We start from the raw sequence: 874,692 nt of genomic DNA, 5'->3' as shown, positions 1-874,692 counted from the left end.
CTCCGAATGGGGAGGAAAATGGGAAATAGAAATGCCAGGCTTTCTCCTTCTTTCCTTTGCTCCTCTATTTGGAATTGGATTATGTGTAAATTGGCCCTTTCTTTTTTTTAAATTTTTTCCAGAACTCAGTTAAAAGCATAAGTTGTTTTCTCATAAGGCTGACAATCTGAAAGAACATACTAAAAGAACTATGTTGCTATTAATCTGTTTAAGCCCTTGATAATTTTAGAACAATTCTGTCTAAAGATATGTAGTGACCTCTATTGAATAAAATACTATAGAAATATGACCATCACCTGAAGTGTGGTTTTTTTAAAGTCTGTCATAGTGATATTACGTTAAAATTTAAAGTTCAGTATGCAGGTCCTATTCTCTTTGAATCTAACACTAGTTGGTCTTCTTGATCTTTAAAAAAGAAAATTCTATCTGCTGTACCTTCTGAACATGCTTCATGAAGTTTCCCACTCAAGGTGCAGCTTGATTGAAAATAAACACCTACAATTTGAAACATCTACCCTTGTATCTTCAATTTGGGGCCTGTATTTGAACCCACTACTTGGATTCTCTGCTAAAGGCATCTGTATCCACACAGCTTGTTTCTCCTACTTGGCAATCATTTGCATCTCTCAAACCTCAAGTTCAGCCTTTTTGAGAAGATCCCCAAGCCATATATTCTATATTTTAAGTCTTATAATTCCAAACACACATCTAAAGGTGCTTTCTTTTACTGCCATGGTAACATAAAAATATTAATCTTGAAAATTCAGTACTTTTGTTATAGAGGCACATTTTTATATCTGTATTAGTCAGCTCTTACTGCAGAAGCACTCCAAACTTTCAGTGGCTTATAACCACAATCATTTGCTTCCTACCCACAGCACATGATGAGTTGTTTGTTGGCTGTGGTCCTGCTCTAGGTGGTGGACCTGACTGCAGATCTGTCTTCTCATTGTGGGGTCCAAGTTGAACGCCTCTATTGAGAACATATTGTTTTATGACGAGGACAGTACAAGAGGCTCAGGCAAATTATAAAACTGTATATAAACCTTCTGCTCAAATATGGCATGCTCAAAACTTCTGCTCAGATATGGTTATATTATATTCCATTGGCCAAAGCATATTCCACTGGCTAAAGCAGATCATACGAAAGTCAATATGATGGGGATATATTATCCTCTTAAAGAAAACAGCCCAGTGAAAAACTCAAGAACTTTAATAAAAGTTGTTACATTCACCCTCTGTGCTGATAAAACTTTAACACCAACTTACTTTTCCAAATGTTTCCTGGCAAGACTACATGTGATTTTTGTGTGAAGGCTATAGGCTTTCAAATCAAATAATCATTTCAAAATGAATAGCCATTTCATCCCACTCACGATTTTACTGAAGAATATGTTTCTTTTTGCCTTTTTATTTAAAAAATTGCAAACTGAAAAAGGCCAATGAAAAGCTAAATTTATATTAAATTTCTTCACTTTACAATATTCAAACATGAGATATCATTCTGCCTGTTAAAGTGTATATTGTAAAAAATGGTATTTAGTTTCAAAGGGGAGAAAAAAGTTACCTTATGAATTTTCAGGACTATTTATAGTGTTTTCCAAACTTGAATATGAATCTTTTTTTTTTTTTGGAGACAGAGTCTCACTCTGTCACCAGGCTGGATTGCACACAATCTTGTCTCACTGCTCACTGCAACCTCTGCCTCCCTGGTTCAAGTGATTCTCCTGCCTCAGCTTCCCAAGTAGTTGGGACTACAGATGCGTGCCACCACACCCAGCTAATTTTTGTATTTTTAGTAGAGACAGAGTTTCACCATGTTGGCCAGGATGGTCTCAATCTCTTGATCTCGTGATCCACCCTCCTCGGCCTCCCAAAGTCCTGGGATTACAGGCATGAGCCACCGGGCCCACCCTGAATCTTTTTAAAGAAAAAAAAACACCTTAGTGGACCTACTATAATGACTTGCTAAGTTATTATTTTAATGTTTCTTAAATGGACAGAATAAATACTAAAAGCATAACATTTAATTTAATCAGTTTTCAGTCATGGCAGCATGAAGAAATTAGTGTATCTTCTTCTCCAGAACAAGTAAAACTGAATAAAATTGTCAAAATATTCATTTCAGGGCTCTGAAGACTGACTATAGGCAAACAATAAATTGAGAGGTGTTTATTCATGAAGAACTGCTGGAGTTTGGGTAAGAAAAGTGAGAGTTTATGACCTTTTGTGTGGAGTGCCACCCTTCTTATCCACCCCCAGCTCAATCAGCACATTAGTTTTAGCGTGACAGGGCCAGCAGTGAAAACTAGCAGCTTCTTCCAGAAAGGGAAGACTTGATTTCAAGGGCTAGAAGAATATGATACATGCCAAAAAATACAATCACTGAAAGTAGCAAGCTCAACAGGAAATCAGTATGGAAAACCCGCAGTTCTGCTAGCTTGAGGTCACAGCTGGAGCAAGCAGGACTAGTCCAGAATTTAATGAAGATACCCAGGAAATTAGAGAACTGTAGAAAAGCTAAATAAACTCTCCACACAACTCTAGCCAACCCTGGAATGACATGCATTTTCAGGGGAGACAAAAGAGTGTTTCTTGGCAAAAAGTAGAGGCTGAGAAATAGTTGAGAAATGGCTGAATCCATTGTCAGAGGATGGAATTCTTACAGGTTTAATGTATTTGTGTATGATCTCTGCCCAAATCATTGCCTGACCAGTAAGATCTGCAGACTCAGGGAAAACCTTTAGAAAACCAGGATAAAAAATAAAAATAAGAAGAATAACTTTTAAAAACTTGTGCACAGACATCAGCATCCACACACCATAGGAAGACAGATTCTACAGATTAAGTTCAGGAAAGATATTCTAAAAAAATCTCTCAGGAGAGAAAATCAGAATCTAGAGTTGCGATCATTTACTATCCAAAATATAGAGTTTTGTATTAAAAATTATGAGACATGCAAAGAAACAGGAAAATGTCACCCTTAGGAGAAAAATTTTTTAGTGGAAACTGACTCCCAGGTGTTTGGTTTTAGCAGACAAAAACTTCAAAGCAATTTAAAATATATTTTTAAAAATGAAAAGAAACCATATTTAAAGACTTAAAGGGAAGTATAATGACTACTACTCAACAAATAGGAAATCTCAATAGAGAAAAAGAAACTACAAAAAAGAACCAAATGGAAATTCTAGAGTTGAAAAGTGTAACAACTGAAAAAAAAAAATTTATCTGATGGAGTTAACACAGATTTTATATGGTAAAAGAAAGCATCAGGGAACTTGAAGATAAATGAACAGAAAGTATCCAATCTGAAGAACAGAGAGGACAAACATTAACGAAAGATAAATAGAGCCTCAGAGACCTGTGGGACAATATCAAGTGTACCAATGAATGTGTAATGAGAGTCCCATAAAGTTTATCTGAAGCAACAACGGCTGAGCACTTCTCACGTTTGATGAAAAACATTAATCTACAGACCCAAAAAAGTAAAAAAAATGCCAAGTAGGATAAACATAAAAAGATACATACCTAGACATATACTTAAACTCCTGAAACCAAAGACAACAAGAAAATCTTGGAAGCAGCAAGAGAAAAGTAATTAATGGGAAAACAGTAATGACAATACAATTAATGGCTAACTCCTCATTAGAAACAACAGAGCTCAGAAGGCATTGTAATGACATATTCAAAGCGCTGAAAGAAAAACTATAAACCAAAAATTCTACACTCAAGAAAATTATCCTTCAAAGTCGAAGGATAATTCAGTATCCTGGTCACACTACAGTACTATAGTTTGGCAAAGTGTTGCCAGTTGGGGAAAATTAGGTAAAGAAAACATAGGAATTTCTGTGTATTATTTCTGATAATTGCATATGAATCTATAATTATCTCAAAATTGACAGTCTAATTTTTAAAATTATATGTAAAAATAAATGTATACATATTCCAAACTTCAAAAAAACTGAATGGAATAAACGCTATCAATCAAAATACAAAGATTGTCAGATTGGCTAAAATACAATCCAAATATCTATCAATGCCTTCTGGTAATGGATAAACAAAATGTGCTTAATCTATACAACAGAATTAATCAGCCATAAAAATGAAAAACTACTAATACATGCTATAAGATGGATGATTCTTCAAAAGCATTAGGCTAAGTGAAAGATTCCAGACACAAAAGATTCCATTTATATGAAATTTCTAGGAAAGGAAAATCTCTAGAGACAGTAGATCAATAATTGCCTGGAGCTGGAGTTGGGATAGGGATTGACTTCAGATGGGCACAAGGAGGACTTTTTGAGGAAATTGAAATGTTGTAAAACTGGGTTATGGTGATGGTTGTACAACTTAGACATTTACTAAGAAATCATCAAACTGCACACTTACAATGGTTGAACTTTATAACATGTTAATTATACCTCAATAAAACTGTTTGCAAAATTAAATTTAAATTAATGTTTATACCTTCTTTTTTAGGTTTGAAAAGAAAAGTTTTATTAGAAAGTATGCTGCAGAATAGTACAGTGGGTGCTTCAGCAAGAAAGGACTGCATATGCCATGGTGGATTTTCCTTAGGGCTATTAATGGACCTTAAAGTGAGAGCTTAAGGGTAATTTGTGGTAATTTCCTTAGGGCTATTAATGGACCTTAAAGTGAGAGCTTAAGGGTAGTACTGTAGCCATGTACATATTAGCCATGTAAGTCATGATAAATGATTGCATTTGTGGACAGTTTATACCTTTTATAAAAACAACTCAAGAAATTATCAGCCTAAAAGAAATCCACAAATTAAATATGTCAAACAACCAAACTAATAAAATTCAAATGAACATTTCCAGAATATAACTGAGAAATTTAAAGATATTACCTAACAAATTTTTTTTGGCATATTATATACTCACTTATACTAATGGTGCAAGTTTATATGCAGAAAGACAAGATCAACTCAGTAAAACCTCCCTCAGTATAAATTTGGCTATGGTTGATCTAGTCAGGTTTTTTTAGAGACTGCAATGACTAGCCTACAATGTGTTCCTTGGCAACTCAATTCTCTCACCACCTTTCTTCCTTCAAACTACTACAAAACTTTTCTTTGCACAGTTGGACTATAATGTGCTTTGGCTTTTACTAGAATGTAAGCTCCACAGAAACAGGAACTTTTTCTGGCTCAGTGCTGTATCCCCAAAGCATGGAACAGTGCATGGCATATTGTACATATTGAAAGAATAAATGAATAAAATATATACAAAGTCCACTTTATTATGTGTTAGTATTTTACGATATTACTTTGATGTACTGTGTATCATTTTCAAATGGCGGTATCATAGTTACTAAATGAGAAATTAACATCTTATTCCATGAAAATGATTTTAGTTGCAAATTATCACTGCAAAAGAGAAAAGATTTTTTGTTTGCTTGCTTTGTCTTTGAAATTAGTAATAATTACACAGTAGTAGTTGTAGAATAAGTGTTATTTTGTTGTTAGAATGTCTAGTGGAGCTGGACATGCTTACCAGTATATTAAGAACTAAACTCCTGGGTGGATCACTCTGTATCAATGCAGTCATAAATATGAGCCCTCTACTCTAAAAGTGTTTGCCAGTACTGTTTTCCAAGCCATTTCCCCACCAGACAGTAAGTGAATCTTATTACTTGAAATATGCTTATATTAATTTTTAAATTAACATTTGATTAAAAACTAAAATTTAAAACTCTCCCACAGAACTCACAAATGCTGAGGAACATGTTGTAGATCTGTTTAAGAAGCACTGACCTAACTCATTATGCATTTCACCTGGTAATGTTTCTCAGTTTTATGAGTAATTATTTTTCATTAGTATCCTCAATAAAAGTATGAAATAGTGCTTCAACTAATTATTCTATTCTGAGGGGTATTCTGTTTTTTAACTTTTTCATTGAAAACATCTGTCTTTAAATATTTCTCAGGCACACTTCATTTCTGATGTATCTTATGGTGGAAAATTCTGAAATCTCATCTGAGTACTTATTTAAATACTGAAGCAGATTGTTATGTGTGGAGGGGCCGCACAGTGGGGAGGGTGAGGAGGAAATCAAGGCTGCTCACTAGCAATCTTCTGGCCCACCCTCAGGCAGAGGCGATGGCAGCCTTTTAGGAAGGAAGACTAATTGCACTTCTAAATTTCCTCCACAGGGTGTCGGCTCTGAATTTGGGGATCTTGCACCCACAGAATTCTGATTAACCAACAATATGGAGTAATATTACATTGTCATTTGCTAATTTTTCAGAGAATTCTGCAAAGATTTCATTTCTAAAACTTAACTTTAAAAATCTGGTATTTGAGATAAATTTGAAAAGACAGTCTAACTATTCAGATCTTCAAGGTTTAGTGAATTAATTTCCTTTATTCATTAATATAAATAAATACTAACTAGTGCTTACTGTTAGTAGGCTGCATACTGGGCTAGTTGCCGGGGTTACAGGACACAGCCTCTGTCTGAAGGAGTTCACACAATCAAGTTAAAGAGATATGCAAAATAAGCATTGCAATGCAGTGTAGTACATTCTTACATCTGATAGAGATGGCCTCTGAGGACACAGAGAGATAGCATATAACTACCCTGGGATTCGCAAAAGCTCCCTTGATGAGGAACAGACTGGTGAGGGCATGGATGGTGGTGAGAATGAGCAGAAAGGATGTTGCAAGAAGCAGAAACAATACCAGCAAAGGCACTAAGGCAAGACAGAATTAGAGAACTTAGAATTAAAGAGGAGAGGTATGTGTGTCCTCTTATTCATTAGTCTTGTCCATCCATCAATCCATCTGTCTGTCCGTCCATCCATCCATCCAACACTCATATTAATTCTGTTAAATTCCAGATGTTGATCTAAATGATAGGGACTCAAAGGTTATTAAGATTTTACTCCTATTACTTTAGAGGAAGCAGAGTCCAGTGAATCAGGAGAGACCTAAATAAATATAGAACCTCCTGTGTTTTTTTTAAATTATTGTGTTAAAAAACAAATAATATAACATAAAATTTACCATCTTAACAATTTTTAAGTTTACAGTGAAGTAGTGTTAAATATATTCACATTGTTGTGAAACATATCTCTAGAACTCTTTCATCTTGCAAAATTGAAACTCTATACCTATTAAACACTAGTCTCAGCTTCCCTCTCCTCTAAGCCCTTAGCAACCATCATTCTACTTTCTGCTTCTATGAGTTTGAATGCTTTAGATACTTCATATGAGTGGAGTCATATAGTATTTATCCTTTTGTGACTGGCTTATCTCACTTAGCATAATATCCTGGAGGTTCATACATATTGTAGCATGTGATGGGATTTCCTTCAAGTCTGCATAATATTCTACTCTACGTGTATATATCACATTTCTGTAACCATTCACTTGTCAGCAGACATTTAAGTTGCTTCCACCTATGGGCTAATGTAAGGAATGCTGCAATGAGCATGGATATAAATATATCTCTTCGAGATCCTGCTGTGAAATTTTTTGGATATATACTCAGAAGTGGGATTGCTGGATCATATGCTAGTTCTATTTTTAATTTATTTTCGAGGAGACTCCATAATGTTTTCTTTATTTCTTCTTTTATTTTTGTTGTTGAGATGGGGTCTGGGGCCTCCCTATGTCACCCAGGGTGGTCTTGAATTCCTGGGCTCAAGTGGTCCTCCCGCCTCAGCCTCCCAAAATGCTGTGATTACAGGCGTGAGTCACTGTTCCCGGCTTCATGTTTTCTATAATGGTTGCACATTTTACATTCCCACCAACAATGTACGAGGGTTCCAATTTCTCCACAACCTTACTACTGCTTGTTATTTTCTATTCTTTTGATAGTGTCCATCCTAATGAGTATGAGGTAATCTTTCATTGTGGCTTTGATTTGCATTTCTCTCATGATTACATATGTTGGGCATCTTAGCATATGCCTGTTGGCCAATTTTTTTTTTTTTGAGATGGAGTCTCACTCTGTCACCCACGATGGAGTGCAGTGGCATGATCTTGGCTCACTGCAACCTCTACCACCCAGGTCCAAGTGATTCTTATGCCTCAGCTTCATGAGTAGCTGGGACTACAAGCACCCACCACCACACCCTGCTAATCCTTTACCCATTTTTTAATCAGGTTGTTTTTTGTTGTTGAGTTATAAAAATTCCTTATAGATTCTGGATATTAACCTCTTATCAGACATATAATCTGTAAATATTTTTGCTATTCCATAGGTTGCCTATTTACTCTGTGGATTGTTTCCTTTGGTGTGCAGAAGATTTTAAGTTTGATGTGGGCCCATTTGTCTATTTTTGCTTTTGTTGCATGTGCTTTTGGTGTCATGTTTAAAAAAATCATTTCCAAACATGATGGCACAAAGCTTTTTCTTTATATTTTTTCTAAGAGTTTCATAGTTTTAGGTCTTATGTTTAAGTCTTTTTTCCATTTTGAGCTATTTTTTGGTATATGGCATAAGATAATGGTCTGACTTCTATTTTTTTTTTTTTTTTGCATTTGGATATACAGTTTTCCCAGCAACATTTGTTGAAGAGACTATCCTTTCCCCATTGTGCAGTCTTGGGCACGTCTACCAGGCTTTCCAGCTTTCAACGCTTGTTGAAAATCATTTGACCTTGTAAGCAAGGCCAAATGATTCATTAATTTGGGCATCATTTATTTCTGGGTGTCTTTTTTCTGATCCATTAGTCTACATAGCTGTCTTTATTCCAGTACCACACCATCTTAATTACCGTTGATTTGTAATGTGTTTTGCAATCAGAAAGTGTGAGGCCTCCAGCTTTGTTCTCCTTTTTTCAAGTTTATTTTGGCTATTCGAGGTCCCTTGAGATTCCATACAAATTTTAGGATGATTTTCTCTATTTCTACAAAAAACGCCACTGGCTTTGTTCTCCTTTTTTCAAGTTTATTTTGGCTATTCGAGGTCCCTTGAGATTCCATACAAATTTTAGGATGATTTTCTCTATTTCTACAAAAAACGCCACTGGGATATTGATAGGAATTGCACTGACTCTATAGATAGCATTCTGCAGTAGGGAAATTTTAAGAATATTAGGTCTTCTAAGGCCGGGCACGGTGGCTCACGCCTGTAATCCCAATACTTTGGAAGGCCAAGGTGGGCGGATCATTTGAGGCGAGGAGTTTGAGACCAGCCTGGCCAACATGGTGAAACCCTGTCTCTAGAAAAATACAAAAAATTAGCTGGACATGGTGGTGCACGCCTGTAATCCCAGCCACTGGGGGAGGCTGAGGAAGGAGAATCAATTGAGCCCAGGAGATGGAGGTCACAGTGAGGCAAGATCGTGCCACTGCACTCCAGCCTGGGTGACAGAGTGAGACTCCATCACAAAAAAAAAAAAAAATTAGGTCTTCTAATCTATGAACACAGGATCTTTTTCCATTTATTTGTATCTTCTTTGTTTTTTTCTACCAATATTTTGTAGTTTTCAGTGTACAACGCTTTCACCACCTTGGTTAGGTTTATCTTTTTTGATGCGACATTAAATGGGATTGTTTTCTTAATTTTCTTTTCAGATTATTTTTTATTAGTGATTTTTAAAAAGCAACTGATTTTTGTGTATTGATTTTGTGTCCTGTAACTTTGTTGAAATATTTTATTAGTTTTAACAAGTTTTTGTGGAATCTTTAGAATTTTCTGCACATGAGATCATGTTTGCTGCAAACAAATAAGTTTACTTTTTTTCCCAATTTGGATGCCTTTAATTATTTTTCTTATCTAATTGCTCTGGCTAGGATTTCCAGTACTATGTCAAGTAGTAGTGGCAAGAGTGGGCATCCTTGTCTTGTTCCTAATCTTAGAGAAAGCTTTCAAATCTTTCACCATTAGATATGATGTTAGCTATGAGCTTTTCATACATGGCTTTTATTATTATGTTGAAGTAGGGTTTTTTTCTTCATAGTTTGTTGAATATTTTCATCATGAAAAGATGTTGAATCTTGTCAAATGCTTTTTTTCTGCATCGATTCAGTTGACCATGTGGTTTTGTTCTTCATTCTATTAATTGTGTGTGTTATAATGATTGATTTCCATATGTTTAACCATTCTTGCATTCCAGATATAAATCCCAGTTGGGCATGGAGGATAATGCTCTTGATGTGCTGTTAAATTTGTTTTGATAATATTTTGTTGAATATTTTTGCATTAATATTCATCAAAGATATTGGTCTGTAGTTTTCTTGTTGTGTCTTTGTCTTATTTTAGTATCAGGGTAATGTTGGCCTCATTAGCATGAGTTTGGAAGTGCTCCTTCTTCTTCAATTCTTTGGAAGAGTTTGGGGAAGATTGTAATTAATTCTTCTTTAAATATTTGGTAGAATTCTACACTGAAGCTGTCTGGTCCTGGGCTTTTCTTTGCTGGAAGGTGGCCAGGTAATTATGTTTCTAGAATTTCTTCCATTTCTTCTAGGTTACCCATTTTGTTGACATATAATTTGCTCCTGCCTCTTTATTGAATGTGTTTAATTCTCTCCATCTTTACCACCAAACTAGCCTAAGTTGTTAATCACCTCTTTTCTCAAATTACTATAGTAGCCATTTCATTGTTCTCCTTGCTTTCACCCTCTCTTATTTATTTTTCACACTGAGAACAGTATACTTTTTGAGTATAAATCTGAGTATGCCATTGCCCTTGTTTGAAATAATTCAATGGCTTCCAGCTGCTCTGAGATCAAAGGCAAAATGCTTAGCATGCCCCTGCCTGGTTTGAGCACCTCTACCATTTTCTCCAGCTTCAACTTACTCTACTCTCTATTCCCTACCCACTTCATCAGCTACAAAGCCCTTCTCTGTATTTTTGTTCTCATTACATGTCTTCCTTCTGCAATAGGGCTTTTACCATACTGTTCTTTGTACATGGAATGCTCTTTTAGAAATTCACCTCTATCCATCCTTCAAATCTCAATTCAATTATTGTTTTTCCCTTAAAAATATGAGTGTATAAATTTATTTTTTTGTTTGTTTTTGTCATTGTTTATTTTTTTATTTTTTATTATACTTTAAGTTTTAGGGTTTGATGGAAAGCACTAATGGTCAGAAAAAATAAAATGTAGTCTTTACAGTCAAAAAAAATATTGTTTTTCTGGAAAGAAACTTTTACTGACCTCTTAGACTTCCTCATACTCTCTCATAGTACCATGGATCTCTAATTTTTACCATTTATCATTCTTACAATAATACATCTATTTATGTGACTATTTGAATAATGCCTGTTTCCCCCCATGTACACCAGTAAGTTTATATTTCTCCCCACTACTGAAAATTTAACTTCTAATTCAGTGCTCAATAAATATTCATTGAATGAATCAATAAATGAAAACATATGGTCTGGCAGATTGCATATTCCAAAAATGCCACAACAATATCTTCTATTCCACATGCTCTTTTTAACATGTGACTTTAATGCTCCTCCACTGAGAACTGAAGATTATGATCCCTCCTCTTAAGTCTAGGTAGGTTGGTGAATACAATGATGCTGTATTATTTCTGGGGCTAGGCCATACGAGGCAACAGCTTATGCCTGGTTCTTTTGAGACTCTTTTTCCTGGAACTCAATCACCATGTCATGGGGAAGGCCAAATCCAAATAGCCTGGGTCAGGCATAGTGGCTCATGCCTGTAATCCCAACACTTTGGGAGGCTGAGGCAGGCAAATTGTTTGAGCCCAGGAGTCTGAGACCAGCCTGGGTAACACTGTGAAACCCTATCTCTACAAAAAAAAAAAAAAATTAGCCAGTGTGGTGGCCTGCATCTATAGTCCAAACTACTTGGGAGGCTGAGGTGGGAGGATCACCTGATCCCCAGGAGGCAGAGGATGAAGTGAGCCAAGATCACGCCACTGCACTCCAACCTGGGCAACAGAGCTAGATCCTGTCTCAAAAAGAAAAACAAACAAACAAACAAAATACCCAACAACAAATAGCCTGTAGAGAAGACCACGGAATAAAGGACTAAGACCTTCATTTCACAGTCCTGGCTAAAATGCCAGCACTATCTTGGAGCAATGAGTGTGAGCCATCTTGAAAATGGATCCTCCAGCCTCCAGTTGAGCCACTCCAGCTAGTATTATATACAGCAGCCATCTCTGTAAAGCCCTGCCCCCAAATAAATTACTGCTATTGTTTTAAGCCACAAAGTTTTGGGGTGATTTGGTACATAGCAAGAGAGAACTGGAACATATACTAACAGAAATTCATACTTAACTGACAAAATATCCAGATTAGGTGGTCAAGATCACTAAGTCAGATTGAATATTTGATCACTCTTAAAGTGCTTTTCAATTAACCATTTCAATAATTGAACAGAGGAAGTAACCGTCAAAGCAGCACATCAAAGAGTCAAAAAGAAATCTTATTAAGGATGTATGCCTTTTCACCCAATCTAGACCCCAGTTCTATGCTTATTCTGCCCACTCTCTTTTTCTTCTTCAGTCTCTCTTCTTTCCTACCTTAATTTCACATTCTTAAACTATTTAAATCTACAAAATTGCTTTGTTCTAAATTTTGTGATACAGGGTTCAGGCTGATGACAATTTTGTGATTAGTAGAGAAGTAGCTTAAAAGACTAGTACAAAAATAATAGAAATACCTGATCAAAGGAATTTGCAGTGACAACTCTTCTGAATAAAATTATTTGGAATAGTTTAGGCTCTTGATTGTACTTTTTATGCTTTGCAGCATGTAGCTAATTGGATATGTACAAATTGAGAAATTTACTGGATTTGCTGCAACCTGGCTGCTGATTAAGCTGGTAAAGTGTTCATGTTTGTGTGGTGGGCATATCATTAATCTGTCCCTGGAGTACACCTTGATAATAAGCAGGGCTCCAGTCTTCCATTAAAGTTAAGTGTCTACTGACAGGATGCAAACAGAGCATAGTACATTGTAAATAAAGAGTGCCAGGTCTTCAGTTTGGCTGCCTGGGTTTGAATCCTGGCTTATCATATTTTAATTATGTCACTATGGCCAGGTCAATTATTCTTTTCAAGGTCAATTTTTTAGCTGTGTAATAGGTACTAAATGATACCACATCTTGAAGATTATTAGGAAGATTAAAGGGGATAATCCATGTGAAACATTCAGCAAGTGCTTGGCCATAGGAAGTGCTCAATAAGTGCCAACCCTTACATTGTGTCCATCTTATGACTCATTGCTTCCAGTTTCATTCGATATAGCCAATCTCTGCATGACCTTTATAGAACTATGATGTATGTGAAACAACTTTGGAAGAAATGAGTTCGTTTACAACCTGCAAGACTATCTCTCACCATATCAAATCATTCATTCCCCTTTCTACTTCTCTTGTGACCATGTTTGTTGCATTTTTTTTTTTTTAAATGGAGTCTTGCTCTGTCACCCAGGCTGGAGTGCAATGGCACAATCTCGGCTCATTGCAACCTCCAGCTCCCGAGTTCAAGCGATCCTCCCACCTCAGCCTCCTAAGTAGCTGGGATTACTGGCACACACCACCACCCCCGACTAATTTTTGTACTTTTAGTAGAGATGGGGTTTCGCCATGTTGGTCAGACTGGTCTTGAACTCCTGACCTCATGATCTGCCCACCTTGGCCTCCCAAAGTGCTGGGATTATAGGTGTGAGCCACTGCGCCTGGCCTGTTGCAATTTTATTACAAGTTCACCAGCCAAAGAACAACTCTAACTCCCAGTTTACTCTAGTAACTTGGGGAACCAGAATGCCATTTAGAAAATTAAGTACACAGCACACTGAACAATACAATAGTGTTTTTTAATAGATTTCCAGAAACTTACCACCATAGAATTGTTTAATAAAGCTTCAGGTAAATCTACATGAACATGTATTTAAATATGATCATAGAATGATTTCACAGTGATATTAAACGGACAATAATGTAGTATGTTTCCTTTTCAAAGGATTTGTCTACATAGTGCAATGGAATTTTACTATATTAAGATATAACTGGCCTGGCATGGTGGCTTATTCCTGTATTCCCAGCACTTTTGGAGGCCAAGGCAGGCAGATCACTTGAGGCCAGGAGTTTGAGACCAGCCTGGCCAACATGGTGAAACCCCTTCTTTGCAATAATACTAATTAGCCAAGCATGGTGGTTCATAGTAGTCCCAGCTACTCAGGAGGCTGAGGTACAAGAATCGCTTGAATTCGTGAGGCAGAGGTTGCCGTGAGCTGAGATCACACTACTGCACGCCAGCCTGCATGACAGAGTGAGACTTTGTCTCCAAGAAAGAGAGACATAACTGATATGATTAACTACAAAAGTGTATTAAGACAATTAAAAATTCAAAATCAACTATGCTGGAAAGTGAAGTATTTTACAGTCATATAGACTGGAAATTTTCGTATAACCATATAGACTGGATGAAGAGGAAACTTTCTTCAACTCCACTGCCTGATTCAGGCCTGCAACACAATCCCAAATGGTGTTAGAAAAGCATGTTTCTATATTAGAGTTAATATGAACAAATTAATTATTTTTACCCCATGATGTGACATTTTATTACATATATTTTTAACATGGGAATAAAATAATGGGTTTTACATTGATAATGATGTGGAGTAGAATAATAGTAGTTTTAGCACATAGTAGTATTCTAAGTGCTTCTCACCAATGGTCCTCTTTAATCTTTATAGCAGCACCATGAAGGATATGAGATTACTATTCATTTATAGATGAGGAAACTGGATTTTAGAGAGAGAAAATAATTACCCAAGTCACACAGATATTTAGCAAGGTCAGAACTAGCCTTTTAACATGTATCTGTCCAACTTCAGAGCCTATTTATTTAACCACTATGCTGTTTATAAGTTGGATTGCATTAAAATTAGGAACTTCTATTCTCTAAAAGACACTATTAAGAAAGTAAAAAGGTAAAACAATGTTTGAAAGAAGATATTAGTAATATCTATATCTGACAAGGAATAATATCCAGAAGATATATATGTGTGTGTGTGTGTGTGTGTGTGCATGCGTGTATCTTTTACCAATTAATAAGAAAAAGACAATACAACAGAAAAACGTGTAAAAGGTTTGGACAGGTGCTTCATAAAAGAGGAGAACCAACTGGCCAATTAATATATGAAAATGTGCTCAATTTCATTATTCAGCAAGAAAATGAAAATCAAAACAATAGGGAGATATCACTGCACACCTACTAGGAAGGCTAAAATTAAAAAGACAGACATACTAACTATTAGTGAGGAGGGAAAGTACCTGGAAATTTTCAATACTGCTTTTGGGAGTACAGTTTGATAGAACCACTTTAAAGAAGTGGATATATTGGTTTTCCAGCAACTACTAAAGGTAAACATTCTCATATTCTATGATCTGGCATTTTAACTCATAGATTTAACCCCCCAAAACGCATGGGATTGTGCATAGATGTATGCCAAAGACAGGTACAAGAATTATTTATTGTGCCATCATTTGTAAAGCCCCCAAAATAGAAACAATTCAAATGTCCACCAACAATAAATGAGTTAAAAAAAGAAACTGTAATACATTCATGCAGTGTAATACTATATAGCAACAAAAATAAACAAACCATAACTACACACAACATGGATGAGTCTCACAAGCATATTGTTGATGAAAAGGAACAAAACACAGGAGCATACAGTGTATGATTCAATCTTGGTCTATTTAGTGTTGTATAAAGGAATACATGAGGCTAGGTAATTTATCAAGAAAAGAGGTTTACTTGGCAGGTAATATAAGAAGAATAGCACCAGCATCTGCATCTGGTGAGGGCTCCAGGCTGTTTCCACATGGGGTGGAAGGAGAAGGCGAGCCATGTGCAGAGATCACATGGTGAGAGAGGAAGCGACGGAGTTGGAAGTGAACATCACTTTTTTAACAGCCAACTCTCCTGGGAACTAATAGAGTGAAACTCATTCCTCACTGCAAGAATGGCACCAAGCCATTCATGAGGGATCCAACTTCATGATCCAAACACCTCACATTAGGCCTAACCTCCAACATTGGGGATCAAATTTCAGCATGAGGTTTTGGGGGACAAACTTCCAAACTGTAGCAGACTCTACTTATAAAGTTAAAAATTGGCAGAACTAATTGATAACGATAGATAAGCAAGTAGTTACTACTGAAGGTAGTAATGACTGGGAAGGAGCCTAATAAAGCCTCCTGTTATACTGATAATGTTCTAGTTTTTAGTCTGGGTAGTAGGTATACTAGTGTATTCACTTTGTGAAAATCCATCAAGCTATACACAAAAGATTTGTACTTCTGTATGTATGCACAGTTTAGGTGGGTAAAGGGGGAAGTAATCTTGCTCAAGTCTATGCTCCTGGCCCATAGGTGTTAGCTGATGGGGAAGGTTTTTATTTTATGGTCATGAAGCTCACCCTTGGTTCTCTACATCCTCTCTGTTGTACTTCCAGAAGCCAAGGGATGGAATGAGGCTCCAGGTGGCTGGTTATGGCCTTTCTTTGCCTTCTAGAATGGGTAGACACAATAAGCCTACCATAATCCTTCTCCTACTCATTAGACCTTACCAATCCTTGTCTTCACACTTTTGACCAATTCTTGCTGTGGGATTGTCCTCTCATATTGTTGTTATTCATTTGAGCTTTTTTTCCCCCAGCTATTGCCCAATTTGCCATTTTTTATACCTATAGACATGACATATTTATACCCTTTTCTTATCTCACTTATCAAACAGTAGCCAAAATAGAGACTAAGCAGAACTTATCTCTTAGCATTTGACCTTGTTGATTGTGATTGAGATTGGGACCCAGGCAGAAGCATGACAAAGCAGGAAGAGCTAGAGAGTAAGGCCTGCACAGTGGTCTTTGGATAAAGCTTCCAAGAATTAACTGAGAAATAAAACACACCAAAGCAGGAATAGAAACAGAAATAGAATAAAGTCGCTGAGAATTACAATCCTGAGAACTCAAATATTTCTGTGGTTTTCAAAAATTGCTTGTTATATCTATGACCATAGGCCATGGACAGTACTTTACTTATAATAATAATAAATTAATATTTGGAGTTTAATATGTGCTACGTATTGTGTTAAGTGCTTTTACATATATTATCTCATTTAACCCTTATAACCATTCTATAAGAGGTATTATAATTATAGTCATCTCCATTTTATAGATGAGGAATTTGAAGTCTAGAAATATTAACTAACTCACCCAAGATTCCCCAGTAAATGAGTGGTATTATTGGAATTTGAACTTAGATATATCTGATCCAAAATTCCTATATCTTAATCAGTACATTATACTACTTATTTATTGCATAAAAGATAAGTCTGTGCTAATTGAAGATTGCGGGTGAGAATCTGCGAGTGAGGGCCAAGATGAGGTATATTACAGTAAAGTGTCATAATGATGGAGTGGAATTCAGAAATTGAGACTACATATGATACAAATCAGGTGTAATATGGACAGACCATCAGTAAACACAAACATATGCCCTATTATTTTATTTTTATGGGATCTGAATGCATGGTACATTCATCAAAGATGTCTCTATCCTCTTAACATTCATCAGCATGTTACTTGTTTAGAAACTGAAGGTTCTTGTATGTGTTAACTGAGACTAATTTATAAACATTATGGGTTTTACACATCATCTGGGACCATTCTTTACTATTTAGTGCCAGGACTAGGAAAGAGAAAAAAAGGAGACTTGGAGGCTGGAGATTCACTTTCCTATATTACTGTTGCCATGGCAACTGCCGGCTCTTCCTCTGATGAGCTGTAACTATCATTAAAAAAAATACTAAGTTTTGCATTTTTATTTTCTATCACTGACTCTTTTTGGTGTGTTTTTTCTTCTTACTTCTTATGGCCCATGGCCAGACAAACTACAAAGCAGCGAATAATCATTGTAGTTTTTTAGGAATCACATTCATTGGTTTGGATAATTCAGATTTTTTAAAAGACATGTAAATAATTGCTGTGCTTTCAATTAAATTTATGATGTGTTATGGTTGAATTAATCACAATGTTGGTTGGTCTGAAATATTATAGCAAGATCAATAGACTGCATAAGTGACCAGGATCACACTTTCCTGTCTAGTGAGGTAGATTGTGGAGGGCCAGGTTGTCTGAGTAGCAGAGTGAACAGTCGGGTGTGAAGTGCGGTGGAAGGGACCACACTAGGCCTGCCCATAGGCCTGCCCACCTTACCCAAAAATCTCTCTCCTGCTGCTTGTCATCTATGGTGCCTGAAATGTCACCATTTAAGCTTTATTTCTGTGGTTCTTAAAAGGCTTTCTTTAAAAATATTTTTGGTGTGAAATAATATCTATATTTAGAAGGGCATAAACCATCATGTTTAAAAATTACAGTAATTATTAAGTGAATACCTGAGTAACCACTACTCAACTCAAGAAATAAAACATTGACAGCACTCTCTTTAAAATTTTGTTTTTGCATCTGAAGGGAGATGAGAGCATTCTCAAAACCCTCCCACATATCCCTTCCAATTCACAGCCCCTTCCCCCTTTCCTAGAGGTAATAACATTCCAGATATTTACAGTAATAATTTCTTCTTTTTCTTATAGTGTTTCCAGCTATACTGTGTTCTAAATAACGTAATTACACTTTGCCTGTTTTCAAAAACTTTATACAAATGGAATTATGTTAAAGTAGTCTTTTACATCTTGCTTCTTTGGCTCAACATTATATTTGCAAGATTCATTTATGTTGTGGCATTCATTGGTGTATAGCATTCCATTGGACTCTATTGTTGATAGATATTTGGGCTTTATTTTCTTCATCTCTAGAATTGATCATACGATTTTTCTACTTCAATCTTTTATTGTGATGAATTACATTTTGACTGATTTTTAACGTTAAACCCAATCTTACAATCCTGTGTTTGGCAACTATTTTCATATGCTGAAATTAGCCTCTATTTTTCCTTTCTTATACTACCCTTATTGAGCTTTGGAATCAAAGGTGCGCTAACCTCATAAGAATAATTAGTAAATGTTCCCACTTCCTATTCTTTGGAAGTGTTTGTGCCAGATTTATTTCCACATTGAATGTTTGGTAGAATTTTCTACTGGAGGACTTGGTTTCTGTTCCCCTATCTGTGAGGCTGCTGAGTCAAAGCTCAAGTTTTCTGTTATCTTGCCTAATATTGGTAAATGCCCTCAAGGCAGCGTTGGTGCCTGGCTCCTTTCCTTACTTTCCAGAATCAGGCTTTCTCTCAGAATTTGGCCTGGCAGTTCTCCACTATTTTGTCAACTCCTCAATGTTTAAAGGTAAATTTTAATATTTCTATTTTTTTGTTTGTTTTCTAGAATGAGAAAAGTAGGTCTGAATAAGTGTTCGATTCAATAAAGGACCTTTTGTAAAATGCAAATGTGCTTGGAAGGGAAAACTCTTTTAATACCTAATCTATTCATTGGATTTCCTTGTGCTCCTGGTATGTTGCAGAACTGGGCTTGGTAGGACTGCTAGGACAAAGGTGAAGGGTACAAGGCTGTGTCCCTACTAAGGAACACAGATCGGGGAAATGGATCACCTCCCATGCCACACCAGTTCTAACTTCTACTGGGCTGGTAATGTTGCTGTTCCATGACCTATCACGTCACCTTTTCAATTCGGACTCCAACATAACTTTAGTCTCTGATGCCACCCGCTGACCCCACTTCTGTTTCCACTTCTACTCTGGTCCCAACACCACCAGTCAGCACTGTTCCCAGCTCTTTGACACCTTTCATCTCTGCTGTGTCACCGTTCATCTGTGTTTGGGAATCATGAGGACACCCAATCATTGAATCTCAGAGATTTCAATTCTAAAGAAGTATATCTTTAAAGGGATTCAAGTGACACCCTGAAGAGTCATCACATGGTGCCATAGATATAGTAGACCACCTCAGAATCCACTCTGTACATTAAAGGATGATAAAGGATGTTTGGATCAGATGAATTTCCTGCCATATTGAAGCCACTTTCTCCCTTAGGAATTTCTTTGTACTCTTTCACCACTTCTGTTTGAAGGTATGTTTTACTCTGAAAGTGGGGAACCTGACCTTTAGCCTCAAGCCCTCTCTGCAGGCTCCTTCCATGAGCCTTAAGGGAAAATAGGTAATAAAGGGGGACCCAAGATGGCAAAAGTAAGTTTTTGTGGGGAATATATGCACACCTGAGAGCCAACTCTTTTGCGCATGGACCTTGGCTATGCCAGGAACAAAGAAGAACTTTCCTATTCACAAACTATTGCAAGGCAAGGCTGCCCATGACAAACCTTCTAAGAGTTGCCATCTTGCTGAAATATATGGGTCATTTCCTTATCCCTGTTGCTCAGGACTTCCTGGAGTCTGGGTCAAATATGCCTGAAATAACCTTACAGTTAAGAATATGTGCCGGGCGTGGTGGCTCACGCTTGTAATCCCAGCACTTTGGGAGGCCGAGGCGGGCGGATCACGAGGTCAGGAGATCGAGACCACAGTGAAACCCCGTCTCTACTAAAAATACAAAAAAAATTAGCCGGGCGTGGTGGCGGGCGCCTGCAGTCCCAGCTACTCAGGAGGCTGAGGCAGGAGAATGGCGTGAACCCGGGAGGCGGAGCTTGCAGTGAGCCGAGATTGCGCCACGGCACTCCAGCCCAGGTGACAGAGCGAGACTCTGTCTCAAAAAAAAAAAAAAAAAAAAGAATGTGTATATACTTGTCATATCTTGCTTTTCCTTTTATGTTAATCTCTAGGATTAAATAGAGAAATCTTTTGAAAATCTGCATTTAGACTTAAAGTATCCCGATGAGTGAAGTTACCAGCCTTGTCATCAGAACCGAGCTGTAGTCTTGGTGCTGTTATTTACCAAGTGTATAACCTTAGGCAGTGTCATTTAATCATTCTGGACTTCAGGTTTCTTACTTATTAAATGATGGGATTTGACTGGATGATATTAAGAATGTTTTGGTTCTTAGCGTAATTGAGATTACAAATCCACTCATAAATGCAAGAGGTGATTGGAAGATAAACAGTTGCTATTTGGGGTGGGCATTTTAGTCTGGGATTACAAACCTCCTGGGGCATAGCTGTCCTCCCTCCATGGGGGAGAGAAAGCCTCATTCAGTTGTCTCCCTGGGCTCTAAGCTATCCACCTGAGATCACTGAGCTTCCACATAGGGGGAGAGTTTGGGTGCCCTAGCAAGACATGATAGGTTGCTCTAGCTGCTGAAGAAGCCCCCAGAGTTCTTTGTTTTCCAGCACATATTTTGCAATGTGCCACTTCAGATATCTCCTAGATAAGTTCAGATGTCTCCTATGGACTTTTTCACAAGTCACTGTAGCAGCTCTGCTTCTGTTTTAGCCAATCTGCTTTTGTCTTCCAGGCTACCTCAGGATTGGCATGCGCATACATCCATAATTGAGCTTTGTGTGATGTTTCTGTTATCTAATAAGTCAATATGATACGAACCTGTATAAAGCATGAAAATCAGGCCACAAGTTCAAGTGTGCAAGAAATATCATTTCTCTTTCTTTCTCTCTCTCTTAATATTTCCTCTTTAATTCTAAGCCCCCATACTACCAGGCTGGCAGGAAATTCCACTATAGTGGAATTTGGAGCCCTCCTCCCAGTCCCCTATCCTTCACCCTCACCCCTGAGTGGTGGCAAGACATCAGGAGCTGTCACAGTGCAGGGCCCTAGGTTTGGGAAATGAGGAGGAGGATGTTCTGATCATCATTCGTTGGTTCATATAGGTCATGGTCTTCAGATATTTCCTCTGAGTTGTCCACTGTCTCCTTTAGGTTTAAATGTTCTCTGTTGCTTCTGTGTCATTTATGGATGAGTCCAGGAAACTCAAAGCCTATGATTTCCCTAGAACAGCGATTCTTAACTGGGACAATTTTGTCCCCCAAGGACATTTGGCAAAATCTGGAGACAGTTTTGATTGTCATAAATGGGGGGTGAGTGCTACTAAAATCTAGCAGGTAGAGGCCAGGGATAGTGCTAAACATCCTACAATGCGAGAAAAGCCCCATCCCCAGCAAAGACTTATTCATCCAAAATGTTAATAGTGCTGAGGTTGAGAAACTCTGCCTTAGACCAGCGAATCTAGCTGCCAGTGTGAATCACCTGGAGAGCTTTTGAAAAACACCTATTCCTGGGCCCAAGTTAGATGAATTAAATCAGAATATTTAAGATAGACTTGGGTATTGGGATAAAAAACAACAACAACAAAAACAACAAAAACAACTCTGGACTGAGCACAGTGGCTTATCCTTATAATCCCAGCACTTTGGGAGGCCAAGGCAGGAGGAATGCTCAAGGCCAGGAGTTCAAGACCAGCCTGTGCAACACAGCAAGACCTCACCTCCATTAAATAAAAAATAACTTTAAAAAATTTTAAAGAAACTTCTTCAGATAATCTGACATGCAACCATGGCTGGATACTATTGCTTTAGACAATCCATGAAGCTATTTCCTGCTGGGGTTTGGCAGTCCCATGTACTGCCAGGAAATAAAACACAAGTTGCCACTGTTCCAGGATCCATAGGCCTCTCAGCTCTTCCTCAGCCCAAGAGGGTCTCTATTTTATCTGAGAGAGCCTCTCTTTCCTTTCTCCTTCTTTGAGTCTACTGTTTCTTCCTTAAACCTCTTCCAATGGGTTTATGCTTTTAGAGATACTAGGTCCTATAGACTATTTTTGGGCTTTCTGCCTGCCCTTTACTCTCCCTTAGGCAAGGAAGCACAGAATTTATTGCTGAGTTAATAGAAGGAAATGAGCAGGAAAATGCTGTGGGAAAAAATATGAGCTAATATCACCAAATATTATTCAGGCATATACTTCACAAATACTCTACAACTTCTTAAAAACCACCACTGTCATCCTCCACTGAAGCACCTGAATAAGTTCTAATTGGTCCCTTCAAAGAGTTCCTTTCCAGGTTTAAATTTTTACAGTTTTGAATGCTCATTTGAGTCCATCATTTCACATTTACAATTGTTAAGGGACAATTCTAATAGGCAATTCTGCCATCAACTCACACTCAGCATGTCCAAACTCAATTCACCATGCTCTATTTTAAATGTTTTCTTTTTCTTTTCCACACCCTCTTCCATTTCTGTATTACCTAAAAGACAATAGCATTTCTCCATTACTCAAGGGTGAAAAGGTAGACTCACTCTTGACAGCTATCTCTCCTCCATCCCCTGATTCTAATGACATTATCAAGGTCTTTTGAATCTTTAACAAACAAACAAAAAATCTTATTCCTACTTCATTGTTCCAGTTTTCACAGCTGCCATATTAGTTCATGACTCTATCACTTCTTGCCTATGTTACTGTAATATTTTCCATCATTCTTGGCCCAGATCTTTGCCATGTTCCATCCATTGCTCCTGTTCAAAAATTGTCAAAGGTTTCTCCTCTGTGAGTTAGATCAATTCTAAACTCCTCTATATTGCCTTCAAGTCCTCCACAAGTTGGGTCTCTAAATCCTTAAGTCGGCTAACCCATCTAGGCCGTGATCTAAATATCACTAGCACCCACCATGGCTAAGGTCTGTCATGGAGCCGTGGCTGAGACTTCTGACATTGTAACAGACTGCCAGCTTCTGTAGACACAGAGATTTGGCAGTCAAGCTCTGCATAGAGACCAGAGATGGCATTTCAGGGGAAGAGTTATTGAACAATAACAGTAAGGCTGAGTCTTCAGGAATCCCCCTCACTAAACCAAGAGAATAAATTAAAACTGTCACATTCTAGAGGCAACAACAGAGATTAGTACCACCCTTAAAGACATACATGATGCAACCCACCATATTCTTTTGTCATTCAGCAGTCTGGCTCTTAAAAATAAGGATGATTTTTAGGTGGATAAAAGTGGACTACTGAAAAATCAACCAAGTAGAAGCTGCAGTGTCAGATGTGGTACCTTTGCTAGGGCAGATTATTGCAACCTAGGTACATGGTATGCAGCCACTGATCTGGTGAATGTATTCTTTTTCATCACTATCAGAAAAGAAGATCAACAGTAATTTGTATTAATGAGGCATAGACAACAGTACACATTTATATCTTGATCCAGGACTATATTAACTCTTTTATTATCTTCTCTGTCATAGTTTGAAGAACATCTGGACTTTCTGCAGAATACCACATTGGTCCACTGTGTCCAGGAGATCATGCTCATCAGACTGTTTGAGCAAAAAATAGTAGGTATATTGAAGACCTTGGTAAGATGCACTTCAGAAAGTAAGAGTTTGATGATGAAATACAAAGTCCCGACTCCCTTCCATCAACTGAGGCCAACTCTGAAGGAACAGCCCAACTCCAGCACTCCCCATGGGATGAGCTGAAGTCTCCTTGCAGCTAGATGAGAGACGAATCCTATTTAGTCTGATTCTGCTGTCTTTACTACCTTCCAGGCTCTGTTTCACAGTGTATGCTTCAATAAACCTACTGCATGAAAATATCCCACACAGAGCCTGTTTCATGGATCTAAAGTAAAGTCATTAAATAATGAAGGGAAGTCCGTAGGTGACATCAACTAGGGCAAGTAGTGGGTGGCAGATTCTGATGACTCAAAGTTCTAAACTGGTATTGGGTGGTGGGAGGAAAGAGGACAAGTATCTACAAATGTCAATGAGAAGCAAGGACCACCTCCAATTCCAGTTGTACAAGAGTGTGGGAGAGACAACTGACTTCATTCGAGAGTCCTGAGGGGATTGTTGCCTTTTAGTAGGGACAAGAAGATTAAAAAAAAGTTTAGAGAAGATCATGGAGATTTTCTAATGGTAGAACATGAGTTTCCAAGAATTAGTAGAAAGGGAAGGAGTGGGGGCCGGGCGCGTTGGCTCACGCTTGTAATCCCAGCACTTTCGGAGGCCGAGGCGGGCGGATCACGAGGTCAGGAGATCGAGACCACGGTGAAACCCCGTCTCTACTAAAAATACAAAAAATTAGCCGGGCGTGGTGGCGGGCGCCTGTAGTCCCAGCTACTCCGAGAGGCTGAGGCAGGAGAATGGCGTGAACCCGGGAGGCGGAGCTTGCAGTGAGCCGAGACTGCGCCACTGCACTCCAGCCTGGGCGACAGAGCGAGACTCCTTCTCAAAAAAAAAAGAAAGGGAAGGAGTGGGATAAATCCCTGGGAGACATGCAAAACCATTTCGGGATTACAATGGTGGGAGGAGGAGACATGACCTGGCAACTTGAGCTTCTGTTGGTAGCTAAAGCAGCAGGGATAAAGAACATAATGAGATTAGTCCTGGGATTTTCAAGACAGAACAGGCCAGAGGGCTGTGCCTGTGGGGGTGGGGAGGACAGGCAAGGGCCCTGCCAGGAACATTCAGAGTGCTGGGGCTCCATCTCCTGTTCCCAACGTTCATGGGAAGGCTGGGATGGAGTGGTCTTACACTGAACACCGAAACTCTGAGCTCTGAAGCTCTCTCCTCAATTTTGCATAAAAGAGAATTAGTCTTTGCTTAACTTAGAACTTCCACCACATTTACAAGAGCAGGTGAATGATTTTATTATCTCTCTCGCTGTGATAACAGTCAGTAACTATGAGATGTACACTCCCCGTCATAAGATTTTTTTCTTCCTAATCACTGATATGGCATCAAATTAAAGATGTTTGGTTATAATAAGAAGCTTCAGAAATTGAAGGTGTCAAGTAAAAATATCTATGTTGATCTCAGCTCCATTAAACATACACACACAAAGAAAAAACAATTATCTGCCAAGTAGAAAGTATAAAATAATCAAGAAATTAAAATATGTTTATATTTGTAAGAAGGTGAAGTGAGGAATAGACGTAGGAAAAAATGAGTGAATTTAAATATAATCTTGATGCTTTTTTCTCTGATAAAGATGTTTACATTTGGTATTTGGAAAAATGTTTCTTCTGGCAATTCCAATGACTGATGAATAAAGCCCTTCCATTTTGTTCAAAGAATTGATCAAACGTCTGTGGAGAAATGACCTTAATTCTAAGTCCATCTTTGCTCTGAGTAATCTGGGGGATAAATCATTGTTTCGTTCATTTAAAAAACAAATATTTATTTGCGCCTATTCTATGCCACCTACTTAGTCTTGAAGCTAAACCTATGGAGAAGACAGACATGATCCTTCTCTTCATAGAGCTGGTATAAGTAGGTCGGGCGCAGTGGCTCGTGCCTGTAATCCCAGCACTTTAGGAGGCCGAGGTGGGTGGATCACCTGAGGTCAGGAGTTCGAGACCAGCCTGGCCAACATGGTGAAACCCCTTCTCTATCAAAAATACAAAAATTAGCTGGGCGTGGTGGTGGGTGCCCATAGTGCCAGCTACTCAGGAGGCTGAGGCAGGAGAATAGCTTGTACTCAGGAGGTGGAAGTTGCAGTGAGCCAAGATCATGCCACTGCACTCCAGCCTAGAGGACAAGAGCAAAACTCCATCTAAAAACAAAAACAAAAACAAACAAACTAAAAACTGGGATAAGTAGCTGGATTCAGCCAAACAAAGGGACAATACAATATAATGTGATCGGTATTAATGAAGAAAGTACAGGGCCTCTCTATTAGCCCATAGGAGGGGTACTTACTTACCTTAACATAAGTAGGAGTTGGAATAGTTAAAAGACTAGAAAAATATTTTGGGCAGAAGCAACGGCTTCTGAGAAAACCCAAGGTAGAGGTAAAAGAGATCTCTGCAAAAGAGAAAACTTGAATTGTTGGTATGCGATGGAGGGAAAAGGGGAGCTACTACAGTGTTAAACCAGGTAAAATAAGTTTGGTCTTTACCTTGAGAGTGGTAAGTCATTGGCCATGTGTGCATTTAAAAATAATTACTATGACCACTGCGTGGGGGAAAAAAATATTATTATAGAGAGGACTTGAAGAAGGGATTAGACCAGGTGATTTTTAGGATTTTTTTTTTCCAGTACAAACATTCTGTAATTTGATCAAATAAATCACATAGAACTTTTGTAAGTAATTACTAAATCATTCAGAATAGCCACCTAGACTGGAGTGCAGTGGCACAATATTGGCTGACTGCAACCTCCCTCTCCCAGGTTCATGTGATTCTCCTGCCTCAGCCTCCCGAGTGGGTGGGATTACAGGCACACACACCACCATATCTGGCTACTTTTTGTATTTTCAGCAGAGATGGGGTTTCACCGTGTTGGCCAGGATGGTCTTGAACTCCTGGCCTCAAGTGATCCACCTGCCTCTGCCTCCCAAAGTGCTGGGATTACAGGTGTGAGCCACCATGCCTGGCAAAAAACAGCTAACATTTCTTACAGACCTACCACAGACCAGGACCCATTCTAAGCACTTTATATTTATCATTGCATTTAAAACCAACACCAATCCAATGACACATGTTCTGTTATTGTTATCAATGCCCCCACTTTACAAAGAAGGAAAAATGAGACACAGGGAGTATAATCAGTGAGTGACCAATGGATTTGCATCCAGGAAGTCAGATTCCAGTGCCCAGGCACTTACACTTTGGGATGTAAATGAACAGACTATTCTCATTCCCTATATTTAGAAATCTCATCCCTTACAGGAAGCATTTCCCAAGTGAAATGAGAAGGGATCTTCCTTTGTGACCAGAGGTGACAAACCTACATTCTGAACCTAAATTTGGGATTCATTCCAATAGGAAAGCAGGAAAATATCCAAGCTAATTTCCTTCAGTGGTTGTCTCAGAGATGAAGGTTTCTGGACTGGGTTACATAAAGCTTTCATAACGCCTCTCTCCCCATTCCACCACCACCAAATTTAAACATTAACCAACTGCTTCCTCTTTGATAGTAAAAAAAAAAAAAAAGAAAAGAAAAAAAAAGAAAAACGGAGAAGGAAAAAATGTAAGAGGTAATGTGAACTTAACGATCATGTTCTTTATAAATAATTAGAGGGTTTTTTCTTTAACTAAGTGTAATCCTGATTTTCAACTGAATTAAAGTGGCTTAAGTTAATTGAATGAATTAAATGTACAACAGATGGGAAGTCAGGCTTTAATATTCCAGGTTTGGTAGCTGAAAATGTTGTCATTCTTGCCTAAAATTGCTATTAATAACAGTTTAAGAAAATCAGTAGTTTCTATGGAACCTGGTGAGTGAAGTGAATAAACTCCACATGTTTGTGATTTTCAAAGAAAAAGTGGTTCCTAAAAATTGGGAGCCATTAATACACTAAGATATCAATTCATAAAAATCACCTATAGTAATCTAGCAGCAATATTTCTAACATATTCAGTAGTTTAAATTCTTACATTTGGGTTCATTTTGGGGAAACTTATCTAACTGATCTAGTCTGGAAATGACTCTTATTCCCTCCCCTTAATGTGGGTTAGAACTAGTGGCTTTCTTCTATGAATAAGTTATGGAAAAAGTTAGGAGGTATCGCTTCTGAGATTAGGTTATAAAAGACTGTATCTTTCATCTTGCTGGTTGTTATGGGCTGAATGTGTCCCTCCAAAATTCATATGTTGAAATCCTTAATGGGATGGTATTAAGAGGTGGGCCTTTAGGTAGTAATTAGGTCATGAGGGTGGAGACTTCCTGAATGGGATTAGTGCCCTTTATAAGAGGAGACTTAGGAGAGCTTGCCTCCTCTCTCTCTGTTCTCTGACACATGAGAATACAACACAATGATAGCTGTCTGTAAACCCCAAAGAGGTCTTTCACCATGAGCCTGACCATGCTGGCACCCTGATTTTAGACTTCCAGCCTCCACAGCTGTGAGAAATAAATGTTTGCTGTTTAAGGCACACAGTTTGGCTATTCTTGTTACAGCAGCCCAAACTAAGACAATGGTCCTTTTTTTCCCTCTCTCTCCCTCATCTTCTCACTTGCTTTCTCTGGATAAAATAGGCTTCCATGTTGTGACCCGACCTGTGGAGAGGCAATTAAGAACAGCCTCAGGCTAACAGCCAGCAAGAAACTGAGTCCCTCAGTCCACAGCCCACTAAGAACTCAATCCTGCCACCATGAGTGAGCTTGAAAGCAAATCTTTCCCCAGTCAAACCTTAAGACAACTTTCGCACTCAACAACACCTTAATTTAAGGTGTGTGGGAGGCTCTGACTGAGCCAGAGACCCAGTTTGGCTGTGTACAAATTCCTGACCAGAAACTATTGCTATTTAATAAATGTTGTTTAAGCTACTAAATTTTGAGGTAATTTTTATGGAATAATAGAAAACCAATTCGGTGTCCAATAACTATTTATCGAATATAAAAAATAAATGTGTGTTGATTTTTAAAAAAATGGACTTGTAGACCTGGCATAGTAGCTCATGGCTATAATCCCAGCACTTTAGGAGGCCAAAGTGGGAGAATCGCTTAAGGCCAGTAGTTTGAGGCCAGCCTGGGCAACATAGTGAGACCTTATCTCTACAAAATAAAATAAAATAAAATAAAATTAGCCAGGTGTGGAGGTACACACCTGTAATCCTAGCTACTAGAGAGTCTGAAGTAGGAGGACTGCTTGAGCCCAGGAGTCTGAGGTTGCAGTGAGCTATGATTGTATCACTACAATTCAGGTTGGGTGACAGAGAGAGACATTGTTCCTAAAAAATGCATAAAGGGTGGAAGTGGGGTAGCAATTAGCGGAAATATTAGAGAAGGCTCCGTAGAGAAGGTGATACCTGAGCTGAAAATTGAAGGATAAACAAGAGGGCATAGGGTGTACCCAACAGAGAATCAATATGTCAAAGGCAGAGAGAATGTAAGGATATGTCAGTTAGGAAATGTACTAGTAGATTGGTTAGATGGAACGGCAGGATTTCTATGGAAAGGAGATGGAGATAAAGAAGGCCATTCTGAGAGGCTTTGTACACCATGCAAAGGATGTGAGCTTAGTTCTCTAGGCAATAGAGAGCCAGCAAAGGCTTGCCAGTAGAGATGATGCATTAGATGGTAGCTATGGAGGGAGACAGAGTGGAGATGAAGGTAGTGGGAATAACTGGAGGGAAATCTCCTTGATCAGGATGCAATTGTCTACATAAAAATTGATGGTAGCCCAGACTGAAACTGGTGCAGTAGTGGGAAAATGAGGGGATAATTGATGCAAGAATTTTTAGGGTAAAGAGCCTCCTTGTGGGGGGTTGGGGAGGTGAGAAAAAGATTGGCATCTAAGGTGACTTGCAGGACCTAATGTGATGCTATGCCTTCACTGAGACTGGGTAAGGCCCCAGCTAGAGAAATAAGTTGGTATATTATCAGTGCAGAGGTGTAGGTGAGAAACAATGAAAATTTAATGAGTACATATCGCGTGGCAGACCTGATCTCCTCTCTTTACTTATTTTCACATTTATTTCTCACAAGAACTTAGTGACTTATGCATGATTCATCCCGTCATACTGAGGACAAGGAAACTGCATTTCAATGAGGCCAAATAACTTCAGGATCACATAGCTAATAACTGTTCAGGATCATATAGCTAATGAATGGAATAATCAATGGTCAAACCAACATGCCTGTCTCCAAATCTCACTTTATTTCTACTCCCTATGGTGCTCTGGAAGATGGACCAAGCATGGAACCCTGCAAAAGAATGATGTAGAAGAGGTGGGTGGAGGAAGAGGGGGTGGTCTGAGAGAGAGAATAAGACTAGAAAGAGTGGTGTCATAGAGGCAATGATGAAGGAGAGATTCAACATGGAGGAAGCCATCGACAGGACCTACCTTGGGATGGACGGCAGAAAAGTGGCTGTTGGTGATCTTAGAAGAGCAACCTCAAGAATGTGGTGCTGAATTGCTGGTGCCTGAGGCAAGCAGAAGCAATGAGTGCAGGCAACTCCTTCTCTAAGTCTGGCTTTGAAGGAAAAGCAAACGACGGACAGATGTGTAGTTGATACCCAGGGTTCAAGCAAAATTCCCTTGTCTATATGACTAATGAGGACATAAGAAAGTTGATCAAATTTCTGCTGAGAAAGACACAGTTGATCAGTAAGAGGCTGGTGGATACCAGAGAGGAAGATTATTGATAGAATAAAATTTATCAGGTGACAGAAGAAATCTAAATCTGGAGAGAAATGACAGCATCTACCTCGTTCTCTAAATTTAGTATATCCCCTCTGTGTGACCAGGAATAATTCCTCTTTTGCTGTCTTGAAGGTGACCTTCTTGGTCCCATTACTCTTTATGCTCTTGAAGACAGAATTTGAGACCTACAGGGTCCAATTCAAAACTGTGCTTTTGAGGAGTAGCACCAGACTATGAAAAGAAGTTCTAATAGCCACAATTTCTGCCTTTACTGTAAACGCGCTGCGTGACCCCTGTGACTTACTTAGTTTTTACTCCTTCTTATCTCTGTAGATCCCTGAGATATTGTAAAGATTCAAGAGATCATTGTGTTGATCTTTATGTCTGCCTAGCATTCAGCACAGTTTTGTTCACGTGGTAGGTGTATAGTAATCATGTTGATTTGCATCTGCTTGATCCTGAGAAAATCAGGTCAATGTAATCTTCTTGAGAAAGTCTTCTATTTGCTCACACAGAAAGAAAATATCTATCTCAGTATTTAATCCTTGCAATCCATAGGCTAAAGGTCATGCAATCTCTGAACAGCCTTTATTATATTTGTTATTAGGTAAAATTGTTATAACAATATCTGAATAGACTGATTTAGAGGTAAACGGTGCTTCTACCGAAACTGCTGGCTCCTCTCTCCTTCAGAGAGATGCCCTTTAATCAGCAGGCAGGGAGAGAATAATTGTTAATTCTATATGTATCAGTAAGTTGTTTGCAAGTGGCCATTACCAAAATGAATGAATTAACAAATAACATCATGATGACAAGTTGATGAAGAAATTTGACCCAAAGATAAATCCATTAACATGTTTCTGCTTGTTTCTAATTTTAGAATTCTATCAGATAAAAGCAAAACTGAGTCAAATCATTATTTAGTCTAACATAAACTGCAGTCAAGGAGTCTCCCTTTTTCATTTTTATTTGGAAACCTAGTCTATTTAGTTTTAAATTACAAGCAATATAATAGGCATAAGGTTGGTACATTCATGGTGATCAAGCTAGTCGGGGGATGCAGAACAAGCTCACATCTGGAAGGGAGACATATTCAGTTCTCCACCCAGGAATTTTTCAATATCATGGTTGGGTTAATTTTTCCTGTTTAGCTTTTTGTAAGGCTGCTTTGAGATTGTGGAGTCACTCTTTTCGAATCACATCTCAACACTGAAAGAAACCCTGACCCACCTCAGCACCCCTTAGTCTTCAGTAGCAATGAACATGAAAATCACAGAGTGAAGTGGTCAGAATGTTTTTCACTCCATCCAGACTCAAGATCAAGTTAGATAAAAGTAAAATCCCTACTGCATTACGCAAAAAGATACACTATGGCCGTATCCTTTACATTCCATTCTATTTGTGTCCCTTGGTAGACATCTGGTGGTCAAGCCCTCTCTTGAGCCCAGGAGCAGGAGAATAAGTAGGGAAGGACTGCCTTTTTAAGTCCTGAAGATCATTCCCAGCTTCCTTGTGAATTTTTATGACTGTAGTATTTGGAGGCTGGATGCCTGAGGGGGCTGTCCATCAGCAGAGACATAAAGCAGAATTTTCGGCTGCATATGATCAATAAATATCTCGTGGCCTTTCTGTGAATAGTGGAGATGGTGACCTTGGTATCACAGAAAATTTCTAATTTGGATAATTATGTTCTGTTTCTCTCTGTTGCTCCTGTTGCTTAAATAGAAAATGGAATTCTTCATTTTTGTTCATAAACTGCTGCTTAAGTTGCACTGCTGTGAGGTGTCGCTGTGAGCTGTTAAACATCTGCTGTGCCTTACTTCGGAGGTGGTTGTTTTTTAATTGAATTTTACTTTAATTGACTTGAACTCACTATATAGGTAATAAATCTGTTTGCAAAATGCTTTCAAGTCTATTTAGATAAAAAGATTCACATAAAATACAAAATACAATAATTAGCTTTATAAAAGATATTTTCAGGGTACATTTTTCTTAAAAATTATTTTGTGAAACAATGTTTACTACTGAATGGTTTTCTAGGATGTATAGAAAAACACACATTATTTTTCCTTTATAAAGCTAAGAGTTTTCAATTAAAGCAGTCAATTAATATGTGTGTTCTCCACACTTGCGTAGCACAGGGGTGGGCTCTGGCTCTTGTAGAGGTGCTAAACAGAGCTAAGAACAAGTTGTTTCCATTAGAGGGCAGGCCTATTCCACTAATGTAAGCAATGGGGGATAACGAAATACCAGGGACGATGTGGGGAGGTGGGAATATTGGATGTTCTGCTGCCGCAAACCACCTCTCCCTTCAGTCTTCTGCAATACCAAAAATCCCACTATTAAAGTTCTGTGTAAGATACGTTGAAATGTTCATTTATGTCTGGAAAGGACTACTAAACTATTGAATATTCCTCTAAGTTTTTCTTTCAACATGTATGAGGTGCCTCCTATGTCCTAGAAACCTTGCCTATAGAATTATCATCGGTATTTGGCAAGTGAAAAGATTCTGTGAGGTTCAGTAAATTGTCCAAGGTTGTATGGTTAATAAGTACAGAAATGGGATTAAATTCTTGGGAAGTTGTTGCTGTTTCTGCCTCTCCAAGTGGCCTTCTTGCCAGTGAATTGAAAGTGGCTCTTGTTCCTCAGGCTAAGGTGAAGGCAGACACGTACATAACTACAATACAATGTGAAGAGAGCTGCCACAGAGATATGTACACTGTGGTACTGGAGCACAGATAATGGAATGACTTACTCCACCTTAGGGAGTCAGAAAAAGTTTCATGGAGGAGGTGGTATTTTAGGCTGGGTCTTGAAAGACAAAAAGGGCATAAGTTCCAGGATTGTCTTAGTTAATTAGGGCTGCTATAACAAATATGCCACAGACTAGTGGCTTATGCAACTTTTATTTTTCACGCTTCTAAAGAGGCTGGCAAGTCCAAGATCAAAGTGCTGGCAGATCTGGTGTCCAAAGAGGAACCCCTTTGCTTCCTGCTTTGCAGATGGTTGTCTTTTTGTTGTACCCACATATGCAAGAGAGCAAAGAGAAAGGAAGCAAGCCTCCCATGTCTTATCTTATAAGGGCACTAATCCTATTCGTGAGGGCTCTATCCTTATGACCTACTTACTTCCCAAAAGCCCCATCTCCAAATACCATTGCAGTGAGGACTACATTTCAATATATGAATTTTGAGGGAACATAAACACTCAGTCCATAGCCAAGATAGCATAGCCTGGTTTAGTGGCAAGAGCTTAGGCTTTAGACTCAAGAAGGCTGGAATTTGGATTCTAGTTCTAGCCCTTAATCATTCTGTGAATTTGAGCAAAGTTAAAAATTTTTCTAATCATGATATTCCTCATTTTCAAAATGGGAAAAACAATCAATTTCTAGGAGTATTGAAGGAGAAAGTGGATAGCACAATGCTTGGCACATAATGGACATTCCATGCTTATTGGTCTCCCTCTCCCTTCTCAGGCAGACAGAATAAAACATGAGAAGGCAGATTGAGATGAGAACCAGAAATTTGGTTTGGTTCCAGTGGAAATGTGGGGCATCCTGTTAAAAAGAAAACAAAACAAACAAATAAACAAAAAACAAGTTTTACCTAGACTCTGAAAGGTCTTAGCTGGATTTTGTCCTGTAAAAAGTGATGAACCATTAGCCATTTTTAAGCAGGAGAATGCCATGATCAGATTTGTGTCTCAAAATAACTCGGGTGTCACTGTGGAAAATGAACATTGCAGTGACTAGGAGGCCAGTCAAGAAGCTGTTTCAATAGAACAGTTGACAAGTTTTGAGCCCCAAAACCTAGATAGTGTAAGAAGAGATGGAAAAGGGACACTCAGTAGGTAAAATTGATGGAAAATATTGATTAATAGAAATTAAAGGTGATTTGAAGTTTTAAATTAATGGTTCTATTTAGATGGTGCTGCTACTAACCAGTTCAGGGAAGCAAAAATGTTTTGGGGGAGAGAATTATTAATCTTATTTTACATAGTAGAATTTTAAGAGCCTGTGAGATACACAAGTAAAAAGTTTCAATAAATAGTTAAAATTTTGTCTTGAGGCTCAGGGTCGAGATATTGACATGAATGTTAATGTTATATAAATAGAATTAAAGTCATGATATTGGATAAGATTTCCCAGGGAGGGCATATAAAACACTAAGTGGAGAGATCCATGAGAGGACCCCTGAGGAAAGCAACTTAGAACAATTTTCTTAGGAGGAGGAAAGTCCAAAAAGAACAGTAAATGAAGCATTGGCCAAAGAAAGAAACCCCCATAGAACAGCAAAAGTGCACTAGGTTCTTGGAAAGGTGGAGAGAGTTATAGGTAAGCATTTTAAAGAGTAACTGGTACAGATGTTCTCAATATGACAGTCTTGAGTTGAATAGAAACTTAGAGAGTGTCAAATCAAAACTGTCATTCAGAGAAACATGGACATACTACAATGTTATTGATTTAAGAACCATTACTAGGTTACTCATTTGGATGTTTCATGGCACTGCATGAAACATTCATATGAGAAACCTAGTAATGGTTCTTAAATTAATGTGATTTTCTCTTTGGCCTTCCTGCATACTTAACCTTTACTCCATTGAGCCTGGATATCCAAATGTGGGTGAGGAGGTCTATCTGAGAGATTAGGAACATTACAGAAGGAATACAGAGTAAGAATATGGCAACGTTGTATTCAGCTTCTGACATGCAAAATAGGATTAGGCTACAAGATAATAGCTTTTCTAGCCACATGATTGTATTGCAAAAAAATTTTTGTCATGTCCTACTTTGGCATATCTAGTTCTAAGTTTGAAGGACTCAGCTCATAGTTTTGTACCATCATGTAGATGCCTTACTGCATCTTCCAGTAAGGCCAAAGGCTAGGTGGAGAATATGGCAGAAACTGGTGTTTTCAGTGAGTGAAAGAGTAGAAGAAATCATGGAATCAGGCATCTCAATTGGGTCTTGACCTAGTTTAAAGAGACCTGATCATGAATTACACATTACTGAGAAAAAAAAAATTTTGTTTAAAAAATTTTGAGTGAAATACTCTGATGCTTTCTATTCAGATCTACCCTATTGTATACAATTTCATTTTTTAAAATCCTAGATACAACTTACTAAAATTGATTTTGCAACCCACAAATGGGTTTTTATCCATAGCTTGAAGAACATTACTTTAGGATTTGTAATGAAGATTCATATAGTCTTTATTTGTAATAGGGCAATATTCTACCATGTTAATAAAAAGCAATTTTTCCAGATAAAGAGCTTCATACTAGCTCTCTAGACCTCAAACCAGAAGTCTAGAAATAAGAAAGGGAATATGGGATTGGGAGCTAGAAAAATTTGAAGGACAAGAAATGATAAAAGAAAAGGTGAGAAAGAGAAAGCTTTTAGGGGACACATTTTGGCTCTCACCACTGTGATTTCCAGGACATATCTCATGAGAAATCTCCCACATTAGCCTGACCAGTGCACAATTTGCTGAGAGAAATAAGCAAGAACAATTCCTGAGAACAGTGGGGATATGCAACATTCTCTGGAGGAGTACCAGGTGCTTATTTGAATTGCTGATAGTTGATGATGAACATCTTTGTCTGAATTTCTGATCAAGTAGGATTCAGTTTTGGTCTATCAGGGGTTCAGCTGTAAAAGAAAGTCCAACCTTAGGAAAAAACGGACTGATATCTAAATATTAAATATTTGTTCCTAAAATCCTTATTCATCTCTTTTCCTGTCCTTACTATATTCTTCTGAATAATCTCCACTTAGTGACAATTAGAGATTGTGAAGAGAGGGGAATAAGTGTAGTAATTTGCCTTGTGGACAGACATTCCAGAAAGCAAAGTTCTATAGGCTGAGAGGCATAGCTCAACAGTGAGGGCTCTTTGTTTGCCATCAAGAAGAAGAAAATAACTAACCTAATCAAGAAAAAAAAAAAAAAAGCTGGTGCCATGCTTATGCCTGTAATTCCAGCACTTTGGAAGTCTGAGGCAGGAGGGTCAGGAGTTGGAGAATAGCCTGGGCAACATAGCAAGACCTCATCTCTACAAAAAAATAAAAATAAATAAAAATTAGCCAGGTATTGTGGTGTGCACCTTTAGTCCTAGCTACTTGGGAAGTTGAGGTGGAAGGACTGCTTAAGCCCAGGAGTTTGAGGCTACAGTGAGCAATGACTGTACCACTATGCCTGGGTGATACAGTAAGACTGTCTTAAAAAGAAAAGAGAAGAAGGTAGGGGAGGAGGGGGTGGAGTAGGAGGGGGAGGGAGGTTAAGGGGAGGGAAAGGAAGAGAAGGGAAGGGAAGTGAAAAGAAGGGAAGGGAAGGGAAAGTAAATTGTTGGGGTGACTTGCAAATTCAAATAAGGAAGTCTACAGTAAAGAGAGGGTCTAGAGCTGTTTGGGGACCTCAATACTACAAGAGCCAATGGACAGTCTCTTCAAGGGCCATGATTGAAACAGATTATTTCCTGTATCAGTCTCAGTTCAAAAGTCAAATTCCCAAAAGAGAGTCTCTAATGGCCTTGATTGGGTCACAGTTCTATCCCTTGGCCAGAGGATGTCAGGACACCTTGATTGATACATCCATCAAGCTTGTATCTAGTGAGGGAGGGAGGAGTAATCCCTTGTGACAAAACTGAAACAACTGACAGAAGAGTGAGCAGATGGTAACCAGTGGAAAATCGCAGTATTCACCATCACTGCCTTCAAGGTACCATGCTGATAAAGAAGGTAGCCTCAGGAGGCCTTACTGAGCCCAGACGGCTCAGGACAGCTCATGTGGAATCCTTACATGACTCCTGTCCAAAGCAAAATGCACTTGACTGTCTGCATTCCTTTCCAGGACTGAATTTGGAATTCAAATCAAACATTATTTGGGTGGAAGACATATGATTTTACTGGGCTGTTTCAAAGAGCACATCAAAGAAGCTCTTTGTAAATAAATTATACCGCTGTAAGTGTTACATAAATCTTGAAGGAATGTAACTGCTCCTCAATATGCAACTGGGTTAACTTACAATTAATGGCAAATGCTGGGACATTGCTGAATACACACACACATATTTCCTTTTAATCCTTTCATTTTTTTATTATTTTTTATTTTTTAGACTGAGTTTTGCTCTTGTTGCCCCCAGGCTGGAGTGCAATGGCATGATCTCGGCTCACTGCAATCTCCACCTCCTGGGTTCAAGCAATTCTCTTGCCTCAGCCTCCCAAGTAGCTGCGGTTACAGGCACCTGTCACCACGCCCAGCTAATTTTTTGTATGTTTGTAGAGATGGTGTTTCACCATGTTGACCAGGCTGGTCTCAAACTCCTGACTTCAGGTGGTCCACCCGCCTCGGCATCCCAACCCACCTCGGCCTCCCAAAGTGCTGGGATTACAGGCATGAGCCACTGCACCAGGCCTTAATCCTTTCAAAAGGTGAAAATGTTGATTTCCATGCTTTGGGGAGTTATAGATCAACCCAGTCTATACTTCTGCTCATCACCTACCATGCTGTTCCATATTTTAACACTCTCTCAATGCTAATTTGGCTTTTTCCCAAGCAAACACAGGTCTTTACTGAGAACACTAGATTATTTTAAAAGCAAGAGACCACAGATTACTGAAAGGCAAAATCTTCCTGTAATGCCTTTTTCTCAAATGAATAAACTTCACATACAACTTGAGATGTACCTCTTCACTAAGTTTAAGTAACACAACATATAGAAACACATATGACATATAGGCACCAGTATATAAACCCATACATTCATATTATTGCTGCTGCTACCGCTTCTGTTATTGCTAGGTACAATAGCCCAGCTGTGGCTAAAAATGTCCATTCGTGACCAGCTCTTCTTTCCCGACAGGAGAAAGGTATACTCTAAGGAAGACTGCTGTTTGCAGAGCTTCAGTTCCATAAAACACATGCTCCTTGCCTCATGGTCTACCTTCACTAAAAACTTTCAGCAATTGTCTGATTGCTACCCACCTTGTGAGCCCTGCTTCGGTTGTTTCACAAGAAGCCACAGCTTTTGTGTGAAGACAATGCAAATTCTTAAGCAAGATCAGCAGTACATGACCTTGATGCTATTTGGAGATGCCAAACATGAACTACTTACTCAGAAGTTCCCATGAAGTTTAGGGCTATTCCATTTCCTGGATCCCTTGATTTTGCTGGTATAGAGTTCTCTAACGTTGCATAAGATGCTTGTGACTCTCTATTTAGCTAAACTTATTTATTCTTATAGAAACAGATACTCCATTCCCAAAGACTTGTTTCTGAATGGTTTCCACCAGTCACATTAAAAAGAGAGAGAGAGAAACTGCAAAAGCTAATACCAAAGCAGTAGAAATAGTTTAAGAAGACTATTTTTTCAATCTATCCTAATTAATCCTGGACAGAGAGGAGGAAGATGACTCAGGGATATTGCGTGACCTCAGAAGGCCATCTGCTTTATGTAGGTGGAATTAGATATGTTAGCAAGTCATTCATTCATTTGCATTTGGTCACTAGACAACCTCCTACCTTTGACAGAATACCAATTTCACTGAAACTGGACTTTTGCATTTACATAGTAGATTTCATACCTTTTTCCAGTTTCAATTTCTTTGAAAATACGCCAACATAAGTGAATAAAGATAAATATATCTATACATGTAGTATCTCCCTACCATTCTAAGGAAGGCTATATTTTAAAAGATATTTATTCAAAATATCTGGATGAAAAACTTTTTTGAGTTTTACAAAAATTCCAGCATTTAAGGTTTGTTTTATTAGCAAGAATGAATCAACCAAACAAACATATGCATTCCAGTTATCCCTGTCTCATAAGCACGCAGTGTATAATCATGCAATGCATAGACATGTTTCAGTCAACAATGGGCGGCACATATGACAGTGCTCCCATAAGATTATGATGCCATATTTTTATTGTACATTTTCTATATTTAGATACACAAATACTTACCATTGTGTTACAATTGCCTACGGTATTAAGTACAGTGAGATGCCATATAGGTTTGCAGTCTAGGAGCAATAGGCTACACCATATAGCCTAGGTGTGAATAGGCTACACCATCTAGGTTTGTGCAAGTACACTCTATGATGTTCACACAGTGATGAAATTGCCTAACAACACGTTTCTCAGAATTTGTCCCTGTTGTTGTTGCTGTTAAGCAATACATGCCAAACATGAACTACTTGCTTAGAAGTTCCCACTATGCCTCAAGTTGCTAGCCTTCCTCATACAGTGTATGTAAAAATAATAGATCCTCATTATATTTATGGAAATCTATACTAATACTTAATATGGCCATCTTTTCTTTGGTTTCTATAGCTGGGAAACTAAGTAATCACGAGAAACTTCTCATGTCAGCCTTACTCATATACTACCCCTTCAACCTGCTGTAGAGTGTTGAAGATTCAAATCTCACTCTTCCAGATGAAATACTGCATTTTTTATAATTTGAATCAATTTGGGGGGTAGATTAATTTTTATGAAACAAAGATTACTTTCATACTTCCTGGGATTTTTCTTTCCTGCATTACATTGGTCTTGCATGGGGAATTGACAATGGTGTGTCAATATGTAGAGAGTTACAGTAGAACTCAAAATTTTGGCTGGATGGATCATCTGTTGATCTCCAACATGGCTTCTTACCAGAGGGACCAATATTTTCCTGACTCAACCAACCTCGCTAAGAACCATGACTTAACCATTTTTTTATCTGAAATTACAATTAACCTCATGTAGGACTTTTTCTTCCATCAGGAGTATAGAATCAACTTCAGTCAAGTGCTGCTTACTACGCTATTCAATAACTCATTATAACTCATGAGGCTTGTAAAACAAAAATACAATTTCAATACGGTTCTTAAGGAACAGGGAGTCCTAAAATTATAAAGGAGATATGTTATTTTATTTTCTTTTGGCTGATATAGAGGTCAAAAGGTAACTGCAATTTTTACTATCCTAGAGATCTTTTATGATTCTTTGTGTTGAACCTTTCTATAGATTAAGATCAATCCAGCAATTACATAACTAGTCAAATTAATTGCTACATATAATAAAATTTGGGGAGGGTGCGTGTTTTTATTTTTCTTCCCAAAACTTTGCCCTGTGGATTTCTTTAAATAGTTGTCTTAAGGGGCTGACCAGAATCTCCACTACCCATTCTGAATTCTGACCAAGCTCCCCTTTATCCCAAGCATCCTAAATGAAGCTTTACTTTCAGGGCCAGCTTTAGGCATAATCTTGATTCAGGATCAAGGAGGAGATAACTCCCCCCAACACACAAACAAAACAAAACAAAACAAAACAAAACACTTTCTTTTACCTGCTGGCTATGGTCTGATACTATTTTCACAGAAATCAAAGTGTCTCATTTTACAGCTAGAAACCAAGAGCAAACACCTGGAAGATTTACACTTCAGTGTACATGAGATTCCATCTAACTGCAAATGCATTATGGGTGTTGAAAATATAAGCTCGGGAAGATAGGCTATGGAGGCTGTAATAATGAGGAGGTTGTCAGTGATAGGAGTAGACTTAAAGGAGAAGCTCCAGGGGAAATACAGCCTGGTGGTAAGTGGACAGAAGGCTGGGCAGCTAGAGTTGTTCTGCCCTATTGAGTAAGACTCCAATGACAAATAGAGTAAAGTCAAGAAGAGGCAAAACTCAAGTGGTGGCATTTATACATGTGTATTTGCTTGGCTAGGAAGTTTCTGGAAAGGTGTGAAAATTGGGAGGAAAGGATCCACAACTGTTCATTATGAGGCAATATTTTTGAAGGTGGAAGAATCTTGAGGCTAAGCATTTATACTCCAATCAAAGTGTTTGAAATATTTGTAACAGAGTGTGATACAAACCCATAATGTAGCTAATCAAGGTTTCCTGAAATATGCTTATGTTCACATGTCTAGGATTAAAGTACTGAATAAAAACCACTCCGAACTTCACCATCATGCTTAGGAGACTCTGACATGCAAGACACAATAAAAGCATACATTTTACATTTTTGGGCTCTTGTGTGACACAGTGGTAAGACTTATTCAGGGAAAGGAATCCATATTATTCAGATTATGAGGAATTTCTAATCACTGTAACAAACCATGCTGCAGAATTGTGTCAGTGAAACACCTTAGAACAATGAAGCAATTCTTGATGGAGGCATTCTCTCTGGCCAGTGACCTATCCTAACTATTCAAGGCAAGTATGCAAATGAGAAAGAAAATAAAACATTAAATTGTAATTTCTCTGAAAATTAAAATCAAGATAAAGTGAAAGTCTTAGACATGACAAAACAGAGTATTTAACAGAAAACATAGTATTCATTGGCTACAGAAACGAGTTCAGAAAGAACAATCATATTATAGTAATCTTTTCCCTTTTGAATGAGACTTTGGTTTGGTAGAACAGAGAAAAAGCATAGACATTTGATATATCTTGATTTCTAATAAATATTTAAAGTGTATTTTAATGATAGTCTCATGAGTGGGTTGTTGACATGACAGTACCATTGGTGCGTCATGGGAGCTTTCACAACCACTGTCGGTGCTTATGAATGACATCATGTGGATGTCATTTGCCACTTCCTGAGTGAATCTTGACACACAGCACTGCCAATAGAGCAGTATCTCCAGTAGTGTGTTAGAGGCTCTTCCTTTACTTCAGTGACTGAAGTCAACAATATCAGTGACTTGGTTGAACTCCCAGAAAGCAAGATTTCAGAGGTCAAAATTAGGAATGATGATTTATCCAATAGAAAGAACTTATACCATAGATCACATAATTACAATTCAATATCTTTATGAGCTAGAACATGGGATTAAAATTTATAGGGTGAAATTTAGTAGAAACAAATGATAATTCCTGTATTTTTCATTAAAAAATGTATGATTTGAAAGTATGGAAAGAGGTAGTTTTTCACACAGGAAAAAAAAAAAAAAAACTTAATGTGAGCCAGCGTCAAGCAATGTGAGTCTGCCCCCAAACAACACACAGAACATCAATCCACCTTTAAAAGAATAGAGTCAAGAGCACGAGATTAATAGTTTCTTGACTTCTAGGCTGAATAGTTTATGTCTGGAATACTGTATTTTATTTTTTTAGCAGCACATCTTAAGGAAGACATTGACAAATTGTGAAGTGTCCAGTGGTGATTGGAGCAACCTGGACACTATGGTAACTGAAGAGCAATAGATTCATGTGGATAAGAGAAAACTAAGAAAGACCATCACAGAGATTTAGAAATATATATTTGAACATTTTTTCCTGTAGAAATGAGATAATAAATTTGTTTTCATTTAAAAAACAAACGACAAAAGCAGAATCAATAAGGGAAAAGACTTCAGATCCATCTTAGGAATGCTTATTTAAATAACTTGCACAGTGCTACAGGTTTTCATTTGCATTACAGTAGGTCTGAGAAAGGTCTACCATAGCACACAGGCAGTAATTAAGACATGGAATGATTCAAAGGAGAGGATATAGATTAAGAAGAGAAGATTACTGACGGTGAAATCTTGACTTGAAGTTGTTGACAATCCAATGTGATTGAGAAGGAGAAACTCTAGAATTAGGAAGAGACAGAAAATAGTATCATTTCTTGGAAGCCAAATGAGGAAGCCAAGAAGGAATAAAATGGCCAACAGCATTCCACTAGAGAGGTCAAGTAAGATAAGAACAGAAAAAGCAGCCTTTGGACTTGACAAGCATAATGTCATCGATGATCTTAGTGATTTTAGTCACATTGTGAGGACAGAGGCCAAATTGTAAAGGATTGTGGGAAAATGAGAAGTGACAAAAGGGAGCAGGCACTGAAGGTTATTTCTTCCAAAATGTTACCTGAAAGGCTCCAGAGGAAGGGAAACGGGGACAATGTTATGAACTGAATGTTTGTATTCTCCTTAAACTCATGTTGAGGTACTATCCCCCAGTGTGATGGTACTTGGAGATGGGGCCCTTGGGAGGTGACTGGGGTTAGATTAGGTCATGAGGGTGGGACCCTCATGATGGGATTAGTGGCCTTATGAGAAGAGAAAGAGAAAGAAGTCATGTTCTCTCCACCATGTGAGGACACATCAAGAAGGTGGCCATCTATAAGGGAGGAAGAGAGCCTCCACCAGTCACCAACCATGCTGGCACCCTGTTCTCAGACTTCAAACATTCAGAACTGTGAGAAAAAATTTCTGTTGTTTAAGCCATCCAGTCTGTGATAGTTTATTATGGCAGCCTGAGCTAACTAATACAGGCAATAACAAAAATGCTATTCTGAACCAAGGAAAAAGCTTTTAAACTTAATTATTTTAGGATAGGCAATACTCAGTCTGTTTCTACAATGAGAGGAGGATGCCAATGAAAAGAGAAAAGTTTAAGAGACAGAAGATAGGATGAATAATCAATGGAGCAAACCTCCCAAGGAAGCAGTAGGAAATAGGACCGAGGGCATGATGCAGGGATTGGTCTTAAATAGGAAAAACACATATTGGGTATGTAAGAAAAAGATTTTCAGAACCACTGCTCATGACTGGTTGATGAAATGTTTAGTATTTTGTATATAGGCAGTCTTGGAAAAGAATAAAGTGCCAGGCTGGAGAAAGATGGAGTCAACAAAATAATCGGGGGCTATGCTTGTTTACTACAAACTCGCCAGAAATTACTTTCCTTCAATTAGAGGAGCCTTAACTCATTACAGTTAAAGTTTCTCTAATTGTAGGAAAATAATTTCTGCAGGGCTTGTAGTAACCAGTATAGGGGTAATGGAGAGAATTTTATTTTCATTGTAGCTATATAAGGTAAAAAGACACAATGAACAAAAAAGAAAAAAACAAACAACCGCTTCTAAGTGCAGTTGGCAAAAGTCAGAACATATATGCCTATAACAATCAATGAAAATAAATAACATGGCTGGGCACGGTGGCTCATGCCTGTAATCCCAGCAATTTGGGAGGCCAAGACAGGCAGAACACGAGGTCAGGAGATCGAGACCATCCTGGCTAACATGGTGAAACCCCGTCTCTACTAAAAATACAAAAAATTAGCCGGGCGTGGAGGTGGGCGCCTGTAGTCCCAGCTACTCCGGAGGCTGAGGCAGGAGAATGATGTGAACTCGGGAGGCGGAGCTTGCAGTGAGCCAAGATAGAATCATGGCACTCCAGCCTGGGTGACAGAGCGAGACTCCATCTCAAAAAGAAAAAAAAAAAAAAAGAAAGAAAATAAATAACATATTACTGATCACAATAGCCAAAAGCATGTTCTAGATTTCCAATGCAAATCTAAATGTCAGAAAAGTTTTTCAATGCGGAGAATAATTTCACCTCTCGTGGGTTTACTAAATGTCCAATGTATAAGATATAAACTTGTATTTCAGTATTGGGTTCCTTTTAAAGCACATTTAATATTTTCTGGGCCCTACTAGTCTCTGCTGATAACCATTATTAATACAATTTAACCCTGACTTTTCCTGCTACTATAACTTAGGGAATGTTAAGTACTCCCCAATTAACATCTGACAACTCTCAAGTACACAGATAGTTTGCTATTTCAAGTTTCATTGTCTTTTAGCATTTGCCCAGGAAGTAATAAATGCAAGGATCAAAGCGTGACTGTTTTGTATAGACTCATCTATATATAATATAAATAGCCTGATTACAGATAATCATCCAAGCAGCCTGATTTGCAAACAGAGGAAGTTTTAAGACACTGCCATCTACTGCAATGGCCACAAATTGCATAGGCATTTTATGAACTGTGAAAGGAGACAAGAGAAAATGTCTTACCATGCCATCCCCAAGTATATCAGTAAACTGTTGAAGATGATTTGAAATAATAATTAAGTGACTGTTCTAAAGCATTACACTGTCAAATACAGCTTTTAGAATAGCGAGGCTTGTTCAAAGGGGCAGAATTGAGGCGTGGTTGTTGGTTCTAACACAAAAAGGCTGGTAAGAAACGAGTGTATTTAGTATATTACTTCTGTTAGTGGGCCAAGAACCTATTGGGAATCACTAAGTAACCATCACCTTGAGCTTTAATCCAAGCCTGGTTTAAAAAGTACACTTATAAAATCTTTAGTGACAGTAAATGGCTTTCAGAGTCCTTGAAATTCTCCATTCAAGGGAGGTCAGACAATTATATTATTAATTCTTTTTTTCTGTAGATTTTTATTATTAAAAGTTGCTTTCAACAGAATAATTTAATTCATTGATTCTTTTTATATCTCACTTGAGTGTACATATTTAGAAGATAAATTTTATGAGAATATTATCTATAAGGCCTCTATCACTCTAACATCATGGAAAAGTAAACCTGACTTGAATCAAATTAAAAGAATATGCTTTCATTGTTAAATCTCTATTTTTCTAAGGGGGAAAAAAGGTTCTCTATATCTCAATCATTTTTATATGTTTGCCTTTTACTGAAATGTATGATCTATTCTTTGATTTTGCAGTTATTGTCTAGTAATACACACTAAGGTGACATACCTTACGATTTTCACTGGCAAGACAAATAAAAACAAGCAAGATCAATAGCCTGATGACCCCATGGATCAGAACTTTGGATCTTAATGTTTACTCATGATCCTTCACAGGCTTCTATTTATGTATGTGCCACGAATACCAAGTTTACCTACTTGGAATCTCTGAATAAAGCCTATCGACTTAGAGAAAAGAAGTGAGAGTAAACATACTAGGTTGGTGCCCTCCTATTCTAACTGTTAATCACTAGAACGAGCAATTGTTTTAAATGTGTGGTAGGGAATTCTACAGATTTAAGTTCATCATTTTAAATTGGACTCAAGTTATATAGTCCTAGACATTTAGTTTTTCAATTACTTACTTACAAAAATACTAAATGCAGTAATCTATAGAAACAATTATTAATGTAAAATGCAGATTAAAAGTTAATAATTATTATTCTGATTAATAATCAAAATTCTTTTGATAAAGATCTTTATCTGCTATGATAGTTAACTTTATGTGTCAACATGGCTAGGCCATAGTGCCCAGATATGTAGTTAAACATTATTCTGGATGTTGCTGTGAGGATATTTTGGGGTCAGGTTGACATTTAAATCAGTGGACTTTCATTAAGGCAGATTGGCCTCCATAATGTGGGTGGGCTTCACCGAAAGGCCTGAAGAAAAGGCTGACCTGCCCTGAGCAAGAGGGAATTCTGCAGCAAACATCTTTTCAGACTTGAATTGCACCACTGGCTCTTCCTAGGTCTCTAGCTTCACAGCCAACCTGCAGATTTTGGACCTACCAAACTCCATAATCACATGAGCCAATTCTTTAAAATGAACATCTTTCTATATATGCATACACATCCTAATGGTCCTGCTTTCTGTAGGACCCTGAATAATACACATGGTGCTTAATTTTAAAAATGTAAGATACATATTGTACTAGAGTTCTCAGTTTCAAGCAATAGAATCTGACTCTGGCTGACTTAGCTATGTTTTCCATGAGCCCATTGAGTAAGCCTTGGACTGGCAGAGTAAAGAGATTGTCTGACAGCCTCAGGATGGGTTATGCTGTGTACCTGATGACCCAGAGGATTATCAGAGAGGCAACTGGTGATCATTCACAGCAGCCAACCCTGAGCCTGTGTTTTAGTCAACCAACCATTCAAACAATACCAATATAATCTTCTCAAACATTAATCCGAATAATCTGGTTAGTACATTCACATTGATAAATTTAGGCCAGTGTAAAGTTGTATATTCCCCCCTCCTTGTTCTATCTCTTTTAGGATCTATTACTATATGTACTTATCCTTCCTTCCTCTCTCCTTCCTTCCCTCCCTCTCTTCTTTCCCTTCCTTTCATCAACACAAATTAGCTAAATCTTGCAGTTCATTTAGTGTGTGCATATTTTATGTTTGTGTATGACTTTATATTTGCATACCTCGGGCTTGAGGGGATTTGATTCCAGGTAAAAGCCTGGAAACAGTGAGAGATAGTAAAAGTATGGTAGAAGGAGAATTGCCTTTTCCTTGAAAGGTAAGTGACATGAGATAATCACAGGGTCTTTATCTCACTTGCAAGCAGGAGTGGCCTCCTCATGCAGAGAAGTAGTCAGTGCCTCTCCTGGAAGGAGGCTCAGGGGAGCTTATAGGTTTGGCATCTCAGCCCCTAAATCCTTCCATAAGCTCCCATGCCAATTTGGGGTCCCTTTCTTTCCACTAACTTTCTTATAAGAGACAGGCATGGTTATGAATTCAACTGATATGAATTTTAAATTTGATTCTCTAGTATATTATCCTGCAATTACTTTTGTTGAGAGATTTTCATAACACAATCAGAGACATTCCATGATTTTCTCTTTTCTGTGAACTGAGAATTTAGAAAGTTGAGGTTTTTACTTTTTCTTTAAGGTATTCAATACAGTTGGAAGCAACTGACTTATCCCTTAAATTCCTCACAATCTTCATACTTTTCCTGTAGTAGCAGCCTCTGGGTCAACAAAAGCCTTGCCTTTAATGGATACTCTAGATGTTAATTGTATGACCTAATTCAATTAGCACACTTGCCACTGTGTGTGTTTCATGTGATGCCAGAATCCATCTCTTAGTATTAGCTGAATTTTAGGAGCCACCAGTCCCAACTAGTTCAAATAGCCTATTCCAATTTTTCTCCATTTCTCTGCATTTCTCTTGCCTGTAATCACTTTTGTAATAGATTTCTATATCAAAAGTTCTTAGTTGGAGCCAAGATGGCCGAATAGGAACAGCTCCAGTCTACAGCTCCCAGTGTGAGCGACGCAGAAGACGGGAGATTTCTGCATTTCCATCTGAGGTACCAGGTTCATCTCACTAGGGAGTGCCAGACAGTGAGCATAGGACAGTGGGTGCAGCGCACCGTGAATGAGCCAAAGCAAGGAGAGGCATTGCCTCATCAGGAAGCACAAGGGGTCAGGGAGTTCCCTTTCCGAGTCAAAGAAGGGGTGACAGATGGCACCTGGAAAATCGGGTCACTCTCACCCTAATACTGCGCTTTTCCGACGGGCTTAAAAAACCGCACACCAGGAGATTATATCCCACACCTGGCTCAGAGGGTCCTATGCCCACGGAGTCTTGCTGATTGCTAGCACAGCAGTCTGAGATCAAACTGCAAGGCAGCAGCCAGGCTGGGGGAGGGGCACCCGCCATTGCCCAGGCTTGCTTAGGTAAACAAAGCAGCTGGGAAGCTCGAACTGGGTGGAGCCCACCACAGCTCAAGGAGGCCTGCCTACCTGCCTGCCTCTATAGGCTCCACCTCTGGGGGCAGGGCACAGACAAACAAAAAGACAGCAGTAACCTCTGCAGACTTAAATGTCCCTGTCTGACAGCTTTGAAGAGAGTAGTGGTTCTCCCAGCACACAGCTGGAGATCTGAGAATAGGCAGACTGCCTCCTCAAGTGGGTCCCTGACCCCCGAGCAGCCTAACTGGGAGACATCCCCCAGTAGGGGTAGACTGACACCTCACACGGCTGGGTACTCCTCTGAGACAAAACTTCCAGAGGAACGATCAGGCAGCAGCATACGCGGTTCACGAAAATCCGCTGTTCTGCAGCCACCACTGCTGATACCCAGGAAAACAGGGTCTGGAGTGGACCTCTAGCAAACTCCAACAGACCTGCAGCTGAGGGTCCTGTCTGTTAGAAGGAAAACTAATGAACAGAAAGGACATCCACACCAGGAACCCATCTGTACATCACCATCATCAAAGACCAAAAGTAGATAAAACCACAAAGATGGGGAAAAAAACAGAGCAGACAAACTGGCAACTCTAAAAATCAGAGCACCTCTCCTCCTCAAAAGGAATGCAGTTCCTCACCAGCAACGGAACAAAGCCAGACGGAGAATGACTTTGACGAATTGAGAAAAGAAGGCTTCAGACGATCAAACTACTCCAAGCTACAGGAGGAAATTCAAACCAGTGGCAAACAAGTTAAAAACTTTGAAAAAAATTGATGAATGTATAACTAGAATAACCAATACAGAGAAATGCTTAAAGGAGCTGATGGAGCTGAAAGCCAAGGCTCGAGAACTACGTGAAGAATGCAGAAGCCTCAGGACCTGATGCGATCAACTGGCAGAATGGGTATCAGTGATGGAAGATGAAATGAAGTGAGAAGGGAAGTTTAGAGAAAAAAGAATAAAAAGAAATGAACAAAGCCTCCAAGAAATATGGGACTATGTGAAAAGACCAAATCTACGTCTGACTGGTGTACCTGAAAGTGATGGGGAGAATGGAACGAAGTTGGAAAACACTCTGCAGATTATTATCCAGGAGAACTTCCCCAATCTAGCAAGGCAGGCCAACATACAGATTCAGGAAATACAGAGAATGCCACAAAGATACTCCTCGAGAAGAGCAACTCCAAGACACATAATTGTCAGATTCACCAAAGTTGAAATGAAGGAAAAAATGTTAAGAGCAACCAGAGAGAAAGGTCAGGTTACCCACAAAGGGAAGCCCATCAGACTAACAGCGGATCCCTCGGCAGAAACTCTACAAGCCAGAAGAGAGTGGGGGCCAATATTCAACATTCTTAAAGAAAAGAATTTTCAACCCAGAATTTCCTATCCCGCCAAACTAAGCTTCATAAGTGAAGGAGAAATAAAATACTTAACAGACAAGCAAATGCTGAGAGATTTTGTCACCACCAGGCCTGCCCTAAAAGAGCTCCTGAAGGAAGCACTAAACATGGAAAGGAACAACCGGTAGCAGCCCCTGCAAAATCATGCCAAATTGTAAAGATCATCGAGGCTAGGAAAAAACTGCATCAACTAATGAGCGAAATAACCAGCTAACATCATAATGACAGGATCAAATTCACACATAACAATATTAACTTTAAATGTAAATGGACTAAATGCTCCAATTAAAAGACACAGACTGGCAAATTGGATAACGGATTCAAGACCCATCAGTGTGCTGTATTCAGGAAACCCACTTCACGTGAAGAGACACACATAGGCTCAAAATAAAAGGATGGAGGAAGATCTACCAAGCAAATGGAAAACAAAAAAAGGCAGGGGTTGCAATCCTAGTCTCTGATAAAACAGACTTTAAACCAACAAAGATCAAAAGAGATAAAGAAGGCCATTACATAATGGTAAAGGGATCAATTCAACAAGAAGAGCTAACTTTCCTAAATATATATGCACCCAATACAGGAGCACCCATATTCATAAAGCAAGTCCTGAGTGACCTACAGGGAGACTTAGACTCCCACACAATAATAATGGGAGACTTTAACACCCCACTGTCAACATTAGACAGATCAACGAGACAGAAAGTTAACAAGGATACCCAGGAATTGAACGCAGCTCTGCACAAAGTGGACCTAATAGACATCTACAGAACTCTCCACCCCAAATCAACAGAGCATACATTTTTTTCAGCACCACACCACACCTATTCCAAAACTGACCACATAGTTGGAAGTAAAGCTCTCCTCAGCAAATGTAAAAGAACAGAAATGATAACAAACTGTCTCTCAGACCACAGTGCAATCAAACTAGAACTTAGGATTAAGAAACTCACTCAAAACCGCTCAACTACATGGAAACCGAACAATCTGCTCCTGAATAACTACTGGGTACATAACGAAATCAAGGCAGAAATAAAGATGTTCTTTTGAAACCAACGAGAACAAAGACACAACATACCAGAATCTCTGGGACACATTCAAAGAAGTGTGTAGAGGGAAATTTATAGCACTAAATGCCCACAAGAGAAAGCAGGAAAGATCCAGAATTGACACCCTAACATCACAATTAAAAGAACTAGAAAAGCCAGAGCAAACACATTCAAAAGCTAGCAGAAGACAAGAAATAACTAAAATCAGAGCAGAACTGAAGGAAATAGAGACACAAAAAACCCTTCAAAAAATTAATGAATTGAGGAGCTAGTTTTTTGAAAAGATCAACAAAACTGATAGACCACCAGCAAGACTAATAAAGAAGAAAAGAAAGAAGAATCAAATAGACGCAATAAAAAATGATAAGGGGGATATCACCACCGATCCCACAGAAATACAAACTACCATCAGAGAATACTACAAACACCTCTATGCAAATAAACTAGAAAATCTGGAAGAAATGGATAAATTCCCCGACACATACACCCTCCCAAGACTAAACCAGGAAGAAGTTGAATCTCTGAATAGACCAATAACAGGCTCTGAAATTGTGGCAATAATCAATAGCTTACCAACCAAAAAGAGTCCAGGACCAGATGGATTCACAGCCGAATTCTACCAGAGGTACAAGGAGGAACTGGTAACATTCCTTCTGAAACTATTCCAATCAATAGAAAAAGAGGGAATCCTCCCTAACTCATTTTATGAGGCCAGCATCATCCTGATACCAAAGCCGGGCAGAGACATAACCAAAAAAGAGAATTTTAGACCAATATCCTTGATGAACATTGATGCAAAAATCCTCAATAAAATACTGGCAAACCGAATCCAGCAGCACATCAAAAAGCTTATCCACCATGATCAAGTGGGCTTCATCCCTGGGATGCAAGGCTGGTTCAACATATGAAAATCAATAAATGTAATCCAGCATATAAACAGAACCAAAGACAAAAACCACATGATTATCTCAATAGATGCAGAAAAGGCCTTTGACAAAATTCAACAACTCTTCATGCTAAAATCTCTCAATAAATTAGGTATTGATGGGACGTATCTCAAAATAATAAGAGGTATCTATGACAAACCCACAGCCAATATCATACTGAATGGGCAAAAACTGGAAGCATTCCTTTTGAAAACAGGCACAAGACAGGGATGCCCTCTCTCACCACTCCTATTCAACATAGTGTTGGAAGTTCTGGCCAGGGCAATTAGGCAGGAGAAGGAAATAAAGTGTATTCAATTAGGAAAAGAGGAAGTCAAATTGTCCCTGTTTGCAGATGACATGATTGTATATCTAGAAAACCCCATTGTCTCAGCCCAAAATCTCCTTAAGCTGATAAGCAACTTCAGTAAAGTCTCAGGATACAAAATCAATGTACAAAAATCACAAGCATTCTTATACAACAATCACAGACAAACAGAGAGCCAAATCAAGAGTGAACTCTCATTCACAATTGCTTCAAAGAGAATAAAATACCTAGGAATCCAACTTACAAGGGATGTGAAGGACCTCTTCAAGGAGAACTACACACCACTGCTCAATGAAATAAAAGAGGATACAAACAAATGGAAGAACCTTCCATGCTCATGGGTTGGAAGAATCAATATTGTGAAAATGGCCATACTGCCCAAGGTAATTTATAGATTCAATGCCATCCCCATCAAGCTACCAATGACTTTCTTCACAGAATTGGAAAAAACTACTTTAAAGTTCATATGGAACCAAAAAAGAGCCTGCATCGCCAAGTCAATCCTAAGCCAAAAGAACAAAGCTGGAGGCATCACGCTACCTGACTTCAAACTATACTACAAGGCTGTAGTAACCAAAACAGCATGGTACTGGTACCACAACAGAGACATAGATCAATGGAACAGAACAGAGCCCTCAGAAATAATGCCGCATATCTACAACTATCTGAACTTTGACAAACCTGACAAAAACAAGCAATGGGATAAGGATTCCCTATTTAATAAATGGTGCTGGGAAAACTGGCTAGCCATATGTAGAAAGCTGAAACTGGATCCCTTCCTTACACCTTATACAAAAATTAATTCAAGATGGATTAAAGACTTACATGTTAGACCTAAAACCATAAAAACCCTAGAAGAAAACAGAGGCATTACCATTCAGGACATAGGCATGGGCAAGGACTTCATGTCTAAAACACCAAAAGCAATGGCAACAAAAGCCAAAATTGACAAATGGGATCTAATTAAACTAAAGAGCTTCTGCACAGCAAGAGAAACTACCATCAGAGTGAACAGGCAACCTACAAAATGGGAGAAAATTTTTGCAATCTACTCATCTGACAAAGGGCTAATATCCAGAATCTACAATGAACTCAAACAACTTTACAAGAAAAAAACAACCCCATCAAAAAGTGGGCAAAGGACATGAACAAAAAGAAGACATTTATGCAGCCAAAAAACACATGCAAAAATGCTCATCATCACTGGCCATCAGAGAAATGCAAATCAAAACCACAATGAGATACCATCTCACACCAGTTAGAATGGCCATCATTGAAAAGTCAGGAAACAACAGGTGCTGGAGAAGATGTGGAGAAATAGGAACAGTTTTACACTGTTGGTGGGACTGTAAACTAGTTCAACCATTGTGGAAGTCAGTGTGGTGATTCCTCAGGGATCTAGAACTAGAAATACCATTTGATCCAGCCATCCTATTACTGGGTATATACCCAAAGGACTATAAATCATGCTGCTATAAAGACACATGCACACGTATGTTTATTGTGGCACTATTCACAATAGCAAAGACTTGGAACCAACCCAAATGTCCAACAACGATAGACTGGATTAAGAAAATGTGGCACATATACACCATGGAATACTATGCAGCCATAAAAAATGATGAGTTCATGTCCTTTGTAGGGACATGGATGAAACTGGAAACCATCATTCTCAGTAAACTATCGCAAGGACAAAAAACCAAACACCGCATGTTCTCACTCGTAGGTGGGAATTGAACAATGAGAACACATGGACACGGGAAGGGGAACATCACACTCTGGGGACTGTTGTGGGGTGGGGGGAGGGGGGAGGGACAGCATTAGGAGATACACCTAATGCTAAATGACGAGTTAATGGGTGCAGCACACCAACATGGCACGTGGATACATAGGTAACAAACCTGCATATTGTGCACATGTACCCTAAAACTTAAAGTATAATAATAATAAAATAAAAATAAAAAAAGTTCTTAGTTATAAGGGAAAAAAAGTGACTTTGGCTGATTAACCACAAACTCTGCTTTATATTAGGATATTAAGAAGCTCATGGAAGTGTAGGCAGAGGTAGACAGTGAGCTTTGAGGCTATGCTTCTAGGGAAAATGCTCCAACCCATATGTTAGAACTTCCCTAATAAAGAAATGTCTACCATAGCCCTCAGCAAGCACTGATATCAAGACCTTGACTTTTCTGTAACCACTGCTACACTGGTGCCAGGGACTCAACTTGCAGCCACTGACTTCCTTCAAAGCTAAATGCCTCTTATGCTGATCTGGGTCCTCCTAGAAGTGAACATTAAGGTAGAGCTAAGCATGTAGGGATTTTGTTAGGGAAAACATGTGTGTGACAGAAAATGGGAGGAGCTAGAATAGCAGGGAGAGCCATCAGACCTCCACCAAAGTCTAACTTTAAGTTCAGGAAAAGGGAGTTAGGGTAGGCAGAAGTGTGCTGGGCTGCTGTACAGTCTAAGGAATATTCGGGAAGGTCCATCAGGGAGTCTTCCAGCTGACGTCAGTTTTCAGAGGACAGGGATAGGACCTGTCTAGGTATCCTGTGGCACTCACTGGGCAGCCATGTGGAAGTGTGGCCTCAGTGCAGGTGGCTTTTTGAGGGCAGCAGCTGGGGCTCCAGGGTTAATTATACTCCCCACGGTTGGAGGTCTGGTGTTTACTCTTGTGGTGGCTACACCTCTGTCACCATGCCTTGCCAGTGTGCAGATGCTCCTACCCCAAGCTGCTCTCTTGCAAGTCTAAATCCCATGTGAATGAGTCCCATTTGGAATCTACGTCACACGCCTGTGCATTGACTGCAAAGAAGACTGGGGAGGAGGCATCAAATTCATAAACTACAAATTCCTCAAATATAGCAAGGTTGTTAAAAAATAGGTTGGGCAGACAGAAAACATGACAGATGCTACTCACAATAATGAAAATAAAATATCATAATAAAAGACATGAAGCTGTGCCTACTTAGCTATTTTATCAACATTTGGTGAGTGGTTGAAAAGAACAACTTTTGTGAATGTCTTTTAGCATTAGAAGAAAAAAGACCAGAAGAGAACAGCAACTGGGGGAAAGAAAAGGAGACAAAATGGAGGGCAGAGATGAGGGTGAGAGAGGAGCAGGAGTGAAAGGGAAGAATCTAGAGGACATGATAAAGGAAAGAATTTGGAGGGGGTGGAAAGTCATGAGGGGAGGGGAAGAGCTGGGAGAGAAAGGAGAAAATTCAAATCCAGGATGCAGCCTCCAGCACCCACGCTTCTAATCATGATAATCCAAGATGACACAAGAGTAAGAGGTAGCTGGACTTGACCCCAGGTCTCTCTCCCTCTCTCTCTCTCCCTCTCTCTCTCCCTCTGTCTCTCTCTCTCTGTCTTTAAGATGGGGGTCTCACTCAAGCTAGAATGCAGTGGCATGTCTGCAGCATTGACTGGCCAGTCTCAACCCATCCTCCCACCTCAGCCTCCTGAGTATCTGGGACAGCAGGCACATGCCACCATACCTGGGTATTTTAAAAATTATCTGTAGAGATGAGGTCTTGTTATGTTGCTCAGGCTTGTCTTGAACTCCTGGGCTCAAACGATCCTCCTGCCTCGACCTCCCAAAATGTTGGGCTACCACCCCTAACCCCCAGCCCTCTGTTAACTCATTGTTTTAAGGGCCTTTATTTCGTTAAAATGCCCCCTGGACAAATCAAACCTACAGAAGGAATTTTTTGCACAATAAATATTTTCACCTGATTTGGTGCATAGAAAACCATAAGATCAAATACAAGTTAGAATGGAAGCTCATTAATGGAAATAAGCAGTTTACTCCATCCAGTCAAAATAGTAATTAGCTACCTCCTTCAATTCTGTATTTTGCTTTGTTTTTTGAGACTTGCTCCTGGATGTCCTCTATCCAAGAAAGTAGCTTATAGGTTTATTTCTTGTTAACCAAATATTCCCACACTACTAAACTTTGCATTTTCTATGATAACCTGTAGATGGCACCTTAGTTGGTGCTCCCATTTTTTCCTAAGTTCATGCAACTCTGATAAGACTATGTGATGTACAATTTAGATAAAAGGCATTTGAGATAAGTCAAATGCAACATGTAAGTAAATGGATTAATTTTTTCTGGTGCAAACTCTCATTTTATTTAGGCCAACATAATTATAACTTTACAACATGATTTCAGACTATAATGACATTACTGTGCTAATCCTGAGGAAGTCAACTGAATTTTATATAGTAGCTATAACAATCAGTAATATTTTATAGCTATATGATGGTTGTTATGAATATTAATCGCCACTATCAATGGTTCCTGGACTCCTACCATTTATTCTCTATTCCTTTGACTTTACAATGAAAGTCTAAACTGAAATTGACTTATTATTTTCTATGCAAAGCAATTTTAAAAAATACTTTAAAAATATTTTAGATTACTCTAATTCTGTCTTCCCATTTTTAATGAATGAAAATAGTAGAAGTAGATTATTTTGGAATTAAAGCCTATTTTTGCCCTTCTATTACTCATATTTCAGCTAGTCCTTATCCATACACATAGAATATATTATTTTCTGGCTGTTCTAAATGAAGAAAAAATTGTAAAGAAAAAACTTTGGTGGGTAAGAGAGTTAACCCATAAAGAAATGAATCAGAAAAGTCTGAATAGTTGGGTAAATTTTAGAATAAAATAACTATATTTAAAATCAATAGCTAAGTATGATTTTGAATAAGACCTGTTCAACAATATTTAGTGAGCATTCTTTATAGTATTACTGCACATACAAACAATATATCCCAACTATGACAACACTTTTTTCATCAAAAACTTTATCCCAAGAGAAGAAATAAAAGAAGTAAACAAATGTATTCTTGAATGTAAGACAAGTTGAAGGCTATAAATTAAATATGTTTTAAAATATCCAAAGTAATAACAAAGACACAAGGAAACTTGGAGTATAGGATAGGATGAGAGGAAATACAGACTTAAGGTACAGAATATAGGATAATGGTCTAAACTATGTTTGGTCTGAGAAAATAGGAGACAGAGAATCAGGGGAGGATATGGAGAAAAAGGCCAGTGTAGCAGACCTGTTTCAGGATGGGTTCTAGGACTAAAAATAATCACATGGAGTTCTGGTTTTAGCTCCAGCATGTAAAGAACTTGGAAGTCATCACCTCAATCTTTACAACATGAAAAAGGCTAAATAAACTGAAAGATAACAATTTTTCTTAGACCAGTAGAGAATTGAAATCATATGGCAAACTGACACCTAAAATCTGGAAAGTGGCAAAACAGCCAAGATTCGCTTGTGTGGAATAGAATCTGTTGGGACCATAAACTTGTAGGAACATTGAAATAGTCATTTTGATAAATTTCTGGAGACTGAGTATGAATTAATTTGAGCTTGAGAAACTCCTGGGGGGTGATATTAGGAGGGGCTTCTACACTTTTGTGGGTTTTATTTCCAGGAACCCCATGAGGTTCACAAGTGAAAGTCTGAGAAAAATCCTCTCCTGTTTCAGAAGGTGGAAGGGGAAAAGTAACCATTTTCTAAAACACCCAAAACATGACCACAGCTCAAGCATTCTCCAAAACAAAGGCCTGCTTATCCAAGGGAATAAATTTAGCCAGGGTCTTATCTCCCTGAGGAAGGGCAATTGCCAAACTTGCAGTACCCTCTAGCCTTCCAGTCTCACCTAAGTCGAGAAGAAAAGGAGAAGAAACACTTCTGAATGTCACAGCCCAAGGACTCAGACCCACAAAAAGACTGAGATTTAATCACAAGATTATAGACCACTTTCTCTCCCCTACATTTTGTCACTATATCAACAGGGCTCCAAAATAATAACAGTGGATTACAAGTGAAAGAAATGCATGACACAGACTCTATTGAAGAAGTAGAAAAGAATTCAAGGACAACAAGGAAGGAAATAAAAAAAGACAAGGACGAGGAAACTGTAGCCTTTAGCACCTACCACTACAGAAAACATTAAACAGAGCCCAGCTCCTAGTCAGGCCTATGTAGCTGATACATCATGTCTGGATTTCCAAAAAAAAGTGCAAGGCATTCTAAAAGGTAAGAAACACAATCTAAAGAGACAATGCAAGCATCAGCACCAGACTTACATATGATATATTTTGGAATTATGAGATAGAAAATTTAGAATAACTATTATTAATATGTTAAGGGTTCTAGTGGAGAATATGCAGGAATAGATGGATAATGTAAGCAAAGAGATGGAAATGCTAAGAAACAATCAAAAGGATAAAAAACACTGTAATAGAAATGAAGAATACTTATAATGGTTTTACAATAAGACCAGATGTGGCCAACCAAAGAATCAAGACTGAAGACATGCCAACAGAATCCTCCTAAACTGAAATACAAGGAGAAAAAAGAATGTAAAAACCAGAACAGAGTATCCAATAACTGTGGGACAATTACAAAAGGTGTAATATATGTGTAGTTGAAATATTGGAAGGAAAAGAAGAGAGAAAGGAGCAGAAGAAACATTTGAAATACCAATGGTTGAAAATTTTCTAAAATTAGCAGACACCAAGCCACAGATCCAAATGGCTCACAGAACATCAGGCAGGATAGGATCAATGACAAAACAACAACAACATCATCAACAACAACATCACCATCATCAACAACAACAAAAATACCCTAAGCATATTATATTTAAAGTACAGAAAAACAAAGAGAAAACCTTCAAAGAGGCCAGAGGGGAAGGAGAAACACTTTAGCTGTAGAGGAACAGGGATAAGAATTACACTGGCTTTCTCATGAGAAATCATGAAACAAGGGAAGAGTGGGGTACAATATTCAGCGGTGAAAGAACAAAAGCATCAACCTAGAGTTCTATATCCAGTGAAATTATCCTTCAAAAGTGGAGGAGAAATAAAGAATTTCTCAGACTAACATAAACCGAGGAAATTTGTCACAAGTAAACCTACTCCACAAGAAATTGTGAAGGAAGTTATTCAGAGAAATGGAAAATTATGTAGGCTAGAAACTCAGATCTACATAAAGGAAGGAAGAGCATATCAGAGAAGAATGAATGAAAACAAAATAATATATTTTACTTTCATTCTTAATTTATCTAACAGAGATAGCTGTTTACCAAAATAATAATAGTAACAATGTATTGTGTGACTATAGTGTAATTGCTCTATGGGTTCTTCTTGCCTGCTTCCCAGAAAAGCCAAACGCTGAGAACAGCAGAACTTGCAGTAAAGAAAGTTTAATAATCTCAGGACCAGCCAAGTAGAAGGATGGGAGATGTTTCTCTGCCTTCTCAAGAGCTCAGAAGCTAGGGTTTTTCAGGATAATTTGATGGGCAGGGGACTAGTGAACGGGTACTGCCGATTGTTTGGGGATGAAATCATCGTAGTGTTGAAAACAGTCTTGTGCACTGAGTCAGTTTTTGAGTGTGATCCCAGGACCAGTTGAGTCAGTTCCGTGATATGAATCATGGGTCTGGGTGGAGTCAGCTAGTTGTCAGAATACAAAAGTGTGAAATATCTCAAAGACCAATCCTAGGTTTTACAATAGTGATATTATTTGTAGGAGCAGTTGGAGAGAATACACATCTTGTGACTTCTGGCTACATGACTCTTGAGCAGTAAGTGATTATAGAAAAGCAAGCTAAAGAATAATGGCTGGTTATTTTTTAACTGTGCATACACTTTAGCAGAATTGAGGCCCTTTCCATAATCCTGAACTTGTGGCCTTTCATTAGTCTTACAAAAGGAGTTTCAGTCCCCACAGGGGTCAGCTTTGTGAGGTAATATCATTTTTGCTTCAAAGTTAAACTACAAACTTAATTCTTTCCAGAGTTAGCAAGGCCTACATCCAGGAATGAGCAACAGTTGTTAGCTTGTGAGGTTAGCAGCAAGATGAAGTCAGTTAGGTTAGATTTCTTTCACTGCTGTAATTCTTGCAAAGGCAGTTTCAATAGCATGTGGTTACATGAAACGAATAGCAGCAATGTGAGAAGGGAGGAATTGAGACTCTGTTGTCAGGTACCTGCACTAGCCATAAAGTATTATTTGAAAGTGGACTAAGATTAGTTCTAAATGTATATTTCACCAACTTTAGGGCATCCTCTAAAAAGTTTTTAAAAAGAAGAATAGTTGATATGCTAAGAGAGAAAAAAAATGGAATTATATAAAATGCTGGGCAAAACCAGAGAAGGCAGAAAAAGAGGAGAGAGAAGATTTTAAAATGAATCTAGATATAGATCTTATACTTTTCACAAAACTAACTGAAAATAGATCATAAATGTAAAACACAAAACTGCCATACTTCTAGATGTTAACATAGAAGAAAATCTATGTGACCTTGGATTTGGTGATGAGTTTTTAGATATGAAAGAAAAAATTGGGAAGTTAGGCTTCACTAAAATTAAAAACTTCACTCTGTAAAAGACATGGTTAAAAGAATGAAAAGTTCATCCACAAATAATAAAATGAACAACATTATTTTAAAATGGCCAAAAGATCTGTACAATTATCTCACCAAAGAAGACACACGGACAATAAATAAGCATATGAAAAGATGCTTCACATCACATATCATCAGAGAAATGCAAATTAAAACAATAACAAAATGCCATTCCATGCTAATTAGAATGCCCCAAATCCAAAACACTGACAACACCAAATGTCAATAAGGATGTGGAGCAACAGGAACTCTCATTCATTGCTGATGGGAATGCAAAGTGCTACAGCCACTTTGGAAGATAATTTGGTGGTTTCTTACAAATCAAAACATACTCTTACCATACAATTTAGCAGTTGTACTCCTTATAATTCACCTAAATGAGTTTAAAACTTATGTCCACACAAAAACCTGCACAAGAATGTTTATAGCAGCTTTATTCATAATTGCCAAAACTTAGAAGCAACCACAATGTTCTTCAGAAGGTGAAAAGATAAACTATGGTATATCCAGACAATGAAATATTATTCAGTGTTAAAAAGAAATGAGCTAGTAGGCAATGGAAAGATAAAAAGGAATGTTAAAAGTACATTATTTAGTGAAAAAAGGCAATCTGAAAAGGCTACTGACTGTATTATCTCAACTATATGAAACTCTGAAAAAGGCAAAACTATGGAAATAGTAAAAAGTTCAGTGATTGCCAAAGGTTGCAGGGAAAGAGGGATGAATAGGAGCAACATAGGGAAGTTTTAGGGCAGTGAAACCATTCTGCATGATAATGTTGGTAGATACATTGTATTATATATTTGTCTCAGCCCACAGAATATACAACACCAAGAGTGAACTCTAATGTAAACTAAGGACTTTGGATAATAATGATGTATCAGTGTAGCTTCATCAATTGTAACAAAAGTGCCAATTTGATATGGGACATTGATAGTGGGGGAGGTTGACAGTAGGGGATGGGGGTGTATGATAACTCTCTACTTTCTGCTCAATGTTTCTGTGAACCTAAAACTGTTCTAAAAAATAAAGTCTGGCTGGGTGCAGTGGCTCACGCCTGTAATCCCAGCAATTTGGGAGGCCAAGGAGGGTGGATCACTTGAGGTCAGGAGTTTGACACCAACCTGACCAATATGGTGAAACCTCATTTCTACTAAAAATACAAAAATTAGCTGGGCGTGGTGTCTCACACCTGTAGTCCCAGCTACTTGGGAGGCTGAGGCAGAAGAACCGCTTGAACCTGGGAGGTGGAGGTTGCAGTGAGCCAAAATCACGTCACTATATTCCGGCCAGGGTGACAGAGTGAGACTCCATCTCAAAATAAACAAATAAATACAACAAAGTATATTTTTTAAAAAGGCAAACTACAGACTTGGATAAAATATTTGAAAGACATATATCTGATAAAGGACTTGTATCCAAAATATACTAAGAACTGTTAAAACTCAACAATAAGAAAACCAAAACCACAAGAAAAAAATGGAGCAAAGGATGTGAACAGATACTTGGGCTAAGAATATATACAGATGGCACATAAGTTTATGAAAAGATGCTCAACATCATCATTATTAGGGATTGCAAATTAAAACAATAATTAGATACCACTACACATAACTCAAATGGCTAAAATAAAAAAAACAGACAATAGTAGACACTGGCGGGGATGGGAAGCAATAGGAACACTCATTCATTGCTGGTGGAAATGCAAAATGATACAACAATTTTCACAGTCCAACAGTTTCTTACAAAGCTAAACATAGTCTTACCATATGATTCACAACTGCACTCTTCAGAATTCATGGAACTGAGTTGAAAAATTAGGTCCATGTAGAAAATTATGAGTAGAAACCTGCATAGGAGGCTTTATAGCAGCTTTATGCATAATTGCTAAAACCTGGAAGCCACAAAGATATCCTTCAATAGGTGATGAATAAACAAACTGTGGTTGATCCATACAATGGAGTATTATTCTGCAATGAAATGAAGTGAGATATCAAGCCCAGAAAGATATAGAGGAACCCCAAATACATATTACAAAGTGAAAGAAGCCAGTCTGAAAAGGCTACATACCCTGCAATTCCAAATATACGACATTCTGGAAAAAGTAAAAACATAGTGGCAACAAAAAAGATTGGTGCTTGCTAGATGTTCAAGGAGGAATGAAAAGGATGACTAGGTGAAGCATAGGGGATATTTAGGGTGGTGAAACTATTCTGTATGAATGATGGATACTCAATGATGGATACATGACATTATGTGTTTGTCAAAACCATAGAACATTTTAACACAAGAGTAACTTTTGGTGTAGATAGACCAACTTTTAACATAAAACTAAAAGCAAAAGGAACTGCACATAAATACTGTAGTCAATAAAATAGTTTCTCAGGGGAGTACAAGTTAACAACTCAGATATTGCTATCGATGTTTACAAGAATTAGACAAGTAAATGGATGTCAGATTGTGGGAGATATACTTCTCACCAAAGGAATGGAAATTTACAGATAGTCAAGGGAAGGATGCTAAAATGATCCTTGTAGTAATGAATTAGAGTTGGAGACATCATTAAAAATTCATGTTTAACTTCATATAGATCAGGTGGTTATATATAAAAAATTTGTAGATATGTATATATACATAGGTTAGTACACACATATACATTTCTTTGCTCCGTTAGCTGACAGAGCCTTAAAGAAATGACACTCTATAGTAACAAGCACATGTAACACCCAGTATAGGTTTCTAATGCTATTCTCCAGTAAAAGGGATAGGGGTACTTAAAGAAATGGCTGATTCCAGGACTGTGACAGAAAATGTATAAGATGAGCTTGGAGCAGTTTTTGGTAACAGAAAGTAAGGAACAGAACAAAACAAAACAAAACAAAAATCCATATCAACAGGAGTATATCAAAGGAGCACAAAAGCCAGCTAAAAGAGCTCTCAATGGTCAAAGCTAGAACAAACTACTGGATTATAACCCAAAATATAAAATAAGTAAGTACCCATGAATCCACAGTGAGATAAATGATTTAACAAATTAACAAACCCGAACATTCTGCACATGTACCCCAGAACTTGAAAACTAAAATAATTTTAAAAATTAACAAATCAGGGAAAAGAGACAACTCTCCTATGCAGAAGTCCAAATCAGTTATGTAGATACTCTACTTTAAAGGAAAAGGAGTGTAATTCCCACTCCTTAAGTATGGGCTACACATAGTGACTTCCTTCCAAAGAATATAGTACAGAAAGCGGGGGGGTTGGGCTTGGGGGGAGGAGTAACTTTACAATGCAGAAACCTGAGAAACATTATTTCAACCAGGTAATCAAGGTCTACATAAACATTCATAAATTATGTTGATAGTATGTAACCTTGATTACTGTGGTAAAAATGGAACTATTTCTGTGATCTTCTTCCCAAAAACTCATAACCATAGTAAGATCATGAGAAAAACATCAGACAAATTCCAATAACAGAGCATTGTGCAATATACCTGACCAGTACTTCTCAAAATCACCTGATTTTACAAGGAACATCCAGCACTTTACATGTTATGTTACCTGCTTAACGCTGCAGGTATTGCATTTGGATCTCTGGAAATAAAAATAGAGCTTCAGAGCCTTCCATTTCTAAAATCCTACCAGTGATCCCTAATTTTTAAACACTCATTTTATAAATGAGCATCCAATTTGGAAAGGGAAGGATTATTTAATAAATGGTGTTCAAACTGTGAATTAGTAATTTCAACCAAAATTTAGACTGTTCCTTTTTAGTCATATATCAAAATAAGTTTAAGGTAGATTTAGAGTTACCTATAAAAATTTCAAATCATTAAAAAATAAAATCTAGAAGAACCAGAGATGAGAATATTTACACTCTTTCTGGAAAGAGGAAGAATACTAAATTTTAAAAATAAATGAAACAATTTGTCTATTTGACTACACGAAAATAAAATTATTTTGGCCACTAAAAAAATGCACTCCACTAAAAAGATAAAGCAGGGGTAAAATATTAACCAAGCCAAACAAAGGACTAATTCTTACCATGTAAATAGACCATGTAGAAATTGATGAGAAAAACATTAAGACCATGTTAGATACATGGACAAAATGTTCCAACAATTTACAAAAGAGTAAAGAAAGCTGGTCAACAATCGTGTAGGAAAAAAAATTCTCTTTCACCATAACAGTACCTAGCAATTACAAATGAAAATGACTACAAGGTATTATTTTTCTTTTTCTTTCTTTTTTTTTTTTATTTTAGAAACATAGTCTCACTTTGTCCCCATTGTGGAGTGCAGTGGTACAATCATAGCGCACTGCAGCCTCAAACTCCCGGGCTCAAGTGATCGTCCCACCTCAGCCTCACAAGTAGCTGCAACTACAGGTGTGCACCACCATATCTGGCTATTGTTTTAAATTATTTTTTGTAGAGATGGGGTCTCACCATCCTGGCTAACACAATGAAACCCTGTCCCTACTAAAAATACAAAAAATTAGCCGGGCGTGGTGGCACGCACTTGTCGTGCCAGCTACTCAGGAGGCTGAGGCAAGAGAATCACTTGAACCTGGGAGGCAGAGGTTGCAGTGAGCTGAGATCACACCACTGCACTCCAGCCTGGGCAAGAGAGTGAGACTCTGTCTCAAAAAAAAAAAAAAAAAAAGAGAGAGAGAGAGATGTAGGTTTTCTAGGCTACTTTTGAACTCCTGGCCTCAAGCAATCCTCCTGCCTTGGCGCCCCAAAGTGCTGGGATTACAGGCATGAGCCACTGCACCTGGCCTCATTTTCCCCATCAAACTAACAGAATCACTTTTAAAATTGCTATTTGCTGCAGATGAGAAGTTGTAAAGTAGGATCTTATATACATTGCTATATCAGTGGCAAAATGGTACAACAATTTTGAAAACTAATTTAGCAATATACATCAAATCGTTAAAATATGGATATACTTTGACCTAAGAGTATATTGTAAAGTACTTAAAAAAGTAAAGTACTTTGACAAGTGAAGTACTTTGACCAGTACTTTTTACTTCTGGGACAATATACTGAGAATGTAAGCCTAAATACAAAACTATATAGCTGTTATGCACCTTACCCCAAAAAGGACCAAACAAACCTAAAATGCCCTCTATGAGGGAGTGGTCATGTGAAAGACAGTGTCTTCACTCAATGGGATAGTATGCTACTATTAAAGCTATTTTATGAAAGGTTATAATAATACTAATAACCACAATAATAACAGCTATGTGTCAGGTGTTTTACAGGTATATCTTTAGGCCCCACAATAACTGAAATGTCACCTTCTCAGTTTTATAGACAAACTCAGGCTTGAGAGTAACAAAATGATTAATACTCATTGAATGCCAGTCATATACCAGAAATTAATACAGAAACAACCACCATATGATGCAAATGCTTTTAGTATACCCATTTTAAAAGTAAAGAAACTAAGGAACAGTAGTCACGCAGCTACAACAGTGGTACATATGCTTAGAACATGAGTACTTTTCTCCTGTTTCTTCTTTCTATTTGTCCTTAGTTTCTATATTTTCTTTCTTTTTCTTTCTCTTTTTTTGAGACAGAGTTTCTCTCTTGTTGCCCAGGCTGGAGTCTAGTGGCACCATCTTGGCTCACTGCAACCTCCGCCTCACAGGTTCAAGCGATTCTGCTGCCTCAGCCTCCTGGGTAGATGGGATTACAGGTGTCACCACCACGCCCAGCTGATTTTTTGTATTTTTAGTAAAGACAGGGTTTCACCACATTGGCGAGGCTGGTCTTCAACTCCTGACCTCGGCCTCCAAAAGTGCTGGGATTACAGGCCTGAGCCACCACGCCCAGCCGTTTCTACATTTTCTTTAGTGAGAATTCACTTATACAAGGAAAAATTATGTTCCGAAAAAATGTCTATAGAGAAAATAGTACTATTCATGCCCTGTCTGCCTTCCCCTTTCTCTCAACTACTAAGAGTACTCAGGTGCCTGTAGTGAAGGCAGTCAGAACTTGAGTGTTTAGCAAGTCGAAGAGTTCAGAAGTGCAGGTGGGAAAGAAGCTGTCGAATCAGCTACAGCATAGAATAGAGATTCTTAACAATTCTGGAGTCATGGAGGTATCACTCTTAGGATCTAATGAAAGCTGAAGCCCCTCTACCCACAAAAATGCACCTCTGCTTACTCACACAGAATTTCCAGGTGCTTCTAGAGTCCTTTATCTACTGAAACCCAGGCTTAGAAAAACTGACCACAACAGCAGCCTCCTGAAGAGGACCAGCACGCCTACAGGGAGAAAAGTGGGGAGGCCATTTCAGGAGGAGAAATGGAATGGCACTTCCTTTCCTTTGCCTACATTTCAATTTGATTGCTAGAAACACATGTGGCAGATCTAGTAGTCCTTTTTGAAAACATCAACAATTTTGGGAGAGTAAAGGGATGGTGATCCATTAACTCTTTAGTGTAAGTGAATTCAATCAGATTGCTTTTCTTTTAACACCTAGGCAAGGTCAGATACATTGGAGGAAGAAGAGTTTTAATTATTCTGAAACCTCCACTAAGGGAAATGAGATGAACCTGGAAAGTTACTCAATTGGTGCAAAAGTAACTGTGGTTTTTGCCATTAATTTTAATGGCAAAAATATTTTTAATATTTAGGTCACTGAGCTGTGGGAGAGGAAAGGGTTTCTAGAAGTGAAATAAAAGTGCAGAAAAGAAGTGGTTTCAAATATGAAGTTTACCAATTTATAGGAAAGGGAAATTAATTGTTATTATTATTTTTCGAAGCAGAGTTTCACTCTTGTTGCCCAGGCTGGAGTGCAATGGCACAATCTCCGCTCACTGCGACCTCTGCCTCCCAGGTTCAAGTGATTGTCCTGCCTCAGCCTCCCAAGTAACTGAGATTACAGGCATGCACCACTACGCTTGGCTAATTTTGTATATTTAGTAGAGACAGGGTTTCACCATGTTGGTCATGCTGGTCTTGAACTCCTGACCTCAAGTGATCCACCCGTCTTGGCCTTCCAAGGTGCTGGGATTAGAGTTGTGAGCAAGCCACTGCGCCTGGCTGGAAATTAAATTTTTAAAAGAGTATCTACTAGGTTCCAGGAATAGTAAAAGTCAATTCGTGTACGTTGCCACATTTAATTATCCCAACAGTCCCTGTGTCGCTTTCCTCTCATTTAACAGATTAAATAAACAAAGATCAGAAGCTGCCACAGACAGTGACTTGTCCAAGTCAGCTGATTAATGACAGCCAGGATTGATTGAACCCAGATTCCTTTTCCTCCAAACAAAGCCCTTTCCCCACAGTAATTTCTTTGGAGTAGAATCTAGCCATTCCTTCTAAGAATGTTTACGTAAGGAAATGTAGGTCAAAGTCTTGCCTTACAAATACAATTCTGAAACACTACCTGTTTTTTAAATAGAGACTGCCTATATTCATCTTAATCATAATACTATTATTTGTTCTGGGGTGGGAAGGGGTTCTTCACAATATACAGAATTGGCCTAATGGGCTCCTTTTATCAATGCTTGCTTTTAAATCATCTCCCTGCAAATCCGTTGGCATCATCCACACAAACATATGCCTGGGTGTTATTTAATTAACCATGGAGCTATGAACATTGTGAAATTCAAGTTTACATATGTTTTCAAACAACATATTTTAAATAAAATTATTTGCAACCAGAAAAGGAAGCTCATTTATTCATAATTCATTTGACTAATGTCTGTTGAGCATCTCTGTGCCAAGCACTGTAGTAGGATGGAGGCTGCAGCAGTGAACCAGATAGTCCCTTTCCTCAAAGAGACTATGTCTCCTTAAAAATCTCAACATACTTTGAAAGTTTTTTTAAAAAAAATATATTAAAATGAACTTGTGGAGTAAAACAAAGAAAAAAATCAATGTAATGAGAAGAAAAGGCATAAAAATAACCTTTTCACCACATAAAATATAAATCATCTCTAGGTTTTGCTGCTCATCTGGTGCACTTAAAAATGTTTCTTGGATGAATGTCTGTCATTCAATCAGGAATCCATTGTTTTCACTATATGGAGTGCATTACAAGTTGCAGTAGGGGAAATATGGACATGTTCTTAAGCAGACTGCAGTCTAATGGAGGAGATCAGGCAGGCCAAAATACACAAGAAAGCGCTAGGTTAGGGTTTGGCAAACGTTTTCTGTAAAGGGCTAGATACCAAATTTTAATTTTAGGCTTTCCTAATGTTCGATAAACATTAATTGAATTGAATTTCCCTTTCTGTGTATTTACTGTATCACTTCTGGACAAATTGATAGGGTATTTCAAGGCTCTACTTTTTGTTTTTGTCTTTTTAAAGAGGTCTTGCTCTGTTGCCCAGGCTAGAGTGCCTGGAACTCCTAGGCTCAAGTGATCCTCCTGCCTCAGCCTCCCAAATAACTGGGACTACAGGCACGCACCAACACGTCCACCTATTTTTTTTTTCACTTTTTTTTTTGTATAAAGAATATTTTTCCTATATTGCCATACTTTATTTTTTCTATTATTATACTTTAGGTTTTAGGGTACATGTGCACAATGTGCAGGTTTGTTACATATGTATCCATGTGCCATGTTGTTTGGCTGCACCCATTAACTTGTCATTTAGCATTAGGTATATCTCCTAATGCTGTCCCTCCCCCCTCCCCCCACCCCACAACAGTCCCCAGAGTGTGATGTTCCCCTTCCTGTGTCCATGAGTTCTCATTGTTCAGTTCCCACCTATGAGTGAGAACATGCAGTGTTTGGTTTTTTGTCCTTGCGATAGTTTACTGAGAATGATGGTTTCCAGTTTCATCCATGTCCCTACAAAGGACGTGAACTCATCATTTTTTATGGCTGCATAGTATTCCATGGTGTGTATGTGCCACATTTTCTTAATCCAGTCTATCATTGTTGGACATTTGGGTTGGTTCCAAGTCTTTGCTATTGTGAATAGTGCCACAATAAACATACGTGTGCATGTGTCTTTATAGCAGCATGATTTATAGTCCTTTGGGTATATACCCAGTAATGGGATGGCTGGGTCAAATGGTATTTCTAGTTCTAGATCCCTGAGGAATCGCCACACTGACTTCCACAGTGTTTGAACTAGTTTACAGTCCCACCAACAGTGTAAAAGTGTTCCTATTTCTCCACATCCTCTCCAGCACCTGTTGTTTCCTGACTTTTTAATGATGGCCATTCTAACTGGTGTGAGATGGTATCTCACTGTGGTTTTGATTTGCATTTCTCTGATGGCCAGTGATGATGAGCATTTCTTCATGTGTTTTTTGGCTGCATAAATGTCTTCTTTTGAGAAGTGTCTGTTCATGTCCTTCGCCCACTTTTTGATGGGGTTGTTTGTTTTTTTCTTGTAAATTTGTTTGAGTTCATTGTAGATTCTGGATATTAGCCCTTTGTCAGATGAGTAGGTTGTGAAAATTTTTTCGCATTTTGTAGGTTGCCTGTTCACTCTGATGGTAGTTTCTTTTGCTGTGCAGAAGCTCTTTAGTTTAATTAGATCCCATTTGTCAATTTTGGCTTTTGTTGCCATTGCTTTTGGTGTTTTAGACATGAAGTCCTTGCCCACGCCTATGTTCTGAATGGTATTGCCTAGGTTTTCTTGTAGGATTTTAATGGTTTTAGGTCTAACATTTAAGTCTTTAATCCATCTTGAATTAATTTTTGTATAAGGTGTAAGGAAGGGATCCAGTTTCAGCTTTCTGCATATGGCTAGCCAGTTTTCCCAGCACCATTTATTAAATAGGGAATCCTTTCCCCATTTCTTGTTTTTGTCAGGTTTGTCAAAGATCAGATAGTTGTAGATATGTGGCATTATTTCTGAAGGCTCTGTTCTGTTCCATTGATCTATGTCTCTGTTGTGGTACCAGTACCATGCTGTTTTGGTTACTGTAGCCTTGTAGTATAGTTTGAAGTCAGGTAGTGTGATGCCTCCAGCTTTGTTCTTTTGGCTTAGGATTGACTTGGCGATGCGGGCCCTTTTTTGGTTCCATATGAACTTTAAAGTAGTTTTTTCCAATTCTGTGAAGAAAGTCATTGGTAGCTTGATGGGGATGGCATTGAATCTATAAATTACCTTGGGCAGTATGGCCATTTTCACGATATTGATTCTTCCAACCCATGAGCATGGAATGTTCTTCCATTTGTTTGTATCCTCTTTTATATCATTGAGCAGTGGTTTGTAGTTCTCCTTGAAGAGGTCCTTCACATCCCTTGTAAGTTGGATTCCTAGGTATTTTATTCTCTTTGAACCAATTGTGAATGGGAGTTCACTCATGATTTGGCTCTCTGTTTGTCTGTGATTGGTGTACAAGAATGCTTGTGATTTTTGTACATTGATTTTGTATCCTGAGACTTTGCTGAAGTTGCTAATCAGCTTAAGGAGATTTTGGGCTGAGATAATGGGGTTTTCTAGATATACAATCATGTCATCTGCAAACAGGGACAATTTGACTTCCTCTTTTCCTAATTGAATACCCTTTATTTCCTTCTCCTGCCTGATTGCTCTGGCCAGAACTTCCAGCACTATGTTGAATAGGAGTGATGAGAGAGGGCATCCCTGTCTTGTGCCAGTTTTCAAAGGAAACGCTTCCAGTTTTTGCCCATTCAGTATGATATTGGCTGTGGGTTTGTCATAGATAGCTCTTATTATTTTGAGATACGTCCCATCAATACCTAATTTATTGAGAGTTTTTAGCATGAAGAGTTGTTGAATTTTGTCAAAGGCCTTTTCTGCATCTATTGAGATAATCATGTGGTTTTTGTCTTTGGTTCTGTTTATATGCTGGATTACATTTATTGATTTGCATATGTTGAACCAGCCTTGCATCCCAGGGATGAAGCCCACTTGATCATGGTGGATAAGCTTTTTGATGTGCTGCTGGATTCAGTTTGCCAGTATTTTATTGAGGATTTTTGCATCAATGTTCATCAAGGATATTGGTCTGAAATTCTCTTTTTTGGTTATGTCTCTGCCAGGCTTTGGCATCAGGACGATGCTGGCCTCATAAAATGTGTTAGGGAGGATTCCCTCTTTTTCTATCAATTGGAATATTTTCAGAAGGAATGGTACCAGTTCCTCCTTATACCTCTGGTAGAATTCGGCTGTGAATCCATCAGGTCCTGGACTCTTTTTGATTGGTAAGCTATTGATTATTGCCACAATTTCAGAGCCTGTTGTTGGTCTATTCAGAGATTCAGCTTCTTCCTGGTTTAGTCTTGGGAGGGTGTATTTGTCAAGGAATTTATCCATTTCTTCTAGATTTTCTAGTTTATTTGCATAGAGGTGTTTGTAGTATTCTCTGATGGTAGATTGTATTTCTGTGGGATCGGTGGTGATATCCCCTTTTTCATTTTTTATTGCATCTATTTGATTCTTCTCTCTTTTCTTCTTTGTCTTGCTAGCGGTCTATCAATTTTGTTGATCTTTTCAAAAAAACAGCTCCTGGATTCATTAATTTTTTGAAGGGTTTTTTGTGTCTCTATTTCCTTCAGTTCTGCTCTGATTTTAGTTATTTCTAGCCTTCTGCTAGCTTTTGAATGTGTTTGCTCTTGCTTTTCTAGTTCTTTTAATTGTGATGTTAGGGTGTCAATTTTGGATCTTTCTTGCTTTCTCTTGCGGGCATTTAGTGCTATAAATCTCCATACCTATTCCAAAAGTGACCACATAGTTGGAAGTAAAGCTCTCCTCAGCAAATGTAAAAGAATAGAAATTATAACAAACTGTCTCTCAGACCACAGTGCAATCAAACTAGAACTCAGGATTAAGAAACTGACTCAAAAGTGCTCAACTACTTGGAAACTGAACAACCTGCTCCTGAATGACTATTGGGTACATATTGAAATGAAGGCAGAAATAAAGATGTTCTTTGAAACCAACGAGAACAAAGACACAACATACCAGAATCTCTGGGACACATTCAAAGCAGTGTGTAGAGGGAAATTTTTTTTTCACATTTTCCAAGATGGGGTCTTGCTACATTGCCCACGCTGATCTTGAACTTCTGGCCTCAAGCAATCCTCCTACTTCAGTCTTCTGAGTAACTAGGATAAAAAGCACAAGCCACCACACCTGACTTCCAAGGGAAAGTAAGGGAAAATGTAGCTCTTTGAGATTGGCTGAGAGAAGGTGCCAAGCCAGCTGGATCTCCGCTCAGAGAAGATCCTATGACTAAAGGACCCCAGGAGCTGAAACCAAGAGCTTGAGAACCCTAAGGAGGATACTGATCTTAACCTTGAACATATGATGAACAGTGGGGTGAAGAGGATCCTCACCCGGGAATAGTGATGTGATTAGGCATTAGGGAAGTGTCACAACTTGGGCTCCCTGGGGAGCAGAATCTGGGTTTAGCATGCAGGATCCTTATTAAAATGAATCCTTAAGATTAATACCTGTGGAAGGGAGAGAAAGAACATGGATTGGAAAGCGGGAGAAGTGAAGCTGTGGCGCAAGCCTGACATCAGCCTTGGCTGACCATGAGGGGAACGCTGGAGCTAGAATAGACCTTCAAAGTTACCCTGAGGTGGGCCATGATGCCCAAGCTTTTATATTCCCATGTCAATCAATTACTACATGTAAACTGTCCTGAGAAGTGGCAGGACTTTAAGCAAAGCCACTCTGAGAAGCTGAGGCAATCCCCAAAGGGGCTGAGAGCTGAAGGTTGTTTGCAAACAGCACTCCTGACAACCGGGACAACAAATCCTTCCTTGAAGAGGAATCTGGGCAGTGCCTCACAGAGTTTACTCTAGTGAACAGTTTGTGCTGCTTGATCCACTTCGTATGTATCTTGATCCACTTCATAGCAGGTCTTCTAGGATTCTGGTGGATTACTTTTCATGGGGAAACTTAGCAGAGAAGGTCAAGGGAGTGAATTGTGCCCCTGCTACTCCAGCCAGTCTCAAGGCTGAAACTGATACTCAGCATCACCCTCCCCCACTATCCATTCTAGATTTCACTCATCCTTGGGCAGCACCTCTGCTGGTCTCACTGTCATATCACTCCGAACAAGGTTACTGTACTTTCCCATCCACCAGAGAACCACCAAAGTTGTCAAACATATTCTTCCCTGCTCCTTCTTCTTGATAACTAGGATCAATGGCTGCTTCCAGGATGGTGACTCTCCTTCTTATCTGCAGGTCCCTTGGCACAAGGAGCCTGAAGTGCCCAGGTGGCAGTCAGTTTATAATTCAAATGAATTTTTGCTTCATTCCCTGGGAGACATATCCTCCCTTTTAGACTCCCTCTAAACCTACAGAGATCAGAGCTGCAGGGATGGGAAGCACCAATTACTTGGGAGTGATGGCAAGCACAGCCACTCCTGCTTGCACACTTTGCTTCCTGGGCCCATCTATTCTTCCTACTGGGGCCACAGCACCTTATTAACTTTTTCAACTTAGAGTGTGTATTGATCCTCCCATCATTGTAAAGTATTGTCTCTGAGCTTACATGTCAGCTATACCTTTAACTGGATGTTCTAAAGCTCTATCAGGCTATTCACTCTTGGGTGATCCCCTATGATAGGAATAGTAAATTACATAGTCATAGGTGTATGCCCACTCCTCCTCTTCTATAAAGTGAGTGGCTTGATTTGAAATGACATTATGTGGGATCCTGAGTCTATGGATAAAACATTCTGTAAGCCTTTGGATAGTGGTGCAGATGGAGGCCTTGGGGGTAGAAAGGCAAATCTATCCCAGAATATTTATCTATTGTTGTCAGAATGAATTGCTGGCTCTTCCAGAGTGTAAGAGGTCCAATGTGATCAACTTATCACCAAGTGATCAACAGACTTTTGAGGTGATGATAACATATTGGGAGCTCAGGGTTGGTTTCTATTAATAGCTGGTTGGATATTTACCAATGGCTATAACTAGATCAGTCTTGATAAGCGGATATCCATGTTGCTGGGCATCCATGGGACTGTCACCATGGCAACTTCACTCATGGGCCCTCCTGGCCAAAACATTTTCTTGCTTAACTTCCAAGATACAAGGATCTTCTGGTTTTATTCCTGCCTCCCTCTTCACTCTTCCTCAGTAACTTCCCCTAGTTCATTTTCCTCTGTGTAATTCTGTTCTTTTTTCTATTATATTTACTTATCTAGCCACATATTCTCCCTGGGCAAACTCTTCTATTGCCATGGCTTTATTTATTGATTCTACATTAATGGATCTTAGCTCCAGAGTGACTTGTGTTCGTATTTTACAAAAAGTACTGTTAGCCTGGCATGGTGGCAGAGGCTGACGTGGGAGGATCGCTTGAGCTCAGGAGTTTGAGATCAGCCTGGACAACATAGAGAGACCCCATATCAGAAAAAAATTAAGAAAAAGAACTCCGGAGGCATTATGGAAGATGGAGTCACTCAACCATAATTAATTTATTCATTGAATATTCATTGAGTATCCAGCTGAAAAGAGGAGAGAATGGAAGCAGAGAAACTATCAGGTGGTGGTTGAAACCAGGAGAATGGATGAGATTATGCAGAGTCTGTGGGCAAGGGTAAGAAAAGGCAAGCAAGAATCAAACCCCAGGATTCATCAACATTTAATAGGCAGAATATGCCCTACTGAACCTGGATAAATTGAAGAAGGTTCAACATCAGCAGATCCAAAACAAACTGATTTCTCTTTGAGTTAACTTGCTTTCCTTATCCTCTTTACCTTTTTGCCAAGCATCTCAGTCTCTTAAGTTAGAAACCTGAGAGCTGTCAATCCCTCGTCATTTCCATCTTTATCCTCTGCATCCAACTGGTATCAAAGTCCTATTAATTCTACTTGTGACAGATCTTTATCTCCAAGACCCCTATCTTTGTTTAGTCCTTCATCAGCTCTCACTGAGAGATGACATTGGCTTACTTAATTTCTGAGACTAGCCCATGAAACTAGAGAAAACCTGCCATCAGCAGCCTGTGACACATTGATGTGAGAGGTCTTGAGGCTGTGCCAAAAGACCTCAACATATATTGATGTGAGAGGTCTTGAGGCTGTGCCAAAAGGGATTTTGTAGCAAATTATTAATATGTGAGATTTCCTGTCAAATGAGGGATTTTAATCAAGATCCAGGCAGTGAGTCCAAAGGTCATAGGTCAGAAAGAAAGTCAATTGGTGTGACAGGTGAGAGAGGCTGGGCTGGAAACCAGCGATAATACACATGCCACTCATACACTGACATGTTTCTTTATGTATGTTTTAATCACCTATGGGAATTAGAGCCAGATTTTAAAGAAACTGGGCTGGGCGAGACACTAATGGGTCTCTTGGCCTCTCATCTGTCTCTCTTCAAACCTGGCACATCAGAGGTGATACGTAACAATCTCCACACTGCTATAAGAGTGGTCTTTCTAAAGCATTAGTTTTATTGTATCAGCCTCTAGCTTAAAATATAATACTTCAATGATCCCCACTGCCTTTAGCAGTTTAGTGGTTCTTAACTTGAAACTTTGGTAGAGGGTAGGGAACGAGTCTGAATCATTTGAAATTTTTTGCAATATGATTTGTGTGCATTTACTGAGGCTAGGAATCACTGGTCAGTTGGATAAAATGCAAACTTCATCTGACCTCCAGCTATCTTTCTCATCTCCTATTTGGTTAACCTCTAATCCTTCAATCTCTGTTCTAGCCAAATTAAACTATGCACTTGCTGCTCTCAAACATTTTATGTCCTTGCACACACTTCACTTTTCTGGAACACTCTTGTCTGCCTGTAAGACTTCTAATCATCCCTCATGACTGAAACTCAAATCAAATCATCCCTCACGACTGAACTCAAACTGAAACTCAAATCAAATTCTTTCTTAAGCTTTCCTTTGACTCTCCTAGGAGTTAGACTCTCCTAACATTTAGACATATTTCCATGTCTGAACTTAACACACATGTATTTGTAAATATCCTTCTTCTTGGATAAATTGTGGGCTTCTTGAAGGTAGAGCCATGTTTCCTTCATCTTAATTTCTCTAGCATCTCTACTCCAGTATCTTAATGAATATTTGAGGAATGAAAGAATAGTTCCAACATGTTTGAAGGTAGGAGAGTCTGGAAATTATATTTATATAATTTCTATAGAGATAATTTCCAAGCTTCTGGGTGAGAGGTCAATTCAGAGAGATGGAACATGCCTGATGGTGTTTTATGCCCAGGACCTCTCAAATACAAAATTGTAATTTTAAAGAACAGCATTTTACTTCCCTTCTTTACTGTTTCAAATAAAAATGTTAACTTTTAGCCACCTCATTAGGCCACAACAGTTTAAACTACAGGTACTTAAAACACACACACACACACACACACACACACACAACCATAACTATCGTTTTACCATCAGTAATGTTCAGCTAGCTAGCCCTGGACCTACTAGCAGGTAGCACAATCTGTGGGTAGAGTTGAACACTGACTATGATACCATTGGCTCAAGCACAGAATTAAAAGTGGGCATTGCACATGAGATGAGTCTCCTGAATACAGCACACCAGTGGGTCTTGACTCTTTATCCAGTTTGCCAGTCTGTGTCTATTCATTGAGGCATTTAGCCTGTTTACATTTTTTTTTATTTTTTTGAGACAGTTTCACTCTTGTTGCTCAGGCTGGAGTGCAATGGTACGATCTCGGCTCACCGCAACCTCTGGCTCCTGGATTCAAGCAATTCTCCTGCCTCAGCCTCCCGAGTAGCTGGGATTACAGGCATGTGCTGCCACGCTCAGATAATTTTGTATTTTTAGTAGAGACAGGGTTTCTCCATGTTGGTCACGCTGGTCTCCAACTCCCAAGACACATAATCGTCAGCTTCTCCAAGGTTGAAATGAAGGAAAAAATGTTAACAGCAGCCAGAGAGAAAGGTCAGGTTACCTACAAAGGGAAGCCCCTCAGACTAACAGTGGATCGCTCTGCAGATCCACTTATAGCCAGAAGCCTGGTGGTGACAAAGGCAGGCCTGGTGGTGACAAAATCCTTCAGCATTTGCTTGTCTGTAAAGGACAGGCCTGGTATAAGGCCTGGTGGTGACAAAAACCCTTAGCATTTGTAAGGCAAGCCTGGTGGTGACAAAATCCCTCAGCATTTGCTTGTCTGTAAAGGATTTTATCTCTTTCACTTACGAAGCTTAGTTAGGCTGGATATGAAATTCTGGGTTGAAAATTCTTTTCTTTAAGAATGTTGAATATTGGCCCCCCACTCTCTTCTGGCTATAAGTGGATCTGCAGAGCGATCCACTGTTAGTCTGAGGGGCTTCCCTTTGTAGGTAACCTGACCTTTCTCTCTGGCTGCTCTTAACATTTTTTCCTTCATTTCAACCTTGGAGAAGCTGACGATTATGTGTCTTGGGGTTACTCTTCTCAAGGAGTATCTTAGTGATAGGCTCAAAATAAAGGGATGGAGGAATATTTACCAAGCAAATAGAAAGAAAAAGAAAAGCAGGGGTTGCAATCCTAGTCTCTGATAAAACAGACTTTAAACCAACAAAGATCAAAAAAGACAAACAAGGGCATTACATAATGGTAAATGGATCAATGCAACAAGAAGAGCTAACTATGTGAAATATTTATGCACCCAATACAGGAGCACCCAGATTCATAAAGCAAGTTCTTAGAGACCTACAAAGAGGCTTAGACTCCCACACAATAATAGTGGGAGACTTTGAGACCCCACTATCAATATTAGACAGATCAATGAGACAGAAAATTAACAAAGATACTCAGCACTTCAACTCAGCTCTGGACCGAGCAGACCTAATAGACATTTACAGAACTCTCCACTCCAAATCAACAGAATATACATTCTTCTCAGCACCACATAGCACTTATTCTAAAACCGACCACGTAATTTTTTGGAAGTAAAACACTCCTCAGAAAATGCAAAAGAATGGAAATCATAACAAACAATCTCCCAGACCACAGTGCAATCAAATTAGAACTCAGTATCAAGAAACTCACTCAAAACTGCACAACAACATGGAAACTGAACAACATGATTCTGAATGACTACTGAGTAAATAACAAAATTAGGGCAGAAATAAATAAGTTCTTTAAAACCAAATGAGAACAAAGACACAATGTACCAGAATCTCTGGGACACAATTAAATCAGTGTTAAGAGGGAAATTCATAGCACTAAGTGCCCACATCAGAAAGCAGGAAAGATCTAAAATGGACACCCTCACATCACAATTAAAAGAACTAGAGAAGCAACAGCAAATAAATTGAAAAGCTAGCAGGAGACAAGAAATAACTAAGATGAGAGCAGAACTGAAGGAGATAGAGAGACAAAAAGCCCTTCAAAACATCAATGAATCCAGGAGCTGGGTTTTTGAAAATATCAACAAAATAGACCATTAGCAAGACTAACAAAGAAGAAAAGAGAGAAGAATTAAATAGACACAATAAAAAATGATAAAGGGGCTATCACCACCAATCCCACAGAAATACAAACTACCATTAGAGAATACTATAAACATCTCTATGAAACTAAACTAGAAAATCTAGAAGAAATATATAAATTCCTGGACATATACACCCTCCCAAGACTAAACCAGGAAGAAGTCAAATCCCTGAATAGACCAATAACAAGTTCTGAAACTGAGGCAGTAATTAATAGCCTACCAACCAAGAAAAGCCCAGGACCAGAAGGGATCACAGCCAAATTCTACCAGAGGTGGAAAGAGGAGCTAGTACCATTCCTTCTGAAGCTATTCAAGGCAATAGAAAGAGAGGGACTCCTTCCTAACTCATTGTATGAGGCCAGCATCATCCTGATATCAACACCTGGCAGAGACACAACAAAAAAAAGAGAATTTCAGGCCAATATCCCTGATGAACATCCATGCAAGAAGCCTCAATAAAATACTGGCAAGCCGAATCCAGCAGCACATCAAAAGCTTATCCACCATGGTCAAGTGGGCTTCATCCCTAGGATGCAAGGCTGGTTTAACATACACAAATCAATAAACATAATTCATCACATAAACAGAACCAATGACAAAAATCACATGATTATCTCAATAGATGCAGAAAAGGCCTTTGACAAAATTCAACACCCCTTCATGCTAAAAACACTCAATAAACTAGGTACTGATGGAACATATCTCAAAAAAATAAGAGCTATTTATGACAAACCCATAGCAAATATCATACTGAATGGGCAAAAACTGGAATCATTCCCTTTGAAAACCAGCATAAGACAAGGATGCCTTCTCTCACCATTCCCATTCAACATAGTATTGGCAGTTCTGGCCAGGGCAATCAGGCAAGAGAAAGAAATAAAGGGAATAGGAAGAGAGGAAGTCAAATTGTCTCTGATTGCAGTTGACATGACTGTATATTTAGAAGACCCCATCGTCTCAGCCCCAAAACTCCTTAAGCTGATAAGCAGCTTCACCAAAGTCTCAGGAGAAAAAATTGATGTGCAAAAATCACAAGCATTCCTATACATCAATAATAGACAAACAGAGAGCCAAATCATGAGTGAACTCCCTTTCACAATTGCTACAACGAAAATAAAATACCTAGGAATACAACTTACAAGGGACATGAAGGACCTCTTCAAGGAGAACCAGAAACTGCTGCTCAAGGAAATACCAGAGGACACAAACAAATGGAAAAACATTCCATGCTTATGGATAGGAAGAATCAATATTGTGAAAATGGCCATACTGCCCAAAGTAATTTATAGATTCATTGCTATTCCCATCAAGCTACCATTGACTTTCTTCACAGAACTAGAAAAAACTACTTTAAATTTCATATGGAACCAAAAGAGAGCCCGTATAGCCAAAACAATCCCAAGCAAAAAGAACAAAGCTAGAAGAATCATGCTACCTGATTTCAAACTATAGTATAAGGCTAAAGTAACCAAAAGTGTATACTACTGGTACCAAAATAGATATATAGACCAATGCAACATAACAGAGGCCTCAGAAATAGCACCACACATCTACAACCATCTGATCTTCGACAAACCTGACAAAAACAAGCAATGGGGAAAGGATGCCCTATTTAATAAATGGTGCTGGGAAAACTGGCTAGTCATATGCAGAAAACTGAAACTGGACCCCTTCCTTACACCTTATATAAAAATTAACTCAAGATGGAGTAAAGACTTAAATGTAAAACCCCAAATCATAAAAACCCTAGAAAAAATCCTAGGCAATACCATTCAGGACATAGGCATGGGCAAAGACTTCATGACTAAAACATCAAAAGCAATTGCAACAAAGCCAAGATTGACAAATGGGATCTAAGTAAACTAAAGAGCTTCTACACAGCAAAAGAAACTATCATCAGAGTGAATAGGCAACCTACAGAATGGGAGAAAATTTTGCAATCTACCCATCTGACAAAGGGCTAATATTCAGAATCTACAAGGAACTTAAACAAATTTACAAGAATAAGGCAAACACCCCCATCAAAAAGTAGATGAAGGATATGAACAGACCCTCTCAAAAGGAGAAATTTATGCGGCCAACGAATATATGAAAAAAAGCTCATCATCACTGGTCATCAGAGAAATGCAAATAAATCAAAACCACAGTGAGATACCATCTCACACCAGTTAGAATGGCAATCATGAAAAAGTAAGGAAACAACAGATGCTAGAGAGGCTGTGGAGAAATAGGGATGCTTTTACACTGTTGGGGGGAGTGTAAATTAGTTCAACCATTGTGGAAGACTGTGTGGCGATTCCTCAAGGATCTATAACCAGAAATACCATTTGACCCAGCAATCCCATTACTGCATATATACCCCAAGGATTATAAATCATTCTACTATAAAGACACATGCACACGTATGTTTATTGCAGCACTATTCACAATAGCAAAGACTTGGAACCAACCCGAATGCTCACCAATGATAGACTGGATAAAGAAAATGTAGCACATATACACCATGGAATACTATGTAGCCATAAAAAAGAATGAGTTCACGTCCTTTGCAGGGACATGGATGAAGCTGGAAACCATCATTCTCAGCAAACTAACACAGGAACAGAAAGCCAAACACTGCATGTTCTCACTCATAAGTGGGAGTTGAACAATGAGAACACATGGACACAGGGAGGGGAACATCACACACCGGAGCCTGTTCGGGGGGTGGGGGCAAGGTAAGGGAGAGCATTAGGACAAATACCTAAAGCACGTGGGGCTTAAAACCTAGAGGATGGGTTGATGGGTACAGCAAACCACCTGGGCATATATACACCTATTTAACAAACCTGCATGTTCGCACATGTATCCCAGAACTCACAGTATAATAAAAAAAAGTGGACATTGTTACATTGAATATTAAATAAGAAGGAAAAAAGTTAGGTATGTGGGCAAACACCTTTGGTCTAGTCAATTGAAATCTTAATACTTGGTTTCCTTTTTAAGCCTCACTTTTAAAATTATTCTTATATCCAGACTAAGATATGGTGTTAGTAGTTAAAGATCACATCCACTGGGGGCTAATGAACAAAGCTTTCTTGAACAAAAGTCCATTTTAGCATAATTTTCACATAGTTCTCATATTTTGCTTAGAGAGATTTCACATCCTAAATATAAAATGCAAAGAAAGGAGAGGGGAGAAAGGGAAGAGGGAAAGGAGAAAAGGAGACTACATTACCTGGCTTTATAGAGAATTTAAACTTCTTAGATTTTTCTTATATTCTGAAAATATTTTAGGTGTGTAATTCCATTAAAAGCTAAAGATATTTTCATTTCTTAAGCACTTATTATCAGTGTGATAAGAACAAGGGAGACATTTCTAAATTTAAAAGCAAAATGAAAACCACACATAACATGACTGTCTGTGCAATCAGTTATTCTGATCAGCTGCCTTTATTAGAATTCAGGATGTCTATTTGGGCAACCATAAATGTATACCAGATGCCTGAAGGCAGCTGCATCCAACTGCTTATCATATTCATTAAATAAATGATGATCATGTCCTCCAACTCGCACCTTAATTCATGTATGCTGGCTTTCTACATGCTTTGCTTTCTACATGCTTTCGTGGGTAAAGGCTCCTTGTTTATTTCCAAATTGTGAGGTAGTTGAGATTTCAACTCCATGCTTATTAAAACATTGATTGCTTAGACTGTGAGCTGCCCAGCTTAAAGCATTTTGTAAGATTTATACATGGGCAAAAATGGATTCTAACTATATCACAAGTCTAAAGAAAGAATCTTGCTCCTCCCCCTGAAGTATTTTTTCCTCCATTAACTTAAGAAAGCAACTAGGGTTTAAAAACCCTGACCAGTGAATGCCTAGGAACTTGATGAGGCTTTTCCTCCCTGCCCCTCCCTTTAATTTTACTGCAGAGTTCAATTCAGATCCATTTCTCCTTCCAGACTGCTCCTTCCAAATTGGCTTTAAAGGAAAGCCCATGCTTTAAGGAGGAAGGAACATCCTCTCCTATGACGGACCTTTGCTACAGGCCTCAGCGTCACCATCTCCTGGCCGTTCTGACTTTATTAACCTTTTCCAACTGATGGCTGACCCAGTGGCTCTATTTGAGGTGCCTCTAAATGAGACATATTTTGTGTTTCTCTAATTACAGAACTATCTTGACAATGACAGTCACTGCCTGTAATTACTCACCCTGGTTTCCTCAAAACCCGAAAAAAAAATTGTCAAGACTGACAGGCTACTCTAACATTTCAAAAATAGTTATTTCCTTAGGTGCAAAAATGTATTCTATTTTACTTCCCCCATTCAACCTACTTGGCGGTCCTCATGCATCCTCCTTCCCCTCCCCAAAGGTCTTCAGCAGTCATTCAAGAACACACACTACACAGCCTTCTCTCCTCTGTGGCCACTGCCCTGGAGCCCCCAGAATGTGAAACTGATGAACATGTGCATTTGAAGGATGTGTATACATCCCTGCAGCCATCCCATAACTCACTGCATTTTCCACCAAAGGGTAGGAGTGAGAGGCGCATAATGAAAATGTACCAAGACACCACTCTCCCAGACAAAGCATTTCAAGTCTGCTCGTCTTGTTACTGTTCCTGTAGAAAACAATGAATAGATGAATAAATTATCCTGAAGCATGTTAGAGAGGAAAATAGACATGAATCTGGAGGTGTAGTGAGACTTATCTCCGTGTGTTTTTTATTAATGACAGAAATATGCCATTTCTATATAGAATGAAAGCTTTGGGCAAGAGGAAATTACTTAAGAAAGATCACTGAGGCCATTGTATTATCTCTTGTTTAACATTTCTAATTTACATTTGTGCTCTGACACAGGAAAGAACTGAAATGTGACACTTCTGGATACTAGAAATCTTTGTAATGACACAAAGCCAATTTAATCACCCAACTTTCTTGCACTTTTTTTTTCTTTAACACTCCTCCCCTTGAACCCCCATACTTCTCAAAAGAATAAAAGAGTTTGTTATGATGCTAGACCATCCTGTGAGTGTCTGCACTAAAAACACTTAATTGATGCAGTGGTGATTGCTGCTTGTCTATAAGGCTAATTAGGAATTGTGATAGCATTTATTTATTAGTCATTATTCCCATTTACATTACATCATTCATCCTAGGCCACTGAACAAAAATAGAGTGAGTCCAAATTCTGTATTTGTCACTATACCAACAGCTGAAAATTCAATCAGACTGTGTGACCTCTGAGGAATCACAAGGCACTGAGTATTAGGGGTACAAACATCTTAGAGAGATGACCTAGTTCAGCACTTACCTACCTTGGCTGTGCGTTGGAATCATCTAAGGTCATTTAAAAAATTGCAAGTACCTGCCTGGACCACACTCCTCCAGATTTTGATTCAGAAAACCTAATATGGAGCTAAGATATCTGTATTTTTTAAAGCTCCACAGGGAATTTTGATGACCAACAAGGAATGTGAGTTACCAATTTGATGCACTCCTCTTATTTCAGATGAGAAGAAAATTGAGAGCTATAGAGCCTTTGAGATTTTCCAAGAGTCATATATTTAGTGTGTGACACTGGCAAGCCTAAATCCAGCTATTCTCACTCCTCATCATGTTCTTTTAAGTTCCCCAGGATTTTTTGGTTGCAAAGGGCAAAAATCCAACTTAAACTATCTTAAGCCAAAAAGGGAATGCATTGCTTTATGTAATGAAAAGTCCAGGGATACACTGGGACAAGGGGCACTGTCTCTGCCTCCCAGTTTCTCCAATATGTCCACCAGTAACCTTAAACTCATGTTCTATCAATTTAGTCACTCCAGTGAAAAGAAAAAGTTGTTCCTGATACTTAAGAAAAAAAAAAAAAAAAAAAAAACAATCTCAGAGAGGACTCTGGATTGGCTTACGTGACATGTGTCTTCCTCGGCCAATCACTATGAGCAGAGCATAGAGCTGCCTAAAGACAAGGCCTGGGTGGGTGGGTAAACTCTGTTTATCTAACCCACCCTTCACTCTAATTCATGGCTTTCAAATTTTTTAACCATGACCTACAGTATTAAAAAATAACTCTGTTCTATGATCCCCAACTTTTGTGAAACACAAGTTTCACAAATACTCTACAATACTCTGTTTTACTATGTACTCTGGCATTTTCCATTCTATCACATTCTACTTCATTTTGTAAAAAATCCTGACGCACCAAACTACTTTTATGATCACAATTAATAGAGTAGCTTGAAAATTAGTTTGATTCATATTCACTATGACAAATATTCAATGAGAAATTAATAATGTCCAATAACATAGATAGGCATTATGCAGAATTTAAATGACATGTCTGGCAGTCTCTAGTTTCTAAATGTGTAAATAATAAAGGAGAGGCTGGGAAAGAGAGTGTGGCATAGAAGAAAGAGGCAAATGAGAGCAAAAAATAATACAGCCTCTCTCAGAAAACGGGTGAGGGGACAAGATATATTGAACCTAGTCAGAGATGATCTGGGATGAGAACCAGGCAAGCAAGTAAAATGGATGATATTCCAAAGCCAGAGAGTAAAACACAAACCAAGGGTGAACAGAAGGTAATCCCAGGAGGCAGCCAAGAAAAAGTGAGAAAACAGTCAGAAGCTGAGAGTAAAGACAATTAGCAAGATGCTGGAAGTCATGTCAAATGCGAGCCCAGCAGCATGTGAAAGTAGGTCAAGGGCCTCTTCTATAGCTTCTACTGGAAACCTGCCAGTGGTTCTCCGGGAAGGCACAGGGGTAGAAGCCCGCCCTGCTGCATCTACAACCTAGATAGGAAAATGGGAACTTTGCCTAAACCTTACCCTGATCCGTTGAATACATCAGCTTGTGAGAATTATACCTCCTTCTCAGCCTGCTTCATGAGAATATGCATTATGGAGCAAGCATTACACTAATGCATATAGCTAACAAGGATCTCTACAGGACAGATAGATTTCCAGGTTGCAAATGGTGAAGAAAGATTCTAAGTTAGTCAAATCCTGCAGTGAGTTCCTTAAAGCTCACAGAAACAGTATCATATAGGAAATATGCTGAACATCTCCAAGATAAATATGTTTTATATATGTTGTGGTAGATAACTTTAAATTATATTTGTTTAATTATTTATTTATATCTCCCTTGATCACCAAAGCATTTGAACAAGCTTACATTAATGCTTTCTTATAAAATAAAATATCCACATTTTGGAGCTTCCTTAAACTGTGAAAATAACCCCCAGCTATCTTTTCCCACTGTGAAATAGCTACAAAGAGGCCCACATATGAACCTTTCTTCTTAGTTTTCTCAGATTCTTGTTTGCACTTTCACTTCCTAGAGCATTCCCTCTTTGAATATTAGTTCTGGTCTTCTCATAAAAAGAAATCGACCATTTCTGATTTCATTTTCTTCACTGCTTTCTCTTCCTTGCCTTCATCATCTTTTTTGTGTACGACTGAGATCTACTAAGCATGTGGTCTCTTCCTGGTAAAACCTCTCGGTAAGCCACAAAACATGGAGTTGCCTTTCAGAATAAACTGAAAGCTCCCTTTCTGCTAATAACCTGTAGGCTGGGTGACAGCAGCTTATTAGCAGCTTCTCTCTCTTCCTACATCTCACCTCCATCTCAAGGACATAGAAGCCTCAGCTTCCCTTTTTTTCCAATGTGTGGATAGAGTCCAGCCAACAGGAAGTTAATGTGGTCCTGTATTTATTGCTTCCATGGCCAGCAGAATTACATGCCAGTAGAGAGCCAGGGAGCCCTAACCACATGCTAGCTCTCCCCAGAATTCACTGCTCCCTGTCTGCCCTCAGGAGAGGTCAACCTTCCAGGTTAATCAACCTCAAGAGTGATTATCTTGCTTGTCTTCTCTGATGTTATATTTCTCTGTGGTTGGAAACAGATGACTTGAGGTGTCTATCTGGAACAGTTACCCTGTGCATGAACCAGTAAGATCAAAGTACTCTTCCACCAACATTCTTCAGTTTCAGAGTTCACTGGATTTTTGAACTATTATAAACCGTAGCTAATAGTGGGGTTTTGGTGAGTGCAAACTGTAGTGTGTGGTTATTTATCCAGAGTTGGCCAATTGCCTGCTGAGGTTATTGCATTGCTGACACTGTGAATCAGGGGTCTTTGGACAGGGGTCTTCACTCATATAGCCCTGTTCTTGAGTCTGGGAAGTGCAAGTACCCATTCCTGTGTGATCCATCTGGGGCCTAATCAAGGTGCTGAAGCTGGCTGAGGCTATGCAAGGTTCCTTTGACTTTATGCAAAAGGATAATTTGTTGAGATATAAATTTGTATTTTTTTTCCTCAGAGTTTTTCCCAATCCCTCAGTTCCAAGAAGGTAGTCAGACCTCTTATGTTCCTTGACTGCTACATAAACTACTTTCCCTCTGTGTCATTTGTTTTCCAAAAACCTGAGATCCCAAGGGGATTATATTAGGAAGTAATGGAAAGAAGTGTATGATTGTGAGAGAGAGGAGAAAAGGTGGAATTTTTAAAGCCATAGAAGAGTTTGGAGGTCAGCAGGCTTCACAGGGAGTGGGGACCTGAGGTTGGATTGAGGAAGGTGACAGAACTTGGGTGGAAAGTTGGCTGCATGGTCACCTAACTTTGACAGAAACTCACATGCCCCAAGAAATAGAAGAACCCTCCAAAAGTCTAGCAAGGACAATAGTATCAGTGGTACTGACAATGGACTGAAGATGGAAGGTGCTACCCATAATATTTTCTAAGTCCCTTGAAATACTTCATGGGATGAGGGGTAGGGGAGGCCAGAAAGTTCCAATATGACTGAGATTAAACTTTGTATTAACCTGGTCATGGAAATTGGGCCAATGTCATATTAAATTAGATTTTAAATTAAGTTAGATTTTAGCAAGATACCCTACTGAGGTGATTTTGTACATATGAGTATGTAGATTCATATTTACCATCATTAATTTTCCAACTTCTCTCTCTCTCTTATTTCTTGGCTGCTTTTTAAAATATATTATCTTCCCACTCCTGACACATAATTTGATACATGTTTTTCATTCTTTATATGTTACATTTTTTTCACTTCACATTTCTTTCTTACCATTCCATTTTACTCTCCTCTTTTCCTGATGAGGAATAATCTCTTCTCAGAAGGTGATTTAGTAGGACAAGAATAGAGACAGAGCATTGGAATGCTTGAGTGTGACTTCATATAATGCAAAATGCCAAAACAAACAAATCCATTAAACTATATTTGTTTCTACTTGATAGCCTTGGCTCATCTATGTCCCCTACTAGGTAGGGCTCTGGCTTGGAAACTGGGAACAGGGATTGGGTGTGAAAGTGGGGAAGCCCTAAGCAGAGTTCTGCTCCTTGCTGCTGAGCTGATAGTTAATGACAGTGGCCAAGTGTAAGCAGGCATGAACAAGTGCCTTGAATAAGGTCCTCCACAACTCCAACAATACTCTCTAGCTGACACCACCCAGACAATGCTATGTCCTTGAGAGCATAAAAGATGAAGGGTGAACCTTGGTAACTGCATATCGAGGGTGTTCAGAGACATAAAGGTGTTCCCAAGGTGCCACAGGAAGTTGCCCACAGAGAAGCCTCCAGTAGACCCTTCAGATAGCATTCCACATCATTAATGGGCCACAGTCATCTGGTTGCAAAGTATTGTAAAAGAGGAGCAGTACAAAATTGGGGCTTTCCTGATGGTACACATATTCAGCTTCATATTAGGCCTTCTCTGCACCTTGCCTTCCCATCCCCCAGGGACTTCCTTCCTGCAAATTTTGCAGGTCTTGTTCCCAAGTGGCTGTAGGTGGGGCCAAATAGCTCTAAGTTTTCATACATGTATAGAGTGATGAGCCCATGGTTTCTTAAAACACTTTCTTATTTTTTGTTAGATGTATTTATGGGAACTTATTTGCTTTTATTGTTGCTTTGGCAACAATTTCCCTTTAAATTATATTTCTATAGTATTACTATTATATAAATATGTTATTGACTTTCATTCTTTGTGCTTTCAATGCTGTAAAGTATCTCTGAGAATTCCTTTAAGGGGAAGATTTTTGTCAGTTTCATTTCCTCTGAGACAGCATCATCCTTTTCATAATCCTTTCCTTATTTATGTTGATGGGTTCACCTTCACAGAGTTCCTCTGGCTGCATGTCTAGAGTTTCTTGAATGGTGGCAGGGTACACATTATTTCTTCAATAACCCCATTGATGATGATTCAAATTCACTGTCAGCCTTATCACTTCTCATTATTTTGCTGCACTTTCATAGTTGGTGACCAGTTTCCTCTTTTGAATATCTATTTCTTAAATGTCATGTGGATTTATCACTAGGAGACAACAAGGCAACGCAACTCCATGCTCTGCTCTCTGTGTGTGCACTTAATAACATATGCAGTGACCAATCATGGTTAGATTTTGGGAGAAGCACTGTGATTGGGCACTGATCATGATGCTCATCTGTTCTTTATGCACTGATTAGGGAATGTGCTGTTTATGCAATTACTCACAGCTAACATATCATGGTAACTAAAATTTGAACCAAATTGTTGGGAGATGTGTGTTTTTTTGAACTAACTAAAACATGGTAACTAAAATTTGTGGATATTGGAACTGTGCAAAGTGTGGACTACATTGAGTTGACATAGAATGTATTGCTTATGCTTATAAAATTCAGAGCAACAATCAGAGTGTACATTGCAGTCTGATTAGAAAACCAGCAAAAGAAATAGAAGGAAGAAAATATTATTCACAATAACTGCCCAAAACTTACAAATTCTTATAAATAAGCTCACGAAATGGAATGGGCAAAACTTATATTTAAAAAACTGTAAAATGTTAGTGAAACACATAAAGGAAGATATGAATAAAGGGAGAAACATGTAACTGGGCAGAAAGAGTCAATATTATAAAGGTCTCAATTCTCTCCCAAGTCAATCTATAATGTAAATCCAAAAAAAAGTACTAGGAAATTCTGAAATGTTTTTCTAGTTATAGAATGAGGAAGGCTTTTTGATGATGATTCTAAACCTACGATTCAGGTCATGAAGAAGAGTACTTATAGAGATTACTATTAAATTTTAAAATTTAATTTCTTATGATAAAAAAGACTTCAAAATCCGTTAAGATATAGACAGAACTCCAGAACATCTTTGCATTATGCATGTAACAGAAAAGGGCTAATATTTATGATATAGAAAGAGCTCTTAAGGGCAGCAATATGGATAAATCTTAAAATGATTATGGCAAATGGCAAAAAGCCAGACCAAAAAAGACTACATACTGCATTATACCATTTATATAAAATTCTATAATGGGTACAAAAATATAGTTATCTAGAAGGAATAAGTTCTAGTATTTGATAGTACAATAGTGAAATTATAGTTAACAATAATTTGTTATATATTTCAAAACAGCTAGAAGAAAAGAATTGTAATGTTCCCAACATAAAGAAAAAAGATAAATGTTTGAGGTGATGGATAGCCCAATTGCCCTGACTTGATCAATACACATTGTATATATGCTTCAGACTATTACATGTACCCCAAATATATGTACAGCTATGATATATCAGTAACAAAATACAAAAATATTCTAGATAATACAAACTAACCTGTAGTGATGAAAAGCAAATCAATATTTGCCTTGATCCAAGCTGGGATGCAAGAGGGTGGAATGATGAAGAGTAATGACAAAACTTCTTGGGGTGAGGATATGTTCATTATTTTGATTGTGGTGATGGTTTCACAGGTATATATTATGTCAAAGTTTATCAAATTGTACCCTTTAAATTTGTACAGTTTATTATATGTTCAGTTACACTTCAAAAATCTCAAGAAATCAACTCAAGGCTAAAACCCAATAAAAATAAGTAAAGGGTATGCATAACCAATTCACAAAAGAAGAAAGCAAATGGCCAATAAAATGACAAGAAGATACATTAATTATCAATCAAGGCAACTTGAAACAATAAGTTTTAAAAATGATCTTTGCTTACCAGATGAAAAACTTTCAAAAGATTTATAATATCGATCGTTGAGGAGGTTGGGGAGTAACAGGCATTCTCATATGTTGTTGCGGGGTTGTGGATTGAAGGGTAATTTGAGTGTATCTATCAAAATAAAAGTTGCATATATTTTTGATACATTTCTAGGAACCTATCCTATAGAAATAATTACACAAACTAGCAAATATATATAGAGAAATGTCTACTGCAACATTATAGGAAATAATAGTAGCAACAATAAAACCCCCAAACTACATATCAATGAAATTTTTTAAAATTATGTTACCTTCAGACAATAAAATATTATGCAGCAGTTAAACAGAATGAGGTAGATACAAACATATTGAAGTGGAGCAGTGTCCACAGTTATTCCTAAGTGAAAAAGCAAGATAAAGAGTGATCTTTTCATTTAAAAAAAAAGGTTATGCTTGTGTGTATGGGTGCACGTATGCATGTCAACAAAATATTTCACCTGGGGAGTATCAAGTGTAGAAATAAGGAGAGATTTCCACTTTTTACTTTATATACTTCTAGAGTTTTCAGATTTACATTCTCTTTTTCCCTTATGAAGTTTATGTAAGATTTTATTTATATAAAGCAATATATGTTTTTAAAAAGCGTGCTGATGTCTACAGTTGATACTGCATCTTAACCTATTCCCCTACGGGAAAGTCTCTGGAATGCTTAGACTCCTATCAGCTCCCTGCCATCTGCATGCCATTTGTGTCCCATGTTTTACTTCTGTCCCTTTTCAAATCCTTCAAATTAGACATTATCACTATTATTCTCATCATTTTTGCAATGTTTTAGATTTATCTGTCAACCACTTTCATCACCATTGCTTCTTGCATTTTAGACCTTCCCTCTCATATCATTTTCCTTCTTCTTGAAGTTAACTTTTACATGTTCCTTATGTGTAAATTTGTTGGTGACAAACTAAGTTTCTACTTATCAAATTAAATAATTTATTTATTTTGTTCTCATTCTTGGAGGAAGGTTTTCTGCATACAAAATTTGAGATAGATATATTCTCTCAGCACTTTGTAGCTATTCTCCCCCTCCTGATCTTCATTGTTGAGGTCAGAAGTCTACTGGCTATTTGTGGTTCCTCGTTAGGTACCTGACTTTCCTCTTACTCTGTCTGTATGATCTTCTGTTTGTTTTTGGTATTCTGCAGTGTGGTGAGATGGATAAAAGTAAATTCTGCAGTATCACACGGCATGGGTGAGGAACAGGCAGTGCTGGGCAACATTCACAGTGAGCAAGAATCTGCGGGTCCCAGTTCTTCCTCTACCCTGTCAAAAGCTATGCCACTGTGGGACAAGCGGCCAAGTTGAGGTGAAGAGGCACCCCTCTCTTCCCATGTCTTTTTTTTTAATTGGGAAAGCATAAGAATAATCTTTTCCGTGGGCCAACTATAGATTATTTGGTGATAGGGAAATGCTCATTTTGATGTTGACTTAATTTAGATGTTAGCTGTTTACAGGCATTTTCTGGGAAAACCAGCTCCCTAGCACTTTAGAAGTCTTGGGGCCAGTAAGAAGTTGCAGCCGTTCCTGTTGCGGGTGGAAGGTAGCTCCTGGCCCAAACTAGTTCATTGTCCAGGCAAAGGAGAGAGTCCTGGAATCTCTTTCAGTTACTTTCATTGCGGTACCATCATTCCATCCTCTAACCTCAGCTCTCCTCACATACCTGACACAGGAAGAGAGAGAGTGAGCGGTTATTTGCTTCCACTCGCACCCCAGAGCCCTTTATTTTGGGGTTCGGATATGTCTAATTCACCATTTGGGGTTTATTTTCCCTGAGGGGCAAGGCACATTCTGGGTCCTTTCCTTGTGATGTGAGGAGCTCTCGGGGAGCCAGTTGTTATTTTGACTCCAAGGGCGACATCTAGAGGCAGAGCCGAGTAGCTGCAGCGCTACCTTCAGTATCTGAATCGTCCTCTCAGCAATCAGCTGAGGTCCTTTTCCGGGTGACCAGGGCTACGGCCAGGGGACAGGGGCCGCGGGCAGAGACTTCTCCCCAATTTCGATCCTTCATTCCCATTTCAGACTGCATTCCGATCAGACTTGGCCCTCCACTCTGGAAGCCATCAGCAGGGAGTCGTGATGAACTGTCAAGATTTAGCCAAAAGACCCAAAACTAAGTCCGATAAGAAGAGTGCTCCCCGCTTTGAGCACCAGCAACCCTCTGGAGCGGGAAAGGAGGGCGGATGAAGCAGACGACCAAGCCCCACACGTGTCCTCCAGTCCAAACAGACACGACCAGGGTAGGAATCCTCTGGCTCTCTGCTAGCGCTGGTTTGCAGGGCGGCACCAGGGTTGGGTGGATGGGGCCAGGGTGAGGCCTGGCCGGGTCACACTCACCTTCTAGGACTGGGAGGCTGTGGATTTGGAGGGCAAGGACAATTGCCTTGCTCTCTAACGAGAATCGAATTTCGCCATCCCCAGGACCTTCTTGCCCATTGTCTTCCTCATGCCTTTCTTCCCTCCTCACTGACTTTCCAAGAGTACCCCCAGCCCCCCAAAAAACTGCTCCAGCTTTTTCTTTCCCATTTACCCAGCCCCAGAAGCTTTCATGCACCCAGTCAGGGTTTTTCTATCAGTCCTCTGCTTTTTTCTTTCTCTACCCCACAGCTGCAGCTGCCTGCAAACACCCAAGGAATTGGGCCCAGAGCCAGACTTCATCACTCTCCTTGACAACCCCTCCACTCAATTGAGGGATTTTCCTAATTTGGCATGCTGTCTCCAGATGGTGCAGCCTCTGGCTCAGGGAAAGCTCACGTCAATACTGTTCAAGAATGGGGAGGGTATGCCTGCCCCCTCCTCTTTTGTCAGTCCAGCAATAGTAGGTCCTGAAATTGTTTGATCTTAATCTATGGAGTTCCCGTCCATAGATGCTTCTCTCTAGAGGATGTCCATTTTTTTCTGCCCAGAATCAGGTGACACTACTGACCACTTACCCCTTTTCCAGTCTCCCTGGTTTAATCTAGAAGTTTCAGAAACAGCTTACTGAAAGGCAATTTGGTAAATACATTAAAAGTCTTCAAACTCTATAGACATTTTGTCCTAGTAATTCCAATTCTAGGATGTTAACCCAAGAAAATAATTGAACACATCAAGATCTATATACAAACATATTCAGAGAAATTCTTATAAAAGGAAAAACTGAAAATAACTTTAAGGTTTAGTTGGTGATTGGATAAATAAATTAGGATGCACCCATGCAAATGAATTCTATGTAACAGCTATGTCATAGCTATTTTAAATTACAATGCAGATCTGTAGTTACTGAAATGAAAACATATTCACAATTTCCTGTAAGGAGTAAAGCAATCTACCAAAGTACATGTAACATGTTCCTGCTATGGTTTAGATCTGTGTCCCTCAACAAATCTCACGTCAAATTGTAATCCCCAGTGTTGGAGGTGGGGCCTGGTGGGAGGTGACTAGATCATGAGGGCAGTTTCTCATGAATGGTTTTCACCATCATTAGATGGTTTAGCACCTTCTCCTTGGTGCTGTTCTCATGATAGTCAGTGAGTGAGTTATCATGTGGCACCTCCCCCAACCTTTACTGCTGCTCCAGCCATGTGAAGACAGCCTACTCCTGCTTTGCCTTCTGACATGACTTAAAGCTCCCTGAGGCCTCCCCAGAAGCAGATGCTGCCATGCTTATTGTACAGCCTGTGGAACCACGAGCCGATTAAACCTCTTTTCCTTACAAATTACCCAGTCTCAGATATTTCTTTATAGTAATGCAAGGATGGGTTAATACAATTCCCAGTACATGTCTCATTTGACCTTCTGCATCATTTAACACTGCTAATTATTCTCTTTTTCTTAAATCTTTCTTAGTTTTTATGACACCTCTTTCTTCATTCCTAATTTTTCTGTAATTTCTCTGGCTGCCTAGGTCTTCTCCAACTGATACTCCTCTATTTTTTGCTCACTTCTGAATGTTAATGTTTCTCAGGCTTCCATACTCTCCTTCTTTTATCTTCTCATTCTATCCATTCTCCTTGAGTGACTTCACTTATTATATGAATTTCGCAACCCTCTAAATGTTAATGACTCCTAAATCTAAGTGTTTAGCTCAAATGGCTTTCCTGAGCTCCTGAATCATTTAGCTAACCTGGCATCACCATTTGGATGTTTTCCAGGCCCCTCATATTCTACCTGCCTGAAAAAGAATTCATTTTCCCTCTCCTAGTATTCCTGACCTCGTGATGGCCACTGCTCCACTCAGTATCCTGGCAGTCATTGTTGTACTCTCCCTCTCTTTAACCAAACAAGTTTTATTATACCATCTAAATTGCTCTCAAATCTGTGTATTTCTCCTCATTTTCTTGTCCTGGTGTTGGTTTATCTAACAGACAGATTTACTGCATGAGTAAGGCACTAGCAGAGTACGGAGTTTCAGGTAGCCCTCAGAAATTCCTCACTGGCCAAGACTCTAGGTTGTTTGTCATGTAAGAATTCTGTAATACCTTCATCTGAGAAAAAGCTGAACATTGATAAACAGGTACCAGAAGACCATAATACTGAAATATCTACAGTGTCCTCTTTCTAAGAAATAATTGATACATTACTGTAAGTGGAAGAAATTAAAACATCAAGTGTTCTTCAGAATCCTTTTATCTTACTCAGTCTTGGGAATTTCTGTACACTTGTTACTTTGTCATATTTGTGATAAGCAGTAGAGGAAGCCCATCTCTAAAAGCCCCAAATAAGAAAGAAGAAACGCCGTACTTCTCACTGTTGATCAACTCAAATATAAAAAAGAGGCATTTACTTTGCAACCTCCTCCCTAGGTAAGCAATGACCAGAACGTATCTACAGAGTTGAACTGTAAATAGATATTATCAGCTACTCAGAGGGCAGGAAAGGAATTCACTTTCAGAATTAAGAAATAGTTTCAAAAAAGAAAATTTACCAGTAGAAAATTAAGAAACCAGTGTGTAGATAATATCTAACTGTAAATGAATAAAAATGTTAAAGAAGAAGAAAAGGACACTGTTTATTTTTTTGTTTTTGTTTGCTTTATTATTATTATTATTATACTTTAAGTTTTAGGGTACATGTGCACGATGTGCAGGTTTGTTACGTATGTATCCATGTGCCATGTTGGTGTACTACACCCATTAACTCGTCATTCAGCATTAGGTATATCTCCTAATGCTGTCCCTCCCCCCTCCCCCCACCCCACAACAGTCCTTGGAGTGTGATGTTCCCCTTCCTGTGTCCATGTGTTCTCATTGTTCAATTCCAACCTATAAGTGAGAAAATGCGGTGTTTGGTTTTCTGTCCTTGTGATAGTTTACTGAGAATGATGGTTTCCAGTTTCATCCATGTCCCTACAAAGGACATGAACTCATCATTTTTTATGGCTGCATAGTATTCCATGGTGTATATGTGCCACATTTTCTTAATGCAGTCTAGCGTTGTTGGACATTTGGGTTGGTTCCAACTCTTTGCTATTGTGAATAGTGCCGCAATAAACATACATGTGCATGTGTCTTTATAGCAGCATGATTTATAGTCCTTGTAAATGACATTGCTTAAAAGCCCTTTGTCTGGGCTGGGCATGGTGGCTCATGCCTGTAATCCCAGCACTTTGGGAGGCTGAGGCAGGAAGATTGCTTGAGGCCAGGAGTTCAAAATTAGCCTGGGTAACGTTGTCTATTAGAAAAATCTTGTCTATTAAAAAAAAAAAAACCTTTTGACTGATGTCTGTTGCTTAAAATTCTGAGTCTTTCAAACCAGATGATTAATTTACACCTTTGCAAGGAGGAGAAAGTCATCCTTAATCTTTGTCAAATAATTTCTCTAAAACACCAGGAATCAAGGAAACAAACAAAAATTGAAAGTAATTTAATATTTGATATATCAAATATTTTTATTTTGATATATCAAATATTTTTATTTTGATATATCAAATATATTTATGTAAGAAAATATCATAACATAATTGAGTTTTCTTGCAAGTATTTTTATGGCCCAGTATAGTTTTTATTTGAAATATACATGGGGTACAGTTGTATACATCATAATCTTTGCAATAGTTGAGTCCTTAATGTGACCCTACTTTTGCCATTTCCTATTTGAATTCCTTATAAATTCTAAACCAGTTTACCAAGTAAGAGATCTTAATGGCCTCTGTATTTCCAATTCCGTTGTTTTCAATGTTTTTGGTACTGTGATCTTTCCAAGATGCAAATATCCATGCTTAAAATCCTTCAATGGCTCCTGATGATCTTTATATCATGTCTAAACTCTGTGTCACGGCACACAAGACTGTTAATGTCAGGACACCCTTACCTCCCCAGTTTTCTAAATTTTTTTTAATGTTCTTTTTCAGTCTTATTCCATCTTCTTTTCTCTACTGTGTACCCAACGCTTGGGCTCCGCTAAAACCCCCACAGGTATCCCAATGTTTTCATGCTCTTTCTACATTGAATCTTTGCACATTATTCTCTCATTCAGTAACTCCTACATATATTTCATTATTCATAATAGATATCATTTCCTCTAGGAAGTCTTCTATGATCTATGCGTTTGGTTCCATGTCCCAGTATCAGCGTTTGGTTCCATGTCCCAGTATCAGCATTTTTGTGTCAGTTCTCCAAACCTCGATTCCCACAGGGCAACAAAATAAAGATGATGACAGTTGCATGTGCAGTGGACTTTGTTACAAGAGACGAAACCTTGAGCTTGGGGAACCTGAAACTTTTACAAAGGGCAGTAAACCTAAACATGCCTGCTCTTGGCTTATATGGTATACATTATCTTTACCATACTGGACAGAAATGCATCTCTGCTCCCTTTTCTCCAGAGGGAAACACTATCTCTAGCTTCCAAAACAGTTTGGTAGATAAATATCCTAGAAGACATAGTCCTAAAGAAAGGGCAGTCAATGGCTTACTCATAAGACATGCAGAAATCTGAGAGACCCTGAGAGCAATGTCTCACAACAATATTTGAAAGGTAGAGTCAGGACTTAATGAGACATTTGTGAGGTACTGAGCAAAAAGAGAAACAAATATAAGACTTCAAAATATTTTGGCCTGAACTACTGGAAAAATGAAGTGCTAATTTAATGAGATGGAAAGGCTATAGGAACGGCAGAGTAAGAATTAAAGTTTGGTTTTGGTAAAGTTAATGAATCAATAAAATAATAATTATAATAATATTTATTGGGTATTTGCCATTTGCTGGGAACCAGGTTAAACACATCACATACATTCACTCAACACATACTAACTGAGCTCCTTATATGTACTAGTCACTATTTTGCAGGTAAGGACAGGGCATTGAACAAAGTCGACAAAAATCACTGTCTTCACTTGTGGTGTTTGTATTTTAATGAAGGATAGTCAGACTGTTGTGGAAATTCAATGTGGGCAGAGATAATCGGAAGTACAGAGATGTCAGCCTTGTGAGGTGTATGTTATTTTTTCCCCTTCCCCACAACTTTACAGATGAGGAAACCAAGGCCTAAAGTCACAGTTAAGAAGTGTCGAAACCAAGATCCTAACCCACGTCTATTGAAGTCTAGACCTGTGCTTTATTATTTATCTTTTGAATAAAAATGTTTTCATGAATATTTACTTGTAGAAGTGAATATGTCTCTTAAGAAATGTTAAATTAGCCTGTCTGATAAATTTTTCTTTAGAAATTCAATGTTGAAAGTTTGAAAAGAAGTAATGTAAAAATAATTGATCTGGCTGTTGCAGTGGAAAAGTTAACTGAATTGCTTTTCAACCTAATATTGATTTAATTTCACTGTGATACTGAATTTTCTTATATTTCACTATATAAATCACTTTTGAATATAGTTTTATTACATTTTCTTATTACTTTCTTTTTCTATTATGGTATAATTTTTAAAAATATTTTTCATTGAAATAAATGAAATAAATTTTAGTTGAGGCAAATTTCAAAATATTTGTCCTAGTCAATGTAATGTTATATAAGACTTCTAATATATGTTAGTAGCTCTCAGGGAATACGAAGCATTGGAGACTGTGGTCCTGCAATATAAAGTCAGTGCTTGGAGCTACTTTTTGATCATTTGTCAAACGGAGAAAAAGTTTTATAAAAAAAATTGGGGCAGCTATTTATGCTAAAATTCTAGAATAATATGATCAGGAACATAAGAAGCATTATATTTTAGGTGAAATGTAATACAAAGAAGAGAGATAAGTAATTGTGGAGAAGGGATTATTTATACATTTATTCAACCTCTCATTTATTCTGTGTTTATATTTCTATTTACTGAGGCTTTGCATTTATAGCGCTCAGTAAGCTTCTAATTACATCTTCATTGTCTTCCCCACTGGATTGTAAGCTTCATGAGAACTATTACCATATGTCTCTTGGTCACAGTCTGGCACTCTACCATAACAGGTCCTCAGCAAATGTTAGATTAGCCAGGCATGGTGGCACAGTTATTTGGGAGGCTGAGGCAGGAGGATCACTTGAGCCCAGGAATTCGAGGCCATAATGTGTTACGACTGCACCAGTGAACAGCTGCTGCACTTTAGCCTGGGTGACAGAGACCCTCCCTGTCTCTAAAAAAAACGTAAAAACATCTCAAAAAAACAAAAGCTAGATTAATGAATGAAGGAATTAGTAAATGACTCTGGGTATTTTAATCCCATTGGTACCTAAAAAACACAAGCAGAAATAGCCATAACACAAGATTGAGATTTTAGGTGCTATAACAAAGGCAAATAATCAATCTATGGGCTGTGAACTTTGGGGGAGTTTTATAGCATTGGAGCTGGAACTAAACTATATAGGTAGATGTCTTAGGTTTGGTTCCCTATAAGATGTAGCCTGAGTTAATGATGAAAGCGTTCATGTGAAAGGTTCAAACTCAGGACAGAGGGTGAATACAAAGAAAATTGAGACAAGAGAAGATATGTGAGCTTGGATTTTAAAAATATCTAGTTCAGTTCTACTATTATCTAGAGTGTAATAATCTGGAAAGAGCATCGCTCCTACTCCAGTAAGGAAAGCTAGATAAACTAAAAAATTGTAATTCTTTTTTAACCAATAAGAGGGCTAAAATGACAAGGAGGCCAGGAGTGGTGGCTCATGCCTATAATCCCAGCACTTTGGGAGGCTGAGGAGGGAGGATCGCTTGAAGTCAGGAGTTTGAGACCAGCCTGGCCAACAGGTGAAACCGTGTCTCTACTAAAAGTACAAAAATTGTACAAAATAATTTTTGTACAATAAAAGTACAAAAATTAGCCAGGCATGGTGGCATATGCCTGTAATCCCAGCTACTCAGGAGGCTGAGACAGGGGAACTGCTTAAACCCAGGAGGCAGAAGTTACAGTGAGCCAAGATTGCACCACTGCACTCTAGCCTGGGCAACAGAGTGAGTCTCTATCTCAAAAAATAACAAAACAATAACAATAAAATGACCAGGAAACCAAGTAGCCTTAAATGTAGGCAAAGACAGGCTCCCTCAAGGAGAGATGAGGCATGAGCGCTGAGTCACTGATGGCAGAATATTGGAGGAAAAAAAGGCAGCTGCCATACAAGCAGGCAAAAACATTCAGCTAAAATTTTTAATGATTTGGTAAAAGACAACTGTGGCTAGCATGGAGCCACAGAAAAAAACGGAGTTCACATTCATTCACAGGCTCATCTCCATGAACCTTCACTGGATACTCACAAGAAAGATTCAGGGCAGAGCAGGAGAAAGCCTCCCTCAGATGTGCAAGTCTGGAAGAAGAGGAGTGGCGACCTCTCCTTTGGGAAATGAATGTGGGAAAATGTTGGAACTGAGAAATGAATAAAGCCCTGCCTTGACCTTTGTCCTTTATAAAACAAAGTCCTAAGCCTTTGGCAGAAAGGCAGCAAACCCTGTCATCACCCAGCTCCCACCCTAAGGATAAGGAAACACTACAGAAATTTTAAAGCTGAAAGTAACCATAGGAACAACAAGCCCCAGATGCAGCTCACTCAAAACTACTTTGACTTGATGCAGTCACACATTAATATCTAATTGAGCATTCCAAATTTGAGCATTTAAAATTTGAATCTCTGAGGACATGCCCATTGGAAAATTTCTGATTTCCGATTTTTAGATTTGGGATGCTCAGCCAGTAAGTATAATGCAAATATTCAAAAATCTGAAAAAATCCAAAATCCGAAACATTTCTGGTCCCAATCATTTCAGATAAGGATTATTCAACATGTATTTACCACAATCTCTACTGTTCTACACATGATGTACAGCATTCAATAAAAACTTATGAGACATATAATTTTTTTAAAGTACAAAAAAGCCTCTGACAAAGACAAAGCAATCAACAGAATGAGACTCAGTTGATCCAGATGTTGGAGCCATTAGACAGATAATTTTAAATAACTTTGATTACTATGTTAAAGAATCTGGGCCACGCACAGTGGTTCACGACTGTGATCCCAGCACTCTGGGAGGCTAAGGCAGACAGATCACTTGAGGCCAGGAGTTCAAGACCAGCCTTCGCCAACATGGTGAAACCCCATCTCTACTAAAAATACAAAAAACTATCTGGGCATGGTGGCACGTGCCTGTAGTCTCAGCTACTTGGGAGGCCGAGGCAGAAGAATCACCTGAACCCGGGAGGTGGAGGTCATAGAGAGCTAGGATTGCACCACTGCACTCCAGAGTGAGACTCTGTCTCAGGAAAAGAAGAGAAAAGAAAAGAGAGAAGAAAAGAAAAGAAAAGCGTCTGAGGAAAAGGTAGAAATGAACAGATGGGAATTTTACTGGAGATAGAAACTATAGAAGAGAGTGAGATAGAAATGCTAGAAATAAAAAATATTGTAGCAGAGATGGTAAATGCCTTGGATGGGTTCATCAGGAGATTTGACAAAGCTGAAGAAACAATCAGTGAATGTGAATATAAGTCAACAGAAACTGAAACACAGAGAGAATAGAGTATGGAAGGGTGGGATGGGAATATCAGAACAGAACATATAAATACTGCGGGACATCAACCAGTGGTCTAACATACTTGCAGTTGGAATTTCAGAACAGAATAGAGAGAAAGGGGCAGAACTATTTGAAGAGATCATGGCTAAAAAATTTTTTAAATAACAAAAGAATCAAATTACAGACCTAAACAGCTCAAAGAACACCCAAGCAGAAAAACAGAAAAAGTAAAAATAATACACCTATACCTATCATATCCAAACTACTGAAGACAAAGAGAAAATCTTGAAGATGTCCACAGCAGAAGACAATGTAATGTCAATTTCAAATGCTGCAAAAAAATCCATCCTCACCCAGAATTATATACTCAGCTAAAATATCTTCTAGAAATAAAGGTGAAAAAAAAAGATGAGAGAATTTGTTAACAACAGATCTGCCTTAAAAGAAATATTACAATTCTTCAACCAGAAGGAAAATGATATTAGGCAGATTTGGATCTACAAAAAGAAATAAAAAATTTCCAGAAATGATTAAATGGATGTTAATATAAAAGTCTTAGCCTTATTTATTAACTTTAACTTTCTTTTTCTTTTCTTTTTTTTTTGAGACAAGGTCTTGTTCTGTCATCCAATCACAGCTCACTGCAGTGTCAACCACCCTGGCTCAAGTGATCTTCCCACCTTAGATCCTCCAAGTAGCTGGGACTATGTGCGCACCCCACCATGCCTGGCTAATTATTTTATTTTATTTTTTGTAGAGTTGGGGTCTCCCCATGTTGCCCAATCTGGTCTTAAACTCCTGGGCTTAAGCGATCTTCCCTCCTCAGCCTCCCAAACTGCCAGGATTACAAGCATGAGCAACTGTTCCCAGTCCATTTTATTTTTTATTTTAGTCACTCTAAAATATATTTATCTAAATCTGTACAGTTCAATACACTAGCCATTAACAAAAGGTAGCAATATAATGTAAACTAATTAAAAATTTAAAAATAAAAGCTAAAAATTCAGTCCATTGTTATAACTAGCCGCATTTCAAGAGCTGAACAGCCACATGTGGCCAGTGAATACTGTATTGGACAAAACAGAAAGCTTTATTGCACAGCACTGGTCTAGTGGCAACATATTTTGGGTTTATATAATATAATAAGATGTAAAAGATGTGACAACAAAAGCACAGAAGGTGGGAGTGAGAATTGAAAGTACCGTTGTAAGGTTCTTACAGTAGTCTTGAAGCAGTTTAATATGTTTAAAGGTAGATGGTGGTTAATTAAACGTATGTATTATAAACCCTAGGGCAAACATAACAACTTTAAAAACCGGCATAATAAGCCCAAAGCAGAAGCAAAATGTAATTTTTTAAAATGCTCAAGTAACCTAAAAGCAAGGAGCAAAAATGAGAAAAAAAAGGGAAAACACAGATGAAACAAATAGGAAACAACTAGCAAGAGATAGATTTCAGTTCAACTGTATCAATCATTAAGACAATATAAATCATCTGAAGACACAAATTGAAACGCAGAAATTGTCAGACAAGATAAATAAGAAAGTTCTCACTACAGCTGTCCCTTGGTATCTGTGGGGGATTGGTTCCCCCAGACCATCAAGGATACCAAAAAATGTGGATGTTTAAGTTTCTTATATAAAATGCCTACAGTACTTGTATAAAACCTATGCATGCCATCCTGTATACTGTATAAATCATCTCTAGATTACTTACAATACCTAAAACAATATGAATGCTATGTAAGTAGTTGTTATACTGTATTGTTTTATTTGTATTATTTGTATTGTTGTATTGTTCCTTATTATTTTTTTCTAATATTTTTTGATCCTGCTAGTTGAATTCATGCATGTGGAACCACAGATACAAAAGGTCAATTGTATATACTGCCTACAAGAAACCCATTTTAAAATAGAACACAGGTGGGCTAAAAGTAACAGGATAAGAGTGTCAAATATCTGGAATTCTCATAATTGCCAGTGGGAATGTGAAATAGTGCAGTCACTCTGGAAAACAGTTTGGCAATTTCTTATGAACTTAAACATATATTTATCATACAACCCAGCAATCCCACTTCTATATTTTACTTAAGTGAAATGAAATACCTATGTTTGAAACTGCCCTCGCAAAAATTTTAATGGAGAAATCTAAGCTGATTATATCTTGTGTCTAACCTCCAAGCTTCCCTTGTTCGTTCCTGAGTATAGGCCCAGCTAAATATGGGAGGAATCTATAACAACAATCCCTTCCCAGAACTAAATCCCTTATTGCTCAGGGACTGAAACTGCCTTTGTAAAACTAACAAATTAGCCACAAGCTTGTAATTATGATTCAAGAGTCAGACAGCCAGAGGTCACAAGATTTGTAACCTTTATTTCTCCCATAGATAACACTACTATTGTGAACCCTAAGACTGGTGTTTGAGGTACTTCCCAGACCCTGCATTCTGATGGACCAGCTGGCACCATCTGGACTGGTAACCCATACTAACAAAATGGCTCATCTGGTCTTGTGACTACCAGGCAGGAACTGACTCAGCAAAAGGAGACAGATTTGACCCCCTATGATTTCATCCCTGACCCATTTTCTAGCCCACTGCCCATCAAACTATCCTTGAAAAATCCTAGCCTCTAAATTTTCAGGCAGGCTGATTTGAGTAAAAACTCCCTTCTTTCTGCTTGGCTGGCCCTGCAACTATTGACTTCTTTCTCTATTGCAATACCACTGTCTCAGCTCTCAGTAAATTGGCTCTATCTGTGCAGTGGACAAGAAGAATCTGTCAGGTGATTACTATACACACATACACACACATACACACACACACACCCCTGTTCATGATCGTTTATAGTGACTCTATTCATAATGTTAAAAACTTGATGTAAACAAAGTGTCCTTAACCTGGAGAATAAACTATGATGCATCTATGTAATGGATTTTTGCTCATCAATAAAAAGGAATGAACTGCTAATACATGGAATAACATGAATAAATTTCAAATGTGTTATGCGAAGAAAAAGAAGTAAACTCAAAATGTTGCATATTATATGATTCCATTTGTATGACATTCTGGAAAAGGTAAAACCATAAGAAAAGAAATAAGATCAGTGTTTGCCAGATTCTGGGGGAAGGGGAAAGAGGCCGCCTACAGAGGAGTGCTGGGGAATTTTGTGGGTAATGAAATTGTTCTATATCTTGATTTTGGTAGTGGTGACATGACTTTATATGTTTATAAAAACTCAGAACTGTACACTAAAAAGAGAAAATATGCACTATGTCTCAATAAATCTGAATTTTTTAAAAAACATGTATTCGGGTTCTCCAGTGAAACAAAACCAATAGGAGATATATATATATATATATATATATATATATACACACACACACACACGTATATATTGTATATATATCCTATATATACATATATACAATACATATACATACAATGGGAAATATATATATATATATATATATATATGTAAATGAGAGGCACTAGTCAGCCTGCCTTCATGGTGATTGCAAAAGGCAGGGCCCAGCACTCTTTCATGTATTTGATTTGGGGTTCTAGAGGCAGAACTGGGCAGATTCAAATGGAGCCCAAAGGTTTAGGTGGACAAAAATATAAGCCTCATAATGACCCTTTGTGTAGGGAGGGGGTATCTGTTTTATTCACTGCTCTACCTGAACACTGAGAACATTTCAGAGAAAGTAGGAACTCAATTCATTTGATGAATGAATAATGTCTTCAATTTGGATGTAGGTGGGGTAGTGCAAGAAGTGACTGTAGAAGCAACGACTTGAAGGTGAGAAAGCATAGACATGTACTGGAGACACAAGTAAAGCAGCCCCAGATTGATGATGGTTTTCTGTGTTTTCTAAATGGATTTCAGAGAAATAGAATTGGATTAATCAGTACTATCGGTCATAATATACTATCATCATTATTCTGTGCACAAACCTCCTTTATTTTAATTAATTAAATTTGAGGAATTTTATTAAGGTATAATTAGCATACCTTAATAACTTAATTTGATAGGTTTTGAAATATATATGCTTCCATGAAACTATGACAACAATCAAGATAATGACTATAACCATTGTATTTATATCCTAGGTACCACAAACTAGGTGGCTTAAAACAATAGAAATGTATTACCTATCAGTTCTGAAGGCTAGAAGCCCAAAATCAGGGTGTCAGCAATATAGATTCCTTCTGAGGGCCTTGAGGGACAATCTGTTCCATGTGCCTCTCCTAGCTTCTGGTGAGGGCCTGTGATCCTATGCGTTCCCTGGCTTGCAGATGCATTGCTCCAATCCCTACCTCCATCTTCCCTTGGCATTCTCCCCATGTCTCTGTCTTCACATGGCCACTTCCTATAAACACAAAAGTAATATTGGAATAAGGCTCATCCAAATGACCTGATCTTGACTTGACTAAATTTGCAAAGACCCTATTTCCAAATAAGGCCACATTCACAGCTTCTAGGAGTTAGAACCTCAGTGAATTTTGGGAGGAGGACATAATTCAACCTATAATATCCACCATTCCCCATATTTCCTCACTCTTCTTTATAATACCTCCTTTCTGACCCACATCCTCATTACCTGACAACCACTATCACTTCTTTAACTACTACTTTACTACTTCTTTAACTATAGTTTATTTTTTCTGGAATTTTATAAAAATAGAAGCATACAGTACATACTTTTTTTGTGGGGGGAGGGAATCTGGCTTATTTCATTTAGCATAATTATTTGTGAGATTTATCCATGCTATTTCATATACTTTGTCCTTTATATTGCTGAAAAATATTTGTATGAATATCCCACAATTTTTAAATCTATTTACTTCTTGACGGAATTTGTTTCCAATTTTTGGATTTCAAATAAATCACTAAATAGTAGTGTCTAAGTATTTGTATGAACACATGTTTTCATGTTTTCTTAGGTAAACATCTAGGGGTAGAATGGTGGGGTCATATGGTAGGTGTCTGCTTAAATTTTAAGAAACTGTCATACTGTTTTTCGAAGTGGCTGTACCATTTTACATTCCTGGCAACAATGTATGAAGGTTTCAGTTGCTCCACACCCTTGCCAACACTTCGGAATGGTCAGTCTTTTAAACTTCAGGCTAGATTCTAATAGGTGTGTAGTGGTATCTTATTGTGATTTTAATTTGCATTGTCCTAATTACTAAAGATTTTGAACATTCTTTTATGTGCTTAGTTGTGGTTAGTATATCGTTTTTCAGTAAAGTGCTTGTTCAAATCTTTAGCCTATTTTTATTTTGTAAAATTCATTTTACTTATTTTTCTTAGACAGGGTCTTGCTCTGTTGCCCAGGCTGGAGTGCAGTGGTGCTATCATGGCTCACTGCAACCTCGACCTCCTGGCCTCAAGTGATCCACCTACCTCAGCCTCCCAAGTAGCTGGGGCCACAGGCACAAGCCACTAAGGCTAATTAATTTTTGTAATTTTGTAGAGACGGGGTTTCACCATGTTGCCCAGGCTGGTCTCGAATTCCTAAGCTCAGGCAATTCACCTGCCTTGGCATCCCAAAGTGTTGGGATTACAGGTGTGAGCCAGTTCGCCTGGCCAAGCCTATTTTTAAATTGTCATTTTCTGCCAAAAAAAAAAAAAAAAAAAGAGAGAGAGAGAGCACACTAAGATTTTGACTGGGACTGTGTTGAATCTACCCATCAATTTGGGGTAAAAGTGACAAATTTTAACAAAACAGTCTGAGTCTTAAACATGGTACCTCTATATTTTAAAATAATGTCTTCTTTAATTTCTCTCAGTAATATTTTGTAGTTTTCAGTGTGCAAGTCTTACATGTGTCAGATTTATTCTTCAGTATTTAATAATTTTTGATGCTATTGAAATTGTGCTGTTATTTTAAATTTCAATTCCCAATCGCTTATTGCTAGTACATAGAAATACTATTTTTTCTATGTTAATTTTGCATCTTGAAACCTTGCGAAGCTCACTTATTAGTTCTAGAAACTTTTTTGTAGAATCCATCAGATTTTCTACATAACAATCATGTTGTCTGCGAATAAATTCGTTTTTTTTTTCTTTCAAATCTGGGTGCATTTAATTTCTTTTTCTTATTGCACCGGTTACAACCTCCAGTACAATGTTGCACAGAGGAGTGAGAACCGACATCCTTGCCTTGTTCCTTCATGTAGTGGGGAATGCATTAGTATTTCACGATTAATTATGATATTAGCTGTAGTTTTTTTCGTAGATGCTCTTTATCCAGTTGAGAAAATTCCCTTCTATTCCCTAGTCCTAGTTAATTACTTTCAAATAATTCCACGAAATCCATGAAACAAACATCCATGAATAATCTCATTTAGATGACTAGCTCAACTACCTATATACTACCTATATGTATATATTTTTGTGTCTCCTTCTCCTGGCCCTTCTCTGTCGATCTACAGATCCCATTTTTACTGCACTTCTTTGTCTGGTTGTTTTGCAGACACTTCAAATTTAATATAACAAACTCACTTGGGTCATTTCTTATCCCATAAAGATAAAACTAAATCTATAAACCTGCTCCTTATTTTTCCATCTGGCTTTTCATCTGTATTCCTTATTTTTTATTTCACTACTGGCAAAACCTAAAATCACCTATGTCAGAAACCTAAATGCTAGTCTCTATGACTCCTCCCTCCATCTCTTACAAACAGCTACTGAGTTCTATAAAATATACTTCTAAATTTCTCTCAGACTTAGCCCATTCTCAGTATGGGGTAGTAAAAATATTAAGGGCTTTAGGATTAACCAGATCTAAGTTCAAGTAATTATGAACTATAAACCTTTGGATAAATTACCTAACCTTGGCTGGTTTTTCCATATGTGAAACAAGAATGGTATCTCTATTATAATATTGTTAAAATTTAAATATGAGTAATATATCACAGTGTCGGCCACATTATGTTTAATAAACTTTAATTACCATTCCCTCTTACCTATTCCCATTGTTTATTGAGGCCATTATTATTTACTGTTTGGGACATTGCAATTGTCTTTTCAACAAATGAAATTGATTCCACTTTCCACAATGTAGCCGGAAGGGATATTTCTAAGTCAAATCTCAACATTTGCTCCTCTGCCTAAAATTCTTTATTGGTCCCCAGCCTGACCTCCTACTACTCTCAAGGTTTATACGTAAAAACTATTTGCTAGTTTCTGGTGTGGGATTGCCCATTTGTCCCTTTTTGTCTTTACATTCTTTTGTTTACAATTTCCTTCTTGGTCTCACAGGTGAATCTTTTCTTCAGCCTCAACTTCCAGGTTCTCTCCTCTGAGAAACTGTCCTAAATCATCCAGATGGTAAGGCATGTTCTCTCAAATCAACAATTATTTGACTGTTTATTATGTATCTGCCAGGCATTAACTGTGTATGCTGGAAATTGAACTGTGAAGAGTGTTTCCTGCCCTCATAAAGTATATAGACAGGGAGACTAACATTTTAGACAATTTAGTCAGTTTTATTGAATGCTATAAAGATGTAGTGTTATGATTATATGCATACATTATATGCATAGTATGTTACAGATGTATAACAGTCTTGGGAGAGTAGCAGAGGCCAGCTTCCCTTGGAGACATTGAAATTTAATGGATGGTCCCATTATAACCTTTAGAATTCTCTATTAAAAGTACCTGGGCAAATGCTTTTGAATTGTTGCTGTGAAAATATGATTTTGACTAGCTAATGCGTTATATACCACAATTCTCAAAAGATCCTTTTGACCGTCACAAATCTAAGACTGATCTATATGGACAGGTTGAAGTCCATGATTTAAATTTATGTATAACAGGTAGTATGTACAGGATCTTTTACTCCTAGCAATAACCTAGCCAGTATTATCCCTATTTTATAGATAAGGAAGTTGAGGCTCAACTATTCCAGTCCCACTATTCAGCAGTTGAGTCAGTGGTCCCAACCCAGGGGTTTCAGGACGCCAAGCTCTCTTTCCACCACGCACTTGTCTACTTCTGTATCTTATTTCCAGAATCTTCTAGTGTTTAGTTGCTAGTAGGTGCCCTACGAATAAATACACGTGAAAGCCTAATGCTAAAAGTAGCATTATTTTTACTATCACCCTCAACAACAAACACTACGACTTCCTCCCATTAGGAATGACAAGCCTTCCACATCTGGTTTCAAGCTTGCACGAAAAATAGTAATTCCAAGCTGTGCATTAAACCCCATTACACCCTGTTTTGTACTCAATGCCACTAATTTCCCACAACGTCGTCAGGAAAAAAAAAAAATCTTTTGACAATATTAGTCTTCTAAGTCGGCCTTCCACGTCCCTCTAAGGGCCCCAGCTCCCGGTCCGTCTTCTTAGGCACTCAAGGTTTCTAAACTTGGGGCTTCCAGCCGGGAAAACTAAAGGCATGGGGTTCACGGGTCATCGGAGGCCCACGGGACCCCCTTACCCCTTCCACCCCTTTCCTATTCGCCCACCTCCACGTCATCTTCTTAGCCCTTGAGTGGAAAAAGTGTCAGCCCGAAATGCCCACCAAGCCGAAGAATCCGCAAAGCCCCGGCGCGCACAAGACCAGCGAGAAGACGATGGTTCCAGCCGTGGGACTAGAGCGGCGGCGACGCTCGGCGTACGGGCTGCCGTCACGCCGCAGCCCGGCAGCGCCGGCTCCTCCCACGACGCAGCGGGTCCGGTTTCCGGCGGGAGCGTGGGCCGCCAGACTCGGGAGAGGCTACCTCTCGTGTAAGGGTCCTGTGGACTGGCTGCAGTGGCCTCTGCGGTGGTGCCCGCCAGAATGCCCCACTTGGAAAACGTGGTGCTTTGTCGCGAGTCTCAAGTGTCCACCTTGCAGTCCTTGTTTGGAGAGGTATTGTAGTTAAACTGTCTTCCAGATCCTGGAGGCAGGCGTTTCGGTAGTCTTGCGACCTGTTCCAATATTTTTTTTTCGTGTTTGGATTGAGGGCCAAAAGGCCGTTTTTACGTTAAATAGGGGTGTTGTGGTTCTGTACTGCTCCTTCACCCACAGTGTCTTCCGAATATTGAAGAGGAGACTGTCTGAAAAGGACCGGCCTGCACTATAGGACGTTGCCTAAGACGTGTTTGACACACGCCACACTTTTGAGAAGTTTGCCCACATTAGCTCCTAGAAGTTGCTTATTATCTTACGCCAGCCCAATGACATTTATGTAACAGATGTGTTTGCAGAGTGTTATTTATTCAAATGTAAGTTCACACGTTTCTGTGCGGTAGTTGGAGTGAGTCCAGTGTAGAGAGGTGGTCGCTTTCAAGGCCACTAAGGGCCAAAGCAATGCTTCAGGTTTAAAAGTTTACTGGCTTTTCCAGAATTGTAAGAGTCCCGAAGAGGTCTAGGGTAAACTTTTCTCCTTAACTGATAGTTAGTTCACAGGATGCCCTAGAGAGGAGTTTGTCTTCTCTGGATGAACATAGATACGTAGGAAGTCCTTTCAATAGGCAGAGGGTAGCATTCACCAATTCAAAATTTAACCTATTTTTGACTATTTTCTGGTGGTCTTTGATGTGCTTTTTGATTCGGACTCAATCAGAATTGGAATTAATCAAACTTGGATCTTACCTGCGAAGAGAGTGAATCAGAATTTAGGGTCATACTCATACCCCCATCTTCTGGTTTGCTTAAGTACAGTCATGCGTTGCTGCCACTTAATGAGGGGGATACGTCCTGAGAAATGCATCGTTAGGCAATTTAATCCCTGTGAATATCAGAAAGTGTATTTACACAAACCTAGATTGTGTAGCCTGCTATACACCTAGGCTGTATGGGGTAGCCTGTTCCTCCTAGGCTATAAACCTCTACAGCGGTGCTACTATACTGAATACTGTAGGCAGTTGTAACACAGTGATAAGTCTGCATCTAAACGTATCTAAACATAGAAAAGGTACAGTGAAAATAGGGTATTATAATCTTATGAGACCACTGTGATCCATCTTTGAACACGTGACTGTACTTTCATCCAACTAGAAATACTGCATGGCAATTTGAGGTGGCCTGTGAAGCATTAGTGGAAAAGTACTACCCTCTGTCTAAAGGGGTGCATTATTTAGGGAAGTTAGAGGTCAACCACTGCATCTTCAATTAATTTTCTATTTATAATGCTTTCAATTATAGTTATGTTATTACTGGAGCATTTTCTTGATTATGTTCTCTGCATTTCATCTCTGGAACGCAGATCACTCCAGCCAGAAATGCTCCTGCTGAAAAAGAACGTTGGCAAATAGGGATGAGTAGTATTGACTTAGTGGTGGATCATAGAAGGGTTTTTGACCTTTGCTCTTAATGAAAATTATGTTTAACAATATTTTAATATCAGTTTTCTTCAAGGTGCTGTGCATGTGGGAAATACAAAGAACTGTAGCAAAGAAATATAAAAAATTGGTTCATGTTTGTAAGAAGACTCATTTGTTCAATAAATAAATATTTACTGAGCACCTTTTCTGTGTCAGGCACTAGCTTATTGCAGTTTATGTTAACGAGATTTATAAAGGTGAAAGGTTAAATAACAGGGGAACAGTTCAATATAATTTTAGGTCACAATAGGAAAGATGTTTAAGGTATTATTAGGCAACAACATGTAATGGATAGCAGAGATACTTAGCAACATGCATTTAATTCTTGAAACAGAATTTTTTGTTTTTGTTTTTTGAGACAGGGTTTGGCTTTCTTTCCCAGGCTGGAGTGCAGTGGCATGATCTTGGCTCACTACAGTCTCTGCCTCCCAGGCTCAAGCAATCCGCCCACCTCAGCCTCCAAGTAGCTGGGACCACAGGTGTGTGCCGCCAAGCCTGGCTATTTTTATGTTTTTTGTAGAGATGGAGTTTCACTGTATTTCCCAGGTGAACTCCTGAACTCAAGTGATCTGCCTGCCTTGGCCTCCCAAAGTGTTGGGATCACAGGCGTTAGCCACTGCACCCTGCTGAGACAGAATTTTTGAGCCAGTTAATTTATATGATTGTTACATATAAACTTTAGAAAAAGATTCATGTATTACATTACCTATTCATTTCCAGTAAATTTTTAGTCTATTTTTAGCCGTTGAGCTGCTTTTGCCATAGCTGTATGCCATTTAGAAAGTCTTTTTCCTGCGTAAATCTGAGCCCCTGATTTGTCTTGTAAAAGGAAATGTTTAACTTAGTGACTTGAATGTAATAAATGTTTGTGACTGTTGCTGTAATCGATGATAATTAATAGAGACTCAACTTTCTGATAGAAATTGCATAATCCCATTTTCTTGTAATTATTTAAAAAAATGTATTATTAAAAGATAGGCCAGGCGCAGTGGCTCACACCTGTAATCCCAGCACTTTGGGAGGCCCAGGCAGACAGATCACAATGTCAGGAGTTTGAGACCAGCCTGACCAACATGGTGAAACCTCGTCTTAACTAAAAATACAAAAATTAGCTGGGCGTGGTGGCATGTGCCTGTAATCCCATCTACTCAGGAGGCTGAGGCTGGAGAATCACTTGAATTCGGGAGGCAGAGGTTGAAGTGAGCCGAGATTGCGCCATTGCACTCCAGCCTGGGTGACAGGGTGAGACTCCATCTCAAAAAAAAAAAAAAGAGCATTATTAAAAAATAACCCAATTTTCCTGTAATTATTTTAAAAATGTAGACTATAATTTCCTCCAAAGTAGATAATGTCTTTTACTGATATTTGTACTCTTCAGTACCTCATGGTTTTCAGCATTTAGTAGGTATCTAATGAAAGTGTTCATTTAAGGAATGAAGTATAAGTATTTGTAGTATTAACTAGACCAGAGAGACCTTTGACAATATTTACTTTTCTCTAAGCTGCTAACTTAATGTACTGCAGGAGGATCTTGCAAATATGTATTTTGAAATAAATGCTGTGCAGATTTTATTAGTGTTTTATGTGATCTAATGTATGCATTTATGCCAGCATCAGTGAGTATGCATAGTTCAGAAGTAGTCTATAAGTTTTCCTAAGAATGAGGACCCTTGAAATTCCTTTTAATCTTTTGATTATATGTACTTAATTTCATAGCATTAAAATGTATAGTGAAGTTGTGGCATCCCAGGAGATAAGAGTCTTTAAGAAGGAGTAATATAAAAATGGAGTATGAACAAAATTGTTCTTGAAAAATCTCTTAAATCTGCTATGAAGTTGAAAATACAGGTTTGTGTATGTAAACCTGTATGATAATAAAAAATATATATAGTATGTAATAAAATATGCCAAATATGTTACAGAAATTTTAATTTCATAACAAAGTGCTTAAGAGTTGAATTCAAGTAGGTTCAAAGTGTGTTGACGCATCCACAATATGCTCACTGTTAGGGATTTGGATTGAATATTTAACTTTTCCACATACAACTTTCTCACAAGTTGATAAGTATTTATTTTCTATTTTGTATGTGCAGCCTCATATTTATCTTTTCTCTCATTAGAGACATCATTTCAGCTTTCCATCCATTTTTATTTATGGACATACTGCCAGTGGAAAGACCTATGTAACACAAACGTTGTTGAAAACTTTAGAGGTAAGAATAAAAATATTAAATATTTCTTTGCCATTCTTAATGTATAATATTGGTACTGATAATTGTGAATCTCCATAAATGCAAAATTGAACATGCCACCTTTACATTGCCCTTCTTCCCATATTATCTTTCTCCATGAATGATCTACTATCATTGACACAGTTGTCCAAACTTACACTTTCTTAACTTTTTCCTCATCTTCCCTCATTTAGTAAATCACATCAATAAACTTAGTCTGTTGCTTCACATTCTTAAAATCATGTCTCCATCTACCTTTAATCCTAGCCATTGCTGCTAGGATTTTCATTTACCATTGTTTTTTTCCATGTATTTCTATAAGTCTCTTATTAGCAATCTTCACCCAGCAGCTAGGCCATGCAAATCTTACTTAATATCTTCAGGACAGTGTTCAAGTAATTCGCCCAATATATAAGACGTTTCATGAGCTGAATTTATCTTTCATAACACAGTGGTTAAGAGTTTGGGTTGTGGAGTCTGGCAGACTCATTTTCCTTTTTGGATTCACCAGTTAGTGCTTTCTCCATCTGCAAAGTTGGCTCATAGTGACAACATTTGGGATTAAGAGAATTAAATGTTAATACATGGAAAGTGCTTTCTGCAGTACATAGTGCATAGTAAGCACTCAATAAAGGTTAGCTGCTATTATTGATGAGTATTGCCATACTCCCTTTCATATCCTAAACCAGAGATGGGCAGTCTTTTTCTTAAGGGCCAGATAACTAACATTTTCTGCGTGTGGACCACGTAGTTTCTGTCTCACCTACTTGACTCTGCTGTATCGTGAAAGCAGCTATGGGCATTCTCTATGTGAATGGGCATGACTGTGTTTCAAAGCAACAGTATGTACAAAAACAGGTGGCTAGCCCACAGGCTTTGGCTTGCTAATCCCGTCCTCCTCTAGCGCTGAGGATGCATGTTTAGGATAGCATGCTGAACTGTGTACAGTTCCTGCTCTCTTACTTTCAAGCCATGGCACATGTTGCTCCCTTACTTGGAATGGCTTTCCTGTACTCGCTCTTCCTGTTGCTTGGCAAATGCTTATTTATTTTGCCAGATTTTCTTCTACTTATACTCTACAAGGTCTTTCCTGATCCTCTAGGCTGTATCAGATGCCCCCCCGTTTTGTAACCTTAGCACCCTGTGCTTAATTCTGTCATAATATGTAGCCCTGTCAGCTATGATTTTGTTTTTATGTTTCCCTGGCTTTAGATTGTGAGTTTCTTGAAATTATCCCTATCACCAAGCACATTACTTGGCACTATTAACTTGTGGATTTCAGCTTATTAAGTTGTGGATTCCAGCTTTTGGTCCCAAAGATTATCTGTGCATTTTAAAAACACATATGCCTGGGCTGTATGCTAGACTTCAGGATCTGAGTGTACAAGGTCTTGGTCCAGGCATTTGCATTTCAGAACCCCCTGAATGAAGTGCCCCCAAAATATACGTTGAATAAAAGCAATAAAACCCAATAAGGAAGTTTCATATTTAAGGGCTGTATTCCATTTTTTATCACATTGTAGTTTCTGCTGTTACTTAATCAGTGTAATATATGATTATTGTTACTACTTCTGATACAGGGACTCAGACAGGCACTTAGAATATGCTGCCTTTAAAGGTCATGGATAGCACAAATGCTGTAAGCAAGACACTATGCATAGCAGAGATGTTGTGAACTTTTGTTCATAAAGGATAGTAAAGGAGTGAGAGAGAAGTGATTTAGCAAGTGCTGGTGAAACTGTCCCCAAGTAAGTTTAATGTGGCTTTAGTGACACTGTTTTTCAGAGAAAGAAAAGCCTTCTTATTGGATAAAGTTCATAAAATCACTAAAAATAGTTACCAATTCTATTATTTGTGCCAAATGCCACAAGTTATCTTCCTCAGAATGAATCTGCTTTTGTGATCTTATTTTGAGGATAGACTGTATTTGTGAGCAAGTCTCATTTGTGTCCTTATTACTTCTGGAGTTAACTCATTTTGATATTTTGATAGTTTTTTAAATGAAAGGCTAGTTTTTTTGTTTTGTTTTGTTTTGTTTTTAAATGCGGTCTTGCTCTATTGCCCAGGTTGGAGTGCAGTGGTATGATCACAGCTCATTGCAGCCATGAATTCCTGGGCTCTAGTGATACTGCCACCTCAGCCTCCCAAACAGCTGGGCCTATAGACGTGCTCCAGCAGGCCTGTCTAATTTTTTTTATTTATTTAAAGATGGAGTCTCACTGTGTTTCCCAGGCTGATCTTGAACTCCTGGGGTCAAATGATCCTCCCACCCCTCCTAAAGCCCTGGGATTACAGGCAGGAGCCATATGCCTAGCAAAGAGCTAGTGCTTACAGTCCTCATAGGAGGATTGCTATGGTTTCTAACTCTTAAAATTCTTTTTTTTTTTGACTTGGTAAACGTTTATTCAAGGATGTTATATTAAAGTTATAAGTGTGAAATTCCTATTAAGAATTTTAACATTCAAATGTACTTAGATTTCTTTCTTTTTTTTTTTTTTAATAGAGACAGGGTCTCACTATGTTGCCCTGGCTGGTCTTGTACTCCTGACCCAAAGCCTTGGGATTACAGATATGAGCCACTATGCCTGGCTGATTTCTTTATAAGAATTCTTTATAGGAAAATACAAGTTTGCTTTGAATTTCCATAAGAAAGAAATGGCAAGCTGAAATAAATAATCGAAGTGAGTTTAATGAAGGGACAATTTTATAAAGATTGAGGAAATTTTATGGGAATCACTAAGGGATGATGGTACACCAGGGCCTTTACCACCTCTAGGCCTGAAGGGACCATAGAAAGGAGCCCTTATTGGAACCAAACAAGAGGTGTAGCCTTAGAAGAGGGGTTGTCCAACTTGATCTTTGGTAGAAGAGTATCCACTGCCAAACTAGGGCCACTGAGGGGTCATGGTGGGAGTCAAGGAAATCAATATCCAAACTTCTCTCCCACCGTTCTCCCTTAGTCTCCTGCTGTTTTTTTCCATTGGCTTCTCCATCCAGAGCCAGAAAATAAGAGAGTCCAGGTGATGTAATTCTGTAGCTGTCAGGCTCTTGGGGCATGGAGTGGGTTTGGTGGGATATAGATTTAGAAAGGCAAATGGAGAAAATCCAGCACAGCCATTATTGTGTCTGTGTGTTTGTGTTTTCTTCTTTACTTACAGTGTTTTGGTTTTCATTTTCAGCTCCCACATGTCTTTGTGAATTGTGTTGAATGCTTTACCTTGAGGCTGCTTTTGGAACAAATTTTAAGCAAATTGAATCATCTTAGTTCTTCAGAGGATGGATGTTCTACTGAAATAACCTGTGAAACATTTAATGACTTTGTTCGCTTGTTTAAACAAGTAACCACAGCTGAAAATCTCAAAGGTCAGACTGTATATATCGTAAGTAATTTCATTTGATTAGATCATCTCTTATCTTATCTTGGAAACTGATAATTTATTAGATCAATTTTCATATATTTGTTTTGAGTCTCGTTGTGTACAGTGCTCTGTGCCAGGCACTTTTAGTATACAGAAATGTATTAAACATATTCCTTATCCAAGGGAAGCTTCATTTAATAGAAAAGATATAACACATGCATATGACTACATGCAGAATGTGATAAGGGATTGTCACCAGATGCAAAGTATTGACTGTGTGTGTCCAATACAGCTTCATGAGGTATTAGCATTTGAGACAGACCTAAATGAATCAGAGTGTTCTAGGAAGAAATTGAAGTAGAAGAATTTCAGATAGAATTATACAAGTAAAGGCATGCAGCTGAAAATGGAGGCCAGAGAGTACCAAATAGTCTAGTTTTAGTGGGTTATAAAATATGAAGGGAGAAAAAGAAGACTGGAAGATAGGTTGAGGCAGATCATGGAAGGTCTAGAAAACTATACTAAAGCACTTTATTTAATTTCTTAGGGAGTGGATAGGAGATAGTAAAGACTTTAGAGCAACAAATATGCCTGGTTACTCTGAAGGCATGTTAAAATGATCATCTTTGGAATTGGATAAGAACTACCCAAGACTGAATAGTTTATAAAGGAAAGAGATTTAATTGACTTAGAGTTCAGCATGGCTGGGGAGGCCTCAGGAAACTTATAATCGGCAGAAGGCAAAGGGGAAGCAAGGCACCTGCTTCACGAAGTAGAAGGAAGGAGAAGCTCCTTATAAAATCGTCAGATCAGATGTGAACTCACTATCACAAGAACAGCATGGGGGAGCCACCCCCAAGATTCATTTACCTCCACCTGGTCTCTCCCTTGACACATGGGGATTATGGAGGTTACAAGTTAAGATGAGATTTGGATGGGGACACAAAGCCTGACCACACCAATCCACACTTGGCCTCTCCCAAATCTCTTGTCGGTTTCACATTTCAAAGCCAACTATGGCTTCCCAGTAGTCCCCCAAAGTCTTAACTCATTCCAGCTTAATTAACCCAAAAGTCCAAGTCCAAAGTCTCATCTGAGATAAGGCAAGTCCCTTCCACCTATGAGCCTGTAAAATCAAAAGCAAGTTAGTTACTCCCTAGATATAATGGAGATACAGGCAATGGGTAATTACAGTCTTTTCAAATGGGAGAAATTGGCCCAAACAAAGGGGCTGTAGGCCCCATGAAAGTCTGCAATCCAATAAGGCAGTCATTAGACTTTAAAGCTCCAAAATGATCTCCTTTGACTCCATGCCAAACATCCAGCCCACTGATGCAAGAGTGGGCTCCCACGGCCTCATGCAGCTCCACCTCTGTGGCTTTGCAGGGTAGAGTTGCCCTCTCTGCTGTTTTTACAGGCTGGCATTGAGTATCTGTGGCTTTTCCATGCACACAGTGCAAGCTGTTGAATCTACCATTCTGGGGTCTGGAGGATGGTGGCCCTCTTCTCATAGCTCCACTAGGCAGTGCCCCAGTGGGGACTCTGTGTGGGGGGTCCAACCCCACATTCCCCTTCTGTACTGCCCTAGTGGAGGTTCTCCATGAGGGCCCCGCACCTACAGCCAACTTCTGCCTGGACATCCAGGCATTTCTGTACATCCTCTGAAATCTAGGCAGAGGTTCCCAAACGTTAATTCTTGATTTCTGTGCACCTACAGGCCCCACATGTAAGCTACCAAAGCTTGGGGCTTGCACCCTCTGAAGCAATGGCCTGAGCTGTACGCTGGCCCCTTTTAGCCATGTTCTGAGACTGCACAAAGCAGCAAGGCCCTGGCCCACGAAACCATTTTTGCCTCTTAGGCCTCTGGGCCTGTAATGGGATGGGCTGCCATGTGAAGACCTTGGAGACATTTTCCCCATTGTCTTGACTGTTAACGTTTGGCTCCTTGTTACTTATGCAAATTTCTGCAGCTGGCTTGAATTTCTCCCCAGAAAATGGGTTTTTTCTTTTCTACCTCATGGTCTGGCCACAGATTTTCCAAAGTTTTATGCTCTGCTTCCCTTTTAAATATAAGTTCCAGTTTTAGATAATCTCTTTGTGAATGCATGTGACTGAATGCTTTCAGAATCAGCCAGGTCACCTGTTGAATGCTTTGCTCCTTAGAAATTTCTTCCACCAGATACCCTAAATCATCTTTCTCAAGTTCAAAGTTCCACAGATCTCTAGGGCAGGGGCAAAATGCCACCCTTCTCTTTGCTAAAGCAAAGCAAGAGTCACTTTTATTCCCTGTTCCCAATTAGTTCCCCATGTCCATCTATGACCACCTCAGTCTGTACTTCATTGTCCATATCACTATCAACATTTTGGTCAAAGCCACCCAACAAGTCTCTAGGAAGTTCCAAACTTTCCCACTTCTTCCTGTCTTCTGAGCCCTCCAACCTGTTCCAACCTCTGCTTGTTACCCAGTTGCTATAACAGACTACCAAGCACTGGGTAATTTATAAAGAAAAGACATTTATTTCTCACAGTTGTGGAGGTTAGGAAGTCAAAGATTGAGGTCTCTGCATCTGGCAAGGGCCTTCTTGCTGCCTTCTCTCATGATGAAAGGTAGAAGTACAAGAGAGGATGAGAGTGAGCAAGAGGTGACAGAAGTCCCTTTTATAACAAAGCCATTCTTTCAATAACCCACTCCCTTGATAACAATAACAGAGCCCTCATGACTTAATCATCTTTTATGCAGCTCCACTTCCCAATACTGCCACACTGGGGATTAAGTTCCAACACATGAACTTTGGGGGACATAATCAAATCATGTCATTTTTAAAGGCTTTGTAAATGCATTTCTTTTTGTTTTTTTTTTTGTTTGTTTGTTTTTTAAAGGTTCTAGATAAAGCAGAGTATCTAAGAGATATGGAAGCAAATCTTTTGCCTGGATTTCTTAGATTACAAGAATTGGTAAGTAATGTGAGAAAGTGCTTTTTCCCCACAACTTAATCAATGGATTGTGTTGTAAAATTTTTTCATTTTGCTATTTGATAGGTGAGAATTAGTATTTTAATATAATTTTAGTTTGCATTTCTTTTATCAGTAAAGCTCAGTGTTTTTTTCATAGTAAAATCAGTTGGTGATTTTATAGCATTTATTCTTCAATTATTTTAGCTTTTTCTCTGTAATTATGAAGTCACTGCTTTCTATTAAAAGTTTTTAGATGTTGCTAGAATAAATAATGGCAGAGGGCCAGACTTGAAAATCTCAAGGATTTTAAAATTTTCTTTGCATTTCAAAATAAGGATAATCTAAAATAAGAATAACATGGCTATTCTGGATCATCTGGATTTCTATCTTATAACCACTCAGTGTCAGCGTTTACTTTTGTATTTCAGTTTACTCTTGTGTTGGCTTCACAAAGTACAGTAAGTCCTCACTTAACATCTCAGTCGATTCTTGGAAACTGCAACTTTAAGTGAAACAGCGTACAGCAGGTTCTTCCTTACCTTCAGCGTCATTTCGTTATAACATTGTTGAGGAAAAACAATTGGTTTCATTATATGTTGCACTTAAAGTCATAGTTTCCCAGAACCTATCAACAACATTAAGCTTAGGGTTACTAATTAATTCTACTGTGATTGTCATGGCCCAATAAGAAAAGGACAGGGGTGGACTTACTAGGCATTTGTGTCAGGTGAAAGCCAAATAATATTACAGATGAAACAGGGTTTTGTAATAGTTTGAATAAGGAAAATTGGTGAGGGAAATAGCTGTGGTTGTTTCCAGGTGGAACCATATTCACCATATTCACAAAGGGAATAAAGATTTAGTTTGAGCAAAACAATACTGTTCAATATATTCAGTTAATATTAATTTAAATTTTGTTGGTTTTATAGTTTGTATTTACAAATTTATTTTGGTTTTATAATTTTGTAAGTGCTTTGAGCATAAGCAATTTATACCTACCTAATTTTATGTTTGTATGTATTAAAGTATTACGTAATACTATAATAAAGTAAATACTTGGGGAGAAGTGCTTAAAGCATTTCTGCCTTTCAAAGTTAAATACATTTCTCAAGTTTGAGAATCTGCTAGAAGTTTAGAGAGGCCACTGAGATCACTGTGTGCCCAGGGCTGACTCCTGAAGTTTACTTTTAGTAATAGTTGAGGGAGGAGAGGTATAGAGAGGACAGGATAGTAAGTGTAGCTATTGGTGGCCTATTCTGGAAGTTAACCTCACACAGTCTTGCTTTTCTTGGTTTCATTAACTCTTGACATTTTATTACTGAGACTCAAGATCTGTCTTCTTTGAGTAGATGTCTACTCATTTCCTATTTCCTTTCCTTTTATTTATTTGTTTCATTTGTATTTGCAGGTTTTTGCATACTCATCCACTATTTCCTGTTGCTTTGCTCTAGAACTCACCATCTGGTATCCAGAGTGCATTATTGTCTTCTTGCCTTTTCAGTGTAGATCACCTTGTGTTTTCCTCCTTATGCCCAGTAATGGTGATCATGCATCCCTTCACAACAATTAGGACGTTTCACCATTTTTTAGTTTCAATTATAGAAACTGAAGAAAATTAAAAGGTTTAGAGTAATCTCAGCTGAACTGGAAAAGAGAATTGTTTTGACATTTCTGGAAACATGCTTGATTTTTAAAAATGTATTTCATTTGAGAGAAATCTGGCAAAAGCATTTCTCTTTTTTTATAGTAAGTATTTATCTAAGTAAAAGGAAGTTTAAAATATGTTGGATATCATATATACTGAAAGTACTTACCAGATGAATAGATGAGAACATTACCAATTTAAAATCTTTCTGCCCAATAAATATCCTCTTCTTTTTAGCCTCTCAATATATTTAAACTGATTTTATAAAATGCTTTTAGATAATCATATTTTTATAGCAAAAACAATTCAATAATTTGTTATTAGGATTGTGATTAGGGCATGCTATTTTACCCCTATAGAAATAAATTCAGAGATTCTTAAAAAATCAGACCCAATATGATGGCTAATGCCTGTAATTCCAGCACTTTGAGAGGCTGAGGCAGGAGGATCGCTTGAGTCCAGGAGTTCAAGACCAGCCTGGGCAACATACAGAGATCCTGTTTTTACAAAAGATACAGAATTTAGCTGGGCATGGTGGCACATGTCTCAGCTACTTGAGAGGTATAGGAGGATCACTTATGCCTAGGAGGTTGAGGCCACAGTGAGCTGTGATTATGCCACTGCACTCCAGCTTGGGTGCGTGACAGTTTGCAAATGGATGACCTCCTTGATTAGGTTTTCTAAATATGGTTTATTAATATGCAAATAATTTGTTATAGGTTAGAACTTTGGGGGATTTATTTGAAAGAAAAATCCAAATGGAAATACTGCTCTGATTAAGATTTTTAAATGCAAAGTTACTTTTATTTCTTTCTTTTTACAGGCTGACAGAAATGTGACTGTTCTCTTTCTCAGTGAAATTGTTTGGGAAAAGTTTCGTCCAAATACTGGATGCTTTGAGCCGTTTGTCTTATATTTCCCTGATTACAGCATAGGTAAACCTTAAAACATTTTTTTGGCAAATGATATGTATGCAGGAGAATAGTTTTTGTTGTTTGAAAGATTAAACTAGCATATTCAAATGGGAATACTTTGATATTCCCATTTGATATTCAAATGGGAGTTATAAAAAATGTTGATATTCAAATGGGAATATCAAAGTATTAAACTGTTAAGGTTTGCTGCCAGTCTCAAATAAGATGTTTGTATTTCTGCACTTATAAAATTTTTATTTTGGAACTGTGAGAGGTTATTGTATAATTACTAAATTTTTTTGGATGAGCAGCTCTCATATTTGTGCTAATGTATCTTCATTTTTTTAGTCAGTACATTAAGATGTATGTATATTGTGATTATGACGTCTGTACAAATAATCAGACTAGACTTGTAAAGCATTTTAAGAGTGTTGAAATCTTCATTTACCGTATACTTTGGTTGAGTACCATGTTGTGCTTATATCTTTTGATTTTATAAATCTCATTTTCTTTACTGTAACTCATACAGTACCAGTTACCAGCCCTTGTGTTTCTTATTTTCTTGGGGGCTCTATTTAATCTTAAATTTCATAGATCCTGATGATTTTGGTCTTTGGAAGAACACAATAGCTTTTTGTGTTGCTGAATAGCTTTGTGGATTAAGACTGGGCTGTCATACAGAGATGATACTTGGGATTCAGAGATTATAACTGTGAAGTATAAGATGGTTAGCAGTCTATAAAAAAATAGCATTCCATGACCTTGGCCTCATTAACACTATCCCTCTGAACTAATCAGCTGTAAACATACCTTAAGATTAACACATTTTTGTCTGTTTTCACCAGAACAGCAGTCAAATAACACCTTCTGTCATAGCTAATTAGCTGAGTTTTTTTTTTTTAAACAGCAACCCAAAATAGTTGGAGGCTTTATTGTCATTAATTTCTCATCTATAAAAATCCCAAAATAAAAAAGGGTAGGAGGAAAAGTGATAAAGGATTTTATTTAAAAAAAAAAAAAAAAAAAGCTGTGTACCTATGTCAGCACTGTTCATAGTTCAGTTTTTTCATGACCCATTTTAAGTACTGAAAAATTATTTAGAATTTAAGAAAATTATAAAAATTGATTTTATACATTTCAGTCAAGTTGAATTAATGTAAGTATAGAATTAAATTTTAAAAATTCTATAATTTAAATTTATAGATTTAAAATTTAAAAAGTAAAGATACAAAGCAGCATAGATGAGAGTTTGAGGACAAAAGTAAATAAAATGGTCTTACTAATTTTAGTGAGTATAGGATAATAGATTTTTGCAAAGTATATAATAATGGAGCCAAGTTAAATTCTGATTATTAAATTTTAGGGCATTTTACATATTGATTTTTTTTTTTTTTTTTAAGCAAAAACACTGTAGTCAGACAAAAAGCCATTCAGAAGGGGAACATTAATTGATAAGTTGAAATTATGGTTAAATGTGGAACCAGGGCAAAGAGATTATCTAAGTGGTTAGTGTTATCTTGTCATAATAACTTGAAACATGTCATTTTCAGGAATATGGTGTCTGATTTTAAGGACCACTCTCCTCTTAGCAGTTATGGCTAAGAGCCCAATTTGGAAGTCTTGTTTTCTAGTCTTTACCTCATGCAGACTACTCATCTTTCAATGATGGATATTTTTTCTTTAGAGAGATTATAATGCACTTGATTAGGTTTTTGGTTTAGTTATTGTGTCACTTTGGATAGATTAAATTATGTTCTGATAACAATCTGAAATTTAGTGACTTACAGTTTCCTACCTAAGAACATTTGTACTGCTGTTGTCTTACATTTTACTTCCATATTTATTATAAACCATGTAATACTCTATCAATTATAAACCTCAACTATTATTATAAACCTCAGATACTAAATATTATTATTTTGGCTTTAAAAAATAACAGGACAAGAAAGAAAATAACTTTTATTGTTTATCCTGCTGGGGATTTGTTGAGTTCTTAAGTTTGTGGGTGTATAGTTTCATCAGCTTTGGAAAAATTTCAGGCAGTATTTCTTCAAATATTTTGTCTGCCCCCCCTCACCTTTTCTTCTCTTTTTTGTGTGGGATTGCATTATAGGTATGTTAGAGCACTTTATATTGTCCCACTGAAAGTCTCTTTATTTAAATTTTAAATCTTTTTGTGTATGTGTTTTATTTGGGATTGTTTTTTGTTTCTATGTCTTTAAGTTCACTGATTTTTTTTTTTTTTTTACTAGTGTCTAGTGGGCAGCTAATCTAATCCTGTAGAATTTTTCATTACTGATCTCATTATGCTTTTATTTTCTTTTATATCCTTGAGCATATGAGCATACTTATGATAGTTGTTTTAATTTTCTTGTGTACTAATTCAGTTACCTCTTTTGTTTTGGGTTTGTTCCCACTGACTAATTTTTCTCCATCTTGGGTATCCATTATGCTTTTTCATGTGTCTAGTAGTTTTTGATTGAATTATAGACATTGTGTTTTTTGTTGTGTTTTGGACTTTTTCTCATTAGCATTTTTAATTACTTACAGATACAGTTGACCCTTTTAAGGCTATTTTTAAGCTTTTTTTGGAGAGATGATCCAGAGTAGCCATTATTCCAGGGCTAATTTTAGCTCTACTTCTAAGACATAGTTTTTCTGGAATCTCTACTGAATGCCCTGTATGTTTAGCATGGTCTCTGCCTTCTGACTAGTGGCAACATGAAAAATTCACAGCCCTGTGTGAATTCTGGGAATTGACATATAGCTCTCCAATAATTGTTTTTTCCCTAAAAGTTGTTCTTGCATGGCTAGGGTTTTACCCTATGCATACACAGATTGATATTAAGCTAAGACTTGAGGGGAACACCTGTACAGATTTCTGGAGTTCTTTTTTGGCATAGCTTCCTCCTCTCGGGTACTCTGCCCTGCAAATTCTAGCTACCTCAGCTCCCTCAGCTCTGGTCTCTGTCTCCTCAACTCAGTAGGATAAATGAGCTCCTTTTGGAACTCTCCTTGTACCACAGTCTTAAAATTACTTCTTGTTAGAAAGCGTGGCTGATGGTAGGACTCACCTTATTTGTTTACCTTTTCTCAGGTATTACGGTCCGTTACTGCCATTTGTTTGATATTTGAAAATAGTTGTTTTCTGTAGTGTGTCCAGTTTTTAATTGATTATTAGGGGAGGGTATTTCTGGATGCTCCCACTCCCGCACAACTGGAAGCAGAAGTCTCTCTCCAAGTTAGGAATGGCTTTTCTTTGCACATTAGCCTATACTTGGATAGTGAAATTTTAAGACCCAAGGAGACAACCAGTGGGTTTCTCCTACCCTTTATTTACTACCTGATGATACACTGTTTTCAGCTTTCTGTTATAGATGGGATTTTTTTTCCATGAATTTGAATAGTCCTAGACTATTAGAGCTGACATGACTTGGTTATTATAGAATTATACTCTGAGATTTTTGTCTGTAGTCTATAAACAAGTTGCTGGGTTACTTTTACAGCAACACCGTGAGGATTCCAATTCTTATAAGACTTTCATCAGGGCTGAAATGGGCCGGTGATAACATCTAATCAACTGTCTTATGGGGTACAGAGAGCCACCTGTAAGGAATACCTAGATGGAGATGTTCAAGGGGTACTTAGAAGTGCAATCTGAGCTGGAGACTCAACAGTTTTCCAAGTTTTCTTAGCCATTCATTTATAGAAGTTTGTTGTTGTTGTTGTTGTTTTGCTTTATGTATGTTCATCTCTGTGATCATTTATCTCTTCCTTCCATCTCTCTTTTCTTACATCCATCCAGTTAGTTGGTAGGTTTTATAGGTAGATGTCTTTGTTTCTAAGTTTTATGGTACCTTTTAGAAATTTTCAATATATTAACTATTTTCCCATGCCTACTTAAGAAAACTTAGTGACATTATATTTAAAGTTTGCTGTTAGAATGTAAAAGTACATAGACTCCAAAGGGAAGTTTTGGCTTTTATTTTTTTTTCAGCAGTTTTGAAATAAAAAAGCAAATTCAGTAACAGTGTCTCATCTAGTATCCATTCAGGATAATATTCTAAGTATAAAACTAGGCTTTGAAATTTTTTTTTGTCAACTTCTGTGTTTAAATATTCCTTAATAGAGCTATTTCTAAACTTCTGTTTATAGATTTTCAGATAGTTCATATATATTTTTTGATCTTGTACCTGCGTCTAATTGATTGGCAGGCACAAGAGTGGTTAAAATCAAGGGCCAATGGTAAATGGCCTGGCTAAAAATACTAACTTACTGGGAACCTTAAACAAAAGGAAATTGACATGATTAGAATATCCTGGAAGAGTTTTTACCTGTAATATTTGCAAAAAACTTGAGCCCTCTAGAACTATGTTTAAAGTTCTAGTCATATGCAAAGAGCTCTTAACTAAGAAGTCTAAGGAGACCATTGCGCCAAGAAGTCAGAGGATCTTACAGTAAGAAATGAATGACTAATTGATTCCTGTATTATGACTGGGAAATTTTGAATAATATATGGTTGTTTACCTTTACATTTTACTGTGTTTCTAAAATATTATTTCCAGCAGGATAAAGTATAAGGTTAGGACTCTTAATATGATATTTTATAAAGAGTCTGAGATATGATAGAAGTAAAGATATCAAAGTTGTAGGGAGAAAATATGTTTTATAAAAGGAGAATAACTAAGGACTAGGATCAGGTGATGATTATTGTAAAACAATTCTTTTCATTTTACAAAACATGAAGAGCATTTTCTAGTTTGTTGGCAGTTTATGTACTATCCCCTTTTTTTCTAGTTGATTTACTTAATAGGAAGAAAAACTAGAATCTACAGTATTTTTTCCCTTGTTACTGATTTTGCCAGTAATAAGGTTCTTGAGATTTTCTTTAGATGTCATTGTTTTCTATTTGTCTTAGTATTTAATAATTTTTTTTTTTTACCCTCAGTTTCAAAATTTTGATTACTTTTTCGGAAGTATTTTTACTCAAAACACTTCTGACACCAACTGTGTGGGGTATTTTTGTTCACCCAACAAAAAATTCTTCAGTTCTCTAGATATCAAGTGGGTATCCCAAAATTCAGTTCACTTCTGACACTAACTACCAGAAGTTAGTGCAGACCTCACAAGTTAAGGGCTTAGTCCTACAAGAATATTAGCACTTCAGGCACCAGTCTAAGTCCCAGGTTTCTACCTGTACTCCGGAAAACTGGCTATGAATTGTTTCACATGACCCCCTCCTCAGGTTTGATAATTTGCTAGAATAGCTCACAGAACTTAAGAAAACACTGTACTTACTCCATTTATCATAAAGGATACAAATGAACAGCCAGATGAACAGGTACACAGGACAAGGACCAGTGGGGTCCCAAGCCCAGGAGCTTCTGTCCCTGTGGGGCTGGAGTGTGCTACCCTCTCAGCATGTGGATATATTTACTATCCTGGAAACTCTCAGAACCTCATCATTTAGGATTTTTTATGGAGGTGCCATTATATAGCCATGATTTGATTAAATCATTGGTCATTGGTCATGGATTCAGTCTTTAGCCCTTCTCCTTTTCCCAAGGACAGGAGGTGGAGCCTTGATATGGTTTGGCTTTGTGTCCCCACCCAGATCTCATCTTGAATTATAATCCCATAATCCCCACATGTCATGAAGGGACCTGGTGGAAGGTAATTGAATCATGGGTGCGATTCCCCCGTGCTGTTCTCAAGATACTGAGTTCTCATGAGAGCTGTTGGTTTTATAAGTGTCTGGCATTTCCCCTGCTGGCACTCATTCTCTCTCCTTCTGCCCTGTTAAGAGTGCCTTCCACCATGATTGTAAGTTTCCTGAGGCCTCCCCAGCCATGCAGAACTGTGAGTCAATTAAACCTCTTTTCTTGATAAATTACCCAGTCATGGGTATTTCTTCATAGCAGTGTATGTGAGAATACAGGCCTCTAATCAGTTGGTTGGTTCCTCTGACAACCAGTCCCCATCCTGAAGCTATCTAGGGGCCCGCTGTATTAGTCCATTCTCACACTGCTATAAACATACCTGAGACTGGGTAATTTATAAATTTATAAAGAAAAGAGGTTTAATAGACTCACAGTCTGTGGGCTGTACAGGCTCCTGCTTCTGGGAAGGCCTCGGGAAACTTGGAATCATGGTGGAAGGTGAAGGGGAAGCAAACACATCTTCACATGGCCAGCAGGAGAGAGAGCATGAATGGGGAAGTGCTACACACTTTGAAACAACCAGATCTCATGAGAACTCTATCACAAGAACAGCAAGGGGGAAGTCTGCCCCATGATTCAATCACCTCCCACGAGGCCCCTCCTCCACTGAAAATTTCAAATGAGTTATGGGTGGGGACACAGAGCCAAACCATATCACCCATCAAGAAACACCTCATTAGTATAAATTGTGGTATGTTTTAAAAGGACTTATTATGAGTAACAAAAGGTACTCCTCTTATCCTTCTCATTCAGGAAATTATGAGGGTTTTTAGAAGCTCTGTGCCAGGAACTGCAGTGAAGATCAAATACATATTTTTTATTATATCACAAATCACACTTTTGTATTCTAATCTTGTAATAGTTTTATTATTCCTTAATTATTGCTGGGTCTGGGTGTTTTTTTTTTAATACCTTTGTTATAAAATGCTTGAAGATATGATTAGGGTACTATGTTAATCATTATAAGTTATTTTGTGTCCTGTGAACAGGCAACCTTCAAAAGATCCTGTCCCATGATCATCCTCCAGAGTATTCAGCTGATTTCTATGCTGCCTACATTAACATTCTTCTTGGAGTTTTCTACACTGTTTGTCGAGATTTGAAAGAGCTCAGACATCTGGTAAATGAACATTTTGCTTGAATATATATATGTGTGTGTGTGTGTATACATATATGTGTATATATGTCTCTTAATGTTTTCCATGTAGAAATGATATGAGATAGGTTAGAAACTTAAATTTTATTCTGGGAATTTGCATATGGCCTCTTGAGGCTAACATACCATAAGAAGGTAGATGTCTGTGGGTTAGTACAAACTTTGATTGTTTGATCTGATCAGAAAAATGTCATTCTCAGATCTTCTCATTCTTCCTTGTTTTTTCTCTAATTGCAGAAAATGCAGAACTCCATTAAAATCAAAATGAGGAATAACAGAAAAGAGATGTAAAAACTTGAGCAGTTTTACAACTCTGTTAATATGTTGTAACAGATTTTGTTCAAGTTTTATGTATGCAGTGATTGAGGTCTAGAATTTAGATGGATTTGAGTATGGTCAGAAGCTTTCACTGCAGGTCTTTCATTAACCATTGACCCTGAGCTAGTAATCTTTGTATAGATGGTTCTTTTTAATTTTTCTTTTTAACAATTAGAATAGCTGTTTATATTTCATAGACAGTTTGGAAAATGTTGATGTTTAATTTTTCTTTGATGTTTTTTGTTTTAATTGTAGGGATGGGAAAGGAAGGAGACAAGAATTTCTGATTTCCCTTTTAGAAATCTTCAATTAATAATTAAGATCTTATCTCCATTTAACAGAAAATAGTAATATATCTGAGGCTGGAAAACAGTCACTTTCAAAGTAACAGATTCTATGTCTCTTAGCACATTTTCTTCACTTTGTTCTTTTTATGTTTTTGCCCTGAAAAGTATTACTTAGATTCAGTGTGTGTTTGAGACAGAACATAGAAGGCAATCATTTAAAATTATGCTCACATTTAGTATGTTTTTGAAAGTTTCACATTTCAGGGCTCCTCTGATTTACATGTAGATTTCAGAAATCTTCTCAGCTGGGAAAAAAACAAAACAGTTTTTCCAGTTCAAGCTTATCACTAACATTCCTCTAGAAGTTGGATGTCTTGGGATCCCTGGCTTCTGAGGGAAATGATAACACAAGAGACTTATAGAGAGGAGAGGGTCAGGAAAACGCACCTGAGAGAGATGGACTTAGGAACAAATAATCCTCCTCTGTCTTTCCTGGAAAGTAACTTGCAGTTACCACTCTTTAGCACTCGAATCCTGTGGGAATCTGTGCTGGCAGCCATTTCAAAGTAGATTATAAAGTACAAGAAGGAAAAATTTAGGGAAAATATTTATGGGAAAATAAAATGTAAAGAGAGAAATATATTTTTAAATATGGTATTTTTAAAAGTTCTTTGGGTTTCACTGAGAAATGATTTTATTTAGGGTGAGGTTACAGCTTTTTTAAAAATAATATTCATAAATGTGTAGTATGGTTTAAGTCTTATACTACTATTGGTAATAATAAATAGAGAAAAGGATCCTTAAACATTAGAGAAAAATAGCACAATGCTCTTAGTTTTCTCTATATATGGAACATAGAAGAATAAAGATATCCAGTTTCCTTTTTTCTTCAGATAGTGTTTGTGTTTGTTTCAAAGTTTGTAAGTGGCATATTTCTTGAAAGTTTATTAAATCACCTGAAAAATATTCTTTTCAGGGATCTTTTCTGGAAAGATGCTTTATGAATTGATATTTCTGTATTTTTCAGAGGCTAGTTCTATAGGTAGCTTAAGATAGGAGAAAATAAAGTACTACTTTGATATTCATTTAGGTTTGTTTTCTCTGACAAACCTTATGATACCTTATGATACTGCCTTTTTAACTGTTATTCATAAATTATTAAACATATTTTAGTGTTTCAGCCAAAAAGAAAATCAATACAGTTGTCCCTTGGTATACTTGGGGGATTGGTTCCAGGACCAGTCCCATATATATCAAAATCCTAGCACACTCAAACCCTGCGATCAACTCTGCAGAACCTGAGTGTAAAAAAGTTAGCCCTCCATACACATAGGTTTTGTATTCCCTGAAGACTATGTTTTTGATCTGTGTTAGTGATCTGTGTTTGGTTGGAAAAAAAAAATCTGTGAACAAGTGGACCCTCACAGTTCAAACCTATGTCGTTCAAAAGTTAGTTGTTTATTTTGAGTAGCCAAATTTTGTACCAGTTGCTGTTAACATTATGACACTTTAGTGTTATTACACCATGCTTAGATCTGAAAATCTAAAATTAAGGTAAGAAAGTTTGGCTGAAGCAAATAATTTCTTCTTGATTCTTCTCTACACTTAATATTAGTAGAATTTGGAAGATTTTTCTACTTTAAATCATTGTTTTTTATGAAGTAGGATAGGAAGAAATTATTTTAATAATTTGGTTCTTAGTTTTCTGTTATCTAGTTATATGTTATATAGTTACACGTTTATATATATATATCTTTTTCTATGCCTTATTGAATTATTTCGATATGAAATACTTGGGAACAAACTAATATATATATATATTTTTTTTAAAATAAATGGAAGCAGTATGTTTTTAACCAGTTTGCTTAAACTACTGTTCAGTAGAATTCCAGTGTTGATTCATGGAAAACTACTAAGTAATTATAATTAGTTAATTAGTACTCCTCAAACTTTAGAATACACAGAGTTTCTAGAGAGATCGTTAAACATAGATTCCTGGGTCTCATCCTCAGAGATTCTGATTTGGTATGCCTGAGATGGTGCCAAGAACTTGCATTTATAACAATCTCAGGTAGTGCTGCCAATCCAAATACTTTTGAGTCATACGAAACTCAGTGATGTTTAATTTATGAGAATGTTCAGACCTTAGAAAACAACAGTTAATTATTTGGGCTTGAGGTTTTTCATTATATGTTTTATGGTTCTATGTGACATAAATATAACCTAAAAGTACAGATTATGCTTTGTTACTGTAGGGAAGTTCGCATTTTTACCCTGCAGTTTTGATAATTTGAATCTATAAAGCAAACTAATAATAGATTAACAGGAAAAAAAGGCATACAAATTTATTTTTTAATTTAATTTTAAATTTAATTTTATATTAAGTTCCAGGATACATGTGCAGGGCGTGCAGGTTTGTTACATAGGTAAAATGTGTGCCATGGTGGTTTGCTGCACCTATCAACCCCTCACCTAGGTATTAAGCCCTGCATGCATTAGCTATTGCATACAAATTTATTAATATGCATATGGGCACAGGAGCCTTACACAAAATATGAGACTCAAAAGGTGGGGGGCAGAAAGGGGGGCCAGCTGGTTCAAATTTTTATACCATCCTGAGGTTACAGAAAGAAAATGGGCTTGGAGCATGGCATAACAGGTTATTGGAGGGAGAGGAGGAAAGACATGGTTAGGGAAGGCAGTCTTGTTGTGCAAATGAAACCTCATAGGTAGCAACCTTCAGAAAGAATAGATGGTAGCCTGTGCTAAGTTTCTCTGTCACACCTTCAAAGGTGTCAGACCCTCAAGTCTCTTTCTTGAGAGTTAATCTTTCCTAGATCCAAGGTGGGGGATGATCAGAGAAAGCCTGTTTGCATCTGCTGTTTTCTTATTTCCTCTACAGATGCAAATCTCCCTCCCAAAAAACATCTTTTCAGGGCTATTCTTGTGCTTGCAGCCCTTCTGTTTAGCCATATCAAAATATACCAAAGAAGTATATTTTTGGTGAGATGCTCCATTCTCTTAATTTTGTATACAGAGGCTAATGTATTAGGCAGAATTTAGCCAGTTAAAGAATATTTTACGTTGTGCTGTCATTATTAGTATTTTTGCTGTTTTGTTATTATAGTAATAAGCTACAATTACATTTTTTTTAGAAAGAAGCAGGGTCTTGCCATGTTGTCCAGGCTGGAGTGCAGTGGCTGTTACAGGTGCAGTCACAGCACACTACAGGCTTGATCTCCTGGGCTCAAGCGATGCCCCTGCCTCAGCCTCCTGAGTAGCTGGGATTACAGGCGCATGCCACTGCGTATAATTACATTTGACTTGAGCAAATGTGTTTAAGTAAAATTTCCTGAATTGTAATACACATTTTACTTGAAAAGTAAATTTCTAATTGTGATGGATCAGTGCTTTTTTTCTTCTCTTTTTTTTTTTTCTTTACTTACAGGCAGTACTTAATTTTCCTAAATATTGTGAACCTGTGGTTAAAGGAGAAGGTAACTGTGTAATTTTACTCATTAATATTTATTTTGAGAAAGGTTTTTACAAGATATAAATTACTGAAATTTTCTTCCCTTTGGGGTAGCAAGTGAACGTGATACTCGCAAACTGTGGAGAAATATTGAACCTCATTTGAAGAAAGCTATGCAGACTGTTTATCTCAGGGAAATATCAAGGTAATTTTCTATTCAGTATGCATACTATTTTTTATATCTTTATTCGGGATATATACTCTCTCAACTTAAATAACAGAGAGAGTGACTCTAAAAGAAAATGATATCTGTTTGAGAATTGGCATTGCAGTGGGAAAGCACAAGCTGTAGTAAACTCTGCATCTTCAGGGAGGTAAAGGAAGATAAGGTTTTTAAAGGAAGAATGAAGAGAATTACATAATTGTTTTGAGATAATTATTCTTCGCTACAAGGGTCAATTACAAGGATGGTACCAGTTCAGAGCTGGATAGGCATTTGTCGGGCAGATGTCCTTATGGAGGTATTTTTTGTGGAAGATTGCATTAGCTTTTATACAAGGTTATGTTTTTTTTTGTCTTTTGTAATAGTTCTTTTTATCAAACATTATGCATGAGAACGCTTCCTTCATGGCCTTTCTTGGCTCTGTTTGTCAGGATTTTTAACACATGTGACTCCATTTTGATTCTGACAACTTTTACTTTTTCCCCTTTTAATCAAGATTTTTCTCCAAAAGCATTGCTGATCAGTCATCCTGTAGTTAGATTTTTATTGTCCCTTGGTGCCAGCATGGAGCTGTCCTGGGTTGTTGTCTGGTCACATGTTGAAGGGAGTGAATGGTGGCTAGGAGTCAGTGTCAGAACCCTTTTAGCCACAAGGGAGGTTTGAAGGGAGTGGCTAAGTCTACCTAGAGTCAGTTGTTAAGTTCAATTTTGTCTGTTCCATAGGTGTTGGCTATCATTGCAAAGTGCTTGGGCCAGCATTGTTCTATTAGGAGTTGTACTTCTGCAGAAATTGTTTTTTGAGATGGAGTTTCGCTCTTGTTGCCCAGGCTGGAGTGCAATGGCGCAATCTTGGCACACTGCAACCTCTGCCTCCTGGGTTCAAGCGATTCTCCTGCCTCAGCCTCTTGAGTAGCTGAGATTACAGGCGTGCACCACCATGCCCAACTAATTTTTGTATTTTTAGTAGAGACAGGGTTTCACCATGTTAGCCAGGCTGGTCTCGAACTCCTGACCTCAGGTGATCCACCTGCCTCAGCCTCCCAAAGTGCTGGGATTACAGGTGTGAGCCACTGCACCCAGCCACTGCAGAAATTTGACAGGCAACAAGTACAAAGTTTACAAAGGAAACTACAAAGTAAAATGTGTAGTAATATGACAATCCTAGTTTGTATAGTGCCTTTGAACTGTGAACCTCCACTTAAAGGGAACTACAGAATAAGTCAAATGACCACAGGGAGTTAGATGAGACTTCTAACCATGTGGCCTATTTTCTTATTTGGTATATATAAATTTCCAGAGGAATTTATTCAGGTACAGCTTGTGGTATTAGCAGTAACACAGACATTTCCTTATGTAACCAATCAGTTTATTATCTAGTATCACATGACTGAGTTGGAAAAAAGCAGAGTGAGCAACAATTGTATTAGGGATGTTGCCAAAGTTGCCCACTAGATGGACTAAAGAATCTTTTAGGTCAGGTTCAGTCAACTTACCAGCAGAAGCTACTAATTGTGAAATTTCAATTATACCATTATCCTATCAAGTGAAAATGGTAGGCTTTAAGAGGAGTAAGAGTCTCATTACGATGTGGAGTCTTGTTCTAGTATCTTCGAAAAAACTGTTTCCATCATGAAACTGTCAACTTCTTATGCTGCTTTGCAGTTCGACTGTCTCTGGTTATGGCATTTAGTGGTTTGTTGACCCTTCTGTGTGGTCCACACATCAGGTACAAGGTGTGTTCCTTAAAATTCATCTAGCTTCAATGTATAAGCCTTCAGGAACAGAGTAGTCTCCCTTTTTAATAATTTTATAGAAGAAAGTTGGATTGGGGGAACTTAGAAGAATTTAGAATCCAGTCTAGGCTACAGGTTGATTATAAAAATTCAAATACAATGCATAAAGCTACAAATTAATAACAGGTGCATTATAGCTTTTTTTTAAGAAACATAACTTTATCTCTCTATGTTGATCACATAGGTTTTAAAACCTCTTGAGTCTAGGAAGTCAAACCAAGGCCGATTTAAGATCTTATTTAATATCTACAATCTTGAGGTTCCTGGGCCTGCCAGGAAGTGGCATTTTTTACTCACTCACTGTAAGGCTGGGAATCCTTGAAACCAGGCAATTCTGTGCACATTTTCTTTTTTTTTTTGAGATGGAGTCTCACTCTGTCACCCAGGCTGGAGTGCAGTGGCGCGATATTGGCTCACTGCAGGCTCCTCCTCCCAGGTTCACACCATTCTCCTGCCTCAGCCTCCCGAGTAGCTGGGACTACAGGCACCCGCTACCATGCCCAGCTAATTTTTTTTTTTTGTATTTTTAGTAGAGACGGGGTTTCACCGTGTTAGTCAGGATGGTCTCGATCTCCTGACCTCGTGATCTGTCCGCCTTGGCCTCCCAAAGTGCTGGGATTACAGGCGTGAGCCACCGCGCCTGGCCTCTGTGCACATTTTCTAATATGATATGACAGTCAAAGTCTTGGTAATATAACCAGTGTTTCCAATTATATCCTGTTATAAAGAAAGAGCAAATTCTTATTGAACTTAGTAAATAAACATATTTTCAAGGAGAAAAAAAATACCCATGAATAGTTTTTGAATTTTAGAGGAATGAAATGGAGAGAAAAAGCAGATGCTTCACCTTGGTTCACAAAATATACTTTACTAAATTGCTAATTAGCAGTTTCATAAAACTATAAACTATGGGTAGATTAAGAGCAAATTTTCTCAAATCTGGAAAACAACAAACAAAAAACTAATAATGTTTCAAATAAAAATCATAAAAACATCCTCATCAGTTATTCAGTCTCATGTAATTAATTTTTGTTCTGTTTGATCTTGATTAGCAGTTTTATAAGTCCATCATTTCTTCATTAGAGTTCCGATAGATTTTTATTTAGTCCATTGATCTTTAAGTTACTAGAAACTTGTATTTAAGAGTACTTGTTAGAATCTTTTTTATGAATCTGATTGCAAATGCTTCTAGATAAAAATCAGAACAATAACTGTAGGATGACAGAGACTTAGAATAGCCATGGATAAAAATTTGATGACAGTTTACCATAATCAGAAATTGACAAGGAAATTTGATTATTTTTGTGGCATACATATAATGACCACAATTATGACTTGATGATATATTAGATCTCTAAGTTTTACATAATTTTAGAACACTGATATTAAACACATACCTATAAATATAACTGAAAGAAGATCCAGTATTACTTATCATTTGGCAATGCTTCTTAGACAATTTACAAAATAAAGTTAATCATTTAATATCTTTACAAATGTGAGAAATATGTCCTTTGAGGCTTTCCAGGGGCCTAGCTGGAAAATCCAAAAGTTAGTTCTAGGTCAAAAATACTTAATTTAGAGTTTTGATATTGGGGAGGTCTATCAAAGAAGCGAAAAGGTTTAAAACACCTGGTCAAAACAGGATTACAGGTCACTGTGAATGATAATCATTCATTTAACCAGAACGATAATCAAAGGACTTCAAATGCAATATAGAAAGTTACCTGGATTTAAAAAACGTTAACCCTTTCAAAGCTATTTTCCTAAGTAATAAAAAATAAAAAACTAGTAAGAACAACATAGGAAGTTATCTTGATAAAATGCAAAATATTTGTTTCTTGGGCCAGTTACCAAAAAAGTAGAGAAAAACCTCTCGCAGTATGATTGCTTCTCCTTATGGAAAGCCCATTTAGATAACCTGGAAGTTGAACCCAGTGAAAACAGTACTTGAATTTAATCAGGCAGGAAGAATGTGTGGTCAAGGTTGTGAGAACACACCGTGAGTGTAAACAAGAAAACTAGTACCTTGAGCAGGGAAGTACATGGCTTTTAGTAACAGCATGGGAACTTTCCTGGTTACATGGAATAATTCAGACCCATGAAGAAAAGCCAAGTGTACAGAATCAAGTTATACTGGAGGAAAACATTGCTTTCGTAGGCCATCAAGACAAACATTTTAAAGTTAGACTTTAACAGCAGAGTTATAATCAGAGGAAAAAAAGTTACAGGAGCTGATGAAAAAGTTAAAGGAGACAGTTATCACCTCAGTCAAGATTAAAGGTTTACTTTCTCAAGGGGAGAAAGAGTTGAAAGCAGTGATGTATGAATGCAGTAAGATGCAGCAAACATTAAACTTCTGAGATATAAATCTGAGAAGCTTTAAGAGGAAAACTCTACTTCAAGAAATGAAATTACCATCCTAAGTGAAGAAGACAGCTTTACTAACATGAAACTGGAAAATTAAATGAAGACTGTGAAACAGAAAACAAAACAACAACAAAAAAAAACCCTGCAGTTTAGAAGATGGCTATTAAAGAAGCAGATTTCAGAATTCAAAGTGAAAACCTCTTCTAATTTTTACTGAGAGCAGATCAATACTTAGGGGGAAAAAAAACCTTTTTTCTAATGTAGTGGACCAAATTTTTAGTTTTATATTGTGGATCGAGGGATATATTTATGTCAAAGTTTAATCTTTGGAAAGACTTACAAATAATTCCCTTCTAATTACAGCTAGCTTGATCATACACAAATTTAATAAATCTACCCTTCACAAACCTTGTAATGATTTACATAAACCATCAATGACATGCTTAGCTCTTTAGTTATTTTCTTATACTTTTTAATAACTACATTTAGGACAAAATATTTACCACACAAAATTATTTCTCAAATTTATCCTTTTTTTTTGACTGGGTGTGATGCTTCATACTTATAATTCCAGCACTTTGGGAGGCCAAAGCAGGACAATTGCTTGAGCATGGGAGTTCAAGACCAGCTTGGACAACATGGTGAGACCCTGTCTCTTAAAAACAAAACAAAACAAAAAAAACAAATTCACTTTTCTTTTTAAACTTCTTTTACCAAAAATACATCTTTAAACCCTTAACTTTATATGTCTGTGTCTCCTACTTACTGGTTCCTTTCTATCATGTTTCTGTTTTCTTAAATTTACTTTCTAAAATAACCTTAAATAACCTTCAGAATTTAGACAAAATCATTCTTTTTTCTCAATAAAGAACACTGGTTTTTTTTTTTTTTTTGGCTTTTTAAGAATTCTCATTAAAAATCCATCTTATGTTTTAGAATACGCTTTGTGTACGGAATTATATATGTTAATTAGAATGGTTAAGGTAACTTTTAGTAACCTAATTAATAAATGGTGCTAGGGAAACTGGCTAGCTGTATGCAGAAAACAGAAACTGGACCCCTTCATACACCTTATGCAAAAATTAAGATGAAGTAAAGACTTAAATGTAAAACCCAAAACCGTAAAAACCCTAGAAGAAAACCTAGGCAATACCATTCAGGACATAGGCATGGGCAAAGACTTCATGACTAAAACACCAAAAGCAATTGCAACAAAAGCCAAAATTGACAAATAGGATCTAATCAAACTAAAGAGCTTCTACACAGCAAAGGAAACTATCATCAGAATGAACAAGCAACCTACAGAACGAGAGAAAATTTTTGCAAGCTACCCATCTGGCAAAGGGCTAATATCCGGAATCCACAAGGAACTTTAACAAACTTACAAGAAAAAAAAACCCCATCAAAAAGTGGGCAAAGGATATGAACAGACACTTCTCAAAAGAAGGCATTTATGCGGCCAACAAACATATGAAAAAAGCTCATCAGCACTGGTAATTAGAGAAATGAAAATCAAAACCGTAATGAGATACCATCTCACGCCAGTTAGGATGGCTATTGTTAAAAAGTCAGGAACCAACAGATGCTGATGAGGCTGTGGAGAAGTGGGAATGCTTTTACACTGTTGGTGGGAGTGTAAATCAGTTCAACCATTGTGAAAGACAGTGTGGTGATTCCTCAAGGGTCTAGAACCAGAAATACCATTTGACCCAGCAATCCCATTACTGGGTACATACCCAAAGGATTATAAATCATTGTACTATAAAGACACATGCACACATATGTTTATTGCAGCACTATTCACAATAGCAAAGACTTGGAACCAACCCAAATGCCCATCAATGATAGACTGGATAAAGAAAATGTGGCACATATATGCCATGGAATACTATGCAGCCATAAAAAGGATGAGTTCATGTCCTTTGCAGGGACATAGGTGAAGCTGGAAGCCATCATTCTCAGCAAACTAACATAGGAACAGAAAACCAAACACTGCATGTTCTCGCTTATAAGTGAGTTAAACAATGAAGAACACATGGACACATGGAGGGGAACATCACACACAGGGGCCTTTTGCGGGATGGAGGGCAAGGGGAGGGAGAGCATTAGGACAAATACCTAATGCGTGCAGGGCTTAAAACCAAGATGATGGGGCGAAAGGTACAGCAGATCACCATGGCACATGTATACCTATGTAACAAACCTGCATGTTCTGCACATGTATCCTAGAACTTAAAGTAAAATTAAAAAAAAAAATAATTCTCATTAAAAACACATCTTATTTTTTGGGGTATACTTTGTGTACAGAATTATATATGTTAATTAGAAAAGGTTACTTTTAGTAACCTCAATTTCTAGTAAAAACCTAGGAAGCAAGAAATTTTGTCACATACCAGTTTTTTATAGATAAGAGCAATTTTATAATTTTATAAATATGTTTATAACCTAACTTTTATGTGTAGTGATAATCTCAAATATAGTCTTTTTATAGACTTTAAGAAGCCAAGAACAAACTTATGTTTAGTAATTTATATTTCAGTATTTTTTCTTGTTTGGAAGTGATTCAGACATTTAATATTTAATTCAACTATTTATAAATGTTTATGCCACCTACATTCATCTTACTTATTTTTAACAATTATAAGTAGATTTCTTATGAAAACTGAGGCATTAGGCAAGGCTAGTCATTCGTTCAAGCTATTTCCATGTTAATCATTTTTATAGCCTGTGAATATCAGGTGTTCACCTAAGTGAGCACCTTAAAGTTGTGGGTATTTTGCTGATTGCTTTGGAGATACAGCTGTTTTTATTAAACCAACAATATTAAATTAGTCTTATTTATCAAAGAGTTACACAAAGATTGTTCTGTTTTTAGGCTGAGTTTATAGTTTTGTACTTCTGTGTCAAACCATTATACCTTATTAAAACCTCTTGTCTAGTAGAGACAAATATAAAACTACCCGGCCCATAAATCCCGGCAAAAATTTATGCTGACAATTCTGAAGACATTTCTATTTTTATTTTATCAACAAGTTTAAAACCAGCTTGCTTTTTTTTGTATTTAAAAAAGTATTGAACTACTGTACACAAAAAATAAAATCCTAAGCACCCCAACCAACTAAATGGACTCCTGGGCGAAGGGGACCCCACAGAAACCTGAAAAACTGTATTCCTGGCCATGAGGGAAAGGGAGGCTAGAGACGTCCATTATAGCCCCTCCCTTTTAGAGCTTAGGCACAACTGACCATCATTAACATTAAAGCAGAGAGATCATAAGACTGACAAAACAGACTCTTTGTGCCAATAAGAAACCAAATTCCAACTGGACTCTGATATAGAATCACATGACAGATAGCAGACACTGAAGGAAATCAAAGTATTTTACCCCAAAATATTTCTTTGACGTATTTTGAAATGGCCCTGTAAAGCCTTTTTAATGTATCCAGGCTTTCCCTTTCTATGCCTTTCCCAGATAACTAGCTTATTTATTAAAGGTTCATTTAAGTCACATGTCATTTGGTTTAATTACTGTATATTTTAACAGTTTTTATTATTATTTAAGCCAATCTGAATAGAATTCCCTAAGGGATTTCTGGACAACTCTGCCAAATTTTACCGTGTAGACACAACATACAACACAAAACATGTATATATGTATAAACACAAACACATATACACACCAGTTTATAAAAAGATAGTTGGATCCAAACTATGTTTCTGATAAAATTGGGACCTGTTCTCATGACTACACTTTATTTGTCCCAGTAGGCAATCTTATGAAGACTGTGTACCAACATTTTGGATAAAGCAGTTTCCATAGCAGTTTGATTTTTAAAAACACTTCTTTTTATCCTTTTTTCAGTTTCAAATAAGTTTAGTGTTACGCATTCCAATGTTTATATTTTTTAAATAAGACTAGCTGACTTATATAAGAAAAAAATCTCCAAGTATCCTAGAATTAGTAAGAAATCTGTCTTTTGTTTATTGGTCTAATTTACTTGACTAGTCAGTGCGAATGGGGAAGCGTTTTAGCAGGGTCGTTTTGGTTTGTTTGTTTCAGCTTTTTCTAGTCCCTGCATGGCAGACAAAGCCATTTTTATGCCAGACAGAGAAATGTTATATTATTGCTCTGAGCTCGAGATTTTGACCTCTTTGATCTGAGAGCCTCTTATAAACATTTATCTCTTCTTTTCTTTTAGAACATCAACTCTTTAATTAACTGTTCCATCACTCAAAGCAATTGTTAGTAAGGCAAACCTAAATTTACATTTCCAGAAAATGTCTAGGTTGTCAGTTGCCATAGAGCTGATGTAATTTGTGAAAAAGTAATTTGAAAGGACTCTAAAACTTTTTCCACCTTTGTTTCTATCTTGGCTGGAATGCCATAGCAGCAAGTTTATCTCAATACCAGCAGAAAAAGTTATTAGATTCAAAGTAGGCAGGAAAAAAATAGAGAGGTAGAGAAATTAGAATGCTCTACATATTTTAATTCTTTAGTTGGTTGCAGTTTTTTAATGGCCATTGTGCTCCAAATTTTCCTTGATGTCATTTTGTTAACAGCGGCAAATCCGTTTGGGCCGGCAGCAACCTCAATTCTTTTCTTCCCAGAAGAAGGAATCCTACCAAGGAAGCACAAGGCAGAAGGAGAGACTGAGGCAAGTTTTAGAGCAGGAGTGACAGTTTATTATATAGCTTTAGAACAGGAACAAAAGGAAGGAAATTACACTTGGAGGAAGGCCAAGCAGGCGACTTGAAAGATAAGTGCCCCATTGACCTTTGACTTAGAGTTTTATATTTGGCTTACTTCTGGGTTCCTGTAACCCTCCTCTGATTCTTCCCTTGTGGTAGGCTGTCCATGTGCGCAGTAGCCTGCTAGCCCATGGGAGGTGAGCATGTGCAGTGTGTTTACTGGCCTTGTACACATGCTCACTGGAGGTAGTCTTCCCTTACCAGTGGAATGTACCTGGAAGGTCATATACTAGTTAAATGCCTCTCTTTTGCCTCTTACTGCACATGCCTGAGCTTACCTACCCAACTCCTGAGATCTTACTGGAAAGCCGCTGATCACCAGTTTCAGGTGTTTCTATCTATTGGGAGACTGCCGTTGCATGATGCCAGCTATGACCAATTATTGGAGATACAGTGTGACAATAGCCTGCCCATCACCCTAGGGTCGCCTGACATTCCTGGTGGAGTAGGGGGAGCCTTCTCCTGTCCTGCTTATGTCTGACTAGCTACCTTCTGTAACAGTTTGCCCATCAGTTAAAAAATGTGCCCAAGAATAGTCCATAATATAGCTGGCTGGAATCTCCAAAGGCAGATTGTTTTGGCATGCCTTTAGAATTTGAGGATCCCATTTTGTTTCTTATTAATCACTCAAGAACAAAGAAAATCCTATAAATCTTGTCAGGGAATATTAGGCATTTGGACCAGTGTTTTAGGTGGTGGGGACCATCGTAGTGGCTTTTGATTAGCCAGCCTGTGCCCACCATTTAGAATGTTTATTTTTGCTTCTTGTAGATTATTAGAAATAAGCAAGGGAAAAGAGCTAAATTATTTACAGATGTGTGTTACCAAACCAAAATGAAACCAAGATAAGAGTATTCACAAAAATTTTAAACCCAGGTATGCAGATTAAACAAAATACTAAATTAGGCATGCAGAACCAGAAGTGAATTCACCAGAAAAGACATACCTCACAGAACACAAATTTTGTAGTAACCAGAGTATTCAAACCAGAAGGACACTTGTCCTTATACCAGAAAGGGATTGCCAGAAAAGGCAAAAAGTTATTATCCCAAGAGGATTGCAAGGCCCTTTATTAGGGTGCCCTTAATGAGATCCTAAATGAATTCAGGAGCTTCCATCAAAAAGCGGGAGACTCACCAGGGCAGAAAAGGTGAGCCGCGGAAGCAGAAAGTTCAGAGGGCTCAAGTGAGTACTATATACCAGTTCTAAGAATTGCTGATTCCTTCTGAAGGTGATCTTACTGCAATTCTGACTTCTGACTCCAGATACGTCAACCTAAATAACAGAGAGGAACTCTAAAAGAAAATGATTATCTATTTGAGAATGGGCATTGCAGTGGGAATGCACATGCTGTAGTAAACTCTGCATATTCAGGAAGGTAAAGGGAGACAAAGGTTTTTAAAGGAAGAATGAGAATTACACAATTGTTTTGAGATAATTATTCTTGGCTACAAGGATCAACAACAAAGGTGGTACCAGTTCGGAGTTTGACAGGCAGTTGCTGGGCAAACATCCTCACAGGATTTTTGTATAAGGTTATGATGGCCTTTGTGCAAGGTTATGGTTTTTTCAGTTTTTTGTGATGGTTTTTTTTATCAAGCATTATCCATGAGAACACTTTCTTCATGGCCCTCCCTGGCTCTACTTGTTGGGGGTTTTAGCACACGTGACTCCATTATGTTACACAATTTGTAACAAAGCTTTTTTTTTAACCTGGAAAGCTATAGGAAAGGCAGTAATAGCTTTGCCATATTTATGCTAGATATTTGAATGATATAATGAAAATTTGATTACAAAATAAATAGATGAGCCATTATAAATTGACATTTGTCTATTATTAAAATTTCTTAGTAGTGAAACAGCTCAGGAGAGACATGGTGGCACATAGTGTGTGAGAAGAACATGATTTTGACTTCCAGCTCAGCCATTGTCTGCCATATGTGATCTCAGCAAGTCCTAAAACCTCTAGGCCTTGGCTTCCTCCTCTAACAGTCCTTAGAAGATTTAGATAGTATATCTGAAAATTATTGTTAATATTAAAGTGTCTTAGAGATAATAGATTAAGCCTAGATTACAAATCAATATAGGAAACCTAAAAACATGAACACTGTCTGCTTTTCTTTCTAGTCAATTTTTTTTACCATTTTTCTCTCATGAATGCCTTATTCTGTCACTACTTTTCCTTAATAATTTTGTTTGATTTCAGTTTAATTAGCTGATTAGCCTATAATTCAGGTAAAAATTTGGTAGTTTCTTAGCAGAAATACTACAAAGATACTATTATTCCTTTTCCCTTTTCAGTAACAAAAATTCATTTAATGAGAGTTTTTAGAAATCACAGAATGGAAAAGCTTGTGATCTTCTAAATGTAGGAAAACTTGTTTGCTTGTTAAAATGATTCTTACATAATAATGAAAGGACTTCTAGTCCCATAGGGTAATTATGGCCACCTAAATTCAATTCTGTCCACAATATCAATAAAGAGAGCTAACAGAACCACCCCTAACTCTTGCCTGCTGTATTAATAGGAGTTAGAGATTGCTACAAACTTCATCTTATGTATCAGTAGTGAAGTAAACAACTGAAACCAACAGGGCCAGCTCTGGAGCTCATGCTGAGGTGAAAAGTCAAACAAAGACTGAAAGGAAAAGAGAAGATTGTTGGGACAAGGGATAGGTTGACTAGTAGTGGTGAAATACAAATGAAATCACTTGAAGAAAGAGAGTTCAACCCTGAGTGAGAAAGTATTGAACAGTTCTGAGGCTGGAAGGATTAGAGCACTGGCTACTGGAGAATCGAAGTGACATTTTGTTTTTTGTTTTTTTGAGACACGGTTCCACTGTCTCTCCCAGGCTGGAGTGCAGTGGCAAGATCACGGCTCATAGCAGCCTCAACCTCCCTGGGTCCAGGTGATCCTACCACCTGAGCCTTCCGAGTAGCTGGGACTATAGACATGCACCACCACACCTGTCTAATTTTTTGTATTTTTTTTTGTTTGTTTTAAGAGTATGTGGGGCCAGAGTTAGCACGATAGTCTTGGGAAAGTACTGTTTTGAGGAGAGACAAGTAGTTGATTCAGAAGGGTGTGGTATGCCTTTGAGAGTTGGTAATGAAGGAAAAGAATGGAAAGAAAGGAAAGAAATTAAAGATTCCTCTCGTGCCCCAAATAAAAAAGAAATGACAAAATCAGAAGCTAATCTGTCCTTTTCATAATAGCACCATATATTAAAGAAACTTGACTTCATTATTTTTCCAGAAGGGAGCACTTTAGAATTAAGTAATCATGCCACCCCACGACCTTACCCCTGTTATTACTGACCAAGCCAAACATTAGGTATTTCAAAATGAATAAAAGACAACATGGAAAAGCCACGTAAAGGTATTATTTAGGAAGAAACAGAAAATGTTAATAAAACAGTTAAGTTGATGAAAATTTCCCCCTTAACACCCAAAACAAAGCAGAGGAAGACTGCAATACCACACCTTTACTTGGTTTAGGTTTGTTTAAAAAGCATTTTTAGATATGGAAAGCATACTTTAAGTGTGAAATTCAGTAACTTAGAATAAATGGACAAAGAGCAGGGGTATGTGAAATAAAAGTTGATCAAACTCAGGAGCAAAGTTCAGGCAATAGTAGTTATCTTAGAAATGAAAGTGAAAAAATAAGATATCCAAAGGAAAGTAGATTCAACTGAGAATATAATAAGGGACATTGAGGAAAGGACTGAAAATAACCAAGAGAACAAAACTAAAAAAAGAGGTAAAAATAATCAGGTAGGATGTGACAAATATGATAGACAAAGAAGATTTAACATGTATTTAATTGGAGTTTCTGAAGACAGAAAACAACAACGGATTGGAATTAAGATCTAAAATTATAATCCAAGAAAACGTTCCAGAAATAGAAGACCTAGCTTTACACATCAAAACAGTTCATTTTCCCATTTAATCCAGAATGATCAATTCTGAAACTGTACTAGTATATTGTACTGTAATAAATTATCAGAAATTTAGTGATTTAAGGCAGTGCATAGTTACTATCTTACAGTTTTGTATGTCAGAAGTCTAAAACAGGTCCACAGGGCTTTCCTTCTGGAGGCTCTCAAAGAGAATCTGTTTCTTTGCCTTTTCTAACTTCTAGAGGCTGCCTTCATTCCCTGGCTTGTGGTTCCATTCTCCATCTTCTAAGCTAGCAGTGTAGCATTTTCTCTTCTCTCTGACTTGTCTTCCTCTTAGAAGGATCCTTCTGACTCTATTGGGCCTATCTGGATAATGCAGTGTAACGTCTATCTGAAGATCCTTAACTCAGTCACATCTGCTAAGTCCCTTTTACCCTGTAAGAATGTATTCACACGTTCTAGGGATTTGGACTTTGGTATCTTTGGAGGCAGGGCTATTATTCAGACTACTACAGAGACTTCTTGGAAAGCATTTAGACTTTAAAAATAACAGAAAAAAATCTCTGAGCTTTCAGGCAAAAAATATAAGTCACTTACAAAGGAAAGTCAGTGAAAAAGCAAGACAACAAATGGATCAACAATTTCAAGAAACTCAAGGAGAAAGGAAGTGTAGGCCAAATAATTTTATGTTCAGTCAACCTGTCATTCAACTATCAAGGCTAGAGAAAAACAATATTAAACATGGAAGAACTCAGAGAATACTACTCATAAGACATTTCTTAGGACAACCTTGATGTGAAAAAGAGATGACTGGAGAAACTAACAAAAGGATTGATGATGAACATTGAATTTAATTAAGTTTCGCTCCAAACTAAAATTAAGATGGAAATAAGAGTACAAGAATAGTATGTAAATATTATGTATTCTGACAAGGTAGGAATATTACAACTTAAAAAAATGGGAAAGTAAGGAAAAGAAAGGGGAAAATAAAATAAACTTGTTGATTGCTATACAGGTGAGAGATGGGTATCAAAGAATACTTCAAAAGCTGAAACTACTTTTTTTAAAGTATATTCAAGGCCCACACTCATCCTTATCGCTTCCACCCTGTTCATGCAGATTTTGGATATTTAATTGTTCTAATCTGGCATTATTTTTAAATTAGCCCTGTAAATTAGCTCGTTTTTAAGAGTTCTGTGAGAGTTTTAGAGTTGGCGAGCACCTCTGCATCAAACTGCCGTGTTTTTTTTATGAGTAAACTATTCATTTTTTCGAAGTCATGCAGCTAAAACTGTCCTAGGGCATTCTTTACTTATTATACTATAGTGTGTTGCCTTATAAATTCAATTTGTCGTGTCGTAATCACTTCATATTCTTAATAGTGTTTTCGTTGTTTAACAGTTTTAATTGCAAGTAAGTCCAGGATGGGGCAATTAAAATACCGTGAACTCTGCAAGCATCCTACAAGGATTCTACTTGTAGCTCTAGTATTGACTGGCTAAATGTCCTTGGGTGACTTAACCTTTGAGCCTCAGTTTTCTGGTGTGATACCTACTTTGAGGGATTGCTATAGAGTTTGGAAATAGTATATGACAATTGTATCTAATACGGTAACTAGAACATCGGGAGTTTTACCGAATGGTAGGTGGTAGTATTTATTGGTTTTTTGTTTGTTGTTTTTTTTAAAGACAGGCTCACTCTCGCCCAGGCTGGATTGCAGTGGCATAATCTCAGCTCACTGCAATGTCCACCTCCCAGGTTCAAGTGATTCTCCTGCCTCAGCCACCCAAGTAGCTGGGAGTACAGGCATGCACCACCATGCCCAGCTAATTTTTGTATTTTTAGAAGAGACGGGGTTTCCCCATGTTGCCTAGGCTGGACTTGAACTCCTGGCCTCATGTGATCCTCCTACCTTGGCCTCCCAAAGTGCTGGGATTACAGGCATGAGCCACCACACCTGGCCTGGATGAAGTTTTTTGATAGCTACAACAGTGATCATAGTAAAAGAGATTATTAAATAGTTAATATGTAGGTATTGCTTTATATATTTATGCCATTCTAATATATACACTAAATTATTTCGTATAGGTACAAACATGTTTATTGCATGTATATATTTTTCTTTTCTATTTTGTTAATAAATAAAAAACTGTAGTTTTTCTAGGGCTCTGTTTTAAGTACAGCATATTGATTTTATTTATTTTTAATTCATTTTTGCTTTTCTATTTTTTTTCAGTTCCCAGTGGGAAAAGCTACAGAAAGATGACACAGATCCGGGACAACTGAAAGGTATCAAAGGAATTATTGAGACAGTTACCAGAGATACTTCTTCAGCTAATTATCAAGATACTAAAGTTAATACTAAAGAACATTCAGTCAGGAAATAGTGTTATAAAAGAGAATTTACTTTTCAAGCTATAATGCTATTTTGATTAATGATTTTTCTTTAACTGAAGCTCTAATTTAATGGAAGGAAATAAAGTTTGAATACCAGCTTTCTATTTTCTAAATATTGGATTATATCATGAAAATCAAGCAGTTTCTATTTCTTTAAATGCTTTGATTAAAGCAATCTAATTATATGACAGTTTTATCTCATTTATATTTCATGAGTTTTGTGGAATAAAATGTAATTTTATGTTAATCAGTTTAGAGTATGCACTTTGGTGGTTATGTTTTGAAAACTTTGTGCTTTTGTTTTCTTTAAGAAAACTACTACTTTGGATTCATCCCAAATATTAAATAGAACTAATTTTACTTTAAAAAATAAGCAAATATTGAAAATGTTGTTTTTTTTTTAAAAAGTCAGTGGCTGATGGTTAAAGAAAATAGTATGAAATAGTGCTCTTTTGTATTTTTTTGTTTTTTATGTGTTCCAGATACTTTACAAGGGACTTCTAGTTGTGTGTTTTTAGGAAAAGGATAGATGCAGAGTTAAAAGAAATCTGTAATAATCGATTTGCACTACTTTCTGTCTGTTTGACCTTGAACCCAGCTCAATTTTTCATTTGTGAAATAGGAAGAATATTTAGCGTTACTGCAAAGATTCAAAGTGATGCTTAAGTAAAGCACCTAACATAGTGTCTGACACATAGTAGATTTTCAGTAAATATCAGATTCCTTCCCTTCCCTTAAGAATCAGTGCTACTTGACTGACCCTACTGTTTTATTTATCCATTCATTAGTTATTTTCTATGTGCAAGGCAGTGTAGGGATACAAAAAAAGTTAGACATAGCTCCTTCAACAAATGGTATTGTTTACTAAGGGGTATGATTTATGTACAGGTTAAGCATTCTGAATCCAAAACTTCCAAATAGAAAATGCTCCAAAATTTTCTGAGTGCTGACATAAGCTCAGAGGAATTGATTGTTTTCTTTGATTTTTCAGAATTTAGGGATGTTCAACTGGTATATACAAGTATTCTAACATCTGAAAAAATCCAAAACACTTCTGGTCCCAAGCATTTCAGATAAAGTATACTCAACTTGTACAGTTAACTGTTAATATAAGGCATCACGTTATGTGGGAATACCCAGAGTAGGAATTCATAGTAGAAATAAGTTTCTCTATTTTGGTGTGGTAGGGAAACATCAGGGGTTTAATGGAGAGCGTGGCCTTGAAGGGAAGAACGAATAGGATTTAGACTTCGGAATGAGAAGAGCCAAGCAAAAATAATAGATTGAGTGAAGCCCGTCATTAATAATAATGTTGATCACCACCATGACCATCATTATCATGACACTTTTTAAGATAAGGAAATAGGTCATTTTGACTAGAGAATACCATATGGAAATCAAAAGTTAAGTGAGAAGAGATACTTAAAACCCAATGAGCCTAATAAGTACTTCATCAAAGTGTTTTGTTATATAGGCCTCTCAGCTCATACTCACGTGGAACTTCCATATTACTCTAAGTTCATTCTAATTGCTGCATACCTGGCTTCATACAATCCAGCAAGAACTGACAAGAGGTTTTTTCTTAAGGTAATAATAACATACTTCTTTTCACTTTATTTTTTAAGATCCCAGGAATATTTTGAAATTTTTTAACACTTGTAAATTTCTAAGGGGAAGAGATTAGAATAAGATTACCAAATATGTATTTAGGACTCATTCTTTAAAGGCTTTACATTAATGTCACAACCTGAAATTTGAGAAAAGGTAGGCAGTTTCATAGAAAAGAGGAAATCAGGTATACCTTAGGTAATAATTCAGATTTAAAAAATACATGGGGTTTTGTCTAAAGTATGGAGGATGGAAATAATTTTAAGAGCAGTAACTCTTTGTTGTTCTAAAACTCTCACTATAGTGAATTATTATCCAGCACACTGAAGGAGCCTCTCCTGTACGTACATTAGTTGGAGAAATCCGAGTTTAGAGTTGTTTTCTTCTTCACCCACTATGTTCTTATCACTTTAGACTTTTTCCTTTTTCCTGTTTCCTGAAAACATTCTGATCTCTTTCGTACCTTAAGGTCTTTGTCTGTATGTTCTGTCTTTCTGGAAAGCTCCTTCTCTACTCATTCTTCAGGCTTCAGTTTAAATGTTGCCTTCTCAAAGCGGTTCTCCCTGTACAACCTATCTTAAAGTAGGTCCTCTTTATTTTTTCCTATTTCACATGATGTTTGCTTTCTTCTTTGGACTTACAACAATTTATATTTATTTATTTTTTTGTCATGTCTTGTGCTACTCTTCAGGACTTTATTTTTTTTTTATTTTTTTGAGACAGAGTCTTGCTCTGTCACCGGCTGGAGTGCAGTGGTGTGATCTTGGCTCACTACAGCCTCTGCCTCCCAGCTCAAGTGATTCTCGTGCCTCAGCCTCCCAAGTAGCTGGGATTACAGGTGTGCCCCACCACGCCTGGTTAAGTTTTATGTTTTTGGTAGAGACAGGGTTTTGCCATGTTGGCCAGGCTGGTCCCAAATTCCTGGCCTCAAGTCATCCTCCCACCCTGGCCTCCCAAAGTGATGGGATTACAGGCGTGCATCACTGTACCTGGCCCTCTTTAGTTTCTAGAGGGCAAGGACATCTATTGTTTTCCCCTACTATTGAATCCTGAGTGCCTAACTAAAATGCTCTCCATCAGTGTTTATTATGTGAATTGTGCATAACTAAAATGCTCTCCATCAGCGTTTATTTGTGAATTGCCAGACTTGTTTATGGGTTGAATAAAAATCCATATCTCTTTGGAAGTTTCATTTTTATAGCAATGTATATGCTGTACTAAATCAATATAATAAGCTCTTTTAGGAAATGTCATTATTTTATTTTAGAAATTCTTTTTTTACATGCCAAAGTAATTTTATATCCAATCCAAGTCTAAAGGAAATTGGCCTAAAATATGTTGAAGTCTAATATATATACAAGGTGATAAGAAGAATAACTATTTAAAAACCTAAGATATACAGATTAGTATTATGTGTGCCATGTTTTAAATAAATAATGTTTTCTGGTTTTGTGGAACACTATCTTTTCAACTTAAAATTTGTTTTCCTTAATTGCAGCATCATGGAAAAATCAAGAAAACCAACTTTCTAAAAAAACACGAAAAGGTATTTACATTTTAATTTCTGTAATGGAAGAAACTTAAGAAATGAAGATAATACAGGAAATAGATACATCTGTATTTGTCATTTGAATATAGGAACTTATTTGTGTTGATATGGTACTGTTATACCGTAATAGAATTTTGTTATGTTGAAGATTGTGATTGATGGCACATTTAAGTGAGCTGGTGCTGGAGATTAAAACTGAGTTGACAAAGTTTTTTTAGTGATTTAGTAGATGAAGAAGTTTACCCTGGATTATTTAATTAAATACAGCCAATGGAATACAGGCATTTTCCTCTTTTCTTTCCCCTTTGAAGCACCCACGACAATGACATTGAAGAAATAAAAAAGGTAAACTCATAAATACTAAGCAGATGAGAGACCCCCAAAATTTGGAATTGCATGGTAGGTAGATATTGAGGTGACCAAGCAGATTAGAGAAAATGCTAAAACCTAAGCCTCAAACTTAGCTGATTTGGCTTTAGGAATCTGGAAAAAGTTTAGGGATTAGAAGCACTAAGTACTTTTGAAGGTGGGGTCAGGTAAGGTTGAAACTGGTGAAAGCAGCATTTAGACTGTTTAGATCACTTCTTCCACTTTGTATGTCCAAACCACTGTTGCTTCTCTTGTCAGAAGATGGAGAATTTTAAACTATAAACTCTGCACTATAGAAACTGCAAGTTTTGTTGCCCTTATTCTTAGAGGCAGTTTTGCTCTATTCCAGGACTTCCTGACTCCAAAGCCTACGATGATATTTACCACTGTTCTTGAACCCCTACAACAGACAGATGGTTAACGTTTAGAATTTTTATTATTTATCTACTTTTGAGGCAGGGTCCCACTCTGTCACCCATGCTGCAGTGCAATGGCGTGATCATGGCTCACTGCAGCCTCAACCTCCTGGGCTTAAGTGATCCTCCTATCTCAGCCTCCCTAGTAGCTGGGACTACAGGCACACGCCACCAGGCCTGGCTAATCTTTGTATTTTTTGTAGAGACAGGGTTTCACCGAGGACTCATCTAAGCCCGGGAGTTCGAGGCTGGTCTCAAATGATCTACTCCTCTCAGCCTTCCAAAGTGCTGGGACTACAGGCATAAGCTACCATGCCCGACCTAATGTCTCGAATTTTTAAAGACTCATTACAAACCAATAAGAAAAGGACAAAAATTCGATAGCAAAATGGATAAATGATACACTAAGGAACCTGAATGTCTAATAATCATGACATGATTATCAGCCTTATTCACTAATGAGAGAAAAAGTTAAAACAACAATGAGATATTTCATACTCTTGGTTTGACAAAACTAAAAAAGTCTGTGATTTCAAGTGCTGGTGATAATGTAGAAGAGTGATAGTCTGCCTATTTTGCAGGTTGACAATATCTACCGAAGTTAATATGTTACTATTAGGATAGACTGGTTATGCTTGTAGTAAAAAGCAAACCCCGGCCGGGCGGGGTGCCTCACACCTGTAGTCCCAGCACTTTGGGAGGCCGAGGCGGGTGGATCACGAGGTCAGGAGATCGAGACCATTCTGGCTAACACGGTGAAACCCCGTCTCTACTAAAAATATAAAAACAAAAATTAGCTGGGCATGATGGCAGGCGCCTGTAGTCCCAGCTGCTCGGGAGGCTGAGGCGGGAGAATGGCGTGAACCTGGGAGGCGTAGCTTGCAGTGAGCTGAGATCACGCCACTACACTTCATCCTGGGCAACAGAGTGAGACTCCTTCTCAAACAGACAAACAAACAAACAAAACCCCCCAAACCCTTGGTGGCTTTACACAACAGAAGTTATGTTGCTTACAACATAACTGAATATGAATTGAGTGACCCTCTTTCATCTTACAGTGGTATGAAGTGAAACATTGTGGCCTCTGAAGTTGCCGCTAAAGGGAAAGTAGGTGAAAGACTAGGCTTGGAAGTAGCTTACATCACTTCTATTCATATTTCATTGGGCCGGCAGAACCCGGTTACATGACCTCTATCTAACTGCAGGAGAGACTGAGAAACGTAGTCTTCTTGTGTCTCAGAGAAGAAACAGTGTTGGCAAACACATAGCACTGTCTCTGCCTTGTGCTTAAATCCAGCAATCGTACTTAGACAAACTCACACATGTGCACAAGGAGAAATGTACAAGATTATCAGTCACAGGATTATTTGTAATAATAATGAATTTTTTAAAGTAGTCATAAAATGGAATTCTGTAAGGTAATTTAAAAATGGACTAGAGCTACATGTATCTATATGGATAAATTTCAAAAAGCAATTGGTAGAGAGGTATGTTCAAAATGATATCTTTATATAAAATTTTAAACCATGCAAACAATGCTGTATATTGTTTGTGGATACATATGCAGTAGTATAAAACCTTCATGAGAGTACATCCAATTCTAGATAGTGGAATTTTTCTAGAGTAGGAAAGGGAGAATAGGATGAGAGAGGGTTGAAGGAAGCTTCAACTTATCTGTAATGTGATCTAATGTTTTGTTTCTCTGCACGTATTACACAGTATATTTGATAAAATTGAGTGGTGAGTCCATTGGTATTCATTATATTCACTTCTGTACTCTTTTGTATATTTGAAGTATTTAATGACGAAAGCCTACAAAATTTAAGACCTGGAAAATAATTTCTAGTTGAGGTAAAAACTTCATTGTATAATTCTGAGTAGGTATTCTTCTTTACATTCATTCTTCTTTTAAATAAATAGTTACTCCCATGCATGTAAATACAGTTTCCAGTTTTATTTGCCATTGCTAATATAAAGTACTTATTTGTGGCTGGGTGCACTGGCTCACGCCTGTAATTCTAGCACTTTGGGAGGCCAAGGTGGGCGGATTACTTCAGGTCAGAAGTTCGAGACTAGCCTGTCCTCCATGGCGAAACTAAAAATACAAAAATTAGCCATGTGTGGCAGTGCATGCCTGTAATCCCAGCTACTTGGGTGGCTGAGGTACGAGAATCACTTGAACCTGGGAGGTGGAGTTTGCAGGGAGCCAAGATCATGTTACTGTACTGGGTGACAGAGTGAGGCTCTGTCTCAAAAAAAGAAATAAATATTTATTGGCTATTAAAATTATCTGCAAATAGAATGGAACTTGAGCATTGTCTCGTTTCTGATGACATGAATTATACCATATGAGTTTGTATACAAGTATGAACATTTTACAATCTTGAAAAAAATTTTTTTTAATTTTACATTGTTTTAAGCTGCTGGCTTATTTACTTTATAAAATATTTTATTAGTTTTCTAAGTTAAGCTACGACTTACTGTAATTAATCTTTTTAGAGCTACTAATGTTGAATTTTCCTGGCAGTGGTACAAAGAGGAATTGTGAGAAATAAGTAGTAAGCTCTAGTCTACAACTTAGGAATCTGGTTTGGTTATTATCTTGGATTTGGCGAAATTACTTAACACCTGGTTATAACGGCAAAATAGGAGGCATATTTAGGACTAGACCAGATGACTGTGAGTTCTTTAATTAGTATTTGTTGATACTAAGTCAGAAATCTTGAGGAATATATTAAAAGATAAATCATGGCTGGGTATGGTGGCTCATGCCTGTAATTCTAGCGCTTTGGGAGGCCAAGGTGGGGAGGATTGCTTGAGGCCAGGAGTTTAAGACAAGTCTGGGCAACATAGTGAGACCCTGTCTTTACAAAATAATTTGTAAAAATACCCAAACATTGCGGTGTGTGCCTAGAGTCCTAGCTACTCAAGAGGAGAATCTGAGGTGGGAGGATGGCTTGAGCCCAGGAATTCAAGGCTGTAGTGAGCCATGATTGCGCTGCCACTGCATTCCAGCCTGGGTGACAGCGGACCTTGTCTCTAAACAAAACAAACTTAAAAAAAGGATAAATCATGATCATATCAGATAAACTTTTAACTTAGAGTTTGCAGGTTAGATTTGTTAGCATTTTTAGGGGAACTATATATAACATAAATACATTGTTACTGGCAGTTTTGTAGTACAGAAAGTGAGTGCTCTGGTATAAGTAGAAAATCCATGTTTTTGTTTCGTTTTTTACAGACGAGCAATCATCTGCTTGGACCAAAACCATTTCCACTAGACAGATTATTAGCAATATTATATAGTATCGTGGACAGCAGAGTTGCTCCAACAGCAAATATTTTTTCCCAGGTAAGCTTAATCATAAGTTATTATCTGTCATCTTTGTGGGATTCTTCAGATAGTAGAGTCAATAGAATTCCAGGCGTTCAGATTTTTGTTCAACATGTTACTGTTTTAACTATATAATGAACCATGTTTTTGGTAAGTAATTGAAAATTACGTATATAGAATCTTTAGAGGTACCACTAAATTTGCATATGTTTACAAGTATCACCTCATGGCAAATAATTTAATTTGGCTCTTTTTCAATAAAGGAATTTTTAAAATTAAATGATCATAATTATCTTGCTAATTAAACAAGTGGCTTGATGACTAAGTTGATGAATTGTAATTTAATGAAAACAAAATTTAAAAAAATTTTTTTGTAAGAGTATAATCTACAATGTCCTTATTCCTCATCTATGTACTTTGCAGATAGATGTGCTTTTATTAAAAAATGCTGTTTTCCAGAATAATTAAGTTCTCAGAATTTCACTAGGTGGCAGCAAAGCATAAAAATAGAAAATACGACTTTAAAAAAACAAGTAGTTAAGGTTTGTTTTTTAGTTGACATTTTAAGAAAAAAAAAATTTATTAAAATTATAGTCAGAGTACATTTCTTAAATGGTCCAGAAAAACAATGCTTAGCACATGGTACAAGTGGATAGAAGAAAAAGCAAAATGATATAACTAGTATTTATTTAAAAGCAAAGTCATGTCAGATATTACAGTGAGCATTTTGTTTTCTCTACGCATTTTTAGGTTGAGAGCTGTGTAAATAATACTTGCGTTTTAATTAATTCACTGAATAAATCTGGCCCCAGAATAGCTGTCAGACTTTGTAATCTATTGTGTGCTGGTAACTTTTAATTTTTCATTTAGAGAAGAGTTTGAGTAACAAATATAGTCTCAATTTTCTCAACATTGAATTTAAATAGTTTTTATAAATGTCAGCATGTATAGAAAATTGTGTCTACATTTACTGTGTTCTTGAAGAAACTCAGTTCACTCAGTTACTAGGCAACATAAATAGCTAGCTATATAGGTAGATAGCTAGCTAGATAGGTAGGTAGATCACTAATGCTGATAACTTTAAAAAAGTAATTCAGTTTTAATTTGTGTTACAGGGATTTTTCCCATGTATTTTCTAAAAAAGCTTTGTCTGAAATTGGTTTTTAATCAAACTTTTCATTTTATTAATAGTTTTCTACATACAACATAGGAATTTTTTGTTTTGTGTTTACTGTTGCAGTAACTCTAGATTAGCAGGTATTTTGAATTATCAGGTCTTTATTATAAGCAATTGAGCCTTACATTAGGTCAGAGAGATTAAACAACTTTTACAATATGATGCAATGAGTAAACCTTTGAGATTTAAAGCCTAGGGAAGTGAGACAGACAGTGCTTTTGAAAAGAGCAGAAACATGTTTGCATCACATGTGATTGTACTTCTCAGGTGCCCACAAATTACCTGTGTGAGGGGCACAATGAAGGATAGTACATGTTTTTTCTTTCAATGAGCTTATAATTTATTCTAGGGCATTAAAATGTATACATGAAAATACTTTCTTAAGGCTGTAAATGAATGCTAGATAGTGCTCCTGAGAAGTTTAGAGCAGAAAGAGATCAGTTCTAGATTGGGCAGGATGAAAGAATTCACAGAAGATGAAAAATGAGACCTGGCTGTGGAGAATGAGTAGGAGTTTTTTTTTTTTTTTTTTTTGAGACGGAGTCTCGCTCTGTCGCCCAGGCTGGAGTGCAGTGGCGCAATCTCGGCTCACTGCAAGCTCTGCCTCCCGGGTTCACGCCATTCTCCTGCCTCAGCCTCTCCGAGTAGCTGGGACTACAGGCGCCCGCCACCGCGCCCGGCTAATTTTTTCTATTTTTTAGTAGAGACGGGGTTTCACTGTGGTCTCGATCTCCTGACCTCGTGATCCGCCCGCCTTGGCCTCCCAAAGTGCTGGGATTACAAGCGTGAGCCACCGCGCCCGGCCGAGTAGGAGTTTTTGTTTTTTAAATATTTCTCATTTATATAAGTGATACATGTTTATTATACAGAAATGTATAAATGGGTAAATACAGAAATAATAGTTTAAAAGCACCTGATGTCTTATTTCCAAAGGATAGAGTTTAGGTTAGAGATTCAGAAAGAAAGGTTAATATGATCTGAAGAAAGGTTTGAAAAGCAAGGCGTACCTGTGAACTGTCACCCTGGTTTGGTCGGGATTGAATGGGGTTATATTGTAGTGGTAGTTGTCATTGTAGTTGTGATTGTAGTAGTAGTAGTCATAGTAACACTACTGCCACCACATGCCACACCTTAACTATTGGTACCTTACATATTGTACTTTACATTCATAGAGCATTTTCTGTTTTTAGAAGTAAACTCTTCAGCAATTTTATCCTCTGGGGAAAAAATATGGCAATTAGAAACAATGGGAGGCTTCTGATTTAGAGATTTACTAGCTGCTCTGAGCCTTTGACTATGATGAACAATGTCAGCAGTCTTCGTGGTTATAGCAGTGCCAGTAATATTACGTAGTTAAGAAAACAACTTGGCCCAAAATGTATCTTTGTCTGTTAACGAAGTTAAATTTTTTTTCAAACTTGACAATTGTGGTTGCTGATCTTGTTATTCTTTATCTCTTCTAATTAACTTTTTATAATCAAAATGATAAATTTGTATATTTAAAGTATTGCTATACATGAATTTAGGTGAATTTAATAGCAAGTCATTTAGGAACACGATCTTAGTTATTCTCATTGGGAATACAAAGGGTCGGGGAGTACGTAGAGATAGATGCAACTAGTTCTAAGGAGTTGATCTTTACTTTTGCTTGGTCGGTAAAGTATCCAAGAAAATCTAATAACATGTATATTGTGTTCAAGAACAAAATGTGGCAGGAATCTCATCCAAAGAGTATCTCTCTCACATGCCTTATATTTTCTTCTTCCCATTGACTCCCAGTGACCTTTTCTATTTTTCTTCTTTCTCCTTTTATTCTTCTATCAAAATTATACTCTTAGCCATGGGAATGGCAGTTTGTATTTAACCTACATACACTTAATTTTTTAAGTGAAAAACAGAAATACGTTTGTTTTCAAAGTGCTTATTTGGTACAAACACTAGATGGCAATGTTTTTGCATTCTAGCTTTAAGATGAGCCATGCAAACAGACCTTTTACCTGTTAATACTGTCTCTGACATCTAGAGAAATTTGTTAACACATTGGGTCATTTGAATGGAAATAAACTTGCTGAAAAATGTAATTATAAACATGTATGTGTGTATTTACACTTTTATGAAAATGTAAATAAAATTGGCAATGAATTATATTTTGTACCTGCAGGTAAATTGCTTTTTATTAGTTATAATGTGTCTATATGAGATGATCATGTATTATTTTTATATTCACCTGTTTTAAGAATTTATTTTATAGTGATGTGCTATTTTTATAGCTGGATTTACTGCTTAAATAATTGTTTAAACTTCTTTCATGTATAAATTGATCGTGTATGATATAGACATTCAGAATTATCCTGAAGCAAAAGTTTATTTCCATTGTATTTCAAATCTAATCTATTCTATAATTAAGTTATAAAAATAGTAACTCAAGGACTCTTTAAAGTTTATTAAAATTCCAATTGAGAATAATAAATTTATAATAGTACTAGCAGCAATATTGTATTGTAGTTGGCATTATTCTGAATTTCTTTATTCTCTATTGAACTCTAAATAAAATTCTATTCATTAACTAGTCTCACAAGTAAAGAGAATAGTAGCACATTTAACATTTTATGTTAATGTTCAGATACATTGAACTTAAATATGACTTTAAATTTTTTTTCAGATTATTATTTTAGCCTTACCTGGTTTTTACCTTTAGTACAATTTTGCAGTCATTATCTTGGATCATTTTTAAAATTTTCATTCCAGTAAGAGAACTTCATGGGTGACAGAGCATTAATTCTGGTATTTCATTCTTTTCTCCTTTCCTTTCTGCTCTCATCATAACATAGAAGAATACATGCAGTAAATGGGTAAAGTTTATAGGTATTCTTTCTAAATTTTTAATTTGATCAGATATGATTTTGAAGACCATTTGTCAGCTTTTAAATAAATACTGTTGTCTTTTTTTCCAGAAGTATATTAAAGCCAAGTTATGCTTTTTAATTCTTTTTTTCTTAAAAAAATATGGGAATTTCTAAATTAATCTGTTTCATCCTTTTTATAGTTCTATATCTTTTCTTACTCATTCTTACCTCCCCTACCCCAATACTCTTGTAGTTAGGTCAGAACAATAGGAGTACAGTTCTTTAAGATTGTCGAATTCTACCAGAGGTACAAGGAGGAACTGGTACCATTCCTTCTGAAACTATTCCAATCGATAGAAAAAGAGGGAATCCTCCCTAACTCATTTTATGAGGCCAGCATCATCCTGATACCAAAGCTGGGCAGAGACACAACCAAAAAAGAGAATTTTAGACCAATATCCTTGATGAACATTGATGCAAAAATCCTCAATAAAATACTGGCAAACCGAATCCAGCAGCACATCAAAAAGCTTATCCACCATGTTCAAGTGGGCTTCATCCCTGGGATGCAAGGCTGGTTCAACATACGCAAATCAGTAAATGTAATCCAGCATATAAACAGAACCAAAGACAAAAACCACATGATTATCTCAATAGATGCAGAAAAGGCCTTTGACAAAATTCAACAACCTTTCATGCTAAAAACTCTGAATAAATTAGGTATTGATGGGATGTATCTCAAAATAATAAGAGCTATCTATGACAAACCCACAGCCAATATCATACTGAATGGGCAAAAACTGGAAGCATTCCTTTTGAAAACGGGCACAAGACAGGGATGCCCTCTCTCACCACTCCTATTCAACATAGTGCTGGAAGTTCTGGCCAGGGCAGTTAGGCAGGAGAAGGAAATAAAGGGTATTCAGTTAGGAAAAGAGGAAGTCAAATTGTCCCTGTTTGCAGATGACATGATTGTATATCTAGAAAACCCCATTGTCTCAGCCCAAAATCTCCTTAAGCTGATAAGCAACTTCAGCAAAGTCTCAGGATACAAAATCAATGTACAAAAATCACAAGCATTCTTACACACCAATAACAGACAAACAGCCAAATCATGAGTGAACTCCCATTCACAATTGCTTCAAAGAGAATAAAATACCTAGGAATCCAACTTACAAGGGATGTGAAGGACCTCTTCAAGGAGAGCTACAAACCACTGCTCAATGAAATAAAAGAGGATACAAACAAATGGAACAACATTCCATGCTCATGGGTTGGAAGAATCAATATTGTGAAAATGGCCATACTGCCCAAGGTAATTTATAGATTTAATGCCATCCCCATCAAGCTACCAATGACTTTCTTCACAGAATTGGAAAAAACTAAAGTTCATATGGAACCAAAAAAGAGCCCACATCGCCAAGTCAATCCTAAGCCAAAAGAACAAAGCTGGAGGCATCACGCTACCTGACTTCAAACTATACTACAAGGCTACAGTAACCAAAACAGCATGGTACTGGTACCACAACAGAGATACAGATCAATGGAACAGAACAGAGCCCTCAGAAATAACGCTGCATATCTACAACTATCTGATCTTTGACAAACCTGACAAAAACAAGCAATGGGGAAAGGATTCCCTATTTAATAAATGGTGCTGGGAAAACTTGCTAGCCATATGTAGAAAGCTGAAACTGGATCCCTTCCTTACACCTTATACAAAAATTAATTCAAGATGGATTAAAGACTTACATGTTAGACCTAAAACCATACAAACCCTAGAAGAAAACCCTAGAAGCAAACCTAGGCAATACCATTCAGGATATAGGCATGGGCAAGGACTTCATGTCTAAAACACCAAAAGCAATGGCAACAAAAGCCAAAATTGACAAATGGGATCTAATTAAACTAAAGAGCTTCTGCACAGCAAAAGAAACTACCATCAGAGTGAACAGGCAACTTACAGAATGGGAGAAAATTTTTGCAATCTACTCTTCTGACAAAGGGCTAATATCCAGAATCTACAATGAACTCAAACAAATTTACAAGAAAAAAACAACCCCATCAAAAAGTGGGCAAAGGATATGAACAGACACTTCTCAAAAGAAGACATTTATGCAACCAAAAGATACATGAAAAAATGCTCATCATCACTGACCATCAGAGAAATGCAAATCAAAACCACAATGAGATACCATCTCACACCAGTTAGAATGGCCATCATTAAAAAGTCAGGAAACAACAGGTGCTGGAGAGGATGTGGAGAAATAGGAACACTTTTACACTGTTGGTGAGACTGTAAACTAGTTCAACCATTGTGGAAGTCAGTGTGGTGATTCCTCAGGGATCTAGAACTAGAAATACCATTTGACCCAGCAATCCCATTACTGGGTATATACCCAAAGGATTAGAAATCATGCTGCTATAAAGATACATGCATATGGATGTTTATTGCTGCACTATTCACAATAGCAAAGACTTGGAACCAACCCAAATGTCCAACAATGATAGACTGGATTAAGAATATGTGGCACATATACACCATGGAATACTATGGAGCCATAAAAAATGATGAGTTCATGTCCTTTGTAGGGACATGGATGAAACTAGAAATCATCATTCTCAGTAAACTATCGCAAGGACAAAAAACCAAACACCGCATGTTCTCACTCTTAGGTGGGAATTGAACAGTGAGAACTCATGGTCACAGGAAGTGGAACATCACACTCTGGGGACTGTTGTGGGGTGGGCGGAGCAGGGAGGGATAGCATGAGGAGATATACCTAATGCTAAATGACGAGTTAATGGGTGCAGCACACCAACATGGCACATGTATACATATGTAACAAACCTGCACATTGTGCACATGTACCCTAAAACTTAAAGTATAATAATAAAAAAAAAAGATTGTCAGAGATACCTCTGATTTTAAAATCTCAAAGACATATTGCTTTATTTTTTTCCCAGAGAATAAAATTGCTGGAGAGTTTATTTCTAAAATCATTGGTATAGGTTTCTAAAGTGACTTGTAAAAGGAATATGTTTTAATTTTCATTGATCTGCTTCAATCAGTTTGCATTTTGGAAAATAATTTTTGAAAGTAGTTTACTGTAATTCTGCCATTTAAAAGGTTTTATTTTAATAATATTACTATATTATAAAAATAATATATTCTGAATTAATACCAAGAAACAGCTGAAAGATTAGAAAAGGAGCATAGTTCTTTTTAAAAAATAGTTCTGTGTACCATATTGACAAGTGGGATTTTTCCATAATACCTAATTTCTGAGTGGTTTCATGCTTAGTTGTACATAATAAAAAATTTAGAGTGTTTTTGCGCATTTATTTTCATTTATAAGAACATAAACATTTTGTAGCATAGTTTAATATACAAATATATATCTTTTCTGTTTGTACCTTCTCTGCTTATGAACTCATGTCATGATACTATAGATACACTTGGAGTTATTTGTTACGTCAATTTAACTTATTGGTCATGAATCAACAATCGTTTCTTACAGAGGTTTTATTTATTGTAATAGCATTCAGACAACCTTACTACTCATTTAGGTGTTGTTCTATAAGATATATAGGATATATCCAAACCAATTGTTTTTCCCAAATGAATTGATCATCAATCAGAAAGCAGAATGATAATTTAGTTGTTTTATCTATGAAAATTTTTTTTTTAGCAAATACTTCATCTGTAATTCACCATAGCTGTAGGAAGATGTTTTTGCTATACTGTACTTGTTAAGGTAGCTAACGTTTTATTACACCAAAAATAGATTTTGGCATATTTCTTCAAATACAGGTAGATATGTGGTAAATTTATATAGTTTTCAGTTTTCTAAAGAGGAGACATTGTTAATTTTTATTTAATTCTAAAACAGTTATAAATAAAAATATTTTAATCTCACATTTCAAGTTCAAAGTATTTTTTTTTCCATGGTTGTTATTAAATTTATCTTTCTCTGCTTAAAATTTCATTTAACAAATATTTACTGTCTACTACGTTTCAGGCATTGTCTTGGATAAAGAGAATACAGAAATGAAGATGTGTCTGTGGATTCCACAGCCCTTCATTTGTGCTGGTGCAGCCACCAGATTCTATTTTATATGTTTAGAGTTAATGGTGTATATATGTATTTAATGTGAGGACATATATATGCTGAAGGAACTAATACTTAAATACTTAAAGTGAATACTAATAAGTAAAGTGAATAAATAAGAGTTTTTACTTCAGTAGTTCTTAATATTTTGTAACTTAGATATTTAAGTGTTTTCTACTGAGTCATAACAAACCTGTTTGTTGAATATTTCCTTCTGACATGCCTTGAACTTAGTGTTTGAAGCAATGATTGTTTGATATTGATAACTAAATTTTGTTAATACCCAATTAAATTTAGTTGTGACATTGGTGTCAGACGATCTCAAGACTTGGAACTTAAGTTATGGAGAAGTAATCAGTGTATTGTATATGGCCTAGTATATACAGTCTGAGTGGCTTTTCTTAAAAAGTTACATGGCTATATTTGAAATACTTCATAATGGAAAATTATACTCATGTCCTTTTTTAATATACATTATTTCAGACTGCTTTTATAGATTTTTAACCAAAAGCACTTTAAATTTTATGAAGACTATGATAAAATTTCTTTACCTTTAAAGTTAATTTGCATATTACATAATATTTATATTTCTACAAAAAGTAACTATATTCATTAAACGCTAGTCAGATAACACTAGAAATGTAGTAGATAAAAATATCTAATCCACTTATTGATCAGATAACAATTTGAATCTTGTAAACATAAAGAGTAACATCCTAAAATCTAGCTGTAAGATATTTATATAAATTGATTTGAGTGTGGGTATTATCTTTATAGACATTAAACTTAGTGACTAAAAGGGACAGTTTTCCTTAAAATTCCATGGGTACTAAATTATTAGAAATGTGAAGAGCTGTTCCTTTGCAATTTCTCTGCATTTCGTTTGTCCTGTACCAGCATTCCAGTGTTTCTGTAATATTTGACTGTAATGCTTGATGCTATTAAGGTAAATTATGTAAATCATAGAAAATAGCTTGAATGCTAACATTTCCTAATAATCTTACTATGTTTTTTTCTTAACAACAACTGAGATTGTGAGGCATTCCGTTCCAAGAATGGTAAAGGAGCCTTACTTAATACCTACTTCGCTGATGAATAGGTCAGCAGGGATGCTGTTTAATACAGGCCGGCTCTTTTCTAGATGCTAAGAGCATCACCGCCATGATGCTCAGTCTCCACTGGTGCAGTAAATGAGATTCTCAAATCTCCTACTACCCCTGGTGTGGACATATTACTGTTCTGCCATCAGACCACTCTGCAGTAGATACCTACTTCAGGAGATTTTTTTTAAAACTGCTTTGGGATGTTTCATGTTTGCAAAGAGTAAAGTTAACCTATAATTTTTACTAGCTGTACTACTGTTATAAGGAATACCAATATTAATTATTACCAAGGATACTAAAAAGCACAGCATATTTTATTTTACTGCTCTGGGATAAAAGATTGTTTTTCTTGTTCTCATATGTAAAAGAACAGTGTTTTCCCTTGTTATTTTCTTATCTTCTCTAAATCTGCCATTAAATTTCTTAGTGTAATCACTTTGCCTTTGTGAATGTATCATTCCAGCAGTGGGCATTTTTACCAAACTCTAGAAAAATGAAACCAGTGCCTAAGGGTGACATATAAAAAACTGCCTAAGGGATTTAAAAAATTGCATAAATTATGCTTTCTACTTTTGTATAAAATACTACATTGGTACTTTATTTTTGTGGGCAATATTTTATAACTAACTTTCTCAAAGATTAGTGTTACTTCCAATAAGTTTACTAAATGTATATCCTTTATTCACATTTATTGGGGAAATATATTAAACCCCAATAAATTTTATATAACTTGGCAGATTTTTAGCTGACAACACACTAAAAAGTTTGTATGGGTATGTGCTTGCAAATGCATGTTTAAGAGACTCCATACTACTAATATATAGTGACTGTGTAGGCATATTTGTGCATTAGATGGAACTTAATGACTAGATTGTTTAAATGAGAAGAGTTTTAATAAGAAAAGATAGGAGATAAATGATTTAGAAAAAAATCTTCGTTATGGAAATGTGTGGTACATTTAAAAATACTTCTGGCTGGGCATGATGGGTCATGCCTGTAATCCCAGCACTTTGAGAGACTGGGGTAGGAGGATCATTTGCGCCCAGGAGTTCGAGACCTGCCTGAGCAACATAGTGAGACCCTGTATCTACAATAAATAAATTAGCTGCGTGTGGTGGTGCGTGATTGTAAGCCCAGCCACTCTGAAGGCTGAGGTGGGAGGATCACTTGAGTCAGGAGGTCAAGACTACAGTGGGCTGTGATTGCACCAGTGCACTCCAGCCTAGGTGACAGAGCAAGACTCCACCCCCCCAAAAAACAAAATCTATAAAAGATGATTAAAAGACCTGTCGGTGCTTAAAGAGGGTTTCCAGTAAGAAATTGTCTTGATTCTTTGTCAGCACACAATGAATTGGAGATTTTTGAAGGAGACTGGCCACACCTGCCTATCTATAGACATACTGCAGTAGCTGGTACTGCAGAGAAGTCTTTTATCTTTTCTCCTAATGAAAAATTAGGGTTCTTAGGCCCAGGTGGCCTTTAGAACCTGAATGCTCCCTCACCTTTGGTCACTCTGAGTGGTGGTGGCTAATTGAATTCTTAGAATCAAAAGTAATCATACCTCCATAGTTAACAAGAAAGGGAACTAGATTTACCCAGAGCTGTCTTATCTACTCCCTTGGCATTAAATGCTGTGTGTATGTTGGTGGCTTTTGAAATACATATTTCTAGTTCTTATTCTCTAGCTCTCTATCCAAATTGCCAGCTGAACCTGAACTGTACCTGGATGACCCATATATGTCACACACTGGTGTGCCCCAAACCAAATCATTCCGTAAATCTTTCCCTGGGTTTTCAGCCTTACCTAGATTTCAAAACTAATCATTTATTAATTCATCCATTTACTAAGCACCTGCCATGTAGTATACACATTATTAGATGCTAGAAAAACAAAGATAATATAGTTTCTAGTTTTTAGTTTAGCTAAATGGAGAAATTATCTCTGAACCGTCTCATTTTCTCCCCTCCATTTACTTGGTCAAATCCAGTCTATTTTTCCTAAATACAAATGTCTCTTAAACATACTCCTTTTTTTCCACCCTCACTGACATTACCTTAAATCGGTAGCTTCCTTTTTAGGCAGTTGCACCAGCTTTCTATCTGGTTTCCTTGTCACTAGGCACTTGCTGGTTCATCATCCATACAGTCATCAGCATAAATCTTGAAAAATAAATTTGATCTTTCTTTTCTGGTTATACTTTTTTTGATGAGTTACATTATTTACAGAACCAAGTCTACATTCAGTAGCATTTATTGCAAAGTCCTTCATAATCTGGCCCCAATTTCTACCACTTCCTTCATTCACCATATATACCATTCACAATAAGCTGTTTCCTCTCTGAAAACACACTGATTTTAAATGTTTTTATATTGTTGCATGTACTTTCCCCTTACAACTATCGAACTCTCTTTTTATGCATCATAGTCCATCTCCCAAATGTCATTTCTCAGTGAATCTGCACTTTGTCTCCCTCCCTTTTAGTTCATTTTCTTCTCTATAGTCAGATAATTATGTTTATGCATATTTTAATACTAACATAGCACTCATTTTATGACATTACCATTTTATGTGTTTGTCTCCAACTACCCTGATGTTTGAGGGCATAGATATTGTCTGTTCATTTTTGTATCTCGCACAATGCCATCCTTGAACATGGGAGTCATTCATTGAATGATCTCCCATTCTCCTAACATGCATTTATGGTCTTCATGGTTGCTAAAGATTTGCAGTCAGTTTGCATGCTAAAAAGTTCCAGAGATTAGAGGCTTTATCTTCAGTTGCTCTATGTATAAACATTCATGCTACTTTTTGTTTATCTGAGCATATTTGAAGAGTAGCAAACCACTCTTTTTTTTTGAAATGAAAATTTATGGTAGTGATTTAAAGTTGAACTGCTTTGATGATATTTGCCTATTTCTGCCATGTGCTGCATTTACCACCTCTGCTTTGTGTGTGTAAAAATGTCAGTTGAACTCTCTTGATATATGCCATGAACCGTCAAGTCTCCTGAATTCAGATCAAATGTGGTGCTTGTTGGGTTGTATGGGACTCATACACTGAAATTTCATGTGTGAAGTTCGTTTATTTGAATAATTTAATATGTTTCAGATTGTGAAGCTCCTCCAGGACAAGCAGGATAGGATGTTTCTTAAGTCAATGGATATATAACAACCTATGAACATATAAAAATAATGAGCATGTTAAAAATTAATTACAGTTGTAAATTGATTTTCTTTTGTTGGCAGAAAGAACAGTTTATTAGCCCAGGAACAGGTTCACACTGTTTTTACATCAAGCATTTCCAGCTGAAGCTTGTTAGTGGCTGCCTCTCAGATTAAGGAAAAAAAAAATCCTCACTGTGGTACATGAACTCCTATTGTTATGACATAAATAATCAGCTCATCCCCTACACGGATGAGAACAAAGGACATAATAGTACACAGAGCAAAGATTAAACAAATACTGTATAACCCCATTTACGATGTAAATCTAAAAATACTGTACACATAAAGAGATTTTTGTTTTTTTATTTTTCTTTGTGAATGCCTCAGTCATAACGTAGGACCTAGTCAAAGGAAAAGGAATATATACTGTGGCTTTTGAGTCAGATAGATTGATTATTTTAAGCTAAGGTGAAATAAAATACGTTAAGCAGTGTCAGAATGCTGCTGATGTATGAAAGCTAGGGAAATACTATTCTCTTTGATAACAGGATTCCTCAGATTTTTAGGGGATTTGCTTAAACTGAGGAGGACAAAAAAATAACAATTTTTATTTTGAGGAAAAACATCAGTGGAAAACATGACTAAAAATTTAGTAGTAAAACCACTGACTTTTAATACAGTTTCTTAAAAACAAAAACAAAACTTTGTTCTGTATTTTCTAACATGAAGTCTGAATCCTGACTTTGAAAAAGAGAACCCACTCCCTAGGCTACTTTTTTGTTCATTTGAGTTTTATTCATTTGACTTTGAGCTTGACAAAACGGACAAGAAGAGCAGCTGTGGAAAGCAGTATATAATCCCCTAAAATCTGAACATTACTGACAATAGAATGTATCTTCATAGGGTGTAGAAACCCAGAAGAGGAGTTATAATTTTCCCACAATTTTTATATTTACCTAAATAATTAAGATGACTTTACTTGAAAATGATTCTAGTGTTTCAGAAAAAGACCTTTTCATTACCCTTTCTTTTAATGTGTTTTAATATTTTATGAGTTGTAGTTGTGAATGTTTCTGTAAATGATCTTTAATCCACAAATGTGTAAGAAACTGCTTTGGGATACCGTCGTCAATATCATCTAATAATTTCTGAATTTAAGAAATCATGCTTTCCCCCAACCTTAAATTTACTTTTTTTTTTTGAGACGGAGTCTTACTCTGTCACCCAGGTGGGAGTGCAGTGGCACGCTCTCTGCTCACTGCAACCTCTGCCTCCTAGGTTCAAGCGATTCTCCTGCCTCAGCCTCCCAAGTAGCTGGGGCTACAGGCCTGCGCCACCACACCCAGCTAATTTTTGTATTTTTAATAGACCTGTGGTTTCACCATGTTGGCCAGGCTAGTCTTGAACTCCTGACCTCAAGTGATGTGCCTGCCTCGGCCTCCCAAAGTGCTGGAGTTACAGGTGTGAGCCACCATTGGCCAATATTTACCTTTTAAAAATAAACCTTAAAAACAGCAATTTAATGTCTAATGTAATACATAATCTGACTTACGAAAAATTAGCCTGTCATTAGGTTAAATCAATTGCACATTAATGTTTTACTTTTGTGACGTCAGACTCATACATCTAACAATTTTGTTCTCAGTATTGTTAATTGTTACTTCTCAAGGTTATTCTATATCCCTGTGGCAGGACATTTGCCTATACTGTATTCAGATACTTCTTTGTCCATATTGCTACAATTTCATTTAAGGCTTTTTCTCATTTTACTTGCATTGCCTGCTCTCCTGGGTTTCTTACTTTTCCAGCATACTAATAGTTATCACCTTCACTGTAGAATGGAAGGTGGAGTAGTCATTTCCTTCTTCCGTAAAGCTTTCCTAATCTCGCCCAACAAAATTCTCTTTGTATTCTACAGCTCCTTGTTTGGGGTAGTATAAGGAATATGGGCTTTGGATTCAGATAGTATTCAAACCCAGTGCTGTTCTTAACCACTGTTAGCTTCATGACCTTGAGCAATTTACTTACCTCTCTGAGGTGGTGTCCTCGTCTGGAAAAGAGAGATTTATTTATAGTAATCATGGGAGGGTTTTTGTGAGAATTGAGGATGCACAATGTCTGCCTTAGAGCCTGGACACAGTAATAAATTCCAGTCCATATGCCACTAATTACCATGGTCATTTATAGTATTAGTTCCTATAGCTATCTTTCCCTGACCCCTGCCCCTCAAGTTTTGTCCATATCCTCTGCTAGAACCTGAAGGAAGGAGTAAATGCCAAAATACATATGTGTCATTCTCAGGAATTTTGAAAAACAGCAGAAGAAAAGATAAAAGCACATAGACTCATACTGGTGTTCTTTATTCACAGTAGCAGTAGTCTTGGCAAACCATTTTCTAATCATCAACACCCAATGTGAAGTATTATTTTGGCTAAATGTTTTTAATATGTTAATTATTCTTAAAACAAGCGCTTAGTTTAAAATTTGTTGTTACAACTCTAAAATGTTTTCTAGTAAACCTTCAGCACGACATACGTGTTGTATTATTTTTCATTGGGACTTTTGGATTAAATATTTTGAAACATTCATTTGTGTGGGTGACTGACTAGGGACTGATAATGCCAATTGTGCTTTTATGATGTCTCTTTCCTCATCTATTAAGTGAGATATTGATCTCCGAAGTTTCAAGTGCTGATGGGCAAGCTCAGAATTTTACTGTGCAATTATTTTTATGTTGAAAAATTTATTTTTAATAAATTTGAAGTGCAGTTGGCTTTTATAGAACCCAAAACAAACAAAAACAGAACTTTTATCATTAAAAAATATATAAAGTAAGAATTTGGAAAAATAGAACACTCAGGTTGGGATTTATATAGTAATACTTTTGCTATAATCTTCCTTTGCTGTAGAGGAAGTAATAAGTTTTACTAGTCACAGGTTTGTGGCAACTTTGTAAGGACCTTTATGGACTCACAGCATGAAACCAGTAGCTAGAAATCCTCCTTGAGACTGAGCCCCAAGTCATAACTAATCATCTGCCTTTAAGTAGGAAAGATTTAAAAATCTTTACAAATAAGGGTTAAAAAGTGTTTTTATTTTTACAAGTAGTTTTTTTAGCTTCATAGCTACTTAAAACATTTGAGATAAAATTTATTCTGACAGTTTACAAGGTATTTCTCAAAGCCCTCTATATTTTGAGTACGTTATCAGTGTTTTATTTTTTTAATTAAGCTTTTTTGAGGTAATTGTAGATTCACACACAGTTGTAAAACATAATGTGTACTCTCTGTTCCTGTATGTCCATTACTGGTTCCCCACAATGGTAACATCTGGCAAAGCTATAGTGAAATATTACAACCAGGAAATTGACATTAATGCAATCTACTGATCTCATTCAGATTTCCCTACTTCCATTTGTATTCTTTTGTGTATGTCTATATATATTTGGTTATATGAAATTTTATCCTGTGCATAGTTTTGTTAATTCACCACCATAGTCAAGACCGGTTCCATTATCACAAGGATTCTCGGTGTTACTCATTGATGACCATACTTTCCTCTCTCCCTCCCCTTCCCCAGTTCCTGTGAACTGCTAATTGCTACCTCTAGAATTTTGTGATTTCAAGAATTTGTTTAAGCATAATCATATAGTATATAACACTTGGGAATTAATTTTTTTGAGTCAGGATAATTCCTCAGATTCATCCGAATTTTTGCATGTATTAATAGTTCATTCCTTTTAATTACTGAGGAGTATTCTATGGTATAGATGTACCACAGTTTGTTTAACCATTCACCTTTTGAAGGACATCTGGGTTCTTTCCCGTTTTTTGGCTACTACAATTAAAGCTGTTAGGAACATTCATGTACTGGTTTTTATGTGAACATGCAGTTCTCTGGGATAAATGCGTAAGTGCAATTGCAGGGTAATACGGTAATTGCCTGCTTTGTTTTGTAAGGCGTATGTGTTTTACCACTTCAAGTGAAGTATGGAAACCATACTGCCATTCCTTTTACCTTCCCACCTTTTCAGATACTGTCTTGAGTATCAGAAGGTGTTAAAATGTTTAATGAAATGTGATTTAGAAAACTCATGAGGATATATTCTCTTGTATTTATCCACAAATCTGCTCTTTCCACTGTTCGTTCTTTCACTTTTATTATTTCCTTTTGTTTGAAGAACTTCCCTTTGCTCTTCTTTGAAGGTCATCTGCTAGTGACAAATTCTTTAGTTTTACCTCGTTTAAGCATGTCTTTATTTCCACTTTATTCATGAAGGATAGTTTTGCTAGCTATAGAATTGCCAGTTCTTTTGTCAGGATTCTTCTTTAATCCAGGGGAGGAATGAGCCTACCTGGGTAACCTTTTGTCACTCAGTTGTGGATTGGGAAGTGCTGGGCTTGGTTCACCTTTTGCTCTTGGGTGGGGAATTCTAAGACTCGCACCCTCTATATTGTTTCTGTAGCCCTAGGGTCCCTAAGCAGCCCCCCTACCTCTTTCTACCTTTCAGAGTCCTCTTGGTCACCTCTTATATTATTTCCAGGATTTATAGTTGTACTTATCAGGGAAGAATAACAAATATGAATCTATGCATCCTGTCTGGGTGGGAAGTTCTTCTGTATTTATCTTTTTTTCTAACCCTCTGTCTAGGCTCTTTGTTAGTGTTTGTTCCTGAAATGTGTTCCATGGTAATTCAAAGCTCAATTGAAGGAGAAGCCTGAGAAGCCTTCTGTAAATTAGTGCTAAAAAAAGAATACAGAATGTTTTACCATTATTATTTAGAGAGCTTTTTATTCAACAGAGATTAAATCCTTCTAAGTCATTAATTTATTTACTGCAAAATATTTCAATTTATTATTCCATGATGGAACTACAGACTTTGTGTAAATCACTCCCTGCATTTGGGGACCTAACAACAGGAATGACTGTTGTGTATCTCTTTTCTCTAAGTCACAGATGTGTCACTGAATAAAAAGGGTCAAAGTTAGTATACTTAGCCATAGAAGACTATGTTAACTCTTTTCTGCATATCTTCCCATTCATTAAAATTTCAGGCCTACTCTCATTATGGATTTCTACAAGTTTCCAAACTAAGAAGGCTATTTGTCTTATCTTGGCTTTCAGCAATATTTACTCTCCCCCAAAGACCCCTGTATCCCTTGGTTGCCCATCCTGTTCTGTGTCTTTTTCCTTTATGGTAAAGGTCTCAGGCAGTTAGATGGGAAAGGCTCTGCCCCACCTCTCCCTTATTCATATACATGCATACATGTGAAACTGAGACACCACGATGAATCTGAGTACTCACTGTCTAGAGACTTTTTGTCAGATCCACACTGACCATATCAGACTATGTAGGTACTAATACTAGCCTGGAGATCTGAGTTCATATTGTCATGAACATTTAAAGTGGAGCAAGGAAGTATATAAGTATTTTTTGTGATCCTATTCATTATTTATTTATTTATGAGACGGAGTCTCGTTCTGTTGCCCAGGGTGGAGTACAGTGGCACGATCTCGGCTCACTGCAATCTCCACCTCCCAAGTTCAAGCAATTCTCCTTCCTCAACCTCCAGAATAGCTGGGATTACAGGCACATGCCACCACGACCAGCTAGTTTTTTGTGTTTTTAGTAAAGTCGAGGTTTTGCCCTGTTGGCCAGGCTGGTCTCAAACTTTTGACCTCAGGTAATCTGCCTGCCCTGGCCTCCCAATGTGCTGGGATTACAGGTGTGAGCCACCGTGCCCAGCCTCATTTTTAAATGCACAATACCTAGAGTAAGTCCTCAAGAGTTTCATGGATATGTAGTTGGAAATAAAAATTAGCTAATTTAAGGATTGGATAATAGGAAGGTGGATATTCTGCTATTTATGCATGTATGGAAATAACTTTTAAAGTTTTATATCTATTTTTCCAGAAGTTTTCATTTAGTAAGTTAATAAACTAATACGTTTGAGATTCAAAATGTTGACTCCACTAATTAATCTTTGTGCTTGATTTTGTTTTCAATTTTACTCTAGCAAAATTTTAATAAACTGGGAAAGTACCTTTAAATATTTGGTACATTTGTTCATTCCTTTATTTTTATTTTTATTTTTATTTTTGAGACAGAGTCTTGCTCTGCCACCCAGGCAGTGGTGCGATCTCAGCTCACTGCAACCTCCACCCCCTAGGTTTAAGCAATTCTCATGCCTTAGCCTCCCAAGTAGCTGGGATTACAGGCACGTGCCACCATGCCCGGCTAAATTTTGTATTTTTAGTAGAGACGGGGTTTCACCATGTTGGCCAGGCTGATCTGAAACTCCTGGCCTCAAATGATCCACCTGTCTCTGCCTCCCAAAGTGCTGGGATTACAGGTGTGAGCCACTGCACCTGGCCTGTTCGCTGCTTTATGTAATAGATATTCTTCTGAATATTAGCTTTTCCTAAATCAGCCCTACCCCTAAAAAAATTTATCAGTCACCTTATTAATATTTTGGAAGTGCCTTTTAGCTGCTACATCTTCAGCTGAAGGGATATTATATCCTTTGCACAATTTACATGATTAATTTAGCCAGGGAATCCTGGTGAACTGAAAGTGACTTCAAGGGTCTGTTTGTTCCAACTTCCTGCCTTTGGACATTTGTTGTAACTAACGTGCTAAAAGTAAAAAACTGTAAGGCATCTGAAAATATTCTTGAGACCCTAACTTAACTATATTAAAGACAGATTTTGTGTTTTTCTACGAAAAAATTGTGGAAAAAGTAATTTAGCATACAATTTCGTTTAAAGAATCTAAATATGTGTTTGAATTAATAGGAAAGTATCAGTTATGAGAAATATTATAAGGAAATGTCAGTGGCAAATTAATGTTTTCTTCTATATTTAAAAAAAAAGTACTAAGGAGAACTGCCTTTAATAATAGAGTTCAATGCATGATTATTCAAATAGCTATTACTAACCTATTTTAGCAAACGAATCCCTTACAGAAAAATAGAAAGGGTTGAAGTTAATATACTTAGCAACAGAAGATTGTGTTCACTCTTTACTACGTATCTTCCCATTCATTAAAATTTCAGGCCTACTGTCATTATAGATTTCTACCTGTTTCCAAACTGGGAAAGCTATTGAATTTGTCTTGTGTTGGGTTTTAGCAATACTTACTCTCCCCTGAAGACTCCTGGATCCTTTGGCTGTCCATCCTGTTCTGTGTCTCTTCTCTTCATAGTAAACGTCTCAAACAATTAATCTTGTAAGAGATATGAGCTCAGGGCCTGCATTTTATCATTATTAAGTGAACCTTTCTTTAAACCTCATTTCATGTCTGTTTTGTCTGATGTTTAACATATTTTCATCATTGTTCTTTTTATTAGAATTTGTGTGACATATCTCAGTTTTGTCCTTGATCTTTAACTTTCACATCTGCTTCCATTTTATATGTATCTCTTTTAAACAAAATGCAGTTTGATTATTTTTCAGTCTTTTTATTTTATTTGAAGCATTTTGTTTACTTTTAATACAATTGCTAATATAATTTTGTTTCTATTATCTTGTTTATGCCATTTGATTTACCTGATTTTTTTTCTCCCATTCTGTAGATTGCATTGTCATTTTATTGGTTGTTTCCTTTGCTGTGAAGAAGCTGTTGAGTTTGATGTAGTCGCATTTGTTTATTTTTGCTTTTGTTTCCTGTGCTTTTGGCAGCCTATCCAAAAAAATCATTGCCAAAACTAATATCAGGGAGTTTTTTTCCCCTATGTTTACTGTTAGGAATTTTATTGTTTCATGTCTTACATTTAAGTCGTTAGTCCATTTGAATTAATTTTTGTGTATGGTGTAAGATAAGAGTTCAGTTTTATTTTTTGTGCATGTGGATATCCAATATTTCCAGTTCCGTTTATTGAAGAGACTATCCTTTTCCCATTGTGTATTTTTGGTACCTTTGTCAAAGATTAGTTGACCTTATATGTGTGGTTTTATCTGGACTTTGTTCTGTTCTGTGGATCTTTGTGTCTGTTTTTATGCCATTACCATACTGTTTTGATTACTATAGTTTTGTACTAAAAATATACTTTGAAATCAGGAATTGTGATACCTCCAGCTGTGAAAAATGCCATTGGAATTTTGATGGGGATTGCATTGAATCTGTAGATTGCATTGGGTAGTATGGACATCTTAATAATAATAATTCTTCCAGTCCTTGAACATAGGTATCTTTTCACTTATTTGTGTCTTCTTGAATTTCTTTCATCAATGTTTTATAGTTATTAGTGTATAAATAATTCACCTTCTTAATTAAGTTTATTCTTACATGTTTTATTCTTTTTGATGCTGTTGTAAATGAGATTTTTTAAAATTTCCTTTTTTGATAGTTCATTGTAAGTGTATAGACACATTTGTTGATTTTTGTATTCTGCAACTTTACTGAAAGCATTTATTAGTTCTAACAGTTTTTTGGTGCTCATTTATAGTTATAAATATTTAGAACATCCCTGTGTGACTGAAAGATCATTACGATGATTTTTAGTTTTGAAAATTGACGTCCACATTGTTTAACTGACTAGTCTGAAGTCTACTGCTAGCAAGTGGCATAAGATAGATCTTACTAACTTTAAATGTTTTTTTCTTTTAAACTATGTTCTCTGTCTTCCGAAATCAGAAGATTAAGTATGGAATCTGAATGGGCCCAGTGGTGAGAGTGGGAATGAGATAACTGGATGATCCTAATACTTTAAGTGACAGCCAGACAGCTACACCTCTACGGTGGATACCAACTTGTAGCATATACCAGATTTCTAAGTTAATGGGCAAACAGTCCTGTATCTTAGTGCTAGAGGCATACTGCTGGGTTTATTCTGTTGAATGCTCCCTTTATGACTATTTTGCAGTTCATCCTAATTCTTTTAGCACACACTCTTTTCAGGCAAGAGTATAATACATCTGTTAGATGTGCACTCTCTTAGCTGTGATCACAGCTTATGCATGCTTTTTAAAAGTTTTGGAGTTGGAGTTAGGAGATTTAAGTCCTAGTCAAGTGAGTTTCTGGAATCATCCAGGCATTACCACTTTGAGCAAGTTACTAAACATCTTAGTTTTAATGTTGGTTAAATTAACAATTTGAATCTACCAATCTTCTAATGCAGAGGTCAGCAAACCTTTTCAGTAAAGGGATACATAGTAAATATTTTAGACTTTGCAGGCTAAAAGGCAAAATGTAGGATATTATGTAGATACCTTAATAAGTAAGAGAAAAAACTCTTGTTATGCCCTACCTCATTTGCCTGGGGTAAGTCATCCCACATGGTGGGCATGCTTTGTGCTCTGTTATCATCAGCTGGAGACATTCTTGGAATAAAGCAAGAAGGGGCCTGGTGGGCAGAACAGGCAGGGTGGCCACCATGGTCATTTTCACTCCGTCACAGTGACACCCAGGTTCTCGTGCACCCTTCTTTCCTCCCAGAGAACCTAGCTGCCTCAACAAATTTCAGAGGATTGCTAGTATGCAGATCACATTCTGTGATCCCCCAAAAACAAAACAAAAAACTGGAAAAACTCTGTAAGTTGCAAATAAAGGAGGACTTCCAAAATAGCAGGAGAGCCAAAAAAGAAATCAAAATGGACATTCGAATTAAAAGGACTATAGAACTACTTACAAGGTAGTAAAAGTAAAAAGATAAGAAAATATAATTACAACAAAAGGTAAGAAAGGAATGAGAAAAAGGAAAGGAGGGACAAATAGGTCAATATAACAGTAGAAAGAAAAATTTTAGAAAATCATTAGATATATTAAAAACAAATGGAGTCTATGGTCCTAATGAAAGGTAAAAGTTGTCTGACTATAAAAACAAAATCCCACTATATGTTATTTACATGAGAACTGTTTTAAATTGAGAAAACATGAACCTTGAAAGTAGAATCATGAAAAGTAAATAAGAAAAAGGCAGAGCACATAAAGGAATGCTAATATAGCTATGTTAAGATTAGAAAAAAATACATCATAAGCTAAGACATTACTGAAGAATAAAAGGGTTATTATAATTTAAAAGGTTTGTCAACAAAACATAATTTTAAATCTGTATGTACGTTACCTAGTAACATAGCTTAAAAACTACAAAGCAGAAAGATTCTATGATAAGGAAAGAATTTTAATACCTCTCTCAGTTTTGATCAGGCAGATTTTAAAAATGGTGTATATAAGATTTAACAATACAAATAATGTCTTTGTTACATATGTGTCTTGTGTAATAGACATATATGTAACAAAGCAGTAGACATGTAACAAAGAACATAACAGTTGCAAAATACATATTCTTTTCAACAGACACACAGAATATTTATAAAAGATATTTCAAGGTGTAACCTAATTATTGATACTGAATTAGAAATTAAAGTCTTAGCCTTTTGAATACAGAGCTTTGTATTTTGATGTATTAATATAAATTGCTTTTCCAGTTGAAATAATATTTCATATTTACTGGATATAGGATTTTCTCTACATAAGATACTCTATATGAGATATTTATTATCTGTTCACCCTTTAATTTGTTAGTAAAGTAATAGACTGAATACTGCATGACAATTTTCCCTTTAAAATGGTAATGGGAAATGTAATATAGTAAGATGATCATGGTTTCTTGAACTCTTGCTAAGCCAGTAGATCTGGAATATGGAGAAAGTTACTTAAGATCTCTAAGGCTCATCTATAAAAAATAGTATAATAATGTCCACCTTGTGGACATGAGGGTAATGAGGAATAACATGAGATAATGTGTGTAGAGTACTTAATAGCAAACAAATTACTACTGCTGTCAGTGTTTTTATTATTCATAGGATGTTTACTTAGCATCTGTAAAGTGTTAGTCCCAAATTAAGTGAGCATTTTAATTCCTAAGACATATGATTAGGTATTACAGATAGTTTAACTTAAAACTCTTATTCATATTGCCACTGAGTAGTTACAGGTAACTAAGTCTCCAAATTTTATCTTACTGCCGTTGCTGACTCTTTTTCCTGCTGGCTTATGGGAGACAAAAATAAGAAATTTGAGAAGACAATGGGTGCTCAAAGAATTTCAGCTCTTGGATCAGCTTCCTTTCTTAGATTTCAGAGAACTTAATATTTTAGTTGGCCTTATGAATGTTAAGTGATTTTGTACTTTGATTTTGACCTATCAAAGTACACTTTTGCTTTCAGTAATAATCCTTCTGGCGTCTTCCTGAGTACATGATCAGCAATAAGTTTTAAAGCAGTGGTTGGGTGTGGTGGCTCACGCCTGTAATCCCAACACTTTGGGAGGCAAGGCAGGTGCATTACTTGAGCCCAGGAGCTCAAGAGCAGCCTGGGCAACATGGCAAAACCCCATGTCTACAAAAAATACAAAAAATTAGCTGGGTGTGGTGGCATGTGCCTATAGTACCAGCTACTCAGGAGGCTGCTGTGGGAGGATCACCTGAGTCTGAGTCTGGGGAGGTTGAGGCTGCAGTGAGCCCTGATTGCGCCACTGCAATCCAGCGTGGATAATGAAGTGAGACCCTGCCTCAGAAAAAAAAAAAAGAAAGAAAGAAAAGAAAAGAAAGAAAGAAAGTTTTAAACCAAGACTAAGCCCAGGTCTGAAGGATGTATTTCTTATCTCTCATCTAACCAGCTACCCAACTCTTAAAAAGGCCTAAATCCATATTGTAATTGTTTTATACCCAAAGGAGTATAGATTTTGTTTTATGAGTTATTTAGATAGAAGTTCTGTAAAATTTTTAGAGAAGGAATGTGCTTTCTTTGCAGCTTTTAAAGGTTTAGCGGTCATGTGTCTGAGTCACTAATGAAACAAAGCTGTCTCTAGTGGAATTCTTAAGGGCTGATTGTTTGAATCAGTTGTTAAACTAGGACTCTTGGTTGGGCTGAGTGCAGTGACTCACACCAGTAATCCCAGTGAAACAGGAAAAGTTCCCTTGTCCCCCTTACAGGGGTAGTGATTCACTTCTTCAGTGTCCCGCTGCTCAAACCTCTAATGGGAGCATGCAGACGGGCAGGTTGTGGGGCTCCAACTCCACGGCAACATCTAGGGATGAATGCTTACAGCTCCTGAAGCCCCAGTGGGCGTGTGTTACAGTGTGCTCTTTTAGTTTTGCCATCTGTACGTGGCTTGTGTTAGCTCAGTTAGACCCCTCTGCCTTATCGGAAGGAGAGAGGGCTTTCTGTATCCTGAGTTCTTGCCTTGCTGTACTGAAAAATCAGATCAAATGTGGGCTTGGAGAATGAGTGCAAGGTTTTATTGAATAGTGGAAGTAGCTCTCAGCAGATGGATGGAGAGCCCGAAGGGGGATGGAGTGGGAAGGTGGTTTTCCCCTGAAGTCTAGCCACTCTTGGCCAAACTCTGTGTCGTCCCACCATAGATGGCCTGCTGGCATCTGCTGGTGTCTGCCGGCATGTTCCTCTCGATGTCCAGCGGCTTGTGTGTTCTTCCGCTGGTGTATTCCTCTTAATGTCCAGCTGCTTGTATCTCTACCGGCTAGGGTCTCAGGGTTTTTATAGGCACAGGATGGGGGTGTGGCGGCCACGGTGGTCTTGGAAAATGTAACAAGTAGGCATAAAAACTGAAATGCCAGCGCTTACCTAGGTCTGTGGGCACAGACTTGCGGTGGAGCACTAGTCAGGGACCACTCCCTTCTCTGCCCAGCACTTCCCTGCCCCCCTTCCTGTATCACCCACCCTTTGGGAGGCCAAGGCGGGAGAATCACAAAGCCAGGAGTTCAGGACCAGCCTGGACAACACAGTGAGACCCTATCTCTACAAAACAATAAAAAATTGTGTTTTTTTATAGGCACATTTAAAAAATGTGCCTGTAGTCCCAGCCACTTGGGAAGACTGAGTTGAGAGGACCACTTGAGCCCAGGAATTTGAAACTCCAATGAACTGTGATCAAGCCATGGCACTGTAGCCTGGGTAACAGAGCAAGACCATATCTCTTAAGAAAAAAAAAAAAGAAAAACTAGGACTCTGACAGCTAGTCCTAGTTGTCAGACTAGAAAACATATGTACAAATTTGTGTTTACAGATTGCAACGTAGTCATTTTCTTTGCAGACAGTTATGTATCTTTATCAGACTATAAGATGTTTCAGAAACAAAAGTATTACATAATGTTATTAAAACAGTTTCTTATAAAAATGTTCTCTTTTAGATTACCTCTCTAGTGACCCTTCAGCTGTTAACCCTGGTTGGCCATGATGATCAGCTTGATGGACCAAAATACAAATGCACAGTGTCTCTAGACTTCATCAGAGCTATTGCAAGGTAAAATGTCTTGAATTATGTAAATGATATACTAAATATAAAAATTAGTGTTTTCCTAATGTGGTGTCATTAGTCATGACATTTAAACATGAAAAAATCATCTATTTAAGTGCCAAGAGTGAATAAGCTGTACTATAGAATGAACCTTCTCAAATTTACAAATGACTTAAAATTGGGAGAAATAGCTAATATGTTAGAGGACGAAAATCAAGATTCTGAAAGACTTTAATATGCTGGAATAAATGATCCCATAGTAGCAAGGTAAAATTTAATGACAGTTGGCTACAGAAAACTCTCTTGTATCGAAATAAGATGGGAGAGAGCTGGCTTAAGTCCTAAATTTTTTAGCTGACTACAAGGCTTTAAAAATCCTGACTTAGGTAACACTGATAGAAATATAGTGTCTAGGTCAGGGGACATAATCATTCTACTGTGTTGTCACAGCCAGATCAAATCTAGTGTGCTGTGCTGTGTTTAGAGTTTTCAGAGAGACAAATGGATACATGCTGAAGGGGCACGAGGAGAGTGGTAGAATGAGGAATTGTGTCACATCCCTGACTGAAGGACAGAGTGTGAGAGAAAAGCCTTAGGAAGGACATGTGAACTGTCTTACGTATTTCAGGGGCTGTCATGTGCAAAATGAACGACGCTAATTCTGAGTAATTCTAGAGTGTTAGAAGTTCTGGGGAAGAAAGTACATTTGTCAAAATGAAAGCTGTCTAAAAATACAAGTTTCCTTACAAAGAGGTGTACTTAGTGTTATGGAAAATGTTCAGACCATTTATATGAATAAGTGACTTCATCATACGGTTGCAGTGGATAACAATCTGTCAGGACTGTAATGGAAGAGGTGATGAGTGTGTAGACTGGCAGGGTGAACAGGGCAATCCATAGACAGTGTGTTCCTCATCTTTTTCAATATGAAGATTCCATTTTAGCACCCTTGAAAAATTAGTCATTAAAGTATTTACATATATTGCAAAATTAACAGTATTTAGGCATGAGACATTATTTTATTCAGCCTAAAACAGTGCTTGATATCAGTATAGATTTGCAAATCTCCTCTAATGATTAATTTTACAGCTTCTTAAGGTTCTGAAGTCCATAGGTTGGCAGCTTCTCCCTGAAGTCTCTTCTGAATTAAAAATGCTCTGAAAAATAAATAAATAATAAATTAATGAATGAATGGCCAGGTGCAGTAGCTCACACCTGTAATCCCAACAGTTTGGGAGACTGAGGTGGGAGGATTGCTTGAGGCCAGAAATTCAAGATGAGCCTGGGCAACGCAGTGAGACCCCCATCTCTATAATAAATGTTTTTAAGTTCTATGATAATATGATGCAGGTATTTACCACATTTTTGTGGCATATAGGCTGTAAAACATGAATTCAAGGGTTTTAATGTTTCATTTTAATAAAACCAGGCAAACTTTTACACAGAGAAAATTGAGCAGAAACTTATTTTTCAGTGTGTTAAGTATGATCACAAAGCAATTACTTCCTTTTAAAAAACAATTATATTGGAACTTCTGTATCTAAGAGCCTCTATTCAAGGCATAAATTTGAAGTGAAGCCTATTCATTTCAGGGATTTTATTACTCTGAATGTGTTAGGTTGTGTCCCAACATAATCATGTGCAAAACAGAAGTTTGTGGGTTCCTAATATAGTGAATTTCCATTGAATCCGACTTAATTTGACGTTACTTAGTGCAGAGCATCACAGTGATGGAAGTTAAACACATCCAGAGACATGCACTTTCATTGACCACCTCAGAAGGAAGCAAGAACTTTAGACCTGGAATCTTGACATAGAATTTGGGGACTCTGTAACTTTCTTTTGTTTTCTTTACTGTTCCCTACTTCCCATGGGCAATATCCATAGAATAAGCACCCGCTCCTCCCCACACCTGCCCTCTTCCATTCTCATCCCGTGTTTTGTACTTTTCTGCTGACTTTACCTTTCATTCTTTCGCTCCCTCCCATGTGCCTTACTCTTCTCCTAATAGTCTTCCTCATTGCCTTAGCTAAAACCTGGTTCCTTCTTTGGGATGCTGCTTCCCCTGGACTTATCTCTAGTTGTAGCTATGTATTTTCTCAAACCCTAATCCCTCAGGGTTGGAGGTCATTTTGGTGCCATCCTTCTTGTTGCCACTTGCAGACTGTTACTGCCCCCAACTTCTTATGAAAATGTGGACTTCCTTGAGACTCATGCAATCTGGCTCTATTTCCCTATTCTCCTTAAGACTGATTTTTGTCTCTTCAGCTATTCCACCTCATGTATTGAGATAATAGGGCACTTGGTATCCAGACTTCTTTTCTACCTAAATTTTTTTTTTTTTTTTTTTTTTTTTTGAGATGGAATGTCTTGCTCTGTCCCCCAGGCTGGAGTACAGTGGTGTGATCTTGGCTCACTGCAACCTCTGCCTCCTGGGTTCAAGCGATTCTCCTGCTTCAGCCTCCCATGTGGCTGGGATCACAGGCACACACCACCACACCTGGCTAATTTTTAGCAGAGACAGAGTTTCAGCATGTTGGCCATGCTGGTCTTGAGCTGCTGACCTCAAGTTGATCTGCCTGCATCGGCCTCCCAAAGTGCTGAGATTACAGGCGTGAGCCACCGCGCCCAGCCTCCACCTAAATTCTTGACTCTGTTTAAACCACAAATTCTAATGCCTGGGTTCATTCTGTTCAGTCTTCACTCTGTTTCACAGAACAAGGTTGAAAGCATCAATTGAGAATTGAGCTACCTGTGTTAGTGTCCATCTTCTCTTTCTTTCCTTTTTCAGCAGGATGGGGTTCCTCTTCCTAAGGTGGATTCTTCTACCTATGCTCTGAATTCCATCTCCTCCACTTTCCCAGAACCTTTGTTAGTCTTGGCTGTTTGTCGTTTCAGTGGCACCTAACACTGTTGGCTACTCTGTCTTTCTTAAAACTCCCTTCTCTTAGACATGATTCCATAGTATTCTGGTTTTCCTCTTTATTCTTTGGTTGTTTTTACTAACAAAGGCTATCTTTACCACCTGACCTTTAAATGTACCTGTTCCTTTAGGCTTGGCCCTAGGCTCTTTTCTCTTATTACATTTTTTTCCTTCGGCAACTTGAGCCACACCTGTGACTTCAGCAATCATCTGTGTATTAATAATGCCCCAATTTTTAAAGACCAGACCTATTTTTTATAATATTCTTGACCTTTATTGCTATTTCCCAGCTATATTAATACATTTCCAAAACTGAACTTAGGAATTCTAACCTCTGCTTCAACCCACCAACAAAAAGTGAAATATCTGGCTTTCCTCCAATGTTTCTTATTTCCGTAATAAGCACTGCAGTCTGCTGTGTTGCCCAGGCCTGAAATTTGAGAGTCCTTCTTGGCATCTCTCTCTCCCCCACTCCTAATATTCCACCACTAGTCCTATTAAGCTTACAAAGCCCCTCTTATTTGTCTCAATTTAATTTACTTGTTATCATGATACTTTTACCACTCTAGATCAAGCCACCATCATCTCTTCTCTAACAGTCTAATTGATCTTCTGTCTACTCTTATCCTCTTATAATTTATTATCCATGCGGTAGCCAGAATGATTTTATAAAAATTTAATGTCATCCTACTCCTTAAAAATATTCAATAGTTTCCCATAGCTCTTGGGATAAATAACAGAATCTTTTAAATAACTTACAAGGCCCAAATGATCTGGCCCCTACCTGTGCCTAGCCCCATCTAGCACATACACCTTCTTTCCTCGGTATCTGAACTTTAACCACTTCTTTCCATTTTTTATATTCACCATTCTGCTTCCCATCCTTGTATATACAGTATTTTCCAGCTTCTTTTCTCCTTCACCTAGCTAACTGCTACATAATCTTTAGATTTCAGTTTAAATGTCTGCTCCTTAAAGACGCCTTCTCACAAATAGCACAACCACCATCATCACCCCCCATACCACACACACACACACACACACAGTTTGGAAGTTCCCATTTTGTTCTTCATTATATGTAACAAGTTTTACTTAAATTATTGAGTAATTAGAGTTCATCTTTCTTTCTAGAATACAAGCTCATAAGCTCAAAGCAGACTGTGTTTATGTCTATCACTGCCTTATCCTCAAACCTAGCACAGTGCTTTAAACTTAGAATGTGCTAAATAAATATTGCATGTTTTCCTATAGTGATGAGCAGTAAAAATTCAGATGAAGGGGAACCATATGAATTTGTTTTTGGGGACAGCAAGAAGGGAGCTCAGAGACAGTCTCATTCCAAATCAAGGCTTGATGGGAGAGGAAGTCCCAAGGATAGTTACCAAAGAAAAGGAAGGTTGGCCTCATTCCAGACACCTGTGGCAGAGAACAAATGAGATAATAGGGATCACAGGATATAACCTAAATGTCTAAAATGGCAGTCAATCAATAGCATCATGTATTTTTATACAGTTATTGAAAATCACACTTTTGAAGGATAGTAACATGGGAAAATAACTCATGATGTAAGCTTAAGTGCATATAACAGTTCATATAAAGCTGTATACACAAGAAAACTAGGAAACTATAAGGGACGGGAGTAATGGTCAAAAGTCAGTTGTCACCAAGAAATCAAGCAGAATTCTCTGATTTACTGATAAAGCAGTCATTTGTAGCTTTATCCAGAACACTTTCAGTGGTATGATGAAGTAGAAGTCATATTGTAGTATTTATGAGAAAGTAGATGTAGCAAAGAGAGATAATGTTTTTCATTCATTTATTTAACATTTATTGTGTTGCCCATTATAAACAAAACACTGTGGTAGGCTTTGGGGAGATACAGCAACAAGTATAACGTAGCTATATCCTATTCTTATTAGCCTGTATTCTAGGATTCATTTATTTACTTATTTATTTGCTATAAAGGAGAAAGAGGAGTGTTTTTTCTTTTTTCTTTTTTTTTTTTTGAGAGAGAGTCTCACTCTGTCACCCAGGCTGCAGTGCAGTGGCATGATCTCGGCTCACTGCAGCCTCTGCCTCCAAGGTTCAAGTGATTCTCCTGCCTCAGCCTCCCGAGTAGCTGGGATTACAGGCGCGGGCCACAACGCCCAGATAATTTTTGTATGTTTAGTAGAGATGGGGTTTTGCCATATTGGCCAGGCTTGTCTCAAACCCCTGACCTCAGGTGATCCACCCACCTCGGCCTCCCAGAGTGCTAGGTTTACAGGCATCAGCCACTGTGTCTGGCCAAGAGAGAGGATTATAACTGCTAAAGGGGTTGTATGGTTGAGAGAGGGTTATTATTTATTTTTTAAAGATCTGAGCATATTTAAATGCTGATAGGAAAGAACAGATAGAGAAGGAGAGTTAATGATACAAAAGGGAGAAGGATTAATTTAAAGCACACAATTACTGAAATGTTATGTAAGCATGGGATTTAGAATTTGAGTTGCAAGAGCCCTAGATGAGAGAGCGGAATCCTCCTGCGTTATAACAAGAGAAAATGATGGATTCTGATGGAGCTGAATTTGGAGGTTTGGTGGCAAAAAGCTGAAGGAGTTCTCATCTGATGACTTCTATTTTCTCTGAGAAGGAGGAGACAAAATTGAGACTAAGGGCAGAAATAGCAGTTTAGAGAAATTTGGAACATTTGAAATAGCTGCCATGGGGAATGGAAGAAACTGTTGAAAGGAAAGCAGTTTGTTGGGAGTGTTGAGGTTTTTGACCTTGAATTTACAATGGCACCAATCTGTGAGACTTACGATCTTCTCCAACACAAATCCATGTGCTAGAGACTGGGACAGCAAACAATTATAATTGAAATCACATCGTACTGGGGTTTTGCCAGGTAAGTTCAATGGATTCCAGCAAGTAACCACTTGACCTGATGAATCATGGAGTATAAGCTAGGAAGGGCAGGAAGGAAGTAAAGCCAGTCGGGGGCTAATAGTTCAGTGCCTAGCACACAGATACTCAGTTAATGTTTGTAGATCAGGAAAAAATGAAGGCATTTGTGAACTGATTGTCCCAACATGTTCCAGAAAGCAAAAAAGGGAGAAAGTGGGGATCATAAGGTAGAATGTCTGAATTTATTTCTTTAGAAGTAGAGCATTTCTGAGTGTGATTATGAGAGTGGAAAAGGTTATTGGAGGTAAGAAAGAGAAATATATAGTGAAGTCACTAGGCTGACGCAGGTCTTGGGTTGGAAAGGAAGACTGAACTGTATGCTAAATTACTCAGTGACTAAGGGATGGCAACAAAGAGGATGGGGATGGTGAGCAGAATGGTCTTAATCTCAGAGTAGCAGAGCTTTTTGCACAGGACACCAGCCCCAAGTGACAGAACTGTCCAGGGGTACAGTAGAGAGTTAAACATTCATTGGAAGGAGCTGAAGAAAAGACTGTGTCCTTTGAGGGGAGCCTAGTTTCAGTTAAGCCTGGAAGGGGAAAATAACCATTCCTTGAAGAGATAGAGGATATAGAGACTACAGTGGAAAGGTTTGGACAGAGAAGCTGTAGGAAGCTGATTCTAGAAAGGGGAACATAGAATTTGGAGATAGAGTATGGGAGAAGGCAGACAACAGATGACTGAGAAGCTTACTAAATATTGTTCTTGGATTGTTCTTAATGTGAATGGTAGTTACACATTTTCAATTGTTTTCCTTCCACAGTCAGTAGGAAGACACTATAAGATAAATAGAGGTTACAACTTAAAGTTGTATGGTTGCAAGTTGTCAGAAAAAAAAAATTAAAACCTCAAATTCAAACTGCCCACAAAAGTAAAAGGAAACAAAATAGTATCCTAAAAGAAAGAAAAGTATTTTAATGAATCAACAAAATGAAATAAAAGGATAAAGGCAAAATTAAATCCTTAAATATATGCCATACAATTAACTTGTATTAACGTATTCTAAATTCTGATTTAAGAATTACTCCTAGGAAAATTGCCACCACACTATTTGTGTTTACTGTATTTCTTTCCAGCTGGTTACTTTAGAAAATAATTCATTTATGTTCTGTGGGAGAATCTCCCATAGTATATTGAAAGTTATCCCAAAGTTTAAAATTATACTTACATGACTCTAATATGCATCTGTGACCATGGAAAGCCAGGGAACATCCATGCAAATTACACAATTCTCTTGTAAGTTATACCTTTCTTTAAAGAGGATTGTTGGCCAGGCGCGGTGGCTCACGCTTGTAATCCCAGCACTTTGGGAGGCCGAGGCGGGCAGATCACGAGGTCAGGAGATCGAGACCACGATGAAACCCCGTCTCTACTAAAAAATACAAAAAATTAGCCGGGCATGGTGGCGGGCGCCTGTAGTCCCAGCTACTCGGAGAGGCTGAGGCAGGAGAATGGCGTGAACCCGGGAGGCGGAGCTTGCACTGAGCCGAGATTGCGCCACTGCACTCCAGCCTGGGCGACAGAGCGAGACTCCGTCTCAAAAAAAAAAAAAAAAAAGAGGATTGTTTGTCTTCAAGTACTTTAAAGCACAAAATTATCTTTCGGATGTGTGGCATAGTTGTTTATATTGCCCCTGTGGTTATTCTAACAAATTCTGCCATGTCTTAAAATAATATGTGTGAGATCAATTGGCAAGTTACCTATTTATATTGGGGGTGGAGGAATGGTAGAGATAGTGATATATCTTGGGAAGTAAATGTTTCTTAAAGGAATGATCTTATATTCAATTCCTGATTGATTTTTAAATCTAAAACTCTTCTATGATTCAGTTTGCATGAATGCTTACCACTGACAAAGTACAGAAAGGGAATATAGTGAAAGTTTTATGAACATTTAAGTTGCTTAGTGTTTTTAAGTCACTCCATTCATTCTATTAAGTCTGTTCTGTTATTTGTTTATTGTACAAACTATTCTAATGCTATAGTAACACAAACAGATTTCTCAAAAAATAGAGAAGTCCTACAGACATCGCAATATTTTCATGAATTTGTGCTCTTCTAATACTAGTCCATTAGACAAACATTTCTCTGCAGCCGTCACAACTTATTTGCAATTCTTTCTTCTCCCTTTCTCCCTTAATATTGCTGGTATATCTTCATATTGATCATTTTATATGGTTGTATAATATTTCATCAAATAACATTGTAATTTATGGATTCTGCTAGTATTGGAATTTAAGTTGTTTTAATCTTACCTGCTTCAAAAATTTTGTTTTCACCTAAGTCCAGAAAAAAAAAAATTGGCAACACAACATTAAGTCCATTTTACCATATTACTTTACGTTTATAACCTAAGACCCAAAGTCATTGTGGAGAAATGTGCCTGGAGAGATGTACAAATACCACTTTCCTTTTTTGTCCATGGTTAAAAGTAGTCTATTATATCCGTTTCCTTTCTATGGTCCTCTAAATAAGATCTTTTCAATCAGTATCATGATTTTTAAAAAATCATGTGTTGGCTGGGCGCGGTGGCTCACGCCTGTGATCCCAGCACTTTGGGAGGCCAAGGCGGGCAGATGACCTGAGCAGGTCAGGAGTTCAAGACCAGCCTGGCCAACATGGTGAAACTCCATCTCTACTAAAACTACAAAAATTAGCCAGGCGTGTTGGCACATGCCTGTAGCTCCAGCTACTTGAGAGGCTGAGGCAGGAGAATTGCTTGAACCGGGGAGGTGGAGGTTGCAGTGAGCCGAGATCATGCTATTGCACTCCAGCCTGGGCGACAGAGCAAGACTCCATCTCAAAAACAAACAGAAAGAATCATGTGTCAGAAGTACTTTGGTGCCCATAAAGTTGGGTGTTTCTAGAGTTGAATGAAAGAAAAACATATAAAATAACTTTATGATTTAATAACCATACTTTTTGCGTCTTTATGCATAAGATTTTTTTAAACTATTTTTAGTTCTTCAGTATTGTTTTAGCAGTTTTATACCATTTGGAAAGGCTTAGTAGTCTTCAGAGAGGCACTATTACAATGAAGCAAGTTATTCTTCAGTCCAACATTAGGTACCACAATAGTCATAGCATCTCTTTTTAGCTATTTTTAAATGTGTTTTCATAAGCAGTATCTATAGTTCCCCATTCCACATTTTAAAAAATATTTGATATGTCAGTCATTTGCTTAGAAACTTTTTTAGAACGTATATTGCAAAATGATAGACAAAAACATTAATTGATGATGGTTTAATAAATAAGAGCATGCAATTAGTGAATCTTTAAAAGGCTGTTCTCACATGGATGATTATTTTTGTAGAATTGAATACTTAAGGCTTTAATTTTATACTTATTGCTAGATCATTATATCCAATTATTTTGACCATTTATTCAAATAATAAACCTCCAAGTCTGAATATTTATAGTGAAGAATGAGTTTGGTGAAAGGAGAATAATTATATGTCTCTCTCTCTGCTATTTTATTCTGCCTGCCATCAGAGTACAAAAATATACATTCACATCGTCTGTTTGTTGTATCGTATTCTTGGATCATACAGATTTAGTTACAATACACACACAGGTCAGCCAGCATTAAAAGACTGAAAAGAATGGAAACTACAAATGAGGACAGATGAGCTACGCATTATGTAATGACAAAACAGGTGTCTCGGAAGACAAACAATGTTCAGAAGCAAAGAAGATTTAAATACTTTTGAATCTCTAATTACTTTATTCTGGTTATTAGACAAAAAGCAAATAGCTTTCAAATGAAGTCTAAACTTTCTGCAGTACAATTGAAGTACAGAATATTGAATAGCTCTAGCTTCGTTTACTTTTTTTTAGAAAGGCAAACTTTGTGCGTGGCAAAAAAAAAAAAAAAACTTAAAAAAATTGTGTTCCTAATAACATTTTAAAGAATTAATGTCAGTCCTATCAGGGTGCATTTGATAGCACTATAGGATTTTTAGCGTTAGTTATGAATTATTTTGCATGTTTTGCTTTCCAGAATCATACAAAGCTGAGCAGTCTAGGGGTGAGAATGCTAACATATTGTCTGTTTTTGTTTTTAGGACGGTGAACTTTGACATAATAAAATACTTGTATGATTTCTTGTGAAAACAAGCTTCAAAGCCATATGGACACTGTGACAATGACTAAGCCAAGCTGTGTTCATCCAACTACTTAGCTGGCCAAGGAGAGGAGTTCTTTGGCTCTATTGGATTTGTCCAAACAGGTGCTGGCCCAGCATGGAATCTGATGAAAATATTCTGATTGGTCTGGGTGGATGTGAGCAGAAGACTATTTACCAGGGACCCTGGAGTATTTGGAAGCAACGTGTTAATTATAAACAGCAGGGTTTGAGCACAATCTGTTCTACTCTTAATGATGTTATCTTAACACTGAAATTGCCTGAAACCCATTTACTTAGGACTACATTTTGCTCTGTGAACTATCCCCTGCGCTTTGAACGTGCCAGCAGCCCATGTTTATATGCCCATTCTTTTCACTTCCTCTCCACAGGAGCCTCTGCAGTCGCTTGCCAAAGCAGATTTTCCTAAGGCCACTGTTTTAAAAGATCATAGTTGCAAAATATAATAAATACAAGTTCTTTTTAAAATCCAAGCTTGTGTGTATTTATCTTTTCACTTGCTTTTCTCAAAAGGCAAGGTAGTTTGATCAGAAACAGACCAACTTTCCCTCTTTCAGCCTACTTGATAACTATGGTATGCTTGTATAAGGTTTATCTGGTCACTTTCTTAAAATTAGCCACCCAACCCAGTTTTTTTTATCAGTATCATGGTTTTATTTTCTTTCTCTTTTTTAAAATCACTGGCCTTTAAGAGTTCTGCAATAATTTTTTTTCCTGTTATATCACTTGTGAACTTTGGTTTTGATTTTCTTGTCCATATTTTTGAAGAAGTTTTCTTTTAGCATTTGAATGCTTGAAAATTATTTTAAGCAGACTTAAAGTTCTTAATAATAGAACCTAGTGTAATAAATTTCAGTGTTATTTCTTCATTTTTTTTAAGAAAAATTCTCACAATAGGCACTTTTAGTGTAACTATCTGGTTCAAAGAAACCAAGTAGTTATCTACTATTTAGAGGTAATGAGTTAGGGAGAAAAGGAATGGAATTCCTTTCGCCTCCCTACATAAATAAGACAGACTTTCTTGCCCGAAGATTGACATCCACAGCAAGTGATAGAGCATCCCCACTGTAAGTCTCTTGTCCCACAGAAAATGAAGTTGTGTTTCACAAGATGTTTGGAGATGCCAGGGTCAGGGAAAAGCCATGTGTAGTGTGGATTCTGGCTTAGTTTCCAGCATGTAGAAATCCATGTCATCAAGGTGTAGAAAACAATTTGGGTAGCTGATTGAAGGAAGAGCCACACCGCCTAGGATAGCTTTCAGCCCCTCATATTTTGTTTTGCAGTTGCATGTCTGCTGCGCAGCCTGTCACGGATAAGTGGAACCAGTCTGTATTTTGAGGGAAGAACTCTGGGATATCAGGAGGGGAGAAATTATCAAATAGGAAACTGGAGAGAAGGATGGAAAGGAGGTGAAGTTTCCTATAAGTGACTGTCCATGCATCCTCACAGCTGGTCACCTGTCTCCTGCCCAGTGCATTTCCTCTCCTGTACCGCCTCACCTTGTTACCAGCCCCAGATGTGGCTTCCCAACATAACACTGTAACCAGATTTTCCCTGCCCCTGACTGGGTCATCAGAACTTTCCTGTTGTGTAATTTACTTTCTAATGGCTTGCTAAATGACTCACCAGCTAATTTGATTAATTTATTTAGATGAATACTAACAGCTTAATATGGATGTTGGCATTTTAACAAGGGTCATCTGCAAGTGGAATTCTCTAATTGGAAGATATGAATCTCCAGTTACAGGAGGGAATCCAATAATGAGAATTATGCTGGCCGGCGGGCCAGAAATTTCTGTTGAGAGGAGGCACTTAAATTATACTCAGCATCTACTCTACCTAGGTGTAAAAGTAATTTAGGTGGTAGCAGAAGAAACTTACTAAGCTGTAGGTTTTTAGACTATACATAGGTGGTCCTCCATTTTACAAATGTCTTCTTTCAATTACCGTGAGCCAGGTATATGTAGGTGGAGACCTTACTCCCTCTTCTCTCTTACTTTCAAGTAATTTTCAAGCCCATTTCAAGCTTTTGTTGATGCAGCAATTCCTTTCAACAACTCTGGAAGGGATTCTGATCTACCAAGCCTCATCTCATTAGTCATAAAGGGGTCAAAGTCTTGATACCAAGATAGCTGTTGAGACTCCAGGCTCTGAAATCCTTGGATCAAATACCAGCTGTATTGCTACTGGCTGTCTGGCCTTAGGCAAGTTATTTAATGTGTCTATGTGACTGTTCTCACCTGTACAATGGAAAGTAGAATTTACTTCATAGCATTTTTACAGGATTAAATAAATTAATATATCTAAGGCAGTAGTTCTCAACTAGGGAAATTTTGCCCACCAGCAAACATGTAGTAATTTCTGGAGACATTTTTGGTTTTCACAACTGGGTGTGGGGAAGGGTAAAGGCCAGGGATGCTACTAAATACGGTAGTCCCCGCTTATCCATGATATTGCTTTCCTTGAGTTCAGTTACCGTCTGTCATCCTCAGACTATGGTCTGAAAATGTTAAATGGAAAATACCAGAAATATACAGCTCATAAGTTTTAAACTGCATGCTTTTCTGAGTAGTCTGATGAACTCTCATGCTGTCCTGCCTAGGATGTGAATCATCCCTTTGCCCAGCCTGTCCATGCTGTCCATACCACCCGTCGGTGAGTTGCTTAGTAGTTGTCTAGGTTATCAGATTGACTCTTGCAGTATCTCAGTGCTTGCATTCAAGTAACTCTTATTTTACTTAATAATGGCCCCAAAGTGCAAGAGTAGTAATGCTGGCAATTCGGATATGTCAAAGAGAAGCTGTAAAGTGCTTCCTTTAAGTGAAAAGGTGTAAGTTCTCAATAAGGAAAGAAAAACATCATATGCTGAAGTTGCTAAGAATGTGGTAAGAATGAATCTTCTATCTGTGAAATTGTAAAGAAGAAAAACAATTCATGCTAGTTTTGCTGTTGTACCTCAAACTTTAAGAGTTGTGGCCACAGTGCATGATAAGTGCTTAGTTAAGATGGAAAAGGCAGAAGATGTGAACCAAAATGTGTTCAAATTATGGTAATCAGGTTCAGGACTGTTAGAGGTTTTAGCCATCCACTGGAGATCTTGGAACTTACTGCCCCTGTGGATAAAGGGGGACTACTGTATACTAAAATTAACATCCCATAACAGAATAATCTGACCCTCAAATGTCACTTGTGCAGAGGTTGAGAAACCCTGATCTAAGTAAGGTACCTGGCACAGAGTAATTGTTCGATAAAGCTATTGTTATCCTGAAATGTGTATTTGTGGCCTAGAAAGGAGGTAAATGAGAGAGTGTGACATTCTTACTAGAAAGAGGCACATCCCTTTTTTATTGTAATCTTACCTCATACCTAGAAAAATTCTTTTTTAAATTTTGGAGTTACTCAAATGGAAACAATACCTTGGATTTTAATTTTTAGAATTGAAGTGTTATCTACTAGGTCCCAATCTGTACACAGATTTCACTACTTATTTTTCAATATCCTGTGGGATAGGTCAGAATTATAGCTGAGAATTATCAAATCAGAGAGCAGGTGACTGAGGACTTACATTTTTTCCCTCAAGGTCTACTGGCTGAACAATTAGTGGTATACCTCCAACGGATTGAGTTAACCAACAACTGATTAATGTAATTAAGATGGTCTGGAGCATGAAAAACTCAAGACTGTAAGAAGCCTACTCAGTCTCTCCAAAGTATGCACCACTCTGCTTGTACATTCCAAAGAAAAGTCAGGGACCAAGTCCAGGAATAATGCATCTCCTATCACATTAAGTACTCAATAAGTATCAAAAATAGCAGATGAAATTCAGAAACTGTCTCATGGGTAATCAGAGCTGTAATAGTGTCCTCCTTGCTACCCGAATTCTCACACTATTGTGTACCATAGTTGTTTGCATTTTGTGCCTTTAGCCATAGGCAGAGGCTTGGATTGGAGTTAATTTGACCAGAAGTTGATATTACTCAGCTTCATCTCCTACATTTAGAAAGCTTCATCTACGACAAAGTGTGACTGCCTATCATGTGAATAGTTTAGATAATTTTGCATATAATTTCACTCTGCTGACACACTTTGCTTTCAAAAATGCTTAGTAGAGCTCAACGAAATCTTTCCTATAAAGATAACAACATTTCACTCAAGTTTGTCATTAAATGCCCTGAATACACAGTTAATGTTCATTTTCCAGCAGTGGCACACATTCATGAGACACAGTATGAGAAGTAGAAATTTGGTAGAGCAAAGAAAATTATAATCAATTCATTCATAACTGCATGTTGATGCACAGTAATGATGGGAATTTTAGAAAGCATTCAACTGTTCGAGTAAATAGTCGTAGCTTTGGCATGATGGAAAGAGCCTGGGTTTTAGAGGCATTGGAGATTTGCTTGGGTTTTAGATAAACCGTAATCCATTTCATTTTTCTTTCAAGGAATTGAGCGTTCGACTTAATGGCAGTTTCCCTAAAAGTGTTTAATTCAACAGATTCTAAATACTAGTTATGTGCCAGGCATTGTGTTCGGTGAATGGGATACATGAGTTATACAGAATGAGAGAGATTTCTGGCCTGGATAATAGGTACTATCAGCATTGGTAGAGTCATTCTCTGAAATAGAAAATCTTGGGGGAGGACTGGGTCTGTAGGGGTGGAGAAGATTATGAGTTCAGTTGCCATTAAAATGCTTGTGAGAAATCCAAGTGGAAATGTGAAACAGGTAGTTGGATCTAAATTGGAGATCAGAGTTGCTGCAAGTATAAATGTAGGCATCATGAGGATAGAGATGGTTATTTGGTGATTTAGAGGTCTTAGTCCTTAAAGTAGTATCCATCACATGGTGAGGGAGAAACCATGTTGAAGTGAATTACGAAAATATATAGAAAGTGATCATCACCATTGTTCTTCAAGAACTACAAGTTGTATTTTTTTTTCAAATAACAGTTCTCCACTATTCATATAACCCTGATTCTCTTCAGCATGTGAAGTGGCAGTAAGAGACATGGCTAAATCTTATTTAGTATCTAGCTCAGGAAGGAAAAATCAAACCCTTTTAGAGTCTTAGTTCTATGGAGAATGTTAGATCACATGGGCTTTCTATGTGCTCTCTCCACTTCCTCATGGCATGGTGACTAGGTTCGAAGGCCAGCATCCCAAGAGAAACAGCAGATGCTGCATGGCCTTTTCTAACCTAGCCTCAGAAGTCACGTAGCATCACTTTTGCACCATTCTGTGTGTTGAGGCAGTGATAAAGGCCTGCCTATACTTAAAAGGAAGGGAATTAGACTCACTTGATACTAAAGAACTTGGAGACAGGCTTTAAATCACCACACAGAACATAGTAAGCTGAAAATAATACTATGGGATGCAGATGGAATATATTTTTTGTCATCTCAAAATTTGAATTGCTATGGCAGAGACTGCTTATTGTCCATGCCTATCCTTCCCCCAAGTATCTTGCCTATCTGCTTCCAAAACACAGGAACTCTGACTGCAAGAAGGCCAATGTGATCAGAACACAGGAAACAAGGGTAATTGTGGTAGTAGATGGGATCAGAAGTGATGGGGGTCCAGGTCGTATGTGGCGTTACAGGTCATTGAAAGACTTTGGTTCTTATTCTGTGTGAGTTAAGAAGCACTGGAGATATTTAAGCAGAGGGGGTCCCATTATCTGGCTTAGATTTTGAAGATTACTGAATCCTATATTGAGAATAGGCTATAGGGAGCCAAAGGAGAAAGCAGGAAGATCAGCTAGAATGCTATTAAAATAATGCAGGTGAGAAATAATGGCTCAGATAAGGGTGTTAGCAGTGCAGGTGGTGAGAAGTTGTCAGATTCTGGATATAATTTGAAGGAAACTTATATAGGACCTGCTAATTAATTGAATATCAGTTGTGAAAGAAGAAAGTCAAGGATGACCTTGGGGTTTTTAACCTGATCATCTGGAAGGGTGGGGTTGACCCTAGCTGAGATGAAGAGGAACAATGTGAGGGGTAAGAGGAATAGAATCAGGGCTTTGGATATGGGCATAGCAAGTCGGAGATTTCTATTAGGTATCTGCTATGGTTTGAATGTTTGTGTCCTTCAAAAATTCTTACGTTGAAACTTAATCACCAATATAATAGTGTTACATGAAGGTGGGGCCTTTAGGGGGTGATTAGATAATGAAGGCTCTGCCCTCGTGAATGGATTAGTGACCTTGTAAAAGAAGTGTGAGGGAGCTCTACACTCCTTTTTGCCTTTCCGTTTCCTGTGCCATGTGAGGACACAACATTCATCCTTTTTGTTGTTTTGCCCTTCTGACCTACCATGTGAGGAAATAGTGTTCCTCCCCTGCAGTGGACACAGCAAGGCGTCATCTTGGAAGCAGACAGCAGCCCTTACTAGGTATTAGATCTGCTAGTGCCCTGATCTTGGACTTCCAAGCCTCCAGAACTGTGAGAAATAAATTTCTATTATTTATAAATTACCCAGTCTCTCATATTTTGTTATAGCGCCATGAATGCGCTAACACAGTATCTAAATGGAGATACTCAAGGAGGCAGTTAGATAAGTCGAGTTCAGGGTAGAAGCCCAGGCTAGAGATATAAACTTGAGGGTTGTCAGTAACTAAATGAAAATGTATAAGGGAAACGTGTATGTGTGTGTATATATATATATGGCTGGCTCCTCTGGGTTAGAAAACTCCACCTATTCACTGGAAAAAGCTGAGCACCTGCACAAGTGCACTCAGCTCCTCTACAAAGTGTACCCCCGTCCCTGGGGAGTCGCTTCTAAACTGTAAGGACTTTTTGTTAGTCTTTTCTATGAAGAAGTAGGATTTATGATACAATTGAAGTTTTTTTTTTAAATACTAAAATTTCAAATACCAAGTTACTAACTTGGATTACTAAAATTTCAAAAGACAGCCAGGTGCAGTGGCTCACGCCTATAATCTCAGCACTTTGGGAGGCCGATGGGGGCAAATCACCTGAGGTCAGGAGTTCGAGACCAGCCTGGCCAACCTGGTAAAACCCCATCTCTTCTAAAAATACAAAAAAATTAGCTGGGTGTGGTGGCATGCACCTGTAATCCCATCTACTCGGGAGTCTGAGGCAGGAGAATCACTTGAACCTGAGAGGCAGAGGTTGCAGTGAGCAAAGATTGCACCACTGTACTCCAACTTGGGTGACAGAGTGAGACTCCATCTCAAAAAAATAAAAAATAAAATTTCAAATGGCTCTTGCAATATTAAGATAAAGCAAAACGGCAGGAGAGAAGTGGGTGCATCACAGAATTTAGTTATATCAATATATACACGCCCAGCCCAGACAAAATGACTTCACAATACTTCACTTACAGATTAAATGTGCTAATTAAATTCCAAAAGCTTATTGTTTTAAAGTGGTTCTTATTACCAAGCATTGACTTTATCATTTCTGAAGTATAAAAAATATGCTGAATTTATCCATTAAGTGTAAAGATTCCCTCTAAGTAGATCTAAGTATAGAATATTTGGTTATTAGTTCTTAACATTTTTTTCCTGAAAATATCTATATTTTGTGAGATTTTGCCATAATCATGATGAATTCCTCATAGATCACACTCAGCAGAGTATGTGCTTCAAGTTATGGCTCCAGATGTTGGATTGATTTGCACTGATTCTCTTTCTTCATGTGCATTGTGATCAATGACATTCAGGAGGCTGAACAGAGTGAGACTGACAGGCCTATCTAATGATTAATACAATAAAATCAAGTAGCTAGAAATCTAAGGCAAGATGGATGACTGGAAATCAAAGAAATACAGGATATCAGCATTTACTTACCTGGGGCAGCACTGGGTGTCATATAAGCTGGTAAGAATTTAGCTAAAAAATGTTTGGTAGATTTGGATAACTACCAAATATTTGGAAATTAGACAATATGCTTCTAAATAGCCCATTGACGAAAGAGATTGCCTCAAGAAAAATTTAAGAGTACTTTGAACTAAATGAAAATGAAAATGGAACATATTAAAATTTGTGAGAAGCTGCTAAACCAATGCTTAGTGGGAAATTTATAATATTAAATGCAAATATTAAGAAAAGAGAAAAGTCTAAACTCAAGTTTCTCCTTAAGAACTAGAGAAAGATGAGCAAATTACATTTAAAACAAGTAGGAGGAAGGAAATAACATTCGAGTAGAAATTAATGAAATTAAAACAAAAACAAAGAAAATCAATAAAACCAAAAGCTCGTTATTCAAAAAGATCAATAAAATTGATAACTCTCTAGTAAGGCTAACCAAGAAAAAAGACACAAATTACCAATATCAGGAATGATAGAAAGGGCATAACCACTGACCCCACAGACACTGAAAGGATAAAAGGGAAAATTATAGACAATGGTATGCTGATAAATTTGATAATTTAAGTGAAAAGAACCAATTCCTTATCAGGCACAAAAAGCACAAACCATATAAAAAACTGATAAGTTGTTCTTCATCAAAATTAGATTTTTTTCTTCTTTAAAAGATACTGTTAAAAGACAAGCCACAGACTGGAACAACATATTGACAAAATACATAGGTCTGGTATCCAGAATATGTAAAGAACTCACACAATTCAATAATAATAACCCATTAAATTTTTGAGAAAAGATTTCTACAGATACCTTATCAAAGAAGATATAAAGATGGCAGATAAACACATGAAAAATACTCAACGTCATTAATCAATATGAAAATGCAAATTAAAACCACAGTGAGATACCACTGCATACCTATTAGAATGGCTAAAGAAAGCAAACAAACAACAAACTGACAATATCAAGTTCTGACAAGGATGCAGAGCAACCAGAACTCTCTGAATGTTTATGTCGGCAGGGATGCCAAATGGCGCAGCTATTTTAGGAAAGAGTTGACCAGTTTCTTAAAAAGTTGAACATACAACTTACCATACAACTCAGCAATTCTACTTCAAGGTTTATTTAAGAGAGATCAAAACAAAACAAAACAAAAACTGCACTTGAATGTTTATAGTGTTTTTAAACCATAATAGCAAAAATCTGGAAATGACCCATCAGCCAGTAAACAGAAACTGTGGGACATTCATACAATGGAATATTACTAAGCAAAAAAAGAACAAACTACCAATACATGGATAAAATTAAAATGCATTATGCTAAGTGTAAAAAAGCCAGATTTGTGCTGTATTATTCCATTTTGTGACACTTTGGAAAAGGCAAAGCTACAGGATAGAACACAGATCAGTTGTTGCCAAGTCCTAGGGATGGAAGATTGGATTGCAGAGTCACTAGGGAACTTTTTTATGGGGATTGAGATGTTCTGTATCTTGATTGTGGTGGAAATTAAGTGACTGTGCATTTGTCAAAATTCAAAGAACTGTGCATCTAAAACAGATGTATGTAAATTTTATCTCATACAACTAGATTTTTAAAGAAAGAGCAAACAGTATGATATGCTGATTCCAAGGAACACCATTTAAATATAAACAGAAAGTGAAATGTTGGAGAGAGATAGATCATGGAAACACTAACCAAATAAAAAGATAGTCTGGCTTTACTAATATCGAAGTAGACTTGCTTTAAGCCAAGCAATGAAAAAGGGACACAACATAATGAATAAGGAAGGTAATTCTAAATCTACAATAATTGTTGGAGTCTGTAGTATCCTCTCAGCAACTAATAAAACAACCTCAAGCACGCGCGTGCACACACGCACACACACCCACACACTCACACAAATCAGTAAATGTACAAAAGATTTAAACAACACATAACCTTACCTAACGGAAGCTTATAGGACATTATATTCAACACATAACCGACACATAACAACACATAACCTGACCTAACTAAAGTTTATAGGACATTATATTCAACGGTTGCAGAATGCACACTCCTTTCAAGTGCACAGGGAATGTTGACCAAAATAGAACACAGTAAGTCTCACAAATTTTAAAGTATTGAAATCATATGATGTATATTCTCTGTCTGCTGCAGGATTAAACTAGGAAGCAATAATAGATAACTAGCAACCCCCAATTGTTTAATCAAAACCTTCTAAGTAATCTGTAGGTCAAAAAATCGCAACGGAAATTAGAAAATACTTTAAACTTTAATTAAAATACAACAAAATTCAAGAGATTTGGCTAAAGTAGTGCTTAGAGAAAAATTTAGATCTTTAAATATCTACAGTTAAAAAGAAGATTTTCAATCAGTGATCTAAACTTTCATCTCAAGAAGCTAGCAAAGAACAGTGATTTAAGCCAAATAAGTAGAGTGACCAAATAAAAAGTAGAAATAAATAAAATAGAAAACAAATGGGAAATAGAGAAAAATCAATAGAAGCCAAAGGGAGTCTTTGAAAAAAATAAGAAAATCGATAAATGTCTAGCAAAGTAATGAAGAGAAAAGAGAAGAAACACAAGTAATATTAGAAATGAAAATGGGACGATACTACAGACTCTGCATACCTTTAAAAGAAGAGCATATCTGCAGCCATAAAAAATGATGAGTTCGTGTCCTTTGTAGGGACATGGATGAAACTGGAAAACATCATTCTCAGTAAACTATCGCAAGGACAAAAAACCAAACACCGCATGTTCTCACTCATAGGTGGGAATTGAACAATGAGAACTCATGGACACAGGAAGGGGAACATCACGCTCCGGGGACTGTTGTGGGGTGGGGGGAGGGGGGAGGGACAGCATTAGGAGATACACCTAATGCTAAATGACGAGTTAATGGGTGCAGGAAATCAACATGGCACATGGATACATATGTAACAAACCTGCACATTGTGCACATGTACCCTAAAACCCTAAAGTATAATAAAAAAAAAAAAAAAAGAAGAGCATATCATGGCCGGGCGCGGTGGCTCACACTTGTAATCCCAGCACTTTGGGAGGGCGAGGCGGGCGGATCACGAGGTCAGGAAATCGAGACCACGGTGAAACCCCGTCTCTACTAAAAATACAAAAAATTAGCCGGGCGTGGTGGCGGGCGCCTGTAGTCCCAGCTACTCAGAGAGGCTGAGGCAGGAGAATGGCGTGAACCCAGGAGGCGGAGCTTGCAGTGAGCCGAGATTGCGCCACTGCACTCCAGCCTGGGCGACAGAGCGAGACTCCGTCTCAAAAAAAAAAAAAAAAAAAAAGAAGAGCATGTCATTAAAAATGCCAATAAATTTGGCAACTTAGATGAACTGACCAAACTCTTTAAAAATCACTTTCCAAAACTGGCACAAGAATAAGAAAAAAGATACAATCACTCCAATATCTGTTGAACAAATCAATTTCATAAATAGTTCCTCCAACAAAGTACATTCCAAGATTAGACGGCTTCACTAGCATATTCTACTAAACACTTAAGGAAAAAGTAATATCGACATTGCACAATAAGGAAAGAAAAATAAATGAAAGGCAGAAATATTAGAAATGAGGAGTAAAGTTACCTTTGTGTATGTAGAAAATCCAAAAGTATATACAAACAAAATATAAGAACCAATATTGTGTGTCCATATAGTAGCAACAGTTGGAAAATAAAAGTATTAATTTATTGGATCATAAAAATAAATAGAGGTACTTAAAGATATGCAATACCTTTACACTGAAAAAAATTACAAAATATTTCTGACAGATATTTTTAAAGACTTAAATGAATGTTCATGGATTGAAGACTCAATATTTTTATGTTAACTATTACCAAACTGATTTATCTCATCAATGCCATCCCACTCAGAATCCCAATAGGTTTTTTATGGAAATTGACAAGCTGATTTGATAATTTGTGTGGAAAGTAAAGGAACTAAAATTGATAATTTTGAAAAAGAAAAACAAAATTGGAAGACTGACACTGCCGAATTTCAGAGCTTATTATAAAGCTATAGTAATCCAGATGGTGTAGTACTAATGTAAGGGTAGACATATAGATTAATGGAATGAAATAGAGTCCAGTAATAAGTCTACACATTTACGACCACTGGATTGATTACATGGGCACTAATGCAATTTAATAGGGAAAGAATGATCTTTCAATAAAGAACTCGAGCAAATCTTGACACTGCTCTCATACCATATACAAAAAAATAATTCTAGATTATTTTAGAGTTAAATGAGAAGGTAAAGATTCTAGGGGAAGAAATGAGAGAAAGTATCTTTATGATCTTGATGTAGATAAAATTTTCTTTCCACAAGTACTAACTATAAAGGAAAGGAATGATAAATTGGACAAAATTAAACTTAGGAGACACTATTTATCCAAGATATTAAGAGAGTGAAAAAGCAAGCCATAGACTGGGAGATAATCTTTGCATTACATGTATCTGATGAAGACCTACTATCCAGAATACTTAATGCCTATAATTAATAACAAAAAGTCAGCCCAATTTTTAAAATGGCCAAGAACTTTAAAAGACACATCATACAAAAGAATTTCTGAATGGATAATTAACATATGAAAAGATGCCCAACATTATTATTCATCAAGAAAAGGCAAATCAAAACCACAGTGAGATAACACTACACACTCTCCAGAACAGCAAAAATTAAACTGCCAAATTGAGTGCAGCAATTGCAACTCCCATACATGCTGATGGAAACGTAGTAAGCTATTTTAGGAAACTGGCAGTTTCCTTGAAAGATGAACTTATGCCTACCTCCTGATCCTGCAATTTCAGTCCTGGGTTATGCTTTAAAGTTATGAGTGTTTTTGCCTGCCAAAAGATGTGTGCAAGAATGTTTCACAGTGGCACAAACTGGAAACAACCAAATATTGATCAATGGAATAAATTTAAAAAGTGCGTGTTCTTATAATGAAAACCAATACAACAACATGTATAAATCTCACAGACATTATGTTGAGTGAAGTAGGCCAGAAACAGGAAAAACTAATCAATCCATGGTCATCCTAATAGTGGTTACCTCAAAGTGTGGTGGTAGTGGTGGCATTGCTAACTGAAAGGGGATATGATAGAGCTCTTTGGAGTGATGAAAATATTGTATATCTTGATCTGAGTGGTGGTTACACTGGTGTATATGAAAATTCAGTTGAGCTATACACTTCAGATTTATGCAATTTATGCATTCCATTACATGGATTTTTTTGTACCTCAAAAACAAACCCATCAAACCTAGCAATGATTCTGTGCTCTAGATCTTATGTAACCTCCTCCATGAGTCAGTATCACTGGCTTAGCAGTAAAGGAAAAAATAATAATAATTTTTTTTTGAGACAGAATTCTGCTCTGTCGCCCAGGTTGGAGTGCAGTAGTGCAATCTCAGCTCACTGCAACCTCTTCCTCCCAGGTTCAAGCGATTCTCCTGCCTCAGCCTCCCAAGTAGCTGGGACTACAGGTGTGTACCATCATGACCAGCTAATTTTTTTTTTTTTTGTATTTTTAGTAGAGACGGGGTTTCACCGTGTTAGCCAGGATGATCTCGATATCCTGACTTCGTGATACACCCATCTAATTAATTGTTTTTACAGTAAAACAAAGAAAAGGCAAAAATAGGGGTAAAGGACAGGCTAAATTTAAATTTTTCACTTTGAAAAATTCTGCTACATTTTCAACTGCCCTGCAAAGGATATACTACGCTTCCTTTTAATGAATAAGGAAGCTGAAGTCTGGTAGGGTCTAATGCTTAGCTAAGTAAGATGTGGAGCCAGGATTCAAAACCAAACCCTAATTTACCCCCTTATATCAAGAGTACATTTTTGGTAAGGCCAGGTTAATCAGTGTATTGTCAATACTGTGTTCCTTAGAAACAATGGACATCCTAGTTTGAATCTTTTTTTTTTTTTTGTAGAGACAGGGACTCACTTTGTTTGCACAGGCTGGTCTCAGACTCCTGGCCTCAAGTGATCCTCTTACCTCAGCCTTACAGCTGGGATTACGGATATGAGCTGTTGAATCCTTGAGAAAAACTTTAGAATCCTAGTTAGTGGCAATGTAAACATCGTGGATATAAATTCATCGTCTACCTTTGCCAAAGGCATAGTCAGCCTATTTGCATTATACATTAATCTAAGGGGCCCCAAGATGTTTGTCATAAAGAGCTGGTCTGCTTCTCATTTGAAGCCTTGCCCTTGATTAGTTAAGAGAGGGAGTACCATTAAGGAATTTCATGTATGGGGAAGAGGCAAGCAGTACTGACAAGTTTAACCCAGGCCTATGTCTTCTTTCCCACTGGAAATGTTCTTGGATTATGGTGAGGGGCCTTAGCTGAAGCTTGAAACCCTGCAACTAGTCTCAGCTGGGTTTTTAGTCTTCCAGTAAGTCATGAGCAGCCAGTGGGGACACTGTGGGCTTCAGTTGTTATGTGAATCTGACTATTTCAAATGCTGACAGTGAGAGGAAAAAATGCATTGAGAATAACACACTACTTTAAAATCTATGACTTTTGATGCTGAGAAAATGTAAGGGACTTATTAAGAACACAGCAGGGTTTGAAAATTACTTCTGAAATATCATAACCTTATATCTGTAGATTCACAAACCTAATGAACAAGAAAAATCACTAGATATCTATATTAAAAATTATCTGAAAAAGCCTCTCCCAAACTAGTTCTTATAAATTATATAAGAAAAAGTATATTGATTAACATATTAAACCCATAACAGGGCAGTTCAATAGCAACATGCTAAATGGTGAGGGAGAGCTCAGAGGAGGCTGAGGTTTAGGTTAGGACTCTTACGTGACCTAGATTTGTAAATATGCTTCACGGGATAAACAGTGCATTAATGACATTTAATCATTATCCTGGTTGCAAATCAAGCATCAGCACTAGTAAAATTAAATTATAAATGGATATAATATATATGTATATATACATATATAAATAATCAAGGCAAAAATATATATAAAAATAAAACAAAAAATTAAATTATAAATGGATGGGACAGAATATATATATGTAAATGTATACATAATCAAGACAAATGACAATCAAGACGAGCATTAAAAAACTGAAAAACAAAAACAAACTAAGAAACAAACAGACAATGCAGCTATCACAGAGTGTGTCTATGTGAGAGAGTGACTTGCTTTAAGGATCATCCAGACAACTCCTTGATGAATTCAAGGATGTTGCTTATAGACAGTATCTTTATAACCAAGTTCTGTTGAATATTTATTTGTTGAATGTAAGAAGCCCCCACAAGACTGTAATGCCAAAATAAGTGCTGGGTGATGGGAAACAGGTAATAGGCCTTACCATCCTACAGTGTCATGGTAGCTGTCTAAGAGGGTTATGCTTAGGGCAGGAGTGTGGGATTTTGCATAGCAAATTGTTCCAGCTGATTCTATTCCTTCAGAATTTTCCTCCATCTATTCTCACATCAGGTGAAGAGGTGACTACATTTCTGGCTCATTGTTTGATGAAGGATTTTTGAAATGAGAATGCTTACTTATAGTTGTCATTTATACTCACAGAAGCCAAAACAAGACACAGAATTTAAGCAATCAATTTCAGTGGAAAGTTAATGACCATTTTGAAAAATCAGTGTTATCTCCATCCTTGTTAGTGACAAGGCCAGAAAACCATTTGACTTTATCAAATGAGTTCAGGCCTCATGATTTATTATTTTGTATTGTTCAAGATTATGCTACCTAAGTTAGGCTTATGCCTATAACTGTCATTTGTCTTTAAGATGATGAGTATCTCTGGAGCAATTCTGAACTAGAGATAAATTTGAGAGTCATCAGTTTATGGGTGGCAACTGAAACCCTGACCATAGGTGAGATTCTACAAAAAGCAGTGGTGAAAAGAGAGGAAGGCCAAAATAGACACCGGGGACGTTTGGTTCATCCATGCCAAATAAGAGAGTTTCAACTTCAGCAAAGTCTCAAGATACAAAATCGATGTGCAAAAATCACTAGTGTTCCTATACACCAACAGTCAAGCCCGAGAACCAAATCAGGAATGCAATCCCATTCACAATTGCCACAAAAAGAATAAAATACCTATGAATACAGCTAACCAGGGAGGTAAAAGATCTCTACAAGGAAGACTACAAAACACTGCTCAAAGAAATTAGAGATGACACAAACAAATGGAAAAACATTCCATGTTCTTAGATAGGAAGAATTAATATCATTAAAATGGCCACTGCCTAAAGCAATTTATAGATTCAATGCTATTCTTATTAAACTACCAATGACATTCTTCAGAGAACTATTAATAGAAAAAAAAAACTATCTTAAAATTCATACAGAACCAAAAAAGAACCCTAACAGCCAAGGCAATCCCAAGCAAAAAGAACAAAGCCCAGAGGCATCACAGTACCTGACTTCAAACTACACTATAGGGCTATCGTAACCAAAACATCACGGTAGTGGTACAAAAACAGACACACAGACCAATGGAACAGAACAGAGAGCCAAGAAATAAGGCCACACACCTACAACTATCTGATATTTGACAAAGCTGACAAAAAGAAGCAATGGGGAGAGGACTCCCTATTCAATAAATGGTGCTGGGATAACTGGCTAGCCATGGCCAGAAGATGAACAGAAACTGGACCCCTTCCTTACACCATATACAAAAATCAACTCAAGATGGATTAAACTCTTAAATGTAAAACCCAAAACTGTAAAAACCCTGGAAGCCAACCTAGACAATACCATTCTAGACATAGGACTTGGCAAAGATTTCATGACAAAGATGACAAAAGCAATCACAACAAAAGCAAAAATTGATCTAATTAAACTAAAGAGCTTCTGCACAGCCAAAGAAACTATCAACAGAGTAAACAGACATCCCACAGGATGGGAGAAAAATTTTGCAAACAATGCATCTGACAAAGGTCTAATATCCAGCATTATAAGCAACTTAAGCAAATTTACAAGAAAAAAACAACCCCATTAAAGTGGGCCAAGAACATGAACAGACACTTTTCAAAAGAAGATGTACATGTGGCCAACAAGCATATGAAAAAAAGCTCAATATCACTGATAATTGGATAAATGGAAATCAAAACCACGATGAGATACCATCTCACACCAGTCAGAATGGCTATTATTAAAAAGTCAAAAAAATAATAGGCTGGGCCCAGGGCTCATGCCTATAATCCCAGCACTTTGCGGGCCTGAGGCAGGCAGATCGCTTGAGCTCAGGAGTTTGAGACCAGCCTAGGTAACATGGTGAAACCCTGTCTCTACCAAAAATACAAAATAAACAAATAAATAAATTAGTCGGGCTTGGTGGTGTGCGCCAGTAGTCCCAGCTACTCAAGAGGCTGAGGTGGGAGGATTGCTTGAGCCTGGGAGGCAGAAGTTGCAGTGAGCCGAGATGGGGCCACTGCACTCCGGCCTGGGCAACAGAGTGAGACCCTGTCTCAAACAAATAACAACAACAAAAAGTCAAAAAATAACAGATGCTGGCAAGGTTGCAGAGAAAAAGGAATGCTTACACACTGTTAATGGGAGTATAAATTAGTTCAGCCATTGTGGAAAACAGTGTGGCGATTCCTTAAAGACCTGAAAACAGGAATACCATTCGACCCAGCAATCCCATTACTGGGTATACACCCAAAGGAATATAAATCATTCTATCATAAAGACAGATGCACATGTGTGTTCACTGCAGCACTATTCACAGTAGTAAAGACATGGAATCAACATAAATGCCCATCAGTGGTAGACTGGATAAAGGAAATGTGGTACACATACACCATAAAAAACTAGGCAGCCATAAAAAAGAACAAGATCATGTCCTTTGCAGGGACATGGATGGAACTGGAGGCCATTATCCTTAGCAAACCAACACAGGGACAGAAAACCAAATACCGCATATTATAAGTGGTAGCTAAATGAGAACACATGGGCACATAGAGGGAAACAATACACATTGGGGCCTATCAGAGGGTGGGGGGAGACAGAGTATCAGGAAAAATAACTAGAGAGCACTAGGCTTAATACCTGGGTGACAAAATAATCTGTACAACAAACCCCCATGGCACAAGTTTACCTATATTGCAAACCTGCACATGTACCTCTGAACTTGAAATAAACGTTAAACAACAACAAACAAGAGAGTTTCACTGGAAAGAGTATCAACTCTTTTAAATCACAATATTAATAAAGTAGATAAGGATACAAATGTTATCTATGGGACTTGACAATTATCATAAGTGACTTGATTAAAAGCATTCCCATTGGAGTTTAAGTTGGGTAAAAGGCAGATTGCAATGACTTGAAGGGTGAATCCTGGGTAAGAGACTAGGCAGTCAATGTTGGCTTCACATTCCAAAATCTTGACTCAGAGAAGATCATTGTTATGGGTTGAATTGTGTCCCCAAAAAAGTCATATGTTGAAGTCCTAACCCCCAGCACCTCAGAATGTGATCTTATTTTGAAATGGGGTCATTGCAGATATCATTAGTTAAGATGAAGTCATTAGGGTAGGCCCTAATCCAACATGACTTGCATCCTTATAAAAAGGGAAATTGAGATACCAGCGCGCATTCAGGGAGAACACCACATGGAAGTGAAAATGGCCACCTACAAGCCAACGGGAGAGGGCTGAAACAGGCTCTGCCTCAGAACCTGCAGAAAGAACTCACCCTGCTGACACCTGGATTTTGGACTTCTAGCCTCCAGAACCGTATGACAATAAATCTCTGTTGTTTAGGCCACCCAGTTTGTGGCACACTGTTATGGCATCCTTGGGAAACTAATACAGTAGTGTAGATGCTATATAGAAAAAATGCAGCATTGAGGAAAGCTATTCTCTTCAAAGTGAGGGAAAATTGAATGTGTTTTTATGCTTAAGAGAAAAGAACATAGAGGACAGATAAAGCACAATAGATGGGGCAAGATACGAAGGAGATGGGCTTTAGCAAGACGTTTTGCAAACTCTTAGCAACCTGTGGTAAGAAATGCATTTTACAGCATGACTCAGTATACATGTGCACGCACATAATTTAAATAAAACTTTCCTAACCCTTACTACTTATAATAATAATAAAATAAAAATGTGAACTAAATACCAAATGTTATTTTTTACTATTTAAATATACTTAGAAAAATAACCTAATATAGACCATACAAAATCAAAACGAAAGATGAAAATGTTGGTTGTAATAACTAGAGTTGTCAACAATGTTTTAACGGACAGTCCCAGAGGACAAGGCAGAGATGAGCCTTGGGCAGAACAAAGGGCCTGTGTTTCACTGAAAAAGGTATTGAGGAAGGATGCCTGTGGATGAAGCTAAGTTTATATGATGTAAAAAGCTGAGTGTTATCAGCTGCTGGGCATGTTCTCTGGATAAGGAGAGAAGGCCATCTGCTGGAAAGCGAGTGGAGAAGACAGGAGTAGACAAAAAAGGCTGAGAGGAGAATATGACAAAAATGTGTGATAGCTGTGGCTGGGAATAATAAAGGGAGCAAAAAAAAAAAAGATACATGTCAACAAGTAGGTGTTCCGGCTTCTCAGGAACTGTTGGCCAGAGAACTGTCATCCTATTTGGAGGAATCAGACCAGGCTTATGATTACTGCCCTTGTCCAGTCTCTTGCCTCTTTCTGTTTTCCTCAGTCACCAATCCTTGGTTCCAAGCACTCTTGGCTTGACCATACTTGCTCTAGGTTGTACCAAGCATGAACAAGGGATTAGGTCTCACTTTCCTTTTATGCCCCCATATAGCTGGAAAGTTGCTAGAACTCAAACCATGCATGCTGTCTGATTATCTTCCCCAAGAACCTATTTACTCAAAGTGTGGTTTATCACAGCATCAGCATCACCTGGGAGCTTAGGGTAAATAGAAAACTCAGGGCCCACTCCAAACCTTCTGAATCAACATCTGCATTTAACAAGATACACACCTGATTCAAAACATTACAATTTAGGAACCACTGTCCTAGATCACTGGTTCTCAGCCTTGACCACATATCAGGATTATCTGAAAAGTTACAAGAAAATGATGTCCAGACTGAGAAGCTCTTGGGGCAGAGCTCAAGACCTGGAGTTCTACTACGCAGCCAAGGCTGAATGCCTGTGCCCTTAAGTCTTGTTGCTCATAGTCGATTTAGTTATAAATGGTTGGCATAAATGTCCTCCCAGGTCTCTTATAACTAAATCGGTTACATGATTTAGTTATGAGACCTTGATTGAGCTATCCAATGGGTGAATCTACACTCAGGCTGCTCAGGGGTTGACTAGGCATGGCCTGACTGCCTCATTCATAGTCACCCACCTAACTATATAATCCATTTGCCTTCTGGTCAGATTTATTAAAAAATTACATCATCTATTGAACCACATGTTTTTCTCCCTATAACCTCCACATGCTGATTCATATTCTATCCACGTGGGATCATACAAAAGTAACCTCTTCCAACAATTTTGGAAATGCTCCTGATAGTTTTCCTTTCTTTCCTGGGACAGAGGAGGAAGATGACACTCAGAAAGTGGCAGATTATGATGTAGAGGAGTTTTTTGACTTCCTCTATTATAAAAAGAAAATACATGGGGGTGAGGCAAGTGAGTGAATAGAGGGTGAGAATGGGTGCCATGGGGCTAGGTGGTGGCTGAGAAGGACAGAAAGGAAGTAAAGGGCAAGAAATCCAAGGTGGGTTTCTTAGTCCTTCCTCTCAATTTCACAAAGGAAATCCTCGGGGGATGGTGGGGTGTGACTTAGAAACAAACGGGGACTTCTGGGAAAACCCTAGAGTGGGACGAGGGATTTCCTTCTTTCCTTCCTCTTCTCACTCCTTCCCTTTCTCCCTCCTTCCCTCCTTTCCTTTCTTTCACCAAAGCATAGCTTTGTGTTTTGAAGAATTTCCAAGGACATAGCAAAGTGGTCAACACCTGTGAAAGAGCTGATCCACATGGGCCTTCCTACAGGTAGATTCAAAATGACAAGAAAACTGTCCGAGGGAGTGGGCACAAGTGTAGCCTTGCAGACTGTGATCTCATTCCAGGATGGTACGGAGAGAGCAGATGAGAGGAGCACAGCTCCAAGGAGACCCAGCAATCTGTGATGAATGGAGTAGCTGTTGAGCCTGGGGGCTTCAAGATTGAGAATATAACAGGCACCACAAACTTCACAGGATATGAATGTCCGGTGAACAAAGACAAAGGCCATCTTTAGAGGACAGGGGGGACCCAGAGGACAGCAGAGGAACCAGAAAGGATATCAGACCTCCCCTCCTGGATGCCAGATTTACCTGTGAGCCCTCCCACTCAAATTTGCTAACTCGTGGCAGAAGGGTGAAGGGAGGTGTAAGAAAAGTGGCTTCACTTTAGTCAGGAGTAGGCAGAGGCGGCCTTCCGGCATGGCATGATTCAGTGGGTTTGGAGCTTAGACGCACAATCCCACACATTATGTAACCACACCATGTGAGGCCCATTAGATGATCACTCACGTGAGCTCGTGCTTGGCTCAAGCCACTATTGTCTGTAAAAGGTATAATTACCCTGCTAACACTATACATATGGCTCACTTATGCCCAGGGAGAGTAAAGCCATGTTGAAACTGTGTACGATTCCTCAAGCGTCTTTCCAGCCACCCGCCACTTGCCCACTGACTCCCCTCGGACCTCAGAACCCTGACAGGAGGGACATCATGCAGATTTGACTGAGAATCAATTCTGAAATGATTTTCCTCTCCCTTTCAGCCAGAGTGACTCTTTCTAGCAAGGAAAATGTTGCTAACATTTAAATGAAGAAGCCAACCCTCACAGCCAGGTGCGGTGAAGCTTGGTTTGTAACCATAGCCATCTAAAGCTCATGGTCATAATATTTTCCCTAGACTGGTGACCAAGGCAGTGGCACAGACTCCAGGGGCTAAGGTTGTGAGCAGTGGAAGAGCTCCGAGTTACTGGCGGTGAATCTGTAGGGATCTGCAGCAACCTCAATTCCTGCCTCCTCCGAAGAAAGAATTCGACTGAGGGGCATAAGACAGAAGAAGAGATGGAGGTAAGTTTCAGAGCGGGAGTGGAAGTTTATTAAAAAATCTTGGAACAGTAAGAAAAGGGAAGGAAAGCAAAGTAAGTACAACTTGGGGCCACGCGAGCAACTTGAAAAACCAAGTGCGCAGCCTGACCGCTTGACGGGGTTTTATAGGTTGGCATACTTCCACGATCTTATTGGGAAGCTGTGATCCAGCTTCAGGTGTTTTCTATTTATTAGGAGCCTGCCTTTCCCTGGTGCCGGCTGTGACCAATTATTACTTTTGAGAAGCAGTTAACAACTGCCTGACTATCCTGATGGTCGCCCAACACGCCTCTCCTGCCCTGCTCATACCTGACTAGCTACCTACTGTAACAAGGCCAGAGAACAGTTTGCTGAGCTGGAGGGCAGGCCAGTGGGTAGCCATTGCTCTGAGGTAGAGTCCCGAAATCCCTCCTACCTTTCCCAGTGGAACCAGGTACTTAAGGCCGTGGGTCTTTGTAGTCAGATTGTCTACATTCAAATCTCAACTCTACTGCTTACCATCTATGAGCAAAGTTACCTTTCTTACCCATTTCCCCATCTATTAAAGGGGACTAGGCCAGGCATGGTGGCTGACACCTGTAATCCCAGCACTTTGGAAGGCCGAGGCAGGAGGATCACTTGAGCCCAGGAGTTTAAGACCAGCCTGGGCAACATGGTGAAATTCCATCTCTACAAAACATAAAAATACTATCCAGACATGATAGTTCACACTTGTAGTCCAAGCTACTTCAGAGGCTGAGGTGGGAGGATTGCTTGAGCCAGAAAGGTTGAGGCTGCAGTGAGCTGTGATCATGCCATTGCACACCAGCCTGGGTGACAGAGTGAGATCCTGTCTGAAAGAAACAAAAAGGAATAATAGCAGCCACCTCATGGAACTGCTTGAGGATTGAGTTATTACGCATAAAGTGCTTAGAATAGTGCATGGCAAACAACAAATGGTAGCTATTTTTTATTATCTAAGAACAAGAGGCTCAGATGAGTTTGAGGTTCTAGGTGATAAAAACAAAATGACAAAAACTTTCCTAGGTGCAAGGGAAGTTGATGCAGAGCAATTTGGCTAAATATTAGAATCACTTGGGAAACTTAAAAAAAAAACCCAAGCCCAAACTATACTTTGGTCCAATTAAATGAGAATCTCTGAGACAGCAATATTTTAAAGCTTTCCAGGCAATTCTAACATACTGCCAATACTGAGAACCCTGTGCAAAGGCTGACAGCCAGGCACCTGAGTGAGGGACCCAACTGGCGCACCTACTTTCCTAAGCTGCCCATGGGCTTTAGTTTTGAATAGTTCTTTCCTTCTAGGAAATGTACCTGGTAGTGGCTTCATTCATTCCATATAGGTGTCCAGCGCCCACTGTGAGCAAGGCACCGTGCTGAGCCTGGAGATGCAGCAGCAAATCACGCTCAGACCGTGTGCCCATAAGGTGCACACTCCAGCAGGAAAGAGGGCTACTGGACATGCAGTAGCAATCAATGGTGATGGGACTCAGGGAATGCCAGGAGCACGCTGAGTCTGTGAGAGCTGCCTTGACAGACAGGTAGTGCTGAGGGGGTGCCCAGCTCCTCTGCAGAAAACTGCTGGCTCCCTGTTACCTCCACAGGCTGCCCTAGGGAGGTTCCACCTCTGCCCAGACTCAAGACACATAGTGTAAAAACATTTCTGGGTTTATCAATGTATTAAATAAAAACAATTCATTATCGAATATAGGCTTTCCTTAAGTGGTACTTTCCTCCCTTGAGGAAAACCCTGGTCCCTATGATGGTAGGGTGGGAAGTGGCCTCTGCTTCTGTGGAGACATTTATTTATATTTTTATTATTTATTTATTTATTTGAGACAGAGTCTTGCTCTGTTGCCCAGGCTGGAGTACAGTGGCATGATCTTGGCTCAGTGCAACCTCCACCTCCTGGGTTCAAGTGATTCTCTTACCTCCGCCTCCCTCATGAGTAGCTGGGATTATAGGTACCCACCACCATGCCCAGCTAATTGTTTTTGTATTTTTAGTAAAGATGGGTCATCATGTTGGTCAGGTTGGTTTCTAACTCCTGACCTCAAAGCAATCCACCCACCTCGACCTCCCAAAGTGCTGGGATCATAGGTGCTAGCCACCATGCCCAGCCTGTGGACACATTTAGAAAGACGTGGAACATCCTCGTTGTTTAAAGGGCAGTCACGGACTTCGAGGTAGTGCTCCTTGAGGCTGCCCTAGGGCTCAACTGGCCCAAAGAGAGAGACCTCTAGCAGCTGAAGCGCAGTCAGGGAATATTACTTGACTATTGCTGCTGTAACAAATCACAAAACTAGTGGCTTAAAGCAATACACAGCTGTAATAATACAGCTCTGGAGGTAAGAAGTCTGGAATGGATTTCACTGAGCTGAAGATCAATGTGTTGGCAGGCCTGAGTTCCTTCTGGAGGCTCTAGGGGAGATGGTTTCCTTGCCTTTTCCAGTTTCTAGGAGCTACCTGCATTCTCTGTTTTAGCCCCTTCTTTCACCTACAAACCCAGGAGCATAGCGACTTCAAATCCCTGTCTCTGGCCCCACTTCTGTCGTCTTCTGCCTCTTCTTTCCCTTGTAAGAATGCTTGTAATTACATTGGGCCCACCGAGATAATCCCCCTATCTAAAAATACTTAATCACATCTGCAAAGTCGCTCTTGCTGTTCATGGCAACATATTCACAGGTTTGAGAGAACAGGAGGTGGATGTTTTTTGCGGGGACGTTATTATGCCTAACATATGCAGACTCTTTTTTTTGTTAAGGAGAAAAGTAACTAGATTCTAATACACCCAAGTTCATCAGGCACCCACCTTGGCCAGGCTCTGTGCAGGGGATACATAAAATGCATGAGACCACATCCTTGGCTGTAGATGCTTCCTCTAGTGAAGGAGATGGACCAGGATGCACACAGCCATGTTGTGTCATGACCAAGGAAGTGCTGAAGGGGTTCAGGAAAGGGGAAAGCCATCCCCGCCAAAGGTTCTGGGGAGGCTTCATTGCAGCTGGTTGATATTAGTGCTGTGATAGAGGCACATGGGGTGGAGGAGTGGGAAGGCCTAGAAGAAAGATGGTGACTTGTGACCTAGGCACTGAAGAACTGGTACAATTTGAAGGGAAAATGGTAAGCGAAAACTGGAGGGGGCAAGAAATGCTTTCTTCTTCAGGAAGAGTGAGGGTGGGGTCTGGTTGGCAGAGGAGCCTCACCTAACTGGGATTCCACCACTCATGTAGCAAGACAACTTTGTCTCCTTGTTTCGATCCTACTATACTGTTTGTTAAAGGCTTCCCTCACTCGGCTCCAGGTTAAACTGTACTCATGGATCATTCCTGCATCCTCTCTTGGCTCCTTTTACTCTTGCATTAGTCTGTTCTCACGCTGCTAATAAATACATACCCGAGACTGGGTAATTTATAAAGAAAAGGGGTTTAATAAACTCACGGTTCCCCATGGCTAGGGGAGGCCTCACAATGAAGGCAGATGGCAAAGGAGGAACAAAGGCACGTCTTACATGGCAGCAGGCAAGAAAGCATGTGCAGGGGAACTGCCCTTTATAAAACCATCAGATCTCATAAGACTTATTCACCATTACCAGAACAGCACGGGAAAAATCCGTCAACATGATTCAATTACCTCCCACGAGGTCCCTCCCATGACACATGGGGATTATGGGGGCTACAGTTCAAGATGAGGTTTGGATGGGGACACAGCCCAACGATATCAATTCTCTTTTAATTTTCCCTATTATTTCTTCTCTCATCTCTGTCCTCACTGTGCTGCGACTTATTCTTGTAAAGCTCAAGTTGCTGGGATACTTCAGTCCCTGTCTATAGGGGAGAGGCACTTCTGCATTCAGGCATTCTGTTTTCTGGGTAACTGCCCCAGTCACTGTTAGCCCAGTATTTGGTAAGAGACACTGTGTATTATCAAGTGAAAGGGGCTTATTCCCAGCTGTAACCAGACATAAGGAATTCAGGGAAGCCACCATTATGTATTACTTTATTAGCCCTTAAGTAAGTTGGTGCAGTGCTCCGAGTCCAACATTTCCAAGGAGTTGGCTTTTCAAATCAGCAGAATCAAAAAGAAATGGCCATGAAAGTAAAAAGGGGTGGAAAAGGAGCAAGAGAAAAAACTGTTTCTTAGGGATCTATATTTATAGTTTGTAGCTGTGTTGTCCAACATGGCAGCCACTAGCCACATGGATATTTAAACTTAAATAAATTGAAATTAAATTAAATTAGAAATTTAGTTCCTCAGTCTTACTAGCCAGAATTCAAGTCCTTGTGCAACCTGTGGCTAGCAGCTACCTGTTGGAGGGGTAATTATAGTACATTTTCATCCCTGCATAAAGTTCTATGGAACAGCACTGATCTATAGCAATGCTCTAAACTCCCCAACACCGTCTCATAAAACCCAAAGACTCCATCATTGTCACAGCCAGTCACAATGGCTTTCAAGAAGATGACGTCTGCCGAGGGTTTATGGGAGACCTGTGGAGGTGTTCCTGGCATTTAACAGGTGGGGCCAGGAATGCCAGCTGTTACACAATGCTCAGAACAGTCTCACACAATGAAAAATTGTCCTAGGTCCAGCAAGACTTTTGAAAGTCCTATTAAGTATGACCTGAGCCTAGATCCTAACTCCATTTTACACATAAACACAAATTTTTACAAGGTTTTACCACACACTGAATTAGCCCAGAATACAATATTTGAGTTGTTTCTATCATTTGATTATTATAAATGAAACTTCTATAAGCATCTCTATAAATAAATAAAATAAATAAAAGGGCCATTGGGAAATATTAGTTATCTAAAGGGGGCCTTAGTTTCGTAGAGTTGGGAACCCTCATGAGGTCCTGCAAAATGGACTCTTGGCTCCTCCCTCACTTCCCTTCCCGCCACCTTCCACCTGCTTCCTGTGCTCCATCACACTGGTCTGTTGCTCTTTCTCAAGCTCAGCAAACTGGAATGGGCTTTGGTCCTTTGCCCTAGCTCTCTCTGGTCTGGAACACTTTTCCTGGTGGCCCATTCCCTCCTTTCACTTAGGTCTCAGCCCAAACATCAGAGAGACCTTTCCTGATTCCCCTGACTGCAGTGACACCCCCGCTTCACTCTCTAGTCCTAAGTGTTTTATTTTTCCCCAGTCTTTCTCATTATCCACCTGTTCTGTATCTGACATTTTGCTTATCTGACCCCCTGGCCCACTCAGTGGCAGCTGGGACTTTGTCTTGTTCACCACTGCACCCAGTACAGCCTTGGGGCTCAACAAATCACCCTTGAAGGAAGGAAATAATCTTGAATTTCTCAAAGCACTCAGGGCATTGTGAACACACATAGCTTGGGTAGGTTTAGGATTTTTTTTTTTTTTTTTGAGGCGGAGTCTCGCTCTGTCGCCCAGACTGGAGTGTAATGGCACGATCTCAGCTCACTGCAAGCTCCGCCTCCCGGGTTCACGCCCTTCTCCTGCCTCAGCCTCCTGAGTAGCTGGGACTACAGGCGCCCGCCACCACGCCTGGCTAATTTTTTTGTATTTTTAGTAGAGATGGGGTTTCACCGTGTTGGCCAGGATGGTCTCGATCTCCTGACCTCGTGATTCACCCACCTCGGCCTCCCAAAGTGCTGGGATTACAGGCGTAAGCCACCGTGCCCGGCCAGGATTTTTTTTTTTTTCTAAATTTGGGAAACCATTTTCCAGTTATTCAGAATGCATTCTAAAAATATGATTCCTACCGCTATCAACTTTCCTTTTGTTAAACAACCCAATTTTTTGAGTTACTTGTTCTCCTTGGAATTTATCTCCAGTGATGCTGCTAAAATGCTTTGGGTTTTGATATGTTGGGTCCCAATAACAGTTTGACAGTCTCCTTACTGCTTATAACCTGCAGTTCCCTACACAGGCCTCCTCTTCACCACAGTCTCTGCCAAGTGGTTGTCATAGCATTAATTAAACTGGAAGAACAAAGGCATTGCATGTCATTTTCTATATTGGATGCCTTCATGTTATGGACATATCTCCATGGAGAATCCTGTACATAAACTGAAAACAAATGCTTGGTAACATCACACATCCTCAATCAGGATATTTTTCAGAAGAGAAATTACAACACTCTAAAATGTGAACTCTTTTTGCATGTATCATTTTTAAAATATCTAGAGAAATATGAGTTTACTACTTTCTTATTTCTAAATTATATTTCAACTTCCTCCCCATAAACATTAAATGGTCACATCTTTTTTATGGATACAATTCTTATTATTACTGTATCCAGGCAATAGACTCAACTGCTGTGAAATAAGAGAAATACATTGTTCACTTCATTCATACATATTGATAAAATTTTAGATTTATTTTTAGATGTCCCCAGGTATTATACTTACAAATCGTATTAAGCTTGTTGCATTTTAAGAAATGTGTTTTTTAATGAGTGAACATAATAAAATATAAAATAAAGAGAAGAATAAGCAACTTTGGAAAGCTAAGGCTTTATCCTCACATTCCGAAGGTCAACTCACTGGGCTTCTGGAAAACTAGAATTTGCAAGTATTCCAAAGGAAGGCTCTGGAGGTCTCCTCCAGAAAGACACTGTGGACAGCACAATTAGCAAAGTGCATAGGACAACCCTGTTAAACTGAGGGCACGAGAGGGCAGTACTGAGAGTCTGGTAAGGGCACAAATGAAGAGTGAGCTCCAAAGTCAAGCCTAGAGGTGCTCCTCAGTGTGTGTTTCTCCACCTGTCATTACTTGCCCACCATGCCATAAGAAAAGAAATTAAAAGTAAGTGTTCAAAATTTGTATAGCAATTTGGCAGAGTAGTTACATTACTACTGAACCGAATACACATACATTATATATTATATTCAGTTTAATTATTTTTGTATGTGTATTTTTAAATTTTGGTATTCTAGAAATCCATCATTATTGTAACATATAAAAGTCTTGCTTCATGGCAGATTGAATTTTTAAAATTTCTTCACCACAGATAATTTTAGGAGTACTGATCGAAATTGAGTTGAACTTTGTAAATAAGTCTGTTGCCAAAGAGTCCATTCTTAGCATGCCTGAATTTAGAGCACATGAGTACAGATTGTCCTTGGTTTGTATATTAGATGCATCCTGAAAAATCTGAGGTATCAAGTTGGAGATCAGATTATTTCTAAGGTATCTTTTTATCCTGGTTATGTGATTAATTTATTCATTTAATATGTGTTGTTAAATGTTCCAGGTGATTAGAATAGACTAGTGAATAAAATAACAAAAATGGAAGTGGAAGGAAACAAAGAACAAACAATAACCATAATTAAAAGTAAATTACACAAACGTAGAGCAGTAAGTCAATGATGGAAATATAAAAGGAGTACCGGAGTACCAGAGTCGGGGTGGTGTGTGTGTGGAGGGGTGATGATTTAAAATGCTGTGGTAAGGGTAAGCCTCATTGTGACAATTGAATAAAAGTTTAAGGATCAAGAGACATTAGTCATGTGGCTTTATGGAGGAAGGATGGTCCAGGCTAAGAGGAGAACTGGTACAAACATCCTGGGTTAGTGTAGCTAAGAGGATGGGGGGTCTGAGAGCAGTAAGGAGGTCAGTGGAGTAGAACAGAGTGGTCAAGGAGAGGTGAGAGATGAGGCCAGAGAGGGAATATGAGCTCAGATCTCATATTGTAAGGACTTAGATTTTTACTCTGAGTGAGCATAGGACCTGGAATACAGGAGTAGTGCTCTTTAAAAGAATTAGTGGTCTGCTGTGTCTAGAATAGAGTACAGTGGGGGACCTAGTTAGGAGGCTATTCCCAGTGAGAGGTGATGATGGCAATGGTCTTGAGTGGTAGCACGAGGGGTGATGAGAAGTGATAGAGTCCAGTCATATTTTCATGGTAGAGCTAAGAGGATTTCCTTATGTAGCATATAAGAAAAAAAAAAGGGGGGGGAAATCAATTGTTTTGGCCTCACATCTTATTTTCTACCATAACTTCAAAGATGTTCTTCCGTGGAGAAACTCTTCCATCACGTGTGAAAACCGCACTGAGGAGCCTGGATTTCAAATACTAGATTGTGGCCGCCTTCAGAACAGGCACTGTGTATTGTTTTCCCATCTCTAACTCTAATACAAGGCATGACTCCAGTTACAAAACAGGCTATCTATGGCGTAAGCAGGATATTGTACTTTCATTCATACACAAGATACACACATGTGATTCTCCCATACATCCTTTAAGACACTAATCAGCAAATAACCTCAGCACCCTATCATCACTTACCCTCTATTAAATATCTCTATCAATATCTATAGGGTATTGATTCTTTTTTTTTTTTTTTTTTTTTGAGACAGAGTCTCACTCTGTTGCCCAGGCTGGAGTGCAGTGGTGCGATCTCGGCTCACTACAACCCCTGCCTCCCAGGTTCAAGTGATTCTTCTGCTTCAGCCTCCTGAGTAGCTGGGATTACAGGAGCATGCCACCACATCTGACTAATTTTTGTATTTTTAGTAGAGACGGGGTTTCACCATGTTGGTTAGGCTGGTCTCAAACTCCCGACCTCAGGTGATCCACCTGCCTCAGCATCCCAAAGTGCTGGGATTACAAGGGTGAGCCACCGCGACTGGCCAGGGTATTCTTATTCCATGGTTTTTACCTTAGAATGGGACTTGGATATTTGAGCTGCCATATTAGTTAAGTTGTTTTTTCTGATTTTGTTGGAATTCTCAACTCAAAGAAGCACAAAGAACCTCTTTAGGAAGTTCCAGACATCATAAATCAAGCTTTCCTTGTATTTAACAATAAGCACCTTAGGTCTCTAAATGAACTTGCAGCCAGTCTATTATTCAGGACTTGGATACTGAGGTAGGCTCATTGATCCTCATACAGAATCTACATGTTGAACAGTTGATGGGATCAGTAGGCCTTTGATCTGGTGCTCCATAAGATTTATTCATTCACATACAAATTGGAGATTTAAAATTTTAGTTTCAACCATGCCTCTTGTGAATTCTGACCTCCAAAATGCTTTTTATCACAGGGCACTGACATTGGCAAACTCTGGCATTTTATACCAGAGGATCTTCTGGTTTTAAAACAGAATCCAATCCAAGAGCTATAAAAACACAACTCATGGAGGGAGCTGTGCCAAGCACCTACCAGGCCCTCTTCATGCACGATCTCACTGATTCCAGCTCACTACCTTCGAGGCCTGCATTACCACCCCAAATGACAGACTGAATAGGTTTCAAGGTCCCCCAGCTAGTTGAGGCAGCCAGGATTTAAACTCGGATTGTTTGATGCAAAGCTCTTGAATGTTCCCCATCTCAATACTCTGCCTCTTAATATTATGTAACACTTGCCAAATGACGGTCACTTTCTGTCCCTTGAAACTCCAACACCCCCTTATGGAAAAATCCCATGAAAAGAGGTACTAGGGCTATCTCTTCCAATTTCTATAGTTTACCAACCCTGGGCATTCATCTTGTCTGGACTGAACTTCAGCCAGTGTATTTTCAGCCAAGTCTCCAATTTAGGCAGCCAATGGGTAAGATACAAAAACCACGCTGTCAGAATCAGATGAAAAAGAAATACAGGCTGGGGATTCTTGGCATAATGATGAAGCAGGAGGTCCAGATCCCTTGCTGGTTTTTAAGTGGTCTCCTGTTGACACTGAACAGGGAGCATACCTCTGGCAGGGGACACAAGAGCAGCTTCTTCTCAGTGGACAAGCAATCACCACAAACCACCTTTTGGGTTCTTGGAGAGAAAGATGGATTTGCTGGAGCCAAAGCAAAACAACAGAGCAAAACTACATCTGCTCCACCTCAACATCTGAAATTGAATAGTACTTGGTGATGGTATACAAGGAGCACAAAAAATATTACATCAGCGAAACTCAATTCAATCGACTGAAGGACTCAAAGTGGAACACCAAAAAGAATTGGTTGAAATGGTTTTGCTTGTCCTCTCTGTCCACCCTCCACCCACATCTATCCTTCCTTTTATCTATTCTTTCCACCTGCTCAATCCTCGGGCACCAGAATTACCATGGGCCCACTACCCATAAGAAAACTTATTGTCAAGGCAAGTCGGTAGAGCCTGTGGGCAGCACGGGTGTAGAGGCTTAGAGCTCCTGTCTCTTCTCATCGCGGAAGCAAGGACCAGTCAGAAAGAAAGATCCAGGGCAGTTGTGGGAGGAGGATCTGCAGATTCTGATAGAAGGGAGACCAAGGAAGAGGGGAGAGGGAGGAGAATTGAGAGAAAGGGGAAGTAGAGGAGGCTAAGGGTGTGGAAAAACTAAAAAAGGAAGAATGAAAATGACCCGGGAAAAGGATCCCAGCAACAACCCAGGAAGGCCCTCCAGAATAATTTCGTCCGACCAGTTCCATATCTTCCTATCCTTTCTTCACGTCCATAGAGAATTTCAAGGCATATAATAGGTATCAGGATGGGTATCTCAGTAGTCTTTTCTATCCACCTTGCGAGCCCCTATGGGACTGAGCCTTGTCTGCTCGAGCCCCACTGTCTTCCTTCGCAGAACCGCTAACACTTACGTGTCCCCATCTGTGTATATGTCGGTCGTCCTGCTGGACTGAAAGATTATCAAGGGTGGGGACTGTGTCTGTTAACTCTTTGTAGTCCCTACCCTTAATATCATTCCTGCCTCAGGGCAGATACTTAACAGATAATAAATTTTAAAAACCTAAGAACCATAAAATACAAATCACTGGCCGGACACAAAAGAATACACCCTCTGTGACTGTGTGTACAGAAAGTTCCAGAACAGGTAAAACTATTCTGGGGACAGGAGTCCGGATTACTTTTGAGCAGGAGTAGTAAATTGGAGTGGCATGAGGGGGCCTCTGAGGAATTGCGATGTTCTTTGCTTAATACCTGGGAGGCCCTTTTTTGTGTTTTCTTTGTGAAAATTATTGAGCAGTACAATTATGAATTGTGCTCTTTTCTGTATGTATATTACGTATGCTTTAACAAAAGTTTACTAAAGAAAAAATCAAATAATTAGCTACTCCAGACAGATAACCTATCAAAAGAAATTGAGGTGGTTAAGAGATTCTAATTACACAGGGAGCTGCTTCTCCTTTGTTTCTTTTGCTGAGTATGAATAAAAATAGCTTGTAGGCCGGGTGCCGTGGCTCACGCCTGTAATCCCAGCACTTTGGGAAGCCAAGGCGGGCAGATCACAAGGTCAAGAGATCAAGACCATCCTGGCCAACATGGTGAAACCCCGTCTCTACTAAAAGTACAAAAATTAGATGGACGTGGTGGCGCATGCCTGTAATCCCAGCTACTTGGGAGGCTGAGGCAGGATAATCACATGAACCCAGGAGACAGAGGTTGCAGTGAGCAGAGATCACGCCATTGCACTCCAGCCTGGTGACAGGGCGAGACTCCGTCTCAAAAAAAAAAAAAAAAAGCTTGTAAATTATGTGATAAGTCTTACTAGCTCTTTCTAAAGATCATTACTCAGTAGTTGGCTGGGTGTGGTGGCTCATGCATGTAATCCCAGCACTTTGGGAGGCTAAGGTGGGAGGATCGCTTGAGCCTGGAAAATCAAGGCTGCAGTGAGCTACGACTGCATTATTGCACTCCAGCCTGAGCAACAGAATGAGACCCTGTCTCAAACAAAACAAAACAAAAAAACTCATTAGCATATCTTATTTCACTGCTGATCAATTGTTGATCCTTAACGGGTCAGTGTATTTGTACATATGTACAAATCTAATTAAAGAAATCTGTAGAACTATGTTCTATATTACTGATTCCAAAAAATGTCCCTACACTGGAGATAAGCAAAGAGACTTCTGCATCAGTCAGTGTTCGGGATGTCAGATGCTGAAAAGTGAATTGTGTCTCTGATTAATTGACTTTAATAATAATAATTTTATTTATATAGAGACCTTGCCAAGGCATTCAGGGAGCTATAAAGCAACCCATAATCCATGATTAAAGCATTATACAAGCAATACATAACAAGCCTCCCTCCTAAAGTAAAACAAAGGGAAGAAGAGATGGATGGGGCTGAGATATGAGGGTGCAGGAGAGGGCATGGGTTGTAGATTCAGTGTGGAGATGGTGATAAATGCTTCATTAGGGAAAGAGGGGAGTTTCCTGGGATTGGCGAAGGAGTGTAATTTAATAGAGTTGCATGGAAATAGTGGTCTACGGGGAGGCAGTCCTAGCCCTGCAGAGACATGTGCATTTCCTCCTCTCTGCGCCTGAAGGTGGGAACACAGATAATAATCACATCTTTCCTGCCAGCTACATCCTATCTATGAGTGAGATTTTTCATGATGATCCAAACAGCAGAAGTTAAGGAAATACTTCTAAATTGTTCCTCACTTCTTGACATTGGCAAAAGACCTAGGTAGTTTTTTGTTTCGTTTTGGTTTTGTTTTTTTTTAATCAGCCCTTATGAAGTCCTGGAAAATATAAACATATATTTGAAAGTGACTATGAAGGTGCCCCCAAGTATGAAAGTTTTGAACAAACAGCAACAGGAGCTGAAGATTAGATATGATTAGTCAGAACCTCCTTCCTCTGTAGACCCCTCCCCACCCTACCCACACTCCTTCTCCTTTCCCCAGCACCCTACCTCCCTTACCATCCATCTGCTCTGCCAGCAAAATGACCTCTTTCCTTGCCCTGGCTCCTTGGCTGGTCATTTTACTTTTTTACTTTCATTTATTATGACTTACAACCAATGTATGGACCTTACTAAAAATCTAAAAAGCAGAGAAAAATGTAAAGAAGTGGGGAAAAAATTATTTCTACTCTAATCACTCAACGGCAAATACTTTTGAGATTTCCTAAAATATTGCATTAATATGTGTGAGGCATACATATATACATATAATGTCTCCATGACTATATACCAAAGTGTTTTCAGTGGTTATGTCTAGGGGGCAAAATAATAGTTGATTTTCACTTTTATTTTTATACCACTATATAATGTTACAAAAAATATATATGGATATCTATTAATTAAAATCATGGAAAAAAACAATAAAGCAAAAAGACCCAAATAGGTTAATTCTCTTTTTGAGCTTTGTCCACCTGATATTAAAGTAATCTAGCCAATATTTTTAGGTAGAATAATATAATTAAGTATGGATTCCAAAAAGATAATATGGCAAATGCTGAAACAACATGTTTTGAACAGGAAGCTGATGATATACTTCTACTCCACTCTGAGTTATAAGTTTAATTTTTATTTAGTTTGGGTGTCTGAGTAACAATAAAAGATTCATCGTAGAAAAAGGAAAAGCAATTAACAAAATTCACAAGTGGTAAGATGGAAGATTAAAAATAACACAACCTCACTAGCAAGGTCCGTGTATGTACAGTCAAACAGAAAGGCCATAACTACTAAAGGGACTTTTCCTCCAGCAAGAGCAGGAGCAGGGAATTCCCTATTGCTCAATTAATTTCACCTCATCCCTGGGTAAATCAAATAAAATCTTTATCTTATGCTGAGTTGATACAGTGGATAATATCTACCCAATAGAATTCTATGTTGTCTGCAATGAAATAAACTTTTTTTTTAAACCGTTCCTTTGTTTTGTGTTATTCTTGTCTATGTTGGCTATGTAATCATGTGCCTTTGTTTGATGAAAGCTGAAAAGATGTTCTGGCAGGGGAGGAAGGGGAGCCAGAGTTTACTGGGAATCCTTGGGCGATGAGTGATTGATTAGTGGGTGAGGAGTCAAGTGAGAGCTAGTGCCCAGGACTGAATAAAAGAGCTTCCATTATTCAGAGAGTGCTAGACAAGAATGGGGAGAGACTGCATGGAAGGCTGCCATGAGTCTAACAGAAAAGCAACTTTCTGGGAAAGAAAGCAGACATTAGGATAAAGAAGGCAACTGTATTCTATCTGCTGGGCAAAAAAAATGACATTAGGGAGGAGGAAGGATAAAAAGCAAGACTAGAGAGAGAGAGATTGTAAACTGTTAATGCTATTTGTGTTTTGCTTTTGTGGGACTATTTTTCAATATTTGCCCTTCTCCTGATTTCTGATTACATAACCACCAATTTTATAGAATGTTATGTTCCAGAGGAGGAGTTTTTAAAAAAGCCTGTGACTGATACTACTATAGGATTACTGTCTTATCTCTTTGAATGTTTGTATTTACCTATGGTAGGTGGCATCTGAAACTATTACAGAAGAAGGAAAATAGAAAAGAATGCAAGGCTTAGAGATTGCTCAAAATGGGGTAGCGTCTCATTCAAAGCTAGGGTTATCAGGGGACAAACTGAGATCCTCTTCTTGTATTACTCTGGTGTGATAAGACTGTCTTTTCTCTGAACAATGTTGATCAAACTGCAGATTGGGAACCATTATTGAGTTGTGACATCAGCTGGGTATCAGCTAGGTAGATTACTCAGCATCTTTACAAAAGGAAAGAAATAGAATAGAAAATATCGGCATGCATTGCACGTGGTAAGGGTAAACACTGTTTCATCAAACTTTTGTTGTTTGACCTACCACACACACAAACACACACCTGTGTATGTGTAGTGAGTTGTAAGGTAAAATGTATTTTTTATGTGGGCCATAATCACAAACAGTTTCAAAGCTACTGTCATGGAGTACATTCTTTAATAATACCAAATTACAAATTAAGAAAAACACAGAAGGCTTAAAAATACCAATTGTTTGCAAAAGTGTACTCTTGTATTAAGTTTCCACAAGGGTTTTGTGGCAAGGAGAGCCCAAGGAGAGGTTTGAGTTTTTTCAAATCAGACTAAACAAGGATGTTCTCAGAAACACACCTAACTAGCAGATTAAATCTTTCAGTAACACCAGTGATGGTGAATGTATCTGTGGGTAAATGGGTATTTAACTGAACGTGCTACCTTTTTTTTTTTTTTTTTTTTTTTTGAGATGGAGTCTTGTTCTGTTGCCCAGGCTAGAGTGCAGTGGCATGATATCAGCTTACTGCAACCTCCACCTCCCGGGTTCAAACAGTTCTCCTGCCTCAGCCTCCTGAGTAGCTGAGATTACGGGCGTGCATCACCATGCCTGACTAATTTTTGTATTTTTACTAGAGACCAGGTTTCACTGTGTTGGCCAGGCTGGTCTCGAACTCCTCACCTCAAGTGATCTGCCTGGCTCGGCCTCCCAAAGTGCTGGGATTACAGGTGTGAGCGACAGCACCCAGCCAAATGTGTTACCTTTTAAAGAAAGCCCAAACATGTTAAATCTATACGTGTTAAATTTTTGGTAATTTAGAATAATACACGGGAGGCTAGTGGGTTAGAGAATTCAAAATAATAGATAAGAAAAAAAATCACATATTTGTTTTGGAAAATGCTACTTTTTTTTTTTTAGATTTACTCTGTTATTTATATTTCACATACAGTTATATTAAAATGACTTTTCTTCCCTGAACATAGATTCTCTGATGGTGTAGGAAGGTGGCTGATTCAGAAGCAAACCAAGGGTGCCAAAGTTGCCACGCTGGAATTAAAATTTTTCTCATATAATCCACGAAGCGGCCATTTGATAAGACATTTTACAGCTGGCAAAATTCACATTTATGACACATATATTTAAGTGTTATTTCCTTTATTGCATAGTGTTTGCCATAGAGAAAAATTTGTCTCTTCAATCTTGAGTCCTATTGAAGAAAAATTTGTCTTAGAAGTACCAAAACATTTTGTTAGGAAACTTTACACCTAAGTCTGTCTTGTTGGAGAGTCAGTGGACAAATAGATAGCATCATGTCTTGACATACATCAGCATGCTCATCCAAACTGATCTCCACATTCCCCAGCCAGGACCCTGGCACTTTTGCAGGATGTATAATCAGTTGGCAGTGATCTTGATGTAGAAAAAATTATGTAAGTAACAATGTATTTTCACTGTACTTTGACATACTTTTTATTTAATTAATTTATTTATTTGTTTATTTTTTGAGACGTCTTACTCTGTCGCTCAGGGTGGAGTACAGTGGGATCTTGGCTCACTGCAACCTCTGCCTCCTGGGTTCAAGTGATTCTCCTGCCTCAGCCTCTGGGGTAGCTGGGATTACAGGTGTGCACCATCACGCCTGGCTAATTTTTGTATTTTTAGTAGAGTCGGGGTTTTGCCACGTTGGCCAGGTTGGTCTCGAACTCCTGACCTCAAGTTGTTCCCCTGCCTCAACCTCCCAAAATGCTGGGATTACAGGCATGAGACACCATGACCAGCCTAAAATACTTTTTAAAATCTAAACATGAAATTCCAAAAAAAGAAAAAAGAGAGAGCTCAAGGAAGAGGAAGTGGAGGTAAGAGATGAAGAGGCATTGAGGAGAAGAAAGAGCAGTAGGGAAAAAAATCACTTGCAAGGGTTAGGCATGCAAACTCAAAAGAGGAAGCATTGTGAGATATTTTTCTTTGACAGTATTACTAACTGAAATCCCAGGCAATCAAACTTCTATAAAAGGGCATTTTAAGAGCCTACCCCAACAGATTGAAGTGTGGTTGTTGCTTTTTGAATTTTCATTCACTGAAAATTCATCTTTCAATCTGTTCCTCACTTTCTTAGTGCTTAGAGCTATGTAGTACCCTTTTTAATAATTAGCAATCAGATTTCTTTAAAAGCAAAAAAACTCTTGCAAAATTATCTTTAAAAAAAGTTGCTGATTAGAGAGCACTGGTTCTTGCTAAGAGTGCTGTAGATTACTTGGCAGCACACATCTTTATTCATGAACACGCTTTGAAACTCAGTTTTACATGTATTTAATGTAATTTTTCTTCAAAATGAATGAAGTTATTTAAAAATAACAATAAATACCCCATATTTAGTTGTTTGGAACAATTAAAATAGTTAAAAGTGATTGTCCTTGAAAAACTTCTTCGCTTAGAAAAGCTTATTGACTATTACCTAAAAGCCACTCTTTGTAAGTTAAAAAAAAAATTAAACACAACCCCTATCAAAATCCTAGCTATCTGTTTTGCAGGAATTGATAAGCTGATCTTAAAATTCATATGGAAATACATGGAACCTAGAATAGCAAAAACAATCTTGAAAAAGAAGAGCAAAGTTGGAGAACACACACTTATCAATTTCAAAACTTACTGCAAAGCTACAGTAATCAAGATTAGCATAAATATGGCATAAGGATAGACATACGGATCAGTGGAATAGAAATGAGATCCCAGAAATAAACCCATAGGTATGTGGTCAGCTGATTCTGACAAGGGTGTCAAGACAATTCAATGGAGAAAAGAATAATCTTTTCAGTAAGTTGTACTGGGATAACTGGGTATTTATGTGGGAAAAAATTAAGTTGGATCCCTACTTTACATCTTATACCAAAATTAATTCAAAGTTGACTATAGACCTAAATGTAAGAGCTAAAACTATGAAACTCTTAGAAGAAAACATAGGAGTAAATTTCATGACCTTGGATTAGACAACTATTTCTTAGACAATGACACCAAAAGAACAATCACAAAAGAAGAAACAGAAGGACTGAAATTCATCAAAATATAAAATTTTATGGTGTGTGTGTGTGTGTGCGCACATGCCACATTTTCTTTCTTTTTTTAAATTATACTTTAGGTTCTGGGATACATGTGTGGAATGTGCAGGCTTGTTACATAGGTATACACGTGCCATGGTGGTTTGCTGCATCCATCAACCTGTCATCTACATTAGGTATTTCTCCTAATGCTATCCCTCCCCTAGTCCCCCATGCCAACAGGCCCTGGTGTGTGATGTTCCCCTCCCTGTGTCCATGTGTTCTCATTGTTCAGCTCCTACTTATGAGTGAGAACATGCGGTGTTTGGTTTTCTGTTCCTGTGTTAGTTTGCTGAGAATGATGGTTTCCAGCTTCATCCACATCCCTGCAAAGGACATGAACTCATTCTTTTTTATGGCTGCATAGTATTCCATGATGTATATGTGCCACATTTTCTTCATCCAGTCTTTCATTGATGGACTGGGTTGGTTCCAAGTGTTTGCTGTTGTGAATAGTGCTGCAATAAACATATGTGTGCATGTGTCTTTATAGTAGAATGATTTACAGTCCTTTGGGTATATACCCAGTAATGGGATGGCTGGGTCAAATGGTATTTCTAGTTCTAGATCCTTGAGGAATTGCCACACTGTCTTCCACAATGGTTGAACTAGTTTACGGTCCCACCAACAGTGTAAAAGTGTTCCTATTTCTCCACATCCTCTCCAGCACCTGTTGTTTCCTGTTTAATGATCACCATTCTAACTAGCATGAGATGGCATCTCATTGTGGCTTTGATTTGCATTTCTCTAATGACCAGTGATGATGAGCTTTTTTTCATATGTTTGTTGGCCCATATATGTCTTATTTTGAGAAATGTCTGTTCATATCCTTTGCCCACTTTTTGATGGGGTTTTTTTTCTTATAAATTTCTTTAAGTTCTTTGTAGATTCTGTATATTAGCCCTTTGTCAGATGGATAGATTGCAAAAATTTTTCCCCATTCTGCAGGTTGGCTGTTCACTCTGATGATAGTTCTTTTGCTGTGCAGAAGCTCTTTAGTTTAATTAGATCCCATTTGTCAATTTCGACTTTTCTTGCCATTGCTTTTGGTATTTTAGTCATGAAGTCTTTGCCCATGTCTATGTCTAGATGTCATCAATAAAGTAAAAATACAACTCACAGAATGGGAGAAAATATTTGCAAATCATATATCCGATAATGGTTTGATATCCAGAATATTCAAAGAACCCTTACAACTCGACAACAAAAGACAACCTAATTTTATTTTATTTTATTATTATTTTTTAATATTGTGAAGTGCTTTTCAACTTTTAAGTTCTGGGGCACATGTGCAGGATGTACAGGTTTGTTACACAGGTAAACATGTGCCATGGTAGTTTACTACACAAATCAACCCATCCCCTTAGTATTAAGCCCAGCATCCATCAGCTATTCTTCCAGATGTTCTCCCTCCTCCCAACCTTCCCCCTAACAGGCCCCTGAGTGTGTTGTTCCCCCAATGTGTGCATGTGGTTTCATCATTCAGCTCCGACATGGAGTGTTTGGTTTGCTGAGGATAACAGCTTCCAGCTCCATCCATGTCCCTGAAAAGGACATGATCTCATTCCTTTTTATGGCTGCATAGTATTCCATGGTGTATATGTACCACATTTTCTTTATCCAGTCCATCCTGGATGGGCATTTGGGTTGATTCCATTTCTTTGCTATTGTGAATAGTGCTGCAACGAATGTACACATGCATGTATCTTTATAATAGAATGATTTATATTCCTTTGGGTATATACCCAGTAATGGGATTGCTGAGTCAAATGGTATTTCTGCCTCTAGATTTTCGAGGAATCATTACACTGTCTTCCACAATAATTAAACTAATTTGCACTCCCATCAACAGTGTAAAAGCATTCCTTTTTCTCCACAACCTCACCAGCATCTGCTGTTTCTGGACTTTTTAATAATCACCATTCTGACTGGTGTAGATGCTGTCTCATTGTGGTTTTGATTTCATTTCTGGAGTGATCAGTGATGTTGAGCTTTTTTTCATATATTTGTGGCTGCATGAATGTCTTCTTTTGAGAAGTGTCTGTTTATGTTCTTTGCCCTCTTTTTAATGGGGTTTTTTTTTCTTGTAAATTTGTTTAAGTTCCTTGTTGAGTCTGGATATTAGGCCTTTGTCAGATGAACAGATTGCAAAAATTTTCTTCCATTCTGTAGGTTGTCTATTCACTCTGATGATAGTTTCTTTTGCTGTGCAGAAGCTCTTTCATTGAATTAGATCCCATTTGTCAATTTTTGCTTTTGTTGCAATTGCTTTTGCCATTTACATCATAAAATCTTTGCCCATGCCTATATCCTGAATGTTATTGTCTAGATTTTCTCCTAGGGTTTTTACAGTTTTGGGTTTTACATTTAAGTCTTTAATTCATCTTGAGTTAATTTTTGTATAAAGTGTAAGAAAGTGGTCCAGTTTCAATTTTCTGCATAGGCTAGCAAGTTCTGCCAGCACCATTTATTAAATAGGAAGTCATTCCCCATTTCTTGTTTTTGTCAGGTTTGTTGAAGATCAGATGGCTGTAGGTGTGCAGTCTTATTTCTGAGTTCTCTATTCTGTTCCATTCATCTATGTGTCAGTTTTTTTTCTCAGTACCATGCTGTTTTGTTTTCTGTAGCCTTATAGTTTGAAGCCAGGTAATGTGATGCCTCCAGCTTTGTTCCTTTTGCTTAGGATTGTCTTGGCTATTTGGGCTGTTTTTCGGAATTTTAAAATTGTTTCTTCTAATTCTGTGAAGAATGTCAATGGTAGTTTAATGGGAATAGCATTGAACCTATAAATTACTTTGGGCAGTATGGCCATTTTCGTGATATTGTTATCTATGAGCATGGAATGTTTTTCCATTTGTGTCTTCTCTGATTTCACTTCCCTTGTTTGCTGTATTCCTAGGTATTTTATTCTTTTTGTAGTAATTGTAAATAGGAGTTCATTTATGACTTGGCTGTCTGCTTGCCTGTTGTTGGTGTATAGGAATGCTAGTGATTTTCACACATTTTGTGCCTTGAGATTTTGTGTCTTGAGACTTTGCTAAAGTTGCTTATCAGCTTAAGAAGCTTTTGGGCTAAGATGATAGGATTTTCTAGGTATAAAATCAAGGCAACCTCATTTTAAAATGAGTAAAGGATTTGAATAGACTTTCTCTAAAGAAAGTATATAAATGGTCAATAAGTACATGAAACAATTCTCAGCTTCATTCATCATTAGGAAAATGCATGTCAAAACCATAATGAGATACTACTTTACACCATTATGATGGCAATAATAAAAAAGATATACAATAACACGTGTTCGTGAAGATATGGAGCAACTGGAACCCTTTCTTTTTTATGATTTCAAGTGATTTTTATTTTTTTTTTAAATTATTTCCATAGGTTTTTACGGAAGAAGTGGTATTTGATTATATGAGTAAGTTCTTTAGTTGTTATTTGTGAGATTTTGGTGCACCCATAACCCGAGCAGTATACACTGAACCCAGAGAAATTGGAACTGTCATACACTGCTGGTGGGTGTGTAAAATGATGCAGCCATTTGAAAAACCCTTGGCACTTCATTATAATATTAAACATGGAGTTACCATATATCCCAGAAATTTCACTCCTAGATATATGTATATTCAAGAGAGTTGAAAACATGTGTCCACACAAAAATTTGTACATGAATGTTCATGGCAATGGGATCAACTCAAATTTTTATGCCAACTAATGAATGGATGGATAAAGAAAATTTGGTATAGCCATGAAATGGAATCTTATTCAGCTACAACAAGAAATGGAGTGCTATTAGGTTGGTGCAAAAGTATTTGCATTTTTGTCATTATTTTAGTAGCAAAATACTTTCTACAATATGGATGAACCTTGAAAACATTTAGTCCAGTGAAAGAAGCCAGACATAAAAGACACATGTTGTATGGTTCCATTTATATGAAATGTACAGAATAAGCAAGTCCACAGAGACAGAAAGTAATTAGTGATTGGCAGGGGCTGAGGGGAGGAGGGAATGAAGAGTGACTGCTAATGAGTGGGTAAAGATTTCCTTGTGTGATGAAAATGTTCTGGAATCAGATAGTGGTCATGGAGTATACTAACACCAATAAATTTTATACTTTGAAAGGATGTCCATTACAGTATGTGAATTGTGTCTCAATTAAAACAAAAAACAAAAAAGAACGTTGGAAGACAACTGAAGCAATTTAGATATGGTTTAAATATTAAATGATGTTAGGGAGTAAGCGCCAATTTTCTTAGGGTAAAAATGAAATTATTATTATAAAAATCATTATTTTTAATTAATACATTCTGAAACATTTAGGGATAACATTTATGATATTTACAACTTAATTGCAAATGGTTCAGCAAAAAAGAAATATTTTAATAAATGTATAGATAAAGCAAAGTTAGCAAAATATTGGCAATAGTTCACTTTAGGTGATGGGTACCTGGGTGTCTGATGTTCTTTTCTTTCAATTTTACTGCATTTGAAATTTTTCATAAAATAAAACTGGAGAAAAATATTAGAAAACATTAGAAAAAATCTAAAGTTTCATTATTTGTCTCATAGTGAATTCCTTCCTTATTTCCCTTATGGGTTGGTTGTGAGACTTAATTTGTAAAATACTATACAGATGTTAATGATTACTATTTTAAAATTCTGCATTTCTAGGACTTGAAGCATCTATCACCAATAAATTGTGAGTAATACAAAACCATTATTTTAGGATGAATCAAATTTCTACCCTCATTCTTTCATTTTATAAATTTAAGACATGCTTTGCTGCCCTATCTGAATTCTTTTTAGAAAAATTTCAGGGCCACTTAGGATTAGATGATGAATTGTTGAGACCTATTATTTTGATAGCTAACTTTGTTTTCCAAGCTTCTGGTGAAAAAAATGCACCAGAGCAGTCTTCGGAGAGTAAGAACAGAAACATCAGACTTAGCTAGAAATTCATACCATGGGATTCTTGAGAGGAACAGCATGTAAGTATTAGACATCTTATAAATAGGATTGATGGGCTTACTGAATCAGGGACTAGTGAGAATAGAGAGTTTATGTGAAGTATTGTATAGACAAACCTCCTTACCACTGATGAAGAGGCTCTCTCGGTGCTTTAGGCTGGTAGACTGTTTACCTGAACTCTGTCATCCTGCCAGTCCATCTATCCCTGGTAGCCTCCTTCTGGCTCATCCAACCACAAAGCTTTCTGCTGAAGGATGAAGCTTCGTGTCTCTATGGAACCCTTATCAGTATGACAAAGAGAAGTTTTCAACAAAGGCATTTTATCTCTTTCAAGGAATAAAAAGGGCCTTATAGACTTTTTAATGTCCTGACAGTATCTGCAGTACCTGAAAACACAAACATACATCCATTCAGTGCTTCACCCATTTGCCTATGCACTGACTGGTATTGCACATTACCTCCATGAGAACAAGAGTCCCACCTATCTTGTTCACCACTCTATCCTACCTGGCATCTTGCAGGTGCTCAACAAATATTGATGATTATTATTGAGTGCTACCTATGTATCATACCCTGTGTCAGGTATTGGGGTTACTAGGATGAATAAGACATGATCCCCACATTTCAGGAACTTACAAACTCTTGAGGAAAATAGCCATAAACAAATCATCATAATCTTTTAGTGCAAACTAAAGGATGTGTACTGGGTATTATGAGATCACAGATGAAGGGAGATTTAGGAAAACTTTTCAAAGCTATAATCCATAGCTGTATTAATACTTTCAGTGACAGCAAGAACAGTTTGTTTCATTGAAGAATTGCCACTTCTCTAACAGGGTAATTGAGGCCCATATAACCAATGTCTACTCTCATGTGTACATGTTGGGTAGTTTTTTTTTTTTTTTTTTTAATTCCTGGAAGCCAAGAGTGGTGGCTCACGCCCGTAATCCCAACAGTTTGGGAGGCCAAGACAGGAGAATTGCTTGAGGCCAGGAGTTCAAGACCAGCCTGGGCAACACAGCAAGACTTCTTCTCTACCAAAAAGAAAAAAAAAAATCCTGGGAATGGCCTCTCCTTTGTGTCTGACATTAGCTTCTGATGGGGCTCTGATCTCTTCAGAAGGAGTCTTCTGTAACCAATCCTGCTCAGGTTCAATTTTCACTTAAATAAACTGCCTCTATGTTATTCATTTGTACCATCAGACATGTTGCTTTGCATTATTGTTATTTGTTTTCTATGTTACATGATTTTTCTTACTGTATTATCAAAGGACAAGGACAACTACTTTTATTTGTATTTCATTTCGGTCTTTTTCCTTCACCACCTTCAAATAGAACATTTCCCCAAATAGTTACTCCATTAGAGTTGATCAAATATGTTGGCTTATGACCTAACTAGGTGTTACCAACCTGTCAGGGGGAGGGAGCTGTGATTTCCTCTTAACCACAAAATTCTTCCCAATTCCTCCTGTGGAATAGTTGAGGGCTTTCTGGTTCCCTTTGGGATCGGGTGACTGAGTGGTCCAGCAAATGACTGACAAGTCAGAGCCAGCACTGCAAAGCAGGATTTGTGACAACTTGGGTTTGTTCTAAGCTCCTGCCCTTGTCTCTCTTTCTAATTCTGTTCTAATTCTCTCCATTTCTAAAATTTGCTCACGGAATAGGATCTGAAACTCATTCACAATAAGATACAAGAAACTGATAAGATTTAAGATGTCTCCCTTCCTTAGATTAATTGCAATTTAATAACCTAGGAGAGTCTTAAACTAAGGAGTGAAACTCACACCATGGAATTGCAGGTATTATCTAGCACAAGCAAGAGCTATTTTCTGGCTAGCTAGGTTTCCTCACCCATCCCAGCATCCAACTTAACTTACATGTGAAGCCAGCATGCTCCCTGGAAGTCACCAGTTCATAACTGAAGTTGGCACTGGTTCTTGCCTTCTTGGTGACTGCTTGATATTTATGTGAAATGAAGTGGTAATTTCATTTCTGTTTCTTGTACAAAGATGCCCAATGCACAGACTTCATCTAACAAGTTTCTACTGATAATTAACACTCTGTAGGAAATCAGACACAGGGGATTGAACAGCCCAGAGGAAGAAACCTCTCTCCCCTAAGTGCTGCTTCTTTTTTTTTTTTTTTAATAGAAAGTTGATACTTTTTGTTCCTTCAGCAAGGAGGGCTGAGAGTAAAGACAGGAAAGACTTAGTGTACAACTTTCCAACCTCTGCTGGGGATAAATTGGGTAAGCATTGGATTCCCCACAATCTGATTTTCTGATCATCTCAAGAAAGCAGTTTATGAGTTTAACTTTAATTTAGAGATATCTCACAAGGAGAACCAGGCAGCACAAGTGTTGTCCTTCTGATTTACAGCTGCAATAGCAGAACCTACACACAGCTCAGATGATGGGATCATACACTGTCAACGTCTCTAGTGTGAACTCTGTGTAGATCATTTACTGACTCTCCTGATAATAAAAACATTGGAATATGAATATATCTTTCTTTAGAAGCATAACAGAGAGAGACTTTTTTTTGCAGCTCTGTGGCTATGTAAGCCAAAATACTGTTTATCAGTCATCCATGATAACTGAGGCCACTATATGGGTTAATTTGGATTCAGGTAATAAATGGAAATATTTAAAGGGAGAAAATGTAAAATATAGGTTAAAGGTACCCAATGCCATGGATAGTTCTTGAAAATTTCTTTATGAGATATTGCTGTGTAAAGGAAATCCACATCTCAGAAGTTATTTAGTCATAATAACATGGCAACTTCCTATGTTAATTTCTTCCAAATAATAGTAATAATTTACATATATATAGTGTTTTACCCAATGTAAGGCAATATAGTACAATGATTAAGAATACTGACATTGCTGACTTATTCAAAGCACACACTAGCTCCGTGACCATGGATAAAAAGTTTCTATCCTTTCTGTGCCTCAGTTTCTTCATCTATAAAACAGGAAAAGAATAGCCCCTACCTCAAAAGATTGTTGTGAGGATTAATTAAGACACATTAAACCACTTAAAATGGTGTCTGACAGAGTAAGGACTCCATAAATGTTAGCTCTTAGTTCCATTTTCTTTTTTATAACCGAAGATTATTGTTATTGACAATAAATTTTGCAGTGTTCAAGTGTCCTTAGTGTGGTTGGTTGCCAGTGATAGAATTAATTTATGCAGAGAGGTAACTTAGTGCTTCATGGAAACCAAGGAAAGATTGGACAACCAAACCTGTGGGAAGGTCCCAGATGCATCCAGCATCCAGAAAGTCTGGAATCAGGACTTGGATGTCCCGAGGACGTGTTCTTTGTTTTGCACTCCTGCTTCCTGAGATCAGCTTAGTTTGCCTCTCAAAGCACACTGGCTTTCCTCCCATAGTATGTAACATCTTCTGATTTTAATTTATGTTTAATTCTTATGGCTTCTAACATTAATGAGGGATTGACTGCTTCTTAAATCTGTTCCAAAGTTTAAAATCTTGGAGAAGGATCCCAATTTGTAGTGATTAATAGGAAATAATAGATGGAGGCCAGGAGGTAGGGTTTTATAAAAACATGGCTGTTCTATTAGATATTCCATGATATTGGCTGTGGGAGATGAAAGGTTGAGCATAACGTATTCCTTTCTATAGCTGAATAACATTCCATTGATTGGACATACCACATTTTTTTTTTATCCATTCATTAGCTGCTGAACATTTGTATTGATTTTACTTTTGGCTACTACAAATAATGTTACTATGAACATTCATACATAAATTTTTATGTGAACATATGTTTTCAACCCTTGAATATATAACCATATGTGGAATTGCTGGGACATAACTATGTGTAATTTTTTGAGGAACGTTAAACTATTTTCCAAAGCAGCTTAACCATTTTACATTTCTACCAGCAAGATATGAGGGTTCCAATTTCTCCACATTCTCACCAATACTTGTAATTGCCATCTTTTTTCTTAGAGCCATCCTAATGTGTTTGAAGCAGTATCTCATTGTAGTTTTGACATGCATTTCCCTAATGACTAATGATGCTGAGAATCTTTTCATGTATTTATTGGCCATTTATATATTTTCTTTGGAGAAAGATCTATCTAAATCTTTTGCTTGTTTTAAAATTAGGTTATTTGTCTTTTTACTGTTGAGCTATAACAGTTTTTAAAATATATTCTGAATATCAAACCCATTAGACGATTTGCAAATATTTTATTATCTGAGCTGCATTTTTATTTTATTGATGCTATCCTTTGAAAGACAAGTCTTTAATAATGTTCAATCTATCTATTTTTTCTTTTGTGGTTTGTTGTTTTGGTGACATATGTAAGAAATTATTGCCTGATCCAGGTCACCAAGATTTATCATTATGTTTTCTTCTAAGAGTTTTATAGTTTTAGCATTTACATTTAGGTTCTATAATTAATTTTATGTTAATTTTTGTATATGGTATGAGATTCTTTCATATGTTAATATCCAGTTGTCTCAACACAATTTGTTCAAAAACTGTTCTTTCCCCACATTGAATTTTCTTGACATCCTTGCCCAAAATCAGTTGACCATAAATGCCTGGGCTTATTTCTGAACTCCCTATCCTATTCATTGATCTGTGTCTATACATATACATACACCAATGATGACAGTAATTTTATAAAAGATTTGAAATGGAAAGTGTGTGTTCTACAACTTTGCTCTTTTTTTCAAAATTGTTTGGGAAGCCAGCTGAGATCTTGATAACAATTGTATTGAATCTGGGGATTAACTGAATCTGTAGAATTGCCATCTTAATACTAAGTGTTCCAATCCATGAACATGGACTGTCTTTTCTTTTACCTAGGTTTTCTTTTAATTTACATCAACAATATTTTGTAGCTTATGATGTATAATTCCTGCCCCTCCTTGATTACATTTATTCCTAGGTATTTGAATCTCTCTGATGTTAATGTAAATGAAATTATTTTCTTAATATCTTTTTCTGATTATTCATTTATGTATATAAATACTACTGATTTTTGTATGTTGATTTTGTATGCTGCAACCTTGCTAAGCTTGTTTATTAGCTGTAATGGTTTTGTTTTTATTTTCCATGTGTGGATTTCTTAGTATTTTCTATACACAAGATCATGCCACCTATATGATGTAAAACAGAGATAGTTTTATTTCTTTGTTTCCAATCTGGATACATTTCATTTTATTTTTTTCTTGCCTGATTCCCTTGGCAGGATAATTACTGACCACATTTTAAAGTTAGGTAAACTGAGATTCAGAGAAGTTGTGCAGCTTCTTAAAGTTTTCATGTACTTAGACAATTTGAGTTTTCATTCAGATTTTGATGACTTGCTGAATTTCCACTTATTACATTGGACCTCAGTTTCCTGTCTGAAAACATTTGGCATTGAACAAAGCAAGTCAATAAATATACAGTAACAAATAGTGATAAGTGCTATGAATGATATGAACAGGGTGCCGTGATAGAGAGCGATGCCAGTGCACAGGAGCACCTACTTTGGACAAAGTTGTTGGGACAAGCCTCTCTAGGAGGTTAACATTCAGACCACGACCTAAAGTTGTTTTTGTTTGTTTCTTTCTTTGAGGCAGAGTCTCACTCTGTTGCCCAAGCTGGAGTTCAGTGGCGCGATCTCAGCCCACAGCAGCCACCACCTCCTGGGTTCAAGTGATTCTTGTGCCTCAGCCTCCCAAGTAGCTGGCCACCAAACCCAGTTAATTTTTGTACTTTTAGTAGAGACGGAGTTCCACCACGTTGGCCAGGCTAGTCTCAAACTGCTGGCCTCAAGTCATCTGCCCACCTCGGCCTCCCAAAGTGTTGGTATTACAGTCATGAACCACCAGACCTGGCCCAAACCACAACCTAAAGTTTGCGAAGGAAGTTTTCACTTAAAGGTTCTTCCAGGCATTTGTGAAGAAATAGCATTTGTGAAAGTTCAAGAGGCAAGGAGGAGCTTTGTTTATCTCCACCACTAGACATGCTTGGTGAGGGCAGAAACCAATCTGTTTTGACTCATCAGTGAATCCCCAGAGTGCCACACCATGCCAGAAACGTTGTAGGTGCTCGGGAAATAGTTGTTGAATAAAAGCATGACAAGATAGATTTAGAAAGCAGGTAATATGTAAGGTTCCTTTGGACTCCGACAATCTACCTTTTTCAGGTTAGAGCAAAGTTTCTGACTTCAAACTTACTATGCCTAATAAGTTCATTCTGGCTCATTTCGCTTTGGAAGCCAGTTCATAATCAGGTTAAGGATTTCTGATTTTGCCTCCATGAGTCACCTCTGAGTTCTGGTAATTGTTGGGCCTTACACTCACTCAGGAACCTCCCTTTGTAGGTTTTTAAGAACAATTTTGGGCCGAGCGCAGTGGCTCACGCTTGTAATCCCAGCACTTTGGGAGGCCGAGGTGGGCGGATCACGAGGTCAGGAGATCGAGACCACGGTGAAACCCCGTCTCTACTAAAAATACAAAAAATTAGCTGGGCATGGTGGCGGGCGCCTGTAGTCCCAGCTACTCGGAGAGGCTGAGGCAGGAGAATGGCGTGAACCCGGGAGGCGGAGCTTGCAGTGAGCCGAGATTGCGCCACTGCACTCCAGCCTGGGTGACAGAGCGAGACTCCGTCTGAAAAAAAAAAAAAAAAAAAAAAGAACAATTTTGGTCTTATGTACTTGGGATAGAGTTGAGGAAGGCTAGGAGGACATGTGGTATCTATGAGAGGGTAGGGAACAAAAGGAAGGAGTGGAAGATGTTTGTGAGTTTAGTATCAAGGCAGAGTTGCTTTGATTCAGCTCTGCCATTGCTTGGAACCCCAGTCTCTTGTGAACTGGAGACCTCACCTTACAATACAATCTCCATATAACTGGTTCCCTGCACATCTATTACCTGTCTCAGTGGCTGGTCCTTAGCTTACTGGCATTCACCAGTGTCCTACCATGTGAATAAATCTGTACTCCTAGATTCTTGCTGGGGAAAACCTCATCTCTGACATAAGAGCATCTTTTTTGTTAGGATCCCACCCTAGCAGCCTCATTTTAACTCACTCACCTCTTTAGAGACCTTGTTATAAAATACAGCTATTTTGTCTTGATAATTTTAGTTCTTTGTATCTTCTAGACATTAATCCCTTGTTGGTTTAAGGTCTTGCAAAAAACCTTTTCCAGGCTGTCACCTCCTCTGTGGGAAACTTGATTTATACTGTCCTTCATTAAACAGAAATCTTTACTTCTATTGTAATATAATCTACCCATTTTCCTCTTATGGTTTTGGTTTCTTATGTTTCATTTCTGAAATTCAACCCCTAGTATTGCAAAGATGTTTTTATACATTTTACAAGTGTCTTCTACATTTTATTTTCTTAGCTTTATATTATTTATTTAATTGGCTTTATGATTGTACCTCTCATATTTAGGTCTTTAACCAGTTTGGAGCTTATTTTTTTGTAGTTAATACTGTGTAGTTACCTCTAAATCTTTATTCTTTTCTTTTTTTTTTTGGCATATAACCTCAGTTTTTGGATGAACATATTGCTGCCCATAATAAAGACTCATTTCCTGGACTCTCTTACAGCTAGGTGAGGCCATTTTACTTAATTGTCATCTATTTGATATAAACAAAAGTATGCATAAAACCCTTGGGAAGATTCTTTTTTTTTTTGAAAGAAGCATAATCACAGTTTTATTCATGTGAATCTGGGGGATAAGAGAAAAGAAAATGCAATACAATGCAAGTATAATGGTGTCACTCACCAGCTGAAGTTCTTTTCTGCTGGTTTTCTATTCCCATTGCTCAAGGATATGGCAGAGAAGGCCCCAGTGTGCCTCCTGAACTTGGACACATGCCCATTAACCTAGCCACATTGAACTTCTCAACATCCCCTAAATACTCCACAGTTTTCTAATGACCACACCAGTGAATGTGCTGTTTCTTCTAACTAGCAGTTAATTTTTCTCTTTGTAGGTGAACTCTTACTCATACTTCAAGACACAGCCTAACTATGCCCTCCTGTATAGAGCCTTCCCTAACACACAGGGTCCTTTTCTGTGCCTACATCACCTACCAGACATTTACTACACTGAATTGTAATTACTGTTTGTGCCTGCATTCTCAACAACAACAACAACAGCTAACATTTCTATGGCCAGGAAGTGGACCAAGAACTTTATTGTATTCATACCTCACAGCAACTCTCTGAAATATGTACTATGGTTATTCCTGGGAAGATTCTTTAAAATGGAGAATATAAGTTCCTCCTTCTCTCTCCTTGATTCTTTTTTACTACCAACCTAGACTGCTGAAATAATGTCTGGAGTATCAGCAACCATCTTGGGCCATGGAAGGACCTTGAGGATGGGTGCTATATGCTGAGTGTGGCTGAGCAGAAAGATGGGAAGAATTTGATGACACTATAGAGTTACAATTACAGCCCTTAATCCTACCTCTGGACTTCTCTTATAGGAGAGAGAAATAAGCTTCTCCCTTGTTTAAACCATTGCCACTTTTTTTTGTTAAATGTATATAAACCCAATTCTAATTAATATAGCTCAACATAGAGAGCATCCTTGTTGTTCTCTACATAGTAAAATAACCTCTACTAAATTATTCTTAAGCCATCACCTATTTTTCTATATATATTCCAATTCCATCTACTAAATGATTCTTGCTTTTTTACTACTTATAATGTTATCACTGTTGTGTATAGAGTTCTTATATATTTGTGGATTGATTGCTAGAATCTCTATTCTGTTTTATTTGTGTTGCTCCTGCATCAGAAAATATAGATAAAGTTTATCAAATGATTTTCCCCATTTATTAAAATTATCTCTCTTTTTCTCATTTAACCATATCTGAAGTCAATTTATTTTTCTTTTGTGTGTGTCAGTGGAAACTGAATCTGAGGTCAATTTAAACTGATTTGTTGGCAGAGCATGGTGGCTCACATCTATAATCCCAGCACTTTGGGAGGCTGAGACGAGGGGATCACCTGTGGCCAGGAGTTCGAGACCAGCCTGGCCAACATGGTGAAACCCTGTCTCTACTAAAAATACAAAAATTATCCAGGCGTGGTGGCACATGCCTGTAGTTCCAGCTACTCAGGAGGCTGAGGCAGGAGAATCACTTGAACCTGGGAGGTGGAGGTTGCAGTGAGCCAAGATCAATCCACTGTGCTCCAGCCTAGGTGACAGAGTGAGACTACATCTCATAAATAAATAAATAAATAAATAAAATGGGTCTGTTGTAAACAATTTATTACTGGATTTTACCCCTAAATCCAATCTAAAAATCTGCAATTAGTTTGCTCCATTTACATAGATTTCTGATTTACAAAAATTCTTTTTTTGTTGTTGTTTGTTTCCTGTCTTCTATTGGATAGATTACAATTGTCTTCTTGTGTTTGAACATTAAAAATCTATTACTATTCTTGAATGATGGCCACTAGAGGCCGGAAAAGGTAATGAGGAGGTTGAAGAGGGGATGGTAAGTGGGTACAAAAATACAGTTAGAAGGAATAAGATCTAGCATGCAGAAGCACAATAGGTAAGTATAGTTAATAATAACTTATTGTATATTTCAAATTAGCTTTAAAAAGTGGAATTAGAATATTCTTAACACAAAGGAATAAATTCTTGAGGTGATGGATATCCAAATTGCTCTGATTTTATAATTGATATGGTTTGGCTGTGTCGCCATTCAAATTTCAACTTGAATTGTATCTCCCAGAATTCCCCTGTGTTGTGGGAGGGACCCTGGGAGAGGTAATTGAATCATGGGGGCCGGTCTTTCCTGTGCTATTCTTGTGATAGTGAATAAGTCTCATGAGATCTGATGGGTTTATCAGGGGCTCCCACATTTGCTTACTCCTCATTTTCTCTTGCTGCTGCAGTGTAAGAAACGCCTTTCACCTCCTGCCATGATTCTGAGGCCTCCCCAGCCATGTGGAACGGTAAATCCAATTAAACTTCTTTTTCTTCTCAGTATCAGGTATGTCTTTATCAGTAGCATAAAAATGGAGTAATATGATTATTATACATTGTATGTGTGTAGCAAAGTATCACATATACTCTATAAATATGTACAACTAAAATGTAGCCATAATTCAAAAATAAAAATTAAAAGACAATTACTATTCTCAAGATAGTTAATGCTAATTTATTAAATTCCCTTTTATGCTTATCTTTTACCTATCAGTATCATAGATAGTCAGAAACTATGGTTCCTCCCAAGGAAGTCAAGGAGTTTAGCATATTGTCATTCCCTTCTGTTTAATACCTTCCCATGCACATCCCCACCATATGAGTATCAGCTAACATTTTGCTTCTGGATGATTATGGATATAGTTTTATTGTTTGTCTTGGCCAAGACAATCTAAATAAAAATAAATCTTACTATATATTTATCCATTCTTTCCATATTTTGTTGCCTCCTTCTGTACTAATTTCTCTTCTTGCTAGAATACATACTCAGTGTTTTGTGAAAGAGAGTTGGTGTAGTAAACTTTCTGAGACATGTATACCTGATAATATTTTTATCTCATTATTACATTTGAGTAATAGATTAGCTGACTATAAAATTCAAGGTTGAAAGTTGTTTTCCTTTGGTACTTTAAAAAGATTATATATTTGTCTTCTATTCAGTTTTGCAGTTGAGAAATCTGATTTTTTTTTCTTTAATGTTTCACAATTTCACTTTAATGCATTTAGGGTAGGTTTTTTTTTTTCTCTGCCATTTTCAGCACTATAAATCCTGCCTTTCTGAAGTTTGTGATGTTTATTCAATTCTGGGAGACTCTTGATTATTATATCTTAAAATGTATTTTGTTTCTTTGGTTTTAATCTGCATCTGGGGCTCCCACCAGATAGATATTAACTTTTCTCCAATATTTCATTCTCTTCATCTTGTCATACTTTCCCAGCACCTTCTGGAAGAGTTCCTTGGCCTAATCTTCTAGTTCATTAATTTGTTCTTTGACTGTATCTATCCTGCTGTTAAATCCATTTGTTGTGTTAATTTCCATGGCAAATGTCCTATTGGCTATTTTTCATCGTTGCTTTTTTTCACCTTGTGTTTCTGATATACCTCCTTATCCCTGAATTTTCTGATTTATTTAAGTTTTTGTCTGTTTCTTTCATTTTGCTTATTTTTGGTGCAAGTTTTTCATTATTTGCTTTTATTTTATAGTGTTTGTGCTCACAAGGTATCTCATTATTTGTCCCTTGGGATTATCAGCTAACTTGGTGTTCTGGAGATCTTTTGCTTACCCCTCCAGATCCCTCTCCATTCTTCCTACCCTGCTCAGTGCTCCCGGAGGCTGACCTGTACAAACAACATCAATAAACCCCCTTGCTCTCTGCCTTCCCATTGGATTCAGCCACTGGGGAGCTCCAGGAGGAGAATATTGGGAGAGAAGAATGTGAAGTCAAGGGTATTTATTCTCTCACTTCTCTCCTTATGCTGTCAGTTGTGTCAATGATTAAAGATCAGAATTCCATCAAGACAGGCCTCTCCAAATGGCTTCATTTTTTTTTTATTCTGATAGTACCTACTTCTGTGTCCCCTTTCAAGCCTGTAACTAGCACTTAGATACTGTGATATGCTGACTGCCTAACTATAAATAGTCTTATTATTAAAATGGTCCCATCGTCTCCCTGGGACCATGACTAGTATATTCAGTTAGTAATGTCTACCTAGAGAGAGGAGCAAAAACTTCTTAGACCCTGGCTACTGCTTCACCAGGTTAGTTAGGAGACAGGGAGTATTATACCAAGTGACTGCCTTATGGTGGAGAGGCCCTTGTGTTAAAACACAGATTAAGCTACCCTGTATGCAGTTTCTCCACCTTCAGAGTTTAGTTTCTCTTCCCAGGAATAGCTTTTATCCAAGGATACTATCATTGCTGAAACTATAGGATAGTTTGAGGAGGAGCAAGATTCTCAGGTACCTGCTATCCCATCTACACTTTTGTTATTTGTTACTTACCTCTGCAGCTTTTGACACTCCTAGGATATTATCCTTCTGATCCTGTGGTTATAGCAGAGAAGGCAGTGATCTTCCCAGGGTAATGCCGGGGAGACAAAATAACACAACTAAAAAATTATCTGCCAGCCTATCCTGATTCAGGGCTTTAGAGAGCTTCTCATTATCTACCCTATCCTAGACACAACTATCTTCTATTTCTCAAAGAGTTTCTCACAGTTTCTTAATTTTTAACATTTTCAGTGCCAGCTCTGAGCTTTTCATCAGCATCTCTTAGGTTTGGTTTGGGGAAGAGAACCATAAATGGGATTCCTTGAACCTGTAATTGAACATGTTACTCAAATAGATACCTATCTTTTGGTTCACACTGACGTTAGTATTTACTAGAAACAGAATTACTTGCCCAGGGAAGCCTCCTACCTGCCATTGATTTATGGGCTGATAATAAACAAGGTCAACCTACAGAGGTCATCTAATCTATTCCCCTAGAAAAGTCTGCACTGACACTATCACAAAGGGACATATAGAAAAATCTCTGCCTAAGGTGAGAAAGTATCCTATGCTTATTATATCTACTACTAATTTAATATAATGGAAGTTTTGATGCACCAACCAGGTCTCCCTTTAGGAGTGAAGGATTTATCTGTTGGGAGTGCTGCCAGCAGAGAGCCTTCAGCTGTCAGCCCTGATGGGGAATTGTCTTAGCTAAAGAGATATGAGAGGGTATTATTAATATTATTACTATTGCTATCATAAGGGAGGAAGAAAGGAGGAAATTAAACATAGTTTCTACTTTGGGGTAGCTCAAAGTCTTGTTGGGAAGACAATTCATAAATAAAAAGAAGTATAATTGAGAACACAAGACAAGATGTGTTAAATCACAAGGATGGGCCAGGCAGCAATTATGGCATTTTTGGGAATTTGGAGAAATACACATGTTTTTTTTGGTCAAAGTTAGTCATGGAAGAGTCTACATGAAGGAGGTATTTGTAAAGGATCTTGAGGTTGGATGGAATTAGCCAGGATATATTGTAAATATGATTAATCTGGAGATTTCTTAACTCTACCAGATGTCATCTATCCTATTGCAAATAAAATGGATATGTATTTGGGAGAATTCATCTGTATAACAACCATGGGAACAGCCAAATAATAGCTGAATACTATGTTTTTTGTTTGTTTGTTTGTGAGACAGAGTTTCATTCTTGTTGCCTAGGCTGGAGTGCAATGGCACAATCTTGGCTCACTGCAACCTCTGCCTCCCAGATTTAAGCAATTCTCCTGCCTCTCAAGTAGCTGGGATTACAGGCATGCACAACCACGCCCAGATAATTTTTGTGTTTTTTTAGTAGAGATGGGATTTCACCATGTTGATCAGGCTGGTCTGGAACTCCTGACCTCAGGTGATCCACCCATCTTGGCCTCCCAAAGTGCTGGGATTACAGATGTGAGCCACTGCACCCAGCCCTGAATACTATTTTTTAAATGCCTAGTCATCTTTACCTATACTATGAGATAGGTATTATTATTATTCCCAGCTTCCATATAAGGAAGAGAGGCACAGAATGGTTAAGTGACTTGCCCAAGATTATACAGCCAGTAGGTCCTTGTGTTGGGTTCTAAAGCCAGGAAGTTGATCTAAAGCCAGGGGCCAGAGCCTGTTCTCCTGTTTCCAAGCAGGTACTGCTTTCCTCTGGGACACCAAGGGATGACAATTGGGTTGAATTTGTTTATGAAGCAATAGCTATGGATAAGCTACTATACTATGCCTCTGGGAAGAGGAGCTTGTTTATCATTTCTCATATTTTTTACAAATGCAGTTTTTACAGCAGCTTGAGTTATATCCTGAGTAAAGAAACAGGTGCTCATTAGACCTCCAGGCTGGTGTCTAACTTTCACTTTGCAGTTGCTGTAAGTGGTAGAGAAGATGAACAGCTCTAAGTGTTTGCTATGGAAACCTGGACATTATTTATATTCATGTAGAGTCCATTAATGCAAGTTTCTTTAACTTTGTGTTTATGAAATAGGCAAATGCTTCTGGGTGTAGAAGGGCAAAAGAGAAGAAAGTAGTATATCTTTAAAACAAAAAACAAAACCCAGAAGCAATAGAAAAACATCTCCTGTTCTTTCTTTTTATGGTAGTCTTCGAAGCACATGTGTACAGATTGCCTTAGCGTTTTTAGTGAAAGTTAATAAAAGACATTTATTTTGGAGATGGGACAATATGTTACCTGATGGATGAACTATCTTGAGTTCCACCTTTGTGACTTTAATGCACAGAGAATGTGTGGTATTGTGAGATGTCTGAACAGAACTCATCCAGTTTGCACAGAGATAAATGAACTTTTACAAACATGGGGAGAGCTATGTATTGATCCAAGGGATTCCTGAAGTCACTGATTCATTTTAATGACTTTTCTTTGGTTATGTATCCACTACCATTCACTTGAGGGTAAACATGAGATCAAAGTTCTGACTCTCCCAGGATTAATAATTTTCTTCTTTATCTGCATCAAAGTTCTTTGATATACCAAAACTTTCTTTTTCAGTTGAACTTACTGTATGTTTAGATTTCAATCAATCATAGTAAATATTGACTTGAAAGGTCATTGCTTACATGAGAGAAAAAGGTTATCATTAGAAAAATTCCCATTTGCCAAGTTTTCACTTTACTTCTTTCCATAAAAAAGGCTTACTTAAAAATATTATTAATTTGAGGAAAAAATGGCCAAAATTCTTTCATTGTTTTACTTTCTTATTTCAAAATATTTAGAAATAAGTATTTCCTGATTCTACATGTGTTTTTTTAGCACAGTTATTGTGAACATAGATTTTGGAGTCATGAAGACCTGAGCTGATTTGTGGCTCTGACACCTTTTCATTACCCAATAATTATTGTATATATTATTGTATATGCCTAATGATTCATTGTCTTAACCATTCTGTACCTCCCTCCCTTATCTGGAAGTTGGCAATAATAATAATACCTATCTCATAGAGTTGTTGTAAGGATGAGGAGGCATGAGTAGAAGCTGGCAAGATACTAACCTCTATAAAAGGAGATAATGACCTACCTTTTATGGTGGTTTCAGTTTCAAAAGATATAATCAATATAAAGAATTTAGTTAACTGGCTATCCATACGTAGAAAGCCAAAACTGGATCCCTTCCTTACACCGTATACAAAAATTAATCAAGATGGATTAAACACTTAAATGTTAGACCTAAAACCATAAAATCTTTAGAAGAAAACCTAGGCAATACCATTCAGGACATAAGCATGGGCAGGGACTTCATGTCTAAAACACCAAAAGCAATGGCAACAAAAGCCAAAATTGACAAATGGGATCTAATTAAACTAAAGAGCTTCTGCACAGCAAAAGAAACTACCATCAGAGTGAACAGGCAACCTACAGAATGGGAGAAAATGTTTGCAATCTACTCATCTGACAAAGAGCTAATATTCAGAATCTGCAAAGAACTCAAGCAAACTTACAAGAAAAAAACAACCCCATCAAAAAGTGGGCAAAGGATATGAACAGACACTTCTCAAAAGAAGACATTTATACAGCCAAAAGCCACATGAAAAAATGCTCATCATCACTGGCCATCAGAGAAATGCAAATCAAAACCACAATGAGATACCATCTCACACCAGTTAGAATGGGGATCATTAAAAAGTCAGGAAACAACAGGTGCTGGAGAGGATGTGGAGAAATAGGAACACTTTTAAACTATTGGTGGGACTGTAAACTAGTTCAACCATTGTGGAAGACAGTGTGGCGATTCCTCAAGGATCTAGAACTAGAAATACCATTTGACCCAGCCATCCCATTACTGGGTATATACCCAAAGGATTATAAATCATGCTGCTATAAAGACACATGCCCACGTATGTTTATTGCGGCACTATTCGCAATAGCAAAGATTTGGAACCAACCCAAATGTCCATCAATGATAGACTGGATTAAGAAAATGTGACACATATACACCATGGAATACTGTGCAGCCATAAAAAAGGATGAGTTCATGTCCTTTGTAGGGACATGGATGAGGCTGGAAACCATCATTCTCAGCAAACTATCACAAGGACAAAAAACCAAACACCGCATGTTCTCACTCATAGGTGGGAACTGAACAATGAGAGCACTTGGAGACAGGAAGGGGAACATCACACACCAGTGCCAGTTGCAGGGTGGGGGGAGGGGGGAGGGATAGCATTAGGAGATATACCTAATGTAAATGACGAGTTAATGGGTGCAGCACACCAACATGGCACATGTATACATATGTAACAAACTTGCACGTTGTGCATATGTACCCTAGAACTTAAAGTATAATAAAAATAAAATTAAAAAAAAAGGCGTAGACCAGGCAAAGAATATAAAGCTCGCCACGCTCACAAATTAAAAAAAAAAAGAATTTAGTTCAGTGCCTGGCACATAAGTGCTCAATAAACATTAGCTATGCTGTTGTAATATTCAAAAACCTATACATGTATGCAAATTATGGTACGTGTGTTTGCATAATCTAAAAGCTTTGCTACAGATTACAGAATCCAGATGTGAGTAGGCTCAGCAATTTTCTTAAAAGATCAGTGTATCTTTAAAATCCTTGGAAATGTCATTTATATAGAGATATCAAATATTTTTTAAAAATTAAGCATGCTCACCAAGTCAGCTTCACTTTGTACTTTAAACTGTTGAATATATGTTCACTTTAAAATGTATATTCATAGTTTGCAATGCCCAATGTAGTTAAAAATAACGTGTAAAAATAAGTAATAATTGAAATGATAATATATGCTAAATGAAAATTCACGTGTGTGTGCATGTGTGCGTATAAATGTGACCATCAGTATTGCAAATAGGGGATCAGAGGCTGTCAATTAGTAGTGATGGCCTCTTTTTAGTTACAGGCAACTGGGAAAGTGCATTGCAGAATCACCTTTATGTATTTTTTCAAAATTCTGATGCCTGGGCCCCATCCAGGACTTAGTGAATCCAGATTTCCAGGAATGCAAATGGAATTCAAACAAATATTGTACTTTTTTTTGGAGACAGGATCTCACTCTGCTGCCCACACTGGAGTGCAGTGGCCTGGTCTGGGCTCACTGCAACCTCCACCTCCCAAGTTCAAGTGATCCTCCCACTTCTGCCTCCTGAGTAGCTGGGACTATAGGCACATGCCACCACACCTGGCTGATTTTTGTATTTTTGGTGGACACAGAGTTTCACCATGTTGACTAGGCTGGTCATAAACTCCTGAGCCCAAATGATCCTCCTGCCATGGGCTACCAAAGTGCTTCAAGCATGAGCCACTGCACCCAGCCAATATTTGCACTTTTAATACTGCCATCTTGCCATAAAGAACTAGAAAACTGGGGGAAATATAACGAACTATGGTTTTCAGACATTGGCTAACAGGCCGAGCAAAACTGAGATACATGAACGAAGGCAAACAAATGAGGTGAGGCTTTCAGTTGCTCCAGCTTACTGCCTGGTGGCTGTTTACAGGTCTCAGCTCAGAAAGGGAGAATCCAAACAGAGCCTATGAGGTGAGCCTTTCAGTTGCTCCAGCTCACTGCCTGGTGGCTTTTTATAGTTCTCAGCTCAGGAAGGGGGAATCCAAACAGAGCCTAAGGGTCTCTGTCTTGGTCCATTCTTGCTGCTATACCAAAATACCTTAGAATGGATAATTTATAATCAATAAAAATTTATTTCTCGTAGTTCTAGAGACTGGGAAGTCCAAGATCTAGGCACCAACAAATTCAGTATCCGGTGAAGGTCCATTGCTCACAGATGATATCTTCTTGCTACATCCTCATGTGGGGAATGGGCAACAGGACTCCCTCAAGCCTCTTTATAAGGACACTAATCCCCTTCACTATTCACAATAGCAAAGACTTGGAACCAACCCAAATGTCCATCAATGATAGACTGGATCTAGAACTAGAAATACCATTTGACCCAGCCATCCCATTACTGGGTATATACCCAAAGGATTATAAATCATGCTACTATAAAGACAAATGCACATGTATGTTTATTGTGGCACTATTCACAATAGCTGCTGTGATTTTTGTTCTTTTACATTTGCTGAGGAGTGCTTTACTTCCAATTCTGCGGTCAATTTTAGAATAAGTGCGATGTGGTGCTGAGAATAATGTATATTCTGTTGATTTGGGGTAGAGAGTTCTGTAGATGTCTATTAGGTCTGCTTGGTCCAGAGCTGAGTTCAAGTCCTGGATATCCTTGTTAACCTTCTGTCTCGTTGATCTGTCTAATATTGGCAGTGGGGAGTTAAAGTCTCCCATTATTATTGTGTGGGAGCGTAAGTCTCTTTGTAGGTCTCTAAGGACTTTCTTTATGAATCTGGGTGCTCCTGTATTGGGTGCATATATATTTAGGATAGTTAGGTCTTCTTATTGAATTGATCCCTTTACCATTATGTAGTAGCCTTCTTTGTCTCTTTTGATCTTTGTTGGCTTAAAGTCTGTTTTATCAGAGACTAGGATTGCAACCTCTGCTTTTTTTTTTTCTTTTTTTTTTTTTTTTTTTGCTTTCCATTTGCTTGGTAGATCTCCCTCCATGCTTTTATTTTGAGCCTATGTGCATCTTTGCATGTGAGATGGGTCTCCTGAATACAGCACACTGATGGGTCTTGACTGTTCATCCAATTTGCCAGTTTGTATGTTTTAACTGGGGCATTTAGCCCATTTACATTTAAGGTTAATATTGTTATGTGTGAATTTGATCCTGTCATTATGATGTTCACTGGTTATTTTGCCCATTAATTGTTGTAGCTTCTTCATAGCATTGATGGTCTTTATCATTTGGCATGTTTTTGCAGTGGCTGGTACCGGTTATTCCTTTCTTTGTTTAGTGCTTCCTTCAGGAGCTCTTGTAAGGCAGGCCTGATGGTGACAAAATCTCTCAGCATTTGCTTGTCTGTAAAGGATTTTATTTCTCCTTCACTTTTGACACTTAGTTTGGCTGGATATGAGATCCTGGGTTGAAAATTATTTTGTTTAAGAATGTTGAATATTGGCCCCCACTCTCTTCTGGCTTGTAGGGTTTCTGCCGAGAGATCCACTGTTAGTCTGATGGACTTCCCTTTGTGGGTAATCCGACCTTTCTTTCTGGCTGCCCTTAAAATTTTTTCCTTCATTTCAACCTTGGTGAATCTGACAATAATGTGTCTTGAGGTTGCTCTTCTCGAGGAGTATCTTTCTGGTGTCCTCTGTATTTCCTGAATTCGAATGTTGGCCTGCCTTGCTATGTGAGAGAAGTTCTCCTGGATAATATCCTGAAGAATGTTTTCTAACTTCGTTCCATTCTCCCTGTCATTTTCTGGTACACCAATCAAACGTATATTTGGTCTTTTCACATAGTCCCATATTTCTTGGAAGCTTTGTTCATTTCTTTTCACTCTTTTTTCCCTAATCTTGTCTTCTTGCTTTATTTCATTAATTTGATCTTCAATCACTGATATCTTTTCTTCCACTTGATTGAATTAACTATTGAAGCTTGTGCATGCATCACAAAGTTCTCATGCCATGGTTTTCAGCTCCATCAGGTCATTTAAGTTCTTCTCTACACTGTTTATTCTAGTTAGCCATTCATCTAACCTTTTTTTTATGTTTTTAGCTTCCTTATGATGAGTTAGAACATGCTTCTTTAGCTCGGCGAAGTTTGTTATTACCGACCTTCTGAAGCCTACTTCTATCAACTCATCAAACTCACTCTCCGTCCAGTTTTGTTTCCTTGCTGGCGAGGAGCTGCGATCCTTTGGAGGAGAAGAGGTGCTCTGTTTTTTTGGAATTTTCAGCTTTTCTGCTCTGGCTTCTCCCCATCTTTGTGGTTTTATCTACCTTTGGTCTTTGATGTTGGTGAACTACAGATGGGGTTTTGGTGTGGATGTCCTTTTTGTTGATGTTGATGGTATTCCTTTCTGTTTGTTAGTTTTCCTTCTAACAGTCAGGACCCTCAGCTGCAGGTCTGTTGGAGTTTGCTGGAGGTCCACTCCAGACCCTGTTTGCCTGGGTATCACCAGCACATGCTGTAGAACAGCAAATATTGCTGCCTGATCCTTCATCTGGAAACTTCATCCCAGAGGGGCATCTGCCTGTTTGAGGTGTCTCCCAGTCAGGCTACATGGGGTCAGAGGCCTGCTTCGGGAGCCAGTTCATTCTCAGAGCTCAAATGCCATGCTGAGGGAACCACTGCTGTCTTCAGAGCTGTCACACAGGGACATTTAAGTCTGCAGAAGCTGTCTACTGCCTTTTATTCTGCTATGTCCTGGCCCCAGAGGTGGAATCTAGAGAGGCAGTAGTCCTTGCTGAGCTGTAGTGGGCTCTGCCCAGTTTGAGCTTCCAGGCTGCTTTGTTTACACTGTGAACTATTCAAGCCTCAGCAATGGCAGACGCCCCTCCCCCCATGAAGCTGCAGCAATGCACCTCAGACTGCTGCACTAGCAGTGAGCAAGGCTCCATGTGTCTGGGACCTGCTGAGCCAGGCACGGGAGGGTATCTCCTGGTCTGCTTGTTGTAAGACTGTGGGAAAAGCTCACTATTTTGTCAGAAGTGTACCATTTCTCCAAGTACAGTCTGTCATGGCTTCCCTTGGCTAGGCAAGGGAAATCCCCCAACCCCTTGCACTTCCCGAGTGAGGCGATGCCCCACCTTGCTTCAGCTCGCTCTCCGTGGGCTGCACCCACTGTCCAACCAGTCCCAATGGGATGAACCAGGTACCTCAGTTGGAAATGCAGAAATCACCCATTTTCTGTGTCAATTTCGCTGGGAGCTGCAGACGGGAGCTGTTCCTATTCAGCCACAGTGGAAGCAATTCCTCAGTTTTCCTTTTCATATGGATATCCAATTGACCAAGCACCATTTATTGCAAGACCATCTTCTCCCTTCTTCTCTGCTATGCCACCCTTCACATGAATCAAATGTCTACATGTGTGTAGGTCTTTTGCTGGATCCTATCCTTTCCATTTCTCTAGTAGTCTTTCCTTGTGCCAATACCATCATCTTGATTATAATAGCTTTATAACATGTATTGATATTCAGTAGTGTGGCTCCTCTAAGTCTACTACTCTTTTTCTTCAAGATTACCTCAGGTCTTATTAGTCCTTTCTATTTCCGTATAAACTTTAGAATCAGTTGGTCAATTGCTACCTTTTGGTGTCAGTTGCAATCAGTGTGTTCTGGGAATTTTTTCATATTTCCTAAAAATTTTAATCTCTTACCATAATTCTAATATCCTCATAATATCCTTTTACTTACCAGAAGAACCTGTGGTAATATCCCTTTTTCATTTCTATTATTGGTTATTTGGGCCTTTTCTCTCTTTTTCAGTCATCATTCATCCCAGAATTTTATCAGGTTTACCAGTTTTGTTTTGTTTTGCTTCTGACACTGTCACCCAGGCTGGAGTGCAGTGGTGCCATCGCAGTTCACTGCAGCCTTGACCTTGTGGGTTCAAGCAATCCTCTCATCTCAGCCTCCTGAGTAGCTGGGACTACAGGCATGTGCCACCTTGCTGGCTGATTTACTTTTTGTAGAGATGAGGTCTCACCATTTTGCACAGGCTGTTCTCAAACTCCTGGGCTCAAGTGATCCTCCTGCTTCAGCCTCCCAAAGTGCTAGGATTACTGGTATAAGCCACTGTGCCTGGCCAAATTTAGTAGTCTTTTAAAAGAATCAACTTTGCCTTTGTTAATTCTCTTTTATGTTTCTTTTGAAAAACAGAATTCTCACTCTTACAGTTATTATTCCTCTGTTTCTAATTACTTTGGTTTTCATTTTATTTTATTTTTGCAACTTTTTGAGGTAGATACTTAGATCATTTATTTCAAGCCCCTTTGCTTTTCTAACATATACGTTAAAGTCTATTTCTCTCTAAGCACTGCTTTAGTTTCATCACACAAGATGTATTATGTACTATTTTCATTATTATTCAGTTCAAGCATAGTCTAATTTCCATCATCATTTCTTCTGGGTCACATGGGTTATTTAGAAGTGTGTTGCTTAATTTCCAAATGTGAATTTTCTATTTTTTAATAATCGTTGTTATTGATATTTAGCTCAGTTCTACTGTAGTCAGAGAATATACTCTCTAATTTTAATCTTATGAAATTTGTTAGAGTAGCTTATGGATAGCATATGTTCAGTTTTGATAAATGGTGGTGCAGTTGTTAAGTGCACTGTTCTGCATATGACAATTAGGGCAAATGTGTTAATCATTGACTACATAACGTCAGTTATTATTAATATTAGGATTTACCAGCTAGCATATCTGTGTCATTCTTTCAAAATTTCTATTTCTCTGCTGAAATTCTCTATTCTGTTCTTTGAACATATTATTTTAAAGTTCATGTCTGCTACCTATCAAACAAAGTAATACACATCTATCATATATTTTGTCACTTTGATTTGTAGTTAAGTTATATTTTCTCAAATGCCCAAATGTTTTTGATGGGATACCATGCACTGGATATGAAAAATGGAGAGAAAATTGAAGCTCTGGATAATCTTATCTTCCTTCAGACAGAATTTTGTGTTACTTCTGGAAGTCAGCCTTGAGTTAAGGCCTCCAGATTACCTTGCAATTAAGAATTAAAATGATTTGAAATTGGACTTCAGTATCTGGGGAGGCTGGTATATTTCCAGTATACTCCCAGTGTATATCCCTCTGGAGTTCCAACTTTCCTTTAGACCTAGATTCCTCCTCTTTACTAAGCCTTGAACTTTAGTTGTTGCCCTCCACCCCCCAGATCTGTGTCTGCTAAAAATTCTGCTCTGCTTCTCATCTACTGCTTATAAGAATGCCATCTCTCTTCAAAGGATAGGGGCAACAAATGCTAGACTCGCCTTTGGGCTTTTATCTTCTCCCTGAGATATTTTCCCCACACATCCTAACTGCCTTGGTGTGAGTATGTGTGTGTCTTCCAGCTTTTCTCAGTGGGGAGTTTGGTCCAAACAACTAATTTTCCGTGCCTGAAAAGCAGAATTCCTAGTCTTGAGATTTTTAACCTTACAGGGCAATTTCATCTTCTTATCAGAGTAATTGGTTCAATAGACACAGACCAATGCCGGTATTTTGACAGTTTTGTGAACTAAAAAAATGATTGTTGTTGTTTTACATCACTAAGTTTTAGAGTGGCTTGTTACACAGCTGTGTATAATTGATGCAGATTTTAGTGCTTGTGCCTGATTTTGGTACTGCTGCCATAAGAAAAACCTAAGGCTGGACGTTGTGGCTCATGCCTGTAATCCCAGCACTTTGGGAGGCTGAGGCTGGCATATCTCTTGAGCTCAGGTGTTTGAGACCAGCCTGGACAGCATGGTAAAACCACAGCTCTACAAAAAATACAAAATTATCCAAGTGTGGTGCTCTACACCTGTGGTCCTAGCTACTCGGGAGGCTGAGGTGGGAGGATCCCTTGAGCCCAGGAGGTCAAGGCTGCAGTGAGCTCAGGTCACGCCACTGTGCTCTAGCCTCTGGGTGGCAGAGTGAGACCTTGTCTGAAACACATACACACATACACATACCACCACCACCACCAACAACAACAAAACTAAAATGTATCATTGGCTTTGGGACCAAATGATTGATGGAAGCTGGAAGAATGTAGTGAAAACCTAAAGAGCCTTGCAAATAATGTTAGTGGAAGCCTAAGAGGTCCCAGGGAAGGTATAAGAGCCTTAAGGAAAATGTTATTGGAAGCTACAGAATAGGGAACACTTATAGAGTAGCAGAATGTAAAAAATAGAAAGATATAATAAACTAATGATCTAGCTAAGAAAGTTTTCATGTAGAACATTGATGGTGCTACCTGGGAGTTTTTAATTACCTGTAGTAAAATGGAAGAAGAGATGAACCAAAATCTTGCTGTAGGTAGAATTCTAAGATGGCCTCCACCATCTCAACACCTTGGTATTGCACTCATAATCAGGTTATATGGAAAAAAAGAATTTTGCATGTAATTAAAATATAAAATGTAATTAAAGCCCCTTATCATTAACTTTGATTTAATCAAAAGGAGATTATCCTAGGGGGGCTCTTTACCCAATCAGGTGAGCCCTTAAAATGGCCTGGTCCCATTTTGTGAAAAGATTTTAAGGGCTAGAGGGTCTGTGAAGGGGATTGCATGACAATGACTTGAGAGTGTCCTGTAAAAGCTGAAAGCAGCAAGAAATAGGAATCTTAGTTATACAGTCCAAAGAAATCATTTCTGTCAACCTGAATGAGGGAGCTTGTAAGCAGATCTTTCCCCAGTTGAGCCTCCAGATGAGGCTGCAGCTAGCTGACACCTTGCTTTCAGCCTTGTGAGACCATGAACAGAAGATCCAGCTAAAGCATACTGGACTCATGATCCATAGAAACTATGAGATAATACATTTGTATTGCTTTAGGCTGTTAAATTTATGGTAATTGGTTACACAGAAATAGAAAGCTAACAAAGTAACTATTTAATTTTCAAGCAAAAGTCAGAGGAATTACAAAGAAGTGAGATATGAAAATAAAACTATGTCTTATTTTGGTGTCTTAAAATTGGCAAAATATTCTTAAATTAAGAAATGGCGGCCAGGAGCAGTGGCTCACACTTGTAATCCCAGCACTTTGGGAGGCCGAGGCAGGCAGATCACGAGGTCAGGAGATCGAGACCACGGTGAAACCCTGTCTCTACTAAAAATAAAAAAAAATTAGTGGGGCGTGGTCGTGGGTGCCTGTAGTCCCAGCTACTCAGAGAGGCTGAGGCAGGAGAATGGCGTGAACCCGGGAGGCAGAGCTTGCAATGAGCTGAGATTGCACCACTGCACTCCAGCCTGGGCGACAGAGCGAGACTCCGCCTCAAAAAAAAAAAAAAAAAAAGAAAGAAATGGCTTTCAGACAAAGGTTAAATCCAGGATGGGCCTGTAAAATATTTTGTTAAGACCTCAGAATGATTTAAGATGAGACCCCATAGATTCTTTTCAATAGACAAAAGTCCTTCTAAGGATCTTAAAGGTGTGCCTCACAACCTTTCTGTTAAGTGATGGGGCTTCTTAGAATTTTAAGAGGTTATCACACAGCAGCTTCATAAGGACTCCAATGTTGAAGACAGCTTATCTTAAAAGATTTGAAGTTGTAGCTTTCTTAAAAGTTCTTTTCTTGCCAGGCCCAGTGGCTCATGCCTATAATCCCAGCACTTTAGGAGGCCAATGCAGTAGGATTCCTTGATGTTAAGAGTTCAAGACCAGCCTGAGCAACATAGTAAGACTGTGTCTCTACAAAACAATTTTTTAAAAATTAGCTAGTCATCGTGGAGCAAGCTTGCAGTCCCAGCTACTTGGGAGGCTGAGGTGGGAGGATCGTTTGAGTCCAGGAGTTCAAATTACAGTGAACCAGGATTGCACCACCACACTCAAGCCTTGGTGACAGAATGAGACTGTGTCTCAAAAAAAATCCTTTTTTAGAAGGACTGAACCTTTATATGATTCATTGAGAATCCACAGAATATTTCAGAGACTTATTCTGGTAGAAGCACTGCTAACTCGAACAAAGAACCGTGAAAAGCAGAGCATCATTCCCAAGGAACAGCACTGGGCATTTATTAAGAAATTAATGACAAGTTCCTGGCTATTTATCAGAATTGCTATGGACCAATGAATGCTGTGTGGCACCCTGCAAGTTTTCCTTCTTTTTTCAGCTTTGGCATTTGAGTCAACTTCCTGACTTCTGTTTCGTTCTCTCCCCTAGGATGACCAGTGGCAAAACTAAGTCAAAACAGTTTATGTCTTATATCAAAGCCTATGGTCTCTGAAGGATTCATGTTGCTGTGGGGGTAAGAACTTTTTGACACAAGCATTTGTACCTTTGATCAGTTTCCTGGCTTACACGCCCTTGCGCTTCCATAGATGTCTCCAAATGCGAGGAGAGTGAGGAGGATAAGGAGGAGAAGAAGAGACTAACCAGCTGACTTATTTTTTTTAACTTTAATATTCCCCATTCTCATCTCTGAGCACATGTATGTGAGAATGAGTATTTGCATGCATGCGTATGCATGCATGTGTGTGTGTTTATTTGGATATTTTTCCCAGAGGGCATTAAAACAACTCTCCCCTACCCTCGCTTCCCCAAACTTATGTGTCCTTCTCTCCATTACAGCATGAGCCCTTTGTGATCAAATCTACTTCTCTTGTTTAAAAGGACACAAAACAATATCAGATAACTCTTTTGTAAAGCACAGAGGCATAGAAGGAGGGGAGGTGTTCATATATCAATCATTACATAGACGTATTATACTAGTTCCGCCCTCAGCATGGCATCTTCATGGGCCAGTCACTTAGTATTAACCCTCAGACATTCTATATGTAGGCACTAAACTCCCAGGACGTCCTCATTAGTGTAGGCCCAACCTCTGCACAGATGCAGAGAAAAGGCAAGAAAAAGAAATCTGTTACTCAGGTACGTTTCTCTCAGAGATAGTTCATAGAGGAAAATGTGGGCTGGCTGACCAAAATACATAATTTCCTCTTCCAATTACCCCATCAATAAGTGTGCACTTTCTTGAAAGAATCAAAGAAGAGAGTTGTGTAAGATGTGCTGCATGTGTTTTTTTCCTTTCCTGAGGGAAAAACTGTTTGACTTTGGGTTTCACCACTCATAAATTATCAAGTCATTTCTCACTTATGGCATAAATATCAGTCTGGTTGGTATATGCACCCACACATCAGCTGAGACTGAAGAAAGCTAAATTTACAAAACATTAAATCAATAAGCATGTGTGAATGGGTAAACAGCGTGATGTCCCTTAACTTAATAAGGCCACAGCATTACTGTTTTGCAACTTCTGAAGTTTTTTCCCTCTAATTTTATAGTGTTGCTAGAATCAAAATGAGTGAAAGTCCTTCGATCAGAAGAATAGAACAAAGTACCTCAAAATAGAAAATGAGAAATTATTCCAGGGAGATAAAGCCATGATAATATCCAAAGTGCTGCAATCATTGCAAGATGCTATATTTAAAAGAAAGAAAGAATAACTGCCGCTCATTTTCCTTGTATGTTCTATTAATGAGAAACCATGGAATGGAACAGACAGGGCTGCCAGATGTCTCTCATGAAAATACCAGTCCTCCAGATGGGGAGTGGGGGAATATGTAGGAACAAATTAATAAAAATAGCATTTTCTTTCCCTTCTCATCCTGGGGCTCCCCAAAATTATGTCTCCAAACCTACGATGACAGATTGACAATTTCCTTTCATTAAAATACTTCTTTCTGTAGAGAAGTACCTGCCCCAATGTAGGATATCCTTTTGAATTACTAAACAAATGTCATAAAAGGGTAGTCTGGAGGACTTGAACTAGATTACTCTCCAATGCCCAGCATTTTTTTAAGGACAATGTACTAGAGGGAACCATGAACAGATGAGAGATTTTAAGAAGTACTATGAATAGGAGGAAGCTATAGTCCTGAATAGTCCTGTGTAAATGCAAAGAAGGATGATAGTGTGGAGAGAGCCAAGCTGCTAGACAAAACACAGAGGGTCTCTGGACTTGGAGTGGGCAGGGGTAGAATGCGGGAGAAAGAAGATGGAAAACATGGCATTAATTGGAAGTGGAAGACATAAAACAAACTGCCGGAAGAGGATTAGGGCTGCTAGGTGGGTTCTGGCCTCTCTATTCATTCACCTGCCCAGCATGTAGACCAACTCTTTATCCTTCTTTTTTATTTTACTTATTTATTTATTTATTTATTTATTTATTTACTTTTTTGAGATGGAGTCTTGCTCTGTCACCCAGGCTGGAGTGCAGTGGTGTGATCTCAGCTCACTGCAACCTCCACCTCCTTGGTTCAAGCAATTCTCCTGCCTCAGCCTCCCAAGTAGCTGAGATTACAGGCACATGCCACCACACCCAGCTAATTTTTTGTATTTTAATAGAGACAGGGTTTCACCGTGTTGCCCAGGCTGGTCTCGAACTGCTGAGCTCTGGCAATCCGCCTGCCTCAGCCTCCCAAAGTGCTAGGATTACAGGTGTGAGCTACTGCGCCCAGTCCCACTTATTCTTAAGTAAATACTGTGTGCCAACTCCCTCCATTTTCTCTGCCATGATTACTACACATAAACACTCACCTTCCAGGTGGCTTTTCTACTCAAGGGTGAGAAGAATTAAGAAAACATACTAACATATGCAACAGGAGAAAAATCAATATCTAATGCCTTAAAAAGGTAATCTACTCCACTTTAATATTTATTTATTTATTTTTGAGACAGAGTCTCCCTCTGTCACCCTGTGTGTGATTACAGTGGCACAATCACAGCTCACTGCAGCCTCAATCTGCTGGGCTCAGGCGATCCTCCCACCTCAGCCTCTGGAGTAGCTGGGACTACAGGCACAGGCTACCATGCCCAGCTAATTTTTTGTATTTTTTTTTTTTTTTGGTAGAGATAGGGCTTTGTCATGTTGCCCAGCTGGTTTCAAACTTCGAGACTCAAGAATCCACCCACTTCATCCTCCCAAAGTGCTGGGATTAAAGGCATGAGCCACCACACCTGGGCTACTCCATTTTTACATGCAAATGGACAACAAATCATAGGGATAAAACCAGACTTACAAAATGGAAAGTCTAAAATAAAGAAAATAGCTGGTCTTCAATAAATTTGAGATAATTTAGGAAAGACAAGAGAATGAGAATAAGAAAAGCAAAGCTGGAATGTATGTAGGTATGTATGTTTTTAAATGCATGAAATATCTTTGGAAGGATATGTAAGAAATTAATAATGTTGCCTCTAGGGCTACAACTTTGAGAGAGCTTACTTGTCACAATATACTTTTTAACCTGTTAAGTTTTGTCCCAGGGGTATATGTAACTATTTATATTAATAAATATATGTATAACTTAAGAACAGGATACTATGAAAAAGGAACAATCAGAGAACAAAGAGCTCTCAGAAATTAAAAATATTATTGATGAAATAATAGAAGGGTTGGTATAACAGAAAATATACAGAGACAGAAAATCTCACTAGTTGAACTTCATAAAAAAAAGCTGGAGGCATCATGCTACCCGACTTCAAACTGTACTACAAGTCTACAGTAACCAAAACAGCATGGTACTGGTACCAAAACAGAGATATAGACCAATGGACCAGAACAGAGCCCTCAAAAATAATGCTGCATATCTACAACTATCTGACCTTTGACAAACCTGACAAAAACAAGCAATGGGGAAAGGATTCCCTATTTAATAAATGGTGCTGGGAAAACTGGCTAGCCATATGTAGAAAGCCAAAACTGGATCCCTTCCTTACACCTCATACAAAAATTAATTCAGGACGGATTAAAGACTTACATGTTAGACCTAAAACCATAAAAACCCTAGAAGAAAACCTAGGCAATACCATTCAGGACATAGGCATGGGCAAGGACTTCATGTCTAAAACACCAAAAGCAATGGCAACAAAAGCCAAAATTGACAAATGGGATCTAATTAAACTAAAGAGCTTCTGCACAGCAAAAGAAACTACCATCAGAGTGAACAGGCAACCTAAAGAATGGGAGAAAATTTTTGCAATCTACTCATCTGACAGAGGGCTAATATCCAGAATCTACAATGAACTCCAACAAATTTACAAGAAAAAAACAAACAACTGCATCAAAAAGTGGGCGAAGGATATGAACAGACACTTCTCAAAAGAAGACATTTATGCAGCCAAAAAACACATGAAAAAATGCTCATCATCACTGGCCATCAGAGAAATGCAAATCAAAACCACAATGAGATACCATCTCACACCAGTTAGAATGGCTATCATTAAAAAGTCAGGAAACAACAGGTGCTGGAGAGGATGTGGAGAAATAGGAACACTTTTACACTGTTGGTGGGACTGTAAACTAGTTCAACCATTGTGGAAGTCAGTGTGGCAATTCCTCAGGGATCTAGATCTAGAAATACCATTTGACCCAGCCATCCCATTACTGGGTATATACCCAAAGGACTATAAATCATGCTGCTATAAAGACACATGCACACGTATGTTTATTGAGGCACTATTCACAATAGCAAAGACTTGGAACCAACCCAAATGTCCAACAACGATAGACTGGATTAAGAAAATGTGGCACATATACACCATGGAATACTATGCAGCCATAAAAAATGATGAGTTCATGTCCTTTGTAGGGACATGGATGAAACTGGAAACCATCATTCTCAGCAAACTATCGCAAGGACAAAAAACCAAACACCGCATGTTCTCACTGATAGGTGGGAATTGAACAATGAGAACACATGGACACAGGAAGGGGAACGTCACACACCCAGGCCTGTTGTGGGGTGGGGGGGAGGGGGGAAGGGATAGCATTAGGAGATATACCTAATGCTAAATAATGAGTTACTGGGTGCAGCACACCAACATGGCACATGTATACATGTGTAACAAACCTGCCCGTTGTTCACATGTACCCTAAAACTTAAAGTATAATAATAATAAAATTTAAAAAAGAAAAAGGGATATTTTCGAAGAAATAATAGGAGAAAATATCCCAGTACTAAACAGAGAGCTAAGTCTTTAGATTAAAATTACTTTTTCATAACTCTTTTCTCCTGTGTTAAAAGCTAACTGCACAAAACAATGTTGACGGGCTTATAACATGTAAAGATGTAATTTTTATGACAATAATAACAGCACAATGGAGGAAGGGATATGTATTGGGGAAAAGTTTCTATGTAATATTGAAATCAAATTAATATTAGTTTGAACTAGATTATTTTAAATTAAGATTAAATTTATTCACCAAATTTGGAGCAAAATCGATTTTAAAAATCCACAAATAGACATATCATTGCTAATTTCAGAATTCTAAGGATAGAGAAAGGATCCTAAATATTTTCACAGAAGAGAAAAGACATCACCTTATCAAGGAATTAGAATTAAACTGGCATGAAGAAACACCTTCAAAATTCCAAAGAAAATAATTTTCAAGCTAGAATTCTATACTCAGCCAAGTTATCAACCAACATTGACGGTAACATAAAGTCTCAGAATAGTTACATGTAAAATATTCCTTCTGAGGAATTTTCTTCTAACAAAATAAGATAAAAAATAATACAGTAGAGTTGTAGGCTGCAATAAATGATCGTACTAACTCAGGTGCACACTTGAAAGAAATTCCAAGAGGAGAATTCTCTAGCAAGCCTGGAAAAAGCAGTTGGCTCAAATTAGGAAAGCAAGCCAGGGGGCTCCTATAAGAGTGTATTTAAGAATTGGTTCCATGCAATAGGCAAATAAGAAGCACATAAGAACAAACTATAAGCAATATAGTGAAAAAAATCATAGTTCTTTTCTTGGCCAATAAAAAGGCAAAGAAAAATGAAAACCTTTATAAGCAACTAATGAACTAAACCAACTACAATGTAGGAGTGACCATTTATAGATCTTTGACTCCCTCCACATCATTGATTTCACCACATTTTAACTCTCCATCACCCACCTCATATATCTCACTTTCTTCCAGTGTGTACTTCATAATCCATCACTCTCATAACTCCCTGTTCTATAACACCAACAGTTTCCTCGGATTTACTAACCTGACCAAAAAAAGCAGGGTAAACTCAACTGTCTGCTTAGGCTCTGTCTGACTTCAGCAGCTATTCATGACTGAGGAAACATTTGCAGCTCCAACGATGGGGCTTGCTCTAAATATAGGACTATAAACCTTACAGGTACCCTCAGCACAGATTACCTATCCTATTTTACTTAATTTCTAGTTTCTCTCTCTCATCCAATTATTTTAAACTATCTTCTTAGTCCCCAAACCTCATGCAGTAATTTCTTATTCCTTACTGTTAGCAGATAACCAACATGATTGATCTATTGATACAGTAGATGCATTGCTCTGCATATGAATCTCCCCATCATGACCACACTTGATGGAATCAGTATGAATCCCACTCCCATCTCTGACAAAACTCCCTGTGGTCTGGAGAAGCAGAGAAAGCTGGTCTGCAGAGAAAGAGAAGAATGAAAAAAGTGCACAGAGATGTCAAGACAAGAGGTGGAAAGAATCCAGCCAGTCTCATATTTCCTAGTTCCAGTTCTCTTCTAGGGTCCAATAGCTTTTTTGCTCCGAGTTTAATGAGACATTATTACTGCATCTTCATATGAAATTCTCTTTGCCTCTCCTCATTTAGTTGCAGTCAACTAATACAGAGAATTCGAATACTTCCAATTTGGGACTTTTAAAACTCTCTGCTAGAAAATTTCCTATAGTTATGATGACGGATTTCTGGGCTGGGTTGGTCCACTCTTCAACCCATATCACATTCTGCACTGGGAGATAAAAGAGTCAAGCAAATGAAAATAAAAGTATCAGCATTATTGCAGATTGATGTTAAATTTGAGTTGGTAACTTAGGTGTGTGATAAGAGATACCTGATGCTGAATACCAGAATTTGACCAGCTTAACCACCCACCACAATAGGTAGCAGGGGAAAACTGTGGCCTCCCCCTGCAGGGCAGAACTTTTACCACTAAACTTACCTTGAGGCTGAGAGCAGACCAAAGCACATGCAACCAGACAAATCTCAAAGAGAAAAGAAGGGTAGGAGGGACTAGGCTACGTGGTCAAAGTCCCTGCTCCTAATGTCACTCGCCAGATCAAAGAATCTTTTCCTGGGGGTGAAGACAAAATGAGAGAGTCCAGGAGTGTTGTGCTAATGGCCTCTACATGGACCAATCACTACGGAGGGAGAAATACTTAGTACCCTGCAGTTCCCCTAGAGCCTGCTGATTCCCTATTCATTGTTGTGTCCACCATGCCCACAGAGGCAGGAATCTCCTTTGGTCTTCTCTAATGCAGCAGTAAGCCTGCAATTAGGGGAAAAAGGAAGACACACAGAAATTCAGTTAATAATGGAAAAATATTGTGAGACATATTTTAAAATAGAGATTTCTCGCCTAGAGTTGGTATAGAAGGTTGACATATATTTCTGACTAAAACTTATTAGTCATGTCTCACTGAAGATTATTTCTTTTAATGAATTACAGGCAGTATTCTTATATACACCACAGTCTTTTACAATCTTTACAATACTATAATCAATTCTGGGTCACCAAATGTAGCTTATGGCCAAGGACCTCTTACAAACAATTGCTTCATTGTGCTTCACCTATTGTGGCTAAGATAATGTGACAGATGCCTTCTGGAATAACAATGAGATTTCCCCATAAAAGTCATTCTTCATGGACAGATAGCTCATGATGGAAGCTTGTTAAAAGCTTGGGTGCCTCTGCCCTTCTCTCACGGTCCTTCCACACTGCATTTGAGTCCAGGCAATTAATATAATGCACTCCACCTGAACAATGGATCAAGAAAGTATTTGACATTGAAGCTCTTGCAGGAGGGGTGGCTTGCCATAGTCTGGGGATTCATTAGAACAAGTAGCGTGGGGTATTGAAATTAGATGTTGTTCTTCTAACCTACTATTAAGACCAAAACAACAATAACTGAGCAGAAATCTTTATTTTATACATCCATCAACATGATTAAGGTGTGGTCTGATCTTTAGAAAAAATCACCCAAGGAAACTTGTGACCAACATCACTTTTAAAGGCAATGTCATAGCGTGAGTTAAAGAATTCTTTTCTCCTTTGATAAGAGAAAAACTTCTTTCCTGACTTAAGTCTGATTTGATAGTGAAAATGAGATTTGTCCTTAGTGGTGAGAAATCTCAACACCGTCTGATATTTGTGGCTGCATTATTCAGAGTAATTAATTGCAACAGACAACCCTGAAATCTCAGGGGCTTAACACAATAAAAGTTTATTTCTCACTCTCATCACAGCCCAATAGTGGCCAGGCAGACCTCCATCTTCTATGACATCTGGAACGCATGCTCTCCAAGGTTGCCCACACTGGGGAAGAGAGTGATGGAGAAAATGTACCAGCTCCTACTTGCCTCATCCTGGAAGGGATGCACAAGAGATCATTGCCAAATCTAGTTACATGACTCTAACCTAACTGAGAGGGTAATGGGAAATACATAATGAAGGTGTAGGCTGATCGTTAGAAAATAAGTACCCAAAGAATGCTGTACTCAGCATAAGTTTTAAAGACACTACCATAGGGAGGGCACATGGGTATTTGGTAAGCACAGCCTGTCATTGTAGCTAAGCACAGCTCCAAGGCCACACTTTGAATAGTGTTTATTTTAGTCAGGCAGCCCTAATGTATTCAGAATCCACATTTTATATTCTTTTCTTTCTTTTTCTTTTTTTTTTTGAGACAGAGTCTTGCTCTGTCGCCCAGGCTGGAGTACAGTGGCTCGATCTTGGCTCACTGCAAGCTCCGCCTCGTGGGTTCATGCCATTCTCCTGCCTCACCCTCCCGAGTAGCTGGAACTACAGGTGCCTGCCACCATGCCTGGCTAATTTTTTGTATTTTTTAGTAGAGATAGGGTTTCACCGTGTTAGCCAGGATGGTCTCGATGTCCTGACCTCGTGATCCGCCTGCCTTGGACTCCCAAAGTGCTGGGATTACAGGTGTGAGCCACCGTGCCCGGCCCACATTTTATATTCTTAAGTCTGTAAACAGAATAGGTGTTGGCATGTCTAATTTAATATTCAGATATTGTGAAGTATACAATTTTTGCCCTTTGCTATAACTGTTAGTAAAAGCTTATTTTCATGGATTGGGTATTAATTTGTAATGAGTCCTTTAATTTCTGATAGTGACTGGCTAGCACTATGAATTTTGCTTTAGTCAAAAGAGGTTGGAAGCCCACTGATAATGCTTCTTAAAAGATGATCCTGCAACATTATGTAAGAAATCTTAATATTTCTGAGTTGAGACAAATTGTGTAGCTCAGCAGTAAAATAATCAGTTTGCACCAGACTGTTGATCTTGCATGTGGATCATAAATCTCCAGACAATGAATGACGGTGCTTGTGAACATTTTCCCACAAGCTCATCAGATGTGTTTGTCATGGCGCAGCTGGAGAACCAAGTGGCCCTATTATGGCAATTGTGTATTACACAGGCACTAGAACCACAATGCACAATATGAAATTGCTTTAGGATGGAAGAAAGCTTCTCAGCATAGGAACGTCAAGAAGTGGCCTGTCATCAGACTGTTCCATTTGTTTTAGTCCTAAGGTTTCATGCTTGAGGTTGTATTCATTTTCTAACCAGTAGTACATGAAGGTAGGATTTGTACTGAATGTTGGTTCCTGATATTTTTAGGAAAGTCTCACTTCTCTGTTGTTATAAAAGACTTTGAGTTTGTTAAAAGAAAAAAGCAGTGATAGATGAGCAGACCTTCAGCAAGACCATTATTTAGTCTTTGAATTCTTTTAGAAATACTCTAGCTGCTTCCATGTTATTTTCTAAGAAACCCAAAGAGAACAAAACAACTACAAGTGTTTTTCTACAGTTAACCCTCTATATCCATGTATCCTGCATTCCTGGATTCAACCAACTTTAGATTGAAAATATTCGAGAAAATATTCCACAAAATTTTAAAAAGCAAAACTAAGATTTGTTGCATGCTGAGTACTGCATTGAATCCATGCAAATGAAGTGATGTGTAGTTACTGTATTAGGTGTTATAAGTAATCTAGAGAAATTTAAAGTATATAAGAGGATATGTATATGTTGTATGCAAGTACCATGCCATTTTATAGAAGGGACTTGAGCATCTACAGATTTGGGTATTCACTGGGTGGGGGGCAACAGGTTCCTGGAACCAATTCTCCATAGATACCAAGGAATGGCTGTATATATATATTCAGAAAATAGAAACACATAGCTTAAACTTTTACTCCATTTTACACATATCTATAAACAGAATAAAATAATATCATGTTTGTGAGCATCAGTATTAGGCAAAACAATTAAAACTATATTATATACCTCACAGAGTCATTGTGATGGATAATGAGATTGTGTCTATAAAGAATTTAGCACATTTTCAAAATTAAAATCATTTGCATGTGCTAACATGAACTTAACCAGGAGCTGTCCGAGGTCCTGAGGTGAGCTCTGAGTCCTGGACCATATGACACAATCCAAGAAACCCAAACAACCTGTACTGGGCGCTGTACAGGACACGCAGTCTATCAAGCAGATGGTTTTCCATTCATTCAGCATATATAGCCATTATTTTAACTAAATTAAATTTAGACCACTGATAAACTGCCTTACAAAGGTTTTATGTTGGGATTAAGTGCCATCAAAACAACCACTTACATGGACAATTACTTTGACTTAATATGTACCCCCTCCCTCCATGAATTTCCTTAATTGACTAAACAATATCTTTTTGGATACACCTTAATTTTAAAAATAAAATACATATGAGAATTTCGTCATTGATGAGTTTATCCTCTAATGATATAACTTTATTGAAGAACCAAATGGCCAACTGATCCATTACCTTTATTCCTATTTACCATTGGTATAGACCACTAGCATAGCTGTTAGTAAGGTACAAGATTAACACAAACAGAGCCTTTATTATTACAAAATACACAAAAGCACTTTAGAATTTCAAGGTATAGCTGTGATAAGTTTCTTTTGGTGGTGTAAGAATTAGGGCAAAAATATAAAATCTAATGACACTGTGTAAAATTATTTACGCCATCATCTTATGCTAATAATTTTTATCTGCTACATTAAAAGTTAGGAAGATACAAAGTCAAGAGTTGAGCAGATCATGCTGAGGTCAGTAAGCTAACTAAGTCCTCAAATTAGCTACTAGTGACTGAGGAATATGTAGCCAAAGTGTTGAGTTTAAGAATAAAATCTGGGCAACAGAGACACAGAAAGAATAATAAAAATGAAAAGCATAAAAGCCAGTGAATGGGCAAAAGAAGGACACTCAGGGAAAAGAGAAGAGAGGGAAGCTGACTCCTGGGTTTTTAAGCTCACTTTGATGGAACACACAGATAAGATGACTCCATTTAAAGAGCCAAGGATGAAATAGACGCTGTGTAACCTGCCAATCATTTAATCTCTCTGAACATGATTTGTTCTTACATGCCTGTAAGAATAATAAAGTGCAAGGCCGGGTGCGGTGGCTCACGCCTGTAATCCCAGCACTCTGGGAGGCCGAGGCGGGTGGATCATGAGGTCAGGAGATCGAGACCATCCTGGCTAACACGGTAAAACCCTGCCTCTACTAAAAAATACAAAAAAAAAATTAGCAGGGCGTGGTGGCGGGCTCCTGTAGTCCCAGCTACTCGGGAGGCTGAGGCAGGAGAATGGCGTAAACCCGGGAGGTGGAGCTTGCAGTGAGCCGAGATCACACCACTTTACTCCAGCCTGGGCGACAGAGCGAGACTCTGCCTCAAAAAAAATAATAATAATAAAGTGTGACTCATGCTAATACTAGAACAATAAAATAACATATAAAGCACCTCATATTGTTTAGGACATAGTAGGTACTTGATACTCAACACTGGCTTCACATTTGAATCACAAAGGAATTCTTAGAACAAATGTTTTCTTTTAGGTTCGGGTACATGTGCAGGTGTGTTATATAAGTAAATTGTGTGTCAAGGGGGTTCGGTGTACAAATGATTTTACCATCCAGGTAATAAGCATAGTACCCAATAGGTAGTTTTTCGATCCTCACCCTCCTCCATCCCTCCACCCTCAAGTAGGCCATGGTGTCTGTTGTTCCCTTCTTTTGTGTCCATGTGTACTCAGTGTTTATCTCATACTTATAAATAAGAATGTGTGGTATTTGGTTTTCTCTTCCTGTGTTAGCTCACTTGGGATAATGGCCTTCAGCTCCATCCACATTGCTGCAAAGGGCATGATCTCATTCTCTTTTATGGCTGTGTAGTATTTCATGTGTATATGTACCATATTTTGTTTAACCGGTCTGCTGTTGATGGGCATTTAGGTTGATTTCATGTCTTTGCCATTGTGAATAGTGCTGTGATGAACATATGTGTGCATGTGTCTTTATGGTAGAATGATTTATATTCCTTTGGCTATATACCTAATAAAGGCACTGCTGGGTCAAATGATAATTCTGCTTTGAGTTATGTGAGAAATCACCAAACTGCTTTCCACAATGGCTGAACTAATTTACACTCCCACCAGCAGTGTATAATCATTCCCTATAAGCATTCCTTTTTCTCCACAACCTCACCAGCATCTTTTATTTTTTGACTTTTTAATAATAGCATTCTGACTTGTGTGAGATGGTATCTCATTGTGGTTTTTATTTGTGCTTCTGTAATGATTAGTGATATTAAGCATTTTTTTCATATGCTTGTTGGCCAGGTGTATGCCTTCTTTTGAAAAGTGTCTGTTCATGTCTTTTGCCCCTTTTAATGGGGTGTTTTTTGCCTGTTGATTTAAGTTCCTTATGGATTCTGGATGTTAGACCTTTGTTGGATGCATAGTTGACAAATATTTTCTCCCATTCTGTAGGTTGTCAAAACAAATTTTTGCCTGGGATTCACCTAGACCCAATTAAATAAAAACTTCTAGGAGGAATTCAGGAGTCCGATATAGTAAAATCTCTCCAGATGCACATAATGTGCAGCCAGTGTTAAAACCCACTAAATTACATCCATATCTAATGTCTTGTTTCCCTTTCCACTTCCCAAAATTAGAATCTATTTAATCTCATAGGCATCCCAGCTATGTTATATTCATGTATTAACTTACTATGATTGGAATATGATTTCCAACATATTGATATGCTGTCATTTGTTAAGCTGTGCTTAATAATTAAACTCTTCCTGATAGATTATGTAGTATATAACATTTTTTACTCCTTGTCTACCTTTCTTATGTGAATATAAGCTCCACAGGGTGAGGTATTGTCTCTTGCTCACCCCTTATTCCCAGAGCCTGGAGCTGTGCATGGCATATACAAGACATTCAATATGTTTGTTGAATGAACAAACAAATGAACAACTTTGTAATCAAGAAGATGGCCACTTTCATATTGTAATTTTAAATGCTCTCTGCTTAAAATAATGTTGCCCCAATAAATCAGTGTCTGCATGAAGTAAAATATGAATGATACAGAAACAGCTGGATTGGTTAAACAAAACAAATTTTAAAGAGAGAAAAGTTGAATGAAATTAATAATTGTATGCCAGCAAATTAGATAATTTAAATGAAACAGACAAATTCCTGGAATGACACAAATGATCTAAACTGACTCAAGAAGAATAAGAAAATCTGGAGAAACATATAAGAAGACATTGAATTAATAATTTTAAAACTTCCCACAAAGAAAATCCAAGGCCTAGATGGCTTCATGGATCAATTCTACCAAACATTTAAAAAAGAATTAAATCAACCTTTCATAAACTCTTTCAAGAAATAGCACAGGGCAATGTCCTAACTTATTCTATGAAGCCAGTATCATCCTAATAGCAAAACCAGACAATTATGACAAGAAAACTAAAGACCAGTAACTCTTAGAAATATAGATCTAAGAATCCTCAACAATTACCAGGAAATCAAATCCATATAAAGATATTATACAATATGACCAAGTGGGATTCATCCGGGGAATACAAGCTAATTGTATTAGTCAATTCTCACACTACTATAAAGATATCACCTCAGTCTAGGTAATGTATAAAGGAAAGAGGTTTGACTCACAGTTCCACATGGCTGAGGAGGTCTTAGGAAACATCATGGTGGAAGGCAAAAGGGAAGCAACGACATTTTTCACATGGCAGCAGGAGAGAGAAGTTCAAGCGGGGGAAATGCCAGACGCTTATAGAACCATCAGATATATGCAAACTAACTCACTATCATGAGAACAGCTTGGGGGAACCGTCCATATGATCCAATCCCCCCCAACCTGGTCCCTCCCTCAACATGTGTGGATTATGGGGATTACAATTCAAGATGAGATTTGGGTGGGAACATATAGCCAAACCATATCACTGGTTAAATCTATAAAAATCAATTAATACAGTATACTATATTATAGACTAAAGAAGAAAAAGCACATGATCATCCTAATGCATACAGAAACAGCATTTGACAAATTTCAACACCTTTTCATGAAACATGCACACGCACACACACACACAACACATACACACATAAAATTTCCACTTACTAGGGGCTCAGTTGTACAGGTTGCTTTTTGAGGCATTCCTTGCTTATACCAGTAAATAAATACATTCAGGGTGAAGATGAGCATGATACCAAATTAGAGTAATGGAAAGGAATGGATTCAGAGTTAATATCTTTACTGATAGAAAAGCAAAAAATATTCAATAATTTTACAAATATACCTAAATGCCAATACTCTTTGATAAACATCCCAGGGAAACCTAAAATGCTAAGGGTTCATGAATCTGGAATGATTTGCTGCTCCAAATAGAATAAATCTCCAGAAATTTGCTACAGCCATCTAGTGGGAATTGTGCAGCAGTAAGACCTACAATTACTAAAACCTAAATTTCTCCCTGAAGGAAAGAAAGAAAGAAGGAAGAAAGGAAGGGAAAAAAGGAAGAAGTGCCCTCAGACCTCAGAATTTGCACAATCAGTCATTCCCAAACTATTCAGACATTCCAAAGATTCAATTATGTTGAAGAACCAAACTCAAATCTAGTTTTATGTGAAAAAAGGAACTCTTTATGGGGTAAAATGACTCCAGTGCTAAAACAATTTAGCATTAGAAAAGAGTAAGGTTTTTCACTGTTATTATTTTAATGCTCAGAAATATGCCTTGTTTGGAGTATATTGCAGGACAAATACATCTTTCGAGTGTTCGATTTCCAGTGCCTGCATCTTTTCCCAGTCCCTTACCTGTCATTATATGAAACTTTTATGACTACTAGCAGACAAAAACCAGAAACACAAAGTTGAGGGGGGCAGGGGGAAGCTCAGTAAATAACAGATCAGCAATTTAAGCTCAGCTGAGGAATTCAGCTCTCAGACCTCAGACTGCTGAAGAGGCTGGATTCAAGTGTCATTGACACTGGTGAGTCAGAAAGATGAGCCTTAAGCTCCCTCATGTCTTACTACTAGTGGCGCTAATCCTTCTTCAACGACTAACCAAATTATAGACTCTCACATCAATCGTTTAATATACTTGACTTTTTTGTTACCTGCAAATTAATATAACATTGCACTCCCTTTAAATACAATATTGCTAATAAAAATAATTAGAAAAGCAAATGACAAGTATAAATTGTGAGTTAAATTGTCTGTAATAAAGACAGCATACTCCAGGCATACGGAGGATTGCTTTGATTTCTGTGTAACAATAATAACCTACATTTGTGGAGGGTTTTACTGTGTGCCAGGAGTTGTTTTAAATACCTTTCTTTCTTAACCACTTATTTAATCCCTTTAGAAACCCCATGAGTTCAGTATTTCATCTATAAAATGCAGAGAATAGTAATTCTACATCACAGAATTGTTGAAACAATCCCAGGCATAGAGGAAGTATTCAATAATTGTTAACTGTTATTATTCAGTTTGCAATCTCCTCTTTTTTTGTTCCTTTAAAATTGAAGCAGTTGCTTTTCTTTGGTTTCGTGGCTCCTTGTTCCTTCTCCATAATGTCACAAATGTCACATATAGTCATATATACAGATTCTTCCCATGCTTTAGAATATGATTTTTAAAACCTAAAAGTTTGAATGCATGTAGAACAATAAAGTGCAGCCTTACTTCTCTCCTCTCCTATCTCCTATCTTTACATTCCTATTTTGCTGAGGTTTATGTTATGTTTACCTAAATAATAATCCTGATATTTGAATTGTACATTTAAATTTGCAAAGTATTTTACATGTGCTCTCTCTTTATAGCAGAGTGGTTGTTAGAGCTGAGCTTTAGAGTGAGTCGAGCTTTGGAGTGGTCTTAAGGCTTGAGTCCTGGCTCAGCATTTTCTGGTTGTGAATTTGAAGTGATTCGCTGACCTCAGGCTAAGTTTTCTTACATGTAACATGAAATTAATAAAAACATTTATCTTCTGGATTGATTTTTAGATGATATAATACACAGAAAGGGTTTAGAATAGTCTCTAGCACAATAGAAAGTAAACATAGTAAGTGTTGGTGGAGATCGTTATTTGCAGTGATATTAGTGGTTGACTTTCCAATACCTATTCCAGCCTGTAGAGTAAGTCCAAGCTAATCACAGTTACACGCTTCCCCTTATGACGGCTAATTTAGGATTAGCAATGTCACTCAGTTCTAGACAATAAGGCAGGAAGAGAAGTCTTCTGGGGAGTTTCTCAGAAACGTTTTCTTGCTCCTAAAACAGAGGTTTAAGAAAGAGCTGGTCCCTCTTCTTCCTTTGGACATTGCCATACCTGGATGTGATAGTAGGAACAGCTGGAGCCACCTTGCTGCCAGGCCTTGGATAAAGCCAATACACAAAGGAGCAAGGGGAGCTGGAACCCTGAGCTGCTGAGTTTGGAGCTGCTCTATCTCTGGGCTCCCAGTTACATTTTCTTACTGTTTAAGCCACTCTAAATTGGAGTTTTATCTCACTTGCAGCTAAAACACACTCTGATACAAAAGGTTGATAATTATAACGATCAGTAGCAGAATATAAGAAAGACTGAAAAGGTTTTATGTTTTTCTACAGATGAATTATTTAATACAAGTATTCACAAAGGAGATAATCAAGTCCACATAACGCATTTAAAAGTGCCACATTCTAAGTTTTATGTGTGGCAAGTTGATTTTCAGAATTTCTTGGGCTTCATATTTCAGATAAATATGCTACAGAAAGAGGTGGGAAAAAATATTATGATCCATGAGGTCTGGCTTGTATTTACTCTTGCCATGTTCTGATAAAGCTGGGGTTGTCTTACAGGACTGTAGAAAGTGATGATCAACTAATGATTTCCAAGCACCCCTTTGACCTTTCTTTCTAGCATTCTCATAAACGTTTGCTTTGATTGCAAATGATCAAATACCCAACATATTTTCAGGCAAGCAATCTGTTTCTGGTCCAAGAATATTTTATCAACATGATTTGTGTTTGATCTTATGTTTAAGTTGATGTTTTAAAATAAAATGACCACTATTCATTCGACCAGATGATCTTTCTTTTGCTTTTCACAACCGGTACTGAAGATCTGTGCAAACCTTCTATGACCTTCCTTTCCTTAAGACAGTAGTCCTCAAATTCAGGGTGTGACACAATTTCCCACAGATTGTTGGAAAGCTTGTGGTTTGGAGTGAGACCCTTAGAAATCTTGCATTTCTCAGATTTTCAGATAATATTCATGTTCTTTGTCTAAAGACCAGTGTCGTAACACAACTTTCCAATCACCCTAATTTAATTGTAATACTTTGAGTGTTTAGAAGTGAATAAAGCCCGTAATAGGAAATATTCTCAGATTTTTCTTTCCTCACAAGTCGGCATGAAATTTATAATGACTTAAGTAGTAATTCATTTATTAAAAACACATATATATTTGAGACTTATAAACTGATGTTGGGGTATGCTTATGGATAGTAAAATGGATACAATAGTGAAGCAAATTAACATATCTATCATCTCCCGTAGTTACTTTTATGACAAGAGCAGACAAACTTTACTTATTTAACACAAATCCCTGATACAATTTTATTAACTATAATCCTCATATTGTACATTAGCTCTCTTGGTTTGTTCAGCCTACATAGCTTCTGTATACTTTGTATACTTTTGTATACATTGACCTACATCTCCCATTTCCTCTCTCTCACCCTGCCCCTGGTAACTACTGTTTTATTCTTTACCTCTTTAGATTTGACTGCTTTCTTTTTAGATTGTACATATACATGAGATACAATTTTTTATTCTGTGTCTGGCTTATTTCATTTAGCATAACATCCTTCAGGTCCATCCATGTTGTGGCAAATGGCAGGATCTCCTGCTTTTATAAGACTTAATAATATTCCATTGTGTGTGTGTGTGTGTGTGTGTGTGTGTGTGTCTTGTAAATCCTTTTTAAAAATTTTGAGACAAGCTCTCAATTCTGTCACCCAAGCTGGAGTGCAGTGGTGTGATCACGGCTCACTGCAGCCCCAACATCTTGAGTTCAGGGGATCCTCTCCCCTCAGCCTTCTCAAGTAGTGGGAACTACAGATGCATGCCACCACGCCTGGCTAATTTTTTTTATTTTTTGTAGAGACAGGTTCTTGCTATGTTGCCCAGGTTGGTCTTAAACTCCAGGGCTCAAGTGATCTTTCTGCCTTGGCCTCCCGAACTGCTGGGATTACAGGCCTGAGCCACCACACCAGGCCATATTTTAAATTTCTTTAGGAATGTCTATACTGTTTTCTATAATGGCTGCACCAGTCTACATTGTCACCAACAGTATACTAAGTTTCCCTTTTCTCCACACACTTGCCAACATTTATCTCTTGTCTTTTTGATCCCTGATTGTTGATTTGATGCAGTTTTTTTTTTCTTTTTGAAATGCAGTCTCCCTCTGTTGCCCAGGATGGAGTGCAGTGGCACAATCTCAGCTCACTGCAACCTCTGCCTCCTGAGTTCAAGTGATTCTCCTGCCTCAGCCTCCTGATTAGCTGGGACTACGGGCATGCACCGCCATGCTAGGCTAGTTTTTTTTGTATTTTTAGTAGAGATGGGGTTTCACCATATTGGCCAGGCTGGCCTTGAACTGCTGACCTCATGATCCACCCACTTCGGCCTCCCAAAGTGCTGGGATTATAGGCGTGAGTCACCGTGCCCAGCCTTTGATGCTGTTTTTTATCTACAGCTAAGAAAAGCCTGGGACTTTAATGTGGTTGTTCAAGGTTCTTCTTTTGCTCTTTTTTTTTTTCTCTTATTGATAGTCTTACCAATGTTCAGCATTTCCAAGGCTGTCTCTGATATTCATGTTTCTATCCCTGAGCTCCCTCCTAACCTTCATTCAGGCCACCTTTCTCCATAAGCAAGCCCTGCAGGAATCCTCAAACTTAGGATGTCAAAATACAATTCAGACTTCGCTCCCACTATATCTATTGTTCTTGCCTGCTTCTCTATTTTTCAAGTTCCCCTGCACCTTCACACTTTTTTGGCCTTCACTCAACATATTCTCTCTGCCCTGAGAGCCCCATGTTAGACTTTCCTCACCTTCAAGGTCCAGAACAGGTCTTTCCTCCTCAAGAAACGTTCTAGTCAGGTGCAGTGGCTCACACCTGTAATCCCAACACCTTGGGAGGCCAAAGTGGGAGTACTACTTGAGCCCAGGGGTTTGAGCCCAGGGGTTGCCCAAAGTGGGAAACATAGTAAGATCCCACCTCTACAAATGTTTTTTTTAAAAATTAGCCAAGCATGGCAGCAAATGCCTGGGGTCCTAGTTATTCAGGAGGCTGAGTTGGGAGGGTCCAGGAGATTGAGGGTTTAGTGAGCCATCATTGCACCACTCCATCCCAGCCTGGAGAACAGAGCAGGATCCCGTCTCAAAAAAAAACAGAGCATTCCCAGTGGAAGGTATTTTCCTTCCTTCCATTCCTTTCTTATAAACCTTTTCATGGTGTGTCATGATTGACATTATTTTTGTTTATATGTGTCTCTTCCTTCTGAACCTGAGAATGTGCAAGTGCACTGCAGGAGTTTCTGAATCATTTGAAATTGTATGCAAAATGTTGCCGGTATTTAAGTGCATGTTTCTAGACCACTGACTTCAAAATCACCTGAGGAATTACAAATGTACATTTAGAGCTAAAAGTGCATATCCCTTGTGAGGCTGAGGCAGGAGAATCGCTTGAACCCAGGAGGCAGAGGTTGCAGTGAGCCGAGATCACGCCACTGCACTCCAGCCTGGTGAAAGAGCGAGACTCCATCTCAAAAAGCAAAACAAAAAAACCAACAACAACAACAAAAAACAGAATGCATATCCCAGGGCCCTATCACAGGCAACTGAATTCAAATCTCTGGAGGTGTGAAAGTTGTAGATAACGAGATGAAATCACCTTTGCCAGACCTAGACAAAATAAGGCCAGAAACACATGAAGGGCAGAGGAGGCTCATGATTTCATGTCCAAAATAAGAACTGTTTCCAAGGACTTTCAAAAAACTCCCCAAGAAACTCATTTGCACCCTTCACACATCACCTGCCTATGACAAGGTTTATCACTAGACATTCTTTAGGACTGCAGTAATTCAGATAAGATGCTTGTGAAAGAACACTTACCCAGTGACATTTTCAGCAATGAACTGACATTCATTGTGGCTTTGAGCCTCTGGAACGAATGAACTCTGTTTTTTGCTGTCTCTTTGTTCTAATGCCACCTCTTAACACATGTTATCAAGGACACAAGCATCAAATATATATTTGAGACCAATAACTGATATGGACTGAAACTGAAGCCCAGAATCGAAGTCTTTGTTCAGAGCCCAGAAAGAATGACAAACAGGTGAAAGATAATGTTTATTGAGTAATTATTCTGTGCCAGGCACACTTCTAAGCACTTTACAAATATTAACTCATTTAATCCTCGCAACAACCCAATGACCGAGATGCTATTATTGGCAACATTTTAGGATGTGGAACCTGAGTCCCACAGAAGTTGAGCAACTTCCCCAATGTCACACTGCTGTCAGGTGGCAGGCTGATATTGAAGTCTAAGTCATGTGCTTCCAGACCTTACATTTCACCTCTGCATTTTATACTTATCTAGGTTATTCTAATGCAGGCTAACCTCTGAGAACCACTGCCTTAGACTGTTAAATAAAATAGGAGTGCAAGTACCTGAGATCTAATCATCCTACTGTTATAAAACCAACAGGTTTGTGTGTCCATTGTGCAGTAACAGACCAATGCACTGAGACAATGGGGATGCAACTGAGAAAGAGTTTAGTGATTGCCAGGCACTGAGCCAGGGGATGGGAGGAGACCCTCAAATCTATTTCCCTGAGGAGTTCTGGGATAGGGTTTTTAAGGGGATCATGGAAGGCGAGGGGCTGAAAAATCGGGATTGTTGATTGGTCGGGGCAAGGGGGATGATATAATCAAGATGTGGAAACCTCTTTCTTTAGTGAATTGGCTCCTCACGGGGTTCTTCAGACTAGCTGAGTCAGTAGTTTCATCAGCATACAGGACCTGAAGGTCCTAAAGCAATATCTCAAAGGGAAAACAATATTTAATAATGTTCAAGTTGTTATCTATAGAGCAGTTAAGGGGAACTCTAATCTTGTAATAGGATCTACATGATTCTGAGGTAATAGGCACAAAACGACTATGAGGAAGTAGTCAGAGAGCAAGCTCACCTCATGATTAATGCTGAATGTGCTGCCAACTTCGTTTATTTTCATTTCTCCCTCTCTCTTCTTCCCTGATTAATTTTATAAAGTTTACAGGGGTCGTTTCAATACTGTGTGACCATGGGAAATCAACGAACCTCTATGGGCCTCAGTATACTTATCCGTAAATTGGAGTTAGGATTCATCCTTTTAATGGCTTGACTATAACCATAGCTATTGACTTATTGGTTGTTGCGATGTCAGGCCTTTCTCCAAGCTTCCATCAACACTGAAAGTCAGGCCAGGTGTGGTGGCTCATGCCTGTAATCCCAGAAATTTGAGAGGCTGAGGTGGGAGGATGGCTTGAGCCCAGGAGTTTGAGACCAGCCTGGGCAACAAAGTGAGTCTCCATCTCTCAAATAAATAAATAAATAAATAAATAAATAAATAAATAAATGACACTGAAAGTCAGGGAGCTTCCATGCTTGTCCTTAGGCCTGCTCTTACTTCCTTGGAAGAGCTGAATGTTAAATATCCAGGACTTTTACAAACTGGCTATAAACCTTGGTAGCTTGATTCATAGAAAGGATGAAAAGGACCCTGACAAGCACTCTTGAATACAGGTTTCTGATAACTTTAGGATCACATCATTTGGACTGAGTAAAAATTCCCAAAATTCTAATAAAGAGACTGCCTGGCTTATAAAACTGCTAACCCAAGCACAACAAGAATACCAAGAAAATACTTTGCCAGATTTTCATGCAAAATTAGCTAGTACTAAAATTGTTTAGATATGCATTTTGAATAAGCTCCATGGTTCAAGTCGAATTACCTGTGATAACCCATCTAACGAACAATGCTATGTACCTTAATTGGAGAATAAAATTGGTATTTAACAGGATATAAGCCCATTGCTAAACATGGACCCATAAAGAGCATGGACAGCCACCTGGTCCTTCCTAAGTCCTTAAGGCTTCCACTACTAAAAGTTCTGCATTCCATGACTCATCATGGAAGAGATAAAATAATCCTAAATAAATAAATATGTCGTGACTTTTCTAAATTTCTAAAATGTTTTATGAACAATGTTTGAATGGTTTGTCAAACCTATAATCCTGGGAAGATTATCAAAACTTCAGGTACATTTCTGTTACCTAATGGGCCATTTAAACATTTATAGAGAGATTTCATTCAATTGTCCTTTTCAATGCATGTTTTCTGGTTTTATAAAAGCTTTCCCATGAAAGAGAGCTGTCATTATAAGGATAGCTAACAGATTGTTAGAGAATGTGTTTTTCTCATGGGACATTTTTGGAGAAATATCTAATAATAGAGGTACTTGTTTCACTGGACAAGTTGTAAAATAATCAAATAAGGTATTACAGATACAGTACCATTAGGTAAAGCTAACTTAATTGACTGGATTGTCTTGTAACAATCAGATCCACTTCCAGTAGAAAACTGTGGAAGCAGTTCACCTCAACATGTTGGCTTCTATTAACCCAAGTTATGGAGAGGTCTGTGAGATTTCCAGTTTACCTATTGTTCCTTGTGTGAGAACAGGTACTTACTGTAAATCTTGACCTTACTGTAAATCTGTAAAGATTTCCAGTTTACCTATTGTTCCTTGTGTAAGAGCAGGTACTTACTGTAAATCTTACTGTAAATGTTGCCCTGAAACAACTTTGATGTTATCATACTTCAATTATTCTACATATTTCTTCTGAATCACCCTTTCTCTGTGGTATATAAGCCCTAGGTCTGGGGAGTAATGGCTCAAAGATCCACCACCCTGTCTCACCACCACCTGAGACACAGATGTGGCTTCTGTTTGTAAGTCCCTATTACATGTTTCTTTCTGAGAAACTGGATATGTCATCCTCTTTCTTCAGCCTCTCAGCTTCCTCAGACTTTGGGGAAGAGTTGCATAAAACTGCCTACCATGAAACAAAAACATAACTTGACCCCTTGTGAAATAGTTCCTGGAAGGCCTATGCACCTAAAAATAGAACCTCTTGTATTTTCTGCTACTAAATTCTGACATGACTAAAGGCTTTAATGCAGTATGCCAAATATATTATTATGAATTATGCCAAACTATATTTCCACCATGCAAATAAAGTTTTTCATGGTCCACTGACTGAGAACAATCAAACCCTTCACAGTCTAGAACGGAGATTCTGAGAACATCAGAGAAAGACCGCCCTTGCCACTCATACTTCAGCAAAACTTTGGCATCTTGGACCTTGGGTTCATAATCTCACAACTCAGAAGGACCCCTCCAGACTCTTAGAACTGTATACCCCTTGGAGATGGTAAGGTAAAGCTAATCAGGGACGTTTATCTCCAGAAGCAGACAGCATCCCAGACACAGACAGCTTTTTTTTCAAGATCAGGGATCAAGACCTCTGCTATCCTGAGACTCTTATCTCTCCATTTTTCCCCTGCTTATGCCTCTATGAAAAGTGGAAGTGAAAAAGAGTCTGTTACGTGCAATGATGAGGTATATTTTTATTTGTGAAGGATTCTGCAGCCAGCTTTACACATGGACAATCTCATGCCTTGACAGATGGAAGATGAAGGGCAAATGTGAGGTATATTGTTGCTTCATAATCAGTCATAAACAGAACATTTGTCTACTTCTCCTAACCTAGATCATAGGTTAAAGAGAGTACTTCCAGGAGGCATTCACTATTCTGGAAGGGCATCATTTGTTAGGTCTCTTTCTTTCATGATTTGGAGTAAATGAGGCAATGATTGGAAATTTATCTCTCATTCTAGGCTCTGTAGCAGATTCTACTGTAAAGGCTATGGTTGCACAACAGACTAAATTATCTCGCTAATGTGCTAAATAATAGAATTGCTCTAGATTACTAACTGGCTAAACGGAGAAATATCTGTAGTTATTGACACTTCTTGTACATGGAGGAATACAATAGGTATTATAGAGATTCCATTGTAGGGGATTAATAAACAGGCTACTTGGTTGAAATGAAGACTCTTCCTCTAGCTTATGCTTTGATCTGTTTGATTTTAATTCATTTCGTTCATGGAGACTCTAAGGAGGACACTCTAAACTCTTGGTATTATCCTCCTGATAGTCGTAATAGTAGTCTCCCTGGTGTGCTGAATTCTCTCAAAAGTTGTAAATGTTTACATGCAGCCATATCTAGGATGTTAAATGGTCTCTCTTCAACTGGACTGACAAAAACTCAAAGGAATGTATGAACGTGAAGATACTGTAACCTATGAATGACATGCTGAGACTGGAAATCCAAAATGATGTTAACTGAGAGTTGTGCTAAGGCCCTAAGTTTTATTCACATTCTCACTGTATCAGTCCATTCTCGTGCTGCTAATAAAGATATGCCTGAGACTGGGTAATTTATGAAGGAAAGATGTTTAATTGACTCACAGTTCAGCATGGCTGGGGAGGCCTCAGGAAACTTACAATCATGGCAGAAGGCAAAGGGGAAGAAAACATGTCCTTCTTCACACGGTGGCAGGAAGGAGACATGCCAAGCAAAGGGGGAAAAGCCCCTTATAAAACCATCAGATCTTGACTGGGTGCAGTGGCTCACGCCTGTAATCCCAGCACTTTGGGAGGCCGAGGAGGGCGGATCACAAGGTCAGGAGATCAAGACTATCCTGGCTAATATGGTGAAACCCCATCTCTACTAAAAATACAAAAAATTAGCTGGGCGCAGTGGCAGGTGACTGTAGTCCCAGCTACTCAGGAGGCTGAGGCAGGAGAATGGTGTGAACCCGGGAGGCAGAGCTTGCAGTGAGCCGAGATAGCGCCACTGCAGTCCGGCCTGGACGAAAGATCAAGACTCCGTCTCAAAAATAAATAAATAAATAAATAAAACCATCAGATCCATCAGATCTCAAGAGAACTCATTCACTATCACAAAAACAGCATGCGGGTAACCACCTCCATGATTCAATTACCTCAGGTCAGGTCCTTTCCACAACACATAAGAATTTTGGGAACTACAATTCAAGATGAGATTTGGGTGGTGACACAGCCAAAGCATATCATTCACCTAAGTGAGACTCTGATCAAAGTGTAATTTTAAACGAAATTGTGAAGCCATTGTTTTGGACTGAGCTCAAGCCCTAGGCCCCAACAGACCAGACCAAACCAAAATGGAGTCACTTAGGCTAAATGCAACATAATCAAACCGAAACTTTAAGGAAACAGATCCTAAAACAGACCAGGTTTTGTCTTTCTCCTGAGATTCCAGCACAAAAAGTCCCCCCTACTCTAACATTTACAAAATAATAATAACCTGAAATCTTTTTTCCTGCCATACAAAACCCACTGTTCTGATATTTCTCAGTGGGATTTGAAACCAAGAAAGTACATTTACAAAGGTGACAGAGTGACACCAATGCCTAAAGTTTTGGTCAGTCTCTCAGTTGAGAGGTTGACCAATAGTGGAGAGTTGTTAAGTTTAGCCTAAACCTGCCTGTGTACATATTTTACAGGTTTCTCCCTACAGAGTGGACTGTAACCTAACTGGATGTGTAAACAGACTGTAAATCACTCTTGTGCCAACCACTGAGTTTCAGCCAATCAAAGGCAGGTGACTGCTCAAATAAATTCAAATTGAGTTTAAATAAGGCAAATTGTAGACCTGTAACAAGTTCCACTGCTTCTGCATCTCAGTTCCATTTTCTATACATCACTTTCCTTTTTTGGCCCATAAATCTTCTTCCCTCATGTGGCAAGTGGGCAGGCCAGTGGGAGTGCAGATGCTTACCTTCACAAGGAAGCTTCAGGTCTTTTGTAGTCATTATGTGTTTCTTAAATATTTCACCATTTTTATTAGGTATCTATCTTTTAAAAAAAGTACCACTTAAAAGTTTTTTAGTATCATACCCCAGCTCCATTTCCTTAAAAGACCTGTGTTTTATTGCATGATTTTGAATAGAGCAGTGATTTGGGGGAACCAATATATCATGTTATAGCAAAACTTATTAATATCAATAAATATCTCCCTCATAAGGCTTGTGATTGAGTTCACATATACAAAAGACTTAGGATGAAACTTGGATGTAGTAAGTGGTAAATTAGTAGTGGCTATTTTTGTTCTAACAGAGATAATTGAATTAGATAACAATTCTCCAAATATCTTCCAACTGCAGGATTTTGTGTGTTCTCAAATCTAGGCCCCCTCATTATACATATGAGATGAGAGACTGGAGTCCTTTGCTAAAGGTCATACAACTAGTTAATGAGGAGATGAGAAAACACTGGCACCCAGGGTTCTTACTCTCTCTCCAAACCAGTGCCCAACAGACTGAAGGCAATAACTGAAAACTAATTGCAAAGTCATTCAATGTCTCTCAATTTCTAAAGTATACATTAAAGTTTCCCAGTTATGGCAAATTGTGTCAGATGGAAGGGACTCTGAGGCTCTTAGCTGCTTTGGCTGTATAGAAAGTTATAGCCAGAAGGCAGATGTCTAGCCTATTCAAATTTTACTCTGAGTTCCAAGCATCATTCCATCTTTGTGCCTGAAGGGAGAAAGGCATACAAAGGTAACATCTAATCATTGGCAGATGAATGCCTAAGGGGCAAAGAGAAATTCATTTTTATTTCCCCCATGCCATTGTTATCTTTTCAATAGCAATTCCCTCAGCCCCCAACATTCATAACACTATGTCCATGGTTGGGTGGAGGGTTTTTTTTTTCTGTGTTGCTGATGGTATACAAAGTATGCCTAGGTAAGGAATATGTTTTCCTTTGTGATGAAAGAGCCCCAAGAGCCACCGTCACCTAAACTTCTCCTGAACGCTTTTAAAATCCTGATTTTATGTTGGGCCAAGATTAAAATAAGTTGTGGACTCTCCAAACATTGTAATTATTTTACGCTGGGGTTACCATCCACTCTATAAATGGTGATGAGTTCTTATCTCATATTGCATACTTCCCAGCTTGTTAAGCTCTACAAAGACAACTGATTTTTTAAGATGGTTTGAAAAGAATGATGAGTTAATTAATTCTACTCATTTGTGTCCCTTCTCTAGGGGAGGATAAGCCAATAACAATGAGGACATCCTGCTAAATTTGTGTCTTGTTTTCCAGTCTGAATTATATTAAAATCATAGCAAGCTGGTTTTTTAGTGCAGTGTTTTTTTCAAAGTGTGGTCCACAAACTCTGGGAGTCCTGGAGACCTTTCCAGAAGACCTGCAAGATCAAAGCTGGTTTATAACAATATTAGGACATTATTTGCCTTTGTCTCAGTGTTGACATTTGCCTTGTAAGGGCAAAAGCAAACTGCTGGCCCCTTAACACAAATTAAGGCAGTGGCACCAAATTGCACTAGTAGTCATTGTGTTCCTCACCATCCTGCATTTACAGTTAAGCAAACAAACAAACAAAACCTAGTTTCATTTAAGAGTGTCCCTGGTAAAGCAATACAAGTGATTAACTCTATGAAATCTCCGCCTTTGAGAACATGTCATTGTAATCTGTATGAGAAATGGGAAGTGCTCAGAAAGCACCAGAGGCCAACGGTTGCCTCAAGGTCAAGCAATAGTGCAAGTGTTTGAGTTGCAGTTGCAGACTAAACCAGCTGCTTTTTTTTTTTCAATGGAACACTTTTGAAAGAACAATGGACATATAAAATATGCCTTTTCAACCTTTCCAAACTTAACCAAGTAAGCCTGTCACAAGAAGAAAAAAAAAAACTGTTAGATATTTGTTGCCAATGATAAAGTTTGAGATTTCGATTGAAAATTTGAATTTTGGAAAGTTTATATTTGCCACTATTAGCTTGACAACTTCTCAATATTTGATGGCTTTTTCAGGTGATAGTAATGAGTATGAGTTTTTAAATATTGTGTAGTGAAATATGCCAAAATGTGGAAGATCTGCTTACCTCAATGAAACATTATTTTCCAAATGACTAACATATGATGTTACAAAATCAAGAACAGGTAAAAGATTATTCAAAATGGAAGCAAACCATGAATTTTAATGTGACAGAATATGAAAAGTTAATCCACATGGTTTCAAATTCTACATTGTAATGAATCTTTAAGAAACTTGAGTTTTCATGGAATGTCAAAAAAGAATACCCACAATTATATAAAAAGGTTATTAAAATAGTCCCTTCTTTTCCAACTATCTGTGTGAGGCTAGATTTCTTCATATACATTAGCCCAAAACAACAGATTGCAACAGATTGAATGCAGAAGAAGATATGAGAATCCAGCTGCCTTCTAGTAAGCCAGACATTAAAGAGATTTGGAAAAATCTAAAATTATACCACTACATATTTTTTATCTTAGAAAATATAGTTATTTTATAACCAATGTGTTATTATATTAACATGTAATAGGTTTCTTATTTTTATGAGTGTATAAGTAAATTTATTTATTTATTTAATTTTTTGAGATGGAGTCACTCTTGTTGCCCAGGCTGGAGTGCAGTGGCATGATCTCGGCTCACTGAAACCTCTGCCTCCTGGGTTCAAGCTATTCTCCTGCCTCAGCCTCCCGAGTAGCTGGGATCACAGGCACCTGCCACCATGCCTGGCTAATTTTTTTTATTTTTAGTAGAGACGGGGTTTCACCATGTTGGTCAGGCTGGTCTCAAACTCCTGACCTCATGATCCACCTGCCTTGGCCTCCCAAAGTGCTGGGATTATAGGCGTGAGCCACCACGTCCAGCCATAAATATTTTTAAAACATCTCATTTAAAATTTTTAGTACAATAGGTATTGATACACATGACCTGTAAAAACAAAAACTTTTTGAGATCCTAGATAAATTTTTAAAGTTTAACTGGTTCCTATAACCAAAAAGTTTGGGGCTCACTGTTTTAGGGCTCTGAATTGGATTTGAAGATGTGGTTTTCAAAGTGTGATTCAGGAACTACCAGACTAAGGATTATTAAATGCAGTATGTATAAAAAGGAATATTCCTGGATACCTTCCCACATTCCTGAAATGGACTCTAGCAGGTAAGGATGGGAAAGCCTTCAATTCTGAACAGCTTCTAAGTCATTCTGATGAACATATAGGATCCTGCACTGGTCAAGGGTCCTGAACTCTATGTCCGGATTGGCTACAATTTTTTTTTTTTTTTTTTTTTTTTGAGACAGAGTCTCGCTGTCGCCCAGGCTGGAGAGCAGTTGCGCGATCTCGGCTCACTGCAGGCTCCGCCCCCCGGGGTTCACGCCATTCACCTGCCTCAGCCTCCCAAGTAGCTGGGACTACAGGCACCCGCCACCTCGCCCGGCTAATTATTTTTTTGTATTTTTAGTAGAGACGGGGTTTCACTGTGTTAGCCAGGATGGTCTCGATCTCCTGACCTCGTGATCCGCCCGCCTCAGCCTCCTAAAGTGCTGGGATTACAGGCATGAGCCACAGCGCCCAGCCGGCTACAATTTATTAAAGACCTTAGGTGATTCTGTTAGGCCTCTTGGAACCTCAGTTTTCTACATAATGCATTGGACAGGTGGGTTCACCACAAAAAAAACTAATTCAGAGAGCCTCAGATAAAAGTCTTTAAAAAAACACCCCCCATGTTGGCATTTCTTTTTTTTTTTTTTTTTTTTTTTTTTTTTGAGACGGCGCTCTGTCGCCCAGGCTGGAGTGCAGTGGCGCAGCCTCGGCTCACTGCAAGCTCCGCGTCCCGGGTTCACGCCATTCTCCTGCCTCAGCCTCTCCTAGTAGCTGGGACTACAGGCGCCCGCCACCATGCCCGGCTAATTTTTTTTTTGTATTTTTAGTAGAAACGGGGTTTCACCGTGGTCTCGATCTCCTGACCTCGTGATCCGCCCGCCTCGGCCTTCCAAAGTGCTGGGATTACAAGCGTGAGCCACCGCGCCCGGCTGCCATTTCTTAAATTACATGTGTTAAATGACTATATATTGTAAAGTGGTATCCTGAACTTTTAAAAATAGTTTTAAAAATCATCTCATAAAAGAGTTTTAAAAGTAATCTACTGATCTGTTATCCATCAATTTCAAAACCTCACAGTGGTCATTTTTGCATATTAGCTGGGTTCTAAACCCAAAGTGCCTTCCCTAAAAAACAATACTTGAAAAGAGAGACAAAAAAAATAAATAAATAAATAAAGAAGATAAATGTAGACCACCAAAAATTTATAAATAACAGCTATAAACTCAGATATAAAATGATCTGAGGTGCCAAGGGCCCCTGAAAAATGAAAGCTTTTTAAAATGAGCAATGATCTTCCCTGCCTGGGAGCTACGTAAGGAAAGAGATGTACAATCCTTTTAATGTTCTACTAAGCCCCAAAGTCCAAAGCTCCACTCCCTCAAACCCCCTGAAGGCAAGGGCTGGCTCAGAGTTCCTAAAGCTCACTTGGAAGCGGGCCTTCAAGAGCTTTAAAAGTTAAAAGCAAAAACGTTAAACCTTAAACTTAATCTGTGGCTCACACAAATATCCATTCAAACAAGGACAGCTATAGGCAGACTGCATCCTTTCTGCCCTTCCTGAGTAATGGTGGGGCTGTCACTTTCTATATTCACTTCCAATAACAGATCTAAGCCGTCCAGTATTAACTCTTACTAGGAGTTCACAGTACATCTTTCCTTTGTGCCCAAGATGCTGGTGTATCATTTCAAGACATTTTTTTTCCCCTAAGCTAGCAGCCACTTAATTTTCTACTTTATTAACAAGGAATGTGTTTAATGTGAATGGGTCACATTTACTGAATCTTTGTCAAGTACTGAGCTCAGCAGCACTCTCAATAATTCTATGAGGCAGGTATTATTATGCCTATTTAGGATGAGGAAACTGAGACACAGAGGTTGAATAATTTCCTGAGGACCACCCAGCTAGTAGGCAGTTGCACTTGGATTCAATCCTATGATTGTATGATTCCAGGACTTGAGCTCTTAACAGCTACTCTATTCTATTTCCTTTCCCAAAGAATTGACAGGTAGAATAACCATCCTGGGAGTGGAGGACAAAAAGAGAGGGAGCCCTTCAGTGAAGGCTTTAAAGCCCAATAATACTTCAGAGAGCCATTCTAATGTTCAATAAAATCTCTAGATTCCATTTGCATTTTAAACTTGATTTTTTTTTTTTGAAAAAAAAATTTTCTTATAAGAGTCTCAGTAAGTTTCCCAGGCTAGCTTTGAACTCCTGGGCTCAAGGGATCCTCCCATTTCAGCCTCCTGAGTAGATGGGCCTAATTTGTTGCCCACTTTATTTGTGAATGGCAGAAAAGCTAGCAATTTCAGGACGATGGCAACCAAAGGTTCTGATTCATCCTCCTATCTTTTTTTCTTTTCTGCTGTGTCCATTGGTCAGGATTCAGGGCAAGGTCATGGGTAGAGATTTTTTAGTACGGCCTAGAGCTATATGAAAACAACACTGACCTTTGAGCTAATTCTGTATTTACTTTTTGTTCTCCAGTACCATAGTAGCTCTTATAGACAATACCTAAAAATACTTTTTTTGCATTGCACCTGAGAGGAGTGGAGGTTTGAAAAAGCATCTGTGTCTAAGGGAATCACATTTTTAGAACCATTGTAGAAACTATAGATGGATGTTCCAAACTTATGGCCTTTCTGATTCTTTTTATTCCCTCCTACCATCAAAATTCCAAGCTGAAACTGGAATTTTTTATTCCCTCCTACCATCAAAATTCCAAGCTAACTGTAGCCTTTAGCTACCCTCATCATTCTTTTCTGTGTGTGCTCTCCAGCTTTTTCCCCAATGGAGTCCTCTCTGACATCTTACACACTTAACGTCAATATTTGCTTTTAGTCCAAAACTTACTTAAGACATTTGGGAGTTGTTATATGATCACTGATTTGAGTTGTACAGAGTGGATGTGCTGCAAAAATCTGAAGGTCATTCACTTGCATCAAATACTCATGTTAAAGGATGATGGTTTGCCTTATTGCTGTGGCAAAGGTGCTCAACAGCATTCTAGCTAAAATATTTCACAGTTGTAACTTAATTTTGTTTGTTTGTTTGTTTTGTTTGCTTATTTCTTTTTTCTTTTTCTTTCTTTCTTCTTTTTTTTTTGAGACAGGGTCTTGCTCTGTCACCCAGGCTGGAGTGCAGTGGCACAAACAGCTCACCGCAACCTTGACCTGACCTCCCAGGCTCAAGTGATCCTCCCACTTCAGCCCCCAAGTAGCTGGGTCTATCTACAGGCACACGCTACCACGCCTGGCTGATTTTTTAAATTTTTTGTTGAAATTAGGTTTCCCCATGTTGACCAGGCTGGTCTCAAACTCCTGAGGTCAAGCGAGCCATCTGCCTCAGCTTCCCAAAGTGCTGGGATTACAGGTATGAGCCACCATGTTTAGTCTACTTAATTTTCTTAATAAAAATATTTATATGGTGATTTTTCATTTACTGCTATGTTTGATCTTCACAGCAATGCTGTTCAGTAAGCATCACTGACAACCCTCAGGATGTTAAAGAACTTTCCTGAAGTCATGCAGCAAATAAGCATAACTTGCTGAAGTTATGCAGTAAATAAGCAGCAAAAAAGCAGAGAAGCCAGGAGCTCTTTCCTTTCCAAAAGACTAATATAAAATGTCAAATTTGCATTTAAGAAACATGCTACTGTTATGGGATCTTCGGGGTATCAATTTTTCTGGCCAGAAACCTCTGTGGCTGGTGATGCCTTTGCCCAAGTTTTGCTTGGGCCTGTGGGGCTTGTGTTTTGCCCACTCAGCCTGGCAGCCTGAGCTGGACTCATGCTACTGGCCTGGGTCCCATGCCTGCCAAGGGTGAGTCAGGCCTGGAACAGTGAAGAGTGTGTGAGTGAGCATGGAGTCTGGCCACTGTGCAGTCAGACATGCCACCTGCTGGAGTGGGGCAGGCAGCTCCAGGAGCCAGCACAGGTGCTGGCTCTCTGTAAGGCTGTGGCTGAACCACGTGCACTGCAAGCAGATTCTACAGCTGGCACCAGGGAACACAGTGGCTTCTGGGAAATTGGAGATGCCAGGAACTGCAGGGCCCCAAAGAGGGAGGAGTCATAGCCTGGCTTGGGGAACTCCCAGGTCTGGGATCCCCAGAGGGCCACAACTCTTCTGTCCTTCTCTTCACCCACAACATGGAGAGCAAGGGGGATGTCTCAGCCCTGTTTGTGTTACAGCTCTTTTAGCCTCACCATTCGGCAGGTCCCCAGTTCTTGTCCTACAACCAGGAAGAATGAGGTATGTAGACAAGTGGAGGGTGAGCAAGATGAAGAGGAGCTTTATTGAGCAATAGAACAGTTCAGAGGAAACCCACAGGGGGGTAGCTCCTTTCTGCAGCCAGGATGTCCTGATGAGGGTAGCTCCTCTCTGCAAGATACGTTGTCCTAACAAGTATTCAGCTATCAGCAGAGAGGAGGCCCTTGAGTGGGTGGCTCCTCTCTGCAGGCAAGTCATCCTGTTGTCTCTGCATTCCCAGCAGAGAGGAGGCCTTAGAGTTGATTGGTCCTCTCTGCAGCTGGTCATCCTGATACCAGTTCAGCTCTGGCTGAGCCCAGGGCTTTTATGGGCCTTAAAGGGGAGAAAGTGCACACTGATTGGCCCATGGGTGGCCATGGATAGGACTGGAAAAGGCACCACAAGTTCCCATTCAGGTCCGCAAGTCTGGTAGCCTAGCCCCCAGCCTTCAGGCCTTCCCTGGCCTGAAGGTGGGGCCTCACCAGGGACTGGCCCCTTCTGCCTAGGAACCTGTCTGCCTCCTGCTGCCATTCATGGTACCCAAACTGTAGGTGCCAAGGTTTGCCTGCAGGCCAGCAACAAGCTGCCCCCAGCCCCACCTCAGCTTCCCTCCTATGCTTGTCAGTGCCCAAAGTCTGGAGGGGCCTGAGGCTCCAAGAGGCTGGCGGGTCAGCACTGCCTCAAGCATGTGCACACCTGGCCAGGCTGCAACAGTACCTAGGCTCTGCCCTGACTTTGCTCCTAGATCAGAGCAGGCATTGACAGCAGTGAGAAGCCAGGCAGTGGGAGCAGGCATTTCCAAGCCTAGAAGGGCAGGGGGGCCTTCCTGGGTCCCCCAGAGTGCAGAGATGCCTGGGTCCACAGTTGTGGTTTGGGTGGCTGCAGCTGTGCCCAGAGGAAGGTGCCTGCTTCATATAGTGGGAGGCCTGGGTCTGCAGTCACAGTTTGGGCAGCTGCAGCTATGCCCAGGGGGGCAGGGCTCTCACCTGGTTCTGGGCCCTGAGGCCCAGGGATTCCTGGATTTGCAGCCATGGGTTGGGCAGCTGCAGTGGCACCCAGGAAGCTCCTGCCCCAACTTGGAAGGCATGGGGTCCCCTCTTGTCCCCAGCTCCTGCTGGCTCCATGCAGCATACAGCCCCTGGTGTGCCTCCCTGCTGCAGCTGGCATGATGGCATTGGCCGCTCCAGATGGCCTACTGCTGCCATCACTGCCATTCAACAAACATTTACCATGCACCTCTTAAATCCCAAATGAAGTTCTCTGCTCTGAAATCCCCTATTGAGACCTATAAACAAACCTCAATTATAACATATGCAATCAAAAGAAGATGAGACTTTAGAATACGTACTGAATATGTATTTAAAGTTGACCAGAAAAACTGGCTATTTCGTGAAGTGCTATTATAAATTATATTTGTATATGGATAGTCACTGTCTAGTTTTTTTTTTTTGTCAATTGACCTTAAGCAATACTGGGTTTGTTTAGATGCTAAACTTTAGAGTATGATATGGATTTTAAAATATATTTATTATGTCATTAATATATAAAAGAAAAAGGAAAATTTAACTAAACCCTTTTCAAAATTAGAACAAATTCCAAGTGAGTTGAATTCTAAGTACACCTTATGAAGATTTGAAATATGGCTGTTCTGAAATGAGAGGCCTGTAGAATATTACCCACACGTCTGCATATAAAAATACCTTTCCAATGTTTCTTGGCTGAATTACTATCCTTGGTCCAAGGACCATCAAGTTCTGATGTTTTATCTTCTGTATTTTGGTTGGAAGCAGAGCCATTTCACCAATTAACCTAGCACAGACTCTGGAGTTACTGTAGAATTCTTTGCCTCCCATAGTTAATTGATTGTAACTATACATTATCCCATCTACATCTCCATAATCAAGTATTTCATATACACTTTGTCTGCCACCACCCCCCACCCACCTTGCTTTTAGATGACTGCAGTACCCTTTCTCAGGTCCTCCTTCTACAGACTGTGGTCAATTCTGAATGCTAAGGTTCTTTTTAGAGCATTCTGTCCTCCAACAAGAGACAATACCAGGCCACGGGAAAAGATCAAGATCTGGAGTAAACAGACTTGGATTAAAATTCTTCTGCCCATCACTAGTTGTGTGATCATGGACAATTTACTTAACTTCTTTGATCCTTACCCATAGAAAGAAAATGATAATGATCATACTTACTTCGCTAGATTCTTGTGAAGATTAAATAAGATAAATATATAGGGCAGGCACAGTGCCTCATGCCTGTAATCTCAGCACTTTGGGAGGCTGAGGCAGGCGGATCACTTAAGGTCAGGAGTTCAAGCCCAGTCTGGCCAGCATGGTGAAACCCCGTCTCTACTAAAAATACAAAAAAATTATCCAGGCATGGTGATGGGCACCTGTAGTCTCAGCTACTAGGGAGGCTGAGGCAAAAGAATTGCTTGAACTTCGGAGGTGGAGGTTGCAGTGAGCTGAGATCATGCCACTGCACTCCAGCCTGGGCAAGAGTTAGTCTAAATGAGTGAATGAATGAATGTATAACACACCCAACATAGCATCTAGTACAGACATCCAACAAATGTTCATTTTATTCCTATATCTTTCATTAGGTTTCTCCTTCTCCACTAATTCAGATTCCAACCTAAGTTATTGGTGAATTAAGCCCATGGTCTTCTCTTCAATCCTCCTATCCACTGCTCTCTTCCCAGAGAGTCACCACCCTACCTTCTTCCTTTGTCCACAGGAACCTGCTTGTCTGGAATACCTTCCCTCTCTCTCTTGCTCTTTCATTCAAATCCAGCTCAGGGACTAACTCATCCAAGAATCTTACTGATTAACATGTTGACATGTTTATTAGCTTATCTTTCTACTGGGTTTAATGTTAACCATGCTGCTTTGTATGGAATGAATTCATAGAATGTGAAACAAATACATAGAAATGACTGTTGCCTGTGTACCCATTCTATAGCACATAGCTGGCAATTGGTTGGTAAGGAAGATATGGTCTTCAAATAAATAAACTGTTCTTGCTAACTCAAATCATCCTGTCGCTGAAGTAATGGAACAGAAAGGCCCTATAATGAGATACTAATTAAAGGAACAAGTTATTATTTCTATGTAGTTGACACCAAGCAGCAGTGGTTTTAATTGATAAAAATACTTATTGAATATGTGGACAATAAATGATGTTTCACCCTTAAAGAAATAAACATCACCACAGAGAAGTGGCCCTCACTACAACATGCAAGAATTTCACTGAGTTCTGAGCTACTACTGCCCCCATATAGCCCATACAAGAGATATAAGGACACAATTCAAAATGTTTTCCTGTAACATTCTTAGGAAAAGCTTTTATTGCTAGAAGATTTGTTGATAGCCTACTCAGCATCCTATCCCCACTTTCCCCTCCAGACTGGAACTCTAATTTTATGCAGGCATCCACAAAGTGCAGCCCAATTGACTTAGGGGAAGGTGACGCCAGCTCCAGTTTCTGGGTTGGGCTCTGACTAGTCTATGGCAATCATGGTAATCTCATGTCTCTTGCTTGGATTGGTTAGGTAACATGGTTTAAGCAATTAGCTCAGGAATTCTGTTGGCAATGGGGCCTATGATTAGCCAATCAGACTAAAGGAGTTTTATTGTATAATTGGTGGAGAAACTCATTTGTTGTCTGCTGGATATGAATGAGGAATAATGCACTTTCTCACTACTAGCAATGATACTCCTGACTTCTGGGGAAAACTTGTGGGGAAAATGTCCACACTGTGGAAGGAAAGCAATGAGATAGAAGGATATGGGGCTGGACTTCCTTGAGCTGCTAAATCAGCCGCTGCGGAAGCCACACCAACATTGGACTTTTTATTATATGAGATAATACATTTGATGATGCTTAAGTTTTAAAACATTCTAATGGGTAATAGTACTGAAAATGGAAATCATAATGAATCTTTAAGATCTTGTTGATTTCCAAGCTTAAAGACATTATACAAGTAAACATTCTTGGATGCACACTTCCTAAGAATATTATTCTTCTCTCAACCTGTGAGCGAAAGGGAACATGTCTATTCAGGTTCAAGCTGCTATTTGGCTCTTTAGCTTTCTATAGAAGACCTTCTTGCTATTGAAGACCATGTGGAAGCCAAGATGTAATAGCTGAAATGAGGAATTTGACATCTTTGAGTTTGTTGCCACAAACTTCTTTCCCCAACGCTTTGTTTCCCCTGCTTCAAAATACCCCCAGATAAAACCAGATCATCAGGGTTACTCTTACTGAGTTGATTGCTGGGGTGATGTCATCATTATATTTTCAAATACTTCTCTTTTTCCATAGGATGGTTGCCAAATCCATCATTAATTTAATTAATTGGACACTGTCCTCCTTATATTCCTTTGTCCCATGAGAAATAACTGTCTTCTAGTATGGAGATTAGTAATACTTGAGTAATTTATTTTTTAAAATGAAGAACATTGTAAATTGTTTTTCCATAAAGAAAGTATTTCCCAAAAAAGGAGAACAGAGTTATTCACAAGAAGACGTAAATTTTGCATTTTTAAGTGATATTCTAGAAAACAAATTAATATAAGTGTATTTTTTATCATTTGCATCTTATAATTAAAACTGGTCCACAGTTTCACTGTCTGAGTTCATGTTTGTGCTTCCAGTAGAGTTGATATCAAGTCATACTTCTTGACTTGTTGCCAGGTAAAAAGAAAAGAACACTGGTGGGCTTGATACATTGAGGATGTCTTCTCACCAAAGGAAGGCCAAACAGTATCTCAACAGGCCATATGAACTAGGTGTCTCAGTAGTCTAATTACAGAAAAATGGAGGGAGAATTGAGTCATCAAATTGTAGCATGCCAAACTTGAATGAACTTTCATCTTAGCACTCAATTCTATGCTAAGTGCAAGCAGGACTTAGTTTCAAACAACACCATTTATCGTGTAAAATTAAGGTTATTAGCTTGCCTTGTTTTTGTAGTTTTGCTTATATGCAATCAAATTTGTTTCATATAGGTGAATACATAAAAGCTATAACCACATAGAGTTTATACCTTGCTTAGCTAAGTACACATTGAATAATATCTTATATGTTGATGCATGATCTTGGGCAAGTTATATAACTCGTTGTTTCTCGGCTTTCTAATCTACAAAAAGGAGATAATAGTATTATCTACTTAATTAGATTTTGTGAAGATTAAATCATTTGGTGTATGTAATGTACTAAGAAAAGTATCTGGAATTCTAGTAAGCACTCTATTAGATCTCCACTAACTACTATTATACTTTTGCTTGTATTAAAAACAGAATAATTTAAACCAACACTCAAGGTTCATCAGGGTTTTTTCCTTTTCCAAAAATATGCTAGAGTTTGATGTCTTCCTTTTCTGTGTCACTGCTAGAAAGCTTAGCACCAAATTCTGTGGCTCACAAACAGCTAGAGCGTGGCTATTACAGTATATCTTTTTTGGCCTCCATTTACGTTTCTATCCATATTTTTTCATCTATGCTCAAAGTTTTAATTTATGAGGTTCTATTGCACTTTATATGTCTCTTTAAGCTATCTTAAGTCCATTGTGAAACAGAAGGTGTGGTACATAAAAATCAATAAAAACACATATCCACTGTGTGAAAATAGGGAATCTGATAGACAATAAGGCTCCCTGGGACATATTACCACATACAGGAAGGATCTCAGAACTCATTTCCTGGACTGTGCGATATTTTCTCAGGAGTAGGAGTAGAATATAATTGACCACAATTATCTTCTGTCTGTTCTATGAATGTTGCAAGTGTTTGTTCCATTTCTGTAAAAAACCCTAATGTAGTATATTTTTTTCATTTTTTTATAAAAACTCTCTCACAATGAGTTCATTTAGAAGACTCAATGTTTGTCGATTTTTTCTTTATATTTCTAAGTTTTTGATGATTTCCTTATTTTTCTTGAGAAGGAAGTATAGGCATTTCTAGTGCAGATGCTATGTTTCAGGTCCAGAAGAACAGAATATTACTCACAATGACAGTTATATGATTTCCATTTCCTAATCTTTCTGCTCCATTTTCTGGGCCAGATTTCAACCTCAAACATTTTGTACTGAGATAAATGAATAGCTTGTAGGGGATTTTTTTGCTAACTATTATAGTTTGTTGATTGAGATGAGAAATAACACGATTCATCAAGTGTTAAAATTTGCTACTTATAGTCTTTGGGGGAAAAATACCTATCAATGTATCCAGAACCATTTTGCTTTTAAAGTAATTATCACTTCATTTTAGGAGTTGAGATGGGAGAGAAAAAGGAAGTGATAACTTCACCTGTAAGTGTCATCTGTATCTGTAAGGATGATTATTCTCCAATTAAAATTTTCTACTCAACCTGGCATTCAACTCTCATTTCATTGAATTTTTTTCTTTCAACTGTATTATCTGATGTGTGATTTATTAAGACAATGCAAAGAGAAAAATTGAATTTCAGGACCTCTAAATAATAACCTTTAAGTGTTTCTTTGTGCTTCCCCATATCCAGCCAGTTCTGATATTATAACATTGACTTATGCAAGTGATTTCTTCTTTCATTAATTATTATAATTTTCACCTGCTGAAGTTGCCTATAAGCATTAACAGCAGAATATTTATTTTCTTAATATTACCATCTGTTGCTTTATGTGATCAAGGTCTACCTTCTACCGGTAACTTAAAATCAGATAGCTACAAATGACTCTTCATAGTATCTATCCTTGTGAAATACAATCTCCAACTTTAAGTTTCCTTGAGACTGATACACAACAAATAGGTTTGACAACAAAACCACACATAGAGGTTTGTGGTTCTTTCTGATCTGTGAATCAGCCTGATACAAAAAACGATCTGTAGAGAGGTGATACGAATAGTGTTAACAGACATATATGATACATTTGACAATCTCCACATTTCATGGATTATTATCCCAATATTAAATATGCCCTTCCCAGCTTCCATGAATTCCTGAGAGCCAAAGCTTTTAAGAAATGAAGTTCTGTATGTTTGACAAGAAATATCTGAAAACAATGTGAGTAGGCAGACCAACTTAGTAGGTCCATATGGTGTGTTTTGAAATGGCCCTGATGATCTATTAGAAATAGACTAATTCTTCAGAGTTGTTCATTAAAATTTAAATATTCCTTGAAAGGTGACATTAAGCTACTTTCAACCATTAGAATTAGTTTGCCAGATTTTAAACGTTGAATAAATGTTCCCTGTTCAAAAACCAAATTCAAACAAGACAAAACAAAGGGGTATTAAGAGAAGTTTCATTCCCTTACTCATTCTCTAATTCCACTCCATTCTTGTGTATCTTCCAGAAATTTTCTTTGCATATCAAAGCACATTCTTGTGTATTTTCCAGGAATTTTCTTTGCATATCAAAGCATTTACTTTCAGATTTTTTTTTTTTCAAGTAGGACAATCTCTCTCTGTCTGTCTCTCTCTCCACTGCTTCCTCTCCACCTCTTGTCCATCTGTCTGGGAAAGGACAATAGTCTCTACACTCTCCTCCTTTATTTCACTCCCAAGGGAAATCAATATGAATGAAATTAATAGCCTTTCTCAGTGCTCCAATAAAAGCAAATAATATCTTTGTCTGATTTCTCTAAATGGGAGGATATTTTACACATTATTTGGTAATTGTCTTCTTGCTAAACAATACACGGACTCCCCCCAGAATAATAGATATAAATCTTAATTTATTTTTTAAGAGACAAGGTTTTGCTTTCTCATTCAGGCTGCAATGCAGTGGTGCAATCATGGCTCACTCCAGCCTCTATCTCCTGGGCTCAAGCACTCCTCCTACCTTAGCCTACTGAGCAGCTAGTACTATAGGCATGCACAGCCATGGCCAGCTAATTTTTAAATTTTTTGTAGAGACAGTGTCTCACTATGTCTCACTGTCTTGCCCAGGCTGGCTTGAACTCTTGGGCTCAGGTGATCCTTCCATCTCAACTTCCCAAAGTGTTGTGATTACAGATGTGACCCACTGTGCCCAGCCCTTCCTTTTTTCTTTTTAACAGCTATATAATATTCCTTAAAATTGACACTGTAACAATGTAATACTTATTACAATGTTGTAATAAATATTCTTACATTGTAGTCTTACATTCTTGTGTTTTTACTTGGATAAGATAAATACTCAAAAGTGAGATTGCTGAGTGAAAGAGTATATTACGTACTGCATTTTCAGCCATATGGCCAGATTTTAAAAGTGTGACAATTCATCCTCATATTTCCACCAGCAACATCTGAATGTGATTGTTTCCTCACATCCTTGATAGCACTGGATTTTGTCATTCTTCATAATTTGCCTACTGCTTTTATTTGCATTTGCCCAGTAGGGTGAATTTTTTATGATTATTGGCCACTTGAATTTCCTGTTTTGTGAATTAATCATTCATCTCCTTCCTCAGTGTTTCTATTGGTTGCTTGTCTTTCATTACTATTATTATTAATTTATAGAATTTATTGTGTATTTGTGGTATAATTGGTGGTCATATATATTGGAAATATATTTTCCAAGTCAATGAATGATGTGAATGGCATCTTAGTGTAGTGCCCAGTTTCTAGAGCCAGGCTGTCGAGGTTCAAATTTTAGGTTTATTATTTATTGGTGTGTGACCTGAGGCTGTAGATTTATCTTCTGAAATATGGAAATGAAAATCATGCTTAGTTCATAGAATGGGATGAAGATTAAATGAATCAATAAATGTGAAACATGTAGTATAGCATTTGGTACAGAGTAGGCCAATATTTTCTGTTTAGTAGTATTATTTGTATAATATATTTTGATCTAAAAGCCTTTTAAATTGTCATATAGAATATGCATTTATTAGTTTACTTAATGGCTCCTCAGTTTCCTGTCTTGCACATGAAGATTTCCTCTGCTCTACAGTTATACAAACTAAGAACTTTTTTCTCCATGACTAGCCTACTGTATTTGCAAGATGTATTTTCTATTTTATTCCTTTATTTTTCTTTCTGAGATGGATTCTTACTATGTTCCCCAGGCTGGTCTTGAACTCCTAGGTTCAAGCAATCCTTCCACCTCAGCCTCAGTAGCTGGGATTACAGGCGTGCATGCACCACCATGCCCATCTTGCATCACATATTAAACAAAACCTGCTTTCCTCTGTCATTTATCAGGATCCCATATATATATAGTTTTTCTTTTACTCTCTATTTAATTCCACATTTTATTGTCTATTCCTTTTATTACAGTGCATTAAAGTAGGTTTCGTATCTAATAAGGCTAGCCCCATATAAAAAATATTTTTTGAGTCTTCTTGGCTATTCTCAGTTGCTTTCAGCTGACCTTTGAAATGTTACTCCACTCCAAAATATGTATATTTGAATTGAATAAAATTTACATGTTAATTTTGAAAGGGTAACATTTTATGATGTTAAAGCTCCTCATTCAGGATCAGGGTATACATTCAATTCATTCAAGTCTTGATTTATGTCTTTATTATAATTTTATATTTTTGTCATGTATATTTTGTCATAATTATTGCTATTGTGAATGATATTTCTAATATGCTATGTTATTCTATTCTATTGGCTATTGCTAGTATAAAGAGAAACTAAATATTTTTGTACATTACTTTAAATCCATTCTTTTTTTAGTACTGTTAATTTATTAAATTAGTCTCTTTGGATTTCTAAGTCTATACTCACGCTCTGCAAAAAGGAATAACTTTTTCATTTTCCAATATTTGTATGCATTATTTCATTTTTTTCTTTAGTGCATTAGCTCTAGAACGATGTTGAATGAGAATGTTGATGTCGGCTTTCTGCCTTGTTCCTGGTTTTAATAGAAATGACATTAGCATTTTACTGTTTAGCTTGATGCTGGCTCTTAATTTGGTGTGTGGCAAATAGTCTATTATATTTTCTTTCTACTTCTGTTTTATTTACTTTCTACTTCTATTTTATTTAGAGGTTTTAAAAATTATATATGGTGAATTTTTATAAATACCATTTTGTATACTATCGTTATAGTCATAACAATATGCATTTTCACACTCAATTTGTTGGTGTAATGAATTATCTGAAAAGAATGTTTAACATTGTACTATCCTTGAATATCTAAAATAAATTCCATTTGTTGCTCTTTTCATTTATTGTTGGATTAGATTGTAATATTTTATTTAAAATTTTCATCTATGTTGATAATGAAATCATTTATAAGTTTCTGGTTTGTACTATTGGATTTTGTTAATCAGGTATTTCTAATTGTATAAAATGGAGATTAATGTATTTTCTGTAAGCTAGTGTACATTAAATAACATGAATTATCAGTTTTTAGAGACTAGACATATCTGTAACACCACCTGGGCCTGTATCTTTTCTTCAAAGCATGGCTTTAGTTATCTTCTATGATTATTGGTTTGTTTAGATTTTTGTTCTTTTCTTAGGCTAATTTTAGTAATTTATATTTTGTTGGAAATTTACCACTTTCCTCTAGATTTTCAATTTTATTTCCATAGAATTGCATATACTTTTCAACAGAAATGTAGTCTCTCTTACATCTGTGGTTAAATCTCTCATTTTAAACAGGTATATTTTTCTTTCTTCCTTTTCTTAATCAAGTTTTTTGAAAGAATCTGCTTTTGTTTCAGATTGCTTTTCAAATAGGAGTGAGTTGAAGCGAAAAGGTGAGACACAGTCATAGTGGAGAGCAAGTACAGAGAAAGACCCTGTGGTGAGACGGGGATAGCTGCCTCTCAGCACTATCTCACAGTTTGCCTATAATTAGTATTTCAGGGGTTGATAAAGTCATTGCTTTCTATCCATTAGATTGTCAAAAGTAGCTTGGCACAGTGCTGAGAGGCAAAGAGATGTCAACTAATGTGACAAACTTAATGGATTGGAAGCTGCTGCTTGCTTCTTAGTGTTCTTTGAAACGATGGTTTCGACAATAGATTTAGTTATCCAAACCAAGTTCAGGTTCTGGCTAGTTACTACCTGTCCCTGGCACATTGTAGGCACTCGACTAATAACTACTTGAATGAATGAATATCTATGGCATGCTCTTAAACTCACTGAGTGTCACTATATTAGTCTGTTCTCACATTGCTATAAAGAAACATCTGAGACTGGGTAATTTATAAGGAAAAGAGGTTTAGTTGGCTCACGGTTCTGCAGGTGCTACAGGAAGCTTAGTGGCTTCTGCTTTTGGAGAGGCCTCAGGAAGCTTTTACTCTTGGCAGAGGCAAAGTGGGAGCAGGTGTCTTACATGGCAGGAGCAAGGGGTAGGGGTAGATGCTGCACACTTTTAAACAACTCCTGAGAACTCACTCACTATCAAAACAGCGCCAAGGGGATAGTGCTAAACCATTCATGAGAAACCACCTTCATGATCCAATCACCTCCCCACCATGCCCTACCTCCAACATTGGGGATTATAATTTGACATTAAATTTGAGTAAGGACATGGATTCAAACAATATCTTCACCATCTGCATCTGTAGAATGAAATGGTAACACCAGCCACAGGAGTTTATCATGAGGTTTAAATAAAATGAGTGCTTGTATATGCAAATACTTTCTTAGTTATAAAACATTATGAAAATGTAAAACTTTTGGCCTGAAACTGTACTAGAATTAAATTCTTGGTCTGATAAGTCATCTACTTATATGTCACTTACTGTGTTTTTGTTTCCTTAACCCCTGCTTAATAGTTTATCATTCAATAATAACCAATTTATCAAATAGATTTCAGCAGCAATGGATTGCTCATTGGGATATAGGGCAGCATATATGGTTTACCTGGTTCATGGTAAAATGTGACCTCAGGGCTTTCCAGGCCCTGAACTCCAACTTCGTGTATTTTTTTTTTAATTAGTAATTAAACAAGATATCTGACCACAAAAACCATACATTTGACCTACTTTAACATATTCCACTCTCATTTGAGCTCTGAAAATTTCATCTGCTGGGATAATAAGGAAAATTATTATGATTATCAAGTATTTGAAATGTGATATATTCCCTAAGTTCAGATTTCCCTGTTTGTATCTAACTTGGCCGAGAAAAAAACTTACTATGGTTTCAAGCTATCCAAAAATTACTAGCAATTGGATGTTCGAAATGACTGTAACAAAATAAATATCTCCAAGTCAACAAATCATGCCCTGTTATATCAATAGTAAGCATTAGATGATGTAATCACTAAGCCAGGACCTTCAAAATCTTGAAAGATTTCTATGTGATTTTCTCTTTCAGCTGTCCCAATCAAAATTAGCCATTTGTATCAAATATTAGCAAATGTCAAAATATGGCAGTTAAAAGGTCAAAGATGTTAGACCTTAGCCTAGGTTCAGTTTATCCTTGAGCAGAAGCACTATTGTACTGAAGGTCATTTGGAGGTCAGCATTATTTTTCACCAGAAACATTCTTCACAGGCCTCTCTTAAGCTGGCAGTTGTCATTTTCCTCTCTTTTTTTCTTTTCCTTTGACCTGGAAATCACAGGGCAGTCCATTGATGCTGAACCTTTACCAGGCTGCCCTAGAGTTAAAGCCATGACTCATTCTTAAATTTGGAAAAAGAGAGCTCAATGATTAACAGAATCAGGGAGAAGGACTCTGGCAGAAGCCCATAGCTGAGTTCCCAGAAAGCGCTGCTTATTGACTTCTAAAGTTTGGGGTTTTGGAGTCAGCAAGCAAAGCTCCTGACCTCACATCAGTCACCATCCTCTGTCACCCCTGAGTAAGGATCAGCTTGGCCACCCAGGTCAGAGAGCATGGATCCCCTAGACAGAGGGGTGTGTTGCGCCCACTGTAGGATGTCCTGGCCCTGGGCTCTCTCACTGGGAAGCATTTCTCACCTCACCTCAACTCATGGGGAGCCTTCAAATTGCCCTATTCTTGGAGAAAATCCTCACTCAGCCACTTTAAATGGCTCTTGGAAGAATCATGGCTCACCCACTGCAGGGGCTGGATTGTGTTTTCATGAAAGGGGAGTTAGGAAATCAACCCTTATATTATATATATCATATTTGATGGGCAATCTCAATTGCATGGATATTTAACTCTGAAAGTATTTCAGGGCAATATGTAAGAGTCATACACCATAGTATAAAATATAGGCACTTTGCCAGCTTTCTCAGCCTATGACTCCGAAAGGTGTAAACTTAATTATGCCGAATAGAGAACACAATTATGAATACCTTTGACTTGAATTCTACTTTTACTGAAAAGGCAAACAGTTAGTGGTTTACATTATTTTGTGTACCTTAAAATAAGTTATAAATTGTTATAAAATGAAAGGAGGAGATTTTTGTGATCATTAATGTTTCAAAAAGGCTATTCAGAAAAAAACATTTACAAGTAAAACTTAAAAGTTGTAAACTAAACTGACCTTGCAGGCAGTAGTTCTGCGAACTAAACTAGCAGTTTTGCCTGAAAGGAAGAACAATGTCATTAATAATTTTGTGAGTCTTATTTAAAATAATTTATTTTTTTAAAAAAAGCCATTAACAAAATCTGCTTTATGCATGAGAAATCTAACAATTTAAAACTTATAAAACTTGTGAGTGTTAAGATTTGTTTGCTCACATTTGCTGCTTATGCTGCAAGTATTAAGGTAAAATAATAGTAATGGTGATAATTGTAAGGGCTTCAATTTAGTCAAACTATCATTTATATCATTTATATAATTCATAAAATTATATTTTTAAAATAATTATAATTTTTAAAAAGTGAGCATATAACCTATAGTTATTAGACTTCTAAATTGGGTCAGAAGTATATTATTTGATTCTAGGCTTGTGGGTTATCATGAAACAAAACCCAAAAGCCTTTTAGAATAATCAGAACCACTGAGGGTTAGCAGTGCATGCAAAGGACTGGGAATTTTGTTAGAGACACTTGGTTACAATTCAAAAATCTAATGCTACAGTCATACTGTTTGTACCACTTGACTATTTACAAAACTGGATGGATTTGAACACTTTTTAGTCATGGGTTCAAATTCATTTACATATCTTAATACTAAAGCTATAGTATTCACCTTGTTATAAACACCTTCTCTAGCATTTAAATGTAAAACGTGATATTCAGCAGTTATTGTATGAATTATAAAAATGATAGAAAATTTGACTAAGTTGAGGCTTTAAAAATTATTATTACTTTTTGCATTAGTACCTGTAGCATTAGCACAAATGTGTGCAACCATGTCTTAACAGTGACCAGTTTTATAACTTTCAATGTGTTAGATTTTTCCATTATATAAGTCAAATTTCGTCAATGGTCTTTTTCTTATGAAATCCTTTACTATTCATGAACAAGAAAATTTTCATTAAATGATTAGGAAGAAAAGGCATATTATACTGAACTGTGTAATGCTGACAAGTTTATGTCTTTAGCAGAATTGTTAGACCTGTTCCTGGCTTTGAGCAATATCCACATTATCGTCATTAACTGAAAAATAAAGACAAAACTATGCCATTGTGTTCACTATGTGAAAAATAAAATCTCGTAATATCATAGGCATGGAAGTTGCTTATCATTTCACATTTAGTGCTTTGTTTGAAACTGACCCATGACCCATTTGAGACCAAAGTTCATGCAATTGGCAAGTAATGGTTGCATTATTGTGTGGTTCTGACATGGGAAGTGCACAAAAAAGGGATTCATAGAGATAAAGTGTGTGGAATGAACAAATTCCCTCTGAGCTTTACAGACTTCCTAAAATTCAAATACGGAAAAGGAATGAGAGAAATAAATTATTAAAGGTAGCCAGTTTTATTCTCCCCCCGACTCCACCCCAAAATAATAGTCCTGGGATTCCCAGTTCTTGAATATTTTCATGCCTCTCAGAGTGAGTTTCATGGTCCAGGACCTGTGCATTTACTAAACATGACAGAACTTTTAGCAGTGGGATAGTGCTATATTTCAGCTATGTAATGTGTTAAATAGGCCTTTATGTCTAGGCTTCAACCCTAACTATGATTTACCATATTTGGAGGCTGGTGTAAAGGGAGGAAAATAAATTCAGATTTGGGGTGTTTCCTGGAACTTGCACATAGCCAAAACTACTTTCCTGCACACCTGTGTGCCATGCACAGGCCAGGCAGATGAGGAGGAAAGTCCAATGCTTGACATGTAAAGTTGAAAGGGAGGCTTACCCCAGGAACAAGAAGAACCACTTAGCGGTTTAGAATTTCTACTTCCTGCCTCGATGAATCAAGCAGGGCTTCCTTTCTTCAGCATCATTTTTCAAAGGGAAGAAAAGCTTCTTATATGGCTTCTGGGGGAAAAACTGAGGGAGAGAGGCTGCCCAGACAGATATTCGAAGTTAAGAGTTTGTCATTGGGGTCAGCATGGCTAGGAAGGGGCACTATTTTAGGAAGCCAAAGCCTTTGGTTTAATTCACAGCTCTCCTACTTAGTAGAGACCTTGGGGAAGTCTCCAGTTTTCTTAATTCATGTTAAATTGGACAACAGCCACACCCATTTGTTTACATGTTGCTTCTGGCTGCTTTCATGATACAACTGTTGAGTTGAGTAGTTGCAACGAAAACTGTGTGGCTTGTGCTACGGTTTGAATGTGTTTGACTCCTCTAAGTTTGTGTATTGAAAGTCAAATCCCCAATGGAACATTTTGGGAGATGGGGTCTAATGGGAAATGTTTAGGTTAGAATAATGCCATTATAAAACGGGCTGGCAGGACAAGCTTTGCTCTTTTCTGCTCTTCTGCCATGTGAGGAACAGCGTTCCTCCCCTCCAGAGGATGAAGCATTCAATGTGCCATCTTGGAAGGAGCAACCAGACCCTCAACAGACACCAAATACTGGTGCCTTGTTCTTGAGATTCCCAGCCTCCAGAACTGTGAGAAATAAATTTCTGTTCTTTATAAGTTACTCAGTGTCAAGTGTTATGTTATAGCAGTGCAGAATGAACTAAGTCAGCTTGCAAAAGAAAAAATATTTATAGTCTGGTCTTTTATATAAAAAAGTTTGCCAACCCCATCTAGACCAAATTTTAGGGTAGCAAACTGATTAAACTATTTGACATTATGATGTGGATGACTAATCTCTCCCATCTCCAAGAAGATTAACCTAGTAAAGTGCTTTCAAGGCAAAATAAATTACAACTACGTAAATAAAATCTCGGTGGGTGACAGATACTTTTTAGTAGCTATCTTTCTCTAGGCCTACCGGGAAGTGCCTACCTTTTCAGCTACATACGTACTTCATTTAAGCCTATTTTTAGTTAGCTCAACACACTGTGCTTGCTTATGTCTCTGTTTACTCTGCTTGGGTTGTCCTTTCCATTTCTGCGCCACTCCCATGTACCTGGATAATTCCTACCTGTTCTTACAACTTAGCACAAATCTCATGTAAGATATTCCCCAGTGAAGGCTTTTCAGCACCTCTTCCAACCCATCCCAATATTTTTTCTTGCTTAATCTCAATCTCAACCATAATGCATATTATTTATTTTACCAAAGTATTTATCACAGTATATTATAATTATCCATCTGTGTGTTGCCTCCATTAAATTATAAACTCTTTGAGAGCATAGACCATCTCTCTTTACTCTTACATTCCCTAGCATGGTGCTTGGCATATGGTAGGTTAATAGTATGTAGCGAACCAATATTCATTCATCTCCCTGAGCCTAATCCCAAATAAGTACAACTCTGGCTACCTATTTCAATGGCAGGCATGCCCATAAGCAGAGCATTTTCTCAGAAAATTTCCTTGAATACTGTGAAAAGAAAATGGGTAGATATCTATAATTGTATCCTTATCTGTTATAGCAAACTGACTTTCAGAGCACTGCTAATAGGTATTGAATTTCCAGATAATTTTTTTGTGTGGAGAAAAGTCTTGAACAAGGTCATGTGCTCAGAAAGTATGAATTGTAGCTTTTGTAAGCTCAGGTGTGCCAAAGCATTGGTAATATGGGAAGTATTTTCTCAAGACTGAAATGTTTGTGAATAATTTTTCCATTATGTCAGTACTCAGCATTGAATCCAACAATATTAAACAAGTCCTTCTTCTTTAACTTTACTGGAAAGCTTTACAGAATTATATATTATTCATGTAGGATTTTATCATGGAAGTAGCAAGCTGAGGACCCAAACAGGAAACACCATTAATACTATCAAGTTTTATAAAATGTGGGAGTTCTGGCCTCTATTTTACAATGTCCCAGACTTGGCTTGAAGTTAAAGTCAACTTACTTCTGAAAACAGCCTCAATCGGCACTCATTATTAAACATGAGAATGCATTCAGACGTATTGTCAGACGTCCTGCCGCTACTGGAGAGCAATATGGCACAGGAGGGAACCTCCACTGCTAGGCAATGGAAGGACTTTTGAGTCTTCAGCTGATGCAGTGGAAATTTGTTGTTTGTTCTGCTCAGCATTCACTTTCTTTTCTTTTGGTATGTTTTCTTTTGGCGACCCACCGCTTCCTCCCTCACAGTGCATGTGGTTTCCGTGGGCCTGACTCTACACTTACTCACTCTAGGCTTTAGGAGAGATGCTCCAGACTGGGCCCATCTGCATTTCCATCCTAGTGTCTGGTTCAAGGATAGCATATGACTCTCGGCCAGTTCTTTAATAATAAACTATACCTGGAATTGCCGAGGGCTCCCATGTTGACAGGGCCTGCCTGAGAGTGATGTCTCTACAGGAAAGAGTGGAGCTAAGAGATGGAGGGAGTCCTAGCAGCATCATCTGAGTTATGCTAAATGGCTGAAAATTCCTTTGGACTTTTCAATTATCTTAATAAATAAATAAAAATTTTAAATTAATTTAATTTGAGTTAGGGTCTTTATTGGTTACAACCAAACAGTTCTTTCAGCTCTAACCTATAAATAATACTGTAATGAAATTAAAAAATTAACTGGAAAAGATATCTAAGAAAAGTCCAAAGAGTTCAAATAATAGAAAAGTAAAATATAAAGAGAATTAGCATTAAATATCTCTAAAAATCTATTGAAGGTAGCTTCAAAAATTACACAAATTGCCTTGGGAATAATTCAACTCAACTTGGAACAATACATAACATAAAGTTATTGTATTTTCACTTTTTAGTTTTAAATTTCATAATTTTGAGTATAACATAATATTTTAGTCATTTGGGGCATTAATAATTTGAATATTATAATTGATATTAAAGGCAATACTTTTTCTTTAATTACATATTTTTAAAAGGATTAATTCATTCTTTAAAAATATATTATGAAATATTTAATATAAATGAAACTATAATGGAAACATAAAATATACAAATATAAAATAACACTTGCAAACTTATTGGTCTGTATTATAAATATGTTTTTGTAAGTAATGTTCAAGTTCCTAAATCCCTCCCTGGACAAATCCCTCTCTTTCCCTCCTGGAAGTAATTACCACCCTGAATTTGTGTTTATTATTCCCATGCATTTCTTCATACTTCACTATATATGTGTAAAAGCCTGAACAACAGGTAGTGTTATTTAGTTTGTATCTAAGTTTTATGTAAGTGATATAACGAGTGTATATTTTCTTCTTCAACTTGCTTTTTAAGTTAAACATTATGTTTGCAAAATTCATTGATGTTAAAATTCATTTCATTCATTCATTTTTACAACATTTCAAGTTTTAACAGTTTGAGAACCTGGTTGGGGGTAAGGAAAATCTATGAAATAGGATTTTCACTAAAATTTCACTAAAAATTAGCATTTTCTTCAGTTATAAAATAAGCAACCAACTATAGTAATATGTGACTTTGTCACCAATCGAAATTACAGATATTTCCATGTTACATTATGGTTGATATAGAGATCTCAAAATACAGACTAAACTCATTATTACTTCGAGATTGTTAGTTGCTAATCTTGCTACTATATCTTATTATTTAATGAGTTAATACAACACCGTAGTACCCTATTTTAGTATGCTGATAATAATCATGCTTCAATGTAATTTGTTTCTCTGTAATCCTATATACTTTATATAAAGGCATATATATATTTTGATATGGAGTCTCACTCTGTTGCCCAGGCTGGAGTGCAGTGGCGCAATCTCGGCTCACTGCAAGCTCTGCCTCCCAGGTTCACACCATTCTCCTGCCTCAGCCTCCCAAGTAGCTGGGACCACAAGCACCTGCCACCACGCCCGGCTAATTTTTTGTATTTTTAGTAGATACGGGGTTTCACTCTGTTAACCAGGATAGTCTTGATCTCCTGACCTTGTGAGCCATCCGCCTTGGCCTCCCAAAGTGCTGGGATTACAGGCGTGAGCCACCGCGTCTGGCCTAGCCATCAAAATTTTTAAACATTATCCTGAGAAGGGTTTCATGGACTTCATCAGACTGCCAGAGAGGTTCTTCACACAAACAAGGTTAAGCACATTTGCTCCTATGCAGTTCCACTAAAAATCTTAAGTATCTACCCAAGATAAATAAAAATGTATGCTAGTACAAAGACTTGTATATGAATGTTCATGGCAGTATTATTTGTAATAGCCAAAAAGTTAATGGTCTAGCTACACATGGAAATATCACTTTAGCAATAAAAAGGAACTATCTATTGATATATGCCTCAACACAGATGAACTTCAAAACTATTATGCTAATAAAAGAAGCCAGACACAAAAGACCACAAATTTTATTCCATTTATAGGAAATGTCTAGAAAAGGCAAATCCATAGACACAGAAAGTAAATTAGTGGTTTCTTGGCGATGGGGGTGGGGAAGATGGGATTAACTGAAAATGGACATGAGGGATCTCATGTTTATTATCTCATGTAATATTGCACAACTTTGTAAATTTATTAAATAATAAATTTGATAAATGTAACAAGTTTTTTGGTAATGAAAATGCTCTAAAATTAGATTGTGGTAATATTGCACAATGTTATAAATTTATTAAAAATCACTGAATTCTACACTTGAAATAGCTGAAATTTATGGTATTTAAATTAAACCATAATGCAGCTACTAAAAAGCCAAGAATTTTTGCTCCATTGTATAACCAGATCATTTATTTATTTTCTGATTAATGGATATTTATTTCCCTTTTTTTTGCTATTAATAGCAATGTCACTATGAGTATTCTTGTGCATCACCTTTTGCTCTCAACAGGCAGAGAAAAAGTATATTGTATAGCTAGAAGCAGAATTACTATCTTGCTTCTACTTTACTATTGAAAATTTGTTTTCCACATGGTTGCAACAACTTATATTCCACCAGCCACGTGTAAGATTTTTGTTAATTCATAGCCTCACCAGTACTTGGTATGGTCAGACTTTTAACTTTGACAATCTAATAGGTATGAAATGATACCTTGTTTTAGTTTGCTTTGCAACATTTTTTCAACTGATATGAGACACTGGTGTTTCCCCTTCTGTGAATCAAGGCAAGATAGTGTAGTGGTTAGTTGCTGGGGGACTTCTGACTAGGTTTGAATTACGGCTTTACTACTTTCTAGAGTTTATGTAACTTAGGAGAAGTATTAATTTCTTCATATATAACTTCATATATTTGCTTAAATTTATTCCTAAAGGCCATATTTTAGTTCTTGTGTTGCTTCTTTTAATTTCATTTTATATTTTTTCCTGTTTTCCATGTAGGTTATTATATCACTTGTGACATATACAGACAAGCTATGAGAGTGAATATGTGAGTTACAAAAGCTAGTTGGATTTTTAGGCACCAGAAAAAAGTATCAGTTGAGCTGAAAAACATCAAAGTCAAAGAGAAGTTATTTAAAGATCCAGGAAAAAGAATGATCCAGATTACTTTCAAATGAGCAGCAGTTTAAACGAGGACTGACTCCTCAACTGCAACTATGAAAACCAATGTAACTATATCTTCAATAAACTGAAAGAAACTAACTGCCACCTAAGAATTTAGTTTGTTCTTTTTCAACCTTTACTTATTTTATTTTTCTTTTTATGTTCTTATTTTACTGTTTAGAACCAGGATATTAAATATAACACAATATTAAATAAAACTGGTGATAGAGGACATCCTTGTCTCATTCACGATCTTAAAGGGAGTGCTTTTAATGTTTTGCCAGCAAGAATAATGTTTCTTGTGGAACTTTTGTAAATATCCTTTATCAGATTAAAGTATCTCCTTTCAATTTTCATTTTTCTATGAGTTTATCATAAAAGGGTGCTGAATTCCAATATCTGTTGAAATGATTAAAATTTTTTCCTTTGTTAACACAGCAAATCATAGTAATAATTTTTTAAATGTTAAATTACTTTTTTAGTCATGAAATGAACCTAAAACTGCTTTCCTGTATTACCTTTTTTACATTTTGCTGGATTTAGTTTACCAATAGGTTTGTTTAGGATTTGCAAATCTTTGTACATGAGTGATTGAGTTTGGCTCATAATTTTCCATTTTTATATTATCCTGTCTGGGATTGGCAAGTGGAACACAGGATGATTTCATCTGCCACTTCTGCCCCTCAGTGAGCACTCTTCTGCAGTGCAAAACCCTAGCTTCAATCTTTAGTAATAAGCATTAAGTTAAACATCAGGTTCACTATGTATGTCCATTTATGCGTGGACATGATGTTTAACTCTTAATACTAAAATTGAAGCTAGTCAGAATGTTCCTCCTGAGCACTCTAACTCTGACTACACCATCCTCAATTTAAATGCTTTGTTCTGGACTATGTTTTGTTCTGCGTTTTCATATATCAGATATGTTTGTGGAATATATCTGAAACATATATGAAAATACATATAAAATATATTCCACAACTTAAATTTTTATTCTGATATATATGTAACATTTATTCATTACTATTACTCATTATTATTACCATTATATTGCTTACAGTTTCTTCCTGTGTCTCAGACCTTTCTTCAATGTATATAAAATACTACATAATAAAAATTAAAAATAATGCCAGGTACAGTGGCTCATGCCTGTAATTCCAGCACTTTTGGAGGCCGAGGCAGGGAGACCAGTTAAGCTCAGGAGTTTGAAACCAGCCTGGGCAACATGGTGAAACCCTGTCTCTACAAAAAATACAAAAATTAGCTGGGCTTGGTGTCCTGTGTCCGTAGTCCCACCTACTCGGGAGGCTGAGGTAGGAGGATTGCTTGAGCCTGGGAGAAGAAGGTTGCAGTAAGCTGAGATTGCACCACTGCACTCCAGCCCAGGAGACAAAGCAAGACCCTATCTCAAAATAAATAAATAAATAAATAATACCCAAATGGACAGGTTAAAATGGCAGCTTAGACACACTGGAAGGAAAGAATTAATGAACTGAAAAGCGAGTCTGAAGAAATTCTCTCAAATGTGGCACAGAGAAATGAATAGATGGAAAACAGAGCAGTTAAAATATATGGAAAAGTGAGTGAGAAAGTGTAGTTTACACCTAAGGAGAGTTCCAGAAGGTGAAACTAGATAGAATGTAGAGAGGCAAATTTATGAGTAATGCTTCACTCAACCACTCTAATCCTAGCAATCACTTCCTCCCTTTGATCTAATGTCAGGTCCTTCTACTCACCAAACTCGCCCAGAAAAGAGGCCATAAGCACCCTGGCAAAGCCATCTGCATAGATCAGCATCTTGGGCATAGTTCAGGGATGAGAAGGATGGAGAGTGGATCTAGGGAGGAGAGGGAAATGAAAGGTATTTGGTACACTATTTTCTTCTAAAAGTTTTGAAGGTTTGCTTTTTCCCATTTAAAACTTTATTCTAGCAATTGACTTTTTGTCTGTAGTATAAGTAGAGTTTAATATTCAGAATACATAAACACTGATACGGTGTGGTCACAATCAATTGGGAACATTAGTCATGCCCCACTAGTCGTAACTGATGCTGCCTATCAGTATCAGGTAAGATCAAACCTGGGCACACTGGCTGAATATTACATCTCAGAAGAGGTGGATCCAGGCTTTGTGGGACATGAGACTTACATATAATCTAGAGGTCCTCTTTAAGAAAAATAATATATTATGCATAAAAGGGATTTTTTAAGAGAGAAAAATCACAACAAAGTAAAACATTTTAAAATCAAAGTAAAATATCACCAAATCCAGATAAATGGCATAATACTTTTATTAACTGCCTAATCCACTTATATAATATTTCTTTAGCTACATTTTTTAGGTGCATATTCTTCAATAAACTGCTTCAGATGTCATAAACTTCTTGTGCTTTAAGGAGTCATTGTAAGTTTTGGGGGCTCCAGTCTGATTCCTCCAGTCTGATTTGATATGGGCAAACTTGTCTGATGTCTTGTTAAAAGAGATTACAAACAAAACGATAAAAGCATCCTCTACTCTTGCAACCGTCCAGACAGGATTTGATAGTGGTTTGACCTTTTAAAAAGTTGTTTTTCAAAGTATCTTTTTGGGAAACTCTTTTGTCCATTGTATGATTTCTTTGATTCTCTATAAATCTTAGTGGGCTCAATCACAGTTTTGGAACTTTCAAAATAAACTCTCTCTCCTTAAATGATGTTGAGTGAAATTATTATCTGAACAGGAAAAAATCTATCTGAATAGGAGAAGTCAACAAATGTATCAAATTGAAGCTGTTTAGACATTCATGCATGTTCTATTGATCAAATATATTGTGCTTTTCTTCATCTTCCTTTTCATCTTTATTTTCTGTTTAGAAGGAAACTAATTCACATAATTTTCTTTATTTTTTCTATTGTCATTTTTATCATCTATATTTTCTTGCCTATTTTAATTATTTCCTTGTCTTCATGATATTGACCATAGGAGTTTTTGATTCCCATTATTCTAAATGTGGTTGTTTTTGACATTTCAAAAATTTCCCCCGTATTATTTAGATTTACATATTTGTCATTCCTTAAACTAATTATTCCTCATGATATTTGAATATTGGTATAATCAGCAATTGTGAAAAACCATAAAATTTTCTGAATTTAAGGCATCCCCAAAGCAATGAAATGCATATCATCAAATTACCCATACTAATATTATATACATAGTTCTACTGAAGAATACATGGAGAGATTTGTCACTGAAACACTTGTTTATTTAGGCCATTTCACTGCATTGGTGACAATTTGGTGTGCTGTTTTGTCTGGAATCATCAGATTATCAAAGCAAGCAAAACGCATTAGATACACTAAATACGTGATTCATTATATTTTATTATATAATCATTTAAAAATATAATTGTAAACATTGCATTATTTCATCATTTATGACAGCAGAGATCTTATGTTTTGAAACATTAGAATTAGAATAATTAGGATTAGAAGAATGTGTACACAGATTAGCTTTTGGCTTCATACATTTCACACCTTGTTACCTCTCTACTGTCTGCATATTTTTGGAGCCAGGGTCCATAGGACACGTTCTAAGATACAACTCCTATTCTGCACTTACATGTCATGGCTCGAGGTAGGTCAGCATAGTACCAGTAGAAATATTCCTAGAAGTCATTCTTTCAATAACTTTGCAATCACAGAGTGACTGTAAACCACATAAAAATATCCAACTAAACTCAAATGCAGTGAATCTCCAAATCAACTTTTCTTTAGCCATATCCAAAAAAATGCTCACAGTGACTCCAGTGGCAGTCTATACAAAGAAAAATGTGATGGAGGAGTAGTTAGAATAGAAAAAGAGGGTGATCTTAACGAATGTATTGAAAATCTTACTTTTCAAATTAAAAAAAATATGGGCTGGGCGTGGTGGCTCACACCTGTAATTCCAGTACTTTGGGAGGATGAGGTGGGCGGATCACAAGGTCAGGAGTTCGAGACCATCCTGACCAACACGGTGAAACCCTGTCTGTACTAAAAATACAAAATTAGCCAGATGTGGTTGCACACGCCTGTAATCCCAGTTACTCAGGAGGCTGAGGCAGGAGAATCGCTTGAACCCAGGAGGCAGAGGTTGCAGTGAGCCGAGATCACACCACTGCACTCCAGCCCGGATGACAGAGCGAGACTCCATCTCAAAAACAAACAAACAAACAAACAAAAACTTGTGAACCCAAGGCTTCTCTCAAGGCCTTAGAAGAGACTCATGAAATTGAGAGGCCCTGTATTTCAGCCTATGGCCCTCATGGGAAATAGAGGTCCAATTTGATTATTTTTCCTATGAAAAACCAATTGTCTCAGCACATTTATTGGAAAGTCAACTTTTTCTTCTTTTGATTTGCAGTGACAGCTGCCATATATTGCATTTCCATGTAATTGGGAACCCACATTCATATGTATGCACTGCACATACTCACTACTCTGGCTTTCCCTTATAGTTGGTCCCTTTAAAAAATTTCCTGGTCTTTTTTTTTAATTGATGTCCTTGAGCCATAAAACTTCCTGGTCTTTTAGTGATTTCCGTTTCTTTCTATAAGCCTGATAACACAAGAAGCTTATGCTGGATCTAGTTGTTTCACAGGAAGAAGGCCTTCCAGAATATCTAATACACTATACTGTCAGAAGCACATACTTCTCTCCTTGGAGTTTTAAATTTTAGGTATTATATTTCTTACTTTGAGAATGGCTGGTCATTTTTGATGGTCTCTTATTTTTAGTTCTATTTTTGGAATATTATTTTACTTTTCTAAATGTATTAAATATATATATCTTAGATAAATAGAGTTATTCCAACATCTGAAGTCTTTGTGAGTCTGACTGTGGTTACCTCCTGTTTCTACTGACCCACTGTGTTCTGCTTTCTCACAGTATTAGTGATTTTTGATTGCAAACACAATGTGCTGTGAATCTTCATCTGTTGTAGTTCTTTGAATCCTGACTTAAAGAAATTGTTTTTGTTTTGTTTTTAGGGTCCATGCTAGAGGTGATTTGAATTTGGTTTTGCCAGGTGCCTGGGAACACTTTCAACCCAGAACCACTTTAAAATTAATTATTAGCTTGAGGTTTTTCAAATCAAACAGAAATGTGAATTTGTGTCACAACCTCCTGAGAGCCAGATTGTGGTTTCAAATTTTAGTGAGAAAATTTCTGATTTTTTTTTTCTAGTTCACCTTTCATTGAGGGCTGAGCTATTTGGGGATGGGTAATAGCTTTATGTATGGATTTCCTGGGACAGTACTTTGCATACTAACTCATAATCCATCACAGACAGATACTTTTGTAAAACTAAGGTCAATATGAATTACTAGGGAAATGGAATGCTGCTTGGATACTATTGCATTATACAATAACTATGAAAGTTTTAAACACTCTCCATTTCTGTACCTATCTCAATGTGTACTCGCAACAGATAGTTTGGAGACTGATCTGCAAACCACACTTTGAGTAGCACTATCCTATCATTCTTCCCACCTTGAGCAGGCCCTAAGCTTTATCTCTGTTCCGAACCCCACATGTCCATCACAATGGAAATTCAAGTGTTACTGAAGTGGGCAGATGTCTCAGAGTCCTGGGTGGATTACATACTACATTCTTTATCTCTGGATTCCTGCTGTCACTTCATTTTTGACCTCTAAGGATTTATCTTTATTTCTCACTAATTCATCAATGTGTTAAAAGGAGTTTCTGCCATGATCCAACACTCCCTCTCTTAACTGAAATGTACACACATGTTCACCAAAAGACATGTGCAAGAATATATTTAACTGCATATTCACAGTTCCCCTAAACTGAAAATAGCCAAAATTTCCACTAACAAATAAGAAAATTGTGATTTCCCCCCCATATACTCTACAAGATACAAATGAACAAATTTTTGCTACCTATAGCAACTGGAATAATTCTTACAACCATGATTTTGAGCCAAAGAAACCAGATATAAAATCACATATATTGTATGATTCTACTTACATAAAGTTTGGAAACAGGCAAAAATAACCATCCTGAAGACATGTTATGTTTCTGCTTGAAACTTTCTCCATGCCTTGAGGAATATGATTGCTCACTCAGAGTGGTCATGGAGACTTCTGTTTATATTCTTTGGACACTGCTTACACGAGGTGTTCCATTTGTGACCATGCATGGCACACTACACTTATGATTTGTTCATGGTTTTTTGCCTATTACTATACTTCATTAAAAAGTTTACTTAACAAAAAATACTTTTTATCTGATAGTTTATCTAACAGCAACAATTACCAAGCTGCAAAAACCTGAAAGTTGTGCATCCTCTTCAACACATCTCTCTCCCTTTATCCCTATGCCCAGTCAGTCGCTCTATCTATTACTGACTGGGCATAGGGATAAAGGGAGAGAGATGTGTTGAAGAGGATGCACAACTATTACATTACAGTCCTGTAGTTCTGGCTCCTCAATACATCTCAGTTCTACTCTCTTCTCTCCATCTCCTTTGAAGACCATCACCTCTCACCTAAGATACTTGCTCTATATCCTAATTGTCTCCCTGCATCTACTTTTCATTGCTCTCCAATCCACTCTCCCCTTTATAACCAAGATGATCTTCCAAATGTACAAACAGGACCATGGTATGTCTCTGCTTAAAATCCCTTCCATGCTTCACCATTGTTTTCAGGAATAAGAAAAAAGAAAAGAAAATCTTCACTGTAGCAGACAACACCCCGTCCAGTCTGGCCACTGTCCATGCTAGTGCCTAGTGAATGTACTTGGTTTACTGTAATACCGTGCTGTAGACAATAACATTAAAATATTGTGGTGGATATTATTTAAGCCCTGGAGAAAAAGTATTAGAAAATGTTTCTTCAACTTATTTTGGCATTCTTCAACTCTTTCCTTTAATTATTCATTCAGATTATGTTACTTCCTGACCCAAGTCTCCCCAACACATTAATGTGATCTAGTCTCTGCCTGCTTCTCTGACCTCATCTCGTACCCATACCACTCTTTCCTTTTCTTCCATTTTACTTACTTTATGATGATGATGATTTTTTAGAGACAGGGTCTCACTCTGTTGCCCAGGCTGGAACACAGTGATGCAATCATAGTTCACTGTAACCTTGAACTCCTGGGCTCAGGCAATCCTCCTACTTCAGCCTCCCAAGTAGCTGGGACTATAGGCATGCACCCCCATGCCTGGCTAATTTTAAAATCTTTTGTAGAAATAGGGTCTCGCTATGTTTCTCAGGCCAGCCTCAGACTCCTGGCCTCAAGTGATCCTCCTGCCTCAGCCTCCCAAAGTGCTGGGATTACAGGCATGAGCCACTGTGCCCAGCCTCACTCTTCCCTTTTCTTGCTACCTTTTCTAAGCCTTGAACATCTCAAGCATAGTCCTGCTTCAGGGCCTTTATATTATCTGATCTCCCCAGCTGAACTGCTCTTTCCCCCACATTAACATGATGGACTCTTCCGTATTAATGAAGTGTTAGCTTCAATTTCACTCTTTCAGAGAAGCTTTCCCTGACTCCCCAATCTACAGTAGCCTCCCTGCCCTAGACACTCTCTACCACATCATCTGGTTTTATTTCTTCACAGCATTTACTAGTGTCAGAAATTATCTTGTTTATTGTATGAGTTTACTGTCTGTCCCCAGCACTAGATTGTAGATGCCAAACGGGTGGACACTATATTAGCTTTATTCACTGAGTCCACTGCATCCAGCAGTTTGGCACATAGGAGGTGTCTGATAAATACTGATTGAATGAATGTGTTGGTGACTGGGCATTCATTCACATTTTCAATGTAGAACAGTGCTGTCTAATAGGACTTTCTGCAGTAATGGGATAATCTGTAAGTCTGCACTGTCCAGTACAGACAGTGCAGACTTACAGATTATCCCATTACTAGCCACCCTTAGCTACTGGATACTGGAAATGTGGTTAATGTGACTGAATAACTTATTTTTAGATTTAATTTAATTTAAATTTAAATAGCTACCTGGGGACTAGGACACTATATCAGATAGTGCTGGTCTAGAGGACATAATTTAGGATGAGGGATCAGGAAAGATCTCTCAGATGCAAAAATGTGTGAGAGAAGACTTGGAGCATGAGTTGCTACAGCCAAGTAAGAAGTAAGGTGAGGGAGAGGAGGGTGGAAGATGTGTGGTTAGGCCACAGGAAACAGGAAGGGCATTCCAGAGAGAAGCAGGGGCAGGGCAAATCCCAGGAAGTGGAGAAGCTTTAAAAAAAGGGATTTTTAGTGTTGAGGAATCAGATTCTGTTTCAGAAATCTTACAATATAATGACTTTGTGTGTCCCATAGTTTATCTCATCATGGTATTTCAATCTGGGGTGGCAATAAGTAACATGTTCCGGCAGGACATACGTAACAGAGCCAACCCTCTAATATCCCACCTTTCTCAGCGCAATTTCATTTGCAAAAGGCTTACTGATCTTTAGCGTCTATTTTTGTTTGTTTGATTTTTGTTTTTTGCTCAGGAGCCTCAATTTTATCATATGGTACCATGTCTTATGAGTAATAGATTTTATAAGTTTATTAGCTGCTATTGGGTTTGCTCTCATGTGGCCTTTTATTACCATTTTAGAGTCTAATAAGTCAACTGATTTGTTTGTTCACCCTCTTCATATTTATATTTACATATTTTTTTGATTTTATAAACTTTGATTTTTACATGGTAAATAAGAATAGTGACTCACTTTCCCTCATATACCAAAATGTTTAATGCTTCATCTCAAAAAATATCAATGGAAAGCAGACGAGTGAATTCTTGTAACCTTAAAATATAATTTAATGTCTTCTTTGTATTTCATTTGGATGAATCACCTCCCAATAATTTAAAAGCTATGTATCTGATATATGTATATATATATACATGTATATATAGAGAGATATAGCAGATATATATATACACACACATAGCAAATATATATATATATGAATTTAATTCTGATCGTGTTATGATTATTCAAATACTGGGCAATAATTTCCACTTATCAAGAAGAAGTGGATTTATCTTCTAAGAATACTTAGTTTAATTCTTTTGGTAGACTAATTACTATTTCAAAACTCTTTTAATTAAAAATAAATCTCATCCCATTTCAAACTCCCTTTCCCACAAGCCTATTCATTTTCACCTGACATCACTTTTTATTTTTTGCAGATGTTTTTTATGTAAACCATTTTTTCTGGAAAAGCACTTCTCTATTTTTCTATTAGTTCAGAAGGTTTTTGGATTTTGCAGACCAAATATTTTTGGAGATACTTATTATGGCTCACTAAATAGAAACGAGGTGTAAGGGTTAGCAAACAAATTGGGAAACAGGAAGTTTTGCTATCTAACCTGGGTTTCCACCTTATTGTGTGATTTCAAGTAAGTTGCTCACTAAGAAGATGCTACTCTCAGTTCAATGGATTTTATATATGACTTATGTATTTTTCTGATTTTCTAAAGGTTATTTAAAAGTTTTTAATGATGACTAGTTGAACTGGCCTAACCAAAAAAAGTGTCAGAGATGAAACAAATATGAACTTGAGCCTCTACAAGGTATTCATGTTAGTCCTAAGGACTGCAGACTGGAGTGTACCAACATCTACTCCCCTCTTGACCAGCTCAACACCACTCAGGACATTATTTAAACAGTCTTTGTGTCTGTTATTGAACAACTGCAGGGCTGTAGCCAGAAATATGAGCTTGCTTCATGGCTAAGAATATAAAAGTTATTCAAATGTAATAACAAAGCAAAGTGGTAAAAATTAAGGAAGCACAATAAAGGGGAAGATTGAAAAATAAACTTGGTCACATAAATTGAATGTTAAGAAAGCCATGTTGAGAGATATGAGAAAGAATATTTCTCTGAGAGTGCACTACACAATGGAAAGAAGGGGACTTCCTGGGAATTGAGGACCTTATATGAATTAAGTTCCAATCATGTCCTGGACCAAGTGTCAGCGCTTACTAAAGACAGTTTATTTAAGCAGCAACCTTGGCATCAAGCATGACCATACTTGATCCCAAGCTCCTTTAACTTCTATGAATCTCAACTTTCGTCTCTTTAAAAATGAAGATAATTATACCTACTTTGCAGGCTAATATAAGGATTAAATGAGGTATTCTGACACTGGATAAAGAATAATTATCCCCCCATCCCTCTAACAACACCAACATGCATTCTTTAGAGGCGATTTGCAGTGGTTAAAGTGTCAGAATCAGACTGCCTGGGTTCAAGTCACAGCTCTCACTAGCTGTGTGACCTTGGACAAGTTACTTAACCTCCCTGTGCTGTTTCATCATAGTAAAATGAAGCTATTAATGGTACTTTTCCCATAGTATTGTTATGAGGAATAAGGGAGTTAGTATGTCTAGTACTTAGGACGGTGCTCAGTGCATAGTAACTAAACATTTTAAAAGTGTAAGCCAAAAACATTAAATAGTTTTGGATTATTTCTCCAAGTGATTAATTTTGTCTTTGACTATATTCACATAACTGGACAGGAAGGCAGTAACAGCCTTGTTAGCTGTGGGCGAGTATCTCCTAATTGTTTGGGGCAACACTACCTGCTCCAGCTAGGGCTGTCGACTGTGGCAGGGCAGTGCAGGACAAGAGCCTCTGAGGCCAGCCAGTCTGCCCTGCATCCAGGCTTTGTCACTGACTTTGGGCAAGTTATCAACATTTCTGAGTGCCTCCTCCCTTGTGAAATAGGGATATTTTTTGCCTCTCCAGTTGGTGTTAGGATTAAAAAGGTAAAGTACGTCTAGCCCCATAGCCTGCACCCCGCAGAGCTACAGTGTAGCAATTGTTACATCATATATATATACACATACATATATGTATACATTGTATATTATTTATATGGCAGTTAAGCCTCTGGGGATTTTGAAGTAAGAGAAACAAGAAGCCAGCTAGAAATGGGCCCTTTCTGCCTGTCATTCGGTCTCAGTAAGAGGAAGAAAAACAATTTCTTCCTTTTGCAAGGAAGTGATTACAGAGGTCTCCCCTTGGACCCTGATTTTCACTGCCCCTCGCCCCACAAATGCAGGCAAAGGCAGCATCCCTTCCAATTTTATAATCTACTCATTTCTGTACGTGCGGGTTTATCTGGCTTGGTGGCAAGCCAAGGATGGGTGGGGAGAGGCATTAAAAGCTGGCAACCCCGCTCCCCCATCTCCGGATGCCGCAGGGCTCCTGCCAGCCGTCCTCGGTTAAAAACGCGCTTATGGATTATTTCACTTCCCTGCAGTTCATGTGCAGCCGCTCATTACCACCGGCTTCAATCACCGCTGCCAGCATCTCCCCTGAACGTTTTTCCCTCCCCCGATTTCAGGGCCATTGGTCATAACCGACATTTAAAGGAAATAAACACTGATTTAAAAAATTACGACACCCATCTCCGCCTGAAGAGCCCAGTAGCAATGAATAACGGAACAGTCCAGCGAAGAGCCCCTGTCGGATCTTAGCTCCGCCAGCCCTTCCTGCCTCACAATTCCCCACAACCGAGCAGCACAAATCACCATTTCCAGGCACCACTCGAGGCTGCCAATTCCACTTTCGCTCAATCTCATTTTAAAATCCGCTACAGATGAGGCTCTGTCGCTGCCGCGAGGGGCCGGGCGGGGACGGCGGGAGGGACAGGAGGCCTGGGTGGGAAGGAAGCGCGAGGGCCCCAGCGGTTCGCGGCCTCGGGCGGATTCCCAGAACGAGTGCGGGCCGCCCGGACTGCCAGGCTGCGAGCCCCCAGGGGCGCGGGACGCAGCCGGCGCAAACAAAGAAACAGGCGCCAGCGGCCGTCCCTGCCGCCCCTCTCTTTCCCTCACGCATCCTCCCAGGAAAAACAGGGCACACTGACGGCCAAAGGGGCTGGCCTTCCCCTTCAAACAGCTGGGCGAGAGGTGCCCTCTACGGGGCTTTGACGTCCCTCGCAGGAGAGTCGCGGGCTCAGCGGTCCTCGACAGCGTCCCCGTACCGCTCCCCGGCGCGCGCCCCTCCCTGTCCTCCCGGGTGCGAACCGGGCGCTGTCTGGGGACTCCGGGGACGCGTGCGCCCCTCGCAGCGCTAGGTGCAGCCGTGCCAGCCCGAGAGGGCGGGGGGCGGGCGGGGCGGCGCGCGGGGGCGGGGGAGCGGCCGGGACACGTGTGGCGGCGGCGGGGGGGACGCGGCGCCCGGGGCTTTAAGAAGGTGTGGAGCGGGCCGGGCGCTTTCCCAGGCCTGGCCGAGGGGCGTCGCGCAGAGGCGGCAGCGGCGCACGGAGGCGGCGGACGACGCGCTCTCGGCGCCCGCAGCCCCGGTCCCGCGCTCCCGCGGCCCAAAGTAACTTTGGGAGCTGCCGTCTCCCGCGGAACTTCTCGGCGGGGGCCGGCTCCCAGGCCCGCTCCCGAGCCCGTTCAGCTCCCGTCCGCCTTCTTCTCGCCTTCTCTCCGCGTGGCTCCTCCGTCCCGGCGTCTCCAAAACTGAATGAGCGAGCGGTGCGTAGGGCGCGCGGCGGCTGCGGCGGCGGCATGGAGCGCAGTGGCTGGGCCCGGCAGACTTTCCTCCTAGCGCTGTTGCTGGGGGCGACGCTGAGGGCGCGCGCGGCGGCGGGCTATTACCCCCGCTTTTCGCCCTTCTTTTTCCTGTGCACCCACCACGGGGAGCTGGAAGGGGATGGGGAGCAGGGAGAGGTGCTCATTTCCCTGCACATTGCGGGCAACCCCACCTACTACGTTCCGGGACAAGAATACCATGGTAGGTACCACAGCACCTCCGCGCTCGCCGCCGCCGGGTGCACCCGCCAGCGCACCTTTCTCATCTCTTTCCTTCTTCCACGGGGCCTTGGAAACAAGAACCATGACAACCCTGGCTCCAGCGATGCGCTTGGTCCAGGGAGCGAGAATAAAGTTAGTGGAGAATGGAGTCGCGAGTTGGGATTCATTCTCCACGTCCCCACTCCCCGAACGCATCTCCTGGTAACGAGCTGGTGCTTGTGCTAAATGCCTGAGAATTCTTGGGGGCCAGTGTCTTTCCTCCTCACTCCCCGTACTTACCGCAGGCACTTTAAATTGAACCTGCGCATTGTGTTTCTCTACTCCTAGGACTTGGATTTCAGACCTTTGTCCTGCTCCCGGACCCCCAGATGGGTCCCCGGGGGGCGTTGGGGGCTGTCGCTGGGCTTTGCGGGCAGGCTGGTGGCAGATTGAAGCGCCTAGGTCTGTGACTGCCCCGCGCCGCTCGCCCGCAAAGTTCCCGCTGCTCACCAGCCAGGAGTCCCTGGCATTTCATTCAGTGTCAAACAGCCCTCCTGAAAGGGAGCGGCTGCTTCCAGCTCCCTATTCTTTTGAAAATGTGATTTAATATGTCAGTAATTGATGATTTTTCTGATTCCTGCCTTACTTTTACATGGTGCTTCTTGTTAGAATTATCTTTGTGATGTTTATTAATGACTTTGTATTTTATCTGCACAGCTTTAATTTCCAGGTAGAGGCTGGAATCCCTTATAATTTAGAGGTATCTTTAAAAAGGAATCATTATGCAGCCCTGCATCAAAAATAAACATCATAGAAGAAATAAAATTCAGCTCCAAGAAATATAATATTATGTAGTGCATGTATTTTAAGCTAGTACATCGAGTATGTGGAAAAATAAAAAATGTCTCTTTTCTGTATTTCTTCTGGGACTTCTGAACATTTCACGTCTATGGAGCTTTTAAGCAGCGACAGGCACTATTTAATTAGAATTTCAACCCCAAAATATTTATACCCCACCAAATAGAAACCATTGTCCAGAAGGCTCCTGTTAATAGTTTATATCTCTAATAGGCTAACAATCATTGGCATGGCGGGAGATAATCTGTGGGGTGCTAGCACTTAAGATAGACAAGCATTTAAAAATTATAAGAATCCTTTAGAGTTTTCTGTTTTTAAAAAAACTTGATATCTATTATACAACATTTAGCCCAAATAAACGTCTCCTAGAGGTTTTAAACAGTGCTTTTACAACTTCCTTGTGGCATGGTGGCAGCCTTGTCTATAAATCAGGAGTTTAATTTGGTGGAATTTTAGAAATAATTTTGGAAAATTAATGTTCTGTAACTAGTCCCTTTTTAGATAAAAGTGCTTACTACCCCCTCTTCCCAAGAACAATCTAGTGCTTTTCTGAGGTAATGAGAATCTTTAAGTGGAAGGAGCAGCTACTGTGATGGCAGCCAGACCTAACCCAAAGCCTGATTGACAGCCTGCTGCTCCGTGCGACTCTTAGCAAAAGTTCTTGCCCGGTATGATCTCTCAGTGAGAAAGGTGGGTATGTGAGCGAGGCTGTTCTCAAAGGCGTGACTGTCAGGTTATGATGGAAGACCATGTGATGATACAACGCTTTGTTATTATTTTTTCTGTTTTCCACATCCTTTGGAAGGTCTCGATATCGAAAACTTAACTAAAAACGCCAAAATATCATACACCCTTTAGTTTTGCTCCCTTGCACCCTTGACTAGCAAATGCAAGTCACCTTAAGACTCACCATAATCACATATCTAAGTCTGAAAAGGAATGGATAACATAGAGTAAGAATAAAGTGTAAATACTTCAAGTTGGACATTGCGGAGGAGAATCTCAATTTCCACCTCTTTTCCACCACCAGAAAAGGTAGAGAAATTGTATTATGTAAGTTATGAAAGGTCAAATTATTATAAGCTTTGAGAATTGTGTCAGATTTTAAATTTCTGTTATCTATTTTATTAAACATTTAGATTTTGGAACTAGCTGTAGCTATAGGCCTTAAAGTAAGAGTTTTGTTTGTTTGTTTGTTTTTGTTTTTGTAAAATGTTCTACAGGTAGAAGACATGTTTAAAAATGAAGTGATGCTTATGTATGTCTCTTTTCCTTTTAGGCTTTTGAAAATTAATTTAAAAAATTCAGACACACACACATACACACACACACACAGCTTCTCTAAGAATTGAACTGCCAATAGGAAAAATTAATCTCATGTATTTTTGTGGTTGGCCCATTTTGATATGTGACCAAAATGAAAGGTCTTTTGGCCAAGAAGTCTTCTTAAACTTGTAAGAAATCTGTAAAATGTTAGCTTGAGACTTTATTTCTAACCTTCTAGATCTTTAAAGTGTAACAGTTATATCAGAAAAAATCAGTCACATTTATGATTTACATTGAAGTCACCATTTGAATGAACCGTGTTTAGGTGTAGAGCTGATAGTTGTGACTTTTTTTTTTTTTTTTTTACCTGAAAGAATGCATTGAGATAGAGGTGGTGTGCGCAATAGCACCTAACATAGAACATTTCTGTAGATCAGTCAGCTGCCCTCTGACACTGGGGTGTGTGGCAGAGCTCAGAATGTAAAATGGGGCGGCAATTGCCAGTCTAGAATAAAAGTGGTTCACAATTATAGGTCCCTGTATGTGTCGTATTTAAATATATCTATGGAATATCTTTAACAAAAATAAAAAATATATAGTACTAAAAAATCTGGAGCTTTCGAGTCTAACAGAATTGTCACAGATTTTTACATTAAGTAGTATATCCATCTATTTTCAGTACTGGCAACTCTATAAATAGTGCATGGTTACATCTGGTGTGTTCTCATCTCTCAATTAAATGTCATTTGGTATCTCTTTCTCATCTTCGTATATCTTTTAAATGATGTTGTCTATGACTCTTTTGAAAGGGCATTATTAGTCACAATGAACCATGAGTATACCACAGTGTAGAAACTCAGCAAAAAGAGGTCTCATATACATCATGTTGAATTAGAAAGGTCTCAGGGTCAGAACATTTTTTTTTCTAGAATTTCCTTTTCTTTCGCGCAAATCCTAAGACATGGTCAGTTTCCGCAATGTGCGTTTCAGGCACCAAACCTGGATTTTTTTTTTTTTTTTTGGTGGAAAGTTGCAAATGATGGGGAACTAGGAAACAAGAACCTACATGGTTTAGTCAGGTAGCCACTTCTCTTTTCCAGCCATGCCCCGTGATCAGTGCACCTTCTCCTAGGGACAAAGGCAGTATTGTGAAAAGTGTGATGGTTGGATTGAAGTCTGCACCTTTCCTCACCCATGATCATTCCTTTTCCTCACCCCCAGCCATCAGGTATCTACCATCCATTTTGTTTGCCACTCCTCCCCTTGCCCCCAATCAATTTATGGTGAATGTGACTTGTCAGTATTAAACTTTCCCACATTTTTGCTTATAATCGTGGAAAGATGTCTTTCCCCTCTTTGCTTAAAGTGAGTTTACCATCACTGAACAGCCAGATAATAGATTTGGGGATAGAAAGACTTGGATGCCACTGAAATCATGTCAGTAAGGAACTGCGCCTCACAAGGTTGGCTTTACTCAGTCCCCACCAAAAAGGAGAGGTCAGCCATTAGAAGAAGACATTGTGCATGAAAGACAAGCGTTAAGTAAATGAGTCTGCCCAAAATACTTGAGCTTTGGTGAGACAATGTACCTAAATTTCTGAATGGACTAGAATTTCTGTTACTATGGTAGCATAAGATGGGGGAAGTGTTCCATTAACAATGAGAAGTATGCTCTAAAATATCAACTGAGAGAAAAAAATTTGGCCTTGAGTAGAATTGAATTGGTGATGTGGCATGATGTTTTAAAAGGGGGATTTTATTGTATTTTGTAAGTGCGGCGTCACTATTGGTAATTTTTTCATGCTGTATATCTACTCCCATTTTTTAAAAAAATTACATTGTGAGACAGACAGGAAAATCAATGTTCTATTCCTAAAACTAAACATTTACTTTAAAGAAAGGTATAATCAGGATAAAGTATTGAGGGCACTTTATTTTGACAATTTCCAGTATTACTGTTAAAGACACCCGTGTTCTGAAATTAACTGGTTGCTATTTAAAAATTATTGTTCAAAGGAAGTGCAATTTAATGACCTTTCAAATACCAGATGATATTTATGTCAGACATAATTTTTAGAAATATATTCCAGATTTAATTCCTTTCAAAGGAATGTTTTTATTATTTGAAATAAAGTAATTTGCCATTGCTAAAGTAACTGCATTGCTGATCAGGTGATCAGTTATTTATCCTTCATATGTCTCAGATTCTGGAATCAGTGTATTTAAACTTTCAAAATCATTTGTCCAATGCAATTTATAAGTGAACTGAAGCTGCGTCCTGCTTATATAGGACTATGAAAATTGGGCATTTTAGAGCATTTTGCTCTACTTGTCACATATTATCTTACTCTCTACAACTTATTTCATACATATTTTACTGATGTGGTTCAGATTGTTTCTTAAATCATAAATCTTGCTTCCTGTAATTTATATTCACTGTGAGTTTCAATTCCAATTTTAAACTAAAAACCAAGTCTTTAGGATTATAGTTCAAAATATTTCATTTTGGCAGAAATTCCTACTTCATTCATTCCTACATTACTAGGAGTTATTTAATTATATTTCCTTCCAATTTGTGTGAATCTTTGTTTCAAACTATTAATTTTATTTGCATTGAAAATGTTAATAAAACGGTAATGTTGTATCGTTGTAATAATATGAATACAGTTTTTACAGAACTGTTTTACTCCAATAAATTTGACTTTCCATTTTTAAAAAGAGTGATATTTTACCAAGATTTTAAAGTCAGCATTTTTGACTTTCAAATTTTTATAGATTAGTTTTATTCAAAAGAAAATATCTAAAAATCTATCTTTGTTTTTTTTTTTTTACCTCCTGGGAATTGGTCAACTTTATAGAATAAACTAGAAGCCTTACTCCATCAATTATTTAAGATTAGTTGCATATTAAGCCATAATTGTTTTTCTGATCATTTCAAGTGCTAGTTTGAAACTTGTTATGTCTTTAGTCTTCATAAATAGTTGCTGATGCAATGACCCCTTTATTTCAAATAACCTTTACATTTGAAAAGCATAAATAAATTGAGTGACCAGTACTTTTTGAACATTTACATTTTAAAAGACACACACACACACACACACACACACGCACATATGGAGTTCTTTGTGTCACATAGAAATAGAAAAACTGGATAGCCCTACACTCAGGAAAAAAAGGAAGGTGGAGTGCATTAGGATGGAATGGGCAGGTTCACTATGGACAGAGAGAGGTGGTTTAGGCTATGCCTGAGTAATGACTTAACACACGTTAAAAGGGAAATTGACTTATCTAAATATTTTCATTTCAAAAACATTGGGGTGATTAATCCACCCTCTTTACCTGATTTTAGAGTCATTTTAAAAATAACTGAACTCTATGGCATTTCAGTCTCATCAACTTTAAGCAAAAGCGTTTTAAAAGCACTATTTCAGATATTTGAATTGAATTTTCAAATATGAGTATCTCATAATGACTGTTCAAACGCAGGAATTGTGTAGCTTTAAAAAATTATTGGCTCTCAGGACATTCCGCATGAAATGATATGATCTCACTTTGGTGTCAGTTGTGTGGCTCAGAGAGTAATTTTCACCACAGTCACCTGCCATGCCCATCTCATTGAAGGCAGAGCTTCTGAGGGGTTGAATGCTGTGCCTATAGGTTAGCCAATTATTTTAAAAATGTCTGCTTCTCTAAAACTACACCTATTTTTTTCTTTTTTATTCTATCCTAAGAACCAATTATAGCAAATGTATTTGAGGATGTGTGTGTGGCAGGGGGATTAGTACAGATGTAGAAATGTTGATTTGTGGTATAAGGCAGCCCTAAATCACTCAAAATAAAAAACAAAGCTAAGATAATTAGATAGCATTGAATCCCACTAAGAAATAGTTATAGGCGTTCTGAGTTTTCAAAGTAAATGTTTAAAATGCAGGTTATCCTTTAATGCTGAATTAGCTTTCCTTAAAAAAATAAAACTTTATGTTGAAAACAAAATAAAATTTTATTATAGCTAGGCACAGTGGCACATGCTTGTGATCCTGGCTACTTTGGAGACTGAGGCAGGAGGATCACTTGAGCCCAGGATTTCAAGATCAGCCTGAGCAACAAAGTGAGACCCCATTTAAAAAGAAAATTATTGATTAAAATACTCTTACATGATAGGAAAGGTGACATGTTATAGATAGCACCGATTATTGATGTCCACTGGTGCCCACAAACCAAGTGACCTGAAAAGGAGTGACAGTAGACCATAAGTGCTACGGTCACCTTAGTCATCTCTCTCTGCCTTTCTCCTCTCCTTCCCACTGTATCTCATCTTCTCTTCCTCCCTCTAAATTTTATCTTTGTCTTTCCTCCTTTGCTTCCTTTGACTCCATGCCATGGTCCTTGCTTTCCCTCTCCTCTTCCTTTCTCCTTTCTGCTTCACAACTTTGTTCCTTTTCTTTTTAAATTCTTTCACTTTCTTCCCTTCAGATTTCCCCCGTTGCCATCTCTACACCTTTTTTCTCTTCTTACTGATAGTAATATGAAAAAAAATCAGTACATTTATTATCAACTATTTAGGTCGGTCATAATTCTTGTATCAAGCTCTGAATTGCTGTGGTCCTCCCATAGAATTTCTTCATATCGCTGAATTACATGGAGCTGCAAGGGAGCCATGGAGGTGAGTATTTTTAACTGGATGCTGAAGATAGACCCGCGTTCATATCTTGCCCTGCCATTTATTGGCGGTATAATTCAGCGATATGAAGTGAAAATCTATTGATTAGGGTCTTTGGGAAGGTTCTTTTTATTGTTATTATTGAGACAGAGTCTCAGTGTCGCCCAGGCTGGAGTGCAGTGACACCTTTTCGGCTCACTGTAACCTCCACCTCCTGGATTCAAGCGATTCTCGTGCCTCAGCCTTCTGAATAGCTGGGACTACAGGTGCGCACCACTAGACCAGGTAATTTTTGTGTTTTTACGAGAGACAGGGTTTTGCCGTGTTAGCCAGCCTGGTCTTCAACTGTTGACCTCAGATGGTCCACCTGCCTTGGCCTCCCAAAATGCTAGGATAACAGGCATGAGCCACTGCACCCAGTCAGAGTCTTTGGGAAGACTCTTATAAAACTGATAAAGAATATTTTATAAAAGACTCAGCAGGCACTTACTTTTTGCCCTAACCTTGCCTATTCTAGCTCGGAGATGATACAATCATCATATGACCTTGAGGATAATGGCCACATGCCAATGATGGTGGAACAGAACTTTAGAGGGAGCTGGGTCCTCGTTTATGTCCTCAGGCAGCTATGCCAGCCCTGATATAATGACGGGAATTCTTATATTGTGAGAAAAATTAAGTTGTTTCTGTTACTTGTAGCTGAATGCAATCCTAATTAATATGTATTTCATCTAAACACACAGATGTCTCAGTTAACATTTGCTTTTAGGTCAGTCATAATTCCTGTCTCAAGCTCTGAATTGCTCTGATCCTCTCATAGAGTTGCTTTTGGTAACCTTGATAAAACTGAGGTGTTTCCTAGGAAATTTTTGACAATGTATTTTCAAAATATCCCTTAAGGTATGCTACTTTTACAGGTGGCAAAGATAGTGCATTTTGTGTTAGCCTTTCTAATTATGCTTTGAGAAGGTAGCCTGTGCCTGACCTCAATTTCTGGAGTTTATTATATACTGATAATTTTTGCTTGTTAGTTTCCTTCACCTAACTTTATTTCCTGACACTATCTCTCTAAAATGCAGTGTCACCATATGTAAATCCTGTTGACATTTAAAATACCTAGATGTGTGACATGGTTGTGAATGTGAGCTCTGCCCCAACCTTAACCTTGTTTGTCACATCTGGCTCAGCCTCTAGGACCATATCCAAGTTTGTCATTTCTTTTGCTTATTACATGTTGACATAGGAAACAGACATCTGAGTATTACCTTCGGGAACATGTAATCTCTTTGTTTGGGCCACCTTTGTTGTGAATGTTGAGATATGTTATGATCATAGTTCCAGTTCTTTTCACATTTCCTTTTCTTTCATAAACACTTCCTGTATTCTCATCCTGCAAATAATGTTATATGTCCAGTGTGTGTGATGGAGGAATATGAGGAAATTGGTTGGTTCTAAGCTCTTAGAAAAAGTGGATTTATACTCCAATTTCAAGCACTAATATTACCTGAAAAAAAGGCAACTCAAAGACTCCTGAATGAATGAATTATGACAGTGACAATAGCAAACCCTAAAGTAGTACTTACTATGTGCCAGGCACTGAGCTAAATGCTTTACACATATTAATTCATGTAATTTTCATAAAATTCTCATGAGGAAAGTACTATTATTCTCATTTTATGAATGCATAAACTGAGTCACAGAGAGGTTAGTGTTTTGCCCAAGATGGCAAAGCTGCTGTGTAGTTCTCCAGAATCCATCCTTTTAGATAGTACACATTTATTTTTCAAAATGGTGGTTATTTCAGAAAAGGAAAATAATAATAAGTAATAAAACTAATCTAAAAATGAGAAAACAAAGAAAAGTAAAAGCTAATTTCATTATTTAAAATAAAGATTACAAAATCAAACCAGAAAGCTGATATCTATGCTAAACAAAGCTGGAATTTCGTACTCATAAGTCCATAATTCTTTGACCAGACCTTGTCTCCCAGGTAAAGCACAAAGCAATCACCTAGTATACTGTTGGCCTGAAAGAGTTAACATGCCTTCAAAGTATAATGACACATAAAAATACAAAAAAGCGATTTACAACATTTTTAAAATTTATTTTTAATATTTTGATAATATAATTTTTATTAAGAATTTTTTTTTTTGAGACAGAGTTTCGCTCTTGTTGCCCAGGCTGGAGTGCAATGGCATGATCTTGCCTCAATGAAACCTCCGCCTCCTGATTCAAGCAAGTCTCCTGCCTCAGCCTCCCGAGTAGCTGGGATTATAGGCATGCGCCACCACACCCAGCTAATTTTGTATTTTTAGCAGAGACAGGGTTTCTCCATGTTGGTCAGGTTGGTCTCGCACTCCCGACCTCAGGTGATCCGCCCGCCTCGGCGTCCCAAAGTGCTGGGATTACAGGTGTGAGCCATCGTGCCTGGCCAAAAAATTTTAAGTAATGAAGAAAAGTGTTCTATCACGCACTAATAGAACTTATGTAGGACTTGAATATAAGAGAATTGAAAAATGTAGGTGGGGAGGGACATTTTAAAAGATATTTATTGAAGTTTGTCTATTGTATATTCCTCTCTTTAGGAAATTCCAGTAAATGTTGTTAGTCTGCAGGCACAGCCTGTGAAACTGAATGATGCGGCACACAGTAGAAGTCCTTAGTGACCACTGAGTTTATGCAGTCTGACCTGTTCACTGCTCAAAGTTCTGCTCTTACAGTGATATAAACCCAACGGGATAACATTTGTTTTTACTTGCCTTTGTGGAGTTATTTTTCATACATGGATCAGATCTTCAAAAATCACTTTCTGTTGAGTTAATCTGAATGAGAAAAAAAGGAGAGCAACTGCTAAACATCCTTTCCAGCCCTTGCCTCCAAGTAGTCCACCTGCTGCCACAGAGGGCAGAGCTCAGCTCTAGACTTTATGGCAACCAGGCTAGGAGTGAAGCATGAGGGATGGCAAGGCATGTGTCACGTCTAGTGATAAGAAGTGGGGTCTGCCCTTGTCTCATTCTCCAGTAGTATAGGAATGTTTCTTGATTTGTCACCATTATAGTTTATTCCAAAGTTTGCGGTCAGAGCTGAACCAGGATCCACTGACCCCTGGTAGAAGTTAAATAAAAGGGCCGAGGAGAGATTCAGGCTGAGAGCTTCCTATTCAGAACCTACAGAGGTTCTCAGAGGGTTTGAAGGTGGGCTCATGTTCTTACTAGGAGAGAAAAATTTGCCTCATTGGACTTGAATGACTCAAAGGAGCCTTTATACAAACATCACCAAAAAGTGTAGAGATGTTCCACATATAGATGTTTTCTTTTCTCAAGCCTGAAACACCAGATCATTTCTCCCTGTAACATTCTCTGATGAGCTGTGCTAAGTTGTAGCTCTGATGTGCAAATCTGTGAGCCTCCAGGATGGGGAGGGTAGGAAGCCATGAGGCTAACGTGGTTTCACCTGATGCAGGTATTACAACTTTTAGAATATTTATTTCAAATGTAAGTGGTTTATGCCAGACGGTTAACAGAAACTGAGGCAGACATGTCAATTCCTAAATATTTTAAACATAGAGAACTCCAATAAATGAAGAGTTCAGAATTGGTATCACTAATGAGTACCCAGGGGATAGCCATCTGTATTCATTGAAATGAAATGCAAATGCTCTAGAGATCAGATTCATCTCAATTATTAAAATAATGATTGATTTGACGTGTATTGCTTAGTGATTTTTGCTCATCCGAACAAGTTTGTCCTGTACCATCTAGACCAGTCATTCCTAACTCTTTCTACAACACAATGAAGAACCATATAGAAGCTCTGCAAACATGTAAGAATAGGAAATATTGAACAAGGTGTGTGCTTCCTTGCCATCCTGTAGAAGCAGCCACTAATGGAATACTATTCAGCCTAAAAAAGAAGGAAACTTTTCATCTGTGACAACGTGGATGAACCTGGAAGGCGTTATATTAAGCGAAATGAGCCAGGGAACAGAAAGACAAATATCACGTGATTTCACTTGTATGTGGAATCTAAAAAAAGTTGAACTCATAGAAGTAGAGAATAGAATGGTGGTTGCCAGGGGCTAGGGATTGGGGTGGGTGGGGAGATGTCAGGAAAAAGATAGAAAATTTCAATTAGGAAGAATATATTCAAGAGATCTATTATACAACATGGTGACTGTAGTTAATAACAATATGTACTTACTATCAAGATGTTTAATCTCAAATAAAAAGATGTTCATTTCTTTGATTAAGACAAATAGATGTTTTAATTGGGTAACAAGAATGTTTCCCCTTAGAAATATTTCTTAGTGAAAGAAACATTTATAATCAGAATTTAAGGATGGTTATTAGAGTATTAAGCTTTTGTTTTGCTGGTATGGTATTTGTCTCTAAACCTTTATTTGTATTTACCTTGGAAAATTGACCCAACTTGGAAAAGTGTAAATTTTATTAGCTACCATTTTGGAGAGTGGCAGGTATGTCAGGGCACTCTGCTTGCCAGCAACAGAAACCAACTCTGGCTAACTTGGGCTAAAAGGATTTATTACTAGGAGGTGGGTTAGCTTGCAGAATGGAAGGAAAATCCAAACATGAGATGTAGAAATGATTTGTGTCTCAAGGAGGAGGGAGTAGTGAACTGCTAAAGGAGTCATGGTAGTAGGAACCAGTGGGGAGGCTTTTCTGGCCTCACAATTGGGATGAATCCTCTCCAACTTCTTTTCATTTTGTGTCATTGAATACTGGATTCAAGTTCCTGGGACCACATGCATTATTGGCCTAGCAGGGGTAGGGTGGAATTGCCCTCTTACTGTACATATAGATCTAGCCTAAAAGGGACTTATGCTTTTTTAGTTTTGTGGAAATGCCTTCTTCTCTTCTGAAAGTTGCACACTGCAGTATAGGTGACCTATCCTCGTACGGGAAGCTCAGATACTCTGGGATTGTATCTGCTCTGCCTCACTTCAGACTGCCAGGGATTTTTTTTTTTTTTTTTTTTGAGACAGAGTCTCACTCTGTCACCCAGGCTGGAGTGCAGTGGTGTGATCTCGGCTCACTGCAACCTCCACCTCCTGGGTTCAAGTGATTTTTCTGCCTCAGCCTCCCAAGTAGCTAGGATTACAGGTGCGCACCACCATGCCCAGCTAATTTTTGTATTTTTAGTAGAGACGGGGTTTCACCATGTTGGCCAGGTTGATCTTGAACTCCTGACCTCAAATGATCCACCCACCTCAGCCTCCCAAAGTGCTGGGATTACAGGCGCGAGCTCCCATGCCCGGCACTGCCAGAGATCTTACACTTAACAACCTGCGAGGGAATATCAAAGCCTCTTGGGCTCAAGTGATCCTCCCAACCTCAGCCTCCTGAGTAGCTGGGATTACAGGCACGTGCCACCATACCCTGCTCATTTTTGTATTTTTTATAGAGATAGGGGTCTTACTGTGTTGCCCAGGCTGGTCTTGAACTCCTGGACTCAATCAATTTGCCTATCTTGACCTCCTGAATTGCTGGGACTACAATTGTGAGCCACCATGCTCAGGCCAGGAGGTCGATCATTCTAATGTTTTCAGTGTCACCTTCATGCTGGTGACTGCCTAATGACTCCCTGACTGTCTTAGGCCTTCTGTGTCTTACTGCCCACCCAGTATCTCCACTTGGATGGCTACTGGAGATTCTTGTTTCCCCTCCCCTGACTCTCCTAAAGCAGCTTCTTCTGTAGTCTCTCCAGCTATGTTAAGGCCAACTCCGTTCCTATAATTGTTTAATCTCAAAATCTTTTATCTCTAATGCTTCACATCAGTTCCATTCCTAAGTCCTGCTGGCTTTACATTTAAAAACACCCAGAATTTGCCATTGCCACAGCCACTTCTCACCTGGATAGTACAACAGGCTCCTACAACTTTCTTTGCGTTAACGCTTGCTCACTTTCATTCTAGTCTGAAAACAGCAGCCTGGGTGCTCTGCTAAAAGCCAAGACGATGCCACTCCTCTGGTCTACACCTAAGACATCATATATTTCCCCCATTTGCCTGTAAAAGCCCTGGTCTTTCTCTGTTTTCCCAGTGTCCATCCAGTTCAGCATTTTACCAACAAAAATAACAAAATCTGAATAGTAAATTCTATAGTCATTCTAGCTATACCTGTGGTTGCTCCCAGTCTGTCTTTGAGAAAAAGATAAAATATTCAGCATGGCCTCTCAAACCCTGTAGCACCTGCCTCTTTGGTTACTTTTCTGACATAGTATTTTACCTCTTACTCCTCCACTGATACCATAGGGCCTCTTTTTTGTTCTTCAAACACAGCAGGAGCTCAGATCCACCTCAGGACCTTTGCAGTGCTATTCTCTTGTCTAGCATGCCTTTCCCTAGATGGCCTTGTATGCCTGTCCTTTCCTGATTCAGGTCCATGCTCAAATGTCATCTTCTCCATGAGGCCTTCCCTGACCACACCATTTAAAACTGCTCCATTCTGGCCGAGTGCGGTGGCTCACCCCTGTAATCCTAGCACTTTGGGAGGCCGAGGTGGGCAGATCATGAGGTCAGGAGATCGAGACCATCCTGGCTAACACGTCTCTACTAAAAATACAAAAAAAAAAAAAAAAATAGCCGGTTGTGGTGGCAGGCGCCTGTAGTCCCAGCTACTTGGGAGGCTGAGGCAGGAGAATGGCGTGAATCGGGGAGGCGGAGCTGGCAGTAAGCGGAGATTGCGCCACTGTACTCCAGCCTGGGTGATAGAGCGAGACTCCATCTCAAAAAATAAATAAATAAATAAATAAAAACTGCACCATTCTTCCCAGGACCCATATCCCCTCGAGTGCTATATTTTTCTTCATTGCTATTATCATCCTGTCTGTATTTTGCTGTTTTACCTTGTTCCCTTTCTGTGCTCTATCAGTATAAATACCTTAAAACCTCATCAAAGCAGGTTTTACTTGCTCCTCTATTGCCTGTTTTTCTTCTATTCCTAGTGCCTAGAACAATGCCTGGCACACAACAGGTGCATAAACATTTTTATTTAATCAGTGAGCAAGAATAGCACTTGGGATCCCTGTCTAATATGAGATATAGTTAAAATTGTTGTCTGAAAGTGGCAATGCCAAGATAATTAATCAAGAAGATCATCTATAAAGATGGGTTTCTGAGTACAATTTCTAAATTTTGGCTTTGAACCTATGATAACAATGTTTGAGAAGAAAATCTGAAAACCATGTTTCTACATTCCCACTCTTCAAACTTACAAAATTCTCATGTCTTCTGTGAGAATATGCAAAGCTATTTATAGCAGTCTGTTGGAATGAGTTTACTTTAACTATATGTTAGCATATCCAAAATAGTTCTCATAGCAATCAGTGACTACAATTATTAATAGAAACTATAATAGATTTAAAGTTGTTATTCCCAGAAGCTTTTCTATGCTGCGCCATAAATAAATTTGAAACAATCTTGATGAATGGGTAGCTGGTTTGTATTTAAATTTTCATTTGAATAGGAATAAATAGTGGGAAGGACAGAAACCAAAATCGTTTGGCTCCATACTCAACAGATATGTAATAACCTTATAGAAAACACACAAAAATGGAAACTTGACAAATTTCCCCAAAGATTTTGTCTCCTAAGAGAAATTTACTTGGACAGTGATGAACATACAAAGGGAACAGCAGCTGAGAATTCTGCATCTTCATTAAATTACATATATTGATATCCTATAAGTTGAGAGGATCAGAGGCTCCAAACTTATAGAAATTAACATGAATGTTTCCAGGACTTGTTAGTGAGAATAGCTCAAATCTTATAGATAAGGTAGAAATAAAATTCCACTCTATCCATAACATATTTAGATATTTTAATTTATGAGCCTTTGAAACCAGAGATGACTTAACTCTCAGGGATTTGTGGTAGTGGATAGCCTGCAGGCTCAGGAAATGGACTGGCTGAGTTCATTTCCAAGCTTTGCACTTTGAAGTCATGTGGCCTTGGACAAGTGATCTCACTTCTCTATGTCTCGGTTTCCTCGTCTGAAAAATAGTGATGATAGTACTTGTCACACAGGGTTGTTTTGGATCTTCAGTGAGTTATTGCATATGAAAAACAGCATGATGCCTGTCACAGAAAATGTTAAGTACTATTTATTTATTTACTTTTTGAGATGGAGTCTCGCTCTGTTGCCCAGGCTGGAGTGCAGTGGCACCGTCTCGGCTCACCTCAACCTCCACCTTTTGGGTTCAAGCAATTCTTGTGCCTCAGCCTCCCGAGTAGCTGGGATTACAGGCATGCACCACCATGCCTGGCTAATTTTTGTATTTTTAGTAGAGATGGGGTTTCACCATGTTGGCCAGGCTGGTCTCGAACTCCTAATCTCAGGTGATCCACCCGCCTTGGCGTCCCAAAGTGCTGGGATTATAGGCGTGAGCCACCACACCTGGCTGAGTATTATTATTATTATGACATACTTTTTGTTATTTTTTTCCTGTGATTAAAAAGGAATATATTTATTTAATCTATTTATAGTCTTAGGAATTATAATCTTTTTAATCTTAACATTATGTGCTCTTGATAGCAACATTTTTCAAAAACATGATTTTCATAGCTCCACAATATTTTACTGTATGCTGTAGCATAACTTAAAAATCTATAAATATTTCACATTTTAGGTGTTTTTCTTTTGTTTTCAATTTATAAACATTATGATCAATATTTTTGTACATCTTTTAAATTTTGGCAAAATTCTTTTCCCCAAGTTGTGGTTTTATTTTTATTTTTTCATGAATTTTTGTATGCACATTGTGTTAATATATTTATGAAAACAGATACATTTTTGTTTCTTTTGTTTTCTTATATTGCTTTTGTGCTGAGAGGGTCTTTTCCTAATCATAGACAAGGCAAATATTTACATAAATATTTTTCTTATCTTGCTATATTTTAAATTGTGGATTATAATAACTTGCATGCATTGTTACTGGGCTTATCTCACTTATGTTTCTTTTCCTGTACAGCAAAGAGTTCCCCTAGAACCATACAGACACTCTGTCTTATTACGGTAACTTCTGCCATTAACTGCCTTGTTCCAGCCACTGTTAGAAATGCTCTTGAAAAAGCTGTCACATGCACCAAATGGGTTGGATTATCGCTATTGGCTGTGACAGTTGAGTGCAAATGCCAGATGCCTTTACTTAAACCGTCAGGGCACCTTTGCTCTTTCAACAAAATTCTGGAATTCTTCACAGAATTCTTTTTGGGATTCTAATATTCTCTGTTGTGAAACAACTGGATCACAGTAACTGCTGACATCATGAATACATTCTTGCTGATGGTACCTCTTTTTTGGTGTCAATCATAAAGTTTTTCTATCTAATCTTGTAGCACACACACACACACACACACACAGAATCATGCCCACATACATTAGCAGTGTGTGACGCATCTATCTCTTTATGAAAGAAAATATTAATAAGCCAGAAAAGGAACATATATGAAATGTAAACTGTGTGGTTTCTTGTTCTTTCTAATTTAGCTTTAAAGCGATTCCTGCTGTTCTCAGTTCTCATCTCATCCTTTCTTGTAAGCCTCTGCCTGACAGTGATGCTGCATCTCATCATGGCATTCTATTTTCCTAAATCTAGTAATGTCAAACTTTAGGAGTCTTTAATGGATGATGGCCCCTCTATTCCAAACAGAAGTCAGATGGCCAACACCAGTCATTGTGATGGGGCTCTGCCCATACTTCATCTGCATTCCATCCCTGTCAGTGCTTCTCAGTGGGACAGTGCCATCCACACCTATTTACTCTGTAATTCTAAGAAATATTTTAGAATTTCTTGGGAAGATTTAGAATATTTAGTTATGAGATCCAATGAAATCCTCTTTCATGTGGTTCTCAGGACCAAGTTCTTCCAGCGCAAGGGAGGAAACTAGTTTCTAAATCCAATCTCTTACTTGTAAGCAATCTGTGTTTTAATTGGCATACATACATGCAGACATGAATGGAATCAAACTATACCTACTGCAGTCAGCTTTTCTCACTCAGCTATATGTGTTCAGCATCTTTCCATGCCCGTAAGTACAGAGCTACACTTTGTTTAGTATTACAGTGTATGGATGCACACAAACATACTCAGTTCCCTCTAATATTCAAGTTTTAGATAATACATACAACATTGCAGAGATTTTTTTATTGTTTTATTTTTATCTATTTACTTATTTTTGAGAGGGAGTCTCGCTCTGTCGCCCAGGCTGGAGTACAGTGGTGTGATCTTGGCTCACTGCAACCTCCACCTCCTGAGTTCAAGTGATTCTCCTGCCTCAGCCTCCCAAGTAGCTGAGATTACAGGGGCAGGCCACCACGCCCAGCTAATTTTTGTGTTTTACTAGAGATGGGAGTTTCACCATGTTTGTCAGGCTAGTCTTGAACTCTTGACCTCAAATGATCCTCCGCCTCAGCTTCCCAAAGTGCTGGGATTACAGGCATCAGCCAGCATGCCTGGCCAAGATTTTTTTAAAGTTTATGTTTATTATTTATTCAGTGATGCTCAAATACTTTCACAGTATCCATTCCTAGAACTGAAAGTTCCAGTTCAAAATTTATTAATAACGCTACAGCTATTGATACCTACTGTCAGATTGTCCTCCAAAAGATAATACCACTTTTCATTTTGTCAGGCAGAGTGTCTACATACACACACTAAATGCTGGGTGATATGATTCTTTTTAGTCTTTGGTATATCTATAGGTTTAAAAATAGTATTTTATAATTGTTTTATTTTTACTTCTTTGATTACTAGAAAGGTTGAATAATTTTCTATCTCATTACTAATTTTGTGTATATCTGTGTATGAATTATCTGTTAAATCCTTCACTTATTTTTAAAGTTTTCTCTTTTTTGTATTGATTTGAAAAACTGCTAATGTTAGTAATTCCTTGTAATATATATGACAGGTATTCCCCTCACCCCCAGTTTGTCCTTTGTCTTTTAATTTTCGGGTAGTCAAATCTATCAGTTGTATCCTTTATATGGAATGAGCATGACAGTGTGTAATAGTATGATCTCCGGAATCAGACGTGCCTGGATTCTAATCCTGACTTGACTACCTTTTTTTTCCTTTTTTTTTTTTTTTTTGAGACAGAGTCTCACTCTTGTCGCCCAGGCTGGAGTGCAGTGGCATGGTCTCTGCTCACGGCATCCTCCGCCTCCCAGGTTCGAGCGATTCTCTTGCCTCAGCCTCCTGAGTAGCTGGGATTACAGGCGCCCACAACCACACTCGGCTAATTTTTGTACTTTTAGCAGAGACGGGGTTTCGCCATGTTGGCCAGGCTGGTCTCAAACTCCTGACCTCAGGTGATCCACCCGCCTCAACTTCCCAAAGTGCTGGGATTACAGGCGTGAGCCACCACGCCTGGCCTTGACTGCTTTTTTAAAAAAGAGTTGATTCACATTATCTGTAGTAGTAATACTCAGTGAAGACTGTGAACACTGAATTAGTGACTACAGAACCACTGTTCCTGGAGGAAATATAGAGTTAGGTTCCTGTCATATTTTCATCAAAGCATCAATACATAACTTTGTTTTATGTGTGAGTCTGTTTAAAGACACCTTATTAACTATATGTTGTTGGTTCATTAACGTTGAACTCATGACCAAAGGCAATGTAACTTATGCTTGAATGGATTGTCTTTGTAAGGCACATCACAACCTTCTTTTACTTAGGAACACTAGACAACCCTTCAGCACTATCCTTGGGAGCCATTTTAAACAGTGAAATCACCAAGGTGAAGTGCAAAATTTAAAAAAAAAAAAGAAAAAAGAAATAGCACTAAATAAATAATGAGAGGCCGGGAGTGGTGGCTCATGCCTGTAATCCCAGCACTTCGGGAGGCCCAGGTGGGTGGATTCACTTGAGGTCAGGAGTTCGAGACCAGCCTGGCAAACGTGGTGAAACCCCATCACTACTAAAAACACAAAAATTAGCCTGGCTGGTGGTACGTGCCTGTAATTCCAGCTACTCAGGAGGCTGAGGCAGGAGAAGCTCTTGAACCCTGGAGGTGGAGGTTGCCATGAGCCGAGATCACACCACTGCACACCAGGCTGGGTGACTGAGCCAGACTCCATCTCTATAAAAAAAAAAAAAAAAGAAAAAGAAAAAAATGGACAATACAGTATGAGATCTGAAAGAAGAAGGCAGCCTTGTTTGACCTCAGCTGTGGGGGTGCGTATCCGATGACTCAAATTTTTTGCCACTCTGCGTGTACATGTCTTCAAATGACTGTGAGTATTGATATTGGAGTTACAGATAAATTCATAAGTAAGGAATCTGTGAATAATGAGGATAGACTATATACACTGACATGGAAGTTACTTATCTGAGTCTCCTTTCTTTAAAGGTACTCAACTTCGTTAAGTCCCTTTTCTTGTATGTAAAATGAAGAATTGCATGTCACATAGTGACACGATAATAAATGAGATATATGTTTGGTGCATAGTAAGCTGGTGAATATTGGCTGCTATTGTTGTATGGTTTCTCCCTCCAGTATTATGCATGGAGAAACTTCCTGAATCCTCAGATTACAAAAACATTCTCATATCCTTTCTCCTAGTACTTTAATAATGTTTGGTGTTTGCATTTAACTCTCAAATTCCTTTGAAATTTATGGCTAAGAAGAGTGATACCTATTTAATTTATTTCCTAGATTTTCTGCCAGTTTTCCCAGTATCATTTATTAATAGAAAATTTTTCTCCTACTAATTCCTAAGGATTTTACACAGTGATCTTTTAAGTTACATCTTCTAATTGGCCATTTCTGGCATATACGAATGTAATTGATTGCCGTATATTTTGTACCTAGACATCTTATTGAACTCTCTAAATGTTTTTAAAAACAATGATTGGTGTTGATTTTCTTCCATTTTTAGGAAATATTTTTATGGCATTTAAAATGAATAGGGCAATATGGAGAAAAAGGCAGATTGTATACAAACCAGAATGGGCCACGGAATTTAATTTTGCATCTTGCTGAATAAAATTTGTTTGCAACAGTCATAGGGCATGGACTTTGCCATAATTATTGGAGGAGTTAAAAACCCCAGTTTATTAATCTTAAATGCATTTTTTTTTTTTGCAAATGCAAACCTCTGTTTTATGAGTGGGAAAACAAGGATAGTAGGAATACTCACACCAGATGTGGGCCTTTCTCTAAACCTTTGGGGAATTAACTCATTATTAGGAGAGCCTTATGAGGTAGGTACTAGTATTATTCCTATTTTACATTTGAGATAATGAAGGCACAGAGAGGTATTGAAACCTATAAAATGTCAAGTTAAATAGGTCATTTCTTTTTCACGATGCTGAAATTTTAATTAAATCTGGTACTTACTGGCTTGTTATCTTTCCATAAAACCATGACAATTCATATACAATTCTTTTAAATGTTATGAAGTTTTGTCTGTAATTGTTTTTGTTGTTGTTAGGCAGAATGTCAATGGTAAATTTGACATCCTTTAGCATTTTTGGATGATCATTTAAAAATACATCTCATGGATTCTATTTTCATCTTTTCTAACTGGTCCTTAATAATCTAATGCCTCTTTTCTTTAGTTGCAAATGAGTTGCAGAAATAGCTTAGTGAAAAGAATTACTAGATGGTTAGATTAGATTTGAATAAGGAAGCAGTAATATCCTTTGTCTTGTTGGATCTCTCATTGAGGATATCTAATTTCTTCTTTTTTACATTTGCTTACCTTTTACAATTTCTTTCATACTTTTATTTTTTTTTTCTGTCCCCTTATTTCTCATAGGCCAGCAGTTAGTCCTCAGCAGCAACGCATGGTGCCTGCAGACCTGATCTCAAACCAACTGATGAAAGGGCACTTGGTGTTCCAGGCAGCACCTCTGGGATAATCTAATATACACTTCTTTAGTTCTCTTACTTCTGAGTTCACATTAAGCAGAATTTTAAGACATTCCTCTTACCTTCAGCCATGTTTGACAAGTCATTTGTGTGAAGATTGTATATAATATATCATAAAGTAATGTTTAGCCTCCCAATATATTTTTCTTGTTTGGGGGAAAATTATTTTCCTTTAAAATCAATACACATTTGTTGAGGGCCTACTTTGTAGAAAGTATTCTGTTTGATCAATGAAAGAAAAGTTGAGTTTTTCCTGCCATCAAGTTTGAGAAATATATACTTTGAGAAATATATATATTTATATATATAAATATATATACAATATATATATTATATATATAAATATATATACAATATATATATTTATATATATAAATATATATACAATATATATTTAATATTTATGTATAAATATATAAACTATATAGTTTGAGACATATATACTTGAAAATCAAACCCAAAGGAAATTGTAAATATGAAATAATAAATGGTGCAACAGGAAAGTGGCCTGGGCCACATGAGTTATTAGAGTGTAGACACAAGAGAAGCCTTAGATCCGGAGGAATCAAAGATGGTTCTGGTATGGACCTTGAAGCTTGAAATTTTGACAGGAAAGGAGAGGGAAATGGTAGTTTAGGCCTGAGTGTGGCATAAGCAAAGGTGTACCTTTAGAGACTTGTGGGAAAAGTTTAGTGAACAGTGAGCAGAACAGCTCTGCTGGAGCTGAAGAACTGATCTGGCAGGGGAGAGGGCTGATTTCAGGCAGGTTCTGTCTGACGATGGAGACTTGCTCACATGATAGAGGCATTCTCCTTTTGTCTGTGGGCAGCAGGGAGCCACTGAACATTTATCAGGTGGGGAATTGTGTCTTGAAAGCCTGTTTGCAGTTTCAAGCTGAGAAGCTGCCTGGAACCTAATTGAAGAAAAGGCCTGCTCCATCTGAGGATGACTGGTAGGTTCACTGCTCTAGGGTTGTCCTGGGAAGTGCAGACAACCACCTAAATCACTACACTTCATCTTGGAAAGCCCCACAAGAAACTAAAACACTTTCAACATCAGGAGCCCGTTGATATTGAAAGTGTTTTGGTTTCTTGTAGGGCTTTGTAAAATGGAGTGGAGTTGTAGAGGTCTGAGGGAGGAAGGAAGATCCAATATTGGGTACTAGTGATAGGAGCAGAAGCAGGCTGGCAGAGTGGTTAAGAACGTAGGCTTTGGAGTTGGTCTCCATGGGTTAGAATCCTGCCTCTACTACCACTAGGCCTTAGTTTTCTCGTATGTAGCATAACCACACCCATATCTTAGTCAGTGCCTGTAAAGGGCCTCTCCTGTTAGTGGGCATATAGTAAATGCTCAATAAATGTCAGCTATTAATAGAACATTGGCAATGAGGACAGCTGCAAAAGGTCACAGGGAAGTTACACAGAAAGGAAAGGCAGAGCTTTGATTAGGTGTAGGGGTGGAACAGAAAAAGGTAGACTCATCAGTGACCCCAACATCTGAATTGTTGAAGAAATGGTGGAAGCATTGGCAGTTTGGAGAAGTTTTGGGAAGATGTGCAGGTTCCTGTGTGAAGTTGAGGATTTATTCAGTGTATAATTTTCCTTCAAGGGAAAGATGTATGAGTCACTCCAAGATAACTAGTGTTCTAAAATGGGCAACTTGCTTGGTTTATTCATTCAATATCTGTTTTTGGAAAATAAAGGAAGTTTGATAGCCTAGCTTCTGGTACATTTGTAGCTTCCGGTATTTGCTTCTGGTACATTTATGTCTAATCTGAACTATTTAGCTCTGCATTGTTAAACTGAATCACAATAGATTATTTTTCATATTTTATATCCTTATTATATGTTATATGCAAAACGTTCCATTACAGCTAGTCCTTGAGTGTCATTTCTTCAATGTCCTTTCATTATAATGTTGATGAGAAAAGAAATCAATTCTGTACCTGGACCGCCTCTGTGTGGAGTTTACATGTTCTCGGCATGTCTTCCGGGGTTTCCTCTGGGTATTCTGGTTTCTTTCCACATCTCAAAGATGTGCACATTAGGTTCATCCATGTATCTAATTGTTTCAGTCTGGGTGAGTGTGGTGTGTGTGAATGAACCCTGTGATGGGCTGACACCCTGTGCAGGGCTGGGTCCCACCTTGTACCCTGAGCTGCTGGGAGACACTCTGGCCACCTGCGAGCCAGAACTGGAAAAAGCGGGTAATTTTCTCACTTGTTTTTGTTAATCTTTCTTAAATGTATCTGTAATTCACATTTCGGTGTTTAATATTATAAGCATTTTGTCTTTATTTAGAAGTTTGGTGACGTTTTGTGACCAGAGATATGCCATAGGAACTTGTCTTGTTTTTATCAATTAGCCTGTAATAAAATTGGCTTTGTTATCGTCATTTTGTTTAAAGACTCAGTTTCTAAGAATCTGTCAATAATGTGAGGACTTAATTTTTCTTAATAAATTCTAAATCTGAGATTTTGACGTGGTAAACATATATATAGTTATGAATAATTCAAGTGTTAGGAATAGGAAAAGAGCACATTGGTTTAAATAAATTTTTACTTAATGAAATAAATGTTTACATAATTTTAAATTTTGGGGTATAAAATAAAATCTTTTCCAAATATTGAATACTGTTCACACAACGACTCTAGACTTCTATATGAAACAAAGGATTTTGCAGGGCCGGCAAAAAGAGAAAAGATCTGGGAATTGGATTGATCCAACCAGGTAATCAGGGAAATATATGCAAATAAATATGTTGTTATTGCCACTAGTGTCAAGGTTAATTTTCTATGCCCAAATGGATTATTTAGAATAACGTCCAAGCCTTGAAGATACCAGGAGACGAAGAACCAAAATATGTGACAGAGTCCTTAAAAATATATAAAAATGATGGTTTCATTATATTGTTTCCATTCAAAGACATGATTTTATGAGTATAATGCTATAATATTCCATTTTATTTATTTAAACTGTCATTTTAAAAGGCCACTCTATAATGTGTTTTCTACCAAGTATGTTGATAAAATTGCTGGGGGCAACCATTTTCTTCTCGTGGACAAAGGCACTTCATTGGTTGTGACTTCTGAGTTATTTTCAGCATTTATTGTGATATATTAATTTATTACGTTTATTTGATGCACTTTGTGCTAGGCAGCCTATGAATATATTTACAAGAGCTGTTTTAAAAATTTCTCTCATTTTGATTTAAAAATAGATGTTATAAGGCAGCAAGTTTGAAAAATCTTGGCCTCAAGGTCTATATAAGAAATAAAGGTTCTCTGACCACTAGTTTAAAAACCACTGTTGGGTTTACATGAAAATGTGTCTTTAATAACATTGCTATACATATTAAATTTTACCTTTTTATAGCGCTTTGCAGTTTTCAACATTGCTTCATATAAATTATTGCTTCCTCACGATGATTCTGTGAGGTAGCATTATTATCTTTATTTTAGAGATCACAAAACAGAAGTTCAGAAAGAGTAGGTAACTTGTCCTAAGTTATTCTCACCTCTAACTGGGGGAGCTGACATGCATGCACAGAACTCTGGCTTCAAGTCTCTGACTATATTTGTGTGGGCACAGACATATCAAAGTGGTCTCACTCAGCAGTACTCTTCCAGTGGTCCCATTTTAGAGGACTTAATGAACTAAAGTATTTGACAATGTCTTGGGGACTCTAAAGTGATAACTATGCATAAACATGAGTGAACGATAGAAGTTAAGTGCTTCATGTCAGTAACTATTTTTTTCTTTAAATTTTGGATCATAAAAATGGGGAAGCAAATAAAAGTTTCTCATGCCTTTACACAGGGGAAAATTTAGGTGCAATTCTTTAAATAATTTATTTAGCGGACTCCCAGGAGTGATAGTTGTGGTAATTGTAGGTTGTGCCCTAACTGAGCCGTCTGGATAGGTGAGATATTATTGCTCTAGGTGACATCATCCATTGGTGGTGGTTGGTGCTAGCTGGAAGACATAATTAAAATTCTCTTCCTGCAACATCTGGTCTAGAAGAGAGACACGGCTTGATCCTCAAATTGTGTGTGATTCATCTTGTCTGGTCATTTTCAGATCACTATTAGGAAATTAATCATTTGTATATTTAGATTTATATTGATCACAAAAGGAATGACTTATTCCAATTTCTTTTGCTTCTCTTTTGAGTAACATAATAAGGAAATCTACCACAATACCCAGAACTAAGAAATTTATATCTAGATCTTAGTTATTATTACTATTATTATTATTATTTCGAGACAGGGTCTCGCTTTGTCACCCAGGCTGTAGTGCAATGTCGCAGTTATAGCTCACTGCAGCCTCAACCTCCCCTGCTCAAGCGATCCTCCTGCCTTAGCCTGTCATGTAGCTGGGACTACAGGTGTGTGCCACCGTGCCTGGCTGATTTTTTTATTTTCGTAGGAATGGGGTCTCTCTGTGTTGCCCCGGCTGCCAAAGTCCTGGCCTCAAGCTGTCCTCTTGCCTCAACTTTCCAAAGTGTTGGGATTACAGACATCAGCCACAATGTCCAGCCCTTTGTTAGTTATTAATAGTCAGAGTCCTCTATCTACAACTTGTGATATTAGTGTAACTTTGCATGGTAAATCACCTAACTATCTGCACTCTACTTTTCCTCATCTGAAAAGGGAGATACTGATATCCCCTTACAAGGCTATTTTTTTTATTTCCTTTCTGTTTGTTATGAAATATTTCAAACATAGAGAAAACAAAATGAATGATTTAACTCCTGTGCATTGCTATGCAGATATAACAAATATTAATATTTACCATAGTTTCTCAGATTTTTAAAAGAAATTTTTAAAAAAGATATAGTTAAAAGCTTCTTTGTTACCCAACCCAGTACTATTCTGACCATAGTCCCCCTAAATCTGCCTATGGTTGAAATCCTCAAGCAAGCTTATATCCACAAGATTTATTTTGATAAATAACATAGATAATGTCTATGAAGACTCCTACCTAGAACATCTGAAGTGAACTTCATTAAGCCTTTGTTTATCTGCTTATACATTGACAATCAAAATATTTTGTTTACTTACCTGAGAGGGTGACATGAGATCATGTATGTGAAAATGCTCTGTAGTCAAGTGATACAGAAATATACAGTATTGTAGGATAATATCATGTAGGTTTAAGGTTTGTCTTATGATTACAAGTGGTTGTCTAGAAAAGGCTTGTGTAGGAAGAAAGGACAAAGCGAAGACAGGAATGAGGAGGAAGAGAAGAGAGACAGTAGAAAGCGCCAATGAGAACAAAAACGAAGGCGAAAAGGGAAGAGAGAGAATCCTGTCTAAGGCAGCCTGGTTTCGAGGCTTTCCAGATTGTCTTAATTGTTCCCATCACTGGCTTACGCCTGTCTCCTGTTCTTGGTGTTTCCGTCTCTGGCACACCTAGCAAAGCTGGACTTTTTCTCAACCTTTCCCCAGTGTCTTCCCTGGCTTAGGGTACCATGTCCTTAGACAGTGTAAGTAAAATTTTATATTACCTTATTTTTACCCTATTTTCTCAGGCACATTCAAAATATTTCCTATCAGCTAAACTCATAATAGTTTTCTTGATTATGAAGCCATAAGTTTTTACTTTAACTTTTTTTAAACTTTCTGGTTAGACTGTCAGTTCAAAATGTGTTCTGTGACATTCAGAAGAATTCTTTCTTGTCATGCTATGTTTTGGTAGTGGTAGACTCCTGAATTCATTAGTCCATAATACATATATTAGTTACACACACACACTAACTTTTGAATGGAAAATCCAACAGGTCCTCTCTAAAATGCATTTCAGGTTTCATCTTTGGGAGGTGTCCTCTTCTCCGCTTGGTGTTTCTGTGAGCTGAAATCTACTGGTGAGGTGCCTTAGTGCAACGACCTCGTGGCAGACCACCTGTGTGTGGCACCTATTTCTGTCGGTGGAGGCGCCTTACTCATTCCTCTTGGTGGTAATTAGACAGGCAATCAAAGAGCAGGAAGAGCAAAGAGAGGGAAGGCTGCAGGAAAAGATGGGAGTGATGCTGTGACAAAAGAAGCGAAGAGTGCCACAGTTCTGAAGTGCTGCATGTGTGGGGTTGAGAGGAATGTGTTCCAGGAGAGAGTTCAAGGAATGCTGCCAGTGGTGAGGAGTGGAGGGAGTGGCTGTGCTGCTTAGTAGTTTAGGTAAAGGATGGCAGTGAGCAGGGAAGAGGATGAGTTCAGCACGGGGAACAGGGAAGCGTGTTTTGTTACAGGTGTTGGATATCGCTCTCTATAACCAGCTGTAGGTCGTTGACAGTACTAGAGGTTTAATAAAATGATCCAGAAGTGAAAAAGTGTGACCAAAAAAAAAGGAAAAGAAAAAGAAATATGGTCTTTCAGAAAGAAGAAACAGAACTTTGAGAAGGCTTCTCCACCCCTCACCCCTAATACTTTTAAAGCAAGAGCTTATTTTTATTTTGTGTTGGTGACGAAACAGACCTTCCAATGGTGTTTGGGAAACTCTGAATTTAAAAGCTACTCTTACTAAAAGATAGCTAATACCTTATGCTTCCTACTCCCAGACAGCCTACTAAATATTTTATAGACATTATATCATTTAATTCTCACACCTGTTTGGAATGATACGCGTATGCACTATGACAGGTGGAGAGAATGAAACATGAAAAGAGCTAAGTGACTTTCCCAAGGCCTTAGGGGTAATAAGAGGCAGAGCAGAATTCAGACCCACGAGGATGATTTCTAAAGCCTAGCCTCACAATCCCAAGTTACCTGTGATGTCCTTGTCTTCTAAAGCAAAGCAAAATAACAACAACGACAACAGTAGCAGGACGTTATGTTTGTATATGCTTTGCTCTTGAGCTTGTAAGAATACACCATTTCTCCGTTATGCACGAGTAAATTACCTGGTGAGTGAATTACTCAATTCATTTCTTTTTTTAGTATTGTCTTGCCCATTTTCTTGTTTATTAGATGCCAAAAAATATAAATGATTCAAAATGGGGGGGAAAACTAAGTTCATCAGTCTTTTGATTTCTGAGCTTCAGTTTATTTGCTCTATAGGTAAAGCAAAAATAGATCAAAATGTTTCTCAGATGGCCGACCAGAACTTATAATGTTCAGTCATGAATTCTTTAAATTTAAAGTATACAAAAAGATACAGTTTGGGGGAAAAAAAGATGGGTTTTTCATTAGGACCTAGAAATCAGGTGGAGAATATCTTCTTAAAAATGTTTTCTGTCACAGTTGTCACAGTTTACCTTAGTGAAGAATACAGGTACCTATAACAGGCATGTCTACTGTTCTATTTCTTGCACAAGCAACATTTTATATTTTCCTGTTCATTAGCACTTTGCTGACCAAACACAGTCTGTAGTCATGTTTAAAGAAATTCATCTGCCCTAACAATTTAAATATCCCTCTTGTGTGCACACATACGTTCAAAAAACTTCAGCTATCCATAAAAGTTTGCCCGAGCTTGTTAGTGATTTCCGAAGAGTAAAATTAGGCTGTATGTGAGGAAAACACCATAAAGCAGTGTTCTTTATTGATTACATTGGCTTTGCCATTTCTAGTTTATGCAGTAGTTTTTTCTGTATATAAGGAAGGATTGGGGGCGTCAGAGCGGAGAGTTTGGTTATTCACAGGCATCCTCACAGCAAATAAATACATGTACATACACAGGCAGGCACATGTGCACAAATAAATCAATGAAATATGTAAGTATCTTTAAACAATTTTTTTTTCTTAGCATTTGCTCTAATCCTGCTTTGGGAACCATTCTAATTTAAAGAGAATTCTATCCATTCATTGATTTACTCATTTACTTGTCAAATATGCCAGATATTTTCTGTTCTTCTGTTATAACCAAGATGAGGGCAGTCAGAAAAAAATACGATAAAATATATAGTACGTTAGATGAGATAAATAAAACTTAGGAGGAAAAAAAGCAGGGAAGGAGGATAGGGAATGTCAGAGATAGGGAGATGGGGAGGAGTCCCCCACACCAAAGGTGATATGTGAATAAAGATTTGAAAGAGAGGAGAGAGCGAGCTTGCAGCTCACTAGAGCAAGAGTTTTCCAGCCAGAAGCAACCATAAGCATATAGGAAACTGCCTCTGTATTTCGGTCCCAGCAAGGATGGACAGTATGTCTGGAGGGGGACAGTATAGGAAGGTGAGAAAAGCAGGGGAAGGACAGAGCCAATAACGTAGAGTCTCATGAGCTTTTGAAAGGACTTGAGTGAAAGGGAACATTGTGAAGGGTTTTGAGCCAAGGAACGACATAATCTAATTTCATCTTTTCAAAAAGATCATTCTGGCTGCTGAATTGAGAATGAACTGCCGGAGAAGTGGAGGGTAGTGGGGGCAGAGGGCAAGAATGGAAGCAGAAAGACCAGTTAGGAGGCTTTTGTAACGCTATGGTTGGCAACTGTTGATGAGTTAGACCATGGTGATGTCCGATTTGAATTTGTTGAAGGTGAGATGTAAGATATGTGGGTTCAGTGGGTGCGGTGGCTCATGCCTGTATTCTCAACACTTTGGGAGGCTGAGGCAGGAGGATCGCTTGAGCCTAGGAGGTGGGAAACACAGTGAGACCCCATCTCCACAAAAATTGTTAAAATAATTAGCGAAGTGTGGTGGCACGTGGTTTAGTCCCAGCTACTGGGGAAGCTGAGGCAAGAGGATCACTTGAGCTAGGGAAGTTTAAGCTGCAGTGAGCCGTGATCACACCACTGCACTCCAGCCTGGATGATGGAGTGAGACCCTGTGTCAGAAAGAGAAAAAAGAGAGGAGTCAGTCTGGCTTCAAGAGTTCTGACTTGAGCAACTTGGGGAATGGAGTTGTCATTTACTTCAGTGGGAAAATCTGCACGGAGAGAAGTTTGGGAGGAATGTCAGAGATAGGAGCTCAGTTTCAAACATGTTAAGTTTGAGAGAACTGTTGGACACACATGTGATGATTTCTGGTAGGCAGGTGTTGAAAAGTCTGGAATTCTGGGGAGAGGTTTGGGCTGGGATATAAATATGGACATCACCTGCATGGAAATGGTTCAAAAGGGAATGAATGCTGCTAGAAGAAAGAGGGTGTCCATGTGAATTCATTAACCGATGCAGGAGGGAAAAGAGTAGTGTATGATTATGAAGAAATCAGCCAGGCATGATGGCTCAAGCCTGTAATCCCAGCACTTTGGGAAGCTGAGGCGGGCAGATCACTTGAGGTCAGGAATTCAAGACCAGCCTGGCCAACATGGCAAAGCCCCATCTCTACTAAAAATACAAAAATTAGCTAGGCATGGTGGCGGGTGCCTGTAATCCCAGCTTGTTGGAAGGCTGAGGCAGGAGAATCACCTTGAACCTGGAAGGCACAGGTTGCAGTGAAATGAGATTATGTGACTGCACTCCAGTCTGGGCAACAGAGTGAGACTGTCTCAAAAAACAAAAAATTATTGGAGTGGGTGTTTGGAGGTTTGTGTGACTGAACAATTCTCCATTTTCAAACTTATTTTTCTGTCTGTAAAGTGGGAAAGTAAGTAGCCTCAGACCTCACTGTGTTGGCCTAGATGATCTCTAGGGCTCTGGCTATTTCTAAGACATAAAGTCTAATGTTTCTGATTTTTTATTTTTTGCAGATTTTAGTTTGGCAATGGAGAAGCTAAAATACTTTAATCTCAATTCAGTAAGATTATTTCTGAGAGCCATTGCAGAATGAGTCACTTGTGTGTGGCTAATGACAGGTACTGTTTCTACCCTCTCCTTGCCCTTGTTCAAATGTAAGGCTGACCAAAAGTATATCCACCCACTCCTACACACACACACACACACACAGATATTCACTGAAATCAGAAACACACTGAGAGCCTCACGACAGATTTTCCCCTATGTGTTCTTCGGTGGGAGTGGGAGATGGTTGAGTGGCTAAGAGGACAGTGAGTCATAGAAAACTACCTATGAAGCTGCTTCATTCACATTAGGTCAGAAGCACACCACAGTACACATGGATTCTCTTCAGACTTGAAGGAAATCAGTCACAAATCAGACCTTAACTCCTGTTTCAGGAATATCAGCCCACGGATCCTACTAGCTTTCCTTACATAGGAAGCTGTGTACCAAGCTTATACAAGATTTAGATTCAGAATGATGGCTGTCACTGGATCTTTTTTGTGACAGAAGAGTGAATGCACTCCATATGTTGCCAGGGAAGGGCAATTTATTCTCAAGGGAGGGAATTATTCATTAAGTACTTAATCCATGTAGACACTTCTGGGTACTTCATGTGCACGATCCTGATTTAGTTAATCCTTGTATGAACACCGTGAGGTAGATACTATTCTGCCCCTTGTATAGTTCAGGGCTGAGGTGCAAATAGTGTAAAGAGAGCCACATTTGAGAGAGGCGAGGTCTGCCAAAGGGAGCCTGAAGGGGTCTGAGTGTAAAGAGAGCCACGTTTGACAGAAGCGGGGTCTGCCAAAGGGAGCCTGAAGGGGTCTGAGTCTGAAGCTGCATATTACCTCTGATGTGTGCTGTTCTAGTGTTTCCAGTGCTTGTGAGACAACTGGGTAATATGTTATTATCCTTCAGACTATTACTAATGCTTTTGCAAATCCGCTATTAATGTACATATTTTGTCTTCATGGGGATTTTTTGCAGATGTAGTGTGTTTCCTCTCTGCCCCACAGATGGGCAAGCATCACTTTAGCCAACAATCCGGGAATGACTCTGAAATCTAAAAAGCCTTATCTGAAAGTATTCCAATACTTGTAAAATAAATACAGTTACATTGAAAGAGAGGGGAGTGCAGAGGGCTTGGGCCACAAGGGGGATGAGCAGGCATCACCAGGTCCTGCTGTTGACTGTGAGTGAGCACGTGTGAGCATGTGTGTGCATTTATGAGCATGTGTGTGTGACCAGGACAAGTAACTTCACCTCCCTGCGCCTCGATTCACAAAAGGGCAAACCAGTCACCTCTGGTTTCTCTATAATACAAGATTTCCACGAAGGTGAAACTAGGCACGTGGCAGTGTTTTATGAAGTGTTATGCACATGTTAAAGGACTGTTATTATGACTGAGTCAACTCCCTTAGAATTAGATAACTTTTTATTATAGTTCAGGGCTCTTACTTTTCTGTTTTGAATCCCCTTGCTAATTATTGCAACTCCACTCATTTTCATTCAGCAAACTGTGTATAAAAAGAATAATTCGTTTTCCTTCATTTGTTTTCTTCTGGAGTGCTGAGACAAGTTGAAAAAGTCATCTGTTCACTTGAGACAGATTTTAGTGTAGCACTCTCTCCTTTTTCCAACTCAGGGGAAATGAGTTCCATAAATATTTCCAATGAGAATGGCTTGATGAAGCCAAGGCAAACACCCTGGTGTCCCTCCAATTTCATCTGTGCAGCATGAGCCATTTCTCCTTCCCTGCACACTGCCAGTTTTCTTTTCTGTGTTAGGGTAAAATTCTTAGTTTCCTGTTACCTGTGTCTATGCTTCCAGTTCCATGTATGAAGTGTTAATCTTCTCTTTGGCTTAGGGAATCCCAAGACATCAAAAATATCCGTTCATCCCCCGCTTGCTTTTTTCTTTTTCATGGACCTCTTTGATGGTAATTTCTAAGCACAACTTGTAAAGTTGCCAGGACAGTTCTCTTTTAACACTCCAGTGATTCCATTCTTTATTTTTGGTCCAGGACTACACTGCTTGCCATCTACAGCTTCATCCTTAGCATATCCACCTCCTTTTCAAGTCTACATTGAAATTTCAGCACTTCTAAGCCTTCTTAAATCCTTGCTAATAACCCCTTTTGGGAGAAGATGTAAACACGATTTTTTAGTCTAATACACTTTTACATCTTCTCCTTTTAAACCAGGCTTCTATCCAAAGATTATAGTATATCAGTATGATTCCTAATTAAAAAGTTTTGAAAACTAGCCCAAAGGAGAGATTTTCTCATAAGATTATTTTTTATTATACCCAGAAGTCATGCTATAAGGATATACTTTTCTGTTGTGCTGATTAGAACTCTCATTTTGTGTCTGTTTCTAAAATTTTGTTTGGGTTTATCCTGGTCTTTTCTTTACAGGAGATTACTTCAGCAGTGTTGTTACTTTGTTTCTTTATTGAACACTTAACATTAAAATCAGTTTTACTGAGGTTGCACATCTTTTAGGAAAGCTATTCATTTCAGGTAGTAGCTTTTCTAGAAAGAAGAGAGACTCTCTTGACTACTATCAGCGTAGTGAGGAGAGCTCCCCTTGCAGCTGAACCTTTGAATGTGCCGTAGTGACCACCTGGGATGTAGCACTTTATGATCTATGAGCAATGTAGATAAAGCAGTAGCTAGGAGGGGAACTAACATGGGAAATCCCTGATACCATGGAACACACATTAGATGCTGGGTCAAATATGATAGAAATTTTCTAAAAAGTGCATAGTTGAGCTAAAAAAAAAAATGACAGGAAATGTTTAGGTGCCAGGAAAGAGGATGAACCCAAAGACATAGTGGTTAGAAAGAATGGAAGCTACAGTGGCGCACAAGGCTATCCAGATCTGATACATGCCTTAGGAGCTGAGAGTTTAAATGTCTGAATCAAGGCTTCAGGACCCCTAAGCACAAAAGAAGGATGGAACTGAGCTCTCAGGACAAGGTCTGAAGCTGGGATGGGCTTTTCCTGTCCCTGCATAATTACCAGAAAATCTCTGCCCATCAGACTTGCTATTTGACATGGAAGTTTCTTGTGTGTGTTCTTGGAGAGAAACAGAAGCCAAAGTGTTTTACATGTAGATGGGGGCCTTACAGCGCCCAATTCACTGTTGGAAACCTGAGCCAGGAAAGTAAAACAACAACACTATCCTACATCTAATAGGAGTTTCAGGGTGCAGCAAAGAAGCCAAATACAATATCCAGAGAGATACTAGCAGATGATTTTCTAGAATTGGAGAAGGTTGTAAATCCTGGTATTGAAAATACACACTGAATGTCATTGATAGGATTAATTTGGATGGTGTAGAATGACAAGGAATTACCAAGTCATAACCATTTCTGTGCTGCTGGAGAAAATAACCTTAAGGTGTACTAGGACAAGATTTTATTTTTACTCATTTTAATTTCTAGAGAAAGGAATTCAGTTACTGTTCATGGAAATATATTAAAACATCTCATAGGAATGCCATAGGGTTGTAAGAGATTTTGAGCTGAGAAACATTTTGTATGTCATTGAATGGGGTTTATTAAATTGGGGTCCAGAGAAACAGATTATTACTCAAGGTCTCATAGATAGGCATAGATAAGATTGGAACCGTGGCTTCTTGCCTTATGGTTATTTGTTTAAGGTTGAACTAAATAATATGCTATTTGAAAAATATAAGTAGTTCATTTCTGTTGGATCTACCTTTGAGATCCAAACACCAGACCTAAGCCATTGGCTGGTATCCTTTTCTGCTTTTAATGAACAAATGACCTGGCATTAGCTAAAACCAGTGTTAAAGCCAAGGATGGCCATTGGCTTTCTCTTTAGCTAAAAAGGCTTTTATTTTATTTTTTAAAGTCTTGCTAATTGTATTTTCTGAGGCTTTAAAAATTACTGTTTTTTAAAAAATTAGCATAAAAGATACATGGAAACTTTTACTTCTCTCATTGTGCTTTGAAATACAGAAGTTTAGTCTGTATCTAGATTAATAACTCATGTTTTTTTGTTGGCTTATCAGAATACAAAAATCAGTTCTTGTCTATCCAGATTTAAGCACTTTGATAACCTAATTACAGTATCTCTTTTATGACATACTAATTTTATGTTTAAATGTGCTTATTATAGATTCCACACCAGAACTTGGTCTCAAGAGTATTTGGTAATTCTAATATCTCATGTGTATTTTGTTCTGTACCAGCATTGCTAAGACTTGAATTCAGATGGCCTGCAACTGGGAAATGATTGTCAGTGAATGTCCAGAGAGGATGAATTGAAGTCTTTTTCCCAATAAGTGTATCAGTATGATTCCTAATTAAAAAGTTTTGAAAACTAGCCCAATAAAGGAAAATGGGAGTAAATAACTTACACATGCATCCTCATTTACACACACACACACGCACGCCCTCACAAACTCATGCCATTCTTTTTTTTATTTAAGTTTTAGGGTACATGTGCACAACATGCAGATTAGTTACGTGTGTATACATGTGCCACGTTGGTGCACTGCACCCATCAACTCGGCATTTAACATTAGATACATCGGGTTGGGTGCGGTGGCTCACGCCTGTAATCCCATCACTTTGGGAGGCCGAGGCGGGTGGATCACGAGGTCAGGAGATCGGGACCATCCTGGCTGAAACGGTGAAACCCCGTCTCTACTAAAAATACAAAAAAAGTTAGCTGGGTGTGGTGGTGCATGCCTATAGTCCCAGCTACTCGGGAGGCTGAGGTAGGAGAATGGCATGAACCCAGGAGGCAGAGCTTGCAGTGAGCCGAGATTGCGCCATTGCACTCCAGCCTGGGCGACAGAGCGAGACTCCATCTCAAAAAAAAAAACAAAAAAAACAAAAAAAACAAAAAAATTCAGATATATCTCCTAATGCTATCCCTCCCCCCATGCCATTCTTTTCCAAAGTGTTTGGTTAGGTGCCTATTACCATAGCATAGCTGGCAACTGTACTTAGCAACTCGAAAAGACAGAAGCAGGATATAAATTACACAAGGCTGGTAAGTTTGTTTGTTTGTCTTGAAACAGAGTCTCACTCTGTCGCCCGGGATGGAGTGCAGTGGCCCGATCTCGGCTCACTGCAACCTCCACCTCCCAGGCTCAAGTGATTCTACTGCCTTAGCCTCTTGAGTAGCTGGGATTAGACGCCTGCCACCATGGCCGGCTAATTTTTTTGTATTTTTAGTACAGACGGGGTTTTGCTATGTTGGCCAGGCTGGTCTCAAACTCTTGACCTCAAGTGATCCACCCACCTCTGCCTCCCAAAGTGTTAGGATTACAGGCATGAGCCACCATGGCCCGCCTGTTTTTGTTGTTGTTTGTTTTTTTTTTTTTGAGATGGAGTCTTGCTCTGCTGCTCAGCCTGGAATGCAGTGGCGTTGTCTTGACTCATTGCAGCCTCTGCCTTCTGGGTTCAGGGGATTCTCCTGCCTCAGTCTCCCGAGTAGGTGGGATTACAGGCGTGTGCCACCATGCCCGGCTAATTTTTTATTTTTGGTAGATACGGGATTTCACCATGTTGGCAAGGCTGATCTCAAAACTCCTGACCTCAGGTGATCCACCTGCCTCAGCCTTCCAAAGTGCTGGGATTACAGGTGTGAGCCACTGCACCCAGGGGAGGCTGGTAAGTTTTTATTTTTATTTTTTATTTTTATTTATTTGTTTTTATTATACTTTAAGTTTTAGGGTACATGTGCAAAATGTGCAGCTTAGTTACATACATATACATGTCCCATGTTGATGTGCTGTACCCAGTAACTCATCATTTCCATTAGGTATACCTCCTAATGCTATCCCTCCCCACTCCCCCCACCCCACAACAGTCCCCAGTGTGTGATGTTCCACTTCCTGTGTCCATGAGTTCTCATTGTTCAATTCCCACCTATGAGTGAGAACAATGTGGTGTTTGGTTTTTTGTCCTTCTGATAGTTTGCTGAGAATGATGGTTTCCAGTTTCATCCATGTCCCTACAAAGGATATGAACTCATCATTTTTTATGGCTGCATAGTATTCCATGGTGTATGTGTGCCACATTTTCTTAATCCAGTCTATCATTGTTGGACATTTGGGTTGGTTCCAAGTCTTTGCTATTGTGAATAGTGCTGCAATAAACATACGTGTGCATGTGTCTTTATAGCAACATGATTTATAATCCTTTGGGTATATACCCAGTAATGGGATTGCAGGGTCAAATGGTATTTCTAGTTCTAGATCCCTGAGGAATTGCCACACTGACTTCCACAATGGTTGAACTAGTTTACAGTCCCACCAACAGTGTAAAAGTGTTCCTATTTCTCCACATCCTCTCCAGCACCTGTTGTTTCCTGACTTTTTAATGATGGCCATTCTAACTGGTGCGAGATGGTATCTCATTGTGGTTTTGATTTGTATTTCTCTGATGGCCAGTGATGATGAGCATTTTTTCTTGTGGTTTTTTTTTTTTTTTTTTTATGCTTTAGGTTTTAGGGTACATGTTCACAATGTGCAGGTTTGTTACATATGTATCCATGTACCATGTTGTTTTGCTGCACCCATTAACTTGTCATTTAGTATTAGGTATATCTCCTAATGCTGTCCCTCCCCCCTCCCCCCACCCCACAACAGTCCCCGGAGTGTGATATTCCCCTTCCTGTGTCCATGAGTTCTCATTGTTCAATTCCCACCTATGAGTGAGAACATGCGGTGTTTGGTTTTTTGTCCTTGTGATAGTTTACTGAGAATGATGGTTTCCAGTTTCATCCATGTCCCTACAAAGGACATGAACTCATCATTTTTATGGCTGCATAGTATTCCATGGTGTATATGTGCCACATTTTCTTAATCCAGTCTATCGTTGTTGGACATTTGGGTTGGTTCCAACTCTTTGCTATTGTGAATAGCGCCGCAATAAACATACGTGTGCATGTGTCTTTATAGTAGCATGATTTATAGTCCTTTGGGTATATACCCAGTAATGGGATGGCTGGGTCAAATGGTATTTCTAGTTCTAGATCCCTGAGGAATCGCCACACTGACTTCCACAATGGTTGAACTAGTTTACAGTCCCACCAACAGTGTAAAAGTGTTCCTATTTCTCCACATCCTCTCCAGCACCTGTTGTTTCCTGACTTTTTAATGATGGCCATTCTAACTGGTGTGAGATGGTATCTCACTGTGATTTTGATTTGCATTTCTCTGATGGCCAGTGATGATGAGCATTTTTTCATGTGTTTTTTGGCTGCATAAATGTCTTCTTTTGAGAAGTGTCTGTTCATGTCCTTCGCCCACTTTTTGATGGGGTTGTTTGTTTTTTTCTTGTAAATTTGTTTGAGTTCATTGTAGATTCTGGATATTAGCCCTTTGTCAGATGAGTAGGTGGCAAAAATTTTCTCCCATTCTGTAGGTTTCCTGTTCACTCTGATGGTAGTTTCTTTTGCTGTGCAGAAGCTCTTTAGTTTAATTAGATCCCATTTGTCAATTTTGGCTTTTGTTGCCATTGCTTTTGGTGTTTTAGACATGAAGTCCTTGCCCACGCCTATGTCCTGAATGGTATTGCCTAGGTTTTCTTCTAGGGTTTTTATGGTTTTAGGTCTAACATGTAAGTCTTTAATCCATCATGAATTAATTTTTGTATAAGGTGTAAGGAAGGGATCCAGTTTCAGCTTTCTACATATGGCTAGCCAGATTTCCCAGCACTGTTTATTAAATAGGGAATCGTTTCCCCATTTCTTGTTTCTGTCAGGTTTGTCAAACATCAGATAGTTGTAGATATGTGGCATTATTTCTGAGGGCCCTGTTCTGTTCCATTCGTCTATATCTCTGTTTTGGTACCAGTACCGTGCTGTTTTGGTTACTGTAGCCTTGTAGTATAGTTTGAAGTCAGGTAGTGTGATGCCACCAGCTTTGTTCTTTTGGCTTAGGATTGACTTGGCAATGCAGGCCCTTTTTTTGGTTCATATGAACTTTAAAGTAGTTTTTTCCAATTCTGTGAAGAAAGTCATTGGTAGCTTGATGGGGATGGCATTGAATCTATAAATTACCTTGGGCAGTATGGCCATTTTCACGATATTGATTCTTCCTACCCAGGAGCATGGAAGGTTCTTCCATTTGTTTGTATCCTCTTTTATTTCATTGAGCAGTGGTTTGTAGTTCTCCTTGAAGAGGTCCTTCACATCCCTTGTAAGTTGGATTCCTAGGTATTTTATTCTTTTTGAAGCAATTGTGAATGGTATTTTACTCATGATTTGGCTCTCTGTCTGTTATTGGTGTTTAAGAATGTTTGTGATTTTTGCACATTGATTTTGTATCCTGAGACTTTACCGAAGTTGCCTATCAGCTTAAGGAGATTTTGGACTGAGACAGTGGGGTTTTCTAGATATACAATCATGTCATCTGCAAACAGGCACAATTTGACTTTCTCTTTTCCTAATTGAATACCCTTTATTTCTTTCTCCTGCCTAATTGCCCTGACCAGAACTTCCAATACTATGTTGAATAGGAGTGGTGAGAGAGGGCATCCCTGTCTTGTGCCAGTTTTCAAAGGGAATGCTTCCAGTTTTTGCCCATTCAGTATGATATTGGCTGTGGGTTTGTCATAGATAGCTCTTATTATTTTGAGATACATCCCATCAATACCTAATTTATTGAGAGTTTTTAGCATGAAGCGTTGTTGAATTTTGTCAAAGGCCTTTTCTGCATCTGTTGAGATAATCATATGGTTTTTGTCTTTGGTTCTGTTTATATGCTGGATTAAATTTATTGATTTGTGTATGTTGAACCAGCCTTGCATCCCAGGGATGAATCCCACTTGATCATGGTGGATAAGCTTTTTGATGTGCTGCTGGATTCGGTTTGCCAGTATTTTATTGAGGACTTTTGCATCGATGTTCATCAGGGATATTGGTCTAAAATTCTCTTTTTTAGTTGTGTCTCTGCCCGGCTTTGGTATCAGGATGATACTGGCCTCATAAAATGAATTAGGGAGGATTCCCTCTTTTTCTATTGATTGGAATAGTTTCAGAAGGAATGGTGCCAGCTCCTCCTTGTACCTCTGGTGGAATTCAGCTGTGAATCCATCTGGTCCTGGACTTTTTTTGGGTGGTAAGCTGTTAATTATTGCCTCAATTTCAGAGCCTGTTATTGGTCTATTCAGAGATTCAACTTCTTCCTGGTTTAGTCTTAGAAGGGTGTATGTGTTGAGGAATTTATCCATTTCTTGTAGATTTTCTAGTTTATTTGTGTAGAGGTGTTTATAGTAGTCTCTGATGGTAGTTTGTATTTCTGTGGGATCAGTGGTGATATCCCCTGTATCATTTTTTTATTGCATCTATTTGATTCTTCTCTCTTTTCTTCTTTATTAGTCTTGCTAGTGGTCTATTAATTTTGTAGTTCTTTTCAAAAAACCAGCTCCTGGATTCACTGATTTTTTGAAGGGTTTTTGGTGTCTCTATTTCCTTCAGTTCTGCTCTGATCTTAGTTATTTCTTGCCTTCTGCTAGCTTTTGAATGTGTTTGCTCTTGCTTCTCTAGTTCTTTTAATTGTGATGTTAGGGTGTCAATTTTAGATCTTTCCTGCTTTCTCTTGTGGGCATTTAGTGCTATAAATTTCCCTCTACACACTGCTTTGAATGTGTCCCAGATATTCTGGTATGTTGTGTCTTTGTTCTTGGTGGTTTCAAAGAACATCTTTATTTCTGCCTTCATTTCGTTGTGTACCCAACAGTCATTCAGGAGCAGGTTGTTCAGTTTCCATGTAGTTGAGTGGCTTTGAGTGAGTTTCTTAATCCTGAGTTCTAGTTTGTTTGCATTGTGGTCTGAGAGACAGTTTGTTATAATTTCTGTTCTTTCACATTTGCTGAGGAGTGCTTTACTTCCAGTTATGTGGTCAATTTTGGAGTAAGTGTGGTGTGGTGCTCAGAAGAATGTATATTCTGTTGATTTGGGGTGGAGAGTTCTGTAGATGTCTATTAGGTCCACTTGGTGCAGAGCTGAGTTCAATTCCTGGATATCCTTGTTAACTTTCTGTCTCATTGATCTGTCTAATGTTGACAGTGGGGTGTTAAAATCTCCCATTATTATTGTGTGGGAGTTTAAGTCCCTTTGTAGGTCACTCAGGACTTGCTTTATGAATCTGGGTGCTCCTGTGTTGGGTGCATATATATTTAGGATAGTTAGCTCTTCTTGTTGAATTGATCCCTTTACCATTATGTACTGGCCTTCTTTGTCTCTTTTGATCTTCGTTGGTTTAAAGTCTGTTTTATCAGAGACTAGGATTGCAACCCCTGCCGTTTTTTGTTTTCCATTTGCTTGGTAGATCTTCCTCTATCCCATTATTTTGAGCCTATGTGTCTCTGCACGTGAGATGGGTTTCCTGAATACAACACACTGATGGGTCTTGAGTCTTTATCCAATTTGCCAGTTTGTGTCTTTTAATTGGAGCATTTAAGTTTTCATCAATTTATTTTTACTGAAACAATTTTACTACAACTACTAGTTGAGATTACATTCCCATTTGGTATTTATGTTGGCATATTTAATATTCTTTATGTAAAGTTCTGTGTGTATGTCCCCCAACTAGTGCCTTACAAATATCAGCACTGCCAAAATGTGATTTGTCAAGAGCACATTAGAACTGCTTTCAGTGAAGCTACAAAGAAAACTGAATGTAGCAAGTGACTGAATCACATTATCTGAGTTGTCCTGAGTCGTCCTGATGTTCTGTGGCCGAGAGTGCAGTAAGCTATGGATGGGGATCTGAAACCAAACAATAAAACAGTAACCCTTCCACTTGTTATTGTGAGTTACAGGTAGGGCAGTATTTTAACTTTTTCAATCAACTGTTTGCAATAAATATGAGTTGAGGACACTTTCAAGGGCTTGTCTTCCATCGGAAGACTTTTCTTGCCTTGGTTTTTCCCGTGTTGCTGGTCTTGGAGCAAATATCTCTTTGAAGTGAGCAGGAATCTTGGAGCTTGAATCAGCACGTGGGATAAGGAAGAGAACTGGAGAAACCAGATGTTGGTAGTTGGTCTCCATCATAAGCCACATTGGGAGGCAAATGCAGTAGTGGCTATGAGATTATAGAGGAATATAGCATCTAATGAGTGCATAGCCGGGAGAGGGGGGAACACCTTTTAATGAAGCCAGAGACCATTTCCATGTTAAAATATCATTTTCCTGGTTAGTAAAGATGGAATTAAAAACAAAAAGCAAAAGACATTTTATGAAAATATTTTTTCATCCTCTGTGTTAGAGAGATGTATTGTTCAGCGTCCTTATGCTTAAATAATATAATGATTTTAAATGTAATTTCCTGTCCTTTTGAATATAAACAGCTACTTTGGTTTTTTGAGTGCACATCTCCATAATGTAAAGACATGGGAAAGATACTACTTCTTCATGTCTCCTTTTATTTCATACAGATTTATACATTTAAGGTCACTTGCAGTGACATATGTCAAGACCCCAGAGATTTTCTTTTTAGTGTCAAGTTTACATCCAGACAGAGAGAGAAAGAGAGTGAGACTGTGTGTGTGTGTGTGTGTGTTTAAGGTTTAAGGCAAGGTTTATAAAAATGCATCAGGAGACAAACATTTTAGTTGGAAACAGGAAATGAAAGTTGTTAGCTCATAGATAAATACCTAAAATATAGCATATTAGAATAAATTTAAGTTATTTAAAAAGTAATATTGCATAGTATATCTGCAGTGTGAGGAAGCATAGGGAGTTGTATGTAGCTAACTTTCTATCATTTTCCCATTTCCTGACTTGGTAGACTAAAGGGTGACATGAATCAGACTGAAGGTTCTCACTGATCCTTGGGCTCACCTATTTCCTGCCTTAAAGTTCACCAAATAATTAACAAAATCAAAACAAAATGGAATGCAGCAAAACCACTGGTTAAATAAGCCCTAAAAAGCAATAAATATCAATAGCACCCAACATAAATTATTTTGTTGAGGACTAACTTGACAATGAAAAGATGTTTGACTACCCAAAATAAGAACCGATAACTGAATATCTGAGTATCAGTTCATCAGACTTTTTGATTTAAGGGCTCAAAAGCCAAAGATGGCCCAGAGGGCCAGGTGCAGTGGCTCAAGCCTGTAATCCCAGCACTTTGGGAGGCCAAGACGGGTGGATCACCTGAGGTCAGGAGTTCGAGACCAGCCTGGCCAACATGGCAAAACCCTGTGTCTACTAAAAATACAAAAATTAGCCAGGCATTGTGGCATGTGCCTGTAATCCCAACTACTTGGGAGGCTGAGGCACAAGAATTGCTTGAACCTGGGAGGTGGAGATTGCAATGAGCCAAGATCATGCCACTGCACTCCAGCCTGGGCAACAGAGCAAGACTCTGTATTTAAAAAAAAAAAAAAAAAAAAAAAAGGCTAGAAATGTGACAGCTAAATCACACGAGCCTAAAAGACATAATGAAAAAGTTTTCATGGTAAAGGGTATTGGAAAATTTGATTTAAAAAGTTCAGGCTAACTCAGCTGCACTGAGGGGTGGCATACTAGGGTGAAACGAAGGTCTTTTTAAAGCAGGATTCTGTCAAAAAAAGCAGAGATGAACATTCCTCCCACCCAGTCAAGTGTGCCTTGTTAGGACTGTGATTTGGTGATATGCGCAATATCCCAAGTAGTCATTCCATAATAAGACAATCACAGGATTTAAAGTAGTGTTTATTTCCCTTCCAAAATATTGTATCTCTAGAATATTATTCCTTCCTGTCTATTTTGTTTCGATATAATTCAAAGACAGTATCTTGATATATATATGATTTGTTTATAGATTGTAAATGTACTCGGCTATTAGCAGTTGGAAAACTGATAAAGCAGTTGGTGCAAGTGGTGTCAGATTTCTAGTGGATCTGATTGCTGGTAGATTTGAGAGGACTGGGGGACCCACTCATTTAAAAAACATGGTGAAACCCCGTCTCTACTAAAAATACAAAAAATTAGCTGGGCGTGGTGGCAGGTGCCTGTAATCCCAGCTACTCGGGAGGCTGAGGTAGGGGAATCGCTTGAACCAGGGAGGCGGAGGTTGCAGTGAGCCGATATCGTGCCACTGCACTCCAGCCTGGACAACAGAGCAAGACTCCATCTCAAAAACAAACAACAACAACATCAAAAAACAGCTGCAGTCATAGTGACAAAGCACTGGAGATTCTTTTTTGCTGAACAACATTTGAATCTTGTTTATACAAATTTTATTTTCAGTAATGTTTCAGTAGTATCTTTAACAAGGAAAGTGGAATAGATCATAGTGTTATCCAACATTGGAAGGGAAATGTCTTCATCACAACTGTTCCTTAAAAGTCAAAATTGTTTATAAAATGTCTTTCAGTAAAAAATAAAATTAAATTTAAAAGATTTAGAATTTTCTTCTGGTAGAAGGCACTAGGAAATACATTTAGATAACTAGATAAAATGATGTTAAAAATCACTTAGTAATTGATGCTTGAAATGTTTGGTATTTAGGCCGGGCGCGGTGGCTCATGCTTGTAATCCCAGCACTTTGGGAGGCCGAGGCGGGCGGATCACGAGGTCAGGAGATCGAGACCACGGTGAAACCCCGTCTCTACTAAAAATACAAAAAATTAGCCGGGCGTGGTGGCGGGCGCCTGTAGTCCCAGCTACTTGGAGAGGCTGAGGCAGGAAAATGGCGTGAACCCGGGAGGCGGAGCTTGCAGTGAGCCGAGATCGCGCCACTGCACTCCAGCCTGGGCAACAGAGCGAGAATCCGTCTCAAAAAAAAAAAAAAAAACAAAAAAAAACAAAAAAAAAAAGAAATGTTTGGCATTTATCTTAAGTTTATATATTTGCATAAATATGGGCACATGCTGAGGAGCCACTTTAAATAAACATATCTTGGTTTAGTGTTTTATATGCCTTTTTGGATAACTAAATTCATATTGCTGATTTTTTTTTCATAATCTTAGTGTATCGTGAATCAATTTAGTAGTTTTATATTTATACATTTCTTGAAATTTTATTTTAAAATATAGTAGAATCTCATTAAATTATAATGTGTTAATTATTATAAATGTGATTATGTCTATAGAAACTATGCTGTGGTGTGAATGTTTATGTCCTCCCCAAATTCAGATGTTAAAATCCTGATCCCCAAAGTGATGGTATTAGGAGGTAGGGCCTTTGAGCCATGATTAGGTCATGAGGGTGGAACCTTCATGAAATGATTAGTGCCCTTGTAAAAGATACGCGAGAGAGCTAGCTAGCCCTTCCATCATGTGAGGACACAGTGAGAAGGCCCCATCTATAAACCAGGAAACAGGCATTCACCAGGCACCAAAACTCTAGAACTTCCCAGCCTCCAGAACTGTGAAAAAGAAATGTATATTGTTTGTAAGTTGCCCTGTTTGTAGCATTTTATTATGGCAACGTGACAAAACTAAACAGACAACATGGTTTCCTTTAAGATATATGTGCTATAAGGTGGAGGCACTTGATGTAAATTGCTTTCTTTGGCATTTTGACCCAGAAATATAAATTCAGTCCACCGAACTTCTAGGTACTAACTATGGATCTTGTAATTAAATGTCAAGTATAGAGTATGTGAGAGGTGTAGAGTAGGATGGAAACTGTTCTTTTTGAGTTTACATTCTTGAGAAACCATACCGGTTAATTTTCTACCAATTATGAAAGGAAGGGTTGTAATCTAGGATATCATTATCTCTTTTCCTCACATTTGAACAAGCTTCTTAGTTCCTGCTGCTATAATTAATTACTGTAGACTAGGTGGCTTAAATAAAAATTTATTTCTCACAGTTCTGGAGACTGGGAAGTCTAAGATCAAGGTGCTGGCAGCTCTGGTGTCTGTTGACAGGGGTGGGGGGGCTGGGAAGAGAGAGAGAAAAAGGAAGCTGTCTTGTGTCTCTTCCTCTAAGAGCACTAATCTCATTCGTGAGGGCTCCTTCTTTATGACCTAATTACCTCGCAAAGTCTCCACCTCTGAATACCTTCATGTTGGGGATTAGCGTTGGGTTTTTTTTTGGTTTTTTTTTTTTAAGTTCAAAGTTTTAATCCAAATTTGGATGGGGACTAGGATTTTAACATATAAATTTGGTGATGGACGTGCAAACATTTAGGCCATAGCAACAGGCTGTTCCAGATTTGGCTTTTGAATTTGATATGATCTTGGGGAAATTACTTTTCTTTCAGTGGAGATGTGTTATTGTAAATAATACTCTCCATTCTAGATTTTTGACACATAAGTTTTTGAGAATTAAAACTTTTTAAACTAACTAAAAATGCAATGTGTGTGTGTGTGTGTGTGTGTGTGTGTGTGTGTATGTGTGTGTATATATACCCATATATATGTATATGGGTTTTTTTTTTTTTTTTGGAGACAGTGTCTCATTCCATCACCCAGGCTGGAGTACGGTGGTGCAATCAAGGGCAGAGGTTCAATTGATCCTCCCACATTAGCCTCCTGAGTAGCTGGGACTACAGGCATGCACCACCACGCCTGGCTAATTTTTCGTATTTTTAGTAGAGATGGGATTTCACCACATTGCCCAGGCTGGTCTCAAATTCCTGGGCTTGAGTGATCTGCCCACCCGGGCCTCCCAAAATGCCAGGATTATAGACATCAACCACATTGCCTGGCTTGAATTGTATGTTTTAATTTATGCAAACCTGATGTGAAATGCCCAAAGAATAATAATATTATTATTATTATTAAAAATAACTTCTTCTTATTATTTGAGATGGAGTCTCACTCTGTTACCAGGCTGGAGTCCATGGGCGCTATCTCGGCTCACTGCAACCTCCGCCTCCCGGGTTCAAGCAATTCTCCTACCTCAGCCTCCTGAGTACCTGGAACTGCAGGCATGTACCACCATGCCCAGCTAATTTCTGTATTTTTAGTAGAGATGGAGTTTCACCATGTTGGCCAGGATGGTCTCCATCTATTGACCTCAGGTGATCCACCTGCCTCGGCCTCCCAAAGTGCTGGGATTACAGGCGTGAGTCACCACGCTCGGCCCCAAATTATTTTTAAAAGATGAGTTGAGATAGGATGAAGGAAGTTAAAAAAACAGACATACGTAAATATACTGTTCATATAATGAAAGAAGTGTGTGTGTGTGTGTGTGTGTGTGCATGTGTGTGTTCACCAGCACCTAGAATGTGATTCTAGTTATGAAAATGTAGTACAAGGCATCTAAACAAAATACAAGTGGGTATTAAATGTTTAAAAATGTTTCACATGTTGTATTGAATATTCTTATTGCATTAATGATTATAATGGTTATAGGCACTAACAGTGTTAAACATCAATATACTTGTAAATATGCTTGTTTATGCCTTTGTGTATCTGTTCTGAATTTTCATTACTGAAACAAAAGTAATGTTATTCATATGATAAAAATGATGTTTTATACCTTTTTCTTTGTTGTAGTTTTGCTATCTATGTAGACAGAAATTAGCTTATTTTAAAAAAGGAAAAAGATCATTTCATGTTAAAAATCCCTATCAATGTGAAAAAATTAGAAATTTCAGAGGAACAAATGCCATTGCAACTATAATTCTCCTAAGCATGATTGACATTGTAAGGGGTAATATTTAATATATGATAATTTCTCATTTACATATGCACTAGTCAGATTGCAGCTGAACTGGGAAATATAATTTTTATTTTTTATGAATGGAATATTTATGTTGTAACACACAACATTTTACTATGTCACTGTATTCACTTGCTGGGACTGCTGTAACAAAGTACTACAAACTGGGTGGCTTAAATAACAGAAATTTATTGTCTCACAGCTCTAGAGGATAGAAGTCTGAAATCCCCAGGCAGATTTCCTCTAGAGCTGTGAGACAATAAATGAGAGAATGATCTATTCCAGGCCTTTTGCCTTGGCTTGTAGATGGCTATCTTTTCCATATGTTTCTTCATATTGCATTCCTTTTATGCATGTCTGTTACTAGATCTAACATTTGTCTTTTTGTAGGGATATCAGTCTTATTGAATTAGGATCCACCCTAATGATCTCACTTTAATGTGTTTAGCTCTGTAAAGACCCTGTCTCCAAATAACGTCACATTCTGAGTACTGAGGATTAGGACTTAAGCAAACGATTGCTTTGAAGGGAACCACAATTCAACCTGTAACAGTCACTACTGTTTTGTATCTGGTGCACAAAGGTACTTTCCTGCTAGGGTTAAAAGAACTGAGTATGTTGTAAGATATAATGAATCACAGTTAATTTCCTTGAGACTTTTGAATGGTGAGATATATGTAAGAATAAAGCATTATGGCTGTTGTTTAATTTTTAAATGCCAACATTAGTTTTAAGATGCCTGAGAGGACTCGGAATGAGTAAATTCATTTGGGGGGGATATTATCCTATTATTTTCACAGCTAGTGTTTAGAAGATTTACTAGACTAACATTCCAACACTAGTACTTTGTACTTCCTAAAATGCCTTTAGCATACCACTTACATTTGTCTAGGGGAGTTCATGAAAACCAGATTTTTAGTAAGCTTCTACAAATAATTCATCATGGATGAAAGGCAATCACATTGCAAAAGCGCTTACTTCTCCTGCTTATCCTGAGTGTTTTTTATTATCTTTTTGCATCTGAGACAAATGTGTTGAGAATTTCATCAAAAGCTTAATGCATTACAATCATGTTCTCCAACATACAGATCACTGTGGATTCCATAACCAGAATTCTAAGAAAGTATATAGCAACTCTATTGTTACTCAGTTGTAAGAGACATAGTAAAGTGTAATAATTCCAAGAGACTGTAGAAGCACTAGCATTAAATATTAAACATTTAAATGAGGAAGTGCTGATTAATTCATAATATTCTGAGCAGCTCATGAATGTTTAATACTCATATCTTGCCTTGATTGGATATTATTTAAGTGAAGCCATGGTCACTATAGAACTACTTAGTTACCATTTTAAATTACAGACCCAGTTTACAAAGTGATTCATTTTACTTTAGGTAAATACTAATTTGAACTTCTCACCTTTTTTTGTTCAATGTTTTGTAAACTAGAGCGGAATGAAAAATTAGAGGTTTATCTGTTAAACATTTTAAGCCATAGTTATCTTAAAAAGTTGTAGTTGAGGTTAAGTTTGCATAGTTTTAATGAGTGAATAATAATAATAGTTTTAATACATTTTAATAAGTAAAAGTATCTTAGGATAACTTTACATTGATTTCGATTTTTAGGTGTTCTATCATTAAGTAGATATTATTCAGCACCTATTATGTGCTCAGCACTGGGAAAACAGTAGCAATGAACAAGGCAAACACAGTCAGTGCTTCATGAAGCTTATGCTCTTTTGAGAGATTTAGAGATTGAACAAATAATCACAGCCATGCATTGCTTAATAATGGGGATATATTCTGAGAAATGTGTCATTAGCAATTTTGTCATTTTGTGAACATCAGCGCGTATGGCACTTACAAACTTAGATGGTGCAGCCTAGGAGACACCTAGGGTGTATAGTCTAGCCTTGTTGCTCCTAAGCTACAAACCTGCACAGAATATTACTGCACTGAATACCAGAGGCAATGGTAACATAATGGTAAATGTTTGTGTATCTAAAGATATCTGAATGTAGAAAAGGTACTGTAAAAATATGGTATTATCATCTTAGGGGACCATTGCCATATATGAGGTCCATGACTGGCCAAAATGTCTTTACGTGGCTCTTGATTGTACTCAGATAATTATTTAATTACAGTATGGTAAGTGCTAAGCAGGAGGAGTGTGAGGTTTTGAGGGAATATTTAATGGAGTTTGTAACCTGGTTGGGGGGATTAGGGAAATCTTCCCGGAGGAAAAGGAAGTATCATGTGGCTTGTTGGCCAGAGGAACAGCCAGAAGGAAGAGCATTCTCTCCAGGGGGGGAACCATATGTGAAGGCCTGGAGGCTCATCTGTCTTTGGGAGGGGGTAAACTGAATCAGGTATGAAGACCAAAATAATACTACAGTTTGAGAACCGGTTTTCTTTACAGATTAGGATCAGCTGTTGGAAAGTGTCTGAGAGGCCTAGAGAATCAGGAGGGTAATCTCTGTAATAATGGATTATGAGTGTTCATGGTCAAGACTGATCCTAGGTAAGGGAATAAAATGACAGGATTTCTTTGGCAGGGGTTGGGTTAGGTGAATTTTGTCAATTTTGTTCTGCTGTTCTTTCCCCTTGTCGGTCTTTTGAGAGCTCCCTCTGGAAGCTCCCAGTATTTGCCATGTAATTCAGAGATTCTTGCTATTTGTAGCTTCTCTTTCTGTGAGTTGTTTAACTCTTGTCACAATTCATCTTGTAATTGTATTTTGCAAGTGGACTGGAGGCACTGCCAGGTAGAACTACAAGGACGTCCATGGTGTTTTTTTGTTTGTTTGTTTTTTAATAACCTACCTGGGGACTGGGATTTTTTACTTCTCAGGGAGCAAGCATGACAGACTCTTCCTCCAAAGGCTTTGGTAAAGGGATTATGGGGTCACAAAGGTACTGGTTGGCTCTGTTATCCCAAACCAAAACAGCCTGGGGCCATATCCAACACCGAAAGCTTAGCCAGTGTCAGAGTTTTCAGTGGTTTTTTTACTCACATCCCAGTCTGCAAAACACCAGGGGTGAGTGGCTGAAGATCCCCATTTTTGGCTCACCTTGCCACATTGGAAGCCAACCCAGCCCATGACCTGGCAACCTGCTGCTCTGCACCTGCTAGAATTTTATCAGTCAGGGATTCATTTTCAAGAGACAAGAGGCATAGCTGTAGTACAGTTGGCTTCCTGAGTCCTCACTTACAAGATGGGCATCCTCTCCTTTTTCTTCTCAGCCCAGAATAACACCATCAAAAGGAAGAAGTCAGAGGGCTCCTTAATGGTCCTGATGTAATCCAATGTGATGTATCCATTCCTGACTTACATCACCCTTCCTTCATCTGGACTTGGCTGTCTCTGGGCCTGCAAGTCTTGTTCTGCCATCCCTTGGCAAACGACTGAAGCCAGTATGTCTTCCAAGGAGAACACGGTGTCAGAGCGTTCTTCCTCCTCTGGGCTTAGTAAACTTAGAAATTTGGTCTAGGAGTCCCAGTCACTGTTCACCTACTGTCCTCCACATGCCTAGCACTTCTATGTAGGAAAAATATCAGAGTTGTTTATTATGGTTTATTCTTATTCTTATGGTTTATTAATTAATTTCTTTATTAATAAGAATTACTGCTACCACTACTATAGGGCCACTGGTCTAGTTTGCTGCAGTTTTTTCTCCATTCCCCTGCAGTAAGTAAGGGATTCTCAAGTTCCAGCCCCTGTTTGAGCTCCAGTCCTACTGTAGCCATCAAATCCCTAGAGGTCTGGCTTGGCTAGTGTGTGGTAGCCCCAGCTGCAGTGTAGTGGTGCAATCTTGGCTCACTGCGACCTCCACCTCCCGGGTTCAAGCAATTCTCCTGCCTCAGCCTCCTGAGTAGTGGGGACTACAGGCGCGTGCCACCACTCCCAGCTAATTTTTATATTTTTAGTAGAGATGGGGTTTCACCATATTGGCCAGGATGGTCTCAATCTCTTGACCTTGTGATCCTCCTGCCTTGGCCTCCCAAAGTGCTGGGATTACAGGCGTGAGCCACTACACTCAGCCAAGAATTCTTTGAATACCTATTAAAAATGCATCTTCCCTGGGTCTTCCTCTCTTCCACTCCCACATTCTGCCGGGAATTCTGTTTCTTAGATTTTTGGTAAGAGTTGAAAATGTGCATTACTAACAAGTCCCCTAAGTGATTTCTTTAAAAGTGTTCTGTAGACCACACTTTGAGAATCACTGAGCTAGGAAATGTCTCTCTCATTATGCTAAGTAAATAAGCCAGACACAGAAAGACGAATACTCTGTGATCTCATTTATATATATACCCTAAAATATTCAAGCTCACAGAAGCAGAGAATAGAATGGGGGTTACCAAGGGATTGTTGGGGAGTGTGGAAGATGTTGGTTAATGGGTAGAAAGTTCCAGTTAGACGGGATAAATAAATTCTGGAGATCTACTATACAGCATGGTGACTGTACTATTAATTATTGTATCCTTGAAAATTGCTAAGTTAGCAGATTTTAAATGTTCTCACCACAAAATTATAAGTACGCGAGGTGACTGATGTTAATTTTAAAAAGTATCTCTTAATAAGTGTTACAGGCACAAATTTAGTTTTTGCTTTATGAAAATGTATAGTGTGTAAAATACAGTAAATCAAATTGTATTTTAATTCTTAAAACTATGCTAATACTTAATATTAATATATTAGTAATTACATATAACTTATTATATAGTAAATATAATGATAATATAGTATTTTGACATTATGATGTACATGTCAGCTTTATTTAAAGAGATACTGATGCGTTGCAAGTTCTCTCTCTCTGTCACAGTGGCCTAGTGTTCTGCGGATCCCTGAAACATCTGATAATGTTACCAGTTTACTCATAGCCTCCTTTGTAACTTTTTAGTTTCAAAAAGTCACCAGCCCGTTGATTACCAGGGAAGTAGTAAACAAATGTTCATTGTTAAATGATATGATTTTATATATGTGTTTGGACTAGAATGTTGACAGCAGTGATTTCTGGATGATGATGTTTCAAATAATTTTATCTTTTTTCTAGAACATTTAAAATTTTTTTCAAAATTTTAGAATGAGTAGATATTAAATTTATGATTAGAAAACATTTAACTTTAATACATGAAAAATAATTTTCATTTGACTAGGTATGGTTGAAGATAGAGACTAATAAAATTAAATAGATGTTCCAAATAAGAAGTCAATTAGCTCTAGATGGGGGTTTTACTTGTGAGTTTGACTGAATGGGGAGAAAGCCAGTCTGCTTTAAGAGGAAAGAAACAGTTTGTATTCCTCCATGCCCTTCGAACAATCTTAACAACTGAGTGTGTCTTAATAAGTTCACTTACCTAAAAATGTTTTACCGGCCGGGCGCGGTGGCTCACGCTTGTAATCCCAGCACTTTGGGAGGCCGAGGCGGACGGATCACGAGGTCAGGAGATCGAGACCACGGTGAAACCCCGTCTCTACTAAAAATACAAAAAAATTAGCCGGCCGTGGTGGCGGGCGCCTGTAGTCCCAGCTACTCAGAGAGGCTGAGGCAGGAGAATGGCGTGAACCCGGGAGGCGGAGCTTGCAGTGAGCCGAGATTGCGCCACTGCACTCCAGCCTGGGCGACAGAGCGAGACTCCGTCTCAAAAATAAATAAATAAATAAATAAAAATGTTTTACCTACCACTTAAAGGAAACACAGGAGGATTTGGGATTTATGGTCAGAGTAAGTCTAGTAGAAACTTCAATACGTCTTTCTCTTTTTCCATATGCATTAAAACTCTCCCAAGGTGACAGTTATGGAAGTCTGAGCTCTTCTGAGGGGTAGTATGTCTTAGAGAAATTGTACCAGTCTCGTTTCAGTCTCGTGTCAACCTGATGGTGAGGGGGCAGGAAGGGAAGGGGAGGTGACCAGGGGTAATAACATCCAGAGAGAAAGATTTGGGCCTTGAACGTTTATTGCGTAGAAGCTAACCTCAATTCATTCTTGACCTTTAGAATTAGAGGTTACTATTAATTTAGTGATGAAGTTTCCAGGCTTGGATGGAATCTAAAATGTCCTTCAAAATGTTAGAAAGTAGGCAAAAGTGTAACAAAGGAAGGAAATAGTACTCACAGCTGATATCTTATGAGATTATTTCATTAACAAAATAACTGTGGAAACTTGGTTTCAGGTATCTCTTCTCTGAATCCATTATCAATCAATTACCCAGCCAATCCACCACCAAAGGAAGCAATTTTATTGAATCTGGAAGCAAATTAAGGCAGTTTGGTTCCTTTCAGGTTTCAGATTTGGTTATTTTATCAGGGATGTGAGAGGTTTATGCCTCAAGGTGCTGCCAGGCCAGCCCTGGAACTCTACTGGGTGCTGCAGGGAATGAGAGCTTGGGGGTCCACATAAGGGGATATGGAAAGGATAGCAGCTGCTGCACAGCAGAGATAGTTGCAGGACAGGAGGTTAATGTCATAGTACAGTATACTTTGTGTTTTTAGTGATTACTTTCAGTAACCACATTCTTGACAAGAACTTAATGCCCGTTGTATGGTAGTTTTAAGGTTGTAATAACAAATCTAATAGTTTGAACACATAACTGTTATATGTATTCAATTATTCATAATAATGGACCAGACAGCCTTCTAAAAAAATTCATTTAAATCGTTTTATTTAATTCCTGAATCATAATAACCCTCTTTTACAGATAAGGAGAGTGAAACTCAAAGAGATCATGTAGCCCTAGGCAACCCAGCCAATAAGTACTGAAGCTTGGTCTTGGAGTGCTTTTGCTTTCCAAATGAGCCTTCCTCCAACCCCAGTAAATTACCAAGGCAAATACTGGGAAGATTAAAATGGTTTTTTATTCATATTTATTCCCATTTTTTTGGACTGAGTATATGTATAAAACATCAACCATTAACAAATGGCTTTTTAATGTATATCATGGATATAGAAAAATAATAAATAATATACATGTACAGATTGTTGTTTTAACGAACTAAACAGACTCATGTAACCTTCATCCAGTTCAACAAGCAGAACATGTATAAATATACTTTTAAACAGAATTGGATCCTACCATTACATAGAATTTGGTGTCCTATTTTTTCCACTTAACATTTTATTGTGAAATATTTACCACATTAGTATGTATCTCTCACAAACAAGCTTTTTAATGGCTACATGATAGATCCTCAGGTGACTGTACAATAATTTATATAACTATCCTTTGAACATTGAACATTTAGGCTATTCCAGTTTTTCATTACTGTAAATAGCATTGTGGTATATAGTATTAAACATAAATCTCTGGCTGTGTGTTTATTTCTTTAGGATACATTTGTAAAAGTGTAATTGCTAGATCAAGGAGCATGATTATTTTAAAAGTCTTGATGTATATTGGCAAAGTACACAAAGAATGGTTATACCAACCCACCACTGTTCAGGAAAGGAATGCTCATATTCTAATACTGGTTCATTTCATCATTTGTGCGTGGTGTGCATGTGTGTGTGTTTGTGTCTGCCTGTATTTATCTTGGCCTTTTTGATAGACGAAAATTTTTATCTGACTACTGTTGGGATTTTCTTTCATCGTTAATGAGGTTAGTATATTTTTATATGTTTATTGGACATGTTGCTTTATTTTTCTATTTTCTATCTAATCACTACAAAATTACACCTTATTTTCTTTAATTTATTTGAAAGATAAAAGCTTATAAAACTTTACGGCTGGGCGCAGTGGCTCACGCCTGTAATCCTAGCACTTTGGGAGGCCAAGGTGGGCCGATCACCTGAGGTCAGGGGTTCAAGACCAGCCTGGCCAACGTGGTGAAACCCTGTCTCTACTAAAAATACAAAAAAATTAGCCAGGCATGGTGGTGCACACCTGTAATCCAAGCTACTCGGGAGGCTGAGGCACGAGAATCACTTGAATCCTAGAGGCAGAGGTTGCAGTGAGCTGAGACTACACCATTGGACTACAGCCTGGGCAATAAGAACGAAATTCTGTTTCAGAGAAAAAAAAAAAAGCTTATAAAACTTTAGGAGAATGTCTTTTTTAGCTCATAAAAATTTGGGAAAGTAATGAAATAAGTTTTCCCTTCATGATCACCTTTTTCAAAGCATCTGTATAACTGTTTTAGTGAAAAATCATCTACTCCCAAAAGCTGCTCTAGATAGATCCAGGTGACATTTGAGTCTTAATTGACATGTCCAGTTGACACAATGTTTCCTCACAGATGACTGTGGTCCTAATGTGGTGACTCATTTATCGAAGAGGGTCAGACTACGATTCTTGTATCAGAAAAATAGATAATGTTGGAAGATAGTATGTATTTAAATCAGTGAAACACAATGTAACTAGATAATTCAGTTATTACTGGAAATTTGCACATCCCTATTTATAATATTTCCTATTTGGAGAATAGGATTGGACAAGGTTTTAGATCATTTTTTCACCTTTTGAGAAATAAAATGTAAAATTTAAGGATTATAAGTAAAATTAAAATAAAAATTATATCAAATGTTTTACAGTTGGCTATTCAGTATATGAAAAAATTTTGATATTAAGGTTGTTTCTCAGTCTTTAGAGGTATATTGTATTTCTAAAAACATGTCTAGGAGACACAATATAGGAAGCCTTAATTTCAGGAACTAGGGTTTTTCTTTTTTTTTCTTTTTTTTTTTTGAGATGGAGTGCAATGGCACAACCTTGGCTCACTGCAACCTCTGCTTCCTGGGTTCAAGCAATTCTCCTGCCTCAGCCTCTTGAGTAGCTCGGATAACAGGCGCGCGCCACCACACCTGGCTAATTTTTGTATTTTTAGTAGAGACAGGGTTTTACCATGTTGGCCAGGCTGGTCTCGAACTCCTGACCTCAAGTGACCCGACCGCCTTGGCCTCCCAAAGAGCTGGAATTATAGGCATGAGCCACCACGCCCGGCCAGGAACTAGGGTTTTTCTAAAGTAGCTTTTGCATGAATGCAGTGGAATTTTAATAAAATAAAAAATTCATTCACAAAAATGAAGGTTAGTGGGGATGGGGTGAAAGATCTGTGTCTCATTGTCAGATATATCTCTATTTGCCTCTGGTGTTTATCCTGAGCCTGGTTAGTGAGCAGAGGCTGCCAGAACTGGCAGATTGTGCTGTGTCTTGTGTTACACGAACAACTAACCTGTGATTCTGAGCTTATTAAGATGAGACCATTTTAACATGTTTGTTTTAATCTCTGTCAGAATTCTGATCTTCAGGTGTTATAAGCATTAAGCCATTCTTTCCTCTTTTGTAAATAAATTTTCCAGAATATTCTCTGTTGTTGAGAGTACCTGGACATTAACTGAGTTTTACCTGTTATTCTTTACTCTACATTTTGATGTTAGCTAAATCCAGTTTTCCCCCATCATTTCATAAATTTTTCTCATAAAATAAAGACATACATGGTTTTTACAGTTAGAAGAGACCTTCAGGATCACATCATCCTTTAGATCCTCAAATCCCAGTGCCTTCCAGGGCCAACAATATCCATATGACCTTATCAGGGATAATATAGTAGGAAGCGATAGTGACTACACAAACTAGGAAGTATAAACCCAGCCTAAAGGCATCAAGTTTTAAAGTTTATTCGAACACTGTGCTGTCCCAACAAAACATGTCTGTGGGACACATTGGCCTGTAGGCCTCCAAATTGCAGTCTCTAATCTTCTTATTTTAAAGATAAATTGATCTTTCTAGTAAAGTTAGTGTGAGAGGTGATTTGAGACCAGGTTTTCTTTCTTCTAATGAATTGATTAAATATCTATTGCATGCCCACTTCTGTCAGATATTTTCATATATTTATTTTATTTACTGTATACATGCCATCACTTAAATTTAAGGCTAAGGACAATAAATAAACACACATCCATAAGGAGGGTATAATAAAGATGAAAAAGATATTTAAAAACCACAGGGGAAAAAGAGCTAAAATTTTAGAAGCTTAAGGTGAACATGGTAACCAATTTTTTTAAATAACAAATGAAATAAAAGATTATCTAGAAGTATCTTATGCTAACTTTTCATAACATTAATTGGTTAACTGATATCCTTGGAAATCGTTCAAAGCAAATAATATAGTTGTAAACTGAATGAACACATGGAAAGTTAGGGAAGTCTTATCTGCTATGATTGCATAAGAAATAGAATTTTACCAGGAAAGTGCACGTGTGTGTGTGTATCTGTGTCCGTGTGTGTGTGTGTGTGTGTAGGAATTTCCCAGTAAAAGAAACAGCAGATAGATAGGTACTCTGTTGGGGGAGAGAAAAGGTAAATGTGTATAGAACAATGAGGGCATATATTGTTCAAGATGAGGCTGAATAGTAAGCAAGGATTTGTAGACCGTTGCTGAGGATTCTGTCTTATATCCAACGAATAAATTAGAAGGGAATGAGAGGTTTTAACCTGGGGGATGAATGAGGAAGAAGAGTCCCATGATCAAATTTACCTTTTGAAAAGACCACTGTGGCTGCTATGTGAAGAGGCACACTAAAGTGAACACTGAAACACTGGTTAGAAGCCAGGCCAGGTGCAGTGGCTCACACCTGTAATCCCATCACTTTGGGAGGCTAAGACAGGCAGATCACTTGAGGTCAGGAGTTCAAGACTGGCCTGGCCAACATGTTGAAATGCCATCTCTACTAAAAATACATTAATTAGCTGGGCATGGTGGCGCACACGTGTTATCCCAGCTACTTGGGTGGCTGAGGCACAAGAATTGCTTGCACCTGGGAGGTGGAGGCTTCAGTGAGCTGAGATTGTGCCACTGCACTCCAGCCTGGGTGACAGAGTGGGACTCTATCTCCAAAAAAAAAAAAAAAAAAAACCCCACTGAAGCAATTCATGCAAGATGAATAGGGAGGTAATAGAGCAGATAAACAGACTTGAGATTTGGACCAATATCAGATGTATTTAGGAGATAAAATTGGCAGTATTAGGAATGGATGTGGCTGAGGGTGGGAAGAGAGAAAGAGACATGTTAAAGGTGATTACAGTCCTTGGGTTTTGCACCTGGTTGAACAGCTGTGCCCCACAGGGAGGTGGGGAATACTGAGAAAGGATCAAATTGGGAGTGGTGGAATAGAGGGTGTTTTTATGCCCCATAAGGTGAGGGGCACAGACTTATTCACTGATGTCTCTGAACTCCAGAACAGTTCCTGGCACACAGTAGGTACTCAGTAAGTATGTTACATAAATGAATTATGTATTCAGGTTTAGGCAGGTTGAATTTGAATATCATTGAGACATTCAAATGGTGATGTCAAGTACAGGTCTGGTCTTACAGGGAGTTAGGCTGGAGCTTAAAGGAGGGAGATTTGGGATCCTTTGGCTTGTAGATGGCATGTAAGATGCTGCAACTGCCTGGAAATAGGAATAGAATAGGAGTGGAAGAGGGCCTAGGACAGAGTCTTAAATAATACTGGCCTTTAGGGTTGGGGAGGTATCAGCCAATAAAAGACAAGAAGGAATTTCCAGTTATGCAGGAAAAAAAAAATGAGGATGAGGCTCATGGAAGCTAAGGGAAGAGAGTAGACCGGGACAGAGGAGTCAAGTAAGATGAGAACTAAAATGCCTTTGAATTTAGCACCATGAAGGTCATTAGTGACCTTAGTGAGAGCTGTTCTAGTGGACCGTTTGAGATGTAAGCTTACTTTGGAATTGACTGAAAAGTGAATGGGGGTTGAGGGAAGAAATGCAGCAGTATGGAGGCAAAAGATATGCACATTTGATCACTTATAAGATATGATTACAGACCAACTAAAAACCTAGGAGATTCCAGAAACTGGAATGTACTTCAACACAAATTCTTGGGATACAGATAAATTTAGTTCACTTATTCACCAAACATTTATGAAGCACTCGGTTCCAGGTCTTGTGCTAAAGAAACATGTCAGTCTGATGGCTTTTCTTATGTAGCCACAGTGATTGGAGATGTCTGTGGCTCTGCACTTTAGCTGCTAGTTGTTCTATTTAAACGTCTAGGTAAGTATATAGGTTAAAGTGCTCTCCTGTGTAGGATCCTTCCTAGTGTGGCTCTGTCTTCAAAGACTGTGATTCTCACCTAGAGCAGATGAGGTGAACATTCTTTTCATTCCCATTCCCATTCTGGAATCCCTTTTGCCTGTAGATTAATGGGAATCCAACATCAGTGAAGTGCCCTTTGCTGCTGCTGCCAGCCATTCTGATTCCAGAGCCAGTGAATAGGTGCTGTTTGCACCAACAGGTGGAATAACAGGAGCATGTGCTGCCAATCAGCATGGTTGCCTAGCAACAGGAGGCGATGCTATTCATTGTCTATCAGTGTGGGGGCACAATATGTTTTAGTTTAAGGTGCTTGATGAACACAATGATTACATGGACCCTCCATGTCAGCCTTGGAAGTTGTGATTCTGAGGGTGGGAAGCTGGACTATCTTTGGAAGCTAAATTTGGAAGTGAAAGGGGGATGTAGGATATTATCATCTGGCTACATAGATAAGTACTGAAAAATAGGATTTGGGTTTCTGGCTATGGCTTAAGCTATAAGAATAATGGGCTCCTGGCAAAGGATAAAGTGTATGTCATGAAACAAGAAATAATGTGTCTGGCAGGCATGCGATTCTCATTGAATATGAGGAAATGGGAGACAAATGCCTAGATAATCTGCAAAACAAAAAAGAGATTTTACAGAGGACACCAGGTATAAAGTAGAAAGAACCACAGTGGGAAAGATACACAGAGTGAATATCAAATTTTAATACAAGACAGTACTCTGTCTCCTAGATATTATTGAGATTTGGAAGTGTCATGCAACATGGGTCACTTTGTGGTCACCAACTGTGACAAAATTCCACAGTGTCATGGTATGGATGAACAAATAGGCACTACTGAGAACACTTAAAGAACAAGAACAGAAGGTTTTTGGCTGTTTCTCATCATCTCCTGGAAAGGTGGGCAGGGATCAGGGTGCCACAGAACCCTTCGTGTGTGTCTGTGTTTTAGCGAAGGAACCCTTCCCTCCCCTGTGGTTCTCTCTATTGAGAAAGTGGAAAACAACAACAACAAAAACAAAACAGTTTTGTCAGTGGAGGAATAATCAATCTGCATGAGGCCACGTGGTTAGAAACCTGAGTTGTCTGGAAAGTTAGCCTGTCCAGCCTCTGGAAACTTTGGGGCCCAGAGAGTGTTGCAAGCCCCACTGGGGGAGGAAGACCCCCATTCTGTGGGAAGCTGAACTTGAGTACATCCTCTTCTGTTGCAAAATGATGGACCCGTCTCTAAGTAGCTCTTAGGCAACCTGGGCTTGTGGACGGTTCTGCTTGTGCCTCAGGGGTAGGATACAGCATAGAAAGGCCTTCCTTCTTGACTGCCTGCCTGCCTGCCTCCCTTCCCTCCCTCCCTTCTTTTCCCCTCCCTCCCTCCCTTCCTTTCTCCTGGGCTCAAGTGATCTTCCTGCCTTGGCTTCCCAAAGTGCTGGCATTACAGGCATGAGCGACTGTGCCTGGCCAAAAGGGTATATTTTCAAAATGAACACCTACTTTAGTGCCCTCTCATATTTGATTAGCTCATGAATGCCATTGGTTAAATTTTCAGGAATTTTGCAAGCCAGTTGTTAAACGGTAATTAGTAAACATCAAATTATGCAAAATTATAATTAAATTATCTCAAAAACAAAGGTAATGCATACTCAAAACTCATGACTTCCTAATTGTTTTACTACCTTTTACTATTGTTTATGTCTGCTGTGTCTGTATGGGGAAAATACTCTGTGTGGGCTAATGGTATGCTGCTCTGTTGTCGTTCCCAGTTCAGTGTTGGGTGAGCTAGTTGGAAGCTTAGAATCCACCATGGTGGGACTTGGTAGTATTGATAAAACACCACAAACCAGAGTGTCTTGCCCTAGAGGGGCAGTTGTTGCACATTTACCAACACACTTTTGCCTGTAGCCCTTGAATCTTGCCATTTCATTGTGCTCCAGCCCAGCAGCTCTAGCGTGTGTCTGTCTGCCAATGTCTGCATCTGTGTGCCGGAGGGCTTTCTCTGGAAGGTCACTTTTTTCCTGCCCGTGTGCACTGCTGGAAGGAATTAACTGCCCACAGGAGCTGCCATCACCTTGACCTTCAAGTAAGATAGTTTTGAAGCAAGGGTTTTACACCATTTCCCAAAGTTTTACCTGAAGATTAAGTTTCAGTTGCCCACTTTGGTAGCTTGCTTTTGCCTCTAGATTAATGGGAATCCTTTGTCAATGAAGTGCCCTTTTCTGTTGCTGCCAGCCATTCTGACTCCAGAGCCAATGAATAGGTGCTGCTTCCACCACCAGTTGGAATAACAGGAGCATGTGCTGCCAATCAGCATGGTTGCCTAGCAACCTTTTTTAAAACTTTTATTTTAGGTTCGGGGTACACATGCAGATTTGTTATATAGGTAAACTTGTGTCATGGAGGTTTGTTGTACAGATTATTTCATCACCCAGGTGCTAAGCCCAGTACCCAATAGTTGTTTCTTTCTGTTCCTCTCCTTCCTCCCACCCTCCATGGTCAAGTAGACCCCAGTGTCTGTTGTTCCCATCTTTGTGTTCATGTGGTCTCATCATTTAGGTCCCACTTATAAGTGAAAGCACGCAGTATTTGGTTTTCTGTTCCTGCATTAGTTTGCTAAGGATAATAGCCTCCAGCTCCATCCATGTTCCTGCAAAGGACCTGATCTTGTTCTTTATGGCTGTGTAGTATTTCATGGTGTATATGTACCATATTTTCTTTATCCACTCTACCATTGATGGGCATTTAGGTTAGTTCCATGTCTTTGCTATCGTGAGTAGTGCTTCAATGAACATATGTGTGCAGGTGTCTTTATGGTCGAATGATTTATATTCCTTTGGGTATATACCCAGTAGTGGGATTGCTGGATTGAATGGTAATTCTGTTTTTAGCTCTTTGAGGAGTTGACACACTGCTTTCTACAATGGTTGAACTAATTTACACTCCCACCAACAGTGTATTGTGTCCTTATTGACTGCCCTTCCTGGCCTGTTTCACTTCTTTTGCATCTGTTCTGGTGTTCCCTCCACCTCCAGGTCTACTTCTGAGAGAACTGTATACAAAGGAGAAGTGTAGTGCTGCCTGGGCAGTGGAAGCATATTGGAGAAGTTTTGGGTTGGACTAAGGGAAGAGGCAGAAGTATGACATGCTGTGCGAATTGACATTAAACCAGCTAGATGGCAGATGTGGATGGTGATTTTCTAATAGCTGTCACAAAATTGGCAGGAAAGCAAGATAGAAGAGTCATAAGGGACTTCAACTGTATTTACCTAATTTAAATTCAAATTCTAATAGCAGGGCATATCTGCTTTAAAAACACTTGCTAATAATCTTTTAGGGACTGTGCTCAGTGGTGTGGGGATGCAATGAGGAATCATACATTGCCATAGGTTCCAAGGCACTTACAACTTACCAAGGGATACCAGATGTATACACAACTATTTTGAGATAGAATGTGGTAAACTTCACAGAGCTGAGAATGGTTGTAGCTCTTGAGAGGGAGAATGAAGTCTCAAACGCTTTATAGAAGAGCTGACATTTAGACAAAGCATTGGTAAGTTGGGAGGATTTCAACAGAAAGAGATGGAGAGGAAAAGGATTCTAGGTAGAAAGGATGGTGAGAACAAAGGCCTGAAACTGGGATAACAACCCTTGTATCACATATTGGACACATAGAGGTGTGCCGGAGTGTGGAGTCAGAGGAAAGCCTGGAATGGCAGGTGAGAAGCAGGATGGGGAGGCTTGGATGGGATTCTGGGGCATTCTTGGTACCCACCTAATAAAAGTTAAGGATGCACTGAAACTATATAAGGGATCTGATCCCCTGGCCAGAGGCTCCAAAAGGGAATTTTATAAGACTCAGGAAGGGCAGCAGTCTCTAAAAAGTCAATCCTAATTATATATTGTAACTTGTTATAATGAGGAGTAAAGGGGAGAAAGTCCTGATTGGCTTGGATTTCAAAAGTCATTTAAAAAGAACAGAAGGAGACACACACACACACACACACACACACACACACTCACAGCCAAGAAGCATAACTTGAAGAATGCTTTTGAGAAGTCCAAGCCTGCAAGGAAATGAAGCATGAAGAAAAGCAATGAATAGAGATGTGTTGTGGGGCTGGGCACAGTGGCTCATGCCTGTAATCCCAGTACTTTGGGGAGGCCAAGACAGGAGGATCGCTTGAGCCGGGAGTTAGAAACCAGCCTGGGCCACATAGCAATACCTTGTCTATACTGAAAATTTTTAAAAACTAGCTGGGCATGGTGGTGTGCACCTGTAGTCCTAGTGACTCAGGAGGCTGAGGAGGGGAGATCCCTTGGCCCAGGAGTTTGAGGCTGTGGTGATCCTTGATTGTGCCACTGCCCTCCAGTCTGGGCAACAGAGTGAGACCCTGTCAAAAAAGAAAGGAATGCATTATGGGGGGCTGAACTGTCCATGCCCCCCACCCACCCCCCCACCACAACCCCCTGCCATTCATATATTGAAGTCCTAATCCCTGGTAACTCATAATATGATTATATTTGGAGATAAAATTTATTAAGAGGTAATTAAATTAAAATGAGGTCATTGGGATGGCCCTAATACAATATGACTGGTGTCATTATAAGAAGAAGAAATGTGGATACAGACGTGCAGATAGATGAAAGCCCATGCGGGGACACAGTGAGAAGGTGGCCGTCTGCTATCCGAGGAGGGAGGCTTCAGGAAAAGCAAACCTGAGAACACCTTGCCCTCAGACATCCAGCCTCCAGAACTGTGGAAAAATAAATGTCTGTTGTTTACATCACCCCATCTGTGGTAGTTTGTTATGGCAACCCTACCAAACTAATAGACTTGGCATGAGGTGAGCAATATATGAGGCCTTTGCCTTAGGGCAGATAAGACAGAAAATGATCCTCATTATTTGCAAGTTCCTTCTTTGTGATTTCATCTATTGACTAAAATGTATTTGTGACCTCAAAATCAACACTTGTGGCACTTTGACAGTCATTCGCAGACACGTGCAGAGCAGTGAAAACTTTTGAGTTGCCGGATGTGTTGAAGTCAAATGCTCGTGCCAGCTGAAGTCAAATGCTCTGCCTTCTTGTCTCAGCTCTCCTATTGTAACAAGTGTTTTCACAGGCTAGAGTGCATCTTTCAAATTTTTGTTGGTGATTTCACTGTTTAAAATGGCCCCCAGGTGTAGTACCAAAGTGCTGAAGGTAGTGATGTGCCTTATAGAGAAAAAATGGGTGTTAAATAGCTTGCTTCAGATACAAGTTACATTGCTGTTGGCCATGAGTTCAATGTTATAATGAATCAACAATATATATTAAATAAGGTTGTCTTGAAACAGAAACACACATAAAACTATGTATGATCAGTTGATGAAAATGTGACCAAAGCCTCACAGGAACCTAACTGTATGTCTCCTAGGAGAAATGGTTCAATATTTGCTAATTCAGTGTTTGTTGTGACTTTGGTGGTGGGGAAGTCTAGCTATTCGAATTCTGTTTTGACCTTCTTCACCAAGAAGGTTATTCCAAATGAAAAATGTAGAACACAAGTGCTTTTTAGATAAGAGTTGAAGCTCAAGGTGGGTAAAGAGGTAATGAGATGACCTAGACACTGGCAGTGAGCTCAGTTCTTCAGCCATTATGCTGAAAAAATTACACATGATCACTGACCACTGTTTCTCTGTTTCATGGGTCAGATAAGTACTACAATAAAGACTCCAGCAGCAACCAGATGCCATTTAACTTGATGTTGGTTCACTGGTAAATTCAAGAAATTCTGATGACCTAAAGGCAGTCAGAAAAGAGCAGGTTACACCCTGGCATCCAGCAAGGATTTCCCACAACAAGATATGCTGACTTAACCTCATCTCTTCACCTCCAGTTATTTTTTGGATTGAATTATTATAATATATGTAACGTTGGCTAAATGTTCTTTAAACATATACCTGCCAAATTCAGAAAATATTTAGGTACTTTTCTTTGTTATTAATTCAGCCAAAACAATATAGTGGCCTTGTGTGCCAAGAATATCATCAGAGGGCTGTGACATTGCTCTTTAGTGCTCACCCAAAATCCCCTGCAATGTTGGCTCGTCATCCTCATTCTGGAGTGGTTTCAGTCCTCGTCAGTTAGAGAAAATTATCTGGCATACATGAGTTCTCCTAAGAACACGTGTCCCATTACATCCTCATCTTGTTAAACATCATTTACGCGAGGAGGAAACTGCAGTATAATAAAAGGCAAAGTGGCTTCTTACTGTAGTGGAATTCTTAATGTAGCCTCAATTCAATTCAATTATAATTTTTCATCCATGGATAGCCTTTGTTGGAAATTCTGTTTCCTAAGAGCTGTAGATTTGCAGCTTTTTATATCACTGTAGTTGGTCTACCCCAGGATCACTCACACAGAATCCACCTAGATGGACATTGTTAAATATGCCGGTTCCTGGGCTTTATCCCAATAATACAGAAACAGAATCCATTTGGGAACTGGGGGTCTGAATTTTAAAAAGTTTCTCAGGTGATTGAAAGTTTTGGTTATAAAAGTAAAATGATCTTTGGGAGAATTTAGTTGGCTAATAGTTCTAGCAAATATTATTTGACTAAAAAGTAGTAATTGTATTGATCAAATTGGCACTTACAGAATTTGAGTCCAGCACACAGAATTTGAGTCCATCTGTGTTGGACTCGACACATCTGTGTTGAATAGGTATTTTAATTGACATTGGAAATTGTTTAGAACTTATATCTTAAGCATTTTTGTGTACAGATAATTGTGAGCAAAGATATACGTTTATAAAAATATATCTATATTTTAGTTTGCCTTTCATCCAACTCTGGTTTTCTATGCCATGTCACCAACTTAAGACTTTAGATCAGTTTTCTAAAATAAAAAAAATCAACAAATCAAAACCAAATATGTGCTAAGGGTAGATTAAGATTTAGAAATTGTATACCAGAAAATGGTATACCAGAAAATGAGGAATACTTAGAAATTGTATACCAGAAAATAAGGAATACTAAAGCCAGCAAAGCATACTTAGTCCTTTGCAAAGTCCTTTCATTAAACACTCTTTAGATAACTAATCACTTAACTTTTTCCTAAATTCCTAGGCCTCAAGACATCTCCTGATTATTATTCATACCTGGAGTTTTTCTTCATCCTTATCCTTGGAAAAATTGTCTTATGGCTATATTGAAAACGCAAATTTATACTTAACCACAAAGATACTCTTATTTTAAGAAATTTTGAGACTTATTGTACTAAGTGCCATGCTGTAAAATAAAAATACAGCATTTTCCATTTTACCCATAGGAGAAATAGTATTTATAATTACAATTTAATGTTACACAAATTAGTAGTGCATTTATTTCATCTTTTATACTTTCCCAAATAACTATCAGATGCCATCCATCAGTGTAAATGTCATTTACGTTATATCCTTATTTGGTAATTATTTTAATCTGAAAATCTTAGAATTCAGTTGTAGCATATTAGAGCAACTATCTGTGCTAGTACCTGAACGTCATTTATTTAACATTATTTTGTGAATTTAACATTTATTTTGTGAATTTCGGTGTCAGCAATTTTAGATTTTATGAATTGGATTTTGAAATGTGGAATAGAGAGTCTTCTAAAAGGGACAGGAACAATTTAAATGTTATTTTCATAAACATACCGATGGTTCATCATTATGTTCTCAGTATCAAGAGTGGCACTTTATAAATATTTGCTTAATAAATGAATAAGTGGAGCAATACACACATAGTCTCACACCCATAGGGTCTGATCATAAAATAAGTGACAGTTTTAAAATTTGTCATATATAAATTAGTAATAGAATTTTATAGTTAATCATGTGTATGCCATGTGTAACATACTCAGCATATATTTAAATGAATTTTTTATTTTAGGACAGTTGCTTATGATTAGTTTTAGTATATTGAAATGAACATGTGGAAGTACTAAAAAAGAATACTGTGGAAAAACTTGTTTAAAAAACTTAGGCTGGGTGCGGTGGCTCACACCTGTAATCCCAGCACTTTGGGAGGCCAAGGCGGGTGGATCACAAGATCAGGAGATTGAAACCATCCTGGCTAACACAGTGAAAACCCATCTCTACTAAAAATACAAAAAAATTAGCCGGACGTGGTGGCTCATTCTTGTGATCCCAGCTACTTGGGAGGCTGAGGCAGGAGAATGGCGTGAACCTGGGAGGCAGAGCTTGCAGTGAGCTGAGATCACGCCACTACACTCCATCCTGGGCTACAGAGCGAGACTCCGTCTCAAAAAAACAAACAAACAAACAAACAAACAAAAAAACTTACGATATTTTAGAGCTGCGTTCAGTTTAACTATGTGTATTAGGAATTCTATCAATTATTATTAATGTTGATCTAGACATTTTACAAACAACAGATATATGACATATGCACAAGTATCATTAAGGTCACTCTTGGCATGTTCTTGCACAAGCACAAAGTTGTTGCAAATATGAAAATATTTAAGAATTTTGTAATGGCATATTTTCAATATGTTGAACTACAATCAAAAGCTGGCCAGGTGCAGTGGCTCATGCCTGTAATCCTAGCACTTTGGTAGGCTGAGGTGGGTGGATCACAAGGTCAAGAGATGGAGACCATCATGGCCAACATGGTGAAACCCTGTCTACTAAAAATACAAAAATTGTCCTGGTGGCACACACCCGTAGTCTCAGCTACTTGGGAGGCTGAGGCAGAAGAATCGCTTGAACCCAGGAGGCAGAGGTTGCAGTGAGCCAAGATTGTGCTGCTGCACTCTAACCCGGAGACAGAGTGAGACTCCATCTCAAAAAAAAAAACAAAAAAAAACAGGGGGGGTGGGGGTCATATATTTATGTTTTAAACTACTTGGGGCACTATTAGGATTACTTTGTTATTTGTTACATGAGTTCAAATTTTTAGTTACCTTTGGTCAAAACAACATAAAAAAAAACAACATAATAGAAAACTTAGAAGCCTTTTTTTATTGTATAAAAGCTTTACACACCTGATGATTTTGGGGGAGAAAAATCACATATATATTTGTTCTCTAGGCATCTGTGTATTTTATTGTAATGTATTCACCTGTGTATGTGCTTGTAAGAATTACTAGACTTGTTTTTCTCAACCTAGAAAATTATCCATGCCTCAGAAGAAAAACATTGTTAAAACTTCTTGTAGCAATTCAGAGTAATAAATCTCCCAAAATGATTTCTTTTAAGGCTAATCTTTGCTTAAATTTTACAAAGATATGTTGAGTTTTAGACAAGATAGTCTTTCCTTTAAAAAAGCAAGAACAAAAGGATGAAAATTGCTGAAAACCTGAACACCACGTTCCTATTCACATCACTTTAATAATTTATTGAGTGCAGGGCCAACAATATGAAATTTTCATGGATGAATATTATCCAGCCTCATATAAAAGTAACGTGAAAAATAAGGTCAGAGATAAGTCACAAATACCAGTTACTCTTGTCTGTGGTTCTCTAAATTATAATAAAGTGTCATTTATGAAGAAAAAAATTTTGGGTTATATAATAGAAACTATTATTTGTAGAATTTTTTAAAATTCAGAATTAAATTATAAAAGCCAAAAGTGGATGATAAAATGAAATTATTCCTGCTTTAAGTGCGGTTGGGGCTAAAAATTGGGTAGAGAATTATAAAATTATATTTTAATTCTTTATCATTAATAATGCTATTTAGGAATTTTTATTTAGGCTAGATTGGACAGTCTTCGGAGATTTCAAAAATATTGTTCAGGACCTCATTCCAGGTAGTTTATTCTGACATACGTCTCCAAGTCTAGGGAAGGGATCACCTGAATAAGATGTGAGATTTTTACCCCAAAGTTAATATTTTTAGAAATTCTGAGTGAGCGTGTGTGTGTGTGTGTGTGTGTGCGTGCACGCGTGTGTCAGAGAGAGAGTGATTGTAGGGTGGATTGGGGTTTGGAACATAAAGAAGAGGAAAGGCTATGTAGAGGGATTGAGTAGGAGAGATTTATATTCACCAAGTGCTCTTATTTAAACTTACTTCCAAAGGGCTTAATTTTAAAATAATAAATTCACAAACACATTTGACTGCACCCGTTTTATCTCCCAAGAACTTAAAGAAAAAAGAATCTCAGTGGATCTCCTTTTATTACTGTTGGTGCTGGAAGATAAGACTTAGAGGCTACGTGTGGTTCATCTGAATCTCTGAATCAGTAATAAGTATATCATAATAGTGTTCCACAGAGATGCTGTACCCCTCCTCTAGCCAGCAAAGAGCATTTTCCAGACCCTGGAAGGTGTTTTCATCGATCATTAAGTTTTGCATATGATGGGTCTCCTGCACCTGCTAGAATTCCTGAATCATGCTCAGTTTTTCCTCTCCTTGCAGGTGGAGACAAAGGTGCAGAGCATTTGCAGGGCATTCTCCGCCTGCTTTCAGAGGCGGGCTGATCCAGGGCTCTTTGACCTTTTTATTTTGATCTTAAGCTTAGTCCTTTATCACACTGCTTTTAGTCTTCCCTGGAGGCCACTCCTTCTCCTTCCTTTTCCCCCCAGGGAACAGCACAGATCCATATAAAATGAAAACGGGGAGTAATAATAATGATAATAAATGGCTGTAATAATAATTGGTACAGCAGACATCAGGTTAAGTACATTCTACAGAGCGGCTTGCTTGCGATACTCCAGGAGACTATACCCAGGTACCCAGGGCATGGAAGCACTGCCTTCCAGGAAAAGAACAAGCACCTGCCACCCTCTTGGGCATAGCACGAGATAGATAGAGGCTGCTGTACTTACTGCAGTCCATTCAGGTTGGGGAACATGACCTCCATGTCCTAGAGCTACTTTTCACATGCTAGTTAAGGCACATGACTTAGCCCTCCCCTCTTTGTTTCAGCTTTAATGGGTAAAAGGGGTATAATTTTAGTAATTATCACATAGGATATTGAAAGATTAAATAATACCTATAAAAGATTTAGAACAGTACTTGGCATGTAGTATTCAAATATTGTTTAGCTATTATTATTATTAAGGAGGTATCTATTAAATCTGAGGGTAAAGAGCTCTTAGAGATGATCTAGGTCAGCCATCTAAAGCCTTATGGAAGTAGGAAAGAGTAGCTGTGGTACATTTAGCAATGCTCCTCTAGAGATGGACAGGAGACTATACTAGGTGGGCAGCCAGCTCCTTCCTCATCGTGCCCCTTATCATTAGTTGTTGGAACAGATAGGTAAGGTAGGAACGATCTCTCTCTACCCCTCACAAAAGGCTGACTGGAGTCCATTTGTTCCTGGAATAAACTGAGTTTATTATCCTGATCTAATTATTTAAGATCTCTTTTCATTTGTATGGATTCATGTCCTCACTCAGTGAATCTTGACTTCCAGTCATTTCTTTTACATATTTATTGGGATGATTTTTTTTCTTTGCTGTTGTTGGTTTGGGAATGCTATTATTGAAATACTTCACTTAATTTTTGAAATCCACACAAAACCATGTCAAAATGGAGTTAATATATGTAATGAGAAGTAGTGCGAGGGTCATGTTCTTCCAGAGGTTTGGAATGGAATTATAATGTATTTTTTTATGGTCTCTATTTGGTGCCCAGAGCTAGTGGCACTTTAAGGAAGAATCAGTAGTTGAACATACAGTGTTGATGAAATTTTGCAGCAAATATGCTCAGTTTATTTTATTTTCAGAGAAAGATGTTTGTTCCTTAGGCTATTTAATTTGTTCTGTATTCAAAAAGCAAACGAATTTCTCTTCATAAGGCAAAATGCAATGATATTTTCTTAAATATTGACAGTATTAGATTCTGCTGGCGTTTTTCATCTTCAGAATATACAAAATCAAGAAATGGAAACTCTTTGCAATCAGTGCATCATCACTAATGCTTATGTACCTAATTTCAATTTTTTTGCAATTTGCTATCCTCTGATGCTTGTTGTTCTGAAAAAAAAAAAAAAACGGGAACATCATTTTGAGTATTACTTAATATATTTCTTTCCTACACATATTAAAGGTCTTTATATAAAGTAGTAATGGAATATGCTGCAAATGATCAAAATTTAATGGACTGTAGAGCATTTGTAGACCAGAAGCTTTAGAATGAAATGCAAACAGCGTTAAATGTCTAAATTTATTTTCTTTTAGACTTTCATCTTACAGTGATTTTCTGCAAGAATGGTATTAGGGTCTTGTGGGGAATGTTTAATAGAAGCTATAATAGATAATAACTGACTCTGTAATTAGTCATTTCAAGACAGAGGTACTCTTTGAGCCACTGATAAGAATTGAATTGTGTCACTACATCATGTTTTCATTCTGCAGTCACACCCCAGCAGTCCATATTCATGGTCTCCCGGTGCTAAGCTCATTGCCAATTTAACACAGATGTGGAAGAGATATTTGTAACCTGCTCAGCCTTTTGATTCCTTATATTTTATTTGAGGAAATGGCAGAGTAACTTAAGAGTGAGGATAATGGTGTAAAGTCTTAGTGACAAAAATTATCAGAAGATTAATTTGGTATATACATTTATATGTGTATATGTATTCACAGACAAAATACAGATATATAAAAGAAAAGCTATTATGGTTAAATGTAAAATCCAACTAAAATTTTCTTAGACCTACCTGGTTTTTGAGTACTATAATTGAATACTGCATTATTTTTTTTTTTTTTGCTTGCTTTTCAGAGGAAACTTATTTTTCATGTATCTCTAAGAATAACAATGACCCAGTTTTTTCTGTAGAAGTTAGATTTTACAATTTTGGTTACACTGGCTACATTATACTCTCAATTTTATCTTATTTTATTCTTATATGTTATCTTATGTTGTAATAAATGTTTCTATTTGGTTGAATTCAACAAAAGTTGAGCTTCTCCCTTGAGCCAAACGCTGGGGAAAGTAGTCTGTGAATGAGCTCTGGGGTAACTGAGGAGGGAGAGGTGACTTTCCCAAGAGGTCAGAACAGACTGCATGAGAGAGGTGGCATTTGAACCTACACCTGAATACCTTAACAAAAGGTAACCTGGCAAGGGGTCATTCTAGGTGAGAGCAGAGGCCAGGAGGCAGAGAAGTATAGAACATGTTCTGGTTTAACTGTTTAATCCAGTTAACATCCTTTAATCAGATGTTTTCAGCTGAAATGGAGAACTTTGACTGGAGGGACTAGTTATGGCCACAACCCAAAGGTCTTTGAAACCACATTGAAGATTTAGGGTTTTAATCTACGGACGTTAGGAAGCTAGAGATGTTTATTGAACAAGGGAATTATGTGATCTAAGATGCATTTGCTTTCTAATTATAGATAATAATATACATGCTTTATTTCCCCCTTAAAATGGACTGGCAATTTCAGAATTCTGTTTGAAATCTATAATATTGATATTTTTATCTGTATTAAAGTAGCCAGTTCTCTTGACATTTTAATGCAAAACTATGAAAGATATAAAAATTGACTCCAAGAGGGAAGAAGTCTCTTGGGAAAGAATTTTACAAATTTGACCATAAAAATTTATAAAGCTATGAATAGAGACTGATTATATGAGAGAATGGATTGTTTAAATAGGTGTTTACCTATTTAAGCTCACTAGATTATTATTTAATGGTTTTACATAAACCTTTGGTGTCTGATATGGATAACTTGTAGGTGTTATCCCATAGTGGTGATCTATTTTAATTTGTATAAAATAGCTAGAATTGACAGGATGTCAGATGGAGTTTATAAACATTTTTGTCAAGGGAGAACTATTCCTAAATATCTCTGCCCGTCTAGTTAATAAAACCCAAATTACAGTGCTTACACAAGTCTTGGCTCATAGAAGTTACTTAGTTTTCTGTTTAATCAATCATACACCTTGCTTCATTCTTTAGGTCTGAATGCATTATGTACCTTCTAGTACATTTAACTATTTGGCTTAGTTTGCTCATTGGAAATGCATTTACCACAAATTTCTTCTTCTCCTCACCAACTTTTTAAATATAAATGTTTTCAAAAATGAAAGTTAAAAGACTAGTACAACAGGTGGGCACGGTGGCTCATGCCTGTAATCCCAGCATTTTGGGAGGCTGAGGCAGGTGGATCACTTGAGGCCGGGAGTTCAAGACCAGCCTGGTCAACATGGTGAAACCCTGTCTCTACTAAAAATACATTAATTAGCCACACATGGTGGCACGCCCCTATAGTCACAGATACCCAGGAGGCTGAGGCACAAGAATGGCTTGAACCCAGGAGGTAGAGGCTGCAGTGAGCTGAGATTGTGCCACTGCACTCCAGCCTGGGCGAGAGAGCGAGACTCTGTCTCAAAAAAAAAACAAACAAAAAAATCAAAGACTAGTACAACAAACATGTGTATACCCACTACTTAGACTTGGCAATTGTTCATAGTACATAATATACTAATTTGAAAGTGAGTTGACATGAAAAATATTATTTATTCCCCGTTTTAACATTAATTAGAGCATTTGACTGATAATCTTGGGAAGGGCATGAAGGATTTGCTTATTAACATGTCTGAGTTAGGTATCAGTTAGACACATGTAGCCCAATAGTTACTTTTCTTAAAAGTAGTTCGAATATAAAAAATTTGTCCAATTATCCCCATCCTAATATACCCACATTTATGTCTTTTAACTACAACTTCTACTTATGCAAGTCTATTTTATAAGTAAATATTTTTAAAGGAAACATTTTAAAGTGACAATCACTATGGAACATTTTAAACTATGCAGCTTGGAACCATAACATTCTAAATCAGAGTATCAGAAAACTGCAAAAATATCTATAGTGGGAATTAGTGTATTTTACATTCTTCAAATGAGTATATCTACATCTACACACATGGATAATCCTATGATTCATGGAGAGCTTGTTTATTTTAAATAGTAGACAGTAGTTTTATCTCTGTCTTTAATCAGCTTCATCAATGGGCCAAATTGGTGACCTGAAAGTTATAAGTTTCCTTCTAGTTCATATACATATTTAAATAATTTTACATTCACAAGTGTGAACCTCAGTTTTTAAAATCATGTACCATATTATTTCTGTGTATGGTAAATTTTCCCTTTAACTTATCATAAATCACTTTTCCGCTTTAAAGAACCATTCCAATTGCCTGGATGGCACCAGGTTGTGGATGTAAGTGATGAGTTAAGACTAGAGAGGCTAAAATAGTGCTTGAAAAGTGAGCCAAGTGAAATTAGAGGAAAGAAAGTCGTCAGGGCACAGAGGAAAGATTAGAGCTGGTGCACGTGCGGAGTCACATAGCTTGGTAGAAAGGAATCAGGCAGACACTAAAGGGAGAAGGTGTGGGGGAGAGGGCCCCATGTGAAAACCGAAAACTGCAGGGGTCGATGTCACAGGAAACTTGGGCAGATTAACCGAGGGCTGCAAGTAGAGATAAGCGGAAGCCTTTCAGTGAAAGGGAAAGAAAGGGGGTGGAGAGAAGGGTGTTCCTGACATAGATTCAAAGTCGAAGTTCCTTGGTGTGAAGTTTTCAGTATGCTCCTTTATACTGCTCATGGGTTCACCACCAGTGTTCCAGTCAGTGAAAACATGTGGGCTGCAGACATTCTGAAATGGTCTGCATGCTAACAGAATCCACACTGTGTCCAGTGGTTTTTACATACAGAGATTGGACCCATTATCTTCTTGAAGAAGTGGAAGCCTGGTGACCAGAAAGATATGCCTTAAATCCCATGAGAGTCTGGGCAACATTTCCTCCTCTTTCTAAAAAAAAAAATAAAAACCGATTATCAATTCACATATGGATTATGCATCACATCTGCTTAAATGAGGAAAAGAAATGCTTATTCCACTGTCAAAAGAGTAGCGTTTTTCCAAAGGCAAATATCATTTTTTCCTAAAAAATTCTGAACGCTAGCAAGCAGATTATAATCAATTCATTTCAAACAAGTATTTTTTTTTCTTTAGATGATTTGTGTAAGCATACAGCATCTGATAAAATTTATGCATACTTATGCCTTTTAAAAAATGTCTTTGGCTGGTCTTTTAGTCAGTTTCTCTCTGCATTGATCTGTCTTGCACTCTGGAAAGCATTTTACATATTTAAATAGCCAACTTTTCTGTCTTCTTTTTTTCCATGTGGCTTTTCCAAGTGGGGCTCATCTGATTTATAAAGTCTAGGATTCATAACATACTTTTCCTCTGGAAACAAGCTAAAGATAAAACAACCTTGCACTACTTTTATATGAATAAATTATTCATTAATAATTCACTAAATATTGAGCACCTAAGAGTACCATAAATTTTTCTAGACACTCAAGATATATCAGTGAAAAAAATACTTGAGATGCCTGCCTTGATGGAGTTTGACCATGGTTACTTTGCCACTTTTGGATCTGAGGGGAGCAAAGAAGAAACAGGAAATAACCCATGTAGACAGCATCAAAACATTTTAGATGGTATCAGATGGTCCTGGGCCAGGTTCTTAATGGCTCTGTTCTACACATTCTTCTTTTGTATGCTGGAAATAATAATAGTATCCCTCTTATAGGTATGTTTTGACAATTAAATGAGATAATATATGTAAACTACTTACCTCAGTGCCCAACTAAGTGGTTGACATGCCAGCACTAAAAAATATTAGCTATTAGTTCTTGTTAAAGGATGAGAAGGTGATTTATTCCAATCCCCTATGCCATTATGGGAGTAGCATGATGTCAGGCTATTCTATTGATGTGTGTCTTGTTTTATGCTTTGTAATATGGATGTTTCAGACCATTTAGCTCTGTTCACTGGATTTTCTGGAGTTTAAACATTCTCGTTAAAGTTAATGTGACTCTGGTCATTCTCCTTATTGCCACTAAGGACGATGACAGCCTTGTACTGTGCACTGCCTAAATAATGTTATTACCTTCCCTTGGTTGCTTCCTACAAATGGCATCATCTCAATCTTATAAAATCCATGCAGGAGAAAATGCTATCTCAAGCAGGAAATTATGATCAGGTTTTAGGGTGGTGAGCAAGATAAAATTTGAAGAAGCCAAGCCTGAGTAGCATACATATACATTTAATTTTACCCTTTTCTTCCCAGGAACGTCCTGATTTTATGGTTATAAAACCACTCCTCTTCCAGACTTTGTTCTCAAACTTAAAGCATGCAGTGATCTTCCTTTCTTCTTCACAAGAGGAAAAAGTCTGGCTGTCTTCATGCAAATTAATCTGCTTTTGTTGGAAAACTTCAGGGAACTCATCTGTGAAATATGGACTCACAATAAGAAATGTGGTTCATCTTACTGTTCTTCTTTCAGCTGATGTACAGTTGTTTCCCACAGTATGAAATACTTTAAAAAAAAAAAACATTTTATCATAATGCCAAAACTCCAGCAATGCCTTTGACTGCCTTCAGGGGTGGTAGTGGAGGTGGGGAAACCATCTATTCAATATTGCATTATTTTCAGATGATTGTTCACATAGGAAATGTGTAAATGAATGCAGAAAGGTAGGACTGATGTTCTAAATTTAGGACCAGCAATTGTAGACACTGGAGTTCCGAGCTTCTTTATTCTTCTCTGTAATTTCTCATATAAAAAATACCAACTAGGGGTAGTATAAAAATAATTTGTTAATGAGTAAAGATTGTTTTGACAGTGTCTAACACTTCAGAAATATGTTGTGTTATTCTGACTGTATTGAGAGTTTTTTTTTTCTTTCTTACATTTCAGTGACAATTTCAACAAGCACCTTCTTTGATGGCTTGCTGGTGACAGGACTATACACATCTACGAGTGTTCAGGCATCACAGAGCATTGGAGGTTCCAGTGCTTTTGGATTTGGTAAGCTATTCTCACAAACCAGAAATTTGGGGGTACTTTATACAATCACAGGTCTTACGTTTTAAAGTATCTGTTTTAACAGTGTTAGACCTTTATTACTTCCAAGAAAATAATCTGCAGTGTTTTGTTTTTGTGTGTGTTTGCTTGAAGTTGGGTGAATTGAAATAAGTCATGTAAATGTGCAACTAACCTTGATCTTGGCATGATGAACTTTCTATCATTCTCTCCCTCCACTGCCACAATTATACTTGGTCCTTTGGGGTTCATGTAAATTTCCATATTCTGTTACTTAAGTTGCTGGAATTTGCTCTGATGTCCATGCAATCATTCAGTAATCTGTTCTCATAAACAGTTCTTAAAATATTGTGGTTAGTGAAAAGTGTGTTAATCTGGCAAGTGAACGTTGTATAAAGCAGAAGATAGCAATATTTGATAAAATTATTGAGTTCTATGAGTATTCATAGAAGAATCCTATTTAATACTTAACATATTTGAATGTCCTTAAATCAGAGACCTGGCAGGTTACTTATGTAGAGAAACAGAAGACCACGTGATGTCCATTAATCTCAGGAGTCTCAACTTAGGAATCTCTAGTTTACCCATAATGCTATTAAACATGCCAGGCTGAGATTAAGTAGATCCTTCACAGCATCAAAAATGCAAGCTTAATATAGCAGTTTTTGTAGGATATGAAATTACTGATCTTATTCCAAAATTGAAAGACTACACAGGACTTCATCCATAGATGTGAGAAGGATAGAATCGCATTATCAGACACAAAGTTATGTGTTCAACATTTTATTTTTTTCCGTGATGTTTATCAAATAAATAATTTTCTACCTCCTTTTGATATATGAAGTGTCAAGTCCCAGCAGTAGCCCGGCCCAGATGACTCATTGGCTGATGTCAGAGCAACAATGTTGATGCTGCATTGTCACTGCTTGCCCAAGATGAGGTCCACAGCCCACAGCTTAAGGAAACCTTGAAGTCATTCAGTCATCATTTTAAATGATTTCACATTTGAGAATTTGCTCTATTTTAAAAAGATCCCAGATTAGATTTCACAGTCTGTTGGTAACTACTTCTAAGGTCCAAACCTAAGGGGAAAAATATCCTCTTAGGTCTACAAATTCCACTTATTTAGTCCCATCCTTTTTCTGCTCTGCAGAGAGGAAGGGTCAGGTCATAGTCATATGTATATAATATAAGTACTTAAGTATGTTACATACTACCTGTTCTGTTACAGCAGGACTCATAAGTAGAGTTGTCAGATTTAGCAAGTAAAAATACCAGACACTTTGTTAAATTTGAATTTTAGGTAAACAAAATTTTTTTAAGTATAAGTATGCAATATTTGGAATAAGACCTTCTAGGCTCCAGCCTAGCCCAATTAAATCAAAACTCTGGGGGTGAGGGCCTGGGCATTGGTGATTTTTTTAAAGCTCTCTAGGTGATTCTAATGTTTATCCAGGATTGAGAACCACTGTACTGGATCAGTGCCCAATCCAGCCATCAGCATCACCTGGAAAGTAGTAACTGCAGGATTGTAGACCTCACTTCAAACACAGTGAATCAGAAACTGTGATCATTTTTTGAAATAAACACTCGAAGTGATGTTGATCCATGTTAAAGTGTGAGGACTTCTAGTGGAAAGACAGATGTTGATTAAATGATCATGTAAATACATCATTACAAACCTTGCTAGGGGCTGGCAAAGAAGTATGCTGAGTGCTGGGAAAGGGTATGACAGAGAAACTAGATCCAGTCTTGAGTAAAGTGTGGTGTAATTTGGAAAGGTGTTCCTGAGGAAATGGTATTTGAGTAGGGCTATGAAGGAGTAGAGATTATTAACTAAAGGTCTGTGGATGGTGGGGCACAGCATACCCAAAGGAAGGAACAGCAGGTGCAAAGGCCACAGGTGGGAAGAGGCTGGCTGTGTTCTAGGAACGGAAAGAAAACCTTGGAGTGGCTGGACTTGGAATCAAGAGGGAAGGGGATACGGCCAGATAGGAGACCAAAGCCAGACCATTCAGGATATCGTAAGTTTGGGGCCTTTATCCTAAGTGAAAGGAAAGGCGTTGAGGGTTTTAGGCTGAGGAGTGATTCCACCAACCTTTCATTTTAAAGAGATCACTCTGAGGTCAGTATGGAGAACAAACTGTAGAGCCCGGTAGGGGATTCAGAAAGATTGTTCTGTGGCTAAAGATTCTGATACGGCAAGGCATGTAAGGTGTCCAAGGTACAGGCTGGCATCGGCAACAAGGAGGAGCCAAATGTGGGGGGATAAGAGTTCAGGCTGTGAGTCTCATTGACCTGCTTGTAGATCCAGTATTCATCTCTTAGTTATGTCCCTCAGCCAAGTCGTTTAACCTCTCTAAGCTTAATTTTCTTATATATGAAATGATGATGATAAGGTTACCTTCTTCATAAGATGTTGGGTAGCCCTGATAACTAAAGGCGGAAGTGATTTATGTAAAGCCATTAGCACATAAAAAACACTCAATAAAATTAGCTTTTCCAGATTATAATCTTGGAAACTGAAGCAGACCATTTCCTTAGTCCAGGGCTTATATACACTTCCTGTGGGGGGAGCAAAAAAAAACCCAGTTCTGAAATGTAATTAATCTGGGATATATAGGTTGAGATGATTTGAGGAGACTTGGCTGAATTAAGGAACTATCATTTGTTAGTGCAGGGGCTTTACATAAGGAAAATCATTAAAGATCATAACTGTGTTGTAAGCACATTTTGAAAGAACATATAAAATGCATGTATCATATTGCCTCAGATTTTAGCTAGTAAGAGAAACAAAGTAAGAATAAAATTGTTACAAATTATTTAAGAAACTGGTCTTCAAGACATTTCCTGTGGTAGCTTTGAAAGCTGTAAAAAGTCGATTTGTACTTGAATTAAAATGTATTTTGATGCTCATCATCACTGGCCATCAGAGAAATGCAAATCAAAACCACAGTGAGATACCATCTCACACCAGTTAGAATGGCCATCATTAAAAAGTCAGGAAACAACAGGTGCTGGAGAGGATGTGGAGAAATAGGAACACTTTTACACTGTTGGTGGGACTGTAAACTAGTTCAACCATTGTGGAAGTCAGTGTGGTGATTCCTCAGGGATCTAGAACTAGAAATACCATTTCACCCAGCCATCCCATTACTGGGTATATACCCAAAGGACTATAAATCATGCTGCTATAAAGACACATGCACACGTATGTTTATTGTGGCACTATTCACATTAGCAAAGACTTGGAACCAACCCAAATGTCCAACAACGATAGACTGGATTAAGAAAATGTGGCACATATACACCATGGAATATTATGCAGCCATAAAAAAATGATGAGTTCATGTCCTTTGTAGGGACATGGATGAAACTGGAAAACATCATTCTCAGTAAACTATCGCAAGGACAAAAAACCAAACACCACATGTTCTCACTCATAGGTGGGAATTGAACAATGAGAACGCATGGACACAGGAAGGGGAACATCACACACCAGGGACTGTTGTGGGGTAGGGGAAGGGGGGAGGGACAGCATTAGGAGATATACCTAATGCTAAATGATGAGTTAATGGGTGCAGCAAACCAACATGGCACATGTATACATATGTAACAAACCTGCCTGTTGTTCACATGTACCCTAAAACTTAAAGTATAATAATAATAAAATTTTAAAAAAGACTATAAAAAAATAAAATGTATTTTGATTAGCCTAAATTGCACCTAGCCTTCCTCTCACAGCCAACCCTGTATCATTGGTTTAATGGTCCAAAGAGGCTTCTGAGCTTGGGCAGAGCCCATCAGTGACTTCCATAGCTCAGGTCTTACACTAGATCCTTTGCATTTTTATAGGACATGTGTTTTATATGGATGTATAGATAGGTGAGATATTTTATTAAGTTCTGATAATATGCAAATAATTTTATGTGTATTTGACAGTAGTAAATAACTTTAAAAATAAAATTTAATAATATGCTTGGATATTATATAACAAGTTAATTTTCATGAATAATGTTTAGAATGGAAAGCAGGAGGTAAAATGTCTTTTTAAATAAAATGGTCACTTTTGAAAAAAGCACATTAATTTTTGGGGTATTTGATCTAAGTTTAACATATTCTTTACAAGTTAAAAACCAAATTAAACATTTAATTTGATTAGGGTTCAGGTAGGAAAGTAGAGGAAAATTATAGAAGGTATAATTTCTAAATATTGCTGCTTTTTGGTAGTTAGTAGTTATGGTAGGATCAGGCTAAAGTAATGTGGCACTTTTTGACCTAGAACAAAAGAGTTATAGAATACATATTCTATCATTAGTCTTTGACTTTTTTGATGGAATGTTAAGCAAATGTGGTTTATTTGGCATTTCCCCAACATATCATAGGATTAATGTGCAATATGTTTAACTAGCTGTGACAAATAAGGCAAAGTAAAGCATTTAGTAAGTCTAAATAGGTACCTCTGAAAGTTTTTTCCTACTTGTAGTAGTTATTTTAATTGTACTAATTACACTAAAGTTACAGCTACTCTTCTTTGAATGTAAAATGTGTGTATGACTAGCCAAAATGTCCATAATTATACTTAAGATATTGCTGTAGAAATGTAATTCCACTAACATTACTGCAGCTTTTTATGCAAAGCCAGAATTCTTTAGCATGCATGCCTTACTGACCAAAAATAGACAAATGCCTAATAGCCAGAAATACGTTAAGACAATAGCTATGCAAAAGATGACTGTAATCCAGCAATGCCTGATTTGAAATACCTCGTTTTACTTGTCAATATAAGGAAACATGCTGCCCTTGGGAAGTGTGCTGTTTAATTATGGATATCTCTTTGTGCATCCCAGAGAAAAAAAATGCTTCTCTCTTGTCTTTGACTTTGAATTCCAGCTCAATCATGTAAATCTTCAAGGCTCATTGTGGTCGCTCAATGAAGGGTTATTTGAATATCCTTTCATACAAAATTGTTCCTTTTCCAGGGCTGAAATGCATTTACTCAAGATTTAGAATTCTGGTTATAAAAGATAGAGATTTTACCCAATTTTTGATATTCTGGCTCTGAAACCTGAGAATCAGGTTTGCAGGTCTAATGAATGCAGCCAAATTTCAAATTGTTAGACCTTCCATAAATTAAGGTCTTTGTACTTCCTAGATAATCTTGCTCAGCTAATACATCAGCCATTATAACACTTTTTTACTTAAACTCTTGTAATTTTCTATGTGTTTCATTTCTTTGTAATAATTAGGAATTCTAGATACAATCATTTAAGTTAAAAAATGCTTAAAAGGCTGGGCACAGTGGGTCATGCCTGTAATCCCAGCACTTTTGGAGGCCAAGGGGGTCAGATCACAAGGTCAGGAGTTCAAGACAAGCCTGGCCAACATAGTCAAACCCCATCTGTACTAAAAATAAAAAAATTAGCCAGGCATGGTGGCAGGCACCTGTAATCCCAGGTACTCGGGAGGCTGAGGCAGGAGAATCGCTTGAACCCGGGAGGTGGAGGTTGCAGTGAGCTGAGATCATGCCATTGCACTCCAGCCTGGGTGACAGTGCAAGACTCTGTCTCAAAAAAAAAAAAAAAAAAAAAGCTTAAAGTGACAAAATTTGATTAAATCCAAGTTTGGGGGGAATGTAGTGAACAGGTGTAGGAATTTTTTCTTTGTAATTTTTTCTCTTAAACATTCAGTTATTCATGTCATATTTTTAATAGAGATTAAGCAAGTAACATAAAACTAGTATTTTCAACACTATCTTTAATACATAGTATTGGAAATTTTTAACTTAATTAGCAGATTATTTTCAATGTGATTTGACACTTTAGGTAGATAGGAGTATAATTACAAAATGAATTATTTAAATATGTATTATATATATATTCAATATATATTGTTTGTTTTTGAGATGAAGTCTTGCTTTGTTACCCAGGCTGGAGTGCAGTGGCGCAATCTCAGCTCACTACCACCTCCACCTCCCAGGTTCAAGCAATTCTCCTGCCTCAGCCTCCAGAGTGAATTATTTAAATATTTTAAGAAAAACTTCAAACTTTAGTAAATCTTATATTGGTCACTAGTTAATAAAAATTGTACTTCATTAGTAATTTTAGATTTATGTTAATATTTCATTGCCAGGATGAAGTTTTTACCATTTTGTTTTATTTTTCACTGAACATAGAAATACAGGGTCTATATATGCTAACTTTTCATTATCCTTCACATTAAGTAGAACCTATTACAAATTTGCTAATTATCGCCAAGACCCTTACTCCCCAGGGCATTAGCAGCAGTTGAATCTTAGGTGTCCTGTCTGTGTGACTATGAGATGTACATTATGAATGCATGAACATATTTAGGGCTTAATATTCATGAAGAGGGACAGCCATTCACAATTTCATTAGAGTATTGTATAAGTAGTGGTACTTATTTACTAGCCTAAATTAAGCTAATACTTTACTTAGAATAACCTGGCTAAATTTATTTTGTCTGCCTCTTTACAAAGAAACACAGAAGTAAATGCAATTTAAGCATACTTGAGGAATTCAAAGGCATGATCTTTTATTGGGTATGGTAAATGATCTGTAATTAACAAGAAGACTTCAGATTAATTAAACAAATTACTCTAGCCAATGGTACAAAGAGCAGAGCTGACAAGAGATGAAATTGCCATTAATTTCTCCTTTTAACAGGATATTAACTTACATTTGGTCTTTATTCATTCCATTTGGGTATTCCATTCTTACTTTCATTAAGAAATAGTTTTATCTAGTTTATATTTGACATATGATAAATAATTCAGGGATATTTCCCAACTTCCAAATAGCTAACTTGAAAATAATCACTTACTAAAATAGTGAGCATGACAAATATAAAGCTATTGAATTAATTAACCAATAAATTGTTAAAGTAGATATTCAAGGGCACGAGATTTGAGCCAAGGTGGAGCAATTAGTAGAGAAAGTCAGTTCAACGCAGTGGCTCAGTACATGAACTCTGGAGTTAGGAAGCTCAGGTTCCATGCCCAGCCCTGTTTCTTGCTAACTTGGGCAACATACTTACCTCCATGTCTGCATTTGTAAACCAAGAATAACCATGGTGCCCAGTTCATAAAGTTGTTGGATGGATTAAATGAGATTATCAGTTCAAATACCTAGTATATATTATATGCTCAAAATAGGTATTTAAAGACTTGGAATGAAGTAAGAATCCTTTTTTTGAGAAGGGCAATAGAATGAGAAGATTGTTCCAGTGACAGAGGTTTGAGAAGTTCACTTTAATTTTGGGGAGCTGCACTCAGTTTCTTACCCACAGAATTTAAAGCTGGAATGGACCTCCCCTAGAGCCTGGCTCAGTGCCACCCCCAGTGTATAGGTAAGGAAACAATGCTTGGGAAGGCCAGTGATGACTATTGCAGGAGATAGTGTAAGTGTGAGGATAAAACCATGTGTTCACCTCATGTTCTCACTCATCAGTGGGAGTTGAACAATGAGAACACATGGACACAGGGAGAGGAACATCACACACCGGGGCCTGTTGTGGGGGTAAGGGGGCAAGGGGAGGGAGAGCATTAATACAAATACCTAATGCATGCGGAGCATAAAACCTAAATGACAGGCTGACAGGTGCAGCAAACCACTATGGCACACGTATACCTATGTAACAAATCTGCATGTTCTGCACATGTATCCCAGAAATTAAAATTAAAAAAAAAATAATTTTTTTTTTAAAAAGAAAAAAACAGGCTTTCTGGCATCATATCCAGTTCTCAGATATTCTTTTAAAGCTATAATTTACATAGTATAAAATTTACCATTTTAAAGGCTACATTTCAGTGATTTGCAGTATATTCACAAGATTGTACAACTACCACCACTAATTCCAGGAAGCCAATATCACCTCCAAAAGAAGCCCTGTACCCATTAGCAGTCACTCTCCATTCTCTTCTCCCCTCAGCTCCTAGGCCACCACTAATCTGCTTTCTATCTCTATGGATTTGCTTATTCTGGACATTTCATTTAAGTGGAACCATATAACATGTAGCTTTTTGTGCCTGGCTTTTTTTTTTTTTTTTTTTTTTCAGAGCTTTGATTTTTTTGCCCAGGTTGGAGTGCAGTGGCGCATCATCTCAACTTATTGCAACCTCCACCTCCTGGGTTCAAGCAGTTCTCCTGCCTCAGCCTCCCGAGTAGCTGGGACTACAGGTGTGCACCACCATGCCCAGCTAATTTTTGTATTTTTAGTAGAGATGGGGTTTCACCACGTTGGCCAGGATGGTCTCAGTCTCCTGACCTCATGATCTGACCACCTCGGCCTCCCAGGGTGTTGGGATTACAGGCATGAGCCACCGTGCCTGGCTGTGCCTGGCTTTTTTTACTTAATATGTTTCCAAGGTTTATCCTGGCATAACATATATCACTACTTCATTTCTTTTTATAGATGAATAATATTCCATTGTATGGATATGTCTTATGTTGTTTAGTGGATGGATATTTGGCAGTTGCCAGATTCTTAAAAGGAATTAGGGCTGTGTAAATAGGAAAAAAAAAGTTTAAGGAGGACACAAAGCAATAGGATCACCACATTCCTTAGATATTCATCCGTGGCTCAAAACCTCTAAAGATTGAAATTGCTTAGCCTGTTCTGTGGCTCAGATGTGAAAATAGTTATGCTTAGAAATCAAGATAGATTTCTCCTCTGCCCTCCTTTTCTGCCACTCAGGAGAGATACACCACTGTATCATGTTTTTACCCTAACGTTTTGGCCTTAGTTTAAGCCATAAGGTACAAAAGCCAAGCTACGTCAAATATACTAGCACGGGAGTTAGGAATTGAGACATGTCAATTCCAGTCCAACTCTTTATGAGTTTAATCCAAGGAACAAGTAAACATTCAGGAGCTATGGGCAGCCATGCTCTATAATGGCTCTGAGGAATCATGAGCAGAGAGAGGAGAGAGAGAGTCAGAATGCTGCCTGAGGTACCAGAGCTTTCCAGGCTCCTATTTTAGGCTTACTTTTCATCAGGCTCAGATATTTGGGGGTTCTAAGAAACAATAAACATAGTTAACATTATCAAGCACTTGCTATCTGCTAGGTGTGTTGCAGGTATTAATTCTTTTGATCCTAAAAAAAAATTCTACTATAATTTTCCTTATTTTATGGACAAAGAACCCAAGGCATAAAAGCGTTAAGTAACTTGCTCGCGGTTATGCTTGCTTAGGGAGTTGCAGAGCTCTGATTCAGACTGAGCCCTGCAGCCTCTCATTAAACTCCCCTTGCAGCCCAAGCCAGCTTGACTTGATTTTTATTATCACCCAAAGAACCGTGACTGAGAAAAGGCCCTCTCTGCTCTAACCCGCTGTCCTTTCCCACACCTCTTCTCAGCCTCTTTTCCAGACGCCTACTCCCACCACATACGCACATATACCCTCTTGCACCAATTAAAATAACCCACACACAGCTTCAAAATTCCGGCTGTTTTAAACCTCTACGGCCCTTGTTTGTGGCTCTTGGAATTCTTTCTGGCTCTGTCTCCCGGGCAAACTCTCTGCCATCTTTTAGGACATCCTTCCGTACTTAACCTCCTCTATTAAAACTTTAGAACCCTTCCCCCTTGCTCTTCCCTTCCCGCTACCTCCGCGGAATTCTCCACCCGCTCCTCTGTGCGTCTCCGTCTTCTGGGACCTCCACCAGTCACCTCTAACAAGCTACCAAATTTGCTTGTTTAAAAACCTTTAAGCCTCTTTGAAGACAAAGAGATAATCTAGTCATCTTCACTCCTATGGCACATTACAAGTGCTCAATAAATATTTACTGAATGAATAAACCAATAACAATCTTCGAGGATTCGTAAGGTATTTGAGCTGCCGTTAGTAAATGCGTGTGTCTGCACAAGTGTTTGGGTATAGACTGGGCCAGGTGGGATGGCGGGTGGGGAGGAGAATATTACTGTCTTTAAGTTTGAGGATATTTTTAAATCTACATATGTTCATATATGTGTACACATCTATACATGCGTTTAAAACTATACAAATATGTGTTAATCTTATGAAAAGAGATCCTAGGGAAATTGATCATCCTGGCTACCACTTTGTCCATTTCTCTCCTGGAGGTGGCAGACACCAATATTTGCAGGTAGGACAGTGATTAAGTATCTTCTATAGAATTAAGAAAATAGAGGGCAGGAAGCAGTGGCTCACGCCTGTAATCCCAGCACTTTGGGAGGGTGAAGTGGGTGGAACACTCGAGGTCAGGAGTTCGAGACTAGCCTGACCAATACGGTGAAACCCTGTCTCTACTAACAATATAAAAATTAGCCAAGTGTGGTGGCACATGTCTGTAGTCTCAGCTACTCAGGAGGCTGAGACAGGAGAATCACTTGAACCCGGGAGGCAGAGGTTGCAGTAAGCAGAGATTGCACCACTGCACTCCAACCTGGGTGACAAAGCAAGACTCTGTCTCAAAAAATAAAAATAAAAAAATAAAAAAAAGAACTTCAAGGGATTGCCCAGTCCAGCCTCATATCTTACAGCATGTTGGTGTCTTAATGATACATTATTAAGTTCTTATTTCATCTCTTTCCAGTTTTTATTTAATCTTCTTTCCAGAAATGATAAGCCTACAATTTCTTGGGAATATATTCTGATATTATGTCAATTGAAATGATTAAGGAAGATTCCCTTGTATGAAGACTCAATCCCTTTCTTTAACTTTAGCACCTTTCTCATATAATTTCTCATAAAATTGAAAATGATATGTGTTTGTTAAAAAGTAAGTCACTTGTTTCCTTTAGGCAAACAAAAACACACATTCCACATGAGACTCATCCATTTCCTAACTCCTTAGTAAAATTTTCATGTCAGTTTTCTCTGGACACTTCACAGATCATAGATACAGGAATTTAGTCCTGATAAGATACGTAAAGTCAAGAAATAGTAGATGCTGGTGTGGCTGTGGAGAAATAGGAATGCTTTTACACTGTTGGTGGGAATGTAAGTTCAACCATTGTGGAAGACAGTGTGGCGATTCCCCAAGGATCTGGAACCAGAAATACCATTTGACCCAGCAATCCCATTACTTGATATATACCCAAAGGGATATAAATCATTCTACTATGAAGACACATGAACACCTATGTTTATTGCAGCACTATTTACAATACCAAATACATGGAACCAGCCCAAGTGCCCATCAGTGATAGACTAGATAAAGAAAATATGGCACATATACACCATGGAATACTGTGCAGCCATAAAAAGGAATGAGATCATGTCCTTTGCAGAGACATGGATGGAGCTGGAAGTCATCATCCTCAGCAAACTAACACAGGAATAGAAAAACAAACACTGAATGTTCTCACTCATAAGTGGGAGTTGAACAAATGAGAACACATGGACACAGGGAGGGGAACAACACACACCTGGGGACTGTCGGGGTTGGGGAGTGAAGGTAGGGAGAGCATTAGGACAAATAGCTAATGTACGTGGAGCTTAAAACCTAGATGATGGGTTGATAGGTGCAGCAAACCACTGTGACACATATATACCTATGTAACAAACCTGCACATTCTGCACATGTATCCGGGAACTTAAAAAAAAATTTAAAAAGATATGTACTCAGAAACCATTGTAGATACTTTAAAAATGTATCCCTAGGGAAGAGCAGTTCTTCTAGTTCCTTTCTCTTCCTTGTATCTGTTCAAATGAATATGCTCAGAATCATATAGAAAATTGATATGTATATAAATCATATATAGGAAACATATAATCATATCAAAAACAAAAAAGTCAGGAAATGTACACTTCCGAGCAGATTCTGATAGAAGTTGCCACTCAGCTTTATAAGTTATGATTTCTGAAAATATTGTTAATAATTTTGCCTGTTAGTGCTAAAAATGTATTTCTGAGATGTTTCTTCTGTCTTGGCAAAGCGTAACTTTATTTCTGTTATTAAAGCAGACATTTGCTCTGATGACTGAGAGAGAATGAACAGGAACACAGCAGGAGGTCATTACATGGGATACTTTCTCATGTGCCAAAGTTTAAGAATTCTGGAACATAAGTTTCCGTAAATGAAGCCTTATCCCTCACCAGATAAAAACAGAATCAGGAATACTTTTCTCTCTCTTTCTTAAATATGAATTGAGAAAAAAAAAACCACTTAGGAATCATGGGCCTTTGCTGATAAGAGATGCTGTTTTCTAAGGAGAGCGGCATTTTTCTGAGTATGCCAGACTGTTCATTTTAACAGGAGACAGGATTGAAGTATATGCTTCAGGGAATAAACTTCAAAGGTTGACTCTGACCTCGCAGTCATTTTATTTGTAGTGTGGTTTACTCTTGAGGTTTGAGGTTTTCCAGCCCTTTTTTGGGGTTTCCAGATAATGATGAATGAGTTGCATGTTCACACTCATTGACTCATAAATACTCTTGGATAAAGTTGACTTTTCCTGGCAGTTAAATCCAAGAAAAACTTAAAATAATTTTATAATGTTATTACTTCCTAGATATGATTCTGATAATTATCATTGAGATATTTTTTAAAGCAGTGAGAGTGAATTCTTGGCATGTTCTGGAAAATAGTTCTTGATGCAACATACGAATTTGAAAGTAGATGTAGGAGTCCAATAAAGACACTTCACCAAGTGCGAGTTCTGTTTCCACTTTTGTCTTCTGTTTTGTAGTTTGTTTTCAACCCTCTGATGCTGAGTTTTGCATTTAGCATAATAGACATGTAGGCTGTTCTCTGAGGCAAGCACACAACTAAATTACTGTTTTCGGGACTCTGAATGTCTGAATGGAAAGATACTTGTTAGTGTGGGAGTTGCCATTTTGGAAAGCAGAATAGCAAAATTGTTAATATTTTGGTAAAAATTCAGTTTGAGCTCTTCTCCTGCTTTTCTTCCTACATGTTTTCATACATCAGAACCATGTTGTTGTTATTATCAAGTTAATTATGTTATTTCTGGTTCTCTTTCGGAAAAGTTCCTCTCCACTTGAACTCTTGTAAATAGCAAATTAAAAGTAAAATAAATATAGTTATCAAAGATCATATTCTGGGAAGATGTTTTGCTTTAATAGTTTTCTTTTAAAGATAATTATTTGATTATGAGAAGATTCTTTTTTAACCTGACTTTTAACTTACATGATTTGATAGCACTTCAATAATAACAAAAACAGAGAAATCTGTTACTAAGTAGAGAAGAACTTAACTGGGATTTGTCTTTCTTTTACTAGAGAGTGGGACAAACGACCAGCTCTAGAGTAATTATGAGGCTGATGAAGTTTATCCCTAGCCTGTCTGTTTCTTTCTTCTTATTATCCCTTTTTCAGCAAGGAGCTGATGTCAGCCATATCTTAGAATGAATTTTAAAATGTTGTGTTAATAGCCAACTTTCCCCACACTGTGCTGTTGCAAACATTAGTGCTGCATGATGTATTAATAAGTCTCACATGGAAAAAGAGTATTGCAATATAAAAAAGCTTGGAATATTCTGGTTAAACAAAGTTAAACAGTAATGTGTTTTTCTTTTGAGACACAAATCACATACATAAAATTTAGCATTTTGTATACAATTCAGTGATTCTTAGTATATTCACCATATTATGCACCCATCACCACTAATTTGAAAAGATTTTTACCACTACAGAAAAAAATCCTGTATCTATTAGCAGTCAGTCCCAAATTACCCCACTTCTCATCCCCAGGCAACCACTAGTCTTCTTTGTGTCTCTGGATTTGCCTATTCTGGACATTTCCTATAAATGGAAACATACGACATGTCACCTTTTGTGACTAGCTTCTTTCACTTACATGTTTTCCAAGTTTATCCATATTGAAGCACGTGTTAGTACTTCATTCTTATTGTGACTGAATAATATTCCATAGTATGGATATTCCATATTTTATATCCATTCAATCTATTGATGGAAATTTGGATTGTTTCCACTTTTGGCTATTATAAATAATGTTGCCATGAATCTTTGTGTACACGTTTTTCTGTGAACATCTGTTTGAAATTTTCTTGAGTATGTACCTGGGTGTAGAATTGCTAGGTCTTGTGGTAATTCTTTTAATTTTTTGAGGAACTGCCAAACTGCTTCATGTAGCAACTGTACCATTTTACATTCTCACTAGCAATGTATGAGAGGTTCAGTTTCTCCACATCCTTCCCAACATTTGCTTTTTTTTGTTTTACTTATTTATAGCCAACTTCATAGACGTGAAGTGGTATCTCATTGTGGTTTGATTTTCAATTCCCTAATGATTAATGACACTGAGTATATTTTCATGTGCTTACTGGCCATTGTATATCTTTGGAGAGATGTCCATTCAAGTCTTTTGCCAATTTTTAAGTTAGGCTGTCAGTCTTTTTGTTGTTGAGTTGTAACAGTATGCACAGTGTGAATTTTTAAGAATACCATATGATAAGCATTCTTTCAAAAATTTATGTTAACATGGAGTTCTTTTTTCACCCCAAAGAACATCTGTTTACATCTTTGCCCATGCCTACATCCTGAATGGTATTGCTCAGGTTTTCTTCTAGGATTTTTATGGTCCTAGGTCTTACATTTAAGTTTTTGATCCATCTGGAGTTGATTTTTATATAAGGTGTAAGGAAGGGGTCCAGTTTCAGTTTTCTGCATGTGGCTAGCCAGTTTTCCCAACAGCATTTATTAAATAGGGAATATTTTCCCCATTGCTTGTTTGTGTCAGGCTCATCAAAGATCAGATGGTTGTAGATGTGTGGTGTTACTTCTGAGGCCTCTGTTATGTTCCATTGGTCTATATATCTGTTTCGGACCAGTACCATGTTGTTTTGGTTACTATAACCTTGTAGTATAGTTTGAAGTCAGGTAGCATGATGCCTCCAGCTTTGTTTTTCTTGCCCAGGATTGTCTTGGCTATGCGGGCTCTTGTTTTTGATCCATATGAACTTTAAAGTAGTTTATTTCCAATTCTGTGAAGAAAGTCAGTGGTAGCTTGTTGAGGATGGCATCGAATCTATAAATTACTTTGGGCAGTATGGCCATTTTCATGATATTGATTCTTCCTATACATGAGCATGGAGTGTTATTCCATTTGTTTGTGTCCTCTCTCATTTCGTTGAGCAGGGGTTTGTATTTCTCCCTGAAGAGGTCCTTCACATACCTTCTAAGTTGTATTCCTAGGTATTTTATTCTCTTAGTAGCAATTGTGAATGGGAGTTCACTCATGGTTTGGCTCTCTGTTTGTCTGTTACTGGTTTATAGAAATGCTTGTGATTATTGCACATTGATTTTGTATCCTGAGACTTTGCTGAAGTTGCTAATCAGCTTGAGGAGATTTTGGGCTGAGACGATGGGGTTTTCTAAATATACGATCATGTTATCTGCAAACAGAGACAATTTGACTTCCTCTCTTTCTATTTGAATGCCTTTTATTTCTTTCTTTTGCCTGATTGCCCTGGCCAGAACTTCCTGTACTGTGTTGAATAGGAGTGGTGACAGAGGGCATCCTTGCCTTGTTCTGGTTTTCAAAGTGAATGCTTCCAGTTTTTGCCTATTCAGTGTGATATTGGTTGTGGGTTTGTCATAAATAGCTCTTATTTTTTTGAGATATGTTCCATCAATACCCAGTTTATTGAGAATTTTTAGCATGAAGGGTGTTGAATTTTGTCAAAGGCCTTTTCTGCATCTATTGAGATAATCATGTGGTTTTTGTCATTTGTTCTGTTTATGTGATGGATTACGTTTATTAATTTGCGTATGTTGAACCAGCCTTGCATCCCAGGGATGAAGCCCACTTGATCATAGTGGATAAGCTTTTTGATGTGCTGCTGGGTTTGGTTTGCCAGTATTTTATTGAGGATTTTTGCATCGATGTTCATCAGGAATATTGGCCCAAAATTTTCTTTTTTTGTTGTGTCTCTTCCAGGCTTTGGTATCAGGATGATGCTGGCCTCGTAAAATGAGTTAGGGAGGAGTCCTTCATTTTCTATTGTTTGGAATAGTTTCAGAAGGAATGGTACCAGTTCCTCATTGTACCTCTGGTAGAGTTCGGCTGTGAATCCGTCTGCTCCTGGGCTTTTTTTGGTTGGTAGGCTGTTAATTATTGCCTCAATTTCAGTACTTGTTTTTGGTTTATTCAGGGATTCTACTTCTTCCTGGTTTAGACTTGGGAGGGTGTATGTGTCCAGGAATTTGTCAGTTTCTCCTAGATTTTCTAGTTTATTTAAGTAGAGGTGTTTATAGTATTCTCTGACAGTAGTTTGTATTTCTGTGTGATTGGTGGTGATATCCCCTTTATCATTTTTTATTGCGTTTATTTGATTCTTCTCTCTTTTCTTCTTTATTAGTCTGGCTAGTGGTCTATTTGCTTTAGAACTAGTTTTGTATGGGACAGTTTGGGAAGCACTGTTTTAAAGAATAATCCATCATGACTGAGTTGATTTATTTAAATCCCTGGACTATAAGGATGGCTTAATCTTAAAACATATAATACTTTTCTTCTCTACTTTCTAATTTTCTGACAGCGAAGAAGAATTGCTTGTGTAATTTAAAAATGCTAATCTTTAAAAATTAAAAGGATGAACAAACATTTTGCCCTAGCTTTAAAGGGGCCTTTAGCTTTTAAACAACAAATTTCCTAGTAGAAAAGGCTCAAAAACTCAGAGCATTTACAAAGAAATACAAATGTTCAATACATGTGAGCAAAATATTCAACTTACTACTAATAAAAATGCTTAATTACAACAGTATGTGACACCTCTATTGAACTTTGGCAAAGATGTTTAAAATTATGCACACTCAATACTGGCACCAGTGCTAAAAAATAGATTTTATTGTTGATTTTGGTGTATATTGGTTTAGTTATCTAGAAAGCAATTTGACACTGTGTAAACAGAGCCATTAAAAATGTTAATGTAAGTTATTTTGCTTTTGGGAATCTTTTATAAATTTTTATAAATGGAAATACAAACAGTTTGTATATCACTGTTCATCAAAACACTATGATAGGAAAATTTTGAAAAATTTCTAAATGCCCAATACTAGGGAAATGATTAAATAAGTTATCATATTAAGAGCAAGGACTAGTGTACTGTCATTAAAATAATATTTTTATATAATATTTAATGGTAGGACAAAATGATTACTGCATAACTGAAATAAAGAGAGTTTAGAAATTTACCTTCCTTCCTCAAATACCTACACAACCATATCCACACTCACCTACTTAAGAAACTGTTATTTGACATGGTCAGTACTAGCATTGAGTCAGTTAAAATAAATTGGTTAGACATGCTCATTGTTATTTTCTATGAATAACTAATTAAACTGTAGTTTTAATTAGTTTGTTAAAAAGTGATCAATCCAATAGGGAGGAAGTAGGCTAGGGAGAGAGTGACTGGAAGTACTTATGTGGGTCTTGATATTAAATAGAATGGCCAGGTCATAAATTTGCCAGTTTTCAGATGTTATTCGAGAATTGTTCTTTAAATATGGATCCACGGATTGGAGTTTCACTAGGATTTTGTTTCATAAGCCACGTTTCCGGTTTTGGTTTCTTTAAAGTGGAGCAAGAAAATGAACCAGACTTGTGAATGAGTCTGTGTGCAGAATTCTAGATCCTTATGGCTTTTATTTTGCAATCTTTAACAGGTGCCTTTTCCACCATAATTTTAAAATAAGATTTCTTTAGCTTATTTTTGTCAAGTCTTTCCAAAACATTCCAGCTAGTTTTTTATATAAACAACTCTCTTCTTAGGAATATTCATTTTTCATCAGTTTAACTAATGTTTAATGAAGTAATATTAGGAGAATAACAGGTTCAAATGGAATAAATAAATGTAGGGGCACACACCACATAAATACACATGTGAGCACACACCAGGTAAGCACACTGGTAGAAGCACAGAAGACGAACACGCAAGCAGTAGCACCTACTCTCCTATGTCCAAAGCTGATGTCACCAAGTGAATTGGTGAAAGGAATGCTGTCAACTTTGGTGAAAAAAATTGCTGTTTCAACAGTTATATTTGCATGGTTTTATATTGTGTGTTGACACTCAGCTAATGAACTGATTTTATTTTTAAAAGTAATTGATATGGTTTGGCTCTATGTCTCCACCCAAATCTCACCTTGAATTGTAATAATCCCCACGTGTTGTGGGAAGGACCCAGTGGGAGGTAATTTAATCATGGAGATGGGTTTTTCCTATGCTGTTCTTGTGATAGGGAATAGGTCTCATGAGATCTGATGGTTTTATCAAGGGGAGTTCCCCTACACAAGCTTTCTTGCCTGCTGCTGTGTAAGACATACCTTTGCCCCTCCTTCACCTTCTGCCATGATTGTGAGGCCTCCCCAGCCATGTGCCAGTGTAAGTCCATTAAACCTCTTTAAAAATTACACAATCTCAGGTATGTCTTTATTAGCGGCATGAGAACAGACTAATACAGTAATTTAATATGTATTTAATTGAAGTCATATCAGTCTACTGTTCAACACTTTATTATGAAAAATTTCAAACGTACATCAAAATTGAAAGAATTTTACAGCAAATACCATGTTTGTAAAGTTTGTATACAACGATATGCACACATCTTAAGGATACATGAGGTGAGACTTAATAAATGTACACACCTGTGTAACCCCAGCCCTTCCCTATCATTACCCTAATCTTAGAAGTTCCCTCTTACCTCTCCTCTGTCACCTCTCACCCCACTACCCAGAGGCAATCTCTGTTTTGATTTTATTTAACCATAGATTAGTTTTGCCTTTTCTAGAACTTTATGTAAATGCAGCCATTCAGTATGTACTTTTTTGGCCAACTTCTTTCACTCAGTAGTTTGTTCTTTTTTATTGTTGAGTAGTATGTTTATGTTTGTTCTTCCATCCTCCTGCTATTGGACACCTGAGTTGTTAGTAGTTTTGGGTATTATGCATACAGCTGCTATGAACATTCTTGTACAAGTCTTTTAGTGAATATGTATTTTCACTTTTATTGGGCAAATACCTAGTAGTGGCGTTGCCGGGTTTTGTTTTGTGAGAAACTACCAGACTTCTTTTTCAAAATGGTGTACCTTTTAACACTTTCACCAACATAGCATTAGAGTTGCAATTGCTCTGCGTCTTCAGCATTCAGTGGTGTCAGTGTTTCTAATTTTAGCCATGTTGGTAGGCGTGTAGTGTTATCTCACTGTGGTTTTAATTTGCATTTCCCAGATGACTATTGATACTGAGCACTTTTTCCTGTGCTTAATGGCCACTTTTGTCAAGGGTCTGTTCAAATCTTACAGCCATTTAAAAAAATTGAGTTGTCTTTTTATTATTGAGTAATAGTAGTTTGTAATATATCCTGTGTATCAGTCCTCTATCAGATACATGTTTTGTGAATATATTTTCCCATTCATGGCTTGCCTATTCTGTTTTCTCCATGTTGCCTTAAGTTGAGTAGTTTATTTTGATCAATTCTAATTTATCATTTTTTTCTTTTATGGTAATTGCTTTCTTTATGCTGTCTAGCAAGCCACTGCCTACCTCAATGCAACTTTTTTAATGTGTGCTCCAGGTGATAAAGCCTAGCTATTAAAAAGTAGTTATTTTTCAATCTCACAACCTTTGAGTGAGTTCCAAAGTAGTTACTAGAGTTGATATACAATGTTTCTGAAAGTTTCTTTTTAAGCAGTGCCTGCCTGTTTAAAAAAAAAATCAGGACCATTTTCATGATGTAGCATCATCTTTACACTTAAAAGTTTTTCATTCTGCATGTATAAGTTTCTGACTTCAATGTACCACTTTATAAATGACTGAAATTGCTTCAGACCCCTGGATTATACTGTGATAAGCCAAATGGGCTTCCGGACACTCCCTTCTCACCAGAGCCACATGCCAGAAACCAAACAGATGGTAAACTAGGCAGAAATGACCCTCGGCATTCTCATTAGAACAATTGGGGAAATTTTAATGGGCCCCCATTTGCCTCACATGTTATCTAATACCCTTTGAACTACCACTTTTTTTTTTCCTGTTAGAAGTCAACAACCACCATGTATATTTTAATAAGGATTATCAAACACAATTTGCCCAGAAGATGTACAGCCCTCTAATGCTAATTAGCCAAGTTTAAATAATCACTGAGTTCTGGGATAATTGGAAAAAAGCACTGTTTTTCTTGCCAGTGCATAATTACTAATTAATAGGAAGATAAAATATCAGTGTAACAGTCATATCTGGAAGAATCTGTTAACAGTTAATTAACTGACGAGTTGGTGCCAAGTTGATTTTAGTCAAGAAAGTTTACAGATGAAGTTCTCCTGTCAAATAAAAAAATAAATATACACATTATGTAAAGATTACATGGTTGAGCCAGAGCAGAGCATGAGCAGGGTAAGTGTGTATGATTTTGGCTCTGCATTAGAGCGCTTAAGGCAGAGGTCAGGTCATTACATTAAAGATGTAGTGTTACTTTGGCTTTCTGTATTAAACACACCAACTGCTGGTTGCTTCTCTGCTGCTTACATACAAAATTTGAGGCTTCGTAATTTGCTTGTCTCTTGATCCTAATAATTGCATGGGCTTTCTCAGCTTTAATATTTCCCTATGAAATTGGTCCACAGCTGCCTCTGCATTTTTCTGCGTATTAGAGTTAGGACTTGAGTGCATGAAATCGGTAACTGGAGATTCACAAAGAAGAAAATAAAAACTTGACTTCCCATTTACTTTTCTTCGTTAATGCAGGAATTACCATTATGTCATTCTTCGAGCATATTTGAAAACACATATATTAAACCATTTTAAAAAGTTAACAGTTTTAGTAAAAAATAGCGTGCTTTTAAATCTGTTTTCAATTTTTTTATTTAGACTAATGAGGGCGTGGGTACTGTCAAGCATTGAATATGCACTGCTTGAGATTTAAGTGTTTTGAAATTGCATTTGTTTGGGGAGTCTTTTAGTCACTAGGCAAAGCCTAAAACTTCAATTATTTATGATGCATGCTGTTTATGAAAACTATTTCTGCAAAATCTTTACTGCAATGAAGAGTATACTATAGGTCAAGAATCTTGTAGAACTTAGAAAAGTTTTATAAATAACGAAATGCTGAATTGTTCAAAAGATAGGAGGTGGTAGAGCGTGTGGTAAAACTATGGTTTCATAGATCAGTGGATATGAAGAATGTTCTTGCTAGTTTCTCTTGAAATAAAAGAAAATGCATGAGGAAGACTTTGTAGCAGTAACATTTTAATAGTTGTACATGCATATAACACACTGAAAATTTTGGAAGTTATTGAAACAGGAATTTTAATAAGTTATAATTTATTCCCTTATATTCAGCGTTCAGCTATGCCTGAGAGTAGTTTCTTTTCAAGGAACACAGGAAGGAGAATCAGTGCTGTGTGATTGTTTTACTTATATATTAGCCTGCTCTTATGATGGGGAATCCACTTAACCAAGGTACCGATTCATTATACACATTACTCTATCTTAGTGATCCTCAACCTTTGGGGGCTATGTGCTGTTCTGCAGTTAATGTTTAAACATGTCATGACAAACATAAGTATTGTTTCTTGAATTTTTTTGGTTATGTGAGGGTGTACTTGTGTGTCTTTGGTTGCAAAGGAAAATGTCTATTCTCTGCTCTGGACTGTGGTATTAAAAGAAGTTTGGAAAGCTCTCACTGCCTTAAAAGGTCTCTCCAACACTGTGGTTGCTTAAGTATGTGTACATTTGTGTTCGTATATCTATATATACATTAGATCTTTGGCATGTAAAATTTGCATTTGTACTTTCAATGACTAGTAAGCCTCCTCAGAGAACAAGGTCATGCATTACCTTATTTGGCTAAGGCAACATTGGAATGATATACATTTTAAGACTTAATGAGCTCTCAGTATTCCTATTCCAATGCAGTTTTGTGTTTTTCTAATAGTTCTCATGCAATAAGGAAGTGACAAGAACTTTATTTCCTTGTGAAAATTACCCTACAAAGGAGATCAAGAAGTGGAGACAGACATGGAAGGAAAGAGACAAGTCCTAGACTGGATACACACATTCTTGGGCTTCTAACTTCATGAATCCCACCTGAGAGTTCTGCATCCTGTATAGGAATTTCTGGGGGGTCTGGCTCTCTCTAGCTGAGTGCTGGCATCCCTATATTCCATCTTCATGTGGAGTCACCTATGAACACAGCTTTTGGGAGCAGAAAAGAGAAACTAATTTTTTTCTCTTCTGTCTGTGGAATATATTTTTCTCCTCTACCCATGAACTTGGGCTGTACAGAGAATTCCTTTTGGCCACCCTTCAAGACATTTTCTACATGATCAGTCACAGAAACCTGTCAGTCCCCCTCTCTTCTCTTTCGAAATTTCTGTGTTGGGCTCAGAACTAAAGACCCCTTTGGCCAAGCCATCAGCTTTCCTGTTATATTTGTGAATAGAGATTAGTGATTGATCATAGGTATATTCTGAAAGATGTTATTTCCTACATGCATACAGGAATTTCCTACAGTGATCCTAGTTTCAGAGTGATAGTATGAGTCTCTACTGGAAATCATATTTTAAAGTATACCATAAAAGTATATCTTAAAATATTTTTCCAATTATTGAATAAGGGTTTTATGCTCCCTATTCATAATTGTTCTTTCAAATATTTGGGAAATATTGAGTTCCAGAGTATAAAATACTACAAATGTGTTAGCTCTATATAAAATCTCTAAAGACTCTAAAATAAACCTGAACAGAAATTGGTTGTGATCTTATAAAAAAGTTACCCATATTCCCTAATACACATCTGGAAAGTGGATATATTTCCCCATGACTGTGGTAAGAATTGTATGAAATCACAGAGGAAAAAAGTACTAATGTGTAACACATGCTCTTCATAAATGTTTTTAAGCTTCCCTTTCACCCTTTAAATTTGTTAGGAAATTAGTGGGTGCTGTCACATGTGTGTGTAAAATTTCAATGGTGTAAACAATAGAATTTCTGTCCTCACTTGTGTATCAGCCCATCATGGGTGTTTTTGGTCAGCATGGAAGGCTTTGCTCCACGTAGTCATTTGGTTCCTGAATGACAGAGGCTCTACTGTCTCCATAAGGCTTCCAAGGTCACCTTGGGCATCAATTTCCAGCTGATTAAAGAAGGAAAGCAGAGAAAAGAGGGTGTGACTGCTTCTTAACTGTCTTGGCTCAGAATAATACATCATTTGGAATATGAGTGAAAAATAGTTGTGTGGCTTTGTCTGAATACGTTGGAGTAGGGGAAGGAGATGCTAAAAAATTTAGTTCTAGATGGGACAGTTGCTTCCCAGCAATAATTCCATTCTGTGCCTCTGACACATTCTTCGTCTTACCCTACATATGATGTTTTTCCTTCCTTTCGTTCATTCTCTTCCTGTGGGTTGAAGAAAGGGTGTCTAGAATGCTGGAAAGAAAGTGTCCAGAGTGCATTGGATATGAACTGGTTAGAAAAAAACCTGAGGCTTGAGGGTATTAGGAATGGAATTTAAGAGAAGTAAATAAATCAGAGAGCTCAATATGGTCATATATGTGATACAATTTTTATTGAAAAAAATGAATAATGAATAGATAGTAACATGGGATAAGGTGGTAAGAACTGGAAGAAGAGGAGCATGTGGGGAGATCCAGGATGTGGGGAGTTGAAACTTCACAGGTGCAACAATTCCAACTGAGGATAAGGCCCAGCATGTCCTTTGAAGTGTTGCTGAGGTGGAGTGGAGGAGAAGGGAACTAGCAGAAATTTGCCAAAAAGCTGGGAGTAAAAGCTGCAGGAGGAGTCACCCATTTAAGCAATTAACGTGCTCACTATTATAGTAGAGGTTATGCTAGATGAGAGAATACTGAGCCTGATGTAGAGTCATTGTATACTCATTGGAGATGGGCCTCCTGCTTCACAGGAGACATTAATTACCATAGCCAGCACAATAAGATAAGAATCACTATCCTGACCAGAACATTTGTATGATATGCTGTAATTTACAAACCAGTTTCATGTGTATAATCCCAATTAATATGAGCCCTAAAGTGTCTAAGCTGAACAGTGTTGTTATGAAGAAAGAAGAGTTTATTCTAGCTCAAACAGATTGGGTGAGGAAGACTTTTTAGAGAAAATAATGACCCAGCTAGATGTCAGTTGTTAATGTCTTCTCTAGCAAATAAACACTTTGATGGAATTCTACTTTCTTTTTGTTTTTTGTTTTGGTTTGGTTTTTTTTGAGACAGAGTCTTGCTCTGTTGCTCAGGCTGGAGTGCAATGGTGTGATCTCTGCTCACTGCAACCTCTGCCTCCTAGATTCAAGCGATTCTCCTCCCTCAACCTCCTGAGGGATTATAGTTGGGATTACAGGTGCACACCACCATGCCCAGCTAATTTTTCTATTTTTAGTAGAGATGGGGTTTCACCATGTTGGTCAGGCTGGTCTTGAACTCCTGACCTCATGATCCGCCCGCCTCAGTCTCCCATAGTGCTGGGATTACAGCCGTGAGCCACCGCACCTGGACAATGGAATTCCACTTTCAGTTGCTGCTACCCACTTTGTGATTCAGAGACAGGACAGGACTGTGGGGTCATACCATGTCCTGGTACTTATATAGGAGGCTTGATTGCTTAAATGCTATAAGGCCCTGGTGTCCCCCTTAATTGAGTATCATAGTGCAGCGGTCCCCAACCTTTTTGGCACTAGGGATTAGTTTCTTGGAAGATGATTTTTCCACAGACGGTGGGGGTGTGGATGGTTTGGGGATGATTCAAGCACATTACATTTATTGTTCGAGTCTCATAAGGAGTACACAACCTAGATCCCTTGCATGCATAGTTCATGATAGGGTTTGTGCTTCTGTGAGAATCTAATGCTGCTGCTGATCTGACAGGAGGCAGAGCTCAGGCTGTTCACCTTACCTCCTGCTGTGCAGCCTGGTTCCTAATGGGCCAGGGACCCCTGTTATAGTGTGAATCCCAACAACAATCTTCTGAAGTCTGGTGGACACATCGGGCCAGAGCTGCAATGAGAAGAATTGACAGTCTTGCTTAACTGGAAAGAAAAACCTTAAAAAAAAAAAAAAAATTCAGAGTGCCTATGCAGATCCAAGACATAGGTATAACTGCAGTATCAATGGTAAAGACCTGTAAGACATAGGAGAAGAAAACCAGAGACATAGTGATGAGCAGACTGCAAAAGCGTTTGCCAGAGGTGCCGTGGAAGGGCTGGAGTGAAGTCAAATGTGAGAGAGGAGGAGTGCATTAACAGAAAGGTCACAGAACTGAAAAAAAGAATTCATTTGGTGGTAACTATTTGGCCAGAGTTCAGAGAACTCCACACTAAAAGTGCCAACTAAATCAGAATTGGAAAGGTCACGTTTTTAGCTGGCACAAATTCTGTGTTGTGCTACCTGCTTGGAGGAGGTTGGGAAAATGTTTCTAGTGCCTGGTTTTATGCTAGGATTTTAGGGTTGGTGCTTTTAATAGTGTCTTATTTTCCTCTAACAAGGCAGTGTTTGAGTCTTTGTAGATAACTGTAGAAAACTTACTTGTTTGACAGAACCTTCCTCAATATTTACAGTGTCAAACCCCTTTGTAGTTACAGTGTCAAACCCCTTTGTAGTTTCAGTATCTCTGCCTGCCTGCCCTGCCCCCCTTTCTCAATCTGTCTGTCAGGTGGAAAGAATAAGATAATGCTGGAAAAGATGTAGTATCTTCTGGGGAGGGAGTGGCTCTGACTCCATCTAAGCCTGTTTGTATCAACAGTGACTGAAAAGTTAAAAGGTTTCCCTCTGGTAGCCTTACACTAGCTCACTAGGATTTACCTCTTGACTCTCACAAGTATAAAACTGTGTATGGCTTTTCACACTTTCCACGAGTTATGCACTTTAACTCGTAAGTTACACATTAAGTTCTTGGTAGCATTCCCAAAAGAGAAATGAGGGTGGCTGACCTTCTGTCCTCTGTTGTCAGTGCTCTCAATGGGTAGAATTGGCTAACTTCTTGCCATGAACATTCCTTTGTAGCTCAGGAGCTGCCGGCAAAGCTGATCACCTTCTAAAGGTGTGATATCAGAAAAGCAAGAGTGTTTTACTTACATGACATGAAGTATAGACTGTTTTCATGTTCTGAAGCAGTCTGGGATCTTAGGGCTTAGAATAGTTAAAAGATGGTGTAAACGATCTCTCTGCTCCTGACACCATCACCCTTGATAAGTTTCTATAATTAATTGGTTGTTTTGGCCTCTGCATTTTCTCTCGTCAGAAACAGAGCTGGTTGACAAGGGTCAGAACAAGGAGCTGCAGTGCATGAGTCCTCTGCATGATGAGGTCATGAGTTGGGGTCAGTGATCAGCAGGCCAAGTGAGAATGTCAGAACCCTCCTGGGATCTGAGAACCAGAAAGCCAGGATGATAAGGGTGGGTCAGCAGGAGTCATCCGGAGATGTAGTGCAAGTGGTTGGGATCTGGGAAACGGAGTGCTGCCTTGCAGTGTTGTGTAGTTTGTGCTTTAAGCCTCCTGACAAGTGGGGCTGAAATCTGGCTCATGTTGTGCTTGCCAAGTCTTGTGCTTTGGTGCAGGCCTGTGTCTGTTAGGAGAATACACTCAAGGATTACCAAGCTGTGGCATCATGGGGCTTCCTTGATGGAGATGGGGGTATCTTTATACTTTCTACGAAGGCCAAGGACAGGCAAGTAGTGGCTCTGCCAGGGAGTTTTCTTTACTAGATTTTGAGGCCCTCTCTTTAGCAAAATTCTAAATAAATGGTCCTTAGAAACCTTGTTAAATGATTAGACGGGATTAGGTGGTGCCAAAAGTTGTTTATAAGTGTACTATCATCGAGGAAATATAAACACTAAAGTAGTTTCTGATTCAGCTTTTGGAATTTCCTGTGACTTTCAGTGGCCGACCTCAGGTTCTTGGTCCAAGCCCCATCTGTGGGAAGAGGCTAATAAAGATGCCTGGTAAGGTGGGGAGAGCAAGAGCAGTTTTCTTGTGATTCCTCTCTAGGTCTCTCTATACCTTCACTTCATAAATACTTACTTGATTTCAGGTTTTTGGGTGATATATATTTTTTTTTCCTTAAAAGAGCTGGTATGAAAGAGCTCATGTCCAGATGTCAGTTTGGGAGACCAGGAAATTTTATTTAGGAGAAAGAGCATTTGTATAAATTTTTGAGACAGACTGGAGGATGAGTTAGAACTCTCATGATGTCCAGGGATATCTGGAAGCAATAGAGAGCCCCTACAGGGCAGGGTAAGGCAGTGAAATGCTGGCAGTCTGAGGCTAGTTACTGTTTTTTCACTAACTTCTAGCACAAAAGGAGCACAGTTGATCCATGTCACTGAGGGTTTTCCCTGGAACTCTCTGGGCTAGTTCTATCCTAGTTATTTTGCCATTTTATGGCTGTATGTAATGAGAGATGAGCATATTCTTCCTAGAACTCTTCTGAAAATGTCAAAGGTAAGGAACTGGAAGAACTTTCCCAATTCTGGTGCTTTTTCATTAAATCCAACTACCTATCTTCCTTTCCACCAAGACACCCATGTACACACCAAAACACTTTAATTAGGGGAAAGACAGAGCACCTCCTCCCCATCTGACATTTCTTGTATTCCCTTCTTGTCTAGACTGTGTTGCTCTCATGTCTGACCACAGAAATCTCTTACTCATATAACATCCAGTTCCTAATTCTCTCATCCCATCTGCCATAGTCAGAGTAGACTGCAAATCATGATCGTGCTACACCTCCACCTCATTTTTCTTTTGAATTTTTATTGCACAAGAGACCCAATCCTCTGTTTGCGCTTTGGATGTCCCTTATATAATTTCCCTTTCAGTTGCCAATATTTGAGTTAATATCCTTCTATCCATGCAAACTTCCCTGTCTTCTGCAACTCATCTTTTGGTTTGGTCTTGTGTGTTGTACCAGGAGCAGACACCTCCATTCTGCATCCTTTCACGTGCAATGGCTAGGTTCTGTTAACCAAGACCCTCCTAAGACCTATCATAAGGTAGATAACTAATCCTCACTTCCATGTAACTGTTAATCAGCCAACACCAAGATTGGTGTAAATCATGAGGCTGTCTGGGGTGTCAAATATTGAAGTTGAAGAGGAAGTAGTTTCTAAATTCCCCCAAACTCTATTTCAGCTCTTCATCAGCCACCTTGTGTTAAGGCAGGTAGGCTTCTTCCTTGGCAATTAAATTGCCAAAATTGTCCAAGGATGAGAACAAGCAGAGGCTTTGGAGTAACTATTCTGTTAATTAATAAAGACCTCTCAATAGTAATCTGGATATAAACATTTGCCTGAAACAGAAAATCACCTTGTGCTGGTTTTTATATTATCTTTTTTATAGTTTTATTTGTATATTATCCTGCTACATGTATTTATCTGTTCCTCTTCTTAATTTCCTCCTATCCACTTTATATCTTCACTAGGTTGCTAGCAAGTGAGTTCAAGGGTGGTGGCTGCCTAAAAGTATATACTCTGTAGCACCTATTATGAAGACAAATACATTGTGAGTATAGAATTATTATTGGCCATGAGATACATTCTTACAATGGCTGGAAAATATGACATTTCATTAGGGATTGATAAATTTAGGTGACCTTAATTGTTATCACAATTGTTAGTTCACAAACAGCTATCTTTATCTCACAGCTGTTTTTTAGATAAGATTATACCATTATGGGATTTACTTAATTAGAATTACTTTTTTTCTGTTCTGAATATCAAGATGACTTTCATGTTCACACAAAGCAAATAATTCACCATTGCTTAAAATCAAGATGTGCATTAATTTGGACATGAAAGATAATCCCTTGATTGAAAAAGGCTAATTGGGGTTACCTTTTGTTAGTACAGAATCACAAAATAGCTTTGATAGATTTTAGCATATGGATAAATCCCTTCTCCAAACTTCCCACGATGAAGAATATCTTTCAGTTGGATATCCTTTAAAGAATTTGATGCATAAAGAAAAAAATCTTATCAGGCGTAACATGTTTGTCCATTTCCTTTTGATATGAATAATGAGTTCCCTATCCTATTAACAAAGGTTAAACTCATGTATACCAAAGAGATGGGGTTCCAATGTAGGTTTTTTTCCCTTTCCTTTTGCCTATTTCATTTTGGCTTTAAGAATAACAAAAACAAGTTTAAATTGCTTCCTCAGTGGAGTCATCATCTATCACCTATTCTAATGGTACTGTTCATAAATACAACTCATAAAATAATGGTCTCTAATATTTAGTCACTTCACATAAATGGTTTTTAAGATCTATTTACTTTCACCCTTACAAATAATACAACTTCTTTTTGGAAGAGAAAAATGGTGATTAAAATAATCACCCTTTCTTCTTTTCCTTTTTTTAAAAAGTATACTTAGCCTGACATTAAATTTTTAAGTTATAAAAGCACTTTAGGTTGGACAGTTCATTACTTGGAAATGTAAGTATCTCAACGCAGCATTTTAATTGTTAGACATTTAAAACTTGTAAGGCACTTAGCTGTTAGAGTAGTGGGGTAATGAGAGTGTGAACTACGATGGAGCAGGAGGATTTCTTTTTTAAAAATACGTTAAGTTCTGGGATACATGTGCAGAATGTGCAGGTTTGTTACATAGGTATACATGTGCCATGGTGGTTTGCTGCACCCATCAACCCATCATCTACATTAGATATTTCTCCTAATGGTATCCCTCCCCAAGTCTCTCACCCCACAACAGGCCCCGGTGTGTGACGTTCCCTTCCTTGTGGCCATGTGTTCTCATTGTTCAACTCTCACTTATGAGTGAGAACATGTGGTGTTTGGTTTTCTGTTCCTGTGTTAGTTTGCTGAGAATGATGGTTTCCAGCTTCATCCATGTCCCTGCAAAGGACATGAACTCATCCTTTTTTATGGCTGCATAGTATTCCATGATGTATATGTGCCACATTTTCTTTATCCAGTCTATCATTTTTTTTTTTTTTTTTTGAGACGGAGTCTCGCTCTGTCACCCAGCCTGGAGTGCAGTGGCACTATCTTGGCTCACTGCAAGCTCCACCTCCTGGGTTCATGCCATTCTTCTGCCTCAGCCTCCCGAGTAGCTGGGACTACAGGCACCCGCCACCATGCCTGGCTAACTTTTTGTATTTTTAGTAGAGACGGGGTTTCACCATGTTAGCCAGGACGGTTTCGATCTCCTGACCTCATGATCCACCCGCCTTGGCCTCCCAAAGTGCTGGGATTACAGGTGTGAGCCACTTGCGCCCAGCCATCCAGTCTATCATTGATAAGCATTTGGGTTGGTTCCAAGTCTTTGTTGTTGTGAACAATGCTGCAATAAACATATGTGTGCATGTGTCTTTATAGTAGAATGATTTATAATCCTTTTGCTATATACTGAGTGATGGGATTGCTGGGTCAAATGGTATTTCTGTTTCTAGATCCCTGAGGAATCATCACACTGTCTCCCACAATGGTTGAACTGGTTTACACTCCCACCAACAGTGTAAAAGCATTCCTATTCCTCCACATCCTCTCCAGCATCTGTTGTTTCCTGACTTTTTAATGATTGCTGTTCTAACTGGCATGAGATGGCATCTCATTGTGGTTCTGATGTGCATTTCTCTAGTGACCAGTGATGATGAGCTTTTTTTCATATGTTCGTTGGCTGCATAAATGTCTTTTTTTGAGAAGTGTCTGTTTATATCTTTCACCCACTTTGTGATCGGGTTGTTTGTTTTTTTCTTGTAAATTTAAGTTCTTTATAGATTCTGGATAGTAGCCCTTTGTCAGATGGATAGATTGCAAAAATTTTCTCCCATTCTGTAGGTTGCCTGTTCACTCTGATGATAGTTTCTTTTGTTGTGCAGAAGCTCTTTAGTTTAATTAGATCCCATTTGTCAGTTTTGGCTTTTATTGCCATTGCTTTTGGTGTTGTAGACATGAAGTCTTTGCCCATGCCTATGTCCTGAATGGTATTGCCTAAGTTTTCTTCTAGGTTTTTTATCATTTTAGGTTTGCATCTAAATCTTTAATCCATCTTGAATTAATTTTTGTATAAGGTGTAAGGAAGGGGTCCAGTTTCAGTTTTCTGCACATAGCTAGCCAGTTTTTCCAGTGACATTTATTAAATAGGGAATCCTTTCCCCATTTCTTGTTTTTGTCAGGTTTGTCAAAGATCAGATGGTTGTAGATGTGTGGCATTATTTCTGGGGCCTCTGGTAAGTTCCATTGGTCGGTATATCTGTTTTGGTACCAGTACCATGCTGTTTTTGTTACCGTAGCCTTGTAGTATAGTTTGGAGTCAGGTAGTATCATACCTCCAGCATTGCTCTTTTTGCTTAGGATTGTCTTGGCTATATGGACTCTTTTTGGTTCCATATGAAGTTTAAAGTAGTTTTTCCTAATTCTGTGAAGAAAGTCAATGTTAACTTGATAGGAATAGTGTTGAATCTATAAATTACTTTGGGCAGTATGGCCATTTTCACAATATTGATTCTTCATATCCAGTAACATGGAGTGTTAATCCATTTGTTTGTGTCCTCTCTTATTTCCTTGAGCAGTGGTTTATTGTTCTCCTTGAAAAGGTCCTTCATATCCCTTGTAAGTTGTATTCCTAGGTATTTTATTCTCTTTGTAGCAATTGTGAATGGGAGTTCACTCATGATTTGACTGTTTGTCTATTATTGGTGTTTAGGAATGCTTGTGACTTTCGCACATTGATTTTGTATGCTGAGACTTTGCTGAAGTTACTTATCAGCTTAAGGAGATTTTAGGCTGAGTCGATGGGGTTTTCTAAATATACAATCATGTCATCTGCAAACAGAGACAATTTGACTTCCTCTTTTCCTATTTGAATACCCTTTATTTCCTTCTCCTGCCTGATTGCCCTGGCCAGAACTTCCAATACTATGTTGAATAGAAGTGGTGAGAGAGGGCATCCTTGTCTTGTGCTGGTTTTCAAAGGGGGTGCTTCCAGCTTTTGCCCATTCATTATGATATTGGCTGTGGGTTTTTCATAAATAGCTCTTATTATTTTGAGATATGTGCCATCAATACCTAGTTTATTGAGTGTTTTTAGCATAAAGGGGTGTTGAATTTTGTCAAAGGCCTTTTCTGCACCTATTAAGATAATCGTGTGGTTTTTGTCATTGGTTCTGTTTATGTGATGGATTACATTTATTGATTTGGATATGTTGAACCAGCCTTGAATCCCAGGGATGAAGCCGACTTGATTGTGGTGGATAAGCTTTTTGATGTGCTGCTGGATTTGGTTTGCCAATAATTTATTGAGGATTTTTGCGTCAATGTTCATCAGGGATATTGGCCCGAAATTTTCTTTTTATGTTGTGTCTTTGCCAGGTTTTGGTATCAGGATGATGCTGGCCTCATAAAGTGAGTTAGGGAGGAGTCCCTCTTTTTCTTTTGTTGGAATAGTTTTAGAAGGAATGGTACCAGCTCCTCTTCATACCTCTGGTAGAATTCGGCTGTGAATCCATCTGCTCCTGGGCTTTTTTTGGCTGGTAGGCTATTAATTACTGCCTCAATTTCAGAACTTGTTTTTGGTCTATTCAGAGATTTGACTTCTCCCTGGTTTAGTCTTGGGAGGGTGTATGTGTCCAGGAATTTATCCATTTCTTCTGGATTTTCTAGTTTATTTGTGTAGAGGTGTTTATAATATTCTCTGATGGTAGTTTATATTTCTGTGGTATCAGTGGTGATCTCTCCTTTATCATTTTTTATTGTGTCTATTTGATTATTTTCTTTTTATTATTCTGGCTAGCGGTTTATCTATTTTGATAAGGTTTTCAAAAAACCAGCAGGCAGGAGGATTTTTAAAGGACAGGATAAATACAAAAAATAAAAAAAAATTTACCGACCCAAATTGATGAGAACTAGAGCCTGGATATATTGATAGGGAGATAAATAATTATCTCATTCAAAGATAACTGAGATTTAGAGAATGAAGAGTCATAGTAATATAGCCAGAATGATCAAATAGGCCCTGGTTTGAGGATTTGTAAAAGTTGAATTTTGAGGTTAAAGAGCAGGGACACATTTAAGAGCAAATATGTATAGGAAACAGAAGTGAGACTGTAGTTATAATAGAGATCAGAGCTAGAGATTTAGATTGGAAAGTTGCTCCAGAAACAGCAGTTAACATAGCATTAGTTATTTTCATTATTTCTCCTTTTCTCTCATTTTGCTGGCTTCCCTGTGCTTTGGTTCAGAGAATCATTTAATTAAAATAAGGTAGAAAGAATACATTTAGGGAGCTTTGGTTGATGGACTCGCTCATTCCTTGGTTAGTTGATTCGTTGGTTGGTTGACTGATTGATTGATTCATTCATTCATTGGCACTTCATGAACCAGGGGATGCATTGGTTTTAATACAATATTCAATGAAACATGATTCTGCCTTTTAGGAGCTTAAAATCCAGTGGGCTTGGGGGTGTTTTGTATATCCGTTGCTGCCTAGTAAACCACCCAAAACCTTGTTGCTTAAAACAGTAACATTTATTCATTCATGATGTTTTACTTTGGGCAGGGCTTCTTGAGTTAGCTTGTCTCTGTTCCATGAGGCATCTGCTGAGGGTGGAACATCCGAGATGACGTTACTTTTTCACTTGCAAATCTGGTGTCTCTGCTGGAATGGCTGGAGCATAAGGTGATGCTTGAGCTGAGTTTTGAAGGACAAATACAGAGGACAAGTGAAGGGAGGAAAAAGAACATAACAAAAAGAAGTGTCATTTGGAAGGCTGACAAACAGGATACAACATGATGCATTCAGGGAACTGGAAGTAGGTCAATGACATGAAGGGGCAGCAAGAAGGGGGGCAGAAATAAAGAGCTTTAGGTTTGTTGAACCTAAAGCTCTTTCTGTCTCTGATGATGATGCCAACAGTTAAGAATGTGGAGGAAGAGGAGTTTATAGGAAATCAGAAGTGCCAGGCATAGTAAGGCAGGAAAGAAAATCAGGAGAGAGGGTTATCACTGAAATCAAAGGAAGAGTTTTATAAGAAGGATAACATGACCAACAGGGTCAAATGCTCTAATGAGGTAAAGAAAGATGAGGAATGGAAAGTGTTCATTACATTTAGCAATGAGAAGTGGCCTTGTTAAGACCAGTTTTTGTAGAAGCAGAAGCCAGATTACAATGGATAGAGCACTTAATAGGTAGGAGCGAATTGAAAGAAAGGAAAAAGAGAGCAGTAGCTAGAGTAAGATGAGGGTGGAGAGAGTTGGTTTGTTTGCTTAAGATAAAAGAGTCCTTGGCATGCTTTAATATTACTTTAATAGTAACTGATAAATGGTAAGAAATAGGCTGGGTGTGGTGGCTTCCACCTATAACTCCAGCACTTGGAGGCCAAGGTGGGTGAATTGTTTGAGCTCAGGAGTTCAAGACCAGCCTGGACAACATAGTGAAACCCCATCTCTACAAAAACTAGAAAAAAATTAGCTGCACATGGTGGCACATGCCTGTAGTCCCAGCTACTCGGGAAGCTGAGGTGGGAGGATTGCTTGAGCCCAGAAAGTTGAGGCTGCAGTGAGCCGTGATTGTGCCACTGCCACTGCACTCCAGCCTGAGTAACAGAGGTAGACTGTCTAAATAAAAAAGAAGAAGAAATACATTATTAAGTGCTTATTAGGCCTCTGGATGAGGAAATTGAAACAGAGAAGTTAAGCATCTTGTTCCAGGCCATACAGCTAAGAAGAAAAGGAGCAGAAATTTGAACCTTGGTCCCCCTTGTCAGAGCTCATGCTCTTAACCACTATACACAATGATAATGATGATGATGACAAAGGAGGGACTCTTCCACTGAATTTGGACAAATGAACTGGACATTGAATATATACAACCTATAATTAGTGGTGCCTTAGTTTTCTCACATTTGAAATAGCAGCTTTATAATGGTAATGACTCATGATCTGCATCACAGATGAGCTAAAAATAAAATAATAGCAAAAATAGCTTTAAAAAGATGTGAAGTTTTTGCATTTATAAAATTCTATTCTATGTTTTAAACCTTTTTTCAAGTTCTAAATGAAAGCTACTAATAAATTACACCAAGAATGTGTAAGCTTTTTTACTTAGGCATGCTTTGCCGTCTTTCTACTTGTGATGGTGGATGTTAACATCACCTGCTTCTTAAATCAGCCATCTGTTTTAGTCTGGAAGTAACAGATGAAGAACAAGTGGGCTCAGCCTTGGCTACTGTTGGGCAGAATGATGGTATTTTTGTAGTTTTTCATTTCAGAAAAGGGAGAATGTCTTATTTAAACACACATTAAGCCTAGATTGTGGAAAATGCTTACAAGCAGTTTTTGTGATATTTTGATAAACATTGCAATGATATGTAAGTGAGAAAAATGGCTCAAGGGAAAAAAAATTAATGATGGCTGGGAAGAAGCCAGCTGCATGATTATACATGTGCAAGATCAGTTTTTAGAAAAATGTTTTTGTTTTTCCTACCAGTGCTTTAGTTGTCACATATTAAAAAATTAAAATATGTCCAAAAGAAAATTGGCCTGTGGGAAAGACAGCAGTCAAGGTTATCCAAACATTAGAAAACACTGAGTTATCCCACCCACTCCCAGCACCCGTGAGAAACTGCAAAATGATGAAAATGCGTATGTTGCAGACTGGGCCATCTGTTCTAGCTACCACTGGCCTGGTCAGTGTTTGGAATGGAGACACCTGTCAGATCTATTCACATGTTGCAGGAAGCCTAGTTGTTGATGTTTTGGCAGGTCATTCTCTTCTCTGAATAAATGTGAAACAAATGTTTTGGCATTAGGAAGACTGAATATTCCCTCCAGTGGAATATGAAAGTGTGGTTTGGTTCCCTCACTGTGGTAGGCAATCCCGTAGCACTTCATTCAAACATCAGAATATTAAAAACAGAGATGTTCTTTCTACCCTTGATAACACCAGTTACCTCTGCCTGACTTGTAAAACATAAGAGGAAAGAACAGTAGCAATATGATTAAGGTAGCTAACACTTGTTTCAGGTATTGTGTTAAGCACTTTGTGTGTATTAGCTCAATTATTCTATTAAAAAATACTTTGAAAGAGATATAATCTGTGTAGAAATTAAAGCTAGGAGAGTTTGAGTTACCTACCCAAAATCATACAGGTAATTAACTGAGATTAGGATCTGGACCTCTCTAACTGTAGAGCTCAGCCTCTTAACCATAAAGTTATACTCCTTTTCATGTCTGAAGAGGATGTAATTAACAATAGTTTACATATAGCTTGAAATTCAAAATAGCTTAGACATGTCTGTTTTCCTTTGCATTGATAAGCATTAGGGTCTCAGCCTGAGGTTCACTTTGTTAGTAAAAGCCTGAGTTATGACTTCACTCCAAGTCTAGTGTTTGAAGATTGACCAAGAGTAGAACCAAACTCTGATTATCTGCCTGCTTGTCAGGAAATAAGTAAATAATAGAAAATCAATCTGGGTTAGGTCTGCAGTCAGAAGCATATATTCTGTTGGAAGCAAACATTTAGACAGATATTTTTAAAAGGACTTTGGGAATCTACTTGAAGACAGGGAAAGAAATTAGACATTATTTCTTTACTGAATTCTAGTGTTTTGATATCCTGCCCCCCATCCTGGGTACAAATGATTGTGTAATTTTTGATATATCTGTTGGAGCTAACTTTTTTGAAGAAGGAATTTTTGTCATACATTCATTCCCATCAATGTGCCAGAGCCTGCATTGCTGGAGCCCCATTCACACACCTCTAGTCAGCGCCCCAAGTGAGGTCTCTAGTGAACACCTACTCTTGTTTCTAGAGCAGGCAGTGACCCCTCCATCACATTACTGGATGGGCCACTTCTCAGGAACAGTTCTGAGATATGTATACCTAGAAGTTTGGAGAAGGAGATAAACACCAATAATTGATATATATCCCACAATTTGATAAGTATTTATCAAAGTAGACATCAAAGATACAATGTTGACTAAATCACAGTGGTAGCTTGAGGGTAAAGTGGCTGTGCAAAGGTCAGGGTAAGAACAAATCCTACGTTAGGAGGTTAGAAGAGGGGCAGAGTTTCTTCTCAGCTAAGTCCTAAAGGATGCTTAATTGTGGGTGTGAAATTGAGGGATCAGGTAAGAGAGTGGTGTTTTAGAAAGAGGGACCAGGCTGGGCACAGTAGCTAACGCCTGTAATCCCAGCACTTTGGGAGGCCAAGCTGGGCAGATTACCTGAGGCCAGAAGTTTGAGACCAGCCTGGCCAACAAGGCAAAACCCTATCTCTACTAAAAATACAAAATATTAGCTGGGTGTGTTGGTGCATGCCTGTAATCCCAGCTATTTGGGAGGCTGAGGCAGGAGAATTGCTTGAACTCAGGAGGCAGAGGTTGCAGTGAGCCGAGATTGTACCACTGCGCTCCAGCCGGGGTACAGAGCAAGACCCTGTCAAAAAAAAAAAAAAGAAAGAAAAAAAGTCAGGGAGAGACAGAGAAAAGGAAGAAGAAGAAGGAGGAGGAGGAAGGAGGAAGGAAGAAGGGAGGGCCTGGAGGCAGGAGAGAGTACTGCAGTTTGAATAACTGGAAGGAGTTTAGGATGGCTGGAGAAGAGGTGGAAGATGGAATCCTGAGAAAAAAGCTAGAGTCAGACCTTGAAGGGTCTTATGGGTTATACTAGGGAGTTGGACTTGATATTTTAGCGGGGAAGTTGTATGATGAATTTGCACTTTAGAAAAATCACTCTGGGCTCTGGAGAATTGAATTGAGAAGGTCAGGAATGGAAGAGGGAGACTCAGCAGTAATCCAGGGAAGAAGTAAGAGCTGAGCCAAGATGGTGGCAGCGGGAACAGAGAGAAGTGCATATACTTAAGAAATATTACAGAAATAAAATCTACAATTTTGGAAGCTGGAGTTGAAGGAGAGTAAAGAGTCAAAAGTAACGCTCCAGTTTCTGACTTGAGTATAAAGTGATGATCTTCACTCTGGCAGGGAGCACATCACGAGCAAATGAATTGAGGCAGACATGTTGGGATATTCAAACGGAAGTGTCCAATATGCAACCGTAGGGAGCTCAGGGGAGGTTTGTGGCCTGAGATATAAACTTTGAAATGAACTGTTTTCCATAGATGACAAGTGAAGCCATAGGAGTAGATGAGATCACCCTGCAGGGGAAAGGGAGAAGAGAGGTGAGGTGTGTGTTAAATTCCGAGGTGTACCAATATTTATGGGAGAGGCAGAAAAGGAATTTGCAAACAGCCCTGAGAAGAGACAGGTAAGAGAAGACACTGGGTGAGGGCATAGGGGAATATCCCAGAGGCCGAGGAAGAGAGCATTTCCAGAAGGGGTGAGGGAGTGAGGAGGTCAAAGCTATGGAGAGACCAAGTGAAGTAAAGCCTGAAAAGTATCCATAGGCCTTAGCAGCATAGAGGCTGTTAGTGACCTTGAGTTAGATTTTCTCTATTAAGAAAGCAATAAATGAAAGTAACTGACTTAAAAAAAAATTTAAGCCTGAAGTAGTGCTTTTTAACCAAGAGTTTTTCATTCTTTTCTTTTTAAAAAAAGAGCAGACGTTTTATCATGTGGTCTGTTAATTTTTTTATATTTTGAATGAGAATTTTTGTTAGCATTAAGCATCGCATAGTATATTTCTGAAAAAAGCTCTCATTATCAAACTTTTTAGATGGAGATTAGTAAGTCACATGTTCACACAGTGCAAATAAAATCAACCATGCATCAGGCTTTACCCTATTCATGCTTAGTGTAATTATAATATAAAATATTATCGATGTCAGTAGAAGAAACGAGCAATAAAAGCTTAATGATAGTAATAACTTATATTTCATAATATTTTGTGCTTTATATATTTAAGCATGAATAAAAGTTCATAGACCAATAAATACTTTTGGAAGGACAGGAGGTAACTGTGATTGAGGAAAATAGTAATTTTATTTGTGTGTGTGTGTTCAGAGCTTTCAACAATGTGCTAAACCCCCAAATTAATGCTCCATATCTTCATCTTGTGTGAGCCTCCCCTTGTGTATGGCCTTTCACAGACATCTGTGTTTAGAGGATGAAGTTAATGTATTTGCAGGGGTAAAAAAGATACATTCTAACGTTTCATCTTAATTGAATCCCTTAATAAAATGCCTTTCTTTTCATCTTTCCGTACAAGTTAATCCTAAAAAAAATATCAGTAATGACCAATTGTTAGAGAAAGTGAAAGACAGAAACTAGAATTTGTAGCCCCTTAGGAGTATATAATCAAACAAAGAAATCTCCACCCTGCAACAAGAACATAGTGGTTACTTGGGAATTCCTGTTGTTATGTTGTCTTTAGAATGCTTCCTCAAGAATGCTTGCAGGGAAGTGGCTTTTCTGTGATGTCGCATTGACTCTTGGGGGTTGTCTCTCACATGTGCTTAAAATATGAATTATGCCCTAAGCCTCTTGAATCTCTTCAGAATCATCTTACTGCAAGGAAATTTCATTCTCTTGAATCGTTTCAGAATCATCTTTCTCCAAGGAAATTTCATTTAGCAGGTCCCAAGGTGATTTCCACTCATCAATTATGAAAGAGAGATTCAGGGTTTTGAGTTTTAACTGGTTGCAATCTTTGACATTTCCAGACTATGCCTGAAAAAAAATCCCTAAGTCTTATGTATATTTTCTTTTGCCGTGGTCATTTAAGAAGTAAGTCGTAGGTTTATATCCACTTGGTAGTTTTATAACGGCATTTTAAGTTTGCTTAGATTACAATTGATATTTAGCATCTTTCTGGTACAACACATTAAATATCTGTTAAGTATAGTGCCAACCTATATTTAACGTTTGACCAGTATTTCAAAAATGTAGTCTGTTAAGATGTTTGGAATTTGGAATTTGTTAGTCAAAAATATATTCATATACTGTAGATAGAATGTAAGTAATAAGTGATCATGTGAATAATTAGCATTATATCTCATTGGTTTACTTTGCATAATAGTAAAATGAATGTAATATTTCTAATATAGACTCTACTATTTAAAATCTCTGGTAGGTCTCCAGAAATAAAGAAATCTTAAAATATACCAATGAGCAAAGCAAGGATTGCGTTCTCTTCCAGAGATGAACTGATACCATGTTAGTGAAATAGTGCTTGCCAAAATGTTGTTTTGTCTTCCATTCTCCTTCTGTCTCTCATAGTAGTCTCTTCATATTTTATATCTGAGGCCTAAAATAAAAATATTTCCCACAAGGGTTGTCTGTGACCCTTTGCTGTTGTCAGCATTTAATGAACTAGCTCGTTCACTGCTGCCTTTCCACTCCTGCCCTCCATGGTCTGCAGTAGGCCAGTAAACAAGCAAGTCACTGAGGCAAAGTGGTCATGCTTCCTCTGGAATTCGAGACCTAAAAACCCATGACTGTCCTATTAATATGGCAAACGTAGCCTCTTGCTTGGGAAATACGTTCTTGGTAGTTAAAGATTTTGTGATCTATGTGTCACTTTAGTATTTATATCACTGAAAAGAGTTAGTATGGTAAGTAGTAAAATATAAATTTGGTTGCTATTATTTATTTGTGATCTGTCGCTTCCCACTTATGAACAACTACTTACAATATAAAAATAGTTACAAAAGGTAGTTCTTAAAGAATGAAAAGTGGTTTCTTTTCATTCATTTATTCTTTTTGAAAGAATAAAAAATAAATAGAAAAAGAGCTAGAGGTACACCTTAATTCTTCAGTTAATTACTTTAATTGAGTACAAAATTTAACCCTGAGACACTTCCTCTTTAGCCAACTAGTGCCTGACTAGATAACCCACCATAATGAATCTTAAAACTGGACCAAATTGATTGGATTTTTACTTACTGGACAACAGGCAGTGTAACAGGAAAGGTGAGCTTCATGATCACCCCTGTTTTCTGCCTGAGACAGTTTCCTAACTGCAGAGCAGTGAGCAGCAGTCCAGAAGAAGCAGAGTGGTCCTGCTGAGATGAAGAGGCAGAGATCACAATTCGAGGCAGGTGAATTGGCAGGAATCTGTGGAGCTAGGCACCAGGAGGGAGCCGCTCAGCAGGAGGACTGCAGAAGTCTTTGTGGATGGATATTGCTCATGAGTTCTTGATTCAGGGCTCAGCTGCATACATGTAGGAAGAGACCACATGATGCTTTCCAGACAATGGCTGCTACAGGGTTGAGAACAAAATAGAGATACTAGAGGGTGAGTAGGAGTGGAGGACACTGTGAAGGTCTGGTCATGCCAAAGTGAAAAGATTAGGTTAGTACCTTGAAAACACCTCTGGGCATCTAGCTGAGATACCAGAAGGCCAGAAGGGTCATGCTTTGGCAATAAGGACATGACCAAGAGTAAGGCCTCCTCTAGAATTACCAGTACTTGATAGAGATCCTCAAGGATGACTGAGCTTGGATGCTGAATCTTGCCACATTAGAGGGACCTAGGAAATTCACTGGGCATTCTAGAGATCCATCCTAGCAAAAATTTTATAAAGCAGAGCTCACACAAGTTTAAGCTGATCAGCCAGTAGTTGAACTGCCTGCCAAAAAGTAATCAAAACTCTTCAGAAAAAACAAAAACAAAACCAGATTCTCTACATTGTATCGTTAATAATATGTATATGAAAATAAACGGGAAAGCAGGACCCATCATCAAGAAAAAAGCATTCAATAGAAACCTGTCCTGAGATGGCCCAGATGTTGAATTTAACAAAGACTTTAAAGATATTATACATAGGTACAAAGAACTAAAGCAATATATGTTCAAAGCACAAAAAAAAGCATGGTCTGAGTTTAGCATATATAGAGAATCTTAGGAGAAAAATAAACTATAATTAAAAAAAAACCGAAATCTAGACCTGCAAAGTGCAAAAAACTGGAATGAAGCGCTCATTGGATGATCTTAAAAGCATATGAGGATGGCAGAAGAAAGAATCAGTGTACTTGACAGGTCAATAGGAATTACTCAATCTACAGACCAAATGGGACAGAGTTTGAAGAAAGACTTCAGGGATCTATGGGAAAATATGAAATGGTCCGAAATATGAAGAATAGGACTTCCAGAAACAGAGAATGAAAGTTGGATATACAGATATTTGAAAAAACAATGGTTAAAAATGTCTCAAATTGTTGAAAAACATTAATTTGCAAATTCAAGAAGCTCAGCAAATGTCATGCCATGTTTTTTCACAAAGAAATTCATAACTAGGCACACTGTAGCCAATGAGAAATCAAAGCTAAAATATTTAAAGCAACCAGAGGAAGAAAGATAACTTACACATAAATAAAAGTGCTTATTTCTTATCAGAAACAATGGAAGCCAGGACACTTGGTGACACTATTAAATTGCTAAAGAAAAATAAAACTGTAAGCCCAGAACACTATATGCATCATAAATATCCTAATATCCTCAAAATAAAAATTACAGATATTTTTGAATGAGTGAAAGCTGAAATAATCCTTTGTCATTAGATTTGTACAACAGGGGATTCTAAACAACATTATTTCAGATAAAGGGAGATAATAGTAGGTGAAATTCTAGATCTATATGAAGTAAAAAAAAGGTATAAAGAAGAGCACTGGAAATGGTATAAAAATGGGTGAATATTAAGTATAGTGAGTTTTTAATCCTTGTAATTTCCTAAAAGAAAGAAAGAAAAACAACATTAAAATGTGGGGCTTAAGATGCCTGTTTATTGTATCACTTCACACCTGACCCTGTACACATCCTTCTTCACACTTTGAACTTCTTACTTTACAATGAAACTCCCCATTCTACACTTCACAAAATTTGTAAGATTACCACTTGCCCCCAACTCTTTATGCACAGAGGGGACAAATAAAAAGCATTGAACTTAAACCCAACCATATCGATAATTACACTAAGTATAAACACTTCAATTAAAAGGCATATATTTTCAAACTGGGTATAAAAACCAGGGTCCTCCAGCCTGGGTGACAGAGCGAGACTTCGTCTCAAAAAAAAAAAAATTAATAAAAAAAAATAAAAAATAAATAAGAAAAAAACAGGGTCCACGTGTATCTTGTCACAAGAAGTGCATTTTAATTAGAAAAAAGCAAATAGATTGAAAGTGAAAATATATACTCTGCAAACAATATGTATAAGAACTTTATTTGGCTATATTAATACAAAACAAAATGTCAAGACAAAGGTTATTACAAAAGATAAAGAGGAACATTTCATGAGTATAAAAGGCATGATTCAGTAAAAAGTGATCCTAAATAACATATATATGTACTGTTTAACAGTCTCAGAATTAATAAAGCGAAGCGTCTGAAAGACCTAAGAGAGAAATAGCCAAAGCCAAGATCATAGCTGGAGATTTTAAATTTAACTCTGAGTTCCATAGCATACTGGGCAAAAAAAGGAAAGATTATTATTGTTGTTTAGTCCTGTCTGATTAGTGGAGGGTGATCTGGATGCACAGACTTTCCCTAGCACTAAATTCTGGGAGAGACTTATGGCACAAATAATTAAACTAAGGACAATTTCTTAGTAGATGAAGATTCTGAAATGATGTGGAAACTATTTTCACGTGGAGTTTCTCATTTTACGTTTTCTGTACAATAAAATTTAACAAAATATATTCATTTCTATATGGAGGTAGGTTTAGAAAATACTATTTTGCCTTTTAAATTGACTTAACACAGACATAGAGTTTGGGAAGCCTAAAAATATTAACATGGCCCTGGGAAGCTTTCTTTGTATATCAGATGGTTCAACCAAATGTTTAGCTTGCTCGGTTTGAGGCTGAATTTCCAAATTGGTTCCCAATATCCTATTTTACTGATTAAGAAGAGATCCATGTGTTTTAGGTTGCAGAGATGCAGGTGGCACCTCATTGTGAAAATCCAGGAACTCTCTGTATTCGTGTCCATATGGAGTGCCATCCACTTATGCATGGAGGTGGCCTTAGGGGTGCCTTTGGGAAGGGCCAAATTTCTTCCCAAAATAGAGCTTTGAATTTTGTCGAGCACTTGGACAGAGCAGGAGGGCACTTGGCGCCAGGAGGAAAAAAGGCTTTGAAAAGGGAGGTGGGAGGACACAGTGGATGAATTTGGCTGACTTCACAGCGTTGCCTGGGGTCTACTCTGGTTTGGAATATGAATTAGGCAGTTTGTGATTGGTACACATTGTTTTATCACAGAAAAAAAATCGGTCATTTTTTTCTCTCTTACTGTTCTGTAAAATGAAATAAAGAGTATATCCACTTGTATGATTACTAAACATCATAGCCTCCTGCAGTCAAGGAGAGATTAAATTTCAGGATGGCACAGAGGAAAATAAGCTAAATCAGGAAGAACACCAAGATTTTTTTAATAGCATATTTAAAGGTAAGAATTCTGAGTCCCAAATTAATTTGGGTTTATTTCAATGGAAGGAATACTGATTTTTCTTCTAGGAAATACTTTCAGATTTTCCCACTTAAATTTTCATTATTTTCTTATGTAAGTTTAATAGTTGCATAGGAAGCTCCTCCACAGTTTTGATCCAGTACATTGAAAATAGTTTGTAATATATATTCCAAAACAAAAAGTAGCACGAGTCTTCTATGACTTCATATTTTTATGCCCCAAGGACAGATAACCTGTATTTTTTTTTTTTTAGTAAGGCAATATAATGAACTAATCTTTTTCTTAGAGGTTGACATTTTGGGAAACTATTATCAAACTGAGAAATATAAATGGTCTGGTTTATTGAGTTTCTCTTTTTAAATGAAGGTACTGTTTCATGGTTTGACTGTACTCTGAGCAGAAATAACAGCACATAAATAATATTTACTTTGTAACAAGATCCACACAGAAATGTTTAGTTAAATTGCTTCAGGTAAATATTAACTGTCGCTTATTCAGCTGTTGCAGAACTCATGTAACGTCTATTCAGTGATGATTGTGAGATAGAAGTAATCTAATTCCACTCTTAACAGTTCTCATTTTTGGTTAGGGTTACTTAATTTTAAACAATACAACTACATTTTACATATCTCCTGGTGTTTAATCCATGAACTGTATTGATCTGTTAGGGCAGTAAATAGGATAGCTAATGATTCCTTATCTAATTAATTAACAAACAAAGCACTGTCTAATTCTGTGTCTCTAGAGTGTGTATGTCAGGGTAGGAGCAGGCTGTGTACCCATGATAGAGGGCAGACAGGATGATCCACTGGATGATGTAAAGAAAATATTAGAAATTCTACCTATATATTATTCATTATTTCATTCTTTGAGGATTTCTAATTTGGGGTATGTTTATAATGCACATAATGGTACAGTAATTAGTGCATTATTTTGAAATATAAAGACATCTTGGGATACATGTTATAAAAATATTTCTGATAGGGATGCCTATCAGAAATATAGGTGTTCTAATTACAACACCTATTGTTTTGATTTAAATTACAAAAATAAGAAAAATAACCATTTAGTTATTTATTTTGATTACCTAAATGATTTACTGGGGTCCAAATGATGTCAGGAGCACAATCACAAATATCTAGTTTTCAGAAAATATAATTAACTATGCAGTTAAAAAATTGGGTTACCAAAACTATATCCATCCCTAAAGAGAAGCCAGCTCATGCTTGCTGTCAAACATACCCCAAAGCAAGTCCTCAGACTGCACCTTAGCTTGGTTTGGGAGAACCAGAAGGCAAAGCAAATCTGTTTTGGTATGTTTTTCTCAACTTTAACCTGGGTTTTTGTTGTTGTTGTATTAAAGCTGTAGTGCTCTTTTATATATGGTGGAATCGTCCTTATTCTTTGCTTAGTAATAGGCTGGGAAGCTTATCACATTTCCAGGACTAGTTCAAAGACAGAAACTGATATTTTAAAATAATAATTCTTGCTTTTGTTATGGATGTCAGTTTACAAAACACTTTAACTGGCATTATCCCATTTGATCCATGTAACGTACTGTCAATAAAATATTAGTAATAATCTCATTTTGCAGATAAACTGAAATCAAGTGGTTAGGTACATTGATCAAGGTTCCATGGCTTTCAAATATCAGATTTAGGTGTTATATCAAAGTACCTTAAGTGCAGGGTTTCCCACACTTTGCCTTTCACAATAAATATTTTCTGTACTGTGTTGAATAGAAGTGGTGAGAGTGGGCATCCTTACCTCGTTCCTGATCTTAGAGCAAAAGCTTTCTGGTTTTCACCACTGAGTATGATGTTAGTTATGGGCTTTTAATATATTGCCTTTACTGTATTGAAGTAAATTCCTTCTGTACATAGTTTTTTGAGAGTTTTTATCATGAAAGAATTTCGAATTTTGTCATGCTTTTTCTGCATCTATCGTGATGATCATGTGATTTTCATCATTCATTCTGTTAATGTGGTATTTCACATCAGTTGATTTGTGTTTGTTGGAACTATCCTTGCCACCCCAAAATAAATCCCACTTGATCATGGTATAAGATCCTGTATGAGCTGCTGAATTTTGTTTCTTAGCATTTTGTTTTAGGATTGTTGCATTTATGTTCATTAGGGATATTGACCTGTAGTTTTATTTTAGTGTAATACTTTTTCATCTAGCTTTGGTATCGAGGTAATGCTGGCCTCATAAAATGAGTTTGGAAGTATCCCTTCTTCTTCAATTTATTGCAAGAATTTAAGAAAGATTGATAATACTTCTTTTTTAAACATTTGGTAGAATTCACCAGTGAATCCATCTGGTCCTGTGATTTTCTTCGTTGTGAAATTTTTTAATTACTGGCTCAATTTTCTTTTCATTATTGGGTCTGTTCAGATTTCCTATTTTTTCATGATTCAATCGTGGTAGCTTGTATGTTTCTAAGAATTTCTTTCTTTTTTCTTTTTCTTGTTTTTTTGTTTTTTTTTTTGTTTTTTTTTTTTTTTTTTGAGACAGAGTTTCCCTCTTGTTGGCCAGTTTGGAGTGCAATGGCATGACCTCAGCTCATTGCCACCTCTGCCTCCCAGGTTCAACAAACAATTCTCCTGCCTCAGCCTCCCCAGTAGCTGGGATTACAGGTGCCTGCCACCACGCCTGGCTAATTTTTGTATTTTTAGTAGAGACGGGATTTCACAGAATTTCTTTCTTTTGGGTTACTCAGTGTGTTGATGTATAATTGTTCGTAATAGTCTCTTACCCGTTTCATTTCTGTGGCATCAATTGTAGTGACTCCTCTTTCATTTCCAATTTTTTTTACTATTCTCTTTTTCTTAGTCTGGCTAAGGGTTTGTCCATTTTACTTATTTTTAAAAGCCAAACTCAGTTTTGTTGTTTTTTCTATTGTTTTTCTATTCTCTATTTCTGCTCCAATCTTTATTTTCTACCTTCTGCTAACTTTAGGTTTAGTTTGCCATTTTTCTAGTTCCTTTAGGTATAAAGTTAGGTTGATTATTTAAGGAAATCCTGTCATTTGTGACAACGCAGATGAACCTGGAGGACATCATGCAAAGTGAGATGAACCAGTCACAGAAGGACAAATACTGCATGAATCCACTTCTATGCGGGATCTAAAAATGTCAAACTCAGAGAAGTGGAGAATAGAATGGTGGTTGCCAGGTGCTAGGAGGAGGGGGAAATAGGGGTTGCTGTTGAAGAGGTATAAAGTTTTAGTTACACAAGGTGAGTAAGTTCTAGAGGTCTGCTGCACAGCATTGTACAACCTGCAGTTAACAGCACTGCACTGGGCACTTAAAATTTTGTTAAAGAGGATGGACCTCGTATTAAGTGTTCTTACTACAATTAAAAAAAACACTTTTTATTAACTTTTTCATGATACCACATATGTATAGGTCTGAGATGACACTAGCCATGTGAAATTGGGCTAGTCGCTTAAAGTTGCATTATAGATGTGTTTAAGTTACGAGATTTCAATTACGGTTGACAGAGACAGAAGAGTAAAAAGTAAATGATGTAAGTGATCCTACCTACCTGCCCATCTAGAGAGCACACACTTCTGAGTGAAGTTGAAAAGCAAGATGTGAATCTGTTGTTCCTTCAGTTTGTCTGAGTTCTCACATGGCTCCAGTAGTGTGAGCATCCCCAGGCTGGGTGTAACTTTAAAGTGTATTGTTTAAAGTACATTTGTTTTACACAACATGTCATTTTCCTGAAAGCCTGCTACCTAATTTGGTGCTCAGCCAACAAAACAGTGATTTCTTCTAATGCTGCAAAACTTAGAGGATTTTTTTCTAAAAGACAAAAAAGATTGATTGCAATGAATTTATCTCGTGTGAAATTTAAGATGTTATTCCATCGTATGGTCTTGGAGTGAAACTTCCTCATCTGTAGAATGGGGCTAGTAATGTCCATTTTACTAATCTCAGAGGAGATTCAGGTTAGGAAATGTCCTGAATGCACCTGGGGTCCTTTGGATGCCCTCTCTTTAAGCCCCATTCCAAAGCTTTTTATAAAACTCTTCCTCAAAGCTCCAAGGGTTAGTGTCTTGTGAAGATGTGGTTAAGAAAACTGATGTGAAGATGTGGTTAAGAAAACTGATGTGAGGCTGTTTAAAAAAACTACTCCCGTTGCAGGGATACAGGATTTTTGGAATAGCAGCCTGGGCCTTGGAGACATGCATTCCAGTTCATTCTCTCTCACTAATGACCTCTGTGTCCTTGGACAAATCACTTCATGTTTCTGGGCCTTAATTTCCTTACCTGTAAAAGGTAGGAGATTAGGTCAGATGCTTCCAGGGCCCTTTCCAGCTCTAACATTCTATGATTCTTTCATATGGTGCATGTGTCAAAATTGTCTTTTGAAGATACTATAATGATTATAATTATTCCTCTTGCTTTTATGCTTCATGTCTTTTTTAGATTCATAAGCAAATCTTGACACCTTCACTCAAAATGATCCACCTCTTTTTTTCAGAGTTGCCAAGCTGATCATTGCTGGTGGCCCACATTGTTGCTTATTTGTTTCAGTCTGTCTTGCTGAGCTTTATTGTCTTAATAGTAGATGACTGAGTTCTTAAAGCTTTTCTTCCTTTTGCCCTCTTGGTGTTTGGCCTGTTTCAGTGCTCTAGCTGCCTAGCCTGTTGGACGTTCTGACCCCCAGTAACTGTTGAGATGAAGTTGAATAGATGGTCACTCTTTAATATGTGGCTCTCCCTAAGTAATCCTTATATTCTTCTACTGGGAGAAGAGCCATGTCCATTCTCTGATTTCCTGCCTATTTTGCAACAAATCAAGTGTTTTTTACCAACCTTTAGACCATCTGCTCCTGTCACCCAACTGCTGGAAGACAGTGTCCTGGCTGCCAGTGGACATCCAAGGCTTAGATTTCTGTTCTTTCTCAGCTTTCTGTTTCAATATATTTGACTTTAGAGGAAGACTTTGTGGCATGAAATTAAATTTTTTTATTTCAGTAGAAATGTAGTGAAGACCCATCATGTGACATGCACTGGAGATACAAGTGAGAACCATCAGAGAACCTGAAAGGTGAAAACACTAAAAGAGAAATGGGGAAAAATAAGACAAAGAGGCATGAGAGTGAAAGGAACAGAGAGACAGGGGTGGGAAGAACATGGGGTGAGACAGCCAGAGAGGGAGAAAGATTGAGAAGATGCATAGATAGATAGATAGATAGATAGATAGATAGATAGATAGATAGATAGATAGATAGATGATAGATAGATAGATAGATAGACAAACAAAAGCATAAATGGAGGAGACTAGTTCTACAATAGGATGGCCAATACCAAAATTACAAATTAATTTCCAGCTACAACTGCCTTTTATCCACCTGAAGACTATGAACATCTATCAACTGCAATCACGTACAAATACTCAGATAATGCTGCAATATTTCAAATTTACTAGCAGCCAAGCACTTTCAGATCCATATACTGAAAGGTCAGCCATTCTGTACTACCTGAATAATCTTAGCTTTTTCCTTCTTTAATTAGAAAATTTATACTTGTTTTATTTCACTCTCCTCGGATTTCCTACATCTTGACCTTATCCAAGAGAGGTTGGAGTTATGACCACAGTGAGCTGTAGCTGATGGACAGCCACCGAATTCATTCATAGGCCCTCCACTGGCAAAGCTTCACCTTATTTTTGCATACTTAAATGTTTTTATTTTTAATTTCTTCCTCTCTTCTGCTTCTTTTTAGCCTACAAACATCCTCCAGAGATCAAAACCCAAAAATAAACCCTGTAGTTGATCTTACATTGCCTTAAGACTATCATCATGCCTCCCAGCTTTCCTTCATCACCAAACTTTATGTAAAAATACTACACTTAGTAATTTCACTTCCGCATCTTCTACTCACCACTTCATAACTTATTATAAAGCTTTCTTTTGTCCATCATACTATTGATTTTACTTTCATAAAAGTCAACAGTGACATTCTATGAGCCAAATCCAATGACCTGTTTTTAATTTCTCACCTTTCTGGGTCTCTTCGCAATATGTGACACTGTTGACAACTTCCTGTATGTGGGACTTCTCTTTTTGCTTTGGAATGTAAACAGGTTTTTCCTGTTGGTGAGCAGGAGTTTCCCTGATTCAAAATGGCCAGCCTTACTGCAGCAACTATATGTTACTTAGTATATAGTCAAGCAGCATGCCACTCTCTAAAATATACCTATTACTGAGACACCTAAAATTTACCTATTTCCAAATATTGTGATTCATAGCATATGCTCTGCCAACCTTTAGGCTTGTTGAAGTCCCACCTCTTCCTTTCCCATCCCCGTACTGATAATAATGCAATAATTTGTAGTATGTTGCATTCTTTCCTAATTTTGAACCCCAAGAGCCTATTAGTATACCAGGGATTTGAGACAATTATTTTTTTAAAAAACTTGAATAATATTTGTAGTTGCTTAAGATTTCACAGAGAATTGAAAGTGTAGTTTAACACCAACTTCTAGGAATCTTAGTACCTTCAATCATAATAACTGTGTATATCAGAAAAAAAGAAACTATTATTTTAAAAGTCCCTCCTCACTTTATGCAAGGAGAAGAGAATATATCCTACTCTGTCATTACTTTAGCATTTGTAAATTGGCAATTATCTTCTGTCTTGTGCTTTAATATTGTTTGTCCTCAACTAGGATATAAGATTTTTGTTGTTATTTTTGTTACATTTGTTATTTTTGCAACATTTGTTATTTTTGCATTTTATATACATATTCCTGTTATTAAATTTTACAATGCTAAAAACATGGTAGAGTTATCCTCAAGGTGTCATGGACTTTTCATAGCAAAGTTATGTTGATTACTTGGAGGAAGTTGACCAGAAGTCAGCAAGTCATTTATCTTTTTAATGATGATGATGGTAATAATAATACATTGCTAAGTTTTAGTTTTTCTCATAGAACTATTTTTGATATTTTTGTTTTAGAATTATGATTGGAGCTGGGTGCGGTGGCTCATGCCTATAATCCCAGCACTTTGGGAGGCTGAGACAGGTGGATCTTGGGAAGAGATGTGTACAATCAGCTTTCTCTAGCCAATATAAGCCACGTCTGCCATACTGCTGCTGCTATTTCACAGAGTTGCAGTGAGGATTTTTTTAAAATCCAAGTTATAATAGTAAGCATCAATAAACATAGTTCTAATTTTATTATTATTTTTAGCCTAATGAAACTACCTCCTCACTTGAGAGAGTTCTTTAACAAGTCCTCATTACACATTTTTCTGCATCTAAACATTCAGGTTTCAGTACTATCAAAGGACCGATAAAGCAGTGTGATCTCATTTACTGCCTTATTCCATATAGTAATTGGCTTTCTACATATTATAATTAAAACAAAAACTTAATACCTCAATCCCTTAGGGAATATAGTAAAAAAGTGTTAAAATATTTGCCTCACAGAATTCATGATATGATGAATATTAAGTGTTTTGAGAGTTGAGTATAAAGTTATTTTGGATTTTTGTTTTGTTTTGTCACCATTAATTACCAACTTCTATTGATAGAAACATCTGGGAATATTAAGAATTTCCATTGATAGTTGTGATATAATGAACAATGTATGACTGATTTAATTTATTGTGGCTAAGCTCGCATGTTTAACGCCAATAAAAGAAGTAATTGTACTACACGCCTTTAGAGGATAGAGCTTAATGGTTTACTTACATACGGTTGATATTTTGTTCATGGGGATTTGAGGAATGTTAATTGTTGTCATTGTGAACATGTTTTTTAATTAAATCATGTTGGTGTCTTACATTGGATATCTTCTTTTATCTGTGTAATCTCAGTGATGGCCAAACAAATCTTGAAACCTTTCTTACTATGTTCTATGCCCCACTTACTCACATTTTTTAAAACTTGCTAAATATTTGATACAAAAACAAAGTTAAGCTTGGAACTCTATATTTTGTGAAGAAAAGTTCAAGTGCCATAAAGTTGTTTCACTAGGGGGAATGCAATGAAATTGGATATAATGTGTGCCATGTTGTTAAAAACCCAATTAATATTCTATTCATATTATCTTTAATCGAATCTTCATAAGATTAAATATGAAACCTTTGGCCGGGCGCCATGGCTCACGCCTGTAATCCCAGCACTTTGGGGGGTCAAGGCTGGTGGATCACAAGGTCAGGAGATTGAGACCATCCTGGCTAACACAGTGAAACCCCATCTGTACTAAAAATACAGAAAATTAGCCAGGTGTGGTGGCAGGCGCCTGTAGTCCCAGCTACTCAGGAGGCTGAGGCAGGATAATTACTTGAACCTGGGAGGTGGAGGTTGCAGTGAGCCGAGATTGCACCACTGCACTCCAGCCTGGGCAACAGAGTGAGACTCTGTCCCAAAACAAATAAATAAAATAAATATGAAACCTTTGAAGATTCCAAATGTGCCAGGTATTATCATGGTGAAACTGAAGTGTCCATTCGTTTACTGGTATTAATATTAGAATTCTGCACACACTTGAGAAATTCCCAAAACATACATATTTTTCTCATTAAAGCTAATCTGATAATTTATGTATTATTCTCTACTTCTTTCTCCCCACTCACCTGATGCGTTTATTTTTACCACTTCAGTTTTAAAGCAAAAAGGAGCAAATATTTGCTACATTCTCCAATGACTGTTCACAGTCATGAAAAGCTGAAAATACGGGATTGAGGTCTTTTACCTCCAGTCTTCTTCTTTCCTCTGTTCTCTAGGCAAGCCTGTGTTTGCATCTTCATTAAGTGTAGTAAAATGTACAGGAGTTTTTTTGTTGTTGTTGTTGTTCCTGTAGGGCTAGTATTCATTTCTAAGCCCAGCTAGATATAAAAGACTCAATTCATTGGTAAATAAAATTTGTATCACATTGTCCACATTTGCTATAATGAAAAATGAAAGCCGTTAGAGCACCACTACTACACCATGGAAGCGTCTGCATTTTGTGTGTTCAAGCCTGAGTAATCAAGGTGATGAAGTAGGGATGTACAGTATACATTAATGACAGTGTTGGTGCAGGTCAGAAAGGAAAGACTCATGTAAATAGTCTAAATATTATATACTATATTGTTTTAATGACATTTAGGATTCATAATTATATTCTTCCAACTGCAAAAAAAAAAAAAGCAAAGCCTCTAATAGTTCCATGAAAATTACCTTATTTCTAAATGCTTCTATCTCCTAGCCCCCATTACAAGCCATCAGAGTATTTGGCTTTATTACTCAAATTTTATAATATTGTATTTGTTAATAATACAACTACCATGTCAAAGGTGAGCAGACAGTATATTTAATTATAGTAGCTAACATTTACTGGGCACTTACTATGTGCCAGGTGCTATACTAAGAGTTTTGCTTATACTGACTTATTTAACCCTCCCAGTGATTCTAAAAACCAAGTATTGTTATAATCCCATTTTGTAGATGAGGAAACAGAAGCCTAGAGGGTTTAAGAAACCTGACCAGGGCCACACAGCTAGGAAGTGGTAGAGGCAGGATTCGAGCCCAGGCTGCCGAGTGCCAGCCCTGTTGTACTTTACCATTACACTACACTGCGTCCTGTAGAGATTATTGAAGAACAGGCTAGACACTATATACATATATACATTTATTCAGATGCCATAGTTAACTTCTGGTGACATAGAAGGGGATTTGAAGATTTCAAAAAAAAAAAATTGAAGAGGGTAGTTTTATAAAACATTACTATGTTGTAAATAGGATAAAAATATCAGTGAAGTTAAAGCTAGAGAGAAATGTAAGAAATTAACCAAAACCCTCTGCAAAGTCTTAAAGATGTGGCTTTTTTTCCCCCAATTCCTTCCCTGCTGACTTATTTTCATGGAGTAGAACAACTGATTAGCATATTTTATTTCTGTTGTTCATGCCAAGCCTGTTTACCACGACTGGATTTGCCTGATTGGTGGTGTTTAGTGCAGTGCTTGGCGGTCCTCTAAGGAGCACTTAGACGTCAGCTGTAAATCATCTGCTCAGCCTCCCTGACTGTGAGCTCCATACCTCCCACCTGGTGCACTGGGCACAAGCATCCACACACTCACCATATGCAGGCAGATTCGTGCTCAGCCTCTGGGGGCAACACTGCAAATTAGAAGGTGAATTTGCAGCTCTCTGGGCAGGCCCTTACGTGTGCATATCCTGTTCCTTGTAATTGGAATTGTGTTTGCAAATCCCTCTACACCCAGGTGAGGTTGTATTACACCCCTGGCTGTTGGATGGAGAAGAAAATACAATCTGCTTAAAAGAGGGCAATTCAACTTCCTCTAAAAACTGGAGACTATGGGTGAGCTTTTTGCAACCACAGCCTTTCAAGGAATGTGATTGCAATCACAATACTTTAATGGTGCTCTCCTTGTTTCTTAAAAACATTCATAAAATTTGTATTCAATGATAGCTTAGATAGAGGTCTTTCCTAGCCATGTAGTGAGTCTTTAGAAAGAGATCTTGATGTTGCCTCTTGTGACATTTTCTAAGAAACTACATTGTTATAATGCAAACCTAATCTCTGCTTGGCATATGAGCAGATGATATAAGCAGACAATAACATATGTTGCAAGGGAGGGGTAATGTAGTTAATTGAGTTGGCAAGTAACCAACTAGGATAGTTTTTACTAATAACTTTTGCTAGGTACAGTTACTTTCTCCTGTTTGAAAGCCTTTAAATGACAAATTTAATGATCATTATATTGTAAATGTTTATATGTTCTTTCAGAGTTTACCTTAGCCAGTGATTTTCCAATATATATTTTTTAAAGTATTGGTGACGATGGCTTAGAACAGGAACATATTCAAATTAAAAGTACATAAATAGACAAATATATAATTATGCATGCATGATTAAAAAAATTTGCTAATAGAAGAATCTAGCAAAAAATATTTGGCCACCAAATACAAAGTTCCAGCTAAATGGGAGGAGGAATAAATGTCCTGCAGCACTGTTCTGTATTTAAAGGCACAAACATGCTTAACTGAAAAAGCCATGCTTGCTCCTATGTACAATTTCTAATTGCAAAGCTAGAATTTTTTTCTAGATATTTTTGTCAACATATTTGCTTTTTTTCTTTTTTTCTTTTTTTTGAGATGGAGTTTCACTTTTGTTGCCCAAGCTGGAGTTCAATGGGGCGATCTTGGCTCACTGCAATCTCCGCCTCCCAGGTTCAAGCGATTCTCCTGCCTCAGCCTCCCAAGTAGCTGGGATTACAGGCATGCACCACTACACGGCTAACTTTTTGCATTTAGTAGGGATGGAGTTTCACCATATTGGTCAGACTGGTCTCGAACTCAGGTGATCCACCGGCCTTGGCCTCCCAAAGTGCTGGGATTACAGGTGTGAGCCACTGCACCTGACCCATATTTGCTTTGTGATATAAATTTCCCTCCCCCTGCTGCTGTCTACTCTTCCAGTTTGCCCTTCCCCCATTTTATGTGGCATTATATTATATTATACCTTGTGTTTTAGGCAAGTTTGAATGGTAAAATCAAACAGTATTTGGAAAATGAGTTATCCTTACTTGATAGCATCTTCATAAGGAATAGCCCTTCTACCTAACTCTGATTCACAAAACACCACTCATGCTTTCACTATCAAAAACTTATTTTTCTGAGTAGGAACACTGCAGTTCCTTGGGTTCTTCTTCATTCCCTTGAGGCATGTTGTGGGTTGACTTGTATCCCCCCAAAATGCTGTGTTGAAGTCCTGACCCCTAGTACTTCGCAGTGAGACCTTAATTGAAAATAGGGTCATTGCAGATATAATTAGTTAAGTGAAGATGAGGTTATTCTGGAGTAGGGTGGCCTCCTAATCCAATGTGATTGGTGTCATAGTTGATACAGAGATACGGGGAGAATGCCACGTTAAGATGGAGAAGCTCAGGAATGCCTGAGGCTGCCAGATGCTAGGAGAGAGGCTCAGGACAGATCCTCCCTCAGGGCCTTCAGAAACAGCTAACCCTGTTGACACCTTGATGTTGGACTCCTAGCCTCCAGAACTGGGAGACAATACATTTATGTTGCTTTAAGCCACTCACTTTATAATAAGTTGTTACAGAAAACTAATAAGTGGCATAAAGCAAGGAATTCAAATCAAAATCCATTCTGCCTCTCTTCTTAATGGTAGAATCCTTGCCGTGCTCATGCCTTGCCTGGCCTCTTCCAGGGATCTTCCAGGCATGTTCCTTGGTGCTCTCTTGGTCTGCACCCATCCATTTTAGATGCCACTACTATTTTACTACTTTCTTACATGCACACACACATTTCCAGTGGTCACTCCCCATTGTGTCTGCAGTGACACACATTCTTTAGTGACGCAATTGATGGCATCCCATTCTGACTTCACTTGCCTTTCCAGTGTTTTCCACACTGTGCTGCCTGTGCACACCACTGTATTTCAGCCGCATCACTCTTTCTGTTAGTTCTCTGGATGCGACCAGCACTTTTCCACTTCAAGCATGCTGTTCCTTTTGCAACAAACCTCCCAAGAGAATTTTACTCCTCTTTCAAGACCTGTTTCAAATGCTGCTATAATAGAGTCTGTACACCAGATACTCTACATTCAAATAATATTATACATTCAGTTCTATACATTCATTTTGATATATTCATTTGATACATTCATTTGATTCTATGCATTCAAATGCCGCTGTACATTAATTCTCCCTCTTAAGCAGATGCATTTGCCATCTCTTTGGTCTCACAAAATAATTCATACTTCTTTTATGAAATTTATAGTAGTGTTCTTTGCATTATTGATGTTTGCACTAATCTTTCATTGTCTTCAGCCCTCAGGGCATCTTTAGCCCTTTTTGGCAGAAATCCGGAATCCTCAGGCTACATCACAATTCCACAACAGATGAGGGAGACACATTCTGCCAATTTCAGGCGGATGTGTTCCTCCTGACACGTTCTTTGTTCCCTTGAAGGGTACCGCAGTACACTCAAATCAAGGCCTTTTGTGTTTTTATTCCCATCACTATTATACTTGGTATCTCCTTTCTGACCACAAAAGGATAAATTAAGAATCTGATGGTTCCCTCATCTCAGAAAGTCACAAGGGAAATGATATTTTTTCATACTAAATCTCTTAATCCCTTAATTCATCCCTGACCTGATGAAGTCTCTAAAGCAATTGTAGCCATTTTTTTCAAGATTTTGTGTACTTTATTACAAGTGTGTTATACCTCAATAAAAATACTTTTTAAAAGCAATCAGAAAAAAGAAGAAAGACTACCAGCAAAGAGATGACAGCTAGATTAGCAGCCTACATTTGATCAGAAACAAAAAAAGTTTGGAATGTAATTCAATCGTAACTTTAAAGTACCAGGGAAAATAAACATCAACTCAGTCTTTTACCTAAACAAATGATTATTTATGAGTAATGGTGACTAAAGTCGTTTTCACACCAAGACTAAAATAACCTCCAAAATATGTGCTTCAGCAAGGACTACAACAGATGAATCGATAATAGCAAACAGGTTGGTGGATCTACATAAGCATTAACTTTCAAAAATAATGAATTTTTCCTTTTATTTTTAGTTGACATATAATAACTGTGTATATTGGTGGGATACAGAGTGACATTTCGATACATATATACAGTGTGTAGTGATCTAATTGGGGTAATTCACATATCCATCACCTTAAACATTTATCATTTATTTGTGTTGTGAACATTCAAAATCCCTTCTTCTAGCTTTTTGAAAATATACACTAAATTATTGTTAACCATAGTCACCCAACTGTGCTACAGGACACTTATTCCTCCCACTTAGCTGTAACTTTGTATTTGGTAGCCATTTTTTACTGGGTTCCTCTATTAGTAAACTTTTATCATGCATGTATAATTACATATTTGTCTATTTACTTTTAATCTACAAATTATATAATAAACTCATGTTCTAACACATTTTGTATATTATGAGACATATAAATTTGACATTAAAATATAAAAATTCTCATATTTTATTCCCAACTATAGATAGAGGTATATAAATGAATTTTTAAAAACAATTATTTGATGTTCTTTTCAATTAGAAACTGTAGGTGAAATAATTCCAAATTTAAAAATAAATTTGTTTCTCTTGAATAATACAAACTGGAAATGATGTCAGGTTTGCCAATAATGTAAGAAGCAATATATGATTACAAATTCACGTTAAAGATAATATCTTCTACATAAAGCCTAAAAGAAGCCATATGGTAGGAATATAATCATTCAGATTGATGCTTGGAATGATAGAATATAAATGAAAAAGCAGTATTGAAGGGTTCACATCATCACCTGTGATTTATTAAAAATAAATGAAAGCTACAGGGGAGAAACAAAATTAAATTTACCTTTTAACAAATAACCCAAAATTTTAAGAATCTTTTCTTTGTGATCTTTCAAGTGAATGTGTATTCAAATAATCTCAATATCATTTTTTAGTCAATCCAGTATGCTCTGCCTAACTTCAAGTTAATAGATTATAGCAATTTTTAGAGAGCTGAGTTTGTCTATTTTCCTCCTAATCTATTTTAAATATGATGGAACTTCAGAATTTCTGAGACTACATTTGTAATCATTTAGCCTCAAGGGGTATGAAGCAATCAGTTTTCTGATCCAAATTATTCAAATTATTGCCTCAGTGGAGTGTGAATTTTAATAAAACTTAAGTGAAAGTAGTAGTATACATCATGTGAAAAATAATTCTTCCTGTGATTTGTCTTTTTAAAAAGTATTGTTATTTCTCTTGTCTAGGCACTATTGGAATTAGAAGAACTGCAAACATGATGAAATATATTTTATCATCAGAATTAATTAATTGTTGATGTTTTCTTATGGTACATAATCTGCTACCAATATATAATAAAGTTCTTGAAATAATTATAATATGATACACATTTGAACTCTAATTTTTTGGTATTATATGTGATTTAATGTTATTTAATTTATTCTATTTTAAAAAAATAAAAAAGGTGAGTTACTGAATGAAGTTTCTTTGCCAGAAAAAAAGTCATTGATTTTGTCAGTCATTAAGGACATAGATAGAAATTTAGGGCTCCTAAAAAGTTTTAGCAATATAGTTATAGTCAATATTTATATAGTACTTTCTATGTGCTAGACACTTTACATACATCGATTATGTAACCCAGTGAAGTGTTGTCTTCTATATTTCACATGTGAGAAAAGGGAAGCATAGAGAGTTTACATATGATTTATGAAGGACATAGCTAGTATATGACAGAAATGGATGTGAACACAGGTAATTTGGCTCCACAATCTTTGTTCTTGACTACTACTATACAGCTTACATTCATTACAGTTTTTCTTTGACGGTTGTAAAAAAAATAGTTTGTTCTGTTTGAGGGTATGAGATATCATGGAGAAGAGAAAAACAGAAGTCTATTCATTTGTTTAGCAATTGGGTGATGATCATTGGTGATGATCTTCAAAATCACTAAGACCAAAACACTTCTCCCAAGAAACTTACAATTTAGTAAAGTAAGTAGAAGTAAATGGACTGTGATAAGTGTTATATTAAAAGGGTGTATTACTCAGGTAAGTTCTATCTTGCTGTGGTAACAAATTAACTCCCAAATCTCAGCTTAACTCAACAATCTTACATAGTTGTCCTTTATACAGGGACTCAGCAGTCTAACTATTTCCATATTGTGGCTGTGCCATCTCAGCATGTGGCCTCTGTTATCAAGACAAAGGAATAAAGAACACAGAGGGCTTGGGTTTTCTATTCCGTGTTTCAACTAGGGAATAGTATACTTCATTTCTGCTAATATCCCATTGATTAATGACTACTTGAAGTGCAAAGGAGCTGGATAATGTGTAGGAGCATACAGCTATTTGGTGAGCAATTAATGCCTTGACCAAGAGGTATGTATGTCGCCTGGAAAAGAATGGGGGTTGAGCAATAATTAGTTAGGATCCTACACGAAGTTGACTGAAGAGTGGCAGAAAAAGCATTGATAGGGGCTGGGGAAGGTAATTGAGGAATTGAAAACAGTAAGTTTCTGGGCACCGCACAGGAAGAAGCTGTAGCAAAGACTTCAGTACCACGGAGAGCTCCTTCCATTTCCATTGCTTGCTTGCATATAACGTAAATTGTTTTTCTGTTTTGGGGGGATTTATTGCTCCATAAATTATTGGGGTACAGGTGGTATTTCGTTACATGAGTGAGTTCTTTAGTGGTGATTTGTGAGATTTTGACGCACCCATCACCTGAGCAGTATACATTGCACCATATTTGTAGTCTTTTATCCCTTACCCCCTCCCACTCTTCCCCCCAAGTCCCCAAACTCCATTGTATCATTCTTATGCCTTTGCATCCTCATAGCTTAGCTCCCGCATATCAGTGAAAACATACGATGTTTGGTTTTTCCATTCCTGAGTTACTTCACTTAGAATAATAGTCTCCAACTTCACCCAGGTCACTGCAAATGCTGTTGATTCCTTATTATGGCTGTGTAGTATTCCATCATATATATATGTACATCACCATTTCTTTTTTTTTTCTTCTTCTTTTTTTGAGACGGAGTCTTTCTCTGTCCCCCAGGCTGGAGTGCAGTGGCGCAATCTCGGCTCACTGCAAGCTCCGCCTCCTGGGTTCACGCCATTCTCCTGCCTCAGCCTCCCGAGTAGCTGGGACTACAGGCACCCACCACGATGCCCGGCTAATTTTTTGTATTTTTAGTAGAGACGGGGTTTCACCGTGTTAACCAGGATGGTCTCGATCTCCTGACCTCGTGATCCGTCTGCCTCGGCCTCCCAAAGTGCTGGGATTACAGGCTTGAGCCACGCGCCTGGCCTCACCATTTCTTTATCCACTCGTTGATTGATGGACATTTGGGTTGGTTCCACGATTTTGCAATTATGAATTGTTCTGCAGTAAACATACCTGTGCAAGTATCTTTTTCAAATAATGACATCTTTTCCTCTGGTAGATACCCAGTCGTGGGATTGCTGGATCAAATGGCAGTTCTACTTTTAGTTCCTTAAGGAATCTCTGCACTGTTTTCCATAGTGGCTGTACTAGTTTACTTTCCCACCAGCTGTGTAGAAGCGTTCCCTGTACACTGCATCCATACTCACATCTGCTGTGTTTTGATTTTTTTATTATGGCCATTCTTGCAGGAGTAAGGTGGTATCACATTGTGGTTTTGATTTGCATTTCCCTGATCATTAGTGATGTTGAGCATTTTTTCGTATGTTTGCTGGCTATTTGTATATCTTCTTTTGAGAAGTGCCTCCCAGCTGCGAAAGAAAGGGGCTTTAGTTCTTCCCCAGTCTGTGAAGTCTGCATGCCTGATTTGTGCCCTCCCCTGAGTTCTGGCCAGGAGGCTTCTTGCCCCATTCAAATTGTTACAAAGTTCAGCTAGAGAATTCCTTCTCCCTGTGGAGTTTTACCTTCTGCTCCTCTGTCTACTCTCTCGATGGATCCCTGTGGTGCCAGGCAGGAATGGGCTGCCTGGCAACCTAGCGAGCTTCTAGGGCTTTTCTGCTGCTTCCCCTACCTCTGGATTTCACTTGACCTGGCATTTTAACTTGACTCAGCTCTAGGTAAAGTTGGAAACTTCTCCCGCAAAAAAGACCTTCAGCTTCTCCAGTGGGGGCATATGTTAGGGAGAGGAGGGTCTCCCTTTGCCACTTCCACAGTTAGGGCACTCACAGTATTTGGGGTGTCTCCTGGGTCCTGCAGGAGCAGTCCGCTTCCTTCAGAGCATCTTTGGGTCCTCTCATATAAATTGTAATATCTTTTCAACAAGAGTTTATTCCACTGACATTTGTTATGAACCTATAATATATTTTGTGGATAGTAAAAGTCATAACACATAACCATCATTGGGAAGATAAAACTCTCTGTAATGCAATTGGTGTGTTCAATGATAGAACCATTCACTTGGTATTATGAAATTGTGGAGATGTTCCTAACATTAATCTTGGGTACAGGAAGGAGTTGCATAGGAAAATTTCTTGAAAGAGATGATTTATGATTTCATATGTTTTATTAAGTGGTAAGTAGGAGTTTTGCCATAACAGAGAGAAAGAAGACAGTTTTGGTCAGGAGTTGAAAAACCTTTTCTGTAAATGGCCAGATAGTAAATATTTTAGGCTTTTCAGGTAATATGTGGTAGGTCTCTGTTGCATATTCTTTGTGTTTTACAAATTTTTTTTTTTTTTTTTTGAGATGGAGTCTTGCTCTGTCGCCCAGGCTGGAGTGCAGTGGCGCGATCTCGGCTCACTGCAAGCTCCGCCTCCTGGGTTCACGCCATTCTCCTGCCTCAGCCTCTCCAAGTAGCTGGGACTACAGGCGCCCGCCACCACGCCCGGCTAATTTTTTTTTTTTTTTTGTATTTTTAGTAGAGACGGGGTTTCACTGTGGTCTCGATCTCCTGACCTCGTGATCTGCCCGCCTTGGCCTCCCAAAGTGCTGGGATTACAAGCATGAGCCACTGCGCCTGGCCGTTTTACAAATTTTTAAGATGTAAAACCATCTTTACCTCAAGGGTTGTAAAATGTAGGTTGTGGCCCAGGTTTGACAGGTGGTCCATAGTTCACTGACCCCGGTTCTATGCAGAGAAAGTAGTAGCAAAAAGAGAGACGTGTACTTACAACTATATACAGTCTCGTCTTGACAGAGTATGAAGTTTGAAGAAGGGTCATGATAGATAAGCCCAGAGATGCAGGTAGGGGATACGCAGGGTGTCACATTGAGGAAATTTAGACCTACATCCGTAAATATGAGTATCAATAGAATGATAAAATCATATTTGCATTTTAGAAAGATAGCTGTGTTGAGAATTTCCCTGAGGAAACAAAACTGAACTCAAAGAGGAAGCTGTTGGCAGTGGTCAAAAAGGAGGTAATGAAAGCCTGAAATAACGCAGTGGTGAGAAGGACAGGCAGGAGAAGACTCTGTTGAAAAAAATCTTAAGATATAATAAGAAAGACTTGGTGATTGGTTGACCAGAGTGGGGAAAGTAATCAATAATGACTCCTTGTTGATTGATTGAGTAGGAAAAGTAGTCAATAATTACTCCCAGACATGATAGCATTGCTTTGACTGAGATTATAAATATTATGCAAACTCATTAATGTTCATTATTTAGCAAGAACTGTGACTATTAAAAGGATCTGACATTTAGTCCATAATCCCATCATCTGGGGTCAGACAGCACTGTCACATCTTCTGACATGATGTGACCCTGTCACACCTGGTAGGTTGTGGGAAGTCTGTTAGGCTGTCCCAGGTAGGGTGTGGGGAACTTTTGCTGCTATTCATCAAGCAGATTGACGGTGATAAACAATATCTTCCCATTGCAGAATGCTCATTCAAGGTAAGGGGTAAGGTACGCAAAGTGTAGGTTCGTGGAAATAGTCCTAAAGGCTGTAATTTTTTAAAACTATCAGTTATTTTAGCTACTTTTGGATCAAGAAATCCAAAATTTTGTAGATTTTGAGCTTGCCCTCTGTAATGGGCATGTACCATCCATGATTGCCCAACATTTTTATATAGTTTCCCACAATGTGAATATAGTCTTCCCAAAATACAGTTCCCATAGTTCCTTCCTTTCTGGGGTGAAGGCGTGTCACCTAGTTTGCACCTATCAGACTCAGCCTCATGAGACCGGATATTGAAGAGTGCAATGTGACCTGGGGACCCGGTATGGCGAGATCAGTATTCTATGAAGTGAAGATTCTTGTTTTGGAGGAATAGCTGCGGTGAAAGTTCTGTTGATTCGGGGGGAAGTAGCTGTTGTTTTTATGTTGGACCTGTCCCATGGTGGGGTGGACATGACTCTTTGCTGGGCAACACCCAAGTTTACTTCTCCAGGCCTCCCAGAAAAGCTATGTATCTTAAAATCCCCTCAATTAGGTTATATTCTGTGCTTTCCAACTGAAAATGTCAATAGCTGTACCCAGGGCTTCAATTCATTAAATGTTGAAATTTTATTTGCAAAATTAAAGAATATATCTCAGTGCTGTGTTTCTCCTGCACTCAAACAAAATTTCCATTTAAATAGGTAAATGATCTGGAGATCACCCATGCTGAGCATGAAACCCTAGTAGAAGTGATGAACAAGAGGCATGGTAACCCTTGTCTAACTCCAGAAAGCCACTGTATGTAGAAACAGGATCTGATTATTTTAACTGTACCTCCAGATTGGCTGACCTAAAAGAATTATCCCTAGCAATGGTATATCTAAATAACCTGTAACTGCTGCCATATACAAACAGCTCCAGGTAGAAATGTTTTATCAAATATTTTATTCTTTGTCTTTTCTTTGCTAAATGAAACTAACGGCAACGTGCTGGCTACCTGTCCAGAACTATATTCTGCCTTAACACCTGGTGCCTGCTCCTGTGACCTGCTCTCTTGTGTGTTTAATTCACAACCCAACTTCCAGTTTAGGAGTCAGATTTTACACATATGCAGGTCACAGAAACTCAAAGAAGAGGAGGCTTTAGAAATACAAATACAAGCCATGTAGGAGACTAAAAAGAGCCTCAACAAGGCTTTCTTTAAAACAAAACAAAAATAAACTATCACCAAGTCCTAAAAGCTACCTCCGATGTTCTCAAGCCTGTCTCTTCTCCTCTCTCCTCTCTCCTCTCTGCCAAAGAAATGCCAAGTTTGACCTATCTGTCAGTTATGTGATATTATATCATTTTTTGTTATTATACTTTAAGTTATGGGGTACATGTGCAGAACATGCAGGTTTGTTACATAGGTGTACACGTGCATCGGTGATTTGCTGCACCCATCGACCCATCATCTACATTAGGTATTTCTCCTAATGCTATCCCTCCTCTAGCCCCCCACCGTCTGGCAGGCCCTGGTGTGTGATGTTTCCCTCCCTGTGTCCGTGTGTTCTCATTGTTCAACTCCCACTTATGAGTGAGAACATGCGGTGCTTGGTTTTCTGTTCTTGTGTTAGTTTGCTGAGAATGACTGTTTCCAGCTTCATCCATGTCCCTGCAAAGGACATGAACTCATCCTTTTATGGCTGCATAGTATTCCAGTTGTATATGTACCACATTTTCTTTATCCAGTCTATCATTGATGATCATTTGGGTTGGTTCCAAGTCTTTGCTATTGTGAACAGTGCCGCAATAAACATACATGTGCATGTGTCTTTATAGTAGAATGATTTATAATCCTTTGGGTATATACCCAGTGATGGGATTGCTGAGTCAAATGGTATTTCTGGTTCTAGATCCTTGAGGAGTCGCCACACTGTCTTCCACAATGGTTGAACTAATTTACACTCCCACCAACAGTAAGAGCATTCCTATTTCTCCACATCCTCTCCAGCATCTGTTGTTTCCTGCCTCTTTAATGATTGCCGTTCTAACTGGCATGAGATGGCATCACACTGTGGCTTTGATTTGCATTTCTCTAATGATGAGTGATGATGAGCTTTTATATACATATTTGTTGGCCACATAAATGTCTTCTTTTGAGAAGTGTCTGTTCATATCCTTCACCTACTTGTTGATGGGGTTGTTTGTCTTATTCTTGTAAATTTGTTTAAGTTCCTTGTAGATTCTGGATATTAGCCCTTTGTCATATGGATAGATTGCAAAAATTTTCTCACACTCTGTAGGTTGTCTGTTCACTCTGATGATAGTTTCTTTTGCTGTGCAGAAGCTCTTTAGTTTGATTAGATCCTATTTGTCAATTTTGGCTTTTGTTGCCGTTGCTTTTGGTGTTTTAGTCATGAAGTTTTTGCCCATGCCTATGTCCTCAATGGTATTGCCAAAGTTTTCTTCTAGGATTTTTATGGTTTTAGGTCTTACATTTAAGTTTTTAATCCATCGTGAGTTAATTTTTGTATAAACTGTAAGGAAGGGGTCCAGTTTCAGTTTTCTGCACATGGCTAGCCAGTTTTCCCAACATCACTTATTAAGTAGGGAATCACTTCCCCATTGTTTCTATCAGGTTTGTCAAAGATCAGATGGTTGTAGATGTGTGGCATTATTTCTGAGGCCTCTGCTGTGTTCCATTGGTCTGTATATCTGTTTTGGTACCAGTGCCATGCTGTTTTTGTTACCATAGCCTTGTAGTATAGTTTGAAGTCAGGTAGCGTGATGCCTTCAGCTTCGTTCTTTTTGCTTAGGATTGTCTTGGCTATATGGGCTCTTTTTTGCTTCCATATGAAATTTAAAGTAGTTTCTTTCTAATTCTGTGAAGAAAGTCAATGGTGGCTCAATGGGAATAGCTTTGAATCTATAAATTACTTTGAGCAGTATGGCCATTTCCACGATATTGATTCTTTCCTATCCACGAGCATGGAATGTTTAGGCAGTGTGGCTATTTTCACGATATTGATTCTTTCTATCCATGAGCATGGAATGTTTTTCCATTTGTGTCCTCTCTTATTTTCTTGAGCAGTTGTTTGTAGTTCTTCTTGAAGAGGTCCTTCACATCCCTTGTAGTTGTATTCCTAGGTATTTTATTCTCTTTGTAGCAATTGTGAATGAGAGTTCACTCGTGATTTGGCTGTTTATCTATTATTGGTATACAGGAATGCTTGTGATTTTTGCACATTGATTTTGTATCCTGAGACTTTAATGATATTATATCATTAAAAAAATCACATGGGGAAAATTAGGAAAATGTCTAAAAAGTCTTTTTAGATGGATGATGTTGAAAAATAGATGGAGAACACTGTCATCAACTAAATGGGTGACAGATCACTTCACACATATGACAGCAGCCAGTATGGGCTACAGTGGTCAACCACAATGTTGAGAGTGGGCCGGGTGCCATGGCTCATGCCTGTAATCCCAGCACTTTGGGAGGCCGAGGTGGGTATATCACTTGAGGTTAGGAGTTCGAGTCCCACCTGGCCAACATGGCAAATGCTGTCTTTTCTAAAAATACAAAAATTAGCCAGGCGTGGTGATGCATGCCTATAATTCAGGTGACTGAGGCCTGAGAATCACTTGAACCCAGGAGGCAGAGGTTGCATTGAGCCAAGATTGTACCACTGCACTCCAGCCTGGGTGACTCAATCTCAAAAAAATAAAAATAAAAGAGGATGAAAGTGAAGGCCATGGGAGCATTAATTTTAGCAAAATATATATATATATATATATATTTGATAAAAACAGTTCTACCTGGAGCTGTTTCTATACAGCAGCAGTCATAGGTTATTTAGACAAAACCTTGCTATGGATAATTCTTTTAGTTTAGCCAGTCTGGATGTACAGTTAAAATAATCAGATCCTGTTTCTACATGCAGAGGGTTTCTGGAGTTAGACAAGGATTATCACGCCTCTTGTTCTTTACTTTGGCTGGGGTTTCATGCTCAGCATGAGTGATCTCCAGCTCATTTACCTATTTAAATGGACATTTTATTTGGGTGCAGTAGAAACAGAGGGGACTGAGATATATTCTTTAATTCTGCAAGTAAAATTTCAACATTTAATGAACATTATCCTAGTCACTTTACATGCAATTTAGCATTTAATCCTCACAATATGAATTGTTTTACTTAATCATTCCCACAGTTATATTGAGTAGATCTTATTATCTATCTATAACAAAATAATGATCCTGGGACTTAGAGAGTTTAAGTAACTTGTTCAAGATCACACCACTAAAAACTGACAGGGCTGGATCCCATGTGACTAGTAGTCACTGAAGTCACTAGTGACATGGACAACTTACTTAACCCCTTTAAGCTTCTATAAAATAGGAATAATAGTAACACTTCTCAGGGTTTTTAATGAAAAAATGGGTTAATCTTTGTAAAACACTCAGAACTTTGCCTGCATCATTAAATACTCAGCAAATGTTAGCTGTTATTAGTTTGTTCAGAATCTTCTCTCTTTCTCTCTTTTTTGAGCATTAGGGTAGGCAGAAGTCTGAACCATGGTGCTGAGTAGTAATTTTGGTATTGTAGTAAACTTCCCAGATAGGTCAACTGGGCATTTCTTTGGCAGTGAGGAGAGAGAAGAGACAGGCTTGAGAATATTGGAGGTAGCTTTTAGGACCTGGTGATAGTTTATTTTTGTTTTGTTTTAAAGAAAGCCTTGTTGAGACTCTTTTCAGTCTCCTACATGGCTTGGATTTGTATCTCTAAAGCCTCCTCCTTTTTGAGTTTCTGTGGCCTGCATATGTGTAAAATCTGACTCCTAAACTGGAAGTTGGGTTGTGAATTAAACACACAAGAGAGCAGGTCACAGGAGCAGGCACCAGGTGGTGAGGCAGAATATAGTTCTGGACAGGTAGCCAGCATGTTGCTGTTAGCTTGAGGAGAGGCTGGGGGCAGGCAGTGGGAAGTGATTATCTACCACCATGCAGCTGTTAAGCAGGGAGGGAGAGTATGCAGTGTTAGGAGAGAAGGCAGCAGAGATAAGCTTTGGGCCAGCAGATCAGAGAGCTTCCATTACAGACAGGCAGGGCAGAGTCTGCACAGCTCTTTGAAAAGGATGCTGTATTGTCAAACTCAGTGGTCACACAGACCCAAGTATAACTGGATGGCTTTGCCCCTTAGGAGAACAGCGTTTGACTTAGAAATGTCTCACACATATCTGTATCTAACTCGGAGATGTGTCTACCAAGAGGACAAAGGGTATACAATAACTGATGAAAAATTTAGGCATTTGGAGAAAAAGACAGAGAGCCTAAGCTTGTGCCTTATAGGAAGGGCTCTCTTCCTGTTCGTTCTCAGATGGTTTGCATTCTATAACTGGATGTGGACAGGGTTTCTATTGGATTAGGACACATGTCTTCACAGAACTAAGGAAGGTACTACTATTTAGGGATGTGGGGAGGAAGCCAGCGGACAGTGTAGCGGAACCTGTTTTCAGATGCCACTCACTAGTCCTATTATCCTTGGCAAGTCACTTAAATCTACTGAGTCTTACTGGGCGTAGTGATGTGTGCCTGTAATTCCAGCTACTCAGGAGGCTGAGGTGGGAGGATTGCTTGAGCCTGGAAAGTTGAGGCTGCAGTGAGCTGTGATCATACCAGTGCACCCCAGCCTAGATGACAGAGCAAGACCCTGTCTCTTTAAAAAAAAAAAATTCCTGAGTCTTGGTTCCTTTATCTTTAAAATGGGAATGATAATAATAGCCAACATGTACAACACTGTGTGCCATACACTCATTTACTCTTCACAGCTACTCTATTATTATCATCCTCATTTTCCTGGAAAGGAAACTGAGGAACAGAATGATAGAGTAACCTGCCCAAGATTCCACAACTCCTTGGCAGCGAGCAAGGATCTAAACATAGGCAGACAGGGTTTCTGTGCTGTCAACTTTTCCCCTCTCCTGCCTCTCTAAACCTGGCACAGAGAGGCATTCAGTAAATGGTAGTTCTGGAAGAGGAATGGTGAGGCAGCATCAAGAACTCTCATCTTTTAAGTGTACTGAGCAAGGAAAGAATCAAGTTGACTTAGAATTGACTCTATTTATAGAACTAACTAGAGGTGTAGAAATAGGTAGGTTCTCTTCCATTTCTAACTTATGTCCATAGATACACAATTCCAGAATGATTTTTAAAAGGTTTTAGTGCTTTTTGGCTTCTTAAACTTAAATCTGAAACCAAATAATCAAATCAGTGCTTTGAAAAGTAAATATACACAGTGTATATGTGTTAGTGTGTGTGCACATACTATTCAATATCTTCTAGCATTACTCTACTTAAGAGTTATTGTTTTCATACCTATTTTCATCAGGCTGGTACTTCACAGATAAGCTGCAATAAGGGTGATTTTAGGAAATTTTATGATTACTTTTCAGAATATGAAATCATGTTTGGCTTTGTTGAAATGTCTGAGTACATTGACCTAGCAAAGAAGGCAAATAATAGACAAGCCAAATTCTGTAAGTAGACAGTTATTCATATTTGAATTAACAGATTAAAGAGTGATAAAAAGGAATTCTGTAATTCATTTTTTCTTTTTCATTTACAATATAACACTAACTTTCCAAAATAGATTTTCAGAAAAGTCTGTGTTTTTTTTTTTTATTAACTGATGGAAGCCTTTAGATATCCCTTTTAAAGAAAGAGCAAATGATGAAAAGGAAAGGAAATGGAAATCGTGTTAAATATTTGTGCCATTCTTAGCTTACACTTCTTATGTAGACATAAGGTAATAACTTTGCTAAACTTCCTGACAAAACATCTTACCAAGCTTTCTGAAAGTGTTGGAAATAATAAAATATTTCTTTTACAATTGTATCATTTTTATATATGGGGTTATATTTTTCACATAAAAAATCATAATTTTAACGTACTTGCCCTTTGTTTGGTGATACCCTATCCACAGATGTCTTGGTTCTTCAAACCCATGAAAAATAGACCAAGGCTTGTTAAACCCAGTTTAACACTAACCATGGCAAATTATAAACTAAAGAGATTTGAGTAATCCACATCTTTCATCTACGAAATATAGAATTGACCCAACATGAATGTGTAATTTTATCAATGGGTAGGTTATTTTTGGTAATAAAATATTCAGTGTGTTTCTTGGAAGCGAGTAGCCTACATCTTTATGAGCATATGTACATTTTATTGTAGAGATGGGGGATCATAGAACTTCTAGTTACAGTTTTGAAGACTCAAAGTGTGCACATTAAAAGCACAGAAAAGTATTCCTGGGAGAAAACAGGGTTCACACAAGGTTTAGTCACAAACTTAAAATAACTGAAGACTTGTCAAGGAAAATGACATCCTGGAAGGCACAGAAATGTATGTCACTGTCTTAAAAGAGAGAGTGGGGGCAACTTTAAACTAATTAAAGACATTGTGAGTCAAATCTTGCTGAAGTATAATGTGGATAAAGGAAACTCTGCTGTTGATTCCTATCCTTCAACCACAACTTTGATAAAGAAGACAAATATTTCATATTTGTTATCTAGATAGCCAAGGTTTGTATGACAATGAATTTAAAACATCTATACTTTATTAAAGGAATCATGGCTTTACAGAGTGATGTTGATTGTTGGTACAGAATTTACAGCAAAGTTATGATTGTATTTTTAAGATGTTTGTACACAATATGCAAAAGAAAAACATTTTCTAACAATAGATGCTTTAAAGTCTTACTCAAAATGAAAAAGTTGTCAACTTTATAGAATTTCAGAGTTTGAAGGATAAACTCCACTTTCTTTGCCCAAAGCTACATCAGGAGAGCCACATTTGACTTGTTTACTTTTTCTCAATTCTTTTGAAAAAGTATAGCCTCTTTCTCTGGGGAAAAAATTTCATATGAACATTTTTTGCATAAGTTTACATATAACCAAAACAATGAAAACAAAATCATTATTGTAAGTACACCATACATACATATACATTATATGTACATATCTCTTTTTTTTAAGTTATACTTTAAGTTTTAGGGTACATGTGCACAACGTGCAGGTTAGTTTCATATGTATACATGTGCCATGTTGGTGTGCTGCACCCATTAACTCGTTATTTAACATTAAGTATATCTCCTAATGCTATCCCTCCCCCTTCCCCCCACTCCACAACAGGCCCCGGTGTGTGATGTTCCCCTTCCTGTGTCCATGTGTTCTCATTGTTCAGTTCCCACCTATGAGTGAGAACATGTGGTGTTTGGTTTTTTGTCCTTGCAATAGTTTGCCGAGAATGATGGTTTCCAGCTTCATCCATGTCCCTACAAAGGACATGAGCTCATCATTTTTTATGGCTTCATAGTATTCCATGGTGTATATGTGCCACATTTTCTTGGATTCCTCAGGTATCTAGAACTAGAAATACCATTTGACCCAGCGATCCCATTACTGGGTATATACTCAAAGGATTATAAATCATGCTGCTATAAAGACACACGTACACGTATGTTATTGCGGCACTATTCACAATAGCAAAGACTTGGAACCAAGCCAAATGTCCAACAATGATAGACCATATGTACATATCTCTTTGAGAAAAAGTGTAGTTAAATTATTGTGTTATAGATCCTGTTTTCCCTTTTCCAAATAATATTAAAAATTCAATATGGACCCTATTATTCAGCATGCAGCAGGGAAAGCAGCATGTAAATTTAAATTTATTATCAAACTCAAAATTTTAGTTATCCCCAGAATGGTTTCCAACTTACATATGTTAATTAGGTGGTATATGTCTTTCATGGTACAAAAGGTATTAAAAAGATCACCATGGTGGATGCAGTAAATTGCATTCATAGAACATGAAAAGCTGATTCTGAGTTCTCTCTTTCTCCTAGTTCTCAGTTTATGTATGCACCCTTGCTCATTATGTCTGCCTTTGTGTAATGTTCTCCCACTTTTCTTGTATTCATTTAAATTGTACTCATAGATTACAATGAGGACCCCCAAGTGAAAGGGGTCTTAGTGATCATGACCAGCATTTTAGAGATGTCAGAATGAAGCTTGAGAGGGGGTGCCCTGACAGAGGTCATACAGTAGTGGTGACAGAACTGAGGGAACCATCTCTGGATTATACTCTGCTGCTTTGTGTAAATAAAAATAAATATGGGAAATCTTAGCTTTTTCTTCAAGACACAGTTCCAGTCTCACACTCCGATAGGAGCCATTTCTGACTAAGGGCACTGGCTGGAATCCAGGCTACTTTGTACACTTGCTTAATGAACATAAACAGATTCCTTTATCTCCGTGTATTGGTCCATTCTGACACTGCTATAAAGAACTACCTGAGACTGGGTAATTTTTTTTTTTTTTTTAGTTTCTATAATCATAAGTTTTTGTTTATTTTAGAATTTACAAATGCTTTCCCATAGTTATGAATAGACATCAGGTAACATTTTTAAATGGAAGATAATGCAGTTGTACTTGATTTATTGATGCATATCCTTGTATAAAGAATAATTTGCATGAAATGTTACATTTTTTAAAATTTTTTTTTGCACACAAACATTTTCTAAAAATACATACAAACAAAAAGATGCATATCAAACATATTAGGAAGGTTGTACATGGGAAGACGGGGAATAGAAATCGGGGGTGGGAATTAAAGAAAATAAATGAGAGAGGGACTTTGTAGGGATCAATGATAATAACTCAATCCTCTATTTGACAAAGAAGAAGGACAAGGAAGAGGAATAAAAAGAAAGTGGGATAAAGGATCAGAAAGGGAGGAAAATAGAAAAAATTAGAGTATGACTCAAGGGTAGACCTGTTTTGTTGTCACTGGGTTGGTTGGTTGGTTTGTCTGTTGTATTTTTCATATATTTCGCCTTGTTGGCCAGGCTGGTGTCAAACTCCTAGCCTCAAGTGATCAACCTGCCTCGGCCTCCCAGAGTGCTGGGACCACAGGCGTGAGCCACCACGTCCAGCCCCCACATTGGGTCTGGCCTCCGTGGTAGACCTCCCAGATGGGGCGGCCGGGCCGAGGCGCTCCCCACATCCCAGACGGGGCGGCCGGGCAGAGGCGCTCCTCACTTCCCAGATGGGGTGGTGGCTGGGCAGAGGCGCTCCTCTCTTCCCGGACGGGGCAGCCGGGCAGAGGTGTTCCTCACTTCCCAGACGATGGGCGGCCGGGCAGAGGCGCCCCCCACTTCCCAGACGGGGTGGCCAGGCAGAGGCGCCCCCCACTTCCCAGACAGGGCGGCCGGGTAGAGGCACACCTCACTTCCCAAGACTGGGTAATTTATAAAGAAAATAGGTTTAATTGGCTCATGGTTCTACAAGCTGTGCAGGCTTCTCCTGGGGAGGCCTTGGAAAACTTACAATCATGGTGGATGGTGAAGGGGAAGCAAGTACGTCTTCGTATCACCGGCAGGAGAGAGAGAGAGAGAAGTGTTACACACTTTCAAACAACCAGATCTCGTGAGAACTCACGATCACAAGAACAGCAAGGGGGAAACCCACCTCCATGATACAGTCACCTCCCACCAGGTTTGTCCCCCAACCCTGGGAATTATAATTCAACATGACATTTGGGTGGGGACACAGTATCAAACCATATCACTCCATTTTCTCAGTGTCTTAATTAGTAAAATGGAGAACATAACACTCCTACCTCATAGGGTTATGAAGGGCCTTAAATAAGTTAATATTTATGAAGCACTTAGAGTAGTGCCAGGTCATAGTAAGTGCCTAATAAGCATTAGTTGTGATTATTATAATTGTCCTTATTAATAACTTTTCACTCTTATATTGTATTTTTTATCAATACCACCCAAGTAGCACTTACTTCTTTTCTAGCTGCTTTATTTAAGATGTTAGTTTATTCCAGTTTTCTCTTCCCAGCTCAAGTCATATCAGGGCGAGGACTGTGTTCTCTATTCTTATATACCTCTGCAGAGCCTAACACAGTGTTTGATGTAAAATAGGAATTCTGTAAATAATTTTCTTCTTGCTGGTTGATTTTATATAAATGGATTTCTAATAGTTGCAACTCTGGCCGATGTTTACATGTTCTCAAAGAAAATGCCAATTACAATATGTAGCAATAAAATATGCTAGTGTTCTATGTTAAAAAAAAAAAAAAAGCAAAGACCACTGTATAGTCATAGTGTTTGAAGTTGCATAGAAAGATCCAGAGAAAACTTGTTTGGGATGGTTTTAGGATTAGTGAGTGAGAGGATAGGTTATTTTGTGTTACTACCAGAGACATTGTGTAAGATATTGTTGCCTGTCTTCAAACTGTACATTGACACCATAATGATATGAATAGTATTACTCTAAGCCCTGAATTCTACACATTTTACTAAGGCACATTTTTAACGCAAATTATTGGCTAGACATTAGAATTGCTTGTGAGCTTTAAAAAATCTCAATACCTACACCATACTTCAAAACAGTTAACTCAGAATCTCTGGGTAACAGTATTTATTAAATCTCCTGGTGCCACTGGGCAGCCAACTGGAAGAACTATGCTGGAATGTTAGATTGCAAGAATATCATTCTATGGCATACTCACCCAAGGTAGGGCGTTAAGGTAGCAACTTATAAAGTTGTCAGGTAATATGTGGCCTAGACAGTGACTCATTTTTGAAGAGGGGTTTTGAGGAATCAGGAGGCATTTGACCATGATTCCTGTTACTAAGGCTCTATAATGCTGAAACCTTATTTTGCTTGATTTGTTTCCCTTCCCACAGGACTGTGGCTAGGACTTTGTTTTCCTTTTTGGCCAGGCAGACTCCTGCAGACTTGTCATTTTCCATACACCGGATCCCTGCTTTATGCCTGACCAGAGGGGAGTGGCAGCTCCTGAGTCATGCTATTGAGTCTCCTTGGGCACTCTGTGATTTTCCTGGGACTCTCTTATTCTCCCCAACCTTGTGATTTCTCTGGTTTGATGATTTTTGTCTCAGGATTCAGCTTAAAAATGTAGAGGCTTGCATGGGAAAAAGAACACCATTTGGATATGTCAAAACATAGATTTGTTTTTCTATATTTTAGACCAGTTATGACCTATTCTGAACAACTTTATACTGTAGAATATTCTATTGCATTTAGTTAATGTGAAATATGTGCTATAATTTCTGTTGTCTTTTTTTTAGTCCTGCTCCTGAATGAATAATTTGTATTATAAGTTGTATTTATTCAGAAATTACTTCTTTTTTTTTTTTTTTTTGAGACGGAGTCTCACTCTGTCACCCAGGTTGGAGTGCAGTGGCGTGATCTCGGCTCACTGCAAGCTCCGCCTCCCAGGTTCACGCCATTCTCCTGCCTCAGCCTCCCGAGTAGCTGGGACTACAGGCACCCGCCACTAGATCTGGCTGATTTTTTTTGTATTTTTAGTAGAGACGGGGTTTCGCCGTGTTAGCCAGGATGGTCTCGATCTCCTGACCTCATGATCCACACACCTTGGCCTCCCAAAGTGCTGGGATTACAGGCGTGATCCACCACACCTGGCCTTTCTTTCTTTCTTTCTTTTTTTTTTTTTTTTTTTTTTTTTTTTACAGTCTTTACCATTTCTCTGTATTCAGAAAATATTTCTTGAGAATTCGTGATATGTCAGACACTGTGGCAGGCACTTGGGATATAAAGATTAAAAGTGGTGTCCCTCATGGACAACTTGGGGAGATGGTCAAGTGCTGTGGTAAAGGGATGTATGAACTGCTCTGATGCCACAGAGGGAGGACACCTATCCAAACATGGGGCAGGGGCAGTGAGTGGGCAGCGAGTGGGCAGTGAGAGAGGGAGGGGCAGTGAGGGAAGTCTTTGAGGACTGGGCCATGTCTGATTGTATCATTAGGCCTAGCATAGTAAGTGACTTCTCTCAATGTTTGGTGTTAAACAGAGGCTACATTGAGCCATGCCTTGAAGAGTACATACAAGTTAGCCTAGTAGAGAAGAAGGATGGGTGGGAGGAGAGCAAAAGTCCAGGGCCTGCTGTGTTGAAAGCAGAGCATGTGCTTAGAGGTGAGAGTGAGGGTGGCTCAGCCACTAGTGCTTGAGAGTGATGGCATTGCTGGTTCACAAAGGATGGTAAGTGTGTACAGGGAGAGCAAGTAGGGCTCAGATTGTCCCAAACCTTCTAACTGATGCTAAGAAGTTTGTATTTCTCTAGAATCTGATGGGAGCCATTTAAGGAGATTTCACAGGGATTTACACGATCATGTATGCCTTTCAGAGAAATCATTTTGATGGAACATGGGAGTGAGACAGGACAGAGAGACCTGTGAAGAGTAATCATGATATGCCAGGGGAAGAATGATGGAAACCTAGGACCGTTTAGGGAAAAAAGTCAAATGCTTACTTTGTACCACACAACAAAATAACATTCAGAAACATTAAAGATGTCAATGTGAAAATAAAATAGTAGATAGAAAACATAGGAGAATATTTTTTAAATCTTGGGGATTGAGGAGTTCTTTCAAAGGAAAGCAAGAGACCAAAGGCCAAAATATAACAAAAATGAATGTTTGACTATGTGTAAGGTACTAGATGCTAGAGGAATGTCGATTAGTAGACCTGCTTTGTGCTTTTAAGGGGCTTAAGATGTAAAGAAAGTTAAGAAGCAGAACATTCCAAATGCCTTGGGCTAAGTGCTGTGTTGGAGTTTAAGTAAAAGATTCAGTGGGGACCCATAGGAGCAGCTACCTGGGTTTGCTTGGAAGTGGACAGGAGAGGCTTGAAAAAGCAGAAAGTGAGCCAAATCTTCATGTAGGATCTGTCAGGTGGTTGAGAGCAGTTGAGGAGAGAGAGCATTTTAGGTAGAGGGTACAGCTTGTATGAAGATAGAGGAGGGTTCATTTGGTATTTTGGGTGTGCAAAGTGCAAGAGGATGGGCAAGACATGGGGGCGGGAAGTGCTGAAGCTGAGGTTGGAGAAGGCAGTGAGAGGCAAATTCAGAGTCTTCACTATTCAGAATCTTACTGATGGCCAGTGACATCAATAGAGCTTTCTATGATGATGGACATGTTCTGTTCTGTGCTGTCCAATGTGGCAGCCATGAGCCACATGTGCTATTGAGCATGTGGAATGTGGATAGTGCAGTTGAAGAGCTGAATTTTTGATTGTATCAAATTTTAATTAATTTAAATTTGAATAATTGCTGTGGCTAGCAGCTACCATATTAGACAGTGCAGCTACAAACAATATGGGGTTGGCCAGGCACGGTGGCTGAAGCCTATAATCCTAGCATTTGGGGAGGCCAAGGTGGGTGGATCACTTGAGGTCAGGAGTTCAAAACCAGCCTGGCCAACATGGTGAAACCCCAACTCTACTAAAAATACAAAAAATTTAGCTGGCTGTGGTGGCAGGCACCTGTAATCCCAGCTACTGGGGAGGCTGAGGCAGGAGAATCACTTGAACCCAAGAGGTAGAGATTGCAGGTTGCAGTGAGCCAAGGTTGCACCATTGCATTCTAGCCTGGGTGACAGAGTGAGTGAGACTCCGCCTATTAAAAAAAAAGGGGGAGGGGGGGTCATTGAGATTTTTGTAAAGAGAAATATTAACAGTGTGAACAAGTTTATATTTTAGAAAGATCACTCTGATCAGCAGGAAGAAAATAAAGATTTATGAGAGACCACTGTTTTCAGATAGGGTACTAGGTGCTGTCATATGTATTGGGCCATTTACTACTTATAGCAACTTTAAGGTATAGAACGCATGGTATTTCCATTTTACAGACAAGAAAACTGGATCTCAAAGAGAGTAAATCATTTGTCCAAGGTCACAAAGCCAATAAATGAGAGAAATTTAAAATTTGAATTCCTATTTCTGGCAATGCTTTTAGTAATTTCTTAAATAATAAACTTATTTTTTAGAGAAGCTTTAGGTTCACAGCAAAATTGAATAAAAAGCACAGAGTTGCCATACACCCACTATCCCTACACACAAAAAAACCTTCCCTACTGTCAACATCCTGCCTCAGAATGTGGTACATTTGGTACATTTGGTACAATCAATGAACCTACATCAACACATCATTATTGCTCAAAGTCCATAGTTTACAGTAGGGTTCACTCTTGGTGTGTGCATTCTATGTGTTTGGACAAATTTATAAGGACACATATCCACCATTACAGTATCATACAGAGTAGTTTTGTTCCCTTAAGAACAAAATTACTGTGCCCTTTCTGTTCATCCTACCTCCCTCTTTATCTCCTGGCAACCCCTGATTTTTTATTGTCTCCATAGTTTTACCTTTTCCAGGATGTCATATAGTTGGAATTATACACTGTGTAGCCTTTTCAGATTGGATTCTTTCACTTGGTAATACGCATATTAAGTTTCCTTTATGTCTTTGCATGGCTTCATAGATTATTTCTTTTTACTGCAGAATAACATTCCATTGTCTAGATGTACCACATTATCCATTCACCAACTGAAGGACATCTTGGTTACTTCCAACTTTTGGCAATTATGAATAAAGCTGCTATAAACATCCGTGTACAGGTTTTTGTCAGACATATGTTTTCAGTTCACTTGGATAAGTACCAAGAAGTACAACTGCTCCATCATATGGTAAAAATATGTCTAGTTTTGTAAAAATACTGCCAAACTGTCTTCCAAAGAGGCTGTACCATTTTGCATTCCCACCAGCAATGAATGAGAGTTTCTTTTGCTCTGCATCCTCACCAGCATTTGGTGGTGTCAGTATTCCAGATTTGGGACATTCTAATGTGTGTGTAGCGGTATCTCATTATTGTTTCAATTTGCAGTTCCATAATGACATATGATCCTGAATATCTTTTCATATGATTATTTGTCATCTGTGTATCATTTTTGGTGAGGTGTCTGTTTAGGTCTTTTGGCCATTTGTTAATTAGGTTGTTTGTTTTTTAATTGTTGAGTTATTTATTACTATTTTATATCTGAGATACACCTAAGATAATCATCTTATTAAAAAAAAAGAAAAGCATTCCCTGATAGCTCAGCTTGGAGCTGACCTGTTCACAGCTAGGCCATGATGTTCTCATTTTGAACGTGAGCAATTCTCAGAACATCAACATTAGACAAGACCACTTTACAACTGTGATGTTATGAGGCAAAAACAAGACCACTCTGTAACATACCTGAACACGGACAAGACTAAGAACATGAAGGAAACCACAAAAGTGACCAGCATCCACATCCATGGAAATAGGACGGCTGTTGCTTTTCTGCCAATCACAGATTTAGCCTCACCCCATTCCTCATGCCTCTGAGATTAAAACAGCAACAACAACAAACTAAGATACTCAGTGAAAGGATTGCCTCTACTTTGTGATAGCCCCAAATCCAGAGGCAAAGGACCTTTTCTTGAAACCTCCCAAATAGGACTGGGGAGTTTCCCAGGCAAACCTGATCGCCTTGCCATCTGAAATAACCTAACACAAGCCTAAATATTTTTACAAGCCTCTCCTGACATCCTTTTACTGAGATGCCTCCCACCTCCCTATGGTATTTGGTCTCCCTTGCTGCAGACAGTTCCAATAAACCTAACCTTGTTCAACTGCAGGTTGGTCCTGGTGGTTTTTGGTGATAGGCAAAGATCAATAAACAAAATCAAAGCAAAGCAAGTATTATAGCAATGATTCCAGCAGGTCACTCCTTTAACAATAATATTTTAAATGATTAATTTCCCTATAGCAATAAAAAGTGAAAAATTACATAACTTATCGAGAAGCCAAATAGCATAGAATCTTAACATGAAAGAAAAATATTCAGAAAATACTGTGATGCCATGATAGGAAGATCTTTGTTTTGTTGTCTTTGTAACAACTCTCCTTCCCTTCTCTCAGGGATCATGTCTGACCATCAGTTTGGTAACCAGTTTATGTGCAGTGTGGTGGCCTCTCACGTGAGTCACCTGCCCACAACCAACCTCAGTTTCATCTGGATTGCTCCACCTGCAGGCACAGGCTGTGTGAATTTCATGTAAGTACCCAAAGTATCTGCAATATGTATAAAAGGCAAATACTTAGGACTTCTCTTGGGATTACATATAGAGTAACTATTTAAGTGTTTTATTTTGACGGGTTTAACCTTAATTAAAATCACTAATTTTGTTGCCAAAAAAGGTAAAAACTTTTTTAAAAAGTAAATTTAGCAGTTTATTTTTGCACATTTATGTGTACCTCCAAAGGTCTACATTGGATTTTAGCTGGCAAAATTACACAATAAAATAAAAGTAAGTGAATTGGTGGGACGGGAGGCTAGGGGACATGGGGAGCAGGGAGAAATTTTTCAAAGGGTACCAAGTATCAGTTAGGAGAAGTAAATTTGGAGATCTGCACAGCATGGTGACTATAGTTAATGTATTGCATATCTCAAAATTGCTAAAAGAGATTTTAAACATTCACATCACAAAAAAAAGATATATGATGTAATGGATATGTTAATTTGCTTGATTTAATCATCCCAAATGTAAACATATATGAAAACATCACATTGTGCTCCATAAATACATGCAATAAGTATTATCAATTTTTAAAAGACAAAAATAATTGAATAAATCAGGGCAATTGGAAAATGAATGTTCAGAAAATATGGTGAAAACGGGTTACAAAATGCTATAAGGCCGTATCTACCTTTTGGAAGAAGACCACAAATTTAGCTTTGAGCTTTCTGGCCATTACTGCCAAGCAGAAAATGGGATCAGTTAGGAAATTGACTTCTGGTGGCCAGAAGTCAGGTACTCTGTAGAACCTAGCAGCTCTCCCAGGTGCTTTCATTTAGAGGAAACTAGAGGATGTTCTGAACAGTGTTCTCAAGAGCATCCTTAGATAAGCACTACACTATGGTTCCAAGGCTGTGACTATGACATCTGTTGATACAGACTATACCCCTAACCCGTACCCCTACCCCACAGTCACCATGCCACATCTTTCTTATTCAGGGTTCCTTCTTCCCCCCATAGCATTTTTAAACTTCTAATGCATGATTTCCTTCACTTATTTAGTTACAAACATTGTTTCTCATTTGTCACTTCCTACTGAAATGCAAGCCCCTTGAAGGCAAGAATTTTTTTTCAGTTTTTTTTTTTTTCTTCACTGATTTGTCCCAACTGTCTAGAACGATCCCTGGCATGCAATCAGCCCTCAGTAAATATTTGTCGAATAGATGAATAAGCCAATGGTGTAAAGTCAAAGGCAGTTCAGAAACAGCTGTTCTATGGGCAGTCAAGCAAAATAGAGCTGGAAGGCATCTTGAATGGTTTTCTATTCAGACTTTCTGCTCAGACAAAATCCCGTAAAACCTGTGTACTCTAAAATTTACCACTGCCTTTTCTTTCCTCTTGATGACAAACAATTCAGTGTCTGGGGTTTCTATGGGTCAGACATTACTAAAATATATACTCTTTCTGCCTGTCCTCTGAGTTACCCAAGCTGCCAACATCAGACTCATCTCACATAACTGGTTGATATTTAAACCCATCATTTTCTCCCTCAGAAAGTTTTTTTATAAGTGAACATTTTCCTTCCAGCACGTTTTGCTAAGATGATTGCAGTAGCTTCCTAACTTGTCTGTCTGCTCACCTCTGGCCCATTTTTCCTTCAGTATATCCTACATATTATTGTCCAGTTAATCTTCTGAAAGTACAGCCTTGATTACTCAAAATTTGGCTAAGCCTAAAACTCCTTTCTGAAGACCAAAACTTTGGTATAGGTTTGAAGGCTCTTCCAATGTATTTGTTTATTATCTTCTCTCTTATCTCCCTTGGCACGCACCTCCTGATGGAGCCCGAACTGGCAGGCCTTCCCACAATTCCCTTACAGATTCTATAACTGTCTTTCTCCATGCCTTTTGCTTGGCCTGGAATGCTTTTCAATCTCAACCTCAATTGTTAAAATCTTACCTATTCTTCAAGACCTGTTTTAAATGCCAACTCTTCTGTAAAACTTGCCAAGGTATCAACAACAAAATTGATATGTATAGTCACATTTTGCTTATAACTCTATGGTAGTGCTGATTATATTTTACTATATACTTCTTTGAATTAAGTTATTGTCTTTTCTATTAGATTCGACAGGGACAAATTCTTGTTTCTTTTTGATTCTCCACTAGTTGCTACAGTGTCTTATATATAAGATGTCAAGGAAAATTTCCCTTGAATTATATGATGTTCAATGTTGTCATTACCTTTAACTTAATAGTGATCACTGACTCTTTTGGTATGCTTTCTCTTACTCATATTGGCACTTGCAAGGATGAATTGAATTCTTGCCGTGCATAACTTCTTAATTTAAAACAAAAGTTGCTTTTTTGAAAGACAAAACACAAAGTTTATCTATATCAGCAATATAGAACTGCCTACTTCCAAACAGATATGTTTTTAATTGAATCTGTTTAAGAATGATATTTGATAGCTTATGATCTCATTGCTTTTGAGATATAAAACTCTATTTTCTTCTGAGAAATAACTTAGGTATTTTAAGTCTTAAATTCAAACAGTGTTTCATTAGCAGTTAGCTGGAAAAATACAGTTTAGTCAGAGTTTTCACTGACTACAAAAAAGTTCACACATCCTCACCCATATCTCTCAATAAAATTTTGATGGTGCAGTTTGCACTTTTTAACATTGTTGACAAATGGTTAAGTCCTTTTTCCCATAGGCCATGATAGTGTTGAAACCTATATAGAGTAGCTGCTTCTTTTGTGGGCAAGATGCTTTTGTTGATCTCTTCCTACTCAGTTTGTGAGAGAGTACAGGAGAAGTTAAAATCGAATATGGGCCACTTAAGGAATTCATTTCACATTTTCTGAACTAAATTCTTGCCATTTTTTACCTTTATTCTTTACCGTAATATTTATTACATATTGAGTAGAGCTATATATGAGTTACTATCTGTAATTCGCAAGTGCCCAGGAATCCTTGAAGAGGATTGCTAATGTTCGATGTTAATTTTAAATATTAAACTAAAAAACACAGCCTCTGGCATTTGAAGGTAAATATACCATGATTCTCTTTTCTGATTAACCTCAAAAATTAAGGCTTTTACTTTTTAAGGTAAGAAAGATTATTTCTTAGAAATTAAACTTTATCCATGCTTATATGATTTTGTAGTATATTCTGTATGACTCTTTGATTATTATTAGTTAACTTATACCATTATTTAATTTTCCACATGCTTGTTTTCTTTTACTAACTGGATTTTAAGGTCAGGGACTGTGTATAATATTTTTATATACCTAATAGTTTCTAATGCTGAACTATAGACCAATAGAATGCTCTCAATAAATATTTGTTAGTAGCTAATAATGATATTATATTTCATTGATTATAAGATATAGTTTTGTTAATACTTTTTACATTTTTGGCATCTCTGAAGTAGGGTTATATTTTACATTTGATGGCATCCTACAATTATAATTGGCAATGTCTACTTTATTTTTTAACGTCTTACAATTGATGGTGCATTGTATTGGAAGAAAACCAGAAAATAACATTTATCATTTACCATTTACATGGTCTTTCTAAAGCTAGCAATTGAATTGACACTACAGTCAATTCTGTAATCTCATTTTAGTACAGCCAATGTATGATGCAAACTCTGTGATTTTTGAAACCCTAGTTACCTATTTAAAATCCTTTTTTAAAAATCTCATAGTAAGAATTAGGAAGCATTTGAACTGAAATTCAAGATGATTATATAATGTGCTGTGTGTGCCTTTCCCAGTGAAGAGTAAGAGGCGTGTTGTCTGAATAAACTGTGTTTTATTGGTAAACCACTTAGCCACATAGTCATTTGGGCTGCCTGTTTATGGCCTTTCTTGTTAAAAATAATCAGATGAGAGACATAGAGGAGAGGATGATTTCAGGATAAAGTGATGACTATACTGGTACAAATGTAGAAAAATGACCAAAATTATTTTATCATTACTTTTATGACAGCTCTTGATAAAACTTATGTTTTAAGTGTTAATTTTACTTCAAGATTTGCTGGGTATTCAGATCCTGTGGCAATATAGTTTGTTTTTACTTTTATATCTAATTATAGTCTTTAGTGACTAGTAAGTCTCAAGTTAAAAGAGGCACTTAATTATCCAAATTTCTTGGATATAAATCCCCTACCCCCAAGTCCCAAGGGGTCTGGAGAAGGGAAAGAAGAAGGAGAAGGAGAAGGAGGGGAGAGGAGGAAGGAGGGAAAGAGGGAAGGAAACAAAGAAGAAAGAAAGTCAATCTCCAAACCATCTAACCCTAAAAATTAGCAAGAAACTACCAGGGAAAGAGGGTTGTAAAATAACAACTACAACATTAATAATATTTTTGAAAATTTACAATGTGCCAGCCACTTTTCTATTTACCTCTTTTAATCCATTTAATCCTCAGTGATTCTGTAAAGTCGGTACTATTATTATCTCAGTTTGCAGATGAGGAAACTGAAGGACAGAAATGTTAAATCACTTGCCTAAGGTAACTCACCTAGTGAGTGACACAGCCTGGATTGAAAGGCAGTCTGGTTTCAAAGCAGGTGATTTTCACTACTTCACTCCAGTTGCCTTTAAAATGATCACTTGTCTATTTTATCATGGTAAAATACAATAGTCATACAACAAAAATTAAGAGTTTGCAATATGGTATCGGAATCTCTCTAACTTTTCAAGGTGGCCCACATGTGTTTCCTATCTGCTTTTGAAATCTATCTCTATATGAATATAGGAATATTATTGAATTCATTCAAGTAATGAGAGGTGCCACTTTAAAATTCTGAAATGTGAAGAACTGAAGGGATGGCCTGCCCCTCCACACCTGTGGGTGCTTCTCGTTAGGTGGGACGAAAGACTTGAGAAAAGGAATAAGACACAGAGACAAAGTGTAGAGAAGGAAAAGCGGGGCCCAGGGGACCGGTGCTGTGCTTACAGAGGACCCACACCGGCCCCGGCCTCTGAGTTCCCTTAGTATTTATTGATAATTATCTTTACCATCAAAAAGATAAGGGAGTGACTGGACAATAGGATCATTGTAGGGAGAAAATCAGCAGTAAGACATATGAACAAAAAATCCTTGTAACATCAATAAGTTTAAAAGAAAATGCTGTGCCTTGAGATGCATATGCGAACATCTCCATAAACCTTTTAGCAGTATTGCTCCAGCAAGCCCCACCTTATTCCTAAAGGCAGTTTTCTCCTTACTCAGTAAACAAAGCACACAAAGGGTTTTACCTGGAGATGTTCCATCGCCCAGGGACGGGCAGGAGACAAATGTTTTTCTTTTTCTCTAGATTTAAGAGAATGGTGATGGCCTTTAACCATAAGCAGCCTTTAGGCACTTGTTTAACAAAGCACATTCTGCACCGCCCAAAATCCTTTTAACCTTAAGTCACCACAGCACGTCTCTTGCAAGGACAAGGTTGGGGGTAGGGTCACAGATTAACAGCATCTCAAATACAGAACTAAATGGAGTCTCTTATGTCTACTTCCTTCTATATAGACACAGTAACAGGCTGATCTCTCTTTCTTTTCCCCACAAAGAACATGGGTTTGATCTTGATATGTATGATATATGGATATTGATCATATCCTATCCTTCATCACAAGGGGATTTCATGTGGGGAATGTGTGAATTACAGGCAAATTTCATCACAATTAGGTTTAGGTTTAACTGTCTAGACAGAGATACTAGCATAATATTAGGATTAAAATGGAACATAAAAGAAGATTAGATTTGTGCCTAGATTAGTGATGATTTAATATTATGTGAACTTTCTCAAAACTGAAAACAGAATGAACCAAGATATTCTATTTAAGATACTGAGCATGGACAAATAATGAACTTAGGTCAGCAAAGAGGAACATAGGAGGATCATATTTGGACATTTGATATGTTAAAGGAAGTATGTCCTAGAGGGATAGTTTTCTTAAAGTACGCTAAACAAGAAGGCAAAAAAAATCATTTTAAAAATTGAAGACACTAGCAGTTTCTGAACACCTGCCAGGCTCAAAATAATAATACAGATGCAGAGATTTGAAGTGCTGCCTTGAGTGTATCTCAGATGCCTTTAATTTTTGATGAGAACCATTCTAGACTGTCTAGAGAATTCTTCAGAAAATACAGTGTGGTTACCCATTTATTTCCATTCATCAGACGGACACATCACAGATATATTTGCCTTGTTACTTAAACATTTGAAATAAGATCAGGGATTCCCCCATGGGTGTGTTTATTGGAAGTGCATTCCTACCTATGGATAAGGATGCCAACAATGGATGCATACAAATATTCTTTTACTTTCTAGATACATAGCTTACTGCAAAAATAAATTATCTCCCATTTAAGTCTGAAATGATTCTACCTATGCTCTGAGATAAAACCGGATATGCTATTTTCTAAAGGAGAAATTTCATCTTTCTTTTAAATCACATCATTTTTTTTTTCTGACAGTCTAGTTTTGTTTCTAAGCGGACATCTCCCAACTTGAGACAATGTCTGTGCTGTTCAAAAATATATCTCTAGATGACAAGATAAAAGAAATATTGTCTAGCCTTAAAGGTAAACAGCTAGGAGCCTAACTGATAGTTCTCACTTCCCCATAGGCCCCTGTTTTTCATCACATTTAAATAGCCAGTTAGGCTTGAACAATGAGAAAGTCTAAGTTCAGGGACTAATATATATTCTGATGTATCAACACTTTGGCAAATGGTCAAATGCTTGAAGTCAGAATGCTTCCTAGGGATTTAATTTTTAATTTTAGGAAGTATGGTTGAGATAAAATATGTCAATAAATCTCCAAGAAGGCTTGAAGAAATTATTTTTGTTATATTAATTGTACAACATATCTATTTTAACAGATATTCAATGGGCAAAGCTATTCCCTTCATTTTCCCCCCTCTTTTCTCCTTTCCTGTCTCTTCCTCCTTCCAAGAAGTCATGGTATAAACAGCACAGGTTATATAAGGGGAATCTTCTGGAGTCTCCACAGGATGCTGCTTTGCATCAAAATCATAAGACTGTCAGAGAAGTGGAACTGCTTACCATGGGAAAATTTTCAATTCCAGTAATAAAATATTTTTTAACGAGAGTCCAAAGATGTACCTGTTTCTATGAAATTTTATACCACAGCAAATAGTTGTGTTAGCAGATTTGCTCTTCTTCGTTTGTTTAATCTCTGCTTTTTTTATTTTTTAGAGAAAAATGTTAGTTTTTTCCTGATGTTGAGCCTAGAAGCAAAAAAAAAAAAAAAAAAGCTATAGCAAAACAACCTCTTCCTTTCTTTTCATCTCATGTAATGGTGTGAGAACTTACGGAGATCACTCAAGTAAATGGACTGAACTTGGTATCCGCAAGATGTTCCTTATTATAAGGCTTTGTGGTTAAGATGGGATTACTATTGTACTTGGCACTTCTTACTTGAAACCACATAGAACATTTGTGAAAGCAAAAAGACCAAAGTCAGTAAATATAAAATATTTATCTGTTATAATTATTAGAAGTTCTCTAAATCTAGTAGAAATTGTTTAAAATGAGATATGGGCACAGATTTGGGTTATTTCCCTGTTACTAGAATTGATTAAACCAGTTTTAAAAGTGTGAAATTTCATTTTTCCAAACTGCCTACACAGTCAAAAACAGTGATGACAAAGACGTCTGAGAAACAGGTGAATAAATTTTTCCCATGGCAGCAACAGCTCTATGGTTTGCCAGTATAGTTATTTGGATACTAGCAGTAGCATATTATTAAGCTCTATTTTTAGTAAAGTCTCTTTGTGTATTAAGGCCTTATTACAAGTGTGAAATAAAACTGATTGCTTCTTTCAGATAAGAATTTTTAAAGAACTTATTTTGTCCTCTGTGACCTATTTAGATATGTAGATATGTATGTGTACACACACACACACACACACACACACACATTGTCTTAGTCTGTTTTGTGCTTCTGTAACAATACCTGAGACAGGATCATTTATAAACAATAGAAGATTTTTGGCTCACGGTTCTGGAGACTAGGAAGTCCCAGATTAAGGGGCTGCATCTGGTGAGGGACTTCTTCCTGTGTCATAACGTGGTGGAAGGCATCACATGGCAGAAACTGAGCATGGCTGAAAGAAGAAAGGAGCCCATCTCATCCTTTTATCAGGAACCCACTCCTGAGGTAACTACTCTACTCCCACAATAATGGCATTAATCCATTCATGAGGGCAGAACTGTTGTGACCTAATCACTTCTTAAAGGTCCTACCTCTCAACACTGTTGCATTGGGAATTGTTTCCAACACATGAACTTTGAGGTACACATTTAAACCATAGCACACATACAAGCACACACACATACACACATTCTCAAATTTGTTTAGAACCATACTTTCTAGCATGGTAGCTATAAGCCATGTGTGGCTATTTAAGTTTGAATTCATTAAAATTAAATAAAAAATTCAGTTCCTTAGTTGTATCAGCCACATTTTGAGTTCTCCGTACCCACATATGGCTAGTGACTATTTTATTGAACAGCACAAATATAGAACATTTCCATTATTACAGAAAGTTCTGTTGTATAGCAGAAGATTAGATAATCTGTTGAATTATCTTTTCCCCAAATATTACTGTGACATTTACAGAAATTAGCCATGCAATTCAAAGGACACAGAAGGAAGAAAGCAAAACTAAGTTTTTTGCCATTGTTACGTGGACTTGAACCATCATAACTTCTAAACTCACCAAATAAGACAATTTTATGTAAAGAGCTGGTTACCTAATTTTTCATTTTAGTTTTATTTGCTGGTGCAACAGTTTCTATGGTTTTTTATTTTATGGGCAATGGTAGCCAAATATGACAAGTGAGAATTGCCTCTGGTTATCATCCGTTACAGTGCCCAGGACTTAGTGCTGCTCTTTGGCTGCCTTGGGCTAAGGCATTTTCCTCTGCCTGCCCCATGCCTGGATCTCAGTCCCTTCTTTCCCCTTGCTGATCTTCCACTTCCCTGCTCTACAAGGTTTTAGATTCTGCATCTTTTCAAATGTGCCCTTACACATGAAAACTTACTGTCATGTACCTAATATTAAAAATTAGCTAGTCTTGGAAGACTGTTAATATGAAAATGGGCATTAATGGAATTTGAAACTCCATTTTATGATAATGATGGTAATAATAGTAATAATAAAAAAAGAAACTTTAATTATTGGGTACTGGTGTACCAGGCAGCCTACTAAGTTCCTTTACTCTCCTAGAACCACCTATTATTTAAGCAAGAACTTCAAAAACTCGCAGACAGGTGTGTTTTGATCCAAAATGTGTTCTTTAAGCCACCATCTTATACTACCACTCTGTATTTCTTTTAAAAATTAGTGTTTATGAAGATAGTATAGCAATGAGAGATGCTTGGAATATTAAGTGATATAAACAAAATATTTGTTTCTGTGGTACAATTTCAGACACATAAAAGTATGTTTGTAGAGGATTTCTGGAATCATGGAAGACTGAACTGGCGTGGCAGAAATTCTTCCCACTGAAATAAAATAGCAACTCTAGCTAAAATGAAGCAAACACACACACACACACACACACACACACACACACAGTGTTTTGAAAGAAAGTGAAAACACTGGTTTCCAGAAGAAAGGAGAGATATCAAAGCTGGGTCAAGAAATAGGAACTGACATTGTGGTGGCCTACAGGTCCCTTAAACCTGATTTAGGTCCCAGATCTGGAGTTTTAACCTATGTGGGGCCTGGAGCTATTGTCAGGAGCCTCTTAAAAGACAGCAGGAGATAAGAAAGGAGAGGGAGCTGGAACTGGGTCCACTGATTGAAGCCTGACTGGGAAAACAGCAAAGAAGTTTGTCATCTGAGTAGAGCCTTTAGTCAAGATAAGTTACTTGTAAGAAGATAAAACCCTCAATATGTGGAGTCTAGCTTTACATTAGTAATCTGTGCAGAACTCCAAGTGAAGAAATTAACATCTAATTGAAGTTTTAGAAGGAGAGAATAAAAATAATAAGACAAATTTGAAAAGATAATGGCAGAAATTTTTCTGGAACTAAGGAAGATGTGTGTGTTTTCTATCTAAGCAAGATAAATAAAATAAATTAGTACTGATAAAGGTCATGATAAGCCTTCAGTATATCAAAGACAGAAAACATCAAAGGTGACAAAATAGAAAAGACAGATTACCTATAAATTTAATCTGACAGTGGTCTCATCAGCAACAAAAGATGCCAGAAGACAATGGAACAATATCATCAAAGTGAATTGTCATCCTAGAGTTCTGTATCTAGATAAATTATCAGTCAAGTGTGAAAACAAAACAAGATATATTTTTTTAAAATACAGTTTGATATTTTTACTGCACATAGCCCATGTTAAAGCAAAATTTTAAAGGATGCCCTTCAGTAAAAAGAAAACAAACCCAGAAGGAAGGTGTAGGATACAAGAAATTGTGGTATGATACAATAATTAATAGTGAGCAAAGAAATTAGTAAGCACATTAGAAACTCTAAGCATTGAGCATGCAAATAAATTTATGTATAACATATATACCAATAATTATTTTAGGATAGAATTTAAAGGCAATATATAACTAAAATACATGAAGCAACATTAGTGTATAATTTGGAGGAAAAGGGAAATCAGTATTAAAGTTTTCTAATGTCATCAAATTATTTTGCAAGAAGGTTGTGGGCTCAGCTGACTGTTAAAGATATAAATGTAAAGAACAGAAATAAAATTATAACTTCCAAAATAGGGAGGGGAAGGGCAAAGGATTAAAGAACAGTTAGTTAAAACATCAGAATAAAGGAAAAGGGTCAATTTAAAAATCATGGAAGTATAAAATGTAATATAAGATAACAAATAATTTTAAGTAAATTGTCAGTTACAATAAATATAAACAGAATAAATTCACCAGGCAAAACACTGTGACTCAGAATCCAATTACAAAAATACAGCAGTATGCTGTTTCTAAGAGATAAAACTAAACATAATGGCACAAAAACATTGAAAGTACAGAGATGGAAAAAACCTACCAGGCAAGTGCTAACCAAAGGTAAGCTAGTGTTACTATATTAATATCAGACAAAATAAGTAAAAAATTATTAGGGATAAAAGGGCAATTACCTAAGAACAAAATAACTTGCGTGTAGATAAAGCTGAAGGAAACATACAAAATTGAATCCTGTTTTTCAGGTGGCAGAATACTGAGTATGTATTTCTAGTATTTCGATTGCAGGTAGTACTATGAAAATATTTGGGCAAAGTAATTCTTTAAACATTAGTTGTTGAATAGATGAATGAATACATGCTTACATGAGTGGAAAAATGCATGAATATGCCAGAAGATTATGTTATAGAATTAGAGCTTATACTCTGCCATTTCTACCTTTAGGTGTGTGCTGGTGACAGCTAGCTTTATATTACAGTATCTTAGGTGCTCTGGAAATACCAATTTGGTAATTTAACAAAATTTTATCAATAATTGGAATTTTTGATTTGCAGTTAGTTTTTCTTTACTAATTCAAATGACATTGCATACATTCCTCTTCTAAATATTATGAAGGTTTAAACATGCTAGAGTATAAATATTTTTATTGTTAAATTAGATTTTTATGGTTTTTGAATGCTATTTAGACTAATAAAAAATTTAGAAGGTTAATATTAATAATATTTTTAGATTGATGGCCTGAATTCATGTAAAACTTTGTCATCACAAAGTTAAAAGAAAAACAATTTGAGGAAATGAAAAAATGTAAGCCACATATTTTCTGGAATTATAAGATAACCTATTTAAAATTAAATCAGTGCATATTGGTGTTTTATTTAGTACTGAGAAATATGAAATAAAATTATTATTTCCATCTCTATTTTAGCGTCTCACAATATTAAAGTGAGGTTTTGGTTATCCATATTGACGAGTTCAAAGCTGGAAACAAAAATGTGTTAGTCAAATCTCCTCCATGTATTTCCACTATTAGTATTTATAGAATGGATTATGAATAGCATGAGCATATTCATTATCCCGGCTGACATATATTTCAAAGAGCAATGTCCTAACTTTTATAGGAAAGATAAACAGTGAAAAGCCTTCTAATTAAAAATGAACACTGTAGTTGCAAAGGAGCAAAGATGGTAGGTCCCTTAATCAACCCCTGGTTTTAACCTAAGTAAATATATTGAAAGTGTGGCTGTAAAGCTAAGCCACATAAGCCTTTCTTCTAAATCCGCCTGCAGGCATTAATGCTCAGATTTGAGATGGCATCCTTATTTGCTAAGTGCAAAGATGGTTACAAAAGAGCTTTTCTCACTTTGAGGATAAAAGCTAAAGTATTCTTTAATTTTGGTTACCGCCTGGCTCATCTCAGCACCATAATAGTTATTTGGCTCAAAACCAAAAAGTAGCAATACAGTACTTAGAAGTCTATGGATCAAAATTAGATGAAAAATTGCTGTTTCTCATCTCCAAAGCTATTTGCTGCACATTTTATAACCCTCAAGATGCCTTTTGTAATATGTGATAACACAGCCAACTGCAGCATCTGCCTGGAAAGAGATTACTTTAATTATGGACTCAATGTCCTATTTTCTGCAAGTGATCCCCAGAGACAGGCTTCCTGCCGAAGGAGAGGTGCAAGGATGCACATTAAAGCCTACACATCAACCACGAAGAGGTGGATAAAGTGAGACAAGGACAACCATAAACCTCCTTCATTTTCCTAGTCTGTAATGTGATGGAAGAGTCTATAGTGATAGGTTTTTAATTATTGTAGCATCTGTTGTTATGGACTTTTGATGGTAAGGGCAAGATGAGCTTGTGAAACAGCAAAACCTTCTACAGAGAAAACATTATATTTAAAAAGTTCAGTATTGTTTAAATTACTCTTGATATGACATTTTTTAACAGATAAGTAAAACACTAAAAAATAAAAGAATAAAAAATTTGTAAAGGTTCGATAAACATGCTTTAAAGTTTTTCTTTCAAAATTAAACGTGTGTGTCTGTGTGCATGTGTGTGTGTGTGTGTATGTGTGTGTGCTGTTATCAGTTACTTGCTATAATATTATTAGAAAGTGAAGCTAAGTGGTTTTCTTGTCAACCCCAGTTCTGGATAACACATCAAGTGCCTCATTTTTAAGAATTCATTTGCCATTCAGTGTAATAGAGCTGTTCATAATGAATTTCATTTAGAATCAAGCTGGATGTCTTGTATATTTCCATGGAAATTCTTTGTAATTTAACACTGATTTAACATTATGAATGGACACTTAAAGCAAATTGTTACCTTGTTCTTAATAATTATAGAATCAGACTCCTTGATTAATAGTTTTTTTTTTTTTTAAGAATGAGTGTTTTTCTTTTTAAAAGCATAGCACATACTCACATAGGATATTTGGGATTTCATCTAATTTCTCAAAAAGTATAAGCATATTTTGCATTTTTAGAAGATGGAGGCTTATTGAAAAGTAACCATGGGAATTAATTTTAAACTTCAAAAGAGGAATTTAAGGGATTTGGCAGGGAATGTATTTGTGTGTGGGAGGGAAAGATGGAAAAGAAAAATGTACCTTACAATCATATTAGGTGAAAACATCAAGTCTTGTAAGTATCATACCAACTATGGCATTGATTATTTTCTGGTGTTAAAATGAAATGCTATTGCTACTTTTATAATTTTATAAATAAATCCAAATTAATTTATCTTAGGGGATTTTAAATGGTACTATTTAACCCTAAGACATTAAATGAAATATCTGATATTTTTCAGACTTCTTTGTTTATAATAAATGCCATGCTGGATAAATTTTTTAAAGATATGTTGAAATGGATAGTTTTATAGAGATTTTATTATTGTATATTTTGTAAATGAACAATTAAATCTATATCCGTATATCACCGGAACTTATAAATAGGAGCAAGGGTTTAGTGTTAATTTCTGTTTAAAGATCTTGGATATTAAGAAAGCAATATTTGTGGACTTAGGGAAAATAGAAACGTATTAAAAGAAACTGAGAGCATGAATAACTGCTCTAAGGCATCAGTGAAACGATTTCTGATTTTTATTCTGATCAGTGATTTTTAATTCTGATTGATCAGTGAAAATAATTCCTGATTTTTAAATGTTATATTTTGCTTTTCAGATATTTCATTATTTGAAATATTTTTTGAAACATTTCATTATTTGAAAAGCAAAATAAATACTTCATTCTATGGATCTCAGATTTGTTCTGCTATCAGATATCTCATACAAATATATAGTAAGGGAAGATTTCTAAATGGCTCAGTTGGAGCATGAGGAGATGACCTCTCCAAACATCAAAGGGAATCAGAGACTTCTCTTGAAGGGTATTTATTCTGTAACTTCAATTCCATATTGCACTTTGATAACTCTCAATCGAGCTTTTATTTAAGAAGTTAAGTTGTTTAATCCAAGGGTTGTATTATATCTGGAATATATACTTACCCACTACCAACTGTTTCAGACATTGTGTCTTTCTGAGTTTTGTTTTTGTTTTTTTTTTTTTGTAAAAGTGTTGAGCTAATTTTTTTTTGGCTTTCTGTATTTCACATTTGGGTTAGGATGCAAAATGTCTTAGTTTAGACTTATAATTTAAAAGAATTTCAGTAAATATATGTCATAAATAGGGTTGATTTTTAATATTTAAACGACAGGAAAACTTATTTTAAAATGAGTTTTGAACTAATTTTACCTCTGATTATGAAAGTAATGCCTATATACATACAAATACAGCTAAGCAAATATTTATGCATGTACAGAGACGCACAGTCACACTGACATCTGCACATATGCACATGCATATGCATATTTCCACTATCCCACAGATAAGAACAGTATGTATCTTGGGGTATATTTCTCTAGATAGATGTGTGTGTTGAATTTTAGTTTTTACAAACTTGGGGTTCTCTTATACATTTTATTCTCTAATCTAGATTTTTTTTAAAAAAAGTAACATGAATGTTTTCCCAATAAATATGTGTGTGTTCAATTTTAGTTTTTACAAAGTTGGGGTTCTATTCTATTTTCTAATCTAGCTTGAAAAAAACTCTAACATTACATTATATTATGAGTGTTTTCCCAATAAATATGCATCTACCACATCATCTGGCTCAAGTTCTATGTGGTTGTATTATAATGTATTTAATCAGTCTCTTACTTCTGGACATTTTGCTTGTTTCCAGTACTCACTATTGTACAGCTTTGTGAAGAACAACCTTGTAACTAATGCTTTTTTCATTATGAAAGTATGTTATTTTTATGTTAAGGTTAACTATGAAGTCAACCTGATAAAATTAAAAGCTAAGATGTATGCATAAAACTATATATAATTTTTGTATCAAGGCCAGTATCACAAAGACTAATAGTAGTTAACTTTTCAACTTTACATTAAGAGTCTTGTATAATAATGTTTCGTAATTACTCATAAGTTAAGATAATGCCAGGTTCCTATCACTATTCTAATTACTCAGTCATCACATTAATTAAGAAAACATTGTCTCTCATTTTGCAGTATTTTCTGTTTCATTGTTGAATTTCAATAAATGCCTTTAAATGTTTATTTTGTAAGGCACACTAATTCATTTGAAAAGCAATATATTCTGTCTCTTTTCCAAAACTCCCTGGAATGCATAGCCTTGCAACTAACTAATATTAATTAGTAGTGAGTGAGCCTCTTAGTCTGATACTTATATTTTTAAAAAATCTTTTGTTATTTTTAACTGTATACTTTGAATATAAAATTCCCATTTTTTCTTTTGTAAGGTAACATAAGATAATGTAAGTTAGTGGAATCACTAGTGTGATTGATAGGTGATTGTGCCTGCATATTGATCTTTTTAAAAAAATGAGAATTGGCTTTATTATATTATGTAAATTCACTTTTTTTTCTTGTCTTTTTTTTTTTTTTTTTTGAGATGGAGTCTTACTCTGTCACCCAGGCTGGACTGCAGATCTCAGCTCACTGCAACCTCTGCCTCCCAGGTTTAAGCAATTCTCCTGCCTCAGCCTCCCAAAAAGCTGGGACTACAGGCACGCACCACCATGCCTCACTAGTTTTTGTATTTTTAGTAGAAACGAGGTTTCATCTTGTTGGCCAGGCTTGCCTCAAACTGCTGACCTCAGGTGATCTGCCCGCCTCAGCCTCCCAAAGTGCTGGGATTACAGGCATGAGCCACTGCACCTTTTCTTTTATAGTCTATTTAGTCTTCACTGGGAAAGTAAAATTTTAATATAAATATAACTAAGCTTTTCACAAAGGAAATCCTACAGATTTCTTCTTTGACATCATGGTTTCTTGTACAAACACAAATGTGAGCATGATTAATATTAACAACTTTTACCATTTAGGAGAGCCTTTAAAGTCCTTTTCACCTGAGTAAAAGTCTTTTTCACCTCCATCTCTGCTTTTGCTAAATTAAAAGCAGAGCCTTATCTCAAATAGAGAGGGCCTGGCCACATATTTAGATCTTGTCCTCCTCTTTTGGGTATCTGCCTGTCCTTGGTCTCAATTCATGGATTTATAAATCACCTAGAAGTCAGGATTTACAGTGTAATATTCAAGTTTATGGGGGACACAAAACTGTTCTAGAGAGCGAAATGCTAACTTGATGTGAATAAATTGTGATATTGTATACATGGTAAGCAGAAGAGTAGAAAACAGAATCAATATGTAGACAAACATAAAGAAATATAAGCAAGGGGCTGAGCGTGGTGGGTCATGCTTGTAATCCCAGCACTTTGGGAGGCCAAAGTGGGCGGATCACTTGAGGTCAGGAGTTCAAGACCAGTCTGGCCAATATGGTGAAATCCTGTCTCTACTAAAAACACAAAAATCAGCGAGGCATGGTGGTGCATGCTTGTAGTCCCAGCTACTTGGGAGGCTGGGGCAGGAGAATCGCTTGAACCTGGGAGGTGGAGGTTGCAGTGAGCCAAGATCACGTCATTGCACTCCAGCCTGGGCATCGCAGCAAGACTCTGTCTCAAGAAAGAAAAGAAATATAATCAAGGAAAAATAATCTGAGCTGTTTTACAAAATGATGGTCTGTGAGTTTGCAGTTCTATTCCAAGAGGAATATTCAAGGAGCAATTATGGGGTGTATCTTCAAGAAATCAGTGTCGTTGTAGCTTACATGATCCCCAAGTTTGGAGTAGCGTCTCAAGGCCCACTGAAAGGAGAATAGAGAATGTTGGTCTTACAGATCCCTGGAATTATGGTTGCAGTGTTAGATAAAATTATTTTCATGTAGAACCTATGTTATATCAGTCCTGAAGGAAGGCCTTAGTCGTGTGTGTGTGTGTGTGTGTGTGTGTGTGTGTGTGTGTTTCTAGAGAAAGATGGTTCTGGATAACCACTATAAATCTCATTGTTTTCTTTTGGGAGATAATGTGTGCATATTGATGTTTTTGTATTTTTATGAAAAGTAGAAGATTATTTACGTTAAACACTTTTTAATGCCACTTATCTTTTTTTTTTGAGATGGAGTTTCACTGTGTTGCTCAGGCTGGAGTGCAGTGGCACGATCTCAGCTCACTGCAGCCTCTGCCTCCTTGGTTCAAGGGATTCTCCTGCTCCAGCCTCCTGAGTAGCTGGGATTACAGGTGCATGCCAGCATGCCCAGCCAATTTTTGTATGTTTAGTAGAGCTGGGGTTTCTCCATGTTGGCCAGGCTGGCCTTGAACTCCTGACCTCAAACGATCAACCCACCTTGGCCTCCTGAAGTGCTGGGGTTATAGGCGTGAGCCATGGTGACTGGCCAGTGAGACGTATCTTGAAAGCTATATTCCTCTTTTGCTAATTTGACGTTAAGAAAATGAAGATAAAACTCTAGAGCAATCAGAAGTGCCTTTTTTTTTTCTATCTTAGAGGACTTGACATATAACAGTTTAACTTGCTAGATATTGTACATGATTGAACTTAAAAAGTAAGTGTTTTTAATGAAAGATGTAATCAGGGATTTAAGTATCAAAAACCCTTGAAATACGTTTTTGTTGGTTCAAATCCATTTACACAGACCTTTTCAGCACAGCAAATGCTGGGAATGGACAGAGTCTTGGACAATTCATGTCTATAAGAAATGCTGCATTCTCATGGAGGTTTTCAGAGTAACACACCTCAGTGTGTCAATTTTAAAAAGTCTTCTGGGGATAGACATTTGTCTTAAAAAGGGACTACCAAAACTGTTATTACAGCACTTTTAGTACACCTCTGCCAGATCTCAGGAATTACTTTCACAGCTCATAATGCTAATCTGTAAGTAGAAGTTCTATTTTTAAATAAAAAATTGTCAAAATGTCCGGTATTTGATGGAGAAGTATGAATCACTGGCAAATCAAGTGTTGAAATTATAAAATTGCAGGAAATATAATGATACTCATCTTTTTAAATTTTCATAGATAATTTACTTTTTGTTTCATGCATCAAGTCACACTTATGATTTTAAATCTGAGGAAGATTACATCTTAAAGATGTCCACCCAGCTACTTGTCTTAGATGCCTCATCAATGAGCAAAGATTTATTTTATTTGCCTGGAAAGAGTAAAACTGTTGATTCATTATGTGTAAAACCTTACAAGTTTAAATATTAAACAGCATATGATTATATGGCTGATAGCTGAATTTCTCAAATGTTTAAAGATGGAAAAAAATTCCATAGCAAAATTGACTCAAGAAATAGCTCTACGATAGCTTATTATAATACTTGTCTGCACTTCTATAAATTCAATCACTTTCATGAACAAATATTTTCAATATACAAAGTTGCTTGAATGACAGTTTGACAGCTGAAAGCTGACAATGGAAAATTATACAGCAAAGACTCCAACATATTTCTGTATTAAGACTGCCCATGTTTATTTCTGTACCTTCTTCCATCCCTAATTGACTTTGCAACTGTCCCTTCCTCTGGACAAAGGTGTATAAATTAGCTTGGATAATACTATCTTTTTAGAAACATTGCTAAATAGATGTATTGACAAGAGCAAAGTTTTCTTGGCCTGGCACAATTTCAAGTTCTAATAGTAGCTAGAAAGACCTAAACTCTCACTTTAAAAATGAGGAAACTGAGGCCCAGAGAGGGGTGAGCTCTATGTCACAGAGCTACATGGTGACAGCCCACAGTAGAACCCAAGATTTCTACTTCCCTTTTCATCACACCATGATGAACCTTCACTCTATGATCCTCTGGGCCCTCAGAGGGCTGAGCTCCACCATTCTGCTCTCCATCTGTTCCATCATATACTAATAATCTGGCCAAAGCAGCGAAGCATAGCACTTGAAGACCACAACACTGATCCTCGAATACTGATGAAGATGGGGATGTTTCATTTGGATTTATTGATGTATATGAACCATGACCTTATATTCTTGGTTTTCTGGAACAGGCTTACTTGCAGATAACTATATTCTTTCCAATAAAGGCATTTGTTAAGTGTATAGCACTAACTAGAATTCAATCTTTAATCATAAGTGAATCAGAATAAACTTCCAAATCAGAACAAATCTGTCAGGTGATCCATCTTTCATCTTTCATTTTCTTTAAGCATATGTGACTCTCTAAATGTCCTCTCTCTGTTGCCATCCACTCTGCTAGGCTCATTGCCTCATTCTTCTAATTTAATCTTCACAACAGTCTTATGAAATAAGCAGTGTTATGCCCATTTTGCAGATGAGGAATCAGAGGCTTGGCACATTTAAATAGTTTTCTCCTGACACAGATAGTTCATAGAGTATTAAGTGCAGGATTGCAACTCAGGCTTATCCTGAGTCAATTCAGGCCCTTAACCAATGCTCTTCCTATGACCACACAAAGTTGATTACTACTATATGTAAAGGTAGAGGAAGAAAATGAGAAAAGAAACTCTTAAAAATACTGTCATGTGGGGTCCATGAATATGGAAATGGTTAATAAATTGATTAATAGGTATTGATTTGAGTTTCTAGGAAAACTTCTGGGGGAAAGGAAAAACTTTAAATAAGAGAATGAAGATGTCTTGTGATTCATTTAAGGAGTCAGAATGGCATGTTACACTAGAACAGTAGAGAAAAATACAGAGAAAAATCTTCAAGCTTTCCTCTTTTTCTTGTAGATCTTCCTGATACAACATTACTTGTGCTCCATGTATAAGATTTTCTTGCTATGCTCATGGCATAAGATTCAGTTTTCTGGATTCATCTGGAAATTTTCCTTACGTAGAAAATTCAGTCGTTCAGTTGTGTCCAAATAATGAAGCATTATTGTACGTACATATATATGTATGTACAAAAATTATAAATACTCTAAAATTATAAATATTCTCCCCTTAAATTAAGTATAAGACAAAAGTAATCAGATTGACTCATTGAAGTTCTGATGTGATTGGCTTCTCTACCTCAGCTTCTCCACCTCAGCTTCTCCAACTGAAGATAAAGTTACTCTTATTTAGCATTTTCCTAATTTATTTCAGAGAAAAGTTCATGAAGAATTGCTTAAGTGTATGCCACTTTGATACTCCTGGGTGTTAGGAACTGTAAGGACACAAAGCACTGTCACTTGCCTATAACTTTTCTCATTTCCCATGCAGTGTTACTGAGAAACCTCAAATTGACAAGGATGTGGGTGTTACCATATAATGGAGGTGGGAGAGAGACTAGCCAGAGGATCATAAAAGACAATTGGCCATGTATTAATATGTAGAAAGAGAAAGGGTTTCCAATGACCTTCCAGGGAAACAAATGTAGTATCTGTTAACATCCTCATCATTGACCTAAAACAGAGGGAAAAGAGCAAGTTAATTAAGTTCTCAGATGATACTAAACGGAGAGATGTTTGTTGCAAAATACCAATGAAGAATAAGACAAAATTTAAAAGGTATCTGGAGATTGTTAGAGACAGGAAATAACTAGGAAAGAATTGAGCTTAGATATTCAAGCAAATGTGTCTAGAGAGGGGGCAATTTTAAACACTGATATTAGATAAGCTAGAATTAGAGTGCAGTAATGAAAAAAGAGGCCTAAGGTGATATTAGGAAGAAAATTAGGTAGAAACTTGAAATGGAATATAGTTAAAATGCTACTGTATTTAGTATTCTTGTATTGAGATTCTGCATAGAGGATCAGGTAAACACTCTTTGCTGATGAGAGCTCATTTGGAGTTACTTGATTACAGATTAATTCAGGGAAGACTTAAATCTAAAAGTAGTAAGAAAAAGAAAAGATTGGCCGTTGTCATATGTGTGCAAATATACTACAGCCCAGGGAAATCCAGTGCTAGCCAGCTATAAACTGCAATAGAAGACCCTCTTTCCTCAAAATATCTCCCTTACCTGTCTGAACAAGTGCATGAGGTTCTTTTTTTTTATTATTTTATTTTATTATACATTAAGTTTTAGAGTACATGTGCACAAAGTGCTGGTTTGTTACATATGTATCTATCTGCCATGTTGGTTTGCTGCACCCATGAACTCGTCATTTAGCGTTAGGTATATCTCCTAATGCTATCCCTCCCCCCTCCCCCCACCCAACAACAGTCCCTGGTGTGTGATGTTCCCCTTCCTGTGTCCATGTGTTCTCATTGTTCAATTCCCACCTATGAGTGAGAACATGTGGTGTTTGGTATTTTGTCCTTGCTATAGTTTACTGAGAATGATGTTTTCCAGTTTCATCCATGTCCCTACAAAGGACGTGAACTCATCATTTTTTATGGCTGCATAGTATTCCATGGTGTATATGTGCCACATTTTCTTAATCCAGTCTATCGTTGTAGGGCATTTGGGTTGGTTCCAAGTCTTTGCTATTGTGAATAGTGCCGCAATAAACATACGTGTGCATGTGTCTTTATAGCAGCATGATTTATAGTCCTTTGGGTATATACTCATTAATGGGATGGCTGGGTCAAATAGTATTTCTAGTTCTAGATCCCTGAGGAATCGCCACAGTGACTTCCACAATGGTTGAACTAGTTTACACTCCCACCAACAGTGTAAAAGTGTTCCTATTTCTCCACCTCCTCTCTAGCACCTGTTGTTTCCTGACTTTTTAATGATTGCCATTCTAACTGGTGTGAGATGGTATCTCATTGTGGTTTTGATTTGCATTTCTCTGATGGCCAGTGATGATGAGCATTTTTTCATGTGTCTTTTGGCTGCATAAATGTCTTCCTTTGAGAAGTGTCTGTTCATATCCTTCGCCCACTTTTTGATGGGGTTGTTTGTTTTTTTCTTGTAAATTTGTTTGAGTTCATTGTAGATTCTAGATATTAGCCCTTTGTCAGATGAGCAGGTTGCAAAAATTTCCTCCCATTCTGTAGGTTGCCTGTTCACTCTGATGGTAGTTTCTTTTGCTGTGCAGAAGTTCTTTAGTTTAATTAGATCCCATTTGTCAATTTTGGCTTTTGTTGCCATTGCTTTTGGTGTTTTAGACATGAAGTCCTTGCCCATGCCTATGTCCTGAATGGTAATGCCTAGGTTTTCTTCTAGGGTTTTTATGGTTTTAGGTCTAACATGTACATCTTTAATCCATCTTGAATTAATTTTTGTGTAAGGTGTAAGGAAGGGATCCAGTTTCAGCTTTCTACATATGGCTAGCCAGTTTTCCCAGCACCATTTATTAAATAGGGAATCCTTTCCCCATTGCTTTTTTTTGTCAGGTTTGTCAAAGATCAGATAGTTGTAGATATGTGGCATTATTTCTGAGGGCTCTGTTCTGTTCCATTGATCTATATCTCTGTTTTGGTACCAGTACCATGCTGTTTTGGTTACTGTAGCCTTGTAGTATAGTTTGAAGTCAGGTAGCATGATGCCTCCAGCTTTGTTCTTTTGGCTTAGGATTGACTTGGCAATGTGGGCTCTTTTTTGGTTCCATATGAACTTTAAAGTGTTTTTTTCCAATTCTGTGAAGAAAGTCATTGGTAGCTTGATGGGGATGGCATTGAATCTATAAATTACCTTGGGCAGTATGGCCATTTTCACGACATTGATTCTTCCTACCCATGAGCATGGAATGTTCTTCCATTTGTTTGTATCCTCTTTTATTTCATTGAGCAGTGGTTTGTAGTTTTCCTTGAAGAGGTCCTTCACATCCCTTGTAAGTTGGATTCCTAGGTATTTTATTCTCTTTGAAGCAATTGTGAATGGGAGTTCACTCATGATTTGGCTGTCTGTTTGTCTGTTATTGGTGTATAAGAATGCTCGTGATTTTTGTACATTGATTTTGTATCCTGAGACTTTGCTGAAGTTGCCTATCTGCTTAAGGAGATTTTGGGCTGAGACAATGGGGTTTTCTAGATATACAATCATGTCATCTGCAAACTTCTTTAGAGTCACCACTTTCATTTAGGTTGCTCTTCCAACATTTCCATTCAATTGTGCATTGATCACCTGGGAAGAATAACTCTGGAAACGAATTTGTTTTAAAAACTTCAGCAATGTGGCAGAAAGCAGGATTCTGAGTTGAGGGGGCAGGACAGCCCAATATGTGACATAGACTCTGTGCACAAGGTCAGAAGGGCAAGAAGGGGCCAGATAGTGAAGTCCTGGGCAGCTTTAGGGGACTCAGTTTCTGAGGGTCTGGGGAGAAAGGATGCTTAGGGGAGTGCTGACTAGAAGGTTGCTGACTGGGGAAATCACCCTAAGGAGTGAAAGTAAAAGTCACCTAGCAGGTTAGTGAAAGTCACCTGTAAGGAGTGAAAGTGAAAGTCACCTGTAATGAGTGAAAGTGAAAGTCATCTTGGTTAGTGAAAGTCACCTGTAAGGAGTGAAAGTGAAAGTCATCTGGGTTAGTGAAAGTCACCTGAAAGCAAATGTTTTCTCATCCACATAAGAAAACAAAGTGGCTGTGGCCACAGCTATCTATTTTTACAGATCCTATGGATGCAACAAGGCAAAGCCATTTGAATAACTAGCATCATTCTCACCAGCTTATTCTTTATAGAAATGCTATTAGCTTATCCAAGGTCTTTATGCCAATACCACTATATCATTCATTGGATAGATTCATAATTTGGGCTCTGAAAAAAGTTGCATTGGATTTAATACCTGACATGTACTTACTTCTGGATGAAAGGAAGTTTTGGGGGTCAATTTTAAAAATCCGTGTTCGTTTATGTCTGCGAAGGGAAATCCATAAGGAATTAATTCTGCTCAATGAATTTTTGCCCTTATGAAATTGTTTTAACACCAAACATTGCCTGTTTCTAATATTGTACTAGAGGCATTTCTTTACAATCTGGTACATATGTAGTTTGAGCTTCTTAGCATAACTTACGGTGAATTAATGACTTGTTATTTATTGCTTAGCCACTCTGCAGAAGTGATTTATAGGCCCGTGCTATGCACTGGTGGTTACTTTGCAGTCTCTGTGCAGGCTATCTCATCAATATCATTAAATGAATTCATAGTGACACGGCTCTGCAACTGTAGTTTTTGATATGAGGGATAACTGAACATAAATCAGGACTTAATGTTTAATTCATAAGGTGTACCAATCTCTCATGTGGGTGTAAGTTGGGTTACAGATGTCACAAATGTGTTTTACAGTACCTCTTGTGATTAAACCCAGGCCCTTCTGCATGACTTTATGCACCAGGTGAAAATAATAGGTTGCTCTACACTATGCCATTTTTCAGATACAGGCAATTTATTTTTATTTAGGCAGATTGGCTTCTATTGCCCCACAAGCAGGATATGTTTTAGAAAGTAACACTGAGAGAAGTATAATGAACAAACAGCTACATCATTTGTAATTTTCATATATGCCTTAAGTAGTTACATATGAATAATAATTTATTTTTAAAAATACCTTTTGCATAAGATTTCTAAAAAATAAATAATTGAACATTAATGCCAAATCAAAATAGTTTTTATTTTAAGCCTTAACATTTATTTTCATTAGTAACTTTCAAAGTGCTTAAGTAACTATGGGAAAATGGACCTGGTTATCTTTTCTTGTTATTCCAATCCAAGCAAAAACATAGTACAGCTTAATATGCAGCAAGGAAAGTCAGTTCCTTTCTTGTTTGGAAGCAAACAACTATACAGAATAAGATAAATCAAGATATATTTATATGCTAATTTCTTTAAAAAGGGAGAGAAAGTTAACTCTCCAGTGTCAGGAGAATTTTTCTGGCATTGTTGTTATTGCTGCAATGACCAGTATTTATTCTTTGAACAAACACTGTGCACATGCACTGTAATCCATGCAGAAGAGGCAAGGTTTTTTTTTTTTTTCCCTGCAGGGAAGGGTAATCTGTCTCCAGCAGTGCTGCAACCAGGAGCGCTAAGATAATAGCGAGATTGCCAGGTTGGCGCGCCTTGTCACTGGCCCGCTGTGTAGTCCTGTGATCGGCTCTGCTGACTGTCAAGAAGAAAGAATGTGACATATTTCTGCCAAAGAAAATAATTCCAACATATGGAAGAAACTGACACAAATGTCTTCTCCTCCTTCCTCTGGTTCCAGTTGATTAGACCTAGCTTTAGGTCGTGATGATTGTGAAGACCTAGTTATTTGGGCCTTGCACTGAAAAGAAGATGGATGACCTATTGCTTTCAAGGCCCGAGTGACAAAAGGATGAGAGGAAATGACATTACTTAGTAGCTTAATAAGTAATTGATTTCATAACGCTTGGGGCAAGGGGCAGAGTAAATGCACACATGAGAGCAGAGGACGCCCCGGGCATGTCAGCAGAAGGGAAAGAAAGTAAATGTACAAGTATTAGGGAGTAGGGTGCCTTGGAGGGGAAAAATTACTACAGAAGGGCAATGGTAACAGCAAGGTAATTGAAGTAGTTCCTTTGGTCTGAATTGTGAGATTAATTAAAAGTGGGGAATTTATTAAAAGTAGAGGTTTTCTGTAAACAATATCAGCCAGGAAATCTACTTTCTGGAATTTGTATAATTTAGGAATAGGTTCCACTGCGCACAAGTGAAAACTTGAGTTTTAGTGGCTTAAAAAATATGAGTCTCACCCAAGAAGTCATAAAAGTCACACTTCTCCTGTTATGTGTGTCTCTGATGCTTATGGTCACAGCAGGGATCCTCTTTTAGCTGACTGTTTCTAAATTTTCCTCCATATCTCTAAATAACATGCTTATTTTGCCAATTCTTGTTTCTTCTAGTTTAGACATTACCTATTAACTTTCTACAAATGACAATTAGATTGTCATGTTAATGATCTACAGTGTTAATGATCTAGAGTGCCGATTACATAAATACCATTCACAGCCCAGCCGAGTCAAAGACTGCACTGTAATTTCTTTTCCTTTCCAAACCCAAGTTTTTTATTTTCGTAGAATTAGTAATTGCCTTGCTTTTCACTTGCTTTGTTTTCTAAGCATTTATACCTCCCCTAATTGTATAAACCTTCTCTCAACACATTCAAACCCACTACAGTTTCCATCAGTCTGAACCTCTTGAATAAATCTCTCCTGGAGGTGGCTGGCTGCTCGCGAGGCCTGTAGCACAGGTGGTACCCTGGGGTTTCCCTCTCTCTCTCCCGCTGCTTTGGACCTCCAGTTTCCTTTGTTTTACATCTTTCTCTTTTTTTCTACTACCTGCACCCTCACCCCCACTTTTGTTACCACTGTCATTATTTGGAGAAAATCCTCCAGTACCTCACAGAGTCGACAGAAACATTTTTCGAGACTTTGTTGGTCTGAATATGTTTTAGTTCTACACTCTTGAATGATAGGTTGGTTGTGTGTAGAACTTTAAGTTGGAAATGTGTCCCTCAGAATTGGAAGGCAATGCTCCTCAGAACTGTAATGCACTGCCTTCTAGCTTTCAGTGTTGCTTGAGAAGCCCAAGGCCATTCCCATTCTTGACCCTTTCTAGGGAAGAAACTTTTGTTCTTTACACTTGCTTGGGGTGTTCCCTTTGATCTCAGGAACCTGGAATTTCTTGATGATGTACATTTCATGATTCTGTTTTTACCATTGAAACTCAGTGGGCCTTTCCATCTGCAAACTCATGTTTTTGAGGACCAGGAAATTTTATTGCTTTATGTCATTGAGGATTAACCCCGTTTCTGTTTCAGTTTTCTCTTTTTTCTGGAATGCCTCCATCATAACGTTAAACATTCTGGACAGATCTTCCAAATTTATTTTTTTCCTCCTATTTCTACCTCTTTTTACTTGTACTTTCTGAGTAATTTCCTGATCTATATTTTCCAAATCTTCTATTGGTCTTTCAGCTCTGCCATAATATTTCAAGTTTCCAAGAGAATTTTTTTCCTTGTGAATATTTCTATTTTCATAGAAATATTTTAACTTCTATAAAATATTTTTTCTTTGTATCACTGTATATTCTCTATTTTCTTAAAGTTGTATTTTTTTTCCTTGCTGTTTGTATTGATCTCTTTCATAATACAGATTTTCCTAAAAAGTCTAGTGATTCTTGGCCTGGAAGTTCTGTGCTAGGGAAAGCAGGAGTTGAAGAAAGGTTTTTTTGTTTTTTGTTTTTTTGTTTTTTTGGGTTTTTTTTTTTTGTTTTTTTGTTTTTTTACACTTTAAGTTTTAGGGTACATGTGCAAAACATGCAAGTTTGTTACATACGTATGCATGTGCCATGTTGGTGTGCTGCACTCGTCATTTAGCATTAGATATATCACCTAATGCTATCCCTCCCCCCTCCCCCCACCCCACAACAGTCCCTGGAGTGTGATGTTCCCCTTCCTGTGTCCATGTGTCCATAGAAAGGTTTTTGATGGTTGTCTTTATTGTTGGTTGCTCTGACTTGGCTGATTACCTAGAGAGTCTCATATTTTAGTATCTTCAGATTTTTCTCTTAGGCCAGAATCTTTTAAACAGACTTTCCAATCCCTTGAAGGAGGATATATACCTAATTTCCAGCCTTATGAAATCCAAGAGGAGGAAGAAAGCTGGAGATCTGATTCACATCTAAACTTTTACTTATCTCTGTTCTCAGAAGAGTGTCCCACCCTCAGTTGTGCCTAGTGTCTCTGGAGAATAAACTTCCAGTCTTCTACTGGTGGGATGAGGGCCTGTTATGGGGCTGCATAGAATTGCAGAGAGGAGCTCTTTGGTTCAACTGGATAAAGAAAATGTGGTACGTATACACCACGAAATACTACATAGCCATAAAAAACAATGAAATCATGCCCTTTGCAGCAACATGGATGCAGCTGGAGGCCCTTATCCTAAGCAACTAATGCAGAACAGAAAAATAAACGCCAAATGTTCTCACTTACAAGTGGGAGCTAAATACTGAATACACAGGGACACAAAGATGGGAGCGATAGACACTGGGGACTGCTTGAGAGGAGAGGGTGGAAGGGGAGCCTGGATTGGCAGGCTACCTATCAGGGACTATGCTCACTACCTTGGTGGTGGGATCATTGGTACACCAAGCCTCAGTGACATGCAATTTACCCATGTGACAAACCTGCACATGTATACCCTGAACCTAAACTGTAAGTTGAAAAATAAAATAACAAAAAGCTTCACGAATAGACTTTCAGTAAATAGTGTCTGTTTTCAGTCTCATCTCCATCCTAACTTCAAAAAGTATCCAGTGCCACTAATTTCTGAGCCTCTTTCCACTTACCCTACTGCTGGCTTCGGATTCAGTGTTTTAGTGTGTTAGGTAGTTGCAACGTATCTGTTGGCTTTCCAGTTTCTCATATTTTGATATTGTTGTCATCTCTCTTGTCTTCTTGGCTCTTTGGGTGTATGCTTTTAAAAAACTTTATTCTAGCTGGTTTCAGGAAGAAATGGAAACTAATATTGTATTCAATCCACATCTTTAAAACCTGGCAAACTCTCAGTTGCCATTTAAAACAGCTCCGGTACCTCCTCTCAGTCTCTCCATTCAGATTAGGATCTTCCTGTGCAGCCATTGCACTTACCACATTCCACTGTAATTGTCATTTCGTGTGTCTCTCTACCTTAGTCTGCAAAGCCATTGACTTGAAGGGGTATATTATTCCTCTTCCTAGTTCCAGTGCTTGCATGGAGCCTGTAACACTAGGTGTCAGGAAGAACTTGTTGAATGATTAAGTGTGGATATTAGGATAGGAAGGAAGAGGCTCTTTTCCTGGCTTCATCCATCTTGAAAGGATTATACTGACTCTAATGGATTTAGTTGTAGTAGTACTTGATTTTAAGGCCAAGAAGAAGATAAATTGATTTTTTAAAAAGATAATAATTCACTTTTTAGATTCTCTTGATGGTTACTCAAGTCACTGTTTTTCTGCTTTCTTAGAATGTGGGAGAGATGAATCATATTTTTCCATAAAAAGTGCTTATGGCCGGGCACGGTGGCTCATGCCTGTAATCCCAGCACTTTGGGAAGCTGAGTCGGGTGGATCACCTGAGGCCAGGAGTTCAAGACCAGCCTGGCCAATATGGGAAAACCCTTTCTCTACTAAAAATACAAAAATTAGCCAGGTGTGGTGGCAGGTGCCTGTAATCCCAGCTACTTGGGAGGCTGAGGCAGGATAATTGCTTGAACCCAGGAGGCGGAGGTTGCAGTGAGCTGAGATCACGTCATTGCATTCCAGTCTGGGTGACAGAGCGAGACTCTGTCTAAAAAAAAAAGAAAAAAGAAAGAAAGTGCTTAGAGTGAGTTCCATTCCCCCTCAATAGCAAGGATAATGATTGTTTTCACAACTGGACTAAGCTGAAGTCCCTTTCCCCAATAATTATAAATAGATGTAACAGTCATCTGGTGTTTAGCTCAGATGTTAGTGAAATGTTGGGCTCTTTTTCTCTTCTTGAATACATATGGTAGTATTATGCCCTTGTCACCTGAAAAATTAAGCGTGACTATTTTAGATTTCTCTAAAAATACATACTATATTTTCCTTACCAACACGTAGAGCATTTTTTCCAAGATGGGTAAAAACTCCTTGCAATTGTTAAAGCTTGACTTCTCCTTACTTATCAACTCAAAATTCATGTTTTCTTCCACATATTTTCTCTTTTGTGTGAAAAAAAAATTCTATGGACCATGGTGAGTCAATGCTCCTTCCCCATGGAATAGCTGTTAAGAAAGGCTCTTGGGATGGCAATCACTGTCCTCTCTAGCCTCTCCTTGTTATTCAGCATTCTTCTAGACTCTTGTGTGTCTGTATTCTGCATGTCCCTTAAGTAAAAGCCAACAATTTGGCTTATACTTCATTTTAAAAATGACTAAGGGACCAATTATAGCACATTTTGATAAGTAAAAAGAGCCTGTGACCCAGCAAAATGTGAACAATCTTCCACATCTCCAAGATAAAGTGAGCACCAGGCCAAGGCTAAGAGAAGAATCTTCAGATTACAATCCAGTTAGAAGGAAATTGGCTGGAGGATTCAGGAGGATTTGTGAGGGGGTGGACCCACTCATGTCTCTGACACACACTTTGGCATGTTGTTTTAAGTATTTAGACCAGAGGACTAGAACATTGAAAATAGAGTTCAAATTTTAATGACAGTTTTACAAATCTGAAAGTTGGCAACACATGTAGTTGTCAGTTATATAATTTTATGCATGGATGTGCCACACATATGTACTCATTTCACATGCATGTTCATATATCTGAAGTTGGTTAGAAAGACTTTTGGGAAATTAGATTTTAATTCTCTACATGTATTGAGTCTTTTACTGTTTACAAAGCACTTTCACATCTGTTGCCTTATTTGGTACTCACAGTAGCAACCTGTGAGATAGGCAAGCCAGCTGTCATTCCCATTTCACAGATGAAGAATCTGGTGCTTAGACAGGTTATACTATTTACCCAAGTTCACTCAGCCAGATTGTTAGTGGCAAAGTCAAGAGCAGAATCCAGTTTTCTTGACACTGAGTTGTTTTTTTTTTCCGCTCAACCTGATGGAATATATATTATATAACTGATTATATATAATGCATACGTAATAGCTATTAGATACCCGATTAGGTATTAAATTATTTCATGAAAGGCAAGTCCCTGCTAGACCTCCTGATGAGCAACAATTGCAAGTTACTCATCCATGATAATTTGTTTACTTCCCCACATTAAAACTATCATTAAAACTATGTTGGCTGGATGTGATATCTAGCAAAAGAAAAAAGGAGAGAAAATACATTGCCAAAAGCCACTCCTCACTGAATAACGTGGGCAAGCTGTTTTCTAACCTATTTTTGCAACAAATATTTAAGATTAAGGAGTTTGATTTGTTACAAGAAGTAACCTATTATTATTTTCTACATTATTTCTTAATGATAACATGCATTAGTTTATTAGATCTGTCTAAAAGATCTTGTTTCTTATTCCTTATAAATAATTTGTGGATACCCAGCCACTGCAGAATCAGATTTGGTGTTACTACGCATTATTTATGACCATATTTCTTTAAACATATTCTAACCTGGAAGCTGTGTGTAGATTTTACATTTACATAGCTAATATATGCATTGTCGCTGCCACACAGTAGAAATGCTTACCTGACAGGCTGTGACCTGCATAGTATAACAGGCATTATTCCTAATTTGTCAGACATTCAGAGCATAAATGATGGGTTTCTTTTCATACCGCGATTTAGTGCCATTTTATTTGAAATAGAAAAAAATTCCAGCAACTTCAGACAAAATTTGGGATTTATCCTCATTAATATTTTGGCTTTGCTATCAATCATGCAGGTATGTTAGACATAATTTAGAATAATTCTTATATGTACTTGAAATAATCTTACTTTTAACCCCAAACTGAATCAACTTTTTAAAAATTTTCAATAAACAAATGCAAGACAGAAAGATTAAAGATATGAATAATTTAAAAATATTGCAATGGTAGGATTTTTTTCCCTCTGCAAGATGAGGAAATGCCTAGATGTGATAAAGACTGTCTCTCTGAGCAGTGCTGATGGTGAAGCAAATTACATGATGGAGATTCTCTTTCCAATGACACGTCATTTGAAGATCTTAAACACAGAACTCAAAGATTCTCAGTGGTTTTTATGGCCTTGAGGTATTTTTAGGTGCATTTTCCACCCTTTATAAAAATTTCCACCTTTAAAAATATCTAGCGAACCCCAATTTCTAAAGCATTTCCTGTAACTGCATCTGTTGCTAGGAGAGGAGCAGAAGAAAAATGACAGGCTCCTAAGATCTGTAACCTTGCCAGTTGCTGTTATCTTGGAAATGTAGTAGTCAAGGTGTCGTCAAGAGTCTTATAATGATCTTTACCCATTATAATTTGCAGGAGTGCCTGAAAAACTGTATAAGCCTCTAAGTTCCTTCTACCGTTAGAAGCTGAATATCTAACTTCAGTCTCTAAGCAACTTGATAACAAGGTTTACTGGATATTTATCCCCCATAGAGTATAGCATAAAGTCTTAGAAAGTGACAAAGAGTAGTTATTTAATCAATCATTGGACAAGTAGGTAGTCATGGAGTTAGTGTCATAATTTGCAATTATCATCACTCCAGCCAGGTGTCTTTTATTGAATACTGTGCTAATTGTCCAATCTCTGACTTCTTAAAGTTTATTATATAAGGAAAGAACACTGAGTATATTAAAGATATCTAGCATATAAAGAAGCATTAAGCAAAGTCAATGAATTAAGAGTTGAGATGTATTTAAAATCATTAGGTATACAACGGTGTTTTAATCATCATCACTGTGGGTACATTAGTGTGAACAAAAGATTAATGTCTTTAGTGAAATGGCAGGTGAAAAAGCAGCAATCGTAAATGTATTTATAAAGTAAGCTTGAGTAGGAGTAAAGGTAGAGTATTTTAGTGTTGCAATCATTAAGCTGGACAGGGTTTTAGGGGAAGAAAGGAGCTTATTCTTGGCCCACAAAACAGACTCAACACTGTGGTTTTCATGTACCTAAGTGAGTGATTCTATTTTGACCCAAATGTAAATTCACTTTGAAATAGGGCCTGGGAATGTTCATCCTACGTATTGATTGGAGAAATGAAACTAATATTACAGTGTTAAATTACTTTGTAAAACAAATGCTGTTGATTTACTTCATGTTAAAAGGTTGCCGGCATTCTTAAAGCAGTTGTATATTGTGATGGTGGTAATTAGGAGGTTTTGTTTTTGTTTCAGCCAGTAATGCAAGCATTGCAGGAATTCTTATATCTACATTTTATGTGAAAGGTACACTTTATAAATCCCTTCTTGGATATTTCAGATATAGTTATATATCTATCCCTAAAGCCAATCTGTGCCTTTAAATTAAGCCCGTCCTCTGATTTCATAAGGAGACCTGCAATTATATTGGTACTTAGAAGTCTAGTTTATTTTCTTAGGGATTTAATGCACAGTGCTAATATTATCTTTTACTACTAAACAAGATGCTTCTCAAAATTTCACATTTGGGTATCTTGAATTTGTGTGACTTCTACAGCACTTTTATATTTAAATTAATTTAAATTCTGGTGAATCTTGGTCTAAGAGTAAATCTAATATATAAAATCCCAAGTCCACCAAAAAGGCCAATTACGGCATTGTAATTTGTTTTACAGTAATAATCTTTTAAACTGTGTACTTAATATTTAAATGTCCTAATACACCTTTTCAGTAACATACATATTACATCATATGAAGCAAATATCAGTTGACTTTGATTTATTTAGTCATGTCTTAATTCTACTTTGGCATTGAAAATGATAAACTTAGCACTTGATCATTTTTCTTTTTCCCTCTAAAAAGTTTTGCAAGACGCTGTGACTAAATTTTGAGGGCTATAAGATTGATTCCTTTATTTTTTCCTGAATTTGTGAAACTTACTGATCTTTCATCTTGCTCTCACTTTCATTCTCTTATTTTCATGTTCAAACAACCTTCTGACCAAGAGGAAACCTGGTTTGTGTTTATTTTGTTTCTCATTAATTCAGTAATTCAGAAATATATACTGACACTTAACTATGTGCCACGAATTATGCCAAGCCCCAGAAATATGTAAATACGTACCAGTGCATTAGTAAACAAGTAGAAGTGGTCCCTGCCCTCACAGAACTTATATTACTACTACTGCTACTGCTGATACTACTAATTACATCAAAATTATTATTGTGGCTAACACATACTGAGAACTTACTATATGCCAGGATAAGTGTTTTGTGTGGATAAATTCTTTAAACCTTCACCATTACCCTATGAGGTGGGTACTATATCATTAGTGGGGCACAGAGAGGTTAAGTCACTTACTTTTTTTTTTTATACTTTAAGTTCTAGGGTACATGTGCACAACATGCAGGCTCGTTACATAGGTATATATGTGCCATGTTGGCCCACTGCATCCATCAACCCGTCATTTACATTAGGTATTTCTCCCAATGCTATCCCTCTCTCTGCCCCCCACCCCACAACAGGCCCTGGTGTGTGATGTTCCCCACCCTGTGTCCATGTGTTCTCATTGTTCAGTTCCCACCTATGAGTGAGAACATGCAGTGTTTAGTTTTCTGTCATTGTGATAGTTTGCTGAGAATGATGGTTTCCATTTTCATCCATGTCCCTGCAAACGACATGAACTCATCCTTTTCTATGGCTGCATAGTATTCCACGGTGTATATGTGCCACATTTTCTTTATCCAGTCTATCATTGATGGACATTTGGGTTGGTTCCAAGTCTTTGCTATTGTGAATAGTGCTGCAATAAACATTACATGTGCATGTGTCTTTAAAGTAGCATGATTTATAATCCTTCGGGTATATACCCAGTAATAGGATGGCTGGGTCAAATGGTATTTCTAGCTCTAGATCCTTGAGGAATCGTCACACTGTCTTCCACAATGGTTGAACTAGTTTACACTCCCACCAACAGTGTAATAGCATTTCTATTTCTCCACCTCCTGTCTAGCACCTGTTGTTTCCTGACTTTTTAGTGGCCACCATTCTAACTGGGGTGAGATGGTATCTCATTGTGGTTTTGATTTGCATTTCTCTGATGGCGAGTGATGATGAGCATTTTTTCATGTGTCTTTTGGCTGCATAAATGTCTTCCTTGAGAAGTGTCTGTTCATATCCTTCGCCCACTTTTTGATGGGGTTGTTTCTTTTTTTTCTTTTAAATTTGTTTCAGTTCTTTGTAGATTCTGTATATTAGCCCTTTGTCAGATGAGCAGGTTGCAAAAATTTTCTCCATTCTGTAGGTTGCCTGTTCACTCTGATGGTAGTTTCTTTTGCTGTGCAGAAGCTCTTTAGTTTAATTAGGTCCCATTTGTCAATTTTGGCTTTTGTTGCCATTGCTTTTGGTGTTTTAGACATGAAGTCCTTGCCCATGCCTATGTCCTGAATGGTATTGCCTAGGTTTTCTTCTAGGGTTTTTACGGTTTTAGGTCTTACATGTAAGTCTTTAATCCATCTTGAATTAATTTTTGTATAAGGTGTAAGGAAGGGATCCAGTTTCAGCTTTCTACATATGGCTAGCCAGTTTTCCCAGCACCATTTATTAAACAGGGAATCCTTTCCCCATATCTTGTTTTTGTCAGGTTTGTCAAAGATCAGATGGTTGTAGATGTGTGGTATTACTTCTGAGGTATTTTATTCTCTTTGTAGCAATTGTGAATGGGAGTTCACTCATGATTTGGCTCTCTGTTTGTCTGTTATTGGTGTATAAGAATGCTTGTGATTTTTGGACATTGATTTTGTATCCCGAGACTTTGCTGAAGTTGCTTATCAGCTTAAGGAGATTTTGGGCTGAGACCATGTTGTTTTCTAGATATACAATCATGTCATCTGCAAACAGCGACAATTTGACTTCCTCTCTTCCTAACTGAATACTCTTTATTTATTTCTCTTGCCTGATTGCCCTGGCCAGAACTTCCAACGCTATGTTGAATAAGGGTGGTAAGAGAGGGCATCCCTGTCTTGTGCCAGTTTTCAAAGGGAATGCTTCCAGTTTTTGCCCGTTCAGTACGATATTGGCTGTGGGTTTGTCATAAATAGCTCTTATTATTTGAGATATGTTCCGTCAGTACCTAGTTTATTGACAGTCTTTAGCATGAATGGCTGTTGAATTCTTTCAAAGCCCTTTTCTGCATCTATTGAGATAATCATGTGGTTTTTGTCGATTCTTTAAACCTTCACCATTATCCTATGAGGTGGGTACTATCATTAGTGGGACACAGACAGGTTAAGTCACTTATGAATGTGCTTTGCCTCAGTAAGTACTGAAATCAGATTCAGACTCGGATTCCAGGGCCTATGCTCTTCACCACTCTGCTACACACAAATAGAATGCTTAATTATAACTGTGACAAATGCCATGAAAGAAGAGTCAAAGTTACAGTGAGCAGCTGGAATAAGAAATTTGATTTAGTTGGGGAATTTAGTTTAGTTTGGGAAAGGCCTCTCTGAGGAAGACATTTAAGATGATACCACATCTTGGGATGACTAAGGAATAATTTGGAATTGGCCAGGAAAGAGGATTCCCCCAAACGTAATTGGACAGCCCGTGCAAATTTTCTGAGGTAGGAGATGGTTAGGTTAGAGGAACCGAAAGCATGCACTGGGCTGTGAGTGTGAGAGGTGACAAAGGAATATTGATAAGAGAGTAACGTGAATTACAGAAGCACTGGTCTCTTCCCACAGGGGCACCATTTTTGAGCAGTATAACTTTGCCATGGTTCTAATTGTAGTAGCATCCTATGTAACTAGACCTAATCATATAAAAATGCAGACTAGGGGTAGATAATGCATTATTTGAGACCATCTTTATCATAGCTGTGTGATTTCCTGTGTGTTTCCTACTCAAGATTGAAGAGACCTCTAAGTATAAAGTATTGGAATCTCTAAATTAGTTATTTAATATAAATAATTTTGGCACCATTTCAATTCAATATTACTAGTAAGGTTGTAACTCCATGGATATTCTTATTGCAAATTGCAATTTTGTTACTAGGTGTGGCTCTCATGGCAACCCATGACATGTGAGAAGCAAAAAGAAAAGAGGGGGTAGGTCTGAAATCAGTGCTTGAGAAACTGATGCTATATGAGGGAATGGCTATAGGCCCTGGGCAAAGACCAAGGGACACTGATACTTGGGTTTCCCTTGGTTGGAGCCCAGTGACAGAAAATTTTGGTAGCTAACACAGAAGTGGGAGGAAGGCTGGTTTGGAGCTAAAGCTCTAGCTGTGGGTGACCATGGTATAAACTTGAAAACACAAAATCATTTGTTCATTGCTTTATCTCCTGTACCTAAAATAGAGCCTGGCATTACAACCTACTTCTAAGGAAGTATGCACCTAGATAGAAGCCCTAAACACTGAGATAGCATGGAAGCAGGCAAAGGAATGCCCTAGAGATGTCCTCGTGGGAAAGGGGTCCTGGGTCTGCCTGGCAGAGGAGATTTATAGAGAACAACATGGGTGCTCAGGAATGATGACTGGCCGCTAAGATCCTATATCTGAGAAGTCAGGTAAATTCTAAACCTTACTGGGTAACAGCCCAAACCACTATATTCTTCTTCCTGCCCTTATAACTGGTTTAGCTTCACCTTTTGAGTGACAGGCATGATTACCTGCCAAGCAGATATTCATGGGCATTAGCTCATTGAGTCTTCTCAACGATAACACGTAGGCCTCATTATTGCCAGTGTTTTACAGATAAATAAATGGAGGCTTAGAGACATTACTTAATTTGCCAAAGATCTTAATACTATGGAGTGTTGTAGCTAAGATTTGAACCTAGGTTTGACTGCAGAGCTCATATTCTTAATCACAATACCTTTCTCCTTTTTAAAATACATATTTGTCTTCAAGTTGCTATCAGAAGAAGACTATAGCTAGTAAGGGCTCACAATGACGTATATTCAGTAACAAAACTGCTCTAGAATTTATTTTGCAAAGACAGTGAGTAGTACTGTCCAGGACTGGGCAGTCAGAGATGTCTTCACATAGAACTAACTCCCAAGAGTACGGAGCAGAGAAAGCCTGAAGAAGCAAAATGATGGCTGACCGAAGGCACAAATCACAGTGCATGTAGAATCCACACAAAAAGATTTTAATCCGTGACTTATTACCATAATTAATGATTTGTTGTTTTCTCTCAAATGAAAATGAGTTCGTCAGATGTAGTGATTGAGGAAGCTAATTACACATAGCTGCACAGGGCCAGCCCCAGGCAAAATTGAATGTCTTTTGGCTTTGATTTGTTACCTCCTTTCTTGGCAGCATTTCTTTCCCTTCACAATTCCTTTATATACGCCACATGCCCCGGATTTTCATGCTGCCCTTATCTCTCCTTCCAGAAGAAAATTGATGTAATAAACGAGTTCATAATAGGGTTGGTTGGTGATTTAATAAATTACATTGCCTGGAAATTTTTGTATTTACAAAAGGGGTCTCACTAACTGTGATAACGGTATCTTGGACTGGATATTGGAGGGATAAAGGATATTACCAGAAAAAAAAAAACTGGTAAAATTGGAATGTTAATTTCTTAAGGACAAATGAACCATGGTTATGTCAGAAGTTAACAGTAGGGAAATTTGGGTGAAAGGTATTTGTGAACTCTCTTGTTCTATCTTGGCATTGTTCTATCTTAGCAACTTTTCCATCAGTCTAAAATGATTCCTGGCCAGGCACAGTGACCCACACCTATAATCCCAGCACTTGGGGAGGCCAAGCCAGGTGGATCACCTGAGGTTGGGAGTTCGAGACCAGCCTAGCCAACATGGAGAAACCCTGTCTCTACTAAAAATAATACAAAAATCAGCTGGGCATGGTAGTGGGTGCCTGTAATCCCAGCTACTCAGGAGGCTGAGACAGGAGAATCACTTGAACCTGCAGAGGCAAGTTGAACCTGAGGCAGAGGTTGCGGTGAGCCAAGATGGCACCATTACACTCCAGCCTGGGTGACAAGAGTGACACTCTGTCTCAAAAAAATAAAATAAATAAAATAATTAAAATGATTCCCAAATAAAACATTTAAAGGAGTAAAAGGAACTTACGGAGAGATCAATTAATATTCTAAAGAACAAATCTCTAAGTAAGAAATTTTAGGCAGGCAGGTCTTATCACCGAAGTATATAAGGATAGTTCCTTATATACTTCTTATGGATCCATAGTTATGTATCCTTACTTTCTTTTTCTTTTTCTTTTTTTTTTGTAAGATGGAGTCTAGCTCTGTTGCCTGGGCTGGGCTGGAGTGCAGCAGGGCGATCTTGGCTCACTGCAACCTCCGCCTCCCAGGTTCGAGAGATTTTCCTGCCTCAACCTCCCAAGTAGCTAGGGTTACAGGCATGTGCCACCACGCCTGCCTAATTTTTGTATTTTTAGTTGAGACAGGTTTTCGGCATGTTGGCCAAGCTGGTCCTGGCCTCAAGTGATGTGCCCACCATGGCCTCTCAAAGTACTGGGATTACAGTCGTTCGTCACCACACCCAGACTGTATCCATTTACTTTCTACAGACTCTAAGTTTCTTTACTATTTCTCTCTTTGGTAAATTTTGGATGCTATGAATTGTATCGAGGGAGAGAAGATTATATCTATTCTTCTCACTACAATAAATGATACTGAAAGACAAAGTCCAAACCACAAATTAAAATTGCAAAACAAGAAGTACAGACGTTTTTCCTCTCTGGGAAGGATGATAGATTCCAGAAATTTGAATTAGGCAAACTAATTGATGTGCTGGGAGATGAGTAATTAAGAAGAACTAAGGTCACAAAATTGCTATTGTTTTAAAATATCAGAAAAATAACAAACTCATTTGTGTTTCCAAATACTCACATAGTGTTTCTTTTTTATGTAATGGTGATATGGAAATCAGTATTCTCTATGACCTAATTTAAAGGGATAAGTGCTTGAGTATATACACTCAGTTCAGTGTTCCAAAATAATTTGTTGCATATAACTCCAGGGATATTTAAATTATATAAAGAGTTTAAAAACATGATTTCCCTATTGAAACAGGTAGACCAACTAGTTGGCACTGTGTCAGATGAGAGACAATAGAAGCTTGTTCTATTATTTATACAAATTGACTGGTTTGGCAGTTGCTACAGCAGTGAGCCATAATGAACTACAGAAAAATGAAAATGTGATTTCTTTAGCACTATACAAAAATGGAATATTTACAGAAAGGCAGAGAATGACATTACAAGAGCCCCAGCTGTGTCAAAATGGTCTTCCTTGTTGCTACTTATCCAGAACGTAATCCAAATAGTATATGTTTACTGGGGCAAAATTGTAATGATGGGCCATTATTTTCCTGCTGTTAGTAAGGGGACTGTGCTTTGTAATTCCAAAGGAATTTAAAATGTTCATTTTCCATGATTTACTTTTCACTTTTGACTATACCTTTAACCTGCCTTTGTTTGCAAAAACAGAGTAGTGAAGTTCCTGAAATTGGATGGTTTGTTCATGTCCTCCCAGCAAAGGGAAAAATAAACTCAGAAAGCATATGACTCTACTCTAAAATACCTAATTTTTTGATGAGTTGATTCAGTCTCTTTTGCTCTGTTAGGAAGTTCTTGGCTTTTTTGTTACAGTTTTGGCTTTGAACTTTCATGTTTATACCTTATATTTTTGTCCCCTCCCGATTATCCACACTGGATTTCCTGTAACAATATTTTGTTCACTTCCAGGAAAGACCTTTTAAACAAAAACACTACACATTTTGACTTTCCCAAGCCTAAGGGCTGTGTTAGTCAAACAGTAAATTCACAGAAAATGTGAGTCAGACAAGACAACTTTCTAAAGCCAATACTTAGCTTGAGCCTGTGAGGACCGTTTATATAGATATCTACTGCAGAGTGTATGTTTGTCAAATCTTTCTTTTCTCTATTGCCCAAAGCAATGCAGGAAGCTGGTTATGATTGTTCCATATAAATTGACTTCAATAGATAATACTATTTGGCATTAGGGAATATTATATATAATTAAATTCCTAGACTGCAATAGAAAATACTAGTTGGCATTAGGGGATATTATAGAAAATTAAACTCCTAGACATGAGCCAAATTTGAAATATTTATCATAGTGTAAGTGTCAAAATGCATATGATATTCAGTATGGTAAACACAATGTTCTGTGTAAATATTGAAATTTTGATGTGGGCTGAGTTCTTACAAACCTATATACCGGGGGTTCTGAACCAGCTGTGATTTTACCTATGCTCCCAGGAGACTTTTGATAATATCTGGAGACATTTTTTTGTTGTCATACCTAGCATCTAGTGGTGCTAGGGGTGCTGCTAAATATTCTGCAATGCACAGGAAAGCCCCCTACAGCAAAGAATGATCCAATTTGAATAAATGTCCAGTAGTGCAGTAGTGCTAAGGTTGAGAAACTCTGCCTGTTCACCAGTTGGTAAATGACTTTACCAAAGGCAACTCGGAAAATGCATCATTTCATATGGTGTCCTTTTTGGCTCATGGGAGAATCCTACTTCACTGAAAAATTCTTCTTTTTGCCTGTTTTTGTTGTTGTTGTTGTTGTTGCAACTTAGATATGCATGTGATATGCATCTACCAAGGAAAGTGAAAAATCAAAGAGGACTGGAAGATAATCCACTGCCAGGCCAAGAGGATAAATTTTAATCCGTACCGAAGGGTCTTTGACTGGGGAAAGAAGGAATAAAACAGCTTGCTGATAGTGATGGTTGTTACAGGAATGGAAGTTGTTACTTAGAGGAAGCATGAAATATGTCCGACTCATAGGGGGATATATAGCAGTTTGTCTGTTCAGACTAGTAGTTTTCGAGCCTGGCTACAGTTGAAATCATGTGTGCTGGAATCATGTGTGCCTGAACCCTGAGCCCAGAGATTCTAAATTAAGTGGTCAAGGGTGAAGCATGGCAATGTGTATATTTTTAAAGTTGCCCATTTCTAGAATCACTAGTCTAGATAGTTTAGTATCAGCATTTTAAATACCCTTAAAATAAAAAAAATTATCTACAAAATTAAAAAATTTTACTTCTGTTTATGGCCAGGCACTGTGGCGTAATTGCAGCACTTTGGGAGGCTGAGGCAGGTGGATCACTTGAGACCAGGAGGCTGAGGCAGGTGGATCACTTAAGACCAGGAGCTCGAGACCAGCCTGGCCAACATGGTGAAACCCCATCTCTACTAAAAGTACAAAAATTAGCCGGGCATATGGGTGTGCACCTGTAGTTCCAGCTACTCTGAAGGCTGAGGCACGAGAATCACTTGTACCTGAGAGGCAGAGGCTGCAGTGAACCGAGATTGTGCCACAGCACTTTAGCCTGGGTGACAAAGCAAGAGTCTGCCTCAAATAAACAACCTTCTGTTTAGCAAAATGTTCACTTGTCCTACCGATGACAACCACTGTCACTCTGACTGTCCTTTCCCATCTCTTGTTCCTTTTGCTTTCTCTTAAAACGCACCTGCTAGGGCCACTGTCTGTTTTTCACTAGCCTCTAAAGTTTCTTATTAGACTTGTGCTGGAACTTTTACTATTCTAAAATTGGATTTACTAGTGACAGAGCTGGTGATGATCACCAGGAATATCACCTGGATGCTTAGCAACATGTCAATGCTGGAATTTTCATGAAACACTGAGAAGAGTCCGTCTAATTATGGTTCTATGTAGACTTAAGGGAGTGTATTTCTAGGTGAGGAGGGCACAGAATAAAATCGGCTGTAATCCAGACAACATCCTCAGCATTCATTTTGGTTACTTCAGTTGTTTAATTTATGAAAACATGGTACACATGACTGCTTTGGAATATACTTGTAAGAGTTGTAGATTTGCATGAGTGAGGCCAAAGGGCTTTGCTATAGATATGCTAGATGATTTAAAGGGACTTTCAATTAATCATTACATCAATAATTTAATGTGTTTTCTTTCATCTAAATGTGTCCTGAGGCAGGTAAAAGAAGAACTACATACACATTGCAAAAGAAAAATTATTCTTTCCCTGGGCTCAAAGTTGCATGTAATATATAGAAATTCAACTTTGGTTTAATTGAAATTTGGTCGCAATTTGAGACTTTATAGTTTCCTTGGGCCACCTATTGCATTCTTTTTAATGAAGCATTGAAGGATAACAGTATTTTAAAAATACTAATTTAGCTTTGTTCTCTGCATGTTTCAAGCAACAAAAACATATTTTTTCCATTATAATATCAGTCTCAAAAAACAGATGTCCCCAAAACACACCAGACTGTCCCCAGTATTATTATGCTTCCATCTCCTATTAGTTTATCTACAGCCTTCCAGAATATATTTCCATTTTATTTTTTAATAACAGCTTTATTGAGATATAATTCACTTATCATAAAATTTGTCCCTTTTAAGTATACAATTAGGTGGCTTTTAGTATATCCGCAGAGTTTCACAATTATAAAAAATGTTATAACATTTTTATTACCCCCAAAAGACACCCTGCACCCATTAACTGTCAGTTGACATTTCATATAAATGGAATCATATAATATATAGGATTCTCTGATGGGATTTTTTTCACTTTGCATATTTTCAAGGTTCATTGATATTGTAGCATGAATGGTACTTCATTTCCATTTATGGTTGAATAATATTCCGTTGTATGGATATATACCACATTTTATTTAGCCAATCATCTGTGGGCAGACATTTAGGTTCTTTCCACTTTTGCCTATTATTAATAATGCTTCTGAGAACATTTGTGTATACATTCTTTTCTCTGTGAACATGTGTTCACGTGTTTCTTGTGTATACAACTGCAAGTGGAATTGTTGGGTCACACAGTAACTCAATGTTTAACATTCTGAGGCATTGCCAAACTGTTTTCCAAAGTGGCTATACCATTTTTATTCCCACCAGCAATATTTGAGGATTACAGTTTCTCCACATCCTTGCCAACACTTATTACTGTCTGTCTTTTTTTATTCTATCTTGTGGGAGTAGAATGGTATTTCATTTCATTGCATTTCCCTCATATTAATGATGTTGAGCATCTTTTCATGTGCTTATTGACCATTTGTATTTTTTCTTTGGATAAATGTCTGTTCAAATCGTTTGCCCGTTTTTAAATTGAGTTACTTATTTTTTATTGAGTTGTAAAGAGTTCTTCATATATACTGGATACTATTTCTTTATCAGATATATGATTTGCAAACATTTTCTCCCATTCTGTGAGTCATTTTTTTTAACTTTTTAAATGGTATCCTTTGTTGCACAAAGGTTTTAATTTTGATAAAGTTCTGTTCATCTATTTTTTTCTTTCACCTTTCATGTTATATTTAAGAAACTACTGCCAAGTATCAGGTCATGAAGATTTATCCCTATGTTTTCTTTTAAGAATTTTACAGTTTTAGTTATATTACACTTAAATCTATGATCCATTTTGTTAATTTTTGTATATGGTGTGAGTTAGAGGTCTAACCTCATTCTTTTGCATGTGGATATCCAGTTGACTGAACATTATTTGTTTTAAAGACCTCTTTCTTCATGGAATTATCCTGACTGTCAAAAATAAACATAAATGTAAAAGTATACTACTAGACTCTCAATTCTGTTCTGTTGATCTATACATCTGTTTTTATGGCAGTATCACATTGTCTTGATTATGGTAACTTTGTAGTAAATTTTGAAATAAGGAAGTGCAAGTCCTCCAGCTTTCTTCTTTATCATGATTATTTTGACTCCTCTGAGCCCCTTGCATTTACATTTTAGAATTAGCTATCAGTTTCTGGAAAATACCCAGCTGAGATTTTGAAAGGTATCATGCTGAATCTGTAGATCCATTTAGGTAGTATTGCCATCTTAATAGTTCACCTTCTAAGTCATGAACATAAGATGTTTTTCCATTTATTTCTTTTTTTTTTTTTTTTTTTTTTTTGAGACGGAGTCTTGCTCTGCCGCCCAGGCTGGAGTTCAGTGGCGCAATATCAGCTCACTGCAAGCTCTGCCTCCCAGGTTAACGCCATTCTCCTGCCTCAGCCTCTCCGAGTAGCTGGGACTACAGGCGGCCACCACCACGCCTGGCTAATTTTTTGTATTTTTTAGTAGAGATGGGGTTTCACTGTGGTCTCGATCTCCTGACTTCATGATCCGCCCGCCTCGGCCTCCCAAAGTGCTGGGATTACAAGCGTGAGCCACCACGCCCGGCCTCCGTTTATTTCAATCTTTCTTTTTTTCAACGACGTTTAGTAATTATGTACAAGTCTTACACTTCTTCTGCAAATTTATGACTAAGTACCTTATTCTTTTCAATGAGTTTATAAATGGAATTGTTTTCTTTCTGTCTTTTTTTGTTTTTGGTTTTGGTTTTGTTTTTGAGACAGACTCTTGCTCTGTCACCCAGGCTGGAGTGCAGTGGCGCGATCTGGCTCACTGCAACTCTGCCTCCCAGATTCAAGCGATTCTTCTGCCTCAGCCTCCCGAGTGTCTGGGACTAAGGCATGCACCACCACGCCTGGCTGATTTTTGTATTTTCAGTAGAGACAGGGTTTCACCATATTGGCCAGACTGGTCTCAAAGTCCTGACCTCATGATCCACCCGCCTCAGCCTCCCAAATTCCTGGGATTACAGGTGTAAGCCACCATGCCCGGCCTATTTTCTTCTTTAAAGGACACCAATCCTATGACCAGGGCACCACCCTCATGATCTCATCAGCCTCCCAAAGACCCCATCTCCAAACTCTATCACATTGGGAGTTAGGGTATTGACATATGAATTTGGAGGGGGGAGGGTGGGACACAAACATGAAGTTCATAACAAAAGCATTAAGTGCTTATGCCCATATTTTGACTACCCCAGACCTGGAAATACATCTTAAAATGCAAGAGACATGGTCAAAGGTTTATACACTTCATTATTTAAAATTATAAAGAAGTAAAATTCCAACAACAGTAGAATAAAGAAACTATGATATAGCTATCCAGTGGAATATTATTTTATTATTATTATTATTATTATAGTTTAAGTTCGGAGATACATGTGCAGAACGTGCAGGTTTGTTACATAGTTATACATGTGCCATGGTGGTTTGCTGCACTCGTCAACCCATCATCTACATTAGGTATTTCTCCTAATGCTATCACTCCCCTTGTCCCCATCGCCCCCCCGACAGGCCCTACTGTGTAATGTTCCCCTCCCTGTGCCCATGTGTTCTCATTGTTCACCTCCCACTTATGAGTGAGAACATGCAGTATTTGGTTTTCTGTTCCTGTGTTTAGTTTGCTGAGAATGATGGTTTCCAGCTTCATCCATATCCCCGCAAAGGACATGAACTCATTCTTTTTTATGGCTACATAGCATTCCATGGTGTATATGTGCCACATTTTCTTTATCCAGTCTAACATTTTTTTTTTTTTTTTTTTTTTAATTATACTTTAGGGTTTTAGGGTACATGTGCACAATGTGCAGGTTTGTTACATATGTATCCATGTGCCATGTTGATTTCCTGCACCCATTAACTCGTCATTTAGCATTAGGTGTATCTCCTAATGCTGTCCCTCCCCCCTCCCCCCACCCCACAACAGTCCCCGGAGCGTGATGTTCCCCTTCCTGTGTCCATGAGTTCTCATTGTTCAATTCCCACCTATGAGTGAGAACATGCGGTGTTTGGTTTTTTGTCCTTGCGATAGTTTACTGAGAATGATGGTTTCCAGTTTCATCCATGTCCCTACAAAGGACACGAACTCATCATTTTTTATGGCTGCATAGTATTCCATGGTGTATATGTGCCACATTTTCTTAATCCAGTCTATCGTTGTTGGACATTTGGGTTGGTTCCAACTCTTTGCTATTGTGAATAGTGCCGCAATAAACATACGTGTGCATGTGTCTTTATAGCAGCATGATTTATAGTCCTTTGGGTATATACCCAGTAATGGGATGGCTGGGTCAAATGGTATTTCTAGTTCTAGATCCCTGAGGAATCACCACACTGACTTCCACAATGGTTGAACTAGTTTACAGTCCCACCAACAGTGTAAAAGTGTTCCTATTTCTCCACATCCTCTCCAGCACCTGTTGTTTCCTGATTTTTTAATGATGCCCATTCTAACTGGTGTGAGATGGTATCTCACTGTGGTTTTGATTTGCATTTCTCTGATGGCCAGTGATGAGGAGCATTTCTTCATGTGTTTTTTGGCTGCATAAATGTCTTCTTTTGAGAAGTGTCTGTTCATGTCCTCTGCCCACTTTTTGATGGGGTTGTTTGTTTTTTTCTTGTAAATTTGTTTGAGTTCATTGTAGATTCTGGATATTAGCCCTTTGTCAGATGAGTAGGTTGCAAAAATTTTCTCCCATTCTGTAGGTTGCCTGTTCACTCTGATGATAGTTTCTTTTGCTGTGCAGAAGCTCTTTAGTTTAATGAGATCCCATTTGTCGATTTTGGCTTTTGTTGCCATTGCTTTTGGTGTTTTAGACATGAAGTCCTTGCCCACGCCTATGTCCTGAATGGTATTGCCTAGGTTTTCTTGTAGGATTTTAATGGTTTTAGGTCTAACATATAAGTCTTTAATCCATCCTGAATTAATTTTTGTATAAGGTGTAAGGAAGGGATCCAGTTTCAGCTTTCTACATATGGCTAGCCAGTTTTCCCAGCACCATTTATTAAATAGGGGATCCTTTCCCCATTTCTTGTTTTTGTCAGGTTTGTCAAAGATCAGATAGTTGTAGCTATGCGGCATCATTTCTGAGGGCTCTGTTCTGTTCCATTGATCTATGTCTCTGTTGTGGTACCAGTACCATGCTGTTTTGGTTACTGTAGCCTTGTAGTATAGTTTAAAGTCAGGTAGCGTGATGCCTCCAGCTTTGTTCTTTTGGCTTAGGATTGACTTGGCGATGCGGGCTCTTTTTTGGTTCCATATGAACTTTAAAGTAGTTTTTTCCAATTCTGTGAAGAAAGTCATTGGTAGCTTGATGGGGATGGCATTGAATCTATAAATTACCTTGGGCAGTATGGCCATTTTCACAATATTGATTCTTCCAACCCATGAGCATGGAATGTTCTTCCATTTGTTTGTATCCTCTTTTATTTCATTGAGCAGTGGTTTGTAGTTCTCCTTGAAGAGGTCCTTCACATCCCTTGTAAGTTGGATTCCTAGGTATTTTATTCTCTTTGAAGCAATTGTGAATGGGAGTTCACTCATGATTTGGCTCTCTGTTTGTCTGTTATTGGTGTACAAGAATGCTTGTGATTTTTGTACATTAATTTTGTATCCTGAGACTTTGCTGAAGTTGCTAATCAGCTTAAGGAGATTTTGGGCTGAGACAATGGGGTTTTCTAGATATACAATCATGTCATCTGCAAACAGGGACAATTTGACTTCCTCTTTTCCCAGTTGAATACCCTTTATTTCCTTCTCCTGCCTGATTGCTCTGGCCAGAACTTCCAGCACTATGTTGAATAGGAGCGGTGAGAGAGGGCATCCCTGTCTTGTGCCAGTTTTCAGAGGGAATGCTTCCAGTTTTTGCCCATTCAGTATGATATTGGCTGTGGGTTTGTTGTAGATAGCTCTTATTATTTTGAGATACGTCCCATCAATACCTAATTTATTGAGAGTTCTTAGCATGAAGGGTTGTTGAATTTTGTCAAAGGCCTTTTCTGCATCTATTGAGATAATCATGTGGTTTTTGTCTTTGGTTCTGTTTATATGCTGGATTACATTTATTGATTTGCGTATGTTGAACCAGCCTTGCATCCCAGGGATGAAGCCCACTTGATCATGGTGGATAAGCTTTTTGATGTGCTGCTGGATTTGGTTTGCCAGTATTTTATTGAGGATTTTTGCATCAATGTTCATCAAGGATATTGGTCTGAAATTCTCTTTTTTGGTTATGTCTCTGCCAGGTTTTGGTATCAGGACGATGCTGGCTTCGTAAAATGTGTTAGGGAGGATTCCCTCTTTTTCTATCAATTGGAATAGTTTCAGAAGGAATGGTACCAGTTCCTCCTTGTACCTCTGGTAGAATTCAGCTGTGAATCCATCAGGTCCTGGACTCTTTTTGGTTGGTAAGCTATTGATTATTGCCACAATCTCAGAACCTGTTATTGGTCTATTCAGAGATTCAACTTCTTCCTGGTTTAGTCTTGGGAGGGTGTATTTGTCGAGGAATTTATCCATTTCTTCTAGATTTTCTAGTTTATTTGCATAGAGGTGTTTGTAGTATTCTCTGATGGTAGATTGTATTTCTGTGGGATCGGTGGTGATATCCCCTTTTTCGTTTTTTATTGCATCTATTTGATTCTTCTCTCTTTTCTTCTTTATTAGTCTTGCTAGCGGTCCATCAATTTTGTTGATCTTTTCAAAAAACCAGCTCCTGGATTCATTAATTTTTTGAAGGGTTTTTTGTGTCTCTATTTCCTTCAGTTCTGCTCTGATTTTAGTTATTTCTAGCCTTCTGCTAGCTTTTGAATGTGTTTGCTCTTGCTTTTCTAGTTCTTTTAATTGTGATGTTAGGGTGTCAATTTTGGATCTTTCCTGCTTTCTCTTGTGGGCATTTAGTGCTATAAATTTCCCTCTACACACTGCTTTGAACGTGTCCCAGAGATTCTGGTATGTTGTGTCTTTGTTCTCGTTGGTTTCAAAGAACATCTTTATTTCTGCCTTCATTTCATTATGTACCCAATAGTCATTCAGGAGCAGGTTGTTCAGTTTCCATGTAGTTGAGCGGTTTTGACTGAGTTTCTTAATCCTGAGTTCTAGTTTGATTGCACTGTGGTCTGAGAGACAGTTTGTTATAATCTCTGTTCTTTTACATTTGCTGAGAAGAGCTTTACTTCCAACTATGTGGTCAATTTTGGAATAGGTGTGGTGTGGTGCTGAAAAAAAATGTATATTCTGTTGATTTGGGGTGGAGAGTTCTGTAGATGTCTATTAGGTCCACTTTATGTAGAGCTGAGTTCAATTCCTGGATATCCTTGTTAACTTTCTGTCTCGTTGATCTGTCTAATGCTGACAGTGGGGTGTTAAAATCTCCCATTATTATTGTGTGGGAGTTTAAGTCCCTTTGTAGGTCACTGAGGACTTGCTTTATGAATCTGGGTGCTCCTGTGTTGGGTGCATATATATTTAGGATAGTTAGCTCTTCTTGTTGAATTGATCCCTTTACCATTATGTAATGGCCTTCTTTGTCTCTTTTGATCTTTGTTGGTTTAAAGTCTATTTTATCAGAGACTAGGATTGCAACCCCTGCCTTTTTTTGTTTTCCAGTTGCTTGATAGATCTTCCTCCATCCCTTTATTTTGAGTCTATGTGTGTCTCTGCACGTGAGATGGGTTTCCTGAATACAGCACACTGATGGGTCCTGACTCCTTATCCAGTTTGCCAGTCTGTGTCTTTTGATTGGAGCATTTAGCCCATTTACATTTAACGTGAATATCGTTATGTGTGAATCTGATCCTGTCATTATGATGTTAGTTGGTTATTTTGCTCGTTAGTTGCTATAGTTTCTTCCTAGCCTCGATGGTCTTTACAATTTGGCATGTTTTTGCAGGGGCTGGTACCGGTTGTTCCTTTCCATGTTTAGTGCTTCCTTCAGGAGCTCTTTTAGGGCAGGCCTGGTGGTGACAAAATCACTCAGCGTTTGCTTGTCTGTAAAGTATTTTATTTCTCCTTCACTTATGAAGCTTAGTTTGGCGGGATAGGAAATTCTGGGTTGAAAATTCTTTTCTTTAAGAATGTTGAATATCGGCCCCCACTCTCTTCTGGCTTGTAGAGTTTCTGCTGAGAGATCAGCTGTTAGTCTGATGGGCTTCCCTTTGTGGGTAACCCGACATTTCTCTCTGGCTGCCCTTAACATTTTTTCCTTCATTTCCACTTTGGTGAATCTGACAATTATGTGTCTTGGAGTTGCCCTTCTCGAGGAGTATCTTTGTGGCGTTCTCTGTATTTCCTGAATCTGAATGCTGGCCTGCCTTGCTAGATTGGGGAAGTTCTCCTGGATAATATCTTGCAGAGTGTTTTCCAACTTGGTTCCATTCTCCCCATCATTTTCAGGTACACCAATCAGACGTAGGTTTGGTCTTTTCACATAGTCCCAAATTTCTTGGAGGCTTTGTTCATTTCTTTTTATTCTTTTTTCTCTAAACTTCCCTTCTCTCTTCATTTCATTCATTTCATCTTCTATCAGCGATACCCTTTCTTCCAGTTGATCGCATCTGCTACTGAGGCTTCTGCATTCTTCGCGTAGTTCTCGAAACTTGGCTTTCAGCTCCATCATCTCCTTTAAGCCCTTCTCTCCATTGGTTATTCTAGTTATCCATTCTTCTAATTTTTTTTCAAAGTTTTTAACTTCTTTGCTATTGTTTTGAATTTCCTCTCGTAGCTCAGAGTAGTTTGATCGTCTGAAGCCTTCTTCTCTCAACTCATCAAAGTCATCCTCCATCCAGCTTTGTTCCGTTGCTGGTGAGGAACTGCATTCCTTTGGAGGAGGAGAGGTGCTCTGTTTTTTAGAGTTTCCAGTTTTTTTGGTCTGTTTTTTCCCCATCTTTGTGGTTTTGTCTACTTTTTGTCTTCGATGATGATGATGTACAGATGGGTTTTTGGTGTGGATGTCCTTTCTGTTTGTTAATTTTCCTTCTACCAGACAAGACCCTCAGCTGCAGGTCTGTTGGAGTTTACTAGAGGTCCACTCCAGACCCTGTTTGGCTGGGTGTCAGCACCGGTGGCTGCAGAACAGCGGATTTTCGTGAGACCACAAATTCAGCTGTCTGATAGTTCCTCTGAAAGTTTTGTCTCAGAGGAGTACCCGGTTGAATGAGGTGTCAGTCTGTCCCTACTGGGGGGGTGCCTCCCAGTTAGGCTGCTCAGGGGTGAGAGACCCACTTTAGGAGGCAGTCTGTCCGTTCTCAGATCTCTAGCTGCGTGCTGGGAGAACCACTACTCTCTTCAAAGCTGTCAGTCAGACAGGGACATTTAAGGCTGTGGAGGTTCTCGCTGAGTTTTTGGTTGTCTGTGCCCTGCCCCCAGATGTGGAGCCTACAGAGGCAGGCAGGCCTCCTTGAGCTGTGGTGGGCTCCACCCAGTTCGAGCTTCCTGGCTGCTTTGTTTACCTAAGCAAGCCTGGGCAATGGCGGGCGCCCCTCCCCCAGCCTCGTTGCCGCCTTGCAGCGTGATCTCAGACTGCTGTGCTAGCAATCAGCAAGACTCTGTGGGCATAGGACCTTCCGAGCCAGGTGCGGGACACAATCTCCCAGTGTGCCGTTTTCCAGGCCCGTTGGAAAAGTGCAGTATTAGGACGGGACTGACCCGATATTCCAGGTGCCGTCTGTTTCCCCTTTCTTTGACTAGGAAAGGGAACTCCCTGACCCCTTGCGCTTCCCGAGTGAGGCAATGCCTCGCCCTGCTTCGGCTCGCGCACAGTGCGCTTCACCGACTGTCCTGAACCCACTGTTAGGCACTCCCTAGTGAGATGAAACCGGTACCTCAAGCAGAAATGCAGAAATCACCAGTCTTCTGTGTCGCTGGGGCTGGGAGCTGGAGACCGGAGCTGTTCCTATTCCTATCCAGTCTAACATTAATGGGCATTTTGATTGGTTCCAAGTCTTTGCTCTTGTGAATAGTGCCACAGTAAACATACATGTGCATGTGTCTTTATAGTAGAATGATTTATAATCCTTTGGGTATATACCCAGTAATGGGATTGCTGGGTCAAATGGTATTTCTAGTTCTAGATCCTTGAGGAATCACCACACTGTCTTCTACAATGGTTGAACTAATTTACACTCCCACCAACAGTGTAATAACATTCCTATTTCTCTACATCCTCTCCAGCATCTGTTGTTTCCTGACTTTTTAATGATCACCATTCTAACTGGCGTGAGATGGTATCTCATTGTGGTTTTGATTTGTATTTCTCTAATGACCAGTGATGATGAGCTTTTTTTCGTATGTTTTTTGGCTGTATAAATGTCTTCTTTTGAGAAGTGTCTGTTCATATCCTTCACCCACATTTTGATGGGGTTGTTTTTTTCTTGTAAATTTAAGTTCCTCATATATTCTGGATATTAACCCTTTGTCAGTTGGATAGATTGCAGAAATTTTCTCCCATTCTGTAGGTTGCCTGTTCACTCTGAAGATAGTTTCTTTTGCTCTGCAGAAGCTCTTTAGTTTAATTAGATCTCATTTATCAATTTTGGCTTTTGTTGCCGTTGCTTTTGGTGTTTTAGTCATGAAGTCTTTGCCTATGCCTGTGTCCTGAATGGTATTGCCTAGGTTTTCTACTAGGGATTTTATGGTTTTAGGTCTTGCGTTAAAATCTTTAATCCATCTTGAGTTAATTTTTGTATAGGGTATAAGAAAGGGTTCTAGTTTCAGTTTTCTGCATATGACTAGCCAGTTTTCCCAGTACCATTTATTAAATAGGGAATCCTTTCCCCATTGCTCGTTTTTGTCAGGTTTGTCAAAGATCAGATGGTTGTATTTGTGTGGTGTTATTTCTGAGGCCTCTCTTCTGTTCCACTGGTCTGTATATCTGTTGTTTTGGTACTGGTACCATGCGGTTTTGGTTACCATAGCCTTGTAGTATAGTTTGAAGTCAGGTAGCATGACACCTCCAGCTTTATTCTTTTGCTTAGGATTGTCTTGGCTATATGGGCTCTTTTTTGGTTCCATATGAAATTTAAAGAAGTTTTTTCTTCTAATTCTGTGAAGGAAGTCAATAGTAACTTGATGGGGATAGTATTGAATCTATAAATTACTTTGGGCAGTATGGCTGTTTTCATGATATTGATTCTTCATATCCATGAGCATGGAATGATTTTCCATTTGTTTGTGTCCTCTCTTATTTCCTTGAGTAGTGGTTTGTAGTTCTCCTTGAAGGGTTCCTTCACATCCCTTGTAAGTTGTATTCCTAGGTATTTTATTCTGTCACAATTGTGAATGGGAGTTTGCTCATGATTTGGCTCTGTTTGTCTATTATTAGTTTATAAGAATGCTTGTTATTTCTGCACATTGACTTTGTATCCTGAGGCTTTGCTGAAGTTACTTATCAGCTTAAGGAGATTTTGGGCTGAGATGATGGGGTTTTCTAAATATACAATCGTGTCATCTGCAAACAGAGACAATTTGACGTCCTCTTTTCCTAATTGAATACCCTTTATTTCTTTGTCTTGCCTGATTACCCTGGCCAGAACTTCCATTACTGTGTTGAAGAGGAGTGGTGACAGAGGGCATCCTTGCCTTGTGCCGGTTTTCAAAGGGAGTGCTTCCAGTTTTTGCCCATTCAGTATGATATTGGCTGTGGGTTTGTCATAAGTAGCTCTTATTATTTTGAGATACATTCCATCAATACCTAGTTTATTGAGTGTTTTTAGCATGAAGCAGTGTTAAATTTTATCGAAATCCTTTTCTGCATCTACGGAGATAGTCATGTGGTTTTTGTCATTGGTTCATTCTGTTTATGTGATGGATTACGTTTATTGATTTGGATGTGTTGAACCAGCCTTGCATCCCCGGGATGAAGCTGTCTTGATCGTGGTGGATAAGCTTTTTGATGTGCTGCTGGATTCGGTTTGCCAGTATTTTATTGAGGATTTTTGCATCAATGTTCATCAGGGATATTGGCCTGAAATTTTCTTTTTTTGTTGTGTCTCTGCCAGATTTTGGTATTAGGATGATGCTGGCCTCATAAAAAGAGTTAGGGAGGATTCCTTCTTTTTCTGTTGTTTGGAGTAGTTTCAGAAGGAATGGTACCAGCTCCTCTTTATACCTCTGGCAGAATTTGGCTGTGAATTCATCTGGTCCTGGACTTTTTTTGGTTAGTAGGCTATTATTTACTGCCTCAATTTCAGAACTTGTTACTGTTTTATTCAGGGATTTGACTTCTTCTTGGTTTAGACTTGGGAGGGTGTATGTGTCTAGGAATTTATCCATTTCTTCTAGATTTTCTAGTTTATTTGTGTAGAGGTGTTTATCACATTCTCTGATGGTAGTTTGTATTTCTATGGGATCAGTGGTGATATCCCGTTTATCATTTTTATTGCGTCTATTTGATTCTTCTCTTTTTTTTCTTGTTTATTAGTCTGGCCAGTGGTCTATCTATTTTGTTAACCTTTTCAGAAAACCAGCTCCTGGATTCATTGATTTTCTTTTTTTTTGAAGGGTTTTTCGTGTCTCTATCTCCTTCGGTTCTGCTCTGATCTTAGTTATTTCTTTTTTTTTTTTTTTTTTTTTTTTTTAAGACGGAGTCTCGCTCTGTTGCCCAGGCTGGAGTGCAGTGGCGCGATCTCGGCTCACTGCAAGCTCCACCTGCCAGGTTCACGCCATTCTCCTGCCTCAGCCTCCCGAGTAGCTGGGACTACAGGCACCCACCACCACGCCCGGCTAATTTTTTGTATTTTTAGTAGAGACGGGGTTTCACCGTGTTAGCCAGGATGGTCTCGATCTCCTGACCTCGTGATCCGCCCGCCTCGGCCTCCCAAAGTGCTGGGATTACAGGCTTGAGCCACCGCGCCCGGCCTAGTTATTTCTTTCTTCTGTTAGCTTTTGAATTTGTTTGTTCTTGCTTTACTAGTTGTTTTAATTGTGTGTTAGGGTGCTGATTTTAGATCTTTCCTGCTTTCTCCTGTGGGCATTTAGTGCTATGAATTTCCCTCTAAACACTGCTTTTACTGTGTCCCAGAGATTCTAGTATGTTGTGTCTTTGTTCTCATTGGTTTCAAAGAACTTATTTATTTGTGCCTTAATTTCGTTATGTACCCAGTAGTCATTCAGGAGCAGGTTTTTCAGTTTCCATGTAGTTGTGAGGTTTTGAGTGAGTTTCTTAATCCTGAGTTCTAATTTGATTGCACTGTGGTCTGAGAGACTGTTTGTTATGATTTCTGTTCTTTTCCATTTGCTGAGGAGTATTTTACTTCTAATTATGTGGTCAATTTTAGAATATGTGTGATGTGGTGCTGAGAAGAATGTATATTCTGTTGATTTGGGGTGGAGAGTTCTGTACATGTCTATTAGGTCCGCTTGGTCCAGAATTGAGTTCAAGTCCTGAATATCCTTGTAAATGTTCTGCTTCGTTGATCTAATATTGACAGTGGGGTTTTAAAGTCTCCCACTATTATTGTGTGGGAGTCTAAGTCTCTTTGTAGGTCTCTAAGAACTTGCTTTATGAATGTGGGTGCTCCTGTATTGGATGCATATATATTTAGGATAGTTAGCTCTTCTTGTTGCATTAATCCCTTTACTATTATGTAATGCCCGTCTTTGTCTTTTTTTATCTTTGTTGATTTAAAGTCTGCTTTATCAGATACTAGGATACAAACCCTTGCTTTTTTTTCGTTTCCATTTTCTTGGTAAATTTTTCTCCATCCCTTTATTTTGAGCCTATGTGTGTCTTTGCACATGAGATGGGTCTCCTGAATACAGCACATTGATGGGTTAGCCTTTAAAAATCTTGTTTCAAAAGTACTTAATGACATGGCAACTATTTATAATAAATATTAAATATAAGCAAATAGAAAACAGCTGTTTAGGGAAGCAATTTTCTAAACAACTTTATATTAATTAATTTTAAAAACTACAAGGGTATATGATTTACTAAAATATGAATAGTGATTATCTCTCCTTAGTATGAATATGAGTAATTTTATTTTCACATTAATACTTTTATGTATTTAAAGTTTTTCATAATACAAGTTACCTTTATAATGGAAAACAAGTTTTTTAATATTGTATGCTAAAGTAGAGGCTTGCTTTACAACTTATTTCCTTCAAAGCAACACTTGTATGTTCTTTGGCAGGATTTCTTTGCAGGAATACACCATTATTGTCCTAATTTGTTATGATTAATTAACTAGGTTAGAAATCATATCCCTTATTGGAGCTTTCATTGACTTCATCACAGTCAAAAAAAAAAATAGAGTTTACAGTCTTCCCTTTTTTTCTTTTAAGATCAAAAACAGCTTTTGATCTTAAATCCTATAGAACATGCTCCTTTAATTCTCTTTCAGTTCTGTGCTATATTTTGAAGTGACCAACCACACATTATCATCATAATTCCTTATATTTTCCACAATATTTTCGCAGAGTTGATCACATTTGATTTTCATCACAGTCCTGAAAATAAATAGCACAACATTTCTAGTCCTCTCAGAAAATTAACACTCATATAAGATCAACATAAATCATTGAGCTGTGGTGCAAACCCACATCTTCTGATTCCAGATTTGCTGTTGAACCTTAAAATTGTTCAGTCTATTCAGTTTATTTTATAGATTAAGAAAGTAAGACACACAAAAGTTAAGTGACACAGTATAAATCATGGAGGTAATGAATGCCCATCCTGGAGCAAAACTCCCCTTCTTCTATTGTGGAAACTAATGCTCTTTCTTTGAGTCCACTTAAACGTGATACCTAAATACTTTGCATACATCTTTCAGCAAATTTACAGACTCTTTAATTCATATCCAGCAGAAAACATTGTTTTTTACTAGGATTTTCTTTGGAATTGACATGACATTTTTCCAGTTTTGTTCTTGCCTTGCCTAAGAATACCTCTGAGACAAGTGACCATAGGCTTACTTAATTAAAAGGTGTTTTTTTTTTATTTTTATTTTTTTTAAGGATTTGAAGCAGTTTTTTACTCTCAAATAATTTTAATGATTTTAAAAGGTGGTATGGAAAGCATTTTTATTTTAACATTTTATAAGGCATTTCCAGAATACAGTTGGTTTAAGGATACTCTGGAAGATGTTAAATGATGAAACGTATTGTGATAATAAAGCAAATACATCAGCTTATTTACTTTTACTGTTCTTGCTGTTAACTGATTTCCAAGATAAATCTTACTTATAACAATGTTTGTCTTGACTATTATTATCATCTAATCATCTTTTTCATAGTGTTTCTTATGCAGTAACTTGCTGGTTACTTTTTAAAGCGTTTAACATTCTGTATCAAGTGTAACATATATTAATCATTTACCCATTTCACAAACATATACTGCATGGATGCTTTATGTCAATTATCAAGTAGAATATTAAAAAAGAAACAGACCAAAATCCCTGTGCCTAGGATACACATAACATAACAAACAAGACGTAATTCAGAAAGAATATTTGCTGAGTGTATATCATATGCCAACAGGGCCAAGGTAAGAAATGTGAGCACCTAAAGCAGGCTAATAATTAACACCCCTTCAGATTCATAATCCATAATGGTTTGTTTAATAATTATTAGAAGAGGCAGAGAGAACATCATCTTTTTATTAAGAAAAAATTATGTATCCTTTTTGCTGTTGTTCGTAATCAAGGATCCATTAGTTGTGAACCAGGAAAAACCAGGAAAATTCCTGATAAAACCCAAATAAAGCCATTTTAAATTTAAACAATAAAAAGTCACTCACTCTTGGTAGACACCACTCCTGCATTCAGTTTTAGAAATGTGGATGCTTTCACATGCTTATGCCAGGTCACTGTTAGCTGGGTTGCTCTGAGGATTTTGCCTCTTACTGACATAGGTGAGGGCTGCTGAGGAATTTTTTAATCTGCATTTCTCATTTGACTTAACTCATAAAGTTATTTTCTCCTGAAATAAATTACATATTCCTGGAAATTAAAGTTAATCCTAAATGTGAGTTGGGAACTTTTGACACATTTGACACCTTAATGGTGATCCTTCTTGATACATACATCAGTCCAATCAATGTCCCCTTACATTAAAACTTTGTGATAATCCTGAGAAATTTGTCATTTCTTCCTTTTACTAGACGAGCCATTCTTCTGCAAATGGACAAAATAAAATGTGGTCTAATCTGCTTGTGGGTGTCTTCCCGCCCCAGATTCACTTCGTTGGTGATTTACAAAGGATATATAAATCTGCCAATGATAAATGTCTCCTTCTCTTTGGTATTACATATCCTGCAACTACCAAGTGTTTTTCACCGAAATGATTACTCTTTATTTCAATGCAAAATCATTTAGTGATGTTATTAAAAACACTTTGAGTAAAACAGTTCACACTACATGTGGCTGAATGCATACAATACCATGGATGAACAAATACTGTCAGATGAACATAAAGCCTCCATCTCCATTTCAGGAGTTTGCTGAATCACTTTGGAAGAAAGCTAAGTTACTATTAACCATTCATTGATTTGCCATACTAAAAGGATTTCATCTGCATGTTCCTTCTCTTGCTAATAAAAAGTATACTTTGATCACAAATCAAGGTTAAACCATCTATTTGGTAACCTTTAAGGACACGCAGACTTTGTGATTACTGGATAATGAACATTAATACTGAAATTTGTTGTTTTCAAGGAGATAAAATATTTATACATTTGACAGAAAAATAAATTCTGTGGCTTAGGAATAAAAGATGTAACTATAAAAACAATTAGGGCAGTAAAGCTTTGAATAGCAAAAGCATTGTGAAAACATACAGAATCCTTTGCTTATTTTGCAATGGCTTTCCCATAGTTGAAGTTGAGAGTTTAACAAAAATAATTACTCCTTGAAGCTATTCATTTCTGTTTTTTATGGGTTTTGAAGCATTTGAGTTTTTTTCTTATTTTGATAAACATCAATATATATCCCCAAATTAGAATGCACTGTAAGTTTTATGCTTTTAATCCCAGCACTTTGAGAGGGCAGGGTGGGAGGATTGTTTGAGCCCAGGAGTTAAGATTAACCTGGGCAACATAGTGAGAACTTGTCTTAAAAAAAAAAAAAAAAAAAGAAAAGAAAAGAAAAGAAAGAACTGTAATTTGCTGATACAAAGAGATAAGAATTTTAAAGGGTGAATTGATTCCTTTGAAGATCAAATTTACCAAACTCAGATCAACTCTTTTTCCCCAATATTCCACATATTTAGTTACCTTTCCTGAAGGGTGGCTTGGCACAGGCATACTGAATTACACAAGACTAACTTCAGAATGCTGATTAACGAATGCTCTTCCAGCTGTAAAATGGACAAGTCAACTAACATACCAGACCTCATTGACAAAGCAGTAGATAGAAAAAGCAACCCATCCCTGGAGGTAAAGTGCGTTGTCGTAGGTTTAAAAATGAACCAGCTGGTATGATTCTTTATGTTAATCTATGAGCAAATTGATTCATGAAATCAACAAATAGTAATACACTTGGGAATTTAGGCATTATAGCAACTATATTAAAATACTTTTGTATTCCTTCTTTGTAAACTAGATGGCAATACATGGTAAGCAAATTATGGAGTGAAAAATGTAAATCAAATACAAATATAAGTCAAAAATATAAATAGCTCTGATTCCTTCATATGTTCAAATCATTATGACCAATGCCTTATGGGGGATAATTTCGTTTTAATTACTGATTCCTATTTCAGAAGCTTGAAATCTACTTAGGTTGAGAGACTGTAAGTATTTAAGAGTGAATATTAACATCTTGAAGTAATAGTTATTCTTTCAAGTTTTCCGTATCCTCAGATAGGGAGTCTGTTGCCTAGAGTGATTAAAGAAGTTGTCCGAAGTCATGTAGCTCATAAGTGGCACCTAACTGTGTTCTGTCACTGGTCTTTCTCCTTGCAGAGACTATAACTCAGCCCTGTGCCGCAGCACAATGCACGCTTAATTCTTAAATGCTTTGGGCATACAGTTACTCTATTGTTTAGTTAGGTTGAAAATATCACAGGCTTTTTTTAAATCATGACAACAAATGCTTTTTCAAGCACTGAATATGATGATCATAATGAACTTTCTTCATTTTGGAGAATCTATAGAGCTTTCAAAATGATAGGTAGTAACAGTCCAAAGGGATTTTAAAATTACTTAGTTAATAGGGGCTCTTGTTGGCAAGTTTGCCTTAGAGATCTCTGCATCTCCCAAGAAGAAGATAAGTGCTTATTAGAAACGTGTTTAAGAAACTTGGTCTACTTTCCAAAACAGTAAACAATGAGGATATTTCCTGAACTCTTAGGAAAATTATTTCTAATTATGTAAAATTAAATGCAAATAGTACCAGCATAGTTAATAACACAATCAATGTGATGGACCTTCCCCCTGAGAGAGAGCTGTAAATTACATAAAATAACAGTTCTGGAAATGAATCAGGCTTGTCACCATATACCATAACTCTGTATTCTTATTTTAAAATATATTGTGTGTTACAAATTGGAGGACTTGGTGGAATCTAAAAAAGTTGGTCATATAGAATATAATATAGAAAGAGAGTAGAATGGGGGTTATCAGGGGCTGGGTGGTTTGGGGAGGTGGTTGGGGAGATGTTGGTCAAAGATACAAAATTTCAGTTAGACAGGAGGGATAAGTTCAAGATATCTATTGCACAACATGGTGACTATAGTATTGTACTCTTGAAAATGCTAAGAGAGTGGATGTGGATCTCACCACAAAAACGATGACTATAGGAGGTAATGCATATGTTAATTAGCTAGATTTAATACGCAGCTTTACGTACAATTTTATCTGTCAATGTAATTTTAAAAATTGGAGGACCCAACCTCTAGAGACTTAATTCTGAGTTACTGTGCTTTTAGCAATTTTGGAATATATAATATATATTTATATAGTAGAATATATATATTTCCATAGAAGATTTGAAATAAATGCTGTGATTCTGTAGGTAAACCACCATGAATTATTTGACAGCTCTAAATGTGTACAAATAGGCTTGCCATATTGACATGAATCCCACCCTAAGGTGTGCAGTGCAGGCGGCCCATGGGATAAAGCAAGGGAGCCTGTGTTATTGCTGGTCACTTGGGCTTCTGCTCTTTTTTTTCCCCAAGATAAGTTGCCAATATGCAGACCTTTAAAAATACTAACCATGCATCTTCTATAGGGTGGGATCATTTTAGATTAAAATGTTTTCTGACGGTTCTGAGGGTTTGGAAAGAAAGTGATGCAAGTGATGTTTATCTGTCAGCACACATGTGTGTATTGGGTATCCACATACGTTCCAGGGTTTGGGCAGCAGTATGGCTGAGAACGTCATCCAGTAATTTTATGGCTGTAGCATACAAGAAGATGCAAGGGGTCTTCATTGGAAGAAATATGACACAGAGTCAAAAGGGGACTACAATAAGCTGACAGAAGTCTAGGGGCTCCATCAATGGTAGACTGGATAAAGAAAATGTGGTACATATATACCATGGAATACTATGCAGCCATAAAAAAGAATGAGATCAGGTCCTTTGCAGGGATATGGATGGAGCTGGAGGCCATTATCCTTAGCAAACTAACATAGGAACAGAAAACCAAATACCAAATGTTCTCACTGATAAGTGGGAGCTAAATGATGCGAACACATGGACACATAGAAAAGAACAACACACACTGGGGCCTATTGGAGGGTGGAGGGTGGGAGTAGGGAGAAGATCAGGAAAAATAACTAATGGGTACTAGGCTTAATACCTGGGTGATGAAGTAATCTGTACAACAAACCCCAGTGACACAAGTTTACCTGTGTAACAAACCTGCACGTGTACCCCTGAACTTAAAATAAATGTTAAAACATTTTTTAAAAAAGATTAATTGAAACCTATAAAATGGAAGAAAGTTTAAAATTGGACAAATACTATGTACTAGGTGAAGAATAAATACATATGCCAATAAGCTTTTAATGTATCTTGTCTTAGATTTTATATTAAATATAAAAAGTTGAAAAGAAGTCAAGGGGCTCACAGAACACTGTGGGAGAAGGTGTTGAGAAAGAGAAATGGTATTTTCAAAGACAAATTGCAAGGAGTTGCTGGCCAAGAAGCCAGAGTTCCAACGGAAATGACAAGAAGTTTGTCTAAAAGGAGGTTAACTAAAATGGCTTTAGCCTGAAGGGTTGGAGTAGAGAACACAAGTCAGGGAAGACATTTCTTTAAAGATCAGGCCCTGGGCCGGGTGCGGTCGCTCCCACCTGTAATCCCAGCACTTCGGGAGGCTGAGGCAGGCAGATCACGAGGTCAAGAGATCGAGACCATCCTGGCCAACATGGTGAAACCCCGTTACTACTAAAAATACAAAAATTAACTGGGCACGGTGGTACACGCCTGTAGTCCCAGCTACTCAGGAGGCTGAGGCAGGAGAATGGCTTGAACCCAGGAGGCAGAGGTTGCAGTGAGCCAAGATCACGCCACTGCACTCCAGCTTGGCGACAGAGCAAGACTCCATCTCAACAGAAATAAAGAAAGAAAAAAGAAAATCACGCCCTGAAAGCAGGCTCTTCCTCTGAAAAGAGACTGAAAGCTACCATCATATTTTTGAACCAGGTTAATGAAATATTGCTGTAATGCTTAAAAGCAAAGACTCTACACTCAAATTGCCTGGGTTTGAATCCCGGCTTTGCCACCAGTTGTGTGACATTTGTAAATCATGCAATAGCTCTGTGTCCGAGGAAAAATGAATAAGAGTATCTACTTTGTAGGGCTGTTAACAGGATTAACTGAGTTAATTTATGTAAAACCCTACAACAGTGCCTAGGGGGTAAATTTCAATTCATAATAGTTGTTAGAATAACAGTACGTATGTATCTATACCGGCCACTATTATTATTACTACTTCTACTTTTCCCAAGCAGGGGACTTCAGATAATGGCATTGCGCACATGGTGTGCTGTGCTTCTCAAGCCAGCTTTTAATTACTGAGCCCTTTCTTTAAACAAAATTAAGTAATTAGAACATATAAAGCCTAGACGGTTTGGTTGCATTGGCTGGTGCCTGGAACATTGGCTGTTGCCCCTCCTTCTCTTGACTCTCATGGACACCCCTAGGGCATTACTGTGGAACACATTTGGAAAACTGCTGATGCAAGGGAAAGAATCCAAGGCCTCGAATCTAAGACCTGAAATCAGATCTTATCTACCATTAATGGGCTGTGTAACCTTCAGTAGGTTAATATCCTCCCTGGCCTCACGTTCCTAATCCATATACTGTAAGAATTAGACCAATTTAGTGGTTTTCAAACTCTGCTCCCTTAAATACTAAGAGTTCCAGAGAAGCACGATAGCAATATTTGGGAAATAGGTAGTGCAGAGCCCCATAATTTTGAAAAGCTAGGGCTCCTCTGTTTTATTCATTGGAATTCCATATTTGTTTGAAGAATGAGTACCACTGCTAAAGACATTTTGACCAGATGATCTTAAAGGTTCCTTCAGGTTCAATTACTCTGTCATTATTCTTTAGAAATTTATGAGATTTATTGAACCAAAGTAGCAGAAGTAAGAATATTAATGAAGGCAACAAATAATAAATCTGAGGAAACTAAGTAATGGGGAAAACAGTGTGGACTCCTCACAAGATGCTGTAAAGTGACTAGGAGATGTTGGTATATCTGATATTTAGAGAAAAGGTGAAACCTCTGTTACCTGGATCTTATTTTGATAATTTGGCTGATCATGTTCATGGGAGCATAGGCTGGCACAATGACGAGTAGGCTTGTGGACCAATAAGAAATATTATGATAGGAATATTATATACTTACAACCAGAAGACAACAAAAACGAACAATTATTTAAACACTGCCTGTTGTAGGATTTTTCTTGGTGGTTAGTGATTTCAGAAAATGTGTCCCTTCCAAAGCAAATGTCACATTAAAATTCTACATTGGTGATCACTATGTTGCTATTAGAAGTGTATGTGAACTCGGACACTCTTGGATTGGTTGGTTTGAACAGTGTATTTAAGTAAAAAAGTTGTAGTGTTCCCTCTGGTCATAAAATCTGTACTGATTAGAGAGCCTCTAGGCCATGTTTATGGCTTGGATTGGCCCTATGTTCAGTTCTCCATATTTTCAGCTTTCTGAAAGCAAAGGAAAACCTATAAACATATGTGAATATATAAAAAGAATGGTAGCATCTGTTTATGTGTAATTTTGATAATGATTAATATGCAACAACAAGGGCTGATGCCCCTCATAGGCTTCACATATGGTGTGAGTTGAAGGCCACGCAGTGATTTTTCTCTCCAATTTTATCTCCCTTCCACCATTCAAAACTCTCACTATTGTGCCATTGTGTGTGTGTGTGTGTGTGTGTGTGTGTGTGTGTGTGTGTGTGTGTGAAGGTATAACACTTTCACTGCTGAAATATGTTAGCTTGAAGTGATATCACCCATTAACACTTCAACATGGATTAATTTATCAAATTACTTTCAGAGTTGGGTCCGGGGGGACTGACACTAGGGTCTACTTACAATTCAATTAGGATGGAATTTAGGAAGGTCTGCAGAAGGGAGGGGAAAGGCGCATCCACACGTGGGCCAGAGCAAGGAATGTTAGGAGCCAGGAAGTCCTGCTGGGCCTAGCAAACAACAAGATGTTGACCGAAGGAAGGGCCCACGTATCAAGGGGAAATACATAGGCTAAACTTTGCCCTGTCGTGAGCTAGTACAGTGCCTTGTACATAATCCGTCTTCAGCAGATGATAGTTAAATTACTTTGCCCTAGGATGGTTTTGGCTAAAACTAAAGTTAAGATTTCATGCTAATTTTTTTGTTATTAAAAAAGGTTTTGTGTATACCTTATTTTCTAAAATCAAGTTTCTTAGAGACATGATTTTCTGTTTTAAATTTGTTTAAATGATACATTTTGTGCCAGAAAGATTCTTTCTAAGGGAAAACCCTTCATATATAAAGCATAATTATTCCTTTAACAAGGCTTTTTTTTACTTTAGCCATTGAATAACACATCTGCTGCAAGGATGTTATTTTTTTTCATCAGTCCTTGTGCACAGCTCTGATTAGAAGAAGTAAAAGATTCACATCTTAAAATAGTGAATCTCCTTCATGTGGTTTTATTTTGTTATGACAGATTTTATTATGAAAGCTTTGAATAGCCCTCTTTTTAAGAAAATACTTTTAAAAAATGTAATTCTTTCAACTCTATATGTTACGGTGACTATTGATTTCAGAAAAAAAGTACCTTAAGAGCATCTTTCTCCAGTACTAATATCATATTGCTCCACAAAACATTTTATATCAAAGTCTCCTGAAGAAGAAATTTTAATAAGCCTCCTCTCCATACTTTTTATTCTATAGGCTTTACGCACATCTGCTGTTTTCAGAACAGGCTCACAACTGTTACAATGTCTTTATATAGTAAAACCAGAAGACAGTCCTCAACCCAGGTGTCTTGGATTAAGCTTTCACTCCACTGTTATTTATATCACTGTTCTCATGTACTCATTAAAAATATCATATCCACACAATAAAGTTTAAGAATAAGCTTTTTAAAAAGTTTTAAAAACATATTTTCACCAAACATATTACAAGATTTGAATTAACCCTTTCCTATTTGTTTCCAGGGCTACAGCAACACACCGGGGCCAGGTTATTTTCAAAGATGCTTTAGCCCAGCAGTTGTGTGAACAAGGAGGTAAGAGTCGTATTTGATTTGTTTGTGTTATGTCCAAACTATTCATGGTAGGTCCTATGTTCTGTGGACCAAGTAAGCATTTCATTATGATTACTTAATCATAATGCTTTAAAAATTTAAGTATTGACCCCTCATATCACTAATAATTATTTATTTAGTAATTACTAACAAAGATCTATAGAGTTCTGAAGATTCTAAGTGTGAGCAAAAGAAAATTTATTTTCATAATTTTTTCTAATGAATTACCTTTGGTTATTCTGGAAGTACAAATCTTAGTCGTAATTTTTAAATTCTACAAAATGGTGTCTACTTAATTTACCACTTAAATGTCTTGTCAGCTTTTCTGAAAATGTTTCTAATTGCTTTTAACATTTGATCATATTATACGTGATTATGTGTACAGTATCTATAGGCCTGTTTCAACTTTGTGCACTATTAATTTCAGACTTGTGTGGCTAGACATTCTATCAATTTAGATTAAATTTTACATAATGTCAGATATGTATGACCGGGATGCATGCACATGCACACACAAACACAGCACAATGAAAAAGTTAAAACCGGGATCCACACTCCGATGCTCATTTGTTCCCCCTATCCCTTGAGTTTCCACCCTACTTTGTGTTTCCATTATAGCATTTACCACTTCATAGAGAATTTTTCTCTGAAAAGGGGTGGATGTCGCCCTAGAGAGACTGAGCTTCTCAAGTATGGGGACTATGCCTCAAGGGGCTTTGGTTCCCCAGATGCTGACATAGAGCTTACCATCTAAGTCATTCTAAAAATCTTGATAGATTGAATACAAGTTTGTCTTAGCCGTACATATATTCCTTGATTTCAGCATCTTAATAATGAAAACATTTGATGTCAGTCTTTGTAAATGTCATGCCATTTTCATTGTTTATTGTAAGTATAGTATTAATTTTTGTTTAGAATGACATGGGGGGGAATTTGTTAACTTTTAGAATTATATTATTGAATTTAAAGGAAATTTCTATTAATTATCTCTCTGCTAAAGAATATCTGATGGGCTTTGGAGAGAAAGGAGGAAAAATTATATCAGTTTTTGAGATACCTAAGAAAATACCATTTATTATTAGTTATATATATAACAATATGGCTTTGTCTAAGTAACGTGATGCTTAACGATTATTAATGACAAAATCCTGATTATTTACACACACAGTTCTCGAATTATAAAACTTCATTCTAGTTATAGTTTCAAACGTATTATCAGTATTCCTGGGTTTAACAGATTTTTATCCTGTGACTTTGAGAATACAGATATTAAAATGTGCCTTTGTAGGTAGGCTCAAGAATTCGATCATAATACAAATCTTCTTCCAGACTATGAAATTGCTCACATTACTGAAAATATAGAACACCACATAGCAGTGAACATTAATATCCTGGAAAATGTATAGTGTCAGAAAAAGAAATGTCTAATTTTATTAACATTTACCATTGTCTAAAAACTAATTTCTTTTAAGCCTTAAATTTTTTAGTCTTTTCTATTATAAATGAATTATTGGGGTTGGGTTCATTTAAAATGAAAAGAAAAAGCCAAGAAAAACCAATAGGAAAAAATTCTCAACCAGTGAGGGAAAGAAAAATGCCTTCTATAGTAGTATTACACATGAGCATGATTTACATGATGGTAGATGTGGATATTATTAAAAATGCTGTACAGCCCAGGACCAGAAGAAAAACACTGAGCTTTTCAATAGCATCTAACTCATTGAAATTATATCAATCTATCCAAGATAAAGTGAAAAATAATGCTAACAAGAGTGCAAGAGTGATGGCTTTCTACTGTCAGGAAATAATAAGGAAAATAATTTGTGCTATAAACTATATATTTATTCTGGCCTTATCGATTTTTAATTAAAACAGTAATTGTCTCCTCAAATAAAATAACATTTTATCATGTAATCATTTTTTATGTATTGGGTAAGGAATATCTAATATATTTATTAGAGGAAAAACAATTGCAGTTACCATATACCACAGCACAGTGCCTTTTCATTTTAACACACTCAGTACGTGTGTTGATTTTAATTAAATTAAACAATTCAAGCAAAGCAAACTTTTTTCTGTGGATCCTGAGGATATCTGTTATTACAAGACTGTATTGCTTGCTAAACATATTGAAAAAGTAAAAGGATTAGAAAATGTACTCGTTATGTCTTAGAGGGTCTGTAATCTTAATCCCTTTTCTTATAAAACATTCGTTGAAAGTTTTTTTTTTTTTTTTTTTTTTTTTGAGACCAAGTCTCGCTCTGTCACCCAGGCTGGAGTGCAGTGACGTAATCTCGGCTAACCACAACCTCCACCTCCTGGGTTCAAGCAATTCTCCTGCCTCAGCCTCCTGAGTAGCTGGGATTACAGGTGTGTGCCACTGCACCTGGCTAATTTTTTGTATTTTTAGTAGAGACGACGTTTCACCATGTTGGCCAGGCTAGCCTTGAACTCCTGACCTCAGGTAATCAACCTGCTTCAACCTCCCAAAGTGCTAGGATTACAGGCATGAGCCACCGCACCTGACCAAAAGTCATTATTCTGCAAAACTTTATACAGCACCTGCAAGACCTCTGTCCTAGCTCACAGTGCTAAATAAGGATATGAAAGTGAAAAGGACCCATTTCCTGTTCTTGAGGAACTCACAGGCTAAGATACAAATGACAGATCTATGGATCACAGAGGTAGCTAAGTTTGCCTGGAGGTGTTAGGAAAGGCATCCCAGGAAGCTAGACCTGAATGGCCAGTGAGGTTTAAGAAAAAAGGAGAGGTTGCAAAAATTTTCTCCCATTGTGTAGGTTGCCTGTTCACTCTGATGATAGTTTCTTTTGCTGTGCAGAAGCTCTTTAGTTTAATGAGATCCCATTTGTCGATTTTGGCTTTTGTTGCCATTGCTTTTGGTGTTTTAGACATGAAGTCCTTGCCCACGCCTATGTCCTGAATGGTATTGCCTAGGTTTTCTTGTAGGATTTTAATGGTTTTAAGTCTAACATATAAGTCTTTAATCCATCTTGAATTAATTTTTTATAAGGTGTAAGGAAGGGATCCAGTTGCAGCTTTCTACATATGGCTAGCCAGTTTTCCCAGCACCATTTATTAAATAGGGAATCCTTTCCCCATTTCTTGTTTTTGTCAGGTTTGTCAAAGATCAGATAGTTGTAGATATGCGGCATCATTTCTGAGGGCTCTGTTCTGTTCCATTGATCTATGTCTCTGTTGTGGTACCAGTACCATGCTGTTTTGGTTACTGTAGCCTTGTAGTATAGTTTAAAGTCAGGTAGCGTGATGCCTCCACCTTTGTTCTTTTGGCAACCTACTCATCTGACAAAGGGCTAATATCCAGAATCTACAATGAACTCAAACAAATTTACAGGAAAAAAACAAACAACCCCATCAAAAAGTGGGCAGAGGACATGAACAGACACTTCTCAAAAGAAGACATTTATGCAGCCAAAAAACACATGAAGAAATGCTCCTCATCACTGGCCATCAGAGAAATGCAAATCAAAACCACAGTGAGATACCATCTCACACCAGTTAGAATGGCCATCATTAAAAAATCAGGAAACAACAGGTGCTGGAGAGGATGTGGAGAAATAGGAGCACTTTTACACTGTTGGTGGGACTGTAAACTAGTTCAACCATTGTGGAAGTCAGTGTGGCGATTCCTCAGGGATCTCGAACTAGAAATACCATTTGACCCAGCCATCCCATTACTGGGTATATACCCAAAGGACTATAAATCATGCTGCTATAAAGACACATGCACACGTATGTTTATTGCGGCACTATTCACAATAGCAAAGAGTTGGAACCAACCCAAATGTCCAACAACGATAGACTGGATTAAGAAAATGTGGTACATATACACCATGGAATACTATGCAGCCATAAAAAATGATGAGTTCGTGTCCTTTGTAGGGACATGGATGAAACTGGAAAACATCATTCTCAGTAAACTATCGCAAGGACAAAAAACCAAACACCGCATGTTCTCACTCATAGGTGGGAATTGAACAAGGAGAACTCATGGACACAGGAAGGGGAACATCACGCTCCAGGGACTGTTGTGGGGTGGGGGGAGGGGGGAGGGACAGCATTAGGAGATACACCTAATGCTAAATGACGAGTTAATGGGTGCAGGAAATCAACATGGCACATGGATACATATGTAACAAACCTGCACATTGTGCACATGTACCCTAAAACCCTAAAGTATAATAAAAAAAAAAAAAGAAAGAAAAAAGGAGAGGAGGCCGCGTGCAGTGGGTCATGCCTGTTATCCCAGCACTTTGGGAGGCTGAGGCAAGCAGATCACTTGAGGTCAGGAGTTTGAGACCAGCCTGGCCAACATGGTGAAAACCTGTCTCTACCAAAAATACAGAAATTAGCCGGGCGTGGTGGTGCAGGCTTGTAATACCAGCTACTCAGGAGGCTGAGGCAGAAGAATGGCTTGAACCTGGGAGGCAGAGGTTGCAGTGAGCCAAGATTGCACCACTGAACTCTAGCCTGAGCGACAGTGAGACTCTGCCTCAAAAAAAAAAAAAAAAAAAAGAGAGAGGAGAACCATCTATCTCCTCCTTCCCATTCTCGCTGACCCACCTTACATCAGGGCCCAGCAGTGCCTCCTTTGGGAACTGCCGAATATCTTCCTTCAGAATTTTTCTGCTCCTATTTTCATGGTGCCTTTACAGAGCTGCTATAATGAGCTTTCTAAAATGGAAATATGCTTCTTTCATTTGCCTGCTTAAAACCCTTCACTATCTCAATTGGAAGCAATAGTTTATCTTCAGAGTGAAATTCCTACTGCTTATCAACATGCAAGGAAAATCCCTTACAATCTGGCTTCAGTTTGCCTCTCCTACCTCATTTCTTGTCATCCTCTCATTTTTACCTTAAAACTCCCTGAATGCACCTCACTCTATCATCCTGGTGCTATCTGCACCCTATACTCTCCAAGTTTTCTTTGCCTGGGCTATCCTTTTGCGTCCTTTTGTTCTGTCTAACTCGGGCTGTCAGACCCTGCTTAGGGTATTACTCCCTCCCTCCAGAGAAAACATCTTTGATTCCCTCCCTCTTCCCCTCAGGCTGGTCTAGACAACCCTCATACATAACTGTCTCTACAGAATTCTCAAGGCACATTAAATAGGAATGCTCTCAACACTGTTATGTGCCAGACACCACTCCAAGCATTCTACGAACTCATCTAGTCTTCACAGCAACCCTCTGAAAGAGAAACTATTATTATCTACACTTTGAAGATGAGGAAACAAAGGCACAGGGAGAGCAACTTACTTGTGCATGCATTCATTCATTCATTCACTTATTTGACAACAATTTATTGCATGTTGTCATAAGAGCATCATCACAATGCCTTGTCTGCCATGAGATATATGCTCCTTAAGGGTAAGGGCTGTGCTTTTTAGTATGGAATCTCTAAAGCTTCTCACAATATGTGGTGCACAGTATGCACCTCATAAATGTTTGTCAAATGAATGAGCGAACAATTAAACTACAATAGTCTGATAGATAAGAAAGAGGAGGCTAGCCAGTAATTCATTACAGCTAAACCATGAGGCCTGGAAAGGTAAGTGGAGCAGATCATGCAGGGCCTTCTGTTAATGCTCAGGGACTTAGGCATTCTGCAGGCGGTGGGAAGGAAGCAGGAGAGTGATAGAACAATTAAAGAAAATCTAATGGGGGTTGGGGGTGGAATGTGTTGCAGGGTTATTGACAGATTAAAGGCAGATGATGGACAGGCAGACAAGGGAAGACAGATTATTGTGAAATGAGAAATAAATGCTGGGCAGTTTAAAGTTGAGGCTTTGAAAAAACATGATCGTTATACATTATATGTATTACTGTGATTAGATCTTGGAGGCCAGAAAGAAGGGGTATGTTAGAGAGACCTAGAGAAGGTACAGGCGTGCGGGTGAGAACAGGGAGGAAATCTGGGGCTACTCCGTCACTTCTGGCCTGGGTGACTGGGTGGACATTGATGCCAGGAACAGAGAAGAAATAAAGCAAATGTTAGAGGTGTTTGGAAGAAAAGATAATCAATTGCACTTCCACATGTCGGCTCTGAGGGAGTTGCAGAGTTCTCCAGCAGCCTGCTGAGAAGGGGGCCTGTCACTGGCTGGGGCAGCCAAGGAGATTTGAGAACCATCCGCCTATTGATGCTGGGGAAGCAATGCATTCATTAGGGAGATGGTTGGAGCAGGGAGGAAGCAGCCAAGTGAGGAAGACCAGTGACTGAGCAGGGGTGGGAAGAAGAAGGAACTCTGGAGAAGAGGCAAGCCTCTGAGGTGAGGGGAACTGAGGGAAGAAATCTGAACATGGTAGGGGTGTCCAACAAGGACAAACAGAGAGGACAGAGGATAGAAAAGGATGTTAGGATTTTACAATCAGAAGGTGATTGGCAATTTGGGCTGGGCGTGGTGGCTCACACCTGTAATCCCAGCACTTTGGGAGGCCGAGGCGGGCAGATCACCTGAGGTCAGGAGTTTGAGACCAGTCTGGCCAACATAGTGAAACCCCACCTCTAGTAAAAATACAGAAAATTAGCCAGGTGTGGTGGCAGGTGCCTGTAGTCCCAGCTACTCAAGAAGCTGAACACAAGAGAAATGGCTTGAACCTGGGAGGCGGAGGTTGCAGTGAGCCTAGATTGTGCCATTAAGCTCCAGCCTGGGCAACAGAGCAAGACTCCACCTCAAAAAAAAAAAAAAAAGTAGGCAATTGGCAATTTGGCTGAAAGTGAGGATGGTTTTAGGTGGGGCGAGACAACCTGAGGCAGCTTTGTAGCATGGAAAGGTTCTTGCTCAGTCTTTGGAGTCAGGCAGTTAAGGGAAGACAGATTACTGTGACATGAGAAATAAATCCTGGGCAGTTTAAAATTGAGGCTTTGAAAAAATATCAATATACATTATGTATATTACTGTGGACCCAATGAATATGTATGATTATTATTTGTCCATTAAAAAAACAATTTTTTAAAAAAATAAGGAAGGAGAGAGGTAGGCGCCCAGAGAGGAAAGGATTCTGGATTTTCTCTCCCTCTCTCCAGATCAGAGTGTGTTTATTATAGGCTTCCAGTGCCTTGCAGCCAAACACCACCAGAACACACCTAGTTGAAGTTGAATAGGTTGAACAGGTTGCTTTAGTGCTTGTTGCAGTGTGGGAGAAGGCAAACCATGGGGGAACCATGGGGCATCTCAAGAAGAGGATGTTACAAAAGGAACTGTTACTATAAGATTTGGGCTGGGCGGGGCGCGGTGGCTCATGCCTGTAATCCCAACACTTTGGGAGACCAAGATGGGTGGATCACGAGGTCGGGAGATCGAGATGATCCTGGCTAACACCGTGAAACCCCATCTCTACTAAAAATACAAAAAATTAGCTGGGCGTGATGGCACACGCCTGTAGTCCCAGCTATTCAGGAGGCTGAGGCAGGAGAATCGCTTGAACCCAGGAGGCGGAGGTAGCAGTGAGCCGAAATCATGCCATTGCACTCCAGCCTAGGTGACGGAGTGAGACTCTGTCTAAAAAAATAAAAATAAAAAAATAAATATTTGTGCTGTATTTGGTGATTGGGGTAAGGTTTAAGAAAGTGGAGCTTTGCTCTGGGTTCGATGCTGTCTGGAAGTGGGGACAATTCTGTGGTTAGGTATCTCAATAAATCTACCATAAGGGCAGACTAGAGCAAGGCTACTGCTGTAATTGATAAAGAAGCAGCAATCGCTCCTACGAGCCAGGAGAGAGGGTGCTTGGCACATTGTGACTTGGACAGTGCTAAAGTTGTGTCTGTGTTGAGACATGATTAAGAAATAGATGTGTTTTTATCTTGATTCATCACGGTCACAGAGTAGCGTTGTCTGAAGTTGATGTTCTGTGAAATTGTTTATGTTCAATAGGAGGACACCAAGGCCCAGCAGGGATTGCCAGGCCAGGTTCTGGATGTCAGAGGCCACTTTTTTCTTAAATGAGACTGAGGAGGGAATGTTAGTGGGCATGATTTACTTTTGGATTTTAGGCTTTACGAGGGCTTTGAAATCGTAGAGAAGTGGATTGTCTTATTTGTGCTGCCATAACAGAGTGCCACAGACTCGGTAATTGATAAAGAACAGAAATTTATTTTCTCACAGTTCCGAAGGCTGGGAAGTTCAAAATCAAGGTGCTGGCAGGTTTGGTTGTCTGGTGAAGGCTGCTTTAAGCTTCTAAGATGGTGTCTTGATGATGTATCCTCCTAAGAGGAGGAATGCTGTGTACTCACATGGTGGAAGGCAAAGGGGCAAGCCAGCTGAGCCTGAAGCCTCCTTTATAAGGACCTTAATCCCATTCACAGGGGGAGCAACCCTTATGACCTAATCACTGCTTAAAGGCCCCACCTCTTACTACTGTCACATTGGCAACACCTGAATTTTGGAGGGGACACATTCAAATCACGGCTTGGATTCAGGCTTTACTTGTGTGACCTTACTTTCCGGAGTCCCTGGCACAAAGCACCCGTTCAGTACATTATAAAGGGAAGGGATTTTGCTGAAGCAAAATTTTATTCAAGGTCAGTTGGTGTGAAATAAAAAGCATAAGTAGATCAGTGGGGTAAAATTGTGAATGTTTAATTTTTTAAAAATGTATCTCTATTTTGTAATTTGTTTACAGTGAACTTACGTTATTTGTATTATAAGGACATAGCACACATTTTCTCCAAAAAGTGTACATGTGGGGTTAGTCTTAGGAAGGAGAAGGGACGAGTCTGCTGTGGCAAGGGGAATAAATCCCTTCTCAAGAATCGAAGGAAAATTCTGAATTACAACTCCCATGTCTCCTCCTGTATGGTGACTTGCCTGGCTCCCTTAACATGCCCTGTCTCTGTTGTGTCATAATTATTTGTTTAAACACCCATTTCCCCCAATTGAGAGCTTTTTGAAGGCGGGAACCATGATTTAACTTTTTGGTTTTTTTAACATTTAATCATGTTTGGCACGAAACATAGACTCAGTAAATGTTTGCTGAATGATCAACTTAAACATTTTACAATTGAAAAGTCACTGTCCTTGCTGAAAAGTCTTTAACCCTGAATGTTTGCTGTGGACCATGATGAGGCAGTGTGGCTGCTACTAGCAATTTTCCTCACATTGATCTCTGGTTATAAAATACATGTACCAGCATATTAAAAAGTTTTGAAAATTGTTCATGGATTTTCATGTAAACTGTAAGGAGTCCCCTTAATGTTCTTGGAACATAGACCAGGTTCAGAGATTTTTTTTTTTATATATCTCTGAGGTTCCAAGTAATTGTAAACACATCCCCATCTGAGTTCTGCTGTCATGTCATGGTGCAGACAAGGAGCTAGAGTTTTCCCATCTTTAGTCTGGGGTGCGGGGTTGGCTGGGCTGTATAACCTCAATTGTTTTGAAAGTAAAAGATGCTTAGGTTCATTCACTAGCTGTAAAACAAAAAGAACTGAAATTATTCAATATTTAGTACTAAACAAAAATTACTTGGCCAGGCACGGTGGCTCACGCCTGTGATGTCAGCACTTTGGGAGGCCGAGGCGGGCAGATCACGAGGTCAGGAGATCGAGACCATCCTGGGTAACATGGTGAAACCCCATCTCTACTAAAACTACAAAAAATTAGCTGGGCGTGGTGGCAGGCGCCTGTAGTCCCAGCTACTCGGGAGGCTGAGACAGGAGAATGGCGTGAACCCAGGAGGCGGAGTTTACAGTGAGCAGAGATCGTGCCACTGCACTCTAGCCTGGGCGACAGAGCGAGACTCCGTCTCCAAAAAAAAAAATTAATGCTTACCATGTGCCAGGCTCTGTTCTAGGCTAGGTCTTGGAATATGCCAATAAACAGAGCAAAGATCCCTGCTGCCATGAAGCCTACATTGCAGTGAAGAGGAGACAGACAGTAAACATGAGACATAAGAAATGACTAAATGTGGTGCCATGTTAGAAGGTGGCAAGTGTTGTTGGGGAAAATAGACCACCAAAATATAGCAGGGAAAGAGCCTACAGTTGGGTGGAGGAGGAAGAGGCTGATTGCAATTTTAAATAGGGTGGCAGGTAAGTTGGGTAGACCTCACTGAGAAGGTGACATAAGAGCAAAGACCGGAAAGGGGATAAAGGAGTTAGCCAAGTGACTATCTGGGAAATTGTCCAAAATGTCAGTAAGTGATTTTAAAGATAAACATTATGGTGTTTTTTGAAGTACTGTTAGAGATGACCAAAACAAAGAATAGAAACAATATCAGCACAGACTAAAAACTTGAAAGGAGAAATCAGGTTTTATTGCAGAAATTATTACTGAACAACCTAAAAAGAGCTGCAGACCTAATACATCTGTCGCTGAACCACATGAGTACTATTGAAAATGTTAATATGAGTGTGGTACAGGTAGGCTTAGGATGAGGACTAGTATTTGAATTCATGCTATGATCATGTAACTATAGGTTTCTTATCTGTAGATCAGTGATGAAGCCAAGCAAGCTAACTTGACAAAATCTACAGTACTCATGAGTGGCAGGCCTAGAATTCAAATCTCTGGACTCACAGCCCAATGCTGGTTCCATTATATCAAGTAGATTCTTAAAGTTAAAAAAAAATAAACATTAAAAACCCTCAGGAACCACAGCCCTATAAACAAGATTATCGCTACTGCCTGAATTCCCTGAAAACCTTGGAAAGAACACATACACTCTTTGGTGCCCTAAATCTACACAGTTAAGGCAAAAGTGATGTGAGTGCATCAGCCTGGCTGCCACTGGTCCAGCAGTATGCACACATCACAGTTGAAGATAGAGCAGGGAAAATAATCCTGTGTGTGTATATTCATTGGCCTGTGGGCTTCTTGGCATACCCTCTTCAAACACACACATTGATTATTTAGCAAGACCAGATGGCAGGCTTAGTGGCCTGACAGCAGTCATGCCCTGTAGTGCCCCCAAAGGGCGCGTGCCATTTATAAACCACCCTGGAATTCTCTGTTGTGGTGTTGATGGAAGTGGCTATAACTAAAGGCAAACGTTTTATGTCAGGAGGAAAGAGGTCAGGCTTACAGCTGGCACAGAAAACCTTGACTGCTTTCTGCCAGGCTTAGCAGTTTTTCAGCCGTTCATCACCCTCAGAACAGTGAGTGGTAGAAACTGTGGCTGTGCTCTCTAAGGGCCCTTGGACCATGGTGGTAGGCAGCATATATGCTTCATCCCAAATGCCAACTCTTTGCAATTTTTAAATCATTTGTATTAAGGATTGGTGAAAGTTGAAACTGTGAGTTGGAGAGGGGCAGAGGAGAGTTTAATAAGAAGTCCAGAATGTGAATGGGGTGTTTAACCTCCTTTTATATTTTTTAGCACTTTAAGTGTAACTTTACACCCAAATATTGTAAAAATTGTAGATCAGATCTACCAAAATCTTCTCTTGGCTATCCTTGATTATTCAACAGCTTATATTACTAAATATCTTTCCAATACCCTGAAATGCAAAGTCTTTATTAATTCAGACTTGTTTCTCTCGCATTGTCAGAATTGGGTTTCAACGTATCTACTTTAATTGTTGAAAAGAAAAATAAATACTCATGTATTTCACTTGAATGTGCCCAGTGTTAAGCATTTGCTGGTCAAAGACATCTGTGCTCCCCTTGGCTATTTTGTAGCTTATATTTCATTTTAGTGGTTACAGCTCCTGTTCATGACATCCCGAGGCTTTGTGATTTATAAACAAAGACAACTGAATTAAGAGGCTCAGGGAAAACCATCCAGGAACCTCCGATCTTGCTTCAAGGTCTTACAAACTACCCAACAAAGCAAGAAACTAAAGCCCTCCTGGGGCTATGGCAGGCAGAAAGTATCCCTAAGTGATCTGAAAACAAGCAGATTAAGGAGAATGACAAAGAGCTGATTCACATGACCATAGTAAAATTTCTTGCTGCTGACTCTGGAGGTGTGTCTGATTATTCTTTTAATTTCCTAAAGAATGGTGTTTTGGACTGGTGCTGTTTATCCCAAGGTGATTGAACATAGATTTAAACAGCCTTCTTTTCAGTTCTGAGGGCTATATACATTCCCACTTGACAGCTTTATCTAGTCCAAAGTCAAAATTCCTAGATTTATGCCCAGGAAGAATTTTACATTGAGTTATTTTGGGTGCCCATGGAAGAATTCTTTCTACACATGCTGCTATATAACCTGCTTGATTCCTCCATATTTTGAAGGACAAAGACCAAGTTTGGATCTATACAATCACTTGGGGAAGAAGGGCAAAGCTGTTACAAACATACATAGTTCACAATTTTGTTTGGCTTGTGAAATATTTCATCCAATTTATTAATCCAACATTATTTTAATGTACATGCGAAAATTCAGTTGTTTCATGTAAAAATTAATATAATTTTTTTATAATCAAGTTTTTAAGAGTTGGAATTCATTGGTATTAATTAATGTATATTGTGCTGTGTCCCCAGTGGGCATATGTGAAACACTGCACCAGACCCCAGGCGAGGTGTGTGGCAACATAAGGCAGTCTCCCATCCCATTGTTAAGAAGCTTATAGTACGGATTTACTAATGCAAACCCAGAAGAGAAGGACCAAGACACATTTGCAGAAAAATATAAACTTAGTGGAATGGTGTTCCTCTCATCTCCTCTGAGGCCTTGCTCCAATAATTGTGCTTTCTCTTTCTCATAGCTTCAATGTCTTCCTCTTCAGTGGCCACCTCCTCCTCTGTGCTTAAATATGCTGAAGCCACTGCTACTTTAACAAGTATTTCATCCTGAACTTCGGGTACCCCCGGCCATGTTTCCTTCTTACACTCCAGCTTCTTGAAAGAGCAGTGTGTGTCACCAGGCTTTCATCCTAACTCTGCCATCTGGCCTCTACCGCCAGCACTCCCTGGAAACTATCATCCTCAAGGTCACCAATAACCCACTAGGGTGCCAACTAAATCTAGAGGACTCGGATCCTCACCCTACCTGACTTCTCTTTTCTTTCTCAGTTTCCGTAATGAGTTCTTCTTCTTCCCACATCACACATTCTGGGGTTGGGCGTCTTTTTGCACTTTTTTTTTTTTTTTTTTTGAGAGGCGTCTCTTGTCACCACGCTGGAGTGCAGTGGTGTGATCTTGGCTCACTGCAAACTCCGCCTCCCAGGTTCAAGCAATTCTCCTGCCTCAGCCTCCCGAGTAGTTGGAACTACAGGTGTGCACCACCATACCCAGCTAATTTTTGTATTTTTAGTAGAGACAGGGTTTCACCATGTTGGCCAGGATGGTCTCTTGACCTTGTGATCCACTCACTTCAGCCTCCCAAAGTGCTAGGATTACAGGCATGAGCCACCATGCCCAGCCTTCTTTTTGTGCTTTTATATTGTCCCTGTTGAACTCACTCACACCTATAATTTTCATCTTCCTAGCTTTCCACTTCCTTGGTGCTTATACAAAGAGTCAAGAAGGTAAAATGATTGTGAGCATGAAGTTTGCAGTTACCTATACTCCTGAGTTAGAATTTCTGCTCTGGCACTTTCTAGCCATGTAATCTTTGAGTCTCAATTCTCTCATCTGTAAAATAGGGAAAGGGATAGTATCAACCTTTTTGGCCACCGCATACCATTCCCAAGAGCCTGGTACAATATTTTGTGCCCAGAAGGAACATCATAAGGTTGTGAGGATTAAATGTCGTGATGAAGTGCATAGCATAGTGGCTAGCACATACTCTGTAGATGTTAGCTCTCACTATTACTGTACACTACATTTGGGTGTCATTTAGGCACCTTGAACTCAATATATTCTAAACTGAACTTTAGTTCCTCCCAAATCTGTACTCTTCTGTTGCAGTTCTGGTTAGCATCTTCATCATCACCCTAGTCACTAAACAGAGACCTAGTTAACACATTTCTTTGCTTATTCCTTTTTGTCATCCATGTCTATATCCAATGTGTCTAAGGCCAATTTACACAATATCTCTTAAACCAACCCTTTTCTTTCCATGCCTACTGCCATTTTTTTTTATTCAGGCCTTTCACACATTGATCAAAATTCTCCTGGCCTCAAACCCTATAACTGCCCTCTATTCCCCCCCAGTTCAGCCTGGCTTTCAGGACTTCCCTGATCTGTCCCACCTCTCTCTCTCTCCAACCTCATCTCCACATTTAGATCTTTCCACACCCATCACCCTCACCTGACACCAGACTCTTTATTTCAGCTGGAATAAGTACGTCCTTCATCAGAGATGCCATCCTGACCCTATCACTGTAGCTCATATATGCCAGCTCCTTTCCTTGGTGTACTTTCCTCCATACCTCCTCTGCTGTGTAACTCATGAAGTTGCACTCATCCTTAAAGATCCAGTTCAAGTGTCTCCTCCTCTATCATCTTTATTTTTATCACTCTCCCACCTTATATTTGCTAACTTAATTTAGTTCACCATATTGTGTGTAATGCATTGACTTCTAAATGTATTTTATACTACACTTTGGATCCCTTGATCCAGAAGAGACTGGATCATTTTTAGATTCCCAGAACTTGGCACAGTACCTGACACTTAGCAGGCACTCAAATATTAGTTAAGGAAATCAATGAACCATATAAAGCAAGGACACTTTTCCAAAAATGCTGAATCGCTATTATTTCTTTAATTGCCAGCCAGTCTGTACCTCCCATGTCCCCAGAAGTGCTTTTACATCTATATTTAGGCATTGTGCACTCTTTTTTCATTGATGAACTTTACTAGGAGTAGCCTAACAAAACTCAGAGTTGGTTAGATGGTATTTGAGATTATGTTTGCTTTACTGCTCACTGTCCTCTTTGAGAAACTACAGAAGAAACTTCTATACAGTCTGTGTACCTGCAATAACTATGCTTCTCCTGAACAGTATGTGTTATTTTAAAGTTATGAACTCTTCTATTTCTGTAACTTTATGGCTTGAGAACCAAATTGAAGTCCTGGGGGCATGCATCTTGCATACGTATCTCAACACGGCATGTATTATTTTTCTACCCTCGTTTGTCATCTTTGATTTCCCCCCCTTTATTATCTTGTTCAGCTGTCTGCCTTTTTTTGTAAGCTGCCTTAAATCTATCTTAGAGCAAGACAGATTGTACAATTCATCCTTAGGTATGTAAAGGAAAGTGAAAAGAAATATGAAGAAAAGTGAAGGAAGAAGATGACATATGTACAAGCAATAAGGAAGAAAAGGAACAGAGGAGATGATTAGAATTTTCTAACAACAATGGTTTTAGTAATATTGGCTTGCTGATGTTATCAGAATACATTCAACTAGCATTTTTGGAACTGCCATGTGTGAGACATTGTGCTCAGCATTGGGAATGCAGAGATATTCAAGATAGAGTCTCTCTACTCACAGGAATTTGCAGGTTGATCAGCTCTAATTGCTACTGTGGCCTTTAAGATTATGACTCAGATAAAGAGAAGAAATTTTCCCCAAAAGGGACCCTTTCCTCACCCACGGGAAATTAACTATTGTAGTTAGAGTATCAATTAAGCTTCTATGTACTTGTGGTACTAAGCAAAGTACTTCAACATGTGGGTGGGTTAAATGACTAGAAGTTTATTTCTTAGTCATAAATCGGTTTGAGGATAGATGGTCTAGGGCTGGCAGGGTGGTTCCACTGTGCACAGCATGTAGCTTCCATATCTAGGAGCCAAGGTGGCTGCTCCAGCACTCACCGCCTCCTACAGCAGGGAGGGGAAAGGGCCAAGGAAGCATGCCCATTCCTTTAGGACATCACCCAGCCCTGAAAGTTACCCTAGTCGCTTCTGCTCACCTCATATGGGCAGAACTTAATTCCTTTGTCACAGGAAGCTATGGGGGGCGCTGAGAAAGAAATAAAGAAAAGAAGCATAGACGTTGGAAAATCTCTAGCAATTTCTGTTGATGTTAGCAACAAGGTTTCTTCCGTCTCCTCCACTTCTTCCTTCTCCTTCTTCCTCTTCTGAGCCTAGTGATTTTCCTTCCAACCTCTAAATGTTACTTAAAAGCCATACATTCTCAGGTTTTGGGTCAATTTATACCTGCAATTTCTCACATCTCCTCCATCTATGAGCTTCATCTCTTCAAGTTCTCAAAGGTCTAGAATTTTTAAAAAGTTGCTACACAGCAACAATTTTTTAAAAATTAAAATTTGGCCAGGCATGGTTGCTCATGCCTGTAATCCCAGCACTTTGGGAGGCTGAGGCAGGTGGATTGCTTGAGCCCAGGAGTTCAAGACTAGCCTGGGCAATGTGGTAAGATCTTGTCTCTACCCAAAAAAAAAAAAAAAAAAAAATTTACTTGTCTTGGTGCTGCATGCCTGTAGTCCCAGCTTCTTGGGAGACTGAGGCAGGAGGATCATTTAAGCCCAGGAGGTCGAGATTGCAGTGAGCCAAGATGCACCACTGCACTCTAGCCTGGCCAACAGAACGAGACACTCTCTCAAAATATGAATAAATATAAAAATAAAAATGTACCAACAATTCAAATGATACCGTTTTGCATTCTGATTTTTCACTTAAAACTTGTATTTATATCGTAAGCAAATTTTTGAAAAATGTATGGATGTCTCCCCAGAAAAGGTGGGGACATGAGCATGGTAAGACAATGAGCCATAATTTTCAATGTTTAAGGCCCCATTATTTATGGCTCCTATTGGAATAAATCTTATCTGAAAGAGTTCTCTATCTCCTAGTTGCAGGTTATAAAGATATATTTTCATTTTGTTTCTATTTCATTTATTTTAGAATATGAAAGATGATAAATTGTTTTGAGACACAAATCAAGTTGAGGTGGAAAATCAGAGAGGGAAGAGAAAAATAATTCCTAATATTGCTGGTTCTGTGTATAATTTAGCTGTCTTTAAATATTAGGAAATCTTTTATACTGATCATAAGTGTGTTCCTGAACACAGGGAGAACTGTTTTCACTCTAAATTTATAACGTTTTTGGAAGCTTAATTATCATACTTGAAGGTCAAATGGTGCTTTATTGCAATAAAATACAAAAAGTAATAAAGAAATTATTCCTGGGGAGATGAAAGTCTAGGTTCATAGCTCATTAAATGCTAACTTCAGAGCCCATGTCTAATTTGTCATATTTAGCTTTGGAAGTTTAATACGTTTGAATTTCAAATTAGGTGCAGAGATACCTGAGGCAAAACTACCTGGGGCCTTTGAATTCCAAAATGATTCAGGAGATATAGTCCCTGTAACATAATACCTGTATTTGTAAGAATTGCTTGCCGTCTACGTATGATGCTTTTTTTAAAACAGCTTTTTTTTTTTAAAGTAATCAATAATATTAGCTTAAAGCTCATTTACCACCTCCTCAATTCATTTTCAGGCATCTTTTCCTTTTTCTGCTCCACATATTTAAGTCTCCATTCTTTGCGCTGAGTAATTTGTTCAACAAGTTGGCTGAAATTTATTAGTACTGCTATACTTTGGAGTCAGATGATTACTTTAAAATTTCCATCCAAAATAAGTCAGTTGAAAGAAAAAAACACATATGTCAAGAAAATAACCTTTAGGGGAATTAAACACGACCTCATTCTTTATAATATGCCTACTTCAGGCTGCTGTGATCTATGAGATTCTGGCAGGCTCAACTTTTGAAAGAGCATATGCACAGAAATGCTTCTTAAGAAATGAAGCTTTTTCTATGGAACCAAGTTGGAAAACACTCTGCAAGATATTATCCAGGAGAACTTCCCCAATCTAGCAAGGCAGGCCAGCATTCAGATTCAGGAAATACAGAGAACGCCACAAAGATACTCCTCGAGAAGGGCAACTCCAAGACACATAATTGTCAGATTCACCAAAATTGAAATGAAGGAAAAAATGTTAAGGGCAGCCAGAGAGAAAGGTCGGGTTACCCACAAAGGGAAGCCCATCAGACTAACAGCTGATCTCTCAGCAGAAACTCTACAAGCCAGAAGAGAGTGGGGGCCGATATTCAACATTCTTAAAGAAAAGAATTTTCAACCCAGAATTTCCTATCCTGCCAAACTAAGCTTCATAAGTGAAGGAGAAATAAAATTCTTTACAGACAAGCAAATGCTGAGTGATTTTGTCACCACCAGGCCTGCCCTAAAAGAGCTCCTGAAGGAAGCACTAAACATGGAAAGGAACAACCGGTACCAGCCCCTGCAAAAACATGCCAAATTGTAAAGACCATCGAGGCTAGGAAGAAACTATAGCAACTAACGAGCAAAATAACCAACTAACATCATAATGACAGGATCAGATTCACACATAACAATATTCACGTTAAATGTAAATGGGCTAAATGCTCCAATCAAAAGACACAGACTGGCAAACTGGATAAGGAGTCAGGACCCATCAGTGTGCTGTGTTCAGGAAACCCATCTCACGTGCAGAGACACACATAGACTCAAAATAAAGGGATGGAGGAAGATCTATCAAGCAACTGGAAAACAAAAAAAGGCAGGGGTTGCAATCCTAGTCTCTGATAAAATAGACTTTAAACCAACAAAGATCAAAAGAGACAAAGAAGGCCATTACATAATGGTAAAGGGATCAATTCAACAAGAAGAGCTAACTATCCTAAATATATATGCACCCAACACAGGAGCACCCAGATTCATAAAGCAAGTCCTCAGTGACCTACAAAGGGACTTAAACTCCCACACAATAATAATGGGAGATTTTAACACCCCACTGTCAGCATTAGACAGATCAACGAGACAGAAAGTTAATAAGGATATCCAGGAATTGAACTCAGCTCTACATAAAGTGGACCTAATAGACATCTACAGAACTCTCCACCCCAAATCAACAGAATATACATTTTTTTCAGCACCACACCACACCTATTCCAAAATTGACCACATAGTTGGAAGTAAAGCTCTTCTCAGCAAATGTAAAAGAACAGAGATTATAACAAACTGTCTCTCAGACCACAGTGCAATCAAACTAGAACTCAGGATTAAGAAACTCAGTCAAAACTGCTCAACTACATGGAAACTGAACAACCTGCTCCTGAATGACTATTGGGTACATAATGAAATGAAGGCAGAAATAAAGATGTTCTTTGAAACCAACGAGAACAAAGACACAACATACCAGAATCTCTGGGACACGTTCAAAGCAGTGTGTAGAGGGAAATTTATAGCACTAAATGCCCACAAGAGAAAGCAGGAAAGATCCAAAATTGACACCCTAACATCACAATTAAAAGAACTAGCAAAGCAAGAGCAAACACATTCAAAAGCTAGCAGAAGGCTAGAAATAACTAAAATCAGAGCAGAACTGAAGGAAATAGAGACACAAAAAACCCTTCAAAAAATTAATGAATCCAGGAGCTGGTTTTTTGAAAAGATCAACAAAATTGATGGACCACTAGCAAGACTAATAAAGAAGAAAAGAGAGAAGAATCAAATAGATGCAATAAAAAACGAAAAAGGGGATATCACCACCGATCCCACAGAAATACAATCTACCATCAGAGAATACTACAAACACCTCTATGCAAATAAACTAGAAAATCTAGAAGAAATGGATAAATTCCTCGACAAATACACCCTCCCAAGACTAAACCAGGAAGAAGTTGAATCTCTGAATAGACCAATAACAGGTTCTGAAATTGTGGCAATAATCAATAGCTTACCAACCAAAAAGAGTCCAGGACCTGATGGATTCACAGCTGAATTCTACCAGAGGTACAGGGAGGAACTGGTACCGTTCCTTCTGAAACTATTCCAATTGATAGAAAAAGAGGGAATCCTCCCTAACACATTTTACGAAGCCAGCATCGTCCTGATACCAAAACCTGGCAGAGACATAACCAAAAAAGAGAATTTCAGACCAATATCCTTGATGAACATTGATGCAAAAATCCTCAATAAAATACTGGCAAACCGAATCCAGCAGCACATCAAAAAGCTTATCCACCATGATCAAGTGGGCTTCATCCCTGGGATGCAAGGCTGGTTCAACATACGCAAATCAATAAATGTAATCCAGCATATAAACAGAACCAAAGACAAAAACCACATGATTATCTCAATAGATGCAGAAAAGGCCTTTGACAAAATTCAACAACCCTTCATGCTAAAAACTCTCAATAAATTAGGTATTGATGGGACGTATCTCAAAATAATAAGAGCTATCTATCACAAACCCACAGCCAATATCATACTGAATGGGCAAAAACTGAAAGCATTCCCTCTGAAAACTGGCACAAGACAGGGATGCCCTCTCTCACCGCTCCTATTCAACATAGTGCTGGAAGTTCTGGCCAGAGCAATCAGGCAGGAGAAGGAAATAAAGGGTATTCAATTAGGAAAAGAGGAAGTCAAATTGTCCCTGTTTGCAGATGACATGATTGTATATCTAGAAAACCCCATTGTCTCAGCCCAAAATCTCCTTAAGCTGATTAGCAACTTCAGCAAAGTCTCAGGATACAAAATTAATGTACAAAAATCACAAGCATTCTTGTACACCAATAACAGACAAACAGAGAGCCAAATCATGAGTGAACTCCCATTCACAATTGCTTCAAAGAGAATAAAATACCTAGGAATCCAACTTACAAGGGATGTGAAGGACCTCTTCAAGGAGAACTACAAACCACTGCTCAATGAAATAAAAGAGGATACAAACAAATGGAAGAACATTCCATGCTCATGGGTTGGAAGAATCAATATTGTGAAAATGGCCATACTGCCCAAGGTAATTTATAGATTCAATGCCATCCCCATCAAGCTACCAATGACTTTCTTCACAGAATTGGAAAAAACTACTTTAAAGTTCATATGGAACCAAAAAAGAGCCCGCATCACCAAGTCAATCCTAAGCCAAAAGAACAAAGCTGGAGGCATCACGCTACCTGACTTTAAACTATACTACAAGGCTACAGTAACCAAAACAGCATGGTACTGGTACCATAACAGAGACATAGATCAATGGAACAGAACAGAGCCCTCAGAAATGATGCCGCATAGCTACAACTATCTGATCTTTGACAAACCTGACAAAAACAAGAAATGGGGAAAGGATTCCCTATTTAATAAATGGTGCTGGGAAAACTGGCTAGCCATATGTAGAAAACTGCAACTGGATCCCTTCCTTACACCTTATACAAAAATTAATTCAAGATGGATTAAAGACTTATATGTTAGACCTAAAACCATTAAAATCCTACAGGAAAACCTAGGCAATACCATTCAGGACATAGGCGTGGGCAAGGACTTCATGTCTAAAACACCAAAAGCAATGGCAACAAAAGCCAAAATCGACAAATGGGATCTCATTAAACTAAAGAGCTTCTGCACAGCAAAAGAAACTATCATCAGAGTGAACAGGCAACCTACAGAATGGGAGAAAATTTTTGCAACCTACTCATCTGACAAAGGGCTAATATCCAGAATCTACAATGAACTCAAACAAATTTACAAGAAAAAAACAAACAACCCCATCAAAAAGTGGGCAGAGGACATGAACAGACACTTCTCAAAAGAAGACATTTATGCAGCCAAAAAACACATGAAGAAATGCTCATCATCACTGGCCATCAGAGAAATGCAAATCAAAACCACAGTGAGATACCATCTCACACCAGTTAGAATGGCCATCATTAAAAAATCAGGAAACAACAGGTGCTGGAGAGGATGTGGAGAAATAGGAACACTTTTACACTGTTGGTGGGACTGTAAACTAGTTCAACCATTGTGGAAGTCAGTGTGGCGATTCCTCAGGGATCTCGAACTAGAAATACCATTTGACCCAGCCATCCCATTACTGGGTATATACCCAAAGGACTATAAATCATGCTGCTATAAAGACACATGCACACGTATGTTTATTGTGGCACTATTCACAATAGCAAAGAGTTGGAACCAACCCAAATGTCCAACAACGATAGACTGGATTAAGAAAATGTGGCACATATACACCATGGAATACTATGCAGCCGTAAAAAATGATGAGTTCGTGTCCTTTGTAGGGACATGGATGAAACTGGAAAACATCATTCTCAGTAAACTATCGCAAGGACAAAAAACCAAACACCGCATGTTCTCACTCATAGGTGGGAATTGAACAATGAGAACTCATGGACACGGGAAGGGGAACATCACGCTCCGGGGACTGTTGTGGGGTGGGGGGAGGGGGGAGGGACAGCATTAGGAGATACACCTAATGCTAAATGACGAGTTAATGGGTGCAGGAAATCAACATGGCACATGGATACATATGTAACAAACCTGCACATTGTGCACATATACCCTAAAACCCTAAAGTATAATAAAAAAAAAAAAAAAAAAAAAGAAATGAAGCTTTTTCTTTTTAACTTTTAGCATGTGATTTGTCTCCTGGACAAATTGAATTGATGATGGGAGGAATTTAGGCTTCAATTTAATATTGAGATACCATCTAAGGATCCATGTTTATAATATTTATTTTGAAAGGCCCAATAGTTTAAGCTATTAAAATGTTATTAAGAAAAGTATGACTGTGAGCACCAATAACCAAATATAGTTACAGAAGCTAATGTGGAGATATTTGCTGCCTGTATTAGTTTGCAGAAATGTTCTAACTTTCATTTCTGTCTGCAAAGCTCAGCTGGTGCTAATGCAAGAGAAACTGTCATAAGGATAAACCACTCATTATAATCTTTGAGATGCTTTAAATAATTGGAGGTAATTTGGAGACAAAAATATATTTAGTAAATTAAAGGTAATGTTCACAAAGTAAGTCTGTTTAATGACGAGCAATACATTAGTTGCACTTCAAAGTTTAAAAAGTGAGTAAAAAGTGGTTCTTGTCATACCGCGATGAAGGCCAGATTAATTCACACTGAGTGAAAATAGTGAGTTTTTAAAAATAATTTTTCACCTTTCCCAAACAAAGATATTCCTTGGGAAAAGACCCGCAATTCTTCTGACTAGAACTATCACCAACACAGAGACATGTTAACATATATGAGCTAAGAGTTTTCCATCATTTATTCAAAAAAGTATCAGTATGCACTTTTTCTGCTTTCATTTTAAGCGAATAAATGGTAACCTTGTTTAAAGAGACCAAGAAGCGTGTTATTCCTTTGAAACTTTTGGTACTGAATTTACTTGCTTTCATGTTAGGCTCAATCAAGCCTTGTGATATGAATTGCTTATCTCATGAACTGGGTCTTTTCGTGACTGTTCCACGTAATAATCATTCACCCTCACTATTTTTTGAATAATTATCTTTATGAAATCTGCATTAGTACAGAGTTCTTGTGTTCATTCAAGGCAGTTCCAGTCTCTTTCTTTTACTAGCTAATGGTGGTTAGTAAATCATTTCAAGAATAGTACAGCTGAATTTTTTTAAAAAAGAAGTTCTATAAGCAATCTATTTTTTTCAAACTTCAAAGTACCTTCTAAAAACAATGATTGTTTACTTTTATTCTTAACATGTTTAAGCTTATTGATTTTAAAAATCTATTTCTGTCCTCTTTGCGTAGTCTGTGAAATCTTAGTAAAATACGTATGTAATCTTCAGGTGACTTAATAATACTCAAGCATCTAGGAAAATGCCCGGCTAAGGAAAGACTTAGAATGTTGCTGAAGCATTTCATCGCTGATCTAAATCTTTGTATTTTGCCAAAACATCATCTGCATAGGCCCCACTGGAGAGAGAATTTGGAGACAAATAACTTTTAAGTGGCACTATCACAAACATCAAAAAGAATCTGGAAAAGAAATCATAAGTACACAGTTATGAGTGGTTTTGACACTCATAACATTTATTTACTTATCTAGTATGAAAAGATTGTATTATGCTGAAAACTTTAAAATTTCATTTTTTTCTCATTTAACTGCTCTGCTCTCAAGAGGGATTTGACTTATGAAATTAAGTAGATTCTCATTTATCAATACTTTCCTAGTAAAAATTGCTACCAATTTGTATTGATAGTTTTAAAGAAGTTTGGCTTTTTCAACTAAAAACAAGTCAAAGTAGGCTAGGCTTTCATTCTGAATCCCTAGCTGGAAAAAAGCTTTTAAAAACCCTGGTAATTTTAGAGAGATTCTGTCTTAATTCCGCCATTCTGTTGGCTTGCTTTTACTTGTTCTTTAGGCAAAGTAAAACCTTTATTTTAACTTACCTGTGTAACATTTTATATTTTATCTGTGGTTTTAATTAATTCAGTCTGAGGACGTTTAGCATACTCTTTACGTTATCATGATATACCTAAGGTCAATTTCCAATTCAGTCCAGTTGCTTGAACTTGATCAAGCTTTACAAAGGACATAGTTTCTGTAATGTTTGTGAATTTCAATGGCATTGTATTTCTGGATAAAGATTACAGAGATGTATGGTTATTCTGAATGAGATTTAAAGTTCATTGAAACACAAATACATTCACATGCAATTTCTAACAGGGAACTCTTAACGAAATTGGATATTCCTAGATTCATCCTAGCTGAACATTCATTCCTAGTTGAACATCCTACCTTATAGAAAAAATATTCACTTCTGAAAACATGTAGAAATTCAGTTTGATTTATACAAACACTTGATTCGTTATTAAATCATTTATCTTTCCATAAGTTCCTTCGAGCCTCTATGTACAGTTTCATGGGTCTCACCAATGAAACTAAATTAGGACCACATTATGAAGCTTCCCCACAGTGATCTCTCTGGGCACAGAACAAGTCCAGCCTATCTTTCTCTCTCTTCAATTCAGTATCTTCTGACAAGTAGCAGGGTTCCCATCCCTAGTGCATCTTCCTCTGTGCATACCTTTGGTCATCTGACCTGATCTTCTTATCTTTACCACAGAAATACCTGGAAGAAACTGCAATATCTTTTACACTTCTGTTAAAGGAGGTGTATTCCAAAACCCACTTCTTTAAGAACATTTCTGTTCTCTCTCATTCTCAGAAACCAAAACTCCCTAGTTTAAGCCATTTGACAATTTTATGTCGTTGCTAGATTTTAATCATGCAACTTTAAATTCAAGGGAGCTGAGAAACTGGGCAAGATGCAAGGTGGGGTGGGGCATTCTACGGTCCTGGGAGAGGCAGAAAATCAGTAACAGACCAATAAAATGTTGAGATAAAAACATACGAGCAATCTAGAAAAATTCAATGATTCAATCTAGAGCTAGTTCAATGGCAGAGGAACAGGAAAGGTAGACTTGGAGATATGCTATTGGGTAAGCACTTGGACAGTTGACAAATGAGGACCTGTCTAGCAAGTACACATTTTACATTTAATAAAGGAAAGAGTAAAGGCCTTTATGCCAAGTTCATATAATATAATTGTATATATTATATTATATTATATATTATATATATATTATATTATAATAATTCACTCATAGTCACTAGTATGAGGCAAGGCAGGTAGTATCCAAATGGGAGTATACTAAATAATGTTGAACTATATCATTCTTCCTCAGGCTACTTTAATTTTTCCATGGTGCATTTACTTCAGTAAATGTGGAAAAGATGGTGAACTTCCTACAGGCTTAGAAAATTTGTTTATACTACATAAAACTAGATTGATATGGTCACTTATTGAGAAATGATTAAAATAAGCTTCTAGGCCCAGTACTTTACTAGGCTTTGGCCCATTTTTATGCCACATATACGTGAATCTTTTTCAGGAAAATTTGTACTTTTCCTTGCATTAAGTTTCGCATACTAAAGGTTTCTCTTTTTGAGGAAATAATGTTTAGTTATCTCAGATAGTGGACATTTTTGTTAAAATATATTAAAACAGACCTTCCTAACTAGTGATTTAAAATATGATGTAAATTTGTTGAGTTAAATTAAATCCAGGTAAATACTGACTTGGTGTTAAAGCTCCCCAGACCACTTATAGTGAAGGACTTTTGGACAATGTTTTGTGTCTATTCTGGCATTTTTTAAAGGTTTGGATCTTCAATTATTTTCTGAAATACCATAAAATATATTACAACTAAGAAGTAGCTTTCAAATCAATTTATTATTTATTGAGACACTATTACCAGCTTTGGCTTATGTCTTGAGTGGACATATTTTCTGCTTTTGAGGAGCCTATTTCTTCTTGAGAGCAAAGATAAGTACTTAACACAGAGAACAGTTCAGCATACTATAAAAATAAGCAGTGGATTGTGTAGTTTAAACCAGTGAATTTTAAATCTGGCTTTCTGTCAGAATCAGTCAAGGCAGTTTTAAAAAATACAACTTCTGGGCCTCCACCCTCAGAGATTCTGACTCAGTGGGTCTTTCTAAAATGGCCCTCTCCTGATAATTGTGATGTAGGTGTTTCAGTGAAAGCTTCCATGTGTCCAGATAATTTAGCAAAGGTAGATGTCCATTTCAATAAACAATTTAAAGCATTTTATAACTTATTCCCTTTATTGGGTTGAGGCCTTGGTCACCAAAGTCATTTAATGTAAAGTAGGCAACAGTATTTCTGCAGATATTTTGTTACACGTATGTAACTATTGTATTGCATAGTAAATATTTCTAATTAGTAATTGTCATAACTTTTCCTACATTTAATTTAACCAATTTATTTCACAACCTGTGAAATAATTTGAAAAGTTCCATATTGTGTAGACAGGTGTTTTTCTTTTCTTTTTAACACTTTATAACATGAATACAGAGAATCCCTTTTGCAATATAGCTAACATTAGGCATGGTAAACTATCATAGTATCTTCTTTTTTTTTTTTCTTGAGATGGAGTCTCACTCTGTCCGCCAGGCTGGAGTGCAGTAGTGCGATCAGCTCACTGCAAGCTCCGCTTCCCAAGTTCTCTCCATTCTCCTGCCTCAGCCTCCCGAGTAGCTGGGACTACAGGCACCCGCCACCGCAACTGGCTAATTTTTTTATTTTTAGTGGAGACAGGGTTTCACAGTGTTAGCCAGGATGGTCTCAATCTCCTGACCTCGTGATCTGCCCACCTCGGCCTCCCAAAGTGCTGGGATTACAGGCATGAGCTACCGGGCCCGGCCACTATCATAATATCTTAAGAAACAAAACAAACAACAAAAAAATCCCTTTGGTCCTCATCTCCATATAAGATCTTATTTCTCACCTTTGCAGCTAACCTTCTAGAAAGAGCAGTCTGCACAGTAGTTGAGTCTAGATTCTGAGGCCCAAATCCCTGAGTTCATCTATAGACATTCCTTAGCACAGTGCCTTAATAGCAGGATGTTCTTCATAGATATCAGCTTTATTAAGATTATTTTGGCCTCTCCTTCAACTCTCTTAGCTCTTAAAACTCTTTTTCTTATTTCCTTAATGGAGTGCACTTTTACTCAGTCACCTTTGCTAGCTTGTCTTCTTCCATCTGTCCATTAAATATACATTTGACTGTGCATTTCACTTCTTTCTTTTTATTATTTATTTAGAGACAGGGTCTGACTCTCTTGCTCAGGCTGGAGTGTGATGTTGCATTCCTAGCTCACTGCATCCGCAAACTCCTGGCCTCAGGTGATCCTCCTGCCTCAGCCTCCTGAGTAGCTAGGACTACAGGCGTGCACCACCATTCCCAGCTGATTTTTAATGTTTTAGAGACGAGGTCTCCTACTATATTGCCCAGGCTGGTCTCAAACTCTTGGCCTTAAGTAATCCTCTTGCCTCAGTCTCCCAAAGTGCTGGGATTACAGGCATGAGCTACTTCTCTCAGCCTCACTTTATACCTTACGTTCTCTCTGAGTGACTCGGTCTTCCTTTTGTAACTCCACCACCTCCTGCTTGATAATGATTTCCTAATTGATATACAGTACAAATGTCCCTCCTAGCTGTATTCAGCACTGTCTAATAGAAGTATAATGTAAGCCCCATGTGCAATTTTAAATATTCTAGTAGTCACATCTAAAAAATGGAAAGAAATAGATGAAATTAATTTAATAATGTATTTTATTAACAGAATATGTAAAATATTAAGCATTTTGATATAATGTGGTGAATTTAAAACTATTAATGAGATATTTAACATTTTTTGTACTAAATCTCCAAAATTTAGCATGTACTTTACACTTATAGCACATCTTAAGAAATATTTGGCCTATATTAAGAGTTCATAAAATTGACAATTGAAAAGTAGATCCACATACCCAAGTGTTTCTTACCTGCTTAAAGATCTTCCAGTAACTGAATTGAGTATCAAAAAATCATTTTCCTTTAATGTCCAGATCCACCTTGACAAAATGTTTTCATTTTTATTAGAAGAGCTGATTTACCTTTAATGCAAAAACATATCAGTTTCAAAACTATGTCCAAGTATTATTCTTGTATCAGCATAGTATTATTAACATGGAATTCACATAAATATTGCATACATTGAAAAGCAAGTCTAAAATAATTAACATCAACAAGACATTCTTCAAGTTTTTCTTGTAGGTTTTTGCAGACAATTTAGAAGATACTGGAAATTACAGTTAAAATCTTCTGGAGACACAATTCACGATAGGAAATTAATGTGTAAAACCATTATTAATTTGTATTTTCAAAGTTTCAATTTCAACATAAATTTTCCTACTTTTCCAGCTAGTTTGCAAATAAACCCTTGTTTTCCTTGAAGCTTCAGATTTGGCTTGTTCATATGCACTGTGATACTGGTGAGAGAATGTATATCATTGTGCCAGGTTTTTGTTAGTCATTATTGGATAATTGGCAAGTATTCCTTTTGTTTCAAGAAAATCTTTAATTAGAGTTAACAATTCAGTGAATCTTTGCAAAACTCTTCTCTGATTTAACCAGTAAGTGTTGGCACAAAATATAAGATCATTAAATTTATTGTCTTCTATTTTTTCAAGAGTTCCAGAAACTCCTAAAAAGACTAAAAAGTCTGTAGCCATTTGATTTGCTTAATGTGACTTAAGTTTTATAACTGTGTTGTGACTCTTTATTACTGGATTTTGCTTTCATTCCTGATCAGTTGTCTTTCTTCTTTCCTCTCTTGATTCAGCTCCAACAGATGCCACTGTGCACCCACATCTAGGTAAGTGTTTAAGACTCTGATGTCATTAACCTTAGTACTTGATCTACTTGTTTGGCTTTTCTGGCTATGTGAGCAGATGTTAGAGAGGCGAGGAAGCTGTCCTCTCTGATCGTTGATCAGTCACTGAAACTGGACTTGGGTACGGATTATACTTGAACACAGAACCTCCTTGAGGAAACATTCATGCTGCCCAGCTGGGGGCTCATGCAGGAACTTTTGCACCTGTTAGTACCCTCAGCCCTGAGATCCTATTGAGTGTAAGCTTTTGCATTCTAATGCTGAATTTTCCCCAGAGTCCCTCATAATACTAAATGCCCATCATAAATGTTAGAGCATAGAGCTAGTGTGCAAGAAGCCATAAATGTGGAAGAATTGAAGTCATTTAAGATTTGAGATTTATGCTCAAATTAGTACTGAATTGTTAAGAAAAAGAAATTATTTTGTCCTTTCTTTAAAAATCGAACTGAAGTTGGGCATGGTGGTTCATGCCTGTAACCCCAACACTTTGGGAGGCTGAGGTGGGAGGATCACTTGAGACCAGGTGTTTAAGACCAGTCTGGGTAGCAGAGCAAGACCCCCATCTCTACCAAAAAAATGTTAAAAATTAGTCATTGTGGTGGCATGCACCTGAAGTCCTAGTTACTTTGGGGGCTGAGATGGGAGGATCATTTAAACCAGGATTTCAAGGCTGCGGCGAGCTATGATTGTAACACTGTCCTCCAAGTTGGGCAGCAAGCAAGATCCTGTTTCTTTAAAAAAAATTTGAAATGAGACTGTTTAAATAAATACCTGCTTCTTAAAATGGCACCATGGATTTTTCATAATGTCATGCTCTTAGTGGCCCACAGTTCTTGAGGCAGGGTGTATAGTGGTTAGGAGCACAGATTCTGGGAAACTGCCTGGGTTTATCTCACTTTTACCACTTGCTAGCCACACAATATTGAGCAAGTTACTTAACCTCTCTGTGCCTCAGTTTTCTCATCTGCAAAGTAGAATTAATAATAGTACCTACCTCACAGGGTTGGTATAAGGATTAAATGATTTTGTTTTCATAAAGTGTATGGTAAATAATATAGTGGTGTTTGGAAGTAAATCAATACACAAACAGGTATCCAATGAGGCTTACCCATTGCCTTTGTAAATAAAAAAGTCTCTAGAAAACAAGTGATCTTTAAGCATTAATTTTCTCATTTGTGTCAGTGAAGACTCATTTTAAAAGCAATTTCCTACACTATAGTATTTAATAAGAATGAAAAGAAATCATCCTAGCTGGTTGCAGCCTTTTCAAATGTCTCTCACTATGGGACTTTCCAGATAGGTCAGTTATTTGTCTCTTGGGCTTTTCCTTTCAACCTATAAACCCAATTAATTTATTTTTCCTCCTTGGAAAATCTTCCTTGAGAAGCTCTACTTTTATGTAATGCTACAGCTTGGGGCTCCTCTTATTTGGCAGACAAATGCAAGCGCTTAGAAGCATGCCTTCTGGCAGCCAAGACAGGCTGGTGACCCGCAGTGGCCCAGCCAAGTCTCAGCCAGATTGGGTATCTTAGAGAGCTGTACACTGTAGGCATTTGAGGCACTGCATCTCATCGCTCAGAGGAATCATTAAATCACTCCCATGCACAGAATACATCACAGCATTCTCTCCAGTGTATATCCATATTCTCCCTGTTCTCATGCCTAAGGCTTCGAGTCTGAGCATCCAGTCCTCTCAGTACATGCTGATTCACTGGTTTCCATGACTTCATTATGTGCTTGCCTGCTGGCATACCTGGTATAAAGGAGGCAAGGACTGCCATGGTTGGGGATGTCACCAAAGAGAATGTGAAAGTATGCTTCCTGATATTGGGAAGTGATTTTAATTACCCAGTGATTTCAGAGAAGTATATTTGAGTGAGCCTGAAAAACATAAAAATGTCACCTTTAAAAGAAAAAGTTACGGGAGTTTTTTGTTAATCAGATAATCTTATTTTAATTTTTCCAAAAGAAAGTCTGTTAGCTAGTTCAAACAAAGTTGTCACAACCCAAAGATTAGAGTAGCTGAAACAAACTTTCTAAGCAAACCATGAATCACATGAGAGCATTGTTAAAGTACTAAATTAGTTTTTACAACATGAATAGAAATAATCATCATTTCTCACACAGCCTTTAAAATGAGCACATTTACATTGTAGCCAGCCATGAAAGTTGAGTTTACTTATTCATCATCTATTCAGTGGAAATACGAACTCTACAGTTGGCGAAAATATTGCGCTTGACATGCCCAAAGTTCTTCTAGAACTTAAAAATAGGTATTCAATATATCTCAAATGTGTAGTGATAATATATTTAAAACCACGTATGGCTCCCTGGCATTCCTCCTGACTTCTAAATTGATTTTATTTAGGAATTTTACTTATTCATATAGATAAATTCTCTTATGCAGTTCTGAAAGAGAAAAAAAGGTTAACAAATTTAAAAACATTCAATAAAAGATGAGTGAATATAGGGAAGGAGAGAAAGCAAGCCAGGGCAAGAGGATAGTGGGAAAGAGAAGAAAAAATGGATCAGTAGATTACAGCAATTTTAATTGACAATAAATAGCCAGAATGTTCTATCCAATTCCATGCTTTAAAGTGAATTAGACACTGACACTGTCTGGGCAGTCTCTTGGAAGCCATGGATGAGTATATGTTGAAATGTGGATATATTAGTTCATTCTCACACTGCTAATAAAGACATACCTGAGACTGGGTTATTTATAAAGGAAAGAGGTTTAATTGACACACAATTCACAATTCAGCATAGCTGGGAAGGCCTTAGGAAACTTACAATTGTGGCAGAAGGGGAAGCAAACACGTCCTTCTTCACATGGTGGCAGCAAGAAGTGCTGAGCAAAAGAGGGAAGGGCCCCTTATAAAACCATCAAATCTCAGCTGGGCACGGTGGCTCATGCCTGTAACCCCAGCACTGTGGGAGACCGAGGCGGGTGGCTCACCTGAGGTCAGGAGTTCAAGACCAGCCTGGCCAACATGGCGGAACCCCGTCTACTAAAAATATAAAAATTAGCTGGGCGTGGTAGTAGGCACCTGTAATCCCAGCTACTCCGGAGGCTGAAAGAGGAGAATTGCCTGAACCCAGGAGACGAAGGTTGCAGTGAGCTGAGATCGTGCCACTGCACTCCAGCCTGGGCAACACAGTGAGACTCTGTCTCAAAAAAAAAAAACCATCAAATCTCATGAGAACTTATTATCACGAGAACAGCATGAGAGTAACTTGCCCCCATGATTCAATTACCGTCCCTTCCATGATATATGGGGATTATGGGAACAACAATTGAAGATGAAATTTGGGTAGGGACACAGCCAAGCCATAATGATGGAAGACAAGTTCCGAATAGCCTCTCCTTGTAGGTTGGTGCTGACTTTGGCCTTCCTGCCTCCCCTGCCTAGTGATAGCTTCGTAGGTTTCCTTTTGGGGTCTTTCGTTTTCCCAACTTCTAGGTGTCTAAACCACAGAGCTTTTTACACTTGTCGCTTAGCAGTTTGAGGGACAAAGCAAATCAACTGCTCATTTAAAATTTACTTTTAAAATACATTATTCTTCATAAATACAGCATGTTGACACTTGTGTTTAGCTAAATATACTGTTGTAGTATATTTCTTTCCTAAATACTTCCTTTTTCTTTTAGCTGAAATACATAGTGACAGCATTATCCTGCGAGATGACTTTGACTCCTACCACCAACTGCAATTAAATCCAAATATATGGTAAGTTACAGGAACATTCCTCACTTTGGTTTGCTTAATGCAACAAATGATGCTGACTGCTCCCTTAAGGAGCAGTTACTTAAAATTAAATTGATGTTAAGTGCTAAGGTATCAGTGAGACTTGTTAAGCTATGGAACTGGGCTTAATGTAGACTGCATATAATGTCTATTACTTGACTTCTTTAAGAACTGAATCCAGGTCCTCTTCAAAGCCGTGGGTGTGGTTAGATATTTTTTTCAGTTTTGCAATATCCTTATATAGAAAATATTATGCTATTATATGTCTAATAATTTCATTTATGCCAAACAAAGAAGGGAAATGGTTTATCTGAAATGACAAATGATTTGAGTCATACTTCCAAATAATTTCTAAATTATTAGGTCAACTCATTATGTATACTCCAGTCTCTCCTTCAAAAGCTGTTTAAGTGTAACTCTGGGATTTTTGAGGGCAAATAAATAATGAACCAAAATTCACTCATTAAAAACTTGTCTCATACGTAAATGGATGCCTGAATTTGTTGGCAATTTGTTGCATTTTTGCTGACTTTGAAGAAATAGGTCTATTGACCCAGAGTTACAATGAAAATCAATCTGCATAATTTGGAACAATATCTGAATTTGGATTTTCTGTTATACTAAATGTTTTTTGTTTGGACAGAAGAGTTCAAGATAAATTAGAAACTAATGTAAACTAAGTTCAAGCAATATAATACTCAAGACTAAAAAGAAAATAATCATTTCATCCTTGAATGTCAGCATATGATATTCATTTGTTTTATATTCACTTTTTAACAAATATTTAGCAATAATCATTTTATTTTTATAGTAAATTAAAAAGAGGTATGGTTCTCTCAAGTAACAAATGGTTTAGTAGAGAAGACACTAAGACCCCATCTTTAAAAAGCTTGTGATACAGGATAGAAATCCTTAAATGTGACCAAGGGGAACAGATAATGTACTAGAGGAGTTCCAAAGAAAGGAGAGATGACTCTGGTGGGAGTTTGTTGGAGAAAGTTGCTCTTGAACTGAGAGTTGAAGATGACATATAGGTAGAGTGTTGAGGCTTCAAAATTACACAAGAAACTTATTTTTTTCTAGAAAGAAATATAGATCTAGATAGTATAAATATAGAAAAAAATTTTATCAGGCTAGCCAGAAAGTCTAGTCATAAAGTCTTATACTTTATATGCCATTTAAAGAAGCAGTTTATCAGTAGAACTCTGCTTCCCTAAATATACATTTTCTTAAAATAAATTGAAAATCTTTGTTAATAAGAGGCCAAAAAAAAAAAAAAACCTTTCTAAGTACCACTTTTACCCAGGAAAAGTTTTTTACTTCTGACATTTTGCTTGTTTATATTCCATTAATATAGATGTTATCATATGATTTGTTTCTTTCAGGGCAAATTCATTTCTGTGAAGCTAATTCATTTTCTTCAGTGAGTTTTCTTGACAAATACAAAATATGACTGTTAAGTGGTGCAAATTCTGTTGTTTTTTAAATCAATAAAATGTGATTGATTTTTCTTCACCTATTTTCATGACTGATCTGATAGATGCTTTCTTGACCAAAGTTATGGATTTTATATCTCTTTTACTTAAGCTGTGGTTTTTCCTACCATTTTTTTAAAAAGTTTTTTCCTACTTTTTAAAACAATCCTTTTTTATCTTTAAAAGCCGAGTCCTTCTGCCTTTTATCAAATATGCTTTGGAGTAATTTTACTTTATCCCTTATTGCCCACAGTCTCCTTCATTTAGCCTCTTTAAGATTCAAAAAAAAAAAAAAGTGAGAGTAGGGAACGGTGAAACTGTCATTATTTGAGAGATGACTGTTCTGTTAAACAAAAGGTGGCAGAGGCCCTGATATCAGACTACCCTGGTTTGACTCTTGACCAAGCCACTTGCCAAATGGATACCATGAGAAAAGCAAAAAGCTGCTTCACCTCTCTGAGCTCTATTTCTGTGCGGTAAAAGTAGGCAAATACCGTTCTTGCAGCATTGTATTAAAGTTTCAGTATGAAGAAGTCTAGTGTATTGTAGGTGCTCAATACCCATCCGTTTCGTCTCTCCCTTCCTCTCTTTCCCTCCCTCCCTGTCTTTTTCCTTCCCTTTCTCTCTCTTTCCTCTCTTCCTCTCCCTTTCCCTCTCCTCCCTCTTCTCTTTCTCTCTCCCACTTTTACTTCCCCTCACCCTCCTTTTCTTCCTTCTTCCCTCCCATCTTCCTTTTTTATCTCTTGTTATATATTTGTACATTGGACTGTTGGTCTCTTCTAAGCCCAGACATGAAAACATTATTATTATTAAAATAATCTTAAGCTAATTTATTTAACTGAGTCCCCAAGTCTTCCTTCATTGCATTTTCATAAAAAACAAATGCCAAATTAAATATGTTTATATTATAAAATCTATGAAATATATATTGATGAAAATAGCATTACAGCAGAATCATAAAGGAGGGAAAAATAAGGTGTTAGATGTCTTGAACCCCTTAGAAGTCAAAGTGAACTTCCTAAAGTCAGAAACAAGCATCTAGTGACATCAGATATCCCCGTGAAATATTTCCAATAAACTAACAAAGGCCCACTTTGTTTTGGAAACTGATAGGCAGTTTTACCTCTCCCAAAGCTTCTATTTTCTTGCTACATGTTTTGTCACATGAGTTTTGTCCCTTATAATATTGTCTTTGATTCTCTTTACCCCAGAAAAGAATCAGAAACCCAGTGGAGCTTTGTAACAGTATGGAAAAGAGAATCCTTGTGGCCAACACAGTCCCTATGCCACTGCCACACACCACCAGATAGAAGCAAAGTGCCTGGGTATGCTGCATTTAGCCAAATTCCCATAACTCAATACATCACCAAATAATTTACCTCAAAAGAAAAAGTGTGCTACTTATAAGAGCATATTTTTTTCCCCTGGGATTCTAAAAGCTTTATGTGAATTATTTACTCTGTACTTCTTATTGTTAAGCAAAAGACAAATTAAGAAACTAGTTATGTCTGTACAATCTTAGGTAAGTCAGTTTAAAAGTTAAAACACACAATGTATTTACTTCCATTAACTTCACCTAATGAATTCAACTTTTAATTCTATTTCACATAATTCTTTAATATTCAAATTTATCTCATGTACTAATGACTGTACATAAAAAACGAGGAACATAAAATGATATTATTATAAATGAAGGTAACAGGTAAGTTACTCTTCCAAGTTTTTTATGACAGTTGGAATAGAAATAAGAAATGTTTTTTATGTCAACTCAATATTGAACGTACTATCTGTTCAGTTTGAATATTTGAAATTATTTAAAAATTTAAAAATTCATATGGTTAAAAGTTCAAATAATCCAAAAATATAAGCATTAAAAATAAGCCTCCTTCCTACACTAGACCTATATTCTTTCTCCAGGGTCAACAACTTGGGTAACGGTTTCTGTGAGTCCTTCTGGAGATTGTTTGTGCTTACACAAGTGTAGCAATTATGAATTCTGTCCAGAAGCTTGAGTATCAGAGAAATAAAACTTTATTTATTCTTCCATAACCCAACCTAATTTCTTTATATTCTCCTCCTACTACCATGTTGGTAGAAACTTAATTTCAGTCAACTCTGGCTTGTCATCTTCTATATATTTTTTTTTGTTTTTGAGCCAAGTGTCAGGTGTCTTATTAGTACAAAGGCAGAAGGTAGAATGAGGATGCACCTCTGGTCCCCAGCCATCTATCTGTTCCTGCAGATATCCACTGAATCTTCCATTATCTCATCTAGTCTGGTGACTAGTCCACACAGCCCGGCTTCGTCCCTGTCCTCACCACTGTGCAGTGGTTCTGTTTTGAGCCCAGCCTGAGGGCATGGAGACTGTTCTGCTGTTCCCAGTCCTGGGCCATGGGCATCTTTTCCACGCTGTACTCTGGTGTGCATTTGTGCACCTCTGGTCCTTCTGCTTCCCTCATATGCAGAGCATAATTCCTTCTACTCTTTGCCTCCTAGATCTCTCTGGGGCTGTGCTAGGGAAGTGGCCCTTCATATCCCCACTCCCCCAGTGGCTTCTGATTGACTTGTTTGAATGAGAGATGAGAAGTAAAGTTTTAAGTGAAGAGAGTAACAAAATCCCTTCACGTGAATATAATGGCAGCTCAGCCTTGATGAGAATGAAGCTTCTACACTTTACCCTGGACCACAAGCAGCTATACCTCTGGAGCTCAACATGAATTGCATCAGTTCCAATGTGCCATTGAACCCAAGAGAGTGAGGGAGAGCACAAATGAATGAATACCACTTTACCAGTGCTGTTGGCAAATGTGTTCAATGTGGCTGCACTACTGATGAGAAAGGGCATCAATAGTGTCTTAGTCATACAGCAACAACCCTCCAAAACCTCCCCCAACAAAACGGGAAGAAAAACCTCATAAAACTAAATTCAAAAGAATGTAAGGGACCACAAATACATCTTATTTTATTAACACTTTACTTATGCAGCTACTATTGAACATCAACTACATATTCATAGTTGCTTTTTATGAATTAAATTATTGCACTATAATATAAACACTGCCAGTATTTTATGTGAATGGGGAAAATCTTGATTTTTTGAAAAATAAATATACCTAAGAGCCAAAAACTAGAATCATCCCAGGTGTTCATCAACAGGAGGATGGATACACCACAGTGATATGTCCACACAATTGAATACTATTAACATTCAGCAATAAAGAGGAATGAATTATTGACAGTTGCAACAACATGGATGAATCTCAAAAATTTTAAGTTGAATGAAAAGATGCCAGGCCAGGCGCAATAGCTCACGCCTGTAATCCCAGTACTTTAAGAGGCCGAGGCGGGCGGATCACGAGGTCAAGATATTGAGACAATCCTGGCCAACGTAGTGGAACCCCGTCTCTATGAAAAATACAAAAATTAGCTGGGCGTGCTGGTGTGCACCTGTAGTCCCAGTTACTCGGAAGGCTGAGGCAGGAGAATCACTTGAACCCAGGACATGGAGGTTGCAGTGAGCCGAGATCACGCCACTGCACTCCAGCCTGGTGACAGAGTGAGCCTCTGTCTAAAAAAAAAAAAAAAAAAAAAAAAAGGAAGGAAGGAAGGAAAGATGCCAGACCCGTGAGTTCGTTTCAGTTATATGAAATCCAGATTAGGCAAAGTTAACATGATAGAAATAAGATCAGTAGTTGTTTCGGGGACAGAGAGTTGACTGGGAAAGGGCATGAGGCACGTCTCTGGGGTGATGATTATGTTGTATATCATGAGGGGATGTGGGTTACATAGATGGATGCATTTTCAGAACTTGAGATCTGTGTATCCCACTGTGTGTAAATTTTCCTCAGTAAAAATTTCAATAAGAAGAAAGGCAATGAAAAAAATAAGACATAGGAGATATTTCTGATTCATAACTTGAGACAGAGAGAGACTGCAAAGAAACTAAAACATGAATGGATTTTAGTTTTCTCGAGAAGTGTTTTACCCTCTAAGCAGTTACAAAGTCAGAGAGGATCTTTGTTTTACTTAAGTTGTCCCTTTAATGCTTATTTTCTGAAGATCACAGAAGGCATCCAGAGCTCTAATATCACCAGGCTCTGATGTTCTAGTGGGAAACGTAGAACTATTAAAAAAAAATGATAAATGGCAACTAGGTGACAACAGATGTTTCCCCTCCAGCACAATGATAGAACAATAATAATAGCAGAGATGCCCTACTCAGCAGAGATCAGGGAAGAACAGGAGTTACTCCTCAAAAATAGCATCTTAGATGACTGGGTTGTGATGCCAACAGAGATGCGAAACATCAAGAAAGCCACAAATGGCCGGGCGCGGTGGCTCACGCTTGTAATCCCAGCACTTTGGGAGGCCGAGGCAGGCAGATCACGAGGTCAGGAGATCGAGACCACGGTGAAACCCCATCTCTACTAAAAATACAAAAAAAATTAGCCGGGCGTGGTGGCGGGCGCCTGTAGTCCCAGCTACTCGGAGAGGCTGAGGCAGGAGAATGGCGTGAACCCGGGAGGCGGAGTTTGCAGTGAGCCGAGACTTGCGCCACTGCAGTCCAGCCTGGGCAACAGAACAAGACTCCGTCTCAAAAAAAAAAAAAAAAAAAAAGAAAGCCACAAATAAAGTTGTTTCAGGTCCTGTGGTACAGGAAGACCTCCATCAGTTGGATAATGATACAGAAAGGCCCACAATTTACAACAAAGGAAGCTAAAGCCATGGTTGGCATTGCATTGGATTGCTAGAATCAAGAAAAGACTAGAACATTTCCATTTTCATATGTAAATGACAATATTACAGGACCGGGGAAATAGTGATCACAGACTCTGCTGCATCTGGTATTCTCTTGAAAATACTAATTTGTTGGAGCAATTAATATGAAATAAGGAAAAAGATTGGTGATTTGGCTTACTAAAATTCCTTTGAGAAAAATAATTTTCTGAACAAAGAGTATAGAAATATTGAGATTTCAAGAAGATGGGTGAATTGTTCTAGCTGGAACTTTATTTAATAATAGCTTAGCCCATAAACGAAAAGAAGTCAAGCAAGCAGTAAAACCACTTCATAGTTCATTAGTATCTTGGACAACCCCCATGCCATAAATAATAAAAAAAAAAAAAGAGGATTCCTCCATTTAGTAGCCAAGTATGAGAACTACAATGTAAGTGGAGTTTCTAGGTAATCAGAAAGAAGTAAGACTGATGAGCAAACAACTGAGAAATAAATTGGATAATAAAAGCATCTCCACTTTGCTCAGTGTCCAACGTGCCCATGGGCAGTGAGCCGGAAAGACAGTGCTGGTGAAAGGGAGCATAAACCTTTCATTTTCTCAAAAGCAAGTGGCTACGGGAGATGGTGAATAGATGAAAAAAATCAGACACAATAAATATTTTCTCTGATAACATACCCTTGCCAGAACCTCTCGTGTATCTGTGCATTTTCAGGTTATGGAATTATAATTTAATATTTGGAGTTTAATGGTTCACTATTTTGATCATATATGATTCTCTACTTTTTCTCTAACCTCCTCCCTCTTGATTTATTGACCACTTTCTACTCTCTCTTACTTTTTCTTTTCTTTTGTTAATAACTTTTTTCTCTTATTACAAAACTCTCCTCTAACTTTCCTCTCTAGCTTCCTCCCCGTCATTCCTCGCTTTTTCTAGCATGATGTAATTGCTCTGGGGAAAAGCTTCATCTACAATAGAAAGGTTAACCGGGGGTGTCCAACTAATGAAATAAGGTGTGAATCTAGAGGTTTATTACTTCCTTGTTTAATTTCTGCTTTAGGTGGCAAAAACAAGAGCTCACTCAAAGGAATTAAATGTCAAGTACATTTGAAACAAGTAAGAAAATATTTCTTCAAGCAGCATGTAGTGGAATTTACCATAGTAGGAGGTCAGAACATTGTGTGCAGTAGTAAGATTTTAGAGGTGTTATTTTTAACCCAAGTAACGTTTGTCATTCGTACCTGTTAATGAAGAAGAGATCAAATTTTTTAACTCCCTAGTGAAATAAGAAAAGTTATCTTACCTTCCTCAGTGAAAAGTAATGAGGAAGAATGAGCTATAAATGGAGTTTGTCATTTTCACATTTACAGCATGTGTTAGCTCCTTAGAAAAAAAGACATGACATAGTTGAAGGTAATATTATTCTGAGTCATACAATGAACTTTCCTTGCTGTTTCTCTAAAAAGATTCCACATTTACAAAGAGGGTAGGATTTTTTTTTTTAAATTAAGCTTGATCTTTCATTTCTTGAAAATGATCATGTAAATTGCTTACAGGTATAATGGTTATGTCCTCTTTATTATAAAACATTATCTATATTGTAAAATATAGTCAGAAATTGAGTATTTGGTTGTTGAGGTTTGAATGGAAGGTACAAAGAGTTCTAGTGTCTCGGAATAAGTCAGCTGACAGCCCAGCTATCAAATGGCCAGCATGGTCTCATTTACTTTGATGAATTCGTCAGTCCTTGATCTGGCCTCGCTTTGTAAGCTCACACCTCAGATTCTTGTTAGCACAGGCAGTGTGATCTGTACCTGGGGGTGCAGACACAGTATCTTTGTGTCAGGAAATTACAAGAAACTTTTCTTTTCCTTTTTCAGTTTTAAAGAACCTTTAAGTAATCAGAACAAAAGTTAAAATTATCTGAATATCTCCATTCAGAAATACTGGTGAATGTGGCTCAGAAATTCAGGCTTATAGAATGCCAGATTGCTTCTGGTGGAGCTGATCATCAGATACTGACCCCTTCAGTGGCAGTACATTATGGAGAGATAATACGATGTCCTTGGTCTTGGGGACAAGTTACATGTATCTCAAATGAGAATTTGATGATAACTGATTGTCAGTGAATTTCTAGGTAATTAACTTACTTCAGCAGAGTACCTGACTACAGGCTGAGTGATTTCACTGTGATCTAAAAAGAATGAGTCATGCCATTAGACTGCTCTTGAGAAAACAGTATTTCAGTTATTTATTTATTATTGTTATTGGGATGATGTCACCACCAACCATTCATAAATCTCTGGTTGTGCAAAGGAGCTCAATTTTCTCATTCATCCTCCTCCTCTTTCCTGCATGCTGAGAGCCCATCTGAGTCACTGCTATGTGGGGACCCCAGGCTACAGGGACATTTCACTTCATCTTCCTCTGTGCCCAATGAATGGGTGGTTGGGCATATTTTCATGTCTAATAATTTAAAAATCAGGATTTAAAAACTCAGTTATATCTTCAGAAGTATACTCTCTACTGTTCAAAGGTACCATCACATGTAATTCTTTGTCCCGTGAAAAAAAAACAGCCACCTGAATAATAAATAACAAAAAATAGAGAACTAATACCAAAATAACGAGCTTGCAATCTGCCAAGGAGCTTGTTACAGTGGAAGACAAAACCCTGGTTCAAAGCCTTTCTTTTTCTTTTATGTTTACGGTTTCATCCTAGTTTTTTTGGTCAACAAGTACCAGTCTTTATATTTACTGATTCTTTTATGTTTTTGTTAGCGAAAAAAAAAGATAGTGTACATATATAATAGATTGTGATGAATTATCTAAGAATATATATAGCCAAAGGGGTATTGAATTTGATTGTCATGTACTTCAGTCCAGTGAATTTACTCTTAATGTTTTTTATGAAGTTCACTCATCTCTCTACTTTTTGTACATTTTTATCAGCAAAACAAAAAGATTATCCTATAAATGAAAAAAACAATTTTTAAGAAAAGTTATTATAAATTTTCAAAATAAATGTTCACAGTAAAAATGACAAACATTCCTTGAAATGCACATTGTTTTTATAGAATTGGAACTTTTCCCTCACTAGCTGCATTAGGCAGAATGGGAACAATATTGGGTAAGAAATCAGGCAACCTGAATTCTAGTCCTGTTTCATCATCATGAGGGAGTGATGAGATGAAGTGATACTTCAAGTCCCCTCTCACTTGATGATCTGTAAACTCAAGTAATAGATAAGCTTCATGTGGAACCTAAGCGTGTGATAAATTGGTTCAGAGAAGGTTTAATAAGTTCAAGCTTTCAATGGTTTTTGAAGATTGCTAGTATTTCCCTTAAAATGTCTTTTAATCATATTGTTCATGGCAAAATATATTTTTGAGGTAGACAATCCATATGATACGCCAAGGTATTTGTCAGATTCTTATGTTCTGTTTTTCATATTGGGAAATATAAAAGGGGAAAAATATTCTTAGATTAGAGAAACATTTAGTATTACTTTTACTATTAGGCAGAGAAACAATTCATTTCTAATCCTTAGGCTGAGAGGTCACATTCCTTTTCAGATTGAACAACAGAAGTCTGTTTAACTGGGATTATTGAAAACTTCCTTCTTCCCACAAATCTCTGAAGAATATGTTACCTAACTTTACAAAGCCCAACATTTTCCTGAGAAAATGAGAAAGTAGAAAACATTTAATTGTGAAGTTACAGATTTATACGTCGGCAATAAACAACAGCAGTTTTGGGGGGTTTTATTTGCACTGAGCCTAAAGAAAATTGAACCACTCATTATCTAGCAAATCAAATCCTAGTTCTTAGGAACTCATAGAACTTTTCCATAAAGGAAGAGTAGAATTTCAGATTACTTGTGGTCTTCATAGAGAACATTTTTGGGGGTTAAATACCTCACTGCACTCAACTAAGTTAAATTGTTAGACACAGAGGCATTCTGAGAAAGTGAGGAGGGTAGGACTGAAAGAGCACTTATGATTTAAGTATTGTTTCAAATTCTGGGGTGAGCCAGGAATTACCTTCCTTGGAATTTGAATGTTCATTTATATCCGTAGGTTTTTAAAATTCACCTCGTCTTTCTGACATGGATCACTATTCTCTTCTTGGAAGCCATGACCACCAGGTGCCCTCTGTGCTGTCTTGCCTGGTCTCCGTTAGGATCATTGTGTTCATCATGAAATTATGATTTATCTTTCCCTTTATCATAATGGCATTCATATGTGTAGTTGTACAATACTTAACTTTATTGATAGAAAAAAGATATTAGGAAGATCACCGTAATGGGCAGCACAGATTAGTTAAGAACATGCATAGAAATGAACCCCCCCACCAATAATTATGGAGAAGTAAATGGAGATACACTTGGATTGGTACACACTGAAGGATTATAATGATGGTTAGAGCTTTCCAGAAACCAGACCATGGGCAATCTGATTGTTCCCCAGGGATTCATTCTTGGACCTTTTCTTACTTTGTATATCCTCCCTTATCCCGAGGCCCCTAAAGATATGCACTCCCATGATTTCAGCTAGATCCCAAACTGTCGTATCAGTCCCAATCTCCTTTCTCTGAAAGTTCAGCTGATCATCTCCAATTTTCAGTATACTTAAAAAGCAGGCAGTTTCCAAGCCCTCTAATTCTCTGGAGTTGTATTGTCCAGCATGATAGGCACTAGTCACATACTGCTGTGGAGCGCTTGAAATGTGGCTAGTCTGAATTGAGATGTGCTATAAGTATAGAATACACCCCATAGTTTGAAGACAGTATTTAAAAATGTAAACAGTGCAATTAATAATTTTTATGGTACTTACATGTGAAAATATAATTTGAATATATTGAGTTAAATAAAACATCTTGTTAAAATTAGTTTCTTTTTAATGCAGCCGTTAGAAGTAGAAAATGACAAATGTTGCTTACATTAGGTTTTCATAGAGCAGTAGAGGGTGTCCACTTTGCTCCATCCCACCTCATTACAAGGCACCATGATATCTTACTTGAGTTACATTAGTAGCCCCCAGTCTTTTCTACCTCGAGCTCATAATTTACTACAGTAATTTTTCTGAAAGTTGGATATGCCACATGACTTTGGAAACAAAATAATTAGAGTTTGACTCCCAATTCTGCAACTGACTAGCTGTGTAACCTTGGACAGTAATTTAATATTTCTAAATCTCAGTTCTAGCATCATGTAAGTGGAGATAAAAAAATAGAAGGAGAGGATTTTGTATGAATTAATTGAGGCATTGTTTGTAGAACTTCTGTCAGCACCTGTCACATCAGCTGTGTGTCATTTCTGCATTCTTTGTGCCCTATCACACACTCATCTTTCTTCCTTGCTTGAGTAACTCCTATTTCTCATTCAGGACCAGTTCTGGGACCATCTCCTTTGGAGGCTTTCTCTTACTTCCCCAGTCTCTGCATTAGGTACCATTGCAACCAGTGTATGCTCCTGTTATGAGTGAAGAGCAATGACAAGTGTCACGGGTGTTGGAGTTAGAAAGTTCTAGGTCCAAATTACAAACTCTAGGTTCGAATTGCAACTTCATGACTGTGTGACCTTGAGCAAATGCCTAACCTCTCTGTAGCTAAATTTTCTCATTAGTAAAATAAGACACTGATAACCGTCTTAGAGATTAAAAGGCATTAGAGTATCTGATACATCACAGAATGCAATAAATAGCTATCATTGCATTGACACCCTCTATTGTAACTGTTTGTTTACTCTCTGCCTTTCCATTTGAAACGTAAGCTCCTAGAAGAAAAGACAAGTGTTTCATTGGTCCTTGTATCAGTAAAGCTTAGTGCAGTGCCTGTGAGCCCTCAACCTAAGTTTGTTAAATACAAGAATGAATTAATAAATGATGGATGAATAAATATCACTATTGGCATCTAAGAGAGGGTTGGATTTGACCTCCTAGAGGGATGGGCATTCAGGGTAAATTAAAATAAATTATGTTGACAAACCCAGTCAGACTGTGAGAAATTCAAGTAAAGGACATTTAAAAGACCTTGACAGAAATCTGACAGATTTGTCCCATCAGTCCTTGGTGAAGCCATTGTTTCTGGAGGTAGCAGCCACACAGTGGGTAATATCTGATAATTATAAATCTTTCAGTTTCTTCAGCAGGGTTACCAATGCCTTTTTGCATTTATTATAAATTTCTGAGGATATAAAACACAATGAAGAAGAGAAGCGTCTAGTGGATTGTTGAGTTCAATGGGAAGAATAGGTTTATCTGTTTTCTCTTGTGTTTATTGTTTTTTTTAAAAAAAAAAAAAACCCTGCTATTCTGCAACATAGAAGTGATTCTCCAAAGACATCAAACATCTGTCATCTAGGTACTGGTTCTCTAATTCCAGGCTGTAGGCCATCACTTTTATACAGTTATCCAGTTTCTACCTGAATTCTGTTTAAGCAAAACTATGGAAGGAGGGGGACTGTAATACATATATATAGATATTTTCTTGATAAATAGTTGATTTGGAAACTGCTGAGCAATATTTATAGACAAAATGATTGCTATAGAAGTTCAAATAGCAGGCCTCAAATTTCACATCAACAATGACACTTTTAGTTTAGAGTCACTGGAGACAAATGGCAGAGAGCCATTGTGAGGTTCGAACATTCTTTTACTTTTTTTCTCTGTCGTCAAAGTTGATGTTTCTCTTAAGCCATTTCACAATGACTTGGAGGCCAAATAACCTTCATCTCTCACTAAAGTAAGGAGCCTACTATTAATTTTGTGCTACTTCACTGTACTTTTATCACAATCCCAATCAGTTTAAAGAATTAGAAAAGTAGTAAGAAGTTATTTGCATAATACAGTCTGTATGGAAAAAAACCCTAATATGAAGTTCTGGAGTAGAGGAAAATGGTGGAAATCCATGAGAAATTCTTAGCAATAATAACAGCTAACAATTACATCATGCTTACTATGTGCCAGGCACTATTCTAAGTTCTTTAGACCTCAGACCTTTAAAATGGTTATATTTATGAAGTTGTCTTATATGCATTTATTCATTCAACAAATATTTCAGGAATACAATGTGCTCAAAAGGAACATGCCATAAATGATGAACAAGAGACAGGTTTATTGTCCTTTACGAAGCTACTGCTGTGTCTCTTCTAACGTCTTGCTTCACAGTAACCAAGGGAAGATTTGAATCTCCTAAGAATTGTGATGCTATGAGATACTAACATTTCAAATTCTGTATCAAATTTGTTTATGTTTTTTCTAAAATATGTTAAAATACTTGGCACTGTTGATCTTTTGTGTGGGAACACGGCTCAAAAGATTAAAATAATATCATTTAATCAATGTGGTAAACATATAGGACGTACTTTCATTTCTTTGCCAAGTTTTGACGTGCAGTGTTTCTGCCTCCTGGCTTTATGCACTCCTTCCACACTTTTGTCTTCTTCCTATTTGGATGGGTGTTCTACTCCTTTTCTTTAAAATTAACAAATGGCTGAAAGAGCATAATGCAATAATCTCCTAAACAAAGGGCATAGTGCCCTTTCTGCAATGTTTGTCACCTGGAATGTGAAAGTCTTTGAAAATGTTCTTTCTGCATGAAATATAGCTCTCATGTGGTCTGAGGTTCAGACAGGGGAAACATAGCTCTTTCTTTCTACATGTTAAGAATGTAGTGATTGTAGGTTGAAATGTCACAATGCAGAAAATTGTAAATGTTACTGTAAATATACAAGGTCAAATCCAGAATGCACATACCTTCAATCCCTACTAGATAGAGATATGAATAAATTTATTTTTGAGATCCTGTCCTAAGATTTTAATAACCACTTCATTTTATAGTAATAAAGATAGGAGCTAATTCCGTTATTTGTGAGGTTAGCATAATCGCTCAGTATCCAAAATGTGCTTGAATTAGAATTCGTGTATATCATACTAATACATGGATTAAATACAATCTGATTTCATTGTTTTTAGCATGGTAGAATGTATACATGCAGATTTGAGGACAGTCATTTTAAACATTTACATTAACCATAACTCCAAAGAAAAATGTTTAAAATGTATAAAATGCCTTTTAATTTCAGAGATACAAGTTTTTATGTGAGTGGATGTTACTCTGCTTATTTTTAATACTTGCAAACGTCCTTGTATTGGGCATGTATATACTATATAATTATTGATTATAATACTATCTTTCATTAAGTGCCTGCTATGACATCGATTCTGTACTCTGTGTTTTATATATAATCTCTTATTTAATCCTCACAATAACTATGTGAGATTTAGGTCAGTATGGTTATCCTCGTTTTACAGGTGAGGAAACTGAAACTTTGGAAACTTAAGTAACTTACGCACCACTGTAAGTAACTGGGGGGAGGGGGGAGGGACAGCATTAGGAGATATACGTAATGCTAAATGATGAGTTAATGGGTGCAGCACACCAACATGGCACATGGATACATATGTAACAAACCTGCATATTGTACACATGTACCCTAAAACTTAAAGTATAATAATAATAATAATAATAATAATAATAAAGAATTGAGATTTATGTTCAAGTCTTTCTGGTTTCAGGTCTTCTTAACCTTATCATAATACAAAATACTCCTACTTTCCTCAAAATGGTGATTTGAGCTGAGTAACAATAAATATTACATCGTTTCTTACCTGAGCAGTAAACCACGTGTGCTACTTAGTTCTCAAACTGGGAATGTGTTCTGTGTTCCTGCAGGGTTGAATGTAACAACTGTGAGACTGGAGAACAGTGTGGCGCGATTATGCATGGCAATGCCGTCACCTTCTGTGAACCATATGGCCCACGAGAACTGGTAAGTATATGCTATTCATGTACATTATTCCATTATAGTATTTACTGAGCTTTTTGCCAACAGAAGTTTTTCTTATGCTCTTAAAGTTCAGATGAAAATTCAAATATGATTTATGAGTCCTGTTACAAATATCTTAAAATTGGGAGGGGTGATTCTATGGCCTATTTTCAGATGTAAAAATAAATGATTCAATAATAAAATTGTCAGCATCAATGGATATCATTAAACATGGAGCATCACTATGATTAGATGGCTTTTTAAAAATATGAGTATTTGCTCTAATATCCATAATAAACAATTTATGACCTTCTAAGTTCTTCTATAAAGCCATGCTCTTAAAATTGTCCTTATTTTCTCCTTGCAAGTCAAAACTGTTAGATGTTCAGTTTTATCACTTTATTTTAAAACTTTGGTTCATAGCCACAGAAGAACCTGATGGATTTTTCTTTACGTGAAAGAGCACACTGAATAAACCAGTTTTTTAAAAATTTTGATTCATGTCAAATTACTTAGAAGCAGATTATTTTCCTTTACTTTAGATTGATTAGTAGCTTTTGCTTGCCAAATCGTATGTAAAATGAAACATAAGCATTCAAAATGGAAAGAAGTAAAACTACTAGCCATCAGCATATGGCTAATGAGCCTTTTGTTGTTGTTAACTGGGTAATTATTTCTGGCATGAAGACTACTTTCATTTTACCTTCTTGAAAAATAATAAAAAAGCAATTGTTATATTATATCCTGTTTCAATTCCTTTGTCCCTAATACTCTTCTTGTACCATCTCTTATGCTTTACTTTTCTGCTTTTCAGCTTGGGCTTTAATGCTTCTTCTTTTACTTCCCATATCTTCCTTTTCAGAGGGCTTCTAGTAATAGGTTGTATTTTTCACCCTTCTGTCACAATTGTGTTTCAAAATCATTAACTTTAAAAGTTGTCAAAAGACTGACTTCCAATGTAAATGGTGGGGTGGGGGGTGCCTAGATGGGCAATTAAAAGAAGATTTAGTTATCAAAATGTGAAAGCCAATTAATTGTTGTAAGATGGTTCTTATTTTATGCTGCTTAAATACCCCTTTCATGCCAATAGATACATTTAATTTATTAAAGATACAAGCTTCAGAGCATTGATGAATTGAGGAGTTTTTAGTTGAAATTACAACACAAACAGAATTAATTGGATGCAAATTAAAATAATAGGTGCTCATAATTCAAGCCTCACAAGTGCTACAATATTCCTGCAGACAAGTATGACTCTGGTGGTGAAGTTTTTCTTGAAAAAATATATTTGCTAGTACATTTTAAATAATATACCGTGACAGAATTAATTATCTATAAACCTTAACGCAAATTTAATTTTTTTACTGTAGTTAATTGAGCTTAGACTAAATGCCTGTTTTAGAAGGTGTCTCATTTGGTAATATTCCTGGAAATTCTTGACAAGTTATTTTTGTTGCCACTGGTTAATAGGAAATAAAAATATCTAAGAATATAATGCCAAAATTCATATTTTAATAGCATAAAATTGAAGTATTATTTAATCCTATGTATGTTTAGTCCTGATTGTTTCACTATATCCATGTTTATTTAGCATTAGAGTTGATATATTCAGTGGGCTAATTTTGAATTGTGTTTTATAATTAATGTGGGATTAGCCTTTTGACTAAAAAGGAAAATACTCAAAATAATTATCTTCATTTGGGAAATAAGAAAGTATATAGTTTTTGTATTTCCATTATAAGTATTTTCCTAAGATGAATTTGTATGGTGAGATTCAAAGGGAATAAAATAAAACAGATTGAGAATGATGGAGATGTCCACATTTTATACTAAATTTTTCATAATTTTTATACTGTATTGGTGTCCCCGAAGCAAAAATATATATTGTACCCAAGTTGTGTTTCTAGAAGACAGATCAATCAAATGAAAAGTGAGAAATTCGGTTTTCAGTTAACATTGTATTCAATATTTACTAAAATCCAAACATTTGCATGGTACTTTATGACTGAATGCAGTCAAAATTGTCGTGCATGAGAACTAATGAAAGTTATCAGCCCCTAAACATCACTTTTTAAACAATATGTCTTCTTATTTTTCATAAAGCCCATTCTTACTGAAGTTGTAAGAACCACAAGCAAAGAACCTTAGCAGGCTAAGGCTCTATCTTTTAAAATGCTGAAAAGAGGATCTCCATTTTTGTGAATGTAGTTAAATAGTCATTTCATTTCTGGAGAAGTTAGTCAGTGAGGGGTGGCAGAAACTGTTACCTGGACATAGCACAAGTTTTTGTTTCTTTTTAACTGCTGTGCCATGCACCCCTAGTCTCTGTATTTCAGGTGGTGACATCGAATTTAATTAATTTTGTTAGTATAAAATAAAGGTAAAAAGGAATTCCTTTTCTCACTCAAAGTAAAATATGCTCTCAGAATTTAAAATGAAATGATTTATGTTACCCTACATTTTAAAAAAAGAAATTATTTACTAAATTATTACTATTATGTTTTAAGACAAGGCCTCACTCTGTCACCTAGGCTGGTGTCCAGGTGCGCCATCATGGCTCACTGCAGCCTTGACCTCCTGGGCTCAGGTGATCCTACGACCTCATCCTCCCACCTCAGACTCCTGCCTCAGCCTCCCAAGTAGCTAGGACTACAGGCGTGCACCACCACACCCAGCTAATTTTTTTTAATTGTTTATAGAGATGAGGTCTCCCTGTGTTGCCTAGGCTGGTCTTGAACTCCTGGGCTCAAGCAATCCTACTGCCTTGACTTCCTAAAGTGCTGGGATTATAGGCATGAGCCTCTGTGCCAGGCCTATTTACTGAATTATTCTCACATATTTGGAAATGCGTTTTAATTACAAGGGTGAGTTTGGACTAAAACAATATCAAACTCAATAAAAAATTTTAGAGAAAAAGTACAGAATGAACAGCTTCGACCTACAGTGATTTCTTCTGATTCATTTAGTTATCATACTAATTTCCTGTAGTTTTGAGTGTATTTAATAATTTAAGAGAGATTTGGTAAGACAAAAGTTATGTATCAGACATTCATAGTTACCATATTATTTATCAAAAGCTCTTTAAGGGCCCCTTTTGTTTTCAGAATGTCAAATATAAAGGCTTAATAACTCATATTTGAGCTCAAGATTAATAATTTATAATACCCAATTATAAATATAGGTATAATTTATATTTATAATACTCAAGTATAAATATAGGTGAATAGATTTCAGAATAGATTTCATAGGCAGTGCTTCTTTTTTTTTCCTTCATCTTTCCTGTTCTTTCTTGTAGCTGATATTTTACTAATAAAATACATGGGTAAAGGTAAAGAAATGAGAGTCAACCATTATACCAGTCCTAAACTTCCCTGGTGAAAAAAATTAGAATCAGTAACCAATCAAAGTCTGGGGTCACCCTCAGTTAGCACACATAATTTTGAAATGTGGCGATATTTCACACAACTTGCTGTTCGCTAGCAGAGGTCACAGCTGTGGAACTTGATCATGTAGGTGACACAAGCATCATTTATTACACCATCAGGATAAGTATCTAAGACTCTTCAGTACGTTTAATGCACTAGCAGTAGCTTTATAGCCATGTATTTAAAGCACACGTTCAGTCACCTCTCCAAGTCATGATATAGATATTGTGATATTCACATGCATCCGATCTTTTAGTATTCACATCTCAGCTGAATTCCGACAGAGCAAGAGGCTTGCTCACTCATTTCCTATGGCTGTTCATGAATTGTATAGCACTTGACCCTTCTGCAATTGTGGGACTCTATCATATAAGGGCTAACAAAGTGCAGGGATATGTCTAAAGATGTTATTAAGACATATTAGAAGCAAAGTGCAACAGAGAGAGACTCTGTCTCAAAAAAACAAAACAATGAAAAAAAAAGAAGCGAAAGTAAGACAACCTACTGCCTCTGCCACAGTGATGAGTTATCCACTTTCTATTGTATAGGGTGGAGTCACTGAAATGTCCTATATTATAGTGTACAGAGTTTCAGAAGCCAGCAAAATGAGAACCTTAATTCTTGTCTCATTTGAGCTGGTATGGGTTAAAGCAACTGCTCTAAAGGATAAATAAATAAAATTTTAAAATTAAAGAAGCACCATTCTTCTTTCAGAAGGGGGAAATTTTGCTTAAGCATGCTTCTTCATGAAACTAAGGAAAAGTAGCAGAAACTTGTTGGAAGACTATTTCTAGGTCCATAATTCTATTTCTTTCCTTCATTTTTTTTTGGTAACAGTTTTATTGAGAAATAATCCACAGATTCTACCTTCTTTAAAGTGTACAGTTCAAGGCTTCTGGTTTATTTCCAAAGTTATGGAACCATTTTACAATCAATTTTAGACCATTTCATCACACCCCTCCACAAAGAAAGCCTACGACCTTTAGCTATTGTATTTCTATTTCCTTTTCAAAATAATTTTATTCTACTCATTTGTTCTTAATTTATCTCCCAATTTTTGTTCAGTAGCCTTTTTGCTACATTCTCTTTGGGTCCCAGATCTATTGATCTGGTAGGATGGAGGGGAGATGGTGGAATGAGTGGAGAGGAGCTTCGTTAAATGCCTTCACAAGATAACCTGCTGCATTCCACTAAAAACAGTTTATGAAAGGACATTGAGAAATATGCTATCCGTCCCCAAGTCAGGATTTCACTTCTTTATTCACCACAGGGGAAGAAGAAACAGGTCTGTGTTCAGACACATTGATAAAATGAACTAACAACTGGGTAAATGCAACTTCTGTTAATGGATTTCCTCTCTCTTCTTTTTTAACTCTTCCCCTCCCCATGCCCCTCCCAGCATCTTTCTCCTGTTTCTCCTCTCTATCTTGTCTTATTTTTATATATTCTTTTTCTCTAGATTACCACAGGCCTTAATACAACAACAGCTTCTGTCCTCCAATTTTCCATTGGTAAGTGTTTTTGGCAGTTATAACAATTTAACTTGGAAATGTTTGCTTTAAACATAGTGTGCAATCAGGATTATAATGCCAGATGCTTTTGGATTTACAGAATAGTAAGTTAATTTTACAGTAAATAATCTACAACATTTTTAAAGTGAAATAAATATTTTTAAATGTTACATTCTTTTCTCACTTCTCTCCAGCAGTGAGTAGTATTAAAAATACTGCAGATAATTCAAAAAATCTTAAGATGATTTACATATGTATTTTGCATACATTGGCTTATTCTATTACAGCAGGATTACCTTGCTGGTTGTGTTTTGCTCAGATTAAGATTGAAATATGTTCCATTTCCTGAGCTCTGACTAACTGGTAGTGAGAAAGATAATTACTGGTAACCGAAAGAAACCAATTAAGGGCTTCATGTTTGGCATAAATAATCTATGTTAAATTCAAACATAGATAATGAAAACAATGACTGTATCTGGCAGTGTTTCTTTAAAGTGCTTTTTTTTAAAATTTTATTATTATTATACTTTAAGTTTTAGGGTACATGTGCACAACGTGCAGGTTTGTTACATATGTATACATGTGCCATGTTGGTGTGCTGCACCCATTAACTCGTCATTTAGCATTAGGTATATCTCCTAATGCTATCCCTCCCCCCTCCCCCCACCCCACAACAGTCCCCGGTGTGTGATGTTCCCCTTCCTGTGTCCCTGTGTTCTCACTGTTCAATTCCCACCTATGAGTGAGAGCATGTGGTGTTTGGTTTTTTGTCCTTGTGATAGTGCTTTTGTTTTAGAGCTAAAAGTTCTTACCCAAAGCATTCAGTAAAATAAGGTGCCTTTTGATCAAGTATTTGCAGTTTTGCTGTCTATTCTATTACCTTCCATTTTATTTTTCAAGGGTATGTATTTATAAATAACTTGTATAAACTTACAAAGGAAATGTTCTAGGGGAAGAAACATGCTGTCTTTTAATGGGGCTTAGGTCCCATAAGAGCGAAACCCCCTCCTGGCCATTCCCTATGGCATGAGAATTGTAGGTGTCCCCCTGCCATGCTCAGAACAGCATCCTCCAGTCGCTTCCATATCTTAGAAGGTCTGCCGTTAGCGAAAGGACTGTTTCTCTCAGGATTCTTCTATTCCAAATTGCAAGTCAGTGTTCTACAGCCAGGAGCCCACTGTGGTTGACTGTGCTGAAGAACAGTTTTCTTTAAGTCACGTATTTGTCACTTTTTCATCACTGTGCCTTGTTTCAGCCTGTGTAGGAGGTACTATGTGAAGTCACCTGATTACATTCTGGGTTATTGTCTTCTCCAGTTGACAGCATTACCTACAACAATTTACAGACAGTTCAGAAGTCCATGTGTGATCACAAGTAAAGTGTTAGGAAAAACAAAAATAATGGTTTTTTGATGAAAGAGTTTTCTTTGACTTATTAACAAGTGTATCCTAACTCTTCTGTAGCAAACATGTAATGTTTTTATAATCAAAAAAATGTTTTATTTTTAAAGAGTTGTGGTGCTACAAAAACAAATTTTTTTAACTGTAGCATGACAGGCAACTTAGAGCCTCTTAATCAGAATAAATGTGTTTAGATTAATTATGCTATTAATATATAACATAAGCTGAATAATGGTTAATAATGTATCAGTATTCAGAATACTTGTTCTTTTTGTTAGAGAAATGAACATTAGTTTCAGATATTGTCTTTAAGCAATTAAAGAACATAAGAGAATCAATTTTAAAATATATGTCTCCTAATATCATTTGTACTTTATTCAAGGGTGGAGAGCTCCTACACCAATTAAATTATCCTTTATTACAGGGAAAAAAATTACTATTTTGGTGAATAGTATACTTCTAATATGGCATAGATTCTCTATTTCCTTGCCTTTCATTTGTACCAATTACAATAGAGTTAATGAAAAAGTACCAAGAAGAGGAGGTAATCAGAGAATGAAGGGTTTATTACCTAAGACTCAAAACCCAGAGCAAGCACCAGGGCCAAGGTCTTGGGACTAGACGCAAACATGGGACTTAGCAAGAGCCCTTGGTCTCCCCACAAGCCAGAGGACTGTAGCCCATCAGGCCAACATATGTTATTTAAAGCACGGATTTGAATCCTGCTGGAAGACTGGAAGAGTAACAGAATTGGGGAATGAGACAGAGAGAGAGAGATGGCAAGTAGAAAATGAAGGAAGGGTGGAAGGAGGAAGGAAAGAGGGAGGAAGGAAATGAGAAAAAGAGATCTCAAGTTTATAACGAAAAATACATTTATAAATCTTTTCAGGTGGCAGTTTTAGAATCAAAAGTGAAATTTTAACATATTCTTAGGAATGAAATGGAACATATTTAGTAAAAGAAATTGTAATTTATTGTTTGTAAACTTCACTGGTGAATTTACTTACTGCACTTTGAGAGTAAAAAATTGGGGGAAACCAAGAAGAGTTAGAATGGCAAGGAAACAATGTAGTAGCAAACCATCTGTTGTGCGGTGTGTGGTGGTGTGTGGTGAATACAGTATAGCCGGCAGAAATTTCCAGAAACGTTTTGTGTATCTCATTATCATTTGTTTATATGGATGTTTATGAGGTATAAGGGTATGACATCATTCTGTTTATTTGGGTGATGTGAGGGCCAGACTGAGGTACACTCACAAATTCTAGAAATGCCGTAATTGTGGGTATCCATAGTAATCAGATACCAAAATAGCAATTAAAATGAATCCAACCAATCCAATAGCAGCCATAATAGCCATTTTATTTATACTCAGTTCAAAAATTAGATTATATTATAAAAAACTATATGTTAACAATTCAACATTTACATTTCCTTGTGTACTGTGGAATTCTCCAAATCTATACTAATAATATGGTTACATATGTCCAGTTAGTTTTAGTATCACTCCTTAGGAAGTCCTTTAGGATATTAAATGTTAAATGTTCACTGTATAACGCAATGATTCAAGCAGTTTTCTATGGAATTCTGTTATTATTTATGACCTAAGTGGTCAGTTATGTTCATAACTGGGCATATATAACTACAATTGGAGAAGTTACTGTGTTGATACTTTCATATTGCTCTTGTAAACATTTTCAGTTGCATAACAAATGTTATCCAAAAGACTCCCAAGTTCCTCATACAAAAATTGCTTGAATTACTAAGGGGTGTCTCAAATAAAGTCCATCATGCCAATGTTTAGCAGCAATACTCTCTCAATTCTTTCAAATACACACACACACACACACAGTGTATATACAATATATACATATATTACATTATATATGTATACATACATGTGTGTATCTGATGTGTTTATATAATTATATATTATATATGTGCATATAGATTATATACATGTGTGTATATACATATACACACACATACATATATATACAGAAATGTGAGGCTGTCTTAACCAATGATTTTTAAAGTTAAAGAATCCTGAAAATGCAGTTCTGCAAGATGAAATTTATCATGTTATCCACAGCTAAATCATCTTGGAAAGTGTCCTAAAATATTCTTAGAAGAACTTTTCATTTTTCCATTCCAGTGAAAGATCTCGTATCCATTTCTGTGCTGAGACATCGATTTGCTAACATCCTCACTTGATTCATTAGATGCAACTTGTGGAATTTATAGTTGTAGCCTTAGGGGCATTTACCCGCTTCCTTTAGATTTCCTCTGGGATAGGAAGAAAAATTTGAGATGACACCCCTGCAAAGTGTTATCCTACAGATGCCTCTGAACTCTGCTCTCTCAGGCAGGGTTGAGGGTCCAAAGGAAATGCCGGTAGTACTTTGTGTCCATCATTCACTTAACAAAATTTCACTGATTATTTGTTGTGTGCTCAGTATTTGCTTCAGCTGGCTTCAACTCTGAGAAAACAAAATAAGTGAGAAAACAGAACGTTTTTACAGCACTTAACAATGTAGTAGAAGGCACTGGGTACATACCTAGCATGAAATCTTTAGAAAGTGGCATTGTTTTAAACAGGATGGGTCTGTGTATAGGTCCCCAGGGTGACAGTGCCTAATGAGGTCCTTTAGGAAGGCTTCTTAGGAAGGAGAATCCCTGCCAACAACCTGAGTCACTTGAAAGGACAGAGAAAGGTTTTTCAAGTGAAGAGGCAGAGTGAACACAGGCAAGGCATCGGAGGGGAACATGCATGCCCTCCTAGAGCAGAGGAACTGGGCCTGGTAGCTATGAGCAATGTCAGATAAAGTTGCATCTATCTGAAGACTCATCTGTATCAGCTCAGGGCTTCAACTTATTTAATAGAGGGATAAATGTTAAATGGAGGTTTTAAACTCATTTAATTTAACTTTTTAAAAGTAAAATGATGTTGTTCTTCAATTATTTAATAGAGGTCTGCAAAAGAACCTCTTTCTCTCTTAAGCAATAGAGAAATAGAATGAAATTAATTCTTCAGAAAAATTATTTGGGTAGTTGTGTTACGGGTGACCTTGTCACTTCCTTGATAGAGATCTGCACTGAGTTACTCTAAACGAATTTACCAAGTAATATGCTTGTTCAATTTAGCTTACCTCTTACATCAGATTAAGAGGATTCATTAGCCAAACAAGGAATAAAGGTAAAGCATTTAAAAACACACCATGAAGAATAAATAGTTTGGCTTGCCAGACAAATCTATCTTGTCCATCACAGTATCCTCAGTCACTAACCCAGGGACTCATAATAAACAGATGCTCATAAATATTTCTTGCCTGAGTGACAAGTAACCATTACAAAGACATCTATAATAGTATGTTACCAAGTATTAAACTGATGTGATGCAGACATATCATGCCAAGAGGGGATTTGGGGGAGGTGATCTGAGGACCACAGTCAATGGAAAAGATTACCCAGAAAGAAACAGAATCACCAGTAAGCTATGCTTTAAGTGAAACAAGTAGACAGAAATATATATGCACGTGTTTATCAGTACGTAATTACTGAGCTAACTAGAATCTATTATTTGTTCATGATTTATAGAATTAGCACCTTTTCTCTTGAGTTTTACTTATGGATGTCCTAAACATTCAGGTTTTATTTTTGTACGTGTGTTTAATTTTTTTTTTTTTGCTACTTTGTTTTTGTTTTTGTCATTTCAAGACAGACGGAAGTCATTAAATCATAAATGCTTTATATTTATTAAGATATACAAATGTTCTTAGGCCTAAATTATTCTCCTTCTGTACTGTACATGCTACGGAGTCTCAGAGATGAATGAGAGCCAGTCTGTTTACACGAGTGTATTTTGAAAAATAAAAACTGGAAATTACAAAAGCTAAAAATACTTTTAGCTGAATTGGAATATTGCTTTGTGAAAGAAAAGAGATCTGGTATTGTTTTTTCTTTAATAGATGTAAAGGATAAAATGTCACTTGTAAAAGGTATTATATTTCATTTAGCATAAGAAAAGCAGTTGATTTTTCCCTTGAGCCTAATTCATAAACATCTTAATTACTCAGAACTTGATTCAGTAGAGAACTTCTCTCTTAACTCTTTTAGAACAGGTAATTCAAGAGGAGGAGAAATCGATCCCTCCGTATCTTGGTATGAATTATTGCTCAGTTCCTCCACGAACTTACTGAAATATATTTAAAATTAGATTCTCTTTTTCTTTTTTTTTTTTTCAAGAATCACTCTCCCTGGTGAGTAAGACCTTGGGGGAACTTACTGTGAAATAGTGAACACCTCTTCTGAAACATGGACACCTCTGAGTATGAGACTAACAAAATATTTGGTGACCTAAGCCCAAAACAAAAATAAATGAAACATTAAAAAATTTTAATGGCAAAAATAATACATATGTTTTATAAGGTTAAATACATGTTTTATTTAAGGGTAAGGTTCTTTGATGTAAATGTATTCAACTAAGATTTAAGACTTGATTTTCAGATCTTCAAATATCTATATTAAAACAAAAAATGAAAATATATGGAATACCTCTATGTTAACTAAAATTTGGTAAGCAAAGGTGTGAAACTGATTATGATGCAGGGTATCCTGATTTGTCATCCCACAGTTGACCTTTTTAGGGAATTCTTATTTTTAAAAATGAGTTTAAATGAAATACATATATATAACATATATATTTATATATAATATTTATAAATATATATTTATTTCAAATCCACCTCACCCCAAACTCTTAAGCCCTAGCTTAGGTAACAAAAGAAAATATTCTGAAATCCTGTAAAATACCACTAAGCCCAAAGTTCTGGCAAAGATTGTTGAGATTAATTGTAAGTGTTTTTTAATTATTAGAACTGATAATTAAATATTTTTATATGAATTATTAAAATACACAATTTGACATAGGTATTATCCCCTTTCTCTTTTGAGATATTCAATTTGTCACTCATCTAATGAGGCTTAGAAAAATGTCAGTAATTCATTCATAAATTTGTGCTATTAACATTTTGGGGGGACTGTTCTAGTAGAAGGAATACAGCAGTGAACTACAGGATGAGAAGAAATTCATTACTGATGTAGACCAAATGGTCTCTCAAACACCACTCCTCCATGAAAACTCATCCCATTGCCCCAGCCTGATATCTCTGAAACCCCACTTCCTCTGAATTTATTTTATGACAGGTACTTCACTCTGCTTTGATAGATACACTGACCATTTCTGCACATTCACTTTCACCTTTTCTAACTTAAATATTCCTTGAGGGCTAAGGAACTTACAAGTGTCACTTTCTATATGTAAGACAGAATTTGGCTCACACCTAGAACTAAAAAAAAAATGTAACTAAATTGAATTCCTAGGTTAGGTTAGGAATTTCATACTGTTCCACATTGGTGCTGAATACTATCCTCATTCTTGACTTCTGAAGCAAGGGAGTATGCTAAATGAAATCCATGGGCATTGTTAGAATTTAGTCTGAGCCTGCAGTTTCCAGTTTCTTGTCAATTAACCAGGGACTCATCTGTCAAAGAGAAGATCTTTAGGATCTTTAGAATGTTTATTATATGTATCATAATGTGCTTACGTTCACTGTAGAGAAAGCAAAGCCTAAGACACTGCCCCAATCTTTGAGAAGTTCATTATCAAATAGAGGGGAGGGGGTGAGGGGAGAGTCCACGTGGGAGAAGAAAACAAGTATGGCAATAAACATTGCTGATTAACAGATGCAGACTACAGAGGAGAATGAGAGTTTAATTTGTTGGAAAGTCCAGGAAAGAGGGAGGGCTGGAGGGAGGACTTCATTATTTGGGAAAGAGATTGACAAGAGCAGGCATGGTACCACCAGAGGGTCAGGCGTCCCACGGTGAAGGTTAGGGGAATGGCACCCTGTAGGAAGAACAAGACGCCGGAGCCCTGCTAAGAACTGGGGACCAAGGTCAGAGCCAGACAGCAACAATGATACTAATGCTGTCTCCAGATTGCCATGAGTGGAGGAGGGGAGATAGTTAACACTTGCTGCCCAGGATGGGGATTAGTCCTCCTAGAAAATGGGCCAGGCATGAGCATTTGGACGTAGTTTATGTGGGCCCTGGGGAAAGGAGGACGGCCTGGCAGGGAACCTGGCAAAGCCAGACACATTTCTCTTCCTTGTGTTTCATGCAACATGGCAAAAGTTCTCTACTGTGGGCTTGGGAGAAAACTTGCAGGGGGTGGGCACTTGGAAGTGGTTGGAACGTGGCTTGGCATTCCATAAATTGGGAGAGAATGGATCCCTCTCTCCATTATGGTAGGAGCACCAGTGACAATGAAGAAATACAAATATTTTGGAAGTGAGGGAAGAGGGATAGGACTGGAAGGGAGAAAGGCACAAGCAGGGAGGAGGACAGCTGTTCATTTTATATCCTGTGGTCATTGTCCATCTGCCATGAACTGGAAGAAGTCCCCTAATGAGGTTTGGGAAATTCAGCCAGGAAAGTGACTGAGGGACAAAATATTAAGTACAATAAATCACGCACTGTCACATTTAGCCAGAAAGAAAGGTTTGTAAGTCTGATAGTCAAAACAGAGATTATTACTAGTAGCCTCATTTTAAACATAAATATAGAACAGAAAGTGGAAGACAGTTGCTTTTAGAACCTGGTTCTTTTTCTATATATTATGAAAAAAAGTATTTCAAGTATAAACGAAGTATGTTTTTAGTTCAAGTACAGAATACTTTTGAAGATTTTTATTGACTTTATTTTTCTACTTTCTTTGATCTCTCTTAATCCTTAATATCAGTTTTTAGTAGATGCGTAGAATGAAAATTTTGCTTGCATATTATGTTCCCCCATACAACATTGTTCTTGAAATATGTTTTCTCAGTTAATAAACGCTAAATTCCCCCATGAGTATTTTTTGGTGAGCAAAACAGAGGTACAGACATAAACTCTAGACTTCCTTATCCAAATAATTGTTTAATTGATAATTTAGGCTGAGCAAAAACTTTGGACATATTCATTTCTCTAAATGTATAATTTCTATTCATGAAATAATGAATTATCTTAACTTTGATGACCATATTTTACCAAAATTAAATTTGTTTGCTCTGTCAAGAACAGTTCTTGACAGATCCAAGAGTAATTAGAGGATTTCTGTTCATGCAGAATGGAACTGTTCTTAATTAAAGTAATATCTGTGGGCTCTTTTCAGTCACAATTGCTATCCCTGTCACTTGGGACTGAGAAGCCCCAGGACACTTCCCTCCTGGGCTGCCACAAAGCATTATCCGATACAGTAACCATTTTTTCCTGCTCTGCTTCTTACCCGTGAATCAAACTGCTGCCCTTTTGGCTACAGCCCCTGAACTTCGACAAAGCATGAGCTGCCTCTATATGCAGGCATAGGCGAGGCAAATCGAGCCTGTATTTCATGAGAGCCAGAAGCTGCTCTGCATGGTGGGATGTGCACACACTGTCAGACGTCGGGGACAGCAGCTGAGAGCATACCAACCAGGCAGACCGTTGACTCAACCGCATTCCCTATGTAGCCATTCCTCATGCATTTATTTTACCCGTGATCGGAGAATTGGTAAAATAGCACACTTAGGACCACATTCTCATCTTCCCAGTAGATTTTCCCTCGTCTTGAACTCTGTATTCCAAAGGTAATAAGAGTAATAAAAACAATTTGCTTTGAATATTATCAAGCAAGAAGCTAGCTACTAGAAAATAAACAATTATAATTTTATGAAATCTAAACATTAATGGAACAAATTTATTTAGGTAGTCATGTTATTAAACAAAAGGCTCAGATACCTAAAATGTTATATAGCATAGGTTTTTGTACTAGGAGAGGAATAGGAATAAAACAGCAAGAAAACAAAACAACAAAACCATATTAAACCAGCCATCCTGGAAATTACAGCATTATATGCTTAAAACTGGGAGTCATACTTTAGATACTGTTCATGAGTTGGTATTCCTAGACTTGCCATGTCATCAAGATGTTGCTCTACTTAACAGTAGATTATTTTGATGCCATGGGCCAAGAAAGCTAATACTTTTAGGGATTTTCTGGCAGATGGTAAAGAAGGAAATAAAAATCTACGTATGATATAATCATTGTTCTACAGTGCTGTTCATAGAACTATCAAACTATTGATAATCTGGATAATAATGGTCTTATTTGGGGCAGAATTATTTGAAAAAGAATTGCAAAGTAGCAAAGAAGCTTTTACTGTGTTTCTTAATTTTGGGGGAGTAGAGTAAGAGTATTTTCTCCCTTGTGAATAATACTGACCTCAAAATTCACTCTTAGCTTCCAAAAAAAAAGGATAAATGCCAGAACTGCTTATTATACCAATATCTTCATGTTGCTTATCACATTTTTCACATTTCAATGTAGCATGAGGCAAGTCTTTTTCTTGAATGCTCTTGAATTGTACTAGCCTAGAGTAACATATAATATCCCCTGAGAGTAAGTTTCTAGCTTTTTAAAAGCTCCCTAAAATTTGTCCATTCGTCTCTTTCTCTCTTTCCACTCACTGCAACCTCAAGTTAATGGTGCTGTTCTCCATTTATCTATCTAGAAAAGATGAAAGGATGTGCTGATCCTGCTAAGAGTTGTTGTAGTTTGTAGCAGGGAGTTCTGAGTAGCCAGATTGCATCCTTTCTATAACTTTATGATCTTTCTATATCAAATGCTGTTGTTTACATGCAGCTCCTAGAGCTGTGCTTGTCTCTGAGGTCTGAGTTTTGAGTAATGGCAGTGGCAGCACTCGCGCTGCAGGAATCCTCAACAGGGTTCTGTCCAGACGCTCCTCAAGCCTTCAGTATTTATGGGTCCCACTGTGCTATCTAGAGGCATGATTTCTGGCAGTGATTTTCTCCATCTATAAATTCTGTGAGATCAGTTCTCTCCTTCTGTGGCCCTGTGCTGCATTTGAAAAGGCAGCTCATTTTTAAGGCAGAGCTTTGGGGAAAGAGGCTGCTCCCAGCAACCACTACCAATCCCCAAGATAACAGTACCTTCTATTGCATTCTACTGTGATTTACTTTGAAAAGTCCTGGGATTGATGGGGAATGATATAACCAAATAAAAAAAAACCTACCCAAAACTACCCAGGCCTTGAGAGACTAAACACCAATTGATTGATCCTTCTATAAAAGTAAAACAGAATAGATGAAATTCTTGAAGATACAGACTCACAATCCCTAATCTGTAATTTCATATTACAAAAAATATGGAGGTATCACAAGCCAGTTTTTAAAAAATGTATATGGTGGCAAAGTTTGACATGACCTGAATTCATTTGGCAGCAAGACCTGAGTTGAAAGGATTTAAAGCTATTTATGACCATTATTTCTGTTACTTATGTGAATTATCATGCATTTCACTGCAGAAGTATTAATGTGTTGGATTATAGAGTGCTGCTCTAGGCATGGCATATGCACCATATTACCTTTTGGAAATCTATAAGTTAATTAAGTTATTTGAATTATAGAATTCATCTAACCTCAAGGGATTATGGACCTATATGGCTGTTATTCCAAGGGAGGAAGTAACTCTTTAATTTTCAGTAGGAGTTATTAATATATTTTTAAGTGGCTTTGATTTTATATCAAATCAAGCTATTCTTTATACTGTTTGTTATGCCAAGTACTCAAGAGGGATGGAAAGAAAAGACAAAGTTTATTTGTAAATTTTGGAAACTTCCTGGCTCTGTATATATTACGTGCATATTACGGTAAATAGGCTATTGCACAATGAGCAGAATTTTTATGTACTTAATATGGCTGCATTTGATTAGTACATAATTGCTGCAGGTTCATGTGCTTGTGTATTCTTGAGATTATAAACTCTAAAAGCTCTTTAGGATTCTCCAGGCCGGCATAGCACAGAAACATTCCAGTTAGCACGCCTTGGAAGTTTCTGGTTCTCTCCGGCTTGAGTCCCTGAGGTTTAATGAGGTTTATGAGGGTCAATGTAGGCTTCATTTTGACAACACAGTCAAAACTGAATGGCAGGTCAGGTGTGGTGGCTCACACCTGTAATCCCAGCATTTTGAGAGGCCAAGGCAGGTGGATCACTTGAGCCTAGGAGTTTGAGACCAGCCTGGGCAACATAGTGAAACCGTGTCTCTACAAAAAATACAAAAAAATTAGTCAGGTGTGGTGGCGGGTGCCTGCAATCCCAGCTACTCGGGAGGCTGAGGCGAGAGGTTCCTTGAGCCCAGGTGGTTGAGCCTGCAGTGAGCTGTGATCATACCACCGCACTCCAGCCTGGGCAACAGAGCAAAACCCTGCCTTTAAAAAAATATCTTTTTTGTGTGTGTAAACATTGCTTAAAAGTCATTTCATCAATTCTAATCTAGTTGTACTATGGTTCATTTCCATATATAAATATTTTAATTGAGTCAAACCTGCCTTAAGAGAAGAAAGGAATTTCAAAAATTTCAAATTCTTGTTCTATCTTTATTCTTGTCCTGTCATTAAATACATTTGATTGTGCCATGCTAAGTAAAGTGGAAAATGAACTTTGTAGTCTGGATTCCCTTGCTCTGGGACCTGCATTTTTGAAATGTAGGAATGTAGTGCAGTACAAGGTCTGTACAGAGGTGGGTCTGAGTTGTGTGGGTCCACCTTTGAAGCTTTTACCACTTGGGTGAGGGTTAGGGTCTCTCTCTAAGGAAAAAAATACAGTTACACATTCCAAATTAGGTACAAATGTGAAAATTTATTTAGAATGCAAAAAGAAATAACAAATTACAAATTGTTCAAAATTGACTGTACCACAAACTTCACAAAATCAAGAAATATAACATTTTTGTTAACTGCCTGAAATATTCTATAGTACTTTTTTCCTTATATCTTTTTGGCCGTGTACTCTTTTTATTTAGTTATTTTTGTTTTTATTTTTTTTTTTGAGACAAAGTCTCGCTCTGTTGCCAGGCTGGAGTACGGTGGCGTGCTCTCGGCTCACTGCAACCTCTGCCTACTGGGTTCAAGCGATTCTCCTGCCTCAGCCTCCCGAGTAGTTGGGACTATAGGCATGGGCCACCACACCCAGCTAATTTTTGTATTTTTATTTAAGATGGGGTTTCACCATGTTGGCCAGGATGGTCTCAATTTCTTGACCTCGTGATCCACCAACCTCAGCCTTCCAAAGTTCTGGGATTACAGGCGTGAGCCGCCACGCCCAGCCGGCCATGTACTCTCAAATCGCCTTTCCTATGACAACAATTCTGTAATATTTTCTGGAAATAATAGAAAGGGTATTCTGCCTCTAGCTTGTTAGATCAGAGTTGATGCTTAATATTTGCCTTTGCAACTCCTTATTGATCATGTCATTTAGATTTTTAGAATCACTATAGAATTGGAAAACCTCTCTCTTATTTGTATTTCAGGACATTTCAGCTTCCTTTGTGTAGTGACTAATCTTAGCTGCTCTCTGAATTGACGTTACTCATTAAATAGTGTATCATCATTATCCTTTAGTCATGATGCTGGATGCATCAGCACAGTGGGCGTAGGAGTTCCTGGAAGCTGTTTTTATATTGAGAATCACTAGACTACAAAATGGAAAGTAAACTACATAACTATATCACATTAAACCAAAATAAATATATTTCCAACTCAGCTTCTTCTTAGCAGAATCCCAAAAGCAGTTAGGTCTACTCTGACGCCTCCTGACATGAGGGGCAACGTGATGAAGGAGTAGTCCAAATGGAGACAGGATCTTAACCAACTGCAGGTGTTATAAAATATGGCCATCAGACTATATTGCTAGAACTTCTCCCAGGACCTTAGACAGTGCTAACCAAAGTGAAGGCCATGAAGCCGAAGCTTCATCAGCTTCGTGGTAAATCCTCTTCTGTCTATGACAAGCATGTTGGAATTGAACATTACACTTAGATTTGTTACGTTGATAAATATATGTTCACATTCTGACATTTGTCTTATTGACATTTCCTTCTTTCTTATCCCCCTTGCAAGTTGCCTCAACTTTCCCTTTCAAATTCTGATTACATCTTATCTTCCCTTTATTTGATGTTCTATTGCATTTGCCTTGTCTTATAGGGACCATAGAGATTTCTATATACTGCTATAGCTACTGTTCTGATTCTCAGTAAGAAATAATCATTAATGCAAAACAATATTTTTTATTTAATGTAGATATTTTAAGCCATGGATTTATTTTTTTATATTTGGAATATTCTACAGCACATGCACATCACTTTATGACTCATATATACTGACAAACAACTTTTACTGTTGGTATAAATGGGCAGAGGGAAAAGAGCACTGATTTGGGAGTCAAGCCATATAGTCCTTTCTCTGCCAGTTGAACTCCCCACATAACCATGGGTAGTGGTAGAGCTGCCTGGGCCCTTCACAAGTAAGCACGTTCATCTTTGTGATCTCTTAAATGTCTTACCACTGTGGTCGTAAGTCCTAGAACTGGGTAACAACGATGAACCATGAGTTAGGCAGGAATTTAGTTTGGCTGAAAACATGGTTATTATGTTTTCTGTTTCAGTTAAGGCAGCCCTTACAAGAAATATTAAAGCAGTCGCCATATCTTTAACCAGTTGTAATTTATACTTGTCGCTTATTTTGTCACCAGGGAAAGATATTAAACAGAGGAACAGAAATGTAGCATTGGCAGAACCATGTGATGTTGTTACCCAGATAATACTTGGTGCCACCCTGAGATGCTGTCCTTCTGGCTCTTCCTAGAAGAGCATCAGTGTGTATAATAGTGGACAGGGACTATAAATCACCCCATCTCCCTATCCTGCTGAAAATAAATACTACAGAAAAGCTAATGATAATAATAATAATAGTATTATTGTATTTCCAAAAGACACTCTTCCTGGAGTTTAACTGACGAGTCTCGGAAGGGCTTTATTGCCTTCATTCATTCAGGTGTTCATTGATCTCCTCTTCTGTGTGAAGCAGCTCTCAAGGCACTTAGAATTTGTGAAACAAAATCTTTGCTCTGGAGGGGCCAACATTCTGGTGAGAGGAGGCAACCATCAGATAAATGGACATGTCGGAGTAATAAATGCAATGAAAAAATTAAATCAGAGGTCAGTGAGTGATGGGGTTAGCATTTTATTACAGGTGGCCAGGGTAAGGCCTCTGAGGGGCGTGACCATTAAACAGAGGCCGGAATCGTGTAAGAGAGTTAACCCAGCAGAAGAACTAACCAGCGTTAAGAGTCATACCTACTGGTGTTTGGGTGGCCACAACAGCCCTTATGTAAATGTCAGTATTAAATGATGCTTTACTTCTTAAGTGAGAAAGGCTGTTGAGAGGTCTGTTTTTCCTACTTTTTTTTTTCTGATCGACAGCTGAGGTTAAAAGAAATGAGTCTGAATCACAAGACAGCAACTAGGCTTTTGAGTTCACATGTACCTCTAACATAAGAGATACTTTTAATAGTTGGTCGACTCATTGATGAGTTGATTGATTATTTCATCATCTTGGCCTGGCTTCCTATGACAAAAGTGGGAAGTTACTTGTCTATTTTTTTCTAAATGATACCAGGGACAGTACTATTTAAATAGGACCAGAGTAAAAGTGGATACCTATTTCAGTTGTAATTTTAGATTAGGTAAAGTAGTTCCTAGATCAGACCAAGTTTACAATAAAATATTTGTTAGAATTATACTGATGAATCTCTCCAACACTAAAAGGAAGCAACTGTATAGAAATATCTGTCATTCTTTTTATTCCATCATTTTTAAATAACAAGTACAGGGTACTGTTTTACACTGGTAAATACTGTTTCTTTATGGTAAAATTGTAACTTTAGAAATAGTTTTTTTGTTTGTTTTGCTTATCTGAGAGGCCAAAATTTTGTAAAAAAGAAATAGATTTGCAGCCGGGCATGGTGGCTCGTGCCTGTAATCCCAACACTTTGGGAGGCCGAGGTGGGTGGAACACAAGGTCAAAAGATCGAGACCATCCTGGCCAACATGGTGAAACCCTGTCTCTACCAAAAATACAAAAATTAGCTGGATGTGGTACTGCGCAACTGTAGTCCTAGCTACTCGGGAGGCTGAGGCAGGAGAATTGCTTGAACACATGAAGCGAAGATCGCAGTGAGTCGAGGTCGCGCCATTGCACTCCAGCCTGGCGACAGAGCGAGACTCCGTCTCAAAAGAAGAAAAAAAAAAAGAGAAGAAAGGAATAGATTTGCAAGCCATCATGGAATGTGTTATTTAGGAAGCAAACATGAATTACATGTGTATCTTAAATTTATGATTGCAATATTATGTCAGGTTAACACTTTTCAGATAATTGCGTTGGGAAATGTTGGGATATTACTTTTCTTGGAATGCAACTTTTTTAGCTCTCTTTATAGTGCCTTTCCATAGTTTTTTTTTTTTTTAAGCAAATACATAATAAACAAATTCTTTAGAAGGTTAATCTGTGTGTATTTCTTTTGAGCACCCGGTTAGGAGGGTCTTACACTGATCTGGGTGAAAGATGATCTAAGGAGGTGGTGGTGAAGGGAAAAAACGGGTATAAATTTAATAAATATGTAAGTCTGCGTGTGGTGGCTCACACTTGTAGTCCCAACTACTTGGAAGGCTGGGGTGAGAGGATCTCTTGAGCCCAGGAATTTGGGCTGCATGAACTCTGATCCTACCACTGCACTCTAGCCTGTGCAACATAGTGAGACCCCTGTCTATAAACAAATCAGCAGGAGGAGGGTCTACAGGTTTGGGTGACAGGCTATGAGGGCAGGGAAAGGAGAGGAATGATCAGGGAATGTGCAGAGAAAGTGATGCCCAAGTACACATGGTATTTCTTCTTGGTTCAGTTATTCTGTGATCTTCTCCCATGGTAAAACCTGAGAGAGAGTTGAGATGATGACTAGCAGGGGGGTTAAAGGTTCAGTCCTTTTGGTTTTTCTCTCTGTATCAAAAACAAGACCATTATGGCCTTAAGTCATGAGCCTGAGTAGAAGCAGCGGCACATAAACCCGTCCTAATATGTTCATGTACCCTTTGAAAATATAGCACTACTGTAAAAACAGATAAAGAAACAAGAAGAAGAAAGGGTGTTTTGTACACCAGGAGAAGTATAGTGAAGTAGTCAAAAGCATGGGTTCATATCTACTCCATTCTGTATCTCATTTGTTAGTAGGTGTCCTTGGGTGAAAATTTTAAAGTCTTTACCTTAGTTTCCCTACTTGTAAAGTAGAAATGCCTACTAATAGCAGGTCCTATCTGTTCATAACCCCTATAATTGTTCTCTTGAGTTGCTGGAAATTTTTTTGGATGGGTGCTATTAAATTTCTAGCTAATCAGATTTTCTGGTTTCTTTGAATGCTTAGAACTGCACAATTAAATTTTTAACTCCACTCTAGCAATTGTATGCACCTTATGAAGTGTATCTCTTTATCCTAATCTGTCTTACTAGCCTACTCTCAGAGCAGCTCCTTTTTTTTTTTTTTTTTAACAAGTAAAAGGAGATTCTTCTCTTTCCCTACTAGCATATTTACCAATGATGCTAACAAATAGGTGGGCTACTCAGTTAGGTCTTGGTTTTCATATCGTTATTGAATTTATAGCATGTCCAGTTAAGGCAGGGAAATAGCCCAAAGTAAAAGAAACTATAGAGGAAAAATGTACTGTAAGTTCTTTAGTAAGCAGTAATGAATTTAATACTTAGCCCATGAACAAATACGATCAGGCATTACCTCCTTTCTGGGATAAATGAATTTATGAAATGAAATTTTAAAATATTCAATCATAGCTAAAGTCCATTAAATAGAATGCACCAATAACTGTTTTCTAGGTACTTTTCTTGTGTTAATGCCTTAATCTTTACAACAGTTCTGTGAAGCAGTTGCTGTCATTTTTCACATTTTACAAGTGTGGAAGTTAGGACACAGAAAAAGTAAGTGGCTTGCCAAAGGCCACACAGCTTAGAAGTGTCAAAGCTCAGATTGCAACCCTGGCAGCCTGTCTCCCCTATCCATTCTCCTAACCCTACACATAATGCCTCTCTAGAAGATATCTTATGTCAGAGGCAATTTTACTCTAAAAAGTGGAGTACGAAATTATGTATAATTGTTATTAGTGCTAATAAGCATTGAATTCATTATCATGTAGACTTCTTTCAAATAAGAAAAATTAAGTATGATCTGTTTAAGGCTAGGTGATACGTTATAAGATACACCTACTATCAGATTTTTCTCATTACTTCATCATATTACAAATTAGAGAACCATTTTTCTATCAGGTTACAATTTTATTGTATTTCTTCCTAAACACCAAAGTGTTTTAGGTTTTTTTGTTTGTTTGTTTGTATTTGGGGTGGTGTCATTCAAAATGAAAAGGCACACAGAATATTTGGTTGCTGGAAAATCAGTACTTCTAATTTTGACTTACTAAGATTGATATGCCGATTTAGGAGTTATGAATGAAGTATATGAGGTGATGGATATGTTAATTGGCTGATCTAATCATTCTGGAATGTATACATATATCATAACAGCAAACTGTACCCTATAAATATGTGCAATTATTATAAATTAAAAATTAAATTAATAAAAATATTTAAGAATAAGAGGAAAAGGGCCACAAAGGAGACTCAGAAGCAATGGCCAGTGAAGCAGGAGAAAAATCAAGAGGGTGGTGGAAGTGAAGAGAAGAGAACATCCCAGAAATATCGGATCAGCCTTGACAAATCCTGCTGCAAAGTCACATAACCTGAATTTGGGGCCGGGCGCGGTGGCTCAAGCCTGTAATCCCAGCACTTTGGGAGGCCGAGGTGGGCGGATCACGAGGTCAGGAGATCGAGACCATCCTGGCTAACACGGTGAAACCCCGTCTCTACTAAAAATACAAAAAATTAGCCGGGCGTGGTGGCGGGCGCCTGTAGTCCCAGCTACTCGGGAGGCTGAGGCAGGAGAATGGCGTGAACCCGGGAGGCGGAGCTTGCAGTGAGCCGAGATCGCGCCACTGCACTCCAGCCTGGGGGACAGAGAAAGACTCCGTCTCAAAAAAAAAAAAAAAAAAAACCTGAATTTGGGAAAGCGATCTGTTGATTTGGCAGCATGAACTCCCCAGTGACCTGGGAACTAGCCAAGAGTGGTTTCAACGGAGTACTTGAGAGTAGAAGCCTGGATAAAGTGGGGAAAAGAAAATAGATTGTGAGAAAGTGGAGACAATCACTGGACGGCCAACCCCTTGGAGAAGTTTTGCCCAAAAAGGGAGCAAAAATAGGAAGGGAAGGAGCAGAAGGTAGGGGCGTGACATTGAGAAGGTTTGTTTTTTGTTTTTTTTTTAGGTAGGAGATGAGTTGTATATTGGTAGATGTTTGTAAGATAATAGACATTATGCAGGAAAATCACTGCGAGAAATTGATGATGCAGGAGGAAGAGTGGAGGACTCTTCAGAAGCAAGGGGAGGTGAGATCTAGATAGACCACATGAGGAAATTAACCTTTGATTATAACAGAAATATTTCATCCACTGTAAGAGAAGGATGACAGAAAACACTGGTAGGATGGTACGTGTGGATTTGTGGTGAAAGGTGAGGGCATTATAATTTGTGTTCCTATTTTTTGTAATTACATGCTTTACATTGTTAACCTAGTAAGAATGAACGTATACATAGGATTTTACATTAAAATGCTAGAAATTTTTTAAAAGCCAGAATTTTTATACTTGATCATACAAAGGAAGTTATTAAAATGACAAATTCATAGGTACAATTGATAGCAATTTGCCTTATATATTATGGGGTTGAGTAAACAACGTGATAATGTGACAGTTGCTATGACTAAGTTTATCTTTATCATTTACCAACTTGTTTGTCAATTTAAAATCAAGAATTGATAACCAAGACCACTGGAACCAACTACCTTTCACAAAAAAAATCCTTTCTTCTCCCAAACTGGGGCATAGAAGTATTCTGTGCACATCAGTGTATGGGGGCCAGATTTCTTAGACTGTGTGGGGTCCTCAGTAAATTCAGGATGTTTGCTAATTTTATTTATGACTACCAAACCTTAGAAACCCTTAGTCACTTTTACACTTGTTGTGGGTAAAAATGAAGTATATGGGCTTTCCTCATATGCCTGAAAGAACAAAAGAAAGTGTTTGCATTTTTAGACCAGTTTAAGTTCATCAATGCCTCTCAGACCATACCTTGATAGCCAAGGTTCTCCGTTACCTCTCCTCCTTCAACAACTCCTTAAATCCTTAAAAAATTGCTGCCTCAGAGTGAAGGATTACATTGGAAGTGACCTGAAGGAGGGAAACGAACAGGCAAGTAAGATGATATTTTGCATTTGACATTTGAAATTGTCCTTCCTTTCTGGTTTTAAATTTCAACTTTGGCAATTAAATATCTCTGATTTAAGGGAGAAAATAAAGAAGTGCCTGTTACAGGTGCTGCCTGCTTAGCATTCCCTCCTCATTCCCTAAGAAGGTACCTTGAGGGGTGTCACAGTGTCTGGGTACAGGGAGCCAGGAGTGACATTAAGCACCTGGGCACATGAGAAAGGGGTGAACAATGACCAACTCTTTCCTCCTCTTACCCCAGGCAGAATCAAGGAGCCATTTCAATCTGGGCAAGAACAAAACTTATTCTGCTGACCAAAGTCTATGGGACAATGGGATTGCAATTTGGAGGGTTTCTGTGAAGAAAAAGCTTGCCTAGTTATGCGTGCAGCTACACCGGGTGGGAGTAGGGAATCATTTATCATTGGCCTGGTATGTTTGGAAGGGTAGTCTGGTGGGAGTGGCCTCTGAGTGAGGCAGATTTCCAAAGCTGAGGGCTCTCTTGGGGGGTGCTCCTTCCAGCTGGTACCTTCCACCTCAGTTCCTCTGGCATGGGCAGTGCCTCTGCACTGGCTGACCACTCCTACCCTGAGCCCCAATCATGGTCTTCCAGTTGTCCACCCCTCTGTTGGAATCCCCTTGCCTTTTTGGTCATCTTTTTATGTGTGAATGCTTCAAGATAACCCTGGGCCAGTTCTGTTCCTCAGGGTACACATTTGATCTGTAGGAACTGTGCACCTTTACCCTACTGGGGATGGAAGTGCAGCTTTTTCTTCAGAGGACTGAGGAATTGTTAAAAGCACAGAGGTAATGTGATTCTGTTGACTTGCGGAAAGAGCACTGGCAACACTAGCTGGGTGAGAACCGGTGAGGCTGGGACAGGGAGACTGACTAATCACTGTTGCAGAGATCTGGCAAGAGCCAGTGAGGGTCCCTTGACAATGGCAAGGAAGAGATGCATTCAACAAAAACTAATGTTTTAGATATAAGAAAATGTGACTGAGTGGCTGAGGAAAAGTGAGTCATCTGCTGGGTGCCTTTTTGTTTTCTAGATGCATAAAAAAGTTAACCTCATGATGCTGAGATGGTAGCATAAGAAAATAGACAAGAGAAGTCATATTTGTCATCAAGGCCATATTTAGACACTTTTTTATTTTGATGTATGTCAGTTTTCCTTCTCTCTTCTTAATTTGTAAACAATTCACAAGAAATTGCATTCTGTAAGGAACATTTTTGGCTATCATTTGTTGAATGCTTTCCTTTTTCAGAGATTTACCTTATACATTTGCTTTTAAGTAGTTATGGTGTGTAAGACATAAAGGAAGCACACGAGTAACATTTAAATTCTTGAGGATAATTTGAACTTTCCTTCTAAATCACAGATTCTCTGCTAGACCTCATTCTTGTTTGTATTGAAGTTTGTCCTATACATAATCCTGCCTGTCACCATTTCCAGTTGCACAGTTTGATATTTATTTTAAGCAGCTGCTCATGAAAAGTAGAATTTTAGCAACAATTAAAGTAGCATAAGGTGGGTTTCCATTTGAGATCAGGGTTGCTCAGTAGCTTTCCTTTAAATATCCTTTTCTTTCGTGCTTTTCAACTCACATTTTGGCTGTGAGAATAAATCTAGGAAAACTGCTGTTTGGCCTTTTAGTACATTGCCAGTTCTGGCAATTACAAACTAACTGGTTTTGTACTAACCACCACTGAAATAAAATAAATGAGTCTGATTAAAGCTTGGAACCCCTGAGCACTACAAATGTAAAATTGTCAACAGATGCCATTTGCTGAAACTGAGGCTCCTCTATCAGATGGGTGAAAGTTAAACATAAATTGCAGTATTTTTTTTTCTTTTGGTTCATTCATTTTAAAGATAGTATAAAAATTTCTGCTACATCCATTACAATAAACTTCTGGCAAATGTTTCAGGGCTGTCTTGGGCATTCTGAGAGCTTTGAAATTGTAGTCATACTATGCTTTATTATATGAATTCATTCAACATGTAGAAACAAATTCTTATCAGCTTAAAATTTTTCTTTGATGCTAGTATTTCCACTATTGAAAATAATAATGATAAATAATCACCAAATATTCACAAAGGGACATAATCTATATTTTAAATCTGTAATGCTGGTCTATGGGAGAGTAATATCAATCACATCCATAATAGTACTCATTCATTTAGTATTTGAATTTTCTTTACAGTATTTTAGTTTCTCATGTACTGTCTCATCATTTAGATAATACACACACAGAAAAATAATGGTGTTTTTATTCCTCAATGTAATGACTTATGTACTATTTAATATAATCACTCCTAATTGATACTAACTTGCAAGAACAAAATGACCTTATAAGTCATCCCATAATATTTAGTTATTTCTTGGCATAGCACTAAGTATTTATTTTACAATTTAGTAGTTCATGTATCTCTAAAGAAATCTGCAATTTATATTTCTTTTACCTTTTTTCCTGGTTCCTAAGATTATTTATCAAATGGTAGTTACCAGAACAGATCACAGGAAATTGCAGCATCGTTAGAAGAATGAGAAAGTTACCAGGCAAATATCTAATAGTTTAAAAATTATCTAAAATATTTATCAGAAAAGATAATATGTATTTGCACCATTTTTTAACCTTGAAATTTATTGTTATTGCTATTTACAGGGTCAGGTTCATGTCGCTTTAGTTATTCAGACCCCAGCATCATCGTGTTATATGCCAAGAATAACTCTGCGGACTGGATTCAGCTAGAGAAAATTAGGTTTGTTGTAATTTAAAGTATTTTCATAAATTCTGACATAGATGGAATTCTCGTCTCCTATATGCCTTTAATCCAGCACTAACTTTTTCTTTAGGGTAAAAAGGACTCTGGTTGTTAATTATGTTGAATTCTATGGATGCACATATTATGACCGGCCCTGCTCGGAAAAGATATTATTAAAAGTGTCATTTTCCATTCAGAACTTCCTCCCATCAGCAGTACTTGTAACAAACTATTTTTGGTAAAAGTAAATTTGCAATCATAGCTTTCTGATAGCATTCTCCACAAAATAATATCACCACACATTGCTCTAGGTGGCCTGACTGGCCTGCCTTATGGTCTGGAAATACATCAGATGACTACTTAAATCCCTTCCAGTCTGTGATGATATTGAGTTAATAGCCACAGGGCCTTTTACATCTAATCTCCAGTTCTGTCACATCCTTTCTAACTTCCCTAAGGCCAGTTCTAAAATTCTGTTATCATAATTGTGATGCGACTTGTAATTACATATTACATTTTCTTTATTAAAAAATATCCCTCAATAAGAAAATAAGGTAGGATGCTTGAGGATGAAGAAACTCATTCATGTTAAAAAGATTTGGCTAGGTTAGCAAAACTCAAATTATGTTTGCCACTACTGAACAGTTTAAACCATGAAATAAAATTCTAAATGGATACTTATTTTAGGTATAAGATATTTAAAGGAAAAAATACCTTAAACTTTTATAAAGTGATTATTATGATTGGGTTAGCTCTTAAATTAGCATAACTGAAGTAGAATATTTTCTTAGCGGTTTTGTGACAGTTTTCTTTTTTTCTACTAGCTATTTTCTTTATTATATTTCCATATTAAAGTATTATTTAGGGTAGCAGAATAAATATTAGGATGTCAGTATAATATTAAGCCAGTTTGTCTAAAGTTTCTTTGGTAGTGGTGTTTAAAAATAATAATAATAAAATAAAGACTTCACAAATCCTTAGTCTAACTGAAAACTGAGAAAAGTGTTTCTAACTCATGGATTTTAATAGATTGTCTGTCTCTGTGTCAGGACAAAATGTAATGTATAGGCACCTGATACAAGCTGAGCTGTGACAATTTTATAACAGAACATTTTGCTATTCTTTGTAATTTCTAGTAGTTATGAAAATGCATTCATATTAAATATTTCTATAAATGGCTTTAAACAAAGAAGCATAGAATATTGAAAAATTTACCTATGTCTCCATTTTTTTTCTCTTTCTAGTATGCTATATATCATAGTTTAAGTAAATTATGGTACATATTTCTTACTGGAAAACAGCTACATGTTTTTGATATGATGAACAATGAAACTACATATTTAATTAGAACATATAAAGATTGTGTTTAGCTAAACGCATCTATTTTTCACTAAATGGTACTTTCAGTTTTAGGCCATGTACCAAACCAATGCAAATTTCCCTTACCATTGGAAGTTAGGGTGAAAGTGCTCCCAATCACTACCTAAATATATTCTCTTCATCAATTCAATTCTTTTTGAAGCTAAAAGCATAGTCATCATGAAATATTTTAAAAGAAAAGAGAATTGATTACCCCCAAAGGTAAGGTACACCATCTATAACCTATGGTGACAATTTTACAGATATATATGTGCTTCATTGGTGAGTGAGAAATATGGCTCTTCTCTAGTCCTTTCAAAACTGATTTATGACAAGCCCAGGGTACCACTAGTTTGCATTTTAGTACCACTTTTAATCTTAGCAAAGGCAATCATTTTTACTACAGCAGGTTTATACTTTGGTGGAAGAAAATGTTTAATAAAAATATTTTATTATATAGCAGAAGGATCTAGATTCTAGTAGAGGTAATATAAAAAATCATGTTATATCATGTTTTTAAGGATGATCTGTGTGAAATTGTGAGGTATTATAAGTGAGAGCATTTAATTATGGCAAATCTCACATTTCATATAGACTAAACATCTGAAAACATATCTAGTTAGTAGAAATAAAATAATTTAGATTGATTATTAAGCATATTGCACACAATGGTTTGTAATAGCTGAATAATTTCAAAGTAAGAATCAACATTAAGATCACAGCTTTGCCAGGCACGGTGGCTCACACTTGCAGCCCCAACACTTTGGGAGGCTGAGGCAGAAGGATCACTTGAGCCCAGGAGTTTGAGACCAGCCCGGGCAACATAGCAAGACCTATTTCAACAAAAATAAAAATAAAAATTAGCTGGGCATGGTGATGGATGCCTGTAGTCCTAGCTACTCAAGATGCTGAGGAGTGAGGATCACTTGAGCCGGGAGTTCAAGGTTACAGTGATCTGTGATAGCGCCACTGCACTCCAGCCTGTACAACAGAGCAAGACCCTGTCTCAAAAAAAAAAAAAAAATCACACTTTTATACTTTTTGTCCTTATTATTGGGTAACCTGTTTTAGATTGTATGTTTACCATGTGCAAAAAATTGTGCTGGATATACTTTGTGATTTGTAATTTTTTTACACAAGCCATAACAGTGTGTGCCATTTTCTCTTTAATTTTTCCTTTACTGACTTACTTGAACATACTTAGTGCCTGACTTGTGTTCCATGTAAACCTTCTGTAGGTATTTAATACTTGAACTGTCATCATTCAATATGAAAATCTTAATAGTCAGCAAATATTAAAAGATTTAAGGGCTATGAGATTGTGGCTATTTTATCTGTAATAAATATAACATTCTTGAGATCATGAAACTACAACCTTAAGAAACAAAATTCATCTCTAAGAAAGAAAAAGTCAACATTGCTAAACTTGCCATCTCTCTATATGTTCCAGAGCCCCTTCCAATGTCAGCACAATCATCCATATCCTCTACCTTCCTGAGGACGCCAAAGGAGAGAATGTCCAGTTTCAGTGGAAGCAGGAAAATCTTCGTGTAGGTGAAGTGTATGAAGCCTGCTGGGCCTTAGATAACATCTTGATCATCAATTCAGCTCACAGACAAGTCGTTTTAGAAGATAGTCTCGACCCAGTGGACACAGGCAACTGGCTTTTCTTCCCAGGAGCTACAGTTAAGGTTAGAGCTCTTTTTGATTTTCGGGTTGTTTTAATCCTTCATCTCTTTTCTAAAAGTGAAGCTCACCTAATGCTAAATGACGAGTTAATGGGTGCAGGAAATCAACATGGCACATGGATACATATGTAACAAACCTGCACATTGTGCACATGTACCCTAAAACCCTAAAGTATAATAAAAAATAAATAAATAAATAAATAAATAAAAATAAATAAATCAATAAACGAGAAAAAAATAAATAAATAAAAGTGAAGCTCAATAAACCAAATTGTATAAAGATAGCTATTTTACCAAAACCACTATTAAAGAAACAGATAATAATATACTTATTTATCTTACCCTACCTTTTAAGGATGGAAAAATCATTAGTACAAAGCATTCACTTATTCATTCATTTAACAAGTATTTTTGAGAACTCACTGTGCCGTGTACTGGGCTGAACCCAGAGAATATAACCACAAAAAGGCAGATGTGTCTCTTCCCATTGTGTGGATGTCAGTTTAGTTTGGGGGAGTTAAATATGTCAGCATACAAATATGAAACAGCCTAATGGTTATGATTTGCTGGGGAAGTTCAGAGTATTGAGAAACTACAGTATAACAGTACCAAATCCAGACTTGGGGGGTTACAAAGGCAGGGTAGGAGAATAGGGACTTCAAGTAGAGACTGAACAGTAATTTGGAGTGGGCCAGATAGGAGGAATCGTGTGTCTAGAATTATAAATCAGATACATTAAGGCCGTGTTGTGGGCTGAATGTTTGTATCCCTCCACCTCCCCAGAATTCATACGTTGAAATCCTAACTCCAATACAATGGCATTAGAGTTGGGCCCTTGGGAGGTAATTAAGTGACAAGGTTACAGACACCCCAGAGAGCACATTGTAGAACCAGAAAGTGGCCCTTACCGAACATCAATTCTTCCAGTACCTTGGTCTTGGACTTTCCAGCCTCCAGAACTGTCAGAAATATTTGTTGTTTAAGCCACCCAGTCATAGTACTCTGTTATAGCAGCCCAAACTGAGGCTGGAAGGTGAGAGCACAAAGTAAAAGTCTTGGGCAAAATGCAGAATAGTTGTCTAACACATTTTAAGTTGAGACTTGTGATAGAAAAGTCTGAAGATATGGCCAGTGACAAGACCTTGAAGATCTTGCGAGACTCTGTAGAGTTTGAATTTTTATCTTGAAGGTGATAGAGAGCCACTGAAGTGCTTTAAACAGGAGCCAATCATATTTGTTTTTGAAATATCCCTTTGAGGATAGAGGACTGAACGGAAGGAAGAAAGAGTGCATGCAGGGAGACCAAATAGGAGGCTTATGATAGTAGCTCAATGGGAGATCATATGGGCCAGAATTAGGAGTGAGAGGATGGAAAAATGTGGCTATTTCAGATTTATAGGGCAGGGAACAGAAAAGGTTGGGGACATATTGAGAAGATGAAGGAATGATAGATGTCAGGGACAAGGTATAGGCAGCTGGATGGACAGGTGCCATTCATTGAAAAGGAAACATAGTGAAGGAGCAGGTTCACGGGAAGTTGGTGAGTCCCTTTGGACATATCAATTTTGATTATCTTGAGGGAAAGCAAGAAGAACTATTTGGTGGGAGGTTAGATGTTTGGGTGAGAAGCTCAGAGAAAGATCCAAATTTGGCAATCATTAGCCTTATGAATGGGGATTCAAATCATGGGCTTGCCTGCCCAGAGAGTGCGTGGAATACGAAATTGCACTTAGGTGATATGAAAATGCCATGAGACCCTCAACTGTATCCTCTCAAGTTTCCAACTTATGAAAATAAAATACAAACACAGCTTGGAGAATTTTTTAACATGTGTCTCATGGCTTACAGAACATCCCGAGCTAGAAAGGGGTGAGGATCACAAGAAAAGTAGCAAGTAGAACAGAAAGATCGAGAATGCTTGCCTCCTTTTAATAATAAAGTTGAGTACCAGAAAAACTATTACAAATTATTTGGTGAACCCTCAACACAGGAACTCTCCTGATGCAAATGATTTGTTGCTTAACAAGTCAAACCCTAGTCATGTTGCTTTCATTTGAAAGTATAATAATTGACATTAGGAACAGGCATCATCTTTGCTCAATACAAGCAGTAAACCTTATGGAAATTTATTCTGATGCAGTCTGAAGTCATGGCTCCTTCAAGAGCCATGTATTTCTTTTGTATGAGTCTAGAAAAAAACATTCATCAGAATAGCGTATGTCATATCCCACTACCACTTGATTAAAAGAGGAATTTCTACTGTCATTGTTCAACACTGGCAAGCAGATGCATAAACCCAGGAGACCTTGGGGCCTGGGATTCACATCATTTTGCCATGATGATCATTTATCATTTGGTCTGAGTACCCTTTATGGCATAAATGTACTTTCTGTTTCATTTTACAAGCCATTACACTAATCTAATTAGCTATTCGGTTTCTCATTGCGTGTACTTTGGTTCTACCCATGATAAAAATGCATGAAGTGTGGTTTTGCTTCGGTAGTAATTTTAATTATATTACAACTTTATGTGGAATATGCTTTGCTTTGTGGTCCCTCATCCTACTCATAAGCTTTCCAATCACACGTTTGAGACTTGCTGAGTGACCTATGTCTATTAAGGGAAAAAAAATTATTGTAGTAATGATTTATAACATTATCTTTGACTTGGCCGTTAAGTAGAAATTTTTCTCTGATGTTTCTTTTTAAAACTTCAAATATGCATTAATAAAATCTAAGAATTTGTCATTTTAATTCATTTACATGACTGCCCTTTTGTTTTTTGGTTCCACCATCTGAGAATGAAAGAATGGCTTTTGCCAAGTGATTTGGAATTCTAGAAATAAAAATTGTTTCTTTAGACTATATGCAACTTCTTTGTCAAATATTGTTTCTTTACTTGATGGCCTCTGAGGTGAAAACTAAATACAGCAAATTAGAAAGCATATCTCAGTGTTCCTATTGATCACGAGGTGTGTTTAAAACATTGCTTTATTTTGGACTTTTAGTTTTTGGAGTTGTATTTTTTCTTCAACCTACTCATTAAAAGTTTCCAAGATGGCCAGGCACAGAGGCTCATGCTTGTAATCCCAGCACTTTGGGAGGTCAAAGTGGGAGGATGACTTGAGGTCAGAAGTTTAAGACTTGCCTGGACAACATAGAGAGACTCTGTCTCTACAAAAATAAAAAAAAAAAATAGCCGGGCATGGTGGTGCACACCTGTAGTCCCAGCTACTCCAGAGGCTGAGATGGGACCATTGCTTGAGCTCAGGACTTCAAGGTGCAGTGAGCTGTGATCTGACAAAAAAAATTCCAAGGTGTTTCCATCTTGATTATCTCAAAGAGTATATCTAACAGCAATGCTTAATTATAAAATGGAGCTATTTACGGAAAAATTTCCAAGCCCAAATAGGATTACCTTTGACCAAGTAATAAAAGCTACTTTTTATTGAACACTTACTCTTCTAGGCACTCACTATTCCAGACTCACACACACACATCATCATCGTCGTCGCCATCATCATCATCATCTCATTTAACTGGATCCTTATAAACCTGTAAAGAAGATGCTGTGTTAGTCCCATTTTTCATATGTGGAAAGTGGAGCATAGAGGTGTTAAATACCTTGTCCAAAATACATCTCTCACCAGTAGCAGGATAAGGCTTCAAATCCAGGAACTGACTTTAGAACTCTTGCTCTCAGTTGCCACATAGCTTTGCTCTCACAAGTAGTGAGTAACTGACATGCTTCTTGATTGTCTTGTGTTTCTTCCCAACATCCACCTGTTAAATTATCTGTGTGTTTTCTCCCCCATCACTCTCTGGCTATAGGTTAAAAGATTCTTGTTTTTCTCACATCTCTTGATCTTGCTCCAGCTTTGTTCCGTGCGTACCACCTGTCCCTTCCTCCAGAGGACTGATTTTGTTATACATTACAGTTTAGCAAGTGCAGCCCAAGCACTGTTTGCTTCCCTTTCTTCCACATTGTAGCAGCTCATTTTGTTTTGAAAATTCTAGTTACTGGTTTATCTTAGGTACTGATGGGCAACCTATTGTGTATTTAAGGAAGTATTAAAATATTTCTCTTATGAAGGCAGGAGGTGTTTTCAATAATCTACAGAGGAGGTGAAATAGAGTAGGGGCCTTGGAACAATAAAGAAAGAGAAATCAACAGTCTAATGTAGCCAACTGCCTGGCAAGATGTTGGAACCAAGGATCATCCAAAGGGATGCCACTGGCAAAAACTCTAGCATCATTCCTTAACACAAATTACATTATGCTGCCTCCATGCTTAAGACCTTTGATGACTTCCTATGTAGGCCTAGAGGATACAAGCCAAAATCCCTCACTTATAATTCAAGGCCCTTTCCAATTTTTATCTAGCCTAATTTTCTTTCTTTTTTTTTTTTTTTACCTTTTTTCATCCTTTATTTTTTATTTTTATTTTTTTATTTTGCTGGATTTTGTTATGTTTCTTTTTTACATATACTTAAAAGTTCTGGGATACATGTGCAGAACATGCAGGTTTGTTACATAAGTATACGTGTGCCATGGTGGTTTGCTGCACCTATCAACCCGTCATCTAGCTTCTAAGCCCCACATACATAAAGTATTTGTCCTAATGCTCTCTCTCCCCTTGACCCCCAACCCCCTGACAGGCCCCAGTGTGTGATGTTCCCCTCCCTATGTCTATGTGTTCTCATTGTTCAACTCCCACTTACGAGTGAGAACATGTGGTGCTTGGTTTTCTGTTCCTGTGTTAGTTTGCTGAGAATGATGGCTTCCAACTTCACCCATGTCCCTGCAAAGGACATGAACTCATTCTTTTTATGGCTGCATAGTATACCATGGTGTATATGTGCCACATTTTCTTTATCCAGTCTATCATTGATGGGCATTTGGGTTGGTTCCAAGTCTTTGCTATTGTAGTTAGTCATCCAGCCTAATTTCCATCCTCGTCTCCTGATCCACTGTGCTCCAGTGTCACAAATACAACCAACTCAGAAATTCTCACTCTCATTCCTTTAGGTGTGGTTTTCCACATTTCTTTATTCCCTTCCTGGTAATTCCCCTCCATCTTTAGGGGCTCAGTTCAAATGCCATTGTCTCTGAGAAGTTTTGCATAGCTAATGTCTCCCTTCTCTTTGTGCTAGTGGAACCATTAAGTTGAAGAAACAGGACTTGTTGGGGTGGGGACAGGTGACAGAAAAAAAAATGCCACTCTTTTTCCACTGGTCATTCAAATTTGCTGTGGCAGCTCCTTTATCCCTGCCCTCTTTGCATGAAACTAGGGTAGGTCCCAAGACTGCTGATAGACCGAAAGAGTCATCTAGTTACTGTAGTCTCCCAGATACCTCAGTTCACTATCAATATGATCAGTTAAGGATGATAATGCAAGCTCCAGATTTCATCCACAGCTGCTCACCTCCAGCGTAGGTCTCCTGCAGTAGAAATGGGGACAGTGGTCAGCTCCTTCTCCCTCCTCACTCACCACCCCCAATCCCAACTAGTTTCAGATCCTTAACCCTCCAGGGTTGGATCTGAAAGAAGAAGAAGAAGAAGAAGAGGCAAGAGGCAGGTATTATTGTGAGCTGGCATTGATTCCTGGGCCTGGCAAGTGATCAAAACTGGCTTTCTGTTGAATCTACCAGTAGGTTCTCTGGAAATCCTCCCACTCTTCACCAAAGCTGGGGCTCACTGACCCCAAAGCATCTGTCAGGCAGATCATGCATGCTTCCTCTCTTAGCATTGCATCTCTGGCTAATGAATACAACATTTTTGTGCTGAGGGCTCCTTGCCCCTTCATGATCCCACTGGGGCAGGATCTCAGACAATCTAGAAAAGCTGGAAAAATATCAAGGGGATCTAGTTTATAAGGCAGGAAGATTAATTTTTAATTCAGTGATGACTTAAAGACACTGAAAATGTTATGAAAGGGACTGGAGATAACACAATTGTTAAAACTGGTCTGGGTTCAAATCTTGGCTTAACCATCTCTTAGCCATGTGGTCTTGGGTAAGCTATTTAACCTCTCAGTGTCCTTGCTTATAACAGGAATAATAATAGTATCCACCTCATGTTGTCATGACTAAATAAGAATATATTAAATAGTAAATACTGTTAAAGTATAGTAGTTTTATTAACTACAAATGATTTTTTGTTTTTATTTATTTTTAGTTTTTATTGTTATTTTTTGAGACAGAGTCTTGCTCTGTCGCCCAGACTGGTGGGCAGTGTCATGATCTCATCTCACTGCAGCCTCCACCTCCCAGATTCAAGTGATTCTTGTGCCTCAGCATCCTGAGTAGTTGGGACTACAGACGTGTGCCACCATGCCCGGCTAAGTTTTGTACTTTTAGTAAAGATGGGGTTTCGCCATGTTAGCCAGGCTTGTCTCAAACTTCTGACCTCAAGTGATTCACCCACCTCGGCCTCTTAAAGTGCTGGGATTGCAGGTGTGAGCCACTGCTCCCGGCCTACGAATGACTTTTTTAATGCTACTGTCAATAAAACAAGGGAATACACAGAGTAGTGAGTATGTAAACTCTCCACTGCTGATCTTGAAAATAATGTTGACAGTGGTAGGTCAAATAGAAAAGAGAAAAATAAACCATTGTCATTCACAGTACATGTTACTCTTGTCTTCTTTAGGTATTTCTTTCTGTTTTTCAGGGCTTGGGGGGGGACTATCTAAACCATTTCATCTGAGCCTATTCTTGTTTATCTCAAGTACGGCAGAATGATGTAAGACCAAATAGTTTCAGATATAAGACCAGATAGTTTCAAATAGAGTAATTAGCTTCAGGACTTTATATGATTTGGAGAATTGCAATTATAGGTCACAAGTTTAAATCGGCCCTGGGTTGGTAGAAGGCTTTACCATCTGTTGGCTTTTTTAGTAATTAATATGAAATAGATGTATAACACTATCAGCTTTTAATGTAGAACCTGGCCTTATATTTGTTGTGCTTTTTGAATTGGGGTTGGAAAGCTGAGGAAGACTGTAAATGGTTACAGAATTAATCTATTCTTCTATGTCACCATCTGTTTCTCCTCCTTTCTTTTTCCAAGTCCATGGCCTTGCCTGACTCATCTTGCAGTGTTTTTTTTTTTTTTTTTTTTTTTGAGACGGAGTCTCGCTCTGTCGCCCAGGCTGGAGTGCAGTGGCGCAATCTCGGCTCACTCTTGCAGTGTTTTTACAGAGAACTTCCCATGTGGAAGAAAAGGTGTACCATATTCCTATCCTGCTTCTAATTACCATCATAATTTTTTATTTCCCACAAATCCCTAAGCAGCCCTTTGTTCACTACCAAGGAGGTAGGGCTTTAAATACCAATAAATATAGTGCTACAAGTTCAAAAGCTCCCCAGAGCCCCACCCTCATTAGTAATCTCCCAGAGTAAGCAGCTCATGCACTCAGCAAAGGAAGGTGCCTGAAACTCACTCAGTATCAAATCACCTGTCACAACTGTTGTTTATGATGATTTTGCCCTCTTTCACAGAATATTGTATCCTTCTTTGTACTTGTGTATATGATTTCTAGAATAATCAAGTATTTTTTTCCAGCTGCTCCTATTCTAAAGATAATGGGTACACTGTATCAGCTCATCATCTTCAGTTACTAGAATAGCTATTCCTGCCATGGCAGGGCCTCTGTCGTGTGATTGTGGGTGGGTGTTCCACATTTAAGAACGAAAGGCACATTCTTCCTACCTGTAGTGGGGGAATGATTAATCTCAAGGAACATCTAGTGCACCAGCTCTGTGAGAATGGTCTTGGTTTTGCCGTCAAGGATTAAAGGCTATGAACTGATTTTTTTTTCACTCCTTCCATTTAAGACATATAGTAACAAGATTCAGCATATCACCTTGGGCAGAATTTTCATATCCAGGAATGATACTTGCAGTGGCGTGAACATTACATAGATACTGGATAGTGATTAATAATAATAACAATAGTCAGCCGGGCGCGGTGGCTCACGCTTGTAATCCCAGCACTTCGGGAGGCCGAGGCGGGCGGATCACGAGGTCAGGAGATCGAGACCACGGTGAAACCCCGTCTCTACTAAAAATACAAAAAATTAGCCGGGCGTGGTGGCGGGCGCCTGTAGTCTCTCAGTCTTGGAGAGGCTGAGGCAGGAGAATGGCGTGAACCTGGGAGGTGGAGCTTGCAGTGAGCCGAGATTGCGCCACTGCACTCCAGCCTGGGCAACACAGCAAGACTCCGTCTCAAAAAAAAAAAAAAAATAATAATAATAATAATAATAACACTAGTAGTGAATGATAATGATAGTAGAATATTGATAGCATTTCATGAATGCTTTGTAGATGCCAGCACCATGAGGAAGATCTTGCCATCCAGTTTTATACCTAGAGTAGATGATCATTTTGTGTCTGTAAAATCCCTGGATGCTCAGTGCTCAATTTTCCTTAGTCACTCTTGAAATATCTAGGCAAGTCCATTGAAGTCATCTCTTCCCAACTCCTCAAATACAATACACATCCTGCAATCTGAGAATATTCTTAATTTTAAGTTGAAAGAAAAACATTAGATGTAAGTTTTCAGAGGGTCAGCCTGGAGCTGCTGCAGTTGCCTGCTTTCCACAAGTTATCATCAAGAGCTGCAAAGGTCAGTGAAGCACGTCGCAGAGAACCCAGGGACAATTGATTTGGAAAGAACTGTGAGCAGGGCTTTTTGTTTTTATTTTTCTGTTTTCCTCATCCTTTAATAGTACCCCATGAAGCAGTGTTTCTGAATGGATCAATATGCCATGGAAGTGAATATTGGTCTGGCAGCTGCTTCATTTTATTTGTTTACGCTCATCTTTGGTGGCAGCCAAAATTTTTATTTTGAAAGCATGAATCATCCTTGAACACTTTGTGTGTGTGTGTCTGTGTGGGTGTGTGTCTATGTTTTCAAAAGAGAAAGAAAGAGTGCTTTGCTCACTCACAGTTAATAAATGTTTATATCTGCTCAGCTATCCTGGTTACCCTCAGCTTGCAAAGGCATAAATCACTGGCTTCTGTCAACTCTGGAATTGACCTACAGATTAAATGCATATCACTGTGAGATAGGTACTTTCCACAAATTTTTTTTATTTTTAGGAAATCTTCCCACTCTGATTGCTGTGCCTGCACCTACTAATCTTTTTCTATTTATTACCCTAGTTCATTGTGTGGATAGCAAAGAATTCCAGATTACCTTTTCTACACATTTATGTCAACTTGTTTTAAGAAGTAAATCAGCACTAAATGTCTGTTTACTCTGTTTCTCCTTTAGAATAGGCTGTGATTTGGTCACATGTATTTAAAACAAATTTTATTTTTTAAAAAAGTAACTTGTTAAATTTTGCAAACTAATATCAAAGATTTGGAGTAACTAAATTACTGAATTTAGAAGGGTCATATCTTAATGTTTCCTCTACTACTACTTTGAATTTGACTGCCTCCCCTTTATTACCTTTACTATTGATAAATATCCAATAATAAAGACAATTTTTCTAGTTTAACAAACATCAAAAGGCCCTAATGAAGACAGCAGACATTAGGTAAATCAACAACCCGTTAAGGGGAAGCATTAAATCTGAACACAAGAGTCTATTAATTTTCTGTTGCTCTTGTACCTTATGCATTTGCCAAATTCATTGTCCCAGTGGACACTAGGCAAGTCTCCAGTCCTGAATAAGAACTGAATCTTTTATTCTGGGCTTCTGCTGTCACCCATCTAGTACTGTTGTCACAATTGCTGAACCATCGATGGAGAAAACAGGTCATTATATCAAATTATGGAAAAAAATGTAATTTGTCTGAAAAATTTAGCCTTAACACAGGTTAAGGCTAATGAAAAAAATCTAAGACAAATGGTGAAAGGGAAGATCACACTCAAGGTAGAATTCACCTTTAAACCTACTTTTTGGGAATATAACCCCCTGGCACAGCAATACTATCATACCTAATTCATCTTCCATGCAATGTTCGATTGGACACCTCAGAAAAAAGGTTTCAGCAATTCACTTGACGATTTTATATTCTGTCAATATACAGGACAAATAAGAGAAAATCAGATTTACTTTTCAGAAATGTGCTTTGCATTATCACTGTACTGGAAACTATCTAATGTGTAACTTGAGGGATTTGAGTGGTGGCTTTCTAATGAGGATAAACCTGAGCTCAGTTAGACTTGTGGCTAGCCCATGTTCCCATGTCTGTTTTCATTAAGAATCAGAATGTTAACTATGATTTCCTGGCCAGATTCCAGCATGGTTAATTGCATGCTGTCTACCTAAATTCCCTTTGCTTGGGATGTTCTTCACTTTGGATCATATTCCTCTTATTGTCATGTTTCCCCCAAGAGGTGGGTACATGATATTGTAGAATGAGCCAGAATATAATTTGTTAAGCTAATAAGAGTACTTTCGGGCTGAAGGGTTAAATGTAAGTAGTGTGCTTTTCACAATTCCCCCCAATGAGGCCTATTTGTACAGTAATTAATGTGGAATAACATTAGTGAAACATGGAAATGAGCCAGATCGCCCTGACAAGAGTGACAATAGCACAGAAACAACTAATTTTGATAATTTATACAGAAAATAATCATTTAAACAAATATGCAGAAGCTCCCTGCCTAATGTATCTTTTGCCTTATTTATTTGGTCTGAGGCTGACACATTCAATCACTAATTGAGTTAACACAATATTCAGTAGGTGAAATTTATTCCAAATGAACATTAAAAACATAGTTACAGTTTCTGTCATCTTTGTACCTAGCATGGCACCTAGCACAATAGCTTGCATAGTGACATACATTCATTAAAGTAAGGTTTGTTAATGAATGAAGATGGGGGCAAAAAAAAAAAAAAAATCAGGAGGGAAATAGTGTTTACAAATTTCCTAAGACTCAGCAGTCTATCGGCACATTCCCTGCAGTATTTTATCTAATGCTCACAATTATCCCCATTTCACAGATGAAAAAACAGAGGCTCGGAGATGCCAAATGGCTTCCCCAAGATCAAACAGCTTTAACTTTCGAAGCCAGGTTTATTTTACTATAAAACCCAACCACTCCATGTTATCTTGCAGCCTCCCACACTGTGCCTGGCATCTTTGCCCTTAATTTGAGGAGGCAAGTCTGAAAACCTCCAACACTGTGAAAGTCAAGTTGATCCCCAAAGACAAGGTTAACAACTGCCCTTTGGAATTTTACATTGCTATTCTGCCTCTCATTACTCCAATTCAAATCTGTCACTATTGCCATTTTTGAGCTGTCATAATTATTGCCAAGTAATTACACACTTGTCACAAAATATACCATAAATTTAATCTTTAAAAATCTTAGTACAAAGTAGTTCAAATGTGTTTAATGAATCCAGAAATTAATGAGAAAAAAATACTCTTTAAGCTCCCTAAAATTACTCACCATGGTTGAATCTATTGTGTTGACTAGAGAAAATGCACTTCAGCCCTCCTGCACCTGGACTGTATTTATAGCCAAGTTTTCAGTTTTTTAACTGACATTAAATTCCTAGAAATTGAATGTGTGGAAAATGATAGAAATTTATTTTGCCTCATGAAAGAAATCGTTCTCTTTCTATTTTAATTTTTCTCTTAATATAGCGTGAAAGTCTATACCTTTAAAGTCTGTTGAACTGGGATGTAGGAAATATGTGTTTCTATATGATAATGGGTATAGCATAGTAAAAGACTTGAAAAACACAATAATATGTAGACTATAAATTAGTCAATTTCCAATAGCTCTAGCACACATCTCACTTTAATCCAGAAATTCCTATACCAAGATATTTTATTTCCAGCCAGCCAGTGGCTAATTTATGACTCTGCCAACAATGCCATTTTAATTAATTTTATTCATCTTATTTCTCTTTCCTCTGTTCCTCATATCTCATCTGTTTGCATTGCCTAGATTTTAATTAAAAAACCTCTCCTCTCCAAGGAGCAATCTGAAGTGGCAAAAATAATCACTTAAAATATTACAGTCATTAAAAAATTGGCTGTGGTGGAAGCCATGCATTTTCAATTTTCCTACAAATGATGTTTTAGCTTCCTTTTAAAGCGCACTTTGTATTTGAATTGTCTGCCACCAGCCAGCTTGGCTATCAAAAATGGTCTTCCAGCTGGGTGGGCTGAGTGACAACTCCTTAATGGAGGAAATGGATGGCTCTCTGCTCATGTGGAGGGGAAGGCATACCAGGCAGATTTCATTCCATCTGCCACCAGCTCTCTGCAAGCTGGCATTGCCCAAATGCCCAATATCCTCATTCCAACAAAAAGGATATCGTCAAAAAATAAATGGTAAGTCTACAGATGCCTGAAAGAATCATCAGGGTCATTAGACCCCAGGGAGATCATATTAAGAGGTGCCTCGGTGTTCATCTTTGGTGAAAACCTAATAAAACAATGGTGGAGGCAAATGTAAGCACTTTTACAAGTACAGAGGTGAAGTCATTAACATTTTCAGCAGAGTATAGGGAGCAACCTTAGAAAACTGCTATCCTGAATTGTGGCCAAGGACTTGTTATATTGAGGAATTTGCACTGATGTTTCCTGTTGATGATTTTCTGAATGGCAAATTCTTGTCACTTAGTTACCCTGTGTTCTGCTTGTCAAGTAAAGGAAATCCATTTAGTGGCAAAGTAGGAAAATGTCTTTAATTGACAAAGAGAAACACAGCCATACTTAAGGGACTTTAGAAATCGGTAATCTACTAGTACTTAGAAGCATAAAGTGTATGTCATTGATCAAGGCTAAAATAATGAAACAAGTACAAACAAGTATAATTATATAATAATGTACATTAGGAGTGCTAGAAATAGAAATAAAAATTTAAAACCAGCTGCAGAATTTATACCTTTATTTTACCCCAAATGCTTAGTTGCTTGATATATAGTCACCATATGTCAATCAAAAGCTGTGGCTCAGGAAATCACATGTGATTTAGAATCATCTGCTAAAGAAAACCTGGTAGATTTTCATGATGCTCAAAATAAAATAGTCCTGAATTCCAAAAATTCTTGTTTTTTTCATATCAAGAGCTCGTGTATCTTACAAAGTTACACATTTAATTGGTTTTGAAGTTGTTTAGATTTTAATTGTTATTGCATATAAATGATAGGAGTTCGAATAGATGTTGAACAAAAATAGCTGGGTATTAAAATCGAGACCAATTTTTTAAAATTCTTTTCATACTTTCAATGAATGTTTCATCTGGATTTTTAACATAGTAGATCGATTTTATACAATGCAAACTTATCTGTAAGAAAAGTGGCATCAGACATCTTGCATTAAGTTTTCCTGTTTTAGGAGAATATTTGGTAATCTGCCAAAATTTGGAGGAGGGCTTTTAAAGTTCTAATTAATGATTCAGTCTGCCCTGAAAGATGAATGAATGTTTGCAGTATTTTTGCCTGTTGTATCTTGGGACATATTCCATGCATGTTACTAAAGGTTTTAAGTTGATCCAAAGAATTTTAATGTCTATTCTGATGAAAAGTAGTTGAAAATAGATTGAAATGCTCTTCTATTTTTCCATCACCTTTGCTAGGCATATGGAATATAATAGCATGTTTTTGAAAACATATGTATATTTAGAAATAATGATTATTTTGTAGCACTTAGAAGTTTCAAAATGCATTTCCTCATACATTATTTGTGCCACTAACAACACCTCTAGCAAGTAGATATTATTGGTTCCATTCTACAACCTGAGAAACTGAGGCCTAGAGGGGTTAAATGGCTTCTGCAAAAACATGGAGCCATTAAGTAGAGAAAACGTATTTCAACAGGCTTTCTAATCCCAATCCTGAAACTCCTTGAGGGATTTCAGTCCTTATCATCTTGATTGTTTTTGGTTTGCAATTTTTGTTCTTTTCCAATCTTAATTTCTTCAATTCATGTAGGTGCTGAATTTAATTGAGTTAGATTCTACGGGAAAGCACAAGCAATGCCTAACCAAGGAAGCCGTGGATTCCCATTCAGAGCCAGAAATGCAGATAGAAAGCAAGCAAGGACCAGGGACACTATCTCAATCTGAATGCATTCAGGCATAAATTTATAGTTTGGAGAGCATCTAGGAAGCAGGCTAATTCCAAGACACCAAGCCCGCTGTGACCAATCCTAAAACAGAATTAACATGAAATTCTAACTTGTCTTGTAATTGATTTAGGCATTCTCAGAATGAGAACTCTAATATGGCCCCCTACTCTGGCTAAGGCTCCAAAATACAGGGCCTATGATTATCACCTCCTTAGAAAGAAATGGAGACTCAGTACACCCATTGCTCTCAAATAGCTCAGGAATTCACTGGTTTCACAAAGACCATCCCCAGTTTTACAGGCCCAGTATACTATGGGCTCATATATCCTTAAAAGAGCATTTTATCACTGCAAACCTTGAGAACACTGGGTTCTATTCAGAATGGCAGAGGTAGAAATCATATCTTGATCTCCTTAGCATGGTGAGGAGCAGAGCAAGCCATCTGTAGCTGTGTGGGTTCTGTGCATCTCCAGACCCTGCTTCCTATAGAGTGACAGTCCCATCTTGCTAAGAGATAGAGAACATCCAGCCACCTCCCGCTGATGGATGGCTGCTTCCTTTGGGTGTGTCGCAGCCTTTCTTTGGTAATATGTCACTCTATTAAGACTCAAGAGAATATTCAAAGAGCAATATTTCACTCCCCTCCACACCCAAAAGTCACTTATTATGGTTTTCAAATATTATGTACCATACATAATTTTATATGCTATACTTTTATAGGATTGGCAGCACAGTAGATTTATTTACACCAACATTACCAAAAACATATGAGTAATGTATCATGCCATGACATTATGATAACTATCACATCACTAGGTGATAGAAATTTTTCAGCTCCATTATAATATTATAAGACCACCATTGTATATGCAGTCTGTCATTTACTGAAACATTGTTATGTGGTACATGACTGTATGTGTCTTAGAAAATCATGTTATATATCTTAGGCATACACAATAAATTTATCTTTTTAAAAAAATATAATTACCTTAAAAGATATTTCCATGTCATTCACTCATTCATTTGTTTTTTTTTTTTTTTTTTTTTTTTTGAGACGGAGTCTTGCTCTGTCACCCAGGCTGGAGTGCAGTGGCGCGATCTCGGCTCACTGCAAGCTCCGCCTCCCGGGTTCACGCCATTCTCCTGCCTCAGCCTCTCCGAGTAGCTGGGACTACAGGCGCCCGCCACCACGCCCGGCTAATTTTTTGTATTTTTGGTAGAGACGGGGTTTCACCGTGGTCTCGATCTCCTGACCTCGTGATCCGCCCGCCTCGGCCTCCCAAAGTGCTGGGATTACAAGCGTGAGCCACCGCGCCCGGCCTCATTCATTTGTTGAACCATTTAACAAATATTTTTTAATGCCTGCTGTATGCCAGGCACTGTGCTAAGACCTGGAATATAACAAGGAACAAAATGGACATTGTCCTTGCCCTACAGAACTCACAGTCCCTGGGCATGACTGATAGGTTTTGTCCAGTTGGTTTTTTTCATCTCTGTTTCATTTTAAGAGTATATAAAACTTAAAAGAATGTTTGATGTTTCATGTATAGCATTTCTCTTTTTATTTCTCCTTTTTATTGTTTTAGCTTCCCATGACCAGCCCCAAGCATTTCTCTATATATGACTTATTACCAAAAAATGTTAATGCAAACTTATAATAATTTTTTAAAGTAACTAACATTTACTATCTCCAAAGTTTGATCTTGCCTTTATTCTCTTCAAGCTGAAAAAAATGTCATTAGAAAAAGTATCACAAGAAATATATTTTATTTATTTTTTATGTGTTCTTTTGGGGATTAACAAAGTTCATAGTTTCTCAGTTCCTCATTTGGGACAGCATGCACTTTTTAGGTCTGGTTAGAAACTTTTACTCAGAAACTGGTTGAGAATATGTGATTATATCTGGGTTTACTTTGACCTTTTCTGCATTGCATGTTTAGATTAGCTGGCTGTTCTACTCATATTCCATTTACAGATAAATTGTGAAAGACTTGAATGGCAAGTAAGAAATATATGGAATATTGAAAAGGTCAGTGCTATTTAGCCGATAACCACAGAATTTAAAATACATGACAAGTCATTATCAAATTTAATTCCCACAACAAGGACAGTGGTAAAGATGGGAAATTATTCCAATTAAAATATTCTTGTTTCATATTGAAGACAGAGATAGCAAAGCTCAAATGCCCTCTTGACTCCCTTTTTTGTGATAACAATAAGTTAGAAAGAAATTGTAATTGAATTAAACAAGGCAAAAAAGAGGTAACAAGCTCTTTTGATTTGAGAGTCCATCATAGAGGAGCTAATATAATAACTTTTCTAAAAACTCTAATTATGCATGAGTAAGACAGATACAGCTACAAAACCAATTCAACAGCCACCCCATGCTCTCTTTTCAACTACAGCATAGCTGTCAGTCCGATGGAAACTCCATTTATTTCCATGGAAATGAAGGCAGCGAGTTCAATTTTGCCACCACCCGGGATGTAGATCTTTCCACAGAAGATATTCAAGAGCAATGGTCAGAAGAATTTGAGAGCCAGCCTACAGGGTAAGTAATTGCTATCTCCCATGCTGTGTACGTAGCACTTACATTTATTCTACTGGACATGTTTTAAATGCATAATGTTAAATGGCCAAAGCATACTTAGATCAATAGTGATGATTCTTATCGTAGACAAGCCAAAAGGGGTGCACTTACCCTAAAGATTCTAAGTTTATAATTAACTATTTTTTGCATATTAAAAATTTGTGATTGCAAATGCTTTTAACTTCACTTGACTGACTTATATCTCATTTTAGTTTATTCAGCTTTTACTGGGAGAAAGGTTTTTTTCCCAATGTTTATAGAATACAAAATCTTTCCACTACTGTTATATTGAGATTTTCATTTGTCTTCCTGGGGTCTGAGATTTATAGATGCTGCTACCTGATTTTCATTGGAATGTGGCTTTGATCTATAAAAATTGTTTCGGGGATAAAATTTATCTTTCAGAGATTTATAAAGGGGGAATTTGGGACTGAGGTTGAAATAGAGGAGACCTGAAGCAGTGAGCATTGTTTGATGGTAGTGTTTTCTTGCTGTTCTGAGCTGTGTGCCTTCTTCTGGGTCTTAAGTCCCTAAGATATATCCTACTAATTGGACAACACTTTCAGAAGTTCAAGTTGAAAAAAAACATTAATAAGATTAGAAACTCAAACCCCATAACGTGGTATGAATTGGAGGTAAATTTATGTTTTGTAACACTGTGATAAGGATGAATGATATTAACATTAAATATAATTTCATAGTGAATATGAAATAGCAGTAGTTTAACTATTGACTGAGAAACTTTTCCGTAATACAACATTTGAGGTATAGTCATGTCACTCTGATCTCAACAAATTAAATCAAAACTGATTAAACTTCGAAGTCCCTGAGTGGCAAGATGGCTACTATTGCTCTTTTGCGCTCCCTGTCCTGTGCCTTGCCCAAAAACTTCATTCAGACCCAGTAAGACTCTTCCATTCTCTCTCCCAGAAGGGCCCCTCTTTTTAAGCTTGTTTTATCCTCAAAGCTTGTCTATGAAAGACACAAAGATTCTTACCCTCAGCCTGAGCCACACTGCCACTGTGACTCTTTGCTGCCACAATGGGGTCTTTGACTGTCAAACGCTGAATTTCTACTGCAGTTGACCCAGCCCTGCTCCTCCCTGCCTCAGGGAAGTGGCCCAGGTCCAGCCTGTGGCACAGCAGGCTAAGCCTCTGCAGAAGGCTGAGACTCTGAATGGCTCCACCCACTCAGGGCCTATTGACCTGTGCAGGCCCAGCACCAAGGCTCAGTCCTTTAGCCCACACGGCCTTTTCTGACATTCCTGACACCCTGAAGTTCCATGTGCAGTACAGCTCCATTGTCTCCTTGAGACACCAGAAACCACTGTTTCTCATTTTAGCCTCTAGGATCTCCCCAGGGTCAGGCTGGAGAGACCCTAGAGGGAAAAAAAAGGAACAGTGGTTTCTGGTCCCTTCTAGCTCTTGTAAGAAGGATCCACTCCCCTCCCAGATCAAAGAGCTTTGGTGGAGTCCAGGGCTTTGACAATGCACAGAAGGCTTTCTACCTATCTTCTGGAGATAAAGGATCACCAGCATATCAGTTCTTTCTGACTGCTGATAAAAAAAAAAAAGACCAATTCAACTCCCTTTCCTGATTATTGAGCTTGATCACAGATGAGGGGATCCAAATGTTGAGGCACAAGAGATTCATTTACTCCCACGCTTTCATCTCTCCCCGCTAATTCCATCCATATATCAGGGATAAATCACCCTCTTCAGGGAGTCCCAGAGCCCCTGGGGACTCAGATGATTCCCCAGTGTTAACCAGCCCCCATCTCATTAAAGAAGAGCTAAAGAGATGCATTTCCTCTCCAGGAGTACCATTCTGATACACACATAAATACCAATCTGTCTCTTTCTCCCCTCCTCCCTCTCCTTCTCACCCTCCACTTCTCTTTCCTTCTCTGTGTGTGCCTGTATCTTCCAAGAAAAATCAGTGTTTTAAATGTAACTTGCTCTTATTGTTTGGGGGGGGGAAATAAAATTTATTTTTACCTATGGCCTTCATACTGGCTGTTCTCTCTCCCAAGATGCCCCCCATCTTCTTAGTTTATTCCATTAGCAAAGCCTGTCTATAAAAAGACCCAAGAAACTCCTTAGTAAAAGAATGAATAGTCCATTCAGCTCTATATGAGTAACACTTGTGGAGACTTGGTACAAAAACATGGAAAACCCCTTCATGAAGTAAGCTTAGAAAGGAATTGACTTGATATTAGAAGAAACCAAGCATAGTTTAGAAGATTAATGTACTAGTCCAGAAACATAGCTGGCAAAAATTATATATTCCAATTAACAGATCAGACATTCTGCTTTCATAGAGCACAAATAATATAAGAGAATTTTTGGCTACAACTAAATCGATCATTCCCCCCAAACAAAAAAAAAAAACTAAAACTATTTATGCCTGAAAAAAGAGCTGAAGTCAATATGGACACAGAGGAACATCAGAGGAAATTCCATTAACCAAATGACTCAGGTGGTTTTAATTATGCTCTTTGGACATTTCTCAGGACTGAAGATTGACCAGGGTTTTGGTCACAGTTAAGAAGCTGGTACTTCCAGGCCATGGCATTGTCAGCAGATTTCTGTTCCAATAAGATATAATAATGTGCTTGAGAAAAGCACCGTACCACTCTCATTGCTCTGCAATTAATTTATCTAAATTCTAAAAGTGGTGTAATTCTTCTAGCAATCACACCTTAGACTTATTTGTGGCTTTTGGCCAGGACATCAGGCTACACCCCAGAATTACTTCATTCATGCTGTCATCTGGTGGCCCAGCTATGAAGTTGGCATTATGTTATACAGTATAAAAGGATAATGAGAAGACCTAGTATTTTCTGTTTTGGGTGATGATAAAAATGATAGTTTAATCCATAGTGTTTTGTGTGCTTGTATGTGTTGGGGGTTGGGGGACCCGCACTCCCACCTGGTCCCAAATGTTGCTTTATTGGTCCAGGAAAGAATGCCGCTATAATAATTTTTAGTCACAGATTGAATTTTTTTTTTTTTTTTTTTTTTTTGAGACGGAGTCTCGCTGTATCGCCCAGGCTGGAGTGCAGTGGCGCAATCTCAGCTCGCTGCAAGCTCCGCCTCCCGGGTTCACGCCATTCTCCTGCCTCAGCCTCTCCGAGTAGCTGGGACTACAGGCGCCCGCCACCACGCCCGGCTAATTTTTTGTATTTTTAGTAGAGACGGGGTTTCACTGTGGTCTCGATCTCCTGACCTCGTGATCCGCCCGCCTCGGCCTCCCAAAGTGCTGGGATTACAAGCGTGAGCCACCACGCCCGGCCTGAATTTTTTTTAAAAGTCACAAAATCAAATTAATGTGAAGCATGTTTACCTAGGGTAAGAGCTGACAAAGAAAAACAGATTAAAAATTTGGTAGTGAAATTCTTGATGTGTTCTGTTTTCTCTGCTCAGTTTATCAAATATTTGTCTCATTCTTCTTTCATCCACCACCACCCACACAAACAGTTGATCATGGTAAGCTCGTCTGCTAAAATAGACAGAAAACATAGATGGCAAATCGTCACTCATTCAAGGGTGGCCAGTTGAATTGATTGAATTCTACTGCTTTGAGTTCACTTTTTTAAGAAATAAAAAATTATTAATGTGGATATAATGCTTTCATCTCTTTAGCAATGTTTTTCTTCCATAAGAATCATGAGAGAGAAAAAAGAGTACGCAGTCCTCTCTAATAACGTTTCCAAAAGACAATATGAATGGCAAGGAAGAAAAGAGAGCCAGTAAGCCATTATGGCTTTTTTGGGAAACCGCTTTCCCAATTATCCACATTTTCCCACCATTTGAATTAAAGTATTTTATCTCAGATCACAAGGATGCAAGAGCTGTGTGCCTTTCACATCACTTAGCTGTCCGAAATCCAATGTTGATAGGTTTATTTTTTTAAGTGGGATTTTAAAGTTTTTTTTTCTTTTTTCTAAAGAAGACACATCTGTTACTTCAGCAAGGGAGAAACTTTAATAGATACACTGATAATTTATGTGAGTCTTTCTGAACTTTGGCTTAACCTTACAAACACATCATTTAATTAGCAGCTACCACATCTCACTTAGCTGAGGCTGTCTTTAGGTGGAAGGCAGCTATGTAGAACATTGCTATAATATGGAATTTGTATATTTGCCTTTCATCCCAAACGTAAACATTACATGCTTTTACTATTCAAACACCTTTTTAAAAAAATCTGTTTTACTGCTATTACCATAATATTCGTGCTAAAGAGAAACTCCACAAATGTAAGGAATATTAAAAGCTGGAATCAAGACAGTATGCTGTAGTCTTCCCCACCTGCCCCAAATCCTTGGAAATGACAGAAAATGAGCAAATGAGTCTATAATGACACTAAAAAACAAGAAACTGACCTGTAGTTGGACCAGAGAGAGGAGGGATCTGATGGAAGGAGGTAGACAATAGCCCAGAACACATGTTGAATGAAGACACTACAAAAAGCATCTCAGTATTGCTCCAGGTCACGGATGCTGCACGCAGGAATCAGGGTGGAGCTATAAGGACTGCTAAGTAGGTGAACCCCTCACTACACCTACTTCTCTTTTTTTTTTTTTTTTTTTTTTTTTTTGAGACAGATTCTCGCTCTGTCGCCCAGGCTGGAGTGCAGTGGTGCTATCTCAGTTTACTGCAACCTCCGCCTCCTGGGTTTCAGTGATTCTCGTCTCTCAGCCTCCCCATTAGCTGAGATTACAGGCACGCACCACCACGCCCAGCTAATTTTTGTACTTTTGGTAGAGATGGGATTTCACTATGTTAGCCAGGCTCATCTTGAACTCCTGACCTCAAGTGATCTGCCCACTTCGGCCTCCTGAAGTGCTGGGATTACAGGCATGAGCCACCATGCCTGGCCCTCACTACACCCACTTCTTTTTGTTGTTGTTGTTGTTGTTATTATTATTATTATTATTATTATTATACTTTAAGTTCTGGGTTACATGTGCACAGTGTGCAGGTTGGTTACATAGGTATACAAGTGCCATGGTGGTTTGCTGCACCCATCAACCCGTCACCTACAGTAGGTATTTCTCCTAATGTTATCCCTCCCCTAGTCCCCCACCCCCCACAGGCCCTGGTGTGTGATGTTCCCCTCCCTGTGTCCATGTGTTCTTATTGTTCAACTCCCACTTATGAGTGAGAACATGCAGTGTTTGGTTTTCTGATCTTGTGATAGTTTGCTGAGAATGATGGTTTCCAGCTTCATCCATGTCCCTGCAAAGGACAGCAACTCATCCTTTTTTATGGCTGCATAGTATTCCATGGTGTATATGTGGCACATTTTTTTTGTTATACTTTAACTTCTAGGGTACATGTGCACAACATGCAGGTTTGTTACATATGTATACATGTACCATGTTGGTGTGCTGCACCCATTAAGTCATCATTTACATTAGATATATCTCCTAATGCTATCCCTCCCCCCTGCCCCCACCCCATGACAGGCCCTGGTGTGTGATGTTCCCCACCCTGTGTCCAAGTGTTCTCATTGTTCAATTCCCACCTATGAGTGAGAACACATGGTGTTTGGTTTTCTGTCCTTGCTATAGTTTGCTGAGAATGATGGTTTCCATCTTCATCCATGTCCCTACAAAGGACATGAACTCATCATTTTTTATGGTTGCGTAGTATTCCGTGGTGTATATGTGACACATTTTCTTAATCCAGTCTATCATTGTGGACATTTGGGTTGGTTCCAAGTCTTTATTATTGTGAATAGTGCCTCAATAAACATACGTGTGCATGTGTCTGTATAGTAGCATGATTTATAATCCTTTGGGTATATACCTAGTAATGGAATTGCTGGGTCAAACGGTATTTCTAGTTCTAGATCCTTGAGGAATTGCCACGCTGTCTTCCACAATGGTTGAACTAGTTTACAGTCCCACCAACAGTGTAAAAGTGTTCCTATTTCTCCACATCCTCTCCAGCACCTGTTGTTTCCTGACTTTTTAATGATGGCCATTCTAACTGGTGTGAGATGGTATCTCACTGTGGTTTTGATTTGCATTTCTCTGATGGCCAGTGATGATGAGCATTTTTTCATGTGTCTGTTGGCTGCATAAATGTCTTCTTTTGAGAAGTGTCTGTTCATATCCTTCACCCACTTTTTGATGGGGTTGTTTGATTTTTTTCTTGTAAATTTGTTTGAGTTCATTGTAGATTCTGGATATTAGCCCTTTGTCAGATGAGTAGGTTGCAAACATTTTCTCCCATTCTGTAGGTTGCCTGTTCACTCTGATGGTAGTTTCTTTTGCTGTGCAGAAGCTCTTTAGTTTAATTAGATCCCATTTGTCAATTTTGGCTTTTGTTGCCATTGCTTTTGGTGTTTTAGACATGAAGTCTTTGTCCATGCCTATGTCCTGAATGGTATTGCCTAGGTTTTCTTCTAGGGTGTTTATGGTTTTAGGTCTCACATTTAAGGCTTTAATCCATCTCTAATTAATTTTTGTATAAGGTGTAAGGAAGGGATCCAGTTTCAGCTTTCTACATATGGCTAGCCAGTTTTCCCAGCACTGTTTATTAAATAGGGAATCCTTTCCCCATTTCTTGTTTTTGTCATGTTTGTCAAAGATCAGATAGTTGTAGATGTGTGGTATTATTTCTCAGTGCTCTGTTCTGTTCCATTGGTCTATATAACTGTTTTGGTACCAGTACCATGCTGTTTTGGTTACTGCAGCCTTGTAGTATAGTTTGAAGTCAGGTAGCGTGATGCCTCCAGCTTTGTTCTTTTGGCTTAGGATTGTCTTGGCAATGTGGGCTCTTTTTTGGTTCCATATGAACTTTAAAGTAGTTTTTTCCAATTTTGTGAAGAAAGTCATTGGTAGCCTGATGGGGATGGCATTGAATCTATAAATTACCTTGGGGAGTATGGCCATTTTCACGATATTGATTATTCCTATCCATGAGCATGGAATGTTCTTCCATTTGTTTGTGTCCTCTTTTATTTCATTGAGCAGTGGTTTGTAGTTCTCCTTGAAGAGGTCCTTCACATCCTTTGTAAGTTGGATTCCTAGGTATTTTATTCTCTTTGAAGCAATTATGAATGGGAGCTTACTCATGATTTGGCTCTCTGCTTATCTGCTATTGATATACAGAAATGCTTGTGATTTTTGCACATTGATTTTGTATGCTGAGTCTTTGCTGAAGTTGCTTATCAGCATAAGGAGATTTTGGCCTGAGACAATGGGGTTTTCTAAATGTACAATCATGTCATCTGCAAACAGGGACAATTTGACTTCCTCTTTTCCTAATTGAATACCCTTTATTTCTTTCTCCTGCCTGATTCCCCTGGCCAGAACTTCCAACACTATGTTGAATAGGAGTGGTGAAAGAGGGCATCTCTGTCTTGTGCCAGTTTTCAAAGGGAATGTTTCCAGTTTTTGCCCATTCAGTATGATATTGGCTGTGGGTTTGTCATAGATAGCTCTTATTATTTTGAGATACATCCCATCAATACCTAGTTTATTGAGAGTTTTTAACATGAAGTGCTGTTGAATTTTGTCAAAGGCCTTTTCTGTATCTATTGAGATAATCATGTGGTTTTTATCTTTTGTTCTGTTTATGTGATGGATTACGTTTATTGATTTGAATATGTTGAACCAGCCTTGCATCCCCTGGATGAAGCCAACTTGATCATGGTGGACAGGCTTTTTGATGTGCTGCTGGATTCGGTTTGCAAACCAAATCCAGCAGTACACCCACTTCTAAGCAGAGACTTCTGCCCCCTGGGACAAGCAAAGAATGTGTACATGTGGGATGGAGAAGCAGGGCACTGTGCCCCCATGGGAATCCTCACCCAAGGGCACATCTGCTCCCAGTCAGTGGGCATTTTTCCACTGAAACTAAGAGAGAATAGCAGATACGAATCTAATCAAATAATCTAAATCACCAAACCTAAGGAAAACCACCTCCATGTGAAAAAAAAAAAAAAAAAAACCATTAAACTAAAGGACGAGGAACCAAATAAGTAAAAGGAAGTAACAGATTAAACCAATGGGGATCGTATAAGAAGTATAATTAATATCCTCAGCAGGATAAGGGCGTATACTACATTTGTGAAATTAGAGCAAATTTTGTGAGGAAGAAACAATTAGAGATGCGAGAAATGAAAATATATGATTGTTGAAACAATTTAATGGATTTTTTTTCCTGAATATCAGTATAGGCAGAGCTAAATAACAAATTAGTGAGCTGGAAATTTGAGTATTGAAATGTTACTTCATTACAGAAAAAGAGATGTTAAGTATGGAGAGAAAGTGGCACTTCCAACATTAGGAATAGGAATTAAAGAAGAAGCCAGAAGGAATACATGGAATGAAATATTCAAATAAATAATTGAAAAAAGGTCCCAAGATTAAAAAAAGGGGAAGAAGGAGGAGGAAGAGGAGGAGGAGGGGCAGGGAAGAGGAGGAGGAGAAAGGTATAGTGGCTGTGAGTGAAAGTGTTTAGCAAGATGAATGGAAAAATACCCAGTCCTAGATAATCAGGGAGAGATTTTAAAACACCAATAAAAGAAAATTCGAAACCTTCTAGGTAAGATTTATTGTACTTTCCTTGGTAGCATTAAGCATTTTTTTAAAGGAAGCAGTTATCTTGAAGTTCTGAAAATTATTTGAGTTGTAAAATTCCTTCTCTAGCCAAATATCAAGTATTAGGAAAAAACAAAAACTGTTATAGACACACAGGATTCAGAAAGTTTACCACCCTCTCTGAAAGAATTATTGCAAGATACATTCCTGGAAACTAATCCAAGAGGAAGATGAGATATTCAAGAAAGAGTAGTAAACAAGTAAAAAAGTAAAACTTGTAGTTCAGTCTAAATGAGTGTAGATTATTTGAGAACTTTAATAAAAACTTGGAATTAAAACCCAGAAGATTGCAACATGAAAAGTATAGAAGGTGGCTGACAGGAAAGGAAGCAGAAAAAAGAAATAAAATACTGCCCAAGTTCTTAACCTGTTTAGAATGAAACTGTAGATCTTGGTTAACTCTTAATGTTAATAGAAAACTTTAAATAAAATATAAATATGTGTGTTAAAAAATAGATAAGCCAGATGGAGATTATATAACTTCTAAAGCATTAGGTTAACATTAGAACAAAGAAGACAGTTCAGTAATGTCAGGAAAGTGGAAAAAATAAACAATAAAATACAGGGTAAATAGAAAATAGAAAACAATTTGTCAGGAGCCAATTCAAACATACCAGTAATGTTATAAATTAGAGTGAGTTATATTCACTTATTAAATGAGATTCTCACAGTAAGTTTTGAAAAATAAGCTGTATATTTGCCCTTATGAGAGACTTAAACTAACATAACAAAAGAAATAGAAAGTCAAAGAGGAACTAATATACAAGGCAAATGTAACAGAAGCAGCAAGGAGGCATATTAAAATAAGTTAGAATTCAGGTTTCAGCATTAAAAGGACCAAAAAGGGATATTTCATGCATCAGTACATGTAGAGCACTTTGCATAAAGCATGGCGCATAATAAGTTAAAAATTAGTTATTATTCAAAACATAATCACTATCAGTAATATGATATGGCCAAAGTGGTGCTCAAAAGAAAATTATGCTAATATTAATTAATTAATGAGATATAAAAGGTTAAACACAAAGTTAAATAGCCAGAGAAATCTAAATCATTCTCTAAACAAGAAATATATTATTGGGAAAAAAAATATTAATTAAAAAAATTGGATATGCTTAAAAACCACGCAAGTGCTAAAATGGATCAGAGTAAACTTGTTGCAAGCTGTTAAAAGAGATGTACTACTTCCTCCTTTTTCTGATTTTCTTTTGACCTAGGTGCTAATATTGCTTTCTTTTTAAGCTAATTGTTTTTATAGTTTAAAAATAAAAACAGTAATTTTTCAAATGACAAGTATGTAAGTTCTCTATGCCAAAGCTGTTCTGGAGCTCCTTCATAGAAGTCCTGAGCCCTTCTTTAATTTACAGCACGTTTCCACGCCATCTTTGCTCTTGGCACTGCCATACTTGAGCTGGTTAATAGGCCCCCAGCCCCAAAGTAGCTGTCCATGTGAGCATCCAGAATGCAGCAACTGACTCCGTATCCTTGTTCCCAAGAGAGAGAACCAATGAATCTAACATATTACCAGGAAAAAACAAATTTGCATATAGAGCAACAAGAACAATCTCTATTGTAGCCCTTTTGATGTAAGTTGATACTTTTATTAAAAATAGGCTGAAATTTCTTTAGAGCTCTGCGGAACAGTTTAAGCATCTTCTTATTTTCCACAAATTGTCCCCTCTTAAACTAAAATTTTAATTCATCCTATCCAGATGAATTGTTACCTCTGATTTACAATACTTTCCTATCCAGATGAATTGTTACCTGTGATTTAGAATATTTTCACAAAATGCTCATAAGGCTATAGAGGGATTTTATGTAAGCTTACAATTCAAGGTGAATGAATGGAAGGTAGTGTGGCAGTCTGAGTTAACATTCTATTAAGTGGGTTTTGTTTTTAGTCATTTTCACTTTTATTAAAGTAAAACTTAACCATTTAAATAACATAAATAATAAATTTAGGAGCCCAGATACATTGTAGCTAAAATCTTAAACAGTACTAAAGACCTACAGGTAGAAAAAGTGCAGACAGTTTATCTTTTGCTAAGTATATCCTTGATTAAAGATTGCTTGAGCAATAACGCTTTGCATACTGTACTGCAACTTCATCTAAGGTTATTTATTAATTATAGCATGAAAAAAGTAAGAACACTTATTATAATTTAGAAGTCGATTTGAATTACCACTTTGACTTATTTTAAAAATGAAAATAGCACTACATTTTACAGGGGGAGAAAAGGAAACCAACATTTATTGAGATTCTGTAATGTCCCAGGCAATACATCATTTTCTCTAAACAATCTCTAGTCTAGGTTATATTACTGTCTTATTAATGAGACAGCTGGGTAATTTCTAACTGTTCTGAAGCCCAATATTCTTTATTAGTGTTGTTCCAACGAGAGTGTAAATAAACATGATGCATGTCATAAAAACCTAAAACAAAATTAAATTCGAGAGGAACCAATTGAAGAGAAGAATCTTTGACATGTAATGCATTCAGGGAAGCCTTCAAATTGAGCTCATCCTTTTACCTTCATCTAAGCTGTTATGGTAGAGGTAAAACCTATAAATGCAATGATAGGTGGAGAAGGCTTCATTCAAAGTATACATCTTGCTAGACTTCAGAGGACTCATACTGGAGATAAACCTCATGAATATAAATGAATGTGGAAGGTCTTTACCTATGGCACATCCCTTATTAAAGAGCAGAGCGTCCATCCCAAATATAGACCTAATAAATGTAATGAACTTTTTCCACCTCAGAGAATTTATATGAGATTTTTTAAAAACCTTACGAATTTGGTCAATATAGGATCTTATAGCCAGGCTTTATTCTGGATCTTAGTTCATACTTAAAGTTGCCAACTTTAGGTGTTTTAATATGTTCTGGATAATATAATTTAAAATTTCATAGAAAATATGAAATATTCCATTACTTTTAGTGCCTTTTATGCTAATATTAGTAGGGAAAGGATCTGGCTAAGATATTAGATCTCTAATTCCTATGTTCATATTCTTAATATTTTCATCAACCTATAATGAGATAAATTAAATTTTCACTCTGAATTATAATTCATATAAACTGAATGCCTGACTTTTTCCTGGAAATTATTTGCTTACTGCAAAGAAAATGAGCAAAGTAAAAGTCTAAAATTTCCCCCCCCATGCTAATTACCATTCTTCATTGTTAAACTGTTGGCGCATAGTCATTCAGAAATTTTTCTATGATGATACCAGAAAAAACCCTGCAAAACACTAGAATCATATTTTGCATATTATACTTCAACTTGATTTTTCAAAACTTAGCATATTATGAAAGTCCCTTCTAGTCAATAAATATAGATCTTCACTATTTCACAAAGGCCAGTTAATCTAACTGAACCCCCTGTTGATAGACAAAGAATATTGTAGTAAACATTCTTGTGTGCTTGTTAAAATATTTCTGAAAAGTAAGTTCCTAAAAGGAAAAGGAAAACTAGATAATCAGATGTGTATGCACACATATACATACTTATGTAGGTATATAATTTCAGTTTTGGTAGTTATTGCTAAGCTACCCTACCAAGAATACATATCATTCTTAAAAGTATTGAAGTATGAGCTGGTTAAAATATAATTAATCCTAGTTACAAAGCATTCTAAAACACCTGATAGAGAAGACCATCAGCTTTCCAGCTAAGACACCTCTTTAAAGTATTTTTTGCTTACAAAAATATTACTCTTTTAATGACAGAGGAAACAGAAAGCCTTATTTTAAAAATATAAATTAAATATTATTGTGACCTTGCTATCTCTAAGGAACAGAGTTGCCTTAAGGCATTTTATTGATTAGAAAACTTTTTCTGTGCTCCAACTTCACCTCACTCTATTTGCGATAAATAATAGATACCACTGTATTTATAATAAATAAGTTAAGGGCTTTTTAATTTTAGAATTAATCATAAAAGAATAAATATAAATTGCTGCATTGTAGAGAGCTCTCTCCCTCAGGCAGACATTCCTTCAAATGCACTTCACACAGAACTGCATTTCCTTAGGGAAAGCGTAATTTAAACCACAGAGAAGTAACATACCTTTGGAGGAAAATTGCCATGCCATCCGAGATATTGGCAGAACTATAGAGCTCCTCAAATCACCACTACTGGTCTCAAAGATTTGGTTATATTATAATTTTACTTCATGTAATTATTATATTTGGAGAGAGTCAGGGACTATATAATTTTTGTAACTGGAAATGACCACAGCTTTGTGACCTTGTAAATTGGGACTTTGAAGTCTGGGGAGTAAAGACTCTACCTGAAGTCCCCCAGTAGTTGATAAGAGCTCTGGGATCTCCTTAAGGATACTTTGCCTCCAACCATGTTTGAGCCAGTGTTTATACAAATTCATGAAAGAATGAGCTTGTGCTGTAACAGGCTCCTTCTGAATTTTTAATAAATGCAAAGTAAGTTATTCAAAGCAACAGGACTTTTGCAAAACATGAATCTTGTAAAAATTCAGTAAAGCAGATTTATCTCTGCCTTTTTCTCTTCAAAGTAGGCTAAACTTCCCATTTTACTTGATTATAAATATTTGGATTTCTAAAGGAAGTAACTTCACTTTTGTTATCTTCCAACAGTTAGCTGGGAAAAATAAAACCTAATTGAGAGAAAAAAATGGATATGTCAGACTTAAATAAAGATTGAAAGTTATTATACGGTCTGAATCATATCTCATACAATGTTGTGGTACAAGTGATAATAACTCATTTAAATTAATCTAGAAAAGTTTTCCATTTACGAGAAATAAAAGAAAAAGGCTACTAATCTCATTTCTCACTTAAATAGAAGGTTCTTTTAGTCCATGAAAATTCTTTTTCAATTTAATTTTTCACTTTAAAAATACTCTAAAGCAGATAGATATCAAAAAGGAGTCATCATCTGCATCATTTATAACCTTAACTTGCTTTGTGGATCAGTAGGCTGAGTGGTTTAATTGGGATAAATGGAGCAAGCAAAAGACCAATGAACCAGTGTGAAATTTTCGTGTATGCGTCAAGAGAGGCTCCTGGTTAATTTGCGAATGATGCAATACTATTAAGAGCTGTTTCAAAAAGTTACTATTCCATGTGCTTGCTCCTTGAATGATTGATGTAATCTGTTAAAAATTTTTTAAAAGAATTTGCTAATATTTTTGTCCCAAATCTATTATAAACTGGGATGGTTCAACATAATCATCCTGGCATACATAATATCCTTTTTACAACTGTAACTAAGAAAATCAGAGCAAATCAAGAAAGAAAATATCTAAATTTTAGAGCTGAACAGGTGGTTGGCCTTAGGCAAGCCACTTACCCTTGTGTGTCCCAGTTTCTTCCAAATGTAGACCAGTTAATTGTGTGAATAACAAAGGCCAAACTAGACATGGCCAGAAACTAAAGAGAAATCGGTTTTAAAATAACAAATATTTCAACTTTTTAAATATTAAACACAAGATGCAAGTACCAAACTTCTGTCATAAATTATACAAAGTATACAATTATACATATATAATTATATGTCATACCTTTTATTTTACTTGAGACAGAGTCTCCCTCTGTCACCCAGGCTGGAGTGCAGTGGTGCAATCTCAGCTCACTGCAACCTCCACCTCTCGGGTTCAAGCCATCCTCATGCCTCAGCCTCCCAAGTAGCTGGGATTATAGGTGTGCACCACCACGCCCAGCTAATTTTTCTATTTTTAGTAGAGACGGGTTTTCACCATGTTGGCCAGGCTGACCTTGAACTCCTGGCCTCAAGTGATCCACCCACCTTGGCCTCCCAAAGTGCTGGGATTACAGGCATGAGCCACCACTCCCAGCCTGTAATGTATTTTAAAATAATTCACATATCTCCTTTGATATCTGTTGCCAAATGTGTGATATTATAGATATATGCTATTTGTTTGATGTTGCTAAAAGTTATTTCCCTGGATAGTCTTTGCTTTGAAAATAGAATTAACTAATTCTAAAGTAAGTATACATGATAAACTTTGTGCAAGGAATAAATATACATGTTTTCAAAAACTAGAATGATTAAACATTTACCTAAAATAGCTGTAATTCTGTTTGCATATCATGATTTCCAACGAAGTTTGGCTGCTTAATGAAATTTAATAAAACTACTGTCCATATATTGAGAACTGAGCCTGTGGCTTAAATACGTTGCTTAGAGACACTTTGATATATAAGCTTTGGATGAAGAAATTATGGCTAATAAACATTATATTTATTTTCCTGAAAAGAAACATATCTTCATGCCTTAGGATAATTATTAATATTCAGTAACTAACAATTGTTTTTATTTATAAAATTGCTTTTTATATAATGTCACCAGGGATATTTAGAAACAAGAAAAAAGTTAATAACCAGACTACATTTAAAAATTGATTATTTAACATGTGAAAATAAATTGAACCTACTCTAAAAGAGAAGCTTGCTGATTTGAAAGATGACAATCGTCCTTTAATTTGTTAACACTCTTGATGACATAATTAAATGAAAGCCTAAAATGAACTAATTAGCTTACCTCTTTTAGTTCCCCATCATTGCTAATAGTAATCAGCCAGCTGAAAATTTGAAGCTGTGACAACAAGGCTGTCTGAGCTCATGCAATTCCTTTTCCTCTGCAAATCCATAGAAATGTTGGATCAAGTATGATAATTTTCTTCAATATGTGGCCCTAGGATAGGGGAGGAAATGAGCAGATACCTAAAACAAAGGGAAATTAAAAACCTGAATAATAAGCCTTTAGCTGAAACTTAGGCAGTTCAGGATGGACTGAACATATGTAATCAAAGGCTGAAGATTAGAGTTAAAAATACTCACGAGGGATCTTTGGCAGATGACAGATAGAACGGTTACTCTTGTATAAATATGGGACCCTGAAGAGCTCCTTCTCCATAAAGAAGAAATTAGGATAACAACTTCTCTCATTGATTCAAGAGTGGAAAAAAAAAAATCTCCCAGGAGAATGGAAACTCCAAACAAATGTGAAATTCACATTCATTTCACTCAGGTGGTGGGAAAATTCTAAACTGAGGAATTAATGTAAAAAGAAATTCAGGACCAGGGAACCTCCAAGATGCTCACAAACGCAAATGCAAAACCCCTTTGTAAAAATATTTCTTCTACACACAGTGTGTAAAATTAACACTGGAAATAAGTCCACTAAAGATGAGCTCACCACAAGAATTATGATCTATGTGATTTTATGATTCAACAAAAGGGAGTCATCAGATATGACAAACAGAATAAGTGCATTCCAATTGAGGTAACACAGAGATATGAGATAAATATGATTAAATGATTTAAAAGATTTTTTTTTATCTAAGTCATTTTGAAAGAAGAGGATACTATGAGAAAAGAACAAGCAAATATTAAAAAGAATCAAAGAAGTGGGGCACAGTGGCTGACACCTGTAATCCCAGCACTTTGAGAGGCCAACATCAGTAGATTGCTTGAGCCCAGGAGTTTCAGACCAGCCTGGGCAACATGACAAAACACCATCTCTAAAAGGAAAAATACAAAAATTACCTGGGCATGGTGGTGCCTCCTTGTCTCAGCTACTCTGAGGAGAGCCTGAGGTGGACGGTTCGCTTGAGCCCGAGACGTTAAGGCTACCATGAGCCATGAATTGCACCACTGCACTCCAGCCTGAACAACAGAGCAACACCATTTCTGAAAAAAAGTAATAAAAATAAAAAATAAAAAAATCAAAACTTTTTAAAATGAAAAATACAGTGATAGAAATTAAATATTAACTATAAAGGTAAAAATATAGAAAGAATTGAAGAGAGAATTAGTATATTGAACTAGAGACAGATCTGAGAAAAAAACACATAATGCAATATAAGAAGAAATAAAGATTAATGAGAGAGTGAGAGACATGGAGAATAGAATATGACATTTCAATACAGGTCCCATAGAATTTCCAGAAAGAATATAGAATGAATAGAGGATAGTTAATATTTGAAAAGATAGTGACTTACATTTTTCCAGACCTGATTAAAGATTCGAATCCCCAAACTGACAAGGTACACCAAGTTTCCATAGAAAAAATAAACCTACGCCTACATACACTGCAGAAAAATTTTAGAATACCAAAGACAAAAAAGCAACCAGAGAGAAAGACAGATTATTTACAAAGGAGCAACAATTCAATAGATAACTTCTTATCAGTAACTAAAGAGACATCGGATTCTTGTCGAGATCCAAGTAGGGTTTTTAATAGAACTCAACAAAGTGATTCTAACATTCATTAGGAAGAGTTAACAAGGGCAAGAGTAGCCAAGACAATTGTGAAGAAGTGAAAGATGTGGCTGAGGGACAGGGAGCTCAGCTATCAAGAGCTATTTTACATATACAAATTATATATATATATACCATATGTATGATATTTAAATTGGTTTGGACACAGAGATGGACATATAGACTAATGGAGGAAAAAAGAGAGACAAGTTAATTCTAGAAACACTCATGTTTATAGGGGATTGTTATGTGACAGAAGTAGCATTATCAATAATTAGGGCAAATGGTTAACAGTTCTGGAATAAATGGCTATCTATATAGAAAAAACCATATTGGATCTCAAACTCATTCCTTACCTCAAATCAATTTCAGGTTCATTAAAACCACCTAAATGTGAAAAGCAAAGCTTTAAAACTTTTAGAAGAAAATATAGACGAGTATCTCTATGATTTGAGGGTAAGGGAGAATTAGATAAAGGCACAAAGCATAGAGAAAAGATAGATAAATTCTACTATATTAAAATTAAAACTCATCTATACATCCAACGACACATAAACAAAGTGAAAATAGTACAATACAGATAGCCAAGAAAAGATTACTACCTGGAATATATAAAGAATTCAAATGATAAGAAAGTGAGAGAAAGAAAAGAGCGATCTTAATACAAAATGGACATAAATAGGCAACTCAAGATAAGAGTAACCCCAACTGGCCAATAAACATGAAAATATATTTGGCCTCACTACTAATCATGTAAATGCAAAGGTGAGATAAAATTTCATAATCATCTAATAGGCCAAATTTTAAAAGCTTGGCAAAACGAAGTGATGGCAAGCTTGTGGGGAAACAGGAACCTTCTACCCTCCTGGTGGAAACATAAATTTATCCAACCATTTTGAAGAGCAATAATGAAGTACCACATTGCCCAGCAACTCCACTTCCAGATATATACTCTACCAGCCTTTCTCAGCAGAGATTCTTTGTGATAACCCCACAACACAGAAAATGATCTGGCTACGTTCTCAATTCTCCTAAAGCAGATGCACCTGCGATTCTAGATACAAAGGAGAAAAAGCAATTCACTAATATAATGGGTGCCTTGGGGCATTAGGACTCATTTCTCTCACAGACACCAGTTAAGAAAGGCTGATAGGGAAACTCCCACATGCATATGTAAACACACAAGGACCTTTTATATAGCATTGTTAATAATAACAAAAAAGATAGAAATGACCTAAATGTCTGTCGAAAGCTTATGGTCATTCCCCCAAACACCAGTTTGTGACTTCTGTTATAGCCAACATGTATTGCAAGGTTTTTGTTTGACTAGCTTCAGAGTCTTCTTGAATGTGGTGTGCTGTAAATACCTGTCCCCCTAACCATGGAGCTGTCTTTGACCTTCTACTTTGTTTTTCACTTCTCACTGACACAACCGGGACTTGGGTAGCAACAGAGGGGTCTGCCTTGAAAAGGCAAGGGAAGAGGAATCAGATAGACTGGTAGCAAGAGTGGAGAAAGAGTATGAGTAAGGGAAGAGGCACTTGGGGGCGTAGAGGTCAGGCCTCTATAAAGAGCATTCATTTAGGCCTGTGAGTCTTTAAAAGAGATCTAAACCTGAAAACCTCTCTGAATATTTTGGGCGTTTAAAGTGTGTGCCTAGAACCTAGGCTAACAGAAAAGCTAAAGACCAGGTGGTCATTGCAGGGCTTGGATAGAAGGCAGATCTACACCATCTGCCTTGCTACAGGCAGATGGTGTAGCAAATATCTAAGGGGAAGAGGAGGCTGAACCATCAGAGCTATGACTGTAAGTTGATTCAGTACCAAAGCCTAAGCCTGGCAGCAATAGTAGCAATAGGCATTAAGTACAAGTACGAGGGGACTTTGAGTGGAAGTGGTGGTCAGACCTGCCTGATGTGTGGTCAGGAGCAGAAGAGGGTGCTTTCCAATGTGCCAATTGGAAAGGCTGCTTTCCAGTTTGTGCCAATTCGTGCTAATGGCATGAATTGTCTCAGAGGATAGGGCAAGGATATGACCAGAGAAAGCAGAGGAAAGTGAGGACGGGATACAGTCAGGGCACTCTACAGGTTTCATTTATTTTCTAAAGATGGAATCCCTTAATCCTGCCATCACTCAACAAGAATTATTGAGGATCTGCTGGGTGTTGAACACTGAGCTAGGTTCTAAGGACACAAAAATAAGATGCAGATCCTGTCTTAGGAGCTGACATATTAGGGATAAAGAAAGGCACGTAAAGAAACAATGGCAGTGTACTGTGAGAAATGAGTTCACAAAGGAAGAATCTAACTGAGTCTGAGATGGAGTGGTGGGGCTGTGTAGGAGGAGCCAGGAAGTTTGGGAAAGACAGTACAGAAAGGTGTTTGATATTTCAAGGACATCTTGAAGAATGACCCTGAGTTTGTTTGATAGACAATAAGTTAAGATTCAGAGGGCTGACAGAGAATGTTTTAGTGACTTTGAATTCACATTATATGGCAAAAGATTTTGGGTACAAGGCAGAAGAGACATGGTACAAGACGAGAGATTGTGCTAGAAATGTTCTTGGGCCAGGCCAAGAAGGACTGCATATTCTGCATTAAGGAACTTGGAATTTGTCCAGATAGCAATGGGGGAGCCCCTGAAAGACTTTAAACAAAGGAGAGATGTAATCATATATGCAGTTTAGAAATATCACTTGAGTGTCTACTAAATAGAGTCTGAACTCCCCTCTTTCCAAACTCTCTATGGATTTGTTCCACTGTACTGTTAAAATGTATTTTTTACTCTTCCCCAACACACATCCTCCACCCAGGTCTATTGATTTCTGCTCTGTTCATAGTGTCATCCGTTTTTCTTTTTTTCTTTTTTCTTTCTTTTTTTTTTTTTTTTTTTTTTGAGATGGAGTCTTGCTCTGTCACCCAGGCTGGAGTGCAGTGGTGCAATCTCAGCTGGCTCACTGCAACCTTCGCCTCCTGGGTTCACACCATTCTTCAGCCTCAGCCTCCCGAGTAGCTGGGACTACAGGCATGCACCACCACACCAGCTAATTTTTTTAATATTTTTAGTAGAGATAGGGTTTCACCCTGTTAGCCAGGATGGTCTTGATCTCTTGACCTCGTGATCCACCCGCCCGGGCTTCCCAAAGTGCTAGGATTACAGGCGGAGCCACCGTGCCCTCCGGTCATTCCCATTTCTTAGCCTATACTCATGTGATTTTGTCAACACATTATGCAACTGTGGTAAGAGCACAGGCTCTGGAGTCACACTGCATGGGTTTGAATACTGTCCTCTTCCTTTGCTAGTCATCCTTAACCTCTCTTCATCTCAGTTTCTTCATCTAAAATTGGGGTAGTAATGGTGACTATCTCATAGGGTCACTGTGAGAATTAAATGACTTTAATGTGTAAAGGCCCTAGAAAAGAATCTGGCCAGGTAGTTAGCACTCAATAAAAGCCAGCTGTTTTTATTCTCTTCTACATATCCAATTAGCTGTTTGATGAGACCCAGTTTAAATCCCATCTCCTCTTTGAAAACTTGCTAGACTTTTGCCAATTCTTATGACTTTTCATTCTATTACTATTTTCAATATGTAAAACATCATACAAGTATTTATATTATGAGTCTGTCTTTATAATTCACTGTTTCCCTAGTTCATTGATTTCTCAACTCAACTGTTGTAAGTACTTAAAGAATAAAAAGTATCTCAGTCTGGAGCATGGCTCTGATCACAAGTAGACACACCATATACAATATTGATGAAATTCATCTTCATCCCTCTACAGGAAAACTATAACTGTGAATGTAATGTGTTTAAAGTGTATTCACTACCTAAAATTTGTGTTTAAAGTTTATTCATTACCTAAATAAAGTGCCATATCTGTATTTCAGAATTATTCATTACTAAGTAAGTGTCCTTCACTAAAAACAAAATGTTATGCTTTATGAAGATTTGACTTAATATTCTAACTCTAACTCTTAATCCCCCCCTTTTTTTTTTAGATGGGATGTCTTGGGAGCTGTCATTGGTACGGAATGTGGAACAATAGAATCAGGCTTATCAATGGTCTTCCTCAAAGATGGAGAGAGGAAATTATGCACTCCATCCATGGACACTACCGGTTATGGGAACCTGAGGTTTTACTTTGTGATGGGTAAGTACGTTTTGCACAAACTTTCTTCACCCTGGGGCAAATCCTAGGCCGGCACCTATTCCTGAGGAAGTAAGATTGTTTGTTGTCAACTACATAAAACGAAAATTCATGAAATGTGAGCTCTCCAGACAGAGCAGAAGCCTGTGGTACTCCAGCCCTGCTGGAGCCAGCCTAAAGAGATCTAGTCATGGCTTGCCATGATGAGGCCTGAAGAAGAAATGCCATAATACCTTCCTTCCGCCTCTCCCTCCATGGTCATAGCTGAAAAGACAATGAGAGATAAGCTAAAACAAAGCGATTTCTTTTTCCTAGCTTCCCCCCAAAACTAGTCATCAAGGTGAGCCTTTGTTTTCATGAATATCTGATCATTGCATAACTCTTTTGTAGTAGGAAGCTGAGAAATTTAGGTTAATACTTTAATAATTCTCTTTTCTAGTATGTTTGTGAACACATTAAGAAAAACGTGTTCATAAGTTATAGTTTTCTTCAAAGTATTGTAGAGCAAATAAAGATAGTTGGAAAATTACCCAAAAAGGAGTTAGAAGGTTGAACTTTGTGACCTCCAAAGTTAATCCTTTTAGTCAACAAGAGCCACAGTTACATATTCTCTCACTGATGTCATTCCAGAAATGTGAGTAGGTGTCACATGCCTTCTTTGTTGAGTGACTGGAAAAGCACAGGCAGTGTCTGGAAGTGAAACAGGAAATAAACACTGTCTACCTTTGAACTTACTAGCAAAGATGTCAGTTCATCAGGACAAACAGATCTCCTGAGTCTAACTTCAGCATTGAAGATTTATTTCTCCTGTATTCCTCACTTCACCTTTTTGATAATCATACAGCTCAGGGTTGCATGGGAAACCTCAGATTGTATCATGCTCTCAAGCATATTACCTGTGTGATGCTAGCTCATTTTCCATAATTATCTGTTTGATAACAGAGAAATTGTGCATATAAAATAAAGTAATGTAATCTCACATTTAAGGATAACCTCACCTTCACTCTGAACTGGTTTGTATATTTAAAGGCCCAGAGCTCATTTTCTTTACATAATTAGAATTCAAACTGGCTCTCATTTTATCAAAATGGATTCCTGGAAAACCTTAAGCCCTCCTCCAAAACAGTTGTAGTAAATATTTAGTATGCCAGCCTAATTTAAGTTTTTTCCCTTTTCCCCATTTTTGACACAATGTATTTCTTACCATATTTTGATTTTATTATAATAACCATATTTGGTGATTTATGTGGGACTAAGTCATCATTATATAAGTTCCTTTATATAATTGTCTTTATATAAGAGATTAATCTTTAATTTTTTCTGGAACAAAGCATATTATTAATCAATGAATTAAAACAGTACTGACTATGATGGGGAATTGATTTGAATGAGCCCAAAGAAGTACATTATCCCAAGTAAAAGCCTCTTCATTCAATTAAAACATTAAGGAGTGCCTATTGAATATAGAGCCTTAAGCTAGGATATATGGAGAATACAAATGGGGAGAATAATGTCACCTAAATCACAGAGTTGCTGGTCAAATGAGCTAAACTGCCAAATAAATATTTAGACTCAGTATATCTCTGTTGTATTGATATAAAAATTAATCAGAGTTCCCACCCACAAGTACCATCTGACTATAAGGTAGAATGCAGTGTACTGTAATGGAATGAAATGCTATGGGAGCATAGAGGAAGCTGTAATTGCAGTGGAGGGATTAGGGTAAAGCTTCAAGAAGGAGATGGCATTTGAACTCACCCTTGAATGATGGGCATGACTTAAATATAAGGAAGAGAATTCCAAGCTAAGCCATTATGAAAAAAAGGCACAAACATAAAGGTATGTCATATGTTTGGGACTGGGTGATTTTCCCAATATAGATAAGTGGAAGCATGTAAGATGGAACTAGAAAAGCAAATTGGAGCCAGAGTAGTGATTTTCTTTAATTCCTACTAAGGAGTTTGGATTTTCTTTCTCTAGGTAGTATGCAGCTATCAGAAAATCCCTGTTAGTTCAGCATTACGTTATCACTTGTGTTTTAGAAAGGTAATTTTAGCAGGAGTATGATGGAAGATTGAAATAATCAGAAATTAAAGGGCAAGAGATCAGTTAGGGTAGGGTTGCTAGGTTTAGAAAAGAAATATATGTATAAGAGAGTAAGTGTGGAATAGAATATTTTGATGTTACTTATGTTAAGATCAGGTTTCTGGAATGCTATATGAAGGGAGAAATTCTATTCAGGATTTGAATCAGGTTCGAAAATCATCCATATGCAGGTGACAACTGGAGCTGCTGGAACTGCTATGTTCTCCCAAGCAGAAGGTAGCATAAGACAAACAATTCTTAGGGAGAACCCTCATCTAGGTATAGGTAGAGGGGAAAATAGTAGTAAAGGAGACTGAGAAAGAACATAAACAGAAGTGGGCAGAAGGTGTCATTGGAGCCTACGGGAGGAAGGAAGACAGTGGTTCAGGGGGTATGGCAGGGAGATGATCAACAGTGTAAGGAATGCCACAGAGAGAGAGAGATCAACCAGGATAAGGGCTGAGAGGCCACCAGTGACTTTGGAGAGAGTTTCCCCAATGGTGTGGTGCCTGGAAAGCCCAAGTATAATGCATGGAGTTAAAAATAAAAATGTGTCACTGAAAGAGGAGGACGGCTACTTCAAGAGTTTTATCAGTAGAGAGAAGAAAAGAAATGGGGACCAGATCTTGAGGAAACAGCAGCACCCAGGAAAGGTGTTTTTAGGATAGGATAGATGGATAGGATAGGGTAGGGTGGCATAGGGTAGAGTAAGGATAGGGTAGGTTATGGTAGGATGGGATATGGTAGGATACGATAGGGCAGAATAGATAGGATAGGACTGGACCTATAGAAAATACTTTAAAACTTTGTTGGCTGATGGGAAATAAAGCCATATGGAAAGAGATTTAGAATGAGATAGTTATAAGTAGCCCCTCACTAAATACAGTACCTTAGGAAAATCAGACTGATTGTTAATCTGGATTACATCACACTCTCTCCCTCTCAGGCCCTGACTATATGTTCTGCCCTTGGTTCGTATCAGTCTGCTGTGAGTATATTTCTGGAAAACTTGCCCAACTTTCAAACTTCAGTTCAATGTCTATTTCCTTTATTCATATATTCACGTATTCAACACATTCATTGAGGCCAGTATAGAGCACTGTTCTTAGAACCAGAATGCAGTGAATTAGACAAAAAATAACCTAACAGACATCAACTCATTCATGTATTTATCGTTCCTCCAACGAATATTTACTAGGCATCTGCTATATGCCCAGCTCTTTTAGCTCACATTGTACCCTTTTCTCTGAATTTTTACTGCCATTAGGGCAGCACAACACAGTTTACTGCCTATTATTGTTCTTTAAAAATGACTTAAAACAATATTTAAAATATTTTAAAACTGACTGGCCCATTTGTTTTTATTGAAATCTTCCTGAACCTTAATTTCTGTACAAGATGCCTCTGAGTCACACCTTTCCACAAGGTGCCAAAGGCTATGAAGCTGAAGAAGAATCCGTATCTCCCTGTAGAAGCTGCTGTCATTGACACTTCACAGAACTATAAATTGCTCCCGGAAGAATCTTTCAGATAAAATCTGTCATCATTTTAAAGTCTTGGCCCCTTAAGGACTTTTTTTTTTCTGCCATTCTGGGCTGGGTGTGGCTCTCACGTGTGTTTCAGTTATCTCTGAAGGGCAGATGCAGTTCATGAACTGTTCTTAAGAGAGCACAGAGAAGTTACAGAAAACAGATTAATGAAATTAGAGAAAACTGATAGTTCAGTGCCTGCGTCATTGGGTATGGTGCACTAAACCCACACTGCCTGTGATTATTCACCTTTTTTGTCCTTTTTTGGTAAATCCTTAATATATAATTATAAATATCCTTATATGTATATATTCTCATATATATATATATCCTCAATTTAAAAGTTTTGTTTTCTAATAGGAATTTCATTTTCACGTGGATTTTTTCTCCAGAGACCATCAATTAGAATGGCTTTAGTAGCTGTATTTATCATAACACGAGCATGTAAGGAAATGCTTGAATATATGATATAAATGTCAAAATCATAAGATTTTTCTCCACAGGTTGTTGAGCAGTAAACATTATTAGGATGAGATATACATTGTCACCATACCTGACTTCTCCATTCTCAGTTCAAATTACCCAATCCAGTAAATATTTATTATATGCCAAATTACATGTGCCTAACATATGTAGCATGCCAGATTTCAATGCTTTGCAAAAACCGTCCTCCAAGACTTACCTATTGAGTGGTAGTAAAGGTTTGAAGTCAAACAGAATAAGCTTAAAGACATGCTTTACTTTGGGACTATGGGCACGTTATATAACGTTTCTTGGCCTCTGTTTCACTATCAGCAAAGTGGATCTATATTAATTCTTACCTGAAAATGTTGTTAGGAGATGAAAAGAGATAATGCTTGTATTTGATTTTACATGGTGCATGGTTCATAGTAAGTACCTAATGAAAAGTAGGCATTTTTACCCTTATGTTATTATTAATAATACTGAAGGAGTCTGGCTCCAAAAGAAACCCTGATCCAGACAGTACCAACCACCATTTGCAACATCAACTCTTTGTCAAAACAAAAACCCACAAATTTCCTTGGGAATAAACAAAATTATTGGGCAATTTTCCCACAAATGACTCAAACATAAAATCAGTGTGTCATGAGCTGGAAATTTTGATCTACCTGTAAAACCTTTCAGACCATGGCTTCACCCTGTAACTCACTGCTATCCCATAAACTGAGCTGTTCTAGGAGCACACCAATGGGGTGAGAATGTGTGTTAAACTCTCTCCTTCCCTGGCTCAGCTAGAAACTCTAGTAATAGGCTCACCCCCAGATTCCTACAGCCTTCTCCAGTTTGTCTTAAAGGGCTTAGTTTTCAAGTCAGACACTAGCTTTTCTGCCATCAAGCCAACTTCCTGGGTTGCTTCCAACTGATATATACTCAGATATGCCAAATAATTTTAGAATTCACCTAGGAGAATTTAGTTAAGAATATTTGCACAACATAATTCCAATAGTGTATTTTCAAAGCCAAATATAAATCATCTGTTATTTAAATTATTAATTTAGATCATCAAAAGTTGTTGCATTGCAGAAGATGAAATAAGATGTGTCAGATAAGGAAGACACCTGGCCAATCAGAGTGGGCCACATAGGTGACCTTAATGAGGTTACCGCAGTCAACTGTACAAGTCTCAGGTTTATAGATTCAGAAAATGAGTTTTCTTAATTACCCCAGAGCTGACATATGGGAGACTGACTCATGCTCTAAGCTCAGAGGAGGCTTATGAACAAATCATAATTCTCATCAATAGACTATGGAAATTTACCTGCTAAGCATGAGGGAATAATCAATGTTTATGGGATCAAAAAAGATATATATTACCCAGTAATTTTAATGGCAGCGGTTCCAGAACTATGATAGCCTGATGCATCCTGTTCCACTGTGGGACACATTTTGCAAATGAATCCTCAAGATTTGCCTTGGTCATTAAGGACTTCTCTATTCCTACCCAGTGTATGGACATCCTATGAAAGTCTTGCCCTCTGATATCTACTTTTGTCTAATATTCCTTCTATTGTTCATGAAGTTCCTTGTACTAATTCAGTTCTAGCTTTCCCCCTTAATATCACATATCAGTCATTTCTCCCCAAGATCAGACCCAATTACTCAGGTTGAGTTTGACCCAGGCATTTACAAACAATAGACACTTTCTTCTTAGTTTATTTAATATCAGATACTGAGTCTCAGCCATTATTTGTGTATTTTACTAGATTAACTCTCAGAGGGTAGTTTTATTCTAGAATGTTGATGTTGTTTTACTGTCACCAGAGAGTATTAGCAACAGCAATTGCCTGTAGATAAAAATTAACATTGATGGTGGTTGATTTAGGAAGTGAAGGAATTTTTTAGAAAGATAATAATAAAAGAAAAAGAAGTTAGTGTTATAAATGTGGGGCCTTAGGGATAGAATATTTGCCAGGAAATACATGTACATGTCCATAGTCCCAGCTATTTTGGTTGGTACTATTATGAAGGATAATGGTGGATTAAGAGAGGCTTCTAGTTAGACATGTCATCCTTTAATATTCAGGTTATGCAGACAGTTGATAGAAGCAAACAGTAGCAAGAATTATTGGCTGGGGCTGGGCGTGGTGGCTCATGCCTACAATCTCAATGCTTTAGAAGACAAGGGTGGGAGGATTGCTTGAGCCCAGGAGTTCAAGACCAGCCTGTGCAACATAGGGAGACCCCATCTCTACAAAATAAAATATTTAAAAAAGAATTATTGATGGAATGCAGTCATGAAAATAATAGGTTAGAAGACATACATGTACCCCTGGCTCTTCCACTAGTTAGTTACATGATCTTAGCTTCAAGTACCTGCTCTGTGATTCAGTGCCATCATCAGGATGATCTTAATTGCTCTTCAGCTTCAATGTCATATTGTTTTCCATGACTATGAAGTAGAGTAATAGAGAATAAAACACTCTATGTACCTTCTAACAATCAAATGAGGTACCAAATGTAAAAATGAAAAATGTAAAACAAATTGCATTTGAAGTACAAATAATATGCCAAAATATTAAAGATACTATGTGCAACAGTTTGACTAACACTACTTCAGAATTCCTTGATGCAGGAAGTCATCACCCTTGTTTTAAAACCATAACCAACAGGTTCTGAACTTTGGTCATAAAAACCTCAAATTAAGGAAATAACAGTTTATTAAAAAGCAGAGCACATCTTTTTAATGTGAGTTAGAACATGGTCGTTTAGTTGCTGCTCAAAGTAGACAATTATTTAAGTAATCTCATGAGGCAAATAGCTACTTTGGCCTTCACAAATGTCAAGTCTTTGATCTTTAGCATGGCCTACTTGAACTATCGTTATAAATTATTTCCTTGAGTCTGTTTACCTTTGTGTAGGGTTATTCTTAAGTGACATCTGGGTACTATAATGATTTTTTATTCTGAAATTTAACACTATATTTGATATGTTTATGGATGCTAGTTGGTACTAACAACTTAAAATTTTTGTTTTGTGCAGGAGGAATTTGTGACCCTGGAAATTCTCACGAAAATGACATAATCCTGTATGCAAAAATTGAAGGAAGAAAAGAGCACATAGCACTGGATACCCTTTCCTATTCCTCATATAAGGTATACATGCCAGTCTGTGTGGCAAATAGACCACCTCAGACCACCCTGGACAAGCCCAAATCAAAACCACAAAGACCACTCTAGATACAGAAGATACATCCCTGTTCTGGCAGGCCAGAGGTCGCCAGGTTTCTTTAAAAGTGAAATGGACATTTTAACATTCATATTTTTTCCTAATACAAATGAAAAATGTGTTATCAGGAAGGAAGAGTGAATTACAGTCCATCAGACAGTAAAGCAGAACCCAATACTCTGACAGTTATTCTTGTCCCCAAGAAAGCCCTAAATGTAGCTCTAATTATGCCCCTCACGTGCTTGCTGTGAGTCATGAGTATTTGTCCAGCATTTTGAGATCTCCTAGGTAGAAGACACTGTAGAAGCACAGGTTATTATTACCTTTGCTTTTTTCTTTGCTAATTAGAGCTACCGATTGAGGTTGGCCTTTTTTCTTTACCCTTTGGATATAGAACAGGTGTTAGCTCTGGTTATTTGCAAACATCTTCAAAATTATGTGAGATGCTGGTCATAAAGTGTAAAATTATTTTTTGTAAAAGTAGATTTGTTTGTGTTGAGGCCACACCCACATACTCATTATTAGTTAGCCTTTTCTTTGCACTGATGGTAACCTAAGTACTTTTAAAAGCTTAAACACAGCTAACATCTAGCATTTCAGGGTTTAAGTTAGAAAAACAAAACAAACATCAAGGTTAGAATGGGAAACAACCAGAGTGAATATCCAGCACATTCCACGTGCAAGGGTAACCCAAGTTATGCCATTTGGGATTTCATAAAAGACTATATTTCCAGCAGTGGCAAGGTAGAACTACACCTGCCCTGGTCATCTTCATGCCTCATATCAAATCAGCTTTGTAAGTTATAATGCATTGACTCATTGGCTCTGGTTGTTTCTGTCCTATTTTCACAATACTAGTTTGGAAAGCCCTTAGCATGATACCAGTCCACTTTCAAAGAGGACTGATGATAAAGTATAAATGTCAAGTTGCCCTTGTTTTGTGCTAATTAAGTAAAATGGATGCACATGCTTAGATAACTCTTAAAGACCTTATATCAGTTTATCTTCAGGCAGGGAGAGCCTGATCAAACACACACAGAGGCCCCCACCTCATGCACAGGAGGAATTCTGAGTCGCTAAATCAAATGCTCCTTGAGGATGGCATCTTCTTCATGAAATAACAAATGCAACACAAAGGACATTTCCTGGTGCTTAATAAATGGCAGTTATGTACATGTTGTTTACTAGGTCAAATTTAGGAGAATTTACATGGACTAGCATAGGAAGGATGATGAGTGATTCTGGTCTCCTTTGTTTGAAAGGTTCCGTCTTTGGTTTCTGTGGTCATCAATCCTGAACTTCAGACTCCTGCTACCAAATTTTGTCTCAGGCAAAAGAACCATCAAGGACGTAATAGGAATGTCTGGGCTGTAGACTTTTTCCATGTCTTGCCTGTCCTCCCTTCTACAATGTCTCACATGATACAGTTTTCCATCAATCTGGGATGTGGAACACATCAGCCTGGTAACAGGTAGGAAGCCCTGTTTTGTAAATGTGCAAAACTAAAAATGAGCTTGCAGATTTGGCTATTAAAAAAGACGTAGTTTCTAGGTAGAGTTTTAACTGGATTTTAAGTAAAATACTCATTAATGAAATAACACGCTTTTCCCAAAAGAAAAGTTCTTCAATTAATATGAGGGGTATGATTGGATAGATTTCAAGTAGGAATGGCTTCATTCTAAGAGCTTGATCTTAGGTATCAGAGGTGTTTGCATGTGCTGTGGCAACCATCCATTATAACAGATTGCTAAGAGAGAGAAAAAAAAAAGCAACTGAAAAAAAGCTTGACCTCCTGTCGGCTGGTGACCTGCTAATAATAAGCATGGAAATCAATTAGCACTTCAAGAGCTATGACTTCTCAGTTTCACTTGCCCAAGTGTTGCTCATATTTTTTCTAAGAATTTTGTCGGTGTCACATTCACAGGATGAAGTGACAGTGTGAGACATGGTAATTGCCTTGCCACCTATCAAACTCAAGAGCACAAACTCAAGTTACCATTTGTTGTCTTTAAAACATAGTTTGTTTATAGCAGTAATTTAACTGATTGCCCTTTGAAAGCTGGTCAGACTTTAGTGAAAGAGAAAACAATCACTTAGGAAACAGCATCTTTAAAAAATTTTACACTGTTTTTACAGTTGTTTAATGTACTTAACCAGAGTTGAAAATTTCATTTTATTTGTTATCTTTACCCTCCCGGCCTTTTGTGTGTGCTTTTTCTGGTTCTATTAGTGTCAGCTTAGAGTTTTCTACCAACCATGGGCGTTCCTGGTCCCTCCTTCATACTGAATGCTTACCTGAGATCTGTGCTGGACCCCACCTCCCCCACAGCACTGTCTACTCCTCTGAAAACTACAGTGGGTGAGTACATTCTCTCTGAGATATTGAAATACTTGAATCCATGTTGCAGAATAAAAATCAATGAGTAATTCTGAAATTAGCATTTTTGTCATAATAGGTAAGAAACCTAACCTCTTTAAAAGTGGTCTTGTAAAAAAAGAAAGAAAGAAAGAAAGAAAGAAAGAAAGACAGTATCTTTGGTAAACTGGATGCAAGATTACAATTACAGTTTGTAAGGCCATTCATTCTTTGTGTACTTGACATATTTTGGACTGCATGAACTTAAATTCTATATGGCATTTCTGTGGTTATTGCCAAAAGATTTATTGTCATACTACTTATAGAGAAATGCATTATAGAAAAAATTGAAGAAAGTTAAGTTTTGAAATTGGACCTGGATTCCATTCTGTGTAACCATATTTATTCTCCCTGACTTTCCATTTTTTTCTGTATAATTAAGGATATAATATACCTCATTGGGGGTTATTAGGAGAATTAAAGATGATTATATAAAATACTTGCCACATTACAGAATAAGCATTATGAGAATAGTAAAAATATTTGCAAGAATGACAAAATTAAGTTGGGAATTATTTTGTTATCCCCTTTTAAATGTGTATAGGGCTAGGTGAGAATAAAAAATAAAAAGTAATTGATGCTAATTAGCAGTATATCTCTGCACAGATGCCTAGCATAAGATAATATCTGAGGTCTGAGTATTGATGGAAAAATTTCTTAAAAGAATATATAAAAACTAAATATCGCTCACTATTAAGAACAAATTGGCTAGGTATGATGACTCACACCTGTAATCCCAGCACTTTGGGAGGCCAAGGTAAGGGGATTTCTTGAGGTCAGAAGTTTGAGACCAGTGTGGGCAACATAGTATGAGACCTTGTCTCTACAGAAATAAAAATTAAAAATTAGCTGGGTGTGGTAGTATGCTTCTGTAGTCCACCTACTCAGGAGGCTGAGGCAGGAGCATAGCTTGAGCCCAGGATTTTGAGACTGCAGTGAGCTATGATTGTGCCACTGCACTCCAGCCTGGACAACAGAGCAAGACCCTGTCTCTAACAATAAATTAAAACTTAAGCAAATTTTAAGTAATATAAAATAACAAGTCCATTACTCTGGCATGCTGTGGATGTTTTTACAAGTTGTATGTCTGTTTTAAAGATATAAACAGGCCGGGCACGGTGGCTCACGCTTGTAATCCCAGCACTTTGGGAGGCCGAGGTGGGCAGATCATGAGGTCAGGAGATCGAGACCACGGTGAAACCCCATCTCTACTAAAAATACAAAAAATTAGCCGGGCGTGGTGGCGGGCGCCCGTAGTCCCAGCTACTCGGAGAGGCTGAGGCAGGAGAATGGCGTGAACCCGGGAGGCAGAGCTTGCAGTGAGCCGAGATTGTGCCACTGCACTCCAGCCTGGGTGACAGAGCGAGACTCCGTCTCAAAAAAAAATAATAATAATAAAGATATAAACAAATTCCACAAGTGAATGTAAACTTTAGGGCTTTTCCAAGCACACAGAAACTAGAGCATGAAAAGCATGTAAAATAGATTCAAAAGATATGAACATAGTTGTGAAGATGATTTTGTGCTAAATTTCTTGCAGGTGGAACCGAATAACAATTCCCCTTCCTAACGCAGCACTAACCCGGAATGCCAGGATTCGCTGGAGACAAACAGGACCAATCCTTGGGAACATGTGGGCAATTGATAATGGTTAGTGTTTATGCTTGTCATAATCACATGCCATTGATGTAGAGTCTTCCTGTGCTTTTGTTCGTCAGCACAGACTTAATCACATTTCTAAGTCATGGTCTTGCAATTCATTAAACACCCTTTCTTCCATTTCTCCTTTGCATTCTGTTAGAAGCCCAGGGATGCGCAATCAGAAAAAAAAAAAAAAAAAAGCCAGTGGAATCAGCAGTATTAGATGCTAGAATGTTTCAACATACATAAATAAAAAATGCATAAAACCTTGAAACTGAAATTCACAGTTGATGACAAGGGATATCCTAACATTTTCTTTGAATGTTGTGTAAAATTAACATAAATACTTATCATACTGTATGTATTAAAATAAGACCCATTCTTCTCTTAGTAACTACCACAACATCTGGAATGCTTTTCTTTTACATGCAGACAATACACAGAAGGAAACATCATCTCTAAAAAAACTAGTGAAACTTTTACCTCCTTTTCAGAAAATAGTATAGAAAGAAAACTTGGATATATACCTTTTTAAATCTTTTATCTTTCTTTCCTTTTCAAGAGAATTTTTGAAATTTGGCATCATTTTAAAAGTCAATACCACTTATGACAATGACAGAAGATATTTTAAGCTCTCGGGTTGCATGTCTGTACGTTTCTTATACTTGTTATTAATCACCAACTCTTTGGCTTTTGTCTTTTTATTTTTATTTTTATGGGATTCAGTGAGTACAAATGTAGTTTTGTATATGAATGTATTGCATAGTGGTGAAGTCTGGACTTTTAGTGTAACTATCACCCAAATAGATTACAAGATAATTTATCATCCCTCACCCCCCTTCCACCCTCCCACCTTTCTGAGTCTCCAGTGCCTGTTATTCTACTGTCTATGTCCATGTGTACACATTATTTAGCTTCTACTTATAAGTGAGAGCATGTGGTCTACAACTTTCTAAGTAATATCACTTAGGATGATGGCCTCCAGTTTCAGCTGTGTTGCAGCAAAAGACACGATTTCATTCTTTTTCATGGCTGAGTAGTATTCTATGGTGTGTTTGTGTGTGTGACATATTCTTTAATCATCCATTAATGGACATTTTAGTGGATTCCATGACTTTACTATTATGAACAGTGCTGCAATAAACATACAAGTGCAGGTTTCCCTTTAATATATTGATTTCTTTTTCTTTGGGTAGATACTCAGTAGTGAGGTTGCTGGATCAAACGGTAGTTCTAGTTTTCATTCTTTGAGAGATCTCTATGCGGTTTTCCAGAGGTTTTACTAATTTAAATTCCCACCAAAAGTGTATAAAAGTTTCCTTTTCCCCCACATCCTCACCAGTATCTGTTGCATTTTTACTTTTTAATGATACCCATTCTGATGGGTGTAAGACGGTATCTCATTGTGGTTTTAATGTGCATTTCTCTGATAATTAGTGATGTTTAGCATTTTATATGCCTGTTGGTCATTTGTATGTCTTCTTTTGAAAACTGTTTGCTCATGTCCTTTGCCAACTTTTTAATGGAACTATATGTTTTTTCTTGTCGAGGTGTTTGAGTTCACTGTTAATTCTGGATATTAGTCCTTTCTCAGATGTATAGTTTGCAGATATTTTCTCCCAATCTGTAGGTTGTCTGTTCACTCTGTTGATTATTTCTTTTACTGTGCAGAAACTTTGGGCTTAATTAAAGCCCCTTGGTCTTTTTGTTTTTGTTTTTGTTGTCTGTGTTTTTGAGGTATTAGTCATTAATTATTTGCCTAGGCCAGTGTTCAGAAGAGCTTTTCCTAGATTTTCTATATTAATCCATTCTTGCACTGCTATAAAGAACTACGTGAGACTGGGTCATTTATAAAGAAATTGTCTCACGGTTCCCCCGGCTGTACAGGAAGCATGGCTAGGAGGTCTCAGGAAACTTACAATCATGGCAGAAGGCCAAAGGGAAGCAGGCACGTTTTCCATGGCCAGAGAAGGAGGAAGAGAGAGTGAAGGGGGAGGTGCTACACACTTTTAAACAAACAAATCTTGTGAGAACTCACTATCATAAGAACAGCAAGGGGGAAATCCACCCCCCATGATCCAGGCACTTCCCACCAGGCCCCTCCTCCAATATTGGGGACTACAATTTGACTTGAGATTTTGGCAGGGACACAAATCCAAACCATATCAGTTTTCTTCTAGGATTTTTATAGTTTCATATCTTACATTTAAGTATTTATTCCATCTTGAGTTAATTTTTCTATATGGTAAGAGGTGTGGGTCCAGTTTCGTTCTTCTGCCAATGGCCATCCAATTTTCCTAGCACCATTTATTGAATAGTGTGTTCTTTCCCTAGTGTATGTTTTTTTTTTTTTTTTTTGAAGGTTGTTGAAGATCAGTTGGCTCTCTGTAGGTGGCATTATTCTGGGCTCTCTATTCTGTTCCATTGATATATGTGTCTGTTTTTATACCAGGATCGTGCAGTTTTCTTTACTATAGCCTTGTAGTGTAATTTGAAGTGAGGTAATGTGATGCCTCCAGCTTTCTTCTTTTTGCTTAGGATTGTTTTGGCTATCCACTTTCTTTTGGTTCCATATGAATTTTAGGATTGTTTTTTCTAATTCTGTGAAAAATGACATTGGTATTCTGATAGGATTTGTATTGAAGCTGTAGATTGCTTTGGGCAGTGTGATCGTTTTAATGATGTTAGTTCTTCTAATCCATGAGTATAGGATGTTTCTCCATTTGTTTTTGTCCTACAGTTTTTTTTTTTTCATCAATGTTTCATAGTTTCTCTTGTAGAGATCATTCACCTTCTTGGGTAAATGTATTCCTAGGTATTTTGTTTGTAGCTATTGTAAATGGGATTGATGTCTTGATTTTATCCTCTGTTTATTATCATTATATATAAATGTTCCTGATTTTTGTACATTGATTTTATATCCTGAATCTTTACTGAAGTCATTTATCAAATCTAGGAGTCTTGGAGAGAAGTTTTTTAGGATTTTTTAGGTATAAGATCATATCATAACCAAACAGAGATAATTTGACTTTATATTTTCAAATTTGGGTGCCTTTTATTTCTTTCTCTTGCCTGATTGCTGTAGATAGTACTTGTAGTACTATATTGAATAGGGGTGGTGACAGTGGGCATCCTCATCATGTTCCAGTTCTTAGAGGGAATGCTTTGACTTTTTCCCCATTCCATATTATGTTGGCTTTGAGTTTGTCATATACGGCCTTTATTATTTTGAGGTATGCTCCATCTACACCTAGTTTGTTGAGGGTTTTTATCATGAAAGGATGCTGAATTTTATCAAATGCTTTTCTGCATCTATTACGATCGTTTTATGTTTTTTGTTTTTAATTCTGTTTATGTGGTGAATCAAATTTATTGATTTGTATATGTTGAGCCATCCTTGCATCCCTGGAATGAAACCCACTTGATCATGTTGTATTATCTTTTAGATGTGCTGTTGGATTCAGTTTGCTAATATTTTGTTAAGGATTTTTGCATCTGTATTCATGAGGGATATTGGTCTGCAGTTTTCCTTTTTTGTTCTGTCCTTGCCTGGCTTTGGTATCAGGTTTATACTGACTTCATAGAATGAGTTATGAAGGATTCCTTCCTCCTCAGTTTTTGGAACAGTTTTAGCAGGATTGGTACAAGTTCTTCTTTGTGCATCTTGTAGAATTCAGCTGTGAATTAGTCTCATCCTGAGAGCTTTTATTTGTTGAGAGATTTTTTATTACTGTTTCAGTGTCACTACTTGTTATTGGTCTGTTCCGGATTTCTTTTTCTTCCTGCTTCAATCTTAGGCGGAGGTATGTTTCCAGGAATTTATCCATTTTCTCTAGGTTTTCTGGTTTGTGCACATAAAGATGTTTATAGTAATCACTGATTATCTTCTGTATTTCTGTGGTATCAGTTGTAATGTCTCCTTTTTCATTTTTGATTCTGCTTATTTGAATATTCTCTCTTCTTTTCTTGGTTAGTCTAGCTAGTGATTGGTCAACTTGGTTCACCTTTTAAAAGAACAACTTTTCATATGGGTTGATTCTTTGAATTTTTTTTTTTTTGGTCTCTATTTCATTTAGTTCTGCTCTGATCTTCATTATTTATTTTCTTCTGATAGCTTTGGATTTGGTTCATTCTTGTTTTTCTAGTTCCCTGAGGTGCAATATTATGTTGTTAATTTGTGATCTATTTTTTATGTAGGAATTTAAGGTTATAGCCTTCTCTCTTAGCACTGCTTTTGCTGTATCTTAGAAGTTTTGTCATGTTATGTCTCTATTTTCACTCATTTCAAAAATTTTTTTAATTTCTGTGTTCATTTTGTCATTAACTCAAAGATCATTCAGGAGCAGGTTGTTTAATTTTCATGTATTTGTATAGTTTAAGAGTTTCCCTTAGAATTAGTTTCTAGTTTTATTCTACTGTCATTTGAGAAGGTATTTGATATGATTTTGATTTTTTAAAATTTACTGAGACATGTGTTGTGGCCTAACATATGGCCTGTCCTGGAGAATCTTTCATGCACTCATGAGAAAAATGTATATTCTGTGGTTGTTTGGTAGAATGTTCTGTAAATGTCTGTTAGGTTCATTTGTCCTAAAGTCCAACTTAAGTCCAGTGTTTCTTTGTTGAATTTCTGTCTCAGTGATCTATATGGTGCTGTCAGTGGCATGTTGAAGTCCCTTACTATTATTGTATATATTGCACCCCCATCTATTTTCTTAGGTCTAGTAGTATTTGTTCTATGAGTCTGTATGTTCCAGTGTTGGGTGCATATATATTTAGGATTGCTACTATATCTTCTTGTTGAATTGATCCTTTTATCGTTTTATAATAAGTTTGTCTTATTTTTTCTTGTTGATTTAAAGTCTTTTTTATCTTACCTAAGTATAGCTGCTTCTGTTCATTTTTGGTTTCTGTTTGTTTGGAATATCTTTTTCCATCCCTTTATCATTAGTCTATAAGTGTCTTTACCAGTTAGGTGGGATTTTTTGTAAGCAGTGTATGGTTGGATTGTGTTTTTTAATCCATTCTGCCAATCTGTATCTTTTAAATGGAGCATTTAATCCATTTCTGTTCAAGAATTGTATTGACATGTCAGTTTTTATTCCTGTTATAATGTTAATTGTTATCTTGTTGCTTTGCAGTCTCATTTGTGTAATTGTTTTATTAGACCTGTGAGTTTTATACTGTCATTTGTTTTTATGACGGTGAGTATTGATCTTTAATTTCTATGTTTACAACTCCCTTAGCATTTCTTGTAGGATTGGTCTAGTGGTAATGAATTCTCTTAGCATTTGCTTGTCTGGGAAAGACTATTTCTCCTTCATTTATGAAGCTTAATTCTAATAGAATACAAAATTCATGGTTAACAGTTTTTTTCTTTAGAAACCTAAAAATAGGATCCCAATCTCTTCTGGCTTATAAGGTTTCTGTTAAGAATTCCACTGTTATTCTGATGGAATTTTCTTTATAGATAATTAGACATTTTTCTCATGCTAATCTTAAGATTAGCTATGAATAGCTACTGTACTCCAGGACAACATAGCAAGATCTCATCTCCCCAAAGACCATGGAAGCTGAGATTCCAAAGAAGGAGGCTGACAAATTCAGTTTCTTAGGAAGACACCCTTAATAAGGACTTACAAACAGAAGCTGTAGTTTTGGGAAGCCGTGAGACAAGATAGTGAATCCCTGCCTGATTGTTTGGTTTCTTATTTTAATTACAGGTAGATTAATAGCATTCCTATTTTCAGATAGCATATAAGTTGGCTGAAGGCTTATACTACAAGGAAGTAGAAAGGGAGAAAGAGAGGAGAAGGGACAAAATATCAATAGCTAAGCAAATTTAGCATAGCCACTGATTTGAGGTCAATTTTATAAAATGGAGAAAATGTACACCCTTGTTTAATGTTGATTTTCCATGTCTTAATCAGGTCTCTGTTATTTTTTAATAATTTAGACATTGAGAAATAATTAAATTCTTGAAACTGGAGAAAAACTTTAGACAATTTGCTGATGAACCAATATGAATTTTTTCCCAGTATATATCCAAAAAACAGACCAGTGGAAGGCCCACCCTCAAAGACCATATGAGTTATACGGATATAAACATAGTGAATTTTCAAAAACATCTAAAGATGAAGGGGTTAAAATGGAGTGTCTTCATGGGTAGAACATTTTGCATAGCATTTTAAGTATTGCACCTGTTCATTAGCTCTAGGGAGCAGGCATTTGCCTCTAGATAGCAGAATATGAGTGACTTTTTCTTGCTGTCACACTTTTTAAGGATTCTGTAATGAACCTTTATTACTTTGATAATCATCAAAGTGGTTTAGAAACCAATAATGAAAAAGTATGTGAGAAAATTAAGAGTGCAATGAAGTACATGTAAGCCTATGAAAAGAATGTTTCAGTTTCCTAAAGAAGGCTGTTACAACACAATTTTAGTTAAGAAAGTATTCACTACATATCTTCTGAGTTCCCATGCTTTGAGTGGAATCATGCTTTGAGTAGAATGGGAAAGGGTAAAGATATATGTAATGCACATGGTTAGCAAGGTATGTTGAATATAAAACCTGGTGCAGAATCTCTTTAATTCTGTTATCATTCTGTGTGAGGTTTTCACAGAAACAGGACCCACTCTTTGGCTTCTTTTACAAGGGAAGAAGAGGACACATACTCCTTCCCAAGAGAAATGTGTGCATACTTGCCAAAAACAAACAAAAAAAAAACACCCTGAAACCTCTCCCATTTCACTATGTAATTCCAGAATTATGTCACAGAAAAAAAATAGAGAAAAACAGATCATTATCATAATTCTCTTAGGTATAGTTTTCCTTCATGGCAGAGTCAACTTCTGCTAGTGTGTAAAGAAATTACTTTGGAAATCACCATGAAAATCTTAGCAAAATGGAAAGTCCTAAAGCAAAGTATGTTTCTTGTCATTTTTAAAATTTTTTCAACTTGACTGTATTACTGATAATAGTGAAGAAAGCTATTCTATCCTATTCACACTCTTAGGAAAAAAGAAGCCTGTTATGAGTCCTAATGGCTTCATCATTAGCAGGAAGAGATGACAATAAAATTCTTAATTGCAACTTTTTTCATTGACTTGGAGTGTCTTGATTTATTGTTGAGTTTTTTATGATGGAAGCTTTTTGAACTATGACGTGAGTGCCCTATCTCTTAGAGCATATCTCCCTTCAGCCATAAAGTCAAGTGTGCTGGGAAAACAATCCATATGCTTTTTCAGGCTGAAGAAGAATGGAGCCAGCCCCTTTCTTGTTCCTTGGTGCACAGTGGAACACATCAAAGCAACAGGACAGGAGGGTGTCAAGGAATACTTGACCTCAGTATGGTGCTGATTATAACCATATAGTGCTGGCTACCATGCTAAGCATAATATGTTTCTTTAAGTATTTCCTCCAAGGAGTATTATTATCCCACTTTAAGGAATAGGAATATTGAGGCTTAGACAGGATAAATTACTTATCAGAATTTCCTGAGTGAAACCAGAATTTAAATCCAGGATTATCTGACACCTGAAATCGATACCTTTAATGACTCAGCCTGCTATCTAATCTCTTCCTAAACCAGCAGTTTCCATCACCAAGAGCTTTCCATTGGCCTGCAATTCTTTGAATTTGAATTATTCCACCTCTTAATTGGCAGGTATTAAGTGCTTATAGGAGCATAGGCTACAGTAAAGTTTATTTTATAATAAAATTATTTAAATACTTTGAAATGACTACAGGACAGAGAAGAAAATTATAACAGGTTATAAATTTGCTTATGCCTAAAAAATTGAATACATGAGGTTTTATTGCATCTTGAATTTCTCATTAGTTTAATACCACTTCTACACCATTTGGTACATTATTAATTTTGCTGATTAACAAAAGAATTAATAACATTTAAGTGTATTGGAGTATGAGTGTCTCAGAACCTACCATTCAACAAACAGTAGCCTTTAGGCTCAACAACAGATTCTTAACTCCTCATTTCCAGGAAGGGTAGATTAATATTTAGAAATATATGTAACAGTCATCCACAGTGTTACAGATTTCCCCCTGATAGGAATGAAAATTATGGTGTGACTTCTCCATATTGTGATATATCATGTTGGTCCTTTTTAAATATTTTTTTCTACCTAATGAATATAAACTTTGTAGAATGTTCAAGGCAGAAGCACTAATATTGTCTAATAGACTCTATTAAGGAATTCAAATCATAAGCTCCTATCTTCTTTGATATGAAATGTTAAAATCTTAAAAAGATTATCTGTATAACTTGTAACCATTTCAGCAGCTTTGTAACTAAGCACTTACCTTATCACACAGCATTCCATATGTCACCCTGGATTCCTGCACACAACATACACACAAGGGGCCATATTTCATGAGTATTGCTTCACAAAATTGTACTGGTAGTGTTCTATGTTTTTGTAATTATGTTCTCTTTTCCCTCCCCCCCACAGTTTATATTGGCCCGTCATGTCTCAAATTCTGTTCTGGCAGAGGACAGTGCACTAGACATGGTTGCAAGTAAGCATCTTAAAATAACACCTATGCTTCTCCTTTTTGATGTGTAACTTATGTATTGAAGTCACAAGTCATTTAATAACCTTTTTTAGGATTGGGGATCTTTTTAAGACAAAAAATTGGTTATTTCTAATAGAATTTAAGTGTAATTCAAATGTATTTTAAGTGAAAATTAATACATTTTATATTAGGCTAAATTGTGGACAAATTTAGCATTCCTCATGTGAATTTGTGAACAAATTGGAATTCCTCACAGCTTGATGGCTCCCATTCCTGCCTGTAGTTACATCCTTTTCCATAAACTTGTTCAGGTGTTCATGAGTCACATTGTAATTCCTAGCATGCTTTGTAAATTATTATAAAAATCAGTAATGACACATAGATCCAATGCTAAAGGAAACTGGACTGGACCAAATTTAGCAGATTTGATAAGCAAATTCATCATCTTTAAATATAACTTAAGAATCTTGTTTACTTTTGAAAATCATTTGGGTCTTTAATAAATTATAAAGTATTTTACAAAACAATGCTGTTGAATATGAAGTCTGAAATTATACATTAATAATGTAATATCTAATGACCACCAATGAATTATTTTATGTTTATACCAAAAAATGGATATTCACATTTATTATGTCATTCTCATATTAATATTTAATCATAAAATATTCTGGGAATTTCTGAAACCACAGGCAATCTGTTATAAAGATAAGTTTTCAACAGCTGATCATCTAGTCTACTTTTTCTTGTCCCTCCAACAAAAAGAGTAATTAATTAGCTAATTAGTTAATGAGTAGGGAACTCATAAAAGAGCTTTGGACTTGGATCATTTAAAAACTGTAGGCTCGGCACGGTGGCTCATGCCTGTAATCGCAGTACTTTGGGAGGCTGAGGCAGGTGGATCACTTGAGGTCAGGAGTTCGAGACCAGACTGGCCAACATGATGAGACCCGATCTCTACTAAAAATACAAAAATTAGCCAGGCATGGTGGCGTGCATCTGTAATCCCAGCTACTAGGGAGGCTGAGGCAGAAGAACCACTTGAACCCGGGAGGCAGAGGTTGCAGTGAGCCAAGATTGCTTCACTGCACACCAGCCTAGGCGATGGAGTGAGACTCTATCTCAAAAAAAAAGAAAAAGAAAAAAAAAGAAATTGCACGTATGAGCCAAGCACTTGTTGACATTGAGATTAGTGTGGCTTTTTAACTTTCTAACTATATTTCCGTGAATTTAATTAACAAAGAGATCACATTGCCCAATGGAAATTTTTTATAAAGTATGTGAAGAATTGAAAAGTTTCCATCTATATTTCAAAACTGAATATGCATCCCTGTGTTTTCTAGTAAAACTACCAACTCCCATTCCAAAACAATGCTCATTAGATCTATGAAACATTGGCTGATATTTTCATCAAGTTGTTATGTGCATCCATTATCCATAATCAGACCATCTTCTTAGTGTATTTCAAATAAAATTAACATGAGGCCAGATAGTTTTGCAAATCCTGATGTTGTCCCAAAAAGTTTTGGGGAAAAAAATTACCTAAAATGACAACTGCTTTTATTTTCAAAAAATAGAAAGTGGTATTTCTAAAAAGACCTGTCTATAATTACAGTAGTTATACTTCAGGCTTCATTTTATGTGTATCATATTCCTCTTAGAATTAAGTGGTTTTATTAAGGCTACCATCTATACCACCCATGGTGGATACAAACAGAAATCTAAATGGTAGCTTTATGCTTTTGGACATTGTTCTTTTTTGACACCATACATTCTTCCAAATAGTCATAGTCTTTTCCTCCTTCTGAGGTTTTGGAGAATATTTTCACCGGTTGGAACTTTAGTGTTTTTCCCTATTTCTAACAATGTTTTATGTAGTACTCATTGGCTTTGTTTGCTTACGGCTGGGCTAAAAATTTGACTACTACCTCCTTTTCCAGCAATGTGTACTTTTTCGAATTTGAGCAAAATTGCACAGAAAAGAAATGTATATGTAATACCACTTACTTCCTTTAAACAAATCATTGAATCTGGGACCTTTGCAACTTTCTATTTTTTTCTCCTCTTTACTCCGCCTCTCCCCTGCGTTTTACTGCTATTTGCTATCAAGATTCTACCCTCTCATGTTCCCTCTAACACTTTCTGGCCTGTGCACAATCCCAGGCCTGGTTCTCTAAATGGACAGTCTATTAACCTGATAAGCCCAACCCTGTTAGAGATGCTAATGAGGAGAGAGAGCATTAGAACCCTTTCTTCACGAGTATCATCCATGTAGCTTAACAGTGGGATCTTTTTCCTAACATTACAGGGTGACTCTACTGCTAAATTTAAGCATGTGTGGATGGATCAGTAGGAGACATATTGGGAGTCAGGAAAGCCTCGTGTCATACCCGAAATCACCAATGTGTGTGACCTTGTTGTTTTGCTGAGAAACAAAGACTACAAAGTTTTTTGTTTTTTTAAAAAATTATTTTTAAAAAACTATTTTATCTTTATCAGCATTATATCTCAATTGAATAACCTTTGATTAAAAGCAGACTTTTAAAACGAGTAAATGGAAAGTGACTCCAATGTAAGTCATCTTTAAACGATCACCAGTTTCTCCCAGTCACGTGTCCTGTGAAGACACATTTAAGATACACAAAAATGTAATTGCCCTGAAATGCACTCTGGAATAGATAGTCTTGTTAAGGGAAATTAATTCCAATTCGTGACTGTGGTAAAACACATTCAGTTTCCTGACTTTAAAATGTGTTCAATTTAGCTGATTTTAAAAATTCTTTTTTGGAAACAACTTGGCTATTCAGTCTAAGTCCATTAGACAACATGTGAAAGAAGGCTCATCCAGTAAATATTGGCTTTCCTTTCATCCCCTTATTAATGCTACTTAAGATACCAAAACAACCTTCAAACTTCATGCTACAGTAGTTCTTAGCATTTTAGGCTCCAACTTATTTGGTAATCTGATAAAACCTGTGGACCTTCTCCCCAGAAAATCCAATATACATAAAACTGGGCATTTGATTTAGCATATTTTTACATTCCATGGACTCCCTGAAAGGCCAGCATAGACCCAAGTCTCAGTAGTACTGCCAAAGAAGTATCCTGAGTCATGCCATAGTATCACTTCATTGGTATACTTGCTTTGTAAAGGCTTGTTTCAGACTTCAGCAAGCTTTGAATGCTCCCATGAGAATCCCCCACTCGAAAAGATACCAATTGAGCAACATTATAAATGTAGTGAGAAGGAAATAGCACAGTAAAAACAAAGAATTTGAAACTATTTCATGATGAATAATCTCCTTAAAACATATGTTTCCATTGCTGATTCATCTGTGATGAGGTTTTCTCACTGATAGAAAACTTGGGGCACTCCTGTATATTCTAGTCAGCTAGTATAAATACAGCACATTCTCACAGAGAAGCAAGCAGGTTGTTGGGGAGAGGGGAAAGGTTTGTTTTTCTTGAAGTGCTACTCATTTGGAAGAGTCCACTGAGAGGCAACACAGTTCTGCTAAGGACGTCTATCTAGGTCAAGGGTGTACACATTCTCTTTATACATTTGAAATAGTTAAAGATAGATTCATTTTCCAATAGTTTCTAAATATTTAAATTCCTATCACAAACATAACATGTATTTTAACATTTGTTCTTAGAAAAAATTTATTCTGGGTATCTTATTAGAAGTGCTTTATGCTGTTTCTTTATAAATTTGATGAGCGTTATTATGAATAAAATTATACATAAACCTTTTACAGATATTTTAAGTTGGAAATGTGTATGAACATAGATGTATTTTAGATAAACTGCTGAATTACTGTTTTAATCGTAGGCTTTTTATGAAAGGGCTGTGCAAAGACTGTATTTGTCTGGAATATTTACAGTCGATTAGCCCTTATCAAGTCTTTAGATTCAGTAGTCTCCAAAGACTAATGAGCTTCATTTACCATTCAATCAAATCGTAGCCTCTGGACTTCTTCCTCCCCAAAGTAGATTTGAGAATCTCCGAAACAGCCAACAGTTTAAGATTTAATTTCACCATATTTCTTTCAGGTGTGACCCTGGATTTTCTGGTCCAGCTTGTGAGATGGCATCCCAGACATTCCCAATGTTTATTTCTGAAAGCTTTGGCAGTTCCAGGCTCTCCTCATACCATAACTTTTACTCTATCCGTGGTGCTGAAGTCAGCTTTGGTTGTGGTGTCTTGGCCAGCGGTAAGGCCCTGGTTTTCAACAAAGATGGGCGGCGTCAGCTAATTACATCCTTCCTTGACAGCTCACAATCCAGGTGAGTGAAGGCAGAGTAGAATACATACAAAAACCAGATACTAATGTTGAATTTAGTTATACTGTCAATTTTTATTTCTTATATTTTTTCTGATAGACATCTTCTCATTTTTAACTAGGGTTGGAGGGAGCTTACAGTTTATTGAGAGTTAATTTGCCCTAGTTTTTAGTAAATTAGGAGGCTCACCAATGACTTATATATTAATGACTGACTAGGTTTTTAAAAATATGAAATGTTAGCATCAAAACTATGTTCTTAAGCCAAGAGCTAGTTAATTATTTATGTAGTTTATTTGACAGCTTGCAGAGGCTGATTAGATATACTCTACAACTTCCCTTCCCCCAGTGTCTAATAAATAATGCAGTAAAGAAGTGATTGGCATTTTAAGTGTATGTACACAAGTACATAGTATACAAATGTGCATAAACATCCAGTTATATTTTTATGGATATGTCAGTGTATAAAATATGTATATCAACATGTACATAAATATCTACACATATTCATGCATCTCACAATGAAATTACTTACATTTCATAAAAGAGGGGTGAGTAGAAACATAATTTGGGAGTAGTTCACTTAAATCTGTTTGAAATTCTTTAAAGACCAAAATGAACATTATGATTAAAAATGTTCATGCATACGCTAATTATAGACAATTTCTGTCTAGGTTTCTCCAGTTCACGCTGAGACTGGGGAGCAAATCTGTTCTGAGCACATGCAGAGCCCCTGACCAGCCTGGTGAAGGAGTTTTGTTGCATTATTCTTATGATAATGGGATAACTTGGAAACTCCTGGAGCATTATTCATATCTCAGCTATCATGAGCCCAGGTATGTTGGAAAGCATTTGGAAAAATGGCTGTAGAGTGAAATCTTCTCCTGGGGAAATCATAATTCAAATGGTATAAAATTCTAGATATTTTTCCATTGACAGATGGAGCGCACAAAGATTGATGTGTCTTGCAGTGAAAAACTACCAAGCCGACCCATCCATTTGTCCCACTGACTTCTGATCATTTGAAGGAATTTATTGTCATAGTTTTAAATATGCATCTAAGGGAAATATTTTGATGCTTATAAGCATCAAGAGAAAAGTAGGCTGGGGGCAGTGGCTCATGCTTGTAATCCCAGCAGTTTGGGAGGCTGAGGCGGGCGGATCACGAGGTCAGAAGATTGAGACCATCCTGGTCAACATGGTGAAACCCTGCCTCCACTAAAAATACGAAAAAAAAAGCTGGGTGTGGTGGTGTGCACCTGTAGTCCCAGCTACTCAGGAGGCTGAGGCAGGAGAATCGCTTGAACCCGGCAGTCAGAGATTGCAGTGAGCCGAGATTGCACCATTGTACTCCAGCCTGGTGACAGAGCGAGACTGTCTCGAAAAAAAAGAGAGAAAAGTAATTAACACTATTTTCCTTATTTAACTGTAATGTAAACTATTACACAGGATTATAATATGGCACTAAATTATAAATGCTGTTGATAAATACTAGTGATATATTTTAATATGTTGTAATAAATTATATGATATATATCATATAACCAATATGTTATTAAGATTTACATGTAATATAGTTAAGTAATGAATACAAGGAAATTTTTTAGCATGAATAGTGTCTCTGGCAAAAATGGGGTGTTAGGGTTTATTTAAAGCCCTTTCTTCAGGCCATTTCTATTTTTCTTTAGTGTATAGTTTTCATCATATGTAGTATCAGTTGTCAGATTTAAGTCTTACTTGAAGCTGGGCTATCTTTCAATGTTGGCAGAATAGTAACACCATTAGTGGTATAATTTTAGGTGTCTGAAAGATCCTTTCCACTCCTAAACACTTATTGAGCTACTCACTGAAATTCCTTTAAAAATATCAAGGGACAAGGAGGATGGGGAAAGCTTAAAATTAAGGTTTAAAGTTAAAATTCCATCAGAGTAGTTGATACTGTGGCTTACATTCACAGTCACATATAAATGGACTAACATTCCATTTCACTTCCTGGAAGTATATTTTAATCATGAGGAGATGAGAAAGACAGAAGGATTTGGACACGAAAGTTTGCATTGGCACCCTGGAAAAAAAGACAGGGTTAAGGAAAGTAGGAGAGAGGGGACTGAGGATATATTTTATATATTTTACCGTTTTGCCTAGAACTGCCCCCATATTTAAGTATTTGTGAATAGATGAGAACTTTTTATAGAAAATGAAGTAGCATGTAACAGATAATGATTAACATCTATTATAACTTATAAATGTTATACATTATAAAATTTTAAGAATGCACCAGCTGTATTGGGTATTTTCCCTTTATAGGTAAAAATCTAGTGCTAAACTCAACTTTCTTACTGAGTAGAGACACATGAATCCTAAAGAAACCTTTCATAGACTTTCCATAGTAACCATTAAAAGAAAATTAAACAAAAATCAAGGTAATGATGATGAAAGCATGAAGAAAATATCACCATCTTAAGTTAAGTTGGCCTAAAGCGCAATTTTTTCTAACAAAGATGGACAGATGCAAAATTCAGTAATCAATCTATATCATGAAATTTAATTAATCTTTGTTGATATGAAAAATAATTACACATTTAATGTGCTATTGCAAAGGCGCATTTAATCTTGGCCTGCCATTTGACAGCAACATTTTTCTTCTAAGAATCAAGGTGGCTTTTCAGTGTTAGATATGTGCATGGCTTGAAAGATTAAGATCAAAGTGGAGTTTTTTTAAAAGGAGAACGTGGTAATGGTAGCAAAAACGCCTTAATTTTCTATGTATATATATATATTTATCTCTGTCCATTAGATTCTTCCTCCTGCCCCCTCTCTCTTACAAATATTAATAAAAAGTGACATGGCAGAAGGGGAAGTTGATATATTCTTGATAACAAATTATATTTTATATGATAAATAATACAAACCATGTAAATTCTTCATAAGAAAGTTAAATATATCTTGATGCCTTTAGCCATTTGCTATATTTCCTTCAGTGTAAATTGCTGCCTGTAATTGTCGTGAATTCCATATTGCTTCTTTATTCCATGGTTGTTCAAAAATGAAGTGTGATTCATAAATTAGACATGCTAGTTGGCTAACCACTATTATTCCTCAACTATTTTAAATAATTTGCTTTCCTATGATTCATTCAGTAAATAAAAGAACTCTATCTGCTTGTTATTAATAAAAATTTAATATATCTAAGTTAGTCTTTTAATTCAAACTGACTAGAATGTCATGTGAACTAATTGGTATTTTTATTAATTTAAAATTATGTATCACTGTTGAGACTAAAATTATCCTAGCTTTTCTTCTTAATTATAGGGTTTGTTTTTAATCTAAAATTACTATGAAGTCTAATCTTAGTTTATTTTTATGTCTTGATTATTATATTTGATCTCCTCTTTGTTCTATCATGTCATCCAATTCCATAGTGTATATATCATTGTAAAACATGCTCTAAACAATTTGATCTTTATATTTGATCTCCTCTTTGTTTCTATATGTCACCCAATTCAATAGTATGTATTACTATAAAACATTAAAAAAATAAATCTATGAGGTTAGGACCTACAAACAAAAGGAAAGTTGACTTAAGTCTCTGCGTTCTCTTCTAGGAATATTCTGATCAGACAGTTCCACAGCTATTCTAACCAGCCACTATAATTTGCAAAGAGTGGTGAAATCATCAGGAACTCCCCCTACACCCAAAGATACGATGTAGAAGTTAAGAACAAGGCTCTAGAGCCAAGTTCCCCAGGTCCAAATCCTGGCATTAGCACTTATAGTCTGCTTAATCTTAAAGAGATTATTTAACCTCCGTGTGCCTCTGTACTCACATCTCTATCAGGCATATATTTATAATACGTACTATGCAGCAAAAATTTGTTGAGTCCTTATTATGTGAAAGATACTGCTCTAGGTACTAAGGCATAATAGTGAAAACCAGACAAAAAAGTTTCTGGCCCTTGCCATAAGAATAGCATTATTCTAATTTCACAGATAAAGCTGCTGAGACACATAGAAGCCAAGTGGTTTATCTGCACTTGCAAAATCATTAACCATTAGGTGTCAGAGTGGGAACGCTGGCCCAAGAGTCTGATTACAGTCCCGTAGTCTTAACACCTCTGCCATGAAAATATTGGTCACTTCAGTGACTACTATCACATTCATATACACTATTTTCCTTAAAAGTTGCTTGAGAAATTCTAGTCTCCAGTTGTTATGTTAAAAAATAATAATTTATTTTCATCAGAGAGAATATTAACTGTTTTTATAATTAATATGAAGAAAAATTTTAACTTTCTAATAACATAATGCTAAACAAATTAAATTATTAAATCAATGACCGATATCTTCATTGTTGAACCAGTTTAAATATAGTTTAGTTTCTTTCTATAAATTATGTAGTTTTATAAATATATGCATTTGTTTAATAAACAGATTCAAAAAATTAAAATGAAGATTAGTAAAATACTTAATTTAACAAAACCTGAGTCTTCTAATAAATTTACACTGGTGAAAAATTTTACAGATTTTAGAAAGTATTTAAAATTCATAAATGTATTATAGCTATGTATTTTTAGTTTAAGAAGTGTTTTTAGGGCCAGGCGCAGTGGCCCACACCTGTAATCCCAGCACTTTGGGAGGCCGAGGCAGGCAGATCACGAGGTCAGGAGATCGAGACCATCCTGGCTAACACGGTGAAACTAAAAATACAAAAATTAGCTGGGTGTGGTGGCATGTGTCGGTAGTCCCAGCTACACAGGAGGCTGAGGCAGGAGAAACACTTGAACCTGGGAGGCAGGGGTTGCAGTGAGCTGACATTGTGCCATTGCACTCCAGCCTGGGCGACAGCACAAGACTCCATCTCAAAAAAAAAAAATAAATAAGTGTTTTTAAAGTTTTATTTCTGTATTTGCATATGGATTTTCCTTTATTTAGAAAATATGTTTTCTTCTATTGCAACGTCCTACCAGTTCTGTACTGTTTGTATAATAAATGGTGATAGTCATGATAGTCTACACCAGATATCCATGTACAAATTACGTAAAGGAAAAATAGGTAATTATTTTTTAAATAACTTTCAATATGTAAAACAGCACATTCCCAAGAGGTGGTTTAGCATGTTTCTTCACACAATAAAAATATGAAAGCCAATCCAATTTCTCAGTAGATTCAGCCTTAGATGTTGAAGTTTTAAAATAATTTCTTTCTAAGTTATTCAACTAGTCACCTGGCTTAGGAAGTTTTTATTTGCTCATTAGTTTAAAAAAAAAAAAAAAAAACTCAGCCCTTTCAGTGTGTCTTTACTGCAAGCACCTTTCCTGGTGTTTAATTGTACTTTGACAGTGACAAATGTTCCATTTGCCATTTGCTTCACATCTCACCTGTGTATGGATGCGATCAGCATGGTACTGTGATTTATGGAGCTTTCAAGTCGATGTCATTGCAGTGGCAACTAATATATGGTCCCTGCTGCTGTGTACAATAATTGCTCCTGGAAATTAGATATTATTCTTAATTTTCTTCCCCATTTGTCAGATACAGGTTTATTGTCATAGCTGCCATGACACAGCAGATGACCTCACACACTATGCTAAACTCATGGGAATGAGGAAGTGTCCTGGTTCCAAACAGCCAAAACTGTAATATGTGTAACAAGCTGTCCAAGATCCTTTACTAGACTATGATGAATACTGTCACTTTGACCACCATGTTTATTGAGAGCTTTTTCAAAAGCAGATGAGTGAAAGCAAAGTTACATTTTGGGGTGTGTGTGGAAGACTTTGTTGGAAACAGACAGGAAACTGGACATATCAAAAAAATGTTTATAATCATGGGAGAACTATTTCTTTAATACTATACTTCAGGGGAAAATCTATCCCACTATAAATATTTATGTTTTAAGATACCAAAATAATCTGAATTTTGACTTTTTTTTTCCTCTAGAATAATCTCCGTAGAACTACCAGATGATGCAAGGCAGTTTGGAATTCAGTTCAGATGGTGGCAACCATATCATTCTTCCCAGGGAGAAGATGTATGGGCTATTGATGAGATTATCATGACGTCTGTACTTTTCAACAGCATTAGTCTTGACTTTACCAATCTTGTGGAGGTCACTCAGTCTCTGGGATTCTACCTTGGAAATGTTCAGCCATACTGTGGCCACGACTGGACCCTTTGGTAAGGATTTCATCATTGTTATTGTTACGGTTTGCACTAGGAATTAGAACATGAGGATGATCTTCCAGTCTATTCAGCACTTAGTCATTTGTTGACAAGTATTTACTAAACAGGAACTACTTGAAAACAGAACTACTGTTTTCAGGTTGTTACAAGTATGTCTACACACCCTACTTGTATGTCTACAAGTAAAATGTCTTGGGAAAGAGGACCGAAAACAAAATACTGATAGATTTAAATAAACGTAAAATTTTCCCGTATTTATTAATCTCAAATTTTAATTTCCCACAGTTACATATTTTTAAAAAAAAAAAAACCTCTTCAAAAAGTGTTAGTAATTAAAATGACTACCATATTCCCCCTCAGAGGCCCATGGGGTTCATAATGAAACATGAAGTCACTCTAGTGACTATTTTAATAACATTTATCATGAGTAGCTCTGTTTTCATGCTCTCTTATATAAGTTCCCAGAAATATTTTTAGCCATGATTGGTTAACTAACATCTCCTTTTTAATCCATGTTATCAAACACTATTGGACCAGTGACTCATATAGTTAATGCCAGTGGGGTTTCAAAATTGTGGGATAGCCTAATTAAGGTACCTTCATTTTTAGATTTTTCCTCCTGTGGTCATATGCGAATTTAATTATACAATAGTCAATAATTTAAAGGTGATTAGTACTTCATGTACAACAGTAGGATAATACAACAGTGTTGAGTAGGGTCAGGAGCTGGCTACTTTACATAGGAAACTCCCAAGAGGCTTCTCGGAGAAAGCTACCTTTGTGTAGTTCACATGGTGGATATAACACATTCCACTGATTGGAAAGTGGGAGAACATGGAAGCTCCAGCCACATGAAGATCTGGAGGAAGAGAAATGCAACTACAGGAAACTTTGCGGTGCACACAGTTCCCCCAGGCGAGAGTGACCATGGCATGTTTAAGGACCAGGAAGGAGGCCAGTTGTCCTGGAGACCAGGTAGTGAGGTAGTGAGTGTCAAGGAAACCAAGAGATGTGCAGAGGCCAGATCTTTTAGGGTCTTCTAGGCCCAGAGATCCTGGACTTAAACACAGTCCTGGATGATTCCAAAACCCACAACCTTCACCACTGTGTATACTGCCCCTCTCTAGTTTCCTTTGGGACTGGAAATATGATTGAAGAATAATTTTCTAAGAGACTTTTATTTTGTATTGAGTCATGGTCAGACCAATTTAATTCCTTCAGATGAATTTCACTGAAAGCTATTCACCACTGTTGCCTCCAGAGAGCATATCATAAATGACCCATCAGTACCCTTATCATAATTAGAGGTAAATTTTACACACTATTGCACAGAAAATTACCTTTGATGGGACTTGTGCATGTATAGTCAGATCTCACACACAGCAGGCTAAAATTCTAGCATCAAAATGACAGCTAATGGAATGGAAGTACAGCTGGTCACTTTTGCTACAAGCACTGTCAAACTGGATAGAATGAAATTTCTAAATTTCTGTAAGACAAAGTAGGGAAGGTTATATTGCACATTTTCTTTCTGTTTTTTTTTGAGACAGAGTTTCGTTCTTGTCACTCAGGCTGGAGTGCAATGGCACGATCTCAACTCACTGCAACCTCTGCCTCCAGGGCTCAAGCAACACATTTTCTATTTGATAGCCTCAGATGCTTGTTTTTACAGATGTTCTTTCTTAGCCCTGGAGACTTTAAAGAATATAAAGAATTAAAGCAAATAAGGTGTAAAGATGTAGAACAAAATGAGATTTCTTAGAATTTTATGCTACTGAACATTTAAATTGACCTGAATTGACAGTAATTCAAACTGATCATGTACCATAAACTATATCCTTCAAGTTTGTATAGAAGAGTTTTTTCCTAACACTTTTAATATAACAAAGAGTCATATCATGAATGCAAGTCCTGTATCATGTTTATTTTCATAAATAGTTAACATCTGCTCAGATAAATGCAAAAGTTGCTGAGCATTTTAACACTTGCATTGAATGCATGATAACAGCAGTTTAATTTCTGTGCTTTGATCAAAACCCTAAGAACAATATCCCTTCACACAAGTCTGATGAATATTCTTAACCCACCACCACTTTAATTGGTGGAGATACATTTACTTTGTGAAAGTACAAGCACAGTAATTATAGAAAAACCATAAGAAAACATAAATAATTGTACAATCCCCATGGGCACCTTGAGCAGCACCATAGGAGTTTTATTAACAACCACATGTGAGCAATCGATTTGACTTTCTGATCTTCTCTGAAACGAAAAGGAGTTGTCTTGGTTATGAAACAACAGAGAGTATACCCTGGTGGTGATAATGAGACTAGAGAAACACATTAACCACTTTAATAAGGACATGAAAAATGCTTGCTTCTCATTAAAATGAAACAACATGGAAGATCTCAAACTGTTCCTATTTTCTTAGCCAGTGAGTCAGAATAAACCCCTTTTAGTGACATTGTTTTCTCTCTGCTGCTGTTGAGGAATACATTGTCCAAGATTTAATGTGAATTCACCTTGGGGATGTTTTTCAGAAATACTTGTTACAATATTAAAATTAAAGTGATGATATTGACCAACTATTTATTTTAATCTCATAGTCCTAAAACAAGCTGTCGTTTTTTAAATGTAAAACCTTTGGAGCATATTGTCTTATTAAGTAAAAATTATTTAAATATATTTAAGTATGCAATCTCTGCCCTTCAATGACCTTGTTTCTCTCAAGGGAAATTTTGAAATATATATGTGGTCTTACAAATGGCTGGTGTTAAATTAATTATTGTTGGTTTTTCTCAGCTGTTCATTTGGTTCTCATTTTCTAACTCATGACTTTCCATGAGTGTAGACTGTCGTTACTCAGAGTGTTCTTCAGGGAAAACTTGGACAATTGCTTTTCCATTAGAAGAACTACAGTCAATATGCTATAAATCACTTTCCAGTATGTCATCCTAGAGCACTTTTTTCCAGTGGAGAAATGAATTGCTTTTAATTCTTTGAATACTTTCTTCCATACATAGTATCTGAACTCAGAACTTCTGTCTGCTTAGGTTCTAATATTCCTTAAAACCTCTTACATATATTTTAAGATCACTAAGGGAAAAATTCTAATTGAAGCTTATTAAATATTGCATCTAATACTATTAGTGATAATACCGAGGGAACATTAACATTCCTCTGCCCCATCTAATAAACCAGCTAGGTACAACAGGTGTGAAGGAAATTGCTGTCATATTAAATATAGAGTTTGGGTTTTAAAATGTGTACAGTTGAGGCCAGTCACAGTGGCTCATGCCTGTAATCCCAGCACTTTGGGAGGCCGAGGCGGGCAGATCACCTGAGGCCAGGAATTCAAAGACCAGCCTGGCCAACATGGTAAAACCCCATCTCTACTGAAAATACACAAACTAGCCGAGTGTGGTGGCACATGCCTATAATCCCAGCTATTTGGGAGGTTGAGGCACAAGAATCGCTTGAATCCAGGAGGCAGAAGTTGCAGTGAGCCGAGATCATGCCACTGCACTCCAGCCTGGGTGACAGAGCAAGACTCTGTCTCTAAACAAATACATAAGTGTACAATTGAGAGAGAATAGTTGTTGTAGCATTTAGAATTGGCAATTGTTTTTAGGAAATATGGAGTGGTAGAAACATAGGCTTTGAGGTCATAGGCCTGAGTTCAAATTCTCACACTGCCACTTAGAAGCTTGTAAAATTAAAGCCAGATAATTTTAACTAAGGAGGAATTTTGAGAAGTATATATTTTGATGTAGCTGCTTTAGGAAGTTTGCATCAAAGCAACTTTATCAAAAGAAGAAATAACTGAATTTTGTTAGTAATGTATGGCAGACATCCCTGACTTCTAGCTCCACCCAGAATTTCTACCCATTCATCCCATCTTTGTCTTTCATCCCATTCATGAGCTAGTGCCATCCCTAACCCTTACTCCAACTCTAACTACTGCGCTGTATCTGAGCTTCACTCCATTGCCAGCCCCTAATGATAAACTATTAGTTGGGCATAGAGTGAGAACACCAGTCTTGCACATTCTTTTATAATTTCTAGAAGGTGACATATTTTAATGATTTCTTTTTTAAATTACCAAACCTGTTCCCGTATCAAAACAGCAACATCAAAAGGCCACATATTCAAGGAAATTTCTTGAGCCTCTTTGAGCCTGAATTTTTTTTTCTTTGCACCTTATCTTTTTTTTTTTTTATTTCTTCTAAAAAAAGGGGGGATACATGTGAGCCTGAGGTTTTCATCTGTAAAATGGGAGCAATGATACTTACTCTCAAAATTGTCATAAAAATTAAATAAGATCATAGATAGCAAATACCTACCATGAGCCTGCCATTTCCATTCCCTTCACTGTCTCATTGAAAGGAAGAAAACTGGTATCTATAAGGTCCACATAATGAGCAACTTTTTTGAATTTTAGAAGCTGACAAACATTATTTTGCCTGAGCAATACAAAAGAGCATTCTCTGAAATTTAAAGAGATCAAAAAAGAAATGTTAAATAAAATCTTTATTGTATAAACTAGATTTGGTTGAGGGAGAAGGTTGAAGGGTTGTGCAACAGAAAGCTCATAGTAGGTGTACTTATTTGTGCCAGTACTTTCCTATCTAAATGCCAATCACCATCACTACACAGATGGATTACATTCTAGCAACACTGAATATGTTATCGTAGAAAGTATTTTGTGAATGGTGAGTGATTAGGTTACTAAGAAATCCCATACCTGAAGGATCCTAAAAGCCTGTTTATCTCATAATGTAACTTAAACACAGTTCATTTGCAATAAAAAGGTAGAAAAAAGTACTATGACTCTACTAATAATTAAAGCAAAAATTAAGATAAGGAAAGCTATAGTTTTTGTTTATCATTAATGGTGCTTGAGGAACAGCAGATATAACTAAAAGATTTAAAGATAGACACCTGTAGAAACGTTCGAAGGGCCTCTTGGGTACTTTCATGGGCATAAAAGACAGAAGGTACTCATTCCTTATGTGTAATTTTATTTTTTTTTAATTAAAGCTTTCTTTTTTTTTTAACACAAGTAAATCACTGGTACTAGTCATCTGTTGGTCACTTTTTAGAGAAAGAAATTTCCTAAATTAGTGAAAGTACAAAGAAAGTAAAAGAGCAACATGAAAAAAGTGAAATCAGCTGTGAATTAGAAAAAGCACGAGGAGGCCAGGCGCGGTGGCTCACACCTGTCATCCCAATGGGAGGCCGAGGTGGGTGGATCACCTGAGGTCAGGAGTTCGAGACTAGCCTGGCCAACCTGGTGAAACCCCGTCTCTACTAAAAATACAAAAAATTCGCAGGGCCTGGTGGCGGACGCCTGTAATCCCAGCTACTTGGGAGGCTGAGGCAGAAGAATCATTTGAACCTGGGAGGCAGAGGTTGCAGTGAGCCGAGATCGTGCCATTGCACTCCAGCCTGGGCAACAAGAGTGAAACTCTGACTTAAAAAAAAAGGGGGGGGGGGAGCATGAGGAAAAAAGGGTAACATTGAGTGGTATGTGATGATACAGCGGGAGGATCTTTGAGGCCTGATTTTCCACACCAGCCCCAGGTGGCGTGATCAGCCCGCGAGAGTAGGAAGCTAGAGGTGTAAAATGAAGAGAACAGTTGCAGTGTGGGTGGCCCAAGTCAAAGGGAATTGACAAATGCTACATGTTCAGGACATTTTAAAAGTATATGTTCATATTTCATGGGGTATTTATGAGCATGAACAAGAAAAAATTATTTGTATATTTTATGAGAAGCAGCAGTCACCCAGGCAAAAATCCCAGATTAAAAAGGATCCTAAAAGCCTGTTTATCTCATAAGTTAAATACAATTCATTTGGCATAAGAGCTAGAAAATAGTACTGTGGCTTATTAACAATTAACCAGTAATTTGGTATTATATTATTATATAATAATGTGACAGAACTGAATGATAGGTGAAATTTTAAGTTACACAAGATGGGTTATTTGTTAAGGTACGTGTGGCTTATTAACAATTAACCAGTAATTTAGTATTATATTATATAATAATGTGACAGAACTGAATGATAGATGAAATTTTAAGTTACACGAGATGTGATGGTAGGTTATAAGGCCCATCAGGAATCCACAATAATGTGTAGTCATGGGTAACTCAAAGAGTTTTCCAAAATGACCTGGAGAATGACCATCAGAGCTCATGCTGCACAAACCTGCTTCTGTAGGGACATTCAGGCCCACAGGAGGATCTGCACACAGTTAGCAAGCATTATACCACACATTTTAAAATGAGATCTCCCTCTCCTTCTGCTACCTTTTGGTTAATTTATTGAAATGGGATTATGTGTTTACAGAGGTTTGAATCAGCATCTTTACTACATGCAGATCTTTATTCCTTTAGATCAATCTTGGGAAACTAGTCAGTGTTTGCCTGATACTAATGTAAGGATTGTGTGGTTGGTAAACATGGGCAAAGGAGGAGTCAGATTAGTGCCTAAATGGAATATTAGATAGCTCTATTCCTTGATTTACAAGGAAAAAAAATTACTGACAATCCTTTATAAAATGAATCAACCTATAGAATAACAGCCAAATAAATTTTGTTAGGATTTTCCTTTCACGAAACATTAACTTGTAGCTTATACAGAAATTTTGTCTGTTTAAAGAGTTTATTAGCAAGCTTAGAGTATTCTTGGAATTGTTTCTTACAAAGACTCTGAAAAAGATCAGTAAATCAACTAAAATTGTACTGCTGAAGGAAGTCAGTCCGGGTGAGATGGCTCCCAGGAGCCACCTCAACGACCATTTCACAGTAAATGATTGTCTAGGAAGCTTAGCAGATAGATAGGTAAATACATTGAGTGACAAATGGGAAAGTCACTTCCTATTATTCTCAACAGCTGTGAAGAGTATTCTCAGTACTGAAGACTTTTGGTGCCTCTATAAAGTTGCTAACATAATGGAGTAGATTTATAAGTGAATTTCTAAGCTAGAGCCTATTTATTTAGCTTTTGCACCATGAGGATTTCATTACCTGAAGTTTTTCATTTATTGATAGACTAATTTATACATTCAGCTATTTATTGATTGATTTACAAACACTATTTGTACTAAAAGTGTAGCAATTAGTGTTGGAGAGGAAGATAGAAAGGCGCTTTGCTAGTGGAGCTTACATTCTAGAGGGAAATAACAAGTACTCAAATTCATAGTAATATTCCAGACAGTGATAAGTGCTGTTAGGGTAAGAGAAATGGAGTTTTATGTGGCAGAAGTGGAGAGTGGAGCTATTTTAGGTAAGAGGGTTAGGGAAGCCCCCTTGGGAGGCATCAGAGTCTAGAATAATGAAAGAGACAACTATGGAAAAGTATGGAAAAAGAGCTTTGCAGGTGGAGGGAACAGCAAGGCAGATACCCTGAGGCAGCCAAGAAACTAGATCATATAGCTTCATAGAACAATATAAAGATGCTGGATTTTACTCTAGTGTTAAAGGAATCCAGCAAATAATTTGGAGCAGGGGAGTGACGTAATCTTCCTTATGTTTAAAAAATGTTTGTGGTTGCATTGTGGAGAATAGGGGTAGAGGATAGTAGAAGGAGCTCAGCTAGGACGCTAGTAATGTCATCTGCATGTGCTTAGGATAGGATGGTGGCAGTGGATGAATGGACTATTTGAAGATATATATTAGAGAATGTAGTAACGATCAGGACCTGCCTAAGTGATGGATTTAATGGCCATATTCTAAAACTTATGCCATGTTGATATCCACGGGGTTAATTTTTAAGTCATGTATTTCTCCAAAGTTAGAGTTCTCTAAAAATTTTCTTTTGGACTAAATAGCTGAGTGAGGTTTCAGAAGTAAGGAGACAGACCGCTAAGCAAATTAACGGCAAGAAAAGTCTACATTTGATGCTTTAGATTTGTGCTTCTTTCTGGTTTGTTGAAACAGAAATTTAGCAGTCTGAGACAATTATTTTTATTTTTATTTTTTTGAGACAGAGTCTCGCATTGTTGCCCAAGCTGGAGTGCAGTGGTACGATCTCAGCTCACTACGACCTCTGCCTCCCAGGTTCAAGTGATTCTCGTGCCTCAGCCACCTGAGTAGCTGGGATTACAGGCGCCTGCCACCACACATGGCTTATTTTTGTATTTTTGGTAGAGACAGGGTTTCGCCATGTTGCCCAAGGTGGTTTCAAACTCCTGGCCTCAAGTGATCCACCTGCCTCTGCCTCCCAAAGTGCTCAGATTACAGGCATAAGCCACGGCACCCAGCCTAGTCTGAGACAGTTATTTTCTATGGACAGTGGTTCACAAAATCTCCTTGATAGGTCCTGGTTGAGCCATGTGGGTCAGGCTCTGCAGCCTCCTCCCCTGCCTTGCTGCCTTTCACTCAGTCTACTCCAGTCACTGCACTTCCTTCTCTCTACACCAACAAGCCAAGCTCTTTCCTCTCCCAGCACCTTTGTGTGAGCTGTGCCTCTGCCTAGGAATCTCTCCCATTACTCCTTTTGGGCACAGTGCTTGCAGCCTCCAAGATTTCCAGGAGACTGGAAAAAGTCCAAGGGCTGCAAAAATGTGTATTATCTCAAAAATATGACAAGAAACTCACCCAAATAAAATGAATACATTTTAATTAAATGTCTACAAAATACAACATTAAGCTAACTTCATTAATTGCTAAACTTCATATTAATAAAATTTCAAGATGAAAATAATTTTTTGGTCAGATTCTTGAGTATGCTGAGAAATCACAGCCAAAAGTATATTTAATGCATTACTAGTAGCCAAATAAAATTTAAAGGCAATGTTGCAAAATCCATTTGACTACTTTTTGCAACCCAAAATATTTGTATTTAATGTGAGACATAGGTGCATTTTAATATGTTTGCTGTGAAGTGAGATGAAATTTCAAAATTAAAAGTATCGAGGTCCTACAAAAGTCTTAAAATGGCTCTGCTTGAGTATGCTCTAACTAAGGCACGTGGTTGCACATAGGTGGAAGGAAAAAGAAAGATAATTTCAAAGATTCCTCGTGTATTTTCTCTCTCCCCTCCATGCTAAATGTTTTCAGCCAGGGCTGTCAGGCCTGACTACATCAACCAGTGTGTTCTATTCTAAAGGGAAGTGATGTTCAAGGAAATAGAGGAGACAGAAAAGAACTGAGAGAGACAGGAGTGTGTTCAAAGGGCAAATCCTAATGATAAGTGGTATAAATGTGGATCAGGTTAGGCCAGGCGCAGCGGCTCACACCTGTAATCCCAGCACTTTGGGAAGCTGAGGCAGGTGGATCAGTTGAGGTCAGGAGTTCAAGACCAGCCTGGCCAACATGATGGAACCTCATCTCTACTAAAAATACAAAAATTAGCTGGGTGTGGTGGTGCACATCTGTAATCCCAGCTACTCAGGAGGCTGAGGCAGGAGAATCGCTTGAACCCAGGAGGCGGAGGTTGCAGTGAGCCGAGATCATGCCACTGTTACTCCAGCCTGGGCGACAAATGAGTCTCCATCTCAAAAAAAAAAATGTGGATCAGGTGAGTTCTCTTCAACCAAAATTGAATCTAGAGATTATGTGGATGCAACATAAGAAAAACGGGAGTCAGGGAGTTCTGGATAGCCTGAGATCAGAGATGAATTGAAGTTATGTTAGTCCATTCTCATGCTGCTGATGAAGACATACCTGAGACTGGACGATTTATAAAGAAAAAGAGGTTTAATAGACTCACAGTTCCACGTGACTGAGGAGGCCTCACAATCATGGCAGAAGGCAAAAGGCATGTCTTACATGGCAGCAGACGAGAGAAAATGAGAGTCAAGCAAAAGCCTTATAAAATCATCAGTTCTCATGAGACTTACTACCATGAGAACAGTATGGGTGAACCTACCCCCATCATTCAGTTATCTCCCACTGGATCCCTCCCACAACACATAGGAATTATGGGCTCCACAATGCAAGACAAGATTTGGGTGGGGCACAGCCAAACCATATCAGAAGTTGTGAACAGAAGCAGGAGGAGCTGGAAACAGCTAAGGCTCTTCTGATCACCCTCATCCCCACATTAGTGGCAGGGAAGTGTTGCCCCTGACAACTCATTCTCACACACACACACACACACACACACACACACACACACACTTACTTTCCTGACAAAAGACAGGCAGGCACCACGAGAGCTGTGAGGATTGATTCTTCCCTGGGTGCATGGTCTCCTGCAGTCGGCCCCTCTCTGACCCTTGGTCTCCCTCTTTCCCCTCTTCTCTGGGGGCCGCAGCCCATGCTGTGCTTTGCACTGACTCCCCCTCCAGCAGGCACCTAGCAGAGGTTTGCTTTTTCATCCACAGATTGCTCCAGCTGACGCGCATTTTCTAAAAATGCCGTGAGGTGGGCAAAATGAAGACTCATTAACAGAAACTTGACAGAAATCTTTGAAACCATGATCTCACCCACAAATTTCTATAAACTTTAAAACTATATATTTGTTAAAGTTTTTGGAATTAGCTGCTGACATCTGGAATACTGGGTAAATTGGCCTAGTTCCACAGGAGACACAGGCGAGTGGCTGGGCTGAAAATGGCATTTGGACTTCAACAGAAGGGGTGGAGGAGCTGCTCTCTGTGGCTTCTGAAACAATCTCCCGTCCCACAGCAGCACTGCTGTAAGTGCACGTAGCCCAATTAGAAAGAGGAGACAGCGTTCATTTGTGGTCATGATGTCCATTGTGTACAGACAACCTGAACCTCACAGTGGACACATTCCCCCCAATTCTATCTCCCATGAAGTTATCTGATCCTTGAGAGTAAACTGCCACTAAGCACCCAATTTGATGTGAGTTTTCATTGGATAGCATCTTTCTGTAAATGCTGAAATTTTTTTTTATTTTTTTATTTGAGATGGAGTCTCACTCTGTCACCCAGGCTGGAGTGCAGTGGCGCAATCTCAGCTCACTGCAAGCTGGTTTCATGCCATTCTCCTGCCTCAGCCTCCCGAGTAGCTGGGACTACAGGTGCCCGCCACCATGCCTGGCTAATTTTGTTTATTTTGTGTTTTTAGTAGAGGCTGGGTTTCACCGTGTTAGCCAGGATGGTCTCAATCTCCTGACCTTGTGCTCTGCCCACCTTGGCCTCCCAAAGTGCTGGGATTACAGGTGCGAGCCACCATGCCCAGCCAGCGTAAATACTTAATTAACAGCAGCCAAGAAACTCAACTTAGCTTTTTACTGGCCTAAAAGTTTATCTAGCTTAAAGTAAGATTCTAGCCCTGAATTGAATTAACTATGTGTAAATTTCCAAACTGAGAGAATGGGAATGGGAATGAAAAAGCTGAAGAATATACACTGTGAACTTTAAATAGGAAAGGTAAAGATAAGCAAAACAACGCAGGTGCTAGGGACAAAAAGTATAAAAAGAGCCTGAAACAGATGCTGAGAAGCACATGTATTCCAAAAGATTTTTGATTCCTGACATAACCCAAAAATCTTAACTAGATAAATAAGAAGTTGTCTATCCACTTAGAAATCCATAAAGACATTTTAAATGAAGTATTGGGTAAATACATGCCAAAATGCATTGGTAGAGAGATTCCAAATTTGTTTGGAGCTGTAGCTTCTGCCTCTTCTAGGCAGAAGGAGAGGCTAGAGACCAGTAACAGGTGGTGCTATCAGAGGGAGAAGCCCATGGCAGGGTAAAATCAGTGTCCACCCATTGAATACCATAGAATGGGGACCATCATGCAAAACCTGTTCAAGTTACAAATGGAAAATTATGACCACAATAATTTAGAGTGTTATTTTAATTTTCTGCTCTAGTCCTTGATGGATCAAGCAAACAAAAAATAAGTGAGAACATAGACAAATTAAGAAGGTAATTGTCTTAGTTCATTTGTGTTCCTATAAAGGATTACCCGAGGCTGGGTAATTTGTAAAGGAAAGAGGTTTATTTGGCTCACAGTTCTGCAGACTGTACAAGAAGTGCAGTGCCAACTTTTGCCTGTGGTGAGGGATTCAGGCTGCTTCCACTCATGGCAGAAGGAGAAGGGGAGCCAGTGGGTACAGAGATAACATGGTGACAGAGGAAGCAGGAGAGAGGGCAGGGAGGTACCAGGCTGTTTCTAAGAACCAGCTCTCAGGGAAACAAAGCAAGAACTCACTAATTACCTCAAGGACAGTACCAAGCCATTCATGAAAGATCCACCACTATGGCCCCAACATCTCCCATTAGGCCCCATCTTCAGCATTAGGGAACAAATTTCAAAATGAGATTTGGAGGGACAAACATCCAACCTATAGCAGTAATTAACAGGCAAGATTTAGTAGATAAAGATTGTATCCTACAAATAAAATGTGTATATATATATATATATATCTGAAAGGAATATATATATATATACACACACATATATACACATATATCTCCACATATATATACATATATATACATATATACACATATATATATACATATATATATGGCGTAGATTCATTCACCTCTTCTTCTTTAAATGAATATAACTTCTGAATGGTATCAAAACAAAAGCAACATTGTATGGCTCTTCTGTGTCTCTAGAAATGAGCTCTGCAGAGCTGTTTTTTCTGTGGGACCCTTGAAAATAATAGAATGTTGCTTAGGTTTCTAAGAAATGTAAATATGGATGCATTAGCTTCTCTTATGGCACGTGAATAATAGTGAGATTTCATCCATATTGACTTATATACCAAACCGCTCTTAAAGAGATGGGCTCAATTGTAAAAAATGGCTCAGTTCCCTAGGTAGCTTGGCTGTTTGACATGAATTTGCTTTTAAGGAACTTTGTGGCTCAAGTATTCTACCACTTACTTTGGTTATGTGTGTCTGCCTTTCATATAAAAGAGGCTTTTTTCTGGAGATGGGAAAGAGGCTCTGGGAAAATGCAGAAACTGATTTACTTAAGTGAAGATAACCTCAAAACCTTGTCGGTATTCATTACAGCATTTAAGTAACTATAGTTTTGTTAAACTTCCCTACGCCCCAGTTGAGAGACCTTACTCACATGCTCATTTTATTTCACAAACATTCTTTGGGAGCCTTTGATAGGCAGGACATAGTAGAAAGGACTTCAAAGGAGAAACCAGAAGGCCTAGTTTCTAGCTTTTTAGTAACTGTGTGACCCTGAGGCCAGCAACTCAGCTTCTCCGTTTTCCTTCTCCATAACACAATGTTAAGGATCCCTGATGGTCTCCCAGAGGGTCTTGACTCAAAGGTCAAGTGAGATAATCCAGCTGTTAGAAAATCACGATATCCAAAACAGTGTGCTTCTGTGAGTTGTAGGCAAGGTTCTGAGGGCTTTAGGGGATGCAGAGATGAATAAGATATGATCCCTCCCTGTGGACAGGCTTCCGACCTGATCAAAAAACAGATCCTCAGCAATACATGAGATTAAGCAAGGGAGGGCGAGGCAGAGGAGCTGTAGTATGGACTAAGCAGAGAACTGTGGAGACTCAAATTCCACTAAGCTCTTATCCATTTGGCCAGTGTCATAGCCTACTAGCCTTCTTGGGGGTGGGAATAAAGAAGGCTAGAAAGGTAATCCTGTCCTAAGTGGAGTTATCCCCATTCTCTCATTAAATCTTGCAATTAAATGTAGGAGCTTCATTTTTGAGGCACCCTTGCAAGTCAATATAAATAAAGCTAAGCCTCCTGATTCCCAATGCCTTCTCTCTCCAGAATTTCTCCCCAAAATGCTGATGTGGGCTGTTCTTTTCTGTTCCTATGATTGTAACAGAAAAGAAGTTCAGCTTCATGTTTGCCTTTATAAATATGTCTTGATTTAGACAAGCAGCAAAGAAGAGCAGTTTTGTAAGTTAAAGGATCACAGTCTGTGAATTTCATAGTCTGAAAAAAAAACAGACCCAGTATCACTGCCAGTCTTGAATAAACCAGAAACAATCAAGTAGACTAATGCTATGAATGGTCTGGAGTTTAAAGTGCTTTTCTGTGTTATTTTGCTTCAGATTAAGGCATCAGGATAGATATCATATAGTACCAGGAAGTATGACAGATGTATCACTTAGAAATGCGTTCGGCTCTAGATTACAACAAACACAACAAGAAAAGACTGACCATGACATAAATGAAAGTAAAGAGGCTTATCTCTCATTTGTAACAAACAGTCCTAGAATAGGCAGTCCTGGGCTTGTGAGCACCTTAACAAGGCCACTGGGGACCCAGGCTCTCTCACTTTTCTGTTCCACAATCTCAGCAGAGAGATCTTTATCTAATAATGTTCCATTATTGTCACAAGATGGCTGCTGCCCCCTAGAGAGGAAAGATGACCATAGGAGCAACAGGGAAAAGATGTGGCAGCCAATTCCATTGATTCCCTTTTAAAACACTTATAATGAAAGCCAAATGGATAAATTCACCTTCCACCTTTTACTTATATCTCATTGGTGAGAACCCATTGCTGGACACATGGCCACCCCTAGACCAATCACTGGATAGTGACTAAAAGGAAGAGGCTGTGACTGGCAGCTGGATCAGTCCACACCAAAGCATTTGCAATAGGAAATGGGAAACACCAATAACTCTAGACTCCTATTCTACCAGTTGAACAGATACAGTTGCTAAGCAAAAATTTTGTTATCATTGTTTAACTGACTTCATTTTGCATATTTAATCTATTATTTTACAAAATTTTTATCTTGTTTCTTTCTTGGTGTCTTGGCACCTTTAAAATCTGTTATCAGCTATTACAAAATAGCTCACAGAGCACATGACTCTCCTCAGCATTGAATACTTCCTCTCTTCAGCCAATTTCGTAGTTACATTTGTAATCATGCAAACATTAGGTGCAGGCAATATTTGTAAAACACAGCATTTCCTTCTGTTTCTGTATAGAATTGTGAGGACACGAAACCATCTCAGAAGGGAGAAATTTACAAGATGCTGATTGTAAAAATAATCTTAAATTATTTCAGAAATGGTCAGGTGGGGAAATACTGTTCATGGCATGAGTGAGAAAGCATTGTTGGCTCTGTCATTTGCAGACCCTTCAGCCCATGTACTACCAGGCACTATTAGGCTTTCTCCCCCGATGCCCAGGAGACTGGTGTATCTTTAAAGCAAACAATTTAAATGAAGCCTGGTTGGCTGCCTCTAAGTATCTTCCTCATAAAGGATTTTAGAGAGACATTTAACCCTTGAAGCTGAAAGCAATGCCTATTTCTTACAGAGATAAGCATTTGGGATTTCTTTTGCCTACTTAAAAGACCCTAGGAGCAGTATAGACAAGTGTGTGCCTCTATGGCTTACTACGATTTTTATTCTGTGTTGATTTCATTTATTTTTCCAATATTGCTAAAAATTGCATTCTACAGCTTGATATTTTCCAGATTGCATCCTGTGGATCCAAACACATAACAGCAATCATGGTTTTATATTTTTAACATCAGAGTATCATTGCATAGTAACTGAAAGTTAGTGATTTGTAAATTCACTGTAAACAAAACAAAAATAAAAAAATTATTCCAAAATGCAGTTTTTTTTTCTCCCAATCTTACAGTAATAGAAAGACAAAGATATAGTGTATTGGTTAAGAAGCTTTAGAGTCAGGGAAAGCTGATTTCCCATTGAGTACCCCATTTACTAGTCCCATTTTCTCATCTGTTAAAAAGAAATAATTATTCATACTACACAGAATTACTGAAAGATGGAACTAAGGAAAGTAATGTGGATATTGTGTCTTACGACATGGCCAAGATTCCACAAATGGTAGACATCTTTAACAATAATAATAAACAAGTTGTGGCATTTGCTGTCTCTTAACTGGATTTGCAAGACTAGTGGTATTGAATATGACTTTTCCCTTTCTTTTATTGACCATTCAACTAAAGCAGAGAATGGGCTTTTCCGTTTTATTCCTCTCTTCATTGTCCAATTGCAAAACCTTAGTTTTGAAACTGTTAAACAGTAATTATTCGTTGTTGGGGAAAGCTGCTTATATTTTATAACCTTGAGTTTAAGTCCATGGTAATCCTGTATGTGGACAATATTCCATCATTAAATAACATCTTAATCTCTGCAAGAAGCAAGTCAGAATAGTTATCCTTATTTGGCTGATTCAGCAAAAGGTAATTAAGAAAATTTATTAAATATCTCAACGATTTCACAGAGTATTGCCTTAGCCTTTTTGTCCACATCAGCTATGCCCTCTGACTAACAGGTTTACTATTGACTGACAGGTTTACTAACGATGGTACTGAAACTGCTTCCGAATAGCAGAAACAAGTACTGTGATGGACAAACCTTAGTTTGATTGACCCTGGGAATATTTACATTGACTCATGTAACTACAATATAGTATGTCTGTATTTTAATCTTCTGTGATAGATTACAAACTCCTGAGCAGTTTTCTCTTAAAAAATTAATTTGCCTGCCTTCAAACAATTTGCAATTACATAGTACTTAATTGGGACCCATGACGTGAATTTTACTGATTTGAGACACAACCATTAAAACTATATTATGATGTTTTCAGTAAAGGCCATTTGAAAAATAAGGAAAACAAAAAGAAACTTGTAAATTGCAAATTTCCTGCCACCAAATGCAGCTACCGCAAACATTCTGGTGAATTTCCTCCATGCATAATTTTATGGCTTTGTAAGACTTATTTCAGGCTGGGCACGGTGGCTCATGCCTGTAATCCCAGCACTTTGGGAGGCCAAGATGGGTGGATCCCCCGAGGTCGGGAGTTCGAGACCAGCCTGACCAACATGGAGAAACCCCGTCTCTACTAAAAATACAAAATTAGCCGGGCATGGTGGCACATGCCTGTAATCCCAGCTACTAGGGAGGCTGAGGCAGGAGAATCACTTGAACCTGGGGGGCGGAGGTTGCAGTGAGCTGAGATCAAAACTCCGTCTCAAAAAAAAAAAAAAAAGACTTATTTCATCATATACATTTTAATGTGATTATATTATCTATAAATATTTGAAAGATGGATAATGTTCTGTCAAGTGCTCTACCATTTTACTTAAGCCTTCCATTTTGACATTGATATTGTTACCAATTACTATTAGCAGTAATCCTGTAATACTTTTCATATTTTATAAAAACTGTCTCTAAATTTAAAATTGTTTTCTCAGGATAGATTTCAAGAAGTAAGATTAATGAGTCAAAAGGTTTATACTCATGAGCAATATATGAGTGGGTACCCAATTTTAGGTACATTTGACAACTGTAGATGTTAACTTTTTTTAAAAAGTTGCATCTTTGAAAGCTTGTTTCAAATTGCATTTATTAGATTGACCGAAATCCATTCTAGAATTTGGCAAGGTTTAAATAAGTAAAATGAAATTATTTTGGTATATAGTGTGAAGTGAAGACTTTAATTTTTCTCTAATACATTGTGTTTAGAATTTTCTGATTTCCATCTCTGTCTCTTTCAGTTTTACAGGAGATTCTAAACTTGCCTCAAGTATGCGCTATGTGGAAACACAATCAATGCAGATAGGAGCATCCTATATGATTCAGTTCAGTTTGGTGATGGGATGTGGCCAGAAATACACCCCACACATGGACAACCAGGTGAAGCTGGAGTACTCAACCAACCATGGCCTTACCTGGCACCTCGTCCAAGAAGTAAGTCTAGTTTCCCTAAACCTTGTAACAGGTAACCTTCTGCCTTTTACCTAGGAAGCCAAAAAAAAAAAATTACAGTTCTAGAAGTTTAGGTTTTGTTGAAAAGAAACAGTGTTATTTAATATTTGTAACTTAGAATTAACATAAAGTCAGCAAAGGATTACAAAAATGCCACATTCTTCACGACAGATATTAAAGAATAATTGGAAATAAAAAAGAAATGAAAATAACTTCCAAAACTGGCTACCCTCAAATGATGTTTTGAGTATTATTTTCTCTGTCCCTCTTCTTTATAAATGTGTCCCTTTCTTTTTTCCCTGTAAGGTGTCTTCATCTGTCTCTACCTATAGGTAGACCATATTAAGAATGTGGTATCTCTTGTCTTTAGAAACAAAGAAGAAATATATAGATCTTGGAATAAAATTCGTATATATCTTAGCAATCTGCCGTTGCAACAAATGGATAAATATCATAGTGAATAAACTAATTTTTACCAAATGACTATGTTATGATAACAGGCCTAAAAACAGAATCCTAATCCATGTCTGTTTGTACATGCGAGTATTGGGAAATGTTTAATTTCATTATGGCACCTCATTTGAAATTATTTCTTAAATAATTTTAAGACTTTCTATGAAGTTTTAGCTTCATGGAAAGAAAAATCATGGATTGTTTCCATATCACAAATAGTTAAGATTATGACATTAGATTTCTCTGAGGTCTTTTTCACTTACAGTGGGTGAGTAGACATATTTCACCTGAGGAAAACAGAAGCTGGGTTTGATTTGTGCCTAACTTTCTTTCAGGAATGCCTTCCAAGTATGCCAAGTTGTCAGGAATTTACATCAGCAAGTATTTACCATGCCAGTGAGTTTACACAGTGGAGAAGAGTCATAGTGCTTCTTCCCCAGAAAACTTGGTGAGATGACATCTTTAGATATGGCTGTCACTTTAACTTTGACTATCCCTTTTGTTTCAGTTCTATCTCTATTCAAGTATGACTTGAATATGAAGGCAAGTTAAGCACAATAGCATGATGTTTATTCTTTTTATTTCATTATCAAAAGACCAAAACCTTTCATTTATGTGAATGATATTTGAAAAAGAGAGCTAATGACAAATATGAAAATGTGGTTTCCAAACTGTCCTAGCCTTCTCTGACCTTCCTACTTGCCCCAGCTTTTTCTTTTTATGGGAGAACTCAGTGAGTCGGTTACTTTCGGTTTGACATACAAAAAGGAATATAGGAATCTAGAAATTCAAGTAATTTGGGTTGCAAAGCTGTTTTCTCATTGCAAACCCTTACTTTTGTATATCAAAAGCTTAATATACACCCTTTCTCTATTCATATTTTTTCAGTAACACTAAAAATTATCCCCCAGGAACAGAGGCCTCAATAAACTAGGAAGAAAGTTAAACATTTGATAGTGTGAAAGAAAAAAGCACAATAGTTTTTTTCCCAAATATTACATTGTTTTGTGTTAGATTGATCACTCAAAAAATGTAATATTTGGGGAAAAAAATTAAACAATTCCTGGTTCAGGATGAACTCACCCAAAGAAAAATCCTTCGACTAGAAATTAGAAGGCCTGAATTCTCAGTATAGCTCTACCAATGATTAATTAATCACATGATCTTAACCATTCACAACCTCTTCAAGGCCAGGTCCTTGTAAATATAATGAAAAGGTTTAATTACATGATCTTACAGGTCCCTCCAGTCCTGTAGTTCTAAGATTCTGTAATTTGTGCAGAAGAAAAAGCATAAAAGAGATAAGTATTATATTATTCTGTAGTATCTGCCTAACAATCACTCTTTTGTAAAAAGAAAATTACTAAATAAACCCTCTCAGATTATTTTATATAAAAGTTAGACTCTACACAAAAACAATTGGTTAGATATCAACCTAGAGTTATTTTTACGCCTTTAGTTGAAGATTGAATTCCTGCATTATGTAAAAATGCCTTTTTGATTATTTTGAAGGATGCATTATTATGTCAGTTGGAATACAATGCTTGAAATTTGATTTCCACAGATTTTTCTGTTTCCAACTGTGAGCCATTTCCTAAATACTCTACTAATGCTTTGTATAACAAGTTACTACTTTCTCTAGCATTCTACTTTTTTATATCTACTGCTGGGAATATAATCAAGACTTTTATTTAATGTCAATGGTATTCCAAGCATATATGTCAAATTCATGCAAAACAACACTTCAGACAATTGAAATACTGGTCATATTCAAAGCAGAGCTACTGAGGTTTATTTTTTCATTATTTTACAATTAAGTATATTTCTCTCATATAAAAATTGTTGTTTTTTACTCATTGACATGTAAAGCACACTTTCAAAATTATGATGGTAAAATACTATTGATAGTGTATTTTTTTTTTTTTGAGACAAAGTCTTGCTCTGTCACCCAGGCTGGAGTGCAGTGGCACGACCTTGGCTCATTGCAGCCTTCATTTCCCGGGTTCAAGTGATTCTCCTGCCTCAGCCTCCCAAGTAGCTGGGACTACAGGCATGCCCCGTTACACCCAGCTAATTTTTGTATTTTTAGTAGAAATGGGGTTTTGTCGTGTTAGCCAGGCTGGTCATGAACTCCTGACCTCAGGTGATCCACCCACCTTGGCCTCCCAAAGTGCTGAAATTACAGGCATGACCCACCGCGCCTGGCCTAATAGTATATTTTAGAGATGTCTTTTTGTCCCTAGAAATATTATGAACTATTGTTCTTATTTAATGTAGCTTAGGCAAATTCAAAAAGTGTTGTCCTTATCAGAAAAGCCTTTGCAGGTTCTTTGACACTCAAATTGTGTGCTGCATAATTATTTTCTAGCTCAAAAGATAGCAACACCAAGTTGTAAGTTTTAGTATAGTCAGAAAAGGTTAATTATCATCAGTGTTAAAAACACACTGAAAGGAAATATATTAACCCATAAGCATTTAAGTTCCCTGGAGTACCTAGCAGGTAGTAGTTGTGCTTATTGGACATTGAGAAATTAAATAAAATTTTAACTTGATGAGCCTCAATGTGCTAAAGAGATGTTTTATTATAAAGAATCTCTTTTAATAAATAGTTAAGATTATGATGTTAGATAAATTTTCTACTAAATTATTCCTCAGACCATTTACCTTTAAGTATATGTAACAAGTAATTTAATTCTGCCTTTCCAAATTTCCTTCAAAGCCCTGGAAAAAAAAAAGTGAAAATATTTTTTTAAAAACAACCCAGCAGGATATTTATTTTAACATTCCTACTGACTAATATTTAAACTAAACATTATTGCTACATTTCAAAAAATCGTATTCTACTAGTTATTGTCATTGTTTTTAGATCTATAATGCTTAAAAGCTCTGCCATAAAAATAAAGTATATTTACTTTCCTTGGAAGTCTTGATAACTTTATTTATTTTGATAATTTTAAGCCTTTGCAAATGGCAGGTTTTTCTCAAGCATTGGGGAAAGGGAATGCAGTTTGTAGCAGTAATCTTTTTTTGGCCAAATTTTTGTTCTGCCGTTTTGATTTAAACATATGCAATTATAAATTGAATACATAAAAGCAAATGTGGTCCCTGCATTATCACATATTTGTTAACTTTTGGAAATGTGCTAGATAGGGCAACTTAGAATGGAAATACTGAATGTATATATCTGCGTAGAGAAATTATATTGTGTATGAACATTTGTTACCCAATGAAAATTAATTTTGTTTTTATGAGAGACATTTACATAAGAACATGGCCTGATGAGACCCAAACAGCTGTCAGTCACTGACTTCATAAACAAATCAACACCTAATGAGTGAATGAGTTTCAGAATAATTGGGTAAATGTAATTACAGGAACTCTGAAGGTGGAAGATACAATTTAGTCAGCCTTCATTTACCTTGATTCCTCAGGTAACCTAACTATGAAGAGACGATTCAATACTGTTTCATTTCAGTCTTCAAGTTATATAGGAAGGAAAAATCAAATAAAGGAGTCAAGTTTTGTTGCTTTGGGGAATCTGGAGAGTTTAGATTTTAAATGCAAGTCAACTTCATTTCATGACCCACACAGCAGTAGTTCTGCCTTCAGACTCAATCCAAAGTGGACAAGATTTTCTTCCTAAGATTACTTAGTTTTGAGAGGTAGAGAAAGAAAAAATTGGCAATTTAAATATTTGTATTGAGGGAGAGACACAGCAATGATACTGCTGCAGTTCAAAGACTTTGCACCTTGTCTTCTCATGTGTGACAGCTGGAGATTGCTCACACAACTAATTTTTTTTTCTCAATAAAACTAAAGCCAGTATTCAATCTCTTTTTCCTGCCTTTTCTCTTAATTAACATTAGCATATTAAAATGTGGATTGTGGTTTTTTTTATTATTATACTTTAAGTTTTAGGGTACATGTGCACAACGTGCAGGTTTGTTACATATGTATACATGTGCCATGTTGGTGTGCTGCACCCATGAACTCATCATTTAACATTAGGTATATCTCCTAATGCTCTCCCTCCCCCCTCCCCCCACCCCAGAAATGTCCAACAATGATAGACTGGATTAAGAAAATGTGGCACATATATACCATGGAATACTATGCAGCCATAAAAAAATGGCCCTTTGTAGGGACATGGATGAAGCTGGAAACCATCATTCTCAGCAAACTATCGCAAGGACAAAAAACCAAACACCGCGTGTTCTCACTCATAGGTGGGAATTGAACAATGAGAACACATGGACACAGGAAGGGGAACATCACATACTGGATTGTGGTTTTAAATGGAATTGTCCCCTTGAAGTTTTGTGTCCTAAGGAAATAATATCTTTTTTAAAAGTTCATAAGATGCATATAAGGATTAATTTACTTAGGGAAACAATTTAGAATGTGTCTGCATGTGACTGTCTAGAAGCGTAAACTATGTAACCTAAGACAAGTTTCTGAAACCCTTCCCCATGCCCATTTTCACGTTTTGAAGTAAAAAAATCTCAAATTAATGGGTGCCATGGGTTTTTTATAGGCATGTAACTGTAAAGAAAATAAATTGTCACTTGGTCAATATACCAGCAGAGGAATCATTATATTTGAGAGCTGGAAGGGATCTTAGAAATTAGTTTGCCCAAACCTTTTATTTGAGAGGTGAGGAACTACAAGCCCCTGAAGGCTTATATTTCTCACTAAAGGTCACACAGCTGCTAAGTTGCAGAACCAGGGTCCTAGGGGCCTTATCCCCCAACTACTAGTACATTCTTCATTCCGTTACCTACAGAAGCCATAAGCAGGCTGCCCTTTACTGACCTGTTCATCCACTCACTGACTTACTGTTTTAGCAAACTTTTTTGGACACCTACTTTATTCTGTTCCTGTGCCAACTATGGAGACTAAAGATATCCCTATCCCCAAAGAGCTCACAATCTAGTCACCCGTGGCCGTGGACTTGACTCAGATTAAACTCTATCTTAAAAGAGTAAACTCAGCTTTCCTCTTCAGGATGACAAGGTGCATAAGTCTTACTTACTTCTGTAGCGCTCTCTGCTCTAAGATAATGCATCTACTTTTATAGTAGGCTTTTCTAAAAACCATTTCTTAGTGGGACTATGAAAATTGTGATGGCTGTTTGATTACAAATATAAACTGATTACCATAGAGGAGGTGGTGCATCTGTGCCATCATATATTCCATGACAAGCACTGATATGCAGCAACCCTGTGTCTACTGGATGCACCTCTGTGAATCCTGGTATTATCCTACTAGGAATGAAAATACAACCTATTAGTCACAGATCATTGATAAAATAAGCAATAAAGGCTTAGTCGGAATTTTAACAGTCTGTTATGTACTTAGGGAGTACTTAATATGTGGGTAATTGACACAATAGACTTTAATGGATCATTTAGGTCATTAAGATCAAGGGTATCTGTATATAGTGTGCTTGGGAAAGGTTCCTTCGGTGGAACTGAGTATACACAGTAGTTTTGCAAATCATGTTTTGTTTCTTTGTTTCATTTAGCCCTTTGACCAAAAGAACCACAGGTCCCTGAAAATTCCTACAGGTGAAAAATATGCTATAATTTTAAAAGAATGTTTTATAGAATGTCAATGAATAGACAGACACCTTCTTGACATTACCCTCAAAATATCTACATCTCTGGACTTTATATTTCGTTTCAATGAATTAAGGTCCCAAGTGTTTCTGTCTGTGTAATGAACTGTTTAATTTTCATCCCCACTTAAGATCAGTTTATCCATGAAACTCAGGCAAATTAGTGTTTCAGAAATAAGCAGAATTTAGCATCCAGATATTCTTCTTTGTAATATAGTACATTGTGGTATGTCCCCTCAACCCCAAGACAATACCCCCAAACAAAACTTTTGTTTTATATTACGAACTAGCTGAAAGTGTTCTAATAACTACTGTATTTATTGTAAGAAATTCTATTACTCTGAGGTTAAACATCTTACATTTTTGTCTGTAAAAGTCTCAGTTGGCAGAGTGCGGTGGCTCACGCCTGTAATCCCAACACTTTGGGAGGCCAAGGTGGGTGGATTATCTGAGGTCAGCAGTTCAAGACCAGCCTGACCAACATGGTGAAACCCCGTCTCTACTAAAAATACAAAAATTAGCCAGGCATAGTGGTGTGTGCCTGCAATCCCAGCTATTTGGGAGCTGAGGCAAGAGAATGGCTTGAACCCAAGAGGTGGAGGTTGCAGTGAGCCGAGATCTCACCATTGCAATCCAGCCTGGGCAACAGAGTGAGACTCCGTCTCAAAAAAAAAAAAAAAGAAAAGAAAAGAAAAGAAAAAGAAAGATAGGTTCAGTTTAGTAGATGTCTTTATTTTTTAATATTCTTTCTTAGTACTTTTTCTAGCAACAAATCTGTGCAACCAACAAAATCTGATACTGTGTTTTTCTTTAAAACATCTCAAATTAAGATTGAATTGCATCCAATAGACAGATTTCTCTTTAACTTTCTTTCATGATAGAATTGTTGCACTGGACAATAATTGAGTGGAAATTAAAGAAAACTGATGCCAGCTAAGCTCAAGTTCCAGAAAGTTAGTTAGCTGAAAGATTCTGGACTCTGACATTCTTTGCTAATGTCACTGCTGAAAGGTTGAAACAGTTTTTGTTATACTATACCTTGTTTCTAGGTCCAGTGCTACCCGTTTCCGTTGGAGCCAGAGCTATTACACAGCTCAAGACGAGTGGGCTTTGGACAGCATTTACATTGGGCAGCAGTGCCCCAACATGTGCAGTGGTCATGGCTCATGCGATCATGGCATATGCAGGTACGTTCACCAGAAAGCGCGACAAGGTCCATCCTTCTCAAGATTTGTGGCTGGAGGATACTACAGCAGTTGTCATCAGAGTGATATGGATAGACCGATAAATAATGAAATAGCCAAAAGAAACAAGTCCTCCTTTCTGTTCTTATTTTAGATGTAAAAGATATTGTTACATTAAAATAAGTATGAAACCATATATTCTAAATCTCAAACTCTAACCTCAAGACAAGGCCTTCTGGGCTTCAACGTCAGAGTTTATTAAAAGAGCCTTGCCATTGTTTCCCTTTTCATCCACTGAGAGTCTCAGAGCACTAGTCAAACCCTGCTGCATGCCCTCTTACACCACTTCACCAGAAGTTAATGGTTGTATACATGAGGAGATGGTGATTATTGCTAATGAGGACAGAGGAACACATTTGAATACCTAAAGACTCTAAAAAAGGCATAGTGTAATCAGAAAAAGAAACTATAAAATGTAGCCTGAGTTACATGTTGGTTGAGCAGACAGACATTTATATGTGACTTTTTAAGGCTATAGGGAAATCCCACTATCCCTCACCCCCACCAACACTCACTCACATAAGCACACATACCAATGTCCTTCTTCATAAGTACTTGATGCCCAAATTCTACCCTTATAGCATTATTTCTTTTAAGAAAAGATTCTATCAGTTTCAAGGGAAGTATAAAAAACTGAGGGTTGTTACTACCACATACCCAGATTACCACTGCAGGGAAAAATCTAGTGTGGATGATAAGACCTGAGCAAAAGTAAGACATGGGAAATGGTTGAGGTCAGGGGGCCGTTGCATTGGCAGGTGGGCCTGTAACTTGCCTACTCAGCCCTGCTCTCTCATAGGTGTGACCAGGGGTACCAAGGCACTGAATGCCACCCGGAAGCTGCCCTTCCATCCACAATTATGTCAGATTTTGAGAACCAGAATGGCTGGGAGTCTGACTGGCAAGAAGTTATTGGGGGAGAAATTGTAAAACCAGAACAAGGGTGTGGTGTCATCTCTTCTGGATCATCTCTGTACTTCAGCAAGGTATGACCAACAGCTGGGAATAAGTCATCCGGGCAATGGCTCGTTTAATATGAGACTCTGAATTCCAAATGTACAAATGTGAAATGGTTTTATTGTTCCCCACATTCCCTGCTTCTGACTGGGCTCCATCAAATTCCTATTCTTTAGCTACATCTTGGGAAATTCTTGTTGTTGTTGTTTTTATTATCGTTTTTGGTTACCAAAAAATCAGGTTAAGCCAGTTTAAAACTTCTACCCTCCTGTACCTGGTTTAAATGCCGTTGCTTTCTTTTCCTCCATTTCCAGCCAGGCTTGTGTGTTGAGGAAGTTTGCGTAGGGAAGGCTCTTGGTCTCTTCTCACCCAGGCCTTTGGAGGGTGTGTCAGTGCGAGGCCTGGGGGCAACGAGGGGATGAGCTTAGAGGTTAAGGGCAGCAACTCTGGAGCCAGATTGCCTGTTTCCAACCAATTTGACCACTTATGATTCTTTGATTTTTTTTAAGTTATTTAAGTTCTGGGGTACATGTACAGAACGTGCAGGTTTGTTACATAGATATACACGTGCCATGGTGGTTTGCTGTACCCATCAACTCATCATCTACATTAGGTGTTTCTCCTAATGTTATCCCTACCCTAGCCCCCCACCCCACAACAGGCCCCGGTGTGTGATGTTCCCCTCCCTGTGGCCATGTGTTCTCATTGTTCAACTCCCACTTATGAGTGAGAACATGTGGTGTTTGGTTTTCTGTTCTTGCGTTAGTTTGCTAAGAATAATGGCTTCCAGCTTCATCCATGTCCCTGCAAAGGACATGAACTCATCCTTTTTTTATGGCTGCATAGTATTCCATGGCGTATCTGTGCCACCTTTTCTTTATCCAGTCTATCATTGATGGGCATTTGGATTGGTTCCAAGTCTTTGCTATTGTGAACAGTGCCACAATAAACATATGTATGCATGTGTCTTTATAGTAGAATGATGTATAATCCTTTGGGTATATACCCATAATGGGATTGCTGGGTCAAATGGTATTTCTAGTGATTTTTGAAGCACATTATTCAACCTCCTGGTGATTTAGCTTCCCCATCTGTAAAGCAGGGATATGGAATATCTACTTCATGAGGGTTAGTATGTAGATTAAGTGAGTTAGTATTGGTAAATCATGTAGAACAGTTCATAACATATAGGAAGCACTTCTGTATGTGTTTATTAAGTCTGTCAATCCATTAATTTTAGGAATATGATTGGAAGAAGGAGGAATAGTGGTGAGAGTGGGGTTGTGTGGAGCTGTTCTTAGAGAACTGACCAGCTGTCTGGGGTGGGCAGACACCTCAGGTCCTATTCTTTGGTGGTTTGGTGGCTGCTGGTGGCATCTGCTGATGTGGGACTCTGTATGAAAGTTTTTTTTGCAGTAGTCAGCTTCCCCAGTGGTAGCATCAGATTAGGCATGCAGATTGCTAGAAACCAACTAAGGACTGAGGTGCCAACTAGAATCACTAAAATTAATGCTCTTGGAATACCCCAACCTGTGTCGCTCGGTTAGGGATGGGAGAGGGGTAACCACCTCTCTTTTCTCCCTCACTGCAGACTAGGCAGGACATTCTTTCTCTTTTCCAATCCATCTTCTTATATAGTCTTGAAAGGGACTGAAAAGAGAGCAGGTCCAGTATCCAACCTGAGCAACATGTCTGACCCTAATCTTTAGAATGTGGAGTGTGTAATATCACTTCTTTCAAGCAGGTAATATAGCCACCAATTCTGAGGCAATTGGAGGCGTCCCACTTTACAGCGTGTAACAAGTAGACAGGTGTGAGTGATATGCTACAGGGCTGATATGTTGCAGAATCTGTTTGGGCAGAAATCCAAGATGTGTTAATTTATGCAAATACAAAAATAGCTGCAGGTTTTGTTTTAATGCAGGTGAAGAACAAAGAAACAGCAAGTAAACAAGATAGAGGATTATAGAAAATCAGGGAAGGAGTCCATTTAACAGTATTTCCTATCCATTGACATGGAAGGTCCTCCCCTGATGATTATTGTTAAAGATAATAGTCACTCAGTTATCAAAATGCATTGCACATATCTGAATCCCCTGTATAATTGTTCAGAAATGGAAAGGTTGTGCTTCCTATAAGCATAAATAAGATTGTGAATCTTTTACCAATATGTACTCAGACACCCCAGTGAGCACACATATACACACACACACATTTTAACATGTAAAGGGTTACATATCAATATTTCTTCCACTTAATTCAAGATGATCTCTGAAGGCAGACTATCCGGGCTCCAAAATTTATTGATCAGTTCACCTTGCAAAGTTATAACAACTCTCTGTATCTCAGGTTTCTTGACTGAAAAGTGGATATTGAGAGTAATAAGTGAGTGAATGCAAGTAAAGAGTAAAGAATAGTGTTGGGAACACAGAAAGAGATCATATGTGTTAGGTGTCATAGTTGACTTTTATGAGAATAAATTCCAAATTTGTCTTATTGAATATTTTCACATTTATGTCCTGCAACTAACTAAAAATCATCATTTCAAAGGTAAAATTCTCTGCCCCTTCCAATTCAGCTTTCCCCCTAAATTTTTGTCAAAATATCCCTGGGTTATATCTTACTTTTTTCTGTTGATTCATTCAGAATTGTTTTGAATTCTAAGTAAGAAGAACTATCTTAAGTAAAAAAAAAAAAAAAAAAAAAAGGGAGAAATTTGGTTTATGGGAAGGAAAACACAAGGAGGGCTTAAATGGGACTGATGCAAGAGAGACCTGGAACCAGTAACTCTGAAGTTCACAGAACTTTCCCCTTAAGAGTAGACCCGATTTGAAAGAGTAGACCCAATTTGCAGGCCAGCTGTCACTATGAGAATGGAATCATAGCCACAGGGCTTTCCAACCAGCTCCATAGAAAAAAACAGGGAAGGCTCCTGGTGGCCAGTCGCAGTGTCCTGGGAGGAATGGTGTGCTATGATTGTATAGCCAGATTCATGCACTCGCTTGTTTGGCAGCGAGGTGGATACACTGTCTGGCAGCCCCCACCAGCAAGCACGTTGAAGTGAAGGGGCAGTAACCCAAAGGAAGGGTTCCTTAGACCAATTGCCCACCAGCCTAGATCATATTATCTAAAACTTATCTCCACTCAGATGTGGTGGTTCACCCCTGTAATTCTAGCACTTTGTGAGGCTGAGGTGGAGTATCACTCGAGGCTAGGAGTTTAAGAGCATCCCAAGCAACATGGCAAGAGCCTGTCTCTAAAATAATAAAATAAAATTAGCTGGGCATAATGGAGCATTCCTGTACTCCAAACTACTCAGGAGAATGAGGCAGAAGGATCACTTGAGCCTATGCGTTTGAGGTTGCGGTGAGCTATGATCAAACCATTACACACCAGCCAGGGTGACAGAGCACGACCCTTTGTCAAATAAATAAATAATACATGCATACATACATACTTCAATTCTTTCCGTATCCGATCACAAATATTCAAGATGGTCTCTAATACTCCTGCCCTAACTACATAGCTTATATTCGTTTTCTAGGCATGAGCCCTTTGCTCCAGCTATGAAGCTATTCTCACCATCCAAGGTTTTGCCACTGCGTACCATTATGCCTTTCATCTTCTCTGCATTCACGTAAAATTTCAGTGTTCTGTTCAAATCCCACTGCCTCCCTGAAGCTTTCTGGAGCTCTGGCAAACTGTACTTCTCTCTTTTCTTAGAATTCCTCTCTGATTTTTGCATATAAAGATCATATTTAAATTTTCATCCTCACAATACCAAGCAGAATGTGGAGTCCCACAGACTGAGCCAAACTCTGGCTAAGGTGTTCAGCTCAGAAATGCGTGTCATGCCCTAGACATTTACAAATCAATATGTACTCTTGAGACTAAATAGATTGGAAAATTAATAAATGATCATATGACTAAATGGGGCTTGGTAAGAAATCAGGACTGGGTCTGCAGCCCTCGGTTGCCATTCCTGTCTCTGCCAGAAGTCCGTGAATCCCTTCATTTTTGTTTTTATAACACATGGTGTTCTGCCTGGTATAATTGTTGAAGAAAGACTGAATAAATGAATGAAAAAATTAAGAAAGAAAATTGGGAAACAATAAAAGATTCTAAAGAAATGGTTATTTTCAAGTAAATAGAATTGCTTTCTAGTGATATTTTGATTAATTTGAAAAGACTCTAATGGAAAGCAAAAGGTGATTAGTCATGAAATGTTTTGGAGGTTTTGTTATAAACGTTCTAGATTCTGAAAGCTTACCTGTTAAAACTTGTTTTATTTTAGCTAAACTCTTAAAGCAGTAAATCATTTTAACCTAGAATTTGTGGGGAAATTGGAGGCAATTTTCCATATACCAGGAATGGCACAATATTACTACTCCAACACATATGCACACACACACATTGCATGTGTTTACACATATACACATAAATACATTGATCACAGCATAACAGAAAAACTGTAAAGCATATGTTACATCGAATTCTGAATTCTGGCAAAAACTTTGCTATGAGCCATTTCCCTTTTCTTTTTTCTTCCTTTAAAACAATGTTCAGCATTTCAGGTCACCAAACAAAAGAAAATGATTTGTGCTATTCTCTAGGAAAAAACACTTTCAGTGCCAAACTAAGCATTTGTGCAATATTTTCCATCATTTACAAAAATCTCACAAAACATTCTTTCAAAACCTCTGTAGACTAACACCATAGTCTCCTGGAAAAACAACACTACTCTGAATTTCACAGTAGAGCAATCATTTCAACCAACTAATTGCGATAATTGGATTTTTATAATTCCCCTCACGTTAGATCTTTATCCTTCTGGCTCATTTCCACATGCCAGGTTTTTCATAGGAGTTTGCTGGATTGGAATTAACCTGCTAGGTTCTATAGTTTTTCTTCCAAAAATCATTCTTCCTGTAATGATCCTGAGGCTTGAAAATGCTAGCATCTCTGAGTTGTTCTCACAATATTTCAAATCAACAACAGAAAAAATTAAAATGCATATATGCCAACTTAAAAATGCATGTAACTTACAAGATTTCCTCAAATACATACCTAAAATTGAGATTTCCAGAGAATGAGTTTCTGTCTCTGAATTAACTTCAGTTCTCATTTCACTAGCACCCTTGTTTATTTTGAAAACTCTTAATTGGCTTTAGACCTATCAGTAGCAGTATAGTCTTTTAATTAACCCCAGTTATTTCCCCTGTGACTTCTAATACCCGAAACCCTTCCTTAATTAACTTAGTGGATTAGAGTTTAAATCCTAAGTGTGAGAGCCATTTTTCTCTAATACTATGTATATTATCTCAGGTTTTCTTCTCGACTTTTAATTGAACTTCCTGGGAACTCTCAGAGACCAGCTCAAGAGAAATCCATGGATGAGCTTTGGAAGAATCTGTTTAGGTGGAAGACTCTCATAAGCAAACCTTTCTTCAGCCCCATTAGCTGAAATCATTTTGAACAACAGGAACAATGACAAACCTTGTTAATTTCTATCTGACACCTCACCACAGGACTGTGACCTGCAGGGGACTCACTAAGCAAAGGAAGCAAGTTACTGGATTTCAGGAAATTTGTAACACTTGTAAGACACAGAGACCATTTAGTGGTTGCAACGATTTATTTAAATGATCTCTCCTAACCGCTCTTTGTGAGAGAGAAGGGAAGGGGACTAGGATCCTGAGAGATTCGATTCAAGTACTCTTTATTTTCTTTTTTGAGATAGAGTCTCACTCTGTCACCCAAGCTGGAGTGCAATGGCCTGATCTCAGCTCACTGCAACCTCCATCTCCCAGGTTTAAGTGATTCTCCTGCCTCAGCCTCCTGAATGGCTGGGATTATAGGCGTGTGCCACCATACCTGGCTGATTTTTATATTTTTGGTAGAGACAGGGTTTCACCATGTTGGCCAGGCTGGTCTCAAACTCCTGACCTCAGGTGATCCACCCACCTCAGCCTCCCAAAGTGCTGGGATTACAGGCATAAGCCACCGCGCCTGGCCTCAAGTACTCTTTCTTTTTGTCAAGAAGCTTCTACCTTGCCTGGTCTACTTTAATTCCCACAGGACAGCAGGGTCAGGGGCATATCCCTGGAGAGGATGTTCCCTCTGGAAGGCATGCTGTGTACTAGCAAGTTCCATGCAACATGTTATTTCATCTAATTTTCTCGACACCCTATGAGGAAGGTATTATTATCCATATTGTACCTTTGAGGAAAATAAAAGCTCAGAAAGGTCACACAGCTAATGATCAGTATGAATAATGGGCTGAGATTCAAACCCAGCTCCAACAGATTTCAAATAGATGGTCTTTCATCTCCATTGTTCTGCCTAGAGGAAATATGCAAAGTAAGGATTCAGAGTGTTTTCGTTAAAATTTTAAAAAGCTTTTTAGTACTCTTTGGTGTAATTAGCAATTCCCAAGGGTCTCTCTTAACCCAGCCTGGGAATTAGTAATGTAGACATTAAGCAAAGGTATCCAGCAACAGTTACCGTAGTCAGATCAGAAACAACTAAATGGCGTGACTCCCCTCTCTCCACAATAAATGGGGACGAGACCATTTCCACATAGTGCTAAGATGTCCATGTGAATTTGAAAGTGAAACAACAAAATGCCAAAGAACTCCCAGATTACTGAATTTGATTTTTCTTCTTTTCTGAAAGGCTGGGAAAAGACAACTGGTGAGTTGGGACCTGGATACTTCTTGGGTGGATTTTGTCCAGTTCTACATCCAGATAGGCGGAGAGAGTGCTTCATGCAACAAGCCTGACAGCAGAGAGGAGGGCGTCCTCCTTCAGTACAGCAACAATGGGGGCATCCAGTGGCACCTGCTAGCAGAGATGTACTTTTCAGACTTCAGCAAACCCAGGTAACTACCCACCTGATGGGCCTTGCAGTAGTTTCCAGGAATGGTAAAGGTTAAATCATTGTTGGAGTGTTTCCAAAATGTTAACTGTTGCAAAAATAGACAAACCTATAAATATTTAACATGAATGATAGCCCAGTATATAAAGATTTTATTTCACTTAAGTGACTGGACAGAAAGTATTTGCATTCATGTTTGAATTTTTAAAGATTTTTAAAAACTTGTGACTAGAGGAAAAGCAAGATAAGTAACCACTGTTTACTCAGAGAAACCATGGAATATGGGGATGTTCCATGCTCGTTTTCCCATTTGCAGGCTTGTTTGATTATTTTTAATGCACACACAAAGTATGCTTAGCTCTTAGATTTAACAGTAAGATGGATTTTTTTGTTAAAATGTTTCATGTGGCTGCACCCAGGGCTATCCCTAAACAGTGTACGAGTAAGTGTATACAGCTCAGATTTTCTAAAAATTTTGCCCTGGCCTATCCCTGTCTTAATTTTGATGTATTGGGAATATATGTAATAAAATGTCTTAGGCAATGACTGTTGAAGAGTTTGGGGAGATGGCTCGTGTTTAATACTAATACCGGTACCAGGCAATGTATTTATGTGTATTTAAATTTAGTTCTTCTGCAATTATGTAGTATTTTGAAATTTTGTATTTATATTTTATATAAGTATTATTAAAGTCTATTCAATGACATTATTTTAGAATACTCCTTTTTATAATCTCTGTATTTTCATTTTAACAAAAAAAATATTTTTTGTATGTTGACTACTATTAAGTTTTAATATATGGATCTTGTCCCTGTTTTCATTTTACGAATGAGACTTGTTTATTGAAAAAAATTACTTAAGAATATATAAACCCAGTTCTTACAGATTGAGTATGTTTTAAACATTTTACTTAAAACATACCTATTTTGTAGATTGAAGGTTCATAAGTTTGACTTTTTAAAGTATTAGGTCATTTAATGGTGACAAAACTTTCCATTGTAAAACATAAGTAGACATGCAAACAGACCAACAGAAAGCATTTCTTCTAAGGGATTTAGGGGAGAAGGAGAAAACAGAAAAAAGGCAACTGGATGAAATGAGAGATATAATAGGAATAGGGTGGGAGATGAAGCCTTGCGAGATTCTCCTAGATGCAATATAGTAGAGAGGGAATTGATAATGGTGCCAAACTGGCTTAAACAATAATTTTAAATAACTCAAATTGTTTTTTCCAAGTAATATGTCAATCTGAAATGATTGAGAGTTCAGTAAGGTGACTAGGTAACTTTATAGGTAAATAAAAATGTAATGGCTTCCTCAAATTGCAGAATAGCATGTCTTTGTGATGAAACATTATATACACAAAATGATCTTAAAATATAATTTTACTAACATGAGAATGTGCTTATGATGTAATGTTAAGTTTTAAAATGTAGATCACCAAATTATACATACAATGCCTTGCCTATATAAAAGATTATAAGCTGTGATGAGATACATCAAAATGTTAACAGAAGCCAACCCTATGTAGTAGATGATGGGCAATTTATGTTTCATTTTTAATGCATTTTTATGTTTTCTCACAATGAGAAAGAATTCCTTTGAAAAAAATGTTAAGTGTTATCTTCATGTAGTAATATTAAACAACGTTATCTTGATATTTCTTTAAAAAGTTATGACCATTGTCATGGTAGTCAAAAGACATAGTTCAATGAATCAAACTCAGTTGAAATATTCTCCCTCTTCTCCAAAAGATACAATTCCAAATGAAATAAACATGACCAGGACTAAACCTGCCTACAAGGTTAAACCTCAAGTCTGATATGTCCAAACTTACAAGATTTTGAAAAATATTGAGATCAAACCAAACAAAACTTTCTCTTGTTGTTACCCTTGTTGTTTAAATAGCTGAAAAAAAAAAAGCACGGCTTTTCTTTTCCCAACCATAAATGATTTGCTTTTATTCAGATTTGTCTATCTGGAGCTTCCAGCTGCTGCCAAGACCCCTTGCACCAGGTTCCGCTGGTGGCAGCCCGTGTTCTCGGGGGAGGACTATGACCAGTGGGCAGTCGATGACATCATCATTCTGTCTGAGAAGCAGAAGCAGATCATCCCAGTTATCAATCCAACTTTACCTCAGGTATTCTCCTATGTCTGAACTCCAAGACAGATAATTATAAAAGTGAATGGCATAAAGAACTCATTTCCTTAAGGATTTAGTGCTTTACTCTGAATGTACAATGTAAGTTTAAGGACTTGTACTTAATTTTTTGTTACCTCTCTATGCTACCACTTCATAGATAATTTAGATGTAAAAAAGACTGAAGTCTGGTTAAATCATCAAGCAAAATTGTTAGTGTGTTTATAAAATGATTAGATACACAGCGGTAAAATACTTTCAGTTGTTGAATCATCAGGAGAAAAAGTTAATAGCAGTAAAAAAAAAAAAAATAGAGATTCTTCTGTGTTTTCCTAGAAATGCAAATGGTACATGGCCCAGCATGTCATGAAATGAAAATTCCTTTCTTGTTTTCAAAGCTATCAAATTGCCTTTTGTGTTATTTGTGTCGTTTCTATTAGAACTTTTATGAGAAGCCAGCTTTTGATTACCCTATGAATCAGATGAGTGTGTGGTTGATGTTGGCTAATGAAGGAATGGTTAAAAATGAGACCTTCTGTGCTGCCACACCATCAGCAATGATATTTGGAAAATCAGATGGAGATCGATTTGCAGTAACTCGAGATTTGACCCTGAAACCTGGATATGTGCTTCAGTTCAAGGTATTTATGCACAAGCTTCTTCCCAGAGCAACTTAAGGAGTAAAACATCTTCCAGATGTATAAGTGGAACTCACAAAGAACACAAATTTTTCATATTCTATTAAAGAAGGGACTCACCTGTATGAAAGCTCAACAGTGTTAGAATTGCAGAGCTTTTCAGCTCTACTCGATAGCAGCTTATTAGTTTTTAAGGAGTCCCAAAAGTTGTGGGTATACCGTTTCTTTAGGTACTCAAGGAACTCTACCAGAATTAAAAATAAAATTGACTTTTAGGACTTCAATCTGATTGTGACTTAATGAATCTCAAGCTTCTAAACGATGATGGATAAGTTGTCCTTTTCATCTTACTAGTGGTATTTGAACTTAAAAGGTATTTTATGCTTTTGCTGTATTATTTTCAAACAAATTATCTTACTTAAATTCAGTAAATTTTTACTCCAGTCATCATTGTTCTCTTAAAAGCTTCTTGCTTTTCAGCTCTGTGATAACGTATCAACATGTATAGCAAGTATTTACTTTGACAAGGTCTTGTTTTAGAACCCTAATCAAAATTTCATTGTGTTTATAATAAAATCCCATAGGTGACTTCTGGGGTCGAAAGTAATGCAGTTTTAATGAGCTAGCACAACTACGTGGTCCTTACATAATGGCAGGATGCAGATGCTAAATAATTTACAAATGGAATTATTAAAGAGATCAGATGTTTATAGGCAGCTCTTCAAATACAATTTCCACAGGTCTGTAAACAAGGAAGTGAGTCATAAATAATATGATTAGTAAAATGTTATCCTTCGTTGTTTAGATTCTGATGCTAAACTACAATGGAAAAATATCAATAACAATATATGAATCTACATTCATTTGTTGGTAATTCCTAAAGTAGTAACAAAATAACGTTAATAGCAAATATATTTCCAGAATACTATGCTGTTTCTCATCTGACATCTTTTCTATTTAATTAACCACATACCATGGTTGTGTAGGTATTAAAGGCTGCAAGATAATATTCTGAAATTTTTTAAATCTAAATTTAAAAAATAGTGTTAAATATTTCAAGCACTTAAACAATGATCAGGAATGCATACTGCTTAAGAGAAATCTTAATTCTCTACCATTTGACCCAGCAATCCCATTATTGGATATATACCCAAAGAAGTATAAATCATTCTACCATAAAGACACATGCATGTGTATGTTCATCAAAGCACTATTGACAATAGCAAAGAAATGGAATCCACCTAAATGCTCATCTGTGGTAGACTGGATAAAGAAAATGTACGTATACACCATGGAACACTACACAGCCATAAAAAAGGATGAAATCATGACCTTTATAGCAACATGAGTGGAGCTGGAGGCCATTATCCTAGGCAAACTAATAAAGGAACAGAAAAACAGATACCACGTGTTCTCACTTATAAGCGGCAGCTAAGCAATGAGAACACATGGACACATAGGAGAACAACAGACACTGGGGCCTACTTAAGGATGAAAGGTAGGAGAAGGGAGAGGATCAAAAAACTATCTATTGGGTAGTATGCTTATTACCTGGGTGACACAGTGATCTGTACAGTGAACTCCCGAGACATACAGTTTACCTATATAACAAATATGTGCCCATGAACCTAAAATAAAAGCTAATTTTAAAAATCTTAATTTTCATATCACACAAGCAGAAAGCTATTAATTTGTGGTTATTTAATAATAAGTATAGAATATAGATCATTCAGGGGTTGATAATTAATATGTGTTTGAAACCTGTATACAAGAATTTTGGGTGCCATTTGTACAAAAATACATAGTGCTGGTGCATTTTTTGTGACTGCCTGCTGTGTGATAAACACTAGCTAGTACTGGGACTATAGAAACGAAAAATGTGACCCCACATGAATACCTATGTGACAAACCTGCATGTTCCACACGTGTCCCAGAACTTAAAGTAAAATTTAACAAAAAAAAAAAAAAAATGTGACCTTAGCTTTCAAGGAACTCAGAAACTAGAGAAAGAGACAGAAAAGTGAACAGTCACAATGAAGTCACAAGAATGCTGCAGTATCAGTTGGCTCTAGATACTATAAGAATACTCTGCATAGTGCCTGACATGTTTCAGGCACTCAAAAAATGTCTGTTAGTTGAATAAATGGATGGATGGTTGAATGGATGGATGGGTGGGTGGAGAGATGAAGGGGAGGGAGGGAAGGAAGGAAGGAGGGAGGGAAGGAAGGAAGGGGAAGGGAAGGAGGGAGGAGAGAGGGAGAGGAAGGAAGAAAGGAAGGAAGGAAGGGAGGGAGGGAGGGAGGGAGGGAGGGTTGAAATTGGAAGTCTTTGGAAATACAGAGACTTAACCAGCTGAAGAATGGAGGGGCAGGAATTCCTGTTAGAGACAACAAAATGAGCAAATACATGAAAATACCCACAAGTGCAAATGAGAAAAGGGGCAAGTCTAACTTTGAGGACTGTGGAGTATGTGCAGCAGAGATGAGAGATAAAGTTGATCCTGATGGGCATTATATTCTACATTAAGTCATTTGAACATTATCCCAAGAGCAATGAGTCATGAAAGAGTTTTAACCTACTGAATGCCAGAATCAGACCTGTGTTTTAGGAGAATCACTCAGCCACAGTACGGATGTTCACCTAATAGGAGAGGAAACCAGAGTCAGCAAATACATTCATTCCTTCATTCACCAAATACTTATAAAGTCTCTATATTCTAGACACATTTCTAGGCTATGAAAATAAAGACAAACAGAGAGTAATGGAGGATGATTACCATTTTATAAAAGGTTGTCAGATTGGTTGGCTTCACTGATAAAATGACACACTTAAGCCACAACCTATAGAAAATAAAGGAGTGAGTCATGCAATTATGTGGAAAAGATCATTCCAGGCACAGACAACAAAAAGGACCAACATCTTGAAGTAGGAATGTTCTTGGAAATATTCTGGAAACCACAAGTATGCCATTGTGACCATAGCAGAGAAAGTGAGCAAGGGTGGGACAGGTGAAAAAAGTAAGGTCGAACTTTGACTTCTCTTCTGAATAAAATGGCTAGCAGAAAGGTGACACATTCTGATTTAGGCTTTTAAAGAATCATTGCTCTGGTAACTGTGCAGGGTCAAGGGCAGAAACACTGAGCAGCTATTCAGTGATCCAAGTAAGAGATTATGGGAGATAGGACCTGTGGAAGAGGCAGAGATAAATGATCAGATTTTTAAATACATTTTGAGTAAAGTAAGGATGGTGGAGCTGTAATCAAAGTCAGAAATGAGAAGGCCAGGTTAAGGCATAACACAGGTTATAAAGATAAATAAACGAGTCTAAAGATGTTAAAGCGATACAATCAACAGATTTGGGTGACTGTCGAGTAATAGAATGGAGTCTAGAATTATTCTCATATTTCTGGTTCTGGCTGCTGAACTACAGAAAGATGAGGGTTTGTTTTAGGAGGGCGGATGAAGAGAACTGGCTTGGACATATGGAGTTAGGGTGCTGATGGGCTGGTAAAGTGGAAATGAAAAAGAAGTGGTAATGTATATTTGTCCAGAAAGCAGGAGAGAGGTCATATCTGTTATTCAGACTACAGGCATTCGGAAGAAACATGAGGTTATGATTGTGAATGAGATTAAGAAGCATGAGTACAGTAAAATGATAAAGTCAAGATTGAATCATAGAAAATACCAACACTTAAAAGGCAGGCTAGAGGGTCAATAAAAAAGAAATGGTTAACAGTGTTAAAAGCAATAGAAGAATCAAGTAAAATAAGGATTAAATTTTCCCATTGTCTTTTGTGAGACAGACATTTTCCTTGGTAATTTCACTGGGGCAGCAACAGCAAAAGTCAGATTACAATGGATTTTAAAGTGTTGAGTAAAGAGGTCTACACAGTGAATACATCCTTTCTCTCAATTTGTTTAGCTGTGTAGTTAGAGGGAGACCAAAAATCAGGGAGAATTTTTATTTTCTTTTTATTTTTAAAGATAGGAGAGACTTAAACATATGTATCTGATCCATAGAAGGTACCCAAGTAAATATTTGTTGAAGGTAGGCCTAAATCCTGAATGGAAAGTTTAAGATAAACTTTATGTTTAATACAGCTGAGCGTATGTCTACACTACCTTATTATCTGATTTCTAAAGCACGAACTTGTCACAGAACTTAAAGTTCCAACAACTTGTCTGTGTTAGCAACAACGGCAATCATGGCAAATTTAAGACAAAAAGTTAACTAGGCGAGCCCAATGCGGCTGCTCTCACCACATACCAACCAAAGGCCATTGTTACTGTTGAGTAATGCAGTAAAAGGAATTTGTGTTAGAAGAGTTTAATCATGCATCTGAGAGGGTTAAGTTTTAATTATATTCTTGATGTTTTACTATATAAACGGATAAATTGTGCACAATAAAATTTCTACTAGCCAAATTATAAATTCTCTGAGAGATGCTTTCTAGCTCTGAGTGTAGAAATAAAGAAGATACTAAATCTTCTTTTTAAAAACTAGATAAAGCTACCTTACAGTCATGAGGATTAACTGATTGACTTCCTGAGCTATGGCTCAATATTATTATCCCATGTCTCTGCCTTTATTTTTTTGTCATATTATGTTCTTTTCATTCCTGATTTCAATTTTCCCTCTAAAAATCAGACTGTTCTTATTTAGTAAAGTCTTATACAACAAAATTTGTGGCTCCAGCCAACAAATGAAATAAGATGTGAATAGGCCATTCATGTAAGATGGCAGGTAATTAAATGAACAAGAGAAAAAGAGTTTGACATTTATAATTATGAAAAGTGTAATAAAATTCATTTACACATTTATTTGGAAATAAACTGTCCTAATCTATAATACCCAATGCCTAAACTGATTCATTTGGACTCAGCCAATACAAAATGAGCACAGATAACTAGAAAATTTTAAGTGTTTCTACATTTTGACTCATTAATGCTACTCTCAGGAATTTATCTGGTGATGACAAATCAAAGAAGAAAGGTATATTCTCTGTAATGCTATGTATAACACAATGTAGAGGAAAGCTCTAGATGTGTAATAACTTCAACTATATGACCAAAATATAGCTTCCCTATAAAAATCAGAAGAGAAAATAGAAAAGTAAGGACAGTTACGATAGGCCAGTGGGATTTAGATTGTATTTTTACAATTTTTTAAATGTTATTAATCCTATGATGACAATCCTCCATACAAGTACACCAAACAGTAACAGTTTCATTTCTGGATTATGTTGCTTATTTGATGCTGTGATAAACACTTAGCTGTTTCATCTAAGTTGACACTGATTTTATTTTATTTATTTATTTATTTATTTATTTATTTTTATTTATTTATTTTGAGATGGAGTCTCACTCTGTCACCCAGGCTGGAGTGCAGTGGTATGATCTCGACTTACTGCAACCTCCGCCTCCCAGGTTCAAGCAATTCTCTGCCTCAGCCTCCTGAGTAGCTGGGATTACAGGTGCCCGTCACCACGCCCAGCTAATTTTTGTATTTTTAGTAGAGACACGGTTTCACCATCTTGGCCATGCTAGTCTTGAACTCCTGACCTCATGATCCACCCGCCTCAGCCTCCCAAAGTGCTGGGATTACAGGCGTGAGCTACAGCGCCCAGCCAGTTGACACTGATCTTTAATGAGCTTTGGCAAGGAAACAGAAGAAGGATGCTCATTCCACTGAAACCTTCCTGTACTGAAGAAAACAGCTGCTTCTCCATCTTATGATTTCCTCTGTTTGTACCCTCTGAGGAGGGAGAAAAAAGCAGCTTCTTGGGATATCTTTTGTCTGAGACTCAAGAACCACAGACACTGTGCTTCTCTCTTCTCTCCTATAATCCCAAGAAATCCACAAAATGAGTCCAGCTTTCTAGTAAAAAGTACCTATTGTTTGCTTAAACAAAGAATTCCAGAATCTATTGAAGGGTCTTGGTTGGGACTGAGCTCACAATTCCTATCATTGTAAATTCAATGCAGACCCATTGGAAGGCACCCTGGATGCTGTAGCATCTAATTTGCTGAGTGATGACTTAGAACCAAAATCTTGTATAATTCTTGTCCTTCCTTTTAACAGCTAAACATAGGTTGTGCCAATCAATTCAGCAGTACTGCTCCAGTTCTTCTTCAGTACTCTCATGATGCTGGTATGTCCTGGTTTCTGGTGAAAGAAGGCTGTTACCCAGCTTCTGCAGGCAAAGGATGCGAAGGAAACTCCAGAGAACTAAGTGAGCCCACCATGTATCACACAGGGGACTTTGAAGAATGGACAAGAATCACCATTGTTATTCCAAGGTCTCTTGCATCCAGGTAAAGTAATCATTCTTAATGGGTTTGGGCCATTAAGAAAGACACAGTCCCAAATGCTATAACCCTAAATGTTGTAATCCTGAAAGATCAAAATCCTAAAAATACAATTCTGGGAAAAATAATTTTTAAAACATTTATTTATATCTTAAAAGGGGATTTATTTGAGAAACATAAAAACATGACAGAACACTTCATAGGCCGCTTTACACAATACTTATTTTTGCAAGCATAAACATTCAGATATACTAAAGACTTGCATTGGTTTAACATTTATGAGCAGACAAAATGTATACATAAAGAAATAGGTCAAAAAGCAAAATGCATAAATGTATATCACCATGGTGGGTAGTTGTTTGCACTCAGCTTTATAAATGTGGCCATCTGAAATACTGACAGACAATTTAACTCTTTTGATGAGATTGATCAAAAACCTCAGTGGGTCACCACTGCATATGCAGTCACCAAAAAGCTGAGACCTGAAGAAATTTTGTCTTTCACAAAAGCAGATGTATGAAAAAGATGTCTCTCCCTTTACTGAGAAAGTTTTTCAACATTTTTAGGTACACCCACATACACACAATGTTAACATTGCACTTTTCTGGAGTCAAATTTGCAAAAAAAATGCATAAAACAAATTATAACTCTCTAAAAGTCCTTACATAATTTATACATCCCATATTGGAAATGATGTGAAGATATAGCACATCAAATAGATAGCATAGCAAATAGGCACAGTTTGGGAAGGGCAGAAGTCCTATGACTGGATAATTTGGCGGGGGAGATTTCTTGTATTTTTGGAGATTTCTTGTATTGTTTTCACTTCTGTGATCTTCAAAACACTCACTATGCTTATATTTGGAGCCTAGTTGTGGTCTACAATGTTTGTAGGGATATGCTGTCTGAAAATCTGGTTATTGCTCAGCCATTGCAATTAAGCAATTTTCTGCTTTCATAGCACCAATAATAACTAGCTTTTACACTTTTGTATGTCTTATTTGTCAGAGTACGTGTGAAATATTGTTACATGTACATAATGCATACTGATTGTGTCAGGATATTTAGAGTGTCCATCACTTGAGTACAGTATACTTTTGTTAAGTATAGTCACCCTTCTCTGCTATCAAGCATTGAATTTATTCCATCTTACTGTATGTTTATACCCTTTAACCCACTTCTTTTCATCTTCCTCCCTCCCTCCCTTGGTACCCTTCCTAGTCTCTGTTACCTGTCTTTCCACTCTCTATCTCTATGTATGAAAAACATGTGATCTAATATTTTAGCTCCCACACGTAACTGAGAATATGCAATATTTGTCTTTTTGACCCTTATTTCACATGAAATAATGGCCTCCGGTTTCATCCATGTTGCTGCAAATGACACGATTTCATTCTTCTCTATGGCCAAATAGTATTTCATTGTGTATATCCATTCATCTGTTGATTAACATTTAGGTTGATTCCGTATCTTAGCTATTGTGAACAGTTCTGCAGTAAACACGAAAGTGCGGGTATCCCTTTGATATATTGATTTCTTTTTCTTGGGTAAACACTCAGTAGTAGGATTACTGGATCACATGATAATTTTATTTTTAGTTTTTTGAGAAATCTCTATACTGTTTTCCACAGTGGCTGTACTAGTTTACATTCCCACCAACAGTATATGAGTTCCCTTTTCTTCATATCCTCACCAACATCTGTTTGTTTGTTTGTTTGTTGTGTTTTGAATAATAACCACTGTGACTGGGGTAAAACAATATTTTATTGTGGTTTTGATTTGCATTTCTCTGATGATTAGTGATGTTGACATTTTTTCATATACCTTTTCACATTTGTATGTCTTCTTTTGAGAAATGTCTATTCATGGCCTTTGCCCACCTTTTAATTTTGTTTATTTATGTTGCTGTTGTTTGAGTTCTTTGTATACGCTATTCCTATTATATTGGTCCCTTGTTGGATGAAAAGTTGCAAATATTTTTCCCATCCCATAGGTTGTCTCTTCACTCTGTAGGTTATTTATTTTACTGTGCAGAAGCTTTTTAGTTTAACGAAGTCTCATTTGTCTGTTTTTGTTTTCGTTGGCTGTGCTTTTGAGGTCTTAGTCATAAATTCTTTCTAGACCAATATCCAGGAGAGTTTTCCATAGGTTTTCTTCTAGAATTTTTGTAGTTTGGAGCCTCATATTTAAGTCTTTAATCTATTTTGAGTTGATTTTTGTATATGGTGAGAGATATGGTCCATTTTCATTTTTCTGCATGTGGCTATTCAATTTTCCCAGCACCATTTATTGCAGAGGGTGTCCTTTCCCCAGTGTAAGTTCCTGTCAGCTTTGTCAAAGATTAGTTGGCTGTAAATCTGGGGCTTTATTTCTGGATTCTCTATTCTGTTCCATTGGTCTGTGTGTGTATTTTTACACCAGTATCATGGTGTTTTGTTTACTATTGCTTTGTAGCATAATTTGAAGTCAGGTAAGGTGATGCCTCTTACATCGTTTTTGTTTAGGATTGCTTTGGCTCTTCAGACTCTTTTTGGATTCTGTGTGAATTTTAGGGTTGTTTTTTCTAATTCTGAAAAATGACATTGGTAATTTGATAGGAATTGCATTGCATCTGTAGATTGCTTTGGGCATTGTGGTCATTTTAACAATATTGATTCTTCCAATCCATGAGCATAGGATTTTTTCCATTTGTTTTTGTGATCTGCAGTTTCTTCCATCTACAGTGTTTTCTAGTTTTCCTTGTAGAGATTATTCATCTCCTTGGTTAAATGTATTCCTAGGTACTTATTTTATTTTGGAGATTGTCAATGGGATTGAATTCTTGATTTGGTACTCAGCTTCAGTGTTATTGGTGTATAGAAATGCTCTGATTTTTGTACATTGATTTTGTGTCCTTAAACTTTACTGAAGTCATTTTTCAAGTCTAGGAGTTTTTTGGAAGGGTCTTTAGGGTTTTCTAGGTATAAGATCATGTCATCAGTGAACAGAAATAATTTGATTTCCTTTTTCTCAATTTGGATGCTTTTTATTTCTTTCTCTTGCTTGACTGCTTTAGCTAAGACTTCTAGTACTATGTTGAACAGGAGTGGACAGGGTGAGCATCCTTGTATTGTCCCAGTTCTTGGGAGGAATGATTTTACCTTTTCCCCACTCATTCAGTATAGTGTTGGCTATGGGTTTGTCATATATGGCTTTTATTTTTTATTTATGTATTTATTTATTTATTTATTTGAGATGGAGTCTCACTCTGTCGCCCAGGCTGGAGTGCAACGGCATGATCTCTGCTCACTGCAACCTCCGCCTCCCAGGTTCAAGCAGTTCTCCTGCCTCAGCCTCCTGAGTAGCTGGGATTAGAGGCACACACCACCATGCCCAGCTAATTTTTGTATTTTTTTAGTAGAAACAGGGTTTCACCATGTTGTTCAGGCTGGTCTTGAACTCCTGACCTCGTGATCCACCCGCCCCAGCCTCCCAAAGTGCTGGGATTACAGGCATAAGGCATCACGCCCGGCCTGGCTTTTATTATTTTGAGGTGTGTTGCTTTGATGCCCAGATGGTTGAGGGTTTATATTGTATCAACATCATGAATGGATGTTGGATTTTATCTAATGCTCTTTCTGCATCTATTGAAATGATCATATGTTTTTGTTTTTAGTTCTGTTTATGTGGTGAATGACATTTACTGACTTAGGTGTGTTGAACTATCCTTACATCCATGGAATAAACTCATTCAATCATGATGTATATCTTTTCGACGTGCTGTTGTTTTCAGTTTGCTAGTATTTTCTTGAGGATTTTTGTGTCTATGTTCATCAGGGATACTAGCCTGTTTTCTTTTTTGGTTGTGCTCTTGCCTAATTTTGGTATCAGGGTGATTCTGGTTTTGTAGATTGAGTTAGGAAAGAATCCCTTCCCATCAATTTTTAGAATCTCTTTAGTAAGATTGGTACCAGCTCTGCTTTGTACATCTAGTAAAATTTATCTGAATCCATCTTGTACTGGGGTTTCTGTTGTTGTTGTTGTTGGAAGACTTTTTATTACTGATTTAAAATCATTACTTATTATTGGTATGTTCAAAATTTCTATTTCTTCCTAGTTAATGCTTGGGAGGTTGTATGTTTCCAGGAATTTATCCGCTCTAGGTTTTCTAGTTTGTATACATAGAGATGTTCATAGGAGTCTTCAATGATCTTTTTTATTTCTCTGATATCAGTTGTAATGTCACTTTATTATTTCTGATTGTGCTTATTTGAATCTCCTTTCTTTTTATCTTGCATAATCTAGCGGTCTATCAACTTTGTTATCTTTTCAAAGAGGCAACTTATCATCTCATTAATCCTTTGTATTCTTTTTCTTGGTTTCAATTTCATTTAGTTCTGCTTTGATCTTTGTTATTTCTTTTCTTCCACTAGCTTTGGGCTTGTTTTGTCTTTATTTTTCTACTTCCTTGAGGTGCAATGTTAAGTTGTTAATTTACAATCTTCTGTCTTTTTATATAGGCATTTAAAGCTATAAACTTTCCTCTTAGCACTGCTTTTGCTGTATCTCAGAGGTTTTGGTATGTTGTGTCCCTATTTTCATTTGTTTCAAATTTTTTTTTATTTCTGCCTTAATTTCATCACTTACTCAAAGATCATTCAGGAGCAAGTTGTTTAGTTTCCATGTAATTTATATAGTTTTGAGAGTTCCTCTTGGTATTGATATCTAATTCTATTCTGCCATGGTCTAAGAAGATACTTACTATAATTTCGATTTTTAAAAATTTATTGAGACTTGCTTTGTGGCCTAGCATATGGACAGTTTTTGAGAATGTTCCATGTCAGAAGTGAAGCAGTATATTCTGTGGTTGTTGGGTGTAATGTTCTTTAAATGTCTGTTATGTCCATTTGACCTAGAGTCCAATTTAAGTCCAGAGGTTCTTTGGTCATTTTCTGCCTCAGTGATCTATCTAGTGCTGTCAGTGGGGTGTTAAAGCTACTGATATTATTATGTTGCTGTCTATCTTTTTCCTTAGGCCTAAAAGTATTTATTTTATGAATGTGGGTGTTCCATGGTTGGGTACATGTATGTTTAGGATGGTTGTCTCTTCTTGTTGAATTGAACTCTTTACCATTATATAATGCCCTTTTCAGTCTTTTTAAACTTTTGTTGAGTTACAGTCTTTTATCTTACATGAGTATAGCTACTCTTACTCATTTTTGTTTTCCATTTGTGTGGTATATCTTTTTCCACCCCTTTATGTTGAGTCTGTAGGTGTCTTTACCCATTAAGTGGGTCTATTGTAGGCAACAAATAACTGGATCTATGTTTTCTTATCCAATCTGCCAGTCTGTACCTTCCTAGTTGAGGATTTTGCCCATTATGTTCAAAGCTATTACTGGTATGTGAGGTTCTGTGCCTTTTGTTGCACTGCACTGTCCTTTCCCTGGGAAGCAATACTCCCTGTGGGCTAGAGAACTGGGGGACCTTGCAGTACCTTTGGGTCCAGCCAGTGCTGCTCCACTGCGGCCTTCCAAGTGGGCATTGGGAGTGTCAGCAGGAACCCCTAGGATGTGAAGATATGGGGGCTGTTACCAAGGGCAATATGCAGTCCTATGGCAGCAGCAGTCCCCAGATGGCTCCCTGCTGTAGCTATTCAGGTCTCAGGAGTGGGGCATGAGTGACCCAGCATGAGTTCCCTGTCTGGTGCATTGCCTTCACGGGGTCTCCAAATCACCACCCATGCTAGCGTCAGAGTTTGTGTGGGTAGTGGCGCTCTCTCACAGCTCGGATTGCAGCAGTCTGTGGCAGTGATGTGGACTACTGAAGCTCTTTCCTCATAGTTCCAAGCCCTTCTAGGTTCCTGGCCAATCTCAGCCATGCTGGCTACTTGTTTCCTTCTCCTTTTGTGCCTCAGGTGTTTCCTGTGAGTTCTCTGTTGGTCTTTAGTATTCTCTCCTAGATGTTCTATTCAAGGTATGGTTATCTACTCATGATTTTGGTTCTTCCTTGTGGAAAGGATGGGTGCCTGATATCTCTGGTCAGCCATCTTGAACTGGAATCTTCTAAACTTTTGTCTTTCACTGTTAAGTCGCCTCATACACTTAACTTGTCACAGCCTTTTTGTGAGGAAACAAATTTGCAGATCTCTTTCATTGTATTGTAAGGAATACAGTAAGAAGGAGTGAAATTTGGCTTCCCCAATATCAAATCTGAATTAGTTAGGGTTCTCCAGAGAGACAGCATCAATAGGATATGTATATATATAGATAGATAGATACATGAGAGGGGATTTTTTTAGGGGAAATTGGTTCACACGATTATGGTGGCTAACTAGTTCCATGATAGACCATCTGCAAGTTGGAGACCCTGAGATGTCAGTAGCATGGCTCAGTCTAAGTCCAAAGGCCTCAGAACCAGGGAAGCCAATGGTGTAATTCTCAGAGAGAGGCTGGAAGCCTCAGGCCCAGGGAGTCTCTGATGTAAGTCCTGGAGTCCAAAGGCTGGCAAACCTAAAGTTCTGATGACCAGGGAAACAGAAGAAAAGTCTGTCCTAGATCTCAGAGAGATACCAGTTTGCCTTCTGTATTTGCTTTCTCCTGGCCTTCTGGCAAATTGGATGGCGCCACCAACTCTGAGGGCAGGTCTTTCCCACCTAGTCCATTCAGACTCACCCTCACAGACAGGCCCCAAATAATGCTGCACCAGGTTTCTAGGTTTTCTTTAACCTAGTCCATTTGACACCTGAAATGAAGTCCACAGTCCATCTCTTGTCAACTTGGCACCCATATGCATCTCTGTAAACCATACTTATTTTTCAGATAAAGACAAGTTAATAGTTCCACCGAACATGGTGCAACTAATATGCGACAATCCTGCATACGATGATGAATGCACTGATCCCCTCCCCAGAATTAAGCTTTCAGAATTCCAACATTTGAGATTTTCATCTTTTGGGATTGTGATTTGGGGTATTTTAGATGTTAGAAATTTTAGGTTTTAGGGATTTTCATCATTCAGGATTTCAACACTAGGGATTATGGTGTTCATGATTGTGCCTTTTGGGTTTATGATCAGCCTACATTCTTATGTGCTGTGGCTGCAATTTATAGGGAACATTTGTGTATCTCAATTATCTCAATAACTTAAAAGATTTATATAGTCTAGCTATACCTATCCAAGTTGAAGTAGTGACTCTTGAGGTAAAGATCCCTGGGACAAAATTTCCAAAATGTCCGTGTGTGTGTGTGCATGCACATGCTTGTGAGTAAGACACATTTACTCATTTATTCAGCAAATATTTATTGGGCATCTATGTGTGCATCTCCAAAAGTGCTGTTCTGGACACTAAGAGTATAGCAGTGAACAAAATGTATTGAAGGCTAAAATGTTATTGAAGGCTAAAAGACTTATAAGACATTATTATATCAGACTTTCACTACACATAGATTGTTAATGATTTAATGCCTCCTTACATACACATAGACAAGTTGAGATATCTTGCAATATAAATGATCCCTTTAAATGACTATTAAAACAAATAATAAAACAATAAATTAAAAATCAATTAATGCGGAGAATGAAATCAATGGACTGAGGACATGAAATGAATTAGTTTCATTAAAGGGACAACAAATTTAACTCTTAGCTTCCTGGCAGTGAAGACAAAGGGAGAAAATATAGGCTCATTTAGTTCTCACTGTTGAGTAATAAAAAGGAAAGCAGACACATTCTGATTTTTTTAAAGGTGTGCTTTTTTTTTAGGCTTGGTATTCCAGAATAAATTTATAGCATCTATGCTTGTACTAGATAGAAGAGATAACACAGAGATCAGTATTTTTAACTATATCATTTTACAAAAGATAAATAAACACTTTTCAAGTAGGCGCCTCTTGATTGAATTCTAGAAAACAACATTAATTGTCACTCACGATAACATTAATCGTGACTCAGTCAAGGCATTTCTGTTCAGAACTGAGATGATATAATAAGTCTATTTGCACTGCTTCCTGATGACATAGCATACGGTTTGGGTGCTCATTATTGCCATTCAACAATATTTCCAGCTTTCTTTCTCCCTAGAAAAATGGAGGATTATACTTTCCCCACAGCCTGTAAAGTTTGGCATGTCTAAATGAAATGTGAATGAAAATGAGACATATGGCTTTAAGAGCCCATGTATACTTCGCCGTCTTCTCTGCTCCATGGAAGCTTGTATTGAGATGAATCTTACATCTCAATGAGTGTCTACAATAAGCAGACTCCCTTGCCAACCTACACTGGACATATAAAATAAGCAAGAAATAAACTTTTTCTAGGTTAAACCATAGAGATTGAGAGTTGTTTGTTGCCGCAACATAACCTATCTCATTCTGACTTATATGGTAAAAGCTTAACAATCTATAGACGTGTCTTATTCATAAAGTTCTTGGAGGCCATTCTGTCTGTGGCATCTTTCTCCTAATTTATCACCAGTTTACTGTGCATCATCTGGCAAGATAAGCTGGTTGTGCTCTCTGCCTCCTTGTTACTTAGATGTGCATACCTCAAAAAATTACACCACAGCCTTTGGTAGGCAAACTTCCTGGATAGGGAAGGAATTTGGTTAAGGTTGTACCAGTTTCTGGGATCTGCTAAACTTTGAAACATAATCTTTAAACACCAGCTATCTCAAGAAAGTTTGTCAGTCAGTGGCTCCAACTCGTAAGTAATTTATTTGTCCTTATATGCTAGTGTTCTTTGTAGTTTATCAAAATGATATGCAAATGCCTTCAAAATTTGTTGTGTAGGTGGCAGAATTGATTAATTTACCACCTTTAATGAAATTAAGAATTCGACTTGCCATATGCTTTAGTTAGGATACAGACCCAGCTACTATGACAGAGAAACACAGAAACACAAATGCTTAACAAATTTTCAACAATATAGAAGTTGATTCTTTCTCATATGCTGGTCCAAAAGTGAGCAGTTCGGAGTTGACAAGTTGGCTCTGCCATCCTGAACACCTGACTTCCATCTCCGGAGCCAGAGCAGCTCTTCCAGATCTTGCCATCTCTTAACTAGCGGGAGGAAAACAGAGTCAGGGATAAACAGATAAATTACTTTTTAAAAGAAAAATCCCCCTTACTTTTTTTTAGATTCCTCAGTAGAGCCTAGGATTATATTTGCTTAGTTACCTATTGCTATGCAACACACTTCTCCAAAATTTAAGAGCTCAAAACAATAATGATTTATTATCTCTCATGGTTTCGTGGGGTTGGCTGGGCAGTTCTTCTGCTGGTCTTCCTGGGCTCCATTATCTAGCTGCCCTCAGTTAATGAGTTGGTAAGAGTCTGGGACAGCTGGACGTTTCTCTCCATGCGGTCTTCACCTCAGTATTTTTCAGTTAGGCGGGCTCCAGCATTCCAAGAGAGGAAAAGTAACTGCAAAGCCTCATCTCATTTGCCACATCCTTTTGGTCAAAGCAAGTCACAAAGCCAGTCTAGATTTAAATGGTGGCTAAAGAGACTTCCTTTTTTAATAAGAAGTGCATTAAAGTTGCACTACAGAGGAGCATATACAAAAGGAAGTGTGATTAAGTGGGAGGCATTATTGTAACTATCTACCATGGTCTGTTTTAGCCCCAGTAATTCACATCTCTTCCACTTGAAAAATGCATTCACTGTCCTCCCAAGACTCCCCAAATTCTCATCCCATCACAGCACCAGACACCAAGTCCCTGGTTGTATTATCTCCATCAGGTTGGGATGTGAATGTGGGTCCTTGATCTCTAGACCTGTAAAGACAGGTAATCTACTTTACCCTTACCCAACATAAAATGGTGAGACAATGTCAGGATAACCATGAGAGATACTCCCACTCAAAAATAATAATAATAAATGAAAAGGAAAGAATGGGAAGCACATAGCAGTCACTGGCCCTCAGAAATTCCAAATGCAGCAAGAGACTTGTTACTAGGGCTCCCTCCTCTGAAAACAATGTCCAGGACAAGAACGTTCCAATGACTAAGACAGGTCTGTTCCTTGATAGTGGTTCCTTCATCCACTGTTCTTCTCAGCTCTTGATTGTACTCTCCAGGCTTCACCCCCTGAGAACATCTTTCTTTTTCCATAAGAACAAATCTGTGTTTGCAGCTACATAGCTATGTCATTCTCCTTCCTGCCCATCTCCAGCTGTGCAGCCTTTGTACTCCTCACCTCCACCACTGCATTCCTCCCTCCATACTTTCCAAAACTGTGGCCCAACTGCAGCTCTTCCAAATAGATCAGTGTAATGTGCCATGAAGTTGGAGAACATCAAGTGGCACATCATTGCTACAATGACACAATGAGGAGCCAAGGAATACAAATCTTGTTTGATTTCCCTGAAGCCCAATAATAAATTTATAGCTGAAGGAGGATGAAAGGCATAAGAATGAGACAGTGGACTTTGGGGACTCAGAGGGAGAAGTTTGGGAGGAAGGTGAGGGATAAATGGCTACATATTAGGTACAATGATCACTGCTCAGGAGATGGGTACACTATAATAAAACCTCAGAAATCACTAAAGAACTTAACCATGTAACTAAAAACCACCTGTACCCCCAAAAACTATTGAAATAAAAAATTAAGTAATAAATACACAGCTGAATCTGAAATTGCAGTGTGTTTGATGTTCAGTGGAATAACCCAGTTGGTAAAGCCACATATGAGAAGTAAGAGCAGATTGTCCTTAGCATCACAAAGTGAGCCAATATTTTGAGGCTCTCAATGTATCAATATTTTCTTAGACCTCAGCTTTTGGAAGACAAAATATTCATCATTAGAATCCAGCTTCATGGTTAATTTGGATACCATCCAGCTTGCTGCTTGATGGCAGTTGTGATGAAGAGCCCTCAACTGAAGAACAGTAAATATGTTTCTACTTTACCCCAAGTAAATGAGCTGTTGTTGCTCCTTCTGCAATATGTTAAACTCAGATATCTCCAAATGTGGTGTTGGAAAACTGAGAATTCTAAGTGTTAAAATTGTTAAAATTTGGAGCTGTTTTGCCATGAGGCAAACATGCTTATAATAGTTACAAGAAAATTGCTCTTTCAGAAATAGGTCTAAGCTGATTTTCTCAAAGGAGCCATTTGTGCTCATATTAATTCACTGGGCTGTTGCCTACAGAAAACACATTGGTGGTGGTGAATATATGTTGGTACACCTCTCACAACTCTCAGAGACATCCCCATCCAGGCAGTATGCTATGTAGCCTGCTCTAGGTACCATATGTAGAGTACAAAAAAGTGGGTGTCTCTGGGCAGGACTAGAAAAAAGTTGCTTAGTATTCTTCAGAATACCCTGCGTCTCTGCACAGGACAAGCAGAAACCTTCCTAGTTTGAGAGGCAGATGCAACATCACATTGAATTGTGTGGTGATGGAAGGGTATGGTGCAGAAATCGATTCACTTAGGCATCTTCCAGACAAAAATGAAAATTGGGGAAGGAAACAAAGAGAAAGAATGATTCTTCTTCTTTTTCCTTATCTGGGACATGCAAAACAAAAGGGAATGCTTTTTGAATAAAATAGTGAAACCACACTATGACGTACTTTTTTGCTTTTCTTTTCGGAGATGGAGTCTTACTCTGTCACCAAGACTGGAGTGCAGTGGCGCAATCTCAGCTCACTGCAACCTCCATCTCCCAAGTTCAAGTGATTCTCCCACCTCAGCCTCCCAAGTAGCTGGAATTACAGGCGTGTGCCACTATGCCCAGCTAATTTTTGTATTTTTAGTAGAGATGGGGTTTCACCGTGTTGGCCAGGCTGGTCTCGAACTCGTAACCTTAAGTGATCCACCCACCTAGGTCTCCCAAAGCACTGGGATTACAGGCGTGAGCCACTGCACCTGGCCTATGATCTATTTCTAATAAAATTACATAAGATTAAACTCTTTCTCTCAATCATTACTTCCTCTAAATTATTTCTAGACCTTCCTATCAAGTCAAGACCTCTATTAAATGCTCTTCTCTATGTCTTTCGTAATGGTTGTCAGAGTTGCATGGGTGCATTTATTTGTGTGGGTGTTTGTTTAAGTGTGTCTCCTCACTCAACTGTGGGCCACATGAAGGCAGGAACCATGTCTGGGTTTTGCTCCTCATGGTATTACTAGCATTAGCACTGTGCCTAGCATGCTGTAGATGCTTTCTAGATGTTAATTGAATGAAGGGATGTTGAATAAGGAATAAAGACCAGCATTAGGTGTTAGCTATAATGAAGATACCTTCATTTTTCACATTTTTCCAAAATATATCCAGTGCTACTTAACAAGAAAACATTGTTCCGCATTCTACTGTGTCTCCTTGAAAAGGCAAGAATAGAACATGTGCACAAATACATTAGTAGTAACAATTGCAAGGCTGTATCTCCTCTACTTTGAAAGTATAGAATTGAGACATACTTGTTAACTTAACTTTAGCCTACTTATTTCCTTCCTTCTTCTCATGGTCTCTCAGTGACTAGTTTTTATAATGAATTCTTTATCAGTTCTTCCTCCTATTCCAGAAACCCTGAGGTTACTAAATCAATTGTGTTCAATCCCAAGATTTTGCCACTGAGAAGAGAATAGAGTAGCAGCAGACATCAGGAACCAGGCATAACTTGGAGAAATGGAAATGAAGCAAAACGTGCTGAGGTCATGGCCAGTGAAATCTTTATTGCTTTGAGTTGCACCTTTCAACAAAAAACAAACTAGCAAAGATTGAAAGGGAAAAAGGAACCATCTCTTGCCCTTTCACTCTGAAATACAGTCTTCTATCTAGGACTCTAAGCTATGATTCACCATGTTCTGGACTTACACTATTAACCAAATGATTAGTCTTTTGGTGTTTTTCTTTTTTAAATCTAAATAAGCATTCCTTAGTACTGAGCTCCTGGGGTCTTTTACTTTCTCAAACACATAACAGTGCATTCTGCTTCTTGGGTCTATAGAAGCCTTAGGATCTATAACTACAAACAACGATACTTCCTCACTCTGGCCAAATCAGAACTTGATTCTCTTATAATATTAAAAACTATAAGAGCCCAAGAATCAGAGACAGGTCAAAGGATTTCACTTGTCCTTCATTCACTATCAAATTGCCAAAACTTTTTCTAAAATTCTACCTAAACTTAGGATTCTTTAACCCTCTGAATTCTTCTGGGCCCAAATCTGAGCTGGCTTCTTCCATGAAATGGGGCAGCTGATGGAGAGATGCCCTCATCTTGTCCAGGTGAGAGAGCCTGGAGTTGGGGAAAGAAGTTTTCCTTTCTCTTTCATCACTTTCCTTACCACAGATGCTGTGGATCCATGTTTCTCTGGGTTCTATCATAGAAACATGAAGAAGCAAGCATGACTTCTAATCCAAGAGGACTTGTATTAGGGAATTGGCTTGTTTTCCTCATTTATCACAGACATGCAGTCTATCTTTTGGGAGAGGCATAGAGGCCTTAACATTTTCCTTAAGAATAGTTGACAAATGCTGGTGTTCATTAATTCCATTTACTTCCTTCAAGAGGACAAATACCTTCAGAGCCTGAGTAATGTTACAGCTCCAAGGGAAGGAATTTTCCCAAGGTCCATGACACTAAGACAACTGTACTTTTTTTTCTTTTGGTTTTGCTTTGTTTTTCTAAACTTCTTCAATTCTTTTTACCTTAAAAAGAATAAGACCAATATATTTCAAATTAGCTTCAAAGGAAATACATTTGTATGTTCACCTTCCTCTTACACTGAAACTGGGGCTTGGGGCTTACGTTAATAGGCAATTATCTCTGAACATTTTTAAACCTAATAAACAACATTACTGGTTACAATTTATAAAGTTGCCATGAGTAGGTAACTTAAAATAATGAAGGGGAGGAAAAAGTCAAGGTTATGGTTCATTGCTGCCAAATTTCCAAAGCCACTTGAAGAGCCAAAAAGAAATCCATTCTGAGCCATCTTTATCTGCAGTTGTCCTTAACAATCTTCATTAGTCTTTAAGATTCTTTATCCTTGTGTACTAAGAAGCTGGATTAACTCAAAAGTCTATAAATATTGGCAGCAAAATAAATTGGAATGTGGATATACTAATACATCTTCATCCTTTGATTATAGCGGAACTGAGAAAGAAGAGAGATTTCCCTGGTATGAAATTATTGGGGTGTGTGTGTGTGTGTGTGTGTGTGTTTCCATATGTTGGAAAAGAAAAGATGTATTTTAAAAATTGGAATGCAATTGGGACAAATTTTAGTTTGGCAACCTCAAAACTATTGTTCTAGGAGATGAAGAACTGGGCAGTAGCCCAGCCCACTAGTGTTCCAGGGTTTCGAAGTACTAGGACTAGGTCCTTCTTTTGTTCATTGGCAGTTAAAACTGGTGTTTGTGATTTAAAGATGAGAGATGAAGAGGAAGGGAGGGAAGGCGCAGGTGAATAGAGCTGTCGGTACAAACTTAACTCTTCCCCGCCTGAAGCATGTCAACAGCAAATAGCCAGAGTTCCCTTATCTGTCCTAAGAAAGACAGGTTGTTTCAAACATTCCCAAACAGCCTCTTCTGCAGATATCCACAAACTGAGTGTGATAGAAGGGTGAAATATTAATTAATAATGGAATATCTTTCTGGATTTTATTACTAAAAGAGCAGAAGGTGAGAAAATTTTCAAACATTTATGCTGAAAAAGAAATCAATCTGGGCATGGTGGCTCACACCTGTAATCCCAGTACTTTGGGAGGCTGAGGCGGGCAGATCACATAAAGCCAGGAGTTTGAGACCAGCCTGGCCAACATAGTGAAACCTCATCTCTACTAAAAATACAAAGATTAGCTGGGTGTGGTGGCGTATGCCTATAATCTCAGCTACTCGGGAGGCTGAAGCACGAGAATTTTTTTTTTTTTTTTTTTTTTTTTCTTGAGATGGAGTCTCGCTTTGTAACCCAGGCTAGAGTGCAATGGTGCGATCCCACCTCACTGCATCCTCCGCCTCCCCAGTTGAAGCAATTCTCCTGCCTCAGCCTCCCAAGTAGCTGGGACTACAAGCGCGTGCCACCACGCCCAGCTACTTTTTCTATTTTTAGTAGAGACAGGGTTTCACCGTGTTAGCCAGGATGGTCTCAGTCTCCTGACCTTGTGATCTGCCTACCTCAGCCTCCCAAAGAGAATGTCTTGAACCTGGAAGGCAGAGGTTACAGTGAGCCGAGGTCACCCTACTGCACTCCAGCCTGGGTGACAGAGCTAGATGCTGTCTCAAAAAAAGAGAAAAAAAGAGAGAGAGAGAGAGGTCTGAGAGAGAGACAGCTTATGAAGGTTAAGTGCAGTCAAGCAGACATGACTTTCAAATAAATATTAAGTCTCTGTTGAGTTTTTCTGAATTTTTCTATATTCCAATGCTTTGATATGAGATGTTGGTACAAGAAACAGGTGTGTTGTTTTTCCCAACAGCAAGACCAGATTCCGATGGATCCAGGAGAGCAGCTCACAGAAAAACGTGCCTCCATTTGGTTTAGATGGAGTGTACATATCCGAGCCTTGTCCCAGTTACTGCAGTGGCCATGGGGACTGCATTTCAGGAGTGTGTTTCTGTGACCTGGGGTATACTGGTAAGGCTAAATACATGTGTCTGAGGGTTTTATTGTAAAATAGTCATCTCTAGTTGCTGTGTTTCATGTTATTCTCCCAAAGAAATAAATTCTGAATTTATTCTTCTTTAAGTCTAGGAATTGTAGGAATTCACAACCCAGGCACATGAGGTGCTAGGATATTTTGTAGTTTTGAGCTGCCCCAAAAAGGAAACATGCTAATACAAATTTCATTTCCTAAAGAGGATTTGTTTATTATTCATAGCAATAATAATATTGCTTGAGGTTCCACTTCATGCCAGACGTTGAGGTTCTTTTTATTTCATCCCCTTTAATTCTAACAATAACTCTGTCATAGTACTGTAAACCTATTTATGTTTAAGGAAACTGAGGCACAGAGAGATTTATAACTCTCCCGAGATCATTCAGCTGGGAGTTGCTGGAGCTGAGTATCAAACCCTGGCAGTCATTCTCCAAAACCCAAACCCAAGCTCTTAACCACATGCTGCATGGCTGCATGGCCTCTGTGAGCCCTCTACAGCACTATAGGAAACGTGATTTTATACATTTCAAATAAAAATGCATCTTATGATAAACCCAAATCTGCCAAAAGAGTACTTTACAAAAAAGTATCTCTGAGCACAGTGACCTTTGGATGTTTCTGCAAGCAAAAATGAAAAGAGCTGAGATTGAAGAGTAAAATTGGAGAAAATATTATAAGCTTCAAAATCTTTTTTTTTTTAATTTTTCCTGGAGACAACTTCAAAAGGCTTCTTCCCAGCTTTTCAGTATCCCAGCCTTCATCTGGCGCGTGACCAAAGACAAACATATGTTGTTGCAGGCCTTCTATGGAGAGTGCTGTCACTCACAGTTTCAAGGATTTTTTTTTAATTTGAGACTGACTGCCGCTATTGATCCTAGAATAGAAGGATAACAAATGAGCAAATTTTATTGTGGATGAAATCTGTTTCTCAGTTTACACAAATCCTGAGCAGCAGGAACTATGAAAAGGTATGGTTCCCAATGTCTGTCTCTATCAAATAAATAAAAACTTACAGAGGCAGAATGGTGTTTTTGATGATGATAGTGATGGCTATCTTTCAGACCGACAGTTGTGAGATACAAATTTTCATGTGGCCTCTCTCCCTAATGTTAATCCATATGGACATTCTTCCTTTGCCCGTGTGTTGAATAGACCTTCTCGTGTTTAATGATTCCAACAAAGCATCTCTCTATTTCTTTTTCTGAAGCTGCACAAGGAACCTGTGTGTCAAATGTCCCCAATCACAATGAGATGTTTGATAGGTTTGAGGGGAAGCTCAGCCCTCTGTGGTACAAGATAACAGGCGCCCAGGTTGGAACTGGCTGTGGAACACTTAACGATGGCAAATCTCTCTACTTCAATGGCCCTGGGAAAAGGGAAGCCAGGACGGTCCCTCTGGACACCAGGAATATCAGGTAAAAAGTGTTAACTGGTACACTTTTTCACAAACATATTATTTACCACACGATGTAGTCTAACCTAAAACATTCTGTTCTGTTATTGAGAATATATACAATAATATCTCTGTATATAGATTATGATATGTAAAAATGAAGATAACTTTAGCTTTGGAATAAAATAGGTGGTTTCTACAAAGACCATGCCGCAATTCATGAATCCATGTGTGGTCATCACCAAGGCCTGTGCGTCTAGGGTATGCCAGCTTGATTTTCTAAAGTTTGATATTATTATGAAAACCATTTGGTATTATTCTTAACATGTGCTGTGTGAAACAAAGATTTTTCCAACCTTACATTCTATGTCCGAAATTGATGCATCCTCATTTATCTAAGTTGATTTGTATTCACTTATTGAAAAAATAGTCCCCAGAAATTTTAAATGCCTACACTGACACCTATTGGTAAATTAAAGAACTGTTTGGTTTTTAAGATCAAATGAAATAATAGCACACCTAAAACAAAACTGCTTTTTAAAAGAGCAATTAAATTATTTGAGAAGTGGAAGAAAGGAAATAGAGAAAATGTGTAAAATTTTTAGACCTCCTCACAAAATCTGGGGTCCTGTGTCATATTTTTTCTGCCTTCAATTTCCTTCCCTTTCCATCTGCATTGTTCTCTCAGAGCTGTGCCTGTCAAGCAGGTACTCTCTGTCAGTAGCTATGGACTGAGGCATAATTTACATCGTACTGACTGAAGGCCCGCTGTGAAAAATTTAGCCAAGTGAGTCTAAATCAGCAACTGACAGGTAATTATCTGACTCTAAACAAATATGGTATTCAACTTCTTAAGTTAGATGTTTCCTCATCTTGGCTGGATGCGGTGGCTCACACCTGTAATCCCAGCGCTTTGGGAGACTGAGGCAGGTGGATCACTTGAGGTCAGGAATTCAAGACTAGCTCCTGGCCAACATGGCAAAACCCTGTCTCTACTGAAAATAGAAAAATTAGCCAGGTATGGTAGCGCATGCCTGTAGTTCCAGCTACTCAGGAGGCTGAGGCAGGAGGATCGCTTGGGCCCAAGAGGCAGAGGTTGAAGTGAGTCAAGACTGCGCCACTGCATTCCAGCCTGGGCAACAAATGCCTAACACAGATGATGGGTTGATGGGTGCAGCAAACCACCATGGCATGTGTGTACCTATGTAACAAACCTGCACGTTCTGCACATGTATCCCAGAAACTAAAGTATAATAAAAAAAAAAATCTTCATCTTGGTTTCCAAGGATAGTGTTAACTAGATTTAAGGAATTTCCATTTTAGTAATTCCATTAAATTATAACAGACTGTATTTTTAGTAGAGACGGGGTTTCACCATGTTAGCCCCGTCTCTACTAAAAATACAAAAAGAAATTAGCCAGGCGTGGTGGCGTGCGCCTGTAGTCCCAGCTACTCGGGAGGCTGAGGCAGGAGAATGGCATGAACCCAGGAGACGGAGCTTGCAGTGAGCCGAGATTGCATCACTGCACTCCAGCCTGGGCGACAGAGCGAGACTCCGTCTCAAAAAAAAAAAAAAAAAAATGAATAGTCATATTTATTAACTTTTTCTAAATGGTAACAGAATTAACTTACTATAATTTATGTATTTTCTGCTTCTCATATGCCCTTTGAGTTTGGAAGTAGTACCTAATAAATACAGGAGGTTTTTTTTTCTAATGTGTCAAAATGCAAATGGTTACAGCTCTTCTGAACTCTTGTTTGTAAGTAAACTAAAGTTTTTATTCCCCAGACTTGTTCAATTTTATATACAAATTGGAAGCAAAACTTCAGGCATTACCTGCATCAAACCAAGAACTAGAAATGAAGGTAAGCTGCTATATTTCCATGGAAATTACAGTTACTATTGGCAGATTAGTCCTTTCTCCTCCCAAAGTTTGGCCAGAATTTTGAAAACTGATACATTACCCTGAATCTTTCCTTCTCTTCTCTTCTGCTTTGTAGAATCGGTGGCCGCACAGAGCCATGATCTCTAAGATTTCTTATACAGATCTTTAGGCCTGAAATATATCATGTCTGCTCTGGGTGTAGGCAGAATCAAAGTGCCATTTGTTTTAGGGAACCCTATTCCTTTATACTATCCGCAGGGAGGCACAAAAAAAAAATCCCAAAACAATAGCAGAGACTCTTACATATAGCATGGAAGCTAGAGACTTGTTTGCATAGGGCATTACTGAATGCAGATCAAAATCTACTTCGGCCCATAAACTTATATTCTGGGCAGACCGGAATCTTTGTGTAGGAGGAGCAGTTCTTGGCAATAATAAATGTTATCTTTTACTGAGACTTACTATATGCAAGACACTATTCCACGTGTTTTACTGGTGTTAATTCATTTTATTTCCAGCATACCCTTTTGCTGTAAGTAATATAATTAGTTCTATTTTGCAGATGTAGAAACTGAGGCACCGAAAGGTCAAGTAACCTGCCCATGATCATGCACTAAATAAGTGGATGAGCAGGGATTCAAACCACTCACACTGGCTCCAGAATGTATGCCATAACCATCATACTATACCGCTTCTCTCCTTGCACTGAACTCCACCCTCCCTAGGCACTCATACCATCTTCTGCCTCAAATGATTCAGTTCTGAAAGAAATGCAAAAGGCTTGAAGCATAGGTGGCCTCTGGGAGCTCTACAGATATGGTATAATTCCTTAGGGGACCTTGAATGTGAACTGACTCCTCACACAAAATTCATAGGTTTCTCAGATGCGTCTTCCTCCAAACCGTGGTCTCAGCAACATGTAAAGAGTTTGCACCTTCTAAGTTTGTTAATGTCTCAGTATGACTGTGTAAAACACATTGGCTTAAACAGTACCTATTAGTCAGTAGAGCTACCAACAGCTGTGTTCATCAGCTCTCCATTTCCTTGGCCATATTATCACTAACTGAAAGGTTTAATAACTTTTTCTGACTATCTCAGTACTTTAGTAATTATCCAAGTCATCTATTTACTGACGCAGTATAGAAGCTTTTATAGACCATTTTTGCATTCCCTAATCTCTTCAATTAATATTTATTAAGAATCTGTTCTAAGCCAGACATTGTTCTAGGTGCTTTTGTTTATACAATATCACCAAAAGACAGATATGTCCCTCATCATGAGGTAGGTTATGCTGCAATAATAAATAAACCTCTAAATATCAGTGGGCTAAAATAAAATGATTTCTCCCCTGTGCTACATTTTCTTCACGGGTCATCTGAGGTCCTCATTCCAGCACTCAGAATAATAAGGTGGCTGCCGCGTAGATTCTGGATGTTGCCAGCCATGTGACAGAGGGAAAGAGAAAGTGTGGTGAAGGGAAAAGAAGTGTAAACCTACCATGCGCTAGAGAGTGAAGAACCAGTGGGGCACTAATGACCCCCTAAGGGTAAATCCCTGCCCTCAGGGGAACTTACATTCTAGTGAGAAGACTCAGATAGTAAGCAACCAAGAAAAGAAATAAGCAAGAAAATGTTAGATTGTAAGGGCTAGATGGAAACAAATAGGCTGATGAGGTGGAAAGTAAATTTATGCAGTGGGAGGTGCTGATTTAGATTCAAAAATAGTCTGGGTAGGGACTAACCAATGAAGTGACATTTGATACATTGAAATTTAAAGGACATTTTTGTGCATAACCCTTCTGAAAATTACAAATCCATACCCTTATTTGTGTATGACCTAAAAAAATAAATCCTGAGCAAGGTAGAATAGAAAGCATCTGCTTATCATATAATAGACAGGAGTCTTTGCTCTCTATTGAACTTCTGTTTACAAGTGCTATTTTCTGCCCTGCGATGCAGATTTCCCTGAGGGTCCTTTTAGTAACAAGCAACTTTTTCTCAACTAGTCTTGAGCCACTTTCATAAACTCAGTGCCGGCCGTGTAATTCACATCCCACAGGCATTTCTTAGCCTTTTATTGAAAACTGGTTGTTAAAATGTAAATCTGCTTAAATCCTTGAACAAATCTCTTCCAGTGATGAAAGTAGAGATTCTTTACTTACTCAAGCTGAAGCATCAATTTACATATTTGGAATTAAAATCAAAATTATGCTGTTTTCAGTAAGACTGGGCATAACGCAGATGGAGCTGCTGTTTAAAGAGAGAAGTGTTTCACATGCCTTAAACCTTGGTAGATGAGTTAAAGGGCCTGGTTTATTCAGATGTACAGTGTGTTAGATGACATGGCTAATGAGGCTCAGCAAGTGATATGAGATATGTCTATTGCTGTTTCCCTTTCTTGCATTCCTCGACCCTCTCATTCTTATCTGAGAGGCTCTCCTTCTTTGTCCTTTGGAATTGGGACCTTCATCTCTGCAGACCTTGTTACTGCCTGAAGGTATATTTGACACTCCTTAAAAAGCTAGTGAGGAGGAAGACAGAAACCACATGAAGTATGTACCTCCTGAGCTATGTTTCTTATAATTTAATATTCACCTGAATCATTTGGGAGGCTTATTAAAATGCAAATTTAGATTTAGTAGGATTGGAGTGGTATGCTACATAACAAATTATTCCACAACTAAGTAGCTTAAGACATCAAATATTTGTTATCTTACAGTTTCTGTGAGTCAGGAATTTTGGAGCAGCTTAGCTAAATGGTTCTGGCCCAGGGTCTCTGGTGAGGTTGCAGTCAAGACAAAAGCCAGGAGGGGTGCAGTCACTGGAAGACTTAACCAGGGCTAGGTGATCTGCTTCCAAGATGGCTCACTTACATGGCTGTTGGCAAAAGCCTTTAGTTCTTCTCTGCTGTTGGCAAGAGGTTTCAGTTTCTCACTCTGTAGACCTGTCCATAGGCTGCTTAAATGTCCTTACTAAATGTAGGCTGGCTTTCCCCAGAGCAAGAGATCTGAGAGGGAGCAAGGAATAAACGCAATGTCTTTTATGACTGTTTCCAAAGTTACACACCATTACTTCCACCATATTCTATTCATTAGAAGCAAGTTACTAAAACTATCCACACTCAGAGGGAGGAGAATTAAGCTCCACTTTTTGAAGGGAGGAGTGTCAAAGAATGTGTGGACATATTTTTTAAACCATCACAGGTTATAAAACCTGTTCCAAGGTGATGCAGGTGCTGGTCTCAGACCATACTTTGAGTCAAAGGCACTAGAAAGGACCAGCCAGTGACAGTTTATCTCATGATGCTTCATTTCTAGTATTATCTACCTTCTGATTAGGTCACCTCAAAATAACTGAGTTATCTCAATCTCAGTCTCTCTCTCATCTTATTAAATGTAAACCATATTAATACAAATTAGTAGCCACAAGAAAACCTGAATTTTGAAGTGTCTGCACCCTCAGACATCCAATATCACACTAAAAAGCCCATAGGACATGTCTTAAGCAACATCAGAGTTTGGAGACTAGAGCTTATGCCACACATTCCTCACCTTGACTAGAATACAGACAAGAAACAGCCTTGCTTCCATTTTCTTCATGAACTTTGGTGTGACTGTCCGTTTCCCAACACATGGGTCTCATCTTATTCAACAGAAGCTGTAACCCTCATCCCCACACCTGTATATAGCATGCTATCTCCACCAAAGAGTTCTGTTATTTGAACATATTTTCATCCTCTCATTCAGTCTGATTAGTTCTTTTATTTTAAATACAGTAGATTTGATTCTCTTGAGATTTCTAATTTTAGCATATTTGTCATTTTTGTTCCTGGCATCATCCTTTGTCAGATGTAGTGACAATAATTCCATGTGCAGGCCGGGCACGGTGGCTCACGCTTGTAATCCCAGCACTTTGGGAGGCTGAGGCGGGCGGATCACGAGGTCAGGAGATCGAGACCACGGTGAAACCCCGTCTCTACTAAAAATACAAAAAATTAGCCAGGCGTGGTGGCGGGCGCCTGTAGTCCCAGCTACTCGGAGAGGCTGAGGCAGGAGAATGGCGTGAGCCCGGGAGGCGGAGCTTGCAGTGAGCCAAGATTCCACCACTGCACTCCAGCCTGGGCAACAGAGCAAGACTCTGTCCCAATAATAATAATAATAATAATAATAATAATAATAATTCCATGTGCAATTAGCCACAAACAGCCTTCTTTTAGCATTACACTTTATTATAATGTTTTTGAAACTAAAATAATTATCCAATGTGATAAAGGGTTGAGAAGTTCTAGTTAGTCAAGAATAGGGAAACAGAAAGGTTGTGTATAGCAAAACAATTTATAATTTTCCAAAAGAGTTAGAATTTGCTGAGTGCAATGGCTCACGCCTTTAATCTCAGCACTTTGGGAGGCTGAGGCAGGCAGATCGCTTGAGCCCAGGAGTTTGAGACCAGCCTGAGCAACATGGCGAAACCCCGTCTTTACAAAAAGTACAAAAATTAGCCAAGCGAGGTGGCACACACCCATAGTCCCAGCTACTTGGGGGGCAAAGGTTGGAGGATCACTTGAGCCCGGGGAGGCAAAGGTTGCAGTGAGCTGTAATCGTGCCACTGCACTCCAGCATGGTGACAGAGTGAGACCCTGTCTCAATTAAAAATATATATATCTATTATATATATAATAAAGTAAAAATAACAACTTTACTAAGCATAATATCTATGAATACTCAAAAAGTAGTTCAGTATCCCTAGTCGTAATTATGAATATGCAGCGCCAGTCTTAGGAAAATTATGGAATAGGCAATTAGATCAATACCCTCTACCACTCTACCCCCCACCACCAAAGAAGCGGGTATAAAGGCTGGCACAGTCTTATTCTTAACACAGGCACTGATTTATACCTAGTTATACACACACACGTACATAATTGATTCCCACAGTTTCATCCTTAGCAACTTTTTCCTTTCATTCAACATTGCGCTTTCTCTGCACCCTCTTTTAGAAGGGACATGAGGTCCCTTACACTTTAATGTGCAGTTCCCTGGATCATGTCACCCTAGTGACAGTGGAGGGGCGTGGATGAATGGGACAAGCAAAGGGGAAAAGGTGACACAGAGAAAAAAAGTCAGACTAACGTTGGAGAAGTGTGAGCCTTTCTGCTTTGCCACTTAATAATTTGGTTTCACTTAGGCTTCACTGACTGAGATCTGACAAAGTGTGAAGTGCGAGTAAAAGGATCTTTCTGCTTAATAGAATTTCAGACCAGGCAGTGCTTACTGCCTAGTGCGTCAGCAGCAAAGAGCTACTTGATTTTTTGCCAGGGAGATTGAGATATTTCTTCTGAATATATAATAATGATATGAGACTTTGTAATGTTCAGAACAGAATCTAAAATTCAAATACATGATCTGACGCAGGTTTTTATGTTCCCCTTACCAACTTACTCATCACTCATACAAAGCTGAGTAGTCTTATAAGAGATTATGTATTTTTTCCTTCATTTCCTGGGAGTCAGTGCATTAGAAACTGTCAAAAAATTGACGAGCCTTCGGGTCCACTAATTCATTTCTTGGAAGTTATACAAATGTGCCCTCATTCTAGGAGACACAATTTGAGGTTGCTGCAGTCTCACCATTTAAGAAATACTGTTCCTTCCCCTCTAGGAAAGTGTCCAAGTAACTGGATTTATGTCTTTTAACTCAGGACTTATTGTTCAGTATTCAAATGACAATGGGATACTCTGGCATTTGCTTCGAGAGTTGGACTTCATGTCCTTCCTGGAACCACAGATCATTTCCATTGACCTGCCACAGGAGGCGAAGACACCTGCAACGGCATTTCGATGGTGGCAACCGCAACATGGTAACTTACTGCTCACTCCAGCTTTCTGGTAGCTTTTAGGTCATGCAGTATCCATACCCACCTTGCACAGTATGTTTCTTAATTTGCTGTCAATTTCTAGACAATTTGATTTAAAATCACAGTCATAAAGATATTCATATTGCTATGTAACAAACCTTCTCTAACCGCCTTTATTCATCTGATTGCAGGGAAGCATTCAGCCCAATGGGCTTTGGATGATGTTCTTATAGGAATGAATGACAGCTCTCAAACTGGATTTCAAGATAAATTTGATGGCTCTATAGATTTGCAAGCCAACTGGTATCGAATCCAAGGAGGTCAAGTTGATATTGACTGTCTCTCTATGGATACTGCTCTGATATTCACTGAAAACATAGGTATATATTATCACCAGATAAAGGGAAAATATCTGATTAACTAGAGGACTAAATTAACTAAAACTCAGGAGGAAACTTTCTAATGCAAAACTATGTGCCTAACTACCCATGCTGAGGGTGGCTCTCAGGGAAAAAAAAAGAAGTTTTATTGTCCTAAGACAAGTTGGTGATCCTAGTGACAGTTTTTGTTGGAACTGTCTTTCACAGAACATGAATGATATGAGTAAGGTTTCTTAAAAGAAGAGCAAAAAAAATCTATGAGCAGACATTCCTATGTTTCATAACTTGTAGACTAAAGACTCTGTGTTTAAAAAAAGATAGATGTTTGAAGTGATAGATATCCCAATTACCCTGATTTGATCATTACATATTGTATAAATGTATCAAAATATCACATGTAACCCCCAAAATATGTACAACTGTAATGTATCAGTATTTTAAAGATACTATGTTAGCCCTTTCCAAGGTGGTAATGCTTTTCAAATTAGCAGGCTTCCATATTTCCAAATCTATGGTAACCAAATAAAAACAGAAAATATAAGAAGAAAAGTCAAAGCACATATGGGGCACTAAAGATAGGCCATGATTTTTGTTTGCTGTTGGAGATGTTTATTATAAACATAAACACCAGATAAGAAAATGGCACACATACATGCTACCATTACACTTTTTTTTTTTTTTTTTTTTTTTTTTCAGGAAAACCTCGTTATGCTGAGACCTGGGATTTTCATGTGTCAGCATCTACCTTTTTGCAGTTTGAAATGAGCATGGGCTGTAGCAAGCCCTTTAGCAACTCCCACAGTGTACAGCTCCAGTATTCTCTGAACAATGGCAAGGACTGGCATCTTGTCACTGAAGAGTGTGTTCCTCCAACCATTGGCTGTCTGCACTACACGGAAAGTTCAATTTACACCTCGGAAAGATTCCAGAATTGGAAGCGGATCACTGTCTACCTTCCACTCTCCACCATGTGAGAATTGTCATTTGGCTACATGTCAGAACTTTGGGTGCCTGTCACTTAATTTGAAAATAATTGTGATTCAGCCTGGGGATTCTATTATTCTTTCATGATAATTATGCATGGAAGTGCCAGGAAGAAAAAAAAAGTGCAAGGTGCTTTGGGTTGCAAGTTTTAAAGGTGGCTAGAGAGCACCAAAAGTTTTACGAGGCTGAACTTTTCTGTTCTTTGCCAACATAAAGGCTGCCCACCAGATTCCATTTTTAAACTGTTGTAAAAATAAGTCTCTGACTATAAACCAGACTGATACTTATTCACACAAAGCAGTATGTGAAATTACCACATATTGGAGAGTACCCTTAGTTTTTTTTTTCTCAATACCACAATATGAACCAAAGGTTGGTTCCTTTGGAATGCTCATATTGTTTTGCGTCTGTCTGCCCCTCCCCAGCATTTCAGATCACATTCAAGAGTTGTACTGACTTACAGCAGGCTTCCACTTTTGTGGTGTAGGCATTTGGATCATTGGAGGATATTTCTAGGAACTAACGGGTACTATGGTGACTGGTTAGAGGCTGTACCTCCTGTGACTGCTCCCCCGACATCCTTGCCTTTCCATTCCTGTGCTCTGTTCTCAATGGCAGGCTGCATTTCCCAGCCTCCTACATCTGTCAGACACTGGCAAGAGAATGGAGGGGAGAAATAAGAGATAAATCAGGATGTTCCTCCCCCTTCTTTCTGCCTCAAGTGCATCTTGGCCAACTTCTGTGGCTCTAGCTCCCCTGGGTGGCCCTCCAGGTGACCCTGGTCCCTGGGCACCAGCAACAACACTTCCTCCCTGTGTCCCTCCAGTCTCAGACTCACAGTAAGTGGCTTCCTGACTTTGCTAAACTCTGGTTTCCTCACTGCTTCTACTGGCTTCTCTGCTCTGCCACTTGCTATACATCCATTTCCTTGCACTAATTTCTTTCTGTGTTAAGTGTTTATGGTGGTTTCTGTTTTCCTGGTTCAAACCTAATCCAGACATGTACAACCAAGTGGCAAGGGAAAATTCAGGAAGCCAAAACATTTTAGTATTTAGCCTAAAATAGTTTCTTATGACTGCTAAAGCTTTAAACAGTGCTTACTTGTAGCTTATTTATTCATTTTTTTAAAATTCGTCAAACAGTTATTGAATATCTACTGTGTTTTAAGCACTCTGGTACTAAATGAATAAGTTGATGCCAGGATCCAAATGCGTTAAAGTCATGCATCACTTAACGATGGTGGTACATCTAAGAAATGCATTGACAGGCAATTCCATTGTTGTGTGAACATCATAGAGTGAACTCACATAAACCTTCATGGTTTAGCCCATTACACACCTATGCTGTATGATATAGCCTATTGCTCCTCAGCTACAAAGCTATACAGCATATTGTTATACTAAATACTGTAAGCAATTGTAACATAATTCCAAGTATTTGTATATCTAAACATATCTAAACATAGGAAAGGTACAATAAAAATATGGTATAAAAGATTTAAAAATGGTACACTTGTATAGGGCACTTCCCATAAACAGAGCTTACAGGACTGGAAGTTGCTCTGGGTGAGTGGGTGAGTGAGTGGTGAGTGAATGTGAAGGCCTAGAATATTACTGTACACTTCTATAGACTTCATAAACGCTATGCACTTAGGCACCACTAAATTTTAAAAAAGAATATTTTTCTTTCTTCAATAATAAATTCACCTTACTATAACTTTTCCATTTTATAAACTTTTTTTAAGCTTTTGGACTCTTGTGATAACACTTAGCTTAAAACACAAGCACATTGTACAGCTGTACAAAAATGTTTTCTTTCTATCTTTATAAGCTTTTAATATTTTGAGAACTTTAACTTTTAAAACTTCTTTCTTAAAAACTTAGACACAAAAACACACATTATTAGCCTTGGCATACACAAGGTCAGAATCATCAAGACGTCAATTAGCAATAGGAATTTCTTTTCAGCTCCATTATAATCTTATGAGACAATTGTCATAAATGCAGTCCATCATTGACAGAAACGTCATTACGCAGCACATCACTGTATTTAGGATAACAAACCTCTAAGCAGCTATTTATGCTATAAGATGATACTAGAGGAAGTACTCGGAGACAGTATTGAAACACAGGAGGATACTACCTAACTCATTTGGGGAGAACTGGAGGGAGCCTTCTGAAGGATTTGGTGTCTCAGCTGACTCTGAGTAGGGCTTATCCAGGAGAAGAGGGGAGCAAGAGGGCATTTGTGCTGGCATAAGCCAGAACAAAATCCAGGAAGCCAGAAAAAAGCATGAGTGGATGGGGAAATTCAAGGATTCAGTGTTGCCAGAATATAATTGTGAGGTAAGAAGTAGAAGGTCTGGAGCCAGGAAAGAGGACAGACAATGGAGGAGCCATGTATGTCATCCTAAGTAGTTTGGTCTTGACAGTGCATGTGTTGGGGAACCACTGAAGGGTGTTAAACAGTGGTGCTGTGATTAGGTTTCCATGTCAAAGCCACCATGCCGACAGCTGTGTCACATCCAGGGAGAACTTGTGTAGGAGAAACAGTACTACTTAGAATGGTGCTGCTGAAATTCTACTTCAAGTAGACTGTGTTCCACATTCCACATAATAGACAAACACACTTCTATGCAAACTCTTCCTAAGTGAGGGGCTGTTACTGTTGTTTGGTAAGTCTGCATCTATTTCTGGATAAAGCAGTCTTGTGACCCAAGATACTCCAAATAACAGATTGCAAATAAATAGAAAATATGAGAATGCATCACATCATTCTGGACCTCAGCTTTAGAAGGCCAGAACCTCGAGAACCAAAGTAGAGTGCAGAAGTATCAAGGGCTTCCATTTACTCTAAGAAACCATTCCGGGACAGTAAAACAGAGACCTCACTACCAGAACTTTGTAAGACTCCAACTTTTCCTCATGTTTATCACCTTCAATCCCTCCCAGTACTGAATAGCAGTAGCAGTCTGAAAGCAAAAACTAAAATTCTGCATGTATTTCAAAAACAAAACAAGTGGATAGTTCAAAATAACTTTTCCATTTCACACGTGTTTGTAGAATCTTACATGAAAAAAATAGTGAAGTATTTAAATAACATGCTTTCTACTCTCCTGTTTATGAGTCAAGAGAAAACAGCATTTCCTACTACTTAGTAGGAAAATAAAGTGCGTCAAGGAAGAGAGAACTGGACCCTGGGGGAAGGCACTTTAAAGAGAAAAGGGAATTAAAATAAATGTCCTTGTGCTTTCAAGGTTGCTTGTCAAACCAATGGTGTGTTTTCTTTGGTTAGTTCTCCCAGGACCCGGTTCAGATGGATTCAGGCCGACTACACTGTGGGGGCTGATTCCTGGGCGATTGATAATGTCGTACTGGCCTCAGGGTGCCCTTGGATGTGCTCAGGACGAGGGATTTGTGATGCTGGACGCTGTGTGTAAGTTAATACAACTGGCAGTTTCTTTCTTTGCAACACAAAAATAAATATGGCTCGTTGAACACATGACAAATGTCTTTTCTCCACTCCCTCTCTTTCTTAGGTGTGACCGGGGTTTTGGTGGACCCTTTTGTGTTCCTGTTGTTCCTCTGCCCTCGATTCTTAAAGACGATTTCAATGGGAACTTACATCCTGACCTTTGGCCTGAAGTGTATGGTGCAGAGAGGGGGAATCTGAATGGTGAAACCATCAAATCTGGAACATCTCTAATTTTTAAAGGGGTCAGATACAGATAAGATTCTCCTTCCCAACATTACTACTAACATTGTCTTCTTCAGTCACTGTTCAACACAAATGCATTTCTGAATCTCTTTAAATGACAAAATATTTAATACATAGTTATTGACTTGTAGCCCAAACCATGTTTCCTCTTCTGAGTGCAATCATTTTTTCATGATCAGTTGGGCGTAAAATTTTCCCTCTGCTTTGGTGATCAGACCTTCCTTACTTCCTGCTGGAATTATATACATAAATTTACATGTGTATAGTTTTTAGAATGTAAATTTCCATAATCTAAGATTTTATGTTACTAAATATTTAACTTGGAATATTTTCTAAATGACTTTATGAACGGTCTTTAGTTTTCCTTTTCTTTTTTTTTTCTGCCAATAGAACCATTTGGTGACTTTAAGAAAATCAAATATTTAAGTCAAGTAAAACAGCATTCTCAAACATTGTTAATATCTTTTTGTATTTCAACCGAGATGTCTGGTTAGAGAGATGTTAAGCAATTGTGTGAAACTCTGCTAAGCTGGCACATCTTCATGTGTGAATACATGCCACATCCAATCTCTCTCAGCATGGGGAAATTGACTAACCTAGGTGTGCAAATGAAATCTTTGACAAAAACCTGCATGGGTTTCTGTACAGCCCTAATGATTAACATCTAACACCTAGAAAATTAGATACCCTGGAACTTTTTCAATTATAGTTAATAGATGCCAGTTATCATCCTTGTTTGAATCCAAATTCTTCTCAAGTTTTGGATGAGAAAGAAAGAAATGCATAGGGCCTGAGAGAGATTTACAAGTCCCTGAGAGTTTTGAGGGACTGAAGAAATTGAGGTAGAACATTTCAGAGTGGAAACTCCTGGTTTTGGGAGTAGCGGGATTTGTTTTGTTTTGTCTTATCTAAGATGTTAGTTCTCATTACCACTAGCTCATATCTGACCCATTTGAACCAGTTGACAAGACTAAAAAGCAGAAGTCCTATAACTTTTTATGATTGAAAGATCTTTATCTGATAAATTTTCAAGCAGTAGAATTAACCTAGTCTTTTGATCCTCTAAACAAGAAAGATGCATAGTGTTTTATATTTTCCCTTTAGCCATCCAAATGCAAGAGCAGCCAAGCATTATATGTGTTAGACATATTATGTATCAGCTCTGCAAGATGTAGAGAGGACTCAGCATGTGCCATTCAGTAGGTTGCAGTTTGACCTAGAAAGTCATTCTTTCATGAAAAAGGATATGATAGTCTCTTTTTAATGTTTATAGATTCAGGAATACTATCTACTATTAAAATAGCTTGTTTGTTGCAAAAGAATTTCTCACATTTAGCACAAATGGATCACTGAACCTGAAAAAGGATGAGAAAAGAAACATATGTGTGTGAACTAGAATATATGTGGCAGCAGAGTTTGACAGTTCTGCTGTATAAATATAATACAAAATGCTAACCTATAAACAAATATTGCAAATATAAAAGAAAGATACTTTCAGATTACAAATCATGCCCACTTTCAATAAAATTGCTCCTACAAAATACAGTGTAAAATAGGTCCCTTCATGAGTGACTTGTATTGACCCATGGGAACAATTTTTTACTTGCATTCCATAATCAAGGGGAAGGAGTAATCACATTTCTATATTTTGATGTTAGCAAGGGATATTTATTACTTGAATCTATCAACTATCTACCTCAAAGCTTTTTCATTACAATCTGAAGAAGGGACCTTTCCTCTCAACCTCAACTCCCACATGGCATTGAGCTCTAAAAGAATCCAACACTTAGCCAGGCACAGTGGTGCACACCTCTAGTCCCAGCTACAGTGGGGGCTGAGGTGGGAGGATCACTGGAGGCCAGGAGTTTGAGTCTCTAGTGAGCTGTGATTACATTTATAAATAGCCACTGGGCAACAGAGCAAGACTCTGTCTCTTAAAACAAACAAAAAAAATCCAAGGCTTTATGCAAGTGTATAAGGAAGAGGGTAAAGACATTAAGACATGAAGAAATGAAGAAGATTCATGGGTTAGGTATCATGGACCGAGCAGAGCAGTGAATTACTAGGCATAAAAGAAAAAACAAAGACTAGAAATATAAGGCTTTTACATGGCAACCTGTCCTGAAGTATGAATCTATGCTTTGTGAAGTTATGAGATGGGTTAAATGCGGTTGTGTTTTCATTACAATATCAAATAATTCTCAAATTCTACGTTTGGCATTATCTGGATATTTTTCTCCCCAAACCAAAAGATAGTTTAATAAACAAAACACTGGTATCTTATAAAGGATAGATGTTTTAGAGTCTGACATATCTGGGTTCAAATCCTACCATCGCTACTTATAAACTATGTAATCTTGAGAAAGTTACTTTCCCTATCTGAGTTTTAGTTTCCTTATCTGCAACATGCGAATAACATTTTTCTCTCAGTAGTGCTAGGTGCTTTAAATGAGTAAAATGTCTGTCTTAGCACACAGCATGTATAGGCACTCAAATTGTGGAATTTGCTCTACTTAAAATTTTTTCAGCTATTGAGGAATGTGATCTATAATATATATGATGAAGAAGAGGAAAATGTTCTCTTGTAGCTAAAATTACGTTTAGCATTTGTTAGTTGATGAGAAATCAGTTAACAATGTCTGCTTAGTATCACACAGCCATACATCCGTAAAGAGTCATGTCATTCAGTAGTTGCAGCTTGAAAAACTAAAAGACCTGTCTGGACCTTAGGCTATTTGCATAGTGACATTCTGTTTTACTGGCTGTCACTGCAATCCTATGTACCCATGAAGAAAAGAACCTTTCGAGTTGTCAATCCTAGGCAACCAGAAATAGTTAAATTAGCAGAAAAAATTACGAAAGCTAATGTGATCTCTTTCCTTGTTCATTGACTTCTCTGCATGAATGCGTACAGCCTGACCATCAGGACTTGCCTTAGTTATGCCTTATTTAACTTGACCAACTGGGGGGTGTTGTTGTGTCAGCCTGAATGGGAGCCTCTGGGGCTGTCAGAGTGAGCAAAGGAGTAGTAAGTTCCTAAGACTCCTTGGAACCCTGAGAAAGTTACCTATTAGTTCCCATCTTCCAGCGGGAGCACTTGGCACATTTTCCATCTGCTTCCTCGTTACTCCTCTCATAACATGCTGTGATCAAAGGAGGCTATTCTTAAAAAAGGCCTGTAGATATGTAATGCTATCATTTTTGCACCGCTTTTTAGAAGAGTCACAGAAAAGTATGATTTAGAGTTGAGACAATGAAACTGTGTCATTCAGGCACAGGATATGAAAGCCATTAAGAGAGGGGAAACAAAGATCATCCCATTTTTCCTTTTAAACTAGGCAAAATTTGCTTCTTGATCATGATATGTATTTATTACTTAGCTAATGCAAGTTAGATGTATAAAATCAAAGGGATACAATTTTGCAAGTAAAAAAAAGTTGCTTAAGGTATGTTTTTATTTTCAGGAAGGACTAAGGATGCTTATTTCAAGAGATCTAGATTGTACAAATACAATGTATGTCCAGTTTTCACTTAGATTTATAGCAAAAGGTAAGTATGAATTTATTATTTTCCTTCAAGAGAATTCTCCCCTGTACAATTCCTTTTCCACAAAGAAATCACAGATTTAAGGCCCGTAAGTTTTGTTATATGGAAGAGCTAACATAAATTAGTATACATAAATGTTTACAAATATTTTTCTTTAATGTAAGTTTATCTTAATATAAGGGCAAGAAAACTACTGATTTTAAATAATTTCATATAGCTGTAATCATATTAGTTCTATGGTAGTTAAAATTATCATCCTGTCCCTGAGCCTTTCCACCACTACTTTCTAACTAAAAGAAATTTAATTTTTAAAATGTTTAACTTATGAAAAATGTGGATTTTCTTTTACAGATGTGAATCCAAAAAAAGCCTATTCTTAGTCATTCTGACTTTTCATGTTAACTAAATAATTTTCTTGAACTAATTGATTGTAGATATAATGCATATTCAAATAGTTTTTCTCTTTATATCCTGAGATTTAAATGTTTGACCCTTTGTAAAATCGTGATGCCTATAGAATCAAAATGTTTTGATGTAATGTTTCCTAAATACAGAAAGATACCTGTGCACATCTGAGAGAGAAAGGGAGGTATTATTGTGTGCAAATCCAAGCTTTGGTGTGTATTTTGAGATATACAGAAAGCCCACCCCGTCATCCCCTTAAGTTGCTTTATAAAGCTTCCATGTAAACATAAGTTCTCTTATGCATTGATGCCTAAAGATTCAGCTGAGAACATACCATTTCCCCATTTTTATCACAGTATGTTTTATAACTGTGTTATCTTCTTCCTAGGTACCCCAGAGAGATCTCACTCTATTCTATTACAATTCTCCATCAATGGAGGAATCACTTGGCACCTGATGGATGAATTTTACTTTCCTCAAACAACCAATATACTTTTTATCAATGTTCCCTTGCCATACACTGCCCAAACCAATGCTACAAGATTCAGACTCTGGCAACCTTATAATAACGGTAAAAATGCATGTGTTCTCCTGTGATCAAAACTGACAGTGGCATGTTAACACATTTGTTTCTAAGGTGTGGAGGAAGTATTTGTCAACTGAGCAGCTTAGCTGTCCACAGCACACACATTTTACATGCTTCACTTTTGACAAATGTATTAGTCCGTTTTCACGCTATTGATAAAGGCATACCCAGACTGGGAAGAAAAAGAGGTTTAACTGGACTTACAGTTCCACATGGCTGGAGAGGCCTCAGAATCATGGAGGGAGGCAAAAGGCATGTCTTACATGGTGGCAGCAAGAGAAAATAAGGAAGATGCAAAAGCAGAAACCCCTGATAAATCCATCAGATCTCGTCAGACTTATTCACTACCACGAGAACATTATGGAGGAAATGATTCAAATTATCTCCCACCTGGGTCCCTCCCACAACACATGGGAATTATGGGAGTACAATTTAAGATGAGATTTGGGTGGGGACACAGAGCCAAACCATATCAACAAGTCTCAATAAATATTTAAATATTTAACATATATATATGTATATATAATCTCTTCATATTTGACTAGTAGGTTCTCCTGTTAATGTAAATATAGCTGAATTCTGTTACAGAGCTGAAGTTTCTTAAAAATAATCCAGCATTATCGTTAAGGACTCATCAGTTGTAATGACATTTTTGTTGCATTTATTTGGGAATACATAGTTTGAGTGTGGCGTTTCATTAGTGAAATAGAACACTATAGCAAAATGCCATGATGAAGTGAGAGGGACTTAGACGAAGCAGATAGTGCCGTAGATAAAATATTCTTATCACATACACTTGCTTCAGTGATAAGTTAAAGTGAATGTATAATTTAATAGCATTTCAAATGGCTACAGAAAATGATTTTACAAATTGGTAATGTTTTATTGCTTCCTATATTTCTATTAACTGCTGATTATAAAGGACCAGGCTTTACCAAGTCATGCATATAATCACCTAAATAAGCATGGAGATGCCACATTAAGCAGCAGATTCTTTGCAGAGGTAACACAAAAATGGAAATGGCAAAGGTTCTTCCATCTCTAAAATTTAACCTATTTCCTTAACAATTAATATGTTAAAAATATAAAACAAAATTTTTAATGTATTGTGAAACATATATGTATACATACATCTTGTCACTGAATAAAAGTCCAAAAAAGGAATGTGCCAGGCACAGTGGCTCACAACTGTAATCCCAGCACTTTGGGAGGCCGAGGTAGGTGGATCACCTGAGGTCAGGAGTTCAAGACCAGCCCGGCCAACGTGGTGAAACCCCATCTCTACAAAAATACAAAAAAATTAGCTTGGCATGGTGGCACACACCTGTAATCCCAGCTACTTGGGAGTCTGAGGCAGTATAATCACTTGAACTTGGGAGGCAGAGGTTGGAGGGAACCGAGATCATGACACTGCACTCCAGCCTGGGTGATGGAGGAATTGCTGTCTTCATACTATGTTTGGAATGCTCACCTAATTATTTTTTTCGTTGATTCCACCAACCACTTCCTAAACAAGAAGAGGAAAGAATGCTACTAGAATTAGAACACTGATAGGATTAGAGATAGAGACCTGTGATTTCATTCAAAGCATGAGATTTGTTCTACAGGCTCCTGTTTACAGATCCTTTTTTATGTTTTGTAAGAATTGTACTGAAGTAGAAATCAGTGAAGAAGCAATCTAGGGAATCTTGACGTTCCTGCTTGGCATGGGCTTATCACCTTGTTTCAAGGTCATTCCAAACAGTGCTTTACAAAAGCAGCCTGGCTTTTGCCATTCTTATCTACTCTAACATATTCGTTAAACACCTGGTCTAAATCACTGACTCAAATCCTATAGCAGTGTAAAGGGTGATTTCCCTAGTTTCCTATATATTCCCACAGTATCTCCAGATCAACATAGAAGATTTGAAAAACATTAAGAAAACATGGAATATTATTGATCACAGAATATTTTTCTTCTGTATTAAATAAACAAATAAATGCAATTATGTATCAGGGCATTATTTTAATGGCCATAGTCCTTCAGCCTGACTGAAGTATGGTGCTAAGCCATGGGTTGACCCTAAAAAGCATGAATTCCTCCCTGAATAGACTGGTTAGTGTACCTCGGTTCTAAGTCCACTAACTGACCACCCATTCTCACAGACTGCATGTCTCACAGACTCCCCTAAACCAGTAAAACACAACTCAAAACCCACTCTTGCCAGGGGAGGGTTCATAGCACTACTATTATTTGAAGGACAGCATGCTTTCACATACATTATATACAAAGCATTGTCACAGCTTTCTGAAACTAGCAAGGCAGTTCCATGCTATATGAATTTAATATGGTTGCAAGCTTAATTTTTTCACTTCTTTTTTTTTTTTTTTTTTTTGAGACAGCATCTTGCTCTGTTGCCCAGGCTGGAGTGCAGTGATGTGATCTTGGCTCACTGCAACCTCCACCTCCCGGGCTCAACCATCCTCCCACCTCAGCCTTCTGAGTAGCTGGGACTACAGGCATGCACCACCACGCCCAGCTAATTTTTTTGTTTATTTGTTTGCTTTTTTGTAGAGATGAGGTTTTGCCATATTGCCCAGGCTCAGGCAATCTGCCCACCTTGGGCCCCCAAAGTGCTGGGATTACAGGGGTGAGCCACCGCACCTGGCCAATTTTAATCAATGACAATATACTGTTACGTACTTTGTGGGGTTTTTTTTCCCTAGAAAGTATATGGGTTGGGGGGGCATGGTTTGTGTGGTTCTTTTTTGAGACAGGGTCTTGCTCTGTTGCCCAGGCTAGAGCGCAATGGCATGGTCACAGCTCACTGTAACCTCAAACTCCTGGACCCAAGCAGTCCTCCCACCTCAGCCTCCTGAGTAGCTAGGACTACAGGCATGTGCCACCACACCTGGCTAATTTCTTTATTTTTTGTAGAGATGGACCCTTACTGTGTTGTTCAGGCTGATCTTGAACTCCTGGGCTCAAACAGTCCTCCTGTAGAAGGCATATGTTTAACCTATTGTTACTGAGTTGCTTTTGTCCTTTGCTTTCTTTCAATGAGCAAAAGTGTTCATTTGATTTTCATCACTGGAAAAACTTGCTTTATCCAAAAATGCCTTAGGTAAGAAAGAAGAAATCTGGATTGTTGATGACTTCATTATTGATGGAAATAATTTAAACAACCCTGTGATGCTCCTGGATACATTTGACTTTGGGCCCAGAGAAGACAATTGGTTTTTCTATCCTGGTGGTAACATTGGTCTTTATTGTCCATATTCTTCAAAGGGGGCACCGTAAGTATTTAATTAAGAATCTAAAAATAAAACCACTGCTAATCATGATGAACTTTTGCCTAAATGGATTCCTGGTTGTTTTCCTGTATAACAGTGAAGAAGATTCAGCTATGGTGTTTGTTTCAAATGAAGTTGGTGAGCATTCCATTACCACCCGTGACCTAAATGTGAATGAGAACACCATCATACAGTTTGAGGTACTTGACTTTGTTCTATAATAAATGCTTTAAATTTTATATTTAACAAAACCTAGGAAAGAGGAGGAAAATCTCAGATAATTTCATACATTATGACCTCCCATTTTTGTGCAAGGATGTAAGAGGTTTTGGCATCATAATTTACTTTTATTAACAGAGCCAATTGTCATACTAAGATTTATTTCTGAATTATTATCCTTTATGACGTAGTTTCCCCACCTGCTACAATGGGAAGTTGAAATAAATTATTTTAGACATTATAAAAATGAAAAGACTCATACTATTCTTGTATTATATTTCCACACTTCTTATGTGAAAATTTCTCAGGGACTAGGTCAATGTAACTGTAGTCTATGCCATGCTAGTATATTTATATAATGTGTATCATGATGTTACTAATTTTACAGATAATACTACACTGTTTTAGAATTTCAAATATATTTGCTCTGTGTATTTTATTAATATTTATGCAGTCCTTATATTTGTCGAGAGCAAATTAATAATTAATATAAAAATAGTTACATATTTCAAAAACTTAGATAAAATCAGCAGAACCAAAGGTACATTATATCAATGTTTTAGAATATTAACTTTTCAGAATATTTTCTTCATAGCTGATAAAAGATGACATCTTTAGCCCACTTAAGAATTCTATTAGCAGCTACGCACGGTGGCTCACACCTGTAATCCCAGGAGTTTGGGAGGCCAAGGTGGGCAGATCATGAGGTCAGGAGTTCAAGACGAGCCTGACCAACATGGTGAAACCCCGTCTCTACTAAAAATACAAAAATTAGCCGGGCATGGTGGTGCACACCTGTAATCTCAGCTACTCAGGAGGCTGAGGCAGGGGAATTGCTTGAACCCAGGAGGTGGAGGTTGCAGTGAGCCGAGATCGCGCCACTACACTCCAGCCTAGGCAACAAAGTGAGACTCCATCTCCAAAAAAAAAAAAAAGAATTCAGGTAGAAACAAGTGCCTATAGTCGAAAGTTTATCAAGTGTCAATAGTTTACTCATCGGAAGGTAAAAGTTACGTAAGTTCACATACCTACACACACATAATATGTATAGTGTATATTTATTGTATATAACTATAACTATACATGGTTATATATAACTATATATATCAATAACTGGTTGCTATGTTTTGATGGCATGATAGTAAGAAAACGTTAATCTCAATTGGAAAGGGGAAAATTTTTATAGAAAGAATTGCATGCATTTATATAATTTAATGCACTTGAAAGCATGGAAAAAGGAACGGAGTGGTTGTTTCCCTAATGGTTAAAAAGGTCTTCACATAAAGACAGAATACACTGGTGGATACCAGGGCGGGGAGGGGAAGGATGTGGGAAGAAGTAGGTGAAAGGGGACAAGCTTGCAGTTATGAAGGATGAATAAGTCTAGAGATCCAATGTACAGCATAAAGACCATAGTTAATAATATAATATTGCATGCTGAAAATGTGCTAAGAGAATAGATTTTAGGTGCTCTTACCCCACACACACACACACACAAACACAAAAGGTAACTATGGAAGGTGATAGATAGGTTAATTCGCTTGGCATTAGTAATTATTTCACTTTGTATATTATATCAAAACAGTATGGGTACACCTCAAGTAAATATAATTTTTAAAAAATCTTTCCCTGTGCCAGGGAAATGATGACAATGATTGTATTATCTTTTGGTATTGAATATGCGTTGAAGATTCATGTGTAAAACTCTTGGGATTATTTGGAAGGTGTCATAAGAAGGAAAATAGAAGGTATCCTACCTAGTAGATGGAGGGGAAGCTAACAGTTAGGATTAGGGAAACAGTCTTTTCACTATGATTTGCTTGGCTTGGCTAGGAAAATGGGCCAAAGGTAAAATTTGGAATTGTCCCAGCCTCTGCCTTACCCACTTCCTGCTTTTTATAAAATGAAGGGAAATAAATTTTTCATGAGGTCCTTTGAGATTCTTTATGAAAAATTATAATTTAAAGGTAATATACAATATTACTCAGTTAGGCAAAACATAATTTTATAGTATTAAATATTTCAACGAGACAGTTCCCAGGAAAATGGACCCTAGAAAATAATGAAGTGGTGAATCATTTCAAGGCTTGTTGCTCTGAGGTAATTTGTATCATTTTTCTCTTCATCCCCAAGATCAATGTTGGCTGTTCGACTGATAGCTCATCTGCGGATCCAGTGAGACTGGAATTTTCAAGGGACTTCGGGGCGACTTGGCACCTGCTGCTGCCCCTCTGCTACCACAGCAGCAGCCACGTCAGCTCTTTATGCTCCACCGAGCACCACCCCAGCAGCACCTACTACGCGGGAACCATGCAGGGCTGGAGGAGGGAGGTCGTGCACTTTGGGAAGTTGCACCTTTGTGGGTAAGGACCCGCTGCTTGACGCCACATTTGTTTCTCCTTTGACAGTTTATTCCTGAAGTCGTCATTCACTTGCCACTTTATCATGGGGAAATTTCCACCTGACATTTCTTCCTCAGTTCTCAATGAAGCAGATCAGTGGATATTTAAAATGTAGGACACGGAGCTGACATAACTACTAATTTCTAGTTCGAAGGTAGATTTTAACAGCACACCATGGGCTGCACCCTGTAGTGGGGTTCATATCCTTGTGAATGTCTCTTAGATCAATTAGAACGCAACAAAAATAAGGTTTTCCGCGCGTTCCTCCTGCCTACTCCCACCTCACAATATAAATGCAGCTAGAATATTATGACTTTCAAACACCTGCCTATGTCTGTCATGCAGGGAGAGTGTACATAGGGAGCATAGAAGCCCACAGAATATTCCTGGTGTCTCAAAAAAAAAAAAAAAAGTTAGCACGTTGCCCCCAGGCATCTCTACTTTTCCAACCTCTCTCAGCATCCTTGTTACATGTATTTGACTCTTCTGCTGAAAAGCGACTTAGAGATAAAGGACTTCACCCCTAATAGAAATGAAATGAAAAGTATATTTCAAAAAACAAAACTAATAATAAAAGTGAACAAAGAGAGGAAGTCAACAAAGCAGTCTGCCTCTAAATTTCTGTCTTTTCTCTCACAATTAAGAATGTTTTCTTTCAGAGTATGTCAAAAAAGAAGAAAGTACTAATATCATACTTTCAAGATGGAAATAGATTTATATTCCTGATGTGAAATGGAGCATAATTAGAAGTCTTGAGTCTTCAAACAAAACTACTAATACCTAGTACTTTTCCAAAAGGGTGAAAGTGAATTTTTTAAAGTTTGCATCTCTTTGAACATGAATCTATTGACTCTTCATTATATCATCAGCATAACTTTTATAAATTGATTGCTAAGGACTTTAATATTTTGGGTTGTTGAATATATAATTTACTAATCCTTGCGTTTATGCCAGGATATGATTCTAATAGGAAATCCAACTATCTTTTTTAAAATAAGCACTACTAAGCAAAATGTCCTCAAGAACTGATAGCCAGAGGAGGCAAAGACTGTCTCTGGAGATCATAGGAATAGATGGAGCTGATGACACAGCCAGCACAACCAGAAAGCTACCATTGGTTGCGGGGAGCTTGTCTTTAGAAGAATCTGGCAGGGGAAAATAACCCAGGAAAAAGTTTTTATTCAAAATGGTTGTATTATTTAAGATCATATGTTGCAAGAATTATAAAGAGGCTTACCAAAAAGGTGAAAGAACTTATTGGAAAGATACTGGAGAATTGCATGGACTTCACTCAGAAAGTGTGGGGGACTTAGCAACAGAAGTTTATGATCCTGGTTTTTATTGTGCTCACATTAACATCACTCGGCAAACCAGAGCTTTCATTTTCTGGAGCTCTTAATTCCAAATTTCCAAATCTGAACCTATCAGCTGTAGCCTGAAAGCCAAGTGTTCCAAGAGAAGCATAGCTGTCGAAAGACCATGCCTCTGAGCAGGACAGGCAAGGGGAAAGGCCTAGATAGCTTAGGCACTGCTATGGTCTGAATTTTTGTTGAAATTCACATGTCTCAATTCATTCCCCTGAAGGTAATGGAATAAGGAGATGGGGCATTTTAGGGGGCGATTAGTTCATGAAAGTGGAGCCCTCATGATTGGCATCAGTGCCCTTATAAAAGAGACCCCAATGGACTGCCTTGCCTCTTCCACCATGTGAGGACCCAGCAGGAAGGCACCATCCATAAACCACAAAGTGAGTCCTTGCCAGACACTGAGGTGCTGGCTCCTTGATCTTGGACTTCCCAGCCTCCACAAGTGTGAGAAATAAATTTCTGTTATTTATAAGCCACCCAATTTATGGTATTTTGTTATAGCAGCCTGAATGGAGTAAGACAGGCTTCTAGATACAGAGCAGTCCACTGAACTCCCTTATGGTATTCTGGAGAAACACTAGGTTTTCTGTTTAATGGACCTCTAATTTCCTCCAATTATCCAGCTAAGAATTAAATAGAAAACTACCCTAAAGATAGATTGTAGGTTATGATTTTAGATTGTTTTGCCAACTGAGACTTGCTTCAGCAAGTTCCCACGTGGAAATAATCCCATCTAAAGGTGTATGAAACAAGATGACAAAGATCTGCCAGTCAGAGGCACTGAGTGAAGATGCCCAGGCCAGGGGAGTGCTCCAGCATCACAGAGACCACCTCGCTCAGCGTTGGTAATGCCCACTGTGCTGTGCTTCCACATAAGGCATGACAATATAATTTGGAAATCTGAACAAGAGAATTGCGGACATCTATATTTTCACCCACTGGTACAAAGCCACTTACAAAACACAATAATAGTGTACAGAACCTAGACTGTCACATTATTTGTATTCCATGTCATTTTTATTTCTATGAAAAGAAAGTAAATGTATCAAGGAGGCATGCATGCCTATTCTCAGAATGGTATAAACCCACCTTTCAAACTGACTTCAACCATTTCTGTGAAGAGAAAAATTTGCCTTAAGGGTGTTGTCTAGTCCTTGTTTCAGGAAAAGAATTAGCACTCTTCTTAAAACCCCTGCAGGCATGAATGGCTGGAAGGCAAAAGTTAAATTTTCTCCAACTCAGTGAACCATCCCTTGGTTGGTATTCAACATGGTACATAGTAATGGCACAAATGCTGGATGCTAAATATATATATATATATATATATACACAAAAATCCATGTTTAAATTACTCTTTTATTGCATTTGTTGGACACTAGATACACACAAAAAGTGTATTAAATGTTCCCGGGTGCAAAATAGTCAAATTTTGTTGCCTCTACATATATAGTCCATTTACATTCAAAGAGTAACTATGAGCTTTCATCTGATTTTTTTCACATCACCTTGGTGTCCTTTTAGAGTCCTCTTATCTTTAAAAGTTCCTAATTCTTTTTGCTTTATGCAGTTTCATAATGAGTCAACCAAAACCCCTATTTAATGAAAGCAATGTTGTGTGCTTGAAATTTTAAGTTTGTATTTAAAAAACAGATCCTTTTGAATACAACTGGCTTAGGAGAACAGATGCTGACATTCACCAAGGAGGGTGGCAGTGAGAAATTTTCAAAATAAGATTTCAGCAGAAAGGAACCACAGTGAAACCAGACCCTTCAGCCCATTTATCATAGTGCTTGCAGTTTCTGTGTCAAGGCAGGTGAACAATAATAAATATCCAACTAAGGTGGTTCATTTGTATTCAGAACATTTGAATAAATAAGAACTTCAAAAAAAATCCTTGTAGGCTTTTGTTGAAAGGAAAACTCCAGCCATTTCCCTCAGCTCAGCAGTCTAAAAGTTCAAAAGGTAAGAAGTGCTTCTTGCCAAGACTAAACCTGACAAGTATTTGAAAATAAAGTTTAATTATGGACTGGCATTTTGGGGGCAGCTTAATATATTTGGAGTTTGGGACTGGATGTGGTGGCTCACATCTGTAATCCCAGCACTTTGAGAGGCCAAGGCGAGTGGATCACTTGAGGTCAGGAGTTTGAGACCAGCCTGACCAACATGATGAAACCCCATCTCTATTAAAAATACAAAAATTAGCCAGGTGTGGTGTAATCCCAGCTACTCGGGAGGCTGAGGCAGAAGAATTGCTTGAACCCTGGAGGTGGAGGTTGCAGTGAGCCAAGATCGTGCCACTGCACACAAGTCTGGGTGACAGAGCAAGATGGAACAATGAAATTAGGGTTAAATATATATAGGAACTTGAATCTGTCGCTTTACTATCCACTAAATTTTAGAAGCCTAACAAATGTATTTTTCCCCCACTACCCATCCTTAACCCTGGTATTTAACTTCTAATTTCTGTTTCTCAAACAGAAAACTATTCAGAATTTAGTTTCTATGATAATTGAAGATTGGGAAGATTCACAGGGCACAAAAGTAGTGCACATGTAATCTCTGCATCCTGCCATTCTAAAATAAATCTACCTTCTTTGAACTGAGTTTTACACATGATAAAATACATTAAAACATTTCTGGACAGCTACCTAAATATGTAGATTATTTCTAAGGAGCTAACTTATCATCAGCAACATGATAGGACAATTCAAAAGGAAAATTATTTTTGACTTAAGAAGTTAAGAAATAAAAGAATCTAAAAATACATCAGATTTTGCCACTTTTTCTCTTAAAAAAATAGTATTTTTGGGCTCTCTGTTTCTGATCAGATAGAATCCAAAAAGCCTTAGTTTGGCTCATAAGGACTTTCACAACAAATTACATGCCACAAACATTTACTGAGCATCTACTATGTGTGAACACTATATGGGTGCCTTAAAAAGGTACAAAAAAAGAAAGAGACGTGGACATTGGCCTCTATGAGCTCACAGCCAATAGAGGAAATAGACACACTTTTAAGTAACTCCAGCTGTGATAACTATAATAATGGAAATTCCATCAAAATTATGGAAGAGAAAGTAAGATAGAAAAATTTAAAAGATTGTCATTTACCATAAGGTCCATCAATTTCACTACCCTTATACCCAAAAGAATTGAAAATATGTGTTTAAGCAATTACCCGTACGCAGATATTTATGGCATCACTATTCACAATAGCCAAAAAATGGAAACAACCAAATGTCCATCAACTAATGAATGGGTAAATAAAGCTAGTATATCCATACAATGGAATATTGTTCAGTCATAAAAGGCATGAAATTCTGATACTTGCTACACCATGAATGAACCTTGAAAACATTATGCTAAGCGAATGAAGCCAGACAGAAAAGGTCACCTATTCTTATCTTTCCATTTATATGAAATATCCAGAATATGTCAATTCATAGAGACAGAAATGATTGGTGGTTGTCAGTTGTCAGGGAGGGAGAGATGGGGAAAACTGTTCAATGGATATGGGGTTTCCTTTTGGGGTGATAAAAATGTCTTGAAACTAGAAAGAGGTGATGGTTGGACAACACTATGAATGTGCTAAATGCCACTGATGTGTACACTTTAAATGGTTAATGGTTAATTTTATGTTGTGTGAATTTTACCTCAGTTTTTTTTTTTTAAAAAAGGTTAGTTATACAGAGTGTATTAAATAGACAGTAGGGATTGGGTGCAGTGGCTCACGCCTGTAATCCCAGCACTTTGAGAGGCTGATGTGGGCAGATCACCTGAGGTCAGGAGTTCAAGACCAGCCTGGCCAACATGGTGAAACCCCGTCTCTACTAAAAATACAAAAATTAGCCGGGCATGGTGGCAGGCACTTGTAATCCCAGCCACTTGGGAGGCTGAGGCAGGAGAATTGCTTGAACCCGGGAGATGGAGGTTGCAGTGAGCCGAGATTGCGCCACTGCACTCCAGCCTGGGGGGACAGAGTGAGACTCTGTCTCAAGAAAAAAAAAAATAGTAAGGATGGAGAAATCTTCACCAAGGAAGTCAATATTGAAAAAGATGGGAAGATCAAGTGAAATGTTGACATTCTGATAGGATTGGGAAAAGCTTACAAGAAACAAGAAGTTTATTGGCAAAATCCTGGAGATTGAGGAATGGAGTTCCTGAAATGGCAAATGTTTTCTATTTCTTGGGTGTTGAGCATAGGTAGAAGCTTCCCATTGTTCATTGAACAGATGTGCTTACTTTGAAGGTATATTGTTCAGTTGATTAGCTTTTGAAAGACTTGTACCTCTTTTCCAGATCTGTCCGTTTCAGATGGTACCAGGGATTTTACCCTGCCGGCTCTCAGCCAGTGACATGGGCCATTGATAATGTCTACATCGGTCCCCAGTGTGAGGAGATGTGTAATGGACAGGGGAGCTGTATCAATGGAACCAAATGTATATGTGACCCTGGCTACTCAGGTCCAACCTGTAAAATAAGCACCAAAAATCCTGACTTTCTCAAAGATGATTTCGAAGGTAGTCTTTTCTTACAAATTCTGTGTAGTCTTGTGAAAGAATTTATATGTTAAACATAATTTTTGGTAGATGACTAATCATTAAGTTTAATTCTAATATCTCATTATTAGTTCAATTGTGAACATCCAAGAATTCATTTAGTTCTGAATTTATAGGGTTCCATTTTGGAAACAATGGTCAGTGAGTGAAATACTGTTACATGCTACAAGACCTTTATTGAGAAAAACTAAGGCCGTGTTCACAACTTTTTCTACCACATGTGATTTCTGACTAATGACAATTTTAGAAAATATCTATAGAGAGTTAATCTTGGATGGAAGAGTTTCCAGAAATACAAATTCCTGTTATTGCTTTACCACAAACTGCTTAAATGGCCTCTCATCACTTTCTGTAGTTTAGTTTTACACCTAGAATTCAGTATCATTATGTGTGAAGACAATGTTATAACGTAGTAAAATGCATGTAATGTAATGATTAGAAAAAAGCATTTAAATTATATATGCACTTCGATCAAACTGTGGAAAAACATCTCCATAAAAGACAGTCTTAAATATAATAGCTATCTACATTAGGGTAGTGGGATTAAAAGATTTTCTTTCGGCCTGGTGCAGTGGCTCACGCCTGTAATCCCAGCACTTTGGGAGTCTGAGGCAGGTGGATCACAAGGTCAGGAATTCGAGATCAGCCTGGCCAACATGATGAAACCCCATCTCTATTAAAAATACAAAAAAGCCGGGCACGCTGGCGGGCACTTGTAATCCCAGCTACTCGGGATGTGATTCGCTTGAACCTGAGAGGCGGAGTTTGCAGTGAGCCAAGATCGCACCGCTGCACTCTAGCCTGGGCGACAGAGCGAGACTCCATCTCAAAAAAAAAAAAAAAAAAAACAAACCATTTTCTTTCTTTTTGCTGAGTTTTTGTAAAATTGTTATATTTATGGTTTTACAATACATTTTAAAACTAGATCTAAGTATATCCATACAGTGGAACATTACTCAGCCATAAAAAGGAATGAAATACTGATACATGCTACAACATAGATGAAACTCAAAACCATGCTAAATGAAAGAAGCCAGACACAAAAGGCCAAATATTATGTCAGTCTGTCTTCATGAAATATTCCGAATAAGTAAATTCATAAAGACAGAAAGCAGATGAGCATTTGCCAGGGTTGAAGAGGGGGAAATGAGGGGACAGTGACAGTTTAACGGGCACAGGGTTTCCCTTCAGGCTCATAAAAAAGTTCTGGAACTAGGTAGTAGTGATAGCTGCACAACAGAGTGTATCAACTAAATGCCACTGAATTGTTTACTTTGAAATGGTTAAAATGGTAAATCTTATGTGATGTGTATTTTACCACAATGAAAAAATAAATAAACTAAATCAGAGTATCTGAACAGATTTAAAAGCTGGTTTTTAAAGACAGTATTTTATTTTATATTTTATTTTATTTACTTTTTGAGATGGAGTTTTGCTCTTTCACCCAGGCTGGAGTGAAGTGGCATGATCTCGGCTAACTGCCACCTCCGCCTCCCGGGTTCAAGCAATTCTCCTGCCTCAGCCTCCCGAGTAGCTGAGATGACAGGCACCCGCCACCACACCTAGCTAATTTTTGTATTTTTAGTAGAGACAGGGTTTTGCCATGTTGGCCGGGCTGGTCTCGAACTCCTGACCTCAGGTGATCCACCTGCCTCGGCCTCCCAAAGTGCTGTGATTACGGGTGTGAGCCATCGCGCCCAGCATTAAAGACGTTATTTAATAGGCAATAATAAATGGTATTGAAATTTCTCTCACTAAAACTGTTTTTTTAAATATTTTATTGTCCCTGCCTGATACTATCCTGACATTAGAAAGGACACAGTAGAGAGGCTGGTGGAAAGGCCACACAGCCCCCACCTTCCTGATGGCCTGAACTACTCTCTGACTAACCAGTGTCCTTTTTTTCAGTGTGAACAAGCAGAAAGGAGGGATCCATCTAGCTGGACCATAGATACTCAAGAAAATACCCCCTCCTTCTATCACAAGAATCTTTAAATTATACCAGCCAAGGCTAAACAATTCAAACAACCTAAAATGTTGAAAATGCCCCTTATCCTAAAACATTACTTTAATATTTGTGACTTCATATTTTGAAACTACATAATGCATTTACCATATTCCTTTTAAAAATATAATACAACTCACTATACTTGGGGTCACAGGTAAACCATATTTTCCAATTTTTTCAGGTCAGCTAGAATCTGATAGATTCTTATTAATGAGTGGTGGGAAACCATCTCGAAAGTGTGGAATCCTTTCTAGTGGAAACAACCTCTTTTTCAATGAAGATGGCTTGCGCATGTTGATGACACGAGACCTGGATTTATCACATGCTAGGTAATCATTTTTAGATGCTGTGGAAAAAAAACACATCGTAATGTGTAATAGCAGAACATCATCAAATCAGAAAGAAGCAGAGAGATTTCAAGGACAAGGCCGTCCATTATAAATACTGAACTTTTCTCTTTATCAAAGCTTTCAGGAAGACACAATTTACATAATTTCTATTCTAAAACTGAGAGAGATTATTCAATAACTTAATCAGAAAGGAAACACACCTAAACAGGCAAAAATTAACATCTGGTATTTTATAAGATTGAGATTAGGAAGTAACAATGTTTAATTTACTTTAACCTCAATAAAATATTATGTCTTCTTTATCTTTCTGTGTAACATACTTTTCATTAGCACTTGCACTATGTAGAAATCATTTACACTTATACCATGCTTAGTAGAAAGCTTAGTTGAAATGCAATGTATCTTCAAATTATTCATAATTAATTTTATCTCCGCCAGCAATTTAAGTTAAAAACATTTGAAGGGCAGCCTTATTCTTTATAAGCATCTTTCCAATGATTCACTCACACATTCGAAGCAGTCATTTTCTAAATTGAACACAGTCACTCAGAAACAAACATTTTAAACTGGCTCAGAGGATTATGTCCTGTCAAGATGTGTATCCCTTGATCATTTGATGGGCCAAAAACTTAACAAGGAAGATAAAAAAGATGGTTTAACATGTGTAAAATGGAACCCTGACCTAATTTTGCAAGTGAACAAAGAAACCATGTTTTTGTCTTTTGAAATATTTCAGAGTATCTTAAAATACATCTTAACATTTTTACCCCTTCTTTTTCCTAAATGCTTCATTTATTGATCATAAATTTGATCACACTTCATAGAAAATACAGTTCTGTGAGATAATTACACAGTTATAAAAACAGTATTTTTTCATTATCCCATTTTAATGCATATAGTTTAATTTGATGTTCCTTATTTCAGATTTTTATTAGCAGCTGAGTTCTCTAATTTAGAAATTATTAGGCGTTCCCAAATAAGTAATTCTCTCATGGTTTGTCTGTCACTAAGTTAATATAAAGATTTTCTCAATACAAGTACAGAATATACTAAAAGTATTTCTCTGTAAATGATTGTTGTTTTTACAAATGTAAACATCACTAGACACTAACCATGTATGTTTTCATTAATCCAATGTTAAAAGCTCCATTATTTAGCTCATCTCAGTAGCATGCTGTGTAGGATTTGCATATATTGACCTGAATATGCTCCATGTAAAATCCCAATTTTTTCAGGGTCATGAGATAAATGAATGGGGTGCGGAAGGGAACTCATGAGGAATGAATGGTTTTATATATGGTACTGATAATATTTTTATTATACATCTTAATATATTTCCTATGTCCAGCATGCATACATTAGTGGGTATGTGTGTTGGGTTACACATAAAATTTATTCTGCATTACCAGCTAGCATCGTGGCCAGACCAGAAAGCAGCAGCTTGCCTGCCAAAGATAACATGTGAGCTAGTTTTCATTGGCACCCCAGCTGGTTGCTGCCACTCTGTCCACCTCCCTGCCAGCTGGGAATGCTGCCACTGGCCGGCTGCCACCATTCTCAGTGGCCAGTATCATCCATCCCCAGACCCAGCAACAGTCAGAGCCTGGCACAGCCACCACCACCACCACCCCACACTCATGCTCCCTGCCCCAGCACAAAACAGAGGAAAGAGGCCCAGGCTTGACATACCTCTTCCAAAGGATGCCTGGCCTTTCACAAAGAGGTGCTACAACCAGTGAATTTAAATGTGCCTCCCAAAGCCAATAATATGAGATCTGAAAAACGACTGGTGAAACTTTAGAAGAAATAATCTGCCAGTTATATGGCATAAACTACATTAATTACATTCTTCCTGTTTCAGACTTTCAAAGTTTAAGGAATTAAACTCGTCTTAAATAGATGACAACACACACTCCCACACTCAAACCCCGTTTAGATCCCTCCCATCTTTTTATAGAAGAGCCAAAGGGTGCGGGGAACACTCAGGCCCCTCAGGCTCTTCTCTGAGGAGAGTCGCTAGACACAAATATGGGTGCAGAATTGCCTTTTTTCAGACTTCACATTTAATTAACTCCCTTTCCTATTAAAAAGGGAAATCAGACTTTGAAGTGATTGCTTTGGACACTCATTAAATCGCCATATTTATTGAGGCCATTCATTCCCCTGCATTACCCCATGTGCTTGTCTGTTGTTAAGCATGTGGATTTCTTTTGGAAGTGAAAGTCTTCAGTAACGTTTACACATGTCAGATTTGTGCAGTTCTTCATGAGACTGGGATGTGGTAAAGGCGTTCCTGACCCCAGGAGCCAACCCGTGCTCCTACAGTATTCTCTCAATGGTGGCCTCTCGTGGAGTCTTCTTCAGGAGTTCCTTTTCAGCAATTCCAGCAATGTGGGCAGGTACATTGCCCTGGAGATACCCTTGAAAGCCCGTTCTGGTTCTACTCGCCTTCGCTGGTGGCAACCGTCTGAGAATGGGCACTTCTACAGCCCCTGGGTTATCGATCAGGTCAGTCCCTTCAGGATTAACTATTTTAATTGTCGTCACTTGAGCTGAATGTGGCCTTAGAAGGCATTTAGTTCAACCTGCTTGCTCAGTAGATGAAACTCAGAACTGACAATTGAGTGACTTGCCCAAGGGCACACAGCTAGATTAGATATGGCATTTAGCTTCCTTTCATTCTCTATTCCTTCAGTTGCCTAAGCTTATAAAAATAAACAACACAACAGAAGGACTAGGTCCTGCTCATAGAGGATTCTGCCATATGGATAGAGGGACTTTATCAAGCGTGATACAAGGTTGTAATTCTCTGAAAAGGAAAATGTGCAAATTAGCATTGGTGCCACATGCAGTAGTTCCCAAATCCCCTTTCCTAGCCTTTGAAGAAAAAAATAAATAAATCTCCCCCACATCCTTATAGACTGCTCCAAAGGATCTTTATACATAATAAAATGTATATCAAATAGAACTCAAAGAACCTGTTAACAAACCGTGGAGTTCATGCAAAGAATTGGAACTGAAATGCCTTAGGGTACAACTGTCCTTAAATAGAAATTTTACATGGAAAATAATCACACATAAGCCAAATTTTGCTTCCCAGCTTGGGTACATGTCATTTCCAAAGGCACAGTTTGGCCAATGTAGGCTGTGAATGGTTTTGTCAATCCTTTGATTTGTTTTCTGTAGTTTCTTGCCAGATGGGCAAGCAGACATAAACAAGAGCATTCTGAAAGGCCCCTCACATTCTGCTGGCCATCCAGTGCCAGTTCTGAGCAGGCCAACAGATCAAAACAAACAAACAAAAAAGCAGAACTTTCCATTTCTTAAAACTAAATGGAAAATTTGGGATTTTTTAAAAATACATTTCAGATTCTTATTGGAGGAAATATTTCTGGTAATACAGTCTTGGAAGATGATTTCACAACCCTTGACAGTAGGAAATGGCTGCTTCACCCAGGAGGCACCAAGATGCCCGTGTGTGGCTCTACTGGTGATGCCCTGGTCTTCATTGAAAAGGCCAGCACCCGTTATGTGGTCAGCACAGACATTGCCGTGAATGAGGATTCCTTCCTACAGATAGACTTCGCTGCCTCCTGCTCAGTCACAGACTCTTGTTATGGTAAGTATGCCGTCTCCAGGTAGAGGGACAGGCATGTGTGCATGAACTTCTGTGGCTGCCTCTGTCATAGGACTACTCTGCCTCTCTGATAGGTCTGTAAGTAAAACACAAGTGCACTTTGAGTCAAACCATACTGTATTCTTGAAAATACTGCATGTATTAATAAGCTGAGTTTTAAAAGTTGATTTTCGAAAGCAATAGAATGTGAGCTTATTTTTTAAGCATATGTACATGAAGACTTATTTTATAAAGTAAATAACCTAAATAGTAATAATTTGTAAATCCAGGTTTTATAGTATTAGACTCACAGAATAAAGGATACACTTGCAGTATTTTTCCAGTAAGGACTCCCATCACATAGAGAATGCCAGGAATAAGCAATATGATTTATTCATATATATATATATGACTTATTAATATATATATCCACAGATTTAAATTCTTGGGGCCTTAGATTAAACCAGTTATTGTCTCCTCTCCATATCCCCCCAAATGATGACATTTTGTTATTCCCATTTTGCCTATATTTTTTGCCACCGTGGATCATAGCGCATTCCAGGCCACCCTCATTGTGACCAATTTGCATCCCCTAGAATGAATATGTGTATGTGTACGCTCACACATACCATGCACTCACACAGACCCATCTTAGGAGAGATAAAAGCTGGCATCATTGCACACTTGGACTCTCTACCTGAACTTACAGACCTGTCAGGATTCTGGGTCTCCTGGTCTTTCACATCTCCACATAACTCTTCTTCCAACAGACAAAAACTGGAATGTTCACAAGGGCCCCGTTCAGTTTTAGATTCTGGGTAGAAGGGAGCCAGAAATTTGAGGAGTTTGGTTATTTTCAAGGTCCTACAGAATTTACAATTTTTAATATTCTCATTAGTCTGAACGTAATAGACATACTTTAGGAGGAATGCCAGAGATACTCTTTCTACCTCAGACACAGTCAGTCAAGATTAGATTAGTCAGTGGGGATGGAACTTGGAAAAGAGAAGACAGAAAAGTAGAAGGTGCACACCCTGTCTTCAGTAGGTACAGACTACCTGATGGGATACCTCAAAGAGAGTCCAGTAAATCAAGTGTTCCATGGAGTAGTGCTGATACAAAATGTAATGAGAACTCAAAGGAGCAAGAGATGACCAATGGTTGGCCAATCTAAGAAGTTAGGGAACATTTCACAAAGGAGCTAAGTCTTAAGTGGACCTTGATGGTTGAAGTAGATTTTAAGGGTGGATGGAAAAGAAAGGGCCCCCAAACTAGGCTGTAAGCAGAAGCAAAGAAGCTGATGTGGGGTTCTCCTAAAACTGAGAGCAGACCAGCCTCAACAGGTCTTGGTCTGCATCTAGTGGAGAAGAGCACAGTGTGGTGATTCTGAAAACAGTCTAGACTCTTACTCCCTTCTTCACATAGAAAGTAGAGGAGAGCCCAAAGAAGTAAGTTATCACATGGTCAGCCTGCAGCACAGCACCAGGACTAAAATTTTGCCCTCATAAGCCCAGTCACGTGTACTTTCTATACAGGCTGGTGCAGCCTCCTGAGAAAGGTTAAAATGAATGATAATATGAAAGAGGAAAGTGGCTGAGTGGAGTTGGCAACAAATTAAGAAGGGCCTTAAGAGGCAGGCATGAGGATTTGTGCTTGGTAAGGTCATGAACAAGAGAGTACAAGTGCAGAGGGGTGACATGATGTGTTTCACAAAGATTAGCTCCAGAGCCAATGAAGGTGGATACAGAAGAATTCCGGTAAAGAAACCACAGTGGTCATCTCTATAGGAAGCAATGTAGAGTTGCACTATGTGGCATGAAGAGACATGGAATAGATAAAATTGATACGAGATAATGCAAAAAAAATCAGCAGATCTCAGGACTGAGTTGAACATAGAGGGTAAAGGAGACAGAAAAGTAAAATTTCTAAAATAACTTCTAAATGGTGTTTTTTCTTAACAACCTCTGATACCAAAGGCTAAAATAACTTCTAAATTTTGGACCCAGAAAACCAGTATAAAAGTATTGCTATTGATAAAATGTGGTAGTTAAGAGGAGATGTTTGTTAATGAGGTGAGTTTTTCTTAATTCAAGTGAAAGGACTTCTAAGTGAAGATATCCTTTAGTGAAGATGACATACAGTATAGAAAGCTGGAACTGTGTCTATACTGCTCATCACAGCACACCCAGCATCCAGCACGTGCCAGGCTCAGTAGACACAAACTGTATTTCGAGATGTAAAACCAGGAAATTTGGGGCACAGAGGTGATCACTGAATCAAGAGTGTTCTTGTAGAATAGATGGCCAGAAACAGGGTCTGGAAGAATGCCCGTAGCTGGGCAAACCTGCAAAGGAGTCAGAATAAAAGACAGGAGACTCAGAATGATGTCCCTCAAAATAAAAGAACATTTCAAGAATCAGGGAGTAATCAGTAATGTCCAATACTGTTAGGGGGCAAGCACAATGAAGACTGAGACCAGGCCATTGTATTTACCTAGAAACCTTAGGGCAGTGTGTGGTCTCACACTGGCCGCACGGGAGAATCACCTGGGAAGCTTTAAAGCTCCTGACACCTTGGCCATGCCCCAAAGGAGTTCAATTAGAATCTCGGGTAGGGAGACTCAGGAATCAGTCGTTTCTAAAGGTATCCAGGTGATTTCAGTGTGCAGCCAAGACTGAGAACCACAGCCTTAGAGAAAGCAATTTTGGAAGGGAGGTAGGGACTTAGGCAGCTTATAAAGTGAATAGGGAGAGAGAAATATAAGACAGGGGGTATGGGTTGAATGTTCCAGAATAAGAAAAGGAAAGAAATATCTTTCTTTAGACCCACAACCTGACGGCATGCATTGGCACATATTCCATGGCCTTCAACTCCCTCCTTAAACCCCTTGGATTTCCATATTTTATATATATTCGATAATACAGCAGAGCAAGATATACAAGCAAAAGAGAGTTTACAATTTCTAAGAAGTTTCACCCATACCGGGGCAAAATTGACATTAGTTGGTCAGGATTCCTATAAAATGGTCAAAATTGGAGAAGTCTGCTCAATTTATTAACAGTTTGAACACTAATTATTAAAATATATAATATGTTCCTTATTTGTATGTTAACCATTACATAAACAAACTATATTAATTTTTAGGTATTATACTATATTAAATTATATACCATTTAAATGATGTTTGTGATAATCTATCACTATAATATTAAATTACAAATATATCTTAACAATTATATGCAGCTACTCAAATACTGTAACTGTATGTGAAGCAATACTTTTGTCATGGTGATTGTTCCAAAAGCTTCTCATTATAAGACGTGATTCTCGAAAATTTACTTTATGTTTCACTTGATCATATCCCCTTAAAAGTTATTTCAACATGGAAATTTAAAAATAATAACTAGTAATATTCAGAGAGAAAAATTAAACTAGGAAGCATTTCAAAGTAGGAAATATAAGTATAAGGAAAAAATCAAACTGACATTTGAATGAAACTAAAACATACAGAAATATGATAAGCAATTATGGTTCCTGGGTCTGCAGATATATGTTTATATCCAAAATAATGTTTCCTGTTTCAGCGATTGAATTGGAATACTCAGTAGATCTTGGATTGTCATGGCACCCATTGGTAAGGGACTGTCTGCCCACCAATGTGGAATGCAGTCGCTATCATCTGCAGCGGATCCTGGTGTCAGACACTTTCAACAAGTGGACCAGAATCACTCTGCCACTCCCTCCTTATACCAGGTAAGGATGCTTCTACATGTTCACCACATGCTTCTATGTATAGTGAGCCCAAATGTGATAAAATTTGACATGTCAAATTTAATGAGATATGTGAGGGTTTTGTTACTTGCTAATGGTATTGCCATGTATGAATTATTAAGGCTGTCTTAATGAGTAAAATAGAAACCAGTTTTTATTGTAACATTATTCCATGTTTTCCCAAAAGCCAGGCCTTTACTGACTTTTAACTCTAATATTTTTAAAGAATGAACTACAAAAGAAAACAGCGGCTGCATCACTTGGCTTCTCCAACTTAATTCAGAGATGCCCAGACAAGTAATTTAAAATAGGCCCATTGGATACAGAATAGGCTTAAATGGAGTCTGTTTTCTGCTAGTGAGACTGCTGTAAATATAGGAGTGAGTGATGTCCTATAAATGAATGTAGCAAATAAATGTACATTAAAGTTATGTCTGCTTTTAAAATTTTATTTTGGACATTATCTTGAGAATTATCACCTGAAGCATTCTTTTATGTGAAAAACCTTTCATTCTTGTCTCTATGGAAAGCGATCAGGGCTTAATAAAATTGCCTGGTACAGAAGGATCACTTGAGACCAGGAGTTCAAGACCAGCCTGGGAAACAACAGCGAGACCCCATCTCTACAAAAAAAATTTAAAAATTAGCCAGGCATGGTGGTACCTACCTGTAGTCCCAGCCACTCAGGAGGCTGAGGCAGGAGGATCACTAGAACCCAGGGGTTTGAGGATGCAGTGAGTTATGATCATGCCACTGCACTCCAGCTTGGGTGTTAGAGCCAGACCCTGTCTCAAAAAAAATTAAAGTAAATAATAAAATTGCCTAGTAAATTCTGATAAAGAAGTTAAATCTAAATTATCTGTGCATTTCCACTCCTGTTTGAGTAAAGCAGAGAATTAGCTTTGCCTAGTGGAATAGTGTTACATGACACTCTCTCTTTCATTAAACTAGGTGCTACTTATAGGAAAGCGTTAACATCTTGATAGAAACTCCTATTCCCTCCAAGAAAATGGTTTTCAGTTGCTGCATTAAGAAAGAAGCAAAGCAACCAACCCACTGTGTGGAACAGGAGTTATAGTTTGGGCTTATTATTGTTTTGTCATCTTCCCACAAATGAAGAATGAATAAATTTTCCTAGCAAATGACCATAAAATTCAACCATTCATCTAGGGCATAACTTTTCTTAGGATTATCATAAATGGGATGGTTTCCGTTAGTAACAGCCTAGGGCTGCTTTACAATTGCTGGCTCAGAGGTACGAGACTATATTAACTGTCAGCAGAGTTGCCAAGTTTAAATGAGATATGTGAGATTTTGTTGCTCATTAAAGGTGTTGCCACGCATGAATTATTAAAGCGATCTTAATAAGTAAAATAGAAAAAACTCCATTAAGGCAACAGTCTTTTAAGTCTTTATGAATTCTATGAATTATTACCCAGCTACTCGGTCACATTTTGCAAATAAGTGACATTCTAAGATTTACTCCAGCTAGTCATTATGCCCTTGAGTCTTTTACTCAAGAAAAGTAATTATTTCTCATCTTTTAATCTATCTTTTAATTGTCTCTTGTACATACCCATAAGAATTTTGACCCTTTCAAATGTTATTTGAAAAATCTGATGACCATCCATTTCCCCCATTCTGTACTGAAAATAAGGAGTTTGTTTATTATATTACCCTCAAGGCTCATGTACCATTGTCTTAAAGGTGACACTGCCTTGTAACAAGGCCCTTTGGGGTCCTTGAAACGTGCATGGAGGGGGCCCAAGCCAGACTCACTTCTCTGCCATATGCCAAAGATCATTAGGACAATATGCCATTCTCAGAGTTACTTGTTTCAAACATGAGTAAACATATCTATACTACATCTACTTTTACATTCAGTTACTTGGTAAATATGGTGTTTCCTTGTTTTAAATTAAAATCACTGTCTCTGTTATCTGGAAATGTGTTGAAATGTCAATGTTTTTGTAGTCCAGCAGACCAGAATTGAGGATTTCAGTTTGTAGCTCTTTGCTATAAACACACATGATGCTGACAACTTAAAGACATGTGCTCAGTAAGGGTTAGGAATGACTGTGACCATGTCACAACTGCAGCCTTGTCTACTCAACACATGACCATAAGGCTAGGATCCCAGTATTGTTGGCACAGTACTAGTGAGTGTCAGCTGAGGTTGGCTGGTCACAAATTGATGTCAAACCATTCACCAAACTAAAATGGTCACTAGTCATCAGTAGCAATTATTCATTCAGTCACTCATTAAACAAATATTTTTAACTGTTTAATTATGTGCTAGGCCTATGAGGGAGCTGAACTGATCCCTGACTCAAGGAGCTTTTAATTTGGTAGGAGAGGAGTATTGGCCAGAAATCACCAATAATCACAGGAGTAAATATAAAATTCAACTGTGATAAGTGATGGAGAACAGGTACATGATGCTCTAAGTTTCTGTATCATAGGGTGATGCAACCTGGTCAAGAAGGCCAAGGAATGCTTTCTTGAAAGAAAGGATAATTGAGGCAAGGTATGAAGGTTGAATACAAGTTAACTAGGTAAAGTGTAAAGGTAGGAGTGTTCCAAGCAAGGATAGCAGCCAATTGTAGGAGGGGGCAGGTGTATTTGAGATGCTGAATATATGGATCAAATAGAGAGAGGAGCAAGGTGAGGTATGAGATGGTGTCAGACCATGAAGAGCATTGTAGGTTGTATTAAAGATTTGGAGGTTCATTATAGGAACACTTAAAAGCCTGTTAAAGTGTTTGGCAATAGGGAGACATGAACAGATTTGCATTCAGAAAAGCGTCTTCTTTTTTTTTTATTTCCAGCTTTTAAGTTCAGGGGTCCATGTGCAAGATGTGCAGGTCTGTTACATAGATAAACATGTGCCGTGGTAGTTTGCTGCACAGGTCATCCAATCACTTAGGTACTAAGCCCAGCATCCATTAGCTATTCTTCCTGATGCTTTCCCTCCTCCCACTCCCCACTTTCCAACAAGCCCCAGTGTGTGTTGTTCCCCCCTTGTGTGTCCATGTGTTCTCATTGTTCAGCTCCCACTTATAAGTGAGAACATGTGGTATTTGGTTTTCTGTTCCTGCATTAGTTTGCTGAGGATAATGGCTTCCAGCTCCATCCACATCCCTGCAAATGACATGATCTCATTACTTTTTATGGCTGCATAGTATTCCATGGTGTATATGTACCACATTTTCTTTATCCAGTCTATCACCGATGGGCTATTAGGTTGATTCCATGTCTTTGTTATTGTGAATACTGCTGCAATGAACATATGTGTGTATCGATAATAGAATGATTTATGTTCCTTTGGGTATATACCCAGTAATGGGATTGCTGGGTCAAATGCTGTTTCTGCCTCTAGGTCTTTGAGGAAACGCCACACTGTCTTCCACAATGGTTGAACTAATTTATACTCCCACCAACAGGGTAAACGCATTCCTTTTTCTCCATAACTTCGCCAGCATCTGTTGGTTTTTTTTTTTTTTTTTTTTTTTTTTTTACTTTTGTAGTAGCCACAGAAAAGCCCATTCTAACCAGAAAACAAATAGGAGAGGATAAGAGTAGATGTAAAGAGGCTCTTGAAGAAATAAGAAATGCCGATGGTACAGGCAGTAGACATGAAGAGAAGTGGAGAAAGTCAAGAGACATGGGAGGCAATGAAACTGGCCAAGCTGGGTCATGAAATTGACGTGGGAGCTTGAGGGAAAGGGCAGGGCTGAAGATGACTCCCTGGTCTTTGAGTTGCAAAACTGAACGGATGCTGGTGCTCCTAACTAGGAAGGGAACACTGAAACTAAACACAAGATACATCACACTCTGCTCCAGACTACATCACACTCTGCTCCAGACATTGCTATGTTAAAACATAAATAATTGGAGTAGACAAATTCATAGTTTCTATTCCTTGCCATACGCATTAGTTAAGTTAGACCTTCCTGAAAGAAGATGATTTATAAATAAATGAACAAAAAGTATTGTAGTAGAGTGGAGGGCTCTGCCTTTTCACCCCTATGAGCTTTTAAGCAAGTTATTTTGTGTTTCTAAACGTCAGTCTCTTCATCTGAAAAATGGAGATCCTTTTCACCATATGAAAATCTCATAAATGTGCATGGAAGTGTTGAGAACATTGTCAAGATTTATTAAAAATGAAAATTATTTCTACTTTTATGAGTTAACCACATAATCACACTTGTTAACCATAACACAGGTTTATTATCAGACTTCAACCTCAGACTAAGAAATTTTCCTAAGTCACAGCTTAATCTTGAATTAGAGTGAGCCCATGATAATGGGTAGGGCACTGTCTTAAATTCTTGTGCTGGAGGAGGTTACAATCTATTTAAGGAAAATTAGACATATACCCAAGAAACAACTGAAAAATAATACCTGCTCATTATAATTTAGTGCTTCATTGAGGAATGGGCTAGAAATGCTGCAGTATCAAGAAATGGGAGATGATATTGAAAGCCAGAATTCTAGTGTTTCATGGAAGAGATGGGGCCTGGCCTTGAAGGATGGCTAGGAATTAGATGGGTAAATGAAAGAACACTCTAAATCAGGGGAACAATGTAGACAGTGCAAGGACACATAAGTGTGGGCCTAGGGGAAGCACATGAGTTGCCAATTCAAGCAGAGGGCTCATATCTGGAAGCTATGACAAGATGCTGGTTCATAGAGCTGGGTTAACTTATAGCAAGCATTGAAGCAAGGCAAAGGGGTTTAGATTTGTAGGCAAAATGAACTGTGGTGGGTTTTGAGCTGAGAATATTCTTCCAAGAAAAAAATCGGGACAACAGACAGATTCACATAAGAGGAGGTGGCAAAGGTGTTGTGACAATAACTTCTAAGTGAAATAACAAGTCTGGGCTACAGCTGAGGGAATGAGGCAGATATGACAGAGCATTTCAAAGAAAGAATTGATTAAAACCCAGCCGTGGTGTTTGGTTTTTGTCCTTGTGATAGTTTACTGAGAATGATGTTTTCCAGTTTCATCCATGTCCCTACAAAAGACACGAACTCATCATTTTTTATGGCTGCATAGTATTCCATGGTGTATATGTGCCACATTTTCTTAATCCAGTCTATCGTTGTTGGACATTTACCCTAAAACCCTAAAGTATAATAAAAAAAAAAAAAAAAAACCCAGCCGCTAATTTCTCCTTCTCCATTACATAGGTCAAGAGATGACTCTAGAGTTTGAAGCCTAGTAAAATAGTGAGAAGATGTGGGGAGCAGGCTAAAGGTGATTCCAGGAGGGACAATATGGCAAATTTAGTCAAATGATGCTGGATTACATGTGATGGCTAGAGGTACAAATGGAAATGTCCATTTGACAGAGACATGAAGATCTGAGCCCAAGAGAAGATAATGAACTTCGGAGGCATGAACATAGAATAATAGGCAATGCTGTAAAACTGCACCTGCCTCCATAAGAGAGTGGTTAAAAAGAGAGGGAGACAGAGGACTCCTAAATTTAATAGCAGAAGGAGCAGAAATGGCCAGCAAGGGGACTGAGAGGATTCAGGCAGAGAGAAGATTCAGAATAACATGGTATCCAGAAGCCAGGTGAGAGGAGATTAACAAGCAGGAAGAGATGGCCTTCAATGACATAAACTATAGAGAGTAGTGAATTTAAAAGTTTCACAAAACTTCACTGGATTTTTCAATTTGAGAGAATGAGTGACCTTCGAACAAACAGTTTCAGTAAGATACTGGAAATAAATACAGTTTGTCTGGCGCCAGAGCCCATGGGCTTAACCACTATATTAGTACTACCTCTTTATTGCTTGCCTAAGAGAGATGGTCTGAGGAGAAATTGGAAGGCAGGAATGTCAGGAGTTATTGAGAGAGACTGAAAAGGAGGAGAGGAAGATGCCAACATCAGTTTCATAGCCCCTACTCTGAATCTGCCTCCTCCTCCTTACTAACCCCAGACCTAAAAATAAGAGGTGGCTCAAATAGCATGGGTTCTTGAATATCACCTTAGACCCAGGGTGAGTCAGTGGAAGGGCAGGTAACTCAAATCCACCGAGAAAGGGAGGAGAGGAGTGGCTGCTGAAAGGCTCAGGTGTGACTTGGCTATTTTAAGTCACAGTTTGAAGATGATCTATTCCCTTCTACTAGCCCTAATGACCTAACTGATACCACCTTCTTTAAAGATTAACTACACTTTGTTTGAGTTCATTGTAGATTCTGGATATTAGCCCTTTGTCAGATGAGTAGGTTGCAAAAATTTTCTCCCATTGTGTAGGTTGCCTGTTCACTCTGATGATAGTTTCTTTTGCTGTGCAGAAGCTCTTTAGTTTAATGAGATCCCATTTGTCGATTTTGGCTTTTGTTGCCATTGCTTTTGGTGTTTTAGACATGAAGTCCTTGCCCACGCCTATGTCGTGAATGGTATTGCCTAGGTTTTCTTGTAGGATTTTAACAAATTTACAAGAAAAAAACAAACAACCCCATCAAAAAGTGGGCAGAGGACATGAACAGACACTTCTCAAAAGAAGACATTTATGCAGCCAAAAAACACATGAAGAAATGCTCATCATCACTGGCCATCAGAGAAATGCAAATCAAAACCACAGTGAGATACCATCTCACACCAGTTAGAATGGCCATCATTAAAAAATCAGGAAACAACAGGTGCTGGAGAGGATGTGGAGAAATAGGAACACTTTTACACTGTTGGTGGGACTGTAAACTAGTTCAACCATTGTGGAAGTCAGTGTGGCGATTCCTCAAGGATCTAGAACTAGAAATACCATTTGACCCAGCCATCCCATTACTGGGTATATACCCAAAGGACTATAAATCATGCTGCTATAAAGACACATGCACACGTATGTTTATTGCGGCACTATTCACAATAGCAAAGAGTTGGAACCAACCCAAATATCCAACAACGATAGACTGGATTAAGAAAATGTGGCACATATACACCATGGAATACTATGCAGCCATAAAAAATGATGAGTTCGTGTCCTTTGTAGGGACATGGATGAAACTGTAAAACATCATTCTCAGTAAACTATCGCAAGGACAAAAAACCAAACACCGCATGTTCTCACTCATAGGTGGGAATTGAACAATGAGAACTCATGGACACAGGAAGGGGAACATCACGCTCCGGGGACTGTTGTGGGGTGGGGGGAGGGGGGAGGGACAGCATTAGGAGATACACCTAATGCTAAATGACGAGTTAATGGGTGCAGGAAATCAACATGGCACATGGATACATATGTAACAAACCTGCACATTGTGCACATGTACCCTAAAACCCTAAAGTATAATAAAAAAAAAAAAAAAAAAAAAAAGATTAACTACACTTTGGAAGCCCAAGTGGTTTTAGCCACAGCTTGGAAGCTACTTAATGTCTGCAGGAAGTTCTAAGGAAAGGTGCTGTGCACAAAAAGGGCAACATTGTGAAAGGAATGGGGGAAAGAGATGGGGAGGGGAGGCTATAACACTTTCAGGTAAACAAATTTAGAGAGGACTTTTTTTTTTTTTTTTGAGATGGAGTCTCGCTCTGTCGTCAGGCTGGAGTGCAGTGGTGCGATCTCGGCTCACTGCAACCTCCACCTCCCAGGTTCAAGCGATTCTCCTGCCTCAGCCTCCCCAGTAGTTGGGACTACAGGCGCACACTATGATGCCCAGCTAATTTTTGTATTTTTAGTAGAGACAGGGTTTCACCATGTTGTCCAGGATGGTCTTGATCTCTGGACCTCGTGATCCACCCACCTCGGCCTCCCAAGGTGCTGGGATTACAGGCATGAGCCACCATGCCCGGCCATATTCTTTACTTTAAAAAAGCTTATTGGCTGGGTGCAGTGGTTCATGTCTGTAATCTCAACACTTTGGGAGGTCGAGGCAGGTGGATCACCCGAGGTCATGAGTTCAAGACCAGCCTGGCTAACATGGTGAAACCCCATCTCTACTAAAAATACAAAAATTAGCCGGGCACGGTGGTGCGTGCCTGTAATCCCAGTTACTTGGGAGGCTGAGGCATAAGTATGGCTTGAACCTGGGAGGCAGAGATTGCAGTGAGCTGAGATCATGCCATTGCACTCCAGCCTGCATGACAGAGCAAAATGAGACCCTGTCTCAAAAAAATAAAGTGTACAATTCAATGTTTTTTAGTCATTACTAAATAAAAAAAAAAACCCACAGGTTGTTGAAACCATCACCACAGTGTAATTTTAGAATATTTTGTCCCCCGCTAAAAGAAATCCTATACTTATTAGCAGTCACTCCCCACCCCTCACCTCAGCCCTAGGTAACCACTAAGCTACGTTCTGTATTTGCCTGTTCTGGACAGTTCATAGAAATGGAATTATACAATGTGTGTTTGTTTTACAATTGGCTTCCTTCACTTAGCATCAAAGTGTAGTGTGATATATTGTGGAATGTATCAGCTCCTCATTCCTCCTTACAGATGATTAATATTCCATTTTATGGATATACCACGTTTTATTTATCTGTTCATCACTTGATAGGTTCTTGGGTTCCTTCCACCTTTTATGCTGCTGTGGACATTCCTGTGCAAGTTTTATGTGGGTGTATGTTTTCACTTTTCTTGGCTATATACCTAGGACTGGAATTGCTGGTAATTATGTTCAACATTTTGAGAAACTGACAACCTTTTATCCACAACAGCTGTACTCTTTTACATTCCCACCAGCAATGTAGAGGATTCTAATTTCCCCATATCCTTACCAGCACTTGTTATTGTTTTTTTGACTGTTGCCATCTTCATGGATGTGAAGTATCTCATTGTGGTTCTCACTGACATTTCCCTAAAGGCTGATGATGTTGGGCTTCTTATCCTGGGCTTATTGGCCATTTATATATCTTCTTTGGAATATTCTCCAACTTTGTCAAAGATAGGCTAATACAAAGAAATAGGCTAGTGGAGGAAATTTTATGCAAAACATAAAGGAAGGGTCTTGGCTTGCAAGGCAAATAGACACAGTTTTGAAATGGGCTGACATCACAGAGTCTGTTGCTCAAACACAGAGGGCCAGGGCTTCAGCTCTGAAGCTGACACAGAAGTCAAGACACATGTAGCTGCAACGCATACAGCCTCCCATAGCTTAACAACTGTTCATATTTACGGGTAATGATAAGGGTAGGATGATTTTGTGGAGGTTGCAGTAGAGTTTTGAAAGATTTACTTAATGAGAATACAAAGTAATCATGAACCAAGAGATCCTTGCCTTGTCTCAGTTTTGTTAGTGAATCAGTGTGAGACTTAGGTAACTGGGCGTCATCGTCATCTTTGGTAGAATGGCATTGTTAGGCTAGATTTTCTAGGCTTGAATATTTTATGTATCTCTTTTGAAGTAAAATATTTCAGGGAAGGATGAAGAGGTTTAAAACATTATGTTCCTTTCAAAGGGCTTTTTCTCATGATGATGATGACAGCGAGGACTTCATATGTAGACAGAGTCATTCTGAAGAAAAGAGCAAAAATGAAGACTCTGTAACGTGTAGTGAAATTTGTTAAAAGGTGTGGAGGTAGTGTGGGGAGAGCTACCTGGGAGACCAGTGAGGGGAACCATACTATTAACAGTAATATTTTAACTACTTAGCAATGGATAGCTATTAAACAAAACTGATGTAACACTTACTACATACTATAGATGGGGAAGAAATGGTATAACTCCGCAAAAGAAGCAAGAGGAGAGAGTTCAAGGATATGGAAAAATGAGAGATCTTCTCTGGGACCATTTTTCCCCCAACTCCAAGAAGTAGCAGCTGATGGTGGCCATCATTATAAAGATAAATTATGACACCTGCCGAGGAACTCCACCAAGACACTCGTAGGTCTTGGTAAACAAGAACTAATTAATTTTCACAACACCCTTGTGAGGCAGAAAGTAGCATCTTCCTAGTTTTACTGACAGAGAAGCATCAGCACATAAACATAAGTGATGTGGCCCCTTCACACAGTGGAGCTGTGACAGGGCTGGGAATAAGAAGTCCTGGCAATTCAACTTCCAAACTCTCATTTTTAACTTGTATTCCAGTTCTTAGTGAAAATGTTTCCTCTTCTTACAAATTAATATTGGATAGTATGTGTATCCTTGTTTGATGGGTACATAATTACTAGGTATAGTTATTCTTAAGAATATAAAATCATCACATCTGAGAAGGGGCCTTAAAAATCATCTCATTTAACTCCTTCAGTTACTCACCGTGGACATAGAACCTACTGGTGCAAGCCCTCACTTATCTTTACTCCTGAGGGGCCAACTCCTGTGTTAGTACATTTTTCATGTAGTTTCTTACTGTTTCCTCTTCTCTGAAATGCCAGAGAGTTGCACAGATTGAAAATGTCAGCATTGGAAGTCCCCATAAATGCTGTCAACTCCAACAATGCATCTGGCTCCTAAATCTTCCATACAGTTTCTCTAAGTGGTTGCCCACATTGTGATTAAACACAGCCAGTGCTCAGAAAGCAACCACCTGCTAAGCAACCCATGCCACCTCTCAGCTGCTGGGAAGCTGTCTGCCCCTTTAACAGCCATCAAATCACCACCCCTCCACAGCTGAAACCAGGTCTTGCCCATCTACCCTACAGGACGCCTCTTGTAGGGTGTTTTGATCTTCCTGGGCATCTTTATTGCTACCAACTTAATAGTCTTTCAGCAAATGTTTATGAAGCTCCATCTGTAGGTGCCACCAACAATAAAATGATAAATAAGGAAAATAATCTAACAGGAAATTACATATGAATAGGCACTTTTAATACAAGGTGACGTGGGCTTTGGTGAAGTGTGTGTAAGATATTAGAGGAACAAAGAAAGTTTTATTACTTACCTACTATCTAAAAGAACCGAGGATACAAACCAATATTCCCCTAAGGGATACAAAGATATTCTCTGCCCTTCAGAAGCTTACAGTCTAAAAAAAAAAAACAATAAATATATAAATGTTGACTCCGAGTAATTATGTGCTATGGAAATATGGTATTCCACTATGTTAATTATAAGTTGTTGCTGCAGATAAACAGACATAGCTATAAATAAATTTAGATAAATTTAGTCATTAAAAATAATTTATCAGCAAAACCACTGAGTTACACAACTTGCGGGGGTAGGTGCATTTCCACATTGCTTACTGTGAGAATGGAAGCCCCTGGATGCCAATTTCCTGGACCTTTATAACACCTACTAAGTTTTAGGTGCTGTCCATGAAGTCTACGATGTTGAGCAAAAAGGAATCAACCCTGCCCTCTTCCTTATAACTTACCGTTCAAGGAAGAGACAGACATGTATCAAATACTATGCAAATAAATGTATAACTATAATTGTGACAAAAAATATAAGAGGAAAACAACAGTTTGCTATGAGAGAGAATAGCATGGAAGAAACATCATTTTAAAAGGGGTCAGGAAGAAAAATTCTCTGTGAGGACCTGACATTTCCTCTGAGACCCGAAGTACACACAAAGGTTAACCAGGCAGAAAGAGAGACAGGAAGGGAGGGAGAGGGAGGGAGAGGCAGGAAGAGAGAGAGAGAGAGAGAGAACATACAGGCAGAAAGGTGGGAACGAGTTTGGTGTGCTCTGGGGCCTGAGGGGAGAAACAGTGCTCCAGAGGCGAGTGACCATGATGAGAGAGGGAAGCAGAGGCCCAGGTTCAGGCGGATCTCAGGCAGAACCTTGTGGGCCAAGGAGCGGACTAGGGGTTTCGGTAAAATGCGGTAGAAAGTGACAGGAGTTTATTAGGCAGAGATCACTCTGCTGGGGGAACATGCCAAAGCTGGGGAGCAAGCAAAATTATGGAGAAACCAGTTTGTACATAGACGCTCAACAGACGTGTAACAGAGTGACCTCTTTATTTCAGAGTGAAGATTTTAGTTCTAGTCTGTTTCTTCTCCATTTTCTAAACTTTATAGAAATATTTTCATTTGGAAAATGCAAACTCCTTCCTGTTGTTTGGTGTTTTGTCCTGCCTTAAACAGATATTCCTGAGTCAAATGATTAACGGTCTCTTAATGACAGAACATATATTGATCAATAAACACAAATGGTTTCCTCTAAAAGTCTTTTCATGTTCAACGCACTTGAGCCTCAGGCATTGCTTGGATTTTACTGCCATCTAGTGCCTCTGAAAACACGTGTTGTTGTATTTCTGAGTAAGACGCTCCCCAGAACTGTGTGAATGAGCAAATATATTTCTGTCTCTGGAATGGGAGAACCTCTGTTTTAGCTTTACTTATATCGCTTTTATATTGATGTAAAATAAGTCTGGTCTCATTTATTATGCTCTTTCTTTTCTCTGTACAGTTTTCTCTGTCCAATTAGGGAGCAAGTGGGAAGCTGAAATCCAGCCCATGTTCTGTTCCCAAGCCAAATGCAGAGGGGTTGCGGCTGCTCAGGGATAGTCATCTTTTCTGATTTTGCACTTACAAGTTAGCAGCAGCTCTGGTGTCACTCCATGGTACTTCCCACACGAAATCCAAGGCTCACAGCTCCCCTGAGGCTTCCAGTTTTAGGATTCGTTTTTGTTTCTGACTGTCTGTTCTTTACAAGACTCAGAAAGATCACTGGGCCAAAATGTATGATCAAACTATCACTGGTTGGTTGGTTTGGTTTGACTATAAACGACGTTTTGTATAGAATATTGTAATAATGGCCGGCCAGGCACAGTGGCTCATGCCTGTAATCCCAGCACTTTGGGAGGCTGAGGTGGGCAGATCACTTTAAGTCAGGAGTTCAAGACCAGCCTGGCCAACATGGTGAAACCCTGTCTCTACTAAAATACAAAAATTAACTGGGTGTTGTAGTGCACGCCTATAATCCCAGCTACTCGGGAGGCTGAGGCATGAGAATTGCTTGAACCCAGGAGGCGGAGGCTGCAGTGAGCTGAGATGGTGCCACTGCATTCCAGTCCGGGTGACAGAGCAAGACTCCATCTCAAAAAAAGAAAAGAAGAATATTGTAATAATGAACGTTCTTTTCAGAAAAGAAGTAGGAATGTACATGCTTTTGTGTTACATTTCTCCATGCACTTGTTCAAACATACTGGAACACATTTTCTTTTCCAAGCATCCTTCATTAAAATTCTCATCTTCTTCAAAGGTCCCAAGCCACTCGTTTCCGTTGGCATCAACCAGCTCCTTTTGACAAGCAGCAGACATGGGCAATAGATAATGTCTATATCGGGGATGGCTGCATAGACATGTGCAGTGGCCATGGGAGATGCATCCAGGGAAACTGCGTGTAAGTCGATTTTTTTCTTCCTTCTGTTGAAAGCTCCTGATTCACATTCCATCTAGGAGATTTTTCTGTAACTGGTTTTTGAATCACTCCCATGCTTCCTTAAGTTACACATTTTTTCTGAAATATGATCTTGAGCTAACTGTGAAGTTGATGGATGCTGTATCTTCATTCTTGCTTAGAGATTAGGAACTGAACAATAGCTATCTTGTCAGGAGATGGATGAATTATAATTAACTATTTTATTTCCTTCTGTGTTTCTGTGATACACTTGAGCCTTGAAAATAACATTAGAAAAGGTTCAGGAGTTCAGTAAGTTCTGACCAAAACTAATACATCATAATACATATTCACTTAGGTCTGAATATATGTAAGGATATGCACTTGTCGTTGTTTAATTTATATTGCTATGTTGTTTGCCTAAGAAAGTATGTAGATGTCTGGTCAATTTACCAGAGGTATTTGATGGACAGGCCTATTATATTACTCTTAGAGAACCTCAGTATATTTGGAATAATTTAAATGAAGGGGTGTGTGTGTGTGTGTGTGTGTGTGTGTGTGTGTGTGTGTAAAGCATAGAGGCCCATGGTATGTGGGCCTCTATGCTTTATTTTTGAGATTATGCTGTTTAATGGGGAAGTATGAATGAAGATGCTTTCCCCATACACCTGGGAAGTCTTTTTTTGGCTAATGATTTTAGCCCATACCCAGGACGACCCTCGAGACCCCTGAGCCTCCCAGTCCTATATTCATATTCCCTTCCACCCTAAACAGGGAAGTCAGTCTTTTGGTAAGAAGTGACAGTTATTGCCCAAAGTAACTTCTGCTGTTAGGACCATGGCCCCTTGGATTCCTAAGTGGCTCAAACCCTCTGTTAAAAGGACTAATTTTGTAAATTATAAGGACCCACCAGTTTACTTTGGCAGCTCCCATTGTTTATCAGCCATTCAGAGCTGTGTGATATAAGAGATGGGCCTTTAGTTGATTCTTTGAAGTTGCTTCTTTCTCTCCACCTATAACCCTGAATCACTACCTTAGGAAATGTTATAGTTAGTTAATTCATAGATTATTTGTAACCTAAAGCACAGTTAAGGAGAGCAGGTGTATTCTGGCAAGCTCTCTGAAAATCAGTAACTTTTCATCATCTTGGACTAGGAAAAGAGTAGTCTTCACTAATTTGAGAACAAGCTTGCAGGGGCTTTGTCTGATGTTGACTTTTCCTCTCTCCTGCTCTGCACCCAGCTGTGATGAACAGTGGGGTGGCCTGTACTGTGATGACCCCGAGACCTCTCTTCCAACCCAACTCAAAGACAACTTCAATCGAGCTCCATCCAGTCAGAACTGGCTGACTGTGAACGGGGGGAAATTGAGTACAGTGTGTGGAGCCGTGGCGTCGGGAATGGCTCTCCATTTCAGTGGGGTGAGTGTTTGGCTGCTGGTTATTCATTTCTGCTCCTCTTAAATTCCTTCCAAATAGTTGACTCTCTTCTGAAGTTTAATGGGCAAATCAAGATGCAGACTTAGTTACCCTAAAGGTACAACCCTGATCTGAACTTGCAGCTTTATACAAATCTTTATACTATAAAGATAACTGTATACTATACTTTATACCAAGTAATTAGAAAATAAATATAGTATAACTTTATGCTATGCTTTATACTAAGGAATCAGAAAATATTAATCATTCCCAGGATTTTTCTACCACAAATCAGTTGAGACTATTTAATTATTCAGGGTAGTGTCAGCACAGGGCATATTTAAGTACATATTAGAATGTGAGTGAATGTTCGTCTTGGAAAAGAGCACTTGTGCAATCTTCCATCTGCATGGAGCCCTTCTAATTGACAACTCCTGAGCTTGCAACAGATTTTGGATTTAAGGAGCCAAAAATCTGGAAAATGAGCTGTGATGGTTCCTGAATTTATTAACAACAATGAATCATTTTTATAGATTATCCAGGAAAGAATAATTATTAGAAATTACTAGACATTTGTATGTGTAGCATATTATCTTGTGAGTGACAGCAGCAAGGTTGGAAACTTTGAGAAATTTTATAGTCACTCTACTTTTCTGCCAAAGGCGACTCTGTTTAAAATACAGTTTCTTTTATACCATGATTAGATAGACAAATTAATGTTTTCAAATAACAAATTTTCTGCCAGCTGTTTATTTCCTTAGCATGCCCTACCTTAGAGTTTACATTTGTGCCAGTGAAGTGTATTATTTATATTCAACATTTTAGCTCAAGTAACAAGAAGACATATAGCATGTAGGCTTTTTATAACAACACTGACAAAGAATGCAGTGTTCAGGATACTTTTCCTCACTTAGAACTAAAAGTGAGTTTTTCACATATGTTCAACTAAAAAAAAACCATATATCAACATTAAGAAATTAATACAGATGCCATTAAATTCTGCTAAAGTGTAAATTTAAAACATTACAATAATTAGAGATTATCTCTATAATTATAAAATTTCCAGATGTAGCTATTTTTAAATTTCATATTAAAATGTCATCTATTTACAGGCACGGTGGCTCACGCCTGTAATCCCAGCAGTTTGGGAGGCTGAGGTGGGAAGATCATCTGAGGTCAGGAGTTCAAGACCAGCCTGGCCAACATGGTGAAACCCCATCTCCATTAAAAATACAAAAATTAGCCGGGTGTGGTAGCACACACCTGTGGTCCCAGCTTCTCAGGAGGCTGAGGCAAGAGAATCACTTGAACCCAGGAGATGGAGGTTGCAGTGAGCTGAGATTGCACTACTGCACTCCAGCCAGTCTCAAAAAATTAAATAATAATAATCATAATAAAATAGTCATCTCAACATGCTATCTTGTTAGTGGTTGATTCATTTTAAAAAATCTAATCAGTGTCTGAAAATAACTGGAGATAGTTTAATAAAAATAAAGGACAGTTATCTTAGTTCCAGCTCTCATCTTGCTTATGAAAAAAAAACAGCCAAGGCAACTTGGAAATGTGTCCTGGGCTGCAGTACTCAACCTTGGCCCAAATAAACTTTCATATTAAAAAAAGGAAAAAGAGAAAATCATCTTGGAATACATTGTTCTCTGTAAATAAGTCTTGAATGCTGAAATTTCAAAGTTTAGCAAACATTTGCTGGGTACCTACTGTGTACTAGGCAAAATACTAAGAGCTAGCATAGTAAGAAAGAGCGTAAGAAAATCAGTTCTACAATACTATGTGGCTTGTATCACAAAATAAATATTAAAAGAATGGAAATACCAGCACTTTGGGAGGCCAAGGCAGGCAGATCATTTGAGCCCAGGAGTTAAGACCAGCCTGGACAACATGACAAAACCCTGTCTCTACAAAAAATTAGCTAGATATGGAGGCATGCACCTGTAGTCCCAGCCACTTGGGAGGCTGAGGTGGGAGGATCACTTGAACCCAGGAGGTCAAGGCTGCAGTGAGCCGTGATGGTGCCACTGCACTCCAGCCTAGGTGACAGAGCAAGACCCTGTCTCAAAAAAAAAAATCCATAGAAAATCTATAATCTGCAATCGAGATTCTTTATCACTGTTGTTGTTTTTTTTTCATTTCTTTTTCTTAGGGTTGTAGTCGATTATTAGTCACTGTGGATCTAAACCTCACTAATGCTGAGTTCATCCAATTTTACTTCATGTATGGGTGCCTGATTACACCAAACAACCGTAACCAAGGTGTTCTCTTGGAATATTCTGTCAATGGAGGCATTACCTGGAACCTGCTCATGGAGATTTTCTATGACCAGTACAGTAAGCCCGGGTTTGTATTCAATTTGCTATCTAATAACGAGTACGTTGAGCAGAGATTGCTACCAGCAATCAAATCACAGGAGACTGAGGGGGACCTCAGACTTATGCCTCAGTAGAGCATGCCTCTGAGACTGAAATGAAGAAGGGTTTCTGAGCTGGATAAATAGCTGGTTTAGGTTTTTATTTTAAGAACAACTAGTTTTCACATCCCAGAATAAGATTAAATATTCTACCACAATGCCAGTGGTGACTGAACCCAGTGCAAAAACCCACAGAAATTAACTAGTATATTATAATTAATTTCAGCAATGCTTTGGGAAAATGGAAACAGAAAAATAAATAAATATTTATTTATATAGTGTTCACTCCATTTTCAGAGAATTTTGGACTGGAAAGCAAAGAAACACAATAAAATGTAAATATCTTTAAGAAGCCTAGAGATTATTTTTAAACTCCTTGTTTAAAAACCTTGAATAAACACAACATATGGGTCATTTTAAAAAAATTACTGAAGGGCCAAAAGCAATGAATATGACCAATTAGAAATGTCAAAGAGTTGTTAAGAAGGAAAATAGCATATTTAGTAAAGTAGGAGGAGGAAGAGGGTAAGAAAAGAGACGACAGAAAGAATGAGAAAGAGAGAGAGAAAGGCAGGGTCCAGGGGGAGGCTGAAGAGAAGAGGAAATAAATATAGCCTAGAAAGGAAACACATGCTGGGCATGGTGGCTCACACCTGTAATCCCAGCACTTTGGGAAGCCAAGGCAGGAGGATCACTTGAAGCTAGGAGTTTAAGACCAGCCTGGGCAGCAAGGCAAGACATTTTACCAAAAAAAAAAAAAAAAATTTAAATTACTGGGTGTGGTAGCATGTGCCTGTAGTCCCAGCTACTCAGGAGACTGAGGCAGGAGGATTGCTTGAGTTCAGGAGTTTGAGGCTGCAGTGAGCTATGATTGTGGCACCACACTCTAGCCTGGGTGACAGAGTAAGACCCCATCTTTAAAAAAAAAAAAAAAAAAAAAAGGAAACATAGATAATCCTTTAATGCATGGCAAGCCAGATATGGGCTAAAATTTGAGTAAAATAAAAAGAATCTTGTAAATGATAATTTAAATTCAATATATCAGTTAAGAATAGGTTCAGCTGTCAATGGCAAGAAACACAAAATAACTTAAGTTTTTCTCTTTCTCCTATGTAAATTACATCCCAAAAAAAAGTACTCCAGGACTGCTATAGTGGCTCCACAAGCACCAGTGACCCAGGTTCCTCCTGTCTTATTGTTCTGCCCCACTCAGCATGTGACTTCCATCCCATGGTCCAAAAGGGCCACTAGTTCCCCAACTTTACAGTCCATAGGAAGGAGGTTGGGGCGATAAGTGTGTGCTTTCTCTTCAAGGACATTTCCTAACAGCTGCACATACTTCCTTTCATATTCCATTAGCTATTGAGTTTAGCCACATAGCCACACCCAGATACAAGGAAGGCTGGACATGCTGTCTTTATTCTGGGCAACCAGTCACTTGGATAAAAAGACTCCTATTGGGAAGGAAGAAAGGGAGAATGGCCATTGAGGAAATACCAGCAGTTTTTGCCACAAGCAAAACTTTTAAATCTTCCACTTGCATTAAAGTTGGACGCCAGTAAAGGAATCCAACTAGAAGCTAAGTGGTACAGAGTAGCCTGTGCTCAACTTTAGTAGGAGATAACAGACAAGCCAAGTAAACTGTTTCCTTGGTCTTGATGGAGGAATTTATAAAGACCTCAAGTATGAGTTCCTGAACACTTAAGCAGCATAACATGCAAGGAAAAGAGAGTTATGTTTCTATAGGGTAAAAGCATAACTGTCTAATCTACTTTAGTTCTCTGAAGGGGAAACAAATTGACTGAGGTAGGAACAGTGGTCATAATTTATTTAGACTTTCAAGTAGCCTTAGGTAAATTTCCATTCCAGAGATTTTTAAAATGTGGTCAAACATTTATGAGAGAAAATAAAAACTAATTTAGAAGTAGGAAAGAAAAAATAGAAATAAAAGATCATTGCTCTGGGTGAAGAAGTGTGATTGTGTATCCCTCCAGAAACTGACAGATTTCAGATAGTATGTAAACATGCCAAACCAATAGAGGTAAATTTTAGGAACATCTCACAAGATAAGCATACCAAAAAAAAAAGGTGCAGGGAAGACAAATGAGCTTCAAAATTGACATGAATGAGGAAATAGACTTTGGAAAAGACTCTGCGTAAAGGGTGATGTCTCCCAGCTGCCAGTACCCGCACAGGTGAGGGTCTAAGATTCATACTTTCTAGTCTATACTGTTCTTCCGTAAGACTAAGATCCATTAAGCTATCATGGCCCACAGGGTGCACAGAATGATGGCATAATAGAAAAAAAGTATTTAAAATTCAAGTTGTATAAATCCAACTAAAAGCATCCTACCTGTGAATGAATCTTGGTTGGCCTCCATCTGGAATACTACCTACTGTTCTGGCCACTCTACCTCAAGGAAGACAGAAAAAAAAAAAAAAGGAAAAATAAAATCAACAAGGAGATACTATATAAACAAAATTAATATAATGAAACCTCTTTAATGTGAAAGACAAGAACTAAAACTGTCACTGAAGCTCTCAGTTTAAAGGGCTTCATGGGATGAACTTGGACTAGTTGTCTTGCCTTGGAGCTCTGCAAACACTAAGAGGCATCCCTTGAGGTTAAAGGGAGGTAGATTAGCATAGATTAAAAAAATAAGATGATACTGGCTGGGCATGGTGGCTCATGCCTGTAATCCCAGCACTTTGGGAGGCCGAGGTGGGTGGATCACCCAAGGTCAGGAGTTCGAAACCAACCTGGCCAACATGGTGAAACCCCGTCTCTACTAAAAATACAAAAATTATCCAGGCGTGTTGGCATGCGTGCCTGTAATCCCAGCTACTCGGGAGGCTGAGGCAGGAGAATTGATGAACCCAGGAAGCAGAGGTTGCAGTGAGCTGAGATTGCACCATTGTACTCCAGCCTGGGCAACAGAGTGAGGTCTCTGTCTCAAAAAAAAAAAAAAAAAAAGATGCTTTGTGAGGAGCATGGTAAATCTAAGGACATTATCTTCCCCAACAGATTTTATGAGTTATGAATATAAATTCAAGAGGTTGATATATTCCTGGGTTTTCATGTATAATTGTGATTAAGGGGCATTTTAGACCTTATTTCTAGCTAATTCAGTTTCCTGTTGGAGCATGGAGCCACATTTTTCCATGTCTGTCCCTGGTGAGTGAGACAGGGATAGATAACATGCTGGGCTTGCTAGCCTATGGTTCTCACATGACATTTTCTATGAATATGTACAATTTTAAATATTTTCAACAAAGCATATAAACAAAGTCAGTGTCTGCACCATAGACAACTGATAATGGACCTGGTATCCTCAGGCTGAGAGCTCAAATGTCCTCCCACAATCCAGTGTCCATACCCCAAGTCACTTGCCAGCACTCATGGAAACAGTGAAAACAAGGTGCCAGGGAAGGAAGCAGAAGAAGCCAAGCACTAGGTGACAGAAAAAAGTCAGCACTGGCTTATGTCTACCAAAGTGCATATACTCTAGGCCTACAGATACCCACCAGGTATGCAGAAAACTGTGCAGTCCCTCTAAAGCCTGCCCACAGACAGAACCAACTGGGAGTTCCGGGATACTTGAATCTGTTCACATTCTGTTTCCCCCAATTTAGTGACTACTGAGACTTCATAAAATTAAGCCAGTTAATCGTGGTTTTTGAAAATTATTTTAGCTTATGTCCTTTCCTCACCTACCATGTGACATACAGTATCTTATGGCTGGTCATAAATCTTTTACTCACAGGACATATTTGACAAGGGTTCTTCCCCACACCCTCCCCCATCATTTTCCTATAGATTTGTGAATATCCTTCTCCCTCCTGATGCTAAAGAGATTGCCACTCGTTTCCGCTGGTGGCAGCCAAGACATGATGGCCTGGATCAGAACGACTGGGCCATTGACAATGTCCTCATCTCAGGCTCTGCTGACCAAAGGACCGTTATGCTGGACACTTTCAGCAGCGCCCCAGTGCCCCAGCACGAGCGCTCCCCTGCAGATGCTGGCCCTGTCGGGAGGATCGCCTTTGACATGTTTATGGAAGACAAGACTTCAGGTAAATTATGCACAGTGCTAAATAAAAAGCCCAGTGGAAATGCAGTGGTTTGGATTTGGGTCTTTTCAAAAGAGCAAAATGTGGAACCTTTTCAGATGTTCCAGTGGTGTAGAAACACTGAAAAGGGTGTCATCCTTTTGTTCCTCTCAGCCTTCCTGGTTGGCATTTTAGCTAAATCTTTTCTTTCATTCAAGCCAGCTAGTGTGTTTTTATATACAGCAATCTATAATTTTATTAACAGGATTTTCTTTTCTTAGAAAATTTTCAGTGTTTCCTGTTTTCTATTTTGGGTAGAAAGCCAAAGATTTCTACCCAAATCTTCTACCCAACAAATGACATTTCCCAGTCATTTGTTTTAGTATCTGAAGACAAATATTTTGTTTTGCTACAGGGCAGACACATTTGTAATGGCATTTCCTGTCTTAGGTCATGTCCCAGGTCTTGCTTGTTACCCTTCATTCCCTATAGGGGTATTCAATGATACTGGTGAAGCAGGAAGGACCTCTTTGTACTCCTCTCTTTTTTTTTTTTAAGACAGTTTCATTCTTGTTGCCTAGGCTGGAGTGCAATGGCACAATCCCGGCTCACTGCAACCTCCGCCTCCCAGGTGCAAGCAATTCTCCTGCCTCAGCCTCCAGAGTAGCTGGGATTACAGGCATGAACCACCATGCCCAGCTAATTTTGTAATTTTAGTAGAGATGGGGTTTCACCATGTTGGCCAGGCTGGTCTTGAACTCCCAACCTCAGGTGATCTGCCCACTTTGGCCTCCCAAAGTGCTGAGATTACAGGCATGAGCCACTGCACCCGGCCTATCCTTCTCTCATTTCTAATGTCTTGTTTTCATTTCATGACACTATTCTGGTCATCTTTATAAAAAGTGGTGACTTGTATTAAGTATGTATCTTTGCCATGCTACATATTTGTTATACTACATGAAACATGGTGTCTTCAGATAAAGTAGTGATATTCATTATATATCCTATACTAACATGTATCTAAACAGTAAAGATCGATATACTATTATGCCAGTATTGATTCAGACAGCGGAACTCTGTCACACCCAGCTCAGCCCCTAGCATCTTGCATGGAAAAGACAGTCTGGTTCATTTTTATAATAATAAGACTGATAAGAATCTTCCAGAAGAACAGCATGTCCTGGAAAAAAAACTGAAACTTGAGGAATTTAAAAAATTTTAATTTTAGTTAATATTTTATTGTAAAAGTATACATGTTCAAAATGTGAAACTGAGAAAATACAGAAAATCAGAAGGATGAAAATAAAAATCATCCAGGGGATAACCATTGTCAATATTTTGGCATATATTCTTAGAGAACTGTAGTGCATTTACATAAACATATTTTTAACAAAATTATAGTCTTAAATTGTATATATTTCATAGCTTCGTTTTGTTTAGAATTAAATCCTTATTTCCTCATGTCCTTAGATACCTTTGAATATAAAATTTTAGTAGCTATATACTCAATAATAATACTGGATATTTAGGTTAATTTCATTAATACATTTATTAGTATATCATGTGGCATAACGTAACAGCAAATATTTACTTTGAAACACCCTTGTTTAAAAAAAAAAACTTGTAAATAGAAAAAGCTGAAAATGTCCCTCACCACTACTAAGTGTTATATTCTAAGGTTATTGAAATTTGCTTACATAGATCTGGTTCAGAACTTTGCTTCACTACTCATTTATTTTTTTTTCCTGTATAATGGTTTACATAAGTGAGTTTACAATCAGAGAATAATTTAAACACTGCTTCCATATGAATAAAAGCAAGCACAGACTAGTTATTCTAGTACCTAAAATGCTTATTTGATTTTATGTTTAATTAGCAATATACAATTGAAGGAACAAATTTTCTGGCTCCTATCTGTCTTGCAAAAATGGAGTTCCTAGAAACTGTAACGTACACATCCAGAAGTAGTTTCTAATACTGCAGGAGAGACAGGTGAGTTAGTTAAGCAATGCAAGCCCTCTTTCATCAGGATTGCAGAGTTCTAGCATAAAATGAAGTATGTACCCCAGAATAAACTGACTCAGAGTATTCTTACTGGAATTCAAATTTCTGTGCACTTTGACTCTTGAGTCGTGTATCTGTGATGTAGGACTAAATGTGGCTCCAAATCCCTCACAGTAAAAAAACAGATAATGGTATTGCAGTCACTATTTGAATTCCAGAGATAAGCTGCTTGTTGTGCAGGCATATATGCTCAGACAAAATCAAAAAGACGCAATATGGGAGAAGGCTAAATTATAGTTATTTGGTCTTTTCTCTGGATCCTCTGAGGCATCAACTGTGCTGCTTCCATAGTGGCTCCAAGCCTCCAGCTGCACCTGTTCAGCTTCCCTGGAAATGCTGGGACTAGCCAGAAAACTTTTAGAAAAGAATTGGACCTATAAAATCAAAGCATATTGTGAATGAGATGCAACATATATTATGGATATGTTTATTTTCTAACTTTTCTAGGACAAAATTAATGTAAAATCACCTCTTCCAGAAGAGAAAAGGAACTGTGAGGTTGCGGAGGAAGGGGTTAACAGAAAAAGAGAGAGAGGATCAACACATAAGATGTACTCTGCATTAATCAACTCATAATCTTACTACTTAGGTTTTCTTTAGACTCCTCCAAATCTATTCCTTCAGTCGTATTTTGCTGAGTACATTTCCTCAAAGTGTTAACTGTTAATCAGGTTTAGAAGAGGAGTCAAGACTTATTAAAAGAAATATCTATCCAGAATACTTGAATATCCATACCTAAATAATCAAATATTAAGAACATTACCAAGGTAAATTTATAACAGTATTATCTTTGAATCCTAATTTCTTAAATAATCTCTTTAATAAGATTTTATTTTACTTTTGGCCAAATTAAACATGGCTTCACATTATAGGACTTAAAATTAGCCTTTATAACAAGTTTGTTATAAACTCATTTCTTAAACTCAAAAATCATTTGTTTATCTAATTAAATAGGGTGGTTGCCAGGATCTGGAGAAAGGGGAAATGAGGAATACTTTTTCAGGAGCTATAAAGTTTCTGTCATGCAAAAGAAATAAGTTCTAGAGATCTGCTGTACGACATAGTGTCTATGGTTGACAGGATGATATTGTGCACTGAAAATATGTTAAGAGGATATGTCTCCTTAGGTGTTCTAAACAGCAACCCCCCCAACAAAAAATAAAAACCACACACACAAAAGAATACAAGGAAATTTTTGGAAGTGATGGATCGATTTGGTGCCCTGCTTGTGGTGATAGTATCGTGGGTTGTGCATATTTCCGAAGTCATCAAATGTATATTTCATTTTTTAAAACAAATTTTTTAGAGACAGGGTCTCACTCTGCTGCCCAGGCTGGAGTGCAGTGGCAAAATCACAAATCACTACAGCCCTGAACTCCTGGACTCCAGCAGCCTCCTGAGTAGCTGAGACTATGGGCAAGCACCACCACTCCAGCTAATTTTTTTTAACAGTCAGGATCTCACTATGTTGCCCAGGCTGGCCTCAAGCGATCCTCCCACTTCAGCCTTTCAATGTGCTGGGATTACAGGCATGAGCCACCATACCCAGCCAAGATGTATATTTTAAATGTGTGTAATTTTTGTATATCAGTTATTATCTTGATAAAGCTATAAAAAATTCATTACAAGATTTTTAGTTACCCAGATAATACTTTAAGAATTTGAGTAGAAGTAGTTAACTCTCTTCCCTATCCTGTATAAAACAAAATAAACAAAAAAAAAGACCATCCCAGTGCAATTGTGTTTCTTCATGATTCTTTCCTAATAAACAAGACACTGTAAATAAAATTTTTAAAATTAAAAAAAATTATCTCTACTTCTTTATATGCTACCTAAAAAGTTAAATATCTGCCAAAAAATAGTTATTTCCTTTCGATTTTCATTTACAATATGTACAATATACTTTTTTTCATGTGTAGACTAATATCTATGGTTGTGTGTGAACTAATATAAGACAAAGGGCATATATCTCAATCCTCCTAGTATTTATGTTCCTGAAACAATGTATTTACATTAGTGTTTTGTCTATAGAGTGTATATAATATGAGCAGTTTCTGCTTAAAGTAATTCTATGTCTTGCTTAAAGTGAAAATTTGCTTCAAGTATTTTTGTCACAAATTTGTCATAAAATTTTGTTTTTTGTTTTAAGTGAATGAGCACTGGCTATTCCATGATGATTGTACAGTAGAAAGATTCTGTGACTCCCCTGACGGTGTGATGCTCTGTGGCAGTCATGATGGACGAGAGGTGTATGCAGTGACCCATGACCTGACTCCCACTGAAGGCTGGATTATGCAATTCAAGGTGAAATGTTATGATCTTTGATTAAATAAACAACCATACATTAACAATATAACAAATCAAAAATATCAGAGAAAAGATGATCTAATATTTCATTGACTTAGTATATACTTTGAAAAGTAAAATTTACTATTAAACTAATATACAACTTTATATATTGCTTAATGATTAAAAGTATTTTATTTCTGAACTATTTCAAGTTCAAACTTTTTTTAATCTTTTTTATTATACTGTAAGTTTTGGGATACATGTGCAGAACATGCAAGTTTGTTACATAGGTATACATGTGGCATGGTGGTTTGCTGCACCCATCAAACCGTCATCTACATTAGGTATTTCTCCTAATGCTATCCCTCCCCCACTCCCCAACAGGCCCCAGTGTGTGATGTTCCCCTCCCTGTGGCGATGTGTTCTCATTGTTCAACTCCCACCTATGAGTGAGAACATGTGGTGTTTGGTTTTCTGTTTTTGTGTTAGTTTGCTGAGAATGATGGTTTCCAGCTTCATCCATGTCCCTGCAAAGGACATGAACTCATCTTTTTTATGGTTGCATAGTATTCCATGGTATATATGTGCCACATTTTCTTTATCCAGTCTAACATTGATGGGCATTTGGGTTGGTTCCAAGTCTTTGCTATTGTGAACAGTGCCACAGTAAACATACGTGTGCATGTGTCTTTATAGCAGCATGATTTATAATCCTTTGGGTATATACCCATTAATAGGATGGCTGGGTCAAATGGTATTTCTAGTTCTAGATCCTTGAGGAATTGCCACACTGTCTTCCACAATGGTTGCACTACTTTACACTCCCACCAACAGTGTAAAAGCATTCCTATTTCTCCATAGCCTCTCTAGCATCTGTTTTTTGCTGACTTTTTAATGATCGCCATTCTAACTGGTGTGAGATGGTATCTCAATGTGGTTTTGATTTGCATTTCTCTAATGACCAGTGATGATGAGCATTTTTTCATGTTTGTTGGCCACATAAATGTCTTCTTTTGAGAAGTGTCTGTTCATATCCTTCTCCCACTTTTTGATGGTTTTTTTTTCTTGTAAATTTCTTTAAGGTCTTTGTAGATTCTGGATATTAGCCCTTTGTCAGATGGATAGATTGCAAATTTTTCTCCCATTCTGTAGTTTGCCTATTCACTCTAATAGTTTCTTTTGCTGTGCAGAAGCTCTTTAGTTTAATTAGATCCCATTGGTCTATTTTGGCTTTTGTTGCCATTGCTTTTGGTGTTTTAGTCATGAAGTCTTTGCCCATGCTTATGTCCTGAATGGTATTGCCGGGGTTTTCTTCTAGGGTTTTTATGGTTTTAGGTCTTAACATTTAAGTCTTTAATCCATCTTGAGTTAATTTTTGAATAAGGTGTAAGGAAGCGGTCCAGTTTCAGTTTTCTGCATATGACTAGCCAGTTTTCCCAACACCATTTATTAAATAGGGAATCCTTTCCCCATTGCTTGTTTTTGTCAGGTTTGTCAAAGATCAGATGGTTGTAGATGTGTGGTGTTATTTCTGAGGCCTCTGTTCTGTTCTATTGTTCTATATAACTGTTTTGGTACCAGTACCGTGCTGTTTTTGTTACTGTTGCCTTATAGTATACTTTGAAGTCAGGTAGCATCATGCCTCCAGGTTTGTTCTTTCTGCTTAGGATTGTCTTGGCTATGCAGGCTCTTTTTTGGTTCCATGTGAAATTTAAAGTAGTTTTTCCAGTTCTGTGAAGAAAGTCAATAGTAGCTTGATGGGGATAGCATTGAATCTATAAATTACTTCGGGCAGTATGGCCATTTTCACGATATTGATTCTTCCTAACCATGAGCATAGAATGTTTTTCCATTTGTTTGCATCCTCTCTTATTTCCTTGAGCAGTGGTTTGTAGCTCTCCTTGAAGAGGTCCTTCACATCCCTTGTAAGTTGTATTATTCCTAAGTATTTTGTTCTCTTTGTAGCAATTGTGAATGGGAGTTCACTCATGATTTGACTCTGTTTGTCTGTTATTGGTGTACAGAAATGCTTGTGATTTTTGCACATTGATTTTGTATCCTGAGACTTTGCTGAAGTTGCTTATCAGCTTAAGGAGATTTTGGGCTGAGACAATGGGGTTTTCTAAATAAACAATCATGTCATCTGCAAACAGAGACAATTTGACTGCCTCTTTTCCTAACTAAATACCCTTTATTTCTTTCTCTTGCCTGATTGCCCTGGCCAGAACTTCCAATACTGTGTTGAATAGGAGAGAGAGCTAAGAGAGGGCATCTTTGTCTTGTGCCTGTTTTCAAAGGGAATACTTCCAGTTTTTGCCCATTCAGTATGATATTGGCTGTGGATTTGTCATAAATAGCTCTTATTATTTTGAGATATGTTCCATCAATACCTAGTTATTGAGTTTTTAACATGAAGGGCTATTTTGTCAAAGGCCTTCTCTGCATCTATTGAGATAATCATGGCATTTTTGTCATTGGTTCTGTTTATGTGATGGATTACGTTTATTGATTTGTGTATGTTGAACCAGCCTTGTATCCCAGGGATGAAGCCAACTTGATCTTGGTTGGATTTGGTTTGCCAGTATTTATCAAGGATTTTCACATCAATATTCATCAGGGATGTTGGCCTGAAATTTTCTTTTTTTGTGGTGTCTCTGCCAGGTTTTGGTAGCAGGATGATTCTGGCCTCATAAAATGAGTTAGGGGGGATTCCCTCTTTTTCTGTTGTTTGGAATAGTTTCAGAAGGAATGGTACCAGCTCTTCTTTGTACCTCTGGTAGAATACGGCTGTGAATCCACCTGGTCCTGGGCTTTTTTTGGTTAGTAAGCTATTAATTACTGCCTCAATTTCAGAACTTGTTATTGGTCTGTTCAGGGATTCAACTTCTTCCTGGTTTAGTCTTGGGAGAGTGTATGTGTCAAGGAATTTATCCATTTCTTCTAGATTTTCTAGTTTATTTGCATAGAGGTGTTTATAGTATTCTCTGATGGTAGTTTGTATTTCTGTGGAATCTGTGGTGATATCCCTTTTATCATTTTTTATTGCGTCTATTTGATTCTTCTCCCTTTTCCTCTTTATTCGTCTCACTAGTGGTCCATCTATTTTGTTGATCTTTTCAAAAAAACAGCTCCTGGATTCATTCATTTTTTTTTAAGGGTTTTTTGTCTCTATCTCCTTCAGTTCTGCTCTGATCTTAGTTATTTCTTTTCTTCTGCTAGCTTTTGAATGTGTTTGCTCTTGCTTCTCTAGTTCTTTTAATTGTGATGTTAGGGTTTCAATTTTAGATCTTTCCTGCTTTCTCTTGTGGGCATTTAGTGCTATGAATTTCTCTCTACACACTGCTTTAAATGTGTCCCAGAGATTCTTGTATGTTGTTTCTTTGTTCTCATTGGTTTCAGAGAACATCTTTATTTCTGCCTTCATTTCATTATTTACCCAGTAGTCATTCAGGAGCAGATTGTTCAGTTTCCATGTAGTTGTGTGGATTTGAGTTTCTTAATCCTAAGTTCTAATTTGATTGCACTGTGGTCTGAGAGACAGTTTGTTATGATTTCCGTTCTTTTGCATTTGCTGAGGAGTGTTTTACTTCCAATTATGTGGTCAATTTTGGAATAAGTGTGATGTGGTGCTAAGAAGAATGTATATTCTGTTGATTTGAGGTGGAGAATTCTGCAGATGTCTATTAGGTCCGCTTGGTCCAGAGGTGATATCCTTGTTAATGTTCTGTCTCGTTGATCTAATATTGACAGTGGGGTGTTAAAATCTCCCATTATTATTGTGTGAGAGTCTAAGTCTGTTTGTAGGTCTCTAAGAAGTTGCTTTATGAATCTGGGTCCTCCTGTATTGGGTGCATATATATTTAGAACAGCTAGCTCTTCTTGTTGCGTTGATCCCTTTACCATTATGTAATGCCAGTCTCTGTCTCTTTTGAACTTGGTTGGTTTAAAGTCTGTTTTATCAGAGACTAGGATTGCAACCCCTGCTTTTTTGTGCTTTCTGTTTGCTTGATAAATATTCCTCCATCCCTTTATTTTGAGCCTATGTATGTCTTTGCACATGAGATGGGTCTTGACTCTTTATCCAATTTGCCAGTCTGTGTCTTTTAATTGGGGCATTTAGTCCATTTACATTTAAAGTTAATATTGTTATGTGTGAATTTGATCCTGTCATTATGATGCTAGCTGGTTATTTTGCCCATTAGTTGATGCAGTTTATACATAGCATCAATGGTCTTTACAATTTGGTATGTTTTTGCAGTGGCTGGTACCAGTTGTTCCTTTCCATGTTTAGTGCTTCCTTCAGGAGCTCTTGCAGGGCAGGCCTGGTGGTGACAAAATCTCTCAGCATTTGCTTTGTCTGTAAAGTATTTTATTTCTCTTTCACTTATGAAGCTTAGTTTGGCTGGATATGAAATTCTGGGTTGAAAACTCTTTTCTTTAAGAATGTTGAATATTGGCCCCCACTCTCTTCTGGCTTGTAGGGTTTCTGCAGAGAGATCTGCTGTTAGTCTGATGGGCTTCCCTTTGTGGGTAACCCGACCTTTCTCTCTTGCTGCCCTTAACATTTTTTCCTTCATTTCAACCTTGGTGAATCTGACAATTATGTGTTTTTGGGTTGCTGTTCTCAAGGAGTATCTTTGTCGTGTTCTCTGTATTTCCTGAATTTGAATGTTGGCCTGCCTTGCTAGGATGGGGAAGTTCTCCTGGATAATATCCTGCAGAGTGTTTTCCAACTTGGTTCCATTCTCCCCGTCACTTTCAGATACACCGATCAAACATAGATTTGGTCTTTTCACATAGGCCCATATTTCTTGGAGGCTTTGTTTGTTTCTTTTCACTCTTTTTTCTCTGATGTTGTCTTCTCGCTTTATTTCATTGATTTGATCTTCATTCTCTGATATTCTTTCTTCCACTTGATCGATTCAGCTTTTGATACTTGTGTATGCTTCATGAAGTTCTCGTTCTGTGTTTTTCAGCTCCATCAGGTCATTTATATTCTTCTCTAAACTGGTTACTCTAGTTAGCAGTCCCTCTAACCTTTTTTCAAGGTTCTTATAGCTTCCTTGCAGTGGGTTAGAACATGCTCCTTTAGCTTCGAAGAGTTTGTTATTACCCACCTTCTAAAGCCTACTTTTGTCAATTTGCCAAGGTCATTCTCCATCCCGTTTTGTTCCCTTGCTGGCAAGGAGTTGTGATCCTTTGGAGGAGAAGAGGCATTCTGGCTTTTGGAATTTTCTAGCTTTTGGAATTTTCAGCCTTTTTGCGCTGGCTTCTCCCCATCTTCGTGGATTTATCTACCCTTGGTCTTTGATGTTGGTGACCTTAGGATGGGGTCTATGAGTGGACCTCCTTTTTGCTGGTATTGATACTATTCCTTTCTGTTAGTTTTCCTTCTGACAGTCAGGCCCCTCTGCTGCAGGTCTGCTGGACTTTGCTGGAGGTCCATTCCAGACCCCGTTTGCCTGGGTATCACCAACAGAGGCTACAGAACAGCAAAGATTGCTGCCTTTTCCTTCCTTCCTCTGGAAGCTTCGTCCCAGAGGGGTACCCGCCAGATGCCAGCTGGAGCTCTCCTGTATGAGGTGTCTGTCGGCCCCTACTGGGAGGTGTCTCCCAATCAGGATACACAGGGGTCAGGGTTTTACTTGAGGAGGCAGTCTGTCCCTTATCAGAGCTCAAATGCTGTGCTGGGAGAACCGCTGCTCTCTTCAGAGCTGTCAAGCAGGGATGTTTAAGTCTGCTGAAGCTGTGCCCACAGCACCCCTTCCCCCGGGAGCTCTATCCCAGGGAGATGGAAGTTTTATCTATAAGTAAGTCCCTGACTGGGGCTGCTGCCTTTTTTTCAGAGATGCCCTGCCCAGAGAGGCAGTTGGCCTTGCTGAGCTGAGGTGGGCTCCACCCAGTTCAAACTTCTGGGTGGCTCTGTTTACACAGTGAAGGGAAAACTGCCTACTCAAGCCTGGGTAATGGTGGACGCCCCTCCCCCCACCAAGCTCGAGCATCCCAGTTCGACCTCAGACTGCTGTGCTGGCCATGAGAATTTCAAGCCAGTGAATCTTACCTTGCTGGGCTCCGTGGGGGTGGGACTCACTGAGCCAGGCACTGAAGGGAATCTCCTGGTCTGCCAGTTGCAGACTGTGGAAAAAGCACAGTACCTGGGCCAGAGTGCACTGTTCCTCCCAGCACAGTCACTCACGGCTTCCCTTGGCTAGGAAAGGGAAATCCCCCAACCCCTTGTGGTTCCACCCCACCCTGTTTCAGCTCCCCCTCCATGGGCTGTACCCACTGTCCAACCAGTCCCAATGAGATGAACCGCATACCTCAGTTGGAAATGCCAAAATCACCCACCTTCTGCATTGATCTTGCTGGGAGCTGCAGACCAGAGCTGTTCCTATTCGGTCATCTTGCCAGCTGTCTCTCAAGTTGAAACTTTTATAAGAGTAAATGTGTTCCTGCTCAGGATGAAATACTGATAGAGAAAAATATCAACAATGAAAATGTAGGATACTGATTATAACTCCCTGAGTTAAATCATTATGACTTAAGCAATTTGTTTCAACAAGAGAAGATTAAAGCTATAATGGTTATTTCTACTTTTTTTCCTCTTACCCATCTCTCTATTAATAGTAACTATAAATTAGAAATTCAGGTTAAATAAGACCTTTTTTTCTGAGACAGAGTCTTGCTCTGTTGCCCAGGCTGGAGTGCAGTGGCGTAATCTTGGTTCACCGCAACCTCTGCCTGCTGGGTTCAGGCGATCATCCTGCCTCAGGCTCCTGAGTAGCTGGGATTACAGGTGCACGCCACCATGCCCAGCTAATTTTTGTATTTTTAGTAGAGACAGGGTTTCACCATGTTGGTCAGGCTGGTCTTGAACTCCTGACCTCGTGATCCACCCACCTCGGCCTCCCAAAGCGCTGGGATTACAGGCATGAGCCACGGCACCCAGCCTCTACTTTTTTTTTTTTTTTTTCCACAAGAACATTTGGATGTTTCTGGAGAAAAAAAAAATTATAGAAAACAAAGGCATGATTAGCATTAATGTCAACATCAACTATGGCTAATATTTCGGCCAAGATTTTATGTGAACCAATTTATTCTGTCTACCTAAATCCCACTGTATTAACAGCAATGTCACATCATGGCTATCACCATCAACGAAGTGTGCTGTGCCTTGTTTAAACCACCTTCAGTTATTATTTCATCTTACTTGTAGTTGAAAGTGTTGTATTGAGTCATAAATTGTACAACAAAATAGTAAAATTGGTAAAGCTGTTAGCCATTCTTCTTGGCTAAGTATTCTGCCAAACAGAAGTGCCAGACCATTAGCACAACAGTTTGTAGGAGTGAGCCCAGGCCTTCCAAGGCATTCAGCCACCATGGCAGAAGCACGGGGTCTGAGTTTCTCTCCAAACCCCCTGCACAATATATTTGGCACTTTCTATAATTTGTCACCTGGGGCAATCATGGTGACTTTCTCTGTCCATTAGCAGAACAAATAATGAATCTGAAAATACAGGATGGATGTGGTACAGTGTATATCAAGTGATCAGCAGCTTTTTTGCTGCCAAGTCCTCGGAGAAGAATCATATAATACAGTTTTAATACCTTGATCTTAATTTTCTGTTTATTAGATCTCTGTTGGATGTAAGGTGTCTGAAAAAATTGCCCAGAATCAAATTCATGTGCAGTATTCTACTGACTTCGGTGTGAGCTGGAATTATCTGGTCCCTCAGTGCTTGCCTGCTGACCCAAAATGCTCTGGAAGTGTTTCTCAGCCATCTGTATTCTTTCCAACTAAAGGGTGGAAAAGGATCACCTACCCACTTCCTGAAAGCTTAGTGGGAAAGTAAGTAGAAAACTAAAAGCCTGGTTCTAAACATCCAGAATCCCATTAGGTACACTGTTGTCATGCCTGAAATTATGTGTATTTGTGGGTAAAGTGCTTTCTTTCTCCCTAACTAACTCTAAAGGTTCTCTAATTGGTGACTTTCATCATAACTTCCATGATGAGCTAACTTCAGACCTCAACTTGTAATCCTCAGACTTGGCAAAATGGGCTTTCGCAGACTCTTCTATTTTCTAAACCTCAGTATCTTAAAATGGGAACACAGCAATAGTGATGGCCTTGGAGCCAGATGAAAAGGTGTACCCTACCTTCTCAACCTTGTAGACTGTGTGTGGACCTCTGTGCACTACATACTTTCCACATTATTGCCTTATCAATCCATGATAGACAGAGCCAGGAGCAAATCCTAACTCATCATGCTATTTCTACCAGTGTGACTTATAGGATCCATTTTTCTCTTATCAAAGCGTTATATTCTGATCCTGCTGTGAGAGATAATTAGCCTGGTCCAGTGATGAGCAGAGGTGATTAAACCTTGCTTTGCAAAGTCTGTGTATATATTAAGGCAACTCCAAAATATTTCTCTACTACTTTAAAAGTAGAGAAAAAGATACACAAAAGAAAATAACAGGTGCACCTCGACTGTATTAATCAGATAGTCTGACTAAAACGAATCTTGTGAAACATACAGAGTCTTTGAATAACGTGCTTACACACAGTTCCCAGTGTCCCATAGATATTATTATTATTATTACCACTCATGGTTTTCTGGAATGTATCTAAAGAGCTTATTCAATTAACATACTAAGGAATTAAATCAGGATGCTTTCAGCTGCAAGGAACAGAAAACCCAATTCAAACCGGCTCGAAATTTGGTACATCTATAATGAACGAATCCAAAGATAAGTGAACTCTAGGGCTGGTTGATTTGTAAGTTGAATGGTGTCTTCAGGGACACTGTTCTTCCTTATTCTCTTAAGAGAATATCTGCTGTCTACAGCACTGGAGGCATACTCAGCTCTCTCAAGCTGGTTTTGCTATTGAACATGAGATGGCAGCCAGAGAACTGGGGCAGGATGCTTCCGTACTTATGTCCAGTGAGAAAGATAGTTGCTTTTTGTTACAAGACAGCCAGAACAAGCGCCACCTTGCATCCCACTGGTACCAATTAGCCACCCAATAGTTAGTTAGGAAAGTGATATTACAATGATTATTTCACGGATTATCTGGGGTGAAATGGATGCTGGGGACCCACCATGATGTCTATCACAGACTCATTTTCCCCTCCCATTCTCGTTTTGTAATAATGAGGTATAATTTACATTCGGTAAAATACATACATCTTAATTGTTCAGATCAATGAGTTTTTACTGTTGTGTAACCCTTGTAACCACCACATAAAACAAGATACAGAACATTTATATCACCCCAGAAAGTTCCTCCATGTACTTTGGACTCTTTAAACCAAAATAATATGGCATATTTTAACATAAGGATAATTATGAGGCTTGTTTTTTCCCCCAGAAGACAGAGAAGAACAAAGATGAAATTGAAATCTCAGAGAAAATGTCCTTTAATATAACCCTTTGAAAATTGTTTTCTAATTAGCATAGTTACTCTGAGAATATTGATTGTCTTATTGTCTGAAGGGAAGGGAATTCAGAAAATGCTGCCTCCCACCCGCCTGAGGGCTGTGTGTATGCTGACAAGGCTCTTGTCAAAGGCGTCACTCACCTTCTGTACAATTTCAGAAATGCAATTAGTGAATCTAAATTGCATCATGACCACAGAACTCCAATTCAGAAGAAACCTGATTTATGAAAGTTACAGATTTGTATATTTAAATATTTCTATTTCTTGACACAGAGATTCCACTGATTTTAATTTCGTTGTGCAAGTGTGCTCAGATATTCTGAAATTTAAATAAAACCAGCTTGAAAGTTCCATTACTAGAAAGATAAGAGTGGCCAGAAAACATTTTTTATTAACCTATTTCATCTAATAAGAGGGTCTTAAATGTTTTTTCTCTTGAGTACTGAATACACATGCAGGACAATGGACCTAAATAAAGTTAACTTTTGTTTTTCAATCCTTTGCTTTTGCATTGTCAATAGTCCGGTAAGGTTTAGGTTCTATCAGAAGTACTCAGACATGCAGTGGGCAATCGATAATTTCTACCTGGGCCCTGGATGCTTGGACAACTGCAGGGGCCATGGAGATTGCTTAAGGGAACAGTGCATCTGTGATCCGGGATACTCAGGGCCAAACTGCTACTTGACCCACACTCTGAAGGTAAGGGTAAAGCCCTGGACAAGAAGCATTACTCACATCATGGGCCATGCCTAGGAACCAACTTATGTATGAGACATAATCTGTGACAATGTCCTTTGGGTCCCCCAGGAAATAAAATCCTTTGAATAGAAACTTTAAAAATGTCTTATGTTTCCTAAGTACAAGAATATTAGGATCAAGTTCTAGTATAGTTTATCCAATTCATAAAATGAGCCAGACTGTATGGATTACAAATGATAAACACTCTGGGTTTTTTTTTTCCTTAAGCAGACTCTTTTTAAAGTCAATATTAAGCCTTTTTTACTTCACTTTTGCAATTGATGCACTATTTAAAGGAGGATATTATTATTGTTGTTATGAAATAAAGCAAATAATATACATTATCACAAAAGACCAAATTTTCAAAAAGGCCTAAACAGCACCTGAATTTTTGTTTAGAAAATTCTATGTTCTGATTCGTTGACTGCTGAAATGGGGTTGTGTATTAAGAATGGAGTGGTCACTTTTGAAAGCTTTAGCTGTTACATCATTGTTTAATATGCAAAGCAAATACAGTTACCCAACACAGTTGCCATATATGCACTCTATTTCTGTGAATAAACATAGTGCATTTGTCATTACAATAACAGAAAAATGACTAGGCTAAAAAAACAAAATTCCTAGTGATTGAAATCCAACATATGAGAGGCAACAATGTAAACCAAACCTGTTCTGTCATTTGTGTTTGTTCTAATACTTCAACTATGGAATTGAACATTTTTTAAATAAAATTGTAACAATGCTCATTTGTGTCTGAAGATGTAAGTACATTATTAACAAATGAGGTTAGCACATGAAAAACATAGCTTTATATACCACAGGTAATTAATAAACTTTTGAAAATCTAATTTCATGAGCACTCAAATTTTATTAGTATTCCTCAGCTGAATAAGAAATTGTACAAATCTATAAATTATAAGCCCTGATTAAAATCTTCTAATGAGAGTTTACGTGGTTAACCACGCAGTTCTTCTAACACTTGTTTTCTTACAAACCTTCAATTATAAAACGTATTCATTTGCTATCCATTAGTGAGACGAAGGCAGATTGACATTTCACTGTATGTCTTTAACTATAGAACTGATTATCTTCTAAGCTTGAGAAAAAGAAACTGTTGAAATCATTTTAACTACACAGTCAGATAGAACTCTCCTTAAATGAAAAAATATAGGTTTTTCTGTATACAATTATTGCATTGCAACTAGAACAAATTACCTTTATGATATCTTTTCATCATTTTAAACGAGAAAAAATGTGTCTCTACCTAATACAAATCTGCATTATGGATAAAATGAAAGTACTGTGGACAGAATGAATAGGGAAATTAAGACCTTGACTATGAGGAGATGATAAGCAAATTTTACATAAAATGTAGCCAAGAACCTTTATACTTTGTACACTCTCTGAAAAATAGATTTTCTGGTTGTCATCATTCTTAGTTAAATGGATAAATGGGAGACCCAGGGGAAAATATTTTATCCTAGATTTTGAGTACTTATCACCCTGCAACTTGGCCCTGATAAACAGGTGAAACATCTTTCAAACTGCTTTCTAAGGTTTAGTTTCTTTTGACTTTATATAGAGAGATTTGGTTTCAAGTGTCCCTGCCTAACCATATAGACCTTCAAAGTTCATTCTGTGCTAGAGGCTGAAGGATCCTGACTGCCTGAAGCAGTCTCCAAAGTGAGGGCACATGCACCAGGACAATCCACTGGGGGATGCTGGGGGGAAAGTGCTGGATTGCATGTTTATATCTTATCTTATTGCTTTCAAATTTCCTTTTTTGGCATGTTTCATAATATAATACATTACAATACTACTTTTATATACTATATAAACAAATATATACATATTTGGGGGTATATGCTTAAATAACTTTTTACAAATAGAAGTGTTACTATAATATGGCCAGGCATGGTGGCTCACACCTGTAATTCCAGCACTCTAGGAGGCGGAGGTGGGCAGATCACATGAAGTCAGGGGTTCGAGACCAGCCTAGCTAACATGGTGAAACCCCATCTCTACTAAAAATACAAAAAATAGCCAGGTGTGGTGGCACACACCTGTAATCCCAGCTACTCAGGAGGCTGAGGCATGAGAATTGCTTGAACCCGGGAGGCAGAGGCTGCAGTTAGCTGAGATTGTGCCACTGTACTCTAGCCCAAGTGACAGAGCAAGACTTCATCTCAAAAAAAAAATTGAGATAGTCAACTTTACAATTATTTTAAATTTCAATTATTAAACATTATTTGAGCAGTTTAAATGATTTTCAATATATGACAGGAAAAAGCATTGTGGAAATAGCCTTTTTTAAACATCTTTGAAAAGCATTTGAAATCAGCTCTATTTTTTTTTTAAGTCCAAGACATCACTCTGTATTTTCTTAAATATTCCATAGTTATCTGAAATTGTTTTTTTAACCACATCTGGCTTATTTTATTTCCAGACTTTCCTGAAGGAACGCTTTGATAGTGAAGAAATCAAACCTGACTTATGGATGTCCTTAGAAGGTGGAAGTACTTGCACTGAGTGTGGAATTCTTGCCGAGGACACTGCACTCTATTTTGGGGGATCCACTGTGAGACAAGCGATTACACAAGATTTGGATCTTCGAGGTGCAAAGTAAGTCAATTTTTTGTTATTTCTATTGCAACATAGCAAATTGGTCCCAAAGCAAGGAACACTTGTATGGAAGAAATTATCCAGGACTTCAGTAGAGTATTTGTTCTAATGAATTATTCTGATGGATAAAATGTGCTTGCATTCAGGTTCCTGCAATACTGGGGGCGCATCGGTAGTGAGAACAACATGACCTCCTGCCATCGTCCCACCTGCCGGAAGGAAGGCGTGCTGTTGGACTACTCTACCGATGGAGGCACGTGTCAGGGGTGAAAACCACCCCTTGGAGCAGATTCCCAAATTCCATCCAACACCCTCAGAAAAGTCTCTGCAAAGCTTTGCGGACTTCACAATTTGAATTGTGAAACTCACAAAGAAAAAGCTACAGATTTTGTTTGTATTACATGTTCTGTACAAGTGACTTCTGTGTTATGCAAAAAGGGAACAAGAGAGAAATCACATTAAAAAATAAAGTCCAAACTTTATGAATAAAGAAAACAAACTCTATGATTTACTGAAGCTTGAGTGATACAATTAAGAAATACATTTTGTATGATTTCCAAGATCATTTTTAAAACTTTAAAGCATTTTTAAAAGCTTACGTGTAAATAAGCATGTAATAAATGCTATAGAAAATCTATAGAAATCAAAAATTGTGAAAAAAAAAAGTCTATTTTGTGAGTTTGTCATAGAATATTTTAATAGAATTCTGTTTTGTTATTTTGAAGTAGCTAAAACCAGACCAGTAATACCATGGTGTCTTTAGAAAAATCTACTTTAGCAGATAGATAGATATCATTCTTAATAACTAGCTGATTCACAGATGACCCTAAAATATTTTAAGGTATTTGAAGGATGTTTTCATAAGTAATTAAACATCCCACCTGCAATCTTATCAAGCAAGAAGAGATAAACTTTATACCAGTCCAAATAATTACAAACTGCATAAAATTACAATAACTATTTTAATACTGAAAGCTATTGCCTAGAAACATGTAAAACATGGGTGTATCTCATTATTTGTGAGAAATAAGAATTTAGAACTAAATTTTAAAAGCAAAACATAACTTATTTTTACTTCAGTGTTTTTATTTTGGCCAACTCTTTCAAAATATCCTTCCCCTCATATCATTACCCTCATACAGAAACAGTATTTATAAGTAGTGAATACCTAATATCAAAGTCAGAAAAATCAGTTGTCATTTCCTGGCTGAAAATTTCTTTGGGAAATTCACAGTATCTGAAGTATACTGGTGGTTTATGAGGAGGCAGGAGATTCTAGATATATTGCTATGTTGGTATATTTGTTATTATAGGAATTACCTGGACTTTGCTCCATGAGATGGATTACCAGAAATACATTTCTGTTAGACACGACTACATACTTCTTCCTGAAGATGCCCTCACCAACACAACTCGACTTCGCTGGTGGCAGCCTTTTGTGATCAGCAATGGAATTGTGGTCTCTGGGGTGGAGCGTGCTCAGTGGGCACTGGACAACATTTTGATTGGTGGAGCAGAAATCAATCCCAGCCAATTGGTGGACACTTTTGATGATGGTAAGAAACAAGAAATTGAACAATTTTCTTTCCTGTGAGCCATTTTTCTGCTTATGTCTTCAGATACATTAGCACATGAAAAGCTTTGTAAGAGTGCCTAGCCCATACTCCTGCTCAACAAATGTTAGCTGTTATTTTGCCCAGTGATTTATAAATCTTCAAAGTTGACTGCCTGTTGAAATGTCCACTGAGCATTCAAAAAATCCTGTTAAAAGGCTCAATGTCTGGCTTTAAATATAATTTGAAATATCAACACCCCAAAATAATTTTAGTTTCTTTAGTAATTAATGTGTCACAGAAATACTTAATGCACTGGCTGACAAAGTGTATCAAGAACTTTTCAGTGCTAGGTTACCTAGACTAGCAATTACATTTTTAAAGTACAGTAATCATTATACTACCATTTAATAGTCTTGTCTAAGTTTGATTTCTCACGTTGGATTTATGCATTATCCCAGTTAAATAAAATAAAAATCAACCTAAAGTGTAAGCAGAAAGCTAGTAGAGCATAAAAATTTAAGGAATTCAACAATAAATCGGTCAGTTCAAGAGAATAATATGCCATATTGCTTCCGATTTTCCTCAAGAGAATAACATGCCATATTGCTTCCAATTTTCCTTAACAGAAGGCACTTCCCATGAAGAAAACTGGAGTTTTTACCCTAATGCTGTAAGGACAGCAGGATTTTGTGGCAATCCATCCTTCCACCTCTATTGGCCAAATAAAAAGAAGGACAAGACTCACAATGCTCTCTCCTCCCGAGAACTCATTATACAGCCAGGATACATGATGCAGTTTAAAGTAAGGAAAAGTGGCTCTTTAAAACAGAAAGTAGCATTGCATTTGGGGCCTGGAGGGAGAATGGTTATTCAGACAACTGTAAGGAAATGACTGATATTATTCATTAAAAAAGACTTTATCTTATGAATAAAAGAGGTCATCTTTTGCAAAGACCTTTATTCAAGTATGATTATTTGAGGATAGATAAAATGCTTGAAAATGTTGGGACATAGCAAGAAATGTAACTATTAGGCTGGTGCAAAAGTAACTGCAGGCTGGGTGCAGTGGCTCACGCCTATAATCCCAGCACTTTGGGAGGCTGGGGCAGGAGGATCACTTGAGGCCAAGAGGCCAGGAGCTCCAGACTAGCCTGGCCAACATGGCAAAACCTTGTCTCTATAAAAAAAATAAATAAGCCAGTCGTGGTAGTGCACACCTGTAATCCTAGCTACACGGGAGGCTGAGAAATAATAATCGCTGAAACCTGAGAGGCAGAGGTTGCAGTGAACCAAGATTATACCACTGCACTCTGGGTGACAGAATGAGATTCTGTCTCAAAAAAAAAAGGAATTACTTTTAATGCCAATTCTTTTAATGGCAAAAACCGCAATTTTATACCAACTGAATAGATTCTATCTTATATATGTAATCTGGATTTCAGTCTCCCTACCCTTGTAAATAAAAAGCTCAAATAGGAGACTCTGGCTACTTCTAGCTCTCTGTAACACTATCTCCTCTTTATGTTGCACAATTCTCTCTCTCCCTTCCCTTCCTCTCTCTCCCCCTGCCTCTTTATCTTACTCCATGCCTATTATGTGCATTGAGCCATTTTTTCTCCATCTATTTTTTTTTTTCAGTATATCTTTCTATTTTCTTGCGTCTCTGACTTCATATACCTATACTACATTAGTCCTGTTGGAACTTCCTAAATCCTCAAAAAATTAAGGAGGACTCTCAAAGATTTTAAACTGGATCCTTGATTCATATAGGATGAAAGTGAAGACATAAATAATTAATAGACACTCAGAGAGAGAAAGGCAAAGCAATATCAACTGATGTATCTCTATTGCAAACACCTGTAATCCCAGCACTTTGGGAGGCTGAGGAGGAAGGATCTCTGAGGCCAAGAGTTCAAGACCAGCCTGGGAAACATAGCAAGACCCCTATCTCTACCAAAAAAAAAAAAAAAAATTAGCTGGGCATGGTGGCATGTACCTGTAGTCCTAGCTGCTCAGGAAGCTGAGGCACAAAAATCACTCAAGCCCAGGGGTTGGAGGTTACAGTGAGCTATGATCCCACCACTGCACTCCAGCTAGGGCAACAGAACAAGACCATATCCCACACACACACAAAAAAAGTCATTACAGAAATGCATTGTATTACTAGGTCATTTTAAAGACATCAGTTATTCTAATACCCTTTTTTGATGTACTACAATGACAGTTAATAGTAAAAATCCTTATTAGCAGAAATAAAAATGTATTTGCTTTTTGCCTCAGCTCTATGTTAAACTCTCCTTCAGAGACTGGAGAGTAAGGCAAGCTCCCCAAATGCTACCACTCCTTCAGGACTGTTCTTAACTTAGTGATATGAAGAAGTGTTATACTTCTTCTACTTCTAAGCCCTGTTCCTTAAGAGTGACGATTTTCCCTCTGCCAGGTTCACATTTTGGCCCAGATCAAAGGTATATTTAATTGAGTTGATTGGAGCCTCCTCTTCTGTTACGTCTGTAACAGAAGCGACTGCACTGAAGAGACTGGGTCTCTCTTTCTCTAACCAAGGCAATTTCTTTGGGAAAAAAAGAGAGTTTATCCTCAAATATTTAGTAAAATATCACTAAAACTACATACTTGAAAGTCACCAGAGATTTACCGTACCCAATATCAACAGTTTTTGCACATTCCCCATCTTCTCTTTCCTCTCTACACCATTTGACACTGTTATTCTTGCCCTCTTCAACCTGTGGAATTCTCTTTCCCCTAGGCTTCTGGGTCCTTTGCTGGTTCTCCTTTTACCTCTTTGATACCCATTATCTTCTTATGGCTTTTCTCCCCTCAGCCCTCTAAATGTCAGCATTTCCCAGTATGTATCAACTTTCTTCTCTCTCCATAGACATTCTCACCATCAGGAATTGTATCCAATCATCTAGCTTCAAGAATCATATCTTGAAGAGCAAATTTCAAATCTGCACGTCTAACCTTGACTGGCTAACAATTCAATATTTTTCATAGCCCCTACACATTTCTACAGCTTTGCACATTGGCACCTCAACTGAATGTGTCTAACGGTCCACTTAATATCTTCCCTCACCATACCAACTCCTCTTTCTGATTTTCCTGTTTCTGTCGATGGCACCACCATTCACCTAGTAACTAGCTTGAAATGTTCAACTAAGCTTTGATTTTTCACTTTTCATACCTAATCAGTGACTGCATCCTTTGAATTCCACTTTCCAATGTTCCTGGTATCCATCCAATCTTCTCTGTTTGCACTATCACCACCTCCATTCTGGCCCTAACTAAATCAACAGTTGACTAAGTACTCTTTTCACTCCCAATCTCTCTCTCTCCACTCCTGTCTTTGACATCATAGTCAGATTGATCTTGATAAAACATATCTCTAAGCAGCACATCATTCCACAGAAACCTTTAATGACTCTCCATCACTTATCAGATTAAGGTCAAACACCTTAGGCTACAGCTTCTGGTCTGCCAGATTCAACCAATCATTCTAACCTCATCTCTGAATATTTCATATATGATATACTTGGACCAAAACATGCTATATACTGTGCTCTAGATGTCCCACCATGATTCCCTACTTTGTCTTCACTCACACTCTTTCACCTAAGTATCATTTTCCTATCTCTACCTCTCACACTCTTCCCAGTCTTCAGGGGAAGCTCACATGTACCCTGATTATTTTCTAATCCACTGAATCAAATACTATCTCCTTTGAAGCACCACAGCATTATATTCGTATCCTATGATTCCCACTATCATTATGCTTCTTATTCTCTCTCTGAATTTAGAGTTGTTTTATTCATGACTGTATGGGCCTGAAATTTTTAGCACTAACCTTCCCTAGTTATCAGTGCCGAAATAGGACATGATTAAATAGATGATTAGGACTTAAATTTGAATCACCAAATTTTTATAGCATTTATGTATTAGTAATGATTCAAACATTTAATTGCATATAATATGGAAAGCTTTCATTCATATGGAAATACAGAAAACCCCAAGAATGAATATTAAGTAATTAAAATTGCTGATTTTAATTCCAAATAAAAATTTAATAGTAACAATCAAGAAAGTTAGGCTATCAATGAAAATGTTTTGAATCAGTGATACTTTCAGTTTCTGTCTATAAATGTGGCTAATGTTACTTTCTTTCTGGCCAGTTTATCTTACCCAGATTTGTGATTAATGCATTATACTAATTTAGTAAACAGAAATGTAACTTTTAAAACCTTAACTTTCACCTCCATGCAAAATTGAACGTCTTTAACAGAATCCAAAAGAATGTATTCTTGGTATCCCAGCAGGTTGCTTTATAAAAGCTTCTCTGAATATTACCTATCAGAGTAATAAATGGAGGGATGGAATTTTTAATTAATGGGATTATCACCTAATCTTACCTGTGTATTAATTGTTTATGTTTGTTTTAGATTGTGGTGGGTTGTGAAGCCACTTCTTGCGGTGACCCTCATTCTGTAATGTTGGAATACACTAAGGATGCAAGGTTTGTGAAATGATTTTTAACATTATCTCCAAACTTGAATACCCAATCCAAATGGTTGTCTTTTGTGTGTGTGTGTGTGAGAGAGAGAGTGAGAGAGAGAGAGAGAGAGAGTTTCCCTCTTGTTGCCCAGGCTGGAGTGCAATGGTGGGATCTCGGCTCACCGCAACCTCCACCTCCCAGGTTCAAGTGATTCTCCTGCCTCGGCCTCCTGAGTACGTGGGATTACAGGCATGTGCCACCACACCCAGCTAATTTTGTGTTTGTAGTAGAGACGGGGTTTCTTCATGTTGGTCAGGCTGGTCTTGAACTCCCAGCCTCAGGTGATCCGCCTGCCTCTGCCTCCTAAAGTGCTGGGAATTACAGGCTAAGGCAGCTGCTTACAGAGGAATAACCTTATATTTTAAAAGTGGCAGTTCATGCATATTTTTATATAAATTTCACTTGTACAAAATGTGTACATATGTCTTATTTTCAAAATTTTCCTTCAAACCAAAAAAAATCCATTTTCATACAAGGCTGCCACCAAGAAACTTTATATTTTAAATTTTATCAAAATAAGCAAAGCACTACATTTGTCCTCAGAGTAGAACTCTCTTATTCATGTTACTCATTTTCAACTACCTCTGACAAAAACTTTAATCAATGAATGATCTGAATATGCATCAGCCAGAGTCACCTCTTCTAAAGCATATTAGCAGTATTGAATAAAAGTGTGACATAGTTCAGTTACCTTATTAGGGTTAATAGCCCTCCGACTATCACCTTTAAACATTAAGTTTGAGAAGACGGACAATTTTGTCATTCAACTCCAGGTATATTTCTAGTAACAATGTCAGTAGGAAGAATCCACCAGAATTCATTGCTATGCATGCTATTATTTTATTCTGTTGTCCGTGTGCTTTTAAAGAGTCAGAATATTTCTTAAGAGAAAATATTTTAATTTTTTTATAATCTGTAATTATAAATGTGTATAGAAAACAGGAAACTCCTACACAAATATTTTAATTTAACCGGACCACAAAGCATTACCTTGACATTAGACAGATTATATATTTCTCTTACAATTTGTCTAATAAAGCCTTTTGGTTTCTGCAGATCGGATTCCTGGCAACTCGTACAGACCCAGTGCCTTCCTTCCTCTTCTAACAGCATTGGCTGCTCCCCTTTCCAGTTCCATGAAGCCACCATCTACAACTCTGTCAACAGCTCAAGCTGGAAAAGAATCACCATCCAGCTGCCTGACCATGTCTCCTCTAGGTAGGTTGCAAATTAAGGTAAACTGTGAAATTATCTGGCCTCTCTACAGAGTTCATGCAGTGAGCTGAAAACAACTGACAGTGTGAGCCAGAGCTTTACATGCAGCCCTGGTGCCCTCTCCCATCTTCCCTCCCTCCTTTTCTCCCTCCCCTCACCAACCCATGCCCCCAAATGGCAACTGCATGTTCCAGGAGGAAATTGGAGTTTGTCTGTAAATGATTCAGAGATCTCAGATTTCCTTTGACTTAATACCATAGCATGTACCAAACTCAATCACAGGCCCTGAATGACAGACCCCAATCCAAGACTGACATTGGCACCAGTTCTGCCCCAGTGTTCTGCCCTCCCAAACGCTGCGCATCTCCTCCAGATACAAATACCAGCTGGGTGTGCAGGGCTGACAGGTTACAGAAAGCTGCAGGATAAATACAATGGAGTGCAATCTTCCTAGAGCAGCATTCGGTTTACTCAAAGGTTTGGAAAACGATACACCTGTGTAGGAAAAATGAACATAGATTTATTATGGACTAGAATAGGAAATTCACATGAAATTTTCAGAGAAGATACAAGCTTCCAGAATGGCATTTTGGGTTATACTCCCAGAGTCTAAGAAATACAAGTTCTCTCACCTCTGCCAGCAGGGTCCTTCAGGAAGACATTTGGGAAGCCCTTTTCTCACAAATAGTCCCCTCTCCCAGAGGCTGGAGGCAGGACGCAGCCATGGAAGTAACAACCTACTGAATCCCTTCTGCTCTCTGTGGTTCTTTCAGTGCGACACAGTTCCGCTGGATCCAGAAGGGAGAAGAAACTGAGAAGCAAAGCTGGGCAATTGACCACGTGTATATTGGAGAGGCTTGCCCCAAGCTCTGCAGCGGGCATGGATACTGCACGACCGGTGCCATCTGCATCTGCGACGAGAGCTTCCAAGGTCTGAATCCCAGGCTGCCGACTTTGATACAGGAGACCAAGAGGTTCTCCTCATCTTAACACATATACAAAAGTCCACTAGGAAATGGATAGAAACTCCAGCCTGAGGGATCTGAGATTCATGACACACTCCTTGGTCACTCTTTAACTTTGGGACAAATTATTAAGCATAGCTTTATGCAATATTCCTGAAGGCATTTTTGTAAATATAGAATTGAAATCTACTCCAGACATTCTATAAATTTATAAGCATATAAATCCAGATATGCTAAATCAGGATATGATATAGTACCTCACATTCTCCGTCTTTCATATAACTCCCTGCCCCCACCCACAGTCCCAACACTTAATTTCCACTTCTGGGCCTCTTTCCTGGCCTAGCTGCCTGTGCCTACATACTTGACCAGTATCCCTCCTTCCTCAGCCTCTTCCAGCAGCAGCTGCCACTGTTCTCCTAAGATGTAGCTGAAAACTCAAGATGTTCTGGTTTCCAGGTCACTGTGACACTGACACTGACACACACACACACACACACACCCCTTTATGACTCAAAGAAATACATTTTCACTCCTCTAGTTTCTAGAGGCTGAGTATATATCCAGGGCAGAGAGTATCTACTCGACCCCCTCACATCATAGGAAATTGCTCTGTTGGTCTGTTAGAAGGTCTGCAGCCCTGCTTTCCTTTGATCCAATATTTCTAACAGGTTTCAACCTCTATCATTACAAAGTTTGCTTTCCATAGTTAACATTCTGTATCCTCACAGCTTAATACCTGGCCGATAGCAATGCTAATAAATCTTCTCTGAATTAGTCCTTACGCTGTCTTATGCTTTACTATTTACATAGCATACACCAACATATTCTTCAGTCGCTTATTATCTGTGATATCCCCATCAGTTATCTATGGTTAATATAATTATTCCCATGCTACAGGCAAAGAAACTGAGACTCAGGGAGGCTAAATGACCTGCCTAAGGTCGCACAGCCAGCATATATCAGAAAGACCACTACTCAAGTTGTTCTTTCCAATCAGCCTTGCTGTCTCTCATGGCTGAGAGATTTATCCAAGGAGGAGCAGAGTTAACACAATTTCCCCCAGATATACAATGTAAGAATCCATGTTTTTGAATTCTGGAGTCGGATCTATTTAGATTTCTTGGTTGATGTTGTTTCCTTGCATTGAAATCAAATGGATATGATTAATGTGGACTGCTGCACATCTCTGATGTTAGAAATTACTTAGCCATCTCCTTTCTCCCTGGTGTCATTGTCACTGAGACCGGCTGCGTCTGTCACTATATTAGCTGGAGAATTTTAACTCTAGGCAAATGAGTGAATCAAATATCTCACAAGAAGTCCTAGATGTCTGGAATTTGCCCTCTCCCCTGAACCTTAATTTGAAACTATTAAGGACATGTAGAAAAAATGTACTGTTTAAATCAAGGAGAAATGCAAGCACATACACATTTGCTAATAGAATATCTTACTTAAATGCCAGTAATTCAGTTCAGTGGTCTCTGAGAGACACTTCCAGTTTTATCATTATTTATTTATCCCAGCTTCATTACTGAATATCTTTTCTTTTTTTTTTTTTTTGAGACGGAGTTTTCACTCTTGTTGCCCAGGCTGGAGTGCAGTGGCATGATCTCAGCTCACTACAACCTCTGCCTCCTGGGTTCAAGTGATTCTCCTGCCTCAGCCTCCTGAGTAGCTGGGATTACAGGCACATGCCACCATGCCCAGCTCATTTTCTTTTGCATTTTTAGTAGAGAAGGGGTTTCACCATGTTGGTCAGGCTGGACTCAAACTCCTGATCTCAGATGATCTTCCCACCTCGGCCTCCCAAAGTGCTGGAATTACAGGCATGAGCCACCGCACCCCACCCATTACTGAATATATGTGCTAAATATTGTTTTAGGTGCTGGAATCCAACGAGTTAAAATATAGACACTGCTCTTAAGAATCATCAAGTATACATTAACCTGTATTTTCTACAACAAATCATGCTAGGAAAAAAGAAATTAGATAGGCCTCTCATACCAGGGTGAGAGTTCCCTACTGATACCCACGATTGGTAAACATTCAAGGCCCAGCCAGATGCTGTGGTATTTAAACAACAGTTTTACAAGGCAAATACGGACATGAGCACTACATATTTTAGTAAACATTGACTCAAAGAAAATTGGATTTTTTTCCAACAATATAAGCCAATAATTGCCAAAACAAAACATATACTTTGGGAGTCTGTATCTACTTAGTATTTTGCCTTTTTTTTTTTTTTTTTTTTTAACTGTAACAACATTTTTTTTTTCTGGATTTTGTTATATATATATATATTTTTCTGCTTTAAGTTCTGGGATACATGTGCAGAACGTGAAGGTTTGTTACATAGGTATACATGTGCCAGGGTGGTTTGCTGCACCCATCAATCCATCATCTACATTAGGTATTTCTCCTAATGCTATCCCTCCCCTTGCCTCCCATCCCCCAACAGGCCCCAGTGTGTGATGTTCCCCTCCCTGTGTCCATGTGTTCTAATTGTTCAACTCCCACCTATGAATTAGAACATGTGGTGGTTTGGTTTTCTATTCTTGTGTTAGTTTGCTGAGAATGATGGTTTCCAGCTTCATCTGTGTCCCTGCAAAGGACATGAACTCATCCTTCTTTATGGCTGCATAGTATTCCATGGTGTTTATGTGCCACATTTTCTTTATCCAGTCTAACATTGATGGGCATTTGGGTTGGTTCCAAGTCTTTGTTGTTGTGAATAGTGCTGCAGTAAACATAAGTGTGCATGTGTCTTTAGAGTAGAATGATTTATAATCCTTTGGGTATATACCCAGTAATGGGATTGCTGGGTCAAATGGTATTTCTAGTTCTAGATCCTTGAGGAATCACCACACTGTCTTCCACAATGGTTGAACTAATTTACACTCCCACCAACAGTGTAAAAGTGTTCCTATTTCTCCACATCCTCTCCAGCCTCCGTTGTTTCCTGACTTTTTAATGATCACCATTCTAACTGGCATGAGATGGTATCTCATTGTGGTTTTGATTTGCATTTCTCTAATGACCAGTGATGATGAGGTTTTCTTCATGTTTCTTGGCCACATAAGTATCTTCTTTTGAGAAGTGTCTGTTCATATCCTTCACCCACTTTTTGATGGGGTTGTTTGGCTTTTTTTTTTTTGTAAAGTTGTTTAAGTTCCTTGTATTTTGCCATTCTTACAGTAACAACTACTTAAATCTGAACTTGAATACTTGTTCTTAATCTTGAATGACTCTGGTTGGTTCACTTAATTTCTGTGACTGTTCCTTGTCCTCTAGGTGATGACTGCTCTGTGTTCAGTCACGACCTTCCCAGTTATATTAAAGATAATTTTGAGTCCGCAAGAGTCACCGAGGCAAACTGGGAGACCATTCAAGGTGGAGTCATAGGAAGTGGCTGTGGGCAGCTGGCCCCCTATGCCCATGGAGACTCACTGTACTTTAATGGCTGTCAGATCAGGCAAGCAGCTACCAAGCCTCTGGATCTCACTCGAGCAAGGTACCCAAACCTCCATATTGTAGTCCAGACACAGAATTAGTCACAAGCCCAGTAATTGTCCACTGTCTGTTAGATAGGATTATGAACTTCATGGCACAGATGTCACTAAGCAGTGAAAACCTATCATCTGAATTTGAGACAAGGAAGCATATATGTTTCACAACTCAGAATTATGCTTCGCTTATTAGAGAATTGCTTTGTATTTCTTCACCCACAGTGGCTGAGTGGTGGTAATGTACGCACAAGCCCAGAGAAATGGCCAAATATTTTTAAAAATGGTTAGGGATAAACTACATAGATAATTTAATGTTGAGCACAGCCAAGTATATAAATATAAATGTGTATGTGAAATAAATTTGTAGCAATGCAAACATATGCCTATATTTAGCTTATGTAAGTACAATAAATAGAAATGGAGGGTGGATGGATGGATGGTTAAGATCTTTAAAAAATTTTTTTTCAAGTGAGGTGTTGATTTTTATTCAAAAGGAGTGATGCAAACATGTGGACTTTGGGCACTGTGGAGCTTTGCTGGCTGTGGAAGTAGGTTTTGACTCTGCTGACCCAGCATAATCATAGTGAGCTCGAATGTTTAAAAATAGAAGGGGTATGAAGAACTACTACACAACACAAGAATAAGAGACAACCCAATAGCAGAACAAACAACAGTAGCAGCAACAACAAAAAATAGATGCATGATATGCCTAGGTAGGCTACAAAATAGGAAGCAGAGAAGATCAATTAGCATTAAAGATATTCCACCTGTCAGGAATATGACATTTAAAACTTTATGTGCTATAATTGCTGAGGGTTAATGCAGAGTAGAGTGGGCAGAGACCTTGAAAATGGACTAGGGAAGTGACTGACAAAGACATAAGGACGACTGAATTTCCCTCCCTACCTGCCCTTCCCAGCTTTGGCTACCTTATCCAGAGTAAACACAGCTTTTTGTCTATATAATTCAAGAAAAGATTCTAAGCTTAAAAAAAGGTTGCTAGGTATTACTGTAGAGTATTTCTTGAATGCTGAAAAGTGTTCAGTACTATGAGAATATTTGAGAATTAGATGTGTTTGATTAATGGGAAGATAGTTTACTTGAAACCTTTCACTTTGGGAAATATAATATTAGTGTTGTGTTTTCACAGGCGGAAAGGTAGTTTGGGGACCCTTAATATGATTATGATAAACAATGAAAATAAAATTAATTCCTGTATGGAAACCATGATATGATAAAAGTTGCATCTATCATCTTCCTTTTTTTTTTTTTTTTTGCCTACCAAAAAGATATACTTAATCTAGAGATAACCTGGTGTTTTCTGTGACACCACCATATATAGCTGCAACTAGGTGCATAGTTAGCAATGGCACACTATGTTTTAAATTAGTTTATGCATTTATACGTTTTTAAGTCTAGCTCTTTATTCCACCACCTACTTTAAATTAGGTACTCTTAATCATGAGGAATCTTATGAGGATTTATTTCTCATGCCTAAAAGCTCTATCTAGGGCAAGGATGACAATGAAAAGTAAAATGTCATGTTGAACAGAATAGCAGACATGGTTCAGAACCTGCACATCCTAACTCAGTTTTCCCTCATCTCTGATCTCCAGACAGCCTTTCCTAAAATAGTCATAATAATTCATCCCCATCCGGATGTGTTCAGCTTGGAGCTATTTGTAAAAAGAATGCAGCATAAATATTGTGGTTGTATTCCATGTCCTCTCCATGTCCTCAGCTGTCTGTTTGGCCCACGTTACCTTTCAGAGAATAGAAGGTGTTTTAAATGAAATACTCTAACAAGATTTCCAACATCATGAAAAGAGAACACATCTTTGAAAGTCAAAAATACTTTCTTGGTGTAAAAAATCAGCTTTATGAGGTTTTCACATGTATAATATAGAAGACAATATAAATAAATTTTGTTACTAACAGTGATGTAGTCATAAGACTGGCTGCTTCACAGATGTGAGGGCGATCTGGCTGTGACATCTGTCACTCCACTGATCACTAGGGTTGATTCAGCTGATCTGGCTAGCTAGGCGTGTGTCCCCTTCCTCCCTCACCACTCCATGTGCATCCCTCCCAAAGCTGCGTATGGGTGAAGGGGATGACCATCCCCAATAGAGGAGTACCAGTCTTTGGTCAAGGGTATACAAGTAGCTGTGCTCCCCTGCTGGAATCTCCAAACAAGCTCTCAAGACTGGCTGCTTCTGTTTATATTATATTATGAACTTGGAAATTATGGACTTTAGGAACAAGATAAGATTAAGGAAGTATAACTCCTTTAATACTTCCTGAATTTAGTATAAAGATGATTTCCCAGCTGGGCACAGTGGCTTATGCCTGTAATCCCAGCACTTTGGGAGGCCGAGGTGGGTGAATCACCTGAGGTCAGGAGTTCGAGACCAGCCTGGCCAACATGTTGAAACCCTGTCTCTACTAAAAATACAAAAATTAGCCAGGCATGGTGGAGCGCACCTGTTATCCCAGCTACTAGGGAGGCCAAGGCAGGAGAATCGCTTGAACCCAGTAGGCAGAGATTGTAGTGAGCCGAGATCACACCACTGCACTCCAGCCTGGGTGACAGAGCAAGACTCCATCTCAAAAAATAAAAATAAAGATGATTTCCCTCTGCTTTTCAGCAAAATCATGTTTGTTTTGCAAATTGGGAGCATGTCACAGACAGACAGCTGCAACAGTGACCTGAGTGGCCCCCACGCTGTGGACAAGGCGGTGCTGCTGCAGTACAGCGTCAACAACGGGATCACCTGGCACGTCATCGCCCAGCACCAGCCAAAGGACTTCACACAAGCTCAGAGAGTGTCTTACAATGTCCCCCTGTAAGTGGCCCAAATGGAAAGGCATGGTCTCATGCACAATCCCTTTGTGAATCCCTGGGAATCACAAAGTTTGAGGTAGAAGTTGGGTAAAGTTAATGCATAAATGCCACAAAACTAGGTGGTGGCAGAACCAAGACTAACCCAGATCTCCAAAGTGGTGCTACTGTTTTCGATTAGGACAAGAAAGGCACAAATTAAAGCAAGGAATAAAGACAAGGGGGAATAGACAATAATAACTAAATGCAAGGGCAGTTTTTGCCTATTTCCCTTGCTTTAACCAGTTTTTCTCGTCTTAGAAAACATTTATTTTCTGCCGGCATGCTAGTTTGAAATTTTACTGAGGTTAAGCAGTCATGTCAGTTTTGCTTTGCATTGTAAGCCCAGCTTCCAGCAGTGTCTGTCACACAGAATGCACTCCATGCTTGACCAAGTATCTTATAGATATTAATGAAACAAGGGAAAGGAGAGAGAGAGATGGAAAAGTTTTACAAGTCCTTGAGTAGCCAATAAAATTTAATGCTGCTCAGAAGAATACTATGACCTAAGCAAATCTGAATTCCATGCACAACATTTTGTTGATTTAGATTAGCCTATTATAATATTTGACATCTAGAAGCCAAATACCAAAAAGTTCTGTTTCCTAATGTATAATCTCTTTGTCCTTCTGTCTGTGACCCAGGGAGGCACGGATGAAAGGAGTCTTACTGCGCTGGTGGCAACCACGCCACAACGGAACAGGTCATGATCAGTGGGCTTTGGACCATGTGGAGGTCGTCCTGTGAGTATCTGATACATGGCATCCCATGTCCATTTCAGGAAGGTGTGAAATTCCTTTGATATGGCATGACCCTTAATTCAGTAAGATCTGTTTTTGATGAGAAGCCCCCCCACGGGAGCACTTTGGCTTACACTCTTTTGCAACTGCAAGCTATAGCTCAAGTCATCAGTGAAATAGCAAAGCCCTGAATGAAATGCAGTGTACCTTAGAAAACTTCCGTAACACAACATTTATTTAAGGATTGACAATATTGGTTAAATTTGATAAAACAAAAGTCTCCAGGTAAATGGGAAACCATGTCTTAAGGCAGATCTGGGTTGCCTTATAAAATGAAATGACATCCTTGAAGAGGAAGGATCTGTAGTGGGCGGTGTCTGAAGTGTCACTAGCTAATGTGCCCAATTACAGACATTCTCCATTTAACGATGTGGTTGCAACTAGAACAAAGAATTTGTGGTTTCAGATTCCTCCTGACCAATCCCAGCACCTAACAAGTTAAAGGTGTTTTCCCCTCTTTATATAATAAAACCATCACCACTCTCACCTGGCCAGGTTGACTGTTCCCTCACAGAGAGATGACTTGCTTTTTCTCTAACGATCTAGTTCCTGTAGAACTGGAATGCTTATGTCTCGACGGGTTCGGACTGATGGCTCCAAGTGGTTGGCAAGGAGAGGCGAATCTTCTCGGTAGATAGGTTCAAATGTTCATTCTGTCCCTTGGCTGATTTCAGTCATTTTGCAAGCAAATTTAAGTGATTAATTGGTAGGAAAACTACCAGATTTGTTTTCGTTCAGTCATAGCCATGAGCTGAATTTTTCAGTCTTGAGCTAGCCCTCGTGTTAGTTTTCACTGAGGCACCTGCTTGCATGGCATCCATATCAACCCCCAAATCCAAGAGCAACCTGGTCCCCACACTAGCCTCCTGTGTGCGCTGCTGCTTTTGGACAACTTGCTGGGCTCTGCCTCCACAAGAAAAGTTGAAGTTTAAAGTTTAACAGTCCAGACTCATTTGAATCTAAATATGAGGCTGATGTTTCACTTAGATACTGATTTCCTCAGACTACGTTATTCCAGAAGAATAAAATAACCTGGGCCCTGAAATGAATCTATGTAGACCAAAAGCCAACCCTAGAACCATTTTACCCTGGCTACTTGCCTTTCAGAACAGCACTTCTCAATCTGTTTGAATGTCAAAATCACTTGGGAAGCTTTTGAAGACATCAAAAAATGTCCCAATGCCCAGGCCCATCCTTTTGGATGGGGCTTTAAATTGATCTGCAGTGGGAACTGGGCATCATTCTTGTTTTAAAAGCAGCTCAGGTGATTCTAATAAACTGATAGATAATAAAATTAGAGTCAATAACCACTTATCTTTCAAGTGGCTTACCAATACAGTTTGCATTAATGGGGCTTCCTGTGCCTGACAAAGCATTACCAACTCCTGTGCAAACCAAAACCTGACAGTCCTCAAAAGAAGGCAGGATACTAATCCTGCCCTTGAGTAAACACAATAATTCTTAACATATCACACATTTGAGTAGATATTTTCATCCTGCCCAAACAATCAATTGCACTTACCTATTTTGGATTTCAGTAATTTCATACTGAAATATGGTGACATATCATCACCAGTAATTTCCTCACTTGTACTAAGATTAAAAAGCAGGGGCGAGGGGTTCAGAGGCACTAATATACCAGCCAGTGTAAAAGCAACCCCTTCACATAATACTGGAAACAGAACTCTATTCCTTGCTCCCTGTCAACCTGCTGCCCCAGAGGCTGTCAGAGCACTGGCAGGAAGCCTCAGCACACAGCACCCAAGAGAATCTCCCAGGTCACCTGGTGTTGGAATTAATGCTTATAAGCAACTACCAGCATCAAGCTCCACATTTTAAATACTTTGAAGAATTTGTCATCTACCAGGCTCTTATCCTGATAAGTCTGTTCTTATCCTGCATTATTATCTCAAACTCTCAGAGCACTAAAACATTTTGAATGAGACAAGCGCATTGCTACATTTGCATGGTGTTGTATGCTTTGAATTTTACTCCAAGTCTTCTTTTAGGAATAATTTAAAAATTATAACTTTGTATATACCACCATATGCTTTTATGTATAATTTCAAAACCAAATGCAGTCTCTTTAATGACATTTCAAAAATTTATTAAAGGAATTACTCTATTTTCCTTCTTTTTGAAGAAAAATATCTCACAAAGCTGAGTTCAATAAATGAGTTGTTTCAAAAATATATTAATACTAAGATGTTATATTTCTAGAACTATGTTTTTGATGTTTTGCTCTGGTCTTAGAGTTTAACATTTCTATACCACTCTACCCTTTCAAAGTACTTCTTTTCAAAAGAGCCACAAAGAGTTTTAAGGCATTCATTCATTAATATGCAATTAGTAGCTCTACAAAATAATTACTTCAATTCATTCATTCATTTGATGAGCTCAAAATAAAGTTCCAGATAATTCAGAAAATTAAATATAATAGTTTTCCAGAGTGTCTTTAAATCATATGAGGCACAAAGAAGCTAGAGCCAAGGTTCATGTCATGATCACAAATATTCTTAATTATAACTTTGCTCCAGAGGATGTATATTTAGAAATAGGTGGAATATTTCCATAAACCCCTATTAACTGAAAGCATTCTCTTAATTAACTGCACTTTTGTATTAGAACACTTGATTATTTGAACTAGCAATGTTAACTCCTCAAGCATGGCGGGGAGAGGAACAGACTGAGGCTTGTATCTTAAGAGATACAAACCCTACTTAACTGTATGTTACAAATAGGGCTACTGATATGTTTTTGCAACTAATGATTGGGGCATACATTTCACTTAGGAATTTTTAGAAATATACTTCTTTTTTAAGTGAAGGTTGGCTTTAATCTAACTTTATTACCATAATTTCGCTTTTGTGCATGTGCACCAAGGACACATGCTAAAAACCCTTAGAAAGAAAAATTATGGTCATGCATGGTATCTTATATTGAGTTTAACCTCAGTACTGCCCATATTAACCAAGAAAACACAAGTTTAATGAGAACAAATTTAGCACTTTCAACAATATTTCAGGATTTAAGAGTGTACCCTAAATGAACAAGATTTGTAATATCTTTTTAATTAAATGGTTTAATTCTAAAAATCTACAACGAACTCAAACAAATTTACAAGAAAAAAACAACCCCATCAAAAAGTGGGCAAAGGACATGAACAGACACTTCTCAAAAGAAGACATTTATGCAGCCAAAAAACACATGAAGAAATGCTCATCATCACTGGCCATCAGAGAAATGCAAATCAAAACCACAATGAGATACCATCTCACACCAGTTAGAATGGCCATCATTAAAAAGTCAGGAAACAACAGGTGCTGGAGAGGATGTGGAGAAATAAGAACACTTTTACACTGTTGGTGGGACTGTAAACTAGTTCAACCATTGTGGAAGTCAGTGTGGTGATTCCTCAGGGATCTAGAACTAGAAATACCATTTGACCCAGCCATCCCATTACTGGGTATATACCCAAAGGACTATAAATCATGCTGCTATAAAGACACATGGACACATATGTTTATTGCAGCACTATTCACAATAGCAAAGACTTGGAACCAACCCAAATGTCCAACAACGATAGACTGGATTAAGAAAATGTGGCACATATACACCATGGAATACTATGCAGCCATAAAAAATGAGTTCATGTCCTTTGTAGGGACATGGATGAAACTGGAAATCATCATTCTCAGTAAACTATCACAAGGACAAAAAACCAAACACCGCATGTTCTCATAGGTGGGAATTGAACAATGAGAACATGTGGACACAGGAAGGGGAACATCACACTCCAGGGACTGTTGTGGGGTGGGGGGTGGGGGAAGGGATAGCATTAGGAGATATACCTAATGCTAAATGACGAGTTAATGGGTGCAGCACACCAGCATGGCACATGGATACATATGTAACAAACCTGCACATTGTGCACATGTACCCTAAAACTTAAAGTATAATAATAATAAAAGTATTATGCCAAATAAATAAATAAAAGGATTTTTATGGAAGGATTTGAGTTTCATAAATATGGACATACAGAATGACAAGCCCCACACCATAAAGATGAAAACCACCCTTTAGCATTTAACAAGCAGTCTCTTATGCTTGTTTGAGAGTGTAATCTTCCCACTCTCATATTTTCCAATAAAACCTGCACATGAAAAGCACTTCACGATGATTAGCCCCACTAATCTGCCATATAACAGATGAACCGAATTGACAGGTAATATTTTTCCAGCCTCACTAGCTTACAAAGTCCTCATTCCATAAAGTCTGAATGATGTGGCATAACACGATCATTGACAATCAAGTGTCAGAAACCTAATTTCTCTGAATTCATTTGCTAGCATAAAATATTTATTTTTCAGTATATGTTTATGAATACATTGGGCAGATCCCTCACAAGATCCATGCTGGTGAGGTTCTTCTTAGGATAAAAGAGAATTTGTTGTCTTAACCATTTTTGTTGGGCTCTCATACTTCTATCCTAAGAATCTCCCTCACCCAATTCGCATTTCATTCACACATCACGTTTCCTGTGTACGTGTCTAAGTCACACCTGTCATGTGTATAATGAAGTGGGCCAATTTTTGCATGTGTACCTTGAAAGCTCAGTAAAAAGTTAGGCTTCGTGAATGAATTTACTAAAAAGTGAATTATTTCCACATTTATGGAGAACTGCAAACCTTATGTTGCTAACTATGGTCTTAAAAGCATTTATCAGATTTTAAAATAAGTTCCATCATGACCATCTCCTCATGCTCTTCATTATCAAGATACTGTCACATTTTTGGCACAAATGATTTATGGAAACGAGCATATTACATTTGTTGCAAAGCATATTTGCCCTTTATTAAATATGATTGTGTTATCTGACACAGAAGACTTCTGTATTTTTTAAAGTCCATTCCTTAATATATGCAGGAATTAGTATTTCCTAAAATGTAAAATAATTGAAAAAATCAGATAAAATTAGTAGTTATTAAGCTATTAATATTTATAATTTATATGCAACATTTATGCCAAATGTAGTATTACAGCTACATGTACCTTAACATACGGTTATGAGCAAATATTGCATGTTGCATTACATAGAAAAGTATATGTACATATTGGGTATAGAAGAATAAGAAATAACTTCTTTAATTTTTATTTTCAAAAGAGATGAAAAATCCTATATTGCGTCTAAACCTGATCAGACTTTTATGACTAATCACAGTGCTGCATGCATTGAAAGGCATTTTTTAACTTGTGTTATATTTCATTATTTGCTGTCATTGGTTTTCCACTAGAGTAAGGTAAGTCCTCCTTACTAAATCTGGGGAACTGTTTACTTAGTTTCATCAGTGTCACCAAACTTAACTGGGAAGTTTTGTAAAACACCTTTGCAACTAAAAAAAAATCTATGAAAACAGTAATAAATGATACTGGTATATACTGGAACATTTGAAACTTATATCCATGTAAATTCGGAGTCAGTCAAATTGAGATAAGTCCCTAATATATACAATATTGGGCACAACAGCATAGACCAGAGTGCTAGTCAGCATTTCATCATTGGGCAACAGATTTGACTTAGATTCTGCTCTGTGCTTGACATTGTATTGGGTGCCCTTGAAGTGCTCACAGTTGATAAATTTGTTATGAGGGACAAGGGAAAATAGAAATGTGTGCAAAAGATTTAGGGACTCCGATTAAATGGAATGTCTTTCAAAAGACCTACTATGCTGAAGATGCATGAGGGTCCCTTGACTTATCAGTTCCCCTCTAAGTTAATAACTGAATTGGCAGATGGAGTAGATGTATTCATAATACTTATGAGTTCTAGATCTTGTCCTTAGGTAAGATTGGCCACTTTTAATATATACTTGTATTTGTCCTCTGAGATTCTTCAAAATTTAAGAAGGCAAAATGGTTATAATTTATTGAACATCTATATACAGTGCTAGTTTTCATTTAATCCTTGCAGCTCCCTGAGGTGCACATTATTGGATATTATTCTCATCCCCATTTAGCAAAGAAATATGAAATCTTCAGTATGTGTGAGATATTTGTGCCTGCACTTATTTATGCATAGCCTTCCTGAGAATGCATGGCCTTTAAGTCAAATGTGTGGCATCCTCTATGCAGGGGAGTTTCAGTGATAGTTTGAATGGGAGCTTCCTGTCTTACACTCACCAATATTTCTAAGATATGTTGAACAGTCCACTGGATTCTTATGTCTGCATTCATATAAATCATTTGTTCTACCATATGTTTTGGTGATAAATTACTGACAAGTAGAAATGCCTGTATTTCTATGAGCTCAAATTAGTATCAATTCTCTATCTCCTCCATTTCCTTTAGAATCCATTAAAAAATCCATTGAATTGTTTTCATCATAATAAATGAACTAAGATTGTGTCTCCTTTAAAGAGTAACAGTTCAAAAGAGCACAGAGTCACTAGTTATTCAAAGACCCTGCAATGGCCATATTTCCGATGCAGAAACAAGGAAACACTTTATAATTCTATATGCCATCTAAGTCCCTAAACTCCCTTGGCAATAATGGAAATTTACATTATCATTTCCAAGAAGCCTTTGTTGTTCATTCTCCCTTTTTTCAATTACTTACTCACAATGGAAGAATTTTAAAATGGACCTAGTTCTATCCACAACCAAAGCAAATTGATATGTCAAGTGGCATAGTTGATGTGCCTTGGGATGAACATTACCTCCTTTTATTGAACTTAAAATAAAAATTACTTTCTCTGGTAATTACAGTGAATAAATAAATCTTTAAAAGTTCATTGCACTTATTTCAGTTATAATGTTATCTATAGCTGTACATCAAAATGTATCAAAAACAAAAAATAGGCTCACAAATATACTACACACCAAAAAATGAGTAAATATAAGATAAATTTGTTAAAAATTCCCCTAATCCCCAATGCTGTTGGACATTTTAGAAGGTACAATAACTGTTTAGTAACCATGTCAATTTATTAAGTGGTCTTAGAGGCAGACAGCATTTTAGTATAGCTTGCCATAGTGCTTGATTTTCAAAGGCTCATAAACTGGAAATATCCACTTCATTAGATTCCAACCTAACTGACTCAAAAGATTTTTATATTTCACATACCAAATTACCACCTAGTTTCCACGATGCTTTGATAGTGTGGTCTTTGAGACAGAGTCTCGCCATGTTGCCCTAGGCTGGAGTGCAGTGGTGCAATCTCAGCTCACTGCAATCTCTTCCTCCCAGGTTCAAGCAATTCTCCTGCCTCAGCCTCCCAAGTAGCTGGGACTACAGGCACATACCACCACGCCTGGCGTGCCACAACATCCAGCTAATTTTTTGTATTTTTAGTAGAGATGGGGTTTCACTCTGTTAGCTGGATGGTCTTGATCTCCTGACCTCGTGATCCACCTGCCTCAGCCTCCCAAAGTGCTGGGATTACAGGTGTGATCACTGCACCCAGCTGCCATTTTTAATGTGACTATATAAACACTAGGCATCTATAGCAAGTCCATTACTATATGCATATCAACATTCTCAGGAATCCAAAGATATGATACTGATACATAAACTTATTCAAAATTAAAGAGTACCCAGGCCAGGCACAGCGGCCATGCTTGTAATCCCAGCACTTTGGGAGGCCAAGGCAACAGGATCACTTGAGGCCAGGAGTTAGACACCAGCCTGGCCAACATAGCAAGACGCTGTCTCTACCAAAAAAAAAAAAGAAATATGTTTAAAATCTTTTAAGAAAAAAATGTTATTAAAAAAAGAACATCCAGTGATTCAAAATGTCCCCTAAATTGGTTTTAAGCTTCCACCTTGGACTAGTTTTTATGGCACTAAAGATCTGCAACCTGCTAGTATTTATTTTCTCACCTATAAAGATGGAGACTTTCAGTCAGCTCCATAATAAGTAAATAATTATATGGAGATGTTGCTTTAAAGCTGTTAAGTAAGCACATCAAGTTTTGTTAAAACTGAATGTTCTTTTGTTCCCATATATTAAGGTAACTTTCATGTCAATCTAGGTTGCACTGAGATAACAAAATATCTTGAGTGTTCTAACTTTATCTTTTTTGATGTAAAATATTTTAACTATTTTAAATTCTGAGTACCTTATACCTTTAAACGTGTTTTAACAGAATAATTTTCATTGCTTTAACTTTGCAATTATTCCTTATAGTTTAAAGAGTAATGATTTACAACAGGAATCCAATCAGTAAGTCACCATAAGTTCAACAAACATGCCTTGACCACCCATGCACGGGTCAGGCAGGAGGCTCAGTGCTATGGTGTGGGGGTGGGGGGTAGTTGGGGGACTGGCCCCCATACCAACAAAAGTTTAGTTGTGGGGAGCCAAGATATGAACACAAACTCCTTCAAAGCAGGAAATGAGCACTATGAGAGTTCAAAGTAGAAAAAAAAGTTCACTTATGGAGGGAGTAAACAAAGAAAATGTAACACTTGAACACGTAGAATCTAGGAAGTGATGTTGACAGCTGGCCAATGAGGCGGGTAGAAAGGACTTAAGGCGTTTGAGTAGAGCAGTTTGTATAGGAATGTAGAAAAAGAAAGGGCAGAATAAGATTAAGCATGAAGAGGACTTGAAATGTCTGTTTAAGTTGGCTTAGCTGTTGCTCCATAGATAAGAGGATTCTGCATGGTTTTGGGCAAAGTGAAGCCAGTGTTTGAGGAAAAGTTTACTGAATCTGGTGTGCAAAATCAACTGCATGTATGTGAAGGAAGGTATACATGCAAATGTATACAATTATGCATTCAGTTATACTTTCTTAGTATTTCAGGGTTTCCTTTCAGTGGAGTTTTGTTTTGTTTTTTTTTTTTAACAAAAGGAAAAAAGCTAAGGAGGCTAGTTCAGGGGGCCACTATAATAGCTCAGGGAAAGAACTATAAGGCGACTGAGGATGCTGGCAGTAAGACAGCTAGTTCCAGTCCCAAGATTTTGTGAATAAAGGAGCAACAGGATAATTTTTCTTGACACTTGATTAGTTCAATACATTAGTTCCTTGGGGGTTTTTTTGTAACTCAATTTTACATAGGCAGCAGTTAGTACTTACAGCAGCTAATAAATGGATAAATTTGTGTCATTCAACTATGACACTGAAACTGATCAGCTTAGTTGATACATGTAATATTGTCACATGGAGGGGATGGGAGGGGGAGGATAGTAAATCTGCCTAAAGACAAAACCTGATTTTTTTGAAATCTTTTTCTCTACAATGTCTTCAGGATATATTCTTTGTTTCCATTCTATTGCTTCTAGCATTTTGATATTATTGAAATCTAGCAGGGGATGTTATTAGTACCTTTATTTTATAAAATATGTATCAGTTTGATGTCTTTGTATCAGTATTTTAGCACAGATGCTATTGCTTTTTGATTATACATATCTGATGAAATTCAATTTATGTCTTTTCCTTTGAGATATTTTATTATAAATTTTCTAATGAACCTATGAAATTATCTTGTTTTAAAGTTTATATTTTACAAGTGCTAGTATAATATGCCTAAGTATAATACCTGTTATACTAGGTAAAATATCATTTTACACCTTACTAGCATATTGATGATTGATAATGCAGATTATACTGCTCAGAACAAAATTACCCTTTCCCCCCTCTCTTACCCTAACTCAAGTTCATGTCATATTGATCTTTATGTTGGAATCACATCACATGACATTGTGTGCATTTTATGTCTTCATGGAATTTGGGAGAAAAGGCTTTGGGACCATGAGGAAACTCAGTGAATTTGAAAAATACTGATAGGCTCACTCTCATAAACCACATATTGATGCCACATATGGATATATTGTCACTCAGGTCAGAGTGTGAGAATATGATCCTTTCAGTGATATTATAGCTCACGATCCTTTTTAAAGGACCATACCAAAACATTAACAGCTATCGCTACTAGTATTGTACAATTTCCTACAGGATCCTGAAATCCATCTTCAGTATTTTTATCAGCTTCCCACACAGCATATATGTATAAATGTGTGTATGTACACATGTGGGGGAATACATACATACATATTTACAATTATACATTTGGTTACACTTTCCTAGTATTTTATGACCTCTTTTCAGTGGAGTGTCTCTTTCCTAAGGCCATGTTTATAAAATATAACCCAGATGCTTATGGTTTGAGGAAGACAAGAGAATCCAACATTCTGAGAAAAACTGACCGCCTTATTTTGTCTCATGGGACTGCATGAACTAGGAATGTCAAGCTGATCCAGCTAACAGTCTGTTTCTTTGTTTTTAGTTTTTAAGCTTTAAATGAGAATGTTTGCTAAAGGAACCAAATTATTTTTCCTACTTGTTAAAGATATATTTAAATAAATCAATGGGTATCGAGCACACTTCTCAAATGAAAGGTACTCAAGTAAATATTTCCAGGAAGCATTCAAGAATAAAATTAAAATTTAAAACAGTTTCAGTTTGCTTTTGCTATGAATCAAGAGAGTTTTGCATATTTTCTGGTTCAGAGCTCACTCATGAAAAGACAGGGATTTCTTCAAGGCCAAAGGCAGTGAGTATAGGTCCCAGCCTTTAGTTCCTCTGACCCTGGGTGGTAATGTGAGCATGACCTATTAACCCTGAAAATTTTCAAATAAATATCAGAGTAACTTAGGACCTAGAATAGATTGCATGTTCAATGATGGCACTTACATGCTCTTTCTCCTTTCCCTCCCTGCCTCTATCCTGTTTGACTTTAACAGCACTCGCAAACAAAATTACATGATGAATTTTTCACGACAACATGGGCTCAGGCACTTCTACAACAGAAGACGAAGGTCACTTAGGCAATACCCATGAAGAATCAAAAAGTTTATTTTTTTTCTTCCAACATGTGATGTGTTGCTCTCCATTCTTTTAAATTTCGCACTACATCTGATATCAGGAAATATCTGTGAAGGACTTGGTGATTACCTGAAAGCCCTTCTCAAGACCGAGTGTACACCACTTTCCCACACTGTGAACTAATGACAAGTGACTTATTTGCTCATAAGTAAATGTCTTCATGTTGATGTGTCTGTGAAAGTTGTGATCTGTTGTAATATCGGTTACACTGGCAGTATTGACAATGAGAAACAGTTTAACAGAAAAATGAAGTTTAAGCACAAAAAATTTAAGATATTTTATGTTTAAAATGGCATTTAGCACAGTATTTAACATTCTTGGTCACAAAGCTATTTAAGTGGACTGTATTTCAGCTATGTCTCATGTTTTATATGATTAAATTATCATTGTCCTTTATGTATTCTCTTCTACAATATAAAACATTGAAACTGTATTTACTTGTTATGTTGTAATATTTTGCTGCTGAATTTGGGGCTACTTATATTCTGCAGAAAATTAATTGAAATACCTATTCAAGAAGATAGTTGTAAAGATATTGTATCTCCTTTAATATACTCCTTAAAAATGTATGTTGGTTTAGCGTTGTTTTGTGGATAAGAAAAATGCTTGACCCTGAAATATTTTCTACTTTAAATTGTGGATGAAGACCCTATCTCCCACAAGTAAGTTCCCATTTCCTTGTCTAAAGATTTTTTTTTAAGTGTTCTGTGGCTGATTTACTAACAGTAACTGCCATTTTGTGTCTGTGATAACAGAGTGATTTGTAAAACAGTGGTTGTTTTTTCATTGTGTTTTCTTCGTGGATTGTTTTTTCTGCGGGTCATATTCATACCTTCTGATGAAGTTGTACAACACCAGCAACATTCTAATGGCCCTGTAGCTCTGAACGCTATTTGTGTAACTGAAAGGTTGCACTCTAGGGTGAACCAAGCTAAAAGCCCATGCTTAAATAAAAATTATGTCCAAAAGCCATTGAAGTTCATTGGTCTTCATTCATTTTTAATTAAAGTTTATGTAAGATTTGCAAGCCTGGTCAGTTTGGAAGTTATGATGTCAAATATTTGTACCAGTTTTTTGTTTCATCATTGATAATAGCAATTATGAAGCCACACTTTCAATTTAGCCATTTTTCTCTTATTCACCTTTTTCTGCTAATTACTCTGTAATTACACTAAGAAAAGTCAATAGATAATTCCAATAATGACTTCACTCCTGAGAATTTTGTTAGCTGCTAACGCTTGTCTCATCATAAGCACTCATGTGTTCACTGAGTAAATATTTATTGAGTGTTTGCTGTGGTCCAGGCACTGTGCTAAGTGTTGAGGATAAAATGGTGATTGAAACATTTTCCCTTCTTGATTTTAACATCTACAAAATAAAAAGTATGTTAATATCATTGATTTTTTTTTTTTTTTACTTTCAAGAGGAGGAAAAAAATAAGAAAAAAACATTAAAACTAGAGGTTTCAGCAATGGCAAACTTTCTCAATACTTTTGACCCCTCCAATGCTGAGCCTAAATACTCCTACAATGAATGAATTAATATTTTAAAGAACGAATACACCCACTGGAGAACAGCACCTTTTAAGACACTTAAATGTGAAAGAAATAACTGATTTCAGAGGATTCTTCCTACCATGGCTCACTTTAGTCATTTTGTGTATGCAGTCCTCCATCAAATATCTATTAAGGGATACCATGTGCCAAGCATGGGCAAGGGCACTAGAGATGGAATAGTGAACAAAAGGAGACACAATCTCTGCACTAAGGAAAGTCACAGTTAGTGGAGGAGGAAGGTATTTACTAATAATCACATAAATAAACGGATAACTGGGTAAATACCTCATTAAGCACTAAATATTCTTTTGATAAGCATCTATTAAACATCTACCATACTAATGTACATTATTTGGGAAACTACCACGAATGAAACATGGTTCTCTTTCTCAATGTGTAGTCTAGACAGAAACTCAGAAATACCAACTAATACATACAATACTAAGAAGAAGGTGCTGCCACAGACATGTATTTTGGGTCTAATGGGCACATATAAGCATCCAGGCTGGGCAACATAGTGAGACCCTGTCTCTACCAAAAGAAAACTTAAAATTAGCTGAGTGTGGTGGCATGCACTGTGGTCCCAGGTACTCAGGAGGCTGAGGTGGGAGGATCTGGCCTCAACCGAGCCCAGGTCGAGGCTGCAGTAAGCTGTGACCACACCACTGCACTCCAGCCTGGGCAACAGAGCAAGATCCTGTCTCAAAGAAAAGTAAAAAATAAAAAATTTCCAAGTGATATCATACTTAGTGATGAAAAACTGGATGCTTTCTCCCTAAATTCAAGAACAAAACAAGATTTCCTTTTACCACTTCTACTCAACCTTGTCCTAAAGATTCTAGCCAGGGCAATGAGGTTAGAAAAAGAAAAGGCATCCAGATTCAAAAAGTGTAACATCAAACTGTCTTTATTGGGAAACAACATGATTATGTGCATAGAAAAGCCCACAGAATCTATGAAAAGCTACTAGAACTAATAATTGGGTTTTGTAAGATTACAGGATACAGAATCAATATACAAAGATCAATTGTTCTTCATTGTTGAGGGGAATGTAAATTAGTATAGCCATTATGAAAAATGTATAAACGTTCCTCAAAAAACTAAAAATAGAACTATCATACGACCAAGAATACCACTTCTGGGTATATATCAAAAGGAACTAAAATCAGTATGTCAAACGGATATCTGCACTCCCATGTTCACTGTAGCACTATGCACACAGTAGCCAAGACATGGAATCAACCCAAGTGTCCATCAGTGGATAAATGGATAAAGAAAATGTGAGCCTGGGTGCGGTGGCTCATGCCTGTAATCCCAGTACTTTGGGAGGCCTAGGCGGACAGATCGCTTGAGGCCAGGAGTTCGAGACCAGCCTGACAAACATAGCAAAACCTCGTCTCTACTAAAACTACAAAAATTAGCTGGGCATGGTGGTGTGTGCCTGTGATCGAAGCTACTTATGAGGCTGAGACACAAGAATCACTTAATTCAAGGAGGTGGAGGTTGCGGTGAACCAAGATGGCATCACTACACTCCAGCCTGAGTGACAGAGCTAGCCTCTGTCCCCCCAAAAAAGAAAATGCAGTATATATACACAACTGAATACTATTTAGCCTTAAAAACAAAGGGAATCCTGCCATTTGTGACAGCTTTTGGATGAATCTGGAGAACATTATGCTAAATGAAATAAGCCAGGCATAGAAAGACAAATATTGCATGATCTCACTTACATGTGAAATCTAATAAAGTTGAACTCCTACAAGTCGAAAGCAGAGCAATGGTTACCAGAGGCTGGGGCTGGGGATGGGGGTGGGGAGGAAGGGAATGGAGAGTTGTTGATCAAAGGATACAAAATTTCAAACAGACAAGAAGAGTAAGTTTTGAGATCTGTTGCACAGCAAAGTGACTATAGTCAATAATAATTTATTGTCTATTTCAAAACAACAGTAAATTCGCAATGTCTTACTAAGAAAAATGATAGGTAAGTGAGGTGAAGGATATGTTAATTAGTTTAATCCTGCCACATTGTACACATATATCAAAACATTGTATCCCATAAATGTGTACAATTATGATTTGTCAATCAAAAACAATAAAAAAAGTTTTAAAAGATCAATTGCAACTTTGTGCAATGGCAGTATCATAGCCAGTGGGATTTATCCAAAGCACAATTATTGCTAGTTGAAAAGATCATTGTATTTCTATATACTAGCAATGAACAAATGTTTTTTAAAACTCTTCTTAAACATTAATTTATATTAAGTGTGAGCCAAGGTAATAGGACAAGTGATTAATAATTAAAATGACAAACCAGGCATGGTGGCTCACATCTATATCCCAGCACTTTTTAGGAGGCTGAGGCAGGAGGATAGCTTGAGCCCAAGAATTTGAGACCAACCTGGGCAACATAGCAAAACCTTGTCTTTACTAAAACTACAAAAAATTAGCCAGGCATGGTGGCAGCATGCACCTGTAGTCCCAGCTACTCAGGAGGTTTAGGTGGGAGAATCACCTGAGCCTGGGAAGCAAGGCTGCAGTGAGCCGAGATTGTGCCACTGCATTCCAGCCTGGGTGATGAGAGTGAGACCCTCCCTTAAAAAAAAAAAAAAAGTTTTAAAAATCCATGATAGTGGTTACCTCAGTTAAGGGAATAAGATCAGAGAGGTGTATGCAGAAGATCTCAGCTCTATTAAAATGTTTTATTCCTTTTTTAAAAAGTTAGAATAAAATAATGTTAAGGTTTAAATGAATTGTGTGCATACAAAATTGTTTATTGTATTATTCTGTATTCCCACGTGAAGATCTAAATATAGCAAAAAATAAGGAGAATGTATCAAGCCGACTCAGTGGGAAGATACATTCTAAAAATAAAAGTATGTGCAAAAATGCAGTCAGGAACTAGCTTGGCTCCTCGGGAGACACGGAGCATTGGATTTGTGGGGCTTACAAGAAGCAGCCTGAAAAGATGGGGAGGGGCTGGTGTTGCAGGAGTGAGAGATGGGGAGTAATTTCTCATACCAATAAAATTCAGCTTTAATCAGGAGGCATTCACTGGAAGTTACTGGAGGGTTTTAAGCAGACGACTTTTGATCAGATCACTCTGGCCAAGGTGTGGAGAATGGCTGGAGTGAGTGAAGAAGAGAAGGTGGGAGACTAGAATTGATAGGTAGTCCTGAGATAACAGCTAAGGAATATTTTTAAATTGACAAGAATTTTGCTAAGGATTCATACTTCTCCACAGTAACTACAACCTGCTCACCTACAAAATATAATAATAAAGACAAAAAGTAACTATGCATATATGTATTGTTCAGAAAAAAAATCAGCTGTTATTAAAAGAATTCCATTTCAGAGGTGAGAGGGTTTGTCATGATTACTGTTTCTTCCATGTAGTCCTTTGGGTGTTTATTATAAATAAACGGTTACAGTTGTTTTGTTTTGTTTTTAATAATCCAACATGGCTGTAAACTGATGCTGCCTTTATAGACATGGGAGACCATGCAATGACAATGGGAGTGTCTGCCACCCTCCAGTGGCCCTATTACCATATTCCAGTGCCTGGATCCCCTGTCCCAGAATTCATGCCAGTGCAGCCAAGAAGGAGAAGATAATGTCTGGAAAATATAACTTTTCATGGAGAGAGTACTGGTAGAATAATATATGGAGATATGTAAGTGAATAATAAAAAGGCACAGAAATGTGTGTAAGAAATATTGCCTCATAAACCTAGAAACAGTAAACTAACTTATATCAAAGTTATTACAATACCCCCTTAATGTTACTAACCATAGAAAGCAGACACAATGAGACAAGTCAGACATTTTTTAACACCTCTACAATCACCTTTACAGAAACTAAACAGCTCCCTTAAAGGCTAAAGAAGAAACTCAATCACTATTAATTCTAACACAATTTCTTTCATATTGATACTTTAAGCAATTTCAAGTTGGTTCTTTGCTCTGCCTCTAAATTTCCTAACTGTAACAAAATACTTTCCAGCACCTTCTTTGTGTGGAGCTTGATAAAACAACAGAGAAGGAAAGCTGTCTTTTGGCCTCTCTACCTAAGACACACCCTGATATGGTTTGGCTGCGGCCCCACCCAAATCTCATCTTGAATTGTACTCCCACAATTCCCACGTGTTGTGGGAGGACCTGGGAGGCAATTGAATCATGGGGGGCGGGTCTTTCCCATGCTATTCTTGTGACAGTGAATATGTCTCTTGAGATAAGATGTAAAAGGGGATTTTCCCTGCACAAGCTCTCTTCTCTTGTCTGCCACCATGTGAGATGTGCCTTTGGCCTTCCACTGTGATTGTGAGGCCTCCCCAGCCACAAGGAACTGTTAAGTCCAATAAATCACTTTCTTTTGTAAATTGCCCAGTCTCTGATATGTCTTTATCAGCAGCATAAAAATGGACTAATACACACCTTCATTCAACCAGAACTCTGTTCAAATTCCCACACCACGAAAACCAGCTTTCATCCCCAGTCCTACAGATTATCCAACTCTCATAATGGAGACAGAAAAGGTAGGCATTTACTTGCAGTGGTAGGCATTTACATATCTCACAAAAAATTGTTAATATAATTAATGATTACATGAATAATAATATAACTGTAACTTTTCCATGAGGGATTTAAGTTCCAGGGCCCACCTTCCTGTAAGACTTTGACCTACAGGTTAGTCCACTAGATCTGTTTCAAACTCAGTGCACACAAATGCTCAGCATTTGATAGTTTAAATACCCCCGATGGCACATCTGCCCTGCCCTGCTCATGCTGGCCTGGTAGGCGAGCTTCTAAAACCAAGAAAATAGACCTGATTCTCAGCTGAAAGAGACATTGAGGAGTTGCCTAAGCCAGAGATAATGTGTTAGTTACACCTATTCCTTGGGTGACACTCTCACCCCAAGTCATTATTACCTCCCATGCTGCTTGGGATTGGGGCAGATCCAGGTTTTGGTGGGCTATTAACTTACACAATTTGGTAGAACCACTGTAAGGAAAAAAAAAAAAAAACCTCAATATGAGAAATACAAAATTAGGTACAAAAGTGCATATTTAAAATGAGAAAAGAAATCGCAACATGTTACAAATTTATAAATATTGAAAAATTGACAAATTTCATAAATACTATCTGGAACTGCCAGACTTCATCAAGAAAAGATGGACCAGTAACCAAAGATGTCTGGTAGGCCGAGGTTGGCGAATCACTTGAGGTCAGGAGTTTGAGAGCAGCCTGGCCAATATGGTGAAACCCCATCTGCACTGAAAAAAAAATTACCCCAGCATGGTGGCAGGCGCCTGTAGTCCCAGCTACTCGGAAGGCTGAGGCATGAGAACCGCTTGAACCCAGGAAGCGGAGGTTGCAGTGAGCCAAGATTGCACCACTGCACTCCAGCTTGGGTGACAGAGTGAGACCCTGTCTCAAAAAGAAAAAAGAAAAAGAAACCAAAGAACCAAAAATATCATTCAATATACATATAAAATAGGTAACTTTATATACCCGATGAACTCCCTATTATTTATTTGAAGAACTAATAACTAGAAGTTTCTGAATTTGAAAGGATCTACAGATCTAAAAAAAGCTCAGCAAACTTCAAGCAGGATAAACACAAACCTTTTTAAAATTTGGCCTCCCTGGAGGCGGCACCACTTTCTAATTCTAATAACATCTAGTGATGGCCTTGCCCTTTCCTTCTTCTGGTATTCCACCTACTGTTCTGTTTGTATTTTCTCAGTCTACTTGATAATAGTTACTACAGTAGCCAGCATTTGGTCCCCTGCTGCATCCATTCTGGTCCTTTCCGATCCATTTTGCAAGCAGTGATATGGTGGATCTTTTCAAAATGCAAATACAATCATGTCATCTCCTGTTCAACCTCTTCAAAGAGTTCACATTGACCCAGCACAGTGGGTCATGCCTGAAATCTCAGCACTTTGGGAGGCTGGGGTAGGCAAATCACCTGAGGTCAGGAGTTTGAGACCAGCCTGGCCAATATGGTGAAACCCCGTGTCTACTAAAAATACAAAAATTAGCCAGGCATGGTGGCAGGTGCCTGTAATCCCAGGTACTCAGGAGGCTGAGGCAGGAGAATCACTTGAACCTGGAAGGCAGAGTTTGCAGTGAGCAGAGAACTGACCCTGCCTTCCTCTCCAGCTTTATCTTATGCCACTCTACGCTTTGTGCTCCACCCACTTGGGCCTTCTTCAGGCTTGTTTCTGTCTTTCCAATGTGCCATGCCACTTGAACTTACAGGGCGTTTGCAGGTGCTAGCTCCTCACTCTACCTCCACCCCTTTATCTAATTGATTCCTAATGTTTGACACCCCACCCCTTCCTGATTTGGATTCAGTTTTTTCATTTAAATGTGCTCATACTTCTGGATTTTTTTTGCCTTTAGAGCATTTATCCAAGTTGGTAGTTAGTCTTATCAGTGTGATTATCTAACCAAACTCTGGCCTCTCCTCCACTTAGTGTGTAAATTCCATGTGAGCAACTTACTAGTGCAGTCTCAATGCCTGCCACATGTTGTTTGAAAAATTAACAGTTATTAAAATAATAAATGAATCCATAAGTATTTACAAAAAGTTTATATTATGCTATTTATTAGCTTTATATTCTTCGGCAAGTCAGTTAATATTAGCCTGTCTGTAATATGAGAGGAATGATAGCCACTCATGAAACTATCATAAGAATTAAGTAAAAATATATGTGTGTCTCTTAAAAAATAAGCAGTTCTTTCTCTAAGCAAAAACAATGCTTTCAAGACAAAATACAAATGAGAAATTGAGAGAGTATATTTGTAACACATATCACAGATAAAGAGCAAATATTCCTAATATACAAAGATCTTTTAAATTGAAGGTAAAAATAGACCAAAAATTATGTAGAAAAATGAGCAAAAGATATGAATAGATAATTCAGGAAAATCATACAAAAAATGGCCCTTTGACATACAAAAGGTGTGCAACATCACTCTTTATAATAGAAGTGTAAAGTAAGCCCCACTGAGATACAACTTCTAACCCATCAAATTGGCAAAATTCAAAAGCTTGACAATATAAGCTTGGAAAGGCTGTGAAACATAGGCCTTCTCGTACCTTGCTGGTAGGCATGCAAAATGACATAAGCCCTGAGGAGAGGATATGGCAATAGCTAAGAAAACTACGTATGCATTTACCTTTTGACCCACCAAACACTTGATCCCACTTCTAGGAATTTGTCCTAAAGCTACACCTCCAAAAATATGAAAATGTACATGCACAAAGTTATTAACTGCAGCATTATTTGTAACCACAAAATATTGTAAGCTACGTAACTATCCAAACATAGGAGAGTATTTCAACACACTGTGCTACATATATGCAATGTACTACTGTGTAGCTGTTTAAAAAAAAAAAGGAGGAAGATCTCTGTGACATAATGTTGAGTGATTTCCATAGATACTGTTAAGTGCAAAGAGCCACGTGTAGAAGAATATATGAAGAATGCCACTTTTGTGTAAGAAAGAAGGGGAGGCTGGGCGCAGTGGCTCATGCCTATAATCCTAGGAGGCTGAGGAGGGAGGATCGCTTGAGCCCAGGAATTAAAGGCTGCAGTGAGCCATAGTTGTGCCACTGCACTCCAATCTAGGTGACAGAGAGAGACTTATGTCTCAAAAAAAGAAAAGGAAGGAGGTGGCTGACAAGATGGCCAAATAGGAACAGCTCCAGTCTGTGGCTCTCAGCAATATCAGTGCAAAAGGTGGGTGATTTCTGCATTTCCAACTGAGGTACCCGGCTCATCTCATTGGACTGGTTAGACAGTGGGTGTAGCCCATGGAGGGTGAGCCGAAGCAGGGTGGGGCATTGCCTTACCCTGGAAGGACAAGGGGTCAGGGAACTCCTGCCCCTAGCCAAGGGAAGCCGTGATGGACTGTGCTGTGAGGAATGGTGCACTCTGGCCCAGATACTACACTTTTCCCACAGTCTTCTTAACCCACAGACTAAGAGATTCCCTCAGGTGCCAACACCACCAGGGCCTTGGGTTTCAAGCACAAAACTGGGTGGCCATTTGAGCAGACACCAAGCTAGCTGCAGGAGTTTTTTTTCATACCTCAGTGGCACCAAGAACACCAGTGAGAGAGAATCGTTCACTCCCCTGGAAAGGGGGCTGAAGCCAGGGAGACAAGTGGTCTAGCTCAGCGGATCCCACCCCAGCGGAGCCCAGCAAGCTAAGCTCTACTGGCTTGAAATTCTCCCTACCAGCACAACAGTCTGAGGTCAAACTAGGACCCTTGAGCTTGGTGGGGGGAGAAGCATCCACCATTACTGAGGCTTCAGTAGATGGTTTTCCCCTCACAGTGTAAACAAAGCCAATGCGAACTTTGAATTGGGCAGAGCCCCACTGCAGCTCAGCAAAGCCGCTGTAGCCAGAATGCCTCTCTAGATCCCTCCTCTCTGGACAGGGGATCTCTGAAAAAAAAGGCAGCAGCCCCAGTCAGGAGCTTATAGATAAAACCCCATCTCCCTGGGACAGAGGACCTGGGGGAAGGCACAGCTGTGGGCACACCTTCAGAGGACTTCAACATCCGTGCTTGCCAGCTCTGAAGAGAGCAGTGAATCTCCCAGCACAGCACTCAAGCTCTGCTAAAGGACAGACTGCCTCCTCAAGTGGATCCCTGATCCCTGTGCCTCCTGACTGGGAGACACTTCCCAGCAGGGGTTAACAGACACCTCATACAGGAGAGCTCTGGCTGGCATCTGGCTGGTGCCCCTTTGGGACGAAGCTTCCAGAGGAAGGAACATGCAGCAATCTTTGCTGTTCTGAAGCCTCTGCTGGTGACACCTAGGCAAACATGGTCTGGAGTGCACCTCCAGCAAACTCCAACAGACCTGCAGCTGAAGAGCCTGTTAGAAGGAAAACTAACAAACAGAAAGGAATAGCATCAGCATCAACAAAAAAGACATCCACTCACAGACCCCATCTGAAGGTCACCAACATCAAAGACCAAAGGTAGATAAATCCACGGAGATGAGGAAAAAACAGCCCAAAAAGGCTGAAAATTCCAAAAGCCAGAACACCTCTTCTCTTCCGAAGGATCACAGCTCCTCACCATGAGGGGAACAAAACTGGACGGAAAATGAGTTTGACGAATTAACAGAAGTATGCTTCAGAAGGTGGGTAACAACAAACTCCTCCCAAGCTAAAGAAACATGTTATAATCTATTGCAAGGAAGCTAAGAACCTTGAAAAAGTTTAGAGGGATTGCTAACTAGAAAAACCAGTTTAGAGAAGAACATAAATGACCTGATGGAGCTGGAAAACGCAGAACTATAACTTTGTGAAGCATACACAAGTATCAATAGCCAAAACGATCAAGCGGAAGAAAGGATGCCACAGATTGAAGATCAACTTAATGAAATAAAGCATGAAGACAAGATTAGAGAAAAAAGAATGAAAAGGAATGAACGAAGCCTCCAAAAAAATATGGGACTATGTGAAAAGACCAAACCTACGTTTGATTAGTGTACCTGAAAGTGAGGGGGAAAAAAGAACCAAGCTGGAAAACACTCTTCAGGATATTATCCAGGAGAACTTCCCCACCGTAGCAAGACAGGTCAACATTCAAATTCAGGAAATACGGAGCACACCACAAAGACACTCCTCAAGAAGAGCAACCCCAAGACATATAATCATCAGATTCAGCAAGGTTGAAATGAAGGGAAAAATGTTAAGGGCAACCAGAGAGAGGTAGGGTTACCCACAAAGGGAAGCCCATCAGACTAACAGTGGATCTGTCTTCAGAATCCCTACAAGCCAGAAGAGGGTGGGGCCCAATCTTCAACATTCTTAAAGAATTTTCAACCCAGAATTTCATATCCACCAAAATAAGCTTCATAAGTGAAGGAGAAATAAAATCCTTTACAGACAAGCAAATGTTGAGGGAGTTTACCACTACCAGGCCTGCCTTACAAGAGCTCCTGAACACAGCACTAAACAAGGAAAGGAAAAACCAGTACCAGCAACTACAAAAACATATCAAATTGTAAAGACCGTCGACACTATAAAGAAACTACATAAACTAATGGACAAAACAACTAGCTAGCATCATAATGACAGGAGCAAATTCACACATAACAATATTAACCTTAAATGTAAATGGGCTAAATGCTCCAATTAAAAGACACAGACTGGCAAATTGGATAAAGAGTCAAGACCCATTGGTGTGCTGTATTCAGAAGACCCATCTCACCAGCAAAGACACACATAGGCTCAAAATAAAGGGATGGAGGAATATTTACCAAGGAAATGGAAAGCAAAAAAAAAAGCAGGGGTTGCAATCACAGTCTCTGATAAAACAGACTTTAAATCAACAAACATCAAAAGAGACAAAGAAGGCCATTACATAATGGTAAAGGGATCAATGCA

At 37.8% G+C, this 874,692-nt stretch overlaps 2 protein-coding genes, 2 long non-coding RNA genes and 1 pseudogene across 6 annotated transcripts; 4 read left to right on the top strand and 1 right to left on the bottom strand.

Moving 5' to 3' along the window:
- Positions 1–97,609: 97,609 nt before the first annotated feature.
- On the bottom strand, positions 97,610–111,154 carry LOC129484007 (uncharacterized). Its single transcript, XR_008658340.2, has 3 exons — positions 111,029–111,154; positions 106,704–106,921; positions 97,610–98,343 (listed from the first exon to the last, which is right to left on the bottom strand). It is a non-coding gene; the product is annotated as an uncharacterized lncRNA (long non-coding RNA).
- A 50-nt stretch (positions 111,155–111,204) lies between these two features.
- ORC5 (origin recognition complex subunit 5) lies at positions 111,205–193,780 on the top strand. 2 transcript variants are annotated; one of them, XM_055283530.2, is made up of 14 exons: positions 111,205–111,414; positions 114,992–115,084; positions 118,282–118,482; positions 121,342–121,416; positions 123,885–123,996; positions 130,685–130,815; positions 134,905–134,953; positions 135,043–135,133; positions 150,198–150,250; positions 151,833–151,945; positions 153,465–153,512; positions 157,542–157,652; positions 183,189–183,301; positions 193,228–193,780. In XM_055283530.2, the coding sequence occupies exons 1-14, from the start codon at positions 111,343–111,345 to the stop codon at positions 193,271–193,273; spliced, it is 1,308 nt and encodes a 435-aa protein (XP_055139505.1). In that variant the 5' UTR covers positions 111,205–111,342; the 3' UTR covers positions 193,274–193,780. The 2 variants fall into 2 exon arrangements, with proteins under 2 accessions (XP_055139505.1, XP_063498164.1); XM_063642094.1 differs by having other exon boundaries at positions 111,226–111,770.
- Positions 193,781–329,984: 136,204 nt separating this feature from the next.
- On the top strand, positions 329,985–863,693 carry RELN (reelin). 2 transcript variants are annotated; one of them, XM_055283528.2, is made up of 65 exons: positions 329,985–330,545; positions 407,218–407,328; positions 487,831–487,966; positions 554,000–554,070; positions 582,983–583,015; positions 586,686–586,764; positions 601,729–601,825; positions 606,707–606,758; positions 629,136–629,232; positions 632,045–632,285; positions 648,735–648,880; positions 669,804–669,955; positions 677,068–677,180; positions 678,516–678,724; positions 679,484–679,612; positions 681,210–681,319; positions 689,784–689,850; positions 693,901–694,134; positions 694,805–694,966; positions 700,071–700,307; positions 717,726–717,918; positions 718,725–718,837; positions 725,056–725,193; positions 726,050–726,236; positions 732,883–733,088; positions 735,053–735,224; positions 735,665–735,865; positions 741,945–742,177; positions 757,571–757,728; positions 758,958–759,165; positions 760,933–761,009; positions 766,726–766,884; positions 767,073–767,261; positions 767,958–768,231; positions 771,540–771,680; positions 771,784–771,961; positions 775,427–775,511; positions 776,302–776,484; positions 779,604–779,775; positions 779,870–779,972; positions 782,125–782,354; positions 788,060–788,280; positions 790,509–790,656; positions 792,927–793,185; positions 794,047–794,296; positions 797,878–798,046; positions 811,163–811,303; positions 812,543–812,720; positions 814,876–815,069; positions 818,957–819,213; positions 823,403–823,557; positions 831,177–831,391; positions 833,506–833,683; positions 836,169–836,344; positions 836,491–836,597; positions 837,658–837,900; positions 838,527–838,702; positions 842,352–842,425; positions 843,521–843,682; positions 844,453–844,610; positions 847,939–848,158; positions 850,802–850,999; positions 851,679–851,777; positions 857,129–857,134; positions 862,580–863,693. In XM_055283528.2, exons 1-65 carry the CDS (start codon positions 330,320–330,322, stop codon positions 862,674–862,676), a joined length of 10,383 nt encoding a protein of 3,460 aa, XP_055139503.1. In that variant the 5' UTR covers positions 329,985–330,319; the 3' UTR covers positions 862,677–863,693. The 2 variants fall into 2 exon arrangements, with proteins under 2 accessions (XP_055139503.1, XP_055139504.1); XM_055283529.2 differs by lacking the exon at positions 857,129–857,134.
- LOC134737030 (uncharacterized) lies at positions 463,920–466,563 on the top strand. The gene is made up of 2 exons (XR_010121566.1): positions 463,920–465,161; positions 466,427–466,563. It is a non-coding gene; the product is annotated as an uncharacterized lncRNA (long non-coding RNA).
- Positions 863,694–866,397: 2,704 nt separating the features above from the next.
- Positions 866,398–866,525, top strand: LOC129485636 (uncharacterized; annotated as a pseudogene).
- The last annotated feature ends 8,167 nt before the right edge of the window (positions 866,526–874,692 follow it).

This window comes from Symphalangus syndactylus, chromosome 6 (assembly GCF_028878055.3).
Source record: "Symphalangus syndactylus isolate Jambi chromosome 6, NHGRI_mSymSyn1-v2.1_pri, whole genome shotgun sequence".
Classification (NCBI taxonomy): Eukaryota; Metazoa; Chordata; class Mammalia; order Primates; family Hylobatidae; genus Symphalangus; species Symphalangus syndactylus.
This window is presented reverse-complemented; position numbering and strand designations above follow the sequence as displayed.

What these genes read in the sequence shown, in the direction of transcription:
- ORC5 (XM_055283530.2), top strand. Translation starts at nt 111,343, where the DNA reads ATGCCCCACTTGGAAAACGTGGTGCTTTGTCGCGAGTCTCAAGTGTCC. An exon ending in CGTTGTTGAAAACTTTAGAG is followed by an intron (nt 115,085 to 118,281) that starts GTAAGAATAAAA and finishes TTTCATTTTCAG; the next exon opens with CTCCCACATGTCTTTGTGAA. An exon ending in TATCTCAGGGAAATATCAAG is followed by an intron (nt 135,134 to 150,197) that starts GTAATTTTCTAT and finishes ATTTTTTTTCAG; the next exon opens with TTCCCAGTGGGAAAAGCTAC.
- RELN (XM_055283528.2), top strand. Translation starts at nt 330,320, where the DNA reads ATGGAGCGCAGTGGCTGGGCCCGGCAGACTTTCCTCCTAGCGCTGTTG. An exon ending in ACACCATCATACAGTTTGAG is followed by an intron (nt 779,973 to 782,124) that starts GTACTTGACTTT and finishes TTCATCCCCAAG; the next exon opens with ATCAATGTTGGCTGTTCGAC. An exon ending in ACTTGACCCACACTCTGAAG is followed by an intron (nt 833,684 to 836,168) that starts GTAAGGGTAAAG and finishes TTTTATTTCCAG; the next exon opens with ACTTTCCTGAAGGAACGCTT.